Here is a 1,144,881-nt window from a genome sequence, read left to right on the forward strand (position 1 = left end):
TTCCCCTGTGTTGATGAAGCCTTTTCTGCTTCTGCCTAACCCAACGCAGCAGCGCTGGGCAGCTCTAGAGGCGCGGTCACGAACTGTGGGTGTCTACAGCAACACCTGACTGGTGACTACCTGAGCTACTAGGAAGAGCAAATGGTATTTAACAAGCAGCCAAGACTGGGTCACACAACTGTCGTCACAGCATGTTTGCAACACCCTCCCAGCTGGACCCATCACCCTAACGGGCTAAATTGGTAATTTTAATCTCAGCTGACCAAGAGCTCACTAGGTGAGCTCAGCCTCACCACCACCAAAAATAAATAAAAACAGAGAGGTGGGAGCAGGGGTGTGATGTGCTCAGGTACCCAAGTCAGGCAGTCAGCCAGATGACCCAGGCAAGGAAACAGCTTGGCAGAGAAGGCAGGGACTCGACCCTGCCAGCCTCTCCCACACATTGTTGGGGTGGCTGCCTGCGAGCACCCTGCATGCTGCAGGCCGGTCAACCTCCACAACCGCCGGCCCCAAGAGCCACTTCTTAACCTGGGGAATGTGGGGTTTGCATCAAGGCAAGAGTCAGCACCCCAGCAGATGCCTTGCACCCACCCATGTTTTTCAGTTCACCTGCAGCTCAGCAGATGCCACCAGCCCTGCCCAGACTTCCCCCCACCTCCTGCGGCAGGAGTGGGGTCTCTTCTGTACAGATGTTCTGCAGTAGCTCTTCAAAATACATATCTAATGTAACAGGTTAGGCTTTCCTTTATTTCCTTGTTTGTTAAAGTATTTGTGTAGCGTCTTAGCCTCTACCGAGGATTTAATGGTTCTGGGGTTAGAGCCACGCCATTTCTGTGGTGCTTCTAAGCCAAGGAGAAAAAAAAAAAGCGAGTAATAAAGTAAAATGTGGTAAAACCACCATGGGAGAGAGCCGCATGCCAACTTTCAGAGAGAAGCGAGTGAATGCAGCCAATTTATGAATCCTTAACGAACAGGATTTACAATGGAAGTGGCAGTTAAGCCATCACGAGTACAGAAGGTGGCAGGCAGCATACTGTAACACTGCCCGTGCTGTGTTACGGCAGCTCAGCAGCATTGCTGTTGGAGAAATTATATTTACAGAAGTTTTACATCTTTAGATGACAGCTTCTGGCAGGCTTTAGTCTGATTTTGTGGTTGCATATAAAAAGGAAACCTGCCAGCAGAATTGTGTTGGCTGTGCTACTGCCTATTCTGCTAAAGCCCAGGCCTTGTGACTGTTTCAAATACCTCTCCCTCCCCAAACTTCATTAGCTGAAGCAATCATGTAAATGAAAGTAAAATATAAAGAAACAGTGCTATAAATCAGTAATCCAACTACCTCGTTTCCAGTGGTCACCAATAGTCAATGACTCAATAGGCTCTTCTTGATAAATCAGACTTTTTCATCTGTCAAAAGTTCTTCCTAGAGATAAAGATCAGATTCTTGTTTGCTTCTGTGGGCTGTAGTGATCTCTTTGAAGACATCCCCATCTTAATGCCTTGGCCTCTGTCCAGATGCGGAAGGCAGGCCATTAAAAACCCCCTGACAAAGCAGCTGAGAGGGGAGTTTTCACCCCTGGCACAGCACAGCACAGGGCCCTTATTAAAAAGAAGGGGGTGGTGTGGGTGGAGGCTGATGGAGGGCTTGGAGTCCAGCTCCTTTCTTCAGGTTTCACAGAGGCACAGGACAGGTGAGGCTAACCCGCTGTCAAGAGCAGGGGCTCAGAACCATGTCCAGCTGGGTTTTGAGTATCTTCAAAGATGGAGACCACAACCTCTCTGGGCAACCTGCTCCAGTGCTCAGTCACCCCCACAGTAAAATCAGCATTTCTTATGTTTGAGCAGAATTTTCTGTATTTCCACCTGTGCCTGTTGCCCCTTCTCCTGTCACTGGGCGCCACTGAGATGACGCTGGCTCCTTCGTCATTACTCTTCCCTTCAGATGTTCGTACACACTGGTAAGATCCTGCCTGAGCCACCTCCTCTCCAGGCTGAACAGTCCCAGCTCCCTCAGCCTCTCCCCCTACGTCAGATGCTCCAGTCCCTTCAACATCTTTGTGGCCCTTTGCTGGACTATCTCCAGTATGTCCATGTCTGTCTCGTACAGGGTCATCCAGAACAAGACCCAGTACTCCAGATGTGTCTCACCAGTGCTGAGCAGAGGCGAAAGATCACCTCCTCAACCTGCTGGTGATGATCTGCCTAATGAAACCCAAGATGCCGTTGGCCCGCTTTGCCACAAAGGCACATTGCTGGCTCATGGTCAACTTGTTGTCCTCGAGGTCCTTTTCTGGAAAGCTGCTTTCCAGCTGGGTGGCCCCCAGCTTGTACTGGTGCCTGGGGTTGTTCCTCCCCAGGTACAGCACTCCGCACTTCCCTTTGTTGAACTCCATGAGGTTCCCGTCAGCCCCTTTCTCCAGCCTGTCCCCCCGGACGGCAGAAGACCCTCTGGTTTATCAGCCACTCTGCCCAGAACCTCCCCCAATTGCCAGGACCCTTCAAAGATAGCAGGGAATGGCCTGGCAGTGCCACCGGCCAGCTCCCTCAGCTCTCCCGGGTGCATCCCAGCAAGTCCCGGGGACTTGTCCTTGTCACATTTGTTGCTCCCTTACCTGATCCTGCTGCACCAAGGGTAAGTCTTCCTCGCTCCAGACTTTCTCGCTGGGCAAGCTGGAGGCAGGTCATACCAGGAAAGTCCAGAGGCCATGAAGGCATTGAGTATTTCAGCCTTTTTCTGTGTCACCAAGTCCCCCACCACAGTTGGGCAGAGAGCTCATGCTGCCGTGCTGCTCTTAACAGAAGAAGTGTTTCCCTGTGCTGAGCTTCACAGCAAATCACACAAAGTGGCTTCAGCTGGGGGTGGCGGCCAGGAGCCCCAGCTCCACACCTTTGTGCTCAGCCCAGCTGCAGCCGTGCCGGCCTTCGCTTCTCCCGGCTGGGCGCAGACCAGAGCGGCTGTGCTCCACCGGGCACCACCGGGCACCGCTGGGCACTGCGGCCGCTCTCGCCCACCCCTGCGCGGGGAGCACTGCCTGGTCAGTGGGACGCGGGGCCGCTGTACTGCTCCGCTTTCTACAGCCCCGTTACTCTGCATGAGGTTTGACACAGGTAAAGGAAAAATATTGTCCTTGGTCATATTTGACATCACGTGATGTAACTGCAAACCTCGCCGTAATTTAAAATTCATGCCTGTTTGCCTGAGGAAGTGGGTCTAGTTTGTAGTTTGTGCTTCCAGCGGCCCCACTGGCTGCTTCCAGCTCCCCGCAGCCCCCAGCACCTCCTGACAGGAGCGGCCGGGCAGATTTTTCGGCTGTTGCGTCCACCTCGGTTCAGCCGCCAGTACCTGCTCTGAGGTGTGACAGGCACAGGCACCCCACCACTGGTAGGAGATAAATGCTGCTGTCCCCGTGGTCGCAGGCCTCACCTGGCTTCAGAAGAAGTCTCCTGCTCAGTGCTACGGGTGCCCATGAGAGGAAAGGCGGATCGATAGCCACGCCGCCAGCAAAGCTCAGTGCTGCATTACCGCTCGGATGGGGGTGAGCAGCAACTATAAAGCAGCGTTTGGATTTCTAAAGCGTGGAATAAGTGGTCCTTAGAGTCCTAGCCACTTGTGAAGTATTTTCTAAGAGAAACTAAACTGCTTTAAATGGAGAGTTGTTTCTTTAGCGTATCTGATTTATGCAGTAAAGTAACTAGGTGGGGTTTGTTGGGGTTGTTTTTTTTCTTTCTTTGCTGCTGCAGCTGTGAGGTTGCTGTGGGCTGGACAGGAGCGGTGCTCCGACACCGCAGGGCTGTGGACACACATTCACCCAGCAACACCATCGCTGCTGCGGTGCCACACAGCCGTTCAGCCTCTCGCCCCCGGCCCCATGTAGAACAGGGGATAAATCCCCGCTGCGCTGCAGGTATCTGCACCGCCTCGCCAGCCTCTGGGTCTCAAATTCAAGTTCATGTCATTCATCGAAACGGCATGCTGCTGAGCAAGCGAGATGCGCATAGGTGGGAAGGGAAAGCCTTGGAGAACTTGCTTCTGCCTTCGCAGTACTTGGCTCTTCGCCAGTAGAAGTGGTCTTGTCCCTTTTGGGACCCACCGTGCCATGGTCAGCGATGGCACCCTGTGGCGGCCACGTCCCTGCGCCACTCCCGCACTTGGCAGCTGCAGACATGCCACTGGACAGACTGCCGAGGCGGCAGGACAGCCTGCCGAGGCGCCTGGCTCCCGTCCCACTGCCGCCTGGCTGAGCAGCAGCCAGCTCACGAGAGCAGCCTTGGCGTCCCTCGCCCGGCCGCTTCCCACGTGGAGAGACGATGGCACCTGTCCCTTCACCATTCACTGCCACCAGCTGCTGCCCCCCACTAGACTGCTGAAACTGTTCATTAATGCTAACAGGAGGCAGAGGTTTTGCAGCGCCTCACGCCAGACAACAGAAATCCCACCTGCAGTGCCCTATTGTCGCTATCATAGTGTAAAATGAGCCCCAACAGAAAAATCTGTCAGGTTGGAAACATAATGCGTGTTGGCAAAACTAAACAGATTTTACTCCCCTTGCTCTGGGTCAGGCACATGTTGCCATCCCAGTGGCACCTCTGCAGCTCCGGTCCGCGATGGTGCTTAGCCAGCTCGTTTTGACGTGGCATGACGATGGCATTGCGGTGTTTTTACAGCTCAAGACCAATTGCCGGTATCAGCGCACATGGACACATTTCCTTTTACAAGCCTGCGCACGTGCAGGCTATTCCTTCCTCGCGCGCAGCGAAAGGCACTTGTCACACTCCATAAGGACAAGCTCCGGCGGTGCTGCATCCTGTACGTGCCCCACGGCCCCGCTCTGCTGCTGTGGGACACCCGCGCGGGGTTGTAGGTGACTCTGGGTTTGGGAGTCACAAGCCACGCTGGCAGTAATGCGAAAGTTCCTATTTTTCAGGCCAGAAAGGTGGAGTGCTGTGGCAGCTCTGTGGCTGGTGAGCTACAAATGACCAAGAGAAACCTGCTTATGGGAGGAGGTCTCTCTAACTTCTGAACAAATAATGGGCCAGTAAAAATAGCAAATGATACCAAACCAATTGATTTTTCCATCCTATGTGTTCGCCATGACAGGTTGATGGAAATTTTTAAACTTGTTTTTTTAATAACTGAGAGTGAGTGAGTGTTTGGCCCCATTCCTTACTCCCACCCGCAGCACCAGGGCTGGCTGCCGAGGGCAGACCTGCCTCTGCCTTTGCTGAGGAGCCCAGCGCTGGTGCTGTGGTCTCGGCTCCCCCGAGCTCGGCAGAGCCCCACGCCGAGCAGCTGGGTAGGCAGCTGGGTGGGCAGCTGGGTGGGCAGCCGCCAAGAGCTGCCGATGCCCCACGGGGACAGCCGAGCGCCTGGGGATTGGCGCAGGGGCTCACGCTGGGGTCGGAGACCCTCACCACTATGAGAGCAGCTCCAGCTTTGCTGGAGTGGCGTCCCATTTAGGTTAAGCAGCTCCCAATTATTGCAAGGTAGAAAACACACATTTGTGTGTTTTCTAGTGTACGTTGCAAGGGATGTCCACACACGTGGGGAAGACAGAGGCTCGATCTTCCCAGCAATGTCAAGGGAAGACTGCAGTGCAGTGCTTCCTATGGGCACACAAGGGTCTAATAAAACATCAGAGATAAGGGTTGTTTGGGGGGGGGGAATCTGTTTTGTTTGTAGATGAAAAACTCTCAGAGCACCCAAAGGTCATAGTTAGGAATTTATTCCCTTGCTGCAGGTTTGTTTGCTGAAAGATAAAGATCTTTGGTGCAGGTGTACAAAGTGCCAAGGATTGTGAAGGCGACACAGAGCAAACCCGTGGCTGAGTGACGTGCTCATGGCAGCCCCGACAGTCCCAGCAATCACGAGGACTGTCCCTATCACAGGTGTCCTGCGATGTATCCCGTTCTTCTGAGGCAGAGCTCAGCTGACAGAGGTTTTTCCTGTCTTTGGGGGTTAACAATGCTGCCGTGTTAAAGCCAGCCTTGCCTGTGGCAGGGGATGGCCTGAACATTTGTGCTGGTGTAAATATTGACCCGTGGCTCGGGAGAACCCTGATTCAGCAGTGCCTGGGGACTGTCCTACCGACCGCAGTATCTCGCTCTGATTCATAAACAGCCCTGTGTAACGGCCCCACCACACAGAATCACAGAATCACAGAATCACTAAGTTTGGAAAAGACCTGTAAGATCATCAAGTCCAACCACACTCTCACTTAGAGCTCCCGATTACAGCAAGCTACTTCTAAACAGAGTAACCAAAAAAAATACCCAGAGCAAAGGACTGGAAAAAAATTATTTCAGATGTGGCATGTTGTTATTCAAGTGTGCAGTGATGCAGCTATAGCTCAAAGAGCATCTGGTCAGTGCAAGCCTGAGAACTCCTGCAACCTCCTGTGTCGGCGTGAGGCGGTCAAGGCTTGAAGGCAGGGGAGGGGTCAGTTTGGACAGAGTTTTGGTGCTGCAGATGCACTTGTATTTTCACAAGGTTTGTGGTGGCTGAGGCTTCTTAAGGCTGTAGCTTCCAAACTCACCCCTAGGTCTCTTGCCTTTACTTTTCAATCTTGTTTTAGCTGCCATGTGACATATTCTTGAGTTTTCCCTTAAATGATACACAATTTTATCCTACACACTCACAAAAGCAAGTGATTTATTTACTACTTAATGAACAAATGTGGGGGATTCTGCTCAATTTTTTCTATGCTTAGGGTGGCATAAAGAACTGCATTATGTTTACTAATGCTGTTCATGATAAACAGCATGACAAAGGTGGCTTGAAATTTAACATTAGAAATCCAGAATCGGCTGCTAAGACAAGGCTGAATTAAACTTTCCTCTTTTCTTTCCTCCTCAGAAAATTTATTTAGTTTGATTGGCTTATGACAAGCAGGTCTTAAACCTTCCCACACTTATTTTCCAGCTGCTCTTCTTATTTTATTCAGTTTTTAAATTTTCTTTATTGATTGCTCTTTCTCTTCCACCCCCTGCTAGCTTTGACACAAGCCCGTTGAAGAAGCCTGTGTGGTTTAACTCAGTTTGTTGGCTGCTTCACTGTGCAAGTGCAGGTGTCTGGTGGGTCACACTATAACCCGGGATGGTGGGATAAAAGAAAAAATAAGCAACTCCTGAAGGAGAGATCAGGGACTGGGTGGTTTGTCTAGGGGAGCGACAATATTTCCCACACAGAGCTGTGCTAGTGTGGCTGGAGCTGTCAGTAAGGGTGAGATCAGAAACAAAAGCTGGAGGGAGAGAAGCTTCTTAACCCTGTGCTAAGATGCTGCCACCAAAGCCAGCCACCAACGGGACTGTGAACTCCTCACTCGGGAACCACAGAGCTTTCCGAGTCTGGTTTCCTGACGCCTGGTGCAACCGGTGCTTCTGTACATTTTAGGCTTCCCCTTCTATGGTGAGCTTGGGAGGCAGATACAAGAGCCTTTTTACACTAGAGTATGTTCCAGAATATTTGCTAACAACTACCTCAGCGTTTTATTTCCTGCACAGACATCTAAGAATGTGTGAAACCGTAAATCAGAAAACATAATAAAAGGTTAAAAGTGGGTTTGTGTTTAATACAGCAGGATGGTTGCACACTCTCCCAAAACACTTTGGGTGACTACTGAAATCCCCTGGGGTTTGATCAGTGCTCCCAGCTCTGCTCCTCAGTAATGGGAGGTGGGAAACAGGAGAAGAAATAAAATTGTCGGAAAGGAAGACCTTAACTATAGCCTAAAGGGACAAAATATCCCAGAACTTTGTTTTCCATACAACAAAGTCAAAGAGTTAAGCAGCCTTGTTGGATCACTAAGGATGTGCTCATGTAGCAAACCTGACCAGAGTAGCACCTCCCCGCGTGGATGCACTTTGTGCGAGAGCGATCAGCACATTTCCTAAAGAGCAAGTCCCAGATGAAATGTTTTGTTCCAGACAGTGCCCAGTTAGGGCATAGTTAAATAGGGACAGGGTGGTGGACTTGGCAGTGCTAGGTTAACGGTTGGACTTGATGCTCTTAAGGTCTTTTCCAACCTAAAGGATTCTATAGCATCTTGTTTCACAAACAAACTAGTCAGGGATCTCTTATGACCCTCTTGCGACAGGCCAGAACACAGCAGAAATCCAGCCAGCAGACTTCCCGGGGTAGTGGGAAACCCAGCCGCTGCACGGGTCCTGCACTCACCTTGCTAGACGAGCCGGAAACTCGCACCATTCCTCACATCTCACCTAGGCTACACCACACTGCGGGTGAGGAATCATTGCAGCAAAAGCTGCGTGCGTGCGGAACAAAACGACAGATGCTTCGTCTGGAACAAGGGGTGCAGGGACCGGCGGGACACCGGGCAAGACGCAGCCAACACCTGCCAGAGCAACAGGACGGCCTTGCAGATGTCAGCTGCCTTTTTTTTTTTTGAAGGCCCCCAGCAACGGGTCTTTTAAGGAGCAGTTTGAAAGAAAACAATGAAGCGGCTTTGCCAATGTTTACAGAAAGTTCCTTTCATGTTGGGACTGGAAAGTACAGCAGGTTGTGTGCGCTCTTCCCTGCCTTGGGGGCACCTCTGCTCTTCCCGCGGGGCTGGAAACGGCTTCTGAAAGCAGGAAGGCTTTGGGTTACTTCCAAAATGAAACGTTCCATCTTTCCAAACCTGGTTTTGACTTTTTTTAAACACTAAAATGCTGTTTGGAAACTGAAAAAAAATTTGACATACAGTTTGGGAGTGGGAAGGGTGGGGAATAGGCTTTCTGGAAGGATAAGGCAACCCTCCACAGAAATGATATGGTTGCTTCAAGTTGAACAATGCTGGAGGTTTTAACCAAAATGCGGTATTTCAGGTAAATGTAATTGTTCCCTGGCAACTGAATTTAAACCCATTTTTCCTCCTATTTCAGTTCAGACATCTGAAGATACTCGCTAAGAGACCAATATTGTGCTCTAGTAGCTTTTGACATTTGTGTTTCTGTTATTCGCAGTCAATTAAGAATAGAGCTTTAAGTGTTGAGTACAAAAATACAGACTTTTGAATGTATTAGGAAAAAAAAAACCCCAAGCAGCAAGCAACCAGCTTCTCTGAAACAGAAATCACCAACCGAAAATGGCTGCTCTTGTTACCAAATAATTTGTTTTCCGGCCCATTGTGGACTCTGCAAAGCTGGATGGGATGGCAGTGTGCAGCACATGAGGTCCTGCTGCAGACATTGACCCCAGGGCAAAAAAAATGAGGTTTCTGCAGACTTTGTTCTCTGCTCTGTTCTTCCTTTTCACATAGGTAAGAGCTTACCTACGAACCAAACCTTCCCTTTCTTTGCTCATGAGAAAACAATCACCTGTTTGTTTATTGCTTTACAGTTCAAACAGACTCTGATAACACTGAATTCTTTTGTTGTGAGTGTAAGTGATAAAAGGGAGTAAGTTGCCACACGCACATTCCTGATTACATTCATAAATTCATATGGCTCAATGAGAGAGGTTTTTTCCCCAAGTTAAAAAATTAAGAAGAGTGGAAAAATAAGATCTTTCAGCTTGAGTCAGAACTACCTGCAAGTATTTTCCAAGGTATTTATTTCAAAAGCAATTATCTTTAAAAGAATTACACAATTACTTTCTTCATAAACACAGTTGATGACATCTGGAAAAGAAAAGGTATTTGGTCGGCTTCTCTACATATAGCCTTCCTCTATGTGATCTACACATGTTCTGAAAAATTTGAAAAAACACTTTAAAATGAAACATGCCTTTTGGAAGTATCTCCATGCTTGAACATAAGACCACAAATACAAGAACATGAAAATACACATTAATTTGTTATCGCTTTGCTATTTGCTGCTTCTCTTGTAATATTTAAAAACATTAATTTTTCTGGATTTTTTTCCTGTTGTTACAGTTCGCCCTTTTAAATGTCTTAAGTACTTTGCTGAGTGTTTTACAAAGAGAGAAACAGCATTATCCATGAGATTAAAAGCAGTAAAGAGAAAATGGTGGCCGCAGTGACTAGCCCAGTGCCCCACAGAAATCCATTGCACACCGCTGGCGGCGGCCCAGGACTCCTGGCGGTCCTGGTGCCTGCTCGCTGGAGCGGCACTGCTCCCAGTGCTCCGAGTCTTCGCTTCCAAAAGAAACCACAAGCTTTGTTTAGCGTTGTGGGCAGATACAGTGTTTATTCCCTTATTCTTGCTTTATTATTAATTTAAAAGCCTTGTGGATGGTCCTGTTCATAAAAGCAACACCTTTAGTGGCCCCCTCCACATTTGGCTTCAGATAAAACGGGGTTAAATCAGGCTATTTTCCAAGTGCCTCACTTTCAGTTTTACTTGTCTTCATTTTCTTCCCTGCTCAACCACTTCATCAGCCAACTGCTGCTGCATTCTGCTTTGGCCTCCGGAGAATTAGCAGTTCTGACTCCCAGCAGGTTGTCAGAAAGCCTGAAAGAAGTTATCTTACCCTCAAAATCTGGCACAAAAATGCGATGTTATTTCTGATTGTCTTTCTCGCTTTTTACTTTTCCTCTCCAGCCCTTCAGGGCTCCCCTCTCCCCATCCTCCAGTTTCCTTTTCCACCCCTGTGCTTGGCAGGGATCCCCGCTCCATTCTGCCGTTTCAATAGCTGGAACTCTACAAAACTTCTTGCTTTCCCCCCACTCTTGACAGTAAGAAACCGGCGTCGGCTGGTGCTCACCGGGGAAAACGCTGCCTCACGCAAAACTCCCCTCATCACCACGCTGTGCAGGTCACCCGCGTTAGCTGATGGCCTGATCGCGTGCCACTGCGTGAGCTTTTATTGTGACATTTTGGCATGGGCAGTCTGTTCTTCCGGGGACAGAAGACTGGGAGGGCACGTCCTCATTACTCCTTCCATACTGCGCTGCAGCTATGCCAGAGCCACGCTCAGGTACTGGCAACAGCCGAGCCACGGCAGCAGCTGCTCTGGAGAGGGTAACGTGCCATGCAGCGTGGACACCATCACCCGCCCTTGGGCTTGTGGCTTGTACCTGGGACTTTCTTGTGCTACCCTAACTTATTTGTGTAACCCTGCCTTCTGGTGATGGTCTTACTGTACCTACACACCCAGCGGCAAAGAGCTTTCACTCTTGAAGCCACATAAATGGAAAAGTCTCCCGTGTCACCCCCGCGGAGACCCGCGTGGGCAGCTCTGTTGGCTGTTCGCTTGCTGCCAGCGATCACGGCCTGGCAGCGGCAACGCCTGTGGGGAGCCCAGCCGCCGTCGGGAGGCCCTGCACCGCCGGGGACCCAGCCGCGGCCCGGAGGGCAGCGCGCCCGCGGGCCAGGGCCCCCTCACCGCCTGAGGGGTGTCCCCCAGCTCCGGGAAGAGTTTACGTGCTTGCCCGTGGGAGCGCCAGCACGGCTGACACCCAACGGCCCGCGTCTCCCCGGGGGCAGACCTCCATTGTCGGCCGCCCTCATCGCACCCCTGTCCTCCACATTCTGTGCTTCTCCTCTGAGGGGCCGAGCTGAGCCGCAGGCCCTTATGTGCAAGAGAGCGGTTATAGTGGCAGCCCTCCGGTTTTGCCCTCGTAGCTCCCGCCCCGCGCTGGCCCCCGAGCGCCCGAACACCGGTGCCCCCCCGCCCCCCCCGGGCACCCCCCGCCGGCCGCCTCCCGCGCGGGGCCGGTCAACGCGCCCCTCGCCGCAGGTGCCCCCACCCTCCCCGCCGGCAGGGGGCGCTCTCGTGCGCGCGGCGGCGGGGCGGGGCGGGGAGGGGCGGGGCGGAGCCTTTCAGAACCGGCATCCCCCGCCGGCGGCACCGGTGGTGGGCGGGGCGGAGCCGAGCGGGCGGAGCCGCCCCGGGACTCGCCGGGCCGCCGCCGGAGCAGGAAATGGAGGCGTGAGGGGCCGGGGCTTCCCGCGCCGCAGGGCTGACCGTGGGCTCGCCGGCCGCCCTCCCCGCACCGCCCCCGCCCCGCCGCGGCGCGGGGCCGGGCGCCTCGGCCCGCCTCAGCCCGGCCCGCCTCGGCCGGCTCCGCGCCCCGCCCCCGCCGCAGGGCCGGCATGTGAGGCTGCCCGGCGGCGGCGCCTCCCTGCGCGGCTGGGCCGGCGCGGCCCCCGCACCGCTCCTCGCTGCCCGCGGGAGGGGAGGCCCGGCCCGGCCCTGCCCCGGGGCCGGCCCCCGCCGCCGCCGAGCGGAGCGGTGGATGGGGCGGCGCGGCCAGCGGTGGGGACGATGCCGCGGAAGGAGCTGCCGCTGCCCGAGGGCTGGGAGGAGGCGCGGGACTACGACGGGAAGGTGTACTACATCGACCACGGCAGCCGCACCACCAGCTGGGTCGACCCCCGCGACAGGTGGGCGGCGGCGGCCGAGCCGGGGGGCGGGCGGGCGGGCGGGGGGCGCCGCTCCGGGGCCCTCTTCTCCCCTTCCCGGGGGGGGGCACGCCCGCGGTCGGCGGTGTGCCTGCCGCCCGCCCGAGCCCCAGCCCCGGTGCGGCTCCCCAGCCTGTCCTCTCCTGGCACCCGAGTTGCCCGGCCGGTAACTGCTGCCGTCCCTGGGCTCCGCGGGAGGGGGGGGCAGGACAGCCCTGCGGCCCCGGCAGGGCACGGGGTGCCTGGCTGCTGCTCGGGCGTGAGGGGCGGCGGGAGGTCAGTGAGGCTTTTTGTTGCTGTTTTGTCCTCTCGTCTTCCTGCCCTCCTCCTTCCGTGTCTCCAGACATCTCGCAGACCGGCATTGCTTGCTGCCCGTAGTGCGGGAGTAAGGCGGCTGGCATCAGCCCCGCCGCCTGAACCGCGGCAGGGCGGGCAGCCCACCTGGGTCACCCCCGGAGCGCGGTGGTGGCTCAGGGCAGTGGGCGGGGACTGACAGAGCGGGGTCAGGGAGGGGTCAGTGGGTCGTATCCTGCGTCCTGGCCCACCTCTGCAGGCAGCTCTGCGCCTCGGTGAGTGTGGCAGTTACGGAGTCGCTCACTCCAGGGTGTGTTTCTGATCGCCCCTGTCTGCCTCCTGCTTCCCAGCAGTCACCTTCTGCTCCTACTCGCTCGGAAGAGCTCTTTCCCTATATAGTTCACTTTAAAAAGTAAGAGAAACAGGGAACAGTCTACTGTTCAAGACCCAGGTTCTTTTCCAAGCCACGCTCTGTCCTAGAGTGTTCTAGTTCCATGCTTGAGGCAGTTACGCTAAGCCAGCATACAGTAGCTCAGGCATGCAGGAGGCTCAACTACTGGATAGCTGTTGAAATCAGCAGTGTCTAAATTTCACATTTAATGCTCTGTTAGTGAAGTTCCTGAATGCAGAAACTCTAAACCCCATCTTGATGATCTGGAATTTCCAGCAATCTGAATATGCGGTTTGTTGTTGATAAATTTTACACACTTCCCGCTTCTGACAGTGAGCGTTCCCCTTGTTAGGGGGCAGCTAGTGGAACTTCTGAATTTATTTTTCTTCCCCTTTCCCAGGGATCAGCTCTTTGACGGGGCTTCCATTGTTGGCAGGATGTCAGTACTTTGCCTTCTCTCCAGTTCTACTTTGATTTTTTTTTTTTGTTAACATGGAAGTGAATGATTGTCCAATTTGACAAGATTTCAAGGTGTGTTCTGCATTCCAGGAATAATCCTTGTGTATACTGTACGCAAATGTAACCTGCTGCTGGCTGGGGGTTTGGAACTTGTTTTGAGGCTTCTGTTTTGGTAATGTGCGCAAGAAGAGCTAGTAAAACAGTTGTTTCAAGGTGTGTTTTTAACCTTTGTAAGTCAATACAAGCTTAAATTAGGAGTGCTTTCTTGGTATCTTTATTTTGTTACGGAGAATGAAGGCAAGTGAGAAATCTAACAGGCCTAATAATGGCTTGTAAAAATTCTCATCTGTCCTTGGTTAGTGAGTCAAAAATGATATAAATGACTAAATGGGTGCCTTATTTACACATGTGTACTGAGCTGTCGCAGAAACATTACCTACTCACCACTGTTAAAGGAGAATATTCAAACACATACTGATAATTCGTATCACATGATGTATTTGTTGTGCACATAGAAATACACCTGAATACACATGGCCCTGACGAGCTTTGCATCTGAGTCATCTTCCAGTAGGGCTACCAAGAAAACAAGCTGAATTAGACACTCCCCCTGAAAATCCTCAAGGTTTTGAAGAATTTATTGCTCCCACACTGGAACAACTATGTGACACAACACTTGTCACCTGGGGGACCATGTGCTTGCATGAGTTGAAACCCTGCTTTGCCACACAGGAAAGAAATATCTCTTTCAGCTCATTACCGCTGTCTGTGAAAACTAGCTGATGGGGAATTTCTGTTCAGCTCAGGTCATAAGAGAACTACTCCCTGTGGTAGTGAACTTGGATTTACGCACTGATCATTGAACTTTATCAGTGTATTTTAAGTTTAAATATTTGTAAGCCTAGCCTTTTGCAAGTCATCTTTAAAATTGCTGCAGCTGAGAGGTTGGTTTGTGCGTTTGCTACAGTGCTCTGTGTGCTGTGCTTACACATGCTGTCTTTTACCCAGCGATAAGCAATAGATATTAGGAAACATGGCTGCAAACCGGCAAGTTTGAGGGATGTGGAAGAAGATGTATGTGTTAGGGTTCACTCTGGACCCAGTTACTTTTCGGTGGGACTGTACCTTTGTAATACCTAATCAGCTTATTCAGGGAGCAACAACTGGTAGCTAAAGATAGGATGCACAGGTTTTTAAACCTTCCCTAAATCTTTCATTCTAGCTTAATTTAGTGGAAATAAAAGTGAGCAGGGATACCATCTAGCTTCAGGGCATGGGTTCGCCCATTGTTTTTGTGACAACAGTTGGCATCAGGTTTGTAGTCCTGCTAACTGAGGGCGGTTTAATAGGCTGCTAGGGAAGCGGCCTGGCTGGGGGCACACGGGGGGGGGGCGGTGTTGGTAGCAGGGAAGGGGTGCCAGGGGTGTAAGGTGGGACCTCAGCTGGCCTTGGATTCTATGAAATCACAAGCTGGGCTGGTGAAGCCGGTGGGTCTGGTGGTTCTTGTGTAACGCGTGATATCAGTCCTGCAGATGGGCTGTTGATAAGAGGGGCCATTAGACTTTGCCAGTAGGAAGTCACTGGCACCTGGTGGCATCTCACTCTCCTGTAAAGCTGACTTGAGTGATGCTCAGATGCCTGGAGTCTTCATTGAAACAACTGCACATCAGAGCACTTTTACCTCGTGCCTTTTAAGGGTATACTAGACTTCAGGGCAGTCCTGGGAAGCCTGTGGATGTTAGAGCATTTTGGGAAATCACCTAAGGTTAAATAATCTGAAGAATTTTGTGACTTAGCTGTTACTGTATCTGTGGTATGGTATAACAGAAAAGAATCAAGGTACCTTGTAAGCAAGAATTTTGGGTTAAAAAGTTGTAAGGCAGTTCTAGTGACCAGGTGGCGGGAGGGGGGGAAACCCTGCTGTGTTTTTCCTTGTGTAAAAGGAAGCTCACGTAGCTGACTTTCTTGTAGATTTGTTCGAAATTAGATAATTCAGGACTTGGATACAGTGTTATGGGAGATGAAACCTTACTGAGCTAGGGGAAGAAATTTGTCATTCTTAGTTTTAAAAGCAAGCATGATCTTTCAGGTGTGCCCCAGTACATACCATTTGGTAAAACATGCCAGAGAGTTGTCCCAGTTGCTTTCTTAACACAGAGGGTGCGTCTGCATTGTAAGCTGCTGTCCTGATGACCGAACAGAAAGTAAGAATGGTGTCTCAAAATGTTAGCACCAGCTGCTGCCTGTTCTTAAACATAAGTGTGAATCAGGAATTGTACCAACAGTGCCCCAAATGAGATCTCTGCTTTCATCAGACATGAAGGTTAGAGGTGGGTATTGGGGTTCCGGGGGTGTGCTGTCCTTGGGTTCTTTATACTGGGTTTAGGGGAACCTCTACTCTTCCTCAAACTATCTTGGAAGAGGATAGCCTTTTCACTTCTCCTTGCCTTTCAACCCAGAAGCTTCCTGATTGCACTGAGGATTTGGAGATCGCCTGATAACCTGTCCCACTCCCCGATATTTGTGTTCTTGTAATATTCCTACTGACATGGTGGTGTAAGCATTTTTTTCTAGGCTATTTTAGATGGAGCTCACCGAACTGTTCCTTTCACCTCAATCACTGGAGTCCTGTTGAGAGTGAAAGCTAGTAAAATAGGAGCACTTCTAGCTTAAGTTTGATGAAGCTACTAAACAGCAGCAGATGTTTTCAGTTTTGGGAGACAGCAGTGCCTTGGTTGATGGCCCTTCATTTGTCGAAGGCTCTTATTGATGTAAAGGGTTGGAGAGGTTTATTAAAGGAAGGCCCAGTTGCTCCCTGAAATCTTTCCTTCTCCATATGGAGGTTTTTCTAGTCTGAACCTCCAAAGTAGAGCTTTGGTAAAGAAAATTAGGGAAGAGATTTGCCAAGGTTCAGGGCCGGTATGTGCCAATGTGTATGTTGTCACATGTAGAAGACCTTGTGTGTTTAAAATAGTTAGGGCCACCTATTTACTCAGGAAGATTCATGTTTGCTGAGCCTGAGGATCTTGCTGAAGAAAAGCTAGGCATGTCATATACAGAGCACAACCATCTAGCCATGCCCCTTTAGGTCTGCCCTTTAGGCTAGATGTGAAATACTGCAGAGTATTTTGTCTCCTCTGCATTATTCTGATCTTGAAGCTTTTCATCCCCAGTCTGCTCTGCACACTTGGTCTCCAAACTTCCTGTATTAAAGATTTAGAAATGTGAGCATCATGCTAAAATTTCATATGTAACTGTCTACTACTTAGTTATGCTATAGGCAAATAATCTATTATTGCTGGAATAAAGGTAAATATAGTGAACTTAAATGTGGGAGTTGTCAAAAATAAAAGGGCTAGAAGAAGGGAGGGCAATCAAAAGCAGCAAGAATAAAAGGAGCTGTGCTTTTCTGTAGATGGAAATCAGTAAGCGTAAGGAAAAGAGAGGAAAATTCTCAAAGATGGAGCATTTCTCTTCCTAGGTTTTCCTTTGATCACTGGCAGCAGCGTAGGTCATGCAGCTGAAGGCTGCTGGTTTGATGCCTGCTGTTGCCTTTCTTTACTGATAGCTAGCCAAGCACCCTGTCATAGGTATGTGACTCTGCTGCTTTCTCATGTTTACATTCCTCCAAATAGCTGATTATTTTATAAAGAACAGGCAGTTCAGTGTGTGCCCATAGAAGCCATTGATAACCATTTTCCATGAGTACAGAAGTGAGTGACAACTGCAGTCTTCATAGTCATCTAAGTGCCATTCCTGGGAACAGGTGTCTTAAGAACAGCACAAGTCCTACACATTACAATTGTTTTTTCACAGTAAATGAAAATTAATTGTTTTATGTAAGTGCTAATATATAGGGAGACCAGTACAGCAAGTAAGATTATTGTGACACTTCAAATTTTTTTAATTTAGTAATAGCAAGATATTCCAAGATGAATTAACACAGGCTGCACCTGTAATTGGAAAAAGTGCATTGGAGCTGAAACCAGTCAGACCTTTTCAGTTATGAAAAGTCAAACTTTATTGTTTTGTTGTTTTTTTCCTGATACTCCCCAGACAAACCCTGTGGTAGGATGTACTGATCACTTTGGAGACTGCAGGGACTGCCTTCAGAGCCAGCGTGCTTCCTCACTTGTGTAAACTCACTCTGAACTGGGGAGGGTAGCTGGAAACAACAGCTATGAGGCTTTTTCACAAGGGCATCACTGCTAAAGGTGTGGTATGCACATGTGTGTAGTGACAGAGGATGTTGGCAGTGACTTTAGAACTACTAAAACCATTACTTTATCTTCCTTATGGAACATGAAAAAAATGAAAAATGTGAAGCTTTGTTCAGCTCAGCAGCTTTGTAATGCATCTTGGGGAATTCTGAGTCTTAAAAGATCAGAATTGCTTTTGAAGAAATCTCTGTAAATCACATTGTTTAGAAATACGTAGGTTGAGCTTCATCTTCTGCTCTGGCAAGGTCATCTTGCTCACAAGATCAGTCCTTTAATTTTGCCTCAAAGACTGATGGCTTGTGAAGTTAGCGACACCGCCACAGACTCAAAACTTATTTGGCAAGGGGATCAACAGTTTCATCCCTATGTAGGTCATGTATTTTCGTACTGAAGTTGTTATCTTGATCTCCATCCAGTGGAATGGCAGAAAATCAGCTAGTAAATCCCAGGAGATGTGGGTATGGCAGGTGAGAGGTGGCTGCTGTGGTGGTCACCTGGGACAGCGCTCTATGGTGTTGCTGCTGATGGGGCATCTGAAGCTGCTGCCGCTGCCAGCGTAAAATTCCGTATCAGCGCAGGGAGCGAGGTCCAGAAGCAGGTCTGGCTGAAAAGTCTTATTTTACTGTCTGGGTTTATTTTACAGAAACAGTTGATCCAGGTTGCATGTGCTTGTGCAGAAACTTGTGCTGGCACAGCTGGGGCTGAGTGGGGGGCTAGGAGGAGTGGGAATGGGGCTGGCTCGGGTGGCAACCTGGGAATGCTGCTGAGGGTGCGCTTGTGAAACTGTCCCCAGGCACTTGACCTGGTCAGGCTCTCTGCCAGCCCAGCCGAGGGGGTGTTCCCAGAGCTGGAGGTGCTTAGCTTTGCCCCGTGGTTTCTGACTGAGTTTTACAGGGGGAGTGGGTTTTTGCTTGCTGGAGCCCCGATGAACCCGGCAGTGGGCTAGAGCATCTCCTAAAGGTGTAATCTGCACTGGTATCTTCATAGCTAGCACAGATGCGTTTGCAGCAAACTTTTCCATGTCTGAATCTGATCTAAATTCCTCTAGCTTGTGCCAGAAAATTTATTGGAAGGCATGAGAAGACTTGTCCAAGAAAGTTTGATGAAGTATCACACATCACTTCTTTATGTACGAGTTAGGTCGCTGAGGGTGGTCCCGTCACTGACCTGCCACACCGCCTTTTCAGATTGGACTCTATCTCAGTTAGTGGAGGAATCTATTAGTAAATGATTGATTCATATTCTGTGCTCCTGAAGGTGACTGGCCGCTGCCAAGGCTAGCCCTGCACTCTGCTCAGCATGCCGAGGAGCGTCACTGCCCCGCAACGCGTTCCTGCGTGTGTTGTGGAGACTCTGACCTCGCACTCTGCCAGGATTGACATGTTCTGGGCTTGACTTGACACTCGGTTGTGTCAAGTATGGGAGAACTTCAAGTTGTTCTCAGAGGGGGAGAGATCATACAGCTGGCTTGGGAAAGCCTTGCCGATGTTCTCCCTGCGCAGGGGCTGGCTGCCTGAACCCGGTGGCCTTGAGTGCCCCAGCAGCAGGGCAAGTGTTAGCTGAAAAAATAAATGAATAAAGGGGGGGTGGCAGCAGCTAGGCAAAGTCAGGTGGAGGTATGTAGACTAGTGCTACTACATACACATCTGAGAGCTATGTAGATCGACCACTTCCTTGGAGAGAAATACTTTCTATGCTGGCTGGTTGCCATTCAGTAGACCTGTTTATAAGGTTACATGCTTTGCTTGTGGTAATGAAGACTTAGCTTTAACTGCTCAAATAAAACCCAGAGCTCTTGTTCACAGAGCCTAAGGTTACTGCTCCCCCCTCCCTTTTAAGCTACATGCATAGATAATTGGCTGAACAAACAACAGACAAAACTGCTCCCAATAGAATAATAACTGCTTTTCACTGCCACTCATCCAGTCAAGTGACATCTGGAAGTCTCTCTGGATAGTCACAGGAGGTTTGGTGTGTAACAGGAAGATGCAAAGAAGCCAAATCCTGTGGCTGTCAGTGTTCTCTATTTTTTCATGCTTTTGGAGGGGTTCTGCTGGCTTGGTTTGTTCTGTTTATGCTGGTACTTACAGCTTCCACCCCAGCCACGATATTCTGCAGCATAAGTACCCAACACATTTAAAAAGCAGATGAATTGTTTTCTCAATCTTACAGAGGTGCTGTGGGGATTAATTAGTTCTGACAAAGTGCTTTCTGGCAGGGATGTCAAGCTGATGTTTCAGGACTAATGGTATTGTTCAGTGAAACTATTTAGTTCTCCCCAAATGCCTAATCACTGTTTTCCTCTGTGGAGGAAAGCGTTATTGATTTAAAGCACGCAATAAACAGTATTGATTTGCAAGAGGCAGTCATTCATATCTGCTCTATGCAGAGTTGAGATGTAAGGTAGTCGCGTAACTATTTTGAACTAAAATGTAAGTGAAACTTGCTTAAATGCCCCTGCAACAACTTGCAAATTTCTCTTATGTGGCTTACAACTGCCTTAATAGCCTTGTACTCAGAACAAGGGCAGTTCCCTGCTAAGGAGAGGGCTGGCTGCTATTTCATTGTTTCCAACCCTACCACAGGGAGGATGGCCTGCAGAGGAACAGCAGCGGCCAAAATAATCTTCTGGACCCTTAGAGCAGCGCAAGAAAACGTAGGTACCCTCAGATCTGCTCTATAAAGCTGTGCTGTGGATAACTTAGCAGTTAATTTTGCTTGTGCCAGGCACAGCTTTTGATTTCATGTGGCATCTGAGCCAGCTGAGCCTCTGCAGCTGCTAAAGACATGCTGGTGGCCCAGCTGTGCGGACTGTCCCCTTGCCCATGCAGCCTCCAAGCCATCCAGTGCACAAATCCTGCGGGATGTCCTTTGAGGGGTTCGGGCAGGTTGGCATCATGGGTTGGCAGCAGCAATCTGTTGGACCGTGGCACCTAACCCCTGAGTGAATGGGAAGAGTCACCTACTGACAGCTTCATCCTGGACACTCGAAGTTCTTCTAGTTGGACTGTCTGAAAGATCGAGTATGCTTTTGACCTGCTTATCCAAATTATCTCAAAGGGAATTTGGGTGGGGCTGATAATGGAAAGTATTTGACTGTCACATGTGATGCAGCTTTGCAAATTACCCAGTCTGTTTCCTGTGCAGTGTCTCAGGCTGGTGGCCTGTTTTGGGTGGTGCTGGGTCAGTCAGCCTGATTGAGGCTACAGAGAGGCTCTTAGTAACCCCTTTGGGAGGTGGAGTGTTTCATGCTCAGTTGGTAGAATGAGCTGGCTCTGCAGCTGCTGCAATGCAAGGGAGGAGGTCTGTGGGTGGCAGTGGGGCAGCAGGCAGCACCCAGAGAATGGGGCAGCCGTTGTCCTGGGCTGGCAGGGATGGGGCGGTCAGGTGAAGGTGGGCTCCTTGTTGCCTGCATTGCGGTAGTGCACCCGGGTGTTTCATGATGCTCTAAAGCTGAAACCTCTGCTCGCCCCAGTGCTGCTTTCCCCGAGGGGAATCTTCAGCACGTCTGCTGCCTGCTCCATAGGGCTCCCGTGGTTCCCTGGGGGTGTATTGGGGTTTCTGAGGCAGAATGTGTGTGCTGTGTTTCTGCATCTTAGGTCGCTGATCTAGGAGATGTGACAGTTGTACTGCAACAGTGCACGGAGGGTAAGGTCCGTGCTCGATTAGTGATGCTGCTCTAGTTTTTAACAGCTGTTAGATTGTTGCAATGTCTTTAGGCAGGCTTTTGCTGTTCGGACCTGACCTTTGTTCAGAATGGTGCCACTTCTGTCCTCAGCTTCTGATGTGACTTTGGTTCAGTCTTCTGGTTGCTGCTTATGACTTTTGCTGTTTTGACGGGGAGGCAGTGGCTCAGCTAGCCAGAGACCTTCCTTCTTTTGAAGGTCTCTGCTGCCGCAGCAGCTTCCGTGTTCTTTTTAGGATTTTTCCAGATGCTCCCTATGACTAGTGGAGTGATGCGACTGATGCAGCTCCATTGACTGCCGTTGCTCCGAATGAATTCCTGTATAGCAGGGATGGAGACTTTTCTCAAGGAAGAACTTGGTATGAAAAGGAAGTATTTTAAGATAAAATGGTAAGGCTTAACTAAATTAGAATGACCTGTGCTGTATGTAGCATTCCAGATGAGCTTTTCATATTGAATTGTGTTTAAAAAAAAAAATAAAAATCCTTAACATGAATAACATTTTTGTATTGCAGAGTTTTGGCATGGTTAAACTTGAAATCAAATCAGCACTTAGAACAGACTTTTTTTTGTTGGAGTGTGTATGCGGTGATGCTCGGCTATATTTGATTAGTGGTGTGTGATAACCCTGCAGAGAATAAGGAGGTTAAACTCTTTACTGTATTATTCAATATTTCTCAACATCTGATCTCTCTCCATTTCAGTTGTCAGTTCACCCACTTGTTTAGTTTTTTCTGAAATTCCTTGAAGTTATCTCTACATCCAGCTAACTTGAATAGCTTGTCAGCCAGCAAGGCAGTAAGCCAGACTTGCAATTTGTCTTTTCTCATGTCCCTAGTATTTCACACTGCAAGATCTAAGCATCCAAGTTAACAATCTGTAGCCTTGATGGGACACTGACTATTTAATACTTACGTGGACACGTACATGGGAGGCTTTAGGCTGCTTAACAGCTACTTCTCAAAAAGTAAGTTTTCCAATATTCCAGAAATAGGCAGATTTGTTTGGTAAAGAGATCTCCTTACAGTCCTCAGTGAGTGTTATTCTGTCTTGTTTTAACCTGTATATGCAGGAAAGTGAAATGTCATGGCTGCTACCATGTCCGATGGCTTTCTGTGGCACCACGATTTTGCAAGATACCTTAGACTTCCTAACTTTCCTACTTTTTGCTTTTTAAATTTGAATGTAGAAACTTCTGGATTTAACTTAAATCCAGTCTGTCAAATAGCAATGTGATATCTTTACAGTCAAGATGGTCTGTAATTCTGAATAAAGGTAGATCTTTTGTCCTATGTCATCTATTAATTATTCAGAGACTCTCGTATGGCATTGCTAGTTTCTCATGCAACTGGCTCACTAGTAGTTCAGTTTAGCAGGTATCTGCCGTCCGAGTCTTTGCTTGATGCTAAGGGAAGCATAACCTGAATGTAAGTACTTTCTAAAAGCACACGTTTTTTGCTTGCCTGATCGCTTATACTCCTTGGGCTCTACTCCTCACTGCTCTTTTTAAGATTTCTTTTTAGGAGAAGAATGTGTGGGTGGAAAGGGAGGGGTATGTGGCTGAGGAACCTGGCTTGGTCATTTGCAAAAGGGTTGCATGGATAAAAATCTCAGTTTGCAAAGACAAATTTGCAACTGAACTGGTGACACAGAGTCCTCCGCTCAGGCTTGTTTTCACACATCCTTTGTAAATGTCACTCTTATCCCTAAAGCAAATGTTCTGTGTTGAATTTTCTCATCTTTATTCTCTATTTGTCCCGTAGTCTGTAGCTAATACCCCATAGTGCTTCCTGGTTTATTTTCTATCTGCTTCACAGAGACAGGCTGCTGCAGTTTGGATGGTAGTTCTGACAAGTTGCGTTACATCATCAGTAGCTTAGATGGGCCGGCGGTCCGTTCTAGTGTGGTCACTATGGGTTCTGAGTCAGGTGCTGTGATGGTTCTTCCTCCCCATTGGGAAAAGATCCCTTGATTGTTATCACAGAATCCCTATGGTTGGAAAAGACCTGTAAGATCATCAAGTCCAACCATTGACCACCACCACCATGCCCATTAAACCATGTCCCACAATGCCACCTCCACACGTTCCTTGAACACCTCCAGTGATGGTGACTCCACCACCTCCCTGGGCAGCCTCTTCCAGCGCTTCACCACTCTCTCCGGAAAGACATTTTTCCTAATACCCAGCCTAAACCTCCCCTGGCACAGCTTGAGGCCGTTTCCTCTTGTCCTGTCGCTAGTCACTTGGGAGAAGAGACCAACACCCACCTCACCACAACCCCCTTTCAGGTAGTTGTAGAGAGCGATGAGGTCTCCCCTCAGCCTCCTCTTCTCCAGACTGAACACCCCCAGCTCCCTCAGCCGCTCCTCATCAGACTTGTGCTCCAGACCCCTCACCAGCTTTGTCGCCTTTCTCTGGACACGCTCCAGCGACTCAGTGTCCTTCTTGGAGTGAGGGGCCCAAAACTGAACACAGGATTGGAGGTGCGGCCTCACCAGCGCCGAGTACAGGGGGACAATCACCTCCCTGCTCCTGCTGCCCACACCATTTCTGATACAGGCCAGGATGCCGTTGGCCTTCTTGGCCACCTGGGCACACTGCCGGCTCGTATTCAGCCGGCTGCCAACCAGCACCCCCAGGTCCTTTTCTGCGGGGCAGCTTTCCAGCCACTCGTCCCTGAGCCTGTAGCGTTGCGTGGGGTTGTTGTGACCCAAGCACAGGACCCTCCTGTTGGAGGAAGACATGACTGCAGCTGAACAGGCTGCAGTTCACAGCCTGGTGTAGATGTGTGAACAGGCAGTGACTATTTGGGGGTGGGAGGAATTGGTCTTGTGTCAGGCCATGTCCTGTCATGTCTCCATGGCTGCTGCCAGAGCCCTTGTGCTCCCTCCTGCAAGGCAGCAAGATGGGGGCTGGGACTCGACGGCTGCTCTGGTTTTCTCAATGGAGCCAAGCGACAAGAGGTCCTTGGAAGACAAAGGCAGCTGGTGCAGTTAAGTCCTCGGTGTTTAGGATTTTGCTGTGTAGTAACAAAAATGAGAATAGTCCAATTGGTAATTCACACCCATAATCGTTCTGCTTGGAAACCTGCTTGTCACGCTTGTTTCTGATGGAGCGTTGCATGTTGGCAAGTTTCTTTGCAATTAGATTTATTACAGAATAGATTTGCAGTGAAATAACCTGAAATAAATAATTTTAACAATGACCTTTACAGGCATTGCTGTTTGAAATACTTCCCTGCAGTAGTTGGGGAGACGTATGGCAACGCCTTTCTGAATGACCGTAGTGTCTCTTACCAAATATATTGTTGAAGGCAGGCTGAAATGCTGCTTTGATCTAGCTGCTTCATGACCAGCCTAGATACCTGATGAAAGGTACAGGGAATAATAGAGTTATGTCAGTATGAATTAAGGGGTTTACAATAAGAGTTTTATTATTTATGTTGCTTCCTAGATGCTTGTAGAGGGTTTCCTTCCCATTAGCGAGTGTCTTTGCAGTCGAAGGCAAGCTGTTGACCTGTCATTTCATGCCTTTGTGTTCCCAGCTCTGATGCTCAGAGCACTCCTTTTTCCAGTGATTGTTGCTTCTATTTTCTCTCACAAGCTGTATAAAGCTGTTGCTTAGTTCTCTTATGGCCATGCTTAGAGGGTGTTTAAAGCCTTTCATAAAGTAAGCATTTTGCCTGATGGGAGAAGGAGGTTTACAGAGTTTAAAAAAAAAAAAAGCAAGGAATACACTGTAGATAATAGATTCCAAAAATGCAAATTTGTTTAAGCAACTCCTTAAAAAGAAGGGAGGGAGGAAGGAATTGAAGATTAAAACCTGTGTTTATATACATGTAGAAGCTGGAGGCAAAGCAATCCATTCATAAATATACAATAGGATTTATGTCATGGTGAGAAGTGCTACATGCATATTCATGTGTAATTTGCAAATCCTTTAGCGATTAAATACTTTACTCCAAACTCTAGAACTAAATAACCTTCTTGTTGAAATGAGATGTCCAAAGGCTCTAATGCTTCTCCAGTGGAGGGGAAAGGCTGGGTGGTGTAATAGATCTGATACTCTAATTTTCACTCTATTAAAGAGACTTTTGGTGTGCTTTGGGCATTATTTTGTTAGGATAAATAGCAAGTCTTGAACAAAACATGTGAAACAGACTTGCAAGAAATATTGTAAAGCTTATTGTGCTAAGAAAAGCAAATTGACTTGGAAACTTGTTAGGATGTTTTTCTCAACTGATTTTAATGTCAAATACCTTTGTCTAAGCTTTCATCTGCTGTAGGTAAGGAAGGAAGCAGATGAGTAATAGAGCTTGGAGTGCTGATGTCTGAAAAAAGTAGCCTTTGTACAAGTGAAGTGAATCACCTTTAAAGGATGTAGCCTCACTTCTTCATGTAACACAAAAAATGAATATGAAGGTACTGTTGCTGATGCTTTTGGTTTTCAAAAGCTTTCAAGTATTATAGACAAAGTATACACCTTCCAACCTCGTGAATGGGGAAAAATACTGCTATAGAGTAACTGTTTTGTGCAACTTCAGTCGTTATGGCTGGTGAGTGCTCTGTGACAGTGCAGAGTTTCTGGGTAGGGTGGGGTGATGTGACTGGTTTATCTTGCCCTTCAGTCATGGGGCTAAATGATGCTCTGCAAATGGGACAGCAACTGACAGGCAGCCTGCTGAAAAAACGGAATTCAGCATTTGCCTCTCATACTAGCATGGTAAGATAAGGTTGGGACTTGTCATGTGATTGTGTTTTATGCTCTGTGCCCACACTCGCCTTCCTCAGGGTCCTTTTGCAGCTGGAAGTAAGAGGCCTCTGTCTTCTCTAGGGTCACCAGCTGCTTTTCTTGCATGGCAAACTGGTGGCCAGGTAGTGTTGGACTTCTGTGATGGTAGGTGTTTCTGGTTTGCTAACCATATTTTTTTTTATTAAAGTTCTACTTAGTTCTTAAAAGTGGACCTAAGCATGTTCAGTTACATTAACCTAAATTCTCTCTTTACCCTTTGGGAAAGCTGTGGTTTATTCTTGTATCTGGACCATCACAAACTGTTGCTTACTGCCCTCTTCCCGGTGTTCCTGATAGCTCCTTTTGTAGTTGTTCCTTTTTGTAGCTTTATGAGCTTTCTCCTTTGCACATCAGTTTTGTGTTGGGAAGAATATTAAATACATCCATGCTGGATGGGGAAAAGCCAGCAAAGTTCTCGTGTTCTTTTCTCTCCGCTGAGGATTAGTCCCTCTTTGAGAGTTGTATTGTCTGATTTTAGCTTTCCTTCTCCTGTTTTATAAGAGCCTGTTTCTGGGATGCTTTGATTCAACTGAACAAGAAAACAGGGCAATGCACTCAATTCACTAAGGACTATATGCTTTTTTTGTGGCTGGCACAGCTGTAACAAATTGCCCTTTTAGTCCTGTTTACTTGTTTTTCTCATTGGGTCATAGGTAGGTTCTGCTCCTTGGTGATCAGAGAGGAGCCCTAGATTCCCTGTTGCTGTCTTGTGTTGCGATCAGGGAAGCATGTAGCAGAGGTGATGTCCCTTTGGTGCTTGGGGGCTCTGCTGTACAAAGCTGTACTTCAGTTGATTTGAAATAACGTTTCCAGGTAACTGAAAAGTTGTTGCTTTTACAATGAGCACTGAGGATTTGTTATCATCTGCCATGTCAGAGCATCACTGCGTCTAAGCTGGTGGCTAGTCACATCAGGGGATGAAAACGCAGCACTGGGTACTTGAAGAATACAAATTGGTTTAGTTCCAGAGAAAGGACAAAATCGGAGTAATCAAACTCAGTCCTTCCTAGACTGAACCCTGAGCTTCTTGGCTTTATATGGCGGATGCCGCGCATCAAGCAGTTCAGGTGCAAACAGAGGAATGGCTGATGTGTGAGGTGTGGTGTTTCTGATTACTGTGAGGCTGTATGAGCTGGTTTTACGCCAATATTTTGTATTATATGTTAATGAGGAAAAATAGAAGAGATTAATTTATTAACAAACCTCACTTTTTAAATGAGCTTTGCTCACGTAGAGAGGCTGGATGGCATGTGAATTTGATATTTTTTCCCCTCCACATTTTAGTAACCATAAGTGATGTGTCTCTGGATCCATCTCAGAAGAGTGCAGTGAACCATTGCTTACAGTATTATAACCACTTGTACATTTGCTGGTGGAAAAAGCTAAACAGCTTTGCCCTAGAGCTTGGTTGTGACTGTAGTGCATCATTTAATCTTGCCCTCTCGTGCTGCTAGAGGTCTGGCTGTGGGCCTGAGCTCAAGCCCCTCTGGCAAGGCTGGAGCAGGCTGGGGAGCGACTGAGCCTTCCCACCATGGGAGGTGGCTGTTCCTCCAGCCCTGGTGCACATCCGCCTCCTCACTAAGCTAGCTGGCGCGCTGAAAACTGCTCCCCCTTTTTCTGGACACAGTTTCTGCTCCTGCAGTAAATTGAAACGGCCTAAGGACTGTCTTTTGCAGCAGTGACCTGCTGGTTTGGAGTGACCTTCCTGCAAAACCTGGTTCCCCTGGAAGTCAGGGCTTGCTCCTGAGCTGCAGTCGGTGCAGTTGTGCTGTGCTTGCCTGGCACCGTGGGTGGTGAGCATGGGTTCAGCGAGGCAGCCGTGTCACTTGTAGTTTGTCTTACCAAGCAGACAGCTTAAATATCAAATTGATGCTTTCTCAGTGCTGCGCTGTGGGCTGTAATTCCATCTGCTGCAACGCTGTGAAGGTGACACCTAAAAAGGAGTGTCCTTCTTTCTGCATGTCCTCCCTGTATCTTCTGCATGCGTAACTGAAGGCACCATTTTACCTGTGTGTTGGCCTTGCTCAGCATGGGGTTGCTTGGGAGCCTAGCAAAACACTCAACATTTTTCTCTGAAATGCTGTTAAAGAAAATTTCAGTGTCATAGTTCGTTCATCCCAAGCACTGCAGTTTCTGCAATATCACTGTCCTTTGTCTTCCCTGGTCTGGAACACTAGAAGCATCTGTTTATGCCATTGATTTGGCAATTATTAGAAGGACATTGAAAAAAGGACATTATTAATGGAATGGAGTGTTCAAAGACCTCTGTCAGCAAGGTCTGTGTTGTTAATAGTTCTGCAGTTTCATCACTGATTTTGGAACTTGATAGCAAGTTGATTCTCTGGATCAGTCTATAAGTTAGCTTAAAGATACTAGGCAAGGGCAACAGGAGCATTTTGTTTACCAGAGAATTTCAACTTGGTCTTTGTGGACAAGCTGAACTATGGATAATAATTTATTTAGCTGAGCTGATAGGAGTAAATTAATATACATGTTGAGAATTCTGCATTGATGGTGTAGGTCAGTTTTTGGGTAGAAATGAACAAAACGGCTAATACAGTGAAACTGTTTGCTGAAAAAATTACTGGCATGGGAGTTGCATCTCATTCAGGTGCTGATGGTGAAGTAGTACTCGGTTAAGCAGCAAATTTCAAACCTGGGAGCTCTCATGATGGCTTACTTAAGACCACATGTACGGTGCTGTAAGGCACAATGTCAGATTCATTAAACACAGCTTTGACTTAGAAAGAAGGGTGGAAATGAATAGCTGAGATATTTTAGGTAATTGCCTTGAGCAACAGTGATGGCTGTATTCTAACAGCTTCAGTAAGTTATAAACAAGCTATGGCTGAGGCTAGATCAGGCAACTGATAATTTGCATAGTGCCTGGCATAATTTGGTTGGAAAGCAGCGTGCATGGTGTGTGCAGGCTGTACTCCTTGGTGTCTGCCTCAGGCTGCCTTACAGGGGGTGCGTGTACCACCCAAAGAGGTCTGGTTCGATACCACTTCTCACCTCTGTGGCTACCTTAGTTTTACCTGAAGTATCTTGCTACAAATACTGGTTTTCACTGAGTAAGCCCTAAAATGGGGTTTTTACTCATTCAGCTGCTTCTTATCCTTTGGCAGCTACAAAGGCTATGAAAACCGATAGTTATGGGGAAAAAATGTTATTGAGGGATCTTGGAAAAAAATAGTATTTTACACTGTCTGAAAGAAAAACCCAGATTTTCCCTTTTTTTGGATGGGTGGAAGAAGGGAAAACATGACTGAGGGAAGCTGGACAAGGATGTCTTTCTAACAATGCCAGCTATACAGGATTTGGATTATGCATAGAAGAGGCTGGCTGTGAAGTAGTTTTTCAGAACCTTGCTATCTAAATTTCAAGGGAAGGTACTGTTTAAGGTAAGTGGCGATGAGAACAACCTAAATACATAGAGAGACATCCTGGTTTGGAATTCGACATCTCTTGACATGTGAGCGTTTCCCTGTGTAGAGGTGTTAGCTTGGAAATCCAGTGGTGGTGATTTAAATACATTTGTTATACTTTCTTGTGTGAACAAAGTGGATGTATAAAAGAGTTGCACATAGCAATTGAGTTGCTAATTAACTTGGCTCTTAAGCATGGCTTTTTGGAAAGTAATGCTGCCTCTTGTCCCATTCCTCCCGGAAAGGCAGGGTGTGCTCCGGCTGATGTCCCTGGTGACCCAGGGCATTTCGTGCCCCACAAGAAAATCTCAGGAGTGACATGTCTTGTGCCTTAAGGCACCTGCAGATCCTGTGACTTGTTTGCTAGGTTGCTCTATAAGAAGGGCTTATTTTGTGAGGAGAGCATCGGGGTGTCTGCACCATCTTCTTTTCCTGGTTAAATCCCTGGTGTTGAAAACTGAATGGGGGAAAATTGCCTGTTACAGACAAGCAGGTGCTGGGGCTTGATATGGCATAAAGATGTGATTTCCTGCTGTACCTTGCTAGGTTTTTGTGGTCTCTACTGGAGTTGAAAAGCTTATTTTGACCAACTTACGTTTTCTGAGTCAAACCTGGAACTTAGAGTTGGTGCCGTCTGCTGTTTCCCCGACTTGCAGGGAAATGTGTGAAAATGAAGGTGGTTTGACTTGACTCATTATGAAGCCCCTAAATTATATTTTGTCTTACGTACCAAATGCTTAAAATCCTTCTGTGTTGGAGTTCATGTTAAATAATCGGGCTAAATGTCAATGCATAGAAGGTAAAAATGGAAAATCCAGTACCAAGTACATACCTTTGAAAGTGTAGCATAAGGTACAGGTATATGATTCCTTAGGATGGTGCTTTCCATAGGACAGAGCCATGCTGTGGGGATGAAGCCAACTGAATTAGTGGGGGTAGAGTTCACCTGCAGGTAATGTTGGCTATTTGGAGATCTGGGAAGCTGGAGCAAAATCCTCAGCAGAAGAAATTCTTTTAAGAATAAGAAATGCCAGAAACAACATAGAATCCATAGAAAACATAGCTATTGTTCTCGGTTTTTACATAAAAAGCACCCAGATGCTTTGTTAATGAGTACAGGAATACAATGAGAAGCCAACTGAAGCGCTGAGCACAGGTAGATCTGTGCAGCCCTGTGTTTTTGTGCTGTGTGCTTCTTGTTGTTAGCCTTGCCGGCTGTGGCTGCGTGAGGACATCTGGAGCAACTGGAGGGAAGCCCTGGTCTGAGCTGTGGACCCGGGGCTGGTGGGTGCCTCGCCCCGGGGTGCTCTGGAGAGAGCTGTTGCGCTGTAGTCGATCTGCCTGAAATCAGTGGGAGCAAAATTGGGCGCTAGTCAATGAAGACAAAATGACTGAAGGGGAGAGACGGCATCTCTGTGCCATGGCATTATCTGTCTGGCAAACACCTAGGACAGGGATCTCCATCTGGCGTGGGCTCGGCCGTCGAGGAGTGGCTGCTGCCATAGGAACCGAGGTCCCTGCCTGCCGCAGCGCCAGGGCCCTTCTGCTGGGGTTAAACCCGGGACAGCTGCGTTATGGCAGGCAGAGCTGCTGGCTCCTGCGTTGAGCTCTTTGTCTTTACAACCCATCACCTGCACTGCTGCTTTTTCTTCGCTGACATCATGCTTATAGCTTCAGAATATGGCTTAAACATTATGCTGTACTCTGCTTACAGATGCTCGCAGTGGTAAAGAAGGGAATAGGGGTTTTAAAGCTAGTTGGGGGAGCAATATGTGCAACTGGGGTCACACACAGCCAGTCACTCTTGCAGGGCTCAGCTTTGTATTCAGATGCGCTGGCCGGCGAGCTGCAGACATTCCAGATACTTGTGTTCATTTTGGCTGTATCCAGGCACGCACTCACAAAGAGCAAGATGCGTGCAGTGAAGTATAAATCCCGTCCTCTAATGACTCAAAAGCACCGTTGTGTGCGCATACATGCTTAACAGATTGTATAATTAGCTGGCTTTGTAAGCAGGCAGCATGTATGATTCTTCAGCAGTTATCCAGAAATCTTAGGTGGTGTGAGGAGTGTCTGTGGATCCTTAAGCTTGTTGTATCCGTGCACTGATGACTGCTGGGCAGAGGAGAGGGGGCTGCATCCCCTGTGCCTGGAGGAGAGGGGCTTCCCAGGCCCGGCACCACCACTTCTGCCTTTCTTCTGAGCCCTGGGCTGGCAGGCAGCTCTTTCCCCTTGGCTGCTGATGCCAGGCTGGTTTGGCTGGCTGCTCTGGGGGTGTGGGGACAGGGTGACGGGGCTGTCCCCGAAGGCAGCTTCCACACAGCACCCTTGAGGACAGGCTCACCAGATCGTGTAGCCACGTGTTTTAGCGTGCACAGCTAGAGCCCCTCTCTTGGCCCCATGAGGTTGATTAGGTTTTGGCCCAGGCTGCAGCCTGTTTTTATATGAACTATTTAATTCAGAAATGTTAATCCTGGAGGTCACAAGCCTCGCTCCAGAGTTATCCTGACCCTGTGGCACAGGGGCTGCTGGGCTTGCTGGCGGAGCAGCTGCTGCTGCGGTTCTGGGCCTGCTTGCTCTTGGGAGAGAGGTGTTGCTGACCCCAGGGAGCTGGCTGCCAGCAAGTAGGAAGGCTGGGGTTTACTGCTGCGGAGGAATGCGACAGGTTGTGCCGGTGTCCAGGAGACACGGAGGGTGGGAACGCGTAGCAGGGCCTAGGGCTGCGTGCTTGGGATTTCACTGGAGCCAGGGAGGAGCCGGGAGGGAAGCGAACATGACCTTGAAAATCCTTATCGAGATGAAAAGGTGCAGTCAGCGAGCACATTCCTCTGTCGGCTGTGCCGCGCGCAGTGTGCCGCTCGGCTGGGCTGACAGCGAGTGCTGCGGCTGCACAGAGCTCCAACAAACAGCTCCTTGTCACGTCTTCAGGAGATAGCTTCCCGCAGTCGGCGGCAGGGCTGGCGTAGCGTAAGGGTGTGCGTGAATCTAAGGGACCGGCTTCTAAAGTTGACCGTTTCTGTGTGCTTCATTTATAAGTAATAATGAGTCTGAAGGCAGTAGCAAGGCAAAGTCTGGCAGCTGGAGAAGATGGGCCACTCGAGAGGACCAGTTTTAATTATGATTCCATGGCAGATGAAGCTCATCTCTGAGTTTGGTGCCCAGAAATCTGGTGAGCAGCCAGACAGCTCATCACAACCAATGTGGGGGGTTGCAGTTTTCCCCAGTGCTGCTTGTGTTCCTGACACTCCTCTGTCGCTGGCACGCAATCAGCTGCCGAGTCCCGCTAACCCAACTGTAAATTCACTCTGCAGAGAAGTCTGGGTACTCTTCTGTTGTGTTACTGAATGGAAGCAGTTTGTGGGAGGGCTTGGAGGGTGCGATAGGGGAGAGCAGAGCTGCTGGACTGGCAAGAGGAGCAAGGAAAGGGTGCGTAGGGTGGAAGGTGGGAGAGATGCTTTTTATGGGAGCAACAAACCTTTAGCCTGGCTCAGTCGCTGATGTCTTTGTGCTGTGGATCTGACACAATTCTGTCTCCCTCCCCTGTACCAGCACGTGTCCTTGTACAGTCACATGCTGATTCAGGTTAAGAAGCTGCATTGCCTGGAAATAGGTCCTTTTTATAAATGCTTTTTGGGTGCATTTAATCCTGCAGCACATCCCAGGAAAGCGTCTAGCTTCACAGTACAGATAAAACAACCCTTGTAGTGCAAAAAAGAAATCAACACTTACTACTGCAACTATGAATGTGTTGCAAAATGATAAACGCTGCATTCTTGAAGAAACCAAAGTATCATTACAGCTTGACTGTGACTGTGGCACTTTCAGAGCTGAGACTGTGCTGCAACTTTGGGAGCAAATACTTAAAATTTGGGTTTTTTCTTTTGACAAGGATAGAATAAAAACCTCTCTTTCTCCATGGCTATGTGAACTTACTTTTGTTCTGTGTGCTTTTTGTTAGAGGAATTCAAGGTGTTTGCCAGTGTCTTGTAGATAATTCCTTTCTAAATGCTTAGCTTAGAGCATTGGGGCAAAAATAGTGTCTCGCTTATCAGGTCCTTCTTGGTTTTAGAGGATCTAGGTGTGTGCTAGGAATTTGGATGTGTGCTAATGATCTTGGGAGGTCTGGTTTTTAGCTACTCTGGAATGGTGTGGCCTCTGCTCAGGGAGACGGAGCTTGGCTTTTCTGCTGGCTGGGGCAGTCCATTGGCTCTTGTACGTGAAGGCTCGTCTCCCGGTTGAATGTCAGCTGAATTGACTCGCTGAGGAGTGCGATGAGTAGTCTTGCCATCACCTCTGCTCTCATGGGAATATTATGTAGTCCTGTTGAGTGGTGGAGCTGTCAGGGTTGGTAGGCTGGCATGTGCTGTATCTAGTTGGGTTACAGAGAATATGCTGCGTGTCCGCAGCCTGCTCCTGGGCAAAGCATGGGATGGTGTGAATACATCATTTCTCTCAAAACTGGTGGTCTTGCTAGCCAGCTTCTTTGGTCTGAGCTTGATGCTATAACCCCAGCTTTCATTTGCCATGATTAAGACGAATGTAGCATCTTTGGTTTTTTTCTCGGAAGTTATTCAGCCTGTAAGGCCGGGGTGAAATGCAGCCTGTTCTGTTGCCATTCACCTCCTTCGCTTCTTAACGTGGAGCAATTAGTATGGGGGTACTGAAGCTGCTGTCTCGGCTGTCATATGAGCTGGGAGCTTGTATGTATGTGGTACAGAACGTTTAGAGACTTGAAGCAACTTTTTTGGCAGGCTATCATTACAAACCTTGAAACCACTAGTAGTGAAACAATAACCACGAGGCATTCAGTTACGATGAAAATTGACAGGAGAGGGTTGTTAAATGCCAACCCACCTACATCTTTCCAGTGCAGAGTTTGTGATCTGGGTTTGAGGAGTGAGTTGCCTGCAGGACCACTGGCTTGCTCTCAGCTTGGCTTAGCAGAATGCAGGTTATCTTCTCAAAGCACCTGTATCTCAGTCACTTAACATGAGTGTAGGAAGTCTTGTATGTTCTCATTAGCTCTGTGACTTCCAGCGGTCAATGGCCAGTACTGTTGAGGTGAAACTCTTTCCTGTACTATCGCATCAATGTCAGTAAGGTTAGTGTCATCACCAAAACGAGAATTTAGTCTTCAGAGGCTACTCTGATTTTATTTTATAAAGAGTTGCAATCTTTTGCTCTTTCCTGAGAGGGAGTGCTGCAAGTTTAGCCTTTTCTTAAAATGTGGAAGGAGGTTGCTATTTTTCCTGAAAGTTTGGACACATTGCTAGCAGAGTTGACTCTCTGGAAGAGCAAGAGGCTGACTATGGAGAAAGATTAATCTGACAACAGTAAGAATCTTCAGCACACTGAAGCAAAGATAATATGCTAAGACCATTGACAATTGATTTCTTTTGTCTTGAAATATTTCTCATATGAGAAATATTCTAAGTATGTTCTATTGCTTCCAAAGGGATTTAGAGTGGTTGACTTGACTTGGCTGACAGGAGTTGATAATCTTTCAAGGTCCAAACGAGTGTTGCATATCTGTTGTATGAGGAGGAAGAGGGGATGGGAGAAGTAGGAATACAGTGATATCAAACAGACGCAAACCATCCAAGGTGGTTTTAGTCACCTTTACCAGAGTGTATTGGAAAGAGGAAGATCATTCCTTTGGAAGGAGGTTCCTGTGCCCTTTTCTCATACACTAAAGTGAAATAGTAGCAAAATATTAATAGTCAGACTATGTAAGGTGTGTCTCTGACACATACCTAGACCGTGAAGTGTAAGAATCAGTGATGAAGTGGTACGTATGCTCAGTCTTTTAGTGGAATGAAATGCTGTGCGTTTTGAACTGAGGAATAACTAAAAAGCTTTTGATACCTGGTACCTCTCTAAAGGTCTATTGGACGCTTAAAAAAGCCACTACGATACACTGTATTAGGTAGAAACTTGGTAACTACCTCAGGCCAAAACATAGAAGTCTCTTACCTGCAAGGCCTTTACAGCAAAATAATAGCAAAAGATGACACTTTCACACACACATGCATGCACATGTTTAAAGATGCCACCTTGCTTTTTCGGCAAGCAGTTATGATTTGTGATCAGGATGTCGCTTACTGCTCATACTTAACTGCTGAGCCCTTCTACTTAAATCCTCTTCGAACAATCGATACCGATTGCATCCGTGAGCTTGTGTTCATAGAGACCCTCAGATAATACTTCCCGCAATAATATTTGATTTGTAGACAGTCTTGGGAAATGAATTTTTCATAAGGAGTTTTCCCTTGAATTCTGAAAAATGACACGTTGCTGCTGCGATTTGTCTCATTTTTAAAATTTTGAGTGAGATTAAAATGTTCCTCCTGGTCAGGAGACAAGGCAACTCAGTATAATGAAATTGTGCTGAATTCAAGAGTTACTGTCCCCTTTCTCAGTCTCATACACCAATCCAGAATACTTTAGGAAAACTCTTTTTTTTTTTTCCCTGTGGCTGTGTAAATTCTGTGCAAAGGAGGAGCAAAGGGTCCCCCACGAGCACAGTGTCCCTGGAGGGGACTTTTGGCTGTGGGCTGGTGTTTGGGGAGGGAGTGGGCAGCTCTCCTGGTGTCACACACACACACTCCAGCCATGGAGACTCCCTGTGCACGGACCTGGCAGCTAGGAATTGCAAGGGGTGCTACAAGCAGTATCCCACTTTCAATATACCGTGGCGCTGATATGTTTGGCTTTGCCTGTAGTGAAGTACATGTTTGTCCTGAACCTGAAGAAGGCTTTCACCTTAGTGGCACTCTTCCAGAGTCTTGAAAGTAGACAGTGCAAAACCCATAGTCCTTCTCCCAGTTCGATCTGAGCTGTGGTCCCTGAGTCTCTGGTCTGTGCCTCTCTGCAGATGGACTATTTTCTTTCTTCCGGAGCTGAGTGCTGGGCATGCAGATCTTCAGCAGGCTGCTTGTGCCACGTCAGAGCTGGCAGAAGGACAGCAAGTGGCCTTTAGGCTGTGTGAGATAGGTGGGGAAGGGGAATGCAAAGAGCAAGTGGAGTTACAACTTCTATGTTGACACAAATTTAATCTGTTGGCAAAATATATTGAGAGTGGATCATTCAAAATAAACTGTGTTTGTAAGAGTAAATCAATTAAACAGACTTGGTGATGCAAATCTCATTTTTGCTGTCCTCAAATGAGTGAGCAAACTTCAATAGTTGTTGATTTGTTTTGACTCCCTTGCAATGTGTGAAGCACTGAGCTATGTTTTGTGCTTTGTACAGTCCTTTCCATAAATGCAGTTTGGAATAATTTTTTTGTGGCTTAACTACATAATAAAATAAAAGCTTTGTTACTTTGGATGAAAAAAGTACTAAACCTGTTAGCTTTTTACTCATCTTATGCTTCTAACTCTTTGCGTCTCCTAAAGCTTTATTCTCCTGAGGTTGTTCTAGACATCTGTTCTCATTTTGACATTTCTGTTTATTTTTATACAGTATGGCTTTTCAGGAACTGAGAAAGCATTGCATCAATGCTAATAACAGTAGTAGATATTAAAACTGATACTGTGAATTCCAGCTGCTTATGTGCTTCAGCGGTCGCTGCCTCCATGAGCTGAGCGCTGTGTAACCTGGGCTTTCTCTTCAGAGCGCAAGCGAGGGGCCATGCCTTCGTTTCCAAAGGCTGTCTTCAGTGCTAACCTGCAAGGCTGGGTCTGTTGAACTGGTTTTGGTTTGCCCCTCTTGAAGGATATGGCATGGATTACAGTTTGCGGGGCAATGCTTGTGCTTAAGTACGTGTTCTGTATCTTGAATCCACAATTGCTTTGCAACTAGAAGGATTTTTGTTCTTCTGTGTTCTCCACTGCTCCAAGACCATCTTGACCAGGCATCTCATCTAATTCTTACAGTGAGCCAGAAACATTCCTGTTCATAGCTGGTACTGTTGAGTTTACAACGGCATTGAAGGGGCTCATGTCTTCCTATGACTGCACTTAGGCAGTTCGCTTGACTTGGTAGCTTCCTATGTGTAGTTGGATTCAGCTCTGTCTGGACAAGATTTCCGAGTTGACAGGCTGCTGTCAGATCAGAGAGCTGTGAAGTAATGTTTCCAGAACTGATCTAGACATTGCATAAAAGCAAAGTGGCTGCACCTGATCTGTCTTAGGACAAAGAGCAGAAGAGGCTGTGGTGATGCCCTGCTGCTTGCCTAGACTGTGTTCTGCCTGCTCGTGTTGCTGTTTGGGATTGGGAACATCAAATAGCAAATAACTCAGTAAGAACGTTTATAATGCAGAGATAGCAAGCAGGCAGTCCTGCTAAAGCTGCTGTAAGGAGTTAGCGATTAGCGCAGTGCTAGTAGGTGAACCAGGGAGCAACATGCAAACCACGTGCATGTAAACCCAGCCTTCTGTGCTTCCCTTGCCCCTTTCTAGATAGGCTTCCATACTAGCAATGCTTGGTTTCTACATTGGGTAGACTAGGGGGCCTAGATAAGTCCAGTGATGCCATCCTGGAGTTGTCTGTTCTCCCCACTTCAAATGCCATGTGAATAAAGGGCACAGGAGCTGGTAGCGTTGCAGGAGGTATTTGCTGTCATACTGTTCTTTTTCACAGTAGATGGAACATGCTGGTAAGAAATACAGCAACATGCATTGCTTCTCAAAGAATTAAGGTTTTTAATCACCATACATGAAGTGAAAATTCAGTGCCTGATGAGGCCAGATTGTGGGGTGAACCACAAATCCATTCCCCTTTATAGATATCCGCATGGTCAGCCCAGTGCTCACTGCCTGCCTCTGCATGCCGCAGTCCATGGGATAACGTGTTCCTGAACACTGAGGTACAGCAATTGTTCAATACTTGCCTCATGGCCAAAATCTCAAATATTTATCTTTTTCTGACAGTAGCTATTGGTTCCCTGCTATAGGAGCTGTACTGGGGGGGGAGTCTGTCCTACACACCTCTTTATCTTGGGGCATCTTGCCAATGTAAACTGCTGCCACCCACACTATAGGCAGCCTTTCAGAGAAGTAGGAGTGCAGGCTGCAAGAACAGAGACAAGCCTTCCAGTTCATAATCTCCCAAATATGTGAAGAAACTAGTCTAACTACTCTGTCTGGATGTTTGGTAGACAATTTACCCCTTACTGTGAAGTGACCAGTCCCCTTCTTCGAGAACAGTTGAACCTCCGAGTGAAGAGAGTGCTGACTTGGTTTTAGTTAATTTATTCAGGCTGTGCAGGTGGCAAGGCTGCTTCTCATCCTGGAAGAACTGAAGGCAAACTTAAATAACCTCAACTATTTAAAACTAAAGACATTTGAATTACTTGCATGGTTAAATGCCAACTCTTGCATGCTTTTAGTTTAGTGGTGTTGCACTGTTCTCATCAAGTTGTGCCTTACTTTTATATCTTTCCTGCTTAATCGGTTCAGGAAAGCATGCAGGATATACAGGCTGGCAGGCAAGTTAATGTTGTGAGAAGCCTCAACTCCCATTTCCTGACTTTTTAACCTTGAACTATCCCAGGAATTTTGCATTTGAGTGATTAAGAAGGTATGACTGACCTCCTGCCTCTCTCCTGCTAGCAGAACCAGTTTGTTAATCTCTGGGAATGATCTAAAATCTGTAAGTGGTTTTTGATAGTCTTCTCGCAAATAACTTAGTAGTTCTTTGCTTCCAGGGGTAAATGATCTGTACTGAGAAGAAATGCATAGGCAAACTGACTGTCAGTGTGCAAAGTAGAGCTAGTAAACCATGCAAGCCTTTTGAAAAGTGGATGGAACAAGCAAACAGCTAACTGTTGGACTGATACGTACTCGGCGTGCTTGTTGTGGCTGGTGGGGTGGTAAATTGTGTATCATATAGCTCAATGCTTCCAGGAATCTGTTTGAGTAATAGAAATATATTACTATTAAAGGTGTAAATGTAGTTGAGTTTGGAATGCTTGAAATACAGGCTATTGCCTGACTTCAGGTGTCTTTGGTGTCTCCTGATCTGCTTTGTGTAGAATCTGCTTGGGCAGTATGTGACTAATTTCTGTAGAAAAAGAAGGTGGATGTTACCTGCTTATGTGAGAAGCAGAGGGTCTAAATTGGCAAATTACATATAACTCAAGATCACCTTAATGAGGTGCAGCGGTTATTCTCATGTGCTGGCCAAAAAGCAGTAGAGGACATAACCGAGTTCTTGAGTGTCAATAAAACTGCTTAAAATTAAGATAGTTTGGAAAATAAGCTCTGAGGATAGATGTTGGGCTTGCTTATCCGAGAGGTGGCCCAATGCATGGAGCATCAGGGGCCAGGGGGAGATGCAAGATGAGAGATCTTTGGGAGGCTCAAAAGATGCTCAGTGACCATGGCAACAAAGGAAACCACTTCGGAAAAGAAAACAGCTCTGCAGTCTGAGTTGCTTGAGATGTTGTGTTGGTTTTTTAGGGCATTGCTATTGGTGATGTTTAGGTTCTAGTTTAAGCAAATCTGTTTGGTTTACAGCAACAACTTCAAATAAGCTGTTTTTTCTCAGACTTGACCCCATTTTTACTGTAAGGGGTATAGTTCTGTTCCAGTTATCCTTTATCACAGCAAGACCAGGACCAGGCTGCAATGCCATACACACTGATAGTCATTTGAAATGACATCTTTGTGGGGTAACTAGAAGTTCAGAGCGACTGTGCCTTTGTGTTGCTCTTGGAATAATGTCTGGCTTCCAAAACTTTGAAGTGTTGTATCTGATGTCTCATCAGAGTCCTTGGAGCACAGTTAAGAAGCTTCCCAAATTTGTGGTGACTTCTTAAAGGCTTCTCCTTGTTACCCAGAAAGCCCTTTCCCATTCATAGTTCTTATCTGCTTATGGTGGTCCTGAATTGCTCCCCTTGGTGTGGAGGTCTCCCCTTCTAAACCCCCTGCGGTCGCTGAGGTTTTGGTGCAATTGAGGGTGCTGTTTAGCCCAGAGCTGCCTGTTGTGTCCCTGCTGAGGATACTGGCTGTTAGGGATGAGCTGTTCTCATCACCTTTTCCCTAAATTGCAGTTGGAGTGGGAATCCAAGGGAGTGTTTCATCATGCCCAGTTGTGCGGTGATGGGGTGAGGAAAGCTTTGCCAGCAAGATGGTAAAACAGGGCCTCTTCGCTGCCACACCTCCAGCCTCCAAAGGCAATTCTCCCTGCAGTGAGAGAAGATGCTCCGAGGGAAAATAGTTACTATAGTGACAGATAGCCCTGGTGTGTTTGAGGGCTGGATCACCAAGTTGAGTAATAAATGTGTAGGAGTCTATTTTTAAAAGCTTTTGTGAGGAGGAGATTGCTGTAGTCCTAGAAAATTTGTCTGCAAAGTGATAGGTTTTTCTAAGCTGAAGTTTAAAAATAATCGTCGTCTGTCTTGAGAATGAGATGACCTCATTAAAACCGAAGCAGCTTGTATGTCATGGTGTTGAGCCTCCTGGCAGTGATTCTTGCAGCAGCCTTCTGAGTTACAGTAGGAGCTCTACCCATTAACACGTTCCTCAAAACCCAGACCCACAGGGATCTTGTGTACAGCTACCCCAGTGTTGCAGCAGGAATCGAGGTGCTTTTAGCCCGTTCTCTATCCTGGTCTGTGTAGTGCATCCTGGCACATAATGACCAGTGAGTTTTAATCAAATGAGTGATGAAGAAATGCATAAAAAAAAAATTAAGTAGAAGCCATTGAAAATAAAACCCGACTCCAAGCTTCTCCCACAAAATCTGGATTTAAAAACTGTTTGGTTTTCTAAGAGAAATGGTATGAGTGGAAGTACTTGCTAGAACTCATAATTTTATCTTGCTTGACTTCTTGCTTGTGAAACCTGTACGTCTCATACACTCGCTGTGTACCTGTGAGTGCAGGAGGGAAGGGGAGAAATGAATGGAGCTGCTAAGCTGTTAGGTTTTGGTGGCTAATGCCGCAGCTCTAAGAGGAGCTGACATAAGGTCCTGAGGGATCCAGGTGCTACCTTTGTTCCTTATGCAGTGAGCCACTGCTATCGGTGCAATAAACTGTAGGAAATCCCCTGGTCTGTAGTTTCACCCATATAGTCATGAAGGATTTCATAGAAGGCCATGTGATCCATACTGAGCTGATTAAAATAAGGCTCTAATGTTTAAATGGCTTTACTGTGTTACGGGGGTTTGAGGAACCCTGCAAACATAGGGATTAAGTGGGTTTATGTATAGCGTAGAAATTTAGCGATCCACTGTTGGTTTGTAAATGCTTAACGTCTTGGTGACCCAAGCGCGCTGTTTGCTGTCTGCACGTATACGTACATGCACATACGTACCCACAGCCATGAGCCTAACTAAAAAGCTGTGTGTGGGTTTGCTAGATTGCTGTAGGCCACCAATTGGCGCTGAAATCCGATAATTACAAAAATAACATTTCCTGTTTTAAGAAGTTCAGAATTGATTTCTGTTACCTTTGTAGTATTAACTCCAGACTTGTAAGTGGCACAGTTCACCCATCTGCTCCTGTTGGGAACCTCTGTGATCTTACAGCCATGTTTAACAAACCTTCTGTCAATCAAAAACTTGTTATACAAGGATTCTTTGCCTTCAGTTTCCTGTGTAATGAGGTTTTTGATTGACAACAGTGGAGTTAAAGACTATAGAAAGGCTTTCTGAATCTGAGATGAGCAAGTTTCTATTTAATAGTGTTTGCACATGATAACATTGGATTCCAGTTTTATCTGTGAAAGAAACTGAAGGTGGTAGATCAAAAATTATAAGAAACATAGAAATCCTTCTCATTTAAAAATGATGTGACATAAACCAGAGCTAGGAAATGAACTTTCTATTTCCTACTGTGGGAGCAGGATTTGAACATCATTTGCTGTACAAATATTCGAGCTATTGGGCATAAACGTTTCGCAAAGATGGAAGTGGCTTGGTGCGTTCACTGGCCAGTGGGTGGGCAGTGGCTTTCCCCTCGGCCTGCCTCAAGACTGTAAGATACTCCTCAGGTTAGGAAGTTGAGTGATGTTGTTATCTTTTACCTCTCTTACCAGGATTAGCTTCTGAAACGGTGTCCTTGACTTGCTGTGCGTGGTGGTTGCTGAGGGTACCTGGTTTCCAAGTGTCCTAATGAGCAACTGCACTTGCTCAAGCAAATTTGAATTTCTTGAGTGAAATCAAATGAAAAAATAAGATATTGAAAACCAAGAAAATATGATGGAAATAGATAAATCTAGGCTGATGTGTCTTTTTCAAAACACTAAATGTTCCTAAAAATGACCCTGATTAAAACTTAGCTAATGGGGGAAGGGCAGTCACAGGTAAGATGAACATGAGATACAGGTGAGTTGATAGGAGATGAACATGTGGGTTACTTCTTGGTGAACTAGAAGGCCAGACTTAGGCTATGATTTACAAATATCTTCTCTAGCTCAAGCTGGTTTCTCTTGTAGGAACTCCACAGCAAGTTTAGCCTCCAGCTTAGAAGCAGATGAAGCATGTCGGGGTAGTTCTGGTCTAATTGATGCTCTAAAGGGTGTTAGAGCAAAGCGAGCATGGCTGGAAGATGCAGACAAACTCATATGTCTGAAAGTGTCATCTCTTAACTAGAGTAGTTTGGGTTTAATAAAAAAATGCTATACCTACAGACTTTAAGTTTTCCCCCTTGGTTCCCTCTTTGACTGGAGATCCTTTGAGAATTGCAAAGGAGGTGTTTCAAAAGGAGTAGTTCTGCAGTTCCCAAATGCAGAAACAGTCCTGTTTTATGCAGAAATAATACACTACCTGAATCATGTCTTGCTTTGAGAAAGCAACTTTACCTTTTGCTCGTTTAATCTGTCATGCTACATTGTGAGTGCGCTTAGGGAGATGCTTGATTTTGGACTTTTTGTTACGAAGACTGTTTATTTCAGTCTTCATAATGACCCCTAAAATCGTATCTCAAAACAAGGAAATCATCTCCTTTTTCTTTTTATGCTTTATTCATAGTCTGGCTACACAACATACTGCATGTGTCTCATCTGTAATTGTAGCATTGCTGCTTTGATTTGTGCCAGTTTTTCCCACAACAGCAAGAGAAAGGAGTTTAAAAGAGTAAGTAATTTGGTTATGAAGCTGCAGTCATTTAGGGAAATAGCTATATGACATATGTTGTCTGTAATAAATGGAATTACTCTCTTAATTCTAAAACTAATTACTCTTCTGTTTGCTAGTTGAATGACAGATTTCTCTTTTAATGAATACTTACTCCTCTGTACAAATGGGTTAGTCGCAAGTTTGTGGTCAGCCAGGGAGGACAGCACGAGTCCATGCTTGGTGGTGGGTGCTCCTTGTGAGATATGCTGAAAATCTGAATCTCAAAGGTGAAATTATTGTCTGTTTCTGAGCCCTAGAAACTGGCAAGTCTCCAGCTGGTTTGTGTCACTGCTATAGCAGGCTGATCCTGCCTTGGTTTTTTTTTCCCCTTTTTCCAAAACTCCAACTGAAAGAACTGACTGGATGTAGTTCATGCATTACACTTCATACGGAAAATAGGCATAAGCATCCTTCAGTTGCTTGGTCCTGGCTTCCTATCGAGTCTGACAGTTCCTGAGCACATTCCTTCCTTCTAGAAGGGATTCAGCTGCTTCTAGCAAAATAGGACTGGACAAAAGCTGAGCCGAAGCTTTGAGTTTGGTATTAAACTTTGGACCGTTGAAGTTGGCACTACAGTGCCATTCCGTGATGAAAGTAGTCCCAAGTCCTGGGCCTGATAGTGCAGCTCAATGTTGGGGTTTTTTTTTAAAAAAGTGACTCTTGAGCAGAATTTTGCTGCAGAGCTACTGAGGTATGTTTTATGCCTGAAGCACACCCTCACCTCATATACTTCAAGTGTGGCTTTAGTTACTGCCCCGTGTTGAGGGATGTTTGTTTGGATCACTCTCCAAAAACGCTGAGCTGAGATATGGGAAACGCGTGGTTTCTGGTTTCATCAGTCCATAGGGCTGGATGGAAGCTGGTGTACAAGGTTAGAGACCGTGCAAACCCGGGATGAAATGACACCTCTTCTGACAAACTCTCTATAGAAGTAGCAAAACAGCAATCATAAAACCAATTCACAGCAGTATTTTGACTGTTACTAATCAAATGATGCACTGGAAAAGACCACTTGGACTTCGTGTGGCCTAGATGGCACACTCTGTCCCTGCTGACTTTAAATACCTTTTTACAAATAAATAAATACTAACTTTTCCTCCTTTCCCTTGTTCCAAATAACATCTAATAAGCATTACATTTAGGCTTTATCACGGAGTACAGGTGAAACTTTTTTCACTGAATTTTTTTTAATAAAATATTTGGCCCTGGGAGAACAATGTCATGCTTATCAGGGCAATCAGTTATTACTGCAACACAAGTCCTCAGCAGTTACGTTTAAGTGTCATCAAGCTGGTTTTCCTGATGTGTGTGAGGTTGAGACCAGCCCTTAGACAGCTTTTAAAAATCAGCTTGATTCTTAGGTCACAAGAAGATAAGCGGAGACCGGTTCTTGTGATATGCTTTTGTTCTGTTTTTTGCAAATGGACGACCATCCTGAAGACACTGAGGTTTTTCTGCTTTTGTTTGGATGGGCTTGAAGGAGAAGGCACCCTCAGGAGCACCCCTGTGTCTGCACCCTGCTTTGCCCAGGGGAGCTCAGCTGCGGCCGTGCCCTGCTGTGTGGCACAGCGGAGGTGCTGGGCAGCCCGGCCAGGGCAGGCTGTGTTCTCTGATACCGGCCGTGTTGTCCCGGTGTGTCTGTGCCCTTCTAAGGGATGAGAGCAGGTCCTCCGGAGTCCAGTGGTCAGCACTGCTCCTCCCCTCTTCTCTACCTGTCCTGCTTCCGCTTGCTTTTATTTCACGTTAGCAGTTCAGTTTTCAGAGAGGTGAAAGCGCTAACCCTAGTGCTTAAGTTAAAATTGCCGTCATGTTTGCAACAGCACTTTCATCTGTGTTATCTCCAGAGAGTTGCTTGTATCTGACCTTGCTCTGCGTTTTTACCCTTGTGCATCTTTGACTTGATCAGCTCAGAGCAGCACATACTGAGTACTCTTGGGCTGAGGAAACAGCTTGATCACAGGGAAGAACATGGGATAAGGGATAACAATCAGAAGTACTGAGATTCTATTTTCCTTTCCGGTAATCTCTATTTTCTATACAAACAAGCTTTTGGTACACAATCTAGATGAAGAACAGTAAGAATAAACCTTTCAGTGAAATTTAATATTAAGTTTCACAGTTACATGTTGTGAAGCTCTGAGTTCTTTTTTTTTTTTTGCACTGCAGAGCTTTAAATTGAAATTTTCTGAGAAAATAGTGATTCAAACACTGCTTCAGATGGCAAAGGCAATGTGTTGAAAGTGAAATGCAGCAGCAGGTGAGTAGGGATCTTAGTGGCTTATGTAGCTTTTACAGAAATTTTTCCTCCTCGTTCTTACCGTGTAGCAGACCTCCAGGTCGTGTTTTGGGGGGGAATTATGTTAGTCATTAAATGTTGATTTGATGTTGAACCTCTTATGGTTGGAGGCTTTTTGCTAAACTTCCCCTTCACACTAGTGAGTGACTGTAAGATGTTAATATGAGGTGACCAGTTGGTTGCTCAGTGCCTCCAGATGAAGTATGCTCAAGTGTGCTCAGAACTTAATAAAACTCTTTGTCGAACCCTGCTGAATTACCTTTGGATATGAAAGGCTTTCTGCAAACCTGTTCGGTCTCTTAGAGTGGGTTGGAAAATTGCTTTCTTAACCACCTTACCTTCCTGTGGCATGCCGCTTGTACGTGGCAGAGTTTGGTACAGTTCCGTGGCTGCTTTTTGACCGAGTTGCTCTTAGTATGTGCAGCGTAACTGCTAGAGGGGGGCTGTGGTGGCTTACCGTGTGTCCCGTGCTCTCTGCCCAAAGGGCTCTTCTGGTAAGTCCGACTCACGGGCCCCGGCACGAAGTCGTGGCCCTCCTTCCAGACAGGCCACGTGCGGTGCGTTGGGGTCACAGATCTATGGGCCTGTGGTATATTATGCTTCTGGCAGCTGGATATGTGGGGTACCTGCAAGCTTAATGCTTCCTGCCTTCTGCCTCCCTGCAGTGATACACTTGGTTAGTAGTTTTGCTGGACCTCGTTAGCTCAGAGTCAAAGGGAGGAAAGGGGCATGGTTTTGGTGACTAAAATCTGTGGGGTCACTCAAGAAGTAGGTACTCTAAGCTTTGTTTTTAGCCATATGAGCCTTGAGACTGTTGCTGGATGTGGTCGCTAACAGAAAAACTCATCAGAGCAGTATTGCGGAAATGCTTCCTCATTTGGACGGAGTGGGTTATGCATTTTCGCGATACTGAGAAGCTAATCTAGTTAGTCATTAATGAAACAGAACATACTGCTATGCAAATGAGTGGAGTTGCATGACAAGTGGTCCCACAGTCCTCAGCACTTGCTATTGATTGTGCAGTCTTAATTATTCATGCTATGCAAATTGCATTTCTCATCTTGCTCCTTGTCTACATATTTTTGATACAGGACTTGCTTGCAAACAGTCTTGTTCTTTCACTTGAGAGATGAGGATTGTTTCTGGCAAAGTTCTTAATGTTCCTTTGTTGAGCGAGTACCGGCTGAGCTGGGCAAGGCTTGGGAGCTCTGTCAAAATGAGTTCATCTTGCTGTAACTTCAGATGAAGAAAGGAAAGAGTTTGTGGAGTATTATTTGATAAGAACAAAAGCTTTAAAATAGTTTTCAGCTTGCGTTGTTTTCTACATTGAAGCCCTTGTGGTACTTGTTTTCTGGTCAGTTGTTTGGAATAGACATGTGGGCGTGTTCTTTTATTCATCCTAAATATTATTTTGCATTTCAGGTATACTAAACCACTAACCTTTGCAGACTGCATTAGTGACGAATTGCCGTTAGGATGGGAAGAAGCTTATGATCCTCAGGTTGGAGTTTATTACATAGACCACAACACCAGTAAGTGACACGTTATTGTATTTTTACAGAGTGATTGTTCTGTGCCTGTGTTAAAATACACTGAACACAAAACCACAAAATCGCTAACAGCATGCTTTAGAGTAGATGAGATCTGCAGCTCGTGAAATCAAGTCCTGTCCTCCATCGTACAAGTTACTTCCCTCTCTAAAACAGGAATTTGAGACCTTTTGGTTTTCAGTCTTCAAATCAGTAGTCATGTTCAAGCTGATACTATGGACACACCTCTGTAAGATTTGGCTATACCGAGGAGTCCAATTAGGTAGCAGTGATCCGGAGTTTGTTCTTAGTCTGGAATTTGTCCTTGTGGCAACACCATTGGAAACAGTGCAAAGGTCTTGTGTTTATTCCCCTGGCAAGGATAAACGGAATGACTGCATGAGCTCCCTGAGCTGCAGCAGTTCACGCTGCCTTTACTGGAAAGGAAACTTTGAGGTAGGCTTGGGATATCCTGAGAGGTGTGTGAGTTGAAAAAGAGTTAAGTTCAGGCTTGTGGTGGTTTTATTCTGTATCCTCAAAATAAGCCACTGCTTACTGTCTTTGTTAGATTGCTTGATAGATCAGAAGTGTTAAGCTCATTTGAATCATAAGAAAATGCAGAACTTGATATAGCATTACAAATGTTGTTATGAAATGTCTGTTGGGTTGTGCTAGAACAAATCCCCTGGAAAAAAGCAATAAACAAAATAAATCAGTGACTTTGGTTCTCTTTACAGAAGAGCTCCAATTGCAGTCCAGAAGTTCACAGCAGAACCAGGCCCTTTCGGGGGTGTTTAACTCATGCAAAAAGAAAAACTTCTAAAAGACTAAAGTGCCTTGAAGGTTTTGGGGGTGTTTTGTTGGTGGGGTTTTTTTAAACTGCTTCTAGGAGTTCAACTGAGAACTCTGGCGATTTTTTGTTTGTTTGTTTCAGCACGTTACAATTTTTTTTAAATAAAAATGTGGAAGTCTGACTGTTTTTTTTTCTTGGCTATCTTCACACCCTTCCCTTTTTCTGAAAAGCCACATTTTCCTGTGCCCTGAGACTGCACCTTCCAGGTTTTAGCAGCTTCTCTTAGTGCTTTTTTCATTCTGCATTTCTAATAACTAACTGCCCTCTGCAATACAAAGATCAAATGTCTCCAGATGTCATCGCAGTATCAAGTATTTACATATCTTTAAATGGCTTTATCCTAGTTATTTTTCTGTGAGGCTGGGGATGTTGATTTTTCCTCCTTCAGGGAAGGATAGTGGGGAAGAAAGGGTAGACAAGTGTACAGGATCCCATAAGGGAGATCTGCAGGGGAGAGGACTGGACAAACTTTGCTTGAGAAGATGCTAAATTGCAAGACACAAATTGAGGTCTCCTACAGGTCTGTAAGACCATGTCTTGTGTCCATTTCACTTTCACGAGAAAGCACTCTGGAGAGTTATCGCTGAGGTTGCTTTTTAAAGACAGTCTGAATCTTAATGCTTTTTCCAGTCGCACTTCAGTCTGGGTTATTCCTGTGCTGACTGCACTTCCAAAAGGAGTAAGAGCTGCAGTTAGAAGTCTTGTTAAGATTTCTTTTTACCTCCTTCCAAATGATTTAATGTTTTCATGACTGTGTGCAGCCAGAAGGGAGAAGAGCCTGAGCAAGCTCTCCAGAGGAGTCAAAAATACGGTTGGACTTCTTTTCCCTTCTCTGGTGGTTGGAGGTTTGCTGTATCAGGTGCTGGGACGTGGGAGATGCCTACCAGGGTGCTCCAGGCCCAGAACCAGGGGCATGCCACCTTCCAGTGCCTCTCAAGGGCTTTGCTGTGTTAGGCAGCAGTGTTGGATTAAGAGGTTCCTGCCAATTCAGTTTTACCCGTACAATGCTTTTGGGGAAGCTGTTTGTTCCCTGTCCCTTTCTAATGAAATATCTGTGGGGCTTGGTGGTTTTTCCCTTGGATCAGTTCCCTCCTCTGGTTTATCAAGCAGTGACGTGGACTGTTGCAGTAGATGTAAGCCTCTGCAGGTGCTGTGGGAACTGGCATTGTCCCCAAAAGAAATAATTTTCAGCCCACCTTCTGAAGTGAACATCAGCATCTCCTCTGACCACAGGGAAAACATTGGATCAAGTAAAAGGAGAGGATGTTTCCAACAGTCTTTTCTTTGTCCCCTCTGAACTTTCTCTTCAGTTTGAGATTTTTTTTATCTTCTCGTTTGTGTTCCTCTCTTATCCGCACTGGAGGAAGCTGAGTGCTTATTGTCACTGTGGCCCATCCCAGCCCAAACTGGGGCATTAACTTACTCCACTGGCATTTGCCTAAACAAGGATGGCTAGCTGTGGTCCTGGGGGGACACAGTTCAGGTGCAGGAAAAACCCCTGGATCTGAAGCCTGCTCTGGGACGTGGAAGCTTGTCAGACCTCCTGAGTGTTTCAGCTAGCAGAAACTGCAGCGTGTAGGTGGGACAAACCAAACGTGATCTTAGCTGTACATTTGAGTTGGCCCCAGCGTGGATGTGCAAAGATCCAGTTGGAGGTCTGAGCCCTGCATGGTCTGGGGCAGATAGCCCTGCTCTATGCCACTCAAAAGCATCGCAGGCTTCAAGGGTGTGCAGAGAAGGCTTCAAAACATGCACAGCAGTTGCTCTTAAAAAGCTTCACTTCTGTGGGATGCCAAAGGCTACAAGACTTGATCTAGAATTGCAGATAAAAAGAAGAGAAACAAAATCATGACCCTATTTCTTATGCCAGCTCTAGTCCAAATCATGATAAAGCAAACCATATCCACTTACATTCAGCTAATCAAGAGGTTCATTTTGTGGTTTAAGTTGAAGTAGCCTCTGGAGAGTGTCCAAAACCTTATTCCTCTCCAAGGAGCTCTTGCAGATTCCCTGGGCAGGAAGGAACCCTCATCAGAGGGTGTGAAAGGGATGGAGACATGTTGGTTCTTTCTGCACGCTTGAAGTATTTGAGACTAATTATCAGAAACAAGCCCAAGGACGGACCTAAATTAAATCTAAAGCCAGGAGCCATTAAAAAAAGTGAGATGGAAAACACTTCTAACCTCCTCTCTGAGGCAAGATAAATACAATTGAATTGAGTACCCAGAATATTCCTAATACAGTGTTAATGCATAGCCCTGAGTGTCTCTCTCTGGGAGAACTTCTTTGGAATTTGATTTGCACAAAGAAGCAATGATTTTATTGCCAGATGCTGATGCAAGCATAGTAGGACTACATTCTTCAAACGTGAAGCAGATTTGTTTGTGACAAGCTCAACATTAAATTAAAAATTCACAAGACAACAAATGATGTAATAGCCTGCATTTCTGTAGTCCTTTCATCTGACTTTTGAATGTATTTTGCATTTCTCAGTAGCCGGGCCAGATCAAGAGCCCTTGGCCAACGTTTTCATAGATTGTTGTTATATGTTTGAAAATAAAAGCTGCAATCAAGGGGATACAGTTAGTGCTGTGATTACTGAAAAGGTTGAGGTGAATATTGAGAAAAATGGGAACAAAGCAGTTTCAGTACATAAGTGCATTGCCTATCCTCTCCATGAGCTGGCTGCCAAGTGTTCGCTTTGTCAGGTAGTGCGTGTGTTTGGGGCAGTGTTAGTGTTTCACCTCCTAACAGAGGCGTTGAGGTTGATGTAGATTTTTCTAGTCTTCCTCCCGGTTGCTTATACCAGAGGGATTTCCCTGCAGCAGCTTCCACCGCCCTTCTTGGGATTATAGGAAGAAAGGGCTGCTAGTTTAAGGGAAAACCAGAAATAACCAAGCTTGAAGAAGCCATAGGTACAGGTAGGCTTATGACCCAGTGTCCTGAATTAGATAGACTTCAAGAGTCGTGCCAACATCCTCATTAAAATTGAAATAATGGTTGCTGGTGCTTGTTCATGCAGGCTGGTCCGGGGAAGCTGCGTGTCTGGGAATACGGGGGGCAGCTCTCTGGGTAACTCTCAGCAGACTTTCCCCTTCTGGTTCAACTGTGGAGCAAAGGGAGTTACTCCATCTGGGTCTGGGTAATGGTTATCTGGAAGATGGGTTTGGGGGCAAGAATAGAGACAGGAGTCTGGGGATTTCAGAGTCTTATAGTTGGTATGCTGCTGTCTCTTCCTGACTTTCCTTTTGCTCCTTCCAAGAGAGACCGTAGCGCTGTTGGGGGGGGGCACCAGCACCTACAGTTGGCACAAGCAGCTGCTTTTTCCTCAGGTTATTTTGGGGCAGTTTTTCAGGTCCAGGCTTAGCTTTAATATTACATCAGCTGAAATGCTGCTTCTGCTAGCAGGGCCTGTAAAGGACTTTTTATTGAAATGCTTCTACAAACTATACTGTTGGTGTCTTAGAAGTGTTTTTTAATCATCTTTTGCAGCTTCTCTAAGTTTTGCTATGTAACTTGAAATGCCGTGTGTTCTTTCGGGTCTTGAGATACTGTTAAAACAAGTTATTGCTGGAGTATCCTGTTAATTTTCTCCTCAGCATGATCATGGACAGCTTGTGAAAATGGATGAGTGTCCATCCCTTGGGTAAAATTCTTTATTTCTAGTTCTGCTCCTGGGATTATTGTCAAACTGTTCTCTTCCCTACCTCCTGTGTATTGCGGTGTTAGTCTTACGCCTGACTCGCTTAAGAACTGCTCATACCTTCCATTTGTGGCAGCTTTTACTAAATATTTAAAGAGGCTCTTAAGATATGCAGATTAGATTCCTACTGATAGTTTCAAGCGGCTCCTTTTTATTAATTATTCATTATGTAGTAACTAGGCATCCTTATTCAAGCACAGTAGTTTAGACAGTTTAGAGCACTTAGTCAACTGAATATTGGAACCTGTTCCAAGCAAGAACATATAATAGCCTTGAAAGAGAAATAAAAAATATTTTGGTCACTTCTTCACAAAACCGAGACAAATACGGACAATAAATTTGCCTAATTAGTATTAGGACTAGCTGCGCGTCTGTGACCTTATGCCTTTTTCATGATTAGAAACCTGAAAAGCAATGTATTGGTTGTGTTGGGGTAACGGAGATGGAAGTGGTGTAGCTGTTCATGACTGCGTTGCCTATGTTACCAAAAAATATTTTTCTTAAACTCCGCCTCCTGTATTCTGCAGTGATTTACTGCTGTGCCTGCTTTCAGTGGAGGAAATGTTTACTCCCCTTCTGAGGTGCTGTTTATATAATGTCATTTGAGATGCTTTCATGAATGCATTCTGTGATTTAATGAGTCTTTATTTTTACTTACCTATGGAATCTGAGTGAGAAGGTCATCTTTCCCCTTTTTAATAAACGCCACTTGGCAGCCAAACAGGACGGGCAGAGTTGTAGTTGCTTTCATGTTGTCAGATGCAGTAAAATACAGTCATGTGGCAATGATGTTTTCTGAAAGTTTTTTATCGGTGAAATAGTAGAGGTATTTTATCAGTAATATTATAAAGCAGTTACAATAAAGATAAGTCTAACTGTCAATGTCAGTATCTTAGAGCTTACGTGTGCATATGCTTGTGCGGATGTTTTAAGAGGCAGAACCAGGATGACTTCAGCAGCAGAGGAGCTGGAGAGTTGTACGATGATTTTGTCACGAATTGTTCTATGCGGTGATTCAGCGTGGCGGAGCTCATTGGAGTTCATTGTGGATGAACAGTCACCTCCTAAGAAAAAAGGAAAACGTCCTTAATCCACTTTTTTATTAGGGTATGGGGCAAGGGGCTATTTCAACATATAGCCATAAATGGTGGAGCTTCTTCAGGCAGCAGTACAAACCTGCTTTCCATTGATCTTGCCTCCCTCTGTTTTCTCTCTAAGAAACTACACAGATAGAAGACCCTCGTGTGCAATGGCGGCGGGAGCAGGAGCATATGCTGAAAGACTATCTTGTCCTGGCCCAGGAGGCGATTGCTGCACAGAAGGAGATCTATCAAGTGAAACAGCAGAGGCTTGAATTGGCCCAGCAAGAATACCGGCAGCTGCATGATGTTTGGGAGCACAAACTGGGCTCTCAGACCAGCTGTGAGTAGTTAGTGAACTCTTATTGAGTGACTTTCTCAGTCGTGAACCCACTAGGACAGTAAAATGCTTGAAGCTTGTCTTCTGATAGAGCACTGGGATGTGTTATGTCATGTCACTCTCCATGTTTGCTCAGTTTGTCTCAAAAGCAATAGCTGCCTAGCACCTATTTGGTAAAGGATAATTGTTATGAAACATGGTTGCGGTTGGCTCAGTCACTGGAGCGAGCGTGCAGATTTTCAGCACGGGCTTCAAGAAATGTGAAAAAATGTGATGGTTGGCCCAATGTGAAAAAATGAAGTTACACGATATTTTCCTTGATTCCCCTGTCCAAAGTATAGAAACAAGCCAAGAAGGCTCATCTCAGAGAGCATCCCCAGGTCCTTTTGGAGTTTAGCATCCCAGGTAGTTGAGTGACTGTCTCGGGGAGCTAAGGGTCTGTATTTTATGCCATGTAAAAGCTAACATTGGTGGATTATCTCGCTGTGTCTGAAGAACGTTGTTTTGTGCTCCATATTCTTTGTCACACAGGAAATATCAATACCTGTTGCTTCAAGAGTTAGTGCAGAAATGTTTATAGAAGGCCAAATTTCCTCCTTGTGGTTAAGTAGTTAGGAGCTGGAAGATGTCCAGAGGAGGATTTATTTCCTGGAAGTCTTCTAGAATATTTTTTTTAAATAATCCTTAGTATTGCAAACTTTTTATGTTCTTGCTAGCCACATCAATGGACTGACCTCCCCCACTTCACTCTTGCTGAGTTTTATCTTACGGTGATGAATTCCACTGGCTAATCCTCTGCCTGATGATAGAAAGTATTTAAGTAGTTTTCTGTCAGCTGAAGGATTCTTATTTGACTAGGGTCCTGTCCGTCATCTCTGAAGTAGTTTTTGGTCTTTTCGTAAGAGCGCTCTACCTAAGAACTGGTATACCAGAGCATTACACTAAGAACAATTGGTGTTATGTGATCTGGCTTTAAAAATACAACCAAACAGAAAGAACTAGAAACGCTTTCCCATGTTTTATAGGGCATAAACTGATGGCTGCAAGGATCAAAGCATCTCCCTTGCCTACAGCTACCTCTAACAACATTGCACATTGGGGAACTTCTGTACCTTCTGAAGCAGAAGGGTTTTAACCGCTGCTGAGAAGCGAATTCTGCTCTTAATGGGACATTGATTTAATCCGGTGTGACACATTGTATGATTGGTTGTGTCCTCAAGGCTGTGAGAAGGCTTGCATCGCATTTTTCAGTTTCTTCTCATTCTTTGCTTTTCTTTGTTTCTAAACATTCAGTGGATTGTTTACTCAATGAGAAAGCCTAAAAAAAAAAAATAAAGTAAACCTTTATGTAATTCCTGTCCCTTCAGTTCTGTTAAATGCCTTGGGAAATGCAGGAAGCCACACTATTGAATGGAGTGAACCTGTTTGGGAGTCTGACTTAAATGTGTTAACCTGGAACAAATCGAGACTTTGGAGATGTGGAACATGCTCTGGCCTCTTTAGTAGTATACACTTTTTGTGGAGTACTTGACTGCATTATTGCCTCTCCCTGCCTTTGAGGGGCGAGAAGATATCTGGAAAATGGGTAAAAGGCCTGCAGCAGCAATGCGTGGAGATCTGGGTGTGCAGGAGTGATGGAAGGTCTTGATCTGTGGTGGCGCTGGTAGAAGAGTAAGGAAGAAGGTAGAGCTGCTAAACTGGGTGTTGTATTTGTTCTAGTGCTCTCTGGCTCATCGTCAAGTTCCAAGTATGACCCTGAGATCCTCAAAGCAGAGATTGCTACTACAAAATCCAGGGTAAGCAGTACGAATGGACCTTTGCTTGCCACAAGTAATCTTCAGGTATTTCTAAACCCCGTGGCAAATACTAAAAGGAGATGCCAAAGCAGTTGAAAGAGCTAATGTTGCCATTCTTAATCTAGGAGATAATTTATCAGAATTCTCAAACGTTGCCGTCTTAAGAGTTTGAAACACTTTTTTTCCCTTGGACTTCAGAGTTCCTTGGAAGCTGGCAGTACATACTGCTGTACAGATACGCTGTGGGGTATGTAGCTGCGTGCTGGCTCCTCGGTGTGCCGCAGCGCCGGAGAGCTGCGAGTTCTCTCCAGAGACTGGCAGCTGTTTTGTCCTGGGCTTAGTGTGGGTTGTTAGCAGCGGCAGTGTGTGCTCTCATGCAGAGCTCAGTTTGGGAAGAAGAAAGGACTAAAGTAAAGTAGGTCAGTCTGGCCTCTGTGGAGGAATATAAAACAGCAAGCTGTAGGGTCAGTGAATTTACAATACGTATTATCATCCTGCTGCGTTACTCATGCAGTGGGGCCTTTTAGTTTGTTATCTTGGAGGACGGCTTCTATCACTGCCGTGTAACTCCTGTCCTGATGCTTAATGCCTTTTTTTTTAATGACTGGGAAGGTTTTAAACATTACTGAGTAAAATCGACATGTGTTTCATTCCTGTCTCTTTTGAATTTTTCTCAGCTTTTCTGCTTATGAGGTTGGAACTTCCCTTGAGCCCCTTATTAAGTGGTGTAATATCTGGGTACTGGATAAATCCCTAGCCAGCGATAAAGTCCTGATGAGCATGCAGTCAGGGCTGTCAGCTGCTGTTGAGATGAACTGATTATCTGGAAACTTTATTTAGAGTACTGTCTACACTGAATAAGTTTTGAATTGAACGGGTAGTGCTGTACCTAAATACTCATCTAAAGTTTCATTCTAAAAATGTGACGCCTTGTTACAGGTTAATAAACTCAAGAGAGAAGTAGCTCACATGAAGCAAGAGCTCCAGTACAAAGAGCATGGATTTCAAACACTGAAGAAGTAAGTTTTCTCTCAAGATCTGATTTTCAGTGTAGAACATGTCTGGCTTGTAATGCATCCCCCTCTACATTTATAAATAGCTGCCTAAATAACGTAAGCTGAAATATGTTGCTGCTGCTATCTTTAGGCACATGCAACTGAAAGCAGTACACAGCCATGGGGGTGGTTCTCTCAAATCAGTGCCTGTATGTGATTGACCACATCAGAACTGACTTCATGGCAAAAAGATTTTGAACCAGGATCTCGCCAGTTAAATGGTATTCTGTTTTACTCAGTATTGCTCAATATGGATGACACAGTACAGCCTATTGTCTTAACTATAAAAGCTATTGTTTTAGGGCACTGAGGAAAAATTTGTGGTGGAGTGGAAGGGGAGGAAAAGTTTCAGGTACTTACCTTTGTATGAATAGGCATCTGGCATGTTTTAAGTAGTGTCACTGCTTAATATCTTATTTACTATAAATGTCAACTGCGGTAAAATTCCTTTGAGAGGAGGGAAGAATGAGGCAGCTTGTAATTAGGTTGTGCAAGCAAATACATCCGTGCATGTGAGATCTGTGCCTGGTTTTTGAAATCGTGACTGAAAATGAGGTAGTTCTCATAGATGGCTCAGTTGATCCTCTCTGGTTTAGAAACAAGGTAACTAGCAGCAGTCTGCCCAAACATAGTGTTCTGGGGGTTTCGTGTGCATCTTTGTCCTACCTAAGAAGTCAAAGAGGTGATACGGCTAAAATCGGAGTTCTGAAGCTTAATGTACTTCTGAGTGGAGTAACTTAGGCGGTGATGAGTGGGGTTCTTTGTTCCTTCTGTTGTCTTTGGTATACTTTGGAGTGTGTTTTTCTTAAAAATTAATGTCAAGATGCATGCATCTGGGATGATTAAATTAACTGGACTTCATAAAGGGTTTTTTGCATTTTTTTTTTTTAATTTCCACACAGAATTGACATGAAAATGTCTGATACTCAAGGTGGCTACAAACTTGATGAAGCACAAGCTATTTTAAGTGAAATGAAAGCTCTCAAGAAGGCCATCACATCAGGGGAGAAGGAAAAACAAGACCTCATTCAGGTATTGAAATAGGATGACTTTATAGTATTTCGTGTCGCCATTGCTATCAGGTTGAATTTCTGAGAAGCAATTTAAGTATTTTGTATTTCAGACATGTAATCGAGATTTTTATTAACATAAATGGTGTTGTGGTTGGACTGCAGCCTTTTTGTTCTTCAGATCCTGGAAATAAGAAGTATAAAATATAGCAACTAACAGTAGTAAGCACTTGCTTAGAGATGAGTGTTTGTCTCAGGGTTTATTGGTCAAGAATGAACCAGTCTGACTGTACTGCTGTCAAAAAGCAGATCTGGAGAAGCTGTGAAAACACTGCGGCCCACTTGGTCTGCCATCTCCATCAGAGAGCTTGTCTGTCCGGCTTGCATGGTGTGCTAATGCCTGCGGGCTGCTCCGTGCTGTGGCTGGTGCAGTCCAGCCATGCCTGACCTCATGTTTGCGGGGTCTGAGTGCGCACAGTAAACACGGTCAGATCTTAATCGTGTAGTTTAGGCTAAAGCTATGTAGCTGCTGAGGTACTTTGAGCAGAAGCGAGCTCACCTCATGGCTTTCTATGGTTTTAGAGCTTAGCCAGGTTAAAAGACAGCTTTGTGAATGACAGAGGATCCCAGTCAGACCTGTGGGCCAGCAGCGTGTCCGTGGAAAGCTCCAGCCCTTTGTTACCCCGCCAGTACCTGGATGTCAGCTCCCAGACAGATGTTTCGGGAAATGTGAGTAATGCGTGAGAAACCAAGTGCGCGTGGAGACGTTCCGAGTTTCCAAGCACGGGCAAGTATCTATGAAATTATACCTTCTCCTGGTTTAAACTTCAGTGTGACCTTCATTTTTGTGTGCAATGTTAATGTATCTCTAAAGGCAACCTGCTGTTTCCCCACACTGTTGCTATTAGAACAACCCAGGTGGGAATAAAAGGGAAGGAAGTTTTATTTTGCCTGTAGGTGTAGCTTCTTGTGATACAAATATTCCCTTAGCTCTTTATAGCAGTAATACACTACTAGACCAGAAACATTGAACAACTATGCTAAGCTCTAATGAGGACCCTTCCCTTAAGAATGCGTTTGGCTTTTAGTGTGTTACGAGTGAGAAAAATAGCATATGTGTGGATATTTTGATGCCATCAAACATGTAGCACTCATAAACCTTCAGTTCCACTTGTGAAACAGGATCGTAACTGTCAGGTTGGTGCCAACCTCAGCAAGGACTCGGTCAGCGCTGTGGGTGCATCGTATGTCTCGCAGGACATTACAGAAGCCTTTGCTGTGAACCGTTACTTTAACATTTGCAGCCACTTTCAGTCAGGGCATCAGACATGTGAGTAAAGATAGGCGGATTTGGGCATGAGGGGATGTCCCTTGTCTTTAAGACTTTACAACCAAAGCAAGATGTCATCCCAAACAAAATGCACCGCAGCACTTAGAGATTGCAAATAGCATTTAAGAAGAAAGATTACAAAGCTATTTGTGTGTGCATGAGAAGAGAAGCCTGAGATTGATGTGGCCAAAAAGAGCCTCTGAATCTTGTGGGTTTCTAAGTATTTGAAGCAATCATGAAAAGTTTAATTAAAGGCAATATTTTCCTATTCTGTGATTGGTTTAACTAGTAAATGAGTTTGACAAGAGCAAGTGTAACTTGTAACATCATCAATTTCAATAGGGAATATCAAAAGAGGAGTGGTTACTAAGTTGCTGATTTTATATTTTGTGTCCCAGTTTATTACCAGCAGCAATAACCAGTTGGCTGAGAAAGTGAGATTACGCCTTCAATACGAAGAAGCAAAGAGAAGGTAATTCTTTGGACTGTTGTGCCTTTCGGCTGTCATACAGCTTATTCTGAAGATGCCTTTCACTAGAAAAGGTGCCATTCAGATTGAAACCCAGTGTTACTGCTAAATAAACATGGTAATTTTTGAGCAAGTGAGGCAATAGACTTTCTGGGCCAACGTTATCATTCAAGAAATAAATAACCCCCGTTTGAAATTACTAAGGAGTGACTAATACATGAAGAATTCAGTCTGGCCACACCTGTGGGGACATAAGTGGTTTTGCTGCCTGTTGCCAGTGCTTCCCCATTCCTAATAAGGAGACTGTACTGCAAGGCATCTCCTTACCTTATTCAAAATGAAATGAATGTTTGCATGGCTGTAAGTCAGATAAGGAGAAATGTATATTGTGTTAACACCTACCGTATCAAAATATGGTCAATGACTACAATTTCAGAGCTCATCTGCTTATCTGTAAGAATGTAAGTTTTCACCCTTGTCCTCTGATCTGAGATGAATGAAGAACAGGTTAAAAAAATTCGTATCTACGTAGCAGGCTAATTTAGGCAAAAGTTTTCTGGGCTTTACTTTTTTAATAGATAATAGCTAACTCAACGGTTTAGAAAGTACCTGTATTTTTATGGATAAATACTCTAGTTAAAGAAAAAAACCTACCAAGCAATATTTAGACTTTGGCTGGTCTAGTCCTTGTTCAGTGATGTAACCATCAGTGGTGGTGATTTCAATTTTAACTGCTCTAAAGGGACTTTGCCATTCCAGAAAAACAAACTTCAGATGCACGGTACAATCTGTACTTGCGATACGTGCAAAGAGAAGGATTTTTCTCCGGTCCTTGGTTAGACATAAGAGCTTTAAGGCTGAGGTTACTCATAATGTTCTTATTTTAGTATATTGGCATGGTCAATAGGCCCTGTTTCTCAGTGGTATAAAATTTGATCTGTATCTGTGGCAGTTGTCAAAGACTGTGTGTGCCCAGCTGCTTTTTGACATGAGCTTACGCTTTTCTTCCTAGATGGAGGAATTTTATCAAAACTGTCTATTTTGCCAATCCAAGATGAACGTCTACCTTGACATTCAAATCTTTCTGTGTCTTTTAAAAACAACGCTAATATTATTAACCCCCCAGGTGCAGTAGTTAATTTTTCGATGTTAAAACTGCTCTTTACTTCGAAGCTTTGCTCACGATTGCAATTGAATTCACACTGACTTTACATCTTCAGATTGAAGTGGAGCACTCTTACTTCAGCCTGTATCTTTTTCCAAGGAGGGGCGAGTGAATAATGACAAACCTGAGAAGATAATTAATATGCTCTTTAAAAAGAGACAGGACTTTATAAAGGCAGCACAATAGTTCACTTGAAGTAACGATGAAGGGCGTACAACTCCGTCTTGCAGTTAAAGAAGGTTTGATACCTCATGTCTGTCTTAGATTATCTATAGATTTTCTCAGAGTTTAAAAAACATTATCATGAGGAAAGATGGGTCTGAATAGGCATGAATAATTGATGCTAAAATGAAAAGGTCTCCAGCTATCAGAGCACTGTGGTTTTGGCATAGTCTTTAGTAGGAGCTGCAGAAACAAATACCTTCACTGGTTTTAAGCTGGAACAATACTATGGATATAGTGACTCACAAGGAACCTTCTGCTCCTGCGAAAATTCTTCCTTGTGATGTTAGAAGTGTTTCCTGTCCTCGCAGCACAGTATTACAATGTTCCAAAAACACAATAGAAGAGCAAGTACATTGCCCATGCACGTATTATGAAGGGAGCCAAAAGGCAGAAATACATCTATCTTATTAGCTCTGCATTATCTGGAAAGGTAAAACTTAAGGCCTTGAAATCAATATGATCCCATATTAATTAGGTTAGAACTACTGGATTTGTAAAGGGCTGATGATTTTGAAGCTGGACTGTAGCAGACACTGTTTATAGTATTGTTGTGGACCAGAGCAAAGGCACGGATGTAGGTGAATATCCTGCTGAACTTCACCACGCCAGAACTGTCAGGGTAGAATTCTGCGTGTTCCCTTACCCACCACTAAGTGCTTTTCTTTCACAACCCGGTGAGACGAGAGCCCTAGAGCAGATAATGGTAAACCTGCAAAAAAGAACGAACGGCAACCGCAGTGACAAACTTTTAGCTTCATTGGTTTGGTAACTGGTAATGGGTATCACGTCAAAAGAGGTGTCAGTGCTACGTCTTAACAAGGAGATAGCTACTGCAGCACAAATGTAGTCAGAGACGCAATTAAATTATGTTGTACAATTTCAGACATATTGTAGTAACTCAGTTGTGTAGCACTTGCACTCTGTGCACTGTTTTAGTTCCTTTAACAGTTAAACTTTCAGTTTGGGTTTTGTGTGACAGGGTGGTAACTCTGGGCTGTTAAAAGTATATTTTATAATCTCCTAAGATGGAATATTTCAATGTCACATTTAGCAGCATTGCAACACTGGTGGGTATTTGGCTGGTCAGTTTAGACCACACCTCCCACTTTGATTTTATTTTTTTTTTTTCTGAAGAACAGAGGCTGATCTGATATAGGATTGTTATTTATTGGTTGTGGATGCACATCGTAATGTACGCTTCTGTGGAGATGCATGTGCTCTGAACGATCTCCAAAGAGACTAAAAATTTTCCATGTTATGCCTATATCACAGATGAGTACCAGCTTTCCCCAGTAAAAAAAAAAAAGACTTGATATGGCAATGAATAAATCATCTAACTACCTTTTCCAAGTAAAAAGAAAACAGTTAAATAAAACTTGAACTTCCTGTTCTGTATTTTGTTCAGTCTTGCAAGCTAGTGGCCATTCAGAAAGATGGTGTGACCCAAGCCCAGCATTGCTGGTTTCTTTGGAACGCAAACCTAGCATGCCTCGGCAGTGATACAGTTCAGGCTCGGTCAGTGAATGCTGAAGGGCTGGAGTTTTCAGCCAAATGCCAGAACGTCTGCAAAGCATTTCTTTTGTAATGATGCTGTTTTGTTGGAAAAAGAGAATACATAAACCTCCTTTTAACTGAGAAGGGGAAAAAGAATGATCATTCACGAAGGGTAAAACTTGAGGTTAGTTTAACAAAGCTTTTAGACTCGGAAATGCATAGAGAACAAATTCCAGTGGAAAAGCCATATCCATGCAAGTGTATGCCAAAAGTGATCAGATTAATGCCAGCCAATCCTCTTAAACTCATATCCCTTCAAAATGCACAGAGGAATTCTTGGATTATGAATTAATGCCACTGTTAATTCTTCATTGGAGCACAGGGTTGCACTTAATCAGGCACTCAAAAACAAAACAGGTCCTAAGAAGACCTAAAAATAGTTGAGCTGAATATCTATCAATTATGGAACTTTAATTAGACTAAGCAACGTACTGTGGGAAATGGGTTTGCAGAAAGTGAGGCTTCTCTTCAGAAAGGTGCTCTCTAGTCTATCTCCTGTGATGGAGGAGGCGGCTCAGTCTGTGTGAGCCTAATCCTTCACAGGCTCTCTCGGGGCTCGAGTTCCTCTTGGTCTCCGGAGCTTGGGAGACAAAGCTTTATTCTTCAAGGCCATTCAGCTGTCGTGTAGCTGCTGCTGCCCAGATCTGCATCTTATTACTTACTCCACACACTTTGATTTTGCTAGTTGGCATTCAGTTTGCTCGGTGCCTGCATGTGTGCTGGTTTGCTGGTGGAGGTGTGCACCATCCTGTGCACTTCTGTAGCATAAACCGAATTCTGGAGAGAGATGAATCCATATTAGTACCTGCGACTATTTGTTGTGCCCAATTTAAGTCCAGTAATTCTGTCACCGGATCACAAAGCCCTTTTCAAAGGGCAATGAATATTGGACTTTCATGTTACGTGTACAGCATTTCGCTTCTGTTTCTTACGTATTTACTGAACCTGAGTGAGAGATTAACCTGAGTTAATCACGTGAAGGGGTATGTATGCCTTGGCTTTCTGGTCTTCAGTCAGGTGAATTATTTTTGCAAATATCTTGCCTTATATTGCAAGATACTTTTCCTCCTTGTTTGCTTTCTAAGCTTTTGTAGTTTCTCCACCCCGGCCCATTCTGCCCTCCCCATTCCCTGCTCCCCACTCAATCATTTTTGGTTGTGCAAGTTCCAGAAATGCAAGTCTTTGGTAACTCTTATTCAACTTCAGCTGTACTATTGTTTCCCACCAAACTACTGTGATCACCCTGTCAGGTCATAAAGAGTTGTAGGTCAGTGAGTCCAAAGGAGACAGCTTCCTTTGGGAAGATTGACATTACTGCCCTTGGTTCTGTGTCCTGGCCTGCTGCTGGTTTTTTGCTTCCCTCTCTATGTTGCACTGCAAAGTTGATCATTTGTGGAGCTAACTGATGAGCAGCTCAGATACTTGGGAAATCGGGAATGGGCAGATAGTTGGAATGAGCAGCCTCCTTACCTGCCACGAGCTGTGCTATCCTCTGTGGTCAATCAAAGCTCTTGCTAAATTTGAGACCTGTATTGCTGTTGCTTTTAGTAGTCATCTTCCTGCTTGAGATAACGTGCTGAAGGATTAGTGATACAGACTTCAAACTGAAATCTGGAATGCTACCTCTAATGAAAACAGACTTTAAATTTCATGCAAATCAGTGGCTCTGGATGTAGGTAGGATCCTATTGCCTCTTCATCTCTTCACATCCTCAGGTGCACGTTGCAGCAGAAGTAGCCTAGCTCTTTAACGTGTCCCAAATGCTTAGTGTTGAGTCAATAGCTGGATTCTTCCAGTAGCAGCATGCGTATGATTAACTTCCTCATTGTAAAGACAAAATTAGTTTCTGAACTTTTGAGTAACCGCTGATCTTTATCAGCCTGTCTGAATCGTATACGGAGAGTATACAGTTCTTTTTTATAAAACTGATTAAAGATCAGATATTTACCGCATGATACTCTCCACACCAAGTACTGTGAGGTCATTAGCTGTAAGGCATATGAAACACCCTGTAGTATATCTGACAGCTTTTTCTGAGATCCAGAATTTCTGTTATACTATTCCCTGACTGGTGGACACTGCAGGTTAGCTAGAGACTTAGCGCACCATTGGGAGCAAACCTGAATTAAAATCCCATTCTGCATGTCAGCCTCCTGGTAGTGCCATCACTTGACAGTGCCCTGGTAAGGAGGGTATGAGGGTGAGGGTAGTTGCCCCTGAGCTCGAGAGCCGCCTTCAGGGGAACGGAAGATGTGGTTGGTCGTGGTTCACCTTTGTGTGTCTGTGGAGCCGCAGCTCAGACACTCCTCATGGAATAACTGCTTTCTTTTTGCTGCAGAATAGCAAACCTGAAAATACAACTGGCTAAGCTTGACAGCGAGGCTTGGCCTGGCGTGCTGGACTCTGAGCGGGATCGTCTAATATTAATTAATGAGAAGGAGGAGCTTTTAAAAGAAATGCGGTTTATTAGCCCCAGAAAATGGACTCGAGGAGAGGTGGAGCGACTGGAGACGGAGAGAAGACGCCTAGAGGAAGACCTTCAGGCTGCTAGAGACACTCAGAGCAAAGCTCTAACTGAGAGGTAGGTTACTGGGCATAGGACACAGCTTGCCTTGTTGGACAAGAGGTCATCGGGAGCAAGCAGCAACATCCCCTGGCTGAATGCTGATAGCCGTGTGCCCTCAGATCTTCAAGACGACCGTTTCTACTTATAAGGTTTCTGAAATCATCTCCCAAAAGAAACTGCCTTCAAGTCTTACTCCCCAAGTGGGGAAGGGTTGTTTGTTGTTCCTGCAAATGGATCCTCTATGAGAATGTAAGAAATGCTCAAAATAGCCCAGTATAATGTTAGTGTACTATAATGTTTCTGTATGCAGCCAGCTCCTCGCAGCAGCTTCTACAGTTGCTGTGCAGTCTGGAGCTTGGTAAATGTCAACAGATGGAATTTTAAATTTTTTAAATTTGTTGTTTGTTCTGAGCATCCTTATATGTGATTCCTGTAGGAACTAGTATTTGACAGGGCTGTGGGAGTTGCGTGGAATATCCTGTGAATCTGAACTAGCTGAAAAAAATGCCAACTATCCTCCCTAATTTTACTTGTGTTGCTGAGGGAGATCTCATGGGAATGTACAGTGAGGATGAATACTGCATTAGGCATTGCCCACAAGCGCTTTACAATCTGCATGTATTAATGTAGGCTATGGCAATGTTACTTTTAGCTGCAGTCTCTTGAATATATATAGAATAGGCATGTTGCATTCACTCTCTCTGAGGCTCTATATTTTCATTTCTTCTACACGCTCAGTGTCCAGGCTACACCAATTTTCTACATAGTCTTTTCATGGTTTTATCATGCTGGAAAAATTGTAGGCATCTCACATGTTTCAGCTGCAGGACTTTTACCAGCCTGAAATATCTGTGGTTTGGCAAATGTTTCTGGTCTTGCCTTAAGATGAGCACTTTTTATTTGTGATGGTCCTGTTCTAGTGTGCCAAAGGAAGAGCATGTTTCTGGAGAAGGATTTCTTGTCTGAAGGCCTGTTAAATTAGAGGATGAGCACCCATGTGCACATGTTTGTGTCTCAAACCAATTCAGGTGTGAAATAAAACTGAGATGTTGCTAAAGTTCATAATTCGTGTAAAGCCATAATGAGATGATTAATAACTAAATCACATAAACCTTAGTCATCCGTGGGCCTTACTGAAAGCAAATGAAAGCATTTACACCTTTATTGGCACAGTAAGTATAAGAACACAATAGTGTATAGCGAGCAAAATCTGCTGGACTTTTTCTGAGGCGTGATCCTAGAAACATTAACTTGTACAGTATCAGGTGTAATTATTTTCCCTGTTGTAAATGTTTTCAGGATTGAGTTCCACATTTTAAGAGTGTTGAAAGTTGGTCAACACCTACGCATCTTGACCAAATTCTGTCCCACGTTATACTGTGTATTCTTGTCAACCTTTGTAGGATTTTGTAGAAAAAATAGAATTTTCCTTTACTCCTCATTTTAAATAGTAAAAGCTACTTTAGCTCATCTTTTTCTTCCATCTTCTCTTAGATTGAAGTTGAATAGCAAAAGAAATCAGCTAGTCCGAGAACTGGAAGAAACAACACGATTAGTTGCAATGTTGCACACTCAGCTGAAAAGGTATGTAACCTTTTACAGAAGTTGTAGGTGCTTTAACTGCACGTGGTGTAGATGTCTTTCTCCGCTAACAATTTCATCTCCCAACTGAGAGGTCTGAAAGGCCTTTCAGTTACAGCAGTGACCTAAGACCCCTGTATAGTCAATGGAAAGAGAAGCCTCGAGGATTATAAGTCCCACTCAGTTGAGATGGTTGCTTTTGAATGGGATAAATAACCCTGTGGTGGTGCCTCTGTCTGACAACAGAAGGAGTTCCCACAGTCCCTTCTATTTTGGATATGTAACATTTAGGTGACTAAGGATAGCTGAGATTTTTTTACTCATTTTGAATTACTGAAGTATTATGTTAATAAAGTATGTTAAAGACAGCTTAACACTCACACAGCAAGTGAAGTGAGTCTTAGTAATGCAACTACATGTTAATGTATGAGTGTCATGATAGTATTGCTCTAGATTAATTCAAAGTGTGCTGTTGCTTGCAATGTAGACAATGTATTGAGAAATCCCTGAATCTGTTGTGGGTCATACAGTACGTAGAAACGTTTCTGCACTCCTAATGCGGTCTGGTTGTTCAGGCTGCAGTTCTGGAAGAGCATATGATTACTGTTTCCAGACAAATGCATGACTGCAGGCAGTAAGGCCAAATCATCATTAGCTAAAACTATGGTTTTATCTTTTTGATTAGGAAGAGAGTTTGGTGGGGTTTTTGTTTTGTTGAGGTTTTTCCTATCAGTGTGTACTGAATTTACTCTGTTTGTAGCTTCTGCTCCACTTGGATTCTGTTTCATTTTGTGAAGATGACACGGAAAAGACTGGAAAGAAATCATAGTGCAAGACTGACATGTAAATAAGCCACCATGGAGAATAGCTAACTGTGATGCTCTTATGCAGTGGAAATGCATCATATTTTCATTTCGTCTAGCTGATTAGGGATCTTTTGAGGTGACCAAGAAGCATGTGAAACTAATTTCTTCCTAACTATGTGCCCAGTGTTCTTGGCATGCTCCTTCACGAGAATAAGCATTTGTTATTAACCCCATAATGTGAAATGTCTGGCATTCAAAGGTATGCACAAAATTAAGTTGAGCCCGATTTGTTGATAGGGAAAAGATTAACTAAAACCCCCTCCCTTTTGATGGTGAAATACACCGAAAAGCTGTAAATTTATTAGTCCTCAACAGATCTATATATACTGCCAAAATGCAAAAACATTTATCGTCTGTCAGTTATGTTTCACCCAAAAGCTTTTTTGAAGAACTGTGATGCAGGGCGCATCTGTCATACAAATGCAGAAGACATGTTGTGCCAAAATTATACTAAATTCTGCATACTTGCCTTTTTTGCGTAAGGTCATGGGCATAATTATACGAATGCAGCTTCTAGCTTTTACCCCATAAATAATAATTAAGGGATTATTAGGCTTATTAACACCCTCACTGTTTTTCAGTGGGGCAACTTAAGCCACTTTTACATATGCAGAGATTTTTCAATAGCTAATCTATATCTGAAGTGAGGGTTACGGGTCTTTAAACAGTAACGAGCAAGGTATTTAATATCTGGAGCAGGGGTGTTGGTTTAAATGGCTTTTCTAGGGATGGTATATGTTTTAGTTGATATTGGAGGATTTGTTGGGTCTTCCGAGCAGAAAAGAGCGTGCTGTGGTGTCTGGGCTTTCTCGTCTGAACAGACTTCTATTCAGCACCTGCTTAAAATTAATTTTGTTGTCAGTTATGTTCTGAAACTAGATCTCTAGGGATAAATAATTTGTGTGAACTGATTTCACAGCCCAGCCCTAACTCTTTCCCTTGCTCTCCTGGCTCTGGATTCCATGTAGCAGTCTTTCACGTAGGTAAATCCTGCCAGTTTTCTGGTAACTGCTGGCTGTTGTGATCTCTGGGGGCCAGCTCCAGGCAGCTGTGATATTGCCTTTTGGCTGGAGGTCCAAGATTGAGGCAAATGGAAGAAAATTTCCATATGGACAGACAGTTGGTTGCCATAACTTCATCTTACTGCATGGTCTGGTTGGTTTTTGTGGTTTGCTTTGGAGATTAACAGGAACTATAGGGTTTTTTTTCAGGCAGATGTGGGAGGAGAATGTTGACGCTAATTTTAATTGATTTGAAACTATTCATTAGCGTTGTTGTGGCTAAACAAGTACTCTTACGAGGTTGATATGGTGAGTAGAAAACTGTGTATAAACTTTATTATTTTTATTGAAAAGTCACCCAACTTTTCCACTGTGTAGACTGTGGTTCTGGATTGTGTTGGGGACTAATGTGTATGGCCTGAGCTAACAAAGCACAATGTACCATGTGGGCTTAGAGATTTGGTGACATTGCAGTGTTTTCCTGAGAAATCAGGAGATACAGTATAATGGTTTTCTGACTTGTTTCCTTCAGTCTCTCCACCAGCATGCTTTCGCTCTCATCGAGCAGCAGCCCTGGTTCTCTTGCATCTAGTAGAGGATCTCTTGCCACCTCCAGCCAGGACTCATCCACCTCAGCTAGTTTCACTGATCTCTACTATGAGCACCTGGAGCAGTTGGAGCAGTTGGACTCGGACTATCAAAACAAGCTTGACTTGCTCTTAGAAGGAGCCACTGGATTTAGACCGTCAGGCTGTATCACCACTATTCACGAAGACGAAGTAGCGAAAACTCACAAAGCCGATACCACCAGTCGCATACAGGCTCTGAGATCGTTGTCTGGTACTCCAAAATCTATGACATCTCTGTCTCCAAGGTCATCTCTCTCTTCTCCGTCTCCACCTTGCTCTCCACTGGTGATAGACCCACTCCTAACTGGTGATGCCTTTTCAAGCCATATGGATTTTGATGATGCAGAGATAAGTACAAATCTCTCAGAACTCACCCTAAACACTGGGAGTGGCAACTGTAGACTGGAAGAGCCTAAAGCAGGAGATAAACATCTAGGTCAAGGTATGGTAACAAACTATTTGCATGCACATGCATGCATTTATTTTTAATATAGTTTATAAAGCATTGAGAAGCAAGTATTTCAAAAGCTGTCAGTCATCTTGATATCTTCGTGTTGAAAAGTGTATTCAACTGTGTGTTCTACCTTGCTTGGGAGAAAGGGTTGGTATTTTAATTTGTACACAAAAATACTGCTGATCTGATGAGTCTTACAGAAGACTCTATCTAGGTGTGTTTTTAATGTACTTATATGCATGTGTACACAAATTACAGGGATTTCATGTACAAATATAAATGCTTGTGGTGGGATGCCTGGTTTAATTTGGCACTTAACTATTCAGAATGTCATCTAGTGTTTTGGGCCTGAAATTGGGAGGCATGTAATACCATACTGACACAAACCTTTTGGCCAAGCTTTTGATGAAGACTGGGAAAGGCATTTAGTTTAATAGTTAACAAATGATAATAAAAATCCTTCCCTGCCTCCTCAGCATACACAACGACTTGCTCTGGTTCCCAGTAAATCAGTGGCAATGAATTTATTAACTTCAGCTGAGCAGACATGTCAAGGCTGTACTTGAATTTCTGCTGTTTTGAGGGGGATGGTCTCTTAGCAACAAAAACGTGTTTAGATTGTGAGCATGATAAAATAAGACATTTAGAGATAGTGGATGTTCTCATACATGCGTATGGCTTATTGGTGGGCGGAAGGGTTCATCCCTTTTTAGAACGATGGCTGGGCTGAAGTGGCTGGAAAGCAGGAGGCAGCAGTGAGGGCACTCGTGCTAGGGCCTGTCTGAAGCCCCTGCGATTGCAGTTGGGTTAAATCCAGTGGAGACGAGTGAAATGACTGGAGTTGTAACTGCAGTGAGGAAGAGCTTTAACGGCGACATAAACTTGCAAGCTATAGTCGTATGAACCAGCAGTACAGTCTGTTTCTGGTTTTCATAGGACTGTAAGACAGCCTATGTGAATAAAGGGAACTAGCAGCATGTTATCGCTGCCTTCTGCATTAGGAAGCCTGATACTATTTAAAATACAATAAAAGACATGCGTGCAGTTCCTCCCCTTTGAGCTACCATTTTCCTACAAGCAAAAGGTATTATGCATTTGAGTAGGAAACAGTAATTATTCTTATGAGAACTGGGTGCTGATTAGTTTTAACCTTTTTAGCTCTTCAAGATTTGTCAAGGCTGTTGAAGTGAAAGCTCAGGTGTTAAGCAGATTAAGTGATTATTACTGTTAGCCAGTCAGCAGACAAAATAATCACCATAAGTAGTTTATTTCAGGGCAATAATGAGATGAGATTTTACTCCTCAGGCATTTTGGGGGGGGTTTGGTGTAACGCCCGAAACACGGTGGCTGGATCTGGGGTGGTCAGCACTTGGCCTCACGGGCAAAGCATGCTCACGTGTTCCTGTAAGTAGAGCTGAATAGTATATATCTGAGGGATTTGCTTTTTGTTTCTGTTAGAAAATGTCCCTGCTACCTTTGAGGCTGAAATAAGGTTTCCTCTCTTACCTGAGTGATACCTGAGCGATATAGGGGAAACTAACAGCAAAACCTGGAATCTGGCAGAGTCCGCCATTCCCTGAGGAAATGGCACGGATGTGAGGACAGTGCACGACATGGTTCTGCAAGGCCTTCTCATGGTGTGTCCAGGAGAGCCCATGGAAGGGGAAGCGGCAGGAAGTGAAGAGCAAAGTTTAAATTCTTTATATGAGTGGGGAAAAAAGGTGAAAAATCATAGGAAGTGCTATCTGCCTGCTTGGAAGAGAGTTGAGTTGTTTCTGAACTCTTCCATAAACTTCTGTTAGTGTGATACCTCTTTAGAGACTTAAAACAGAAAACCCAAATTTTCCGGTAATTAGCCACATGAAAAAGTTACAGGTTCAGTGTGTGTGTATAAGAGTTGCAGGGCTGAGATTCCAAGTCCTTTGCAAAAAAAGTAAGGAAAAGGATGGCTGCATGAGGAATCCTTTTCAGGGAACCCGTTTGTCTTTATCTGGGTTTACACTTTAGCATTCCACTGTACAAACAGACACTCACTTCCTTGCTGGGTTTTGCGCACCCTCTGTATTCGCCCCCCTTGGCCGCAATGTGCTCTGGTGAAGTGGTCAAAAATGAAGGCTTTCTGGGTTGAAATGACTAACTGACATTGGCAATTGAAGGAGAAAAAGAGGTTGCGCCTGCTGGAGTCTTACCTGCGGTGTCCTTACTGGTAAGGAAGCCTCATGCGGGGTGATTCCTGGAGTGGCGTTTCTGGGAGCGGTGCGTAAAACTCAAACAACTTGATCTAGAAAGCCAGCCAGTGGGGAAAAAATTCTTTTCATATTAAAACCATGGAATGGGGCGTACAAAGCAGCACTGCGGAAAGAAGAGACGTAGTTCTGACCCTGCCCACATACCTCCAGCATAGCCCAGGGTAAGCGGAGTGCAGCAGGGGCCAGGCCCTTGCACACCGCAGGAGGGAGGATGGATTAAACTGTGAATGCCAGTATTAGATGGATCCATTGGTTTGAGTTAATGACTGATATATTGTGTTACAGATGCTAACTTTTATTTATGTGGTTTGGCCTATGGGGAAAAGATCTGGACAGTTATTTATGTCCAATAGTTCCATGGGAATACCAAGATGAAAAATACCATTCAGTGGTGTTGTCAAAAAATACATGGATAAGTGGGCTCAAATTGCACACGTGCACTCAATGTATTGGCATTACCTGTAGCACCCTCTACTGTTGATTGTCGAGCAAGTTCTTATATTATTCCATAACCCTGTGTTGAACTTGCATGCTTTTTGCACCAGTGTTTTTTTAAACGTGGCTTTGAGACTCTGCAAAAAAACCCCCACAAACCGCTTTGGAATAAAGAAAATACGGGATGGAAACCATATATTGGTTTGGGGGCATGTGCTTTCCTAAGGCTATGGGAAAGAGGGACCACCTCTGAAAGATGAAAGCCCCTTGGAGAGGAGTGTGTTGCCACCCGTCTGCTATGGGGTTACAGCTGCTCCCAATGTGACAATGCGGCATGTCCTCGCCCTCGGAGCAGGTGCCTCAAAGCCCTGCCCGCGAGGGAGAGCCAAGAGCCCAGCCCTTGTTAGCCACCTTGGCAGACAGAGTTCTCCAGACTCTCAGCTGAAGCATATTTCTGCAGAAATGTGATGGTTCAAGTGAAAAGATGCAGAATTTACAGAAGTTTCTGGGGCATCTCTTTCCCTGTTTTGTAGCAGAAGAAATCTAAGTGAGATAACACCTCTGTGCAAAACTCCTTGCTTCAACTTCCCCAGTTTCTCTTCCCTGTCTCCTTTTCCCTGCATCCCTGCATGTGGCTGCTACTTTGAGTCCTATAATCTCTCTTTCTCTCCATGTTTAGCCGGTTAACCTGATCTTTCTGGACCCATCTTCTGTCCTGTGTATGTCAACCTTTTGGGTTCAGGGGTAGGCGGGTGTACTTTTTTTTTTTTGCTGTTTCCCCTCCTTGAAACTAAACTTTTCGTATAAGCTCTCCAGGTGGGATATACCCCTCAGCATAACCCATACATGGCCAGAGCTTAGGCAGTAGCGTTCGCCTCGCTGCTGCTCTCTGGGTAGCTAGGACCAGACTTGCAGTAGAAGCTTTTTTATTGGTTCATATTTATAACTTCACTGGAATTCACAAGTTTTGCTGCTTCTGCACATTGCCTGTCTTGTCTTGGGTACCTCCCTGCCCTTCAGGGGCTTTGAAAGTCTCTCCTCGCGTTGCCTGAGAGGACCTGCACCCACGGAGGTGCCAGGGGTGGCCAGTTGTAACCCACTTAGTACAACCGGTGCGTAACCTCAGCCTGTGGGTACGCTACTGCAGGACCCAAGTATGGAATGCGCATTGACTGTGCAATGAAGCCCTGCTCTCACCTCCACCACGTAGGCTGTTCCTCTGGTTGTCCAGGGCAGGCGGGCACGTTCCTGAAGCACTAACTTGGCGGTGGCTGTTGAGCACAGCCCGCCCTACCTGTGTCCTCTCTGTTTCCAGAAACGTGCTGTTGCTTAACAATACTTGGGTGGGGAAAAAATGCAATTCAGGGGGAGGTTAAGAAAAAAGCTGCTCCTGATCCAGACAGTTTGTTTTCATTAACACCTGTTTTTGATTTTCCTCTGTGCTTTTCTGATAGGTATAAATACAGCTGGAGGGACGGCACTGAAGGTGGCGTGTGTGTCAGCTGCAGTGTCTGATGAATCTGTTGCTGGAGATAGCGGGGTGTATGAGGCGTCTGTGCAAAGGTAGACATCAGATCTCTCTCTGGGAAGAAGCCAATGACTCAGCTTTGCACACAGGAGTCAGCTGCAATAATGCTGGTTATGATCTTTTTTGTAATTTGGTGGCTAAAGTTCTCAATCTCAGATTTCTTAATACTTCTGAAAAAACTTCGAGCAGGTTGAATTTGATTATCAAAAAGACCCATGCTTCCCATAATAGAAGTAGCTGAAAGCAAGCTCACAGAGAACTGTTTGAACAGCTGGTCTGTTTGTGAAGGTGCTGGTAAGCTTTGCCTGCTGCCTTGACAGGGGTAGCGGAGCCATCCGGTCAGTCAGCCATTCTGGTGTCAATGACAGCCCTCAGTCAGCGTGAGAGGACTTTGGGATGTTTAAGGAAGATAGCAGAAGCACCTTGAACTGCCTCATGGATGTGTACGTGCTGCGATGCAGTTCCCGAGTGCTGCAGGACTTCTCCCCCTAAGTGCATAGCTTATAGCTGGAAGCTGGGCGTCACTGCTCTTGCTGGGTTTCTGCTTTCTAAAGCTATCTGGAGTGGGTGGACAAAAAGTTCACTGGAAGGTACTGATCTTATTGATACCTTGTTTGGCTGCATCTAACATGGATGAAAAAATTGATCATGGTGAAAAATTGATCATCTCGTATCCCCCCCATTCATTCATTATTTTCATTAATTCTCTAGATAAATGAGTAATTCGTTATGTTTACAGCACAATTCACTTTGACAAGAATGTGCAATGCTTCTGTAAAGTAGACCTCATGGGCACAAGCCAGGCAGTCAGAGAGTTGGTTGTCTTAGGGCCCTTGTGTCCCCTCAACGGGATAGGGAGCTCTGTGGAGAGGGGAGGAGGGTAATGTGTGACAATTACAGAAGGCATCCCATGCACACTCGCACGTCTGATGTTACTTAATGTTCTTTGCGTTGTTGCCTTACCAACCTTTGTAATGACTACAGTATCATTTTGATGCCTATAATAAATGGTGAGGGTAGAATGAGCAATACGTTTGTCCTCTGTAGCTGAAATGTAATGAAATACAAGAGAGTGCTAAGTAATACGGAAAATACTTAGAAGAGAAGAATGCAAATCTGTTTTAATGTGCTACAGCATAGCCTCTGAGGCAATTAGACAATGAATGTAGTTTTGGGGACTTCCAGTACATAAAACTTTGGAGGAGGAGTACATTGGGAGGAAAATGATGGAGGAAGCTGTTTCAAGGAAAACCAGTCAGTGTACTCTGTCACTTTTAATGTGCTTAGGGAAGTTTGATTTCTTAAAGAAACAGAGGCATGACTTAAATCTAACTGAACTTGAGAATTTTTGCTGTCATGGTGCAGAACAGGATTGCATTTTTTAAGTCTTATTCCTGTTGCTGGGCAGTCAGCTGTCTTTACTAAAATCCAGTCAAGGGAACCCTTTAAAAATCCCCTACCCCACCTTATTTTTGCACAGTCTTTTGTGTGGCTTTTTTTGGCAGTGAAGGGGAAAGGCATATGACTTTCTGCTGATAGGCACTGTAATACATACCTCTAAGGATGATTGCACTTATTCTTTAAATGGGCTTTCTTTTAGCTGCTAATTTTACAAAATCCGTATAGCCAACCCCTGAATGGAAGGGAAAAGATCTTGTATCACCTAAATGCTAGCACTTCAACAAGCAGGAAATTGAGTCCTTAATTGTCTTTGATTTCTTTCAGACCATGTTTGTCAGAAGTGATCGTGTTTGACAGTGATGATACAGAAGCAGCTGGGACAGCTAAAGTGCAAATTGCAATGAGGTAAGCACTACACATTTTTATTGGGTTTTCCTTCAAATGGAAAGAATAATAAATGGGACTTAAAAGATAGTGCTTTCTGTTTTCTTACCCTGTTTATCCTGTTGTATTAGTATTAACTAGCTAATGCCCTCTATTACTGTAACTGAGAATTACATTCAACTCTAGGAGGTTCTTGGCCCAGTTATCCTCTTTCATGTCAGTGGAAGTCAACTGGTGATAGTGTGGTATGAGGGTGCAAACTAGCAATAGGAGCACGGACAATGCTGGGCTGGAGAAAGGCTTTTGCTGGCTCGCAGGCTCCTTTAGCGTGCAGCTTGTGGGGGGAAAAACTGCTGAGAGTAAACGGCAATCATAATCATGGACCAAACCTGAGTCCCACAAGTAGTGGAGAAAGCATAGGAAGGCAGGCACAGAGGCATCTTCCTTAAATGACTTAGTGGAAGATTGTTTAGGATTTGAGGAAAAATAAGTAGCTCAAAACTCTCTTGTTATGGCCATCAACGGTAAAACGATGGTTGCCCATAACATCTTCACTGTTGCACTTCAAGTATTTCTACTTGTAACTTTTTTATATTACAGTCATTATATAAGGCCTTTCAAAAGGTTTTAGTTACAATACAGCAATTTAGCTAGACCCCGGGAAAAGCAACGTGTGTTAGGTCAAATCTGTAGTCCATTGTATCTGAATTCCTAAGTTCTGGATGTTCTGGACTGTTCTAAATTCTGGATGTTCTGGTAGCAAAACTTCATGTAATAAAAAACTGGTTTTGTTTTAAACTATAGGCAAGCCATGGTCCCATTGTAGTTTTGTCTTGTTCGTAAATTTTTAATGTTGTTTGTGTTAATGAAACAAGTGGAATATGCGTTCATGGAGTCCAAGGCAGACTTCTCTAATAATAATGCTTTTTTGTGTCTTTCCAATTCAGATATGATGACAAAAATAAACAATTTGCCATACTGGTCATCCAGCTGAGTAATGTTCCAGCACTGCTGTTACAACAAGATCAAAAAGTGTAAGTGGGTGAAATAAACACACTTGAAGTATTTCTATGAGATTCCAGTGGGAATTAAACAGATGTTGGTTTTTGTTTTTTCACGCTCTTAAAAATTTACCCTTTCTGAAATGCTTCTACGCTTTGTTATGCGTAGCAACATTTATGAACTAATAAACCCACAAACTGAAATAAGATAACAGTTTTTTCCTTAAAGGTCTGTATTTGCTAGGAAAAGACTTGCCTGGAATTAGCGCTAGCGAGCAAGGTTCGTACCTGTAGCAGTGCCCAGAGCAACTGCATCGAGTGGAGAGGGGGCTACAGAACTCATCCTTGGACACCTGCACAGATGCACGTGTGGGGAAATGTACAGCTTCTGCTAGACTCATTCTAGGCAGAAGTTTTTTAAATTCAGCTGTGTGCTGAATAAGCTAACAAAACCCGATTCATTTTTGCGTAGCTGTTTCTACCTACAAAAGGGTACGTTAGCAGCGTGACAAGTTGCACAGACGTAAACAGCCGTGTAAAACATAATCTTGTGATGTTCGATTACAAGTTCAGAAGGATGAAGTCCGCGGCAACTCGTGCCACCTCGCGTCTCTGATGTTGTGAAGAGATGTTCCTTTTCTCTCAGTTGACTGATATGCCAAAGAATAGGATAGGACAGTAATGTCCACAATGCTTAGGATGAATTTCACTTACCGATTTATGGAGCTCTTGCAATGGAGGGAACTGCAAACCCGTATGGTAGTACTGATTGCAACACTTTTTTTCAACAGGAACATTCGCGTGGCCGTCCTGCCCTGTTCAGAAAGCACAAGCTGCTTGTTTCGCACAAGACCGGTGGAAGCTTCAGACAATCTTGTGTACAATGAAGTATTTTGGGTTTCTATCTCTTACCCGGCTTTACGCCAGAAGACTTTAAGAGTCGATGTTTGCACTGTAGATAAGTCTCACCTTGAAGAATGTTTGGTTAGTATTAATATCTGTTTTAATATCTTTGTGTTTGTTTCCTCTTTTGAATTAGACAAAATTTTAAACTCTGAATTGAAAGTTCAGAGTGAAAGTTTTCTTGATAATCCTTAGCTATATGATCTCTCCCAGATAGTGTTCTTTGCAATACTGGTTTTGATGGGGGGAAAAAAACAATCTATTAGATGAATGTTTTGTTACAGAACTACTGGTGGCTTTGTCAGACTGCTAGATTTCCCTTCTCTCATGTTTTAATGTGAAACCCTACCTATTTTTCGTCTTTTCGGAAACATTTGTTGTAATGTAATTGAGAATGGAATTCTTATAGGAATTTGGAAGCCACTGTAGAATATTAAAGATCTCTAAAGGATTTTTAGAAAACTGCTATTAATCTACGCTATTAAAATCTGTATGAGTATAGTTTTTTGAGTGTTAGTATTGCCATAGCCAGCTGCCCCCTATTGTTAGAAGAGCTTTTTTGTTGCTCGGTATTACCTAAGCAAGTTGATATTAATAGAACTATTTCTGCAGTATTGTACTCCAGAACATGAGTAGGGTGTGTTGAGCTGGAACATAAACAACCATTAAGTTACAGAAAAGTTGATGTTCTGTCCTGCACGTGTTCCGTAGCATCTCCCTTGGCTGCAGGGGTACATGTTTTTATGGTGCTTTTGCATTTCTTCCTTCACTTGCTTTGCAAAGCACACGTTGGTTCAGGAAAGCATCTGTTTTCCAAATGGGCTTTTTCTCTTTTGGCAGCGTGCACAGTCCTACAGTACCTGAGCTCCAGGTGGAAGCACGCTGACTTGCAGGAGGTGTGCTCAGCGTGCAGTCTGCTGGACTGGGCTGGTGCAATGGTGTCCACTCAGACATGGATTAAATGAAGTGCAAATCAGTTTTACTTTGGTTTTGAGTATGTCAGGATGTATACTAAATGTAACGCAGTAAAAAATGATAAGGCAGGTGAAGAGGAATGGAATATACAAAACTAAAGCATCTCAGTCTGAGGCAGTGCTTTTTGTCAGCCTTGCAGATTTCTTGAAAGGGAGTTTTCATCTCCTGTTCCTTTCTCTTTTTCTTTGAAGCTCTGACTGCAGTTTATCCTGGCTGCAGTAGCACTGTTCATACTTCTGGATTCTTTTACACAGGAGCTGTAGTGAAGCACTTGCTACTTGGATTGGAAGTCCTAGACAATGTTAGAAATAATTAAACATAAAGCATTACTAGTGCTGTTGAAATGGGGATAAACGGTAATTTTTTTTTGTCAAAGTTGCCGAAGTCAAGTAGTCCTGGATTTTCGCTCTCCTTTCTTCTTACTGGTGCAGTAGTGGTTCATTTTAGTATTACACTAAAACTGTGGTTTTGCTCTCAATAGGGTGGTGCACAAATTAGCCTTGCTGAAATATGTAGATCCGGAGAGAAATCAACCCGTTGGTATAACCTCCTTAGTTATAAGCATCTGCAGAAGCAAAACAGGAAAAGTAAACAAGGAAACACTCACTCTCAAGTACCCTGCACTGAAAAAACAGTAAGAACAACTGCTTAAATCAAACAAATCTCTTCTGAACAGTACTAATGAGAGGGTTTATGTGGCTGGAGGACTGTTAAAATAGAGGAGAAGTGAAGGCTGGTGTGTTTATATTTAGAACTTGAAAACGTCATTAACTGCAGCAAAATAATTAACCTGTCGGTTACAGATATGCCCTTGTCCTGGGCTAAATACTTACTGAAATCTGCTCCTCACGAAGCTGAGGGATATGGTATGTGGTCTGGTGTAAGTGATGTGTGACCTCTTGCCTTTCTTCCCGCTAGACAGTTCACCTTGCTGCAATGGACTGCTGAACGAGTCAAGATACAGACTTACCTTTGCACGTGCATGGCATGCAATATGCTCAGCCTATAGCTGCACACGTGTATACGCTAGTGTAACTGGGGGAGGTGGGCCAGGTATGCTCACACAGGCTTGACTGAGCACCGTATGTGCAAGAGGCTGCTCGAACAACGCGGGTGTAGAGACTACGACTCTCTCCTGCCACCAGAGGAAAGCCGGTTGGGGTTGTTCTGACCAGATAGGCTGGGTGCTTTGCAGTCTGTGAGAGTCATATCTTCACAAGAAGCCTCTTCCTCTCCTCAGGACTCTGTCTCAGCACTCTTAGAGCAGACAGCTGTTGAACTGGAAGCTGTGGAGAAGAAACTGGAGGAAAGCAGAAGCACTTTAACTGGTGGAGAGAGCTGGTAGGTAGCATCCCACCGTCTTAGCATTGTGGGATCATCACAGCATTTGGAGATTCATGTGCAGAGAAAAAGCAGATGATCCAGAGCTGTGGGAGGCTGCTTCTGTCTTTTTCTGTTTTGGTGAAAAATCCTGTTTCTTCTGTTCTGGAGGCTGTGCTTGGAAATGAGAACAAAGCTGATAAACATTGAAAATAGTTAATAGCACCATGCTAATTTTGTTATTTGTACAATGTTCTATGGACGTTCATGAAAGCTCCACTGTATGGTGCAAGGCTTTGCTTGAATATTAATTTTGGCTGTTGTTTATATGGTTTAGATTCAGATTTTACTAACGAAGCCCAACATTTGAAATAAAAAGCAAGCCTGACCAGTGGGTTTGGTGGAGAAGCCAGCTGTGAGTTCAAAGGAGCTGAAAAGGATGTTAAAACAATGCTTCAGTTGTTTCAAAAAAGCATCACTTTTTAAACTAAGATTAATGGCATCTTGAGAGCTCCCTTAAGATGAACTCACCTTAAGCTCAGACCACATGGCTGAACCCCCAGCTTGCTTCTTTTGAAGCAAGATCAGTATGAAGTTTTTGGCTGTAATGGTTGCCTTCTGGTGCAGCTTCACTCCAGTTTAAATTATTCCCTTATAAGCCTGTGTTTGCGTAATCTCAGTGGCTACAGGACCTGCCAGGTACATCAGGTTGCCTTGGGGATGTGTTTCTGTCCAGCAGCTTACAGGAGGTAACTCCTGCTGCAGCACCAGAGCATTGCGCGCAATAGACCAGTTCAGTAACAAAGCTGTTCTTAACAGGCAAGACGAAGAGGTTCCTGATCAGGAAGAACAGGACGAGATCAGTGAAAATGAAGCAGAGGAGGAGGAAGAATTCTGTGCTGGAAAATCGCTGTGGGAAACAGAAGGAAGTCTGAATTCCCAGCTGCACATGGAAATAGCAATGAAGGTAAAGTCAAAGGCCTTTTGAACAGAAAGATGAGTTAAGCTTCCCATTTCTCAGCTGACTGGGTTGCTGTTGAGTTGAGCAAGGCTACAGCAGTTATTTGGAATGTCATCATTGATGTTTAAATGTTTATCTACCTGAAATATTTTTAAATTACCATTTTGTCCCACAGTTAATATAGCATCGTTTCATGCCTTCTTTTTGCAGCTCATGAGAACTGTTTTCATTAATGTGACTGTGGCTTTGACTTTGTTTAATTCTGAATGTAGTTGTAGTCTAACAAACATGTGCTGTACACGTGCTCTCTGTGCGTGTACATACAGCGATTTGGATCTTTGCTGCGGATGCACAGCAAGTAAAAGAACGGTCTTTAAAATCATACCTCTGTTCTGTGTGAGATTGCCAGGTCACAGGGATGTACTCGATCAACAGGCAAAGCTCGTTGGCATCACTTGTGTAATACAGTGATCAATGGATGTGGAGCCCTTAGGGAGCAATACAGTTAATGTAGCAGCTACTGAGTTCAAAGAGTGAAGTGTCAGGACACCCTGCATGAAAAGGGCTAAAGAATATCTGGTTTTGAATGCAATGCCTCTGGGACTGCAAGCGGAGACGTATCACAGGTGGCTGTCAGACAGCCCTGGGTATGTGTCATCAGTAAGATGGCAAGCTGGCATTTACACTACAGTATCTGTCTTTCAGGTGGATAAAGAGACAAACACAGAGAGCCTTGCACAGTCTTCTACTGTAGTTCGTCCAAAAGACAAAAGAGCAGCAAATCCACCCCAAACTCAGTTTGTCAGAGGTAGCACTATCATCCGCTCAAAAACATTTTCACCAGGACCACAAAGTCAGTATGTGTGTCGGGTAAGGAAAATGCAATCCTGAGGTTATAAATGCTCGTTTTCATTAATGAATGCATGATAACAGTGTTTACTTTGTCTGAATTTTTCACAGAGACTTGACACTGCTTTCTTCTCTCTCTCCCTTTGACTTCAGAAGTTGCTCTGTCCTCACCTCTTAGACAGTATCTTTCCTTAGAACTAACGGTATTAAGAACAAATTTGTAAAATATACATGTGCACGTATGTTTGTGGTACATGCAGCATGTTGAGATGCCCAAACTAACCTGGAAGGGCTGCCCTAAGACAGTGATGAATAAGCTGCAGATCAAACCCTTTCCTGCTGCTTTAAGACTGTTCCGTGCTAACGTGAACTGAGTTAGCTGTGTCTACCTGACTTTAGATGAGGTGAAGGTGAAAGCTTGATAGAAATGGAAAGGTGAGTACCTGATAGTGTCAGGAAAAAAGTTGTGGAAGCTTGGAAGTCTCCACTGTGCTTTGTCTGTAGGAAACTGAACATGCCACGTACTGGGTCAGGATGTCACTTCCACTGCTTTGAAATGTTTGTTCACAATTATTTCCTGGATTAAGGGTCAGCCCAAACTATAAATAACTCATCTTTTAAATTGAATTGGCAAACAAGCAAGCACTGCCTTTTATCACGCTTGACCTGTCCTAAGTGGGCGTGCTTTTAATACAGCTGAGCCAGCTCTTATATGCAGGTTTTCTTCGATTCAGAAGGAGGTGATGCCATAGAAAAAAGCCTTATTTAATTTGCAGCAGTGGCCTGTGCTTGGATGGAAGAGGTACTGTGTCCCGGCACATGCAGATCCCACACGCCTGTTCCCCCCCGCCCCCAACTTTGAGAAGGAACATGAGAAGGGAATTAAACCCTACTTGAGCTGAGCTCTTTTTAAGGGTCTAGAGACAATCACAAAAGAAGGCAGACTGTATGTGTGTAACGTGACAACTCTTAAGTTGAAAAACCCAGGGGGATAGCTTACAGATAAACCTACCTCTTGCACCACTAGCTTAAAATACAGGTGATCGGAGGAAAGAGAAATGTCTAATAAAATATCCCCGTGTTTTACAGATGCTAGGAAAGAGTAATTTTTTATTTTTTTTATTACTTAGAGCTTATTTTTCTAGGCTGTTTTGCCCAGCCTAGTTACTTGCACCGGAGAAGGGCAGTGGGGTAGAGTCCCATATTATACCCTAACTTAGTGTCTCTCTTTCCATGCTGTCTGTGCCCAAAAAGGGACAGAGTTCAAGGCCTGTGGCAGGATCTGGCTGTGCCAAATAGATTGCATGTTGTGCACTCAGATTGGGGTGGCAGCTATCCACTGTAGCCTTTCACAAAACTTCATAGTTCCGCTTACATCACTGCTTATAATCACTTGCAGAACCCTCTGATCTTGCTAATAACGTGTGTATGCACTGCTTGTATTTCTTTCATGAAAAATATGTGGGTTGCGCTTTCATTTTTAGCTGAATCGCAGTGATAGTGACAGTTCAACGCTATCCAAAAAGCCCCCCTTTGTTCGAAATGCAATGGAGAGACGAAGTGTCAGAGTGAAACGGGTAAGAACATCACCACTTTTTTTTTTCTTCTCTAGCATAGACACTTGCAAAAAATGGAAAACTGTTTTAAAGGAAGAATTTGCAAACATAATTCAGTTGCCACGGGATTTCATTCACAACCTTTTCTTTGTGTGTGAGAAGTCTCTCAAGGCTACTTTTCTTTGTTATATCAGAATATGACAGGAACGTTTTAAGTTGGAACTCATTTAGAACAATCAATTTAGGAAGATGGTTCCTGGTATTTTCCATCTTGTCAGAGCAGAAGTAGCACAAATAGTTTTTCTGTGTTTATTGTTGTGAGATTCTTAAGTACTTACAATAAATGCGAGGAGCTGGGGAAGAGGGTGAGGAGAATGATGCCTCAGATGCTCAGGTGACCCTGTTGTAGTGACTCTGTGGCACACAATGAAACCCCATGCCCATTATGATGGCAATCGCTGAAATTCCCCCGGGATACTGAGCTCCTAAGGAGATGGTTTTCTTGAGGCAGCTTGTTTCTTTAGAACTAGCAGAAGGCAACATATTACTGGAAAAAACAACCACGGGTTTTTCTGCTGCATTGTGGATTCACCTGAAGGTGAGACATTAAACTTAGGAGCAAGGTGTGCAACCAAGACTTGTTTGATTTGGAGAAGCTGCCAAGGAAGAAATTTAGTGGAAACACCAAAATCAACAGGCTTATCTGTAAGACTTGCTTGAGTTTGTGCTTTCTGTCTTGAGATGGATTGGAAAGCAGGATCAATAGACATGCTTTGTGCTAAGAGAAGTTCTGGAAAAATGGGTCTCATGTCGTATTTGGCCCTTTGTGGGGGAGTGGTTGGGACAGTTCTCATCAGCGTGTTCGTACACCCTTTCTTTTCTAGCCTTCAATCAAGTCCTCCGGTACAGAGCGCCTAATCCGCACTTCACTAGACCTGGAGCTGGACCTGCAAGCTTCAAAAACCTGGCATGATCGGCTGGTTCAGGAGATCTCGGTGCTGAGAGAACTGAAGGAACAGTTGGAACAAGCTCAAAGTCAGGGTGAAAAAGAGTTGCCGCAGTGGGTGAAGGATGATGAGAGATTTCGACTGCTGCTGAGGCTAGTGGAAAAACGAGTGAGTAATACCTGCCCTTGGATTTTATTCAAGATGTTTGAGAAACATGATTTGTGAAACAGAGTACTTTGGAAAGTCAGGAAGTGAAGCCTTAGCACTACAGTCACTCATGTCTCCCGCTTACGGCTCCATCAAGCAAGCGATTGATAATGGAAGCTGCAGCCTTTGAGTGTCTGGCTGTTCTCAGGTGTGGTATTTACAAACTGCAGAGTCTGTGCCTGCCTTCTCACAGATACGAGGGTTAGGAAGATAGCAGTTACGTCTCTTCCTTCTTCTGAGAGAAATAATGGCTGCATAAAACTTGTGCAGACTTTCTGGCTTTAAGAGCTTAATAGTACCTATCGTCCTGCTTTTGAAGGGTGGACTGCAGGGCAGGGATGGAAATGAGACAGAACTAATTACCAAGAATTTCAACAAACAGTTCCTTGAACAATTTTGTTTTCTTTTATGAAAGTTGTCTTTCGAGTTTGAAAGCATTATCACTTTTGCTGGAGTTTGACCCCTTTTTAACTTCCTGTAGAGTTCTATTAGTCCCGAACCCGTGCATTTACCAGCACAGAGATGTCCTGCCTTAGCACAGGTGCAAACATGAGAAGTCACAAATGCCATCTGTTGTGCGAAGTGCAGCCTCCCAGTCCGTAGTAGCTGTGGTGTGTCACGGTTAGCGCTCACCCTACTCTGTGTACATCATACCCTTCCTCGTGTACGGGGCTCCTTCTCAACATCGGTGATTTATCGGTGTCAGCACCTGTGCTAAGTTGTTTGGGCACCGGGTGTAGGAGTCAGTTGGTACAAGGTGCTCTTTGGGGCACAGCTGGAACGTGCGTTGCCACGTTCTTGCGTGAGCTGATCTGCTGGCTTAAAAAATATGTCAAGGAGATACAAAGAAGGTGCAGATGGCACCCGTAATTCTTACCAAAGAGCTGGAAGAAGACCTTACAAAAAGCTTTCTCCGTTACAATGGTTAGCTGGCAAGCCTTCAGTTTAGCGTCTGTGGCTTGTGATTCCAGAGCCAACAGTTTCCAAGCCCCTCAGACCTGCAGCTGAAATACTGCTGTATTTGGAGATCAGTTGGGATAAAATGATTCCTCCTGGAAATGCAAACAGTTTTTTTTCCATTATTTGTTTAGGTGGAAAAAACAGAACACAAGTGTGAGCTCAAAGCTGATAAAATGATGAGAGCTGCTGCCAAGGATGTCCACAGGCTGCGGGGGCAGAGTCGGAAGGAGCCTTTGGAAGTACAGTCATTCAGGTAAGTACAGGGCACTGGTAAAGGGAAGGAAAAATTGGCTGCTACCATGAGTTTTCTATGGGTGACTAAGATGCTGATAAGGAAAGCTAATCTTTGTAGAAGTAGCTAACTGTTCTGCTTAAACAAAAAATTCTGTATTTTTTATCCAAGTATAAGGTCTGAGTGTTGGGGAAGCTAGCTGCAGCACTGCATGTGACCTCAAAGCAACCGGCAGCACTCCGAATCATTCCCCACCGGGCAACAAATTCACAAATCCTTTGTTTAATACAGAAGCAGCCCATTGCTTCTCTAAGTAACGTGCCTAGAAAGCCAAAAACCTGAGCCTTTCTGAAATGGCTTTTTGATAAGGTCAGTGTTGTGAGTTTAACTGTAAGGATGCATCATGTCTGGTATGTAAATAAGAGGTGTAGGTTGTGAGAGGATGTGCTGCTGTTCCTTGTAGCAACAGCTGGTGGGATAAATTTTCATGTGGATGATGGACGTTTCTGGCGAGACTTCTGTTGCATTAACGACTGATCATCATCTTTTTTTTAGAGAGAAAATGGCGTTTTTTACACGGCCGAGGATAAACATTCCAACACTCTCTGCGGACGATGTGTGATCACCATAAAGTATTTGCTTTCCGGACAATTCTACAAATGCGGTTTGGGTTTTGAAGTTATTTATGTGGTTTTATGAAGGTACCAAGGCATTTGTATATTAGAGCTTTTGTCAGTATGTGGGTGTTTTGAAGATTTTTAGGTTAAAGTTGTATCATCACAGAAACCAGCATTAAAGTGACAAGATTGTATAGTTTGTATATTTAGGAATGTATTTTTGGGAAATAGAATTTTAAATAAGAACAAATGCAGCGTAAGGTGCTGTTATTCTTAAATAATGCTGTTTAGACTTTTTGTACAGCTCTGCCTTTTAGAGGTTTTACTGCAATAAAATAAATTTGAAGGAACCTCACCCCTACCTTCTATGATGTTCTGCATCGGACTCTCCTCCGAGTGATGTATTTTGTATCCTGTGGGGAATGCAGGGAGCCAGTTTTGCCTCCCAAGTGCTGTGAACGAATTCTCTGTGAGCTGTGAAGCATTTGTGTTTCCTGCCAGGTCATAAAAGTGGGTGTGAAGTTCAGAATACTTGCACTTTTAACATTTGTACTGCAGCTCATGTCTGTAATGGGTCTGTTAAGGTAACTTGGGGAGCCCATTGAAACCACTGCTGTGGGAGGAGGGCTGCAGGTTTTAAGTCCATTTTAGGTTTTTTCCAATAAAGTGACCTTTCTGGACAAACCTGCCTTCTCGCTTTTTGTCTTGTGTGAATCTTCTCATCACCTGCCACCTAAATTGTGGGGTTTTTTTCTGTCACTAGCTGGAAGTACGTAGCTTTTCATGTGTCTTGCTCTGTAAATCCTTCAGACCAGCCATAGCTGGTGGACATGCTCTGGCGTAACTTTGGTTTCCCTTTTGTTCTAAATACAGGTTTTAACTAAAGGTGCTAGAGATGTCACACAAGTCTGATGAGGAGCAGTTGAGGGAACTGGGGTTGTTTAGCCTGGAGAAGAGGAGGCTGAGGGGAGACCTTATCGCGCTCTACAACTACCTGAAAGGGGGTTGCAGAGAGGTGGGTGTTGGTCTCTTCTCCCAAGTGACAGTGACAGGACAAGAGGAAATGGCCTCAAGTTGCGCCAGGGGAGGTTCAGGCTGGATATTAGGAAAAAGTTCTTTACTGAGAGAGTGGTGAAACACTGGAAGAGGCTGCCCAGGGAGGTAGTGGAGTCACCATCCCTGGAGGTATTCAAGGAGCGTGTGGATGTGGCATTGTGGGATGTGGCTTGATGGGCATGGTGCTGTGTGGTGTGGGTGGGTTGCTTTGGTGTGGGTTGTGGTGTGTTTTGTGGTTTGTGGGTGGTTTGGGTTTTTGGGGGGTTTTGGGGGTTTTTTTTGTTTGGTTTTTTTTATGGTTGGATTTGATGATCTTACAGGTCTTTTCCAACGTTAGTGATTCTGTAACTCACCACCTGCTCCCCGGTTTGTTACAGAGCAATGTTATTTTGCACATAGCTGGGTGAGTGAGAGCCAGCTGGCCCATCGCTCACCCCACCGCAGCGTCTTTCTGCCAGGCCTCTCCTTGCTGTGCCTCTCGGAGGGAACGCTCCCCACCACCATCCCCGGAAGGCTCTTGCCATTGCTGTCTCACGTGAGACGCCATAACTGTCAGCGCGCGTTGCTTTTCCTCCCTGCCTCTGCCCACTTACTGCCTCTTCCCAGGAGTTCACCGTGCCCCTGCCAGCGGTGGGGCTTACTGCTTCGGGCCTCTCTTGGCTCAAAGGCGGCGGGGGCAGCCCTGGGGCGCAGCCCCCCGCCTGCCCTGAGGAGGTACGTTAGGAGTCAAACGTCCGTTTTCCGCCTGCCCACCACTGGGGCCGGGAAGTTTCTCGTAGCTGTTTTATCCTGGGAAGTGCTGGTTGGTCCCGCCGGGAAGCGCGGCCGTGGTTGGGTTTGGGCCAGCCCTTCCCTTTAGGAAAACCCTCCCGGAGCGCAGAACCGCTGCTCGCTCCTTGGCTTGGGCTTCCAAAAGCAGCGCTCGGAGCACGGGCGCAGCGGCACCACCTCCACGCTTCGCGCAGAGGGATTCCCGCCTCGCGCGGAGGCCGCCGGGCACACCGCCTGTCCCGGCATGCCCCGCGGCGCGCGGGGAGCCCTGCGGCCCGGGCCCGGGGTGACGTCAGACAAAGGACCCTGCCAGGGCCCTCCCCGCCGCCCGGGGGCGCTGCCGCCGCGCCCGAGACTTCCCCCCCGCCTCCATCCCGCGCTTTTCGCTTCCGCTCGCGCCACTTCCGCTTCCGGCTGCTCGAGGATGGAGGCGCGCGTGGCGCAGTCCGCAGCTCGGCTGGCGCGGCAGGTGCGGGCCGGGGCGGGGCGGGGCGGGGCGGGGGAGCGCGGCATGGCACGGCTGGGGCCACCCCGGGGTCGGCCTCTGCCCCGCCGGCCCGGCCGGGGGCAGAGCGGGGCCTGGCGGCATGTCCCGGAGGCCTCCGTCGGGGAGGGCGTTGTGGGTCCCCGGGGCTCTCTGGGGGCGCAGGTCTGTGCGCCCGGGGCGGGGGGGCCTCCTCAGGGCACCGCCGCGGAGAAGCCTCAGCAGTGCCCGGAGCCCCAGGCGGGTCTCTGGGCAGAGCGGGGCCCCGCCGTGCGCTCGGGCGTGCAGGGGAGGCGGAGGGCTGGTCTCGGAGGGAAAGGCAGAAGCAGGCAGGGGCTGAAGCACCTTCCTCAGCTTCTTTCATTTCTCTTCAGACGAAAAGTAGAGTAAAAGCACTCTCTCGTTCCCGAGACCCTGTGTCATGGGGCCAGGGGCTGTGGATCCGCTCATGGCACGTCTCAGCTAAGGTGAGGGCTCAAAGCGAAGTTCTGCAAAGAACTTCCAAAAAAAAGGCAACAGGAAGTTGTCAGACACGGTTTTTGTTTGTTACCGCCCTAGTTCCTTGTGCGGTTACTTTAGCTAGCTGCTTGCTGTGGTAGCGGTGCAAGAATCGCCCAGCTGCCAGGCAGGCGATGGGCAGGAGGGTGTCCTGCCCTCGGGGGGGACAGCACCGGGTCCGGTGGGTCCTGGGAGCCCGGAGCAGCCAGGGAAGTGCTTTCAGAGGATCTGTTGGAGAGCAGTTATGCTAGTGGCAGTCCTGGCTGTCTTGCACAGCATTATTGCAACCCAGAGGTGCAAAAAGGTGGTGGTGGGGGAAAGGTGACAACCCTTTCCCTTTTCAGTAACATTAATAAAAAATAAATAAATCAGACTTGCCAGGTGTGTCCTAGCCAGTGACTGATATTGACTGTAGCGTACAGAGGCAGCTTCAGGAAAACTTGTAATCCGTGCTACAGGTTAACTTCTCATGTATTGCCCCAGGAGCATGTAACTGAGAGACTCTGGACGTTTGGCTTGTGGTTTTTTTGCCTACCATACACATGTGTTCTTAAGCAACTTTTCAGTTTGTTTTCTGCTCACAATTCAAACATACAACAAGCACTGCCATAAAATACTGAGATAATAAATTTGGCTGTTGAATCTCTGCAAGTCCTTTTTGTCTTAGTTTTTGCTTTTCTCCTTTGTAGCTGGTAGGAGAAGAAGGGCATCTCAGGTATTCTGGCAAGGTGGTTCTCCCTTTACCATCACTGCTGTGTGGTCTTTAGTCCATAAACAAATTCCAGTCACTCTGAAGCAATGCAGGAGGGACAGTGTTCAGCTCTTTAACTCCAGGAGGCTGAAGGAGGCCATGTGGAATTACTGAGCCTGAATCTACCCATCACCTTGCTCCCAGCCATGTGCTCCCTGGTGCCAGCCAGCTCCAGCACGTCCTGGAGCGCTTTGTGAGCCGGCTGGCAGGAATCATTAGTTCTTCGGGAAGATAACCCAGCAAGGAGTGTGTGCCGAGTTATTGCACTGAGCCGGCTCAGCAAAGGCTTGGTGGAGTAGTAGCAGAGATAAAACCGCGCAGGAGGCAAGAAGGGAGGGGAAGGAAGAGAGGTGCTCTCTTTTTTGTTTTTTTTTAAAGGTGGTGGAAAAAAGCCCTATCACATTAAAGCCCAGAGACAGAAGCTTATGCAAGTTTCGTGTTAATTCAGTGGGGTCTTTGGAAGGCATTCTTATGTGCTAAGGGAAAATGTAAGGACGATTTTGGTCCCATTGAAAAAGCTATAGTTTTTTTGTATTCACAGGTGAGGGGAAGATTTCTAGTACTCAGCTGACCAAAGAGCCCTTGGAGATGTCAGCATGGCCTCATGCAATTCCCGCAGCTTCTCATGAGGTGGTCATCAGGTATGACCCTTTACTGACAAGTTGTGATATATCCAGGGCTGTGCAGGTAGAGTAATCCAGGGGGTGAAACTTTATGTCCTGAACAGCACCTTTTTCCTTCCTTTTCTCAGTTACACGTTTTGTAGATCAGAGGTGCATTGGCATTGTCTCCCTTCTTCACTTGGATGGTACTTACAGGTCTTTTCCAACCTTAATGATTCTGTGATTCTGCGAGAGGAGTTTCAAGGGGTATCTGTAGTTTAATGTAGTAGTTTGTTTTTCCGAGAGAAGGTAGAATTTATAATATCCCTTTAGTAACATCTAGCATTCATAGGTGATTTGCTAGAGAATTAGGTTTATCACAGGTCGCTGTGATAAGGGGCATTTATAATACGCAAACATTAAAGACCTTTTTCCAAGCGAGCTTGGCAACATGGCTATGGGTGTGGGGGTCATAGAATCATAGCATATCTCAAGTTGGAAGGCACCCATAAGGATCATCGGGTCCAACTCCCTGCTCCTCACAGGACTACCTAAAACTAAACCAGATGACTAAGAGCGTTGTCCAGACACTCCTTGAACTCTGGCAGGCTTGATGCCATGACCGCTTTCCTGCGGAGCCTGTTCCAGTGACCATCATCCACCCTCTCAGTGAAGAACCTTTTCCTAATGTCCAATCTGAGCTTGCCCTGACGCAGCTTCATTCCATTTCGTCGTGTCCTGTCGCTGGTCACCAGAGAGAGGAGGGTTGAGAGTGGCGTTCCCCTCCTGACTGGCCCACAAACCAGGGTGCCCTTGTTGCCAGTTTTGGAGCTGTTAGCTGTACGCAGCCATGCAGCTGTCCCAGCCCAGCTGTTGTGATCTTAACCCCATCGATTCTGGAACTCAGTGTAATCATTGCTGAGTTCAGGCTTTTCTGCTGGGTGGTTTTGAATGAAAATTTGATTTCGTCGTCTGTGTTAGCTGTCGATGAGCACAAAAAGGGAGACCTAAATGGCAGCAGCAATATTGGGGTAGGCAGCTAGACCACCGTGGTGAAACCTTGTGCTTTCAGTTCGCACTCAGGTAACATAAAGACTGCTACAGAAACTGTCTGCGGAAGAGGAGCACAAAACATGATAGGAAAATGTGCCAGTCTGGGCTGACACTTTGAGCTTGGTCAAACCTGAAATGGCGCCAGGCTGAATGCCTCCTATCTGCAGGAGTCTGTGCTGTGAATTTACAGTTTTGGTGCAGTCATGGGAAAGAAGTAGATGAGACTTACTGAACTGTGGCATTGTTTTAGAGTTTTTTACCTCGTGGCCAAGTCCAAGCGATAATAGTTATCACCCTATATTTGTGTGGGAAAAGCTGTTTGGGTCAGATGTCTGCCCCAGGGGTCGGTGATTCCTGAGAACCCTTGTTCTGGGCTTTGGCAATGCATATAGATAAACCTCTTTCCTCATCCTCTCTTGTAGTCTAACGATATGGAAGGAAGCTCCAGTGAGATACTGGTCATCTCGCCTCCTGCGAGTCTTAACTTGGGTAGCCAGAGGCATCTATGATTATGGAGGAAAATCCAAACTGAATCTCTGTTCTGAAGAGTTTGCCAATGGTACTGAAATACCTCAGTGGCTATAGTTTTGGGGGAATCTTTTAATACAGGAGGAATAAATGTGAGCTGCTTGTTGGCTTTGATATGTAGTGATTTTAATTTCAAAAGCAGAATGCTAATTTCTGGATCTGGACAATGTTTGTCCTCAATGCAAAACTTTCCTAAGGGTCTGACTTGCTAATCTCTCCTGAAGCTGGTGACTTTGCTAGAGAGAAGGTAATACTGGGTGGACACAGAATTTACAGATAATGTGATCTTAAGAGCAGAAGGTATCTTTGTGCTTTTCTTAAAGCACATTCTAGGGTTGGGGGGGATGAGTTATGCATGTCACTGTTCCGATGTTCCTTTAAGTCAGTTTGTAGAAACGATGCTTACTTAAACTTACAGTGAAACAACTGTAAAATAATGCAATGGAATATCTCTTGCCCTATTTTAAACTTGAAGTTCAGTCTGAAAATTTTTCAAATGGCTCTGTAAGTTATATGAGATGCTACCGGGTCAGGCCAGTAAGAAAAGTCAAAAATAAATGTATTTTCTGTTGGTTGTATGGGGGAAGGTATGTAGATGTACGTGAGAGAAAAACAGTCTGATTTTTGGGGGGTCTGCCTTAGGTTAAAAAAAAAAATAGGCTGCAAAAGGAAAACCTGCAATGGACTATTTGAAGTGAGTAATTTTTGAGATACAGCAGTGCTGTTCAATGATTTTGGTTGGCTAAATGCCAAGCCAGAGGTTTTGCTAAAGGTTGGGTTTTTTTCTCAAAGTCCTGTTCCTTTGCATCTGAACCTGCAGGAAGCATCCTGTTCTCCTGTAGCAGAGGAGACCTTGAGGCTGTGAAGTGTGCTGGAAGCTGAAGCGCAAATGAAGAATGACCTCAAAAGTACTCATTCTCAGCTTGCACCACACACAGCCCAATCTTAACATTGTTTTGGCTCAGCTTAGGTTTTTTGAGCATTCGCAGTTAGTTATAGCGGCATTTGTGGTTGCTTTTGTTCAGGTTGACCTATAAACCCAGAAGATTTGATGGCCCAATTTTTTTCCTTAATTAAATATTCTGATTGTTTCAAGAGCAACAAAGTAAATGAGCCCTTTTTGATAAGGTTTGGTGGCCTATTTGATTACAATAATACAATAACAGTCTGAGCTGCCTCCTGCTGTGGGAGTTGTGGTAGAGGAGAGCCTCTTATAGCTGCCTCTCCCTCCGTAGTGGCATTGAGTTGCTTAAATTTTCAATAGCCTCCAGACTTCTGTTTGTGAGCCAGGCTTGTGGCTGGTGGGCGCAAAGCCTATTATGGGGGAGGACAAGAGATGGACAACAGTGATGTTTCAGATACTTGGTTTCTTTAGGGGGTGGGATGAGGAAAGTTACTGCTCCTTGCAGTAGCTTCCAGCCGTTGGGCTAAGACTGCCTGTTGAAGCATTTGCCTATGTCCCAGGCTGTGAAGTCCAGAGGGGCACGGGGAAGCATGGGCAAGTTTGTTTATTTGGAGCATAAATGTCCACCTCAAATTCCTGATTGCTCCTGAATGCCGTATGTCAGTTTTAAGGGAGAAGCCACGCTAGAGGCAGGGAAGGAAAGGTTGTGTGGCGAGGTGGAAGTGAGTGCAGGCTGCAGCGATGGCCCCATGAGTTCCCCTATGAAGCAGCACGCTGTACCTGTTGGCATTCCTGTCTCCAGCTGGCATTTGAGCTTGCTGAGGCTGTGTGAGTGATTGTGGTTTCATCCTCTGGGAGAGAAACTGTGGCCTATGAGATGGTGAAACTGGCTGAAGGAGGCTTTAGGGAACTTTGAGTCAAATCATTTGACATCTTTATTACATCAAAAAAGCTGGAGAAAGTGCTTATTTGGGGAATATGGTTTATTAGCATGACATGTTGTCTTTCTTGCACTTCTGTCTTGATATTAGTGAGATTATTATCTCACTGACTTGTTTTAAGAATGCTTCAGAATCCCTGTATTTGACACAAATAGAAACCACCTTTAAACATCAATTGTTTGGAATTACTCAACTTACATTTCATTGCTGTTATCCTCATGAGGCAAAACTAGAATCTTATCTGAGATCTTGCAGCTCCTTACCTTCTGTCCCCCCACTCCAAGAATTACTGTGTGACAATTTAATTTGCTTTTCAGGAAAACGAGATCAAGTTGTTAAGTGCAGAAATTGAGCATCTGAAGAACTTTGGATGCTTGGGAGTCTCCCCGAGTTTGGAAGGGTTGCGAGACGAAAACGCAAAACTTAAGTATCGGTTAAATTTCCTTCGAAAGGTAAGGGAATAAAGAATTAATGCTGTAGCATGTGTTTTTGTTCTCATTAAGACAAGCTAAATAAATGATGTCAAGTTTATTACAGCTAGCAATGTGTGACAACGTGCTTGCTCTGCATTCTGATGCCTTAATTGTTGGTGGCACACCAGATATTTATCGGTTCCTTAAACAGAAACCTACTTTATGGAAAATTTTAGTAGGTTAATATGCCCACACCATCAAGTCTTGGCTAGTCATGTAAGGGGCAGCCCAGCTGAGGTCTCTGCCAGGATCACTGACAAAGGTGTGAGAAGTAATGCAGCCCTGCATTCAGGGGAAGTGTTTGTGCTGGGAGGTTCAAAGGGAGAAGCAGCTCTTGAATCACATGATTTTTATGTTATATATGTTGCTCCTCTGCCTAGAGGTGTCAGCCAAATCCGTCAGCCGTGCTTTGCCAGGCAGCCAAGGAAGAAAGTGGGATGTAACGGCTCCTCAGATGCTGTGAATTTAGCCTTCTGAATTTTATGTTTTCAGAGCCTTCAAGAGGAAAGAAGTAAAACAGCAAAAAGCATGATTAATATCAACAGCTGTCTTCAGGAGATCTTTGGAGCTGCTATTCAGGCTGCCTACCCAGATTTAGAGAACCCTCCACTAGTGGTGACGCCAAGTCAGCAGCCCAAATTTGGGGATTACCAGTGTAACAGCGCCATGGGCATAACGCAGGTAAATCTGAACCATCTTACAAAGAGAAGAAAAAATGGGGGGGGGTTGTCTGTTGGAAGCTAAGTGACAGACAGCACAGTGAGAGTTGCAATATGGGACCTCTTTCAGGCTTGTTGCAGGCCTCTGGGCTGAGAAGTCAGTGAGTATCTAACAACATTTTAGGGGAAGCGTTGGCCTTCACAGAGCAGACCTTTAAACCGCCGTTTAGATGACTGGTATGAGAGACTTACATGTGTGTCACAGAGCAAAACTGCTCAGTTCGTGGGATCTAAATCAAATCAGGATTTAAGTGCTGCATTGATTTACTAATGATGTGCAATTAACTACCAATTAGTGAGCTATATGTTTGGAACTGCTGTCAGCAAAACAATAAATCACAATTCTGGACACCTACAAAATGTTTATAAACACTTACAAATCTCTAAATGCTCCTCTGCAATGCCAGGAAAGTATGATGTCCCCGCACACGTTTGCACAGAGTTATGTGCACACCCCCCCTCCTCACAGGGCAGGTGGTTCACAAACACGCGCCCCGTATCTGGGAGCGTTGGTTCCCCCTGTTGCACACACCTCCTGTTGCTGTGGGTGCTGCAGCTCCCACTGCCCACTAACGCATGCGGCAGTGAGAAGGGGCCCAGGCGCTCCCCTGTACGCCCGGGTGGGGCGCAGGTCCCTGCGTGCTGCGTCCCGAACTGCCCTCCGCGAGCTCCTGCACGGCCGCTCGCGGCACCTGATGGTGCAGGTCATTGTCGAGCCTGCGCAGAGGCTGTGGTGTGAGTGAAGCACCTTCTCACAGTGTCCAACCGGGTGCAGCGTACTGCTCGGGCACCGTCCTTCCTGCTGCTCTAGCCGATTCCTTTGTTTCTAAAGTCTGTTGTTAATTCCCTGGTTATAGCTGAATTTGGCTGATTGTTGTTGTGTTCCTTTAAGCATTTTCAGTTTTGTGACATGCTTTTTCAGATGGATTTGAGTGCGCTATTCCGCACACTTTTTGTGCTCATTTTCCTATCTTATTGGCTGTTGTTATCCAAGCATTTGTTGAGGGGAGGCTGTGTGGGCATCCCCACACCTATGGTTGGTGGCTTCTATGTTTTCTTTTAACTGAGCAAAAGGCAGGAAACGTGGGGTTTTTGTTATGATGTTCTGATCGCAGAGGTTTTCAGGCAACTGTAAGAATGGTTCCACTTTATAGAACACCTGTTAAGTGTGTGGGAAGGAAGGAGTGGGGTTTTTTTTAACCTGGCTAGTATCAACAGTTACTTTGAAAATTATGGCATTGCTGCTTTCTGGAAGACATTTGGCTAAAGACAACCCAAACAGAATAAGAGACACTTCAGGAGCTGCTCAGTGGTCTGGGACTGTGCTGAAGTAAAACCAGGAGGTTGGGGAGAAAGAAGGTAGTGCATTCTAGCTTAGGTGCTAAAGTGCCTGGATTTTCAATGCATTGAAGCCTTTGAGTAAATAGATAGACTCTTTGTAATTACAGATCTTTTATTTTGCAATCTCAACAGACGCAACATTTTTTTTTTTAACTGTTCTGTTGTCAATTCACCCTTATCAGACTGGTAATCTTGACATCGAACTTGCACCGACACACATGGAATTCTACTCTCCCAGGTTGTCATCTGCAGCCGCTACGTCTGTTGTCCTGCCACAATGAGTTTGACTCCCGGGCAGCATCGATACGTGCCAGCCGGCAGGCTCTTGGTCTGACGTGCCAGGGAGGAAACAGCCCTCATACGTGTCGTCTTCCCTTGGTCTCGTTAGCATATTTTGACTGGGCTCCAGCCAGAGGAGCACCCTGGGTGGCTGCACTGACACGGGCTTTCAGAGCTTTGCCATTTTTTTGACCGCTGCTTTACCCCAATTAAGTCGCAGTTGGGATTCTCGAGCAGTCCTGGCTTCTCAGTATTGACGTTGTTTGCATAACTCAGTGTCTGAACAGTCCCCTCAAAGCCAGGGTTTCAAGTTCCAGATTGTCAGCTTTACTGGTGAACGAGGGTTCCTAGTACTGGGCTCGGCTACAGAGTTTGTTCCCTGGAAAGGCACGCCATATAAGCTGGGCCTGAGCTTGGCAATGCACACACATGCAGCACACTCAGAGCATATCGGCACAGCAGAGCCGAGGGATGCAGTGCAGTCATTTCCCTCTGAGAGCAGCAGGTTATATACTTTCCATCGGCCTAAGTTTTAGGGACTTGACTGTGGTGCAGGTCTCCCCGTAGAGCCTTGCTCCCCCAGGCTGTCCCCTGCACAGAGCTGCCACACGGGTCACTGTGACTGCCTGACTCGCTGGCAGCAGTAGTACGTGCCAGGCAGCAACCTCTCCCTGCAATGCGCCAATGTGGAAACAGCCCTCACAAATGCATATTGTTTTCCTGGGAGCTCGTTAGCATATTAATCCGTGGGGTTTGAGCCAGGAGCTCTGCTTGCTCCTCAGAGTAATAGGAGTACGGTGACTGTTTCTGGCATGATTCGGATAACACGCCTGTAATCTGCTATAACATGCCCGTAATCTGGTTTTGCATTTATTTTTCCTGTAGTTTGCACTTTGAGTAGCGTTAAAGGTTGCAGATGTTTTCTTTTCTTGCCCATTCTAAGCCCTTACCATCTTGTAAGGATCCTGTTATCAACTCTATGACAGATTAAACAGGAAGCTGAAACTTCAGTAGAAGTCACATTTTGCAGCAGACTGCGAGTTAGCAAATACAAGCAGTAGTGAGTGTAAATTCTGAATTGACAAAGAGGTACATGCTCTTTGTGACCTTGATGGGAGTGGGGTGATAGATTATTTTCAGACATGTCATAGTAAGAAAGGAAAATCATGTGCTCAGAAACAAATAGTGGTGGTAATTTTATACAGTGTGAATGTAGTGTTTTGCAAGGGATGGGTTGGGCTAGCTCTCAGAATCCTCCTAAAGGGTGTTTTTCTAAGATTTGCAAAAAGCCATGTGAGAAGATGCTTTGGGAATGGACAGAGAAATTGTGGAGGTGGACTAGATGAACTTTGAATGTCCTATCCAACCCAAGCCATTGTGATTCTATCATGTGAACTTGCGTCGTGTTACTGGAGTTCCTCACAACGGGCCATTTATGTCTGGAGGGAAAATGAGAGCTGCTTTACCAGCAGTTTTTCTGATGCTCTTTGAAGAACATGGGGCAGTGTTAGGATTATCTCTGGTTGCTTGGGTTGTTGGATTTTATTTATTTATTCATTTACTTATATATTAAGTTTGAGTCTTAAGGTAGGACTGAAGGCAGTTTGCTTTGGTTGCTTTTAATCATAAATCAGCAGACTTGCTCTGAAACCACACTCACCATCTACTGTAGGCACAGTTCAAAACTTCAGATACGAGCGCTGGCAGAGCTGAGGATACCCGTGAGACTGATGAACAGGATTTTGAAGCGATGTGAAGGACTGTGCCAGCTATGTTGATTTTTAAAGGGTTTGTCCCCTTTACTAGCTTAGAGAAACACAAATTTGCCAAACCACTTAACAGGTTTTGAAAAATAGCCTGGAAGATTTTCTTCTGACATAGGGACTACCCTTTAACTGCCCTTAGCAGAAGGGAGTGATTGTGTTGGGTCTAGTTAGACTGTGTAGAGAGAGCTCATCTAATCTGTGAAATTTGCTAGAGATGGGTATTTTGTGTGTGTCTCTGCATTACGAAGCTAAAGGGTTATGAGGATCTTTCAATGCCGCAGTATCTATGCTTTCTGTTTCACTCTGTAGAATGTTTTAGAGGATTGAATTTTACTTGATCTTCTCATTGTGTTTCAGATACTGCTCAAAACCAAGGAACAGAAGGTTAGCCCAAGAGAAATCGCTGAGAAAATATCAAAAAACATTCCTGCCAATGAATGCATTGAGAAGGTTGAAATTGCCGGTCCTGGTAAGATAGTTTCATGTTACACACTTTGATGTTTTAAAGCTGATAGGGCAATTTTGTACTGGTGATCAGGGAAGCTGAGTTGAGTTCAACTTTTTTGTGATTTAAAACTGTAGTTATGGGGTGAATTAGCTGCTTCTGTCTTGGTGAGCTTTGTAGCCCTCAGACTTGTGCAGCAGCAGAAAATCTACCTCTCTATTAGAATTGGCAAGTGCAATCCTGAGCCCTTTAATTATCAATTTTTCCCCTTCAAATACTGGTGATGGGTATCAAGCCACAATCATGAAATCACAGCAAAAATCGATACACCCTTCTCGCTGTTGCTTGCACGGTGAGGAGACCTTGTCCTCTCAGCACTGAGATGCTGGAGTAGCATGGAGGTTATTAATTGCTGCATCTGTTTTGTCCCTGTGACCCAGGAAGAAATATGAGGGCTCATACTCCTTAGGGCGTCACCATAAACACAAAAATTGCATGGCACAGCCCTTTGAGTGCTTGGGCAGAAGCTCGTTCATTAGCTCTGTGAAGCAGGAGAAGTAAAACGGTGTCGTCCCACAAGCATAGATTATCCCAGGCGAAACTGCACATTTTAGGATATTAATTTAAAAAAAAAAGGAGACAAAGCAGGATTTGGTTTTGTGTTCTGCAAACCCTGGCAAGATTATTTATTTTCCCATTAAAAAAATGTTTTTATAAATTCACCTTTGAGTGACAGCATGCAAAAAGGAATTATGTCAGTGGACTTGCTTGCAGCATCTAACTCCTGCAGTAAAGGCTATAGCGGTGTGAAACAGACTCTTGTAATCTGGGAACAGAAATTGTCTTCTAGTGACAGCTTTGTTGTCCTATTGCTGAAAATTTTTTTGTTCACATGCTGTTGTTCTGGATGTGAGGAAACAGAAATCCAAGGGGGGAGGGAAACAAAAAGTGGTTTGAGGCACTTCTGCAGCCCCAGCACATGTTGTTGGTTTTCTTCTCCAAAGGTTTTATCAATGTCCACTTGAGAAAGGATTTTGTGTCGAAGCAGCTGAGCAGTTTATTGATGAATGGAGTTCAACCACCAGCTGTTGGCAAAAGGAAAAAGGTAAGGCAGTAAGCGCATAGGCATTCTGCTCCCATATAGATGAAACGCGCTGAACTGCAGATAGCACTGAAATTCCCCCCGAAGTGGTTTGTTGAGCAGATGTCCATGTCAGATGGTTGTTGCAGTGGAGTAAATGGGATGTGACTTAGACACTGGGGGCCAGGGAGTAGGCTACATGTGCCTGGTATGGTCTCTGGTGGGTGAGGGACAGGGCTCCCCGGGGACGGCACGTTGTGCCAGGGTCAGTCTGGGAGCGATCCCTGAGCCTGTGCAGGGCGGGTGCAGCAGAGCCCCAGGCTGGAAGCTGTTCTGGTGTCCCCCCTGGGCCTTCTCTGTTGCTGTGTGCTGCTGGCAGCAAAGAGGGTGTGAGGGTCAGTGGAGGCGAGCCTTGATTCCCCAACAAAACCCAAATTAAACACATGGGGTGTGGTAATGACTGCTGCCTTTTATTCATTTTTTCCTTTGGTACTGTGTCTAAGGTGGTGGTGGATTTTTCGTCCCCTAACATTGCAAAGGAGATGCATGTTGGCCACCTGCGGTCTACCATCATTGGAGAAAGTATGTGCCGACTGTTCGAATTTGCAGATTATGATGTTTTGAGGTGAGAGTCGACTTTTGGGTGAGGTGGGCTTGTTTGACTAAATTTATGCAATACCTATCTCTGTGCTTTGGTCTGTACTGGTCATTTTTTATAAGCACATAACAAATAATCCTTTATGTGTAGTAAGATTCTAAGCTGAGCAAGTGTAGCAGGGTTAGGAATCAAGACGGGCAGCAGCTTCACTATGGTGAAATTGCGGGGGCTTGCCTATTTCTGATTTCTGATATTAGTGTGTTTCTTCTTTCAGAATATATATTTTTAAAATGCATATATTTTAAAGCATATGTTTGAGAAATCATTATTACTGTGCTCTTTGATTGCTTCAAGGTTAAACCATTTAGGAGACTGGGGCACCCAGTTTGGAATGCTCATTGCTCACCTCCAAGACAAATTTCCGGATTACTTAACTGTTTCTCCTCCCATTGGGGATCTTCAAGCTTTTTACAAGGTATTTGTAGCAAATAAATGTGATATTTATGTCAACATCTGAAAAGCAGATTGAGGAGCTTTACAAATAGAAACAAAAGAATTGAATCACTGTTAATAGATTATTGCAATAGCCTGCCACTGGGTAATGAATTGCGGTATCTGGTATTGAGTTGTCTGTATGGGGCATGATTAAAGGACTTTGTAAGCATGCTGCATCTCTGTCTTTTGAGATGAGTACGCTTGGAGAGCCTGTTATGAATGTTAGCTTGTTTTAGGGGAGAAAGCAGTGCTTTTTCATGTGGTGTGTTTTACCGTAGGAATCCAAGAGGAGATTTGACACAGAGGAGGAATTTAAGAAACGTGCCTACCAATGCGTGGTGCTGCTGCAGAGCAAAAACCCAGACTTCATTAAAGCGTGGGAACTGATCTGTGACGTGTCGCGGAAAGGTGACTTTGCCAGATTTGGAAACGTGTCTCAGCAGTAGAACAGTGTGTCTTTCCTCACCTTTATGTTTGAGTCCATCCTCTAGTTTTCTTTCGAAAATCACTGCCACACTGCTATGAGAAGCTTAAAGAAAAAAGCCGATACAACCAAAGTACTGGGCTGTCTGTGGAGGCTTTCAGCTAAATCATTTGTCTCCTGAGTCCTAGTCTGATGGCTTCACCAAGAGATGGAAAATGCCTTTAGGGACTTGCTGTGCCCACTGATAAACATATGGCACTAATTCCCACTGTGTGCATTTAATGGAAGTATGTTTTTCTGTTTCCCGCCTCAAGAGTTCCAGAAAATCTACAACTGCTTGGACATCACGCTCATAGAGAGAGGGGAATCATTCTACCACGAGATGATGAAAGACATCGTGAAAGAATTTGAAGATAAAGGTGAGGCTTTTGGTCTCGGAGTCAGAAATTCTGCAGCTGTCAGGATGAGCAAGGTAACCTCACTCCTCTTCAGCGAGGCTTAGGACTGATGTTTTTGACATTACGTGTTCCCCACCCTTGCTCTTTTTCTCAGCCACTTTTTCTGAGTGGATCTTTTGCAGCTTTTCCTCCCAAAGAAGCATTAGCAGAATTGATTCTTACATGTTTCATTCCAGAAAGCTTGAATCTTTCTTGCTGACACCAAAAGTAGTTTGTCTGTGATATTTGTGGGCAATAGCCTGAGATACTACTGGAATTTGTTGCATCCTTAGCAAATAGTCAAGGAGCGATATATGACAGACTTCCCAGTCTTAGTGTTCTGACTGTATGGGAACTTTGTCTGAGAAATCTCTGTGAAGACAGTGGCATTTTTGGATCGCGTTAACTTTGAGACTGGAAAGAAGCCAAATGGAGCATAAAAAGTCTCTGGTTTTATGTGCTCCTGTCTGGATTTCGCAGTTCTTGAGTCTTACCATCTGAAGTGTTCTGACTAGTCTTATCTCTGAAAGGCTTTGTGCTAAGTCCTTATTGCATCTCTGTAGAGTTTCTGTTGGCTTTAGTGCCATACTTTGAGATGCTGGTTTTGTGGCTGTAAAGGTGGATTTGGATGCCAGTGACAGGAGTTTTTAAATCCAATTAGGTCCTTTCTGGTAAGGCCAGATCCGCTTCCTTGTGCGTAGTCTTGAGTTCTGGAAGTGCAGTACAGAATGTGACTTTGTTGACAAGGAAGTTCTCATTTAGGGTTTTTTCATATTTTGAGCCATTAATTATGTGATGTGAAGGAGATAAATCACCTGATAATGTGAGTGCATGGCCTTTTCTTTCTAGTAGCATCCAGGAAGGGAAGTGCTTCTGCCTCTGCTGGCCCGCAAACCGCCCTGTGCAATACAACACAGAATGTTTTCCCTTGCTTTTCTAGGATTTGTCCAGGTTGATGACGGCCGGAAGATCGTGTTTGTCCCAGGTTTCCCTGTCCCGTTGACAATCATGAAATCGGATGGAGGTTACACATACGACACATCCGACTTAGCTGCTCTTAAACACAGGCTGTGTGAAGAGAAGGCTGATATCCTTATTTACGTTGTCGATAGCGGCCAGGTGAGTATGCTAACCTCCGCTGTCATGGCGGAATGTTAAATGACGGATGCAACAGTAATGTAGGTAGAACACCATAGGGTTTTTAGTGTGGTTGGTATATTTACTTTTGTCCTTATTGGTGTAATGGTGAATCTAGTTTGGTGGCTGGCGGTCTCCATGAAGAGCCTCTAGAACCGATTGATTAGGGAGAGACCCAGTTACCACTGGAGGTAGGTGAAGCCTAAATCTCAATAGATGAGTCTGTTGTGAGCTTTGTACTGCTTATACTTGGGTCTGTCCTTACTTGAGGAAATGCAAGGTTGTCAGCTCTGTATCTGAGTGGTGATGGGAATTTGCCAGTTACTGCTTCTGTAAGCCAGGAGAACTCTTCGAAAGGTTGAACTTTCTGAAGTGGAATTTGTCTGTGGAGCTAGCAGCATTTTAAGTCTCACTGTAAAAGCAGCATTGTGAAGAAGATAAAGCTGGGAAGAAAACTGTACCTGGAGGAGTGTGTTGAGAACCAGTTGTTGGTATTTGTTCCTTGCAGTCGGTGCATTTACAAACAGTGTTTGCAGCTGGACAGATGATTGGCTGGTATGATCCCAAAGTAACCAGAGTGGCCCATGCCGCGTTCGGAGTGGTGCTGGGAGAAGACAAGTAAGTATTTGGATGTAGTTTTTCCTCTGTACGTGCTCTGAAGAGGATGCTTGAGTGAGTGCAGAAGACTTGCTCTTGTTTGTTGACAAGTATGTATGTGGCATGCCAAAAAAAAAAAAAAAAAAGGCACCGCATCCCAAGCTGTTATCATGCTGTTATTCGTAACTGTGTCATTTCATTGTGTGTCATTGTCCTTGATCCACGTAGTCACTGGTGCTGTGGTCAGGTTCCCTCTTGGGCCTGGCTTCTGCTGCCTGGCATTTGGGGAGGGGCACGGGGAATAGCTGGTGGAAGTGCAGTGGAAGCTGATATGAATACTGGGATATGGCAGCTGTAAAGGCCATGATTTCCATTATTGTCTGCCTGCGTCACGGTGGATGAAGTGAACGTTGGGAAAAGAACCTCTGTGTGCTGGTCTGCAAGCCAGGCCTTTGTGGTCCAGATTTGTTCTTGTGTCTCTGTGAAGGTGTGGCTAAACCAGTGTGCTCTGATGGTCACGTGCCATTGCAGACCGGGTGGTTTTGCTTTAGGTTTATTACAGAATTAAAGGTGATTTGCTGGGCTGGGGTCTGGTGCTAGTATTGTGTCCTGCCTCGTGTCTGGAAATGGGACAGTTCTGACCGTTGGAGCCTTCTTGGTCACCCCTCCCGGCCACCCCATGGGTGTTCTGTGAGATTCCCATGTTTTGTGGGAGTGTTTTGCCTCTTATGCAGTTGGGGCTTTTGGCTGTGTGTTTTCAGGAAGAAGTTCAAAACTCGTTCAGGGGATACAGTGCGTCTTATAGATCTGCTGGAAGAAGGGCTGAAACGAGCTATGGACAAGCTGAAGGACAAGGAACGGGACAAGGTAGTTGTGACAAACTGCTTATCTTTCCTGAGAACTTCCCAGATTTTTGCACAGACTTATGGTTTCTGCATTCTGGATGTGAGCTGAGAATATGGACACTGCGAAACAGCTCAGGAGATGCCGTGGGTTGTGTATGCAACTAGTGTAATTATTTGATAGCAGTTCGAGCAAGGTGCTGTCATGAGGAAAGACGACCATCCCTGAGTACATAGCAGTGAGAAAATGTGAGCTGCAGGCAGCGTGCTGGCCTCTGGCTGGTACTGCAGAGCTTTTTGAGGACAGGAGAGGAGAGCTGGGCCTGGCAGGGTAGCTGGTGTGATGACAACAGCGATGACTCCCCCAGGATGCAGGAGGTGGTGGCAGAATATAAAGTTGCAGCTTTGGCCCGCTGGGCTAGCAGTGACTTCTGGTGATGGATGGTTGGGGATCTGCAGGGGACTTTGGCATCAAGCTTCACCCTTTCCCTTGGAGGCTGTGGCTGAGTTTGCTGGAAGCCCTTTCCTTAATGAGATTTCTGTCTGTCTTGGATCCTGAGGGCCTGGAGAGACCTAGGCATTGTGGGACGTGGAATGGAACAGAAGGACCAAACTCTCTCTAAGCACTGTGTGAGGCAGTGAAATTGGGAAGTGCAGGTCCTTGATGCTGTGCAGCGTAGGGTGAAAGTGAAAGGCCCCTTTTTAAACAGGAACATGAGGAAGCACAGGAAAAAAAACCACCTCGAGTATCTCCCAAGGGCTCATACAAGTCAGACACAAAGTGCTTTGCCATGCTTACAGGGCACTGTCCCACCAGAGAGGGGTTTTGTGAGTGTTTGGACTGTCCAAAATGGGGTAGGAGGGCCACGTGTTTGTTAGTGTATACGCAGTTTGTAAGAAGCAGGAGTGTAGTATGAGCATCAAACCTGTATGGCAGATCGTACATCCTGTGGGCCTTCAGAAGTAGAGAGCATCAGCCTTAACCTGGGCAGGGCTGCAGTGTCTGGTTGTCTGGTGCCCCGAGGTAGAAAGGTGGGGGTGAGCCTTTCACTGAGTACCACGTGGGTAAAATCCCCTCAGCAGCCTGGGCTTTCCTCTTGAGCTGTGCTGAGTGGCCAAGGCTGCATGTTGTGGTTTGTGATGCCAACGTAGCGTTCTTCCTCTTGACTGTTAATCTGTTTTGAAATTGCAACAGGTCCTCACGGCAGAAGAGCTGAAAGCTGCCCAGACATCAGTTGCTTTTGGATGTATTAAATATGCAGATCTCTCCCACAACAGACTAAATGATTACGTATTCTCCTTTGACAAGATGCTGGATGACCGAGGAAACACAGCTGCATATTTGCTGTATGCCTTCACACGGATCAGGTAGGTTGAGTGTGCTGGGAGTCACTTGGAGTTGGTCTCTGATACTCTCTGCATCTTTATCGCAAAGGAAGATGTGGGGAAAGGGGTGACTTAGTCGCATCAGTGCTGCTAGGGGTAGTTGGTAAGAGAAGCCAGCTACACTGGTATGCGCCATAGGCAAGATTTTATTTGTCGTTGGAAATGGTGTCCCCTGCTATCTGAACCAGGGCTCCTCTGTCCGCCATGGCATCCCAGGCTTTTAGCTAGCAGGGAGGGAACTGTGGGGGTTTCTGGTAATTCCATTAGAGGATTTAGGTGGTTGGAGAGGGGTGAGCCTGTGTTCCAGCAGCTGCTCACCTCAGGCGTCAGCATACACCCCCCCAGTTTTTCTGGCACCCTGACCCCTGGTTTGCTTGGCAGCATCAGCTGTGCTTGCCAACGTGTGTGCCCAGAGCACATCCCTCCCTGTTCCTCTGCAGTGCCCTTTGCCCTGTTGGATTGCTCCAAGGGCAGCGCCTCCCCATGCGTTCCCAGGGCTGATTGCTCTCTTCTGGCCCGGTAACCCAGGACTGGGCTAGTGAGATCAGCGGGTGGCCTGTGCTAGCCCTGAGACAGGCCAGGCACGTGACCAGCTGCAGGCTGGCCCTGGGGCAGGTTGGGCAGTGGGACCCTCACACGCAGACTGTGTTTTGGATCATTTCAGGGCTATCGCTCGCCTGGCCAATATAGATGAGCAGATGCTGCGGAAGGCAGCCAGGGAGGAGGTGCTCATCCTTGACCACGAGAAGGAGTGGAAACTGGGCAAGTGCATCCTGAGGTTCCCTGAGATCTTGCAGAAGATCCTGGAGGACTTGTTATTGCACACGCTCTGTGACTACCTTTATGAGCTGGCCACCACCTTCACCGAGTTCTACGACAACTGCTACTGCGTTGAGAAGGACAGGCAGAGTGGTGAGTGTTGGCCTGCGTGTCCCTGTATCACATACCACAGTACAGGCAATCTGCAGGGTGTTTCCCTGTGCTGGGAAGACCGCTGTCACACTACATGCTGCTGCCGAACAAGTGTTGTGGGATGACTGAAGGTGGCTGGCACAGCCTGTGTCGTCATCTGCCTGTGAAGTAGGAGGGTTGAGTAGAGAGCTGCAAGCAACCAGGTGCCTGGAAACACGAAGGCTGGTCAGTTTGCCTGGCTTGGGGGGAACGGGACGGGGTTCAGTGTGCCCAGCCCCAGGACCAGGTTGTGTGCGGCTAGGGTTCCCGTGGGGAGGGTGGCATTAGTGGTCCTGAGCAGCTGCTCCAGCTTCTCTGTTGGTGTTTTGCAGGCCAGATCATGAAGGTGAACATGTGGAGGCTGCTGCTGTGTGAAGCCACTGCCACCATCATGGCCAAAGGGTTCGACATCCTGGGGATTAAGCCTGTGCAGAGGATGTAGCTGTTTCCTGTGGAGTGACAATAAAGGGACGAAACAACTGGAGGGGTCTGTGTCTGTTGGTGTGGAGTTGCGGTAAGGGAAGATGCTCTAGGGGAGCAGCACCCCCTTAGGAGAGAAAAGAAGGAAGAAATGAAAGGCAAGGAGGAAGTAAGGGAAGAAGGAAAGAAAGGAGCGGGGTGGGAGGAAGGAAAGTAAGAAAGGGGGAGAACAGGAGCATGGCTTCAGAAGCTGCAGGTACAGAGGCAGACAAGAGGGGCCGTGGGCACAGCTCATAGCAGATCTCTGTGCAGGAACCAAACCCTGCAGGCCCATGACCAGGACCACTCTGCTTCAATCTGCAGAGTTTAAGGACTGAGAACTCAGAACACCCAAGAGCACCTCCAGGAAACCCTCCAACCACAGTACAGTCACCCACACTCCCAGACCCAGCCTTACTCTGATGACTCCCACCATCCTCTTTACCTTATTTGCCAGGTGTGAGCAGATCACCCAAGCTTTTGATGTCATCTCTGGCATCCCTCAGCAGAGCACAGAGCTCTCAGGGGAGCCAAGCAGTCTCATCCCAGCCCAGCAGTGCGAGGCCCTGGTGCTCAGGATGGTTATTTCATGGAAGTTGTTAGTGAGCTGACCAAGGCAACAGTCAGGTACCTGCAAAAGAGATCGAACATCACACACAAGGACTGAACTTGAATGTAACACTCCAGGGAGGTGTGAAACAACACCCACCCCCGCATCACTGCCTGTACCAGCCCTCAAAAAAGGGGTGGCTTCCTGAGTGCCTCTCAGAGGACAGCAGTGTTAGGTCACCTGCTGTGGGAGCAGCACCATCAGCTGCCAGCAGTGCTGGTGTAGGCAGGCAGGCAGCAGTTCTACCTGGAGGAGCAGGAAGCCCAGGGGAGGAGCAGATCAGTTAACTACATTCCCTCAGAGGACAACACAAGGGAAATGCCTTTCCCTGCAGCAGCATTGTTTTGAATCCCTACAGAGTCGGCAAACCTCTTTGCTGGGTGCATATCGATCTCGAGTAACCACAAGGCCAACTACAAGGCAGTGAGCCGTGGCTCCTGCCTTTGTTTTGGGATTTGTTGGAAGCTCTGCTGTGCGAGGTAAAGCAACACAGAAATGTGGCTTTGCTACCATTAGAGAGGAGGTGTTGCACTTGATTTACGTGCTTGCTGGTGTATGCATGTGTGTGTATATGTATACACATACATATATATAGACAGATACAAAAGATAAACATATGTATTCATCTGATGTCCGAGGTTCTTTCCCATATAGACAGTTGCGGGGCAGGGCAGCTAGACAGCGCCTAGCATCTAAAGGGCATGGGTCTGGCACTTAAATAAGTACATGCCTCTGCAAACACGCGCTCCTGATGGCTGGCTGAACAATGCCCGCAAACAAAACTAGACCTAGCTCTGGTGCCACGCTGGCAACAGCGTGACAGCCACATGTGCTGGGGGCTTCACCAACTGCCCAAACCACACACTGTGCTACCTGACCATCTCCTGCGCACACACATGCGCCCACACCCGCGCTGTGGCTGTGCCCTCCCTCCTCCCAAGGCTGGGCTGGGCACAGGCAGGAGGCCAGGCCCCCCTGGAGCACCCACCATGGAGTCAGGGAGCAGCAGCAGCAGCTGGCAGCTCTGAGGGGCCACAGCACTGAGTGCAGTACCATGGGGTAGGACTGGGCAGCGCCTCACCAGCCAGGGCCCTGTCCCACCGTACCTGAGGGAGACGCAGGGCAGGCTCAGGAATGGCAGCAGCAACCAACAGAGAGTCCCAGTTGCAGGTGCATCCATCAGTGCCGAGGCAGGGCTAAGGCCAAGCCAGGTGGGGTCAGGTTCGGTGGCGGTTAACAGCACCAGCCGCAGTCCAGCGATGGCCAGCAACGGCCACAGTGACCAGGCAGGGCCAAGCGTCAGGGTCCAGGTTCAGAGCAGCGGGTGCGTGTCCAGGCATGGACATGGCTGAGGCTGCCCCGTGGAGCTGCCTGCAGCCTCTCCTGGAGGTCACCAGCAGAAGGGGGACAGCCCTCTCCAGGCGGTCCCTGGGTGCCGGCACCAAACCTCTCCCCTGGCAGGGCAGGGGGCACACCAGCAGGGCCCTGGCACCCCCCGGTGAGGGGCAGCCCCACAGCTCGCAGGCCTGGCATCAGCGGTGCTTCTTGTGAAGCACTCTGGTCGTAGCAGGAGTGTGCAGGACGCCCGTGGGTCCAAGGGCAGCTCAGAGTCCCTGTGGGGCTATTTCAGGGGGCCGTGCAGGCAGGGGTGGGCCAGCTCTGTTGCCAGGGCTGACTGTAGGGTGTGGGCAGGCAGCAGGTGTCAGGGCACCCCAAGGGGCCTCAGGGCTGGGCAGAAGGGTTTGGGCCACTGCTGAGGAAATGGGGAGCCACGGTTGGGCTGGGCGTGAAGGGGGTCACTTAGGAGCCCTGGCTAGGTTGGGGGCTGATGCCAATGGGGCGATTGGATCCCAGGCTGGGCTGGGGGGGTGGGTGTCACTCAGAAGCAAGGGGCTGGTTGCAGGGGTCCGTGCTGGGGGAGCCCTGGGGCAGGGCTGTGTGTCAGTTCAGGGGAGCCATGGGACGTTGGCTCCTGCCCAGCTGTGGTGCTGGAGCGGAGCGTGAGAAGGCCCAAGCTGACTGTCAGGGTGTACCAAGGGTGCACTGGTGGCCCCCTGAGGGAAAGGGGCCGGGAGTCGAGTGGGATAACAGGGCTGGCAGGGCAGCCGCCCGGTCCCACAGTACCTGAGCCGGGCCAGGGACAGCAGGGAGGGTCAGCCAAGAGTCCGGATCATCAGACACATCCAGGGTGATGCAGGCCGAGGTTGAGCCAGGAAGGTGAGTCAGCAAGGGAGGTCAGGATCAGGTCCAGTGACAGCAACCAGGGTCAGCCACAGTCTAGCGATCACCAGGCAAGTCCATAATGATGAGGAAAGGCCAAGGTCAAGCCGGGAAGTCAGTCTGTGGGTCAAGGTCCAGGTCCAGATTACTGGGGCCCATGGCCAGGCACAGGCACGGCTGTTGCTCTGGCCACGCCCCAGCAGCAAAACTTCAACCTCAACCCATTCCCGCAGGAAGAGATGGTCGGCCCTGGCCAGGGCCTCACGGCAAGAGCACAATGCAGCCTCTGGCCCACAGGTACTCTGTAAGTTGGCCCCAAGCCGAGGGAGTCAAACCCCCCTAGCAATTGGGGGGGTTGGAGGGAGAAATGGAGGAATGCTCCCACAGCCCTTACAAATAGTTGCGGTAAAATCTGCAATGATGTTAATTTTCTCTGTACTGGAGTCAGCAGGACTCACACCTATCACAGGCTCAGAGAAACAGCTTGGCTGGCAGGGACTTCTGCAGGGCTCTGGCCCAAACTGCTGCTCAAGGCAGGCCACCTACATCAGGCTGCTCAGAGCGATTGCTTTGCTACAGCAAGTGACGTACCTGGAAGAGTCTGTTGCACTCCATTATCATGTGGGCCAAGCCCTGCGTTGCTGCCAGGTTCTCACTCAGCTCCCTCTGGTCTGGTTTCCCCAAGCTGCACTTCCTCTGACTAGATCTACGGAGAAGGGAAGGCGAAAGGAAGGCTGTGTGAGCAAGATGCTGTGAACAACGTGCCTACCTGGCTGGCCTGCAAGGGGCTGGAAACCAGCAGCTTCAGCAAAAGCACACTGCATTGAAGGACCCTTACGTGCCATGTAGGGCCTCATGTTAGGTTCCTGCAGCAAGGACAGCATTCCCTCCCAGCACACCCCAAAAGTGCCCTGGGCAGTACTGAGCAGTAGTAACGTATACCCAAGAAAGGCTTTTTATTCCCCAACCACATCATCACGCATGTGGCCAAAGACAGCCATGACTCCAAACTGATTTGTGCATAGCCTTCAAATACCAAACTCCTTTGATACCCTGCAAAGCCTATGCAGAACCTTTTAAATCCTTTGGCCCAAACACGTTTCAAAAACAGTCCCCTCTTTTAATTCATAATCAGTCTATGACATCATTAATCCTGCCTTCTGATACTTTTAGCTGTGTGCATTCCTGCTAAATGGCTTGAAAATTGGGTGGAAGATAAAAGTCCTCATCTCTGCTCCTCAAAGTCAGACCTGTCAGCTTCTACCCTTTGAAGTCGGAACTCTGCGCTACAGTATTAATGCCCAGTTACAAAAAAGCTAAAGCTTCAAAGCATCCTGGCTTCTAAACTGCGACAAGAAAGAGAAAACTCAGTTTCTATTTTTGGTCCTAGTATTTCAGCATAATGTTTATGTAAACCAAAGAGGTACAGCTCTCAAAGTACAATTCCCAGGTGCTCAAACACAACCGCAATCCAGGAAGGACCTGCTGCCACTACAGCTCCATCGCATCCCCAGCTACTCTGATGGGTGCGCAGCGTTTCCATCAAAGAAGAGAGCTGTCCTTTTCTACCCTGATACGTGTCTGTCCATACACAGGAGCATGGAGTAAAGCAAACAGCCCTGCCTCAGGAGACCAGATAAGGCATGAATGCTCCCAGAGATTATTTGTCTACTTTGGCCCAAGGGCACCTTCCTCCCTGCACGTACGAACAGGGGATATTATGCAACCCAGATAGTTTTACTTATTAAGATATATTTACAGAATCCCTGTGGCTCGGTTTGGCAGGAACGATCCACTTACTTATCACCCAGCAGAACTAGTGCCAGCAACTGCTACAATCTGCCAGATATCTGCAGGGCCTTAAAGCTGCACCTGGGCTTCAATTGCCAGCACAGGAGCTACATTTTTCAACAGCCAGCACCACCTTAATGCAAACAGTGGGCCACATGCTGGGTTCCTGGGCAGCTGGACCTGTGGGCAACCGCAAAGAGTACAGCGGTTGTGAGGGAGGCAGGCTAGCTCACATGCAGACGAGGCAGGAGTGTGACAACGGGGCCCTGCCACCGTTCTCTATGCTGCTGGGTCGCTGCGTGCACTGTGGCCAGCTCCTGCTGGACCTGACCAACCGTAGTCGAGAAAAACTCCGACACATATGCTAGTTCCCCCTTAAAAGCAGACACTGATCCTAGGCCAGCTACAGAAGACATTGTTCCAGCATGGGCAGCAGCAATGCCAGCATTAGGACGCTAATACCTAGTGGAGGAGGAGGAACTATCCCGTCTCAGGGTGTTGAGGTGGAACAAAGAAGGTGCAAGACAGACAGCAATGTTGGTTGGGGTCATCTGGTTTTCCTCAACAAAAGCAACCACATCTCGTAGAAAGAAAAGGAGGATTTTCAAAGCTTCTCGGTTTTCCTTTGGGAGAAGGAGAATAGCAGCTTGGACAGCCTGAAACTGCTGCTCCTTTGGCACGTCTGAAAACAGAAAAAAAATGATGAAAATCACACGTGACTCGCTGAGGAAGCACCCATCAACAGGGTCCCAAGCAGGGCATTGGAATTGTAGGCTCATCCATTTTCCTGTCACTCCAGCTCACAACAGGCAAGGCAAAGGCCATTATCAGTCACATCACACAACTACAGCTTTCTCCTATTGCCTGTCAGGATGCACAGTCACACCCAGCAGATGCTGGCATTTGATTTGCGATTGCTCTTGAACAGCACGCTAATGAACATACCCTGAACACAGCTCTGGTTACAATCCGAAGAAGGGCTTGTCTCCCCATAAAATATTACTCTGGAATGATACGTTGGAGCAGATATAGCTGCTCTACCGTCTTTTCCTTTCAGCTTCAGGCATGAAAAGAACAGATGCTCTCAGATAACTCAATTGAGAGAACAAGATTTTGCCAACAGATTTTAATACACACTGAAACCCAATGAGACCGTGTGCCCAAACAGCTCCTGCAGCAGCGTAGGTACGATTCAACCTGCCACGCATCCCCCTATCACCAGGATTTCTCCAATTTACACCACTACAAAGGGTAGGAGATCACTTCTCTTTCTTACCCTCCAAGTAGAAGCACATACGCAGAAGAAACAAAACATTCTTCTTGGTGAAAGCAGCACATTCCTTATCGCTAAAAAATAGTAATTTAATCAGGGCACTTGCTCAAGTCACATGTGGCACAAAATGGCTGTGTAGGGTGCATAGAATTCAGTCATTTGCTGTTTCTATCCCAAAACAAGAGACAGGAGGTGGACAGTGGCCAGGTTATAATAAATGGATGAAAATGGTTCCACATCCACTGAACATAGGAACTGTGGACCTCCTCACAAAAAGGATTTGTGGATGCAAAAAGAAAACTTGCTTCAAACAAATAAACAAACCATTTTCAGACAAAATTCTAAAAGCCTGACAGGTTAAAAAATAAAACCCAGCCAAACTTTCATGAACCTGCACCATACACAGGACAGCAGCAGCTCATGTACTCATGTCAATAAAAGTCACATAAAAGAGGCTGAAAACCACTCCACTCACTCAGAGATCCCATACTTTGACTTTCAAAACCTTTTCTCAAAAGAAGAAGAAACTTGCCTGTAGCAACGTCATCATAAGCCCCTACAGCAAGTTCCTTCCCCAGCCCAGCTGCTTTTTGAAAGTGAATTCCTTGAGGGCAAAGTACAGGAGCTGGAACCTGTTTAAACCTATATTCAGTGCTAGATTTCAGCTTCACGTTTCCTTCTTTTTCAGGTTGATTCTCAAGGATAGTAATGGTGAGAGTACAGGCAGAAAGTTGCTGGCGTTTCCAGGCAAAGATGCTATTTCACAGCAACTGTGCTGGGGTACCTTAATAAAGAAATGTCATCAGTATAACATGGCTTCTTGCACAAGGAGCTACCTCATACCATGAACAAGGGGACTAGATTCTCTCCTAATTTTGCGTACAGAAATGACCATTTAAAAACACAGTTTAGGAGGACTGCTACAACGTATGTTGTTACACTCATCCTTCAAAGAACAGAAAATAGCTGGCCCATGGGACACAGATGTGAAGCTCTTAAGTCCAGAGCCACAACGAACTCATCTTTTCAGAAACGTCCTGCCTGACTTGTCTCCTCTACAAGGGGACATGGCACTCGTCCTAGTCTGGTCACTGCCTTGTACAGCTGAATATTAAGATAGCCAAGAAAGCGAAGAACCATAGCTTTCATGACCTACATTGGTAGATGTGGAGGAAGGATTCACAGAGCCTGCTAGTAAATATAGGCTCGGGAAGGTCTCGGAAGTACTGCTTCACCATATCGGCCACATCAAATGCTGACTGCCCTTCGTAACATACGTTGTTCGGGTTGGTTTCATTCATTTCTCTTAAAGACAGAATCCTGGATTTAACACCAGATTTTCGGAACAGGCCAACCTACGGGTGAAAGAAAATATTAAAGACAAAGAGAAGACTCATCAGTAATCAAACCTCTGACAAATAATTGATCCTTCACTCTCCTTTTGATGGCTAAGATCCTATGCTAGTGGGATCTAACACTAACATACTTTCGTGTCGTTAGAAGTAGCACGGATATTCCTCCCAGGCAAACCATGACTGATGCTCACAGAACCAGCTGTGAACGACAGACCGATTTTCATGTTTGTTTGCTTGCTTCTTATTTAATGCAAAAATTACTGTTTTACTCTCAAAATCATTACTATTGACACCTGTCGGTTTGCTTGAGCAGGCTATGCTCGCGCATTGGAACTGCAAGTTTCTAGTGCATCAATGCGTGTTCATCCAAAAGCAAATGTACATTGATGCCCGTGCTGGAGCGAACAAACTCAGACTGAGAGATCCACAAGGTTCAGGTTTAACATCTGGTATGCCTGACACATCTGATACATCTACAGATTGGCAAAGGGCAATTGCCATTCTGAGGGAAATTATGATTTTATTTTTAATATGAATGTCAATCCAGTTTCATCCAAAAACCTAGATTTAGACGTTTCCCATGAACTCGACCTCAACAAAGCTTCTGCTGAAAGTTTCATGGTGTGCCACTGAGACAGTATTAACATTCATTGGTTTATTTATATTAACTGAATAGATACCACGATCTCAAAATGAAACACACTGCCTTCATAAGCAACTGACTGCTCACACTCCAGTATGTGCCACCTAACCGCCTTGTGCCTTCACAGGATGCACAAGTTTTTTGTACTTTGGCATGACGTTACACACTCATACAATTGCAAAGCACAGAAAAAAGAAAGCTTGTTCTTTAACTAATATGTCTCATGTCACAGGGTCTCCCGTTTCTGCACCTATGCTACGGAAATAGCACATGGAACACACCCTTTCACCGCCATGTACACATCTCCACTGAGTGGATAAATACGGATTTGAGATCCGGAAAAAGACGTTACAGGCACTGCTCTATTTGTTTTATCTCTGCTGAGCCATGCTACCTCACCAGGAGAAGACAGCTTGAGGGCCCGCACCAAGAGAACTGACTGCAGGTGATTTCAGCGAGGCAACGCACAAAAATACAATACAGGATTAAGGCATTCGCAGAAGGAAACAGCACTGGTACTTCCTCGCAGGCCACCTCCCTGTCTGTTCAGAGCCTTAGGAGGCATGGAAGCCCCTCACACCAGCTGGAAGCAGAGCCTGGTTCCCTGGAGCAGATCTGTTTACGGAACAGAGCTGCTCTGGGCTGCCTCAAGTTCATACCTGGTCAAGAAAGTGGCTTCTTAGATAGTCCAGTGCTTGCAGTATGCCGTTAGGCAGTGGGTGGCTTGTTCGCTGCACATTCAGAAGCAAAGGCACCCCAAACACATTTTTGTCCTTGTAGTCAGCGGCTTTTATTTTTTTAATGAACTTTGGTATAGTCCTGGAAACGAAAACCAGTGCATCCAACTTATTAGCTCTCCAGCACAGTTCCGCCCGCTACTTTAGTTACATGCATGGGAAAGGATTTAGTTGTACCTGCCACATCCCCAAATTCTGCCACATACCTGCACACGTAGCATCATAAGAGACATAGAGACAAAAGCATTAAGGGCAATTACAGGAATGACTTCCTCATTTCAAAACTGAAACCAGCTTTAATAAAGCATCTTCATGGGAAATATATCCCATCCCTTCAGGACACTGCAGGCTTTTTTCACTTCTTTCTATAGTCAAGTACCAGATCCTTATCACAAGATGCTAACTGGTATTTCTAAGTAAAAGAAGTCCTCTGAGTGATTGACATTTTGTCATTGTTTTAGTTCAACCTGGGACTTGATGCGGAAGAGATTTTTTTGTTTGTTTGTTGTGGTGTGTTGTGGGGGTTTTTTTTGTTTGTTTGTTTTTGTTTTTTTGGTTTTGATAATGGTTGGACTTGATGATCTTACAGGTCTTTTCCAACCTTAGTGATTCTGTGATTCTGTGATTCTGTGAGATGGAGTCTCAGCCCAGGCAGCTCTCACCTCAGGTCCTGCACTTTCTGCGAAGAACCTCTGACAAAGCCCTGTGAATGGGCCAATTTAAAGAGGAAACAGTAACATGCTTTAAAGTCAGTAACAACATGACCACCAGCAAGGAGCAAAAGTGCAGTCCGTAGCAGAGGAAATCCTGAAGCCATTGAAATAACCGTGAAACTGCCAGCGATTTAACAGGATGAAATTCCTCATCATCTTGACCAAGTGTAATCTAGGCAGACGAGGAAATTCACCGACTTACATCAAATCCTCTCTTTCCAACACAGGCTGCTTTAGTATTAGACAACTTACCAGTTCCAGCCCTGCTTACTGGAAGGGGAGTATCTGTCCATTAAAGCAGTGAGTTTCAACAAAGCCAGCTTTTGTGTCCGGGCTAGCTGAGCAGCTGAGTGGCTATCGGTCTGGATGGAAAGGCTTTCCAAGTTCACACTCTCTTCCACGGACCAGTGTTGCTTCCTGTGCCTATGGGACAAATGTTGTTAAAGCTTAGGACTATTTCCATTGCCCCTGTTAGTCTTCTGCCTGCATCTGTGATGTACCTAAGACTCTAAATGACCTGCAGTTCCCAAACACCATCTGGTTAGCTGCATTTAAACAAGATTCTTCTCAGCCAGGAGGTACTTCGGCAATACAAAATCTTTCAATAAGAAATACGGCAAGCTAGCCATTAAGTCTGATTCCAAATGCCTAAGTGCTCACGCAGATTGGAGCACGCTACTTTCAACAGAGCTCAGAGCAGATGTAGATACCAGAGTGCCTACAGCTCAGCAGTACCTGGCACCAGCGGTGCAGACCCTGCTACCCAGAACAGACTTACACTTAAGGATACTTTGTTCTGGAAAAGCAATTACATTTTAGGTGGAGAGAGTCAATGGGGAAAGATTCCCAAGGGGCAGTCTACTAGAAACCCAAGGATGGCTGACCTGTTGCTCTTTTTAGAGTCTGTCATGTACGCCACGTGTACAGAACTGATCTCCTTGCCCAGTCCACAGCTTCTTTCTCCCTCAGTGGTTGGGAAGGGTGCTGTCAAGCCCTCTGTTTCAAGACAGATTTCTTTAGATGAGGATGGATACAAAGATTTCAAGTCACAGGCAAAGTCCGCATTCCCATCATCTGAGAACTTCTCTGTCCACTGATCAACCAACTTTTTGAGACCATTGACATCTTCTATAACATTGTTCAGTTCTGTAAAAACATCATCATCACCAACTTCTATTGCCTCCAACTTATCAAGTTCGATATTGGGCATGTTGTCATATACACTCAGCCTGTTATCTGTGCATGAAAAGGGGCTCCTGGGGGCTCTGGAGTCCTTGGAACTGCTTCTGCTCTGGCTCCTTCTGCACCCATGAAAACTCCCAGTTCTCCAGTTGACGGAAGAGTTGTCTACGGGAGACAGGGAACTGTTTGTAAGTGCTTTGGGGAAAGTGCCAGGTTTATGGCCTTGTGGTATTTGAAACATCTGAGTCGTGTGTAATTTCATGTCATTTTTTAGGTTTTGCTGAGACAGATCATTCCACAGCAAGAGCTTGGTAGAATCCAAGTCCTCTGCACACACATCCCTTCCTTCCCAGTGGCTTCGAGGTTTTATAACAGGACTTGGAGTGCTCACTGTGCTGCTATTTTCAGACTGATTGCTGCTATTGCAACTCTGGGGAGAAAAGGAAGAACTGTTCTTTGTTTGGATGCCAGAGAGGTCGGAAATATTTACACAGTTCAGCATCTTCATCTTTTCTTCATTAAGTCCTTCCAGAAGAACAGGTTCACTTATTATGGGTTTGGCCTTTGACTGACCACTCCTTAAGTTGCAGCTCCTTAAGTGCAACTTCTCCATTTTCTTTAGAAGGCTCTTCCTCTTTTTATATGGTGATTTATCCAAAAGCTTCTCCTCACTGGTGATATTTAAAAATTCACTGGGGGGAGGAGAACAACTAAAGGCAGAGTCCAGTGAAGCCACCTTAACCGAGGAACATCTTGAGGAACTCGTGCTGGTTTCCACATCTTCAAAAGGTTTTGTGAAGCTAACAGTGTCACTGTCACCACTGCTAGTACTGTGAATTGAGGACACATCGTGTTTCTCGCCAGGATCCAGAAGCTTAGTAGCCTCGTTGCTGATGCTCTTCGGTATTGGACTTCCTGGGACTGATGCACTAGCACCTTCCTCTCCTGGGAAACATTCTAGGCTCTCGATACGAGACCATCTCTGAGTGCACCTCTCATAAGCCCATTTGTTACTTATTGCACAAGGTTCATCATCTTCAGAGTCATCACTCTTAGAAGAAAAAAAAAAAAGTACAGTTCAAGGGCAAAGTTTGGCAAACTTTAAATTATCAAAAAATGTAACAAAAAAAGAGACAATTTTTCTGCCTATCTCCAAAACCTACACGACCATCATATGGAAATGCAACTATTCAGTTACTGAATGTCTGCCCTGAGCTCTGTTCTGTTAGTTGAAAATTATGCTGACAAATTACTCCCAAGCATGCTGACAAGTTTACCACAGGAAAAGATGAGAGATTTGATCTGAGGATGAAAAATTCTGTTTTGCGGCAAATCCAGACGTTTTGAAAGATAATTGTATTGGGTTTACATGGCCTTTCCTACAGCCAAACAAATAAAAAGCTCTTTCACACTTCTGTGACCAAACCTTGTCCATTTTCAGGTAAAGAAACATTTGGCTGTGGCAGCACCAATACCTGGCACCCTCTCTCGGGGACCTCAGCCTCACCGGCCGCTTGCCCCAGCTGCTCCATTTGCTGCGTTGTTCCCACTCCGAGCCAGCACCAGCTCAGCAAACTGTTAGAGAGATGGGAATGACCTGTCTCTTCTCTGTCGACCCTCTCTTGCCCCATTCTTTCCTGATGGCACAATGGAACTTCCCCCAAAACTAGACATTTTTCCAAAAGATTACATTATTTTCTTAGTCCTGCAGTTAATCCATGGCACCTAAGGGGCTTTACAGTCCTGGTGTTAACAAACCAAGATGTTTTAAAACTCTGTTTTAGCTACAGTACATTTTTGCAGGAGAGGACAAAGCCAGCACAGCTAAAACCTATCCAGCTTTTATTGGCCGGACATTTGACATTGGCTGACACTATTTGGATTGTCCTCTTTAATTTCTTATCCTTCGTTCAGTCACTAAGAGTGAAATTTCACTTTCAGGCCTTAAATAAGATGTGAAACTACTTAGGAAAGCAATAAAAGACCTGCTGACGTGGGACCTTGGTGCAACTATTGGACAGTAATGATGTGTGTCAAATCATTTTTAAGAACCCCTTCAAAACCTGACCTAACCTATCTTACAAAGTTGCAAAAGGAACATTACACAATTACAATATCTTCATTACTGTGTTTTTCAGCGGAAAATGCAAATGGAAGAGCTTTGCAGGATAGAAACAAATAAAGAAAAGTTCAGAAATAGCTAATCCTTTATAAATCTTTTAAAAACAGGGTTTTGATATAATAGTTAAATGCATTTTTAATGAGAAAATTAACTGTATTTTATAAACATACTTGTTTCCTCTGAGGGCTTATTTCCACTTTCATTGATGCACACTTGTTCAATGTGTTCAACCGTCTAAGGTATAAGAAAAAAGACAGAAGTTTTAAATTTAAGCTATTTTGTTTCTTGAAAACAAACATGCACCAAACTAGTTGTGAAGTTCTACCATGGAGTCTTCATTTCTGGTGTCAAAGACTGACATTCTGTTAGAGGTTCTCCATACATTTTGCCAAGAACAGTGCCAACTAACAACCCCATGATGTTCAAAGTTCCAGTTCTGCCATCTTAAAGTTAGAGAAGAGGACCATAATTAATCCGTTAGTTAATTAAAAATCATATGATGAGCTTCAATGGTTGTGAAAAACTGTATATTGGTTTAAGATTTTGAAAACAAAAGAAACTCTGAGTGGGCTCCTTAAAAATTTTTTTAAAACTGAAGACATATTAACCTGTAGCCTTGGAAGGAGTTTACTATCTATCATTTTAATTAAAACTTGAGGAAACAATACGGCCCCAAACTAGTCAGTCACTTACTTAACTGTCAAACAAATATGTGTCATCAACTGACAGCCTGCAAGGAACACTCAGGACAGAAGTCATATCAAGAAACAAAATATAGCTGAAGTTCTCTAATATCTGCTGTGCATTAGAGATGTAGATGCAAACAGCTCCTGTTGGTGCTCCGCTACAAGCACAGTTTGACTTCAGGTGACCTAACAATACAGAAAAGGACCAAACCACTTTGCCAGAAGAGGAACTTTCCAGTCTTAAGAGTTAGAAATTCGTATTGCGTCCCTTGGATCGGCCAAGCAGTGTGGCATGGATAGTCTGGAGTTCACTTCACCTGCTAAACAACCTCATCATGAGAAGGCTTCAATAACTGCAGTAAGTAGTAAAGTAGAATGCCTCTACACTATCCTGGCACTCTTACGGGGGGAAGTCCAAAAAGCAATGAGTTGGACTTTGCACTGACGATGCAATTTCACTGGTGTGCTGTGAACAGCTCGGGCAAAACAATAATTTCAAATCAATGCCTTTGCTTCTCACTCAAAAAAATATTCAGGAAAACCAAACAGAAAACGCAGCTCTTGTGCAGATCATTTTTGCTGTTTATCATCTCCTGGAACAGCTCTGGGGAAGCTCACTAGGCAGAGGAAATCCCTGCACTCTGTAATACGCAATTCTACAGCGCAAACTGTCATGCTACCAGATGCTTGCAGGGAACTCATTATTCTTGCTCAGTCTGCAGACATTTCACATTACCGAAAAGACAGATTTGATGCTTAGTATAACGTCACTGAGACCTTGGCTGAAGAAGACATGCTTACTTTACTTTTAAATTCTTAAAAAAACAACCAGCTTCAGTGGTGCTAAAGTATGTGCCTAAGTGTTTTCCTTCAGTCGCAGAATTGGTGACTTTGTTAGTCTCTGACAAAAACTAAGGCATGAAAAGATGGATGACAAATAACTATGGAGCCTGGAGGTATTAAACATAAGTCATAATTATGTTTACCTGAATAGTGAGTCAATCGCATCTCCATCTAAAAATTCATGATCTTTCCTCACAGTTTTTACATCAATAGGAAACTGCATATCTGTGAACAAAGACGTTGAATCTGAAATCTGAGTTATAATTGCAAGGACTTTGAATTTTGCAACATATTTATCATAGGTGAAGTAAATCTAAATCTATTTCTATAACCGTATATTCACACAAATATCCTTCAAGTTAAGTGAGGATCGGTTCCTTAGAGCAAGTGGGAGAATAAATGTAGGTATTTGCTTGCTGTCATTAGTTACAGGTAGACAAGCACTTGCTGAATATCCCGGAGCTTGCAGTGACTAAGTACTATAGCCAAGAAAAACAAAAGATCAAAGTTTTGCTTTGGTTAGGTTCTCTGCACCTTCTGCCTTCAAATACAGTATATATACTGGAGTATTTACACGAGCTTTTGCTGATGGTAAGGTACAATGCGGTGTAGTGAGCCTGAGAAATCATGCTGTGCTTGAAGCTAAGTGATACACCAGCTGAAGAGTTCAGTGTTTCACCTTCTGAGATTTAGTCTTGCCGATGAGGGAACCAGTGAGATCCATCAGTATTTATTTCCTTGGCTTACTTTTTAAGCTTAATTTACCTGGCCAAGTCAGGACACTGCATAAACAGCAAGGTACTACAGAGGATTCATTTTCCAGAAGCGTGACAATGTACATTTCCAGCAAACTGTAAGCTCGACAGCTTATACAATAAAATCTGCCATAGTCAAACAGGAAGCATTTCCACAAGATATCATGTTTCGTAGTACACAGCTTTCAAAATTGGCTCTATTGCTTGTCTTCCAATTTTTAATTTTGCAATTTAATTTTGCAATGAACAGGGGAGGTGGGAATGAAAGCAGGTAGAAGTTACTGTTTGTTCCTTTAACTCTAGTTCTTTGATAAAAATCTCTCTTGAAAATAGGTTAGCTTTTGTTACATTCAACGTTCGTAACAATACACATTTTAAAGAAGAACATTTTTAAGGTATAAGCACAAACGTCTGAAAATTCTACTAGAAGTTCTCAACAAATCCGTATCTCCCCCACAAATAATAAGCACTCTGTACCTTTAACAAAGGCCATGAAAACATGCTGAAATTGCATTGTTTGACTGGCTGGCAGCTTCTGCGTATCTGTTCTAAAAACTTATGATTGCAACACGATTTTGCTCAAGACCACAGGCTGGAGAGCCTCAGATGAGTTTTGGCTGCAATCAGTGAATTGGAAAAAAACCTCAACACTCCAAGGAAAAGTGCCTGAGAAAATTATAAGCAACTAAAAATCACAAAAGCAGAAACTTGACTGAGTTAAAGTCTAACAATAAACAGGAAAGATTTGGTCCTTTACAAAATTCTACTGAGTCCATGCTAACTTAATTAAGATGTCACTTCTGCAAGAACACACAGCAAGTTACTATTTTTCTACAGATTTGCATGAAGATATTACAGAATTTGGAAGTGCTTCCATCAAAAGTGTCAGGTTCTGAAATATTATTTATGTAAACGATTCTACTTGAATTCAGTGCCAGCTGCTTGACAAGTCTTTGGGAATCATACCTTCAAAGAGCTGAGCATACTGGGGAAAACCGGCAGCTCTCAGCCAGTCGCAGGCTTCTCTGGCTTCAATTTCTGCAATGAGAACATAAAATTGTTCACTTAGAGCGCTCACAAGGATTAGGGCTTTCACAATACAAGCAAGCTCATTTTACCTAGTGGAATCTCAGAGGATCTTGTATATGAACGTTTTGTTAGCGTATTAATAAAAAGAAAGACATTCTTGTATCCGACACGCTTACATGTACATAGCTCTGGAGCAGTGATTCCAACATAGGATAGACAGCAAACGTACGAGAGTCTAGATATGAGCACATACTTGAGGTGTCCTACGTCGGTGTACATCAACTACCCCTGAGATTTGGACAGTGAAGCATCTGTTATATGTCGTAGTGAGTCACCAGAGAAGCGTGTATGATACATATGTCTATGCCCTCGCACACCAAAGCCCATTCATGCATTCCAGTTCTAAGAGATGTGATAAGACACAAACAAATCCTATAAATAAACTTTAAATGCTATCACAACATTAATAACACTGGAGACAGCCTAAGCGTTCCGAGAACAAGAGTTCTCAGGAGTACCTGTTGCTAGGGTATATCAATATTTATTTCCTTGCCAACTACCAACACAACTTGGCAGGCACTTCAGCACAGCAGATGTCAAGAATTAACTGCTCATTTTGTGACAATTCATAAAGCCCTACGGCCAATACTGTAACACTCCCACAGGAGCAGGAGCAGAATATAACTAACTTCACAGAATCACAGAACACTCACCAGATGCCTCAAAAACATAAACATGTTTAGCATGAGTACATGCCAGCAGGCTCTAAACTCTGCAAATACTAGAAATTACTGGGTCTGTTGAAGAGGAGAGGATTCCCATGTTACGCTTTTTGCATGTCTGCGTGTACTCCAGCACACATTACAATGGACACCAATCAAAAGGCAAAGACTTCTGTGAAAGGCTTTAAAAGTACCTTAAAATCAAGCACGCTCAGTAAAGAGAAATGTTTTTAAAGCACCTTAAAATGTAGCATGCTAGGCTAGAGGAACAGACCTGTTTCTTAAAACTATTATTTTCCGTACACGTACACTCAAAGATCAGGATTCCAAGGCACTTCACGCACATACCTATTCAAATGCAGTGCTTGCTTTGCTCTAACTGCTCCGTTGTAAGTCATCCGTGCAACAGAATGAAGAAACTCATCAAAAAACTTACAGAACAACTTCCATGATTTTATTATTCTACTTCTAAACTTTAAATTATTTCCATTATCACTCGATTCATTTGGACAATGCCACCCGTAACAAAGGCTTTCCTGCACAAAACTCTATGGGTTTTTCATCTGAGAATAAAGCGATACCACAGGATGATAAGGATATTTCTACATAAAACAGATGCATGACTCCTTTTTTTTTTCCAAACTGCAGAACAGAAACTAATTTCTTCCACAATAGCCTACATACACTATGCCTGCATTTATTACTATACTTAGTGCCATAATTTATCATAATCTTTATCATAACACAGCACTTACTGAATACCAAGACGGGGGACTGATAAAACACAAGCATTGTACTCACAGAGCAAAAGGAAAGAAAAAAAAATCTGTAAAAAAGAGCCAGGAGGACGACCGGTCTAACGCTAAAAGTCTTCACAAAGTCAAAATGATTTTCACTTAGAAAAACCCAGCAGACTCACCCAACTAGCTCAGCTGTGGAGAAACTATAGCTGTCCTCATTCCAGACCTCACTTTAAACTAGTCGAGCCTGTGCACAGCTTTCCTGAGCTCAGACGGGAGAGTGACTGTGTAAGAGTTGAAGCTTCCCCAGTTCCCAACACGTTAAAAGTACAACCCTATTTTTAGAGCAAACCAAGCCGTGAACAGTGATGCAAATAAGAACAGGCTAGAAAAAACTTTGCAGCTAGTGATGACATTTTCAATAAATATGACTGAAAATACAATGGCATTCTCAGACTTAGAGGTGGCCTTTTCCATAGGACAAGGACACGGGAGCTGGGGGAATTTTCTTTGCTAATGTAAATCTTCAGCCCTATCAACGTGCCTTTGCACGGTCCCACGTTGCAATGCCACTGCTGTGTTAGGAGACAACACATGAAGCACTAGTAAGTTCTTGGCCTGCACGTCTACAATTATCTGCCATTAGATTTGCTGCGATTATTTCACTGTTAAAGTGTCCTACTGATACCTCTGTATTTCAGGGATGTCTACGCTGTCTCCTCCCAATCCTACTGGAAATTGAAATCATAAAGGGAAAATGGATGCCTGGGAATTTTACCCCAATGAAGGAAATTCCCAGGCCAGCCTGTATTACTGGGATAATGATCAATCTGAGAGGAGCAAATAAAAAGGAAATAAGAAATAATTGCTCAAAAGGAAGTAACTGCTCTCCATAGGGCTGCACTCAGTACTGACGTGCAAGACTGCTTTTCTTTTATGGCATGATATGCAGCAAGAAGGACAAGTGAAAACTTGTTAGATAGTAATGGCACAGAACAGATGAAGCACCCCAGCAGCGCTCTCCATCAGGGACCCCGGAGAGTTCTTAAGATCTGGGAATGAAAGTCACAGAGACGTAAAAGAAGAGCAATAATCATGAGTAGCATTAACAGCTAACACTAACGCACCCACCCTGGGCAGCAACTGTTATAACCGTCCAACAGATACTTATAAATCCTGTGCTAATGGAGGTGCTAAAGTAACGATCAGAGTCCTGGCAACCTACACGATGCTTTAAGGCATGCATTTGAAGTTCAGTTTCCTATGTAAGATTTCTTCACAAAAAGCAGTGACAATCTTCTTGAAGACTCTTTGGGGCTATTGAAAGGACCCTCACACTATTTTTTTGGCAAGACAACTAGTATAGATGAGCCGTTTGTGCAGAAGACACATTCCTAGCTTCTGATCCTAGCTTGGCTTCACAGCCTGTCTACTCCGCCTTGCCATGCCCTGATGACAGGCACCTTCCCAGCCAGCCTCACTGACTGGTGAGAATTTGCTCTCCCATTTCTATAGTCTCACAGTCACTACAAAAGAATCTTCCAGGTTTACCGACCAACTTTTAAAATAGATGTACTAATAAACACAAGCTGATAGCAACTGCTTAGTTCCTCCTGATGTTTGAATAGCTGCTCAGATGCTTGTGGGAGAGAAGTTAGCTCTTCCTGAACAGAAACTGGAACGGGGGAGCCTTCAGAAAGCCCGTTTGGAGCAGCACCCCCAAATACTGTTGTGATTGCAGCATGTCTGCCTGTGAGTTAGATGTCATACAAAAGGATGACAATTTTTTAGCAGATCTTTCAGGCGCTATCTGCACAACTGAAATAGAAAAGCAACCTAAACATGTCACCTCCTTCAGATGAACTGGTTTCATAATTAAGCAGATGAAAAAAAATTCATTTCCTGCAAAGCTTAATATTCTATCTTAGATTAGAGGCTGCCAGCAAAATTTCCCTGCCAAGCCAGCTGTGTCCCCATGGGCTATGGGTGATATGTTACTACCAGATGTTTATGAGAAACAATACACAAGTAGGTGACCTGTGCCATCCTTTGGCTGTACCACGTTACAAAGGTCCGTTCTGTGCTGAAGATGCTTCAGCCCAGTCCAGCTGAAAACAGCGTTCAATGGGCTGTGCCACAGCCTGCCTGTCCCAACACCCCCCGGCAAACCTCGCCCGCCACGGCTGCTGCCCCTTTTTCTTCACTGCGGTGCCATTCTGTGCTCCGCCGCCTCCTTCTCTCCGGAGCCCCAGTATCTACATCAGCTTGGCTGACACCTCCTCTCCTTCATCCACTGGGGCTTACGACCTGAAAAACTGTGTTCCCCCATCTGAGCACCATCCTGTTTGCAGACTGGAGAGCAAACCCAGGCTCATCAGATGCTACAACGTGTATTAAATTCCTAGCTGAATGAACATCAATGTTAACGGGAACGCTTGCATACTTAGTTTAAGCAGTAGTGAAAAGACACCTGTGCTGAGGTTTAGCTATTCTCTCTGAGATGTTTTCCTCACAAGAAGCAGCACTTCCCTAACAACAAGGGAGAGGCAGCTACTGAGAAGCTGTATATGAAACAGGCCAGTCAGCCTTACTACAAGATGATGACAAACTTCAACTAAAGGAGAAAGAGTGGCAAATCATACTTCAAATTTTTAAAAATACTTGCTCCAAATAACATAGGAGGATATAAATTTATATTTGAAGACATAAGTACAATGAACCTTATTCTCAGGATGCAGCCTGACTTTCAGTTGCCAAAGCAGGAGTCCCGGTTCTTTTCTTTCCTTTCCCCCGACTGCGTGTTCCTACCGACACCGACACCGCTGAGCCTGTGCGAGCAGGCCCGGCCGGCCAAACTGGCAGGAAAGGGTTCACTTTTTTTGGCAAGATCAGGTTTGTGATGCTTTAGCTTTCTGAGTTGGCTACCGCACGTTCAGCTGAGTGCCAGCGGCAAGAGAAGGGCAGTGGTGGGCACAGGCGGGGAGAGGCATGGGAACATGCAAGTGCCCGCCGGTGGCCGGTAGCCCTTAGGGCAGCTCAGCGTGGTATGGAACCTCAGCCTAAATGTATCATTTTCCACAGAGGTCTCGTAGCGCTCCTATTTTCAAAGGATTTTTTTTAGGATATTTTTAAAAAAACCACGGTAGTTGCATTACTTTTACTTCTACCTGCATACAAAATAGATTCCCAGTTTTGAAAGGTAAGAATCACATGGTGATCAGGTCTTAATTCATCAGAGGGATTTGTGTGTAAGTCTGAATCGTCCAAAACCATGCCAGTCAGCAAACAGTTTGGGAGGTTTTCTTGCTGTTTGCAGCACGTCTACATCAGCTACTCCAGGACCCTACTTGTCCACTTGTCCGTAGCACGCATGCGCGGTGCTTGTGGAAAGGAAGGGGTTTTCTCAACGTGCCCGGCTGGGAGGCACTGGGATAGCCTCCCCTCCCCAGGGCATGCGAGTACAGGCAGGAGAGCAGAAAAGAGGGTAGGACTGACTCTGAGTACAGATTACACCAATCTGGAAAGAAACAAAAAAAATCCAAAGAATTTTGTTCTTTCCCAATCTCTGTCATTATATAGGAAGATTTTCTTCCACATGGCACTAATTCTCCTCCAAAAGCAACAGACAAGCAGACGCCCAGAGCCCCCGCCTCGAAACCTGCTTGATTTGGCACAGCACAGCAAGACACTGCTGCCTCCTCTCATCACCGGCAATCCCGAACTATCGTCCCCCTCAGCCTCCTCCAGAACTGGGGTTGACAAGCACCGGGCATGCTTGGCAGCCGCACGTCAAACTCTGCAATGCCGTCGGCTGGGAGCTGGCAGGTCCTTTACGCAGCGACTTAGATCCTGTCATTATTGGTTGTGCTGGTAGTGGTGGAAGTGACAAGGCTTTTTCAGGGTCCATTTGAAGATAAAATGACGAGTTTCCCATTGCATCTTTCTGGTCTGTGTATCCTCCTGGGGCTATAAAAATTTGTATTACTTCCCTAGGACTTACAGCTGCTAATAAGGTATTTAATTTTCTACAGACTTTATGAAAAATGCATTTCCTGCGCTAGAACTACGATCTCCTGAGGATGTTCAGAACCGCATTATACCTGCGACAGGATTTTCAAGAACTTTTTTTTCTTAAGTTATCTCCTCTTACTTAAAGAGAGAGCCTGAACATGTCTACTCAATGTTGGAGGCTCAAATGCGATGCTTTCAAAGCAGGGTGTTTGCACTGACCAGGGTAAGCAGTCAGGGACTTGTAAAACTGTCAAACTCTCCAAATAAATAAGTATAAATGTTTATTCTGTTGTCCCTTGTGCAATGCAAACTAGAAAAGCCTAATAGTACTTTATTAACCCACTGGGAAAAGAGGGGGAAAAAAAAAGGATTATTGCTCGGAATTTTTCCAGGTTAATTTAGGCTCCATGCAGATAGTGAATATAAATGTCTGGAAAATGAAAAGGCCAAAATATTTGTCCTTTCGCTCCTATTTTACTGTCACGCTGGTGTTTTGGAACCTCAGCCAACTCTTCAGTTGTCACAGCTGGGAACTGCAATGTACCCCAGTACTTTGTGGCAACCTTAGCCTTCATCCAGCTCCTTGGCATTAGCTTCCCAAGCTGACTACTAGGACTCCCAAGCTGACATTAGGATCTTTACTCAGGTGCTTGCCGGTCACTGGGACCTAGACAAGCTTAAAGGCATTTTCTTTGCAGACCACATTAACTGGCTTGTCAGTGTTGGCTGATCTTTTAATTGCTTCTACGTAAGTTAGAGAAGGTAGCATTTGCTCTACAAGAATTTCAAAGGGCTCAAGGGAATTAGGTATCTAACTCCTGTCAACTTCAGGAGAAATGAGAGTGTAACTCTCCGATTTCCAAATCCACACTTGAAAATTCTTATCCAAGTAAATAGGGTAAGAGGTGGGATTTCGCTCCCTGCAGTCTGATCCCAGATACATTGCTCCTCTGTGCTTCGGTCCTGCTGGCTGCAAAGCAGGAACAGATACAACATTTCTCTGACGCAGAAGCTCCTTACGGCTGTTCTTTTACAGGACCCTTGTACGTGATTGAGAAATAACTGATGTAAAAGTCCTAAGAGGAACTGTAACAGGAAGGGTAATTGCTTGCATCCAGTAGAGCCAATATCAATAAACCTATCACACAGAAGGAACAAAACCCGAAACGAGCATGTTGCCTGTGCCCTTCCATCGTGTAGCACTAAGCTTTCTTTAATTCTACAAAATGCCAACAATACCACTGCGCGTGATATAACTTCAGCCTCCACACTAGGAACTATTCAACCCAACAGAGGCTGGCCAGTTAGTGATTTTGTTTAAAAGAAAGCTAGTTTATCAGCCCTGCTGTGGGTACGTTGCGCTGAGCCTTCTTAACAGCTGTTGAGTCCAGGTCAGTGGACAAGCTTTTACCTGGTCAATATAATAAAATGTGTTGATATCCAAAGATAGGCTGCAAAGTCAGAAAGATTTCCTAAATGCGCCCAGCTATGAAGCAAAAGCAGCCATACAGCACCCCACAGCACCCTACAGCTCCCCACAGCACCCTACGGCACCGTCTGTACCGCAGGACGCATGTCTCACTACCGCTATAGGGTATCTGCCTATACAGAATAGGTCTCTCATTCCAATTACCTGCATCCCCTCAGCGTCAGGCAGTAGCTGAAGGCAAATCAACACCTCTCAGCTCAGTTGCTGGTTTACCTCCAACATTTTGCCAATGCCATTTTGATGGCTTACCCAAATTCTTACAAAATTAGCTACTGTTCCGTTTTTTTCTTCTAACAGATACCTCAAACAATGTTGCCTCTACCTGCAAAGGAGATACCGTGCCTAGCAGCAGACTTCTTTTTGACCTCAGGTGGAATGGAAGAGGAGCTGTGGCCCAGCCACGCCACGGGATTATTGTGGTGCAGTGAGGTCCCTTGCCACAATAGTTTTCATGGAACGGACAGAACCTGATTTTTATTTAGCTTATATAGACTTAGTCTAGACAAAAAATAGTTTGTGGTCTGAAGAATTCATGTGCAGTTGAGCAATGAATCCGTGTGCTAAAAACATTAGCATGCTTTGTGACCTTTGCAACTAACTAGATTTCTCTGCATTTACTGTAGTTCATTGCTGCTATGATTTTCTTTTCCGCTTTTAATGGTGCTGGTTTACTGACCTAATCTAATACAGCCCCCCCCCCCCCCCCCCAACCTGTAGATGGTCTATTTTGTCACATCATTAAATTTAAAAAGAAAATAGGAAAACTTTTGATCTGATTCTTAAGCCAAGACGAGCAATACGAAATTGTAGATTTCTAATAAAAATACATGACCAGCCTTTACAGCCTGAACGACCATTGTGCGGGGATACTCAACAGGGTGCAGAGTGTCAGAGGCTGGTCTTTGAAGAACATATCAGAAGTGGTAATACATTTAAAATTATTTCCCTGGAAGTTAACTTTAAATCACTAATAACTTCATAGCTGCTGGACTGTTTTAGGCATTACAGTTATATAGGGCTGACATAAGGCTGGGATGCTGTGTTAATGTACAGAGGTCGAAAGATAGTTCAAACTCTGTGAACCACTGCAGGTATCCAGATCAGGCTTTAAATTTCTGTACGACAACTTCTTGAAATATTTAGGCTCTTACAGTTTGGAACTTAAACCACAGCAGGAAAAAAGGAGAATGACTAAGGAAAAATTTTCTATTGACAACAATAATCCTTCTGGATTGTGTCTGGTTTTTTTTAAATGAAGATTTAAGAAGTGAGGTCATGCATTTGCCTCTTCATTTCATTTACCTCAAACTCATTTAGGTTCATTATTCCCTAAGGAAGTTGCAATTTATAGGTGTGTTTCATGAGCATTAGATTTGTTTTCCATATAGCAATCAAATGCAAAATTTGCACAGACTTATGATTTCTTTTTCGTGCAATTGGTTCCTAAACTGGAAATTTGTATGGCACAATAAAAAAGATGTTTGATATTGGCACTGGGCTACACAATACAGAAGAAATTAAGGTAGAGTGATATATGGCATCTAGCTGTGATTAGCTAAGAAAATGCTTTTTGCCAGACCCACCCAAAGCAATATAAAAAGTACACACCCTGCACTGATTAAATTCTCAGCTATGTGCTTGGGTTAGAAAGACAGAATGTATAATTTAAAGCTGGGGATAACATCAGTAGAGTGCTTCCATATGGCAGAGGTGCTCCAACTATACCATGCAGTTTCTCTTCCTCACTCTCATTTTCCTTTGGGCATTTGCCATGAGGTGATAATGCATAGCCGTAAAATGCTCTTTTTCTCTCTCTTTTAGGTCGTTAAGTTACTTTAACAATAAAGTTATGGCAAGCTTCCTAGTGTTGTGTGGGTAACTGATCAAGAGAAGGCCTACAGAAAATGTTATGGGGGGACTACTTCAGTATGACATAGCATTAAGTGAAGAATTTCTGAAGGCTTTTCAGGAAGGAACGGTGATTAGTGCTTGATTTCCTCTTTTCTGAACCCACTTACCTTACTGAAGAGTCTCCTGACCCTTTCTGATGTGTTGCATTACAAGCTGATGTAACTGCGCCAAACGCCAGCCGGCAGACCGCTGGAGGTCAGCACATGAAGGGATTCTCTCTCCAAATCAGTTACATTCCTCCTGGCTTAGAGACCGAGATTGCTCAAATATGGTGAAAGACAATCCCAGAGCCGGTCATTTTAAACAATTTCAAAAAATACTGCATGAACAAAACTAATCATTTTCATAAACGAGCCTGCCGCTTCTAAATCCCTCACTCACACTTAACCAAAACTGTACAAAACACCCAAGTTACTCAAGTTATTTCAGACAGGCACTGTGCCAAGAAATGGAGTCACATCTCATTAAAGCCAAGCTTCTTGCATATTTTAATTCTGATGTCACTGGAATATTTCCCATGCAAATACATTTACTAGAGATCACCATCACTCCTTTCTTCCCATCGCTCCCTCGTACTGCCTCCCACAACAAACACTTTTCAGGAATCAAAGCTGAACGGAATGTCATTTCTCACTTTCTCTTAGTAAGACCCCAAAGTAATTGGTCTCCATTTTCCTTGCTGATGAGTTAACATAGAGGATCAAGAAATATAACTTCAGCTGTGACTATTCTAGTAGGCATCAAGAAAGATATTTCTATGGAAACAAGTTGTTCAGAGAAAAGCTGCATGATTAATTAAGGAGTTAGACCAACTGGGAGGAAAAATGCAGAACAAAACACAGGCGATACATTAAGACAGAGTTAAAAGAGATTAATATTAAAGGTAGTGAGGAAGAATTGTCAGTTACAAAGAAGAAAATTAATAAGCACAATAGAAAAGGATTTAAAATCGGAAATAATCAGATAAAATTAAGAAAAAAAAACAGGTTAACAAAACCTAAAATTTCCTGATGAGGAAATCCATTGATTGAAAAGTATTTTCCCAAGGACAAAGACTGAAACTTTATCATCTATGGCACAAGGCAGATTAGACAAACCACTAGTATGTGTATTTCAGGGAGCAAAGATGTATGAGCAAAAACCTGGACTGCATGACTATTTTTCTTCCCCTGTGACAAGAGTAAGCTGAATAATGTCTTTAACCTTGCTTAAAAAGAGGAAAAGAATATTGTTAGAAATAGATTCTTGGGCACGCTAAAGTGATGTTGAGACTAAGACAAAACATTAACCCATCATATTATAAAAGTAGCATCTAGTTATCATTCTGGCCTTTCTGTCAAGAAAGCATTTGCGTGAGAACAGAAGTATGAGAAAACGAGTGCATTCAGTGGCCCCCTGAAATTAACAGCAGGGTTTTTTTCCCCTGAAAATCAAGATAAAATGGTGTGGCTCCAAGTCATTCAAAAGGCTGTTGGATTACAGCGAACACATCCTCATGGTTTATCCGGCCCGTAGTCATTCAAAACAGCTCAGACCTGATTTTTACAGTCTTCACCACCAAAAGCTTAAAACATTATTAAAATCTTTTAAATAGTTTTCGTAGTATTTTCTCCATCTCCCAATGAACTTTGCTCAGCTGCTTTCACTGGGACCTTCCAGTGAAACCTGCAGCAGATAAAGCTCTCACATTTCCAAGCTCACCTAAGAAACACAGACCTGAAATCTAGAGATACTCCTGCTATGGCTTTTGGTCCATGACAAGGTCAGGTAATTGTTAATTCTCATTTTCATATCTTCCTTTCCAAACTCAGCTTTCAACAGTTATAGGTCACAACAACCCACAGTGGTAGGAAATGTACCCCTTACCTCTTTTAGAAGTCCCTGCAAAATAAAATCCAGGGAGAATTCCCCTTCTAATACCAGATACCAGAACTAAGATAGAATAAAACACAAACCCTTTTTTTAAAAGGAAAGGTAAAGCATCCTTTTTATTCCTGTATCCCTCGGAAGAAAGTGGTCCTTTTATATGGCTGTTTACCTGCTGCTACAATAATCACAACTACTCTATGTTGTCATGAAAGGAAGTATTTTGGAACTGCTGATCCTGGAAAACAGCATGGGCTGTTGCCTTGTGCAGCAGGTGACGATGACTTGGTTTGATCTTCACTCCTTCAAATCCCTGTGTCCCTATTTCCATTAACATTGTGCAATCTGCTTCTCATTAGAGCAGGTCAAATCTCAAGCTGGAACTTAGCTTTTGTCTTCTGTGGTTAAAAGTCAAAGCATTTTTTAAAGAGGAAAATGCTATGCAATCACAATGAATTCCAGGGATTTTCTCAAGGAACTTCTATGGTTAGACTGAAGAAATTGAAGAATTCTTCCAGAACTAGTGAAGTTCCTAAAATGTGGGTGAGAGAATGTAGCAACAAAGAACATAACATCTTGTTTCATAGATTCACCAAGAACATTTAACTTGAAAAAGCTCAGGAGGAATGATCTTGCAGTGGGCGCATGGAGTTCCCTGAGGAGCCTCCCCTCCAGGGTTGTACATCCATGTCAAACCTTCCTGCCTGGGAACAGTGCATGGAAGACTTTAACTGTAGTGCAGAGAACAGGGTACCCAGAGCAAAATCCCAGCTCTGACCCCTTGCCAACTGGGAAAAATGAGCAGCGTAAACACTTTGATTGTCTCAATCACTTATCTTTTTCTCCTGTCTCAAGAGCCAATCACAAAGGCAAAGGTGACACTAAAGGCAGAGCCACCAACACTTCTGAAGCCTCTACATAAAAGCATTAACACTACAGAGTATTGGCCGGGATGCTTGAGGAACACAGCTCCACAAAGTCTGTCTTCACAAACAGAAGGTTCTGAGGAAGGAAAGCACTCGATTGATAACGCAACCTTGAAGCTTCATTTCAGTTCTTTCTACCAAAATGTAGCCAATGTTTTGGATCAATAGAACTGGACTGAAAGCACACTGCAAAAATTCAAATTAGCACCAACGTCTAACTGTTGAAGCCTAAAAAAAAACATTTTGTGTAGGTTGCAGAAAAAAATATGGTGGTTGTTCGTAATTTCTTACTTTTCCTACCCCTGGTAAAGCATCCTCTCTGAAAGGTTTTGCCAGCTATGTTATTAAAGTGCATTTCTCGAACTGTAAGAATACTTGTGCTTGGTTTATTTACACTCCAGCCAGAGGAAGCCCTGCATAGTGCAATGAAAAAGCTGCTGAAATGGTCCTGAGGAAGCTTTAGATCACACCTATTTGTATTTGGACCTGAGATCTTTGGGAATAGATGATTCTTAACCCTTTTGACATGCACCACACATGGGCCCTTACAGGTTCACTGTCATTAATGCTTGCTTTTAATTCAAAGTAATATTATTTCACAAATGACAAAATGCTTTTCCTGGCAAAGCAATCAGGCTGGGATCTGCTACTCTCCAGAGTAAACTTTTGAAGCCATAACATGTTCCCTAGAAGGGAAACCTAGAGGGGTTCCGTGTGAGAAAGAACTCCAAAAGAGCAAGCCACAGCATAGCCTTGGAGATGTGTGCCAGGTCGTGTTCAGGCATCAGTGAACACAGTGTCCTGCCCTGGACAGTGGTGATCGTTGCCAAAGACATTAAGTAAAACAGGAGAGCCAGACAATTGCACGGGAGGAGACAGAACGTCAAGGACTACATGAAGTTCCTCCACTTGATATGCGTGGAATTGTATGGAAAATAAAAGTATCATCTTTCAACTCTTCCTGCATAGGAAACCAACAGATTGTAACGAGCTTTGATTCACAAAGCCTTATTTCACAACCCCTCTGCCCACTGCTAACTGCCTCCTTGGACACAGCATCAGCTTCTGGCCGGTAAGCCTGAAGGGACTCTGACATGGAAGCGGCGATGAGTGATTTGCCAGATACCTGGGCATGCCAGTTCTGAACAGAGATGGGGATTGTGGCATTTCCCTGGCACGACTGACTGCTCAGGTTTTCAATATAATGCCCCACTGCTTGTGAAAATTAGTTGTGCTGGTTATGAATTTGAGTCCACCAGACACAAGTTCAAAAGAAAAAAAGGAGGAAGGAAATCCAGCAGCAAGTGGTCATTCCTTGCCCAGATTGCCAAATTCACTTTGATTACCTAATATGCACACACTGATATGAATGGTACTTAATTGAGGGGGGGGAATAATAAAAAAAATCAGAGCTTCTGGTGAACTAGATGGAGTTCAACACAGCACTCATCTGCCACTGTTCAACATTTACATTTTACATGCAGGAAGAAGTTAGGGAAAGAAACAGCTCACCTTTGTCTCAAATCTGAGACGCCGTCTCTAGGCAGTGATGTCCCATGTCTTCTGAAGTGATTCTGAAACCAATCCACCTACCAGCTCTTCCCAGGGGCACCCAGCCAACAGCACATTTTTTCAACCCTGAGTGACTGTCAGTTCAGCAGCACACAGAGAGAACAAACTCACCAGGACAGTTTGAGCTGTTTAAGCAAATAAAACCAGACTGCCCACTCTATGTCTTACCAACATGCCTCCAAAATGGCTGAGACTTAAGCATGAATGGATGACCCATTCTAGAAATGACGGTCTGACATCTGGGAAGTAAAACTTTTTGTATAGAATAAGAGTGCCTTCTATGCCGCCGTGTCCCTCTGCCACATAGACCAGGCCTGAAGGTGTAAAGTCCTTCAAAAGGCCATTCTAAACTGTTCCTTTCCCAGCCCAGAGGCAGCACGAGCTGCGTGCCTCCAGCACCGATGCCGCAGGGGTTGCACGCAGACACTAGCCCTTCGGATGCCAGCACCGCCACAGCACCGGGGTTTGGGCTCGGTACGTAGGGAAACAGTGTCACAGATGAAAATTCCTCAAGAAATTGCAGCATGCCACCACCCCTTGTAAAGCAGGTGCTGTAACGTAGAGACTGACAGACAGCCAAGTCTTTCCTCCTGGAGTTCAGACGTTGCTATGATATTGCTGTGAACAAAGACTGAGCTAAACAGGATCTGTATCCAAACTTTGGCTCCTCTTTCAGTCATCATTCTTGAAAAACAGCTGTTTCTTGCCTGACCAGAAAAGCAGAATAGTACCTTGTGCTTATTTTTCTTCCTATCTTCATTATATCTCAGCTGTTGAACAAAGCAGTGGGACAGAGGGTTCCTCAAAGATCCGGTGGATGCTCGTTCCAGCAACAAATCAAAGCAGCTGGACGGGTCAATTTTTTGCCAATCAGCCAAAGCCAGTACCTCCTAATTTTAGCAGATTGATTTTACACATGAAAAGACAGTTGCTGTTTCTAACAATATGTCTTAACAGCTCAGGAAGCAGCAATAGGCAAGTGCCATAGTAGCTCAAAGACTATCCCAAGCTTATCTGTACAGGCAGTCAGATCTGCTTGGTTGCAAATCTGCTGAGAACGGGTTTGCTTGTGAGTTCTTCCAAGAACTTCTTGCTTTTGAGCTAAATAAATATCATGGAATTAAAGACATCTGGATTTCAGTATTTTAGAACTGGTGGCCCAGTGTTATTACCATCAATGATGTGGTTTTGCCATCAATGATGTGAGCAATATGTGATGCAAAGGAACATGTAGTATTTTATTACAGGAGAGCTAGGTACAATAGCTCACATGAATAAGAAGTATTAGAATACAGAAACTTCGGAAATCTTGGTAATTTATTGGTGAAATTGCTTATTAGAATAGTGAAATCTGAAAAGTAATGAGGTTTTTGATAGAATACTGATTACACAGATTTAACAAATATTTGCTTGAATGCTCCACAATAATTCAGTGTGGCCACGTTCACGTCCTTGTTTCATTATTTGCAAGCATTCGTGAAACCGTAATTTTGTTCAGATGAATAACTGGGGACCAGTAGATCTTACCTACCGCTAGAAAATCTTCTGTTCGGTATGTACAACTAATATCACAGCAACTTCAAGCAGTTTGCATTCCCCCCCATAGGCTGAAACTATTTTCAAAGGTAATTTAACGAGTGTTTACCGATCTATTTCCAGGAATGTGTCAACAAAAGAGAAGGAAAAAAAGTGTGGTGGTTAATTTGAGCCAAATCTATCATTACAGATCATGGACTGATTTTATGATGTAATTTATGTCATTTGCTATTTTTCTTGCTCAAGTTTATCATCAACAGATAATTCTTTGAAATCTTTGAGACCTTTTCAGAAAACACCGCAATTCTTTTCCTGTGGGTTTTTTTCTATGCACTCTTTTCCACGATGTATGCTTAAACTTTTCATTTTAATCACTAATGTTAGGCCTGTAGTAAACTTCCAAAAATGCAATTGCTGTTTGGGAGGAATAATAGGCAAAAGATTTCAATAAATAGCCTCAATAAATTCCGTAAGTAGATGTAAGTAGATGTAGCATTTTCATCTGAAAAGCAGAGCAGCTTGTATCTGGACCTCAGCAAGCTGAGACTCATTTTTGGCTTTTCATTTTGCCACTTTAAATGAGAAGAAGATGTCAAAGAGAACAAGAATAAAGCAACCAATGAGCAAAAACAAAAAAAAAGAGACTACCGATCAGAATCTGTAAGGCAAAGTGTAAAATTGCAGTAGTAACTTATAAATCCATTTTCCAAATGTACAAGATATGCTGTCTAGACAGGTAACTACAGAGGATCTCCCGTTGCAGCCATAACATGGGTTGTGACACGAGCCAAGAAACGGGTCAATATTCTGAATACTTTAAAAATAATTTCCTTTGCAGCAATTCTAAAAAGTGGAACGACCTTGAAACGCTGACAGTGATGCTCTAATCATGTAGCTCATTTTTACAATAGGCCTGGAATTGGCGTCAAAGCAATTTAAAGGCAACACAAAACTGGATTCAAATGTTATTGTAGGCTTAGCCTCTTAAACAGACTATAATGTATCTCAGCAATGCCTGGTAGCCTACTTCAATCTCTACAGGATAATTGTTTACTGAAAGAAGAGAATACACTTCACATACAAAAGCAGCCTTTAAAACATTTTATGAATGGTTTAAAGCTTGTAAAATAAATATTTAATGTAATTAATAGGTAATGTCCAGCTGTCACACCTATCGCAGGAATCCCGTTTCCCCTCTGTCCAGCACCCACCCGTCCTGCCCTAAAGTGCTCTATCTAGTAATACTGAGAAGAAACTGCCGAAAGGCCTTAATCATTGTTGGATTGCAAATTCACTCCCTTGAGCTTGCTAAAATTTAGCTTCCTGAAACTGCAGATGGGCACCAAGTGGGGGACATAGTAAGAGAGCCCGAATAGCTCAAAGTGGGGCAGGGATGCCTGGCAGTCCCAGCACGGCTTGCCTGTCCTCCAGCTCTCCAGCCAGCAATTCTGCTTGCACAGCCCCACTCCCCCAGGCAGCAGGGCACGCCGAAAGCCGGGACAGCCACCTCCCGCCCCGGCTGGCAGTGGCACCCTGCTCGGTTCACGTTGTGGGCCTGCCGGAGGGCGGCCGAGCATCCCTCCGGCCAGGCTGGAGGCCAGCTGCGGCTGCTCAGCACCACTGAACTCCCTCGCCTCGGGCCCCACGTGCACTGGGGCTTTCCGACGGGGGACTAGTTTTGCTCTGTGTTTTATGGATCCAGCGTGTCTCTCGTCAGAGTTTAAGTTGTGTACATAACTCGTGCTGACCTCTTCCTTCTTCACCGAAGCACTCGTCCGAGCCACATATCTGTCGGGCGTCACAAGGCTGCTTATTTGACGCACTATTTTTAAATAACTCACAAATATTTAAACAACATTTCTGTCAGCGCTACATGTTTAGAAGACATCCAGAAATGTCAAGAGTACCCGAGCTGGTTGGCCCAAAGTGAGCACCGCACCGCACCGCAGCAGCTTACGGAGTGGCAAACGCCCCGGAGGCTCTTAGCACCCTGGCAAAACGTCCTTTGGGAGACAAGCTAGGGGCTCGCAGTGCAACTGCCTGAGACACCAAGCCTTAATCACGGGTTAGTCGTGATTTGCATTTTAGCGGATAACAAAGAACCCAAAGTCACTACCAAAGACATCAAGACCCACTTTTGGTTCTGTGATCTCTGGCAGGTCCTTCAGCCTCTCCCAGCTCCTCTCCTGGAGGAGCTGAAAGCACCTATTCTGGCTAACAAACCTTTGCCCGTTCTAAGAAAGGCTGTAAGCCTAGGTCTGGTGACTAACTGAGCCAACGGTCCTATACCACACAGAAGCGTGAAGTCAAGACACAAGCCCAGTTGGATTTTAATCCTAATTTAATACATATTTAAGACACATGGCTGTATCTTCCATAACATCTCTAGTTGGCCACAAAGTACTCACTACCAGGTGATGGGTGTAAAAAGCATCCGCTATCCAGGCACTGTGGTAAACCAACTTTATAATCACTTTCTGTTTTGGAAAGAGAGCAAGGCCAGTAAAGCTTGGGTTTAAGACCTTAAAGCCTTTGGGTTGTTACTGAACTGCTTTGCTGTAAAAGACTTTCAGAACTCTGAAGAAGAGTATTATTTCACACATTTTGGATTTGAAGATGATGATTGCTGTTAAGATGTTCAAAATAGAAACACTGCCACTAAAACACCACAACCCAGTAATAAATGGATCAAAATATCTTGATTTGCCTTAGTTCACTTCAGATTTCAGTAGTACCCCGTCCTTGCTTAAGACCGAAGTAAAGCTTGGTGCCAGCCGACTTACAATGGGAGGCTGCGTACATTCCTGTTTGTATCCAGGCATAACACAACTCCTAACTTATTGAGCCAAACGATTTTTCCTTAGATGGCTTGGCTGCGTAGGCTATTATAGGATGTGGAGCTGGCAGGCCACAACAGTATGTGTTGTCCTGGGAGAGGGCTGGCAAGAAGTATGAAGAGGACTTCAATTCTTCACCTTCTTTTTTAAGCAACGAGGCAGATAAAGGTGGCTAAATCAGAATAGTAGAAAATACACATGCCATTTCCTCTGCTTGCCAAATACCTACAAAATTACTTGAGCCAAATGATATAGGCTGGTGCAGAGTAAAATTTGGAAGGTATGAGGTACGCGTTAGTTACCTAGTCAAGTTACCAAGTCTATCATGCGTTCCATATATAAAAGGCTTTAGAAGGATCAAGAAAAAAGGTACGTTATCCTGTCAATACTAGGATGTCAGCACAAACAGTAAGTTGCCCCCTGCAGAAGAGCTCAGTTTCTCACTTTCTGCAAAACATCTTGACCTAATGTTTTGGATAATACAAGCCTTTTACATAGTTCTCGGTAAGATCTAAATCTGTTTTGCAAAGAAGACACCATCTCTATGTCTACCACTGGCAGCGAAGTAAAAGGATTCAGGCCACCTGATTCCAACTGCCCTTTCCAACATTGTCCCTACGTACAAAGTAGGAACCCAGATTTCAGCCACGGTCAGTTGTTAGATGTGCCATTTTCTGTAGGTGTAAAGCGTGTACTGCAGTTCATGTGTTGCTAAAATTTAGGGACATTTACTTTTACCTAAAAAGCACCGCCACATATTTCAGTGACAGGAGGATTTCTCTTGTCTTCCCACATTCAAGAATAACTATTGTTGTCAGGTTCCAGCTGGACCCAGGGGATGCTGTGCAGTTTCTAGCTGTGGCATTCAGATAGTCCTTACCTCTGATAACACAGAGTGAGGGAGTGTCTGGGCTGATAGGAGCTGATGAGTTGGTTTACATCAATATCACTTACTCAACTTCACTATAACTCTTTGCAGTTCTTGTAAAGGAAACAGTATAGAAATACCAAGTATTCATACACGCCCTCTTTTCTCCTCTCCAGAAATGCCCCACTTCATCTTTAAGAAGTAGAAACAGCAAAAGAGGAAAAAAAAAAAAAAAAAAGAGCACTGCTCCCTTGCAACATCAAGCCAGCATAAGCAGTGACAGCACCCACACGAAATATTTTACCATTAATGGCTCCAGTAGAAAGCTTTCTGGATGATCTATGGAAGCCCTGCAATCAGAAATATTATAAGCTTTGCTCAGCCCCATTTCAAATTGACGGTTCTCAGAGGAGAGGGGAGTTGCCCCCACTTGTACCATCACATTTAGAAATCCATTTAAGTCCTTTTGATGTTATTTGAATGATCACTTCTGAAAGGTTATAAAAAATGCAGCTAAGCCATATTTGTTTTTTCTGCGATGTTTGGAAAGTGTAAACACTTAAATCATCAACCAAGTGCATAGCATTCGTATTCACCATACCTTTTAAAAGCATACTTAGCATACCACTGAGAAAGATTACTCTGCTGACAGAAATCAAGCGCCTGGATTAATTTAAAGGAGTGCATTTCACAATCCATCATTCCAGAATAGGAGAAGAAAGAACTGCTCAGTTAAATTAAATGGTGAGTTACTCTGGAACAAATTAAAGGAAATTCATCTCTGCACTGTGTCTAGTCCAGACGTGTAATTCAGGGCTGATGCTATTAAAAGCCAAGCAGTCTAGCTGGATATCATGAAGACTGCATCATTTCACAACCAATATTTATTTATTTGCACGCTTGCACAACATGGGAAGTAGCAGGCTTTGTGGCTTGTGACACGAGTTGGCAGTTTCAAGCCAGCACTCTTCAAGGACTTTTTGAAGGAGAACAGGTATGGGAAACCAGCCTGGAATGGTGGGCCAGAAGCAAAACCCTTGCGAACCAAACGGAGAGCAAATAGAGAGGGTGCTTGCCGCTCCGGCTGTGGTGTGTTTGAACTGGCAGCAGGGCCTTCTGACAGCACGTTCTTTTCCTGGGACGCTTTGGTGACCATCACCAGCTGGATTTGGCCCATGTCCGTCAGCTAAAGGGCTCTCCATTAGACCCTGCCCAGTCCATGTCCAGCTGGTTCAACAGGGGCATTATGGTCTTAAGGCTTGTTTTCTTCGGAGAAAAGGATTTACTTGGTAACCCAAGAGCCCACAGGCAGAGACAATCGGGCTCAGCAGAACATATGATCTACTGAGAAGATTTTACAAACAGTAGAAGGAATGAAGAAACTTAACAGAAGAGTGTAATAAGGAATATACACCTGTGTAACATTCCTGGTGGGACCAATTGCCTCTAGCTTTGGAGATATTACCCAAAGCCTAAATTTCTCAAAGTGTATTTTTGACCTTTTCCTGGTTTGGTTTTTTTTTTTTTGTATCTTTAAATAACCTCTGCTTGTTCCATTTTCTATCAACTCTTCTCCTTAATTTACACTTTAAATTTTCAACTTTTTCTCCCCAGATCTATATAGATACATTTAACACAACCTTCTCATAGCAGAAGAAAGAGTAGTCTGAAAAAGAATGCTCCAATGAGATGCGAACTCCTTTATAACCATTCACTCTTCAAAAGTAAATCAGAATATTACTCTCATAGCGCTATGCCCAACAACATTCCAGGCAAAAAACCAGCATATTTCATTTTCAGTCATTTCCCTAACTAGGTCTCATTTAGGCAGTGAACTGCAGAATCATAACAGTACAACCGATCACACAGAAAGGCAAACTGGCTCTCCACACCTGAAGACCTTGAAACGTCGGTAAAAAAAAAAATGCTTCAAAATAAAGAGGAGCTTAGCACCTTCCAGCAAACCCAGACACCGCTGACCGGGATGGGGCTGGCACGATGAGATGAGTGGTTTCCACGGGGCCTTGGTGTGCTTGCAAGCCCCTGTCTCTCGGCCCACTAGGTAGGAGCACTGCCTCTCTGCCGGGTGGTGCCACATTGCCCCATCTCCCGAATCTGCACCCCACCTTGGCCCCCATGTCCCTTCTGGGCTGTGGGATCCCACCAGGCGCTGTGGCTGTGTCCTCTCGGAAGGAGTCCTCCTCTTTTCCCATCTGCTTTGCTCTCTTGCTTCCTTTTTCTCACCACGCAAGGCCAAGAAGCAATAGGGAGAGCGAGCAAGAAAACAAACTCTCTCGCCCGCACAATACATCCCGGCGCAGAGGAAATGTCTCGCACCCCTGCACCTTCCATCCCAGCCTGCAGGCAGTGGCTGTGGCTGGTGGAGGAGCCTGCCGAGGAGCGAGAACACGCACGTCTACCCATTAGTGACCTTAAAGGTAGAACGGCAGAGCAAGACTTCAGCCAGCTGGAAGCATTAGAGAAATCTTCAGAGCATAAAGCTCCCTTTTTCCAGGTGGGTCAGACGCTGGAAGGCCAGTGAGGCTGCCCTTTGGACTGGCAAATGGACAAGTCTGAGGAAACAGCCAGAGATGAAGTGACTTGCTCCGAGGAAACCTGCAAGACAGTCAGCAGCACTGCTCTGGCTTCTTTCCCTGTAGACTGAGATTGCCTAACTTTTCCCCATAGCAATGTATGCCGCCAGGCTAGTGTGCTTTTGAGAGGCTGTGTCTCTAAGCTGGGAAGTCAGGCTGCGAGTCCATCCTCCTACAACCTTGCAAGCATGAAGTAACAGCCACAAGCTGTTACCAGAAGCTTGTTCAGGTGCTGCAATTAGCAACGATGCCAACCGGATTTCATATTTGGTTGCAGTAGCTTATTCCTCTGTTTGCTTCCAACCTAATGCATTTAGGCGTATCTCGTAAATCTCATACACTAATCAGCTTGAGAGTTAATATTTCTGTAAATTCTGATTTCCAAAAACTGCTGTATTCCACGAAAGAGGCATCTCAGTTCTCCAGGTTCTGCCTACACACTCTAGAAAGGACCAAAACATGGGGGAGGTGTTGCTCTGAAGAGCTATGCGGAATCGGAGAAAACAGAGCGAGAGGGGAGATACGCTGCCGTTGCACAAGGTCACCCATCAGGTGAATGGGCAACGCTGAATGCAAAACCTCCGTACAAACCTCACCCTTTTGGGCCAGCTTGCTGCCGCACACTGTCTTTTCTGAAATCAACATGGGATAGCATTTCCATCATCTTAGTGTGATTAATCCCACTCTATTGTAAATGGGAGCTTCTGCTGAAATACCAACCATTTGTTTTTATACGTTTGGCAAAACACCTTTTCCTTTTATTGCCTTGGCCAAAATCAGCCCAATTTTTCAGGTTGATTGGGCATTTGGCAGTAATGCACCTAAATGGCTCTCTACTGCTGTATGATAACCGCGCATTGGCACGGGAAGATTGATAGCAGTGAGCCCCAGGTAAGGATGCTCTATTTTCCTGCAGACTGATTAGTACTGTCTCTTCCAGTGATTTAAGTGTTTTTTCAAAGAACACATTTGAAGAGCTGAAATGGATACATATTGTCAGCTTCTGGCACTTTAAGTGCAAACAGCTGCCCTGAAAGCTCTGTGCAGTACCACAAAGAGATGAGCCTCTATGAAAGCTAGTCAATCAAAGAAGATAAATCTTTGTGTCAGTTCCAATTATTGAGATACTCCAGTTAACTCGGGGAATCATAGACATTAGACGGGCTTTAAATGCCCACGTGGTTGGGACTATACCATTGCTCTTGGGAAGCAATTTCACTGTCTGACAGATCAAGAGGCTTTTCTCAGCTAGTTAATTCCAATTAAGTTTTTCCTCTCAATTTCATCCTACTATCCATTATCCTCAGTCAGCTACCCTTAGCAATTCCTCTCCTGCCACGCTGCTCCTGCTAAGAGTCCTGGAAATGGTGGCATTATTACAAGTACCTGGTGATGACACCCATGAGACCTCCTAGCGCTACAGCCTCAGAGCAAAGATGGCTTCTGTCTTAAAGAGCTTCTTCCAGCTGCTAAGGCCTTTAAACAAAGCTCTACACTTTAATTTTGGTATACCGGTAACCTCCCCTCCTTGTGTTCTGCCTCTTTTGTCCTCTGATAAGCTTTGTTTCTTCTCTCTACCCTGGCTTCAAATACACGAGTGTGAAGATGAGTTTAGATGGTGTAACACTAGAGAAGAGCTGCTGCAGAATTATCTCATGATATTTTGCTAGAATGCTACAAGCACCAGTGTCCTGGAAGACACTGCAAGTATAGATAACATAATACAAAAAATTATTTTTTTGCTGGCATACTGCCGTGTCTTGAACCTTATATAAAGGAAGAAGTACAGGGCATTCCATTAAATAATTCCTTTCCTTGCCCTTCCAAAAATTAATGGGAATTGCAAAATGGATGGGAATCATTGGGGTCTTATCTCTGATCTCAAAATGGGCTGGTCGCACAGCTCCCCGGCTCCCCTTCCCTTAACCACACTGGCCTCTCTCTCACATGCTCAGGAAGACAAATGAAATTAAGCGATCTGTAAACACAGTCCTCCAGCTCAGGAACATCAAGGGTTTTGCAAGTTTATTTCAAGAAACAAGAGGAATTCAGCCCTTTTTTCAACCCAGCAGTGAGCATCAAAGGGTGGCATACTCTGAGGAAGCAGATCCCCTTAGCAGAGGGCGGGTGGAGAAAGCCCAGGGAACTGGGCTGGAGGAGTACTGGGGGCACGAACACACCTTCAGCTGGGCAACGAACCACGGGGGACCCGAGCATCTCACCTTCCCGGCCGGAGGGTTGTGTTCTCTGTCTGCTCAGGAGAACACAGGGTACCAACCTGGCATGTAGAAATAACTAGTTTTCACCCTGGTTCTCAGGAGCTGAGAGTAGGAGCCACTGCTGTCATGATAGTCTTCAGACCATGGCCGGTGGTTCCTGGGCCATGCATCGCATGCTCCCCGAGCGCCCTTGCTACTGCTCAAAGCTCAGCTAAGCAGCAGCAGAGTCTAAAAGGACGAATACAGTCAGCACCACCTATAGGAAATGTAAAGAAAGATGTCTCCATGTGAGAACCAGTGTTAGGGCATGCCGCAACTCGTGAAGATCGCCAAACGTTCACGTGAGTACAGCCTCTCCCCAGTTCACCGCAAACTTGAGCAGTCACTGTTTATAACATGGATTTTTCTAGGCACAAGGTGAAGCCAGCGTACACGAAGGAGCGGGCTGTACTGCAGGGCCTGGTCACTTCATGGTTTTCTATGTATGTAGAAAATTATTTTGCTTACATTTTTTTGTGTCAAAACAAATTGAAGAGACGACTTTTTAAAAGCAGTCGGGCTTGCCCAAACGCTAAAAAATGGTCGAAAGAGAGTGTGTTGGATCAGAAAAATCTCTGAAAACTGATGTTTCCTCTGACTGCTCCTAGAGCAAAGCCTGGTGGGCTGCCAGAACACCAGCCCTGCGAGGCCAGCTTCATGTCACGGATAGCACGGCGCATCCTGGCCTTGGCATGGCAGGCAGCTCTCAAGGTGGCAGGGAGAAGGCAGCCTGGCCTCCTCAGCCTGGCCACGCTTTGAGCCAGCACGCGGACCTCAGAGCAGCCCCCGGCTGCCCAGAAGCCCTTCCCTGCTGCCAGTCTTCTAAATCAGACAGTCCTCTTTCAACTGCATTTTTAGCACCTTCGCTTAACCATCAGTAGAGTTTGAAATCGGCAACCATACCTCGTCACCAGCATGCTCCCACCATGTCTTAAACATTCACTAGTCTTACTTGAATCATGAGGGCATAGGCTTGGAGAAAAGAGTTAATATAAGGAGGAGATCAGTATTCTACTCATTAGCTGCAAAAAGAACATTTAGTTTAGCCATTCAAATTGTATAATCGGTTCAGCAGCAGAATAAGCTCGTTATGAAACCTGTAGGTATTTTCTCTGGCAGGACAGAGAGACATATTACTAAGAAAAAGAAAACTGGAAGAACTTCAAAATTATCAGTGTATTACCAAATAGCTGCTCTTGGCTAGAACCTCCATGGTGGGTACAGCAGAATGTACTAAGCCAAATTCGGCCTGTGTTGCACCAGCTCAAGTCCAGAGGAACTGCTCTGAGGTCGTCTGAAGTCAAATTCGCAGAACTGGGCAGAAGTCCTGCATAGATTTACACCCGCGATTATTTTTATACCACATGCTGTCCTGCTGAGATCCCAGGGATAAAGTGTGTGTATGGTCAAGTCAAGGTTTGAGCTCCAACCTAGATTTACACCAGTGTAAAGGAAAGCACTACCCAGCCCAGTATTTATGTTATTCAGGCCAAGGAAAAAATGTAGTGGCAGCTGTGAACAGCCTGAAAAACAAAACCCCGATGGGAGGACCTTCAAGCAGAGGTTTGGTTTGTTGTTGCAGCTGACTCTCTGCATCTCCTTTATCTTTTTTTTCTCCTTTCAGAGATGTTTGACCTTAAATGCAAAAGGATAACAAGGGTCAGGAAGAGTGTTTATTATGTATAAGTTATTTTTCTTTCATGTTAGCAAAATCCTTTTGTAAAAGTTGGCAGAAGTCCCTGTTACAGCTAAATTTCAGACCCATGGGTGATCTGGCATTTAACGTTATTTATGTCTCAGTACAAGAAAAGCAATGAAAAGGAAGCAAATTCAAAGAAAATAATCAGAACACAGCTGAGGTCTGGTAGCTTTACTTTTTTAAACCATGTAAGTCTATCACCGCCCTTGTCTTCGCTGATGTCATGTAACTATTTCAGTGGTTTGAGGGCTTGCTATGTAGAAGCTGGAGTATTTGTAGAAATTACACATCACACTTATTTCTATGTTGTTTCACAGGCAAGGAGCATGAAGCACTTTACAGATTCAAAGAACTTACTTGCACAGCAGAGCTCCTATTTACAGGTGTGCCGACACTAGCTGCTGACAGCACTAAGGCATTAATAGCAGTGCAGAGATTTTGCAGTTTAAATCCTTTGCAATACAGCTACAGAGAGTGACACTGAGGCAGGATGAAACCCTGCTGCCGGTGTCACTGAGGTCTCGCTCCAACCTCCTGTCCCCCAGCCCATGGCTTTTCATTGGGTTGGAATGACAAGCAGCCAGACTCTGCAATCCTCACTCACTCTAGGTGGTACGTGCTTTCTCAGCGATTCACCTCCTGGCTCCGGGGAGCTATTTGTGCCATAAGAGCAACTGCTGAGTACGAACGAGAGCTAAAGTTCAGCCCTTGACTGCCAACGTTGTCCAGACTTCCATCGTTGCAGAGAAGATCGCTCCTGAAGGGTAGGGTTGCCAAGAACAGTTTTAGGAAAGGGTTATTTGTGTTTGCTTATTCCCAGAACGGTCCCAGGGTCAAACCCATACTGGCTGCTTTTCCAAGCCTCATTCACTTTCAATTAACAGACACAAAAAACTAAGGTACGTGTTCTTAAAATATTCAGAAAACAGGTTTGCTTCTTGTCTATGCTATTTCACAGCGATCTTCCAACACAGTCAAAGAAAACCACAGTTGCTCCTTATACAAACATGCACAAGAGAAAACACTCTCAAAAACCTTGTATCATCACAGGCAGGGGCCAATCCTAGTGAGGGGACAAGCTCTACCCACACTTCTGCCTTGGCTACTCATTCTTCCAGGAGACCTCTCTTCCAACGGCCACCACTCCTTGATTCAATGGCTCTCTCTCCAATGCACAGAACATAGGGGTGACTAAAATAAGAAAACAAGCAGCCCCAGACAGCCCCTCCAAAACGGCTCCCCAGGAGCTGGAGGAAGCTGTTATTACTCGGCTTAGAGTTGAGATGAGCTTTGAAGAGAAACACATTTAAATGCACAATAGTTTTCACTTTGAGGCGTCCTCCCCCTCCAGCATTAGCAGACATTAAATATGTGCATATTTAATGCTTTGCAAGCTCCGCAGCAATCAGGTTGGATCAGCAAAGGGAACTTGCCTTAGTAACTCAGGTCTCTGTGTAATGTCAGACCCTGGAGGTACAGCTAGGGTGACATTTTCAGAAGTATCTAAATTTCTTAGACTCTTCAAGCTCCATTGAAACTCAGTTGAAATGAATTTGAATGGAACTTAGGGTCCCAAATCTCTTTTGTATTTTAGAAGAGGTATATTGTATATTTAGAAGAGCTTCTGTCTTTAAATTTCACAATAAATAACAAGCAGACTCTACTTGGAAAGTTGGGTATAGAGTAGGAGCTTGGATAGCATGATCGTGAGCATAAATGATCACAATTCCTTTGAATATTAAAAGTATATTTAATGTGGTGCTCAAAGTCACACAGCAAATCAATGGGCAAAACTGAATCATAGCCCTAAGGGCATATTACTTGCAGTCAGATGCGGGAGTAATTGAGTAATTGCACAGACTTAAAAGCAGCCTTACGTCAACTTAACATATGGCTAGAAAGGGGCTTGGGGAGGTTCAGTGATTTACTGAAGAGGAGAAAGAGTCAAGAGCAGGGCTGACATTAAATATGAACAGCTAATTTCATCGCATAGGTAACCTGGCACTGGGAAGTCTGCTACTAACTTATACTCTATAATCCTTCTGATTTTAGTGTCATAGTTTTCAGTATCCACTGCTGGAAACACTGCTGTCCCCAACTTGAAGGACACATCTTACTGACTATTGGCACTATGTTGGGAGAACCTGAAATGAAATACACCCAGTGACTCAGCTCCAACATCCAAGCTGGCACGACACTAGTAACGACCGCCGAGTAGGTTTGTCCCTGTGTGTGGCAGTGAGAACAAGCCCCTTGACTGCTAAGCTTCAGCATGAGCTGCTCGCCCAGCGGCGTGCTTACCAGCCCTACCTGACAACCACTTGCCTCTCATTTCAGCTGTCAAAATTATATTTATGCTAGTGCAGTATTTCCTGTTTCCTAATTTGGATGGTTCCCTCAGTCATTTTTCCACTAAAATGCTCAAGCATTTTTTGAAAACATCTAAACAGGAAGAGACCTGACCTCTCCTCCCTGAACATCGTGTGCTCTCTTCTCCTGGCAACAGAAGATCACTCCTGCGCCAACTTCTGCGGTGACTCCAGGACATACCGAGGGGTGGATCCCATACCTTGGGACTGCACGTGGGCTCTGCTTGTGTGCGCTGAAGAGTGTGCAGAGCTTGTCCTGAAACGTTCAGCAGTCTTGGGATTTCAGTCAAAGTCCTTCCTATTCACGCCCACCATGCGCCCCTCATTGTAGCTCATTGCTGTGCCTGACTGTGCAAACGGATCCCGGGGTCATAGAATCATAGAATTGTTTAGGTTGGAAAAGACCTTTAAGACCATCAAGTCCAACTGTTAACCTAACACTGCTAAGTCCACCACTAAACCATGTCCCCAAGCACCTCATCCACATGTCTTCTAAATACCTTCAGGGATGGTGACTCAACCACCTCCCCGGGCAGCCTGTTCCAAAATGGTTCTGCTCGGCAGGTCGTGGAGGAACCACCCCACAGCTCTGAAATCAAAGGAAAAATGCCCATTGACTCAATTGATCTGATGTTGAGCCAGATATTTAATTCAGGTAGATATTGGGCAGCTCCTCTCCTGTGCACTTTCACTGGGCACAGAACAGTTTTGGGGGTTGTTTCCACTTGGAGACCTGCTGGCTCTGGGGCATCATCGCTGCCCCCTCATCTGGAAAGGTACAGCCCCTGATGCAGAGCCGTTGCGTTCCCTGCCATCCAACCGCTTCCAGTAAAAGCTCCAGGGAGGAATTTCCCTTTCCCTGAGAAGAACAAGCTCTATTCCTCAGGAGCCTGATCTGTGCTTGAAGTCCCTTGCCCTTGAGACGATGGATGCAGCAGGCGCAGAAGCCCTGCTTGCTGTGCATGCACCAAGCCCAGCCCCAGCCAGGCTGCAGCACCCGCAGGGGCGCATGGGGTGCCGGGAGGGGGGCACCAGAAAGGCGGTGCTGCCCTCGACAGACACCACGCACCAGGGCATTTAGATCAGGCAAACTCCCTGGCACGTTGCATTAAAATGTTAAAAAGCTGGGCAGCTCTGAAGGTAGAGCCTAGAAGCAAACTGAGAAGGCAGCTTCCTTACAAGTAGTAAGCGCAGACTCTCCTGGCACCAGCAGATCCCAGCTTGAGGGCACCGCGCTCAGCCACAGGGAAACCAGTATGAGTCTGTAGGAATCCAGCTGACATGGGAGAGGGATAAATGGGAAAAAGCCAGGTTCTGATTTCAGGAGGAGGAGAAGCTAATGCACTTCACTTCCAGGAGTATTCCCACAGCCTTAGGAAAGGCGCGAAGCAATGCTAAAGCCTCCGTCAAACCATCTGGCTGTGCGGATGGCTGCTCAGGCCAAGCTGCTGGGACAGCGAGTTTCCCACCTTACAGCCCCCGGTGCCGTGTCTCCCTCTCGCCACCCTCCTCCGGGCAACTGCTCTGGGAGCCGCACTAGCCACGCTGCTCTTTAACATACCCTAGGCTTTCCTTGGCGAGTTTTAATTGCCAGGCTCCGGATTCAGCTCTTTTGCTGGTGTAGATGAAATGCTGACGCATCTGAGAGTGACAGAACAGCACAAGAGTGACAAAAAAAAGCAAACAAGTGAAAGGAAACTCAGGGCGCTGCATAGTTCTGTGCCCACACATTCCTCCTGCAGAGCGCCTGGGCCAGCTGCCTCCCAGCCCGCTCCTTACCTGCACTCCCTTCAAGGAGAAGCCCTAATGTGTCCAGAAATCACACTTAATATATACACTGCTATATATTAAACATAGTAGTATGAGGGCCTTGCAGCAGTTTGGTCACGCTGCAGACTTAATCTGAGATTAGTGATAACTACAGAAAATTAGATTTATGTTAATTTTAAGTGTTGGGGTTTTTTTTTCCCCAAAGAGTTGGTGTCCTAAGTCCCAGCACCATCCTACAGAAGTAAACCCGTTGGACAGTGCCACCCTCCCACACTGTATCTCCACACAGGAGAAGGCTTCCTTCCTCGCACTCCGGCAGTAACTGAGGCTCGGGCAGGCAGGCTTACCTGGCGTTGGCTGCTCGGAGCAGGAGCCAGGCTGCGGCTGTCGCCCCGTGGGCTGATGCTGATTCCCCGGCCACCACCTCCCATCTCTGCCCATGCCTCAGACCCGGTGAGCACGTGGAGCCGGCGCTGGGCTGCTCCCGCCCGCAGCAGGGATGCTGTGTTCACCAGACTGGGGTATTTGGTCCCGCGTGGGGGAACACAGCCCCAGCCAGCCCCTGGGAGCTGCCAACAGGCCACAGAAGATGCACCACTGCCTCCCGCGCGAGGACCTCACTCAGCCCTCAGACACTCAGGCGGAACAGCCCAGAGAAGCTTTTGCTGGTTCTCTTGGTGTTTCTATGCATTTCACCTTTTCTCCTCTCTGCATGTATCCCGAGCATCCATCCTCCCACCCCCATCAAAACAGGGAAGCGATGTTTTTCTGAAACGCGGTGAGGCTACGCCATTTCTCCAGAGCTGGAACTGGACTCCGACGCCCCAGCACCAAAGGGTGGCCCCTACCCAATAAACCCTTCCTCCGCTCCAGAGGAGCAACCGGCTCTGCTCAAAGCACCTTTTGCTGTGATAGTTATTGCAGGTGGACGGGAATGATAGGGTGGCTCAAGTCTCAGTCTCTAAGGAGACAGCAGCACAGTAAGTATTTTGGGAGACTCCTACTATTAAGGCACAGTCACTAAGTGTGACTAAATAAGATTTGTACATATTCTGGACTGGTGCCATGGAGGGAGCGGAGACAATCCCAAACAAAGCAAAATGATAATGTGTTATTGGTCAGAAAGATTCATCTGGTGAAAATCAATAGCAGCGAGTGGTTTGCAGCTCTACCCCATCCATCTTGTCCACTGCAGAGAGAGCGCGCTCCTCGATGTATGTGCAGCACAATGTCTGACATTCAGGTCACAAGCTGTAATTCAAATTTCTCCAAGTTCGTTTTTGTTTCGTGTCCTATGAGTTTGGAAGCAGTTCAAGGAAAATCCCTGCCATTTCTCCTTCCAGTTGCTTTAAACAACCCTCGAGCTTCTGTAACTAGTAGCCTAATCAGTTAAAGCATTGAACGTATAGAGCCCTCTACAGCACTGGTCTGATGAGACACACTGGGTCCACAGCCTCAGTGGTGACTGAAAGAGTGAGTCTGCTACGGATCAAAGGGCACTGAGGTTCAAAATGAGTTTTCTTTCTAGAAAACTTTTGAAAACCACAGGGTTTTTAGGAATGTTTTTATTAAACTACAGACCCTTTTGAAAAACCCTTACACCCTATGAGAGCATCTTCACATGCTGACACAGAAAGTAGAGCCAGCATGGGAACAGCCCTGTTTTCTGGACATGGCGCGAAGAAAAGAATTGGATACACACACACACACACTTGAAAAAAAAAGTGTGATGTATGAAGTAAAACATTGTTTTGCCCTGTTCCTTTTTGGCAGTGGTGTCTGATGGGGAACTGCTCACCACGGCCAGCCTGGGAGTGAGCTCTAGGTCTTTGAAGGTCGCTTGTAGGGAACCTCCTCTGGCACAAAAGTGTGTGAGCTGGGGTTGGTGTGCAGCTGCTGTTTGGAAATACAAATCGACTACTCATATGCACATACCGCCTTAGGTAGCTCCCCCCAGACTCCGGGGCACCTAGACTAGTAAGCACTCTGCTGTGTGTGAGGGTCCCCAGATCCGTCCCGGCAGGAGGAGACCGAGGGCACATGGACACTGGGATCCTCCCCCCACAGCGCACCCATGTCCGCCCGACTTCCCCGTATGCAAGGAGGGAGCGGGGAGGCAGCAGCCTCCTGTCCGGGCAGCTGCTCTCCAGGTTGAAGACCAGCGTTCAGAGCACAAGATCCCCACTCAGACGGTGCAGATCCTAGTCTCAAGGTCAGCGATGCTACTGAACACGAGGAAAGAATGCCGCTGTCCATCCCAGGTAACACCTGGATGTATCATTTATTCAGTTTGAGATTGTCAAAAACATGCTCATTTTTGACGGTGAATGAATGCAGCAGTGCTGCCATCATTACTGCAGTAGCTACACTTCACCGAAGAGCTGCCTGGGTACGGGTGGTGGTGTGGCCTCGCCAGTCTGGGGCTGTACATAAATCACTTCCACCAGGAGGCTTTAAATGCTGTCGTTCATTTATTTACTCAGCAAATGCATCACACTCTAATCTACCTCTAGTCTTCCAACAATATACCCGATTTTTTATAGAACTGTAACAAGTTCGGAAGATGACTTGCCTACCTCGTCACCAGCCTGCCCAAACCCGGCCACGTACATATTCTACCACTGCTCAGCCCAATGTTCAATGAAAAAGCACACAAAATTAACATTCCCCGCACTGCCGAGCTGATTAAAGATTCAGCTCAGATGAGAAAGGAAGCACAGGGTCCAGCGTGGTTTCCTGTGCGCCTATAAATAGCTGTTTGATGTGGTTTAGGCAGAGGTCAGTACCAGGCAGCTGCACGAGCTCTGGCGTCCGTTTGCCTCGTGCTGGCGCGAATGGGACTGGCAAAACGTGTCCCCCTTAGAGCAAGAGCTTTTGAAATGCATATGGCGTGCTCCTGCTAAATTAACTGAAGCTAACAAGAGTTTGCCGTTTGCTGCAGTGGGAGAAGGGCCACCGGACACCTGCCAGGGGAGGGGTCCCATCGGGGTCACCCCTGCAGTGGGTGAACCTCTTTATTCACCTGTTGGTCTCTCTGCCTTCACTGAATGACATAGGAAATCTTCAGAGCATTTCCAAAATGCTCTAAAAGAAAAGAACAGACATAAAGATGCTATTTATTTGCTTCAGTCCAACACAGGGACTTTAAGGAACAGCTTCCCCCCAGCTCTGGGCAGGTTGGGTGGGTTGGGCGGTTGATTGGGCGGTTGGTTTGGTGGTTTGGGTGGTCCCCAGCCGCAAACCCAAGCACGCTGTGACATCTAGTGGCAAGTTACCCTGAGAACCTAGAGAAAGCTGTGTTGGAGAGGTCTCTCCCACAGTCCCTGGACAACCAGCCACAGGTGTGTCTGCACTTATCACACACTCTTCAGATGCATCCTTATGCATAATTATATATTTATGTGTAATGTCGAGTATGATGGCTATTGCTGCTTAGGCCAAGATGTGCTGGTGAAAGGGACAGTATATCCACCTTGGCAGACAGCTCCCATCTTCCTTGCACTAGGTGGGAAAGGTCCTGTCCTCCTCCCGTCCCAGGCAGCCATCGAGCGAACCGCTCTGCTGGCATCACCTGCAGAGCCACGGCTGCGGCTGCACAGCGGCACGGGAGCTAGATGGGGTTAGATACAAGCTTGGCCATTTGCTATTTGACACGGCTTCCAATCCGTGTCCCCCAGCAGCAACCAGCGCCGGTGTTTGACCAGCTCAGGTGGCCCTGCCAACATTTCCCAGAAGCCGAAGGCACTAACAGCCTGCGTGCAGCCAGAGAGGTGGAGCAGCAGCCATGGCACCGTGTAACCTTATTGCACATTCACCTCCACCTCCTTCCTGTCCTTTGGCAAGGGTTTATTTAATATTTCACCCTTTTTTTTCAGACTCTGTTCGATTTCATGCACCATCATCAGTGACATATTCAATATTAGCTTGAATAATGGTACAGAAATTAAATCAATAGGCTTTGCCTAACGAATAGAAAGGCCCCAACTTGCAAGGCCGGGTAGCATGAGTCAGGGACGTCATCTGATTACTGTGCTGCTTTGTGAAAGAAGGGAGGAACAATTACCACATACGAGGAGTAAAACTGAGAAATAAGGTCAAATTTCAAGAGGATCCTCGTTCTTGTGTGAGAGTTTGGAGCTGGGAAGGAAAGCGGGAAGCTACTGTGCAGCACATGAGCACCAGCCTCTTCGCAAAACCACCCTCTGTGCACCCACCACAAACCTCTATCGCCGGCAAACGCCCCGCTCCTGGAAGACGATGGAAGCAGCAGCAAGGTCTGCAGTACCACAGCCCCAGAAAGCTGAAACCAGGGTGGCCAGCACCAATCCTTCAGATGCTCACGGTCACTGAACCAAGCTGCGACCCACAAGTGGTCCCCAGGCTCCAGCAGCCAGAAGACGTCAGGCACCACAGTGAAAACCCACCGAGCTGTCAGCAGGGCCTTTTGTCATTTGCCTTGCATAAAGCTTTGGTTTAATGCATTAACCAGCTACTTATTTGATAATATTTATTCACCAGAGAAGCCAAGTTCCCTTCCCACACAAGCGTGCCTTCCAACAGCTCCAGGTCCTGCCTTTTCCCGGGAGCATCAAGGGAAATGGGAAGAGGCAGAGGAGGGACGGGTACAGCAGGCAGCACCCTGTTGCACGCGTCTTGCCAGACCACAAGGGCCAGGTTTTTGGCAGGTGTCAGATAATGCTAACCCTGGAAGTGTTCCTAAAGGGTGGACTTCAGAAGCTGGAACGGCAAATTTATATCAAGAAGAACAGCAATCCACATGAAAACACCTCCAGAACCACCTGCCCATCTCTTAACAGCTCTCTGACCACAGGACGAGCACTGGGGACATGGAGATACCCCCACTCACAGCCGGCAGTGCTGACCCCAGCAGCCCCACGATCGCTCGGGGGCCTTTGCAGCACCCCAGCAGGTTTCCCCGCCGTCATACACCCCAAACGAGTACTGCCGGGACTTGGGCTGCCCTACTGCCCGCCTCAGGCTTGTGCTTCGTGCCGGGCACTTCTACTGGCTTTACAAGCAGCTCTCACTAGTGAATGCAATGCAGAGGAGAGCAGATAGATGGTGGCTTCTCCCTGCCCAGTGGCACAGCAGCCGTGGGGCAAGCTGGGTCCTTCCCTGCCGCTGAGCATGGCGTGGCCAGGGGCTCGGCCCCTCCTGCCCTCCAGCCAGTATCCCTCTGGGTCGCTTCCTACCGCATTTGTTGTATCAGCACTCAAGTGCATAATGTTCTTACGGTGAATATCTGGCAACGTAACCCATTCTCCTCTTACGACTTTTAGCTTATGTCAACAATTTATTCCTTTCCAAAAGACAAGTAATTTTCTACCTTAAAAAAATACACCTTTTCCAGACCTGTGTGTACCAATGGATGGATGCTCAGCCCTGGCCTCAAATGCAGCAAACTAATTGTGTTTCCTCTCAGCTCTTGTGCTCGGCACATCGCCAGGGTGATGCAAAGCAATGAGAAATAAATTGACTTAAAACTTGGCTGGAGAGCATCAGCAAACAGAGGGTTGAAAACTCAGCTTGATTTATTTTATAGAGAGGCCAAGGACAAGAAATGCAGTGTTATTCCCAGTTGTGGCCCTGGCAAACAGTCCTCAAAGCCCATGCGGGAGCAGAGCTGCCGGCGAGGCTGGGCAGCCGCGGCCCCAGTGGCTGTCTGTCACGGGAGCGTTGCTGCGGAGGGACGACATGACACTAATTCATTTTCTGAAAACATTCACTGTAACACTTCCACCTCTTGCCCAGAGAATACAAAATGTTTTACATGGAGAGATAAAATAAAAGCCACCATCTGACATGTAAACACTTAATACCCTCCTACAGATCCCTCAGAGTTACTGTAGGATTTTTTCGGCATTACAAAGCAAGACTTTGGCAAAGGCAGGAGCTGAAGCTGGCCCAGCTGATGGCCGGAGCAAGGCCAGGATTGCCCCAGCACGGGGGCACCAGCTCCTGCAGGCTAGGGGTGCTGCCGAGGGGCTCCAGCCCTGCCGAGGGTACCCGGGCACAGCAGGAGCGAGGTGGGAGAGCAGCCGAGGGGTCAAGCCAGCTGAGACAGCCAACACATGCTCAGTCTGTACCCAAAAATGTCCTCCCGCTCTAGGGAGGACGGGGAGGATGCGGGGTGCCAGGACAGCCACCTGCTGCTGCAGGCTCAGCACCCCCACCCCAAAGGTACCCTCTTGGCTTTTTTCCTCCCAGTCAACAGATCGCTTTTGCCATTACTGTTCAGGAATCACAGAATCACTAAGGCTGGAAAAGACCTGTAAGATCATCAAGTCCAACCATCAACCAACAAACCCCACCATGCCCACTAAACCATGTCCCACAATGCCTCATCCACACGTTCCTTGAACACCTCCAGGGATGGTGACTCCACCACCTCCCTGGGCAGCCTCTGCCAGTGCTTCATCACTCTCTCCGGAAAGACATTTTTCCTAATATCCAACCTGAATCTCCCCTGGTGCAACTTGAGGCCATTTCCTCTTGTCCTGTCGCTAGTCACTTGGGAGAAGAGACCAACACCCACCTCACCACAACCCCCTTTCAGGCAGTTGTAGAGAGCGATGAGGTCTCCCCTCAGCCTCCTCTTCTCCAGACTGAACAACCCCAGCTCCCTCAGCCGCTCCTCATCAGACTTGTGCTCCAGACCCCTCACCAGCTCCGTCGCCCTTCTCTGGACACGCTCCAGCACCTCAGTGTCCTTCTTGGAGTGAGGGGCCCAAAACTGAACACAGCATTCGAGGTGCGGCCTCACCAGCGCCGAGTACAGGGGCACGATCACTTCCCAAATTATGGAATGCTTCACGAAGAGGCATCAGTGCTCAGGGTGACTTCTCCTCCGACGCTGATGTTTTCCCAAGGGCCGACATGCTTTCCCCAGCACAACGCACGGCTACTGCTACTTTCCCGGCTCCCGTGCTGCCCGCCATCCCATCCGTGCCCTGCGGGAAAGCCTTCCCCAACCCTGCCTGTGCACGCACGGGCAGGGACGAGACTGTGGTGGGGAGCACTAAGGGTCCTGGTGATCCCTGTGGGGAGCCCCCAGTGCCCTCCCCACTGCAGAATTTCTTCTCTAACGAACCAAACCCTCCGGTTCTTGGCCAGCACGTGGAATTTCATGACGAAGGATCCGCGAGCTGTATGACAGCCCAAGGGCTGCACCCGTGCACCCCCCCCCAGGGCCCCCCAGTCCCGCCGAGGGACCCCCGGCGCTGCGGGGAGCACAGCCGCGGCCCTCAGCCGCTCCCGCCCCGCGGGGCCGCAGCGCGAGCAGCTGCTACCCTCTAGAGGAGAAAGCCCCGCCGAGCAGGGAGCCCTCGGGCGGCACCGCCTCCTCCCAGATCAGGCTTTGCTGCAGCATGAAGTGCCCCCCCTGGGACTTTCAGATGCTGAAGCATTAGATGTCAACATTTCGAGTAACTACTTTTTTTTTTTTTTTCCTTCTAAATCCCAAACAAAATCTATCGCCGCAAAACTTTCCCTTTTCTGTCTAAACGAGCCCAAGCAGAAGCAGCACATCTCAGGAGGAGCAGCCAGACCCACACCTTTGCCGTTCCATCCCTCAAAACAGCTCACGCCCTGTTTTCTGGTAACATTAAAGAAACAGAATACTCAAGGAAAGAAAGTAAACCTCCTCCTACCTTCCATGGGGAGAGTGAACCGCAATGTATCACTGTCCTGTGTAGAAGTTACTCCCTTGTCCCTGCGAGCCAGCAAGTCCTGCCCGGGGCAACTGAACTCCAATCCCGTCTGCTCGGCTTTAAGCAGGACCGCTGAGATCCCACCCAGGACGGGGTGGAGAATCTTCCCTGGGAAAGAGCAGCTCGGTCACAGCCTCTCCCAGCCGCTCTTCCCATCTCGCCGGGGCTCTGACATGCCGTTTCCTTTCTCCTTCTCTCAGTATTCAGCAGCAGCCCCTTCGGCTGCCGTCTCACATCAGCATCTACAACAGAGTTTGCAACGGGGATTGAGTTTGACAGTGCCAAAGGTGTGGGTGGCACAGGCTCCTGCAAGAAGTACTGTCAGGACATAAATCAGCTGCAGGACAGAGAGGAATGAAACGCGCAGAGGTACTCGAAGCACTAGAGTTACGACAGTGAGAAATCCTCAATAAACTGGAGCGTGGCCCAGCTGAATGAGCTCAGTGCAAAGCACACTGCTGAGTGCTCTAAGGCGGACACCACCCCTGACACTCTGCTGTAGTTTTGCCAGAGGCAACGGGAAAAGCATGCTAAATCTAGTGCTTTTACACTGCAACTCTCCTACACGGCAATGGTTATTTTCTTTAAAACAATCTCTCTATCAAATTCATTCTGGCTGGAGGAAAGGCAGCTGACCATGGCTTGAATTTATTTCGCAATGAGCGGTCGGTACGGCAAGCGTGGCCAGGCGCCGCAGCACGCGGGCAGCGGGCTCACAGCGAGGCTGGCTGCAGGAACGCAAACACAAGTGGGTGAGAAGGCAGCACCCACCTCCACACCAACCCACCCGAGCACTGGGTGGTTTGGGGCTCCCTTGGGTTTTCAGGTGGGTAGAGACTAGAGGATGCTAGTAGCTTATTTGGGCTTTAGTGTGTTTATTGCCCGCCCTGTGTATTTATTCAGTTTTGGCCCTGTTCTCTCTTTGCTTGAGGCTGAACTGCCCAGCACCAGGCAGTTCCCACAGGCCCAGGGAGAGCAGCCAAGCCCTGGCTCCCTCCACCACAGCTTACACAGGGGAAACACTAAATTTACAAGTACAATGGAGAGACGGAGAAACCAGGTATTGTACAACAGCGGAGATCGCTGCCGTTATTGCTGGGAGACCAGAGCTGATCCCCAGCCTCCGTTTTCAGCTGCTCACAGCACACAACAGATGCCTGGTGGGGCACCAGAGCTCATCACTGATTAACTCTGTGCCACACAGTCTCGTACCAGGTAACGAGGTTAAGCACTAATGAAAGAAAATCCAAAAACGTTCCAGGTCCTCGTGGCTGCCAGACATATATAAGCAAACTGAAATAAGTCCCGATGAGTTTCTACTTGGAACATGCTTCTGCATCACTTGTGGAGGGAGACATCCAGACACAGGTCCTGGTTATCCTGATGGGGATGTAGTTAGGACAGCCACGGCCTTCAGCAAGGCCCATGGGTGTGATGAGAACAGAAACTAGCTTTTAATTCCTTCTGAAATAGGATGTCTGAAAGAATAGTCCTTTTATGCTGGATATTAGGAAAAATGTCTGTAGCACTGGAAAAGGCTGCCCAGGGAGGTGGTGGAGTCACCATCCCTGGAGGTGTTCAAGGAACGTGTGGACGTGGCCCTGGGGGACACGGTTTAGTGGGCATGGTGGGGTTGGGGTGATGGTTGGGCTTGATGGTCTTGCACGTCTTTTCCAACCGTAGTGATTCTGACTCCAGAAATTGGAGGAAATGGAGACACAAGCCTCACACAGGGCACCCTTCAGAAAAGGGGCCCAGAAGACAGTGTCACCCCTAGTTGACTGGCAGCATTTTGCAGGACGCTGCTACCTGCACCACTGAACCCAATGCATGCAGTGATACAGAAAAGAGAATAATTACTCTGCAGAAGAGGAGCAGAACCGAAGCCAAGCTTCCTGAGCAGTCCCACCACCCCAGGCTGCTCCTCCCTGCCGCGCTGGGCTTCTCACGCAGCTCTGGGGCTCTCCAAGTCGCGTCTCCTGCACTCTTGCACAATTAGCACTAAGCCGAGAAGACCTGGCATCCCTGACTCGCCAGGGCTGGGGCAGCAGGTCACCAATGCTGTGTCCAACACGTTGGGTCTCTTCTAACCAGCCCGTTTCTGCAGAGCCGGAGGGGACTGTCCTGTGGCTTCTGCGCCTGGTCCCCAGAGGCAGCCTGACCCCGGCTTCCTTCCCAGCCTCTCTGAACTCCCAGGCCCTCAGAAGAACAGCACCGCGATATTTTTAGCCTGTTTACAAAGACGGAGCAGTACATTTCTGTGCGGCTTGCAGTGAGCGAGCACGAGTTGTGTAGTCAGCAGGTCAGCTGGCAGCCATCTGGGCAGCAATGTGGAGGTGGTTTGCCAGTGTAGATGCTGGCACTGGAGAAGGAAACAGAACCAGAAAGAGCACCAGGAGAACATGACTGTTTTGCTTTTCCTTTAATAAACTTTTCTTCTTCTGAGGCTCCTCCGAGTGCTGAGAGTTTCAGCCTCCCCCCGCCAGTGACCCAGCTCTGCGGGAGCAGCAGCAGCAGCGCGGGAGCACCGCAGGCTCCCACTGCTCCCCTCTGTTATTGCTGGAGAGCACGAGGCTAGAAGGAACCGCAGTGATCCGGTAGCTGGATCTCCTACATGGTCTCCAGTGACAGCATCATCCACTTCACCAATTTCTTTCTTGAACCGTGATGTTTAGCCTATGCACAGCAGCGCAGGAGCAATGGCAACTGTTGTTGTCAGAAAAGTAACCAACCTTCTTCAGCCCCTCCTTCAAGTCACCTGGAGTTTGTCCACACAAGTCATGTTCGCGTTTTGGCCATCCTGTCACACGCAGAGCAGGGTATCGTCTCCTCCTTTCTTTGCAGACCTTTTTGGGATCACTGATGTCCATATCCTTACATCTTAAATACTTCTTAATTGGAGCAATATTGTCATGTACGTTGTTTCTTTACAGGTGTGCTTCTGTAGGCTTGGAGTCCCACGCCTCTGTGTCTGGCCAGTGCTGGGGAGAGGACACCAGGTAGGTGCCACCTGGGCTGGTTCAGTATGAGTGCCCTAAAGCTTGTGCTGTAACACCAATTAACGCCATTTGCCTTCTCCCAACACTTAAAAGTGGTGAGTTTTTGTTCCAGTGAGCAGGTTTTGGTGAGGACAATGCTATAGTTCCTTCACCAAATGCCACCTCAGCCCCATAACACCTACCTGTCTTGCAAGGGATTGGGATTGTGCATGGCAGAGCACTGGCTGATGTTCACCACGCTTCTCTGCTGCCCCTGGCCTCAGATCCTGAACCTCTCCTTAAAGCAAATGAAGGGTTTCTCCGGGCTTCCAGCCAGGTACACACCAGACCTGCTCCGCTCTGCAGCCGGGAGGAGGATCAACCCAGGTAGCCATCGCTTGCTCTTCGTTACAGAGTCCAGGACATGCCAAGAAGCAGCCGTAGCAGAGCTCCTGCATCTGGTGCTGGGTAGTAAATACTACCAGCAGCTTTGTCCCTTTTATTTAGGAAAAAGATGTCCATGCTGCTTTCTCACAGCTCAGTGTAACTCGTGTGCAACTGTCTGTTCTGGAAGGTCACCCAGGTCAAAACGAGTCAACACAAGCTGTTTCATCTCAAAGCAGGGCTCGGCAGGGCTGCGTGCTCAGGCGCAAGCCCAGCAGAGGCTGGGCTATGGGCGGCCGATACGTTACCGGCAGGGAAAGGATGCCTTGGAAGGAGGCTTGAGCCAACACAAGTCTCTAGTGGTGACTGCAAGACTAGAAAGGTGAGGAAATCTCAACCCATACGGAGCCAAATCACCCTACAGTCCCTAAAAAACATGTTCAGGGGGCCGGGCCCTAATGCTCTTGCAGGGAGAGCCGGGCAGGTCGGAAGTGCTTGGCGCTGTGCTGAGATGAGCAGGAGCAGCATGGGCTCAGCCTGGGGGGGACATCTCTCCCCACTTGCTCAGCCACCCATGGCAAAGCTCTGCGCTGCTCAGCGAGAGCCCCAGGAGTGGCTTCAGCAAGACGGTTGCCGCTGGGAGAAGAGGCAGTGACCTGGCTGAGCAGGGGGACAGCCTCGTCACGCCCCTGGGTACGGCTGGCTGCCTCCTGCAGCACCCTGAGCACCTCCACACCAGGCCAGGTCTCACCTCCCTGCTGCTCCCACCAGCCACATTCAGGGCTCCACATCAGGGCTCTGCAGTGTGGCCCGCTGCCTGCAGAGCTGCTGGCACAGCGAAAAACGCTGCTCCTGCCTGCTCTGTTTTGTACAGACAAGGCAGGAGAAGAGAGCACCTGGTCACAACGCAAATACAAAGCCTGCAGTGGCCTTCCCTGAAGACACAGCAACCCCTGGCGATGCCCGTGGGGGAACTCCCCACATCCAGAGTCTGTCACACCCCCGGAGAGGTTCTTGTGCATTCAGCACTGCAGGCACGCTCTGCAGAGGCAGCGTGGGCAGGGGGATAAGTGTTTCGGCCAGGCCCGGGTGGGCTGCGTTAGCCCGGGGACAGGGCTGGGCCAGGTGCCGCTGGAGGAAAGGGAGGCAGCACTGCACAAACCAGAGGGAGCCCTCCCCACCCAGCCACGGCCCTGCGGCACAGCGGTGGGCAGGGACGTAGCACGGGCTATGGCACGCTTCATTATTTTAGGATTACATACGGCTTCGCTGGTCTTTGGGTAGAAGGGGAGGGACCGCTGTCTCCCTGGGTGCTTGTGGCAACACTGCAAAATATTTGTCGAGGAAACCGGCATTCTGGAAAAAGCCCCCGGCAGACCAGGGGAGGAGAGCCAAGGGGTGCACCTGGCCCCCCGCCCCTTCCCAGCGCGGCGGACAGGCGACTTGGTCCCTCTGCTCCTGCGAGCACAGGGGAGCTGCCTGGGAGACCCTCGGCACGGCACACAACCTGCCACCCAGGGAAAAGGAGAGGAGCCGGTCCCAAACAGGCTGCTAAATCTTTACTTCCCAGCCCTTCGTACTACGCAGTGGTCGGACTGGCACGAAGTGATTTGTTTCAAAAGCTTGTCTCCCCCTCGAAAGCTCTCGGTGTGGTTTATAGTATGTCCCAAAATAGAAACAAATGGTTGAAAGTGCGGCTTGCTGCAGGAGTTTCTTCCCTTTCCAAACACAGCCCAGACCTCAAGGTGCAACAGAGGGACGTCAGGACCAAAGGCGGCTCTGATCGAGGCGTCACTGGGTGCAGCGCCTGGCACCCTGCTGGGCTCCCACACCTGGCTGAAGGATGCCCACAGCCGTGCTCGCTGTAATGCCCCACACCCCCCCGAGCCTGTGGGTGCCGGGCGATGCAGCCGCTGGGAAGGGCTGGCACAGCTCCCTGTCCGGGGACCCAGCTAAGAGCAGGCCTGACACCATTCTTGGGGCTTTATTTTCTTCTCCTCTGCATTGACTCAGAAATACAAGTGCACTGAAGAGTTCCCTAATTCCTTCATTATAAAGTCTTATCACAACATTGTTTTTAGAACAGATGCAATAATATTAGGCAGAAGAAAATGTATCTTTTGCTCTACTGAATACGGTTGCTTTCTTGGTGTTAGCTTTGGTTTTAAGACCATTAAGTAGAAGAACTAATAATACCTCAGGCATGATTGAACTCAGTCACAATAACTTACAATGCCTCTGTTGTACAGAAAACAATACAATTAGACTATGAAGAATTACTTTGACAAAGCAAGGAGTTTGTCATGCCTAATTTCCCCCCATCTTTCTCTAATGTAAGTCTATCAAACACACTATATTAAAAATAATTTTTCTCCTCTGACAAATAACAGATCATATTTAACATCTACAGAAACTTCAGCTCTAATCCGTATCACCAACAATGGCACGTGTACCAGCACAGCCCTTGGGACGAAGACCCATGCTTCTGGGGCACGTGCGATGGCAGCAGGGAACGGCTTCAGCCGGAACTGCTGTCGTGAAAGGCTCGATAGCATTAAAATACCTTAAAGAGCAGAGGTCCAGATTGCCAAAAGCCCATTAGCTTGCATTTGGAATAAGAGATGATCTCTATGGGTATCTGAGGTAGCTGTATCTTGGGCCTACATTGTGTCACCCTGGGAAGGGATATGCTGAGTTCAATCAGAGGTATGCACTTTTTCTAGGAAACTATTGAAGGAGTTTCTATTTGTTGAAGTGTTATTTTCTAAAGTAAAAAATATTTTGATATACCATTTCTCTCAATATCTACGTGTGCATGTGTGTATATATATTTTCCAATTAATACCAGGACTACCAGTTTAACTTTTTTTCTGAGAAACCCAGAATTGCAATAAACTGTAGTCCTGAAGGCTGACCTTTGTGATAAGCTCCGGACCAGAAGTGGGAGTTTGTGCCTTTCCTCCATCTGAGGAGAGAGGGATAACACAAACCTTCCTGAGAAACAGCAACTGCCTGAACTCTGAGCTCCTCAAAAGGCTTCCTCATCATGCTGAACCTTATTCATACTGTCTGGAAGAGTTGTCATTTAAGTTCTGGCTATTGTTTTACAGAAGAAAGAGACCATCCATCTGGCAGAATTTGTGTTACTTGTGCTCCTTAGTAACATTTATGCTCAATACTCCTACTGACAAACACATCTTGTTTGTACACGTGATAAACCCTCACCGCTTCCAACGGACTGTGACGCTAGCTGGGCGTGATGGGCTCCACAACTGAAAGGAATGACTACGGGTTTGGTGTTACCGTTCAGTCCAGCTCAAACACCTTGGTGCTCCAATGCCAGAGTCCCAACCAGCCCACACAAGGTAAAGCCAGGATTTTCAAAGCGGTTTGAGGACCTTGGAGACCCCCAAATCATAGATCTTACACACAAATACAAGTCTTACTCCTCCACTGAAAGTCCCAAACTAATCCGACAGCATCTTTGCTCCATCCTCGGGGAGGAGCACATTGTGCCTCACTCGCAGCATCAATAAACTTCCAAACTGAAACATAACTTCAGCCCAAAGAATAACTTGCTTCTTGTTTTGAAAGAGGAATGGAGATGTTTGCAATAACAGTTAAGCCCCTTGGCACCTCTGAAAGGTCTTCTTATAAAGAGTGAAGTGCCTGTAGGCTCAGGGGAAAAAAGAAATATCTCCATTTCGTGGTCAAAGTTTCAACTTCTTTTGAACGCAGTCTTGGGGCTGGAGAGAGGAATGCCCCGCTGGCAAGAGAACGGGGGGTTGCCAGGTGGAAATACGGCTACAAAATCTCCTGTCTCTGCAAGATGAATGCAAGCCACAGGTGGAAAGAGCTCTGCACAACCCACCGTCCTTCTAAAAAAAAAAAAACAACAAACTAGAAAGCCATTTTTTAGTAACTAGAACATTTATTACTCTTGTTCTGCCTGAGATGCCGCCAGCTCCCTGCTGGGGACGGGGACCACACGTCGGAGAAGAGGAGCACTACAGGCGCTTTGCTTAGCAAGCCCAGCGTTCGCCTCCGCGCTACGCAGCGCAGGGTCCCAGCGCAGCCCCAGACCCCACCACCCCCCCGGGCTGTCACCGGGCCCCGCGCATGGGCCGGCTGCCCCAGGGTCTGCTCTGTGCACGTCTGCCCTTGTCAACACACAGCCTGAGAGCCTGGAGTACAAGACTTGTGGACAGTAGCTGGACAGATAGGTGGACAGATAGAGGTATTATTTTTTGACATCCTATAGAGGCTTCCTGAAAAACCATGCAGGTTCAAGTTCACATCTTTCTGTAAACACCAAAAATGAAGAGGAGCCCAGAACTGACCCTTAGCCTCGTCAGCTCAGGCTGATTCCCTGAGCAGCAGCCGCCCCAAAATCCCATGTTGCACTAACCACACCAGCCCCAGATTTCCCGACAACATCAGGTAGAAGAAAAAGACGACAAGAAACTTTTAGAAAATGGGCTTTGTGGCAGTCATTCTTAAGAGCTTTCCAGTTATGCTTTAGCTTGTAGATGCCAATTACACTTCAAGAAACACCAAGGAGACACCAGAGATGCTGATGTTAAGAAATGAAATGGGGAAGTTGGAGGGCCAGCACCCTGAAGGTGGGGTCAGGCTCCCAGACACCCTCTTGGACCAATCTAGTACTGTTATTTTAATTTTTTAACTTTTTAAAGACAAGTCAGTGTTAAGGTCAATAAGAACAACCTGGTGTTGTTATTTATTTATTTGTTTTTAAAAACAAGACAACATGAAGGTAAAAATCTGGATTTAGCCAGAGAAGCAAACTATTTCTGAGGGTTTCTGCCATGCATTTGCATCTGTCAAGATCTAGAAGTCCTCGGTTCCAGCCAAAGAAAACATTATATCAATTTTTGGTCCAACAGTTGCAAGTGGCTGTTTCCATATGCTTTCACTATGCACTGTACCAGAACAGAAACCTTCCTGCAAAGCACAGGCACCAGACAAGCCTCTCAGGCGTGTAACTACACGTGTTCCCAGGTGATACTTGGCACCAAACCCACCCGTCTGCTCCTCCTAGGACTTGCCCACTTCCCGGCAGCACTGGCCAAGCCGGGCTGCGGCACAGCCACCCCGAGCAGCGCGGCTCTCACTGGGCATGCAGCAGACCAGTCTGCCTTTGTATGGCACCCGCCCAGCTCCGGCAGAGATTTAACGGTGCAAAATCCGGGGACCCTGGAGTGACAAAGGTTAGCTCTTGATCTACACTCTTCATGGTATGATCAGAGCAGCCTCAGATTTTGTGCAAATATACAGAACAGTTGGGAAGCTCAGATCTAAAGTCAAAAGCTGACCTTCCCCACACGCTACGAGTTGGCTTGACCCAGACTTTGGTTTAGCCTCATGACTGTAACAGCCACTAACATTTGTTGTGGAGTACCAGCAGAACAAGCCTGGTCGGAGATTTGCTCTGTCTTCCCACCCATCCTTGGGATTGCCCGCTGCTTTACACCCCACCTCCTGCAAGTGTCCATCCTTAACCCCGGTATTGCTCTGTCAGGCACAGATTTTCAGACTGAAAGGATCAAACGACACATTTCATGTTTCACTTGTTTTAGTCAAGGTAGTCCCCACTGCCTACTCTCTTATTTTTGCCCAAGCTGTTCATCAGAGTCCTTGTGAACATCAGCAACACCCAAGAGTACAACGGCAACAAATGGCAGAAGGAAGAAAACATGAACTAGAATAGGAGTTCCCTATTCAGCCTTACATCAAATTAGCTACTACTGCAGCCAGTGCAGGCAACAGCTGAGTGATGGATTTTTTTTTTTTATCCCCTGTCCACGAAAAGCTTTGAAGTTCAACTTAAAAATAACCTTAGCACTGCCTTCCAGTGCTGGGCTGCCCGCACTAGTTGTTAACAGGGCACGACAGTACTACGTGCACTCAGAGATGCTCTGAAAGGTTTAGCTCCATCGTGCCTGGGTTTATCCAGACCTTCTGTATTGACTTCATTCTGAAAGTCTGCCAGAACTGAAATCAGAGCTCTGGAAGAAACCCCTTGTATTCACCTACCAAGTATTCCTCACCGCTCCCAAGAGCATATGTATTTTTACCACAATATACCAGGCTTGAAGTCCCCAGAGCTCCTTGCAACAACACTGTTGTTCTGGAAGGAGGTTTATGTAGCGTGCGTTTCATAAGCACTGATTTCATCCTGCCATGCAACGCTCACGCTTCCCCCCCACCAAGCAACAAGCCAGCAGCGTGTTAGCCTGTGCGCTAACTAGTTTCTCAGAATGTGAATTTTTGCTGTATTCTCCTGAGCTCTTTATGCATCATTACCGAAAAGCTGGTATCTAAGGGAATATTTCTTTTCTTCCTCCTTCAGGCTTATTTCTGGGCTTGTCCTCACAATTGCTTGCGATCATACAGCTTTAAGCATTACTTGCGTGCCTTGAGAGGAGGCTGCTGGGCACTGCGCAGCTGACTGGCACCTTCATATTTTAAAATGTCTACAAAACTCCAGCCAAAGAACAAGTATAAATATTGAAAGCCAGAAATCAAATTCTAGAAAAATCTGAAAATTCGCAGCTCTATACACAAACCAGCAGTTCAAAAAACCCACTTGGTCCCGCAAGTGAAAAAAGCAGCACAGGTGAAGGCAAGTACTGTGCGACACACCGGCACGACACACAGCGCAGCAGCATTAGAAGGAGCACGCTTGCCAAAAAAGTAGAGGTATTTTCATTCCTTGGTCAAGGCCGTAGCCCTGATGCTCAATTTGCACCAGCATGGGATTAAATATGCCTTTGGACTGACCTGCGAGGCGTTTTTCCCTTGCGCTCTTCCAGAAGCCATCCCATGCCTTGCTGGTGGAGCCCCTGGGGTGGTCGCTGAGGCATCGCCTCAGGAGAGGCTTCCCCGGCGCCTCCATCCTCGCCTGTAGGGATCCAGCGTCTGGGAGGGAAATTGCAGCACGTTAGGACCACAGCAAATCCATTCTCCCAGCTTTTGCCTCTTAAGCTGGACTGGAAAAGTTTCTGCACAGGAGAAGTCTGCAGGTAGTTCATGAACATCCCTCGGGCAGGAGGGGGGAGCAGAGCCCAGGTCCCCACCACGGAGCTCAGCCCAGCTCTGCGGCTCGGCTCCCACCTCGTATAAACACAGCCGTTCCCTACCGCGCAGGGTAATAAATAAAGAGCGAGGCTACGTGTGTTTCTGGGAGCACTGTACCTTTGCATTCCCAACTGCGCGGCATTAACCGTCTGTGTAACGGCTTCCTCCTCTGTCGGAGCCTGCTCATTTACAGTGTCCGTGCGGTAGGTCGCGTGCCTGCCACCTCCTTTACTAGTTGTTTGGGATGGTTTTTGTTGGGTTTGGTTTTTTAATATTTACTTTGAACAGAGCAGCCTGGTCTAGAAGCAGAATGCGATGTTTCTGCTGTGTTGTGGGATTAACCTGAGTGAAGGTTTTGTGCAGAGACCATTCAAACAGAGGAGGTCTCCAGGACTCAGATTAATCAGTTACCTGGGGAACATCCTCAGAGAAAGCCTGCTCCAAAGGCACTTCCCTCCTGTGCTATCCACTCTCTAAGCAGCGACGGGCGCATACGAAAATCCTCTGCCGTATAACTGTTCAGTTACATGCCTGGAAATAGCACCCACATAAGCGTGTTCTTATAAGAGCATGCTGGAAAAAGGAGAGGCACACCCGATCATTAAATGTAGGTTTCCGCCCCATTTGGGACGGGAGAAGGAAGTAGTTTTACTACGCGGAAGCCGCTGCGTGCGTGCAAAAAGCAAATACCTGACAGGCAGCTCAGCAGTGCTGAAGCTCCTTGGCAAAATCAGTCCTGGAAAAGAAAAGCAATTGAAGGGGAGATAACTTGAATGGAAGGTGACTACGAATGACTGCTGGACAGGCTTCACGCATCCACCATTTCTATTTCTGGCAGCAGGTTTGGGTCTGATTTCTCACAGGAACGAGTTTTGACGGGACTGTTGAAGCGAGTTCCTCCAGCACACACCTCACCGACACAGGCGCACACAGCCGATACATCACCAAACCCCCGCAGCTGGATGCTCCTCACCAAGCACACAACTGCACCCAGGGGAGGTCTGAGAGCGCTGAGGGAGCCTTTAAAGCTGATTCCTTATGTTGTGGACTGATGCTGCAAGCCTGCATCCTGATGAGGACAACTTAATTAACGTCCCTCAGCAGAAGGAAATCCAAGGAGCAGAGGCGCAGCTGATGACAGGCACAACGACTGCTCTGAGGCTGTGAAATGTAGCATTAAGCATCCCCTCCTCAGAGCCGACGCGTGATTCAGACCTCCAGAGGAGACCGGGTAGTTCTCAGCCACATATAATGCATTTGATACAACAAACTGATAGGCACAGCTGATTTTTTGACCTGTATTTTTAAGACACTTGAAGTTAGTATCATGATGAAGAAAAAGCACTAAGTATATGCTTCCGTTTCAAAAAGTTTTTTGGTTTTGGACAAATGCAATCCCCAGAGATAATCGCAGGTGGATCTGGGCCACACAAGCAGCCGTTCCCCACTCCTCCCTGCCAGCGAAACGCTGGGAGCAGCGAGCTCATCCTGCACAGGACGGTTTGCAGACACCTCCCTGGCTGCATTCAGGATGCATTACAGGGAATTACCCTTCCAAGAAGATGAGACTTAACGTGATGAAGGCTTTTAGGTTTAAAACCGACATAAGCAGCCACCTGAAGGGCGATGGCAGACACACATATCGCAACTTGTGCAAGAGGCTTGGTTGCCATCCCGGTGCCCGTTGAGCTGCGTGGGGACACAGAGACACCCCGAGTCCTCTGAGGGCAAAGCGGATCTCCTTGCCACCGGACCTACAGCAGCTGGGGCAACACACAGCCCTTAGACACGGCTGCTGCTCAGAGGAAGGAAAAACCATCACGAGCAGCTGGGACAGAGACAGCAAAGTAACAAAATGGTGTTCATTTCGGTTTGCGTGATGCATTTAATGTCACCTCCTACTGTAGCTATGCCGGCAATGCTTCTAACCAAACCCAGAGCTTTGTAATATTAAAAAGCTGTTAAATGCATATTGTGCCACCTGCAGAGCTCTGATTCAAGCCTGATCCCGGGGAAGTGTAGTTTTCCTTTGGCTGATGAGAAAAGGTCACGTGAGGTTTAAAAGGGCAGGATCAGCCAGCAGAATACAGCTCGTCGCCAACGCGCCACCTCCCCGCGGCAGCTTTGCTCCCAGACCCATAAGGTGCCACGAGCCGCCGGCGGCAGCTCCGTGCAGCCCCTCTGCCGCGGGCAGTGCCGCGGGCAGCACTGGCCATGGCTGCTGCCGCTCGGATGTCTCCCGTGGACAGCTGACTTCTCCCCGTGTGGGGACAGCAAGCGGTCCTCCCCAGAGCGCAGAATGACCTTCGGTTCGGTGCCTCTAAGCAATCCCAGCCGCAGCAGCGCTGGCACGCTCCTGGCGTACTGCACAAACTCGTTTTGCTTCATTTCATTTTTAACTTGATGCCTAACGAGTCTGTGGCAGTCACCTACCATTTCATGGAGGTATCGCACAGCTGCAAAGAAGAAAACCTGTTTCGTAAAGCCAAAAAAAAAAAAAAATCAAGAATGAACAGTCAGGCTATTTACATAAAGGAGCTAAAGTACCTCCCGTTGTCTCCCAGACATGACCCTTAAACATGAGGCATGCTAAAAATAAAGCTGTGGCTAGGAAAAAGCAGCAAAGTCGCTCCACATTCCTAGAAGCTTCTCACATTCATGTCTCCGCCTTGGGACTCCCGCAAGGGCCAAAACATTTCCTGAAACATCAGGCCATTTTAAGATGAAGCAAACATCCTCACTCAGCAAATGCATTTAGGTAACGTTAACATTTTTAAATTATCCAGAATGGTAAAACAACATATTTGAACAAAAAAAAGCCAACAACTAGTCATTAGAGTCGCTGCAAAAATAATCTGAACCTGTCCATAGTATTAAAGGCCAAGATACAACTGGTTTTATGTACCATTTAGCATCTCCCTTATGGAGAACTCGAGCGTTTGTGCATCTGGATTTCATCTGCAGCCGAATGAGACCGTGGGTGTGATGTTTTAGCTTGAGCTGGCTGCAGCTGGTAACCATGTGTTTGGATACTGCCTCTCTCTCTCAGAAATATTTAAAGGGGTGTGTGAGCATGTGCATACTGTTAAAAAAGATAATGAATGATGTAACAGCTAAGGTTAAACTTGAGTCATTCTTTTGCCCAAAGAGACAGCTTTATTAGCTAGCACAGAGGAGTATTTATTCAGTTAAATAAAAAATACACAGTTCGAAGATAAGTGGCTTATCATTTAGCCAAAGGCCTCTTACAGCACTCAAGGCACGCTGTCAGAGCGAGCCAAGAAATATCCTGTGTCTGCCTGCAGCGGGCAGGCACTGAGCAGCAGGGCTGGGCATCGGCATCAAAACATGCTGATAGTCTCAAGTAAGAGGGATGTCTGATTTTTCTTTACATGCAAAATTTGGCCGTCTCGACTGCTAGAGCTCTTACCAACGTAAGAGCTTTCCTTCCCATCTAGTCTAACAGCTAAAGCTGTCATTTCCCAAAACAGACCACGCCAAGGGAGAGGTTGCATTAGCAGAGGGAGGTTATAACTAGATCAGATATCCCTAGCTAACGTTCACACTCAGAGCAAGGAGCAAACCTGGGGTCTGTCGTCCACAACATTACTTGCAAATACCATGGTAGTAAAAGCAGCCTGTATCTCTCTTACCCCCAGTCATATTCCTCCGTTACAAATACCAACACAGAGGTTGCGTCTTTCCTCCTCAAGAGGAGCGTTCCACCAAGATTTCAGGATTAGTAATATAAGGCAGGAATGAACAGCACTGTGTTACAGAACGGAGACAGATAATATTGGCAGCTGTGTGTTCTTGGGCAAGTCCGGTGTCATTTCTGAGGATTGCCTTTACAGAGACATTAAAGTAGCAATTACACTTAGTTAAACCAGCCTGAAACTTCCATAGGAAGGCTTTAGAAACCTCTTGTAAGCTTACTACACTGAAACGAAGAAGTGTCCTCCTGCGCCGCGGGTGACCCCGATCAGCCAGCCGACGGCTGTCCTACGGACGCTGGTACTTACCACCCTCCGGACAGACCCTCTGCACGGTGGGAGGGGGCTGGAATGCCGCACCCATCTGATTGCTCAAGTCGGTGTCTCCTATTCGGATTCGTTGCTTCCAAAAAACCAGAAGCCAGCACGTGCTGTCACCTGTATGCCAAACCAGGGGGGACGGCGGGCATCAGCAGCGAGCCTGTGGAGAGCTGTAGGACCTGACGTCAGAGTCACAGGAAGGGCAGAAGCAGGCGAACAGTCACACGCAGGCTAACGTGCCCATTTCTTCCCAAGAAAACACATGCTTCCCTGTTGGCAAACACGAGAGACCTTCAGGGAGCAACAAGCGAGAACCACGCTACCGACCGCAGCAGTCACAACCCTCCCAGCCCTGGTACCTCTGCAGGGACAAGGCGTTTCACAGCAGGGAAAGGGCAGACCTGCGTTAGCTTTACACCAGGGAGCACACAGCTTGGAGCATCCACGGCTGGAAAAACGGAGTCCTGAAAAGGCCCAGGGCCAGAGCTGCTAAAATGAGAAGCGGGCTCAGCCCACCCGTGTGAAAAGACCTGCTGGCACGATGAACTCGTGAAGGTTTGTCTCCCTGTGCCAGGGCAAGTTGTTGCTCCCGCAGCTGAACTGCCATCAGGAGCAAATGCTCACCTGCTTCCCATAACCCTTCCCCCTGCTTCCTTCTTCCTTCACTCAGAACAGCTTATGTTACATGTTACATTCCCAACATACGGAACCCGGAACTAGTGTAGTTATTTGTAGCTTACACAAAAAAAGTTTCATTTAATACCTTTGTGAAAAAACTGTAGCAATTGTCGGAGCGCCTATAATGGAGCCCACCGAAGTCAGGGCACTCACCTGACGGAGAGCCGGTTGCTCATCAATTCTTATTTTTCAGTCAACTTGTTATTCTGACACCCTGAAGTTATGTATTCCCTTTTAAATGCTAACTGTCATATAGGTTGGGCTATTTAAAGTTTTGCTTTGCCATAATTGTTCTGTGGAACATATGAAACTTCTACACCAGGAGAACAGCAGACAGCCTTCCAATAAGGCTGGGAGTCTGTGCCAGCACAGGGATTTTCACGCTATTTAAAGCATTTACAAGTTGTCTCAAGCCTTAAATGATAAAAACATCAAGTAGTGAGAGTGCACTGAACTCAATATTTTGCTATTCAGCTAGCCTAGTGGGAACATGCTAGTGCAAACATTTAAATGTAAGCACCAGCTGGAGGCATTTCCTTCAGCTGCCGCCACGAGGCATTAACCGGGTGTTACCCAGAACCGCTGGATGCGCGCGAAGGCGCGACCCAGGAGCTGCTGCCCTAGAAGGAAAGGTATTAGCTCCAGCCAGGGTGCCGCTACGGTGAAGAAACGCAGGTCCGCTTTAATAATAGCGCCAGGGCTGAAGGTGACAACAGATGACTTAAAAGGACCAACAGCAGGTTTTGCAGAAACAATTTAGAGGCTTAAGGAAGATTTTATTAAGCCTAAATCATTAAAGAACACTTGTTTGAGCAGTTTCACTTCATCACCCTTTCAAGGACAGGGTGCATGGGGAAAAGAGGTACATATGGCCCAGGGTTACGGAAGAGCCCATCACATGCCTGCGACACCTCCCTCCGCTCTTTCAGCCTATTTACGCGCATCACGTCAGGCTCGCAAGTGCTTTTACTGGCACCGCTGGACAAATAATTCATTTGTACGCGATGGAAACACAGCCATACCAAGCACGCGGTGCATCAAAGGGCATTTAGTCCTGGCTAGACCTGCTCGCCCACCTGCAAACCACGCTCACCCCGTCTCAGCCCACCCCCAGGCTCGGCTGCAGTCTGGCTCTGCGGGCAGCGCCGCAGATGCTGCGAGAAGCGCTGAGCTCCAGCTGGGCCAGATCCGAATTCAGTGAAACACTTACGGGCCTGATGAGCACTGGGTTGTGCGTGCCGCTGGGGCCAGACCGAAAAATGCAGCGCTGCAGGCGCTCAGCCTTTGCAGGCTTTCAGGAGTATCTACAGACAGAGATAAGAAGCTGGAATAGATTTAGTGCTCACCAGACCCAGGCCAGCAATTGTGCACGCTGAGGAATGACTAGCGACACGCCGGGGAGAGGCTGTGCCCTGCAGAGCTGCTCCGTGGGGGCGTGAGGGAGTCACATGCTAAAAAAACCACAACACCTTTTTTAAAAAAATAGGGGTTGGAAAAGAATGTTTTAAAAAATGAAGGCATGTTTTCCAGCAATTTGCCCAAAGATTATCCATAGCCAAGTAGCAGGGAAAGCAGAGTCGAGAGCTGAAGGAATGATTTCTTTGATTTATTTTTAAAATAAGATGCTCTCGGTTTCCCAGGAAATTCTCCAAAAGGACAATATTGTGCCAAAAAAACCCAGCTTTAATTTTCATAGTCTCCGAAGGATACATTTGTAAGCCTATACAGGGCTAAAAATGGACAGCTCAAGAGGATCACCATGTCTCTGAAGACAGAGAATGAAGAGCCGAGAAGCAAGTTATTAGAGCCTGAAAAAGATATTCCCTTCGAGTAAAATACTGTTGTTGTATGCGTGGGAGTAAGAGAGGGTAGGACAGCAGCCTCGTATTTCTTCAGAGAACACAGGCATTGGAACAAAATCATGAACAATACTATATGCTGGAATCATATTTCAAATAAACATGTAAGTGACAAGTGTTATTTCAACACGTCTAGTTTCATATCTGTTGAGAGAGCTGTTAAGAAGTCTCTCTAAAAGGGCTGGAATTTTGTTGCTCCAGCCACACTTTTCATCAGCGCGAGCTGCAGTGACTGGGCAGGAGGCTTTTAAGTTTGACATTTCTGTTAGTATTTGGTTGACACCCTCTGATCTGGAAAAATCTCTTCCAAATCCTACAGTCCAGTAACTCAAGTGACTAGAGGCCAGCGATGTGTTAATCAAGCATTGGCGGGAGTGACCAAAAGCCTTATTGTGCCATCAAATTGCATTGCAACATGGTTTTTGACGTTAAACTGCATGTCCTAAACATGAGAGCCCACAAAGTGTGAAACCCAACTTTGCCTTCAACATTGCATCTGCGAAAGGGAATCTCCATGCCAGTGTTTCGCCTTACAAGAAGTAAAGGCTTAACCTTTCCTCCAGAGCTGCCCCACCGGTTTATACTCGCGTCGTGCAGAACTTGCTGACAGCAGGAGCACGAACAGCACCACACCACTTACACATCCTGCAGCAGCTGCGTGAGACTCCTCTGAAGAGAAATTAAACCCCTTTCTTTAAGTCACTTCAGGGTTCAGATCACACGCTCACGAACAGGATCGTTAATGAGCACGTGCTGCTGTCAACTGCCGCTGCTCTCCCGGTGACAGCGGTAGAGGGTCCCCAGGGCCAGCTCAGGGGCACAGCACCCCCATGCCCTCACCGGGCTGCGGGGAGGGGGCACAGCCCAGGGGTGCCCCAAACCCCAGCATCCGTGGAAGCGCTCCCAGATCAAGCAGGCATCCCAGAATACCGTCTAGGTTGGGTAAAACATAGTTTAATAAAATTTAGCAAATGTGTTTGAAAATAACCTTAGAACTAAGCTGAGATAGATTCACCTCTTTAGTGGTTTCAGCCTCCCAGTGAAGCCCACCTGGAACCAACCAGCAGTTCTAGGAGAACGAGTGGCAGAAACCGGCACAAACTAACAGATGATCACTAACCTGGTGATCGAAGCAGGTTTGGGTTTCCTTGCTCCAGAAGAGGTAGGTCAACCTCCGCAAGTATAGATGAGGGACATAGAAATTTTCAGGGAGAAGCTCTAGAACTGGGGTTATAGTTGTGACTCCTATTGCAAACGCATTGCTTGGAGTAAAACAATCAATCGAACAAACTCTCGCCCATCAAGAAACTTAAATGTAAGTATTCTTTCTGTACAAGATGTTTAATAACTCTCCCTGAAACTTACCAAAATCATCTGCCAAGAAGCCTGTGACTCAAAGGGTGTGTGCTGCAGAGACCCCCACACGAGGGAGACCTGCAGCCAACCCAGTCTGCATTGGCAGTTTCAGTCCCAGAATGTCACATTTTCAGTCCCGCGTACAGTATTAGTCACCGTCTGCAAAGGCGTTGAAAACTCTAGAAGAAAAAGCAAGAGAACTCTAATAAAAGAGGTGGTGGGATTAGCTCAGGCATGTGGATGTTGGCAGCCACCAAACACACAACCCAGCACTGTCGTCCCTGCCGCGGTACCCACGGGGTCAGGCACCGGGAGCCTGCTGACATCCGTGCCGCACTCCTTCGGCCTGGCACCAACCATTTTGCATACAGCACTCTCTGGGCTGCACAGCAGAGGCCATTGCTGTTTTACCAAGTTTATATTCCTCGGATCCAGCTTGGAACAAAACAGCCCAGGGCCTGCAGAAACAACTTCTGCAGCTGCCAGAAGCCGAAGGACCTGCACTTGGGTCACAACAACCCCACGCAACGCTACAGGCTCAGGGACGAGTGGCTGGAAAGCTGCCCCGCAGAAAAGGACCTGGGGGTGTTGGTTGACAGCCGGCTGAAGATGAGCCGGCAGTGTGCCCAGGTGGCCAAGAAGGCCAACGGCATCCTGGCCTGTATCAGAAATGGTGTGGCCAGCAGGAGTAGGGAGGTGATCGTGCCTCTGTACTTGGCGCTGGTGAGGCCGCACCTCCAATCCTGTGTTCAGTTTTGGGCCCCTCACTACAAGAAGGACATCGAGGTGCTGGAGCGTGTCCAGAGAAGGGCGACGGAGCTGGTGAGGGGTCTGGAGCACAAGTCTGATGAGGAGCGGCTGAGGGAGCTGGGGTTGTTCAGTCTGGAGAAGAGGAGGCTGAGGGGAGACCTCATCGCTCTCTACAACTACCTGAAAGGGGGTTGTGGTGAGGTGGGTGTTGGTCTCTTCTCCCAAGTGACTAGCGACAGGACAAGAGGAAATGGCCTCAAGTTGCGCCAGGGGAGGTTCAGGCTGGGTATGAGGAAAAATGTCTTTCCTGAGAGAGTGGTGAAGCACTGGCAGAGGCTGCCCAGGGAGGTGGTGGAGTCACCGTCCCTGGAGGTGTTCAAGGAACGTGTGGACGTGGCCCTGCGGGACATGGTTCAGTGGGCATGGTGGGGTTGGGGTGATGGTTGGGCTTGGTGATCTTACAGGTCTTTTCCAACCTTAGCGATTCTGTAATAAGGGCAGTTTAGGTGTCACACAAATGATCACCGTTTGGCAGGAGGGGTTCGGCGAGCAGGCCCGGGGAAGCCGGGGGGCTGCTCTCTCCCTCGCCCCCATCCCCCCCCGCAGCCTCCCGGGCCAGGGACTGCTGCTCCCAGTGCTGCCCGATACGGTGCACACCTCCCCTCTTTCTCACTCACCGGATGCGTCGTTGGACGGACAGAAGGACAACTACAAACCGGTCACAGAGCAGCAGCCCCCCCACCCTCACCGAGCCACTGCAGTGGGGCGCCGGGTGGCGCGGCCGGGCAGGAAAACGGAGCTTTTCCTCTCCCCGTCGGGGAATCGAACCCCGGTCTCCCGCGTGACAGGCGGGGATACTCACCACTATACTAACGAGGAGTAGCGAACACTGGCATAGGCTCGCTATCTGAGCGCCCGCCCCCCGAGCACGCTGGCCCGCCCGCTGGCGCCCCCTCGCGGGTGCCCCGTCGAGACCGCCGCTTTCCTCCCGCGTCCCTCTGTCGCGCGCGCGCTACGGGCGCCCGCGGGGCTGGGCTGTGGCCGCCCAATCCCGGCCGCGCGGGGGCGCTCACGCACCGGCGGAGCGGCGGCTTCCCCCGTCCCGCCCGGGCCTCTGTGGGGTGCGCCGGCCCCGCTGCTAAAGGGCACGTGCGCCCACCGCGGGGCCTCCCGCGCGGGGGCCGAGCTCGGGCTGCGGTACTCGCACACGCACGTAGGCCTAATGCCTCTGCAGGGTGCGCGCTTCAAGGGAGGCGTAAGCTCAGCTCCGGTGCCCGCTGCGGCAGCCCGAGTGCGGGGTCAGGGCCCTGCTGGTACCAAAGCAAGTCGGGAGAGGGCGGCCATGGATGTAAGAACGCGATGCTGCGGCGCACCCGCTCCCCTGGAAGCGGCGCGTCAGAGCCTAAGTCAAGGTCCATCTCTAACAGCAAAAAGTTGGAAAAAAAATAATATTTTTGGGGGGTGAAGATTCAGAAACTTTTCCCTCCCCATCCGAACTGCTGCCAGTTCTGGAAAACTAGGAAATGCAGACGGAGAATACAGGGAGAACTCTAAAGAAGAGACTTCACGTCCAGATTTCACAAACGCTGAAGATGTTCAAGGAGAACACAGAATGGTAGAGCCGCTCAGGTTAGAAAAGGCCTTTAAGATCCTCGAGTCCAACTGTAAACCTAACGCTGCCAAGTCCACCACTGAACCGCATCCCCACACACCACATCTACCTGGTACCAAACCACATGGGGCGAGCGAGCATCTAGTGTCACTGCCATGGGCTACAGGCAAAGGGGACCCCCACCCGCCCTGATCAACCCTATCCGGCTGTAGGGAGGGGAAATCACCACGCTGAGCCATGGCTGGGACATGAGCCGATATTTCTGCGCCAAGATTAATTTGGGGTTTGTTAGTTGCTACAGAGGAAACGGACACGGAGCTGAACGCAACCACAGCTAGTGAACTGTCACCAAACAGCTTAAAAGTAATACTACATTAATTTCCCAGGCTGGAACGTGCTGCGGAGTGTTCTGTAACCGTATCTGCGTGCTAACGGAGCCTCCCGCACACCGCAGCGTTTGCCTAAAGCTCCTCTCTTGGTCTGGCAGTGGAGCTGTTGGCACTGGCAACTCTCTGCCTCCCTTCCCCATGCAAGGTCCCAGTACAAGGGGGAATCACAGCTGAAAACGGAGAACTTGAAATTACACACCTTTTATGAGAACCCCAGAGGTCCCATTCTCACCCCAGCAGAGCAAAGAGCAGCAGTATTTGGGGTGAAAGATGCTTATAACATCTACAACACATTTCTGGTGGAAGCTGGCACTGATTTTTTTTTAAAAACTGTCCCACAGCAGAACTTAATGTCTATTTGTCTGAAGGTTTTTTTATTCTGTCTTTCTCCACGTCATCAGTTTTCCTGTGGTAGCAGAATCAAACCCTAATCCTCAAAGGCCATGAGAACTGCAGGACTGAAGTGTTTTCCTATCTCAGGTAGGTCTCGGTTTGAGCTGACAAACAAATACCCATAAAATGCCAGAGACAGCTGGACTTTTAACTCAGAGGTAGCAATGGATTAATTGAGAAAAGCTGGAACAGCTATGGCCTCCAGCTGTCAGCTCTACACCTCATGCGAACGAAGGCTGGAAGGCTTCTGAACTGATCCCACTTACCAGTTTACAAGCAAAAGGTCTCCTGCTGCTGAAATTCATCACCTTTCCTGGTAGATCAGCAACTGATGTTAGGCCTCAGCCTAGTGCAGGACCTCTGGCCAGAAGGCCCTGCCTGCGAGTCCCCCACAGCAACACCTGGGAGAGAATGAATTTGGGAAGGGCAGGCAGGTAGTGTAAAGCAGACTGGTTTCCGGAGGATGGGGAAGAGGGGCTCTCTCGAAAACTGGCTGCCATTAAATACCCCAAACTGAAAGATGCCTTAACTGCAATTTTAAAATAAATAAATCTAATGGCCAGAAAAGAGATCAGGTTATTAGATGTTGAATGCTTGCAATTCCCCTGGTACCAACTTACAAAGTACGGAGTCTTACTGACCGTGGGGTTTTTTGTTTGTTTGGGTTGTGGCTTTTTCCTCCCTTGTCCTTTCCACCAAGAACAGGCGTGCTCTACTCCTGGGGTATTTGTGCATACCGTTAGCTCAGCAATGTGCCTTTCATGAAAGATTAAATCCTTCAGTAAAGTCTCTGCTTAACCAGGGGACAAAGGAGTGACAGCAACATGCTTGGTGGAAAGAAGGAAAAGAGGCATCATCCACGAGCAGGTTTGTGTTGCCCAGCCCCAGCCGTGTCAGATTTCCTAGAGCTGGCTCAAAACAGCAGTTCAGCATTCCCCATACCCTGCGTGCAGCTCTCCAACAGTGACCTGAAAAGTCTGTCTTAAGAAGTAATGTCTTTTCCTCTTAGTTTTAAAATTACTGTTGTAAACCCTTGTACTTCCTACATGTTCCCTGGGAAACTGTATTGTCTACTATCAAATGACATCAGTAAGTCTCCACAGAGAGCAAACCAGACCAAAGCTTGTGACATAAAAAGTACACAAACATATTACGTCACAGACAGCTCAATAATTTGCATATCTAGACACATCTGGGTTGTGAAAGACTCACAACCTTTTATACATTTAATACAGCCCCTTCAGAAAAGCAAGGAGAACGTTGTATTACTCACGGATTGAAAGCTGATCTCCAAGCTAATAAGCAGCCATAAACCTGTAGATCTTGGTTAAGATTTTAAATCAGATTCATCCATTGCGGAGTGTTAAGTGAAATGTAACTCCTAGGAAATTAAACGCAGAACTGGGCGAAGCCTTTCAACTTCCCCTAGAAGAAGTTACACTTCTCCAGCATATCCACCAGCCTGAGATGCTGAAACAAAAGATTCTTTCTAGTAAGAAAAGTTACAGAGAGGAGGCGATAGGACTACTAGGGATTGTCCTGGAAAGAGGTGTATCAACCCAAAATGAGAAAATGCAGAATGCTCTGGTTCCCATTGTCCTGAGCTGACTGTTAGGGATGCATGGCCTCTGGCGGGACCTTGCCAGGGAATTCAAGTGAAGTGGTAAGCTATAATAAATTGATCACAACAGAGAAGTGATAAGGGGCTATAAACTCAAAACACTCAAATACTGCAGAGGACATCAGTTCTGGAGTTAACAGCCAGCACTGCTTCCAGGTCAATGACACTGACTAGAGTGCTTTTTAAAAGCAGCAAGCTTTATTTGCTGCAGCCAGTTCCTCCAGTGAACCTCTCTCCTACATCTCCAATGCCACCAGTTTGGGTATTAGCTCTTTGCATTTCCTGTGCAAAGCGCCTCTCCTTGTGCTCCCCTGCTAGCAACACGTGCTGCCTTGCTGCTTCCAGGCTTACATTCCTCCACTGCCACCAGTCTCCGATAACCAGACTCCAGCCAAAACTCAGGGCCATTCACCTTGATACCATTCACCCTGATATACTGGTCTCTTTGAACAGAACCACCCCGTTATGTTTGTTAAGCCCCGTGACCCCTAGTAACAAGAGACACAGAAAAGCCTACAGTAGTCGGTACCTTCTTTGCCTCAGGTTCTCACTTCTAAGGTTTGCCCTCAGGAGCGGAAGCAGTGGGAGTGAGGCATTCCCACTGGAGACAAAAACAGTTAAGGAGTGCTGGAGCTGACCGGGCACACACGATGCCATGGGACCAGTGAGGCTCTGTCTGAGGGTGAGGACAGAGCTGACCGCTGGCAGGTCATGGCCACCAAGGAAGGTTCCTGATGGCAGAAGGCACGCAAATGTCGCACCCGCTGTCAGGAAGGTGCATGTGGGGAAGCACAGGCTGGTCAGCCTCAGCCCAGTGCCCGGGAAGGCTGCGGAGCAAGTCTGACTGGAAGACACATCCAGGCACACAAAGTACAAGGCAGTGATTAGGAACAGCATGGCTTTACCAAGGGCGCATTGTGCCTGACCGACCCGATAGCTTTCTGTGATGACTGGCTCTGTAGCTAATGGAGGAGCATCGGATGTTGTTTATCCTGACTTTAGCAAGGCTTTGGACATCAGCTCTCATAGTTAGCTTAGAGCCAAATTGGTGAAATAGAGAGTGAATAGGTGGACAACAGGGTAGATGGAAAATTAGCTGAACAACCAGACTCAAAAGGGCTATGACAAACAGTACAGAAACTACTCAAAATGTAATTTGCAAATAATTTCTCAGGTGCTTGCTCTGCCTTAATATCACACAGGCTGCAAGTCCTTTACCTTTCAGGACTTGCAGAGTCTGGAGTTCGGCTATGAATCATCACTCTTTGTATTTCTTCCCCCTCAGTTGATGGAATGTATTTCATCTTCTGCTTCAAATACACTGTCATTTTGGATCTCTCTTCCATTCGGGTTTCATCATGCAAAAAAATCTGCCAGAACACTTCCCCTACTCATTGCTTAATGTGTAAGCTGTTTTAGGGCAAAAAAGCGATACGTAAATCTCCTTTATAATTACATAAAGGAAAACAATGCAGAATGCTGCAATAAGCCATAGCCGAAAGCTTCTCTCAATCAACACTGCTCAGCCAGAATCCAAAGGGTTGAGAGGATAAAGTGTTCGTACACCATGGAATTATCTGTCCCCACGTGTTAAAAATTTGTCAAGTTGCTCATCAACTCAAGCACGTTTCTGAGACCTTAGGCACTCTCAGTGCACACATTTCCTTTCTACGTGGCGGACTTTATGTCCTTCCCAAGAAAGGCACCTTCAGGAACTGAAGAGCCTTGTTGCGTCCTCAGAAGAGAAATTATTACCTACAGAAAGCTGATACTGCTTCTCTCGCAACTGCTTACAACCGTGCTGTAACAGAGCTACTCTCATCATTTCCCTTCCTGCATCCAGCTGCCAGGGCCCACACCAGGAGTCTGGGCCAGCCCCAAAGTTACTGCAGCCTCCTGGAGGCACTTTGCCCTGTGACCCTGCAAGGTTACAAGGGAGCCACAGCTGACAAATTAACTCTCTCAGCTACATACTTACAGGTCACCTAAAAATTCTCTCCCCATCCTGCCTGCAGAGATGGAGCAACACCGATTGCTCTGCAGCCCTAATGATGCACCTCCCCGGGGCAGAGAGATGCTGGTGGTGCCACAGACCCCATGCTGAGTCCCCAGGGAGCAGTGAGTGCTCCGTCTGCTCCCTCCAGACTGGAAACAGGAGAACGCGGTCAACCACCCGGGTACCTCCCACACGCTGTGCACAAGGTGACTGCTACTACTTTTTCACGCTGTAGCCTGAAATTACAGAAAGTGGATATGCTTACTGAACACCTGTTGATGGACAGAAATGCCTTTAGAGCGCGGGGGTTCACTCTGGAACAAAAGGCAAACTTCATTTTCCATCTGTAGTTCTAAAATAGGGAAGTTACAAGGATTATTAAAGTAGAGGTTTGCATTTCAAATACAGCTGGCTGAATAGTCTCGCACTAAGAGGAAGTCACTTGTTTCACACAAACTTTTTTTTTAATCAGATCCACAGATAAGATAAAACTAAATGAAGCTCACACACCTTACCCTGTCCCAAGCTTGCACACAGGAAGCACTTAAGGACCCCAGCTGAAATGCAAACCAGCCTCCACAAAAGGCTACTACAGTTCACTCAAAGAAAGAAGAAATAAAAAATGGCAAACCAAACAAATCAACGCTTCATAAACTTGTAAAGGAATTTGTATTTCTTACGAGCTCATTTCCCCTAGGTAAAGCGAATCACTGTGGTGCAGAGCTCCTCTTTGCCAGACTCCATAGAGCTACAACACAGAAATTCTTTCAGGGTTTAATTTCTGGCAGTTTAAAGCAAAGATTTGTAGTTTGGACAGCTAAAGTATTTGTACAGTGAACCCTGAAGAACAGTCTCTGATACAGCAAGCTTGTCACAAGATGCATTGCCAGCATGCTGTTGTGGCACAGACTTCATTCCTGACAACTTCTTGCCCGATAGGCATCCAGTCAGAGCAACTTCAGGACGATGTAATTTGGCTTTTCTAAAACATAAGCAAAGAACAATTCCAACAGAGGAGTAATCGCAGTTTATATATAATGTGCATTTTATACATGAAGTATTCTATTCAACAGGAAAAGATCACTCTGAGCCACTGTGTGCATGAACCAGCACGTGCTCTCAAGTTAATCTGGAAGGCAAAAAGCTGACGGTAGCTTCACAGCATGCTTTTTACTTCAAGACCGCAAAACTAACGTTCTTTAGGACATCAAATGTTTCTAAAAACAGGATCTGAAATTAAGAACTGTGAAGTATAGGCTTGTATTAAAGGAGAGGAAGAAGAGGGCATGAAAACCATACCGGTCATGTTTCCTTAGTATAAAGTGTTACGCAACAACCCCCAGCATCAAGCATCACAGCAATTTATGATGCTAAAGGAAAAAACCACACCCAGAAATCCCTCCCCCAAAACCCACAAATGGAGGCAAACAATGAACAATCTCAAATTATTTATTAGGAAAAAGACAAAGTACTATTTCAACATTCATACAGAACAAATGGTAATAAAACCAGGAAAATAAACTGTAAAAAGTAAAAAGCCCATCAGAGAGGAGTTGGGTTATGACAAAGTAAATGAAATCCAAACTTCATTCATGCAAACAAGCAGTAAAGAATTATTTACAATTTTGATGGGATGAGTTACAGCATTGGCCATATTTGGGCCCCAATCAAATTACTCAGTGACATATTAAAGGGATCTAATCTGTACATTCAATAACGAGAATCTATAAAAAGAAAAATAATTTAAACAATTTACAAGAGCTGTATTACAGATGCCATAAAGATATCATTTACAAGAGCTGTATTAACAGGTGACACAAAGGTATTCATCAGTAATTTATGAATAAAAATTTGTAGCACATAATTTTACATCACATCTTCAGTGTCTGAACAGTAAACAAGAAAGTGGAGACATAACATGAGTGCAATGTGATAGAATAAGGCAACTTAACCAAATGGCTCTTCAGAGAACTTCCATCCTACAAGGGTTTACAATTTATAAATTTGCCTGTCCATTTTGCTAACTAAAACAAACATTTGAAGACAGCAATTGGTGGTTAGAAGGCCTGCATATGATGAGACAGTAGATGTGAAATTAAAGACTCGTTTGTTAAAATGCCAAAACTCAGGAATGTAAAAAAAGTGCAGATTATCAAAAGCCCTCTCTATCCTATCTCTATAACATCAACACACTAGTCTTCATGTTCTAGATGTCGCAATTTAGTATGTCTCAAAATACTAATTCACTAGTCTTATAATTCTTTTGTAATGCACAATCTGAAACTAATGTACCTCCTCCCAAAGCTTGTATTTACAATGTTCTTAAATTGATGCTAGAACTGTGAAATGCTAGCAATTTATAGCACAGATTAGCAACTGACACACCATATTCCAGTTTAGTTTATAGGCAAGACTAATTAACACATTTAGCTTTTAAAACTATTTTAAATGGGTATTTTTGCATTTTCAACAACTTCCCTAAATGCTTACAGTAATGGCTGATTTTCTTGAAGTTTTAGCAGAGAACAGATGCCAATCGTGTTCTACTTGATACTATTTGTTTAAACAGCCACAATGACAAAACAAGGTGAGGATAACACTGAAATTGAGCAACGAAAAGCCATCCCTATCATAACGCACAACAGGAATGTTACGGGCCTTACAGAAAGTAGCACAGAAGCCAAACCTGCCAGTGACTTGCCACATTAACAAACACAGTCCACATATTCTAAAAAAAAAAAAAAAAAAACCAAAAAAACCACAGCAGGGAAACTTGAAATAAGGCCAAAAAATATTTGCAAATGATAAAATTTAAGTCTGTCAAAAGGACCAGGCCATAAATATTTTATTTACAATTTCTATTTACTTTCAACAAATTATTTAGCACCAGCAGGAATATGCAAAGTAGCATTACTGTGTTCCCCAGGCAGAAGACCCTGAGGCCAAATCTTGCTCATTAGTTTAAAACAGTCCCCATTTAACAGAATCATCTACTCAAGTAACTGAAGTGAGCAGGATTTGGCACTCAGTTATGCAAACCTAGACTGCTCAAACATATTCCATTAGCACATTAATAATTACAAATATATTACAGCATCTTTTGAGATGTTTTCAGAAAGTGTGTTTTTAAGAATACATAATATGCTTTACACGTGTGAAGTAAACAAAACTAATAAAACAGGCTTAAACTTAAAGAATTAATAATTATCACAGAAGACGGAATACTGGCAATGTACTTTGGAATATATCAGTAAAACTTAAAAGAATGTAAGCAGGGAATTATCCCTCTACACTGTGATAAAGCATTTTTTTTATCTCCCACAGTCATGTCTGAGGACTTAATTCACCTATTTTATCCACAACAATTGTTAAGTCTGCCCCCTCTCACTGTGCATTAATGGGAAATGGAAAAATTAATACAACCAAAACAGGAACTGGATGTGTCAACCGTGTTCCTAGCTCGGTACTGTGATGTACAGGTCTTAGTCAAATACTTCTTATCTGACCCACAGATTTGTGTTCACTTTTTAACCTAAGCAAAGCTCTGTTTTTTAAGCCTACCTAATCCAAAAAAAGGATGTAGAAAGCCCTGTCACTAGGAAAACACTGACAAGGGAAAGAACTAATCTCGTTACATGTGCAAATGGACTCAGGATAAAAAGCTGACCACAACCAGCTCAACAGAACCGCACTGACCTTCATCTCTGTTCTGAGCTCTACAAAACCGTTCCCTCAGGATTACAGCCATCTAGTATCCAGAATGTGAGTAGTGACAGTGATATTTAAAAATAGGTTGAATGTAAATTTAGGCATTAACGTAAGTTAATGACTGAACGCATAAGACTGAACTAGTCTTTACAAAGCAGAGATTTGCTCTAGGTAAAAGACACTTCAATTAGTTCCAAATGTTAAAATCCCACTGTTATTCTGAGTTATTTAGAAATGAGAAGTTTTTGCAACTCATCTGGAAGTAGCTATTTCCTGAAGACTTATACTGGATAGGGACAAAGAGTATTACAACCCTTAAAGGCAATATAATCACCTTGCATGTATACTACCAACAACTCAAATGCAAGCAGGAATCTCACAGTACTACTGAAGGAGTATTTAATCCGTTATGAGAAGCCAGAACAGAACTTTTGTATTTAATATACAGGCTGAGAATAAGTGGGACAGCGTGGTCTGATATTCTGTCCATGCCGTAACTCTCTAATTACAAACAGAGGTGCTGGCAGAATCATACAGGTGCTTGCTTGCAAAACACTACAGAGAGGGAAGATCTTCAAAATGCAGGTCAGGCATCTGAAAACCCTTTGAAAATCTCAACCAAACTATAAGACAAAGAAAGTATATCAGTGCTGCTTCTCTCCAAACTGTTAAATTTATTGAGGCTTTTCTAAAAGAATGAAAAAGTATTTACACTTAAACCTCTGCTAGCTTCAGTAAAGAATGCTGAGGATGTGTTCATTCCAGCTTGCTAAATATTCAAACTGTATTGTAGAAATTGTTCCCTTCTCATTCAAATTGCAGTTACCTTAAGTAGAACTAGGAAGGTAAAAGTGGTTAAGTTTAATAGCCATTCCAGCTTGGAATAGCTTCATCTAAAAATGAACAACTTTGGCCAGAAATAATCTGTACTTATCTGACTGAAAACTTGCATGATTTTTAGGGAGATATTGATACAATAAAACTGTGCGTAATACTTAAAAAGACCAAGCTGGAGGGATGAGACCAAGAAATGCAAAAGCATCACCCCAAGATAAGGGCTACAGGGATAGGAAGCCAGAAACCTGATGCTGTTTTCCTGGCATCTCTAGCTACACTGAACTGAAGGGATCATCTCCATGGCCAGTAAAATTATCTGCCATTTCTCTGGTAAGCAACACTGGTTAGGGAACCTCATGGATAAAGTCCCAGTACCAGCAAAATTGGCATTATATGAAAAAATTAAAAGGCACTCACATGGCTGATTGAGCTGAAAACAATTACACATTCAAAAAGAGCTTTACATACCACTTTAGAAGAAGAAATATCACACAACTTTCCTCTAGAGAAGTGGTTCCACTTGAGAAGACAACAGTAGCCATGAGAAAACCCCCAGTTTCCTCTACTGTAGTACACAACATTGAATCAATTCACTCTAAAGCTGCTTCAACCAGTTAGCTTTGCGGAAAAGAAATGGCAAGGGTGAAAGTAAAACCAGAGGAGATCAAGAAAAAGCAAGTTACTTCCATGATCTGTATAAAAGAAACAAGACTTTTCAACCTATTTAGAAGAGAACTTAGATGAAAAGACTTTAACGCTTATCTTGCAATTATTTGTGATGCCTAGCATTTCTACAGGTGGTAGAGTCAATCTTTGGAGACTCTAGCAGCAAGTTCTAAGTCGAGAGAACATGAGATGAAACCCAAAGATGTGGCTTAAATACAGGACCCCTGGGCTTTACAGTAGGGCTTGAAAACTTCTCCGGTTGCTCTTGTAACGAAATAACAATTGTGCCGATAAAACTAGCAAAAGGAAGCCAATTTTTTTAGAAGCTCAAGGGAAGCAAAACAGCGGTAGGGCATACGTTTTGATTCTCACAGTAGTTTCTGTACAGTACAGCTATTCAAGAATTACTCCATTAATTTATTCTGTAACTCTGTATAATTTACTTTAAAAACGTGTCTTAGGTCGTATCAGCTTAAAATGGTTTAAATTAACCATGGTCATTAGGTAATCATCTTCTACACGTGCTTCTGGTTAAACATATAAGTAAGTAGCTTCTAACCACTGCTTCAAGAGCAGCTCTCTTTCAGTATCACAAAATGAGAAGTGAAGTAGCAATAAATATGGTCCAAAGGAACTGTTTCTAATCAAGCTGTAGTACACGTCTTAAAGTACCACACTTCACAAGAAAAATACACAGTCGGTTTGCAAAATTTTCAGGAGGCTGTCAAAACATTCAGAAAATTAAGTTTTTACAAAGTTTTGTAACCAAATGAAGATTACTTTCTATAGTCAATCGTAACTTAAAAGGAACAGTATACAGCATTTATAAAGACATTCTATAAAAACCATATTAGCTTATTTTCTGAAGTGCTCTGATTTAGCATTAGATCAGTTGAACTGTGTCATTTTAGTTTGGTTTTTTATGTCTAAAATGAAGCATCAAAGCAAGCATGATGGAAACGTAGTATGAGTACCAGGAAAAGCAACAATAAATGGAACTGCATTTGCAATTGGCATTGGGCTTAATGAATTGGCTACTCTAAGTTACACTACTCTTAAAGGACCACAGATAATTTAAAAAACCCCGTATGATGTTAGTATGGGACTTTGAATTTTAAGAAATGGAAGAGAAGACTGAAAATAGCACATAGAGGTTTCTAACACACTAGGTGGATGTGTCTGTGAATACAGCACAGCCATGCTGTGAAATACTCGAGCAATCAGTTTTAAAAATACCTTAAAACCCAAGATACGAGTGTGTTCTAATCTGGTTGCTCCTCATGCACTTTTAAGAAATATTTAACATTAAAATGGTATCATAAAATTGGGTAGCTCTTTAGTCCACAAAGAATCATATAGCTAATGACTCTATAATGTTCTTACAAGTTTAAGATCTCATGCCCTGGCTTCAGGACTAAACTTATTACAATACTCACAACTGTAAATTTTAAAAGTATACAGAAAACCCCAAAGATCAGTTCCAGAGTACAGATTTTATCCCAAGGCCACAATTTGATGAATGTTCCATATTGCAAGTGCACTAAATATTGGTCCATTTGGTGCTGCAATACAAACTCTGACACTGTCCTCAGCTTCCAAAAACAAGCTTCCAAATCCAAAAGCAAGCTAACAACCTTTCCTTTTCAACATCTAATTAGATTCTGATCAATTCTGATAAAATTAAGTAGAAGTCACATTTTCAAATTAGTAGGATGGGGCAGAAATTTTCAAAACCTCCACAGAAATGAGCCAAAGCATCAGAATTATCAGGTCTCGTATTTACTCTGTTTTACAAGGATTTCTTCAATTCTCTCAGGCTTTGTGGTACCTTTACAAATAATGATGCATGATGTCAGAATTTATAAGAGAGACCAAAAAAACCCAGAAGGCATTTTGGAAGTCATGTCCTCAAAAAAAAAAAAAGCCCAACCCCAAAAACCTGCCTTCATTAATCATTAAATTCTTTTCCAAATCCAACCCAAGACAGAGGGGATCTTGCCAAAATACCAGCTGTATCTTCAAATAAATGAAGAAAGCAAGCGAACATCTTCACAAACCCTTCAAAATATCAACTGCTTAATCTGCTGCTTTGGCTGATTTTTTGTGTTTCTATTCTTCCTACTGAAAATCAAAGCATTAACATTATTTCCATTACACATAAAAGTAAAATAAGTACTATTCTTAACTGTGGGAAGCAATTGTCTACAGTTTCCTCATCTTGTAGATAGTATCTTACTTTTTTTAAAGTTGTTTTCTGTAAGTACACATGGGAAATCGTGCTCGTAATACAGTATAACTAATGAAAATAATTTTTAATTCATCAGTTATATACAAAACTGATGGGCCTAAAGCCTCAGGAGGAAACTTGCAGTATTTTCACACTGAGCACTTAAAGGTTTGGCATTCTTTCTCCTGCTTGTTTTCAGAGGATGTATTGCATATTAGAAGTTCAATACTGGCTACATGTACCAAAGAACATAAACAATATCCCCAAACAGTTCACTTTTCATTCCCCAACAGAGTGAAAACCCCTTCCTTACAATGGCAATATTCAGTAGCTAATCACTTCTTAAAAACAGGTACAGAAAATCTACTATTTTCTTCTCCCCTCCCCAGATTTAGTTCCCATTGCCATAAACAAGCATCATTCAGGTGAAAAACAGTTCAGTGTAGTGACATCTGGTATCTCAACTGAAATTTGGCAGGCCAAGAAGCGCACCAACAGCTCCAAAGTATCCCTGCTCAAAACAAACAAAAAATATTTCAGGTTTAAGTAGGGTATTAAACTCTGCATTAATCACATTTCAATGACAACAAAGCATCTGGCAGATCAATGCTACAGAAAGAACACCATACACTTTTAATATTTCATAATAATTTTTAAAGCTTTGCAAAACAAATGTTTTATCCTTCTTATCCAGCTTAACTTTAGGAGATTTCACCCCAAGCCTCCCCATACACTGCAGGACTTCTAAGACATGTATCAGTGACTTGTAAAGCACGGAAATCAGGTTTGGTTTGTTTTTCCTGGAGGAGCTGCATATTTTGATTGCCAAAGGATCTTTAATATCCATAGCAATACTATTCCTAAGGTACAAGTCAAAAATTTCTTAAGCTAACTGCACCTCACATTTTTAAAGAATTACGTCCAAGTTTCAACACTATTTTTTGGACTGTATACTTATCTGCATACAGAGAACTACATTCTCCTGTTGGATTACTCTTCCCCTCTGGGGAAGTGAGATATTCCCCCTCCCTATAACTATGAAAAATAGAAGTGTTTGGAATCTACACTTGACCAAATGCAAGAATTTAAAATATATCCAAGAAAAATCTGAATGGCTAGAACTAACAAGGAACCATTCTGCTATTACTGCAGACACTAGCGCCAAGACAGACTACTGTCAGTCTCAGGATAAGCAATAAAGGAAAAAAGTTGTGAGAATCAAGGGAAATAGATGTAACGCTGTAATATTTGCAGACCAACAAACTGAGGACAAAACTTGCCAGCCCACTACCAAGAAGCTACAAGTCTCCCAGCTGCTGCACCTGTAATTAATACCAGTTGCCCACATTTTAACCAAAACAGGTCAACTCTCCCAGCATTACACGCTGATCTAGATTGCAGAAACTGCCCAAAACCAGGTTAGCCTCAGAGCATAAAATCACTACAACAACTTTAAGGTGTATCTGTGGTGGTATGAAAGCAGTCCTTGTTAAAAGCAGTCTCGACTTTCAGGATGTTGCTCAAGCTCACTTGAGAACAACGTAAATATTTCAAAGTCCCACACTTTAGATCTCTCTGTAATCTTTTGAAATACAATACTTACTATTGTTTCCACCCAAAACCAAGGAAAGACTGTTGAACCTTAGCGCAGAGCTTAACATTTTCTTGTCCCTCTCCAAAGATCTATAGCGTGAACTGAGATACCCCAAAGTGACTGAAGTATTCCCTGGCAGAGAGAGGTGCCCCCAGAGAACCAATACAGTATGACAAACCTCCTTGTATTTTCAGTGTTTACTGACTACTTGTGTCTCAAGATATCACGCCTATGAGAGCTACTCAATACATGCATTTTTGATTTACGGTAAAACAACACATACAGATAAACGAACCACAGCGTACCTCATGTTCTAGGAACAAGGCCTTCAGCTGGCCTTTTGACCAGTAATCCAGTGCATACGCAAGAAGCTTCATTGACAAAGTATTCACACGTAAAAAATTGCCAACAAACACAACTCTGTTTATTTTCTAAAAAGAAGAGAAAAACAGCAAAGGATTAAGACTTTTCACTGTTTAACACAGCTTTGAAAAATTAAGCTATGAAAGAACAGACTGTCTCGAGCAAGGAAAAAACCCAACCGAACAACCCACAATTAAAACATGGTTTCAAAATTTAAAACACAGCATACTTGGGGAAAAGGAAAAAACGTGCAACCCTCAAGAATTAAAGGACTTAATTTACAGAAAAGTAGCATTTGTGTTTCAAATTAAGTGAGTGTTTTCAGTAATTAATTCAAAGAAACAGCCCAGCTAAAAGTGAAATTAAATGAAAAATACTTGTATTTGGCAGAGAAGACTCAATGCCTTCATAGCCCTGTACAATGCTGCTTGATCCATATGCAACAAGGCAGCACTGTAAAGAAGCCGAAGACAGTAAGACATAACAGATGTTCCTTTCATCTTCAGACCTCAATACACCTCAGCATAACTCTAGACTAAGTCTTAAATACTGCAAGTGAGCTATGAATTTTAATCATGTCAAATATAAAAAAGTGAAAATCGTTTAATTTCCCCCATTCAGTGAAATAAATCCAACATTAAGCAGAAGCAACATTAAACACTGGTTTAATGATATGAGAGCAAGAACCAAAGAAAATTTAATCGTGTTAGTGCTTAACATAGTGCTTAAATAAGCGCTTAATTATGTTAGATGAATACTCGTATCCAAGTCATTACAAACACTAGTATGACAATTCAACCTGTAGTCAAATGACTAACATGCAACTGTTTTTCACCATCTTGATTAGTTTCACAGTGAAGACAAAGTAAACACACTGTGAAGGCACCCAAACATAATTCTGCTCTATAGCAGGAAGCAGAAATAATTACATGCATTTTATCTTTATACATCAGTTCAAGATATTAGTTTGTGTATCCCTATTAACTATTTCTTAGGATTTGTAGTACCGTGACATAGTTGGAATTAGACCCAAAAAACTGGGAATCAAGCTAATTTGTGCAGTTTACGAGTTCTGATTTGTACTTGTTTACCCCCACCCTTAAATATAAATTGCATACATTTGCCTCAGACTATTAGTATGTACTTTCAACTTCACCCTCTTTTTAACGCTTTTGTTATCAAGCTTCGCCATAAAGCAAAAGCCAAAATTAACTTAATACCCACAAAATTAACTTTCGTCTCCAAAGCAGACAAGAGAGAAAGACAGAGAAGGAAACTGAGGGAGAACTTGCAGTATTAAAACCAGAAAAATGTATTAGTCTGGCTCCTAAACAAAAGGAGGGTTACTGCAGCTAACAAGGTTGTTGTCCATAGATCTTAAGTAGATCTCTAAATACAGTTACCCTCAGTCTTCTCTAAGAAAGCTGTTACTAAACCTCACTTTATCCGAAGTTTGTTGATAATGAATGAGGAGAACCCTGGTGCTCAGACACCCATATCTTCTATGCCTAAGTTCAGTATTCTTCCATAGGTTCTTGACTGTCCATGCTAATCACATTGAAACTGAATGCATACTCGTTCTGTTTAGCAGAGCTTTGAGAAATAGAAGATGGCAGGAAACTGTCTCCGTATCAACCAGTAAGACGACAGGTGTCAAAACAATTTGAAGTCTCAAGAGTTGGTAAAAACTAAAAATAATGCTTAACTAGAAGCAAGGCTTTCCTCGAGCTTTAATCAGAGAATAATTTCAGCTTGAAGAAACTGCTGGAGGCCATCAGATCCTATGCACTGCTCAAAGCAGGTCTTTCAGCAACTTCAATACTGAAGTTGCTCAAGTCTCATGTTTTGAAAGTCTCCAAGGTCGCAGAGTCCACAGTCTCTCTCCGAGTCCATGTTTCAGGGCTTAACCACTCTCATTGTGAGCATCTTTTTTCCCTTATACCAATCAGAATTCCCTTTGCTACAAGTTGCATCCATTGCTTCCCATCCTTCTGCTGTGCAGGGCTGTACCTGGCAGTGTCTTACCTGTAACCCTGTCCAGATAGTGACAACCATTCCAGGCTTCAGCTGCTTCTTCAGGCTTAACCTGGATCCCTCAGCGTCTGCTCATACATGAGGTGCCCCAGGGCAGGGCCCTGTCTTGGTAACCTGTCTGTTAGACTTGTTCTAGTTTGCCAGTGCTTCTGTTTTGGTGATGGTGGTGGTTAGGGAGGAGGGGGAAAGAGGTCATGCCCAAAGTATCACCTCCTCTGACCTGCTGGCTATGTCCTCGCTAATGCATCTCAGTACGAGGACAGCCTTCACCACTGCACATGTACACTGTTTATTCGTGTTCAGTTCAACTTGTCTGCCAGCACCCTCCTCTCTTCCGCAGTGGTACTCCCTAGCCAGTCTGTATCCCCTCTTTTGCTTTTGCTGTGAGGATGCTATCCTGGAAGATCAATGAGCTATTCTGAGCTCCTTATGCCATTGGGACAACACCCCACAAGACCCTGCTTCCTAAATCCTCCCCCCACCCCCCCCCAAACCAGAATCCTGTTCTGTTCAAGTCCATCTAGAGTCTCCATTCTGCTACTTTCCTTCACTTTCCTCAGCATCTTGAGCTCTATTGTTTCAAGGCTGTCACTAAAATCCCTGACCAGTTCCTCACCCAAGAACAGCAGGCCCAGCACCATGCTTGCCTAGTCAGCCTGCCTAGCACTTGTGTCAGAAAATTGTCCTCAGCACACTGGGAGGTACGGATTGCTTGTGATCTGCCATGTCACCCTTCCAACACAGGTCAGGATAGTCCCTCCTGAGAACCAGGACTTACAGGTCCTCTTGTATCTCATGCTGCATGTGTTCATGTACAGAGACTTAAGTTGGGCCCCCAATCATCCTGTTTCCGCAAGGGGACTTCACGTCCTTTCATCACAACATCCAACATCCTGTGCTCCCCTGCCCCTTCACTATTCTGCAGGCTTTGGGCTCCATTTCCTAACAAAACTAGTTTAAAGCCCTCCTCATCAGGTTACCCCTCCCCATTGACAAAGATATCCTCGTCCCACTTCTCCAAAGACAGTCAAAATATTCTGAACCCATTCCTAGTTCTTCAATACTACGTGAATTTTTTCATTTCATTTGAGAATGTCATTTGAGATACATCATTTTAGCAGTCATTTAATCTGAAACCAAATCATAGACCTAGATAGATCATTTCCTTGTCAGACGTTTTTACCTCATTTACTGCACACATCCGGGCAATAGACCCAATGTTATTGGTGATAGTGACCAATATGGCTCTTGCAAGATCTTCTTTACTAACAGACTCTCTCTTCTCTTTGTAGATCATATTCCCAAAACTAGAACAAGAAAAAATCCGTTAAGTACAAAGTGATTCATGTGCATTTGAAGTTACTTCAGAATGTAATTTTTATGCTATAGCAGAACCCAAGTCTTACGTTTGTTCTTAAGGAGCTCCCTTTTTAAGTCTGTATTAAATATAGCAATTTGACAACTGACACTACAACATGCGTATTTATTCCTTCACAGGAAACAGTCAATCTTGTTACAGTAATGACCCCCAACAACACATATTTGTTCAGATTGTTGACTTCTGTGAAGAAGCATCTACAACAAGAAGTAGTCTTATTCTTAGGCAAGACTACTCTGCAAATCTAGTCACTGTAAATTAAGTCAATGCCTAAGTCTGACTGGTGAATCCTCCAACACCTCATGCTTGCTTCCTCGCTCACAGTATCTATCCAATCCTCTATTCTCAAAGTAGAATTAAACCAGATCTGAGTTGAATGGTTTTATGATGGAACACAATCCTCTGAAACAGAAAATAACCAGCTGACAGACTGCAATTTAGGTTGTCTAAATGAAGAGTTCTAGATTAGAAGGGCATTTCCATTACTATACACGGTAGATAATTTTTTTTACTAATTATAAAAAAAGAAAAAACAAGACAAGAATCCACAGCTATGCATGATATTTTACCACTAAGGACTCTGTGCCATATCTAAGTCAGTTCGGAGAGCCAGAATCCCAATTATTCTAAAAGTCAAATAGTCATTAAAGATCCTAAGGGTTTTAAAAAGTAAACGAGAACAAAAAGTACCCATATACAGAGTTAAGATGTATTGATCAGAAGTGTAAAGTTTGCACATATTAAAGCCTCTCAGCATACGCTCTCTCAAGAGGCTTGGCCTCAGCTGGCTGGAGAGGAAGAAGAATTAAGTTACCATTAATGAAGACCTCTCACTACTGAATAAGAGCAAAGATTTAATGAACTCTCTTATGTACATATTAGTTTCACTCCCAAAGTTTATCCTTCTTACATTTCTTAAGGGTAGAGAAGCTGTAACATCACCAATAATCTTCCCCAATGGAAATAAAACTTGCAGCTATGACAAAAATCCTCCGTCACTGGCAGTAAAATACATACGTTCTCATGGTGCAAAGTGTTCAACAGCCTTTGTAAGTGAGAAAAGTAGTTAAAAGATTATGCCAGGTGCCTGTACTGAGAACCATGTATGAAAAAAGCAGAGTCTTAAAGAAAAAATAAACGAAGAGATACTACTGTAAGAGCAACACAAATGCCATCTTCCATTCACTTTCTCTCTTGACAACGGCCCTACTAAAAGGTTCTAGGAAGTCAAAAAGTAATTGGCTTTGTTTTTCCTCTGCACTTTGTTCTTGCCACTCCTGTGATCAACTCTCATTCTCTCCGACTCATGAAAAGCTGTATATGACATACAGGTTTCTTCAATACCTAGCTAGCAGGCACCTGCAGTTGTGTGTGACTTTAAATCTTCAGGAAAACTGAGTACATATACTTTTAGGACAAAAACATAACTTGACTACAATAAAAGTTTGCAAAAAGCAGTTTTCTCTGTATTAATAGTTTAAGCCTTGTTTTTGAAGGCTCCCAAACCAGCAAAGGAACCAACAAAAAGATGTCTTGCTTACCTGGATGCAACAGCCCATCCTGGCAAGCCAAATCTTTCATAGTCTCCTCCATAAATATCTCGAACCAGCTTGTCGGCGTGTGTGCTGTCGCCTTTGGATGCCATTTCCAGAGCTTCTTCAAAACTTTCACAGCCCGTCAACAAACTGCATAAACCAAGAAAGGTCCCTCCACCTAGACTAAGAAGAAAGAAAACTAGTTGCTTTTAAGTAGTATTTCCTCATGTCAAAAGTCTTATGTCAGACTAACAAAATAAACAAATAAAGCCCTCCAACTTAGATACCAAGCTGTCTGCTTTCTTACTCAAGGTTCACTACACAAACAGCTCTCAACCAATTTAGCATTTATAAGTCACTTACAAGAAGCTAACCATAGAGTAAGAGCTAACAAATAGTTATAAACTCTCAAAACGTAAGCTGGAAGACTTAATCAGAGACAAACTCTCTAAATACACACATCATACCACTGACTCTGATCCTTGATCATTTACTGTAAAACCTGTGTGGACATATTTATTCTTACGGAGCAAGAGAAACACTTTGAAAACAGAATGCTTATTTTTCCATAGAGTAACAACCCCAATGTAGGTTTTTAAGTTACCTTGTTCCAGTTACTCTTTTATAGTTGTCCTTGGAATGGACTGATAAAATACTGACTCCTGAACCAATGTTAACAACCAGCAGTGGGTATGGATCATCCAGGTTAAAAGGCATCTTTTGGCATCTGTCAGGATCTGAGGCATTTTCAAAATAATAGCACTCTGCCTGGCCATTGAAGCTGACAGAGTCTATATACAATAAGCCTTTGACAAGGCAGTCAAGCTCGTCCAGTTTGTGCAGCTGAAGGTTTCCAATCTGTGTGGAAAAAAGATAAAAAGACAGTGTCAACACGTTCTAACATTGCTTAAACATGCTACAAATTTATGAATATGTTTGTACTGCCTAACTTTAAGAAGCTATCTCAGGTGACTAATTCAGAAACTTCAATTCCACTATAAAGCCAACAAAAAATTCAGAGGTAAATTCTGAATACATCAATTAACAAATTACTCTGACTATAAATCTAGACCTCAGACTTGAATCGAGAACAGACAGGAAGTACAAATATCTGCTTTGGTAAGCCCAAAGATAACTTTTGAGATACTCAGACATTATTCCATTGAAAAGTTAACAACATTTTTCATCAAACCAAAAAAAGGTCACCAAATACCCTAGAAGCCCCATTGAGTGTCACCTTGATGAAGCTCACACATCTGTGCATCTTGTCAAGGTTTGTGGGTTCCACCCCCACCTTAGAAGTCAAACAGTCATTTCTAAGATATCAGCAGATAAAAACCTCAATGCCATCGTACTAACTATCCTTGCAACTTTATTAACGCACCAAGGATCATTAAGAAAACCACAGGTCAGAAATTCTACGGCACTTCAGGCTCACTACAGTTCTTCCTCAGTTTTGCACATGACATTTAAGCTGCCGTTCTCTCATAAAGCAGAAAGACAATTTAACGGGTGCTGTGGATTCCAGGAAGGGTGTAATTTCACACCATACTTAATCCAATTTAACTCTGGGTTTACGCAAAAAGAGTAATCACACTTTCTCCCTTACCGCAGCCGGGAGTTCCAACAGTTAGAAGAGTCTAATTAGGCAGCTAATCCAAGAAAAAACACCCATAAAGTCTATCTCTTAATCAGGTGAGCTCACATTTAGAAAGCAGCCTGCAGTTACATTACGAAGTTGCGCAATCAGACCAGACTGCACCCTGCTGACTGACACCAGTACCAGATCACAGCACTGCCAGTCCCCTCCTCTTCCCCCAGGTCCCGTCAGCTTTTCTTGCCATGGCACAACTGTGAAGCTTCACTGGTAGGCAGATCAGGGAACTGTTCCAACATAAAATATTTCCGCAGAGTTTTAGATAAAGAATTAGTTCTGCTGTACACATTGTGACCCTACCCCACAAACAGTTGTACCAGCTCAACGCAAGACTGGCACAGGAATGGAAATACAAGCAGATTTTTGAAACAAAGCATTTTGTGCTATTGAAAGTCATCTTCTCTTTAGAAGCAACAGAGGTCTGCAGCCACTTCAAAACTAGGCCATGTGCACACTGCATACTGCAGTAAGATTCTCAGTTAGTAACTATTATCTTCAGATAGAAACTGCATCTAAAATGATCTATTTTGATCATCAAGGGAAGAATCAAAACACCTCAGGAAAATCGCAAACCATTCGGCAGTCAAAAAAAGATTGTCTTTGAGATACCTGTTTTGTCACAGATCTCTAAACAATGCACTGGACTAAATTAATGAGGATAATCCCCACCCACAAACAATGAAAACCTATCATCAAAAGAAAATCTGAAGTGGCTCAAGCACCTCAGCAGTTTAAGCACATTTCTCATCAGAGAAAACACAGATGAGAAAATGGTTAACTTCCACACAGGTGTCCTGTATTTCACTGCCTTAATGGAAGTTCCTAATCAGCTGTTAGCATTAGATCTTCATGTTTATGATGATGATGTCAGAAAGCGTATTTCTAGATTATCATACTTAAGACTGAAAAACAAATGAATAATTAATAATCTTTGAGCATTCCACGTTTTTTCAAAACACTGCTTATTTTAACTCATCATCAGCAATGCTTTTAGCATCAGCTTCAGTATGAGGAAAGACAGGCTACCTACTGTGCGAAAGTCTTCTTCAAACTTGTAAGCACCACCGCCAGTGGCACAGAGCACCGTATGTAGTGTTGAAAAGTTTTTATTTCTTCCCATTTGAATAAAAGTAGGCAAATCATGAGTTGGGAATCGAATAAAGTGCAAGTTTCCTCTTCGAGCAAAAATCGTTAAGTCTTTCAGCTCAAGGTGGACATCTCGAATGCCAGTGGATCCATAGGCTACATTAGAAGTCAGATATTTGCGGATGCTCTTCAAGCTTTCAACTTCCTCCTGCTCCTCCTCTGCAGTGATATCAATAGGTTCAAAATACGCAAGTTTGACCAAAGTTCCCCCAATGTCCATGCCAAACCATGGAAAAGCTGTGAAGAGACAAGAATTGATCGATCAGATTTGTTAAAGAGCAAACACAATACATCTAACTTAAGACGAAACCAATGCTAAACTTTTCAACAAGACAGGCATTAACAAAAATCCTCACTGGAACAAAGAATTAGTACTCAGTTCCATTACATGATCTTAAATATCCCTCTGGCTGCAGGTAAAAATGGAAAAATGAGCAATTGTATTTACACATTTAAATGCTGTCACACGTGCCAGAAAGCCCTAAACACTAAAAACTCCCCAAACCATACCATATCTTTCATACCAACTCAAACAAAATTCAACCACTTTTTTTTTGAGAACAAAGGATTAAAATAGCCTTCACTCCTAAAATTATAGTTTTGACATAGTTTAGCACAAAGACTGCAATGCACACTCGTGAGAAAGCAGGTTACGCATTATAGCTGACAACAGCGCCAGGACAGGTATTCCTTCTCTAACAGTTATCTTTTGCTCACATAACATGTTTCGTTTGAGAGGGAAGCATTACTTTATTTCCATGTATTTTAAAAATTGACACAGTTAAGATGCCCAATTTATGGAGCTGAAGAGAGCTGTTCACATGTTCCTTGAAGTTACAAAGGGCTAACAAAAAGTACTATTAAGAAGTACATGCAAGACAGAAAATTAGTATTACTGAATCTAGATTCCATTTTTCTTTTTTTTTGTATCTTGGATAGGAAGAGGGAATTTCTGTATCACAAACCAACAACACTAAACCACAAGTATTTTGTCTTTGTCACTTTTGTCAGATGACTGCAATTCCTAACAGCAATTCTATGGTTTATGTCATCTAGGACCATGATTTGAATATGCCTGTATCAGTAAATCTTCTAACCATGTGTGGTGAAACAGATACTCAGCAACCCTACAGCAAAGACAACATCTTCATCTCAGAGTTTCCCCACTGTCATCGCCCAGGAACAGTGTTAAACTTAATTTAAGAAAGTTTAAGAAAGATCCTTAACATCCAGCTGGGAAGCTCGTATTTTTATTTCCTAATTGACACTATACCTTGCTGGGTTGTTTGGTTTGGGGTTTTTTTTGGTGGTTTGTTGTTTTGTTTTTTTTTTTTTTTAATATTCTGTGGAGTTCCAATTTACTTCTTCAGATGCAATTCATATATTATAGAAGCATGAAACGCAGGAACAAAACTGAAAAGATGTTAACATGTTCATCATGAGTAAGATGTGATTATGTTGGATTTATATTACCAGTGGGATCTACCCCTGAGAAGAACGGCCTACCAAAATATTTTAATGTATTTAGTCAAGGCTGGCAGAGTGCCAGTTCACTTATAACATGAGTGCAAAAGTTAAAAAGAAGAAAAACTTAAAAGTTGCCTCGACTTTCAGGAACAGATGTCCAGAGAACATTGTCAGATATTAACAAAAAAGACTGAGTCTGTAACCTTACTCATCTTGAAAAAGAAAATTCAAATACAAGGATAAATTCCATGAATAAAATCTAGCTCCAAGTGGGAATAAAGAAGTTCTATAAACCTGATATCTGTACTATAAAGCTGAGATGTAAGCATAAGACTAAGTATAAAGTCACATATGATTTGACTTTACAACTGCATAACTGAAGAAGTCACTTTGACTCTGGACATAAGAAAATTTGTCATCTTACTGTTTGACCACAATTAACTGACGATTTATTAAGTGATCTCACTAAGTTTCAGTCTCTTCTTGTAAACAATGTCACAAGACCAAAACCAAAGAAGGGAATTTGATTCACCCAGCAGACCAGAAAGTGTCTGTAGGAGTCAATCCAACCCATTCAGAATTTAACTAGGACACAGCAAGCCAAGTATACCTAAAATACTTGGGATTCAGTAGGCCCACTGAGCAGGAAGAATAACTAGGACCTAGTCTTCCACAACAAGGAACAGGGGGAAACAGCTGAAAGTTCAAGTGATGAGCTTAAGGAAGATTTGGTGCCAGTCATGCCTGTTTGTCAGAAGATCCACGACATCCCATGTTAAATGATCCAAAAGGCTTTTGCAAATATAGCATTAGTCACATCCCTAAAAATCTTAAGGTTTATGAATCTTGTACACCAAGTAAAAAACAAGAACAGTTGAACTGTAAGGAAGTTCATTCCATAATTCAAACAAGAACATACTTAATGCTGAAAAAGGGGATCATGCCGTACAGTATCAGTTTTCCGGGTTAACTGAGTGATCTTAACAGCAATTCAAGGATTTTGAGACTGAAGAAATAGGTCAGTTTTCACCCCTGTGACAAACTCCAAGAAGTTTCACATTTTTCTATTGAAAATTTGTCAAGATTTGGCTGGTAAGCACATTGCTCAAGTTTCATTTGCAAGGCGGAGGAGTTCTGACAAGCAACTGGGCCCACGTACTGTTAACCTACTCCTTACAGCAGCAACCCAGAAGACATTACACAAGGATTCTTGTGTACATAAGCCACTCTTGATTGATTTATATACAGGTCTAGCCAGGAAAATTAAAGCCATTTTATTTTCTAAACACAGAAGGGGATACATATATGTATATATGGCAAGCGCACGATCAGTTGAACTGTAGCTGCAATTTTGGGACTGCAAGGATACAAGATTTATCCATGCTTGAGCTACCTTTAAATATTAGAAATACACTGATTCTACAGAGTTAGAACATAATTGTACATGGACACAACATGGAAACCTTGTGAACTCTCCTCCTATTGCTGCAGCCTTCAAATCAGTTTGCTTTGGGTGGATGCTCAGGATCCATCCTATCTGGATGCAGGGGGAATGGAGAAAACAGGAACCCATGTGAAAACACCAGTTCCTCTTCCAATTACTGAAAAAGTGATTTCATTTGCAAGGTTAAAATAAGGCCACAGAGAGATTCAGGATGGAGGACTACTCAGAAAACATATTATGGAGAACACGCTCGAGTTTCCTACAAGACTTGCCCTCCAGAGGGCAGCCAGGCTAGTCGTGGCAACGGCTGAAGATGACACATCTACTTTAAGTCATGCCATACATACAAGGAATCTGTGCATTACTTTACTCCACATATATGAGAACTCTGCTTAGGGTGATCTTGCTACTGTGAGGCATGTTCGAAGCACAGGAGTTTTCATTCTTACATATGGTATCTGCAGCACATACACCAGCATCTGTAGCTGGTATAGTCTCTCAAATCCATGAAAAATTTAATTGAGGCAGTCTCGTATTTGAAAGCTATCCTGGAACAAGACAAAAATAGCATGGTGTGTACCTTGGGCTGAGAATATATTAAATGATTCTATAAAAAGTATTTTTATACTCATATCTGTGGGTCATGCTTCTTTAAGTGAGAGATTTAGGAGCAGAATGACAGCAGCACAATCTTTTGAAAAAAATAAAATATCCCCAGACATCAGCTTGATCCTTACAGCAGTCATAGTTAAAGAAACATGCTTGGATGAGACCAGTATCAATTGCATAACCTTCATTCCAAGCTTATAGCTCTGCAGATACCAGGTTTGAGGACTTCTGCAACTGTAACCATCATTCTACAGCTTCAATTCATAAGGAGAGTCAATGCACCTGCATTAAAACTGGGCTTTTTCTGCAGTTCTATGGGGATTTGGTCATTAAAAGATTTTTCTCAGTTCTTCCTCTTTATAACTGTTCTTATTCCTAGGAAAAGTCTACAAAAAGTGATGCACAGCTCGGAAGTATTTCTTGCTAAGAATGCAACTACTATTCACAGAACAAATCCAGTGCTCTGTCTTTTCAAAGTTCAGCTCCCCTCTGCAGAGTTCAGATGGAATTCAAAAAAAGAAAAACAGGAATCAAGCTTTTTACTCAACAAGCCCAACTGCCTTGGATAGACTACGTAAAACTGCTTCAAAATCAGGCATTCTGCTTTTAGGAAGTCAAGCCAGGCTCTATTTAAGAATACATAAAACATGTACATTTACTACCTGAGAAGAGACAAATATGCAAAGTAGAACACAAACTGGGAAGTCAAACCCTATATGGTTTAATGTGGTATCACAATATCCAACCTCCTTAATTCCAAATCCAGAGTTTCTTTCACTCCCAGCTCTGCCAGGAGCCACTGTGGTCCCTACGTAGACACAGCAACCAGGAACCTTTGCTATAAAGCAACAGATTGTTCCGTACATGCCGTGAGACAGCTTTGAGGGGCAACCTGCTCAGAGTTTTTAAAAAAAAAATATATATTTAAGAAGAGTCCCTAGAACTGCTTCCTGCAATGTGGAAAAGCACTTCCCGCATGGGAAGAGTGCTGTCACAAGGTGCTGTGGTCAAGTAATGATGTAGCAGTTCTGCCTAGTAAGAAAACCCATGCTGATGGGTGTTGGTTGTGTTTTAAATTATTCTTTAGAACTACACAGGGAGGCCCCATTCTCTTGCATTTGCACTTTTCAAGTTCTTGGCATACATAGTTTCTGGCAGCAATCTTAAGGTTACTTATATCTTATCATATAAGGTCTTTATATGCCAGAAGGAAATAATTACAGTAAAAAGTCTTTCTCATGCCAGTAAAAGCACAAAAGGTTGAAGTGTTTTCCTTTTCTATGGGTTCTGCTCCAGCAGAGCAGAGGACCTTCGACATTCTCCACCCAGACCACATACTAGTATTTTGACTTTCTATACCCGTTTTGGATCCAAAGCTGCAGGAAGTACATACTCAAAGACTTAACTACTTCCCCCTTATTCAGTCAAGCGTAAGATTCTTCAGGTTAATGCTCTATTTGTATTTAGCTTTTAAAGACTGTGAAACAGATTACTGGTAAACTCTTCCCTATGAACATAATGACACATTTGAAACACAGACACCTTTAAAATACTTCCTTCTCACTGTAAGATAAAATAACAGCCTGGGTCAACCCTGCATTAAATTAACAAGAACTAACCTTCGAAGAAGAGTATCTACTTCCTCATTCAAGCAGGGAGCTTTGCACCATAAAAAAAAAAATGTAATTTCGCAGCTGTCAGTGACAGCAGAGAACAGGCTATCGGATTTTGTGTCATCTTTGTAAGAAAGCTTATGTATTATTAAGACGTAAGACTGTTGCAACGCGGCTTGGGGAACAACTGCCAAAGCAGTTTGTGATTCTATATTGGCTTAAAATACAAGAAAGGAAAATGATCATGAAATCACATGAAAACTTACGTTTACCTCTGCTAGCACTGCAACAGTTCTTTATGAAAGTATGCAGCATTATCAGTTCTGATGCACAAAACTTATCTTCTAATTCAGCTCAGTATGTAGCCTTTGATTACAAAACTAACCTTGATCCCATTCTTAGCTGATTACTGACAACTATATAAAAGTTATACTGAACTATTACACAGTTAGTGTTTATAAACACAGAAACTGAAGCTAAATGTATCTTGCAGTTTCTCCAAATGCATTTTCCTCTATGTACATGCATACATTCTTACACTTCCTAAAACATCTGCATACAGCAGAGTAAAAATTAATGGTAAACTAACACTTAAATCAACTAGCAGTCTAAGGTAGCTAACACATCCGACGGGACAAGTTAAGAAGAGAAAACACAAAGGTTGTTGAACTGCTAAATCAAGCGGGATTAACCTGATGGCTAGGCAGCAAAGTGCCTCTGCTGTACCCACGTTACACGGATGTGTGTCTATGAGTCTCTGCGGAGCAAAACTGCACAACAAGTGTCCTTAGCCCCTCAGACACCGGAGTTTCTCTGCTTCACGCGTTTTCTAACAGGTTTTTGATTCAAATATCCCAAGTCCAGCTCAAAATAGATTTGGGCTGGACAGAATTAACACCCAATTTCAATGTATCTGACATGCACAGTCACATCCTCCCATTTACCTCATGGGAAAACTTCTCCATCAAACTCTGAACTCACCACACTTCCCACTCAGCCATCTCTAATTGCGCTACAGAAAGGCCACGTTTACCAGTGGGAGGACAGGTGGTCATCGGCAATTACTGTAACTGCTCTTCACTAGGTTTATCACACCTACAAGTGGATACCACATAAAGCTAAAACAAAATATCACTGCTTTCATCTTCTCCCTTCTTGCTCATTCTGTTAATTTTGTTGACATTTCAGCAGCTCTTTGGGGATAGGTGTGTTTATTATAGTGAGATACAGCATGCAAAGACATAATCTAACACTTACAGATGCAAACACAGTATAAACTGTGCCTGGTAGTATTAACCCATTATTAGAAATATATTTTTCAACTGCAGTGAAATGAGAGCCTGTAGCATCTGCTATGGGCTAATAATCAGCTTTCAAGGACTAATAAGAAAATGTTAGGATACCACAAGACTAAACAGCAAGTTCTACGAACAGAAAAATAAATTTAAAAGCAATTCTCCAACAGCCTAAATGGATTTTTTCATCAATTTTACTGCACAAATCCTGCATGAGATCACCGTGTCCACAATGACTACATGTGTCTATAGAAACACATTAGAGAAAATAAACTTAAGATTTTCATCTTTTCTTTATATTGCTACAGCATTTTGTAAATCTCTACTATGTACTTTCATACATTAATGTGTATCCATTTGCCTCCAGGGAAACGCAGGCATTTGTTCTCAAGCTATTTTTAATAAACAATTAAAAGAAACAAACTGTAAAAAGTAACATACACTGCGTACTAAATACTAGAAGCCTTTGCCTTCCCTTCAGCGGTCCGTGACCCTCCAGAGACAAGGTGAAGGACTCCACCTCCCCTGAAGAGCAGAGCATGCTGGCACTTTCCTCCTCTCCGGTGCTCGCCTTCCCCTGCCAACATGAAGAGCTCTCTGCAAATGAGCGGCTCCTCTCTTCCCTTTAAACAGATCTCGCACAGCAGCGGTTCTGCAAGACTCTTTGCTCTCACATTTATTATCTCCATCCCCAAATAACCTTTGGAAGTTTCTCTTACAATTGCCAGCCATTCTTCCCCATAGGCACTTCCTCAGGAGAGCTATCACGCAACTGCGGGGTTGGAAGGGTCCTCTGGAGGTCATCTAGTCCAACATTTCAGTCACAGTAGCAGGAAAATTGCCAACACTAGATGAGGTCAACTATGACTTTGTCCAGCCAAGACTTAAAGACCTCTGAAGTTTTTCCAGAATCCTCCAAGGACAGAGACTCCACAACCTCTCCAGCTTCCACTGCTACACTAACCACTTAGTACAAGGTTTTCCTAATTTGAATTTGTTATCCTCCTCTAAAATGTGTATCAGCTCCCATCACCTGCAAAAGAAATTTAAACAGCCCTTTACTAGCCTCTTTCAAGACAGCCAATCCCAGAAGCCACGTTCCATAAACTCAGCTGCATTTCTCACAGTTTTTGTAACAACAAAGTAGCAACAGCACTAGCCAGGTGAAGATTTGAAAGGGAAGACCGCACAAGCATGTCTAGGCAGTGTATCCACATCAGAAATTCTGAACTTGTTAGGCGCCTCCATTTCACCCTCACCTCCTTATGACAGACATGGCACTTAGTCAGTGCAATCACGCTTTCTTTCATGATGCTAAACATCACAAATAAGAGCACAGGTAGGCTAAAGCAATCTTTTCAATTCCACTTTGCAGGCTTTTACAACAGACTAATGACCTCAAATAATGATTAACCATTTTTCCCCTGCATCAAATTTGGCTCCAGCACAGATCGTTAAATACTCACTTCACCCAAGAAGTTTCTACAACTGTCTTAGCCAAATAGTTTGTAACTAGACAATCTAAAACTGGTATTGTGAGCCCAACTCAGCTTTCAGGTCAATTTGAGCATATAAGCGAAATCAATAGCAGTATTTGGGCACTAAAGCCCCTGAACATCAATGGACTTTTCCATCGTCAGTGCCTTTGTGCATCTGCTCCTCTTCAAACCTTCAGCTGCTGTCCCACTTCAGTCAGTGTGACTAACCAGGAGCAGAGATCTGCAGAATGAGTCTAAAGTTCATTGCCTACGAAACTAAGTGCTATTATCTTTAAAAAAAACACCAGCTTCAAAATACGTTAGAGAGTCAAGATGAAATAAACAATGTAGTTTGACACTGTATTCCTCCCCTCCACTACTCATGCAGTTCCAATTGTTTCTGATTCCCATCATAAAACCAACATCAAAGTTCAGGTTCAAGAACTGGAAGAGTGCAACTGCAAATTTAGCATATTTAAGGAGTTAAAACTTCTTGATAACACTTGGCATTGTTATTTAAACATGAGGTTTAAATCCACCACTACAGAAAACAAGTCTTTGAGGCCCAGCAGAGACACTCCTGAAATTAGCAGGTTTCTGGAGTAGAAGCAGCCATACTCCCACCCTTTTAAGTTACCAAACCACCACAATATCTTACAGCCAATTACTGCTTCAGAGTCCTGATATCAAGAAAATAAAAAATATACACCAGGGAATATATATACCAGTGAAATAAATATATATACCAAGGAGAAAAGTGCTGTCTGAACTGTACTCTTCATAAACACGATTACAGTCAATTCAGCAACTTCCACACACCGGCACTAATAAGAGGTGATGGCTAATTGTGTGCTACAAGATGCATGTTTAGGGTTTCCTTAACACACCACAAGACATGAAGTATTTTCACAGCCAAACTCAATTCCATATTTACAGCTACTTCTAGACCTACCCTAATACTTCCTGTGTTAAACACGTATGGTGATCTTCTTCTTGTCGGCCTGCTCAAACAATGTATTTAAAATACACACTTTCAATATGCTCTCTTAGTTGTATGCTCTTCATTAGGCATGTCATATGACTGAGAATAACAGTAGGCCTAGCTCTTTAGGCCTAGCCATCTTTTCCATGCCGTTAACTCACTCTGAAAATAAGTCTTTAAGTATGATGACAAAGAAAAAAAATAGCCTAACTCAATGGAGTAACACCTGCATCCCTTTCAGCTAAGGTACTACACCTGTGTAAGTGTGACAGCTGTGACTTGCACAGCTGTGTATCTGTTACTCCGGGAAAACACTGCTTGTATGTAGACTAACTTTACTCAACCCAATTCTCTCTTCCTACAAAAAAGTACCGGTAGTATTAGACATTTTGTTTGCGTTCACCTGAGTCTGAACCATGTCTCTGCCCTCCAAAACAAATATGGTACTCCAAAATAATAAATAGTAAGAAATATTATTACAGCTGTGCTTATTAAAAGGGAGCATTCAGCGTATTTTAATGAAAGGCTTGCACCCAAATATTAACAAATATTCTCTCTAAAAAAGTTGATTAGCCCTTAAAAACCGAAACTGTAGCCCCTGCAGCCGCCTGCGCAGGTGTTTAGCACACTGATTAAGTGCCATCTTCATTAAAAACAGCACCCACCCCCCAAAACCGATTATATCACTTTCTATTCAGAGAGAGGCCCTTCCAACGCAAACACAGGTCTGTACGATCACCCGAAACCTCACTTAGAAGGGAGGCACAGGAGCGAGGAGAGTCTCGGCAGGCAGCTTCGACTCACAGACCAGAACAACCCGCCGACCCCGCGCCGGTTATGCCCGCCGCCTCTCCCCCCGCCCCGCGCGGCGGCGGCCCGCGGCCTTACACGGCTTCTTGGCATCCTTGATCTTCATGGTGCGGCGGCGGCGGTCCGCTTCGCCTGCCGGCTGGGGCGGGCGGGGCGCGGCGCGGCACCGCGCTCGGGGTGGGTCTCCTGCCCCTCGCCTGATGGGGCGGGAAGCGGCGGCAGCTGCTCGGGGCCGGCCCTCGGTCTCCTGATCCGCGGCCGGTGGGCGGCGGGCGCCCGCCTCCTCGGGAGCAGCGCTGGCAGCGCCCACCGCTACGCCCGCGGCCCGGGCAGGTGCTCGTCCAGCGGCGGCATCGGCTTTCGGGCTGGGGCGGGGAGACGGGGCGGGAGGCGGCGCGGAGCGGCCCTCACGCCCGGCCCGGCGCGGCGGCTGCGTCCCGCTGCGAGGGGCCGAGCATCAGCCCCGGGGCCGCCGCGTCGCGCCGCGGAGGGCAGCCCTTCCCGCCGCCTCGGGGCACGGCAGCGGCCGGGGAGCGCGGCCCCCGGGCGCGGAAGAGGCCCCGCTCGGGCGCGGCCGGCGCGCAGGGGCTGCCCGCCGCTGCCGCGGCCCCTCTCGGCAGGAGGGCGGCCCCGGCCCCCTGCGGAGGCCCCGGCCGAGGCGGACGCGGCGGCCGGGCGCGGACCCCCTCCGGCACAAGATGGCGGCCGGCACCGGGGAGCCGCGGCCGCGCCACACAATGGGGCCGAGGCAGCGCAGCGGCTCCTGCGCGCCCGCTCCGCCGCTGCCGCAGCGCTGCCCCCCGCCCCGTCACGGGGCGGCGCGAGGCGCGCCGGGAGCCGCAGTCCGGCCCGGCCCGCGCCGCCGCGCTCTGCCTACAGCTCCCGGCGTGCCGCGCGGCGCCCTCCGCCCGCCGGTCACCCCACGGCCCCGCCGCCAATCGGGAGGCGCCACCGCCCGGCAGGTGGGCGGGGCCCGGGCGCTCGCGCGGGCCGAGGGGAGCTGTGGCGGGCGGGCGGTTCCCCTCAGCCCTGCAGAGGCTGTGGGCCCCGGCGGCCTCGCCCCTCTCCTGCCTCGGCTCCGGGCAGGCCGCAGCCACCGGGCCCCGCCGGCTGCCTTGGTCGTCTGGAGGCGGGACACGCAAGAGGGGCCCCCCCAAAGAGGGGGCAGGGCAAGAGGGGCCTGTGCTGCCGTGGCAGCTGCCACTGTGGAACCGGGATGTCGGACTAAGCCCCAGAGTCCGCCCGCTGCGTGGCTCCTGAGGTGTCAATACCACACGAACGCTCTTTGTCAGTAAATAAAGAAGGAAGCCGAAGTTTTCATTTCCCCTGGCACAATTACGTGCTAGAAGCGGTTTAGGGAATTGCTCCTTTTATTTGCTGGTGCCTGGCCTCCGGTAACTACGCAAGTAACTTCAGTCCGCAGGAGGTTTTTCCTCACGCGGTACGGGGACAGGCTGACAACTAACGCACCGTTAGGAGGGCTCTGGAGGGTCTCCGCGTACGCCGGGCAGCCGGGGGGAAGCTCGCTGGGGGTGGCAGGACATGGCGAGGTCTCTGACCTGCTGCTCACAACTCCCGAGTTTTCCACCAAGAACTCTTTAACGGAGCAAACAGCCGTTTCTCCCCCTGCTTTGTGATAAAGTGCCGTGTAATTCTAGATCAATTACTGTGATCTGGGATGGATCTAAAAGCTGTGGTCCAGAAGGAGGATTTGGGCATCAGCTCTGTCTTGGAAGCTGAAGTTTCCTGATGTGTCTGGAGTTTTGCTTCGATGAAAGTCTCTGTTGAAGCCACCCTTCACAAACGGAGGAAAGACTAAACCCTCAACTTCCTGGGCAAGTGGTTTACTCATGAACCTATTGTGTAGAAACAGGAACCACTGTCTCTTCATCCTCCATTCCCCCGCTGCCCCTAAACACGTACCAAAAAACCTTTCACCCCATACCAAGTGACCTTTGCTTAGTCCTGGACACTACCTTTTTTCAGGAAAGGATTTTGGATGTCGGATCCCAGGGAGAACAGTGTTTGCTTACAGCCCTACTACAAGGAAAGATTTCAGATGTAGACCTCTCCTCGGGTCCTGCTCAGCAGGCCCAGCACAGCTTTGCTCCCCACACTGGCCACCTTTGTGCATGATGAGGGAGCCCAGATGTCTCATTTTGGGGTTCTGCGTCTGCTTTGAGCACTGGTATTTTGTTGGGTCTCATTCTAAAACCTGTCATAAAAGGATTTCTTCTTCATTTTCATCCAGAATCTTACATTTAAAAAAGCCAAAAGTCTCACGTGGATGCCTTCTTCCATTTATCATCTTTCCTTTCTGAAATGTCAATGTTTGGAAAACTTACTCTGAAGTCTTCTTAATGTTTACTTCTTGTCCGTTAAAGCAAGTTAAGAGTGTATTAGCAAGGCTGCAGAACGTCTCTCCTCCTGTAAGCTGCATGTAATTGTGGAAATTCCCATGTGTTATTCTTAAAGAGAGGAAATTTTGGTGTGGCTTTGCGGTTTTTCACTGCAGTGTAGTTTACTATTGAAATTTTAAACACAAGCATGTACATACATATTAGGGAATACAAGAATTTAGCTGCTACCTGGAAGTTAATTTGTGCCCGTTCATAAATATACACTGTGATCGCAAGATAGAGTCTTTAATTTCCTGCCTGTCACCAGACTATGCAGTGTGGAATGTTTTAAGTAAAATGAGCTATCCAGTGTCACGCAGGCATCTCTGGTGGGGTTGGGGAAAACAGACCTGCAGTGAGATTTTTCAGTACCTAAATCCTGAGGCATTTTTTCCAGCGCCTGCACTCTGTGTTTCCTACACAACTTCTAACCCTAGAGAAAATGAAATACCATCTCTGGCAAGTGCCAGTAATAAACATATACATGCAGCCCAGAAGAACAAGAAAAACCTAGCCTACAGCCTGACAGCTGTCCAATTCCTGCTCTCTTGAAACAGGCAGAAAACTTCCTGACCCAGTCTTTCACTGAGGAAATTCTTTTTCTCCCTTTCCAGCAACGCAGATTCGGTGATTGCTTTCCTAGCCTCTGACTTCAGTCAGGCACAAAAAATAGGTATTTTGTGCATGGGTTTCTTAGGAGCAAGTTTTGAATTTGAATACACTGGATGCCCACTTTAAGCTATTTATCTAGCAAACTTGCTTAATTCATCTCCCCATGTAAAAAATGGGAATAAATAAAGGGCTTTCTGATAATTAATGAACTGAGGGCTGTTCGACTAAAAACAAGACCAGCAAATCTGAAAGTTCGGTTTAAGCACTGCTTCACCAGAAGATGAAATGCTTTATCTGAAAGTCATCAGCTAAGACAGAATATATGAAAAAACAAGCTAAGCTCAGCTCCTAGCTATCTTTAGTCTGTCTCAGACTAGAGGTTTAGCTCAAACTTTAGCTACTTTCGCTCAAGTTGATTTATAGATTACGAGCACTTTTAGATCGCAGTTATTTGTACATCAGCCGCCACGCTGCTTTGAATATCCCGTAAGTAAGAATAAATAAATAAATCTGAAGGTGAATGTATGACTGGCTATATAAATGTGAGTGTGTGTGTATATATATATTTATATAACCACTTCCAAGCAATAGTTCTTAACGACTATCCTGAAGTACTATGCAGTGTCCGTATGTGATGAAACCACGTGAGAGAATTCTATAGGAATGATATACCAGAAGGTGAGGACTTCTCTTTTTAAACCAGTATTACTTACAAAGATGTTTTGAGGTGAGGCAAAAAATTGTTTTATTGCTGTATTAGAATCTCATTTATTTATTGGTACGACCAACTTGATCTTTCTGGATCTTAGTGCCTTAAACCATACTTTGGTATTTACCTCTACGTAGTAAAAAAAATAATTAAATAGTATTTAAAAAACCCCACCACGCCAACAATTCAGTGAGTGCTTTACTCAGAAGAAACTAGGGCAGTTTAAGAGATGCAAAATATGCTGGTGTATAATTGAGGAAGTTTAAGCTCCTCTATAGTAACTGCCTGTTGTGCATGCTCTTATCAGATGCTAGCTGAAAGCATGGTAGTATCTCGCATGCTGCAAAGTCCCCACATAAATTACCTTGTGGTATTTGGTTCCTGTAACCTTGCTCTGCATGCAAAGTGTCTATGGCAGGTCTGAGTCATTCCCCTGTCACTAACAACCCTTCTCAGTGGAGGACTGTGGCTTCAGTTGCTTGTCCTGTCACAAAATTTCAGTTTCCTCAAGTGAAAATTAGTGTCTGCCTTGTGCTATTTCTTCTTTAAGTTTCAGATTAAACTGTTTCCAAGGATGAGGCTAGGGAATAGCCCTGGGCTGGACCAAAGCCTCTTGCCATTTTGCCAGGGTGGTGAAATCTGTACTTAAGTTCTGGCTTTTTATGTCTTTGCAGAAATTCATCCCCTGTGCTAGGGCAGGATCTCGGTCTCGGTGCCGGAGACAAGGTGGTGGGGCTGGATAAAGGTGCCAGTGCAGGAGCACAGGATAGCAGCGCACATCCGGCAGCACAGAGTGGCGCGAGGTCCAGGTTCACCTGTCCTCTGCAGGTGAGGCGCAGCAGAGGAGCTGCCTGCTTAAATGCTGCTGATGGAAGATTAGCTGGAAGGCCGGACCACTGAAAATGTAATGGACTGATTCCCCATGAGTTTTGAGCTATCCCCTGAGCGCAAAAGCCATTGATCCTGTGGGACTCATTTAACCCTCTTTCTTCCCTTCCACACATCTCTGAGGTAGGACATGTACTCTTCCTCCCCAGATAAGACACAACAGTTGTAAAAGATTATTTTTATGGAAAAGAAGTGATCCTTGTGCCATGGAGACAAGAGTCATAGACAGTAGGAGACGGCAGTATCATCCCCAGACTACATTGAGCATCACTTTACTTTTGAAAGCACAGAAGCCCTGGGAAGGGAGAAGGTCAAGAGATCATGTAGGAACAAGATGCAAAGCTATGCAAGTCTCGCATCAACTTCTGTTCCTCCTGCTTGTGAGACTGTGGGATGCCCCTATGCATCATGGTAAGTTTAAGCTTCCTCATATTAATAAGTACTGCTTGTACCGTGTGTGGTCTCCGTTACACGCCCGAGGAGTTTCTTGCCGCCTGCAGGACTCCCTGAGGGCTGAAGGTGCGTGGGGGAACAGCTGTGCTTTCTTGTGTAGACAAGAGGTATCACGGGCTGCAGGGGTGTGCACCTACCAGCCTGGAGTAGAGCCCTGCTGGGTAATAAACGCTGCAGGAATGCAGTGCTTGTGCCTCAGTGTGTGGGAGCAAACAGCTGCAGAATTAGGGGAGAAATAGCAGAATCAGTTATTCCGGAAGGTGCTAGCACCGAAGTAATGGTGGTAGCATCAACAGCAGCCTCATGACGCTGCTGTCATGACACTGTCCTGAGGCCACTGAAGTGCATGGGCACCAGCTGCCCAGTACATCAGCACACGGAGCCATCCTCCGTGAGAGATGAAGGGATGGTGACAAAGAAGTGTGGAACACCCTTGGGTGTCGCACGCGCCCTCCCAGGGCTCAGTAGGGTCACCCTCCTGCTGCCGGTTCCTGCAGATTCCTGGGGTGACTGTGGGCTCTTGACTGCAGTGACCCCGTGAGAAGTTGCAGCTTATGGGGACATGAAGGGCTCCTTTCCCTACAGGACCAGTGTGAACAACGCTAGGAAGCTGATGGCACAGGATCAATAAAACCTGAGAAACTGTTATTTAAAACTCCCCAGAAGAAGATCCATGTATCATATATACATACACTCCTACGAGGAGCAGCTGAGGACTTTGGGCTTTGTCTAGTTTGGAGAAAAGGAGACTGAGGGGCGACCTCATTGCTCTCTGCAGCTTCCTGAGGAGGGGAGGTGGAGAGGGAGGTGCTGAGCTCTTCTCCCTGGTATCCAGTGCTAGGACATGTGGGAATGGTTCAAAGCTGCGCCAGGGGAGGTTTAGACTGGACATTAGGAAGCATTTCTTTACCGAGAGGGTGGTGGAGCACTGGAACAGGCTTCCTCGAGAGGTGGTCGATGCCCCAAGCCTGTCGGTGTTCAAGAGGCATTTGGACAATGCCCTTCGCAACACGCTTTAACGTGGTCAGCCCTGAATTCCTCAGGCATTTGGACTAGATGATCATTGCAGGTCCCTTCCAACTGAAAATATGCTGTGCTATGCTATGCTGTGCTATGCTGTGCTGTGCTGTGCTGTGCTATGCTGTGCTATGCTGTGCTGTGCTATGCTGTGATACGCTATGCTGTGCTATGCTGTGATACGCTATGCTGTGCTGTGCTGTACTATGCTGTGCTATGCTGTGATACGCTATGCTGTGCTGTGCTATGCTGTGCTACGCTAATGCTGTGCTAATGCTGTGCTGCGCATTCCGCCCGGTTCCGTTCCCAGTCGCCCCGCCGAGCGGAGCGGGACGGGCCGCGCCCTGCGGCGCCACCTGCTGGCGGAGCGCCGCGCCGCGCCCCGCACCGCAGCGCGTTGGCGGGCGGTCGCTGCCCCGCTCGTGGCGTTTGTCCGCGCTCTTTGTGTTTGCAATGACCACACCTGGAAGTGAGGAAGCAAACGGGCGCAAGCCCGGCAGCGGGAGGGGGACAGAGCAGCCTCGGCCGGGGAAGTGACTTGCCTGGGGACCCCGACATGCATGGGCCTGCGGCAGTGCCAGGGTGTCAAGGTGGGGCGGAGGTGTGCGGTGGCAGCACGAGGGTGGATCAGCGCTAGCTGATCTTGGTTAACAGAGCTGAAGGATGCAGGTGTGCGCCATAGAACCTGAAGGCTCCTACTTCAGGAGTGGCTGGCAGTACCATCTCTGGCCCCAGTCCTGCTTCAGCAGTGGGGCCCAAGGACTGGTTTGGGGCACCTCGTTTTACGCATTCACCTCAGCTGTTCTGGAAAACTACAGGGCACATCCTGGAAAACATTCTGGCTCAGCTCACACACAGAACGATACTGGACTTGCCACCCAGTGATGCAGTCTGACGTCTCCCTGGGCCTTAAGCCAAAGGGATTACTCAAGAGCACCTTGGGCTTGGCAAAATGAAGCCAATTCTTCCTGCCTGGCCCGCTGAACTGTGAGGTTGTCCTGTGTAAGCTGAAGTAGGAACTGGGAGGTAACTCACAAAAGAGGTCACAGAGACCAGAAGTGACAGGACCCCCAGAGAACAATGCAAGCCCCACAGCCAGACACCCTCCAAACAGCAACACCATCTAACTATTCCCTGCTGACCAGAAAAAACAAAGGTAAAGGAATGTGGAATAGACAGTTTTTCAGCATTGTTTGCCTCAGACCAACGGCTAAAAAGTGATACCTAGAGCACTGCAAGCAGAAGCACAAACAAGCACTTTATCCTTGGGCTGCGGTTGCCTGAGTGCTCGCTGAGAAACTTGTGTGCCACAAAGTCACGAGCAACGCAAACAACTGTTGTGCAAACCAGTCACTTCAGCCAGTACCTAGAAATTTTTGAACAGCTCCGGCTAGCTTTTTTAGGGGGCTCAGCTGGGTTTGCTTTAGGTGAAAATGCTACCATCTGCTACAATTATATAATTAACCTTCATAGTCCAGGCTTAATGATACTCATTAAGGTTGACTGTTTTTATTGGCTGAGCGCTGTCACCAGTTTTGCATGGAATGGCAAAGGCAACTCTAAGGGCCGTAGTTGGAAGCGCAATTAGCAATCTGTGAGCGTTACACAGGGGAGGGAGGGCTGAGGACTAGGTGGGAGCCTCATTTCATTCTATGCTAAGGCTGGAATGCAATGAACAGAAGAGGTCTGTTACACCTGGGTCACTAATAACGATCTGCCACAGAGGTGTGGCAGCAAATTTGGAATACACGCGTGTCAGGACATCTTGAGATCCCTGTCATCCACCGTTGGCTGTGTGACTTCCATTTCCTCAGTCAGACCTCCTCTGACCCCAGTTCCCAATATTTCTTCATTTATTCTGTCATTAGTTAATGAGTGTATTTTTGCTGCAGGCCTTTCTCAAACGGTTTAAAAAAAAAAAAAAGGCAGCAAAGAAAGTATTTCATCGAAGAAAATGCCCAGGCTCAAAAACTATGTGGCTTAATTAATCTGTGTGTGTAAGACTCCTAAAAGATGAGGTTGTGATGCCATAAAAATATGTAACCACTGTTCATACTACGTTTAACTACAGCCATTCTCTGACTAGATTTGTCCAAGAAGAACGCGTGTAGTTCGCCCACCATTTTCTGTGAGCTACCTCAGGTAGTCCAAAAGGTCAGAGTCAACACCTCAAATACACACAGAAATAATCTGCATCACAAGGAATGTTACAATCTTCCATAACCCAACAATTTATTTAAACTTAAATCACAATGAGAATCTATTAATAAAATACATCAGTTCACACCAGTCTGCATTGCCATTTTTTAAGGGTAAGCATCTTTCTTCACTTTATATTAAAACTTTATAGAGGTAAAAACTACTGCATTGTACCCGCGGTTCTCGAAATCTATTGTAACATTAGGCAGGTTACAGAGGAACTTTCAGAGCTAGTTACACTTCAGTTAACCTCACATTTTTGGCACATCTGAATGCTTTTTATTTTCTTCTTAACATAAAATAATTCTGTAGCAAGTCAAAGAATCATTGACATAAAGCATTGCTATCCAACGGCAAGTGCTGCCTAAAAGCATACAAAAATTGCATCATTTGGTTACAAAATAGATATTCTTAGTTCTTCAACGCTTGACATTGAAGTGCCGTGACAGAAAAGGGCCAGGAACAGCGCCAGCCTCGCTGCGTTGTTGCTGGTCACTTTGCTGCAAGGCTTTGCTTAAGCAAATCCCAGAGTGATGTGTTAACAAGATGCTGATGGCTTTTGCCTTGCCAGTCAAGGTCGTTCCTTTCAAAGCACCCTCCACGAGTAAACGTCACCTTCTTTCTCATGCGCGTTGCTGCTGGAGGGACAAAGTGAACGCAGCTTTGGGTGGTGTTCAAGAGGGGCTGTGTTTCTGCAGGCCCTGGCAGTTTAGAGGCTGCACATCGTGCAGCAGAGCACACGGAGGGCTTGTAAGCCACTGCTCAGTCTGGATTTCTTCTGTCTGGCACCACAGCAGCTGCTTCTTTAGAAATTAAAGTGGTTTAAGCAGGAATGAAACATTAATGGCAGTGGTGTGCCAGGCACATATTTGCACAAGTATCTACAGTTACTTGCACGAATTTTTAATACCTGTAGGTTGCAGGTTTGGGTGATTTTTGCTGTACACCACAAACTCCAGCTGCTATGAGCTTCTGATGTTATATTCAAAACAAAAAGCAGCCTAAAGTACTTGGAACCAGGGTTAGTTTTTCCCTGGCTCTTGAGCTGTACTGTTTCAATCAGAGTTTGGCACATTAACTAGGGATTGTTTTATGTTTCGCTGATTGCAGACTCCGCATACTGATACTTATTTTGCAAGACGGCCATTATATTGGTTATGTCCCTTCTGCTCGACTTGCTCTGGTAGTAACAAAGAAATATGAATGAACTGCTGCAGTTAAGGAGAGATGGACGTAGCAGAAGAACGCTAAGCACGTTAGAGCTTTCTGGTTGCCTGCTGGCTAGGTGGTCGCTTTTCTGTAACGGGAAATAAACATTTATACTTGTCATGGCAGGACTGCATTCTGTGCTTCTTTCCAAAGCCCTAATCAAAAAAAGCCCTGTTTACTTGATTCAGCTTTCCTTCCCACTCTTTGCTGAAGCCCCTGATCTGAAATCTTTTCAGTGAGACCAGTGAGTGTTCCCAAAAGGAGCTTACGGCTGCTAGGAATCATCTCTGACTTTACCTCTCTTAGAGAAAGAGAGATTGAAGAAAGAACCATACTAATTGCTGTATTAGGGAAAGAAAGACGTTACGCTGATAATGAAACAGTTGTTGGTGGGGATGTTTGAAATTTATAGTACGAGAAACTTCAAGGTTTCCATGGCACTCTTTGCACGTACTTACTGACCCTGAAAGGGAGCCCCGCCAAAAACCCCTCCAAAAATGAAACTCACTCCCAGAGTCAGTTTTTGCCTCACATTCACAGTGAGAATATATCCCTGCACTGATTTCCGTTTCCTATTCAGCATTTGCTCTGAAGACAGCTGAAGCTAACGGGAGTCCTTTGGGAGACACGAGTGCGGGACATGAAGGAGCGCAGATGGAAAAGCTGTGTCTGAACTGGTCAGTCTGCACCAAAAGCAAGAACAGGGCGGGACAGAGCTGTGACGTCTCTCCCTGTGCGGAGAAGGGAGCGCTGCTGAGGTGGACAAACGTCGGCCGAATACCTCACGTGGATATAGTGCAACTTCTGCTCGGTTAAAAAGCTGTGGAAAAGTAGCCAACTGCTTGGTACCAGGGCGGGGATGAACAGGCAGCTACAGCCCAGCTTACACCCATGGCTCAAGTGACAGTGGGAGTAAAAGCCATTACGTTGCAGGTACAGTCTGGCACCTGCAATATTTTCAAGCTCTTTACAACCTTTGCGAGTTAAAGTGTCAAGGCGTGACAAACTATGTAGCAGTGCATTCCTTATATTTCATGTACAAAAAAGGGCTCAAGGCTGGGAGCAAGAAGGCACAAACTTGGGAAATAACATAGCTGAGGAGTTTACACAAAAGTACTATGTCATTTATTAGGCATTACTTAGCACTTAGTTCACATTTTGCCCCCAGATTTCCCAAAGCAACATATATTTCCCCACTTCCTTTCCCTTCGTCCCCTTCTTTTGGATAAAGCTGCCTGTGCTCTATAGATACAGTTGCTGAAGAATATATCGTGAACACAGATAAATACAACATACACAGCAAAAAATGTATTATAGTATTACAATAGTCAAATAATGTAGTTGGCCTCAAGCTACGGCAGTGCCTACGTGCTATAGGGAACCAGTTCAAGAACAGCCAGCGGAGCCACTGTACAGGAACGAAACCGCGCCGGCAGGGTTAGGCAGAGCCAGGGACCGAGGGGGAGGCTTTCTCAGGGTGCCTGAGCAGGCGAGATGGCTGTCAGTCGTGGGGATCCGCTCTCTCGGGAGACCCACCCAGAGCCTCGGAGATTTCTTCAGCCCGTATCAGTTCCGTGGCGGGTCCTCGGAACACCTTTACATTTGTTCATTGTGCATACACATAAAGTCACCCCCCACATTTCTCCTGTTAGGCTATGTTCTCTTTATATAATTTTTTTTTAACTTTTAACTTTTGAATTTTTTTTTCTTACAACTGTTAAAAAAGTTTCATGGTAAAAATAACTCACTATATGATACATATACCCAAAGTGGTGTGATACTTTATATAATAAAAGATGAAAATAGTCACTTTCCATAATAAAAATAAGTTCTATTTTTTGTTTATTTTACAATATACTTAATAATTCTTTTCTTCTTCTTCTTCACTCTGCAAGTAAATAGGTCCCGTTTTGATAGCGCTTCTGAGTCGATTAAAGTAGCAAGAGACTGGAGAATGGCTTATACGCATTTTGAGCAGCCGCATTCCACATGTCTCTCCAGTTCTTCCGTGAAGGTGGAGCCATCCACGCACTGGAAGAAGTATTTCCGCCTTTTGCTCCGGAGAGGAACGCAGCACTGCCCGTTGCCGCAGCCGCCACGGCATTCCAGGCGGGGTACTTTGGAGGCAGTGGCACATGATGTGTAGCCCTGCTGCTTACGGACTACTTCTCGAATTATCTCTCCTTGGCAGAGATTCTCTGGTAAGACAATAGAGATGTAAAGGAAAATAAAAATGTGGTAACTATTTTGCCAGATATTCCCCAAACATCAGCGGACAGTCCTGTGCTTGTAATGATATTCAAGGCAAACAGATGGCACGAGCAGGACCTGAATCTTTTACTGCTTTGTACCTGCCATCAAAACAGAGCTTGTGTTACACAAATGTGTAATATCCGGCACAAGGCAGAGGGCAAACAGGCCTGCTGGCTTTGATCAACAGTTCTGGAAGTGCTTTAATGAATACTGAGTGCTGAATCCTGCAACACTCCTGCAAAATATGAATTAGTTTTACTATGTTGACTTCTCGAGATCAAAGGTCAGCCTGCTCTGCATGACGTTAGCAATCTGGGATACCTGACAACGTCTATGCCGTTCTGCAGTCACTTTGCAGCAGCCAGATACATTTTGGTGAGGCTGTTTATGTGTATAATTTGGAAAGTCTGTGGTTCATTCACAGGAAAGGCACAACCTAAATAAAAATAATACAAGCCAGTTTCTTCCTTCTGTACAGGAACAAGAAGAGGCAAAAGGGATGAAGATAGAACTCACTGAGTTTTCAGTGAGTCTTTTCAGGCCAGGGCAGAAGAGTTGGGCCTCAGCCCTAGTAGAAGAGTCCAGCATGATCTGTGGGATTCCCCAGGACACCCGCCCAGCTGCACCAGAGGGAGCAAGCTGAGAATCTTTACTGCCACTTCAGATGAGCGGTACCTCCTGCCTTCCAGTTCCTGCTCCTGTCATCTACAAAAGCCCTTGGTATGCAGGGGAAGACCTCCTTTCCCAGCACGGCAATTAACTGATCACTGTTTGCTGAGGGTAGGCCTCACAACAGCCTCTCCTTTAAACATTCCACCAGAATCCTGGGAGGAGCAAACCTTGAGGATTCAGGAGACAGAGAACAAAACCCTTTGCTACAGATGTCCCCCTTTCCATACGTTTGGATAGTAGCCAGCTAGCTGTTGCATGGTCCTTTTCTCCTCCCTGTATTGCTCTGCAGAGGCTGACCTAGCTTTATCTTCTACTATTTGCCATTTACCCCCAAATACGAGTCACATGGAAGAGAAGTAAAAACAATGGTGTAAAACAGAAATGCAGCAGACCAGCATCCTGGGCCCTGCGGCCAAGCCTACCTCTGTCACAATGTTCTCCACTATAGTTAGGATCGCATTCGCAGTAGGGTTCCCCATGCTCGGAAATTTTACACTGCCCGTGGTTGCATTTCAAAATCCTGCAGGGATTTGAGGAATTGTTCTTCTTGTCACAGTACATGCCTGTGTAGCCCTCCATGCACTTACAGGTGTAAGCAACACTGGCCACCATGCACTTACCATGCAGACACCTGGAGAAAGAGAAGCATTTAGAGCTGGCCCGTGTTAGACGTGAAAGTTCCTTTTCCCAGGGATGTTTGGTTTTGGCATTTCTGCCCATTTAATTCCAGGATACTAATCCAAAACCAGCAGTTCAGTGTCAAACACTCTAAAGAAACTGTGAGTTTTCAGTGAATAGTGGACAATGTTCAGAGAATACATTTAGGATTTGTGATCCTAAGTGATCTCTTTGAAAAACATTAGGCTTCTCCGTGAGCACGGACCAACGCTTGGCATCCACACAAGACAGCTCGCATTTACAGCATCAGCATGTAGAACCAAGTGCCAACAATCAAGCTGCATGCCCAGGCTTCCTTAGCAGAATTACTCTACAAATAGTATCAGGTGATGAAAAACAGTGTGATAAATGAAGGTGCTTGTGGAAAAGCTATGCACAGACTTATTCACGGGCAGCTGTAGTTGAAGGGTTCCCTGGCTCATGTGGTTTGCAGTCAGCTTTGGTATTTCTGAGGAATACCACAAGGAGGGGGGTTGATCCTTAGCAGGTTCTCTGACACCATCCCTACTGCTGGGACAGGGACAGACTTGGAATGGGCTGAGGACAGGGAAGAAAGTAACACTGTCCAGCCAAGGAAAAACTGCTGGGGGCTTATAAACCTTTGCTATATCAGGTCCTATTTGACAAAAACCCATCTCTTTCTCTTATTTTTTTTTATTTTCTTTCTGGTACTTTAAAATTGTTCCCTGCTTAAGTTGAATCCTTGTACCTTTCATTTTTAAGCTTTGAACTAAAAAGCACAAATAATAAAAGCAGCTTCAGTCAGGTCAAAATATGCAAAATACTGTAGTAAAGAGAGTCGCAGTCTATATATTTTCTGCCCCACTGACCAAAGGTGTGCTTGGATACTAACTCTTGTTATCACGAACTACCTGTTCTTTACCGTTGCATTTCCTGACTGTGAGTGTTGGAGCAGACACCTGCCTGCAGGGGTACTCGCCTGGACACAAAGGGCTTGGCTTTGAACTCCAAAAGGCTGAAGTGATTTAATGACAGGTGGGACAGTGTGCGAGGATTAAAAATACACACAGCTACTTTCCTTAGCAAGGGGGCTACGTTCATGATTGCATCACCCTCCTCAGATTACGAGAGAAACAATCCCTTGTCACGTAAACACTTGGAACCCCCTTACTTTTCTCTGTCCAACCACAACAGCTTCATGTTGACGTTGGAAATTCAAGGAAACATTTGGGCCTCGGAGTGTTCCTTCACACTTGAGTCTTCATACCTTTGGTCTGTAAACTGTCAGGTGCTTCTCAACACCTTCCGGGGTTCGGTACTTTGCAGAATTTGACCCAGAAGCAAGTTTAAAATGGTACCTCTGCCAAGTTAAATTTCTGCCCTTGAGAGAGTGATTATTCACTGTGTCAATTTACCCGCTAAAAGCATGTGCTTGTGAAAAGCCTCTTCCACAGATAGCGCAACCGAAGTCGTTTCTAAAACAGAAGTACTTCCATCTGCTTATGAAACAGCACTGAACTATGCAGACTGCTGGTCTGCGTTGGACTGTTTCCTTGTGTACTTGCCATAAGTAAGCTATTGATCCAGTGTTTCTGATGGAGATGTGGTTATTGAGCCTTTGAACTGTGAATGCTTTACACTCATGCTCTCTTCGCATGCAACTCCACGCTATCCTTTAAACTTTCACTTTAAAGGGGTGTTTCAGAGAGTAATATTTAAGCCAACTATTTGGGAAGTTCAAAACTGTTCACACTGGAGTGCATAATGGTGTTCAGGGAGTTAGTTTGAATACTGGGTCCAATGCTGCTGTGAGCATATCCCTAAAACGTGCACCTCCCGCTCACAGGTAGCTCTGCTCGAGGTAAGCGCAGGCACTCACCGCCTCAGCGGTAACTCATACCCATTAACAGCAGTTTTCCTATTTTGTTGTGTAGAATCACAGCTGAAAGCAGTGACCTGCCGTATTAACACCTTAGCTCCTCCAGGACAAAGAGCTCATTTGGAGAGTGAGCAACATCAGCACAAGAAGGGGAAACTGAGAGCTGCCACGGATGCTGACTCACAACTGTCAATAATTTCATGTGGGAACCCAGCACCTCCAAAAGTAGTCAGATGTGGTTTTACAAGATGAAACGTGAAACGTGCATTAGCTGTAAAGCTTCCACCCTCCCATCCGCATTCGTTCAAGCTTACTTGTGGTTAAGACATGGGTCTCCGATTTCCTGGTCACACAGGGGGCCGGTCCAGCCTGGGTGACATTCACAAATCACACTTGTTTTCTCTAGAGACCGGCAAATACCATGCTTGCAGATGTTACAGGATTTGCAGCCAGGAAGGACTCCTAGTGACTGCTGTGGTAAATCCTTGAAATCCTGCAGCTCGTTATTGATGCGGACATCGTGAATACATCCATGAAAACCATTTGGTGTCTTATCTGCACCCTGGCGAAGCGAAGATAATCCAGTAGAGGTCGGGATCCCTTCAGATAAAACCAAAAAGGGAAGGTTTACTCACAGTTACAATGATAGTACATAAATTATAATTGCTAACATTTCTTTTGTCACAGCCCATTATAATCTTTAAAGAATTAATTTGCATAGGACCTATAGCCTCATTGTCCTCATTCTGGAAACAGAAAGAAACAAAAATAAAATCACTGGCCCAAGCTTATGTAAAAAGTATATAACCAAAAAATAGAAAAAACAAAAGAGCCCAGGTTTTTTGGCTGATGGCCATATGTTCTTGTCCTTAGATAATGGTCCTTCTGTCTACAGTTTAATAGCAATTATCCTTCTGAAAGGTTTAAGAATGTCTTTACTTGGCAGCAAGTAGCTACCACCTCTGGGATACAGCAAGATAGTCAGGCAATACTAGATCACTGCCTTAAGACAGGGAGTGGTAAGAGTGCACCTCATTCAAACTAGTGTGGGAGAACTCTGGAGACAGAGAAGAGTACTTCAGGAGGCCAGGCCGAGTCTTTGTGGCAAGTACCCTCCATCTTCAAGCACTTGGAAGAGTTCACACGCTCAGATGGCCAGCAGATTCTGTTGGATGTTGTGTTATGCCCTCCCCACTGACATCCGCTTGGGCTGTAGAGCTGCATTAGCACAGGCAAGTGCTTCCATTTTCAACTGTGTCAGGCCTCTGAATTTGCTATCCATAAATAACTCCACTGTTAAAGATGATCTTAAAACCAAAACAGCATCTTTTTTTAGCCGTGCGTTAGGAGGGAAGTTGCTAGATCAGGTGATGTACTTGGAGAGATGGACAAACTTCTGGGCACACGAAGGCTCAGGTCTGTCTTAAACCTTAGTGTGTGTTAGGAACAATTGGTCTGGGGTAATTTAATCAATTATCTAAACAGTCTGAAGTGGAAGGGCAGCTGGCATCAATGGGAATGCTACATGCAGAGAGGTGGCACGTGCAGAACAGTGGGGGTTTAGGAAGAAGCAAGAAGAATTTTAATGGACGATAAGTAAGTTTCCACTGAGCCCGTGGCTTCTGGTATCCAATAGTCTTTCATTTCAGGTCTCAGATTTGTCCTGTGAATGCATTTTTGTAGGTACCTTTTGAGAATTAGTATTGATCCACAATGCTCACCCATTAACAAAACTTTTCCACGTGATTACACCCCAAGTTACCTGCGTATAAATTGCTGTGGGGTTGGTATCTTTTCTGCTGTGCTAGAGGGAGAAATGGGTATGGCCTCAGCAGCAGATTATCTTTGATGCATAATACTCTTTAATAGCCTGTAACATTCTTAATAGGATCCAATTATAAAAGTTCAGCTCTGTACAAAGCAAGATTAGCCAGTTTTCTGATTTACAAGGACAATATTTAGGGTTCTTTTAGAAAAGTGTTATTAAAAGGCATTATTTACCAAAGGCTTGACCAGCACCAAGTGAAATTGGTAAGAGTTTCTACTATTGACTTCAGTGATCTGGTTAGAAGAAGCCCAAAGACTTTCTGAGTCTATTATTGCTCTACTGACTTTTGTGTTTAGAATAGGCTGTGTAGAAAATCCAAGAACTCTGTGTCACCGAAAAGGAGAGATTTCAACATGCAGTCCAGAATAGAGCTGGGGGCGGTTCTGGCAAAAACAAATCAATCGTGCAGAGCACAGCCTTCATTCTGTCTCTCATATCCAGACACCTAACCCGTGGGATACTCATTATTCCGGGCATCTGTTCCCCACCCCATTTGGCCCCTCCTTCCCCCAAAATTCAGTACTGAATGTGAAAAAACTTCTTAACTGAAGTTTGGTCGATTTTAATATCTTTATAATATTGAAGCTCTAGCTTCAGCTTCCCGTGAGAAAACTATTAGCCAAGAAGTTCCTAGTCAGCTTTGCGTGTTAATATGGTACTATACTCTATTATAAATATACTATAATATATATATTTATATAACATATATTTTATATATACTATAATATGCATGGTTAATATGGTACTATACCTCCAATGTAGAGGGGTGTGTTGAGGCTGGCAGAAGACTGCTTCTGGAGTTTCCCTAGACTCTTGGGAGTCCCCTTGTCCACCACCAGGTTCAGAGTTTGATTCAGCATCACAAGTTCCACGCTGTGAAACTGCCCATCATTTACTGTTTCCACACTAAAAGTAAAAGGAAAAACAGAGAGAATTAGAAGATGACTTTAACAATGAACTGCCTCTGCTTCTGTGACATCCTGACTCCCGGTATTACACCTTGCAAGGCACAGCTCCTACTCCATGCCCCTTTACGGTCACCGTGTTCTCGACATTTCTTCTAGCGTGGGCCTCCAAGGTACAAATTTAAACATTGCTGATGCCTGTGCAGGCAGTACCTACACATTTATAACACTTGAGAGGACAGCTAATCAGGATAGTAGCTACCATAGTTGTGTTTCCCAGGGCAGAAAAGCAAGGGTGTAGCTACATGATACATCGGCTTTGGTGGCAAAATTACTTAAAATCCCCTGTTCCGTGCTCTCAGGCACAGCTTGCTGCCCCTCTGTCACACTGCTGAGTGCCCATGTTGCAAGCCAGATACTGAAATGATTTCTTTTTGTACGGTTAGTTTAAACTCAACTTACTTCACAGGAGCTGTGAGGGATTGCAGTTTGGAGCAGGAGACAGCAGGGGCCTCCGAAACCAGCGTTTCCTCACAGCAGCACTATCTTGTAACTATATGCTGAGGCATAAAGACAGGCTGAGTTTCTTAAAGCCAGAGAAGGAATTCAGGAGTTTTTGGCTTATAAATGACCGAGCTACTTTGTTCAATACTATACAGTCCTACCTGAATGCAAGGAAAACTGACAAATTGCTACTCCTCTTTGAGAAACATTTAGGTGTAGATTGAGGCTTGAGAATAAGACAGTGGGAATTTTGGGGGGACGGGGAGCAGGTAGCCATCTGAGCAGACAAGATATTAAAGGCATTGTGTATTTACTGCTCCGGTGTTCTGAACACTGATTTTTCAAATGCATGAAGCCTGCAGTGAGTCGGACAACTCAACAGCTCTTTGCTAGTCTGCACCACATACAGTCTTCATCTTCAGTTCAGGCTCCCAGAAATTAAAAGATGCAGTGGTACATTTCAATTTGCATCACACTATCATTTTTTATTTTCAGGGCAGCTTCAGCTCTCAAGCCTTTATGCTGCATGTTGAAATTCTCTAAAACAACTCAATAGCTTCATGCACTCCTAAAAGCAAGAAGGGGCAAGGGTGGGATTAACCTGCTCTTGAGCAAAGAGGGTTTCAAATTAGGCTGGTAGTTATAGACGTGATAGGACTTTCCCACTGCTGTAGATGCAATTAGACGGTACAGCCTCTGTTCCATACGCATGCAAACACCAGTGCATAATGAGAAGCTAATAGCAGTAGCGGTTACAGCTGAAATTAGACTGTGGGATATGTAAACTGCTCACACGCACAGTGTTGCCAACACATCTTAAGCTCGGCCTGCGAGCATCCTTTTCCAAATTCCTCCCAGCAGGCTCGCTAGCTGGGTGGTGGTTCTGTTAGGTAAGGGTAAAGACAGACAACACCAACTGCGGGATTTAGGCACCGGAGATACTGCTTAGCCAACAATCTGGATTTGGGATTGCTGCGCAAGTGGTAAATACTATATTACAATGTAAAAGCTTAGTTTTAAGAATGGGTTTCTGCTCATTCAAATGGCCCATAAGCTCAGCATCCTCTCTCTCAGTAAGTTACAAAGTCATAGGTCAGATTCCTTTCAGGTGTTTCAAAAAACTGCAGTGTAGATGTGTCTGAGCTGTTTACCCAGATTTTCTTTACTATCAGTGGGGAGGAACAGGCACACTTACAGAGTGACTCATCTCTGAGAATGAATCACGGTTCAGATGTGTCCACCTCTCAACCTAGATGACATGCTGCCCATCTTTAGCGTCCAGTCCTGCATAACTGATGTGTAAGGCCATTATAGCATGGAAATAGGACCTCAACTTCAGCAACCAATTACATGACTTGGAAATTACCAGAATTCAGTTGTTCCTGGAAGAATTTTCATTTTTATAGTGTTTTACAGTAGACCTGACATAACCAATTATACATGAGCGGTATCAGGCAGAAAGTCAGCACTGCAGGCGTTTCTGAGGATGTGCTTGTTTAGGAAGAGCGCACCGCTGTTTCAGAACTGAGCTAATGTGCCTCTACAGTGCTGCTGTCCCCATAGGATTTTGGGATGAATCACGAACACACATGCCTTTAAAAGTTTACATAAGATTACACAGGTTATAAGATGACAGCAGTATACGAGCACCTTTACTGCGTGGCTTTACACAACCACGAGGTAAGCTACTTCTGCCACAGAACAGCTCCCGGGAAAGCTCTGCTGGCTGAACCGCTCAGCCTTAACCCGCAGGGAAGCAGCTGGGCTGCGGTTGCTGCCCATCCTCAGGATGGCGAGAGCGCCCCGGGGAGCTGGGGAACCTGGAAGCTGATGGTACTGTTTGAAGTGTTTTTAAGAAGAAAATAGACTGGACATTGTACAAAAATCCAGATCCGGTTGATCCAGTAGACAGTCTGGCTCAACATACAGTTGTATCAGGGCCACTGCAAGGGCAGTGAGTTGCGTGGGCCGGGATAAGAGGCTGAGGATTTATGCTAGACCCATTGCCGAAGGTGATGCAGTGCCTGCACCTCAGAAGAGCAAGCCTATCATCACTGTACCCGAGTCCGCTGTATTGGGGCCCACACCTCTAGCAGACTGCTTTATGGATTGACAACTCAAATAAGTTTGAAAACAGCTGGTCCAAACTTTCTGTTTAGATATTCTTGAATTCTGCTAAGTATCTGCCACATTACAAGAAACAGCTGTGTCACGGCAATGCGCTGGCTGGGTGATCCCCATGTACTCCCTGCATATCTACTGTTGTGTCGCAATGCTTAATTCGTACGGGTAAAGTACTTAAAACTTCCAGCTGAAAGGTGCGAGATAAATGCAAATGCGTATTTGTAATTGTTAGTCTATGCAGAAGTGCCAATGAAAGGAAGAAGCATAGCCAAAACCCATCGGCTCTGAGAGCGGAGCATTGAGGAGGTGGGATGGATGGCTGTACGACAGCGAACCCTTCCCCGGTGGGATCAGTATCTGAAGCTAACGCACGAAACTACATCGTTATCTGAAGAAGGCCAAGCTATGACCATTTGTCAGAGGACAACATTATCGCGTCTGGCAGGGCTGGCTCTTCCCTGGGCCAGGATTTCACAGGCATTAATCACCTACTCCTCCACAGCATGTGCTTTTTCCAGATTATGCCTTGACTAACAGGCAAACAAAAGTCTGTGTGTCCTGGCGATGGAAGCAGCCACCCCACGTGGTGCTCACGCCTTTCAGCAACCCCAGGGCTGGTATTTTTGTTGGAAAGGGAGTGAGAGGTCCCTGTCTGTAGGTACGTGTGGATGAATATTACTCCATTCTGACTCTTTCACTTTTTAACTCTGAATTAAAATAATCTGTACCTGGACTTTGAGAACCAAAGTAACTTACAGCCGTCACCCAACACTGCAGTTTTGTAAAGTGGATCAAATCAAACAGGCAAAGCACTCATTTGCTTTTTGAGAAGATGCAAACATGTGATAGAAAAGCTGAATGTGGACAGCCGGGATGGCAGAAAATCCCCAGCCAGGAGAGACTTGTGTTAAAGCACTTATTGCTGTTGCTGACAGAAAGACGTTAAGATGCCTTTGGATTTTGAGAGAGATGGAGACAACATTGGGGGAGAAACCAGTGGTGAGAGAAATGCTACATGAACTCTCCTCAGAGTGTCTTGCGTAGCTGGGCCTTTAGGAGACTCAGCAATCGTCTGAGACAGTTGGAGACAGTGGCTTGGCTGGAGATGAAGGGAAGAAAGCCACAGACTCTGAACAGTGCATCACAACGCCGCTCGCAGCACAAACTTGCTGTGCTCGGCTTTTTTTCAAGGGGCCTCTTCCTGACCCAGCTCTCTGCAAGGGTTTTATTAAAATCTTAATTGAATTCTTATTGGGGATCAGGTGGTCTTACGGAGCTCTTCCTTCTGCAACAGCCTGCGGTATGTCAATACCTGCCGCGGAGTCAGGGATTTCTCGTGTTTCCTCAGCGATCCGGCGCTGCAGCGCTACCGCGCGCGGTGCCAGAGGGCAGGGGGCTGCGAGCTTTAACCCGCCGGCTTGACACCGCAGCCGTGCGGCGAACGCGAGCTGCGGGATCCCGCCGCCGAGGCTGAGGCGCCCGCCTCGCAGGGCTCCGCCAGGCCCGGCGGCGGCGGCCCAACCGGCGGCGGGCGGGCGCCAGGGGGCGGTGGAGCACCGCACCAGCGCCGGGCGGGCGCCCCGCCCCTCTCCCCCGGCCCCGGGCGGGTGCGCGCGGCGCCGCTCGCGGCCCGGCGCTGCTCCCGCCGAGGCGCTCGGGGCTGGGGCGGAGGAGGCTCCGGGGCGGATGCGGCGGGTTCCTCTCGGCCCGCTGCTGGGGTTTATGCACCGGAACAGGTCTCGCCGTGTCACGCACCTGAGCGCTGACTTGACGTTACCCGACTCCTTCCTCTTTGCAAAGGTTTTCGTGCTTTACGGTTAGAGCAAAATCGTATGTGAGAGCCAGGCGGGGGAGGGGGAACTGAGGGAGACGCGGAGGGGCTGCTGGGCCTGAGCCGACTGCTCTTCTCGGGGCCACTGACGAACCCAGTCCCGGCTTTTGAGATTCTTCCAAGCTATTAAGACAGACAGTCGTGAATTTCTAGCCAACATCCATCTGCAGTGTTTTGGGCCACCACCACTGGATGTTACACAGTTTACAATATATTCTTGTGGAAAAAAGGGAGGAATTACGTTTGAAGTGTAAACATCTGAAGTGTAAGCAAGGATTTTCAGGAATTTAGTAATTAAACTTGCTAAAAAGTGAGCAGTACAAGGAGCCAAAAGACCAGTTTTATGTAACACAGAAAGATTGCTCAGGATGCGGGAATTGCTTCCCGTACTGCAATAAGCAGCCTGGCGAGCGCCCATCCCGGCAGACATTTCACAGCCCCTACAGGGCCTTCACTTGAGGCTTGTCACAAACTTGATGCTGAGAAACCATTGCAGTTCCCTTCCAAGTGTCATCACTTCTGGTCCCTCGAAGTACTTCGGAAAGGAGGTAATGCACAGCCGAGTGCCGGGGGTTGGCAGGGGGACGTCTGTAGATGAGCAGTGCAGTGCACAGATCCCAGCCGGCGCTGGCTGCCCCCGGAGCCCCCGGGGTGCTGAGGAGGGGTGGCTGCCCTCCCGCGGTGCCCTGCCTCCCAGCTAAGGGGACGCACTTGCTGCTTCCCAACCAGCAGCACCCCTCACCTTTCTCTTCTCCAAGATGCTCGTCTTTTCACACGCCAGGTTACACGTCTTGCACAATCCATTACATTGCTTTCATCAAGGTTACCCTCACTGAGAGCTGGCCGTGGCACTCTGATCAGATTTGGGCAAAAAACAGAGGAAACTACCGGGCATGTGAGGAGAGCCCAGCTTCCAAAGCTCTTGAGAAGGCCCCTGGGTCCACCACCGTCTGTTCCCTCTGTGCCCGGGTGGGAAGCTCGGAGCTGCCCTCGCAGGGAAAGGAGGCCACTAGAGAGGGCTCTGTAAGAGGGTCATGACAATTTTGAGTCACAGGGAGCTGGCCTCACCTGCCAGAGCAATTCCAGCAAGATGAGCCAACGGACCCACTGCACAGGGCACTGCACACAGGCCATGGACACAGCCTCTGCCAGGGGCTTAGACTCCAGAACACAAAGAAATGAAGGGAAAGGGATGTGTATTAAACATAAAACCCCAGGGAATATAGGAAAGAACTGATTTCCACTCTCATTTTTGATCTATTTCTCTTCTCCCTCCCATATTTTCTTTCCCCTCTACTCCAGCCCCAAGCACACACAGATGTTACAAACACTGACTCCCCTTGCTCTAATACCCATGAGAGATTTAGAGCTGAGCCACTATAAATATGCTGGTGAACAGAAATGCATTAAAGGATTAAAGCATTCAATTTGAACTTGTAAAATTTAGGCTTTGGGGTTAGTTTTTTTCACTGACATGTAATATACCTTTAGCGTAGACAGCAGAGAACAGCAGGACAGAGAAGTCAAAAACAAAAATAGCTTTAAGTATCACAGCAAACTATGTCACTGAGGAAACGTATAACCATCAATTATGCAAATGAGGACATCAATTCATTAGCTACAGTCTCCAGATTTTTCTGACCTCTGTCTTAATGGGGACATGCCTCATTTGAAGCACAGAACAAAGCAAACACAAGGATGGTAAGTGAGTGGGGAGTGAAGGCCATGGGGAACGCTGAACTTAGATAATCTTTGAAAACATTCAAAGTAGAAGGGAATACGCAGAAATACAGGGCCAAGAGAGCTTAAGGAGCTTACAACACATGCGAAGCGCAGGCACTGGAGAAGAGGTACCAAAATCAAGAAACGCAAGGTGAGAGCTGCAGGGAACTGCATTGAGATGTTAGCGATTTGGGAGCTGCGACACTCATACTGTGCCAGGCTGACTTCAGGTATCAGTGGTGATGGTTTTTCACCTTTCCAAGCTACAGTCACCTCCTGGCCCTTAGTGCCAGTTATGATCAGTCCTAGGCTTAAAAGAGATTTAAACTTCTCCATGGCAAAAAAGGCAAAATCATAATTGGAGTGGTGCTTGTGCTACCTCTACAATAACATGTCACTTCAAGCACTATCATCTTCAGAAGCCAAATAAAAACCACATGTTGAGAAAAAAGTATGAAAAATGCTAATGAAACACAAGACTAGGGAAATAAGAGGTGAAAGAGATATATTAAAGCACTCAAGTTCACTTTCAGCTTAAAATATACTCTCTTTTGTTATGTTCAATCCTGTTTTACGTGACTCGAACATGAGGTCTCCTAGCCTGAGAGCACTCGACAGAGATTTTTCTCCTTGATACCCCCATTTTCATTTGCTTGGTTTTATACCTTTTCTCCTACTCTAGACCACCCAAATAAACCATCTTTCTCTTCTTGGTGTTTACAGCCTTTAAACACTGGCAGCTGATTACCGTATCTCCCTTAATGATCATTTGGCCAGGCTATGCATATCTAATTTCCAGTCATAATTCAATTCCTGCAGCACCCCTGCCAACAGTGGAAGTTATTGTATTACAGACCTTCTAAGGGAAAAGTAAGGACCTTTTTTATACCCCTGCAGCATGCAATTAACACTATCCTGACCCCTTTCCCTAGATTATTCATAAAAGGGTCAGATTCATGGCCAGGGTAAACACTCCTTGTTTGCAGTGAATTCTCACAGTGTCCCTGACATGGGCAAGAGGTCTGACACTTCCCTCCAGCTCCACTGCTGGGGAGCTGAAGCCTGCACTGGTCTCCTACAGTATCACCATGTCTCTGCAGAGCTGAATACTTCATTGTGCCAACTGAGAATTTGTTAAAGACAAGCATAATGGCAGTAAAAATAGCTTGAATGAACTCTTCAGGTCCAAGGCCTCTCCTGAATGACAGATCACAGCGTTACTGCCTTCCCATCTTACTCCATCAGAACAAGTTTGCACATCACGGCACGCAGCGTATTGCGGTACAACGAGCTACTGCATCTCAGTGTCTTTACTGTAACACGCATCGTATAAAATAACAAACCCAGTAAATACAGAGTGTAAAAACAATCACATATAGATTCTGCAGTGCTACTGGGACTCATTAAATCAGTTAGCCTTACAAAAAATGACACTGCAAACAGCACAGAGGAAGGCAGGCCCCTGTATAGCACCGAGGGCCACGTCCTCGCCGGCAAAGAGGCGGCGCTGCACATGTACAGTCATGTGGCACACACCAGGACATGCAGCGGCACAGCCCCCCTGCCTCGCCAGGACTCGGAGCAAACCGGGATGCTTGGGATCGCTTTTTAGCACCGGTATCAAACACTATTGAAAACAGCTCTGCCATTCAACTGGATATCAAATGTCAGGTTCTGACAAGGAGAGCCATCAAGTGTGTTCACAGAGTCATTTCATCAGGGGAAACACTTTACACCATCTATCCCCTTTTCAGCTCTGGAAAATACAAAGGTATCTGCCATTTAGCAGCAGGGAGCAGGGCCACTACAGAATACAATTAAAAGTGCTTCCAGTTAGAATGACAGATGGAGAATGATGGCTTTTACCTGAAATTGGAGGCTAAGCCCCAAGAAAAAAAAAAAAAAGCTGTGTCTATTTGGAAACCTGATACATGGTCAGGAAATGAAATTATTTCCACCTTGTCTGTGGCAACATATCTACAGTTGTGTGCCTCTACTTCCACAAAAATAAACAAAATCCATCGCTATTTGACAATCAGAACAGCAGCTGCCACGCCCACCTTTTCCAGCAGCACTGGGGCATGCTGGCAAACGTGGAGCTGCGGGTCACATTTCTACACTGGGAAGAAGCACTGAAATAATTGTCCACAGAACCATGCTACACCTCCGTGGTCACGCTCAGTGCCAGTTCTTCTAACAGAGACTGTATCAATTGAATCCAGAGCCTGGCGCTTGGTATAAACGGGATATAAATCTACCGCACATGGTACACATCTAAACTTTGTGTTAGTCATCCTGTTTACAAGAAATTTACAGGCAGAAAAAAAATAAACATGTTATACTAGCTTGCTACATGTTGTAAGGCAAAAACCTCACAACTCAAGACATGAGCCAGCCATTAGTGCATAGGAAGTTTATAAAGTCATTTTGACTGTGATTAGGTTTACTCCATCATTGTCCATTATGAGAACAGTTCAATCTTCCTCTGATGTAATCAGTATTAACCAACTTTGGCAATATACTACTGGACTAACAACCTGTAGTAGAGCAAGAAAATACCTTTTGAAATACATTTGCACACCTTTCTCCTAGTTACTCACTGGAATCAGAGTTCAGCACAAGAGCGTGGTTCCAACACGCAGAAACCAAACCGACTGCTCAGAAGGTGGACTAACATCAGCACTAAATTATGAGGGCTCAGGAGCTGCCAGGACCACTCTCATGGTTTCACTGATGCTCTCACTAGAAGAAACAGTGAGGCCAGGTAACGGACAAACTGATGACTAAATCAGGTTATCATCTGCTGGGGAGGAAGAAATAGTTCTTATTTCACAATTACTTTTGGTTTGGCTGGGCAGTTTTAAGGCTTGAACTGAACTGGCTAAAACTCAATCCAGTTACTGACTTTAACAAACAGGGGAAAACCTTCATTTATAATGTAGGTTTCTGCATTTTCAGCAGCAATTTTCTTTTGATGATAGAGCTGTATTATTTATAGTCATAGTCAAATCACTGTAGAGAATAACTTTTGGCTTCACCACTCATTTTTACATAAACCCAAGACTACTTTGAACATGAAAACCAGCAAGTACCTGCAAGGCACCAAGCTACTTCTAGAGCTCAGCAGGCTTCGAAGAGCAAACATCTTCCTTCTTGATGCTCTTGAAAATACTTTTGAACCGTCAACACTCTCCACTGCAAAGTAAAATGTCATAACTGTGAAGGATTTGCTTTCCATCTTTAGGCGTAATCCTCTGAAGTGTCCAGTACAGTCAGGAAAGAGCGGAGCTGCATGGGGCCAGTGTGCTGTGAAGTTAGACTCTAACTAGAGGCTGAACTCAGGGTATTCTAACACATTGATTCATTTTGGGTGTGTTCCCCCCACCCTGCTTTTGTTTCGTTATGAACTATCCCTATCTCATCACCTCTTGTTTCTTCTTGGCATTAATACTGGTATCTTGCTGACTTCATTACATTTTTATTATTATTCTGTGCTGAAAGAAATCAGCATTATAATGTTACTGTACTGAAGTTATGTACACATGTGTGTGCTGCACTCCTCTCTTTTGCATAGCTTTTCCTAAAAGGCTGCTGATGAACAAAGCAACCAGCAGGATGGACACAGCGTATCTGCTTCGGCTTCCGTCCTGTCCCCTTCAGCTGCGAGAGAGCTGCCGGGAGATACAGGTGGAGCCGTGCAGAGGACAGGTAGGCAGTGACTAAAATAACAGGGTACAGACCAGCTTATGGGTGTCTGTCTGTTCTAGAAAACAACATCAAATCAATGTGCTTAACAAAATACACAGACTACTGACAATTTGCATATATATTGTCTATGCATTAAAGCTAGCACAGTAACATCTTTGCTTTGACTTCAAGTGGCCATAATTCAAGTGAATTCAAAGAATTAGTTAAAATGGCACAAAACCCTTTGAGGCAGAGGAGCAGCTATTGAGTTTATGGCCTTCACAGACTGTGGTGTAAGTTTTTTAGAGTTCAATAGTGAGTGCTGAGGGGAAGACAAAGCCAAGCACACCCCTGCCTCAATCAGGGGTCTTTGGGCAAGTCAGCAGCCCATGCGCGCTGGCAGTGCCTGTGTGTACTGGTGCAGCCCGGCCTCTGTTGACAGGGGACATCTGAGTGCAACTTAGACCGATAACCTGGATTTTGGGCCCTGAAGAAGGCGACCTGGGACTCAGAGAATGTAACTTCTATTTCTGTCACTACTGCAGGGCAGGTGGCTTTAGATGACCTATTCCTAACTTCCCATACCTGGTACACAGATATGCCAACTTGCTTTGTGAAAGGTTTTGCCTTCTTCTGATGAAACATCTCACTCTGAAACACCCTACACGTATCTGTAAGGTTAGAAATAAAGCTGTGGGTCTGCAGCACAGTGTTTCTGGGTACTCAGATATTACACTGAGGAGAATGAGCTGGGCAGAGGCGAGGGGAGAGAGGAGAGATGAGAAACTGTCATTCTTGCAAGAGATACTGAAGAGATTTTCAAAGAAAAAAAATTAATTCAGCTTAACAAGATTTTGCCTGCTAAGTCCTCAGGCAGCCTGAAGGACAAAACTTTACCCTTCTTAAGCTTCATCTCAGCAGAAGAAAGTTTCTGAATTTCATGAAAGCAAATATTTGATTCTGAACCTAATGATAAAAGTTAGAGGACATTTTAAGGTCTTGGCCTTACATTTTCACTGTCCTACTACACAAAAATCCAAGAAAAACTAGGGAAATGCGATGTTTGTAGTTTGACAAGAACTCACACACCTGTCTTTTTTGTCCCATTCAAATACACCAGAGCCTTTTATAAAGGCAAAAAATAATTCATCTGTTCTTTGCCTTGGTTCATGCAAGATGTATAAGTACATTCAAATTTCACAACTTTAACTGTGCAGGTCAGAGATTAATACCGGTTTCTTTCATTGTATTTGATGCAAAATCCCTAAGGAGTACCTGAAAAAATAAGTGTGTGATAGAGAGAATAAAATGAATTGCAAATATAGGGAATTGTTAAGAGCTCAGTGACGTCTCATAGAAATCTCTGAAAAACAGTCTATTTAAAGACCGTCCAGAAGTATCAAACAGGAATCCCACAAGGGACAGGCACAGCACAAGCTGCAGACTATGAAGGTATTAGGAAGGAAAGGACCAGTCATGCAGTGAGCTCTGCAAAGACACTTTTGGTAAAAACTGGGTTTGACACGCTCTAATAATGATCCTAAGAATAATTAATGCTTTCACTCCTGTAGCACATTCCTCCCTACAAGGCAGTGAATTAATGGTGAAGCCTCCCAGGCTATTTTGCAGATAAGCAGTTGCAGCTAAAGAGAGGCAATTACACAAAAATCCCATCTCCCGTATCTTTGGAAGGCGTGGAAGTTCTCCATCACCAAAGCAATTGTTCAACCTCAGCACCAGAAATGCGGAGAAGTCTATGAAATCTGAGTAGAGGACCAAAATCCTTGAGTACTACCAAGTTCAGTTCTTTGGAATGGCATGGCTGGGGACCTGTTGGATAACGAGTGCCGGTGGCCACATCGGCGGCTCCCCAGGCTCCAGCCACCCCGGGGCAGAGGCTGAGTGACGTGGAACAGCACGGGCAGTTTGCAGATGCTGCCAGGGCGAGAGCCTTGTGCTGCTTCACAGCCTGGAGGGAGAAAGGAGAAGGAACCACACCCTCTGGAGACCCACAGCACATTTCTGAAACACTTTTCCTGTTTTTTGTGCATTTCTGTACTTCTTGTGCAACCAGATTGAATTTGTCATTACAGTCATCACATATGAGGCAGACACAGTAAGAATTTAAGCTCCCTTATTTCAGGCCTTTTGCTTTAACCACAAGAACATCCATCTATGCTATGTAAGAATTAGCCAGACCATGAGAACTGCGTGATACCATCTATAAGAAATATTTTTAATGATGTAGCATTTTTGAAAACAGATTATGCAAGGATACTTTTAAAAGGAATTATAATGTAATTTGGGTGTAGGCTCTGCAGAAAGAGAAAAACAATTAATTCTTATGTTTTCCTAACTGCGTCCTTTTTCAGCGCTGTCAGGAAGCCTGCATGAAAACATATTTTACGTCAATGACGTCTGCATCTTGCTCTTTACCAGATATGACAGTCTGCATGCAACATGGCAATGAGGGAACTACATCAGTAGTTTGTGTCAAATTTCTATTTTCCATTTCTATTACGAAGGATTAATTTAGCATCCAAATCAATATGACTGCACAGTAGTATAAAACCTATCAGAAAAAAAATTACAAGTAAGGTCTTATCTCTGGTTCAAGCACCAGATGTAGGAAAAAAGACTGAAAATAGGAAGCTCTCCCTATAGAATACAGTTAAACAGATACCAGTATCAATGGCTAAATGCTGAAACTACAGAATTACATGTTCTTTGTTAATTCAAACTTTTAACAGTGGACCATGGTGGTAAATAAAAGCAGCACATGCCTCATCAGTTGGTATCGTTAAATTAAGGTAGGATATCTGTGTGAAAGATTTACTTTATTTCAGGAACTCACTGTTGGCTCAGTACTAAGTACTGTCATGCCCTGGAAGAGTATTCTCACCAGTGCAGAAACCAGGAGGTCAATAAAACACTTAGATTTCTGTTCTCATCTGTGCATCTATAGAATAATTAAACAGAATAAAAGAAACAACAGATAGGAATCCTACTTCAAAAACGGATCATCTAGAAAATGTTTACTATGACATCCAAGAAACCGTTGTTCAGCAGCTTACAAGTGAGGAGTTCCAATAACAGACCAGTCAGCTTTTCTTTTAAAAGGGTGAGTTCAATCATTGCATATTTATGCATTAACTTGTATTTCTTTGTAACTTGATGATAAATGACAATGTATTTTAGGTAGTCTCTTCCATTGGACATTTCCTGACCTTTATCTGACTAGAACGAAAGAAAAGCCCAATGTCAACTTTAACCTTTCTATCCAAACATACCATAGGAATGAATACACGTAAAGTAAACCTGAATGTACAGCAAGTTAATCTTGGGTGTTTCCAGACTAACTTGGTACTGCAGTTCTACTTAAATCTGCTCAAAGGAGCAACTACAATACAGGAACAGGTCCACTCCAACAGCCAGAGACAACCTGCCTTCACAGGGTAGACAGAATGAATTGCTCTTTCCCGGCACACCTGCAGTCCATTATGCCACATCCCTGCCCTCAATCTCCTAGAATAGTTTTGCGAAGTGAGGCCACCCACAGAGTGCACTACACCAACAAGTTCAGAGCACGCACACCACATGTCTGGTGCAAACCTTCACCCTGGTTGTATACTAAGGGGCTGGGGGAAGAGTTTTGCAATGTAACACATTGCGTACTTCATCCTTCCAGCACCCTTCTGCTGAATACTACTGAAAACTACCACCAAGTATGCCTTACTCGCTGCTGGCTTCCAAACCTGTCTGACAACAGGCTTTATCTTATCCCTGCAGGGTACTACCTGTATTAGCCAAGTACTTCTCTAATTCTACTGTTCTTAAGTACTATTAATAAATCTTATCATGGAGACTGATGAAGAATTACAGATAATGTGGCTTGCCAATGACTTCCCACATCCTGTCATGGGAGTACCTGAAAGAGCCAGCAACACATCTCAGTTACAACACAGGACCAGGTCAATTATAGATTTCCTGCAGCTGTAGTTGGCACAGTTCCCACCAGGCAGTATTTCAAGGCCTCCTCCTCTTTTGGCAGACTCTTCTGAGGAAAAACAAGAGCCAAAGCCCTGCTCATCTCTTCTGAGAAGTGGACCCCTTTAGAGGATAGCAGCACCTGATATTGCCTGTGAAAATTAATCTAATAGTCTTTCAACAGAGCTTCTCAAAGGCAAACAGTCCGCTTTTGCTGAGATTGCGATTTAAATGACGCATCTAAACAAGACAGCGAGGAGTACACGATAGAGAAGGCAAACTGTTTTACCAATGGTGAGGCTAAGATTTGACTGTTTCAGGTTCTCCTAGTAACCTTATTTTTAATGAAAAATGAAAAATTGTAGAAGTTGCAGAAAACAGTTCCCCAAATTCTTAAGGTTTACGTAAAATGCATCACACTGAATCAGCTATTCATTTCACCAAAATGCATGTTAGGAGACAATGCAATCAAAAGTACAGATAAACTCATGGGAGCCAGTACCAGGTATAAAAGGACTTTCATTTCCCTGGAGAAAGCGTCTAACACATCCAGAAGGAATTAATGACACAACTTAGAAATTATGGCCAAAGCCTGAATAACGGAAATGATTGACCATTGTCCAAGCTACTAAAGGAAACGGGGGAATTTCCATTATTTGGTATTTTCCTGTTGAAACTCGGTGCCAAGCTGGAAGTCATGTCTTAGCCAAACAGAGCTTACGCCTTAGCTAAAAGTCAAACAGGATATACAGGGAGGTCAAACCAGATCCACTCACGCCTTCTACCCTTAAATCCTATGATTGTAAGGAGAGAAGCAGGTTTCCTCCCCCTTTCTCAGCCCTTAATGAAAACAAGTCTTTCAATCTATTTAGAGGCCCTTTTTGACATTCTTTAGCTGCAGTTTCTCTCAACCAACATAATCTTTTCCCAACAAGCTCCATGCTAATCCCATTTTGCTCCACTCCTTAAACTAATAAAAGATTAGAGTGACATTTTAGAAAGGGCATCCTATTAAGCAGCTACTTTCCCATCTCAGCAGATCACACCGTACAAAACGTAGTGAACAGGCCATTAATCTTATGGTAATGAGGTGTCAGTCTGAATGGAGACCTCCTCCTTGATCAATATGAAGGGCGCAGCAATAATGAGGACACTGCCGCTCGCCATCTCTGGCAACTTTGCCAGAAGGCAGCAGATCCATAAAGTGTTGTTGTGATGGTGGCAACAGCTCTTGTCACCACACTGCTCTGCCCTTGACACTGGAGAGCAAGCATCCACACCGCTCCGTCACCCCCTGTACTGCCCACACATAACGAGCTTTTCCCTATGTTCTAATTAGTGGCGTAAAACTGTTTAACAACTTCAGCTTTGCCCTAACATGAAATCAATTAGGATTAGCGGCCACACACAGAGAAATTTTTAACACCTATCCAGCTGGTGAAAATCACTAACAAACTACTTTCTTCATTCCTACAGTGGACAAGCCATTGCTCTTACCTGGTGACATCCCCAGCATTGGTATTATCCAATTTGCTTTTATACAGAAAGAATTTTCTCATGTTCTTAAACACCATTCCCCTTAAAGAAAACTCCCTGGAAGACTCAAGTTTTACCAAGTGCCGAGAAAACTTTCCAGAAAAAGTACGAGGCCCGTCCTGGCTAGTGATACTTGGTGGCATTCTTTTACTTGCTCTAATAGGATGCTCTGCCTTATAAAGCGAGGCGGGCTGGGAAATCCAGTGCTTCTGCATACACAATGCCATGAAACTGCACTGAACCCAAAATGGCTCCATGTGGTCACAACTGCATGTTTACACAGAACAGACTGGAGCAACAGGGCTTAAAAATAATCAGAAGGGAGTTAAGCCGGGGAGAGGGCTGCTAAAGGAACAGTGGAAGACATGAGCAGCACCTTTGTCTTTCCTAGGGAAATGAACGCCTTTGTGCATGGCTTGCACTTTTACATTTGCTTTTCTTTCTTGTGACTAATGAATAAAAACTGAGGGTTTGATATCCCCAAAAGTGTCTGAAGGTCAAATTACCCTACAATTTACCTTTGTCATTTGTGCTTTTTCATGCTTTAGGTAGTTACTTCTGATATAGGTAAGAGTTCTTCTAAAAATATTCACCCTGTAGAGGAATTCAGCCTTCCTCCTATTTGAGAGTCTAATCCTGCAGTTGCAGTGTCACCATTCTGCCTTGTTACAGTAAATTAATGCTAAATATCAACATCAAAGGAACTGATTATTTGGAACTACTTCAAGGACAACATTCACCAGAAACTGAATCTTCACAGCAGATGAGAAAATACAACATTTTTTCTGCAATCACAGTAGGACACAGTATGACTGGTATTGCCAATAAATGCCAGTTTTTAACCATGCAGCCTCCAGCTAAGCCTTTATTCTGATTTTCTTATCTAATGACATACATAAAAGAGGTATAGTGAAGTAAAATAAAAGGTTCTTCTCCCATGCACATTTCTTAGAAAAATCCTACCTCTCCATCTTTTTTGAAAATCAACTGTCTTGGTAAAGCTTAGCTATTTACCTGTATACTGTGGTAGGTGGAGAATTCAGCGTGTCGTAGATGAGCCTCACGTGTCCTTGGTACAACTCCAGAGCCAAAGGATCATTGTCTCCTTTGTATAATAAGATGCCATTGTCCTTGTCCGTTGCTACCTGCGAAACATTAATAACCAGGTAAGGTTGCTTGAGAATGATTAAAAAAGAAATAAACCTATATTAAAAATCGTACCAAAATCATATATGCAATTCAAATATGGTTTAATAAATCATATATATTAGCAACAACGAGAGCAAGAGCCATGAGACACAAAAAGGTCTTGGTGACATTGAGTGGGCTCATACACAAACAGGTTGGCCTCCCACTAAGGGATGGCTCCCCTGTTTCAAATGAGAACTAGTTTTCAGGAGGTGAAGGCTGCAATTTATTTGATCCCTGTCAATAGACTGTTGCTGTAATTTTGGTGACACGTGAATTTATTTCTCAGCTACTACCCCAGCTTGAAGTGGAGGTTTAGAAAATCAACTCTGGCAGTAGGAGGAGTGTGTCACAATTACAAGCAAACAAATGTCAGCAAGCGCTGATCTGTTCACAGACTTTTTATGAACAAAAAGAAGGAAAGAAGGACCTGTTGCCACATCTAGCATAACCATGAGTTATTCACTCAATCCAAGTTATTAACTAGTCATGCTGAGTTCAAATGGGACATTTAGAGAGTCAGGAAGAACAGAGTAGCCCTCATTGCTCTAGCTTTGATGTACAGCAAGGAAAAAAAAAATCTTGAACACTGAATCAGAAAACAAGGCTTCCACTTTCCGAGGCTCCAGCTCTCAAATAACCCTATAGTACAAAAGCAAAAAAAAGGGAAAAAAAAAAAAAAAGAAGAGACAAAATGGGATTTTTGGCTACAACCTGCCTGTTATTTTCACAGCACATATTTCTAGATTCCTTGCTTATTTTTTTATAATGGCTGTTAAATGCCAAAACTAAACAGTGAATTTAAAAATCTGTTTGCATTTATATATATATTTAAATACTATCCTTTTGCCCTTAAAAGATTTTTTTTTTCTTGAGCACTTTTAAATAAGATTTCCTCTATCTGTTCTTAATAATCAATGTTGTATGCTAATTTTAATTCACTAGTGATTAACTACTGGATGCAAGAATAATATTCAGCCTGGGAAACAAGAAGTAAGAATGTCATCTGCATGTGCTTTCTGTAATAATCAGTTTTATTCTTCAAGCTATGGCTGATGTAATGTGTTTTGTACACTTAAGATGACAATGTCCAGATTTTGAGCTTTAAAGTTGACCTACAGTATTTGGAGCCTTTGGGGAGCCATATTTTAGAGTGCCCATATTTTAGAATCTCTTTTGTGGTACTAAATAAAAGGGAAATTTAAAGAAAAACTGGAGTTTCAAATACACATGAATTAGCTTCATTTTCATATAAACTGTATACTCAAGCTATTGAAGAAAAGCTAAATATTAATTATGAAATTTTCTCATTAGACTAAAATTTGCAGGAACCACCCTTTAAAAAAAATCTATTCCTAATGTGGAAATTCCGTACTTTTTCCCATGTCTTGACATTGGTATTTTAATTACAACCAAACTCCATCAAGTAAGTCTAGAATATGATTTCCAACTGTGGAATACAATCTCTTCAAATTGAGAAAATAAATGCAATAAAATAAAAATACAGGGATGATTTTTCTTCTCACTTCTTTTGAAATGTTATGCTTCATTTGCAGGGTGAATCTAGCACAGAAATAGTCCAGATTAACAATCAGTGGCCTAAGAAAGAGATGTGTCATGTCATATATGTGCTCCACACATGTCTTTATTAGAAAACGTATAAAGCTAGAAATTATCCCCTCGTTTACTTTGGGATACTAGGGAAAAAAAAAGATCAGTTTAATGCCTGCTAGATTGTGAATGCAAATAACTTCCAAATCACTTAAATATCATATTGCACTAAGTATCCAAAATACCTTTGATCCACAACCACAGACGACAGTAGGGGCACAGTACCTTTGGTAGCTATTTTCCACTGTTTTCTGAACCTGAGACCCCAAACCAAATTTAGGTGTAACAAGAGGACTGTAACAAAATCCCAGGCCTTTTATCTACTGAACGTGCACAGTAAAAGAGTAAGCAAAATATTGTCTGGAAAGGCCATTTAGAGCAGCCTCTTTTAATAAGTCTCCTAATGTTAAGCACTAATTTCTACAGGATGAAACACAATGCTGTAAATCAGCAAGAAGACAGGGAGGTTTGCTGAATCATCCCTAGTTACACACTGCCACTCTGGGAATAAGAGAGCGGTGAGACTCTGGAGGCAGGATGTGTGTCCACAAAGGTACAGCAGTGCCTTAGTTGTTCCTTAGCGTTTCGAGAATTTTAGAGCAGACAACTGGCTCACAAGTTGTCTCTAACTTTGTCAGCATCTTGGCCAATAGACCCTGTTCCTTCAGAATGAAAAAAATTATACATGTATGTGTATTATTGCTTAGAAGAGCACTGGGCTGGCAACCGATGTTCTGCATGACATACCTGGAGGGAGATGTTTGCCTGAGGGCGAATTTTGGCTGATGGCAGCTCCACATAGGAATCCTTCCCAACAAAGTTGACTGTGATGAGCTTCTCGCACTTCTGCCCAGCAAAGCCAGCGAGGCAGCGGCAGACGGGCTCATGGTGTGCGACGATGCACTGGGCCCCATTCTGGCACTCGTAGTTATCACATGGGCTCGTCTGGAGAAGAACCATCGGTGGAGGAGTTTCACAGAAAAGTCCACTGCAGAAAGCAAAGGAAAGAAAAAGCGGCCTCAATTATCACCATTTTTTTACGGAAGGAAACACTTGCAGATGCTGACATTATACTACTACCGTGGTACAGTGACTCTGAGATTCAGCTACCATGTGCCTGCTTTACTGTGTGAAAGCTATACAGCATAGTGCTGTACAGAAATCCCATGCTGGGTCTGAACGAGCCAGTTCAAATACTGAAAGCAATTTGTACTGCACTTTGCACTGGTTATTTAGCTCTGCAAGGTACAGGAGTCTGTCTAAAATAGCTTCCAGCCACACTGTGCCGTGCAGAGGTTCCCAGCAAAAACCAGGAGCCATTTAAGTCCAAACCTGAGATTTCCCATCCTAGGTTTTGTGACTTGAGTCTACCTCTGCTGTTGTAAGTGGCAAGCAAGGTGAAAATCCTCTATTTTTAGTGGTTTTTTACAGCCTCCTCACTTGGCTTACTGTATATCAGAGAGTGTATCATCAACAGATGGGCAACTGCTAAAAAGTCGTAGAAGCAATGCACTGATACCACACTATTTGCTGGGCAGCTTCCCTGAATTGGTTGTTTCTAACAGCATCAGGATCATTAACTTTATTTTAGCTGAGTTTGTGGTTGGCAATGTCACGGATCAGAAACACGCGAAGGAAAGGAAGGTCTCCCGGAATCAGAAGTAGCTGAAAACCAAATGCCAGATCTGAGTACTTGTGAACTCGAATCATATTCAGATCTGGAGGAAAGTGCTGTGGTTCAGTCTTAACTATATGAGAGGCTGAGCAAAACCTACATGTAGGAACCTCTGAGGCTTGGGCCACATCGCCCAGGAGCGGCGACGGCTCAGTCCCCAGGCTGCCTTCCTGGGTTCGGCATGGCTGCACACTTCACGGGTTATTTGCTGGAATGATTCAGCTACACTGAAATACCAGCACCAGCATAGAAGGAGCAGGGGAAAAGGAGAAAGTGCAAAAAGCTGCAGTCATCTTTCACAGTGATGTCATGTGTCAGACTAAACTGCAAAAAGTAAATGAAAAATCTCTGCCCAGTACACCCACTGGGCCTGTGCAGTCAAGGGGTACTGCAAGGGGACAGGGCCAGGTTGGCTGGCTGCATACAGTATGCCCCAAATTCCTCATTACAGCCACTGTCCAAACCCAACAAACCCTTTTTGTACTGAGGAGAGAACATAAACTCTTTGCATCAAGTTCTGTGACTGCTTGAAAATGTGCAGACAGTAAAATGAAAAATTGGTAGCTGGTGAGTAGGGAGCATGCATCACGGTGTGCTGCTGGGAACGCCATGGGGATAGCGGCAGGGAACGCTGTGGGGAACACTGTGGGGATAGGATAGCTGCGGGGAATGCCATGGGGATAGCTGCGGCGAGGGCTATGGGCTCTGGCTCCTGCACCATCTCTCCGTGTTGCACAGTGTTGGTTAGCACGGGGGCAGAGGGCTTGCCAGGAGAGGATTGTGGCAGACCCATTCACTGCATGCAGTGAATAACCCATCAGCCCGGTCCTGGAACAGTGAAATCCCACTTGCCCTACTATGAATTTCCTGCCATTCAAGGAGCACTTTGTGGAATAATAGCACTCTTACAAAAACAAAGCAAAAAAAATGCCAAAAACCTCACTCCTCTCCAGTAAAGCAGGTGAGACTTGGAAGCTCAGTGAATTTCTAGGCAACCTTCCTAGATACAATAGAAACCCAAGCCACTACCCTACAGTAAATAGTACTGATACAAGACGTGCAAGAACAGCAAATAAAACAGCCACAACGTACTCAAGATCAATCTTGCTTAGCCACAGAGACCAGAGCCTGCTGCCTCTATAACAGAAGGAAATGGAGACGACTGCTTTCCTTTTTACATTTTCTCATGTGAAATTTTGCGCAGAGTACCACAGCTCTATCTTTAGCGCTGTGTGGAATGAGAGCCCAAACCTCTCCCTGTCCCTGTTGGCCCCACACACATCACTCTCTGGTCTGCCTCTGGGAAACACGAAAGAGAGAAATGCACGACAAAATATGGATGGGCTAAATCCTGAACTGCATCAAAAGCAATGGAGTTGCTCTGCTTTTCTATCATGCTTGAGAGAAGAGACACAGGGTTTTACATTACTACTTTTATAAAAGGCAAACTTGAAGGATGCCTTGAAAGATGCAAACATTTGGGATTTGCACCTGGGAAAAGGTGAGAAAAGTTCCCCTTTCCCCACAGGCGCTATACAGCATGGCATACCCTAACCAGCTTCCTAACTTTGCCCAAATCTGTATGTTGGCCTTGTACATGGTGATGTGGGTACGGCAAACAAAAATCTGTTCCAGAGGAATAAGCATGAGGAGGGTGAAAAACATGTCTGGGGCTTTCCAAGGCCTAAAGCAGAGTGCTGCACTGCCCTGTGAGCACACCCTGCAGGGACTGTCCCGCTCCAGCCCTGGTGTCACTTGGGGTTGGCTGTGCCCATGTACACAAACACACAGATGTTTCCTTCTCAGCCAGAATCACCTGTTGGTACTTTTCAGGATAATTGCATTTCAACACTTTTCTCATTGCATTGCCCTAAACTTCCTTTATTCGCTACAAGGACAGATTGATGTTTCACAGCCAGCCTCATCCCATCACCACCTCGCTGCTCTAAGGGGCAGGGAGCTGTGGTTAACTGGGACCCCTTGTCTCCCCTCACCGCCTGGTGACACTCAGTGCTGTAAGTGGGCGCAGTCAGAGGCTGCTAATACTATCCGCAAAGGGTTCAGGGGGTAGGAGCAAACCCCTCCCCGTCAGCTGAGCGGTAAATATCCTCTACCAGAATAGCATAATCTTGCATAGGGACAAGCCAATCTGTTCATTTAAACAAATGTATCTCAAAAGTGTAATCTGGCAGGCAATACTGCTGACAATCAATAAACCCCATTTACTTTGCTCCAAGGAGTATTTGGAGGAGACCTACTGGGTCAGTACAGTGGGCAGCAGTGGAAATGGGAGCATGGCAAGCAGTACGGTGTGGGGGAATAACTGCATATGGGAAATGGTTGTCTTTGCTCAGTCTGATATGCTTCTCAAAGTAAATTTGTTCTTGGGAACATATCTTTGTGAATACACCTAAGCTATGAATTAGTTATAGACTAAGAAACTTTCCCATCCTGAGCGAGACCTTTTGCTGCAGCTTCTTGGCAGAGCCCCCCCAGGCCACCCGGTTCCTGGAGGGTGAGCACAGCACCTCGGGAGGGCACAGCACCGCTCAGCAAGCGATGGTTTGGATTCCCCTTTCCAAGAAAACAAGGGAATATTAAAAAATAGCAACGACCTCATGGGAAGATAGATACACAGAAAGCAATTCTTGCCAATTTAAGGTGGTTACCGTAGTAGCTGCCTACCAGCACAGCAGTCAGACTCAGCCAGAGTTGATGAGCTGAGGACACATCAGCGCCACGTCCCCATTGCGAGCCTGGCACTAAAGTGGACTGTCTGATTGGAGCACTTTCCTGTTCAAAGCCTGGTTTCATTAAGTATGTGATCTCTCTCTCAGGTGCAGGGCTTTGCAGCTGACTGGCAAACACGTCAGGAGAGCCAGCCACAGGGCCAGACTAGGACTGACCCCACAGATGGCTGTCACCCCGGCCTGATGTCAGGTATAATTTGTTCTCCAGAGCTGACTAGCAGAAAGGAACACTGCTAACCCAGCCCATTAGCTTTGTTCTACCTAATGCCAATCATTTTGTTTTGTCTGTGAGCGACAACTAGAAAGCAGAAGGAAAGGCAGTGTATATAATTCTAATTTCATGGAAGTTAAAAATAATAATAATAAAAAATCCATGCGACCCGCAACAGCCTCCACTAACAGAAAGCAAATGTTGCAAGAAGCCAGTGTGTCTGTGCTTGGTGCTGCTCTGAAAGATTCCCTGAGCTCCCAGTACGGCTCCTGCACAGCCCTTCCCTGCTGCGAAACCCCTTCAGTGGGTGGCTTTACAAGTGCAGCTGCCCTGCTACTGGCATCCAGAAGATACATTAGCAACAGTATCTGTCAAGGCCTTTTCTTCTCTATTTTAAAATATTTTTTAAAACATATTTTTAGAAATAATTAATACTATTTATTTCCCCAGCAGTGGGATGTGGAGCACAGCCTGACTCGCATAGCTTGGCCAAGTCCATTCTGCCTGGTACGATCTCATTTATTTAAATAATCACTGCTGAGTTTCTTGCAGCAAACTATCCCAGTGGGGAACTCTGAAGCATCTACACAATGGAGGAACAGCTTTCTATCAAGCTCAGCAGTCTTAATGTGTGCTTCCCCACTAGAGCAACATTTATCAGGACAACACTACTGTGAGGCTGATTGCTAGAGGGAAGGTTTGATAAGTTAGGTTTTATCCAATGGGGTTCACAAGTTCTCAAAAATGTTTTCGTCTGCAGGGGGTAAACGAATGTTATTTTGGGAAGAAAACACTGAAAACTTTTCAGGAAGAAAGTGTATTATGTCATTGCAAAAGGTTGCCGAGTGATAAGGAAAGGTGCTGCGTGGAGCACAACTACGCATGAACAGTGAGCAGGAAATGCTAAGATGGGGAAACAGGTGTGTGCATGTTGGTACTATTGCTTTTTGGGGCGTCATTGTGCATACGAGGCCCTACATTTTTAAGAATTACCGGAGTGCCATTTGTGCAATCATGCGAGGATGTAAGTTTTAACATCCTTATTAATGTGTGACTCCAAGTGGCTCCGATGTACAGCATAGTGACAACCATAAAATTGTTATAGGTCTATGCATTTATTACAACAGCATAAGCTCCAGGTAACTGGGAGGTCACTCTGCAAACTCACTGCTGGGAAACGATTCCTGAAACTTAGCCAAAAAACTTGTATTAATCATCATCCTAGGTCTCCTAGTTACCTTTGTCAGACCACCCCTTAAGTTCTCTCCTTTTCATCAACACTTGCAGCCTTCAAATACTTGGCAAAGTTATCTCCTTGCCGCACAGCCCAGCGCCTGAGGCGCGCTTCGTGAACAGTTGAGTCTATAACCCTGAACATCAGAAGCCTGAACTCTGTCAATCACCATCTTTGCAATTGCAATCTTAAGAGGGAAAAGAAAAATCAGAACCCCCTTCAGAGCAGCAGGCCTTTAAACTACAAAAGGCTGGAGTCATGGAAAGAATAATGAGCAGATCATATTTTGTTAGCAGAATTTTAATCCTGAAATCAAACAAGATCAGGGACTATTCTGCACGGAGAACACAAGGGGCTTCAGCTTGCTCTCCGCCTTGGCACAGGGAGCCTGTCAGTGCCCACTGTGATGTCTTCCTCCTAAAAGACCCTTGCTGCCTTGCATAGGAGATTGAGGGAGGTGGCATGGACTAATGCAAAAAAAACCCAACCAAAGCAAGCAGGAGACCTCAAGTTAATCCTGGCTTTGCTGTTGACAGGCAGCGGGATTACTTTGCTTGCCCAAGTCTACCTTGGGCTATGAAGTGCTGTCTAAGCTAGCAGTAGAGTTTCAGAGCTTTGTGTAGAAAGGTGTTTCCTATTCTTGGAGGACATTAGCGCAATGAACCCCCCCAGTCTGAGCGAGGGAGCAGGCTGGGCTGGTCCGGTCTTGCTCTTGAAGTCCCTGGTGTGAGATCAGCCAACCCAGGGCACTGCTCAAATTGCCAGTAGACCTGCTTGGTACACAGGAAGAGACCCAGGCCAGTCTTCCACCTACCCCTGCTATTCCTCTCAACTGTGTCACAACTCAAAACATCTCTGCCAAACGCTGTGACCCTGCCTTCCTGGGAAAAACCCCTCACATTCATCACTGCCTACTACTGACATGCCTTAAAAATCAGGGGACCTGCAGTAGAAGTCTCCCAGTCACTACCATCTGCTGACAGGCTCGAGTTGCCCTTGACTCCAGATACGGCTCTGCAATCCCATTTCTCAACTCTAACAATTAGATAACATCGAGCATTTACAATTCCGCTGTGGGACAGCCACTTGTTATCTTCTCCAGTCACCAATTTGCAAGATCCCTAAGGCCATCAAAGGGATTGAAGCAGAGAATGAAACGTGGAGAAAAGGGCATGAATCTGAAATTCAGAGGATATCTGATATCCTGTAAATAACAAGCCTGGTTCTATGAAACCACAGCTGACATCATGTTATATATCAATGCCTATTCAGGGAAGGCTGTCTGCTCTGCAATAAAAATGTGTGTTGAGAGGGAAAAAACCCCAAAAACCAGCATGGATGAAAGCAAGAATGAAAACAGTTGCAGATACAAAGCAGAGAAAATGATTTATAAGTGTTCATGCAATTTCTACTTTGTCAAGACTGATCTTTTCAGGTACTCCTTCTTTGTCTCATGTGTGTATTTCAAACACAGAAAAGGTTTAGCTGGAAGGAAGCCAGTATCCAGCCTCAGGCAATGGTTAGTGAATCCATTTGGAGCAGCACACTTATCTTTGACAGACAGAGAGATTTCCAGGAGTCAGATACATTGGCAGCTGTCAGAATCAGAGACTGGAAATTTACAGCCCAAATCATATTGAGCCCATCCACCAACAGGCACAGACATACTGGCACAAAATCTTCAGACTTGTGTTTTCTTGCAGCCAGGTCTGAGAGTTCATAGGTGTAATTTTATTATCCTTCGCTCACTTCCGTGCATGCAGAGTTTATCTCCATAGAGTTTATGTGAGTGTATTACCTGGTGTTTTACCAGGAAAGGCTGGGGCAGGTAGGCAGGCAAACTAACACAGCACTTCACGAAAGGCAAATTGCTGTTTTCAAAGCAAGAATCATCAATCCCCTGTATTCAGTTAACTCATTAAGACCTACTTGAGCTACAAGATTTGAAGCACTGAGCCATCCATTCACATAGGAATGACAGATCGATACCATATCTAGAGGCTGCTTAGCTCTGAGGATGAAAGCAATTAAAGAAAGTGCCCTGACACTACATACAGAAGACAGTCCGGGGGAGGAGCTGACTCTCACGTACCTGAAACCCTGAGGACAGACGCAGGTGTAGCCATCGACTGCATCTACGCAGACAGCTCCATGGCGACACTTATGGCCCACGCAGTCATCATCATCTATTTCACAGTGTTTTCCACTGTAACCCGGCAAGCACTCACATCTGAAATACAAGATCGCTGTTAATAGCTTGTTTCAACATTCACAGCAATAGCACACACAGGCAGCCTAGCACCAATCTGATTTGAGACGGAAAGGTGTTAGCAATTATTCTTGGAAACATCAAGCCCAATTCCTGCCATCAGAAAAGCTCAAGTCCCTCCTGTCTGTCTGCAGCTGAGGTTCTGCAATCTGCTTAAATTCAAGCCGAGCAAAGCAATACCATACTACTGCTTTTCCTTAGCCAAGTCAGTGGAGAAGAGTGATCGTATAGTGGTCTCCCAATTATGCTAAAGATGACAATGTCTTCCCAAACCTTACAGACTCAAAGGGCAATATTCTGCAAGGGCAGCTGCTCTGACGGCTCAGACTATGATTTTGCCAATGTCGGCACACTGCTGAGTGTCTGAGGTTGGCCCTGTGCAGCTACACAGAGCACAGTAAGGCTCCACCTTCCAAATGGAAGCAATCTGCAAGCAAGCCATAAAACTCAGCAAATTTAAAGAAAAAGACCATCAGTTTTGAGACTACCACCTGTTTGTCATTCATTTGCAAGGCATAGCAAATGTTGCTGCAACTATGGAAAGTTGTCTTTGAAGCCTGTCCTTTCCCGTGGTGACACTCAGGCGAAGCATGTACCTGCTGCTATGGGGTAACGCCATTCACAGGAGCAACACAATGGGATGTACCCAAACCTGCAGACATTGGCTTTTTATTTTATTTTATACAATTCTCAAGTTTGTTGTACGAAGGCTGCATCAGCATTTCTATTATAAGCCTTGCAGAAGTTTATAACCTGACAACAGAAAATGCATCCCAAAGTCTCTGACTTGGAACAGATCTTTTGGGATTGCTGAGCAGCCTCTTTTTGAATCTATAGTGCAGACAATGTTTAGTCATGAACACGCTTTACTCCATAAAACACATTTTACTCCTCCCAGCTGGATGTTACTGCACATCTGGAAAACAAAAGGCGTATCACTTAAACCAAAACAAGGGGAGAGCTACAGTTAACTTCAGCAATAAAAAAGAGGTCTGTGCTCTTGCTGGAGCCCCTTGTTTGGGCCCAGTGTGCTTGCCACCGAGAGCTGGAAGAAGAGAGACATCACAAAGTCAAGGGAGACGGCATCAGGCAAGAAACTACTGCTCCACCAACCTATGCTGCTGGCCTCCTCCCTGCCAGCAGCCTGGTGGGGTAAGTGCAGAAGGAGGCTCCTTGTGGAAAACCTCTTCAGAGGAACTGGACACCTGGGAGCTGACAAGGAAAGATATTTCCACTTTCCAGGCAGCAGCCATTGTGCTGAATTTGGTTCCGAGTGAGTGCGTTGCGGCTTCCTGGCCTCTCCCCAGCTCCTCAGGGCAAGGCAGCGAGTCGGGGGAAACTTGCCAGAGTGCAATGGCGGGTCCTGTCTTTGCTAATGACCAGTGAACGGCTGCCGCAGCAGCAGGACTTCAGCAATCATCTAGCTGAAGCACTGAGAAGAATGTGACCTTCAGTCTCCATTTCAAAACATGGCTTGTGACTGGCTAAAAAAGGAGGAAATAGCTCAAAGCCTATTAACCTGCAGGCTCTAGGATGTATAACATTATGTAGATGCATATAGTTTCTTTCTCCATCCTCCCTACAGAAGAGGCCCCCACCACGACCCTCCGCAGCCATGGGATGGTTGATGTTCCAGCTCTGCATGCCTGAATTGCTTTTTTACACCTTGGTGGCTTAGGGACTACTGTGATCAACATAACGGAGATGACAAAACAGAGCAAAAAGTGTTCCTTCCCCAAACCATAACAAGCGGGCAACACTTTTTTGGCAACATTTTAGTCACACCTGCAAGCAAATAATGTCAATCAAAAGACTTTGTGGGGGGAATTGGCAGCATTTAATCCTGTTGCTTTTTATTGATCCCTGCAGTCCTAATATAAAGTGATGTAATAATGAACGATGTGCAGTTCCTTATTCAGGGCTGCCATGCATCAATTTTATGATGTGTATTGGCTATCTCAGTAATGACAGAACCACCACTTTTCTGTGGAGGGCTGCATTAAATCAGCATTTTAAGCTGTCAGGTAATAATTCCAAGCTTTAGAATAATAAAGTATATTTATACCATGCTCCAACATCAATACAGTGAATGGAAAAACATGCTCCTTTCCTGAAGTTATTTTTTTAGAAGTCATTTCATTGTGTTAAATGGTATTTTTTTGTTGATTTTTTTTTTTTTTTCCCTGGCATACAGAAAGCTACTCTTCTTCTATAGTAACAGCACAATAAAGATGTGGAGGCTGGAAGTGAGGAAAGCCACCTGCAATTTTAGCTTAGAAAGCAGAGAGCTCTTTGCAGCCAAACACACACTGAAATAGTCCAGTTTGCTTCCAGGCTTGGCTTTCCTTTTAGAAACATGGAATTCCTTTTGGGTCAGCCATCTCTGAGCTCTTAGTGTGTCACATCTAGGCTGAAGCTACCAAAAAAATGCATGCCTGGAGTGTAGCAGGTGAGAAACTCAGCCACATGAGTGTCTCACCCAGCCTCCTCCTAGAAACCCAAAGTCTCCCCCCTTCCCAGGGAATGACGGCACATTAGCTTCATCCCTATCACACACAGTGCCAGCAAGTGACTGAGTATCAGTAAAAGTATGATGAAGTAAAGGAGGAGGCAAAGAAACTTTCATATTGAAATCCTGGTAAGAGAGCAATTTACGTGACCATCTGACACCAGTACAGTTGAAATCCTGTTTTCTGCTACGGCCTTATAGTGATGGCAACATTCCCAGTATCAGAGAAAGCCTAAAAACATGTCTAGTGGTATTTAAAATGTTGGCCTATCCAACGGGATTTGCATCTGCAGGGATTCAATGTCTATTGTATTAAAGCCGTGAATCATGGCTTCTATTGCAGGGCCAGAATGGAATTTCCCTCCCCGTATCAATAAATAACTTGGCTTCCTATTTTTTTCCCTGTCTTTGTCATCTTTTCCTCCCTCTGCAGAGTTGCAGACCGACGAGCTGAAGGCAGGACAGATAGACTGACTGCTGTCAAGGCACAAGCCTGACAAGTGGATGGTCAGCTCAGGAGCAAGCCTGAATCCTGCCGTTAATATTCCCCACCTCTGTAATCAGAGCAGAGGACTGGTGCGTGAGCCTGACTCATTCTGCATATGGCACACTGCACCGTTACGTGCTAAACGTATGGCACATCGCAGGTCAGGAGATCAAACTGCTCAAGGGATCAGCAACAGCACAGGACCAGAGGTGGTTGTTTTCGGTGAGACCCAGCAGCAACCACACTGCTCTCAGCCCATTTTTGAATGGTTTGATGCAACTAAAGTATGAAAGAAAAAGCAATACTTGGACAAGTCTATGTTCAAGGCTGGGCAGGCTCCTTCACCTCTCAAGTCTGGCCTGCTAGAAAGCAAAGTGAGACAGAAAAACTAAAGACATTCCGGATTTTTGTGTAGCATTCTATGAATAGTGGGAAGAATAATGCAACAAACAGTAGTAGAAAATACTTACAAGTAGTTATTTAGGCTCCCCTCAAGGGTTAATGGCCCCACTGTGATGAACACTTTTCTAGCAAGCAAGCAAGCAAGAACCAGTGTCTTATTTACTCAAATTATTTGGATGGCAGGTATGAAAATGCTTCCAGCAAGGGTAAAACCATTCAGGACCACAGCTGTCTCCATCCCTTCATACATCTAGCAACATAAGGTAATCTGAGTTACAGGCCTTTGCCTCGTAACGTGATGTAGCTACTGGATTAGCTGAATGATGGATTAACTCGCAATGAAAGCTGGAAAGAACATCAGGGACTATTTATGTACCAGTACACACCTCCTTATCCAGTCCCTGTGCATCATTTCAGGAACTGTCCTAATCATTTAACAGTTCAATCTTCCCCAAGAATTGGAAATATTTCTGTCTGGAGGTTTTTCAGCCAAAAGAAAGGCTTCACTTGTACAGACTGACTGCCTAGCACAGATTCAGCTGCCCTCTAGATAGCCAGCATCTCTAAAATTTTTGTTCGCTTCCTTTGAACTATCCTGCAATGTTCTGTGTATTAGTTCACACTATTCTGACACACTGGTTGCTTCACAGGGCACAATCTGAGACCAACTGCAAGTTACCAGGAAGACCAAAGAGTGCTACCATCTCTCCCCTGTGACACGCTGGGTGTGCTGGGTGAGGGCATCCCTCATCAAAACCCCAGCCCTCCCTCCCACGAGGGAATCGGTGAGCCCCCAGGATTGCATCGCGGCTGTGAAAACAGCCTTAGTGTAAAGTGCAGAATGCAGCTCATACTGCAATGAACTCTCTTGAATTTGTCCTCCTTTCTTACATCTTTGATTCAAAGATCTTCTCTAGACAAGCTTTCCATAGAGCTTGACTTTTCAATCGACTGCCTCTATTTGCTAAATTGCTCTGAAATTCCCTGTTCAGACAATTGATGAACATTGCTGCTATGCACCTCTCAAAACACCCCAACCCTCACATCTCCAGATGTTTTGCTGCCGTTTAAAACATGAGGCTTTACTTTGCCCCTGTGAAACAGTCAGTGTCATTCCCAATACGCAAATGCAAGCGCAGGAGAGTTCACAAAATCTAACGTGAGTCGAGCAAAGCTCGCCTCTGTAGCCAACGGAAGAAGGCAGCTCCCGAGTGAGAGCCGTCCAGTTCAGCTGCTTTCTGCTGCCGCCCAGGTGAGGAATTGTGGGGAGAGGAGCCCCGCTGGCCTTTGCCAGCGCACCCCAAGACTGCCAGCCATCCCAGAAGACAACAGCTAAAGTGGGAATACAACAGAAAACTCCTGACCTGCAGCTTTATGCTCAGGCCACAAGTTTATCTTTCCCTTCTCAGTAGTTAGAATGGGACTGGATTTTAAACACTGAGCCAGCATGGGCTGAGGAGAGCTGAGTTACATCTGTTAAGACTCCTGTTATGAGTCTTGAATTGATGAATGCCCTAAGGAACACATAAGGAAACTGTCCTTAGTTTCTGAGGCAGCATAAGGTACTTTGCAGTAATTATGGTTGGACTTGATGATCTTACAGGTCTTTTCCAACTTTAATGATTCTGTGAACTGTTCCAGAAGTACTCCTTTTGCCATGCCCTCTTCCAGAATAATTTCTCTGCTCTGGGGGTACATCTGTTATTTCCAAGCAAACCACAGAAAGCTAGAAAAGTATGTATGGTTGCATTAAAATTAAAAACTCATCGCCAGTTGAACCCTAGTCAAGCCAACGGATGATCTGCCCAGTGCGCGGAGCCCAATATACACACAGGCTTACCTGGTTCCTTTGTCAAGGGGAAGACATTTGGAATCATGTTGGCACGGATTTAGATCAGGAACACAGTGGTTAATCACCTCATCACACAGTTCACCTGAGGCAAAAGAAAAGCAATAAAGCTGTAACACAACTTGGACAATCCTGAAGCAGCTTCAACCATGATGTTCAGGGATGGCGAGTCTCCCTAAATGAAGACAGCTCAGTAGTTCAGCAGGAAGCAACAATATTGCTTGCGAGGGCACGTGAGACTTCATTAAATTGGACTCCTTTGACCTATAGTGACTGTACTCTTTCTATTACATGAATTTGAAAGGCTGGTATAAAAAGTACTGACCTATAAACTCCACTTGGAGACAGACTAAGGATCAAATGGGCAGTTCCTGACCCAGAACCTCTTACATCAAAGCAAGAAAGTGACACAAAAGCGAAGTTGCTCATTAGACCGTAACATTTTCACACCGAAACATATTTGAGCCGTAGTTAATACTCTGCCAAAGAAGCTGATTGGACATCATTCTGGAAAAGAACAACCCACAAACCCTCCCCACAAAACCTCTGCGACTCTCAATAATAGGAACCAGCTTTAGGACTGCATGCAATTATAAAACATTCACTATTTATAAGAAAAGTACTAGCTCTATTGTGCTCACAGGAGATGATGTCTTCTCAGAAAAAAACCCATCACATGTAAGCTCAACTCAGCTGTTTCTAGGTATGGTGCTTTACACACCACGCACCTCCCTGGATTTGTATACATTTTAATAATTAATAGCTCTAGAATGTTCAAAACCAGATATTTTATTTAAATACCACCCTTCTCTCCATCCTAAATTATTAGGTCACACTTCAGTACCCAGGATTTGAGATCCAGCCAAAGATCACAGAAATCTTTGCCTTCCCAAGAAACCAACAGGCACCTACCCCACACCTCCCAAAGCCTTGCAGGAAAAGCAAAGGTCAGGTACTCTCAACATGAAAACCCCCAAAAGCTACAGTCCCAAAGTCCCCTGTGCAGCTATATCAGAAGACCACACCTGCAGGGTTTCAAGGTTATGCATATTGTGTGTGCCTGTACACGATACGTACCATCACATGAGCAACAAGCCATGTGGATAGTGTGGGAAAAAGGATAAGGTGGGAGGCACTGGTGGGCTGGCAATGTTTTAGCTGCAGCTCCACCTGTCTTGAGAGAAACTCCATTTTCAAAAATCCTTACATTTCTGACTCTAGTGGCTACAGAGAAACACCTGAAAACACAAGCCAAGCAAACCACAAAGATCAAAATTCAGACGGAAAATGCAAATCAGAATGGTCCGTCTTTTATCAGCCTTGTGATCTGGCAGGTATGACTGAGAACACAATTTTGAGGATGACTGGTGGTGACAGGTATGGTTTAAGTTGTTAACACCCCCCAGCACACTCCTTCAGGTGATTTCTCCCATATCTCCAGCCTCCCTACCATACAAGCTACATAGCTCTTTATTTGACTCTTCATATTAGAATTGAAGTATAATATGTATTTGCAAAAATTACTCATTTTTTTTGTTTATTTCAAACATGGAACATCTAATATATCTGCTTTTGAGAGTTGTCAAACAGAAGTGAGAAAGTGGAGCAAGAATACAAGCCCTGGAGGCATGAGAGAGGGTACTACCACCATAAACCCTGTATGCATGTGCCGTACATACCCTCATGACTTTTAGTGGGCTGGGTTTGGCAATACTGGAGAAGTCTGGCATGGCAATCTGCAGTGGACAGTTCATTGTTCATAGCATCAGTTATAAGACAACCCATTCCATCTGGAGCGAAGGAATCTCAGGAAGCCACCACTATTAAATACTACCAAGTCTTTTTACAGCCCTGGACAAATCTTGGGCAAATGTAATGAATGTATCCAGCTCAGGAAGGGGGACGTGCCAATAAAATTGAATGCTGCAAATCCATGGGAACCAGGGAAACAGGTCATTCACTGGCTTTGAGGTTTGCCATTGTACTTTGTTACTCCTCAAAAGCAACCAGAGACGTTCAAGTCTTACAAATACAAACGCAGCTGTCATTGGGGACAGCTATTAACACAATTTTGAGGTAGCAGTACTGGAGGTAGGTCTGCTTACTAAGCAATCCCCAAGTGCACAGCCCACCAGCCCCCCCAAATACTAACAAGCAAAGCGAGTCCCTCGGCCTTTGGGCAGACATGAACATGAGCAAGTCAGAACCTGCTGTGATGCCTGGACAACTGCCAGTTCATCGTCTTGGTATTCCTCATGTCCCTTGTGCGCTATGAATCTTATGTGAAAATAAACATAAAAAAAAGAAACTGGCTGGTGACATTAAAAGAACTCAATGATCTAAAGCTGGAAATATTTTTGGAAAACCATTTAATAACTGAATACAGTGTGGATAGATGCCTTCAACTATCCTTTCACTAAAAATGGTCAATACATACTTCTGAAGTTTCTATTTCTTTTTTGTTTTGTTTTGAAGAAAAGGAAACAAGCTTAAAAAAATAAGAAGTTTCATAAACTCTCAAAGGAAATCATAATTCTTCTTAAAGTATTCTTCTCAACAGTCTTGACAAGTGCTTAGAGATCCAGTAAAAATCTTCCCGAATGTCAAATATTATGACTCACTCTGTCATTCTGAAGGCACCACTATCAAAATGTAGGAGAATTCTAGGCTAGGTACCAAACATAGCATCCAAAAAAATTTATCATTTTTCATGCAAAACTTGGAACGTTTAAGGATCCTTCCTGTTATTTTTCCCATCTATCACTCATTAGGGAGCTCACTTGGGAATGCCTTGCAACTAGAGCAGCCTCATCTCAGGAAGAAAATTCTTTTTGATACATTATTTCAGGCTCCACCAATGTTCACTAGATGTTGCAGAATGCATGCCAAGGAAATAAAACACTTTTTGAAAAGCAAAGCCCAAGGCACCAGCTACACAAAGACTTTCTCATATTTTATTCACTCAGAAAGTATCTGGGCCAAAAAATCTGCCCTCAGACCTGAGAGTGCAATATTCATTGGCCACTTTAATGTCAGTATCAGAGGAAAAATCTGATCCTCTTTTTTGGAGTGACACAGGGCCGCTTCTCTGTGCAGCAATTAAAGGTCTAGTCCAAATTTCTCATTGGATAGCTATGTGAACCTAAAAACAAACTGGACATTAATCTTAGGCCAACTCCTAGCAGCACTTATTCTCTTTGTGGAAGATATTTGATCATGCTAAAACAACAGAAAACCTCAGTGTAATGCTTTCCCAAATGTAGAAAACAACCCAACCTCCCCATTTTCCTGTCTCCTGTGTATTCTCAAATCAGAGCTCTGATTTGGGTCCACAAGGGTTTCTGAAGTGCTTATATAAAAGACGGGAGGGAGAATGACAACGGTATTTCTTTTCTAATCATCTAAGAAATTTTTTTTTATCCCAAACAATGCTTTTTGTTTCACCAAGGCACACTTGCGCTCTTTCATCAAAGCCAAAGAGAATAGATCAACATGCAGTGCACCCAAGTGAAGAACAGCTTAACACTATGTCAGATTTACAAGAGGAAAACCACTTACGCCATCAGATATTACTTTTCATAGTAGCTGGAGGTATTAGGTCAATAATGTTCCTTGGTCTGTAGAACTGAGGTATGACGCGAAGAGGGTACCTTTACAAAGATAGGCACATCCCAAGCTGTGTGGGCACTGCATTGCAAACTTCTTAAGGTCGGTGGTAATGTGCTGGTAATTAACGCTCGTTTAGGAGAAGCAAGCATTAGACAGATGAAGGAAACAGTCCGATCTGCCACCAAAAATGCAACTTTCAGATTAGAACTAAGATGTACTGACAGGTGGAACACTAACAGGTGAATCTCCCACTGCTGCTGTCTCATGCATTAAAAAAAAAAGAGAGAAAAAAAAATCCCAAAACAATACAAAAGGTATTTTGCCCCTTTGAAACTACTTCCCTCGTCCCCTCCCTACCAGCATTGCTCGTTGCTTTTCAAAAAACCACAGCAAAACATTTTTTTTTTGTCTCATGCAACATTTTCCTGCTCTTTGTTTTTCAGCAGAATCATGAATTTCATGGGGCTTTCCACATTCACTTTTCACAGGGCTCACTGCTTATGAAGAGCTGCCAAGAAACATGCTTAAGCTTTTCTGTAGCCTTCCACACGTCTCAGAACGAAGCCAAAACAACAATAGAGCAATAAAGATGACTTTTACACACAGTTTAATAACCATCTTTCTTTTTTTCCGTTCTGTGCTGTCATGAGAGCTATATATTTCCTGCCACATTAGACTTTTAAAACCAGGATCCAAGTTACGCTAATTTTCCTTAATCGGTAAAAGAGAGATTGGACGCAGTAATAATAGTAAGTAATTTTGCTTACTTATCTGTAAGTAAAACTGCAGTTCTGCAAAGACAATCTAGACCGCCAGTTTGCAACCAATGAGTTTGATGATTTCTCTTTTGTTTCATACGTCAGTTGGGTGATACTTTGTTCTCTTGTTCAGAGTATTCATGAAATAATTGATAAAACAACATAGAAAATATTCTCATCCTTAATGTGAGAGAAGCTTTTGTAGGGCCCGGAAGACTAAAAGCAAAAATGCTGTCAAGAATTTCACAATATAACTTGAGAAAAGGAAAGTGCTTACAGTGAAGAAATGATGAAGAAAGCCTGGCCTTTATCCACAGAGCAAACTTTTACAGGCTGCGCAGGGAGAAGATATATATTTGAGTGGTTAAATAGTATGTTGCAATTTTCTGAACTTTGCCAGGTAAGTCAGAATGGAACTCTTCTCTTTACTGCTAATAAAAAATACTGTACTGTTTTTCTCATAAGAGATTACTCATTTTCTATCTAATAACTTGTATCGGAAGAAATGTTTTTTGTGTTTTGTTTTCCCCTTCTCTCTTTTCAGTTATTAAAAAGAAGTCAGTGCCAATTGGAAATTTCAGGAGAAGACGGAACCTAAAAATGGTTGGGTGGAACAGACATAGGATGTTCCTCCAAGAAAATAATTCAGTTAGGAATGTTGTTGATGTTTGATGAAAAAAATTTGAGGCTCATCTTAGAAAATAAAAAAATGAATTTTTTATTTCCAAACTGTTTCAACTTGCAATGAAAAAAAGAGAAGTGTGAAAATCCTTCAGTAGCAAATGCACTCGACTGCCACATTAGATACCAAGACATAAAAGAAATTACCTGAAATGCACTGTAGCAGAATTCTCTGTCTGGATAATTGAAGAAGTTGGCTCTTGCTTGATGAACACTGCCCACAATACTTAGTAGGCAAAGAACTAAAAGTTACTTTATGCTTTTTATTCTGTGTTAATGCTTCAAAAACTCATATCTGAGTTTTCATGTATCACGTTTTGGCCTATTAAGTGGGAACCTGAAGTTAGACTCCACATTGAGATTCCCAAAGTGGCTTGTTTTTCAGAATTAAGGAGCAATTATCTCTAATCTTGAGATTAAACAAAGGGATAACGGATTAAACAACAAGATCTGGGTAGAGAAATAACGATCCTTTCATTATTTCTGAGTCTTGAACAAGGAATATGTTCCAGTTCTATGCACTGCCAAAGTATGAAAAATCATATTCAACATCACAAATGCCGCAACAACACAGTATGTAAAACATTAACTAAACCAGACAATTTCCAGCACTCTTACAAGGTGGTAACCTGCATATAGCATTATCCCTCAGAACCACTGTGTCTGGAATAGAGCCTAATTTTGCTGGACCCCCTACATTTTTGAGTCATATTACTTCATATGGATGTTTTCCAATGATGTGATTTGTCTGGAATCTATTAGGGATCAGTTCAGTTATTCACACAATCTAGTGCATCCAGTCACATCTGAAACGCCACACATTTTCTGCGATGTCCTTTCAGGGCTGGCAGATAGGACACTGGACACACTGTAGGCTCATGCCCGTCCGAATCGGGGGATGGGGAATGGGGGTTGCGGTCTGTTCATAACTCTTCATCTCTGTCACTCCTTCCTCCTCACACTGTTCCCCTGCTCCAGCGTGGGCTCCCTCCCGTGGGATACAGTCCTTCATGAACTTCTCCAGCGTGGGTCCTTCCCACAGGCTGCAGTTCTTCAAGAACTGCTCCAGCATGGGTCCTTTCCATGCAATAAAGTTTTTCAGGAACAGACTGAAGGGAGACAGTTCCTGCCAGAAAACCCGCCCCTACATGGACTTCTCCTCTCCATGGTCCTGCCAGGAGCCTGCTCCTTGTGTGGCTCTCCGTGGGCTGCAGCTTCTTTCAGGGCACATCCACCTGCTCCAGCATGGGATCCTCCACAAGCTGCAGTATGTGTGTCTGCTCTGACATGGTCCTTCATGGGCTGCAGGGGCACAGCCTGCTTCGCTGTGGTCTCCTCTATGGGCTGCAGCGAAATTTCTGCTCCAGCACCTGGAGTACCTCTTCCCCCTTCTTCTTCACCGACCTTGGCGTTTGCATAGTTGCTTCTCTCACATTTCTTCATCAGTGCTGCTGACGGGCTCAGCTCCCGACAGTGGCAGGTCTTTCAGGGGAGCAGGTCCTGATCTCTTCTCACAGAAGCCACCCCTACAGCCCCGCTCCTCCCCGGCTACCAAAACCTTGCCACGTAAACCCAATACAGCCTTTGAACCAATAGAGGTCTCTGAAGAATACTTTATATGCAGAAAGATTTACTTATTTCCTACTGGCAGTTCTAACATGGCCATCATTGTGGTGTTGGAGTGCTGAATACACTGACTGTCCATAGGCGGACTCTGCTCCTCCCAGCTTTATTAACTACGCAGTATGCACCAGCTGCCAGTAGGCAGGTAAGTAATGGGCTTGCGGTCAACTTCTAATCCTCTGACGTGTTTCTTCACAGATTGGATTTAATGAATCATGATTCCCCTTTGAGGATGATATTCACTCCACCCATCCTTTAAGACAGTAGTAGCTGAGATTCCATTTTCCTAGAGATATACTGTGGTCCTGATGAACAAAGAAATTCTGCAGTATTTCTGGTTCCCCAAACATGACACATTACATTTTACAAATGGGAATATGACCAGAGGAAATCCTGGAGCCGAGAGCTCCAACATGACAGGACACCCATACTGAGACTAAAGACAGGCTGCAGCACTGCCAGTTACTCTGTATTTCCTTCTTCAGTCCCAGTACAATGAGATAAGAGAGTCCAATCTGATAGCAATGACATGTGGTTCTCTCTTAATAAAACAGAGCTGGAAATGGGCTTGGGCTCTTGAACAAAGCTAAAACCTTCCATCTCTTCCAGGACTTCTCATTCATAGTGATACAAGAGGGAAATGTGGGTGCCTTTTTATTTTTTGCACAGAATGCAAACACACTTCACGTTTGCCAAGTAACTTAAACAGAGAAACTTCCATGTAAGGCAGAACTCCTTCAAATAAAAGGAAGAAAATACACCAAACTTTGACCACAATTTTCTCTGTTTGTCTAGAGGAAATAATGGCTGAAGTTCCAAATTTTTAAAAGAGGCTGAGAGTTAAGTACTTGTTTAAGCCTTCAGTATTTATTAGGCAGTCCATATCCTTATGGAACCACAAGGCTGAACCACGCTACCTAAAACCTTCCTGTTCCTATATCAAACACATAGTTAAAAACTCACAACGGGGGAAAAACAACCTACGGTGCAGTGATCCACTTCAGCTTCATTCAGCTGTCACTGGTGCCCATCTCGGGGACTGCCGCAAATCAGTCTCACAATGGTTAGCGATGGGAAACGGGCTGGAGAACTCCAGCAAAGAGTGTCAGCCACAAGTCACCACACAATTTCTTTCTTCCAGAGTTGTTTGGCTTGACTAAGTGCTTGGCTTTGGCCGTGCAACATTACCACAATCAGATCCGCCAGAAAAATGGACTGTAATCACTAACAGTGAATACTGTTCTGTCTAAAAGTAGCATAACTGCAAAAATCTCAGATACCATCTACCACAGGACACCACAAGGTCCCCTAAGGTAAAATAGATCTTAGCCTTCTCTTCCAAACACATAAAACCAGAAATAGTTTCTAGCTTTTTTTTTTTTTTTTGATAGATTTTTTTTTTCTGTGATACAAACTGCTTGCAGCTTTTTCCCAGGGAAACAAACTATTTTAAAACACTTGCTCCCCCCCTCCCCACCACAGGATGCCATGTGTTTTAGAAAAGACCTGTTTTCAGTAGTAGAAGCCACTAGTTTTTTTGTTTAGGTTTCAGAACAAAGAGGTGTAGCTATTTGCTGAGGCTTTTTAGGATCCTGAGCAAAAACTGAAATATTTCCTTATTTTTTTGTGTGTAAGCACTACGAATTTCTGCTTCTGGCTAACATCAAATAGATAGGAAGAAGGAAAAGTCACAGCAAACAAATAAAACTAAATAAACTAGCAAGTAAAGCATAAAATCATTCAAAGTACATAGTACATGTTTGGTACAGCCCATTTCATCCTTTATGTATGTTTGGACTCCTCTTCAAGAGAGTGCAGAGAGGATAGTGAGACTGAGGAGAGGATCTCTTTTTGGGGGTATGAAATTCTGTATTTCGATGTAGAACTATAAGCAAAACAGTGATGGCTCTCAAGAAGGTCTATGACAGTAGTGAACAGAAAAAAGGAATGGAAGAGAAAAATTGTGTGAATTTTGTCCTGCATTTCTAAACCACAAAGCTAGGGAGACAGCGGAATGTTTATATCAATAGCTGGAGTCAGGGCACGCTAAAGCCCAAAAGATGGAAAAATACAAAGAGGAAAAGAACCGGGGTGACTGATCTAATTCACAGCTTCCTCCTTCGATGTTCCTGTATGTTTCTTTTTGAAGAGGAGGAAAGCCTACAAAACTGTAAGGAGGAGCTGTAATCCACCAAAGGGTCCGACCAGGTTGTAAACCAGCCCACAGACTGCTCAGGCTTTAGAGCTGGCTGGACTTTGGGTACACGATGATCCTGGAGGCAATACATGTTTATAATTTAGCTTCAGGATTAAAATAACAAGTTGGGGAGAGGAAAAATAAGACAGCACCTGACAATAAAAGCCATCAGGACTGCTACACAGCACGAGTATTGGTTTGGTTATGTAAATACAGGCAACAAACATTGAAAATATTGACTTTAAGAATGGTGAGGAAACCCAGTGGTGCAGGTACGGGCTTGAATATTTTTACGGCAATCAGTTATCTGCCTACCCTCCCTCTCAGTTTTGTCTTCTTCAGCTTATGTTTACCAATTTCATAGAATCCGTTTGCATTTGCACATTGTTTTAAAGTTATTAGATGGCAAGGAACTAGGAAGGAGGTTACTGTGTGAGTGTGGGTTGTTTTTTTGGTGTGGGTTTGTTGTTTTTTTTAAATGAAAGTGAAATGGGGCTGAAGTGTGGGAAATTCCTTCCCTCAGCAGTCACTTAACAAATTGGCCATTTTTCATCTACTTTGAGTGGGGGAAAAGATTGTCAAAGAATTTTAAAGAAAAACGCTGCAAAAAGTTATTAATTGAAGAAAGATCTTTGGCCTTCATTATTCCAACCAATGAAAGCAAAATTTATGCATCATTATTTGGGGTATTGTTTCCTAAAAAGGCTATAACAAGTAAAACTAGACAGACAGAAGATAAAGCAGGAAAATACTAAGGTATGGAAAAAACCAAACCCTGGATACTGCAACTCAGTCAAATAGTCAACATTTCCAACACATGCATTTTTAATTTGCATTTCATTTAGGAACATGAGATTTACTATCATGATTTAACCACGAGTCAACTAAACCAAGGGGGATCCTAAATATTTCTTGCAGAACACCACACATACACGGGCTTGGATGTTCTTCCTCCCTGTATTCAGACTATTCTTTGTATTACAACATACACTTATTTTATACATGCAGTGATTACTGTAAAAGCATTGCAGTCTTACCAGTATTACGGCATCCAAGACCATAAGAGTGATGAGGGATTCGGACTACCTACTTTGCAGTCCTACCACAGCCTGCCTACCTCTACAGTTGAGAAAAGAAGGAATCTGCAATAGCTGAGCTGGGCATCTACAACCAACAGCCCGAATGTTACTCTAAACATCACAGATTATCAGTACAGAAACCTCTAGTCTGATCTCCCATGTAACATAGACCACTCTTGAATTAACTTATTAACTTGTGTTTTAACTACAGCATCTGCTCAGAAATCCAGTTTGTATCTAGAACGAACAAGTCTTGTATAATTATGAGCTAATGAACCTTTTAAAGAAATGTCTATTCTCCATACAAGGGGGGGGGGGGGGGGGGGGGAACTTGCTCTGTCTGCCTACGCTTTGTTAAGCCAAATAAGATTTTTCTTGAGATCTTCAAGACCTATTCTCAATCCCCCAATTTTTTTTTTATGTTTCATCCCTAATCCTCTTTCTTATCTCTCAACTTGCTCCTCGAAGTCTGAACAACAGAACTAAGCATAATATTTGAGCACAACACAAAGAGATATTACCTACATTTTCTGTCCTACTAGATACACCCTGCCTATTGATATCACTGCCCCTTCAGGCAAAGTACATTGAGAGCTCATTGTCCCCCAGCCTGCTTCACAGAAAAACTGCTCCCCTGGGAAGTACCCTCCGCCATCCATTCTTTGTTCATACAAATATAGATAAAATCCATGCACTTGGCAACTCTTGAGGCACACACAGTCTGCTAACACAATGTTTAGCACAGTCAGCACCTGAGAAGGAGGCCGGTAACTCAATGCACAATTCTGTGCACAGGAGTAAGTATTCCTGACTCCTCCAGTGACCCGCTTTCTCTCGGAAATGTTAGCATTCACTGTTCTTAGCATATTCAACACAACATTGAAGTCATCTGCGCCTACTTTTTTTTTTTTTTAATAGATACTGCCATAGTAGCTTCAGGTATTGCTTCAGTATAAAAAGGTTTATTTAAAGAGAATATAGATAGAGATGCCCTGGATGTCACAGGAGACTTCAGTCAAACTCTTTGGTCAATAGAGCCCTCTCTTTTCACGTCAGGCACACAAATCCTTTCAAAGTACTTCTTCATGACTTGCTTATGTGCTTCCATGGTATTTCCTTAGCTGCTGTTCATTCAATCAAGCAACTTCAGATGATGTCCAATTTCTTGTGTTTGGATTCAACTCTTAGAGGACCCTCAAAACCATGGCTCAGATTTGTTTGGCTTGTATGTAACTTTTCTTTGGCTGAGGGCTTCAATTCTTCCAGCCATTTTATGCTTTTCTGCTCCGAGAGGGCCAGGTGTACCTCTGAGGGATATTTCAGCCCAGCCAGCTGTACTGCAGTGAGTCTTTCCAGGTAACTGATGAGGTTTGATGAAATACTCCCCTCCAAAATGGAGGTAAAGCAGGTTAAGGCAATTCTTTTATCACAGTTCACTAAAGTCTTCCTGGTTTTAAGCAACATGAACTATTGTAACCCTTCAGATTTCTAATTTAAGCAACACCCCTATTTTTGCAACCTTTTCCATTTATGATTCATATTACATTTTCCAGAAGTATTTCCTGCTCGTCTTCAAAAGTTCAGTTTGTTTCAACTGCAGTCAAAGCTACTGCCTGCGTTGTGATTAGCAAATGCTTACTGTGTGGTGTATACAATTGTGTGTATCCTACGTTGCAAGACTGGGGTCTAGTATTTGACAAACTCCTGCTAATAAGCATAAGCACAGCACAGACAATATTCAGATTAAAAAAAAAAAGCTGGAAGTTGATTAAAGATATTTCAAAACTGATTCTGAAGTATCATATCATCCAAGTCTTCTGGCCCCCATCCAGACTGCCATTTGAGAAGAAATCCCAATCTAGTTCTTTCCTACCTTTTTTGTCTGCAAAAACCAAAATAATCTGCAATATGCCTGTGAAAAGGAAAGTGCATTTGCATATATACTGGATTCAGTTCCTTACTAGATATGTCTTTTCTTGGCTGGGCAAATATATTTCCTCTTGTAAATGTAAAGACTCTGCCTCCTTGTATAGAGTTTTGTTTGAAACCACCCAAGAACAGCTCACATAAATAGTGCACAAGTAAGCACAATGGGCTCAACATCCTATAAGCAAAACTCTTTACTCTGCTAAGCTGAAGTTTTTCAGTTTTTGGCAGAAAGATCATTTTAGAACGCCAATAAATGTACATTCAAGTTATAAGGCTTTTCTCAGCTAAAGATTTACATGGGCCTCCTTTGTATCAGCCACAAAAGTATTTTAAGAGTTTGGAAATTCTAGAAGATTTCCTCCTGCCTTACTCAGCCACTCAAGCTTGATCCTCATTAAATCCCTTGACATGTAATATATTCCAGCGTACAAGAAGCCCTTCATTACTTCTCCATGCTTAGAGGTAATAAACCCATTTCAAAGGATGGAAGTAGGAACTATTGCAGGTGTTTCCTTACCACTCCATGCTGAGCCAGGAAGGCCATGCTAACGCCGTTTGAATGAGTCAACGGTGTGCGCCAGTAACGACTTGAGAAAAAGCATTTTTAGATTCCAGTTAGGAGGGTTTCTGCTCTTGCAGAAGGTTTAGGAAGGAATTTATCTGAAATGCAGGATGGGCGCTGGAGATACTCATTCCATTTCTAACTCAGTTACCAACTTCTGTCACTGCGGACTTAGCAGGTGACTGCACATCTGCCGAGCTGGGCTAACTGCCATGGGCGCACTCTGAAGACTACAACTGAGCCTACAGTTTCTCACACAGCCTTTGCTTCTCCACTTGTGAAATGGAGGTAATGAATTTAAGTGGCATATTGTCAGGCTCATTTTATTTAATAAATGCGGACCTCTGAGATCTCAGGTGAAAGCCATGCCCCAAAAGCTATTTTCGTACCATAATTTAAACAGGAACTATTTTTATTTTCCAAGATTCAGAACAGATGTATATCAGGCTCAGCTCAGTACTGGGAATATTTCTGAAATACATTTACAGAATGTGCGTGCAGAAGTACAGATTCCTCTGACACCTTAAACTTCACCATTTTTTAATGTATTTTACAATGAAGCATCAGTATTTTGACTCAGAAAAGCAGCCACGTTTGTGAGCACGTGTATTGCAATATTGGTAGAACTCACATCTTTCCAGTAAGACATCCAGGTTGCTTTAAAATGGGACTAGATTCTTGGTTTAATTATACACTCATGGACAAAGTAAACGTGCATTTGGACCCTTCCCTTTAGGCACTGAAGGGACTCCCCATGGATTCCTGTTCTTCTTTGGTTGTGACTCTTTCTTACCTGCGTAATTAGGAGGGCAGACACAGACATAGTTGTTGATCCCATCCACACATGTAGAGTTATTCTCGCAGTCATTATCTTCGCAGTCATCTGGGTTTATTTCACACCTCTCCCCCTCATACCCAAGGACACAAGAACAGCTTTGAAGAAAGAAAAAAATTAATAAAAGTTAGCATGGATCTGGAGGAGCAGGAGGTTTGAGGTATAAAACTGAAATTAAAACATATAAAAATGAGTTGCTGGAGCCAAATTCACTGCTGTTGTGAAGTACAGAGCACTTTAACCCTATGTGTTTGGTGAAGGATGCAGACTGATGACATGGGGTCATGTAATTATTTACATGAGACATAAAAGCATCAGCAGGAGACAGCCTCTGTCATGCTTCCCTTTGCTTTCTTTGTTGATAACTCTAGCCCTGAATTGAAGTAAGCAACTCCAGGGCAGGAGAGTAAACACTCATCACAATATTCAAATCCTTGGCTTCTCTGTTAATGATTTTTTGAGTATGTGGATACTTGCCTCCTGAGGACTGCACAATCATAGGGTGACTTGGCAGCTTCTAGATAGCTCGCTCTCTTTAAAGAACAACGGCTTGAATTGAGTTAACAGACACGAACATTTTCTTCTCATTACCACTTTGTCGCTTGTCCAAACAAGAAATGGTTGGGAATGATTGCTTTTACAAGTGAAGTAAGGTTTCAGTGCTTCTACAGCTCCTCCAACATCTATTTGTAGAAGAGCTGATGATGTCTAGATAATTCAACTAAAACACAAACAAACAATGGCAGAGCTAGGAATGGTTCTGTGAGGATGTGGACACTATTGAAGAATAATTGCACTAAATATTTAATCTCGCAAGACTGTGATGTGTGGTCCCTAGACGGAGTGTAAGAAACTAAGTGGTTGAAGAATGACTTCAATTTTTTTTTTCAATCTCTGTTTCCTCTCTAGATCTAGAAGTTATGGTTGCTAAGAGAACCTTTATATTTTAAACTCGCTGTAAGTGATGAAGAGGTGGAGGCCACAGTTTCCTAAAAGAGAGTCTAAACCCATGTGTTAAGTGCTCCAGTCATTTCAGTGGCTTCTAAGAAGCCAGCAATGATATTTGAAGTGTCAGTATTGCTGTTCACTAGTCACAGAAAGCGTGTGTGTGGAAGGGAAGTTGTGTTGTTTCGAGTTCCAGTCCAAACTACACATTCACTCAGCTGTTCATTTCCTTTCCCATGCAAGTTCTGGTGGCAGAAAAGGAACTGAACAAATGCAAAGCACTACTGATTGATGAGGATGAAAACCAGAAAGCACCAGAGCAGTCACACTAATTGCCATCCCCTGCTTCCTGACACCAGGAGAATTTCCAATGCACAGATAGCCGCAGGGTACTTTTTTTCAGCTCGGATGAACAAAGCGGACATGGGGTGGTTATCCTGCTGTATGTAGGTGTCATGGGGTTGAGATGGAGAATGCCCTGCAGAAATAGGAGATCTTCAGAATCTGTGAATAAAACTGCAGCGCTTTTGGGCTGCTTGCTCTCAGCATGACGTCTGCTTCTCTTGCTCCTGTGTGCCACAGACTGAGCCGCGTGAAGGGACTCCCAAGGGAGGGATGGTACAGAGCTCTGCATTCACCTTCAGTAGGTCCTAGGTTGGACCCTGAGGGTAAGGTTAGATTCTTCATGACATAGGCAACCTCAGAAACTAAGGGAATAGCAAAGAGGAAGAAAAAACGATAGGGAATGTGTCTGGAGCCACCACAACAGTAAGATCTTCTAGATGGGTACAGAACAGGCATATAGATCACATGCTAACAGTCATCTTCAGTCAGTTCTGCAGGGACCATTCACAGGCCATGTGAGTTAGAAAACCTTCACCATGAATAACCAAAACCAAACTGCTCAAATAAATCCAACTTAGGACACAATAAATCAATAAGAAATATTTTCTTTTCCTGTCTCAAGCTCATTACTGCTAATAAAATATGTCCTCTTGCTGACCCTGTAATGATCCAGAGGATCACAGGAGGCAGATAAGAAAGAAGAGCTGGCACACCATCTTCTGTGGCAATGCAAGTGTCAGGGAGGGGGTTAAAGACATCTAATTAAATACAGCAGCACATTCATTATGTCTCCCTTTTCTATTACAAAACCCCATTTTCAGGGGTTTATAACTCAGCCATAAAAATATGCTCCAGGCTGCAACTTGGCATCCAAGGTCTCAGTTTGGGAGCACAAATTTTTCTCTCCATTTAAAGAAAAGCAACAAGAGTGGCTTTGTGCTGGCTATTTTTATGGGAATATAACACCATTTTCCTTCCACAAAAGGACTGGGACAGCTTGGATGTATGCAATTAAAAATGACATTATTAAATACTATCACAGTAATGGTTCAACTCAGTAGAGTTACCATTAGTAACAATACATATGGGATTGTTAACATACAATTGCTCAGTATTAGGACACATTCCATACTGAAGGAAATGTCAGCATAATTGATGACATTTGGCTACTGGTCCCTATGTATTATAGGGACTCTTTACATTATTGCTTACGTACGATTCTTTATTTTGATTTGCATTCAAATGTGCCAAATATGAGGACCGAAATTAAATGATAAAACATACAGTTTGGGACCCGGATTGAACCACATGTTGAAAGAGTTGCAGTTTGGGACTGTTTGTATGTATTTTCCCAGAAAAAGCTTAGAAGAAAAATGAAGTTTGCAGAGTGACTGGAAGGTCATCAAACTTGGGTTCCAGCTGACTGAGAGAGAAAATTCATTCCAGAGACAACGATGAAAACTTTGTTCTGACTAAATAGTGAAGCAGTGTGAGACAGCATTTCATTTGGACCTCGGAAACAATGGAGCCACGTAGGAAAGAACTATTTTCTAAGATGCTGTGATTGCATAAAGGTCCACATTCCTTATTCCTCCCGTTTAGGGATTTTCTGTTAGTGTTGTGCTTTCCTAAAAATAAAGAACTAAATAAACCCCCAAACCATCATTATCCTCATGAAGGTGCAAGGGAACACAGAAGTTAATGACAACATTTTGGGGTAAACTTTTGGAGCTGAAGTGTACTGACAATTTTGTAAGTTTACTATATTAGAATTTTTTTTTCCCCGAACTCTAATGAAACAGCATCTGCTTATTAACAAAGGCATACATGCTGTGTATCACGTTTCAAATAATCAACTTTAAAATAGATATAGTAAATTCTTTCAGCAATATTACAGTTTCTTGGTAAAGGAGCTTTTATATCTACATCCCAATGGAGTAGCCTGTAAGTGTGGAAGTGCAACGTTTTTCCTTGAACTAAGCAGAATTAACACTAGGGAGTTAATGAGTTCCAGGATTTTACATTTATGAGGGAACTTAAAGTTTGTGGAAAATGCTAAAGAAAACGCTCTGGAAAATGGAGGGGGTTTTATATGGAGAAAAGTTAAAATAATCCAGAGACTTTGTTTCCCAGCACAGTAGGTTATCAAAGATCAGCTGGTTGCCTGTGGCTAACCGAAGCAGGGCTGACAGCTCTGCCTCCTTTGTCAAAGTCTCACTTACAGGCATGCTAAATGACCAGGACATGTCTGATTGACCATCTGCTTTTATCAGTCTCAATAAGCACCCTTTTTGGCAATCTTTTGCCAAAGAAGACATAGATTAGATTAGAATGAGCAATTCAAGGGGAGGAAAAACTTAATGTTTCTAATCCCCTGAGCCACACAATGCCACTTAACTATTCTTTAATACAGAAGTCGTCCCTACCTGAAAAAAGAGAAGGTGAAAATTACTCAGAATTGAAAAAGTGCAAGAATAAAAGATGCCAAGGAGGACTGAAGAACTCCAGCTGAACCTTTGCCCTTCGGCTGCCCCACCAGGACCTGCTATTGCAACAAATCTGAGCGGCTCAGTCCCCTGCTGCTGCGAGCCCTTGTGGGTACCAGGCACAGCGGGCGAGTCAGGCTGGAATCTCAGTCATAACTATGAATTTCCTGTCTTTGCCTGGGGAACATCACCACCTTAGCATTATTTAAAAGGTAATTTTCTTGTCTAAGGCTACAGAAACTTGAGAGTTAAACTGCTTGGCATTTCATAGGGAGAGAGCTTTGGCTTAAGTTTCCTTTTTACAAGAGTAAAGATTTGACAAGTTTGGCAGCAGAGCTTGTGTATGAATATATTTCCCTAGGGAAGAGAATATACAGAAGATATAATTTCTTTTACAGGCCACACAACAGAAAAATCCAAGGAGGCCTCTCATGAAAATGTTTTTGACATCCACTTCCTCACAGCATATAATCTAAGGCAACGTTTTCCCATCTTGATGAACACAATTTATATGCACGTAACTCTGACTGCTGCCATCCACTGGAGAGGAGATTTCCCACCAAAAAGACCCAAACCAACCAAATTCAATCTCAAAATGTTTCTTTATCTTCCCTGTCACTGACTCTTCCATCCCCACACCACATTGCTCTAAGACATGCTGAAGTCCCACGCTCCTGTTCTGCAGAGCAGCTGGGTCTATGGACTGACTGAATTAAAAACATGGAGAGAAAATAGAGCAATGCGTAAGCTGAACATTCAATTTTATGAAGCAAGATTTTGACGAGATATGGTTTTATGTGTCTTTTATTAGACCAACCGAAACTACATAAATAACTATAAAAGCAGAAATCTTCCCTAAAAAGCCTCAAGTGTTGTTAAGCAACAAAACCACCCCTGCAGTTTTGTAAAGGAGCTCAAAAACTACGTTCATTTGGAACTGAAGCAAAGCCTCTGAAATTGTAAAATTCTTCACAAGAAAAATTCAGAAGCAGCTTTCATTTCAGGTCATTCAAAACTTTTTACTTTCTACCACAGAACAAAACTAAAATGCTAAAGAAAAACCCAGTCCAAAATATAAGCTGAAGCCTTTCATTCCAGTATTATGGATATTATAAAATGTTTTACTAGCACATTTTTAATATCAGCTAGATTTTTGAAAAATGAGCACTGAGTGACAGAAAGCAGATATTCTAGTATGGTACAATTGTGCTTTGGCACAAGCTGGAAAAAGCTATCTAAACAGTATTACATGAGGGTGACCAGAAGGGAATACGAACCGAAGACCACCAGACCTTTATTTCTCTCAAGCAGAAACTGAACCTGAACTTTTACTCTAAAAATTGCTGGGCCTGCTAAAATCTAAATCACGAAGAGGTATACCAGATCAGAAGTGCAGAGTAGTGGTTTCACCAAAATCTAGGGGGTCCTGTCAAGTAGCATGACCATTTGCATGTATGTGATCTATGATCTGCAGAGCCTCCCCATCCTCTCCCACCACCATGCACCAGTAGGACGCTACGGACGCATCTGTACCCAGGAGATGTGCTCTTCTGCTCTGCTCAGGGCCTTGTCACAGGTGCTCAAACTGAGCTTTAAACTGCCCCTCATGGGGACGGGGCCATGCGTTCTACTCCTGTTCCCCCATGTTGGAAAGCCTCAGGCTGTTACCTGTAACAGAGCCTGACAGCGTCCCTTCATCCCCATCAACCTGCGCTTTTCCACTGCAATATCATCAGAGTCCTTCTGTGTCTAGCATGTGCTGGGTCTGTTCCGGTAAGGGGGGAATTCTTGAGGGTGGGCAGGCAGAGACAGAGAGAAGCTTTGGGGCATTTCTTCCATTTTCTGCTGCCCCACTCATCCCACCCACAGGGCAAAATGGAAGCTCTTCTGTGCCTCGTTCCCACAGGAGGGATTTGGGGAGTCAAAAGGAAGCCACAATGCTTTCCTGGAAATATAAAAGGCATCCTACCATTGGTAGGGGAACAGGAGGGCGGCGCAACCCCCACCCCTGCACCTAAAGTCCTGTCGGTCACCCAAACTTTCACCTGGCCCTTTCTATTTCGAAAAAATCCTATTTTCTGACATAAGATGATATGGGTTTGCTGACTTGGTTAACAAACAGTTAACCTCAGTTGGAACAGTCTTAATCACAGCTGAAACCAAACTGGAATCAACCCGAAAAAATGTACTGGTTTGACTCCCTGCTTACACCATTTATAAACCTTGCAACTCAGTGTCTCTGTCCAGCTGTCACTGATCGGAAGCTATACATAGAAGACAACAAAGCAGCAGCCTCAGTAATGTATAAAAGCTTTTAAAAGTGAGGCTTTCATACATGCAATTGAAACAACAGAACGGTGTACTTTTGTACATATTTTGTGCAAGAAATAGCATAAATACTGAGGACCAAATCTATGAAAATTTCAGCAACTCTTTTCTAAAAAGAAATTTCTATCAGCTTTAATGACAACTAGTGGCCAAAGCCTCAAACTTGTATTTTCTTAGCTGTAAAGTAGTGCCTGTAGCAGCACAAATCTTCCAATTACCTCCTGAAAATTTCTGGACTTCTCTTGGAGTATCCCCACCTATGCTACATCTTTGGTATATGGAAAAACTGAAATCCGTAATGTCCAGCTGTAGAGGTTATTATTCTCTTGCAGGCACAATGCTCACGATGTGGCAATCTCTCCATGTTTTTTAATTGTTTCTTGAAAGCCTATTTGTCTACAAGATTCTTCAGCGTGAAAACATTTTGCATCTGGGTTGTGAAGCAACAGATACTTACTTTACAAATACAAAAAAGGGTATACGTGAACTTGAAATGTCCCGAGGAAAATTAGCGTACAGATAACACAATGCAGATCAGGGAGACTGCTCAAAGTAGCTCTTAAGAGTATATTCCGTTATGAAAAAATAAGGAGGCCTGTTTCAGAGGAAACAATATGTCACTAATGAAACCAGATTAATTTTTCTGTATGGCAAATAGAAGTGGCACATGCAGCAGCTTTTATAAAGTAGCCATTGTAGTTCATGAACGCAAAGTAGAAACACATTTAATTTTATCATCTCATTTTAAACGAACTTTATGTTACTACCTGAATCCATCCTTATTTGCCTCGGTGAGGTGGCAGGTCCCTCCATTCTGACATGGATTTTGAATGCAAGAATTAATGGGCGTACTGCAGTCTCGACCCTATTTGGGAAAATTCAAAAGAAACAAGGTTAGTAAGACTCATGTCATCTGAATCAATGTCTCTTGCTCCCTCACCCTACACGTGGCGCCATTTACAGGAGGTCTCTGGTCTTCAGACCCGTCACATCACCTGATGTTTTTTATTGATGGTCAGATATATTCGCCACTTAAGTGAGCATTTGGGCACGGCAACTGTTCTGACCAATGGGACTGGTGGGTATCTTGGTATAATTTCAGTTTCAAGACTTTAGTTAACTCTTTCATTTGACTGTTTTAAGGGAACAGTTGGTTTCATCATTACTCTAACACGCTTTAATCTCTAACGTTAGTTACAATGAAAAGAATTAATCACGACCAAAGGTAGGCAGCAGACCACACACAGTCAGCACAAGACCCCATAGAGTGAGCACTCATTCAACCGCATTTACCAAGTGCTCAGTTAAACACTGCAACATTACACCATACTCGTTACTACGCATTGTCAAAACCTAAAGGGGAAAATTCATTTTTATCATGGGAGCTGAGTTTGAATTTCTGTACAGAACACTGTTTGAGATACCATCGTTGAATCAGTTCCCTTCTTAAAGATTGCCCTAAAATATACATCAGTTCCAACTGAACTTCACTAGCTTGAACAACCTCCGCTGTTACCAACTGACTTTTTATTGGCTCTTCAAGGCATAGACATATTTCTCTGATCATTATATTCTGCTGATTAGAACAAGCTATTTGTAAAATTGGCAAATACATCGAAGAGTTTGGTCTTGCTTTCCAGTTACTGACACAATAGGGTGGAAAAAAGACACCTGAAAGCCTCAATACTCAAGGGATCTGTGCAATCACAAGAAGTTCAGGAGATCTCTATACTCTTCCTACCAAAGATCCCGTTAGCAGTGGCCCTCTGCCAGCTCATCTACTAGAAAGCTGATACATGACTGCAATCAAGATGAGAAAAATATCTCAGGAGACACATTAATTCAGTCAAGGTTGCTGGGTTTTTTTGCCTTGGTTTAAAAACCATTATTTGCATTGTACTTTAGAGGATAACAATGGTACACCTATTTGTAAGTTTCTAAACAAAGAGGGCAGATGCCAGCCCATGACATCGGTTTGTAACAGCTGTAACTTTTGTGTATTAGTATTGAACATTACCCTACCACTGCCAACTTTCCTTGCTGATAACACTCATCAGAAGTCATTCCTTTCTCCACCAAATTTGCAACAGCTTCTGACCCTTTTCAGACTTTACATACCTGGTGTGATGTACTGGAGCGGGGCACACTCGGATAAGTTTCTATAGTCTCCTTTTTTTATGATGGCCATGTTGTCAAAATGAAACATGTTGATGCTTCAGCCATATACTGCACATGAGAGCAGCAACTGTTAAAGTTGTTTTTCCACCTAGCTTTGAGACTTCATTGTTCTCACTTAAGATACACTATTCCATTAGAATTAAGAATGGACTTTGAGAAGGCTAACGCTGTACTTGGCAGATACCTGACAATGATTTGCTTGCCTCAGGATGAATACAGTGGAGTTAGAAAAGGCACAGAAAAGGACTACCAAAATGTTCAGGGAGATGGAGCAACTACTTTAAAAGAAGATACTATAAAGACTAGGACTCTTTAGTCTGGAGAAAAGAAAACTAATGGGTGTGATATGACTGAGGTTTACAAAATCATGGAGGTGGTGAATGCAGAATTTGTCACACACTAAATCCCTCAGCAGCAGAGGGACACTTACTGATCTTAGAAGATGAGCTTAATACAGATAAAAGAAAATACTTCTTCCAAAGTATGAGCTTCTGGGATGTTTTTGCCACAGGAGGTTGTGAAGTCAGATAGTATAAAAGCCATTAGACAAATTCATGTACAATAGATCCAAACCAGATATGAAAGGCAATAAGCAGACATCAACATCCCCAGTTGGATGATGGTGGGCTCTGGGAAAACTGGAGAGAAGTGGTGGCCAGGCTTGTGTACTCTCCTCAAACAGTAAAGATTTGCTGCTGCCCCCATGACACACAGAATGCTGCAGTAAATGCACTACAGGCCCATTATGGCATTTCTCATGTTCTTATGTGAAAGTTATTTGAAAGGCTTATTTGGCTCTCAACAAGGAAAACTTTTTTTTTTTTCCCCCCAAAAGAACCTAGCTGCTCCCTGAACCAAGACTACATGGTTTTGTGTATTATAAGGGAACAGATCTCCCAGGAAAACCACACCAGGACGGGTTTGATCAGTTTGTCTATGGCTGCGTATCTGTTTGGGAAATCTCGCTCTCAAGCAAAGAACAAATAGGCTGGTCACATCTTTCTAACCCTTATTCATCATTGCCCACCCCTCTCTCTTACATCCTACATTGATCAGAAGTTCATGCTCAGCACTTGACTGGTGTGCCCACTTCCAGCAACGTGCCCAGCCTGGAGGTGACAAGGCAGCAGGAAAAGGACTGTGCTGGTTCCGTGACAGCTCAAGCTCCACTCATGCTTTAAGTACTGTATAAATAATGGTGGCAATCTTAATTTGTCACTGGAGTACTTATCTTGAAATTGGTGCAGCCTCAATTAAGCCTAATCAAGGCATTAAAAAACCAAAACCAGCTTATAAGTGTGAACTTTTCTACAGAGTTCATTTGATCTTGTCTGTCCACTCGTGGTGCTAGGCTCTCCCATTCACATGTCATACAGTTCAGTCCTCCAAATACTACTGAAATCCTCAGTATTTTGTCAGGTAGGACATACTGCCATCGTACTGCGGGAATAATTGAGACACACAGTAATTATACTTTCATCCAACACCACAGAGGAGCTTTGTTACCGAAATACAAAGCTGTATTTCTTGAAGCTCTGTCCCCAGTATTCCCCAGCGAGAGGAGACGCAGATTTGCATTTTAAAATTTGTGCAAATACAAGGAAACAGGGACATCCTTTTCCTTGGTTGAATCAGAAGAGAAACATTTCCAAAGAACAACAGAAAGATGCGGCCAACCCCCTGCCTCACTGTGAGTTCATTCCCCCAACACAGCAGTGCAGGCAGCGTGTGAAGACCTCACCCAAGACCTGGCAGAGAAGGTTTCTGCTTCATCCGTGCTGCATTTGCCAAACAGCCTGTCCTTCTCCATTTGAAATCCCGAGCCCCCAAATGTCTCAGGGAAGAATTGGGAAAGCGCCGAGTGAAGCTCATGCAGGTTTTATTTTGGCACCATGTGGTCCGCAGCGCTCCACGGATGCGACCCATGCAGCATAAACACTAATCCGCGGCCACCCTTCTGCAACATTGTTGCCTGTGTTTTGTCCATCTGTGTTGTGAATCCTGTGTGTTTACCATGTTATCCTAGCGAAGCTGGAAGATGCCATTTTTTACACTTCTAAGAGCACAAATACTTTTCCTGTGTCCCTGAAGAACTGTTTTATAGATACTTCACTAATGTCAGTTACTTCTGTTTCACATGAACTCTTCATCCCTGCATCACTAAAATATTAAACCCTTTGCAGCTAAGCATAGCAAGAAGCAAAGCAGAAACCACAGCATCTGTTTTTCTGAAGGTTTTTGTCACAGTTGAACACCGTGTAAAATAGTCCCATCACTTCTGCTGTAATTACTCGGATTATTTTGAATGTTCTTGTAAAAATTTAATAAAGATAAATGTTAAAATGAGAGCAAGGCATTTTCAGTCTCTCTCATCGGCACATGAAATTTCTCTTGACTTAGACTCAGCTCTCATTTCTGTACTGAACATGGCTGAACTGTTGGCTCCTTGGGCCTCAGGCACCATGGAAACCAATTAGTATGTCCTGCTGAATCAGACCTAATTACAACACTAAGTTGCCATGTGGCTTTAGGAAAATTAGAGTCTCTCTGACTCAGTTTACTCATTGTAATAAATGGGCAAACGGCACTTAATCTTTCTCTGAGGATTATCTTCTCTGAGTTGACTTTATCAACAGCACATTGAGAGCCCACAAAACAAGTACAATTTCTCTAACACAGAAGACTGAAAAACAAAGAATTCTGAAAGAAGAGAAGCTGCAGAAAATATCAGTACTGATAAATCTACAGCAAAGCAAGGCCATTTTATTTCTGTATAAGACTGTCACTACCCAGAAGAGCCTAAAGACATTCTAGAAATATCTTTCAAATAAATAATGCAATTCTCTAGTCTCAATTTACAGTAAGACTGTTCTTACTGGAAAAATGGAATTCCTGTCAAGTACCACTAAAATTAATTTATCTGTGAGTTGGGAAAAACTCTTTGAATTACATTCCCTAGAAATAACTATTATTACGAAGGAGAATATTGTATATTCGCTTCAAGACTAAAGAGCCTTCTAATGAAGTCTGAATCAGAACACGAGGTGCAGACTTTGTTTCAAGGACAGGCAAGAAGATATGACTGTCTCAGCAATTCACAGAAAGAGGATGAAGGTCCCTCTGTGTGCAATTCACAGAAAGAGGATGAAGGTCCCTCTGTGTGCAATATTTTATTCCTAGAGCTTTTTTAAGCTGCAATAAATTTTTGTCTAATCTGATAAGAAAGCATCAGATCCAAACCACTTTTATGTATTTTCTCTCATTTTCTGTAGGAGACGAAAGGATTAGGTGTTGAAACATAAAATTTCTGCAACTAATCAGAATACGTAGATGTCCAGAGTCCAGCTGCCTTTTTAAATCTGAAGTACCTCAGCTGGTCCAGATGTTATCTGGGCTGCTCCAGCTCCATATTTCAGTGAATGAGAACAGAAACTTTCCACCATACTTAGAAAGTGTCAATTCTTCATTTCATACTCAACAGTAATTAACCGTACTGGGCATTAGTGTATATACAAGCTGTTCCTCAGTACTGCTGTGCCAAATTCTAGCCTTTACAAGTATCCAATACTGGAAAAAATTACATCATGATTAGTAAAACACCCAAGAACAAGTAGCAATAATTAATGAGGACCAGAGCAGGAAGAACAAAGGCTAGTATGATAAAAAAGCATGCATTTGCTTTGACAGTGTTTCAACCACTGCAATGATTTTTTTTTTAATTAATTTTCACAAATTAGTATTGTCTATGGAGATGGAAAGCTTTATTCAAGATCGCATGGCAGAGATTTGACCTGTGTCCATTTTGATGTGATCCTTCACCCGTTTCTAACAGCAGTGGGCACAGATAAGAGGCGGCAGCACGGAGCTCGCCACAGGCACAAGGTATCATAGAATACCAGGTTGGAAGGGACCTCAAGGCTCATCTGGTCCAACCTTTCTTGGCAAAAGCACGGTTCAGACAAGATGGCCCAGCACCCTGTCCAGCTGAATCTTAAAAGTGTCCAATGCTGGGGAATCCATCACTTCCCTGGGGAGATTATTCTAAGGGCTGATTGTTCTCATTGTGAAAAATTTTCCTCTTGTGCCTAATTGGAATCTCCCCAGGATTAACTTGTACCCATTACCCCTCGTCTTTTCCACGTGACTCCTTGTAAAAAGGGAGTCTCCATCTTCTTTGTAGCCACCCTTTAAATAGTGGAATGTGGTGATAAGGTCTCCCCTAAGCCTTCATTTCTCAAACCCAGTTGTCTCAGCCTTTCCTCATGTGGCAGGCTTCCCAGTCCTTGGATCATCTTTGTGGCTCTTCTCTGGACCCTCTCCAGCCTGTCCACGTCTTTTTTGTATAGCGGGGACTAAAACTGAACACAGCATTCCAGGTGTGGCCCGACAAGTGCTGAGTAGAGTGGGATAATGACTTCTTTATCTCTGCTGGTGATGCCCTTGTTGATGCAACCCAGCATCCTGTTGGCTTTCTCTGCCACAGCAGCACACTGTTCACTCATATTGAGCTTGTTGTCTGCCAGGACCCCAGGTCCCTTTCAACAGAGCTGCTCCCCAGCCGGGTAGATCCCAGCCTCTGCTGCACTCCTGGATTATGTTCTCCTGGGTGCAAGACCTTACATTTGTCCTTGTTGAACTTCATAAGGTTCTTGTTAGCCCACTCTTCCAGCCTAGCCAGGTCGTCCTGCAGGGTGGCTCTCCATTACGAAGCATCTACTTCCCACTCAGTTTGGTATCATCAGCAAACTTCATCAGGGTACACTTGATCCCATCATCCAGATCACTTCTGAAGATATTAAACAGCGTTTGGCCCAGTATTGATCCCTGGGGGACCCCACTTGTGACATGCTGCCAGTTTGACAAGGAGCTATTTACCAGCACGCCCATCAGCCAGTTCCCCACCCACCACACAGATCACATGTCTAGACCGTAACGCATCGGTTTCTCTAGGAGGAGGCTGTGGGAAAATGCATCAAAAGCCTTGGAGGGATCCAGGTAGACAACCTGTTTTTCTCCAGGGATTCCAGGTAGACAATCCAAGTAGAAACCTCCTAGTGTAGAAAATTATCACTGCTGACTGCAGTAGAAACATGATCCAGCCAGTGATGAAGACACCTGCAGACAGGCCGAAGTCTATCCAACTTGAATGGTTTGTGAATAGGAGACCTCTTTCCAGCTAATTATAGCCTACAATGTTCTAAAGCATGCTGGAAAAATGAGCTATGCAAAAGAAATACCAGTTTATTTGAGTTGCTAACAATATACAACGTGTTCATAATAAATTTTCTTTAGATGGTCTATGTAAAGAACAGATGGTAGTGTTCATGTGTTTAGTAAAAATACTAGATGAAGACAAATATAGTTGATAGAGACTTTAAATTAAGAACTAGGAAATTTTCATAAACAACTTAATTATCAAGCTTTAAATACAGCTAAAGCTTTTAGGGAAATCAGACAAAATTACCAGCTACAAAGATACTGTATTGCAAACCTAGTCCTTCACATTCCTTAGTGGAAGTAATGCATCCGCATCCAACTTGCAGTCTCACAGATGTTAATACGCTTGTCTTATGGGTGTCTTGGTCAGAAGTTAATAAGCAATCATTACATCAAGGGAAAGGGCTAAGTACATCTTCCACCTCATGACAGGCTTGAAGGAAAATTCACAGAAAGAAACTGAGAAGTACAATGCGTTCTATGAGTGCGCATTCAGGAATGTCATTCAAACAAGTATCTGCCAGCTCTAAAATTTTAACCTCCTAATGTTGTGAAATTAAGAAAAAGTGGACACTTAGAGCCATTATGTATAGCTTTGCTCTGCTTCCACAGAGCTTGGGAAGTATTTTATTAAACACGGTTTTCTGAACAATTCTGATGTATGCTGATTGCTTGAGCGTTAAAACGACACCTGCATGTGCCAGTGGGACTCGTTCGTACATTCAGACCTGCAAAGGTCTAATAGCAGAGTGAAGGGTTAAATATGGTGTGTAAACAAGACATGATTCCTGATGCTTCTTATAAAAGAATGAGATGAGAAGGGATGAGAGGAGACGGGGAAAAAACATCCAGAAATAATAGAAGACACAGACACTCAGCACAGAAAGAGCTTAAACTCTTCAATGGATTTTTAACTTGAGTTTTGCTTCTTTCATGCTTAGTAAAGTGAAAACTACGATCAAAGGTTTTCCTGAAGTTGTGGCATACAGCTATCCAATAAGGTACAAACTGATGCTACAGTCTTTTACCTAGTCTTGTCTTTCACCATTTGAAACCTTTATCCCTCTGTCATAAATAGTCAAAATTGGAGAGTAAACTGAAATATTCCCAGGGCAGGAAGGGAATGAGATGTCTCACGAACAAAGTTTTATCACATAAATCTCAGTTCCACTAGAAAATTAAGCTAGGAAAGAAGAATGAGGTATTCAGCAGTTTCCCTGTAATAAATACATTTAGAAGCCATAAATACAAAGGAGAAGCAAGAAGAATTTTGCATAACTGACCAAGGAAATACGATGCTATGAATCCAGCTACACAGCCAATACACCCAGAATTTGCTATAATGAGATCGTGAAAAGGAAAAGTTCTAGGTGTACTGCAAATCTTAAAGCAAGTTATGAAAGTTAGTGTGCCATCTTATGCTAATTGCAGCATGAAGGTCTTGATGGACAGCTCAGCGATCACTGCAAACACAGCTACTCAGCTTTGTGAAGGGAATACTTAGTTATCAAATAGTTAGAGATGTTGCAATCTGAGTGAAGAACGAAACTAACTTTAAAATAGAAAATTAAATTCTTTTGCAGGAAGGGCTAAAAATTACAGCACTGGGAATTACTCTACTGTAATTTTACCATTGGAACGATTTGAAACTGATTTCCTAATTGATTGCACTGATATTAAGGTATATTTAGACAGCTTACACACTGATATCTATATACAGTAGTATGAAGTTCTTCAGTAGATCCAGGTGATACTGTTTCCTTGTTTATGCTCTTTCTGGCCATGGACATAATGGCTAAGCCTCAATCTGGAAAAGATGTAGATGACGCTCATTGGCAAGGTCAAACAACTACAAGAGCTGGCAGGGTGTATGTTAGATCCATCTGCTTAGGCATATATACAAATTATTTGGCAAGGCATGGATGATATCACAGTAATTTTGGATCAGACTACTTTTAGATTGCCAGGTGGAAGTTGAAAGATTTTGATCATCTGTTGTTCACAAAAAGGCTGTGACTCCTCCTTCTGAATGCAGACCTTGCCACAGCCACCCATGCCTTGGATGCCTCTAGGTTAGAGTACACACAGTGGTGGTAAGTTAACCTTTAGTCATCTGTCCCAATGGGGCAATAAAAATGTACCTTCTGAGGATTGCTGTTTACAAGCCAATTAATTTAACATGGAAAAGTAATTAATTTCATCCATTTCTAGTTTTGAAAAAAGTTTTAAAATAAATTTGAATTTACCTAGACAATTCTGATTTCTTTCTTAGTTCAGTATCGTTGTTTATACAGCTGTACTTACATTGACACAACAATACAACAAACAAGTTTGCCTGCTGCTCACAAGCATAATGAGAAATACTATTTGCTAAATGGCATAGCAGCTAGATTATGAAAAGAAGATACATTGATATTGGTTTTGTTGCCGCCCCCCTGCCATTTGGCTGATTTAACTCCATCTGAAAACTTTCACAGTATTAGTGTCTGAAGTAAAAAAACAGATAATAGTTATTTATACCCCATCATCTTCAGCACTGTATAGTTAGTTATCTTCTATGCCATCCTAGCTTCATCTGGCACCTGATTAAACAATAATTGGGCATGGCAGCAGCACTTCTTAGTGACTTCCTTGTCCTTGTTAATAAATCACAATTGTCAATTTATAGAAAATTAGGCGAACTCTGCTCTCTGAAGCCTCATTTTATTTAAATCAGAAAGATTTATGATCCTCCAGGGTATAATACACCTTCCATTACCTCCATAGCCAGTAATCAAGAATATGCCTGTCAAAGTCAAAGTGCAAGGATTCATCATATTATTTTTTAAAATCTCTGGTTCTTCTCCTATGAGTATCAAATTTAATTCTCAGCGGACATCTGAGGTTTATTTTGCAATTACATTCATTACCACGTAAATCCTGATTGCCCTTCTAAACCTCTCCTTACACAAGCACTTTGGGTTTCAATGGTCTTTTGGGCTTTTAATCAATGACAGAAGATATGTCATTCATCTATCATGGAGTCAACTCACACAGCACATATCTGAACTGAGTCCAGAGGTGCCAAACTGGATGGGGCAGGTGCTGTAGAGCTTCCAAGTTACTCGATCAACTGCCTGATGCAGATCACTGTGACAATGTTTTGGGAGATGCAGACAAAAATTAGGGACACTGAGAATAGTTGATTTTGCCCAGGGTTGCCTCTGTACTTAAAATCCAAACCAAAATATTTGATGTAAAAAAGACATTGAGTATTTTATATGTAGTCTCTAATTCAACCAATATTCATGAATGAGAACAATGTTTTCAGTACCCTCAAAACACTTAAGGGCCTATTTATTTTAAAATACATGTTGCAGTGACAACAAAACTTTCCCTCTCAGGCTATTAAAAGCCAGTGGCTCTTTTTTAATGTGAACACTGTAGAGAAAGTTAAAAAGACTGGACTTTTGTATAGAAAACATAATTCCTATTAATAAGAGATAAGAAATAAAAGAAAATATAATTGTTGTATTTTGAACTTATTGCTCAAGGCAATTAACCTTTGCCTAACAAGCTATTGAATGCAACCTGCATGAGAGAGGAGGACACATGCAGGAATCCAACAAAACCTAACATGAGGCAGGGCCTATGTGATTAAAAAACCTCTCCAAAGCACTCACTAGATTTCTGAAATAAATAGAGCTAAAGATGCTGGAAGAGTTACAGTCCATGTGAAGAAACTTCTGCTGGTGTTTCCCTGCCTGTTAAGGATGCAGGCTTTTGATGTGGAACAGTTCTGTACTGATAAAAGGTCTCACGCTGAAATACATGTTGTACCAGCAAAAATGCCAGTATAATATCTTTCGCTTGCGGAAGCTGTGTAAAGCTGCCCCTCCAAGGCTTGCCAGTTCAGAGATACCAGCAATCCTTTCTGGCGTAAACCAAGACTGTCATTTGATAGCGGGTTGAACTGTGACAGGTAACCCAGGCAGGCAGCGATGTTTTTGGAAGCAAACATACAAATGAATTTTTCAGACTACTAAAGAAATCAAACATGCCCACTATGATAATGAGCAAGAGCACAACTTTTATTTCAGAGGTGACCAGATGTACGAGGAGGGGACCCCTGGGGGGCCACGGAGACAGGCGTCTGCCCTGCGCCAGCTCAGCATTGGAGCCTGACACTGTCAGCAATGGAGTGCAGAGAGCTTTGGTAAAACTCTACCTGCAGTGTACATGCACTTACCCCTACACAGTAATCTATTAATTCTCAAGCTAGTCTGGCATTATATCATTTCTATTAACAGGAGAGAGTTCACTCTCATACGATAAAGAAAGTTTTCTTTTCAGCTTAGCCTGCTTACAGCAACATCACCAATTCCATCATCTCCAAAGGAAAGGGGAAAATAAGGCAATTAACCTCCTAGGACAACCTCTGTTCATGTTCTTGGACAACAAAAGGAACCCAAAAGCCATATTGTCAGGTACAGTCAACGCAAAGAAAGCCTCAAGGATAATAGATGACAGACAATCACAAGAAAATCTAACAATAAGGATTTTCAGCTGTGACCAACTACTTCAACTGATTCAATTATGCAGAAATGGTGGGACACAGAAAGTTAAGAGCTGGTTAAAGAGAACTTGATTAAGCAGAGTTTTAGTAACCAGCAATCACCTGAAAGACAGACAAACCACAGAGGAAGAAAAATTGTTATTTAGTGTAATAGGACCATGCAAACATAAGAACAAGAGCCTGAAATTCAGACTAAATGCCAGTAAGAACTTCTCCTCTACCCTAGGAAAAGAAAGATTGGAAGCCTGCTCTCTAAAGGCATTTAGAACAAGACCAGAAAACCAGTAGCAAAAACAAAGCTGGGGGGGAATAATCCACATTGACAAAAGAATGAATATGATGGTGCCCACCTGTGGGTATGGCTTACTATTCCCTTTAGCTACTTCTCCTGACGCAGCACTGAACAAACACGGCAAATGCTTGAAGGTGCTTAACATCTGCTTTCTTGTTAGCCTAACAAAAATGGAAATACTTCTTCAGAGTTGGCTTTATTGTTAAGAGCCCTCATTAGGGCATGCCACAATACATTACTATGTTTTTTATAGAGCTTGTGGTGGGTGTATGCATGCCTCACCACCTTCAGCCAGGAACTGTGGTGGTAATCCCTCCTTAAGCCTTTCATTTTTATGCTCTTCTAGATGTAAATCTCCATTTTCTTTAGACCTACTATAACAGAAAGGACAAAAAGAAAGAAACACAAATCTGACTGATGCATAGTAAGTTTTACGGAATAAGCACACACAGGAAAATACTGTGATTTCTGCAGTTTTTTTCTGCCCTAGGAGCATTATATGAAATTATAACCACCTACTGCTGACACTGGTCTTTGCCCTAAAATATCCATACATAAATATAGGTCTACTCATTTTATGTGGCCACCCATTACTTCTCATCCCTAAAGGCTTTCTGCTTTATTATACTAAGAGTGGAAAATGCTTCTTCAACATTCATTAATAATTATTTTAAGTATTGTTAAAACAAACAAATAAAAAATAGAACACCCCAGATCACATAAACACACACTCCAGGAGAATTTATCAGAATGAAAGTTTAAGGCAGAATCAGCAGCACTGATTTCTTCATATGAAAACTTGGCATTGGGCTTACATTCCACTGTCTGTCCCCCCGACCCTGACACTGGGAGAGGAAAGAGGCGAAGACAGAGTAACATGTGAAGGCAGAGACGTTTGCTCTCCTGTCTCACGTGGATGAGGGCACGCTGGTTTAAGAGTTTCTTCCAATTTCTCCTTTTGCAATTCCAACTCGGGGATTTCTTTGTACACTGACTGATGTATATGGGGACTTATATGCATATGTTAATAGATCCAAAGAAACAAAAGCATGGAGCTACATTTCCAAACAGTATTAGCCTAACAAACTAGGCATGGACTCTCACACAGCTGGCATGCATCAGCAGCCAAACGCTACACTCAGTTACATTCATATAACCCCACCCAAATCAGCATAACTGAGAAACTGGCCCATTGGAACAAACTTGCACTGTCTCGGCCTTGAGCTGTAAGAGCTGGCCAGAATATCTGTACATGAACAAACATTACCGTATCTATGTTTTAAGATCAGTTCTATGTTGAACACTCCTAAAACAGCCATTATTCTAGGACTCTGACGGATTATTCGTGTAACGCTACAGAAGTGCATCTACATGGCAAAGTGCAAATACAGCAAACTTCATTTGCCCATGCTCCAAGCAAATGCAAAGCCATGTGCACCCCCATGAGCGAATGATACAGTCAGTGCAGCACTGATGCTAATGGGGTCTGTACTGATATAACCTGCTCATTAGCCCTGTGCTAAGCAGTCACAGCTTCTGCTCAGCTACATCTACCCACTTAAGTGCTGGCACATTAGTTATATCTGTGTACAACACATGACAGACACGAATCCCACATATCCCAGAGACACTTTGTTCTGAGATTCCCAATTTCTAACCCTGTTTTCAGGGATGAAAACCTGGCGCAGGGGGTGAAGAGGAGGAAGAGCCAAATTCCTAGCAGAACTTTGGAGCCAGCTTCCTCACTAAATATCATTCTGGCTTCACTATAATGCCTCCCACCACAAAAGTCTGGCTGCAAAGAACACCATCTCTCCAAAGCCCAAGAGCTTTACCCAGGATTTTTCCAATTGTATCTGTCATTCTGGATGACTGGTGAAATTGCTTGAACCCTCAAGATACTGCAGTGCTGCTAGAAAAGTCAGGACACTGGCTGAACTCAACAGGGAGGTGAACAGAGTTGGATAGAATTCACAGAGCAACTCTACCACAGACATGCATCAGCATCTGTTGCCTGAAGTGGGGGATATGTGCTATACTAATTCTACCTATCTTCACTCTGCATTTCAGACCGCTTTCGGTAACAGCATAACCCAGAGTTGACAAACATCCTGCATCCCAACAGCTCAGGCTCCCATTTATCTGAGCACTCAAAGAGGCTGTGGCGATGCCTAGGCAGGTACTGCATTTCACGTTCCAGGTTGGCAATTTTCTTTCATGTCAGATGAAACACAGATGTATTTTAAACGCTCTTTCCTCAGTTCTACAAATAACTCTTTTAGGAAGAAAGAAAATTCTTCTCCTTCATTTGTTGTTACCTCAGACTTAAGAAAAAAAAAAGTATGAAAGACACAAAAATCAGCCAAAAAATCCAAAAGGGTGTTTTCAGGATACAGCAGTGGCAAAGTACACTGAGTCTTGGTTTCACTCACCTTAGTTTTTACTACAGCTATTCAAGTAAATCCTTTCTCAATGGCCTATTGATTGCAAGCTTGATTATTCTCTTGAATTCTAACACCCATAGACTTGATTTTACAATATCAATGGGAATACATAAAAGCCACACACTCTGCAGGATAAACGAATTAGTACGGTACCGTTATCTATTTACCAGCCACCAGCTGCACTCACACCCACTTGCACTGCAGGTGGCCAGCAGCATTTAAAGCAGAAGAAAGCTTCGTTTCTCTACTTGTAATCATACTTCACAATCTAAACCACACATATTATTTAAATAATCTTTCAAAGAATGCTATGGAGAAGAGAAAAAAAAAATCTCTGGATAATTACACCTATGTCTGTGTTTAATATGAAAACACAAGTTTCATAACATTAAGAGACATTTCCTGCCAGCACTGGTGGCACCCTGGGGCTCAAGCTTGTGCAGCCTGCCAGTCGCCGTAGGTGGCACTCTCACACCATCTCCCACTGTCTTTGGGGCTTCGTCCCCAGAAAGCAAGCGAAAAAACCACTGTTTCAACCATGGCTTACCTATAGCAAACACGTTCATCACCCATTTTAAGGAAAGCACAGCAGCAAAGATAGCTATCAGCACATAGCCTTCCCCATTCCCAAGTGAGCTATCTATACTTCTGTCATCAAACACAACTGCTGGCCCACTGGCCTCTCAGCTCAGGTGGTCCATGGGTTGTCTCACTTTTAAGTTTACTTAAACCCATCATGGGCAGCATTACACATTGCTAAAAGCCCCATAAGGTATGCATTCAATAGCAAAAACATTTTTGTGATCATAAAAGGTAAGAGATTGAGCCATCATCAATGTGATAATGAAAAATAAAACTATTGGCTTTTGCAACTACAGTTAGAAGTTCCCGATTCCATCAGGCCACTTGGCAACTGGCAACTTAAGTGGCCTTCTGCTACTTGGCCTACTGTTTTTTTTCTGAAGGCTAACATGAGCACAGGAACCCCAGAAAGCAGTCTGTAACTGTCTGTCCCTTTCCAGGGAACATTATAAAGCCGTCAGCTCATTTGAATGAGCTTACATTTGAAAAGAGGGTGGGTTTTTCACTTTATTGATGCACTCTTCCACACAGGATTTTTTCAAAATCTACATCAAACAAGGAAAAACAAATGCTGAGAGGGCAGATTTAGGGCAATTTATCAAGGTCTGGGAAATAGCTTCCAGATGGATAGAGCTGTTTGGTGCTGGCTGGTGAGAAGGAAGCAAGGTATTGTTATTGAATTAGCATGAATCTCTGGTGGAGAACTGCATGGTAGATAGAGTGCTCCTTTCATATGGTTTGCATTTGGACCTGTCAAATTTCATTTTTATTCAAAAACCTGTGGTAAAGACACGCAGCTCTTTTTTGCTTATTAAATTTCCACCAATGTTCCCTGTACTGTTATCCAGTCAGTATTTTTAAACTCTGCTCTAAGTGCCATGCCTGGGTCTGTTTGCTCTTTGCCATGCTTGGATGACAGCTTGGTGCTTACAAGCACACAAGTGGTTTTAGGTTTTACATTCACACACTGAATGTCACCTGAGAAAGTGTGTGAGAGAAGAGAAAAGCTGGATGCTCTATGAGATGTTTAAACTGAGTCATTTCAAGAGTTTATCAAAACCTTTCTAAATAAAACAATGCCTGCTGAGGTCTCATGTGCACTAGGAAAGCGATTGCTAATATAACTAGAGGATTATTCCTGATTATTCTTGTTGATAAATTCTCCCTTTGTAAACATGTCTTCTAGCAGTATAAATGCATCTATACTAGTGCATTTGCTAATACAGGAATACTATTTAAAAAAAAAAACCAACACGTTTCTACTTTGAACAGCCTCGTTATCTGTTCCATGATACAAGCCTTATAGAGTAAGACATACACCAAGATTTATGTATTTTTTCTGCTGGTTTGAAAGCTTTTACTTTTCAAGTTATCCTAACAGTCACCTAGTCCCATCTGAAGAACTCAACCTAGTTTATGTTAAACATCAAATTAAAATGACTGTTCTATTAACCTGAGGAGATAAACAGCCACAGTCTCTCTCATTGCAAAGACAAATCAGTTGTTACCAAGTAGTTAGTTTCAGTTGAATGAATTTTTGACAATGTGGTCTTTTAAGATCCTAGAAAAGTTGCTGGTTGATATGCCAATGGGTAGAAGGATTTTTAATCAGAGGAAATTTCTGATTTTTTTTCAATTATTTAGGAGAATTGTTATCATTCTTGAGTAGCAAGCGTGGGGGCACTGGTGTGAAATAGAAGAAACGAGCTTTACATCTTCCCTTTTCCAACAGTTTCAGGGATCTACCACAATTACTTTGTTACCATCTGGGATGTATTCTAGGCAAACAGAGAAGGGAAATGGTGATATCATCAGAACGAACTAAATCCTACCTGAAATGTAAGACATGAATACTTGTGTTTACCTCCCACATGTATGTCTGGTTTTGCTCTTCTTTTTTTTCCCTATAGTTCTTATTACTCTGTGTTTTATGAGCACCTGCTTCAGCTGACCAAGACTCTGTAAGAAATATCCAATGAGGCAAATAAAATCACAGTCTACAGGATACAACCTACTTCTTTGGCCATAACATCCACTCCCCTCCCGCCGGCTGTGAACAGATATGCCTCATTTATTACTTAATCCTTCAGCTGCTGACTACTCAGCTAGGTTTCCAGTTATATCAACTCTGAAACAAAGTCTTGGTAGCCTTACGCTCTCATGATGCAGTGGTAACAATCACTACTGAAGACATTATACATCACTACTGAAGAAATCGCATTCCTCAATGATAAGATTTTTCCGATTTTCAAATGTGTTATCAAGAAACTGACGCTGCATGCTCACAATGCTTGACATCTACAGGATTCCACATTTGCAGATCACTCCATGGACATCAGTGCTCAGAAGTCAGAGACAGCTGAACTAGTGGTTGTGTCTAATCAGTTATCACCTTTCTGCTAATCAGCCTGTGTGAGATGGATGCAAGCTAGCAAGTATCAACATTCTGACACCGTGGACTAAACTGGCCCTTAATTCTCATCTGAACTGCCTCCCCTTTGGCCTGGCAGCCTATGAAATGTTTATCTTGTTGCTGTCAAAAGAAAAGAAATGAAAAGGAAGATAAAATCAACTTGCCATTTCATATGGATGTCTACATCACAGAATCGGAGAATGCCCAAGGTTGGAAGAGACCTCTGGAGATCGTCTAGTCCAACCACCCTGCCCAAAGTAGGGTTAACTAGAGGAAGTTGCTCAGGATGATGATCTGTATAGTCACGGCACAGACAGAAAGAAATACCTTTCCTATTGCACAGGATACAATTTGTAGCAGGGCGCAGTTGAAAGGTCACACACAATCTGCTTGAGTAAGGGAGCTTTTGAGCTCAGTTGCCTGTAAAATTGACTTCTCATGGTACAACAATTAAGAAAACAGAAGGGATGGGGAACACTTTATTGCTTTTCATGTAGTTCATTTGTAGTCATACCTTGAAGCCAAAGGGGCAAGTGCATTGATAAAACTCCACTGGATCATTGTTGCATGTCCCATTGTTCTTACATGGATTGGAGAGGCAGGGGTTACACTTGGACACAACACTGATATCTACCGGCTCTGGAAAGGCAAAACACAGTGTATCAATGGAGAACTGGATTACAAAATTAATACCTCCCGTACTCACACATACATTTTTTTCCTAATGCAGTATTCATCCTGTGTTGGCACAACTCACATGCTGTGGGTACAACTTTACACAACAGCATGAGACTCCCAGGGATTAGAGAGATTTTAAGTACTTAAATCAAGTGCTAGGCAAGTCTCAATGACGCTTATATTCTCCTGGACATGCAAACATCAGCTCTGAAAAAACATGTTGGGAATCTCCAGAGAGTGGGCTTATATATATATGGCTTTCAGCAATTTTTCCTTCTCTCAGTGCTGGAAATTCTGCAATAGCAACCCCTAGGGAACTATAACATGACATTTCTATGGCTGGTAACAAGAATGAAAGTGCAGATGCAACAGCAGAAATGAAAAACATGCCTAAGAAAGATTTAGTTAGAGGCTTATGGGAATATTTAGGTGCAAAGTGTTCTACCATCCTAAATTTTAACAGAGTTCAAAACTTATTTTCTTCCTGTTCTGCCCAGAAGAATGACTATCAACATTCAGCTATCTTGGCAAAGTGCAACAAAGACAAATATGCAAAGATGTAAATGTACGCAGGTAAACATACATGGCCATATTTAATCCATTTGATAAACCACATTTTTCAACAGAACTCTTCCAGAGAGGTAGTGATGTTTGTGGGTGAGCAGGAAAATTAACACAGACCAAAACAATACTAAGTACATTTGGGGTACCAAGTCAATCAATATTTTATTGCTGAGATTTTACAGAAATCTAATTTATGCAGTTATATTTACAGTTAAAGAAATGGTGATTCTGAAGTGGCTAAATTTGAAATATTAATGAGTTAATGGCTCTTACATGTAAAAAATAAAACCTAACATTTTAAAAGGGCTTAAATTATATCAGGCAGTAAAGACCCTAAAATAATTTTCTCTCCTTCTTAAGGAAATACATTTTAAAATAACTTAATATTGGTCCTGTGTTAATCAGAAATGGGCACACAGCTTCTGTTATTGCATGATAAATGATAAGTAGTAGTAAATTGTGAAACATCCTGAAAGTGAAGAAAAGAAGCTTGTACTTGATGTTAGAGAGAAGGTGGAACTGTAGAAGGTTACCAAACTCAGGGATGAAAAAAATCCCTTCCAGTCAAGGATTTGCTTTGGACCATCCTGCATGAGATATAAACCCTCATTATTAACTTGGAATACTTGCACAGCACCAACAGGGGGTAAGAACATGACAGAAACGGGTACCAAGGAGTCTCAGCTGAAAAGCACCTGCAATGTAAAGGCTATATCCTGATCCTATACTGATGATGGTGTTAGCAGGGCCACTGACTGCAGAGTGCAACAGGCAATGGTCTGTTAACAGGGGACAGTTGATTGCAGAGTGCAACGTGCAATAACGAGGAAAAAATACACAAGTAGTAACAAATCCAAAAAAATGAAATAAAAGACTGTTGTCATCCTCTTCTATCTTTGTGTGTACGTCTAACTAAATGCCATACATGTTTTTAACTTGGAGTTAGGACAGCAAGAGGAAATAACATCTGAATTTCTGGCACTGACGGGGGGGGGAATGCGACATATCTGAGATACTTTTGTCTTGAATGTGGAATATACAAAGAATATATGAAGGTAGCTCCTCAGAGAGCTCATGAGACAGGCAGCAGTGCTGCTCTTCTAGATTTAGAGGTCACTAAGCCAGAATTTGTTCTATTATTTATTTATTTCATAATACACACGTGTACATTTTCCATTTATTCCTATGGCATAGATCAAAGCTAATCAATGTAGGAGCTAAGAGGAACAGTGCTAGTTCCTCGCAGTTAAGTAGTTCATTAGTTTGCCCTTGTGGATTTGATTTATAAATCCATATAGCAAAATGCCCTCAGCCCAGCACATTCCTTTCCTCTACTACATAACTAGGAGGGCAATTTAATAAAAAGCAGAGCTGAGTTTGCATGACTTGCACATTACATACTTTTATTTTCTTGGCTCTGCTGAGACGTAACCTTCTGCTCAGTCACAGGCTAAAAACATAATTTTAACAAGAATAAGTTAAACTCTACTTTTTTGTGTGTAAAAGTTACTGGAGGTCACAGAGGACATTTATGCATTACCTTTACACGAGCATCTCAAGGTACCAAGCTCAGCATGGGCTGACTTCTGTAGCAATGACCCAGGCTTTTGGGGGGGGCAGGGGGTCCAGCCCACCCTGAGCTCCGTGCTAGCAGTACGTGAGCTAGCACTGAATCTACACAGGCAGAAGTACAGATGTATCTTTGGACACTCTGCATCACCCTACAGACAGCCTTGTTCTTCTGATGACAGGCACATGCCACAGCTACAGCTCAACGATGAGAGAGAGATGCAGGTCCAGGACAAACCCAGACTGCACTGTACCCTGTCACAGGCCACGCACATGGCTCCAACCTGAGGGTAAACCTGCACTTGACATTGTAATAAATCCTGTCACTTTACCATAAAAAAGCTTCGCCAATATCCAGACAGAATAGCACGAGGCATTGGATCTTAAACATGCACATGGGAAATGGGTTCAGTTGGAGTACCAAACCACGCGTTGTTTTCAAAATATATGAATTGTGATGAGAAAAGGTGAATTTTGCTAGGGCCTGGAGCTTCTTGGAGTACACTGACACTCATCCAGACCATTGATAGTTGGTCCAAAGACCAGCTCCGAATCAACACTTTTTTCTCCTTTTCTATTCAGATAAAGCGAGCCATGGCGACAGTTGGGATAGTAGAAAGCCCACCAGCTGGCTAGTGGACCAAACTCATATTTACATAAAAAAAATACAGCTGTTTTTAATAATCTGGATCACAGGCTTACTTATCTCTTGCCTAAGAGTTGCTTGCTTAGTTTTAAGAGAAAGTGAGCATAACTATTGATATATCACAGATTCAGAATGAGTAAGTCATCTAGCTTCTCTTCCTGGATTAATTTTCAGACCCTGTTTAATATGTAAATACTATCATTTTCTTTGTTTCACTCCATGTGAACAAGTACATTGTTTTAGTATTTTTAGTGTTTAGGGTATATTTGTACTTCACATTTGAGAGACTACTATAAAGTCTGTAGTTCTGACAATTATAGTCAGAGTTCTGATAGTTTTGAGACTGGCATTTCAAAGTAATTAAATTATAAGGTTACAGTTATTAAAAATATGTTTGAAAGGACATAAAATTCAGCTCAGGCTTGGAAACTTGTGTTCTAAACACACCTCAACACCATCATTTGTTTGTTCAGCAGTTTAATCCCAGCCTCTATAAAAATCATACTGCCAAGCAGTACTGTAAATGTGCATGGCACTCTGAGAGACATAAAAACAGGTTTTATGCCCTCATTTCCATTTCTGAGAGAGGTTACTGACCCATCTTTTCCACTATATATATAGCTCCATCTTCATGTACTTGCTGGTAACCTAAGCGAACCTCCAAAACCTTCTTTTTTTTACAATAAGAACATACAGGTTTATCCTAAACGACATTCACTAATATGCTACTTACTTTATCCACAAGGAAGTGTGCTCCTTATCGTTTGCCTAACTGCTTTCTAATGCAGCATACTCTCATCATTGACTACCCCTAATGGTTAATAGCTGCACCTCAACCCTCTCCTGAATGAACGTACACTATATTCAGACATGAAACATTTTCCATAATCCACAGTTTCTGATACAGAGCTGATGAGGACAGTTTGCAGATCTTCAAGTGAAAATGTACTTTTGGTAAATATTTGCTTTCCAGAAGAATTCTCAGTTTCTCAGTTTTCAAGTAAATGTACACAGTAGCTAGAGTGCTCTATATTTTTAAAATAACCCTTATTTTTCTGGGGTAGGTAGGAGGCCAAAACCAATTTATTTGCTCATATAAGTTCTAACAACATCCTATATGCTAACTTGCCATTATACAATCTGGTGTGAACAAAAGGAATAACTAACTCTTCTGAGGTTTGCTCATTTTCTTTCCAGTGGTGCAGTTAACTGCAGTTTGTGGAACAACACTTGAAAATGCAACTTGAATGTAATGTGGTGGTTCTGAAAATGAAAGCCAAACCCAACTCCCCCCCAAGCTCACTTTAAAACCAAGCGGCTTCCAAGAGTATGAAAATAAAGCACTACGTATGAGGAAAAGCAACAGGACAGAACAGCGAGCCTCCCGGCTTGCTCCTACCTTTGCACTGGAAGTGGTGAGTCGGTGTTGTGAGCAGCAGCCTGTCCACCATGGCATCAGGACCGCTGCAGCGGGCTATCCCTGGCTCTTTGTACCCTGCCTTCACCCACTCGGAAAGCCAGCGGAGGTTGCAATCACAGTGCAAGGGGTTGGTACCTAGAGCCCTAGTGGGGTAAAACAATTAACAGCAGTTATTTTGGCCTGCAAGCAAAGATCTCACTGAGGCACATTTTGTTCTACACTTTCACGAGAATGCTTTACTTCAAAATGTGGGAAAGATCTTCTCAGTATTCAAGAAGTCTTTTAGATTTATCTCCTCCAGTATTCCCACTCTTTTCCTTTCTTCCCATCATTAGTTAGGGAGGTTGTATAAATACCTAACAACAAATCACTTTTTCAAACAACTGTGCTTCAGCAAAGTTGCCAGACATATTGCTTTAATCAAATTTATCACGTTGATTTCTTTTATTTAAGTCTTTGGACTTCATGAGCGTATTCTTCCAGTGAATTGTGTAATTTAGTTTGGATCTGATGACTCATGTTAATGTCTCCTCACTAAATGAAACATACACACAGAGGACACGCCTGTTTTCAAACCTGCAACCTGGTGTTTGCTAAGTTTGTCTATGGCTTTGAAAACACATTTGCTGGTTAACCCATCACTTGAGTTAGGTCATATGGTTGAATTAGATGCATTCACATAGTGTAATTATAATTCACAGAACTTTTTCATTATCCATGGAGATCTATCCAAAAGAAAACAAACCTTTTTACCTTAAATTCAGGTGCTATCTTGACTCATTTATACTATTTTTTCTCTTAAAGAAAGTGTCTTTTCAGGCAATCAGTCAATTACAAACAAAGTCCAGACTTCAGAAAAGTCAGTTTAAAAACAATTAATTTTTGAAAGTGTGAAGAAATGCATGTTGGAAGTCTGAATTTATTTTGCTGGAAGTAAACGTAAGGCTTTGCTGTACAACACCTGAATTGCCATGGGAAGAAAGTTAACTAAATAAAGATTAGCATAGGGAAGAGATACTAAAGAAACCAATAATTCAAATGGGTTTTACACTTTACTATTTATGCATATGTTATAAACTATTTTTAAGATGGTATTTTAAACTCAAGCTTCTTTCAAATTAAAACGTATCAGACGGGATATTAAGCTAGGAACCTCAGTAAATTTGTTGATACATTTCTGTTGGAGTGACTAATGAACCCACGGTGCCCTAGACAGATTCATAATGAGAGTTCATAGGTTCAAACCCTGTCTAGGGCTCATTCATCAAAATTAAATGTGTATTGCAGCACAGTATTAAAAAATACCCATCCATTCCTTCTGTAAATCCATTGCTTACAACGGAAAAAAACCACTGGGTTGACTTTTTGACCCTGTAACTGTGATCAGCTGGCTCACTTGTCCAAGGTCAAACAAAATGCAGCAGTGAAAGCTGGACTGAGAAATTAACTTTAGCGTTGAGCAACTGCCATAGATAAAATGGGAGTGGGAGGACAACAGAAAGCTAGTTACCATGTTAATTAATCTTTATAAACTACATTAGAAATAAAGCTGCTCTATAGACACTAGAAATTATTACCAATAACATTGCTGTACAACTGCCGAATTTATCACATGTAACTTTCCATTCTTTTGTTTGTGGTTTTGGGTTTTTTTTCCCTTCATTTCTAGGAACTATAGTGAATTCTTGTATTTTCATTCATGAGTTCTAAGATACTCTCTCTATTTCTTTGCCCATTACAGCAAAATATTTCCAGAAAGTAAAAATATCTTGTGCTGTAATGAAATACCACCACTAGCACTTTCAAAATGTTGTGCAGATATTTCTGTTCTGACTTTTTTTTTTTTTAGGCAACTTAGAATAAAGTCAATTAAAATGACTCTAGCCATGATACTGTGGAGAAACAGAGGAGGGGACAGCTTGTTTTTATAGGTAACTAACATAAATTTGAGTAACGATGAGATGATCCAACAGGATTAGGAATCTAAGCTGTTTATTGAAAGTATGTCTGACAGAAATACCTGCTGTACACAGCACCCATTACCAAGGGTTTTGTTGTGCAGTGCCTGGCGTGCCGAGGGGTCAGTTTATGTGCGGGCAGCATTCGGGAAACTGAATCAGTTACAGAGTTGTGTGTATCAGTGAACGGTGAGGACGGCAAACGCAGGAACTGACCTAACCGAGGTGGTCTCGGTTCTACCCCAACGGATTTCGGGTTCTTTTTAAGTATTAATGTATAAGATCCTTCAGTAGTGCTGTAACATTTTTATCATTGCCTAATGACTAAAGAAGTTAGTAGAGTCATGGCTTAAATAGACGATTATATGATTCAACTAAATAGAGCAATAAATAGTAAACAAAACCAGTGTGTGCATACTTTACACAAACCTTCCTCTGTCTTTAGTGAGGTATATCGGCTATGTGGTTTGTCATAATAGCTACGTTACAACAATATGATGTTTACAATGTAAAGGAAATTTGGTGAACATTTTCTTGTAGGCTTTAAAAAGCTATGGAAAAAGTGATTGAAGTATCTAGATCTCAGTTTTCTTCTTCCAATCACGAACCAATTTAAAGCTATTACAAAAGACTCTGACTAAAATAAAGAGTTTTGTCTATGCCACGCGAATATTTCTTTGCAATTCTAAAGGTTAATTTGATAGCGTCCCTCTTCCCGCCCCAGACTGTACTGATGCAGAAGGTCCAGGCTGATCAACCTGCTCAACACCTTGGTAGTCATCTTTCGCCAACCAGAATACCTATCCTACTCTTAGCCACACAGCTTGTAAATTTAACACAGAATTTTGTTCTCCCATGCATTATGAGTTTGATGAGTAGCACCCCCTTGTATCATTTTCAAAATTATTCCAAGTGCATGCTTTCTCCTTGAAGATCTATATATCAGGAAGAGCTCAAAATGAATTTATTTTCAATTATGTATGACTTCATTTGAATAAGCACAGCTTTTTCTGGCACGTGAAGAGCAAAATCATTGTGGTTGCTAAAAGTTTCAGGATCCTCTTTAAGAAATTGGAAAGCACAATTGCACTGTAAAATTCAATTGTTCAACTGTGCAAATTACACCCCAGACAGGTCTTATTTATTTTATGGATCCTATTTATTACTGTTCATTTGAGCTTTGTGTATTTTACATTTCTGGCAGCACATATATCTAAACAAATAGACTGCAGTGATTGTATTGGGCCAAAGGGTTTTTTATCACTCCCTAAGGTGAACAGTTTACCCAAGAAAATTGTATCTACACTTCATTTAAAGTAAACCCTGAGGAAAATCCAAACAAATGGGGCATGATATGTTTATCTCTTGAGTTCTGAAAATACCCTTAGAAGCCAGATTCCCAGTATGGAAGGTGTCACTGCGCTTCCAAAAGGAGGTACAGGGCTTCAGCTCAGTCAGACTTTCATTCCAAAACAACACCCAAAATGACTTGACAATACTGGGAACATGATGAAGAAATACATTTTGTGCAAAACAAATATTTTCTCTGACTTAGATACCAAGGTGTAAGCTTGAAACAGAGAAGGTTATTTCTCAGCTGAAGCTGACATTGCCTAAGTTGCTCACATATGATTCCTGTCCCTACCAATCTGAGATATCTTTATTTTTTATTGTCCAGAGAGGAACTGAGACGGAAAGCTGTTACACAGAAATAAACAGTCCGAGGACATACTGGCCAGCCAGAAAATATGTAAATATAAACCGAACCTTGTGTTCAGGTAAGTGTTCTGGAGGACATGTTTAAGGTTGCAAAAAGAGAAACAGAGATATAAAACCTGTGTTAAATGCACACATATCTATTTGTATGTCTCGATGCGTGTATACATCATCAAGTCATGTGCATGAGGGCATCAGGGCAGAAAATATCCGTATTGACTTGTGAAACTAGTCACTTCACAAAATGACCAAGACACACCCAACCCTCTGATTACTTGAGGACAGTAATCAAGAAACATGCTACATTAAATTACTTTTATTTTACTTCTATTGCCTAATAATGTGACCTATCACACATTACCTCAGCGAAAAAACATTTTCTGTTCACTCTTTTGGCACCAACTGTTACACTTCAGGTTTATTTTGTAACGATTGCAGCTATTTGTCTTTACAGGTTTTTTCATCAACTGAACTGCATTTAAAAATACCCTGGACCTCCACCAATACAATAGTAATTTCCTGAAGTATCTGAAACTTCTAATAATTTTTGCAAATTATGGAATGAAGTATTAATGCTGTGAAACAACCAATTTCCATATGATTAAATATATACGTCTGAAGTAGTGATTCATCAACCAGTTCATACAGTGACAACATTTCAGTATGTAAAACATATGACACTTATTAAGCAAAGAATTCACATTTGCTTAATATTTGCTCTTTGTGGGAGGTTTCCTGTCTCACTCTCAGACCATAACACACTCTGCATTTCACATAGACACTGCTGAAAGAAAGCCTTAAACACAAAGTCCACAGAAGAGGAAACTGTCACATTTGCTCATTTGGTTTTCCTTAAGAAAATATTTTGGTAACTAATAACAACAGGTTCTAGTATTTTTTTTATTTCCTTTGAACAGATGCACTATGAATATCCAGAGCAGAATATGGGAAGTGGGTAGGAAAACCAGAAAAGCTATACAATCTTAAATTTGTAATATGTTCTGTTTTATAAATCTGAAACCGTCAATCAAACAGATGAACCCAGACAGAAGTACTTACAGATGGGACAGGGATACCAGGTCACTGAAAGAACCTTCGGGAACACTGGAAATATCGTTTCCATGGAGCGTCCTAGAAGAGGGGAGAAGCAGGAAGGTATCAAACCACAGTATTTTATCTGCTCCCCACAAGTGAAGGAATTGGTGCTTAAGACGACTATTTAATTTTGTTTCTTTGAGTTTCTATGAGCTTCACAACTCATGAGCTTCCATGCTTTATTACTTCTACTTCTAGATGTTGGCATTTAAAATAATGATACAATCGGAATTGTGGCGACTAATGTTTTAAATTAAAAAGGTGACATACTATTTATGCTGTTAAAAGTGTATTGATGACAAGCAGACCCTCACATACAGACTTGTATTCTTTTACAGAATCCCATTAGCCAGAAACACAGAAAAAACAGAACAAGGAAAATAGGAACTGTGAAAGTTAAATTAAATATTGACTTCAGAGAGATCCTAGGAGAGAATAAGGGTCCATGAGGGCAAATATAGCTGCACTTTCACATTCTAGTTTCCCATTCTTACAGTAGGAAATACCTTTGTGGGATATTTTTAAAATCCGTTTGACAAATACATTTATGCTACCAGGGAAAATACTTGAAATTAGTTGGTTTAGGGCATTATTCACGCTGCGCAAAGAAACTAACATTTTTCTAGCAGGGTTTTCAGGATCCTTGCGAAAGGGTTCTCCACTGTTTCCAGGACAATTTAAGCAGCCACTTTATCTCTTTCCTAAGAAATACATTTATGTGTGTGTTACATAGGCAAGCATAAATGGAAAGATTTTTCTTGCAGCTTGCAGAGCACAATACTTGTACTCAAAGTGGTAGACACAAGAGTAAAAAAAATCATCATTTGTGATTACTTGCAGTTTTCACTGCAATTGCAGCTGAAGGCCCTGCTACAAAGTAGGGCAGCACCACCAGAGGTTGTGACAGACAAACAGAGAGGAAGAGCACTTCTCGCAGCACCAAGGCTGCGATCAGAGAGGAAAACATGCAGCAACAAATGAGTGTGCGGGAGGGCACGGGATGCTGGGGGTGACAGTTGCATAAAAACTATCCAGAAAATGCACCAGAGAAGATACACAATCATGTAAGACGTTATTTTATAAATAAATAAAATCAGCTATTCAGCTGCTGCATCCTCTGCCTCACTAGATAATTATCTGGCAAAAAATAGCATAGAGAAAAATATTTATAGTTTATTCTAACTTTTCTAGTTTGCATGTCACTGAATACCAGTTTACTACTTCACATAGTAAGAGACAGAAAGAACTCGTAAGGAGCCAATAGGAGTCGATTTCGCTGGATCTCACTGGCTTCTTAAACAAAAGTTGGTAGAACTTGCAAAGAAAAAGGACATCAATATTTTAAAATTATACTTTCTTTTGCATTTCTCCCCTGAGCTGGTTCAGGTACAGCAAACTGCTGTATTCTTTATGTCCTCTTTCCCAGGTCCAGGAATTACTGGCAGTGCTCCAGATGTGGCAGAGGAGGGTGAAAAACAGAAACCTGCTGCGTGTCAGTTTTGTAGCAGCTCTTTCTCTCGAGTCATTTATTTTTTAATTTACTTGGTGATTTGTGGAACACAGCAATCACATCTTATTTTTTATTTCTGTGACTGTACAGATTCTTGAAACAGTGCACACTGAGTTTATTTCAAAGAAATGAAATGTCTGGGCCCATGGAAATACACAATAGCCCCAGATGAAAATAAAAGCATCTCTTTTTGCATCCTTTCTTCCCTAACACCACTATAAGCTTCACCAGGATCTACATGATGCCTTATAACTCTTATGAATTCTACCCTTACGCGCCACCTTATGCCAGCCTATACACAGCAAGGAAAGCCAAACTTGCCAGGGGAAGATACACCTTGTCCTGTCTCCCATGAGGCTGGGCCCTATCATGGGGCTGTGGACTATGTGAGCATACACAATGTTACCACATTTCACAGTTGCTCATTGCAGCTGCAGTTTCTATCTTATTGTACCGCAAAGTTTTTCTACGGAGCATCAAACCACAAAAACTACAGCAGAGTTATCCTGCTGGCATCTCTCTCCAGGTCTTGATGCTAGTATACCAAAAACTTCCCCTTCCAACATCCTGATTCTGAAATTGTATTTTAAGCATACCTAGGTTTTGGCTATTAATAATAATACATGGCACATATAAGGATGGATCTCCAAGCAATTAATCCGAACGGGAACAGGAAGGATATGAGCTCCCACACAGTAACCCCAGATCAAGCACACTCACTAATTCTATACAGAATGACCAACTGACTGAGACATACCCCACAGCTATTAAATAAGGAGTATTTTTGTTGGTATGAGGATGAAAGATCAGGCCTGGTCAACAACTTGTTATCAAAATATTCCCTCCTTCAATGAAATGAGCATATTTAAATAAGCAGCCACTCATAATGAGCTTATATTCTGATCTTTTAAACTACTTAAAGATGTGCAAGAAGATTCTCTCTGAACAGAGAGCAGAACTTAGATTTATCTTCATGTCATATCAGTTGTGTTTATTCTGTGAAGGGGTGCATTTTCTTTCCTAGACGTCTTGGAAACTTCTTCCAAGAGAAAGTGAAGAATGACAAAGCCATTTATCTGTAAGAAGGCAAAACCATCAAAAATATAAAACTGTTTTGAATGAATGGCTTGACTACATATCGCGGACATTGAGGTATGTTTCATGGATGCAAATGCCTGCATTTTAATAAAAAAATACCACGTCAGCAACATCATCACCCATGCAGCTAAAATGAAATGATAAATGCTAAAAAACCTAAACCCCACAATAATAAATAGTGGCAAGAGAATATAACAGTGCAATAGAATCTTTTTCCTCTTGGATCAACAACAGGAACACGTTTTTACATCAAAAATCCTTATAAGCAAATGGTCAAATAAAATCTTGAACATTTGGACAGTTAAAGCACACACATTGATGTGTGTGATCTCCCTCAAAGGCGCAGCTTCTAGGTATTCTCTTGTCTAAACACTGGTAAACAGCAGGGGTGTGAATTTAGGGTGATGTGGATCTCCTCTCAAAGCACAGAGTAACAACTTGAATTCTCGAAATAAAAACTTTCTTCTACATCTAATCTCACTAATTTATTACTTTGTCTTCAGGTAAGGAAATGAACTAAACATATCCTTTTGGGTTGGGTTTTTTTTTTTGGTTGCTTTTTCTTTTACTAATTGTTCCCAAGTCCTGCCTCCTAGCCCACTGCCTCATAACATTAAGTTACTATAGACACAAAGGGGATGCTTTGTCAGTAAACAATCATCTACCCTGCAAAGACAGAAATGTGGCTAAAAGCTCGGCCGAGCTTACAGAGCCACATCCCAACAAGGGCAAAGACCTCCAATGAACCCCGAAGGATGCCAAACCCTGCAGGAACCAACACAACTCAGACGTCAGAGGAAGTGGGAAGCCAGTGTCACTGCTCAATGCTCATAACAACTGCGCCTTTTACAGGTTTACTGGGTAAGTGCAAGTAGTCATTCTGCGGTGCAAAAAAAAAAGAAAAAAAGAAAAAAGAAAAAAAAACAATGCCAAAAAGTTTTCAGTAAAACCAGAATATCTCATGTTAGTAGAATATCCTTTAGCTCATTTTATCATTTTTTTCATAAATATAACATGGAAAATTGTTTAGTGACCTGAGAAAGTATTTTTATTTCTGGACTTTGCCTCTTAATTAAATCAGGACAAAATGTCAGAAGTGACAACGTTGTCACACAATGAAAATAATCTTTAAAATAATCAGTTCAGGTCTACCAGAAAGTTCTAATATTTATAGTTACTTTGTCTCAATCTCAGGTTTTTTAACCTGTTTACATTTAGCTTCTAAAAAGACTAGCTTTGGACAAAAAAACCCCAAACAAAAACGAAAACCAAACCCACAGTTTTTCACTGCAATAGCTTTGGTGCAAATACCTACTGATATCAACATTTGCTTATTAAAAGAATTTTTAAGACTCTATGTTGAAATTGCTCCCCAGCAGACTTTGGCTGCGACATGGACAAGCCATGCAAAGACTGAAGATTAAAGGCCTGATTGTGTAAACAGTGATATATATTCAGGCTTAAACATAAACATGTTGACTCTGTAGTTTTCTCAGTTGGGCTCGTGCTGAAAAGTGTTAGGGAGAGAGGACAGAACCAGATATCTGTCAAAGGTCAACTTCATCACACATCCATGATTATTCTGATTTTTAAATACATATTTACTTTATTTACTATAGAGAGGCAAAAAGTAAAGAAAACATAAGGAATTTGGAAGAACCAGAAGCGTGTATGAGAAGGGTCTGCTACCTTCAAAGGCATGCACAGCCAAAGGTAATGAGATCTCTATATTCTTTTTATTAAAAAAAAACAATGTGGAAATTGTTTTGCTGATGTTTTCTCTTTTAAATTCCCCTGAGAATATGGATAATAAATAACTAACAATAACAGATTGCACACTGTCACTCGGAAGCCATTTTCTCTCTGGAGAATTGAATTTTAATAACAACATAGATGACATGTGGCAAAAGTAGCTGATACCAGAATTGTGTGGGCCATAATAAACCAAATCAATCCGGAGGCTTCCAAATGCGTGGAGCAGAGGCAGAGATTCCCATTTAGCCTTCACTTCACTCGTGCTGCTCTGTGCAAGATAGGGAGGGCTTCTCCCTTGAAGGAGGAAGATATTTTTTCAATTTGATTAGCAGATCATTTAAAAAAGCCAAAAGATAGCAGTTGTTATTAAAATATTGCCCTTTGTTTCTATCCATACGTGGCCTGCAAGAACAGAAGTGAAAAGACAAATTGTAGCTATTGGAAAGAGTGAGGCATGGTACATCTACACTGTAATTCAGGGTAGAGAGTCCCAAACCAGCTTTAATCAAGCTAGCTTCCATATCAGGAGCAGGCCAGAAGACAGGTCCATATGGAATAATTTATTTGGCCACGAAACAGAATATATTAATCTGTGGCTGTATTTCAGGACTCATGTAACAACTCAAATGTGACCATCCTAGTGTGCTAGAAATCAGAGTCCCAAGCCAAACTTAAAACAACAAATCCAAATCATGTATTTTTCTTGTTTTTAATAATGAAAACTGGGAATCTAAAGCTGTCTTGTAAGTTAGGAGGTTGAAACCTAGATATCTGTTTTACCACTCAAAACCACAGTGAAAGAGCTTGGCCAAACTGCATTGCCTTATTGCTTCCACAGTTGCAGTACCGCCCATGTCGACATCTTAATTCCACACTTACGGAGTCAGTGCACGGCAACCACTGCTCTTTAAATTCACAGAAACTTCTGCATGTGAATGACATCTAACTTAAAAAATAGAAAATACTAATATGAAGTTTCAAAGCACTCAGGACATATTCTTCAACTCTTCTCTCCCGACCTGTTGGTGTTCAAAGCTCCTTCTCCTTCAGCACACTGAATAATCTCATCACAGATAAGCTATTTAATTTATTTGCTTTCAGTTTACTGTGCAAGTAATGATGACCCACTTGTGTTGCTGGGCTATGGGGAGGAAGGTGGCTTCTCCCCCTTGTCCTGACAGCTGCACATGGGGTCATGCGTCCACACAAACAACAGAGCAAACCCAACTCAGGGTTTGTTTCTGATGGGGCAGATGGGGAGTGAGAGACAGTAAATACGAGACTGAAGCAGGAGTCAGTCTAGTAGATGCCTAAGAAAAGCTGGGGAGGGCTGCTTGCTGCAAGGTACAGGCCCACAGCCCACAGTCCTGAGACGATATAAAGAGGATGACTTTCCGAAGAGACTGTAAGCAAATTGTTCGATCCAGAAAGCTGCTGAGAATGGCTACACCGGAAAGAAAGAGTGCAGAAAAGGACCTCCAAAGAAAGAAACCACATGTGGACATCTCTGAGTGTGCCACCAGTCAACATGAGGTGAAATTTTATTCACAACTTAAAGACATTTGAGACAGGCATCTCAGCATTACTGGCGCTCAGCCACTGACTTGACTCGCTCATTGTTTTAGTGTGGGGACTTCTACCTTACTTCCCTTCAGATTGCATTCTTTTATGTAAAAACTTGCCTGCAGAAATCTAAATTAATAGAAAATATTCTAAAAATGCACAAGTTTTCAGTAAAGACACTTGCTGAAGCATCCAGTGGAAACTTACACTCTAAAATATGATCACATTTTTCCAAAGGCAAAAGTCCTTTCCTGTGAGGCACCCAAACATTGTTCAAGTAGAACAGACAAACAGACTCCAGGCAGTCTCCCAGAGGCCTGTTTTCATGATAGTTCTTGTCCCTGAACTATCAAAGAAAAGTCATTCATCCTGCAAATGTGTAATTGCTTCTTTTCGAAGTTTAGCATTCACCTGCTCTAGTCATTACCGGACATATTGCACCTAAGTACAAGTACATTGAAGCTAATTGTGTGAAAATATTTATGACTACTGGATCAAGTGAAAGCCATCTGCTCATTAAAATGGCTCCCTGCCATCAAGAGCATTCTAATAAGCTGCAACTCAGCTGCATCGAAGAAGTGGTACTTACAGCACTCGAAGAGACCTGAGCCCATTGAATGCGTGGACTGGAATGCACCGAAGTCTATTGTAACTCAAGATGCTGGGAGAACGAGAGAACAGAATTACAACATTGTATTTTCTTTGATTATTTCACTCCTAATTCAACCACGAAGAAGCACAGAAAGCGACATGCTTAAGTAACAAGACATAGGAATTGTTTAACACCTAAGATGGTGTCTGAAAAGCAATTAAAACTGTTATCAAAACTTTGGACTACTTACAGTGTTGATAACTGAGTCATGTTGCTGAAGGTGTAATTGGCCAACATGCTTATGCTGTTGTTGCTCAAATCGCTGAAGAAACACACAGAGAAAATATTGTTTACATGTGTGAATTGAGAAATAAGTCTTTTTTAAAGATTACTTAATATCTGCATGCAAAATGCTTGAAGCAATTGAAAAGTCACATATTATCAATTGATATCATATTTTCTAACCAAATTTGAATAAGATCTAAAAGCAAAGCACATCAGACTCCCCTAAAAAGCTTCAGACTCAGAAATATTAAGGCATATTTCCAGCATATAACATTAAAAAAAAAAAACAAACAGTGAATACAAGCAAAATTTTTCAAGAAGGATAAATTAATAGATGATACAACCGCGGGTGAATATTTACTGTATAAACTTCCTTTGTAATTTATTACAGGCATACCATTTCCACATGCTCTTCACATTGACAGCTACTAGAACAAAATTTCATTTTTCATTTAAAAAAAGTCTTTTAGGCTCAAACAGAACATTTTGTTTTGTTGTTGCTCTCCGTTGAAAAACAAAATTAGAGATGTTTCCAAATAAAACACTGTTTTAAAAGAGAGGACTCCAGTTTTCCCTCTATGTTGGTTTTTGTCTGAGGTTGTTCTGCTCATTTGACTTGAGTATCTACAGCTGATTCAAACAGCATTTGAAACTTTCTGATATATAGTTCAGCCAAGAAATTTCACTCCTGTATATTTCAGGGAGCAATTCACTGAAAAAAGTCTAGTTGTGTTTCTATCTGTATGACTGTTCATAGCAGAAACAGCTATGCAAATTTTCATTGCCTGAGCATTATAAATACTGCCTCACCTAGAACAAATTAATGCCGTCTCCTCTGTTAATGACCTTTACAGCTTTGCACAGATAAATCTGCCAAGTGAAACTGTAGCAGCCTGCATAAGATCTTAGTCCTCCCGCAGAGGCTGGAAGCTCCTGCAGAGGAAGGGTCCCTGGTGCTCTCAGTCACCTCACTCTTTCTCCACTCTTTATGAACACTTATTGGCAGCAGTGGCCACTGTGAAATTCTTTTCAAATTCAAATTACAGAAGGTTTTGGGGTTTTGTGGTCTTTTTCCCCCCAAATACTAATTATTTATGTTCCACCTACAACATAGTGCAGAAAGAGTCATGTAATTTTCTTGACATTGAAACCATGTTTTTCTTACATCAGCGTCAGGTGTCTGAAGGTGAAGAGCCCCTTTGGCACAGCAGTCAGATGGTTCCCTTCCAGGTATCTGAAAAAACCCAGATTTGACAATTACACAAACATGTTCACAAGAACTCCTGTCACTCAATCTGCACCATGAATCAGGAGAATATAAAGTCAGTCACTAAGGAAAAGATCTTTGATTCATCGCTTTGAAACTATAACAGTTTCTCCTTTATAAGTGAATTATCTGACATGCAAAGCATGACAGTAGCTTATTGGTTTTTTGGTTTGGTTTTTTTTTAAGACTTGGAAGTGAATAAAGGGTCTCTGGCCTACAGCAAACAGAAATGACCATTTGGTTCTTCTATGACAGCAACTGAAGAAGGGGAGAAAAATTGTATGGCCTGTGCCCTGACCTTAAAGTTACCTTTAACAAATTTCTGTAAGAATGCTGAGTGCTGACTGACCCTGTCAGTAAAGTTTTTGTCTTGTGCATGGAAGTTCCTTGTACAGCCACAACTGGAAGAGGGTTCTGCACTGCCAGGTCTCTGTGTTGCAAAAAGTCTCTCTTATTCCACTGTCAACACAAACATCCATCAGTTTGATGCCACATCCATTACAGCAATTCCTACTATGGCATATACACCCTTCTCACCTTTTCTTTTCAAAGTATGCTGGTAGAGGAGGAAAACTTAGTACAAATTGAAGACCAAAGACCAAGTTTTCTTTGAATACAGGCTCCTCCTACAAGCATTAAGTGTATTTAATAAAATAGCTTGTGTTTCCAGAGTGGAAGTTGTTTGAGACACCACTGAATGTGTCTCTATTCAGACACTGGCACAGCAGGGCTAAAGCCTTTGGAATAATCCTCTGTCCTCATTTTCCTGGCATATAGTGCCTGTATTTTGCAGTTTTTCTCCACTAAAGAAACATGAACATTCAGTAATCAAGGGAAAAACCCTGAACAAATATAATACTTTCCAGAAGTTTGCCCAGATGAGAGCATGGGTACTCAAGACTCCACAGCTGACCTGCGGTAGCAATGAGATGTGGGGCTTTTCCTGTTTAGTACAAAGTAATAGAGACAGAGCTAGGGTTCTTTTCCTTAACCTTGGCTTTTGGGTGAAACTGCATCCCTGGAAGATACCAAAGTAATAAGGCTCCAATGGAAACTGACCACTGTGGTGCCGTGACACTGTCAAGGTGATCCTCCAGACATCTGCCAGAAGCCATATCTACCTGGGAAACAAACCCAACCTTCTCCAGTTGGGTTCCTGACAACTGTGTAGGAGGAAGGCATTTCTCCCTCCACAGGTGGGGATACAAGACAAAATGATATTTCCCTTCCTTGCAAGATACTTTGGGGGATTTTTCCTAAGGCAGACATGGGGCAATGCAATTGGTGTGGTATGTTTTGAAAGATAATCGATCGTGGCCAGGAAATGCAGCCCACAGACACTAGAACACTTACTGTGCTGCTTCTACTCCTGCAAATATAATGCGATACTCATGTTAAGAATTTTTATGCCACACATACAATTTCCTTTTCTTTGGCAACAGACTTCCTTATTCTGGATTCACTATAGCAAACAACAATAATAATAGATTATTCCTGTGCTATATGTTCCCTCTCTACATTAACTGTAACAACACAGAGATATTTGTGTAAACTAAATCCAAGGAAATTTTCCCACAAACTTTATTTATACATCATTTAAAAATAAATTCTATAAACACTAACAGAATTTTTACATAATACATAACTGTCACATTTTATTCCCTGCCCTTCTATTTCAACATAATGCCCACTCACCATTTTCTGCTGCTTCAGCTCTCTTTTCAGCTGAACTACTCCAACTAAACTACCCCAATCTCATGGTTATCTGTTCTGCCTGTGCACAGGATCTCATCAAGGCAGAGTTGCCTTAGAGCATGCGGTGGAGCTGACCTAGCTCCTGCTAGGATCAGGCTGGACAAGCGGGACTACAGGCTTTTGAATTTTTAACCAAAAGCAAAATCTTCCTTGAGGAAAAAAAACTATTGAACCACAGAATCCCTAAGGTGGGAAAAGACCTGTAAGATCATCAAGCCCAACCATCACCCCAACCCCACCATGCCCACTAAACCATGTCCCGCAGGGCCACATCCACACGTTCCTTGAACACCTCCAGGGATGGTGACTCCACCACCTCCCTGGGCAGCCTCTGCCAGTGCTTCACCACTCTCTCAGGAAAGACATTTTTCCTCATATCCAGCCTGAACCTCCCCTGGTGCAACTTGAGGCCATTTCCTCTTGTCCTGTCACTTGGGAGAAGAGACCAACACCCACCTCTCTACAACCCCCCTTTCAGGGGGTTGTAGAGAGTGATGAGGTCTCCCCTCAGCCTCCTCTTCTCCAGACTGAACAACCCCAGCTCCCTCAGCTGCTCCTCATCAGACTTGTGCTCCAGACCCCTCACCAGCTCCGTCACCCTTCTCTGGACACGCTCCAGCACCTCAATGTCCTTCTTGTAGTGAGGGGCCCACAGCTGAACACACGATTGGAGGTGCGGCCTCACCAGCGCCGAGTACAGGGGCAAGATCATTGAACAAATGAATGTCTCCATTCACAAAGATCACAAGCATTAAGTGACAGGGTTGCACAGTAAACAGTTAGCCCTTGCAAAGCAGTGACAGCTGCTCTGCTGACGCAGATTATCACAAACCAGAGTATGGGTTAGTTATGCCACATTTACACCTCCCATGGATATTCATATTCAGCAAGTGTGAAGTCACTTGCTTAATTTTGAATAAATTTGGTATGAATTATTTTGAAAATGGGAGTTCCTTGGAGAATTCACACCATAAATTGTTATGTAGAAGATCCTCACAATTCAACCACACGTGTTACTATTTAAACAGGGCAAATCATGTCTCATTTCCCCAGTCATGGTCTGCTGTGGACGCAGCAAGCTGCTGGGAGTCTGTGCCTTCTCTTTCATCCCAGAAAGTCGCAAATCTTAAACCCATGCATGAGGGTGGGTTAAGGTTTGAGTCTTTATTCCAAAAGCAAAATCCAAAGGATTTCCAAAGGAAATCAAAAGCAGGTCATGTATTTTGTATTTGGAAGCTATATACAATTTTCTTTTAGGAAAGGAGACTTAACTCTTGCAATATGTTGAAATCTTCAGAAATATATTTTCAGGATATTCTCTTGTTGATCCCAATATAAAACAGCCTGCAATTTGAACAAACCAAAGTTTTTTCCCCCGTTTTGCTTTCTGGTGCAATCAAAAGTTGAGGATGCACATTTTAATCCAGTGCTTCATTATTCAGACTAACATAAACATGCAGACCTCTGGAGTTAAAACTCCTACAGAAGATCTACTTTGAATAGCTTTGGATTTATACTGCAAGCAATTTGATGGTTATATAAATGTGCCAGCAGAAAGCTGCAATACTTATACCAGTGGTATAATTTCTGAACAAACAGAATTTTACACTGAAAAATTACTGATTATATACTTTCCATGCATGCATAAGAACAATTCACCACTGTCAAACCTTTCACCACTTTATACAAAGAACGGCAATATTTTCTAAGCAAAAGGCATGCACTTTGAAAGCTTTAGCCCTACTATGCATGTGTCTGAATAGAGACACATTCAGTGGTATCTCAAACATTCATTTTGAAAGCCTTGAAATCTGAAATAACCAGAGCTTTTAGGGCATGAGAGCATGCCAAGAATCAGGAGGATTTGAGATGCAACATTTGAAGAAACCAATCGCTGCAGGCGAGCTGTTGCCCACTGTGGGCCAGGCCTCCGTCAGCGCAGGGAAGGGATGCGGGGGCAGCAGCTTTGCACCTTGCTGGGCTGAAGATGATGTGTGGGGGCTGCAAGAGGGCTGGAAGCTGGACATAGGGAATAACAGAATTTTTCCTGAGGGTGAAGGTGCAGACCGCAGTTACAAAACTCCGAGTATTTATGTGTATGTATATATAAATAAAAAAGCATGGATGAAGCTACAGACCCTCTGCCCAAACAGAACAAAATAAACCAGAACAGAATGACGTGGAGGGAAGATTGTATTTTTAATTCTTTTCAATCCTTAGCCAAAGTAAGATGATGTAACATGTAACATCCGGTATGCAAAGAAATTCTGGCATGAATGAAAAAAATATATGTCTAATTTTAATGCTCAGAGTCAAGTTATTAATATACAGAGTCAGGAGTGGGTGTCAACTGCCTTAATACAAGCATACTGAATAGTATCCAGAAAAACCTCATTTGCTTCCTAAAGTCTCTAGACTCTGTAGTTTAATATATCAGACTGAAAATTGTTTTTTACCTCATGAATGCTGCTGGGAATCCTGAAGTCTCAATAATGGCTTGTAACCAACAAGCAATTACTAGAGTCAAAATTCAAAAAACCCCAAAACACGTGTTCATGTTCTCATAAAATGGCACCAACCACCTACCAGGAAAGTCATCTTCTAAAACATGACCAAGTGCTGGAGACAGGTAACTGTTTGGCCTGGATGGCTGGCACTGCAGGGCATGGCCATGCCTCGCTTTGTGCCTGCACCAACCATGCCGGCTCTCAGAGCCCAGTGCCTGAAGCAGCCCCGGGGCTCATCCAGCACCTTCCACACACACTAGCATCACATATAAAAATTTTAAAACTATGCATAAAAGGTGACAGCTGTTCTTTTTCCAACTTGTCTATTTTTATACTAAAACCACTTGGATTGGAGGCGATATAACCAGCACAAGGTGCCAAAGCATCATGTAACGATTTGAATCACTTGGAACCTTTTTTGTACTGAAATGTCTATTCAGCCATAAAGTCAAGCTCACAGCGGCAGTCTGTGCTAAGAGAAGAAACTGGAGAGAGAAATCAGTTCTCAAGCAGTGATTGAAAAGGCACAAAGCCTTTCCTTTAATTTCTTTAAATATTTCATATAGAATGTTACATTACAAAAAATTATGATGCTCGACAATTTTATGCAGCTCTGAAATTAAGTTATAGTCTAAACTTTTTAATGCAGATACGCATTATCCTAAAATTTTGAGGCAAGTTTCATTTCCTAAAAACGCTGGTCTAGAAGAGAATTGGACTATGAAAGATGAAACATATCCACAAAGCATGAATTTTAAGAACTTCAGTTACAGTTTCTTGAGAACAAAGAAACTTCAAGTATGGCTCTAGGTACAAATCTGGATCTTGAACTTTCTTCAGTTTTGGCAAATTTGGGCTCTGGATTTCGCTGCATTTGTATGTCAGACCACAACCTACAGGTTTGACACACAGAAACGTGACTGTGTTTGAGAGAAAAGTGAGGGCCTTAAAGTTAAACTTGCCTCTATTATTGCTAAAGCCACCTTTCCGATATGTACTCAAACTTCATCAGTCACTGAACACATTATTTGATAGTATTGATACTTTTTACTTTTTCTAAAAAATCTGCATTTCAAATCTGATTGACATCCTCTATTTCAGCTGTAACTAAAATATCCTTCTATGGTACTACCCATTCTCTCAATGGGAGCGTTTTCCTCCGCAGTGAATTAAGCAGGCTGTAAAACATTTTATGACACAGGATCATGTAAGCCTAAGCTTTGATCTAAATTGTTCCTCCTCTTTATTATCAAAGGAAAATTCACTGAAGTCTGTGTTAAGTGTCCACGTATAAAATAGAGCAGATTGCCAGACAAGCAAAAGCATTTGCATTCTCAAGCAGATGATTTTCATCAGATATCTCACTTCAGAGTTATCCCTTTGATCAACAGCAATATAGGCATACTGAAAAATGGCACCAAATTTTTACAATATTCTACATGTATCAAAACTAACTGCTTAGAGCATATTTATTGCAACAATTTGCATGGCCCAGGTATGAGCCACTATTTTTAGTCACAAGTCAAGAGAAATCACAAGTGCCTTGGAAGATGGAAAGGAGGGTTGAGATTGGTGGCAAATACCTCCAAGTAGATGTGGCAGCAACTGTATCGGAAGCAATTGTCAAAATCATTTTGGCAACTGGAGATTCAGTTGAATGAAGGTGCCACGCTAAGGCCGAGGCAGCAACAGGCAGCAAGCTAGAGATGGGGAATAAAGAGCTAAAAGACAGTTCAATGGGATCCCTGTGCCAATGAGCAGGTCAGCCACTTGTGAAAACTGTTGTGCCATGTACTGAATGAACCTGCAGGCTAAATGAACCTAACATGCAGAGCAAAAGACACAAGCAGGAGAGAGAAGGTTTGTGAGGAGAGAAAGAGAAATGGCAAAAGTAATGCAAATATTAATATGTGTTAATATAAATGGAAAGAAAAATAATCACTACTAATGATGTATGGATGCAGGTTTTCCTAACAATTCCATCAGTGCTATCATATAGCTCAGTATCATGACAACATTTGGAGTCTAGAGCTGACATGATTAGTATATATTTATTCTAAAATACACCATGATCATTATGTTACAGCTTATGCACACGCCGTCCACATAATTGCCTCCAATGTTTTTCCCCAGTGCAAAATACTATTTGCTGTAGGTCCATAAAAGCAGCTGGATACTGTCAGATAAGACTTTATTAGAAATAGACTATACTTTTGTAAAAAAAAAAAAGAAAAAACTAGTGTGCACTCACTGAGGTAATATGGAGAAAGAGCATGGGAAACTTAGTTTAAACAGATTTGGGGGAAAAAAAAAAAGAAAAGGAAAGCCTAAAACACTAAGCAGCAGTGAGGCTAAGTTCCAAACTAGCTCATTGCATGAACATTTTACTTCTGAACATCTGGATCAGAAAACTGAGTATGTTCAAAAAAACCAAGGCTTCTCTTCAGAGCAAGCAAACAGTGGGAAAAAAATGTCAGCAGTATGTAAATATACAGCAAAGGAATTTGCAAGAAACAACATAATATTTCCCTGTTCCCAGGAAGCTGAAAGAAGGCTTGCCCATGATGATGGGGTTTGGTGAAGGATTTGCTGGGAAACAGAGATTTCTTGCATCATCATCATCTCTCTAAAAAGCCAGGAAACCTAGTGATCTTTTCAGCTCTATTCTAGATGGAAGCCTTCCCTGCCAAGGTAATCCCTCCTCCCAGGGGTGGTACAAACCAAACACAGGGATGTCTCCTGTCATTCCAAACTCTAAATATGAAGGAGATAATGGTTTTCACATGTTTTGTCTATATACACATCCAAAACAGAAACTCAGGAAGAAAGTTGGATGAAGCGTGCCTATGTCTCCAGTCCACCGTGTAATAAAACATTGCCAGTGATCTTTTTTGCTGAGCTTAGGTACAGTGAAATTTGACCCAGCAAAGGGTAACATTTTCCCTATGTGCCTGTGCAAGAGGTATGTTCATTTTTGCACATTGCTATTTAATACCTGTTACAATGAAATAATTCCCATTTTAAGACTATTTTAAGACCTCTAAAAGAATTTAAAAGAACTTCTGAGAAGGCTATATTCAGCCGTAACAGACTGGTTAGATACATGGCAGTTCTTTTTCTTAAACGATGTGGTATAAAACCACTGCAGTTTAATAAAGAGCACTGCAGCTAATGTGCCTTGTAAATGAATACATCAATAATGGAAGTTTATAAATGTCAGACTGGTGCATTCATAAAAATTCCTTTAAAACACTCTCCTGCATCGTATCACCGTTCAGGCCTCCCGCAGGGATGGAGCTGTGGGCTACCAGGACAACAGGCTCTTTACACCCTTGTCCTCTCCTTGGCATGACCTCTGTCCTTAGTGGCCGTGGTTTTGTGCGAGTGCCCGGTGGGAGCACAGAGACCCCAGCACAGTGCCCAGAGGCCTCTGACATGAGAGCGTGGAAGGGGAGAAAGGCAGTGTGGGTTGCGGTAACATGGCGGAAAGGGTTTTAATCCACCCGAGCACCTGTGACCGCTGTACCAGTGAGAAAGGTGAAGGCATCCCTGTCCTGGAGACTGCTGTGTCTCTCTCTAGCCATGCAAAAGCCGTGACATCTTCTGCAGCAGGTAACTTACGTGCTTTCCGGTTTCAAGTGCTAAACAGATATCCACTGCTACCGCAGAAATAAAACAGCTTGAGGAAGATAATTCAGCCTTAGGACACGGTTCAAGAGAACTAGGACTGTCCTAGGGAAACGGGCGTATTTTGGTGTGAGGAGTGTAAAATGATTGAACAAGGTAAAGCTCTTTCACCCTGTACCCAGAAAGCTATTGGCTTCTCCCTCTCAAGTTTTAGCTGTCCTCAAAATGAGGCAAGAGGTGGAGTTCCACAGGAGATGCTGTTTACCACAGCAGCAATGAGAATTCTCAAACACAGAACAATAAAAATATTGAAGTTCACACTATCAACTTGGGACCTAGATGATATAGCCTCTTCTAGATTATGGGCAACATCTTTATTTCAATCTGGAAGCAGAAGGAAGGCAAGTAGGACTGATTATTTATTTATTTATTTATTTATTTATGTCATTCTTGTCACAGTTTCCACAAACACATGAAATTTTTAGCTTCAGTACCTGCAGCTCATCTTTTGGTATAGATACAAATAAGGAGCTCGGTTTATGTTGGTTGAGAGGGGAGTGAGATCAGGATTGAATTTTGAGACAGCTGGGACAGATTCAAGGTTATATTTGCAGAACATGAAATATTCAGAGCCAGCCAGTCCATGGCTGACTGTGTTCTGCTGACACATTTCTGGATTGAAAGCAGAAAACCGAACTAGAGGCTTGCACAGCCAAGAGGCTCCTACTGAAGAAGACAGTCACGTAACTCCTATGAACTCAAACTGCTCAGTTCCAGGCTACTGCCTCATTTGCCAAGAAAGAGCTTAAGAAATATAGCAGTTTTCAAGAATGTGAGATTAATTTCACTCATTTTGTGAAAATTGTGTCGTCAGTGTATCAGATAGTATCAGTAAAACTCAGTATGCAAAATTTAAACATAAAAATTCCTCAGTGTGGCAGTGGAAATCGAACTAACATCTGCGGTATCTTATTGTTGGCAAGTCATATTTGAATGCAATGAAACCTGAACAAGAACAGAGCAGAAACCACCTTGCAGACTTTTTATCACTGATGGCAATATATAAGGGAATACAGGCCAGGACTTGGCTTTTAATTCAAACTACTATTAACCATGCCCTGGCTAAGAGTATTCCAAGGACGTATTCACTAATGCAAAATTTCCATGTTAATTTGAGTTACCACATACACTTTCAGTACACTCCTCATTCAGCAGCAAAGTTTTGTATTTGACTGCAACACTGGTAAAAACAGTGCAAACCCATTCTCCCACTGTGAAGGGAGTAAAAAGATGCCTGTATCATTCATCCGCTGCCTTGTTACTAAATAGTAAAAACAATACTAGATACTAAAAAATAGCAGAATCAGATTTTAATTCATTATAAAAGTCGCTCAACACACCAACTAACTCAACCAATTACTTTCACATAGAAATGTTGATGAGATTGTACCAAGTTTCAGTAACGACTCACCTGGGATAGATTTGAATAAGGACCTAAAGGGGAAAAGCTCAGTATTTCTATTGCCAACTGTTTAAGCCAAGCAGTTCCGCCAGTGTATTTTCTTTCCATGGAAAGAACCAAAATCCAGTATAAAGTCATAGTGAGGGGCAGAAGAAAAGATGACTAGAAAGATGGTTTTCAGCTAGGATGAATTTACTTTACAATTGAATCTAATTATCTGTTATTTTAGCCATTTCGTGAGGTTTGGAGAAAAGAATTCATTGTTTGTTTCCACCACTGGCTTTCTGTCTTTTTCTTTTTTTTAATCTCCTCAGAGGATAATTAGCTCACAGCTGCCTAAGTCAGGAACATATTTTCATCATCCTTTCAAACTGCCTATTGTGAGCTTAGGCTGCTCAGCAGCACTACAGGATTATTTGATACTAATATATGCATTTGTTCCCTACACACAGAATTAATGGGTACAAAGATAGATAAACTCTGTTCCCATTACAGAGCAATGTATTCAGTCAAGGGACAAGTAAGTACAAAAATAACAGTCAAAACATATGGAAAGCACCAAAGCACAAAACACCAGTCACTAAAGTCAAAGGCAAAACCCCCAAGGACCTACAAAGCCTCACTACGATGTAATTTCATGAACTTCTTATGAAAGGAGCTATGCAAAAGGTAACTTACAGCTCAGTCACGTCTTTGGGAATTCCTTTGGGCAATATCCGCAGCCCTTTGTTGCTGCAACGTACCACTGAGTCCACACAGGTACACTGGGAAGGACAAGGAGGTGAAAGCAAGCAGCTGCTTTCATCATTATCTGCAGAGGGAGAGAAATGGAGTATTAGGAAGTCAGCGTTACAGCCCAGAGTGATGCACTTTGAAGGTAACTGCTTACAAGGACCAAGGAGGGACATCCCTGAATCCATGGTAACCATCACAATATTTTAAAGTAGATCCAATGCTTTGGATCAACTTGCCTTCATACAGGTTCTTTAGGCAACATGAACAGCAGTTCAAAAACTGAATAGCAATTTTTAAATAAATATTTTTTTCTAAGGAGTATCTACTTCTCTGTAATTTTGCAAATTACAGTAAAATCAGTTCTGTGAACCCCAAATCCTTCCCTAAACCCCGATGCGCTAGCTGAAATGGCGAACTTGACCGGAACATTGCCCTTAAATTTATCTAGGCAGATGATATTCACTATCTACTCTGCTTTGGGAAGATTTTTTTTAAATTCAGCTTTTAGATGTTAATTTTTTTACTTTTTAAAGTCAGCCTGGCACTTCATTTATCATCTGAATTGTAAAACCTCATTGTTTTTGACAAGGATAACCAGGCAAACAACAAACTGAGCAGCATGCTTCCAACTGCTGGCGATCCATCTGTGCAAACATAAAAATATCTACTTTCTCCAAAAATGGATTCAAAGGTCCATAAACAGCAGATTAAATCTTGTAATTGAAGAACAATAGGGTTTCTGCAGAAGTTAAGAACATTTTGAAGTTAAGAACATTAAAGCATGGATTTTCCCCAAAAGCAACAGGCTTTGCAAAACAAGGCAAATGCATACTATAGTATCACAATGTATATGAAAGGAAACACTTAGTGGCATATTCTCTAGATGACAGTGAGAGGAATGGCACAACTGTTTGTGAGTACAGGCAGCCTGAGTTGACCAGCACGGAGACACAGTGCTGCAATCCAAGAGCACAGAGCCAGCTGTCATTATGTGCTGCCTTTTTTTTTTTTTTTTCCTAAAAAACTGATGCAAGGACTAATTGAGACAGATCTGTTTCTTTCTTCTCTCTGCTGGCTGTACCCATGAGCATTGAGATTAAAGAATAAGACTGGAAGTCTTTATACAAGATAACAAAATTATCCATAAAAGTATGGGTAGGGAATCATTTGTATTCAGAGGGATGGAGAGGCATGACCAGCCTACAGAAAAGGGAAGATTTTTTTTTTGTTTTTCTCCCCAGCTGAGCTTAATGACTGGAAACAAAATTCAACATCTTTCATAAACCTGCAGAAAGAGCATGTTTATTCAGCATATTCAATTTTCCCCTATGCTCTGTGTTTTACACCCTGCCACCATCTACCTTCCATTCACCACGGCTGTCTGAGTGACTGTATGATAGAGAAAGCTCCCAAGTGTGGAATGTTATTTTGTGGACCAGACTTTTTTTTTTTCTCCCAACCTAAAAGCGAATTATTCTTTAATGACTACACTTGGGTCCCTTGAGCTCTGAGCCCAAGCACCTGGGCCTGTTGCCAGATCACTCAACTAGGACAGGAATTAATTTCTACTCTAAGTAGGAAACTTCTATCACTCTTACGGTCTCTTTAGAGGTATGACTAACTGCAGCTCCAGCATATTTGGTCTTAGCAGGCAATCACAGCCTACAAGTCAAGTTAGCAGTGCATTCATCAGTCAGTTTTTCTCCGTATTATTTTCTCTAAAATCTGCTTGATCAGAAGACAAAGAACTACCTGGAGATTGAAAGAAATGTCAGGATTTTTTTTTTTTTTTTTTAAACCTGTATGGACCTGGCAAAGCATTAAGTAAGTATCCCCGAGTCATTTCAAATAATACATAAGTTTTTTTTATTTCCCTGTATTCATACCTGTTATTGGTGAAAGTGAACAGTATCCAAAACTAAGACTTTCCAAGCAAGCACCATTCCCACTGGTTTCAGAGGGTTAACTAGGTGTATGAATAAGGAAGTGGGAGGAAGGGCCAGGATTATACAAAGCCCAGCATTAGTCTATAATAAATTCATTCTTATTCATTCTTATATTTAGGTGTAGATAGTAGAAATTCAGAAACTGGAAATCAAGAATAAAAACAAACTCCTGACAGGGAACAATGATCTTCATCTCTAGATGGCTGTCTTCCTCATCACGGAACTGTTTACCATGCAGTGTTGCTTGATAGGAAGGGAGGTCCCTCACAGAGGTGCCAACATTATCAGAAATGCCAAACTGAATTGCATTTTCTTACCATCGCAGGTGAAGTCCTGGACATCTACATCTTGGATTGGAATATCCTTTAAGAAAAAGGGTTTCAAGCAGCGTGGATTTCCACTGACAATTCTCTTCTTCCTCAACCATTTTCCCAGCCAGGCCAAATGGCAGTTACAATTAAAGGAGTTAGCCAGCAAATTACTGAAACGGAACAAGACATAATTGCATCAAACATGAACATATAGAAATACTGAAATAACTACAGAAAGGCGATGGGTTGCAAGTCCAAGCTCTTCCCTGCCATCTCTTTCCGTGAGATCCTCTTCTGCTCTACAGATCAGGGATGTTCTATGCAGGTTTTACACTAGGTCTAGGGTTGTAATTAAAATATAGATACATGCATATATACATGTATATAAACCAAAGTACTTACTGCTACATTTATTGTTTAGACATACTTACATCACTACCAGGGCTGTATTTGTAGTGGATTTCAGGCCAAGCTACAGCTCTCACCCAAGTCTAAACTCACCTCACACACTACACCAACGTATGCACTATCTTCAATGTCATTACTTCGGGTAACGCCATGGAAAAGTTTAGCACTGCTAGCCCGTAGCACAGACCTATGTGTACCAGCCCCTACGTGTACAGCCAAGCTGGCTTAGCACGCTGCTCATTGCCCCAGTACGCTCATACTTTCCACTCGCCCGTGTTACGGACCACAACCCCCGGTGGGAGCCACTGGCAACCTGAATTTGGGTTTCCTACTGAAATAGTAAGGATAGCACTCTGTATGTACATATATACATATATCAAGCAGCACTGTCAGCTTGAGCCACTTCTTATGAAGCTTTCTAAAGTCAGTATATCTGTAGTGAAAGGCATCTGCTCTACTGCCTTGTGAACTTTGTGAGGTCTGCATCAATTCTTACTACATCTCCCAACATATCTTTCAAATACAGTTGCAGCCTAGCTGCAGCACTGTGGTGTGCAGTATCCAAAGCAACCATTTGAAAGCCTCTGTGAGAGGGATGGATTCTTAACGTAGCTTGGGTTAGCAGTGTCTAAAAAAGGAAAGCCCTATCCATCCTGCTGTCAAGCCATGAAAGCACAGATGTATAGCGACTTACCAGTGAAGCACTGTAACATAGATAGTACAGAAAAGATATTATTCACTTCTATTTCTTAATAGGTTGTGATCCTTTGAATGGAAAGAGTGTAACGTGACAGTTATTTTAAGCAACCATCTGTCTAAGCTAACTAGAATTAGCGCTGAGAATCTTGAAAAAAAACTTTTTACTGGAGTCCTGTACTGAAACGCCTATCTATAATTTGTGTGTAAGCTTTTTTAAGACTAAACTTCAGGTGAAGGAAAGAGGCTGATATCCCTAGTAAAAAATGAAGGCTGACTATCTTATGTACAAAGACAGGGAGAATCAACAGCTTCAGTCTGAGGTGGCCTCATCGAAGCTATCAGAGCCCCATGTATGGAAAATGAAGTATCTAAACTAACGCTGATAGAATTCTCACATCATATGTGAGTATGTCCGAGAGTTATTATTTTGATAGTACAGAAAAAAGATGATAATGAAATTTCTCTAAAGCATAGCATATCTTAAAGACAAAAAATTTTAAGGCCCTAAAGAAACAGATTCTTCAAATGCAGGTGTAGTAGCTGAAGACATTGTGAGTCTTCACTTGCAACATACTTTTACAAACTTGAACATGTAGTCAAAATCACATTAGGTTTTCAGCCAAGCAATTCCTTCAGAAAACAATAGCGCTGAAGACAAAAAACATATGGCACAGTTGAGGTGTGGCAGCAAGAAAACAAACCCAAACCAACTCCGAAATTATATAGGTTCTAGGCCAACATCACATACCCACAATATGATTTACAGCTGCTCTCTGTGTTGTAAAAAAGCATACTTCAATCACTGCACTAGCCTGGAGCTCTGGGTGTGTAATTACATGTGGATCTAGCAGAGACTATTGCACACTGTGTAGAGGGAGAACTGGGAGGAGTAAAAAACTAAGCATAATATTCAATAATAAAAATACTCAACCTACTTCATGCTGACTAGGATTCAAAGGCAAGGCTAACTTGCCCTGTAAAGGTGAGAAAATGAACAGGTTACGTAGGAGCTTTCAGACAGAATGTGCAGAAAAGCACTGAAAGCATGACTCTAATTCTAGTTACTTTCCTTCTGAATTGTTTTCCATTTTCTTTAATCCATAATAGGACCACATGCAGGATGCCTTGTATATTTTCCATACTGACATACTTTGGCATGAACAGAGTGTTTAAACCAAGTATTTAAACCTCCAACGCTAAGTGAACCAATGCTTCAAAGGCTATTTGTTCCACTGATGGAAGAGAGTGAGATCATATTCAGAGAACAATTTCTGTGACACAAATCCTTAGAATGAAATAATCCACAATTGGAAACAAACGGCAGGTGTATATAATCAGGTTTCTGGAAAACCAGCAGCTCTGAATGTAAATAGTATTTTGCACATCTAGAGAGCATCTTACTGGGACATACCAAAAACATTTGAAAGTTCAATCTACAAAATGCTCCCATCAAAATAGTAATTATCCCCATTCTACAGAGGACAGGTTGCTTTGACTTAATGTGTTACTGCTCACTAGCTGAGCAGCAGTAAATACCCAGAAACCCTCATTTTCTTCTTGGCAAACACAGGTTAACATATGACCTAAAATTTATTAAACCCTTGGATTAGAATTTGGATTATGCTTTTCTTAGGAACTAAGAAAGAAATAAGTTTTTACATATTAAATGAATAAATAGAGAAACAAATCTACTGCTTTGAAATTCAAATAACTCTGGGAAAAAAAGGACAAATTTATCTTATCACGCATTACACATGTCCTCCTGCCACTTTAGCAACACCTAAAATTTGTCCTTTGTCCAACTGCAGAGCAGTGATTTTTTGCTTTAATGTAGTATGAAGTTCATACCTGTGCCTACATACGTGCTTTTTCCACAGCAAGACTGTGATGCAACTTTTGGAAAAAATGTCAGATCAAGGCTCTCTATAAAGTGTCACGCAAGACAAGAGATTCCCTACTTCACTTGAAAAGCAATTGAAAATCCGGAAAGGCCAATTATTTGCAAAAGCTTTATTTTGGAATCTGGCTATTCAAGTGGAGTTGTCAAATCACAAACAGTAATGTTGGGCAGACAAATTGTTATAAAAATTCCTAATTAGTCATCAGAGTTCCTACATGTAAGATAGTGATTTAACCACTCAAACAGAAACAAAGCAATCAAGCTTTTAGCAAAGATGTACTAACGTTAAATTCATAAGTGTTTACTCAAGGACATAGACATATTTTTAAAATCAAGGGGGAATAGACGTCTTGAGGAATGAAATATGCATATCCTACTACAAGTGTCTCTTAAAAATTGCAAAGAAGCCATAGAATATTAACTATTTAAATGGATTCTAGCGACCTGTTAGAAAAACATGCTGAAACGCATCTGGATATTGTCAAAATTCGGTTGAAAATATATCCTGGAATTCAGGTTAAGTTTATACTAGAAGAGTTGCACGTTTAATTCATGGAAAACCAGTTCTGCTTGCAAACATGCCCACTTGAACTTGTAAGGACTGAAACACAGGACTGAACTCTGTATGCAAAAGTGCAAGCACACTTCAAATTAGGATGCCACACTACCTAGTTTAACTAGTAATAAATAACAAAAACTGCTATTTTTTTACCAATAACTTACAAAATAGATGTTCTTCCTCTATTGAAAACCATTAGTCAGGGCATTATTGTCAGAGCTGTTCGTGTTTTGATGATATCAATGAGGCTGACTCACAAAGACTAATAACAAAAGGAGCAATATTTTTTAGTGCTGTAAATATGCCAAGATAAAAACGGAAATGTTAAACTTTGTATGAATTTCTGGCTCACATTAACAGATGCAAAAATAAGTCATTACAATACCGATTAACTCACAAAGTGTGGGTTGAACAGGAAAAGCAGTCATACTATCTATCTTCAGTAGTGTTGTCATCTAATATATCCACCTACAACAGAGTACTGCTAGGAAATGAACACATCTGAATTTTGCATTTATATGTGAAATATTACTATGGTCTTAAACCAACGTCTAATGAAGTCAAAAGCACACCTTCTCCTGCCTATGGATCAAGCACAGGGTGAAAATGTGTCAAAGAACAAACTTTTTCATCAAGACACAGCTAGGAACCTGCCATGACCAACATGATTGTAAGTCAGTGCCAAAGCAATGCATTCTAATTAGCGGCAGCTTTAATTGCCGTTGCTAGAAATTGTAATGATCTTTATCCACAGCTGAAAAAAGAAGAAAATGGGCTATCTTCTAACACAAAAACGCTAACACAAAGACGCTTCTATGCAAACAAGGTGGGGACTTTATAGACTGATTCAGAGAATCACAGCTATTAACAGATCCGCAGAAGGAAGCACAGAGACAACTGCACAAGAAGCAGGCAGGCATTGCTTGCAGCACAGTGAGAACAAGCTTTCAGCAAGTACCACTCGCTTTGACCTGTGACTTGAAAACAGTCAATAAAAATAATCTGGTTGTGTATCTCTCTTTGTCCATCAATTTCAAGGAGGCTTTTGGGACTACAGAAAGTAAATGGAAGAAAAGTCTGGCTTCTTTATACTGCATGAAGCTAATGCCAGAATGATAACTGATTTGTGGTGGAAAAGTTCCAACAACAAAATGAAAGTGTGAGCAACAGAACAGCTGAGATTCAACACTTCCTTCTTCCCCCAAACATGATGGAGAATACTTTCAAAACCTGAAACGCAATAGCACCGGTAGTTTATTTTGACTGGACAATTAGGATGTATTTTCAGGGCAGTGTGAAGGGAATTAAGCAGACAACTTCCATTAACAGCAACATCAGCGTCCCCATTCACAGCTGGAAACAAAGAGCAGACTTTCTTTCTGTATTTATCAGTCTGTACTTTATTATAATGGACACACTACAAAAAGCATGTAAACATATTTAAGAAGCAAGGGAAATACTTCAAAGAAGGATTGAGAAATATAAGAGAATTACCACAGAAGCTTAGGTTGGGATTTTCAAATTCACATTCAGTAGGACTGGAGTATTTTGTCCTCTTAGGCTCTTCTGAAAATCTAAGCATTAGCTAGTAGATTTCTTCTGATAGTTAACTGATTTAACTGAAATCCAGGAAAGCTGTTCTTACAAAGGAGCTTCAAGGAGCTAAAGTGTATGATAAGCTATGCACTTCTGAATCTGCAGAGATTGTTTTACCCAAACTTCTACTGTGCACCGCACTAGGCTGTGACACAGCAAAACAGGCAGTCATCCTGCCTGAGGCTGGCAACCTCAAAGTTTTTTCAGCCACTGCAGCTGAAGCAATTGGAACGTTTTCCTAAATCACACCTTAAATCCTCCAAACCTGCAATTTCAGTAGGATGGGGTTTTCTTTCCCTAAATGAAGTTTCCCATATAAGAACAATAAGTACTTTGATTTTGAAACTCAAATGTTGTCCTCTTAAAAGGAAAGCATGGAATAACAGCATCATGACATGTTTGTACCATAAAAAGATAACTTACATTGTAGACAAAGAGACTAATGTGCTGAAGGCTCCAGGGGTGATAGTGCTGATGTGATTGTCATACAGAGAAAGAAGCCTCACTGAGCTCAGTCCAGCAAAGGTGTCATTGTTTATACAGCTGATAGAGTTGCTCCTCAGCATCCTGCAAGGATTAAAACAGGGAATTAAGAACTACTGGGAGAGGGTATAATTTCAGGATAGCAGGTCTTTTATCTAGGGCATCAACAGATGCTTTGGCAAGCACTGTACTCTGTTTTTATTGATTGCGGAAGTATAACACAACTAAAGGAGGGCTAGATTCATGTAAACATTGTCTCATGAATTTAAAATGTATTTCTTCCACACAACATTAGAGGCTGATGGGAACTCCACATCTGAAAGTAGTATGCAATTAAAATTATGACTAGTGGCAAATTTGAAATAAACACTGAAGTCTTAATTTAGTAAATATCTGAAAGTAAGTGAAGATGTATTTCAGAGATTGATTGAGAAAGACTGCCAGAAATGTGTGACAATAACAATTCTAGCTGCATTACTTCTACTCCTATCATGGATGTTTTTTTGTAATCCACACTGCAAAAGTACGGAAGGAAACAGCATCCTCAGCAGAAATCAAGGAATGGCTTAGGAAAGATTTCCAGACCTAACACAAGCTCTGAAATGTCATTATAATCATTAATTGACAATGAACAATATAAAATGGTCTTTGCTCAGTGCCTGTACCAGATGAATCAGTGCTGTGTTTTGGAAGATACATCTCTCTGAGTTGTTATGGTAACAATGAACTCGACGATAAAGCCTAATTAATCTGAAAGACTGTAGTATCTTGTTTCGCTCCCCAGAAAAAAGTCTCATGTGTATTTGTTACACTGCATGCCAATCAACATTTGGGTCTGTAAACATCACTACACAGTTGTGATATTCCTACTTAGGCGAAAAATTATTCAGTAATTAAAGCATAATACCAAAAATCCACAAAATATATGCAGCTCATGCTGCTGTTTCAGTGAATTGATCCTCCAAATTGAGGAGGGTTAATTCCTTGGTATCAAATTCATGCAGTGAACAATGAAAATTCAGACTCCCTTAGAAGTCTGGATTTAAATCTCAGATTGGTATCTGCCTGTTGGGCATTTAGATACTACCATCAATAGATACTTGAAAAATACCAAAGAGAGATTAGATGTGGCTGGGAAGAAATTCACAGTGTAATCACAAATACTCAGTGTTTAGGACCTGGACATTACATTGCTTTTGCATTACTCTTCTCTATGTACAGTCACCACCACAGTCACTACAGTCTCAATAGTTTTGGTATTGCAACTGGGGTGAAGTTATGTCAGAAAAGAGTCCCAGGGCACAGAGACACACACCCTACACACAGAGTACTAAGCTGTCTGAAAGCCAGGTCAAGACCACAAGCTCTAAAATGAAAAGGGTAGTAAATAAGAGAAGTAAGGCCCTTAGTGGCTTAGTAGCAGTAGGAAATATTTTCTCAGTTCTGTATGTAAAGTTTCGGGCAGTAATACTGCAAGATGGTATGACTGAATTTGGATGCCAATACATCTTGCACAGCGATTTATTACATTTCAGGAAACGTACAGTCTTTTAAAAACTGGACCATGACCCTGTCTAATGTGGCCTCTTTGTAAAAGACCACAATTTTAATGCTCAAAGAACGCCAATGATTTGATAGAAATGTATGTCCCTCAAGCCAAAACCTTTGGTTTCATATCATGGTTCAGCATGCACTGTGTGCCCGCTCTGAAGGAAAACTTACACTTACAAATCCTCATATCATGCTGTGTATATTTAGACTGCTTTATCAGCTAGGGGGAAATGTAGGTCAGGTCAGCAGGATAGCTTGAATGTTAAGCATCTTTTTATTAAAAAATGCTGAATTTTGTTTAGGAGCACTGCCACAGGCTGCTTTACAGTCTAAAAATTAATTTAGTGTCTACGGACAGTATTTTCAAATCCCTTAGTAAAGTACATACATTAAATTAAAGAACAGATGGCTGTAACCACAGAAAAATAATGTTAAAGAACAGCAAAAGAAAAGTTCCCTATTTGTCATTACAGGCCAAAGTCCTTGAAATGAAACTTGTATTTCTTTTACACTTGAGTAAGGACTGAAGTAATTGTGCCAGGATACTTTGCAACGTAAGAAGTATTTGCTGCTAATGAATAAATTGCAGATTTTACATTGCATTTTGATTCCTAGAGTCCATTTACTGACAGCATCCACCTAGTCAAGTGCTTGCTTTCTACAGCAAGGAAGACTATGCAAGAGAGGTATTTTTCATGTATGGCTCACACATATTGTCTGGCATGAGTCTTTGCTGTCACCAGAAGCCTAGTTCCTGACTGCTTCTCAGGATGGTGGATGGAGTGGATTAGACACCATCTTGAAATCTTGTCTGTGATCCTTCTTCCAATATGACTTTTAACATGAAAATAAATTAGTGTTAGGTACTATGAGTTTATGTATAAGGGTTAATTCTCAGAAATAAATTACAAAGCTTGTCTAAGCACAAAATAATACCAAACTGATTTCTTATGCATTTGTGCTCTATATCTCCTTCACACTCTCCCCAACCACAACTATATTAATAATAAACCCACACATGATTTTTATGGTACTTGGTGTGGGCAAGAAAGAGCATGCTGTGGCTAGTCCAAAGCCATGCCTGTGCTTGTGGGCTACTACACCTGATGCAGAGTGAGTGGCCAGCTACCTTCTGCCAGCAGGACCTGTAACAGTTTGGTTATGTCTGCCTTGAAGATGCTTAGCTATACCTGTTTTGGTGGCAGCAATAACTTCAGTCTTTCTTCTCTCCCTACCTACTGATTTCATATAGTTTGTAGGATATTAAAAATCTTTCAGGCTCCTAGCCTACTCTGAGGTTTGGTTTAAGCAGACCAACAATTCCAATTTGCGTGGAGGCAGAGTGGGAGGATGGACTAATAGATAGCAAACATGTTCCTACAAGCCTTGTTTCCATAGGAAATAACAAAACAACAAAAGTATTAAACCATTAAAAGTGCCCAAATTTGACCCATGACAGGTTCACCATCATGTTACTCCTGAAATTATTGAAAATCTGTTTTTTCACAGAAATAGCAGATAAATCTCAAACCTACCCAGGACTAGAAATATATTGAAGAGTTCATGACAGCGAGACAAGACCCCACCTTACAGCTTGTTGTCTAGTAACAGATAATTTAGCAGGCATTGCTGAACTTGAGCACTCCCACTCAACTTACAGAGGAACAGAAAAATACAGGTCTTTGCACTTACAATGTCTTTAGCCCCGTGAGGCCTCTAAACATTCGTCCATGCACTGATTCCAGCTGATTCTCTGTCAGAATCAGTTCCTGCACTCCTGATGCTCCATCAAACGTGCCTTCTCGGATCTCCTTGATCTTATTGTTGCTTAGATTTCTGGAAGGATACAACCAGTCACAATAAGAAAATTATTGTATTATTCCAAACACACGCCATCACACTGGAAGGAAGAAGATAAGAAGAATGTGTACCTTTCAGGGGTTATCTAGAGAGACGTTCATACAAGTTCAAAAGTTCAAGTTCAAAATACCTACTGTACTTACAAATAGCTGCCCTTCACTCATCAAAACCACAATTATACCAGCTATATCAAGAGTATTTAAATTAATAGCATTACTAGCTCTTACACGTTATGTCATTCTTGTTTATAAGGGTCTCAGGGATACAATAAGGGGGGTTTCTAACATCTGATTTATGTCCATGAAGTTACCGTGCTTGTGACTGGGTGCTTGGGACTGGCAAGAATCAGTTCATGTGACTACCATTGAAATAAGTACCACACATTGAAATATGGCCCACTTTTATTTGGTGTACCAAAACTCAACACAGGAATAACATACAAAACTGTGTGACTGCATGTATCTGATACAAATTTTAATATGTGCACTCATGAACTCCCAGGCACTTGAATTTAACACCACCACTCAAAACGAAATGAGTATCACTTAATTCTCAATTCACAGCTACTGCAATATACAGCATTATTTTCTAAATATTTACTCTGCCTATACAGTCTCAAGATGTTTGCTTATAGATCAACATTGGAAAACTTCAATCTACAAAGTCAAATGAAGTTCTGATGAAGTGCAAAATTAATCTTTTGAATATTTCATATTTGTGAAAAACCCAGTGAATAAAAAACTTCTGAATGATAAAATGCCATTAGAGATGCACAAAAATAAATGCCATTTAATTATTTAAAACATTTATATAAAAGGCCTTAAGCACATTAAAACCTTGGGCCTCAGTCCTTCGAGCATATCCTATGATGCCCTGTATAGATCATGATGTACAATCCTATTTTTCTAGGTTTATGACAGGAAACACTCTTCTTTGTTTTACTGTCTACAACAAAAAGGAGAAAGTAAAAGATATCTCTTGCTCCCAAGAAGATGCCAAATTCCAACACTATTACTCATACTGAATAGCACATTATTCCAGAAATGATCCCAGTACACATGCAGCATGAGTAATAGTTTCAAAATCCAATTCCAGGTGATATAAAACAAATGACAAGGTATCAGATTAACACCTGAGCTACTCTGCTCAGAAGAAAAGGCAATCTTGTTGGGATAAAAGTTGACAGAAGACATGGCAACAGGACAGCTTGGCCTCAGATAGAAATAATGTGGGTCTTGCTCTTTGCAGAAGTCATCACTTAATAAAAAAAAAAGGCAAGCTGAGTCTTGCAGATATGTTTCATGTGGGAAACTTGAGTATGCTGGTTTATGTCTGCTGAACAACTGTCAGATAGTGGGCCCTACAGCATGTGGCCCATCACCTCTTGTGCATTCTGTGATCAGAAAGAATAGGAGTATGCCAGCAATCAGCCAAAAATAACATAAAAACATATAGAAATACTTACATGCAGATTTTGCTTTCCAGAAGGTTAGTACTTTCTGCTAACACTCACGTGAAGAGTTTATGTTCAGTGTCAAAGCAAGTCAAGGAAGGATATTCTGACATATGCATTTAATTTTGGGACTCAGCTAGGTCTCTACTGGAAATGTTTATAGCTCAGCATCTCTTCTGAATGCTGGCATAAATAATTGCTCCCGATGATCACTTTCCTGGTAAAGACCATGCCATGATGCATATTTGCACAAAAATAAATGAATAAATAAGTAAATGTTTGTAGTGGGAAGGGAGGGTGAGTTACAAAGACTTTGACTTTCAATTCACAGATTGCAAACTGACCTATACTTGTAGTTACAATGTTTTTACCATCTAAAAGATATTCAGTCACAAATATTTAAAAATGGGTGCAATTTTAATGGACGATTAGACACTAAAGGCAAAAAAGAGCAAATATGGGACAAAAAGCCTGGCCTTAATTTGCAAAGGAATTGGTGCCATTATACAATCCAAACCATCTGAATTTTAATTGCTGCCAAAGAACTTCTGTAGATAAGGAACTTCACTCAAATGAGTTAATAATGCCTGATTGTTTCAACAACACAAAGTTATCCAAAAATATGCCAGCAGTTTCAGAAGGTGGCAGTTATATATACCTTTCCCATGCAAAAGATTTGAAAATCCAAGATTAAATGCTATGGTGGAATCAAAGCTGCAAGGCAGAGAACAGACAAGCTTTACAATAATAAATAGGTAAAGATGACACTGCCCTGCAATCCCGCTTGGAGTATTGTCAAAGCAGATGTTCTGCCAACCTGGATTTTTTTGTTTGTCTTCCTGAATTAAAGCTTCCCATATCAGAATGCAACAACAACAGAAAAAAGGTAGATGACAGCACTTATTCACTCAAAAAAAAAGTGTCCTCCTTGAAGTCTGACCTACTAGAATAATAAACGTGAGAAATAACATACTTTTCAGTCTAGAATTACCAGCAAAAATAATCAGCTGATACAAACCTTGAAAAATGAAAGCAGTGAAACTTTTGCCTGCTCTGCAACTCAGAGAGCTCTACTCCGTCCTTCCCAGCACTAATGATCACTGCATTTGACAAGAAAAAAACTTCTGACAGACTTTACAGCAAACTCCCATGATAGAAAAGCCCCATCCTCTTGCAACGCTAAGCTTCCATAAGGAATTGTTCTTGAAATACTGGAAGACAGTGGAAAAGAAAATGAGTCTTGAGTATTTCCCAAGATACCTATGCCCTCTGGCAGGACCCAAATGGGAACTTGTAGTCAACCTGGTCACTCAGGAAAGCTTATTGTTTCCGTAAGGACTCCCTGATTTAGCCTGGTGATAAAGTTTAATCCTATATCCCGACTTTTTATTTTGGACAAGAGGTCAAAAGAAATTTTCAGAAAGCCTGGGTTTACTTTATGTGGGGCTGTGAATAGGAATTGAACAGATCTAAGAAGCTATCAAGGTGACATTGTTCACACAGCTCACTTTTCAGTCAGATTTTATTTACTTTATGGCTAAAGTTTATAATAATATTATTTCTGTTGATCTTATAACCAACAACCAGAACAAGCTGGATTCTATTCAGACTTAACAGAACCATTCATCCTGCTGTACCTGCTGGGTCACTTTTAACATTCCAGCATGCTATTCATCGCTCTGTTACCGACACATCTTCCCACAAGAACAACCACCACAGCAAAGGCTCTGCTTGATCTCACCTTGAATCTTGTAGTTTTATCATACAAACAGCCTGTTCTGAGCAGGGGTTTCCCTAGAATATTTCTGTCTGTTGGTGATGTGTCTGGAATTTTTAAATATATGTTAGGAGGAAAACCCCAATACTGTTGCATTCTTCTGGAAGAAAGATGTTTGCTGAGAAGGTTTTACAGCTTTTACCAACAGTCTGGTTGGCTTTTATAGAGTTGTTCTCAGAAGCAGGATGGCACTGAAAGTCTTAAATACTACAGACAGACAGTGAAGTACACCAGTGACACTCCTACATTCATTCAGCAGAGCAGACTGATGGCCTCACCGGAAAAATAGGGAGGTACATGATGAGCCCAAATGCCATGTACCACAACACCCTCTACAACATCATTTCCAGAAAATAAAGTCTGTTCCTGTATAACAAGTGACAGATGACTGCAACCTCAATTGCCATGGCAAAATTTATGCTCAGGGGAAGGAACAGCAGGTAACAGCTGTTTCCAAGGACACAGACCACTTTTACCTCCTCAAGAAATTTGAGATTCTGTGTTTTAAACTGACTTCTGGTCTGCAAACTTTATCATGATTCAATTTTATTTTGCATGTAAAATGTTTAAAATCCTGGGTTGACACTCCCTACAATTCAGTTTAGGAAAAAAACTTACAAATTAAGCCTCCAAATGCAATTATATGCTAGAGGTGGGGTTGGCAGTACCAGCTACTGCCAAGACAGCCTGACACTGCCTATTGTAAGACCATATTTTATGTTCACTTTGTAACTTTGGCAAGATTTAACAGAATGAACTGTCAGATGTCCCTTTCAGGTTTCGAGGTAAATCTTTTTTATTGTTCTTATTCTCCAAGAAAAGAGGTCAGTCCCCTTTCTCCCCAGCAGTGCATGAAGTATGGCAGTTCACCTTTTTATTTTGAATGTGAGCTCATTGCCATTTTCTTCTCTGCAGAAAAGCTGCCGGGACCTCAGTGGGAATGGCCAGTCCCACTGATTTCCCGTAGGCACCGGGGAGTGGGCAGGCTCTGGAGCTGACATCTAGGAGCTGCAGCCTCTCCCTATGGGTCAGCACCCCGTTTCAGCAAGTAAGCGTATCTCCTTGCTCCCACTGAGTTAGGTATCCAAGGGGTTTTGGAGCTTGAACCTGTCTGCCATGGCCAGAAGACCCCTCCAGACTCGCACTGCCATGGGAGTCTCCAAGCACTGGAGGGTTTTTTCACTGATTAACAACTTGAGGTAGTCTCAGGGAGTCATGGGGTCTCCAGTGTTTGATGCATGCTGAATTTGGTAGTTGCTGCGAGCAAAGAACTGCCCCCTTCCACAAAAGTTAAAACCTTACCTCTGTGAATGTTAGTGTTGCCCCTCGCCCCTGCCTGATGCGAGATCTTGCTGTGTGGAGTGAGAAGGTCTCCCACAGGCAACATACACCTCTGTGAAAGGCAGAAGCTTCCAGCTCCCAGGGCTGGAGGGCAGCAGGTCCTGGAGCCTCTCTATCTCACAGGGGTAGGATACCCCCAAAAACCCAAGTCATGGAGCTGTTCCCACTCTTACAGAGCTCAGAAATGCACCCTTGTATTTCTCTTGCACTTCAAGCAGATTCAAATTGCTCTTTTCTAAGCACCCTGCAAAATACTAGCAACACAGTTCTTGGAGCCTGGAAGTCACTGCAATGTGACTTTAGCTTTCAGACACAAGTCATACCTTTACACTTGCAAGATCAGGTGAGGTAATATGGTAAGAACGCAATGAAAGCAACACAGAGTTCAAGGCATTTTGCAAAACCCACTGGAGAACCCAGGATATTACTTCTGGACTGGGTTAGATCTGTCTAAAGGAATCTACATCAACCTTTTTATTCTGCTGTAAAAAGCATTAAACATAAAGATGGATTAAAATTTAGGTTATGAAAATAGCATTACGTATATGGGATTTTGCAGCTAATTATCGAAGTTGATTTTTTTTTTTTTTTTTTTTTTTAAAAAAGGCATATGCAGACACGTTAACCTTTTAAAAACCAGCAGGGTAATCTTAGCAATTTTATTCCCAAATAAAATGTGGCATAACTTTACATTATGGATCTGTGACCTTTACATTTCTATATCAAAGATTCAATTTTGTTTTGCATTAAAATGTATTAAATCCTGGGCTGACACATCATACAATAAGACTCAGCTTAGAAGGAATATTTACAGACAAATTACACCCCAAAAGCTAATTATATATTAGAGGTGGGATTGGTAGTACCACCTATTGCAAAGGTGGTCTGATACTTCCCATTTTTTTTATGTTTATAACATTGGCAAGATTTAACAGAATGAACTGTCAGATGTCCTTTTCATGTTTAGCGGTAGATACTTTTTAGCTTTATTTTTCTTTTTTTTAAACAAAAGAAGGAAGTTGACCTATTCCAGGGAATAAAGCTAATCAAAATAACATTTTTCTCCTATCTTAAAACTCTGATAATGTTTTTGTGAAAAGCCTGAAACACTCAAATAAATTCTGATTTCAAATTTGTTAATTGATAACTACCATGTAGGTGTTTTATTCAAAGGATACATCTTCCCTGTGAAAATCTGTTAGGATTTGGCTGAATCCTTAGTCTTTAACAAAGAGATTTAAGATTCCTGCCACAATCCAAGGACATATTTTTTAAAAATTGGAATTTTAGGAGCTAATTTCCCACAGGTTTTTTCACTTCAGATTCTTCTTCAGACACATCTTCCCACATCTCTCAAAACTGTGCAGGACACAGAGCTACAGATGCTGTGCAAAGTTTGGGACTGGGCACATTTCTCTATCCAAGTGTCTACTCTACCAATCCCAGGGAGTATTAGGAAGTAATGTCCTTGGCTGAATAGAAAGGGGACCCCAGAGAGATCTGTGCAGGCTATAAAAACAGCTCAAGGCAATGCAGTAGAGTAACTAAGCGTGAGGGTTGGGAAGGAAGCCTGAGTGAGAAGAGTAGGAGTTTTGTCAGTGGCTCGAGAGAGTTAGAGAGAAGAGAGACAGACACTGTCCTTATGCTGAGGCAAAACACCTTGAGAGTAGAAACCGCACTGAATCAGGAGACGAGGAACCTAGCAAGGGATCGGGACAAGAGTCCAACTGAATATGTGAATATATAATAAAAGACTATTTTCATATATACACCCTGGAGCAACCCTAATATGTCAATGCCAAATCTACAAGTACTCCCCTTTGAAATCTTATTAGAAAACCCAAAAGACTGTGATACACAACAACACACATACAGACACGGACAACTGACGGAGCTTGAGTGACAAAAGAACAAATGTGAGAGTACACTTAGAACGCAAGTAAAATCTGAATCCTCCTTAAAGTCCAATTTACAGACCACCTCAGAGTGTTTATGGTATAAACCAAAGCTACACTTAAGCATAATGTAAGATGAGGAGGCACCAAGATGAAACACCCATCAAGAGGAAGGAAGAGCTAATTCCTCTCTCTCTGGAATTATGCTGGAGCTTTACTAGTCACTGTGGAACCAAGGTACTCTTAAAGTAGTTTCTTTGCAAGTTTCCGTGATGTGAATCTGTCACTACTCTTAAACTGAAGTGAAGGACAATCAGAGGGCAATCATTCAAATGCCCATTCAGATATCCTGATTCCAGATACTCAGATTCATTTCAGAAGAAAGAGAATTACAGAGATTAAATAAAAAAAGAAAAGGTGATTTAGGCTAATGGCCTGCCACTGCAAAGCTCTGAACTGTTTTCTTAAGCCTAGGAAGCAATGCAATTTCCAGACAGATTCCTCCACCTGCTATTTTCCTTTAACACTTGAACAGACAATGAATACGATGAGACAGCGTCAATATTGCCAACCAAATAATAGAAAAAATTCTTGTCCCTTATATAAACTGAAAAATGGGGGTTTGATCAATATTATTCTTCCTTAATTTAATAGCAGCAGTAAGACTTCATGAAGAGCACATGCATCACATTACTGCCACACACAGAGCTGCTCCGTTAGGACCACTAGCAGTGGCAATCCTATCCACTGGTATTTGCTTACATTCCCCTTCTTGCATGATGGAACGAGACCTATTATTAGCAGAATAATACTTAGTAAAGGCCAAATAACAACATAGAAGGAAAGGGGTGTTTGTTTGCTTGTTTGTTTTTTCCTGGTAACTCCTTCAAACCCCTTCAAAAAATGGAACTAGGAGAATTAGGAAAAAGAAGTCTAATCTGGATTTTTAAGGATCAAGCTACTGAGTAAGGTTATGGCTGAAATGTTGCTCCGCTTATATGAAAAAACAGCCTTTTCAGAAAACCCCTTAATTCCAGTTGAGATACTTCTTCACAACATCAGGTAGAACACAAGAAATTAGCTCAGCTACAAAGATTACCTAAAGACCCTCTGCTTAAAGGCTGCCACTAAAAAAATCCATATGAGAGACACTTTTTATGAGGTGTAGGGCACAACTACTTCTTTTTGCCATCCGTTTGAACTGCAATGGGACACCTCAGTTATCATCACCAGCCAAGAATGGAGCAGAAAGATTTTTTGTTTCACAGGAAACAAACTCTAAAAAACCTCTCATAACTGTTTCATGCTGCATTTATGCATAACGATATAGCTCTGTTGAGGCATCCCTCCCACCTGAGTCATTGATGGGGACAGGAAGGACAGTACCATAACTTGCCTATGGTAAGTTTTAAATAAAATTAAAGAAATTATTCCAGCTATCACACCTCTCCAATTTTCAAAACATAAATCCTGAAGGTTTGATGAGGACAGATGCTTTCCTGTTTTGTGTCTACTTTTAAATACCATGCATTTTTCATTGCCATTTACTGTCTACTTAAATAGACAACAGAGCACTTCAACAATGTCAACAACTTTTTCTAAGTGCACTGTAGCTACAACGTATGGATCGTTCATAAAACACTAGGCTAATGTATATGATTAATTCCCCAAGTCCGGTGGCCTGTACTTGCACAAACAGAGCCCCCACTCCCAAACCTGCATTGCTGCGTCTGAAACGCTTGCAGAAATAAAACTGACATAAGAATCCCACTACAGTTGTCTCCAAAGCCACTGAGATCTTACATGGATTCAAATGGCTAGGAAGCTCCAGATGGCAGAAACCACGTGAAATGAATGCAGAACAGAAAGCCTGGTTGGTTTCCCTAAGTTACCTTGACTCTAGCAATAAAATCTTAGTAGAAGTAAACAGTTAGACGAGACATTAGCAATGGGGCCATAGGTTTAAAACTTTAAATAACTTCAGAAGGATCCATTTAGAAGACTATCAGGAGGTATCTAACATATTATCCTCTTTCCAAAACACAGCTCTTACTAAACATATACATGGTACAGTGCCAGGACTCAGATTGTTAACAGAATTATACAGATATATTTGAATGACTGATCTCTAAATTAGCTAATTGATTCCCCTCTCTAAAACAATAATGATCAAAAGAAGCTGCCTTGTAATCTATATCTTGTAATATTATTTTCCTTTGACTATTTGAAACAATCTCACTAGTTGGAGTCGCCCAATACATTCAAAAGACAGAACCAAAATGCTAAACTTTGTAGCCATCTCTAAGAATATACATGCATCTGAATAAATTCTATGACAGAATTCCTTTCAGTCTCCATGAGTCAAAGACTTTAAGAAATACAGCCTAAACAATACTGAAACGTCAGCCTAGGGATCTTCATCTGTCACTGTGGTTCAACTGGGCCTGTTCATCTAACAGGCAACTCATTCAGTTTCCTTAAATTCACATTAAAAAAGCAATTTCTGCTACTGGAGTACTAAACTATAAAAAAATTATCCCTTCCTCCCTCCTTATAATCCAAGGCAGCATGTATTCTAACAAGCAAGTGACTCAAACTTACATTTTTCTGAGGTTGGGCAATTTCTTGAAGAGTCCGATAGCTTCCAAACCAGAAATATCATTGTCATTCAAACGCCTGATAGGAACAACAACAAAAAAAAAGACATTTAATATTTCACAGATGTCTGTAGATATATCTCTGTGACATATAGGGCTGCCACACAGAGAACTATGACCTTTGTTAAGCAAGACACTACCTGCCATCTCTCTGAGACTCCTTGAGTGAAAAGAGTTTACTTTGAAGGAAAGGGAACATAGAAGACCATCTATAGGAAAAGCTTAGGATGCCTTTTACAGTGTAATGCCAAAGGACAGAGTCAGAATGCCTTCTTCTTCCAAAGCACAGGATAAGGTATTATTAACCTTAACCATTAAAAAGCCTTGTTTGCATAACTAAACCTCCTTCATGCATTCTGCTGCAGAAGACGTGCAATTGGAGATGTGGTCCATGTAAACAGAAGGGATCTGATTTCAGGTCTTTTCCCATCCAAGTCTACTGGTATTCAAAATTAATGCAAAGACCACTGTCTTGGCAGGCTTGGGATGCAAAATTCTTTCTCTGATCACATGTAGCTCCATTTTTCTATGTAGAGACTTTGTTGTGTTTCTGGATGTCTCTCTCTCATATTTTTCTATCTTAACTTCAGATCAACAATTTTTATGGAGGTTCAAATAGAATACCTTAAGTACAATAAATAGAATACTACCACAAAAAGATAATTGTGTTTGAAGGGCTACTAATATAACAAAAGAACAAGATTCTTAAGTTACTAAGTAATAAACATGTTTTCTCACACTCTCTGTAGCAGTGTATTATGTTTATCATTCCTAAGAATCTCTAAAAGCAAACAAATTTCATAAAATCACTTATAGCTTAACAATACATTAGTTTTAGTGCGAGCCATTTCACCCAAGTAGCAGGCACTGCTGGGATGGAGTCAGTTCCTGATCACAGATTTAACTCAATAGGGTTAATCCATTTCTTAAATAAAAATGACCAGATGCAAAGACAAAGGACTCAAAGGTAGAATGGAAAGGAACCATACAGCTTGGGCCACATAACAGGTCAACACTTCATTAAGACACACACAGGCAGCTGATGCACAGGGCCACGGCTCACTTCTCATCCCCACAGTTGGCATGAATGCTAAGGGAATAAGAGAGTTGTGGTGCTTCTTTGAAATAAAATTAACTTCCCCCTTTTCACACAGGGATTAAAGTAGAAGGTGCCTTGAATTGGTCTGAGTCCCTTTTACAGCCTTTAAAAACTAGGAAAACCAACATGCCCTGCTGAGCACATCTTGGAGAGCCAGCACTTACAGATCAGTAGTATATTCAGGAAGGTGACTGGGTAATCGGGTGAGTTTTTGGTTAGAGCAGTCTACAATTGTTCCCTCGCAGCGACACTTCTCAGGACAGACAAGGTCCATGAAACACTTCCCGGTGAATTTACTTCTGTAATCCTCTGACCCTGCAATAAAAAGAAAATATATTCCAGCAAACAATTCCTGATAACTGCAGCAATCAGAGATTGTATGGAATCTATTCTCAACGCTGCCTCCTCTCAGCTCCCAGCTCCTGCGTATAATTTTAACACTTGCCGAAGATTTTTGTTCAGCAATTTTTCAAATTACTCCCAAGACTAGCCTCTGTTTTTTCACTCTTCCCTTGATAGATTAATTCCTTGTCTAACAAGCCTACCTGTTAAGGTATTTTTTGAAGCACGTCTGATTAGCTGTTGGAGTCTGTTTCAAAGGAGCTCCACCAAAGTCACTTTTTCCCATTTGGAACTCAGTCCAGCAACAAGGAAAGGGGATCTCATGAAAGCAGGAGCTATCTTGGTGCATTCAAATGACAAAGGATTTTTAAAGATGTCATTAAAAAGACCAAATTTTTCAGACCTCGGCTATTAAGAGTTATTTTTCAGAGCAATCTTTTATGAGAGAACCTTGTCAATTTCCCAACAATTAGATACCTTTATTAACTATGTTAAACAAACAGCAGAGGAAAGTAATAGCAGTTTAAATCATTTTCATTTTAATTAAGGAACGGGTAGACCATACTTAGTGAGAAGCACTCCCTAATGTACCATTACACCATGATTGCCAGACCTCTTTGACTAGGTTTTTGACCCGTTCTAATGAAATGCTTTTCCAATTAGGCTCAGTGAACTAATCTGTCCTTTCCAGGTTTGGGTTTTCTCTTTTAATAACAGCAGGTTGGGAACTTGATCTCTGTGCTTTAAGGGACCAGGAGTATTAATAAATGTGTATGTAAGCAAAGTGTTGCCAAGACCCTGCCATGCAATACCTGCCCACTCACTTCATATTTCATAGTGGAAGCACCAGAATTGTCTCAGGAATCTTGTGTAATACCCAGTGATCATAACTACCAAGCAGTATTTTTTAACTTTTCCAGAGTTTTAAAAGTCAATTGCAAGGCTTTCTCAGGAATGATCTGAGTAAGTTGAGTTTTTAAGAATCTGAAAACATCAGTAAAAACTTAAACCTGAGCTGAAATTTGGTTTTAGAGACTCGATGACATTGTTCACCTGCTTCGCCTTCTCAGACTGATAAATACACCACTGCTCTTTTTATGACCGCATACTATTTTCTGTAAGAAAAAAGAAGTCACCTAAACCCACTATTATTTTATTTTATGTTACACATTACTTCCACAGGGTGATGCAGTAAGAGCAAGCAATTCTGCAGGCAATCTAACATTTTGATTCCACAGACACACTTCGGTTTAGTTTTGTAATTCCAAACTAGGTTATGAGAAACATCACATACAGCTTTGTACATTACCACTTCCGTGGTGCTAAATACTTTGCAGGTTATCATGCTTATTGTAAATTACACATCTGAAGTGAGACTTGGCTACTGTTTTTCAGCTTGACAGCACAGCACTTAAAATATTAGGACCACTGGGCATTTTAAAGTATTATAAAAATACAGTCTAAGCCTTTCCCCCACACCACCATCGTGTAAACGCTTATCCTTGCAAGAAAAACCATATGATTTGCAGTCCTAAAAATTCCAGGCTTGGTAGTCAGGCTAAAACGTCAAGTGATGAGCGAATTATGGCTCGATTACAAGAACACACAGCTATTCTTTCTTAGGTCTATGAGACAGTACATTTGGTTGTTTATGATTCCTTGGAAATAATACCAAAGATGAACAGTTATCGGGACCAGAGTTTATTAAAACTGCCACAATTACAGTACGCCTTAAAAAACCCAGCAATATTTTTCAGTGATCAGAAAGTGTCTTGGAAATCCCCAAATTAACCCTTGAAGAAGCACTTCTAATTTTCATTGTAAAAGCTTTCTTTGAAAGAATAATCACAAACATCATGAAGTTACACAGAGTAAAAATTTATTAAGTATAATTTTTATTCTACTGATAGATACAAGATTCATCTTCCTATGGGAAAAAAGAAGGATGGGAAAGTAAGTGGAGTGCTTTATGAAGGAGAAGAAGAGGTATATAACATTAGAGGGTGAAAATCAGTTTTTGGTTTTCTCTCAAGCTTTCTGGCAAAGTAAATAAAGTATATTTACCACATTTTGACTTAGGAGTCTCACTCTCTTGGTGGCACACAACTTTCCACAACGCATCAGCTATAAGAAGTTGATCTTGACTGGGTATCAGTCCACTGCTGCCACGCTTGCAACAGGGGAAAGCCCTCTCAGCTCAGCAGGAGAGGAAGGGAGCAAACATCACCTTCGTACTTGTCTGTCTTTCTCTCTCTCTCTTTTTTTTTTCTTTCCTTTCCCTTTTTTTTGTTCTAAATGAGTTTAAATAAGAGTTACCCAGGTAAGCACTGAGTCAAAAGCAATCAATAGCACGTACATGCTCAGCAAGTACTCAAGTCATCCATTAGACTGTGAAACAGCAGGATTCACCTGCCAAAGACTAGATAAAATTTACTATTTGACCTGAGCCTTGAGATCACTTGGACAGGTGGCTGCTCTATTAAGATATTCCCATCTGGGATACTAATGTGGAATTCAGCCATCTGCTTGCAGAACTATTTAAGTGTGTATATCCATTTCTACACACAGGGCTTTATCAGTGTACTACTGCAGGGCTCTGAGTGAACACGACAGGATTCAGGAAGTACAATTAACCATCACATGCGTGTAGTACTTCTTGCATGCTATAAAATCACCTGTGGAATGCCACGGAAAAGAGATGCAGGACAGGCATAGAAGAAACACTTGGGTTCATTTTACTATTCCAGGCCAGCTATTTGGTCATTTTATTATACCTGAAAGCATGTGTGCACTGTAGCTGAGAATTCTGTGAAGCTTGGCTGAATGTAAAACATGACCTGGGAGTTTCTAGTAATTTCCAAAATAAAGAATTAAGTTTGCTGTAAAATGAGTATTCAAGGCAACAGCAAGGCCTATATTTAACTGAGGGCAACTGTGTTTATCTGAATCGCTAGCTACTCTGATGACATTTTCATTTGACAACGTATGTGAAACCACTATCAGGTACCAGGGCATTGCAGTTCCTCAGTATCATAAAACAAACACACATGCCATTCTACAAAACAGCAGTACTGAGATAAAGAAACACCACAGTTCCAAGAGCTCAAAAATTTTAGGTGCCTTTCTAATACCCACATGGAGAAATTAGGCAACAGAAACAAATACCTTTTTGTCTTATTCATCTTTTTAAGCATTGTTTCACAAAGCTGATTTCAGTTTTTAAAATTTAGCTTTGCCCAAAGGACTTAAAAGGCGTGTTGGATGATCTGTTCTGAAAAAAAAATCAAGCTGTCTCAACAGGGGCTTTAACGCTGACCTGATATATTCATTCTAGAAAAGATGGATCCAGCTGCCCCAAATTTGGCACCAAAAATATGATCACAGAGATCACTTGGTCTAAAACTTGGACAAAAAACCAGGAATCCCGACACTCACTTCTTCATGTAACCACTAGATCACAATTCTCATAGGTTTTCAGGGAAAAAAGGGGGCACGTTGTCATACTTTCACATCGGTAGTATTAATTCTTATCAGTAATTACAGAGAAAATCTAAGAATCTCAGATGTCCTTCTTCTGATGGCTCCACAATAGATACGTAACAAATTTGCAAGATGAGGCAGTATTTCCATATAAGAAAACTTCTGTATGAGGCTCTCAAAGTCCTTTATGAATAGGTGTAATTATCTCTACTTTACATAGCAGGGAAGTTAGGCAGAAGTATGTTAAAGATATTATCTAAGCTGTCAAAGCTAAAATGGCCCATTTGGGTATGCTGACTGAGCTTTGTGCTGTGTAACCGTTGGATAATCCTGTTTTCATACAGGCCATATTACCCATGTCATTTCAAGAGATAAAAGATAATGCTTTGCAGACTCTTCTGAAGTTCTTTTGCAGTATACTTCTTCATAATGAAATACCAGCGCTATAAGATTGCTCAGATCAGGTCCAAAGTTACATTAAGTGGCAGGCATCTTGTTACAGAAGCAGCATCCAAAGCGTACCTCAAGTAGAAGGACTCACTGGACAGCTCAGACAGAGAGATGTAGTTTACATTATTTATAAGGTAAGAAGACAAAAACGATTCTTCATAGTAGGTATGGCTGGAATCACCCTTGAATCATATTAATCAACAGGATGCCTAACTTCTTCATTCTAAGAGCAATTAAACAGATTAATTACTTTGAAATGGTTATTCTGCATGCAAGCCCTCCGGAAAGTCTGTCGCAACATCACTAGGGCTCCCCTCTGCAGTGCCCACGAGTCTGGTTAAGCAACACTTCACCTTTTTCATTTTTCCTGGGAGAAAAGGGGAATCTCTCACCTTTTGATGCTTCTGAAAACAGCAGAAGTATCCCAGCATGCCATGCGGCAGGGAGTATGCAGCCTTCCATGGTGCTTGACAGAACCATGTTCAATTTGTATTGTTCTACCACATGGTTAGATCAAGCACAAAGGAAAACCCCATGAACAGCCAGAGTCAGAGTTAGGCAGCGCCAAAGAGAGAAGAGCGTTGAGAGGAAGCAGCATGGAGAAGCACAAGCTGAAGGTTCACGGAGAGCTGCTCTCCACTCCACCCATGCAAAAAGGTGCTGGATACAAGAGGTCATCCTTTACGCTACAACTGCAGGAACACCCTGGAGCACAATCGGGTTAGTGTACAAGAACAGAGCCCAGGCGAATTCAGAGACAGAACTGATACGCTAGAAAATACTACCAAAGGACTGCAAACAGATCCTTCCAGGAAGGATGTGCAACTTCCACCACATACTGAATGCCCAATCTATGCTGCTCTTTATTAGCTACTTACTCTCTCCTAGACTCTCCTTCCAGTAGAAATGCCATTTTGGTTTGCTCCATTTATTTAAATGCAATCTTAGTAATACCGCAGCTCATATTAACAATAGTAGATTCTGAGCTGATGGCCACGCTCTGGCATTAAATGCTCCCCAAGCTCCCTTTGAGCCTGATTTCAGCTCCCAGTGGCCTTTCATGCTGGTGGCACTTACCCTGATGATCTGTAATTACCACTGCTTTGGTTTGTGTTGGTGGTTTTTTTTTTTTTCAACCGCACTTTACAGCAACTTTACAGCAAGGTAGCACACACATGCTACTACAGACACATTAAGGCAAACAGGAGTATTTTGTTATTCTGTTTCTTGGCATAATATTTTTTGGGTTTTGTACATCATTTGCTAATGGAAGCATTCTCTCTTTCTGACATCCTGGATTATTTCAAATAGCTTCACTCCTTGTAACTCATTTCTGCAACTTTGTCATATAAACTAGGGCATTCAGTTTTGGCTTGACTGCTCCCACTGAAATAAAACTCCCATTGACTTTAATGTCTGCAGAGCTATGCCAGTGGAGAGTGCTTTTGAAAGTCACATCTCAAATGTTCTTGCAGGCTTCACGAATGAGAGAGGAAGTGGCTGTCCTCTGCAACTGCTCAGAACATTTCTCTGGACTTCAGTGAAGGTCAATGCTTGTGCTTTTAAAAAAAAAAAAAAAAAATCACTTTCCTTAGTAAGGGGTTTGCATTGCCCAAAGAACAAAGTCAGCATCAAGCAGATTATTCATTGCCTACATGGAGAACAATGCAAGTACTTGAGCAGAGATGACAGATAATACAGCAAGGGGCTCTGCTTCACCATTTTGCTATGAACCAGCATTATTAGGCAGAAAGGCAACACACAATTACTTGGGAACCCCAGAAAATAAGTACAGTGTTAACTTAGTCACCTCATACTGTGGGTTTGGTTACAGCAATGAAAGTAAGACAATTTACTATCTTTACAATCTAAGAAAGAAACTAAAGCAGCTTTTTAGGGGAACCTAAAACAATAAAGCTGCCAAACTAGCCAGAGTCCTAACTGATACAAAAATTAGATTATTAATTTTCTTTTGTGACTCATGCAACATGGCACAAAGAGGCATTAATTTTCTCCCATGATTCATTCAAAGTACGCATAACCCTGGAATCCACACCTCATTTATTTAGAAATTATACCTATAACCAGCATTCCTGCCAATAATTTTGTATGGCTCTAGCAAAGAAGGATGCAGAGTTCCATATCCTTATGCCTACACTGGTTTAATAATGCAACAATTCTGGCACGGGCTCTTCAAATAAATTCATCCACAGTACTCTGTTAAGCAATGAGAAGTAATAGTTCATATCTTCCAAAGACTTTTATATTATATACTGATTTTCAGTATTAAGTGGAATATCTGTAATAAACTTGGTAATTTCAGTGTCAATGAACTCTTTCAGTCCTACTGGAAACAAATGCATTCGGAGCCCTGCAAACGTCTTCCTGAGAAACCCCGAGAGAATATTTTGAGCAAGTCTCTATTCCTCTGCTGCACTAATTAAACACCGCTTACAATAACTGCCTAAGCTAATCATCAACTACAATGAACAAGAGGTACCAGCACACAAAGAAAAGTCTGCCAAAACCCTAATTTATGTCCCCAGAACACGAGAGGCAAAATACTCCACAGGCACATTCTGGCCTTTCTTTCTGGCCTTTCTGCTTGTTGCAGACTATTGCAAAAAATACGCAGGAACATAGCCGTCTCCTCTTTTTTTTGTTGTTTTTCACAAATAGAATAGAAAAAAACCAGGGAAGCACACTATTTTGTAAATCACATTTAAAAAAAAACCCTCCATAAACCTTTGGATGTACATAAGATCATTCTGCATAAATGTTTGCAAAAAAAAAAAAGCTGAAAAAGCAATGATCATATCTCCAGATATTTGCCAGTTTTCAGGAAAAACCCCTTTAGATATTCTCTACATACAAGCAGCATTGTATGGTTTGCTTTTAGTGTTAATTCACCTCTAGTAATCCAAGATCTGTTTCTTTATCAGTCACTGAATTCCCAGTTTGCTAAGAAATTGTATCCAGGACCCTACTTTTAACTGTCCCATCAAGCTGTAACACCTTAGGAGACTGCCGCAGTCTCAGAACAGTCAGATGAAAATTTATTGTCCAATTGCAGGCTCAAAGATTCTTGCACTGGTTTTAGCTGACTAGCTCTCTTCATGCCAATGCCTCTCCAATTATTTTCTTTATCCTATTCAAGTGACTGCTATACACACAAAAAAGTGCTGACTTTGCATCTCTGGGAAGCGTTGCTCACCTTAATCTCAACACACGCAATGGCAATGTGAGGGAAGAGAACAGACTTTGTGCCACCTTAGTTTTTGAGGTATCTGAGTTACAAGAGTAATCACCCAGCTTTCTGCCATAGCTAATGAAGACACCTCCAGAGGACAACTCAGATCTCAAGTGAGGAATCTATATTGCTCTGTACTCTGCCTACATGGCGAATCTAGGACAACTACATTATTTGGATGCCTAAGTGATATGGATGCATCTGTGACTCCACATTCATTCTCCCTCTTTTCATTTTCTCTTTACTGTAATTGCAAATAAGGATGTTGGCTGGTAACAAAGCAGTTCAGATGTTTAGTTTTTTTGAAGACTATATCAGCTTAAAAATAAAATGAGGCACAGCCTTAAAATAAACATTTTAACTGGGACACATCAATTTATTTTCTTATTAAGAACCATACTCTCTGCCAAACAGACCCACCTGCTCTATGTTAAGCTTATGCTTCCCTGAGTAAAATGGTTTCCATTCTGCCTACTTTCCCCCTACCGCAGTGCAGGAGACCTTCACCATAGTGTTCATCACAAGCTAGTGAAGGGTTATAGTAACTGACACAAATATTAACATAAAGATCTGAACTGCTATCAAAGATTTACAGAAAAGGGAGGGCTATAATCAGTATACAGTGCAGCCAAATTACTTTTTGAACAGGAACATTTCTACAGTACAAGGGAATTTAGCTCCATTACTACTCGTCACAGCGGTTGTACTGTGTTCTCTAATGACTTCAACTTCAGAAAAATTTCATGCAAACCAAAGCTCAAATATACTCAGTTACAGTGTACAGTGAAGACTTCAGGTTCATAATTATGAATTCAGTCTGGGATTTAATCTGCAGGTGATTTGTTACTGTCAAACAACCTTCCATTCAGATTATTCTTAAGCACCACAAACGCATATCCTCAGTTTTGCTACATACAGAGTTTCTGAAGACACTTTCACTAAGTCTTTGTGTCTTTCAGGGGGGAAAAAAAAAAGTAGAACACACAGCATTTAGCTGAATAAAACCAAACCAAAACACACAACAAACACCCCACAGAAAGAAATCTGAATGCAGTTGATTTTCCAGTTGTCAAGATTGTTGGCAATATTTCATACTCTGTTCTCTCACTCTGCTCAAGCCAAAGCCCTGGTAAGCAAAGGTGCTGGAGCTTGGCCTCAGACAAGATTTCCTGCAAAACGTGACCAGGCCTAGAGCATCCTGGGCAGGACTGTCAATCCCCACCGCTGTTACCTACAGCATGGACAAACCTACAGGCTGTCAGGGCTTGGTGCCTGCTCAGTCAGGAGCTGCTGGAGACCAGCACGCTAATGGCAGGCATAATCGCGAATCCTCAAGCACGCGTCACCGCGACACTGCAACACAGCAGACGAGAGTGGGTAGATATCAGTACTTTTCATCAAACAGAAAATGCTAAGGGCAGGAATATAAATACATAGTCTGTAAATGACTATTTGCTTACTAAAAATGGAAGGAATTTGCAAAGTTGTCATCGGAGTGATTGGCAAATTACGGGAACAACTGAGAGTGTTTCAGTCAGATAAATTATGTAAGATCTGAATTAAATTCACTTGCTTTTCATGACTTTTAAACACCGGTTGAGGGGTAACAATACATTGCACCTTTCATTCTGAGAGCTCAAAGAGCTTAAATAGTGTTTACATGTCACGAAGAGCAGAGAAGGGGATAACCTAGGGAGACCAAGAGACAGGAAACATGTGAACTGCTGTAGGGACTGGACAAAAAGTCCTGCTGTGCAGCTTGTGTTCTCCTGACTGGGAACACTCTGTCCACTGCAGTTCTATGCTTCTAAGGCTGAAATAAGGCAGAGAAGAGAGAAGGAAATTTCAGGTGATCACAAGTAATAGGAACTCTGTTCCAAAGTAGACAGGTAACCCAAGAAAGGTGAATATGTATGAAGACAGAGACTGGAAAAGACACATAAAAAATTAGGAGGAAAACTGCAATTAGTAAGAAGAGGTTTTTATCAAATGCCTTCGAAAATTATGAGTGAACAAACAGCAACTACATTACTATCTAATAACAGGGGATAACACAAGAGATATGACACTAGCCTTTAATATGCAAGCTCTGGATCCTTATGTACCACAGGGGCTGACTTTGATTGGGTTGGGTTAACAAGAAGCAGTGTCCAAAAAAGAGAGAGTTGTGCTGGCAGATGGTTCATTGTCCTCCTCCTATTATTCCCCATGCTTTTGTCTTGTACAGCACTATCTGGTACCACAGTAACTATTAAAAGTCAGTTAGATACAATGCATGCCCCAATGCAAGAGGAAGCAGGAAGACAGGTTTACTTCATAGTATTTCAAATCGTAACCTTATTTCTAAGAACTAGAAGACAAAAAGCTTTTGTGATGTGATGCTCGTAGATATACACACGCTTTGATCATTGTCAGAAATGGTTTGTGTAGCTACAGCAGGTAGAACTTTCGTCGCTTTTGAAATACACGATATACTGAAAAACGCAAACATATCACAGGGAAAAACAAAGATACACAGCTGAATACAAGGGCAACTCTCTGCAAAAGCTATTTCATACACAGTGTCACACAGCAATCACAAATCCTGCCAACTCTTGAAGTGGCAATAAGCTACCACAGAGACAACACAATCTGCTCATAGATTCATTTCCCTTCCTCCTAAAGCCCAGTGCTGCTTTAGAAAACAAAACTGCTGTGTAGTGAACTCAATCAAATGCTACTGGGCAGAAGATTTTTGTCATTCTTTTTTCCCCCTATTCCTACTAAGAATGGGAGCCTCCAGTGACCTAAGGCTGACAAGTACCATTGGATCCTTAGGTGGTCATAGTGGGCAGATGCAGACAAAAAGAAAATGATCATCAGAATTTTACTGTTGCCACTGAAAATGACAGTATTTCCCTCTTCTAAACAGAAGAGACAGAGAATTAGTCACAGCCTGTTCCTCCAATTTCTCTTTTAAGGAAAACCTTTTTTTAGTCTCGGATTCTATAGCTGTGGGGATAGACCTGAGCAAGGGGGAGGTTTATTATTATTTTGGTGCATGACATTAAATGGAAGACAGAAAAACATGGGAAATCATATCTATTGCAATCTGAGGCTTAAACATATTCAATAGTATATTCAACAGCCTTGCCTGTCTCACAGCCCCAGGCAAAAACATGCCCCTTTCGCTGCTGTTCCTTCATTTCATGCTATCATGCTTCCAATTCTCCTTTTAAAAAGAATTATGTACATTATCTACCTGTTGCACAGAATCTCCTTCCTATGGCCACTCTTAACCTCTGCAGATGTTGCTCCATCATTATCAGTAAAAGCTGGAGTCATTTGCTTCAGGAAGGAAACAGCATCTGGGAAAAGTGCCTCAACGATGAATTAAAAAAAGAAGGCAAGTTCTTCTTGCTAAATACTATCTAAAAGGATGGTGGGGAGCGGGAATAAGAACTGAAGGAAACAATATGCAGAATGAAGACTTCTAGATTTGAATTTTTTTTTTTTTTTACTACTCTGCATAATTTTGTCTTCACAGTTTCATTTAATTAATCAAATACAGTTCTATTTAGCCCATCTGCATCTCTGAATGTGTCTTCTTGACATTACCTTCTTGATGTTCCTCTACCCTTTCAGACTGATGAAATGTCAAACATCTCAGCTTTTCCTCCCCATTCCTGCTGACCACTCCTCTCTCCTATTCTCGTACAAAAAGCACTCTCTTTTCTTCTCTTAATTTACTGAACAACCACATTTTTTTCTCATGCCAGGTCCTTCCTGACAGTCCCCTTTATGATAATTTGTAGAATCCAAATGAATGTGGAAAACACACAGATTGCTTCAGGACAACCTCAGAATTTCACCACTTCAGAGCTGGTCCTTTCACTGATGTCAAAGTATTAAGCTCACCTAAGTTTAACTACTCATGGGGTGTGATCCTGACACCAGCTGAGTACCTCTACTCCGACAGAGCTCACACTTTCTGTGCATCCTCATCAATTCTCAGAGGCCAAAGAGCAGGTCAGCATAAAATCTCTCACGTTACTTCCTTAACCAACCCCTCATATCCACTGGGTTTTCCCCCACAAAACCATCTTTCTGACCACTGACATGTACTAAATGTATTAAACAAACGACATGAAAATATCAGCATCCTGAACAAGAACCCTTTGAGAAAAGAGATGCACATTTACAAAAGGATTTAAAATAAAAATTCTTTTCTCATACACTGAGCAAAAGATGTAAAAACTAGACAGGGAGAATCCCACGGCCAGCAAGGACACTGACAAGTTACTAAGCGTTGCCATCCCAGTGGGATTGTGCAGGCTCATCCCTGGATAACAAAAAGCACTGCTCAATAGTCTGACTTTGAATGATGAAGATTCATACCTCATGGACTTTTCTGCACAGAGACATGCTGCGTTAAATCCTGGGACGAAATGTATTCCTCAAAATGAAAACATGGAAAATTCCTGCTAAATGCCAAGTCTGAAGCAGCCATGATTCAAAGGGACAACTTGAGCAGAACAGGTGCCAAGGATGTCTGTTCTCTGGATTGATTTACAAACTCAGATTCTTCTAAACCATTAGATGTTCCCCCTGTCTCATGTGAGCAGACAGTGAGTAGAGCTCAATGTATCTCATCGCCATCTGGAAACTCTACAGGCAAGAATATCTTCTCTATTGAGTTTTTGAATAGAATTAGTTTTCATCCAGCTGATATCTTTGTTCTGAAGCTGTACAATCCCTGCTTGCCTCCTTCATAAGTCAGGTTTATGCCTTTTCCATGTGGTTTTGATATACTCGTAGAACTGGAGACCAAGGAAAAAACAGCCTAATGCCTCAAGGAAAGGACCCCCAAGATAAGAACTCACACAAAATATTATTCTCAACATCACCAGGTACTGTGTTCTGCATTGTTGCTCTTCTTAGCTATGAACTTTCATAAATGATATCAGATGGTGTTTGCCTTATCCAATAGCCTGTACCATTGTTCAAAGCATGCATGCACATACATAACACTAATTTCTCTAGCCTATTAATAAAAGCAGAAGAAAATAACAATGGCAAATTGGGTACAGATTTATACTGATCTGCTTCTGCAGTCTACTTTTCTTTCTCAATTATATTTATGCATTTTCATTTCCAGTTTCTTTAAATATGAATTTTACTGACTAATTATCTTGTTACTACAATGGACACAATCCAAAAATCTAGATAAAAGTATGTCATAATTTCAGTTCTGGTTATAAATTTTGTGGCTTGAGTCACAAGTTATTGAAGACAACAAGCATGCCCAAGAAAACCTGACTGCAAATGAAGTTATCTTTATTTTATTTTCCCCATAAAGAGAAGGTTTAGCTCAGCATATTGCTCGCAGAGATACACAAAGCAACACAGCTTGTTTTGGGCTGCTGCCATTCAGTTTCATGCTGCATCCCCATCTAGAGTCATTAATCTTTTACCACCAGGAACACAATTAATCATGGTATTTTTTTCTTCAGAGGAAAAAGACAAAAATCATAGTAATTTTTATAGAAAACACTGGAAGGTACTCATCAATAACAGTCATTTTTCTTCTTAGTACACACTAATAGATTTGCTCACTGAAACCTGCTTGACTTTACAGTATACAAAAATGCAATAATCTAAAATACATATAACCAATAGAAAAAACACATGAAGAAGCAGTCTGCTTAGTTGTGCTGTATAAGGCAATAAATGTCCTTTTACTGGTAGCTGGACCATAAATAAAGAACAGATACGGTTGAGAAAAAGGTGTTTATGTTACTTTGGAGGTTATTTTCAGGTGAAAACATTTTTCCATCTAGCTCACACAACACAAAATCTTTGCCGAAACTATGATGCAAGTTTTGTTTCAAAACTTACTAAAACCAAAATTCTTATCAACTTTGCTGGCAGTTTTGCTTGAATTAGTGCATGTTACTTGTGGATATAAAAAAGTCTACAAAAGTATGTGAATCGATGCCATCCCCTCACCCCCAGCTTCACTCACATCCTAGGTCAGAAATGCCCATTGCCAGTTGTATAAAAACCTCACTCATACTGTTCTCAGTCTTTCAGGTCTGAGCACTTACTTGAGCTCAGCTCTTATTAAGGTCAATAAGAGTTCTGCCTGAATACAAATGATGATCCATGCACCTTCCACCCCTTCAAAATATGACATTTGCCACATGGATTCATACACATCTTCATTGTTTTCTTTAGACATTTTATAACCTAGTAATTCTTTTAAAATTAAATGTCACAAGCTTTTCTCTTTTTTCTTTTCTTTGTTTTTAAAAGACACAGAAGACAGCTATAGACTGCCCCCCACCCCCCCCCCTTTTTTTTTTTTTTAATCCATAAAGTAATTGGCTTTCTGGAGAACTAACTGAATTTTCCAAATTTAATTTTAAAAGATGCTCCATAATATCCATTATAGCAAACACTGTCCTGCAGATTTGATTAGTAGGCTCTCTGGACCTGCTTATTTCTGAATTGAAAGTGCAGTACAGCCTGGATAAATGAATTACCTGAGCAGCGGAACTTCTTGCTCTTGATCTGGCTGATTCGTTTGTTGGCAAGGCGACGCGGATTGCTGCATCGAGCGCCGCTGGTTTCTATCGGATTATCCTGCAGGTAATCAGCCAGCCACTTCAAATGGCAGTCGCACACAAATGGATTCTGAGCTAAATGTCTGCGAGAAGGATGGGATGTTTAATCAGAAGTGACCTGTGACACTGTACTCCATCACTGTTTTTCACAAACGCAAACCTGAAGAGTAGAGTAATTGAATAAGCTTCCAAAAACCCAGGCCTGGCGGAAACCACACAGAGCTGCACATGAATGGGAGAATTCTGTGAGCTATCACATTTCGTAGCTCATTAAGCCTGCTGCAAGTCCTTTCACAGAGGAAACAAAAATTAATATGGCTAAGCCTGCTTTAAAGAACACAGACCTCCTGTCTACAAAGTCCAATGTTTTCTCCTGAGATATTAAAATGCTGCTTTTTGAGAGAAGTGCACCTTTTTAGATGCACCTGACCTGAAGATCATTTTGTATCCTGGTTTAAAAGAAATTTTATTGGCAAGCTCAGTTTCCCAGCGATCAAAATGTGAATTAGTCAAGTGCCTTGGATCTGTGGGCAAAGCCAGAAGTGAACCAGAGGTCTTTTCTCAAGAGTGAAATTGATATTTACATATACTCATCATGTGTAATAGTATTTCCCTTATGTGTATTTTTTCCGGCACCAAAAATTTTTACTTTTGAGACTGAACTGTTTATGCAAGGTAGAACTTGACTCTACCCTTCACCAAAATTTGCACAACGTATTTCCCACACAGTTGGAAACAGGTATTATAGCATTGATTTTAACTGGATATTTAGACTTTGTTCATAGAAATCTGCTGGAGTAACTTAGAAAGGAACAGTATTTCTCTGCTGCTGTTACAATTCATTCTGCTTGACAAAGTTGAGCACTATATCAGGAGAGTTTGTCAGGTCTTTCTCAGAGCCTGATTCTGATGTCAGTTAAGTTAACTTGCACCAGTCCCTCTAACTTCCAAGGGAGCAGGACACAGCTCTCCAATAACTGCAAAGACCGTTTTAAAAACGACAGATGTTTAAATTTGATTTGGACAGAGGTGTAAAGTTATAGCCTCACAAGAACTCTACTCTGTTACTGTTAGTGTATCTTTTCCACCTGTAGAAACTACTTTTCTTTTCTGTTTGCAGTTGTCTTTGTGAACTGTCACTTAACAGAGTAAGTACAAAATACAACATGGCAAGGGCTGTCAAGGAGTGGGAAGTGAAAGCACGCATAGCAGAAAGTGCCTGAAGAAACTAAAGATTACTGTTGTAGTAGAGTCATTCCTGCTGTGAAAGGTCCAAAGAACAAACAAGCATATCGAGACAGGGTATGGGACTGGTTTTGTAGCTCTAGAAAAATGGCAAAAAATAGCAATCACTTGGAGTACTAAAAATGGGAGAATCAATCAAAACATTTCATGAAAAAGTGTCTCGGTGTGAAGCAACAAGTCCATTCTAAGTAATGGCCCCCAGAAGTACCAATAAAACCCCATTGAAACCAAGGAGAAATTTTCATACCTTAAGGGTGTTGCCTGTTGTTTAACTTGACAAATCTTATATACCCCTGTACAAAAACCTTCTCTGTCGCCCTTGTTTACATCTATATCTATATCTATATCTATGTACATATATAGCATGTTGCAGCAGAAGAAAGCACGGTAGAGGTGGGGGGGCAGGGCTGGGAGGGGTTTTACATGATTATTCTAATGCCTTAATGATTTGCAGCAATACATACTGGAAATTAAGGTTGTGCTTGGGGCTGCCTGAGGACATAGCAGGTATCCTGCTGCTAGAAATCATCCCTATTAGTTCATTTTTATACAAATTAAAACATTTCTAAAACTAATTTGGCCAATGCATTTCCAGTATTAAAATATGTATGTGCACATGTATATAGACATTTCCAGTACTATAGTATGTGTATATATATACATATACAATGTGCATATATGTTCCAGTATGTGAGTATATATATGTATACATACACATATCTATTTTAATACTGGAAATACATATACTTACATACTACATAAACACACAGAGCCTTACATCTATATATGCACACACAAATATATATAAACACACATACAGACTATTGGGTGAGGGGGTTCTTTCTTGTTTTTCATTTATATCAGGCTGCCAACTCCAGCTCTGAAGTACTATTTACCTTATTATCTTACTACTCACAGCTTTAGGACAAAACCTTCTGTAAAATATCATTTCCCTTAAGTGGAATGTCAGGGGAAATATGGTTTCAGAAGTCACGAACTGTACAGCAGGACTCACACCCAGTAAGGAGAGATGCCAACTCAGTAGCTCATGAAAAGCTTTTAGGCAATGGTTTAATAGGATCTGCTGTTCATATATTGTACAGAGTCAAATTTACGTATTATCTTCCCAACAAACAGTGTGAATGAATTACTCTGGGAGCTTAATACACTTATGACATTTATGTCACTATGGGCAGACTGTATCGATAGCTGGCTGTGCTGAATGTATGCAATACTTCTCTTTCTTGCTCCTTTTATTTCTGTCAGAAAAGGAGGGGCTGCTACCTTGGGGTCTCTTCCAAATTGTCTCAATGTCAGATGCAAAGCCTTTGCAAAGGCAGGCAACATCTTTGGGGGAAAAAAGAGAGAGCTGTCATTTATGATATGCCTGCATACTCACAGAGTCTGGATCGATCGGAGAGGTGCAAAGAGCCCCTTGCTGATGGTCTGCAGTTTGTTGTCATAAAGAGATAGCAGTTTGAGATTATGCAGACCTTGGAACGTGTTTACCCTCAGGCAGTTGATCTTATTGGCATTGAGAAGCCTGAAAACAGAGGAAAGGTTTATAATTCGTTAATCTTGTAATAATCAAATAAAGACAGACTGAACTCTGGGGTTAAATCTAAAAAATATTAACCCAGTCACCAAAGCCAACCCACATTTAAAGGTCTTCATTTGCCTGTTACGTTAAAAAGGTGAAAAAAACACAGTCAACATTAGTACTCTCATAGCTAAGGAGTATACAGACATGTAACAGTGCAGCTGTCTTAAAATACTTAAAAGATTTTTTTTTTTAATGCCCAGTCCCCTCCTCCCATTTGTGTCAAAATTCTACACAAATATTTAAAGAAGGCTTCGGCTTAATATACATAGAAATGGCAAATACTCCCCACGTTGCTATTCAATGCACACACACATACACAAAGTCCACAATGAGAACATTTTTTTTTTTTTTTTTTTCCAATTTTCACTACCAGCAGCTGTCTTAAGTCTAACTGAAATTCTGGAAGTTTGACATCTTTTGGTAAGAGGTGCAGGGTTAGTTTGATCATGGAAGGAAAGAAAACATGATTCTCCTCAGAGGCAAGAAAAGAGAAGTGTAGGGTCTGGACTAAAACTTACTGAAAGGCAAGCTCACGTCATACCCAAGGATAGTCAAGCAGTGGAACGGGTTGCTCAGAGCTGTGCAGTCTCCTTAATTGGAGGTTTTCAAGATGATAACGAATAAAGCCATGAGCAACCTGCTCTGACCTAATAAGATCACTCTGCTTTGAGCAAGGGTTCTCCAGTCTCAATGGCTAGTGACCACCTGAGATCCCTTCCAACCTCCATTGTCCTACAACTCCATGAATCTGCTCCACTCCAGATTCCCGTGCAGTTGTGGAAAAGCAGCACAAAGGCAATTTACTTTTTTTTTTTTTTTTTTTTTCAGATTTTGCACATCTACACAGCAGCCAGTTGGCAGAACTAATCAGTTCAGCCAGAAAATGTTGGACAGCACTTGTGCAAGTTTTCTTAGATTATCCAGCCAGAATTCTGCCATGTATAACAAGAATATACAATCCCAACAACAAGCTGGATTTCCCTCTGAGACAATCAAACACAAGAACACTGAAATTGTCATTGTCATCTGCATATGTGGTATTTTACACTTAGAAGGAAAATAGGCAGGAAATGACCTATTCTTCTTACAAAAGCCATAATCTACATCTTCTGACTACCAGCCACCTGAGAAAAATGCTACTTTGCAAACAATACATGCTGTTAACTCAGTTCTCTTGGTCACAAAATTCTTGCTACTTTGTCAATGAGTTTGAAGGTCTTAATATTGCAATATTGTAGCTCTCTATGAGGCTAATACTAATCAGAAGACAAACGTATTTATAGGCAAAAAGGAAAAGACATCCTCCATTCCTCAGCAAACAAATACATCATCTTAAACACGCCTCTAACAGCACAGGGAGCTTCTGTTTTCAACAAACTGCACATAAACCACTATAGACAACAGGGCAACCTGTCACGGAAGAAATGCATGCTTGTTAGCAGCACATGATGCTTTTATTTTGCTCTAAAAAAACCCCCAACTGCAGAAGGTGCTTCCCCTGCATAGCACCCTGCCTTTACAGCAATCTGAAATCTCTTCAGCAATCTGAAACCTTTGGAACACTGTACACTCATTACAGCTCTCTGCTCTTACTGTTGTTTTGGTAGAGCCTCATTACCGCAGCAAATGGCTACAGTAATTGTGATATGTAAAAGATGGACATGTACTTGGGTAGAACCCTTTCCTCAAGGAGAACTGGAATGCAGTGCTTTGGAACGTGAGGGTGTCAGAGCAGAAGTTACCTTTCTAGCCAACGGAAAAGTCAATATCAATTTACCTGAATTTTCTTCTTTATATGTCATGGAAAAAGAAGCTTGACATTAGACAAGAGAAAGTCCCATAGAAGGCAATGATGGATAAAAGAGGTTACATTTTTGCATGAACTAATAGCTAAAATAATTTTATGAAATCATAAGCAGCACTAGTATGATCCCTCTATAATCTGTATTTCTGTGATAATTATGTGACACCTAACTCATATTCCTGTTAACTCCACCAGAAGTAACAGGGTAATTTTCATATTAGGCTACAGGAATAGTTCCTCCCATGCATTCGAATCCTGAGATTTTGCTCCAACAGCAAACATCAATGTTATCTCTTACTACTTGTTTCTTATCGCTATTCGTACGTCCAAGCCAAAGCAATCTTCATTCTCTCTCGGTTCTCGTGCACTATGCATTTCTCTTTCAAGCTTGTACATTATCTTTTCCATAAAAAACAGGTTAACAAGTCATTAGAAGGCAGAATCAGCTACTGAGTTTTGAACAATATCCTACTTATGAACTGCTCTGTTCACAAGGACAGGGAGCAGAAACCAAAGGATCTGTAATGCCTGAGTGGCATTTGAACACATCTGTTCATATGTGCCAATTAGGCATCACAAATCCTTTGGTTTCTACTCCCTGTCCTTGTGCACTGGTCCCACACTGTTTTCAGGTAATGCATATTAGCTTACATTGGTTGTTCCATGACAGAGGCTTGGTACCTAAGTTACACAGGAAGAAAACTGAAAGCAAGTATGTGCTTCAATTTATTTTGCTAGATGCTATTTTTTTTTCCTAATATTGTAGTAATATTTTACATTGCAAGCAGTATTTCTAACAAAGCATAAAGCAAAACTTAGAATAATCTCAGTAATAAGAGAATTTACAAGTGAACGACAGTTGTATTCGTACATGTGGACAACCAGCATGTCTTTTTGTGATGCTTAAGAAGTGCACACACAGCAGAGCTGCGTTGTGCAGATGCTATTCACTCCTGTGTGAAGAGTGGGCTTGAAGTCTAACCATCATTGATCCCACTTAATAAAACCTCCAAGCAAAGCTGACCTAGAACTGTAGTGAATACATGAGAGTTGAATTCGTTCTCTGATTAGTTTCAATAAAACATGAATAAACCCAAAGCTGGAAATTAGAACTTACAATGTGACAAGTTTTCCTGGCATGTATTTTCAATGACTAGATTCATGGTGATATAATCTGCGACATTTCTGTAAGAGCCAAATACCAAAAATGAGAGAAACTGATCATATATACAGCCATAAACGTAGAGGCACGCTCTCTCCTTTACGCATCCGAGAAGGTAATTTGGAACAGGAAAGTGCTTGTGCAGACTGTTTAGAAGTGGGAATTCAGGTGCTACACAGCTTTTCTGAGGTGACAACACCTCTTCTGTATATCATCTGCACAATATAGTTGCAATACCTAAATCTAAAGAGGACAGATAGTGTGCTCAACAGTAATACAGATGTGGCCGTATTCGGTGGATCATGAAATAGGTTAATGGCCTATTTCCTGTCAGAATCAGTGAGAAAAGGCATGGGGGGGAGGAGAAGTGAAAAACTGTGAGACAGCAGAATAAATCATCCCTAAAAATTTTTACCTCCTACTTACTGTGAGTTAGAGGACAACTTTTGGCCAGAAGCATTAAGGTTTACATTCCTTTCAAAACTCTCGGTTATTTTAAAATATTCCCTCAATGCATATTCCTCTACATAAATTGCAGTTCTTTGCTTAATCTTTCTTCTCTGTCACAGTCCCCCTAATGGCATCTAATTATTAATTATGTATACAAGGCTGGCCTCACATGGAGTTAAAAGTGGTTATACTTTTTTTTAAAACACAAAGGCAGATGAGAAAAACATATTCTAGGAAGCAGAAACACTGATCCTTCCTTAAACACTGAACCATGCTGTAAAACATACTGAGGGTTTCTTTTCATTGGACTCACACCAAAAGAAGGGACAATATTAAAAGCTGATTTTACTTAAAAAGAATTAAATAGTATTTATTTTGCACCAATATACGATGAAAGTAAATTCCACTAATTTTCCTATTTTGTTATCAGCTTGATTGGATGAGATTTACACACGTTCTCCAGATGTGGTGCAGCATTCAAAAGGAGGTTAAAAATTCAAGTAGAAATAAAACCGCCTGCTATCCAGAGGGATGAAAATGGAGACTTGAGTTAATAATCCATCATCCCTCTGGATATGTTAAAAATGCGAAGAAATTTCTTGCAAGCCCAGGACCACCACAGAATACAGGAGAATGGTTAAAGACCTTGTGGTTTACACACCATTGAAAGCAATGAGCAGAGCAGAGCAGTATTACGATTCCATGAACCCATTTCCTGAAAAAGTGAATTTGTCCACGCACGTTGAAATAGTAACGTGTTTCAGCTAAGCCCTTTGAACGAATGTGTACTCAATTGGCACTGTAATTGTATCAGATACTCATAAGCACCATCTACATAATTAAGATGGTCCCATAATTGAATTATATGCCCAAGCACAGTTTCAAGTGATTAACGTTTAAATAACATTTTGAACTCCAAACCCAAAATGAAAAACTGTGATTGGATTGAAAAAATTGTTTTTTAAGAGCAAATGGGGATGTTTATATGGCTTTTACCCCTAGGAATGTTTGTATTTTCAGCTCAGCGAAGTCAAGTAACCAAACTATCAGCAAATAACTACGGAACTTGGAGAATGAAACAGCAGCCTAGCAACCTTAACACATGCTGGAGACTGCAGGTTGATTTCTGTTGCTACAGGATGGACCAGAAATCATCCTACATTAATGAGCCAAAAGGAAAGCGTCAGGGAGAAAAGCTGCATGGAGCCACTGGAAAACTTCTCTTTCTTTTTCACTAGCTTTGTGTTTTGACAGCGACGACAACATGATGAGAATGAAAATGTTCAGCATCCCATAAACTGGCTGGCACATCCCACATGCCAGACTCCACCGAGGAAAATGAGAACTCACCAGAAAAAGGCAGATGTAAAATGTATAGGAGACTTGTAAGGAAGAGGGGAACTGGGTAGCACTTTTGCATAGGTAACAGCAGAATACAAATTGAATATACATGACTTTTATAGAATATCAATAGTCAACGGTTTCACCTACATTCAAAGGGCACTATAGGGCAGCAAAGAAAGGACTCTTGGCAGAAAGCATTCCTTAGGATATACAATACCTGTTACAAAAAGTCAAAGAACTTTTTGGCATATTTTTTTTCAGCATTTTCTCTTGACATTCGTAGGGAACCAAGCGTCACCTTTGATTTAACACAACTTACCATGGGAGAACAGCTGAAGTGCCAATATGGAAGTATCTAGTCAAGTACTCCAACCTCCCAGCAGTCAATGACAAAAGCAACTTCTAATGACAGAATTGTGTGTGCCCCTGCTTACTTATTGGCAAAATAATTACATTAGGTTCCAGGAACGTTTTAAAATGGCCTGGAGTGTAGGGGAGCAATCTGACTGCCTCTCACTGTGTCAGGATATTTAGACATCTACTAAAATTTACATTTTCTAATGTGATGACTGACCACTGAAGAGTCTGTCAGTGCTTCAATTGATAATAACCAGTGTGAAATCATCATCATGCTTGCTTGAACCAACTTCAAGTGTTTCTCCATGTTCAGGAAACTGGATGATGGTGATGACAAACTTACTCAATGTAAATTAAAATGGAAAAGTCATGAGCTGATAATGAGTCAAGAAGGAAGCACAGAGCACAGACTGACAGTCCTGTTTTGGAGAGATTTTAAAGGCCTGCTTTCATTCCCGATCCAAAAGACTACAACTCCAGTTGAACACCATCCATAAAACCATCCTGCGGTACTTGTGTTACTACCTGGAGAATTATAAGCACATGTTGTCATAGCATCTGGACTTCTGTTACTCACAATTCAATATTGTCCAATTTATGCCTGCAGATAAGGTCACAGCTGATTTTAGATAACTACATGGTAATTCAGATGCACAGCAGAATAAACATATTTTCTCAACTTCCTGTGCTATCAGGGAGCTAGTTTCTTGTGTAATAATAACTAGGAGAGTTTCTGTCAGGTGAGTCCAGCTTGGAGCACTGGCGTCAGAAGAGCTAATTAATTACATGGTGACGTACGAACTAGCAGTTGTTTTGGGAAGCTGCATGCAGACAGGCTACAGAAGTGACACAGAAAAGGCAGATGCTGTTGCAGTCTTTCATTAGTGCTTGACTGTAATTGTATTTCTGTGTCTGGCAGATGCTGCTCCCTCACTTTAACAGCAGTTATTGAGTTTAGTAATATTATCACAATAGCAGCCTAAATGCAGAAATCTGAAGGAAAAAAAAAAGCTTGAGGCAAACAGCTTGAAAACAATTCTAAAGCTATTAAACAAGTCTGTGCAGCAGAGAGTATTCTGTCCTGGACTAGAAGGACGAGAGTTGCATAGTAGCTCTGCTGTAGCCAGAAATATTTTGAGTAATTCAGGGAAAAGTTCATATGTCATTTTGCTAAGAATTTAGAAACACAGAAGCCTGAAATGACATAGGTTGCAAAGGACCTCCAGAGGTCATCTGGTCTGAACCCCACTCAAAGCATGACCAATCTATAGATATTTAATGCAGATATTTACTTTATCTGAGAAAAAAAATATTTCATCAGATCACAGGATAATTCAGAATGGCAGGAAGCTTGAGAGGTTTCGTGTCCTGTTAGACTACCCAAAACAGGGTAAGCTATAAGGTCAGACCAGGTTGCTTAGACTTTTATTCAGTCTGGTCTTTAAAATGTTCAAGGACAGAGAATGCACAACTTTCTGGGCAGCCTGCTCCACTGCTTGACTTGTCATTGTGAAAATGTTTCCCCTTACACCTAGTCAGAAGGTCTCTTTTTTTAATGCCCGTTGTCTCTTCTCCATGAGAAAAATTAAGAACTCCATGGAACAAGAAGATTTTATACATCATTTAAAGCTCAGAAGATTGCTATGGGGAGGAGGAGAGACTACTGTGCTATAAAGGACTTGGAAATGGAAAACTGTAATTTCTTTATTCTGGCATTTATATACTGTTTGCATCATTGTTTAATGATACTTATGTACATAACAGTGTAATGTATACAATACAAAATACTGGAATTGATGTATGTTCTTTTTTTTTAAAATACTTTGTATGGGTTTGTGCTTCACTGGATTTTCTTCGAGCTTCTAACAAGCTCCAAAAGTATACAACAAATAATTTGTAGATCCTATTTGAAGCTTTTAAGTACTAGGATTCAATTTACAATTACAAATCAACATAAGCACTTCAAACTTGGCAAATTTGCCATGGAGATATTTTCCAAGCGACCTCACCAATAGAGCTATGGGAGTACCAAGTATCTCACTATTCATGCAAGGAGAAACAGCATAAAAAGCAGGTTAAAAAGGAGAATCCCTCAAAGCAAAATTTGACTGGTTGAATTTTGGGAAGACTGAGAATAGTTTCTGAAAGTACACACACGACTTGTCACTTCATACAAGTCTATTTTAAATAAAGGTCAGTTGAAGCTGTAAATATTAGATCTAGTTCCAATTTTAACCCAGGTTAGATGATTGGATCTGGAAGTCTAATTTTTCACCACTTTTGAAGTTACTTTATCTGTCAATATGTCAAACTCCAGGCACCAGTATGATTATTGGTCTTTTCCAACTACAATGTAAAGTTTTCCCTAATGATCAGACATTAGGAGAAGGAGGAGAAGGCTGTAAGCTTTTGGCTTTGTTTTATGAGAGAGGAATACAACAAACCTCTGACTGCAGTATATATGTACCCCAGGAGTATACCTACTTCTAGCAACATCAAAACAGAGTCCACTGTAGGGATTCTTTCTTGGCCAGCAAGCCACAGGGAATCTCAACCATAAGATTTAGGATCAACACGCCTGAGCACTTGTATGATTAGTAACTATGCAAAGCAAATTTCCTCAAGGATTTATTGAAAACTGATACTTGCCAGACATTTGAAAAATGATATTTCATCCCCCTATATTATTTTGCTATACAATATCTTTAAACAGTAGAGATTTTATGATACTTTCTTGTTCCAGGAAATAGAGCACTGTGAAGCACACAGTGTATAACTATAATAAAAAGGCTCCCAGAATGTTTGTTTTAATATGGTTGCAGAGAGGAAAGTGTATCACTTAGATATGAAAAATACTGGTTAACAAACTTGGTGCCTATTATCCATGGCTCACTGTCTTGAGCCACTTGACTCACTGTTTCACCGCAGCCTGGCTCAGCATGTTTGCTCATTTGGGAGCAAGCAGAGCAACTGCCAGGTTTATCTGTCACAGGGCTGCTGAAAAAGAAAGAGCTGTGCGGTGTTATGTTGTGCCCCCTGTGCAGTGACTGGCAGACAGTTTGGCAAACTCAAGGGCTCTTGAAAGAGCTTGTCCACATTCCAGGAAAACTGAAAGACAGCTGAGAAGGACATTTAAATATATTCCAGTTTCTAGACAGACCAAGGTTAGTCTAAGGCCTCCGGGACAGGAGTTCAGACTGGGCACAGCTAATGGTTACTTGAAAACTTCCACCTTAAACTGAAACCCTTTCCAGTCTTCTGATATTCAAATGCAAGTTACACAAACAACGATAATTAATCAAACACTATTTTGCAGCTTTGACAGATTGTTGTCCCAATGAAATGAAAGTTTCAGTTTACTGTAAAAAAAAAAAAAAAAAAAAAAACAACAGACTCCAGTTATCCCTTTCTGGAAAACAGTATAGCTCTCTAAAACCCAAATTATCCTAAAATTCTCAGAAGACACTTGATCCAGACTGATGAAAAGAAGAATGTATGAGGATAGGGTACAGTAGCTACAGTAGCTTTCTAGCATCCTCTCAGCTGGCAACTTCAAATAGGATAAGGAAGATTACATGGTCCAAGAAAAGCTTCTGTTCCACAGAACAGACATGTAGTTGGACTTCTTCAATAATGTTTGCTGCTGTGTTGGTTACAATTGCATATTTAGGAAGTCATAAGATTTGTGAAATCCGCAATTTAACAGAAATCCAATTGTGATTATTTATGTGGAGAATGTTAACTACTTATGGTAGCTAATTATAATGAAGACTTCAGAAACAACATTTTAAATTAAACCAATAGGGTTCAAAAAACCCCAGCAAACACCCCCCACCCCAACCCCAACAAAAAACCCGTATTAGCTAACCATGTCTGGTTATGTTCTTGCCAAATATAATATTGGCTTACCCACCTCTGTCTTATAAGACAGAAATACAGAATTCTAATGCTAGCCAGGTGGACTAAAACTTGTTCTGAATTCTTCATTTGCCATACACCAAAGTCAAATGGGGCAGTTTAAGATGCTGTCATGCCTGAGCTGAGCATTACTTTACCCAGCTGCAGTTTCTGACATCAGGGGTAGTGCCTGCAGATGAAAGGCACTTAAACAAAACAATTCTGCCAGAAGAAAAGTAGAATAATCTGGGCCTGTATTGTGACAGTATTTTTAAAGAGAAGGACAATGACGTTTCTGAGAAACTCTGATGAGTCTTAACCAAAATAGTAAATAACAATATTATCTGCTCTGCAATTTCACAGTAATTATTTTTTCTTTCTAAATACAATCTCAAGGATTTTATAGAGTACCTACAATGATTCCCTTTTTCTGATTGTGTCCTGCTTTACCATAACGGCAGTATATTTTCAAAAATGCTCCAGCTCAAGCTTAGGAAATTATACTGGCTACCAGGACATGTTAATCAGAGTGTTCTTATCAGTATGTCTCCAGACTAATAAGAAGAAATCCAATCTAGAGCCCACTGAACACTAAATTAGATCTAATCATAGGGCACTCTTCCAACTGTTCAACAGCAGGTCTAAAACCAATGAATGCCATTTATTTTTTTGGTATCCATTAAAATACTACAAGCAATCCCATAATAGCAGCTTCAAAGCCACGATCAGAAAAGTGTGCAGACAGTTGTTTGCATTTAAAGCATGATCATTCAATGCTCTCCTTGCCAAAAGCTACTTTACGTTCAAACACTTTGAAGAAGACCCTGAAAGGCTCCAGAGGCACAATGCTCTGGGAATCCCATAACGGGGCAACCTACTTGCACCTTCTCAGCATGAGAATGTTTAAATGGTTGAAGTGCAACACCTTTCAATGGTTCTCTGGCATACAGATTTTGCCCGCTTAACAAAAAGGCATCCCTTGAGGTAACTCAGACTGGAAAATTACTGCATCTGGGCTTAAATATGTAATTCGTTGAAAGCTTGCACTACATGCACACAAGGACTACTGTATAAAGGCGCTGAAACCTGCTTAATGCTTCATGCAAAAGTTCTAGACCCATATTTTCATAGGACACTGTGAGCCATGTGTTGAGTGATTTATTATTATTTTTTTTTCTACTGGGAAAGGTCCTATCTGTAAAGTGTCCTGGGTTAGATAGAGCAACTGTGTATCACTTTGAACTTGTAACCATAAAATATTTGGGGTGGGGGAAGGACTATGACAGAGCTCAGGGGTTTTTTTAATATAGTTTCCTTCTCAGAGGTCAAAGTGACAAGTTAAGTTTTAGGTCTCCTTTTGCTTCCAGCATCTTCATTGTACTGAACACAACCCGAGTCTGATAATGACTAACATGCCAGTTATATCAACATGTACTGAGTCCCAGCTTCTAAGCACTTTCAGGTGTATTGTTCTCACACATGGCAAACCACCTCCCCGCTAAATACACAGCCTACTCTTACTGCACAGGCTGGCCATGAAGACACTGAAGTACTAACAAACTTGCAAGGTATGGGACAGGAAAGAGGAAGAGACCTGCCAGAAAAAGCATGTGCAAAAGGTGAAGACAAAATAATTGGCTGTGTGCAGGAGATGAACAGCTTCCCACCACCGCAGCTCAAGGATTGTCATAACCAAACCTTATGCACTCTTGCTTGTCCTTCTCTAGAATAACATTGTCCATGTTTGCAATTAATGTCTTATAGATACATTACACATCCAAGTAGTCCTTCACTTAACATATAGAGCAATTTCAGCTATTTCATATTTTAGTTCTTTGGCTTTGCTCACGGATTTCTAATCCACACCTATGCTTATTTTTATATAGCATGTAAGTGCAGCAAAGACTGTAATCACAGAGCAACACATTCAATGGTGATCATGAACTTTTGGATATTAATTTCTGGTTACGTCAAGACAGTCAGAAAGGCTTAAAATAACATGTCTAAAAGCTACCTTTTATCTTATATTTTATATAATTTATTGTTTGGGGGTGGAGGTTTGTGTGTGATATAAACCAGAATTGATTAATTTCTCATATATCACCTTTACTTTCTGAGTGCATCATCCATGATGGTAATCAGAATGTTAGGAATACATACTAAACGCACTTCACTTCTGCTCCCTCTACTGACTGGCTGAAATAGTAGCTGATTTCCTTCTCTTTGAAGGAGTTACTGGTTCCCAATGTGACTATGGAGACAAAAGTGAGTGAAATTTGCGATTTCACATTTAGCTTAGGATTTTTTTTATGCTACATTAATAAATACTGAAAAGTGTATGATATGTATCTTACCCCTGATCATGACTGTGTGTTAAATCACATGTAGCATAAAATACTCAAATACACAATACATTCTGAAATTATTTTTCTTGCAACTAAGCACATTTGGCATAATAAGAATATGGAACTGGGTACGGCTTGCAACAGTAAGATCTTTCATACTGCCATTTGGCTTGCATGTGCAGGTACTCGCAACACAGGAGCCCTCGAGGATCTAGATATTCAACCACAACACTGAATGTGTAAAAACAATCAGATGGCATCCCCACCCGCACATAGCCAGGGACCAAATTTCCTTTCTTGGACTTCACCGAGTCTCTCATTTCCTCCCCACACTTAAATCCTCTGTATCTATTATCCATTATACACACAGTGCTGTAAAACTGTTGGCACCTTCCTTTTTTTTTTTTTTCAAGCCCTTGCCTCCCTCCTGCCTGACACAGAAACAACAGACTAGCACATCCCAGTGAGTTTTCAGTGGAAAAGGTGATTATATTAATGTCAGAAGCTGAAAAAACAGTAAAACTAGCTAGTCTGTAAAATAAAGAAGAGGAAGGGATCATACTCACAGCAGCTGCAGAGACACAAGATCATCAAAAAGGCCCTGGGGAATCTCTGTGATCTTGTTTCCATAGAGCACTCTGAAAGATTCAGGAAGACAAAATAAATCTTAAGTAACAGACCAGTTTAGTGTCCTCCCACATCTCTGCATTATCATCTTTATTGATCTTGTGCACCATGCCCGGGATCTGTGGGCATTTCATTTAACTACTGATCTCATTTTCTTTTCAGAGAGCACATGGTATTAAATGAGTCGTTATGATTCAGGCTTCGCCTGGTGTTGGAAAGCATTTTTAATGTAGAAACTGGACATCATCCAAAAACTGTATCTGAAATATTTTTCATTCTGTTGAGGGATTTTTTTTCCGCCCTTTTTAGAAATATTTTAACCATTGAAAGGCACTTTGTCTGATGCAAAACCCTAGAATTCTGCTCAGTAATACTGAATTTAAAAGCCAGGGAGCACAAGCTGGTTGTAGATAAAATTTCATATAACTGAATCTCTTAAGATGTAATAATTGGCAAGAAATGTGACACAGGCATCATTGGATAAAATACTATGGCTTCACCAGTGGCTGTTACCATTTCAACTAGCTAATATAAAGAAATTTAGCCTGAACTGGAAATAGACATATATTTCAGAAACTCAAAAACAATTTAGGTATAATTTAGTTATAAAAATCAGTAAAGATTTAATAACACAAATCAGAGTCAGTGTATATATTTATTCAACCATAAATATATACAACCTGATATCCATTATTCAGTTTTAATATTAAAAATATTTCCTTTTTTAATGGAAAAAGGCACATATAGTATCCCCAGAAATTGAACGAAAGGGAAAAACAGACAAAACCACTGTAATGCTAAGATGCATTGCCTAGAGATCAGAGCAAAATCATATATGACAGGAACAGCTGAATTTCAATCATGGCTAAAGTATTTACTCATGTCATTTCTGCAAGTTGATAAAATTTGTCAAAACCAGAAAGTGAGTTAGGAGCTTACTATGGGTCCTCGTAAAAGGGAAGAAGATTAGGCTCCCTCTGAAAATTTTACACCTTCCCTAAACATTTTAATTGACTTCAAATTGGGAAAACCAGTATTTATGTAATTTCTATGCGCTACATAAGACATGGTAAATGGTTATAAAGCAGCTCATGCCAAAACTTTGTTGCTTACATGTCACTAAACTGGTTAATTCCCTAACTTTTTAATGTGGAATAATATGCTAGCAATGAATCAAGTAGCCACGTGAGGCTTGGATGCTGGCTGAAATTCTGGCTTACCCTCTCTTTCAACATTTAAAATATTATGGTGAGTTGAACATACTGAGAAACAAACACTTAGCATGACGGACCATTTACAATACCCTCTGGCCTTCCCAGAGTATTGCCACTTCAGTTTACTCTTCATCAGTCATTGGAAGTATGTCACCTCTGTGGGCGAGTTCCCAGATCAGCTCATTTCTGAGCCTAAATAAAATGAATCTAAATAACACAACACCACTTAGATATGAAAATCTAAACTTGAAACTTCATTTTTCATTACTTTTGTAGTTTAGCAGGAACTGAACTGCTACCCAAGAAACTAATGGTCATCAAGCGTTGTATTTTCTCTAAACAAATGTAACATAATTTCTCTTCATCTACTGCAGAATCAATGTGCTGTTACAGTTAGTGTTTTTTGTGAGTAATGAATGCTAGTACCACTAATTTTTTTCTAATTGTTTCCTAATTTCAGCTTCAGAAGACACACACAATTTCCTACTTCAACAAAATTTCATGCAATTTTCATGCAAAGCTAGCCAGAAGTGATGGCTGAACTTTGAAAGGTCTAGCAGGTCCATTTAGATAGCAGTTTCAAAATAAGAGATAACAGTCAAGTCACTGAATTTCACCGGGCTCTAAAACAACATCCAAATGGCGGTCTCACAGACTTCCTTCTGAATAAAGTAACTGATGTGATCACCTGTATCAGGAAGCAAAAACCTCTGAAAACAAAATATTTATAAAAGGTTAAAATATTAAGTTAATGCCCACAGAATCCAGTATATTTCCATTTCAGTTTCCAGTCTTTCTGAACAACATTTCTTTAGCAAGTGCATCATCTGTATACAGAGTTTAGATTATAAACTCTGTGATGTTAGACGAACATCTTCCTTAGTTTTGTGAAGTAGCAGGATCATCAATGCTGATCAATAACGCATAATACTGCTGCTTGTAAGAAAGAGTTCAGAAGCTAAGCTTTACAAAATGCCCATGGAAAGAAGTAAAAAAATGCCCACTCCAGTCTAAGGGTTATTCTGGCTGTAGACCTAAAAACACTTTTGTAAAGTCAAACCTTAAAGAAATCTCAACACTCATATCCAGTGCAGTTGTTAGTTATGGTACTACTAAATGCAAATATCAAAATAAGACTCTTACTAGAGTAATTTTTCATTTACTTTTAATTTAAGAGTCAAAAGGTCATAGTGCAGTGTTCCATTGAATTTTAAACCTTGGACGTGTTTATACATCTTCTTTATTATTTTGAGCAAAATAAACCAGATTAAAATAGCTTATAAAATAAAACAAAGCTTCAATTTTTAGAAGCCATGAAAAGAAAATAAGCATTTTCAAACCTAATTTGGCTTATGTGCATGTAGCACATTAACATTCGAACAAATTAACAGCTAAACAAAAGTCAGTATGACAGCTCAGGCACTTGTCTCTAATTCATATTCATGTTCAGCACTACACAGAGCCAAATTAGCTAGTGCCATTGTCTGCCTGCCATGCCAGAGCTGAAGTCAAACGGTCCTACAGAAAGAAGCAAAGAGGAGGGGACAGGAGATACATAATGCATTGCATGTCATTTCTGGAGTTCCTGATTTCCATTTACTCTAATAAAAAGCACAGAAACTTTTGCTTTCCCCAGAGTTCTCATTTTTTCTGTTTAAGACAGGAAAGCATACTCATACCAACAAATATGAATATTGGTCAGGTTCTTGATCCAAGATGCTCTTGTTCTGAATGTACCAACTGCTGCATTCCTAACAGTGCTATGAATGAGTTAGCCTGCAGAAAAGCCTGGCCAGGTTAGGTACACTCCATTATTGCAGCCACTTTCCTCTATGTCCTGTCATTCTGCCCATCTCACTAGCATAAACTGCAATGTTTCCAGAATTGCAGCTTTGGGGAAAAAAGAAACCAAAAAAAAACCCCAAACAAAAAAATAACTTCAAAAGGCCATATAACAGGAAACTCAGCCAAGTCAATTCAAGAACTTCATTTAAATCTCCAATGCTTTTACCAACAGAGATAAATTCTAGGAGATTTGCCTATGTATGGTATTACATGTTCTAAAAACATGTGTTCACTTGCATCCCTCACATATGTTGCAGGACATGTAGGTGTCCTGGCTACTCTGCAAGCCTGACACAGGAACACAACCCTTCTTCTATCCCCTAGCACCTGAAATTTTAGACGCAAAGTATTTTTTATTGAAAAGACACTAACAAAGTTAATACGTAATAAAAATAAAATCAGCTCAGCAATTGCTGCCAATAGACAGCCAATCAGTGAATCAGAATGACATTTATTAGAACAAAAAAAATTACTAAAATTTTTATTGTGTGCTCCTGATTGTTCATTTGGTTCTCAACTTTGCTGGGAAACAGAGTTAGCCACAAGTCTGACAAATACCATTTACTGTCAGGTGGGGAAGATAATACCCTAAACATGATGTACATTTTTGGGAGAAAGAGAAAAGTGAGCTATAGCTTAATTCTATATTCACAATGCTAATCTTAAAAGTAGCAACTGGAGACTAAGCCAAAACTCTGAGAGACCAGTAGGTATCCTTTTTCTTACTGTTTCTTTCTTTCTCTTCTCACCACACACGGGAGTCTCTTTTACAAAGATGGAAAGCAGCCTGAATGGAGAAAAGAGTCATAAAGATGTGCAAACACATCAGACTTGCCAGTGCATGAATTTTATTCTTGTCTTTTCCACAAGGCACGTGTATCTAATACCAGAATGACCAGTGTGAAGAATCTTTCACTGTACTTTTAACTCAAGCAAACTTTTCTTAAATTTTTTGAAGGTGGCTTTCCAGCATCAGCAAGTTGCTGTTATGCCACAGGTGCAGCTGAGCCATCTGAGGGCTATATTCTTAGCGACACGTAGCGCCATCAGCTTGCCAGTTCACGGCTAAATGCTTTCAGCATGGCCACAAATCACAAGCTGCAGTTCTTCAAAAGTACCTGGCAGATTGGCTCACAACTTGCAGGAGTTTTCAGGATGCAATTAACCTTCCAAACAATGGGAAGGACAATGCACATAAAGCACAGACCCTTGGTTGCACTGCAAGCATTTGGAGGAGATCCCTGGAAGAAGCACCCTATTCAGCTGAAGAGTTATTATGGATCTGCAATAAGAAATTATACAAATATATAAAAGTGATAATGAGGTGTTATTGTTTCTTCAGCCTGATTCTGGCATCATATTTTAATATTCCCCCCAAAACATATCTATTCCAAGACAATTAAATACTAAATTTCCAGTTAAACAATTAATTGTTACTAGTAAACTTCAAGTTTTGCAGATTAATCCAACTGATGTTCTAAGTAGTTAAAAATAAAGATTAAACAGTGAAAACAGTAACTGCATAGATTTGTCTAAAAGCTTGGGACATACCAGACAAAGAAAGCATTGGAAGCACAGATAGCAACAAGTTTGTTATCTTGGTTGAGAATGTAATTAAGCATGTAACAAACCTTCAGCGGCAGGGTTTTGAAACATAGAAGTCGCACTGATTCTTCACAGTCTCTAGACGTTCTGACCTCTTGAACAATTTTTAAATTAAGGAATTTGCACAGACTTTAACAACACAAGGCCTTTCATATGCACTGAAGTTTAGCATACCACCTTCTAAGGGTGTGAAACAATAATTGCTGTGTTGTCTTTATTTTACAGTTCTTCGGCCTACCTTACTTGCAAATGTAGTTGCAATTTAGCTGCTTCGTTAAGCCAGATGCCAGAATATAGAGATTTTTCCCTGGCAGGTGACACAAAACTTTTTGGGAGTATGAAAGCCTAGCACAGAATCCCTTACTCTAGACCATATGGTTTCCAGCTAAGTGTTCCTTTATTTTGGCTTGGCTGAAACATTCTTACTGAAGTGTCAAATTTTGACTTTATGCAATGTCTTTTTCAGTCCTCAGAATGCTTTTAACTTTCCTTCAGACTGTGAAAACTATTCTTGCTAGGAAGAATTATATGTCCCAAGCTACATACAATGGCACAGGCTCAGTAAGAATTCAAGTTTTCAAAAGAGGAGGAATTGATAGGGGTAAAAACAGCAATAAATTTCCGATATCTGAAAGAAACTTAGACACGTAATTTTTTTTCCCTGCACTATTTCATATTTCTTCAGAACAAGTTAGGCTAAATAAATCACGGTAAGACTACCCAAAGCAATTTGTTACCTTAAAATAAGTTTGGCAGTTATTGCAATAGACAGTGTTTTATTGCAGATTTCAAATCACCATGAATGACACCACATACATCATCACCCAGGAGATGATGGTCTAAATGGGACTGCTATGTCAAAATCTAAGCTGTCTCTTGTCTTTGTGCCCAGGCTGATCTAAGCTTTTAAATTGTTCACTAGCTTAATTCAGTATATGAACAAAAGCAAAGGAATTCTCCCTCTGCAGTGGTCTAAAATTTATTCATTCAGTTTAACACACTGAAGGCTTAGACTATTTTGTCATATCTCATAAAATGTCCCCAGACAGTCTGGATATGGCCTTCCAGACCTACATTTGTGGGAAGTTTACTGACCCCAAGAATAACATTTATCTTTGATACTATTAACAATAACCAAATGCTGATACAATCCTCTCACTGATAGAGACAGATTTTGAGTTGATTAAATGAAAAATTAATTTACTTCAGAAAGTGCATGCAGCAATCTTGAAACATGAAACTATTCATAACTTAGCCCTCATGTTCTGCGCTGAGTTATTAACCACTCCAACTCCAGCGAAGTGCAATTCTAACTATGTAACGCAAACACCATGTACTACAAATAGAGCATATCTCGAACTTCTGCTTAAAATTAAGATAACACATTCTTTTGCAATCAATCAATTTTGCCACACTTCTCAATGCAAGGGTCCTATTTGCTCTCATGTTTACATGGAATGAAGTACGGGATGGCAAGACTAATCCCTCCAACACAAAAGCCACGGCTACATTACCATGGCTCACTTACATCTGTGCTGCTTAGTGTTTTTTAGATTCAAATCATCTAAGTTTTTGTTTCTCATCTTGGCTATTTCATATGGTCCCAAGTACTGCACTAGCACTACATCTCACAGCCTTCAATGTATACACCCTTGCATCATCTCTTTGAGACAGAGAAAGACTTCCAGTTTTTCAAGAGGGGAGACTTTGGTATAGAGAAGCAGTTTATTTACCCAACAGCTGCCACTGAAATTATGCAGCATAATTTCTTCCTCCCGAATCCCACAGTAGCATCTTTAAGACTAAAGACCCTTTTTCTCAGGCGCTGCTCCACAATACTCTCCATTCTCCATAAGGGCTTTACAGCAAGCTCTCCGCAACTCTGTTCGCTCAAACCCAGAGACTGGATCTTACTATATCTTCAGTTTTGTCCATAAATGAGTTTGAAGTTTGGTTCATACCAAAAATATGCTAAGGATCTAAGCCCTAGTGCCTAAATATTGAAAGGGAACTTCAGACACTGTAACAGAATTAAATCCACAGACCATACAGGCCCAGAGGTGACCAGTGACTCACAGTGCCACCTGCATGTGACACAACATGGGGAAAAGGAAAAACCAGAAAACTCTGGGAAGAAGAAAAAAACATTCTTAAAGAAGAATGATTCCGGTTCCTTAATTGTTGTCACAGCCAGGAAGAAAAAAAAAGTTATGCACATGCCCAAATATTCCTAAGAAAAATGGAATAGAAATTCCTTGTTCCACACAGTCATTATATGAATAGGGCACAAAAACCCACTGAAAAATAGGCATGGAGAAAAGACTTTATTTTTTTTTTCTATGTATGGGGAATGGAGAAGTCTTGAGTCCTTACAAGAACAAGCTTGCCTTTCTTTTGCTAAATGCAGAGAAAACCTAAGGTAGAAAGAGCTTCTTTAAAGTGTTAAGATTCTGTGACCTGTTTGACTCCCATAGGTGGATTTCTTGTTAGAGAAAAATATATAGATTTAAAATAAAAAATTATGACCTGCTAGCATATGGATCACTTAGCACTTTTAAAAGATTTAAGTTTTATACATTTGAGGGGAAACTGCTTCTGTAATAAACATTCCTCTGTTTTGAAAACTATAATACACCATTTTTTCTTCCATCTCTACACAGGTACAACAGGCAGAGTACTCTGAGAAACAGTTCTGCCTGGAAACACTAACCTAAGTTAACTTCAGAAGAAAGTAGAGTAGCAACCCACTATATATAGGCCTCCATTAGCCAGTTAGACTAACAATGTTGGCTGTCTTCCAGATAAGCACTTTCACTCTCTTAGACCCACAGGGAGCACTACAATTGCATACAAGCAGGGAGTAAAGGGAGGAGCAGAAAATGGGAATAATGCAGGGGAAAAAAAGGTAAGGATTTCAGGCAGTAGAGCAGTACTTCATTTTTAATGGAAACAAAGTTGCTTACTTTCATTTGTGCATTAATATTTTCCCCTCCTTTATTCTTGTTTTAAGTCAACTAGCTGAAAAGTCCAGCTGCTCTGTGTGCACGGGTTAAACCTTAATGGTGTCTCATTAAAATGTATGCCACCAACCAGATTTGACTTACATACATGAAAAATGAAAGTTACTCTCAGCTGAGCTGAAGCATTGTATGCAGAGCAGTGTTCCTTCAGGGCATGCAGCTGACTAAAGTTATTGGGGCCTCAGGCACCAAAAAGACTGAGCCGCTTAAAAGAGAAAACACTAGTAAGCAAACTGTCTTACTTCATTTCTACCTCCTTGTTCTTTCCCCTTTGGCAGTTTCACTGGGAGGGCTGGCACTTCAAAGGAGTCATCTTCTCTTGCGCTTACTTGTCTTTCTGCAGTTGACAGAACTGGACTGGTGGCTATAGCAGAGATCAGATGAAAGAAGATCCTCTACTCCTCAGAAGTAGAAACGTGGGGGAGGTTTCTTCAGAGAAACCCAGATTCTGCAGAACAGCAGATTATCTTGCTCCATAAAGATATCTAGGGCTCAGAAACTGAAACAACTACAGAAGCGACCAGCAGGGAAGAACCTGCCAGAGGTCTGGGTGACAGGTCACGGAAGATCAGGGAACTAACTCTTGCCTATCAGCCATAGGTTAAAAAGTTTGTAAGAGCAAGTCGCAATGAACAGCAAGAGTAAAACCTTCCAAAAGAAAGTAAAAGCCAACGGCAAGCACAACGGTCAACCAAACCTAGAGGAGGCAGCTAATAATTTCAAGGCTGGAGTCGATACTGTCCTAGAAACCAATCTGCCAAAGAGAGGCAAAACAGACTGTGTGTTACAACAGCATTATGTGGCTGCGGTAGAAGGAAACTGAGGCAGAGACAAACACTGAACGCAGGAAAGACTGCTCAGAGGCAGTTTCCTTACTATAGCCCTTTCTGAGCTCCATCTCATCTCTCTGCCCTCTCTCTTCCCCCTTTGTAACTTCCTAGCATTAACTTAAGCACTATTTTACCCACTTGGATACGAACATCTTTAAACATCATTTACTTAAAATATTGTTTTGGATGACAGGGCAGAGAATACACAGCCATTTCACTTGCTTCTGTGTGCAAGTCAAAACACTATGAATTCCTGCCCAATTTATATTCTCATTTCCTCTCTGTCCACTCTGATGTGTTCTGTCCCACTCCTGAGGCCACGTGGGGGTATCTGAATTAGCTATAGCTAAAGCAGAATAACTTTTGAGTTGGAAAGTCAACACCAGTAGAAATGTCTTGCCTGTCCAGCTTGCTACTAGCCAGGAGGTATGCCAAGACCAGAAAGCTGTAGAATTGCAGCATCAGCAGAAGTTTCATACTAAGCCAAAACTGTAGTGTTCAGTAGATGTCATTCACTTACTGAATCATTTCCAGACAGCATTGAGGGATTTGACCATTTCCACAGCATGTTGAATGACACCACCCTAACTATTCAACAAAGGCTAGCAACACTTAATATCTATTTCTGGCATTCTACCAGCTGGATTCAGGGCACAAAAAAAGGCCCATCCTTTTGCATTCTGGCTCAAAAGTCCACTGCAATATGTAAGTTAAGTGCTGAATAACCTTCTAATATTAGCATTAGTCAACAAGTTATACAGGCTGTTAGAATTATCCAGTATTCAGAGAATAAAATTATGGCAGCTTTTAGAAATAAACTACACTCTTAAAATAAAACTGTGTTATATGAATATTAATGAGCTAAATGTTTTAAAAGCGTCTTTAAAATTAACGCAGGTAAATATCATTCCAGTTGAGCTTACCCTCTTCTCTCAACCTGGGGCTCTTTCTAACACTCTGTTATAGCTCATTCTCCATATGCAGCTTCTGACCTTGTATTGCTCCTTTTACCCGTTAAAAGCTCCACTGTTTTAATAGTGCTGCAGGTAGCTAGGTTGAAATATAGCCGCATTTAAATTCAACTTGGTGCTGAAACAGTTTCTGTGTTCTATAAAGAGAAACGAATGGTTGTCAAGAGATCCTACCTTCCTTTTATCTTCAGTATGAGGTCATATTTTAGTCCCCTTCCAGCTTAATAAAGTAGTAATTACAGCTGAGAAATGTAAACATTTTCTTAAAAGCTTGGGTTCTTCCCTAACCAGTTTGAAAAAAAAACAAACCCAAAAACCAAATAAACGTAAAAACTCACAAGACAGTGCAATCTCAGTCCTTTAATACAGAAGAAAAATACAGTATGGGAGTATTTCCCCTGACTCCTCCCTGATTAACACCACCAAACAGTGTCTGAGCTATGACGAGGTTTTTGTGTGCCATGATGAGTTGGGGGTCATGGGTTAGCCTGCAGGTGCACATGTACAGTAGTCAAATTAACGCAATGATCTGATAAAGTGAACAAGTCAGTAATCTTGGGGATGTTCATCTATAACAGAACTTACTAGAGACGTGTAAACAGTTCCTCCTTCTAGCCTTCATGACCAATTTTTCATTTACAAAAGATGAGATGCTTCATGCAAGCTGGCAATTGCACACAGAAACTTAAGTTCTCCCAGACAGCACATGATCATTTTTATTTCTCTTACATGCAAGCTCTCTCCAAATTCCCATTCAGTTCTATTTTCTACTTACAATGAAATGAGAGATTTCAAGCCTTTGAATGCATCAGGCGCAATGTCAGATATTTGATTCTTGCTGATGTCTCTGTAAAGAGAAGGGAGGATTAAAAAAATATTTGTAAACAAGAATTTGATGAAAATATTTTACCTGTAGTTTATTGGAAGAATATACTTGATACAAAAACAGAACTAAAAGATCATATTACGTCAGAGAAATTATGAACTACGTAAGGGCACAGATGGGCAAATTCCAGGAATGATCAGAAAACATCAGTCAGTATAACAGGCCATAACCCCAATAAATCAGCAGCTCCCCTGTTAAAAAGGTCTTTCATTTTATGGACATTGAAACAAAGAGTTTTATGAAGAGCTTTGAAGAACAACAGTGAGGTAGCCCATTGAATAAAACCCGTTGATAAAACCATCTTAAGAACTTCTAGTAATGGAGATCGCATTGTGACTCTGTGGGGTGGCCCTCAAGCACGAGGAGCAGCCTGTGACAAATCATAAAGGTTGTCTGAATGTTTAAATGGAAGTCTAACTTTATAACGCCAGAGAAGACCGTATTTTGATTATAAGTGAAATGATAGATAAGGTGAGGAGAGGTTCTAAGGTAGCTGGAAAGTGCTGGCAGTACATGCATTGATGCAGACGGTGGGATTAATGGTGTCAGCATGGTGTAGGCACCAGGGGAATGGCTTCTGAGGCAGCAAGACTGTGTTTGTCTAAGAGAAGAAACCTTGTGGCAAATGAGATGTAAAGATGAACCTACGCATAAATACCAGAAACATGTAGTATAGTCAAACAAAATTCCCACCAAAACCCTAGGAAATTCCACTAAGGGTTAGTCTCAATTTATATGAAACAATAACAATAATTCTTAGGATGACAAAATTCCTCTAAGGTAAGACGTCTCCCACACCATCTCTGTTTAATACCAATGGGAAAGGGGATGGGAAACAGACTACTCAGCGCCCCTCCATCCCAAAGCAGGGACCAGTGTCACCAAGGAGTTCAGCACTGTACCAGCGATGTTTGGTTTTTAACGGCCTAGAGAAAACAAGCAGCGCAAAATTCTCTCAGGACCTTGATCTGGTGAGGCAGGCGAAAAGAGGGTCACCACAGCTCTGGCAGGGCTGCCTAGAGTTTTCAGACACTAGGGAAAGCCTTCAAGCATCTGAATGGAAATAGTGGACCTTTGAAGCCAGCAGCACTGCAGGGAACACCCAGTGCGTGGCAGACCCTATCAGGGAGCCCCAGCAAGATGCCACCCCTTCAGCTATGATGTGAGTGGAATTCAGTTATAGCCTGTTATTTTCAAGGGAAGGTGTGTTCATGGTTTGGAAAATACCTTCCAGTTTTAATCATAACCAACCAAGTACACAAAGATAAATATAGACTACGTCACTATTTCTTTATACATGGAGCCAAATTTACAACATTTGGGACCCGGATGCTCAGAAGGGGGTGCCTTATCATGACTGTCACTGCAATCCAATCTTTCTGTCAATCAGTTCAACCAGGTGCTTAGCTACAGGCGCAACTTTCAGCCACCTCATTGCATTCACTGACAGTTGGTATCAGCTTGTATCAGTAGTATTAAGTTGTTTCACTGATAGCTGAAGCTGGAGTAATATAGTATTTCATGTACATCTTCACTGTTATTTCCACTGGGGCACACGCTAAGGATCCCAGTCAGACTCTGAATACATGTCACATGAACGTCACGTGAATATAGGAATCAGAAAGTAAGAAGGTTTTCCATTCTATACATGTTTTGAGCTACGAATTCCGTTGATTAAAATTTTAATGAAGTCCTCTAACTGTTTTCAAATCTAGCCACATAAAGTGGGATTTTCTTTGGTTCTTTTATAAGGTTTGGTTCTTTTATACGGCTCATGAAACAACTGCTCTGCAATTTACTGATGTTTTCTGTTACAACATCCTGCCTACAAGGACAGCATTCAGTAAAGATTTCCAGTTCTTCAGCTCAACTCACAGCAGCCAAATTTGTGACAGTGAAAACAGGAATATTTATTTTTATACAGGGTTTTGTGAAACTTGTTTAGACTGCCTGGTAGCATTTGCTGGTTTTTATCTAGTAATTCTTATGTAAGCAGAAGTCTGATGTGAATCTGTTCTATCTATTTATTGAGGAACATATTAAAACCTATTACAATGACATGAAATCATGAGTTTGCTGAACAATGACAAGTATCTGAAAAGGGGCATCTGGTTGTTGAAACAAGTATCTCAGCACTATTTTATTGATTTTCTACATTTCAACACTTCCATCCTTTCTCTCTCCCCATGTCCGGATGCTAATGAGTGTATAACTAATGGTGCCTGAACGTGCATAAATGCCATGCTGGGTGATGACATTCACTCACTTCATGCAGATGCACTACAATCAGCATTAGAAGATAATTAGACACATTATTTCCTTTCCATTAGAGCCCAAGCTCCACTGCTGTTGGATAAGGAGCCTCCATCTCCTTCTGACTTGACAGAGGCAGGGATTCAATTATGTCCTTGTACTTTTGTTCCCTTCCTTTGGTCTGCTTTGGTAAGATCATCCTATTCTGTGCTTGATTTACATCAAGACAAAGAGATACGGGTTCCTCTAACGTGCACGGCTAAGTCAATTTAGATCACACAAGGCTCATTTTCATAGTTAAGGGTATCTCTGAATCACTCAGTGGAAATGTGGCTCTTCAGCTGGAAATATAACAAACTTATCAGTATTCCACCCAGGCAGGGAATACATTAGTCACCTCACACTAGTCTCCCTGCACCTCTGACAGCACGGTAGAGATCTTTCAAAAGGTTGTTGAACACACCTTGGAGGGCGGCTGTGCTCAGTTACCAGTTAGGGATAGAAATTGTTCTTGACTTCACACCAGGGGAGCAAGGATACCCTGTGAGTCACTGTATAACATACGACTGTATGGCTTAAATGTCTTTACTGTAGAAGGTTTTGAAGGAAAACAGATTTATTTTTAGATGCAGCCAAATGCAAAACTATTAATAGCATTGGATGAATATTCTCTTTGTCGACTAACATTATTAGAAACAGATTACTTGATTATCTCTAACATGTAAAATGGACTGTTCTCATTTGACAAGGGTACTCAGCAAAAATCCATGTCATATATGGCTTGGTTTTTAGAAGCTGCTTAAAAAAAGTAGCAATGCCACAGAGCTACTGGGAAGACTGTGAGATCTCAATGCGCTTTCTGCTAATATACAGTAAAATTAATTTGACAACATAAAATGCCACTACAAGCATCAGAGCTAGAGAGGTACAACCACATCTTTCAAAGTGGCTCTATGTACTTGGCTCTTAGTCTTATGCTACAAACTTGTCAGTTAAAAGCCTCAGAAAAGCAAAGACAAAATGGGAGGTAATGCCATAAACTTTGGAATGCATAGGCTAGAAGTTACAGATCTATGGTACAAGCACAAGTGCTATGTAAATTATTTCAAAATGGCATGTTGGGGCTTTGATACCTCATGCAATAATGACAACTTCTGTCTCTGGAGATGGGATGTATCTCCTTCAAGCCCCTCAAACCTCTTCTAAAGCCCTTGAATAATTGAGCACAGAGCTAGGACCTGTTACATTCACCCCCAAATCATCCCAGATTATATCATTCAACTGCATATTTGAATCCTACAGGTGCCAAATCTTCCTTCTGAGACAGATACATTTACCTTCATGTAATTAATTGTGTGAGAATAATGAGGGCAATTATGATGAAGTCCAAGACACAAAAGATATCAGTTCCTTTGCTAAAACCCACGCGCCAAAATAACTCTCCCATCCTGGAAGCTATTGAAGAGACATTCTAAACAGCAAACTTCAGCTAGATGCAAATATAACACTTGAATTAATATACATACATCTTCTGCTATCATCTTGACCTATCAATATCAAGTCATATAATATTATCTTGGACAACTGGCTCTTACCTAAAAATTAATCTCAGTTATCCAATTATTTAAGAAAAGGAAACTCCATAATCTTGCAGGAAAAACTCAGTAAACAATCAAAATACTGAGAGTGCTGCAAGTGAGCAGTCTATTATCCCTAACATTCTTGTATATTTGTTCACCAGAAGGAGAAAAATACAATACAATTAACAACGTTATGCTAATACTATCCTCTGTATTATATAAAAATATTATTATAAATAATAGTTAATAATAACAATAATAATAATTATGTTCTTCATTTGTACCCTAGGTAGGGCATCAATTAATTAAATCAATAAACTTCATGCTATTGCAACACTCATTGAAATCAAAGTGACAGAAATGAAGAAAGGCTGACAACTTCAGTGATATCAAACATGTCCTTCCTCTGTAAGGAAAAGGATGGATAATTCTTTTGTTTTAAGAGGTAGTCTTTTGACCAAAGTATATTTTTGTGTTAACAATACTGGGAATCTTGCACACTGAAAAGATGATCTCAATAATCTCTTCAAATAGTGGAACAAATATCCTCAATTAAACTTTAGGTAACAACAGTGATGCCCGATTTAGAGCCTCACTGTCCAGCAGGAAAACAACTTTAACAAGGAGACAGGTCAATAACCAACTGGCAAAACGTCATGCTTGTTACGGGACATAATGCAGCCTAACTATTTATCCCAAGTTCTTCCACAAAATGCTGTCACGTTAACTAAGCTTTGACACAGATCATCTGGCAGAATAACTTATTATTTAACTATGAGTTCAGATCTCAATGAGTATGCTAATTATACTCCAGAAAGCTGTTACCACAACTTGCTAATGGAATTCTGCTGTGAAATTCTAACATTAATCATTTTGCATAGTAAGTGCTGTATTGGGTTGAGCAGCTAGTCAAGTTAAAGAACATTTTTTTGGTCAACTTCCATAAAACTAGAGTTCACCAATCATGAAAAATGAAAGGACAGTAAAACATTGCCAAAATCTAAAATTAGTCATACCTCAGGAAGAACTAAGTAGTGACTTCAATAATGAAAAAGTTACAAGTTAGGTCACTGAAAAGGGATTCATCATTTTTCACTGAAATTACTGTCTTGCTATCTAATACAGTACTTCTTTAAAAATACATACAGCTATATTGAAAGCGAGACAGAAGAATAGAGACTCTATAAGATTGATGATTTGACCTGTTAAATATTAAGATCCATATTTACAGCTCTTCAGCTCTAGGAACTTGAGAAGTTTGGACTGGCAAACACAGTAATTTTACACTTAAATCCAAAGGTACAGTGCAAGCTCATTTCAGTTTCCAAAAGCATTAGGTATCTGATAATCCAGTGTCTTCTGTGAAATGAGTTGACAGTTTCTTAATTCCAGTAAGTATTGTTCACGTCAGAAAACAAGAACTGTAAAGGCACCTTTTTAGCAGTCTTAGGACTGAGCTACAAAGCCTGAATGACTTCTGGAAGTTACTAGTCCAGTGGTACCCATCAACATCTTGAAACTACGGTGAAGCAGGAGTAACTTGGTTTTACCATCCTCCGTATCATTGTACTACTGTCACAACATCTCTCATCTATCACTTAAAAACAAAAAGAAAGACCAACCGGGGGAATGTCCAGGTTATTTGCATGAAAGCGCTCCTACAAATCAGTATTTTTTTTTTTAAATCCAAAGAGACAACACAAGAGCTAATAAGAAAAGAATTGTCTGGGTATCTACTGGTGATTAAGAAACAAGAGAAAACAAGCTCCCGCAGGTTTCCTCGTTTTCTTGTAAACAGTCAAACCATTTCAACATCAGGACATTGAATGCATTACAAAAAAACCTAACTACTCTGCAAGAACATGCACTCCTGCTATAACTGGGGTCAACTAAACTGAAGTGGTGCAAACAGAGACCGGAATGAATGAGAAAATAAATAGAACTTAAAACCTTTTCTGAGGAAGCAGATTTGAAGTTTGAACAGACTAACAACTAATTAGCTCACATCGTTTATAATAGGAAGTGAAATTAAGCATTATTAAGGATTTCATGCACTGTTAGGCATCCTGAACCAAATTCCATTGTTCCTTACACTTTGAAGAGATTATTTGTGCAATCCCCAGTGATTTCAACATAGAAATTGGCAATATGTTTCTAAAATAAAGATACTGAACTTGAAGCTAGAAGATTCATGATTGCTCTTGCATGTTGGTTTTATTAAAACTTACATTCTTTTAAGCTTCTTGTACTGGGTAAAAGCTCCAGGGGGAATGATTTTGATGAGGTTTTGTTCCAAACGTCTAAAAACAAACAAAGTAATATACATGTTAACTACACAATTATAGGACAGGAATAACATCAAACATGATAGCAAATTTTTATATAAATATAAAACCATTTTACAGAGTTTTTACATGAAAAATTTTTCATTTGAAAGCCCCTAAATGGAGAAAATACTGAGAAAATAACTTAGGAAAATAAAATAATTTCATTGATTACACTAAATCCGTACAGAAAAAAAAGTCACAGGCTATAGAAATTGCACCTTTAAAGCTCATGGAATTAATTAAAAATAGTAGATATATTTTATTATTAATCAAAGTTAAGGTAGAAAATACAGACGCTTTCCTTGACTAGCTGTTGTAAATAGAACGTAGCTATCTAAACTAAAAGCTAAATGTTGTGACAGCTTAATAAGCAGATTAATAATACTATCAGAGTGACACAAGAGCAACAATCTGCGGGAACATGCTGAAAACAAAGTGGAATTCACTGCAATATGAATCCAGATTTTGAAGGGGCAGGGGGGAGAGTCTATGTTAAAGCAGAGCAAAAAAGGACTGTATCTTCCTATTTTAACTACCAAATACTGAAGCTGTTCTAAAATATGATCCAGACTACATGAAAATGCTGTTGTTTTCATTTCTGAGATTTGGTTTGAAAGAAGTATCCTTTATAAAGTGTCATAAATGCATGTATCATTAACACAAAATGTAAGCAGCTTTAAGATACCGCATACAGTAACCACTAAGATTAATTTCTATTCTTTCCCAGAAGTATTTCCAAGCGTTTGCCCGCAAGTTCCCCAAATTCCTGCTAAAAGAACTGCCTTCTCCTCAGATGAACCCTAAATATTCATCTCAATTAGAAATGTAAAAGTGGATCCCCATACAACAAATTCAAATGACCGTGGGAGCTAAAATTCTACAATCAGAGTTGGAACTGAAAGCAAAATTTGATTTTTACCTAGCTTTACTTATTATTCAAACGTTGTATATTTTTTCCAAAAATGTCATAAAAAGAAACAGTTTCAGTAGCAAAAATCTGTAGTTGGAAATGGTTTAGAATTGAAATACAAAAACATACTGGAATGATGGAATGAATCACTCTAGTCATTTAGAGCTGCTGCAGCAATGCAGAGGGGAGAAAAAATTTTAAAACCAGGAACGGAGATAAAATGAGATGCAGGGAGAAGTAAATCATGATTCTAAAGGACTTGGGAATAATGTAGAGAAAATGTGTAAGGCCCATCAGCCCTCCATTGCACAGTGTATCCTGTTGATCTGTGCTTTCAATAGACAAAAGAAAAAATCCCCTTTAAAATCAGATATTTTGCCAGCTCAGTTATGCTCTAAGAAGCTATTTAAGTCATGAATATTGTGATACTTGCACATTCAACTTCTACAGTCAACGTGCATGCACTCTTTTATTTCTGTAGCAGTCTATTTTAAAGGTTGTGATCAGAGTTAATTCTATTCCTTGGCTTTGTGATTTGAATTAGTGTCTGAGATTTCCCTTCCTAGTTGGTCTAAATATAACGTGCTTCATTTCTGGCAAGTCCACAGTGAAATGCAAATCGCTGTAAGCTTCAGCACACTACTATTGTTGGGTGTTTGTCACCAGAATTAGCAGTACACATACTCTTCCCATAAAGGCCTTTTGTCAGCTTGCCAGTTTGGTGTTTAACTCCTCCCAAGTATTTCTATGCAGACACTTCTAGGAACAAAAGAGGGCCGTGCCTGTCCAATTCCCTTGCCTTATGGATGGAAACTGGGGGTTCACACATGCTGCACATAGGCACAGCATAGCAGTCCTTACAGGGAAACTCAAACACTTAAAATTCCAAGGAAATTTTAGTGACTCACGGGTGGAAATACACACAGAGATTTTGCCCCCAAAGGGCAAAAAAAGCCAAAATTGGAATAGCCACAGATCCCAAGGAATAAGAAAAAATGAGATTTTTAGAAAAGGTGGAGAGGAATACAGAAAAAGGGTTGTTTCAGAGAGCTACCTTCTGAAGCAGTACTGAATTCTTCACCCTTTCCTACAAAATTTGCAGCAGATGGCCTGTACAGAAATAGATGGACAAGGCTGCTGTCATCTGCTGCTATATTTTCACCTTAGCACCTTACATTTTCTGATTGTATGAAGCTCTTTGTAAATGAAGGACTAAAGACTAGACGTAACACATTACGCTTAGCACTCTACGTTTTGCAGATGCTACCAGAGAAGCAAGAAGCAGTACCATGTGCTCTCATCAGGTATGTTTGCAGGTGGATTCCAACTTGGGCACAAAATGCATCTGATCTTGGAACATTAAATAAAGTGCAGCATTTAACAAGCAGGTACTTTAAAAGAATGAAGTACTAATCTGACTTCCGTTTGTTTTATTCATAAATGCATGTTATAGATTGGCAGGCATAGGCTGAAAAACACAATGCAGTTACACAACTAAAATAGTAGAAAACAAATTATTTGTATTAATACTTAGTGCTTTCACCTCATCTGAGCTCACAAATGACATGTGAAGGACAGTACAGGATTAAAAATGTCTGGGAAACACTAGGTTTTGCCAGAAGGGGTGTTGGCAATTTCAAGGTGATGAAGGCTTAATTATAAACCAGTGTTATTCATGATATAATGGGAAACTGCTGCTAGAGGTGCCATCTCTCAAATGAAGTTAAAAACAGAGTTCTTAGCTAGTGTTGTCATTTTTTTCTGCAAAAAGTGAAAAGCTAATCTAAATTTTACAGCCACATTTTATTTCAGAGGAAATTACCTAGTTTACCTAGAACATGACGTCTGGAAAACTGTATCCCTGCATACTATGAAGTGCTGTCATACACTATAAAACCACCTGTGCTAATGCAAAGGAACATCAGTGAGTTCACTTTTTTGTGTTCTCACCAGAATATACTTTAAAATAATTTTTCAACACATTTGAGAACTCTACAAGAGACACAGTCCTAAAAGGCTAAATTTTGATCATTTGAACTACTGTCCCCCACATTTAAGATTTCTTACAACCCAATAAAATTTTCCTCCATTTTCCTCTGGTATTTCATAATAAGATCTATGTAAAAGACTCCACAAGCAGAATTCACAAAACTGATAAAATAAATTGGCCATGTTCAAACCTCTCAGGGGCTTTTGTTCCTCCTTTCAGTTACTCGTTTCACTGTGCCATGTCGCCTGCTGCCAGCTGTATCGCCCAGATGAATTGAAGCATATCTCCCCCCCTTCTGATGCACAGCAATGCTCTGCCTGCCTCTTGAAGCTTTTTTTTAGAGTCTTTGACAACAACATCAAAGGACCAGAACAATTTCCTTTCCCTTCTCTAATATATTATCAGAGATTGGAAAGTATGAGGGCCAATGGAATCAGATGCATTTTTCATGTAATAACATGATGTTAGATAGGATAAAGTCCTCCTTCTTCCCACTCTTTAAATGACTTTGCAGCAATGAGAGCAAAAAGTAAACATATCGGAGGATAAAATAAAACAAACAGGGGAAACTATGCAGTTAAATATGAAAAACTATCCCGGAGTAAAGAATAAGCACTCAAATTCCCATGCTAATCCATCTCAAAGTTCACCGAGGTGCAAATCTTTTCATCACCTCCTCATCTGGCGCCTGTACTGCTCACACCCAGGACAGCAAAACACAAAGGATAAAAAAACTCTGCCTAATGCAGCCTCCGTAGAGCCAGCTCACACTCTCAGGAGTGACGAAACCATTTGTCTTGAAGAGTGATTCCCCCTGCAGAGTGGGCGAGACAGACGTATTAATTTGGGCCTTAACTATCTCTCTTTCATGGAGGGAAAGAAAGAATTTGTTATTTGGGTCTCTAATGGAGCAGTTTGCTAGCAATTTTCCCATTTCAAACACCGTCTCAGCTGCTAATGTGTAATGTTTTGTCAAGCTTACCTACCCATAACATAGACAAATCACTAGCTTGCAGAAAAAGAGAGAGGGAGTGAAGCATCAGTACTGATAATTCTTAGCTGTCAGATGAGTAGAGCCTACAAATGAGACAGCCATGCTCTGTTAACAGAGCCACCGAGTTCTCGCCTGAGACGTGTCAGAAATGTCCCTCTGCAATGGGCAGTCATGAACTTCCCTGCTGGGAGAGAGAGAAAGCGAGTGAATGAGCCAGATTGCTCTGGATCACGTCGCTCTGCTCCCAGTGCCGGGGCTCTTTCAGGCTTGCATCACTCAGGGAGCCAATAACCAAAAGCAATCTCCGAGAGAGAGGAAGCATAAGATCAGATTAGCGTGCAGCAGTAACCTGTAGCACACTCACGTCTGGCAGGATGCACACAACCTGCATCAAGGTTGTTGAGAAGGGCAAAACCCTCACTTTTCTCCTGCCCTATCAGCAGGGATTTGCAGGGAGCTGGTTAAGGACTGTTTGGAGGAAATAAGCAGCATGTGCATCCCCCACAGTGACAAAGCCCAGGGCTGGGGAGAACCCTGTTTGTTTTAGGAAGGAAGAAACTTCCAGAGCACATAACAATCAAGAGACTGTTCCTCTTTGCCAAGGAGTGAGAACAATTGGATTATAAAAGCTGCTTGGACTGTTATCTTACAGTTATCTCATATTTTGGACTTACATATCTTATCATACATTTTGGACTCTGATGAGGAAAAGTCCACAGATAGATTTTCGGTATTTAAGAGGAATAAATCAAATTTAAAATCTGGTCTTCTTACTACAAATATGGGCTAGATCTGATCCCTGTCCTGACCCCCTTCTTGCCTCTTCGTTTGAAATGTAAGCTTTATTCCTAACATGCACAACAGGTTCAGGTAGCTGCACTGAAGTATTTACCCAAAGACAGCCCTGGATAGGAGGCACCCTTGTTGGAAAGGACAGAATCCTGCCCTGCAGTTACACAGTCAGAACCCGCTGCTTATTCTGCAGTGAAAAAACACAGAATCCACAGTCATCGCCCTTTACACCACAGCACTGCAGCACTGCGCTGGGCACCTCTCTGCAAAGTGCACGGCAAAAAACCTGCAGTCCTGTTGCTTCAGAAAGTGTTTATGGACCTACATTACCAAGGAACAGCCTTTTTGTGGCTCCGTCTCTCATCCTTCAGTTATCTGGCAGGTAGAAAACAAAGTGCTTTCGGATGGCAGGACATTCAGCATCTTAAATATTTGTGCTTACAGCTTGTTTTAACAGACAGTTAAAGCCTTCAATCTCTACCTCAGCCAAAGACTCTACCACCACTATAAAAACCCTAAACACATATGGTTCTCCAAGACTTTTATACTGCTGCCTTTCATTGCAGTACCTGAATGACTTCCAAATAAAATTAATAATATGCATTATAAATCCCTCTCATTGAGCCTGCCTTAGGAACTGGAGAGCTGAGAGCCAGTAAACTGTCCGCCTATACTAATACAAGGTGACAAGCAGAGTTTCCCTTCATATTCTGATGTTTGGTGTTGGTTTTCAGGGTCTAGCTGTCAAGCTCCTGCTATAGTTTTGAAAAGGACTGCTTCTTAACTATTCACCTAAGGGCAGATCTTCAATAGACAAAATCCCATCAAGGATGAAGCGACTTCTCAACATAAATCTACCTAGGAAGCTACATAGATAATTCTGCTCACCAAAAGACATCTTTCAGAATGAAACCAGATGTTTTGATCTGCTCTCTGATACCATGGTATTCATCTAGAAGTAGTGCTAGTGATATTGGATCTTCTGACATACCACAGTGAATTTAGTTTAAGCTGACACAACTCTGTAGTTGAGCAATTGGTCAGCTATCTGGTGGTAAATTCTGAATTTGTAATGGCAGTCACATTACGAATCCACCAGCTCTGCTGTGGTATGTTAATTTTCCATCAAATGCGGTACAGACAAACAGGAAGACACCAGAGAAATCTGTAGACTGGTATTTTGCAAAACAGTTTTTGGCATAACACCAATGTCTCTATCAACATAAATGGGCAGAATGCAGTAATACACTGCCAAACCTCAAGGTTTCTCCATCTACCAGTGTGATACTCTACATTCCCGGGTGGAATTTTTGGCCCTTCCCATCACCTTCCATTGTTATTTCTCCTGCCAGTCTCATTCACTTATTTTCCTTGCTTCATCCTTGGAGTGAGGGTGCTGGCATCCACCGAGCATGCTGCCTGTGCTTGAGCTCCCTCTCACTGCAAAGCCACAACTGCATGAACTGTTCGTGGGTTGTGACCAGACGTAAAAGCAGGAGCTTTGGGTGAGCTCCCCTGTGAGCTGTCATCAGTGGGTACAATCAGTGAGGATGTTAAAGGTTAAACAGATGCTGTTTTGGGGTAGAATACAAAATAATGTCTCCCCGCTCTTCTAGACTAGACTAGACAGAGATCATTTCCCATCTCAGCAGACTTTATTGGGTCACATGAACTTGGGATCAGAGTTTGCAGGAAGAATTTTACCTGTGGCATTGTGGGATGTAGCTTGATGGACATGGTGCTGTGTGGTGTTGGGTGGGTTGTGGCTTGTTATTGTTGTTGTGTGGCGTGGATTTTGTGGTTTGGTTTTTTTTTTTTTTTTTTTTTTTTTGGTGGGTTTTTTGATGTTGTGTGTTTTTTTTTTTTTTTTTTTTTTTTTTTCCCCAGGTTGGACTCGATGATCTTACAGGTCTTTTCCAACCGTACTGATTCTGTGATTCTGTGATTCTGTATACAGACATGTGGCTGTGAACGCAAATCCAGGAAAGAGAAAGTAATTAGGTTGGAGAGATTTGGCAATTTCCAACTCCCTACTGCTGAAATGCAGCCTAATTGCATACTTCATTCAACCAGCATGCATGTATTCATGTGCATTTGTGTTTCCGAAATGTTGTGGTGTAGCAAACAGCAGAAACATGGATCCCACTCCTGGATTTTCGTAACACCCTGTGATTCCAGTCCAGACCCCGTGACTGCAGTTCAGAAGGCTTCAAGGAGACCAGCTTGCAGGGTGCTACATAGGGGATGAGGTTCTTGCATTCATTTCAACAACGCAGCATCTGCTCTGAGGCTCTAAGGCTGACTCAACCTTAGACCTCGGCTGAGCACATTTTATTGTTATTTTTGGATTGGTTTTTTGGGGATTTTTTTTTTTTTTGGTTGTTTGTTTGGGTTTTTGGGTTTTTTTTGTTTTGTTTGTTTTTTTTTTTTTAATCTGAAGATTGAAGTCTGTTCTTGGGAGACACATGGTTCCTACAGCATCTTCTGGAAAGCAATAGTTGGCCTATGGTTACATTTCATAAATGTAAACAAGTGGGAATGGTTTTTAACAAATCAGACTCAATGTTTGCTTTATTGAGAGTAAGTTTTTGTTCTGTTAGGTCCCAGAAAGACTAACCTCTTAACAAGTCATATTGCTATTTCATTATTACTTTAGTAGGTCAGTCCTGCCCGCCCTCTATTGACTCCCAATTACTTCAAGAAACTTCCAGCCCATATCACTTTCAAAATTTTCTAACTATGCAATCACTAGCTCAGGGATCTGAGGATTTCAGGTTGGTTTGCATTATATTTTTCACGTTGTAACACAAAAATATATTTTTAGACTTAGTGGAAATGGAAGCAGTAAACTGAGAGAAAGGAAACAAAGTAATTGTTTAATCTATAATCTAACTTATTGTGAAGAGCTCCGTACATTCTGTAACATCTGTTTTTAGTACACATTCACAAATATTGACAAGGAAAAGGTAAAACACAAGAAATAAGTAGGAAAATTAAATAGCTTTCCGGTAGTTGAAGTTCTGCCGCCTGTAATATTTCGTCAACAAAACAGATTCTGTCATTTAAATACAAACATTCCTCGAATCCTTTGTTCTTTACCTAATTTTTTTAGCAAAATAAACAGAACAACACAGGTAAGCCAAATAACAATTAGTGTTTCATGGAGTAAAAAATCTGAGTAATATATTTTAGCTCAAAGTTATGATTTTATGCTCCCAATTTTATTTTCTGTGATTCCTTCTACACTTTCATAATCAGCTTTCAGGGTGTATATAGGCATTATACATTACAATCTCCTCATTTTGCTTGGCAAAACAGGAGCTTTTGAGTGACATTTGTATTGGGTAAAAAAGATATATGCCTTTTTGTTCACACCATTCATTTTTATTAATAAGGCTAAATTTATGTTCCTGCTAGGCTGAAGTGATGTTTCTGAAAAAAAAGAACACACACAAAAAACCCCAAACCAAAAAAACCAACAACTCCAAACCTACAAAACCTGTTAAGGTTACTAACTCCTACACAGCTTGCCTGAGTAAAATTCACCTGCACATAATTTTTTTTTTTTTTTTAAAAGAAATCTCATAATCATAAAGAGGAGAGAAGAAGGTAAAAAACGATACAGCCAAAATGAAAATTAACATGTGTGTGAAATCTAGCTTTATCAAAACAAAACCATCTTCTTATGCCTATAGATGACATTAGTTACACTTCATTTTACAAATGAAAGATGCAAGAAATAAAACCTGCTTTTATCTTATAGCAGAAACTCCCTGCCGTTACTGCTTGTTTCTAAAACTGTGAAACATAGCTTCCTATTTTCCTTAAACTGTCTCAACACAGAAAACACCTTTATTAACATTTCCCATATGTTTGTATTTTCTCTACTGATTCTCAATCTAAAATATTTTCTTTATTATTTATTATTGTTGTGCCTTGCCCTCATAGAATAGAAGATTTTCTACATATTTTTGGCCTGACAATAGAAACCTCTTTTTTTATATTGAATGCAAGGAGTGAATGACACAGTTTGCCTAGTGAGATCCAGAAAAGAGTAGTCAAATTTGACATGTGAAGCTGTCCAGAGCCAATTTACAGCAGTGAATGAAAATCATATTATATGATTCAACTACAGGAGCCAACCTGATTCTCCAGCCAGTGAACTTGCCACCAGAGGCAATTATGGAACATTTATTACAGTGTTCAAAAATACTGTGCTGGCTTCAGCTACAGTATTTACTGGAAGCCTGGGAAAATTATTACAATTTTCTTTTAGGAGGAAGAACAATGTTAAATGCAGAATTGTCATTCCTCTATCCCCAAAGTTTATAGTTTCTGCACACTTACATTCTTGAAAAAAGAAAAAAACTCTTGCCTTTAAGAAGCTGAGAACTTCAAAGCCAATTTTTACTATACATGAAATTGTTATGGTGCAGTTAATTTATAATTTATATAAGAAAGAATTAATTTTATTACAATAAATAATTACCAGTACTCAATCTTTTTATAATAGCTTTTCTGACTTTATTTTAACCGGTGGAAAATTGATTTTGAATATACCAGTGATTTAAATGCTCAGAATTTGTTGATCACCTTCCTCAAATCACAAAAGCTTCATCAAGATTCATAACTGAAGTCCCAGCTCTCCTATAATACACGCTCCTACAGGTACTGAAGAACAGAGAAGGTAATTTCTTCCCAAGAGAATCATTGAAGCAGCAAAAGCCACAAACTTGTCCATCTACAGGACTGCCTGCAACACTGCCCAACACAGTGGTACCCACATGACAGCAATTCTCTAAATATTAATTTTGTCAGAAAAGCATTAATTGAAGATGGAACAAAGTAGAACACTACATTTCAAAGTGATTCTCTTGCAGAAAAGTAGGTTTGTTTCCATTTTGACAGAACCATGACAAAGCCAACAGTTCAGTGCATTAGATTCTTCCTTAGGGCTCAAACTCTGTCATTTTTCCTGAGTAGAAATTATGCACCAAAATGAAACACTACTCACACCTACAAAACATCAGTCACCAATTAAGCTATCAATAGCGAGAATGATAAACTAAACCAACACAGAACAAGTGACTCAAAACTGACCTTAAGCCAAACCTAGATGCTGGTAGAAGGGCTGCCATCCTATTTTACTCTGCTCAGAAGCCAGACGGAAGCTGTGGTTATCATCTCACTAGATATGGGTGCCTAAGCAGCACTTTTCCTTGAGGGGCTGTCAGCCTCTTTAGTCTGTCTGGAGCAATTACATCAGCATTTAAACAAAAGGTCCTCGTTTCTGATTTAGATACATCCTATGCAGCATTACTCTTGGTTTATACAATTATATTTCTCTTAATCTCACCAAACAGAGAGTATTGTAAAGGTTAAGTAACAATGATAAAGCAAGCTCGATATGAAAAAGCACAGGTTTGAAATCTAAGATCAGTTTCAAGATCTAAGGATTTACTTTAGATTCTGGAGTTTGATTTATAAGTCTGCAGATGATTGGGACTTGGCTTTTCAAAGTAATTAGCGTTGCACAGCACAACATGTTCAAAGCACAGCTCCTATTGACTTTTGCTGCAGCTGTGAGTCCTCAGCACTTCTGAATATCTCAGCTGAGTCAGCCAGAAACTGAGGCTTACATCACTAGTGACCACCCATGAAAAGTTTGTGCAAGTCACTTGCCCAGAATCAATTAATAAAACCACTGGCAAGAAGAGATGCAACCCAATTCTCTGAACAGCATTGATGAGAATATCCTCCCCACAGTCCCCATTTTAGAATTTTCCTTTCTCTGCAACAAATAAACAGATCCTATATACACAGGCTCCCTCACTACACAACCCTGATGCATACCTAGACAACAAGAAACAAACCCAGTCTTTTAACAGCAACGTAAGACTGTGCTGTAATTAAAGTGCATACCAGAACAAATACATACAAAAGCACTGAATGAAGACTGCAGCTACAAACATTAACGTTGGCATCTTCTAGGGTTTTTTACTTTTTTTAGCAATATATTTAATTGAGTGGATTCAAAAACAAAAGCTGAAATAACTAATTCTACCACAAGGAAACTCATGTGTAACAAAAGTACACCACCCAGACTCTGCATTGATGTCTAACTGGAATAGCAGCAGTTAAAACAGTAAATCCCTGTGTAGTCTAATAGTTAATCTCTGCGTAGATGGTCACTAGTGCACAGGGACAAAGATGCACAAATTGTTGGGTTTCTCAAGTACACGGTGACAAGTCAGGAAGGCCCTGGACGATAGGTGTGTTTTCTGGTGGGAGGAGACTCCTGGGCTCCATCTTCAGCTGTGCCACCCTGCCCTGGCACCGCAGCTTGCCCAGCCTCCTTCCAGGCCACCCAGTGTCCCAGCCCTCCTGCCACAACCCCAAAGCCCACCCTGCAGTGTTCCAGGGTCACTACCAGCAATCTCAGGCCTTATCACCAAATATTCCTCAATTTCCCAGACTCATAGCACTTTTATCAACTTGTCTTGATTTCTTTTGTTCCCAATCTTTCTCATCGTATGTTTTGTTGCTTCCTCGGCCTTCTTTTCCCAACAGTTTCCGTACTGGGCCCAGCTAGTCTTTATTCTCTCAAGTGTCTGTCCCAACCCACAATCCAGCCTTTAGCACTCACAGTTAATCAAATCCTTTTACACGAGCCGAAGATCCTTCAGAGAAGCAGCACCCAGTGCCGGCGCTGGTGCCAGTGGTTGCTGCTCTGGCAGCCAAGGAGCCTGCCTGCCTCTGGGCACCACAGCGTGAGCGCCCCACACCATGCACTCCGGACCAGGCAGCAGCAGGAGGGCCAGCCTTCGGGGGGCTGTTCCCTGCTTTCACTCACAAAGGTCTTAGACAAACTTTCATGAAACACAAAGGCAGAAGCAGTAGTCCCTGCACTACTGTTTTAAGGTGTACAAAGTTCTCAGACAAAAGCTATCCAGGATTAATATCCTAAAACACAGCCTTGTTTGCAGCCATAAATGAAAAAAATGCAGTAGATCAGTCCGAGATAGACAAACAGCATGAAAACTTCCTTCTAAAGAAGGGACAGAGGAGAAGTGTAGTGAGGTGGTGAAAAGATTAATAGGGAGTTACTGATCTCTCCCCAGTACTGGGAGGCATCAAATGAACCTGGCAGGCAGCACGTTGAAGCAAATACTGTTTGAAACACTACAGACAGGGCTAGCAATGCCATTACTCCCAGTGCCCCACCCTGCAAGTGCAGGAAAGCTGTCCTTCCCCTTTCCCAGCCAAACACTAGTGACTGAGAATGGGCAGATAGTGCCAGAGCTCAGATCCATCCAGCCCAATGTCCTGTGCCAACAACAGCCCAAACCACGTGCTGAGTGAAATCCACTGCTGTGGCAAGCGTGTTTCTCACAACACCCTTCCCAGCTCCCACAAGCTGCAGGGCTGCAGGCACAGCTGGTAGCTTTGGATTTAACAGGTCTCTACTATATCCTGGCTTTGCTGTCTTTATGGGCTGAGCTGTCATTCAGTCTGACAGGCACTGGTTGCGAGGTTGTGATCAAGTCTGTTCAGAAAAACAGACTCTTTGGAGACTTTGTCTCCTACTGGTTTGTAGATCATCCCTCCCTCTCTATATCCCTCCAAGGTCAAGTCCATTCCGCATTCACACCATGTTCCCTATTTATCTTGCATGCATTTTCTCTCACCCTTTTGAAATAAATGCAAACTTCTCCTTTTATTGTAGATGCTGTTTCAATGTAGTGAAATGACTGTATCATTCATTTACCAGCAAACCTTCAAGCCATATTTGTTTTGGTATTTGTTTTTCAGTAAATGCCTCCAGGTGCTTAATGGCTTTTGTTTTCATCCAAGTATTCATGCAAAACTTTTCTGTGCTTATTCTCATGTGTTTCTCTATAACATACACTGTTCATTTCTCCTCTGAAAAACACAAGAGAACCACTTTGCAAGCAGAGAATCTTTTATAACATTCAACACACAGTCTGTATTCCTTAGCTTCAATTTCTTGTAACTCATTTTTCCTCAGTCAATTTGGCTGCTGATGTCAGCTCCCCACTGAACAAGAAGCTTTATTGAAAAAATGAATTGCATTCTGTACATTCTAGCTACCTATTTCATGAAATTATGAAAAAGCAAGGCTGGTATACAGATTTCTAGCTTTCCTAAATTCCTTTATTTAATAATAAATATTCTCGCAAGGAGGGCCTTCAAGATAATGTACCTTGGGGAGAGGTGTAATAGAGTAACACAACAGGCTTCTAAGTCTCATGTGGCAGAGGTCAGCAGCATGGGAAAATTAGTATCACATGATGCTTGTTTCATGTTCCATGACAAGTGAGTTGCCTGTTTTGTGGTAGGTTTTTATCAACAAAAACAAATTTAGGACTTGTTGGCAGCTTTGTCAGAGGAGGTCCTGCCTGCCCATGTTAATGAAGAAAGGCAGGAAGGCTGAGTAAAAGATCTTTAATTAATACCGAAACAGAGAGTGAAATGTAGGTCACCTTTAATAACCGTGTTAGAGTAACAGCTGTGTGTTTCATTTTTGTAGAACAGTTTGTCAGTCAAGGGTTCTTATGGGATACTGTTTGGCTTACAAAGAAATACTGAGTTAAGGGGAAATACAAGAATTAGAAAGCTGTAACGGAATGCAACTAATAACCAAGCAAAGGAACTTGGAAATGCCCCAAGTGGAACTGAGGAAAGCACAGCATTTTAATACTATCGTATAAATATTATGAATGGACTACAGTCTGTAGGGGGAAATGTATTTCAGTGGAATGAGCATTTACAATGCTAGATAGAAACGGCTGAATGAAAAATACACCATCTCAAGTAATATCCCTTAGGATTCTATGTAATAGCAACGCAGCCATGTAGTTTGCCGGTACCCCATATTCCACAGGAGGAATCTCATGTCTAGTAAGAGTTGGATCTCTCAAAGATGATGACGATCAGATCATAGGATTACAGAGTCCAGAAAGAAGTGTTCAGGCAGCACCACTACATAGCCATCTTTCATACAAAGGGTCTGACTAAATGCCAACCATGGGGGATAAATCCCAAGAGAAAAAAACCAACAGCACTGCTTTGTGAAAGCAAGAGATGTGGGTTGCAGCATGTAGAGAGAATTTACTTGGCCCCATTGCTATAACATTACAGCAAAAGAGTATTATTCTGCCTATTATATCAAATCAAAAGACAGTCATTATTCCATGTGTAGCTGGAACCAGACCTCTGGATGGATTTTATATTGAATAAGCCCAGAGCAGCCTCAGACAAACTGAATTTCTGAGCAGTATGACAGACTTCTGCATAAACCAGAATGGCTATCTTGGTCAAAAGAATTTATGTCAGGATTTTTCCAGGAAAACACTGTGGCAGCGTCTTCCATCTTTCCAGAAACATTTTTCTATGTGACTATATCCTTTATTCTATGTGAGAATATGTAATACTTTGCCCTTTGATATAGGGTTAATTGCTCTTTTTTACTATTACTTTCACAAAATGAAAACACCATGTTACCAGTAGGAAAAACCATATGTAAGTAATGTCACTCACTAAGACTTATTCTGATAGAATCATAGAATCATCAAATAGTTTGGGTTGGAAGGGACCTTTAAAGGTCATCTAGTCCAACCCTCCTGCTGTGAGCAGGGACATCTTCAACTAGCTCAGGTTGCTCAGAGCCCTGTCCAACCTGACCTTGAATGTTTCCAGGGATGGGGTATCCACAACCTCTCTGGGCAAACTGGTCCAGTGTTTCACCACCCTTATCATAAATAGATAGAACTACTTAAATTTCTTAATACGTATATTCCATAAAAATGAAATCTTCACAGGATTGATTCCCACAGAAAGTGAGCAATTAATGTTTTCATGAGGGTTACACTCTGAAGTTCTGCAGAACTACTCCCACCTGAAGTGCCTGTGAATCGCAAAGGACATGTGGAGGATTAGAGCAATATAAGAGGTTTATCTACAGACAGAGACTCAAATGTATTGCCTAAAATGCAAGAAGTCTGACAGATCTAAATCATTGAATAGTGCGCTAAGAGCTTTACGTGGTGTTCTATGGATCTAGAAGGTTTATAACCCCCAGGTTATGAAAGTTTCTTAAAATGTTATATGCATCTTGACTCGCTAGCTCGTCATCTAACTTAAACGCTCTCCAAGTCTTCCTTCACCTTCTGCTCTCCTAAGGAGATTTTCTAAGTTGCTTTTACTACAAGTCACAGGGGTTAGGTTTGTGGGCTGGAGCAACCAAAACAGAGACAGGACTTGGATACTCGATGCTATTATAACCACACTAATGGTGAACATTTTCACTTGCTTTCTCACAGTGAGGTGCACTGCTGTCAGGAGAGCGCCGGAGCACACCAATCTCAGTCTTCCTGCAGATGCTGCTCTCCGTGTGACTCTGGCATGGAGCCACAAAGATCATCTGATTGCTGCTAACATTTTCAACACTACAAAGTAAAATTTTACAATTCTCCTAGCCCAACCCTAATTTGTGAGCAAGTCTGGATGAATTTCATCCTCTGTCTCTTACTATTGAACCATTTCAGCCACTCCTGAAAATTTGTACTCCATCTGACAGAATTGGAAACAGGACTAAATACTGGATATTCTTAGTATGCCAAACACAATTTATATTTGCAGGATAATTTTAACCGACTATCATGCACAGAAGAACAAGTATTACATGCATATTTTGTGTGCCACAATATACTGGAAATGAACACAGAATCACAAAATCACTAAGGTTGGAAAAGACCTGTAAGATCATCAAGTCCAACCATAAAAAAAAACCCAAAAAACCAAAAAAAAACCCCCAAACCAAAAACAAACACCACACACCCACAAAAAACCCAAAACCACCCACAAACCACAAAACACACCACAACCCACACCAAAAACAACCCACCCACACCACACAGCACCATGCCCATCAAGCCACATCCCACAATGCCACATCCACACGCTCCTTGAATACCTCCAGAGAGGGTGACTCTACCACCTCCCTGGGCAGCCTGTTCCAATGTTTCACTGCTCTCTCAGTAAAGAACTTTTTCCTAATATCCAGCCTGAACAACCAATACATTCTGAACAGGCAAATGAAAGGCAAGCAAGCCGATAATGGGCATTCAGAACAGCCTGCATAAGAGTTTGTATTTCCTGTAAACATTTTTACATGCTCTAGATACATTCTCAACAATGTTAATTTTAAGATGTTGATTCTTCTTGACATTTACTGAGCTAATTTTTTCATTTCTAATGTATCTTTTCTGTGGAGATGCACAATCAAGCATAAGCTACCTCTAAACTGTTGTGCTGAGATAGCAATCCAAACAAATTTCAGGTGAGTCTTAAATTATAAAAGCAACTGATAAAAGTGACCTAGAGGAGTGGTGGTGCAGAGCAGGTCACCAGCAAACTATACAGCACATCATCTTCGTTGGCCATAACTGTCACATTCCTGGCCTATCATAGTGGGCCAGGCTACATACAAGCAATTCAGCTTACGCTTTATCCTAATGAATTTTGCTACGTAACAGTATTTCTACAGCAACAAGAAGCTGAATGAGTCCAGTGACTCTACAAGTATTTGAATCCATACTATGTAGACTGTAAAAGCTGGTTGGATGTCAGTAACCTCTGTACGACAAGCACCTAAATAGAAAAAGAATTGATCTGCATTCCCTATGGACTAACCAAAAGCAACTTGGTTTAATGTATTAGTATTTCAGGACCACAGTAGTATGAAGTCATGGACACAAAAATAGATGATTACAATTCCTAACGGTAGTAAAGACAAGCAAGTCTGTAAAAGCAGCATCTGATTTTAAAACACAAAAAAAGTCACAAAAGTGTTAAAGAATTGGGAATAACAAAATGTGGGAGACAAGAAACAGAAGGTAAAATCAAGCAGGGACAATGTGTTCTGATGTCATACTTCTTTACAAATGCATCCTGCCAAGCTAACAAGAAATCCCTCCATCTCTTGGGGAATTCACCAGCTAAAAATAAAACAATTCCATTTCAAAAAAAAGGACTGTATATTTCCTTTTCCTGACTATAAAACTGTAATCCCAGACTTTTGAGATGTATACATAGTCTGAACACAATACGCCAAGAACTTCATCTTGCTTTGGGGTAGGGCAACTTCAAACAATATCTTAATTTACATTAAAGAATGGTTTGAGACCTTAGAACAAAAAAACGAAAACAAAGAGGACAACTACAATATACCCGTTAACTGCTCAGAACAGTTTTCAAAACACATGCCTTTCTCCCACACAGGACTAAAACTGGAGAGACATGGAAAAGAATGGTGCATTACATTGGCACTTACATTTCCCAAATGTCCTCTGGTAGGTTAGCTGGAATTTCTGTTAAGCCCCTTCCTCGACAATCCACTACATTGTTGCTGCAGGTGCAGGCAGATGGGCAAGTGATGGAACTGGCACTGCACGACGGAGGTTCAGACTGGGAACCTGAGACATAATGAAAACATTAAACCTTAGTTTTGAAAAATGATCGCCTGAGATTTTAACAACAAAATACATCAGCCTCTGAGTTTTCCAGATCCTTTTACTACATTAAGTAATAATTTATTTGGATTCAGTTAATATAATGTGCTACAAATCAACTGCAGAGAAAACGTGTAAAAGATTACTGTGTTCTTATTCTTCCTCAGTCTCTACTCTATCAATCTCTTTCCCTCATGAACACTTCTTTGGTCCCCTCCATGATCAGCCATATCAATTTATTCAAAGATTTAAAAAATAAGCCTCAAGATCAAGTAGTATTTCCAAAAGTTATCTTTGCCTAGAAGTTCCATTACACAAACACTCCTTGAGTATTTTTACATACTGAGAGAAGACTGTCATCAACGATGACTTATGTTTTTGAAATGAGGTAACTTGTTATGGCATAAAGACTGGAAATATAAAGCTAGTTTTTTCAAGATTAGACAATGCAGTTAATGGAAACACAAAAGGAATTTAGAAAACTGTGAGTTCAAATCTTCAAATTCTTACTTAATCTAGTAATTCCACTGAAAGACAAGAAGCTACTTACAGATCAAAGGTTTAGCGTGAGGACATTGCTCTGTATACATTCAAGTCAATCCATTAGATTCAGGTTTATTTAAGCATCATTAAGGTTTTTTGAAACTGTAGCAATTATGTCAGTTTTACTCAAATGGTTATGATTCTTACATTCAAAATTTTGATATATACATACACTTAGACATAGATAAAATGGTTTTCCTACACTAATTGAGGTTATCAAAATGTAGCAGTTATTGACTTATTTATGGTGAGTCATATTTCCAAAGTACATGTAACACAAGAAACCTCAAGTATCTTTTTGACCAGACACGGAGGGCTGAATGTGAAGGGCTGTGTTGGTAAGAAGTGACAAAATCATAATAGAAACTGGTAATTTTCTAGATTACAGTAGATTATAATCACAAAACATATTCGGATTTTTTGGTTGGAAAAATTAAAACATCATAATCGTCAAATCACAAAGACATGTAAAAACATGGAAAACTATACACAAAGCTGTACATTCGTGAGGTTTCTCTTGGAAAAGACCCATGATCGATACTTTCATAAATTATAACTGCAGGTGACAAAAAGTCCAAAAATATTTGTTTGCATCAATTTGCAATCCAATATCATTATGACAATTAAAATTTTATAACAATGGAACATTCTTATAAATATTCTCTCTCCACTTTCCAACTTCCGTGACAGTTGCAGATAAGGAGTTTACCAGCAACAGTCTTTTATCATAACACAGAGCTGGTTTCAGTATTATAGCAGCTTCACCCTACAGAATCAACTGGGCAAAAATCTACTGTAAAAAAAAAATAAATCAATAATGTAATTAAAATCTAAATCGTAACGCATATGGCCCAAGGAATCAAATTCATATTTATCAGGCAACCTGAACTTTGACTTGTTCCAGTTTCAAAATCTTATTAGACATCATCTTAACATAGTCTACATATGTGACCATGTGTGTAATACAGTATTTAAGTAGTAGGTATTTGAACTAAACAACAAAAAAATCTTCACTAGTTAAACATGTACATGTATAACAGGCAGGACAAGCAGCAATCTTGGGTCTGTCTTATGGCAATAGAAATGCAGGGCAGACATACCATCATTGTGAATTCATAGAATTCCTTCAAAATTAATGGAGCTCTGCGGCATATCACCAACGGCAGTGCCAGCTCTGCCTTTCACGGAGTCTAAGGTTTCTGTAAGATTTTAACTGTGAATACTTCCAAAAGTAGTTTATATTGTCTCAAAATCCACACAGGCCTCTGTTATGTTTGCATAAGAACAAGAGGTTTGTTCTTACAACCTGATCACATACATTTTTACATTTTCTCTTTGCCTACCTTGTGGTGCAACACTCAAAACAAAATGAAGAATCAGGGAAGTGCAAACGAGCTATTGCAAGCTTTAAGGGATAGGGGGAAATTATCAAACTGGGAAGAAACACTTCAGAGCAATCCTTGCTCCCTGGGAGGCAAAAAGAAAGTTGGCAACAAGGTCAAATCTTCCACACACCCTTTATCATCACTTGTCTAATGTGCTTTCTGAAGAAGCTTTGTAGTGAGGGGAAAATGCATTTTGCACAGTTACAACACTACAACCTATCACTGTGGGTTAGAAAAGCAGTAATACACTCCCTTTTCATTAGGGCACAACATCAAAAAACCTGATGTATTGCCAGTTGAAGTTTTAAGAGCCTGTTCCTGACTCTACTGCATCTAAATCAACAGTAGAAGATTCAGCGGAACTCAGCTCATCACCTCCACATTTTGTGTGACGCAGTATTGCAGAGTGCTCTACACTAAAGGAATGGTTTGAAAGGACGTTATTCTATAAAGCGCTCTGAAAAGAGAGAGAAAAGACAGAAACACCAATCTTGCCTGCACAAAAAGCAGGTAGCAACAGTAACAAGGTGGTAATTAATATCATACTACAGTTAAATATCATGGAACTTTCCAGCCACTTTTTGAATAGAAAGGCCAAAAGGTAAATCAGAGCACTATTTGTGCTGCCTACTAAGCCTTTCGGATCGTCTCCAAATACAGTTGACTGAAGGCAATAGGAGTCCTTTTATTTATCCTGAATTTGGACCAAAAACCATTTACCTGTGACTTTCCACTATGAAAGAGGAACTTTTATGTGAACAAAGTTCTGATTTATGGCTAGTGAGTAAAACAAATAACTAGTTAGTTAACAAGAGAGGTACATGATGTCAATATATAGAGAAAAAGCAATATAATGTCTTTATTCTTAGCGCAGATGCAACCAAAATGGGATGAAAAAACAATATCTTACGCTGAAAGGAAGTAAAGTAAAAAGTAAAGAAAGAGGTTGTCTTCGTGCGGACATTTTCCACATGTAATGAGTGATCAGTTTTCTCATTTCACTTAAAATAGGATGGAAAAAGGAGTATTTTTATAAACTTAATTTCTCATTATAAGCTTGAATTGTCTGATTGTGCCAAAGTATCTGCTACTCCTGCCACTTTTGACTGACACTTTGTGCTTAGAGTAAAAATACTTCTGATTCCATGCTGAATACAGCCCTTTATATTTGGTGAATTTCTTTCTTCTTCATGAGCAAAAGTAAATCTAGACTGTAGAGTTCTGAAAACTTTAATGAAATAAAAAGACTTTGTGCATAAATTGCTATCATTATTATCAAACGCTTTTGCTTTTTTTTTTCCTTTGCAAAGAACAAAGTACTGTATTACACATGCCCGCTCAACAGGCATCTAGCAGTATTCCATCAGCTCTTACACAAACAGTCATCTGTTAAGGTAAAGTTTTCTTGAATAATGCTGTAAAAAGAATTTCAAATCTGATTTGGATTTAACTGCTTCAATTAAATGAGGCTCTATTCTAAGCTCCATAGTAGATCTATAGAACTAAAGCACAAAAAAGTCAAAGAGAGTTTAATCATTTTAATATTAGTATAGTTTTGGAGAGCTGATAAATAAAGGACTGGTCAAGAAAACAAGTCTAAGTAGACTATGGAATTTAAAGTTCTTAAAATTAAAACTTGGGTATGATTTTCATAGGTATGCAGAGTATAAGCATACAGATAGATCAAGCACCCCAAGGCAATACAGCCTCTAAAGAAGGGTATTTGAAATCTAAAAATGAATTTTCCTTTTGCTGCCAATATTTCTTCAAAAGAAAAGACACAGGAAAAGCAAAAATATTTCAGGATTCCTATTTGTGTCCTTCACAAGTGCAGTAAATTCCATACGGTGTGGATGCAGCGAAAGGAAATGGCCATAGACAAGCCAGCTGGATTAATATTATTTCCCTTCTGAAGTTCTTCTTACTATATGTCGTCTTGTCATTTCAGTTTTTTTCTGTTACACAGCAGGACTAGTTCACCAGGTTAATTATATTTTTCTCTAAAGAGATAAAAATCACCACTCCATTATACATTTTGCTATAAAAACACCCCACTAACAAACTGTGGAAGCTAGGATAGGGACATGATTAACAAAAATTATTATGCCTTTTGCGCCTGATGTAATGGATTGCCAGTCCCAATGATTATGGCAGTTAATATCTGGCTTGCCTTTAGCCTGCACCACTTTATTTTACAGTTTCAGACTATGGGTTAGGGGGAGAGAGGAGACAGGGGAGAGTCTTAGGACCCAGCAGTTTACAGAGAAATTAAGTGCTTTTTCCAAATAAGCATCTCATTGGCCTCTAGCCTTTTTAAGAGCAGCAAATAGAGTGATACTACAATTAGAATAGAATGGTTATGGTGTATAAATGAACAGTTTAAATGTCACAGGCATTTAAAATAACTTCTGCAATGACTAAATAAACTAAATAATCTCATTTGCACTGACACCCAATTACGGCACACTAAGTAGCATGCTTTATTACCTCCTCACCTATCCAATTGCCTGTGCAGCAGTTATTTTCCACCAGCAAAATGCTTGTTATTTGTAAAAAATATTAATGGATTGTAAGATAAATCTGACAGGATTTACCAGTTAAAAATCTGTGGTGACTTAAAATCATTTTAAGTATAGCAGATGTGAAATTATTGATCAATAAACAAAACACTACAAGTATGGCAGATCTGTGGATATATTATGACCTTTTGTGGTTTAATTAAATAACCCATTGGAACTTTTTACGGTGCTGGGACATCTGAAATCAATTACTACTACATGAGCTATACTTTTCACTAGACTCCCAGTAATACAATCTCAAAAAAAATACCTAAAGCAGATGTATTGCTCCTGTTTGGAGTTTGTATCCCAGTATTAAAATACACTTGAGTGTGCATAGTCCTGCAGAGAGATATGGGCAAGTCAATCACAACTGACTATCTGCAAAGTTAACATTCCTTATTGATGGCAAATATTCCACTGATGGAGAAAAAGTTGTACAAATGTGTTTATTCTACAGGGATGTGCAGCAATGGTTTATGCAAATGCTTCCATCTATCGTTGTTCAACAGCTTTTCGCTGAGCACAGCATTAAGTATTTATGATTAGTTACCTGAGCCCCTGATTGATGATGTTAATACCATCAAGTTCATGGTATGCAAAAACTTGCTAGTCACGAATATTCATTATTTGATTCAAGTTCATTGTTTTGCTACACATTCCCAAACACTAAATTTATCTGTTAAAAATTTATGGCACATGAGCGCAACTGTTCTGTAGGCAAAGTCAACATCAATTGGTTTACAAACAAATACTGAGGAATAAAAAAGGAAATATCCAATCGCAGTGAAAGGAAGGTCTGATGTAATGAATGAAGCCTACTTTATTCTACAAAAACCTACTTTGCGTGTTTCAAAATATATCAGTAAAGTAACACCACTGAAAATCAGACCTTACTTCGCATTGTCTTATCATAAAAGCACTAATATTGCAATTATTTAATTAACAATAATAGCGCTAAAATTGCATGGAATACTTCAAAACAAAATAGAAGAAAGTACACCAAAGAAGCAGGCTCACCTGTTAACAACTGGGGTTTAATAGGGAGATTTGTTCTTCTGAAGGATTAATAAAACAGAATCTGTGAGACAACTTAAGTCCTTTCAAAACTATGACAAAGTTGTTTTTCTCTCAGGGAAATTTTTTCCATTTAAGAGAGATTGAAAAGGCAGAGTTTGAATGTCCCCTATGCTCACTCCGAGTCTTTCTTCAAACATCTTTCTCCAGCCTTGTCAATACAGGCATTTTCTCCTAAAAGCAGCCAGACCGTAACTTTTTGACCATTGCACCATAAGGAAGGCTGCTAGCACGTATTTCGTTCTCTGGGTTTGTATACTATTTGCTCTTCCAAAACAGGCTAAAGACTAAAAAAATAATGCTACTAGAAAGTCTTAAAAGAGGTAGCACTTCTGCAGTTCAAATGGCAGCTATGCACACTAATCTCATTAAAGCCAATTCCACAGTTTGTCTCAGTAGTCTGGGAGGTGCATATGAAGTGACATTTAAAAATAGGTCCAGAAATAATACAGTGAACTTATAAATATATTCAAACATAAAAATGAAAAGGAAGACAAATTATTTAAGTGAAAGGATACCACCTGTACAAGGTTAAATGATGGATAATGGTCATAATCAATTGTAAGCCTGTGAAGGGAGTATAGTTTTGGAACAGCCTTCTAAACAGGTTATCCATTAAAGAACCTGAACTATTTCACGATGAAGTTTGATAAAGTTATGGAAGGGATAGGAATCGTGTGAGACTATGCTTTGAGTCCCTGGGGTTTGATTTGCTGGTATTTGAAAAGGAGTTTTAAACGCGACTTGATTTTGTTTAATCGTACGTTTGTCTTTGCTTCTGCCGCCCTCCCCTCCCCGCATCCGGACGCAGCTAACATAGGAATTTCCCTGCCTCAGCACAAAAGCTGACCTCTTCAGGAAGAAAAGGAAGATGGGGTTCACTTCAATCAGAGGCATTACAGATCGACACAGCTATTCAGAGGACGTCGGGCAGAATGTGACATTTCTCCTGATAACAACACCTGAGGGGTCCAGCCTGGTCACGAGCTCACACAACGGCCAGATCTGGAGTGAGGAAACACTTTTTTCCAGATGAGTGGGCAAGGACTGAAGAGTGAGACATTGTCCCCTTCCCAGAGTCACCTTGGAATTCCTTGGACCACATTCTTTGGCATTTGGGACATGCTAAGGAACGCAGAGCAACAGCGACTTTTCTTGCCTTCCTCCTAGGACAGGCTGAGGTTGCTGCCTTTGGTCTTTTCCAAGAGACCTCTGGTACATTCAAGCTCTTTACAGTATCTGGAACTTACAGAATAAAATTAATATGGATCTTCCAACCTAAACACATTTGCCTGCAATTACAAGGAATTAATTCAATGAGCCAGGAGATCCCTTCAGTTTTGGTACGGGGTGTCCGTGCCCAGGCGCTGGCTGCAGGGGCCTCTGTGAGGAGAGGCAGGGGCTGCCCTGTGCCGGGCAGGGCTGGTTCCGGCCGGTTCCGGCCAGTTCCAAGGCAGCCTGCTGCGGGCACAGCTCAGCCTGTCAGTGAAGCTGGTGCTGCCTCTGCCAAAGCGTATTTGAGGAAGGGCAAAATGGTGCCAGGCAGTAAGGAGTGAGGAAAAAAGTGTGAGAAACAGCCCTGCGAGCAGCAAAGTCAGAGAATAAGGCGGGGGAGGAGGTGCTGGAGCAGATCTTGTTTTCTCCCCACTCCTGTTGAGGAGGGGGAGTGCGAGCAGCTGGGTGGGCGCCTGGCAGCTGGCCACGGTCCACCCACCACAGTGTTAATGCGACTATATAACATCACTAAATTGCATTGTCAATAAAACAGAAATTCATGTGAACCTGATAGTGACTGTATGCAACTTTGTGTTTGCCACGTATTCATTTATGGGATTCCGCAGTCATTTTATAAGCAGCTCTATGCTTTTTTTAATTACTCTTATTAATTGAGTATCCATAAACGTGTTGCCAATCACATACGTGTATCGAACAGAAAAAGTCTACAGATTTCATACAAAGGCTTGGCCACGTACTCAAAGTCAACCCTGTTTCTTGGTATTTAACACTGCCGCTCTCTGTGAAGTAGCTCAGAACAAGGCTGTGGTGCTGACCCGTGTCAGGACAGACCACCATGATGCATTTCCCTTGTATACCAAAATACTACCAACATACTAGTAACAGAACAAGCCACTGGTTTTGGACATTAACATAAAAACTAATCACGTTATTATTCTTACAGCAACAGTTCAAAAGCTGAATGGCTGAATAATTATACACCAAGCTGCCATCATTAAATTAGGATTAACGAGCTACACATACTGCTTTGGGGAAAAGAGAATTCCAGAACAAAGGTAATTATAGAGAAAAGGTAAGACATCATTTTCAGACAGTAAATTTACTGTAATTTAAAGCCAATTTTCAGCTTTGGTCTTCAAAGAAATATTAAACGCCTTAATAAATACATATTTATCCCTTCAGATTTGCAAGATGGTCCCCCAAATAAAAAACACCTTAAGTGGCATCTTACATACAAAGCAATTCAAGAAGTAAATTCTTACAGTATGAAACAACATAACTGCTAGCGTTAGAGTAAATCTAAATTTCTAATAAGAAACTTAATGGAAACAGAAAACAAACTCTGATAAATCGTGATTTGTGTCTCTCCAAACCTCCTATAGGATTTCATTTGAGGAGCAACTAACAAATGCACAGTATTGAAATGTTTCTTTAGACTAGATGTCAATGTTAGTTTGTGCTAGCAAATTATAACAGGAGGTAAAAATTCTACCAGAGTTCCACAAAAATTTTCTAAGACCAAATTTAAAGCACAATTTTTACCACAAGGCTTTAAAAGTCATACAACTCTCAAAGTCCTCCACAGACTCCATTGTAAGAGCACTTATTGGGTCTGTTGATGGTCGCAAAAAGCATGAACCAACTTAACAGTGAGAAAAAAAAGATGTTATTTGCCTAATATGACTCACAGGTCACTCTTTTGGAAAGAGGTCAGAGTTAGATGAAATGGTTAAGCTCACTTCTAAAACCAATAAAAGAGCTATACACTGTGGATGTCCCGCACGGCAGAAAGTGACCATTGACACACACACAGAAAAAGGCCTCCTCCTCCCACTTTGTTTATCCAGCTTCCTGGGACCATTAAAACTGAGGGCCATTGGTAGCCCTTCTCTGTGTGAACTGGGATGGACTGCATGGTGAGAAACCGCTCTGCTCCCTCAGGAGCAATTGCTATTGCCTAGCACCAGCAAAATCTGCATCATCAGCAAAGAGTCCTCTCCCCTCTTTAGTTTCCAGGGAGCACCACTCTTCCGTGCTGGCTGTACCTCCACATCCCATGTTGAAAGCAGCAGACCTGCTGCTAGTTATGCAGATATACTCTTGCACAGAGTCTTTTAAATAGGAGCAGATGGGGGGGAGTTCCTCTCCCCACACACTTTTCCTTTGGCATCTTCTGAATGTTCTCATTAAGATACTAAGCTTGAGGAGTGCTATTTTATTAGTTACTCATTGTTGGTTGCCTCCTCAACAATATGCTACAAAGTTATTAGGAGAAAAATGGAGCAAGACAATCTACGGAGTTTTGTGGTCTGGACCAGAGAGCAACAGCTATGTTTTAAGACCGTTTGACCTCACCTAAACAAATAAATCTGCTTCCTCATTAGGGCTTCCAGTCTGCATTAAGCAGCAGGAAGCTAACATATTTTCCTCTTTTTTACGCCTCAGCTGCAGTCTCACTGTATGAATCAGAAACTCCAGATCTTCAACCGAGATTTGGATCAGTCCACTATTTTCTTAAAATCAGTATCAGTTTATTTAGCCAGAAATCACTAGACACTTGGCTCTGGTAATGATTTCTCTCTTGCATCAATTTCAGGCTGACTTTTAACTTAGTTAATCCAAATTATGCATCTTGATTTTCTTCAGGTTCCTATAGATCCTCCAAATGGGAACTAAGGACCAAAACCCAGAGAAAATGGTTTCTAATGAAAAAGAGAATGACGTATGGATCCAACTTCCCTTCTCTACAATGCTTGTTTCATTATTAAAGAAAAAGCTATCTTAGAAAAGTACTTAGAAATCACATATTTTACACTTAAACTTTGCTAAATTTCGTATCGCAAAACATACGGGACAAATCAGCTCCAAACTAATGTCAAGATTTTAGAATCTGGTGCTTCGTACATGAGAAAACATGAATTCATTAACTGTTAGAAATATCAGTCTCTGGTCTATTCTAAGAAATCTCATCCAATCTTCATACTCTATTGTAAATGCTGTCCACTTTAAAATACCTCAAGCTACTGGCAGAAACTATAACAAATCTGTATTAACCTGCACCCTCAGAGTCAACACCAAGTCCCAAGCCTCAGAATCGGCAGCAACAGTACAAGAGAAAAATCAGCTTCCTCCCACCACCCACTGAAATCAACCCGCAGTCTCTGTCTGCTTCTCTACCCCTGCAAGCAACCAGTTGAGAACTGATGACGTTTGAGCGAGCTGCTCTGACAGCAGCTAGCTGAGGACAGCAGTGGCTGAAGTATGCTACACACCACAGAATGAGATACAATGCTCCTGAATGCATCTGCTTTATTCTTAGGTATGCAGTTCAGATGCATATTTATTTTCTCATGAATATACTTAGGAAAACCAGAATGATTTATCATTGCAAAAAAAATCCAAAGGGGGTCACTCAGTGGGTCCTGCACAGCGCACTGAAGAGACCAAGGTGCTGCTGATGGTATAACTTCACAAAGCCACTGCTTCAGTCTGCAAAGTTTGCAGCCACACTAACACAGGTGAGAAAACACGTTATGACTTGACATAACTGATCAATATGTACATTAATTTCAATAAGTAAAGAGCAGGTAGAAGAAAAATCAAAGAGCCATAATAAAACTTACATGAGAGGAAAACAAAATAAAATTACTATCCCAAGGAGGTCAGAGGAGGACAAGAGACAGACAAATAGGCAGAGAGAGAGAGTCTGTGTGTTTGAGAGAGACAGACAGAGCTAGAGAAAGAGAAGCCAGTTCAACAATGAAATATCTGAACATGGGAAGGAAGCTGGGTTTGATCCAAGCAAAGACTGGAAGGATCTAAGAGGTACCAAGCATCAGCCAGCACCCCCAGACGCTTCTCTGCTAGCTAAGGGAATATAAAAATAAACAGCTCCCAAGGATCAGAGTACAGGTAGTATTTTAACTGACATTAAGTCTTTGCTTAGTGTACTGTTTTCTCTTGTCATGACAATGTAGCAGTGAATTGCAAGGTTGTGGTGGAGAGAGAGGAGAAATACATCTTGTTATCTATGTGCAGCACACCAACAGGGGCACTCGTACCCTGGTGCCACACAATTTCCCCTTCTACAACACACTGACTTGTAGGAGACTGTCTCAGCAAACACATCCCAGAGCTCAATGGGTGGCTGTCCAGGAGGAAGAGTCTGCTTGAAGATTTCTTTGAGAACAGACGGCTTTAAGGCAAAGGCCCAGGAAGGCTGCTCTGTCAGGGGTGGCTCTGGAGGAGAGACTCTCCTTCGAGGAGGGGACAGCTTGCTGAAGAAGCCAGCCAGAAGGCTCTGGTGGGTGACAGGACTGCCAGCAGTACTCAGCGCTCTGCCCTGATAGTGAGGGGCCATCAAGTCCCAACCCTGCTCAGTTCTGTTAATGACCTTTTCCCCGCCTTCTCAGTAACATAAATCCAATTAGACATATTTGCAAACCTTTCTCCAGGCAACTGCACACTATTTAATCCTACACATTTACCTATGGTTCTGAGCCAAATGCTCATGGGCATGAACAAACAAAACCTGGAACAGCTTTTCTGCTGCTCACAATTTGCCTAGAAGTGCCATTTGGATTAGAATTTTTATAATTTATGTGCACAAGCTGAACAACATTTTTGAAAGACTGACTCTCATTTTACACAGGTCTGACTCGGTTTACGCACATAAATCTGCACGTAACTCTGACTTCAGCAACATTATCTTGAGAGACTTTGCACCTAGTGCTTATAAACATCATTGTAAAGGACTGGAAGCATAGCGTCCAGAAGAAATCAAGCCATTTGGGTTCTAGTTATGGCACTTCTCTATCAGTGTTTCACTTTTTCTTTTCCAACTTACGCTATTCCTTGCTATGTAGCATTCAAAGTTTGTTTCCAAAGGAACATGTGTCATAAAATTATAAAAAAGCCCCTATTTTTGCAGTTCAAGAATAACCAGAAGTCAGGTTTTCAAGGATGTTTTTCTTCTTTCCCCAAATTATTTGATTCTACTCTTTCTGCTTTGAAGCATGCAACAGCACAAGTTTTGAACTGGAATGCTCTGAGGAAGCCCATTTTACAGTGGAGGAAAAGCTGGGTTTTCTTTTGCTGTGATGATATTCCCACTGCCATAAAACCACAAGTGCTTGAAATACTGAGCCTGTACTTAAACAGAGTAGTTCACTACATTGTATTTCAGCTCTTCATAACTGTGATGCAAAGGCGGCTTTCACTGCCAGCTTAAGGCTAGTTACAACAGTGATTCATATAAGCTTACATGATATAAAATTCTTTTGTAGAGGGACAAGTTCAGTTCACTATTCACCTCCTGTCCTAGTTTGACTTCATAGTCAAACATGAACAAATTGCGCTGTAAAATCAGGAATAAGAACTGTAATAAGGAGCAGGGAAGATTTATACCCTCTTTAAACTAGTAGGTTTTTGTTGAACTAGCATGTACTAAGCTGAGTTCTCTGCTAAATCCTCCACTGAAATGAGCTCTTCAAATGCATTTCTTTTTCAGTATTTTCATTTCCCAAATGAAAGTTACGGGATGTAATTGATGGACTGTCTCACTGGAAGCTTCTTTACTTTAATTTTTATTAATTTGTGTTTTAAAAACATGTTTTTAAAAAAAAAAGGCAGACCAATCTTGAGAGTTCTCTTATATGTTCTTGGCCCAACAGGCAACAGTTAAAAACCTTTTCTCTTTTGGAAGTTATAGTCCGCACAGAAAACTCCGTTTAGATGAGTTCTGTCCACGTTACATTTCTCATTCAGCAATTATTATCTCTTCCGATTTGAATTCTTTTTCCTTCACTTCACTATATCATAAATCCAAATAGCTGAACTCACGCCCCATCTGAAACTTCATTTCATAAGAAAAAAATGCTGTGGTTACCTCTTTGGTAAAATTAGATTCTGCTAATAGCTTAATTAATTTATCCATTTCTTTTATCCTTCCTCTCCCAAGACTGTTAGATTTCTAAACTTTTCTTTCAGTTAAAACTTTTGATGTAATTTATCAGATATTCTGGGCATCCTCAAATCTCCACAACTGCGTAGAAGCTGCTCAGCACTCTTGAAAATCATGTCACAAAAATCACTGGTGTACAACTTCGTTTTCCGTGTGCCCATAACACTTCCTGCACACCTCCAGGACTGGGCATTAATTCATTAATTTACCATCCATTATATAGCTAAGGGGATCCAACCCTTCTCTGAATACAACCGTTTCTCTCTTCCTTTATCACATGGAAGTAGAACTATAGAAAAAAGGCATTCCTAAAAATGTTTCTAGCACGAGCGCTTGTACTGTGTTTCCATCAGTCAACCCATGTACTGAGAGGATAAAGCTTTAGGGCTCACAGGCTGTGAGAGATAAAGAACACGATTCTGCAAGACTCACCTTCTATCAAGATTAGGACTCACATCCACTTCATAACAAGCTCCCTGTGTTACTTATCATTTGGCCTGCAAAACTATCTCCAAATTTGTGTCTGGTATCTTCCTTTTTTTTTTTTTTCTTTTCACAGCATACACACTGCCATGCCTCTCCTCTGCCAGATCTCTTCCTTTCAGCCAAATTCAGAGATTTCTTTTTCCAATTTTTCTATTTTTCTCTGTCTTTCTTTTTTTCTTTCTTTTTCGTCATCTTTTAAGAAAATGCATTTCTGTCACAAAAAAGCCAAGTACAGTTCAAGAGACTTGATGAACAGGCCCAACATATAGACACACTGTTTGTGAGTTGGCCATGTATCATCAGCCTCATTTATCAGTGTGGAAACTTGTAGAACAGTGAAGTGCACTGGGTCCCTAAGAATCCTGTTTCAGACCTGGGATTAAATCTACTCCTCCTGTTCTGTAGTCCAATCATTTATCAACAGACTCAGATTACCCTTTTCTATTTCCTTTTTTTCGTATTCCAGTCATCTGTAGAGCTCTTCCCTTGAGAAACACCAGATTATCCACACTTAACTGATTTCTTACGTTGATATCATTGCCAATGCTAAAGTAGAAAAAATAATTTGAGAATTGAACTATTAACTGGAATCCAATAATTCTTTTAAAGCTGAAAAAATTAACAATTTGATCTACTCCCGTACAGTTTAGCAATGATAAAAACAAACAGAACTGCTACAGAACGCCATTCAAACACAACATAATAATTTTCCACTCACTGTTTTTCTGTGAATATCAATATAAAACCATCAGCTGACAGATAAATGAATAACTGGCATCATTACCAGAGCAGACGAAGTCTTTCTTCTGAACCTCCGCCACAAGAAAACCCCGCAGGTTTACCGGTGCCAAGCAGAAGGTGAACTGCCCGATAGTGCGCCTCTGCCGCAGCCAGTCAGACAGCCAAGCCAGGTGGCAGTCGCAGTGCAGGAAGTTGGAGTGAAGCCGCCTGCAAAAGACAGAACAACCCGAAAGTTGTTAGTAGTTTTTTTAACAGAAGACACAAACCAGAGCAACCAAGTAGAAGTCTGCCTGGCTCTTCACTACAGTTTACGTTGGTTACAACTGAGTCAGGTCTTGACTGTCTGCCATATAATACACAAATGTCCACATATAAGTTAGTGCTATTATTTATGATGTCTTGGAAGAATGAAGTTAAGTAAGTACTCGCCTACAGGTAATCACGAGCTGGCCATTCTAGAGAAAAGCACATGCAGAATTTAAGATTCCTTCATCACTTTACCTGTGATTTCATATCAGAAATAACTGCATGAATGTGATATCTTTGAGTGAATTCAAAGGCTGGAGAGAGAGAGAGAGAGACCCCCCCACACCAGAGGCTATTGATACCTTGTATGTTCCTGTGTTGCCTGTACAAATTTGCCAATGCTCTTTTTAACTGTGGCAACTTAACGCAAGCTTGCAGGTTCTAGACAGGAATTCTCAACTCTTGACGAAGAAGGGGACTACGACAGGGTCACGACACACAGCAATGCCAGGGCCGTTATTTGTAATGGAAGATCTAGCCACACAGCTCCCTTCCCAGCCTGCTTCATGCCTGGCATTGAAGACTTGCAGAAGCATTATCACATTGCAGTGGGAAGTCTGCAAAATGATGCGTTCAGGGAGCGAATGTGGTAATTTTAATAGCTACCAAACTTTAGGTCAAAACAAAAGCCCAGGACATTAATTATTTCATTCCTTGCAATGAGTCATACATTTGCAGTGCTATACCAAAGCTGAAATGATAAAACAGATTGAAAACCCTGTCAGAAATGGTTAGACAAAGCATTATTCACTAATATTACAGGCACTACATTTCAAAAAAACCCACACGATTGGTGTGCACAGGATTTAGCCTTGTCCATCCACCAAAGAAATTAACTGTCTGTCTGTGAGATCTACATATTGCACAGCAGCAGTACAGGTCAGCAGTGGCGCCCGGGCTGACAGTCCCTAGATTTGTATGTCTGGGGTGGGCAGTCACAGTGAAAGACCGCAAATCTGGAACTGAGAGTTTATCCTGTGAGATGGAAGACGTTAGTCTCCTGGGAGCACTGTAAAACGTAATTGTTTTAGAAGGATGGCTAGAAGACCTTGTTTTTAGGGATTATGAGGCTATTTAATTGACACTGCAGTAAGCTAGATTTCTAGTAAAATGTTTTGTTATTATGAACCATTAATCTGTTGATTGAAAGAACAAATACCATTACAAAGGAAAGAGAACAAATATCTATCCAGAAATCATCCTAAGTAAGACTTTGTTCTAACTTAGAGAGCAAGCATTTCATTTAAATCCTCAAAGTATTATCCCTTCCCACTACAGCAATCAACAATGATATTCAGAATCATCTTCCTTCAGGAACTGAAACAGAGCTCATCCTGTGCCACTCCCTGCATCTCCTGTATGGATGTGGGCCGGCAGGAGTAATAAAACTGCAATTTCACAAAAAGAGACAGCTGTCCAGTTCTGTGAGTTGGTTTTTTCCTCACTAAATTCGCATAGCCGGTTTCTGGGTTTTCCCATTTTAATAGTGCGAACCGTCACCTCTTCGCCAGCTCGCCTGCCTCAGCAGAGCCCTACCTTCTCGTTTGTTCAAGTTTTTTGCGCAGATATTCTACAGTTTGCTTTTGAGAGGAGACCATTCAGAAAGTCTATGAAGCTTAACAAAGCAGCCTATTAGAATGTACTTTTGATAATTATATTAATGAACACAGCCACAAAAAGACTTTCACAGTACTTCAAAAGCATAACACACCAATTCCCTGTGAACATGAAAAGCGCTGAAGTGATTTGGCACATTTTCAGTTTATCCTTAAATAAAAAAAATTAAAAGAAATTATGCAATCACCTATCTCAGCAGTCACTCACACATGCAGAGATAACAGGACATCTACAATTAAGCAAATAGGTATGGGGGACATGCTTTAACATAAACAAAGCTGTTTCAAGCAAAGGAAAGCAGATCAATAAAAACTAATTCCTGTCACTTCCAATCAAGGCTAAAAGATCAATGAAACTTAGCAACAGAAAAGACAGTTAAATAAAAAAGGTTAGCACAGAAGAGCTGATTTTTTTAAAGAATTCTTGAAGTGCTTCAAATCTTACTAGCATTTTTCTCCCCCTTTTTTTTTTCTTTTTTCTTTTTCTTTTCCCTGAGAGGTCATGTTCAAGTTGAATATGCTCTTTATTTTTCCTTCTCTGTTCTTCTTAAATGAGAAGTTTGTTTTGAAAGCCATGAAGAAAAAGCTATTTATCACCAGAACTATCACAGCAGATGCAGATGCAGCACAAGCAGCCCCAAATGTCCTGCTAATGGATCTCACTAGTGTGTAAAAGAGACACGCAGGGAAAAGACTATCCGCACCGCGCTGGGCCTCGACTGGATGGGAAAAAGGGCTTGTCCCTACTTAAGTAACGTTCAGACCAGGGATTCCCTACAGGAGCTTCTAAAAAAAAAAAAACCCACATCTAAGCGTAGAGCTATTTGAGAAGGTGTGCAAACTGATGTTTATTTTTAAGAAAACCCTAGAGTCACCAAGCTGTAATGAACAGCATTCATGATCCGTTTGGACTGAATTTGCATCAACAACCAAGAGATTAACCAGTAGATCTTACTCAGCCCTTATGCCTCAGACAGCTTTCTCTTTTCATGCACTGTTCATTGAGGTTGTATATTAATGCAGGAGAAATAGGTTATCAAGCGAAATAAAGCTCAGGAAACTAGAGAGAATAGTAACATTTCCCCAAAATAATATCCTTCTATAAATATTTTACATAGGTGAACAAAACCTGATCAGTTTTACATGTGCTCAGGTGTATATTAGTTGTGAGGGTATTACTATCCGTTTACACAAAACTTGGTTAAATCAAAACAGTATTAGCCTAAATTCTGAACAGAAGATACTAAGACAATATTGAGTAATAGGTAGCTATGCAAAATTTTTAAATTAATAATTATAATTAATAAAGTATTAATTGTGAAAAGTACTAAGATGACTCGGGGAGAGAGGAAGAATTTTTAATATGAAGGAACAGCAGAAGAAATTATGAAATGCTATTTGATTCCCATATTTTATCTTATATTAATTGCTATTTTGATGACTTTCCTGCCTCTGTTGAAACAGATGGAAGGAAATATAGAAAACTAAACCATTTTACTGTTATTTCCACCTATGTAGGATTTTTTAATTCCTATATCGAACCGCTAAGAAGGGTACTGTGTGTTATTTGGCAGTCTTTGGAGACTGAAACATGCCACTTAATACTGATGAAACTACCTTTACAGAACATGAGGTGAATGAATACGAATGCAAGTTTGCAAAGGTGCCCCTTTAGCCATAGACCCTAAATTAAATTTCCAGCAAATCCTTTTAGAGTGGGTCAGTGTTCTATAAAATGTGGCTCTCAGAATTCAATATAAAAGCTTCCCTTTATAAATCCTATTTATGACTTCCTTCCCTTTTTTTTTTTCTTTTTTTTTTTTTTTTCCTTAATTACAGCAGAGGGGGATTAGTCAGTGTAACTCTCCAGGGAGCTATATACAAAGCCATCTCCGAAATTAAACTAAAAAGAAAATGGCAGAAGGCATTGAGGTCTGGTAACAGACAAAACTGACTAATCTGAAGAAGCCAGGCAAATTTTCTGGACCACTGTGACGGGATGAGAAAAGGCAAAACTCCAGCAACCTTAACCCTACACCTTTATCTTCTATATCCATTCTCTTCTAAAAGACAAACATCTAATTTCCATTTAATTACTTATATTAAGATCTATGAACGTTGCCATTTAATGAAGAATGGAAATTTAAATCGGAGTTTATCTTACACAGATTAATGTGAGTAAGAGCCATTTTTCTTCAGTTCTGTTAGCTTATTTAATACTGTTTTAGACATGCATATGTAGCATCTTTGAAGCATTTTATTTTTTCAGTGCCATAGAAATTTTGCAGGCTAGCTACTATTTCCCTTTCTTTGCTTTTAGGACTAAATACATCTTGGTTGAGTTTGAGATTTTGGAGGAAAAACCAGAGAGACTTTGTTTAAACATGACTTTCCCTGAAGTTGTGCATTCCCTAAAGGAATTTAAAGGAATAATTTATTTAAAGAAAATGTTTTTGGTAGGCCATAGCTAAATTATACAAATGCACACAGTCTAATTTCAAAGTCTTTGTATTTTGGTCTACTGAAACCAATCAGAGCTTTTCCAGTGGAATGGTGCCCAGCTATAAAAAAATGGATTTGATGTAGGAGAAGCTTTTATCAAAAATGCATCAGAATGAGAGACATTTTGTTTCAGAAAGTATCTGGAAAAGAAGCTTATTTCAAGTTCTTTTAAAAATTTGTTTCAGAATTTAGTATTCTGAATTTGAAAAGAAGAAATAGGATTTAAACACAGGATATTAACAAAATTAAATTACTTGATCCACCTGAGCAGTTTTCACAATGTTGGTGATGTTTGAGCTTGGAACACATTTCACATTACGAATTTTCCCATGGAGAAAAAAATGCCAGTTTCATTTCCAGGTAAATTCAAAATCTTGACAAAACTGAATCTTACTTAACCCTGGGTAAATCCAGTGAGCTCGCTGTCAGGACCCTGAGGGCACCAGCCGCCTTCATAACCCTGCCTGGCCTCAGCAGGGGCTCCCAGGGCTCCCCCAGCCCTGCCGTGGCCCAGGACTCCAGCCCAGCCCAGCCCGGGGCGCTCAGCCCCTGCCCCAGCGACGCCACAGCGGTGCGGGTCTCCAGCCCTGCCCCAGCCCGCCCTGCCTGGCCACGGGCCCCATTTGAGCTGGTCCCCACCCATGGGCTGATGCCCCGGCCTGGCCTCAGCTGTCCCCATCCCCACAGAGGTGCCTGAGGCTGCGCCCGCTGTGGGGGTTCCCCGTGGGACAGGCCCAACTGCAAGGCCCTGCCCTGCCCGCCACAGCCCTCACAGGGTCAGGCTTGTTCAGGCCTTCCTCAAGGGAGTAGGGTGAATTGTTCACATCGGGAAGAGGCTGAAATAAGATTATTACAAGACGACAAATACCCAAAGAGTTGGTTTACGCCACCATCATCATCATTATTATTATAATATTTGAAGATATTACTCACAAAGTCCTGATCTTCGGCATGTGATTGAAACTGGTAACAGGAATGCGGGTGATGTTGTTATTGTTGAGAGTACTGTTAGGAGAAAAATAAAAAAGACAGACAAGAGAATAATAGATTGATCAATTATTTACATTTCTTCACCAACACACTATTTACAGAAACAAGCTGCTAAAATTCTTTGTAATAAACCTGCCAGGCTGCGAGCAGTAAGACATGCTGACCGATAGCTCAGACAATTTGTGACAAATCATAGAAGATATCATCAGGGCAAAGCAACCAACAGCTACATAAGAATGGATGAAGGTTACTATTTACCACGTCTGAGTACCAAGGAGTACAGGAGATGAGTTTTTATCGACTACTGGAACAGATCCAGAATTTTTGGTTAAGCTGCCACTTTGCTTGAAAACCTGGTGCAACTTGAGTGAAGGAACATCAAACTTGCACATCGCAATATAAAAGCTTTGCACTTAAAGTGCTCGCTCTCGCACAAAAAGAGAGCTGTTGACTCTCACAGGCTTGTTAACACAGCCAGCTTACATGGACAGACGGCTCAAATTGCCCTTTTGAAAACACACGGACGGATGGGTACCCTTTCTTTGGTTTCTTTATGAAAAAATATATGGGTAGTGGAATGGACCGTAATAAAACATGTCATGACCCAGTCATGTAAGGATTTCTGCTGCTCTATCAAAGCAGAGCTTAAAGAGAAAATGATCTCAGCTGCTGGTAGGGACCCCTTTAGCGCTTCTTATGAAAAATGAACTGACTCGATTATCATCAGCTGAGTGTGCTGCTCCCATTTATGTAGCTCCTAATTATATCAATGACTCTCTAGCAAATTAGAAGCTATAAAGTTTATCAAGATGGCACAGGAAATGGAAAGCACTCCACCAGGGCATAATTGCCATGCTCCAAGTGCACAAATCTGCAAATAGAGTAGCCCAGTTTGTCATGAGAATTGATGGGGCCGGTGATGACTCCATGTCCCAGCGTAGCCCGTCCTGCCGCTGGCTGCAGCTGCCTGTTTGAAACGTGTGGTGTCCACGGCACGGAGCAACCTCTGCTTTATATAAGGGGCACAGCACCCCACAGGATCACTTTGGTAGAAGATAGTGCTTTTGTGCGTTTGCGTATGCGTTGAAGAAAATACCTGCTGAAGCAACCTAAAGGCACATTACCCTCCCCTGAACTATTCAGTTGTTCCAATGTTATGTATTTACGTACGACATTTAATCAAAAGCTCTTGAAGAGTTTTACAGAAGTTAACTAGCCCTTTTGGTCATCTGCCAATTTAAAAACAATTTTACAGTTCTGCCTAGAAATCCCTTGGCAAAACCATCATTTACAACATCAGCCGATTTAAGCTAAATTAGATTATACCCTATTAAGACTGTTTTTCTGGTACACAGGAAGACACATACACATATTCTCAAAGCCAGGAGCTTGCAGGGTAACGTGGCTATGCGCAGGCACACTCAGGAGAGGTGTGTGCACAGGCTCTGACACGGGCAGCCATGTGTTTGTGTTGCCGCTGCACTGCATCCCAGCGGGACAGAACACGACCGCTTCGTTTCTAGGATCGTAGCTGGTATTTCAGCATAGTGCTGCACCAGATGGATGCACTTTCAGTCCGGAGCCAGCTTGGGAGCTGACATATCCATGACAGCAAACTGCACCAACAGAGCAAAATTACCCTTCCCTTCCAAATCTGTGAGCAGAGCGGGTTATGTCAGTAAAAGCAAAGTTTTGGAAATCTAGAATCTGCATGTGAGATCTGTTGCCAGAGATCTGTGTCAGTCAAGTCACACATGTTCACACACCAGGCTGGTAAGAGCTGTAGGCCTTAGTGCATCATGGTGTGTAGTATAATATATAGTATTCATTCCAGATCCTCTGGAAAACTTGATGCTGCCAAAAATTGGACAAGAAACACATAGGTAAGTATTGGGATCAATGGGTATACAAAATTACGGGTTTGTGTATTCAATTTCTCAATATGCAAAGACTCAAACGCAGTCTATTATGAATTTACTGAGTAGGATGAAGAGGGAAACACTGTCAACTTCAGAAGTAAACCTGACAGTAAGCTCTCACAGCTATCGGCCATGTCATTTCGTCAGGTGTGCATCACAATCTGCACATGCCCCTGCCTTACTGTGGCTTCAGGGCTGGAAGAGAACACAGTGAGTATCAATGTACATCTGTAGGGCTGAAAAGCTCTACCTTTGAATTCCTGCTAATGTCATGATGACAACACAGATGTCCCACTGTGGCAGTTTATACCATGCAAAATGAACCTCTCTGTCATACAACTGCTACTGCTTGATCACTTTTTTTAGCCAGTGATGCAAACCAAAGTCTTTTGTGGACAGTTAGCCAAAACAAGCGTGTACGGCAATTTCAGAAAGTGAACAACGTCTCTTATAAGGGTGCATACATATATACATCAACACACCCACGCCTCAATATCTGTATTTATCTGCTATCTGCATTTGCACATTCATATTGGGAAATTCAAACAGGGCTCATAAATGGGATTTCTAATTGCACCACCATTTATTGTTTTTTCTGTAAACATAAAAGTATAATTCTCCCTCTGCCGCAGTTGCCTGTTACATAAAAATGAGCTATGCGCTTGGTTGGAAGATTTTAGGTATACACTGATAAATAAAAGCCACCTGTAAAGTCAGCTCACAAAGATTAAATCACATACATAGCTGATGTCTGAATAGGTCACACATGGCACTATAGGAGTCAACGGGAGCCACAGCAATTCCAGGGAGACCTTCTATTGATTTCAAAAGGAGGTGGATTGGATTCAGGCAGAACAGGACGTGACAGCAAGCTTCCTTCTGCACTAACTGAGGGTAGAGAACACATCCCTGTCTCCCAGTGCAATTCCTCATCTGCATGCAAAAAGGTCAGCCTTTACTGTCTGATTCGATGATTCAAAAATATGTAAAAATTTCTTAAAATATTTCTTTTTAACAGACAAAGCATTATTCCAATCACACAGTATTTCTACTCACAAAGTATCAGATGAGAGCGGCTCAGGTATTGCCCCTAATAAGCAAAGGTTTCCCATAAATCATCAACAAATATATAACCCTTCTGCTAAGAATCCTAAGTCAGGGCTGAATTAATACACCCCTTAAACACAAATTCAGGGATAACTCGAACAGATAGCTATTGTGCAGATGACTTAGTAGCGTACTATTTCATTGATATTTAAATGTTAACCATAATGAAGGCAATAAAACATCTATGATAACAGCAATTATTTCAGAACAAAGGCCAAACACTGCAAAGGGCACTAATCGACAATGAACTGTGCATTACAGCCCAGTTGTAGCTGCAGGAGCTTAACCCTGCTGCTCTGCTTGTGCAGAGCACACAGCTCCCATGCAGCAGGAACTCTTTGGCTTTTGAATGGGGACATTTTCAGGTAGAGGTGTGCTCTAGAGGCATTCTGCAAAGCTTTCTGTCTTGCACATGAAGCCTTCCCAGCAATGATTTTTAAGAGTATGCATCCTGACAGTGGTAAGCACACGACAGAGTGGCATTTTTAACACACAAGGGGAAAAAATAAATTCTGCTCCAGTCGTCTGCTAGCTGCTCCAAGGCCCCAGTCTCATTTTGATCCAACTAAGATTCAAATTCATAGAAACAGATGCACAAACACCAGGCAGCTGTGAGAAGCAGAAAACTTCCAGAATCTTCTGACTCCTCCAGCATCATATGGGGAAACTTGTATTCTGGTGGGTTCTCCACAGCCTTACACCTCCCACCTCTTCCAGAACCCAATATAACCTCGCCCATTGAAAAAGCACTGTCCTCTCATTTAGAAGTCCTCTCCCTGTAAACTATTCACATCCAAAATGCTGAATCAGGAAATGGAGGCTACAGACAATATTATTTATGCCCACCTTGGGCCGTGATCCTTGTCAGATCTTGCAAGCTAAGCAGAAGCAGGCTGCAGCAGTCCTAAGGATCCTCCAAGGACTACTTGGAAGACGCGTAACGTGGGATCAGCAATCTTCGAGGTGGTACATCCACCACCGGTATGAACTGTCATAGTCCCACTGACTTCAATTTACAGCCCCAGAGGAACTGCTCTACTAACTCACTCCTCTGCCAGTTGCCCAAACCGGTTAGAGGCACGCATGGAGCTGCTTTCTTCCTTCTGAAGAATAAAGCTGATTTATAGCCCCTACTAATCAGAATTTTTTTAAAGGGAAGAATGCTCACTCTGCAATCCTGTCACGATTGGAAAACAATCATCTAGCTCCTTCCTCTAACGTTTTGTGCAAATTTAACTACATGCAGTTGCATTTCTGTTCTCTTCTGACTGGCTCCAAATTCATGTACACCACTGTAGTTCCCTGACAAAGAGTTGTTAATTCCAGACTCAATGTAATTACATTAAAGTCATTAACCTGTAGAAACAACTGTCATGTTTTTTGTTTTTTTAAATAATACTTATGCATTATTCTTTACTCCTTGCTCCACCCTCTTGAATAGGAACACAGGTGTTCAGGACTAGATGAGAGTCAGGAAAAAGTTATACACCTAAAGCTAGAAGAAATCACACAACCTTTATGGAAGATACTTTGGAAAAAAAAAAGGAAAGGATTTAAATTTTGAACCTTACTAATAATACATGCATTTTATTTTAAAAACTCAGGAACTCTAAGCATCCTTTCACATTTCTTGGACTAATTCAGAGAGCAGAAATCCCAGGCTGTCAGATCAATAGTCAAACACTCTCAATTCTGCAAATTACAGAGTACACAGAGACTTTGTTTCTCTTACTTGGAGTTCAATTAATGATATAATTAAGAGCATATAATGAATATCAGAATGCCTGGTGACTTATTCATCTGGAATAATAATACTTTCATTACACTATATCCACCCGCTCTGTTCCGGTTAAGTACTAGACATGAACCAAAAGGATCTTCTGGCAACGATGTCACAAAAAGTTATACAACATAACAGAATTATCCAAAATATTAACTATTTATTTTCTTCAATTAGTACTTCAAATAAGTACATAGTAAAATAGTAACTGCCTTAATGTTTTCCAGTCACATTTCAAGTGGGAAAATACGTATGAGGGTTGGGTTTTTTGTTAAACACATAACACTGTTTGATGACAATACCACCTGCTACATCCCATCTTAAAAAAAGTTACGGTATCCTGTTTTATCATTGGCAAAAGGAAACACCACTATGCGAATGTCCAGTTTTCTAAGGAGAAGGCATTTTCATAATGTACATGGATTACTAGCTATGCATCAGTACAATACCCACAGTGATGCTTCTTGTTTACAATCTGAATGGATTAAGATGAAAGGGGAAGGGGAGAACATGTCCTGTGCTGAAGACGTCCTTTTTTTTTTGACAGTAAAAGAGACTGATTTTCTCTCACATTCCATTTCTGCAGCTTATTAGCACAAACAGCTAATCAAATTGGGAAATTATACGGTAGATTAAATTTTTGATTAACACTTTTCCCCAAGCCTTAATAAGTATCTACCATAGTTACTAGAGGTCTGCTGTGCTGGCCATTCAGGGTACACACCAGGCTGCTTTTGTGTCACGTTTGGCTGATCATGGGACATTGCAGCATTTGCAAAATTCTCAGTCAAATTTTCAGAAAGAAATATTCAGACCCACTTCCTGATAGGTAAACAGAGAAAGAGATCTGAAAAGGCACCAGCTCATTTATTATATTTCTGGTTTTGAATGCCTTTTACTTTTGGACACATTCTTTACAGGCTTCTAACATACACCATTTGATAGCAGGAATCCTGCAAACAACAGTCCTCATTTGGCAGCACATATTTTTATGTGTCTATGGGCTTCACTCTAAGCTAAACAACGATGTTCGTTTGCTTCTCCTGCTCAAAACTCTCTCAACGCACTGTGGAAAAAGCAAGGTGCTGAGTAACCTCACTCTGTGATAAACCTATATTTTGAAAGTGAGACTTTGAAACGGAGCAGAAAAGCAAACGGGCAAGGCTGACGGGGAACAGCCGTATCAGGCACTGCAGCACTAACAAGTCTAACATTTCCTTATGTCTCCTTCAATTACACCGCTGCTTTATCACAGGATGCTCGTTGGCTGTGTATGTAATCCGCGTGTTGTGTGTCCATAGCACCATGTAATTGGGCCTAATGCAAGATTATTATCTGTGTGCATGCAATGGATAGCTACAAATGGTGCATCTGCAGGCCTGTAACATTCCCAAGAGTGAATTACTGTCATGCTCCCCGATTACCGCTACTCCCACAACTGCCATGGTTTCCAGGCTTCCTATCCCCAGTGCAACTATACATCCAGTAAATGAGACCGGAAAATTTATTAAGACTTAACTAAGGCATCTCCAAGCATAATTAAGCCTCTCATGTAAATAGTTTTCCTGATAATGTTATTTCTGTTCAGAAGTGGGTGAACTGATGCAAACAAAGACCGAGCAGCTCACGCCAAGTTGCCAGTGGAGCTCAGACGGCAACGCAACAGTCCAGCCCTGGCAGGAGGTTGGGTTCCTTCTCGGAGAAGAAAGACAACTTCTCCAAGACCCCAAAGCTCTGGGGTGGAGTGTTGCTAAATAAAAGTATGTGAAGGAATCTTTTCACAGTGTACATGTGGCCTGAAACTGTTGAATTCATGCAAGATCAGACATCTCCATCAGTATTTATGCACATGAAGAAGAGGATCTTGGGGTCTATCTGAAATACTAGAGATGAAACATGAATTTGGGTGACTGCATTAGCGGCAAAATTTATCACTAAGTGACAGAACCTTAGACCTCTATGTTTGCAGATTCGTATCACTTACTCTTAAGCCTCTCTCCAACATAAAAAGCCATTGCAAAGGGAAAAGAAATTCTCTGTTCCTTGTATTCAACAAGGGTTAAGCAAAGCAGTAAAAGGTTTACATTTCAGAAAGGGGAATTTTGATTAGATATAGGGGAAATGTTTCTTACAATAAGAACAGGAAAAATACACAGGAAAGAGTGGTTGCAGAGTGTGCAGCCATCAGCAGCAGAAGCCTGTAATAAAAGACTAAACGAATCCCTGGCAGGAATGGCATGGGACTCAATGGTCCTGCCATAGGGTGGGACAACAGATGACAAATTCAGGCCCCTCCCAGCCCTTACGTACCACATAACATAACTAACAGCAGGGGCATTTTACCAATTCCAAAAAGTGAACCTAAATCTATTTTTAGTAATAAAACCAAGACTTGAATTTTATCCACTGCCATCATTAATGTTTGTAATTAACTTTGAGATTGTAGGGTAAAAGGAGCTATATTTTCAATAGCTGTAAAGAGCTATTTTTCACACAGGTCAGAAGGAATTTGCATTAAATTAAGTATTTACTGCTTCTCATGCCCTCTGATGAAAAAGCAAAATGGGTTTGGCACTCTATCCCTCAGCACTGAGCACAGTCCTCACCCTCGGCTTTCAAGGCATCCAAGATTTGCTCGCTCAGCAAGGTCCAAAACTCAGCTGGATCTTTTCAAAGTTTTGGTGAGTCCTGAGCGCCTCTTGTACTCAATCCTTTGATCTCCCCGCAGACTGTTTAAGTTAAAGCTCACAACTACCGTGTGGGCATATAATGAAAGTAACTGATGCTGCACTGATTAATCCATTACTCTCAACTGTTAGAAAACACAATGATCTCACAAGGGGCCTTATTCACTGACGTACAGCAGTAGAGCTCTGATCTGACACCTCAAATTAGCAGCAAAAGCAATAACAGCTGGGATTTTGTCTCAATATTTGTACCCAACTCTAAAATGAGTTGGCGCTATACAAGTGCTATTTTTAAACACAATGTTAGCCCAGGCAAATAATCGTCTAAATAGTCTCAAGGTGACACATAAAATCCACTGAAATAAATAAAAATAACTAGTTGCCAATTTGTGGTTTCTGTTCTACTATTAGTCTTTTGCCGACGTGTTCACAAATGTTCTCATCACAGCAACATGAGAGGCTCTAGCATCATTAACTTGGGAAGCTGACATCAGAAATATGACTAGTCTCAAGGATACAGCGGAAAGAAAATGTTCTTTTTAGAAATGTATGAAAAAATGAAATAAATAAGCTTAGCATGGAATTATGCACAAAACTGCCAGCAGTGTTTACTGCTACAATTGCCTGATTCTTCCCATTCTGTGGCTGATTTTAATTTGCATATAACTGTCAGATTTTAACTATTTAAGCTTATTATAAAGGCCAGATGTTTATGGCAGATTTTTTTTTTCCCCTTGAAGGAGTGAGATTACTTTCAAAAACATCAGGCTTTGGGGAAACTGGGTTATTGTAAAAACAAATTCTTTTTTTAAAATGCCTGTTTTGTCACCCAGCAAGAACCAGGGTGATCACATTTGCCTACAGCGGTAACTTTAGGCGTTATTAACTTAAGTCCTGTAATTGCTGCATTAACTCTCCCTAGAGACTGGCTGTGCCTTGGCTGGAGTCTCTGGGACTGGCGAGGCCAGGAGCTGAGGCTAAGAGCGGAGGAGAGGGAAAGACAGGACCCGCAGATAAGAATAGTTGGGCAAGCTGTCTGGGTAAAGAGATTGGGACTAGGAATCAGTGCAAATGGGTAAAAGAGGCCAGAAAAAAAAATTGTATGAGCCCGTACAGTCAAGGATTGTATTGTTGTATGTATATGTGCTAGAACAAGATAAAGTAGAAAATAGAATAGAATAAAGTGAGAAGAGCTAAGCCAAGATAAGGTAAAATAAAATACAATAAAGGTTATACAGAGAATGAGGGTACACAGTTCATTCAAGTTGAGGACTTTGTTAGATGTTAAGTCAAGAATGTCATTCACATGTTCTTACATGAAAGGTCTTAACTGCTTCCCCTTAAGGAAGTCTTCTCTTTCTATATACAGAAAGACATATCTATTTTCCCACACTATCAAATCACCTCTTTTAGCTGTACAAAATAGCGGTACCAGTTGCATCCCCCAATTCTTTCTAATGCCTATGCCCAGTGAGAGCTCGGCATAAAGAAATTTCAATCAGCTTTTCAATCTTTTACATGACATTCTAATTCTAGGCAGAAAATACAAATTCAATCCAGCCTGAATGGAAATTTTAGTTATAAAAGCATTGGTGCAAAGACAAAAGAATGCAGGCTGAAATTATTCTGCCACTGCTTTATTTTTCAATTAAGGATTCTCCAATGAGTTATTTTTCTAAACTCAAAAACGGCACAAGACGCACTGCCTTTACTTTTTTTTTGTTTGAATAAGATATTTTCTCAAGTGTTTCCCGAAAGGCTACACATTTTTCAGTACACTGTATTGGGAATGACTGCTGTGGCTCTAACTCCTAATTACATCCATAATTTTCTGTAAGTATTTGGACTCAGAGAAAGAAAAATATTTCTGCAAACACTGAATAAATGTTTTACATCATCAGGGCGGTTTTGATGTTTCTCTACGATACCCAATTTCCAGGGCTGATATTATTGCCTAGAACCACTGGGAACAAGTCCAATTATCATAATACCCAGACCAATGTCCACTGAAGCCAGTGCAAATCCTGTTGCTAGTTTCAGCAGGGAGTGAATCTAGTCCCTGCAATCTATTTATTTAAGCACAGATTTTCATGGGAGCCACAGCAATCAAAAATTTAGTTGTATTCAATTTCAACTCACCTAAATTTTGTTTTGTAGATTCATTTGAAAATCTCTTGCTCAATGAATTGAGATAATTAAATTAATAATAGAATTACATTACTTTAACATAAATTAATTGTTAAATAGATAAGCTTTTATTTTTAAGGCTATACAGAGATCCCTCTTACTAAATATTGCTCTTGGTGTTACCCAACTGCATGCATGTCAGGTACTGTAGTTTATGGATTCTGTGCTTCTCCTGCCAAAATCAATGGAAACCAGATCGGGTTCTCGATGCATACAGAGGTCTGAAATCCTACCAGAGTGTATTTATGGAAAGGATGAAAAAGAATCAACAAGACAGAGTCAGATAATACAAACCTTAAGTGTGACGCATCAGTACTTCAGCAAAATAAAACAGTTTCTCAGGTTGCTACCTGAACAGTTGTTTCTGTTTAGTCTTTTCTGAAGCTAAAGCAGTCTTATAAACATAATCCAATTCAAACTAACACAGTGCAACTCTACAATTTCTAAGGAGCAAGCAACTTTTGCCATTTGTTCAGACTGAAGGCATTTAATGATGGAGATTTCCAAGGTAAAAGGTTTCAGCATTGTCAGCTGAGTGATGCGGTTTTCTTACAGAACTCCACCAAAAGAAATTCTGAAGAAACTGATTAAATTCAGATCAAAAATGAACAGTATCGTTCTTCAAAATCATGTTTTAATTTGTCCCACCCTGAGTACACTGCAACCTTAATGCTATAACCTTACAGTAAAAGCCTCTATTTTGGTAGACTTCCCTACCATAATGAACATGCCCTTTTCACACTTGTCGGTGTAGCACACCCAGGAACAGAAAAGCCATTCCAAGTGGCAGATAGAAATTAGTTGTCTTTCCAGAGCTAGAGAAAGTGGCAAAAAATGGACTTCTCCATCCACTGTAAGGAGCTATGTGACAATATTCAATCTCTTTGGGACGGTCATTGTGCCAGCCCATCGCCACTTCACCCGCTGCCGCAATGCGGCACTGCGGATTCCTGCAAGTCCCACGCTGACCGCTCGAACCAAAGGAGAGACGAGCTGGCAAATCCCATGTACGCAGCAGACAGCTGCTTGAGAAGTACAAAAATAATAATGAATAGAAATGACACTGGCAGCACTTTAGCCTGACTGTCTGGGTGTCAGCGCAAAAGGTTTTACAAAAGCCTTTTAGGAGGCCAGTGTCTGGCATCCATGGAGAGTGGGCTGCCAGAACCCCTGGTTTCCTTTTCCCTCCGATGGCAGACCTAACCAGGTCCTGCAGGCAAAATAACGGCCCTTTTTCCTCGTGCCAGAGCAGCCCCCCTAATTTCAGGAGCCCAGTGTCTCAGCTGCCCCTCGGCTCCCAAGGCCACTGGCATTCCCACTGGGAGAGGGCAGCGGGAAGGGGTCTTTCATAGCTCCGGCAACATGACAATGGGCATGGTGCGGCACGGAACCGCAAAGGCAATTCTCGGCTTTTGACAGCAGAGGAAGGAAAAGAAGCAAATCTTTTAAAGAGGGAACTTCACCTTTATTGCCAAAAGCGCCTCCCCAAAATGCAAGAGCTGCAGACCATATTTGTGGAATAATTTTATATTCTAACAGCATGTGATGCCCCTACCTGCAATTCATACATGCTGGAAGTTAAGGCTAATATATAGGCTAATGTAAGTCCACATGAATGAAACAGGGAATGTGTGACATACGCATTCCGTGAATTTAGACTTGCATGTATGAACAGTTGTTAAGGAAAAAGTTACATTTATAGAGGAAAGAAACGTTTTGAAAGAACAAAGACAACACGGAGCTCCTAGACAAGGGCAATTACATGTTTCTTGGTGAAGCTGGAAAAGGATCTGCTTTCCATCAGAAACTAAACATTGAGTTTTTCTTTTAACAATACATTAGGCAGCGCTTGTGTGCATCACACAAGAAAAAGGTCAATATGTTTAAAATCACCTATCTTTCCAATTTTTAACTTTCTCCCAAACACCACGTGCCCATGAGAAGCAGCAATACCTGCTTATATTCATGCATGCGTATGCAGTACAGCTAAGAAACCATAACAATTTGAATAGCAAATACTCACAGCGTTTCATTTGCGTTCAGTCCACTGAGTGAAAAAGTGCAAAATAAAATACATACAGAAAAAAATTCGAAGCACTCATGATCTGTTCAGGAATATTCTACAAGAACAAGAAGTAGCTAAATAAAAGGAGTCAATTGTTCTCCATACATGGCTGTTTCTCTGTAATCTCAGCATGCATACAAAATAAAATATAACTGCCATTGTGGGTGGTCTGTTCTAACTGTTTCAGCCTAAGTATTAGCTAAAGTGCCTCACCTGATTTCTAATGCCCTAGCCGTGGAAGGGAAGACGGGGTGTCTCGCAGATAAAATGGACCCAACCCTTTTAAGACATCACTGAAATTGCCCAAGGAGCCAGTAAGAAGCTTGGGTGCTCGCGGAGTGGACTACCCCCCTCCCCAGAGCCCGCCCAGCCCGCAACCTCCTCTTGCACCAACGGGGGCTTCTCAGCGGCCTTCAAGCGTCGTCGCAGAGATGCTGCATTGCGGCAATTTATCGATCGCAGTAGCCAAGTCCAAAGCTGAAAGCCATGAACAAGATCTGCTTTCCCACCCTCCCTTCTCCCAAAAAAGCACTTTTGGTGACAGACACAATCTAAGTTTCTAATGGCAAAAGATGCAAAAGCACATCTAAATTACCAATCTGGTGAACAAAGACCTTGTTCAGGATATGGTCCTACATCCCTTCATCACAAACTATCTTCCACAACGTTCTCTTCTATTTTACCCTCAAATAAATCCCTATCTCAGCTACAGTCTGGCACTTGCAAACCACAGATATCTCACACCACCTAGCACCATGAAGATGAGAGGGATGTGCGCATTTTTTAAAAATTATTGGCACTTCTCTTCACTGTTTCCTTCAATGGCTTTATGTAGCCACCTCATCTGATGCCCTTTCAACTGACCAAGCTGTTTTCTGAGGTATCTCTAAAATACTCAAGAGCAACATGGTATATCACAACAAAGGTTTCTGGATGACCTTACAGTGTTTTAAAATTTGTTTCTAAGGATCTGCAGATGCCCTAAGTGTGGCCATCCATCACTCGTGCTTACTAAAACAATGCCTTCGGATTATTCATCCCAAAACAGAAACTTAAGAAATGTAATTCCATTTCAAAAGTATTGAACCAGTTAGCATGAAATTGCTTCATTTAGGATAACTAAATTAACATAGAAATTGTGATTATTTGGCTTCAAATTACTTCAAAATTGTTTCATGCTTCCATCCTTAATGCAGCTCTTATATTTTCTTTTTTCTTAAACACAGAACTAGATATGCTAAGAAAGTCTAATTTACACTAATCATAAGCCTTTCTTTTTAAAGTTTTTAAAATTATTTTTCCTGATGTAACCATAACATACATGTTGTTTTCATCATATATACTTACACACATGTACACTTACGTTATATGCATAACCTTGTGAATAGCAGGGAAGAAAGACATTATTTGATTTTTAGATCAGAAGAAGCCTCTACCCATGCATTTTTTTCAGGTGCAGATGTAATTATCTACTTCACTTGCAAGCTAACTATCTACATATTACTATTCTGATTTCTAATTTACTATGGACAAAATATTATTGTCTCCATTAAAATATTAGATAATGCTAATAGTAAGTAATGCCTAGTACCCTGATCTCAGCAGCTACAGTTTAAGGTTAAATATCTGACAGAATGCTTGAAGTGGTAGACCAAAAATTCTGGTATACAGAGTTCCCACCATAATTTTACTCTCTCTTTCCAGAAAAACCAGGCTTTTGAGTCCTCTCTTGTATAAAGCCTGGCTACAGTGCAGAGCCTTTGTCTACGTTGTTCTACCAGCGTAGCAGAGGGATGAAAGCAATCTCTGAAAAAGACAAACCATTTATATCCCTATAGGTCATAAACAATACCTTTAATTGCACCCAGAAAAAAAAAAGAAGGTAACCATTTTGTGTTTTGAAGCATTTTTTGAAATCATCATTTTTTGCTGTTACCGTGATTGACCCCAGAGCAAGCAGGAGTTCCCGCATCCACCACCAGTTTTGGACCCCAAACGGTGTCGCAGAAGGGCTGAGGATGTCCTGGTATATTTGACATTGATATCACGGAAACCTGTGCCACACAGGCATGCAGCCTCCTCCCCCAGACAAAGAGACCTTATTAATGCCGATAGGATTACGTCCAGCTACTGTAGTATCGTCTTCCAGCTGCTTTGGGGAGTCATATAAACAATGAATTGCAAATTATGGCATAAAATGACTACTCATCCACCTTGAACTTGTTACTTTCCCTCAGAACTCTGTCATCACCTCAACTTTATCTGCGAGGAGTTTTATTCCCATCATAGCCTTCAGCTCAGCTTTTGGTTAAGGTGTTGAGCCGCACGTCTGCGTTAAATATACAGTTGAGTGTCCTCCGGATTAAGTCGTTCACATTCATTTGACTTTCAACAGTCAAAATGCTTGTTCTACATCTTTTATGTTACTGACGAAGAAACTATATTAGTCAAAGGGGAGGGAGGGCAGGTCACAAGATGAGCACAGCATGCAAATGAAACAATTAATATCATGGGCGAGAAGGGTTGCCAGAAATCTCTGCATCTCCTGGAGTTTTGACTTTGGAGTCTCTCGGCGCAGTGACTGCAGCACCAGCAAAGGGCTTACACTATACAAGCCATAAAACCGGGCTTCCTCAAAAAGCATATTGGTCAGTGATTCATGAAACTAATAATTCTAACCTGGCACTGCTCTTATCTTGATAAGTTCTGCAGCCTGCACGGCTCCAGGCTATTCTTAAAGGGAAAAAAACCTCCAACCTAATGGGAGCAGGAAAGGAGAATGAGCACAGCATTCAACTACTACATATGCTCCAGGAGGGGAAAAATCCATCTTTTCTAAATACGTAATATAATTAGGCATCCGCACTGAGGATTGATAGAAACGTTCATCAATTTGCTGGGACATGCCTGGAATACTGCAGGATTAGCAAAATCATTGATCAATGAATTTATGCAAATATATTCTCCCCATAAAGAGAGAGTTACATTACATCTGTAACAGGCATCAGTGATTTTCAGAGGCCCTCTCTTGCCCGCTCTTATTTTATCTCAGCTGGTCTTTGATATAAAGCCTGTCACCACAGTGCCATCTGGATAGTGTTCCTTTCACTATGCTGTACTTCCAACCTCACATTTTGTAATACGTTATAGAACAGAGGTTATCTCAGATTTCATTTCCATATCTTGACAATGACACCAGATCTCCCACCGACATGTATCAGCGAAGAAAAACATTTCTTATCAAGCAACCATGCAAGCACCCCACCTTGCCTCCATCAATTCTTTATGCTGATTATGCGTCTCATTTCACTAGGGTCCATTGGGGGTGCAGTACCTTTCTAAAAGTTCTCCAGAAAAAGGCATTTCTGTAGCTAATCTTATCTCCAACTGATTTATGTAACAGAAACCTTGTAATAACAGCAGCCAGGTTCTTCAGGAGCAGTTCTCCTTCCCTTAAAGACCTACAGCGATACAGGAGGCAGGAAGAATGGGAAGGGTATAAACTACAGGACAGTCTAATAAGTAATGGAGTAAACAAAAATGGAAATTACCATTTGTCCACTGATACCTCTATACTCTGGGTGCACCATTTCTCAATTGCCAAACCAACTTCTGTCCTTCCTCGGCATAACTGGATTGCCTGTGATACAAGCTCGACACAGAAAACTGAGGATGCTCTTAGAAAAGCCAGACTCCTTGTCTTCCACCTAATTTCACCTAACTGGTAGATACTTCAATTACTCATATACTGCCAACGGTTACTCCCTTCAGTTTTGTTTTTATGACATGTGTTATGTACATACTGACCGATGAGATAACTAAAGATTTTAAATTTATTTTATTCATTTACATACATTTGAGCTAACATATACCATTGGGTAAAAAAAAAACAAACCACACAACAAAAAAACTGAAACAAAAGAACCCCAAATCCCACTCATTTTAAATTTTACTGTACTCAAGTATGAGTAAGTAAAACAGCTATGCACAACATTTTAAATAGAAATTTAATTTTCATTATTGTATTTAGGTATTTTGGTATCAGTTATAGGAACACAATTTACAGAGTTCAAATTTGATCCTGATTGCCTCAACCGACCATAATTTCCAGCAAAATAGAGGAGGAAATCACATTTGTGTGGCATTTTCAGGCTTTCATTAAGCAATGACATCTCATATATTTAGAATTATGTCATGACTTTCGCTCCCTGACTCTCCAGGTTGGGAAAGCAAATAAAAATCTTCTATCTAGTTAAGACATGCCCAGAATAGCATTTTGCAAATAAGTAAAACTGACTATATAACTGAGTGTTCAGAATACAGAGGACAACCACAGGAAAAATTAAATCCTGGCTGCAGCACAAAATAATGATTCATGTTAAGTTCTCCAAAGTTTGCTAGGACAAAAGGTAGTTGTGTATTATAAGCACATTCATCCATGACACCTCTAGCAGAAACTGCACAGATTACTAAATTTTTTATGAAACACAATTCTTTATAAGAGGAGCGTACTGGGTTGAAAAAAGGAAAGCATGAATAATCCTATCCCACTTGTAAGATGCTTGCAATGACTGGACGTGTCAGACAATGTACAGAAGAACGGGGGGATGCAGACCACAACTGGTCTGACAGATCGCGCTCCATCCCGCTGAACACAACTCAGCGCCGAATCAGAGTTCGAAGGAAACCAGTGCACGGCACTTGTAGCTGTGTGCTTTTCTGGGCGTTTGTCATGGAGCAGGAAGAAGAGCGAGGCAGAAATATTCGGAGAGAAAAGGTTCTATTCAAACACTGATAGAACAATTTTGATTTCTAAGAGTCCTATTATTTTCACTTTAAGATTTCAGGGATGGAAGGGTGGTGTGTTTTCAGTTACGTTTACATTTTACAATCTGAAAAACTAACTTTTTTTTTTAAGATCAAATATTTAGGGCTCATTTGGAATTGAAGTTACAACTTTTCGCAATTGCTGTGAAGATTTGGGTGACTGTACTTGCACTTCTGCAGTATTACTTGTGAGTGAATTATCACGATTTTTCACACTAAAGCACCCAGAGTTGCACAGCGGATTCCCGTGCGCATAGTTTGTGCCTACAGACATAAGAGTCTATGCTCATGCATCTCAAAAAGCAGCTGAAACTCAGGAAAGAGGATTTTCAGGCTCAGAGATATTATATGAAAGACATACAACAATTAACATGACTAAAAACAAACAAAACCCCAAATCGTTCTGTACTAGCTCTGTACAGCAAGAACTCACTTGCCTTCTTTAATAGAATACTATCCACAGACCTCCTATAGGATTAGCTCTTGGTATGATAAAATCTTTTGGGTTTGGAAATTTTTTTTACAGAAAACCTGCAATGAACAAAATGTGTTCAAGCTCCAGTCCCTCTGGCTATCATTATAAACCAGGAGGAAAAACAGCTTTTACAATATAAAACAAAGCAAACACTCCTCCTAAGTTGCCAACAGTGACTCATAATTCTTTCTGTCCTGTCCACATGGCACAACTGCCATGTCACCACACAGTTTTCAAGCTACGCCAGTGAGGCAAAACAATAATAAATAAATTAAAAGGGGGGGTTGCTAAATGGAGTTCTGTATCTTACTGAGAAATGGATCCTAAAACCACAAATATTGTTCAGCACTTCCAGTCTAACGACAATAGCATGATCATTCACTCAATATTACTAGTTTACCCAGTTTGACTAAGCTGCTTGAACTACCTTGAAATTATTTCCTTTTATTCATGTATCCTAAGAGACTGAAGGTGAAATTCTGAGCTCATAGTTTTATCTCCTATGCTTCATAATTTTGGACATTTGAAAATAAAGCTATGGACTAATTTCTAATCTACAAAGGATATGAACATCATATTGCCACATACCATAAGGGACAGTGAACAATTATTTTTAAGAATTTTTTGGTTTTTTTTGTTTTGTTTTGTTTTGTGAGGTTTTTAAAATAATCTTTAAACGTGCTTGCAGCTACACTAATACATATTTCTCAATAAAACTGTTATTGCCAGATATTGCCACAGGACATAACTAAAAATTAAGCAGAGCAGAAAACCTTCTCCTACTAAAAATTACACTTTAGTTAGTGGACGTTTTACACCAATTTTCTTCAACTTTTCTGCGCATTTCTATTGCAACAGGTCATAAGTTAAGTAATAACTTTTACCACCCCTTTACAAATACACGCCCCTTTTAAATTTTATTGCTGTATCAGTGGTTGCACACATCTTTATGTCTTGGAATGCAAGAACAAACCCACTGAAATATGCTTTATCATCTTACAAAAAGGGGGAAAGGAAGTATGCCAACAAGAAAAATCCCTATTTTACCAACACGTTAAAGCCAAACCCTTTATGGGAAGCCATACAGGAAATCTGACGCAAAAAAAGAACAAAACCAGCCCCGACGCAAAACTACCAGGAAAGGGTGTTTACGGAAGCATGTCAGTTCTGCATGTAATTTCTCAGACTTAATCTTCTCTTTGCTGCAGGGGCAAAGACAATCAACACAAAGCACCAAAGCACTTCATACTCAACATTTCTGCAGCTTTTTAACCCAAAACTCAGAGTCACCAGTAGCACTCGGCACCTGCATTATGGTCTACATAGGTCAGATCATGGGATCAGGGATGCCCTTTTGGGACGTTCGAAACACGGAAGCTCATAAACAAAGAAGCGATCAAAAGACTGTGTGCGTATCGGGAGCCGCAGTCAGTGCCTTGGTCTGATCCAACACATCGCACCATGTCAGGTACTGAAATTAGTCACAAATGTCAATCTTGTTTTCGTCTCTGCCTCCGTGCTATTTGTTGGTACAGGAACGTGTTCGTAACACAGAAAAAGAAAATAAAAGCAGTAAATGAAAACAGCTTGCTGGTAAGCAGAAATAAGTAATGTGGATTATGGAGTGCTCTTCATTCTGAAGGATAACTGCACAACTTCCTTCTGTTCCTACGTCTACCAAATCACCAAGCTCCTTGCACTCATGTTTTTTGAGGAATTCAAGGTGAATGAAAAGTGCAATCCAGAAACCAAAGTGCTTTTAAAGAAAGTGTTCTTAATTTATTTTCTTTCAGTAATGCTAAACATTATGTCTCTGCCCCGAGTTATCTACAGAATTTCGAATTCTGTAGACAGGCGGGTATGCAGAGAAAAGATGCAGAAATGTAAACATTTGATATCAGAAAGGTCACAAGATTTCAGTAAGATAAAGAAGAAATACATTACTTGGTACCCTTGCAAACGGTTCAAACAGATAATTAGATTAATTTTTGCCAGAATCATTAAATATTTTCTACATATTGCATTAGAGGTTAAAATAGATCTGCATAAAATACATAGTGGGTCTCAAATAATGAAATTTGGTTTCACTTGTTAATATTCTTTGATAGTTCAAATGGCTTTAATTTTTTAACATTTATGACTTTTACAACTGAATATATGATACTCTCTCGGGCATTAAGCAAATAGAGACATTTGATAGAGAGATTTAAATGCTCAAACTTTCTTTGAAGAAAAGCTTAGAAAAAAATTCAGATTGGGTTGGAAGTATAAAACTCACATGTTGTGACTGCAAGAAAAATACCTTTAGAAATAGATACTATCAATCTATTTTCTCATCTTTTAGAATTAGGATTGATTTTTCCTGTAGCAGTATGTCTGTGCTGAAAATTAAAAATGCATTAAAGAGCTGATTATGATATATTTTATATATCCTCCTTTTCTCCCACCCACAAATAACTGGCATAGAATTAACCAATTAAAAGCAGACAGGTAAATAAATTAATTCAACATTTGCTACATCTTGGGGAGAAGGAATGCATTCCCAGCAACTTTTTCAGAGCCTGCAGAACTCTGTATATTACAAAAAAAAAGGCTCCATTTATTGTCCAGCCTGTTTTACTGAAAGTTATAGCACAGTCTACTGTCAGTGGAGGACTAATTCACTCTCTGTGGTTTTGGAAAATCAGTCCATCAAAACAAAAAAAAAACCAAGCAAGTCAATTTTATAGGAGTTCATGATTTGTTTCTTCCTTTTTTTTCACGAGACGCTAGACTCTTCAATCTGACAGACAAGTAAAACTTTATAGTGGTAACACTATTAATATAGAATTCAAACAATACTCTTGATAACGCAAGTTCCCAGATAAGAAACTCTGCAGATACCTACTGTTAGTTCAATATGAGCAACACACACTATCTGATCAGTATCAATACCCCAGCCTGGGCGAGAGAGGGGCCAAAGGTATGCCTGTGACAGACAAACACGCACAGCCACCACCCCCAGGTCTCTCAGAAAGCTGAACTTGCTTCTGCTGAAACTGATGGCAAAACTCCTTTGAGCATCAGTACAAAGTGGGTAGAGCCCTTGGGGAAGAATTCCCTGTATTATCACATGTGTATTCAAAAGCACTGCGGTGTGTGGCACAGTGCTGTCTGTAAAGCCCATTGTTTTGCCTGTTCTCAGAAGCCAAAGGCAATGTCTTGGATGTGCCGCATCCCCAGGTGCCAGGACTGTGAGAGGCAGGTGCTCACTTTAACCACCTACCATTTGCTGTTTCATACCACGTAATTTAAGGGCAAGCTTTTCAGCAGTCTGAGCAGGCCTTCCCTGCTGTATTTAAGTGTATGCTGTTTCAGTGCTGGACCAGTATTAACTCCAGTTCAGATGCTACGGGTTTGAATTTTGGAGGGGTCCCCCCCGACTCCCTCTCCATTTTGGCTGAGGACTGTGTGCTTTCACAAGTATTAATGCTTTCAGCTTTGCAGTATTAACTTTCAGGTTCAGGGAAAGCTTTATACCGGTTCATATAGTCAAAACCTATTCCAGAAAAGGTCTCTAAGTGAACAAGTAACTGTTAGTAATAAGCAAATTATCTGCTCAGATACCGACTTCTGGGTAATACTGGATTTTACATTGCAATAACGGTGCTCTAAGTCTAACGTGCTTTTCCTCTGTTAGAGTCAGCTTTCACTCAAATCCTTTTTTCCTTTTTTTGGTCTGTGCTGCAGCTTTAACAGCTGATGTGTAAAGTTTGTGGTACATGAAGAGCACAACGTGGTGTTATTTCAGCCCTCAGAGAAGGATCCTCCCCAAAAGCCAATGACTGCACTGAACAAGCCTGCCAAACGCCCGTCTCTCCTCCCTCTGACATACCAAACACCTTTTAAACAGCTTTTTGTCTAGGGCAGTTGTCAGATATCTCAAAATATTGTTCCCCATGAACCTGTTACCCATCCGCTACTCGACATTACGCAGACCTGGCCAGGTTTCTGGCTGCAGAGCATGCATCGGACACACTTTGAATACTGCTGAACCCCATCTGTTCCATGCAGCAGCGAGCACGGCAATATCCCTGCTCCTCAGGAGCGGTAGCGGAGAAGTCGTCTATTGTGGTTTAATTAGCAGTAACCCCAGCCTGAGGGAAGTGGGAGATTTCACTTTGCTACCTACACCACCGGTCTGAGGTGGGAAGGAAGGATACCAAGCCCCCAGTCTCGCCCAGCACTGCAGCACGGGGAGAGCCACCCCCCCGCCGCCCCAGCACAGCACCAAGTCAACTCACAGGATCTCCAGGTCGCGCAGGGCTCGGAAGGCTCCATCTTCGATGCAGCTGATCTGGTTGTTGTCCAGTTGCCTGCAGAAAGGAAGGGAGAGGATGAAGGCTGGCCGGTACGGGCAGAGCTGCCTCGGAGCGCCAGGTTGGGGGCTTCCCCGTCACCGAGGTGTCCCTCCACCCCCTCGCAGCGCCTGCTCGCCACCCGGCGCAGGGCTGCTCGGCTGCCACGCTGCTCTGGCTCTGCTCGCTGCTGTCTGACAGCGCTGCACGCTACCGCACACTGAAGCCTGTCAGGTCTCAGTAAATATTAATTGCGCCTTTTTTTTTTTTTTTTTAAAGGCAGAAGGGAGTAATTTCATTACATTAGGGCATCCAATCCATTATGAGCTTTTACCGTCATGTCACTGAAACAATTTCATTAAGCTAAAGGCCTGTAAATCATTGGAGGTCACTGTGCTGCCCTCCGTGACCTCCCAGAATGCCTTTTTTCCTTTTACTGGAAGTTGGAGTCCTCTGTCCTGACAGTACTAAATCTCCAGGCTTTATCTGCCCAAGAGCTGTGAGAGTGCATAGGGAATATACCAATTCCAAATTAGACTCAACTAATCTAATTTTATAGTCTTTTTATTATTCTAAGCACCAAATGTCTGTGGTGGTTCGATGCCTCTCTGCATTGTTACTGGTCCCATCTGGTAGCCCGTTCTATTGAAAGATTTCTGACTAAATACAGATTCTGCCTAACTGCATCAGAGAGGGCAATCCAGTGACAGAAAGCATTATACGCATGTACACTTAAAACACTATTTTGCTTCAAAATGTGTAATTTAATATTTGGATGGTGGAGTTCTCTCATTTGTCTCCCTGCATAAGCATGATTATAATATATTTTACAATATATGCGGATACAGTAGTACAGCTACATCTGTCTCTTTTGCTTATAAAATTAAAGTTGTAAGTTGTAATTTAAAATTCAGCGATTATATTTTCTGACATCTGATCCTTTAAATTTTACACTTCGAGAAATAAAATTATGTACCTACCCACGTGTAAGTAAAGCATCTGCATTTCATAAAAAAACAGATGCAGGCTCCCAACTCTGCATTATACTGTCCATTGCACAGCATAAACTTTCGATTTGGTGAGGTGGGGACCATTTGTCCCGTGTGCGTAAAGTATTGTAAACAAAGATACCAAGATTGCATTGCAGTATATTACACCCGTGTAATATATTTGTATAGTTTTACCAACTTCTTTCCAATTATTTGCTGTACCTAATTTTTGGTCGAAATAGACATTGGTCACAACTTTCTTATTATACAACAACAAAGCACAGAGAGCACTACAGTATAATTACAAAACAAAAAAACCAAACGAAAGTCATTTTGGGGTAAAGAGCAGAAGGCAATATGAAGGTTTAAATGCAGTCATGATAAATATAATCTTTATGCGCCCCTATAAAGACTGAGGTAGATCTACCAACGTTGAGCATCTTGAATACGTACATATTTGAAGACTATGGGAAACTTATCCTTCATAATGTAGTCTGGTCTTGATAAACATCAGTTTCTTTATGATTTAAAGTGCATGAAAAACCATACACGCTATAAGGTCTACTAAAAAGCTTAGCAAGCATAAAGCCCAGCTACGGTTTTTCATAGCTCTCGTAACTTTGGAGAACGTGCTCAATTTGGAAAAACTTCAGCCATGTCTCCTATACTGACAGAGAGCGGGACGTACAATCATCCTAAGTGGATTTTTCTGTAGCAGAAGAGTTCATGCATAGCATATATACATATGTAAATAAGTATATACACGCATATTTCTTTATGTTCTCTCTGTTTCTCCCACCACCTAGCAAAGATGCTAAAAACTAGGTATTTTTGACTGCTGGGAGGACCGGTGGCTGCTGAGAGGCCTTTTCTCAGATCCCTGTTTAATTGTGTGGGTTGTTAAAAATTTGTTGCTCAAACAGAAAGATGGGGCATTTCAGGAGGAATAAACTTAAAATGAGTTAAATATAACGCTGGTTGCATGACTAAGTACTTTACACTTCAGTTGGCTTTATTAAGCATGAAGTTGGCACATGCTAGCATGCCGAAGAGAAAGCAGGTGCAACTTGAGAATCACCTCTCTCTTCTCTTCTACGGGAAGTACTATATATTGCCTATTTTTATTTGAGTTATACTACAATATTGATTTTTCTGCCAAATACACTAAAATAAGCAAATAAACCCAGTGTGCTAGTCACAAAGCCTTCTGATTAAAGGGCTTCATGTGCAGTGTATTGGTTTTTTTTAAAAAACGCTACTGTCACAGATTGATTTTTGTTGCAAAAGCGTAATGACAATCTTAATCATATTTCCACAGGTCCAGTCATGCTAGCGCTAACAACCAAGTTTAGTGTGATTAATCCACAGGACCACAGCAAGGGAAACCTCTAGATGCCCAGAAGACACGCACTTAGCAGGATAGTCAGTGAATGGGGAAAACATTCATTAAAGATACACCCTGATTCTGCGTGCCTCATAAACTAGACCTGCACAGCCTCTGGGAGACGTCCACACGTTTAATGCCTCTTTGTAACAGAGCTCACGTCTCCTGATATCTATCACACCAAAACATTCACATCTGTGTTTAACTCTAAGCATGAGAATTTCTTCTCAAAAGGAATAGAACTATTAGTTGTCTTAAAATTAGGCATGACTGTTTTTAAGACCCTTCACCTCCCCATTTATTTCTCTATGTGTAAAGATGGAAATTCTATTTCTTTGCATCTGTACAGCACCCTGGTGACTGGTTAAGCAGAGACTAAAGATTTGAGACTTTAGACATCTAAAGTCTAAACAACATCTTTCCAAGACAATGCGTTAGTTTAAAGTTTTGAGAGAACTTCAGGTAACGCCTTACAGAAAGGCAAAGACAGGTGTTCAACACATACTTTTATACCCATGAAGACAAAATAAAAAGCCTGTGATGTGGGCTAGCAGCCAGACCACATACTCAAAGTGGGTAAGCTGTGCATGCAGCTCTTCAATGTGCAGAATAGACACGCCTAACATTTGTTGAGAAGAACATCTTACTGGAATAAAACTAATCATATGCAGAGAAAGTAAAAATTCAACTTAAAAAAAAGGAAAAAAAATCAGTATTCAAGAACAACTGGCACGTACATTTCCTTGAGTAACATGTGACACTGCTCTCGTGTCTTCTCATTGCTGCCTTCTGAATGGGGCACTCGAACACACACAGAGCACTGCTAACATAGAGCACGGCTACCCGAGAAACAGATCAGCTGCTCCAGGCTTACAGGTAAATTTAAAAAATGGTCTCAGCCAGCAGAAGCATTTATTCAGATTTAAATGCCATCACTATTTGTCACTGTTCATACCCTTTCTAGAAAATCTTTTTGTCCTCAATATTACAAACAGGTTGTTATGCATGTAATGGTGTAATGTAATGGTGAAAAAAGGTCAGACAGCACAAACTCAGATTTAAGACATAATTTTAAAATGGACAAAGTCACTTTTTGTATCTCCGCTTACTCCTGCCTTTTGAAGGATTACAGCACTAAGCCCAGACTTTATCTGAAACCATCAAGTGATTCACTTGCCTCTGAAGAAAATAAGTGTTCTCACGCAGAAGACGTGGCTAAAGGATGAATGAAACTGCAATAACCGAGCTGTGTGAAATAGCCATACAATACGTACAGCACGTTATAAGAGCTACAAGCCAAGGCATGAACAAGTGAACACTGTCAAGCTTCGAACTTCCAAGTTTTTGCTACGTTAGATAGATCTAACTTTAATTTGGGTGAAAGCGTTCGGGTTGAATGCCAAATATCTCATGCCTTAGACACAAAGCACTGGACTTGAGCTCGGTGACGTTGTCAGAAGGGTTCTTGCTCCAATGTCAGTGAGCTGAGATCCCAGCCTGGGAAACCCAGCAGCTCGCGTGTGATTGAATTACTTACTCTGACCTCACCTAAGAGGCTCAAGGGATCCGAGATCTCTGTGACAGGCAATTAGTAACCAGACAATACGAACAGATACAAAGAGCAATACCAGAAGATCTCAGAGAACAGAGCAAAACACACGAGCAAGGAAAATATTGAATGAGTATATGGGATTTAGGTGAAGTGTGACACAGAAAAATACTTATAAACAACATGAGAGTTTATAAACTATTTGGAGAAAAAGGCATCTTTCATATGGTAGAGCTATAATACATAATGCCATATGTATTATTATACTCTGGCTCTAACCATGAGTCAATAGCTAGTCTCAGTTTTTATTAAAAATTAAAATTATGTGACTAAATTATATGCAACTGATTGATCATTGTCTATCTTTAAGATTGATGTTTTAAAGAAAAATACTTAGGCACAAATCACCTTTCTATGAAATGAGAAATAACGCTGCATTCTAATGGATTCATATCACTGGACAGTCTATGGTTTGGCCAAGACACCACTTGAACTGTTTAAAACACAATTCCCCTGACAGAGTATAGCTCTGGCTTATCCATTTAGATGTGTACATTATCTATCATACTTGAGAGTTAAATTTCAAATACCATTTGGAAGGAATAGGATTTTACAATATTGATATTCTTTTGCCATTTGAAATAATCCTTTAAATAGAGAGGCTTGGAGGTTTTGCTCACAAAAATAAGGAGTATTTAGTTTTCAAATGCATTTGAGAGATAAAAACCCCCAGCAACAAAGCTGATGTAATTTTTATCTTGCTACTAGATTTAAGATTTAAAAAAAAAACCCAAACTCAAAACTGTTCTAAAATATTAAAGAACTGAATTCATCCAGGATGAAATTTTCCAAAACCAAAATAATCTATTCTTTCACTAACATTAAAAGTTAGTTTATGTTTAAAACCCTATATTTATATTACTAGCAATGTTTCTTCATATTACACCAACTAACCTGATGCAATATATAAGAGCTTTCAATGTTTTTTCTGCAATTAGCCGTACTCACATTCATGACGAAGAGGTCCTTCAAGCACCAACATTTCACAATAATGAACTAAATAATCAGTGTTTTTTACTTTATTTGTTTCAGTGAGGGATTTTTTTTCCATTTACAAACATTACCGAGGGCACTGCAGAGCTCAAGTGTTAATCTGGTTTTTAATTATACTGTGACAGTAGTTTAATTACTATAACCTCTTTATAGATTTTGTCCAGAATCTAGTTAAATATTTAAATAAAAGCCTGTACTAACAAGTACTGTAATAAATACTTTTCAGATTTCTTTGTTTCTCGTATTTTACATGTTTAGCATAAAAAGAAGTGTTAGAATAGTTGCATGTTTAAGAAAGTTCTACTGCAACAGATACAAAATTACTCTACTACTCTTAAAGATATCTACTGCTATAGATCCAAGATTAAGCAAGAGCCATTTCCCCATTAATAAAAGACTTGCATATTTAACTAGAAGTATCCATATTAAATGCATTGTATTACTTAAGTATTTAAAGGAATTTCAATAGCCATTTCACAGGAAGGTAAATTCACTGTAACTTATAGAATTGTTGTTAGAGAAAAAATTAATTTTCTTAATTACATCTCCAAAAGAACCTCAGTTTGGACAACATTCTCCCTAAACCTTTTCCAGCTTTTTTCCAATACAAACTGCTGGGTCTATGCCATCGCTTTCTTCAAAGTTTACACCCTAGTACTGAAGCTCTTCAATAACCTGTAAAAATTAGAGAGACACTCTATAACATTTATTGTCCAGCCTCCAAACCAGTCTTTGGATAACTTTGAGAACGTCAAAATTTCAAAGGAAAGTGACCCAATACATCCATGTAAAATTTCTCACATATCAAAGTGAAGTTCGTATCTTTAAATTAAATTAATAAGGAAGCACCATAAATGGTAATAGATGGTCCTTTGAACTAATACTAAATTCAACTAAATTGAAATAATATAAAGTTATTTCAAAGTAGCTTTTAATGCTTTTTTCATGTTTAATTTTTACTCTTTATTGATGCTTTTCTAAAATCATTCTACAGGAGCTTGCTTGTATTAGAAAATTTAAAGAATTGATACATTAAATTCAATATTAAAATAATTCTCAAGTGGTATAAATCAGTGGTGCAAAACACAAATGACAGAGCTGCTGTGATCAAGCTGAAATCTCCCTCTGGGATTTTTACAAGTGTTCCAAAAATCCTCTTTCTTTTTTTTTCTTGGTTTCCTAAAGATGTGGTTTTGCCAAAAGCTATGGTTGAAGCATTGTGCAGAAAGAGCTCATCTGCGTGAAATAATTGGGCACAGCCATATTCTCTGGCTTCAGTTTTCATACCTGACCTGTATTGCCAGGTTGTTAAATAAGGAGGGATATCCAATTTGGAGGGGAAGAGTTGCTTATAAATAATTATTCTGCAGACTATTCAAAAGTATTAAGTATTTACTCAAAGCTTTTTTTATTACATTAACTCACAATTCAAAATGTTGCTGTCAAAAAATAGACAACGTATTAGCTTAATGTAAAACTTAAGTGGCAAATGAACATGTAGCCTACTCCTGCCTCTTCCCATGAGGACAAATACACACAAACCCAAGATTTCCTTTCAATATCAGGGAGGTTAGAACAATTTTTTTTTTCTTTTTTTAACTCTCTCTGGTTGCTGATGTAACAAATAGTGCATACCAAGCACAGAAATGGCTGTCTCCATAGCAATTGGGGCAGGTTTTGCGGTTTCCCTAGTTACTCTTGACTGATAACCATCTGTTGTTCTCCTCTGCCATAGCCCCAAAGGGGAAAAGGGGAAGAAATGAGGAAGATAAAATGGGTGTTAGAGAATATGAGAGTTATTTACTATAGTGGTTTTTACCTATGCAGAAGGTTTACACGTACTTAAATCTTTGGGGTTTTTATTGTTATTTTCAGTTGACAAGTATCAAATACCACATGTAAAGAAAAGTTCTAATTCCAGAATGTTACTAAACATTCACCTTAATAATAGGAAATCATACTAGGGAATCATATCAGGAATATTAATAGGAAAATCAAATCATTAGGCATGTTGCTATAAAACTGTGGAAAATCTGAAACCAAGGCACTTCCATAGGAAAAAATATGCAGATATTTAATCTAAATAATTAGTAGAGATTTGTAATATACAAAGAGCACGGGGTAGAGGAGGTGCAGAAGGCTAGCATCCACCTAGCCGCTGCAGGTGGAATAGGATCCCTCAGTGACTGCTGCTTTCCACCCTGACCTGCAACAGTGGCTGGAAGTTACCTGTGTTTACGCATCTGTGGCCATCGCTTCCACCAAACCTCGAGCCCCTTCCTTCCCTTCAGCGTGCCTGTGTGGTGCTCTAAGGGAGACACAGGGACAGCGCGCCCACAGGGACCAGGCTCCCCGTGGCCGCATCCTTCCTCGAGGACAGCCGCACCGCGGAACTTGCACCAGAGGCAGCCCCCGACGGCCCTGCTGCCCGAGGCATGCATCAAGATGGGTACCATAGGCAAGGTCAAGGTGTACATAGGCTGGTGTACCATCATGGTATGACTTACATGGAACTAATAGCACATAAGTCATGCTCATTTTGAAGGAAAAACAAATAAGCCTCCACAGGCTAGCTGTTACGGCAGATCAGTATAGCAGCATGCAGTGGGGGTTTGGGTTTCTTCCTTGAAAATGATTCTGTGCTTATGTTCTGTGTAGTAACAGATTCATTACAAAACCAAAACTTAAAAAAGAAAGACACAGAATGCTTCATCCCTTAACATTAAAATCTCTATCAGCTGTCACTTGTCAAAGACAGACAAAATTTGTTGGGAGTTACCAGTATTTCTAAAACGTGGCTTCAGTAGGCCAGAGGACCGCAGAGCAACACAACAGGGCCGGGTTATTGCTCTGCTGGTTCTTATCCACAGCGCAGGACAGGAGACCTTCTGGACGCAGCTGACGTCACCGCTGCCCGAGGACACCCCCGGGGCTGCCCGCGTGCCGGCGCCAGCCGCGTCTGCGCAGAGCTTACCGGGACAAGGGGCCAAAGATGCCCACGTATACTGCCAGGATAAAGGGCGGGATGTAGCAAAGCAAGGTGGTTATTTAACAGGGTTGCTTAGCGAAAATTGCATTAATTCTGGTGTTTCATTGTTTACACAGTTTTATTATTAATAATTTACTAAATTCAGCTTTAAGAGGAAAACTAGGGCTCTCATGCCTTTAAGACGCTTAGACTTTTTCAGCAAACATGAAAATTACATGACGAGATAGAGGCTATGGCAGAGAGCAAATGCAATAGACCTCGGCAATTACGCGAAGGTAAACGCGCCCAAGGGCCAGACACCAGAAGCACCTCTTTTACACAGTTAGGGAGATGACAGAGCAAAAAGGAATCTTGACATTCGATCTCCAGACATCTGTCCCCTTTGAAATCACATATTACATTAGATTAATTCTATCACCCATAGTCATACACTGACTTGATGTATGTTCTCGAGCTCTTAAAGACAAAAATTAGGAGGAAATGATACTAAAACAGGCAACGTTGTGAGTAAAGTCACAGCAGTGTCAGCTTTGTTACATGGCTCGTAAATGTGGGCAAACCAGTAGAGATTCTTGTGTTTTGGTGACTTTTTTTTTTTTTAATTAGAAAATTAGTATTTATACCTAGTGGATGAATACCCAAACAATTAAACTCTTGCACTTACGAACTGTATTATCTTAGTATAACACACCAATAATTTTTTCAATCAGATCCTGGTTTAACACACTGTTTAAAAACCCCCAAAAATGGCCAGTTAATGCTAGAGAGGGAAAAACAGTTTTGAATATCTCAGTGCCCCATTTTGGTTTGGGGGATTACTTTTTATTTTAACATGGTTGTACTCAGTTCCCCAACATCCAAGAAGTGCTAAAATAATAACTAAAACCCACAGTCACTGGAGCATAGTTAATGAACACTGCATATTTCAAGATGCTGCATTAGTTTTAAATCACTCTGATCCAGGTTTCCAGTTCCGATCCTGCTTAGCACAGGCTCACAAGCTTTTCTCCAGGGTGCCAAAGAGCAGGCTATTTCATCTTTAATACAGCTGCGGGCTCTGATTTTAGGATGAGCAAGTGGCGCTCCAGATGATGAAAGGTGCGGAGGGCACCGCTTCCAGGTTTTTTATTTGTTTTTACCCCTTTTCTCTTATAGTGATCTGGCAACAGCAACTCGCCTTTGAGACATGAAATGTAAATTATTCTAGAAATTTCCACTGTAAAATTGGCCACTGAAAAATAACCAATGAAAAATAAGTGTTTTCAATTACTTTACGACAAGGAGCCATTTGGTTTAGCTACAGCTTTCTCTTGTTCACTGCCTACCTGTCTGGGCTTTATCAAAGTCAGAGATTTTGTTTTTAACACGCAAATGCTCCTAAATGGCAGAAGTCCACATGCAGCTCCAAATTCCAACTCCTCACTCTGTTCACATGTTTCTCTGCTTTGCAGGTATGTGACTTCTCAAGCCAACTGAAAAAGAGCAGCAGACCCACGTTCATCATATAACCATGCTCCCAAGGCTGTTTTCCTCTTACTGATATCAAAGGCAGCCAGCAATGGATACTATAAAAACATTTGACATTTGTTTTCCAGTCATTGGTTCAACACACACGCAACGTCCCGATCCTCTATTTTTAAGAGTCTTTATATTTGTCATTTCTTAGCACCACATCTCATTTTTTAAGTCAGACCCGTGGTTGACTTGTAATCAATACTAGATAAGCATATGGGTGAGTTTAGTTGAGTCCGTGCTAAGGGTGGGAGAGAGACCTTACAATTCATCGTCAAGCTTCTGAGCTTTTAAGGCAGTTACGTCAAACTTCATTCTCATTACTCAAGGCAATGAATTCACGTTCCACATCCAAATTCCCACTGGAATTACTTCTTATGGTTACAGCTCTGACTCTATACTTCATTGCCCCAAATTTGCTTGTTCTCCTATGTGATTTCAAAGAAATAAGTTAACATGTGCTTTGGATTTCTGCATTACCTGTTCACGCTACAAAAACTTTGATGAAAGGGTGAATTCTTGCTGTGCACTTTTATATATTTATTGATATTTGTACTATGTTCATAAAAATAGTACTCTGCACTTTATATAAGCACACAGAGTGCTCAGAGATCTAACTTATGTAGTTACGTAAGTACATTTGCTTACTCATATAAGTATACACGCAAGTACTTAATATATGAGCAAGTAACACTCCTGTTACGCTGAGAAGACTAGTAAAGTGTTCAAATAAGCACTAAAATCTGCCATCTTGTTATTGTTACAAAGCGGGGTACCCTCAGCAAACACTCAGAGCGTAAAAAAGAAACCATCAGTACCAAATCAGGGAAGACACTTCATTGAAAACGCAGTGACTGTCTGAGCGTGCCTCCAGGACCGGAGGGTGCTGGGTCACTGCCTTACCCAGGAGCTAGAAGACTAGTGATGTGAAAGCACCTTTGTCACAGAGACCCCAAAACATTAGGAAATCATTTCTATAGGAAAGGGGGTAAGCTATAAGCAATTGCAGAATGGAAAACATTCGACTGGAGCCTGCTCCAGGCCATACACTGTACATGCTTAGCTTTAACTGCTGAATTTTCACCAAACAGCCTTCTCCAAACTCACAACCTTTCGGCTCACAGATGTGAGTGTTGTCACGTCCTGTCTGCTATATGGTGAGGTCCATGGCAGAGGAAACCTCATTTCTGTGTGGATTCAGAGCCTCACGCAAGAGTCCTGATCAGGCCAGCCTAAAGGTGACTTCTCATTATCGGCATTGCCGAAGTCCACTCATAGACATGAAACATTTGTTGGGCAGAAACACATGAATTTCAAGACCCATCCATCTTCCTCCAGTAGTTATCCAGATTCAAGTTCATCATCTCATGACATATTTCAAAAAGAAAATGTCACACAAACTATGCCTCTGTGACTTGCGTCCTCCTCTGCCATCCACTCCTTTGCCCAAGACTACACTCTTTCTGGAACATTTGCAAAACTCACCTACACTGTAAATGAAACACCTGCACATAACAAACGAAAGCCCAGAACACTTAACAGGGCATCTGCAGAACAAGAAGGGTTAGGAAAGAATAACTACTTTCTAGACAGCAAAAAAGAACTTTACAAGAAAAGTCAATCAAAAGAAAACCCAGAAAAGATGGTAGGAAGGGAAAGCAAATAAAAGACCTAACATATTAAATGGGAACCAAAAATAATGTTGCTCTTGGTCATCTTGGGACCTAGTAATTACATCAGTTTTGAAATACTTTGAAAAGTGCTATGGAAATACGCAGCAAACTGGATCACAGTTGACAAAAAAAGCCATTTTGTTTTATTGTTTTTAAGCCAGCCAAATTCATGTCATCTGTGAAATGTTTATCACCCAGGGTAAGGACAGCAATCCATCCTGCAGATTTATGTTTACAAGCATTTTGGAACAAATGTTCCTATTTGAACACCCATGTGAACCATAAGCATCCAATATGTTTGGATCACTACATTCAGTTTTTGTTAGCAGATCTTTAACTTTCTGAACAATGTTTTACCAGATCAGTGTGGCACTACTATATATCCTGCAGGAACAGGGCACAGAGCATATGTGACAACTCTTCCGCGTATTCACCAGGGGGTGTTTCTTTCCACCTACATGAAACCATAGGTCTATTTCTTTTAATTCATAACAGCAAATGGCATCCATCTATTTTTGGCATTTATGTGATTGCTGTAGTATTTGAGTCCCTCACCCTTTCATATATTTATTCATCCGCCCCACAGATGCGCAGCTGTCAGCAGCATAAGGAGGTTTTACAAAATTTCAGGAACTGAACGCAATGGTTCCAGTTCCACTAAGCCACATCATTTCTACATTACAAGATGTTTCCTTGGCCTCAGGACACGTAAAGTACCAACCTAAAACACAGAACAGGGAGAGTTTATATCAAAAGTGCTGAACACCACTCATTGCAATGGATAGTTATTGATAATGTTACTATTGTCGCAAAGTACATTTACAAGGATATAGGTAAAACATGTAAAACAGCACTAACGTTCTACTGATTTGCAGTACTCGAAAGCAAAAATATAATCAAAAACCCTACTGGTACCTGATATCATCAGGTAAGCTTAGTTCTTGGGTAGAATTTATAAGCAGCCTAACCGGTGCTGAAGTCTTTCTTTCAGCTTTCCTTCTGGATCACTACTCGCTTGGAGAGATTAACTGCTGGACAAGGAATAACTTGACCCTGGATCTGAGATTTCACAGTTTAGAAATCACAACACCAAAGGACAACCATAATCTCCAAGACAACACACACTGCAAAAACAGGATGATAGGTCACCTCCAAAGGACTTTATTCCATCTTGCAGGAAACTTGAGTAAGGTAACTTAAAATCTGTGTTCATCTATAGTTGCAGGACTTCTAATGAACAGAAATGTGAAAGAATTATTCCATTTAAAACTGGTAAAAACAGCACCATGAAATAACTGCATCCCTAATGTAAAAAGAAAAAATAGATATAGATAGAAGACTGCTTATTATTCGAAATAAGGTTAGTATTATGAACTAGTTTTTACACCTTATACCTAACATCAACAGGAAATATTGCAGATGCAGGTTTATATACAGAATTTCCTAGAAGTTCAATAGTTTTCTCTGCAAACTGTCAAGGGTTTTTTTGTTGTTTTTTGGGGTTTTTTTTAAAGAAAAATATTTTGTTTTGTATTTAATAACATCAACCTTCAGGTCATCTTAGACACTGGGATTTCTTAAATATAAATGGTTACATGTCTAAACTGTTCATTCACGTTTACTTACTAGCCACTGAATAATGATTCTACAAGCCTTACAAAATTGAAGCCATTAACAAAGAATCTTAAAAGTTAACTTAATCCATATGACTTTGAAGCTTTCTCGTTAGGTGTTTTTTTTAATTATTATTTTTTCCTGACGTTAGTCCATAAATATATTCATAGCAGAGACAGCTGCTTCCTCTGCCAGGACTGTCATAACAAGAAGGCAGCCATGTGCAAGAAAACTTTTACTCCCCTAGTAGGATTAGGCAGCAAGTTTGGCTCAAAAGACCATACCAGTTACCTTACCTGACCCTTTAAACAAAACCTCAAACATCTAATACATACTGAAATGTGACAGCACTTAAAGAAAACGGCCAGAGAAAAGCCCTGCCCCAAAGTTTTCTTCCTTGCAATCAAAGCAACAAATCTTTTGTAAGTAGGTAAAGAGGGTACCTGCACAACTGGCTTGCCAGTACGTTTCTCCCATCCTTCCCAGTCACTCTCCTGAGAGTGCTGCTTGCCTAACTTACTGGCAAGAGCCTGCTGCTTATTCCCCCCGCCTGAACATTAACCCTTCATTATGCTTTCCAGCTGCTCCACAAGAAGCAAGAGAGCCACAGCTTTGAAAAGCAATGTGAGCTCGAGGCAGAGAGCTATAAACCAAACAAAATCCCCACCAAAACGGCTCAGATAACTGTGAGCCCCCTTATTCAGTGAATCATTCCAGGCAAACCACTTGACCTCCTTGCAGCAGTCATCTTCCTTATAAGACTGGTTTTAAAAGCAGGACCTAATCAATAGCTGATGCTGCATCTAACCTGAGCTTAAGCATATAAATTAAATACAAAATAAGCAGGTTCAAGGGTGACACTCACATGCAGGGCTACTGAGAGGTCACGAAAAAGGTAGAAGGATGAAGAAAAAACAAACAAAAAAATTATCTCATTTCTAAAGCTGATTTTCACACCAGAAAGATCCATTTCCCACCGCATGCCATGACAAGCAATTTTTAACGTGTATGAAAAAGACTAATGTTTTGCTGCGCTGAGAAGTAGATTGGATGCGGCGACTTGTATGTTGCGCACCTGGAAATGCCGCAAGAACTGCTTACGGGGATCTTAATGCAAACCATTTGCTTTAAGAAACCTTGTGCACCACGTCACCGTTTTATATAGCCTGTTAGCTTATCTGTTTAAATAAGTTAAATTCCGGATTTTGGTGGGGATTTTTTTTTTGGAAATACATTCTGTATTCCAGTATTAACTATCAGGACTGCCTTATAAGGCAACTTCTGATTGAGGGGATATTGAGGAAGAATTATATAGGGAAATAATCTTGATCATTCTTGAAAGTCTCATGTGCTGTGAAAAGAACAACTACAAAATCCTCACTTTCCCCAGTAAAACAAGAGAAAGGAAGAAGAATTCTAAGTGTGAGAATAGCACCTTGGACAAGCTGTGTATGCACATTATTACAGTGTTACTGTACTACTGTTCAATGATTTGGAAAAATAACTCCAAAAAGAGCTTTAAAAAAACTCACAGAAGACTGGAGCAGAGGTTACTTCCACATGAAGATAGAATTCGCTCATTTGTTTCTTCGACATTTATGGGACTACCAAAGGGTAAACGAAAGCAAAATTAGATCCCACAGGCTTTTGGTAGGAAAAAAGTGGAGGAAAATTATATTCAGTAGCACAAATCAGTTGTACAAATGAGAGCATCATCTAACGGCCCTTTCCAATGCCGCCATCTCGCATTCACCCTGTGTCATCTGGTCTTAAACAAAAGGTGGTTTATTCTTGCCAACCTCAAAGCTATCTTCCCAAAGCCATTGTCAGATTTACACCTAGATAATCAACTTTACACTGTTTCTATTAAACTCATAGCAGATATTTGAGTGCCGGAGGATTCCCTCTGTGCTTCACTTAGAGGTAGATCCTTATTTTACTTTGGAAGAAAACATTGCAGATCCAAGCACAAACACGATTCTTGAAAATAAAAGAAAATGAGGAACCTCCACAGGATCTTCTTAATATCCATGTAGGATTTGCATGGTCTGAGCTTCTTTTGAGGAAATTTTCAAATGATGCAGCAATTTAGCTTTTTAAAAGGACTGTACAACATCCCTTGCTGTATAAACACAGCGAACATATGTTCATATAAAACCAATTTCTGATGAAAAGACTGTAAAATACAATTATACCATTACAGTTTAATTCTTTTTTCCTCCGAAAATGTTTTCTTTTCAAGGCATAACAATTTTGGATTGAACTGAATTGCAGGTGGCTTCGTTTTCCTATGGCCACTTTATCTCATGAAGCCACCCAACTGCAAGATAGCGAAGTCATATAACAGACTGAATCACTGAATGAGAAATATAATCATTCCCTTCTGTGCTCTAAATGTGGCAAGAAACTATACAGGCTTTGTCGGCGTTGTCATTTTAAATACCGGGTTCTGCTCTCTCACAGAAAGCTGCAGCTGAGTTGAGGACTGACAATAGCCAAGCAGCAGCCTTGCTGAGGTGGGGTCAAGAAGGGGGGACATCCATCTTATTTTGTGGTCAAGGAAGAGTGGTGCAGGAAATCTAGTCCCCCAATCAATTACTGAAATTAATTTTTGAGCCTAAGTCATTGCCTGCTGGAGAAAACAATCCATTTACTTACCTGTTTTGCATGAGTGTTTTCATCGCTTTTTTTAAACGAAGTTAGATTAAAAATAATAATTGTGCTATCCGGAAAAAGTGATGCAGTATTAATTAAGAACTGAGGCAGCTTTATTCACCTTAAAAAGTACAACAAATCCAGGAACACCGTTGCCTATTTAGAAAATGAAATATCAAAACCTAATCCCAGTGAAACGGCAAAACAACTTGAGACTCCAGAGACCCACAGTATCTCTGCCTTGAAAGCCGAAAAACACATTGGCTCTTCAAAACTGATTCTGAGCAGCAGGTCAGCACTCCCCGCAGATCCCTTCGCTGTAGGCAAGATCTCTATTTTGCATAGAACTGGTCCTGCCAGACAAGTCCCATGGCAAAGTGTGGCATTGCCATGGAACGAGCAGGCACTGCCTGGCTCCTGCTCTCGTGCCAAAACATTCTTTTTTCCTCTAGCTAAAAGACATGTGCTGCACTGACTGAAGAGCCGAGCTGAAACACAGGGGGAGAGGAGAAAAGAAAAAGAATAAAAAAGAAAAAAAAAAAAGGGGCAGGGGGGGAAACCTCAAAAAGATGACACAAGCTATGGTTTTAACTTTGTCCAGCTGGAAAGGTCAAGAGAAGACAAACTTTGTTCTGCTGGTGGACAGTATTTACAACCCCCATTTATTCATGGAGTCTGCACTAAAATGATATTGCTATGCTGTTTTGGCTAGAGATTGCATACGCTGACCCCTCCGTGCCCAGCCCAGCACCGGAATAATTCCGTACAAAAGGTTTGCATTAAATGTAATGAAGCAAATGACAAAATCAATAAACCTGGAATGGTGTGGCTATCATGAAAATGATGTAAATTCAGAGTTCACAGTGGTTATGAAGCTATTTAGAATTATAATTAAAACCAGTACTATTTTTTTTTTTCAGAATAAAAGCTCTTTTGACAATCATAGATGAATGCTACAGGAAATTTTCAACAAATGTATTCAAAATTAAGGTATGGCACAAAGACAGCACAAATTACCCAAAGATAAACTGAAGGCATAGGTTAGCCTAAAAAAGGACAAAATAAAGAAAATTTGATTTTCATACTTTCTCAACTGATGTCACATCCCATTTTAATCAAGTTTTATATCAAAAGGACAGTAAGAATACCACATAGCCTGTTTTTAAATCATGGTATTTTCTGGAGTTTGTTTCTGTCAAAGAGACTTTTGTAAGACTATTAAAACAGAAAAGGGCCAGATCTGCTATTCATTACTCTCCGTACCAAAGTGGTGCTGCATCAAAATTTATCTATGCTTTATTAGGATAAAAGAATAATGAGCCCAGAAAGCACTGAACAGAGCTCAGTAAAATAAGTAAGCAGATAAGTAATCCCTGGAAATATCAATAGCCACCTTGACTTTTTGTAGCAGGTTTCAAACCCTACATAAAGGATCCCATTCCAACTTAGGGGTGAGGTTTTCCTTTGTCAAGCTCTGGACACGGAGCTTGTGGCCTCATCTAAAAATTTACACCAATGTCACATTTAGGCAAGTGAATTATATACAACTTAAATCCTTAGATTCCTGAAACTTATTTTTTAACTATTTTCCACCTAACCAAACAGAAAATTCACTCCAAATTTTAAAAGCGACCATCAAGGCTGATGTTCTCACAACCAAATAGTGAATTTTTTCAGTCTCCTGCGCAAACTGTTCACATCGCTGTGTCAGATGTGCTGTTTTCCTGACGGGAACGACACATCCACATCACTATTCAAAACCCCCGCTGATGACCAACTTACAGAGCTGCATTGCTAACGGCTATAGAAGAAGCTGTCTTAGGCAGGAGAAGGCGATAAATTATGCAAAATAGAAATCATAGGGAACATCAGAACAGAATTTGAACTAGATGGAAAGGACGACTTTGGCCTATGTGGTACACTTTGTCTTTCTTGTCATCAGCATTAGGATTTTACCATAAGAACAGGGAAAGTGCAGCCTTTAAATGGTGCTTGAAATACATTTCCAGAAAAGAAAAAAACAATTGGTATTTATGCTTGTCCTACGCCTACAAGAAACATTTAGAAATCTATGGTTTGCCCAAAAATTGATATTGAAAACAATATACATTGCAATGGATATACTGAATACAGAAACTGGGTAAATCAAAATTATGTATAACCTTGTTATGGAGGTAGTCAGCTCTGATTCGCATCAAAAAAATGAAAATTAGAAAAATATTAAATGCCACCATATTAAATGCCACCAAACATAGATCCTCCCGCTACTAAATACCGCTGGCTTATGTACTTTTATTTTATAGGTAGAGCGTACTTAAGAGATATTTCAGATTTTATTTATCTGACATTTTACTCAGGGGAAAGCAACCTTTACCGTGAGGAAATCTGTTTCTCAGGAGTGATGGTTCGGCTTTTAATGAGTTGTCGGTGACAGATCCCTTGTGGCTAGTTGAGCCCACAACTACGGCCATCCATGAAACAAATACTTCCTGAAATGCAACTGGACAGGAGAACAGAGCAGACATCCACTCTACTTAATGCAGATGTTTTCATTTAAAAAAAAACCCCAAAAAACAACACCAAAAAAAACCTGCAGTGCATTTTCAATCTGTGAAATCAATCTCAAGTGAAGTACAAGTGGTAGTTTAGCACATTCAACAGATTTAAGATCATTCTGTGCTGGTTAGTCCACCTGGTGTTTTATTTATTAGCAAGGGACACGGGAATGGGGATTACATAAACCAAAATGTGTTTAAAAAATGCAAGTATAGTCTAATCACACTACCAAATATGACATACGTTTAAATACTTCATGAAATGGTTCTGGAGTTTTCCAGTATTTATCACATGTGTTGCAGAATTTGCAGGTTTATTAGTCTGCACATGTTTCTGCCATTGCTCCCTGATGCATTTGGGACCATCCCAAGTTGTTCGGGAATAAAACAAGGAGAAGCAGCATTCCCTTTAGCAGCTCTTCTCATAAAACACAGGAATATCCTGCAGGTTGGGACCAAACCCTGCAGTTCACCATGTGGAGGGTTGACATAACACTACTGCAGAGCATTTGCAAAAATGCGCTATCAAGACTGAAATTAGCTCACTAGCTAGCAAGAGTACTGCTGAACCGGCATCTTTTAGCATCAGCGGACAATGCAAAATCCCACAAAACTGTCTTCCCAAGAAGGTAATTTTGAATAATGACTACTCCTTATGACGTTAAAAAAGATATACGCAAAAGTTTCAGGATTGTAATGACACTTGAAAACCACAATATTTCTTGACAATCACAATAAACTGGTAGAGAGCCATTCAGAAGGCACCGTCTATGTGTACCGCATTCTAGAAAAATGCGGAATTAACTCCTTATTCAAGACACTTTGCTCACTCTCAGCCATCTCGCACAAGGCTCTTCTGCGAGGGAAGGGATATAGGGGACGCCTTCCCTATAGACAGGGCGTGCACCCTTGTGCCCCAGATGCTGCACTTGCACACGCCGTCAGGAAGCACAGACAGTGCGTGCGTTGCCTACCCTTCTCACTGCAGCACAAATAACAAGAAGAAAGGTTGTGCCTATTCACTGTAGGCAGAGAAGAAACCGTGATTAAAAGGATGCAGTTTCTGAATGAAATTTAAAGTTTTAATCTCTACATTCCTAACAGGTTTACTCTTGGCTACGGCTGCAGCAGCTATGATGCTCCTGATGGAAACGGACAGGGTGAGCAGTGAGGCACCTTCAGCTGGGGGCTAACGAAAATGCAGTTCCTCCCTACGCCTGCCTGCCAGAAGGCAGGCTGCATAGCATTTAGGTTTTCTTGCTTTTTTCTCTGATTTTTACTATAAGATAGACAAGAGAAGTTATTTAGAGAGATCAGGATAGGTAGATTTGAAAGGTTAGTGATTCAGAACTGAATAAACTACAAGAAAGAAAAGCAAAGGGATGGTATATGCCAAACTGTCCTCAGACAGCATAGCCAGCAGCAGTTCCCCAAGCAAAACTGCGATACGCAGCCAGTCAGTCCCTGCAAAGGTGGGCCGTGACTCTCGAGAGGCAAATGAAGCAACCAACTTCTGTGTCACTTGGCGTGCTGGCCCTTTGCATGAGGCCAGCTGGAGTCATAAAGAAATAAACATGCCTGTATCACAAAATGCCCACTGCTAGGACTCAGACTCTCCGCTTGGTTGGTTTTGCATATCTCACCTTAAATGCGTTCTGCATTGTGTAGGGAACATGCGTGTGCATTTCAATCAATCATATCTTTTTAATGAGTTAATTGTGAAATATATGCTTTTTGCATTTATTATAAGGGGTAGAACAGATGGCAAAAGCTCAAACTAATATATTCATAAAATTAACTTACGCTGCAGGTGATGTTTCTCCATAGAAGGTGGTAAGTTGGTAACGTGTTATTTTAATGTTATAATAATGCTGCATTACAACGGAATTCTAGGAAAGCAAATGTGATGGCCACAGAGATCTCTCTTGAATTCATTATGGTCACTATCACAATGAATACCAATTACAGGAGATAGAAAGGAATACACTGTTGGAATACATCGAGTGCAGTGTGAATTTATGGGTAAGGAGGAGGAAAATGATTTACAAATTTTTAAGGTTGAAGTAACACGATCTTTCCACCCCCTAAAGAGTGCAAAAGGCTTGTCTCTAACGAGTAGTTTCAAATAGCTGACTATTTCAATACCTCTGACCTGTTTTGCCAGCTCTGAAAACACTCAAAAATACCAGCGGAGATCAAAGAAACCTGAAATCTGTTCCATAACAGAAATTTATCCTTCTTTAAATTTTCATGTATCCATATTTAAAAATATACTGTGCCTTTCATGCACATCATCAAATACAGACACATATTGTTCGGTCTATTGAAAGATACATAAGCAAATACACAAGCCAACATGCGATAATCAATTCTCCTCTAGCCATTTCATTGCTTTTATTTGAGGCCAACCACTGACTGCAGTAGACTTATTCCAGATTTTACACTAAATGAGTGGAAAATCTGGCCAACTGTTTATCTTCCCCCTTTTGTTTTATTTTACTGCAAACTGCAATAGTAACACCGAATACTGTACACAAATGTCAAGAAACTAAGGCCAGGAATTTCAGAGGCCTCTGGATAATAGCTTCCTTTGAGAACCCAGACTAAAGGAGTTAAGTTTTCTAGTGTAACATTTCATTAAGATACATTGCATATTTATGTACAGCAAATAACTCACAATCACTTGCTTGCTTTCTGCTAGTGAAATGGCTACACACAAATCAATCATTACTTCCTTGGGTTTATGCATTATTTCAACTTGACAGATATCTTTAATTATTCCTATTCTATGGCCGGATGGCAAAAATTACAAATATGCTCTGCAGTGCCAGCTTTGATGGATAAAAAGAAATGACATAGGAACATTTTTGTATTTTGTGTAGGTGAATGCAAAATACCTCTCAACGTAAAGAGCAAGTTCAGCTTTTTCCAAAACCTGAATGTGCAATCTAGACGTTTAATTTTTGTAAAAGTCACATGGATCGATGCTAATAGTAGATGCATGCAGAAAAAGTAAGAGTGTCTTCCAGGAAAAGCCATTTAACAAATAAGAAACGGAAACTAATAGCCATTAAAATATTTTACAGTACTCGCACAGCTTTGATTTTTTTACATTGCATAGGTAATGTAACCACTAGGAAAATAAATGTGTACTGACTTACAGAAGTGTTAAATGTTACATATGTGCTGATGTATTTCTGCATTTTTAAAAAAAATCTCAATGCTTAACTTCTTCCTCCAAAGGAACCTTTAGGGCTATAAAGAAGGATATTACCCACAACTTCCTAAGTGGCCCCAGGACACAAGGAAAGCAGCTTGCAGGTCTAGCAATATGAGCTATTATCTTATGTGAGGCTGAGAAATATTTAGACAGAAATGCAGTGAGCCTGTATTATCATCACCGATGAACCTGTTAGCTTCTGTTTTTCTGAATCCCAATGCTACAAAATTCTATCTTGTAGTGAAAGCCTGCAAAAGGAAAAAGACAGAAGCTGAATATGCACAGAACTGAGTTCCAGTGAATCAAGGAGAAGAAATGGCAGCAGCTCCTCACAGAAAAAGCAGTAACTCTAAGTTCATGTGGCTCTAGCTCTGTGTGGTGTTCTAATGGGGTGTCTACACCGTCAGGCTGGCTCCCGCTCTGCTCTTCTCCCCACCCATCCGCACTGCATACGTGTTCATGTTTTCCTTTCAGTGAATCATGTAGTTTCCTTGGCTGGGAGATGTTGATGTGAAAGTGAGGACTGTGCACAGCAGAGCTTGAACCCTATAGACAGTATGGATGCGGGCCAGTTCCTACGACCCAGCTCTGCCACCAGCACTTGCTCCTTGTTGTGGGTCATGGAGGCTGCAGTGACATAGACACTGACACTAAGTCTGTGCATCTGTATACACGCGAGATGTACGTTTGCACTCTCACTGCTTATGGAAGTAGATTTTTCTTCAGTCTGAGAAGTACAAGATAGGAATGGGTGACACAGGAGCAAAGGCTTAGGGAAATACACAACCAGAGTCATGCCATTTTAGTCTCAGACAGATCTCTGCTTGCTGGTAAGTCTCAGGCTATTGATTTTCCTTACTGCAATGCTGCAAAACAAAGGAATAAACTTCTGTCAAGAGATTGCAAAAGGACACAGGGCAGCAACTTGCCAGGAAGAGTAAATCTTTGCAATCTGTCCTGTGCATTTCTTATGGGGGAATGAGCCCTGCAACACAACAAGCCCCGATAACATCATGCCTCCAAAAATCACATTCCTACAATGCTTTGCGATCCTCACGCAGCTCGATTGGTTATGTTCAGCTTCACAGTCCTGAAGAGAGCACAGCGAGAGGAAGAGCTGGGAGCATACTGCCAATAAACACAAGCAACACCTTAAAAGAATGGTTACTGCTGTTACAGGATCTTTCTCTGAGTCAACCTCTGCATATTCCTATTCTGGGAATCCGGCTGCCCTCAGTAAGGTGGGCTGCGTAGGCTAATTCAACAGAAACTGCAGGAAGGCCTCACCAGAGAAACACTCATCTGAATGCCAAGATGTGATACAAGCAGGGTAAACGTGCAGAAATCCAAGAAGTGGCTCTATATATTTTTCTGATGGAAGGCCATGGCTGACAGTGCTGAGTTAGCCCAAAGCTCAACAAGACCCAAATCCATATACTTTAATTCTTGAAATAAATGTGCTTACTTGGGGCTAGATTCCTGCAAGAAACATTTCCTGTTCTCTAAGTAATAAGAAACAGAAATTGAATACAGGTGCGCACTGCAAGCTGGCCCTCTCTTGCCCTTGTTTGTTCAACTCTTTTAGGACCACTGAGTAGTATTTATGCATCTATTCTACAATATGTTCCAAGTGTCAGTTTACGCCAAATTCCCATATAAGTTCACTGTTGGTAATGGACATTATCTGTTCATGAAACTTTCTAAAAGCTGTATAATTATTGCTATATTTTAATTAGAAATAGACTTACTAGCTTATTCTTTGTGTGCAGATTCTTCCTTTGATTTTATAGTCAAACCGCAGAAAACACTTCATATGAAAATGATTCACACAACAAAATTTCCTCCACTTGGGAGTTTTAAAACCTCATCTTGCCAGCCTCTGCTTTGGCTTTGTCTCATGCAAAAACAGTGGCCTCCCTGACATTTAAAAGCTGCTCTTTAGCACAGCCCTTATGCAAGCCCATTTTCCTGGGCTCACCGTTCTGCTAAGAGAATGAAAAAAGACTGAAAGCCTTTACCATTTAAAAAGAAAGGCATGGTGAAAACTATTCTGAAACACTGCTTTCTATAACACTTTTTTTTCCCCTATCATCTTCACATTTATTTTTTTAAATGACCAAAATCATATCGGTACCAACCCAGTTCTGCAGTTCTGGTGCTTGAGGAACATCACCAAAGACTCTCATCCCTCAGCACATGCAGAAGCACCTCTTCCCTTAAAGTCAGGAATTATTATTATTTTTTTTTTTACACCAGAATGCTCCAACTGGACACAGCCTGCCACTTTGTGTTGCTTACTGCTATGGCCATGCTGAGATAGGGTAGTTCTCTCAGGGTTTACCAAATGGCACCCACTGTTATTTATGTTAAGCCCTTAGGCTACATATTTTGGAGCCCGTATCCAAAAGGAATTTATGTCCCAGCTTAGTCTATTGCATCAAGTTCTCTGCATTTTTTTCCTGAGGGAAGCTTTCCAAACTGCTGTTAAAGACAGCATTAATCTGGAGACTTTCACATGGTCTAGCGCTTGCTGTGTCCCTATTGTAGTATCTACAGCGTTATTATTTTTGCCATGACGTTTGGACACTTTATGTAGAAACTGGAAGAATTTGAGGCCATGTTGAATGTCAAGCCATGACAACAGAGACAATTCTGTGCCAGCCTTTCCCTATATTAATTTTAAAGACAAATTGGAAAGGGTTGGGGAGTGCAAGAGAATATGTAACTTTATTTCTTATGTCTAAAAGTCTCCAAGATCCCTCAAAGACACACTTTATAAGGTGCAAGAACTCTGAGATAGTACAATAAATCTGCAAAGTGAAAACCATAGAAATTGCCAACCCTGCTGCTATCACATTAGTGCATATATGTCAGAGAGTCACCAAGCGATTAGCGGTGCAGGTGTTCGAACAGCTGAATGGCACCGAAAGGCAAAGACTCATTCTCCTCCTCTAGTTAGCTGCTCCAATACTCACGCACACTGGCGTGGTCATGTCTGTGACTCAGAAGGGAGCTATCTGGCTGCCAAATCTAGACAGAGAATGGGAATTGGCATGTTTAAGCTTACTGCTTAAAGCTTTAAGAGCTTTAAATATTAACTTGGTTCAACTTGCATCACACCCTTACAGTTATTGCTGCGGAAATTTTAATGCGTTTCCAGCAGCAAATTGGCTCAAGATTTTGTCACATTTTTCGCAGCAACTCATAGGCCACTAATCTGTGTCTGGAAGCAACAGTCATCTGATCTAATGAACCACCCTGGATACACAATTCATCCATGCCTTATCAAGAAAAAATGAATATAGATTTGAGGGAAAAGTCCGCTTCTCCTACTATTTGTCTAAACAATCAGTACTTGTGGCTCATATCAGCAAATCTATTAATTAGACTACTAAGCTTTGTGCTCCTGCTGAGCCCGAGGTTGGACTAGATGACCTCCAGAGGTCACTTCCAACCAGAATTATTTTATGATCTGTGATAACTTCAGTATTCCTGAAAGACAGAAAGAGTGGTGACACAGAAGCACTTCTGATACTGTGTCTTTTACAGCAAAATAATACATACTGCCGCAAAATAATATATACTGCCTAACTTGACAGTTACAATTTTTTGTTAAAGCTTTAGATCCCAACATTTATAGAGTTCCTCTAAGCACTCCAGCCATCCATCCCTTGCTATCAGCTCTTGTAAAGGTGGGACCGTGGTTCCTTCTGCACTGAGACTGGGTACATAAAGGACACCTGTGATTTTTCTGACAGCTTGCCAGAGGTGAAATCAACTCTGCAAATGTTGCTATTTTAAATGAAGTTAGTCAACTAACAGTGAATTAGAGCTGGGAAAGTTAGATTTTCTGAAACAAAACACCATCTATTGTTCCTCTAGATTACACAACGTAAGTAAAGTTCACGCTAACATGACAAAAAAGCCACGCTTCTGTCCAAAATCCACAGACTTCTTCCCACGATAAGCTATATTCTCCAGTATTTTCCTGTGTCTTGAAAACTAGACCTGTTCACACAGGTCCTCTGATGCTCCTCCACTGAAGAGGAGGTTTATAAGAGTTTAAATGGCTCCTCAAGATGTGTTTTCTCAAGCTGACATTCAGGTGAAAAAGCCTTCACACCTGAAAAGCTAAAGTCACTGTTGAATATACACGAAGTAAGTAAGAAACCATTGAAGAGACACAAGTTTAGTATGCTGAATGCCTGCAGAAACAGATGTAAATGTAATACGACGTGTAAAAGTCTTCACGTCCTGTCTATCCCAAAGTCTCCAAAGGAACCTTGCACAGCACTCAGAGACAGAGCAGGGGGCATCCCACAGCATTGCTCCTGTGCCTGTGTTTCCCAGTTTTGGGCAAGTCCCGCTTTGGTCTTTTGCAGTCCTGTCTCCCTTGCACAAAGCCCAGTGATGTGATATTCCCTGCAACACAGCATCACCAGAGATAGTACAAGAATTGCACTTTGCCCTTGGATGCAGACGTGGGCATGCTCTGACTCATGTTGACTGCCCTTAACAGCTTCCATGTTACCTACAGACAAAAATTTAGTCTGGACTCTAAAGAGGTTGTTCACTGGGGCAAGAAATGAAAACAGAGCATGGGTATGTTGCAAGACTGTTCGTAGAAAAGTGCTTCTTTTTAGATCTCCTTCTTCTGATTCTTCTACTAAATAAACAAAAAAAAAAATCCACACTATTTACACTACGCTTACAATATTTAACACAGCGGGGTATCAGATTTCAGCTACTGGTGGGGTAACACAGCGCTAATACTAATGGCTCTGAAATGGTTCTGGGACTGGCTGCAAGTATTCTCAGGAAATCCTGACTCTCTGCCAACTTGCTGGCTGCTATTTCCTTTTTTAATTCACCTTGTGTTGACTCTAACGATGGCAATGGTGCATCAGTGCGTGGGTGCGCACAAAAATGCATTTCTGGTACGTAACATGTAGGAGCCTCTAGCAGCTCTGGAAATATAGAGCTGAAAGTCTTTATTTACACATATTTCAGACTGTATGCTGTAGAAAATGGCTAAGACAGACCAGCTTCATCAGCACAAACAGCAAAACCTACTTTTCTCTCTTTAATGGCTTTTAAAAATGATTTTAATTTTCAACACAAACTGTCAAAGCATGCACAGTTAATTTCCCACATTATTTTTTCATTTTCTGATATTCGTGCTCGACTACTGTGCCTGTGTGCCACATTTTGCCGTATTTACTTCCCACCCAAGTGGTGTGACAGAAAATTGTGAAGTATTTCAATTTCACCCCCAAACTCTACCAGTTCTTTTCCTATGCATATCTTGCTTCAAGGCTTGGAGCATGATTTCGCTGGATTTTGCAGGACAACACTGCAGGGAGGGGTAAAGTCTTTAAGTATATTTTACTCTTTGCTCAAAACTTCCCCAGGCGTGTTGCACAGTGTACATGCGGACCAAAGTAGCACGAGGCCCTTGGCGATAACCTGCTGCACACAGCAGGGTCCACAGCTCCCTTTTGTGTTGCACAGAGCTGAGCACGTGGTACTCAAATTGTAACAGCCAGATGTAACCTAGGGAGAACGTTTTTTACCGCAAATATTAATGAAGTTGTCACTTACAAGTTCTTCACATCAATGATTCCTCGAAAGGCCTTTCTAGGGATTCCTTTTATCTGGTTTTCACTCAGGTCTCTGAATAAGGAAGGAGAAAAAAAAATACGTTGTATTAACAAAGAGAACACATTTCTCAAATCTACATGAGATACTGGAACATAAACATGCTTGGAAAAGTAGATGTTTCTGGATTTGTTACACCACACGATGTTTTCAATTTTCTTTATCTCTTCTAGAGGTCTGTGGCATGCGCTGAAATGCCTTTCCAACGAAAACCACAAGAATTCATGATACAAATGACAGAACTTCCAGAAAACATCACTCAAATGCGGTCCTGACGGTGGCATAATGCCATGATTTGCTGTCAGAGTACCTGCAACCAAATCTTATGCCTTGAAATTGCAAACCTGTAGTGTAAATGGAATATTCTCACCATGCTCCTGTTTGTTTACTGACTGCAAAAATACTTGGCTACCCGTGCTCAGATTACAGCCCCTTATTTGAAATTAATGTTCAGGAAAAACATGACAATCATTCTCTTGAGACTTTTGTAAATTTACAGTGAAAAGATCTTGATCCACTGCATTAAAAACCCCCACTGCATTGTGTATCAATGGGAACGACAGAATTTTTAACCTTGTTTAAGAAAAAAAAAAAAAAACAACAAAAGAATTGCAAAATGTCTTTCTAGTACTTAAAACATTACAAAATGTCTCAATTTAAATCATTACATCTGCATTGCGAGTGCAGGCAGAGCAACGAGCACTGCAGGTTACAGTTTTCTGTTACACAACCTGCATTCAGTTGCTTTTTCCTTTGATGCACTATAAATATTTCCACTGGAATTTTCCAAGTTTGCAGCCCCCTACCAGCACCAGCGGAGGCAGGAAGGAGGGCATCAGGAATGGGAGGGAAACGGACACAAAATCAGAAAGTCGGGATGTTTTCAGGCTACGGAAAAGCAGCACTCACAACGATTTCTTTGCTGGTGCCCTGTCAGCATGGAAAAGAGGGAGCGATTTCACTCCGGTTCAGGGTATGCAGTGGGGGGGAAGAGAGAAGTGTAGGAAGATGAAAGGAAGGCAGAAGAGTGGGAAAGAAAAGTAAAAGAAATAAGCAAATGGAGGAAATGGAAGGCAAAGGGATAGCTGGAGAAAAGGACAAAGTAAGGTGATACCACGGTGCAGGATATGACACAGTGCAGCATTTGGTGTGCCTGTGTCCCTATGCTATACAAGCCCCATTTTCAGAAAGAAACCCTGGCTTTGTAATGATTATTAAGACTGAATGGCAGTCATCTGTACTCACCACCAGATACTCTTTTCTGTAAGTACATTTGGTGTTGCAGCAAGCCTCCTTTCTAGTCTCCACCAAATTGGCTTTATCAAATGAGAGGCCAGAAATCAGAGCCTGTCACAAAAGCCCACAGTGACACTGTGGGTCAAGATGTGTCACGCAGGGCTTTCTTCTGCTTTCCATCAGGCAGAGAGAAAAAAAAGGGGACTTATGTCCTTGTCATGAGACTAATTCAATTTATACCAGTCATGCAGTCTACACCAAATTCTCAGAGTAGCCACAATTGTCCATTCAGACTATCACAAACAAAAATGTGCTGCTGGATACAAGTCTCTTTTTCAAGCCAGATTAAAATTCTTTCTGACCTTCACAATTTGTTTAACACTGATCCACACCCTGACCCTTCCTTCACCTCCCCTTTCTTTTGCCAGCAACAAAATATTAGTTCTTTACAGACAGACCTTCAACCCAGACAAATGATCAGGCAACCCGAAGGGAGAAGAGTCAAAAGTAAAGTGTATTTCAGACCTATAAGAAGGAGGTCTTCTGCTGAAGACCTATTTCTCAACAGGGAGTCACTTTGGTGCGACAGCGAGGCACAGCAAAGCTACAGTCAATGGTAAAAGTGTGACAAAATGGCTTAGGAAGGCAAAAATGAGTAAGATCTGAAAGCAGGAGACACACAAAGTCAAACAAAAAGGGCTCGACAAAGAATTGTGTGATCAGATAAAATCATGCTAAACCCACCAACACCTCAAGTTGCATTTGTCCGACGTTTTATTGTGCATTATTTCAAATCAGGTTTCAAAATAAATTAGGTTTTCAAGTATTTTTTTCTAGTATTATTGTGTTCCAAAAGGGCTAATTTATATTCTTACTTTCTGCTTTGTCTTTATGCTCAGCTCTCACTTGCAGTCAGGCAAAAACAGGGGACTGTAAGAAATTCATCCATTTTCTATGACAATCTTCTGGTAAATTGTATTAATTTTATTTTCCATTTAGGCATGCTGCTCTAGCTAACAATACCGCCTCTCTCTAAACCTCCAGGACTGTGGACTGATTTCATAAATATCTGTAGTGGTCTGAAGAACTGACAGCCTGCATGGCATTAGTGACGCCGCACGGAAGGAAATTCACAACTGCATGCTTCACTTTCCATAACTACCTTCTCACAATTATAATCGTTCCTTTTTGAGACAGTTAGGAAGAATGTTCGTCTCTGCTTCCTAACACTGTGCCAAATTTCTGCGGAGCATCTTTCATAAGTAAGCAAGCAAACACCAACCAAGCTCACCCCGTGCACTTCACAAAATTTGCTCCGAGGGAGCAGAAGGCTGTAACAAGCAACTTGGCTACACAGATTTTCCTTGCAGTTTCAGCTTTTCATTCCCTACTTCTCATAACAGACGTAATGGGAAGCTCTCACTGAGAGTATGTAAAATAAATATTAGTTATGAATAATAACTGCAGAAAACCAGATAAACTAATGTGAGGCCAAAACAAAACCCTAAAAAGGCAGACAGACAAAAAAGAATTGTGGTATTCACGAAAAAATAAACAACTAATCTGAAGAAAAATAAATGATGACTACTAATACATTTCCTATTTCTTGGCCACAGGTTTCAAGCCATCTATTTCTGTAATGGAAGACGAGTCCAATGCCTGGATGCATGATGGATCCTCAGGAGGAAATCTGAGAAATTTCAGCTTTAGAGAAATATACACTTCCAAAAACCCCCACCCTAATAGACAATGTTAGAGAGCTGACCAAAAGCGCTTGACCTGAGGACAAACGAAGCTACACTAGTAAGCATGTCAGCAGCACCCTCCTTCACAAAGGTTCCTCTGTACAGAAAGCAGCAAGCCCAACAACAATGGAAACACGTTCATTTGCATTCTGATAAAATAGACATGTTGAGCTAAACGGATGGTTTTGGATTGAATTACTCTTCCTGTGATTTTGATAAATACAGGCAAGTTTCACCCAGTTCAGCCTGCCACACAGCTTTCAAGCAGTGCAAATGGCACAGAGATTCTGCAGCCAACCACAGCCTCAATAAAGTGTAGTCTCTTTTTTGGAAGTGTCCCCCTGCCTCCTTCATACAGGGGTCCTGTTCGATGGAAACACGCTTGAAAAGGCCTCGGCAGCAGATCACAGAGGAACCGACCAGGTGAAAAGCACAGCAGGTGATGATACTGGACACATTTGACCAACAGCTTCCAGCAGCATGCGGTGACCGAAGGAAGCACTCTTATTTCAGAGATGGGGAAATGGAGCCACCGAGATATTAAAGAACTTTGACTTCAAGTTGCATAGATCAGAGACGCAGGAGCTAACAAAATCCAGCAGCTGTGGCTCACATGCCTTCACAGCACAGCAGACCACACGTTAGTCTAATCCAGACTCAAACAAGAGTTGGCACAAGTCGATAGATTTTTTTAGTTTTTATTTTAATTTAACTAAAATGCTTTGGACACAGATTAACTCCCTCTGCAAGTCTAATATTGTTTTCCTGATCTTCAAATATGAATTGCAAGAGCCTTACTGATAAAAGGATTGGAAAGGAAAAAAAACCACCCAAAACTGCTGACGTTTTCTAAGTGGCTCTGTAGTCTTTGCTACAATGCGGGGTTTTAGCTTCCTGCTTTAACACCGGTCATTGCATCCTAACTGACATTTTAACTGTCTAACATAGCAATAAAATACTTTAAGATTCTTTTTTTTTTTTTTAATTTGCCAGTGACAGAACATAAATCAGTTAATTGGAACACAGATCCTATGAACATTCATAAAATAAGAGTCTTCACTTGAACTACAGATCTAAAACATTAAAATAGCTACTTTAATACAACTCACGAAGTTACAGTGCTACTGAACGTAAGATGTACTATATGAAAACCAAAAAATAAACACTGATAGCATTACACTTGGATCGTCTCCCTTTTCAAAAACAACAAAACCCCCCAACTTTTGAGCATTTAGCAGTTATTTTCCAGATCTTTTTTGGCATACAGATCCCAAAATTTAAAAAGACTATTTTTAAACAAAGAACTACCTGAAAAGCAACTTGATTAAGAAGTATTTATTGTGGTTGAACACTACTCTTATCATTTCTCCCCCTCAAGTGGGCAAGAAGAAAGATCACCATTCAGTGTTATTCAATAAAGAACTAGACTTGCCTTTAGTGTCTAAAAAGCTTAATGTGAAGACTTAAAGTACTAGCCATCAACAGCAAATGCTTCACAGCCAAGCATATATCTTTCCCAGTTTGTTATCATGTGTTGATCCCATAATAAAACAGTAAACTCACAGAGTTAACCATTAACACATGGAACCAATGTTCAGCTAAAATGAAGGAAAAATCCAGAATATCTAACCTGATTCCTTCAAGTACCTTCTAGCTTAACCACAACTCAATTGCTTCTGGGAATAAGAAAGGAGAGGTCACACACAACTCTCTTTGTAGCAGCTGATACAAAACCCTAAGACAAACACTGGTTGATTCAATGTGTAGGGGGCTTGAGAGCGCAAAAGAACCAATTGTTTCCCATCATCTCTTCCTGACACAACAATATTGGAAAGTTTATGTTGTTCAGTTTTATTTTGCAAAGCAAGCAATGGAAAGATATGAAGGCTGATTTTAAGAAAGTGTCCGCTGCCACCAATGCTAAGAAATAAATACTTTGCCCACTAGCTTCACTCCAGCTACAGACTGTGCAGCTGAGAAAAATGAGAATTAGTTAATCCATGTTGGTAGCTTGTTTACATTCTTTTACCTAATAGGATTTCTGGGTTAAAACCTTTTCAGTCTTATGCATTTACCAAAATAAAATCAAATGAAAATTTTTTGAGGTTTTGTGCATGAAAGTTTAGTGACTATTCTTCAACCCAACATTTCTTTACAACTGGACTAAAATCAGGCTGAACTACTCTGCAAAAGGTCACATACTTCACACAACCTGGTCACTGCAATTTGTCTCATTAGAATTAGTTTTAATTTGTACAGCATGTTACACAAACTCTATCCTACAACGTTTTACTGAATTAAATAACACAATTAAGGAGTTAAAGAGTAACAGATGGGGAAAAATTAGAGAGTATAATCCAAAGAGAATAGGTATCTCTAAGTAACACATAATAAAAACTAAGCAAGTCAGTGAAGTAGGGAATGAAACAAGTCAGCTTCTTCATAGAGCAAGAGCTGGAGGGAAGATAACTTCTACAGACAGGGAAGAGAGAGGGCAAAGGCACCAATGTTTACTAAGGGAAGAGTCTGCAAGACAAAAATGGGGTAATATGCAAAGAGACAGAAAGACAAAGGAAATCCATAGGGGAAAAAAAAAAGAAGTTTACTCAATTATAACTGTAGCAGTTCCAGCACAGAATATTAATATTCACAGTGTCTTTTTCTTTTAGCTAAAGGCTTGACATTCCCAAGAAGGCTTTGTTGTCTCCCAGAGTTTCTATTACAATCCACAACAACTTGCAATGCCTCAAACCCTGCTTAACCTCAAGCGTGGCATAACCGGGATCATAAAACCAGCAGCAGAACGGCTGCAGCACAGATTCTCTTCTAATTGCTACAGTTTTTTCTTGCCCATCAATACAATGCCCCTTCAAAGAAGTGAGCAATATTACAGTTAATCTAGTCACGTCCTCTTATGCAGCTCCTGCCACTTATTCTTAGGAAGCAGTGCAGAAGGATGTGGATCTGTCTCCTTTGCAATAAGCGTGCCCTTGCAAAGGCTGCTGTGCCTTAAAAGCGTGTTAAGACTGAGCCAAGAGGGTGATCACCGTGCTTGAGGTACACAAGAAATGCATCCAAATTACTGGCGTAGTAAATGTATCTGGAGGTGTAAGTGCCAGTATGCACAAGCTCAAGGATGCAGACGTTGAAATCAGATCAAAACGGACTCTGTAAATATATTCAACCACATTTGCTAAAATGTCTTTGTATCACATTAAGCTGGCCTTTCATTTACAGCAAAGAACAGAAGAAGAATTTTTCCTGCTCTGCCAAAACTGTGTGGCAGGTTTTTTAATGGTTAAAATCAACATTTAACATTTTCAACAGCTAAATACTATTCTTATCTAGGAGCTATCACCCTAGTATTTCCAAAACTGTTCAATATTAGAGTTTTTCCCGTTCTATAGATGGATTAACAAATAACTGACTTAGCTGTTGAGGACAATTGAGTAACTTCGAGCCTTGTAAATATGCAAGATGATTTCAAGACATTTATCACCTTCCAGGTGGGAAAAGCATTGATCAAATCAGCTCACTACAATAGTCATAAGAACAAGGTGTGGCAACTCTGACACTCACATCAGCACCTCTACACCCAGGAGGAGCCTTACACACTCAGTGAAGAAATGGCTTCTCCCTTTCTGTATGTTCAGTGCAAAAGACAGTATTTACCATAAAGTAGCAGTTACAGCTCTCTGTCTAAAAGGAAAAATGGATAAGTCTCATTGCCGATGGGCTACAAGGCAAAAGCTTAAGAACAATAGTATTGTATAGCATTTATTCTGTGGAAACTTGGCATCACTGCTGATTTTCTAAAAGGAAAAAAATTTCTTCCTGCTACTACTGCAATAAAAGCATAGATGTTGACAGCGTCCGAGTTGTGCAAAACAAGAACAGGTCCTACAGATGTTTTGTACCCTGAACAATGCAAGGTGATTGTGTTTTTGCTAAATATAATACAGCTGGCTCTCAATTCAAGCTCTGGAAAGCTGTTGAGAAACTCTTTCTAGTTTTGTTTTGGTTTGTTTATTTTAAGGGAGGGAATTTAGCTCAAAAATTCCAATTAAACCAGTCCTCACTGCTTTCACACAGTCATGCACTACTGCACAAGTACTACTGCTAAGCTTCCAGACAATAAACACCACAATTTCTTTGTTGATCTGGTTTTATTGTGAGGTGATAGATGCTAACTCTATACTTCTATACTTCAACATTCACTCAAAGCTTCATGTAGTCTAATTAACACCAGTCACGTGCACATATTCTCATTTCGAGGAACAAGACACCAAACAGAGGCTGAGCTTAAAGATTGGGGAAGGGTGTTTGCTAGGCAATCAAGGAGGAAAAAGATCTCAGCAGTAGATAATTATTTTAGCATCATCTTCCGCCTTCTCCAAGGCCAAATTAAAAACCATCTGTTAATAAAGACCCTTCAAGAGATCCAACCTGACTGGACTTTGACAGATTCATGACTTCGGTCCTGACACAACTACAGGAATCACTCAGTACACAGTGAAGTCTTTCTAAGTGTTTAAAAGAACAGAGAATACACATTTGTGCATGCTTCATAAGAGGTTTTTAAAAATTTCTTGGTCACTTCAAACAAAAAAAAAAAAATCCCGCTCTGTTTCACTAAATTAGACACAGTGGCTAGAATATTTGGCTGTCAATGCACCCAATACAAAACCAGAAAACAATTAAACCTACCAGGATATCTCTTATCAGATTAGTAAATATTTTTATATTATTTTATATGAACTGTAAAAATAATCTATGTGTCAATGCCCAATTAAAGGCAACGTTTGTCTTTATGACTTTTACAATTCTTCCTCCCTCCTCCTGCCATTTCCAAAATGCTGAGCAAATACTGATCAGATAGCATTTAGGAGGCTCTTATTTTAAAAGCACCCATCTTGAGACAGATCAGAGTTTTCATTTTAGAAAGCAGCATCTGTTTAGTCTTTTGGAACATACACACAAAAATGAAATTTTACCTCAATGTCTTTATAGTCAACTCTGGATATGTCCAGGAGCAGGAATTGGAAAGTAACTGACAGTGGACTCGGAAAAAACACTTGAAGAGAAGTACCCGTCTAGAAAGACGATAAAACTTCTGACTAATAAATGACAATAAGGCTTCTTTATTAGTACTATTTAACATATGTCTTCAGTGCTTTACAAAACCATATCAATATAATTAATCCTTCCTTTTTACAGAGAAGGCAGTGAGAGGCAGTATGTGACTCGAGCAAGGTACTCTAGCAGGGTGCGGGAAGAGACAAAAAACCACCTTGAAAGTCATATACATTAGGTATTCCATTTTATGCAATTTATACACCAAATCTTACCACATGTGGTGAGATTGGCCCGCCAGCAGAGAAACAGCACGCACAATTCTGACAACGTATTTAAGAGAGATTCATTTTGATAGAAAAATCTCTTTTACCGTGGAATTATCCAGAACTACTACGCATTTGCAACTGGATCACTGACAAAACAAAGCGATCCCAATGTGATGTTGTTCCTATGCAATACCAAATTCTACCAATGCACTTCTACTACACTGTTCTTCGACCAAGTGAGATTACGACACAGAGGCGCGAAAATGATTTAGTAGGAACAACATACACCTCAAAGAGGTAGGAGCGAAGCACTGACATCAGTGGAAAGAAATGAATCTCCCAGTGATTTTCCATTTTTGCAAATATTTGCTTGCTGCTAAAACAATGTGAATTCAAGAAGCTCTCTTGCTGCTTATTAATGTTAATACTTCCTGAAGGGGAAATTCAGCTATATGGAAGCTCCTTTATTTTAAGCTAATTTAAAAAAAACCCAACAAATTTTGTACTGTTGACCTGTTGACTGTCTTCTATTTTTGTCTGTTGAGCTGTATTGGAAAGAAATAATTTGCAAATTCTAAAAATCAGTAGGCAATATTACCCTCCTCTGATCTCCACAGACCAGAAATTAACCCCTGTTTAAGCCCAGTCTGCTCACTTAGGAAAAAAATATTTGCAGTTTATCGGTTATATCTTTTTCAAAATATGATGAGTTTTTATTTTAGGAGATGAATATGTGAAATCAAAGTTTTTTGTTTGAAGTGACCAAGACATTTTTAAAAATCTCTTATGAAACATGCACAAATGTGTATCCTCTGTTCTTTTAAACATTTAGAAAGACTTCACCATGTACATGAAACATGAGCTAATAAACGACACCGTCACTGGATAACTGATCAACATCTGGAGGAAGACTTGCTCTTTAAGGATCTTTCTTGACTTAATTCTGCCTTTGTTAATGATGAGTATTTTTATAAGAAAGAATTTTTTGCACTTTACTGATATAGTCAGAAAAATACCTCCCTGACCAGTTATATCCTGATACACCTAACCGTCACACAGTAGAATGAAAACGATTATCATAATAGTATTTATTTAATTCAGACTGTGATCCTGTACTTTAGCTGTGAAAATAGACTATTTTCGTAGGAGTAAGTAGCAATTGCATGTGTAAAGATCTAGGCTTAATTTTTTATGAAGTACTCCTGAAGGAAGCCAATTATTTAATACGTTTGCATGATCACCGTAGGCATTTCTGCGGCTATATGAAAGCAATAAAAATTATACAGAATCCATGGATAGTAAAAACAACTACAGCAACATTCCATTTATTCTAGTGAGGCAGAAATGAATTGCAAATTATTTGAAAGCACTGCAGTGAGAAAAACAACATTCTGGTTATAGCTAAGCCCTGGTTATCAAGAGGCTATTATTCTGTCGTAAAAAGTGTACCACTATTGCTTTAGCTATAATAGAAGTTTTAAAAATAAATTATAATATTGGACCAGTAATAGCTATTCCAGTGATATTCAGCGGTCTGTACTCCTTTAACAGGTACTGAAGCCCTAGACAAAGGACAAAAGAGCTTTATGCACCTTGTCCCTTCTTTCATAATACTTTAGCTTCTACTTTTCTTCTACAACTTCACCTTTATATATCTTTCCTGCTATGAATCGTTTAGTCCCTGAAAGACTCTGTGAAACACTGCAGATGTAAGAAGGTACAGTTCAGACTGGTTTGGAGCCTTAATTCATTTTTCTATGTGGAAATGACATCTAGATTTATTAGACCAAGATGTAATACCACAAAGTGCTTAACTCTATTGGGGATATTCATGCAAGATGCAACTGTTGAAGTAATACCAGCTTCTCCTTTTTATAGTAGGCTCCATGAACCCACAAGCTATTCATTTATTTTCAGAGCAGGTCCACCCTGATCATTACAGCTGAATGATACCTACAAACCTCATTCTGCTACCTTATCCACACATACAAGAAAAGATTCAACAAAGCATAACTAAATAATTTCTTTTTTCCAATGACTATCCAGGTGGGCAAAGCACTTTCAAGCAGCCCACTCCATGCGCAGAAAGTTTGTCATTCAATAGTGTTACGCTTTAGAAAAAGGTGTCTAAATAGCAGATAGGTGTTTTAAATACAGAAAATGAAGTATACTAGTAGAACAAACAGGTTAACATAACATAGACCTAAACCTAAATTACTTTTCAGCTAACGTGCACATAAAATGCTAAATTCCTCCAGAGAAGAAGTTAAACTTGTAATCATGTCACTCAGCCTACTGAGTGTTCTGTTATTTTAATGCTTTCGTAGATGACCTACCAAGGAGCTAAAACTTTACTGAAGACTAAGCTAAATTCACAAGAATTAACAGTCTCCCTAGGACTTCATTGCCACTTACAAACAAGCCCGGCCTGATTAAGTTACAAACTGAGTTAAGTTCCCTGAAGCCAACCAAACACTGCATTACGAAAACCTCCGGATTCTACTTCAAAAACAAATTCAATTTTTATCCCCAAACACCCAAAATACTCATAGGGAGATGTGGGCACATGTGAATTGTTTACAGTAACTCTCAAAGATTCTTGTGGCACATTTCGAGCTTTATTCCTGAAGAAGACAAGGAAACAAGGGCACTCCTCTGATTCATCAGCAAATGCCTTGCTTCAGCAATCTGCACAAGGATTTATGTGCATAAAGCCACTTCCAAAAATGAACTCAGCTTTCCTCTGACTCACTGTCAAGCATGTTGCTGAATTTCAGATTGACAATGTCAGCTCAGAAAATTAAATATAAAAAAGCTGACAGCTGACCGGGGAGAGGGAGGAGGACCTCCTGCACAACAGGCTCCAAAAGGAAGCAGCAAGAAGTCTACACATTGCTGTTTCATCGTTGAAGGACTCTCAAATCAAAGAATATCAAATTCCAGAGTGATCTGATTTCGTCGCTGCTGGGAAGGATGATGACTTTAGAGAAAGTCCACTACAGCTATGCGAGTCTGCAGAAGAAACTACACCTGACAGCAACACTTGGTTTTCAACTACCCATACTTAAAGTTTCTTCAATTTATGATACCTCTGTTCAACTACTTTAGCAAGCTTTTGAAAAAACAATTAGCTAAGGGGTGTCAAGTATACATAGCACTAAGTACAAAATGATTCACAGGAAAGCTTTTGATGGTAAAGATGCTTTGCTTTACTTTCAAAATACAGCCTGTCACTTGGAAAAAAATACATTCAAATGCAAAGGCAGAGAGAACTCACGTCACTCAGACAGTAGAAGCCTCGGTATTTGCAGCTTTAGATGCTGTATTACATTCAAATGGGTATTAAAAGACAAACAATGCAAGTGATAATGGTAGCTCACAGCTCCCCCCCTCCTCAGCATTCATCTGACTAAACTTCTGACCAGGAAATTGCAATCCAGAAGTATTATTCTTTTTTAAATAAAATCAATGCACACTACCAAAGTGGAAAAAAAACCCCAAAGTCACAACTCAGCAGTAAACTGATTGCCCAAGAACACTGAAACTAAACACAGCCATTTCCAGCAATGAACAAGGAGGCATGTTATCTTGCAAACTGTTTGTTCTACATTACACATTCACACACAATTTAAAGACTATGACTTCGCCTTAAATCTTCTATTTGATACTATAAAATTTAAAACCTTTTTATATGACACAAATAGTTCTAGCTTATCAAAAAAACAAATTTAACTTCATTATAAAACTTGGGAAGTTTACATTCTGATATTATTTATTCACATCATTGCTTTCAGATGTACATACAGAAAACCAACAATCAAGAGGCAGAAACTAAGAGTCAGTCAAAAAAATACAACAATTTCTGCATCACAGTTCCATACACAAAGGGTTTTGTTTGGTTCCAGAAAGTAATTCATGGTGGAATCTGTCTTTATCCCAGCTCAGATGCAATCACTTGCCCTTTCTTTGAACAGTTGATTTCTGGAAAGACAACTCTAAATACCAGGGAACTATGTCTAACCCAGAAAGTGGTTTTCTAACTAAACCTATCCCACCCTGTTAAATTTATATGATTATGCTATAGATCATATGCAACTATAACACATATGGTTCCAATGTTGTTTCTAGCTTGCACTCTTTGTTCAGTCTTTCTAAATCACAGAACATAAGAATGATAGAAGAAAGGCAAAACAAATACTAAATGGTAGAGTTAAGATGCGTTAACAACACTTTACTAAAGACAGCAGAAGTATAGTTTTACATCCATTAAATATTCTGAATTTTCACATGTAACATACATGCTTTGATTAGTAATGTTGGACAAGAGCCAAAGTATATTTGTCCATATATGAAGCATATTTGGAAGTATTAAACACACCAAACATGTATGCCTTCTTCAGAAGGTTCTATATTAATACAAAAATAGAAACAAAGCCAAGTATTTTCAGTAAATGCTGAAATGCTGATATTAGCTACTGGGAGACAAAATTCACTATAAGGCAGAGGAGACTATTCCTTCAGCTTTTCCATTGTGCCTCGTAATTTGAAATATTTTAACCAGGTCAAAATCGTACATCACAGGAAAATATCAGCACCATTTTCCTGCAATGGCCCAGAACTACTCCTAGTGATCATTTTAATAAGTTCTACACATTAATCCATATGCTACCTCCCTGTGGGTTTACATGATGATTTTGTTCAGTTCATACGGTAGACCACATCTCTCAAAGAAGTCAGCAAAGAATGGGCTAATTGAAATCTTCCATTCAGATACTGACCCCAGGTTATGGTCACGAGACATTGCATAATCACTGCATGCTCAATGACTGCTGTTCAGCGCAGCACATCTGAGTTTTTAAAAATGAGAAGGCCCAAATGAACACACTCTAATTCCCTTAGTTTTAACTCATCGCCTTCAAACCAACCCTGAGAGGTGCGAGAGGGGAGCAGGAAAGAGCCTGGTGCCGGCCAGCGAAGCTTGCAGGCAGCAGTGCTCTGTTCTCCACCTCCACTGAGGGCTTTGGCACACAACCGCTCACCTCTGGACCAGAGGTGACAGTGTTTTTAGCAATGCCATGGTGCCCCTGACTGAATAGATGGTAACATATTTACACAGAACAAGTTCTAAGCTGACTGAATAACCTATTAATATTGAATTAAGATTTTCTTTTCCTTGCACACATCTCCTTTGGTTATCAAAATCAGGTATTCTTCTAAAGTTGCAGTATTTTTCACAGACTTTTTTCACTTTGTTGTATTGAACTGGAGCCTTAAAATGTAGATAAAACGTAGAACAGAGTAGTATTGGTGCATTGCAATGCTTCCTTCAAAGGCCATCTGCATGTTATAGAAATAACGTCAATGCCACAAGAACAGCCGAGTTTGCCTTTTCAGAGAAAAACAATGATGTGAATTTGTGACTGAGACTTAGGATTACATTTCTAACAGGAGTAGGTTTCCATACCAGTCAGAAGTGACCCACTCGTGTAGAAATCCCTTTCCCAGCTCTGTCCAAGAGGGTTTCAGCAGGGGTATGGCAACACGGCCCCTGCGCGCTCCACCACTTGCCCCTGCGCCCATGGGAGCGGCTGCAGGCCATGCTGCTGGAAAAGGCTGAAGAACAGTTGTCCTCATGGCTGAACACGCAATACACTAGCACTAGACACGCTCACGAGTGGCCAGGTTATTTTAAAGGTAATTTTAAAAAATTTCTTTAGAGTATTTTCTTCAAAACCAAAACAGGTGGTCTATGACCCTTCACTATCGCTGACAAACCCTTACTTGGCAAGTTACTCACGCACACTCCTTCTCTGGCAAGGCTGGAATGGGAAAATACCTACTTGACTGTGTCCAGTCCCAACCCAAAAGAAAGGATTTCCCATGTGTTTGGAGTAGTGAGAAGGACAGTCACAGAAGCCAAACAGATCCAAGGTTTTTTGTTTGTTTTTCTCTAACTCGATAAGCAAATCCTGCACAAGACGCTTGGGAGCTTTCTGCACTGGGAGTTTCTGTGCATCTGAGACTCCCACACTGCAAGCATCTTTGTTAAGGTAACATAAAATTTCAGAGCACATAGTTAATGTTCAAATGGCAGAATATATTGATTCTCTGCCCATCCCCTAGTATCTTAAGTTTACCCAGAAGACTATTTTATTTAATTAACTTGGTGCTTTATTAATATAAATATTCCACTATTGATCATAAGAGAAGCTGACGCATGTTTGAGTCAGGCATACATCAGATCCATTTAATGGAGCTCCACTTAGAAGAGTAGTTGGCTCTAAATCAAGGTAAATGGTAGCAAGTGCTCCTTGGGGATGACAGGGCTTAGCTGAATCTATAACATTTTTAGAGAGCTAGTTTTTTTAAAAGCAGAAAGCATATGGAAATTAGATATGAAAATGGTCTCTCCTTGCACGTATCAATTAAGCATGTCAATACCTTAATTAAATTGCTCAACTTAATGAGATTTATACCAATGAATATGTTTTATAGTTATAATAGCTTTTTTGGCTAGTGTTCAAGATGTCAAATAAATTGTGAAAAGAGGATTAAAAAAGTAGTAATTGACATTCTGAACTGAAGCCAGTATTTTTTTCTCTCATTTTTTTCCTTCATTCATGTGATTTTGGAGAACATATAAATAAAGTAATGAACCCTGTAATAGCTTTGCTTTTAAAAATGTCTTTCTTTTCCAGTTCTAATCCTTCTTATCAAATTCTCTAAGTAGCACACCATTTGAATTAAGAAGCACTAAAACCTAAATGATTATAGGCCTTTTTCCCCTTTGAGGCTCACTATTATGCCTTTCCCCCAAGCAAAAAGGAAGCAAAACTTTTCTATCCAGACATGCAGTTACTATAAAGACTGCTGTATCAGACTATGCTAGCATAATGTCTCGAGGTGCATGGATCTTACCCCACCAGCAATGAGGACTTCTACTCCCATCCTGGACTTGCTTCAATTTTGTATCCACCATCTCTGGCCAAACGTAACTTTCCCAAATCTAGACCATACATGAAGAACTTGTGCAGAAGTGTCAGAAAATATATTTTGGAGAAGAAGCTCTTCCAGTCCTTTGATGCTTCACAGTGCTCTAACTTGCTACTGCAAGCATCGTTAAAATAAATAAATAAAAAAATACTAACCCACTACTATTAAAACGTATCTCAAAAAAAAAAAAAATTTAGTTTGCAAGCTGCGACCCCAGGTCTCACTGGCCTCACTAGCTTCCCAGTGGAAGGCAAATGTAAGTAACATTGATCAGAAACACCTGCTCTATTGGAAACTCTAGAATAATGAATCCCAAATTTGCAGGTTGCCAGCTCAGAAGTACAAAAATATACAACACAGCCTTAGAAAAAGACAGAACCAAAACAAATGGCTCTTGCAGTCAGAAGGATGGACAATTCTCATCTAGGGGTTAAAGGAAAGTGTTGGATGCTACCTTTCCCAGCATAATTCCTGGCTTTGTCCTAAATAACCTTTTGCAGCCTTTACAAAGTCATCATCCACCTCAGTGGCTCAGCTCTCTAGGATACGTCAAGGGACATGTGCCTTTACCGGTGAGAAGTACCTAGCTCACACGGAAAAATGCATATGTAGTCTCAAGAGAGAAGTTACAAAAGTGCCTTCCCTGTAAGTGCTAGCAGACCCCCTCGGCAGGACTGCAGGTGACCAGACAACACAAAGCACCTCTTCCTGTGCTAAAAACAGACTAAGGAAAAAGTTCTGCTCAGGTGTGATTCTCTCTATCATTGCCTAGTAACAAATACAGAAAAACTGAAGATAAGAAAAGTCATCCCAGGGGAGTTTCACATACAAAAAAAGTTAAGTAAAATAAGAGCATTTATTATTCCTTCATTTTTTCTTTCAGCTGAAAGATTTACTGAATTTTTTTAGAAAAATAATGTCCAGCTCAAACCTTTGCATAATTTAAATTTAAGGTTTCTATATATTACGCTCCAGCTGGGAAATTTTGCTTGTAAATATGTCAAGAAAATATTTTACTGTCATTCTACGATCTGTAGTGGACATTGTAAAAACCCTTACTAAAGTATATTTAAAAGCCCAGTATGACTTGACAATGGTCATTCAGAACTAAGAAATGTAGCAGCTATATGCTTTTGCATGTCAACCAACATCATCTGGTCAGCTTCCCTAGACCTTCCCCACTCGAAGGTTACCAACAGTATTTTAAATGATACACTTGAACAACAGTGAGAGACGTGCATTGCAAGTGCTTTGACTTTATTTCTTATCCTTATTAAATGTTTCTCTGTAATGCCAATCTAATTTTTCTCCTTTGTCAAACCATTAAATTGATTTCTTTAGCAGAATTCCATGGCAGCATCTTCCGTGACAGTGAAGGATAAACTCCTTGATATATATCAGTTTGTTAGGTTAAAAAAATCCTAAGAACGATAGCTGAAATGTCAGGAAAGAAGAGCAGGAATAATTTATCTAAGCCTCATCCTACCTCTCTCCACTACTCTTACAAATATTCAAGATCTAAACTGATTTCAGTTGGTTAACACAAACAGAATTTGCTGTCTTTTATAGCAATGTTTCTCGTACACTGAAGTACCATTATTTTAATAAAATAGAAAAGAATTTCTTATTTGATTAGGGCACCCACTGTTTTCTTTATATAGTTGAACTACAACCAATTGTTTTCTATTGAAATTGCATTATTCCACTTAGATTGTTCAATTACCTTCTGAACATCACAGCTAATCTGTTTCAGCGTAGCTTTTTATCCTTTCACTGCAGTAGTCAACAGGTAAAGCTAAAGAAATACCAAACGCTAATTCATCATACATTTCTAAATTTATACCTAATAAAATACATTTCAGAAAAAAATAACCCATGCCAGCCAGCTGCTGACCTAAATAAGATGTTATAACACAAAGAAGTCAAAGCTTTTCCACTTGATTTATCTGTCGCGACCTCTCCATTAGCAGAGTCTCTTCATTACAATACGTGTGTGAATGTGTCTACAGCCACAACCGTTGTACACCTAACCAGAAATCAGAGACCAGTGTGTTAGAATTGGTGTCTTACGCTGTTGCTTGCTTTCAAGGTGAGTCTGCTTTCTCTGCAAATGAAGAGCAGCTTTGTGGTATTCTACTTGCCTAGTTAAATGCAAAATTTGACAGATGAGCAAAGCATCATTAGATTTGTCGACAACAGCAACAGTTTATGTGCTATGGTGTTGCTGGAGGCTTTTGCTAGGGAATGAAAAAAAAGACAACACTCTCACATACTAGTTGCATATAATGCAATTCATGCTTATAAAGGAAAAAATTTCATTCTTTTCTTTAATGGTTGACTTTAAGCCCAAATATACCATTTTAAATACTGCTTCCAAAACTCAGACCATAATGAGTATGTTCTTTTCTCAAAATTCAGCATTGCATTTTTTTTCCCCTTGTCTGCATTGATGACATTAAATTTGCCTGTTGTCCCATGGTACATTTTCAAAATATCTCCCCTCTTTCATTTATGCCTAAATTTAATTCTCATGGTCATTCGTGAAACTGCAGATACAAGGGTAATACTTTTAGCTTGAATAAAAACTACTAGAGTTTTACTTTTGACTTCATTTAAGACTAAACTGCATTTTATGTAAAAATGGCTGACACATGCGACATCTCAATATATCGCTATTAGGAGACAGCTGTATCTACATGATTATCAGAACTTATTTTAATTTTTAGCTTTCCTAGGGACTGTCAGAACCCAAGAAACAGAATATAACAAATTGACAGGTTATATGTAACTTTTAAACCGGCATTTATTTCCCAAGTTTTTAATCCACTAAAAATGAAAAGCTGCACTAATTTCCGCTTAGGCAATACTATGAGGCGAAGCTGAAAACCCCTGATAATTACTGAAGTGTTCCACATTTACAGAATAATGGGGGGGATTTCATTGGTTATGAGAGAGTAAATTTAATTTTTCTTCATGGTATTTGCTCTAAGCTAACTGTACAGGTTGGTTATAAAATATGCTGTGTTCTTCTTGGAAAAGGATGCACAGAGAGGCACATGTATTCAAAGAAAAGAAAAACATCTAATCAAAAGACCTTATGCAGGACCAAACCATCAGTCGTCCTTAATAGGAAAGTCATATTAGACTATTTAAATGTTTGACTGATGATACCTAATCACTTGAGAGAAAGATTGTTTTACCCTCAGTGTTAATGAGACCTAAGATTTGGGTAGCTGACTCCAAATCACAGAAACTACAGAATCAAAGCTGGAATGCCCTAATGAGCAGATTTTCTCATTACTAAAGAAGTTGCTGAGGACTATTTTTCTGTTTTTTTGTGTTTTGGGTTTTTTTTTGTTTTTTTTTTTTTAATATGAAAAAAGAGAAGTTACAGGTTTTTTTGGACAATTCAAATGGCAGACATGACTGCAACATGAAACTCAACTACTTAGATGTCACAATATTTTAGGCCAGTATCTCAAAGGCAGTATTCTCTGCAAATGACAAATTGCAGGAAACCCAGTTTTGCTCTAACACCAAAATGCACTGTCCTTGGTGCAGAAGTGTCAGAAAATATTTTCTGGAGAAGTCCTTCCAGTCCTTTGATGCCTCACAGTACTCTAACTTGCAACTGCAAGCATCAGGAATATCTTAAAAAAAGTACTAACGCACCCCTATTAAAACATATCTTGAGAAAGAAAATGATACTCCTTGCAAGCTGCCTCCCAAGATCTCAGGGGCCTCCCTGGCTTCCCAGTGCACCACCGCTCATGCCACTCAACTTTGCTGCAGGAAACTTGAAATTAAGACATCAGAATGGAACACTTCAATTTTATAAACAGAGAACAAGGTTAATTTACTTTAAAACTAGGCTTACAACACATTCCAAAAGAAATAACTGTTCCTCAAATAAAACAGAACTACTGCTTTAATTAGTTATTGTTTTAAGCTTTACGAGATGAAGAGGTATATTTTACTTAAATGTCAAATTATTATTAAAAACATACTTGTCAAGGGACAATAGTTAGAGAATATATATTTTGTGAATATATTTATGTTTAAAATAATGAAGATGTTTCTTCAAATCTAAGTGTGCTATTATACAGAAAAGAAAGTCACAGTAAGATACAGGTTGTTAGCATATAATGCTCTATTATTCTTTCACTTAACTAGCGTTCTGTCAGCTGATATAGAAAACATATTATAAATATTGTCTAAAACTAAGAAAATATTTTTAATGTGTAACAGTAATACTAAATACTTCATTTTTAATCAAATAATCTAAGATTAAATGAGCCAAGGATGCATACAGTCAATGTCTATCGGATAAGGGATTGACTTAATGCTTACTAATGTAAAGAGGAAGAAGATTACCCGATATGCTCCACCTTTCTGGTGGGTCTGGTCACAGTTAGTATACGTCAAAGAGTTTCTCCATGTATGACACAGGTATAACTCTTGCCTACCTGTGCCACAGTGAAGTCCATTCTGTCTTACCAATACAACAGTAGCACAGCACATCTAAAACTTGGATAGCATTTCTTATCTTCCACTTCAAATAGGAACTTTTAGCATTTAAACCAGAGTCAGAAGTGCAAGCCCACTACTACTCAGGTTGCAGTAAAGCAGTATATATCAGGGTACCTTAAAATTCAACATGTCATTTTTTCAACATGCAATAACGGTGTTACAGAGCACTAGACAGATACATCTAGTGCTTGCCAGAGTCCTTTTTTCATGAGCTCCTGGTTATGAGCAGAAAAGATTTCCTTAGATACCTTCAGCAGGCCTAAGTTAAAAAAGGTTCAGCTCCTAACCTGCCATGTTCCACTTTGGTGGGGAAGAAGAGGTCAGCATTTGCACTTCTTTCTGTCTCCTCACCCTTCCTTTCACAGTGCTTATAAATCAACCAACAACTCTAAAGCAGGCTGAACATTTTCTAAGGGCAAGGCTGCACCACACTGCGGTCATAACATTAGAAACCGCCATACAGTCTAGGCCTAGTTAAAAAATGACGTTCTTTAAGGTCCTGAGCTTTGTTGTCTTATGGACAGCTCAGGCTTACGCAGCTTCATCCAGCTCCACTGCACACCAACAGTCTGCTTTAAGTAGAAGCACATCACATCATGAATGCTACAAAGCCTCCAAGAGGAAGACAAAATGATCCCCGTGTCTCGGGAAAAGATCGTTTTGGCGGTAGCTGCTGGAGAACAGAGGACGGGTAAAGTTTGCTGCTTGAGTGGTGGCAGCTTTTCTTTTCTCTCTCCCTTTTGTTTTGAAAGGGAAAAATATGAGTCTGTAGGGGGTTCATAATTGCTTTTTCAGCTGGGTATAATGACAAAGGTTGGCAAGCCTCATTTCCAAAAGCAAACTTGCTTTTCTCAAGGAAATGGATGATTTTCAGGTGACTTTACATTTAAAAATAAGATTTATCCAAAATAACCTTTAAAACCTCCATCCTTTTGCCAACATTGCCAGGGCTCAGTGAAATCTCAGCAGTCAACTTTTACTGTTTTTGACTTGCAACCTATTTTATGAAGAAAACAATGTACTTTTGAAAGACTGAACACCCGTTCTTATGGTTTTAATTTGCTGACAATGCCAATTGTTTGGGTGAGTTTGTTAGGACTATGCATTTACCTAGCATTTTAGCATAAAAAAAATTGTTGCTGAAAGTGTTGTCTCTAAGCAAATATTAGCCAAGTGGAGGCAAGAGAGAGAGACAATTAATAAAAGTAACTCAAATCTGAAACTCCTAACTTCCTTTGTTCTTCATCATTTAAGAGCTTCTCATGCTTAAGCATTCTCATGCTTAAGTTAGGTCCTTATATGCTTTCAAGGAAGATTATACTGAAGTGTTATCTAGTCAACATTCTTTGAAGTACATGCAGCTATACACATATGCATTTTTAATAAACTGAAATTAAATTAGTGAAATTTTATGTTCTGAGACACGTTAATTAGAAAGATGTCATTATATGAGAAACCAACAAGAACAACAACAATACACACATGCCCTACATGCATACAAAACCTTTCTGCCATGTTAATAATTAATTAATGGGAATAGGGAAGAAAATAAAGAGAATTAAAAATTCTCTCAGGTTGAATCCAACTATGACGATTGATAAGGAATATAATATTTCATTCTCAATGTCCACTATCATACATTGAATGTTTGCAAGCCTAGAATATGCTTTTTTTTTTCCCTCTTGTGCTTTCATCATGTATGAGCCAGCCCGATCATTGCCAATATAATTTTTAACTTAAGACATTCGTACTTCTCATTACAAGTAACTAAACAACATAATGGGGCTGAGGAAGTCATAAAATGAAGAAGCTGATTTCATTTGCTTCTAAAGTTTTGTGGGCTCTAACCAGCCTCGCATCCCACCACAGAGAAACAATAACAATAACTAAGAGACCCACAGGGATGACTCTCTCAGTCCCATCCCACATGCTCGGAGAGTATCTATGTATTCCTCAGTGATCACCTTCCCTTGCTTCCACCTCTTGTATGCTTCTTTTTTATATTTGAGTTTTGTCAGGGACTCCTTGTTCCTCCTTGCCACCTTTGCTTGAGTTCCTGCTCATTGGGATGGACTGGTCAAGCTTGGAGATGATCCTTGAATCAACACGTTGTGCTTCTGGTACGCTAAATGTCACCCAGAGCCAGTCTGAAACTTTTTGATTAACTGGAGTTTAAAACATTTTCATGTAAGGGCTCTCTAGAAACATTTCATTGTATTTTATTTGTTGGTAATATCTCCTTATGACAGCAGCCAACTAAACTCCTTATGTGCTTAGGCAAATGGGGTTTGTCCTCTTTTCTGTAGAGAATTAGAAATTTTGTCTTATGTTTTACCAATGAGAAGAGGGAGAAAAGGGAGAGGAGGGAAGAAGGGAAATGGAAAAAGTGGGACTCCAACACACCGTACACTAAAAATATTTCCAAAGCAGTCTTGCTGTTGTTAGTATCACTGCTTCCTTTTATCTTACTGGAACTACGAATGCAGTGACAGTGCCATGGTATATCCCAACACAGCATGGAGCAGGGGACGTGTTCTCATCTGTGTATATGCATCATTTACTGTACTCTGCACAAAGCATTACTGACTGCCCTTCATTACTGCTAATGGAATCTCAAGGTCAACGACCAGTCATAAATGTCCATTCTAAATAAAATGTATTGAAGAGACCCTGCCCAATGTCTTTTACACAGGTTTCTGGTCAGACTAGGAGTGTCAAAAACCCAGTTGACCTTTCAAGATAAAAAACATTATCAGCTGCATGGATTTAGATTTTAATCTGTTTCAATTAAATGTACCCACTGAGATTATATATTTCCTGTGGGCTATTCACAGTTTGTGACATGTTTTATCAATATTCATTTTCTCCCCCCCATGCTTGTAGTATTTCTCCCACGTGGTGGTCTCCTATCATGCATATGTATGAGGCCTCTGGTGGAAGTATTGGTATCGTAACGGTGCTGTAACACTCTTTGGCATTTTGTTATTAAAAAAAAACCTCTTTTGTATGTTTAGTTCGCATGTCTCTCCCTTCTCGCGCAGAACAGCTGTAAGTCATTAAGAATAACCCCACAATCCTCATCGGGCAGGATGAATAACATGTTTGAGTTCATAGATAAAGAAGAATAAAGACGACAATCTGACAGAGAAAGTAAAAAACCAACCAACAAAAAACCCCACAAACGCACAAAAATATTCTGCCTCCCCCACAACTCTTCTGCTCAGAAAGCTGCTGCATTGGATAGGCTCAGAGCATCAGCGGTCATAGAGCAATGCGTTCTCTGCGCTAAGCAACATGGAAACTCATCCCAAGGTCCTAGCAAGCACCAATTTTGATGACATTCAAAAAATGAACTGCTGTCTCAAATATTTCATAGGGTTTTGTTATCATAGAGACAAACTGATTTTCTGGAAGAGGGAGAAGAAGGAAGAACTGAACAAAGCTACAGGTTGGCAGGAGAGAACTATATGTTGGTTTTCTCCACTTCACTGAAAATAAGTAATATGAAAATAAATTTTTTGTACCAAATAGAAAGTGATACTGAGTAGCTATCAGATCTTCCCTTCAAAAGGAAGAGCCTTTTAATAACAAGTTGACTTTAAACTCTGAAGAAGGGGTGAGAGAGCACCAGACAATGGATCCTCTGATGGAGCACGAGGCCATTACAGCAGACAGCCAGTTCAAAAACAAATAAATAAGGAATATCTTACCAATGCCAGAACACAAGATTAGAAGAAAAAGACAGGTTTACAAAAAGACCCAAGCCAAACCCAAAAACAGGAAGAAAGAAGCACCACTTAGAATTACATGCGAAAAAACCAGTGCTATCTGCACTTCTGAGGGGATGGTTAGCCCAGCTGTAGGCAATTCATATCCTGACACATTACTCCATAGATTTATAGAAAGGGCATAAGATTACACATGTAATACTTTCTATGTGCTGACCATAGGATAAGGATACTTCCGGTATAGTTCTTTTGCCCATTTGAAGGCCAAATAGCAATCTCCTAGCAGAGGTCACAACACAGGGTGCGAGAATGCCTTGAAAGAGTGATACTAGCTGACAACATAGAAGAGTAAAGCTGTAAGAGGACATTGAATTAAATATGATCTAGAATTGTTCCTGAATGCTCATCTGTCAAATTCCAGCCCTTCCCACAGAAGTTTTAACCAAACAAAATAACCTTTTTCTAGTCATTATCTTCACTACTTACACTAATTTACCCCAAGGTCAGTTACTTCAGAGACAATGATGAAGGTCCCGTTTCAGACCACATAGCAACTGGGAATTAGAGGCCCTAGCACATTTGTGCTGCTCGGCATTTGATCATCAGTATAAATACTTGATTTCGCATGACACTAGTCACTTCTGCATGCAAATACTATATTCTTCTACATTACATTCAGAAGTCTGACCAGTTTGGGTGATACTTAGAACATCAGCAATTGTGTAAGGATTTATAACTTCCCCTAGAACATAAGTTACAGCACAGGGATTTACAGCTTTTCCAAACAAGACTGAAACTGCTTTATTTATATTGCAGATCTGCAAAGTTCTTTCTAGTTGTGGTGTTTTTTTTTTCTTCAGTGTAAGAGAGAAGCTTCTTTTGACAGCAGAATGTACTGGAGGATATAAAAATAGTGCATGTAAAAAGGTTTTGGATTGTTGTTAAACATTTCGTACATTGGATGAGAACAGGTTAACAAGAGAACACAGAAATGTTTTCATTTGGCTAAGTAATTTTTACAGAGCAAGAACTACAGTCATACTGTACAGGTAGCAGTCTGTTTAGACCATAAGGGTTAATTTTATACGGGTTTGTTTGAGCATATTGTTTGATTCAAATGAGCTACATTAGCCAGGCATTAAGCTGATACAATAAACAGCAAAGCCAAATCTAATGAATTAAGAAAGAGAGAACCACATGAAGAAATTTTCACATGAAATCAGGTAATGACAGGGAAGAAAAATTAAGATACATTAAAATAAATTAAAAAATTGTAATGTTCAAGTTGTAGAGAGATTCTCAACATGAGGACTGACATACTGCTGCCTTTATCATAGCTATGCCTTTTACTCTAGTAAGTAAAAAACTATTTAACATGGAAACACTAGGACTTTAAATAAATCCATACACCAGTAAATACGCCAGACAAAGGATTAATTCAGAATAAATGACTGGGTGAATTAAAATTTTATCATGCTATTTCTTAGAACAAAATTTTGCATTTAACTACATTGCTGTGTGGCTAATGCTCGCATCAAACAGGCCTACAGAGGCTTCTTGAATACAGGCAAGAAAAGAGCAGAAAAGGAATGCCTGGGCTCATTACAGATGCTAGTGCAGTTTAATGACCAATTTTATTTTTTTTTTAAACAAGGTAAAAGTAGTGTAGGAGTCCAACCGTGTTGCTAACAGAAGCTAAACGAACCACAAAATGATAAAGTGTTGGATGTGCATTATTAACCCAGTGCAAGATAAGCCTCTACCAAGAAAAGTATTAACGGTTCAAGAAAAACTCAATACTCTTTCAGCTTCCACTATCTGAAATTATTTGCGTTTTCAATCCCTTTCCATACAGATTAGTTAGAAGTGGATAAGTACCTGAAAGAAAATAGCCAGTGAAACAATATATACTGTGTACATATTGCAATGTATAAATTTTTTCCAACACGAAGAGAGGCGGCTCTGCTGAAAGTTACACTAATGTATCTGACTAGCTTGGGTTGATCCAATATGGGCTTTCTCAAGTCAACAGCGCCGCTGCCATTGTAGCAAAACTGAATGGGACCATCGTTACCACCACAGCAACCAATGCTTAGAATGAAACGCTCAGCAGTAGGATAAATGATACCATGAATGTATAAATTCCTCCTGCTTTACAAGATGCAAGCAGAATTTCAACTGCCCCAAAATCACCAAATCTCAGTAACATTAGCCCTCCGCTGTATGTTACAAGATTATTAGATGGTGAGAAGATGATTAAAATTCAGGTCAGGATTGCATCAGCTCAGTAACAGTAGCTCCCGCATCTTCCCTCTCTACTTACAACATACATGTGCGTGTGAGCATACATACACATAATATTAACTGTGAGATTATATATATATAAATTATGTATATTTCAAATGCTATCACTAAAACATAGACCACGTTTGATTAATTAGTTGCAGAAGCTCTAAAATACACATATAACATATTCAAAATAAACATGGAACAGCTGCATTTCATGAAGAAGCAACCATTATTCAGAAAAACTAACAGTCCATTACTAACTTTGCAGGTCTAAGCCTAACGGTGCTATGAAAGTTCAAATTATTACTATCATCGGAGAATAATTTTTTGAATCAAGAACAATCATACCACAGTACTGTAAGATTTCAGAGTAGACATAACTGTCTATGTAAAAATTCAGCTTTGCTATACTGGAACCGCTGGGTTATTCAGAATACTGATTCCTGAGCCATCCCTTTGCAATCAGGTTTCATGGGTAAGAATCATTCAGGTTTTTTCAGATTTCTTTTGGATTTTGTAATACTAAGCAACTAAAATAATATGGGTTGGAAGGACATCCTGCAGTTGTAGTGGGACAAAAATGTGTATCAGATTGGCTCATGTACTGTATGTACAACTACACCCAAAACCCCAAAAGCTTTTAAAATGTGTACCTATTTGGGAACTTGCAAACTTAGAAATCTTAACTTAAAAAACTTAAAATATATTTGCCCGTGCTTCTTTTTCACAGAGTGGCTGATCTCCCAGCCTCTGACATTACCATAAAAGCCCTATGAAGTTGAGCAGTGGTTGTGGAGTGTTGTAGTTTGAACAATTTCTTCTCTGTATTTAAGTGAACTTAGAAATTCTGTCTCATGGAAAACACATGGTTCACACCTCAGCATTAACCACTTGGTGTCTTTTGCAAAAATTGTTTTAAAAGCTAATTCAAGGCCTATACAAAATTTCTCTATTAAAAGATTACATAACTTAGCAATGGCTTTGTCCTACGTAACAGCACATATAGATGGTTTAGAAGATTCATTTGAACATTCCAATGGAATCACTCTTCTCAGTCCTAGCAAATCCATACCACAAATGTCAGCCAACAATCCCACTGCAAAATGTTACCTGGTTTTCTCCAAGGGAGACAGACAAATTACCAACATACCGTGCAGAAGTCACTGCACTGAAATACCTTCTTAATCTGCAGTACCGCAACACTGATAATGAATTATATCATCTGTGGTTTTGATATTAGATGGAAGATAATAAAAAGTAAAATGCAGCACACAAAAGGAAAAAAGACATCTTCCCAAGGAGTGGATGATGTTTAAATTCAATACAGTAATAAAGGGTCCTTGTATAGCAAGCAGGCAAATCCCTAGTAAATATAACAAATGAATCCTGACGTAAGTCCATTTAATATACCCTCTCACATACCTCTTTATGCATGCTCTTTCCACTAAAAACTCCATTATGCTGATCCACTTTAACATTACCTTGTACTGAAACTACTGCCCTCAGCTCTGCCTTCCAGATAATTCTTAGGATCTGGTCATTTTGCTCACCTGCCTTCTTGCTACTAAGCAATAAAACAGAAAACATTTTTGAAAGCTGATTCTAGAAATATTAATATTTAAGCATAATCAAAACTATACCCTTTAGAGTTTGAGAATGCTGCCTGGGGATGTCATGGAGGAAAATACAAACACACCTTCAGACCAAAGATGTGTGAGAAAATACATAAACCGGTTTTGGAAAATGAAGGGGTAAAGTTCCTAAAATAAATGGTCACCCTTCCTTCCTCTGTAAAAGACTATATAAGTATTACATAGAAGCTACATTACAAAGAAGCCTACTGAATTAGAAACTGCTACCTTGCAAAAACCATGATCTTTACCCATGCCGACATCCTTTGCCCTAGTACCCTTTGCTCACAGAGAATGTGAAGAAGCTACTGAATGCAAATGAGATGGATAGAACAAAACGACCTCAAGTTCAAATCCTATAAAATACCTCTAGCTACATTTTTACAAGCTCTTCTTAGAGATATGTTTAATTAAAATAAAAGCATGATATATGCCACTGTGCAAAGCTATTCTGATAACCAGAGTAGCTAAGAAATAACGACATAAAAGTTCCCCTTAAGAGAGTTATTTTAGAAAGGCACACAGATTACTGCATCCGCAGCTTGTGGCCAATTTATCATATGCCTACTAATTTTTCCAGTGCTTCAAGCGTGTTTCAGGAAGAGTTTATGGAAAAAGAAAGACAAAGCTTTTTTCTAATCTCTGCTTCACTGGGAGACAGAAAAAGGTATTATTCATGATAACTTTTTGTTCTGTGGAAAATTTAAAAAGGAGAATCAGTACTTGAACCTGCTGGACCTTAGCTGATGTTCAATATGCTTTTAGTTAGAAAATACATATGCCTTAAGTTGCTTGTTGTGAGTTTGCCAGGGCAGGCTTGACATGAAAAACGATTTATTTTCTAACGAAGGTGTTTGCAGAGAGGTACTATATGCCACACCAGACATACCAATATCTGCTCCTTATCCAAAGGTTGTGACAAATACAAAGCACATGGGAAAATGGAAGGACCCTCAGCCTCCTTGTGGTAATAGCAAAGTACTTCACTGGCTGGATCCTAAACATTTCAAGACACCTTTCTTTAATCTTTTTTACTGAGGGGAAAATGGAAGAAGATGGATTATACTATCTATGAAAATCCTTACACAGATGCTATTTTTGTAGAGGGATCGTAAGTTGAAAACCAAGTAATTTTCATCTAAACACTTCAACTTAGTTACATACTGCTTTGGGAGGGTAAGCAAGCTCCTCTGTGGTTGGTAGGATGGAAATGGAGCAGAGCCACAGTCAACATAAACCAGCAGATTTTCCTCCAGCAGGGTTTGCAGGCCACAGGGCTCCTCTCCCTCTTCTCCCCCTGCAGTGTATTTTCAAGTCGTGACTTGGTCTGTCCTTTCCGTATTTTGCATTCAGCAGACAGGAGAGTTTATTCTTTGCTGCTCCCTATGCCATCTGATTATTCAACTCTCCTTGCCTTCAGCATGCCTTCAGGAAATCAGACTGCAAATAACAGTCCCTTCACAAACACCGCAAGAAGGATTGCTTTACGAGACCATTATGGATTGCCAACTATTAGACATAGCTTTCCAAACAGGGGTGGCCCCTGACCCTTACGGCCTTGGCCACACAACAACCTTGCAGGGCTGTCACCACCTCCTGGCAGTAACTAATGTGCTGAAGTCACAGCTGGAGTTCACAGGTTTAAGCGGCCTCCTTTGCACAACATAATGATGTCCCACAGTAACTGTAGTGATGCATTTTTTAGAGCAATGCCTTTTAATACTATGAAAGATCATTGCAAAGGCATAGGTCTGAATAACTCCCACTGAAACTCAACAAATACAGAGGTATTTCTTAACAGCATACACAATGCAGCCTACTGCCAACCTCAGCATTAAGAATCTTCCCTTTGTAGTTTGTCAAAATTTCCAACTTGCTTTATGACAATTCTGACCTCCATAAATTTGCCACAACCACCGCACCTACTTATGAAACAGGTAAGCAGATGGCTTTCTGCAGTGATTACTGTTGTGGTGAAGACGGACACAGGTTGAGGTTCATTTTTTTCAACAGCAGCTGTGCTGCTCCCTGTTGCTGTCCCATCAGAGATTACTGCCGCTACTGGAATGCCCCCAGGGTGGTTCACATAAGCTCTCTCAGACCCATGTCCATTGAAATGAGCCATTATTTACACAGGTTACACTGCCATTATTTACACGGTGCTGAATCAGGCAATAGACAAATTCCATGAACGGCTTAAGCAGTGGACCCAAATGCACCCTAATGGGCATCTGGAAACAAACTTTGAGTTAAGACTAAGCAAGGGTCATAAAATGGCTACAAAACAAGGATTTTTTTTTTTTTTTTTTTTTTACAGGAATCTTAGGCAATCAGCAGTAGTTATACAGCTGGTGGCTGTCTGAACACAGAAGGACCATTCTTGAACCGGCAGGCCAAGCTTCCCACTCTTCATCAAGGCCACAAAGCAATAAAAATATTTAGAGAATGACTCCTTAGAAAAACAAGCCTTCAGGGCAGGAGATATGGATGAACTCTGACTAGCAGCATGCTACTACAGTCTTAGGCCAGAACATGACCTCAACACATTTTTCTGTCTAAAAATAGCACTGAAAGGTGAAGAAACAGGCAGGTGTAAAGGGAATGTAAAAATATTACCAAGTATCCTTGCATTCATTACAAAGAGCTGAATATACGAAGAGGTGAATACACAATCACAGAAGAGAGAATCACCTCACTCACAGGTGAGTTTGGAAGGAACCTCTGGAGATCCCCTAGTTCAACCTCCCTTCTCAAAGTAGGGTCAACTACAACAGGTTGCTCAGTTCCCAAACTGCTAAAGTTTCTGTATTTCTATTTGCGTCCATTGCACCGGACACCACTGAGAAGAGCCTGGCTCCCTCGTCATTACTCCCCAACATCAGGTATTTATATACACTGATAAAGCCCCCCTCTGAGCCTTCTGTTCTCTGGGCTGAACAGTCCCAGCTCTCAGCCCCTCCTCTTAAGTCAGATGCTCTTTGTGGCCCTTTGCTGGACTCTCTCCAGTAAGTCCGTGTCTCTCTTGTACAGGGACACACAGAACTGAACCCAGAACTCCTGATGTACCACACCAGTCCTTGCATCTCCTGCAAGCTTGCTGAGGGTGCAGTCTGTCCCACCTTCCATGTCGTTAATGGAGATGTTAAACAGTACTGGATCCAGTAATAACCCCTGGGGTACCACCACAGGCTGGCCACTGCCGGACGAATTTTATGCTGCTGGTCACAACCCTTTGAGAGCCTGGCAGGTCAGCCAGTTTTCAAGCACCTCACTGTCCAGTTCTCTAGCCCATACTTGATTGGTTTGTCTGTAAGGATGTTACGGGAGACAGTGTTATGCTACTGGTAGGAACGTCACTTAATTTTCCTACGCTAGGATCTCTGAACCTGGGGCAAAGTTTCATAAGCCGTGATAAGAGCAAAGGCCAGCCCTCTGAGCCAGTGTTTAACATGGATGTGTACAGGTCTGTACTTAAACAAACATATGCTGTAATTCAGAGCTATGGATGCATATTTCCAGGCAACATTTCAGATTTTTCATTTTAGTTAGATTTTATCTTAGTAATTTGAAAAGTTTTTCTTCCACCACTTCTGGTGGAGGCAAGTCTCAACTTTAATCCCCAACTATGCCAATGCCTCTACCAAAAAGACTTTGGAAAGTCACTCACCTCCTGCAAAATTATTAACAAAGTTGATATCCTACCAATATAAATATACATTTATACATCAATAAAAATGATGTAATGGCTAGGTTACATCAATTAACTCAAAACAAGAATGTCTTCAAAGGCACCAAGTATTCTTAAGGAAATAGAGGCTTCTAATACAGGTTCTCTAATACTGTTGATCTTAAAGCCTGACAGACTATTGATATAAATTGCATGTAATTAGCCTTATTAAAACCTAAAGTACAATAAAGCTGTTATATGAAGGAACTCACTGCGTTAACTATCTTCAGCACTGTTAAGTTATAACCCACGCTTCTGCAGAAGATTTCCTGGTCTAATACAATAACTTGAGAACGTACAGTCCTCGTCTTGCAGGAAGACAAGAATCTGCCCATAGAGGCAATCTGTCATCAGTTTTACATCAGCTCCTTTCTGCTGCAAGGCAAAACACATGTACTGGACAGTATGCAAAGACTACTCCAGAAGAATAAAGTTAGTTTTCAAGCACCTTCCATGCTCAATGATATCTGAGAGGAGCCAAGAACACATAGAATAAAATTTTAAGCGTTAATGTGCACTAAGAAATGTGTGGATACATTATTAGAAATTAAGATACAAAAAGATTTTTCATGAGTAAAGGAATGCTGTCTCCCCCTCCCACATTTTGACAAATGAGGATCATTAACTAGCAAGAAATCAAGAGGAAACTTCTGTTGTTACAATTATTTTCTTTGCTCCCATGGGTACGACAGCTTCACACACAACATCTCAAATATGGCAGTCAGTTTTCCATTCCCTGATATCTAAATGTTAACACTATTTCAAAGATCACCTCTGAGCTTATTTATAACCAACCTGCGGCTTTCTATTGTTATTGATAAAAAAGAGGCGAATAACAAAGCCCGGTGACAAATCCCAGTTGTGCACCATCTTTCCCGTCTTTTCCTTTTACATTTACCCTCCAAGTCTTCCCTTTCAAGCAGGAGCAAGCACTCTTTCAGCCAAAGGAGAAGAAAGATGAAGCTCTCCACTATTCCCTTCTGTAAGACATCTTGGAAAGCAGGCAACTAGCATCAGACACTCTCTTCTGTTTGAGTGGGTTCAAAACCTGCCCTTCCCCATCAGAAGAGGGGGTCATTAACATCAAACTAGTGGCTATGCCGGGGAGGGCAGTCTCTTCTAGCCTCCCTCTTGAAGTTGTGCCATTGACAGAAAGAAAAATAAACTTTCCAGAAAGACAGAATCAGAAAGAAGCAGGACTAGAGAGCAGCAGTTAAAAGAGTTGCCTGGAGGAAGGAAAACCTGGGCTGCCGATTCTTGCTGTAAAGCTATTTTTATACTTTATCCAGTGGCATATGTGCAAAAGTAAAATGTGAAAGTGATCTCCTGGAGCAGACAGTAGAAGCTGGTGGTTTCACAGGCACTGGATTTAGCCCTCATCTCCCCACCACCACTATAATGATTTCATACAACTGACTTTCAAGATGAACTGCTTCTGATTCATGCCTGCGTGAAGTCAAGGTAAACCGCTTAATTAGATTAACTGATCTAATAAGCAGAGAACTGCACAAATATCTTAAAGCTGCAGTTTTCCTCCTCCAGGGACATCCTTCACACACGTTACCCAAAGGGACTTTTTGCCATAACGACAAACAAATTATCCCAAAGGTGCATCCAAATCGCCTCAGCAATAACCTCTCTAGAGGTCTTAAAATCCTTTAGCGTCAATGTTGAGGCTTAAAAAGTAAAAAACCCAGCCAATTACATGTATTAAAACATCAGATGTGTTTCACTATAGGTGAAGTACATAGTCCAATCCTTTAAATTAAAACAAAAGACATTTCCTTCCCCTCCTTTGCCTGTTCCCTCTCCCTTTAAAGAGTAGGATAGGGCATGCTGCTTTTTCCTTAAGAAGCACACCAGATTTCCTGTCTTAAACACACTCTATAATTAACAACCAGCAAATAATGAGTACCCAGGATATATAAGTCTATTAGAGCGCTGGCAGTGCTAAAGACTCATGCTGTTTCACTGTGGGCTCCACTTGAAGAGGTGATTTATGGAGGACATTTTTTCATTAAGTAATAGCAAATGGTTTCCACCCTCACAGTACCCAGCAATCTTCTGGGAACAGAACAATGATATTGAGTCCTGCTCTGGAGAGGAACATTTCAAGGACTTTGGCTAGAACATAAAATGACAATCATTTACTCAAGGTCAGGAAAAAATAAGGGCAAATACAACCAGAGGTTAAGCATAAGGCGCTTGATTGCATAAAATCTGTCAGTTAGAGAAATAATACAGTTGCTTTCAAAACTACCAAGGGCTCTAACTATACCTTTGCAGAAATAAAAAGAGGGCCAGATTGTCACCAGGTGTCTCAAATTATCATTACTATTGCTACTTCTGCTATAGTCATTATTACCCCCAAACAGCTAAGCTCTTATTTCCCTTAATTACTCTAAATACTTCTACCTTGAGTGAATCATATAGAAAGCTCCACTATAAAGTGACAAAGCTTAGAGTACTGCCTGTGTGCCAGCTAATACCACCATAATATTGGTACCTAATCATTTCAATTACCGACTTCCTTCTCCCCTAAGAGTAACCCTACAGAAGAACAAAATATAATTACATTGGCACTCCTGCTATTACACATCTACTTTCTCTACAGTTCTGCAGTGCTATTTGCTACAAGACTGTGCCTGCTAATAGGGATTTCTCCAGTGTACGGACATGCAAGAATCAAAATATCGTAATTATAATACCTTGCCTTCCTAGGCAACTATTTTGAGGCATTCAAATACTGTAATAATATTAAAATAAACTTTACGACATTCATGGGAACTGTTTTCACATATCATGGATACAGACGCTGAATTATCAGTGACAGCACACCAAACCACTGGCAGAGGTAGTAAAAGTACATTGGAGTCTTGGCTCCCAAAGATCCAACACTGATGTTCTCAAATGTTTTCTCCCCTTCGCATTAATTAAAAAATATTGCCTACATTGCAAGATCTCAGTTCGGGAGTCCAAATAAATACACACAGCTACCAACACAGCTTAATTTTCTGAGTTGCCAAGAACAGATTTTGCTGTGACCTGGTCCCACAAGACAGGAATACCAGGGAAAAAAAATCACCTCCATATATTGAATTCATTTAATACCCCTTTGTGATATTATACAGGTTTTTCTTATGAATCGGTACAGTCTTACAATCAAGTGCGACAACAGGATAGAAAAATCTTAACTCCCAACATAATCCAAGGAGTGAGCTGAACACTGGGCAAGTAGTTTATTTCAAACACCCACCAGAGCCTTGAAAGAACCTCCCTCCCTATAATACCAGTGTACCATGGCAAAGGGGGGAATGAAGTGAGCAGGCAACACCAACACACAGAAGTACAGTTACATGGTTGTTCTTTGACCAAGGACACGCACTTCTGCAGCACTCGCTGGAAACACAGGCAACGATACAGATTCATCCCACTCCTGAAAGCACTATAAATTGCAAAGCACTGTTGTAGGGATCTGTATTAACACGCACACAATTTTCTCTCAACATACATAAGGGTGGGCTACGTGCTTACTTTTCCATTTAAATTGACTTTGTAATAGCCTGAACATGAGAGGAAAGCAAGTACAGGGCCCAACAATTTGTTCAGTCATCATCACTTTACTTTACTACTTCTCTTAATTTCTTTCCTTCAGTACCTCATATAATGGAGAAGATTTTGCAAAAACTACAGCTCCGCTCTGGAACAAAAGCTGTTTTCTCAGAGTTCAAAAGAGCACGGATGCTTAGTTATAATAAAAGAGGGGCCGTGCTTTCTGAGCTTGGTGAAGAGAGTGAAATCAGAGGCGTTCCATATCTACGTTCACTTTGAGAAATGACAAGCAGTTCCCCGGGGGCTCTCTGAAACACATGGCAGGCAGGGCTCCTCACGTGGGGCATGCCCGGGGGGTTGCCTGGGAGATACGACGAATACAATGAATATATGCATTTAATGGATGTTCTGATTCCAAGAGCTCTTTGACCAATCCTACACACTGAGCATCACCTCCTGCCTTCTGGATACGATAACATAAAACCCTCAGAGCAGAGAAGCGCTCTGCCTGTCACTGCTATAGCGGGGATTTGCTGTTGAAATCCAACAGGCCCAAATCATACAAAACACTTAGATGGTTATTATAAATCTTACATGGCAAAACATGCTTTTCATAACGTCTCTGTGGAAAACACTCCCAGACTCTTCAGTGAGAATCTTAATCTAGTCTCTCTTAAAAACACAAAAACTGCTCTGTGTGCTCCCTAGGAAAAAAGGATCGTATTTGTCACTGTCTTCTGCTCATTTTCCCACTTGAAAGGAGCCATAGTTTCAAAATCCAATGGATTTTTGAATTCTATGGGAGCCAGAACTAGCTACTATTTTTGCTCACGTGAAAGTCCTGGGCCCTTCAACATCACCTGTGTAACATGCTACGATGTGCCACGCACACAAGTCGCTTCCCAAAAGCAGCATCAACCACCAGATAAAAATCACACTACAACAATTTTAACATTAGCATTAACGTACACATACAGTTTACAAATAACAATGTTTCAAAAATAACAGTTTCATAAATAACAACTCATTTATTAACTAAAACTTTTGCTTAATACCACCACACTTTTCTGTCATCTCTCCATCCAGGACATTTTCTAGAAATTAATTTGTCACAACCTGTACTTTTTCGTGCATGGCAAGGGATACATTTTAGCTAACAAGCAACGAATAAACCGTCCACCTGCCCAAATTTCTGCTCTCCTTAACACTACAAAACACTTCTGTTAAGAGGCATTTGATAGTTTGCTAAAGAGTAAAACATGTATTTTTAATGATATAAAAACTGCCCTGCAAAACAATCAGTTTGCAAAAGCAAATCTTTCAGTTTTAATACATTCATTAATATCCTGCCCTTCACAGTAATTTCCGTCATCTAAAACAGTCTGTGCTGTGCAGAAAAATCTCTCAAAAAGAAGCAAAAGAGTAATTAGTACAACTACACACATTTATTTCATGGGAATCCAATCCATGCAGTACTCAATATTCCTTAAACTGGACAACTGGAGATACAAGCAAGAGTTCAGAGTCTGCACTCCTTGTCTTACTCAGAATTGAATTCTATTAATCTTAATGACTTTAACTGATGATGTTTAAAGCTAAAGTGTAGATCAGAGTGAAAGCTCAGATGTTTCAGCAGTCCTATATTGTAATGCTGTCCTTCGGTTTTAAAAAGAAGGAAGGATTTGGAGAATTCACTTTTAGCTGAAGCTTTCAAATACCCAAAAGCCTGGATTTCATCCTACCAGAAGAGTCTGCAATACTCATTTTACTTAGATAAACAGGGAGATCCCTGCTTACAAAAGGCAACGCCTTTCAAGATGAAGACTTCCATTCATACGGTTACTACAGTATAAATACTATTTGCATTATTTAGTATAAATACTATCATTAGCAGACAAGTTAATAAGTGCTATTTGGTACTCTAATTATTAAAAAATGCGGCTTAACTAAAGTCTGGTGGAAAGCGCATTTCCGCAGAGTCCCAATAAACAGTCTGCCTTCCCAACACCCACAGTTTAAGAATTTTCCTAACATTTAGCAATATTGCAAAGGGTGGAAGAGGATGCCAAACATCATTTTGCAACTGCCACATAATTCTTCAGCACTATCACCCCCTTCCACGCAACCTGATTCTGCCTAATGTTAAAGATGAAAAGAGCAAAACCATCCATTATCGCAGGCCTGGTTCAGCATCTCTATGATTTTAAGTATTTGTATGTGACACAAGTGTATGCAGGAAAAAAGCTGGATTTGTTTCCACTTATGCTGATACATAAACATTTAAAGTCTTTTTCTCACTCCTGGGACAAAGAAAAGTAGGAGTTTAATTGGGATGTATCTTCAGTGAGTGTTACTTGACGAGAAATCACTAAACTGTTTGAATATTCATGTAGGATGGAGCAGTCCCTCCAAGCAGAATGACTGCAGGCCATTTCACAGTGGGGCACTTCCCTTGGTGGTTGGAGATGTGCTTTAAAACTTGCTCAAAGGCAGGTCGGATGCGCATTTCCCACTCCCTACGTTAGTGCCCTGGCCACTCGGACTTTTGCTTGAAAGGAAGAACTAGTCTGGAAAATTCTGCTAAAATGAAGTCGAATTCTCAAGTAGTTTCAAACACCTGAATAAAGCTGGTAACTAAAAAGGCACTGCAGTGGCAGATTGACATGTGTTGAAACAACTGTACACAGGAAACCGTTGGAGCCCATCCAAGGAAGTCGTGTACCATCGATCAGGTATCAGCTTTGTAAGGTGAATGTCACTCAGCTTATAAAGATGTTTTTCCATAGACCTGTTGACAGTGTAACATGACTATATATGATTGACGTACTTAACAGAAAATTGAGTTTCACATCAAATTATAAAAGAGTATAATTGTAATCGTATTATTTAGCAGCTACAAGAATAACCTGTTCTGCTGCAAGAATATGCAATCTATGTAATCTATTTAGTCTTCACGTATAGTATCTGAATAAATAATTTACACAATGCTACCTAAGCAAGGACTCTGGTCAAGCATAAGACACATTTAGTTTAGTACTTCCCAGTGTCTCAGACGGTTTTTTAGCTGCCTGGATACTAAGAATCCATCAGGTAAATAGAACTTAGTACTGTTTGGAATGGGTAGGATTTGTCTATAAGGGAATCCAGCTTACCTTGCACCAACACTGGGCTTAGGTACTCTCATTTCAGGGAAATGAAAAGACAGAGCATGATACTAAGTGCCAGGAGAAGCTTGGTAAAGAAAATTATATATTCTATCAGGGAACCAAGTAACAACATTGGTAATCATCACCATTGGTCTCTTTTTTTCAGTACTCATCTGAGTATTGTTGACCTCAGAAAGGTTAGTATGAGCAAGGAGTTTAGACACGGCATCACAAGAAAGCTGCCGATACAGCACTGACCATCCTAGCTGACTAATGCAAACACTATATATGAACTACAGAAACTCAAGGGATTGGTCACAGAAAAAGGCTGAAGACATGAGGCTTTTACCATATCAACACAACTGGCTTACAAAAAAAAAAAAAAAAAAAAAAAATCACAAAAAAGGTTTTATTACTGTAATGGAACTAACTTGATATTCACCAGGGACTACACCCCTGAATCACCTGTACCACATTTCCAGCACACTTAACAAGAGAACAGAAATAAATAATGACAGTGTCAGACATTTAGCTAGAGGTACAGGAATGGGCTGGTAAACTTGCAAACATTTGAACTGACCCTGAACAAGAGACAGCAAAACAAACAGTATTATTATGAATAGTGAAACATGATCTGCAGCCTATGAACTCCTGGATTGAAAACTCAAACTGTTACAGTGAGAAAACCAAATAAATATTAATAAAATAGTTTGCTTTATCATATTAAAATCCACTGCAGCTTGCTCATTAACTACCAGTGGTCTAGTTATTTAATAGTGTTGCCTCGCCTATTTGTCACGCGTAACCGCGTTTCTTTTGTTTCATTTCCTCTTTACTGCCTTTAGGAAGGGACACAAAAAAAATCACTTAGTAGTTTATGTCATTCTCTAAAAATTGTCTATAGCTTAAGAACTAAAATCATACTATTAAATCTATGCTGGATGATGGAACATTATTCTCAACGTGCGCAAAGTTTGAAACTATACTGAATGAAAGCTGTTGGTATAAAAAGTACAAACTAATGTCTCAAAGAAGTCAGTCTTGATCAAATCTACCAAGTTTTCTTTGTTATTTTAAGTAAAATAAAGATGTGTCTCCTAAAGTAATTAGATGCTTCTGGGATCCTTCAAAATATGTGATTTGGAAGGAGAGTCTCTACAACCCAGGTAAACAGACTGCAAATCCCATTGACACCTCACAATCAACATACTTCCTCTTCCAAAAACACCCCGAAAGTCCCTCACATATTAAAATCATGGGATGCCTTAATTCAGTGCTTAGCAATAAAGGAAAAGTTTTATGAAAATGAAACTCCTGAGATACCAAAAAGGATTAAGTAAAATTCTCGGTAATAAAAGGTTACTCGTTTCATTTCTTCGATTTTAACATTTCAAGTTAAAAGTCTTTTTGGAAGAGTAAAGTTTTGATTTCATGTAAACAGTAGATTGTTAAATTGCCCTTTAGCTTCATTTCTTTACATCACTCTGTTAACTTCCAGTGAAATCTCATTAAAGATGGATTTTCCAGCAGTACAATATGGTTCAAACATTCAGCCATGCAGTGTATTTCATACAAGAGCCACCCTATTAAGCCAGATGATTAAAACATGTACGTATCCACTAGATTTTATGGCAAATCTGCTTTAAGACCTGCAGCAAAACCAGCAATGGACCTTAGAACAGTTTTAGAACACGTTTTAATGACGGCCCAGAAAGTAACCTTCGCCATACAACCGGCTGAGGCTGGGCAGCCTGAGACGATAGCTGCTGGCCGGCTCAGACATTGGGTAACAGCGAAACAAAAACCAGCGATGCCTCTTCCTCAAATAGGCATATTCCCTACTCATTCATTACTTTGAAATTCAGGGAAGAGATGCATATAAAAGTACTTCATTACTAATGAAAAGAAGAAAGAAAAAAAAAAAGACACAGAAGGATTTCAAATGCACACAATTATACTCCAGATTCAGACACACAGAAGTTGAGAAAAAAGTTACAGAAAAATAGCTCGTACTACCGTAATGCAAAATACTGTACCAAGAGCCACACAGTGCTGCCATCCAGCCTGTTTCTGGCTGGCTGGTTTCTCATAGAAATGAAAATTCCTCATGGAGATGGAAAGTCTACCCAAAAGTAGACAGGAAATTAACCGATACGTAAGAGATGACATTCTGCACCAGTATCTGCTAAGGATGACCACCTCTTCCTTGCAGAATCCTGCTGGCCTGGGAAGAGCCAGCCAGAAACAGAGCAAGTTTCCCTCCAGGCTTAAATCTTTACCCAACTCCTGCTCACCCAGCGGCAGGGCTGCTCCGTTCCCCTTGACTGTCCTAGAACACAGTCACGAGATGATAGCATTCAGATACCACCGCACGAAACAGCCAGAAAATCCCATGCCCTGAGGTGGGGATGGAGGAGACCTTTACCAAACACCTGGCCCAGGAGCAGGAGCGACTGTCATCCTGTAGCTGCCTCCTGCCAACAGCCTATTTTTTGAAGAATCACAAAACCACGTGCTACTATTAAGGCGAAAAGATCCTGCTCTGAATGCTTTGCAATCCATAGTCTTGAGACATCCAAATACTGCTATCCAAGGCAGCATTTTATAACTTATTTTAGAATAATAAATGCTACTATCTGGGTTTCAGAAGAGAGGATTATATGAAAAAAATATAATCACATTTTATATTCCGGACATAACAAATAGAATTCAGACTTTCAGCTGGCTGGGTAAGTAGTGAGCTGTAGTGACTCCATTAAATAAAATCCATTAAGCACATCCTCGAACAAAAACACTCCTGGAAACACTGCTCTCTTGAATAAGCATAAGGTAATACTTTGTGTTTGCATGCAGAAGTGATATTTTCCTATTGGCAACAATACTACTGTAGAATTTACAATTTTTTTTTTTAAAAAGCATTTTCAAAGAGGATGTTTTTTAAAAAGTTATTTTCTAAAAACTAAAGGTGCTATCCATTCATATTTAAAATATAACTAAGCCAAAATAAATGCAGAAAAATATGAAGATACAGCCAAAATGTAATTCAGCAGGCGATACGATTTGCACTTTGGAATCAAGGAGCTCCTTTTAACACCAGGATAATCTCTTGCATTCAGCAAAAGATTAAAACAAAATTAATTTTCTCTATCAACTATGAAAATTGACTATATAAATATGTGCATCAATGGATAAATCCAGTTCTCACAACAACAAAAATCCCTTATAAAAAGGCTTATGTATTCATGTGTATTTTTTATTTTGCAGCTAACAAGAAATCTGATTATTAACCAACTGTAACATTATGTAACATCTGTGATATCCTGTGATCAAATATCTCTGAACATGATGAAAATTAAGTGATCCCAGCGGCAAACTTTTACCTTTCTCCCACTTTAGGGGATCATTCCAAAGTTTTGTTCTGTAATTTGAAAAGAAGAAATTAAATACCATCTGTCATGATATTGTACATACTGAAATTGCATTGTATATACTGAAAATGTAAGTGGCATACAAACAGGAAAAAAAAAATTTTCATGCCACTAGAGTGAGGTTGATAAAGATCATTTTGAACCTTGCTTTGCAACGCTTTTGCAAACCTAAAAAGCATTATTGCTTTGAGGAAATAACCAGTACTGCACATGGGAGAACTGCAATGTACACGTGGGCTTAGACTCTGCAGTGCAGCTCTTCGGGGTTGAAAGATACTGAAAGTAAGTAGAAGGAAAAGAACTGCTTTATAACAAGTTGCTGTCAGCTTCAGAGCAAACACAGCATTGAATAAAAATACAAAAGGACAAGAAAGAGAATGTGGGCCACTGAGCCTTTCAAACAGGATACAAAAGGAGACATGCTACTTGTAGCATGTAATTTCAACATGAATATTAATGTACGTTGGGAAAAAAAATAATACAGGGAATCCCAAATAGCTCCATAATGACAGATTTTTATCACTACGTACTGAAATAGGAAACTTCTTAATACATAAGAAGCATTTATGCAGGCCTTAAAGAATAATGTTTGCACGTAGCATCTTTGGGAAAAGCAGCGCAAATCAATCACGTTATGAGACTATACTGCCTAAGTCTTAATACTCCAATAGCCCGGGAAGTGCTGTGAGCACCCTGCCTGATGCGGTTCATTGTTGTTCTGAACTGAAAGTTATGTATGAAGAGAAAAAGGTCACATATATGAATTTACTCATATCAGTCACACTGCAGATGAAATCACCAATACCCAGTCAGGCTCATTAGCCTATAGAACTCTAATGGAATTTTTTAATTCTTAATATAATTCAAAGGAAGCAAATACAGTCCTTTAATTTCATTGTTTTATGACTATTCAGTATCAGTTTATGTTAGAAAGACTGGAGCTTAAAGGTGTGAAATCAGAAGATCTACTACTCAGCCTGCAAATTAAATCAGCCCTCGAATGCTGTTTCTGAGTTTTAGGAGAAATTAACTTTTAGAGCAAATTTTGTGAGTAATTCTAATTAACTTCAAAACATTACCATCACATATAGTTCGTTATAAGCAGGAGCAACTAAAAACATCGCACAAAATAATTGCAGCATGTTCATATCCTCATAACAATATGTTATCATCAGACCAGAATTGCTGTAAAGTTGAAGCTAGGAAGACTGAGCGTAGGAATCAGGAAGATGTGACCTTACTCTTAAAGATTTAACTTTTTTTATGTTGCCTTGGACAAACAATGCACCACCTATGCCTTAGTTTAATTCTTCTCTAATAATGATCACATATATCAATCACAAATGCTCTATGTTATACGTATATGCCATATATACAGAGTAACAATTGTCAGCATACTTCAAGAAACACAAAAATATCATCAGCTTATGTAAAAAATTAATGCTATAGTAGCAGGGCAATAAAGTACATTATTATTTTTAATTAAAACAGAAAATACTCAGTTTGAGATGAAGTGTTCATTGTAAAGACAAAAGTTGAGGATAGGTGCAAAAGTACCTGGAATTCTGAGACCTCCCGAATACTGTTTTTCTTTGATTCACTCTTAAATTTACGTATACCTATGCTAACCCTTCTCAATTTCAGTGAAGAAAGAATTTTGCTTCCAGTTTTCCTCCCTTGAAATAAAAGGCTTGCAGAACTGAATTACAACCCCCTGAAAACAGAGATTTAATAGAACCATCAAAAGGACCACAGCTGCACTATTGGATACCACCCTAATTAATATTACATAATCCATACAACACATGTGATCAATTTAGAGGTCCCAGGCGGTTCTTAAGTGAATGAATGCAATTTGTAAGCTCTGATCTGTCACTTCCACTTAGAGCAGAAGTGTCTACATTTCATATTACATTGTAATGCATGCTGTATGCCCGTATCAGAACTCCAATTACTCCTATAATGATCAAGTTCCACAGACATAATTAGGAAATGGGGAAGACAGGACCCGTAAAATCACGAGCAATAGCAGAGGAGAGGTAGGGAGAAAGGCAGGAAAAAAGTTACAAAAGGGTCGAGTGTAACCTGCTTGGAAAGGCTACAGTTATTGGCCATTGGTTGGCACAACGAGCAAGAATTTGTCAAAATCTGCTTTACTTTAGGGTTATTTTGCATGAAGTGGAAAAACGTAGCAGCTTAAGCTGTATACTTGAAAGGAAAATTAGGTGCTGAATCTGGGAAAACTTCAACAGAAAGCTTTCTGCATGTCTTATTTCCTACACCTATTCTATTACAGCGGTTAAAAGGAAGTACAGTTTCAGTCCTTTAGCAGTTCACCTTTGAAAAGGAGAAATGTGTATAAATTCAGTGCTGATCGGCTTTGATCAGGAAATGAACTCGCCTTACTAAAGCATGAACAAGAGCTGCAGTTTTCATAGTAAATGTTATAAATTCCGAAATTTGAACTACTGAACTATAGCCCTATTTAGAAAGACTAAAAGGTTACGCTTAGTTAAGCTTGAAACCTGCCTCCACAGCAGAAATCGGAAAACTGAAATGTAACAGATCTGAGATCTTCCTAATAGGATAAGCTTCTCATTTAAAAAGCCAGACACAACAGGAATGTCTTCGTACCGGCAAACTTTTTAATTAAACAACAAAATAAGCATTGAAGCACTTTTAAAACCTATTTAGAAACTTCCCAAGGAAGATATTATGGAATGAAAGAAGATTTGGAAATGTTTAAATTTCACAGAAAAGAAAGCTTACAAGCCATTTTTGCTAGCGAATCAAGTCCAAACTCTACCACAAAGGAAATCTCTAAGACAATTTCATTTTATCCCCAGCCAGACTTCACATTCAAGTAACACTGTTTTGAAATAGAGCTGGTTACAGCACAGGTCTGGGAAGGACGGTTGCGGGCTGGCAACCCCTGGCTCTGATACGTACACCAAACTCTCGTGCACAGCTATAATACTTACTTTATAAGATGCTGAAACAATTAATGTAATTTAATAATCAGCTAGTATTGCCTACAGAATAGTAAGTCTTATCCAGAGCTAAAATAAATCAGATTTAACGTTTGAGAGTAAATATATATGAAAAAAGATACTATAATTACACTCACTAAATATGGCTCCAGATAATTATTATGCCGGCTTTCATTGAAAGAAAAAAATAAAAATGAAAGAAGGGAAGAAAAACATTTTCGGAAGGGGAGGGGAAAAGCCAGGGCAGTGATGTTAGCAATGTTCCATTATGTCCTTATTTAATTCGGTGGCAAAGATCCCATTGACTTCAATGAGAGTATGATTTGGCAGGAAAGAGACAAGCAGAATTAAGTAGTTTCAAAACAATTTTAATACGCTGTTTTCCTTTCTCAACTCTGACAGGCCCATTTCTTTTTTTTCCCCCCTCTTTTTTTATTGTTGTTGCGGTTCCTGTACTTCAACAGAGAACGTGGTTCCTTAGCAGCCTCTGAAATGCTGGATTTTGTGCAAAGAAAACGCACCAAAGCCCATCACACATGGAAAATCATAATAATCAAAGTAAAAATGTATTTAGTGACAGCATGGTTAATGTGAGTGAAGTGTAAAACTGGAAATGGAAATCTGAACAGTCTGACTGGTTAATAACAACCATCACTCATAATGTTTATGCTGATCAAAATTGTGAAGCAAGAAGAGAGAAACAAAGAAAAAAAACGCAAGAGAAAAACTGTGTGTTATGGAAGTACCAAACCTGCTGTGAAGTAAGTAACTGAAATGATTACTAATCAGTCTAATATTTTTAAAACCAGATCTTTCAGGAAGAAGGCTTAGCATCGCACCACCTACCAACCATTATAGGCAAAATGAATTCCAACACTGCAAATACAGAAAGTTTTAGGATGTTTCATTACTCTAGAAAATGGACATTAACTACCGTGGCAAATGTAGATGGCAATAGGCGGCAATTATAAAGAAAAAATGGTCAGAGAAACACTTCCCTTTTCCACCACGCTGAATTATTTATCAGAAAAACCCGTCTCGAGGATGCACAAGATCTCCACAATACCGTTGCAGGTTTTTAATACTTCGCGTGATTCCGAGGAATGAGTTCCTTCACCACCCGGCCTTCACAGGGTGCCCCAAGCAGCAGGCCCACAGGGGCTGTGCGTCCCCACAGCCAGGCCCGCGTGGCGCAGGCGCCTCGCTCCGTTACGCTCAGCTCTATTCCACAGCTAATCTTTTTACAATGAACTTAATCCAGTTAACGGCAAAGAATGGCAAAACGTCAGAGTAATTGGATAACAGCCTGAGATTCTGTAATTATTTCATTACGGCAGCAGACACTGTTTAAAGCGGGGGACGCCCACCAGCACTGACGGGCCGCGGCAGCCCTGGGCCGCTCCCTGCCTGTGCTCCTGAGGGTGACCGGCGTAATGACACCGGCGGCCTCACAGAAATTAAAACCGTCTTTAGGACAAATTTAATTTGCGTTACGTTTTTGTTAACTACAAGCCAAGTAGCTTACCTTACCCGCCTTGGGGTACTACATAATATCCCACCAGACTTGTCTTTCCCTCACGTTTTCTGCAATCTCTTCAGCTTTGGTTCCTCAGCAGTCCTGGGACTCCCTCGTTCACCTTCCCTCCTTTTTGTCCCTTTGCTCTCAGCTGTGTCACCTCAACGAAGAGCAGGAGACCGCCCTGGCCGCAGTGCCAAGCGGGCTGGGAGCCAGCACCCTGCCAGGCTGTGGCACCTGAGGGGAGCGGAGTGGCAGCGGGGCCTCCCCAGGGAAGAGCAGCTCTGTGCGGGGAGCCGGCAGCACCCGCAGGGCCGCGGTGCCCCGGAGAACGGCTGCAAAGCCTTTGCGCCCTGCCCTGCACCAGCCGGTCTCTGCGGCGAAAGGGAAGCACGCTGCCCTGCGGGGTACGGCCACGCGGCCGCTCGGCCTTCTGAGGAGATCAGCCCAGGAGAGTAAAGGTGGCCTGGGCACAGCCACGTCCGTGAGGTCCCACCTCAGCCTCGGGTACTTTTCCATGGCTCTTCGGTCTTTCTACCAGTTTTGTCAGAAGTTCAGTCCTGGGGCGGATGGACAGCGGGAGTATTTAGGAATGGAAAACAACACTTCTACTGAGCAGAAGAGTGTTGTTTCAAATGTATAATAAAACAGACTGCACTACTTCCATAGATATCACCTAATACCGACCAAAGTATTTACAGACGAAGTGCCCTCTCAGATCTCTACCAACACGTGTCTCTATGCCCCACCACAGGTACGCCAGAGGTGATAAAGCCATTTGAGTGGTGTCTGATCCTCACGCGTGTGGACCAACAGTGACACCTGGGGGAGAGAGAGGCGGGATGAGCAGAGCTTACTCCATTTCCTCAGGTGTCAGGAGCAGCTCAGCAGATCATCTGTAACCACCCACCCACCCTTCACACCTGCCCTTCCGCCCCTTGATGAATTCTAACTCATTTTTGAAAAGTAACTAGCTGCTTAAATTTTAAGCTCTGCCTATCCATTTATTACCAGCGGATCTGAGCATCTTGTGCTCAATTATGGAGTGGTGTTGGCTTGCCGTGAGGAGCCAGGCAGGTCACCCAGCACCATTTCACACCCAAAATAATAAAAGCATGTAGATATTTATATTCTTATGATTGATAACACAAATTTTATACTTTGCTCATTACAGGTGTAAGATTCTTGTCATGAAAATGTTTATATTTCCTTAAAAGGAAATAAGGAGTCATGAGAGGAATTATAGTATCATGGACTAAGATGATAAGATTTTACAAAAAAAGAGTGAGGGTTTGGGGTTTTTTTTTTTCAAGTTTTTTTTTTTTGTTTAAAACTCCCTGTGAAAAACACTGTAGTTTGTGTCAACTACAGAGGGGAAAATGCAAACGTAATGGTGCACTCAACAAGGAATAAACGACTTCCCACATTTTCTTCTTCCCTCCTCCCCATCTGCACCAGCTTCTCAACTCCCACGCTTGACTTCTTGGCTCTCTTCTGAACAACCTGCCTCCCTGACCACAGTGTCACTATTTATTTATTCATTCTTATCTTTGGGGCAAAGGGCTGGGAGAGGGTTCCTGCCTGCACTGAATTATCCCCCCTCACTTTCCTCCACTGTGATGGAGGAGGCAAAGCGGCTTCAGCGGACCTGGAGATGGGAATCTCGGCAGCGTCCTCTCTCCACGGTGCTGTTGCGGTTGGTGCAGGCCGAGCACCCCGGTGGGGCAGTGGCAATTTCTGCAGCCTCGCACACATTAGAAATAAAGAGAGCAAATGAGCAGTTCCAGTTAGTCACGGGAGTTGCTTCGCTCTGTGGGTGGCCCTAACGATAAGGTCTAATTCTCTGAAAATAAACTGCAGATCTTGAACAACTATTTCAGCATTCCAATGAATTGCAGAGATACCTGTGAAAACACATTGTCATCTCAAATGTTTATCTTGTGTTACTATAAATCTGATTAACAAAAATCATGGCAAATTGCTCAGCGTAAGTTAACTTGACAAGAGCAGTTTCCTTCTCTCTGACTTCATTTGCTGTCCATAGCTCAAAGCTATGTTGTTTCAGGGGTCTTGCATAAAGCATTTCATTTTTTTCAAGTGAATACCAAATGGCTCTCAGGAACCATTACTTTTTTCAACTCAAACTGTTCTGGAGAATATTTTTGTACAAGCACTTGAGAGAAGTGGCTCATTATACCCTTGTAACATTTTTTCTTTTCTCCAACACCTATTTCCTCTTCCTTATATGACTCTTCTGCTATTCCCTCTCTGCAAAAATACACTGCTCTGCAACTGCAAACCATTGACTCTTTCTAGACAAACTCATGAGACCAACACTTCAGGGCAGGTTTACGGTGCTGCTCAAGTTGCATTACATGATATCAGAAGGGATTTGAGCAGAGCACCCCTCCAAGAGCAACAACCACAGCTACCAGACAGTGCTGCAGCTCTTCCCCTTCACAGCCATGTGAGCTGGACAGAGAGGAGAGGTGAGCCTGACCACGGGCACACAGGGCTTGGGGAAAGGATAGGTCATGACATAGCATGGAATGTGAGCAAGGGAACTCTGAGGAGGAAGCTACTGAAAGGTGGATGATGCTCACATACAGTAGGAAGAACCCGACAAGTCGTGCTGCTTATTGCTGTAGAGGCAACATGCAAAAGCCTTTGCTCCTCCTGAAGATCATTTGCCTGTTTGAAGATTGCCTCTTCTGCATACTTAAGGTTAGGAAACAGAAACCAATGCAGGTAGTTGAAAAGCTTCCCAGACAGAATTGATGATTTTATTTTGCATGAAGCAGTAATAGTGAGGAATCTCAAATCACTAATAAGAAAATCGACTGTTTCTGAAGCATGACTCGAAAGTTTGAATTACTAAACATGTTTCATGTAATCAGTGTAGAGGAGATAGAATGAGGAAATCTACTTGAACTAGTGTATTGATATACCTGGAGAAATCACACATTTCAGATCTCATGTCATCTTAGGAGAAGAGTACATCTCAGAAATGGTGACCGCATGGTTACTCGTAGCAGCAAATCAAACTGTCACAGGCAAAAGCAACACCTAACATACACACAGACACAAGTAAGCGGGCATAATCTTGCTGCTCTCTACATCCCTTCTTGACAGCAACACTTCTCACACACTGCAAGAATCAAATCCTGCTGCAGGATCCTGATTCCTGCTTACAGTAGAGAGTCTTCTCAGCTAATCTAGCCAAACGCAAAGCTGAATCCTTCTGAGGGAAATAATCTCAATATTTTGCCTGTACATTAGGATATTTCCCACTTGAATGCAAATAAAGAGAACAGTCAACAAATCAGAAGAAGATAAGAAGTATTTATGTCATGATAAGGACTGGAAGAATACATATGAATGAAATGATGAAGCCGAGTGGAACATCTGTCAGATAACAATCTTACAAGCTTCCTTACTACATAAGGAATGGACTGAACAACGCCATATAATAATCAGGACTGGAAATTCCAAACACTATTACTATGTATCCAACTCCCTGTAAGTTCAGAGTATAGTTTTACAAAACAGTTTATTAAAAAATATTTCCCTTTAATCATATATCCAAGAGCCCATAAAGTGAGAGAAGTGTGGCGCAAACTTAGTGAATCCACCCCCCAAACCATAAAAGGGTGTACTTTTTTTGCACAGTTACATGCAAAATTTATAGCTCTTACAACAGCCAGATGACTTTTTACTCATTCACACTCAGGATGTATCAGGACTCCACTAACTCACTAGGCTGATGTTCTATAATTATTAGGGAGTCCCGAAAAGCTATTCGTCAGGGAACAATTGAAAGTCCTGAAAATTTTCATCATTAATAACAACTGATCTAAATGCTATTGCATTAGTAAAGCTAGTAAGAGTCATGGGATCAATAGGAAACAAACCCTAATTATCAAATACTGAAACACTGAAGTCATAACTAGTGAAAACCAAAACATTCTGCAGGCATGGATCACTCCATACACTGCAGAAATACACAAATTCAATGGCCTTTTGAAAAATTATATCTGTAAGGTGGAGTTTCATATAAAAATAAATAAATAAATAATGGATAAGAACTCCACGTTCCTATAGTTGATGAGAAAATAAGGTTTGCCCTTAAAATGGTCACCCTGTTGTCAACAGGTTTTACAGTGTTGTCAGGGCAGAGTACTGCATTTTTTGAATAGAAGACAAGCGATTTAAAGTCTTGGCCAGGTAGACCACGGGAGCCACAAATCCACCGGAGCAAGATTCACTGGCAGACTTGTGGCTTACATCTACTTTACCAGCATTGGCGGACACTGCACATGAAGAAACTTGTACAGTAGAGAAGGAGAGACAGCACATGCCTGCACATGTGTTTGCAGGGGGGCACAGAAAGACAGTCTTGAGCCTTCCGTTTTCTTTAAATGAATGGGATGAATTTTCAAATGCTTCCACGCACTTAGAAATTTAATTGGTTGTGAAATACGCTGAAGAGTTTAAAGGTGTTCTTTGATAGAAATAAAATCACTTATTGTGAAAGATGTTGGCAGTATTGTATTTTATTTTTATACAAAATGTTGGAGATGGTCTCTAACAAATTTTAGTGAAGATGGATCACTACTCTAAAAGGATGAAATGGACAAGGGGAAAAATAAATACAAGTAGAGGCCAGAGCCTGATATAGCTGAAGTTAAAAAGAGAGACCTCATTTTTCTTTCCATCCTGAACATTACAGCTGTAACAGCTTTATTACTACAGCCTTTATATATGTTTACATTTTTTGCTGATTGTTGGCATTACAGCCACATCTGGTATCATTTTTCTTAACTTGCCTTATTACCATTTGTAACGTGTTTCCCCCCACTCCCCGAGCCTCACAAGGATCAATCTTGCCTTGCCATTCCACCCCGTCTTGCCCTCCTACCTTCTCCTCTAAGTGTCATATTTTCTAAGACCTTCTTTCAAGAGGTAATGACAACATGAACAAATCTTTTTCACTCCTCTTTTTTTTTTAAAATAAGAAAGAATGCAAATAGAAGGGCTGATTTGACAGCCTGGCTGTTTGGCTGTGCTAGCTCTACTCTTAGAACCCTGATTCCAACTCCCACTCTGATCCGCTAGCTAAACAACAGATTTAATTATATCATGCTGGTAGTACCAGGCCCAGATAACCGTTTTGCTGGCAGCTTTTTCCTAAACTGACCCTATGGCAAATATCTCAGCTTCCACAGCTTAAAATAAATTTCAAGCGCCAGAGTACAAATTTATCACCTGGGAGACACCCCCCTCCTTCATTCAGCACTGAGTTATGGGGAAGCTGTCGTCCTCTGAAGCATGTCCACATCAAAGAAAAACTATAGGGCCTCCTTTCCTTCTTCCATGTTTCCAGTTTCAAGTAATTAACAATCGGTGACATTTGCACATTTTCACACTAATTGGGAACATACAGAACACATTTTTATCTCAAGTACAGTTTTAAAACCCAAGGGAATCTTCCCCTCCTGCTATTAATGAAAAACAAAGTTCTGGATTTTTTTTAGGGTTGGAGGAGTCAAATTTGTCATTATAATAGAATATAGTTTCCTTACTGGCTAAAAAAAAAAAAAAACCTGTTTAAACTGTCTCAGATAATCAGAAAATACTTGTTTCACACTAGCATTTACACAGGAAAATGAAACGAAATCTTATAGAGCAAAATGAAAATTACATAACTGCCAAAGGAATTGTCAGGGACAGAGCATGGGGAACGTTCCTATCAAGAAGGCGACAAATCTAAATTTGGAAAGTTTTATTCTTCTACTGTCCTTGTAGGCATCTAACAGATATTTATGCTGTTAAGGGAAAAGATAACTAGTTAAAGCCACTGTGTAGGGAAAAATAAAACCTGCTCATGTCTCTAGCAAGACTACAGAAAATGGGACAGTTTTTTCTCACATAGTTGTGGTACTGCCTAAAGAGAACTGCCACTTCGGGGTGGACTTGCAACTGTTGGAGAAGGTTGGATTTGGTGGCTAACAAAAAAAAATCACAGCATCAGCACATGAAATCAGCAATCCCCTCACGAAACTAAGTATTTATATCACAGTGGAGGTTTGGAGTCTCAGTAAAGGGGAAGGAGTCCGCTGTGTGGTAAGTCCCAAGCAAAAGGACCCTGTTCCAAAGACATTCTCATCTAAAGATGTACCCTGTTAAAGTAACAGTTACTGAGCCCACAGAGTTTTTCAAGGACTTGACATCAATGCCAACCTCTCCCATGAGTTGCCCATTACAGAAAATTTACTGAATGGAGAGCGGGGCCATAAATTTAACACCTGAAAGGTTAATAGTTTTGTTAATACGTTTTGCTCTAGTCTATCACAGTGTTTAAAGGTCAAAAATATGAATATTTCTAGGGGCATTGAAAAACACAGCTGTGGTTCCTTACATAGATTTGCTAAAAATAGGTATGTTTGAGGATGTCATGAAAGGTGGAGAGAAGACGACTCCACCTGGGGTAGCTGCAGCATCTCCTTGTGTTCACGCACGGTCAACGCCTGCATTTTGGGGTTTTTTTCCTCCAAAGTGTGGTAGTTCCAATGCAGGAAATGACAAATGGAGAGATCTTTTCAGCACAGATTTGGTGACAGTTACTCCCATTTGGAGTGCACTACATAAAGTTTTAACTCTGACACTCTATTTACTCCTGCCACTTAGAGGCACTCATGGTCTTTGAAAAGACGTGTCAGAACAGGCAGGTGCTTTTTATTTCATTTTGACATGCAGGCTTTAACAAAATGAAATTATGAGAATGACATTGTTTCTGGTGGTATGTATGGTTTCTAAAGCTGGACATGTGCTGCCAAAACATAACAGTTTTCAAAGAAAGAGGTTTTTTCTTCTTTAGATACAACAGAATTACACCTATTTGGTGAGAACTCAGCTCCAAGCATTGTCTTTTCCCTCCACAAACTATTACGGCTCTCTGCTACCTATGAAGAAACAGTGCACACTATTTTGAAAAAGAAGGTGTAACAAGCATAGCGCTCACTTCACTTTCCAGCATCAAGATTTAAAAAAAGTATGTTTTAAGAAAATGGCAACCATGCACCTATGAAAAAGTTTTGCACTGGAACAGGCCTTTCAGCTTTCCCTCCCGAGTCAACAAATGTTCGTAGACTCCTACAACACCTTCAGCTCCCTGTTTTCTTCCTTGTACCTGCATACCTTCCACCCTAGCAGCACCGAAATGGGTGCAAGCTCATTCTTACACTGAACTGAGGTCACTTCAACTATGGCTGTTCTCATTTTCAACTGAGGCGTTTCATCAGCAAATTGAACATTCAAAGGTTTGTTGTATAGACTTTGGTTTTAAGTATAATACGTATGTTTGTAGATGGATATTATATACACATTATATATAATACACGTTGTGTCGTACCCTTGCTAAAATGATTAAGAAAAAACCCAAGCAATTAGAAGCCCTGAATGATTAGGTATCTCACATAGCCTCCAAAAATTTTCAGTGCAGAAAAGGTGGTTCTGTGCAGAACTAACAAAGTAATTTATTTTTTATTAAGATTTTTGTTAACTGCCTTTTTACCCAAAATGTATTTTCTCTTTTCTAACTCTATAATAAATTTTGTTTACATACAGAAATGACAAATAATTGGCAGGTCCGGAAGAAAGTAATTATTTCAAATTAAGTTAAAAATATGCATATAGCTGATCAAGAGCAGGTATTTCCATTTCTTCTTTCTATCCTGTACTTATGTACCTGTAAACCTAAAGACCAATCAGTTCTCAAGAAAGCAATTAATTATTCTTTAAGTAGCACATAAAATGACCAGTACTGGGAACTCAAGTACCTCACTTTCCACCTCTGTTGATACAGGTAGCAAAGCCAGCCATACCATCCAGGGAACACTGTGTAGTCCAGAAGCTGGAACTGGATGCTAAGACCAAGATACACACATTTGCAAGAAACATGTTCTATTTTTCAGGGTTCAAGTTTACGGCTTCCCCTTGACAGAAGGGAGATACTATTATTTTTTTTTAAATTGTTATAATTGACTGTGCTTTAGAGGGGCATTGGACGTCATGACCTCCACAGGTCCATTCCAGCCTAAATTAGTCTACAGTTCTAATTAAGATTGCTAGAAGTTTTTGTCTTTCTAGCTTTCTAAATTTCAACACATAAACCTGATGTAAATTCTAACCTAAAATAAACAAGGTTTAATTTTTGTGGCAGATTAAGAATAAAGGTAAGACAAGGTTTCTAAACAGGTAAAATATTATTCATTAAACCCATTAGCATAGTCAGGAAAACAAGATAATTTGTCTGACCTGAAGAAGGGTCTGCATTCTCCAAACCCTACTGACTTCTTTCAACTCTACCACTTAATCTAAAAATAACAAACTTCGGTGGGCCTTAAAAAATCCACATAAGGGATTTATTTCCAAGATCACACCTAAAGAAGCACAGCTGTACATGGCTGTGTTGAGCAGCTCTGGGTCAGTACAATCTCCAAACACCAAAGACCAGGTGCCTCAGAACACCAGTGACCACGCCGCCAGGCCCGTTACGGGGAGTCAGCCCAGCCTCGCCCCACCTTGTATTCAAATACTGAACGTGCAAGCTCTGCTTAGTTTGAAACATCAAAAAAATCTCAGCTTAAATTGACAGGGCTTTACAAGCAGAAATTAAGGAACAAATCACATGAAACTTCTGAACCAGCTGAGGAAATAGCAAGACAGGCTTTTTTTTTTCCTCCCCTATTTCCCCCCCCCTCCAGTACACACTACATTGAGAATATTTAGAAAAGAAAATCCAGGGGTATTTAAAGAGAATTGCAGTGAGTATGGAAATCAGTAAAAGAAGAGGAGGACAGTTTTCTCTACGAGGTGTTTCATGTCCCCTGCCTAGGCACAGGCATCGACAGAGACGGGGAAACTACAGTACTGCAGTTGAATGCAATCATTCAACTGGCAATGGAAAAAATGTGCACGGTTCTGACCCCTTCAAACGTCTTTTCCTGTTGCTTTGCAGTAGATGTGCAGTGATATTTTTTGTTTTATTTTTAACCTTTTCATGAAAATAAAAAGTAAGAGTTACCAAAAAAACTGCAAAGACTTTTCAGAAGGTCCAGTTATCATGAAATCCCGAAAGCCATCGTGGCCTAGACTAACTGTGCCAACCCTGTAAAAGGTAACAGGTGTTGTAAATAGAAAAAGCTTGGCCTCATTTCCACATGCCTTGATTATTTATTCTTATTTTCTGAATTAGTGTCTGGAGTTGGGCAGATAAAGGACTGGGACATCAGACAATACAACTGGCTAGTGGTTAATGACAGCTGTTATCCATATGCTGACAGAAGGAGGACTTTGTTTCTAGCAACTGGGACCAAAAATACGTTTTTCTGTGAGCACCCAAGGATGGATAGGTGAAAATTAGTGGTCCACCGAATAGGAAGTTTCTTACAGTCCCCATGGCAAAAGGAGGTCAAACGGTTTAATGAGATACTGTATACATTTTCATCAGGAATATAAAGGTTCTTTGGAAAAAAAAATAAAATCTTTCCTCTTAGGGATTAAATGTTTTAAATATCTTAGTATTTGTGCACCCAAGAGAATATGAATATTGTACTGACACAGTCCCAACCAATCATGCAATCTAAAGAGCATGCCAAGTCTGGAAGGCATATTGAGCATGTTCTCCGACGATGATATCATAAAGGTTCCCGCAATGGGAAACACATGGCACCAATTCCTCACATTCCCTAACCTGTACGCCTGAAGCTTCATTCAACTCTGATCACTTCAGTGACAAAAATCAAAAGACATCAGGACCTAAAATTAAGAAAATAACAAAGTCGGGGTGCCTGAATATCACAGACTAATCCTGTATTGGGATATCCATTTTCTTCAAAAACCCAGGTGTATTCTCAACCGATAAACAGCGTTAGCCTGCAACTCAGCATAACATTTTGAGTTCACTCCTGATGCAAAAGCGTAAGGCGTGATCTGGAGCTGTTTATTACCAAGTGTGTCTCGGAAGGGATGACATGAAAGCAAACTCCCTTCTCCAATATAAACATACATATGTTCATTGAAACACTGAAAAATCTGGCAAAAGAATTCTATAAAAGCTAAGTTACCAGATGTAAGTGCTATTGTAGCTGCTACAGCTCCGTGGAAGCACTTAATCATGCTGAGAAATGATGCCTCTTCCCTGTGAGCTGAAGTGCTCTCTCCTTTGTCTCCCTGTGTGTTGTACACCCTCAGGAGCTATTCATCGTGTCTTCTGCTACTCCTACTTGCTGCAGTTCGTATGCTTTCACATTCATCTTTGACAGAGTTCATGGGAACTGTGCTGTCAGTAGGGAGCCGTACTAGATGGAGGAGACGACATATTTCAAATGGCAGAGAATGAATCCCTAATACCAAACTTTCTGTACCAAGGGTTTGCTACGTGGTGTTTTGGAGAAGCTTATTCAAAGAAAGTCATCCATATCTACAAGATGTAGAACTAGGGAATACGGGGCAGGGAAAAGTGCTTGCTGGCAAAAATCAGGTATGAAAACAGCTTCCATGAATGTGGTCAGAGAATAAAATTCTCTCTTCTCTTCCTGCCGAGAGAAATCACACATCTCTCAAAACTTTTAAAGCCATTTTTTGTCTCTGAAATTTACATAATACCTTCAGTTCAGACAGCATTTTTTACTACCTTGACAACAAGATATCTGATACTTCCACAGGCATCTTATTCAAGTCAAGAAGAAAATTCTTGAGACAACTTATTTAGAGAAAGAAAACGGGGAATGCACCTTAGTTCCCTAACACATAGATTTTACTTACTGATTTTCATGAAGACATTTCTATTTTATTTCAGTGGAAGTCACAGTATCGTTATTCCCATTTTACACATGAGATTAACAGAAATGCAGACAGATAAAGTGACTTATTCAGGGGAAAACCAGAAAAGAATAGACTAGAGATAAAACCCAGGCTTCAGAGTATTGATTCAGTGTGCTGTCCCCAGGGAACATACCAACATCTTACAGATTAGAAGAAAGGAATAAACAGTACTGGGGGGAAAAAAAAAAGAAGCAAGCCTAAACTTTCCACACTGATATTTCAAGCCTTTCTTTAACTAAGAAAAAAAAAAATCTGGAAGTTTTACTTGAAATTTAGCTGCAACTGGTTAGAGTGTATAAACCACTCATACAAAGTATCATACTGTGTCATTCTAAATAAAAGCTCATATGATTATTAAAAACTTGTAAACAAAATGAAAGTCAAAACCAGAAAAATCACACAGTCAATGTATCTCAGAATAGTCACTGTAATTTAAAAAACGTGTCATGCAATTTCAGCTCCCCATATGTCACCTTCTATAGAAGGTCCAGACATGCTGAGAGCAGAGCCACTATTTCCCGACTGCCGAACACGCTTTGCAGATACACACTCTTTTAAGCCACAAAATAGTGGTCTCTTCTTCAGAAACTATTATGATCCTGAACAGAAAATTTATTTTCAATGCCAGAAAGATACGGCACAAGAGAGGACTAAACCAGAACTAACCAGCACAGTGAGCTAATGCGCAGCGTCAGCAGATTGCAATGAAGAAGCTGGTATCTGCAACAAATTAAAATCAAACAGGTGATCTCATGAAAACCTTTAAAACATTCTCAGATTGCTTGGAAACCTTTTAGATATGTATCAAACCTGTATTTTTTACATATTGAGCTGTATGTATATGGTGTCACTTTGGTCCATCTGGCCAGCCTCTTCCCAAAGGATTTGGAGGACTGGGCAAGCATGTGCGGTTCTAGACAGAGGTATAGTGGGAAAGCTCGCATTATGTCTGCCTTCAACTGTTTGGCTCTAGCCAGAGCTATAAAGATATATAGATCCAAATATGTATGTATATACACTACAAAATTATACATACATTTTTCTATAGATGCATATGAAACGATGTCTCTAGAAAAGAAATTTTAAACCTTTTTTCAAAAGCTCTTTTGAAAAAAAAAATTTCTTTGCTCTTCCTTGCTATTAAGGAATACATGAAGAAAAAAGTATGCATCTTTCCTTGAGGCACTTCAACAACTCTCCTTTCCTTTCCCTTTCCTCTCTCTTTTTTCCTTTAGTTTTTTCTTTAATGGTTAATGTATACTTTCCCACAAGAACGACATTACTATGAGAGAAATGCTCACCTTCATATCTGGAAACATGTTAACAGGATGCTGCTTCTCTTAGCTGTGCCCCACCACTGGATGCTGCAGCTCCACGTATGTTATCACTATAATGACAGTATTTAGCCTGACAAGGAGCTTCCTTACTGGCAAATCAAAATGGTGCGTAAATAATAAATACTGGAGACTTCACCTTCTAAAGACAGAGTAATTTATGACCTGTTTTCTCACATACCTTTCACTTCAGAAACACTTGGCATGTGGTTTTACGTAACCTGACGTTTTCCAAGCACTCTATTTAACCCTTGCTTTGGCTGGTCATATCTGACAAACAAAACATACCTCAGAGCTTTCTACTTTGAGTAGTCATAGAAAATGGACTAAAACATGTAACTCCAGTCATCGACAAATCTGTAACAGCAAAATAAAACCACCAACTCAGAGAAATTTCCTCTTCTTCAACTTAGCTTCAGAAGTTGAGGTGGTTTTGAAAATTTTATTTTTTTTTTTTTAAACGCGGAAGACTAAGATCATTCTTCAGTTTCTAAATACGTAAGAAAGATAAATAGCCCACAAAGCTTCTCCTTTTAACAGTTTCACAGGAGAAAAAAGGAAGTCCAACTGTTGAAGACACTTTGGATGCAAACACAAAACCGCAGGCATCATTAACTCTGATGCATGAGGCACACATTAGTGCTTCAGCCGTAACAGCAGCTAATGACCCTGGACGCTCTTCCTGAACCGATTGATATCGGTTCCTAATGGACAGAGGCATAAGATGTGCTTGATTTCTCTTCAAAATTTCTTTATGACAGATGGCATAGCCTTGGTTAACCATTAATCAATAAAGTGTTTGAGGAGCTTCTTTTTTATATAATAACTATTTATCAAACTTGCCAAGTCAGTTTAACCTATTAATAATAGCGCAGAAGTATTCTAGGAAGCTCAGTTGTACCTGGCACTAGTGTTTCCCTTCTGTTGTTTAGAGACAGAACTCCAAGAATCCCAAGGCAAGGAAGTTTTCCCGACTTTATTAATGATTTTAATTTTTCTAGTGAATGACCAAAAAAATCCCACCTGAAAAACATTTAAAACAGAAGTAACTCACCAGGACTGAAAGATTTTCCCTGTCCCGTACGCGATTCCTAAGTCAGAGACACACAGGCTAGATTTGAACTCCCAAGTGTAAGCTTCTTCAGTATCAAGTTTGCTGTTATTACTGAACAAGTTGAGAAGACAAATGTCTGCCGTGGAATGAAAATGAGGCTTCGACTTCTTCACAAACTCTTCTCATACTCACTAATTGTAAATTACAAAGTTTACGGAAACTAACCGATGCACTAGACAAGACAATATTTAAAAGACAGAAATGACATCTCCAAGTTGTTTTGCTCCTATCATTTTCAATGTGGTTCTTTGGAAAAATCTCAACCTGAAGTTTTAAGAATAATGACATCTATTTATTTCTTTGATCCAGCACAATTAAGATTTAGGTGAGGAAATCCCACATCAAACAGAGGAATACAATCAAAGCTAAATAAAATTTGTATTAGACGCTCCTATGTTGAATGAAACCTTATGCAAGTTCTGAATGTACATTCACCAAATGAATGTACAACAGGATGGCTGACACAAGCCCTTGTAAAGTCTGACCTACTCCTCATAAAAAAGTACTTCAGGCACTAGTAGAGGTCTATATCAAAGACAAACTAGACCAAATGTGTTTCTCCAGGGATCTTGAGGGGATTGCACCATGGAAAGGGCAACATATATTCCCCTGATTAAAATCTATTTAGACGTGGACAAGGCTCCATAGTCACGAGCTGCTGATCCATGACACCAGAGGAGCATTCAAGATCAGGATCTAGCAAAGGCTGGTCAATATGCAAACATCCCTCACAGGATCTTGCTGGCAGTTCAGCGTAAGTTGATATATCTTGGCATCTAAGGAAAAATAATCGGATTTCACTGTCAACATATTCAGTCTAAAATGTTTCAATCAATTCCAATTCCAAGATGTGTCTTTCCATAATGTTGGAAAATAATGAAATTATGCCAATGCTTTATTTCCTTAATGACTTGTCTAGATTTAATTTTGGATTTACTTAGCGTAAGCAAGTCACGTAATTTCTGGTCAGCATAATAACTTCCCGCAGCAAATAAAAGCATTGTTTCTAGATGCGTTCACACCTTGACATTCACATTATCTATTCAGAGCATGTTTGATGAAAGTGACATTCTATATCAAAAGGTTTAGTAGGAAAGTATTTCTTTAATGATTCAATTTATGTGTTTCTATGAAAGATTGCATTTTATATTAAATTTAGTCCTTGAAATACTCTAAGTACTGTATAGCCTATAGTTTCCATTCTGTAACTCCTAATATTAAATTAATATTTGTTTAGCAAAATGTCTTAAAGGTGTAAGAATTCTCAAGTCTACAGTTCAAGCCAGCAGTCTAAAGAAAGAGTAGAACAGCAGTATAGTAGTTGGTAAATTACTTAACTAACAGAATTTTAATCCCACGTCTAGCCTATCGCTCTCAAGGCAGTCATCAGTGGATGTAATATAAGGAAAATAAAATTTCAATTGTACACTTTTCAGCATTAACTTTTTAAATTAAACCAAGATTAAAATTAATTTTTTTTCTGTTTTCCCCTTAAATTTGCTGACGTCTTTAACTGAGACTAGCACTTTTCAAAGCAACACTAATGACTTGTCAAATATAGTTATGCAGTAATATCTTTGTATGCTTTAGTTATAGCTACCTGGTTTATCAAAATTGTCTCTCTAACTATGCTATAGAACAGTCCATAAACAATTAACTGCATTTAGCATGGTCATAATTTAAAAATACAATTTGATGGGAACAATTTCCATGGAATTATGAGACTGAATCAGACAACTGATTATAACCAACACAAACAAAAGACAAGACAAACTCTCTTAAACTGGTTCATTATATTAGTAAGCGAATGATCATTTGCTGATGGGAAAAAATAAACTGCTTAGTAATCAGAACTCTGGTAGGAAAAGCAGCATAGTCATAGAATATTTTCAGATAGTTCATCTATAAGAAAAGACTAAAAAACTAGCTTAGTAACATGGACAAAGTTTACAATGCAATAATAAAAATAAAACAGTGCACAACTATTCTAGGCGGTTAGACCAAAATATCTAAGATTAAGTCAAGCTGATGGAGCTGTAAGTCCGGAGAAAAAAAAGTCACATAAAGCACTTACATTAGCCATATACTGAATAAGCCTAAAAAGATGGAGGATAAAGGGGATGCAGAAGTCCACGTAATCACTGCCCAATTTCTGGCACCAGTAAAGAAGGACATCAGAACATGTAAATGTGACCAAACATCACTAGTCAAAGCACGGCTTTCCTCCTACTGAAAACACCATTTAGACAGTCATAGGATAACATTCTAACTGACACCTTCAGATGAACTTTTGCCTTAGAGAGAGCTAAAAGTAGCCGCATCAGACTAAGGGTAGGACTAAAGAATATCTGTAGAAAAGACTAACCTCAGCCATCTTAACATAACTGGAGAGAAGAAAAGACCCTAGAATCACCAGCTGGAAGCATTTTGACTTGGATTTTCCAAAGGTGGACGGATAGCGATTCCCTCAGATTCCTAAGGAAACAGGTGCTTTCAAAAATTATACAGGAATTTGAACAGGTGGGAAAAAAAAATCTAAAGCAGAAGCCACAGAAACAGAAATGTAAGACCAATCTGGGAGGTACCGAGTCAGAAAAAGCTTTAGTGAGCTGAAACACCTGCCTCTTACAGTGGCCCACAGCAGATATCTAGACAGGAGTGTACGAACAGGGCACACACGCGGTGATACTTACCCAGCTAACACAAATTTGCCGGTAAGAAAAAACCACATTAAATAAAGAATCCATTGACATCAAGAGTTCATTTAATTAGGTTTAAGAATAAAAAGGAATTAGCAGAAACTAAGGAGATCATTTGGAAAGAATTCTCAAGAGAAAGCTCTCACAAAGACACCTGAACACTCCTTGTTCAACAATTTTCCTTGCTCTTAGTGCATTCCCCACAATCCTAAAAATAAGCAGTGAAAATCAGTACGTGCGAAGCACAGCTAAAATTTGCTTTAAAATATGCTGAAAAACTAAGAGTTGCAGTTATTGCTCATTTTAAAGTGGATTTTGAGTTTATTCTCTATATTATCTTCGGTTTACTCAGAACTAACTTATGTCAGTGAAATAACACCAATGCCAAATGAAAATGGCTGGAACCTTGGCTTTGAACCATTTATGGCAACATGCAGCAGCTGAAGCCATGCCAAAAGGTGTATCTTTTGCTTGGATAATTAATTCTGTTTACCACCCAGCCAAAACGAATTACCATATATTCATCCAGTGCGGAATATTTTCCTCTTCCTTTTTTGCACTGGTACAAATCATAAATTTATTTCCAAAGGGATCCAGATGCAAACCTTCAACATTTCTGTAGGCAAAATAAACTACGACGTATGTTCTTCTTGGCAAATACAACACGTAAAAGGTGCCTGGAGATATGCTATACTGATTATGAGATATTATTGTGAGGTTTTATTATCCTTCTAAACAATAAAACAAGAAAAGAAACCAACATAAAAGCAAGCAGTTCTGTGCCAGATGTAAGAATTTAATGCTCTCCATCCCTGACTAGCATTTGCAACATGTGCTTCAAATATGAAACTTTTCTAAGTCTCCCCAGGTGAGCAGTTGATCTTATCTTGCAATTTCTGCTTCTTTTCAAACAGTGCACAGCACAATCTTGCAGCTGAGTGATCCTAAGACCGTGAAAGCTAAAATAAAGGCGGGGGGGGGGGGGGGGGGGGATTTTTTTTCTTCAACACCATCTTCCTCAAGTAAACATTACATTCAGAAGAAAAATTTCATTGCAGTATCAACTCAGAATCTTCGGAGGGAACAAAAGTGTATGGAATAGTTTAGACTTTGTCCTCCCCCCACCTCTTTATTTTAAAGTGATCTTTCCTATGATCCTTCTTGCAGTTAGCATAAAATCTTCACTCAGTCTTCAAATCCCAGAATTTAAAAATACTTCTGGGTCACATATGGCGAAAAAGGTTTTCAAAGACGTAGTAAAACGGTCGATCCAAAAGTTAGGGCCAAGCTCCTCTTCTTCAATAGGTCTGAATACCTTTCTTGCAAACATCTAGTTCTAAAATCGGGGTTTTGGAATCTCTTAAGGAGACACATATACAAACATAACAACTTCCTACTGTATTTATGGTGACTTTAACATAATCAAAATGATATGCAAATTCATGAAAAAAGAGCATTCCCTGGAAAAGTTTTTCAGATGGACAGTGTCTTTCCCTTATTATATTCTCTTGCATAAGGTCTACCTTGAGAGAAGAAAAGCATCTGTAAAAAAAGTTATTTTAGAATCTCAGCTTATTATTTCCTTTGAAGTGGACATGATGGAGACAGTTAAACGAAAGTAACATATTAGGTGTTCAAGGAACTTGTGGACGTGGCATTATGGGACATGGTTTATCAGGCATGGTGGTGTTGGGTTGATGGTTGGACTTGATGATCTTACAGGTCTTTTCCAACCTTACTGATTCTGTGATCTATATGAACAAGTAGCAAATCAGCTTTCACTTGTGATAAATAAATTATGAAGATGTTTGTGCTCCTCAGCTGACATCTGTAAAGGCTTAACTGCTAAAAGGAGCATTTTGCTCACTTCAGAGAAATCTGAAGTATCCTGCTACTAAATTCTGTTTTCCAACTGGTTCTTATTTACAGCAGAGTTATTAAATATTTATTATAGCAGAAAGCAAGTATTTTCAGTTGTTCTAACTCGATGTCTTTCTGTGAAGTAATAGGTTGCTTAGATTTTTTACATGAACCTACAATGTCATTGCCAAGAAAAGACACAAATGGGCCTCTACCACTTGACAAGGCCTGTATACAAAAATACATTTGCCTCGTTTTCTGACAATTTACTGGTTGACAGCTTGCTAAATGAGGAAGAGCAACACTACAATAATAGCTGACAGATGCTGTTTCCACTAACTTTCAAATTCCTTAAACCTTTCCAAAAACACATGCAGAAACTGATCTGCTTGTCTGTCGACTTTCGATTCCAAGCAGTGATGTTCTGATACCGCTGGCCTATCAGTTTACATGGGATATTTTCGTGTTATTCAAATGCGCACAAACCACAAATGACAGAAAAACTATTCAGCAGAACTACTTGTACTTCTACTTACAAAACATTACTTAGAAGTGACACCTGTAGAAAGCTTCTAGAATCTAAATTTAAAATATGAGCACAGTGTTAAATTACACTTGCCAAATAATCAAGTCTCTTCCATTTTCTGATACCTGGTTATGAGAAAGACCGCACCATCCCATTTGTCATTCTGTACTGATTTGTATCTTGTTCCCGTGGTTTCTTCATTTTATATGGGCTAGCTGTATTAGAATGAAGGGTAAAAACGCTACTGTTGAAGAACACCTAACCTAGCCAATAGGTCTGAAACACTGGTGTTGATTTTTTTTTAAAATGAAGTGCTGTGTCTATTAGTTTTCAATTTCATAATTGCCATATGACCCAGAAGTCATGCTCTTAATAATTAATGCCATTTGCACAAGCTTGTTGGCAAAATCTAAAATGTTTGCCTTTAACAAAGATTTTTTCACTACTCATATGCTTTACCCCTTTGAACTGGAATGCTGATAGATTTTTTGCTATTTATTGGGAAGCCATAAGCAAGAACAGATCCAAAATTGTACGCTCAAGCTTATGAGCTGTTGACATTATGTCTTTCTAATGAGTCACTGGAATTCAGTACGAAGAGATATGATTAATCTCATCTCAACTACCTAAATGGTGGGCACTGAGTAAATAATACCAATTTTTGGGATCCTACGCAAAACCAAAAACCCCTGCATTTTGAGTCATGTCTTTAACATAACACTGAGGTATTTGCTGGTTTTGAGAGTCCAGATCTGTGAAGATCTTGATACTCTAACAGAGAAAGAGAAGATGCCAGAATCAGTATACCAAACTTAAGATGACCAGTGAAGCTGAAATGCCATGGGGAGGCTCTGCCCTTAAATGCAGCACTTCACTAAGAGAGAAAGAATGCACAGCAGCTGAACACGTGGAGACGGTGATCTTCATCAAAACCTCTCTACACATGGGTTAACAAAAGAGTAAAAATGCACTGGAAATATGTACAAACCTGACTGTTATTGTTATTTTCCACTGAAAATTACAGCCTGAATATTTTCTCATCCCATCCATTACTAGATGGGATAAGAAAAAAAAAGAAACAAAACAAAAAAAAATCAAATGAGAAATCACAGTTTTAAAAATATTTTTTCCTTGTTTTCCCTCTTCTCGTATTGATACTATAAGCACATGCATCACTGTGCTGCATTTCCTTTTCAGGCTATCCAAAATCCTTTCTTCCGGGGAAACGTTAATCATGGCCAAAGGGTAAACAACATTTACAGGTAACGTAGTTCCTTTGGGAAGGCAGAAAATAGTTTTCTATTTGATCTCCGGTATTCAGAGTCGGTGTGCAGACTACAGCAGAAAATATCTCAAGTGCTTACCTAAACAAGTAGTTCATGAAAAAAAAGCTCTGCAAGACTTAACACTCTATAGCTGCTCCCCAGAACCCTTTTGAAGAGTAACATTTAACACCTGATCTGCTCCATGTGGCTCTACTGTTGTTTCATGTGTAACCCTGAAGTATATTGTGGTCCCTCGGTTACTTTAATCATTGTTTTAATTTCATTGGGCAAGACTTCAATGGCCTGACTGCTGTAGGCAGGGAAATACTATTTTTTTTTAAATTATTTGTATAACGGGGGGTGGGGGAGGTTATGTACTGGTATCTTACGCAGTTTACATATTTCAGCCGCTGACTTGTTTCTGTTCAAAGCAGTCAAGGAAGACCGAATAAAACTGTTTCAGGATAAATCTAGAAGCTCTACAGATACAGCATACTTAGTTGCTTAATGGCCAGTGTCACACAGTGCAAGATTTTGTAGTCTTCAACTTGCCATAAGCTTCCAGTGCCAACGTCACATGCATTAAGAATGCCCTCCTGCCCCAGGAGTCAGCCAGCTCTTCTACGTCGTGAAACATCACGCTCAACAAATCCTGTATCAACCCATGGCACTCTGCTGAAAACTATTTCCTTAAGTGACAGCAGTGAAGCAAGGGAAGCTGACAACAGGTACTTCCCACAACTGAACACAAAAGTTATTTAAAAACACCTAGTTTACACGGGGATGTTAAAATTCCTGAGGCTTTAACCTTGTGAAAAATCTTTTGAGAGGCACAAAAGGCAGAGCAGAAGCCAACCTATAAGCAAAGGTGGCTGATCTAGGACAGAAAAACCAGATTCCCGTATTTACTGTAAGGGACAGCTGGATGAATTACACAAATCATCTGTCTCTCTCCATTTCCTTCTATCCATCATACTGCATTTATCCATCTCTTCTTCTGCCTATCTTCAGCTTTAGAAAATACATGTCGTACAGCTTAAATGATTAATTTTCTGTTCGGTTCCTTCTAACATCAGTTTCAGTTCATTGACCTGTATAACTCATTGATTTAACTAATGCATTATCTACAACATTATGTATTATTAACTAAGTTTGGTCTCTTAAAACATTTCCATGACAATGTATCAAAATAACACACTCACATTTGTCTGGCATATAAAATGATTTCTTCCTTTTCATATCATCCTCAGAAAAAGTAAATTAAATATAGATTGCTCTATTCCCGTAGCAGTAGCCAGATTAGCAATTGATACCCTAATCTTGCTCTCCCTGAATAAACTGCAAATCTCTTGGACCCTGCATTCCCTCTGCCATAGGTAATGACACCTAATTAATAACAATCAGAGTTCTCTGCCACATTGACATACACTAGTAAAAAATGTAAAGTCTCTGAGGATGTAAAATGCTCTCAACTTTCACCAATTCCAAAAAGAAAGGCAAGAAGTCTTTCATGCAAAGACTAAATAAAAGGCTTTTTCAGAGTCACAAAAAATACAGAAATGCACTGAAGCACTGCCAGGAAAAACTCTTTGCCCCCTCTCACCTAACTCAAATGTCTCGTATCCCCGGGGAAGGGAATCCCAGCCAACACCATATTCTATGTTTTCTGCAAAGTCATCACTGAATCTAATGGGTAGGACTGCAACAGATTAGAGAAGAAATGAGAACATCATTAGTAAAGCTACAAAAAGATTGAGAAATTATGCGGGGTGATGCGCTCTGGTAAAAACATGAAAACTAACTTGTATAGCTTGAAAAACACAGTTGGTATCTGTAGCTTCTGCCTTTCCTTTCTTGTATTAGGAAAGCTCCAACATTTTGTTCCACCACCATAGTAATTTATGTCAGTTAAAGGCTTGCACGTTCTTTAGGAACAGTAAGAAGGAGCTGAGGACATTTTGCCACACTGCGAGAGGGAAGGAAGGATCGGGCCGCTGCAGGGCTGGCACCTTCCAATATAACCGGTGAGCATTTCACCAATTAAACACTCCTTTTCCTAATCAAACCATTTGTTTTCATCAATCATTTTTCTGACTCTTTCAGGGGTTGATGTCAATAAACTTAAATTTCTTTGCAGTTCTCACGGAAAAGCAAGCCAGAAGCAGGTGGGATTTATAGAAAAGCTTTGTTCACTCATTTTCAGGTACCTTTCCTTCATGCAGCAACTCTGGCAGTGTAAAATTAGTACCACCCTCACTCTCCAACCAACCATCTCCTGGTGGTCTGTTTCAACCTTTCTCCAGGGAAAACAGTTTAAAAAGCAGTGCTTTTTTTTCTTGCTTTTCGGATTTTGAGTCATAAGTGAATAACCTTATTCCCTCTGAAATCCCAGAGCAGGGCAGCTGAGCTTCCAAACGCTCCAAGGGCACAGCCGGGAGTCCCACCGCCTTGGGAAAGGAGATACTGGAGCAGGTTACTCACCTGAGATTTTCTTTTTAACAATATACTGTAAGATTGAAATAACGTCACCTTATGGTCCAAAAGCCTTAAAAGAAAGCCCGTAGGAAGCATTAGAACCGCTGAACTTCAATCTCTGCTGAAGATCAAAGTCATAATGCAGTTCTTAAAAGGTAGGGAGGCAAAGCCGGCCTCAGCCTGCCTTTCGCGCAGGTCGGAGCTGTGTCGGGTGCCCTCTGCCGATCACCGACTACGGCAGCTTGAGAGGAACCACAACCGTGGCCGCTCCGTTAATTGTTTTTCTATTGCTTTAAGCACACAGGACATGAATCGGTGTCCTTTTAAAACAAGTTCTAACAGCCCCGCATCGCTCGGCTGCCACGGAGCCTTGTGCACCTCGCTGCTTTCATGGCGAGGAAGCGAGAAAGACGGAGACGGCAGGCATCAATCGTCCAGCGAGTCCCCACCAGTCCTCCTCGCTTTCAGATGCTGCTGAGCAAAAGCAGATTAAAGCAGCCCAGTTCCAACTACCGGGACAGAGCAGCCTATTCCTGGAGCAGCGCTGGCCTCCTGCAGCTACTGAGAAAAAGAACGACCCCGACTTGCTGTTGCATTGCCACTTCTCTTCTGCCGGCAAAATGCTGGGGCTCCTTCCCTGGTAGCGAACTAGAATGAGGTCTCATTAAAGTAGAGCACCGTCGACTGCTGAGGAGAACGGATCAAATGCAGGGCGCTCAGTTTTCATCCACTGCTGAAATCTGCACAGACTCATTACTCACAGCCACTACCGGCACCCAGGGTGCGATTTAAAGATAACAAAACCCAAAAGCCATGAAACAATATATTTTTAAGCTCGTACTCTACACTACAAATAATTCTGCTTCCTGAGGCTAAACAACCAAACTCACCATATTCACAGCGTTAAATTGGCAGCTTCTTCAGGCCTCATGACCTGCAATGACTGGAGTCTCATTCTCAAGAGCAAACAGTTCCAGTGCAGCAGGTTATAAAGGTTCCTATCAGTGCTGACAACAAATACATTTTCCCCAAGATTTCATTTCTACATGCCCGAAATATCAAACAGCAAAAATTTGCCAATTACATTCATAAATAATAGTTTTGACACTGGTATTGTTAAATGTTGAAAGCATTTCATCAACTGCTTCAAATATTAAAAATCTAATCCATACATCATTCTGTCTGGAGCCTGTGAATGCCACCATGGACAAAAATTGGAACATCTCCTTTAAAATTAGGTTCTCAGACCAAATAATCAGATTTATAAATTCTTTAGTATTTGTCTTTAGGCATTTTCCAATTTGGATTAACATCTGTTCTTCACATAAACACACACAGTAAGAATTTCAGTCTAATACTTGCATAAAGTGAACACCTCCTTTTTCTGCCTCTCAATTTAAGGCTTCTACAACATCTCGGTTGTAGTTAAGAAAGGTATCCCACATGTATCCTTTGTCACATCAAGCATTTAAAAAAACCCTGTCATATGCTGTCTTGACTATTGGCACAATTAAAAACAGGATTCCAATATATTTTGGTTTTGCTTCTGTAACTACAACACTTAATATGCAAGGTTATTGTATAACTATTTCTCTGTATCATAATAAATATACAATTTTGCTATTAGAAATCTCACACTGAACAAAATACAATGTTTATCTACCTACACCACCGAAAGAAATCGCCAGTATGTGGAATTTCACAGATAATGATTTGGCTTGCCAAGCCAAGGGAAAAAAACCCATGCTTCTTGCAAAATAAATACACGAGATGCATTTAAAACAATGTGTATACAAAATGGGAGTTAGATTCATCTTCTATTCTTGTAGGTCCTGTCAGCAAAGGAAGCAGCCTTCCTCCGTTCGATAAAACAAACGCCCTGTCCTCGCCTTGCCTTTTCCAGCTCCCAACCATGAGATGCTGCTTATCCCACCCAACAAAGCTCATTGTTAAAGTTTGATTCAGATCTAACTACAGAAACCGCTGTCTCAAACCATCACAGTACAATTTATATCGTCAGTTCAATTCGTTTTTTGCAAGCGGAGTGCCCCCCCTTTGCTCTCCAGCAACGACAGAAGCTCAGCCTCAGCACACCCGCCGGGACAGCAACACGTTGAGGAGAAGCTAAGCTCAGGTCACGCCAGATGCGTCTATACGTATTTTATGAGTTAGCGCCCACACACTTCCATTTCGTACATCGCACATTTGCAGAAAGCTGGGCCCGGTGTACCATCATTCAAATGTAATAGGATATTTTCACCACCCAGTTGGCTGAAGAAAGGCCCTAGGAGAAATGAAAGGTAAAATCCTTGGGAAAATAAACTCAAGTCTGTAAAATATTAGCCAGTGTTTTCATAACTTTTCCAGCAACTATAGTTTCTAATAGCTCAACGGTCACTATATAAAGCTACACGGAAAAGTCTGAGTGACAGAAATAGACGTATTGCAACTTGTTCTATAATGCACAGATATCGCATCCTCCAAACTCGCTGAAAAGTACTACTTTGGTCATAGTTTGTATTTTATATACTTGAAGGTGTACCACAATGGGAAACTTGATATAAAGTTTTTCAGCTGTGTTATTCCAGGGAAATTTATTGACTCCTGTACTTGTGAAGCTATGAAACAAATGCATATTTTTCCTATGCTAAAGCAACTTAAAGCATCTTTTTCATATTAGTAACTCAAATACAAAGATATAACTGAAATATTTTTCAGACAGTTCTCACAGAGAGCATAGGTTCACCATTCACTACATATTCACTGCAGAAATAACCTAACTACTGAAACCATTAACATGTCCAGTGACTACATTAAGTTAAGTACTATTTGTGTTTACTTCTCTTTTTTCTATTTCAAATTTCTTTTGCACCAAAAAAATGTTTATTCTCTGCCTGCCTTGCGCTGTTGGCCATAGCTTCGTCTTTTTCCTTCCCTTCCCCAAGTTATTATTTAGACTCTGCACTATGTTTCCCACTATTAGTATAAACATAGAACACTGGTTTAACAAAAACAATTTAAATCAAGTCCATGCAGAGGTCCCATGAAAGATTTGAAAGAAAAATTCAATGAAGAGAGCTAAGACTGACAGGATGGCGAAGAGTATAAGCAAAAATAGGGTCGGTCTCCCTGTACTTTCAAAACTTAGAGTTGCCTTCTTCCATCCCAGCTCTCAAGAGAGCTCTTCAGCTTGTGATGAGACGTTCAAGAAAGATAACATGAGGATTAAAGAGCCTGTTGCACGCAACACATTGCTCACAAAACTAACGGTCCCTGTTCATCTATTGAATAAAACCATAAACCATTTATTCTATGATTTAAATAAAAAAATCACACTCTGAATATTATGCTGTGATTTCAATCCTGTTTACAGCGCTCGAGAGATGACAAGCACTGTAAATACGGTCACAAACACACGAGAACTGACACAAAGCAAACCACGCACGCATTCAATGTGGTTTCAGACCATGCGCTATACATTACACTGATGAAGCTGAAAGACCTTCTAAAGGAGACCAGCTTCTCTGTAAAAGCTGATGATTACCTTTACACTTAAAACCTTGCTGGTTTCAAAAAAATCTTTTTTTGATTCCAAGAAAGTGAATATTCAGCAACTGTCTGTTCAAATGCAGTAATTTCACAGGGCATAGAAAAAAAATCCCTAATTTTGGGGCCTAATTTACTTTTACAGTAAGATCCCTCCACATCGCCAAAGAATGATGAAAGGCACTTGGTGAGAAAACTCCTCCTTTTAGCTAACTTTGTCAGGGACAAAACAGGACAAAAGACAAAGGTGAGGAGGAGCTCTCAGGCCATCTAACCTGCAGGTGTTATTTTACAGTGTGTGGATCATAACTACTGCTAGAAAAATCCTTTCCAAGTGGCACTAGTGAAATGAGCAACCATCTTTCCCAGCCTTTAAGATTTATTTAAAACTCTAGACTTAGAGATCAAAATGTTAAAACCTCTTCAGCTGTAACACACCCAGAATACAACAAATATAAACTCTGGAAGGAAACGTTTGTAAAGATATTCAAAATAGTTTACCATTCCAGTACTTGCAGTTAAGCCCATGACCTCTTTTAATCCTGGCCAGCCTGAAGAATGATTTATTGCTATATAACAGTTCCACTAACTTAAAAATTTAGAATAGAATAGCCCAAAACTGTGTCTTACAGAGAAAATCTTTGCAAAGTGACATCTAGCATCAGGAAGACCTCAGCCTACTCTGCTGCTTCTACTTCCCAGTCAAGGGAAAACCATCAAGCATAAACCACTTTGCTCTCCCCTCCTGCTGTAGAATCAGCCCAATAAACCTTCTTAATGCTAAAATGACATCCTAGCTTATGAATATACCCTGCAAACTACATTTTTTAAGTCCTTCGTAGTATTCGTAGGGTACATCAGGAATGCCAAGTCACCCGCATTTGTTTCTCCCTCCAAAAACCCCGCGTGCTTCAGCGTGTCCCCCAATTAATTACAAAAGACCAAGCAGGGGAGCAGAACAAAATCTGCTTGAAGGTTTTAATATTTTAGGCAATTCTGCTTGGCTGCTTTTGCCTTTACAGAATTTAAGGGAAAAAAAAAAGACCAAAAAGGAACAAAAGACCTGCTTTTTCTATTAGAAATAGGTTTTGATTTTGTCTGGATAATAAGAATTTATAGTGTTGGTGAAAGGCCCCAGAGACAGTCCTGGAGACTGAAGTCATTTATTTACTCGTAGAAGAAGCACAAACTCTACAAGCACCTGCCCCAGGAGCCCAGTTAAAAGCGCCTGGGACCTGACCTGGAGAGACAACTCACAGAGGTGAAACAGGGTGCCTCGTTTCCCATTCCACCTGTGACTATTTTTTTCCTCTTTTTTTCTCTTTTTTTTTTTTTTAAGAAAGAGAGAGAGTGTGTGTGAAAAGTTGACCATCTAGCAACAGTTCAAAGAATTCTTCAGAAATGTGATTTGAAAGTCTGCCTGCATTCAATGAAGCATCAGACCACCTTGAGATCACCAATGTGGCTTTAGGTCTTCGTTACTAAGCAAACAGATAACTTTGGAACCTTCAAAAAAAATGGGGAAAAAAAAACAGAATATGAATTCACACAGACAGACAGCAAACCCAGAAATAATAGCTACATTCATGAGAATAGCAGTTACTGTTTAGATTTACGGAGTGTGATGTACTAATGCGTATAATGAAGCAGACAATTTAGTGACTCCGCATGCCAAAAAGGGGGGAAAAATAAATCCCCAGAAGTCACAAGATTGACTTTCAAAATTAATGGGGATAAGTCAAACATTCTAATCCAGTGTTCCTGTCTCTACGCTACAGAAAACCACCTTTCCCAATGATAAAACACCATCTTTCTTTCAACCTGCGCTTTTGTTCCCATTACCACTCATGAATAGTCAGTTTTCATCTATCTTCTGTTTCTTCCACTTACACAATCAATATGAAGGAGCAAACGTACTTTGTATATAAAACATTTTAATAAAAGTCTCTCTGAAGACAAAATACTACATAGTAGAGGCATCCATAATATGTAATTTATCAAGACGAAGCAAAACAGTGGGTTTTTTTCATAACTGCTGTTTAAATTATACAAAAATACTAGAATCGGTTCTCAAACTGCCACTGTCACCATTTTTCTTCTGCTGTAAAAAGAGCAGTATCACAGCTAAGTACCTGTTCTATTTACTGGACAGAATTTACTGTTCTAATTACTGGACCCGTTACAGCTAATGGAAAATAAGAGTTATTGGGCTTTGCTCTGAAGAGGAAAGCTCTTCAACAACAAGGTAACAGTAGGATAGAAAAAAGATTGGGGAATCTGGTGAGTCTGTCTATGACTTGCAGTTACTATGGAAATCAGTGATTATAACAAAATATTCACATTTTAATCGCGTTCCCTAGAGGACTGACATCCCTAAATTAAGTCTATTTTTAAATCCAAGATTTTGCTAATCTACTAATCCAATATTAACCACAAAAAAAGTCACCTAGAAAGTCACAGAAGAGCCACGCTTGCTCATGCACGCCCGGTACACAAAGCTCTGGCTGAACGGCCAGTATCAAGCAGCGCAGTTCCACTTCAGTTACTGCAAACCCATCGGTAGCTTCGCTGAACATCTGGACTCCAGCATACGAGGAGGCTGAATTTGGAGTTCCATTTTTTTCAAAAAGAAAGGACTGCCCTCTAGGTTAATACTAGTAATTTTAACTCTCAGAATAATGTGTTGTATTAGCTATGCCCAGGTTTTCTAAAGCATCCTTCTTGAAAAGGACAGATTAATATAGTGCATAAACTGTGCAATCCCACTACAAGGTACTCAAAGTCCCACACCTCGGCTTTATCTACAAAGCAAACGTCAGTGCCCAGAACATGAACTGACCACAGGATAGAGCAACCTGGAAGATTAAAAAGAAGGTAACCACTTCAACTCTTATTAGTTTCAAGAGATGCCTGCTTAGAATCGAGCTTCTGGGAGGTGTGAAAAATAACTTCTTAGTCACTGTCAAGACTATACTTTTATTTTTGACAGGTATCTAAGAATTTGATTGCACGGCTATTTACAAGCTCTGCATCATTCTAATTCAGTCTCCAAAATTCACTGTGACAAATCTGAAATTCATCCCCTGTCACGTTTGGTCCTTTCGTAATACAAAAAAACAAAGTAAAAACTCTGAAGCTAAAAATAAGTTATATGAAAAGGCTTTTTATAAAAAGACCATGGTAAACAGGCTTATGTAGGAAGCAGAATTTCAGAGGTGCTTTGAATATCACAGATACACGTCTGTGATGAGCAGAGACTGGTCGGTTTGCACTGAAGGAGCCTGACTGCTGCTGGAGGTATCCTTTGGACAGAGGTCCTTAAGAGATGCCAGTCCATATTACTGCCTTAACACAGACCTGAATTTCAGACAGACCTTTAGGAAAGGGCTTGGTTGTTTTTCCTTTTGTATTTTGTTTCTAATTTCGGACTTGGAAGGCCAACCTTGTACTTCGCTATATTTTACTGACTCTTCCTTAATCAGGTATAGCAAGAAAAAAAATCTCAGCGTGACCTGCCACCATGTTCCTTGGGAGCAACCACTTTTCACACTGATGGTTCAGAGTGATTTACAATCAAAAAAGGTTTTGGAGCTCCCAAGAGTTGAGGAGAGCTTTTTCCAACAAATTGCAGAGGACCGAGTGGCTTGGCAAAGTCAATGTGTCAGGTCAGTGGTCCGGCACTTCCACAGCAGCTGTAATCGCTGCCACATGAGAAGCAGCCGGTTGGAGAGAGGAGGACAACTTTTGTGATTTTAGAGCTAATTATGCATGTGGTTACCACATTTGAAACCCCACTCAGCTTCCCACATAACGATCATTCCCTGCTACAGAAAGTCACACGCCAGCTTTGGGTCTCCCGCCTCTGTCTACCCCAGTCAGATGGAATCCGGTGACGATGCGGAGCCAAGAATGTGCAAACAGCATGCCTGACTCTGCTTCTCATCTCTGCATTTCAACAGAGATGCTAAGAGATAAACAACTGTGCTCTGAAACGAGGACTATAAAAAAATACTTTGCAAGTACATTATTGTCCCCAATTAAATACAAACCCAATTCCATTTTTAAAAACCTTAAAATGCAAAATACTGAACTGTATTTTTCAGAAGAACCATAAGAACCAGTTTAATAAGTTAGCTTCCAACTAAGATAAAGAAACCAGCCTTTATTAAATTATACGGAATGGGGTCAGGGATTAAAAATCCTCTGCCTCTCATTATTAGACTTGAGATGACAGATTCATTCCAGAGCACAGAAAGAAATATATTACCCCAAAACAGGATATGAAGTTCAGTCCCAGTAGATTAGTCTCTGTTAAGCAAATTTATTGCCTAATCTTTTAACGCTCCCCCCAAACTGCTGCCCAAGAACCTCTTCCCTATCAGTATTAAATCCCCTTTCCTTCCCTCTACAGCCCTACCCCAAAGCTCCCCAGCAGCATTGCCGTCTGCTCTCATTCTCTCTAGGACTTAGACGGTGCCCGAACCTCACAGAAAAACAAGAAGTGATGGGAGTAGAAGGGAAAGGACTTAGAACTGCAATCAACCCACTAATAAAACCATGCTGTGCTCCGAATTGTTAGGCAGAAGAGAAAAGCAGGATAAATGTTTTGCTTGCTTTAAACAAGAGCAGCAAGCCGGGTGGTGAGCTCTTTTTGCGTGTTTGTGTGTGTGTGTGCCTAGTAACCACTTTGTCATTTGGATACAGACGTTGCAGAGAACCTTCAAAAGAGCTGTATTAGTACGAGAGTACTTTCTGGGAAGAATTAAGTGTACTATGTGAAGCTAGAAGGCACATCAAACAAAGAGCAACTCTATCCCCCTTTTGTTTACCAAGGCAGAAGCAATCTTCCATACAATGATACATTTCTAATACAGTGTTTAGTCTAACTTTAGACTCCATGAAACTATTTGCAAAGACAGGGATTCCCAAAAAATCCCAGTAGAAAAAGGCAGTCTTGCCCTCACCCTCCCTTTCCCTCCCTTTAATTGCAAGAAATTTAATTGTATGCTGTAATTGCATGGAAGAGACACACTATGACAAAACCAAAACAACAACAACAGAATGCACTTTCAAGCGTGGTGCAGCTAGACATCCTTCTATATGGGCTCTAAGATGGTTCTATCACCAAGGAGGGCAAATATTTCACAAAGATGACAAGTACAGTATGCAATCCCCCTAGAATCACTGATTGATTCAATTTGTAAGATGGCTTGTGTTGCCTTCCTTTAACAGTAAGTTATAAAAATACTCCTATCAGGTACTTAACCTCAGCCCTTCGCATGTCTTCATGTAGCAGAGCTGTGATATACCGTCTTTATTCATAGAAAAAATTGCAAAGAGCTTGATTTCACCAACAGAGTGTGCTGTCAGTTCGTTATTAACCTGAGGGCAACACCATCAAGAGAGCTTTTTTTTTTTTTTTTTGATTGTTTTATCTGGAGATCTGTTGCAAATACTCGGTTCTACAAGAAGATGTTTAAAGAGCTATCTCCACTTAAACCAGTTGATTTTCACAGCATCTGCTACAAAATGCCGTTCTTGGCTACGCCTTCCATCACTGATGATGTACAGTCCCGAGCTGCACAACTGCTTCTTTGCAAACCCTCCTCCTATTTACTTTGGGGTTTTTCTGTTTCTCTTTAGATTCTGGGTGGAGAAGGCATGGGAATCACAAACAACACATTTGGCAAATCTCCACAGTACCGGTGGTTAAGATAACCATCCGTAGCCATAAAAGAACCCTTCCTTAGACTATTTTTTCCTCAAATGGAATAATTCTAAGATTGTTACTCCCTCAACTTACCTACCATTTCAGTTCACTGTATTTTCACAATATATAGTATACTAATTTTATCACTGAAATGTATTTCTAAAAAAATCACTGCGGAGCAAGTTCAGGGTAAAAAAAAAATAATTCAAGGAAGGAATCCTGCTGTATTTTCTATATAGCTTTGGTTTTGTTTTAATCCAGAACCTCTTTTTGATGTTTGCATTGATCTTTAATAGATTTTATGTTATCTCAATGACAGACACACAAGGTGTTACTCGTAAGAGTCCATTGAAAATGAATCGAACACCACCCTCCAGAAAAACAAAGCTCTGTATTCTTCTCATGGCACCTGAAAGAAAATAAGAAAATGTACATATAGCAAAGCCTAAAGGGCTCCAGCCAGAAGCCTGCATAACCCATTATACATGTATTCAACTTCCCTTTCCTTGGAAATTCATTCTTCAAATAGTTACGCATTTGTAAGCGACCAAAAATACATTTGTTTCTTTCTATTGATACAAGCCGCACAGCTTCCCACTGTTTTGTGTACTCAAGCATCACTTTGAAAACAGGCTTTAAGTCATCTGGTGAAAGAGTATACGGGGCTACAAAGTAAACTGATCTACCAGACATCTGTAAATTACTCCCAATGCAATATACAGGAGACGCTTACATCTGCATAGAAATATTTATGGGGACACACAAAAAAAAGGCGCACGCACACCGAGCAAGCTCCAGCGCTGCCGGGGTGATCAGCTCAGCAACTTTGTTATGATCCTCTTAGCGCGTTTCTAATTTCCTCCGATAAGCCTTATGCTCAGTGGAATAAGCCCCATTGGCTCTATCCAAAGAAATTCAACACGTGTACTGTTAACGTAAATAAGATAACGACCACAAATCTAAAGCAAGCTACCCAAATGGGACTTTGGGGAGAAGCGTACTAAGGACACTGTCTATCCCTATCTAGACATATCCAGCAGTACCACACGGTTCTGACTGAACTGGAAAAAGGCTGAAATATTTCTTTTTGTCAATTCACAGAATCACAGAATCACTAAGGTTGGAAAAGACCTGTAAGATCACCAAGCCCAACCATCACCCCAACCCCACCATGCCCACTGAACCATGTCCCGCAGGGCCACGTCCACACGTTCCTTGAACACCTCCAGGGATGGTGACTCCACCACCTCCCTGGGCAGCCTCTGCCAGTGCTTCACCACTCTCTCCGGAAAGACATTTTTCCTCATATCCAGCCTAAACCTCCCCTGGCGCAACTTGAGGCCATTTCCTCTTGTCCTGTCACTGTCACTTGGGAGAAGAGACCAACACCCACCTCACCACAACCCCCTTTCAGGCAGTTGTAGAGAGCGATGAGGTCTCCCCTCAGCCTCCTCTTCTCCAGACTGAACAACCCCAGTTCCCTCAGCCGCTCCTCATCAGACTTGTGCTCCAGACCCCTCACCAGCTCCGTCACCCTTCTCTGGACACGCTCCAGCACCTCAACGTCCTTCTTGTAGTGAGGGGCCCAAAACTGAACACAGCATTCGAGGTGCGGCCTCACCAGTGCCGAGTACAGGGGCACGATCCCCTCCCTGCTCCTGCTGCCCACACTGTTTCTGATACAGGCCAGGATGCCGTTGGCCTTCTTGGCCACCTGGGCACACTGCCAGCTCACATTCAGCCGGCTGTCACCAGCACTGAATCATCTACAAAATTATATAAAAGGAAAAGACAAAATAGGACAGCAGTCCTAGTGGCTGCCTGACTCCCTCTGCACCTCCCAGAATCAGGAACCCCAGCCCTATTTCATGGCAGAATATGTGAAATGAATCATCATTTCCATTAAACACGAGCAAATGAAACTAATTTTTCCTTGTATTATAAATATTTGGCTAAACTGAACATTTAATGCAAGAATTCTCAGATTACAAGGGCAGGAGAAAGGAGAACAAACACTAATGCTACCTTAAGTCAAAATTCAGATGCATGACATGAACCAAAAACCCAGAAACCAAATAAACATCCATCCGTAGATTTTAGACTGGAACGGAGTACTGTGTTCGTGAAGTCTGATCTCTTGTATAACACAGACTGGACTTATCTACTGCTAATTTATATAAACTATTAGTACGACCATGCATCTATTCTAAGCCTTTGAAAAGGATGTGCGTTCTATATGAAACAGTAAACCATCATTCACACATGCAGGTAAACAGTTTATGATCACTGATATTTTTACGCTATATTAAACTCTACCCTCAAGTGACCATTGCATCGTGGTTCAGAGGTAGCCAGAAATATTAACTACATCTAAACTATGGAAAGCTTTAGTCTAACCTGGCTGAAAGGTCTCGCTCATGGGACTGGCTGCTTTCAAAGGTGATGTTGGTATCAGCAGTATTACACTATCATTCAACCTACCTGCTTGAAATAAAGCCAAGCTCTTGATGCCATGTGAACATGACTAAAACTCAAATGGGATTTTCTGTGGAACTGCCCCCATCACCCTGAGCAAAAACAAACAAAAAGAAAAAAAGAAAACAAACCTCCCACAACCAAACCAAACTGCCAAGCCTCATTTTTAAATCACTCATTCTACCCTTGCCATTAGGCAAAACTTGATTTTACTGTCTCCTCTTGATCTTCACCTATTGTACTAGACTGCAACATACTGAATAGTAACAATATTTTAAAAGTGAGTGCAATGACAGAAGAAGTATTTAAGCTGACTCATTAACACACAGGAATGTCGCCCAAATATGACAAATTCCCATATCTCTCTCTCCATTTAATCCCACTGGCAATAACAAGTGTACAAACAAGTAAAGAAATTCATCAGAACTGTAATGCCTGGAGTTATTTATTGTTTTCCTACTCTTAAGCACAATCGATTGCTGAATTAGATACTCATTTGAATTCCAAATGACTGATATGTTCTAAATGATACATACTGCACTGCCCCGGAAAAATGATTGTGGTATAAAGTACAAAGCTTGCATGCTACGTGTGAGTGTTCAAACATGCCATTCTGATGTCGTAATCTCCAGCGCGCACGTTCCTTCTAATTGTGCGCCTGTGCATTTGATACACTGACTCAGTCAGAACAGATAATCATCACGAATTTGCGTAAATCTTTAAACAAAATTTCACAAAACAGATGTAGACAACTTACGGAAAAAGTGAAATTTATTTTGGAAGCATACTCCAAAAAAAAAAAAAGACGTTATCATCCTACTAGGTTTGGATTAAAAAAATTAGAGTTCTAGTTTCATAATGAAAGCCAAAGATACTGAGAAGGAAAGACAGAAATCCTTACTGGGAAGGATTTCTTTAGAAATCACATTTCTGAGTTCAGAAACTAATTAGTTCCAAAACTAATTCAAAACCCAGTGCATTATAAACCCAGATTCACTGGCCATTTCTCTGTTTCTCTCAGAATGAAAATGTGCCATTTCAGAAGGGTCAGAACGAAATAAGCAAAGGAAAATGTAAGGAAATCTCTTCATACAATAAAAATGGAGTGACTAATGTGGATGACTCAGTTAATTGCATGACTTTCTACTAAGTGTATTCACAGGGACAGAAATAACACTAAATCACAAGGAATATATGGGAAAGTTATTTTGGACCAGTAAAAAAAGTTATGCCAGAACATATGTCTGGGTCTTCAGAGCAGTATCCTCTTGTGAGTACTGCAGCTACGACGGCAGAAACAGGGTCTCTGCCTCCTCCCACTTTTCACCCGAGACCCTGGAGTCGCGGGGTAATTCAGGCTGGAAGGGAAGCCTGCATGGACCCTCGTCTAAAACAGGGTCAGTCAGCTTTCAGGTCAGACCTGGTTGCTCACAGCTTTATCCAGTCTGGTCCTCACAGCCTCCATGGATGGAGACTGCACAACCTGTATGGGCAGCCCGGAGTCCGCTGCTCAATTGTCTTCACGGAAAATGAGTTTCTTCTTACAGCCAGATACCAAGATACAGGGTGTAACAGACAGAGCGACAAAGTATCCTGAAGATGAATCTATTTTTGTAGCAAAATTCATAAGCTGATTTTTAAGTCAAGACTTCACTTAACATCTAGTAGTATCTACGCTATGTTGCTTACAGAAAGTTATTGTTATCTATCTTTTGAAGAAAACACTAAGGAAGAGAAATTGCTCATGTGAGTCTTCGGGTGCCAGATCAGAGTCAAAGCAATTTGGGATTGAGAACAGTTGGTGTAGTACTAAGAGCTGAATTAGCACTAATTTGCATCTACTTGACCTCTTCGCATGGCTCAATGGAGGGTACAAACCCCAGATCTGTTACACGTGTCCATCCCTAAGCATGGGAACAAGAAATATCCACCAGGTACCCAAGAGATTTCAATGCCACTAGGAATAGCAGAGTTCCCTGATGGATATCATATCTTTTTCAGTCATTCAGAAAGAAACAGAATTCTGCACTAGCGCTAAGAAGGAGAAAGGGGAAGGAGATTCAGGAGTATGTGGTTATTGCCATAAAACAATACATGTTGTTACAAATTTATTTTATATATATTAAATGTATTCGTGTCTATAATAAATATGATTAAACAGCATTCCAGTTTCTTTTCAAACTCTTTTGAGATGCTAAAACATCTGATACCCAAATGAATTATGAAGCAGTTTTATTTTTTTTCCTTAGTAGCTACCAAAATCTGGAAACATTCACCATTTTAGAATGAATAAATAAAATAATTAAAATACAGCAAGGAACTAGGAAGCCATGACAATAAATTTACAATCCTCACAGCTGTCGCATTCGGCTGCGTGTACTGCAATATAAAATAATGAAATTGTGAATGTTATCATTAATTTGGTAACAAATGTAATTGTTAGTCCTAGAGAAAACTATTAGAGCAGTAACTTGATTTTCCTGTCATCCCCATTCTGTATTAAGGAAAAGAAAGAAAAAATAAAAAGCAATTGATGCAATGATTTTTGCAACAAGTATCTAATTGATTTTTCTGCCACTACTATAATTTACAAATAGTCCTATAGTAATTGTTTGGTTTAACTTAAAGTATCACACAAATGCTCGTGTAGTGGTATTAATTATGTCACATTTTAACCAGAGAGAAATTATTTAAAGCTAGACAATATATTCTACAAATGAAACACAGATTGCAACAGAAAAACTAAAACGCACTAATACCACCGTAGGAAAATGGTGCCAAATCATCTGGTTTAATTTTGGATGTCACTCTTGCCTCACTAAACACACATCAATGGGCAGTACAAATCAGGTAGTGGTTAGGCTCAGCACACTTTCAGGATACATACTTTCTTTTCAGGTTTCAAGAGACTATTTTCCTTGCTAATGCAGGCATGCATAATACCACCCTCCATCCATTTCACTGCTCTTCCAAGAAAAGCCAACTGATTGTAGCATCACTCATTTCTTCCTGAGTTTTTTGCATGAGAAGTTGGGATAGCCTTCATCTTTACCCTCACTCTACAGGAGACTACGTGTCCGTGCCAAGTCAACAAAACACTGAAGCAGTCTGTTCCTGTGCTCAATGCAGCACCATCCACCCATCCGCCAGCTGGGCTGCTCTGCTCCCTGCTCCTGCCCAGGGGAGTGCCCTGCTCTCCTGGGGGCAACACTCAGTCCCCCCACCACCACCCATCTGTCACGTTCTGAAGGAGATATTTCATGTCTCAAGCCTAAACATGAGTAACGTTCATGAACAATGGCCATTTCTGGTCAGTGACTGGAATACAGATCTTCAGAGAAACCCCTACCACAACTACACGAAGGAATTATCTTTCTCAACCGACCAAGAATTATTTATTAACTGAATTGAACCAACAAAATTTTTGGTCTCCATGCAGAGAAGTATTGGTGTCTGGTTTCTTTCAATATTTATTTAGTGGGGCTATTGCCATCACTGAAAGACAAAAAAGGACATGTTTCTGTTGGGTTTACCTCCTTGTTCTAGCACACACTGGTCCACAACACAACGTGGGCAATATACCATCTGATCAGCAACAACTACAAGTGTTGGAGGCCACCTGTTAATTAGTAACGTTTCTCACTTGACAGCTACGGATCTTTCTCTACCAGCGCCCCTCTGGAAGGAGCAATCTTGCTCCTCATAAATGCAGCGTTTTGCCTGGAAAAGACAGATGGTGTCTTTTCTACCAGAATCAGAAGCTGGTGATTATTTCGCTCTGATTATTCTGTATTTCAAACACGGGACTTGCTAACACTGTTAGGACCTGAAGACAACTAATGCAGGTGCTTACACTGTGACTGAAGCAAGTATATACATTTGAAAGAATGATTGAAACAGATAATTTTACTCCAAAAATTCTTGAAACAATAGTAGTGAGGCATTTATACTCGCACATAGGTAAGAAGCTACGCAACAGAACATGGCACAGCACTTGACACTGACCTGTAAAACTACCAAGTAACTACTCGCACGTCCAACCGAAAACTATTGGTAATTATATGAGCAGACTTACTATCTAAGCTTGGCTTGGCCTTTGAGTTATATCATTTATTATGTCAAGAACATCAACATCTTTCTAGTTTCGCATTTCTCAACTTTTCAATTGAGCCAATAACATGAAAGAACGTTAAATTTACCGAACAACTAGGGCGATCCCAAGGAAAAATGATGACTCCCAGCCACAGGCTAACCTCAGAGATTCATTTTTGGTTTGTTTGTTTACCTTAAATGCATCATCCTTCTCACAATGCTTTGCTATAAACAAGTTTTGCGATTGCATTATGTTTATAACAAAATCTTGACCCCTTATAGCCTATAATAATTACAGTACTCTATCATAATTACAGAACTCCAATAATTATAGTGCTCCGTCTTAACTTCTCCGAAGGGTAAGAAAATATCATCCAAGTGTGGACCACATTTGTGGAAAGCACCTGATATAAAACATGCTCCGCTCTGGTTCCACAAGTTTTTTTTAAAGGAACGAAAACCCTGGGGTTTTGGTATGCCGGATCTATTCCTTGATACACACCGGCATATGGTTGCACAAACAGCCAAGCCAGCGCAACGCGGAGCAAAATGCTCCAACAAGCAGCAATGCCACAGAACGTGAAATCACAGTGTCAAAATTACTTTCATGGTTCACACGATCCATTTTTTAAATTCAGAACCACGTTTTATTTTTACTTAAGGAAAAAACAGCTAATTTAAAAAACATATTACTGAAAGAAACCATTCTGGCAAACCACAGCTTTCCTGACTCAGTTTTCATAAACCCAAAGCATTGATGTTACAGCTTTTTCAGACAGCGAGACAGATATAAAAATGCAAGAAAGGAATAAAAAATTGTTTGTGAAAACAGCTCCGCTCCTCTCAGGGAAAACCCTTCCAACACCTCTGCCAACCTACTTACAGAAGGAGGAGACCGAAATCTTCAACGGATGCAGAGAAAACCATTTCATTAGATTATTCTGCACATTTTAGGCTTTTTCAAGAGATTCTTAAACACAGGAAGGTAAAGAACTGGCCCTGAACCCACTCTGGGATCCAAATTCAGTGGCTTCAGCAGGCTGGTGACTGATAGCGACCAAGACTAAAAGTTCTAAACTTTAAAACAAGGTCTGGCAGCGATTTTCAATAGCCAAGTGTGCGACAGCCAGTACTCACCGTAATCGCTATTGAAAAATCCTTGGAAAAACTACATGGATTCTGGAATGCAGTATTGGGATGTTAAAGTAATTTTCCTGAATGTTTCTTCCCAATAAAAACATACAATTTCCTTCTTGTTAGAAAAGATATTTCATCAATACAGAGCATTTACTTTGCCAAATGCAGGCTTCAACCAACAGTCTTTCCTTTCCTACAGGTGTAACTTGGCTACCGAATTAGCTCCCGAGAAAGCAAGCGTTACTGACACCTTACAGCGCTTGACAAGCGAAACACAGCAAATAGTAGAGGACAATCAATATAAATTAAGTTTCCCCAGTATTTGCTGGAAAGTGTAACACAGAAGGGAAAGAGATTTTGTTGTTAAGGAGAAGGAGGATTGCTGAAATACAGTTATTGAACAAACAACCGTGTTTGTTTACTAAGCTAAATAACTGCTTCACGTATGTTTTAACAAAGCCTAGTTGCATGCTAATTACACCAGTCTGTTTTGCATTACCCAGTTAACATTTGCTTCATTCACATCAGCATAGCAGGCCATAGATAATTCATAACACTTCACCCACCAATATTAGAGATTCCATTCAAAAAGTCGTATTGAAATTACTCGACAATTACCATTTCACTCCTCACTGAACGTCTAGGTTAGTGTCTTCATCTCCTCTACCTGATTAACAGCTAAATCAGCAACGTCTAGACACGCACCCTCAGCAGGCGCAGTGCGGAGAAGCTGCCCTACAGCTATGCGCTCGGTTGCTTGTTTCTTTTGATAGCAGCATGGCACCACAAGTTATCCCACCAAAGATCAACTTAGTGTATTTATATAGTCTTTCCCTTTCCAAGCCAAAGTTAAATGAAGTTGAAGGCAGCATCTACAGGACAAACCATAGTCACAGCCTTAAAGGATTAGAAGAAGCCATTGTTTTCATGTCAGACATGTTTTTATAATATAGACCATGTCTCTTCTTGTTATTTCATTTTCATCATCACACCAGCTTTTCAGCAGTCAGACGACCCTTTCCCACACCACAGTTTTAAAGGCTCATAAACATTATCTTTATCATATTAAGAGATTCAAAAATTTTAAAACAGATGTGAAGTCACTCCTGCCAAGAGCCTACACACACTGTGATTCAATAGGATGTGGGTGCTGTAATGTACTCAAGAAAAGTAATTCTAAAACTCTGAGCTCAACTTGCTGAACAGTTATTTTTCATCTAGGAAAACAAAAGCTCAAAATAAATTAAGAGCTCCCATCTGCCTGGGACGACGAGTGATCCGATGACCTGATTCTGGACACTCCTCAAAGGTGCTTCCATGGACACCCTCCGCCGACACAGGAGTGATGAAAAAACACCGATTAATTTTTTTCTTTGCTTCTTAAAGAAGCTGTATAAGGCAAACAGCGTCCATCACATATCTCCTGGTGAAGAGAGACAACAAATTCCATCACTCACTGTGCATAGCTACAGGTTGGCCAAGGTTTCCCTTCATGCCACTACCCGGCTCATGGGAGCTTCAATTACTCTCACGCACCTAAGGGCCATCAGCCCAACTACAGCAGATGAGCTTTTCCTGGGCCGTGTGCTGCTCAGACTTCCCCTGCCTCCCTCCCCAGGGTTTGCTGCAGCTCCCGGAGCGCTCACGGCTTTTTCTCCTCACCATTTGGGGCTAAGTCAACATTTTTCCCACAACGCAGAGTTGATCCATGTGGCATCAGTATTTCTTTTTCCATTTCCTCTCGCCAGCCAGTAGCTTTGGTTTTCTAACTTTTTATGTAAAATCTCTACTCGGTGATACCTGCAGGAGTTTTTCTGCGTGTCTCTCTTGGAATTTACCACATTCCTCTGCAGGTGGTCAGCTTAATTTTAGAAACAGCTGAGAACTTTGTATGAAACAAATACAGCAGGTAGTCTCAACAAGCAGCCTTTCCTCAGATAAGGGGAAGGCCAGTCTTGGTTGTTTGGTTGTTTTTATTTTTTTTTTTTTTAACTCCAACACAATCCTGTGCTTCTTGTTAGTAGACAGAGAATGTCTTTCAGTGGGTGTCGAGGAGGGGGGACCTGCTACAGCCGATACATCGGGAGGGCTCTGAAGATAAAGGTGCCACAACTCTGCTCTGAGACACCTCACTTGCAAGTGCAGTGGCACGAAAGGATGGCGAAGAGCAAGGAGTTAATGAGTGCCATGGCATAAAGCGTCCCGCTTCAGAAGCCGCGATACATTAGGACTGCCTCCTCAATAGGGACTCCAGCAAGGCTCCCCGCGCCAAAACCCCGCACCAGGACAAGCTGAGAACATAAAGGGTTATTATAGTCCTGTTCTTGTTGGCTACTTAAAGGTATTAAGCTCACAGTTCATCTTTTTAATCACTTATCTCTCCCCCATGTCACATTCCGCACGTTTCCTCTTACCACCAGTCTAGTCTGCAGCTGCATTCAAGCAGTTGTGACCACGACTAAATGAAAGTAAAGGAAAAGGAACTATTTTGTCACTTCCACTATTTGTCTAATAGATAACACAGACAGTATAAACAATGAGGTCGTAAGACGTGAAATCTATTAAAGTATTCCATACATTCAGCTTTTAAATACTCTGAATGGCACTGAGCACAAGCAATCAAGTCCTACGTGGTTTGAAAACTAGCTACAGCTCAGCAGTATCTGCCATCTGGACAGATAAAGCGAGGTAGTGAGCAGGAGCAGTTTCCAGGGTGTTTAGGTTGGCAGTGACGTGGCACCAGGAACCTTCCTGTTTGCCAGGAGAGGGCAGACATTCCCGCAGCCTTCTCTGAAAGTTCTGCTGGGAAGAAGAGGACCTGCGCAACTATGTGAACATCTGAACATAATATGGTAAAAGTGAACGTAAATTCACTTACAGAACAAGATTTGCATTTGTAAACACACAACAGTAAATTCAAAAGGAAATATTGTCAAAAATACACTGTAAACAACACACTCTGCATAGTAATATACATGTAATAAATATACAGAAAGAGACTACAGGAATTATTCGAGGCGGTGGAACGGGCATGCGTCCAGGTCAAGTACTCCGGCTCTAGGGACCCCCACTACCACCTCAAGTACTACGTTCTATTGGCGAGGACTTTTACGGAAGTTACAACAGAGATGAACGTGCAAACCCACGTCCACTACGTTAACTAGGATTAAAGTTACTTATTCATGTAGTGCAGGCAAAACGTACGCTCACTTCTGCACAACTAGAAGGCGCTCAGGCAGTTCTTATCCTTAAAAGGGTTTCAACTGTGTTGGAAGACGGGACCTGCTGGGCTTCTCTTTTCACACGCATGTCACGAAGGGGACCATACGGGGAAAGAGACCGTGGAGATCTCCTCTTCTGTACCCCGAGGACAATACCGACAGGAGCACTGGTGATGCCTCCCCACGCAGCTGGCGATGGAGGCTGCCATCCATGCTGTGTATGACACTAGTGCCCTCTCCTGGAAGCAGCTCAGCCGCATGTCCTCAGACTGCTACCGTCAGCCTTCAACAGTTTTTTTTCTTCTAAAATGGGTAAAGATTTGAATTTCCCAAGCAACAGTAGACAAATGGGATACTAGACTAACATCAAACAATGTGGTAACAATGCAGTTATTTAGAGGTTATCGTAACCAGTGTTTTGCGTTTCAGAAACAAAGCCAGAGTACTAGGAAGTTGAGACAAACTTTCTCCAAAACCAGCCAAAGTAACCGGCCCTTGGGCCATCCAGCATGACTTGAAATACGTCAACTAGGAAACTTAAATGCGCACGAAACCATTAAAGCAGATAGTCTGCTCTACGGAAGACCCTCCAGATATCATGTGACACTAAAAAGCAGCTTTCGCCTCTTATTTAAAACAAAAGTAAACAGCAATATAAAGTCCTGATATAACAAACTCACTGTGCAAGCAGGGATGTGCCTGGAGCAAAATTTCCTAATTTTCCTGAAAACAGGCATTTTGCTCTTTGGACTAATGCCATCGCTTTTTCTGTCGGCTCTGCCCCCTCAGGGCCACGCACTATTCAGCTGAAAAACTGTAAGGTTCTCACTTGCAGGCAAATAGGAAGGAGTTTAATGAATCACAACATTTTGTTCATATTTTGCTTGGAGGAAGCATTTTCCACATTTTCTCCCTCTTACAGAAGTTCAGAGAAATTCCACCCAAACCCTGTATAACTGCTTTATTGAGACCAAAAGTTCACTGTCAGATCCTAGGGTTTCCCTACCAACCAAAAAGAAAGAGAAAAGGGGGCAGGGAAAATAAATGCTTGTATGGAGAGAATTAACTAATGAGCTTGCCGAGGCTTACTTATATTCCTCCAGAGACCTATGAAGACCAAGGCTGTGAACGGTGCTTGCGCGTACGTACAATCACAGCTCACATGCTGTGGAATGCTCTTTCAACTATAAAAAAATTCTTTTGAAATTCCTTCTCAGTGATACAGGATTCATTGGAACTCAAATTCCCATTGCTGTTCAACGTCAAAGAAAGAGAGAGATATGTGGGAGAAAACAGAAAAGAGTTGTGCGATAGAAAACGTGACTTCAGCTGGCCTGCCAGCAGCGTAAATGACGCAGCCCTTGCCAACGGCCTTTATCATCTCAAGTCAAGGTTGGCAAAATGGAAATCAATGCACGGTTACTCACCGCTGTTGCTTTGACTCCTGCGTTGCTCTTTCTCGGTTCAGAGAAGTGGAAGGGCTTGGGGGTGAGCTAGCATTTTTGATCTCTCCAAATGGCCATTTGAGAGACTCAGGGCCAGTGAGGAGAGCATGGAGCAAAATTACAGTTTGACTTCTAAACTGGGAACTGGACTTAGGGAGATAACTTTACAGGACGAGAGAATCATTTCAACATTAAGAGCGAGGTCCCTTATTTTGACTCCAGGGAGTTGAAAGAAAAGCTAGATGTAGCACCAATTCACTGAAGAACAACTGTACTACCTCTGCTGAAACGGGATGGTAAGGATGCAGAGATGTGTACAGTTTAATATTTAGTTATATATTTTTTCATAAAGAAATTAATTTCTTTATTTTACTTATTTCCAACTTTTAATTAAAAGTTCAGCAATGTGGGATTTTAAACACAGGAAATTAGCTTGAAGGCACGTTCATTTGTAATATAAAAGGGTCTTTCATTAATCCCTAATTAAATATTTCTCCACACTTAAATCAGCTAGACATTCAAATAAGAAAGAATGAAAACACAAATAACTTCCAAGGAAATGCTATATGCAGCTCAACAAGAAAAAAAAAAATAGTGTTCAGTTCTACTTTTCCCTCTTTTTTTCCTCCTCCTAATACCTTTCCTTCCAGGCAACTGCTCCGGAATGCCCTGATGAACAATTTACGCCCATTTCCAAAAGACATTAAAAATAAAACAAGGAGATATTGGCTACTTTAGAAATAGCTCTTCTCTCCAAATTTATTCATATGCTTTCAGAAAAAGATCTTAGACTGAAGGAGAAGAAAGGGCTATTACAGATGTAGGTGGAAAAAATATAAAAACAATGGGTGGAACAAAAGCTGCTGATGTTTACACATCATTCATATATTAATTTTTTTAAAAAAGTAGTGAGCATAAAGAAGCTAAAAGAGGTAGAGGAGCTTCCAGAAAATTTGTGTTAGTAGTAATTGTTTTTGAGCATACTTTTTCTTAATAAAAGCACAGTAAGGGCAAATTACATTCAGTAGCAAAGAAGATTAAAATACCAACCCTTCTTTCGCATTTTTCCATCATGCTTTTACCTCAACAGATCAAACAAACTACATGAACAGCACTGTGAAGTTACCCAACAAACAAAAAGCATGAGAAAACATGTTATAAAGAAATACATTTTATATTTAGAGAACAGCTTAGCATATTAGTGGGGTAAAGGAAAATCATTTTTGCAACAAATTTGATGCAAAGGAAATTCACAAGTATAAACCAGTTTCATATTATAAAAATTCATGAGATGTACAGACATCTTTGGCATGAGTCTCATCTCTCACCTTCTTTTCTTGCTCGTGGTTCCCCCCCCCCCTTACAAAACTTTTACCTTGTACTTGAGATTCACAATATGGATTTTATTACTCAGCAAAGCGGTCTGTGACTGCTGCTCCCCCCATTCACACTGGGAAGACAGACAAGCGTAACAGAGTCACCAGCCCGTGCTACGCCACAGGGCTGAAGTGTCTGCCTCTAAAATCAGGTAAAAGTCATTATGCTCTACTGGAAAACAGAATTTTAGATTTTTGTCATCTTTTTAAGGAAAAATTTCAAAATTAAATACAAAGCTGAGCTCATCAGAAACTGAAAGCGTAAATTTGTTCTGATTTTAACTGCAAATTACATTCGTCAGTTCCTTCATCTGTCCGCGGAAGAAAACCTGTGTTCAGACTCTGTGTTTCCTAGCCTGTCCCTCTTGAAGTTTGTCCAACTTCAGAAAGAGTTGCAGACAGCAGAAAAAAATAAGCCAAGTAAATTACCCCACTCCTATCTTCTAAGCAGGAATACGAGGAAAAGCAGAAACAAAGGCAACATATTGCCGTGAGTAGCAGAAGTAAAACCACCTCTTCTCTTGGCCATGCCTGTGTCCCTCCGGACGGACTGGTTTTGCTGTGTTAGCAAGACAGACTCAAATAAACTTTTCTCAGCAGCTGTAGCGTTTAAAAAGTAGAACCCCCGTTGCTTAAGAAAACCAAGCTCTCGATACAGCTCTGTCCTTATCCGGGTCAGTTCTGAAGCCTGTCTCTTCCAGCTATCTCCATGTTCTCCAGCTATTTTCTATTAGAGGTGTCAATCCCTCTGGGAGAGGATCAGAATCAACCACCGTCCTCCCACATGAGTGAGGATACGGCTGCGTAAACTTGGTTTCCACGGAAAGCCACGTTACCAAAGGTGAATCAAAATCCACGCACAGCATTACACATACACGGTATTTTCACAAACAGGTAGGGGAAACTTCAACTTTATTAAATAACGTGCCAATTAAACAATACCCTACGCAGTACAAACTGCCCTGCCCAGCGCCTACTGCACACACGCACCCATGGGTGCCCGGCACCCATGGGTGGCTCTACACCATGCTCCCCCACATTCGGCGAAATTATCCTCCATTCATCTCCCTCCCCATCCTCATTGCACTTCTATTAATTTCTCTGTAGATTTCTAATGCGTCTTATTTAGTGGCCCACACCCAGCCTGCCATCACGTCATCCACAGCTCCCAACACAAGACCGAAAAGGAAGGAGGCTGAACTCCCCCAAACTCCACAGCACCGCTGTGGAGTACTATTACAGGAAACACTTACTGGCAGTCGCAGTGTTGGATAATGCTGATTGACGAGCAATGACAGCGCTTTTCAAAGTTTGGCGTACACGGACATGCAACAAAAGCAGAATGAGATTGGGGAAGCGCAGCAGCAATCACTGTTTAGACACGAGCGATCAGATAATTCTGCTATTTCCTGTGTTAGGGAGAACGTATGCCATAATTTAGCTTTAGCTAATAGGCACCATCTCTTACTTAAATTTAAATCTTTTGAAAGCTCCTTGAAATGCAACCAGAGGGTTGTACCAGAGGTTCAAGTCATATATGGCTTTTTCTGGATGTTTTCAAAAAATATCTGACATGGCTGTGCCGGCGGTAGCAACAGCAAGCACGGAAATAGAAGCACGTAAGTAGATACAGGAAGAAAGCAGAAATGTTGCAAAGGATGAAAATGCAACAGTAACGGGAGCCTTCCATTACCTCCCTGGAAACCAGGTAACGTCACAGCAAGAGGCACTGCAAAGCCTATGGCCAAGGGTATGATTAGCAGCAGCTTCACCGAGCAGCTACGCAGGAAACCCACAACCAGAAAAGCGACAGTTGGCTTAACCCTGAGCAGTGTGTGGTACCCGGGTAAATGTCGGCATCAAAGAACTGCTCGGCAATACTGACCCCCGCATACTCAAACGCGATATCCATGTAGGGACGCAGCAAGAACGTAGCTTAGCGGATTTTTTTGTTTAACTTCAAAAGCTGAAACTGCAGGAAAGTAAGAAAAGGAGTTTCTTAAACTCTTATAGAGGGGCTAAAAGAGGCAGTCGACACGCTGAGCCTGCGGTGGGCAGCACAGAAACTATTTAGAGACACCACACTGAAGATTCAGAGAAAATATCACTTATCAAAAAGAACTTCAGAAGGACCAAGAAAAAGCCATCGCAGCTGGAAAATATGGTAAAGGACACCACAAAAAGAGCAAACATATTTCAAAAAGCATCAAAAGGTCCAAATGACATGAACTCCAACAGGTTAAATGCGAAAAGACAATTAGGCGGGGTTAAAAAAAAAAAACACAAAACGAACACTCACAAAAGAACTCACAGAAGTCCTCAAAACCGGTAATATTTATGAAAAGCGAGAACCCTGCCAGAAAGCCTGAAGGACCATGAGATGATCAAAGCATGCAAGTAACATTCAGAGATAATGCCAGAACATAACCAGAACAAACTTTCTTTGTATTCATGCTCCTGCTGAAGGTAAGTCCTCATTCCAGGACACCTCTGTTTGGGGAATGCCTCAGAAGCGTCATTAGACTATGGAAGATATCAATGAAGTGAACAGCAAGATACTGGCAGAATGAGAGGTTATCTACCTAAAATTCTGAAGGGTTTCTAGGATTAAATACTCAAAGCCATGAAACAGCAGCTCGATAGCATTTTATTTTAACAAAAGGAAAAAAAAAAAAGAACTATTATCAGGAGTAAAGCAAAACACAAATTATATGACTCTTTAAATCCCAGGTGTGCTTTCTACCCTCAATGCAACGTTTAGTATTGTTATACTCGCTACAGAAAGGGCTGAAGAACAACCGGGGAAGATCCTGCTGGTAGAACTGGGAAAGGTTTGGAGAAGTGCAACAGAGAAGAACCAACGTCTCCATCAGAATGACAAGGTGAGCCAGGACTATTAGGGAAAGAAGCAACCGAGAGGAGATACAACAAAGGCCTATAAATCCACATGTGATGCAGACTGATATCACTGACACAAACATTCGCTGCTTTTTATCCGAAGAACTGGCTGCAATCAGATGAACCAAAGGCAGCCAGTTCTTCAAACATGGTGAAGCTGTGACACCTTTTTGCTGAAATATATCTAGACGCAAAAGTTAACACAAATTCAAAGAGACAATGGCCAAACTAATGGAAAAAGGTTCTCTTGGAATTATTATTAACTCTAAAGACACCTGCTGCCTCCAGGAGCCTGGGACACAGAAGGGCTGGAGACTGGCAGCATACGGCGGGGACTGCAGGCACCACATTCTTGCTCGTCTCCAGGCACCTACCGTGACCACAGGCAGAAACGCGATGATGAGCTTGACAAACCACTGCTCTGATCGAATCTATTTTTACGTAACAGTCATTAAGCTAGAGTGGAGCGGCGGCTGCTGCTTTACATACTTGACTGGGCAACCTCTGAAAAGGATAAAAAAAGATCTTAAAGCATCTGAGGCCTTGTCTACCTGTTCTGAAACGTGTTTTGCGCTGGGGCTTAGTTAGCAAAGAAGTATTAACAAAGACTGCCCTACATTACCTACTCCATCAAAGCTAGACAGAACCATCACTTCAATATTCCTGTGATCTTGTTGCATTACAATGAAGTAATAGCAAAAAATGTATAGAGAAAGGTAGTCTTTATCACAAGCCAAGTAATTTAGCACAAACTTTAAATCTATAGTTACGCGGACAGACCACACGCTTCCCTCCCTAGTTCTTAAAAAAACCCCAGTAGGGCTAACCAAATACTGAGAGGAGATTCAGATAAAAACGCGACCCAAAAATCAATTCGCACTTGCTCAGGATTCTAGGTGTTACCACGCTATATCCTCACTGTGACTGCAGGTTTACACACAGTGGTAGAAGTCCGAGTTCACACAAATTATACTAACTATATGAAACCTCAGCCTAAGCTAAGCTAAGACCTTCAAGTACAAAAGGGGCTTGCATTTGCAATCCCGCTGATGCTCTCAGTAGTGTCTTCACACGGCATTTAAACGCGAGTGGGAGGACGGAGGTCCACTCAAAGTGATGGTAAAAGAAGACAGATTCACCAAATCAGAGAGAAGGGCACTATTTCACAGAGGAGAATATATCAAATGCAGTGAACAGGAGATGGTAGGACTGGCAAAGAACCTTGTATGATTTGGTAGCCAAGTTCCATTATTTTTTTTAATGCCATCTGTGTTCCTCAGTTGCATCTGAAAATCCTATCAGGGAGAACATGAAATACAGGAACAGAGATAAAGTTGGAAGATTCTGGGAAGAAGAAACCCGAAAGTTTTGGTGACAACAGGTTCAGCCAAGTAAAGCAGATCTGAAGTTCAAGTGAAGGGTAACCAACTTGACTACACTTGAGATACTTAAAACAACTGGCACTTTAGATGAGAACTAACTGAAAAGTATTTGTTGAATTTTACATTTGACTTCAGAAAGAAAAAAGTTCTCAAAAATTAAAAGTAAAAGCTCACTCAACACATATTTCACCATACTTCAAAAAAAAAAAAGAAAAAAGAAAATAAAAAAGAACTTCCTTTTTACATAGAGAAGTTGACCTCAGTCAACCCAATCCAGATGGATGGATTTTGACTGATAATATGATTTGAATATCTTCCTCTGGGTTTTGTAACCCAGGATTACCAAATTATTCTACTTCCAAATCAACACTACTAATACTTGAGTTTCACTGCCCCAAATCAATGGAAAAGTGAAATGACAACACAGAAATATTTTCCTACCATGAATGAGTATTGTGAGTTTTAGAAGCATTTCTTCACCTGTATGAAACAACCCGGTATGTTCTCTCTTCACTGCAACCATTTTTTTCTCAAGCCATACATGCAATGGAGGTGACACCATTTCTTTGTGAACATCCTTGCCGCCAGAGATTCAGGTGCAAATCAACCGGTAACTCATCTTACAACTCAATAGTTACAAAAAGCTTAGCACTACAAAGCACACAGGAAAATACAGAACTGCCAAATGAACGGGGCCGTAAGGTACATGAGAACCATGTGTGTCCTTGACTTTTCGTTCCTCCTTTCTTTTGCAATTTAATTTCCTAAATTTTATGAGATGCATGAAAGGAAGCGCCAGAAACCTTACCCGCCTTTTAGGCAAGGGAGATGGAAAAATAACGGTAACGCATATATATTTTTCTACAGAAATTATTAAATATCCAAACCATAATCCAGTATTTTCTACAGATCATCTCAAAACCATTTCATCATTCCAAAGCAAAGGTGTAATTTTTATTCCACTTACAAAAATTTAGGAAATTTTGAGAAAGACGTTTGCTTTACATTCAATGGGGGCTCACACCACCATTGTGTGCACAGTGCACACGAATTTGCACATTAACATCTAGTGACTAGAAACAAAGCAAGCAACTAAAAAGCTGACTGTACCTTTTCCCCTACACTCATGTTTTGCCACTGAGAAAATAGCTCGGTCTGGCTTTAGGCCTGTGAATGCTCTGTCAAATCAATCAAAGGAACTATAAAGATACTGGAGTCGTGCAGCACCAACGGGGACAACTTAAGGCCTCTTGCCAGATATAACAAGAGTAAACATGACAAGTTTAATATTCCAGGCATGAAGTAGAGTCAGGTTTGCAACCAGTAAATACCCAACACCTCGCCAGCCTCGGACCTACTGCGCAGACCAAGCCTGCTTCCGTTGGAGTTCTCACACCGTGCTCTCTGGGAGAGATGTCTCGCTCAAAAAGCCACAGCAGCCTGTAACTACTCCTTGCTTTAACAAAACTGCTAGATTACCAACATAGTAAGGACTGACTCATTTTTGCACTGCAAAATCCCATTTCTTTATTCGTTTCTTTCTTTCACGCTGTAGCCATTGTGCTACTTTGAGCACAGTCTTGGTATTGAGGCTGTCACCAGTACAAGGAAGAAAGGAGAAATAGGGCTAGACCTGAGGACCTCCCCACAGTCCCTTCCAACCTGAACGACTCTCTGATCTCTTTCTTGTTGGCAGCAGCATCTCGATTTTGTGATCTTTTCCACGTTAACAAATCAATTGCCTTTCAGCTGTCCTTCAGAGCCTGGGCTGATCCGCACCTTAACGCCTATATTTTGCTTGGTTCCACCCCAGTCCAGACGCATCTCACTGTTACTACTGTAAATCATTGACACAGAACACGAACGGGTTAGACCTCTGACAAAGCAACAGGTTTAGTAGGCTTCATGTAAAATTCTTCTTCATTTTTAACATGTTGCCCAAAGTAACGTTCTAAGTACGACAACTTCAAAAAAAGAAAAACATTATGAGAAAGACACAAAACAAAGCTTTAAAGAAAAGCATAGCTTAGAAAAAGATACCACTGATTTAATTGATGTAGTTCTGGCAAAAAGCAAAAGGACCCAAGCCAGCAAGACGCTAACATGAAAGCCGAACAACAGCAGCCCAATGACAGAATTATTGTGTTTTTGAGCAGCTGTAAAAGTGGCCTGCCTTGTTCATGGCCTATTCTTCTAATCTAAAATCTGAACTTCTCCATTTCATTTAAATTGAATTACTCTCATTCAAATACTCAAGTCCCAAATAAAGACCTTAGAGTAAGCAGAAGTTCTATAAAGATTTTCATCGCTCTACATCAAAGAACTAGGAAGATTTTCTTAACAGTGAAGCCATTTACCATTCCACCACAACTGACACACTATTATCAGTCCACAACCTATTCCCAGCACCTCTGCCACAGTTTTCAATTAAAGGATAGTAGCAGAGGGTAATACTTACTAGACTAGGGCAAAGGATATGTCATAACTAAACACATACAAAAGGGGGGAGGGAGGCAGAAATGACAGCAATTAATGATATATGTGTTTTTTAAGAAACCGAATAAATTTTCAATACATTCTTTAATCTCAGCCTTCGGAGATCTTACAGAAGACGATCCCAGACAAGAGGGGGTGGGATTAGATGGTGCTGGCAGTCCTCTCTGAGATCTATTACCCGCAAGCACAGCGAGATGAAATGCAGGCACTGTTTTGTGATACCACAACGAAATAGCTTACTTGCCTGTTACAGCTGGAGTAACACAAAACGTGGCCTTGAGGAGCATAAGGGGAGTAAGCTCCGCGGGGTCTACCACCTCCAGGGACTACGACCCCAGAGGTTTCCTGGACAGATCAAACAGGGCCTCTACAACTCCCTCAGAGTTTGATATGAACTCCATATCCCTTACCACCAAAGTCCAGAAAAACTGCATTTTTACCTGTTTAAAGCAAATAAACTATTTCATCGTTACTTCTTCATAAGGTACAGCCTTGCTCGGCCACTTCTATAAGCACCGAATCTCCTCGATAAAAAATAAAACCAACCAGATACTACACAGATTTCTTTTGGTTGCTCTGTCATACGTGTAACTCGGAAAACATATATCTCTCTCCCTTCTTTCAAACAGAGCCTCCCTAGCTGGGAACGAGCTACCCAAACCTCCTCTCGCTCTCTCTCACGAGGTTTCCTACATTGCACAAGTTATGGTGACAAGCAAAGGAGTGACTACCTTGAAAGCTCCTGCTCATTACGTCTTAGCTCTAATTATGTTCTATAACAACATCTCATTGAGGCCACGTCTGTAGGAGAAGACAGTATTTTACCTTAGTAACTGACACAACTGCGGAAAAATCCCAAACAACTTCTATCCTTCAAAGTATCTGAGGCTCAAAACTTGTGTTTTTCCCAGCAGTACTAGCTTTCTAGCTTGTATTTTTAGACTATCACAGTTACAACATAGTAATACCCAACTAGGATAACATTAATCAGTGGCTTTCATACGTTTAAAAAAAAATATTTTTGATATTTTTCTAGCAGGAATGCAAACATCATACACAACTATGGGAGAAAAAGATTTCATACGTTATGTGGTCAGTGGTGCAGAAACCCAAATGACAATGCAAGAACAGCAGGGATCGATCTCTTTCCATACAACCTTTAAGCATTTCAGGTTCAGGAAGCGCCTTAATCATAACCCATATAATACCGAAGGGGTACAAAAGTGAGATTAGAAAGGATGTATACAGACTAGCATTAAATTTTGGTCTAAAATATGCTGGGATATCTACCGTAAAAACAGCAACCGTCAATTAGATTTACCGCAAATGTCAAACATATGCTCAAGCCAAACCAAATCCTATCTTAACTGCATAAAAACTTGGGAGCAAACCAGTCCAATTTTATATAAAATTTACTTCAACGTGACTTGTGATGCTGTCTGAAGGAGCTTTGTGAAAGAACATCGACACTTTATAGAATGTTAACCGAAAGTATAGCAAATTCCCCCAATCCCAACTTTAAGGTCCCATTCCATAGAGGGGCTTGAAAAATCCACGTTTTCTCCGACAGAACCCATGTGTTCTGGTGCACTGGTGATTGCAGGTCCTTTGCACAGAGACCCGCGTGGATGTTACAGTGGGGCACGACCATATACGAAGAGCAGCAGCTGTCAATCCAAAACATAAAGCAGTACCGTAGGTTTATATACAGACACGTTGGTGTCATTACACCCACTTACACACTCACGATCATGATGCCACGTATTGCCAAATTTTATCTGTGCTTTTATTATCTGCCAAATTGTGTTTTCTCTGCGTACAAGTGAACTAATCTGGTGATGTGTTATTCCAGTAATAGCACAAAACTATTGCAAAAATGGCTGACAAAATACATAAACACTTTTTTTAAGTTATTTGTGATAAAAGTCTGAAAGTTGCAAGTCATCAGCATCAGCTGCTCATTTTCCTTCTTTTAGGAAGCATTAAAAGTATTTGGTTTCCATCCCATTCCCACTGCAAACCAACTATTTTCTTTCTCAGTGCCAGATCCAACATTCCTCGCAGCCTTTGAGGATTAAGTCACTTTTACTTTTTATCCCACACAGGAGAAATAAAACCAAAATTAGTACAGCAAGCCAAGCAATCAATATTATACATAAAGCTTTATGAATGATGCAGAGAAGAAATAAAGTGCAAAGTAAATTCCAATAATGCATTAAAATTATGTTTAAAAGTTCTGATAATTGCACATTCATGTTTAGCAAACATTTCTCCTAGATACTCTTCATCTGAAATCCTGGTGTAGGAATCTCCTTTCCAAAGTCCCACAAACGGGGACTCGGCTTTGGGTATTGTTTATCGAAGGTAATAATAGTCACCTAATAGTTCAACAGTATCAAACCCAGGGTTGAAAAATTATTAGTCAGACCTCTCAGAAAAAGTCTTATTATTGATTTTACACGATCTTATTCATCAAATTATTTTTCAACCTTGGCATGTGTAACCATTCAGGTTTTCAAGCTTCTTACATCCATTAGAGCTTTAAAGCTTCGTTTTTTCTTCCAAATGAAAGCTTTATTCATAAGTAATGATTAGATTCTAGTAACGAGAATTTTATGAAAACTACTTCTGTGAGGTTTGAATTAAGATCACCAAATGGCTTCTGGCAATAACTATCCTTTTCTACTCTAAAGCAGAGGGAGTTGTGTCTAAATCTCATCGACCTACTACACGTCACACAGCCAGCATCAGCAGCAGGATGGACTCCGGGCCACAGGAGATCCTGCCCCCAGCACCCGTAAGCACCTGGTTGGCTTTTGCTCTCTCTTTCTTTCTTCTGTGGCCAGGAGTGGGAGATGACCTGTCTTGTAGCTGCATTCCTGGCAAGATAGCGGGGATTAGTTCTGAAATCAAGGGTATGGGACTGCGATAACACGGTCATGTCTGCCTTTATTATGGGAGTCATCACATTAGGAACTCCGACTCTGGCTTCGTCACTCAGTATCACTGGCACTTTTCTCTATTTTTACTTGGAAATAATTACAACTTTACAGCTCTAACTACAAGGCTGTTTCAACTGCACACAAACATACGATGTTAACATAGGATTCTGCAATTCTAAAGGCTCATTAATGTGATTATCAGAGTACAAGCCATGTCTTGCAGCTTAGCACTTACGGCTTACTATGAAAAGACTACAATAAGTATTTATAAAAGAAAGAAAAAAAACTCTCTGAGCACATCAATTCTGAGGGACCACATACTGCTAATAATACTTAAATTTAAACACTTCATACAATGTTTTTCTATTATTATTCTCAAAACCATACTCCAGAAACAAAACTAAACCACATGTCACAGAAGTAGCATTTGCCAGCCGAAGACCTCAAGACCAGGCTGCACAGGAGATGCTGGGACTGATATACTGCTATGAAAAACCAACAAATGTGGTAGCTTGGCAGCTGGAAAACACCTCTGCTTCAGCTGAGATAGTGTAATGAAGCTATTGAGCAATGTGTATTCACTGGCCTGAAAATGGGATCATGAGGTATCTGTATCACGGCTCACCCGTGTTTATCAGTCCCAGTCACTACACAATTTGGGTGGGCTGACTTCAAAAGGAAATGATAAACAGGTTCTCGTCTCTCTTTTATCTGAAGAGGAGAGGCTGCTTGCCTTTCCCACCACCAAACTGAGCAACCTGCTCAGAAATGGGAAGGAAAAAAGCCTGGGACCGACGGGGGAGCAGGTGCAAGAACAGCTCAAACCCATTCCTGACCTTTGCCTGTTGTGGGTGAGCGGTAAGACATCTTCACTGCAACAACTGTCTGAACCACAAGCATATTACTCAGCTCCAAGTAAAGCGTGTGTTGCCAGAGTTGATTCTTGTTAAATGTATTGCTCTAGCACTGCGAGCAGACAGGCTCAAAATGTTCAAGATGAAATGAAGCATCCTTGTACAGATAGTTTGATGTGAGCATCTAGAGAACGGGAGAAAGCAACACTTTTTTCCACATAAATCACTGAACCTAACTTTTGGAAATTGCCACTGCTTTAACATGGTTTACCAACTCAACAGATTTGTTGCCATATGCTCAGTGAATCACTGATCTCTTTAATAAGGCAAAGGACCTATTGGAAGCAGGAAAGGAAGGGAAGAGGAAATGTACTTGTAAATCATTTTCCTCTCTCTACACTCAGATTCAAACCTTTTATTTTTGTTCATGGAACTGTGGTTTCAGATTTAATAATGACCATCTTTTGCTAGGACAATTAAACAGAAATAAGTCTTTGTTACAGTAACTCTGTCATCAATGAAATTACCAACTGATGGGAAAAAACTCTCTTCATCCTAACGTGTTGGCATCTGATTACTGACAAGACTAACACTGTATGAACAACAAGATTCACAGAGGCCACTACGCAGCACTTATAGAATGGTCCAAAACTAACCTACCATCACCTATAAGCTTTCAGTCTTCAAGCCTCATATATAAGACAAAAGGTCCGTAAAACTGCCTTCTCTAGAAGCATTATAAAGAGCCGAGCAGAGATTTGCAAATCCCACACTATTAGATAGGCAGATACTTGACCATGGGCTACTGCAGTGGCATGATACTGAAGTCCTCCACAGACGCTGCTGAAAGCACTGCCATCCCAGTCTAGCTGGGTACAATGCACTGCAGAAGGTCAAGGGAGGTAGAAAGCAATTATTCAGAAAATATAAAAGGCACAAGACATGGAATTGATATTTTGATGCTTAAAAATTACATTCGTATTAAAAAAGGAGAGCAAACTAGCTGATGAAATCCGCTTGAGGCACTGCTATAGACAACTCGGTTGTCTTAAAAGGGCTGTGAAAGCTGACATTGGGATCTTGGTCTCTCCCAACCCAGAAGTAATTTAATCACAGAATCACAGAGAATCACTAAGACTGGAAAAGACCTGCAAGATCATCAAGTCCAACCATCACCCCAACCCCACCATGCCCACTAAACCATGTCCCGCAGGGCCACGTCCACACGTTCCTTGAACACCTCCAGGGATGGTGACTCCACCACCTCCCTGGGCAGCCTCTGCCAGTGCTTCACCACTCTCTCCAGAAAGACATTTTTCCTCATATCCAGCCTAAACCTCCCCTGGCGCAACTTGAGGCCGTTTCTTCTTGTCCTGTCGCTCTCTACAATTTAGATTCTGCCTTTTCTCCGGCAGATCCTGAGGCTGGGGCTGGAAAGCCAAAACATGCTGCTGGACCCAAGCGTGCTCTACTGCTTGTAAGCTACCGAGCACGAAAGCAGTTCCATAAATCACAACCTGCCCATTAACTCAGAGGGAATGTTCTGGCATTTAAATGTTATAATAGTGTAAGAGCGGAGATGTTGCTTGCCATTACTGCAATTTCAGACATCCCATTCTGAATTCATTTAAGGCAGTATACGTACTCGCTCCTAACCACTTTGCAGTGCATATCCTCATTTAAGTCTGAAAGGTTAATTTATTTGCCAGAACATCTGCACAAGAATTCTGAAAATGATTGTCTTTTTCCCCTCAGCAGAAATGCTTTGAGATGACTTAAAAATCATGTAAGTAAAAAAATGCATTGCTCAGTGAGTAACTACCATTCCCTGTATTTGTTCTATACGTGTACCCATTGAAGCATCCAGGCTCATCTGGCTGTGGCAACAAAGTCTAAGAGGTTATTTAGAAAAATATTTCCCTGAAGGCACTGGTGCAAACGGCCAAAACAAAAAGCTCCACTCTAAATATTTAATAAATACAAAGCCACAAAAAACAAGACTTCATTCACCATAATTTTTTCTGTCGATTTGACAAAGGAGAATAAATAAATACGCCTTTTCAGATTTAAGTATCAAAGGTTGAATCATCCAGAAAATGAATGGCAATTTACAGGATGAATTTATACCTCAAATCATAGATACTATAGTGATTTTCCATCAAATACAGTAAGGACTGGCTTAGGTAAGAATATACATGGATTTCTCTCATGATTTCCATTCCCACTCAGCATTTCGTTCTCCCAATCTCCCCCAATGTACTTTTACATACTGAAAGATTCTAAACTGATTTTTAATCCTGAAGAGTCCTCATCTTTAAAGGTGGTGTGAGTTCAATACAGCTCACCTCATCCCGTAAGTGGAAGAAGGGGAAAACAAACATTCACAAATTGGAGAAATAACACTCCTTTACTAACAGTTACTATTGGTATTCTAAGAGGCTTGCAACCTGAATTGCAGTGGAAGGAATTTTTTTATTACTGATTAGACAGTGTAATATTTTCATTGACAGAATTAATACTTGCCATTAGATATTTGTGTTGCAATAAAAAAAAGGCCTCTGCCGGTTTTTTTTTTACTGGTTATATATTTTTTGCTGGTTTTTTTTTTTTTTCCTTTTTTGTTTTGCTTTGTTTTCCTCCGTTCTGATTTTTTTTTTGTTTCTTCGTTTTGGGGTTCCTATTTTGTTTTGGTGTTACTATGCAGTGTCCCTTGCCTCCTCATTTATATCAGCCTTGTGATCGCTACTGAATGCTTTACCAGCACTGTTACTTAAACCTCATGCGACATCAGAAATGTATCACGGTATATCAGAGCATCACTGCGGTTGGACGTAAAAGCTCAAGAAGTCTCTAGTCCAAGCTCATGCTCGGAGCAGGGTCTGCTCCGAGGTCCAGTCTGGTCTGGAAAACCTCCAAGCTGGGGGATTCTCCAGCCTCCCTGCACAGGCTGTTCCAGCCTAATTCTCTTCTCAGTGACATTTTCCATCCCTATGTTTAGTTCAAATCTTGTCCCATTTCAATTCACAACTGTTGTAGCTCATTCTCCTCCCATGGCCCCCAACAAAGCCCCCGGCTCTGGCCCTTTGGGAACTGGCAGGCTGTCGTTTGGCCTCTGAAGCCATCTCTTCTCCAGGCTGGAGGAGCCCAGCTCCCACACCCTCTCCTCCCAGGGCAAGCGCTCCAGCCCCAGCCATCCCGGGGGCCTCCACCGGCCTCTCTCTAGTTCAGCAACATCTTCCTTGTATTAGGAGGACAAAACTGGACCCAGCATTACACTTGGTCTAACAGGTGCCAAATACAGGCCAAGAATCACCTCAATTTCCTGATTATGCGCCTGTTAATGCTGTTCAGTATGCCATCAACCTCCATCACTAGCAGGGCACACAACAAACTCGCATCCAGCCTTGTGTCCAACAGGACCCCCAACTTCTTCAGCAGTTCTTCAGCAGAACTGCTCCCTAGGTGGCCCATCCCCAGGCTGGGCAGGGCCTCACGCTATCCCAGGTGCAGAACTTGCTAAAAACAAGGTGGACAACGTCTACTGCCCACCACTCAGCCACAGACCCGGTAACTTCAGCACAGAAGGCAGTCAGGTTGGTCAAGCGTGATTTACTCTTGGAGAAGCTCTGCTGGCTGCTCCCAATCACCTTTTCCTCTTTCACGTGCCTAGAAATGCTTAGAGTGATCACCTCTCCTCTGATCCAGACCTGTGCACGCTCTCAACGAGCCTCTCGCGCAGTCCATAGAGGAGCTCCAGACATTAGAGCCTTTCCTTCACATGACGGGCAAACTCTCCTCTTCCCTGCCTGTCTTTACTGAGAACCCTCTATTCACTCACCACCAAATACACGATCTCCCCTCCTTCTTAGTTATTCCAACGGCATCCTAGTTCTGCCTCCACTGGCAGACTTCATTTTGAAGAAGCAAGCAGTACCAATCCTACACCTCACGAAGGTCAAGAGTAATTGAGTTCTTGTCTCCATTTGATACCTTCTTGCTAACACAGGCTGCACATAGATGCTCGAAACCAGTACATTTAATAATTTAGGAAACCCGAGATCTGAGGATGCTACACAAACCTTAGTGTTCTGCTAGTGCTCTACTGCGCAAGTTTGGTCAGCGAACCAGAAACGCAAATAAACCTCAAGCCATAAGATCCCTAGAGTATCTTCATCCCTTGTTGTTTCTGGAAAAAGCATAACTTGCTGGACTACTTGTTTTGGTTCATCACCTTTTTCTGCACCACGGACACCCACTAAGAGACAATAAGCTCACTTGGTTGATGAGCCCCTCAGTTAAAACGTTGACACTGATTTATGAAGCAGCAAGCTGTGCAAAGAGTGAGACTGTCCCCTTGTGAATTTTCTCTTAAGCCATGGAAAAATATAATTATAAAGAATATATGTTAGTAGGAAACTGTGGTCTGATGGTTCAGTTATTGCTTTACTATGGCATGCTACCATAGCACATCATCATACGTTAAAATTTCAACAAGAGAATCGAAGTCATGTGACAAGTTTTATTTATACATTCTAATTATGCCATTAATAATCTCGATAGAACTGTTTTAGCAATCACAGCAGCTATTTGCCATGTGCACACCAGGGGATCACACAGAGGAATTTGTAATCCTGTAGGAAGCAGAAAACACCTTTCCCCTCTATAATGAAAATACAGAAATCTGTGTTCAGGCCATTTCATGTGGTCTGTGCAGAAGACAGCTATTGTAAAAACAACACAACAGCTTCATGTCTCATTACAGCCAGGCGCCCACCTGAGATTAAAGGGAAATGACTATTGCTCTTGGACATCCCCAGTTTTTGGTACTTCAGTTACTGGTCAAAACAAACATGAAAATACAGGAAGGCGCAACCTTCTATTTTTAAACGTTGCTTGGAGCTGCTTTGAGCATCAGATGGAAGAACACACTGAGCTCACTAAGTAAAAAGGCAAATTGTAACTACACTGCTTATGGAACTCAGCTGCTGACCTCATTTATTTGATAGGCAAACAACTACTTTTTGCACAGTTGAAAATAAATGTTGACACAGCAATGAAATTTTACCTGTGTATTACACAAACATAACCTCCAGCACAGGTGATCTAAAGATCAAACTAATCTGACCTTAGCAAAGGTCAACAGGTAATAATGTAGCACCAGAATGAGAAAAGCTGTAGCTAGAAGCCGAGGCAGCAACAGGTAACTTAAGTGAAGAGCCATTACTGAAAGAATACTCAGGTTTTCTTAAGAGTTTCATTAAAATTGACATCAGCTACATCAAGAGAAAGGTAAAAGCAGCTGAATGTTCTTTTCTGCCATTTATTTTTAAACCAAAAGTATCTACGGGATGCACTGAACCAAGCAGTGGCACTTGATTCAAATTTGCTTTAAAATATTTTATCTCAGTACTCGGGGTCAGCAGCAGAATAGCACAAAGCTGATCCTTATAGACATATTTTCCAGAAGCTTTGCGACGCACAGGTAGCACAGTCTAGTCACTTATGTGCATATGATCCTCAAATCTGCAGATGCTCTACTGATAGAGCCCATATAAGTATTATTTTATATACACTGCTAGATTGCACAGAGGTATTTTTAAGATAATTCTGTTTAGTGAAATAACAAAGATATGATCATGAAATTGTCTAAATGGATAATTACACAGTTTTCAATTGATTCTAAAAGTTAAGCATCCTAAATTAATAGGTCCTAAAACTTCCAACCACCGAAACAATTTCTTTGACCAATGGACATTTCAGCTAGTAATTTTGCAGCCTCCTAATTTAATGTAGAGCCAAAATGAATACGCAACAGAGAAGACCGGAGGCAAGTAACAGTTAATAGCTCATTTAAGAAGAGCAAAATTACCACAAGCAACCAGACCAAAATCAAAAGCATATTCATATGTATACTGGCAGTAGAAATTTTCCTAATATAGATCAGCTACATTTTGTGATGGGAGGCAATTTTTAGACACTATACATTTTTAGATAGCATAAATTTAAAAAAAAAAAAGATGTTTCAAGTAGCAGAAGGGTTGATTAAAGACATATAAGGACCTTGGAGAAGAGAAATACCATCTTTCCAGTAATAAATAAAAAATGACGAGATAAGCCAAAACAGATACCAAGGAACAACTTGCTAAAGGTATAAAAAGTACTATTATATTTATTTTCATAGATTTCAAAAGCAAGAAAACTGCCATAAAGAATTAAGGGCAAAAAGATGATGAAGATGCAATAGATATGCCCCTGAGACTTAAGTCCCCAGCAGAAAAGTATAAATAATTACCCTGGAGCTCAGAAAGTTCCCAATCTGGAGCTTTTCCTTAAACCAGGTGAGAGTCAGAGGAACTGTCAGAAATGAAAGAGGCAGGGGAAGAGGCTTTACGACAACCGATAAAATTCACAGAAAAAAATCACCTGGAATAGGTGTCATTCCAAGAGCAGTTCTGACACAAAGTGACAAATATATTTTCCTTTTTTTTTTGTGCTACCTCAGGGTAAGCTTCACTTTACTCTACCCAGCTGCTTTCAGTTCTTTATAACCAGCGTAAAATTTCTCCACTGACCGCTGCGGAACAAGACTGACTTCAGCAGAAACCAACCAGAAGGTGACAAACACAAAGACAACATTCAGAAGCAGCTTGGAGGAGAAAATAAGACGGACTCCTGAAATCTTTATATTTAATTGGGATTAATATGAATCAGGATTAATAGATGCATATATTGACCTAATACGGTGCCGACCTGCCAGCATGGCTTCTATTGAGTTCAGTCGTACCTCAAGCTAAAATAATTATTTGAAGGAGCCAACAAGTACATAATTCAGGGTGACCTTGTCGTTACAGCCTATTTTAATTTCTGAAAAGCTTTTTGCAAGGTCCTTCACCAAAGACACTTACAAAGACTAAGTAGTCACCAGATAAAAGGAGAGGGTCTCCGTGTGCATTAGTAATATTAAAAAAGCAAGGCGCAGAAGATGGCAATAAGCGGGCAGTTTTCACAATGACCGGGAGTTCGCAGTGCGGTTCCACCGGCGCTGGTGCTGGGACCTGTGCTGGTCAGCGTACTCATAAAATGAAAAGAATATGCGAGGCAACAAATTCGCAGCTCATTTAGATTTTTTTCAGTGTTGTAAAACCCAAAGTTAAGGGCAGCAGGAAGCCTCCTTGTACGAAGTGACTAAGGATAAGCGGAAGATGCAGTTATCAAAGTTGAGAAGCGCAACGTAACACACATCCAAAACCAAGACAACGACGAGAAAGCTCAGCAACACGAACCGCTCTCTGAACAGTGACAGAGGTAGCTGTGGACTTCCAGCTCGGAAAAGAGTTAAAGAGTAGATATAATGAAATGGTATGAAATATTAAGCAGAAAACAAGAACAATTTTTTACCACTTATCCCATGAGGAGAATTAGAGAACATCAAATCAAATTACCAGGAAGTGCATCTGAAAACAAAAAGATGTACTTTTTGATATAGCAATATAGTAGTGTGGAACTTGTTGCTATAAGACCTTGTGACAAGAACATACGAAAATAATACCTCTTCTCAGAGCCAGGAATGCAAATATTTGTGGGGGAAAAAAGTGTACCAATGATAAAAAAAACACAACACCAAAAAACCACACAACCAAGAAACAAAAAAAAAACCCCAAAAAATAAAATAAAAAAACACACAACCAAAAAAACTCCACATAGACCTTGCGGCGACTATTTGTGAGTACGGAATATCTTTAGTATGGTACCTGTGGATGCCAGTAAAGGTACCAGGCAGGTGGAGGCAGCGCTCACGTGCCCCATTCTGACACACCAAACAGATGGCACTCAGTTTGCTGGACCAGAACGATCTCTGCTCTGACCAGTTGGACAATTCTTAGTTTTGTTTGCTCAATAAAGCCTTAGCCACACAAACCATCCCTGATAGCAATATTTTAACAGGATCAATTCGGCAAAACCAAATAAAGTTGAAATCACTTGCTGATTACGGCATACTTTGAAATCTAATTAAGGTTAATACTTCAAAGTCAGCACTTAAAAAAGATTTTGTAAGTTGAGGCAATTAGATTGAGATGCCAAAAGAGTTTTATTAACCAACCAACCAAAATACATGAAGATTTAACCAAGCGAACATCTTTTCTGCTTATATTCTGTATGTAACACAAAGCAAGGAGACATCTAAGATTCTTCTTGCAAATCACCTACACAGTGGATTTACAAGCAGAAGGAAATGCATAGCAGAGGGAACCTCTCATTCAAAACGTCGTTTTTTCACGATGGGATGAGTTATCCTAAATATTCTAGAACTGAATAAAACATAGATTCAAGGTTGAACCGTGAACCAAAGGAGACTCACTTTCCAGTTGAAGGTCACATGGGGCAGATGTTGTTCCACGTTGGAAGCGCACATAAATCTCATGATATAGGGGAAAATGAGAATAAATGATTTTCCGATTACTTTTCATTACGGCACCATTCTGATCTTTTGGATCTGAGGTGCAAAGCTATCCATCATCACTGTAGCTTAAAAATTGTAAATTACACACCAAGCCTCCAAGCAGCTCAAGATAAAAAGAGAGACAAAGATGATACTCAGATGGCAAAAGACTCGCCGTACCGCAAGAGAAAAAGAAGCCAGATCAAATGCGTACAAGGAAGACAGTTGAGGGACTTCTAAGGAAACAACAGACTCACAGAGGTCAGTGCGACAGGAAGTGTTTTTAGCGTATTAGCAGACGGCTGCAGACATATTTTCATCAGGAAACACAACAAGAAAGAATTTAAAGGGCAGATGTGGAGGAGCAAAAATGAAGGGCTCATCAGGTGTTCACAGGGAATTCAATTCCTACCCAATATAAGGGCAGCGTGGGGGGAAAACAACTTGCTTAAAAACTTCAAAACTGAAGGAGATGAAGTCTCGTATCGCAAACAAAGCGGATGATGGATTGCACCCTCAGTTTTGAGGATGAGTTCTGCAACTGAAGGCAAACAGCTTCTGCATCACACACGTCCAGGGATTCCACCTCCCTGTCCCAGCAAACAAACCGTCACGTGTGAAGCAACCGATTTTGAACATGACCTTTGGAGCAGCATCCTGGATTGACACCAGAAAGCAAAACTGTATTCTTCAACCCTAAAGAAATGAATGATGCAGCAATAAACATGGAAATCTCAGTCCAAATCAGTATTTATGAATGCGAACCTAAATAAAAGGCTGAATTTAGAAATAATACACACACATAATCACGCTTAAGGGTATCACAGGCACAGCACCCAAGTCTTGTTTGCTCTTTTCTTTTGACTTGGTTACATAGTCAGTCTATATATCCTGAACTTACACTGCATGCTCTTTAAAGAAGTAGGTCAGTAGCCTCCAAAACAAGAATTTTAAAAAATATTTGTAGATATTTGTCTTTTTAATCTGCACCTGAAGGATATTCTCACATACAGAATCAAAGCTGAACACAGCTCATTATACCTTCCTACAGCTTGCAAAACTCGAGGATGTAGGTCTCTGGTTTCGTAATTAAAACTGAAAGACGAAGCCTTTCTTTCTGGAGTCTCAACTCCCAGCTCCAATTTCAAACCATTTACCTTGATGTTTATTAAAATCTCAACATGTCCAAAGTATTGAATTACTCAACACTCAGCAGCTGCTTGACCTCTCTCATTTAATCTCCTCCCTAGGTGAATACCCAAATTGAATTAAATGTTTACTAAATACGTGACTCGGGGTGGAAATCTATGCCAGTTCCGAGCCTTACGCTATGAAGGAGGTTTGTGACCAGCAAATAAGGAATTCAGTTTTCTTTACAGTAACAGGCAGTTTGGCTGTAAGAAATATAAAACAATGTGCCAAATTCATGGCAGAACAAGCAGAAGGGAAAATACTTCTAAGCAGCTTAACAGATTCTCTTAGAACGCATTTAGCTACCGTATTTTTCTGTGCTTTGTTATTTTGACTTTATATTAGCACTCTTCAGTACAGAAAATACCTATAACATCAATACCACACCTTCCAGAACGTACCAGCATCTTTACTTAGCCTGCTCCGATTAAAGTGGCTCTGTCCAGGTCCCAGTGTTTTATACGGTTATTCATCCAATTAAGGCTCGAGACCTCCGCTACAGCTTTTCTGCTTTTCTTTTAACCTTTAAAATGAAGAATACCAGCTCTGTGAGCTTGCGATTCTTGAGTTCACCAGCTAATTTGCTTCATTTCATCTAAATCTATACCTTTAAATAGAAAACTTCAGAGACAATCTCAGCTGTACTTCCTTCCCATATGCTGAATCAGCTCACAGAGATGAAAGTAATCTGAAGAGTTACTCTTGCTGACAATGTTCCTGCAACATGGTCGTTACTTAGCAAAACTCAAGTCAGGAGAGCTTACTTTTGTTTGGATTCATTCTGCTATTTGTCACATCACCTGTGAATTGCTGCGTTCAGGAATGGCTGGGCCATACCTTTAGCTGCCCTTTGCTGTTCCCTATTATATATCAGGGAGCATGAAATCCCCTGCAAAGCTACATGCTTCTGGCCAAGCTTATCGAATAAGACAAGGCAGTGCTCAATCCAGACCCATCTATATCAGACCTCTAAAGCTGTACTGGGACAACTTGGTTTTTTTTCCATTCTTCCTGTATTATTTTATGCATATTTATAATTTCTTATTTCTTTACTCTCTACATTATCAACTTCCCAGACCGGCACTTGTTTCAAGTGCAAATACTTACAATCATCCTACCATACCCTTATCCATTCCTCAACTGCCATTAAAAGGGAACCAGGAGCTACATCAAAAATAGACAAAAAGGAAGCTGGTATTACAGGAGCAGACCAAAATCCCAGACCACACACATCTACTGCGGCAGCTAACAATGAGCTACGTGCTACCATGTACTAGGTCCTTCGCTCTCTGTAGAGGCCAACGGCTATTCTCAAATAAAAGCCATGGCACTACCCAACTTTATACCCTCGGACCAAATTAAATATCTACTCTTTTCTGCCTGTTGGTTTGTGAGCATTTCACACTCATGAGTATGAAAGCCATACTTGCAGTTGTTAGCCAAGTTGACATGCTTAGTTCCTTTCTCCAAATCAAATTACAAGCTAGCCTGCGCTCATCAGTAGCTTTATTTATAACATTGACATATAACTCACGGCAAAACCGCAGAATAGAAAATACTGCTAGAAGATAACAAAACAAAGTACACGCACACTAACTAAATTAAGTTTAATGGAAAATGGATCACCAACTTCAGAGCATTCATATGATAGCACCTCCCAGCCAAATATTACGTGTTCATTTGGTACACAGTCTCCCAAAATTCTGTTCAAAAATTCCCAGCTCCAGTCAGACACCTGCTGAACTCTTCTGTGTTCTTGCTGTGGCACATTTTCTATGGATGAAATTTAAATTAACAAAGCAATGCCATTTACTTGACATTTATCTTTCCAAGGAAGTCACGTGCCACACGAATTCTGAAATAAGATTAGGAAATTAATAAATCAAGCTAACAAGAAGTCCAGTAAGATGTGGGCGAAAGGAAAACTCTCGGAATTATTATACAGAAGTGCAGATGCTAAAACGCTTCTACTAGAAGAGGGAAAATTAAAGACATGGACAATTCTAGTAAGCAAAATAGACTTAATTCAGAAAATAAGGGGTCGTTTGGAAGCATCCACTATTATCAGAGCATCTTTATAATCCAGACCTCAGCTCAATCCTAGCTCTGTTACCAAAATTATCCAAACAGAAAAAACGATTTCTCCACCTCAAAATGGAGGGGGGGAGCATTTACCTACCATTTTTCTAGCTGTCCTATTTATTGAACTTCTATTTCTCTCCCTATCAAGCTGTTGGGTGGATAAGCAAACACAGGCATTGCGAAAAAGCCAACTGCTTTCCAGAGTTTCTCAACCGGTGGGGAACCCGGTACGGGGCGCTGCTCTGCAAGCCCCAGCAAGGCTTCTGTTCCTGCCGGCTCACTCTGTCCAGGGACCTCTCTAAGTGCAGAGATCCTTACTCTTTCTCTCGCTCTCCCTATGTCTGGAAAAAAAAAAAAAAAATTTAAGTCTGAGGCAAAGCTGGTCAAGAACTGGAAAGAAGCCAGGACTATTAAATGGGAAGTTGAACACACATACGCATCTGTATTATTTAAATAAAAACTTCACTCTTCGAACTACATTGATAAGTCTGTCGAAATGGTGCAAGAAATAATAAACCACACCATTTCAGATGCTTCTATGCAGAGGAAGCAGTAATTTAATGCAGAGGGAATAAAGCAGATTCATAAACTGAGAGACTAAATCCCTGTGTATCATACTAGCAATTTATCTTAGCATAAATCACCACAACAGCAACTCTGCGTTTAATATATTGCAACGATATTAGAAGGAAAGCAATAACCCATGGAATGATATTTCAATATTGTAAACTGGGCTAATGTAGAGGTCAACAGTTCTCAGCAGCAGTGATTGCTAAGGAGATGCAAACAAATTTGCTTTCCTCTCAGACTGTATATCAAAGGAAGGACTTCTGCAAAACCAGTTCCCTGTCCACAGTCAGCAACACCACGAGAGTCCAACCCCGCCAGCCTCGGCAAAGACGCTGGCAAAGCAAAACCCAGTGTTACCGGGGAGGGACGCAGAGCACACCTACGGACAGACAAGAAATACAAGGACACACAAGGGATGAGACAAAGCTGCAGTCACCCACAGCAATGCCAGTACCTGACCCTTAGCTGCAGGCTCCGCCGAGTGCAGGGACAAAATGCTGCAGGACGGCGAGACGCCATGTCCCCAAGGTGGCCAGGCAGGATCAGGCTGTGCATCAAACCTATCCCAGACGTAGTTTTACCGGAGCGGGAAAGAGCAGGGCTCGCTGTGGTGTAATGAGTGAGCCCCAAGATGTCACATCCACCCTATCACCCCACAGTGACCAAAAAGCCGGACAGGAGACATCCATTAATCTGATTCCCATACATGTTGCCAAGCAAAACCAGCCAAACGTACTCTATGTTTCACAGCAAAAAAAAAAAAAATTACCATCAAGTATCTGTCTCCTCTTCTGCAGCCGTGGCAAATGTAAGCACACACCACACCTCTCACATGGCAACATTACCTAAGCTGTCTGCAAAAGACATTAGGTATCAAAGTTAAAATACTTCTCCATTTGAAGCGGTGACTAACTAAGCATATGCTAGATTATCCCACAATGCTTAAAACAGAGCAACAGACAGGGAGGCTTTAGACTTGCTAAATCCTCTGCTTTTTTCATCATAAATTACGCTCCAGGACACAGGCTGTTATAAATTGCCATTACCAACAGTTGTTTTTCAAGCTATAACTTTTAAATCTAGCGGAGAATGGGCAAGAAGAAATCTCACATACTTAACTAAAGTATACATCCCAGATAATCCCACGAACCATTTCAGATTTGTAGAAGTCTTCTAGCAGTTTTCTGAAGTATGTTTAAGAATAACAAGGCTAAGATTGAAGTGGGAGCCAAAGGAAAACCAAGCAACACCACTTCAAGTTTTCTTTTCAAGACAAGCAGCAGGCACAGTAGTAAAAAGCACCCTGTGAGCTAACAGATAAACATAAGCCAGACCAGGTTTGGAGCACGAATGCTATCTGAGATAAAAAGCACTGAAAAGTCCCAGGATTGCCCAAATGATGCTCTTCATTTGTCTAACGCAGGAAGACACGTCTTCGTCAAAAGCGCGTACAAACATTTCACTGCCGAGGACCAGAACACAACCACACGGGCCATAACAGGCTCTCGCTGCAGACACGTCATCTGTTACCTGCGACCGCCCTAAGTAACGCCGTGGGAGCCGTGCCCCAAGCTGACCAAATAGCAGGAAAGCTTTACAAAGAAAACAGAGCTTTTAAGACTTGGGCTACTAGGGATATTTAACAGCACTTCCATCTGGCCTTACTTCACTTTTCACCTAGGCTTCATTTCAGCGTAAGAGTAAACGTGTGTGCCTTTCCACCACTTCTCTTTCTTCAGGCACCAAAAAAATGCAAGTAGGGAGGGGATCGTGCCCCTGTACTCGGTGCTGGTGAGGCCGCACCTCAAATGCTGTGTTCAGTTTTGGGCCCCTCACTCCAAGAAGGACATAGAGGTGCTGGAGCGTGTCCAGAGAAGGGCGACGGAGCTGGTGAGGGGTCTGGAGCACAAGTCTGATGAGGAGCGGCTGAGGGAGCTGGGGTTGTTCAGTCTGGAGAAGAGGAGGCTGAGGGGAGACCTCATCGCTCTCTACAACTGCCTGAAAGGGGGTTGTGGTGAGGTGGGTGTTGGTCTCTTCTCCCAAGTGACAGTGACAGGACAAGAGGAAATGGCCTCAAGTTGCGCCAGGGGAGGTTCAGGCTGGGTATGAGGAAAAATGTCTTTCCTGAGAGAGTGGTGAAGCATTGGAACAGGCTGCCCAGGGAGGTGGTGGAGTCACCATCCCTGGAGGTGTTCAAGGAACGTGTGGACATGGCCCTGCGGGACATGGTTCAGTGGGCATGGTGGGGTTGGGGTGATGGGTGGACTTGATGATCTTACAGGTCTTTTCCAACCTTAGTGATTCTGTGAAGTCAGAAGAAGCTGCTACATAAAGCAGCTCAGTATCGAAGCTAAAAATCCACATGGAATTAAGATGAGGGGAATTAATTAAGGGCTGAAGAACAACATTTGTTATGGGGAAAAGGCGACATAATAAGACATAAGGTGTGCCTTGAATCACTGAAGTGACTTGCTACCTGGACATCCTTTCTACTGCTGTTAATCCTACAGACTAGGAACACGCTGGGGACAAAAGCTTGCTCTTTATATGTGGCTGGAAAGTACCTATGGCATAGGAATTACTATTTCCCTGTAAAAAATACACAGAAATAGCTACACTGGCCTATCTAGGTAGACTAAAAGGACTTCTTAAACATCTTTTCTCTTATGCTGGCCACAGGCAGCTGCATCAGGAAGAGACAAAAGTAGAGCAAAGGAAGTTACAAGAAAGTCAAAGCTTAGAGGATCGGTATGTAGAACTATTATATACAAAGTGGTACAAAGATTGCAAAGATCAGAGAGCCACAAAGCCAACAACAAAATTTTAACTTAACAGAAAGTGGCATGACACCAAAGCGTTAGTAATCATGAAATAATTACAAAGTAAATTACTTTAACAAATTGCCAAGTAAATATGCAAAGCTATCAATGCATGAAATCTGTACACTCACTGTAAATAAGATGTTCAAAATTACTGGCTTTTAATTAAATTTATTCTGTAAATTCAATAAAATTCTACTCCAACAAAAAACCCACCTCTGCAAACACGGCAGTTGGCTGGAATTCTTTAACGCTGTTTAGCAGTATAATCATAACAAATTCAATACCTTCGCCAAGCCTAAGCAAACTCACTTTAAAGCGAATAGCGCTATTTTCAACTTCAGTAAACACAGGAAGAGTTAAAAATCATACGCCTCAGTGTTAGACCACCCAGTGTTAAACAACGCCCTATTTTCGGGAAACGCTTGCATAAAATCCCATCAATACTAATACGAAGAAGGCAGCAAACAAGTCCTTAAGAATTCATTTTTGATGGCAACACATCAGGACTGATTTTCCCAGGTGCGCATCAAGGTGAGGACACTCTAGAAGCCCATGGCTGGTGAGGGCCATTGGGGGATCCACTCAGGTCAACACTCTCCCTGTTGCACCAACTGCGCTTCTTTACAAGATCACCATTTCGCTCAAGAAACCTTCAACAACCACAGAATAACCTGGGTCCTCCCTAAAAAACATAAAGCCACCCTGAAACAGGATGTATATACTCCAAAGCTGAATACAAGGTTTTGTTTGCTTGGAGAAGGAAGTCAGAAATTAAGTGCTGGACGAAGATGTGAATTCAGGTGCACAGGTAACAAACCGTCATCTCCGACGTGCTACAGTCCAGCCTCCTGCCCTGCACATCTCCAGCTGCGAGCATCCCGGTGACCCATCCGGCGGGCACTGTGCAGCCGCTGCGGCCTTGGCGCGTTGCCAGGGCAACACACAGCGGATAAGGATGCGGCAGGACGCGCGCGCTGACCGCGCAATCTGAGCGGGCAAAGGGGGAGGAAGAACTCATTCACAAACACGGAGCTTTTCATTTCCGTAGCAGTGCTTGAGTTTTGAGCTCATACAATGCAGCGGGAGTTCAGTGATATTTGATATCTGCATCTGGACACATCATTATTCCTGTGTCAGATTATAAATTCATTTTCCAATCAACATGGCAAGAACTTCATGCTCAAATACTTTATAGGAAAACGTATATTCCAAAACACAGTGAAAACAGGATGATTAAAATACAACACCCAAATATTTAGGCTGTTGCATAAGTTCAAACACAGACAGTAGATTAAACACTGAATTCAGAGGCAGATGTAGATTCCTAGAGGCATATCTAGGTACATCAAAGCTGAATTACTTGCTATTTACTCATTTCAATTCCTGTGCTATGTAGTGTTGGCTTCATGACGCATCTTGAAACCGTTGGCTTTTGAACAGTTCAGATGAATTAGGACTGATTCCCGGGAGCAGGAAGAGCGCACAGCTAGACTGCATGCAGCGAGATCTGCTGGTTACATACAGCAACGCTACTGCAAGTCTCACAGCGCTCGATGGCTTCAAACTTCCGTTTCAGGAGTCGGGAATTCACATGAAATCATTGCCTTTCACGTTAAGAAAGATTCTAGGAGCGGTTGTTTTTTCACAGGGAAAAGCTGGAAATTTAAGTAAATCATGAAAAAAAATAAAAGGAATGAGAAATAAAGGAGAAACATTTTATTTTCAGTGCTTGACAAGCCCATTTTATGTCAGTTCAATGAAATGGTAATTTTTCATTTTAAAAAAAGAGCGCTTATACACAAAGTGCTAGGAAATTCTGCAGCTGTTTTTCCTATCATTCTCCTCGAGATTCAGAATTCCGTTCCCTGCTAAGTTTGCCTCTAAAGAGCTTTGAAATCCAACAGCACTTCGATCACAAGCTCTCTGTTCCTAAGCCCTTGGCATATTGTAACCATAGGCGTTACGAAGGCGGCTGCTACGCCGAGCAGCAGCGAAGCTTTAAACGCTGAGCCCCAGTTGCAGGGAGTCTTAGCTGTGGCTGCTACTGGTCTGAGCGGGGCAAATACTGCAACACCGGGCTGGCAAGAGAAGAACCTTCTCAACAAACGTGACATACAAAAAACTAATCAAGGTATGAAGTCTTTAATGGCAAGAGAAACCCAGTGGCAGCCTGGTTACTGGGAAACTGCTGATAGCCAGTAATTCAAAGAGGTTGGTTTGTTTTGCAGATACACCAAATAGCAATTTTGTTCTACACATTTGGAGATATACGTTAAGACTGCTTTCCAGGCACACTGGGAAAGGTAACACAGAAAGCAGTTGCTGAATAACAGGCTACCAATGCAACATCAGCAAAAACGTGCCAGAATCGCTCCCGTAATTATTTTGCGTATAGGTTAATAGTTGTGAACTCCTCAGAAGCTGCTGGGTACTGAAGAGACAGAAGACCTGCCTGAGCCCTCCCCTGGACCTTCCTTTGCTTTCGTGTTTTGTTACGCCCGTGGGAAGTGAATTTCTCTCACCACCCTTCCAGGCCGCCCCACCTCCATCACACAAAGGCCGCCATCCCAACAGGCAGCTCCCGGCGCTGCGTGGCCGGGTCCGCAGCTCCAAAACCCAATTCCTCTCTTAGCAGGTTGCAGCACGGCGATGGGCAGAGATGGGAACGTAAGCAGTCGTTGCTTTCTCACAAGTATTCGGAGCACAATGGCCTAATTCTGTCTACAAAAACCTGCTAAATTGAACACTTTTTCTAACTAGGTTCTCATATCGATATTATTACAGACACAAAAAGTAAAAAAATAAATATTCATTATTTGTTTAACGTGAAATGGCTATCCACAGAAGAAGAAAATTTTCCATTATTGTCAGTAGGAAACTTGATTAAAGGAATTAAATCCTTAGAAGAGATAATTTCTAACAATTTCCAACAATTAAAAGTGTGTTTTAAAGTTGAAAAAGTTGGGTTTTTTTGATGGGACACTTCAAAAACTCTACTTTATGACCTTACATGGAAGTTACTAAATGAAAAAATAACCCTCTCACAATAAGAAAGAGTAATAATGATGCTGAAAAAAAAATTCATACTTCTAAAAATAAAAAAAAATGTTTTTAAAAGTTGTGTGGCACAAACAATGCCCGAGAGCCATCAGCAAAAATGGAGAATGGACTGCAAAAATTCCCAGTTCCATATTGTTGGGTTTGGGGGTTTTAATTCCATTTTAATACCCGTCATTTTAATTCCCATTGATAAACTCAATAGGCAACCATGGGAAAAAAAAAAAAAAAAAAATAGATCCTCGCACAAATGCCAGCGGTTGTTCCTGACGCAGCCAAGTGAGCTCACTCTAAAAAAGAGGGCATACTTCGGAGCAAGGGAAGATCTCTCCTCATCATCACCAAGACTTTCCGATACAGAGACAGAGGAGGAGAAATGAAACGCAGACATTTTTCACTATGCATTTAAGTCGTCCCAGTCTTTCCAAGTTAAGTGGAGTTTAATATTTTCTCCGGACTGCCAAGTAACTCCTGTCAGAAAACCACATGCACTTTGACAGAATAAGCAGCCTCCGCTCAAGATCTCTTCTCCGAGAAAGAATTACACACCTCACCCACGGGCAGGGTGGTCTGTCACATTAATGCTGAAGTCTTTTTGGCAGGGCAGAGAGCATGGACAAGTGCCTGGTGCACAGATAAGAATAAAAATAAGAAAAAGGAAGAATTCCGCAGCACTACCAGCGCTTCATAGCCCCAAGCTAAAAACATTAAAAAGCCCCTCCCAAAAAAACCCCCTCTCATCTTTTGTGTCTGCAAACCCCCGCTCACCCCGCTGAGTATCTCCAAAATGAAACATCTTTATTAAGCTGCATAAACCTGAGTGAATGCTGAACTCCAGATATTATTTGTGACTGTAAAGAGACTGTATGAAACTTAAAAAAAATAATCCAGCTGTGGAATACATCACAAGCTGTTGCATCGTGAAATCCTGGCTCAGTTGTCTCGCCCTGGGAGAGACCCTCCGTTGGGAAGCCGCCACTTCACTTGGGTTTTCTCCTCGTGGTTGCTTGGTGATGCAGAGCACCCATGCAGTACTGCGGGGTGCTCCAGCTGCTCTCCCTGCTGCATCGCTACAACACGACCCCGAGGGGCCAAGGCACGACCAGCCTCTGCCCTCGGCAGGTCGGGGCTCCCAAACACACGCCGACAAACCTGCACCCTCCTGCCTGCTCCGCTGCCTGCCTCGTGAATGCCGCGACAGGCAAACATGTTCAAAACATCCCTTTCTGAAGGCGTGCTACCATGCAACATTATCGCATTCCCCTCAAACAAGGGCTCCAAATAAATAAGGTATCTTCGTTTCGGTAGGTCTGCTCTCACGTGGAGGCGGTATGAAGCAGGGCTGGGTTTCCTTTGCCTGCTGAACGCGGAGGTGTTCAGGTTAGAGCCCATTTCAGCAGTCTACTTTCTCCTCCAAAATCAATGGAAATTACATGCTACTTCCCTACTTTTCTTTAAAAAAAGATAAATCTTGCTTTCTTAAAGATAAAATTAACACAAAATCTATTAACGATAAGTGATAATATGATTCAGGAAACCAGGGGACTAGGATACAGCTGGGACCTAACAAGGTCAGACTGCTTCAGAAGAGAAATTGCTGTTTACAGACTCTCACTAATAAGCTGTGTAATTTGGATTTAAGTTTGTTTCAACACTTAAACAGAGGTTTCAGCCAAAGCGTGGTTGTTCATATCCCACCACAGAAACCGGGCGAACTCATCCAGTTCTCTGCAGCAAACGACTACAGCTTCTGCGTCGATCCCCGACACGGGCAAAAGAGCACAAGTGCTGTTTAGAAGATGCCGAGGAGACTTCTACCAAACACTGCTTCCAGTTCTTGTCACCACACTGCTCAGGAAAGAGCAGGTACGGTCTGCTAGAGAAAGCTGGGTAACAGCGTATTGCATAAGAGAAAACTAAAAGATCGTGGCTTGGCTGAGTAAGCGGGGTTACGTGAATTAAACAGCCATTTCACGCCCAACGCCAAAACAGCAAAGGGTTTCTGTTAAGAGATCAGAACACGTATCCTAAATTCTGTGCAATGATCAAAGAAAAACAGCAAAGGGAAGGAAAAAGCAAGATGAATTTCAAAGCCCACTGAAGGAGCGAGCACTCCCTGACGCTACTGCTTTGCAAATTGCAGCTACGCCAGTTCTGCCCAACACTCCTTCCCCATCATCTCGTGCTGCCCGACCTCTTGCAATTTGACCTTACTCCGAATGCCCGTATTTCTTGTCTCCTGCCACGGATTTAGAGGGATGCAATAATCCACAGCATTATCTGAATGACGAGAAAATTTCCCACAGCAAAACTAGATCTTTTTACCCTGTTACACTTCCAGGCAACCAAATCGGAAACTTTGAGCATCTTCCACTCCTTTACATCTCTTAACTCAGACTCCACACTTAATTCTTGCATTTTTCAGTCAAAAGCATATAAAATTACATATCCTAACACATTATTCACAAGCGATGTTTGGAGGAGGGAATAGCAGGCAATTGCGTTATGGGACTAGGAGCTCACTACACCATTTGGCTAAGAGAGCAAAGCACCTGAAAGAAAGCCTCTGCAGGAAGGCCAGAGAGAATTGGCCATGGAAGCAGGACTTCCACCTGATGTGGAAAAACTATTTGGTCAACCAGCTGTCCAAAACCCCATACCATTCAATCGGAGCTCATCGGAAATTTCCATATAAAACAAGCCTCTGTTGAAGAAAAAGGTAACGGGTTGAGTTACAAACATCTCAGTTTAAAACACTGAGTGTTTTTGAAGCCCCAGGCAGAGTCCCACAGGCGATGGGACCCTGCTTAGGTGACCGCAGGCCCTGGGGATGCAGCAGCACTCACAGCTGCCCACTGAAAATGATGCTCACTGACCCTGTCAGCACCTGGGAGCTCCCAACTTACCAGAACGCACTGGGTTTGCGTGGCAAGGTTGTGGTAGTGGGGGACAACAGGGGGGGCTTCTGTGAGAAGCTGCTAGAAGCTTCCCCCCTATGTCTGATAGAGCCAAGACCAGCCGGCTCCGTGCCGGACCCGCCGCTGGCCAAGGCCGAGCCCATCAGCCACGGCGGTAGCGCCTCTGGGATAACGTATTTAAGAAGGGGGAAAACCAACCGCATGAGGGCAGCTGGAGGAGTGAGAATATGTGAGAGGAACAGCTCTGCAGACACCAAGGTCGGTGAAGGAGGAGGGGGAAGAGGTGCTCCAGGCACCCAAGATTCCCCGGCAGCCCCTGGTGAAGACCATGGTGAGGCAGGCTGTGCCCCTGCAACACATGGAGGTCCACAGTAGAGCAGATATCCACCTGCAGCCCCTGGAGGACCCCACACCGGAGCAGATGGATGCCCGAGGGAGCCTGTGACCCCATGGGAAGCCCACACTGGAGCAGGTTTGCTGGCAGGACCTGTGCCCCCATGGGGGACCCAGGCCAGAGCAGTCTGTTCCTGAAGGACTACACCCAGCAGAACGGACCCATGCTGGAGCAATTTGTGAAGAACTGCAGCCCGTGGGAAGGACCCACGATGGAGAAGTTCGTGGAGGACTGTCTCCTGTGGGAGGGACCCCACGCTGGAGCAGGGGAAGAGCACTCATCACCTCTCAACAAGAGGAACACAATCAGAAAATATCAATCTGAAAGCGTTTTTTAATGTACATGTAACAGAAAGTAAAGAAACCTTACTTTCAAGAGTAAGAGATTGCCATTGCAACCATCTGCCGTAACATTGTGGACTCTGACTCAAAGTGCAGGAGGAAGAGTTAAATTGGTTTCTTTCTATGACAAAACAAGTTTAGGCATTTGCATGGGTAACATTTTTATGACTGCTAACACATGGGAAACCCACTTGAATGTATAGACGCATTGAAAAACCTGGGGTCATCACTTAAGCACTTGGCTATACCCAGTTGCGGCTTCTTAATATTGATAACAATAGAAATTTTTATCCCTCGCATGCTACAGAAGGAAACGACAAACAGGAAGAACAAACAATTACCCTTTAGTTCTCATTAATTTTGTTGTGTACTCTGACATGGGTGCCTATCTTTATAGTTGTCTTTGTTCCTCTATATTCCCTGGTAAAAAATACAGTTACACTTCTGCCGGCATTGCTGGTTGTTCACTGGCACTTTTACAAGCAGTGGAAATACACACAACATTTTAATTAATCACATTCTTCTTATAGTTAAGAAATGAAAGCTAGGAGCACATTCTACCCTATTTCCCAGAAACATCCACAATTTCCTAAAATATCCTCCAATATTGCAGCAGTTAATTCTTTGCAGCCTTCTGGCCCTTATTGATCAAATAACAAAGTTGTGCTTTCCCTGGTGAAATATGTACCGACACAATTATTCAATTCTTCTATAAATCCACATCTTACATATATATGCAGTGAAGACTGTTTTATGTATATTATTAGTATTATATACACATATTCTTGTACAATAATAGGACTGGGAGAAAGGAAATAACTTACATCACGCTGTCTCGTGGCTCTGTAAGTAGGTAAGAATTATAAGCATCTCTTGGAAATCTCCACAATTTGTCAAATCCCAATGAGCACCGAAATTTCCTCAAATGCCCCAGGAAACAAGCAGTCCAAGACAGCACTCCACACTACTTCAGCAGAAAAAACAATTTCACAGTAAGACTTCCTATTTAAACACAGTGTTTCATGTCTATTTCCTACTCACTCTGTTCAAACCACAATACCAAGAAGGGGTCAGAAGAGAAATATGTAAAAGCTTTGTTATACTTTAATCAGCATTTCTAACAGGAGCACTTCTGTGCCGCGCGAACATTCTCATCCGTGCAAAGACAGCGCTGTGATTCAGTTAGATTCTTGGATATTCCACACTGAATTTTCTTTGACAGGAAGCCTCCGATCCAGCTAAATGCTATTAACATAAGCAAAGAGCTCCAAACCCAACAACCAGGTGTTTTTTTCAGCTGCTGTAAATACAAGCAGCTTACAGCTGGGCGGGTTCATGTCAATTGTACTTTGGGCATCTCTTCCCAAAACTCCCAGATTCTCCAATAGACTCTGAGAAACATTTCCACTGCTTCTTCGTCCGCTCCTGCTCCGTTACGCTTTTGCCACTCTGCTGTACTGAGGACTCTGTCCAAAGACTAGCACTAATATTTCATTTTTCTGTTCTCGTCTTTCTGCATGAGAGCTCTATAAAAATGCGTGACCACATGAGCCTCCTCCATAAAAACAGGACCCGTGCCACTGAATCCCTTCCACTGTCTATTCTTACAAATATTGATGCACTGAAGCAAATCAATCTATTGTATTCTACAACAGTATCAATGCATTTTAGCTTTCTCCAAGTATATGAACACAAAGGGATAGATTATTACAGTCTAACCAAAACATGTGAATACAGCAGAAGAGATTTTGTACTCCCTTAATTCTCAACATATTTCACAGCATCTAATTTTAGAAAAGAAAAAAGATACAACCCTTCTCCCAGTGTGTGAATATTGGTTTTCAAATCTATTCCTTCTTTTTTTACGCTTCTGTGAAAACCTCTTCATACATAGTTTCTTTATGTAATTTCTAAAAATAGGGCTATTGTAACTTCCTGCAAGAGAAACTATAGTAAAATGATTCTGCAGAGAGATGAATTATTTACTGTGCATAAAGTTCCTTCAAAGAGGTTAAGAATATTGTGTTCCTGGTTCACCAGAGAAATTACAATAAAATATTCCAAAATCATCTAAACTCAGTTATGAGAACAGTTTGCTGAAGACCCTGTGAAGACAGCAGACACGAAGATTAAATAAATCAGAAGCAAGGAAGCCTCCTTCTTTAAACATGGTTTATGAAATAACAACAGCTTCTATCAAAATTCCAGGCTTGGGACATAAGTAGGAATAAAATAAAGTTGATCAAGTTGGGCTCTGGCTGTGGTGGTGTCAGCTCAGTACTGCTGAGAACCCTCAATACTCATTTATGTCACCAGGCATGAACAGTTCTTAGAGTAGGATTAAGTGCTTTCACGTCTGGCCTCTTCACCATTCAAACGTGAAATGTGCGGTGTTACAGATTGTATGTTGGGTACACCTTAAGAAATAACACGTTCAGCTATGTGAAGAAACGGGACAGCTCTGACATTCAGCACTATAGTGCTTGGGTCTTCAAAAAAAAAAGGGGGGGGGGGGCAAAAATAAAAGCCCTAGAAATTTTGGGCTGCGCACTGTCGTGCCCACCCCAGTTCTGATTTAAAACAGTAGGTGAAAAATCTCCACAACGTAAGGACCAACGGAAAACACTTCTTTGGGAGGAAACAAGGCTAAAAAAGGATTGGGTGGGGTTTCCCAGTCTAAAACGCAGTTGCCTCCCAGATTCTGATGCTGTAAGTGTTGGTCTGGACTCCAAACTATTTCAAAACTATGCATCTCGGAGACCTTGCCTGCATCACCACTACCAAATCTCTTGGCATAACAGAGATCAAAGTGCTTTATAACATCTGCTTATGCTCTCTTTGTGCTCCGATAATTTCAAGACGGCATCTCAATCGCTCTCAAAAATGCTATTTAGTGTACAGTTTGACATGACTTTAGAGTCTAGGTAAGGAAGAAAAACCCTCCAAAAAATAAATCTTGGCTGAGAGTCTGTAACAGTAAAAAAACCAAACCAGAATTTAAAAAGAAAAAAAACCCCAACCCGTAACTAACCAACCCTTGGCTGAAGATCCAAGGGAAGCAAGGGATTTTGAACACATGCAAGGGAAAACAAATCTCTTTTTATTACGGAAAATACAACTCAAGAGTTGACTAAAGAGTGTGAAATCAAATGTCAGTCAAGCAAAAGAGAATGCAGTGGAATGACTTCATTCCTTCTCGTTTCATAAAGAAAATGTAAATATAGAGCATTTAATTTCTCAATAGAGAAATGTTCTTTTTATTGAAATGTTAAGCAGGGATTAAAGATACAATAGGTTATAACTCAATCCTTACTTACGTTTGGTTTTCTTGAAGCATTATAGGATATTTTGGCATGAGTGTTTTTTTCTTGGTTACCTCCTCAAAATCAGGTTCCTTTAATTACACACAGTTTTTGCCATTCAAAATAAATTCAGTTTCTTACTGCCTTTTTAATGCTACTTCAAGTACAGTTGAACAACACTCAGAAATAGCAAAAATTGCAGCTTTGAATTGCTAAATGGCATGTTCTCACAAAAGATCCGAGGGTGCCAGAGGCCACACATTCAAAGTCCTAATATTAAGATAGGCATCTTAGTCATACGAGTCTTTACACGGCTTTGCTGTCTCTGAGAAAACACCCTCAGAAGCAAAGTTATACCCTGTGCAACATCAACTACGTGAGCCTTTTCTGTAGAAAACTGTGCATCCAAGCAGGATTTAATGCCTGCATTGAGCATGTATTGCTCTTCCAGCTGACGCCGACAAATGGTACTGCAAACCACTTGTATGCCTCCAACCCGAGTAAACACATCGATAGAGTAGAAAATAGTTCCAGTGAGTTTGCTGTTACCGCAGAACATCAAACAAACCTCCTGCTAACTGCAAACATCAAGCTGTCAAAGCAACTGGGCTTTTTACTGTTAAAATGGTCATGCAAAACACACTCAGCAATATTTCATGAGCGCATTCAGGTCAGACAAAAGACGGGAGCAGGAATTTCAGCAGGACGCTTTAATTAACTTGTTACAGTAAGAGCAAAAGGGCTGTTCTGAGATGCAGCGGGTACAGCCCGAGTCTCAGGCTGCCAACGCGGAGAGTCAGCACGCTACCTCAGAACTGGGGGCTGCACTTCAACAAGTCACCTTCCAGTTTTGGTTTGGTTTTTGTTTCTTCTTTGGCCGTGACAGGTACACACAGACACCGCGGATGAACAGACGACTTCATCTGGGCTCCAGCCAAGCGGGTGGAGGTGTTCCCGTGCCTCCCTCATCCCGCTGGGACGCAGGCTGGCCACGGAGTCAGCCTCCCCGGCGTAACGCCTGGGGCGGGAAACACCGTTTCGCAAGCCCCACTGCTCCTGGCCCCAGGACGGAACGCTGGCTCCCTCAGGTCTGTCACAGACTGATACAGGGGTGACCAAGTGTGTGTACTCACGTCTCTGCGTAGGTGTGTTTTTTATTTGACAGCCTCTTCAACAACCCTTTAAACCGGCTCCCGGAAAAACTCTTCCCATCAGGGAGTTGTCCAGCTCTGAAAACGCGACTGCAACTCACACTCCTACCTTGTTCTTTCAATGGGAAACGTAGGTTAGAGAAAGGCTTTAGGTCAGAGATGGCAATCCAGGGTAAATGAAGACAAAGCTAAGTATTTTTCCCTCAGACAAACCTCCATCTGTTCACTGGCGGGACACACTACAAGTTCAGGCCCAAACACCGCTTCTGTTAAGAACGGCACCTTCACACAAACGCCATCAGTCAGGTAAACGTGACAAGTTCAGGATCTTTAACGTCATCCGTCAAACCACTGTCAGCGCCTTTTCCTCTGAAAAGAGACTCTCAGAAGCCCCATAAGGTGTTTCTTCAGAGGGGTTTATTTATCAGGTGGGTGAAGAGACACCCAGAACCCCTCACACTGCAGTTCCCCTCTGCCTCCCGTATCCACACACCAGCTTTAAGGAGATACAGAAGCAGAGCAGGACGTCGCTGACCCGAGCGTGACTGCACCTACCCGGGGGAGCAGAGAGGTTCTCTGAGAAAGCTGAAGCCTCGCTTTGATGAGCCCATGCCACACAGCAGACCTGCTGCCCGCCAAAGAGGGACGGGCCCGTGCCAGGAGCCAGCGTGGAGTCGCAGCCCTGCGCCTTCCACCCCCGGGCCACAGCAGCTTTGCAGTAGCTTTAACGGGTACTCTGAAAGGCTCTTCCTTACCACCGGCTTCCTTAAGCAGCTATGTTTAACTCCGATAAAAAATTGCAATGTCCCAACCTCAGCATCATCTGCTCCCATCTGACACATTTGTGAACGATTTCTGAATTAAATGGTTTCTCAAAGTCAAGGCTCAGAGTTAACCGCTTTTTGGCTTATAAGCCCTGTTAGTGAATCAAAAGCATTCTCTGGCAAAAATACCTTCCGAGACTACCATTTTCTGGTACTCCAGTTATCGTGGTGGCTAAAATCGAACAAATCTCCTGTAACATCCTAGTAAAGGATTGGAGCCATCTAGCACAGTAGGCCGCTACTTGGTTGCTTCATAGTTACACTGCGTTACTTGCAGACGCTTCTCTGAAAATGAATCTTTAACCACACTAACAGTGAAAATGTTCAACAGCAAATTGCTGTCACAGTTGCATGATTACACAGACAAAATTTTGCGATCAGAAGTCAGGTGGTTCTCACGAGTTAAATGACTTGATTATTCCACTCTATAGAGTGAAAGACAGGAGATGTCAAAATTAATCGGAGTAAAGCCTCAGTAAGGAACCCGAAAACCCATACATCCCAAAATTGTAAATGGGTGTACAAAGCAATCAAGAAATAGATCGCAATAGTTCTCTGAAAGCGTTTCTATCAGACACAGATACCCAGGAGCACAAACCAAGCTCCATCTGCTTCAGTAACCTGTCTCCGCTAGCGGCCAGGAGCACTTGCCTCAGGTATTTCCCTGCAAGTAAGAAGAACACGGAACATTCTTCTCTGTATGCTAAAGGTTAGATCTAAACTACTATGATTAATAGCCCCTGACAAAGAGAACAGAACCACCAAGCTAGCGTTTAGAAAGTAATAAATAGACATAAAGACCTAGAAATAGTTGAACAGCATACGACTTATTACATCACCTACCAAAGACACGCAACTAAATATCCAAAGAGAAAAGGAAGGTCAACTTAGACGCCTTTCAGGTGTTGAAAATCCAAAGTAATCCTTTGGCTGTAAGCACAGTCCTAATACGCTGTTCTAAGGACAATATGAAAAATAATCTTCAGCTTTATTAACCATGGTTTGTGAAATACTGGAAATTATAGACCAAGTTGACAACAAAACAGAAACGGGACAACACCCAACATTCTGAATAAGATAACCCTCTTTACAGATGCTTTTCTTTTTTGCAAAACAAGCTAAAAACTTCAGCAAAAGGGATTCTACAATTCCCCAGCAGGTTGTTAGACAGAAATAGTTTGCCTATATGACGCATTCTTCTACAACTCTTTTGATATGAACCAGTCGGACCCGTGCAGCCAAAAGACCTGTGCACCTCCAGCAGTAACAGAACCATATGAAGAAAGAGCACATACTCCATCAGTCATATTAACGGCGCACATATACGTCCCGTCCCCCTCACCCCAACCAAGTTCATCCTTGTGGTGGAATCCAGAGAATAAAATCTGAAAGAATCCCTGCCTCAGCACCATCTTTTCCCTTTGCCTTTAAACTTCGCAAATACAAGAAATAGCTGAGCCTCAAAAAGATCTCAGCGGACACGTGTTCACACATCTGTTTGGAGTTTGTCTGAGGAATGCTCTGAAGGCTGTTTGCACTGGGCAGGCTTTCACCAAAGGCTGCAAAAACAAATACGATTTCTCCTGTGCCTGATGTTCAGCTACCAGGACCCCGGTCCTTCCGCTCTCCTTTCCAGCGCCCGGGAGAGCTGCGGCAGCATCGGCCGGACAGGTAACACTTGCAAACCGGGAACACTCTTCCGTCGCTCTTGTTCCAGCAATCGCCGCTATGACAGATTACCTCTCGCTGGAGCTTGCAACCATACTGAATTCAAAAGAAACGCAAAGAAAAGAATGCCGTGCATCAAGAGGGTTTTCTGCATCTTTGGCAGAAATCTTCAAACCTGCCTTTTTTGCGTATGCGACAGAGTTTTCTAACTAGGCCACTCATTTTCATATGTTTTCACATAACTAACACTAACCAGAAATTATGTAAAGCTCAGCTCTTCTGAATGTATGTAACATCAAAAAATGTGTCAGGTATCTCAACAACAATCTGTTCGGAATAGCAGAATCTATATATAGTTTAATATCTCCTGAGCTCAGATGCATATTAGCAGCCTGTTTTAGCTGTAACTACCACAGGATTTATCATACTGTCGTCAGAAAGTTTGCCCACTCTTTACATATTTGGAATTTTATCTGTTATCTGATATGATGTTCCGGGAAGACTGGATTTTATACACAGTGTACACTCCATCACATTTAACAATTAATGCAAGCTGCTGCAGTATTCTCTATTTCAAAGTTAAAAGTCTAAAGAGCAAAAAGTTACACTTCCAGAAATGAATACTGACTTGACTTGGACTATTTTCACAGGACATGACTGAATAAATCTTGGAGCTGATTTACAGAGACATCCCTTCCACACAGCTCCTATCAAAAACAAGCAAAACATAAGCCTGGTTTGCTCCACACTGTTTATATTAATTTCCAGTTTGCATCACAGAAATAGATGATCTGTAATCATGGCCTGTCAGCTTGGTTCAACAAAATGAACATTTCTTTTAGTTTGTGTATACCTCCACCATCTCTGTATATTGGTTTAATAAAACAGTAGTTAATCTAAATAAGAATGTTAGCCTTCTGTCTCAAAATAATACACCCAAGTTTCAGGAATGCTTGATTTTAGAACCTATACAGATGATGAATGACACAAATATTTACAAGTTTCAAAATAAATTAGACTGCGGGGAAAAAAAAAAAAATACTTTGCAACTGAGCTGTTTGATCCTCCTCATATAGCCACGGTCTGTGTTTCTGTAGGTATACACTTTCTCTCCACGCGAAACCTCCTTTCCCTCGACACTGTCATTTCCTGCACACTTTGAGACAGAAGAAGAATGCTTAGTGTAGAGCATGACTGTGATTAAGCTCCCAGTGCATTCCTCATCTGTAGTCCAGCTGGTAGAGCATCTCCACTGCTCCTCCCTCTCCTACGGGAAAAGTCTCTAATTGATGTATAGAGCTTTGCAGAAAGGTGTTGGATTAAAAAAATCTCAAAAGACCCTCCAAAACTTATGATCTCAATACGTTATCCCTTATTAAGGGAGAAAAAGTGAAAGGTGCTATGGCTCTGCCCAATCTCAGGAACTGTCTTTTACAGAAAAATGCATTAAAAGGGAATTGAGCTTTTACCCGTTTGTTACGTTTTGATATTTAATTCATAGTTGAGAGAACCGTTTCTCTGAACTTTATGAAACGGTAAAATATGTTTTTATAGAGATGAAAACAAATACCTATGTTTTTGCCGCCTCTCACTAAAATCCTCTGAAACAGGCACCACAGCCACATCCCCTCATGCAAAACTCAGCAGTGACACAGCAAGGCACAGGAACCTCCGTTTCTTTTCCTGCCAGTATTTCCCCTACCACACCACAAACAGAAGAACAACTTTTACAAACAACTGGTAGCGCTCAACTCTCCCATGTACCCATCAGAGGGTGGCAATAAGGAGTACCAAAGGCAGGGTGGACCTCTTCAATTCTTTCAAGAAGCACAGGAGAAACAAGTCCCAGTTAAAGTTCCCAACCAGAAAGTAGCTCATCCTGTCTCCCAAAACTACAAGCCTTTTACAGTCTCACGGAAATGGTTTATAAATTACATCAAAAGATCAGTTTTCAAAAGCTGTATGTTTTTTAACCTGTGCTGCCCAAGTAGCACATTCCACAGCCAAGGTATCAATCATCTACACAGCTATCTACACCAAGGACAAAGGGTACCCAAGCGCAAAGTGCCTCCACTATCTCCGTGCGTCCAGGAAAATTTGAAGTCCCTTCTCAAAAATCTCCCAAACATCTGCACATTCTCGACTTGGAGCAAACGGTTTCCTTCTACCAGTTGTGCCTGTCACATGCTCTCTCTTCTCTTGCTAGTTTGGCATCCTTGCAGCTTCCACAGAGTCACGGGATGGGTGACGTTGGAAGGGATCCCTGGGTCCAACACCCTGCTCAAGCCAGGGCAGTTGCTTAGGACTGCGTACAGTCAGGTTTTGAATATTGCCAAGGTGATCTCCATCACCTTTCTGGGCAGCCTGTTCCAATGTTCTACAACCCTTGTAGGTAAAGAGGTCTTTTATACTTAAATGGATTTTCTTGTGTTTCAACTGCTGCCCATCGCCTCTTGTCCTGTCACTGGGTGCCACTGAGAAGAGACTGGCTCTGCCTTCTTTAGTCCCCTTCATCAGGTATTTGTACACACTGATAAGATGCCCTGAGCCTTCTCTGCTCCAGACTGGACAGTCCCAGCTCTCCCAGCCTCTCCCCATGTGTCAGACACTCCGATCTTTTAATCAACTTCATGGCCCTTTGCTGGACTCATTCCAGTAAGTTCACGTCTCTCTCGTACTGGGGACCACAGCACTGGACACAGCCCTGCAGATGTGTCTCACCACTGCTCAACAGAAGGTAAGGCTCACCTCCCTCAACCTGCTGGCGATGCTCTATCTAATGCAGCCCAGGATGCTATTCGCCACCTTTGCCGCAAAGGCATGTTGCTGGCTTATGGTCATCTTGTCCCCCAGGACCCTCAGGTCCTTTTCTGCAAAGCTCCTCTCCGGCCGGCCAGCCGCCAGCACGTCCTGGTGCAGGGGGTTATTCCTCCCCAGGTGCAGGACATTGCGCAGCTTCATGAACATGTTGACCTATTTCTCTAGGCTGGTGAGGTACCTCTGAAGGGCAGCAAAACCATCTGGTCTATCAAACACTCCTCTCAGTTGTGCATCTCGAAATTTTCACCTTCTGAATCTGGAGGCTAAAGCAAAGTTGGATGCACAAACTAGGGGGACATTCTGTTAAAGAAAAGGAAATCTGTAGTCTGCAGCTCAACATATTTCCTTTCCACATTACCAGAATGTTTTTCACAGAAATGAAAGACTTCCTTAAGCTTAAATTCACTCATGTAACCACTCAAGTTAAGTGTAATCACTAGAACAAGATCATGCTGAGAAGTCTCCCTTCAGGTCTAGCTTACACCTGGGGGTTTTGTTTTCCATTTTCCAGTTGTCTACAGAAGGAATATCTGTTACAGACACAGAAGAACTACATCTAGCAACACTCCGTTATTCAACTAACAGACCTCTGCTTTGCAGGGAAAGAGGTTAGTGGTAATCTAGATAACATTTATTTTATGACTGGCTACAGTATATTCTATGCAGAACACAAAGACTATCAGGCACGCATTCCTATTCTCCAATGAAGCTCTACAAACTACCTACTCCTTTAAAAACCAGGCAACTTAAAATTTCATCCATCCAGTCTCGATTTTCCCTCCCCCTCACTCCTTTTCTACCACCAGTATCTGTTAAAGCTGTTAAATATTCCCTTTCCTGATGCTTCCTAACTTCACAAACTCCTACTGCTTCTAATCTCCAACCATTCTCCCGTACGTTTGCAGCCATGCTTTGCTATACATGCACAGACCTTACTTTTTAAGCTATCCATTTATGCATGGATGTCTTGCAAAAAAGATTCCACGTTTGCACCTGTCTGCTAAAGGGTTTACAAGTCACAAGCTGGAAGTTTTCCTCCTTATACAAGCACGTATCCAAAGCTGCAGTACAGCAACACCGCAGCCCAAGCTAAATTCAGTAATGGAGACAGGGGCAGCCCAAATCCCACGACATAACAGAGAACGACCTATTTAATAAGCCACGGAATAATTTCTTGTTTAGGCGATCCATAACAGACAGCAAGATCACCACGTCACAAGTGTTTCCAGTGATACTGTATAACAGGAGTAAACTACTGAGCTAGAATGCAGTTGACTTTTCAAAAATACTATTGCCTACAAAGTTTCTTCTCTTTTTTCCCCACACTGTCTTGTGCGATTGCATAAAATCCTTCTGTGAAACTGAATCTAACACCCCTTCCATCCGCCCGTTAATTAAGGAAAAACAGAATATGTGGAAAGATTGCATTATGTTAAAGCAGAATGTACCAGTTGTATAAGAGCCTTTGGAGAATTTCCAACTCTATTGAAACTTCCCTCTTTAGAGGAAGGGAAAAAAAAAAAGGGTCAGAAAAGGCCTAAATTACCTTTCTGATTATGGAAAGGCTTTACACAATTCACATCACACATTAAAAAAAAAATCCTCAGAAACTAAGTGAGGTTTCACAGGAGCCTGAAGCACTGTGAATTCATGAAAAATGAATTTAATCGTCAAAGCTGAGACCAGGAAGAACTGCTCTACATAACAAAAAAGTTCTCAGCTGCATTATTAAAATCATTGCTTAAAAGATGAATTTATTTCAAGGGTTGACTCCCTGCATTAGAAGTTATCAAAGACACATGATCTAAAAGGAGTCTTTATCAAGCACAGTGCCCATCTGCTATACCTGCAACTGTGTTGTAATTGCAATGCTTACGATCATTTTATATATTTGTGGGTTTATTTTTATCTAAATGTAGACATAAGATGGCTGCAAACCTTGTTAAAGGCAGAAAATGGCAGGATTGATAATACCAACAAATGACTTCCCTAACTGTAATAATGTTCATCTTTCTTTAAGCTTTTGATATAAACCATTAGATTCCATTTAGTCCCCATTCTAAGCCAAAACCTGTAACCTGAAGCACACAAAATAAACTGTACATACCCAACAGCTTTAATCAAAATACACTCTTCAACAGTTTCAGATAGGTTCCAGAAGACTAACACCAAACATGAAGGTAGGTCTGAAAGTGAAAAATCCCTCCTCCCCTTACCGGCAACAATTTCTCCCCCACACAGAAGGAAGCCTATGCTACATATGCCACGCGTTCTGCACGATGCTTGTGTAAGAATGAGAATAATTAAGGACTGAAGCCGATTCCCATGCTTCTTCTCAGAAAGCATATAGAAAACCAAAGAATCTGAAGGTGTCAGAGCTTTGCTGCTCAGTACCACACTTGTTTCCCCCCCTCACTTCTCATGGTTGGCTGATAAGAGGTCAAATTAAAAGATAAAAAAAGAAAAAAGTCACATTTAAACAATTATACCCAACTGGAGGAAGAAATAAAGGACCCACAAAAGGCAAGAATTATCCCCCCCCCCACCTAGACCGTAATAAGATTAATATAGAAGTTTGGCCTATGGATTCTGCTTATATGTCATCTACGTGACCAAAAAATGCAACTTTATTTTATAAGGCCATACTGTCTCACAGTATCTACCACGTTTTCTGGCTCTGCTCAGAAAAAGTCATCACTCAATGTAATTTATGTCTCTCCAGTTTTCTCTCTTCTTTTAAAAGCACATCCAGCTACCAAGGCACTCAGCAATGGACTGCCCAGCTCCTTTAACATCCCACCATCTGTATTTGCCTCCGCTTAAAAGATGTAATTCTGAGAGTCTACTATTTGTGAAATACTCCGATATAAATCTTTACGATGAAGTTTTGGACCTATAAATAACAGAAGACCCCCCCCTTGCTGCTTTGCCAACTGTGCTGTCGCTTCCCAGTAACTATGGGAAACCAGATGCAATCTGAACCCATTCATCAAAACATAAAAAAATACTCCTGCTTTCAGTTAGGGAGATTGTGCTTGTAGTATCTACGTCGGTAAACAGAATGCCATTTCCCACTGTTACAATGTTAGATCGTTTATTATACCTGCTGATAGCAAGGCAAAAACAAGCCGAAAAGAAAAACAACCGGCTGCCCAAAATAATAATCACAAAAAGACATCTCTCTCTCCTTCTCTTAAGGAAACACCGGCATTTTGGAAACAGAATACCAAGCGTTTGCCACGACAAGTACTGCTATATACGTTGTTTAACAGGGAGTAACTATGCAGCTGAAGTTTCCAATATAATGTGCAATAATCTGTTTTGAAAATACAACAGGCATATACCCAAAATGGCAACTCTAGTTTGATAAATTTAGGTTTACTGATTCAGAGATGTGTGCACAAATCCATTTACTTTGGTAATTCAATTTCCTAATACTTCCAGAATCAGAATCACAGAATCACTAAGGTTGGAAAAGACCTGTAAGATCATCAAGTCCAAATTAGCTGCAAGTGAAATGCCAGGAATACAACAATGCCAGGAGACTGCAAAGTTCCTACAGAATATGGTTTTAATTGCAATATAGGCCCTCAAATAAGATAAACATGGAAATGACAAGAGTGTTAATGTCTACCCATTTATAACAAAATTTTCTCCTAAGTTCATCCTAAGCAACAGCCCCTTCTCCAAATATTACCAGCCTGTTTCTTCTGGTTCCCTGGTAGCTACTCTCTGAATTGGAAAGCGCCAATAAAGGCTACCTCTATTTTAACATCTGTTATCAAAGTTTGCTAGCCATAATAATTGCAGTCATGCTCCAAAACTAACAAGGAGAAGAAAAATTCAAGACTAACTCCCCATCCTCAATTGCTACTATGAAACACATCGCTTGGATAAGCTACTATAGACAGTGCAGTACCTCCTGTCGTGAAATACCACGGCATAAGCTAGAAACTAAAATAAACAGCTGGACTATAAAGATTTCCAGTTAAACATACAGAGTGCTCGGACGCTTCAAGATTCACACCTTCACTGCTCGGCAGCCAAGAGTAACAATTGCAACCAAAGTGCCAGGGATATTTTCTGCAGGATTGGCTGCGGATATCCAGGTAGAACATTGAATGTTCAGGAAGAGGAAAGCCTTTTCTCTCCCATCACAGCATTTAATTCACGAATGCTGATGCAACAACCATTCAAGGTTAGGCATAAATCTGGTTTCAAGATAATCGATGTCTTTGTTCAATTTAACTTCAGTTTTCAACTGTGAAGAACAAAACTTAAAATTTATGCAATACCGCACTTAGTCCAAGTAAACAATTCATCTTGAATTTTACCAGCTCTTTGAAACACAAGTGACCATTCCATAGCCTATTTTTCACAGCCAAGAGTCTTCACACGGAAGTTAGAGACAAATGGGCTTGTAGGTAATAAATCTTTCATCATTTCCAAGAACTTCGTAAGAAACCAGGAGACAGAGCAGAACTAGTTAGCAAGACTCAAGTTTGGTGACAGATTGTGTAACGTGGTCCTCCTAATACTTGCACAATAGTTTAATGTATACCTGTTATACATACTAAGCATGGTCAAGAAGGAAAAACAAGTCCAGTAAAATTACTATGCTTTGCTGCTGTTAGGGATGTCACGATGTGATGGGATGACAAAAACATAGCACACATAGCAAACTAAAATGCATAAAACCACACCGATGGTAACTAGGCTGTTAGTACATTCTGGATTTGTTTCTCACACAGTGTCACTTGGCCCAAGATTTATGAAACCGCTTAAGTACGGTAAAGGAAAAAAAAAATCCCTTGAAAACAGTATTTTCATTGACAGATCAGGTCCTACAGCAGCGAGCATCATTCCTACATGAGCACACTAGAGCTATACAGTTAGAAAAACAAACAGTGTAGATTTATAGTTTATACAAGGAGCTTCGCTTGGCTAAGTATTTAACTAGGAAATTGTTAAACCCCAGCAATTTTTACCTCCATAGGGGAGTATCAGCCCTATCTGTGGGCTCAGCAGTGTTTTCTCTTTATTTGCTGCTTGTCACAATTACAAACTTGCAGTAAGGAACTGGACCAGTTATGGTAATTTAGTATGAGATAAAGATCTATGAAGCCAGATGGTAGCTCCCATTCTAACAGCTACAAATTGCTAAATTGGCATGAGAAATCAAGATAGTCATCAATTCACTATTATTATTCCAGATTTCCCATTCCTTCTCTATTTCTATCTCAGCTATTTAAGCCAACCCGGACAGACATTTTAGCCCATGGTTGCTGATTTTCAAAGCTAAAGCTAGGGCCAAATGCAGTGATCTAAAGCAGGGATGGCCATTTCAGACAATCTCTATGGGTGCTGAACACGTACTGTTGCCAGGTGTAAATGTTCATACTCGGTCGGATAGTCACTCGTTTCAACTACAGTCACCAATTTCAGTCTATGAATGAATATGTTTTGTCCATCATACATACTAATGACTTAGGAAAAAAAGTCTCTACTTGGGTAACCTTTATGTTTCTACTACCCCAAAAATAATTTTCTAAGACATTCCTGTTTCACATCCAAAACACAAAAATAAAAATTGAGGCCACCATCACTGACAAAACCTCCCATTGTTTCATTTGAGTTACTACTTCGCTGAAAAACATATTTGCTGAAATTTGACCAAGTCTGATGAACTCTTCCAGCAATCAATAATCAAGGTAGAAGGAAAAGGTGGTTTGTTTGACCTTTCAAAAGCGTATCACTTTTACTTGGCCAAGACAGCTTTTAAAAAGCTATTTTAGTTTCCAAGGCTTAGACTTGTTGCGCAGACTGGACATGTCTGCGCAGCGTCTGCATTAGTCTCTTTAAATGCTCAACTGAACAGGACAAGCTCAGAGGAGGAAATGAATTCACAACAGGAGATCCTCCAGTTGATTAACTTCACCCTCAGCGGTGGATGTCAGTCACGTTAATTGGAATCAATACACAGCAGTTAAGGGGGCACAGGGATAATCAGGCAGGGCAGGGCGACAGGCCCATCAGTTCTTAAAATAAGCTATCTGTTAACAACTTACAGCAGCATGTGACAAACCTTCCCTGCAAAGGAATGCAAAGCATCTCTAAAATTCCAATTTAACACACAAATAAAGATAATTTGGCAACACTTAGCTTACAATCCAGCAATAAAGGAAAGAGTCATTACAAATTAAATCAATGTTAAACCGATCAAAGTAGTAAAATGAGAAATTAGGCTCCCAGAAGAGCTTATAGGAAATCCTTGATCCAACTTTTACAGAGAATAAAAATAGAAGCTAAGGTCTTAAAATCCTGCCATAGATAGTTTTAATTATGCCCAGCTGCAATTTTATTGTACACCTAAGGCTGAAATTCAGTGCACAGTTTCAAAAGCGGTAATACATCTCAAGATGAAAAAGGAATAAAATCCCCAAATTTTCTATTCTTTAGACGAGAAATCACTCAGGATGCCCATTAGAATAGTCCCATCCCAAGCATCTCTTTCTCTCTTGCATCTACAGTCTAGCACCATGCCTTTTTCTTCCCACTCTGCAACCCAGCACGCTATCTTCATCTGCAAATGCAAGATTTGCAATGTCTGATACACGGGGCGTTGGAACAAGACGCATCTAAGCATTATGCCGTACGCAGAAAAGCCTCTTGGACGGAGCTCACCAAAAATTCCTGCAGAAAACACAGTTCTGTCCCTAGCACCATTAGCTGCCCTTCCTCAAAAGGTGGTCTGGCACTGGCACACAGGTATGATACACCAGATGTCCATCCCTGCTGCATAACCTCACACATGAAGTTAAGAAATCTCTTTCAATACAATAGTAAGACAAATAACGCACCTGTAACAAAATGTATTTTCATTTCTTTTAGAATCCAAAATACCACTGTATTTGAGCTTCACAAGACAATTTTCTTCTCAGCCTTTTAAACACAATACAATACAAAAAGGAGCAAATTAACCTTTGGCCAAAGGCTTTTGTAACTTTCCTCTACTCCTTTAGGGAGTGAAATGAATGCCAGATGTTTTATTGCAATGCCTTCATGCTCTGAACTACAGCAAATATCTCCATGACAGGATCAGGGTATTTTATTTGTTATTACAAAGGCATCAAATCATATTTAACAGATTTATATAAAATCTGTAGCCATCGACATGTTATTATCCCTCCCATTAAACTTAACCTCGCCTAACCAATTAAGTGCACAGATTAAGATCACAGGTTTTTTCCTCCTCAGACCTTACACAAAGACTTTGTGAAATCTGGTCAAGCACTTCAAGCGGGAGGTTTTCTGTTAGCCTCCTTACTCATTAGAAAGTGTAACAAAAGGAAAGGAAATAAGGGCATCCTATTCCGTACTGTCAGTATCAACTGGTCATCCCCTCTGCCAATAAACATATTTTACAGAGCCCAAAGTAGTTAAAAGAACTCTTAAGTGAGCAAAAAGCAATGATTTCCCCTTCAAAATCACAGCTCTGCCTTCTGAGTCTCTGCCATCTGCCAGTGCTAAAATACCGACCCCGTCATTGAGCGGGTCGGTCCTGCTGTTGTAGCTGATGGTGTCATTCCATCCACCATACGCTCACTTAGGTTTCAAGGGAAAGAGAGACAGTCAGTTTGCTAATGCAGAGAAAGTGGCTTTTTCAAGCTGCCAGGCTCAAAGCCATGTGCACATGGCAATGCAACCTTGTTTGAAATTAATTACAAAGAAAGATTACGGATATCACTCCGCACTTTGAGAACGCTAAAAGCATCATTTCCCAGTTCACTGGGGTTATGCATCAATGTGTCCTCTGTTCTCTAAAACTATGCATCAGAATAGCAGCCTTAAGAGATAAACCCAGGGCATGTGAAAGATAATCCAACCAAATATTGGACTATTCAGGGTTCTTGAGACTCTTCTTAGGACGTAAACTTCCCTCACTGCTTTAGGCAAAGCAGCGGATCTGGTGTTGAGGGGTTTTTTTAAATCATACTGTTTGCTTAATTTAAGGTGCCGGCGTGTTTTTCTGAAAAAGGTTCTATCTTCAGTAAGAACGCAAACACAAAGCGAGGCAGAGCCCGCGCAGACCCAACGCCCATGAGGAGTTACCCTGCGTCTCCCTCAGAAAAGGGTTTCCAAGCCTGTATTTACACAGCGCCTGGCCTGATGTCAAGTTTCCGAGTGCTCTGGCCAGAATAACCCACTACGTGATCTAGTGAAAGTCCATACTATCTCTTGACTTTCAGCTTCTTTGTACACAAAAGCCCTAAAATTACCACACCCAACTGAATGCTTTTTCAAGTTTATGATCTTCAAAAGAAACGTTGTACTTAATACATATCTTACAAAAAAAGGTCTGTCCACACAACAGTCATATCTGAATGTAAACCAGACATTACAGCACAGTGTTTCTTTGGGCATCTAGCTTAATTTCATTCACATTCCCACATCAACTACCTCAACAACAGACAGAATCATCCCTTGCCAAGGGAAGGCTTAGATGTCAAACCAAGAGACTTGCCTATACAGGCTATATAATAGCACTGAATGTACGGGGTATAATATAACAACACCGACTGGATTTCATCACCTCACTACGGTCTTAAACTTCCAGCAAAGGAAGCAGATAGTCGGACACTTCAGGATTACTGTTAAGTATTGGCAGAGCTGGTACAATTTTTTCCCCCAGTTAAATGAAGTCTAAATGAAGATGCATTGGCTTCAGCAAATAATCCGCTTTCAGGCAAAATTCATATGGGAGAGGCTCAATATTCACACTACTTATTCTATCCTTTTAGTTTAATAACTGTTTTCATCAACTAATAGAAGTAATCTACTAAGTTAAAGTAGCGGGGCTGATATTGTTAGCACTCCTTTGGGTGAAAAGAACTAAAAGAATTATCCTTTCCTCCTGTAGAAAGCTAATTGATTTTCTTCTATTTGCCTAACTAACTTAAAACCTCCAGGCATTTCACTCTAATAGGACCACATGCGAAGCACTACACTACATCCTATACCCTTTCTTTATCCCAGAGATAGGCAAAGCAAAGCATGACAATCGAGTGCAGTATGAAAATTCAAGCAGCGTGCTCTATGGCGAGCATGTTGAAATCCCTACAGCAGATGTGGGATCCTGGATGCAAATGGCACTCTATATACTGGTAAGAGAATCAATTGCCTTTGCTTGAAAACATCTGTCAGCCCCCGTGCTCACTGGTGGCCACACTTGGATTTCCAAGCTGCAGAACCCACTGAATTTCCATTTACATATTGATGTACTCAAACGCAGGCCTCCCGTCTATCCCGTTATTTCCTGATTAATACTGGTACGCCAACTGGTGCTTGCTCACTTCCAAAGGGCAGCCACTGCAAATACAAGTCAAGCCAACTTAATATAAACTGAGAAAGTCGAGAGTATCTGTATGATTCTGGGTTAAATCTCCAGTGAAGTCTTAGACCCGCAGCAATTCAAGCATCAAGTTAAGAAAAAAATATAAAAGATCCTTTTTTCAACTGTTTTACATTAATAGTTCCAAACAGTATCAGTTCAACTAGAAATAGGGAAGAGACCAAGGAAGTAGTCTTGACAGAGCAGAGCGGTACAGATGAGTTGGATGTCATACACTGTCAAATCTAATAGCTTCAGAAATAATAAATTAGAGACATAATTTGAATTTCAGCTAGCTTCTGAAGCAATGAACTTCTCCTTTAAAACAAATCAAGACTAAGGGAACATTCTGGCATTTTAGTCCTCGACTTGGAATACTTCATTAAAAGTATGCATGGGTGAAACAAAAAATGAAACATAACATTTGCACGTTATGAGTACAGGACACTTTTTGGTACTATTTTCATACTTTAATAATCAAAAAGCTATTGCAATTCATTTCTAGATGAGGTATTTGAACTTAAGGGATATTTGTCAACTTACAGAAAATAGTAAGGATTTTTGTTCCACCATCACAAATGGTTTCAATCAAAACACGTGTCGTGTTTTGACAGCACATACATTTTTATATTAGCTGTATCATACCTAGAGTTTTATAGCTAAACCTTAGAACTATTTCCATAGTTGGTTTCCATTAACTGGAAAGGACCAATACAATGCATTTTATTATTACAGCAAGTTCAAGTCCGAATGGTTTATGCACAATGAAGACAAGCTAGTTGTAACAAAGTATAGTTTAACTCTAACTGCATACATCTTGGCATAGGACTGAGACTGCTTAGGTCAGCACACGGGTCTTGACCACCTGGAGAGATGTGAAGAGACTTGTGGGGTAAGCAGTACCATGGCTGCTTCGGACTGGAAGAGTGAGAATTAGCTGTCATTACTGGCTGCAAACATTTAAATTACCTTGGGAACTGTTAAATGCCTCTAATTGATGGATGAAGCCTGTTTCTCCCAAGGCAAGGGGCATTTGCACCTCTGGCCTATAATTGCATTGATGTTCCATTCTGGAGGAACCGAGCCTGTTACTGACATACGGAATGACACAAAAGCAGTTAACTGAGGAATTCCTACTCTCAAAAAAAAAAAAAGCTCAAAAAGCACCCGATTAGATGAGCCATGTTTCTTACTAAGTGAATCCACACAGTATGAGCAGTCACTAACATAAAGCACGTTAAACATATAATTAAAAATTGGCAAAGTTATCCTAAGTCATTTCACATACACAAAAGGCTGTAAACACAAATAAGGGCAGAGTCTCCTAGCAAGGGCATACCTGAACGTGGTATTTCCTGGAATAACATTGGAGAGGGCTGGTCCTAGCATCGTGTGAGCAAACGGCCAAACACGACTCAGTCCAAGCGTTGCTGCTAAACACTATAGCCAGGCAGTGTTTCTTCAGGGGGTTCCACGTAACAGAAGACTACATTTAATTCAAACTGAGCAACGTGAAAAATCATGACGTTACCTTTCTAATCAGTAAGATGAACACAAGATCAAGGTCTAAAGCTGAAAGGAACAAGAGCTTTCTCTTTGAAGCAGTTGATGGGAGGGCTTACTTGAGAACTTCGAGGTTTTTTCCTGAATATATTTCCTTGAGACACAAGCCATGTTTTTATTGAATACATATGGTACTCCATTCTTCATTAGAGTCTCTAAATGTTATCTTAATAAAAGCTATGCAACTAAACCCAAACATGACATTTGTAGTTCTTCTGAAATACATGAGAAACCAGCTCAAGTATGAAGAGCTGCAAAGTACAGGATCAGCCGGGGTTCAGGTGCATACAATTTGCATTCTCACAGATTACAGTGCATCAGCATTACGAAGATCACATGCCCTAAACTGCTCTGTTAAAAATTTCTTTTCATCTCTGCATTAGTATGTCAGCTATATGTTTTAGAAACAAAATAAATCAACAGTTAAGTGTTGTCAGGATTTCAGGACTTCTCTGTTGCCTTTTGGTTAAATCCCACCCTCAGTTCTTCTTTTGGGTTTACAAAGTTTCACTCAATTATTTTTGCCTTACCCCATATTAACTGAAGCTAAACAGAAACAACACTGACAGTCCAGAATACAACAGAATCAGCCACACCAGTATCAGTCTTCCTACACCCTCTTCTCTTCCATCAAGATCAGAAACAGAGTTCTACAGAAAAACAACTGCAAGCAATAGTGGCCTAGAAAGAAAAAAGACATACAGGGAGGTAATACGAGTTAGACAAAACAGTCTTCAGGGAAGGGTAAGGTACCTCTGAAAGTAAAAGCTGAACACGTTCCTCAAACAGGGAGTCCAGCAAGAAGTAGTGATGAGGAACAGCAATATTCCATGTAAAAAGCTAATGGGGACTGCAGTGAGAGCTGGCAGGAGAGAGACAGAGACTGAAGACAAGCAGAAGCAGCAGCTCAAGCCTATTAGTGAACAAATCCACAAACGCAAGACATGAGCTTTCAGAATTCCAATCCTGAACTCAAGTAACAATTCTTAGTAAAGAACAGGAAAATTGAGAAAATCTGCCTGCATGATAACATCAGATAGTAGTCCATCACCTTTCTGCACCCTCAAGAACTCACAGGCTGGCTTCTTCGTGCCTGCAAGACAGCACAGCTTCAGCACAAACACCGAGGCTTCGGCTCCTGCAAGGATGCTGGGGCAGCACAAAGAGAATGGAGCAGCCATCTCGCACTAAATTCAGAGATTCTCCTACAGACACTGGGAGGACGGGGGGGTCAATATCGGGTATGGGAGAGAGAAGCCAACTGCTGGAAACACAGACTGGAGAACCGTCAGGCAAAAAATAATCATGTGCATGTGGCAAATCCAGTTTCTATATGCTTTTGGTCTGACAAATCCTAGCTTAGACGCTGTTTTATCTCCTGTGGATTAGTACATCAGACAAATGCTTGCCCTGTGACAATGAGATCTAGTTTTGTCATCTCTAAATATTCTCCAAGTCCAGTCAGCCTGAAATAACATACATTAGGGTTGTGTTCCCTTTAACATGCACATTTTCTCTGTGAAAGATGGATTGATGGCAAAAAATTGATCTAGAGCATCCTAGGACTACTACTGAAAAGTGTTTAACTCCAATACCAGGATTAGGATCCCTTAGAGCCGAGACATGAATGTCTTGTAGAAGCTGTTGGCCAAAACCACAATAATTACACTTTGAGCTTAAAGAAGGAACTGAAAGAAAAAAATTATGCTATCAGATGGCTGATACACTCATCATCCAGTCAAAACCAGATGCCTTCTCCTTACCTAGATGCAAAGGCCTGAAAGAAGGTTTAAAAAACCAAAAGAGTTTTCAGCGCGGCTTAAGTAATCACAGAATTCTTGCGCGCACATCATGATTTTATTAGCTACCGCTCAACCGCAACATTAACCGTTCATGTCTCTACTTGGTTGTTCGTGACAACGTGCAACTAAATACTACGTTTTACTCACTACCTACTTGCATTTTTGTACTCTGCTCCCGCCAATTTAACAAGGAGTTAGTTACAAAGCAAGACACAGCAGGCTGAGCTGGACACAAAACAGCAACCTACAACACTTTGAAACCGTAACAGAGGAAAACGTCTAAACTAGACAAAGGTAAGTGCCATTAAAACAGCCCAAAAAGCTATTTTATTTCTTTGAGTCAGATTGTGGGTCTTAAAGCATAGAAATTTGTCTGACAAATATGGAATACATACCCTCTCTCAGATGACTAGCAAATTTGAGCCTACTAAATAGAGATAACGCTCAACAGCTGAATTCATAGAAGTCCCAAACAGCTGAATTCTTCAGAGTGGTACCCGCTGCAAAGGTGGGTATACGCTGTAAATGACATCAATCCACTGTTGTATCTAAGAGCCTATTGACAAAGCAACTTGTTAACTCTAGCACTTTGAAGCTTTAAATAACTTTTATATCGAACTGAAATATTTTAAGTCAGTTGAGTGTTTGGGTTTTTTTGGCAGAAGGCTGGGTTTGGTTTTGTGTTTGTTGTTTTGTTTTTTTTAATCAGCCTACAATTCATTTTTATTCGAGTACTTCATATATGTACTATTCTTTAAAGGTAAAACTACTTATATTCACAATATATTTGCTTAAGAATAACAAGCACTTTATTTCGGAAAGATGACCAGTACCAACTGCAAAGATTAGGAGACAATGAAAATTGGAAGGGTTCAGCCTTACTGCTACTTGAAGTTCTTCAAATAGTTTTCTTGCTCCTACAAACGCTTTCCTGGGGCAAGCAGGGGGTGGAAGCACTTCAGTACTGATACCTTTAGGAGCATTGTTACTTTCCGCTCCATTTGATGCCCAGCCCTATTACACACTGCCTTGGACTTCTTGTTTTACAGTAAAATCCACTTGCAGCCAAACTGGATACATATGGCATGCAAGAACTAGCGAGAGTACTGCATTGAAAGTTTTGTGTGATGTCTTGCATTCTAAATCTGAATCTCTGTCAGTGTTTAAACCTGTGAAATGCAGAGGGAATTTAAATAATGATTCAGTTATGGGAGCAGGTGGTTGTTCAACTTGCTGAATGTTCATCCTGCTGTTAACAGCTTACACATTTATACTACAGTACATGAAACAGTAAAGCACTAGAAAGAATATAAGGTGTTAACAACCGCTACAAAATATTTCTGTAAGGGTACATTTCCTCCATTTCCCATCAACATAAATTCTGACAACAAAAAACAATATTAATCCATGCATTCCTTCATCTTTAGCACCTGCTTTTAATTTACACATTAATAGAAGGTTACATTTCATTATTAAGTTTTTCTTATTAGTGATTGATTCAATATTTCTGCCCCTTTGGTAGTGTCAGTTCATTAGTTCCCTGAAGCTGATTAAGTTTATTCGGCTATTTCAAAGGGAGGCCATATTCTATTTAAACAAACAGACAACACAGAACACACTGCTTTGCCAAGACTTCACAGCACATCTGCACCTCCTTAAGTGGAATCACTTCTTCATTAGCAGCATAGCCTTCAGTTCCCATCTAACAGGCTGAGCCAAGTTTAATCCACAAGTAATCACACCGTACTGGTGGATACTCAAGTACACTCACGTAACCAAAGACCATTTAATTGAAAAAACCACACAATGCCCGTGGCAAAGCAACGGTCCACATTCTGGCACCCAAAGTCATTTTTGCTACCCCTCACTGAAACAAGCTCTACGCTTATGACTATGGGTGCCAATTCTCCACAGTTATGAAGTCTTTGGTAATACCAAATAGCACATAAATTTGCAAGTCTCTCAGATAACACATCGAAAGACACAGGTTCACATTTAGTGATGCAGTGTAAACACAGGGCAGTTGCTAATGCATTTTTCATCCAGATCTGAAATTAGAAAAACCATCACAAACAGTGGCAAAAAACGCTGCCAGCAGCATTCCTTAATAGTTCTCAACTGGTACTGTCAAAAAATAACGCAGAGGTATTTTGCAGCCAGAAAGCCTTTAGGCAGCAGCTTTACACTTGGGGGCACGCGGAACTGTGCTGACAGATATGTTTCATTGACCAAGGAAATTTTTAGGCTACCCCTGAATTCCTCTGCAGTTCTATGAGTTAGGAAAGAAGCTGAAATACAAACTCACGATGATGGGAAGGATTGAGCACCTGATCCCTTTGGAAATAATTTGCAGCAGTTAGATACACTGTCCTCTTTCCCCTGCCAGAGGTTAGAGCCCTGACAGCTAAAATCACCATGGGAGCACTCCATAATCCCTTCCACTGCAAAGACAACTGCCTTTGGTCAAGCCTTCTTTATTGGCTGGCTTTCCACTGAAGCACAGTAGGGAACACTCAAAAAGCCCTGCCTCCGCTGAGCCTGGCATGGCAAACACAAATTGCAGCGTCTTAATCATGATGGCTAAATTTTGAGGGGGGAAAAATAAAGAAACAACAAACCAACTTCAACAAAACTTTCTTACTATGCTGCATTAGAAGAGCAGGAACGACCGTTGGCAAGCAGTCCTCTTTTTCCTCTCATCACAAGATGTGCTATCAGCAGCCTCCCAGAGAAAGCAATCGGGTGTACACCGCATCGCTTTTGGGAACAGGTAGATACTACGGAGTATTATACCCTGATTATTCATTCATCGCTTTGCAGACAACTTTTCACCTAGCATTCTATATTCGGGATTTCTGAGGGTTTGCTTTCGGCGTTTTGGTTTTGTGCTGTGTGTTTTTTTTTTTTTAAAGAATCTTCATAGATATCTAAAAGAAAGTTAAATTAACCAAATTATTGCAGCTGTCAAGGAAATAGGGAGTGTAAACAACGAACAATATTCTTTAGTAACTTTGAAACCCTGGAAATATGTGAAAGGCAGTTTATACAAACAATAGCTTCCGTAGCTGCATAAAGGGAGCAAAACAGCTGACAAAAACATATCACTCTTGTACTTCCAAATAATCTGTTTTGACAGTGTTGCAGCAGAACACATACATTAGTGATTTCTCATTTGTATCAGCTTCACTGGTGGAGAATCAGAGCTAATTTCCTAACTAAAGAAAACCACATGCGTGTTTTACCGCTTCCTGCCTTTTGGAAAAGCCTAAGTCTACCTACGATTCCCAGCTTATGACCCAACTTCCCTCTTTCCTTTGGAAGATGACAGGAATCCACTAATGATGTTAATGACTACAAAGTTTTAAAAATTGAGACAATTACCTCTTTCAGTCTCTAAACAGGTAATCAGTTGTGACCAACTTTTCTCAATTTGCTAACAATCAGTAAGTCTTAACTAAACATTTAAAAGCATAAGGACTTAATTTAAAAGTTTAAGTAGAATCAGTATAAAACTTAAATGACACCATCTGTTCCCAGCAGACCACATTCTTTTATATGTTGTAAGTAGAACAGGGCTGTATAGCTCATCAAAAAATAGAAAACTGCATGCTAAAATTAAGAAAGTCTCTTGAAATGCAACTCCAGAAATATTCTGCAGCACCTTCTTAATTATTATCTACCACCAAAAGGCAACACATTCATTCCTTTAGCGCCCATTGCATATGCCACTGAAGGGCATTGAAAAAAATCCCACTGGCATTACAAGGTGAGAAAAAGAACTATAAATACTTATGTACAGTAATAAAAAAAAAATCATGGTTTAACTTCAGCTTGTTCTGTAAAATCAGAAAAGGTGTACAAGGATTTAAATATATGAAAAGACAGACAATGCTTTAATAAGCTCATAAGGTCTTCTAATAAGCTAGTGAAAAGAAAAACACTAAAACTATCTTACTCTGAAAGTAAACACTATTAATTCAGTAAGTTAAACATGATTTATTCAAGCTCCATAAAAAATCATCTTCATTTTTTAAAAGCTATTGAACAGTTTTCAAGATGACACTATCCTTCATGTTGATGTGACAAGGGGTAAAGGAGCTAAGTTCTTCACAAAATGGAGACACGTTACAACACCAACCACAGGAAGACGACCACACTAAAAACCGAAGTTGTGCACATTGGTACTACAATTGCAATACAAAAACACGTGGCGTATTCTATAACATTACAGTTTGGTGTTTTGAAAAATAGCCCTGTATAAACCACAGGGAAAATAAACTGCAGCATGCGTCCCACATGAAGTAGTCAGGAACTCGCGTGCCTCCTCTGCTATGGTGAAAACTCACGGGCACGCGCCGCAAACCATTCTGCTTCTACTCATTAAATTTTTTACTTAAATGAATCCTGTGTTCAGTTTTGGGCCCCTCACTCCAAGAAGGACATTGAGGTGCTAGAGCGTGTCCAGAGAAGGGCGACGGAGCTGGTGAGGGGTCTGGAGCACAAGTCTGATGAGGAGCGGCTGAGGGAGCTGGGGTTGTTCAGTCTGGAGAAGAGGAGGCTGAGGGGAGACCTTATCGCTCTCTACAGCTACCTGAAAGGGGGTTGTGGTGAGGTGGGTGTTGGTCTCTTCTCCCAAGTGACTAGCAACAGGACAAGAGGAAACGGCCTCAAGTTGCGCCAGGGGAGATTCAGGCTGGATATGAGGAAAAATGTCTTTCCTGAGAGAGTGGTGAGACACTGGAAGAGACTGCCCAGGGAGGTGGTGGAGTCACCATCCCTGGAGGTGTTCAAGGAACGTGTGGACACGGCCCCGCGGGACATGGTTTAATGGGCATGGTGGGGTTGGGGTGATGGTTGGACTTGATGGTCTTACAGATCTTTTCCAACCTTAGTGATTCTGTGAATATGGAAGTTCAAGTTCTAATACCAGCTATACCCTTGTTTATCACACTAGTCAGACTAACTCTTCCATTAGCCAGAGCACTTGCAGCGGAATACTTGAATTCCTTTTCCCTCTAGTATTTCTCTTCTTATTTACCAACTCTATTGGAGCATGGCTTGGGAGGCGGGGGAACGCCAATCATTCTTTGCTTAAAGTTTGTTAAAAGGACTGCCAACCAGGGAACGTAACCGCTCATCCCTTACCCAAAATCATCACACTAAATATTTGAACTCAAGGGAGAATTTGCAGCTGATGATAGCAAGCAAGGTATTTCTCAAAAATACAAAACCCTCTCGCGTTCTTTCAGTGTTTTAGGGAGAGTTTCTGAACAGAGTAAACCACGTAAATCACGATTTCGATGGCAGGGGCGCGAGGGGCGAAGGTTGCAACACTCCCACTGGAGCACCGAAACATTCCAGGGTAGTTTGGGGTGACAGCAGGGGCAAGGGGCTGCAGGTGCAGCCGCGATCTAGCAACTCAGGAGACAAGTCACTTAATAAACCTTTGCTCTCACTCTGTCATCTGTAAAATTTGTACAAAAGCCTAAGTGATTTTCAGTACAGTGTTAGGATACACGCCGCATCCCAGTTACAGCAACCGTTATTTCTGCATACATGGAAAATGATCTGAAGACACATTTGCAGCCCAGAAGTGGTTTGTTTTAGATTTATGAACTTATCTTACACCACTCCAAGGCACTATTGCATTCACACGTATAAAGCTCAAAGTCTCAAAAGAAATGAATAGTACAAAAATTTGTGCTATAAATGTGTATTTAATATTACAGTTTTGATACCAACTCAGCCAAATCAGTTTGCAATGGTCTGGGGTTTTCCAAGTTAAGCCTTCTGAGTTTTCACCATATACGCGTGCTGGAAAACCTCCCATACCAAAATTATGGAGAACATAAAATAGACTTGAGTCTATTTTAAATCACTGTCACATCTACTATCATAAAGAACGACGCACTGAAAATACGTCAACACCACCACTCAATACCCACCTAATAACACTATCTTTAGGCACCATCAGGGAAGCAGGAATAGGGAGAGGTTTATTAACCTCAAGCAACCAGCACCGAATTTCCATCCAACCAGATCTTGACACTACAAAATCCCCCAAGGAAATTATTCTCAGAAAATCTGCAGACTCCACAAATTTAGTAGCAATGTGTTTAAGAGCCCCAATCTCAACCTTCAAGTGGCAAGTCTGCACAAGCGCATACACACACAGGGAAAGAACGGTAACAGACAGGCGGGGAAGCTTCAGGAACAGCTCTTCCACAACTGAGATGACACACATTTTCCTGCTCTCACCATTTCTCGATGAAGCATCAGTTTCCTCCCCATATCAACAAAAACCTTCCTTGGAACCTCAAACTCACGTTTTTCAATGGAGAGGAAATGAGTCCTTGCTCAGTTACCATGTTTCTTTTACAAACACGATAGTCTATTACTGAACTCTTAGTAACCATCACACCGAGAAAAACCATCATCAGCTCCACTTCTGAAATACTTTTGATTTATCTATGGTCCATTGTATGAAAATAGAGTCACTTAACCTCTGCCTTGGTTTGCCATGTTGTACCATACAGACTTTGGAAGCCGAAAGACTGACGCTTAATTCTACCAAGTATTTTTGTTTCTTGGTTTTCATTCCAGTAAATCAGAAGATATCAGCTGCTATAGAAGAGTATTATATTCTCATTCAGAAATGGACAAGAACAAATTTCATACTCATTACATCGTTTTCAATGCTAGTACACTTGTATTCTTTCTAGATGACATTATTGATTTTCACTTTTGTTTTATAGAGAGCAAGACATTTAAGCTACTATCACTTCATTTGTAAAAAGGCTATAAACAAGATACAAGTGAGATGCATTGACTGGAAACTGCTAATATGAGAATCAAAATGTGCCGAAATACCTGAATGCAATTATTTAGCTATGATTGTAATTAGCTGCTTTTAAATCACAGTAATGAGCTAAATGCAGCAGTACTCATGCAGAGGAAGTCAATGGGAATCCATTATAAACCTAATTAAAAGACAGTCTTTAAGAAGAGTCATGGGTTTTTTTCTCCTTATTACATCACACAAACTAGTGCACCGTGCACGTGGAAGATTTCTGCCAGCAAGGCCGGGAAGCATCACTCCCCTTGTGCCTGCAAAACCACAATAATTTTTGCTTTAAGGGAACCTTCTACTTCAACAAGAGACAGGAAAAGATTTCGTTCTATTTTATGTGTGAACAGACTAAAAATAGGAGAGGTGTAATGAAGAGTATATAAAGACACACACTGCAGTCACGCTTACTTGCTGAGCAGCTATGCTGCACCAGCAATGAAGAGAAATGCTGAACACCCGGCTAAGTTAGACGTTAGCCAACCCTTTCACCGTTACTTCAGCGCTGCTCTTCCTCCAGCCCCAGCAGCCCATTCACACCGCTTTGCCAGGCAGAAGGAAAACTTCAAGAAAGAAAACAAGGTACAGTTGTTCACAATTTAACAATATTAACTTTACTGAAGCCTATAATGAATTATTTTAGTAATGACTTGTAATTGACCCGACAGATAAAGATTTATGGATGATTCAACAAGAAAAGTAGGAGCCAATACCTGAGCAAAATTGCATTGCTATTTTGGGTTAGGGGGGAAAAAAAAAAGGAAAAAAAGAAAAAAGATGCCTAGAAGGAAAACATAGCTCCTAACACATTGATTACAGCAAGGAGCAGAATGATGAATGACTATGCTGTGCTGAAAGGGCACATGACAAGAGGATATTGTTCTCACCTGTGGACCTCTACTTCACTCACATTTTAATGAATCATAGTCCTTTCAGTTCACTTACAAGTCTCAGCTCTTTACTCTCTGTACAAGACTTAAACATTTCTGTTCCCAGCATTCGTAGAACTACTGTTGACTGAAGAATTTATTACTCCCTCCAGTTGACAGTATGCTGGAAACAGAAGAGATTTAGTCTGTCTTTATATACGCTCCCAACAACATCTCATTTTTACTCAGGAAATATTCATCATTTTCTAAAATGTCCCCCCCTAGCTCCCTTAGCTGCAACATGGCCAAGGAGTCAAAGAATAAAACTGTGCTACACACATATATACACATCAGTATATGTAAATAAAACCTTACTGAAAGGTTTTATTTAAAGCTTTTATCGTAACTGTAGTCACAGTGTGAAAAGTAAGTTCAGTATACTGAATATATTCACTAATGCAAAAAAGCAATTTTAGGGCACAATAAACACTTTCCATGCTTCTCCTTTAAAGTGAGTTTTACGGACACATCTTCTTGCACCTATCATAACCAGTCACACATCTAATGGAGATTTTGAACGTTTTGCCATTCCATTGCACTTGACAAATAAGCAGCTGTCAGATAACCCAGCAAACTACACGTAGGTGTTTAACCACCCGCAAAGGTTAATTAAAGACAAAGATGCAAGGCTGTAAAGCAGAAAGTTGACTTAAGCTTTTCCTTAAGTTACTAATAAAAAAAAGAATTGAGTAACTACTGCATCTCTGATGCCACAAACCCATCAACTTCTTGTTTTCAAAATCTATGTAGCAGCGTACAGCCAGTTCTGTGCAATTCACCAAAGCAAATCCTTGCTTCCAGGTATTTCCCTGTATTCCAATAGAAAAGCTGCAGCTTTGCAGCAACTTGCAGTGTTTCGCACTCAGTATTTGCTGCCAGCGGTCGCAATTTTCGTTATACCAACAGTAGAGGTTCCAACTAAAATTTGTGTAAGCCAAAGACACACTCTACACTGAAGTATTTGAGAGAAAAATAGTAAATAATGATGCAACAACAATCATTAGGCACAAATTTTTGCCTGTGACCACAGAGCTAAGTAGCAACAAATCTATAAACAAGTTCTCTGAATCCCAGTACAGTGCCTTGTATTGATTCAAGTTGCTTTCTCCTTTGGATTTTAAGACTCACGACTCCTAATAGCCCTTACGCTGGTACTGGAAGGTGTAAGTACACCTTCCCGGTGGAAGCCAGGCATTTTCCATGATAAAACCCTGCTTTAAGAAGGTTGTTAAAACTTTGTTAAGCCTAAAAGGTTAGGTTCAGACTTGAGAAATAAAGCTTTACCAAAAAAAAAAAAAGACTGAAACATTTTAGTTTGAGAACTGACATCGTACAGGCAATTACGATGCAGGTGCTAATGTGCAACTTTAAGTGATTCTTTTGAATTTAGCTTTTAGTTTTTGAATACAAAATAGAGATCATTCTAAGTCAGCAAATGAGTCATCTTTTCTTGCATCTGGAAACAACACAGTGACTTAATTAAGAAGTGTGTGTGGTGGTGGTCTTCAACCATTATACTCATAGTTTTATGGGTTCATATTTTAAAGCTGAAGACATTTGCTTTATTCTAACTGAAGCTTTTGGGGGCAGGGAGGCGGGGGATGCAATTTAAAGACCAAATTCTCAGCAGTAGTAATGTTAAAATACTTCCACCGCTTATGTTAAAGCGGATTTTTCAAAAACATATTGCACACAACTAGAGATACTTGCAGTAGAAGCTGTACTTTGCAATGGCCATGCTAGTTGATTCCTTACACAAAGGCCTTCACTTCAATGCTTACAACTCACCTACCATCAATAAATCCTCAGGTGGACAACCTATATATAGTAGCTCTCAATTCACAGACCACTCGTACAAAATATATTAATATACTATAGATTCTCAGGACATAACAATAATCAATAATAGATATTTTGTACTTTATTTTTATACCCCAAAGGCCTTAACTCAACATTATAGTGGGCAGCAACGCTAATGGCCTTACATCTGATGACATACAAACTGGGCAAAAAAATCCTAGAGCAAATATAAGTGAAAGAAAATAATCTTCGGCTAAACGTACCTGGCAAGAAAAGGAATACATGTGATGGTGAAAAAAAAAAAAAAAACTTGTTCCACAAAAGAGTTAGCCACCCGTGATGTTTGTACTACAACCATGGCCTCGTTTCCTACCAATCATCCTCTGACTCATGTTTTACTTTCTCTTGAACATAAATGCCAAAAACTAATTTGGAAAGATGAGTTTGTGGGCAACACACCGGTTCTTAGGGTCCAAATCCCTATAATAAATTCTAACAATCAATACTCCTGCCTGATTATTTTTTTTTTTTAATACTAATATTCACAAACACCTCTACCTACCTTAGCTTAAAAACTGATGGACTTTTAATTCAAACCAGGCTAAATATTTACCCGCCACCAAAATAATGCCACTCAAAGACCTTGTATGTCAGTTCACACATTAAAATACGTAATGTATTTTTATGCTGCTACTGACCCCTTAAATCAATAATCTGAATTTAAGTCGATTGGAATCACTGCTTTGTCTGTTTGACACTTCTAGCATCTGGAATAGCTTTAGCAATTGAAAAGTAAACCACGGGACAAAAACTAACAGAAGCAAGACCATGCTCAAGATGAATACATCACTTAAACACATTTAAAGGCAGGATCAGGTATCAGATTTTTTCTTAACTGAGATTTATCTCCCTTTTTCTTGCCAGCATACTCTTAACTGCATATAAGACTACTTTGATTCAAATCAGACGGTCTGATAATTCCAAGGCAATGTTTTTAATTCCTCTTATATAATTAAATTCCAAAAGCTGAGATGGAATTACATATACCATTTTTACATGTCCTAGAATTTCTTAGCACTCCTATGCACCAAAAGGAAACGCGACAGGACATCAACCACTTTTAGCTTCTAGTTCCATTGAAAAATTCGTTAGAGGATGGGGAAACCTCAAGATTAATTAAGAACACAATTTTACTCCAGGAGAAGTCATGTCTGAAGTCAAGTTTTCTGTGGACAATGAAGTATTATCTCTTTAAAATTTTTTGGGAAAAAAATATTTACAAGATGCCCTTCTGCAATTAGAAAACCTCCAAAGACTGCAGAGTTTAAAATTACATTTTGGAAATATTAATATAATTTCTGAATTCAAACTCACATGATCATATGTGAGCACCAGGGGAGGTTCAGGCTGGATATTAGGAAAGATTTCTTTACTGAGGGAGAGTGGTGAGACACTGGCAGAGGCTGCCCAGGGAGGTGGTGGAGTCACCATCCCTGGAGGTGTTCAAGGAACATGTCCCTGCGGGACATGGTTTAGTGGGCATGGTGGGGTTAGTTGATGGTTGGGCTTGATGATCTTACAGGTCTTTTCCAACCTCAGTGATTCTGTGATATTCACCTACAATAGCCATCATACTGGTCTCTTCCAGTTTATGAAATGCTATTAATCATAGCAGTCGTTTACATTCTGAACAACCAGCGCCTCAATCCTGTAAACTGACTCAATGCTTTCAGCAGTCTATATCCTCTACAGTCTCGAGTTTCAATATCATTCAAATTGGCATGTGCTGTAGTCAAATTACTATCAACAGTAAAGCTAATGAAGCTATCAATATGAGCAATCCAAAACAAGCTTTGTGAACAGGCAAGAACTTACCCATGCATGACTTATTTTTCCTAATACAAAGTCTTTCCAGAGCCTTTAAGCAGTTTCAGAGATTTAATCACTGAAACAACTGACTGCACTTTTATTTCAGAAGGGTGTTATTTAGAAAAAAAAAAGTTGTATCTGTCTATCAATCTGGTATTCTAAATGAAGGTTTTTTGAGAACAGTCTCAAAAGTAATTATATACGCCTTCCTAGCATAATTTGGAAACACTTCCTTATATTCAATCTCATAAAACTCTTTTCATGTTACTAAACCTGAATAACTGCTCTGTTCTGAAACCACGGGGTTACAGCTCGCTACAAAGCATTTAAGCAACTGAACAGTACGAACTCAAAAATATTCTGACCTTTGTATTTCGTTGAGTTGAATAATTAGTGCTTTTCTTTTGGACCTATCCATGCTATACTGTGTTTAAAAGGACAATGCTTTAGTCTACTTAATCAAAAGAAGAGCAGTTACTTATCTGTGACTGTAATCTTTCCTATTTCCGCCAAACAAAAACCACGGATGGATAATTCTGCAGTATGTTACCACTTCCAATATGTGCCAATGAAGGATCATTTCCCCCGCCATCCGCAAATAGTAAGCGTAGGACAAGGGGCTATGCCCTTTTCTTTCTTCCCTTGTGGTGGTTTTGTTAAAGCGGAGAGGGGAAAATTGGGCCCGGCCAGCAGAAAACGTGATCTCTTGGTATCTTGTCTTGGCTGCCATGTTCTGCTTCAGCTGAAACCTTCTAGAGAAAGTGCTGAGCCTTCCTGTAGGCAAAGAAAGGCACAGCAAGGAGGCACAAATCTGGAGCACAAATACACATTGAAAGAATCCTAAACCAACTATCTAAATCCTTTCTAACAACCCTCTCTAATGCAAAGAGTACGCTGAGAAGCTACTATTAGGGCTGATGACAAAGAGGAAACTTCTCTAAAGGATAAGGACAAATTCCATGACATTTATGGAAAGGCCAGAGTTCTCCGACAGTCCTACTGAAGAAAAGGATCCACTCAGCCGGGAATAAATAGTGACAGGAGGAAAATGCCGTGGTCTCAAACAGAGCTCTGGAAGTAAGATTCCAGGGTATATTACTGGTTATGTCAGTGAATCTTAGTGTGACCTTTACAGCATTTCAGGCCAAACGTTCAGCTCTCCTGAGCAGCTGGCATTACCATTACCATCAAGAGTGGAAGGACACTACGGTGTCTACGATTTCTTCAGTTCTATAAACTGAAGGATGCACATTGACCTCAAATATGTTCTGCCTTCAATTCATTCTTGGAAACACGCTGCAATAAAGAACAGTTTATTATTGTGTCTACTACAATTACTTGCATGTCTCAATAATGTTTGAAATAAAAATCAATTTCATTCCACTAAACGCATTCCTCAGTTATCAAAAAGTATCCACGCATTAAAACAAAAAAAAAATCCGCATTTAACAGTGAACGTGTATAATACTGCAACGCTCAGCTTCAGGAGGCGGCTTATGTTATGTTGAAGCACGGTGATGTATATGTATATGCATATGCAAATAATTTAGTCAGAATCTCACACCATCCTTGCTAATCCATTACAGCTCACAACAGCAAGTTTTCCAATCTGCGTACCAAGACAGTGACTCCCACCAGGGTACAGCACTCCAGGATCTGACACAGCACTGGGGTGCCAGGACTGCAGCAGTGCAACGTCCCAGCGACCCTCCGACGGCAAGCGGGGATGGATACCTGCAGGAGCCGTACCAGCCTCGCCACTGGAAAAACAGGCAGAGTTTTACAGGCTGCAAGAGCTAGCTATGTATAGGCTGCACATAGTAAATTCTTTTACTGTTAGGGAAATTCCTAATGCTGTGTGGCCTTGAGAACTCATATGATCCCCTTTCCAAGGCCTTTCTGCAGAGTTTCCAGCTCTGGCTTTTTCCTACCGTCTTTCCCAGCTTCTCCGAGTTCACCTTTGCAGAGCTGCAGCTTAGCCAGGACTCGAGGATGGGGTGGGGGGCAAGGAGGAAGGAGTTCTCCCAGAGTAATGCATTCCATACATTTTGCTTGGGTAATGGCACTGTAGTTTGGGTTTAATTCTCTTCCGCTTCATTGAAAATATCAGTTCTTAGCTATATTAGTTCCTGCAGAAAACTCGCCACGTTTCATTGCCAATTCCCCCAACCCCCATTTCTCCGGAGCACCAAAGGGAAAACCCTAACTGGTTGGGTTTAGTCACAGCTTTAACATTTTGTGAATTCCTTCAGCTGCGTAATGCAAACCTAATAGTTTATAAATAGCTTGGGAGAGGGTTCTCAGGTAGTAAAAAGCACTGAGTGAAACTTGGATTTCTTTCTTCCCTCCCACTACCATTTTCTTCTTGTTCTCTTTCTTAAAAAGGTGATCAGTCATTTAAAAGATCTGTCGTTTGATTATTTTCAGGCACCCTGCTTGTGCACCAGAGGTGATTTCAAAACCCAAGAACAGACTAGATACATTAGACACATCCTCAGAAAGAAGCATCAGTTCTGCGTCTCAAATCCTGTGCCTGATTTCAAGCTGTTAAACAGCCAATACTTTAAAAGCTAAAAAGATGCTTCACTAAATCTCTACATTCTGATTGACTTCTTTTTCCTTCTAAGACAATCTTCTTATGCCCAAAGCCAGGTAGAGGATCGTATGTTAGTTCCTCTCGGGACGTAATAATGGGCTTTGAAAATCCTAGGTTTTAGACGTTTAGTGATTCGCTCTTTTGGGGTTTCTGATCCTTGGTAAGTAACAGCATCTTAGTCCTCTATTCATACACACAGAAGAAGAAAGTTTTATTACACTAACAAGCTGTCTCTGAAAAAATCACAAAGGAATTGTAACAGAAATCACATACTGACCAAATAAACAAAACCCTACAGAACTCCAAACCTTCATCTGAGTGTCCACCGCCATCTCGAAAGAATAAAATTGTATTAAAACACCTCCACAAAGTTTAAGCGTCCAAGACGCCACTGCTCTATTAAATGATTTTTCTTACTTAGATCTCAGAACATATTAAATATTAAATTAAGTCTGCTGATTTTTTCCTACTGATATTTTTGGCTGTCATGGACAGTACCTCTGCAATATTCATAATATGACCCATATACTGAGACACAATAAAACTGAAAGACATGTTTCTCTTCAGGTTAATTACTGTTTGCCAGTAAATTGCTTTTAGCCAAAAGAGTGCTCAGAGGTTAAAAAGTCTTCAGGCATTAGGAGGTCACATCTTGCCTTGAAGTTAAAAAGGAAGAAAAGAAAAAAAGCCCTCAGTTGGGCTAGGAAATTCTCTCTTTCAACCCCAGATACCAGACTATTATCTCAACCATGCAATAAGAAAATAGATATTTTCAGTTGAATCAGCCCTTCAAATGAAACCTACTGCGGGTGCAGTATGGCAAGCGGGCGCTACTGTAATCACTTTTTGGGCACAACACATTTCATACGGTACGATCTTGAGCCTGCTGGCATTGTCACTCTCCTCTGCTTACTTCTCCGAGGGCAATACTAAGGACATTTGCAGCCACCACCACCCACTTGCTCATTTTCTGAAACAAAAAAAAAAATCTCGGGCTCCGTGCTGACTTGCTAATTGCCAGGGGGCAGTGGCAGGCAGAGGTTTTACACTCAAACCGCAAAGAATTTCAGGCCACATTCAAACAACAAAGGGTCAGCCAGGTGTTGTCCCATAGAAGAAAACGATTTTCTAATTCTGAACCTTACCTTCTGCTCTCGAGTCCTCCCCAGGGATATTGTTTCTTTTTGATTCATTAAAAAAAAGAAAACAAAACACACCAAGGGAAGGTAGAAGAGAAAAGAATACAAGCCAATAGAGCTTTGTTAAAACAAAGAGATTATTCTTATCTATAGACAGTAAACGTGAGCCAGGAAACTATAAATTCTTAATGAAAGTTTACTGGGTATTCTCAAATTCCTTCACAAAGTCAGGAGGAAGCATGTGTTAAACTATAAAGACATTTCTTTCTACAACATATTTCTAAGGGAGGTAAAAATTTTTCTAGCACATCTATTATGTGGAGAATGATCTTCCTGATATTAAATAATACAAAACTTTGGTATAACCTCCACGTTCACAATAGTAAACAAAAATTCTCCACTTGTATCCAAAAATAATTTGTAGTGCACTTGCACTGAGCAGACTGGCCTTCAGCATTGATATTTTCAGTTAAGAGTTATTATAAAGTGTGCATGCCCACACGTGTGTATATATAAATATACACCCAGTGTATATGTATGCCTGAAAGTGTCCTTTACTGTTTATATGGAGAATCATTTCTGTTCAATTACTCTCTTACCATGACAGTATTTGAGAAATACTAGAGGTAGTAAGTTTTGGATGGTAGACTGTCTACTTTGACAGACATCATGATGTTACGTGCCAAGTGACTGTCAGGCAACATTTTCATATATAAAGCTCCATTTGTATGATTAAATAGTTACATTAGTATCAAAAAGTACAACTGCATTCTAATATTTTTAGTCTGATTTGCTCCCAATTTTGTCCGAATAAAAGAGTGAAAGGGTACGGGTTCTACTAAATATGAATTTAGAGGCATTAATCCTAATGGTGTAAACGCAGGCAAATTTCATTTTGTAGTCTTTGCTAAAACATAAACCAAAGCTCATTGGAAAAGGGAATATATTATATCGCGGTACAAATCACCCCATTCAGTTTCGGAAAAGTCCTTAATGAATTTGACCCTAGTTACTAAAGGATGAACGTGTCCTTACGTGTCGTATTTGCTCATCACACAGCAATCAACTTGCTACTGGATGCCAAGAGGGGCTTAGTCCACGTTAAGCTGTATCTGAAGCAAAGCAACTAACCGGAAATTGTTCTTGTGATCTCCTGTTCTTCAAAGCGCCAGCCTCTCAAGGCTGTTTATCGGTTCAGAGTTTAATTACCCATCTATACGCCCTCAATCCGCGCACAGCGGGGAAGACGAACCACTGTCAAGATTGCATTGAATATCACAGGCTGTTGGAGAACACAAAGCCTGTCTGACGGAGCCGCCTCCTCCGCCGGGGCAGGCCCACATTCCTCAGCTCTTCCACGGATACCTGTGACCTCCTCCGACCCAGGCACCATGCTCCTCATCATAAAGCCATAAGATTTCCATTCAAATTAGAATGCCAGCTGATTATGGAACAAACGCACCAAGGGAGAAGACTATTTTAAGTATTTGCCAGGTACTTAAGCTTCTGTCTCGGTTGCCCTGGAAGATTTTGCAAAGCAGCGACCCCGGTTTCTTCTCCTCTCAGCAGCAGCAGGAGATCGTCAGTTCAGAAATGAGTTGATAAAGTAACAACACAATTTCATGTTGGTAAGAGAAATTATGAGCTTAAACCAGGTGTATTGGACTAGCAAAAAAACATGCAAATGAATTTTGTGGCAGACAACAATACTCCAATAGCACAAATGTATTGTAGTGGACAAAAATATACAAAACTTTTGGGAAACAAAAGCAAAGTACAGTCCTAAAGTTTTTCCTAGGTTTGTGGAAAGTCATAGAATTGAACTGCATGCCACAGATGAAAAATGTTTTCAAATCTACGGAGAAATTAATCTACAAAGTAGCAGCAGAAGAATTAAAATCACTAGAAGTTTTAAAACAGATTTCCTGTATGCAAATAGCGAAGGTGAAAGAGAAAGAAAAATCTCCAGACTCAAGTTCCATAGAATTAGCCCAGAGAAAAGTAATTACTACCTCGATGGCATCACCTCAGATTAATAAAAAATGCAAAGCATGTCCCATATCTTATCAGCTGCTATTTTTAGAATTTCGATAAATCTGTAGACATTTACCCAGAGCAAAGATCATGACAACTCCAAGCCAAGCACACATTTATGTTGCAATAAAAACAAATTTCCAGGTCAAGATGGACAGAATTATTGCTGTGAGTTTACTCATTCTAAAACCGCATAAGTGACACCAAGGCTGTCAGCAGCTTCTCTGCAGAGATATTTCCCTCTCCTACACTCGTTACCTGGCTTCTGAAAAGGAAACACACTAGTAGAGGACTTGGGGAAATTATTTGCTGACCTAGGTGTTTAATAGGAGAGTTTCATTTAGTACTGCATCTCACTACTGACAGCAAAGTGATTGCTGTTCAGTTGCCCTCGAGAGCTGAAGGAAGCAAACCAAATTAATTACATAGCTCAGAGGCATTGATAGACCATCTGGCATAACCAAAACCCATATATAAAGCACTTATGCACATCATCATGTGTGACAAAAAACTCTTTTTTTTTTTTCTTTTTTTCCCCGAAGACCTACTTGGAGTCTAACACCCAAGTCAGCTATTTTGGGAGCTAACTCAATTCCTGCACAAATAAGAAAAAACAAAACTTTAGAGTAGGGAAGGAAACTTTCTTACTCGACTGTCTGTGTACTTATCAAGTGAAAGATCCAGAAAGCCTCCTCCCCCCCCAAATTGCTATCAGTTTTTGGGATGCCCTACATGAGGACAGGGAGCTGCATGAATCCTTGGAGTTAGCCTTGTGTCCATTGCTATTAATGGCTTGTTAATGGAAAGAAATGCAGAAAGCAACCGAAACCAAATTAGTTGGAGGTACCGAAACGCACAGAAAAAGGTAACTGAATAATCAAAAAAGTTTGAGCAATGCTGACTCCCATTGAATGAAGTCTAGATGTAAGGACTGCAACAGAGCACAACTGCAGTAATGCACAGCCAAGTTACACGCAGCCTCAGCCGCACCACGGTACGAGGGATAACAGGGCTTCACTCAGCCCTTTCCTGAAGACCAAGAATCACCACAGAAAAGAAAAAGGCAGTTTAAAAATGTATATGCCATCGAAGTTCCGTAGTGCCCAGCTTTTTCTCCCCGTATCCTCAACTAATACTGTCCTTCACACGCACAAAACATTTTTTGCAGTCATACAAAATAACCTCGAGATGTGCCCAAAAAGCACCTAGGCCTGCTACTGCGATGGAGCATCCATGTACATCCGGCAGAAGCAAACGGATCGGTTCCCAAGGAAGAAAAGGGAGCAAAGCATTAAGGTCAGATGCAACAGGACACACATGGCTTATCTTCCAATTTCTCTTTCTGGTGGCTTCCCATTTTAAGACTAAAGACCATTCGAATTCTTTACTTCATGTTTTAATTCTTTTTAATCAACTATAAATCAGTCCCCTGGCACATCTAGCTTTTTCACGACCCGCAGATGCATACCACCTCAGAGGTTTGATAACCGGAGATGAACACGAGGTACATGAACTGTAATTATTCAACAGCCATTGAACCAGCCTTAGGGCATAACGTTTGGGAGCTGTAGCTAACAACGCCGAGGAAATACGCGCCAGACTCGGATGGTTTAAATCCTGCTTTACTACCTGTTAAACTGCACTCCTAACGCACACGTTGAAATGAAGCTAGTTAGTGCACGTTCATTCCTCTTAACAACGGTGATTTCTGATTAGCCAGAGTTTATATTAAACAAGAAGACAGAAAAATCACAAACACACATTTCTTTTTTTTCCAGTCCGTGGATGGTATTTTAAAGGTTTATCAACTACATAAGCGCTTGGGGCTAATGGAAAAAAAAACAGAATAGAGATAACTCTGACTTATAAAAGCAAAGGGCGGAAAACAGGCGAGTTTTACAAGATGATATCCCAGAAAGGCTGCGCTCCTGCCCGAAAGAGCACACCTATACCTCTGCTCTGCTGGGCAGGAGAAGCTCGGTGAGGAAAAGGTCAGGAGGCAAAGCTTGACACGCGTACAAACACGGGAGGTAAACCAGAAAGCAATTTGCCACCTCTACAGGGTTGTAGATTTTCTAAATTCATAGCATACTTTGTCATCAATAAGGCCTGGAATAAAGACCAGACGCCAGCGTGAGTCAGTGCAGAGAGCATTCTTTACAGATTTCCAGTTTATAAACTAAAACTTAGCTACTGCCCAGGGAAAGTAGAAAAAGAGATTGAAAGGCATTATGAAGTATAATTTATCATTTCACTTAATCACCACTGAATTTACACATGGCAATTTCTGAGTACATTCACATATTCCTAAGCAACATACTAGGAAGAGCAACTGCTTTGCAAAAGAACCGCCCTTCAATGTACGGCTAACTTTTCCTTGCTGCTTTGAAAGGAGAGAAGTATTTTACAGCATCGCTTTATTTAATCCAACTATCAAAAACTTCTGTGGCAGCACTACAATCTGAATCCCGCCAAGCTGAAACACAATTCTGGTATACTTTCAAGCAGCTTAAGAAATTGTGAAATCGCAAAAGGAGTGGCTGCGTTAGAGCAATTTTTAAAAAGAAACAAATTTTAAGCAGCAAAAATTCTCTAGAACAATCCATCACCTCGATTTGTAATTGAATAAACGTACAAACATCGATACAACAGGGAAACATCAGGGTTTTATAGGGGCTAACAGGAGGAAAGCTCAGGCATGGAAACAGCTACCTGCACAGTACAGACACACACCAAACAACCTGCTGGGAAGAGATCCTCGTCTCCACTTTCTACCAAGATCTTGCTATTTTGTTCAAAAAAACCCAGGAGATTGGGGTGGGGGGAGCTGGTTTTGTTCCAGCATAAAACTACAGACTTCTGACAGCGGGAAGTTCATAATCCTTCTTCAGGAATTCCATAGGAACCAAAAAGCCTCACAATCCACCGGCATCTTCCCGGCCTCTTGCGTTCCTGGTTCATTACCAAAGAGCGCATTGTCAAAGAACTGCCAATTCTTTTACGGCTACTATTCCCCAATTTTGTAGCAAATATATCTTCCTAGAGTCCACAGCTGTGAAAGTAGAAATATATAAATACATCTGAAATACGAATGAAGTTTCTGGAACTACTGTTCCTCTCTCGCTATCCCACCTACCAAAAACCGGAGGGGAAGATTGCTGCAATGTACTTAGTGGTTTGGTACCTTTAAGTCTATTTTTCCAGGGAGAAAAACCGTACTCATACCCATCTCACTTCTAACAATATTCCTTTCTTAATCTAGGAAGCAATTTGGACAGGGCAGAGTGGCTGTTGCGTTTTGCTTTCTTCTTCAGCCAGAACACCCAATAGCCAACTGGGCAATCCGAGGACGCCCCAGCTGCATACATATAACCTCCTCTTCTGCAGGAGATGGGACTTCATTTTGGACAGGAATGCTCAGTTACACCAACGAAAGACATTCCAAGTTTTTGTTGAACCGGTTTAGTTCTGACAGGCGTAAACAGTCAAAGACAGACGAGGGGGGAAAAAGCAAAGTTTTCTTCTACGAGCCCATGTATGCAGTCTTGAGAACAGGATACAACTGATGCTTCACTATTTTTATGATATTCTAGTCTAGTCTGAATTATGACATGACAGACTTTCAAAACTTGTCACACACCCTGTTTCTCCAAGATCCTCTTCCAAAAATAACACTAGTCTTACTATATAACACTGCATCGTGCTTAATTCATCTATTATACATGATGCTTTGAATTGCCATCATTCATTTTGCAGCCTTTAACATCCAATTTGTTGAATTCCTGTTCTGTACGTAAGCATTTTGCCCTAGCACTAGACACGCGGCGAGGGGAAAAATGCACAATAGATAAGAGCTTTTTGTAACTATATTCATTTCCAAAAGAAAAGTAACAGGTAAAAGAAATAAGTCAGTATATTAATATGCTTATTAACTTCAAAAAATACTTAAATACTGCTAAAATAATTTTCATTTATTTGTCTTTTGCACAATTTTTATGTTTTCTAAATATCTTTTTAAAGCCATAAGCAACTGCGCTTGCATTAAGCTTCAAGCATTTCTTAACTCAATTAACGTTGGACTAAAAATGTCTCGCACCCAGATTTCATCTCAACAGATAAACACAAATATTCAAGTTCCCAATTGCGTTTAGTTCATTTAAAAGAGCCCGAATTTGTACTATACTGTATTTCCTAATAAAATTGCTGAACAGTCTGGGGCGCAGCAGGTGTTTTATAAATGAAGAAAAAAATTGCCCCTTGGAACATTTTCCCTTTTTTCTCTTTTCCATAACTATGCCATTTTTGGTTCTAGAAGACTTGTGGCATCCAATGCATGGAAGCAGCCATCCTGAAGCCCCCGCACACCTCCCCTTTCTTCCCCCCATGTGAGAGTGGTTAATCAGTGACTAGGTTGCCCAGGGAGGCTCTGGAGTCTCCATCCCTGAAGATGCTCAAAACCCAACCGGACATAGCCGTAAGTATCCCGCTCGAGTTGATCCTGCTTTGTGCAGGCAGGTTGGATTAGATCTCCAGGGGTCCCTGCCAACCACAGCTATTCCACGATTCTGAACTGCTGGGATTTCCTCATACTCTAATTGTCTTCCCATCCTCCCACATAACAATATTCTTTTTCCCCTGCAAAAATATTGTGGGATACAGGGGGAAAAAATACATTTCTTTTTCCTAATGTTATACTCAATTGCACATAGTGGTTTTGAAAACTAAATTCTAACTTTTCACTGTACCTGCATTCTGCAAAGGGGAAATGAAGAGAACATTAAGAAAAAGCAGAAAGGAAATTGAAACACTGGAGAAATATTCTGCAAAAAACACAAGCCCAACTCCAGCTGCTGTGATGCGTGACGTATCTCAGAAATTTGTGCTAGCGTATATCTGGAAGAGATGTGATATTCTCAATCAATGATACACTCTTCCGTTCCTTCAGGGAAAGCCCTCTGGACTACCATGGGCAATGTGTCCTTCAGAAAATGTTTTTTTTCTTTTTTTTATGTGGACACATACGGTGTGGTTCTACTTATTGTGTTGCATCATTCCACAAAGCATAGACCCACACAATAAACTCTCCAGCAGTACACTTAGAAAATATTTTTGTCTTCTTTGCTTCCTCTTAGCATATTAAGTGCAACTTAAGGCTAGAACAAAGCAATATTAAATCCTCACTGGTCCTACCGCCGGGTTGTTTTAAAAGAGAAAAAAAAAAATTAGGATGTCCTACAGTTGATAATTCCCTCCATAGAGAATTGGGAATGAAGCTCAGAATCTTGGTCCAGACCTTCAAAAAGCTCCAGACTAATGCTGTGTATCTTAAAAGCCTACATGTAATCCAAAGTGAAGACTGTAGTCAACACCTTTGCTACTGCAGCACATCGGAGCTCTCTTGCTCACTCAGAACGACAACAGGACCCCGATTATGAAACAATCTCAGGACGAACGCTGAACTGCTGTCGCTGGTGGATACAATGCACTCTATTGCTAACATATATGATTTTGGTGTTTAAAACATTGCTCACAGACACCTGCATTAAACTGCCTGAAGACAGATATTGGTAAATCAACAATTCAAATCTGATCTCTGTTTTCTCAATAAAAGTGTGAAAATAAGCAGTGGGAAAGTTCTTGAAGACTGGCAGTTCAAATCAGACTTGCCCTTTCATTTATTTCAGTAAAGGTCTTAACATGTCTATGAATTAAAAGAAAATTCACTGATTGAATTTATTTCAGAAGTCTGGCCCTTCAATTTGACTTCAGAACCTAAAAGCCAAGAAACTGTTGCTTCACTCCAAGAGGATGTAGGTTCAAACCTTTCTTAAGATTTTTATTGAAAATGAGTAACTGAGTATAGGAAATTCCATAACTGAATACTCAGACGAATGATAAATTTTCTTTTTTATTATACTTCAGGAAGCAAAAAAGGAGTGCTGAATGCTAGCTGGACGACTTTGGCTCTAGAGTCAAATGAAGCAAAAGAGCATCCAGGGAAAATGAACACATATCCTAGCAATCTGTCAAGAAGAATTTAGAGTAGCCTGACACAGGCAATCTGAAGAGAGGCTGCAGGTAAGCATATAGACTCTATCCTTTATGAGCTCCTGGATTGTTGCAGGCTAACTGGTAGACCGTTACCAACTCACTGCATTAAAATTGCTCTGGAAAGCAGATGGACAGACCAGCCAGTATTTCTTCTGGACAACAACTGGTAATAGTTGTTCAGAAGGAAAGTTTAAAGATGAGCAGGAGAACTTTCACCTTATGAGAAGCATCCTTTTTGTCCATAATAACGTCTATAGAATTCAAACTCAGGCTCAGCACTTTCAGAATAATAAGCGACAATGCATTTGAATTTATCTCATGTTAAAAGCATTGAAAGATGACCATACAGTTTGAGGTGTTACACAGAACTGGATACGTATTTAGACTGGATATCAGGAAAAATGTCTTTCCTGAGAGAGTGGTGAAGCACTGGCAGAGGCTGCCCAGGGAGGTGGTGGAGTCACCATCCCTGGAGGTGTTCCAGGAACGTGTGGACATGGCCCTGCGGGACATGGTTTAGTGGGCATGGTGGGGTTGGGTTGGTGGTTGGACTTGATGATCTTACAGGTCTTTTCCAACCTTAGTGAGTCTGTATTCTGTGAACATTTCCGCCTCGCTGTTGCACTGTCTCTCTAAAGCAGATGGCATTGCAGCCTGAATCAAATGTATCAAGCTTTCATATCTTGACAATCTTGACCGAGCTCACTTTTACATTATGTATATCTTCTCTCTGCATTACTCCAGAATTTCTCTTCTTCCCTTTCCCAAAAATATTCGAACTGTCAGCTATATTAAATACACTTCTTAATCCAACTAAAGTACGTCAAATAAAGTTCAGCAGGTAATTATCACAGGTAATTTATACAGTTCTACATAGTGACAATTTCTTCTTTGCTTTGAGTCTTCTGTTGATTTGCTACTGCACAGGATAATTAACAGAAGTGATAAAACCACAAGAGGAACAAAATAATAGACACATTAAACTGCTTAAAATTCATACTACGAAATAGAAACAATTACCAATATGAAGCACACTATCTGCCCATTCTATAACACGCTTTCAATACATTAATCATATTCTGAGCAATTACAGAATCTAAAAATAAGATTGAAAAGCTTATCATTCACATTCTCACTTCATTTCTGAGTATTCATTCTATTATTTTTATATTTTAAATTTATATTCACAGTCCCAAATGCACCACTCCACACCTTGTAATGCTACGTTCTTAACCATCGCTGCCTTAAACGTTCACTACGGTACGAGCATGAAACACAGTGACTGAAGAGAATTTCTTTTTTGCACTAGTAGCAAGAAAGGTGTCAGCAATCTTTCACTGGAAGATATTTTTCGCTTCTTACTTTGTACATTTGTTTGCTAAGATGAAATTTTTGGGAGGAAATCAGAGTGTTACCACATCCGGGGATGCATATGTATCTGATGTTGTTTAGAAGAATATAGTATTAATCTTCTGCCAGAGCCTAAGATATCAAGTCATATTTAAGGGAAATGTCAAATTGCATTTAAAAATGGGTTAGAACATACAGCAAGTGTTTATTCCTCCAAATTATACCCTTGTTATGCCAGAAATAGTCTTCGCCTCTAACTACCCTTGCTTGGTGACCGAACAACCAAGGGAACAAACTATCAATGTTTGCAGCCTTTCTGTATGTGCGGTTTCTGATCACAGGGAGCTTGGTTCCTTGCCTAACCACCTGGAAAGGAGACTAAAAACAAGCGAACGTCTCCCAGATGTACAGAGATGCAAAGCTCTGATTAAGGCAGTGACATGACAACTGGCAACCGTTGCTCCTGGCACTCTTCAAAAGAGCGATATGGCATTTTTACAGCCAAATTCTCCCAATTAAGCAGTTAGGGGAACTGCATCCACCCCAAAATATCAGCACTAAAATAAGCAGAGAGGTTATTTCACTAGATTAGGAGTGAATCTCATAATGTCCTGTCCAAAGCAGCTCCAACAGCTCCGAGGACACATTTAGCAGCTCAGCTCACCGTCTGTGCAACAGGCGTGATGGCGGAAGAACGGGCTCAATGGGAAGGGGGTAGGAAGCCTGTAACAGCACTTTAGGGGTGCACTGCAAATAGCCGCATCGTTCCCTCAGAGGTAACAGTGTCAAATACTACAAGAGCCATTTATGAAAAGCAATTTTTTTTCTTCCTAAAACCAGTTGCATAATTTATCCTCTTTCATTTTTGCAACTCGGGATTCACCAGTCCTACATTTTCGAGAATAATACAACCAACAAGGGCGGGGGGCGGGCAGGGAGTAATTACTACCCAACAGCATAGCCAAGGTGGCAGTTCAAACCCCTCAGGATGTTTTCCAGGATTTACTATAGATGATGTTCCCAACAGCACTGTGCTAACTCCTGAGCACCACTCGCAGTAATGAGAGTACCTGTATTTCTTTATTTTCTCAATGAAGTGTCCAAGCAGCTGGTGAATTAACCAGAGCACATAAAGTTCTAAACAGAATGACTATTCATGGATTACTGCACCAAGTAAAAAACTTGGCGTTTTTATGTTATATATTACTGAAAAAAGTTCTTACAAAAAACACAAGAAACATCTGTCTCCTTCCTATAATAAACAAAATCCATTTACAAAAGCCTGGGTTGCATAATGATTACACAAACTGAAGAATCATTTTATCAAAAGCAGAAGAACGAAGCACTCAAAGAATCCTTATTTGTAGGAAAACAAGCACAGAGATTCCTTTTTTTTTTTAACACATATCCTGCACAAGCTGTTTACTTAAGCTGACACTGAACTGGAGCAGTGCTCAGTACAAGCGAGACTGCTCTTCGGGGGGGTTTGTCCTCTGATATTATCCCGCTACGGCATTTTTGATGGCACGTCTGACTTCACATGCCTACTAGCACACGCTGACCAACACATACTGACGCAAGCTCCATTCTATGTTAATGCCTACTACATAGTATTTTACATCATTTAACTAGAACTGTTAAAATTACCAAGAGCCATCCAGAAGCAGCCAATGACCTAGTCCGCAAGTGACGTGGCTAAGTCATGAGAGGAGAAAGTATCTCCAACTTCTACCATGAGGGAAAACAGCAGAGATGGACCAAGCAGGAACAAGTTAAGAAACTGCAAGAGGCTTTTCCTAAAGCAGTCTCCTTCCTTCCTGGAGTTGAAGCCCCAATTCACCCATTAAAAAAACCATTATTTTAAACACATCACAGATTTTCAGGGTGCTACATTCATGTCTACCTGCAGATCTTTTGTTGCATCCAGGCAAAAACAATTTTATGCAAGTAAAATACAATACCCACATTACTTACTTACTAAAGGATCAAGCTATTGTCTCTGCTTTTTGGAATGACATCTATCTTCACTGGAGAGTGAGCAACTAGCCAGTCCACTAGCACGGATTTGAGGTTTGGGTTGGTTTTTTGTTCGGTTGGTTGGGGGTTTTGGGGGGGGGATGGAAGAAAGGGAGGTGGTGGTGGTGTTTGGTTTTAATCCAAGGTCCCGAAATGATGTGAAAAACCAATTTCCATGACCTTTAAAAGCCTGAATGGCACACTTAAGAGGATTCAATGCATTTTGAGCACTGTCTCTATGAATTCGTAGAGCTGGATTTCTAATGACCAAATTACTCGATTTACATGTTTCAGGCTCCATTGAGTCTTAAGAATTGTCCCTTTTGTGACACAGCTGAATTCCTGGAGGACTTAAGTGTCCTACACTTGTTCCATTGGGATACACCAACTACTCAGCATCAGTAAAGATAAAACTCAGACACCAGTCTGTTTCACAGACGCTCTCTCCTGTATCGCATGATGCAGTTATCTCACAAAAACATCACGTAAGTATGGATACAACGTCCACTCTTCTTCCCAAACACAAAAATCCTCCAGCGCAGAGCTAAGAGCGGAATATTCGAGATGTTCATACCTGAACTTAAAAAAAAGGAAAAAAACTGGGAGAATTATACTCTAAAATTAACTCACATCTCTCAGAACTTTCTACTTCTCCTCCTAATGCTTGCTCTTTCCAGAAAAATTATTCATTCAACAGATTTTTATTTTTTTTTCATCATATGCATCAGTTTTCTTATGTAGATTGCGCATATTAATTCTTATGGAACAACCTAAAAGACTTACGAAGCAACTCAGCAAGAATGTACATCAGAATAGCACTTTATATGCAAATATCTCAACTGGAAAGACGTAAATTGTGTTTAGAAAGTGAAAAGACTTTAAAACATTTTCTTCAGGGATCACCCCTGCAGCAGTGCATGTCAAAAGTCCTAATTAACAGCAGAACACAGATACTAAAATCCCACAAAATAACAAGAATTGAATTAGATAACAGTTGTGAAATAGAAGGAGTGTTTACTTTGTAGCTTCTTCAGCATTAGATTTCTATTTGGCATCTACAAAGCCTACATATGCTTTCAAGCATAAAACTAGAGCAGTTACTTGGGACTCCATCCTACATGCTGCTGAGCTGAACTCCAGGTGACATTTCAATTGTCATAGAACTTGGTAATTGTGAACTAAAATATGCTTATTCTATAAAAGGTAATAGGCATTAAAGAAATCACACAGACTGGAGCTGCTTTAAGCCCCAACATGCACTAGGGAACCTTCCGCCAAATTTTATTGACCAAGAACGCTGCTTGTTTGATTGCCTTGGCAAGGACATCGGCTAAATACAATTTTGAAATTCAGGGCCAAATTTGACAGCCATTAAATTGCAAAACAAATCAATTAATAGAAATCCGACTGGATTAGATTTATCCCAGAGACACTTTTACAAACATTCGATTTCAGTTAGCGATACGTTGGTTTACTCAAGTTAGAAACAAATTTCATACCATTTACATAAATTTTCTTCTCAAAAACAGATCTGTCTTTTACACATTGAAGTTGAAAAGACGCCTTCAACAAGTGGGGGGTTTTCTGGCACGGGTCTGCGCTTAAAGCCAAGTGGTAGAATGTTCTACTAACTAATTAGCGACACGTCCTATTTTCCTATTGATTTATAGCTTCTGATTAGGCTGCCTGTGGAATGCATTACAAAACAGCGTCACATCTGAAGTTTGTTTTATTTTGGGCTAGCCTGTTACTCATTTTCAGATACAGAGATCCTCTTAAATAGAACGTAAAATGAAGGCTGTCGTAAGTATAAATTTGTGTACAATCGAGTTCTATTACATGCTTTGATTACAGAAATGGAGGTCTTAGCCCACAATTTTCCCTGCTCAACTCAGACTGTCTATTTTATGCTCTTTACGTGGTTATTATTGCAACCGCTGAAATTAAAACAAGACTGCCTTCGTGTTCAGTGGAGTATTTTGGGGAGCTGCTTTTCCTCAGACTCAAATCTCACACACAAAACCCATCTTCCTTTCTTTGGTAAGTAATCTCTGCAAAACGCAATAGCACAGCCTGGGTAATGTTTTACTGTCCACTTTTGCAAATAAACTAGAGTTCCTAGAGATTCCCCTTAGATTTTGGTTGTTCTGGGGAGATTTTGTTCATCGTCATAGCTTTGGATGAACACGACAAATCTTAAGAGAAATTTAAAGCGATGAGAATTTACACAAACGTGCCATCAACATCGCAAGCCACAAACATCAGGTATCAACTGACACTGCCACTGTGCCAAAGCAGAATACAATTAATATCTGCAAGTAAGTAACTTTTCCCAATATTAATCATAAAGCCAAATGAGTAGTGCACAAACATTGAAAAAAGAAAAAAAAAGCATCCTCTGACTGTATAATCCTCCTGAGGCTTCCAGGCCACAGAATGCAGGGTAACTGCATTCCTCCCATACCAATCCCTTGCCTGAAGAAATCAGGCCTGGAATCAGTTTCTGAAACTCATTTAACAGACCTGCTCTTCCCAAACTTGAGAGAACAGACTAAAATTCAAAGAAATCTGCACATGTGAAAAACAATGGATGCTCCTCATTAATCAATCAGTCGCCCAAAAAGTTTTCATGTCTTCCTATAGTAAAAGTAATTTTTAAGCTTTTGCAGATGTTAAAACACGATAATTTCCCATCTAAACTACTCAAGGAACTTCTTTATAGAAGCCTTTAACTGTTAAAGGGTTCGTAGTGGTTCAGCTGGAAAAGAATACATGTGCACAAATAAAATGCATCTCAAAGACAGGAATTTCAATGCTGGAACATCAACATTTGACCCAAATCCACATGAAGTATGCTATTGTCCATCGCAGAGGAAAAGCAGGGGGGCTAACCATGTTTTACAGGGGAAGATACGTTGTTAAATTTCACGGCAGAAGGAAATTCCACTTCGAAAAGGACTTAAATATCTTGAAATGAACTTCTGTTTAAGTGTTAGTGAAACCTGTATATTTTGAGATCCTCCAAAATCCCTATAAGCCAAAATACATGGAAATGAGAAAACCTTCAAAAAGCAACACCATTTGAAAGCAAACAACCCTCCAAATAGCACATAGCTGATAAGAATGTCAAAACATGGGCAAAGTGGCAATACTGAGGCATCCATCAACATTCCTTTCTGAAGCACAAAAACACTAGTGAAATAAAGCCCATTTCACAGAGTATTTCATTTTGCCAAATCTGACGAAAGTGGTCTATCACAATTGTTGTCCATCCATTCACAGCAGTCATTTTCAAAACTATTTGTAGTCTGAGCATTGTGCTAAATGCTCTCTTCTCAAAAAAACCCCAATAAAATTCAAAAGCAGCTCATCATATTTGGGAGGGATTCAGATGTGTACGTGCACAGCCTGATGCTATGACTCCCCTTTTTCAAAGGTGTCTGTGTGTAACTTAAGGAAAACTGCAAATCATGCTTGACTGTACACATACAAAAACGCTTGCTGGTATTGCAGATGCACAAGCCAACTAATTTACTCATTTGAGTTCAAGTCTGTAAACGAACCAAGCACTGGCCACCCTGGGCCTCGCCGGTAAGTCTGTATTTAACACAGTCTGCTCCTTAGACAGGACAAATTCAACTCGGGAGAGGATGAGATTTGGTTTGCCTGATAAACCACAGTTAATAAACACATCCCTCTTGCATTTGCCTCTTCAAGTGACATATATCACATTTGTTTCTACATAATCATCCACATATTACTTCCTTAAACCATAGCATTCGCTGATTAAGTGCTTACTTCACATTGGCTTAGGACTGATCCTCCCGTGAAAGCTACCTACCAGCACCTTCCACCTTCATGCATCTTAAAGTCTGTTTCCAGTTTCTTCCCATTTAGAACATGTAGTTTAAAACTTCAGAGAAAAGAATAATCTGGTATTTTGTTAAATATTAAATTCAAACAGACAATATGCTGAGTTTTTTCATAAACATATTGTAGAAGTTCTCTATGATTTCACTCCTTAAATTCTATTTTGTTAACTGGCAAGGATTACTGCAAGTAGCTATTCTGAAAAGCTGTTAGTCTTACTTTTCTTTTCACTGTCCTCTCTTGCTACACCTGGGAGCTAGTCCCCCTGCACCAGGCTCTGCTGTTCTCGCAGACGGACAAGTTTCTCCTGCCACTGAAGGGCTTCGCCTGACCGAGTCACTCTGTTCAAACAAATCAAGACAGATCGCGACCGTTACACAAGACAAATTCTGCTGGACACCGGTGGCATCATCTTCCACCGTTTGGTTCAACCCTCGTAGTGTAACGCCCTGCACTTGTACCAGCACAGCCATTTGTGGAACTGTGCTGTAAACAAGACCAAGCGTAGGCTTCATTATTATTTTATTAAGAGAACGTTAAAAGTCTGTTTCCCATTGCAATTCATCATGTACTCCTGTAAATATTGCACGGTGGCGGTAGCGGTCCTATTGTCAAGAACAGCTTTCCTAAGCACACAGCTCCGGAAACACTCCTGCCTTTTCCTGCCCGTGCACCACAGGTTAGCGCTGCCTCAGCTGTGCCAGTATGACTCGGGGAGGGTGGGGGGGATTCAGCTTTAGTTTGTATCATCAGATCGGTAAGAAAATCCATTTTCCAGAACCAAGATTATCAATAACACAGGTTACTTCAGTGGGGCCCACAATCAAGCGTATCAAGAAAATCAGGACAGCTCCAACCTAGCAGAGAGGAGAACTCTAAAGGAAGGGTGAGGCTGTATGCAAGCAGCTCTCTTGCTGTCAAGCCAACACCCGAAGAAGCTGCACCCTTAGACACAAGTCACCCAGTCACCAAATAAACCTGTGGGAAATAGGTACTACTTCTCCTGCTGCTCACCGAATGACTTAAAATCTCAAGGATCTAATCTCTGAATTTCCCTTCTACGGCGCACGCATTTCCCATCTGCACTGTGTACAGTCTCATTCCACAAGGATTTTGCACACAAAATATATTTTGAAGGTAGTTTTATATTACTGGATGTAAAACTCCTTGGAAGAAAACATTTTATCATGTAACCATGTGAATCACATGTCTATGTACAGAGAAATCAGTCTAAATGTACTCTCCTTGAAATGTAAAAGCATTTGCCAGTAGACACCATTTTGGTGCAGAGATGGGGAGGCAAGTGCAAAGAAACAAGGGAGAAAGATATTCACCATAACTTCCTTGTCAAACTGCACATAGGACACAGACCTATGAGCACAGATCCGAAACGGGATCCTCTTGGGCCACCATATTCAAACCTTGAAGGGGGCAAGCCCAACAAGAAGAAACCTCCACGCCCAAAATCAGAGTTTAAGTTTTTCCCCTAAGGATCCATAAAAAAAGCCCAGATGAAGAATTCAATATCCATCTGAGGCTAACTTCCTGGGGTTTATCATAAAACATTTTATTCTTACATATTCATAGTAAACATTGCTTGTTTTCTGTAAACCACCATCAGTTTACCTAACATGATGGAAACATCAAAATTCATTTTCTTTACTTACGTTTCTATGTTAATGACACATTTCTCCTAAACAGGAACTAAACGCCCTTTTCTTTGGGTGTAGCTTTACAAAAAATCTCAGTCTCATCTCACCTCACCAGATCCAGTTTGACCGAAGTCAGTTTTCCCACTGCCTCACCGTTGATGACATCCGAAACGGTACCTATCACCATATATACCTTAAACAGATCACTAGCAGATCCAAAGAAAGGTGTAGTATCTGCAAAAGCAGATGGTGTAATAAGTCTGGCCAGTCAGATAAAAGCCCAGGTTCTCATACCTTAAAATCAATTGTAAGCTTGAGCAAAATGATTCCAGCAGCTTTCTGAATATGTCTAGCTTGGCACTGCAGAATAGTTTTTGCATGAGCAACCTTTCTTCACGGTCTGGAACAGTGCTTAACAAGATAAATGGAGAAAGCATGTTGCCGCGTAATGAAAGGAAAACCAGAATCTAGAATACAATCTGATGACTGGTATATAGCACATAAAAAAAATTTAAAGAAAAAAAAAAGAGAAAGAAGCACACTGCTTCAAGGGATAAAATATTCCACAAAAACGTCACAATTAAATCCATGGCAGAGAACATTTATCAAAGGAGTTTTCCTGTAGCACGCTATTTGTCCTCCTGCAAGCTGAAATTTGGGTTTGGATCTTCTCTTCCACCACTTCACACTCAAAAGCCTCAAAGGAGCACGCAGACTAAACAGAGACCACAGCACAAAACCCTTGCGACCTTAGATGTTCTAACGGACTTGAATGTTCATCATTTAAGACGCAAGCCTACAGCAGGGTTCCTTAGAGTATATCAGCGCACCGATATTTCTAGCAGGAAGAGCCTCTCAAAAGCATTAAAGAGCTTAACACAGAAACTGGAATATATATTATTTTTTTTATGATTTTCCTTAACATTTGCAGTGGGAGTGCTATCTGAAGTTAACTATTTCAATATAAACACCTGCTTTTTCAAACAAAAAAAGGCACTTCGACATGTGTTCATATAAACAGATTACACCAAAGAGGACTTCTGTATATCATCGATTTCCCCAACCACATAAATCAGCTAAAGACTCTGTGTTAATTCTTCCATTTGATCAAAGAGAAAAATGTAAATAGTCGTCTTGTATAATGAAAGATTGCCACAGAACTTTACACAGGAACACAAATTTGTTTGTTGCACCCAGAGACAATTATTTAACGTATAATAGCCCTAAGGAGAAGCACGATACAGTTAAATGCTCAACGCCACAGTTGGCTGTCGACGCTTGCTCGCCTACACTCCCACAACGGCTAAAATAAATCTCACGCTCTAAGGCTTCAGTTGGTCATCTGGAAGAGAAATGATATCTTTTTCCTTCTCTTGAACCCCAGGGAGATGCAGCTTGGTTTTATTTCTTCTTGGTTTATTGATTTTTATTAATTTAAGTTTAATTAATTCTTTATTTTTTAATTTCTTCTTAATTATTACAGATTAGCCACAACTAGTGACAGGATAAGAGAAGGTGTAGATCACTGCTTTGAGATCGCATGCGTAAATGTTTTTTTTTTCCCCTGACGGGATCAGAGTAAACTTACTCCCATAAAGAAAGTGGGCATTGTTTCTGAATTATTTTTCCTGCCTGTACAATAAGAATCGGACTATTCTTCATTCTAGCTCTCTCTGTAACCGAAGACATAACTAGTTCAAGGACAACGTAGCACTTCTTGTGCAAGTCTCTAAGACCTTGCAAACCGGTGCTGTGCTCGTCTCTGCCTGTGCCACACAACTTACTTTCCACGATCAATAAAACATTCAGCTGAAGCAGCTCAGGCTTCAGTTAAGTGGGATCTAGGTGCACTGTAACAGCACGGCACATACGTAAATGGAAATAAAGACGGTTAAATAGTACCTCAGGGTCTCAGGCACCATAAAACCACAAAGCATTCAGACACCGAGTGGTGTCTCTTGGGAGATGATCATTCTCATAGAAGATTAGATTTGTTCTGTTACATTTCGCGTCTCAATCTGAGCTTTTAAAAGTCAGCCTGAAATGTGTATTCTCTTCTTCACAGGCCGCTGCCTTCACATAAAGATGTCCTCTGAATCCTGTTGCCATATTTTGATACTGCTCCCTTCAGTTATCAAATAATACTTCAAACATTTGCAGGCTACAACCCCGACACACTTTTAAATAGTGTAATCTTAATCATCCTAAGTAAAAAATACTTGAGCACAAAATATCAGTGCTTGTTTTTGTAGCTAACACTTCTTTATAACGTCACTGAAACTTTGGTTTTCTCATTCAATTCAGTATTCTTAAATTTCTGAAATGGAAGGAACCATACAAATGTATAATAATAAGAAAAAATTTATGGTGCATTTAATAAAACTACTTTGGAAATTGGATATTTGGAAGATATTGAATTAGTTGACAGTCTCAGTGTTCTAAAGAAAAAGTAGCAGACTACTTGAAGTGGTGGCAACAACAGCAATAGAGCACCCTGCAGTCTATTTATGTTCTGAACCAACACAAGGTATATTCACATGTAATGTACAAACTCAAATAACAAAACTAAACATCATTTGGTTCACAAAAATTATTCCCTAACAAAAAAAAAGATGACTTATTACATTGCAAATATCTAAGCTAATTAAAAGAAAAAAAAGGAAGCAGATACTCGCTCCAGCTAGACCTCTTTAACAACAGCTTTCGTAACTCCATTTATTTGTTCGTGCGCACTTTGTCATTTCTCTCACCACTGAATTTTTATCTAGGCATCCTTCACCTTTTCTGACCAACTTTTCTCTTTAGACTTCAGTATTAAAGAACTTGGTTTCTTTAATCCTTGCCTCCACCCGCCACTCAGAGTACTTACAATGTGGTACTTACGCCTACTACTACAGCATATCATGCACTTTTAAATGTAAGCACCAAGTCAGGCTCTAATGCTAAAATGCTTAACCTACAGTTTCCTGATATTATAATAAAGCATATAAATACTTCCTTAAAATCCTTCGCTGGAAGACAAGGAACATCTTTTTTTGTTTAGTCAAACCAACTCTACTTGGGATTTGTAACTACTGTTGGAATTATACTACCTACTTGAACATACCTAAATAACCTGATTTTGTTTTTTAATTAAGGAAACATCACTGCCAAAGAAGTATCTGTAATATTTTCATAAGTTCTATCAAATTCCTTGAACAACTTGTCACAACCGAAACAAACCACTATATATTTAAAAAAATTTGCTTCTTCTCAAATTGCTGTAAATGTTTAAAATAAGTCTTTCTGGCAGAACCTTCCTTCAATATTAACTTCACAATTGGAACATTCTGCGCACAAAAGGAATGTCCTACATTATCTTAAGCACGGAAACCCCCTTGCACTAAGCCAACAAACTCAGTGCTCTGCCGTAACGTCATTATCTCTTTTGAGTATCGTAGCATCTTTATGAGAAGTTTTTAGCGTCTTTCATTCATTTTTGTAATATTAATTGAAGTTTCTGACATAGGAAGTTTATGATCCTTCCAAGTCAAAAGTCAGGTTTTTGTAACTGTGTGGATACTTTTTCCTTAGAAACAATAAAGTATAACCACCGTTACTCTATAATAGACTTAATTCTCTGCTTGTCCCCTCTCAATATAAGGGCACTGAATTGCCACGTTCCCAAGATATTGGTTTTCAAGAGTCCTTCCCAGTCTACACCAACCTCTTTATCAACTACAGGCAGCAGCTCCAGGAAATGTAATTATTGAACAGCCTTGTATGTTTTGTAACTTGAACTGAAGAGCTCTAGTCATCTAAATTCCCCCTAACCAATCTTCAGCACAAGAAAACCTTCTAATTGGAGCCACCAAAAAAAGGAAAAGTCTCTTATTAAAAGGTAGACCACACAACAGAAAAAGACAACATAGATGCTGAATTTGATTACAGTCATAGCATACTATTGTTTTTTCAAATGTTGTAGGTTTTGGTTTTGCTTACTTTTTTAAATCAAGTTTGTTAAGCTTACACTATTTCTCTGCTAGTCAGTATTTCTCTCATTATTTACCAGTTTCTTTGATTTAAGAAAGATAGTCCATACTTGGATCGCCAAGCAACAGGCATACTGAAAGACACGTGTAAGAAAAAATAAACTGAAGACAGTATCAGTAAGGTCTTCCTAGCAATATGATCACAAAAGACACTAAACTTCAGCTTAAATATGTTAATTTGTTGCTATAAAAGGGATTAATCAGCTAGGACATAGTACAAAGAGAATAGTATAAAGGCACATGCGTGTGATACTTGTAGATGCAACTACAGCTACTAACTAATTGTCAGTATTTACACAAGAAGTCCATTACAGAAGTTGTACAGTTAGCGCAATGCTCAGGACAATCAACATGCCACGCTTAAACCACGGGCAGCTCAAATTCATACCTGCCTGCAAAATACCACTAAAATTTACACTTTTTTTCCTTAATCTTAGCACATTTTTGTTCTGTGGCCTTTCAGCAGCCCCAGGAAACAGGACCTTGTAACATGTAAAAGGAACGGAGCTATGAAGTCACGTTTCACGCCTGCACGCACCTTACTGACTCCACAAACTCATCAACAGCCAAACGCGTACCTTCTCAGAAGTTATGCTTCGTTTTACAATCCAGATCTCGGGGAACTTACGTCACCATCTTCACCTTTCAGCTCTTTCCACAATTTAACCAGATACATCTACCGAGCTATGCAAGCGTACCACTCTCCAAGCACTCTCCAACCAGCTTCCCGTAATCATCAAATTATTCTGCCGGGTAGTTAGCTGCATTCAAGGTTCCCCTTAGCAAACTGTTTCACTTGCTACAGCTGCCTTTCTCAGCACGTTCAATACATAAAACAAACACATCTATTCAAACGTCATCGCCTTCTGACATGTCACTCACTCACTCCCATGCCAGTACCTCAAGGACCTCTTGATGGTTTGTGTCACAAATTTTGTCTCGCACAGTAAGTTATCGTCAAACGAACTTCAATCCAAACAGCAAAGTACAAAAAGGCTTCATGATCTTTTACACCTATGTCAAGACAGCGGTAAACACGGAAGAGAGCAGCTCAATGAGAAGATCACCGTGCATCAGGCTGAGGCGGTGTAATCAATGCATGTTACAAATTAAACTCACCACGCTCGTAGTTCCATTGCTCTGGTTTTGCTGTCACTCTACGTTTCAGGTTATTCTCTAACTTGCTAAAGCCTAATGACAACAGACTTTTGACACTAGTGCTTCCCAGGCTTCTCGCTTTTGAGTGCGCAATAGTCCTTTCAAAATGTAAAAGATCTTGAATCTACAGAAAGAAAAGGCTTGAAAACCACTCAGTTATTTTATACACTCCAAGGAGCAGCATTTTGACATAATATGGTACCGTCTTTTAAAACGATGTTTGGCCACAGTACTCAGTAACACGATACAGAGATTTTTTTTTTTTTTAATTGGCAATATAATACGTTAGATCACAGAATACTTGATTTTCTTTGAAGTCCACAAACAAAAAGGAAAAGCTGTTAATTCTACAGCAGCATTTAAAAAAAATAAATCTTCTAGTGTTTTGCCTCAGAACGACCACAATTAGAATGACTTTGAATAGACGAGCTCGTGTGTCAAAAGCTTCTCTCTGAAATAAAAGAATACTTAAAAAAGACCTAAAATGCTTCAGCTTTTATCCAAATGGCAGGTACTGTTTTCATTTCTTTGCAACCAACTGGTAATGCCCTACAGCAGCAGCTATAACATGTACAGCTCTGCTTTGGGGCAGCATCTTATAACTAATGATGTGTTGATATGTTGACTGACAACCAAATAAAGCTCACGATTCTGTGACAATTTTACTACCTCTTCATTTACAAACAGGCTGGTTGATGAGACCAACAGCTCCGTCCTCAGTCATGTTTTTCCACTCTGAAATGACTACAACATGGGGAAAAAAACCCATCTGTTCTTCCCCCTATAGCCTCAAACAGCAGAAACCTGAAGCAGGGCTATTTTCTCACGAACATCAGCTTTAGACTTCCTTTGACACTGTCCCAAAATTATCACAACACAGGAGAAAAACATACTCTTTTCACAGCACAGTAACAGACTCAATGAAAATCAGACACTTGTTTCACATAGTTTGCATGGCACTTGAAGGTCGACTTCAGGTGTTAGCTTATACGTAGCCATTAAGGAAGGGAGAGTTACACTGGAAAAGCAAGTTGTACATACCGTACTAAGCTGAGGAAACACCAATATACATCCTCTCATCAATTAAGTCATCCACATTTCAACCCTAGCACAAAGATGTCCACTACTTCAACCCCAGCCCAAAGCTAGAGAACATCAGTAGCTTTTTAAGCATCAGTATCTAGCAAAAAATACTAAATTTATCCTCTAACTTTACAACCACTCAACGACAAAGAATCTTTTTTGCATGATTACACGAGAGTAGTTTAAAGACTACAAAACTCTGACAGCTCCAAAAGCTTGCAACATCACCCAGAAAAACAAAGGCAAGCTATCTAATCAGTAAGGCTGGGAAAAACTTATCTCCCCGACAAGATTATGATCATATTGTAAAATGACTCCAGACAGAGAGGACATGGTCATGCGCCACACAGATCTCCAGATATACTTTACAGCTTTGTTCTAGCTAGAATATTCAATCTGAAATTTAATCTTGCAAAGGAAAGTGCAACGTCATAAAAAAGATTGAGAGCTTGAATTTTCTGAGGGATTTTTCAGCCCAGAGATTACCACGGTTTAAAACCGTACGCAACACGTAATGTTTTAAATGTTTAAATTTGTCTTCTGATGATCTGGTTATATTTTCACACACTTAAGTGTGTTATGTCTCACACTTAGTAAGTTGACTATTCTTTTCTATGCTGTGAGACCTTTTGGCTTTAAAAATACTTTGAGTCTTTAGGAAAACGTACTAGGAAATAATTCCCCCCCACTTTTAGAGCTGCAGAAAGGTGCCTTCCAGCAGAGCCCCTGCCTGCATCCCGTCGCAGTCCCAGGTAAGCTGAGCTCTCACTGCACGGGCAGTAAACCCTGGGAGCACGTCATGAACCACCCCACATGTACTTTCAAGAGAAAGATGCTTGAACACAACAGTTGTCTGGGAAAACAAAAAATTTCTCAGTGGTGCCTTCTATTTTAGCCTTAAGAAAAATCCCTAAACAATGGTTTGCACGTATATTTTACACAGTCGTGCCCTGGCTTAATTCTGCTGCAGGGATGCCCTGGAGTATTCGTCCTTTAAGTGCCCCTTGCAGGTGCAAATCGGGCAGATAGCCACCATTCATGGCATGCAAGGGCAAGATCCAACAAGCAATTCTAGAGCTACCAGTGTCAGGTCGTAAAGAATGACACCTTACAGCTTTGATTGTGAGCGCTCGGCAATAGTCCTTTATGCAATGTAACGCATTGTATCTCACAGCTTTGGATGCCAAAGCGACAGAAAGTTCTACAGTGGCAGCAATCCTTTGCTAGCTGACTGCTCCGTTCTATCACACCAGTCCACGTTTCAGATACAGGTGGCAGCTGCTATAATTACCATTTAATCGAATGCTTCATCCACATTTTCAAACCTGAAAAGACAATTTAGAACAGAAAATAAAAATGGTATTCTTTGGGGGGGGGGGGGAAGGGAGTGTTTGTGTGGGATTATTTTGTGTTTAATATCCGCTTGTGGATTCAGATATATCATAACAGCTGCTGGAGAACAGTAGCATTAATGAAAGGACGGTTTCCATGGAGAACAAAAAAGGTCAAATCATAATTTATTGAAAAGAAACCAACTCTATCAGTTAAAACAGAGACACACTCTTAAAAATAATTAAAAAACCTGGCATCTATGGCAATTGTTTACATTGCTTATCATCTGCAACTTGAAGGCAACACCTCAGGTAAAAGCTGTCGTGGAAATACATTTTTATTGCCAATAAGAAGCTGACAGGAAGACAAAGCAAGTGAAAAAATCGCTGAAAGAAAGAGGAAAGAGAGCTACATGTCATGCACTCATGGGGTGAGGTGTGCACATAGAATTTAATTTCTGTAATTAAATGTCAGGTTACAAAAAGCAAGAATATAATTAGATCAGCACAATTTAGTGCCATTCAGATGGAACTGGAGCCTTGTGTACTCACCAAACAATTTGTACTAAAACAACACAAGCTGTTCAAACAAATTGACATTTCCAATTCTTACTTACAACAGACCTTTGTTATCAGTTTGAGATAAGATGTTTATTACGAATACAAAATCTTTAAAAATACTTTGGGAAGGATGAATCTAGAAAATGCCAGAGCCATTTATCACAAAATAATCAAGTCAAGATGGCACGACAATAATATATATCCATTTAGTAGGATCACACTACAGAAAAAAAAGGCAAATAAAATTCTGAACCTACTATTAATTTAATTAGGTTACCCAAAACCTTCTGCACTGAAAAGAGATTTGGGTATTCCTCTATACGGAGATGGAAAATATATAAGGAAAATCTGCTGGTCTTGATATTGTTCCAAATAACCCCCTTCCTGCATTATTAAAACCTCCTTTCCCTCCAAGCCCCTCAAGAACTGAACTTTCTTAACATTTCAGTCCAAAGTCTTTCATATCAATACCTGTAATTAATAGGAAATACTTCTATAAGCTTCCTTATGTTCACAGGAGATGCACAAAGTACCAATGGTCTTGAAATTAGTCAGTATCTGAAGTCCTTACTCAAGAAAAAACTCAAGTCTTCAGGGGTAAGATTCAACGAAAAAAAAAACCCCACATCCCAAGCTCCAAGATCCACCCCTGCGAAAGTGAAAGTTTGGTTAATTATGCCAAAATGTGATCAAGCTAGCGTTTACCTGCTTTTAACTTCACTCAGAGCATTTCTGCATCAGAACATAGTCCAAAATTTGCATTGATCCTACTTGAAAAAAATAATCTTATTCTTCATCACAGTCAAGGCATGTAATCCTGCATTTTATGCTTTTATCACTAATTACGTTCAGAATCTGAATCATGTTGCTGCCTAGTCTTAATCTCATTTAAGAAAAGATTAACCTTCCTTGACTTCTCACCCCAGAATCAACTCTTGGGAATGACAATGTGAGACCGGACACGTGACACTCATGCATCCCATGTCATTAAAGCACATGGCCAATTACTCTTACATTGCCTGTATCAGACTACAAAAACTATTTACAAGAGAAGATGTCTGATATTTTCTGATTAGAATATCATGAAACACAAAGGATGTGTCAGAACAGTCAGTTTCTTCTACAGTTTCTGCACAAGACAAAATGTTTTGATTGCAGAACATAAAGGAATTATTTCAGGTTTACAGTAAGGGAAGATGCAAAAACACTCTTGTAGCTGAGTAACTAAGGTGGCAAAACTTGGCTAAAATGTTGAAATAACTGAAAATACATTACAGAAAATGAGCAATGCTGACAGCGAACATGACTTAGCTGAATCAAGAAGAGTACCGTTCCCCTCCAGAATGATATTCCCAAAGGAGTCGTTTGAAATTAGGCTTCCTACCTAACTAATGCTTACACCCCATATATATTCACAGAATTGTTAAGGCTGGAAAAGACCTGTAAGATCATCAAGCCCAACCATCACCCCAACCCCACCATGCCCCGCAGGGCCACGTCCACACGTTCCTTCAACACCTCCAGGGATGGTGACTCCACCACCTCCCTGGGCAGCCTCTTCCAGTGCTTCACCACTCTCTCAGGAAAGGCATTTTTCCCAATATCCAGCCTGAACCTCCCCTGGAGCAACTTGAGGCCATTTCCTCTTGTCCTGGTATATTTTAATGTTTTTTGAATAACCCAGCAAAGGTTCTTAAGCTTCCCACTTCAAGACTGAGTTGATTTTTATTGTGAACTATCTACATGGCGGAGGGGTGTGAAGGAGCGTTGATAGCTTGAAACTGGTTACAAAAGGCTGTTAGTAAAAGGGAAGGAATGCTTCCAGAAATGAAGCAACAGTTCACTCAGGGATGTCATAGCCCTGAATTTACAGGAAGCCCATAATCATCGAAGAGGAGTGTTACAGAGACACACCAACGGTCAGAATGGGAAATGGTATACCAACTAGCGATACAGCTCGCTCAGACCATTTCATATTACAGGAAGGCACCGGTAAACCACATGCTGTTAAACACGTGAACGTCGGCTTCCTCCTCACTCACCGAGCTCCTCCTAGAACCCAATTACAGCAGCAATACAAAACTCTGCGTTCTAACTGTGTGTAATTCAGACACTAAACGCCAGGGCTTTGCAAAAATAAGTGTTAAGAAAGCTCTTCTTTAGAGCTGCATCTAGCACTTGCAGACGGAGGAGATGAAAACATGTCCATATGCTTAAAAGTGACTTTGTGATGACCAGTGAAAAGCGCCCAAACACACACACACAAAGGTAACCAGTTGTGTTTTGGACTCTCTCTCTGCCAAATACTTTCTTAAGCTAATATTGATATTTTAACCACAGCTCAAATTCTCTGACTGAAGTAAATATGCCTTTATAGTGGATTGCTTTTCCTGGACATTTGCCACTCCAGACATTATCCTTCGTTAATGACAGAAATGGGACTAGCCCTTGTCAAGAAACTGCTTAAGAACACACATTCTGTTTTTTCTTTTTTTGAACATAGATTATGGAAAACATTAACTTATTGAACTATACACAGTAAATATTCCTTTAAAAATTAAACATTTGAACTGCTTTTAGTACAATTAATTCTCATCTCCAGGGTTTTTTTAACGTATTACTCTTAAATGTCCTTGAACTCAGACTATTTCATCTCTGCAGAGCTACCAGGAAGGACATCTTGTCAGGTAGTTATTTGATTCGTCACGCGACAGCGAGTGAAATGCATTACTGATTTTACAACACTGAGTGAAACGACGTGTTTCTTGCACATTATGAAACTATATATCAATGCTATGTACAGCCTCTACGGTGCCTTCATAGACAGTCTCTGGGATTCCTTCTAGCCTGTTACTTCTCAACTTGAGCGTTTCCCTTAAAAACTTAGTATAAATAAAACCTGATTAGCCTAACTAGAAATAAAAGTTTATTATTACTGTAAGTATAATGTTAAGAGCCACTGTGTTTGTGGGTTTATCGGGTCTGGGTTTTTTTTCACACACAGGTCTTTTTCCATTAACAAGAGTATGTCAGCTTTACTAACTGTATGCAAACTATGACGACGACGCAATCATTTAATCTCCAATAATTCAGACTAAGAAAACATGCAAATACAATCACAGCTCATCTGAAGTGTCATCCTAACAATGCATCAGCAAAGAAAATCAAAGAGATCATGGCTACAAGCAAGTCCTGGTGATGCCAAGACAATCGCAACCGCTGTTGGTACAACCTTGAAGGACCATTTTTCTTCAGTAGCTGCTATTACACATTAACATTACAAAGCCTAAAACTGAATGACAATTCTTCCTTCAGAAAACAGCACAACACAGTACCTCATTCTTAAATTTCTTAAGTCATTAAAAAAAGTTAAGGAGTCTACTGCTATTTCTGTAAAGACCATTTGTAACATCATGTGTTTCAAATATTCTTACTCTGTTTTTTTATTATTAAAATTGGTTGGCAAAGATATGTCAGAAGCGGTTCCTATGACAATCATTACAAATAAGCACAGTCTTGAAGAGCAGACACTAAACTCTGGATGGGAAACAAACTCTTCTTCCAGTTCTGCCATGTCTCTGATACAGAGGCAAGACCATTCACTGGTGTTCATTTTGATTACTCAAGTACTTCTCTTTTCTCCTCGGACAGTACCTTTCTATGAGCGTATGTAATACCTGACAAGGAAACCAAACCATCACGTACAATATAACACAACGTTTAGGCGAGACCGTCAGCAGTTAACTGTCAACTGTATTTGAACAGGTCTGCAAAGTTGTAGGTAATTGAGTTCAACTGAATTGCTGAAGGGGATTTGCAGTTGGCAAAACCCACATGCAGAACTTTCGCAACATTAAAGATTTCTTCGCAAGTAATCAAAACCACTGAATTTCCATTCATTTTAAAACTCTGTCAAGGCTCAGAATCTTCATGGAGTTAATTGTATGACTCTCTGAAAAGGGAGAATAAAGGAAGATGAAACTTTGCAATCCACATGTGCTCTCTCAGAGCTCATAGTTAATTTCCAAAAATTTGTGTTGGATATTTAAAGACCAACCAATGCACAGATTCTTAAGTGTTCATAAATTGCAGCATCCCTAACTATAATAGGCGAGATTTAAAAAAACCATTAGGAAGATATACGCAGCACGGGGCTTGGATGAGAGAGAGTCATGCAGAGATTATTTTCCATTGGGGGATTTTGGGGTTTGGTGAGGGGGTTTTGTTTTGATTTATCTTGTTTTGGGTTTTTTCTTTAGTTTAGTGAATCGACTGTTGTAAACACAACACTGGATAAGACAAGTCACTAGCCACTTCTGTTCCTACTGCATTATTTCTAATGATTATTTAAGAACAACCTTGCAAATTACTAATTCTCATTACAAAAAGGATGGCAACAAACCTAATCTAACTCATCCATGCATAATTTTCCCCCTTACCTTTTGCTCTCTCTATTCTTTCATGCACAGCCTACAGTGAAGTGAATAAAACTCAAAGTACGTCTATATTTTTGTTCATTCAATTAGAATTAAAATTTCAAAGGTACCAAATGACAGTCCTCAGAGGAGAGAAAAGGCAGTTACTGAAACTATTCATACGTAAGTGCAGAATATCACTTAACTCAGCAAGCAGCCAAGCAATAGTTCAATGCACAGAAAGGACTTAAATTCAACTCCTCTTCTGCACATTAAAGAGCCAAAACTACCAAAAAATAAAGTGTCATTACGCAACCTGCTGTCGTAGGAAAGCACAACCTTGTGGGTATCCAAACATCCTAAACCCTTGGCTGTATTTCTAAATCTCATTACCTGAAGGGCAGCCTCCACACTAGAGACTGTAAATATTTAATTAAGTGATGACTTATATTTTGGGGAAAAAAAAAAAAGAAAAAAGACAGATTTGCTTTGTCTGCAAAGAAGAGAAACTAGAACCAACTTCATTTACAGAAAAGTTTAAATAAAGATTCTACAACAACAAAAAAGTAGGTTCGTGTTATCAAATGGTTCTATTTGTGAAACAAAAAAAAGTAACAAAACTTAGTCTTCTGTGGAATTACAAATTTCATCTTAAGTGCTGAATTCGGACAACGGCCTAGTTACGAGTCCTACCTAAATGCAAGCGTTAGTTTCTCATCCAGGGCCAGATTCTCATTACCTAATTTTCAAGGGGACCTCCTCTCAACTCTAACCTATACATCAGTTCACCGTTGCATTAGCGTCAGTTTTTGAATGTCGCTAATAACTTGTACAAAAGGAAGACCGACTGCAAAACCTTTAGGAATATCTGAGAACTGATCTTATTACTGAATTAAATTCTTTAATAATTGTATTTATAGAAACAAAGACAGGTAGCTTCACATAAATATTGACAAATATTTAGAAATGTAAAAAATTAGTTACGTACTGCTCACGACACAGATCCAACTTCACAATTCAGATCTGTCAAATATCACAGACATGGCTTTTGAAATATTCACAACACCCTAACCAAGGAAAAAATTAAAAACCCCACAAATGCAATTAAAAACCCACACCCATTGCCTGATAATAGTAAATAAAGTTTGCTGAAGCAATCACATACTAAATATTGTTCTTCACGCTCCAGTGATTTATCCAAGGACAAGGAGGTTTTATACATCAATGTTTCAGGTGTCATAGAACCCAACAACTGATGTAAATTGAATACAATCAACTAAAGTGCCTGGTTTTCATTTCGGCTTGTGTGAGGTTGTACAGAGAGCTCCCAATCTTCTTAATGGGACTTGTCGGCATAGCTAAGTACACCAGCAGCTAAATCGCTGGCTAGGAGCTGATACAACAGCAAATAGGAAAGTGAATTTCTCTCACAAAGGAAAAAAAAAGAATAAAAACAGAATCAGGAAGGAAGAACAGCCCAGAGGAACCAGCTCCTTATTATAACACATTACATCATGAATATTGATCTCCCAAATACTATTTATACTGCAAAATTCACTAATGAAACTGTGCCTGCCTACATATGTCCAAATAACACAAGTCTTGAAGATTCAGAAGAACCCCCAAAGCTAAAGCGGTTAAATAGACCCCCACACGTTTCCAGCTCTGCTATTAGAAAAGGGGCAAAATGCCATTTCCCCTCCGCGCAACCCGCTCCGTCCTCTCCCTGCCTTCGTTTTCTTTGTTCGGGGATCTGTACCCGCCTCAAACCTTGAATGCTGCTAGGCCAGGTCCGATGGCGACGGAGGAGAACCGACACCAGCAAGCTGGTGGGCACTCCCCTGTTTCTGCTAATTGGGTAAGGACTTGGCAATTTTCTCACTACTGTGACATCCCCTGAGTGGATCAAACAAGCAGCAGGAGCAATCTTCCATGGCAAAAAAGAAAACCCCAAAGAGGTTTAACTGTTTATATGACAGCACCTCCCGCTGACAAGCAAAACTGCTATTTGTAGAAATTACCCATACCTAAACCAAGAAGCTTATGTTTAGCTTCACAGGTATTATTTTATAAACTCTCTTCAAATACTTTCCTGTTCACTTAATAAATGTTGGAGTATTAAAATCTATTGCATCTGCAGCTTAGCTGTTCTATATTCTGTCATTTCTTATATTTGAAGCAGGATTTCCGATATGTCTGTATTCTATCGTTTATAAAATGCGGCGTATTTCTGACTACAACTTTACGTGTAGGTTACACGTGTAGGTTACTCCCTGTACTAAGCAAGTAGCTGTAGTTACTACCTGCGATCAGGCAGCCAGAAGGGGATCAGCCGCCCCCTTTTTGGCAACTCTGTTAAGACTGAAACACTGCGACAACTTCCCAACGCCCGTCAGACTTTGGGGCTTCTCTTGCTTTCCCTTCTCTCTCCTCCAAGACGCGAAGAGGCGGCAGAAACACAGCCTGTCCCTAGGCAGGCGCTGGAGCAGGCAAAACCCAACAGCTCCAACACCACATCTGCCTTTCCAACACCTCTACCTCTTCATTGGGAAGTCAAAGGGTGACAGAAGCAGCAGCTTTTGTACAGCAAAGGAAGATGCACCAAACTAAGAGCTTTTAAAAATAGTCTAGGCAAAATACACTTTTTTCCCCTCCTCTCCATAATCAGCATAAGTTTGTGCATCTTTAAACGTAATTATTTTGTGTGTAATCAGACACTTTTGTCCAAAGGTTACAATTATCATTGATTTGCTCTGAGCTGCTAAATTAATCGTCCTATAATGAGGCAGTTTTTCAATTAGAAATTGTTGCTCTATAGACAAAAGTACGGCTAACTTAACACTGAGAGGGAATTAGTTTTTCCACATACTTTGTACTTCAAGAGAACGAGAAGTACACAGAGTATTTATTCTTTTAAATTCTCAGATAGTTAATATAGACATATTTAACAGCTGGCTTCCTGCCTAAATAAGTACAAAACCTGTTTGGGTTATTTGGCTAACTGGATTTTAAAAAGCCCAGAAGAAAAACATACACAGGTTTCCAACAGCAAGCATTCAGAATATTTACATGACATGGCTCCACGTCCCCACTCACCTCTCGGGAATGGTCATTAACTTACCCTTCTCCACTTCAACTGCCCCCGGATGCCACTATTTTACACGCATCTCTGCGCTTCTTCGCTGGCTTTGACCAGCGGTCATTTTTCGACACAACTGTAAGCATTTGTTCAGCACTTAATAGGACAAGCTCTTTTATCCTCATTGTTCAGCAGGCAGAGGAAAGATGTCATTGCTTATAGGCACCTGCAGAAATATTTTGCAACTGTACGTAACTTGTACGTTTTCATTTCAGCGCAATTACAATCTGTCAACTATTTAAAAAGGGCACATAGGCTAAAGCACAGAAGCGTGGGTCACGGATAAGTGGCACAGACAAAATTCGTTCTTATCTCTCCCTCTGACACTTCTGCAAACAAGGGAGAAGCTGCAGAACTAGGCGGCTTTACAGTCTGCCTGCATTTTTAGGATAAGGAAAAAACCAAACAGCTGTATGCTCTCTTCTATTTAAAGACTGACTGAAGCCTTCTGCATCACAAGTTCACTAACAGCATAAATCCATTCTGAAGTAAAGCTGATGAGCAGTCCTCCTCCTGAAATGACTAAGCATAAGTCAGAGATTTAATCTCATGTTTTTAAGTTTATATTTACTTTTCTATTTCTCGGCATAATCTTTTTGCAGCAAGCGAAGAGGTTGTTCATCATACAGTCTGTATCTAAAAATGCAGTGATTACCAATGTATTCTTCCACTGGATGAAATTACAATGAAAAAAAATCATTTGGGAAAAAATATATCAGACAAATCAAGTAACACAACGTATATAGCATCTGTTTGATACAGATCTATATATGTTCTGTAGAATTCATATAGTAGACACATGAAAATAATTTTACACCAAATTATAGGAAGTAAAATGCCAAGTTTATCTGGCCACAGATTACTTCAAAATTAAGCAGTCAAAATATATGTTGCACACTGCCCAGTCCAGAAGTGAGATACTGGGGTAACTGCCCCTTGGACTTAGCATTTCTGTGGTGCAGTCAAGGTATGCTTTATGTCAGAGTCCAAACTAAACATTGGGAAAAAAAAAGTAACAAATATTACAGCCAAGTCAAAGTTAGGATAAACAACACTTACAATGGAGATAGGGGAGATAACATGTAGACACCCAACTGAAAGAACAGACACATTTCTTTCTTCTGAAAGACACAGAGCCTTATAACTTCCATCTTAACACGAAGAACAGGTTCCGTGATAGAACAGCACTTTTTTTAGCACCTATATAAATATTTTCCCATTTTCATTTGAGAACATTTATAAAACCAGGTTAGCTCGAAGCTGTTAATAACCAATATTCTACCCCTTCTAACACTAGGTAAGTATTTCTTCATTTTAGTTTTGCAGTTTTTAAAAAAATGCTAAAGTTACTTTAAATTTCCAAAGCAATAGAGGTTAACGCTTTCATCAGTCTATCAAAACAAATTCACATCTATCTATTATCTGGCAACGATCAATGTTTTAAAGCTGTCTTCACAAACAGGCTAACATACTTCAGACTCCAGAAGTACTTTAGACACATCCAGTCAGTCTCCACTGAAAAGCCACCACCTCACTCCGTACTTGAGTTGTGCAGCTCGCAGGAGTACCACGTACTATTTAAGACTAAAATACTGACCCCAAACATTGCAACCACAGACATGAAACATAATCAAGATGGAAACGTTCCATAGGGACTCCCAATCATCTGCATGCAGTCAGCCCTACGAGCCAAACCCAGCCAAGGAAAGTTCTACACAAAATCCACCTCTCTTGCTCAACGTCATTCATCATCCAAACTCCTAATGCATTTCCAAAGATTTTTCCCACACTTAACCGATACTGCCGGTTAGTTTATCTCTAATTTTACATCTACTGACAACTATTTTCTTATCTGCTACAACAGTTCTGCTTCACAAGATTTTCCCCATGTAGACTGATGAACAGCATCACGTGGCTCATTCTCATTACCCCAAACACGTCGAAACGGACCAAAACTATGAGCTTACGAAACTCTAATTTCACAGAACATTTACTGAGACACAGGACACTGGCTCACAAGCCTACCTTTGCTAGCAAGAAGCCAACTGAGAAGAAAAAAATACCTAAAGTGGTAAGGAATTGACAAACTGATGCATTTTCTTCAGAAGTAGCCAAAAGGTTTCCAAAGCTTGAAATGAGGATCTTGACTCAGCTCGATTTCTCTCACAGAAAACATCAGCGACCAGCTAAGACTTGGAAATGTGCCTGTTACCTGCACACACAAATGTCAGCACTAGACCGGTGTACAGCACCCAGATAAGTTTAATGTACAATGGTCCGTACGGTGCGGTTGCAAGCATATCGTACTTGAACTGAAAAGCAAGTTTAATCTGTAATATTATATCTATATATAAACAGGGAAATTTAAACCAAGCATGCTATTTTTTGTTATTGTTAAGTCCATGTTTTATTGTACTCGTATTGTGTACATTCCTACTGCAAGCCATGTACTCCATAGAGACAGATACGACTTTGAACTCCTACCCAAAGGCTAGCGTGAAGAGAGTTGTCAAAGCATGAAACAGTTAAGACCAACCAATGTAGAAGTTCGTAGGCTACATCAATAAAATCAAAATCTAGAATCAATAGAGAGGCTGTTTTCTTTCCCAAAACTTAGTCAATGATCTTACTAAAAATGTATTTCAAACCTTTCCTACAAAACCAGGATCACTTAGTGGGATTAAATATTATTCTACTCAGTTCTTTGCAAATTTTTACTCTAGTTACTAGATCTTCTGTTTATCTGAATACAAAACTAAAACCTCGAGTACGCTTCAGCATTAGGCCTAGGCTATGCTCTACGTCAAAGGAAAATTCAAATTTACTCCGCAGAAAACTTCTACCTCGCTTGGTACAGTCCGTTCCTATAGCCCAAGTACTACTCAGAAAACATCTGTGTGAATTAAATACTATGTTCTATTATGTTACTATAAAAGCAGTAGACTTATATGATTTCAACATTCGTAGTGCCCATCCTCAGGAGATTTTGTTAATCACCGGAGAGAGAAAATTTTGCTTAGAATTTCATGGAACAGCTTAGACCCATCTCAGTGCTAAATTCTCCTCCAGCTCTTGTCTGTCAAAGCCATCCCCAGAACTTTTACGAACACCTTAGTAAAGCTCTGTGTGTTTTGTGGCAGAACAGTAGACCTTCACCTGAAGCACTTCAGCTCAGTACCACGGAGGCTCTAACCTGCATGTCTAACAGCTCATGCTAGTTTAGAACAAAACCACTGAAAACCCACATGACTACCTCACAGTTCATGATATAAAAGTGCAGGCAAATGCACTTAGATAGCAAAACCCCACCAGTTTCTCTCTTACCACTGGCTCTCTCCCTTTCTGCTGGCCATTCATTGGATAGCAGCTCTGATTTGGCAACCTTGGAACAATACAGAAAACCTACATAGCAATCCGAAAAACCGTGTCCCAAAGAGTACGGTGCAAAGCAAAGAACAGCAACAAATGAGTCCCAGAAAAATCAAGATAAGGTTAGAAAACATGTAAAAGTAGGAAAATAAGTAAATATCAAAAAAATTTATCTAGCACATCCTGTTTACAAAAACACAATTCCCTTACTAACAAGTTGATTTGCCAAGAGCTTAAGAATATCATCCAGGAGCGAATCACAAACTTTCTCACCATTACGGAGTCTTTTTCTCCCTGCTCATTCAACAGTCCTGTTCCACCAAGCTCAGAATGCAGACTGACTCTAGCCTCTCTTTTTAAGGTCCTTCTTTCCGTCTTCAGCATTGGTGTCTTGGAGGGGAGGGGGGAAATCTCTTCCTTTTCGTGATACACTGCGCTTCTGTGCTTAAGAGTACTTCCTCGAAGGCACACATGCAAAACAGTTCTCATGATTTGCAGCAACTGCTATTGAAAATTAAGTATCTTTATCAGGTTTGATATGGAAGTAGGCGATGAACTGCAACAAGCAGCTGTATACGTTTCCAGAAGTCATTAGAAATTGTGACTATTGGGAATGAATATGCCATAAAACGGCAGGGTTTCCATGCGGAGCCTGCCGGACAAGCCTGCTGAGCAGACCAAGTGGTAAGTACCGCGTGGTGCAGCTACAGTTACAGAAAGGTACCTACAGTGAAGTAAGACTCTGTATTTAAACAGAAGCAGATTTTTCTTAGTTTTAAGTGGTACACTATCCGTTTTATAGAGGTCGAGTTCCGAGCCCAGCGTGCAATTTCATTAAAGGTGCAATATATAGCCTATCTCTCTGTGAACTGCAGTCACTCCTTCCCATTCTTCCTTTTGAAACTTGTCATTAGTTTCGAGCCACGTATTTTCACATCAGATAGCTCCTCAAGCACACCTCTCCCTCCAGCAACTGAACTTCAGTAATCTCATTACTTAGAAGACACATTAGTCTGGAAATTTCGCCTCACTTTAAGGTAGTCAATAGTAAAAACAGTTTGCTATTAGAACAACACGACCTGATCTCTGACAACACAAGCCTTGCCCATCAGGAGTTAAGACAGTTCTTTACAGATAAATTTCTGGAACATTAGCCTCTACACTTCCAGTATGTTAATCGCCAGAAGACAGACCACACAGATCCCAAAACGCAGTTGGACAGTTGTAGAACTGTACTAAATTTTGACAGAGACAATAAGTTACTGTATTTATGCGCTTTGTTACGATTTGTTTTGTGCTGTTAAACTGTTGCCAAAGACAAGCCTGCTACATACATCCTCTCATTCCTCGTTAAAACCTTCAGGGATCCCAAGAACAAAGTCATCTTCAAAACATGCGTGAGTACTGTACCCACGGAGATCTTCAAAGCCAGAAGTGTTCTTGCCATATTCTTTGCACAACTTTCAGCAGTCGTACCTTTCCTTTTCACATCTGAGTTGACGACAGGGAACAACATGCCAGTTTTTCCAGGCACAGAAATACACTGAAAAGCTCTCTCACACCGTTCATGCGGTTGTTACAGACCTAACTCTTGTTCCTATGCGAGATCTAAATATTTCACATACAGTACTACATGAAAACAATGTAATTAAAAACATACTTCAAAAGTCATTGGGGTGTGCCAATCATTTTGGTATTCATTTAAACTACCAGTCTCTTTTACATATCTGGGCATTTTTATGCTTTCATCTTGATTTAAGAACACAGAAAAGTTGGAACTACGAATAACTATTGCCAGGTGGCTCCGTTATCTCTCCATCCTTTGAAGGCTGTCCCACAATTCCTACCTGTTCTTCCCTTCACACCCAAAAATTTGCCAGAAGCACCAGTACGTTTTGTCATCGGTTACACTGGAACATATTAATCACCACAGCCCAGCAGTGCCTCATCCTCTGACTCCAGTATTATGTGGCTAGAAGATCACATGGTGACCTCTTAATCCCTCCATTAAGATGTTTAGATTTCTTCTGAAATACCTTTCAGATCCTGCATATCACTCTATGCAAACAGAGTCCACAATGGAAGACACTGCTGACAATACAGAACAGATCTGCATTTTATGCTTATCAATTCCAGTCATCCTTCAGGAATGAAACATGCCCAAAATGCAGAGTCTGCCGCCAAACCAGAGACTCAGAGGTCACCACAGGTAAACAACTCTTTCCCTGCAGCCCCTCGCTAAGACTTATACTTCTAGTTTAACTTCTGCTTACTGAAAAAATTCTCATTTAGGAAACGCATGTTTTTCACAAGACAACATATGAATCCCAAGGATTAACAACAGCCTGCCAGAATTCTGATATTACCTCAACCTAACCTTGCAAAAATATTGTATTAACAGCAACATAGATTGAGCTGAATACTTCTTATGTATTACACTTTCACAGGTTCGGGGTTTTTAAGCAATGCAAATGCATCAGTATTATCACCACAAACACTTGAAGTGTCTCCTCCAGCCAAGTCATTCCTGCTTCATGTAAGCTCTCAACCGGTCAGCAAGTAGTCCCTCATTTAAAACTGAGGCTGTAGCAAACAGAATTCTGAGCTTCCACAGGAGGTATTAAGCTCCGTGTCACGAGTCACAGACAATACTGCTGCTTCCTATTGCTCTGTGCAGAGAAGGGGGGAAAGGACCGCTCTGCGCAGGAAAGAACTCCAAGATCTAGACAGCGTTTGGCACAGAAATCTGCAAACCTCTGCTCCTTTACAGTATTATTCTCGAAACATTAAACAGTAAGTGCTCTGCAATTGCTAAAGAAATAGGCTGGATAGATTAATTCAAACAATCAGATTAATAGAACAAAATACAATTACTGAGACGTAAATTGCAAGGACTCACTTGGAGAGTAAGTTTTCCGTAACTTTTACATGAGTAAAGAACGTGGAATTGTATTTATTGAAAGTTGAGACATATAAGGAAATGAAAAAGCGCAAAGATCAACTGGAAATGTCATTAGTATTGTGCGGGGAGGGAACAAGAAATGAATAAAAGAAGTCCAGTCATCAGAAAATAAATCGCAGTACTGTGTAAGGCGTGACACGCAGGAAACGGTTGGAAACGGTTTGGTCAGCATTTCTTTCAGTTGCAGTTCTGGCATCATCAGCCTTCACCATTTCAAACACCCCGCCTCGGCTGGCGTGCCAAAAGTACCTACGCATGCGATGGGGAAAGAAGGCTGGGCTGGGTAAGGTAAGAGTTCACCCAGGTAAAAGGGCTTTCCCCCCGCAACACCCCAGTCAACTCCTCCCTCTGGTAGCGGTGCCGAGGAGCAGTTCCACTGTCGGCACGCCGGTGCTCGGTAACCGCAGCCACTAAGCCAACGTCACCAGGGAACACAGCCGGCCGACTGACAGCAAGGGCGGCAGGAGCCGTCGGACAGAGCAAACCTTCAGGAAAGGAAGGATGCCCGTGAGCCCAGAGCTCTAGCATCCCTGCGGGTCCGCTTAACGGAAGGCACCCACGCATGTCGTCGTTTCTCAGGGAAGTGATCCAGAAAGGGCCTGCCTACCTCCTCGTGCTGGGGGTTCCCATGGTGAAACAAGCTGGTACAGTTAATCCAACCTACTGCCTGTTCCCGGAGTAATTCAGGAGGACTAGAGAAATGGGGCGAGGGGTAAATGGATGGCTTTGCCTGGGGCAAGAACCTGGTGTCAGCCACCACCCGCCTCCGGGACCAGCGGCACAACCTCACTCCGCTTACACCTTCCAAAAGAGCTGCTCCAAGACACGCGGCCGTGGGGTTTGGGAAGCGACCACAGAAGTGCAAAACAAAGCGCCTCTGTTTACTTAACTGAGGTGAATGAAGAAAGAGGTTTGACTTGGATAACTGCAACGTCCCAGAACCAGGAAACTTCTACTTGAGCGCACTCACAAATCACACCCACAGCAGGTCTGACCAACACAGCAGGTATTTACAACAGCTTGCCTCACGCAAGAAAAATTCAGTGCGTTTTAGTGTACTGAGAGTAGTTTCCGTTTTCTTTGCTTTTAGCCTACAGTTGTAATTAGTGTCTTGCAGAATATACTTCTGATATTCGTAAAAAAAAATAATTGGTAAAATACTTTTTCCCTATTCCCTCAATAAGCCACATGATTTCTTTCTATTTAGAATTCAGAAAACTCCATTCTAAACCATTTTGGGAACACTAATACATAAAAACTACCCTCATTGTAGGTAAATGTTAGAAGACAAAAATCAGTACTGATTCAGGAGAGAATTCTTACAAGCCAAAGAAAAAGCAGCTGAGTAGCTATTAACTTTTCAGATTTCCTCTCTATGTTCAGTATTTAAACGCAATTGTTCCAGCCCTCCTCCATCCCCACACATTGTTTAGGATGCATGTGTCAGCAGCATTAAAATGACGGCACGCTTGACACCAAAAAAGTAAACTGCTTTTTGTTTTGGTTAGCTTTTTTTTTTCCCTTCTCTTTTAAACCAAGTATGGCAACAATCCGATAGCCCAGCAGTGTTTTGCCCTCCCGAACCCTGGCAATGACCCAGAGGATTTGCACTCTGCTGCTGATCAGAAGTCTGACTGTGGCCATTTCCCATGACATTGCTGAAATTCTCCAAAACTTGCCCTCTCAACTTCACCAGCCACACCATACTGAAGCCATTTGCTGCATCCTTAGGCTGTCAGTCACAACACCCATCCCCTAGACACTCCGCTGCAACGGCGCAGTCGCCTACGGCCCACAGTGTCAGGGCTGCAAACCTTCCACGCTTACCACCGAGCCGCAATCGGGTCACAACAACCCCATGCAACGCTCCAGGCTTGGGGACGAGTGGCTGGAAAGCTCCCCCGCAGAAAAGGACCTGGGGGTGCTGGTTGGCAGCCGGCTGAATAGGAGCCGGCAGTGTGCCCAGGTGGCCAAGAAGGCCAACGGCATCCTGGCCTGTATCAGAAATGGTGTGGGCAGCGGGAGCAGGGAGGGGATTGTGCCCCTGGACTCGGCACTGGTGAGGCCGCACCTCGAATGCTGTTTTCAGTTTTGGGCCCCTCACTCCAAGAAGGACATTGAGGTGCTGGAGCGTGTCCAGAGAAGGGCGACGGAGCTGGTGAAGGGTCTGGAGCACAAGTCTGATGAGGAGCGGCTGAGGGAGCTGGGGTGTTCAGTCTGGAGAAGAGGAGGCTGAGGGGAGACCTCATCGCTCTCTACAACTACCTGAAAGGGGGTTGTGGGGAGGTGGGTGTTGGTCTCTTCTCCCAAGTGACAAGTGACAGGACAAGAGGAAACAGCCTCAAGTTGTGGCAGGGGAGATTCAGGCTGGATATGAGGAAAAATGTCTTTCCTGAGACGGTGGTGAGACACTGGAAGAGGCTGCCCAGGGAGGTGGTGGAGTCACCATCCCTGGAGGTGTTCAAGGAACGTGTGGACATGGCCCTGCGGGACATGGTTTAGTGGGCATGGTGGGGTTGGGGTGATGGTTGGGCTTGATGGTCTTACAGGTCTTTTCCAACCTCTGTGATTCTCTAAAATCTCCCTCAGGGAAGCAGCTTCTTCCGCAGAGCTGCTTTTCACACTGCAGTGTTACAGCAGAAGGAGCAGGTGCTCTCATCTGACACCACTTTCAAAGGAAACCAAATATTTTATTTTGAAACTTAAATGTAAAAACAGTGTCCTCTGTGCACATACTTAAACGAATTTTTTTCATTTCTATCTCAAGTTAATACACCTATGACCTGTTTCCATTCAACAGCCTGGCTGCCGTTCCAGGCTCCCCTAACCTATGACACATTCTCTTCCGTGGTGTATAAAAAAGGCTCCGATATATTTTTTGTTTTTCAATTAATATCAGGAACCATTGAAAGATACAATCCAATTTCCGATCTGTCCACGTCTTTATCACGCCATAAAAAGTGGACAGTATGAGTAGCTTTGAAGAAAACTACAACAAAAAAGGAAGTTGCTTAGATCACTCATTCAGGTTTTAAGTTCATGGTGTTTAACCAAGAAATTCCATGACTTGTTCTAAGGCAAGGCACAGCTAAACCCTTTGTTTCCTGTCTATATACCAAAAGAGTAGTTAAGCACTGTATAAAGTTAAGATTTATAACCAATGAAAAACCATCAGGACTTCAGGAACAGGAATGATCACAATTCAGTCTTCTTAAAATTTACTTATTCTTCAACAATTTAAGATAATAATTCAAGCAGGGTCCCATTTTCCTAACATTCCCATTAAAAACCAGAAGCAGCAATTTTTAAGCCTGCAAAAGCTGTCATTCAAAAACTCCCAAGTATCTCAATAGTTAGCTATTTATATAATACCCCAATAATGTAACAATCCCAAGGCAAACGGTAACATTATTGTAACACTTTAATGACAGCTACAATAGCGTGCATATTTATAATGCATTTTCACTGTTGCACTACACGCTGTTTTCATTAAGCATTACATTTTCTGGAAAAACAGTCTGAACGTCCATCCTAAGAAATGGTTTCCAAGAGCAACTCAGCATCAGCATAACATGCAACATCAGTGATGGAAAAAAGTAACTACTAAGAGGGTCGGTAAAATAGATGCGTATGTGAAACAACCATCACACAAAGTTGTTTAGCTACCTAAAAAAAAAAAGTCGCCAACTCTTAACACACCAGTGCTATCTAAGAGTGAACTAATCCGCACAAATTTACTCAAAAAAATGTCATCCTATTCTTTGGAACACAAACCATTTAAATAATGCACTTACTTCAACAACTGAAAATTCCTATCAGGACACTGAGTCTTGCTCACCACATTCCAAAATTCTTTACCCTTATCTGGTAATTCTTTGCCTTATATTACCTGATAATGAATATTTGCCAACATGACTTGAAAAATCAGTCCAAGCACTCAACTGGTATTTTCTGAAAAAATAGTTTTTCCATGCAAGGCTTTTGTTTGCCCAAGTTACTACCTAAGACAGATCGAAATGCCAAGCAGAACAACGCGTAGGTTTACAGTAGATGGACTGTGCAGACAGCTGAATCAAATGCAGCACAATGAGATACCATCGAATATGCAAGTATAAATGAACCTCTGCAAAATGGTAGCATTTAAGTTGCTCTTCTGACTCTTTGTAACTACGTATATTTAGAATATGGGCTCCAAGCTGTGTAAAAACAACAACGTAATATAAGACAATTTTTTTTAATTTTTTTTTTTTAAATTGTCTGGGTTGGGTTTTTGTTGGTTGGTTGGTTGAGGTTTTTAACTTAGTCAAAGTTTCAGAAGGACTACACATCTTCTCAAAGTTTTATAATGATACAATTTATTGCTATTTTTTATTTCAGGTAATTAAGTAACACATGCTTTCCTATCAGTTTCCTGCACGACCCACAAACGCGGAGCTGCAGTAAACCAGTAAGTGCTATCCCAGACCAGCAATAACGCAAATCTGCACTACACGGAGACTCCTACTCAGAAATCCAGCGGGCCCTTGACCTGGCTCCTACCAGCCATTATTCAGTTTGAAGACACCAGAACTGCAATACTAGAATAAAACCACTGCCGCAAGATCCTCCCGTGATTGCCTCTTCCAGGCTGTCAGACCCTGATTCTGGCTCCCATTTTCAATATACAGATCACTCTTTTGTCCTCTAAGATCTTTACATCCAGGCACAAGTTAAATAGAAGCTACCTATTTTTGTATACCTACATAAAATCCTGCCAAAAAGAGCCCCACTTCCCATAAGAGGTCTCTAAACATATTTTTTAGTAAGTGATAATAGCTGATGATAAGCAAAAAATACATTACTCATCCTTTTATTCAAATACTGAAGTGCTTCAGGGGTAATTCAAAAGGAAATAAGAGCATCGTACCTGAAATGCCATTTCTACATTTCTCTCTTATGAATTATAAAATGTATGACCCTATGAAATGTTAAGCAATACTTAAACGTACTATTTTCAATAAGCATCATAGCTACATGCTAAAAACTGGACGCATGGAATAATGGAAAGTTACTTGGTAAAACAAGAACTCACAAAATTATTTGCAACCCCTTCCAAGTAACCAAGTAAAGAATAATACAGGAATTAAATAATTAAGGATGATTATGCTATCTGGAATTATTTAAGATAAAATTAACATTGACTAGAGTTTCTGAAATATCAACACTATTTTCAAGAGCTGGTCATTCACGTACTGACCAAACAACAACTTGTCTGAGGTCTAACCCAGGTCTGTAATAGAGACATTGAATTCTGTTACAGGGACATGTAAGGAGAAAGCAAAAATTTTGTAAATACAGTAGACCAGTTCAAACCTCTACTTTTGTTTGGGTTTTTGTTTAAAAAAACAAAACGCAACAAACCCCCAAACAAGGCAGTTCACATGTACGCCCTGAAGAAAAGCAGAGTAACACAGCTTTCAACCATCCTGACAATTACCCACTTCTCCCCGTGGAGAGGAGAGCTACAGCGCTATGAGGTGATGCCCAACTTCCGTCTATGAATACGTAACACGAGGAGCCACTACTAAATAATAGTAAATGGGTTTACTCAACTCACAAACTGACTTTGGTTTTAAATTTTTTTTTTTTGGTGATAAAAAGAGAAAACCATTTCAGATATTCATTTTTTCTTGAAAAATAAACCTTCCCAAAATTCAGGTGCTTGTCTCATTCACACACTTAACAATTACTTCACATATTACCTGTCACCGACACATCAGTCTAAGCAGCATAACTCATTTCTTTGGCAGACTAGCTGAGAACACTAAACTAATTAGTTAATCCGCATGACACAAGTGTTAAGATTTTGGAAGAGTTTTGATGATTTTGTACACACATGGCTCCCACACAAACTCATCAGAATTTTTTGGGGGAAAAAATAAAAAAACACTGCCTGAAAAAAAAAAAACTTCTTTCTTACACATTTAAGTAAAAGTATGTAATTCAGTAAGTGAATTAAGTTGAGTAACTAACTTAAGTTGAGCCTTTCTGGAGACACTACCACAAAGTCATTCCCTTCAGTACCAGATGAACTGGTAACCATGCAAGAAATATTACGTTTTCCTTAGCTGCAGCTTTACCCCAAGTTTCAAAATATGCACACTGGAAATAACGTGTTTATCTTCAAAACACCAAGGAATACACTTCATACTTTTAAATAAGCACACATAATATTAAAGATGACAGCCTCAACGATATTTCTCTCCATGGGGTCATCCCAGCTCTGCCACTTCACCATCTCATTTTATATATTGTTTGGGCCTATTTGAATCTGCTCATCTTTTACTTCACTTACCAACCCCACTTGTGACACAGCCATAATTTTGTAGTAGCTTGAAACGTGTCTGAAATTCAGCATAACCCAGTGGACGTTAAGATAACATCTCCTTTTAACCATCCTTTTAAAATAGTTGGGATTTTTACGTAATTTAAATAGACTGCTGACATGGTAGTAACATTACCTTAGAGGCTGTTTGGAAATAAATTTGAAAATTAAATCAAGATCATCAGATTAAGATCAGAAAGAGAACAACCCTGTTTCTGTAGTTGCAACCTGAAACTAAGCTAATATCAATTAAATTCAAAAGCTATGTTCTTAGGTATTGTGAGGTTGAGACCAATTTGCCCTTCTTTGAAATTTTACCATTAGATACGTACACAAAAATGCCATAGAGCAGAACTGGAAATCTTGGCAGATTCAGTTAACGCGTATTGTGAAAAAAAGCCTGCAGACTCACATTATTGATCCAGCCACGAGCGCCCAGACTGCGGCCAGGAACCGAAAGGGGCTGGTAGCCAACTTGCAGCTGCCATCTTTACCGCAAGACCCGCAAGAGAGGCTACAAATTTTATGAGCAGCACCAACCCCAAACAACATCCTTCTGGGGATCTCATGGCTTTTCCTCCTGTACAAGGCAGGAGGACTTGGGTCCAATAGGAAAAAAAAAACCTGGAAATGTCCATCCCTGTAGGAACACGTCAAGCCTCCATGGCAAGTCCACTCTGCAAAGGCTCTCAGGAAGGAAAACACCATATAAGCCATCTTTTTTTTCTTTCCTTTTTTTTTATTCTTTCCTAGGAGAAACTGGGAAGCACCTACGTGCCTAAGGTATATAATAGCCTACTATGTAAATCATTCTGTTTTTATAAGGTGGTTTTAAGCAGAGCAGCATCAGGTCACATTCACGAAAGGAATATAGCAAATAACTTTCTACCACAATGAGATGTTCCAAGATAAAAACGTAAAACTACTGAACACCAAAGCACACCCTACCTCTCAAAAGGATACCAAAGCCAACATTACAAACAGATATGAGCAGCACAACTTACGGTAGAAGATAACTAAAAATTACTTTCTTTAGCAGCAGTTCATAAATTCTGGCTCCTGTTGACCTTCAGATTTTGTGGGAGTTGAGAACCTTCATCTCACACTCCTGCAAGATCCTGGTGATGAGCGCAATCTTGCACCTCTTAGACACAGTGTCTTCCAGCACCCACAAAAATCCTGTCTACTACATTTAACCTTTAATTCAGAATAGAAGAGGAAAAAAAAGAGAAAACACAAAAAAGGAAAAACCCACAATCTGATATCCCATCCACAGTAACTGCCAAACCTTGAACGAGCTAGAAACTTCCAAACCCTAGCATTAAATACTGTAAATAATCTATTTAACCACAGACTATTTCAGGTTGTAGGGGACCTCTGCAAGTCATATGGTTCGACTTCCCACTCAAAGCACGGCCAGCTTCAAAGTTAGATGAGCTTAATATGCTCCATTCTTTCTTAAATGACACCAAGGAAACCAGAAAAATCTCTTTTTACAGGAAAACAACAAACGAGCTTGCCAACGTAATACTAAATATGAAATCCTTAAAAATTAGGCACATTAGTGGGAAAAAAAACCCATAAACAACCCAGTGACTGCTGATTCAAGAGATGCCACTACCTCTATTTCTACAACTAATCCCCACAATGTACAGATGAAGTGAGTTGTGTTCCGTGGAAAGTTACTCAATAAAACAGAAAATCAGTCAAGTATATAACTGTTGCATAATTCAAAAAGTGCAGTTTAAAGTCATACAGAAGTACTGTCACTGGCTATTCAACTCAGCAGAAATCGTCAGTGTAGTCACCAATACCTCCAGCATCCCTAGCATTCCTCTAGCATTTGAATACTCATTGGTAACTGAAAGAGCTTGTTTCAGTATGAATACCCAAGATTTCCATAGATAAAAATTGCTTCCCCACAGTTTTTAACTGTGTTATCCTCTCAGGTCACCTTACGTAAGGGAGATGCCAGGCTGAAAGCCTAAAGAACAGCTTGCTTTGGCATTCTTCCTTCCAAACTGACATTCAAACACTGGTGCATGGACAGAAAAAAAAATGCTATAGAAGTTCTCTAACTGAACTTCTTCCTCATTTTTGTCACAAGGCTACAGAGTGATGCTAGAATCACAAGTCCTCATTTTTCCATAGATCTTGGTATTCTCAATGTGCCTTAAAGGAAGAGAGAAATCCTTTCCCCCTTTGCATTTCATTATTTTGAAAGGAAGGACTCTACAAAGTGAATTAGGAGACATAAAAAACCCAGACTGGTAACAAATAAGTCTCAACTTCTAAAGGTATATCATTTACACTTCCCATAAAATTCTATTTATTTACATACACAATTTACAAACTTTAAAGTACAAAGTTTAAAATCATCTAGCTCATATTTGTGCGAAGTTTGACGTCAGACACAAGGCCTGTTGTAAGCCACTGCTATCCACAGGCCACACAGTCTAGTGATCGGTTCTTTGTTCATGCACTTATTTAAACACAATGGAATTGGTTTAACTCATTAAATAGGAGCTGGAATAAGCTGCAGCTGCAAGAAATTGAGGTGGTCCTCATTTTTAAAATCTAGCTACAAAGTAGTAGCTAGTAACAAGCAGCAAAGAAAAATAATTCCCTTCAAGCAACTCAAATACCAGTTTTGAAGATAAAATAGTGAAAAACCCAAGGCCAGTACAAAGAAACATTGTTTTCCTTTGAAGCTTCCCACCAACTGAGGCAAGTGGCATGTTGTGTTCCCTAGGCTTATGGGAAATTTGTTTCCTGTCATGTCAGGAAAAAACCCACCATTATTGCTACAGTCCCTCTGGAGCCTGTAATTACTGATGCATATAAGTTACACTTTATCAAAATACTTAACAAATGTTGCCTTGAAAGTCAAAACTAAACAGTCTACCTGAGCAACCTTAGTCTAATTCTGTTTGCATTTCAGGAAGGACTAGTAGAAATGGAAACGCTGTACCACACACGTGCATTTCCCAGTCCCGTAACTAATACCAAAAAAGAACAACGGAGCTTCACCAAATAAGAATTCCTTTAGGTGGGTCATTGCCTTCTGGGGCAACACTCTTGCTCACGCACACATGTGCCACTACGTCCTCTCAATAAACCCAGTAAAATGACACTGCTAGATTTGCGCGTTTTATTGCGGCCAGTCTTATTGCAATGCAAAATCCCGGGACTGGTATTTCCAGTGTAGTCATTGGCAATCACTTAAGTACTTAATATAGCTGAAGAAATATGAGGCCTCTAGAGTAAAGGAAGGGAAGTTGTTTAAGTGAAGTACCTCCGACTGACCAACAAGTACTCAGATTAAATAACGCCAAGATCAGACATTAGAACAGCTGCCACTTTGGGAGAAGAAACTCAAGTGCCAATGAAAACTTAGCACAACAGCCCATCAGCTCTGCTCCCAATAAGGGAATGTAAGGCATGGGGTTAATCGAGCAATTATTGGGAAAAAGTAGGAAAGGGCGGTATGAGCACAAGTGGCTGAAGGAAAAAGCAGAAATCCTATTCTAATACTTTCAAAGATGCATTTATTACATGCATACACTAGCTGTAGAAAAATCAGTCTAGGCCTTGGAGACTGATAACATTCTAGCGCACTCAGCAACCTTCTTCGCTTCCAGCGGCACAGGAAACATGTTGAGGCAGGACTGACCCGATGACGATTGCCAGAACTAACACAATAGGGAGTTCTATTAACGTGATTGTGTGGTCAGAAACAAGATCATTCTCTCAGCAAAAGAAACTAACTGTATAAGCATAACATTTGGTTTCATATGGGATGCCTTATTTTTCAACATTTTTCCCCTCACAGTTCATTAAGCATTGGCATTGTATCTTGCATGTAAACCACTCAGAGCATTAAACTTAACATTCCTTCATATATCAACAGGAATGAAGTAAATCCGTATCACCTGTTTCCTGGAGAAAAATCTTTCTTAGATATGTCTGTAGTAACAGCCCATCAGGGAGTCGAACAAAGCAAAAGACAGGTACTTAATTCCAAATATGCTTTGGTCCATTTCCTCAATAGCATTTGCATTTCCATTGTAGAAAATCACAAACTTCAACAGTGGCAATTACTGTATATTTGAATAATCTCACTAAGTTCCAAAGCATTATGTAAGGGAAACATTAAAAATCAACTCGTGGACTTTTTATAACACAAGGTGTTATAAGCCTTCGTTTTAAGTATGCTACGCTGAGTGAAGAAATAAAAGCGGCTCAGAGGCACACCTTGTATGACATCCTTCTCTTAGTCAGAAGAGTAAGAAGATAATAAGCCGCCCTCACCAATCTATTCTTGTAGCACCATAACATTTAATGACTTGCACAAGTTATTTTAATTTTGTTTCGTGAATAGTTTCTACTCTTCTAAGTTTTACAACGTAGACCGCACTTGGGACATGAAACTGTGTCAGACTCTGGATCAAACACCTCCTGGTTCAGCTCCACGTTGACCCTTTTGACAGGCACACGTACGCCTCAGGCTATGATCCCATGGCTTCTCTCAACTGATTTGAATCATAATGAAATCCCGGATCATTTATGACTGTGTTTCAAAAGTAACCGTAGTGCATTTAAAAGTAATAGCAGTATTCATTTTGGTGACCTTTAAGTGTCTGAAATACTTTAAGCAGGCATGCCCTACTACCCCTGTGAAACATATTGAAAAGTTCCAGAAAGCCTAACTTAAGCTTCCCATCGTACACGTTACAGATTTCAAGAATAAAACCAAATGAGAATTAAAACAAAGCGTTTGGTCTTGCATCATTTTACCTGCAATAACCTTAACTCACGGGGCACTCTGATACACAATACACCTCTGCAGGTAAAGCAGAGTTCTGCTGCTGTCAAACAGCAAACAGTAGAGCTAGATGCCAGAAACGTGGTGACGGGAAATGGCCTTCTGTTTTTTAAGTCGTCGATCAAAATCACAACTTCACATGCAGCGCTTATAATTTAAGCCTCATTAGTCCTTCTAGAACAACGATCATGTCCCCCACTTCTACTATCCACCCGCACACCAAAGCCAACTCATAATTTGCAATGTATATCCAAAGTATTTGAAAGGACTTTTGCAAGACAATGAATGCAAACTAATCTTTAACCTCAGGATGACAGCCTATTATGCAAAGCAATGAAAATATTTACATTATCATTAGTATATTTTTCCTGTTCCACAGCTGAGATGTCTGTTTCAGGTCACCAGGTCAGTCTGTTCCTACACCCACCTTGTGTAAGGAAACGGCCTCAAAAGTGACAATAATGCTTAACACTCCTGTTCTCATCTCCTGTTCACCAAAAAAAGAAAGTTATATTTGTTCTGCATTTTCTCCGAGTTGCAGTAATGAAAATTTACAAGTGAGTTTGCCAAAAATATTCACACATGAATTAACCACTTCGAAGGAAGTTTTTAAACAAGAAAAGCAATATCCATATAGCAATAAATTACGTGCGAGTATACTATGACGTGCTGACATTTGCAGCCTAGCTCTAGTAGCGAGGCCAAGAAGCCATGTTAACAAAGCAAAAGCAGTAAATCTGACTTGGACAAACTTATTAGAGCAACTGTGTGTGCTCTAACAGGGTTATTCTGTTTCCAGAAAAGAAACCGTCTACAAACCATCAGGTCAGAATACCTACAGTAATACTACACTTGCAGATATAAGCTAACTATTCTCTGACTGCAATCTACGCAGCTATTCAATCCTCTGTCGAGTTTAACAAAAGCAGCCCATAGCTCCAACAGACATAGCCGCTCCGCAGAGGCCACCGGCAACCATGCCTCCCCGGCCCCGCCGTCACCACGAGTCAAGCCAAAGGAACCAGAATACGACACTGCAGGGAGCTACGACGCTTGAACTGGTGCTAACGGAATCAAAAGACCCAAGTTCTGAAGACCAATGTAAGAAAATGGTAAGGCAATAATGCCCACACACAATTACTGTGTCTTGAGACCTCTGTAAGAGCTCTGTCATGTGAAAGTCATCATAACAAGAAGCTGAGTCACAGTGTTTTTTTCCCCCCCAGTTTTAACTTGTCACGCTAAACACAGAAGTTGAAGCCTGTTAAAAAGGATGCATTTCAGAATTGGCAGAGCATACACGACCACCCTCAGAAACCATGTCTCCAGCTTCCTAGGTGATGACTAACCATGGAGTCCCGATCGAGTTGTCTTTGCTGCAACTTGCTTAAAGCAGCAAAATAGCATGATTTTGCTGAACATCTCCAGCATGTTCTCAAATACCCTGGTTGTGGAGAAAAGAATGAACTCTAATGGGAATGCATGTCTAATTGGATAAAGTGACTACATGCTGAATTTTATCAATATGCTTTTTTGATACTAAGAATAAGAATTTTAAGAAGCATCAGAAATGATTTCACAGAATCATTAAGGTTGGAAAAGACCTTTAAGACCACCAAGCCCAACCATCACCCCAACCCCACCATGCCCACTGAACCATGTCCACACGTTCCTGGAACACCTCCAGGGATGGTGACTCCACCACCTCCCTGGGCAGCCTCTGCCAGTGCTTCACCACTCTCTCAGGAAAGACATTTTTCCTCATATCCAGCCTGAACCTCCCCTGGCGCAACTTGAGGCCATTTCCTCTTGTCCTGTCGCTGTCACTTGGGAGAAGAGACCAACACCCACCTCACCGCAACCCCCTTTCAGGTAGTTGCAGAGAGCGATGAGGTCTCCCCTCAGCCTCCTCTTCTCCAGACTGAACAACCCCAGCTCCCTCAGCCGCTCCTCATCAGACTTGTGCTCCAGACCCCTCACCAGCTCCGTCGCCCTTCTCTGGACAACAGCACTGTTGATTTAAAGGCCAGGGCTGGACTTAGTAAGTTTACAAGGCTACTATTGGTGTTGGTAAAATAAACGAAGCATTTTCCAGTTCAGGATTGTGTTGAACAGGCAATAACACTATAATAATTTTTAATATGTTATCTCCAAGACATGCGATTTGAAACTCAAATACATTTGAGAGTGCTTTAAAAGAACCCTGCATTCAGGAAAACTGACACCCAGCAACACTGTTAAGGCTACCAAATAACTTAGTGGCAAATTAATCTCGCAAATTGGGAGCCTCCTGATTTCTTGAGCTACACACCAACCAAAAGAGCATGTCACCATTCTAATAGTATAGGAAAAAAGAGTGAAAATGAAAGGCAGTAGTTACCCAGCTAACAGAGTAAAACAACTTATTTCCAAAGCAGACATATGCTTAATCTGCATGTGTGGTATTTCTTCTGGAAGTGTATCATCCTTTGCCACAAACTACCTTAAATAGCTTAGTAGTAAGATGGCCTGATCACAGAAGTTGGCAATAGACATCGTCTTAGAAGGAAGACGCCACTAAAACCCAGAAGCAATTTCTGCAAAGAGCGCCCTTTCTTCTCCAATCCTGCCTATTTCCCCTACGAGGGGAAACAAGACATCTGCACAGTATAATTTTAAATAACCAATTCCACACAGGGGAAAAACAACCAGCATTGAGGAGAGCGCCTTCTGGCTTTTTGACATGTCTTCATTTGTTTTCTACTCTCACAACAATAAAGAAATCTTTTATTCATATTTTTAAAAATTAATCTTCTGTACTAATTTAGACAGGAAAAAATCCTTCGACTCTCCAAAGAGAACTAGTGTATTTGTATTTAAAAAAAATTGCTACATACATTATTTACAACCGGAGCCAAAAAGAAGATATAAAATGACTTCAGCTTGATAAATGGTGTAAATGTCATCCAGCTATCTACAGCACAAGCCTCTGACCTAATGCACATCTTTCTCAAGCCAGAAGTGCACCCTAGAGACCAGCAAACACTTACTGTAATTATTTACTGTCTTCTAAAAAGACCTGCTGTCATCTATACACAGTAAAACTACAATTATTGGATGGGGATAAAACCACAAAAACACACTCTTACAAGCCCATGCTATTTTGTCATGGCAACACCGTAACTCAAACTCACGTAACAATTGAATTGTCAGGATCCTGCTTTAACGTGAAATGATAACAGAGCTCTAAGTCAGCAGTCGGGGAGATCCTTCTTTCTATAAAGAGAACAAACAGAAAAACAAAGAGGACCCACAGAAAATTTATGAACTGGTTGCTTTTCCAAACACAGCTTCTGATGACATCCACGAGATGAAAGACACTGAATTTGATCAGGAGTCATGATTTGATACTTCGAGCTTGCTACGGATCAGGCTGGAAAGGAGGGGTTACAAGTGACAGTTCCAGTAAGGCTTTCAGCAGCAAATTCTTGGCAAGTCATACAGATGTGAAACAACCTCCTAGCTACAATAAACATCTTAGCTTGAAACGCACTCAAAGGACAGCAGACACGGATAAAATCTAATACACGCTACACTTGTCCAACTCAAACCAGGAGGCACTGACTTACCCAGATCAACTTCTGACTGCCGGCACACGGTGCTACAGAATGACATAGTATCGCACAGTCAGCCTAGGAGTTACATACACCTTTATATTTATGTTTAACAAGGTCAGCCTCCTAAGTAAAGCAGTAAGTAAATAGTTCCAGCTACTCCTACTAGGAATTATCTAATGGAATTACTTACACAAGATCAAATAATCACACTGCACAAACACTGAAATCATAAGGAAGCAGACAAATCAAGAGAGATGGAAAATAGTATGTGTAAAAATAAAAGTCAATATGATAAACAATTAAACAGACTACATAGGTTTTCAGCATCCAATAAATTTATCATTAAAATTGCTTTTAAGTATGCACATCCACAAAATAATACACATTTCTCACCAGTATCTTCAAAGGATACGACTTAGAGGGTAAACCATTATTCCTAGGCAGTTTTAATGTGGTTTTAATAGCTAGCTCGAGGAGAAAAACTGAGCAATGAAGGTATTAAAGTCAGCAAAAATAATAAAACTTGGCCTGGAAAGTCTTCAGAAACATTTGAGATATTCTGTGTGAGTTTGTGTCGGCACGCTTTCTTGCTTCTAATCTACCCTTAGAAAATTACTAACAACAACAAAGGTCAAACAGATATTAAATTTTTACTGGTGCCCCTCCAGGTATCATACTTAAATTTCCTTATTTGACTGTTTTACAGTGATATACGTACCTTATTAGCTATTAATGTGCATTTATTGCACACTAAACTAGGAAAGTTAGATGATCTAATACAACGCATAGCTGTGGTCATAAAAAGCAGATGAGATTCATATTGGTGTTTTAAATAAATTATAAACAAAATGGGAAGGACATATTTTTCTTATTTCAGGAAGGAAACATTTTTAAAAGTTAAATAGAATCAGATAAATCACAACTTAAATTTCATTACAAATGACACTGGATCAGCACAAGTTAACGAAGTATTATCTTCTTTCATCCTTCCAAAAGCAACAATTCTAGATGGAGGCAGACGCCAGATAATTCCTGACAAACATCAACCTAAAGGAACAGCACGATACAGCAGCTTGAGCACAAGATTCCCCATATCATTTTAGCAGTTAGCTAAGTAGCCCCTTTTCCCCATTTGATTCTTTTTTCTTATTCTGCCTTTGAACACTGAAGTGATACCTTTCCCTTTCCAATTTGTTTCAGTGAAGTAGTACCTAATTAACATTTGAGTAGCACTTTAAAAGGCAGAACATAATTACCCATAGTCACTGACATCTCCCTGGGAAACATTCATTTACGATTAAGAGATACATAGATCAATAAGAAACTGTAAGACTTATTATAAAAATCTGACATCTTCAAGACTGAAGTTGCATGACCTCAAGCTAAGAAATCAAGTAACATTATGAACAAAGCTTGGATGCTGTATTTACTGCAAAATGTTTTTCTCTGTCTAAAATTCAGTTTGCTTCACTACACACGAGTTACTCGGGACGACACATCGTACACCCATGCAACAACACAGTTCCCCTGTTTCTGCCTGATCAGGAAACAGTTTTTCACTATGAGGTAGCTGGGCACGGGCACAGGTTGCCCAGGGAGGTTGTGGAACCATTATTCCTGGAGATATTCGAAAGCCATCAGGACATCAGCACCAGTCTGCTCTAGGTGACTGTGACGGATGCACTCCTCCTGTTTGAACCAACTGGCCTAACCCAAGTTAATCCTATCGTGTGAGGCTATCAGCGAGGACTCAGCACCAAACCCTAAAAAAACAGTGTGGCTGGAGACTGGGCTGATAAGCGGCCAAAACTGCATTAATGCAGCAGAAAATCTGACTACAAATCAACCACTATGACATAAATATCTGCAGCCATCAGGGCCCGTTGAGCTCCCCTTCCATAGCAGCTGGCTGCGTGGCAATGATCTCCCCTTCAGTAGGGACGCCTCTCAAGGTTACCCCTCGAGGCCGAGAGATCCCTTACCTGACATCAGGCATCGATGGGGTGGTAAGTGACATTTTTTGCATGCATGTAACATTTAAGATACATATAGTAAGCTTACGTGATAATCTTTGTATCCCATACTAACTTTAAGTGTCATAAACACTAGAGCATTGACCGCAAATCCAGCTGTACTTAGTAAAACTATTTTACATATCTAAATTTACTGATCAGAACTCAATAAACTAACCACTAGATCACATCTGTCTGAGTGATCTCTGACTCTTCTCCTGCAACAGTGCCCCTGCTTGAGCAGGGGGTTGGCTGGACATGACGACTTCCAGAGGTGCCTTCCCACCTCAACCATTTTGCGATTCTGTTCGAATTGAATATTGCCTTTTTAAGGCTACTCACAGAATTTGTATTGTATGCTACAAGTACTCAACCACCATTTCCACCCATCTACCATAATCAACTTCCAAAATACTCCACTATACAAGAAATAAAGCAGTCCCGCTAATCCACCTTTATTGACAAATCTCACCGCGCTACTAATATTCACACCGTGTTAACAACAAGCAACATGTTACACAGTAGCTATTGCTCATACTAAAAGGTTGTCCCATTTTATTAAAACAAATAATTTGTCTAAAATGCCTCCATTCTGTTCATCTTGCTGCTTTAGTCTCCTTTGGAAATCATTATAAATGAATACAATAAAACATTGCGACACCCGTAACTCCAAAGTCTAAAAACCTTGAGATTTAAAAGGTATTATGCATGCACAGCCATGAAGCAGTTTTGTCTTAGAGTTCAGGATTTCTCTGCTCTCACACTACAGTGTTCAGCTATGGTCTGAATTCTAGACTCTGATACTACCCTAAAAAGTAAACTACTTCATTTCAGAGCCTAATGGATACTTCCACTAATCTGATACTTTTGGTATCATATTACAGTATCTTTAAGTTTCCTGACCCTGGTTTGTTTTATCAAGTAACAACCAAGACAGCCCACTAAAAGCTATTCATGGAATCATAGAGTCATTTAGGCTGGAGAAGACCTTTAAGAGTAAAACCGTTAACCTAACCCTGCCAAGTCCACCACTAAACCACGTCCCTAAGCACCACGTCTACACGTCTCCTAAATACTTCCAGGGATGGTGACTCAACCACTTGCCTAGACAGCCTGTTCCAAGGCTTGACAACCCTTCCGCTGAAGACCTTTTTCCTAATATCCAACCTAAACCTCCCCTGGCACAACTTGAGACCATTTCCTCCCGTTCTGTCACTAGTTACATGGGAGAAGAGACCAACACCCACCTCTCTGCAACCCCCTTTCAGGTAGTTGCAGGCAGCCATGAGGTCTCCCCTCATATGGCTTGGGCTCCAGACCCAACAAATGTTCCATGGCTCTAAATTCAGTGGTGGTATTAATTCTCACTGCAAGTCTTGAGTTTAGAGCACCTCTAAGAGTTTTTTTGCATCTACACAAAGGAACTTTACCTTGACTACTTAGCGGCTGGCTTTAGGTATGAAAGTTACAACGAAACAAATATATTCTTACCCATTGGGGTGTTTGGGGGGGGGGCGGGGGTGCCTCTTTTGTTTTGTTTTTCAAGATACGCAAGTATCTCATGGACCACTAGCATACTTGGCCTTCAGTGAAGTATACCATCATTTTACATACCATCTGTGCACACGAAGGAAACTCACGATTCCAGCATGCACAAAGCTATGTTTACAAACTTTGCCAATAAATTTCACAAGTTGTTTTGGATATTAGAAAATAATTATCTTGGGATCAAAACCTGGTGTTATAGCTTCTAAATTGCATGTTCCAGTTTATTACACTTTTTCCATGCATTTAATCACTTGTATTAAGATTAATATTACCTTTTTTGTGGCTAGATATTAGTAAATAGTATCAGAAATGATACAAAAACTACCTATCTTGTTTCCATTTTTCCATTTATTAGAAGTGCCTTTTCCTTGATTCAGTTTTCCCATTAAAAGTGCCTGCAGTTTGAATTATTGGCTAGTTATTTTATCCCAGATAAAACATTTAAGCAGCTTTAAAAGCTAGGAAATAAAGGCAACAGAGCAATGGCAAACATTTCCACTAGAGAATCCAATCAAAGGTTCATTCACCATCCAATTTAAACTTAAAACTCTTATCTAAACCAAAGCAACCAAAATCCACGAGTCTCAAAGTCACTCTTTCTAGAAGAAAGGGCTCAAAGCCTTATGAGAAACTCATTTCGTGGGACGTTTCACATTCCATCTAAGGTTTATTCCCTCATATATACACATATTCCAGCTTCTAATATCAACCAGATGTGACAACGAAGTCTAAGCAGCACTGTAAAAGATGCAAGGATATCCTGTAGCTTGGCATTTCAAGAGAGAGTTGGAGAAAAAAGGCAAAGGTACCCGGAGCTAAGTGACTGACTGAGGAACTAGTTATAATCTGAGAAGCATCCTCAACTAAATTTTATTAGTTATTAGAAAGACTGCATTTCAGTCAAAATGCACAGTGCCCTGCCATGAGTACGCTATGGTGACAAACAAGGAAACCATCACGGATAACAGCGTAGCTGTCCCAAACTATGCAAACAGGGCGCACATGAAACAAAAGAACCCAACATCGCCAACCAGGTTTGTTCTCTAGCTTTTCAAGCGCATCATTGACCGGAAAACTTAATGTTCTACATTTCAATATCCAGCAGCAACAAGACCAAAGAGACTCTGCTGATGGTGAACTACGTTAAAAAGTTTGTTCCTTTGGTAAACTCACGGGCAGATTTCAGCCCAGCTGACAGAACACTGAGAAAAGTCTTCACATTTATTTTGCAACCATTAACTATTTCTGAAACATTAACAGGTCTTCCCCGAAACCCTCCAGCGTGCAAAATTCCTGCATGTTTAAGTAGGTCAGTCACTCCACCTCCATCAAATTCTATTAATGCTAATAAATATACCCAACTTTCAGACTATTATCAAGTTATCAAACTTAAAATGTCACCTTTGTGTTTAGTTCTGTATCTTAAAAAAATTGAGTCCAGACCTTCATTAACAAAGTTCTAGGCCGTAATTGTTGGCTGCATGCCTGCTAAAGAGAGCAGCTGTAAGAATCACTGCTGATTTCATCTCCATTTGCTATGTGGACAAGACTATGAGCTATTCGTTATCAATGAATAAAATAATATTTTCCATTTTGTCTATACCACGTTGCAATATTTAGCTCTTAAAATTTTGCATCATTTGAGCTGTAGCAAGCTTAATTAAAATACTCAGTTTCTGACTTTCTAGCTTGTCAGGATTATAACTATTAAAAAAGAATAAAATAATTAACTCATAGGTTAGTAGCCCAGAGTCAACAGTTAGAAAATATGGCAGCAGAAATAATATACGTATATTATGGAAAATAAAAATTAAGATCAGCATTATCTACACATTAACGTTCATTTTAATCCACTCATCGTAAATTCCACAGAATTTACATCACCCATGTATCAGTCCCTCTTATCAATTTTTGCTTCACTTGTTTTATTCCCTTTCATCACTTCTTCAGCTACGCGTTCTTCTTGAAAGTCTAGGTCAGAGCGGCTGCAGGAAGGGAATGCAAGCATCGTGCCTCTTCATTGAAGCATTTTACCTAGCAAGCCAGTTGTGAACGAAGCAGACTGGCACTGTTGGATTTAAAGCAAGTCATAACAGAAGTGATAAAGAACAACGCTGAACTCTACTATAGCAGTAGGACCAAGACAGTAACACGAGAAAATATAAAGTAACCCTCTTAGACAAATATTTTTATTTTTCCTCCAAGTATAAAAATATATATTTGTGTGCATGTGTTTTTACAAATTCTAATAGGGTGCAAATTTCTTCTTATCTCATCACTGAAAAACATACAACCAAACTGCATTTGGAACCCTAACAGTTCACTTAGCTAAGATTTATTTACTTAAAATATCCACTATGTTTATATAACACTTGCATCTTCAAAAGAAAAAGCAAGTTCCTACTGACAAACAGTGCTGAAGTGATCTATCTAAAGCACTATTAAACAGTACACAAGACTTTGAATGAATGTCAGTGAATAAAGACAAATATTTCGACAGCGTCCGTTGGGAGGCATTACAGAATACAGCATTCATATCAATCATTCTATTTTAGTTAACTTGATTACCATCTTTCTACTCTAAAACCAAAATTAGTACCCTTGCTGTCAAGGACTATAACGTATCATGATTACATGATCTACTAAAAAAATACACACTCCGGTATTGAAAAGCCTTGATTGCTTCCACTCGCTTTCTTTGTGCAAGGTTCCTTAAGACAGATGCACACAAGTCACCAACATACACAACCTTCCCTCGAAACCACAAATTACCAGAAAGTTCCTTTCAGCCTAACGATAGCCATGTACAACCTGACCAGTCATGGAGGAAGTTTCAACATGTTAAACTGGAATTTGTATTAGGGGATACATGTAAACTCCATAAATAATTTTTTATTTTAAAAGCATCACCATTTCCTTAGACAGCCAACCTACACAAAGCAACTCCTCTATGAAATAGATATCACTGGCATCTTCTGGACACCAGAGAATGGTATCTGCAAGGAAGTACCAGCTCACGCTTTATACTCAAGAGGAGTTTCAAGACACAGAATTTCAAAAACATGCAAAGAACATAAGGAAATCCAACCAAATCACTCAGCCCTAGCAAATCCATTGAGCAAATATTTTCTAGGGCATTCAAAAGCTGTGACAAAGCTTGCAAAAACGAATCCAGCAAAGATTTTTCAAGCAGATTTTGAGATTAAAAAAACAGCTGTAGTTTGTAATTATTCACATAATTATTTTTTTTTTCACCTCCAAAACAATGTCATTCACTTAATTGTAGAGTTTTTCAAGAGCAAGTTGGGAGAAAACAAGGTTCATTACAGAAATTCTTCAAAACACTGTCAGTATCACTTGCTGCACAACACTGTTCAATTTGTCTGCTTTTAAATCAACAAAGAGCCTATTTTTTTAAATAGTCAGCTAATGCCAAAATGAACCTTCACCATCACCCTGTGTTTTGTATTTCCACAGGAAGAAAAAATTTACTGCACCACATAAATGGTTTGTTTGGTTGCAGAGAGAGGTATTAAAACAATTGTAAAAACCCCACATGGATGTAGCAACTTTTCAGCAATCCTGCAGCAACGTCACAATTTCACTAGCCGAACCATAAATCTTACTAACTGGTCTTCCATGTATAAACTCAAGCATTAAAAAAAACAGGTTTACCACACAAGCACATCTTTCAAAAAGACAGACTGGACCATGAATTGAACTTTGGCAGGATCTGAAAAGCAATTTCAAACAGCTTTTGACTACTCCTTTGAAAAAAGGCAGATTACTTTTTCTTGATAGTAACTGTGCAGGCACCTGCTCATCCATTTTATTTCCATTCACTTTTTTTTGAAAAATATACTTTATAAATCATCCAGTCTTTGTGCTAACATCACTCACTCCCTCCCCCCACCAAAAAGAATGATTCCAAGCTCATGTCAGTCTTCTCTTGCTGCTCAAACTAATCTTGATGCCATCTAAACATCTTATAACACAGCTTTTATATTCCAAGAGGGTGAAAAATTATTTACCTCTCCATATTTCCTTATCTTCCTGACTGACAAGGCAGCAGCCGTAACTTTGCTGGTCTGCCTGGCAGTGCCTTGACTTAGTTAAAAAGACCATTTTTAAAACAAAATTAACACAATCTGTATTATGTCAACATGCTAATTTTCAAATAAAAGTATGCAATCTCTCTTTGTGGACATCTAGACTATACCAGCTATGAGAAGTTGACACTCTTCAAGGTTTCTAGAACTCTACACGGAGAGTTGAAAATAATTCACCTTGAAGTCATCATGGTGAGTGTATGAGGAACAGAAAAACTTTGTGGTTCCTCTTCCCTCTGATATTTAGGCTTTACTGAATTACGACTACACACATGCAAACGTAACACATCATCTTAAGAACTCTTACCATCTAGCAGTTCTAATAGCACAAAAATTAAACTTCTCACCACAGTCAAAACACAAACATGCAAATCTGTATAATAAGGAACATACAATAGAAACATAAATCAGATAATACTTACAATCTAGTTAACTTCTGTGTGTTCTGAAAAAGCAGCTCTGGAAGAACTTGCAATTTATTCTTGTTCAGACGCCTAAACAGTTAAAATTAAAATAAGAAAATTAGATTATCTTCCAATTTAAGCAGCTTATTCCATTATGCATAAACACATGAAGCTCCCATTGTATTAAACCTCATGCTACGAACTCGGCATAGAACGCATTACGTACGTTGTTGACATACAAGCCAAACAGCTCGTGCCCTCTGTAGACCACCCGCCTACATTCTTCAGGTAGGGAGGCACGTGACAGTCACCAGAAACTTGGAATGTTTTAATACGGATGAGTACACAAATATATTTTCTTTAATTCCCCTCTGGATGCCTACTAACAGTGAATCATACGGCCCCCGTGGTTAGCTTTCAGGAGGTATCTGGATTTTCTCTCTCCTAAAACCATAGGCATGGTAAATTAGGTATCTTGACCAACCAAGATTATTTCCAGATTAGCTATTATTTCTACAGTATACACACACGAATTTATATATTTTAAAGAATTTTCTTAAATCAAATCCTTAAACTTTCTTAAACTTCACTTGGAAAATATGAACAGATCATATGAACAGGCAGGTAACCAGACAACTGTATGGTGATTTGAAATACAATCTTAATCTTTAAGAATCTTCACCTTTAAGATTCTCCCAGAAACATTTTAGAGAACTGACTAATGTTTATACATTGGTCCATTTTACTCACTCACTGGGAAAAGTTTTTCACTGAGGACTACAACTTGTCGATTGTAAGAAATCAACTGTTAGAAGTTACTCCAGCCTAGTAACTAGAAAGAGCATAAGCTTCCTCTCCGTAAAATGCATGAGCGCCGTACAGAATCTCAAAGCAGTTCTACTTACAAGAAACAATCTTTCTCTACAATCCTTTTTCTGTTGTCTAACTGACAATAAAAAGAGTCACCTGCTTTCACAGTCCTAATGAATGTTATTTACATAATGAAGTTGACCTAAACTAATGACATACAGCTCCACTGTTCTAAATAGGAAGCTGACTTCTCATAGAAGTTCATATATAAGCCTGTATTTATGTCTCCTTTGTGCCCAACCTACCTTAAAAGTTAACTCTGATAACAGAACTATTTTTGCTAGAGTATTGATCTCAGAAGACACCTGGAACTTTTAGAAACATACAGGTACTTAGCACCCAGTATCTGGTTTCCAGTTTTCTTGCACACTGAGTAATTTCACTATCAGAATTCAAGAATTTTTTTGAATTGAAAGGCCTTCCTCAGAGATCAAACCAACGTTGTGGGGTTTTCCTACGGCTGAGTTATCATATGGCTGCCATATGAGCATGTCTTGCAAGACAAAGGGGTGATGGGGGAGAGGGGAATATTTACTTCTGACACCTAGAACAGATCAAAGGCTGCATTTGCCAGCTTGCTTACAGAGCCTAAGCGTCATGCGTTACACATGCCGCACGCTAACTTAAGCAAATACAAGAAGTGGTTATTTCACAGGGCTTTTACCGACTACCCAATTACACTTCTGAGATAAATGAACAAATCGGTAAATAAAACACTCAGCAAGAACACGAGAGATACTGAGCACTAGTTTGCATTTGGGAAAAGTACGTGGGAAGATTTTCAAGTGGATTCCCTTTACCCATGTGAAATTTCACACTTTTATAGCAAATTAAACGTAATCTTTATCTTGTTTAATTTAAGGTTGATGGCAATGTGCTACTTAACCTTGCCCACATCCATATTTTCAGTTAAGCATACTTATATTCTAGAATAGTTGATCTACTTAGCAGGATGAAATACAATGAAAAAAGTTACTTATGATAATACAGGTCTTAGCACTCCTCAGTTCCATCCTCATGCAGTAAGACTACCACTAGTTCTTGACAGAGACTAAATACATTGAACTACTTCATCAATCAGAATGAAAAAGACTGCCAGTGAAACGTAACAATTCCACAGAGTTGTCTGCTGTTTATTACTGCGTCCAATCGTCATTCCAGCTCTTGCAACGTACACGCAATTATCCATTGTCAATCCAAAGTCATCTGCCTCATCTCACAGCAATGTCAAGGAATATGTTTTAAGAATCTTACCTCTACTTGCAAGGATTTCACAAATGCTGAGTTTATGCTTATTGTTTTAAGCCACAGAAACTGAGCAAAATCAGATTAAGTTTCTAGAATAGCAGGTTCCACACCAACAAGCAGACAAGAAAATATATATAGTAACAAAAAAATTTTATTTTCAAGGATAGAAAGTTTGCAACCTGAGAAGTCAAACGTTTACAATTTGCAGTGGCACAAACAACTTACTAGAGAAAAAAGCTAACATAAAAAAATTTTTTCTTAACTTATTACCAAATTAATCCAAAAGATCAAAAATGGTAAGTGATTTCCTATTATTTGTATGGGCCAACACTGCCCTACCTGTGATGGATAAAGGACAGAGTTCTCACTTGCCCTTTTAAATTGTCCTACGCGCATTTTAAGATTTCATCCTGACATTACCTTCATATTGTTTTTCTTGCAAACGTCATATGAAGTAAAGTCCACTCAAGGACGCTTTTGAAAAGCTCACACTGTGACCTACTGTTCACTACCACTAAACGTTTCCTATTGGTCTAAATTTATTTAATATTTCTAACATTATATTGTTAGAAATGAAGCGTTCATCTTTTCACACCACAGCAGTAAGCAAGACAAATCCATCTATCAAGACCAGTAACTTAATGACAATTCTTCCTTTGCCTTAACTGATGTAAGCTTGATTTTCAAAATAACCCATCAGCACAGGTTAGTGCTCCTGCACCGTACCGCACGTGACACCGTCCTGAAAGTACTGTAAGCGCCCAGTACTTCTGTCACAAACAGAGCTTGCAGCTGGTAAGCCAAAGCTACGTTAGTAATTTATAACTAAACGAATCTGAGGTAACAACAAACATTTGAAGAGTCCATGGCTACCGATGTCTTGGTTCAAGCTATGGAACTCTCTAAACATCACTTCCACCGCTTCCTAATATATACTTCAAGGCAATTTATTCATCATTTGATTCTCAGGGGAGCTCAGAGGATGAAGAGGGTTTTGTTTCTCTTGAACATCACCTACTGTATTTAATTAACTCCTACTGCAATACTCACCTAAGTATAAGACTAGATCACCTCATGTAAACTTAAATGTATCCTACATCGAGTGCGTCTAACATGCTTATTTTATGTGCCAGAACAGCACCAATAGCCTAGGAAAAATCCTAATTACACTTCTTATTTCTCTTCCTGGGCTTGAGAAAGGCCATTAAGAAAGTTCTCAACACAGCAGTATCAAAAAACCAGACAGGATGTTTTTAAATCCTATAAAAGAGACATAGAAGTGTTTACAAATTATTTAATGAAAAGAGCAAATGTTCTGAATGGTCATTTATAAGCACTGTTTCTTGCAGTTTGACAGAGAAGTGCCAAACAAATGAAATGTGGTGGAATAGTTCCTAACCGCCCATTTGACAAGAACTCCACTTTACCCTCATCTCTCAGTAAGCTCTAGGATAAATAAGGAACCTTCAAGCGCAAGGTGAAGCAAACAGTAGGAATGCCAGCACAGGGCAAGGCAAGCTCCGACGGAGCTGTTCCTAAGGGGAACTTCAAAGCACAGGCTGAGCACACTTTGAGGGACCCGTGGCGCAGCAGCCCCTTCACACGCAACTCAACCCAAAGAGCGGTACAGAAATTCCCTATGCTTGCCTAAGCCTGTCCCCCAGGAGAGCCTTTCACCATCATGTTACTGCCTAAATCTTGTCCTGTCAGGTGTTTAATTCTAATTACAACAGTATTTCTGATTTTATAACAAATACCTTGGAAAAGGTGAAGCCATATATTACTGCAATGAAAGAAAAAATGGTCTGCAAAAGGATCATAAAAAGCCAAAAGTCTTGTAAAATGATTCTGTGGACATTGTTCTTGTGACTGCATGGTATTACCAAATACAGATATTCCTGATTTTACATTAGTGACCTACTTATACTAGAAATAACATCAAGATAAGATATCCGGAAATTGGATTTAAAAAGCAAGCCATTTTTGCAACTGCAACGAACTATACCATGAAGGAATGACATGTCAGTTTTGTCCACCTGAAGAGTAGACCAGAATTAAAGGAAATAGCATTTACAATTTCTCATGAGCAAAATCACTCAAATTTTGATTGTCACACCAAATCCTTTGCATTGTTCAAACCAGGAATGCCACCTGGGACTCACAGCACACCAACTAAAATCTTTGCTCTGTCCTCTTCTCTCATGTTAGAAACACATCCACCATGCAACCAGCACTTGCGCATGCACACGTGTGCACACGCAGAGCGCCAACCACCACCGTACCAACATTGAGGTACACCCAGAGGAAGGAAGGAAGGAATCTGGGGCACAGAGCCAGGCAAGATCTGGTCCAGGCTATTTGCCCTGGGACTGCTGGATGCGAATGCAGCTGTTCAGTCTCTGAAGTATTTTGAACTGGATGTTTTACAGCTAGTAAGACCAGCAAAGTATTCCAAGAATTCAGAGCACTGGGCAGAATGATGCGTAATCGTCTAATGCCACAGAACAGATTAGCTCCAGCGCTGGATCAGAAGCAACTCTGGATGTGCACAGCATGGAGTCCAGACTAATAAAACCTCCTGGAAGGTGAAGAACTGTGCAGAGAGGCTCTCCAGGAGTCATATCAGCTCTGGCAATACCTGCATTGAGTCAAACTTATTAAGTCTGATTAGACACATGCTGACCGTACAGTCGACAATCTCCATACACTGCAACTCCCTCCATCTTCTGGATTACTTTAACCACTACTATGCATGGGAAATATAACTCTGCACATTCTGTTTTGTTAGTCTGCTCCTCAAGTCCCCATAAGTGACCCATAAAAGCTGACCAACCACCAACCGCACACAACAGTCCAACGTGTAAGCAACAGGCCTCCAGAAGTCCCCACGTCACCTCCAAGGCATCCATGTGAGACCACCACACTAGCACAATGTCCTCTCGCTAGGCTCAAATGTATATTCACCTATGCTTCTGTCGGAAGATGTTTAGGAAGCTGTAAAAGGAAAAGGCTAAAAAGCTGTATTTCTATATGCAGGAATTCACTACAGAAGTGAACTACTGTTTCTTCTGAAACTCCTATACATCACTGGAACCCTTTCTGTAACTAAGATTGCTTACTAAACTGAAAAATTCAGTCTAGGGTGTAAGCTGATCTAGAATTTAATTATGTTCGGATACAATATGGTTTCATCCTCTTAAAACCCGTCTTATAGAACACCAGACATATAAGTGGTTCAACTCTTAATCACCTTATTCAGGAATGAAGTTAAAACTTCAGCGTATCAAGTACTGGGGTATTACAGGAGCACTTATTTCTATAAAACATGTAACATTAATAATGTTCGTAACATCATATATATGCATAATATCTCTACCCACCACAATAGTTTTGAACGATAGCTTTATATAATAAAACTTCATACTTAATAGATGTGCCCATGAGTTTTTAATAAAAGAAAAGTAACTCCTTCCTTCAACACTGCAGACATCAAGACGTGTCAGCATTATTTTGTAAGATATATACCTCAGGTTACTTGTTGACACTTATTTTGGATATTGCATGACATAATTTTCAAGGCAGATATAAAATAAGATAGACATGAAACAAAACAAATACAATGACAGGTTACCTCCAAAAAGATAACTAAATATACTTTTAAAAGGAACTGGTGAGCTATGCACTGAGGAAGACTCACCTGCTGTTAACAGTCTGGGTAAAAGGGGTACTTTTCTGAAACAGTACTAAACTACTTAATGGACAGGAAAAAAGGACACAAGGAGCTTGGACAGAAAAGCTGGAAAAAAGACGAAGAAATCAGAAAACAACATTTAAAAAAATTAAAACCCAAGAAACTTGCCTATTCTTCCTCAAAGACAGCCAGAGTCTTCCACAGCACTGTCAGGGTCTGCGTGTTGCAGCTGAAGTCACTCAAGATTTTTACAGATGCTCAGCTACAAGTTGGACTCAGCAACATAAACCTAACTATTTTTAACCCTTCCTCTACTTTCTAACCTCTTAACTCTACTTCACAGGAGTAATCTGAATTTGTTACTCAGCTAATATTTAGATCTGCCAAAGATTATATTACAAGTATCAACTGCAGTTGGAACTGGAAAGCGTAAGGAGGCCACCATGGGAGGCAAAAAAGGACTTGTACGAGGGCCCAAACTGTTCAGCATACTCATAGGTGACCTGAAAAGTTGGAGGTGTACGGGATGACAAAATTTGTTGGCGATACGAAGTGAAGGCTGATTACAAACGCCAGAAAGAACTAATGGTATTTAATGCCCGAATGGCAAAATGACATCTATAATTCATTGCAGGAAAACTTAACAGATATGCAAGGAAACAGGTTTTTAAGTTCATGCACACAACAGCAGTCTCCAACCTGAAAATCACTTCTCAGAAGTAGACCCATGAAAACATCAACTCACTGCTCTGTAGCAATTCATAAATTGTTACAAATGATTAGAAGAGTAATGGATAACATTATTATTTCTCTATGTAAATCCATGGTGTATCCAGATGTCGAACACTGAAAACTTTTGGAATTTCCACCTCAGAAAAGGATCCCATAAGGTTTGGGGAAAGATGGCAAGGATGATCAGAGTTACAGAGCAGCTTCCATGTTGGAACAACTCTGTAGACAGAAACTCCCCACAAGGAAAACAGCTGAGGGAGAACATGCAAAAGGCCTGTACAATTACAAAGCAAGAGAAGGTGATAAGAAACAGTTGTTCTCATCTTTTGTAATACAAGAAAAAACTTGGAAGTATCAAATGCTGTTGATGGTAGCTTCAAAAAACAAATGGAGTTAATTTTCCCACACAACACGCAGTTAAATTGTGTAACAACTGATTGTATATCATTAGTTACTGGTTTATGTGGGTATAGAAGACAAACACTTAAGAAAAAACATGAAGTAATATTAATTACTAAGACCCAATTGATGATTCAAGTGATCTCTGCCACAATGTAGTTTACATATCTGCTTTTTCTTCATTTGCTCCTCCTTAGAGAGTTTCAACTGGAGACATGATACTGGCTTACTCATGCTTTGGGTCTGAGCTAGCACAGCCATCATCTTCTGGCTTTTGGTACATTTCTTCTTTCTGTTCAGTTTCATCAGGAAAGAAAAATAAACTCAATACTAGAAATTTTAATTGATACTATAAAAACAAATGTAGATTTTAAGCCTCTATTCAAAACACTTCTGCAAAGCCTCTTTAAGACTGTGAAATTTGCCTGCTGCACAAATTCAATGCGTTCCCAAAGCAAGGCTTGAAAAGATTATTTGAACATCAAGGAGCGAAGTAAAAGATTCATAATTACAGTTGTAATCAAGAGATAGGTGTATGGGTACATGTACATACAAGCATATGTACGCATATCCATATATCTATGTATATATCTCTAGGAACGTTACTTCCTTCTCGTTTTATTTCAGCCAAAGCCCTTGTGTCCCGACTCTGACGCTCTCACGTGCCTCCAAGTAAGCTCTTTTGCTCCTCCTAGTTATACCGCATGCTGACTTCTATTCTCACATAATATAAATACATAAATGTCTATACTTCACAGCTTTATCGTGTCACAAACTGCATTTACTTGCTTTATGATTCAGATAGCCTAAAATGCAGATTTATAGAATTTGTGACCTTTAAAACTCACAAGAATTATACAAGCAACATTGTCCTCCGGTGTATTATTGTCTTCTTTAGAGCAGCCACATACAGCATTAAACACACTGTTTCAACAAAGGACAAACACTCCCTCTCAGCTCCCAAAAATATTTCGCTCCTTTACATAACAAGTGCCAGCTTCTCCCCTTCCTCCCTCAGCTACTGCCCATTTGGGGGTTCCTATGTCCTGAAGGCAAAGGGATACAGGCAAACAACTTCCATGTCAATCATGGACTATCAAGGGCCCTTAAAAAAACAATGCAGAAGTTATTAACTGTGAAATTCCTACCTTCCTGGCTCCAACCAGGCTAATAATATTTCTTCCTCTGTCTGAAGCTGGGATAGGAGAGAAACTTAACTATTAAGATTCCCCTGACTATTAAAAAACTGAGTAGGAACAACCACTGGAGCTTGGAAAGAGACAATGCTGCCAGCCTAAAGCAGACTGAAGACGTCTATCAGGACCATTCTATGAAATAAATGGAGGAAGAGACCTACGCTTTACAAGGGCTATTTTTACCTTTGTTCTATTTTTGTTTTATTCCTTTTCTTGGCTTCTGGATAACTTATGGATAAGGAAAGAATCTCAACTTTGATACGAAACTTCTCAAGTTGTTTTCAAGCCAGAGGTCATGTTTTCCTGGAAGGGAAACTTTCTTTGGGGTACTGACTTCGGCTGCATCCCTCACGTTTCCACATTGGAAGGGTCACATCCAGTCTGGGTACTGTTGTCTCACGGAGTTCCACTCAGAAGAAAAGCAAACAGGAGCTAAATCTAATCTATATCCCAGGCATGATCAGTATAGATGGAAAAGAACAAGATGCATATAGAAGCACAACTATAACACAGCAAGAAGTCAGCCAGCAATTTCCCAGGGCTCTACCCTTTCCACCATGGGAAACAGTTTGCATTATGGTAAAATGAGTATATTGTTTTACCTGCCACTTCAGCCACCTCTATTAAAGCCTTTAAGTTGCTCAACTTAAACCATTTTTCTTTTTTTCAAAAAGAATCTAACCAGATTATCTGCTACTGCAGATTATGAAAGGAGAACGCAATGTCAACAATCATGCAGCATAATGCTCCTTACATGCAGAACATCCCTTCCTTCTCAAGGATTGTATCACTATTGGAAGACTTCAGAAAGTTCAGAAGAATTTCAGAGTTCACAAGTCAAATAAATGGGTAAAATAATATTTTAAATCTCAGAGACCCATGCTTTCCTTATACAATTAATTTGGAAATTTGGAAACTGTTTAACCCAATCACATTCCTTCTTGATATTTTTCGGCTCATGCATTGCTATTTCTCTGTGAGTGGATATAATTTTTTATCATCTGCAACATAAGCACAGATTTAAGGTATTATTTTTATAGTGACTTCTCTCATTTATTTACACACAAGGTGTACAAACACATGCTTAGTGTGGGTCTGAGAGTAGCAACACGAACAGATCATATTCAATAGAGTTGTATCCAGCATTTTGAGAAGGAGCATACTTAGTTCTCACAGCTGCACAACAGTTTTACTCTGAGTAAAAAGCAAACCAAGGAAAACCCAAACCCCTTTTCTGCCAAATTACAGTGAGGGGATGTCCACTAACTACATGACAAACTTCCTCCATGCTCTCTTCAAAGCCCCCGAGAGGCACTCACCTCCTTCCCGTGGAGCATGCAATCAATATAAAAGCCCAATGTAAAAGCGATGCAAGCGTTATTTATTCTAACTTGGGAAATTGTGCAGTTTTCCAAGACAATTTCGTTTCTCATTATTCTACTGACTTGGTCTGAAAATTCTGAATACCATAACATCAGTAAAACACGCTTCATGCAAAGGGCAAATATTCAAGGCACAAGAAGAAATCACAGAATTTACACGCCTATGGAAGAAAAAGGAAAAGACCTGGCTTCTGCTAGAAGATCTCGCAACAAAAAGCTCTTATACACATCTTTGCTCTCTATTTAAAATGTCGTGCAGCATTATATTTACTAATACTATTCTTGTACATAACTGAACACGTTCCACACAGAGGTTTAAGCTGATACACAGGCTATGATATAAACTGTCATCTTCTTGACTGTAGCAATTATCTAGCTTTAACCCCATGAATGTGTGTGCTACCCACTGGCCTCCAAATTCTGCGTCTGCTTTTCTACTGAGCATCGACAGCTTTACTACCAAATCAAAGTACTACATATTTGTCAGGAAATAAGTAGTACTCCATTCCTTTCCACACAAGTTCAACAACTTTCTATTTGATTTAACATCTATATTCGCATTGCTACCTATTATACAACTCATACTCCAACAAAAAATCCAAATTATAGTTCTTTCAATTTTTTAAAATGTGTAGCTTTGAGGGAGCGGTCCTGGTACTCCAGCCTTTAATATCCGGAAATTATCCAAGTAACTTTGGGTTCACTCCTCAATTTGGTCATTTATTTTATTCCACACTCAAAACATCTGGGTCTCATTTTTGGCAATAAACAAGCTAGCTTTTTTCTCCTTTGTTATTAAGAGCTCTACGGCATTGTCCTCGGAGAACAGCCTCAGGGAACATAACGTAGTTGAAGTAGTTTCTAAAAGTTACTTTAAGGGAGAAGCGGTTACATCACAAGCTTGGGCGTAACCAAGAAGCAATAAAAATGAATTAATGCGTAACAGGAGACTCAGACAGAAAGACAGGAGTTATTGAACTCTAAGGACTTACTAAGTTTTCTCTTTTAAAGATCCCTGACTTGGGAAACAGTAAAGCAGGAGCACACTCAATTTCATTCAATGGTTTCATCAGAAAATCCTATCAGCATCAAGAAATACGTTGTGGTCATTAACGTAACCTCTTCCTTTGCTTTGTATCACTTCCTTTTTGTAAGGGAAAACAGTCGCGATACAGCGCCCGTTAAGAAAGTCAACCTTGTCCATTACTTTCTGTCAGCACCTCTTTATTTTACTACACTAGCAAATAAAGCCAGACAAGAGATGATGGAATTTCAATAAGGTTGCTACAGGGAAAGCACAGTACAACTATACTACAGGATTATGGTGTGGAATAAATGAACTTCTTCATTTACGTGACACATTAGTACAGAAGCTTTTCCAAAAACTGAGAGAGATACCGCTACATGTTGCTAAGGGACTGTTTTTTGAAGGAAAACTGTTTACAGCAGTTACAACTTTGACATCCCTCATTACAAACATAGCAGACTGGGTGGTCCTGGTTCACATTTTCAAAGCTGTCAGAAGTAATAACCTTTATTAGTAACTTTTCATTAGGCTGAGAAAGATTATCTACCCTCTATCAGAAGCAGACTACTATTCTTTGTACAAAGCAGCAGCATACAAACTGGTAGCTCTAGAAAACTTCTTAGTTTTCAATATAAGAATCCCTCCCTCTTTTTTTTTTTTTGATCTCTTCATATGAAAAAATCTGACATGAAGATGGAGGACAGAGCCAGTATGTAAGCATAAAACACATATTTCCTCTGGCTAGGAACAAACTAGTAACATAGGCAAAAAAGTATGAGGAACAGGTTTATATTTCAATGTTTTCCCAAAGCCAACATGAAGAAACCATTCGTGTACGCATTAGAGACTGACATCTACATTCTATATCACAGAGAAATGGACAGAAGTGTTAGTACCAACTTAAGTGAAGAAGGGAATAAAGAATCTTAATATCAGAGAGCACTTATTAATGACAACGTCAACAGCAAGAAAATCCTGTAAATCCAGAAGTAGCAAGCAAAAGTCCATGGACAATCTCCTGACTCAGTAGCATATTTATGAAACCAGTCAATTACATTGACGCAGCGTGCTAGTTTACATCTGCCTTTCTCCGCCTTTAACATACAAGAACTTACAATTTCTATTAACTATCATCCAAATAAATCCAAAAAAGCTTGATCAATAAGCCCTCAAACACGGAGATGCTCTCTGCAGAAGCTGCCTGCTTCTCAGTTTCTGCAATGCTTTTAGTAATCTCTCTTATTTCAAATCTAAAAAAAAAAATTTAGGAATTCACACGAAATCTTTCAGTTTCTGTATCTTCGAAACCCTAATACAGAACAAAAAAAAAATGTAGTTACTTTCTCATTAATCCTCCACAGACTACATTAAAACAACGGGACTTCATCCAAGGAACATAAAGAATCTGTTGCAATATCCCCAATCGTCCACCACTTCTAATATTTCATCAATTTTTGTAAAGGCAGTAAGGGTAAAATAGAGATGGTTAAACCATTTGCTTCCATCAGAGAGTAACCTCTCCAGGTCAGGGCCGAAGCCCTATGAAGAAAGCAAGAAGTAAATTTTAGCGTGCACATCTCCAAGCCATGTTGCCCCTGCTGACAAGTCTTCAAAGTTTCTGTTAGTCAAACTAACCATTTCCACAAGTCAGAAATAGCTGTGAATAATTAGCAAGAAAACTTGCAAGTAGAACTGTTATTGCAATTTTTACCAGAAGAAATAGAACACTGTTTCTATTTGATCTGTTTTAATAACTTGATACCAGCCCAGCTCACCACGCCTCTCCATATATAGTAAAGAATGCTTCTGTGGCAACGTGTTACTCCGTCCTCCCCGGGGCGATACGCCAAGCAGAACTATTAAAAAAGGAAGACTAGCAGAATCATCTCCTGCCTGAAATCAAACTGGATGCATCCTCCAAAGCCAAGAGAATGAATATAAGGAAATAATTAAGTAGAACAAAGAACACGCAGTACACTTGACTTCAATTGGAGAACAAAAAAGCAGCTCTTGTGACTGCTTTATCACAAGCCTGTGGGAATTGCCTATCACAACTCATTCAAAGGACTTTGTCTCACTAGGAAGCCACAAGGGGTAAGCAGCCACAAAAATCCACTGTCATTAAAGAAGCTCGTATCTAAAAATAGAGCGCACCCAATTTCTGTGATAATTACCTTTGATCCACGTCCACTTCCCCAGCAAGTTATCAAATGTGTGGGGGGGTCAGTTCTTCTGAAGTGCTTCAGTACCTAGCAGTTCCCATTTCCCTCTCGCATTCCCAATATATACTGCATCACACCTATCCCACTCAGAATTATCAAAGACCAAAGTTCAAATGTATAGATAATATCCATAACACCTGCATGAACCCTAGAACCCTCTCTTCTTCTTGTGGTCCTCATATTGTAACACATTGAGACAAAGAGAAAGATCTGGAGAAGAGATCATCTCCAAGCAACTGAGAACATAATGCTAACACCAAGTTAACTATAAGCCAAGACAAATGAGTTTGTTCTGTTCTCTATGGAAGGCTACAGGTTCCGGTGAGCTCCAGCTCCATGGACGCAGTTAGAATGGAGTCGTGCCAGAGGAAAAGCAAATTCAAGACTGTACTGGTATGACCAACGAGAGAAAGGCTTCAAGACCTACATGTTGATATATTCCCCAAGATAGAACTAAAAGATGTTAAGTACTTTGAATTCATCATCAGTGTTTTACTCAGGAACAGGATTATTAAAGGATTGCTCTGCCTGACAGCATGAAATTTAGCCAATAACACTTACAGTATTTCTAAGATGGGAAGCAGTATAATCCTTCTAATATGAGGAAGCTCAAAGAAGCAAAATCCTTTTGATAAAATTATTTAAGCTAAACAAAGCTCATCCAAATTATTCCAGACCAGTGATGCAGCAGTTCTTATCCAACAGTAACACAGACCTTTCAAGTATTTCCTACAGACCCTGGAGAAATGACTGCTAAATCCTTAAGTGTTTTGCTTGAGCAAATACTCCCATAAATCTTCACCAAGTATAAAAAACTGCTAAGAATCAAACAAACAAGCCACCGAAAACAATAATGTTTAAAACCTCTGATGTAATGTTCAACGCTGATCAGCTATTCCAACTGAATTACAGTTACACTGTAATGGAAGTGCCCTTATTCCATTTGCTTTGTAACCATCGCTTTCAGAAGCTTAAGAATCCCACAGTTACAGAACCTCTTGCCTACAGAAATGAGACCCAAATTTGTTTTTCCATGAGTTCTTATGGGTCAGTGACCTACTATGAAAATGTTTTTGATGAGACCAGGCTCGTTTATTATCATATTGTTAAAATAAACCTCTTGGTTTTGTAGCCCTGCTCAGATGTACTAATGCAAACCAAAACCAGTTCACTGAAGCATGCATCCTGCTTTCTTGCTAGCTGCCCTTTGCCTCTCTTGCACTTTTCCTGTGTTTGGATTCCTCCTGTGCAGACCTATTGACAGAGCTGCTAATGGCTTCCTTCAGAAAAGAGGTGCCAATTTATTTTTTTTTTAATGTTTGCAAACGAAATAGAAGGTTCACTCTTGCATCAGCAATAACAAAAAAGTTTGGCTGTCCAGCAATGGCTGTGTAATATGTAAATATATGATTATGTGCTACAGATATAGTCAACTACGCAATTTGAGGATATTAGTGCCCTCTAGGAGCCCACAGTACATAAATACAGTTATCGGGAACTACCATTTTCCCAAATGCGCCTACCCAATGAGAAGATACAACCACCACACATCTACAAATCTACACATCTTCAAAGAATCATTCTAAGTGGTTTCTCATAGCTACTTTATTCACTGAAGAGTCCCCAAAGGGTAAGAAAGTGACAGTTACTGTATCATTTAAAATTTTATTCCGACAACAGTCCCATAAAAATAAACACAAAGATACTTCTTGTTCACTTGACTTACAGACAAGAGAGAGTGGAAGGGATTAATCTTTGAACTAGTTTATTCCTATTACAGGCTTAAGTAATCTTTTGCTAAATAAAGATGGTCCAGTATAAACACAGAAGTTTGTCAGGAAAGGTATACACACACCTGCGTTAAGCAGCAGGCAGTGCAGAGGACTCACAAACCATCAATCGATCAAGGCATACACTTGTCCCTTTTTACCTGCTCTTTCCCTTTTATCTCCAGATTGCGTGCACAAGATCTAGCTCATACAAATATTTATCAATAGTGGAAGACAAAGAATGACATTTCCACCATTTAAGCATGTTTGTGCCACTCACATCAACTACAGTTCCAAGAAAAAGGTCTTTCTGCTGTGCGAGGACACACACATTATCAAACCTACAGTTGACAGAGATGGAGCAAGTCTTACCAAGTCGACCATAGATTTCTTTCCTGAATTAATCTGCAACTACTTTTTCAGTCCTCAAACTTCAAGCGCAGCAATAAGAATTTTGTGGCAAACTGACAGTTTGCTATGTTTTTAATAGGGTAATAGAAAAGGACAAGGTAATTTTTATTTTTTTCTCAAATGATTGTAATAAACTATTTCCAAACATATAACCTGGACACACATCAAACAAGGGCTCATCTGCGTACAAAGACAATTACACATATTTCAATGCTTGAAATAATGCTCGACTAATTTCAATAAAAGCTAAAGTTACATGCTTTAAAATAAGGAAAAAACCCAACATGAAGATGCAAATCGCAGACGCCTCTCATCCGAAGTAATACCATGATTAGAGTACGTTACCTGGCTAAGCACTACTGTTTTTCAAGTATGCAATGCCCACAGAATGACAAAGTACGCCTCCAAAAAAGCCCCAAATACATTTTTTTATGTTATAGCTTTTCTTACTCTATGAGAGTCACATTCCAGTGATGTTTCTAAAAATTCAGTGATGTTTCTAAAAATTATCTGACCTTCTCACAATGTGGCTTAAACTACTTAAATACTTAGAAATAGAAATGCAGCCAGCTTTATTAAAACAGTAAACAGGAGACTGACTTTATGCATAGGCAAAACACAGACTGGATACCTCTCAGAATTACCAGGTTTGGCTTCTCCAACTTGTTTCATGCTTATTATTTTTTCCACCACAGTCTTACTACCGTAGTGATCTATACTTACACTTGAACCACTGTGTCTCCAAAAAAAAAAGAAAACAAGCTCTACCTGTAAATCCCTATTGACATGAGAAGATAAACACTAATTAATCTTGACATACTGAGACATGGACATTACGGAAGCGTGTATATATATTGCATGCTTACTATGTTGAACAATTATATTGTATAATATCAAGTTCTACCCTTGAATATAATATATATTAGGATTTTAGTAGCTTGCCCCAAAAACACTTTGTATTTTGCCCTTCTGAAAAATAGCATGAATTCTTTTGTTTCAAAGTTATAGTGATACCTCAGCCCTGTGGTACATCTTTTGAAAAAAATTCAGTAAGTTCTTACAAATAACTACTGACCAAACCTGTGGCTACAGTTTTTGTTACGCAGATACATTCTTTTTAACACACATTGTCCCGTCTTGCACTTGGGACCAGGCAGCTTTTCAGAGTTGCAAGAAGTTGCACTGGCATCTAAAGTGGCCAACAGCTAGTTGTTAGAAAGCTTTAGCGGACCAAGATCATAGCAATCAACATTACGCACGGCTGGACTGCATTGTAACAGTTAAAACCAAGAGATTCTCAGGGAAAGGCTAAAACTGAAAGTCGCAGAAGATACAAAATGAACAAAATTCAAAAGGAAATTCATGTATTTTTGGACTTAAAACAATTTTAAGATGGTCTTAAAGCTTTAAGGACACTTAATTTTGGGATGTGCATTTACTACTCACACTACATATGAAAGATGATTTATCATTACTGGACAGTATTATTCTACTCTAGCCAAAACAAAGTAGCATTTTCCTGAAAATTTAATATGAACGATAGAGTACGTTATTCACTACATGAACTGGGTATCTGCATGAAATAGGCCGTACTTGAGTGTTTTCTTCACTGTTGTGAGAAGCTTGACTCTATATGGAAATGTATGTACTGGAGATCTTATAGCATTCCTTTCCAACAAGAACAACTTTTTGGACTAATAGTTGCCAACTCCCCTCCCCCGACAACAATTTCATATTGACTGTGTATTTGAATTGTGAGAACAGCAAAGAGAGAGTTCTTTAAAAAAAAAAAGTCTTTCCTGACCACAGCTAGTATGTCATTTACACAAATGACTAACATTTCTCTAAATTACTGGCAGTTAAGTAGTGTAAGAAAAATAAATTTCAGTGAAATCTTCCAGAGCAGCCCGTGTACAGTATTGACAGATAAGTGAAGTATGCAAACAATATCTTGGGAACATTTCTTTTGGCTGTTTGAGCCAAGAGCAGCACATAAAGCTGAATCAAAAGCAATGCAAAATTAATGAGCTTCCTTCTCTCTTTCCAAGAATTAATAAAGGTGAGCTGTCAGCTTGAGCCAAGATGTGACTCTGTAAGATATAGCACTTGCCTTCCTCCCCAGTGATTTACTGAGGTATACTATTCACACTCAAGCTGTCAGTATTTTATTTTTTATTTGTAGACAACCCCCCCCCTTATATATACACAGCAAGAACTACCGCGTTCTTACTATTGCTTTTGTCCTGTGCGATTCTAAAAGTCAACTGAGGTATCAACCACACAGCTAAGTAATCCACCATTTGCACCTTGTATAGAAGCTTCCATCACATCTCATGACTAAAACTGGTACCTATTATTTTATCTTCTCATTATCATTCACGTTTCTCAGGGAAGCTACTGATTTTGCCCAGGTTTTTGTTAAGCAAGTCTTATAGGAAACACGGACTCCTTCCTGGTGACTTGACAGCACTCTCAAAGTCAGACAGCCAGCGTGAGCTTCTTAGCAGGGTGAAGGGCATTAATAAATAAGTAAATAAATACCTCCGCTCAAGACAGGAGAGCAGTGGAACTTTCCTAAGTTTCTCACCCCTCTGCATGAAAAGGACATCATATCCCTAATACCTACACTGTAGGCAGCTAGCTCAGTAGTAGCAGAATAAGAACTGGAAATGATAAGCTGTTTAGTTACTTGCAAGAAATGTAAATCAGAAACCATCCGGCACTGGTACTGACATATAGTCCATCTAGATCAGTATCCAACAGTAGCAATACACAGATGCACACCAAAGCATAAGCATAGGGCAAGCATGTATGATACTCCTCTACCAGCTCTGCTAGCTTTCCAACCTTTTTCAGCTAGACTTCTGAACTGGATGAAGATTTTGCATATTTAGTGGCCCTCAATAGATATCTCTTTCAGCAACAAAGCCAACCTTCTGATGACCGTCTGTGAACTTCTATTTAATCTTTTACGAGCGCCAATATTTTAGAATTTCCCTACCTCCATCCCCCTGCCCACCTCCCTATTCTTCAACCCTGAATTGCACCTACTGTATTATTTCACAGTCACTCAATCTCATCAGGTGCTTCTACAATTCCTCAGAGTGGGCATTTGGATGAAAACTGCCCATGAAGCAGTTTTCTGGAAGGCTATACAAGGGTGATGAGAGATGGAGTGGCTTGGGTCTCAGCCACTCTGCTAACAGAGTTAATCTTATCATGCAGGTTATTTTAGAGATAACTCCAACAGCATGAGAGGCAAATTCATACAAGTTGCTCTTTAAGAAGGAAGAGATGAGGCTTGAGGTCTTGGCTCATAGTTTAGACAGTCAAATGAGTCAAGCCAGTTCCGAAATGTTTCATCTGGCTGGAAACAATATCTATGGTTTGGAGGACTGGTGAATCTATCTTCCAGTAACTGGAAAGGTTTAATGGAAAGGACCAAGATTTTATTCAGAGAAGAGATCGTCAGCTCAAGAATGAGTCATAAACATCCCAGGTTTAAAGTTATCCAGCCCACAAGCACACAGAAACAACTCTTTCCCCTTGGAAGAAAGGAAAAGCATTGTTGAAGACTAGCTACACACAAAAGACAGCAGAACAGCTCTGTGGTAAGGCATTGGCTGTGTGAGGAACAGCAAGTCGCTCTGTGTTTACCATACATGAAAAGATCACAGAATCATTTAGGTTGGAAAAGACCTTTAAGACCATCAAGTGCAACCATAAACCTAGCACTGCCAAGTGCACCGCTAAACCATGTCCCCAAGCACCTCATCCACATGTCTTCTAAATACCTCCAGGGATGGTGTCTCAACCACTTGCCTGGGCAGCCAACTTGACAACACTTTTCAGTGAAAAAGTTTCTCCTAATATCAATCTAAACCTCCCCTGGTGCAACTTCAGGCCATTTCCTCTTGTCCTGTCGCTCATCACATGGGAGAAGAGACCAACACCCACCTCTCTGCAACCTCCTTTCGGGTAGCTGTAGAGAGCGAGGTCTCCCCTGAGCCTCCTCTTGCCCAGGCTGAACAACCCCAGCTCTCTCAAATGCTCCTCAGAAGACTTCTGCTCCAGACCCCCTCACCAGTTCCATTGCCCTTCTCTGGACACTCTCCAGAACATTAGTATCTTTCTTGTAATGAGATAGCACAAGGTAGGAGATCACAGCACTCACACTAGCACTGCATGGTGCAATAAGCATGGTGGAATACTCAGAAAGCAGAAGTAATAGCAGAGACCAGCAAAACCCATAATAATCCAAGCCCAGAAAAGAAACCCAAAAAGCACCTCTAGAACAGATGCCCCAAGAACAGCGTGATACCACAAAAAGATGCAACACATCACTGTGATGAATTTGCACACAGCCTCAATACATGAACACTTAGGGACTTAAGTTTTTTTCTTCACATGGACATTAGAAACCAAGAGCTTTTGCTTGGTTTCTACCACACATGACCAACTAGAACTCGAAGCCAGCTCTCATGATGCCACTTTGGGACAGCCATTCGCTGAGACGAAGACAAAAAGTAGCGAGAGGGAGTATGATTTCTTGTAGTCTCTAGAAAGAGTAAGTGCATACTCGTCCAGAGAACAAATGACAGAAGATTTAGTCTTTCTGTAAACTTCTGGTTCTGAGTCAGAGGCAGGATCAAACTGTGGCACTCTTTTTTTGTGCAGTAAGTTGGTAAAGGAACTCGTGAATGTAGAAAGCTGTTATGTGAGAGTGCTGCTGCTCCTCTATTGCTATCAGGATCAGAAAATCATGCAGATGAAGTACTTCTGATAACACGGTCCTCACTTAAGTAGTAAAACCTACATTATGGCCACTTGAAAGGGAAGACCCACACTCCAAAACAACAGAATTCTTCAAGAAAGTAGTAAGGCTGTACCCATGCAACTTAAACTAAACAGTCACTCCAAATAAATTCTTAGTTTTGCCATGTATTTTTGAGAGAAATTGTCTCAAAGGAAACCCTTGGGCCAAACCCCAAACTGAAGAGTAAAAAGGAATGAAAGCCACTCAAATAATACTAGGAAGATTCTACAGTACAGCGTGCTCCAGTCTCCATGATTGTCCCCATTGGCATCCAGGAATAAAACCAATAGCAGTCCATCAATTACTCACACTAAAGCCGTTCTAGCTCATCATGTTGGACTTCTCACAATGTAAACAGTCACACAGATGGTCATTGGAAAGGCAATGCTAACCTGTTCTTGAAAAAGCAAGGTAAAAGAGACCGCTTTTTCACATGTTGGTGATAGGGCTCTTTTTTTTAACTGGAGTAATTTCTCAGAAGATAGAGGACAAACATTATTAAGAGTATTAGTTAAATATTAACCAACATCAATAAATATTACTTGAACTTGAAGTCATCAGCCAATGCAACAGGGAGCTTCATATTGCTAGCTCACAGACGCAGGCAGCACAAGAACTAAGTACAGTCTATTCTTCAAATCAGGACGACAAGAACACACCTGAAAGTGTCACAAACTGAGTTTCAGTTTTTTTATATTCTTTGCCAGCTCCCACAAAGAGTGGTTAAGTTTACAACTGGTGTCTGTTAGAAACCCCTTTCCCCCATTTACAAAAGATTACATCACCGACACACAGACTGTGATCTGGGATTAGACGGCACAGGGTCATTTTACCCTGTCGATGGTGGGTTGTTGCAGCAGTAATTCTGCCCTATATCAAAGATTAACTGAAGTTTTGACAAATGCTACACCCAGTTCCTCAGGAGTCAATGGGGGATGCTGCCGTCTTTGGTATGAATGGAAAGAAATCCACCCCACCCAAATGCAAAGACACCATAGCTTCAAGACGCCTCTAGCAGCCCCAATTTACCATTCACACCCTCCTTAGAGGTGAAAGGCCAAGCGTGAAGAGCTGTCTCAGGAGCAGAATACAGGCAAAAGGTTGTCATGTCTCACTCCTAAAGCACCACCTGTTCCCAGGGAGTTTCGTAGCAAACTCGGTACTACACCAACTTACACATGGTAGTTTGAGAAGGAAGAGGGAAGTATGCAAGTAATAAAATAGAGTAAATATCAGACCACAGCTCTAAATCCATTTTACTGTGTCTTTGTTCTCCAGCATTTCCAGATAAGCATTTTATGATCACTGATTTCGAATTAGATGTTATCCGTAATGTCATAGGGAAATGGAGACACAAAACAATAAAGCCTTTTTCTGAAGGCTTACATTCAAAACTGTCTTATATATTTACAAATCCATATGGCTTCATAAATAAGTGTAGCGTATACAGTTCCAGAAAAACATCTAAACTGCACACACTGCAAACCTTGTATAAACACTATAGATTTGTCCGTGCTGCCAAAGACTTGCAATAAGCTTTTGTTTACAACAGCAAAGAACTGGCCAATGCTTTTATTATTTTGCCCGCTACTCTGAAGCACTTAGCAATCTTTCCACTCAGCATGTTAATTACGGAAGATGCTTTTTCTATTACATGATTTATTTAAAGCCCGTTCAATCTCAATTTATGAAATCCAGATTGTGAAGCATCACATAACAATTTCTTCTTCTCCTTAGCATCTTTGGTCAGTAATAGCAATTTTACAGTACACTATACCAAAGAAATATACTTTAATACCTTAATAAAGCATTTAGGAAGCTGCTTACAAAGACTCAATGCACAGTAGCATCTCTGCAGTTAAAGGTCAAATACAATTTCCATTTTGACTTCTGTCTTAGCACGCATAAAACCAAAACCATACGTGGGTTAAAGTCTGGGTTAAAGGATTAAAATCCGGACTCTGGCTTTTTTTTTTTTTTTTGGTAAAGTTAATTATTTTTCCCAACTTAGAAAAGATTTGATTTGGCCATGCTTATACATTTCCCCGCCCCCCCTTTAAACAACAAAAACACATTTTTAGTGTTTCAAGATGTTGAGATCTTTTATACTAGCTAGAGACACTAATTTGAGTAGAAAGAACCAGCCATCAGCCAAAGTCCAGTCTTTTGAAGATAATACAGCTACGTGACAATTTCTGGCAGTCGGCCGTGGAAAAGTCAGGATCAGTTGGTGTCTTATATCCTGCCTCATTTTTCACATAAATGTGTGACATACATCTGGCTCTGGAAGAAATTTCAGTTCATCTTTTAGGCCCAACAGTATGCCTCTTCCTTCTTGATCCTCTTTGCGTATAAAATTTCCTAATAATTTTATCTTAAAAATCATACACACTGTTAATAGCAAAGCATACAGCTGAAATGCTAAGATCCACAATGAATTTGGGTATAACACATTGTGCCAGTACAGCACTGTGTTCGTATGGGCATACGCACGCTACTTCAAACCACAGAAAACAAAACCAGGAAAAAGGATCAAAGTCAGACCTTCTACAGTTAACTATTAGGAAAAATCTGCAGAAGGGAACTAGAAAAAAAGAACTATGGTTTCTGAAACCTACCGTACACCAACGGGCAGAGGCATCATTCTAAAATGGTTACGCTGCTACAGGCAAGGAGGGCAGACTACCCAAATTTACAACTGGCACTTTCAACTTTCAGCAGAACGTTTCCATAAGTGCTTAAACACTTAGTGAACAAATGTGTATATCAGCCCTGCAAAGCCTATCATTCAACATCAATTAGCAGTATTTTTTGGAAAGCAGCACTTGGGAGCCAAAGGAATCAAAATACGCAAATTCGTGAAGCATTCCATATTTTTTAAAAGAGCCGAGGCCAATTGTATGAGGTTCAACAAGGCCAAGTGCCGGGTCCTGCACTTGGGTCACAACAACCCCACGCAACCCTACAGGCTTGGGGACGAGTGGCTGGAAAGCTCCCCCGCAGAAAAGGACCTGGGGGTGCTGGTTGACAGCCGGCTGAAGATGAGCCAGCAGTGTGCCCAGGTGGCCAAGAAGGCCAACGGCATCCTGGCCTGTATCAGAAACAGTGTGGGCAGCAGGAGCAGGGAGGGGATTGTGCCCCTGTACTCGGTGCTGGTGAGGCCGCACCTCGAATGCTGTGTTCAGTTTTGGGCCCCTCACTCCAAGAAGGACACTGAGTCGCTGGAGCGTGTCCAGAGAAGGGCGACGGAGCTGGTGAGGGGTCTGGAGCACAAGTCTGATGAGGAGCGGCTGAGGGAGCTGGGGTTGTTCAGTCTGGAGAAGAGGAGGCTGAGGGGAGACCTCATCACTCTCTACAACCCCCTGAAAGGGGGGTTGTAGAGAGGTGGGTGTTGGTCTCTTCTCCCAGGTGACAGGACAAGAGGAAATGGCCTTAGGTTGCACCAGGGGAAGTTCCGGCTGGATATGAGGAAAAATGTTTTTCCTGAGAGAGTGGTGAAGCACTGGCAGAGGCTGCCCAGGGAGGTGGTGGAGTCACCATCCCTGGAGGGGTTCAAGGAACGTGTGGACGTGGCCCTGCGGGACATGGTTCAGTGGGCATGGTGGGGTTGGGGTGATGGTTGGACTTGATAATCTTCGAGGTCTTTTCCAACCTCTGTGATCCTGTGTGAAAGGTGATAGGTAGAGAAGCCTGGGGGAAGTCTAACAAGCCTGGGAGGAGAATTACTGAGGTTGTTCCAGCACCTCAGCCATACAAGTCAAATGGACACGTAGGCTCTACAAGCTTCATAGTTTCTCTGTGTCAGTATTACACTGCACAAGAGCACTGGTGGTTTGTCTGAGGCTCAGCACCAGTGCAACAAGTATAAGGTACAAGCTGTATGCACCAATTATATCTATTAATGTTGTCTCTTAACTGCGTGACCTTTTATGGTCAGCTACCTCACCACTAATCTTTAAGTTTTGAAATAAAACTATAGAAACTTATTGGAATAAAACCACTAGAAACATTTCTGGTTTTCCGCTATGGTGAGTACCACTGGATATTATCAAGAATTCTCAACCTTAGGACTCAGCAGAACAACTTACACTAAAAACACTGAATATTGCCAAGAGGCAACGGTTAGAATTCCTGCGTATTTGGAAAGATGAGTAAAAATATGCCAACGTAAGAAATGGCTTCTACCTTCCACATGACTTAATTTCTCAACTTTCTACTGTCTGTCATTTTAATATACCTTGCATTGTGTGTTTCCTTCAACTGATATTGCCAGACTTTAAGCCAATATACAATTTTGACAATATCCTGCCCTGTATCTAAATAATGCCTTTAGATGCCCCATTGGTAGTGTGAGCATTAATTTCCCACAAAAAAAAAAAATCAGAGCAATATCCAAATAACTAGAGAGTCATCACGATGGTGTTTTTGGCAGCAGCAGCTAACAGTTTTACAGACATTTCATTTAATATTTACTTAGACTGTTATGCAGGACATTTCAAAGCGAAGTCTGCTAATTTACTCAGTTAATAATGACAGATTTGCTTCAATATCCAGAGAAGTGAAAATATATTGAGCTAAAATAATAGTCACCTAAGGTTATGCCCTTTGAATGATTACCATGGGGCTGGGAGTGGAACAATATACTTCCACTGTTACTTCGAATGAAAGACCATTATTTTGCCAGGAATAGAAATTACTCCGTTTTTAAAGTCTGACCCAATGCAGCTGCTTTGTTTATAAAGAAGTTAACGATTACTTTTGCATCCACTTCAATAGATCAAAAGAGGGCCATATTCCAAAATCGAAGCAATATAAGTAATTTTTATTTGTTATTTGAAAGAAATTAAATGGAAAAAAGCCAGTTTTTTTTTTAAATTCAACCATCATACTTTCTTCATTAACATTTTGCAATGTTTGACAATGCTTAATAAAATAGCTTTAATATTACCTAAAATGTTGCAATTTAGCCTTTATAAGTTATGCCAAACCTTCCACAGTTCATTCTCCAAAGCCTACTGACTCATAGCAAAAAAAAAAATAGTAAGATTTATAGTTTTGTCCTAAAAATGATTTAAGCTAAACTACCAAAAAGTTGCAAGTTTCCAGGCCTCCCTTTCATACTACATTCATTTAGGAAATATTTTAATGACAGGCGATCCTAAAAGAGAAGCAGAGATGCAGTATATTTAACAGGCCAAGTTAAGAGTTCGCATAAGAAAAAAAAAAGTAAGACTTTCAAACATCACATACTGAAACAGACACTATTAACAGTATCATATTTCCTAACTTCTGGTTTCACAACATACATTTTTTTTCATTTGCTAAGAGAGCGGGCTCTGCAGAAAAACAACACATTAAGACAATACTTGAGTATGATTTCTCGTTACTAATAGCTAGCCCTTCTCCCAGACTTTTTTTGTACACACACACACATATATATAAAAAATAAGCTTAAAACAAGGAATTAGTAGCTAGGACACGGACTGTCAAAGACGAGCTATAATGTGAACAAACTGGTTTTTTACAGTGTCAGACTACGCTTAATTTTGGAGAATTAACTAGTTATTATTTTTTACTGCCAAAGAAAAGTGAAGTAAATCAGCTGTGGCAAAACTCTTGTCCTGAAAGTGATTTCTAATTGACTATAGGTACCAGGAACTGAATTATAATCAGAATTTAAAACTCATCTCCCTTATTGCATACATGGAGCTTTGCAATTCAAGACAAAAATCTTGAATAAATTCATTTAAAGAGTTTAACACACTAGTTAAACAACTTAAAAGCAAATGTAATCCTGAGATCATCTGAAACAGTTTTAGTACAGCATATGCTCAATACTCCAGACTTCTCTTGAACAATTGCTAGTGAGAACTTCACTCTAGAAAATAACAAGTCCTACAACAAATGCCTTGCAGATAACTACGTTAATCAAGCATAAAAAAACCTGCTTCTCCATTTAACAAACAGGCATTCCAAACCAGCATGAGATTTTGTTCTTGTCACCTACCTTTAACAAAGAATAATTCCCAGAATTATTTTGGTATGACAGAGATTTTGTTCTGCTCCCATCACAAGCAGACAAAATTAACCTAGCTTCACGATAATGCTAAACAATACATGCAACTAAAAGCAACAACTGGATACAGCATTACTTTTGTACTTTTTAATATTTAAGTTTATACTGCTGCAGGGCAACTTGTTTGCTATGCTTTGGATTCTGTATTAAAAGACCTCTTATAGTAATCTTTTTAAAAAAATTAGTTGAATTGCTATCAAAAGCAGAGAAAATCTACAGTCTTCTGACCACTGAGTCTAGCATGATACCCTGGAATCCAGTGGCATTATGCAACTTGAAAGGAAATGAAGCTAAGCAGAAAATTAAGTCTAAAGGCAGTTTTAGAAATACTGTGGTTCTCAAAGGAAACAACTGCAACTTCCATTAGCATAGATTTATATATAAAAATAAAAATATATATTATCTAGAGTAATATGAAATTATTATAAACAAGTCTTTCTTCACCTACATGTCAATTTTAAGAGATAATGTCCTTTCGATAACCTTGTTAAGATTCTGGGGTCACCAACAGGTCTATTTTCTTGGCAAGCAATTGTACATTTTATTCCAGGTATTTGCTATCAAGCAATATAAATTCAACTGTGTTTAGGAGCATACTTCAATTTAGGGAGGTACCCATCTCTCTCTTTTTCTTAAAGGAAGTTATTTTTGTAATCATGAAATATTATGACTGACCATTAACAGTGAGGTAGAAAACCTATAGCTTTTCCATAGGTATAGAAATAGAGATACTTACAGCCGTTCAAGTTGTTTTAGATCCTGAAATGCTCCACGTTCTATCACGCTAATCTGATTTTCTTCCAAGTGTCTGCAATTCCAGAAATACCAGTTAATTTTTAGACAACAGAATAGAAGAGCTTCCCCACTTCTCTTCGCACATGCTACAAAATTGCTTTTCACAGAAGTACCAGTAACAGTTATAACTTAACGTTATTAAAAAAATCTGGACAGAAGAGCACTGTTTCTCTTGGTCACTACCAGGAAACCAATTCAAAAATTGCCTCCTGACTGCCAGGTTTGGTAAATGTTTTTGTTCCTAAACTTTTATAATCATAACCAATATGCTCAGAAAGGTGTTGGTCTAGAGACCGATTGTTACATCCTTACGATATTACTCTTCGCTTACGTAATTGAGCCGACTGACTCCTACAGCCCATAAGCAGGAACCCACTCAATGTCAACGTATATTTTTTTGTCCAGCCTTTATGTTGTGCAAAGATTCCAGGCTTGCCCCAGAGTAAACCAGGTGTAAGCAATCCAAAGGAGTTCAATCCCCCCAGAAATACAGCCATGGCAGCCACGTGTGACAACCGTATACAGTCCCGCTGTACAACAGGGTGCAAAAACGTTAAGAGAGAACTCACAGGTTTCCACTGTGTCTGACCATGCCGTTCTTCACCCCCCGAGGTTGAGACCAGGATAAGTTATAAGCAATGGAGACTGACTTCTCTTTGACTTACACTCTGCAGGAAACGACTATTCCTTTACACAGCAGAAATGCTCTTTACAGGTAAAGTGGAAGCCAAAGAAGAGAGATACCACCAGTCCCATTTAAGCCCACCTTTTCCCTCTCTCAGTGCTGGTGGCTTCCAGCACACACCCAATCTTCTGCTTCTGTAAGAGCACTCAGATGCATGGACTAAATCTCTAGGGTACCTGAACATTTTATGTGGCTTTAGCCAAAACACAGAAAGGAAGAACTTAACACAGAGCAAGTCCGGGCTCAGCCAAGTCTAACTAGTGCAAAAGCACTCCTCTTGCCTGTTCAACAGCCACTCCTCTGCACTCAATCCTATGAAGATGCTCAGAGCTCTTCAACTGGATAGCAGTTGAGAAGACAGACAGCAGGAGAGTACTCCACAGCTAAAACCACATACGAAGATCAAAAAATAAAATTAAAAAAACGCAAACATGTGAACCAGACAGGCATAGTCCTTAAAGGAGCAGGAGGAAAAACTGGATGAGGAGAAGGAAAAAAGTTATAAAGGATAAAAGGAAAAGGTGCATAATGGAATATTTTGCATTTATGTTGTCACTTTGAGACTGGAAACTTTTTTGGTGTACTGTTCTACCAATTTCTGGATCACTTGTTTGTTGTCTTCATTCCCACGTCTTAAAACAGGACTAGACTATCTTTCTAGGAACTCTGGAACAGGTTTCATGTTTCTGTGCTTCCCACTGTACCCCCATCACACATGGAGAAAAAAAGAAAAAATAGGGTGTCAGTAATGTAGAAGAGCCAGAATTATGAAGAGACCATAAGAGAAAGCAAAGAAAAAAAAAAGAAAAATCTGAAGGACTTAACTTACTTGGTGCACTTTCAGTCTCTAGAAAAACACATACCAAATATGACAGGAACACAGAGAACAGGGAAATATGCCACAGCGAACAAAACCAGGTATGTTAGCAGAGAGTAAATGGCATGTCTTGGGTTTCAGATGGTCTTCATACATTGGAAGACAAAGCCAATATAAAAATACGTATTCTATAATAGGTACGTTCTGATTTTATTCCTAATGACTTCTGTGGCAAACACTACACTACTCAAAGGCTGGACAAACGTGTTACATAATCTGGTAATGAACAGAGAAAAAAAAAATCATGTGAAGATGGCAGTTGAGTGCTTTGCTTATTGTTAAAGGCATTCAGTATAAATGACTGCAGCGGCATTAGGCAATGTCTGACACTATAAAAAGCCAACCAAACCAAAACAACTACTGGCATTAACGATAGTATAGTACGTATATTTTAATAGACTTCCAAAATGGCATTGACAGTTGGGATGGGAGCCAAAGAAATCTTAACGACTCCACAGCGAGAGATGAGAGAAACACCATAGGAACGAAAAGTCTTCCAATGCATTTGAAGTGTTTTCTTAGTATATGACAACTTGTTCAAAAGTGTTAAGGCAGCAGGAGAAAAGACTCGCCTTTTCATTGGCAGGATTCAATTAATTCATTGATTGAATTGTCACTAAATAACTAACAGTTCAACAGTTGCATTTTTAAAGACTTACTTTAGAAGATACTCAAAGGAAAACATTAACTGCAGAGGGCAATCTTAAGAATTACAGAACAGCATTTTCAGGGGGTGCCTGTGAGATTACTTGGGTGTTTCAGACAAAGGGGTCAACAGGGTGGTACAACCAACCTGCCTCTGTCAGTGCTGGGACCAACTCAAGATTCCGTTTTTGTCTTGGTCACTAAAACTTGGAGTTAGGCACAACAGTTAAATAAAAAACTGCTAGTGAACTAGATGGCACACACACAGAGAGAATGTAGTCGCTATTATGTAAATGGCACTTGATAAACAGAAATAGATATCAATTTTTTGGTTTTGAAAAAGAAAAATTGGAAATTTGAACTTTACCCATTGGTTACTGTTAACGTAAAAAACCTTTCCATGTTTCAGAAACACTTTCAATAAAACATCTCAGCCACTGCTTTTAAACATACAGATCTACACGCATGTGTATACGATCTCCCCAATAACGTAGCAATGTTTCTCCTTGAGAAACTTGCAAATTTGCATGGCTAGAGGAGCACTCAGAGCCTAAATGCAAGCCCAACAAAGGCAAAAACCAACAGTTAAATGAGAGCTCCAGAAATGCTAAGAGCCCAAGAGCCTAGCCTCAACTAATTCATTCCATTACATTCAAGACTCTTTTGTTTCTCTCATCTGGCTTCCCCCCCCCCCACCCCATACATGCCCAAATATTTAAAGCTATATATTTGATTTCACATATAAAAATAATGCAATGAACTCCATTTCCACAAAGCAAATACCAGATCCTCACAATATTTCTGGCAGAGGCATCAATATCTATGTCTGCTCTTATGTTGATGTGAAGGGCAGCTAAATTACTTGATGTAATTCAGAAAAACTGTTAGAGAAATTTCAAGGGGAAAAATTAATTTGCTTGAAATAGAAAGAACCTCCAACTTTTCCTGAAAGGACTGAAACCCAGCTTCAAAATCTACTTATTTTTCTTATAACCCAAGATCACTTTAAGAAAAAAAGGTCATGTATAACTACAGTAAGTATCCATGAAGTAGTCCTATTTTTCCTCATTAAATTAGTGGTGCCATTTGAGGTTCATAGAAGAAAAAACAGGAAATCAGGAATGACAAATTCTGTAGACTCATGTTCCCCCTTTCGATGTTCAAAGCTCATTTAGAAGTACAGTTAAGCTCTTTCACATCAATACTTTCACATCAATAGACAGCACCACCTAAAATTTTTGTATTTATTACTTCATATTACACTAAAAACATTCACAGGTTTCCTTGTGTACAACTTGTACAGCTATCAACTACCCTCAGTCAAGTTCCGCTGAATCCTCTGCCAAAGTGCTATTAATGGGACTGTACCTTAAAGTCGCCAAAATCTGAAAGTCCTATTTCCTAGTGTTTCAGCATAATTGATTTACGCATTAGTGATTGTAAAGTGGACCAAAATTTTTACCACAGTATTTATTAAAAGCCAGTGAGAAACACAAACAATTAAAGAACTCTGAAACTACATTCAGACTTCAGCACGGAACTAAAACGTACTGTTTCACATCACAAACTGTTCCAGTTGCCTACTTCAAAAAAACACTAATAACTGAATATTGTGCAGAAATTACTAGCATTTGATCTCTAGAATTAGGAACATTCTTAGCACTAGCACCCTAAAGCAGTCTTATAAAGAAAGACAAGTTTTGTGTTATACTCACAAGACACGGAGATTCTTCAGTCCCGTGAAGTCCGTCTTCGTGATTCTTGTGATATTATTTTTTTCTAGATCACTGCAGAGGAAAAAGAAACCAGCATTCAGGCACTGTAACTGACATCCAAAATTCCGTTAGCAGAAAGTATCTCCACCAGTGGAGCATCTATCAGCTGCTCAAATTGTACAAACTAATGTTTCCATTAAAATCTCAAAAAGTCATCAATCTTGATGCGTTTTGCCTCCTCCTCTGAGTATGTAGCTCTCGTCCAAGAAGTTTCTTCCATTTTTCTTTCTAGTATCGGTGCTTACTGTATGATTCTTTCTCCCTCAAGACAACAATCTTGTAAGAGGCTAAATATATTCAAGACCCAATTGGTATAATGCACCTGAAACAGAGCACTCTGCCCCAAAATGAAGATAAAGCTCTGGGGTTACTCTAAACCCAAGTGAGTCTAGCCCACCACAGAAACTTAGGCTACGCAGAGCCTGAGGAGAGAACGACTTACTTCAGTGACTAAGTGTGGTCGTACCCAAATGATTGGAAGATTTGCAAAATTACAGAACAGCTTACGGGGTTTGTTTTTTTTTTTTTCAAGCATCCTAATTGGGCAGCCTCCCAACGACAGCTTTTTGAAAATGCTGGTTTTCAGAAGATACTGTTCATCACACTGACCTGTTTCCCATGTGTGTTCAACCCTCTGCCAATTCCTACATTCTGTCTTTAAACTCTCAATTTCCTAACACCTCTGTTATGCGCCGACACATTTTCCTCATGTGGTCACATACCAAGTATTACCTCCTGCACTCTCTCTCAGTTTGGGCTAATTTATGTTCTAGATTCAAAATTAATAAGTAACTGGCTTCTTTTTCACAACAGGGAAAACGCACTTAAACCAGACCTTGAGCTGCCAACTTTTCTGCAGCTTGTCTTCGGAGTAAGCACACCAAAAATACAGAAGAATTTCATGTCTAAACTCATATTTTAATAGAAGAGACATCAAAATAAAACACTCTAGTTGGAGACAAATTCTATTTAATTCAAAGAGCCAAATTAAAAATACAGGAATTTATAAACTAATCCTTCTTGCAAGAGTGATCCTTTATTTAACGATAGCTCTCAGTACACTAACTTCGGTGCCTTTAGAGTCACAACAAACCAAAAATAACTCCTTTTTTTTCCCCAACGTAAAAGAGTCTTTCTGCAATTACATTTCAAAGGAGTATACCAAATACCTGCTGGTGCTATAGGTCCTGCGTTGCTGTTTTTTCCTCCTCTAGACTTGCCTTTGCTAGGCACCCCAAAGTTCTTCTGGTTGAGCATGTCCTGTTGTTTGGGGTTTGTTTGGGGTTTTTCCTGTCCAGATTGTTCTACCTGACCTAGTGCTAACCTACAGGGACAAGACAAACAGCTAGTCTTTCTTCTTGGTCTTCAGCCATGCTTATTTTAAGATAATAAGCAATATGCAGCAAACTTACTATTAATAAAAACAGATATACTCTCTACCACATCACCACAAATTTGTTCTGAGTGTCAGTTCCCTAGAAACAAGATGTCTTTTATGAAAAATAAATCTTCTAATATTGGAGTAAACTTTTTTCTTCTGAGTCACATTTAATGTCTACCAAAAGCTGCTAAATATCAAAAACGCAAGCCTTTGGGGTAACAGTTTTCATGCCAAAAAAGCATTCAGTATTTTTCTAAAGATCATGAGATTGTAAACAACAGATTCTGACAAATTTTCTTGTCTATTGCCATCAAATTAAAACAATCTAATATGGAAAACTAGCCATCAGGCTAGACATTTGTTTTCTAAAAGAGAATATGTGATCACAAATCCACGGCAGGAAGCAGAGGCTTTTCCTGTGCAATTAAGTTTTACTGTAGTTCCTGCATTAACGTGCACTGGGGTACACCTCTTCTATTTAGAAGGTTCCATGTCTCTCCCATTTCTACTAAAATTCAACAAAAAGCAAGATTGCAATATTATTTTTAAGCACATTTGGCAATCATCTGACACCTGCCCTAACCATGACCCCAAAACAATTTCTGACAGTCAGATAGGTGTTCCTAAAGGCTGCTTCAAGTTGATTGCTTCTCTGGGTGTAGAAAGGAATTCAAGGAAGAGGCCGAAGTCAGAACTTCCAGGAATGCCTCGACTACCACATTTGTATTCTGATAAATGTTGCATAGATGGCTGTCTAGGGTGGCCTCTAAGTGCCTAGCAAATAACACTGCAAACAAAATGCGAAAGCTCTTCAAGTGTTGACAATGTTTTAATCATTTGTAATCATTCATATATCACCCCACAGGGAGAAAAAAGTGCTCCTGCCTGGCACAATTTCCAGTCATTTTCTATCGTACATGCAGTTCCATACAAGCCTTCCGGTATGGCTGCTACTTAAGCCACTCTTTTTTCACCTCACATGAGATCCTATTAGTAGGATAGAACTACTACCAAGAAATACATGAGTGTTCAAGCATAAGTGATTATTTCCTTTGAATCAAGATCACTTTCTTCTGCCAACATGAAGTCATGTTCTTCTAAGGCATTAAATCAAAAGCAATTGTCATGGTAACAAATTTCTTTTTTCTAGTGTGAAGCACATTGTTAAGTAGAAGCAGTTACATATTTTGAAGTTTAAGCTTGTTAAAAGGCACATTTCCAATATTCAGAGAAGAAACAGGACTGATTTTTTAGTATATCTACTAATTTCCCCAAATGCTTCTAACCATGAAAATAAAGACTTTTTTCCTAACATGAACACTATCCTCCACTTATCAAAAAAGTAAATATTTAGATGAGTACAGATAATTGTACTCATTCATCTGAGGAAACAAGTCTTCATATTCCTAAACTTGCATAATTGTTTTCTCATGTGTTCCCTAACTGTCAGATGCAAACCGATACGGAATTAAGCTCCTTTTAATGTCATTTTTAACACGCTGATGCATTCACTTACTGGAATTGAAAAGTTAGAAACCAAAAAACAAACAACGAAAAACCCACAAAACACCCAACAACACAAAGAACTAAACTCAATGCAGTGTGAACCACTTCATAACTGAGGACAGTCTGGTACCTAGAAGTCTGCAATGACAATGATTAAGCTCACGGTTCATACTGACAAAAACCCCAGCCTATGTGTCTACAAGATTTGTGCCAGGGACAAACCAGCTACAGTTTAAGATCTCCATCTTTTCCACAGCAACTTAATTTGCCATAGACAACAGGAAGAAAGAACAGATTAAAGACTATTTAAAAAAAATAGTATGAACTAAAATTCATACCAATAATTCTACACATTGTTCATAATGTGAATTTTTTTACTGAATTCTGCCATTAAAAATACAAGTCATATAGGCATAGAGTACGTAATATTTTTTACATCTCTTTTTCAAGCATTTGCATCAATCTTGTAGTGAATCCTTCTAAGGTATAAGCAAGACATTCACAGGGTTGAAGCCGCATGTGAGATGCACTAGAGTGCAGAAATAAGTGGTTTATAATATCGAAATCTATTTCTGATCATTATTGATAAATGTCAAAATAGTATTAATAAAATTCTTAAGTCATAAAATGGTTTAAAACCAGATAAAATAAACTTTTAAGAATTAGTTCATCCATCTTAGCACAGGACATACTTAAATAATAGAAGAAGCATTCCCCTGTCAGGAAACAGTGTTTTTTAGCACTGGTGGGAACTAGGGGTAATGATAATGAGATGAGGAGAAAAAATCCTGACATTTTAGCTACATGAACAAGACAGGCAGTATCCTTGCTTGACTTATGACAACTATATTTAAAAAAGGTCCATTAAAGCAAAAAACACAAACTAACTACAGGGCACTTTCATAGCATGCACCAGCCATTCTCTTCCATTTGCATTTATCCTGTTGATTGAGTTGTGCTTTTCTCCAGCAATACCTTTGAATCACTGCCTACATTTTTCAGGTTTTCCAGCTTAATTTCCTCTGCCATGCTCAGTTCAGTTCTTCCACCCTGGTGCATCATTAACTACTCACTGGTGCGCCAGGGTGACCTGATTGCAAGAAGCATTGGAAAGAATTAAGTCTGGAGTAACCAATGCATAAATAGCTTGTGTTTTACTTGTGTGATGTTTCCCATCTGGTTTTCATGTCATTTCTTCAGAAGTTTTCCCTCGCCTGCATCTCAGAAAAGGTCTAGCAAAGCACAGTATTAGGCTGGTGAGAATTCTCTAAGGCATATAGGAGTCAGCTAAGGTATATGGGGCAACAGTGTCATTGGCCCTGCTCTTTGTCCATTTTGGCAAGACTTAATTCTCCACAAAGCTTTACTCAGCTTGAACAGGCGTATGCAGAACTGCATTCCCACCATACACATAGCAACCTCTCCAGCACAGCACCCCTCCCCACCCCGTCTGTGAGACCAGTCCCACACATCAGCTCTAGTCCGCTCTACTTTCAGCCCCAAGAACACTCCTGCTATTCAACATTCTTCCCCTGGTGAAATCCACAGTTCCCTGTTCTGAAGGAGACTTTAACATTCTGTGATCAATCCATATCTTGAGATGGCTTATTCCTCTACTCCTGCAGTTTGGCACAGCCTATATTGTATACATAATATCAATTGTTCTATTAATCCCTTCTGAATGTTAGTATTTAAGTCAAAGGCTTCCATTTCTGTAAGTCAAATTACTTGGACAGTGCTCTAACTTCGAGAGCCGTCCTTCATGAAGTTCACTTTCTTTAAACCATTTAGGATTTAATTGATAACTGCCGCCTCCATTTTAAAAAGCAGTATTTACCTTCTGAACATTTGCCTGTTCCAGCATGCTCTCCCTCAAGGCTTATCTGCCATTTGAAGAAAAACAGACTAAAACCTTGATGAACTACTACGTAACACTTCCTCCTCCTGTTCACAGTAGGTCTAACACTGCTGCAAAGAAGCAGATTGCCACAGGTTACCCCATTAGTCAATTAAACTTTGTGACTGTGAAGTTACTGAACTAATGCAGACATTAGTGGTTTACAGCTGGTATTTGCGGGCAACATAATATTTTATGTTTCCTTTATAAAGTTTGGCAGCTGATTATGGGCTCGCTAGCGGGTTTCAACTACAAAAAGCTAAACCTTAACATCTAATCTTGGTTGGCTTTCAAACACATCAGCATTCGTAAGAAATGTTGGAAGCAAACGCAGCTTTGAAAAGAAATCTTCTGGGTCAAAGACTTTGGGAAAATTATACTGTAAAGGTGAATTTAACTTATATTTAACTTCAGCAAATACATATGTGCAGACACATTCATTCTACATATAATTCTTACTGTGCGGAACTCCTGCACTTTGCATAGTATGTGGGGCCAAGCGGATCTTAGGTCTTATCCAACACATGTATCTCACCTCACACGTACACAAGTCCAGCTACTACTCTTTCTCATTTCACATTCAGATAATATTGTCCCATCATTTAAGAACATCTAAGAAAACTCCATTGAGGAACACAGGTCTCTCCTGACGTGTCAGCAGCAAAGTTGATACCACTCACTTAAAAAGAAACTGAAACTGTCATCTACACCAGCTTCAATAAAGCTTTTGGTATTAGGTGTCTCTTGTCAAACTATTTTTCTTTTTAGCGTAAAACATATTAAGGACAATGCAGGTATAGTGGCAGTTTAAGGAAACAGACATGGAAGGAATTATTTCAGTGGGAATAGAAACATTAATTGGACTAGAATGGTACAAGACATCATGAAAGTGAGTTCAGATGAACTATTAAAGGGAGCTTTACTCATAAACATGCCCTGCTATGTTCTAGTAACAATTTAATTCACTACATATTTGGTAGATGTTGGAGACTAGCTCACACAATATACACACTTATTACAAACAGGGAAGTTCATAGCAACTGGAGCAAATCTCCCTCCACAGCAAGAATTCCTCCAAATTGCTTCATCTTTCTTTCTTCTCTAAAGACAATCTAGTGAACTTAGGCTTTTAAACGTTTTAAAGCATCTCCAACATTCTCTGGAGCATACCATTACGCAGCTTCAAACAGCATTAGGCGTGCACAGATTTCCTCCATTACGTTACTTAAACTTCAGTTGGTAATTATTCTGCTTAGCCATTCAACTCTTCCAAAACATCTGGACACTGTTCTCAATCCCCACCCTCTTCCTTGGACTGTATAAAGTTTATGACTTGAGAAGTAAATCCACTTGCTACTTAGCACTACCTGCTTCGGTCTTCTAGACTCGCATACCTTGGCAAATACACGCACTCATCTTAGACAGCTCTGAGCCTATACTTTAAGATGCAAGATCAGAATTGAGTTTGACAACACATCACCACCACAATAAACTTTACAACTCTTACAAAAGAGCCAATAACAAAGGCAATCAAATGCTGAAGTCTTGCAACAATCTTCAAATCAATAATTGATTACTTACATATAAATAAAAAATCCTTATACAAAATTGAAATCCTTTTAGATGCAAGCATGCAAAAATTCAAAACAACACTACTAGATTGTAGCATGTTCCTATTACTCAGATGTCATTTTGCTACATGCTGAACCCCCTATGCATTGTAATCTGCAAGATAATCCAAAGTTGGGCCCTTATCTTACTTGTGAGTCTTGAACATACCCAGGTGAATCCTTAACTTAAATTCCTCAACTCTTCCAAGACTCCAGTGTTGTTTTTTTTACATCAGCTGCCCATTTTGGAGCTAGCTCTGTTTGCCTACTTACGCTTCTCTAGGCACATAGAAGCCAAAGCCTAGAGCCTTACTAAAGCATGAAAACCAGTTAGCTCTCAGTACAACTCCCAAAGGGTTTTGTCGGGGTTTTTAAGCCTGTGAGGTATGGGCACTGTACAAGGTCACAGGCACACAAAAGATGCTGTAAGACCATCAGGCTGACAAAGTGGTGTATTTGCTTTAACACAAGCTCCTACTTAATGCATTTTTTAAAGTTCCAGTTTTCTCTCATCTGGGAAACCGACAGACTCCAGGCCTAACCCTGTTAGCTTTTGGTCAGAAAAGAAGTTGCTTAAGTTTAGTTCTCTTCCTAAAAGAAACAATTCTATCATTTGGTTAAAGCCCTTCACTGTCAATAAGCGTTCCAGAACAGTTTTCCTCCCTTTCACAGGACTCTCAGGTGCCGATCTGGCAAATGCAGTGGCATTCCTAACAAAAAAACTGAAGATCACCTTTGAGGTCCAATAATTTTAGGGCACTAGCTGATTTTGCACCTCAACGACAAACACAACTTCTAGATGGCCAGTATTTAGGAAAATACTTATTAATCCATTCGTCTTTCATGTAGGAAGACATTACATGAAATGAAAATACATACAAAGTGAAAATAACCTGCTACCTAAGGAGAAGGGAATCTAGAGCACCAGCTGCAACTTCATTCAGGTCCTCAGATGTTTGTTCATTTATATTAATAAATGAAGAATTCAATATGAGCTGTAGAGAAACTGCATACTGTATTTAAGAAAAATTAACTGCCACTCACTTCAAAAGAGCTCTTACCAAAGTTACACAGCACCAGGATGCTTTCCTGTCCAACTGCTTCATAAGCAAGCTAAGTATGTATTTCTAGTCGCAAAACCTCAAACACGAAGTTTAGTTTCTGTTCCTGCTAAGTTTTTTAAGTGGCTACCACATATCAGCTCAAAGCTATGTACGTTTGTGTCACATGTGGGACAAAGAAATCGGCATAAAACCCAATACTCCGCGAAGAACCTTGATGAAACCAACAAGCCAATGTGAACTACAGGGAAGATGAAATTCTCTTCATCTCATTCTTTGGTATTTCTCAACAAGGGATGCATAAAATTTGTCTCGCATAAAACAACGCACTTGGGAATTAATAAAAATCTCTCTTGTCCCCTAAGAACCAAACAGGTCAGGATCCAACACACCATCTAGAACTCGCATCAAAACAATCCTCAGCTAGGACACAATTCATATAACTTCCAAAAGTGCATGAAGAACAGAAGAAACATAAATTTCCCCACAAATTTAAGAGCAACTCTTTTGAGGATGTAGCACACATTCCTTGTTACGACTAATTTGTAATACATTCCCAAAGGATTTCTTTTAAATGGTAAACCAATTTAGCAGTAACATTCAAAATGGGGGAGCTAAAATTCAAGTGGTAACAACTGAATCCTGATTCCTGAATCTAAAGAGTTACTGGTATTTTTCATGAGCCCAATTCCTCCCAATAACTCAAGCAGCACACGTTCTGGGGAAACAAGGCTTTTGTTGTTTTGCCATTGCACCGCTAAAGGACTTTGCCGATCCAAGCCACCTGCTAGAGTGACAGCTGAGTCATCCCTTCAAAATTTTCCTGTTTGATTTGCTTTCCCAACCCCCAATCACTACGCAAGGGAACCATGAACACAAACACACACCTGAACTGGAGGAAACACGCATTTTCACAGGTAAGTTAACCATTCACTTGGCTACCTGCTGCACTTCAGAGGCTTAAAGCCACAAGGAACACCTTGATTGTGTGAAAGCTACCTGCAGGGCTGGAGGCAAAAGGTTGTTCGCTAAAGCCCTCCTCTCTTTAAGAGTACTTTTGTTCTTAGTTTGGGAACATGCTAACAACCATACCCATTAAAAAGGAGAAAAATCCACTCCCATGTGCGAATGTATCCATAGAGTAGCTTTTCGCTACCCTTTGCCGTCTTAACACACCCAGTACCTGTTTTAATATTTTACCAGTTTTCCAGGATTTCTGCTATGGAGTTTATTTGTCTTTAATGGGTATGGACTGCCACTAGCCTCTTAACCTTAAATGACTATCATTCCTTATAGAACACACTTGGCTATTCTCTTACACCTCCAATCCAAGAACTTCAAAGTTCCTATGATAAACTACTCAATTACAACACTACCCTAAAACCCTCTGGCAGCACAATCTGCATATCTTCAGATTTAACATATTTCCATCTCAACTTTTGCAATGCAGCAAAAAGTTCTGGGACTGGATTTTACAAAACACACAGATTCCATTAGTTTCCAAATCACTTGGGCAAGTACGAACAACACTTGTAAACAAAAAGACAAAAACTTCAAAATCACATTCGGTTGAAGTAATTTTGTTGTTGGTTTGTTTTTTTTAAAAAGGGTACATTCCATCTCTATATAAGAAAAAATAACTTCAAAAAGTCTTCTTAAAACAAACAGTTGGCTTAGTAAAGGAGCATGAGCATTTTTTTTTTCCCTTGTACACTGACTTCTAGGAAGACTGGTACTCTCTAAACTTTTGACAGCATTTAGTTCAATAGAAAAAAAAAAAGGTCAGTTCTCCACCTAGGAGAAAATAAGCCCACGCAACAATTACAGGTGGGGCATTGACTAACCAGGGAGTTGCTCTGCAGAGAAGGATGCCAGAGTCCCACTGGGCCACGAAACATCAGCAGCGTGCCCTTGCAGCAGTGAAGGCACTCTTGACCAGACTGTACTAGCAAGAGCATAGCCAAAAGCATTTAAGAATTTGAAAGAATTGACTTATCTCTTGTATTCAGCATTTGGGACAGTTCATCTGCAATACTGTATCCAGTTTCAGGCTCTCCAGTAGAAGAAAGGCTTTGATACATTGGGGAGAGTGAAGTACAGGGCCAATGCGACTGTCAAGAAGCTATAGCATATGACATACAAACAGAGGCTGAGAGAGCTGGGCTTGTTGAACTTAAATATAAGGTTAAGAGGAGATCTTACTGCAGCCTATAGCTACCTAGCAGGTAGGAGAATATAGACCCCCTTCTCTGATTTGCAGTAAGATCAAGTCGTATGTGGAGGAACATTAGCAGAGAAAAAAAACAAGCCCGACCACAACCACCAGTTCTTGAAAGGATCCAGAAATATTCTGCATAGCTTCAGTCACGAGTACTGCACAGACTGTATCGACACAGTAATAATGGGATCCAGTAGTTTTGATATTGCTCGCTATCCACGTTAAACCAGAATAACAATAAACTTACCATCCAACATTTAATAGTTGTTGTTGTTGGATAGCACCACATGTATGACACTGGACAGTTTCAGTCTCCAGAGTAATTTAAATAGTAATTACATAGCCACACAATAGCTGGAATGTACAAATTCCATGCTGCAGTCCATCATACTTTTGTAACACACCTACACGATACAGCTTTTAATTCAAAAAAATTAGATCATTCCTTCTGATTACAGAAGGCTTCCAGGTATGACTCAGACTGTTTTCTTTCTGTCTGAACAATGAGAAAACTGATCTTAGAGGTTAAGTGCCCTAATTTTGTGAATAAGCTATCCATTCTTAAGCCCATTAGAATCGTGCTTGGTCAATAACCCACATCAGTGCCCAAATGATCTGGAACTGCTTGCAGGCAACACTCTCCCGTCCTCATCCTTATAAAAGTAAGAGAAATGACTTGGCAAACCATAGGTGTTAAAAAACAGCAAGAAAAAAACTGCCTTTTGCAACTTGCGCAGTGGCCGAATTCTCCATTGAGCAGATTGCTGTTTAAAGTCGTACCCAAGACCTGCAGAAAGCAGCATAATGGTCCAAGTAATTCAAGCACTCCGTGCCTTCCAAGGAAATACGTGTTTGTCCCAGCCTGCAGGAACTCCTGACTAATTATTACAGTTTGCAGATTTTATTATATATAAAGGAAATGCTATGTTGGCAGAATAATGTTCTAACAGTATATTTTACACTCCCATGCCCTTCACCTTTGTCCCCAAATTTCGTCGTTACTCTTGATGTGCTCCAGATCTCACTTGGTAGCGTCATCTGTGCCCTTGTGAAAGACAAAGGGAGCCTGCAGGAAGAATACAACAGGTCAAGAGGCTGTTGTATTTAAAGCTTACCAAACAAGCAGGAAGAGCTACGTTTTGACTACAGATGCAGAAATACAACACCACTGGAACAATTAACATGGTGGGATAGCCTTTGTAGTCACGTGTATGTTTGGTGGTGGTTGAATATAGGGTTCTCGGTAAAGACAGGCAAGGAAGAGGAGGAGGAGAGGCTGCCCTTCATGGGAAGGAACAGCTCAAATGTCTGGAGCTCCTCTATGGACTGGACGAGAGTCCCATTGAGCGTGCAGGTCTGGATCAGAGGAGAGGTCGGCGAAGGTGACATCATGGCAGGAGTTTTTTTACCACTACCCACTCAGGGTGAAGGAGAGAACAACACTCCTCTTTAAGCAACGGGAGGAAGTCTCCAGATCACAGACCCTGGTTCTTATAAGGAGCTTCAGTCTTCCTGATATTTGCTGCAAAGGTAGCACAGGGGCAGGCAAACAAGCCAGGAGGTTTCCAGAGAGTATCAGACAGCTTCCTAAAATAGATGCTAGATGAGCCGACCATGGGTTACCTTTTCCTGATCTGCTACTCACAAATGATGAAGTGGCCGTGGGCGAGATATTCAGCAGAATCCTTGGCTTCAGTGATCATGAAACAATGACATCCAAAACACTGAGGGGTGTGAGGAGGATAACTAGCAGAGCATAGACCCTGGACTTCAGGAGAGCAGAATTCAGTTTTGCAGAATTCTTAAGTTTTTCAGAATTCAGGGGATTGATGGGGGACATCCTGTGGGAAGCAGCCTAGAACAGCCTTAGCACAAGAACGCTCCATCCAGATACTGAGGAAAATGAGCAGGTGTATCAGAATACCACCCTGGCTAAACAAGCATCTCACGACTGAGCTCCAATGCAGAAAAGAAGTTATGGTACACAGGAGCACAGAAACATTGCCCAAACATTAAGTGACCGTATTAGGAAAAATGAAGCCCAGCTACAGTTCAAACTGGCACGGGTCATCAAGAAAAGCTTCTAGCAGTACATTAGCTATAAAAGAATAAGGAAGATACAACGGTTTAATGACAGACTGAGGTGCTCAATGCCTTCTTCGCATTAAGTCTTCATTGACACAGTCTCCCAAGTCTTTGTGTCTAAAGACAACATTCAAGGAGGAGAGGAAAAGCCAGTAATGGCAGAAGATCAAGTCAAGCATCCCTTAAGAAATCCTGACCTGTACAAGCCTGTGGTACCAGATAGGATGCGTCTGTTGGTGCAGAGAGATCCTGCTGATAAAGTGCAGCCTTGCTGTGACATCTCTGATAAAGGTAAATGTCACATCTGTCTTCAAAAAAAACTTGGAAAGAATGATACAGCAAAGTGCAGACTGGTCAGCATCAGCCTCATTTTGGTCCCTGCAAAAGTCAATGCAAACACTATTGGAAGCCAGGGGACCCTTCCTAAAGCAGCAAAACCACAAAGGCGAAAGTGCAGGGAGAGAGAGGGTTTCCCAGCCCGCACCCCCCGCCAGCCGAGCCAGCTCCTGATGAGCAGCAGCTCCAACTCAGCATGGGCAAGGACAAGAGTGGCAGCAGCAGTTTAAAACGCAGTGTGCCCACCATTTTGACGAAGCCACCGAGGTGAAGGGCTCCAGAGCAGGGAGATTCTGGCTGTCTATAAAAAAAACAACCAAAACCTTGTTACTGTAAGAACAGCCAGGCTATGGAACAGGTTCCATAAATGTGCTGTGGTTTTCAAGACCCAATTGGACAAATCCCTGTGTAACCTGGTCCGAATTCCATGTTGACTCCTGCTTTGAGCAGCAGCTGGACTAGGAGACCTCCCGAAGACCCTTCCAACCCTAGAGATTCTATGATTCTACGTTTCCTACAAAGAAAAGGGTAAAATACTTGTTTGTTGTTTTTTTGTTTTGGGGGGGGAGGTGATGGGTTAGTAGAAAGCTTTAAATCTGAAGCAAAGACAACTGTAGAAAACACTTTAAAATACAGTTGCTACAGAAACATGATTTAATATGAAGAAGGCAGGATGTGAACATTATAAAGAGAAACAACTACAGTACTGTGTCATATTAGCTCAAGCATCATTTTCATTCATATAAAAAACCCCAAGGTTAACAGCTGCATATACTAAAACTTCATTTTTCACTTATTTCTTTTCAATTCTTGGTTTTATTTAACGATTCCTACTTAACTCCTATAACCATAGCTCATCTTTCATATCCAACATGCACCAGCTGCTTGTACGGACGTTAGGTTGTTACATCAGTCCAGCGCTAGTCGAACAAAGACCAAGCAGTTATACAGGTAGAAATCCGACAGTGTCAAACATTCTTTGGGCCGTATTTTCACTCAACTATCAAATGGACAATCTCATCAGGGTATGAGTAGATATATGCCTGCGTTTCAATCTTCACTACTTTTGGACTTGAAAGGTTACCCAAATGAATTCACAGTCACTATTCTCAAATAGGAATACGTTGTAAATCAACGTAAAAATACAGCCTGCGATAACTGAACTTCAGAAGTACCTTCTAAGTATGAACACTCTTCAGAGTTAACATCATTACTACTGTTTATGGCAAACACTTACTCTTTCCCAAATTTTTAATAATTTGTCCAGTGTATTTAATGCTAATTTAATGTTAATTAAGGACTTCTAGAACAGAATGCAATCAATAAAGTGAAAAACAAGGACTGACAAAAATTACTATTTTCATGAGATTGTTTTTCACCATGACTCTTCTACACACTTGTTTTTTTTCAGTTTTGGTTTTTTCATTCTATACACCATCAATCACCACAGGCTCATCTGGGGAAAACAGAAAACCCCCAAAAAATCCATTGCATGTAAACTTCAGCAAAATTCACATTGCTTTATTCCACAGAGGCAATATCCGATGTTTGCGTTTAGGTCTGTATTTCACTTGACTACGTGGTATATGATTGACTGTAACACAATGAAGAAACTGCTACCTGTTTAGGTGCTCTTCACTAATACAGACAATTTGATGCTTAGGCCTTAAATATTTCACACCTGCTTCTGACTGCTGTAATTCTTTATGACTGGGGAAAAATGTTCTACCAACAAACAAATGCTTTTAGTGAAGCCTGACATGAAAAATCAAGCCTTGATTTCATCTCCTTGCTCACTTTCAGACATGCACAGACTAGAAACTCTTCCCAGGAGATCTTTTCCTGGAAAGGTAACAGAGGTCTTTGTTTGTGTTTGGGGTTTTTTTTGTTGTTGTTCAGAGTGGTTTTTTTAATTTAACAAGCATTCGGTTTCACCAACTCTATCCCTTCCAAGAAGTACCGCACTGAGTGCACGTCTACCTTAGCCACTGAGAAGAGGATTAAGCCAAGAAGTTGCAGTGAAAGATGTAGGACAGTTTTAACATGTAAAATGAAATTTTGGAGGAAGTTGTGTATTGACTTGACCAAATTAGCATCCAGATGTTACAGCCACAACCCATTCTCTTCATTCGCAAGTAGATGGCCACCTTTCCTGTCCCCCCCATCCTCCTCCAACTTTCCGTTTTCAACAGTTGACTCGCTGGAGTGAAGTTAAATTGATTTCACAATGTTTGCTAAATGAACACAAGACTCAAGTTTTTCTAAACAAGACTTGGCACACATATCTGATGTTTCAAGTTACTGAAACTACTCATGCTTATAAAACCACTTTGCACTAAGCCTATTATATACGCAAGAACTATGGAAGAACAACCTTGGAAAATATCTGGTTTATAAAATGAAGTTACCAGCAACTGGGAATAATTAATTTTCAACTTCTGAAATACTTCATAAGCAATTAGCTAAAGAACTTCCCAGACCAAAAAAAACCGAAGAAACAAACAATCCCCCTCCCCCCCCAAAAAAAAAATCCATAAACCACTTATGATTGTTCCTTATCTTTTGCTGCGTTTTCATGTGTTATAGATTTAAAAAACTCACAACTCCAAAGGATCATTGGGCTGTTGCTCATACTTTCACATTCTTATCTGAGAAATTTTTATCCAGATGTGTGTTTTCGTCTCACTCTGAAGAACCAGCTTTTGCCTTTGGGCTTTATTTCTCAAGATCTACTTCCACTTTTGGAAAATACGGGGTTTTTTGCTCAAGATTTTTACTTCTGTGATTTGTTTCACCGCTTCATTCTTGTCTCCAGCTTACCTCCCTACTGCATTTATTTAGGCATTTCCGAAACGCGCAATGGTTTCCCTATACTATTGCCTTACAACGAGTTCTCTTTTTTGCTCCCCAGCTGTATTCTTAGAACACCATCTCTAACCAGCTCTACCACTTGAAGAGGATGAGACGGCTAGCCTCTTCTCATCACTCTACAACTATTTCAGAGAAGCTTGTGACCCAGAAGTTTCCACCCCTTTAAGCGATGCTGTAACCACTGCCACCCTTACCAAGCAAAGATGTTTCCTCCAGGTTGTTCTAAAATCAGCATTTCAAAAACTGTACTTAATACAATGCTCCCCAGTCTAAACAAATCCATCACACAGGTGAAAGATAAATTTGGGGAAAATCTATAAGTCAAGGTCCCACTGAAGTCCAGGCAAAACGTGCTTTATGACTAACAGGAAGGCACGAGACATTTGAGCTGCTTTCAGGATGCAGCTTTTTCTTGCTAAAGTTTCTCACAGTCATATTTAAAGAATACAACTGTTTTAGTGACACGTTAGTGTCTCCATACCCGTGGACAATAAGTACATGCATATGCAGTGATTAATTTTAATGGGCTTGATGTCTCGTGACCACGTTTGTTATATGAGCTTTATATGCTATATACTATCTTCTAAAACAGAGAATGGGCGACCAAACCTTTGGCAGACAAGGATTCCATGCTGTTTGCTATTTTCTTATTTTAAGGGGGAAAAGAATCATTAATGTAAAGCTAAATTACATTATTACATAGAGCTCTGGGTAACAATTGACATTTCTTTGGTCATCCATTTTCGACAAGACAGCATGTTCCAAGGAACATGATGAAAAAATTTTAGGGAAATGTCTTCCATTTTAGCACGTGCTTTTTGGAATGTCTGAAGAATAACTCAAGTTAGGAGTTTGAATCTTTTCTGCTTCGGGGCAAGTTGTTTGTGGAAAGCTTTTCCAGGTCAAATTTTCATATTAGGTCAGTATTACGTAATATATGAAATTATATATACTGCTAATGCTAATAACCATTTTTGCCAGACAGACGAGTACTTCTTCAACTTTAAAAGCTGCTAAAACATCCAAAGAAGTGCCCATTATTCAGCAGTGCAAAGAAAATGTCAGTGAACACAATACAGTAGGACAGTTGGGCTGAATGACTTAAAACGTTTCATTTTACTATGACCTGAGAAAGTGCATGAGGCTCACAACTCACTGTGTGTATCTTTTGAAACTGTCAAGGTTGTTTATTAGGGTCCCATAACAACATATACCAGTAATACCTTACAATCTACCAATACATTTATTTTGTACAAAGTTAACTAACGCATTCCTTACCAGCCACAGGAATAAAGGAAGATGACCAACTGAAAAAACAAGGATTAACGAATAGTCCTCTAACTATTAGTACGCACAAGAATGCACCTATGCCTCTGCTTCCAGCATGTTATTTCTGTAAGAGTTAAATGCTTATCTTTTGAAACATTTCATGAGAACGTTCATTCACAGGCTCTTCCCCTCCGCTTGCCCACCCCACCCCCCCAGTCAAGCAGCCAACCTTGACGGAATCTAGCTCTTGGAAAAAAGAGTTTGGAGCCAGACGTTAAAACCTGCATTTTATAGTGCTGTGATTTTGGAGATCAGAACCTCAGATTCACTAATATGGAATTTATTACCATTTCTGTTATCATGCCTAGGAGGACCCTTACAATAGCTTAAGATTTCTTCACGTTAAGCATTGGACAAGCAAAGAAGTCCCAAAGGGCTTTCAGCAAAGACAAAAAGAGCAAAGAGATGAAGACAAGCAAACGAAACAGTACCAATCGGTACAGCAGGCACTGTCCTCAATTCTCAAGTAGCCTAACTTGCATTACACATTTTTAACTGATGTCATGAAAATTACAGTAAACTTAATTTTGCAAAGCGGCCTTTGGTTTTTTTAAATGATGACAGTTTCTCCTGAGCAAGAGCATCAAAATGGAAGGAAAAAACCCCGTAACACATCCATGAGAAACAGTTCATCACCATCCCCCACCACCACCTTCTACAGGTATGTTCACAGGCTGTTAAAATGGGTTACTGATCTCCAAATCATTAACCTCCAGAGCAGTTTATCCCTCCACTTGCACGGCACCCTGGTTGAAGTAGAACCACCAATCTTCTGTCTATGTAGACAGGAACGACCATGAAGGTACACAGAGAAAACATTCTGAAAAATTACACGCGACTTATTTGTCTTGTTCTTTTGGGTGATTGCCTGAATGTACGGTCACAGCAGAACATAACGACAGAAGAGGATTAAAGTCTGTCCAATTTAACTCCTAAATATAGCATCACTGCTAAAAGCCTTGCACCTCAAACTGGAACAAACACAGGTCCACACAGCAGCCAGCAAGGTATCACCGACAAGAACACTATCTCCCAAAATTCTCCGTGTTGCTTGGACTCTGAATACATTTAAATAGGTGTTTGAGGCTCTTCATTAGCAACCAGATATTACTTCCATAGGCTGATTCTTCACCAGGCAGCTGAAGTAGGAAGGCAGTCATACCGACCTCTCAGCAGGAAGCGTAGAGGGCTCTCCCAATAAGTCCCTTTGACAGAAGTTAAGGATCATTTCTGCAACAGCATAGCAAGTTTTCAGTAAAGCATAGTTAGGAGTGAGTTGGTGAGCAATACAAATTCTGAAATCCATTTAGAAGTAAATTTCAGATAGGTTTTGCAGATTGCTTGATGGAAAGTCAAGACAAGACTGGCTTTAAAACACTGAGTTTTCTTCCTCATTTTAACTGAACTGATATATATTGGAAATGCTCCCTTCATCAGTGACAGGAAAGGAAAGAATATAGCCATCGGTTAAAATTATTTCCACCTGAGGGACCAAATTGAATTAAGGTCTCAGAAAAAGAAGCAACTCACAGACAGAAAGGTAAAAATCTAATTAAAACCTCCAGAAATCTATCAATCATAGGATTAAAAAACATATATTGCAGCCATCAAACAGATGGTGTAAAACCGAAATACAAGACAAATTTATTCTGACAGAGACAACTGACAGACCAGATTCACTTGCAGAAAAAAAAAAAGCTGAAAATAACTAGCAGAGAGGTAAGAATCAGCCTCAAACTCTCTTTTCTACAGAGATGGCTGTCAACTCATCTAAAATTTACTCTGAGTACAAGACCACAGACCTGCTCCCCTTACGTAAATAAGTAGATAGATCTTTTATGTATTTAGTACCATTAAAGACTGTCAGTTGCTTACAAGGCCATTTCTTAATGGGGAAGAAGTAGTTCTTGCCATCGATGAGAGCCACCCAAGATCTTAAATGATACGTCTGACTGACAACATTGAAAATGGATTTGAAAACAGACAGAGCATTACTGATCTCTGGAGAAAAGACTTCAAAAATACTGAAAACAGAATAGCTTGGGCCATGTTGCAACCAGAGAATTAGTAGAACCCAACCCTTTCTTATCCCGAAAATTACTAAAAAACAAACAAAAAATTCAAATTGACATAGCCTTACACTGGGAAGCAAAATCTGATAATGAACATAAAAGAGATGGGAGTGACAACAGCAGCCCCAAGGCAAAACCCATGTAATGTTATAATAATGCGCTTGAATCAACAGGAATTCATAGAAACTCCCTGTCACCCAAGGAGCAGAAAGGAGCCGAGGATAGGAGGCACATTCTACCAGCCTATCTCAAAGACTTCACAAGAGGATGGGGCACTAAATTTACCTCTATCATGACAATGTTTTCTGACCACCACTGCTCATGTATACATCCCTGTAATAGGAACACAGATGAACAATCACCTGATTGTCACACATTACTTCTAGTCATTCTCCGTGACGTCACCAACATTATTTTTCTTCCCAAAGTTTTGCCATTTGAAGTTCACTTCAGCTTTTCTCCCCAAAATCATCTTGATTCCTTCCTTCCTCACCTGAAGTTAGAAACTTGCTTTGTGTCAACTTGAAGAGGACACACAACACCGCTTTGTCTTGCGGGAGCAAAAATAAGCCAAACAGGAAAAAAGGAGCCCCTTTAGGGAGCCGTGGAACTGCAAGAGAGAGGATGTGCATGTTGATTCCTACAGCTGCCATCATCAAGCCTCCACCAAAGAGCTGGCTCTACTTTAATACATGACCTGCTAGCACTGGAGAAGCATACTTGCTCACGGTCACACTTTCTCCCCAGCCATACAAGATCAGCCACTGTTGAAAGGTGTTTCAATACCGAGCAACAGAAATTCTTTACCTGATCCAGTATCTGTCTGTGGCTGCAGAGAGCAAACAGGTGAAAGAACCAAGAGGTATTAGGTTACTTATGAAGAACATTCCACAACCTCTTCCCGAGGTTAATGCAACATCTGAGATAATTCAGTAGTTGTAGTATTACAAGACACAATGAAGCTTAATATCAAGACCAAAGTCCAGCAGCAGACCTGCACTTTATGTAAAGCATTTGAGCGTTTTAGGTTAACTTAGAAAGGAAGAATCATCCCTTTAATCACAAAGGGTTTGCTACAGTGTTGTACCTCATAAGGCTGGAAGCACTTTTGAAGACAAAAGAGGCTCCAGAACTTGCATGTTCACAATCATCCTGAATTGGAAAGAGCTAGCTACGTTACTTCAGTAACAAGACAACGTTATATTTATGTTCAAATTTAGAGAGAGGCAAGTAAGGAAAAAATAAAAAGATAAAGGAAATCAGGAATTACAGGGGGGTGGGGGTGATTTACTTCTTAATTAGATATATTTTTAAAAATCCAAATTATTTCATTTCATTTATTTGAAAAATTACTTGAGTGGTTAACTGCAGTCCTCAGCCAAAGGTGAAAGAGAGCTTAATTCAAGTTGTCTTCAGAAAACTTATCTGAACATTACACCATCCTTAGCAGATGTAATATGGGGAAAACTAAGACCACCACAGTTGTGACTAGCGAAAGGATCCTGACACATTTCCATTTTCAACTTGAAGCAAAACAGTTTTCCATTCATTTCTAGTGAATTAAGTGTAGGCCAACATAACTACAATATTAACCAATGGCTTCTATTCTCCATCTTTGGTCAGGAATAATTAATCTTCTAATCAAGGAAAGAAGGATCCCACTAGACTGCCACCAGACAAAAAGCTATTCATTTTAAAAGATCAGCTGCAGCAACAGGCAGCCAAGGGAAATCAAGGACTGTGGGCACCGCAAGAACTATATCAAGAGTTCTAGAACAATGAAGTTTCAAGTCATTTGAGGTATTAGTTCCTGGGTGGGAACACATCCCGATTTAAGTCTTCGGAAGAGTCTCTCCAGTACACAAGCTCAATTCTTAACACACAATGGCTCAAACTTACTGACTGAATATTCTTATTAAAGCCAAGTTCTCTTCCCCTATCATCCTTATAACTCCAACCATCTTGTGATATTTCTGTGGGAAAACCATTTTCTTTCTGCTCTGTGGAAGCTGAGGAATAACTTAGATACTACTGAAATGCAGACGAATAAAAGAGTATTAAGATTTACTTATTTTTGGCCTCACAATCCATCTATACAGCTAAGCTATATTGACTTGGGTACACACTTCCCCAAACTCACACAGACACGAATCCCAAAGGGAAAAAAGCAATACTCATCATCTGTTTCTTAGGATTTCCTAAAAGACAACGGCTGTTCTTTACAGGGGGCAACTTTCCTTTCCACCCAAGTCTTTTGCATGAATTAACACTCAGCTGCTAAAGTACGAGTATGAAACAAGTGAATAGGCTCAGAGCAACTCATTAAAAAATTCTGCAGTAAGTAGTCTGGTCCCTTTGATCTCAGGATCTAATCCAAATTCGTGCAAACAGATACAGACAACATGACAACGGCCACTACTTGCTTCTGTAGCTACCAAATTACAATGGCTAATTTCATCCTCCTTCCTGTTTCCACCTCTTCAAAACGAGGTAACAAAATTAATAGTGCAAGACTCCGATCCTATACAAGTGCATGTCAACGTCCAGTCGAGCACAAGTAGTCAGCATCAAGTTCGTGAAGGGAAGCATCCAAACTAAATTAAGGAACTCGGTCAAGTTTTCCCAGGATCAGCACTTCAGAAGAAGCTCTTCTAAGCCAAAGCCATGTATTTCTACTTACTGACCATGCAAGGTTTTGGAGATGATTACTACACAAACAAACGAGTGGTAATCCCTAGTGGGAAGAATTCTAGAAAAACAGAATGTCAATGTAAAAGTCAGTATAATTATTTTTGCATGTGTTTAACATTGCGTTCTGCAGTAATACGGAAGCACTCAAGACAGGAGCTTAGATTTAATTTGGAGACAAAATTGAGGAAGTTGAAGACTTATTACAAGCCAGTGCAACTTCAGCAGCTACAAGCACCTAGGCCAAAAACACCATAATAATATATTTGTATAACAGAAACCCCAGACCACATGAAAACTCCAGCGTAAGCAGATGACTAAGCTTCTAAATTGCACCTAAATGTGGACACACTCAATTTAGCTACTCAGACAAAGCACAGAACAGATTAGTCTTGCAAGCTTTATCAATTTAGCAAGGTAAAGAAGCCTTCAAAGTAAAAGACAAAACAAAACAACCATTAACACAGGAGAGCTATCAATTAAACAAGATTCTAAGCCAGCAAATATAAATTCATCAAGAACTCCAACATGGCTGAATTCTCCAAAGAAACTTTGATACATATTATAATGTGCTGCTAACAGACAGGGAGATAACTAGACACGCATAGAAGGAAAAACACAAAGGCTCATGCTTCATACTCAAACAGAACACAGATATTGACCCAGAAGACTTCTGAGCAGTTTCTCCATATCACTTGCTCCTTTCAGAGCTGAAGAATACAACTGTCAAGCAAGTGGCTTTGATCTGCTCACTGCATTTACACATCATCTCAAACTAAACTTGAGGGTCAGCATTATTAAGTGTTATAAAAAGCCACTTGTGGAATATTTTACATATATAGAAAACATTTCCACCGAAGAAAATGACATACATAGAGAATCACATAAGAACTGAGGCACTGCTAAGCAAACTCTGATTAGAGGAGTTTGACGAAGCAATCCCAAGGAACTTTTCAGCAAGGCAAAAAAGAGTCAAGATTTTTATGGATATATTTACATATTCTTAATTTCCAAACCCTAACTTCCGCTTCCTTTATTAGCGCAAAACATCTTATCAGTTGCATAGCTTAAGTAACAGAATCACTGTGCCCACCCCCAAAAGTTAACTATTAAATTACTAGTTTTCTCCACAACACAAAAGGTCTATAAACTTCTAATTTTTTGGTAGGATGTTAAGTCACTTAGCAAATGTGGAACAGATCAGTAAATACTAAAGACAAGCCACAAGGTCGGCTATATCATCCTCCTCGTGTACAAGGTACTCTGTGGAGCATCACGTCTTCGCAATTTGGGGAGAAGTCCTAGACCTAATTTCACATCTCTCTCTTCCTGTGCGAGATGGTGGCTATTCTGAGGGTTCCTTCTCTAGAACCAACGTAAATGGAAGTTACTCCTTGCAAGTGACGAATACTTGTTTCGCCACTTATTTTCTCCAGACTGAATCATTTCTTTGTGCAGTATACAACGTTCCCCTCTTTTTAGCTCTTCACAAAACCTAACTGAGCAAAAGCTTCAATCTCTACCACACAATTAGAGGACTATCATAGAACGTACTAAGAAACTGAACTGCAACACAAACCTAATACTACTTGCTATATTTGTAAAGCTACTATTAAAGATGAAGCTGTGTAAAAGTTCAGGATAGTTTTACAGCTTTGTTTCGTGATCACTGGTTAATCTGTGGATTCCCCTGAAGACAGAAGTCACAGGTACAACCCCTTACAAAAACTACACCTTCAAAGCATTCAGAAGAAAAAAAAAAAAGAGAACGCATGCATCACATTTCTCACGAAGAATTAGTAATCAAAGCTCTGGTGATGCCTGTTTCTTGGGGTATCAGGCAATGATCACTAGCTCATTTAATAGAGCTTCTCAGTAAGAGGGTTTCTTTTCCCCCTAAGAGATTTCTGATTTTTTTCCTTAATGTTATATTTTCAGTTTTCCTGGGGTTTCATATTAACACAAATTTAAATAATATTTAACTTGGCTCCACTAGCCCAAACAATCCGTAACATTTGTACAAGCATAAGTCTAAAAGCTTAGTGGCAAAATATTTTAAGTGGTGCCATTAGATCTCTTATCAATTCAAGCAAAAGCTTTCCAACTTGAGCAGGTATGCGGAATTTTTAGCTAAAAAGAATGCAGAGAGAAATAAAGACCTTTTCATAGCATTAGAGTCTAAAAAGCCACTTGGTGTGTGGCCATCAAGAAACTTATTAAAATTATTTTCCCAACATATAAACATTTCTCTGAGATGAAAGATACCTTTGTCATTTCAGATATAATCAATTTGGTTTTACTTAGAAGTTAAACAAACTAGTTAAAGACTACACAACCTGGTGTTATGTCACAAATAGTTACAGGTTGCCATGGACCACGGAGAAAAAACAAGATACTCTGATACATCCAGTGGCTGGTTGATGTTTCACCTATGATCAGAATTTAGACTCAAAGGAATATAAAGGGTTTTTTCTCTGTACTGCTTACATTAGAAAATTCACATTAGTGCAATTAGCAGAACTCTAGATTTGGAAGAATTGATACAAGCTTTAAAACACAGTTGTAATGAAGATGAGAGTGAACACTGTAGAAACAGTGAAAGGCTCATGATGAATTAACAGAATAAGAAGTGGAGACAGTATTTAAAAATAAGGAATAATGTGTTACTACATAATCCTCTGTATGCTATTTCCACAAGGTTTCAGCCACTGAATGCTCCAATAATACACACTCTTAAAAAACCAAACCAAAACCAAACCAAACCGCCAACACAGCTACGTTTCATATTTATCAGTAATATATCTCTGAGGTTAGGTATTCGAACTCAACCTTGTGAAATAGCTACTATTGTTCTTCACGCAGCCATTAAGCTAACATTTAAATCTGTAAATAACACCAAAAATTAGCAGGACCAAGAGTACTGTCATTACACTCTCTTTCATTCTTTTTAACACTTAACATACCAAGGCCAAGAAACTTACTCTTTTGGCTTAGCTTCTTACGGAAGACAAGGGAAGTTAACATCTCTATTAAGTACATTCTCACAAATGAAACCCAGTAACAACATGAATTCAGTCCCCCTAAACCCTAGGCAGTAACAAATTACCATTCTTAAATCCTTCTCAGGTGGCCAACTACCCTTGCGTTGGTCAATCATTTTAACCTGAAATTTCTAAGTTTAATTCAAGCCCCTAACTCTTAAAACCATGCAAACACACCTCACCGATGAAGCATACAAAACATTTGTGTTGTCACGCTTACTTACTCTGACTGGCTTGGTATGCTGCTTTGCCAGTGGTTTGTTGTGGGGTTTGTCGTTTCGGGGTTGGGTGTCGGTGGGTTTTTTTGTCTCTAAACTGCCAGGTTGCTACCCATCAATTTTAGAGAGTCTGTAGTTTCGAGCACAGAAGTTAAGCTTTCTGTAACACTGACACCTGAAAACTATTGTTAGCACAGCTGGTGTTAAAAGGAAGGCTGATACAGCCACAAAACATTAAAGATGGTAGAGTAGCATAGTAAGAAACCAGCATATTGCTATCATTTAAGAGCTCTCAGCAGTATAAAATGCATTTAGAAACATTCGAGGATGCTATAAAATTTCATTCTGAGACAGAATTTAGCCTTTAAGAAGACTCCATGCACGAAAACTTTGTTTGCTTAGTAACCTCATCTAGCTTGCTTTCTTGGAGGAAAAACTGCTTGAAAGTGTGCAGTTCCCCCAGCTCTATGACCCAGAAGGAAATAAAATAGGAAGTCAGGCCACACAATCTACAGCATTTGCTTACAAGTTCAAAAACATTTTAAGTTATCAGCTAATCCACAGAAGGCACAACTAACTACACTTCCCTGAGGTCATCCGCGGAGCCCAGCACAGAGCCACGCTGAAGCTCTGTTTAACATTCCATTCCGGACATCTTCATATCTAGCGCCGGGCATTCTCTGAAATACGCCATATGCTATGCATTAAGCAACGTCAGAGATGCCGTCCTCTGCACCAAGCGAGTGCCAGAGCTGTATCACAGAACTCAAGTTTGCTTCCAGCTTTCTCCTTAGAAACTTGTTAAGCAAGTAAAAAGAGTCAACTAAGTAACTCATGAGAACTTAGGATACGGAAGATTTACTATGAACATGTTCATTACATTCTCCTGTGCTGAGGTTGGAAGCACCCTGCAACATTACACTACTATGATAAACCCTGAAGTAGATTAAAAATTAATAACTGCTGTGGGGAAGCTGGTAATAAGACAGAAATTAGAAGCTGCTTTAATGGGACTTCTTATCCACTTGAATTAGGTTAAGGGAGTAGTCGGTTTTTCCACGGTGATGAAGTCACCATGCTGAGAAAGTAAGGAGAAACTGCTACCAGCCACCAGGTGAAGAGATCCAGGTTTCTAATTGCGTAGTAAATTGGTGCCTGCATTGACAATGATTACTGCCAGGAGCACTCCAGGCAGAGCTCTCAACTCCATTACAAGCAAGTCACTGCAAAACCCAATCAGATGGTAACTGAATCTGAAAAACCATGAAACTCTGAAACAGATTTTTTTTTTTTTTAAAAGCAGTAGCAGCAGGAGAGCTGTAACTTCTGAAAAGCTCCTCCCCTTCCCTCCCGAACACATTAATCCGTGTTTGATTACTGAAACTGCTGTTAGTATGCACTCTGTACTGATAGGCAGGTGTTGAGAAACTCATCCCAGGTGCTTCTACGAGTACTTGAGGAGCCCTTAACAGTTTTTACTTACAGTCTCTCTGCGTTCCTGGGAATATCCCTCGGTACGGTTTTGAGTCCTAGTCCGTGACAATCCACGTTGGAGGCAATACACGTACATTTATGCGGGCATCCTCCGACAGGCATCCAACTCAGGGAGCTCCAACAGCTCAAGATCATCCCGAGGCACAGAAACGCGCTTCTTCCACCAGACAACATGGTTTCTTGATCCCTTCAGTGGGTATAAAAGTGTGCGCAAGCAGCCGGCCCTTAAAGATGAAATGCCTCTAAGAAGAAAGGGAAAAGAAAACAAGAGGCTCTTAGTACAGCCCAAGGGAACCCACCGCTGCCATCATCGCCGCAGCACCAGCGAACCTTCAAAGGCGCCTGAAAGGGTTACGTTAGGTGGAAGAAGGTGGGGAATTGCCTTGCGGGCTCAGGTTTCTTTCTGCTATCTACCAGCGGTACCAGAAGGCAGAGAGTTGAACAGAGCGTGAGCCAGACGCGTCCTCAGATGAAAGAGGAACCGGGAGCGGAGGTAAACACCCGCCAAACATCCATCAGAGGCGGCGGCGATCTCCAAAGCAGCCTCCTCCGCTCCGCATCGCCCCACCTGGGCCGCGCAGGTGACCCGCGGAGGAAAGGGCTGGCACGGCGAAGCGAGCCCGCCGCAAGCTCCTCAGGCGCTGCCTCCCGCCGCTCGGCTGCTGCCGCCGCGGGCCCGCACCCCCGCGCTGGCGGCCGGCGGAGCCGGGACCGGGAGGCGGCGAGGGGAGGCGGAGGGGGCGGAGGCGGCGGCGCTCCCACCCGCTGCTGCGCTCGCCGCCGGCCGCCCGCTCCCCATTCACTGTGCATGGCAGCCGGGCGAGCGCCCGCGGCGCGGTGCCACCCCTCCCCCCTCCCAAAATATCACCCGCAACGCCCATTGGCTGCGGGGGCCCTGACGTCACCAAACTACTGAACTTTTGGAGCGGAGGGAGGGTGAAAGTTTGGGGGCCGCGCTGGCCCCGGCGGAGCGGCGGGCGCTGCGGCCGGGCGGCGCTCGGCGGACCCCCCCCCCCCCCGCCTGCCCCCCACGGCCCCCTCCGCCGCGGCAGGGGGACGCCGTTCCCCAGGTCGGGGCGAGCCCGCCCCCTGCCCCGGCTCGGGTTTGGGAAAGGAATGCGCGGGCTGCGGCGGCGGAACCGCCGCTCCGGCGCTGCCCGGGGCGGCCTCGAGTTTCCCCGCGGAGGGGAATTCGCCGCCTTTTGTCGGCCGCGTCTCCGCGCCCCGAGCGCCCTCTGGCGGCGGCAGGAGGACCCGCAGCCGCCGCCGCGGAGGGCCGGAGCGGCCGCGCTCGCACTCGCCTTCCCCCCGCTCCGAGCGCGGCTCCCCGAGCGACCGCCCGCCCCGGTTCTCAGCCCTGCCCGCTGCGAGCTCCGAAGCGCGGCGCCGGGTTGAACTTCAGCAAACCTGCCTGGAAACGGGGCAGAGCGGGCTGCCTGCACGGGGGAACGCCGTGCCGCCTCCACGCAGTCTGAGGCTCAGAACGTTTCACCTGAAGTACACTAAAAGCACAGAAAAAACGCAGCACAGTCCGAAAAATCTGATAGTGTTTAGAGATCACTTGGAAAATCGCAAGTCCTGGGAGACGCGCAAGAAGGCAGGTTTTTTAAGCTAAGCCTTAGCCCATCAACGGGCAGGTTCTCCCTGTAGGACACCGGACACATACGGTGACCTCCTGACCCAAAATTCAAGTGGTTTATGCACATCATAAAAGCCTGCCTGTTTCAAAATACCTAGGTTTCTTATTTTGCACACTTCCAAGTAGTTCAAGAGGCACATTTTAAGTATAATAACACTTGTGACACAGATAACCTGTTCTTCATCTCCATCACAAACTCTCAGCCCATGACTATGGAGTTTAGGCTCTGTTCCCGTGGGTAGGGAAAAGTCTTCCTTTCCACAGTTCGACAAGGATCATGGCCAGCATTACCAGGAAACCCTCACAACCCCTCCAAAGATTTGACAAGGCCGAGTTACATTAGGACTCAAGTTCTCAGGTTGTGCTCAAAACAACATTCTCAGCTTTTTTTCTACAAACAGAAAAATTTAGTATTTGAAGCAAAGGGCTTGTAGGAAAAAACCCACTGTAAAACGTTCACCATAAGATATGGACATGGCATTCCGGCGTGTAGTAGCACATCTTAAATACCTGTTCATCTCTGGCACCATTTGCTTCATGTTTTGATCACTGAAACTTGTGATTACCCGAGGCATTCCTGCCTACCTTGATAGTTGGTTTTGCCCAAACCAGGGAAGTGTCCCCTTTTACAGCCAACAAAGCAGCTACTTGCCCACTGCCCTCCTTAGCAAGCAAAGGCTCAACACTACACAGCCTTCCCCTGTGAAGAGAAATTTGCCAAACAGTACATGCAAGACCACAACTTAACCTTCACCTCTCCTCGTCTTGGTCTGAAAAAGCAATAAAGTGATGTTCTCATTTTAGAGTGAGTTCTTTACATGAGAAATTTCACTTTTATATAGAAACCACTTTGATCAAGCCTCAAGATTGAACCACTTACATGACTAGACTCAAAAGCTCAGTTAAGTGATCCTTATATAGCAGTATCCGATACGAGAAGGCTCAGTGACAAATGACAGAAGGTTTGAAAATGCACAGAGGGACTCAGCCGTCACCCCTTTAAGTGGCTGCATGACGCTGCTTCAGAGAAGATTAGAAAATATTATTCTCCCACCTCTCCCAAAAATCTACGGAAACCAGAAGTTTGGGAAGGTGTGCGTAATTCTGTCTGGATCCCCAAATGAACCTCTCCTTCCCTGGAGCAAAAGGCAGAGGAAGATCACTTTAACCTCCAGCATTAAGAGATGAAGTAAGGGGCAAAGCCACAACAAGCCCCTCTCCAGCCTTACAGTCCCCAAAGCAGCAATGATAACTGCAGGAGCTTGAACCATACCCCTCTCCTTTACCCTCTCGAGAGGGCAAAAGCACCAACAGCTCCAGGCATGTCATTGACACTCATCGCTATCTATTCCGAGGCAAGCACCCTCAATCAAGCGTTAGTCTACAAGAGATCAGCTCTTGAACAAGGAACAGCTGGTTCAGACCAGACAAGACAGAAATTACACTGCTTAGGAAGACAAAGTACTCGGAAAGCTCTGGTCTCCTGCACACAGACTGAAGGTATACACCCTTAGCTCATTCAAGCAGTGAGAATACTTCTGTTGGAACTTAACTTTCCTCGGCAGCCAGGCAACATCATTCTGAAGATTCCCCCCACCCCCCACCCCCCCATTCTAGTTTAGTAGCAAGCCTCTTCCCAGCTACAAAGACAGCCCTATGGAGAGGGACGCACTCCTCACCTCAGGATGGAAGTACAGAAGCTGTTGGATACTAAGAAAATATCAGTATAGGTAATGCAAACATCATAGCCCAATAGTACTTTTATTTTTAAGTTACTGATGTTTAGCTGTGATGAACTTCAAGTTCTAAGAAATGCTGAAAAAACTCCCCAAAACCTCTTCAACACTGTCTTCCATGGCAGTCAGCATATTCCATGCTTCACTGCTAATCCTTCCCAACAAAGTTTCCCTGAAATGGACAAGTGAACCGGACAGAACTGTAGAAAAATAGATGAGCCAGAAGGCAAGCCTATCCTTGAAAGACATTTAATTATTTTAAAAATTAAAAGGCATGTTTCTATACATTCTAGTTAAAACAGCTCTTAAAAGGAGATGATCACATACCCTCAAGACATGCCACAGTGAAGCAGAGTGTTGACTCTGCTGGTTTTCCTTTGCACATCTACTCCAGCTTCTGGCAATTCTGCTAGAAGCTGGCAGACAAGTCACTATTCATCTCTTGGTACGGAGTTGGCAGAGGTCAGGCAGCACGTGTTACACAAAACTGCACAGAACAACAGATTACGGAATAATCTGAATCTATAAAGTTTCTTATGTGTAGTTATACTAATTTAATCAAGTTACTTTCATGAAACTATCTAAAGCTGGACAGGTTTTATCCGTGCTATTCCCTGAAGTATTAGAAACTACCAACATTTCCATATATGTAAAACTCCTTACAAACAAGATCATTATCAAAGGTGTGCTGTCTACTCAGCAGGGAGTTAAATCTTGCCTGCTGCTTCTGCAGTAAGTACAGCCCTTTCTCTTACACAGTGAATAGGTCACCGTATTTAGAACATCTTTGCATCAATTTGGAAACTGACTATTTAATACGTAAATATCTTTAAGCTACATGTTTTCAAGTAAGAAAAAAGTAGTTGTGCTTTTTTCACTTAGTATGGAAGAACATTTACTGAAGAGGTGTTCAGAGTTGATTTACAGTCAAGCAGCGCTGTCACCTAAGCACTTCTGTAGCTGCCTTCTCTCTTGAACCTGCCACCAACATCCTCACCGACTCCACTGCTACGTCCACCTTGCCATAGTACTCTTAATACCACTTACAGTCTAGAAGAGAGCCGAGTTCTGGGGGCAGCAGAGAGGCAGGGTGGACAAAACCAGAAGATCACAGCAGCTGCTTGGGGAGAGGTAAGTGAAAGAAAATCACTTCTCTAGGCAATTTTGAACTTCCAACACCTCCTTCACAAAACATGCAAGCATGATGAGTGTTTTGGACTTAATTCCAAGATACATTACATGGTGTGGTCTGCATAACTCCACTATATTTCTTGTCAGGGACTTCCTGGGCAGTTATGCATGCACACACGCTGTGTAGCAAGTGTGACATGTCTGAGAAGCATAGGACTCGCTGCACTTGTGTTGTCCGTGTGGCCTGCACATGTGCAGTCAATCTGATGGCTCCAAAATGCTCATCCTTTTTGCATGCACAATAGTCAGTCTAGAGGCCTGATGGGCACTGTAGCAAGGGCTGGTCAGCTGGCTGAAGTCCTGAAATCTGAAAGTTTTGAAGCAAAAAATGAGACCCGTTTAAGGAATCCAAACACACGGTTCAAGCAACAGAAGACCGTCACAGGACCTGATACTGCAGGACTACCAGCACAGCAGAACAAAGCCTCCGCCATCACCAGCAGCAACTAGGAGGGTGGAGAAGAAACGAGTAATTTTGATCGCTTCAAAGGTATCAAGCCTTGCATCTTATCATTTAAGTCACAAGGCTCCCTGAACAGCTTTAAGAGGAGCTCTCAAGCACATCCACCACAGCGCTTAATGCTTTGTCACATGAGCAAGCTGATGTGTGCATTTTAAACATGCTAAGTTCAAACTCCACCTAATTTTAAAGTCACTGATGCAATCATTTGGGAAGCAATGACATACACCAAGTTAAATTAAGTATCTCAGTACATTACCTAAAAAGGACATAAAGCCAACTCTTGAGAACCCCGTCAATGCTAGGGAATTTGAACTTGATTTTTTATTAGAAGCTAGAAATAGAAGATAGGTTCAATATGACAGATGTCAATATTGCCACGCTATCTCAGAGCATTTAACACCCAAGCACTTGGAGAGGCTCTCTATAGACACGGCACAAACAGCCACCTAAGTTTCAAGGCAAGAGGAGGCCCCGAGCTCTGCCCGCCCCCCCCCGGCAGCGCCTACACTGTGTCACGGTGCCCTCTCGTGGCGGCTGAGCTCCCCCGCGCTCCCCCGCAGCCGCCTCCTCCGCTGCCCCGGGAAGGTCCGTTCCACGGGTCTCAGGCCCAGGGGTTGGCCATCTGCTGCCCACGGGTCATTTGGAGAGGTTCAATACTCTTTGAACCCGGGAGACTTGGAAATGCGTATGCAGGTGTCGCCAAATCTACGGTCAAAATAAACGATGGCAAGGTGATAGCCCCCCAGAGAAGAAAAACAGATTCAACTGACACTGAATCAGAGTATGTTTTTTGCTAGAAGTTTATCCGAGCCCTTAGGGGTTTAACACCACAAGTTTCATAAAGATACTTCATAAAGAGGTGGTATCTTCTACTCCCATTTCAAGGGCAAAATTAATTATCAAATAAACTCAGAATATTGGCTTTTATAAAGATGTTTTCATGTTAATGATTTTTGTTAACTAAGAAAACAATGCTTTGTTTTCTTTGTTAACAATGTGTTAGGCTGAGCAAACGATGTTTTGACCTGGGCCTTTCTTTTTCAATACTATGCTTTTTGAAATAAGCATTAGCTGCGCTTGAAATAGTCAAACTATAACATGAAAACAACCATCACCAACTAAGACACTACTAAAGGCTACGACTTGATATCAAACATCAGGTGGATTAGGAAGTCTAGCAATTGAAGCAAGCCTTATATTCCCCTCAAACAGAATAAAAACATGAATATTAGCCATCTGTACATCTTTACTCACAAATCCATTCCGAGATGTGGTAATAAGGAAGACGACTCCACAGAAGAAAGCTTATGTCACTGTGTCACCTGGCATACCACGATTCCTCACAAAGAACAAAAGAAGAGCGATAACTTTGAGTAGCGAAGAATATCAACAGGATTTCTTCCACTTAGAGTGGGGCTCCCATTCATAGTAATTATGCAGAAGATCATGAATCAAACTTCAAGAACCATCTATTTGCTCTCTTGCTTAGTTTCAGAGACAGAATTGCAATTGTCCTTGAAATTTTGAATTAGTTTATTCTGTCAGTTTAATTCTAATAATGGACGGCATTGAATTTACCTGCTCCTAATTCTAATTCCTAATATGCTATTGCTCAGGTAGTTCAGGTCAAACTGGAAAGCTGCAGAAAGCTAATTGACCAACATCGAGAAGGGATCATGCACCTTCACCGTTGCTAAAAACTTCTTTAATGTGTTAAAGAATTTTTTAATTATAGCTTATGAAAAAAACAAAAAAGTAGTTCCACTAAAAGCATAGTAAACTAAATTAGGTTCTTCTGTATTAGATTTGTATCACGCAACAGAAACAACATAGAAAGCCTTCCACATGACATTCCCTCTGCTACTTACTGTAGCCTGTATTCCATCAACTATAGAGTATTAACTATTGAGTTACCTTTGTCTTACATGCACACACAACTCTCCATAGCTTTTTCTGCTTCATTCTGTAGAATTTAAAAGGAGAAAAAAAATGCAAAACAAAGCCTATCATTTTATGCTTTTAGTACACAAAAGCAACCTAATACATGAGCATTTTGTTCTTAGATTAAGGTCTGTAATCAATATGAACATGGCTTGCAGATAGCAGGCAATAATCAATACATTTCATTCTGTTTCCAGGGTATATAGGCCTCTGTAAGAAAGAAACTAGTTGGAAAATCTAAATGATTTAAATACTTGTGGAATACATGAAAGGCTAAGGAGACCACAGCACAGCATCCTTTCAGGCTTGAAGGTGTTACATCTGACACAAGGCACAGCAAGTTTCAGCAATGGTTACAGGAGATATTGGAGAGTCAAAATGTATAATCCATGACCTTTGCTGCTGCATGAAACAATGAAACAGTATTTCCTTAGCTTTATATTGTTTTGTTTCAGCCAGAATCTGACATTATTTTAAGAGATATTGCATTAGAGGAAATTTAGGGTTTTTTTATTGTTATTCAAGGCATAATAATTCATAATTCATGGCTGTCTACACGAGCAGTTGTTAAAAAACAGTCTGTTAAAGGTGTACAACCATAGCTACACTTTACCATCAACTATGAAGACAATCTAGAAACACTGTTTTCATATACGAGGCATTACCAGTTTCTGGTATAAACATGCTTTTCTCTCTTTGTACTTCAGCAGACAGAACACTAACAATCTTTACACACATGCAACAGTGCACAGTAGTTTCAGTGGTGGAAAATGATTAAAAATAACACCATTTAGGAGAAAAATTAGCAGATGAATATGCTGAAGATGCACTGTTCATAACAATACAAACTCGCCACACAAAAACCCGTGATAGTTTCTTACATTTAGAGGCTACTTGCACCTAGATCCAAAACTAAAGCTCCTATTGAATAACAGTTTTGCATTCAAAAAGAAGCCATATCCAGTTTCCTACCCAAAATGGTATTTGAGAAGTAAACAAAGAAAGTGCCCAGAAAACCAAATTCAAACACAGGCTTCTACCTCAGCCCCTGAAGTGTATTAAATGCAAAAGTTTACAGAGCAGTAGGCTCAGAAGTGAATACTTCTCTTGGACAAGAGAACATACTTTGAGACAAAGCAATCCTTTAGGTAGAGACTATCATCTTCATAAGCTAAAATTAAATATTTAAAGTTTTCAAGATTTGACCAGTTCCTCAGTTTGGAACCCAATTCAGAAGGATGGGGACATACATACCTATTACCCTAGATCAGGCCTTTTTGCACTGAAAAAATATTTGTTACTTTACACTGTCTTGGAGGATGAAGCTAACCCGAAATGCTTGGCAGCTTTGGAGAAAATAAAGCATTCAAAGCTGTTATTAGCAATAGCAATCAAAATACTTAAGTTTAACACTTGCCCATAAAATAAGCAATGCCATAGCCACAACGTGAAACATTCCATTATCTCAACTGTGGTTGGTTCACATAGCTCAACGCATCAAAACAGAGCTGTCTTGTTTTGAAGCGTAAGCAGCTTGCTAGAATTTTTCCTTCAGAGGTACAGCTATAGAAGCAAAATATCATTTAGCATGTGCTGGCATCAGAGGTTGTTCATGTCTTCACCTGTTCACAATCTAGTGGTTCCCAACCCCTGACATTGAGAAGTTTTCAATAACATATCAAAAGTTTAAAAATATGTTCAACATAAAGCTTAGGCAGCTAGATCCCCGTTACGTCAACACGCTAACATTGAAAAATTCTTTTGACTACAGAAAGGAAATATCTAGTGCTTAAAGCAGGAACCAGAAAAGCCGGATTTTGTTTCTGTGTTACTTACGGGCTCTGACCTTGGCAAGTCAGCCTTCTGGCCTCCATTTACGAGTTCATAAAGATTTATAATACACACAAGGTTATATAGCAGCTGAACTTTAGAAAGCGTGCCTCAAGTATTATTTTCCATCTAAGGTAAAGCCTACATTAAATACCAAGAACTAGAATTATTTTCTAAATATGCAATATTTCTATTCATGTCAACATTTTGTAGTCTTTGGCATTAGAGGGATTTTTTTTTTCCCCTTATAGATGTCTCTAATGGATATGGTAATTGAAAGCAAAGTACTAGAGAAAACTTGGAATTTTCCCCTAAGTGTTTACATACTGTGTGTATATTGATCTGGGTGGCTGTAGAATAGTATTTTTAACTGTACTCTTCAATATCTACTCTGCATACTGTTTAAAAGGGATGGAAAGCCAAAAAAAAAAATCAAAGATCTGTACATGTTTTATTAAATTTTCCACTTCAAAAGCTTTGCATCTCTAGTTCATAAGTTTTGTGGGTTGTTTGCTTGTTTGGGCTTCCAATTTTGCCCCCCCCCCCCCCCCAAAAAAAAAAAAGTACAAGAAATTTCACAATGAAACTGTAGACAAGACATCAGGACAATAAGCTGACCAGCCAGCCTGGACAGAGAGCAACAAGGATTTGTCTGATTTTTTTAGGTCGCAGCGGCTGTCTCGCAAAGTTTCTTTCAAACCAGCACTGGGGAAGAAAACTGCAAAACTTCATAATGACTTATTACAAGGTACTTGGCATTGAGGTTTTCAAGCTTGATCTTTCACATGCTATAGAAGATTACTAACCTCATTGAAATGAAAGCAGTCTTTATCCAATGAGGTTACCAACTGGAAAACCAAATGCTATTACTTTAATTACCTGAATGGCCACAAAAGACTCAGAAGTGTTACTCTGACACTTGTTTGCGCTTTCAGACACAAAACATGATCTGCTCAGAGTTTTGGAATGTTGAAAGACTTAAAACATCTCAAAAAAGTTCAAATGAAAGCCTTAAATGTTAACAACAGGCCTCTTTTTTAGAAAGATAGTTATTTCTAGGCCAAACACTTCATTTGCCAATCCTTCTATGGGTTAGAATTGTCTTTTCTCAACAGAAGTCACTTGACATTGTCTAGAAACATTGTTTTTGAAGTGCAGCTATGTTTCCTTTAATCAACATGCAAACACATGCAAACGAAAGAACAAATTCAGAAAATAAAGCTTCTTTTCCTGGTGAGAACTCTTATATTTTACCTTGGAACCAGGGGGAAAAAAAAAGAACCATATCTTCTCCTGTCAGCAAAGGTCTAGCACATAGATGACACTACAAGAAGTGACATAATCATTGGTTCATTGTCCAAGTGAACCAACAGTCCAAGTTAAACTAGTCCACTAATCCAGGAGAGTTACGATCAATCCCCAAATCCTGCAGTACTGCGAGATTCAAATTATCATGTCATGATCCTACACTTGAAACACCTTCCAGAGAATTCCAAAAGATAGTGTGCATCTATATCATGCATCTAGGAGGCCTTATTTCAAATACATTTCAGTTAATGCACATGTGACCTCATTCACTGTCACTGTGGAATAAACAGCAGAAAAATCCTGAAATTCTGTAACTCCATATATGAACTATCACAGGATTTCATGATCTAATTCCTTTTTCTATCATTTTCTCTTCAAGATGTACGGAACCATTTTATGCTTCACCTTCAACAATCGACAAATAGAATACAAGTTACTAAAAAAAGGCCTTCTGCAGTTAACCTTTTATTTCTTTACGTTATAACTAAAAAATTGTCACTGAACGCCAAAAAACCCATTTGACTTACAATGGCTCTAAAACCTGGCTTCATATGCCAGAATGATTTCTAGGCTTGACGTTTCATGCCTTGGAATAAATACCCACTATATACCATTTAGGAGAAGGTCTAATGCTATTCTAGGTTACTCTTTCATTAGGAATCGTCTCATAAATTTACTTCATTCTTCCCTTTCTTTATAAGATCTTTTACGGACCTTGTGCCTTCTTTACTGGCTATCACGTATAATCACGTGCCTTTAAGCACTAGGAAAAGTAAAATCCACACCACAGATGGAGTTCTTTTCCAAGATGCTGTGCAGAAAATGTATTTGTCCTTTGCCAGAACATCATCCTCACAATTAAGGGCTAAGACAGGAAATTATGTTAGTAAAGGTCATGCTTTGGTTCCCATGTATGTTTAAAAATAGAGATTCTGTTTAGAAAAATATGAAGAAGGATGAATTAGTTAAAACAGTCCAGTAGATTAGAACTAGTATTTGCTGGTTACTTTAAATGGAATATACATACACACAACAGAACCCCACAAAGAAGTGCTCCAAACAAAGAACCAAACCCAAATCATATACGTGCAAAACTGCTAATACTGAAAATAATGCACTTGTGTCCAGTGAGTCTGTACATTTATCAAGATCATTTTTCCAAGCCATCGTTTTACTAAAAACCAGATTTTCCCCATTGTTTTTATGCTGTAAATATTAAACTCACTTTTTAATAATAGCAGTCTATTTCATTGGCTTTATGCAGATTATTTGAGAGTAACTTCATATACTTTTTTGTCCTGGTTTGGGTTTTTTGTTTCATTAACCCAAGTGATTTCCCAGTGATTTTCTGGGTTCATTACAAGATTGTTTAGCACTCTGAAAACTGGAGAGAAAAATCTGTACTGAGGGCAACCTTGATACTACAGAATCATTTAAGCATTAAATTAATTTTATCCTAAAAATATAAAATTAAAAACATCTATCTTGTGCTGGTCAATCAAGTACTGAATTTTAAGTTTCAATACGATTATAATTGCTCAATATCTGGCAACAGCCTTATTCCCCCATAATCAGTGTCAAACAAGCACATATTCACAACTTTACCAATCATCATTTTTATTTGCATTGTTAGTCTTGTTTTTAATTATTCTTCTCTCTTGTTTTGTCTCTGCCAATGGGAATTTGGTTACACTTAGCAGGATTCATTGCACATGCCTCCCATACTATTACCCAGAAGTGGTTTGTGTTTTAGGGAACATAGCTCACCACTGATAGACAGCCAAAGTAGGATACTAAACAGCTCCAGGATTATGGTTGTTTGTGCCGTAACAGCTTTGCCTTTATTCTGCACCAGGTGGTGAGTACAAAATACCAGCTGGTCCACTTGTTCTTGATATTTAACTATCTGAAGTAGATTGAGCAGGACACTATAATCAAGACAAGTGACTAAACAAGCACTAACCAGTTGAAGATTTGAGGGAACAATAGCAAGTTAGCTTTTCATCTGGGTAGAAAACCACAAAAAGGAAACAATAAAGTTTTTCTGTTACTAGATTATCAGCTGAACTAAGAAGGTGGAAAGCAGTTGCTGTAGGAATCCTGGATTTCTGCTCACTCTATCAGCTCGTGTTTGTGATTAAGATTTCTCTGCCATTTAATTGTGATACAGCTGCTTCCTTGTGCCAAAACATAAGACGTGATTTCAGGAATTAGGACAGAATTTGTCTTTTATAAATATGCAACCTTGACTGGGTTCAAGCTCAGCCAATCAAGTGCAATTTTATCTGGCTAGCGTGAAATTTTCTGACAAGCTAATTATTAAAGTAGCATTTTTAGAAGCCAAAACAGCCAGAAGACAGATTTAGCCAATTGCCAGACAAAGGCTTTTAAGTTCCAATTGGATGTCTAAACTCTTCACTTCTCAATTTCACACAAACATAAGATACTCTTTTTGACCCAACATTTTGGATTTGAAATCTTTTCAGTGTAATTGCACAGACTAAACACGCAGGGGAAAAGGCTAACTCATGGAATGGAAAAGGGTGGTTGAGTTTGGTTTTTTTATCAGAACAACATAGCCAGCTGGAATATTTATCTTGACTATAGTTACGATTGACATTACTGGTTATTTACACCCTAAGTCTATTCCTTAGAACCTAAGTCATTACTGCCCAAATACAAAAGGCCAAGAATTCTGCCTGTTGCTTTTCAATGTTATGTTATTGACTTCCATTATTAAAACTCAACATTATCCTCACTTACCTTTCCCATGTCACTTTTCCAGTTTTCAGCTATCAACTCCTAAAATATGTGCAAAACATACTAATTTCAAAATTACGCTTCACGCTAGACACATACAAATTCCTACACAATCTGGTTGCTTTACGGCGACGGCTTTCTCTTAAGCGTGCTTTTAGTCAAGCAAGCTTGATCTGTTAAGATCGCAAACTCTTCTGCAGGGCCTAGCATCCACCATCATATATTAATACCATCACATTTTTGTGGTGTCAGATTTACCATGTCCACATGAAGACAATAGGGAGTGTGCCTTTTGTAGGCATGTGTATTTTGAGACAGCACTTACGCAAGCTGCACAGCAGGGTTTCCCTTGCTGTGTGTTCACCTTTATCCTCACCGATGTTCTCAGGTGTTTGCTGTGTTGCCATTTCAGAAGGTCATTCCCAGCAACGCTAGCGCATCTCTGCATGCTCCCTCACCAATTACTTGGTCAATTTATCTCCTGTAGCTAGGTCAACCAGCAGTATCATTGCTATTACCTACTTCATAAGCTGTGTATTTAAAGCCCTTATCAAGTACAAGATTCAACCCAGGTAGTCAGAGGCTCACTTGCAGTTTTCCTTCGCTGAAATTTATTAGTGCCTGACTAAATCAAGCTGGTCTTCAATTCTGGGCTGTTGCCAATGCATTGTTTCATACTATTATGTCTGCGATTTGATTGATTTTATGAAAAAGAGTTACTGAAGACTGGACTGAGAAGCAAAAAAAAAAAAAGGGCTTCTGAAAACTCAAATGTAAGGCATACTGTTGGGACCGTTTTGGAGAGGTGTATGACAACTATAACGCCCCGCTCTACTTCATGCTTTTCTTCAGAAGATATTACATCTCTCAGAGCAAAATATTGCTGTACCAAAGTTACACATGGAAAAATAGGTAGAAGTAAGGGAAAGCTCACAGCAGAGGGCTTCTCATGCACATTCAAATCTCCACACATGAACTAAAGCTTTTGTATTTTTTAAAAAAAATTCATGAAGTTAACCATGCTGATACCATGCGTTGCTGCCACAAAGCCATTTTCTCATATTTGAAAATCAGTTTTCCCTAAGCTATTCAGCATGGTACTGTTGGTATTTTCCTTCGTCTGACCTCCAGAACAGGCTTTAAGTGTTGTAACATCTGGCTCATTTTCACAGTTTGCCAACCACAATCTAGATGGAGAAGTTACTGAAGATAATAACTTACAATAGAACAAAAGGCCACAGGGAATTTTCAACATCAGTAAGGGCTGCAGCTCTCAAGTAATCTGTACAGCTTTTTCAAGAGCTTCGTGACAGCCATCTCAAGATGCTGATAAGCTCCAAGAGATGAGCAAGACTGAATTCAATGCAATTAGAGTTGGAACTTCCACCTCTGAAGGTAACTTCAGTGCCTTATTCTATGCTGCTGCAAAACTAAATACCAAGTAGTTAATTTGCCTCTGACTGCATGGACCCTTTTGTCAGCATAAATAAACAAAAACAGGAAATAAACTACAGATTGAGTAATTTTAAGGTCAATCAACAGACTCGGGGACAAATCAATGTCATGACTGATATCTTACTAAGTTAAATCTGGGCAAAAGAAAAGGCTCTCTCTTTTTTTCCCCCCAATTATTTATTGTATGCTTGTGCAGATCTTCAGAAACAGTTGCTGCTTAGTTAAATTTGGCAGTATATGCAAACTCACTCATCTGTTGGATCTCATTTATCCAAGTTTAGCATTGTAATAAAGTAACTGTTTACCATTACAGAACCCTTCTGCTAGCAACGCAAAACAAGAAGTTACTGAAGTCAAAGCTGTAGCAACTGTAAGACCATTAGACACGTCTCGCACAGTACAGATGCTTTTTTTATGCTAGAGGAAATACTTGGGGTTTGCTTATTTTCATGGCAGACTGCTCTTCTCTTTCATGTACATCCTTTTTTAAGTAAAAAATTAAACATATGCTTAAACCTGAAACATTGTACATACAGCATTGGTTTTCCATATGTAAGATAACCATAATTAGCAGGAAATATTAACGGCCAGTAGGAAATGACAAAGAACTTACAAGGGTAAGAATACTTTTCTTGCATCAAAACCAGTTACAAGTGGGGGATTAAAGAACAATCAAATTTCAGTTTTCACAAATAGGCACAAACACTAACGTTTTAGAAGGCTTACAGTACAACATAACCTCCAAAATATTCTCCTGAAGAAAAATCAAATTACTGCTCATGTGTTTGAACTGGTAAGTTTTACAAGGAAGAGCACAGCCACAGAGAAAAAGCAATCTTTTACACTGATACTGAGAAGAGCTATGATTCCCCACCTGAGGTCAAGAACAGAAAACCTGCATACGCACACAGTAACATGACAAAACGGAGTTAACCAGAAGCCTACAAAAAACATTAACAAGTCTCAGATACAAGATGGCATCAACGAATTTAACGAGAACACATTCCCCATAATAAGGGCAAAACAGTGAAAGCGAGCTGTGACGATACAAGTCTCTTCCACCAAGAAAGGGTCCAAATATTTTTTCACTTCTGCTTGTTTGCACTACAAAATGATTTATATTAAAACTTAAGTGCACGCCTATGACATGTTTGTTTCCCGGGAATGCCAGAAAACCCCTATGGTGGCATACTGAGTTCACTTCAGTGGTGAAATGAACTTCTTCTCCCAGTATAATAAACGAGCACAAGGACCTGCCCAATTTGTTCGTGTACTGAGAACTAACACACACGTCTTACAGGTCGTGCTCAAAGCATACAGAGTACTTCGTACCCAAAAGTTAGCTGCAAGATAACCAAGAAATAGTAATAGGTGATTGGTGGATGTTCATGGAAGGCTTTATGCAGCACTAAGTTGCAGAACACAAACACCCAGTCACCAATGCACAACAGTCATACAAGTCCACAGCTCTCTCCCTAATCATCTTTCCTGAGATCTCCTTGCACCTGAACAGGACTATGGGCCTGTTCCAGCGTCCCACAGCGCTACACTGCTCCATAATAACCTGCATAGTTTGTTTTACTTTGCCCCCTCTGGACAGGGGTTGGATGAATTGACATCAACGGATCTCTTACCACTTATGTTATTCTGATACTCTTGTTCACCTTTGGGGAAAACTCAGGAAGATAAATGAAAATTGAGCAGTGTATTCAGTACGTACAGAAGTATTAAAGAGGAATCATCTAGTCAGGCTGTGCAAAAGACATCATGGCTAAGCTCAGGATGTACTAATGGGATTCATAGTTGTCTTCCTACTGTTCTAACCATCGTCTCCCAAAGGAAGAAGAAACTGGATGAATCCTCCCCTCAAACCTGGGCAATTGTATGAAGACTAAATTTATAATCAGTGTTCGGAAACGTTGTTCAACCACCTTATTAATGCTTGCTTAGCCCCACCTCCAAAAGCTTTGTAGAAAGGAGAACTTCAGTTGTTTAAATAAACTTCTGAAATCACTCCTCCAAATTAATATGCATTAGAACTGTAGGGATTTTTTTTTTAACCCTAAAGATTCTGGTGTTATAATCACGGAAAAGACTTGTTGTTCTTCTTTAAAGTTATTATGCATTAACGTCTCATTTAAAATTTGCAAGTACCCTGGCAATAATAAAACTACTCCAAGAAATCACAAAGAATGCTTTTAGGGAGTAGCACAGTTATGAAACGCAGTCTAAGAATTTAACCATGGTCAAATATGTTAAGCTGTATACACTTAGAGTATTACTTGTGTATACAGATACAGAAATATTCAGATTTTGTAGTAGTCCTTCTGAGCCATTCCATGGAATTATTGCCAAAATATCTCAAGTGTTCTGGATCTGCCCAATGCAAACATTTTGGTTGTAATTATTGACTACTTGACTTTTTTCAGCTCTTGGAGACATATTTTTGTTAAACATCTTCAAAATTGTTACTATTAAGAACTCTTACATCCACCAGATTGCCTTTATCCAGAACGCCAATACTTTACAGAAGCAAAAAAATAGTTTTTAAAAGTTATGGAGGTTTTTGTGGCTTTGTGGGGGTTTTTTTGTGGTAGTTTTTTGTTTTGTTTTTTAACTGTTGAAGTCGTATTTTACTTGGGTAAAATTTCTTGATCATAATTTCATTACCGGTTCACTGTTCATCTGTCAAATTAAATGCATTACTACAAATTGCTATTCAGATTATGAATACCAAAAGCATTCCTTGAACAATATATTAAAAGTTCATTGCATCTAAATTACTTGCTTCGTAAGTATGTCGACTTTGAAAATTTTAGGCTCTAACTAATGAATTCCCCCCCTGTGCACATTATTTATTTTTACACACAAAAGGAACATAACTTCAACCATTATTCATCTTAAAGTGCTTTCCAAATTTGGATAACAACCACTTACCACGTCTACTGAATTGCAGAGAAAGCCATCAGCCCATTTAATATGTTAATCAATAAGTCTGCACATTTAAGCACCCATCAAGATTAGCTTTTGAAGAATCTGTGGATAGAAAATGTCTAATGTAGTTTTCACTACCTACTGCTAAACTACTTTTTAAATATTTACTGTTGTATTTATTCATTGCATAAACCAAAGCCCTTGCAGTCATTGCAAAATTAAATAAAAAAAGCATCACCTATTAGAATAGAAATCAATATCTTAACTAGATCATTTTTACACTTTCCACCAAGTTCTTTTTGCCCATTATTATGAGGGGAGAAAAAAAAGCAGAAATATCCACCTGTTTCTGAATTTATGCACTCACTGCCCTGATCATGATATTTTTGATCTATTTTATTATGCTCAGCACAGACTGTTTGTGGCCAGCGCTTACCACAGTAATACAATATAAGAAATTCAGGATTATTTTTCTTCGCACTAGAAGACCCAAAATATTCAGGGAAACTACATAGAGTAAAAGCACATGGTAGTCAGCTTTTCAAGGCTTATGGAAAGGAATGACAAGATATGGCAATAGTAAACAACCACCACCCCTCTCCACAGATATTTAGTAATCCATCACAGGTTATCAACAATGCTCACTGAACTTAAAAAAAAAAATGTTCAAAGTCCCTTTCAAATCCCGAGACCAACAGCTATTCTCACCACAGCAGAGGTCCCTCCCAGCTCAAGCTTGTTCCCTTTCTAGCATTTTGATTAGCACAAAATCCAGGAATTAATGCTACATTTGATACGCTGCCAACAGCATGTTTTTCTTCTCTGCCTACATTTCCTAATTCTTTAGTCTTACTGACAAACCTTTCTGAGACTCAGTTCAATATACATCACTCTCCATTCTGAATTTAGGAATTGCAAGGTTAGTCATCACCCACTAAGGTGCTGTTATAAAATTTCAGTTATTATGACACATTATGCAGCTATTGCTCAGAGCAGAAGTGTGCACACACACCCCCATCTGTCTTTCAGAGCTTTGGAATCACTATGTCTTCGCAGCTCCTCTACATCTGCACAAATATTAACACAGTTCAGAGCCCAAAGCACTCAGACTGTGTGTCATGAATTCAGATTTTACAAATCCATTTTTGGAACATGAAATTTCTATAAGTTAACTGTAACAGCTCAATATGCTGAAATACACAGGCGAAGTACTTTCCAGATGTAAGCAACTCAGTATCTTCCTATCACAAGTAAAGATTATGATTTGTGCTACTGCGTGCATCCCATCTATAAAGCTTTAGCTTGCAGTCAGAAGAATGTCACAGCTCCGCGAGCGCAAGCTGTTCAACTGATGTCTTCTTACATCATTACAGCTTCTTCCTGAAGAGCAACACATGTTACAATAACACAGAGCTCTTTTATACAGCCTTACATGCTTTCACGTTCAGGGAACAACTGGTATAGAAAAAACCTGATGCTAAACTGCTTTAAGTGTGTAAATGCTGTTTGAACCATAATAATCAGTTCTGATCAAAGCTGCACAAGAGTCAACCGCCTTTTCACTTCTTACCTGGGTAGTATATCAGTAAGGTTAGAGACTTACAAAATTGTCAGAGATGCCTCCAAGTGAAGAAGTGGAATAATAGCATGCAGAATGACAAGTTCAAGAAGGACACAGCAGGAGTTTTGCACATTGGTTCTCTGCGGCAACTACCACGAAAAGAAAAATCTATCGTACAAGGAGAGACCTTCAGAATGACATGATTCTTACAGCTGAATAACAGAACAGTTACTCAAAGGCTCAGCTTTAGCACTAAATCCTGGCACAGAATAAAATTAACTGACTATATTAATAAAGGCCACATCTTCTGAAATACCAACTCCACCAAAACCAAATCATGATAATGATGTTCTGAAAGGCAATATTTGTACTGGCTAAATATTGCTGTGAGGTAACTGCTCTTGGGGAAAAAAATGTTATGGTAAGGTGTTTTCTTTCAAAACACTCAATTCAAAATAGATTAGATACATGCTACACTCATATTATTCACACACATCTTCCAGCCCAGGCTCTGATGTCTTCAGATGTATTTACTTATCCTTACAAGAAAAACTTACCAGGAGGAGGACCTAGCTCTTCAGCAGACCTTCATTTCATGACATTAAACTTGGCAGAGGTGGTGTTGGAAATTTCAAGGTAACAAAAGCACTGTTTCTTGTGATTATTAGTAGCTCATTTATATTCCTGTCAAATTAAGACATGTCTGCTTGAATACATGCTTCAATACGTTATCCTGATATTCAGAATATATGCAATGAACTCTGGGAGACATGCAGATGGTGCTTTCCTTTCCTCATTTATAACTGGCCTTGCCACTATGAATTTAAAAGCAAATTAAGACAAGATGATTATTAGTGTCGCATTCCAAGGAAGACATGGGAAATCTTGAAGTAGCTAGCATGAAAAGATATCAAGCATGGAATTTATCCACCTGTATTTAACAAGCTATTTATTCATGACTAATACACCTGAAAGACCTATCATAACAGCTCTCTGTCTGTCATTGTTTTCAGCTGCTGCCACATGATATGCATTGGAACTGCAGGGTCTTGAAGAACATCCTTATGAGTCAGATCCCAAAGTGTAATGCTAAGAGATGTACCAGAAATCGCTTCTCTGCTTACCCTTCAGTAAACTAGAGGGAGAAGGAGAGAAAGATGTCCTAGTCACACAGCACTGCAGCTGTTTTCCAGTCGCATGTTATGTTTTACCTCAACTCAGAAAAATGTTGGGTTTACATGTAATATATTGTCTAAGAATGATAAACTGAAGACAACACTAGATTTCTCAGTGAAACAGTCACATGCCATAACTTCCCCTGAGCTCCCCCCCATAACCTTCAACTCTCTTTACTAAAACCACTTCTTAAATGTTCCTCTAGGAATATTCTGAAAGCACAGACTTATCAGTGAATCGACAAGTTCCTCCATAGCTCTTTAAGGTCCCCAAGTTTTATTCTCTTCCATCTTACTGCCAGAACTCAGGGAGCCCACTATAATCCAAACCCAGGTAATTTCAGAACAAACATTTCACACTCACAAAAAAGTAAATATTTTTTACTATGTTAGGTTCATCTGCCTACTGTTCATGGTTTGGTATCAGCAACTAAACCACTCTGGACTACGTTCAAAGGAGAGCTTTTGCTTGTCCTTGGAAGTTTCACAGTTGTTCTGGATCAATGGCATTAGCAGGGCTCTTGCTCAGTCACCAAGTTATTGACATAAAAGACCCTTTCATACTGATTTTGGCTACCAGAAATTGGACCTGCTAATTCATTGTTACATTCCAGGATTTGGCCAACAACTGACTGCCAAAAATAACTTCTGTCATTCTGTCTTCACGGGCTTCCTGACTTGACATTTTTTCTCCTGTTTCAGATGTGAATTTTTTTGTAGTCATCAACGAATGTTTGGCATAATCAAAACATGATTTGTATTTCTGATGAGACTTAAATACATACATGAAATCTAAAACAATTGTTACTGACAACCCACAGACATATCAGAAAGACAAGACTGGGAAATATTCCAGAAACATCCCCATAAAGCAGACACACAAAAAAACCCATACATTAACAAGATGAACAAGGTACACACATTTGCTATTAAGAGGACAAACTTGTCAGAATATTTTGACTTTCCTTTTGAAGCCAGTTATTAAGCCACTAAGGTATCAGACTTCACCCCCTAAAACAGCTCATTCAAAACTAGTCATCAAGAAGTATGTTTAAATAGGAACCGTGTTTGCATTTTCTTCAGTTTTGTTATTAAAAAGAATTAAGGATGGGAAACATTTCTTACCTTGCATATGTCTTAGCCTTAAACTACTCCTACACATCACACTAAGTCAAAATATTATCTGAAATTCTAATCATACACCTTAAGACATAATCCAGAATTCTCATTTTGGAAAAAACCCCTAACAACAACAAAAAAAAACAAACCCCAAACCCCACACTACTCTCATGTTTTCATGTTAACACATAATAGTCCCTGTGTTACTGAAAAAATATGTGATTATTTGTTAATGACACTACTGGGGAATACTCTTAAGGTAAAACTGTGCTAGGTGTTCATTAAAAATATTTGTCCCTTCCCGCACTGAAACACATACTCAGTGTGCTTATCAACTCTAGGGCCAAATTATGACATATTTTACACAATGTAAATATTTAGTGGGATCACTGCTGCCATTTATGCATATGGAATTACATCTACATGAATTCTGAAGTATATCTTTAGAAGTCCATTATATTTTTAAGGTTCTAATACAGTGAAATTTCATCTTAAAATTAAAACCAGTTGGATTACTACAGATAGAAAATGCTTGCAAAATCAACACTATTTATTGCATTGCAGAACACGCACCACATTTAATAAACTTCCAATGTTTTAAGATTAAAACAGATTCTAATTACTAGGGAAAATAGCTTTTTTTTAAATGTCTAGTAACACTTAAGTGATGCATGATGGATGTCTCCATCAAAAAGGTTTATACAATAGTCTGGATAAGAGACATTATCCCAAAAGATTGCAGAGGAAAGTGATAACAAGAGATATTGCTTCAAGCTTGTGAATAGTCATTCAACTCCTACTAGTAACATAATAAATTAGTGTCTCTTCCATCTGAAAAAAGTACCTCTAATTGAAGTAAGGCATGAAAGAAGCTCCAGAAATGCCGGGCCTAAGATTCCTTTGGTTCCACACCAGCGATGCTGGAACTAACAGTGGGGGAATACGACAGGTGGTCACAGTGGTCCAAAATATGACAATTAGAGATGTTGTGCATATACTGTGAATATTTTTTGTGTGTCTGTACCTAATTCAGATGCCTGACAACCTGCTTCATAAGGAAATCCCACTTTTGTGCCTGTGTCTGGCAGTCTCTACTTTGTAGCAAGAAATGAAATTTGACTCTTACCCAGCAGAATCTAAACTTTCTGCTAACTAAGTATATCCCTACAACCCACTGCATGGGAAGTTGACTGTTGAGTGGCACAATCCCTCCACAGGTATGTCTCCGCTTGTCACTTGGCTCCAACTTTATTTTGTTTTCAGACTAAGCCTGTGCAGCTGCCTGAGGGACAGACTATTCTTGCTTGTCATCATGTCTGACAGATCTGCAGACAGCTTCACCAACTGATTGACTTCCCAGAACCACGACTAGCTTTGTAAGATGGGCCTTGAATTAGAAGCAATGGCCATATCGGTGCTGCACTTACACCTTAGTCTAGCATTTCACACCTGGTAATAGTGACAAGGAGATGCAATCGCTGCCTGCTCCTCCCCTTTTTCTGTTACAGTTGAAACATAGCTATATCTGAACTTCTCTAAAAAGAATTCCAATAAAAATGAAGTTCCCCATACCCCACGCTTTACTGCTATGGAATGATCACACCTCTTTAATTCCACTGTGACAGAGACGAAGACATACCTGCTAGATTACAGTTTTGGTTTCCCATACACTGTGCTCAAGAACCACAGTCTGTGGGGGCTGCACCTCCGTCTCATATCCCTGCACCTTCTGTTGGAGAAACCTGAAGCGCCTTCTTTGACAATGCATACCCTAGCGAGTTTTGAGAGGCAGGCTAAAGCATGGTTTTAGCTCATCGTTCATGAGGTAGCTATTAACTGCATTTGTGCTCTTACCTGCTTTTTGTGACCTATCAGCTTCACTGTGTTTATGGTGGAGCATCATTTCCCTCATTTTTGCTGTGGAGTAAGACTGCACACAGCTGATGGGGAAACATGTATTGCTTTTAGTTTATTACCAGAAATAAACACAGGAGGTCATAGAAATTCAGAAACTGTAAGTGACATGATGTATTTATAGCTCCTTCAAACCCCTCTGCTATTCACTTAGCACTAATTGATGAAATCATTCATTTGGTAATGTATTTTAGTCAATAATCAAAACAATCAAACATGGACAGTTGAGAATCTCTTGGACTCCTACTTTCTGTGTGTGTTATTGCCAAGTTTTCTTTTCAATTGTTTCAGCATTTACATTTAAATATAACTGGTCAATACACTCTTTCTTCCATAATCGGGAAATAACTTGATGATACCTGGCATTCCTGTCAGCTTCAGCTATCAGGGGAAGTAGTGAAGTTCTCAGATCATTACATTCCTCTAATTACTGATGAACATGTTACTGGTATATCTAGGTTAAAAAAAATAAAGTAAAAATCCTCTTGTTTCTTTCAAGCTCCCTTTCCTTTCTGAAGAACTCCCAGAAAAGCCAGCTGGCACTCACCAACTCTCACTAGTTATTTCAAGACAAATGTTTACTTCCTTTATGGAGTGCTGAAGTAGCACATCAGTGATAGTTTAATACCAGGACCAAAAGCAATTTCCTGTAGAAATCAAAAAAAGTAACCTCGATTAAAACAATCAAGACCCAATTATGAGACACTAAGTTATCAGCTAAAACAAGAAGAAAGTCTAGAATTGACTTCTGATTATTTTTTCTTAGGCAGCATCCTAGATGCCACTGAACAGAAAAATGAAGGTTTCATTAATTAACTACTTGAGAATTTAACTACTGTATTGCAGCTAAATAACACTCAGTGCAGATTCAGAGGTCAGTGTGGTTTGTTTTTTCTAACCTTATGTTGTGAACAACCTATCTACTACTCATTTTAACAGATGTAGGCTTTTCTGGTTTTCTTAATAGTCACGAAGCAGTAATCATCACCTAATGTAAAGTTTTCTATTGCCCTATCTTTTACTATAATTCGGAGTTTAATTCTGAGAACCTTCTCTTAGCGTTGAGCTCATAAGACGCTACTCCAAGCCAGCTATAGGAAACTTACATTCCATGGGGATGGAAAAAAGTGGTTTTTTTAATGTAACATGTTAACAAAGAACAGATTTCTACTAAGGTATACCCAGCTCAAGTATGATATTTTATAACTGATGTACATATATACTCCTGTCTATTTTCCCAACTCTGAGAGACTTTTCCTGGACCAGAAAAAAGACTAAACCTACATCCAAAAGTAGCTGCAAAACAGCATAGATCGAGTATATACATTCCAAGATAATAAATTTACAGAGTCAATAAAGACAAAAGCACCCCAAAATACTAAACCCTAAAACTATTCACACTCACTATTTCTTCTGTGGCCTTTTGACAGTTTAAGGATAACAGTTTCCAAGAAACGTTAATCCCTTGCCAATATCTTCCTTTTCCCCTGATACATGCCAGCTTGCTGCAACAATTTCCTTGGTCTTCCAACACCTTCCCTTTTCTTAACTTCCTTACATTTTTAGTTGAAGGCTTGCTTTGGGATATGGAGATGCTATATATACATATATATGCTTCTATTCTTGCTCTATAGGAAAACTATTTAGCCACCTTTTCTGTAGTAACTTTATTCTTTCATGCATTTCATGTTTACAGCTCTTTGTCAAGTCTTCCTCTTTTGTTCACCCTAAAAATGACTTGGTTTTGATACACAGGGCAACACTAGATCTATTCCTACTGCATGCAGCAACATCATCCTACAGAGTCACATGTTCACTTTGAAATGTTCTAATAAATGAAATAAAGATATCTGAAAATATTAAATTATTCCTTTCATTTGTATTACCATATTACCACTGTAACCAAAACAATTCCATTAAAATAGAATAAATCACTCTTGAGTTATCTTTCCCTTTATTGCCCTCTTTTGTGATTTAGGATTTCTATCAACCAATAGAACCAAATAAAACAAGATTAACATATTTGAGGCTTGTGTTTGGTTGTTCTTTTAAATAAACAACTGAAAGTATGCCTAGATAGCTATCTCTTACGGTCTCTGCTCAAGACCATAACTTATCCATTCTTGGTTGACCCAGTAACCAGTTCTCTGCTACTCAATACAGGCTCATCTAAATCCCAGGAACTCAGAACTGACAGGATTATGTTTACATCTACACTTGTAGGCTGTTTTAGATAATTAGAATATTAGAGTAAAAATCCATCAGGGAGAGTTTAAGGCTTTTAAACAGTTTTTTTAAAGGTATTTTGTGCATATAGAATAAATTACAGATACCTCACAGAAATGTGGACTAGGTTACCGATTGCATCATTAGCTACCAAAACTAGACAGTAACACGTGGTTGGCAGCAAGTGTTTTAAGGGCCAGCGACCAATGCATAGTGAGGGTTGATAGCATTTCAACAGTAAACCTTAATAGGGACCTAACAAGAAAAAACCCATCAACTGTTATTCTAAACCCCAAATCTTGACCAACTAAGATAAGGAAATGTCCATTCTTTCAAAAGAAACCTTAACAGGATCACAAGCACAAGCACAACATTCCATTCCGAGAACTTAACTACCAGGAAGATAACACAAGAAAACTCATCTAAATCCTCAAATAGCAAGAAAAATTAGTTGGAGTAATAGTAAGTTATCCTGTAATCAGTTAAGTAACTGACAGATGTAAAGAGGTAAACTTCACTTACACTTGAGGGTGTAGGCTAATCAGCAACCAATAAATTGATTCCTAAGCAGTTCTTCCTGTGGCCTCAGGACATGAACTAATCCAGGCTGAAAAGAATTGTTAAAAAAGAAATCTAATTAACTCATTAGCTTGTCATTAAAGTAAGAAACAAGTCTTTCCTCATCACAAACAGCTGTACAAGTCACCACAAAACAAGCATGTTTTTCTAGAACTCTACTAATTCTGTTAGTGGAAAAAGAGTTCAGGGAACCAAGCCTGTTAAACTCAAAACCATATATCTGCTCTCCCACTATCACACTTCATGGTGACAATTCACCTTTCATGGATTGTAGCTAAATTACATAGTACTAGGGAACGTCTAGTCCACATCCTTTGTTAAGACTATGTGGGACAGACCTTCAAAACCATAAAACTCTAAACTGTAGAAAAAATTAGCTTTCTAGCAACACCATTTCATTCCTAGAGACAATGTTTTTAGAGAAAGAAATTGTATGAAAGTAGGGGAAAGTCTATTAAGATTCAGCCTGGGCATCAGACAGCAAACTACTAAGGCACAAAATATCCTGGAGAAACTTACCTTGGATAGTAATTCCTACGGATTCTTCCCCCAGCTTAGGCATTTTGACCTTTTGCAATTAAGCTTACAGTCCCTAGCACTCGCCTAGCAACATATTGCTCCACTAACTTAATTTGTTTCTACTTTTTAGAAATCCAGATAGTTCCAATATTACTCAATGTAGTAATTATTTTTTTTTTTCATTCTACCAGTTATGTAACCAAATATACTTCATAAGCCTACAGCTGGCAACATCTGGGATTAAGTAAAAGAACACTGGAGAATAGTACTAAAATTCAAAATTAATCAGATAGTCTGGAAAAATATAATGGCTATTCAGAAATGATGAGTCCAGATTCCTGCAGACCATTAATCATGCAAGGGAACAATAGTTAGGGGCAACAGTGGATTACAAACCCTAAGACAATACTCTTGAGAAAACAGCAAAGGAACTAGGAGGTTGCTGGAATACAGTCAGAGACTCAAACCTGAAAACAGTCCAATCAAGCTCATGACATAAATGAGAACCACTCCCAACAAGGGAAGAGAGCATGAGTAGATGCATTAAAATATTACTCAGGTAAGACTCAATGAGTTGGAGTGTAGTCTAAGGTTAAAAAAGTTAAGGGGAGACAAACTTAAGTACACAAAAAGATGAAGAAACAAGTGTTTATTTCAGGAAAGAACATAAGAGTTGCTTCTCCGCCTGGCGCATAGACAATTAACACTGGACCTGCAGTTACTTCTTCCTGCCACTGCAGCAAGAAATTCTTGTCTAATGTTAAGAAAAAATTTCTAATATGGGTAGTGAAATACCAAGTACTTCCAGTAGTTACTTATCACTAGGGAACAGTATTTAGGCACACAATAAACACCTTGGGAATGGTTTAGAAATAGACAATCAGGCAAAGGCATAGACTAGTCTTTTCCAGCTCCGTAATGCAATGGAACAGCTTTTATTAGAAAGATATCCATGACTTTAGTTAAGTCAGATTTAGTATTCTTCAACAGTCTTTGCATTTGCCTCGTTCAGCAAATGCGGAATAAGCCGCATGGTAATTTTTAATTCATTAGAACTATAAAATACCTTTCAGAAATACAGTTGCCCTTATTCAAATGTCAATCTTCAAAAGGTGCACCAATTAAAATTCAACTGCGTTTACCTGAAGAGTTTTCAAGAGCCCAAATACCTGTTGAATCTACAGAACGTTTTATTAGCAGAGGCTGACTGTTGTCTGGCATTGCTGACTTCACACAGAACCTCTTACAGAAAAACATTTCAGCAATGGATTTCCTGATGAGTTTACATATTGCAGTAGCCTGTCCTGAAGCAGTCATTTAATGTCCTCCTGTTTACTAGTGTGCTTCTAAAAAAGTACAAACAAAAAGAAAAACTGACAGTGGCTCCACAGAAAGGACTGTGGCAGACCTACCAAAACACCCACATGAAAACTAGTTTGATGCCGGGTAGAGCAGATGATGTAAACTGACCATAAAGTACGGACCTTTTCTCAAACACATCAAGGGGGAAAATCAGAAGCAAGCTAGTACTCTAAGCACGATAAAGGGCTTAAATATAATTTTTGTCACCCTTGTCACTGGTAATATGTCAAATGGATGATCCATCACTTTTTTAGAAGTTCGTTGTGAAACTCAAGTTACTGACAACATTTTTACACTAAATTAATGTTAAAATTTAGTAGAGTGCTAATGGTGAATATTCCATGATTAATAGAAAATATGATTATGACTAAAATTATGATTAATTTCAATATTCAAATTATTGTTTTTTTTCAGATCATTACATGACAACATCCTAACTTGTAGCTATTACATTTGTACTAATACAACCTTCAATTTAAAAAAAAAAAATCAGTGCTGCCTAAGGGCAGATTCATTTGACTTAACCTAGGAGAAAACCGTAATTGATTATGTCACTGAAGGCAATTTGGAAGTTAAAGACCACAAGCTTAAAGGTTTCATACTGACACCAGTATGAATTTAGTAGAAATAAATTCTTAAATATATCTATTTCAACTTACTTAAACTGTCTACTTAAAATATTGCTTTGCCTCTCTTGCTAACTTGTTTTTTTATTATTAATATGGTAATACATGTTCAATAATTCAGTCTTAGTCTGTCTCTATCTAACATCCAGAGTATACTTATCAAAGAGAAAATGAGAAAAGTTGGCCAGCATTTGAAGTGGTCATGTATTTTTTTTAAGAAAATTCTTTGCATTTGTATTTTAAGTTTAGAAAAACCTACCTAAACTTTCAGAGATAAAAGGTGGAAGCAGACCTCCCAAGTGGTACCGCATACATTTACACCCAGCTGAAAAAGCAGAATCGAAGTTGAATAAAATGAAGTCCAAAACCACAGATGCCCCATATAGTTTTTACTTATGGAATCAGTGTTATACAAGTTAATTTTATATTTTCCTGGCACAGTTTCAAAGCAATTCTTCATCTATGGCAGATAACAAAACCTTAGAGATGTAGCTTGTTCCTCCTGGGGTTTTACTAAACATTGAAATCGTGGTAGATGAAAAAACATCTGTTGTCCCTTAAGCAGAGCCTGGTTTTGCCATCAGAAATGTTTGAGTTTGGTTGTTCTTTACGAATGTTTTACTTTTATGTTGTATAGTTCATTCCACAAAGCTTTAGTGCACCATTGACATCAATTATGATCGCCATAAAACCTTTTCTGAGATGGAACTTGGAAATGGAAGTTTGCCTCACCTTTTGTTCAAAGTTTCAAGGCTCAGAATTTCAGAGAAGGTTGCCACAACACTTTGTCCTGCCCAGAAGCAAGATTTCCTTTTTTGCATGAGCAAAATAAGAGAATGAGTAAAACCTTCGGCTAAAGAACACAAAGGTTTTGATGTATTTTTTAGTAACATAAATACTTTTTTATTTAGCACTGCATTGGGCTTATTCACAGGGTCTACCAAATCCCAAGATGAAGAATTTTGGTAATCTTTTGAAACGTCATCGGTACTACACTTTATGATCCATTCTACTATGATAATAACTAATTTGAGATCACCTTAATTTGCCAATATGGCAATCATCTTCCAGATTTCAAGTATCATATTTACATCTTTGCTGGAACAACACACTGCCCATCACAGAAGTAAGGAGACTTACACATACTACCGCTATTCTGACGTAGCGGAATGAAACCATTAATACCAGCCTTAGAAAGGACTGGATAATTTTCCATAATCACGGGAAAATGTAAGCTAGAAAATTATACATATCAGACAAGCCCTTACAAAATCCCATCGAACTCTACAAAATCTTTTCAGCTTCTCAGCAGTTGATAAAGCCTAAATATTTAATATGAAGCATGGATTAAACCACTAGAATAGTCAAATTTAATTAACACATGCATTGAAATTAATAACAACAACAATAATGAAATATTTCAAATTAGTTGCCATTTCTCATGTGCCAGGTAATACAAGGCAACCAAGGAGTTGTTTCCTCTCTGTCACCGTAACTAAGCATATGTCCCGGTTAAAACTGAGGATGATTTCAAGAAAATGCCTTAACCTTCAGTCCAGGTGAAAATTCTGAGCTTCCAATTCACATGGCAGCATTGGTACATATGAAATAAAGCAGTATATTTAAATGGTCTCCTATATACTCAATTTGAGAGTACAAATCAGATCAGTACACTACTCTACTGAGGCATTCAATCTCTGCACAAGATGCTTGAAAATTGGATCTGAAGTCATCTTCAAGACAGCCAGCACCACCTATGCAGCTTTGAAATGCATTCGTGTTTGGCCAAGTCCCACCTACATCGTGGTTGGGGGTTTAAGTTTCTTCTTTTGTTTTTCCTTGCCCAAATGTAAGCTTCATTTGCAACTTCCAGTCCACAAGAAGTTTTCAACTGTAACGTTTTCACCCCATTAAGTAAGCCTAGTGTTTCATTGCTTTTCGTCTGTGTTAAATGACATTTGATCAAATGCTGCCTTAGCAGTTTCACACAGTTTGGCCTCAGTTGGTGCCATTTAAACTGGCCACAGTTCAGGCTTCCAGTCATTAGAACTAAGTCTCATAAAAGCATTTTTGCTTTCTGTTTATCTTCAACTAATTTTAAAAGATTGAACTGGTGCAAGCGTAGAAGCACTAAACTATTTGACTTAAGGATAATTTAAAAAATGGAGACGAAAATTAGTTCATAATGCTTTTTCTGCTAGGGTAATATTAACAGATTAAATGGTTTGTCACTTTCTACTTCAACAAAGCCAATGATCTACAATAATGCTATTAATATCAATATTCAGTGAAGTACTTTACTGGCTTTTCAAAATATTGCTCACATATTTACAAACAACTTAAAAGCTCATAATTCTCACTGTTCACTAGTTGCTCTTACGTTCCACCCATTAGGTCACTGAGTCTTCCATGTCACAGAAAACCAGAGTTGGATGTCAGTCGTATACAGCTATTTTACTAAAATAAATTTGGTTCCTACGTAGCCAGCGTGTCAGCTCTCACACAAGACAATTACACCATGCCACAGCTGAGCTGTCACACACTGTGCCTGTACAGTTTTCTTGAAAGCTGCTAAGCGTTAACTTTCTATATAGGAAATTCTATATTCATAAAGTTAATTAGAAACCTAATTCCCTCTGGACACCTATATACCTTTGCTGATCTGTTTAACCAGTCCCAGATCCTCAAATTCATTTAGAAATTTCACTCCCAATGGAGAAAAATATTTAAGTGTATATCTAGTCTTCTGTTGTGTTTGGCTTAAAGCCAACCCAAAACTGTGTAACCACAGTTAATATAACCCGGAGCCCAGCTAACATGCCCAAAGCCTCTGCAGAATTGATTTGAATTCAGCTCGGTACTAACCACAGCTACATAGCTTCCATTCAACACACCAAAGAGATAATATGGGTCTGCTCAAAAAGCAAGCCGAGGGATATATTCACATCTATTTTCAGACCAATTTCTGTGTTCTCACTTGTCCTATGGAGTGCCTCTATTCATTTACTATATAACTCAAACTTCCTATCTTCCAAACCATGCTTCAGTACCCATGCTTAAAAGCAGATATTGTGAAAGGCCCAAACATATGGTTGCCTCTGCCAGCTGAAGACCATGAAATACAAATGTCAATTAAAACCTCACTTAGTTAATTTCTCAGATAATCTCTTCATTTTTCTTAACTATTCAGCAACCTCTGAATCAGGGACTGAGATCCAATCCTACAAAACCATGAAACAGAACTGTTAGAGTATATGGTCAATTTTTAGTACTGAAAACAGCATCAAATATCTAGAAGTTTAGCAGCATTTGTACTGAGCATGACTATAGCACACCTGAACTGAGGAATGGAAAGCGTAGGAGATAAGATATCTTATTAGTCAGTTTAGTGGGAAAGCAGCAGCTTTATGACAGTAGAATGCACATTTCTTCACCATGAGGGTGGTGAGGCACTGGAACAGGCTGCCCAGAGAAGCTGTGGATGCCCCAACCCTGGAAGTGTTCAGGGTTGGACGGGGCGCTTTGAGCAACCTGGTCTAGCAGGAGGCATCCCTGCCCATGGCAGGGGGGTTGGAACTAGACGATCTTTAAGGTCCCTTCCAACCCAAACCATTCCATGATCCTATATTTTTTTACTTTCCAATTGCAGCAGCTAGTCTCTCTCCAGTCCACAAAAAACCTTAGAGCTGCTAAAGGAACACCAGATGTTCAGAGGATGCAGTTTGCTTCCCACTATGACTCCCAGAGAAACCGAAGAAGGCAAAGACTTTTCTAAGACATATGGGTATTTTTTTTGTTGTTGTTGTTGGGGAGGGGGGGGTGGTTTTTTTGGTTTGGGGTTGTTTGTTTTGTTTTGTTTGGTCTGTTTCTTTTTTTTTTTTTTTAAAGGAACTTATTTTGATAGACCAGGTGCTATTTCTGTTAAGCCATTGCTATTATCTACAGAGTTTTCCAGATTTAGAGATATTTAAGAAAGTTAGAGTCTTGCACAAAATTACAGTCAGAAGACACTCTGGTTGAGAACTTCGTGATCACTCAGACTTGAAAAGCCCTAGATTATAAAATTTTAAAGTAATTCAAGAAACCATTCAGCGCGCCTGAGAGGGATAGTATGTTTAGTATTCAACACTACACACTGCTGGGAGGTAAGGAAAAAGCACACTGTCTTCCCTCCAGTAGTTCTCATAGCATTACATGTCTCTCCCGTAAATGCATCTTTTCTTTAAGCAAAGATTTAAACAGAAGCATTAAGCATCTTCAAGAGAAGTATTTAAATAGATCATGTGGATTCTAGGTTTTATTAAATATGCCATCAGTGGCTACATTTATCCTCGGCCAGGCCCAGATGTTCTCGCCAGTGCAAAACATCTATTTAAGTCAACAGCAGCTTTGAGCCGCAACTAGAAAGTTACACCTGTAATGAAGCTTGAGAGATTTACCTCCTATAATTGTCAAGCTACAACTTTTGCTGGTGGAGCAGCTCAGGCTCACTCTGCTTTATCACTCTTCACAATTTGTCTTCCATCAATTCCTCCACGATGCTCTTCCAAGTATCTTTAAGGAAAATCTGTTCCCTTTAGTTCCAAAGAAGTATCACTAGACCAAACACACCAAAACAGTAATGTGGGCTTCATTCTTTTCAGTTCTCAACTACTAAAGAATCTGGCTGCAGGGAGGTTTGTTAGCTTATCGTGAGATTCTGCTCCTGTTAAAAACCTCTTTCAACAGTACTGCTCAGGGATGGTTTCTAGCATTAGATTGTCATCCAGAAAAGAATAGTAACACTTCACATTCGTCCTTGTTGGAGATGACCGAAAGGAGTGCAATGCCTAAAATCCTTACTCCCTACTTATTTGAACTCCTCTTCCCCTCAGTTCAGTTCTCCATTCTTTGATATGATGAAGATTTCCTAAGAGTTGGACAAAAAACCATCATCCTTCCCTGCTCCAGGAAATTCATTTGGTTGACCCCGCTGCACGGTCACTGTGCTTGACGTGATTTTACACCACACTGGTTTTGCCTTCTATATGGAGACTAAGATGAACTCTACCGAAAGCAGTAGTGACCCTCTACAACACACATTTGTTTCCCTTCTAAGCCTTAACACTAACACCATTAACATATAGAAAAGTTTGAAGACCCAAATCAGTATTAATTCTGCTCATTTACAAATCCAGGAACAGCCAGAGTAAACCCCACATTTCTCCATGTGACCTCAATAAAGCACTTTTTCCTTTAAAAAATAAAATATTTTCATGTTATCAGCCACATGCTCTTAACTGGAAGGTATGACTAGAAGGGTCAGCTAAGAATACAATATAATGCCCTTTTTTACCCATCTCAAGCTCCATCAATCACTATTTATTTGTTTTCTGGTTTTATCAGAGACTTGTTGGAAACTCCTGCTGCCCTGCAACTTTTTTTACTGCTCAGATGTCAGCCTGCCTCCAGAGGCAGACATTTCAGTTGTACAAGTAAGCAGTAGCAGAATGTAGCTGAAAGTAGGTTTCCCAGAAGTATGGGGTACTGCAGTTCCTGGTCCTGTCACAGGAAGTGGCGAGGGAGGCGTATTTTTTTCTGGATTTGACTGAATCAGAAAGAAATTAATTCACTCAGTGAAGCCTGTACTTATATCTAAGCTTGACTTCCAAACTGCAAAGTATTAAAACCTTATGCCCACGTGCAAAACCCCCAAGAAACAAAAGGTTAGAGAAGAACAAGAACATCATAGGGGCAGCTTGAGATCTTCCTTTTTTGCAGGCAAAACAATAAACCACAGAAATTCTGGTAAGTGACTTGGTGACAATGCTCTCAGTGAATACCTCACAGAATAAAGCAGTTCCCAGCTTTGCCACAGCTTCTCTTCTTACATAACATACAATTATGTGATGTTCCACAGCTTTGTATCACTAGTGTAAAGATTATGAAGGTCAGCTTAAATAACAGATGCCAGAAGTGTGACACTGATGCTTTCTGTTTCCTGGGTAAAATCTTTTTCTGGCTATGGAACATATTTCTCCCATTTTGCTTCATCTGTGCCAAGTCACAGAATAGACTAAGCCATTGTTCAGCTGAACCAGAAGAACATACATATAGATAAGACTAATGTATAAGAAGGAAGGGAGGGAGGGAATACATCACTAACATTCGTGCCTGGCTACACGTGAGGCCCTTGCTGAACACACGAAACGAAGTAAGAAAAAACTATTTCAGAAGTAACAGATGAACACATAAACCACAAGCTAGTTGTCATTATTTGCATACCTACACAGGACATATAGAAGTTATTTAATTCTACTGCATAGTCTGTTTTTAGTTCTGTTCGCCTTCTAGGTTCTGGGTGATCCCTCCCATTTCTAGCCTCATTAAATTTGAGGATCAACAATACAGAATTTGAACAATTGTTGCTGAATCACTATTTGAAGTGAAAGCTAATGCAAACTAGAGTAGAACTGAAAATTAAGCACATCTTTGCAAACCTAGCCACAATTTTTTAAAACTCAGAGCTATGAACTGCAGCAGACATAGCTCCTACTGGAATTTCACCACTAGATGGCCTGATTTAAGTAATAACTGAGCATCATTAGTTATAAAGGTGTATGAAGCCACCGACAGCACGTGCACATTACCCAAATTCCTTTTCTCAGTATGCAAGGTGATTTGACACTGATGCAGCGAGAGTTGGAACAGCACCACTCCTCAGCAAAGCAGATGTCCATTTTCACTAACTCAAGGAGTTGGAAACCCCAGGAATTAACAGTTTCATCTGAAGTGTTGAGCAGATCATAATCAGAGCAATGTGACACAGAAGTTGGATATCTCAGCTCTGCTAATGTCTAAAATGGTGGGCTTCCTCTTTCAGACTTCGGCTGTGTGTATCTGTTGTCAGCTCTGATACACCACGGCCTCAAGAAACCAGAGCTGGGTCAATTGGTATCCTCACAAATCAAAATTTCTGATCCCCCAAAGCAAACATTTTAGATTGGTTTTGACCTCCGGGTTATTTCAAAGTAATTTCTTAACCTACCTATCATTCCCTGTTGCATTTGAGTCACAGTTGATGCACCTCAGTATTTACTGGCAATATTCTATCTTGAAGAGTAAAGGAAAGTCAAACTTCAACATCCAGAACCACAGAGCCTTTACCTTACTTGGTAACAGTACCAATGCCCAGATGAGAGTAAGCAACTACAAGTAAGAGCTCTATTACAGACTAAACTCTAGTACAACTGGAATCACTGAAGAATAACAGAATTTGGAGATTTCTAACCAAGTAATTACAGGACTGGGGAGAAATCTAAGAATGTCCTTCCCTGAAAGAAATACTCATGACTAAAGTGCTTCTTAGAACAGGATCTCAGCTACTAAACAGAGCAAGCATTCTGAGAGCTGCTTTCTTGATGTGCATTTAATATATAGGTGGCTACATTTGTGTTTGATTCAACCTACCCTCAATAGTGATCCTCAATCACCAAGTCCCAATTCTTTCCTAATGCTTAATCTAATATTTATTATTAAAAGCAATTTCCCCCCCATTTACGATGCAAACATAAGGCATTCAATTCATGTGATACTTTCCAAATCTTTAAATCCAAATATTTGGTTACCCTTGCAGAACTCAGTGCAATAATATGAATAGTCCAGAGGCAGCCGAGTTGTTCCCTCAGAGGCTACACAGACCACTTGAGGAGCCAGTACATAACACCATAAAAAAAACCAGGAGTTAGTGTGAAAAAGACATTCCCCAATAGAAGGAGAGTTTCTTTGTTTGCAGGAAAGTAACATAAAGAACATTCAAGTACCTTGCACCTCCAAGTGAGTTTGCAAATTCATTCATAATTGAAATGATAGAAATGAACACAACTGCATCAGAAATATAACCTCTGTATGAAATCTACCATAAACTAACATACCAGTAAAGAATATGGATCAGTAGAAAGCCTACTAGCTTTGCCTGAAAATTGTTAAACTTAAATTAGTATGATCGAGTTCATTCTGGTTTGGATTAGATTTGAAACAGTCTTCAGTTTTTCTTCAAATTCCTAACCACTTCATTTTAAGCATCTAGTTCAAAAATACTATGCTCAGAAAAACAAATGAAAAAGTTACTTTTCTTATGAGTAGTTTTGACATCATGTCACTTGATATACATAGTAGACACAAAAATTGATAACCGAGCTGTAACTCAGAAGCAATCCACTCACTATACAGGTGGAAGCTTCAAGATAGAAAGCACAAGAAACTGAAGGAATAAACAGCTTTAAAAACCCTGTAAAACTACAGTTGGGATGCTATTAAAACCTCCGAGTACGGCAACGTGGCGTAACTCTACAGAAAGTAACTTTTTCATTGCCTACCTCGCAGTGATATTTTGCAGATGCTTTCAACCACAAAAAAATCTGAAAATTGTTCTTCTGTAGTCTTAATGCTATACAGAAAAGTATTTGCCCCAAAATAAACCCCCATGATAGCTCTAAAGCTACAAAGAAGGAGCAAATGGTTGATTTTTCCTTTTTCGATGGACCTGCAAAGTGAGGCAGGATAAGAATAATCTACGAAAACCTGAAATAAGCAAGATTGCCATTTCTCTGTTATCTTCCATCTCTGCTTAAAAAGCTACAAAATTTGTGAGTGTCAGTGGTCAAAAGTTACCTGGAATTTTTATGATAGGCTTGATTTAGGTTGCTTAAAACATTTTGTCATTTTGTTCTTATTCTTTAAGATGCCGTAAACTTTGATTTAAACATGGTAAAAAATGGTGAGTTAAGTGAAAGTATCTTTGCTGAGCACTCAAATCTGCAAAGACACAGTTCTTCCATCACTTGTAAGGAATCATAGGACATACAGGGTTCAGTGAAAACGAGGATCTCCCCAACTTCCATAAATCCAAGTACCTTGATGTTTCAACAACACCCCCACCTCAGTGTTCTGGGCAGGTGAGAAAGAATGTATCTGGTTGCACCTAACGTAACTGTGCTTCAAATATACTTTCTAAGAAACGACTAAAGTGAAAGTTCAGCTTTCAATAACATAGCCCGATTCCCTAGTATTTGTTCAATCCACTGCTGGCAGTTATGTATGTTTGTTTTAGAATCTGCTCAAGTTAGTTTTTCAACTTTTGCTAGGAAGTCTACCTACCTCCTTCATACAGTATTTTTATTTCTGGCACTTTTGTTATTTTATTAACTGCTACGCATTAAAGTGGCAGACTGCATGAAAACAAATAGACACAAAGATGAAGCACAGCCAAAATTCTACAACACTGGCTAGTTTGTTGAAGGTGATGAAGGAAGAGAGGATTGCAAATGACTCTTCTGCAGAGGAGCCTAGCCAGAGGTCAGTGCTGAAATGCAGGGATATTGCCCAGAGCCAGCAGCAGCTGCCGCCTCCTTGGAGAATCACTTGATCAGATACTTCTACTAAACGCAAGTCACCAACACTGTAGTCGTTATTACAGTACATGTGGCAGACAGTTCCTAAATACTTCCTTGAAAATTGACCACTGTGCATTGGGGGTTTTGGTCATGACTAATAAGAGTCAGTTTCAGAAAAATAATATTTGGAGGATTTATGGGGATAATTTGCCCACAGAGCATATATTAAAATAATTTTTCATATTTTACAATTGCTTGACATCAGCAGCTCTTGATATTTAGTTTCTCCTTCCTTTCAATATGAAAAAGTAGGCTTAGCAGTTCATTAATTGTTCTGCTAGTTACAGAGGAGAAAAACTAGAAGAACTTCCTGTGATTATGTTTTTAAGCTCAAATTCGCATCAAGTAAACCTAAAATGCTTATAGATCAACACCATTTTTTACGGAATTAAAACATACGCATTTGCTTTAGGCATGAAGAGATATATTGCAACAGCTAAACATAAAGTTCCTGTGTTAAATATTGCATGGAAGCCTAAAGCTACAAGGGCATATACCGATGGTGCCTAGGTTGGGAAGAGGAAAGGGGAAGGAACATCTGTCAGCACACATGACAAGAAGGTAGGTTATGCAAGAGCTCAACTGTCTCCCCCATCCCTCCCATAAATAAGTTTGTTATGTGAATACAATGGAAGCAGTCAATAAAGCTCCATTTCATTCGCAGTTAACATCAGAAACTAACTGCATTTAGTTCTGTACATTAGTTCATTTTTAAATAGTGAAAAAAGATATGTCTTTGCATTGTAATGTGAAGATACCCACTACAGTCAAAGGCACATATTGGGACATAAGGAAGACATTTAGGAGCCTACTAAGTGCATGTGATCAGTCATGTAAAACTTGGATTTTCTGAGAGCAAATCAGTCAACTCAAGTTTCCCAACATTAACTGCAATATTCAGCTACTGTAAACAGCAGTAAAGACTAATAACGAAGTTCTCAGCATTCAGAGCACTGTGGCCAATTGGATCCACGTCTCTATTTTTGGAGTTAATATGGATTTATGTCACCAAGTATATTACAAGAATCATTGAAGGAATTCCAGACTTCTGGGAATAAGGCTTCATAACCAAACTTATCAATGTTAAACTATGATAAGTGAACGGTCTATATAGCTATGAACTACTAATGCGATAAGTGCAATGATCCACTAATGTTATGAAGCTTACTGTCCCCCAGACATGGTACGAATTATTTTTGGACTCCTTTACTAAGAGGGAGAGGAGGGGAGCAATACCAGAGGATGTTAAAATCAGCAAGTTCCACAGAGTTACTAGCTCCTATGTATTTTTCTGGCCATTTGTCTTAACTCTACCAAACTTACTCAGTTTATACTCAAATTGCAGCAGTTAAAAGCTCCATCTTTACTGTTGTTGAAGAGTTTTACTATGACGTAAAAACACTCTTCTCCTGTAATGTTCCTGATCATCAAGCTATAAATGACTATCCTAAGGAGATTTTTAGCATTTTATTCCCATTCTTGTAGTTCATAGAAACTGAGAACAAAGCAAGCACCCCACATGCCTTGGACAAATAACTTGGGGGCTTAAGGGGACTGAAGGATGATCCTGTGTTACAACACACCCTAATTCCAACTAAATTGAGAGGTATACATTTTGAGAGGTATAAAGTCTTCTAGTGTTTAAATACATTTTTATGCACTTCAACCTTTCAGATGAAAGAATGCATCCCCTTCCCCAAAAAGGCTGTGAGCTAAGAAAGAATGCTCAGAAAATAAATTCATAATAATGTAACATATATCCATTCCACCACTCTGAAAGCTACACACAACGTCTGAAGTCAGTGTATCAAAGCCAAAGAAAATAACCACTACTGTCATCATATTTATCTAAAAAACCTCAGTTCATTATCATGCAAAGTGATAAGCACTGTTAATAATACTGCCAAATAGTCACGAACTCTCCCTAGTAAGCACAAAAATGATTTTTGCATTACCTTCTAGTTCACTGTTTTTCACCAGCTCATATTCCTATCTGCAGCAACTATTTCAGTGGAACTGATGTTTGGAAGAAAAACAAGTCCATATCACTGCTTGCACAGAGGTTGAATAAATACAAATTAATGGTGTAACTAGGGCCACAGAAAACAGGAGAAAATTTTCCTCAGTCAATATCTAGTACAGTGATTTTTATAACAGGATCCAAGCCCTAGCTTATTGTGTATCCAAACAAGATAAACAGTAAAAAAGAAAGAGGAGAGCTGTTTATGTTGAAGAGAAGAGCTTGCTAAAACACGAGACACTGAAGCCAGTGACTGTTTCTAACACTTCTGCGAATTAATTCACAACGTGAACATTCTGGCAATGCTGTAGTCGATGGATCCACACAAGAGATAGCATTTTGGTATTCACAGAACTAACCTAAGTGCTGACTGTTGTATGGTTTGCAGGGCCTAACATTTCAAAAAACAACTGCAACCAATTCCTTAAAAAACCACATTATTCATGCAGTTCTCTGACTCAGTATCAGGCCTGTATACTACCTGTCTTACATTAACAGCTAAAGAGCAGCTAATGGAATTAAAGTATATTTCAATTAAGAGATGTAATATTTTACCTACTGTACATACCTCAACTGCAGAGCGGAAGACACAAAGATAGCTTTCTATGTTTTAAGCCCAGTGTGTCTACTGTGTATTTTTATATTGGTGCAAACTAAGTGACAGAAGTAGCAGCAAAGGGCATTAGAATAGATGATACTTTATTACTCCAATGAGGATAAATTGCTTTCACTGCTACTTTCCCACACACATTATGTGGGGTTTACCCTCTGTTTTCTACCAGTAAAAGGATTTCCCCTCTTTTTTCCTTTTTTTTGGGGGGGTGGGGGGCAGACTTCCCACAAAGTACATTTTAATACCTTGAGATATGCACAGACTTGCTATGTATTTGATGTACTTAAATGCTTAATAGAGGTTAAAAAGGTGGGGGTTTAAAAAAATAATCTCATGGTAAGATCAGTCAACAGCCAATTCTCAGGTAAAGAGCAACTACTGGAGCCAGTATGATGATTTCAATTACCCAACTACTATCTGTCTGTGACATCATCTGTCTAGATTTCATTATGCTTGATACTTATGGAAAAGCATGCACTTCAGTCTCCCAAACAATGACTGAGTAGTTTAGATCAATTTATCAAACCTAAGGTACAAAGTTCATAGCTCTTTCTTTGCATAGTTGAAAGCTAACTTTGTACGTGTAGAAATATAGTGAAGCATGAAGAACTTTCAATACAACAGCTTTCAAAATAAAACAAAATGGAAGATGTCTATCTAACTTGCATTTGATTTGGTGACTGCAGTAATGCAAACAAGTTCTTCCATATCCAAAAGCTCTTAAGTCCCTCTACCACTATTAGTTTCACCAGAAACCAAAATTTCTTGGAAAATGCAGCATGTTAGAGATTTCATTTATGGGACTATCCACTCAACCATAGCTGGCAAGTCTGCCCGGTCAGTTGTTAACAGTTTTTAGGTCAATAGCTACTTTAACTGCTCTAAGACCCCCATGATAGCCATGAGATATACATAGATTAAAAAACATGAGAGCAGATGCTCTAACAGGTGTATTATTTCTTTCTCTCACTATCATCACTGGTTAAATCTTTGGACTGTTATTCTGTTAATAGATTCTCACCATTACTGTAAATGACCACCTTCTCTGAAAGCACAAGCCAACTTGTTTCATCTTGCAATGGAACTGACTACGCTTGTTCCTGCTCAATTGGAGTCAGTTACAGGAGTGGTAAATGAAATAAATTTCTGTTTGTTTTTCATTAGTTTTCAGAGATTTGAGTTAATTAAATTACTGATTATCAGAATGAACAAGACTCCTAAGGCTAACATTTTATGAGTCATCTCACTTTCAACCCAGTGAGCCAAAAACCATGGGGCCTACACATTGTTCCAACTAGGAAGATAATGGAGTCTGGCATCTTTGATGCCATCCTTTTTCTTTGTAATTATAGCACACTATTGTATTTCCCTCAACACAGCAGAAATCAAAGAGAGCAATCTTTGTTTACAGTTCCAAACCACTTCTAATGAGACCTTGAACCAGAAAGATCTTTTACTTTCATTTTTGGCAGTGAGAAGCGGTGGGAGGGCAGGGATCGAAGGTCACACTGGAAAGCTTTGCTCAAGGTGCATTTACAGGTTGCTTGATCCATCCTTGGGGCCCTTGTCTGCAGCAGTTCTTCCTGTTGATCTCGCATCTCTCTTGCTGAATGGTACCTCCCAGAAGGCAAATCTCCCTCCCTCAGATTCCTTGAGGGCTCCATTCTTGGAGTTAAAGTCTCTTAATTGAAGCATTTGAATTCAGTTTACTTTAGGGCAAGAGGCACACTAACAGCTTTTGGTGTGTTCTATATGAATGGGTCTAAAACCATGGACTATCATCACAGTTTCCCTCTTATGCAGAATGAAAACAGCTCAAGATTTTTCTGGTACATGCACAGGACTCTTTACATGGATGATGTTCCTATTGCTGTAATTCCTGGCGTGTTGTACAGACACTATGGAAAACAAGACAAGACAAGAATTTCACTAATGTTTCCCAGGTAAGAGAGCACCTAAGCCAGGAGTTGCTTTCAAAGAGAAGTAACTCAAGGAGCCACGCACTGAATTAGCCAAACAGCCTATTTCATTTCCTAAACATGTAATTGCCCTAGCAGCAATACAGGTGAGAACATCTTAGACATTCCTCTCAAGAGCCTAAATGAGTGGTGTCTTAAATGCTGTCTTGGTAACAGATATGTAGGACAAAAAGCAAAACTGTTTTCCACTCCCCCTCCTGCCCACAACACCGCTGGCCCCAACGAAGAAACAGCATCAATTCTATCAATTCCTCAAAATCACTGATATGAAGAAGTCCCTACTACATATCTGCAATCAGTTAGTTAAAAGTGATCTGCAAGAGAAAAGAGCCAAGCTCTCATGGATGATGGTCATGTAGCAGTCACATGCTACGCACCACAACTACTTGCCTGTCATAGAATATCTGAAGTTGGAAGGGACCCATAAGGATCATCAAGTCCAACTCCCTGCTCCTCACAGTACTACCTAAAACTAAACCATATGACTAAGCACATCGTCCAGACGCTCCTTGAACTCTGACAGGCTCCCAAGAGACTAACATGCTGCAGCCGCACTTGCTGGAATACAGGTTAAAGAACTGTTCAAAGCATTTGAGAGATATAAGTGAAATCTTTCCATAAGGTTTTTCTCTAACTTGAGTGAGCTAAATCCAAGTCTGTCATGTTATGTCGTTGCACAAGCAGCGTACAGGAAGAAGACAGGCTCCTGATTTATTATTTGGTCTGACCATTTGCAATTAGCATTTTCTCTTCTAAGACTCATTTTTTTTTTTAACAATCATTTGGCGTTCAAAATTGGAAAAGTTGGTGTCACTTGAAATACACATTCTATAGAACACATGATAAATTTCAGGATATTCACTTGGCAAACTGAGGTTTACTACATCACTCCAGCATCAAATGAGAGCACTATATCTGTCTGCATAGAAAACAGATCATTGTTGTGAAATTGCTTATCTTTCCTTTGACTTGCTTTGCAATATTCTTTTAATTGTTTTCATTGGCAATAACACAGAAGGTAAGAGTTCTGCCCCCCACTGAATGGAGAACTGTAAAGAGAGAAGCAATGAATTCAAATGCCAAGCACATCCTGGAGCACTGTCACCACTGCATCACCAAGGCTTCTGATAGTTGAGGTTGACTAAGCCATAGCATACTGCTCCATAAAAACCCAGCAGTTGCCAAGTTACATCAACTTGTGTTACACACACACACATTGTGAAACCCAGACCATCACTAGCCCTAACTGCGTCATTAAACGCAAGATTTCAATGCTCAAATATCTAAAGTGATTCTGAACTGACACCCATGTGTTTTTCATAATTTTTTTTTAAAAAAAGGTTTCTTATCATTTGCATTCATTCTGTATCTTCAAACTAGTTTCACATTTAAGTTTTCACCCAAACCACAAAGGCCAGCAGTTTCCCCCTAAGAGATCTGATTCTCAGCCTCTTAATCCCAGCAACTCCAGGAAAGCCACAGATGAAAATTCAAGTGGTCCCAGTCAGGAGAGTTAATTAAAGGTGAACATAAATTGTATTTATTTATTAAACACAAGAATATTTGTCCAGCTTTCGGTACAAATCAATTACTGGAATATCAGGATCATCCAACACAATACTAGCAGGTGTATTTTATGATCATTCTTTCAGCCCGATTTGCTAATCTTCATCAAAATCAAGTTACTATACTTCAAAGAAAAAAGTACATTTCCTAACACTATACCAGAGAATCCCCTGACAGAACTCAGAATAGAAGAGCTGTATCTACTGTAGGATAACTTAACTTCATCACTGGTTCACTAATAGAATTTTCTTTCTAGTTCTTGAGAGTTAATCAATAAACAAGGAAATGTTGATCTTATAGACTATCTACCTTATAGTTATTGATATAATCCAGATATCTGTAGTGCTTAAATTATGGGTCATTCACAAGTTTTTCACATCGTTTATATTAACGGATAGTAAGCACTTCAAGGACTAGAATTGGTCTTCAGATTTATTTAAAACTCAATTTTTACTGATCAAAAAAGCTTTATATGCAAGGAATCAACAACTGGAAAAGTAAAGGTAGCGAACAAAAAAGAGCCTTTCAACGCTGCTGCACTGTGGACAGCACAAAATTTCACTTCTTGCATTCGGTTTTGCTTCAGTAGCACAGACTTTCATCAGGAGTTCACCTGGTCAGCAGCCCCGATACCCTGTACTTAGCGCATTATAACCAGAGATGAGTGATGGTAAGAAGCAGTGTTTTCTGCTATAGCCCATGTCAGAATAAGGCTCCATAGTTCTGAAGAGAACTCTCCACGTGCTTGAAAACTGAAACAAAGTTGACAAGCCCATTCAGACTATGGTTCAGCCCGGCTTGCTGCAGATTAAGCGATCAGCTCACTGCCAACCTCCTGCTCCAAGATTTCTACAGGCATATTAATTGTTCTGGTGACCAAGAGCCTGATGTGACCCAAGACATTATCTTTTCCCGGAGCTATTTCTCTTCATACGACCAGACACACCTACTAGATACATAAAAGTAAGTCTCAGGAGCTTGATTTGCAAGCACACTCATGTGATATGAAGCAGCCAGCCAACACATTATGTCCTCCAAACATTCCACAAAGCAAAAGGCTTCTTCGTGGCTGGTTGACAGTAAGATTACCATCCCAGGCCAAATGGGATCCCTGAAGCTGCTGCTGCAATGTAAAAGAACTCATGTGTATTAAGGCCTTTCAAGAAAGCAAACTGATAAGAGAAACAATCACCTCATCACTTCAGTTTCATATCTTCTGTTTTATTTTAAGGCTTACTAGTGAGGGCTTTCATGTGTCTGGGGAACGTCATGTTAGTTTAAATTTCCAGTCTTAATGTTTACTTAACAGAAACTATTTGTAAACTTATAGTGTTGCCATGTCCAATCCCTATTTGTATTTGTTTCTCCAGCATTTTTCCTCCCTCCTGTGTTTATTTCTGCATTGTCACATCAAGGGAGGGCCTACTTTTGGCACAAACTCTTGCCAAAACAAATTGTTTTATGCACAATTTCCTTTCATCAGAACTTCAACATATTACAACTTAGTATATTGCATGTAAGTGTATGTCAGGGTTAAAAAAACTGATGGGAGGAAGAACAGGACACATGTTGAGGCAAGAAAGATTAAAGCAAAACATTTCTCTGAATTAAAGCCCACTCAGCAGTGCAGCTGAAACACTACACCCTAAGTTTTGGTTTGTCCTTAGACAAGTTCAACCCTTGATTAAATCATGTTTACAAATAATTTGGGATCAATCTTCCTCTCCTGGAAACAATTAACAAGTTTAAAGCAGAACACTTTCTCTTTTTGGCAGGGGAGGGAGACAGTGTGGGGGGGCAGGTGGTTAAAAATAGAAGTTAGTAGAACTAAAGCGATCAGCTATTAATGCTGTCTTAAGTTTGCCTGTGAACTGGGAAGTAAAACATATGGCAGTTTAAGTGAACATACTTTGGTACATTAGATAACATTGATCCAAGTCAAAACCCTCCCACAGGGCCCAGTTAAATGTGTTCATTAACTCCTATGATTATTTTCAAGATACAGATTTGCAGATGTTAACTAGAATAAACAACAAAATGAGCTTAGCACTTCACATTCAGAATTGAGATCTAATATAGTACACTAAGTCATCTCTATTGTCCGATTTAATTGGTATTTGGCAAAAACATCTTTGATAAAGGGTAACTGTCAAAAACATTTTCTTGCAGATCCTGGTGTGAGATAGTTTAAAATTCTGAGATAGTCTGAGATAGTCTGAGATAGTCTGAGATAGTCTGAGATAGTCTGAGATAGTCTGAGATAGTCTGAGATAGTCTGAGATAGTCTGAGATAGTTTAAAATTCTGTTCATTGTCAACAAGTTCTGCACAGTAAAGGTGACAGGCTTTATGCCAGCTAGATTTCTTTGGAAAATGTATTTCCCGAGTCAGCAGTAATGCAATGTCAAGTAAGCTGAAGCTCATTATGAAATCAGTGTTGTCACACAAGGTTAACATATATCCAAGCAGGTAGCAACTGCCCTCAAACATACCTGCCTACATGTTCTATTATTCCAAAGGCATTCACTGCAAACTATTAGCCAGTGCGTATCAAATAGCCATGGAGAAGTAGGAAGTTTATGTTACAAGTTCACTTTGCAGCACAAGTAGCTCGTACATTGACACTTTTTTCAACACTGATACTTGTTATCTCATATCACCAGTACTATCCTTTAAAAATAAGAGATTTTAGAGAAAAGTCACAGCATATCATTCACATCATATCATTAGCATTTCATAGCTGTGTATCAGATACATGTAGCATGCCTTTCACCGCAACATGAGCAAGTCATCCAGACGTAGTAGCACAAAGAAAGGGAATCAAGAAAGTGAGGGGATGATGCACTGACAGCAAAGCTGACACGTAGGCTGCTTAACAACCACCAAAAGGCTTGCTTTCCTTTTGTTAAGTGATAAGTTTATGGATTACCTTTTACCGATGAGTTAGTGGTGATGTTTGTAAGTAGATGCGAGGTCTGTTTCCCACCCTCACGTTTATATTAGAACTTGTTAGGTAAAACTTGACCAGTATGGAAGCTGGTTTCAGGTTCTTATTATCACTGAACTTTAATTAAAAAAAAAAACCACAAAAAACAAGACCCAAGTAGTGTCATGTCAATGAGCTCTTGAAAGCAAAGACACACACTAATGTAAAGTGAGAGGAGTCAGTGATACAAGTACCTAATGTTGGGATGAATTTGGCTGTAACAGGACTAACATCTAAGATTAAAAAAAGCAAACAGCAAAAAATTTACTCTCTGCTTCTTCAGACAAATGTTTGCCTTGATCATTCAAGTGTGTACAGGACTATTTGCTTGGGTATCACCAAAGGATATTGCTAGTATCCCATCCTTCTTTAAACCTAAACTAATGACTATTAATTTACCAAGTTCAACAGAACGTCTTTATGTATTTGATTACATTTCAGTCAATAACTTCATTGTTATTTATAAAGCAGCTCTACCTTCAGAAGCTACAGATGAACATTACTGTTTCCAAAGATTTCTTGGCAGCTTTCCAGTTTTAGACCAAGATGACATTTGAATGATGTCCCCATCAGTGTGCCAGGATAAGAGGAAAGCTCAGGTTATCAAGATCAGCAAGATGTAAGGCAAGAAGCTATAAGCACTGCTCCCCACCACCCATGACAACTTTCTCCTTTAAATGAGAAGTCAATCTCTTTGTAAGACAAGGGATGAAGATGATGCATCAGCCTATGTCTAACAAAACGCCTGGATAAAGTTATTTCATTTAGGAATACGACCATTTAGAAATATGGCTTAGTTCCAGAGCAAACCCTATTCATTTTAGCAAAGCAATTTAGCTGGAATCATTTGGCTGATACAGGTGACTCGGCACATACAGCCACTGCCTTGCCCTCGTCCTCCTCAGTGCCAAGAGCACAGCATAGACAAGCTGCGAGAAGCGTGCAATCCATCTAATAAGCCAAGTTTCTATCATGACTCAGTTAGCCATATTTAAGCCACAAAACTCATTTTATACATATATACAATACAGGAAAAGTTGGCAGACTTAGGGAAAAACCTTTGAAATATCAGCACAAGCTTAGAAAATGACCAACAGAGCTGAAGGAAGGTTATGTGAAACAAACATTGTGAAAAAACTAGCCACAAAACTGAGTTTAAATGAATTTGTCCTTTTTCTTTATGCAATGAGTCCTTTTTCTGAGATTCCCGATGACCAACAGATCATACAGCTACGTTTCATAAACCCACCCATCCATGTCTGGCCTGACAACAGTCTTGCAGGAATATGGTCTAGTCAAAATCTTGTCACAATTTTAAACCAAAGTTCATCTATGGATATCTTATATCCATGCTATGTAGAATTTATACAGCTCTTCCAGTCTTCCCCCTCAAATACTTGTAGGCAGCAGCCTTCACCCTCACTGATCAGGCTTCAGTTTATTCTGCTTAAAAACCCAAACCAAGCTTTTGTAGCAAGGGGTTACCTTGCCTGCAAGACACAGCTAGGGGAAAGACAGTGTGAAGCTGAAGAGACTTTGAATGGAAGCAAGGCATTTATGAAACCAATCAGTTGTAGTATTTCCACCCTTTTTCAAGCAAGAAGTTAGATTCTCCCACCACCACTTTTCCCAATACAAATAAAATCAGGGTAACTGGCGGACTACAGAGGGAACACGACGCACGTCAAGTTGCAAGAAATAAAGAACTTCCATAGTGACATCACATCTTCAAAGGAGTATAATGTTAACATACTTTGTGCAGGTTCTACAAGTATTGCTGATTCTCTCATTAGTCCCAGCATAAGGACAAAATCTTCCTTTTGATTTGCAAAGAAATTTAAGAACAGTGTAATCAGCTTTAAATCATGATGGTGCCATCTATTATAGCAATAATTCCTATTTGATAATATCCAGTGGAAATGAAAATGTGTCCTCATCTTCTTTCCCTCATTTCTGAGTAATCTATTTCTTACACTATATTCTTACAGTGTTCAAATTACTGACTCTTAACAACACGACAAGATTGTAGCTGAATGTCTTAACAGTAGGCTTTAACAATTTCAGCTTTTATTAACCTCTTTCTTACATAATTCATCCAGCCAGCATGATACTGAACTGTACCTGTTAGACAGCTATATGCAGTAGCAGAAAACCCTGAACTTTTCAACACCGGTACATTAGATACCAGCGAGATTTTAAGCTTACCGTACAGATAGTAAACAACAGATTAAGAGAGGTTATAGCTCCTTCAGAGGGTATAATATTTGCAGAAGAACTACAGGTATCTACTGGACGGCCTGAAACAGGGGAGCTGGGGAAAACTAAGTCTTCAAGGGACTATGTTACTCTCTAAATTTTGCTGAACAATCTGTCCGTAAAGTTCTGGTGACACTAGCAAAACTTTCCAGCTATAATGCACAGAATTATTTCCTCCCCCAGTTGCCTATCTGTAAATGCTTTCTTCATGCACAAATCCACTCCTGAAACATGGAATACGAAACAAAAAGCTTGCTGTGAACAAACATTATTAAAAAAATAACAAAATCAGCATCTTCTAAAGTAATTGCATTGTAGTACATGCAGTGTTTTTGACATTATTTGTTGGGTGCACCCAGCTTGGAACAGAAATTGAAGAACTGATAAATTCTTAGTACAGCTCTAGAGTGAAGGATCTGTTACCATGTTAATACAATTCATGCTATCCTCTCTTAAATGATCTTGTTATTTTTACCCTCATTTTTTCCCTTACCCTACTACATCTAGGCTACCTCTCCAGGCTCTATACTGCTCCTTACAATCTCTGCTTTATATCAGTGTCCTACCAGGAACTATGGCATTCATTTTGCATATGGTCGAGGCTTCAGACTCATTAAACATAACAACTAGTACCTACCAACTCTGATAAAAGAGTCATTCCACAGACACACAGATGCAAATGGCTTTGGACCCCCCACTAACAGTAAAGAAAACTTGAAGGAAGGAAAACTCTGGAGTTGGCAGACCTAATTACATTTTTGTAAGGTGGATAAGATCTTAACATTCATAAGCATTGGAACACTTCTGTATTAAGTGTTTGAGACCCCAGTCACACTTGCTATGATTAAAGAGTCTGTGAAAGAAAACAAAACAACAAAAAAATGGAAAAACCCACCCAGGCCCCTAGAGGATCAAGAGACATCTGCCCATCAGCGCATCTCTGGCACTGAAAAAAATATTTTCATCTTGCCTGATTTTGATTAAGCAAGATAAAGCTTCAAAAGCATAAGTATTGCTATCTATCAGGCCTTGCCTTAAAACAAAAGTTCAGATGCACATGAGACCCTGTTGTCTCCAGATTGGTTTTCACCTACTACACAAAAATCGTTCCTGTCCCATGGGAGTTGATCACATAAAAAGTGATCAGGAAGCAAGGATATGCTCTAAAAAGAAGAAAGAGAGAAGTAGAACTTGCCAGAAATGCCAAGCACCTCCCTTTTAACACTTACAGGTGCTCTAACATTTTGATTTGGCTAACTGGCAAACAAAGCTTGTCAAATACAACAGCAACACAATCTCATTTTCCCTGAATTTTGCTTAAATAACAAGAAATCCATCCGTGAAAATTAACATAGAAGCACAGAATTGCAGGGCAAGCGTTGGGAAATTTGGTGATGCAACACCACAAATTACTTAACCAATAAGAATGTGATCTAAGTTTTCCTTTAAAATACAGCTACTTATATGGTATCCCATACAAATATACCAGATGAACAGTGATAAGCAAGATAAGCACTAGTGATAGTGCCGTCATGTTTTTCTACTCTAACCCCTTCTCCATGATTGCACATGCTTGTAAACGAGCCAGCTACAGAAACAGCTGACATGAACATTTTTATTCAGTTCAGGTTGTGGTAAACTGCTTGATCAGTTATTACACCTTAATTTTGCAATGCCAGCTTTTCAGTAACTTAGCAGCATACTATTGAGTATTGCTTTCAGAACCTGGAAGAGGTAATTTTTGCTGGAGGATAGTATTATGACTTCATTGCTGGAAGAAAAGCTTTCATTGTTTAAGTTACTGGCAGAATTTCATAGAAGAAAAGGCAGAAGATAAGCTTTCAGTAGAATTTTCCATTCAGGCACATATGCATATCTTTACCTGCCTTTGTCTTAAAGATTGCAGTTTGTCTATGATTCACCTTTCTTCTCTTATAGTTTGGATAGCTTGGAAAAATAATCCACTCCATTAAGGACTTAAATAATTGAAAGCCCCTGGGTGAAAAGACTTCAACCCTTAAAGATCTATACCAGATCTGTATCAGACTCAGCAAAGGATACTAGAAACAACATAGTGAACTGTTAAGAACAGACAGCTAGACCTCTTGGGTAAAAAAAAAAAAAAAAAAAAAAAAAATCAGGATTCTTGTATCCTTAGAAAACACATTTAATGATTCTAGAATGAAGATTTAGAATGAATATTCACATGAACTGGTACATCTCCATGGCACAGGAAAAGCTGCGCAGAAATAATAGCTTAAGACATTGTTGTGCACTATTTGGCTACCCTTCGTAGCAGTACTAGGGCCAGCCTGGGTAACAATCTTCTGATTTAGCTATATTTGCTCTAGTCCAGGAAACTAAGCTGGTCCTAAACCAGCACAGACACCACTATAGAAAGCAGAATCAATGGAACAACTCTGGGATATTTAGGATAAGCTCCATGCCAGCTGCTACAAAGGATCAAGGATTTTTTGGGACTCTTAGAAGTTATGTTTTAATCCAGAAATAAAGAAGGAAATCAGTACTTCGAAATTTTATTCTAGTAAAAAAAGGGAGTGGCCGAGACTAGATACCCACTAGCTAAGGTCTGACATACATACCCTGGCAAACCACACACCATTATATCAGTTTAACATCGTTCTCCTGTTCAGGTTACCACCAGAGTGAATTAAGATGTCAGTACCAGCACTTATGCCAAAAATTGTACTTTCTGAGGCTTTTGGTAGCATAAGGATATAAGAAACATATACCCCTGTTATGCTTCTACTAGGATTTTTTTTTTTCTACTGCAGTGGCTGCTAGATGAACACAAATCCCTCATCCAGTGGTAATTAATGTTGTAAATCCAAGAACACACATATATTTGCATCAGTACACACAACTGCTTAAGAACTTGAAATGCAGAGACATTTATTTCAACTCAGTCACACATTATCACTGATGCTCACAGAAAAGGTTTTAGGCTAGTCTTCAGTTCTAGTTACTAGCTAGGCATAGTGTTAAGCAAGCTTTGGTACCACTTCTCAACCCTTTAATGAAATTGGAAAGCTACTTTGCACATGTTGCAGTAAAAGCAGTCCCTGCATGTACCAGGAACTTGACTTTTGTCAACTTGATCATACACCATGTATCATGTGAACACAAGCTTGTCAAGGTGTTTGGTTCTGGAACAATTCAGTTTGATGAACCTGCCAGAAAAAGTTAAATGCCTTTTTTCAACATTTCCCTGCCACTCCTTTAAAACATTCCCAACACACAAGGGTAAAGTCTTACTCTCAAAAAGAATGCAGTAGAACCTGCCATGCAAGAAGTATGACCTGGAGCCAGGGTCCACCCAGGGAGCCCAGGCAGGAGCAAAAGGAGACAGTCACAGACAGGGCTGGAGGTGAGGCTACAATATATGGCCAGGGGTCCATGCAGGAGATAAGCTACCTGCAGAATCGAGCTCAGGTCCCTCCAGGAGGCAGTGCCAGAGACAGATACTCCTGTCATAAAGCTTAGGCAGGAACTGAAGGCCCCAGGCTGAGCTTAGATGAGGCTCCTGGGCACATGGGCAAGGTTATATGTGGGTCCCAGGTGAGGCTGGTCAGGACCATTAAAGCTTGTTGGTGCCCTGAGGGTCCTGACTTTTTTGATTAGTTCTTGCTGAATCAAATTTAACTCCTTACTGAAATACACAGCTTTAGGAAAAGAATCAGGCTGTAGAAGGGGTTTGCTTTGCTACCAGTAACAGCCGGAGTTCTAGAAGTACACGTGAGATTTAGGATTTACTAACATTCTAATTGCATTATCTTTACAAAAAATATTATTCCAACCCAAATTTCAGTCTAAATTTGACAGCAAGGTTTAGGCTATCAAACATCAGCAAAGCCCCCACCTTGAAGTGTGTGAAAGTTGATGTAAAAAACATGATTCTGAGTGAACTCATTTCCCTAATTGCAACTGATAAGTTAATTGCCATAATAAACAGCACATCATCAAAACAGATAACACCAGGGCAAAACCAAACATGATAAAAAAATACTTTTTCCCCTCCTCTGTTTATAATTCTCAGGTTTCTTTGTACAGCAATCTGCACAGACAACAGTGCAGATGTGATGGCTTCAGCCATCACTTTCTTTTGACAAGTGCTTGACCAGCTCCTGAAAAAAACTGAGAGTATGTTCTGTACATTTTCAGTTTACTTTTGTTGCCTAGAGTGGATTCTCGAGGACTGCAAAAAGTCACTCAATTGGATGTCAGTGTACACAAGCATTGCTGGGCAGGGTTATACAAGGAAAACAACTGGATCAGCCTTCACAGTTTAACATCTATAGTACAATTTTGGCTTTCATGCAGGCCCTTCTTTGCATCCCTCTAGAAGAAACACATTAAGCAACTCCAGTATATACATGCAGATTCAACACTAGTTCATTGTTTCCTTTTACTTTGCTTACTTAACTGATTACATCAGGGAACGTTCTAAACCATCAGTACCTACAATATGGATTCAACAGAGACACAGCCAGTTTTTTAGCTTCAAGCAGCATCACCCTTAGAGAGCCCACCGCATACCTTGAAATCTAAAACCAGACAAAGTTAACCAAGACATTAAAACCTCATAATAGGTTTCAAGCCTGACAATTTTTATAAACATATGCTGCAGCAATGATGTCACTACTACAGCTGGCCAAAACAGAAATATAAATGTATCCTTAAGAAGTGACCAGATGAGACCGTCTAAGATAACTCTTAACTCCAAACAATAGAAACCCACACATGTACAACAACGTCAATTGTTTTTTTTATCAGAGTTCTAAATCTCTAGTTTCCAACTCCGAAGTCCAGCTGCTTTGTTTAGGTAAATTAATGTGGCATTTCATTACTTCACTTTGATGAGAACACTATTTTGTCCCATGTTCGGCATTGCTGCTAATGAATTTCTACTGAAGAGCATTCAGAATAGCACATATGCTGTATAGATCAGGCCCACCATTCTACTATTCTATAGACAGGATGTATGAAAGTTTACGAGTAAGTATACCTCTTGCTGCAAGATCTCATCTCACTGTAGAAGGCAAAACAGAGATGTTACATGACAGCAGTACCTTTCTACAGTAAAAGCCAGCATATAGGTAGTGATTACCATTTAATCACTGACATTAAAACTCCATGGTCCACAGGAGAGCCATTAAAGGAAAAGGCATCATTTCATTTCCTTTTGAGACTATTCCCAGACAGAGAGGTTAGGAAGTTGTAACAAAGCCTGAAAGACATTATTTATTGGTCAATACCACAAATGGCAAGCTGCTTGATATGTTTGGATTAAGGTTAACTTTGTTACAACTCTTCCTCTCCAGCTTTATCACAGATGTTTTTATTACTTCAGTAGACAACTGCAATTTGAAAGGTCGTCTTTTTCACTGCAAGACACATCTATGAAAAAGAAATAGTTGATTTAAGTATGTCTTTCCTGTCCATTACAGGAAATTCAAACACTGCATGATGTTTTACATGCATCTGATTGAGTGTATAACACTTAATAACTCATTGTACACACTGTATCCATTTGGCAATTGGTAAAAGTGGTTAGATTTAAGAAATACAAATTTCTGCAGGTATTTGCATTTACTAATAGTTTTGGTAGCCAGTTTGGTGAGCAAATATAATCAAAACATGTCGTCAACTCCTTAACATGAAAAGATTAAATTATTCCCTTCTGGGAATAGGTGCATCAAAAATTTCCCCAAAATTAGTAAGCAACAACTACAGCAGAGCTGTCTAAAAGCTGCATCTGTTTTCAGGGATATTTTTCAACTGGCAAGGGACATTACCACAACCTTTTCAGTGTAATAATGGCACACTGCACGTGCATCAATGCTGGTAGAGGCAAACAAAATATATAAATCCTGCTATGGTTTAGACAAGACAGACAGTAAATTGCTAAATGCTGTCAAGACTCCACAGGTTCCATCCACGTACATTAACAAACATTCACTCAGCTAGCAATTTTTACTGCTAGAGACCTTGACATTTATAAAATTTAGGTTGACAGTTCTAGATTTGGGAAAACGAAGTCTGTTCTTCATGTGCCACTGAAGTGACAACTACGTGTCCTCTCTTCTCTTGTATATCTTAGTTACAGTAGCCTCCTGCTTCACTGAGGCAACTTTAATGACGTTTTTAATAAATGTGGCATTCTACAACACAAGTTTATCCAAGGACAGGACAATTTTCCTCCCAAAGTTCACAGGTAACTCATCTGTCTCTAATAGGAATCTTAGATCCTAAACATTTACAGTAAAAATAAACTTAATAGACCCACTTAAAATTAAAAAAAAAATGAAGCCTTATAGGGCAAAGTAAGTGGAAGTTGATCAGTAAACAGTGTAGTCACACACCCTTTAAAGTTAACTCAACTACCAACTACTATTCAAAAGTTCTTCTCCACCTGAAGATAATCCCAAGTCTTGTTGCAAAGTTATGTTCCACTTGCTAGGATTAATTATTTATACCCAAACAACAATTCATTGGTTACATAGCATTCAGGAAGATTCAACAACTAGACAAGATAACTAAATAAATCATTACAAGCAGAACTTTTACCACCACAGAAATTAGAATAGAAATTGTTTAAGCTATTTACTGACTGAATGGAGCACACAGCTTATGTCCCAACTGAAAGAGTACTTTCACCTGTTAGTCAAGTAGGTAAAAGGAAAAGTTTAATGCAAGTTAAATAAACCACATTGTGACAATACATTCTCACCAAACCCAAAGAAAACTTATATTACATTTCAACTTCTAGAGGAATAAGTCAAAGGGTCTTCAGCACAAATAGGTGTTAGAAAGGCATCATTTCTCAGTGGTGTCTCTTACTTACCAAAGGGAAAAATACAGCAAGATAACAGTTTTACTTTTCACTGGAAACAAGTTGCAATCCGTATTCTCTAGGAAAGATCTATGAATCAGTGAAATTATCTCATCTACCACTATTTGACAATAGCTATGAGGCAGATTACTAAAGGCAACATTTTCCAGATGAAACAGCCCTCTAATTAGGCATAGAGAGTACTTTTTTCTTCCTTTTTCAGTAAAGACTGCTGTGAGGCAAGACAATAGAAATGGCACCATCTGCTAATAATCCAATTAGAGAATTTCAAAGCAACAGCTAAAAAAGCTAGCTGTTAGTGATTTATTTTTCTAAACATATTTTTCAATTACACCACATGGAGGTCCACATGCTTTCTAATTACATTCTACTTGGAAACTACAACAATTCATGGGATCAAGGAGAAATCACATCATGGGGTAATGCAAAACACAAGCGTTTCCCAGTTATATTTTTGTCTCCAGTTGTGACAGAATACATCTATGGCTTTACCACTTTTTCTCATATTCCCCCATGATATGCGATAGTCAAACATGCCTCAGACATCATTTTTAGCAGAAGATTCTCAGGAATGATCTAGGATACACCCTCTCTTCCCACTTGGTTTACGGTCAAAATTATTATCAGATGCACAAAGACAATGCTAACTTGCCTACTGTGACTAAATGCCCTGCAGTGTTGTATTTAGGAAGCAATTCCTGTTTATCATTCAAGATGACTTGAACAGAGATAAGAACTTGGCTAATGTATTTAGACGGGTCAGGTGTTGACCAGTGCCAAACAACTCACTGGCTCTTGGCCTCTTGCTGAAGACAGCCAAGTTCAAGATAGCCAAAAAAGAAACACTGATACTTGAACATGTCTCCAGAAGATACTGGCAACTTGGGGAAAACAGTTTTATCCTGCTTATAGGAGATGCACAAAATAAATTACTTGCTCGCAGCCTCACAACAAGTATATGGATGAAGAACATTAAGAATTAAATGCATATGCTGAAGTATTAAGGTAAGCTTCCTCTAACACCACAGGGACTCCGTTATATGAATAGATATGACCAATGAATTAATACTGCCACACATGACACATAACACTGCAGCAGTTAAAAGTGCCTAAGGATTAGAAACAACTTACCTTGACAAGAACTTAACCGAACCTAGACATTTTAGTTACCATTCTGCCTTCAGGTCATCCTGTTTATCTTTTCACATCAGTCTCACAGCATGCTTAAAGAACCCTGTCACAGACCTATGCAGGCAGATACCAACTTCAGTAGGATACAGTTCAAAATTCAATGTGGACATTTTTAGTTTCCTGAAATCAAACAATCAGTTCCTGCCCTTCAGTGAATGCACTATGCTTTATTGCTAAAGGAGGACATACAACAAGGAAAAGGGCCCATCATCTCAGTTTGACACCTCCCCCCCCCATCATTTGATTAACTATTTTAACAACCAATTCTTTTAAGAACACACATAAGACTTGATAAAATGCAATATGCTTCTTTGTACTCCTGGTACATAATAATCCATGAACAAAAGCCTTATCTACATCTAAAAAGAAGATAAGCACAGCTAATTCTTTCTGCATAACTTGCATTCTTAGTCATCCAGTGTTGCACTTCTTTAAAATAAGCATTCTTGAGTATATTCTTACACACACTAGACACTGTGACTCAAATAAAGGGTGAAGTTTCTCAGAAACGTGTCTAGCGCAGAAGCAGGTTGAGAAAAAAAATAATTTGTGATTTACTTGAAGATTTAGGTTTCATCCCATCAATCAACTGCGAACAAGCATAACTTAAAGTCAGCTGCATCCTGCTTATTTGATTGCATACCCTGCCCTTTAAAAAAATTAGAAACACAGCATACCTTATAAGAATGTCCTACATAAAATTTCATTCCAAGAAATCAAAGTTAAACACACCTCTTCAGAAAAAAAAGATTTTGATTGAAATTTGTTAGATAAAGCACAGTCACTTCGTACAGAAAACTACCACAGTCAAATGAAAACAATTTTTCAAGTGAGGACTAGAGTTGATGGTCGGTTGAGAACAGTCTCAGTGAAGGTTACCCACACTGAAAAGAATTTCTGAAAACATCCTTTTGACTTAGAAAACTTTCTGTTTTAATTATTTGCTCAAATGGATTCTACTAGCTCTAAGTAAAAAGACCTATCAGAGGGAATTAAAACTAATGACTATGATAATAACCTAAACCACTCAGGTAAGGACACTAAGGCTCCATTGCCCCACCCCATGTGCAGGTCAATTTATACTGCAGATACTGGTAACCAGGATTCTTCACCCACAGAATCTTTTGGTGGGACTTCAATACCACGTTACAGAAAAAATGAGTGAAATCATTAGATCTCGCTTTCAGTTACACAGGCTGCAAAGGAACATCACAGCCAAATAGGATGTGAAACAGCATCCTGTTCTAATCAAGGTAAAGTTTCTCCAAGCTGTAGAGTTTTTGATCCAAAGGTGATTTTATGGCAAAAGAAGATCTGTTAAAACAAGTATTTGTCTGGAAAGACATGAATAGCTACATATTCCCCTGTGGCCAACAGCTGCTAAGCTGTAAATCCTATGTCCACCATAACTGCAGTAGGCTCAAATCTTAAATTTAACTCTCACTTCCCTTCCTCCAGATTAGCCTCCAGACAAAAACACAAAATATTATTAAAAGTCTCAGCTAATGAGCTCAACATGGTTTTGGTAGGCCTTCAGAAAAAGGAGCCTGCTAGCTAAACATTTTCCTACAATGTACTGAATACCTTACATAGCCATTAGAAAGAAAAGTAGCACATGGGCATTTGAAAAATAATTTACCACGTGTGCACAACAGGTCAACCCAACAGGGTTTTTCCCTTCAAAAAAAGAAGAGCTGATAGCTCAGTTCTCCATGAGCATTGCATTATGTCAGGCCCAGAGCAACCATTCACTACTGTTATGCAGGTGTATTCTCATGCATGAAAGAACTGCAAAGTGCTTGCTGAGCCCCACGCTGTCAGAGGGTCAGAGAAGTCACTTGACTGATACTGAGCTGGTGGCCGTGCTGTAAAAGCAGCCACAAGTGACCACTCCCTGAATACCTCATTTAACTTGCCAAGCCACTAAGTGCAACGAGTTGACAAAAAACTCAGTTTTCCTGAATTTTGTTAATATAAGGCCAATACTTCATTGTACAGCAGCTCTTGAGGAGGTGTCAAAAGCTGCACGTGGGTCACTGTTGCAGAAGAAATACCCAAATGCCCAAATCTGCAAGGGCAACAGAAAAACCTGACAGCATTTGCTGCTTCCACTCCCAGAACAGACTCACTTGTGTTGTTCTGTAGAGAAAGCTTTCAGGCTTTTTAAAACTTAGAAAGCTAAAATGAAACCTTTGGGGGTTGATTAATCCCCCAACATTGCCCACTATACAGACTCTATAAACAATACTACTTTCTTCTTCGCTCACCTCTAGTACTCCTGCAATGTGGTGGAGCACAAGTTTTGCCGGCAGCTGAAAGAACTTTTAGAATTTAACCACAGGGGGTCAGTCTTTGGTTTCTTTTTAAACTTAAGGTGCCTCACTCATGCCTGGCAATAGCTTACAGCTGTGCCATATCAAACCTAAGGATAGCTAACCCCATATCCTGTACTTAACAGTAGCCAATAACAGATGCCTGGTGTGTGTCCAATGAGACCATTCATGTGGTTATACTACTGTAGGTATTTCAAGACTATCTTTAAATTGGTTCATTTAAAGTAGCAGCAGTACAAAGCTCAGTGCAGGCTAGCCTACTGTGCAACAGTAGGCAAGATAAGATGTAAACGTGCCCCGAGCTTCATCACCTCCCTGCCTGACCATATACCTTCATTGAATAACATAGAACAAAAATATTCCACAATTACATCCAAATATTCCTGAGTTGCTAAGTAATAAATACATTTATTCATTCAAAATCACAGGCAACCTATTTACTTAATGAGCAGTCTGCCCCATGTTACTTCCCACTTCTTTCCTATTCAGATGCTCTGGGCCAGAGGTTAACACACAGCTTTTGCTCTACCACTTCCTGAAGAAAAATCATGGCTTATCTAGACAGCATCAATGCTGCTGAGATAATATCAAGACTTGAAGCAAAATTACTTGGACTGCTTTTTCATTACTTCTGGATGCCCCCATGAACTTGTTCCAAGTACAGTTACAAGAATTCTTATATTCTATGTTCCTTCACCCATGAAAAGGAAAGATTTATTCTTTTTTGTCCTATGAATATATATATATGCATATATATATGCTAAGTATTAAACCATGCCCTGTGTGAAGGGCTAATACGTGAGGAGTAAATTTCACAGTGATAAAAAACCAAAACTTGGGCTCAGAGTATTTTTGCATGTACCTATCATTGTATTAAACTTGTCATTCCCAGCATCGCTAATGCTTTGATTCTTTCCCAGGATCAAAGTAGAAGCAACAGTTCCAATGGGTCCTAAGACTGATTTGTTGAGATTACTGACTTCAGAGAACCTGCGTACATGCCATGACATGCATTCATTTATAACATAAATTCATAGCCTTCATTACCTGCCGTAGCAAACTTAACAGAGCCCATTTCTAATACTATGTTCTGGTGCACCAAGTAGCTAATGAGGGAAAACATGAAGTGGGGGGAAGGCAGAGAGGTGTGCTATGACATGAACTGTACAAACAAGGGGTGGTTTATAGAGCAGGCAGCTACGTAAAAATCAAGCTTGCATTAGTTGCAACTGCACAAGTTCTGTGAAAACTAATACCCTCCTAGTTCAATCTGCCCTTAATAAATCCTTGAGAAACTCCAATACTCTATCAAGTACAAACAAACTACCACTTCTGGATTTAGTTTCTTCAACTTGGTCACAAAGGCTAAGGCAGAACACGAGCGTGGGCTAAGCAGACTTTATTACCGCATTTGGAGATACTTAGAACTGAACAGCTATTCAAGGAATCAGTCTAAACATCACAAGCTGCAGATGAACCCTGTATGAATGAGAAGGTTGCAATAGCCAAGCAAAGCCTGTGACTCCTCACAGAATTCTAAACTAGTCACTGTTCGATATGCATTGCAGATACTGAGTGTTAAAGTAATTTCGCATTTCAAGCAGGCTGTATGGATTGAGTGACTGTCAGCCTTATGTCATCTGTATTCAGTTCTTCATTGTTCCTGTGGCCTTCTATTAAAAGAAAACAAAAAACAAATAAAATTATTCAAAAGGGATTTTTTGATCTGTAATGACATCACTCCTACCTATGCGCCAGTAAATAGACCACCTATCACCTTCATGCAGCAACTGGGACTTCCTATTCATCTTTTAAGGTTTTGATAGATTTCTCCACACAAAAAAAGGAATTTGTCAGTCAACTGCCTTAACTTCAACAGTTAAATGGCATTGTCCCAATATATAACCTCTGTGAGAGGACTATTGACCTTGTCTACTCACAATTAATAGTGAAAGAATGTCAGGGGATAACTGACAGTGAGCTAGTACATATAGAAGTGGAAGTGCATTGCTGAAGGCCAGTAAGTTAAAAGAATCAAACGAGTTACACAAAACACAGTCCTTTTTTCCAAGTGGCAGTCAGGTAACTCGATACATTACATTGAGCAAGATGAAAGACATCTTCAACTCAAAGTTGTATTAAAAAGTCTTGGATCACAATAGTCCACACAGCAGTTGCTGTACTTGTCCTTCTACAAGCAATGGACAGAAAGGCTTCTCCAGAGACTGATTTAGAGAATGAGTGCAGCTTATAAACTGTGAATTCCTAGCATAAACATTTGTCTAAATCAGTCTCTGAAGGAGCCCGTTGTTTTTAGATGGAATCCGAAGTGACCAACATCCCTAGCAATGCTCCTACTCTTGCCTAGGAGCTTCTTTTGATAAAGCTGGTTATACGAACAACCGCATTCCGTGCACAGCCCACAAAGGCAAAGAGATTGAGCTGTACAAATATTCAGAACATTTAATAGTGAAACATTGATTTGCTATTTATTTCTGAAAAAATACTGAGTAAGAAATATCAAACAGCATCTTTATGGGATGGTTCTCTGATTCACATCAACTCTTCATAACTCAAATGCTTGAAATTTTGTGGGTTTCATGCACATGCAGCTGGAAATTATCTGCAAGTTACTTGACTGCATTGTGGAACAGCAGCAGCAAAGGAAGCAATTCGAGGAAGGTTTTTCTACCACTCGGCAGACATGCCCCAACCTCACTGGTGGGAAGCATCAGCAGCGCAGCAAAGGGCTGCAGCCCCAGCGGGGCGGCCAAGGGCAGCAGCGCCCCAGGCCTGGCACAGCACAGGGAGCCGGCCCCTACCCGCTACCCACGGCCATTAGTCGCCACGCAGCATGAACCCACAGCGTCATCTGGGCATGCCGCAGCATGGGTGAGAGCTCCGCTGTTGTGCAGCTGAGAGCTAAGGCAGACAGCAGTTTACAACTGGTTGACAAAAACGAGTTCGATTTACATTACGTTGGTGGTTTAAGAGGCGCAGGCCCAGAAATCAACTCGCACATTAGCTCAAAGCATTCCTTAAACTATGTTGTACATGCTAGAGAAATACCCTGTGGAACGGTACTCTACGGAACAACATCACAACACATTTTCTCTACTGCAAATTTTACTTCTATATGCCCCTTTATGTTTTACCTAGTGTCTTCCCTCTGAAACTTGTTGCATTTAAAAAAGCTAAGCAGAGCATTACTCTCGTCAGGCTCGCCTTGTTTGCTTCCAGATGTAACTTGATTTTTCATGGCAACTGTACTCCCATTCCTCACTGGAGCATGCTGTATGCTGAGGGATAAGGTCATCGTGAAGTTTTAAGATCAAGAAATATTGTCATGACATGACACTACTATTGCGGTTTGAGGGACAGCTATCATTTCTGGCTATAGCACGTAGTTCAAAGGAAAAGGTATCTTTTGAGCAGTTTAATTTTGGTTTTATTCAGCTCATTTACTGAGAAAGTGAAATGGTGTCATAGCACAGTATTTTAATGCCATCTATATATTTAGTATGTGATAAGCAAATATATGAGCACATATCACAGAATATCTGAATATTCACTTCAGGCTTTGACTTCTATTTTCCATGAACTGTAGAAATAAGGAAAAGCACAGCACACACAGATTTCTGACAAAGATACACCTGAACTGGAGGTAAAAAATAACAAACAAAACAAACCCCAAAAACCAACAGCACAAAACTACTGCATATTTAATATGGTTTCTTCTGCCTTGCTTGCACATTTAATATTGAGAAATAAGTTGTTTTTAAATGAGGTATTTGTCAATGTCTGATCAGAAGATCACCAAGTCCAACAGGAGTTTAACATTAGTTACTGGAGCCATACCACTTTCTGTAGAACAGACAGTCAATTACAGCTTCTGAAGACAGCTGAGCTGTTGCTTCAGGGGCTAACTATTTCCATGTTTACTGGGAAACATATGCACCCCACTTCCCATTGTCTGAAAACTCACTGCTAGTCCCAAGTAAATCCTTCAACTAGATTGGGATACAAATCCTGGCTTTCATTCGGAATCCTCAATTTTACAGTACTTGAAAATTAGAAGTTAAATTTCCCACCTTCAGTGCTTACATTCAACTAACTATTGTACTGAAATCTGGACTGGACATAGACTGTCAGTATGAACTGGTCCCTAATACTTTGTGTATACATACGAACATTATGTAGGAGTCCAGCAAAATTTCAATAGAGACATCTTTTGCATGTGCATATAGTTACACTTTCCTTTGTAACTGTAGCTATCCATTAGCCTTTTGGGAACACAACATGCTTGAGGAAAAATACATAATAGCAAGCTATTAAAAATATTAATAAGAACTAGGTTTGCCAATACAGGCTTTATACTCAGCATAAGCACAGTATTTCCTAGCTTGGTATTAAAGTTATACCAGACCTATACATGCATCCCGGTCATTGCAAGTCATATCCCAAATGCCTACAAACTAGAGTACATCTTGATTACATCTTGATTATTTCAAACAGCTGTCTGTTGAGACCAGTGTTAAAGCAACAGAAGGTTCTGTACCTGAAAAAAACAGCATAGTAAGTTATGAATGGTATTTTAAATACAAATTCTCCTCTCATTCACTCTCCACTATAAACTAATTGCTAATAATCTGAATGCCTTTCACTGACAAGTCTGCTATATTAAGGATGTTTTAGGTCCCTCTCCTCAGCAGTTCTACCCCCAAGAAAAACAAAAATACATTTCTAACAAAGCTAAAGCCCATCAGCAACTAATGGCTGCTTTCTGTGTACTTTTTAAACTTGCTTCACTCACCTGTAATTCCAGAAGCAAGATGACTATATGCAAAGACAAAGGAGAAGGCAGCTCTACGAGCTAATGCGAGTTCTATGCTGCAGATTAATTACATATAATGGACTAAAAAAACCCCAAACAAACCAGTAAACAAGTTGTCTATTAGCCAAGATATGTCAGGATCTGAACGACTAAAGGCTGGGATCTTCAGGACTCCTGAGGAGAGGCAGGTGCTCAACATGTAACTATTTCAAACACTTCACTTGTTTGAAGATGCCAAAGAGATTAAACCCAAGGTGCTCCAATCCATTTTATTTCATATTCTGTTGGAAGGAGTATTAATTACATAAACTTTTGCCAGTTTTCTGCCTAAAAAATTAAGCACATTTGATTCTATTCCCCTGAAGGAAAACTAGGAATGAAGTAACTCTATCATTACAAAGGTGTATAAGGAGTCAGCATAAGTGCTCTCAAATAAAACAAAACCTGTGGTAAACAACTGACTCAGTGGATGAGTCTTCCTACTCCTCCCATCACATTTGAAGTTTGCCTAAGGAAAAGCCTTAACTGGGGCTTGCATTCTCCAACTGGGAAGCAACTGCCAAAACGGTTTGTGCTAGAAATCAAAATTTTTTTTTAAATTTCAAGAATACCTTATATAAACGACCTAAGACCAGGGAAGCTAGTAGGTAGGCCCTAAGCAATACTTAGAGTTCTGTAATTTATGTTATTCTTTTGTTGGTAGTGTACTGTACTTGTTTAATACAACAGGGCAGAAGTGGGAATAATATACCCAATACCAACATTGCGAAAGTTGTACACAGTGAAACTGCACCTGGTTCTATAGACCCAACCTATTCCTTCACTATAGAAAACAAAGCAATGGTCAGCAGCACAATTGCTTAAATCTATGCACTCTATTTCCAGAAGCATCAATCTGTCAGAATTCAAGCCAACTCTAAGCATAGTAGCTCTTCTATTTCAGAGGTTTCTAATACACTGAACTTGAACTAAAAAAGCTTCAGTACCATCATACATAATGTTCATACCTGTTCTTTTATTAGAGTTTCATATTCTGTGCCAAGAAATTTGCAAATTCAAGTTCAAGCTCTACTATAATTATAATTAATAGTCCAGCTAATCACCAGCATTAGGAAACCTTGGAACCATGAGAATACACTGAATTGAGAATAAGCATAGGCTAACCAAGATTTTCATTTTAGTGTCGTATATAGTGATATGGTTAAATTCAAAAAGATCAAATTAGACTGTCCATCTTACATAATTATGGCTAGAGACCAAGCTGAGCAAGACAATGACAAGTGAGACGATAGCAGGGAGATGTAGCTCAAAATCTAATGCAAGGGTAACTGAAGTCATAGTTAAAACCCCTGGACTGAATTTTCCTGTTAGAAATTTAAGTACGAAGAACTTTTAAAATGTGTCTGTTTCTTCAGGCCTGAAATTTCCTTTAATCACTGAGCACCAATACGGTACAAATAGTGAATTAGAGAGCCAGAGCAGAGATTCAGATATAAAATGCATAGGGTTTCAAAAGCACTTTTGTGCTCAAATACAGGTTTTAAAAAAATATCATAGTCAAAACTAGAAAAATAGTGAACAGCATATAATAGATAACAGATTACAATACTCAAAGATCACACTGTCTTGCTACTGAATTGCTTAAGTGAATGTTGTCAACTTTAACTCTTAACACCACCACCACCGTTAAAATCTTAACATCTAAAACCTAACTGTAAACAAATCTCTTCAACTGCTAAGACACAGTTTGATTCCATATAGAAGCTTTAACTTCACAGCATGTAGCTATTTTCTGCTGCGCCACACTGAAAAAACATCACTCAGCTCACACACAATACTTACATATCACACCTCACAAGAAACCAGTGTGCTGCTCAGTAAAGTTACTATTCTACACATCTTAGATTTACAGAGATTAAAGATCCTGTATGGAAAAGCTTTGACCTTCCATTGCTGAAGCCTAAATTCACTTAAACCATCATTAGAATATATAAGTCAAAGGAAAAGTTGTAACACATTTATATGGTACATAATTATTTAATGTAAAAACCACCACCTGCACTGTATTCCAATTTCCCGCAAGTTATTTAATTAAGTCTAAAGGATATAGCAGTGAAGGTACAGCTTCAAAAGGCATGATCCAGAAAAGCCATTATCTTCACAATCAGTCATCCAGTCGGAAACGAGTCATTACAGTTACACAGAACCTGACACTGTATTATGATTAAAACTAATCCAGCCCAAACTGGTAACGTAAATCATTTCACTGAGGAGCTACAGAAATCTTTTACTAATACTGTTGAAGAAGCAAGCAGGCAGCAACAGGAAGAGAAATCACCAGGCCTTCAGCTGCAGCACAGGTTTGTGCTGGCTTAAGTTGTTCACAGAACCACAGCACTAGTTTCTTCACTTCCCTCGCCTCACCTTCTCACTGTAACCACAGCTGGCAGACCAGTAAGAAAACAAAGTTTGCAAGCTCCATGAAAACAAGCAGCAAGTTGGAAGAGAAAGCACCTGCCACTGCTGGGAGAAAACAAGCTCTAAAGCTGTCTAAGAGCATGTCCCAAACTTACACAAGAGAAAGCTTTAAGCCATCATAAAAATAAATATACAGGAAACAGACATGAATTTTATTGCCCATGCAAATAACACTGCTTTGTATCTGTAGCTGTCAGCACTTAAAAGCATCCAAATTAAAGACAACCAAGAAAAAAAAACTACCCTGTGGACAAATGAAGCATCTTGGCTGCAGGCCAAAGAATATTAACACAAACTTTGAATTGCCTTTATCAAACACTTCTTCCGAAATTAATAGAAGGTTATAGTTTAAAAATGCAGGTTAAAAGCTAGTTAGGCTAAGGAAGCTAAGGAGTGTTTCAAGAACATGTACAAGATTCAAAGGGGATACACACAGAAGGGAAAGCACAACTGAAAGTGATGTGGAAGCTACTAAAATAAGTGCAATTAAATGGATTTAAGAAGTGGCAGTACCAGTTCTACTAATCCACCTTGACATACTTTCATAGCAGAGGCACAAGGGAGAACACACACAGTCTCCAACTTGAGGTCCAAAGCATGCTTAACTTCACCATAATTTGGGGAAAGCACATCTGTTTCAGCATCTCACATAGATAACACCCTCTCCAGCAAGATAATGGCACATTTGATGCTTTCTTCATGGTTACATCTGGTTCTGTAGCATTTAAACTGCAGTAGGACTTCAGGTGGTATTTCTTTTGTATGACCTAACAGGCTCCATTTTTTTTTAAATCAACACAAAAAGAAACAAGATTTAACTTCATTTGCATTATTGGGCTGTCTATGCAGAATTTTATTAATAAAAACTTCCCCCTGAAGTTATTGAAAACTGAGTAGCACAGGACTCTACAGGCAGAACACAGTCTTTCCCCTGTTCAACCTTGAACACTGAATAATAAAACAGAACCCAATAAAGTCTAAAGGCAAAGCACAAACCTATCATAAAACCAGTTCATTTAAATAATACCCAACATACAATAAACACCAAGATATTAAAAGATACAAGTGTAACTAAACAGTATGAATAGAAGCCTCATGAACAGAAGATAGGCAAAAATATGTTAACAATAAAATACAAAGAAGTTTTCAGGAGAGATTCGAGTGGTACATGTATTCTAATTTTAGATTACTCATAAGAAACAGAGAAATCTAAGGTCTGGCTCAGGAGTCAGCCTTTCTGTAGGAATCCATCCCACTATTTCCTACATAGACTCCAGTTCCCTAGCCACGTTCCCTCTATTGGGCACTTCAGGTTAGACAATATGAACAGTTCTTCACTATTTCACCAGTTGAATCATCTTGCCTGTCACCATTGTTTACCATATTGCTTTTTCACAATCCTTTTGTATGTAAAGCCATGCCTATCAGAAAAGTCAAAACCAGTAATTGCCTACCTTAATACTTTATGATACTATCAGAAATTGAGCTTTGCACTTAGAGAAAGACAGTGACATCCAGTGGTTCATTATTTACTCAGAGTTTTAAAATAGCTATTTTCAACAATATTTTCGAAGTCCTATTCTTCATCTAAATATGATCATTTAAACCAAAGCCAGATCCCAGCTGCTCAAATCAGCACACGTAATTTGTAATGTCTTGGGTTCTGTCTTAAAGACATTCTGCATACCACAAGAAAAAAGTAGGTTTATTGCAATCTTCATATTGCTATTCTTTGATATGATCGGTGTGAAAAAAGAAATCTGTTAACACTTAAAATATTAAGAGCTTTTGACCTCAAATGCCTAACAGAAGTTGCTAGGTTCTCATTGCTATGATCAAGAATTAATGGTTATTTAATGAAAATATGCATAAAAGTTTCTACTAATTTGTCATTCAAGTTTTATGTGCATATATATGTATTATGGGAAAATTTATGCATATATTAATTCTTCCTAAAGGAAAACCCCAAATAACCAGAAGCTTTTTACATACTGCTTAATTATACTCAAAAAGACAACTTCAGTGCTTTCTTTTGACACTATGAGAAAGCATGCAATACCTCTGTCAGAGGGCTTAGTTGTAAGTTTGACCAAGATCCTCGAAAAGTTTATGGATTTTGGAAGATACTTGTTAAACATGTATTTTATGGATCTGGTACTACCCAAGATGAAAATACAAGAAAAGCCATAAGCAGATATTCCAAAATCAATACGTACCTCAAGGAAATAACGTTAAAATCAACGTTTTAATACTACTATTTCCCAGCTACACAAAGTACATTATCACGGTAAGGGGTAGATGAGAACCCAGGTAAATCACTAGATTTAACCTCAGAGCAGGTTTTTTTCTATTGCAGTAATTTCTGTGAATGAGAATGACTTCTCTTTCACCTTGTTCTTCATTAGTGAGAATCTTTCAAGTAGAACTACTGCTTCCCTTCACACTGACCTTAACAAGCACAAAACAGCACCCCAATACTATGCATTAAGTAGTTATGTCTTAAGACATTCTCTAATGGGGCAGACTCGGTCCACCAAAAATCAGTCCTGAGCACCGAACAATGTCACCATTTTGCTGCTTTCCCAATTCTGAGTTAATGCCTAGAAGGAAGCCTATAGAGTTGGAGTAAAAAGTGTTCCAGTGCTCAGAACTGCTTGTATTTCTACTTCAACTGAAAGAAGCATTTAGATGTCATTGCTGCTGAGATATTCTGCGGCAATTTGCCCAAATTCACACTGGTATTTTCTACTAAATGTTGCTCAAGTTCAGACTTACACAAGAAAATATATGCAACTTGGTATTTTAGCACAACATCACAATTGGTATAGAGCAATACTGGTTTTCTGAAGAGTACATTTGAACGTAAAAACCCGAGATGAATCCACCCAAGTCCAAATAGATTATCTAGGTTACGTTTGACTAAAGTAAGACTTTGTAAAGGCCAATAACACTCCTTCATACTAAATGACATAGTGAGTTTCATGGTCAGAAAGCTCTGTGCACCACACATTTTGGGCTGTTCAATAACATCATTTGTCTGTGGAAAAAGATGGATTGTATTATTAAAGACACTATAATCAGAAACACAAAGCAGCAAATGGGGTTACAGGCTATCTTCACCGAGGCATTTTGTGAGATCTTGCGTTCCAAATTAAACTTAAAAGATTAAACCATTCTGTATTTTGAGATCGGGCATGAATATTTAACAATGAAATAAAAGTCAATTGTGCTTAGAATTATAAAATTAAAACTAGGCTCTAAGCTGTTGATCTGCCAGTAAAGCTGTTAATTAGTATAATTATGTAGCAAATGAAGTTGGGACTAAACACGTCAGAATATTTTACTAGGCTACGTAAAGAACATATTCAAGTGACTGGACCCTTCCATTTCATCTTTCCAAATTGTCCCATTTTACTCAGTCCTGCTCACTTCATTGCTTTTATTTCTTATTTTGTTTTCATTTCTTATTTTGTTTTCTAAAGTAAGTATAAGAGGAAAACAATTACACCGGGGGGGGGGGGGGGGGCAGAAATCAGAAAAAGGTCAGGTGGATTTTTTTGTTTGGTTGGTCTGGAAGAAGTTTTTTAAGTTTCTGTTTGTTTGTTTTAACACACTAACCTTTTCCAGAAGCTTTCGAAGACATACCTGCTTGCTGGCAGAACTTCAACAGATCAAGTCACTTCCAGCCTGCCAGTCCCAGAATGAAGCTATTCAGTTGCTGTGGTTGATGATATGGCTTGTAAACTGGAAGGCAAACAGGCAGCTGAAAATAGATATGGTTACTGCATAAAGTACCCAAAAGCCCCTCAAAACCAACAAACTTTCAGTCTGATAATTCTCCATGTCAGCAGGCATATATCGGACACTGCTAACTCAGTTAACTTCTAAAACATCAATTTCTGTCTGATTCATGTGGTCTCATGTCCTGCAATACATCTCTACAATCAGAACAGGACCACTTTATCTCAAACAGTATTCTGTAAGTTTTCAAGAATAAGAAAGCATCCATTAGTTTTACCTAATAAGGTGTTTGAGATGACCTTTTAAGGAGGATGGAGGAGAACGGGGATTAGGATTGAGTAAAATGACAATTATTTACTCCAACAAAGTAAAAAACTGGTTAAAAGCAGCCTTAAAAATGGAAAAACTAGAACTGAAACAAAACTAACAACTACAGCTCAATTCATGACTCTTTCCTATTACAACCTAGGATAAATATACTCCACTGAGCTCAAAAAAAAAAGTAACACTTCACAGTCCTGATCCCCGCTAGTATTCTACAATTTAAACTTTGAGATTCGTAGAGCGATAAGCCTCAATCAATGAAAATATGACTGATTCTATCACATACATCCCCCCAAAAGATTACTACAAACTCTCCACATCTCATAGTTTATAATCCTAGTTTTATACATAACATGGGATTGTGTTTAAAGCTTAATTTAGGCCCTTTAGAAACAATCTTAGCTTGAACATTTCACAATGCTAAGAACAAGCTTTGAAAGTAAAATACACTCCTCGAGCCATCAAACACTTCAGCCTTAAAATACAGCTTTCATAACTCACCATGCTTTGTTTTCCTCTTTATTTCTATTATTCTTTATTATCATAAGGGTCAGAGCTATATCATCCTTAAACTAGTATTTTCAAAACTACTTTGAGAATAATAACTCGATGATATAAACATTAATAAGAAATTCAATGGGATTATACCATTCTGTATTTTGAAATACTGCATAAGAAAAGGCAAGATAAGAAAAAAAAATCTATAATTTCACATATTTCACATAAATAAACACCACATAGGTTAGAAAAAAGAGGTAAAGGAAAAAGAATTACCTTCAGTTTTCCTATTCACTTGCATAGAACACCTAAACTGCTATATCTTTGGGGAAAGTGAAGATGTTTTATACTAGGTCTGAAACGAGGTCCAGGTGAGAGCTAAATTGGTTTTGATTGTGAAAAAGCTAATGATCTCCAGCTTGCAAAGCTGATTAAACTTTTTACTCCATTTGGTTAGAAATGCACAGTAACAGTGCTAAAGTTATTGTCCAGAATGTAGCTGATAATCTGTATACAATTAAATTTAATCAAAACTAAAGATAATTACCCTGTCCAACTGTTTATTGAAAAAAATGCAGCCACATAAATGAATTTGAAACATACCTTTTATCAAAATGGAGCTATATTACTTCATTAAATAACATTTTCTCATTAATATTTAATAGCTGTTACCTGCTTCTCGTAATACTTGTCTCTGATCATCACCAAGAAAACTTGGCAGTTTTCTTCACTACAAAGGCAGTGAAGGAGGCTGCAAGCTGGAGAAGGAAACAGTACTTAAGCGACATACCCACGGGGTGGTGCTGGTGATTTAGCACAGCTAGGTAGGCAACCAGGAGGGTATTCATCTCCCAATACTATTTCTCATGAACTTTAAAGAAAGAGGAAGGGGGGGCTGCGAAAGCTGTGTGGTTGGGAGAACACCAGGTATAGCAACTACCATGACAGCAAGGATGTTAAAAAGGAGATGACTGCATTGGGGAAGTTCTGTTGTTAGTGAGTATATAAAAAAAAAAAAAAAAGGGGAGTTATAATAATTTGTAAGCGGTTTCAAAAAACAGTAAACTGTTTGGGTTAGTTAATGGTTGCATAATTAGGAGTGTTAGTGATGATGTCTAGGCAACTATTTCTACATCGCAAAATGGGGCTTTTAAATACTCATTTCATGCTGTTACTATAGTGTTTTCCTATTGAAGAGGAAAGTAGCATTTAAATACTGAACTAATTACATGTTAGTGCAATAGATTGAAGGAAAACTGGCATCAAGTAATTAACTTCATAATGCATGGAAAAAAGCAGTGGGGGTTCTGAACCACTAGTAAATTACAGGTTGATAATAATGGATATCTGAATTTATGCTGGATGTGAAGTTAAAGGGACTTGTCTAGGTACTGCTTAAAGAAGGAAAAGTTAAAGCTAATTTGAGTTACAGGTATGCTCCAGGTTCCATTACAGATTGATTTGGTTAGCTTGTTATGAGAACCATCTCTTGAGCTACCTGGTATAAACAAACAAATAAAAAATTCAAACTCCTGAAGTTCAAGGCATAAAACTTGTGTCATCATCTTGCTATTTCTAGCAAAATCTTGCAATTGTGACTTTAACCATGGATATTTGGAAAACTTGAAAGATGCATCCAACTTGATGCAATATATTAAAAAACAGGATGAAAATTGGGAAAAAGAAAAGCATAGCCTACAAGATGCTAGTTGAGCTATAACGTAAATTCCTACGACAGCTTGGCTGCGAATTTATACGCTGAAGAATGTATGTTTTCATCATTGGACCCCTCGATTACAAAAGCTCAGGAAGCTTGTTGTGAGGCTCCTGACCTGTCCAAGCAAGTAGTAAAACAATGTAACAAATCTAAATAAAATTAATGCAAAGTTTTCCTAAGGGAGTACCTGGAAGTTTGTATTTGAAAGAGTCTCTCACTCCTACTCGGTAGATTTGCCATGTAATCCTGTGAAGGAAGTCACAGAAGGCCAGTTAAGGTTAGATTGGTAAGAAAAATGCAAAACACACCTTTGTTTAGCTAAGATGACTGAAATAGTGAGAGGAAGTGATTGGGATGAGGTCAGTCACTAATAGTTTAGAGAGGATTAGAAACAGTTTGTTACTGGCCTGCAATCTGTTGCTGTAATTATTGAGCTACTTGAGTTCCTTGCAAAAGAACCTAGGTGTTAGTATTACTGCTTTTGGAATTCACAGTCATAAATTAAAACATATAGACTTGTGAATTCTATTTAATTGAAGTTGAAAGTGTCTCATCCCCAAAAAAGCAGAACCGTTTAATATTTACCAACTGAAAAATGTGGAAGGGGTTAAATCTGGGCTTTTGTGCAGTTCACTAGCAAATAAACAAACATGGCTTTAAATTGTGCAAAATTAAGCATTCTTAAATAATGAAGAGCAAGAACATGAGGAAAAAGAAATTAAAAAAACCCAAAACAAACAAAACCACCACCCCTAATGCTCCAATAAGTTTTGATTATAATGAACCCTGGATCTGTTGTGCCAAAACTCCTGGATTTGTAGAATCTCTATAGGAAAACAGCTGTTATTGAGGTCACAAGCAGGAGGGAAGTTTCTAAGAGCAAATATATAGTCACAGTGGCAAGCTAGGGACCAAACACAACCTAAGCTGAAAAGAAACACGAAAAGCGAGAGTCTTCTCCTAGCTAAGTGGGACAAAAGTATTTCTCTCCATAAAGCCAAATTTACTACAAATGATGGACTCAATGACCTTGTCGTTCTATGCTCTTTCACAACCGCTTAAAGTAAAATCTAGCCTCAAAGCTAAAGTACGACTCAAGGAATCCCGGTATATAGCCAGCCTGTAAATAGCGGTATTATGTAACTGTTAAATATTTTATAAAGCCGGTGAATAATCTTGTAGCATTCTGACTAGGTGGTAACTCTGCTTGACAAATCTGTGTTACAAATAACTTAATAGCAACTGATGCGTGTATTTTATATTCAGAAGAAGTAGATGCGATCTGTAAAACAGTATCCTAGCGAGGGCCAATTCAGTAAGAGAAGGGTTCTGAAGCGAATGGCATGTTTTAACTAATGAATCGGTTACTTTGTATCTAAGCTCCTAAACACTGTTTCAAAGGCATAAATGGCAATTCTAAGCTGAGGAAAATATTAGGGAGTTTGCTAACATATTTCATGTATTAAACATCAGCTGTTATATGCGACTGTGGAACTTAGGGCAGGGCGTAGCAGCAGCCGCTTTAACTATTTTATGATTGAGCATGCTATGGTGGATAATTGATCTGGTGGAGGAATCATGTTAATATTTAGAAGTCACAATGTATTTTCTATTTTTCCAAGATGTGCTCAACTAACTGTCAGGAAGGATTTGTTAATTAAGTCACTGTTATCCTTGTTTTAAAACAAGGGGGTTTAGCTGTGGGTATTTGGAGTGGTTAATCACACAATGAATGCAGCAGAATCAGGATTAGAACAGGATTCCCCTGTTTCCCATCCCTGGTTTAATAAACTTGGCATTCTTGCCTGTCTAGACTGATCTGTATTTAATTTTTCATCCCATTTCTATTGACATAATCTAGACCCACACATTTTGATAGAAGAGTAGAAGTAGTATCATTTTGATAGAAGCAGTAGTAGTAGTTTTATTGGTCTCCTCTGTAGAATTTTACACTATGTGCTTATTTTCCAAGCCCCTTTTATCTTAAGACATCTATTTCTGTCCTGGTTGCTCCAAATAGGATTGTTATCCTTGGATCCACTTACAACCTGTTGCTGGAATCTAACCTTGCATTACTTGAAGTGTGTTTCTTTGAAGGCAGAATTTGCTTTAGTATGTTTCTATGCAGTGGTTTTTGTTAGGTATGTCACATTAAACATGAGAATAAACCTTCTATACTCACTGTTTTGGTTAGAGAAAGTGCAAAAATATATGAATCTTGCAGAATGGATTAAAAATTTAACCACTGCTTTAAAGGTAAAAATTACTCAGGTTTTCTTCACTGGCTTAGGAAATCTGTGAATTCTGGACAATCTAACACTATGAAATCCCTCCCAGGGACTCCTCCCTGGTGCAGGAAATGAAGATGAGTAGAAGCTAGAGCAAGCTAAGGACAGAAATAGGAAGTTAGAAGTTTAGCTGATGGCTACGCTACCAGCACTGTAACTTGCTGTGTAGCTCGTGAATTTTGGACAGTAAGCTCCACAGAATCTAAGGAAAGGTTTGTTTGAGTAAGAAGATGGTGACATTTCCTCAGGGGCAGGCAGCCTCAGCAGTTCCTGCTGAGGAAGGGGATTTCCTCGGTGAGGGAAGTGGGTACTGGGTGAAACCAGACACTTAGGGCGTTCTGCTGTCAAAACCAAGAACTCTCCTGTAGAACACTGTGGGAGGAGCGAATTGCCCCTCTACTTGGCAGATTTCCTAGATATTACACAGCACTCTGTGCACTTTGACTCTCATCACTTACTCTCTGCGCTTCCTTTGAGGGAGGTGGCATTGCGGGTGGCCCTGAAGCCGCGCATACCTCTTGCCCCTCCAGCCTGCTGTGCTGTGGCGAGGTACGGCCGGAGAACTAGAGCCGAACTGCTAACTTCTCTGCCTTCCCTTCCTTTTTGGAAAATTTTCCGTAGTCTCTGCGCAAAAACCCTTCCACACCGGCATCACCTGCATACCTACTCCATACCATAACAAGCTTAAAGGAGTAAGAGTTCTTTAAGGCATCCAAGAGGAGCAGGGCGATGGTAGCTAGCCCACACGCCCCTCTCTGACGCGCCTCCTCGCAAGCCGCCTCCCGCCCGCGCCCAAGCGCATGCGCTGTTCTAATCCGCGGGCTGGCGGCACCGCGCATGCGCGCGCCGGCGTGGCGGTGAGCGGAAAAGGAGGGGGGCGGGGGGCGGTGGCTCTCGCGAGATTTGGGGTGGAGGCGCGGAGGCGAGTTTGAACTGCGGGAGCGGCGCCGGTGCGGGGCGGTCGCTGGGCCGAGGTAGCGACCTGCGGGGCGCGGGTGCGGGCCCTGCGGGGGACGGAGGAGCGAGCTGCGAGGGGGGGTGTTCCTCGCTGTGGGGCTGTTGCCGTCTCCTGGCTGCTCCTTGGCTGCAGAAGGGTGCTCTCAGCGGTGGGGTCGAGGGGCTCGGGGGGACTGGGGGAGAGCTCCTGTCTCCCTCCCCTCCTTTCGTGCCGCGGTGTCAGGGACTCTGTGGCCTTCAGGCCCGTCCCCTCGCCAGTGCCTTCCCCTGTTGCCTCACGGGGAAAGGCTCTTCTCTCCTACGGCCCCCGGAGATGCTGCGTCAAGTGAAGGGGGGGCACCCTCTCCCCCTGCGCCCCTTTAGCCCGTGAGGGTTATAATATGGGCAGGGAGCGTTTTTCGGGCGGCGGCCCCGATTAACGGTCAGCCGGGACGTTGCCCCACGCTGCTTAAGCAGAGTGCTGATAGAGCCGGTCGCCGGTTTGCTCGGTACTTTGTAGCGCCTGAAAGATCAGGCTGTGGTCTGATTTTTATTTTTTTTTTTACCCCTTTTTTCTCTGTAATCCTTACCGAGCCAAGAATGTGTTTTGCGGAAGGTGATTAGCCCTGAAAATATTTCAGCTTGAGTGTGCAACTTGGTAGGCGAATAAATGGACTTGTTTAAGTAACTGAAGTGAATTGTCAGGGGAATACCTGGCTTAAGGGAGAGAAACTGTCTTGCTAATTATGTTAGTGATCAGAAAACTGGGTAGGTACTTCTGAATAGATCAGAACATAGATGACTGTTGCATATGACCCTTGGGAATAGCAGTTTAACTAGAAGAACAGCTATAGAATAAGAGAAGAAAGTTTGTATGCCAGGGGAGTGCCTTTTTATCTCCTACCCTGTTATTTTTATCAAGGAATACTTAAATGGTTGAATAATCAAGGTCTGGAGCCCTCGGTACAGAATCCGAATCCATCATAAAATGTTTGAAGATAATTAGCCAAAAGTGAGTAACTCTCTTGTAACTCTTGGTAGAGTAAATGGAGACTGATTTCTATTCTTTTACTTCCTATCCGCTCACCTTACTACCTATTTAATTTAGCTTAAAACATTATTTTCGGGGTGGTTGACTTAACCACATATATAATATTAAACTGCAGGCTGTTACTTCCCTGTATAACAGTACGGGTTTATGAACAAAGCTATCTGGACTTGTCTCATTAGCTTTGTCCAAAATTGTCAATGAAAAGTTGAGGATGTCTGTGCTCTGAGAGCCATACTTCCTGTTTTCCCTAATAGTTGGCAAGGGATGTATGAATAGGAAAACTATTTCTCTCTTCCTCTATATTTCAGGTATAAAATTAAAGAAAAGCCTAATATCTTTTTTAATATTATCCAGTAAATGATTTATTAAGACCTCAAAGATCTTGTATGTGAAACTGGATGAGAGCATGCGCAAGAGATTAAAGAAGTAGGAGGGAGCAAGACAAAATCCCCAAACAACCCTTACAAATCTGTGTGTGCTAGAAGGAGGTGACCCTGGCTGTAGCCTGTTTACTTGCCCCACAGGCCAGTTGCAGAGCATCTATCCTTTGGCAATGTTGCCTGATTTGGCTGTTTCTAAACTATCTGACAGCTGCCAAACTGAGATTTGAATAAGATTTGCATTTCTGTGGGGTTTTAGTTTGTGATCTGCATTTTTATGAGACAGCCACAGGCGTTAAGCCTTTTCAGAAAAGGCCTGCTGTGAAGGACTGTGCTATAATGGCAGCTTGTACGCATCTGGACTAGACAACTGTTGCTTTTTTTTTTTCTTTTCAAGGTGGACTATGAGAATAAGGTCAAGAAAGACTTAAATGGACTTCTGAAGGTGAGTTAAAATGTTACTCAAATTTAATTTAGTAAGCTAGGAGCAATCAAATTGCTCTATTGCCTCTACACTGTTGCTTGATCAGAAAATAGAGCTGTTCTTAAAATTCTGTTTATGAAGTGAATAAGGATTAATTCACCCCCTTTACTAATGCAAATGCATGCCAGGGGTGGTTGCCTATATGCTTGTATTGTATCCTACATCTTACTGTTAAACATTTCCTTATTAAATTGTACACAGCGTACGTGTCCTTGCACTAGTAATAATAATGTTGATTCTTAATTATAGGTATGCAAAATTCCTGTCTTTCACTGCCTTATGTTAGCATGTGTGCAAAACTAGCATTTCAAGTATTGCAGCGGTTAGATGTGAAAAACTGACGTTTCGGAGCCTGGCTGGATAAAGTCTCTTCGTATGTGTTAAACTTGAATAACAAGTGATGGAAAATGTGAAAACCAGAATGTGGTAATTTCTATCTTGTATCTCTGAAAGGACTTAGCAGAGTTTTGGCATGATGTACTTTTGCGTGTTAAAATTAGGGTTTTTTCCTTTTATAGGAATGTTGAGTAAAAGTTAGCAAAATAAAGTGATGGCATTACATTACAATAATGACTCTTAAAAGTAATCTCTCCTGTGTTGAGCTGTGAAATTTGCTCTTGATTAAGGCCAGCATCTTGCTAAAATTCGTAAGGATAGTATATGTGCCAGTAAGAAATGGCAACGACTGAATTTTTTATTTGAAAAGAAAAAGCACAGAATAACATCTTCATTGAAGAATTACTATAATCTTGAAATTATATAAAATATTATGAACCCTGGCTTTGAAAAATGAACTGCATATTTTTTCTTTGTATTCGTGTATCATTGTTACTGCATACTTTCTGAGAGAACTCTTGGCTTATGTTGCTCAGAAGCCTGAGTTGCGTAGCAATTTCTGTCTTAATAGGATTTCTTGCGGCGTGTTGATTTAGTAGGTTTAGGAGCAAGCAGTCATACAAGCTTATGGTCTTAGTTTGACTTGCTTTTTATTTTTTTAAATATTCTGTTTGTTTGGATTTATTTTGACTAACTTTTTGCAAAACTCACCTTTACTTGTGTCTTCCGTTGTGATAAGAAGACAGCAATGGATGAATTTTCTGAAACATGTGGCAAAGACGTGGTTATTAACAAATAGGTTACCTGTAGTGACTTAAGTTTGAAGTGGAAAACAGACCTGAAAAACTCCATTAAACACTTAAATAAACAAAAATCCCTGTGTTTAAAATTCCATCTATTTGAACAGCATTTCTATTTTTGACACTTTCCTTCAATTATCTGTTTCTGTATCCCACATAATGTTATTAGGAGTAAACTATCCGGCTAATACAGCTGCCTACATGAATCTTAAATGTTATTTGTGTACACAAGTAATGCTATAGTTAGCGTGGCTTTATTTCTAATACCACAGAAAATAGTCAGCCATATGAGTGAAAGTGTTTTTACAAGGTAAAAACTTTCCTAGCCTTCTCTTGCAAATGGCAAGATAGCTATATACTTGACCAACTCCAGTTGTGGTGCACTGGGAAACCGGGCTGGGTACACAGGAGTTGTTTTGCTGCATGCTATTGTTTAAGACATAGTCAGGAATAAGGTGTTAACCAAATTTATGGAGAAATAGCTGCTATTTTACTGTTTGCAGGACTGTTTGTTCATGAGCTATCTTTTTTTTGTCTTGTATTACTGCAAAAATACAACCTTGTATCCTGATTAAGAAAGGGAATCCAATAACTTCTTTCAGATTAACTATTGTAACTTACCGAAATACATATTTTTTTAATCATTTTGTGTTTGTAATATTGAAGTAACAAAAGGAAGAAAAATGGAGACAGAGACCATTTTAAGTCTTAGACACCAACTCAAGGAAGCAGAGAATGAGCGAAGAAAGGCAGCACAATATGGCTTGCATTTGTTGGAGTCCCAAAGTGAAGTTCAAAATCAGTTGGATCAAACACGCCGTGAATTGACTGAGAAAACTGAGGTGATGTTTTAAACTTTGAGTTAAAAAAACCCAGCAGTCAAGAACTTTGTTTTATTTTAACTGTTTTCTGAATGTCGCAGGTGTTTTGAATGCCTTTTAGAGTCAAGATTAATTTTAATAAGACTTGTTAGTTTACGTATTTGTAGAGAGGGCTTTTTATCTCTACTCTAAGACATTGAGCATAATTTCATCTAGCTGGGACAGGGTTTCATCGCTAATTATGCATTAAGTGTTCAGTACCGTGTAGGATGAATTGCTTTTAATGTAAAATGAATACTAAGTGCTAGAGAAAATTTGGTTTAGAGCATGTGTTTTGGGTACGTTTAGCAATTCATTCATGTTATACTCTCCCTGCAAGCTTTGTATCACTTAAAGCTGTAGAAAGAACACTAGCAGCAAGACTGTGGAATTGATTTCTTCTGTAGTGAAGTTCTCAAATTTCCTAAATGCCACAGGATTCTGAATTTATTAGTACGTTTCTTTACGTCTCAGAAAAGAGAGTAGTGTAGTGGTGAAATATAGAGGTATTATTTAGACAACCAGTTTTCTTAGTAATTGTGCAAGAAAATTCTAATTGGGAAAATCTCTTCCGCTTATCATAAACACTTTAATTTTGATGTTTGTTTTTTTCAGTCAGCCCGTACTTCAGATATATAATTTATCTTCATTTAGTCTGTTCCTGGCTGTGCATCTATCTCTTCTCTCGTGATAGAGCTAAAATGTTTGTGGTTTTGTTATAGTTTTTGGTTTCTGTGGGTTTTTTGTGTCGTCTTTTTTTTTTTTACCAGCTGGAGAGTTGTAGCACCCTGCTATTGTGAATGAACCCTAATAACTTATTTTGATCAGTTTGCCATTGGTAAGCTTAGTGCCAGAGAGGCAGCTGGAAAGCAGAAGCGGTAAGGAAAGCATGGCAGGATCATCCTTTTCTCCAGACAACCTGAAATGGTGGCTACTGTAGTGTGAAGCTGCACCCATAGGTTGTAATCCTATGTTATAGGCTGGAGCAAAGTGATGAGCTAAGCATGTGTGAACCAGATCAGTTAGTAACTTAGATTCCAGGGGCGGAGGGAAGGAATTGTGTGCCTTCATACAGTAGAATAACATCTTGTGTGGGAACCATGGTTATCCAACAGATGCTTTTGAGCTTTTGAATCTGTGGTTCTCTTCCTAGAAATCTGAGAGCCAAAGCAATTACTGTGAACACCTGTGTAAGTTTTAACAGTAGGCACAAGAGACTTTCGGAAAAATCTGTGTATGCTTCTTTAAAAGTCTGTGTAGACATATCAGGCCAGACCTTTGCCTTTCTTGGGTCTGGTCAGCAGTGCACTCCTAAACCTCTTCCGTGCACTGTCTTTATCTTTGGGTTAAAACTCTTGTCGTGTATATTTGAGAGCTAAGCCTGGCCTTGATAAGCCGGTGTCTCGGCCACAGAAGTCAATTTCATACCTGACAGCTTTTAGTTTTTTTATGTTCCTTTTTTAATTCTGGTTTGTGTTTTAAGAGTAATTTTATTAAAAAAAAAAAAAAAAAAAAAGCCTGCATCTTTGCAGGCTCATTTGGCTTTGGTATTTACTTTTTTGGCTTCCAAGACTCTGCTTTTCTATTTTTTTTCTTCTCCTTAATTGCTAGCTGAATGGAAGAGTAAAGTGAAGCTGCCCTTTATAATTAGTGAACATATACAATCAGGCATAGAGGGAAGCTGATTAAAAAGTCATTATTCGATCTGGAAGGGTTGATGGGATTTACTACAAAACAGTGGACAATTTAGATATCTTGACCAAACATTGAACCCAGCTATTTTGCAGTAGTACTTGATGGACTGCAACAATTTTTAACATGAGTGGGTTCCATGGTGGTAGAACGGACATGTAAGCTCTCACTAAATTTCTTTGTTACACTTGCAGAGAAGATGCCCACACCCTTCATATTGGGTGCAAAGGAATAATACAGTTTCTATGAAGAAGAGAATATTACACAGCCAAATAAGGCATAAAATTTCAGAGCAGTTTCTCTCTTTTTTAAAAAAAATATGGGTGTAACAATTCCCTCATTGGGACTTCAATGAAAAGTTGAATGAGCTACAAGTTTTAGGCATTTAGTGTCTTGCTTCTCAGCCTGTACTTAGTACCTTGTTCCCCGATCATTTATGAATACTACATCTAGATTTATTACTATGTTATTTCTTTCAGAAATTTGAACAAGAGAAATACTCTCTTCAGAGAGAAATTGAACTCAAGAATCGAATGTTGGAAAGCTTGAGTTTTGAATGTGATTCCCTTAAGCAACAGCAAAACATGCAACTGGATAAACAGAAAGAACTGCTTGCCAGACTATATGGACAAGAAATCAGTGACCTTAAAAACAAGGTTTGGCAACTAATATATAGCTAAAGTGTTGCTAATAGCCTTTTAAAGAATATTTAACTCATAATTGCACACTTACTACCAAAACAAATCTAATAAATAGTTTTAATGTGTAGGAGCTTGTTTGGTTTCTAACCAACATCTGCATAGTTACATTGTGAATTACATTAAATTTTGAAGGTTATTTTTAAAAGTTTGCTTTTAAGTTGTATTTCTAAGACATTTTCTGTGATTAGAACAGAGTCAAAATTATTGTGCTTTTCAAAAAAAAAAAGTACTACTTATTGTCACCTGTCTTTAAGTTGGAGAACCTGAAAGCAGAACTAGATGAAACCCGACTCTCAGAGAAGCAATTAAGACACAAAGTGGATCATCAGAAGGAAATAATTGCTGCCAAATCAGAAGAACTACGTATGATGTCTGAACGTGTACATGAGACAATGTCTTCAGAAATGCTCAATCTTCAGATAGAACTCACTGAACTAGAAAGCGTCAAGGTGTGTGACTAGTACTTAATTATTAGGAATGTAGGTTATTTGGAAATAAAGTACTGTGCTTTTGCTCATTTCATTTTTAGCTGCTTTGTATATATTGCTACCTTATGATTGGTTTACTATTAAGAAAATATGCACAGAAAAAAGTCTTAATAACTAGACTTTAATACAACTTCTTTAAGATAACATTTTGTATTAGAAGTAATTACTAGTAACAAACCTGTTTGGTTCACATGGGTGTACTTTTCAAATTTTTTAATAAACTTTATTTCATACTTGGTTGTGGGGTTTTCTTTTTTTTAGGCCAACGTTGAAGAAAAGCTGAATGAACTGCAGTACAGTAAAGAACAACTAGAACTTGTAAACAGTAACTTACGTAATCAGCTGGAGCGTCTGCAGGGAGAAAAAGAAGAGAGGGAAAAAGAAGTTGTTTCTTACTGTAATGCGTTAGAGGTATTTCTTTAACTTTATTCAAGAGGGGTAGACAATCCCCGAAGTCCTGAAGTTGTGGTGCTATCTTTCCAGTGAAATCAGGAGTTTTGAGAAAGGAGTTCTGAGGAAAGAGGGAGAGAGAGAAGGCAGAGGGGGGGAAAAAAAGATGCTGGCTAGTCGTGGTTGGTAATGCCTGTTGCTAAATACTCTATATTGGTGTTATTTTGGGGAGGGTTATGTATGGAGATCCTTTGTATTGCAGTAATCTGCCTCGTAACAGGACCTTCTCACACGTCACTGATAGAATTCTCATTTTTATTTCAAGTTCCTACTGAATGCCTTGGAAAATCTTGTACTGGGGAGTAGAGGATTTGTGACTAGCACAGCAAGGCTAATAGTCTCAATACCATTAATCCAATTGATAAACATCAAAGCTTTCCTTTAAAGGTCTTAGTTATGCTCTTGTCCTGAAGAGCAAGTGTAATATTAAGCCTTTTAGTGAAACAAAATTGACTGGCTCTTAACTGACTAGAACTGTATGGACAGCTAAGTACTGCAGTACAAGATAATCTGTGCTAAAGGCATAGGAAATGAAAAAGAGGTAAAACTATCTGATTAAATTCATATATGCAGTACATCAGATGCTTAAATGACTAATATCCTCTTTGCTTTAATCTAGAAAGCTCGTGAAGCTAATCAAGAGCTTCAGGTTCAGCTGGATCATGCAGTGCAGCAATCTTTGGACCCTACAAGTAAAGGCAATTCTCTCTTTGCTGAGGTACAATAATGCCACAGATAACCTGAGAATATATAGAGGAGAGAAGAAATAAGCTTCTTTCTTATATTGCGTTGAAAGTATTAGACTATCTGTACCTGATCTGGCCAGCATGAATCTCTGTTCCTCAAATACTACTTCAGTGTTGAACCGTCTGGGAACTGACCTATGGAAAAAAATTTTATGCGCACTCTGAAGCTGGGGAGTTAGTAAACTTAATGGAATCACTTCAAGTTACCTGGCTTTTGAGATAGATAGACAGAAAATGGGACTGAGGGTTCATGACAGTTCTGTCTGCAGCTCTTGGCTTTAAGTGGTTTTGTTCAGCTAGTAAGCCTTCTTTAATGCAGAAGATCTGTGAAATACTAAAAGATGCTGTTAAATTCTGTCTTTTAAAAACATGCTGAAAATGGCTGCATGTTTGAGCATTTGGGAGGGTTTTTTAATTAGTTTTTGAATAAGAGTTCAGCTGCTGTTAGATGTGTAGAAAGTTATTTTGTTTTCTGACAACACCCAAGGAATGCATTGAATTGGTACACAGTTCACTCTTTTAAACCGTTTGTTCTGATGCCAGTGGACAAAACTATTCTACAGCAACGCTGAGGCATATCAAATGTTACTTTATTTTGTTATCAAAAGAACAAAAGCAAAATCTGTGGCACTTTACTGATTTGGCTTCAGCTGCTACAGCACTGTCTACTCACTTTCATCTCAGAGGTAATGACAATAGTGCGTATTTTCAAGCACTGTTGCTGGAAAAGCAGTATTTGCAGAACCAACATCAATTGCTAGGTAACATCTTGTAAAACTCATCATCCAAGTGACAACAAGTGTTATTATTTTCATAGTAATAATTGTTAACAATGTTCTGTAGGTGGAGGACCGTAGGGCAGAAATGGAACGACAGCTGATCAGTGTGAAAATAAAATATCAGTCACTACAAAAACAGCATGCATTCACTAGAGAACAGTTGCAGAGAATGAAGGTAGGACCGTTACTGTAATGCTCCAGGGTTTCCTTGGGGTCTGATAAGGCAATGCTTTAGTACGCAGGCTAGGAGATTTGATTGTCTTTGAAATATCATGCAGTAGTCTGGGGGGAGGGAAGTGGGAGAAAAAACAAGTGAGATGTCGTTGTGCTATTTGACTTTTATGGTGCATCAGCGTTTTTCTATCGCTACTAGTGTTACTACTTCATCCTGGAACTCCCCAGTTATACTGAAGGCACTATGTTTGCTAACTTTGGCAGTAGTTGTTAAACGGATAAAAGTAAAATACAACTCCCGTCAGTCAAACTAGCATTCAGTTCGTCTTGACAATTGCTTTTTCTTTTCTTATCTAATTCTCATACTACCTGAAGCATTTATTTGTGTATTAACCGTGACTGTCAGAAACGAATGTAAAGAAAAGGGCAGGCTTGTCCTCTGATCACACTGTGGTGGTTTTTTTTCTTTGGGTTGCTTTCTTGTTTTTATGTTTGTCCATATTTTTCTTGCTTCTCCCTCTCTTTAGTGCAGAATAAGTTGTAAGTCTTGTCATAACTATTTCATTTAGACTACACTTCCATAGGGTGGGAGCCTGTTGGTTAATACCATTGAGAACTAGTTAGCAGAAGCTGATTTACAAGATAATGTAAAGGGGATGCTACAAAACTGCCAGCTGTTTTGATGTTGGTCTTGTGACTATCCAACACAAGAGTGGATCCTTTCATTTTGATCAAGTACTTGATCATGCAGTTTGAGGGGAGTGCTTAAACATCAAGAGTGATGATAATGAGTAACGCTGAAGATACAGGTTTGGGTTACCTAGCTTTTGTGGAGAAGTAGGTTGAAAATAATTGAAACAACATTCCTAAAGGACAAGAAAAGAACTACTGATGCAGCAAAGGAATTCTCTTTTAGTAAAATCTGACCTTGAGAGCTAAAGATTTGAGTGAGTAAAATGATTGAATAGGATTAGTTTCTTCAGAAATTGTCTCCTTGTAATGTGAGGGTAAGTCAGCCATACTGATTGAATGGTATAAGAAACATTCCTAATACTGAAGATTTTCACCAATAACTGAGGCAAATTGGTATCCCTGTTCTACTACTTAATGTTTTTTATTTGGAATTTCAATTTGTATTCATTTGTCCCCATAAAATTTCTTCTAATATCGATATTGGGGAGAGGTAGTTTGTTAGGACAGCTGTTTTGCTTAAGCTGCCATCTTAGACTCCTGTTAAGATCCTCTCTGCTTCGTGTTGCATTGTGATGCTGTGTGTTTAAAGCTCAATCTATAGTTAACTGATTTCTTCTTTCAGCCACTGATTCCAATAGTATAATTAATTGTTGTTAGAGCTTTAGTTGTCAGAATGTCTGAATGTGGTATTTACTGATGATTTCGAAAGATCTGACTCCTGAACAAAACGTAAGCAGTACTCCCGTGGGAAGTTGTACCATGTCTGGTGTATTTTCCAAGCCCACTGGAAGTATCCCTTCCAGTTTCTTAATGTTTCTATTCTTTGTTTTTGTGTAGATCAACTGCAATTTGCAATTCTGACAGTGAGAAAGCGGGCTTTTAAGTGAAAGGGGAAAAGGTTAGGTGTCTGCATGCTTGGGAAATGTAAGTATAGTTTTAGTCAGGCAGTAGTGGGGGTTAAAATTTTGCCTCCCTTATGTCCTGTAGAAACTATGAGGAGGAGACAATTGAATCTTCCTTTAGCTCTACTTTGTGTACAGAATCATCAGTCTCCTTTACTTGACATAGGAGATTCTGTAGGGTAAACGCTCTTCCCTCACTTTCTCTGTTAATCTGTAGTCTAATTTGTTTCAGTTGAACCTTTCCCTGTGATTTCTCCACGTGTCCTGCAGTGTTACCTTCTCCATACTGACTAGATGGGTAAAAATGCTACAGTTATCACTAACGCTCTAAGTCTTTTGTTATTGCATTTCATATTGTTTCTCTAGTTGTTTAAGTGTCTGAGGTATCACTGCTAACTGAATGTGCTAAGGCCCTTGTACCATGATATTATTAGTTTAACGGCATCAGAAAAATGTGCTATAAATGCAAGAATTTTCTTTAGTAAACTTCTCATTTTGTAATGACAAAGGGTGTTCCTTTGCTTGAAAGGATGTGTTCTACTGAAGAAGCTGAAATCCTTGAATTAATATTACAGAAGGCAAACTCAGTGTTATCTATACCTCAGAATCAGAACTGCAAAAAAGGCATTTTAAACTCTTTGAAGTAGGGTGGTTTTTCCCAAGTGAGACTTGGTGTTTACAATTTGAATGTGAAATGTTCTGTGTGTCCTTGACAGTATGTTTATAGGTTCCTTAGTCAATATGGAGAAAAATATGACACCTCAGGACTACTCTGTTCAGTAAGCTTTCAGCTGTCCTAAAGATTTTTAGTGTCAACCTATGGTGATAATTGCGAGGACTATGTTGTGAAGTTTCTCTACTACTGAGTTTATGCATCCACTGTGCTTCCATATTCAGGATTAGAATTACAAGGCTTGAGTACCCTAACTCTTAGGTAAGAGGCTGAGATTTTCAGTCACTTAACCCAGTATTTGTTGTAAGGATTTTTTTTCCTTTTTTTTCTTTTTAGCTACAAATGGCTACACTGCTACAGATGAAAGGCTCTCAGGCAGAATTTGAGCAGCTGGAACGCTTACAGTCGATGTTAGAACAAAAGAATGGTGAGATAGAAGATCTTCTTCTGAAAGTGAGGCAGCTAGAAAAATTTAAGGTATGTGGTCCTTAATTAAGTGGAAAAGTCATAATCAGAAGCCAAAACATGAGAATAAGAAGAATTATGAAAACTATCTGAAGTCCATGCCCAGGTTTGAAAAGGGATCCAAAGGCTACTCATACCTTTATTTGACCAAAGTTCCATTTTACAGTTGGAGAATGTGCACTTCTGAAGTTCAGAGAAGCAGAAAATTCTACACCGCCCAACCCCCGGTTTGGAGAAACAGTCTTTTCTGTGTTCCTGTGTGTAGCACCTTCATATTTTATGTAGTTACCTGTAGCGTTTAAGTTCAATTATTTGGTCAGAGTTCACTGAGCTATGACATCTGATTCGTCTCTTGGAAGACATAACCATTTCACATTTTTACTATGTGTACTTAGGCTTTATCACTTGTTAGTCTCTCAGCTGTATTGGATTTCTTGGATATTAATTTCCTTAACATGTCTTAACTCTGCAGCTGAAGCATGCTCTTTTCTAGAAAAACTGAATTGCTTAATCATTCTTGTAAAGCAATTTCTTCAGTTGTTTTAGGCAACTTGATAGCATCTTGTCAATATTTTGGAAGGTGAGAAGTACATGAGGACACCTATACGTGTTATTGTAATGTTGCTGGTGTGTGGGTGTGTGTGTACACAGAGTGAAAACTGTAGCCTTTCTTACTTTCTTACATACTTAAGGACTCATTTGGCCCTTTCTTATCACAGATTTGGAATGTAAACTTAGGTGTATTAGCTCATGCATTAGGATTATGCTTTCCAGGATAGCATTCTCTATTCTGCATTTAACCAGAGTGGCATAAAGCTAGGCTTAACCCATTTTAGTAAGCGATTGAGACAGCTTGATTGCTTTACTGGTTTTGTCATGTATAAGCTTGATCAGTATTTATTTTTGTCTCTGTGCCATAAAGAAGTAGTGTCGGCAAATTAAATAATTGATTTGAATAACCATCAAAAGTACCTGTAGTCAGTGACTGACAGCAGCCTGTCAGATCTGTGGGACAGTATGAAATGTGAGTCGTGCTTGATCAGAAAAAACACAAACCAGAAACCTCGAATATCACTTGTTACTGATGTATTTTATGGAAAGTTCATTGCATTTATGGCCTCTTTACTATGAACCAGCATTCACATCTAAAAGATGTAATTGATTTTGAGGTTTTGGCTATTGATTAACACGGCTTGTATGCCTTACCTCGGGTCCAGCTACAGAAGCCTAGAGATAAAGGCTGAAATGAATTCCCTGTAGGTTAACTAAATATCCTGTATTTTCAAGTACAAAGGGAGATAACTGTTCTGCAATGGTATTTGAAAACCTTCTGGAGTTGAGATAACTTGCTTTTTTATTTCTTTCAGTGAATGAGAGAGAACTGTCAGTTTCAGTGCTATTTGACATTTGTAACAAATGAGGAAGTACTTGGAGCATCTGAGCTCTCTTGTGTATGCTTAAATGTCTCAATGATGAGGCTTCTCTATAGAAATGCATGGAAAAATTCACCTAAGGACTAAGCTAATGTGCTTCTGAAAGGTCACTATTTGACAACCTGACATTTTTTCTTTATCAGACTTTATATGAGAATATGGAAGAATCCAGAGCTGGTAGTAGCTCAAAAGGAGGAGAGTCTGAAGATGGTTACTATGCGGATTTACTACAAATGAAACTTGACAACTCAAAGTAAGTACTTAATGGCCTGAGGCCTACAAGTTGGTTGTAGTCTGGTTATCTTATAGCTACTTGTTTTTATTCTCCCTTTTTTTGTTACTGCTTGTATGTAGTTCACTGACTGTGTGTGCAAATATACCTGCTGTCTCATTTCCTAATGCTGTGGAACCATCCGATCTTTGTTATAGGACTGAGAGTTGTTTTGTTTGTCATCTTATTGTTGCCAAAGATAGCAGCGGAATTATCTTATGTTATTGTTGTTTTCTTCTAGAAATGTTGTTAATACTTCTAGATACAAGATATTTGAGAACTTAAAAAAAAAAATTAACCTTTAAGGGAACTGTATGAAGCTTCTTAAAGTCTATAGGCTGTATATATTTCTTTCTTTTCTAAAAAGAGCCAGATAATAACACTTGAAATATTCTATTGGACTTTGTAGTTGAGACGTGTTCTTTGACTAGTGAATTCCATATCTATTAAGTAGAAAGTCTATAGCGTTTGGCCTCAGGAGTGTTTTTTAAGCCCTCCGATGAAAGCATGGCACTTGCAGCAGGAGGCGATGGTCTGCTGTGGGAATTCCAAGTCTGTCACCTCACTGTTGCTATTATGGAAACCTGGCATGGTCCGAGTACCTTAGGACTGCTGAGGAATGGTCATTCAGTGCTTACGATGTGGAAGTTAATGGCCTCTGAAACAGAGGCAAGGACACGCACTGAGCATTAACGTAGTTATTTTTGTATTGGTCGCTTAAAGTAACACCTTTGTGTAAAGTGAATTTGTAGGTTAGGGAAGGTTTCTCAAACCAGCTATATATGCATGTGTGTGTTGTTCAGCATACAGCTTTGTTTTTAACAAACGTTCTATCTCTGGTAACTAAACTCACTGCTCTATGTCAAGTTCAAGTGAAAACTTTCATTGTACCGGAAGAGGTCTCTTTCATTTTTCTACTAGTGTATAAATCTGAATATTATGTGAAGTTGCTGAATGCTTAGTTGACTTTATTCAGTAAAGCAGCAGATACAAAAAGGCAAAACCAAATCTGACTGTATAATCTTTCTCCCACCCCAGCAAGGAAACGGAAACCTTGAAAAATGAACTATCCTTGCAGAGGATGAAAGCTCTGTATGAGAGCCAAAGGGTTCTAGAAGTTGAAAGGAAGCTCTTCACAAATGAGAGGCATTTGCAAGCTTGTCAGAGTGAGAATATGAACTTGCGAGTTATGCTTGATGAGCTAAAAATGAAATACGAACCTGAAGGTAAATACTACTTTTCCATATGGGGGAAAAAAATAGTATCTGTTCTTCTCAACCTTCACAAGTTGAATGACATAAAACAGCAAGATACTGGGTTAGTTCTAGATATAAACTAATGTTTAAATGGCTGCCTTTTTTGATAATAACCTGATCCAAAAACTGCTGAAGTGGTAAAGCCCTGCTTTGCTCAAGGACCTTACTTCAATACGTATAGTAACATTAATTTCAGAAGACTAAAGAGTACAAATTATAGTGTTCAGAGGTGTTATAGAGTATAGCTAGATAACCATAGTGAAGCAGGTGGGAACGAATTCTCAGGAGGTGCTTTTCATAGTACTAGCAGTATCCCTCTGTTGAGGAGAAGTATCAGCTTTCTGAATGTAGGCTGCTGATAGGAGCTTTGTAATAAGTGCAAAGCATTTAGAGGAAAAACTGTGTAGTAGCTCAAGTTAATATGGATTAAGTTTTGGCAACAGAGGCCCACCTGAAAAACAGCTGATACCTGGTTATGTGCAGAGACAAGGGAGTTGTAGCCTGTGGAGGAAGCTGAATGGCGAACTGGATGGGTGAATTGGTGTTGGTATTTGTCCATACCCAAAGGATTTAATTTCAAAATCTTAGTTGTGGAAGCTCACCTCAGCAGCCTCCAAAATGAAAATAAAATAATTGAACATATTCATGTAGTTCAGAGCATCGAATTAAAAGCCTTGGTAAAAAGGTAGAGTGGGTGGGGAGAAAGATATTTTTGTCTCTTTTTTTTCAAGCTGACTTCTATTGGGGTGCTTGCTTACTGATAACAGTTTATATGAAAGGACATTCTTTAAGGGATATAAGTTGTCTTTTAAGAATTATTCCAAGGTCTTCAGTCATGTGAAGTGTTCTTTATTAGTTTTATTATGAACACATTGGTGGACAAGTTAACTCCAGCTTTGCTTGTGTACAAAAAGTATATCTCTTTTTTCTTAGAATTACTTAAAGGCACTAAAATTAAAAAGAAGAGGGAGAAGATTCCAGTGGACGCTACTTGTGAATACTTGGACAGCAAAAACACTTCTGTAAAAGAAGCTGCTCTCGCTCAATTGCCGAGTAAGGAAGAAACAAAGGTGACTTCCAAGAACTTGGAGCAAATTGATGCTTCTCCAAAAAAACATGCTCTTGAAGCACCACCAATAAACATAGCTCTTCAAGCAATGCAAAAAGTAGTTGAACCTGAAAGAGAAAGAAAGAGAGTTAAAACTAAAGATGAGAATCATGATGCTTTTACTTCGTATAGCAGAAGTGGAAGTAATTCCTTGACTTCGGCTGCCCCCAGGTCAGTGTCAGCTTCTCTCTATGGTCAAGGCAATCAGCACAGACCTGCATCTCTTTTCTTTCGCTGCATGAACTATGCTATCCACTTCTTAATCTATTTCCTCAGTGTTGCATGCAGTGTAATTCCTCAGCTCCGGCTGCCTACATTGAACCTCTCAATACCTTTTAGAAAGACTAAAATGATGACTAATGAAAAAGACTCTTGAAACTGTAACAACCTTTGAAATAACTTTCCCGTTACTTGAAAACGTTTAAGGTGTGCAGATAGCATGACAGTTCACTTGGTTTGCTCCGACTTCAGAAATAAGACTCTCTTTCTTGGTCCCTTCAAAGCTGCCACACAACTGTTAGGTATCAAAGTAGCGATGGCAATAGGGATCATGCTTCAGTTTCATACCTAATTTCAGCCCTCATCAACTTTCAGATTTAGCTAAAAGCCTAACAATTATTTGAATGACATAATTCTTAAACTGAATTGGGTTAACAGAACTTCTATTGTATGAGATAATAGACAATTAATTATGCTATTTGTGTTGTCAGACGACTGACTTACACAGTCTGGATGCGTGATAACTAGAAACACAACTGCTAAACTAAGGTCAAGTTTTTCCCCTGAACTGAAAATTTAAGTTGCTTTTTGACATATGGTGAAGTAATTTAGTACAGTAATGAACTCCAACTTTTTAGCTTGGTAAAAGGAATGCTGAATTTTCCTTCTTCCAGCTTTTGTATTCTGTTCATATTTGCAATCTTAGTGAACACATGTTTGAGTGTTTGGGGGGAGAAAAAAAACAACTGTGGTAGTCTAGATGTTTGGAGCTTACAACCTGCTAATGTCTGCTAGTAAAATAGCTTATTGAATCTAGAACGACAGCAGCTTCAAAGATAGAGGAAGGCCATATGGAAACCTGTACAGTATATCCAAAATTAATGGCATTCACAAGTAATTGGATTGATGTTTTGACTCTTGGATCAATTATTCAGGGTTGCATTGGATGTAATTGACAGATTTCAAGTAACCAGACAGTACAATCTTCTGAAATAGTCTGGAGAGAGTACGGCAGAAATAGCAGTTTAAGTAGCTGTGTCAAAATATGCAGGGACTGTTGCCGAGGAGGAAAGATCAGGGAGGTCAAACATGGGTGGTGAAAGTTGAGAGGAAAGATTGGAGAATTTACTGATGGTATTGTGTTATGACAGTGTTCCGTACACGTAACGGAACAGATAGCATGTAACCTGGGTGTCAAAAGCTTACTTCCTCATATTCCTTTTGGAAAGGAAGATACAGTGTCTGCCGACAGGAAGTTGCTGGAAACAGTTTATGTGAACTGAAGGGGGTAAACCTACTGGAGAGGCGGTAAGGGGAGGAAATTATTTTATGGGGTTGATGTTTGAAAACAGAGTGGGTGGAAGAAGTGGAAGAGGAAGATAAAGTCATAGTTGAGAGGGTGGGTTCTAATCTTGCACCCATTGCTGTTGGTTCAAAGAAGGAATAAAACATAAATAAGTAGATTTCAAAAAATAAAACCCACCAACACAACAACAACAAACTGCCAGAAAACTCCATATAAGCTTTGAAGTTGTTTTCAGTGGTGGTATGAACCTGTAAAAGGCAAATCCAGGCGAAGGTTGTGTTCACATTTCCGACTGTGTTAACGAACTACTAAAGCCCCAATTAATCATGTTGTTAAGATAACATTGAGGATTTAGTTAACACTGCTCTGTTATGATTTATTATGAAATAGGAAGTCATGATAAAATCTGAGTACTTGAGAGGCTGGGTTTGTAAACACTAGAAGATTCTCTGGACTGTTCTGTGATGGATGTGGCCAAACCCTATGTAGGAATACAGCTAAATGCCAAGGCAAAAAAAAAAAAATAAAAAATTGGCAATTTGAGCGGGAATGTGGACTTGAAAATGGAGAGTTTGGGGGAGGGGAAAAAATAATCGGCATGTGCATGGCGGATAATTGTCAGTGTTTCACCTTGTGTTGATCCACTGGCTGAAAAGACTATTGTGGTCACAGGGGTTATTTTTGTAACTGGAGTAGTTTTTGTGCAATAATTAGTCTCACTCTGTCATGATTGGCCTATGAAATGTGGCAGTGAAAAGAGCCCTAGTAACTGTGAAAGGATTGCAAACTTCCTTTCTAGAAAATAGTGTTTGAAAAGCTTTGTCACCTTAGCTTAGGAGGCGATGAAGAAGTGGTCAGCGGTAATCTGTATGTACTTGTATGGGTGACAAACTTCCTTGTTCGAAGAGCCTTGCTTGCTAATGTGGCTTAGTAAGATAAAGCTAGATAACTTTGAACTAATAGCATATGTACATACCTGCAGTGCGTGTGTGTATACTTAAAATTTAAAGCAAGGAAACATCTCAATACTTTAGTAGGTGATGTTACTGATTAGGCTATGGGGTATGTGAGTATAGAGAACATAGTAGTTGAGACTAAAGATTTAAATATTTAAGTGATCATTATTGATTGTTAATAGCTATTGTAATTCAGGCAATGGAAAAGTTATAGGTAGTGATAAGTTCTGTTAGGCCAACTGGTCAATAAAAAGATACACTTCTGTATTGAAATGCTTTTTTTTCCCTTCTGAAACGGAAATAGCAAATTCCAGCCTTTGCTGCCCAACTTAATTTGCATTTAGATGTGAGGTTGTTTGCTTTAGTTTGATCTGAAGCAGCCTGGTGTGCCAAAGAGCATATTTGCTCTTCTGAATTGTTTGGTTGGATTACATATACCAAATCTACCTGACTTGGACTTTGTTGAATATAGGAACATAGGCTATAGGAAATGCCTAGAGCCATTTGGCTCAGCAGGAGATCTGGATACTAAATTCTCTTTGGTGTTTTAGGCATGGTATTCATCCTCAGGAGGTAAAGCTCCATGTGATGAGACTAGTTGATCTTCCTTAAACAGGTAGAAGGAACCCCCATTACATCTTGGTTTTGGAGTCTATAAAGTCCAAGCTTGCTAGAATCATGTCATAGTTTCACAGGCATTATTTTTTGAAGTGGAAGCTTTTAACTGTCATTTCTTCTTTCTGATCCACCCGTTTCCCTGTGCAAACACTTCCAGAAATATGACAACGCTCTAAGGGGTGGTCTGTGAGCTGGCTTGGTATGAGGACTGTGGTGGGTTAACTTTGGCTTGCTGCCAGATGCCCACCCAGCTGCTCTCACTCACCCTATTCAAAAAGATGGGGGAGAAATTAAGATCAAAAAAGCTTGTGGGTTGAGATGAAGACAGGGATCAATTGGTCACAAGCAAAACAGACTTGACTTGTGGAAGATTAACTCATTGCCAATTAAAAATAGTGGGACAGGGAGAAAGAAAGGCAAAAGCACCTTCTCACTACCCCCAAACCCTTCTTCCCAGACTCCACTCCTTGATTCCCAGCTTCGACCTCCTCCTCACCACGTGGCGCAGGGGGGATGGGAAATGGGGGTTGCAGTTAGTTCATAATGCTTCGTCTCTGCTGTTCCTTCATTATCACAAAGGTTGGTAGAAAAGAATTACAAAAGGGACTGGCTGCTTTTGAGCTCTATGAGAATTTCAAAGATGATGCTCAGCTGTTAACTATGGAATCTGTTAACTGAATTCAATCATTTGTCCCTTCTCTTGTTGTATGTAGCAGCCTGTGGACATGTTCTACTACACACTAGTAAAACATGTATTTTTAAAAAAAAACTAATTCAGCATGGTAATGAAAGTATGGTTCAACCACTTGCAGGCTGTAGAATAATCAGTCCTGAAGCATTTGCAGGCCAACTATAAGACACTAAGAATGAAAGAAGAAAAATTTATTTGCTTGGATTGTCTGTTCATTGTCACATTAAAGCTCAGTTATTTGAATCTTCAGGCATTTCTGAATACCTCACTGCCATAAACTAAGCTTTCCATAAGTGAAGCAAATTATGGCAATCTATTGCTGATCCACTTAAAAGTGTATCTTACTAACATGAAATGGCTCATTCATTTCATCTTAAGTCAGTGTCAGTCTTGTGATAAATTACTTTAGGTATTTGTTAACGTAGTTGGAGTCTGAGGAAGTTAACTTACTTTATGCTGACTTGCATAAATGTTTTGGTGTGCATTTGAAGCATAAGATGACTTTTTTTTTTCTCCAAATAATGAATTCTAGTGACTGTTTACTTTTATGAAACAATGTCATGTTTCTGATGTCAATTTGATTTCCAGAGTTGTTACACTATAAACTAACAGATTTATCTAATACTGTGAAAGGGGAGTGCTTGGTATAAATCCAATTGTGCTGCTTTGGAACGTATGTTTATATTTTACATTTTTATAGGGAATTCTTGTTGGAAATTTTGACCACTAGAGTAATGTTTCTGGTGGCCTTGGACAGAGGTGGTTTTAAGGCAGAAGAGTGGAGGGTCAAATGAAGATAATCTACTGGAGGAACAGATACACAGACACAAGCTATCCATCCTTAATTGCAGCTGCTAGGGAAGCACAAACTGAACTGCAGACTAGACACTAACCAGAAGATGGTTACTAAGAATATACTTTTTCTCCTTCCCTGAACAATTGGTTTGCGTAACCACATAATTACTTGGCTCCTTGCAAGTAGCAGCACACCTAAAATGGAGGGCAGCTGGGGGAAAGCTGACTATGGACAAAAAATGGTTAGCCATCAGAATTACAGGTGTACGGGTGACTTATTACAAAGCAAATGGTGGAGCAAACACTGCTGACCTAGGGGAGATGCACAGCAAAGCATATTTCTCTTTAGTCTATGGAGGCAGTGCTTATAGGAAATAATATGCAGATTGCTTGTGATGGATAAGAAAAGTCCGTTTGATATATTTGTGTGTAAAGATGGACTGGGGGGCAAGGGGGGGAAATCTGTAGCTAAATTTTCCCAAACTTTTTTTGTTACAGCTCCTTTCATAGTTCTGATCTTCAGCTGTATCTCTCTATTGCAAATAAATCTCTAACAACTGGGTAGCAGCTATTTATGTTTAGAAAACCATCATTGAAAGCAGCTGTAGATTGTTGTGGGTTGCTCACTGGAGGCTTTTGAGACCACTAGAAATCCACAAGGTCACTAGAGAATTGCTTTAACAGCTGTGGTGATGAATCAGCATAGAATTGATGTTGGTATGTAAAGTGATGTTTAATTTGGAACTTCATTTTCCATAATTTGTTTTGCTGCGGAAATAATCGTGTGTAATAGTCAATGGGTTTTGGGTGATTTGGCTGAGTAAATACCACTATTTATCAGTTTGTTCTAATGACACATTTGTGTGTTTATTAAGTAACTCTTAAATAATCAAAACATCCAATTGTGCTCAGATGTCTAAACCTTGTTTTTAACTTACCTCTTTAACAGCAATGTGGCAGTTGTATTCCCATTTATATTCACAGTAGAATTAAAACATGTCAGTGGACAAATGATGTAATTTAGAGCCTGAAAACAAAATTTTTTCCATTCACTTCTTTTCAGATCTTCAGGCATTAAGATAAAGGCAGTAGCAGTCCAGAACTAGGTTGGAAACTAGTATATTGCTTTAAGTGTAGTCCTTTGTTTTTTGTTGGTGTTAAAGCAAAATGCTTGACTTCACGTTTGTATTCTGTTGCTGGGACTTTTCACTCGGAGTTGTGCTTTTGTGGACTTGATCTCCTGTATGTGCATGGCACAGTCACTGGTTTGTTTTGTTTTTTTTTAAAGGCTGATCCCAACCAGTTAACACATTCAGTAACCTTTTTGACCAAACATTTTAGCAGATAAGGGGTATGGGGGGAGGTTACACTGTAAGTGATTAAATGTGAATAGGACTGATATAAAAATGCTTTGGTTTAGTCTCATTTTATTCTTCAACACTGCTTGCTCTGTCTTTGCATATGGATGGTCTTGTATGCCAGTTGGCTTGTTGATTTTGCTTAAAGCTCTTATTTTAGCCCTGTTTTTTATTAACTAAATATGTATTTAGAATGGTTGCTTTACCTATAGGTTAACAGCTGAATCCAGATTTGAAACTACGGAAAAAGAAGATAAGAAAGAAAATAAAATGTTGACTGAGAAGAAAACACAAAAGAAAAAATACACAACGTTGTATGTATCTTCTAAGCCAACTTCTGAAACACAATGTGCTCAGCAATAACACTTGCATTTCTGGAAGGAACCTGAACAATTTGGAGTCCTGCTTCAGCAGGAAATACTGAGTAAACTTATGTCACACATAAATGTACAGGTTCCTAACTTAGATGTGATCTGCCTTGTTTTATGAAGAGTATAATCACATTAATGAGTTGCACTTTTGATATCTTAACTTCCCAGAGGGCACCTGTTAAGTTCCCTGGCAAAGTGACCTGAAGCATTGCCTTGGCTTGAATAATGGCTAAGTCTCTAACCACGTGTTAATCGCTATTTGTTTGAAGCACTGTGCTATTCCTGAAAATAAGTACTTGCTACAGAAGTTTTAGTATATGATAAGACGGGGGTCAACCCTGAGCAAGACAGACTCGACAATTTTGATGCAGAACTCAACTAAGTCATGTGCTCCGAATTGTTTCCAGTTCCTGAATTCGGAATTCAAATCTTTCCCTCCCTAATGTGTAATTGTTCAACTTTCAGATTGACCTGATTGCAAAGGTGCATGTGACTTTTTATGCATTTTGTGGGATAGTATTCTTTTGAAACTCTATAAATTCTTGTATTTGTACTAATAATTAAAATAAACCTTTCTTTCTCTTCCTATGTAAAATGTAGTCTGTATTACATTTGAGACAAAATATTTATCTAAAGCTGTCAGGTTTTTTTGGTTGAGAGGTGAGGTGTTTTGTAGAAAGGATTGTGTTTTTTAAAGGAAAGTACCACTCAATAAAAGCAAAGAACTTGTAATGCACATGCTGTGTGTCATCGTGTTTTAGGAGACAAATCTTAACCTTCTGATGACACCTCATACCAAATAATTCTGAGGAGAACATTTAAGCTAGTTCCATTGACTATTATTTTTTTCAGCATTTATATGGAAGTTTAAGATGACTTCATTTGAGTCATTATACTATGGTTTAAGCTCCTTCTAGTGAATGGGTTAGCCACTTTTTAAGTAAAAGACAGTAGTTAGGATGAAAGTTGTTTAAGACTTTTCCTTTTAAATCCATTACGAAATAAATATCTTGGAGAAGAATCTTACAACCCAGTGGGTTTTAGATTTGACAGCTTGATCTGCTATACATTAACTTCCATGGGTACTTTGGAATCTAAGACTCTGTATTTAAACAGGTGCAACTTCAAGCTCATCTCAGTTGCTGCCAGTCAGCACCAAGAGGTGGTAACAGTAAACATGCTGTATAAAGAATTTCTTTCTTGTCTTCTAGCTTTGGTCCAATCGCTGTTTCATTGGTAGCTTGCACTGTAGTAGTGATGGTGACTGAATTTTCCCACCACCAGGACGCTTCCAGATAATGTACACATGTACCTTACAAATACAGTGTCTTGAGTCAAGTCATCTTTTGAAGAAACATAATGGGGTTTGTTACATGTTTGCGGGGAGGAGGGGAGTGGGAGGGGGAGGGAAGAAAATATCTTGCATAAAATTTTGTCGTAGCTTTTGGAGAAATTGCTGACTATATGTGCCTTTACGAATCTGTTGAATGGACGTGTCTAACACAGCTGTTTGGATATGCTTGTTTAGTTGTGCTGGTTCAGAAGCGATGCCTAGAATTTTGTTAACTATGACTGTGCACCTGAGTGGCTTTAGCTCGCCAGTTGCTCATCGCAACAAATATCGAACTGTGACATTTTGAGTGACAACAGAAGTGACTAAAGATGTGGTAAACTTAAATGAGCAGATGTGGCTTGTTGCTTTCCAGTGTATTTGAACTTATTGGTCCATTTGTACATAGTTACATTCAGGCACAGCCTGGTGCCTGAATGAAACTTCTAAGATATGCCATGTTATTGCAGGAAGCTAACACATATCCATGAAATAGTTCTTACTCTTCTTGACTTAGACTGCAGACGTGAACTTAAATAATACTACATTGAAGATATGTTTTTCATGCTAAAAAATGGTAGAAGAAAACCTTGTCATGGTTTGACCCCAGCTGGCAACTAAGCACTGCGCAGCTGCTCTCTCCCTTCCCCCCAGAGGGATGGGGGGGACAATTGGAGAAAAGGTAAAACTCGTGGGTTGAGATAAATTAATAGGACAGAAAAGGAAGAAAATAATAATGATAAGAATATACAGAACAAGCGATGCACAAAGCAATTGCTCACCACCCGCTGACCGGTGCCCAGCCAGTTCCTGAGCAGCAGCCACATCCTCCCAGCCAACTCCCCCCAGTTTTTTGTTCAGCATGACATCACATGCTGTGGAATATCCCTTTGGCCAGTTTGGGTTAGCTGTCCTGGCTGTGTCCCCTGCCAGCTTCTTGGGCCCCTGGCAGGGCAGTGTGGGAAGCTGAAAAGTCCTTGACTTGGTGTAAGCACTGCTCAACAACAACTGAAACATCACTGTTATCAACAATATTCTCATCCTAAATCCAAACCACAGGACTATACTAGCTACTAAGAAGAAAATTAACTTTATCCCAGCCAGAACCAGGACAACTTTTTTTATGCAAACAGTAAAAGTTATCTTTGTTTACTGTCACTGTACACAGAGATGCAAATAGCATAAAACAACTGAAGTACATAATTGTTTTAATTAGAGGAAAACCTTCAGTAACTTGCCATTGGATGCATGTACTTTAAATGGGACTACTGAACTGTAGATTGTCTACTACGACAGTTAATTATTTATGCTGAGCTACTTTGCCTATGAAATTTCTACATTTTTTTAATTGAAATAATTTGTTAATACTACAAACAAAACTAGGATGTCATTTCAACAAATGAATAAAACTGACTAGGGTTATCTACCCTCAAAACCTACTGCTTCACCTGTACTGCTGTAGTTTACTTAGAGCATGTAGTCTGTATCATCTTAGCTAATACATGCATGCTTACAAATCTTTCGTAGAGTTAGAACTAGCAGGTGGGGGAAGATGTCTGGATTGGAGGCTTTTGTTGTGCCATAACATACTTAAGGTATTGCCCTTTAAGTGCATGAAAATACTTTCCATATTTTCTTTTTTCCTCTGTTTTGTTGCATCAGTTGTTTTTCTGCAACTGTGCTCACCGATCTTGGCACAGATTAGAATTTAGAGCCTGCTAAATGCAGCTGTTTGTATTCTGCTTAAATTCTTCTCTGTAATGGAAGTTAGCATAGCTAAAAATTGATAATTAGATAATCAGCTTTTTACAACATCTTGTTTTCTGGAATTGATAGCAGTACTAAAGGAAGCAAGAATTCTCTCCCTTCTTCCTCTGCCTGCCCCCCAACTTACCCCAAAAGGTAAGTTCTACTTATTCCCTAGGCAGAAAGATTTTTATCTTTTGGGGAAGCAAGGAATTTTCTACTTGCCTGTAAAGACCTTCTGCCTGGAAAAAGACTTAAGGGAAAGGTGGTAATGTTACCTGAGGGAGACAAATGATTGTGTCCACTACCTTCTGTGGAATAGCAATGCGGAATGGTATTTACACAAATAAAGCAAGAAATACTTGGAATAAAAACCGCCACTGACAAAGGGCGTAACTATTACCCACTGTAATTCTCTAGACCCTTGTTGGGGTTTGTCCTCTGCTGTAGGAACGTAGGATTTTAGGGTTACCGAGCAGGCTCTGGATGCATTTTCCTCTTAAAGCTGAGAAAAGGTTTTGTTGCTCAATCCATTTCTGAGAAGTTATAGCTAGGACTTTTTCAAACACAGTTAGATGAGGGGATTGTCTTAGCGAACTGGTGGGAAAGTGGTGCTAGTAGCTCCTGCATTGCAAAAGCATCATCGTGAAAGTATGACAGGAGGAAGCAACAGCAGATGTGGGCGGCAATGCTGAAGAGCTGGGCGCGCAGGAAGGGGGTGGCAGGTGGGAAGCAGCGATGACCTCAAAGCTTGGGTTCTCAAGTCAGGGCATTTGTGGTGAGTTGGGGTGGTAAGAAGAGGGGCGTGAGCTCCGAGGTGGGGACAGAGCTGTGTTCAAGTGTACGGTGGTATTTAGATGTCTTGTACTCTTCGCAGATTCAGATCTCTGAGATGGAATTGTTTCAGGGCATCAGAAAAGTATTGTAAATTGGATCCCAGTTTGGCAGTGGATTTTCTGTATATCGTTTCTTTGGATCATTTCTAAGTATGGTAGTATTGTATTAATTTGGTTTATTAGACCTACGTGATGAAGCATGTTTTTAAATGAGTGCTAGAAAGGAACAATTTTCCTCAGGACTTTTGTATTACAGGGAAACATAATGAGGAAGAGCAATGCAGAACGAGAAAACAAATGCAAGTCATGATCTCTAGCCCAAATAGTGTATGGGAGGGGGTGACTTGCTGCAGAGGGATTCGGAGGAGTAAGGAAGATAGTTACCGCTGGTTAGGAAGTTATTACTCAAAATACATAGTAAACTAAAGGATGAAGTGGTTCAGCCTCAAAATCTTTTTCTGATAGATAAACAATACAAATTGGATGTTCCATGGAAAAGAAAGATTTAGGACTCTTAGATGAAGGTGATTGTCTGTAGGTAGAGATAATCTGAGTTGCTCAGAATCTAGCTCACTTCAATAAACATAACGTGAATTTCAATGTTATTTTACGGGAGAAAATAGCTAAAAAAATAACTAGCTAAATCCTTTTGCTAAGCTAGTATGTAGACGTGGTTAAGATTAGGGCAATTCAAGCAAATCTGTGGTAAAGTTTAAGGTGGCTTTCCTCCAGAAATAGGTATCAGAATTCCACGTGCAATCAGCTGGACTGGCAGTCTGTGCTTCTCGTGGTTGCTGGTTAAAATCAAGAACTGACATGTCATGTGTTATCAAAAATATCCTGACGGATGTAGCGCAGCACTGTTAAAACAGTTTTGATAAACGATTGCTAAGTTGCAATGCAATATCCAGAGGACAGGATTGTCATATGACTTTGTTGTACTGAGCAGGAGATAAAGAAACAGTAAATCTTTTAAAGCATTTTCTGTTTGTTTTTTGGGTTTTTTTTTAATTCCAAGCTATAAGTAAAGAACGTGAATGAAGGTGACGTACTTGTCTTCAATTTGGTATGTTGTCCTTAATCCAAATAACAAACAACTTAGCTCAATCTTTGGCACATCCAAAATGTCATTATGTAGGTTAGCTCACACAGCAGCCTGTGTGAAAGTGAAGGCTGTAAATATACAATAAATTACTTCTTGAAGTTTTGTCTTGGCAAGAAGTCTTTAAGAAAGTGCTGCTTTGTTTAGAGAATAAAGAGAAACTCTCCTACTTTTTCCTCCAAAGGTAAAATGACAGAAATAAAAAGGAATGGGTGCGGTTTGAAAACATTGTGGCTTTGTCTTCACTTCATTTCTCTTATGAGGGGTAGTCTATTATGAAAAACAAATCCCTGTTCCAGGACAGGTTAGAAGAAAGTTTTTAAGATGTAGTGTCTTCTGAAGTCAAATCTTGGAAACCTGGTTTTGGTGGTGTTTAAGAAATAAGGCCCCCTTGACGTTTCAGAACGGAGCTAACCGATGTTTAGAGATTGTTACTGTAGCTGGGCTTTGCACACAGCAGCCTTCCAGCGTAGATCTTAAGTTTAGGGGTGGTGCAGGAGAGGACTGGAGTGGTTCTTCTCCTTTTTGCCTGCCTGTGTGTTACAGCCAGTATCATGCAACAGAAACACCCAGTTTGGGATTCCCCTCCCCCATGACACGGGGGTACAATATCTTGAGTTGAGAAAAGAGGAAGGAAGCTCAGAACAGCAGCAAATCTCGCAGAACCCTCGCAGCTGCCTCAGCCTGCCTGCTAGTCCTCAGTGACAGCAGCTGGGAAACGGATCTTGCTCCCAGTGCCTTTGTTTGTTACCCATCTTCAAGTCTGCATCCTATAAATTTTGGTTTCCTCAGTGGTGGGCATCGTTCGGAGCCTCACGGATTCATGTATGATGGCGCGATGGCACAAGACGGACAAGAAGAGTGGCGTGGGTATGTAACTTAGTAAACTGCCATTTGAGTTTTGTCTTCATAACTTCTGAACAGGATGTGGGCAGGTGTTTTCTCTAGTGTGATGAGTTAACACCCTCCACTTTACCATGGTGGCTTAATTGAGATTATCAATTTTGTGCAAAGTTTTAATCTTTCAAACAGAATGACAAGAAGTACAAGAGTGCTGGCCTGGGAGATGTAACTCTTCCACCCCAACACACACACACCCCCCTCAAATCTTGAACTCTCACAGCAATGCACCTCTTCCCACCTCAATATTTTAGAAACAGATTAAATAAGTAGTATGTTGTATAATAAGCAGCAGCTAGACGTTACGGGGAACAAATGTAGGGGAAGGAGAATCCTTCTGAGAGACTGTGACTTGAGGTTAGTGTTACAGAAAAACCTGTATATGAGTTGGCAAGTAATACTTTTTGGAAGGGAAGTCATCTTCTGACATCAGTTTTTCTTAAAATGAATGATGTTAACTTGCATAAAGGACTCAACTGCTGTTCAAAAAAAAATAAAAAAAGCCTTAAAATTAGGAATCAAAGCTGAAGCACTTGAAAGAAATGTCCTGCTGAAGTTAACTGCAGGTTCTCAGTATGGAAGACAGTCAATCTTGTACTTCTTAAGTTTTATTTTACCTACTAGTGCGTAGTTATTAATCTGGAATCCCCAAATTCTTCTAAAAGACACTTTTTATTTTAAGACCACCATAATATTTTGTGATATGCATTGAAAATGAAAAAACTCACCCAACTGGCTTCATGAAATAAAATGAATCATCAAGGAATTAATAAGAGGAAAAGAACGTCTTCCTGTTCAACTTCCACGTGCAGCAGTGGCAGAATTGTGAAATGGAAGTGGTCTGTTCTGGTGGCAGTTTATATTACAAAATAAAGGGTGTAAATATTTTCTGTTTCAGTTCTACAAATAGCAGAAAGTACTTGATTTTTGCACTTGTTTTTCTGAAAGCTATTGATTTGGGAGGATATGTGGTCTCTGTATCCCTATATTGGTGATGGATGTTCTCTCACATATGGATAAAAGTACTAGATACTAATCAGTTATTCACAGGAATAATATAAAACAAGCTTCACTTGTAGCAGCTTTTTACAGGGAGCATTTTGAGTCAGGGTGAGTTTCATGTAATTATGAAAAAGGTTTGTTCTTCTTGCACTGGAATTTTTAACGTTATGGGGGCCAAATAAGCTCACTTGATGTTACGTGTGATACAGACTGGTGATTTTTTTTGCACATACCCCTGCAGTGGACCAACCTACTGGGTTTGACCAATGCATGTCCCCTGAGAAGGTCCTCAGCTGTGATCTGTCTGTCAATTGTTCGACGGTCATCCTACCTGCTGTGCTTTGTTTACAGTGAAGTTTTGCCTGTTTGTACTTCACAGGCAATATGATCACTGTGTATACAAAAAGCTAGTATGATATGGTAGTCTCTATGGTATTTGAAAGGTACAGCAAACCACACATAATAAAAACCATCTTGTGAAATATATTACTTCATAAACTAGTGACAATCCAGGTAAGTTTGTTTTCACGAAGACTACAATGCGTCTTGATTGAACAATTCACTGCGCTATTTGACTTAAAATAGGAGAGTCAGAATATGCAATTTTGTATAGCAGTAGTCTTTTCTATCTCTGATCTAAGAATATTTATTTCAAAATCACAAGCTTTTAACTGAATCACTTATCATGAACACTTCTAGTGCATAAAAAGAAAGCAAATAATAGAAAATAACATTTAATGGCAGTATTTTAATATTGTTAAGTTTAAACTGCCATAGCGACAACATAAAATTCAGGAGTTTCTAAAAACTCAGAAGGCCTAGGTTTTATTTGATCTGGCAGTGGACCAGTGCTCTTGCTCTTCAAATATTGTCAGCTCTAATGCCTATGGCACTCTTATTTTAGAGTGAGTGTGTACTCTGTAGCTCAGAGGGTGTTATCAGTGCAATCACTACTATGTACAGGTACTGCTTTCTGAAATGTGGTCTGCTAGACATACTGCTTCTCCTTCTCTCATCCATCTCCCTGATAAGACTGTTGTCTCCTTCAGTCTGGTTATTTGGGAGGCTGGAATTCTTGAAAAAGGTCTATTAGCATAAGAAGTCTGATAGTTAGAATTGCTCATGAGCTGAAGACACATTTGGATTACTCGTATTAGTCACTTCACTGAATACTCTGCAATCTGTTGTATCATGTGGATAAGGAGTCCTGAGACTTGGGAAGTTTCCAGGTGCCAGCAAAGTGACATGTAACTTGCGGAGGGGTTAGAACTAACTGAAAGACTAACTTGCTGCCACAGAAGCATTTAGGACATCAGTGGTAGTTTTGTGTCAGGAAGAGTGAAGATGAGGGCAAAATAAAACTCAGGGGGTTTTTTTGTTTGTTTGCAAGTTTCTAAAATTCATTTCCTGCTGCAACTTAAGAAAAAGTCAGTTAGCGCTCAACCTACTGTTGAGATTAGCTCAAAGAAGCAAACAGCCACTGTTTGACTAAAACAAATCTGCCGAGAGCGTGAATAATGAAAAGGGGTTATCAAGTGCACCAAATAGGAAATGGTGCGATTGATTATCTGTATCTTTAGGGAACTTCGCTAGTGTTTAAAAGCAGACAACAAATTTACCAAAGCTTTGGTAAATTTCCTTTAAATAGGTAAAGAAAGCGATATGTCCAGTTGGTGAAACAGCAGATGACTTCTGCTTTAGACTCTGATAAAATTCTCAAAGATGATACCTTTTCCTTTGTATGCATAAAAAAAAAAGTAAACCTGGTTAGCCATGAAGTTACTTGCTCAAGAGCGAAGACTGTACAACCTTGCCTGTGCAGGACTAGTAACAGGCCAAAAGAGATTAGGCCTACTGTTGATAGAAATAACTCCTTAAGTTTTACAGCTGTGAGGCTTAGGGTAAATATATTTAGTTTGTAAAATTTGTAGCTGGCAGATATTGGATCTTAAGGAATCCGTGACACAAAGCATTTCAAAGCTGGAAAATAACAGTAGCTCTTTAACATTGTCACGTGTACTTTGAATATACATTCCCTCTACTGTAGTTACTATAGCCATAACTGATAATTGCACTGCTCTACAAATTGGTTTAGATGTGTCCTCCATGCATATTGAACTGCTCCTTGAAGAAGGGTAGGTATGGTTGTGTTTTCCTATCGAAGTCCAAAACAGAATATCGTAATTAAGATCTAGAGTGGGTCACTGGGGAGAACCTACACTGCAGACCTGGTGGTATTTCCTTTACCCTGTGCTTGTTCCCCTGCTGTTCTTAGGGTAATTGTATGTGATTTTGATGTAAAAGAGAATCTGTGCAAGCGGTATCATCGCGTGTGGTAATAGTACTACAACTTGCTGTTTCTCTGCTCACCCCAAGTCAGTCCATTTCCTAGGTTAAAGAAGTTTTTTTCTGTTTAACATTGTGTTATAAGACTTTTTCTACTTGTATGTAAAAAAATCACAATTGTAGCAATGTCTGTGGTTTAGTCTGTCGCAAAGCAGAACAGGGAAAATGAGAACAATAATCAAAAGGACTTTCCAACAATAACAGAATACAAGTTATATAAGTGGTCATACATGTAACTTTTTCTTGTAGGTCATCTTCAGTAGGGAGTATTCCATTTCTGCTTTTGCACAATTGCTTTAAGTTAATAGATAATTACAAATTGAGTAAGCTATAGCTTATACCCAGGAGTTCCTTTTCTTAGCTAAGCTGTTGGCTCACAGTCCATTTTCCTTTATTTATCTTGGAAACTAAATGTATTTGTTCTTTCATTGTATAAGTTGGTGAGAATAGCGGGAGAATCTTTCACCCAGAATAATTTAAAAAAAAAAAAAAAAACCTAAACAAAAAACCCCAAACAAACATACCTATACCACCACCACCACCACCGATTGTCCTGTCCTGTACCCTCCCCCCAAAAAAAACCCCAAACCCCGAACCAAATCACTCAGGGAAATAGTCACACTGCGGATTTAGTTTTAGAAGGGTGTTCAAAGAGGCTTTTGGAAATTAAATAAATTTATGCTCTTAGAAATTGGAGGGGAAATAGCGTAATAGCTAAATTTTAGCTGTAGAAAACTCATGGAGTAATGAGGCCTGGAATATGGGGTATTTACAACTACAGTCACAAATGAATTGCTTCTTGAATTGAAGGTCTGTTGTAAGCATGCCTCTTGTGTCTCAGGAAAATAAGAAATACGGGCAAACTGAGTCTACTGAGACATAAAGTCTGTCAAAGTTGACAAGCTTTTGGAATAATACAGACTGGAAGCTTTTTGACCACGTGGGGCTGTTTTGTCTTCTATGTTCTCGGAAATCTTTGTTTTCAAGTCTCTGATGAATGATTCCCATGTTGAATGTTGAAGTTTTTTATTAGAAGCCTACCTGATGCTGTCAGTTTCCACTGACGAGCAGAGTTTTCAGCTTGAGAGTGTTGGGCCCAACCTGCTTTGGATTAGCAGTAGAATGCTGAGTAGATTTGGAAGGCCACACAATCTCTTGGTTATGGTAGAATGCCGGCTATGTGTCCACTTTTGTTTTACTTAATTAAATAGGATACTCCAGGTGGCTGAGATTCAGCTTTGTGCTTGAAAACCATATTCCTGATTTTACACATGAAGTTTGCTCTTAGTCTTGAAGCATTCCCAGCATAAACGTATGCTACTTTTATGGACAGTACAAGACAGAAAAGTCATGGTAGGCTAGTGGTTTTGGATGATGGTTTCCTAGTAATGTGCAAGATGAGAAGTGTTTGAAATCTGCTCAGACCTTGAGGAAACTATCACATTTGTGAAAAAGTTACAAGCTGAGGAAATATTATGTTGGCATGCTAAATCCAAGTGTCAGATTTACTCCTGTACTACTGAATCTGAAAATGGGTATTTGTTGATTTGAAGCCTAAGTTGGGGGGAGGAGAGCAGTGGGTGGCTTCTATGAAACTGTAGAAAAGCATGTGCTCAGCCTGAGGGCAAAGGGCTGTCACTGACTTGTCTGATTTCAGCTGCTGAAGACCTCTGAAAATTATTTTACATCTCTGTGAAATCTAAAAAGATTCATCTGTAAGGGAGGCAGAGCTTTCTTCAGGGTAAGTTGCTTACTCCGTGAAATGCAGCCCCTGAACCCAACAGACTGTTTTAGCTGCTTGGGAAACAACAAAAGGCAAACTGAAGTAAGATGAAAAAGCTGGGAAAGGAATCTCTTTATCCACGGTCTTTCATGAAAAGGAAAAAGCACAGTTAAATACTCTGTTCTTCATAAAGACTTCTAAGAAAAATGACCATGCTACTGTTTTATGTGAAAAGGTAAAGAGTCAGAAACAATATCCTCATATAACTAGTTGGGTATGTTAGACTTTTCTGGTTCTTATAATCTATACTGTATTGTGTTTAAGAAGGGAAGTAAGTAGCTCAAGTCAGCTAAAATCTCCATCTGGCCCCAACCTTAAGCATGTGAAGAAATCTGTATTCAATTGCTATCTGAGATAACAGCTTGTTATCTGAGAACTGAAGAGTTACCCTTTGCTGAGCATGATTTGCAATAAATTAAATTAGTCTCTAACCCATCTTGAGCTTTGGTACATGTCTCTGACCTGTGAAATATTCATTAGAACTACATCCATCTCATGTTCATTATAACACACTTGCTCTGTGAGATTTAAGGGGAGATCCTTAACTCAGAATACTGGAACACAAATTTTATAGGTTTCTTTCCAGAAGTCAAGAAACCCTGTTAGGACTGCATAATATTTTCATGTGAGGTTTGTCAGTGTCATTGCTGAGTATTTTCATTTTGTTTTCTTGAGAAGAAAATGGTAACTGAACAAAAAGAATAGATCTGTAAGGAAAGGAGGTACTACTTTTACCTGAGTACTCATAAAAGTAGAGCTGTCATATTTAAAAAATAAAATGGAACAGGATTCTTGCTGAGGATATTCATTAGAAATTGTTTGAATATGCAAAATACTTCATGAGTTTTTACATGGAAATCATTCCAGATACTCCTCCTATTATCATAAAGTGAAATTAAGAGCTGGTTCAGCAAAGCTATACTTGGGAAATTTTTTTCAAATTCTGTTTAAGTGCAAGGGTGGAAAGTAGCCAAGGAAACCAACTTGAAACATGGCTTATTACTAAAAGGTGATTCTCAAAAAGGAAACAATGCAATGCTTGTATTTGTTATAAAGAACAGGGCAGGGATGTCACGTGAAGGAAAACTGCAGGAAAGACAGGTAGGAAGATTAGGATAATAAATGGTTTCAGTGTTGGAGGTCTGTGGGATTTTCCTTGCTCACCATTCCCATCTTGCATTAGCTTACAGTCTAATCATGTGAATAGCAAGAATCTGGGTTTTTAAAGTACGTGAATACTGAGGAAACTTAGCTTTCTGAGGAAGGGGTTCTGTTACCTGGATTACTGTGAGTTTTCTAGAGTGTTTTGTGTGTGAATGTTCCTAAGCGAGGTACAAAGTATGATTTTTTTTTAAATTTTTTTCTGCTTGTCATCTTCTAAACTGAGGACATAATTTAAATTAAAAAATGTTACCTGTGCTTCTGTCTCAATCTGCAGTTGTTTGAATTTAGATTTTAACAGGAATCCTAGTCTGAACAAAGAGTGACTTCCGTTTACCTTGTGTCTTGGAATGTCAAGAGAAATGTCCTCTACAGATTTTCATTACTCTACTTTGGAAAACGTGTACATACCTATGTGGCTTAATGAAAAAGGTTTCATAGCCATGCGTATATTCAACAGCATGCACACGTATATAGCTTGTGGGAGGAATGTGCATAGCGTATCCGACAGCTCTGGCTTTAATAGGTACATAGGAATTAAATGGAAACATAGGAATTTTCTTCAGCCTTCATACTCATTTTTTGCTGCTGGGATGGACACTGGTAGATGTCTTCACTTGTGCTCTGGGTGGCTGAATGTGTGAGAATGATAGCAGGGTTGGACACGGAAGCTTCTTAGAGTAGCTGTCTTTACAGCATGTATCGTTTGGCTGAACAAGAAAGGATTTTTTTAGGCATGCTTCATGGGAATGATGGGAATCACTTCCATCTTCCTGAGGTACAATTCAAAGCCCACTTGTGATTGAGCGGAGTTCCGTTTGGAAAATCTTTTATGTTACCAGTTTGACCTTGTGTTTCTTAGGCTTGCTTTCTGAAGCAGTATTGTTGTTGGGGTGTGTTGGCTTTCAGCTCCTCTCCTGAGGGAGCTAAAACAAACACCTGGAATCTAAGGGGGTTTTGCATTGGTTTTTTTTTTTTTTTCTTGGTTTCCTGTGTGTGTCGTGTGTGTGTGTCCTGCTATAACATTACCACCGAGGTTATGGTGAGATCTAAAAAGGTGGGTTTTATTCTTTGCTGATCCAGGGGGAAATTTGCTAACTGTATTCTCAATGAACTGTAAAGTCCATATTTAGGAACACTATCCTAAGGCTGGAGTTTCTTGGCAGTCTCTGTGCCATTCTAGGAGAATCTGACAGCATCTGTGTACAATCTGCTGTTGATGGGAACACCTTAGCCTGATGCTGGCTGCTGACATATGCTGTCCAAATCTATCCCACTAATCTTATTGCCATGACATCAGCGGCTCCTGAGATCAGTAATTGCTATTGGGATTTGGAATGAATGCTGGGCTCTTCAAGCAGGCCACCTTCTGTGCCTTGAGGATACTGCCTCGTTTTGTATTTATGGCTGCGATAGAGGATGCCAGGGGGTGGAGTGGTAGAAAGTTCTTCAGAGTGATTTGAAGGGGCCTTTATTTCTGCTGGCTGGACAGTTGATTTAAAAAAAAAAAATCCACCAAACCGTTGTGACTATCCTACCAAAAAACCTTTAAGTCTATCCAGGTTTTTCATATACTATTTTTGAAGATCAAAATAAATTAAATATGTGTTTGTGCACCCAAAACCACGTACACACGCAACCCTGAAGACCTCAACAGAGGGTGGAGGAAAGGGAACCCTCCTGTGGGCTGGTGAACTCTGAGGCGATGCTTGTAATATAAGAGGGTCACGGTTTGTAAGGGAAATGGTATCAGTTACAGGTGACAGCAGATATAATTGGATATAATAGTCACATTTGCATTCACAGTTAATAATTCAAAAATCAGCAGATATGATAGTTAAGCTGTCTGGTGCTGTAGATTATGCATCTGGATGTAGCTGATGGTATTAGGTTGTTTGATTGTTTACAGAGTTTTTTGCAATGGTATATGGGAGATAATTTCTTATCGTAAAATGTCTGGATAGGTCTATAGCTCAAAACTTTGTAAAGGAATTTGTTAAACTTATCCTACCAAAGGATCCAAATTCTACAGTAAAATCTCTCTCATTAAGTTTCCACTTAGTCATTTAGAAAAGTCTTAGCTGATATAGCCACTTCCTTTGTCAGTTTGTTACTGTACTTTTTCAATATATTAATTGCTGTTAAATGAAGCTTTTAAGAGAGCAAAACCAATATGCAATATGAATATATGACTCAGTAATTTGCATCTATATTTTGAGACAAATATAACTGTAAGTAGAGCAGTGCATATTTTGAAATATAAAGTATATGCAAATCAACAGTAATCTTGATCTGTATGGACATTTCAGGAAAACAGTAAGAGCACAACCGCACCCCCACAACCCCTCTCCAAACACTCTGCTCGAAACATATCTTTAAATGTCATGATAACTTAGGAGGCTTGTTTGCCAACTTCTATTTCTTGAAATCTGTGTCAAGACTAATGAAAGGAAACCAGTCAGAACATAACTACACATCTACTATACACATCTACTACTTAAATTCAATTTTGTGTTCAGCTGAGGCAGTTCTCTGAGGATCACTGAGGAAGTGTCTTCAAGATTCTCTTGAATAAATGGCTGAATCTGGACAGCAGAGCCTCACTTCAAAGTTATTTTTTTCTTTTTTTTTTCCTCCCCCCCTCCCTTATGTTTAATGATTCAAGCCCTGCTCTATCCAATCAGTAGGAGGAACTGGTGGGAAGGCCTCTTCATGTCAACGAAAATAAGAACTTGCTTTTGGTCCGATAAGCCTCTTAATTAAATCTGAAATTCCTTCTAATTTCTGTTCCAGAAATATAACGAATATAATGGTGGCAAAAGAAACAAGAAACACAATTTATGGAACACCTGAAAAAGTGAAGAAGATGAATCTATGTAGCTCTACACTCCTACCTTAGGCATTTCAAGAAAGGCAATTTAATTTGAGACTTTAAACATAATTTTAAGTAAAATGTTTAAGTAAAATGTGTTGTATACTTTTTGGCCTAGTAGAGATGAATATCCTGCTTTAGAAGCCTGGAGAGGGGAGCAAAAGGAATGCAGGAATATACTGAAGGTAGGCTTAGCTGTCTAGATCAGTTTTCCCCTTGTCCAAACTACTGCAATTTTGGATGCTCTGTATGTGTGGATGGATTGGGATGCTGCATGAGAAAAGGAAGAAACCCCTGCTGACTGATCTCTTTACTGCACAACAGAGGTCATGGTTGGTAGCTACTGTACTGTTCCTACTTGTACAGTTTAGTTGTGGTTTCAGGCTTACATTTTTTTAATCAGTTTCCCTGTGTGACACTAACTTTAATAACCAGTTCTACTTTGTAATGCTATTGTAAAAGTCTATAACCAAGCCCATGAAGAAAAAAATATACAGAAACAAATGCTTACCATAGCAGCCCACATCCTGTAGCCCTAGTATGTAAGAACTAGTGAAAAAGTTTATTTTCTTGAATTCTTTTTGAAACTTAGCTGTTTCTTAACCACATGTAGATAAGCTTCTGATTACAACACTTTTAAAATCCACTGCTCCTGTGTTCTTTTCAGAGTGATGAAATGCAGAAAATTATGAAACTTTCGACTGTTTCCATATGAAACAGTTTTGTCTTAAGATAAAGCATCTAAACCCAGGAAAGGATTCAGTAAATTCAGTTTTCATATGCATCTCTGTGCCCCTTCTCATCAGTGTCGCCATAAATTTCTGTAAACTGTGCACTTAAATTCTTAGTCAGACCAGTAGACTAACAATACTTCGGCACAAGGAACATGTATATATTGAAGATCTGCATCTAAATAGGTGCTATTAAGTCCTGGTCAGAGCAGTTGTTATAAATAGCTTATTTTCATGCATATGCTGGTTTTCTTTGTATTCGGCATTGGCCATTTTCAACACCTTTGCATTTTCACAAGAGAAGAGATTAAGTAATGGTAGCAGGTGATGCCTGTTGATAGAATTATGGTCTGTTTGTTTATTTTAGTGTATTTATCCTAGTATCAGAATCTTAATAACCATGTGTGTTTTTCAGTTTAACTGTAGTGTATGGCTGTATTGAAAAACAGTGTTTTGGTCCTTTAATTTTTCAGCTATATACAATTTCAAAGGCACGGGAATACCACAACTACCTCTACAGATTGGTGATGTGGTCCATATCTTGGAGTCCTGTGAAGGTAAGTCAGTTGATTGTACGCTATAGATTTCTCTGTGTGAATAACTTAATCTTTTACTTCACAGCAATTCCTGGTGTTACGTAAGTAGTTGTCTAATGCTCTTATTTGTATTGGTGGTGGTACTCTATTTTGAGGAAGAACCTGCTCATTTCTGGAGAGCCAAAATCAGAAATGTTATGGTAGATGTGGTTTTTTTGGGAAGCCATTACCAAATGAGGAAGTCATCAAGGTGAATGTAAAGTATGTGAATTTCATGCCAGCTTGTAATACACGTGATGGAAGTTAGGTTAGATTTGATTGAAGTTTTAATGGAGTACATTTTTGCTTCTAAATTAGTCATTTGTTGCTAGGAGATATTTAGCACCCTAGTCATCCTATAGTATACGATGGAAATCTAGTGTGTTGAAGTAGTCTGTAGGTCAGCATGATAGAAACATTTCTGAAAACCATCCAACTTCTTGGACGTGCTAAACAGCAGAAGTCCAAGTCAAGTCATGCATAATAGATAGTCAATATGCCGTTCCAAACTTATGTAGTTGGTATGTGGAGATATCTGGCCAACTGGCATAAGCGTAAAGTAAATACAAGCAGCGGAAAAATAAGTGAACATAGAATTTTGAACATTTGTGAAGCTGAATTAATTGTCGATACTGTAGTGATAGTGTATTCCTCCATATTGATTTGATCTGTACCTTCATAATCTTACTGAATTCTCTCCCCAGTCTGCCAGAGCTACTTAAGTTTTTATTAGTATAAAGCAACAAGGGTGCAATTATTATCACTAACTCAACAGTTAGGTATCTGCAAATGTCATTGTAATAGTAATTTATTTTCAATCTGCAGTGAGGTTCTTGACCAGGTAGGAGTTAAAAAAAAAAAAAAAAAAAAGGAAAAAAAAAGATATAAATTGCTTAAAGCTTTGCAAAATATATTGTAAAATTAACTTCTTCAACCTACTTCCACTGTCTGTCAGTTGCATCTTATTAACTGAAGTTATGTTAAAGGCCAACTGCTGCATTATGCAGTTATAGAGGCAGCTCAGTGTTGAAAGACGCTTTGTATGTTGTGGTCATAAGGCTGTAAGGAATCTGAAGCTGTTTGAGCCCAGCCCATTCCACTTCATAGAGCTCTAGGTTGTTTTGCCTGGCAACAACAAGGTATTTGAGAGAAGAGCATCTGAGAAACCACACCTCCAATGTTGTGGGCCACAGAAGCATAGTAGTTTTTCCTTCTATTTGTAAGAGAAATTCAGTATCTCTAAGCATCAGTAAAAATATTGATGTCACTCATTAGACTATTAGTCAACAAATGCATCTCTCAAAGTCATGAGTAATTCTGTGTAATTCTTTAAGCCTCCATTCTAAACATTTTGGCTATGAAAAAAATACATTGGCAAACCAGAACCCTCCTCATCCCTATATTGTCTTTGTTAATTGCAGAAACAGCATTTCAGGTTTCCGACTCCTGTGGTACTTTTGTTGTCAGCCCAGCCTAGCAAGTTTAGTGGTGATCTTACGGGGTTATTTTTTATCTAAAAGTCTTTTCTGAAACCTCTGCCCTTAACACGCTATGTCATAGCTTGCTTTCTGAAATATGTTTGTCAATGAAGAAGTGGAATCTTTTGTGTCGTGCAAGTGCGGAAGTTCATCTTTTATCAGATATCTTAAAAATATGCTGCCAGCTGTAGCTGAAGAGTAACCAACAGTAACAGGTTTTTTTTCCCGTGCTCATTTTATGTGCTATTTTAGTTTGTTTTGCATGCACAAAATATAGGCACAGAACATACATGTGCAGTCACAGCAAGTGGGATGAAATAGATTTTACATATTGGGTTGTAAATTGGAGACTATGTGCAAATAATTCAACTTTAGAAGTAAGTTGGAACTCTTATTGTTGAGAAGGTACTGGAAAAAAATCCCAGTGCCAAAAAACCTGGGAAAAAACCCTGTCCTGAGTCTGTCTTTCAGGTCAGTGATTCTTCTGAGACTTCTAACATTGCCTTTTTCACAGTACTGTTTGGAGTTTGCGTTTGTTTTTGTTTATTTTTTTATGTTTTGGTTGCATGGCTGAAATACCTGTGCTCTGTTAGAAATGGTGAGAGGGAAAAGGTGGTAGGGAAGAGATAATATATGTTCATGAAATTATAGTCAGAAAATGTGTGCTTTTAGTTACAAAATGCTTTCTTTGGGGTGAAATAGAAGTAGTATTCAACAGAGTTGAATGCTGCTGTGCAGGTTATGTTTCATGATGGAATGTGTGCACAGTGGATGTGGCTTCTGCTGTGATTCAGTAAGGTTGAAGTCTTCATTTTATGTTCTTCGTAGAAGTTTATTGTGACTTAAGTGGGGCATAGATGGAACAAAGTCTGAATTAGTATTTTAATTGCCACTACTGAAATACTGCACTTTTTTTTCAGAAGGTGTTTCTAGTCATGAATGGAGCAAGAGCCCCATAAAAGCCCTTCTTTTCTTGAGTTTCTAACTTGAACTTTACACAAGGAAGCTGCTTATTTGAGTTGGGTCCAAAAGCTGTAATTCCTCATGGCAGAAAAATGGCTTACTCTTCTTACATTCAAGGAAGTTGGATATATAACAGCCGTGTACTGTATTGGATTAATACTACACGTAGAACACAATCGGAAGAGCTTCATGGGCTATCCAGTATCATGAGTGATCTTGGTTGAGAGAGATACATATATATGTGTGTGTGTGTTTATATACACATTACAAACCAGCTTATTCTACCTTTTTTATGTAAGTGTGGGGGTGTTCAACCCTGTGTAAGATTATCTGTACTGTGGGAAGACTTGAAAGCACATCATATAATCATACTTGCTAATGTGCAAGTCATGCTAAATATGCTTCCTGATATTCACTTTACTTTCATCTATGTATTTTTGAAGTAACTATTAATTTTTAAACATCTTAGTTTAAAGATAGTTCTTATATGAAACAAAAACCATTACTTTATTATATGCTTTTTTATGCATATGTTCTGTCGTACTAAGTGAATTCTTTCTTCCTTTTAGATTGGTACAAGGGTTATCTAGTAAGACATAAAGGATCAGAGGTAAGATCACGCTATTCATTCCTATGAGACTATTTTTAAGGAATCAACCCGTGAAGTAGGTTTTTTCAGTATCTCTTATCAGGTAGTCCTATTCAGACCTCTGAAGTCAGGTATCTCCATTCCCTTTCTTTTCAAGATTAATAAAATGATCAGCATTTGTCCTGGACAATGTTGGTAGATATCAGAAGTGAGGACTGGGAGAAGCAGATCAATGAAGAAAAAATTACTGTGCCTTCAGGTTAAGAGACTGATGAAGACATAATTTGAAACAACTATGAGTTAACTTACTGGTAGATGTGTCTGTTTCTGCACTTTTTTCTAAGGATTCTTTAGGCTACATTCAATATAAACAACTCCCATCAGGCTTAAATTCTTAAATATATTTTTAATGTATAAAAATCATTTTAATAAAAAAAAAAGTCAGTATTCTTATACGTAAAGATGGAAAGCCACAAATGAATGCGTTTTTACCCTGGGTATGATGACTACTGAGTTAGGTAGCAAGAAAACTACTTTTTAGTTTCAAATGTGCTTTTCTAGAAGAAAAGCATTTTTTTGAAACTTGCTCTTAGTATCAAGTTTTTAGTATCAGGGAGCAGCAATGCAAAGGCATTTGAAGTTCAAGACTCATGCCTATATTACAGTAAAAATGTTTGGAAGTTGCTTCTCTGTGTCCTGGAAAAAGGATGTATAAAACCTTCACGGCCACTTAAAAAGGGATCTCTGGGGAGCAGAGAGGCAGTTGTTGGCAGAGAATATGCCATCAGAAAAAAAGCAGAACAGTCTTAAGTTGTCTATTTCTCCTTTTCCTTATTTTGTATTCAATGGCTTGCAGGTATTAGCAATAACTTGCATTAACTTAGAGCAACTAATTTGTGTCTGTTTTCAAACTGTGTGTGATAGTAAAATATTTTAGTTTCCTTTTGAAAGTATTGGATGCTTAATTTACTGTTTCACTTCATTGGTCAATAACTGCACATCCTAAAAGACAGAGGAATGAATAATTGTTTGTGATAATTATGCATAATCTTTTTCCCCAGACTTGTACCTGTTGTTTCTCATGTTCTGTGAGCTCCAATACTACTGCACAGTACACCTTATTTGCTCACTTCCATTTCTAGCTTATCACAGAGGAGGTGGAAGCCAGGCTAGTGATGAGGTGGTTCACCCTAAGTTCTTGATACAGCATGGTATTTCAGTGGAAGCTATCCAAAGTAGTTACTATCAACTGGTTGATCTGCGATAATTGAGTGTGGATATGAGAGAATGGCTAACCATCCTCTCCTCCTGTCCAATACTAGAACTGTGTTTTAAATACTCCTTTGACATTCCTTTTGGCTCAAAACACTTTTGCTGTTTATTCTAATTAATTTTTTATTTTAATTGATTAAAATTTAGTCTAAAACTAAAAAGGGAAAATATTTACCAGAACTAACCACTTCCTTTTAACTAATTCTTAATATTGCACAATGGCTTCATCAAGGTCAACATGCATAACATGTTTTAAGAAGTATTATTAATTTCATATACTAAGATTTCACTAGATTTGCTATTAATGGGACCTTCTTCTTTTACTTTGCTTCTTCATGGACTCTTTTGAACTTAAATCTTAATGAAAAACTGTGGAAGTGATAAGACATGATTGTGTTTTGATTAAGATCCAGTGGTAAAAGAAAATGACTATAAAAGCTGAAATCTAATTGAGAGAAGGATTTTGTAAAGTACCACGTATGGATGTAAGTTATTGAATAGAGAAGAATCCAAGAAGAACCTAGCTTAATTACCAAGACTAGATTTGCTAGTTAATGTAAGGATTGTCACAGATAGATTGATGGCCAGGTATTCCTTTAGGATGACTTAAAACGTGTCAGCTGTTGTAGAGCAAAGACACATCACATTAGATCATTTTGTCTGGTGACCATTTTTTCTACACAGATCTATTAAAAATAAATGTTGAGAATGTAATGAAATCTGGTGCCTCCTTTGCTACATCTTGCTGGACATCTTACTGCGTGGCCCTAAGCAGTACAAAATGACACCATAATCTCAGTTGCAGTGGTGCCATATATACCTTGGAGGGCTGAGAATTTATGGCTTTAAGTGTCTCCCTTCTTTGTGCACTGCAAATGAAAGGCCCTTCTTTTTTCTTAAAGCAATTTTAGTCTTATGCAGAGTGTTCTTGACTCTTATGCTTCAAAGTAAACTTTGAGTTTACTATCCTTCGTGTCAATGGCCATTTTGCTATTCATCCCGAGTTATTTCCTCTGTCTATCAGTATTTCTATTGCTAGAGGCAATGATCCTGTATCAGTGTGTCTCCTTCGGTTTGATAATCAAGATGATGTCTAAATTAGACTGCACATTTTTCCTAGAATGAGAAATGTATGGGCTGATGCACAGAAAAGATGTTTCTTTACTGTATTTACCCTGTATGTACTGTTTTCTGGGGGAGTAGATGGGGGGAGGAGGGTGGAAGATGGTGTTTCTTACGAAGAAATTTAGTACTATGCATTCTATGCTTGCAGAAAAGGATATGACAAAACTTCTATTACTTGTCCATCAAACAGAAATGTATCCAGCTGGACAGAAATCTAGATAGACAGCAGTTAATTTGGAGATTACAGTTTATGTTCACATGGTTTTAGGAAGGAAATTTGGTAGAAGTGGGTTTTGGAAAGCTCTCATTTGTTACTTAAATGTTCTTGGAGAGTAAGTGTGGATTTTTTTCATTATTTTTTTTTTTCCCTCTTTCAACAGGGAATATTTCCTAAATCTTTCATCCACATCAAGGAAGTTACTGTTGAAAAGAAAAGGTATTGAATTTAACTGTTTGTTTGTTGTTTTTTTTTTTACATTAAGGATTTTGTCTGCTAAAGAATGAGTTTTAAGGCATTTATATGCCTTAAACACAGTAACTATAATATAAACCTGTGAAACTCAGATACTCATTTTCATTGTGTTAAGTTTTCTTCTCTTTCCTAGACATACAGAAAATATAATACCTGCTGAAATTCCTTTAGTTCAAGAAGTTACCACTACTCTCTGGGAATGGGGGAGCATCTGGAAACAGCTCTATGTGGTATGACATTTTTGCATGCTGTGTGTGACCTGTTAATTAGTCCTATTTATGCATATTGAGGCCTTGTCCAAATTACTGTCTTTCCTTAGATGTAGGACTGGATCTGGGAGGATTTAAGAAATTACTTCTTCAACACTGCTTAGATGATTCCCATTTTCTTCAATGGCCTTAAGTTAAAAGGCTGACTTAACTGCTGAGGAGTGGTGTAACTTCATGCCTTTAGTTTCAACCTTGAGTATTCTGTACATGATAAATTTTTCATAATCGTTCGTTGTAGAGTTGACAAGTTTCAAGATAGGAGTATCAAACATAACTAAGAAGCATTTGAAAAAGAGTCACCATGTTCTTGGGATGCTAGAGCAAAAGTTGTTCATGGGTTACTGGGAGTGTGTAGCTATTAACAATTGGCAATTTCAAGAAGTTAGTCTTTTTACTTTCAATATCTTAATTTTACATGTCTTAAAAACATATTTTTTCCTTCTTGGAGAAGAACATTTTTTCTGTGAGCACTTTTACCAATACATAAAAGTGCAATGAATTCAGAGGTATTAGTTAAAACGGCCACTGCGTCAGCTTCCTTGTAAGTAAGCAACCTGCAGTCATGGTGGCCTTTTGCATATGCTCGTAATGCCCATAGTGTAGTATAGAACTGTAGAAGTGATTCATGATTTTTTTGAAATTATCTTTCTATTTTAACTGGACCTGAAATATTTTTGCAGGCCTCAAGTATCCTTTATACAGAGACCAAACCTTTCTTATAATGTTATACCTGTCCTTGGACTACAAAACTCAGAGATAAAATTTGAATTTGAAGGATATAAGGCTGATTTTTACATTTGCATAATCATAGATATTTGGCATGTTGTAACACTACATTAATCCCTACTGATTCTAGTGACTTGTTTAACCTAAGTCTGACAGCCAAAAATTCATAAAGTGTTGACTGGAAAAACATTAAAAGATGGTGAATTCTCCAGTACTTGAGGAGTCTCTTCTAATGGATAACCTGTTTCAACAACTTGCACTGACTGCTCCAGGTTCCCAGCCGTTGGATTTTGCTTTTTTTCTGTTTGAGCAAAGAAATCTTGAATATGGTGTAGTTTTTCCTCATTAATATTTTTTCTGAAACATGTCACTTTTTAGTCTTCCTCTTGTTGAAGTCAACAATTAAAACTTTTCTTTTTTCAGTGGATGATGCTGGAATTGCTTTAGTGACTTCTATGTATTCCCTCACTAAGAGAAAAGTTGTTCATCAAATGTTGTTGTTCCCAGCATGCTCTTATCAGTATCTTAAATGGAAGTAAATTGCTTCTATGGTGTTTTCTCTTGATGAGATTTAGTTGACAAATTTTTAAACAGCTTAATTAAATAAACCAAAAATACTGTAATTCCCTATCCCCATACAAAGTGCTTAAATTTCATGTCATTTCTTTATGGTCACATGGGAAATGCTGTACTTAACAATTTGTGGGATGAAAGGAGGAAGGAAGCCAAGGCTCAGTGATTTTAAATTGGGAGGATTTGTGGAGGAATGATCAGAAGTAAAAACACAGAACAGGACTTGACTTGGATTAGTGGGCTACTTTGCCTAATTATTGCTCCTGCAATAATTTAGTGTTAAAATATGACACATTGTCAAGACCTATGTTTCAGTTCAACTTGAAGCTTGAAACCTGTTCTCTTTTATATCTCAGACAAATAAGAAAGAGCAGTTCCAGCAGGTGCAGTCTATGATGTATGACTTAATGGAGTGGCGGTCACAGCTTCTGTCCGGGACTTTGCCAAAAGATGAGCTCAAAGAACTCAAACAGAAAGTCACTTCCAGAATTGACTACGGTAACAAGTAAGTGGCCTGCATTGCTTCTGGAAAACATGACTTATTTTAAAGCACCCAGCTAGAACAGAGTTTATGATAAATTTTTCCTGTTTGCAGTTTTGTAGCTCATTAGTGTGAGATGTAGACATACTGAATCTTCTTTTTTGACCTTCTCCCTATTATTCCTATGATAATAGTGATACCATGTTGAGACTTCTTACAGCAAATAGCTTTTTCAAAGTATTAATTTATTTGTTAATTAGAGATAGTTGAGCTTGTCAATTGTAAAGATTTGAGGTCAGATAACTGGCCTTTACATACATATAACATCAGTGTACTCAGGACACAAAACTTGTCCATCCTTCTCAAACACAGCCTACCTCTAGTAGTGGTATGCTACCACTTCAGAAGTGGTGCTGACCTTAGTATGGTGGATAAATAGCAAAAATCTGAAGTGTACAGGGGCTTTGTTAAAGGCACCACACCACCAGCCTACTTCCTCACCCTCCTCCACCTCCCCAATTTACTAGGGAATTTCCAGGCAGAACTCTGGTTCTGGTAATAGAAGTGAAACTACCAGCGATAAAATAGTTACTTGACAAAATGCCTTGTCTGCTTCTTGCTAATGAAAAGTCACTGCAACGCAACACATTTTTGGCAAAAATGGCATTATGTGAGGTTGAGTGGTGTTCGACCATCTGGTAAAGGTTTTGGAGGTAGTGGAATCCACTTATAACCTATATTTAGCTATTGCAAGTCACTGTGGTCATTGTGGCCTGAAGGCCTATCTGTGGCTGAAAGTCTTCAGCTACCTATGGCTAGACATATACACAATGACCATGAGATGTTGTGAAACTCTTAACTTGTTCATTGTGATTTAGATGCACAGATTTCTGAAAAATTGTATTCTTGCAGAACACACTATGGGAATACACATACCTTGCTACACTATGTGGAGCTCAATGGTCACTCCAAGACAGATTTTGATTTCAAATGCTCCAGTCAAAGAAGCCCAGCTCTGATTAAGACAACACTAACATTTCTTTGCTTTCAGACTTTTTTGTTTTCACATTCTTCTCTTCTTTGCAAATTATGAGACAGTAAGCTTCCTTTAGAGGAGCAGGGGAGGAAGGGATGTTTAAAATTGTTTGGGATTGTATAGAGGAAAAGCACAAGTTGGATAGTATTTGTAAGTGCCTGAAAATGTGGGGTTGAGTTGTGATTTGTGAAGGAAATTTGCCAAACTGTGGAGAAGGAATAAAGGGGAATGACAATGGAGGCTGAGTGGGTCATTGTGGGAGAGGAAATTGAATACCAACTCAGGAGAGGTCATGGATAATCATGTAAGGTGATGAAGACAGCTTGCAGCCTGATACAGACTGCTTCAAACAACATTAGCAGTGGCATAAAAGCAGCCAATACATTTTAGAAATTGTGAAAGGTATAGTCTGGCACGAAATAGAGTGATTTTAGAGGGGGATGGAGGAGTCAGATCCTGGATAGGCAAGAAAGGATATCTCTTGACTGAGGTGACACCGAGACACTATGGGCAAGAATATGTAGGATGTATGGAGTTAAGACTCGAGATTTGAACATTGAGAGGAAAAAAAAAAGAGCGGAAGGAAAAAAGGCATGATTTGTAGGAGAGCAAAGGAGAACAGAGCATAGTAGTTAGTTAAGTCACGGGACTGGGAGAATAAGAGAGCAACACAAAAGCAGAAGGTAACAGAAAAAACCTATACATCTTGATTACAAAGGTTATATGTTAAAAAGCAAAAGACATGAAGACTGCTTGAAGTCATTGAACATGGGGAATCTATTCTAGGTGATAGGCATTTAAACGCTTTGGTGTTATTACTATAAATTCCTAAAATGGATAAATACTGTACTGCTTGAAAATAAAATCGTGGGGTTTATTTAAATCTTTCTTCAATGAATTACTGTTGCATGCATTTAAACTTACTTTATTGCTTTAAAACTTGAAGCAGCTCCTTATGCGTTACATTTCTAAACTTTATTTTTATAGAAGGAAATAATTCTGCCATTATGCTCTTTGTATTTTCACAGGATACTTGAGCTAGATCTAATAGTTAGAGATGAAGATGGAAATATCTTGGATCCAGATAAAACCAGCGTCATCAGCCTATTTCATGCACATGAAGAAGCGACTAATAAAATCACTGAGCGAATTAAGGAGGAAATGGTAGGAATGAGTGGCCAAATTTAATGCTTCCTTTGCTAAAATCAAAATCAAAAATCAGTACAAGGGTTGAAGGATGTAACCTTCTACAATAAAAGCTGGTGGAAACTTTTGCCTCTGACTTAACTATGAGTAGAATTCACATTTATGTGTTATAAATATGGCTAGGCCTCAAATTGAGTTAGCTGCATGTGGGCTAGGCTGAAAGCCTGTGTCTAAAGCTGGTTCTAAATCCATTCTTGGATTCCTAAATGGAAATATGTCTCCTCATTCCATCTGTGGGCTACTTAATAGGCTGATTTGCATAGTGAATAGTTACGTACTTGGAGTTCAGGCTGCAAGCTATGACTAACCAAAGCTCTTTTTTAGAAGATCTTGTGACAACACTAGTTGTTTGCTATGTGTTGCTGCTTGTTAGTTAGTCTGATGGCATTCAAGACTTTAAGCTCACTAAAGAGGAACTCAGGTGAACTCAGCATAATCCAGTAGACACCAGAGTTAGCATGCCTAAGCAAAGCTGATGAGTCCATAAATTTCATCTTTCAAAATGCAAAGCAGGTGACTACACTTCCTTGACCTTTTCCTATATTAAATCTGTTCAGGGACTTGTAAGATACTTGGATTCTTTTCTTCATTCATGAGAAAATAAACAGTAATAAAGCAAGTAAAACACTTGACAAAAAAAAGTTGGGCTGTCGTGACACTTCAATAATGCCCATGACAAATCACTGGAAAACACCTTATGAGTTGTTCTCATCAGTGTCACTAAATAAATGTTGCTTCCCAGACATGAAAATGTAATTAACTGACAATATAAGGAAAATTAAACTTGGTAGTCTGCAGTAGACTGTGTTGACTTGTCTTAAAAATAGAGCCAAACAATGGATAAAAAGAGCTTTAGGCCATGAAATGTGAAGTTGCTGTTTCTAGGTGGTTAAAATAGGATGTAGGCAGAAATTAGGAGCCTAATACTGAGCCAGTGAACTTGCTCAGCTGTGTCCTGATCTCAGCATATGTTACTTGTCTCCTTTTCAGAGAGATATATTTTGTTTCGCTAGTGTTCCTAGCGTACTGGAACACCATTACGATGGGGATAGTAGGCCTTCTGCTATATCCTACTGTGTAGGCTTGCCTCTGTAGTGACATCTTGATACTTTCTCTTCTCTTCAAAAGTGGTGATGTTTCCCCCTTTATATAATTGCCCAGTGGCTGAAGAACTGGCCTAAGATGTGGAAGCCATGTAATATCTCCATTTGGAAGAGACCCATAAGGATCATCGAATCCAACTCCCTGCTCTCTTCTCCTAAAGGGTTTTAAGTTCTTACAGCATAGCAAAACCACTGTCAAATCTTTTAGGCACAGTCTTTTACCAAAATTTCAGTAAAGGACTTCAGAATAGTTCCATTGAAAGCAGCCTGATTTTCTTGGGAGGTAAGGTTTTGAATACGTTCATACGCAGGAAGGGAACTTAACCTGGCTCTTGTCTCCTGAATGAAATTAAGATTTTGAAGAAAGGAAGGTTTCTGGAGGTGAGGGGAGAAGTGAAGAGAAACAGCTTAACTGTTCTGTTCCTTGGAAATATTAATAAAGTTTCTAAAAGGAGACACCTACCTGGAAAGGATAATATGCTTAGAATCCCATACAAAGGAAGTCCGTGCTCATAATACTGAGTAAGTCCCCTAAGTACTGCAACAGATTGATTTAAGGCATCTCGGTCATCAACTTTTTCATTATTTGCACATGGAGGTAGGTCCATAGTCTGGGTGCAGCGTTTTGAAGAACCCGGTCTGAGCTTTTTATCTCCTTGCATATAGTGAAGGATCTGGGGAGGAAGGTGGGATTTTCCATACTTAGGTCACGTCTGCACCTTCTAACTAATCTGCTAACGTTCTAGCTTCATAGTAGAAAAGGATGTTGATACACTGGTGAAGCATTGCAGAAGGTCAGAAACTCATTTGCTAGTCATGTCTGCGTTATTAAGCAATGACTTTTGGAGGAATATACAGGGCAATGCTTATTTGCTGGAAACAAGTATTTTTATCTGAATTTTCTGTGAATTTTCAAGATTAACTGTTACATGTGATAAAAATTGAAATTGCTTGTAGTATCCCACCGTTTTAATTCATGGATCTAGCTAATGATTTTCCTCCTTCTGAGTAGTCAAAGGATCAACCAGATTATGCATCGTACTCCCGAATATCTTCATCCCCCACCCACAGCCTATATGTCTTTGTGCGGAATTTTGTTTGCCGAATTGGAGAGGATGCAGAACTCTTTATGTCACTATACGATCCACAGAAATTAACAATTATAAGGTAAGCTTTCTTTTTTTTATTGCAAAAGAGTAGCAAAAGGAGCTAGCCAAAATGAAGTAAAATAGTTGCCAAGGTGCTAGTAACGCAGAGAATATAAAAATAAAAGGAAGAAAACCAAAAGGAAAGGGAAGCGTGGACAGATCTAGTTGTTGGTGGCTACTGAAGAATTCTAGGGTAAGGGATCCCTTGAAATGAACATTTCAGAACTTTGGAGAAGCCTGAGAGCACTTCAGAGTTAAGAGATTGTTCTTGATGGGGAATGTTGTGGTTTCTGGAGTAAAGTACTGAAATGGGGGGAAGGGGATAAAATGGGAGTAACTTATAAATTCAAAGATAGATTAAGATTCTGTTGAGTATTCCTGTCAAACAGGCAAGGATGATGATAATGTTTCCTCCAGAAAAGGTGCCAATTCTGTCTTATGTTCAAGTTATTTTTCAGAACTTACTGATGGCATTTTGCATAGCAGCATTCTTGTCTCTTTCATCTGGTATTAGATTTAAACAATCACCACAGACTATTTGTCTGTTACACAACCTTTGTTATGTACTGTGGTTTTTAATGTACTGTGAAAGGGAAGAATTTTTAAATCACATGACAGTAAGATATTTATCTTCAAAACAGTGAGAACTACTTGGTGAGATGGGGGAGTAGAGGCTTTCCAAAGGAAATTGATATGCTCAACAACCTTAAAGTAGTGTTCACAGTAAGTGTTTTCCAGTTTTTCTTACTTCGTATTTGCAAATCAGATTGTCTCTTCTCTGTGGCCCCTATCAGAATTCCTGAAGAACTGAGCAAGATGAAGAAGCAAGCAGAAGTAATCTTAGAAAAAGAGCAAGATGACCAGTCATTGGATGCTTTAAGGCAGTGACAATGCTTCAATGTCCTTTCTTCAAATCAATTTGCTGCCTCATAAATTTACTGATGACTTGATATTTCTTTTTATCTGCTGTACCTCTTGATTGCTACTATTTTCTCTATTTATCTTACCTTATATTTTCTTCAAACTTTAAACTGTCAGGTTTTTCATCCTTTCTGCGGGGTCAGTTTGTGGTTTGTTTTTTTTTTTTCCCCGTTGATTACTGAGGCTCAATTTATTACTGGAGGTCCTGTTTAAATTTTACAACTTGGTTCTTCCCCAAGTAATATTTCAGTTCTTTTTTGTTTGTATCTTAGGATCTTGGAAATAAAGACCTCAGCAGAGACAAAATTTATTTAGTTTGTCAAATAGTTCGAGTTGGAAGGATGGATCTCAAAGACAGTAACTCAAAGAAATACACACAAGGACTAAGGCGGCCTTTTGGAGTGGCAGGTAACTGATGTCCCCGGTGCTATATCTGAAGCAGGCCCCAAGTGATATTTGCCAACCCTGGACCACTGAATCTCTACCAAGACATGTCAGAATACAAACTAGCTACATCAGCTATCTTCCATATTTAATTTTTGAAGTCCATAAAGACTGCACCTACATTAGCATTTTATTTCAGGTCAGATATGTGCTTTAGAATTTAATTTCCTAATAATTCATACTTACTGCTGTGCAGTGCAAACCAAAGCATGGTACTGGAGTATAATAACAGAATTCCTTGCAGATGAAATAAACCCAATAATTATATCCCAGGAGCACCACCAATGCACTCATACCTGTACTCACAGGTTTAGACCAAAACCAGTCTGAAGTAATTCTCCCTTTACAGAACGTCACGTTTATAGTGTGGACTTTGCACTAAATGTTCTGCCCCACAAATTTACCCCTATTGGGCTACGCTGCTTGCTAGTGAAAAATCTATATCAACCTTGAGGCACAAGAACAGTTATGTGCATTATTCATAAATAAGGAGCTATTTTGCAATGCTATTATATGTTTTGATGATTTTTCTTTTACTCTTCTAGTTATGGATATTACAGATATCATAAAAGGAAAAGCTGAAAGTGACGAAGAAAAGCAGCATTTCATTCCCTTTCACCCGTAAGATAGTCTTAGATACCTTTTTTTTTATATGCACAAAAATATTTCTACATCTCTTTGGCTGTAACAATGTTTCAAGAAAATGTTTCAAGAAAAAATAATTTTTCCTTTTAATAATTTTATGTGGTAATAGTGTTAATTATTTAAGTATCACTTTAAAGGGCATTTAAGACTTGATAGGGGTTACATAGCATGTTAAATGAATGTATATTTCTATCAACGTGCTCCTCCAGACAGCTGGTACCATGTCCTGTTTAACGCAACCCAAGTTAAATAGTTATACATACTCAATAGTAAGCTTTACAAGTATGGATAACTAGTAATTTATATGCTTGATTCTGTTTTGAATTTGAGAAAAATCTGAGTAAAAATTGGCTTTCAGTTGAAAAGTAGTTGAATTGTCATACATTAACTACCTTGAAAAGAAAAGCCACACCAGCTGCCTAAAAATGTGATACTCGCAGATCAAATCCATAGATGCCAGTATTCATGGGAAACGTTTTGTACATTCTACACAGCACTGCCACTATGTACTAGGGAGAACAGATTTCATTCTTAAAGGCCCAAGTATGACACACTGGTTTATTATTTCATTTATTTACAATTCCATCCAACATCTTTGTTAGGTGAGAATTTGTCTCTAATTTCAAAAGTAGCTGAAAAAAATTCCAAGTTCATTCGTTTGTCAGGCTGTTTATCAGGGAAAGTGGACTGGACTGGCATGTTGGTGAATGCATTCACATTGTGCGTTCCTACAAAATGATAAGCTTTCATATTGACAGTCTGTCACAAAATGCCATTCCTAAAGTTGTCGATTTAATCTTTTTCACTTCAGTGTACACATTGCTTAATGTGAGTGGTCTGCAACTTGGAGTGACAGATAATGAAATTACAGAATGTGTCATAATAAGGTCAAATAGCGCAAAGACGACTGAGGCTGTCTGTCATCTATGTTCTGAATGGTATTTGATATATTTAGCACTTAATTCCTAGTAGACATTGCTTTTTATTCTGCAGGGTAGTGGCAGAGAATGACTTTTTACACAGTCTCCTAAGCAAAGTCACTGCATCAAAAGGAGACAGTGGTGGACAAGGTAAAGTAGATTTTTTTTTTTTGAAAGTAAAGTAACAAAGTATTTTTGTGGAACTTCATTTTATATTGTTTACATTTTAAAGAAAGACTTTTGTTAGAGCTGTGGCACCACTATGGAGGTGGGTCAACTTTGAAGCTGGAAGTGAAGAATCATGAGTTTGTTGCAGAATCTTGGAGACGATTTAAATTAGTAGCTAGTTTTGGATTATAGAGCTTTTACTCTCAGCTAAAGGAAGTGGGGGAAGTGAATTCTTATCACTATTTGGGAGGGTAGAAGAGGCAATCATCTGAAAAGATCTTTTTTGTTTAGGTTTTTTTTTTTTCCTTACCGTAAATGTAATTTTTTTTTCTCTCTTAATAGGTCTCTGGGTAACTGTGAAAATGCTTGTTGGAGATGTGATTCAAACTAGGAAGGACTATCCACATCTTGTAGACAGAACCACAGTTGTTGCTAGAAAGCTAGGATTTCCTGAAATAATCATGCCAGGTAGGAGGTGCTTTGTTCTGTAATAGGAATGGATTTTATTTTATACCCTAGGTTAATGAGCATCAGCTGCAGCCTTATTTACTACTTTAATAGGTAACTCGGAGGCTCTTTAGAATTCACTCTTCATGGTAAGTTTTGTTCCAGTATTAGAGGCTTATATAAAATAGGGAAATCCTTGGAAAGTATTTTCTAGTACTTAAACAGAAAAAATAAAATCAAGACAGTGAGGGATAAACCCAACTCCTTGTACATAGCTTTCTTACCTTCTAAGTAGGTTAAGGTGGATGCTTAACTGAATTTTAAATTACCCTTATTTTTATTGTAACTTATAATTGTCTTTTAATAATAATAAACATATGAGTTTACAATCTCTTGATTTTTTTTATTTATTTATTTATGGTAAGATATTTTCCAATTGAAGTCACTCGCTGTCTGCAGTGCTACTTTTATAAAAACAAACAACATCCACCTACACACCCCCCCCCCCACCCCCCCCCCAAACCCTTCAATTCAAATCTCGATACTTCTTTTAAAAGAAGTCATTGATTTGTTCACAGGAGAAAATTAAAATACGAAGCTCCCTCTAGCAAGAGAGCTGTGTATTTGGGGAAAAATCAGTAATGCCATCATCCATCACCTTACCAGCAGGTGTCAGTGCAGGACGAGAATTGCTTCAAGTCACTGTGAGGAGTCAGTCCCATGCGGTTCGTTTCATATCACACCGTAGTATCTTCTTAGCTAAGAATAACAGAGATGGAAATTTAAGTTCAGATGGAAAATAAGATATTTTTATCTGTTTCACTGCAGAAAAGGAGGTACTCTTGTGAAGTTCAGTTTACCCAATGCTTTCACAGCATTTTCATTGCTTTTTTTTTAACTTTACCATTTCTTTTTTAGGGGATGTAAGAAATGACATTTATATTACATTGCTGTATGGAGATTTTGATAAATACAATAAAACAACTCAGAGAAATGTGGAAGTGATAATGTGTGTCTGTGATGAAGAAGGAAAAGTGATGCCAGTAAGTTTTCTTTTTTTTGTATGATGAACAGAGAAACATGAGTTACATTATAGAAGTAAGCCTTAAACGTCCTATAAATTTTTATAAAATACCATTGTGCAAAAACTTGCAGTTGTCTCACTTGTGTCATCTTGTGACATCTCGTGACTGTTAAGTTTTATGATGTTTAAAGTGACATATCTATTAAAGTCCTATAAATGTTTTGCATAAAACTGTAACAAGAAATAATACTGAATGACCTATTTTAGCTGTGCCAAGGAACAAATGCTGTTTCTGACAATTACTGCATTCTTAGTCTGGGAATTTCCACAAGAAAAACCCTAGAGGAACACAATTTGTACATTAAAATGTTAGAAATCCCACTTCTGCTACATAACAAACCCTTGATTTGTGCCAGGAAGACTGTGTCACTGTCCCTTGTATGAAGTACATGCCAAATAACTAAATTAGTGACAACAGAGAAGTGTGGACGCTGTACGTATGCAACTTAAATATTTCACAGTGTCTTTTTGTTTGTCTATTTCCATTTTGAGGAATTTTTGTCTTTTCCTTAGAGCTTTTTAACACCAGTTAAGTATTTAGGGGGATTTTTGGCCTTTCCTTCTTTGAGCTTTGTATTGTTCACTAAATCACTACTGTGATCATGAGGGTGAAATCATAATGACGATTCTTGAGAGAAAATAAAGATGGAGTAACTCATTGTGGTTCATGACTTGCTGAAGCATGTTTATGAACTACAATTAAACGCTTGACCTTAAGAAGTAACTTTAAAGCTTGAATGAAGAAAATCCTAAACCCTAAATGTAACATTTAGGGTCCACACAACAGATAGTAACCCTGATTACAAAACACTACCTGTACCTGTGAAACCACCTAAGCAAGTAACTTGCATGTACAGAAGTTATTCTGTTGTGAAATCTACTTCATCAACCTCTCTTCTGTCTATTCACAGATAATACACCTAAAATACATATATCAAAGTATTCCTTAAAGAAGTTAACCTATTGCAATGCATTAAACCTTGCATTCTAATATTACATATGTTCAGTTCTGCAGATGCATCCTTTTAACAATTACTAGGAGAAAGTGGATTTGTCACTTTGTCTATGATCTGCAATGTATGTTCAAATCATGCCTGCTTTTTGTGGGCAATATGCCTTAGACATGTTTTAAGCAACAATTTTGAGGAGGTAATTGGAATGCTGTTGAACACCAGTAATAATAAAAGGAACTGGTTTTCCCTTTTAGCCTCCAAAAAATAAATGTATACCAATAAACTTTCAAACCCATGAATTCATATAAATTTCAATGTTTCTAATTGTTCATGAATCAAGTTTATGTTCATTAAACAGGAAACTCCTTGGCTCTGTTTAAGTATCAAACTAGTTTCAGTTGAAGAGCTAGCACTAGATTTACTGTTGCAAGTAAAAGGCTTTTTGTTCCAAGTGAATGTTACAGAATACATTCTAACAAGTTGGTGCATAAACCTTGAAAAAGCTCCCTTCAGGCACATGAGACATACCTTTCTGCAGTTAAACCTCTCTGACCAGACCTTACAAATCATCTTCAGGTCTCAGCATCCCGCTCTTCTTGCTACAAGGCATCCTGGAGTTTGAAGCAGACCTCTAAGATTCACTGGATTTTCAGCAGGAAAATTGCACCTTTGCAGTAGTTAGTGTAGCCTATATAGGGTTACTTTCCCCTGTGCTTAAACATAGAGAATTTAATGTGTTTGCTTCTTTCACACACTTCAGTTTCATGTCTGATGCCTGGTGTCAGTGATCTTGCTTCTTCAATTATCAATGTTAGCAGTTACTATGCATGTACAAACCTCAACCGCAATCAGCTAGGAAAGACGGATGTAGGCCAATTCTCTTCACAGATTCACTAAATAAACTGAATTCCTAGGTTACAACAAATTTTGAACTTGATCAAAACTTGAAGTTGGATCTGTGCTAGTTGAGATAGTCATTAGAGAATGGGAAATTCTAAATGTTGAAAAAATGCGGGAGGGCATACTGTCGTCGCCTCTACAATGTTTAGTTTGGAAGTCACCTCTGTGGTATGCAGCCAAACACTTCTGAGATGTTGCTGGAATAGACTATTTCAAAGTAAATAGAGAAATAAATGGAATAATGAAGCTTGATTATTTTTACTTTGTGTGTTTCTTCCATTAATTGAGATGATGCCTTGGTTACTTGATTTCTCTCCTCAAACTGAGGAACTTAAGTCTTTGTATGTTCATCACCTACCTCTTCTTAGAGCCCACTGTGTAACCCCTGTAAAATGCAGTCTAAGGATAGGTCCAGTATAATTCTGGAAAACGTTTATTTTCATTATGTTCAGAGGCTTGGAAAATGCAGTATCTTCATATTAATGCTTCCTCTCTGTCTGTGCTTTCATTATTATGTAATTTTGAATGATGGCATATCCAAATTCAAAACTGCTTCTGAAAGCCAGGTCTTCATGCTGCAGGATCGATGCTGGTGCTGAACCGGGAGCTTTCATGGAGTGTCTCCAGTCTCCGAAGGCTCCAGGCTGGAGCTGCGCAGGGCCCTGGGGGCAGGCTGGCCCAGGCCGTGGGGCCTGTTAACCGGGGAAAGCTTCGCCTCAGCTCCCAGGCCTGAGCCTGGGCCCCAGCGCCTTAGCGGCTGCAGCCGTGCCCTCTCCCAGCCGCCGTGGCGGTTGCGTGAGGACGCAGAGGCGCGGACCAGCGCGCTTACCCGGCCGGCGCTGGCCCAGCCCGGCTGCCGCTGCGAAGCGGCTGTGGGGCCCGGGGGCTGCGCGGCTGAAGGCGGGAAGCGAAGCCCGGGGGAGCCTGGGGGCTGGCCTGGCCGAGGGTGCTGCGGCCGCCATGGCTTCGTACCTCAGGGAGCGCCGCCTCGCAGGGGTAAAGCGGGCGGGGGCTCGCGCCAGGCGGGCTCGCGCGGGGCTCGGCGGTGCGCTGAGGTAAAGCTGCTGCCCGCAGCCAAGGGCGGGATTCCCGGGGAGGCTCTCGTTCGGCGGCCTGCTCCTTTCCTTGGTTTTGCTCAAGTCATAAAAGATTACGGAAATTAATGAGCCACTAAGCACTGTTTCTTCCCTTCTTTTTGTAAGAATGCTGTTTGCTTGGGAGCGGGGGACAAACCCGTGAGTGAATACAGATCAGTTCTCTACTATCAGGTCAAACAGCCACGTTGGATGGAAACGTTAAAGGTATGGTGTAGATACGTTTCACTTGGGCTTTTTCTCTTCATTTCTTGGTACCTCACACAGAAAAGTTGCACAGCATCAGCATTTTCTGAAAAATAACTTGGTCCTGAATACAGCTAGAAGGATGGAGCCTTAGTCATGCATCAGTTATTAGAGATACGTGATTACTGAGGCTTAAAATTTGGCCTAGAAAATGATGTTAAGATTTTGTTTAGCAAAACAAATGAGGTTGTCTTAGATAACCTTATGTACTGACGTGGCTTATCAAAAATTAAATATTGCATTTGTTCTATTGCGGTGAAACAATGGAGATGAGGAGCTTCAATTGCATGATTTAAAAAAAAAAAAAGCCCCAAAAACCAAACTAAAAAGCCCAGCACCCTCATCCCCCAAATACTACGATTTTAGAGAGAAAAAACTGTCTCTGATTTCTTTAGAGACACACCAATATTTATCTAATCTAGCTCTGATGTCCTTGATTGTAAAATGCCCAGAAGCTTCCAGAAGTAGTTCATACAAAGGATATTGCAGGCTTGCTGGCAAGCATGACTTTTTTTGACGACGACTATTGAAGACTATTGCTGTGTATGACAAGCCTGCAATTATTACGCTAAGGTGTGTTGCTGAGATTGGGCAGGACAGGGAAGGAATGGAAGTGTGATTTGAAATGGAAGCTTATTTGTTGTTTTGAAAACATTGACCCATTCTGGTTTTTGCTTAATATGCTAGTTTCTTTTTTAAAATTATTCTTTAACTCAGACTTTTATACAGAATCATTAACAGAGATCCTTTTGAAAAGTGTAGTTAATGTGAAGGAGTGTTATGCACTATGACTTGTAAAGGGAAGCTGTGAATAAACACTAAGGAGTACGAGTCTTGACAGTTTTAGAACTATAAACCCGATAATATAAAAATGTGTGCTTTTTCTTATGCAGTTGGTCTTTTTTGTTGCATATTTGTTATATGTAGGTATGCTACTTTAAGAATAAAGCAGTCACAAGTTCCTGGGATTCAGCTCAAGGCTTTGAAACTGAATTTAATCACAAGAATATACTTAATTTATTTTGCTAGAATTTTCTTACCTTTTTCACCTGTTTATTAAATTGGTTTTTAATTTATTTATCTGAAATGTGGAAATTTCACAGTGCATAGTGGGTAATTCTTTATAGTTAACAGGGTAAGTAATAAGACACTACTTATTTTGTAGCGTACAAGCACCTGTGTGCTTTAACTTACTGGGTTCAGTGCTTCATTCCTTTCGTGGTGCTAGACTTCGAGCAAAATCTAACGGATAATTGCTTATCAGCCACTACTTCTGCACCTGTGATCATGCTCAATAGTTTTAAATGGTCTGTGGAGGGCATTATGGAGCAAGCAGAAGTGGTACTGCTTATTTATTCTAACATAGGAGCTCGTTACAGGTGAAACCACCCCCCCACCACCACCACTCTCTTCTTTATTTTCTGATTTTACAAAAGGTAGCAGTCCCTATTGAAGACATGCAAAGAATACATCTGCGCTTCATGTTCAGACACAGGTCATCTCAAGAGTGTAAGTAGGGAATTTCTACTTGAGTAAATTTTTTACTTTAGTGAATTTGAGTTCATTGATGGATAGTCAACTGAAAATACTTTGCTTCGTAGCTAAAGATAAAGGAGAAAAGAATTTTGCAATGGCCTACATAAGACTAATGAGGGAGGATGGAACAACTCTTCAAGATGGCATCCATGATTTGTTAGTCCTGAAGGTATTGGATCAATTTTTTTCCCTTTCCTTCCCCCACAAGACATCTTTTTTTCACACTGTTGTCTTTGACTGCATTGTTTATTTTCTTAGTGCTAGATTAATTTTATTATTCTATCAAAGATAAATATTTATGGTTTTCCTCTGAACAAAAAAAGATGTAGCTTGTTCCATGGTCAGTAAACTTTGCTCTAAATTTTAAATAGAGACGTACGTTATTTAAGCACAATGAGAGACAGTTACTCTTCCTACTATTTTTACTGAAGTTTGTGCTTTCGGCCTTCCGTAGTGTAGAGGAAGTCATGCTAAAGCTCAGTACCTGGATGTGTACCCTTGTTCTTGCTGAAGAGGGAAAAAGTGTTGTTTTGATTAATTTAGAATCTTTGTCACATGAATAATCAGGGAATGTAATCTTAGGGAATGGGTTGTTTGAAACTGCTATGTGTAGTTACTCAGTACAAAAGTGAAAGTTTCAGGACTTTGATTTTTGGATGTGAAGAATAGTTTTGGCTAGCCCTGATTGGACACAAGTAGCATTTTTGACTTGGAACTGAAGCAGGGAACAGATGTTTCAAGATTGTTTATTTTGTTGCTGTTTTTTTTTTTTTTTAACTTAGAGAATACTGTCTAGCAGAAACTAAGAACCAGAAATCACTTCCAGCACAGAAGAAATTTTACTTTAGGTATTTCTTATTGCTCTTTTCAGTAAACTAGCTTGCCATAACATTGATGGCAAGTGAGGTGCATACAACTAAATCAAGCTGTTTAGGTAGTCCAACAAAGATTAATGGTAGTGTATAGTTATTTATCTTGTCTTCATTGATACCAACATTGATAAATACGTAGACCAGAAGGAGAATAATGTGATCACGTTGTATGATTGTGTAGGTAATGTTGGTTATGAAATTCCATCTTATTCATTCCTGCATCAACCTGGTAATTTTTCCTTAAGTGACAGCATAGATGAGAAATGCTAAACTGAGTTGACCTAGTTTATGTTTGGGAGAAATACACAGATTTTCTGACATACGTTTGCCTATTCTAGTATTAAACACAGTAATTGTAGGCTGCAAGTGTTTTAAATAGTGGTACGTCTGGCCTCTCAAAATAAGTAATTTGAAAATCGCAAAGTTTACACAGTGTAGTTTATTTTCACTGCCTTCAGGCATTGAATCTTTTTGAGAGACTTTTGGATCAAAATTTCAAGTCTTTTCCCCATTGTCTGTCTCACTTGTCTCAGAGAGGAAGTCAAGATTCTCTTCTGGTTCCAGAAATTCTGAGAAGTAATTATTTGGCAAGCATGATACAGTCATAAAAGTCAGTAATGCTGTCAGTTTTGCTGCATAAGGATTTTGCCTTTTGTCTGTCAAGGTCTCTTTATAGTCAATTTTTAACCTTACATCTTGTTTGATAGGAAGTAGAGACTGCACACCTACAGTCACTGAATCAGAGACAAGCCCAAAACTTTAGAAAATCATTCTAGATTACTGTTTTTGTAAGTCCTTGTTTATGCACCATTGTAGGCTAAGTATCTGCAGTTGAGTCAGATCTGTCATGGTGTTGTAGCTTTAAGTGACTGAGCTTAGAAACTCATTGGGGAAATGCTCTTGAATAGTTTTGTGAAAGAAAAACTATATTCTCTAAAAAGTTAGGAATATGATTTTTATTGTCTTTGTCTAAAAACTGCTTTTCTGGCTGGGGTATGAATCAAAAGTTGAGACAAAAAAATCTGTGAGGGTTGTGGCATGCAACTTGATGAGATAGAGGAGGGAAAAATACCTGTTGGCTCTCTGTTTTTGTACTGTTCATTCTACTGAAAAGCATAAATTCCACCGTATCTGTGTCACTTAGTCATTGCAGCATATTGTCTAATTTCAAGTATAATCTTACCATGCCCTGATCTTTTATGTTAAAGGTCCAGGTATTAAGTTATAATAGGCATACCAAAATGGTGCTGCTATTCTTTCCTTATTCAGTCCTGTTTTCTATTGTTAACTAGTGTGCAGACATCGTAACCGTGTTGTCTATATCCTGTGTACAGTCTTCAAGGTGATGCTCAATAGTCTATCGTGTTCTGTAACTATTGACATTTTAATGAGAAATCTGCTCTTGCTTTTACTCAGCCAGTGATGTCACCCCTCATAATTCCTTACTGCACCTTAAAGCAGGTACCTTTGTAATTTCAGTGCAGTATTTTCCCTGGATGTTCATTGCAGCCTTTCTTGCTGACTGACTTGGCCTCTTGGTTTACCTCTATGAGCCATGCTGGGACTTGGGTATTCCTTATCCTCCAGTGCATGCACTTAAGTCCATAGAAACATAGCTTTTTGTTTACTTTTGTACAAAGTACAAAATAAGTTTGTTTTTAAATCCAGTGGTGTGAAATATGACATAAATGTTATGTTGTTTTTCAGGGGGACAGTAAAAAAATGGAGGATGCTAGTGCTTATTTGACATTACCTTCTACGCGTCAACACATAGAAAATAAAGGAGCAACCATAGTCAGGAACTCAAGTATTGTAGCGGGGCTTTCAGTAAGCTCACGAGATGCATTTTATATTTCAACTCTTGTTTGTTCTACTAAGTTAACTCAGAATGGTATGTATCTTCTAAACGGGTAGAAGTTTTAGAAAGGAGACATTTGCACAAATGATAAATCACATTTCAAATTTTAATTTCTGTCCATTTATTTTCTATTAGTGGGCTTACTAGGTCTCTTGAAGTGGCGTATGAAACCAGAGCTGCTTCAGGAGAACCTAGAAAAACTGAAGATTGTGGATGGAGAGGAAGTTGTGAAGGTATATCTTTATATAGTTGTTCTGATAATAGTTATTCTTCATGCCATGGTGGAAAAAATGCTGCATAGTTTCAAAAAGAAAAAGAAACTGGAGGGTCAGTTACAGTAAACATAGGAACTTAAAGAAGCCTGTCAATTATACTTTCTTTTATGAGGGTGGTTCAGTGTAGATGCCTTTGTTAGGGATAATTTGCAAAAGACATAAGCAAAGCTTTTCATTAGAGAGAGCAAGGAAGCAAGCAGCTCAACAGGATTCTTCATAGTGTTAGCCATCTTTTTTCTACTTGTTGCTCCCAAACATCTCTGGTACTGGCTACTGTTAGGCTGTGGACATTTGCAAGATAACTGGTCAAATCTGCCTGCTTTCACTGGTAATTAATTTATTAGGATCCTTTTCTGATTTTTATTGTTTGATTTTGCTGGAAATTTTGTGCATGAATGGAGAATTCAATACCAAGAATAGTATTTGGAGTCATTGCTGCTTTGGTCAGGTGCTTAGGTATGTGTCACAGGTAAGCTTTAATTTTGAGCATGCGCAGAGAATTTTATTTAAAAACTTGGTAGGATATGAAGGTAGTAATGGTAAAATATTTTCCACAATCTCTGTTTAGCTGTTTGCTTTTGTCTATCTGAAACATCACAAACAATTTCTACTGTTTTCTTTACAGCTCTTAACATTAATTTACATGTTGATGTTAAAAAAAATATGTATTATATGCCCACTGAAGTGTTTTGTTAGTTTAATGAGTATAATATGAACAAAAAATTGTTAGTATTTTGGAAAGTGGCAGACACTATTACATTTGTGTTACTCTTTAAATATAAGCATTAGATGCCTCTCTGGTTAGAAGGAGAAAGGAGAACGTCAAGACAAAAAAAAGTTTTTTTTTAACCAAAGAAAGATTTGGGTCCCAAGTCACTGGGGTGCTTCCCTTTGATTTAATATAGGCTTTGAATCAGACCACAGAAGTATAAAGTGTGTTTTTAATCATCATGTATATGTGAAAATAGCAACTAGTAATGTGTATCACTAAGGAACTAGGAATGCAGTTTTATATGTTGTTTATATAATATTTTTAGCTTTTTGATAAGCTTTGAGCTAAACATCTATGATTGAATGCTCATGTACCTGAGGATACAGGTTCTTAAAATTCAAGAAGCTAGAGCCTAAATCCTCAGAAATGTTTTCTGAATTTAAGTGATGTTTCAGTGAAGGCCTTTAAAATTCTAAATTGAGAGAAATGAAGTCTACTATCTGAAAACTGACTTGTGAGATTTTCAGGTTGAATTGGTTGCCAATTTGTCATTTCATGTTGTTGTATAGTTTCTCCAAGATACACTGGATGCCCTGTTTAACATCATGATGGAACATTCCCACAGTAATGAGTATGACATCCTTGTCTTTGATGCACTGGTAAGAATCAGCACCAAAGGATTTTATTTGTCAAAGTAAAGAACGCTATAATTTTGAATGAGCTATCAAGTTGTTTATTTTAGGGAATTAGTCTTAAAATCTCTACAGAACAGATGGAATATTACTATTTGACTGAAAAGCAAATGTCTTTAAATACTCTTAAATAGTGGATTATCAAAAAATATTTTAGAAGACTAATATTAAAAATGTGACTTCATGAAAAATGCTAATTATGTCCATGTCTGTTTAGATATATATCATAGGACTCATTGCAGACCGTAAGTTTCAACATTTTAACGCTGTTTTGGAAGCGTATATCCAACAGCATTTTAGTGCAACATTAGCATACAAGTAAGTTTGTTTTTTCTTCTTCTTTCTTTTTTCCTAAACCGCCACCATCACATTGAAGAAAGTAAATCCTGTTTGTGACTTTTCTGATGTAATTAACAATTACTGTTGTTTTGATGTTGCTGCTTGCTTATCTGGAAACAAACCTGCCTGTGAGAGACATGTATGATTATAAGTAGAGTTAATTGACAAGTAGTCATTGATTTGGGGTTAAATGATTCTTTGGCATCCATTTTCTCTTGCCTGGATTTTGCTGTGTCTGAGCACTTCACCTGAATCCTTGTCAAATTTATCAAAAGATACTTTGCCGTAAAGCCTCTCCCTTTACATTCCTGGCTTTAACCGGAAATACCTTAAATGAGGACTTGGGGATGTCCTTAACCCATTCACACAGGTTTCCACATATTCTTTTACAACAAACAAACTCATGGGGGAAACTCTGAAGTCTTTGTGTGCAGTTCACAGTCTGATGTTCCACCAGGAGAGTTTCAGTGCAGTGAACTGGAATTTCAGTATTTGTTACGTGGTCTGCTGTGAACTGGAGTCTTAGTATTTGTTACATGGTCATGCCAGTGGTCAGGTGGACAGACTTTTGGTGATTTGGGGTTTATTTTTTCATTTTTTTAATTCTTGGAGCTTCCAGATAATGCCCAGATGGGAAGACATGGATTCATAGAAGAGAATAAAAAAATGTGGAGACATGTTACACAATAAATTTAATACTGGGTTCATCCTTTATTTAAAAAAGGTTTTTGCAGATTATGGTAGGATAAAATCACTTTGAATTATGAAGAAAGATAACATCTTCAGTTAGGGCTGATCTTGGGGAAGTGCTGTAACAGGTTAGATGTATTTTTTTCATCTACCTGAAGTCTTGTTTTGGCAGCTTAATGGGGTGGCAGATGGAAGCGGAACTTTAATTTGGGTTATGAATAATAAATGGAAGACCTTAGCTGAAGGTTTGGAATAGTTGAGGATATCTTGTTGTGTCCTGTGCTGAATTTGCATCAGTTCCAACTCACCAGGAAATGTCATGCAGGTCACAGAATCACGGAATCACTAAGGTTGGAAAAGACCTGTAAGATCATCAAGTCCAACCTAAAAAAACAAACAAACAAACAAACAAAACAAACAAAAAAAACCCACCAAAAAACACACAACACACCAAAAACCAACCCACCCAACACCACAGGTCATGCATTAGAACATGAGTTTGCTAGAATTGAAAGGCAGTAGTGCACGATCAATCCTTTCTCACATTCTAGGAAAGTTGAAGTTAGCATTACTGGGCTCAGAAAGCTCAAGCGCAAGCTATGTGCTCTTCTTCAATCCTACTTCACTCCATATGTAATAAGCACATGTAATTTAATGCTTTATATTATTGTGAAAGAAGAGAAGGTTGGGTATGGAACCTCTCAGGACAGCCTTATTTGCTTAAAATATTCCTAAGTCTTATGTGACTGGGAGTTTCTGATGATTTAATCAAAGTGGCAGGGGCAAAATAATGTTTATGATTGTTTCCCAAATCATGAGTTTTCTTGGCATCATTGGTTCCATGCACACCATGGAAGATGTACTCTGTTTCAGGAATCATTTATGAAATAAACCAATAGCTGTATGTGGCCTAACTCATAGTTAGGAAGGAGATACTGTGTCCCAGACATATTATGGCCATATTATGATAGGGTATTTTGGTGAAACTGTTAGGTATTTATTCAGTTTCTATTTACTCATCCATTTGTACCTAGCTTTTATAGAGTTCTGTGGGGACTTGACATTGACAATTGAGGGACCTTGAGTGGACTGCCCCTGCATACAAGTTGAATAAATTTTGTTCCAACTCAGTGCAAAGCTGTGAATTCAGAGAAGCTGTAAAAAGGAGTAAATGGAAACACACAATGGATGTCGTGTCCAGAAGGCTGAGAGGCTGAAAGCCTGATATTTTGGTCCTGAAATGTGAGTTAGGCTACTGCAGTGGGGCTGAGGATGTGTCTGTTAGTTACAGAGATAGAGGTATACACAAACACACATATATATATCTGTATAGATATATTCTGTGCAGTAACGAGCAGTTCTTGAAGCTATTATTTGCATGCAGGTATGTTCCAAATATCATAGTGATCACTTACTAGTGTTTCATCAGTCCAGTTAGTGAACTGTTCAGTTTCATCAACATGCAAGTGCTAGTTTGGTTTTTATTGTTTTGTTTTGGTTGGGGGACAGTTTGTTTAGGGTAGGGGACAGTAGGTTTCCATTTTTGTAGCGACATAAGGGAAAAAAAAAACCCAACCCCTCCCTTATTTTAGTTCTTCTTATGGCTACATTAAGATCAAGATTGCATCACTAATATTAGTTCAATTGTTTAAAATGAAACTATAACTCTCAATTAAGGGACTTATTTTTAGATGAGCTTTTGCACTTTTTTAGGAGGTTGCGTGTTTAGCAAAAAATTGCCTTTAGATACAAAGCAAGGAAGTGTTTAAATAAAATAAATACTTAGTTACACTTCCTGTGTACCAGAATATTGTACTATTTGTGTGCAGTTACTTTTGAGCGTGTAGTGGTGCTTAATCACTGCTTAATGTAGGTAGGCAGAAGTAACATTTTGTGTTACCTTGTGCATGTATATTATAAACTTATGTAAAAGTGCTTCCAGGATTTGAGATTTCAGATTGCTTTCTTACTTGCGCAGTTAAGAATTTGGTCTTCATTTGTTTATACTGATAGAATTTGTGCAACATAAGCACAAAAATACAGGCAGTACATTTTGTTGCGTGTGCTTGACTAAGCATAAACGTTTATTTAGAGTAGCCAAACAGGTTACAGAAGTTAATTTAAAAAGAGAAAGATTGTTTTAAAAATGTTTTTTAACTTCAGGAAATTAATGACTGTTCTGAAGACTTACTTGGATACCTCCAGCCGAGGGGAGCAATGCGAACCTATCTTAAGAACTCTGAAAGCACTGGAATATGTTTTCAAGTTCATTGTTAGATCAAGGACATTGTTTTCACAGTAAGTGCCCAGGCTATTGCCATTTAACTAGCAGTCCAATATCAGAAATAGAAGTAGATTTGAGAAACAAAAGATTGATTTCAGAACAGAACTGTATTTTTTGTTTTTACAAATAAAACATAAAAGCTGGCAACTGGCCTAAAATACAGATATTGCTGAGATATTTTTTGGAGAGGGAATCTTAAAAAAATCTGCTTTCTGATTCACAGGGTAAGTTCCAGAGATGTAATTAATAATTTAGTAATTCCTATTTAGTAATAGTAGGGTGATTTCAAAGGGTGATTATTCTTTGCTTCAGGTGGCCTGGCCTAAGACCAATGGATGGCCAAACATTGTGACAGATGGCTTGAAGCTGGATGCTTGTCCTTGAGATCATGGTGTTCAGCAGCTCAGACTGTGCATAGAACAATGTAATTTTCGGTAATAATTGTCCAACTGAATTTAGAGTTTCAGCTCTCCAGTTAAGGAATTTATAGGGAAGACTCAATGGACTAGGTATGTATAGCTCAGCCCGACAGACGAGGTGTAGCATTTAGAAGCGGCATTCAGGTTTAGGGAAAAGGGAGATGGGGAGAATGAAGGAGATGAAAGCTGGAAGGACAAAAAGTACACTACGATAACTGTGTCCCCCAGTTCCTCCCCTAGCCCTTAAGGACTCTCACCATAACCCACAGACCCCATCTGCATCCTCTGTTTCCTCTCTTCTTTTCTGCATCATCTTTTGCCATTTATCCTTAGCTGGTTTCCCTCTAATACTTGTACTGTTGTCCCTCTGCTACATGGCTGAAGGAATGCAGTAACAGAAGATATGCAGTGGTGAACTCAGGACTATGGGTAGACTGAGTGGTTGAATGTTATGTTTGTGGTTGGCAGTCAACAGAACAGAAAGGTGTTCTGCTTTATCTGTCTTTTGCTCAGTGGGAGCTCTAATACAATTTTTCTGTTATTCTACTGCCCATTTTTTCAAAAAATTGATGTAGGTTTATAGTTTTGTAAAATTAAGTATAATTGGATTAATTATGAAATTTTCGTTGAAGTAGGAGTAGATTCTGAAGTTATTTGCTGCTGGTAAATAGTCCCTTACAAATATTCCTGTCTCTAGGAACTTACTATTTATAGATGGATACAGACAAACAAGCTGAAAAGCTGTATAAGGAAGGAGATGGTGCTCATGAGAATAGACTATAGTAGTTCAAAAGCTTTGTTTTTAATTTTTTTTTAATAGGTGTCATAGCAAAAGGGGACGTTTAGAGTTTTGGGGAAGGAAGCATTGTGTAGAGGATTATGGAAGATTTGTTGTATGGATGAAGGTCAGAAGGCAGGGTTTTGCTGCAGGGAGAACTTTGGTCTCCATTTTAATCCCCAGCATTAGCTGGCAGCAAAAAGTGTACGTTGCACAGTCTGTGGTAAACTAGGTTATTGCAATATGTTGCATATTCAAGTGATTAGATATACATATCTATTCCTTTAAGTTTTCACTAGAAATGCCTTAACTGAAGGTCTGAAACTTTTATGTTCTATTGGACAATTATTGTTACAGGCAGTAGTAGCTCTTGCAAAAGGTAGCCTCTGGCAGAAATAACCGAACAGTGAACAGTATCATCTGATACTGTATATCCATCTATAGCTGTTGTGATCTAACTTTATGCAGTCAATTTCCTATTGTTAGACTGGTCATGAAAAAGAATCAAAAATGGAAAACGTGGATTAATGTATTTTCTTCCCAAAAGAAAAGTTATGATTTATAATTAAAGTATGTCACTTTCAAGGGTTGAGATTAGCCTTCTTGGAGACAAACATTTTGAATTAATAGAGCTGAGACAGATCTTTAGATCATTTTCTCATTAATTTGATGGGCTGCTTAAGAAAGTAAGATGCCTTGTTGAAAGGTAAGAGACATTACAAAGTGAAAATTGTGTAGGAAAGAGATGAATAATGACTTCTAATGTTAGACATAAAATGGGAGACTTTTTAATCTTGTTTTCAGGCAGATACATTGAAGATAACAAAGTTCTACTTGAATTTGCACTCATTGGGTCCTGTTGAAGCTATAGAAATGTAATGAAAGCAAAAATTTTTTTATTCTGGTCAGCTGAACTAAGGTTATGTCTTGCAGCTGTTTGTTCAGTGACTATGTTTTGTAGAAAGGTCATATATATTCCAAAGGTTTACATAAAACAGACTCTGAAAACATGAAATGTTTTCTTTCCTCCTTTCTTTGTCCTAGGGTTGTTTTTGGTGGTGAAACTCATGTATGCTGTTGTGATGAAGCTGTTTCCAAAGCAAATAATTAGTCATCTTTTAAAGTTTGCTTTCAGAACAAGTGATTTTAATTGAAATTTAACATAGAAAATTGTGTCTAAATGGAAGCTAGATGATGAGTCAGGAAATAGAATGATCATTCTACCTGGCTTAAATTAGTCCTGGTGTAAATTTAAGAAGCATGTTTAATACATGTTGTGTGATGCTTCTGCCTCCCTCCTTGCCCCACAGGTTTAGTCGAGAAAACTTCAAATTTCCCCTTGCTTAAAAAATAGGTTTAAGAAACTTCATTTACTTTTGCAGCAATGTTGTATGGTCAATAAAGCTGTATCAGTTCATTAGCCAAGTAACTTTAATAAACGCTTAGACTGAGACAGTCACATTGTTACAACTTATATGTACTTCATTCCCATTGAAAAATAGTTTCAAATGGCCCCCATGTGCCCCCATCTCCAGTATGTTAAAAAAAATTAAATCAGTTAACCAAAACCCAAGCTGTTAAAATACCACTTGATAATTAATAAAATTACTTTTCTATGTAAGTGTGCTTCTACTAAAACTTATTTGTTTGAAGATGCCATTTGCATCTAAGTTTTTCTGGTATGCATTTTTTATGCAGCTATCACACCTCAATAGGGATGTATCTCAAGTAGTGTGCATCATGTATGTTGTATGCACGTGTATATATATATATATATTTTTTTTTTTCCCCTCTAGATAATGTTTTGGATCTTGGGGTTCCTTTCCAATAATTAACTTAAATTTCATTGACAAGCATTGACCTAAACAGTGCAGAGGCCATGGGCCGGAATAGTGTACCCCTCAGTGTTCTCCTTTCCTCAAAGCTTCTTGCCAGTCACTGTATGAATAGCAGTTTTGATTTTTTTTCCTTGCTGTAGACAAAAGATCTTAAATTGCCTTTAGTTCTCTTAAGGACTTCAGTTTCAAGTTGAAAAGAAAAGCACATGACACTGGAATAAAGGACTTTAAAAAGAGGGATTTTTCTCTTCTGATAGAGAAGGCAGTACATTGGAGGTGCAGCATTTAGTTCAGTGTCCTATGCATATTTGCGTTCAAGCTGAAGAATTCCTACACAATACAATGAATAGCAGATATAACCCATTGGTGAAATATCTATAAGCATAATATTGGATCAACTTGTAAAATATATATTTTAAGGTAATGTTAAATCTGGTACACTTAGGACTGTGAAACTTTCTGATTCTGAAAGGATAACCCAATGCATCTCTCAACAGATTATATGAAGGCAAAGAACAAACAGAATTTGAGGAATCTATGAGGAGACTCTTTGAATCCATCAACAACCTGATGAAAAGCCAACATAAAACTGCCATTTTATTGCAGGTTAGTGTGTGCTTGGAAACAAGTTGGGTTTGCTTTTTATATTGTTTTGGCTTCTGAGCTTTTTTTTTTTTTTTTAAATTGAGGAAAAGACACTCTTAGGAAATCTATCCTTTGTGTCTCTTTTTAAATTCCCCTTTATTGAAAGACCAAGTTGTCTAATAAAGTTTAAAGCCTAGGTTGAAAAGGTCAGGAGAAAATACGTTTATATAATTTCATTAATGTAGCGAGTGAAAGAACCACAACACAGATGCTGGAATCTTTCAAGGAATCTAATGAAGCGAAGCCTCCAGTGGAAGCTGAATGTTTAATTCTTGAATTTCTTCAGATAATGCTAAACAGGGTTCTTAGTTCGAAAAGTAAACTTTATAGTATCAGGCTTTTGGAGGTACGTTATTTAAACAACTGAAAATAGCATCAAGGTTTCCCATTTATGTCAATGTTAGTTATTCTAACACTTCGGAATCTGATGTTTTAAGAAAACTAGAAAAGAAGGCGCTATTAATATCATTAATATCAAATAATTGGTATATAGTTCTGGGTTAAAATAGAAAACTATTAAGGCTTCCTATAAAGCAGAAGATTTTATTGGACAACTGCAATAGTGGTGTTTCATACATTCTTTACTATGAACTCATTGTATTTATTGGACTTGACTTTTCCTCTGGTTTTGTGTTTTGATTCCTTTTGCTATGAGTTATACTAGAAGTGGAAGCTAGTGAAAAATTCTCTGTCTTGAATAAATCCTCACGTGGCTCATCTTGAAATTTGTACTACCTGACACTGCATGAAGTGTTAACGTGTAACTGCAAAAGACCTGAACAAGTAAATGCTACTTTAATTGTATAATACCATGATTATACTAATGTTCTAAATGCATTTGAAAATCATTCAGATACCCTCTGTCATTATTTGACAATTCTGTAGAGACCTTCCTGGGAATAGTTTATACATTTGAAAGACACTGCATCAGAAGCAGGAGAAATTTTTGAAGAAGAAATAAAGTCTTTACTATAAAGTAATACTGAAAGAGATAGTTTATTTAATAATGTTTGTTTTTGTGGTACTTGTACTGTATTAATACATTAATTAACAGATAGATCTTGGAGGCTTTTATGCTCTTCAGAAGAGGCACAGCACATCACTGCATGCTTCCCTGCCTTAATCTCAAAATGTTTGTGTGGGATTGTCCATCTGTGTTTCCTCCAATGAGCAGAGTAGTTTCCTCTTGACAGTGACAAGAACTAGTTGTAGAAGACTGTTTGCTTGCTTAGCTGTTGCTGGGACACATTAATGGGTTTGCAAGTGACAATGCTGACTCTGAAATGGCTGATGGGTGTGTTTAAAAACAGGTGGTGTTGTAACACTAATGGCAGTATGACATTGGATGTACTGATGAATGTCGATTGTGCTTACTGTGATTCCCATATTTCCATATTTAATGCTAGTTCTTAATATTACACCTGTTTAGCAAAAATGTACTATATCTTTGCTGATGCTTTTAAGAAATAGCAGAACCTTGAAAATGTAACTGAACATCTCTTAGAAGGACTAAACAAAAGACGTCTATGCTAATTTTAATGAGCATGTAAACATGTTTTAAAGATAGACTAGTTATTTAACAGTTACACTTTGTTCATTACCATCTTAAACATGAATATTTCGGTTTTCTAATGAATCCTTCAGTTGTGAAAAATGGTTCCCATTTATTCATAACCATGAAGCAGTAGTGGGCTTTTAAGTATCTAAACCTGCACCAGCTACTCTTTCTTTTTAGCTGAAACATTTCATGTCAGATCTCAGATAACTTGGCTGTTGTCTCCACTACTGATAACTCATACAGATGTGTTTCTGAAAGAAACCTACTAAGAGGTTGCTTTACATCCAGTAAAGAAAAACTACTGCATTAATGTTATAACGTTCCAGTAGGAGAGGCATAGAATGAGAAATGTCCCACTGTAGTTTAGTTCCTGCTGCTGGAAATAAGATTATTTGCGGGGGGTGGGTGGGGGTGTTAAAAAAAAAAAAAAACAAAAAAAAAACAAAACACTCCATCATAAACTCCATAGGCATGTCAGTCGTAGTAGCTTTTACAATGGAAAATATGTTTTTCTGTGCCTGTTTGGAGGAAACATCTATTATGATACTTGAGACTCCTGCTTTGGTAGGTGGATATGAATTGTCTGTAACAGGCCAGAAAAAAGGAGATCATTTCTGTATTGGGTGAGGTGGGGCAGAAAGGGTAGAAATAAATTTGCAACTCTGCCTAAAACCCACACTGATTTCCCTCCCCTCAGGCCCTTTATTAAGTTTTGGGATGGCAGTGATAGATGTAGTAGTATAAAGTTAACTTTGCAGGGTAAGGGACAGGTGGTTATTCAGAGATACTACAAACACACAGGACTCCGTAGGTGTTACACCTTGCATACTTGGAGAGGGTACTGGAAAAATAGACAAATAATCAGAATATCAAAACAGCCTTAAGCCTGTCACATTTGAAAATATCACTGATATGAATTCAAGTGGAACATAGATTGGTAGGACCAGTTGAATGAGTTCAAATGGATTACACTCCGAAGATATCAGAGAAGAAAATTTTAGGAGCCCTGAAGAAAGTTAAAGTAATTGGGTTTCTCAGGATATTGAAACTTAAAATGAACTAGTTTGCAAAGCCTCGGAATGTGAATTCTTAACTCTTATTTCACCCTTGGTTGTCCAAATACGTATGAGGTTTAGCTTTAGAAGATTTAAAGAATTATTTTGAAACCTGAAATGTCTGTTGGTCTCTGCTAGTGATTTTTTTTTCTTAAACTTTGAACTCAGTATTTTAGTCAGTAGCTATTTCCCAGTCATTTTTACTGATAGCAATCATACTCGGGCTTGTGTGGAATATTAATTTAGTCAGGAAAAGATTGTTTATAAAATTACATGTCATATGAAACAGCCTAGTCAGTGCCAGAAGCACTTTATTGTTTCAATTTAACTTTATCTTCTGAGTGATATCTTACTTCCTAATCTGTTACATGCTGTATAAGTTCACAAGAAGTTAAAAATCTAGCTTTTCAATCTCTTGTTCTAAAGCTGGCTGAAGTGGATAGATGCTTTGGCTTATTTTACTGCCTGAGCTTTGAGAAGGGTAGATACCTGGTTCTGGTTTGCATTACTGTTTATATAAGCTTTGAATAGCTGAAGACTGAATTGTTAATTTATTGTTGGTAAACTGGAAATTTACATGTAAATCAATTTTTTTTTTTTTTTTACTTATGGAATTTGTAAAGTTATCTCTGTTTTTTAAAGATACAAACAGAATGCTTCTCAACTTTAGCATCACATGAACTCATTTTACTACAATTAGGTTTATAATTTCAATATCCTAACTTTGTTGATGTAAAGCATTTCCTGGTGTTTGAAAGCAAGCATATGAACTGGAGAGTGACCTGTTTTCAGGTCCTGGGATGTTACTTTGTAAAGAGATTGCTCCTTGTAGGCAAGATTGGGAATGTTATAAATTCACTAGTACAAGTATCAGTGTGGATGTGCAGGGTAAGGATTCCTCCTTTTAAGAGACTTCTCACAGATTTTTCTTCTAATTATTTAAAACAATTATTTCAGAACTTATACTGACTTACTGGTGGTGGCACTGATTTTCCTAGATAGTAGACTTAAACCTTTTTTAATTTATTTTTGCAGGGAAGATGTTACAGCTCTGTTTCATTTATCAGTTGCTTCTCTGTAGCCAACGCTGATGAATTTTTGTGGTTTTTAGAGATAGTTTTTCCTAAAGCCTGTACTTCTGAGGATAGACTTTTTTAAAACTGGAAATCTGGAAATAAATTTCCAGAACCTGCAAATAGTTTGGTCAAGGGAGAGTCTGGGGGTAAGGGGGAGTAGGGAGGTGTTAGTACCTTCTTTCCTTTCTCTTAGGTCTCAGGGAAAAACCCCATAATTTTCTGTGGATATGTTTTGTGTCTGTGTAAATCAACCTATATTTCTGGGGAATAAGATCTGATGAATTATTTTTAAATTCCAGATTATGTGTTTCTATAAGGTCATACTGTGGATGTCTGATTTGTAGTCTGTGCGTGTGCCCTTTCATTGATAAGCTTGTGCTCTCAACCTTAAATTATAAATCAAGCCCCAGCTTCTTTTCCAAAAACTGTTCTGCCCCGCAACTGACACATCACATTTGACCTAGAGATGGTATTGTCTGTTGCAAATGTCAGCTAAACCCAGCTTGCTCTTAGGCACTGATTATTTGAAAGTAGAACTCCCAATTCTATGCATGCTTTCAGAAACCTTGTGTGATGCATTCTTAAGGTCATGGAAACATAGGAATAAGAAATTGTCTGTGGCATTGGAAGTATGAAAATAATGTGATATGGAGATGCTACTTCTCTCCCCTCATTCTTTCCCACACATTTTTGACCCATCCACAGTGCTGCAGTAGATTCTAAGAACTTAAAACTGTCCAGAGATGCATAGATCGCTTATGAGCGATTAAGACTAGAAAGGTACTGACAGTGATGCTTTGATTGCAGTGTGCAATAGGGGATGGCATAGTAACTTGTTAAAGTTGCCTTGATAGCAAATAAAATTAGACTAAGAAACAGAGCACTGATGATTTCTTAGAATGTTCTTTTCATCTAATGGATACTTGAATTTCATGAACACGTATAATGTAATGTTGCAAAAGAGGGCAACTAAGAAAATAAGCTTGGTCAGGAGTAAAAGTTAAAATAAATTTAACAGTATATTGTATATGTATGAAATAATTTTCTGCAATGCTGTGGGTTTATCTGTATCCCACTTGAAAAATTAATCTCTAAGGTCTGAAGAATGCTGAACATCTTGTACTGCTTACTAGGAGACTTTTATGACTTCATTAAGGGCACTGCTCAATTGTGTCCATAGTGCATCATTTGAAGCAATTACTGCAAAAGAAACTTGGGAGTTTAAAAGAATGCAGGGGATATACTTGTTATTGTACTTGAGTTGGTACTACAGATCTGCGGAGAAATGGTAGCTATAGCCTTCCTATTTCCCTCCTCATGCAAGTGCAGAATAGGGAGTATGTGGGACGGCAGACAGCACAATAGACCAAGTGTCAGTGGAGTATTGCCTGAAATATTTTGTGGCCACTTGTGGCCCTATCCTTTATCAAACATCTTTCGCAGTAACTGTGAATTGGTGTAAAATGAAATTCAGGTGCTGCTATTGTACAGTAACTTCATATAGTAATTGTTGCGTGAAGAGCAAGGAACAACACAATGCTAAAGCAAAACTGGGTCTAGGACGAGTTTCTAGCCCACCACAGGTATCTGCATGGGTGTTTTAAATAGCCCCAGTCTTTCACAGTCTTGTGTTTTTAAAAAAAAAACCCAAACCACTTTTTTTCCCAAGCTATTTCAAGGAGCTAATAATGACTAAGATCAGTAGAAGATACAATCCTTTTGTTGAAGTGGCAACAGCTTTTAAACACTCCTTTGACCTTCCCAGGATTGTGTAAGAACGTGGGGATGAACTCTGCAGAGGTATGACTTTATCTGAAGGCATCTTAAGCCAGCATTGAGCCAGTTTGAAATACTGTATTCACCCTTGCTGCAGACTAAATTTTTTATTTTTTTCTTTCTGAATCAAGACTTAGTTATCATTTAAAAAAAAAAAAAACAGGAAAAAAAAAAGGCAAGCTGGCTACTACAGTGGAAACACGTAGAAATAAAATGATAGCTTTATGATGTTTAAAAAGGTCTAAATGAGAGCCCTAAATGACAGCCAGAGAAAGCTGTGCTCTGATTATCTTTATTCTAACCTAAATTCTCTTTAACTTAGTTTATCCCTTGTTGTAGTAGACTTCAGGGGCTAGTGGAAACATACTTCTGTTTGGGCTTTTTTAAACTCGTTTGGGTTTTGTGCTTTGCCAGTGTAAAATGGAAAGTGCGATCTTTACTGGTTTTTCACAGTACCTATAAACAAATGACATAAAGCAAGAGTTACTCCTGTTTTCAAGTTGGGCAGTAAACGCCACTATTCTGAGTGAAAACAAATTGCGCAATTTCAGGATGCATTTATTGGATAACATGTCTAATCAGTCCTGTAGCATACACCATATTACCTTGAAGAAAAGACAGTAGGTGGTCTATGTAATGCATAGTTTTGGGATTTGTTCTATTTTTTTTACTAACCTAGGATGTATCATGGGTGGAACAGGCCTGTTAGGAAAATAGAGCTACATCAGTAATAGAAGACTTCACTTACTGTAACTTAGTTTTCAGCAAAATGTTAGTAGAAATTTACACTCTGAAATTGCACAATGAAGTAAAGCTGTTATTACCTTTGTAATTCTCATAATCTGGACCAAGAAGAGGTTAGTCAAACTAAAATGTTGTAAATTGATTCTCTTCACTATGGTTGGATTTACAACAGCATGCAAACGTAATCAATATGATTATTTCTATTTTCTTCAGTTGTAAGTTCATAATGGCAGCAGAGATAAACTATAGCTTTTTGCTGAGAATTTTTGCACAATAACCAAAAATTGATGCTGTGGTCAGATTTTTAGATAGGCAAAAATGTTTTTGGCAAGAAGAAATTCTGGTTTTAATCTGAAATAAGAACAGAGAAAACAGCTAATTTGTTTTAGATAAATAACTATCCCTGGATGTTGTTTCTTTTGGCAGTCAGTGATTGCACAGCATCTTTATGCAGATTGGAACTTCAATGAAAAGGACCTACTGTAGGTGACATTGAAATAGGAAGATGGGAGGGAAGGAAGAGACTCATGTTATGCTTCAGACCTATATCAATATGGCCAGGTTCTCTTTTTTGACAAATTATGTAGTGCTTTACCAAAAATACTTTTAAAACCACAGAGCCGATTTTTGCTCGGAGTTTATTACAGCTCTCAGCCAAGAAGCATGTCATATCCTTTTGGGTATGTAAAGTATTTGAGAAATATGAGCTTGTTAGTGGGAAGATAAGTCACAGGTCATTTTGTGAATGTGAAAATACTTGCAGGCAGCTTTTTATCTGAAGCATAAGCGAAGAAATGAGTGGACAGTGGCCCAGCAAATGTTAAATAAGTTTAACATTTTTGCTTTTCATTGCGAGATTTTTCACTATGTTTGCTTTCAAAAGGTATTATAGAGGCTAAATACTTTCAACCTACAAAGGAACTTGATGACACAGAGTACTGCAAGTTAGTCTTTAAGGATGTTAGCCTTAAATGTTAGTGATGATTTTGAGCCTGAAAATTACCTGCTTAAGTATTCTTGTCTGTGTAAAAATAGTAATGTGTGTCTTTTTCTTACCCTTGTCATCTTTTAAGGTTTGGTTATTCCATCACACTGTCAAAATACATCTCAGAAATCAATAGGATAAGATAAACCATCAGATAGCTTAGCTGCAGATTGCTGGTTAGGGAGATGATGCTCCATTTAATCTATTCCAGGAAGTGTAGCTTTGGGGTGGATAGATGGCTGTTATCCTGACTTCTGCCTCCTGCATGACACATTTCTGGGATGGAATCAATACAAAGCATGATTGAAGAGCTCCTGCTTTGAGCAGTGCTTGGTTTACATATTTGCGTCATAAAGACAGTCTTAGTGGTCTACAAAGAGAATACGATCTACGAAGACGGTCTTAGCCCTTCCAGTGGTCTACAAAGAGAATATAACCCACTTGGTACTATTGTATTTAAGTTCCTCTGCATATCCTCAGCATAAGAGCCCCTGTGTGACTAGTACCTGTGGTGAAATTAATATTCAAATGTGATGTAAAATTTCAGTCTGCGGAAAGAAGTCCAGATTTGTCATTGTTTGTTTTGTGTGCATCTGTTTCAGTGGTGTGCTCTGTATTTTTTGTGTGCTATACATGTAGGTAAACATACAAAATTAACACAATCTATATATCAATACAGGTTGCTGCCTTGAAGTACATACCATCAGTTCTTCATGATGTTGAAATGGTCTTTGATGCCAAGTTACTGAGGTGAGCTGCTTTTGAACACTGAGTAGATGTATCACACGGTGTATACAACATAACGCTGCTGTAAACAAATTATTATTGCTCAGTTTAAGTCAATGAAGCTATGCCAGTTTGTACTGATCAAGACAGGGGTGCAACTCTGGGCATACATTTTTAACAGGGAGTTCTCATCTGACTTACATAATGATAGAATTTATTATGGAGGCCCAATACTTAAGCAGTAACTTGGTGAATGAAAAGAGCAAGTGGAACAATCTATCTTTTTTTTTTCCTCTTCTTTTCTCCCTGCCCCTGAATAAGCCCTATTCTAGAAAACAAAATCTGATTTTAGCAGTTTGAAATAAGTATCTATCTATATTTGTCAGACAAAGATAAATTGCTTCCACCACACACAAAAATATCTTTATTCCATTGAAAACAATGGAAAGTAATAAACATTTGTAAACACGGCCAAAATCTGGTTCATCCTCATCTTCTTTCTCTTGTAAGTTTTCTTTCTAACCTGCTACTGATCTCTTGTCAATGTTTGTGATATGGTAAATAAATCTAAGTCTTAAAAAGAAAGAAATGTTTAGGAATAGATGATCTTTTGCTCTTTCTGTCTTTCTTTATTATCACATGATGAATTCATCTGTATGGTATTTATGACACTTTTCCTTTACATGCAGCCAGCTACTATATGAATTTTACACTTGCATTCCACCAGTGAAACTACAGAAGCAGAAAGTGCAGTCCATGAAGGAAATAGTACGCAGCAACCTTTTTAAAAAACAAGGTAAATATAAAATGCCTTTAAGGCTTAAAATAAATAGGTGTGAAAATGCTGATTGACTTGTTTTGTGCTATTCGTGTTTGAAATTGAGTAAAACTAATACTGAGAGAGTGTGAATGCTAGAAGTCTGACCTCTGGAGAGGACTCACCTCTTTCTACAAGACGGCTATTGTGCAAAGTGTGATTGCTAGCCTAGAACAAGGAACAGGTGTGTCTCAGAGGAACAGTTTTGTGAGTTTTTCTTATATATAGCTCCATCCCTCTAACCATTATATCATATTTTTTCAACCCATATGTAAGCTCTGTAGTGAAATAGGAACATGAAGTGAAACCTTGTGAACACAACTTATGTTATATAAGGCCTCTGCCGGGGCAGAGAAAAAAAGGCTGATTGTGCCGTAGTATAGCTCAGCTGCAATGCAGCATCTCTGTTTATAGGAATTATGATCTTTCTTAACCTTTATCAGAGCTTAGTGTCTTTCTCCACTCTCAGAACAGGAGTGATAAGTGGTACTGAAATGCGGTCTTGTGCTTAGTTTTCCTTCATACTATAACAGAAAGGGAATTTTTGCTGAAGCAGTCTTAGCAGAGAAGTCCGGTTTTACATGGTTGACTTCCTCTTCACTGTTAAGTGTCCCATCTCCTCTCTTGTGGAGCGGATGCCTTGCTGCTCTCTCAGCATCTTACTGCTGTGTAGAAGACCTCCAGAACTTTCAAAGGCAAACGAGCTACTCAGATGGATGACCATTTTGTCAGAATTTCAGTTTCTGACAAATTATAGATAATGGTTCTAGGAACTTGACAATATGACAGTGGTAGCAAATAGTACTGAGCGTGAGTAGAGTGAGAGAGGGTTGCTCTGCTCATCTCATCCCTCTGTGTTGCCAGAAGAGTGATGCAGTTCTAACTAGCTAGGACAGATAAAAATTCAACTTTATTGTAAAACTTGTGTTGCATTCTATTGAGACAGAAATGTATATTGTAAGCTATAACACCAATTAGCTGTGTGTTGTTGTGTTTTGAGACCATTATAGATTTCCTGGACAAAATCAAGAAAATAACATAGTTGGATTTATTGTTTAGATTGAATTATACAGTGTTTTAGCCTATATTTATGTTAATGATTTCATGGTCATCAGCTGAACTCTCGATCTTACTAGAATTCAGTCAGTTGCCTTGACTGTGTTTAATACCAAGAAATGAAGTGTAAGCTATAATCTTTTTTTGTGTATGTGTGCATTAGTAATGATCTTCTGTGCAACCTGTAGGTATGTAAGAGACCAGCCTAAACACTGAGGTTATGCAGGTTTTGGTTCTTGGGTAAACCCACTGCTTTTTCTGTCTGCAGGAACAGTTAGAGACTTAAAACAGCTGGGTAATTCTAGTTCTAATAGTACTAAGGACATTGCTTACTTTAATCTGCCTTTTGCTAACTTTTATGCTTTTAGTGTGATATGCTAGTCTCCAGTCAAATACTACTTTTCTGGAAGAAAAAGTCAACTTTTTATTGTTCTGTCTCAGAATTTTAGAACACAGAGAATAAGGGAAGGCACTGCTGTGGAATAACAATGGTTCAATATTTTTTCTTTGAAGAAACTTGTCTCATTGAAATACATTTGTTATCGGTTCATATATCAGGAGTGTTGGTCAGGTCAACAGAGCTCGTATAGTAAAGAATAAAGCCCTAATAAAGGTCCAGAAGGAAAACAGTTGAGCATACAATAACCTGTGTGCTTCACAGTTCTATTGACTTGCATCTTACTCCTTTTAGTGCACATCCCACTGCTCCTTTCTTCCATATCAATGTATGCTCCAGAGGGGAAAAGAGCGGGGTTTTGGATTCCAAAGAAGCTACCATTATAGTCTGCTTAGTGTGGTTCTCCTTTCGTATACTTAACAGGCCTTTGCTTTAGCTACAGTCTGTTAATGCAAAATGTTCTGTAAAGCTTTTACTGCTTGCAGATAAATAATAGATTGCTGCTTGCTTGTAAATGCAGCTTGTCTGATGTCTTGAAATATATAGCTGGTATATCAAGCAAAATGTCTACCTCAGAATATGTTGTGAATTATAAGAAGGGTATGTGTTTGCTGTTTCTATATTTTTAAGGTAATAATGAAAAAGAAATTTTGCTAAGAGGATTTCTAATTCTGAGGAGCTTTTACAAAAACAATAAATGGTGCTTTTTGTATACTGTTGACTAGTTAATGAATGCATTTTAATTTTCACTAGACAGGTAGTTAGTGGATTCATTTAGTCTTAAATTTATAAATATAAAAAAAAAATGTCCAAAATGTCCCTGTGCCTTTTTTTGCTAATATCAAACACTTGACAGCGAAACCAAGCAGCTAAGACCATAAAGGCATCATATAATACTTAAACCATTTGCCAGCCTAGCTGCTTTACACTGGATCCTGTATGTCTGAATAGGTCATTGTGATCCAAACTTGCACTAGTCATTGACAGTTAAAGTGCATGCGTTTGATAGTATGTACAAATTAACAGCTTGTTTATATGCTTATGATGATTACATATGCAAGATCTCCCTTAAAATGTTTTTACTGTAATACTTGATATATAATTATATAATAATACTTAGATGCTTTTGTTTTAGAGGAGCCTGGGGAAACAGATTGATCTTTTTCTAATTATTAGTTTAAAATAAGAGACAGTCCTCTGAAGAAGCAGTTGCCCAATATAGAGAAATCAAGTGGAAGTAATTTTAAAATAAAGTTATAACATGCACAGTTTGTTTTAGCTTTATCATAGCATATTGTTATATAGCTTTATCATGGCATATTGTCATATAGCTTTATCAGGACTTAAGTCATGATACTGCTAACCAGAGAATATTCTTACTAACTAGAGAATATTAATTTAAAGATTTTATACTTCAATATTTTGATGAAGTGACAGAATAAAACTGCTTCTTGCTGCTGTTCTAGAGTTGAACATTTATATGTACCTGAACCTGACAAGTTCCCTTCTTTTTTTTTCTTGGGGGGCAGGGAGGGGAGCAGGTGGACCTTTTCACAATCCTCAGTGCAACCCAGTCAGGGTCAAATAGACCCTTGCAAGTATATTTTCCTTTTCATGAGACTATTCAATGACCAAGTTGTCATTCCTCTGACACTTAGTATGGCCAGCTAACAATGTTACTGTTGCCTCAGTGGTGTTACCCATGTATCTGTTAGGGCATTTAATCATAGAGTTTCCCTTTTGGGTGATGGTTTTTTTATCATATATATTTATTACATATGATTCCTTTCACCCAACCTTCCCCTACATTGCTAATGGAAGAAAATCAGCCTTGGGATAATGGCAGGGTTTTTAATATCTAAATGATATTTTATAATTATTTGCATTTATGTTTTGTTTTCATATTTCTTGGATTTAACCTTCAAGATGTAATTACCATAAGGGAAAGTCCACAACATGTTTTAAGTGCAGGCACTGAAGAATGTGAAAATACCAATACACATTTAAGTATCTCTGATATTATAGTAGAATGAAAAAGTTTCTGTACTGTGCTATTGTAATATTGTGCACAGTAAATAACAAACAAGCCCTTTTTCTTGTACAGCGCCGTGGTTTAAAATAGAAAATTCCAAAGATGCTTTTATTGCTCTACATTAAATACAATTGATTCTAAAATTAATAGGGTAGAGGACCAACTGTGTTTGCAGGGTGTAGACAATGCCTGATTCATTACTCCAAGCAATGAGGTGGAAGGTAACTTATAAGAATGAAAGCGTATGTTATCACAAATTAGGATGCAGCATGATAATTAAGGTAAGATTGCCAACAGTATCATTAACTGAAGTTCACATTTATCTAGAACAGGTAGTATTTTTTTCTGCCATGAATATGGAATATATTTAATTACATGGCTAATTACAATGAAGTCTATTAATTTGCGTGTGTTTCAGATTATCCATTTTTCCTCCAGGCTTTAGTATTTAGTCTTTTTCCATGTAGTTCATTACAGTTCCAGTTCAGTTCATTTACTTCCATTCCCAATGGTCTTGTCTTTATAATTTAATTGGATTTCTATATTGGTATTTCTTTACCTTTACCCATTAATGTTCACAGCATTTTCTAGGGAAGTAGAATTCTGAAAACATGAAAATGTGTTTCCACAAAATTAAAAAAAAAAGCCATTGAAATTTGTTTTTATTAAATAAGTGACACGTGAACCTGAAGTTGGAAGCCTTGAGGTTAAGCTGAATTTATTGGTGTGTATTCCCAGGCATTCAGAAGCTTTCACCATAGACTGTCCTGGAATAGAGTGCTTTCGTCAGATAGGATGCCTCGTTCTGTTGACTGCTACTGTAATTGGTCTTCAAAAGCCCCACAGTGCTACAGCACTTCCACAATCCTTCAAATTACATTGACAGATTTTTTTTGTTGAGGCATCGATTTCTTGTTCCCACTCTGTAACTATAATACAGCTTAGAGGGGTTATGATGGTTCACTTGTTTGAGTGGCTGAATGTAGGAAGCCTCATGCTTTCAACTGCTTGTGCACTCTCACTATAATGTTTAGGAACGCTCTTATAGGATGTGTGAGCACATGCATAGACATTTATCAAGTTCCATCTTCAGACAAATGTCCTTCTTGATCAGAGGACAAGAAATCTTCTTAAACTTCATTTTTGACACTTTCCTTTTAAATCACTCTATAATTCATTATTTAAAAATATCAGAGGGAGAGAAATGGTTGTCTTGTCCTGTGTAAGCACCCCAATGGGATTTCAAAGTCTCATTTATGATGTAAGAAACTGTCTCCTGTCATATATCTTTCCCTTTGTGTACTGAGATGTAATGGATTATTCTCTCCCTCTTGTGAAATTCTCTATTGAACCTGCCAAAGAAAAATTTTGTTAGAATGGCTTCATTTCTATGTAAAGCTATTTTTCATGCGTCACTGGTGGTGTTTTTAGGAAACCTATTACCAAAATTCCCTGACCATCTCTCCATTTTTGAGAGATCACCAGGTTAAGACATAACTGTTTACATATGACATGCATTTTTTTTATTGCAGTTATTGTTTCTGGGCTTATAGTATTTGGAGCTGACCATGGAACATTCACTGACATTATGTTGAAATTTGTAAATCAGTTAGCCTTGGCAGAATTGTTTTTTATTGGCGTGAAATGAATATAAAATGCTTGAACATACAATGAAATGTATATGTGTTCACACTCCTGCTTTTGACTTTGTATTCTCTAGAGGTCCACTCCTGATTAGGAGTTTGTGCTGTAGCAGAACACTGTGAGATCTGCTCCAAAGAATATAAACTCTAAGTAGGTCACGCAGATGGTCACTGGCAGGGGTGGGAATAAAGTTTCAGTCTCTTGGCTCGAAATCCAGGTCCTCTGCTCACTGTGGCTGTAGACATAGCTACTGCATGTTCAGCATATGCGAACCACTTGCTGATTTTGGAAGAACAGCAGCAAGAGACATATGTTAGCAGTAGGGGTTAATTTGCCAGATGCCAGAAGAAATGCTGAGACTATAGTAATTTTTTTTTTTTCTGACTAAAGAACTCTTTCTGTTGTACTGTTGTTTAAACAAGATAGGTACTTGCACACACCCATAAGTAGACTGGTTTCCTAACATTCATGTGTACATTGCTGAGTTTTGTTACCTGTGAAATATTCTGATTCTTTCATTTCACTGCTTGAAAAGTATAGGTAGTTCACATGTTGGTGATCTAGAATAGCAAGGATTTTAGTCAGATCTGAGATTTATTCCTTAACAAGTAATGCACATATAAATGTGTCCTAAATTTTTGAGGTGCAGCTGAGGAAAACTATCAATAGGTCAGTCCTGTGCTATGAGTATTTTTTGTGTGTGTGTGTGTGTTACTAATTATATACAGGTTAAACTACGGCATCTTTTCAATTAGATTATATTCTTAAATACTGTAATACTAATTTTAAGCAGAAACCAGTAAAATAAAATAGGTAAACTGTAATATAGCATGTGGAATATAGCACAAAGTGAATGCAAATGGGTTTGGTAACGTTATGTTTTTGTACATTAGAACCTCAGCAATCTAAGACTGTGCCGCTAGACTCTTTAATGACCATTTCTGTCTGAAAAAACCAGGAAGATAATGACTTGTACTTTCATGTTCTTTGGAATTCTTCTTTCTAAAGGTTTGAATTTGTTATGTGGGCTATGATCTGTCAGGAAATGTAAGTTTGTGTTGTATAATGCCTATGTTTCGCAAGGAACATAACGTTTGTTTTTTGGTTTCTTCTTTTTCTTTTAAAGATCCAGCTGTTAAGTCCATGTTGTGATTTCAGATACATGCAAGTTAAGGTCAACTAAGAAAAATTTTAGGATTAAAATGGTGGTGTACAGTCGGCATGCAGTCTGTGTTCTCTCTTGTATGTAATCCAATTAAAGATTTAGAAAGAAGTGTGTTGTTTTTAGGTTCAGGACTGTTAAGAAAAAGTTGAAAAAAAGGTAGAAGCAACATTAATAATTTCTGATTAAGCATCTTTCAATTTAATTATTATTACTGGAATTGAATTATATATATTGATTTTAACTATTATTGTAATCTTAAGTTGTATTTCTACTGATACGAGTTCTTAAGCCAAAGTTTTGTTTTTAATTTTCTGTGATTGCTTTCCTTCAACACTGTTTTCAATACAATTTCTCAACATTTTAAAATGTTTGAACATAGGAGATTGTTAATGCATTTGACTCTCCCATTTTTAGCTACTGGGAAAAAATTAAAAATACTCATTGTTCATAAATTCCTTTAAAATGTTTCTTTCCTGTGGATTCATTCTTGAATTTTGTACTTAGCTTTGAAAAGATTCATTGAAGAAACACACTCTGAGAGTAGGTTGTTTTTTTTTCTTCCTCCTTTTGTATTAATTTCTGTATTCATTTTTTTTATTCATCCTGTATTCATTTTTGTATTCATTCTTTATTCATTTTTTGTATTAATCCTGTATTCATTTTTTTGCCAGTTCTATTCCTGCAATATTTTAATGTGGATAAGGATGGCATATGCATATCTGTAGGAATTTATCTGCATACATTTGTGATGAACACGTGTAGATTAAAGCCATTACTTTCTTCTGTTTATGGAGGAGTAGGTGACATGCTCGATATTGCTGCTGTTAAATTTTTGTTAGACTTGACCCATTATGGCAGGTTTTTTTAGTTGTATTTTTTAAAAATCTTGATACATGGAGGGAAATCTAAATCAAGTTAGGTGAACTAGTTTTAACAATTAACTTCTAAATGTGTGTGTAAAAACTGTGTTTATAGCTACTTCAAGCAGAAAAGAGAGGACAAAGACATATTACAGAAGTTGATATGAAGCTGTTACTTCAGCAAAATTTTGTGTGTCAATTAAATGAAATCTGGAAACATGTGAGTTGGAATTGACCAATATTCCATAATCTAAACACAAGGCAAACTTTTTAAATCTGCCAGAGAGGATATGCTGACAAGCATTTGTGGCAGGCTGGCAGATGGTAATGATTGCAAGCTGGAAAAGGCACTGAACACTTAGTGTTGTTTTGGCTACAGCAACAGTAGTGTTAGATGTTGCTGTGGCTGCCTTCGAATACATGGCATTACTCGGCGGCTCCCATGAGGGGTGGAGAAACTTGAACATACACCTTGAAGTTGGGAAGTGGATGTATTCTGCAGTGTTATGTTTGGTCGCAGTGGTATGCTGTGACTGTTAATGCTGTGCCTGTTCTGTATCTAACCTTACTTGCTGACACTTGCTTTGAATGGTCAGCAACAGTGTTGTGTGCTGGCTCACAGGATCAACCATTGTGTTTTCTCCTTCCGATGTTAGTACTAGATTCCAGGAGACAAAAAGAATTTGTATCTTACACTGCTGTCGGAGTCTGTAGGTGACGTATGGCACCTCCCCTTTCTGTGACTCTTATCTAAACTGTGAAGTTTGAATTTAGATTTAACAATGAATAAAATATATATAATTTTAAATTCATTACTTTTGGGCTCTCAACAAAGATTTAAATGGCAAGTAATGAAGAGGGAAGACTTTGAATAGAAAGATGCCTGCAGTTGTGAACAGATGTCCTTTGTGAAGAAGCATGGCGCTTTAATTGAGCACTGACTGCCATCAGAAGTCTCTCCTTGTTGAAAGAATGTTGTTAACTGATTTTATTTTTAAGGCTTTGCTCTAAATCTGTATGCAGATGACACCTATGTCCTTATTAAATTGGCATGCCAATTTTTAAGTGGGCATGAAGCCATCCTAACAGATGGCTATGACTGCAGGCATGCCAGGGAATCAAGAGTAGTGTTTCCTAAGGGAGACAAAAGTGGTGTTAAATCTTTATTACCATTTTGGCTGCACATATGAGGCAATCAGGAATGAAGCCCGTCTGTGATTTTTGCTGAAGGAGACCCAAATGTCTTTTTTAATGACATTGTTGCATTAATGACTTAGAGTTTGAATTTCATTTACCTGGTACAGAAGAAATCATTAGATATCTTCTGAAGGAGAATAAGGTGAATAGAGGGGTTAAAAAAAAAAAAAGAAGAAACAAACTTAAAACTGAAACCATCTAACTGTGCTTAATCTTTTACGAGAATGAGCCCACCTGTCCTTATGCAGGAAGATGTTACCAGGGAACTTCTCTCTGAGAAGTGAGTTGGAATTTGGGGTTGATAAATACGTAGAACAGTATGTCTCTTGACAGACCTTGATGAACTAAATGCAAGATGCTCAAACTGTATGTTGATGTTTTATGTGTTCAAATACAGTTTGGGACAGCACATGGTTTATTCTGGCTTCTAGAAAAAAAGCCAGTCGGAACAGTTGTTTTTTCATGGGTTTGAAAATTAAGAAAGAGTATATCTGTCTTTGGCAATCTTATCACATCATTTATCAAGCAAAAAAGCAACTAGTACTTAAATAGGCATCTGCCCCACACCATGTCTCTCCCCCACCTGTCTTGAGCTTTCTTGGGGCAGAGGGGAAGATGTGTGTATATGGATTGCTCAATCATAGAATCAACTGTAAAGATAACACTGCCAAGTCCACCACTAAATTATGTTTCTAAGCACCACGTCTACACGTCTTTTAAATACCTGTAGGGATGGTGACTCAACCACTTCCCTGGGCAGCCTGTTCCAGTGTTTGATAACCCTTGAGACAGTTTCTTCTCATCCTATCACTTGCTATTTGGGAGAAGAGACTGACACCCACCTAGCTCCAATCTCCTTTCAGGTAGTTGTAGAAAGTGATAAGGTCTTCCCTGAGCTTCCTTTTCTCCAGGCTAAACAACCCCAGTTCCCTCAGTCACTACTCATAAGACTTGTTCTCTAAACCCTTCACCACTTTGTTGCTCTTCTTTGGACACGCTCCAGCATCTCAATGTCCTTCTTGTAGTGAGGGGCCCAAAAATGAACATAGTATTCGAGGTGCAGCCTCACCAGCGCCAAGTACAAGGGTACAATCACTTCCCAAGTCCTGCTGGCCACACTCTTTCTGATACAGGCCAGAATGCTGTTGGCCTTCTTGGCCACCTGGGCACACTGCTGGCTCATATTCAGCCGGCTGTCGATCAACACCCCCAGGTCCTTTTCTGCCAGGCAGCTTTCCAGCCACTCGTCCCCAAGCCTGGAGCATTGCGTGGGTTTGCTGTGACTCAGGTGGAGGACTCTGCACTTGGCCTTCTTGAACTGCATACCATTGGCCATGGTGTCGTCTGCAAACTTACTGAAGGTGCACTTAGTAATGAGTCCAGATCATCAGATACTATAACAGAAAGTTTTACTTTGGCTGTTTCTTTTCTTGATTACTGTATTCCATTATTTTCTTAATTTTTTCTCCTTTTTCCTACGAGCATCAACGAGTTGTTGATGCTCAAATGAGCACTTTGCTCATTTTGCTTGCTTAACTTGTGCAATGGTACCTTAATATTATAATCTGGAATTTACATAACAATTCAACAAAATTTTCATTGTTTCAGGATAATAGGGGGATTTAATATTTTGTATAATGTTCTGGTGAAATGGTTTTAACAGGTTTTTTAAAGATGAGAATGAGTGACTACAGTTTTATGTTAATACTAGCCCACCTGCAGGCTCGGGCTGAGACCAGGGCTTGTTTGCTACAACTGCTAGTCTTTCTCAGTTACCTTGTTTGTATGCGTTCATCAGAACATCTTGGAATTGCATCCTCATATAGGATGACTTTAACTGGTAGGGATCTTATAAAATCTAATTCATTTTCCTTTTCTAAGACTATTGTCTTTTGTTTATGGATAATGTCCTAGAATTACGTTATCTGAGTTGTTTACTACACATAGAATGAAGTAATGCTCCTGTATAGCCTTAATTAACAAGCTGAGTTTATCTAGTAGCCAGTCACAAAATACAGGTATATAGCCTTAATCTAAATCAAAATAATGAACACAAAAAAATTACAATTTGCTTATAAAAATATGTTGAGCAATTTTTCCATTAATTACAATTGCAGATTGTTTTTTTTTTAATTAAAGGAAATAATATAGGTAAGGCTAGTTAAACGACCTTTGAATTTCCGTGTAGCTTGACACTTCAACATTGTTTGCATCTGAAAATGCACCGCAAATAATTGATCAGCTGCATATATTAAGTTCTTTTAATAGAGTCCATATGTATCAAATATGGATCAAATTTTATTTTATAATGCAAAGTACAACTGGGAGTAATGAAGCTTGCAGAGTAATTAGCTCTTAAAACTGGAGGAAATCAATTGTACCTTCTGCCTCAGTACAGTAGGAAAATTTTGTCTATGCCAGAAGCCCCGCTTTCTTAATGTTTAAGTAGTGTGGAATGGCTTTATGCAGAAGAAGAATTATGTCAAAGACTTACTTCTGTTACCAAAATACGTATGTGTGTGTGTGTGTGGTTTTTAAATGAGTTACAGACAACAGTGGGCATTTTGCATTCTGGTAGGAAAAGTTTTAAATGGCCTCTGAAACACAGGTATGGAGGAGTTTTAAATTCAATGAAGTTTACTTCTCCTCTTTAAGGTGTCCAGTGCAACTTGTAACTCATGATCTCCTCTACGCTGCCCAATTATTGATCAAATGGATATCACTGGCATGTGAAGTCAGGTGTAATTTAGTGATTAATATACACATACTACCTACCTTGAAGTCCTAACTTTTTTTCTATCTGAGTACTTAAAATATACTTTAGCTAAAATACAGGATTCCCCTTAATCAATGACTTTGTTCAGTCTAGTCTCTTACTTTACTTTTGAAATAAAGCTTGTTAAGTATAGATTTTTATTATGATTTATTATCCAGTTGCTTTCTGTAACTTTAGAAGTTACCCAAAGAGAATTTTTATATTTGCTAGCTGTCAGACATTTCAAGGGAGATCTTAATGGCTTAAAAATTGAGCTGGATATTATTTTGGAGGAGTGGGGGAATAAGTATGTTTATCCTGGCAGATGTGAAACTGGTATGTGCATACAACATTCCCTTCTCTTTGTGAGTGCTGAAAAGTGGCTGAGATGTCATGTAATTTGATATGACTTTGAACATTGTTGTTATGAACAGGCCTGTTACATAGCAGTCTCTACTGATTGTTTTGAAGTGGAAATGTTTTAAAGCACTATTTTTAAGAATGGTAGTTATAAGAAAACAGCTGCCAGCTATATTTCTTACATGATGTTGATTTGGACTCTATGACCTGTGATTGCAGATTACTTAAAGGTTGGATGTGTTTGTCTAAATATGTCCATCTTCATGTTATATTAGTTGTAGCTGTTACTGTGTCTTGCAGAATGTTATAGTTATGCATCCTTATAAAAAGTAGAGTTTGTACACAGCAGGTTTAGAGGGGAGAACTTGTGACACAAAATGTGGCAATGTGTAGACGTAGATATAACTGCAGACAAGTATGTACAGTGATACTGTACACAGATGAGCTTTATTGCCTATCATTTGGATTAGTGTATTGGATCCACAATGCTATAGGAAAGATGGGGGTTTAGCTTGTGATGAACCATTCCTTCAGCATATCTAGCTTGCAGTTAGAGAATGGGAAAAGGAAGACAGGGATGAGGCAGAGTGGGTATCAGAAAAGATAAGTTGAATTTTTGATGTCCCTCAGTGCTTGCTGCCTGTGTATTTTCATAGAGGTTAAATATATGTGAAGCAATTTTTTTGCATCTCTACAGATGCTGTGCAAGTGCTACGGACTGAATTGACAAGAAATAGGTTTCTCTCATCTGTCTTTAGAATCATGATTTTGATGTCATATCTTCTGGTGTAGGAAACCTTGATGTTTGAGCCTATGGATGAAAAAAATTACAAACCCTGAAAATGTCATGATTTGCATATATAGGTATAAATGTAGAGATGTATCTTTGTTCCTAACTTTCTGACAGTCTTCATTCATTTTCCAAAGATTCAAGATCTAGCAGCGTCCCGTAAATTTCTTGCTGTGTGCTGGCACTTGTTATCAGTAGTTGGCTACTATCTTCTGTTTCTGAGGATTAGCAAGTGGTCATTTGCAGTGTACCAAGCTACCGCTATGCTACCATTAATTAGCAATTTTTGCAATAAACGATCATAGAGTAGTTCAAGTTGTAAGCAACCTGAGAATGTCTCTCATCCAACCTACCACTCAAAATGCAGTCAGCTGTGAGGTCAGACCGGTTTGCTCTGGGCTTGCTCCACTTGGGCCTTGAAAACCTCCAAGGACAGAGACTGGGCAACATGTTTGTTCCACTGCTTGACTGTCTTCATGAGGAAGAAGTTTTTCCTTCTCTCCAGTCTGAAATGCTTGTTTCAATTGTGAGTCCATTTATTCTTTTTTCTGCCTGATCCACTTTAAAATCTGTTAAATGCCGTCTTTTAGTAACAGACCAGAAATCCACTGCAGTGCCATTTTAATTTCTCTTTTGCAACTTCATAAGCAAGTTCCTTGCATGTGTCTCACTGAGGTGACATTCAGCTTCTATCTCAGGAGCATATGGACTGTATGGAGCAGTTATAAGTCTGGCAAATAAGTCTTTCAGCCCAAGTCTGCAGTGGGAATGAAAGTGTCATTGCTGTTTTAGAGAAGCGGATGTTTATACTAGTAGGTTTAGCAGGTGTTTACATTACTACGCTTATGATCTTTTTAATGACTATCATGAAATGGAACTTGGTTAGCAATAGATGTTATGTCCAAGGGAAAAAGTATCATAAATAATTTTGGAGTGGTCGGAACCTTGACAAATAAATCCTGAACTGATCGTAATATGAACTGTTTCCCGCCCTGAATAACCGTAGGCTGTTGAAGGACAGTTTCCACAGATTGCAATGAAAACAGAATTAAAGTTTTTCTATCTTTTTCAAAAGTAGGTAGGTGATAATCTAATTTCCAACTTGTACTTATTTGTTGACTGATTGTTCTAAATAACTCTTAAAAGAAATAATAAAAAGCCACATTTTAATTTTTGCAGTAATTAAGAAGTTTTCTAGTTTTGTTCTACTATTTTTTCAGAAACTGTGATATGCAGTATTGACAGAAAATAGTATCCAGTTGGTGGTATAAATATTTTTCCAAAGAGTTAAGACAGAGAAGAATTTTGAGCAATAAGAAATCAGTTGAGTGGAAATGAGTAAGAACTTCAGCTCACTGTCTGTGACTAGAATGCTTCTGTAGTTACAAATTTTATTCTAAGGTGAAACCTTTGAAGGTACATTTAGCTCCGTTTTCTTCCTAGGTTATTTTCATAAATATAACAAATCTTTGAAGCATCTGCTCAGAGTTATTCACGCTGTTGTGCAGTATTCTGTTTAATTACATAGCACTGTACAAGTAAGTTGCTACTTAAATCACTCAGTGGCATGTATCAATTAAATTAGACAAAAAAATATTCTGTATCTTTTATTGCTAGGTAGACAGTGCTGTCACTGAAGTTATTTCAAATCTGAGCATCTTGTCCTCCCAACATTTCCCATAAGCACCTCTGTCTTAAAAAGTCAATGTACACATGAGATTGAAATGTAACTTTCTATTTGTGTCAGCTTCCTTAGATTTAAATAAGGATGAATGGATCCGTGGCTCTCACTCTCATAGGCTTGATCGGCCTTTCTTTAGAGTCTTTTCCTTGTCTGCTTTCTTTTATGTGTTTTTAGAAGGTATTTTTCAAAATGATACATGTAGAACAATTCTCTTGCTGTTTGTGTCTTATTTTCAGAAAGAATAATTCAGTAAGTATAATGTTTTTATCACATTATAATCCTGTCACTACTTAAACATAGCTTATTTCCAGGTGTTTTGCATGTAAACTGAATAATTTGTCCCTAAGTGTTTGGGACAAGCTAAACAGCCTTCAGAATTTAACTGAAATAAATTATTTTTATCAGGAAGTTGTGTTTTTCATATATGAGAAATACTGTTGACTTACTCCTAAACTTATGTAATATTTTTGTATCCCTGAGGCATGATTGGTAAATCAACAGTTCCATGTTGGAAGGGACTGTAGCTGTTAAAGCATATTGTGTTTCACTGGTCAGAGGAGGTTTTATTTGCAAGTAGTATTTGATTTATACTTGTTCTTAAAATAATTTGCTTTCTTTCAGAATGCAGGGATATTCTGCTTCCTGTCATTACAAAAGAGCTGAAAGAATTACTGGAACAGAAGGATGATCAGCAGCTCCAGGTCCAAGAGAAGAAGTACTGTGTTGAATTACTCAATAGCATCCTGGAGGTTCTAAGCTGTCAAGACCCTGTAAGTATTGATGATGATGTAGAGTCTGTAGTAAGCCTGAGCTGATTAGGAAGTAAATTATTGATGCTGATGAATCTCATATAAATTTTTAATACAAGTCAGCAGCAAATTGAACTTTTCTCCTATTTTTCATAAACTCAAGTTAACGGGCAGTTGAGGTACTAACAGTGAAGTACTGAGATCTATGCTATCTTTTCTTTTTTCATTTCTCAATTTTACATTCTTTAAATAGTCAGCTGCTGTAAATCACCATAGTATTATTGAAATAGTGAGGCTGCTTTGTTTTTTCCTAGCAGAGGTTTAGGCATTTTTAGTTTTGATAGATAAAGTTCAATGGAATAAATACTGAAATGAATTAGAATATTATGACACCAAGCTGAGTATCTATGATATTGATGACACCAACCTGAGTGGTGCAGCTGACACGCCTGAGGGAGCTGGACGAACTCGCGAAGTGGGCCCATGTGAGCATCATGAAGTTCAACAAGGCCCAGTGCAAGGTCCTGCATCTGGGTCGGGGCAGCCCCCGGTATCGATACAGGCTGGGGCGTGAAGGGATTGAGAGCAGTCCTGTGGAGAAGGACTTGGGGGTACTGGTGGATGAAAAGCTGGACACGAGCTGGCAACATGCGCTCACAGCCCAGAAAGCCAACTGTATCCTGGGCTCCATCAAAAGAAGCGTGGCCAGCAGGTCGAGGGAGGGGATTCTGCCCCTCTCCTCCGCTCTGGTGTGACCCCACCTGCAGTACTGTGTCCAGCTCTGGAGTCCTCAGCACAGGAAAGACATAGACCTGTTGGAGCGCGTCCAGGGGAGGGCCACAAAAATGATCAGAGGGATGGAGCACCTCTCCTATAAGGACAGGCTGGGAGCGTTGGAGTTGTTCAGCCTGTAGAAGGGGAGGCTCTGGGGACACCTTATTGACTTTATTGTGGCCTTTCAATACTTAAAGGGGGCTTATAAGAAAGATGGGGACAGACTTCTTAGTAGGGCCTGTTGTGATAGGACAAGGCGTAATGGTTTTAAACTAAAAGAGGGTAGATTCAGACTAGATATAAGGAAGAAATTTTTTATGATGAAGGTGGTGAAACACTGCACCAGGTTGCCCAGAGATGCCCCATCCCTGGAAACATTCGATGTCAGATTGAATGGGGCTCTGAACAATCTGATCTAGTTGAAGATGTCCCTGCTCATTGCAGGGGGATTGGACTGGATGAACTTTAAAGGTCCCTTCCGACCCAAATTATTTGATGATTCTATGATTATTCTAAGTATTCAGAATAATTTTCAAGTTTCATCTTGTCTCTTTTAGAAAAAACTTTGTAGTTTCTGAAAGAAATGTTTTTCAGTGTACAAATGTTGTAGCTTATGGTTTGTGCTTTCAGCAATGTCTGTGTAAACCAGATTACTCTGTGCTACTTCATTTTGAGTCTGTAAGTTTCTTTGTCAGGCTCATGTAGTTTTGGAGCACTGTAGAAATTCTGGTCTGGGTGGTTGCTTTTCTCATTTGAGAGACTATTGAATTCACTTTTTAGTCCCTCACTTTTTAATGAGCAGTAGGTTATTTGGTGAAGTTTCATGATAATGAGGAATTTATTCTAAGGAAACCTCATAATTATGTTAAGGAAGTTGTAATTTCTCTTATGAATACATGCCAGTTTCTCCTGAGCTACACTTTTCTGATACATGCGTTCAAACTTTGCAGATTTTGGTTTAAGGCAAGTTGTCATTTTAGTGGTTTTTCACTCTGGATCCTTGGATCTTTTTCTAGTAATGAAATTATTACAGCATGTTGCTTGGTTTCCCAAAAATCTTTGAGTTTGAATCTCAAGAGGCTTGTGTGTTTGCACAGGGCAATTTTTTCATGTGTGTTATGAGCTATTTTCCTCGTTGTTTTAGACATAAGCACTTCAGGAGGGATTGATACAAGGTGATACTTAAGAGGTATTAGAACATTTGAATTTCAAATGGAATTCATAAGAGAAATGATGAAAGCATAATAGGGCAAAGGGTGAAGTTATAAGTTTATGGAGCTATAATGTAAATAAACCAGTTTTATTACTGTATACATTAAAGGCTGAAACACAGTCGTAAAGCAAGATAGATCAATACTTTCTGCATGTGTACCCCAGAAACTGAGTTTATTTTCAAACTTAACAGTTGCTGTCCATAGTAACAGTAGCTGACATGACAAAGACCTTGTTAGTGCTTACTGAGAATATGGGTTTGTAGCTCATGTTTGCATTGCTATACGCAGAACAGCATGAAAAAGTTGAATTCTTGTTGCTTGGTATGCATATATGTAACCCCATGCAGTCTGAAGACTATTTTGTAGATTCTAACTTGTCCAGTTTCCAAGAGTAGGAACTGATACATCCAGAATGATGTGGAAAAGCATTTACCAGAGAAGAAACATTTGAAAATGTAGGGTTTTTTTAAAAGGCATCCCATTTTATTTATTTCTCAAACTACTGTTTCTAAAGAAAAACAACCCTTTCAATCCGTGCCTACTCATATTTTAAGTGTGACTGTTGGTACAAAACCAGTTACTAAGTAGAGTTCTTGCTAATAAATATTTCTGTTAATTTTTGGAAATGCTTGTAAGTTTCCATCTTGGGGGAAAAAAAACATTTTAAAGTGTAGATAGATGATTTTTTTTTTTTCATTCCTCAACATTAGTAAAAATCTATAGCTTGACGGATGGAAGATGACCTATATCTGACCTGATACATTTCCTATAGAAACATCTATACAAATAAGGTGTAAGTGAAGTACAAAGATGATTGAAGAAAAGCAAGTGTTTGTTTTAATAAATTCTGTGTTTGAGAGGTTTTTAACTGCTGGTTTTGAACAGTTTTGCAAATGAGTTAATGTATATATGCCTCAAGGACTTAAAAAAAAAAATAATAAATAGAGAACTACTTTAGATTTCACTTGGTTAGTGTGATGCTGCTGAGAGCTTTTGAAAAGCTCTAAATTTTTTTTTCCTTCAGCTGTTCTCCCTTGATATTAGGCAAATACTTAGCTGTATTTAAAATCAAATGCATTTTATTTTATAATTGAGGATATAGATATCTTTAATAATATGATTTTTTGGTTGTTTTTTTCACTGAACAGTATGATGCGTATGTTTAAACACAGCTGGAGACCCAGAGGTTTAATGGGTGATTGTACTCTTCACAGGTTTGGACTTCAGTCTTTTAACAATCCAATTAAAATTATGTAATTTGGATAGAATGATCTTGTTTAAAAGCATGCAATGCATTCTGTGCTTTTCCTCCTATTGAAAAAGGTAGCCAGGCAAACCTTTTTGCATTATGACAAACAGTGGCATTTTAGGCAACATGTAACCCATTATGTCATGAAAATTGCTGAGAATTTAACACGCATGCATTTAAAAAAAAACAAACACATTCACATTTGTTTCAAACAAGTGGCATTTCTTCAATAGCTTATTTTAAGGAAGGTAACCTGTAAACTGGAGACTCTCTGTGAGGTGGTTGGGTGGCAGTTATCTACAGTTGCGTTTACAATAAATACTGATGAATTTCTAATATAGGGAGGAAAGCCCCTTGGAGTAGGTTTAAATCAGTAGTGGTATCAGCATATGATGACCCCTCTGGAGGCATCATATTCACGAGTATAAGAAACATCATAGAATAGTTGGGACATCAATAAAAGAACCAGATGCTTTAGTACTAAAAATCTGCTTTTGAGATGACTTCTCTGAAGAAGAAAAGACCAAAGGAAGGGAACACCTTCAATACAGCAGTATCTAAGGCGTCAGACAGTAATTTGTCTTTAAGAGACAGTGCAGATTTCTCTTGAGTGCAACATATATGTTTACTTTCCAGCTAAAGTGAAAAGTCTTGTTTCAAAGATATACAGTTTTGGCGTGCAATGGGAAATACTTTGTGTCCTCTACTCATACAGGCAAATGGAAAAGGTTCACTATCTTAAGATTAATGCAATTTTCAATTGAACAATTAATTTCCTGTACCTCTTAGCATCTTTCTAAGAAAATGGATGATTGACCTGCTGGAGGAGAAAACTTCAGGTGTTAGTAGCAGACTCGCTTCACAGTATTAATTGTAAGCTTAACTCTGTCTTGAAAACACCAACGTCTTGCCCATATGTCTTCTGGTTTTCCATCTCAATAGAGAAATCTCATTTTGGATCAGTATTTAAAACTTTTTGTAAACTTAACTTTGATATTTTTGCATTGGATTTATTTTTTGAAAATCACCAGAAGTAGAATATACATGAAGGACATAAAAGAAGCAGTAGTAGTTGTTCTGTGTTTTGTGTGGACAAAACTTAGATTGTGAGGTGATCTTTGAAGTTGTCACAGAATTTTTGAAGAATGTGTTTTCTTTGTCAAAGCAAAAGATACTGTAATATTACCAGCTCTGCTCTACTGTTTTGCCCTATATTGTTTGGCAAGTGGGAACATGTGAATCCTCAGATCCTTATGTTCAAACCTTGTTCACTTCAGCTGCTATCTAGCTGCCTGGTTCTGCAGGTACCAAGTACATAGTTAAGAACACTGGTTTATGGTAAGGACTTTATTTTTATCAATAGGCAGTCATTGTTAGGCATCTGGGTGAGGTGCTTATGTTTGATTTTTAAATTGCCTCTACAGCAAACAACTTTTGGACATAGATGGCATTGTTTTGACTGAATCATGTCTAAAATTATCTTCATAGCTTAAGACTGTGTGCTTTTAGCACCTGTGAAATACAGTTAAAGCTCGGAACAGCAAGAAAGTCATTGACGAAGGTCTTGGTGAAATCTGTGATTTTTTGTTTCTGTTTTAATTAAACACACTTCCCTTTACCCCCTTCACAACTTCCATGTGTGCAATCTGACAGCCCTTCATAAGGTGACTTGGTCTCTTATCTGACATATACCCTATAGTTTAATATTTACTGTATCAGAACAAGTTTTTATTTACAGTGCTTACATGATTAAATGTAATAGTAAACACTTTCTCTTGGAATCTAAAATAAAATCTTCGTTGAGACTACAAGTGGAAGTGAGATGTATAATCTTTTCCTGTTCCATGCACCAAGTCAGTAATTGACAGCAGCAGCATTTTAAGCTGTTGATTATATTAGCAGACAAGTCTGGAAGCATTTTAGAATTGTACAGAAATTTGTAAAGCATTTGCCTACCTATGGCAGATCTTAAGGCTTTAGCAAAAGAGAATTTCAAATGAATTTAGTTAGGAAACCTGCGTGTTCTTTTAGGGCCAGTTAGCTGTAGACAATTTTCAGTCAGAACAATGCATAATTATGAACTATATGATTAAAAAAAAAATCTTTATCCTTTTATGTGTGCTTTTGTGTGTCTGTGTGTCAGAGGGGGAACACAAAGTTATAGAACTGGTTGCATAAGAGAGCAAGCATACTGGATCTGGTTGGTATAGAGTTCATTGTCTTCATGGCAGCCCATGTGGTGCTGTGTTTTAGGTTTGTGACTGAAACAGTGTTGATAACACATCAATGAAAATTTAATTATTGCTGAACAGTGCTTGCACAGTGTCAAGGTCTTCTTTCTTTCTCACTCCACCCCATGCCAGGGAGTATGCTAGAGTTGGGGAGAGGACACAACTGGGGCAGCTGAAATGAACTGACTGAAGAGGTATCTCTGAGTGGATATCTCAAGTACAGGTTGTGTAATACTATAATTCTGAAGAAGCCATTCAGTTAGTCCATGTTTGTGACTGTCCAAATAAATGAGCACTCTATCATATTCTGAAGTGCGTGGTTGACTCCAAGACAACACAATTACTGGAATTTTTGTCCCAACCCTGTAGAAGTTTAAATAGAACATGAAAGCTAAATCAAACACTAACTGCTATTACCCTGCACAGATGTTTTTAGAGAGAGTGAAATTTTGTTTGGTTTGGATTTGCTATTAACGGACTTGTGTGTATCAATGTGTGCCATCCATCCCATCAATGAATCTAAAGGCATTTGAGTTCTGTGAGAGAACTTCTTACTGCTGACCGGCATACCATCTAGGAGCTCTGGTTGTTTCATGCCTTGGTTGTTAATTTAGCTTCTGAAAAGTCTTATGTTTAACCAAATGGACTGCAGCCAAATGGTGAGTTTTCCAGGTTTCACTAAAAAACATATGTCATCCTTGTGAAGTGAAACGTGATCTAAGAAAATGCATGTTACAGTGGGTTGCTAGACTGTCTTCTGAAGCTAGAAACTGTTAGTTAAAATAAAAGCTGAAATCTTGTGTATAGGCAATGTGTGAAAACACTGTTTTTCTTGTTAGCAATGTCAGTATTGAATGCCTAATTGTTTCTGAGATTATCAAGAAGAAAAGTAGTCTCAGTTCCGTAGAGAAACCATTTTAATTAATTTGCTAACATTTTTTCTGAAAATTCAAAGGCTTAGTGGAAAATAACCTGTGCATGCTTGAGCATATGTTAAATTTTTTCCAGGAAAGGTGTCTTATATACTACTTGTGAATTCAGAATAGAGCTCATCTTTAATAACAAAGTCATGGCTAAATGTTAAAACCCTAATGTAATGTTCTGAACTGTTGCTAATAATGGTACAGCATGTATTGCAACGTGGAAGGAAGTACAGCTAGATTATAAGAGCCTTCATCTTTGAATTTAAAAAAAAAAAAAGCAAACTAATGAACAAGTGACTTCCCTGTGCCCAAGGAAAGTGTGCAAAGTGCTACTATGTAGTTTACAAGTTTTGGCTGTTGATTTTTTTTTTTTTAATTATAGTGGTAATCAATATTATAAGAACAGCTATGATTAATGAAAATATCTTGAATTGTAACAGAGGCCAAATATTTCTTGCAGCACTGCAGATAACAATTCCAGCTGAAATACCAGTTTTTATCTCTACATTTGGTATGGTAGCTGCATGGGCAGAGTTTTAACCAGAAAGCTATTTAGGTGTTGCAGTTCTTGCAGTGAATCATAGTATCTTTCCTCGGTGAAAGAAAATACTCTCTGTAAACTACATGCTGTGAGTTTTAGTGCTTTTAGAGACTGTTGTCAGAAGGTAGCCACTGTTACAGCAGGTAGCTTTGCATACCATCAAATGAATATTAAGAAGTATCAGCAAAAAAAATCTCTACCATGTTTACTTTGTTTTATGTGACTTCCCCTTTAATGGTGCTTTTTTTGCCTTGGCTGTGTAGGGTGTTTTGGTCATGTCTTCGTTAGCAAGGAGTGTGTCACAACACGAGTGTACCATTAGATTTATGTGGTTCGTTGTGGGGCTGCTGATCAATCTGTTGTACATGGCTTGGGGAATTTACACTGAGTAAGATAGGGTCTGATACTGTGGTTCAAACACCTCCATTATGCATATGGCTCAGCTTTCTGAAGGCAAACAGTTTAGAAACATGCTGGGGGACCTTATATTGGTGTGACCCAAACATTGATCAAGAACCTAATGTATTCATTTCTAGAACTGTCAAGGAGCTTCTAGTTTATCTCTATCTGGAATGAATCTACTTTGCATGCAACAAAACCACTCAGAAGCAGAACATGGTAAATGGAAGTGATCAAGGGATTTGCCTCAAAAGTGTTCCAAACTAAATTGCTGATATAGGCAGAGCCATATAACTTTAAGGGGCTTGATTTATGTTTAAGATAAAGGTATGCATAATTGCTGTATTCCATTTTTGTGGTTATGGGGAGGAAGTTATACAAATAATACAGTTTCTCAATTTGATGTTTGTATTTTCCAACTGACGTAAATAAGATGTGAAAAATTCAGGGGCAAGGTGTATAATTGTATATATGTTTTGTACTGTGAGTTGCTTCACCTTTCTTCTACTGCTGTGTTAACTTGTAGCTTGATAAAATTACATATTTTTTGGCAGATGGCTTGCCATAGGTCCTCTGCGGTCCTAGGATACATTCTTTCAACAGTTGAGAAGGCTTGTTTGAAACAAAATGCTACATTTTGACTGGTACCTCAATACACAAGGGTAACTAATGTTCTACACTTCAAAGCAAACCTTGAAATTATTTAATAAATGCAATACTCTGGAATAAGAAATGGCAAACTGCTTTTGGACAGAAATGCACAATCATAAAATATATTGCTGCAGTCAAAGTTGAAGAAGAATATGTACAAAAAAGGTTTGAAAACAAAACAGAAAAGCTGCATAGACCTCTGTAAATAAAACAACAATCATCAAGAGTATACTCTGAAGATGTATCAAAAATTTACCCAGTGTGTAGTTTATTTAAAACTAATTATTTCCTGAACATTACGTTTGACATTACAGTAATGCTAGTGAATATGGAAAGCATTCAAGTTCAAAGAACAATTAGGACGCCTTTCACAGAAACACAAAATCCTGCTGGTGGCAGGTGGTTTTCACTGTAAGGCTACCAAACAGTTCCTTGTCTGTGTACTCAGTATTGCTGTTTCCTCCATTTTTCACCATGTAAGCTGTATTTGTCAAGTAGAGACTGTCTAAACTGTGATAAAGACAATCCTTGAATGGTATATATATTTTCCAGCAGTTTTCACCAGTGTTTCCAGTAGGATTTGAAAATGTGTTGCATTTTAGGTCCTGAAGGCAGTGGATAAGATACAGCTCTTGTGTTTTCTAGTCCAAGAAATCATGCTATTTCAAGCACCTTGGTGGCATTTTTCTTTCCTCTGGTTGGCTCTTTTTTTTTTTTTGACATCCTTTGTCCCCTCTTCCTCATGCTGTCAACATCTGTCTGATTGTTTTCCTTTTTCTGGCTTGTGAGATGCAATCGCTCTCTGTATTTCTTTCCTATTATCCTCTGCCCCTTGTTCTCAGTTCCAAGCAGGGTGCAGTAACTATTGTATCATATGCTGAAACAGTATTGAAGAATCTGTGATCCCGTTAAATGCATCTGTGATGCATTAGTACAGTCTTGAAAAGGGAAGTACTTGAGATGGTAAGAGTGGCTTGTGTAGCCTCTTAGTCCAATAAAATTTATACGTTTTTCATAGAATGTTTCAAATGATGTCTTGCTTTCTGGCTGTATAATAAAACACGCCAAAAGTGAAAAAGCTTGTGAAGATACTCTGATACCAAGGGCTGGTACTGTTCAACAATCCAGTGGCAAGGCTAGATTTTCCTTTTTCTCCTGTGAGGTCAACTGTGCCAATACATTCATTAGGAGGACTAAGATATGCTGCTTCTGCAACATAGAGGCCAAAAGATTCTGGTTGTTGCTCTTTGAATGAAAAGTGTCTTTCTGATTACAACTTTGCATAAGCCTGAGGAATTTGCTTTGCTGTGTGACAAAAAGCAGTTATGTTTTACTGGAAGAAAGTGCAATTTTCTTTCACAGGTTTTCCAGGTGACTTAAAAAAAAAAAAAAAAGGAAAAAAATAGAGACAAGAAAAGTATTTGGTTAATTATTAAAGCTGATATGGGGAGAGATGCACTGTAGGTTTTTATTTTTAATTTTGCTGTTATTTCCAGCGCATTTAAAATATAAAGAGCCAATGAACTGTCTGGTTTTCATATTATTTGATTGGCATAAACCTTCAAGCTTATAGTATGTGTATTGGGAAGCAGAAGAGATGGAAGAGAAAGCGGCTTTGTGAAAGCACTCCAACAAATGTGTCTTCTGTGCAGCAACTGTCAGGTGTAGTCTTTTTATAAATATGGGACTCCAGAGAAATTTAAATTAAAAAAAGAAAACACAAACCACAAACAAATTACTCTGTGAGTACGTTGTTCATTTATAGAACATAGTAACTTTTGAAACGCTGTGACAGGCGAGAAGATCATTTAAGCTTGCATGTGTCATAGTCAAAGGACACAATAGGACTAAATGGTAATAGTAAATAAAGGGCTAGATATGAGGAAGGTCTCTATTACAAGGGATGCTGGCCTGATCCAGGTTAATCAAAACGGGAGAAAGAAAGGAGACAATGTGGGATGTCTTGAGGAAAAACAGCCAGAAGCAGTTTCTCCTGGGGTGGTATTGGAGATCAGCCACCTAAAATATTGTTAAGACATCACCGTGGCTTCTGTGATTGTGGTGTTCTTTCCATACTGCATGTGACGTTAAAGAGGTGCCTTGTTTGGTGTAGGCCATTTTTTTTTTTCTATTAGAAATTTGGTTAGTGTTTTTCTTTCTTTGGTTGTTGCATGCTAGTTTCCAAAGTTGTCTCGTGATCAGAGTAAGGTCAGTGAAATTGGTGAATATAAGGTTATTACCCCTCTGCTCAGTGTTTTAAAATAAATAATCAAATACCCTTTTGTAGGCAACATGCCAGAGGTACTTATTGTTTGATGTGAGTTGGTGAATATTTGTCTTTGGGCTGCAAAGATCACTCAAAACTTGATGCTGACAGGTGGCGGGTCTCTAGTGTAGCCTCAATCAGCCAGATCAACCAGTACTTCAGCAATGGGGCCACAGGGCAGACCATCTTCAGTTTGTGCCCTCACAGAGCTGCAAAATGAAATGAAGATAAATTTCTGCTTTAATAATTACATACTTTGTGACTGAAAGCGAAGAATATTACTGAGCTCCAGACTACCCTGAGGGCCATTGACAGATGTGGAGAACTATGATACAATATGCCTCAAATATTTGTTACCAGGGTGTTGCTATTAAATTATAGGCTACCCAGTAACTGGGAAAACACAAGTCCCTTGAGTGGGGGATGGGAAGTGACTATTTGAAACAAAAACCAGTTATGGGATAGATAGGGCTAAAATTGGACTGTGCCACTTGAAATGAGTATTCCACTGAAATTGCTGGAACTAAGGAGCAGTGTGAGCAAGAATTAGCGTTGTTCTTTCAATAGAGTGGTTATATTATACAACTTGAACTGTCAACATGGAAATAACTGGTTTCTTCTTTCTTTTACAAGAGGTATGGATTTAATACCAAAACTGTTTTTTCCATTTACAGGCATCAACTTACCACCATATTCAAGAAATAATGGTGCAGTTATTACGCACAGTGAACAGAACTGTTATTACAATGGGACGAGATGATCCCTTAATTGTGAGTAATATTCTAATATATTTTTAATGCTTTGAAAGTCATTTTATAGTTGTCCTGAAAAAAATGCAAATATAGTATTTGTGGAGTCCTTGTTTGTGCACTTTTTTAGATGTAAAATAAAAGATCTAAAGCTTTACTCTTTTTTTTCCATTCAACTGTGCCACTGTAGTGTCTTTTGAAATGTAGATGAATACTGTGGGATTTGTGTATTTTTTTAAAAAACATTAATTTGAAAGTTAATTGCTGTTTGCAAAAAGAAGGATGTTTTATAAACCTGCATGAAGGGTACACGTTTAAAATAGTGTTTCTACTAACCTAAAGTGGAAGCATCTGAGTAAAACTAAAAAAAAACCAAACCCTATTCTGAATAGCTTATATAAGTAATATGGTGGATGCTCTGTTTCTCCCAAATTTCCCCCATGCTTTACTTTGTGGAGAGTTAGAGTTGCTATGGAACAGCTGCCATTCCTGGCTCTGCTTCTGGAGGGGGAAGATGGTGCCCTATGTGCACAGGGAAAATATCTGGGGATGCGCTGGCACAGAGCACTCACCTGAGATTTTTGTGGACATTCCACAGTTTGAGAGTTACAGTCAAGGACAAATTCTGCAATATATTCAGATTTAAGTACATAGCTCATGAGTACTTCTCTTGATTTAGACTATTTGTGAGAATGCAAGCCAGTTGTGAACTTGCCCTTCAGACTGTGCGTTTAAGAGAAGATGTATATTAATTGTTTAGTCTTTAGAGATTTACATTATTCTGCAAAATCTGATTGTTTTGGCCGTAAGAGGTACATTGCATGTCTTCTAAAAATGTGGTTTGTTTCCTTGTTCGTTTCTGTTGGAAAACGAAAATAACAGTTTTAGATCATTGCCAGTCAGAGCACGTGTGTCTCCTAATGATTAGTCTCCTAATAATTGAGTTCTTCAGAGGAGATATTTGCCAACAGTTGCTTCAAACTCCCTGGTGGTAGATCTGCAAGTTTCAGAAACCATATCATTAACTGTTTATCAGAACTCCAGTCTGTTCTTTGTGTGTAACTTTCTGGCATGTACACCCTCATAATAGGAGGAGGTTTTGAATGAAGACCCAGTGAACCTTTCAGTTTCCTACACTGTTTGAAAATGTTTTCTGTACTTGGAAAGAAAGAATCATATGAATATCTTGAATGATGTAATAAAGCTATTAAGGATTATTTCTGGATACCATAAACAGTAAATGAAGAAGCAAAATGAAACTCTAGTAATCCTGCAAAAAAGGTCCTTATCATTAGGAAACATTAAGAAATCATTAGAAAACAAGCTGGTTACAGTCAATTGAAATGGCTTGGAAAATCTTATTGTTTTTATTTTTGTTTTTTTTTTTTCCTCTCATATACTGTAATTTGTTCAGCTCTTTTTACCTAAAAAGATAAAATCTAGTGTAAATTTTGAAATGCAGATGTCTGAATGCTAATAATCCTCGTAAGCACCTATGCATATGTGTATATTGGACATTTTAGGGTTTTTTTTTAAAGCAGAATTCCAGTAAATCATAAAGTTTTCTAGAACTGAGGCAAGATCTCTCAACAGAGTAGTCTTTTACATGTGACATGTAAAGAAATTGCTTGTAATGAACAAAATAGTCTTTTGCATTCAGAAAGAACTGGCAAAATAAGCTCGTTTCATGCCCTGTGTACTACCTTTAGTTCACTCAGTTCATTTGCAGATTTGCTTTAAAACTTCTTGAGAGACCCAAACTTGTTGAAAGCCTGAATGCTTAATCTTTTAAAAAGGAAGCAGATAGTCAGGAAATACAGCCTTCTGCAGAATGCTTAGGTGAGCTAAAGTTGCTAAAAGTATGGTGAACTCTGCAAGTGTGGGTGGGACATAGGGAATAGCTGCAGTCAGACGATGTAGCTGATGCTGTGTGGGTATGAGGGACATTTCAAATTGGACTGTATCTGTTACTTACTTCTGGGAGAACAGAGGGTTACTCTTTAGATTCTTAAATCTGTTACTATGTTTCTGAATATTGCAAGTATTTTTATTATCTTCGGCTGTGTAATTTTCTAGAATTTGAAAATGGTGTGATAAACTATGCTAATACTATGTTATACTAATAGAAACAATGGTTACAATTTACAAGACCTGTAATTCCTTGCAAATTTAAATGACTTGTGCCTGATAGAATTCTGGATTTTATTTACCTGAGGTTTTTTGCTTTCCGGCAGAGATAAAAAGGTTAATTTTTATTTTCAGGAGTCGTTTTCACAATTTTTTAGCTTGTTGGCCTTTATCTTTTCTTGCTACAATGCGAGTTGAATCTAAGGGAAGGTGCTGCCTTGTGCTCAGCTGGTAACAGCATGCTGTGAGCTTTGTTCATGTAATTACTGGAAAGAGTCAGGCTAAGAAGGACAGAATATGTTCAGGAGAGGGTGTTGGTGATGGAAAAGTAATCTGGCTCTCTGAAACTACTGCAGAGAAAACTTGCTTAAATGCCACTCTTGCCTTCATTGTGATGTTTTTGCAGTTGAAGGCTTTAGCAGCTGCTTGGTTATTTTCACTATTAAAAAAAAAAAATAAGCCTTGACTGTTTGTAGTTAAAATACTTCTAAACTTGTAATAAAGAGAGATAAGTTTATTTTGTGAAATTGGCTATTCAAGCTTTATCTTGAATACTTCATGAAATTTAGACTTTTAGTTAAAAGGGCATCGTGATGCAGTGAAGTCCTACTACAGTAATTATAGAAGTAAAACTTTAGAAGCATGTAGAATACAGAAGTACTTGTTTTCGGTATTGGCTTGGATAGGTAAACAACAATATCATAAATCCACCATATACATTTTAAACCTTTCCTTGGTACTCCCAAACTTGATTTTGTTCACAGTAACAGTTTAGCATAACGAAAAGAGTGCAGTTATACTACACAGAAAGTTTTTCGACAATATTTATATAAGATACTGTACAAGTAAAGACTTTGCTGAAAAGAAAACAGTGTGCTCGGTTAACCAAAAAAAAATACCCTTTGGGAAATAATGACCAGAGAAACCATTTTGCAGAGCTGCCGTGGTTGCAGAATATGATATATTCAAATATATACATGGTCTAATTAAAAGCTACTGCTTTTTTTATTCACTATTCAAATTGAAATCCTTTCTCTAGCTAGAAAAGCTGCAGAATGATTCCATGAAAGACCTATTTATTCATTTCCCGTTCTTTTTCCTTTCCCAATGAACAGTTGTTCACTTCCTTTGTAATCTAGAAGTTGTTTGTTATTAATTGACTCCTGAAATCTAAGAAAAATATCACATTTTATTGCAAAAGATAACATCACATTTAAAGAACCTAGAAATTTACAAAACATACATTAGATAATACATTTCATTAGGAAGATGTTTTGTATCTAAGCTAGCATAATTACTAAGTCTTGTGGCTTTTTCTAGAGAGCTATAGTGCACAAAACTATAAAAAGCCCCACATGAACTGCTGTTACATGTCAGAGAGAAATCAGTATTTTATTCATACATTCTGAATTTTTAAAGAAAGTTAGGTTGACTCCATAAAACATCAATTTTGAATACAGTAATTTTGGAATATGCCATGGTCTGTGCAATGTTTTATAAATAGCATATTGTAGTTGTCATTTCAAGATGTTTTTCAGAGAAGCCTAAAATATTTTGTATGCAAGTGCTGTCAAGTAGCTGTGGTTTGGTTTTTTTTTTTTTGTTGTTGGTTTGTGGTCGTTTGTGGTCTTTTGTGGTTTGGTTTTTTTAAATTTTATTTAAGAGTGTGTTTGTATGTATTTCTAACATTTATGTCCTACTCTGCGAGCTGGTTTTAGGCATTACACCATAATTTTCTAAATCGGAGAAATTTTTATAGCCAGTACTATTACCTTCTAACAATCTACCAATTTCTATTGCTTTTCCAATCTTGACATCATAAATTGCATAGTGTGTATCTGGTAATTCTTTTATTTCCTATACGAATTAACAATTAATTACAAAAATATTTTTAAAATAATAAACAATAAACTAAAAAGTAATGCTTACATATTACATTTTCACGTAGCTTAGATTCTCGAATTATGTATTACAAAGCTATTAAATCTTAGGTATTTTGTGTTTCTAGGATATACAAATTTCTATGTTAAGTCTAAATAAAACATACAGCAACTAAGCAGTCTTACCCTCTTGCTGTGGCTGATGCATACCATGACTGACACTTTCCCACTGTTACCTTTTAATGTAACAATTAGCCTTTTGCTCCAATGTTGTCTTTAAAATTTTATGTAGAAAGCCTGGTATGTGTGTGTGTGACATACTGTGGAGAAGATTGGGTATAACTACTTCTTGCATTTAGTAGGTGTGGTTTTATTGTGAAACTATGGTGCTTATTCTTTTGCAGGAATAACTTACTTCTAGCATACTTTTATTTTCAGTTATACTATTGCGTGTGTGTTGTTCATGGTGGTCAGAGTCTCTGCAAGAAGAATGAGGGAGTTCTGTCTGTGTTTCAGATAAGCCTTTTGTTTGCATCTTAAATACATATTTTAGAACTTGGCTTGCTGTTGCTACTACTGCTGACTCAAAAAAAATCTCCGTTGTTGGACTGAAGTCCTGAAGTAGAGAACTCTAGGAGCAACCTTTCTGAAGGACAGTGCTTTAACAGCGCTGTAATTTAATGTTTTCTTTTAAGGAAAACACACATCTTGAAGGGGGTTAATTTGAAAACGCTGAACAGACGGTAGGCTGAAAGACAAGTGAATGTTCCTAAATTGCAGCTGAGGGTCAGCTGGCCTATGTATCTTAAGTGTTTCCCTACTGCTGTGTGTGCATAGGTTAAAAAGAGCATTTCATAGACATATATGGATAACCCATACTTTACTGATTGAGAGAGAATTGAAAAACAATCAGCTGAGGAATATGAAAAACAAAGGCTAATTTTGACTGGGAAATTAAGGATTAAAAATTGTCTACAGTTCTGAATTCCATTGAGATCAGACATTAAAATATAAAACCTGTAACCATTTAAATCAGTACAGTTCAGTTTTTCAGAAGCATTGATGTTTGTTCAGGTAATAAGAAAGACTCAGAGCCTTATTTACAACTGTCTTTGGTTGGACTTTCTTAAACTAAATAGAGTATTTATGTACTTGCATAGTTTTACTGACCCCAGGAATTGATTGGTGCTGTGTGGTGAACCAGAATACTGTGATTTGTTTAAATTGAATAATCTGGATCCTTTGAAAATATATTGAAGGCATCGTGTTCATTATGTGCGCAAAACCAAAACCAGACAGCTCAAAATGAGCTTTTTTGTGCTTACAAACAGAAAGACAGACAAAAAGATTGCTTTCATATAATAACAACTTATTGAAAATCAGTTCTCTACAGAAGAAAACTTACTGGTTTTGCTAGTGTTACACCTGTTGGTATTGCTTATTATTATACCTTTATCACAGAGGATATTAATCTTAAAATGTTATTTTAATACACAAGAAACATTTACACACTAATAAATCCTTCATTATATTAATTATAGAGACTAATGCAAAATAGGAATGCTGTTGGCATACCAGCATAAGCACACATGTATTTGAGTGTAATATAATGACATGTTCTGATGTAATAATTTAATTCTTACCTTTGTTATACCCACAAATTATTACTGAAGAGCTTTTCTGTCTCACTGAATGCATCCTTTTTGCTCATAAAAATTTGTATAAGGCTTTTCTCCTGAAAAGCCTCTAAAATAATGATAATTTTGTGGCTGTCATTTCCCTACTGACTGAACTTAACATGGAAATGTTTAAAACTGTCAGTCCTTTAGAATATTGATAAATTAAACCATGTCACATAGCATACCCTCTTCTAAATGAAGACTACTTTTATCAAAAAACTTAGTTATTCCAGACAAAGTTCTTCTGTGCAAAATTGTTTTTAATGTGTTTTCAAATGTGTAATTAACCCTAAGAATTCAAGGAACACAGAAGTGTACAAAAAGTGTACAGACATTTTTAACTAACATTGCACGATTAATACAATATGATTTAGAAAAATAGGATCTAGGGGTTAATTTATTGAATACCCTGGCACCATTTGAACTAATTAACCAGAGTCACTTCTAAGAAAATGTCTGTAGTACATTCCACTAAACATAAAATACATTATTTGGGGCTTTACAGTGTGCCCTTTAAACTTGCTTTGGAAAACCTTTTCCCCTCTGCCCCCCATATGAAAGGTGACCATGTTTTCATGAGGAAAATAACAGTATCATCAATCCTAAATTAGGTTACATTGGCATACCCTGTGCTAGCTGGTAACTTGACTATTTTTGAAGGAAAGAAATAGCTGCATTGACATCTGATAGAATCTTTTCAGCGTATATATTTTTGATATAATACAGTTAAGTTCATTAAATATTATTTTTTATGATCAATTTTGTATCATATATCAACTTACTTACATCTTAAAGCCAAAAAAACACATCTTGGGATGTTTTGGCATAGTGATACAGGTCTTGAATGGACAAAATGGGCAAGTGGTTTAGCAAGACAGTAGCCAAAGTGGTTATTCCCCTCTATTCAGCAATTGCGTGATGCCATCTGAGGCGTTGTGTCCAGTTTTAGGCTTCCAGGTAGATGAAAGACATAAACTTACTGGAGGGAGACCACCAAGATGACTGTGGGCTGCAGCACGTAGCATGTGAAGAGAGGCAGTGAAAATTGGATTTGTTCAGTTTTTAAGAAGTGAAGTCTTAGGAGAGAGGTCTTATTAGCTGTCTAATTCTTCCTGAAGGTGTATTTAGACAAGGCAAGATGTAATGGATACAAGTTAGAACATAGGAAATGAAGATTAGAATTTAGGAAAAAAATTTGTAACAGGTTGCCCCAAGGGGTTATGGATTCTTGTCTCTGGAGGTATTCAAAACTCAAATTCACCTAATTGGACCTTGCTTGAGTACGGGGTTAAGATTAGAATTACTGAGATATTCTCTTGTGTTATGAATCTATGATTCTTTTCAGAGAAGTCTATTAAATGGATGAAACTTCTAAATGGTTGATTTTTAAACCGAACCAATAAAAGGACAGAGTAAAACTTAGCTTGAAATTATTTTTTTGTTGTTAAGTATTAGATGACAGCAACGAAAATACTTCAGTGGGGATATGAAATAATTGTAATTGTCTCCTTTGCAGAGAGCTTTGTTTGACCAATGTAGATGTCCCTGAATTTGTTCTTGATTATGCCATTTGTTTAAAGATCAATTAAGTTCTTTCCTTTTAGTCCATGTTGCTTAATAAATAGGAAGAGAAGACTATCTGATACCCTTAGCTTTGTCTACCATTGTTTTTTAAAGTAGAGATTTAGACCTTGTTGCTTTTGGAAAGTTGAAAAAAAAGTCTTTACAAAGCATATGAAAGTGTCCTTGGAAAAAATGAGAAAGCTTCCTTTTGAAAGAAACAATTTCTTTTTGAAAATAGTATCTTCATGCGCCTTTATTCAGTGAGATGAATTAAGTAAATTCAATTCTTTTGATTTTTCAGATACTCTAATTAAACATTCTTTAGCTTTGTGATTTCGTAATAGCACACTTTCAGGTGTGTGCTCTCAAAACTCTTTCTGTTGCAGTGTCTTTTGAAATGTAAAAAGATCCATAAGGAAGTCAAATCCACCAGAAGCATTTTCTTTTCACCTTTTTTGGTTTTCTTCTTAACTCCTTTTTCTCTGGAGCTGGATGATCAGGTGGTAGCTTCTGAGGTGAAGCTGAAGCTGGATTTTGTTCTGCATGATCCAGCGTTTTCAAAATCTGATTAAATCTTCCTTCTTGTTGTCTGAAGTCATATTCTACACTATGGAAAAATGAAGAGATTTAAGCTAGTGAGTGAGAAATCCCCTCTTTAAAAAACATGCGGAAAGGATGCTTACCTCATTAGAATAATTTGGCGTTATTCAATATTATTCAATTGGTTAAAACACAAGGGTATATAGGTTGCTGCTTTGAAAATAAGTTCATCTCTTAATCTTTTCTGAGGGAAACCTTTTTCTTTATGAGTTAAGAACTCCAGCATTGTGCCCAAAACAATGGGACAAAAATCAAGGGAGACAAAATGAAAAATTACCAGGATGACCTTTCAATGCATTTTATTCAATGGTCAGATTTTGATACTGTCATCTGACTCAGTCATATGCTTGGCATGAATTCAAAACTCTCATATGCTTAACTTTGTTAAATGTGAATGTTTCCCACTAGGACACCTGCTGGGACCAAAAATATATGAAAATAAGCAAATATGTAAGTCTCTGAGATAAGTAGTATTAGTTAACAGGAAAGTAGAGTGTAACTCATTTTCTCCATTGAAACCCATAATTATTATTGATGTCAAATGAGAGCCACGATGTTAATCAGATAAGAGCAGGTATTTGCACAGAAAAAAATGTAAGGTTCAAAAGAACTGATGTGAACAGTGATTAAGTAATCTTATGCAACCAGTACAGTTAAACAAAACCAAACAAATGAAAAAAAAAAAGCATCCAAATTAAAAAGATGCAGTGCTGTATGGTTTTTCTTTATTTCAACCATCTTTTCTGGGCAGGAGGGTGGGAGTTGTATCAGCTGTGGAGGTTTTAGGCAGTGGAGGGAAGAGTAGAAAGGAGCTGGTTTTATTTTCCATAATGCAAGCTCTTTGGCAGGAAAAAGGCATCATCAGAGGGATACTGGGATGTCACATTAAGGCCCTGAACCTGATTTGGGCACTGAGTAGAAGAAATCTGTAAAATTAGTAGATATGCATACCTTTAAACACTATTAATTGTGAGCATTTGTATGTATATAGAAATCCATAATTTTGATCATGCATTCATCTTCCTCTTCATTCTCTTAAGTCTGCAGTGTATGGCGGTACTGGACAGGATCTAAAATGGCAAAGTGTGAGCTCCAGCTGTGATTATGCTGCATTTGTGCTATATATTACTTAATATTCTGTGAAGAGCCCAATGGCTCTTATAGAATCAAATAACTGAAGATGTGTGTTTTCTGCCTCGTAACTGAGGTTGCAAAGATTGCATAATGTGTTTACAAATTGGTGGAAGCCCTAGCAAATCCCTTGGTGAGTGGATAAGCTACCTGTGCAGTATAACCAAGACTTTGTACCTGCTAGCTTTTTGGTTAATGGCTGGCAAGCTGAAGACTCTTACAGGGTGTTTGTGTAGACATAGCATTTGGAACATGTACAGCTCTGGAACACGGTACTACAAAGTTTTTTGATTGTAAGAGTTTAACATAAACTGCAGTTTAAATTTGGAGTAATTTACACTCAAATTGCACTTTCTCAAAATAATGACAAACAAACATTTACTGAAGTGAGAAGTGTGGGAGTTTTGTTTTTGTTTTGCATATAAACATGAACTGTAGCTATAGCTTACTGGCATTTGGAGAATTGTTTATCTTTTCCAAGATCTAAATTTGTTACAGAAATCCTAGTTTTAAAAATGTAACACAAAAAGGGAATTTCATCATCAGAAACATCATCGAAGGTTTTCAAAGCATGCTAGTAATAATAATGCTGTGAAATATTAGTGGGAAATTTCTATCCGAATTCTCAGAAGTACAGTACCTCTTTTCTCCTTGGGAAAACAAACAAACCACCTCACACATACCACTTGCTCTTTTGTTAAAAACTGGATTAATAATAATTGAGACCTTTTATAGCTGTGAGCAAAACATTGTGTTGTACATTTGTGAGAGATATATAGACAATTCAAAAATGGTGTGAAGGAGTGAAGTACCTGTAAATGATACATGCGGTGTTCTGACAGGTGCTGCAGTTGTTGAGGTCTTGACCAGTGTGATAGAAGTTGCGCCTGTAATAGACAGTAGTTCGTGTAATGTGTATTTATAGATACATTAATAGCTCTCTGAGTCTTGCATGAATAAAAGTAATTCTGTTCACCACTTCTATTATCCGTACTAAAAATTCTAGTGTCAAATTCTAAATTAGAAAGTTGCTTTGAAAAACCCAAAACCTATGTTGATTTATGTTTTTATTTTGCAACTTTCCCACCTCGTGCTGTTAAGATTCTGGTTGTTGGTTCTTGCATGTATGCTTGTTATGAGAACACTTAAACACGTGATTGCCTCTTAGAAACCCACTTAAAGGTATTTGAATATCCATGCTTTTGGTGAATCAATCTGATCTCTACCCTTATGCTTTCCATTCTTTCCCCTTTTCATGTTTCCTCACTTGAGTATAAACAAGTCAGATTTTTACTGCTGATAGTATCCAAATTTGGAGTGCTGAGAAAACAAGAAAAATTACTTTCATACTTAACGCCAGCTGGAGTTGAATTATTTTTATGAGAGAGAGATCTGCATTAGAAACAGTTTGAGGTTGGTGGCTCATTACATCTGAAGGAAACACAACACTTATATTTAACAAGTTTTATTTGAATTAGGGGGGTTCAGTTGGTACCAAAATAATTTTTTAATTGCATTTGGAATTAAAATGGAGGTTCTTCACATGCATCATTGTGCTACCTCCACTGTGCTTCACTGCAAGTTACTCTTTGTAATGGGTCAGATTTGCAAACATAATTGAAACTTGTCCACTCTGTCATACATAACTACATGCAGGGGAGAAGGAGTGGGTATTTTTTTCTGTAATTTCTTAAAGAACCATAGTTGGGTGGTAGTTGTATGAAATGTGGTATAGACAAGTGATTGCTTAAGCTTGACACATACTTGGATTCTCCACCCCCCCCCCCCCTTGGATCCTGCTTCTAAATCGAACTTTTGGGTTTCAGTGTTTTATAAATGTTTTTGCATTTTTGTATCAGTATGGCTAAGTGGATTTTGTCTGTTGTGCCTAGGCTATTACAAAGTGAGTGCCAGGAAATCATACGGGCTTTTCGGATAGAGAAAAATAACTAAGAACAATCCTCTGAGAGACCATAGTTGGAGCTGAATTATATAGGAAAAATGTTACATGGAATAAAAATTTATGCAGGCACAGTGGAAACTAACAGAAGTATTTTCATGCTAACAGCCAGATGGACATTACTGGTTAATGTCTCCAGATAAAAAAGATAAGCTGTACAGAGTAAAATTACATGTTAACTTGATTTATATTTTTTTAAGTTTTTTAATGAGTGTAAATTCATATTTGGAGTGTGAGTTGGAGAATTACTTATCAGAAATACAAAAAGGTAAGTTCAATTCCCAGATAAAATACTTTGGTAAAGAATTCTTCAAAATAGATTTATTTTTCTTCAGAAGTTGTAAGAAAATTGGGGCATATAAAATTCAGTTAGGTATATCCTGACAGTTTTTGCACAGCCACACAAACCTTTTCTGTCCACATGGGAACAAGTGCAAAGACCTGGTGCTGAGTCATGTGAGCAACTCAGTGGCATGTTTGAGCAACTCAGTGGCATGTTTGAGCAACTCAGTGGCATGTTCTGTGCCATTTCTGTGCCATTGAACCTGCACAAAAATCTCAATGCAGCCTTCTTTTAGTGCTGTTTGCAGAGTTTGTGGAAATGTGGAAGATTATCAGATTTATTCCTTAACTGCAGTCAGTAAATACTATTGATAAACATGATCTGATTTTAAAAATAAGGATGCAGTTTTACGCACAGACCAGCTGCGCATAAATGATTATCCTAGATGCCTAAGCTAGCTGGGCTAAGTATAAAAGTAAATGTATGATAACGTAGACTTCATGCTGTTTTATCTTTAAAAAAATAAAGTAAAATGGAACCTTTATTCTCTTGATATTTCGGAGATTTATTTGTGGGTTTTTCTAAGACAAAAAGTATTTGATCGATGTACTACATTACCATAAAACAGAACTTTAAAATGTATCCTAGATGCATTTACTGTAAGTAGGAGCTGCTGTTAATGGTTTGGAAAGCATTATTAGGCTATTCTAAAACCTGTTTTGAGCATAGAAATATTTGAAATTCTATTTTAACCTTGTCCTACAAAGGTGTCCAATCTTTAGACAATAGTTGCATTTATAGTATTATTATTATTTATAATGCATAAATAAGCTGCATAAATAAGTTACATAAATAATGCTTGCAGCCTTGGCTAATAGTCACTATGAGAGCATACTAAAAATAAATCCAGGTCATGCATTCTTATGATAGTGCAGAAAGCCATTCTAAAATCTGAGATTCTGAAGTCAGTTCTTGCTAACGATCTTCACATGCTATATGTTCATAGTTTTTAATCCCTTTTAAGCACCTACTTCTGCCTCCTGTGAAATCTTCCTGACATATTGAAGCTCTTGAAGTTTACCTGGTGTTGTGCCTTTTCCTATTCTTAAGCCTTCCCTTTAAGGAGCTATGTTGTTTGTAGTATCATGAAATGTAACTAGCAACGAGGTCCCCAAATGTCTGCAGATGCTACGCTTTAGTCGCTAATACTTTTGCTTGCTTATGAAGGCAGTAATAATTTATTGAACAGAAGCATGTTTCTGCTGATATAAACTGTTTCAGCAATAGGACTGCTTTGGCACTAAATGTGTATCTGACCTTGCTAGTAAGAGATAGTTGGCTTGCCGTAGGCTTGTATTATACTACATTAGTACATTAAACTGTTGGGTTTTGTTGTTCTACTGCACACTGATTTTTAGCTAGACGGAGACTGCCTACTCTCATGTGTCAGTGGCTTTGTATCTGACACTGTAGATCTAAATAAAAAAGGGAGTTAATAAACGATGTCTTGCGCTGGGTTTAGTAAAGGCAGTGTCAGCTAAAGCCAAACTGAAGGCAGACTTGCTTCTCTGCCGAGGCCCAAATACCAGAAAAAGATACCGTTTTTGCAAACTCATCTTTAAATATTGCAGGAAGGATTTTTTCACTAATGAAGGTTAAAAGAATGCTAACATCTTCTTTACACTTCTGATGAATTACTAATATTAAAATGCACCATACCCTTCACTGAGGGCTCTGGATTTTTCCAGGTCTTGGATTACATTCAAAAGGACTTTAATCTTCTCCTGGTTTGACTGCAAGGATTCCTCTACAGACTGCAGCCTGCCTTGTAGGGCACGGAGTTCTCCATGTGCCAAATGAATTTGATTTATTTCACTAATCTCTTTGTTGCTTTGTGGTTTTATTTCATTCTTTGGCAGATAAGACTTTTTGTGAAATCCTTCTAAACAGCTGTTACCCTGGTAAACATCTGACTGGGTAGAATTTGTCTCGATTTCAGTATTACATGACAGAATAGATTTTGATGCATTACTGCTGGTCAATGACATTATTGTGTGATCATCATTTGTTAATGTCACACAGCTGGAATCTGTTTTGTGCTCTCCTGCCTGTTGATAGTCTCTGAGGAAACAAGGAGATGAACTGTGATTTGATGGAGGTGATAATGGAGTAGTTTCCTTACTGCTTGCATCTTTGCTGGCTACAAGTGACTCAGAATCACTTTTATCTGCTTCACAGGAGTCAGAATGAGGAGTACATTCACTGCAGTTAGTAGAATTGCTTAGGCAAGGGTATGCTTTTTCAGAATTAGATGAAGGCGTGCTGTTTTCATTATTTTCATTGCTATTTATGGCAGTAGAAGAATGCAGTGAATTACTTAAATTCATGGTTGTGTCTGGTGCATCCATGGAAACATTGCTGTCTTGTGGAAAACTCACATGTATGTATTCAGGCACCTGTGTAGAAACAGTTGTCTTCTCAGACGATTTCTCAGTATCAGAGTGGATAGGTCCATTGCTTTGTGCTTTTGATGGTCTTTGACTTAACTGACCATCCACCTCGCTATTCCTAATTCTGTCTTCCAAATGATTAGTTATTCTTAAGTAACAGAGATCTGAAGACATAATGTCTTGCTCAGAAAGATTGCCATTTACTTGAGTAGAATTTGCAGGCTCAGTTGGCATTTCTGTTAATGATTTGCTTACTGTCAGCTTTTTCTTTCTAAAAACCGGGAAGTGTTTCCTGAGGCTAGGAGATGTTTGTATGGCAATATTCCGAAGCCCCTTCTGAGCCCTTGGAAAAGATGGAGACCGATGTAGCAAAAAATTGTGATCCCTAAATAGTTCTCTTTTTCCAGTTGTGAATGCTATATCTTGGGCAGGATTAGAATCCAATTCTGTCTTTGTGTTCACACCATCATCCTTGAATCGAACTTGCTGAGATTTGGTCCTGCGGTGGTGTGGCTGTCTCATAAAATCAGCCGAATCCAGACTATTCCTTTTCAATAGCACTGGGCGCATTTTCATGTTATGCTGGGCCATTGAATCACAATTTAAAGCCTGTAAGTAACGTGTTTCTTTGCGACCCATATCATTTGTCATTTGAACTGTATATTAAGATTGTTCCTAAGATGCAAATGAATACCTTACTCCCGAAGAAGCTAAGCTTTTCATTCTTCTTGTTGTTATTATGTATACTTTTAAGTGACATGCTCTCTTTGAGGTTGCTCCTTCAAATTTGGTTGCTGATTAGACCAAACACAAAGATAAAGAAATTAAATATTGAATTTAAGGAGAGATTTCTTGTAGCTAGGGAGTGCAGAAATCCTTGTGTTCTGAAGCAAACATGATCTTCGTATTACAAAATCACAACAGTCTGTTATGCTTACAGTTAACTCATTTAAAGGTAAGGTTGAGTCTATGGCTTTCCTGATGGCTCTTTTTTGACAGTCAGGTCTCCATTAGCGATCCAGCTTTTTTTTTTATAATCGACCAGTCACATATGTTTTATTTGCATGTTGCCTAAACAAGTATAATAACTTTTGGGGGCATTTTCATTTCTGATGCATAGTTTTACTGAAGGAATATATCCATTAATACCAAACTGAATTGCTTTCTTTAGAGAGAGTTTTTCTTCTTCAGCCATCTTTTTAATGTTGCAAGTGCAAGTAATCTTCCCAAACAGTTAAGCAAAATGTAACCACTTCTGACCAGGCGAAAAATACAGCATCCAGTGGGTTTCAGGGAGAGAAATTACTGAGGTGTAGTTATTACTTCAGTTCATGTAAATACAAGGCCAGTCATATCCAAGGGACTGTTTCATTTGGAGAAGTTCTGTAAATACTTTGGCATCGGAACAGTGGTCCAGAGCAAATAACCAGCAAATGCAGAATAACAGGAAATGTTTCCTGAAAGTAAAAAGACAACAGTTGCAGATGAACAAACTGGCCAAAACACTGTACTTTTCTTCTGCTGTTTCCTAACAACTTTTCATCTCCAGTGGTTTTGTAACTTTGGCAGTGAGATACTCATATAGAAACTGAAAAATGTTTTACAATTTTATAATTATAAGTGCCTAAAGTTTTCTTCATATGAAATACAAAACAACAAAAATGGATATAAAATATTCATAGTAGTAATTTTCTCTTTGTGATCAGTACTCGTGTGCAGGCCTGAGTCTGGTCCCAAATAGAGATCTTAAATCTTCAGATTTGAAAATGGCTATTAAATCTTGTTATGGACGAAATATCAAAAAACTGAACAATACAAATGTGAGTTCTTAATTTCGAGGCAAGTTGAGTTTTGAACAAAACTTAGAAATTTTTAAAATTTTTTTAGAGTTGCTCATTTCAAAGTGTTCAGATTTGAGTATAACTCTTGGTCAAGGAAAAATAAATTTATTTTAAAATGCAGTTAATGCAAATGGAACCTTTTCTGGGGAAATGAAATCTCTTTCCCATGCAGTATCAATTATTTGGGAATCAAGACTCAAGTTGGCTGCACATATGTATAAAATGTTCTACTCAGTTTGCATGCAGGAGACTGGCCTGTAAAGCTGTGGTTTGTTACGGCTGTCCAGAGTTCATAATGAAAAAACAAACATTAAACATGTTGAGCGACCACTAAAACTTACATTTCTGAAAAACAGTTAGGACAATAATATAGTCATACTGACCATGTATTACATTAGGAAGACTGGAGGAAAGTAAGAGAAGATATCTTATTATGGAGCCAGCTGTTACCAGAAATTTACTTGCAAGTATTTTAGTCTTTTTCAAGTGTAATATAACCAGTAATCTTTTTTGTACCCCAAAAAATAAAGCTTCAACCCATTTGTCACAGCTGGCATCTCAATTATGAGAATATTTGCCACAGAGACATTTTATTCATACGTTAAGGTGTAATGAGCTCTGACCACTTTCAAGTTCTCTGTATTTATTCTATAAAAACAGTATTATTAGTGAAATTTGAAGTGCTGATGAATTGTCACTCCAGATGCAGTTTATGGATGCATCCCCTGCATTGAGTACCAGGATGGGTTGTTGGTAAGTTTGTCCTCAAGTACACCCATGGATCATCCCCTTAAGCTCAGCAGTCACGCCCAGGCTGTTTAATGGTACGTTTTACTCATTGAGGTGTTGTGCAGTGTATTGTTTCCTCTTTCCTGGAATACGAACCCATGTGCTATGATGTGTTGACTGGCGGCACAACAGGGTATGGGAAAGACATGTAGCAATGAATTGCTCATGAACATGTGATGTACTAGAATCACAGAATCATTAGGGTTGGAAAAGACCTGTAAGATCATCAAGTCCACCCATCACCCCAACCCCACCATGCCCACTAAACCATGTCCCGCAGGGCCACGTCCACACGTTCCTTCAACACCTCCAGGGATGGTGACTCCACCACCTCCCTGGGCAGCCTGTTCCAATGCTTCACCACTCTCTCAGGAAAGACATTTTTCCTAATATCCAGCCTGAACCTCCCCTGGCGCAACTTGAGGCCATTTCCTCTTGTCCTGTCACTTGTCACTTGGGAGCAGAGACCAACACCCACCTCTCTGCAACCCCCTTGCAGGTAATTGTAGAGAGCTGCAGTATGAAAATATAAAGGCAGTAAAAGTGAAAACTAAGCCTTGCACTTCATGCATGTGAGTAGACAGCTTCACAAATGACTAGCAATCACCTAGGCCAAGACACACCTTGTTGCTTCAATATTTTTATGTCAAAATGTAAGTTACTTAGATAGAATTTTGTTGGCAACCTTTCTGTTACAAATTTAGATTTGTTATGGCTTCCTGAGATAGGACGTATAGGTGAGTGTATGCCATATATAGTTTATTCAAATTGTGTACGTTTAACTACTATGCATTTTAGCCACGACTTCTCACTGCAGGTTTCTACAGTGTTAAGGATGGTTTTGCTGTTTCTTACCCAAATAATCCGTGTGATAGACTTCCTCACAAATGTGAATTCTCCTACCCAAATAATTCCAGAATAGTTTGAGCCAAAATTCCATATATGCAATGAACAGTGCTGGACTAGTAGCAGATTTTAAGTCCTGAATTTCAAAACTCATGACATGTACCTGTATGTAAAATATCTTTCCTGTATTTTTAATAAGTTACGCTAAATCTGAAACTGGCTGCTAGAATAGAATAGGGATAAGAGGAGAACTTTATGCAAAATATGGGAAATATTCTATGGGTTTTCTAATAATCCAACATAGCTTGCTTTTAGGATTACAGTGACTTTTTTTAAGACTGGGGCTCAATTCCCAGCATAGTGTTAATTTACTATTAATCCTGTTCCCTGTTAATTCACTGGTTGTTTCATTAGCCTTACTGCTTCCATTATCTTAGTGTACCTTTTATTTAAGCATTGCACAAACTTTACTATATATAATTTACAAGAATTGATGAGATGGGTGCAGTGGGAAAGATCTTGTTACAGAATATAGCAAACTGTTATGTAGCCTCATGTAACATTTAGGCAATGTAATAATGTGATGTTATTCTATTATTAAGTTTTAGAAGAAAATGAGTGTGCAGTCACTGCAGAGAGAAATGAGTGTGCAGTCACTGCAGAGAGAAATGTTACGTAAGATATTGAGGAAACAAATATGTACATTATATATGTACATTAATAGCAAATTTTACTTTATGATATGCTAGCATTAAGTCACTTAAATCACTGTACTGCTTGTTCACTGGAAACAAGTATACACAATAAACAAGTCAAACAGTTTCTGCAAATAAAGTTCCGGTGCCAAGTTCTGAATTCTCATATCACCCACTAATTACTGGAGGCTTTTTACAGCTTTTTTTTGAGAATTTATCCAAATATTGCAGTAGCATTCTCCACTTTCCATCACAGCTGCTGTGCTGCAGGCAGATGGACTACTTTAAAAGTTATACTTGCCCAATTAAATTCAGAAAGAAGCTTTAGAAATCTAATCCTTTGTGTTTCAAATACAAGTAAAAAGCCCTTAAGGGTTTTAGAAGAGCTCTCTACTTTGGCTATAGAGGCATGGAGCTAGATTCTTGCATTCCTAATTTGCAAATTGCTATTTTAATTCCCTGTGATTTCTAGCTACCTTGGCATCCACTAGTCTGGGGTTCATATGGATTGCTGTAATGAAAGTTTTATGCTGTTATTTATATTAAATCAAGCTGAAATAAAAAATATATCGATAGGAATACTCAAAAATATTTGGATTGAAACCCCAAACTAGTGAATTTCAATGAGTTACAGGTGTCTGTGTTTAGATTAACAAATCAGTGTAACATTGCCAATTACTAAGTTTAAATAACATTTTCCCTTGCCCAGGATATAATTCCTCATTCTTTTCTGGCACAGCAATTTACAGGTCTTGTTTTGCTTGTTATTTCACATTGACTGAACTATGAAAAATTCTAAGGATCTGTTTTATAGAAATGCTTTCAATGTATTAATTTAACTTATGGCACATAACAAAAAGCATACGTCAGTTTTAATTCTGTAATAATAACAACAACAGTTTTGGTAGGAGAAATTTACTGGGATTTAATGTCTGCCAGGGTTCCATCACCTCGCATCCACGTATCCAGCCTCTTCCTCCCCGTCCCCTCCCTGGGCAGCTGCTCATCAGTCCTAAGGAAATGCCTTGTGCCTTGGTTGTTTTGCTTAATTAGCGCTGTGGATTTGATCCAATCTCTTCATCCACTGGTTGTTGAAGCAAGTGGCCTGTTAGGTGCTTGATAGTTAATGTTATTTTTAAACGGTGCATATTTCATGCTTCTCTTTTCAATGTTTTGACTATGTGAATCTGACTGATAGATATCATTGCATTTTTTTCTTTTATACTTCGCTTATACTGTTAAAGTAAATCTTGATTTTTAAAGTCTGTACATGTTTTGCACACACACTTCTTAACGGTGATAGTTACTCTCCAGTGTAAGTTTATTCTAGCTCCAGTGTAATTGTATTCCAGGGTGTAATAAGTGAATTGCCTGGAAAAGACTAAGGTGCAAAGCCTGCCACCTCAAACAGCAACCAACCTCAAGATTGTAGTTTTGAGTTCTTAGAGATGCACACACAGTTTAGGTAGCCAGACAGGCAGAGGAAATTTGACCATAAGACAGTTATATTTTTTTTATAATTATTCCTCCATCTTTCTTGCCTCTGCCTTCCTGATTTCTTGAAGAGTGTCAAACACATTTTTTGGTTCATATATCAGTTTAATGACTGAAGCTGTGGGTAGGGGACTGAAGCTGGTAAGGGTAAGTGGAGATCATGGGAAACTGCATGAAGTGAAAAAGCATGTAGCAAAGGTCAGTGGGGATTTTGGAAGAATGTAGATGTGCAAGTGTGCTGGTTATGGGTGTTTTCTGCAGTTTGTGGAAGAAGTTAAATATTTGACGTTGTCTTCAAACTCATTCAGTTGCAGTTTGACACCTTAATTTTCCATTTTACTAGTTTGCTCAAAAAAAAGTAGTGTTTTTCCTTGTAATGAAAGTGTGACATACATATTTGTAGTGCTTTGCTTTTCTTTTATACATGTGTTAAAGCCAGTATTTCTTGAAAAACAGTTTTGGACAGACCCCCTTCAATAAATAAATAAAGTCACTAGGCTAAAAGCATTTTGTGAGGGCTTTCAACAGGAAGATGAGTAGTGTAATTTACCTTGTTGCACTTTTGAGCATCAGCACTTTAAACTTCCTGAGTCACTCTAAATTTTTGCCACTTCCAGATGATCTATCTACCAAAGGTTAAACAGCAGATGAATTCAAGCATTATAGATACAGTGATAGCTGACAAAGCTGTAATAGCTGTAAGATAATATATTCAGACCGAGTAGTTTTATGTCATGTCTGATTTGTGGTTTATCCTGTATAATATAGATTTTCTATGATAAGCAGCTAGTTGGACATTTTCATTTTAAGGAGTCATCTTGATTTATTTAATTATGGTTTGTGTTTGATAATAAGCTGTTTCCTAGGTGGGAGAATTATGATCCTCAGTTTCTAAGAAATTTGCGTGACTGTCACTTTCCCTTCGTGTTGCAAATCTCTCCGATATTCCTAAACTGTTGGCGGAACAAGAGGCTGCATGTGTTGCAGCCATTCTGAACTGCATGCTTCTTAATGGCTGGATGACAAACTAAACGCTGCAGAGGACTCATTCCATATGCAGGTTCACCGCCGCCTTTCAAAAAGAAAAATCAGTGTCTGAAATTAGACTTTTTTTGATTAACAAGTATGAATTCATGCTTAAGTGCATTGGTTTGGATGTCAGTGGTCTTCATGTTCATTTTCTGTCTCCGTCAGGAACTTCAACAATAGAGGTTGGCCAAGCTCCTTAATTTAGCACTATCTCTACTTTTTATAAAACTCATGTTGGCTTTTTTCCTCAAAATAACGAGAGATGTTGAGAAGTTTAGATATGCTTCTGAAATCCCTGCCGACTAAAGTGAAACATACATTACCGGATGACATGAAGAGCTAGAGATGGATTTAAAACCATTGGAATTGGATGATGCTAAAAATTCTCTTCTTTCCCCTTTTCCTGCCCTTTTGTCACAATAATACAACCTTAGCTGAACTGCATTAGGTTCCTGTCGTTCCCAAGCCTAAATGTAAACAATAGTTCAAAGTGGATTGCCTTTGTTCTCCCTCCATCTGCAGACCTGACTCAAGTTTAGATGCTTTGCCTTCTTTCTTCTTTTCAGTGCAGCGCAAGTTTTAAAACGTGCGTGTTGGCAAAAATATGATGAGACAGATTGCTACATATTTTTCTTTTGAGATGTAAAACTTACAGCTGGAATGAAAAACACTCTATCCAACGTGGAAGCAATCTTTAAAATCTAAAAGCATAAAGCAATTTAATAATTTAGTGGTTCTGTAACTGTCAAAATTCTTAATGTTTTTATCCAAATTTTTCTTTGTTCAGTATTCTCTCAAAGGTAACCTCTAAAACAACAATCACAGTAAGTCATTCTAGGATGGATTATAATGAATATCTTACATTTTTATAACCTAAGAAACCTCGGTGGAGTTTACAGTCCTATTTTCTACAAGCTTCTAAGTTCAGTAAGGCCAGAAAGGAATTCATCGCAGTCTGGTGGACTGCAGAATGGTTTTTAGTACTTTAATCTTTAATGTAAGGTAACTTTCATGTTTAGCATCAGGATATTGGGGAATTTTGAGAGTCTGGAGCAGAATGATAATAGAATAATAGAATACCATTGTACAAATAACTTGTAACATTGTCTTGATGTGAGTAGCTTTAAAGATAGAATAAATAAGGCTCATACTTAATTGAGAATTTCCTACCCTTTTGCATCATGAAAGCATTCCTATGTTCTTCTCATCCTAAAATGTCTGCTGAGTATTTTTGAAATATTATTCATTTTTGTTATTGAATTAATTAGTGATAGATTTTTTTTTTAAATACAGTTTGTAACCTTATCAATATATACTGCTATGTTAATCTTTTGGGGAAAAATAAAAGTTGTAATTGAAGCTTTCATTTTGTGAGGAAAAAAAAGATCAAATTGCTTCTGAATAGTTTTTTCCTCTACATATTTTCCTGCATTATGTTAGATTGCAGGGTGTTTTCTAATGTTATTGTAGACTTATTCTGGGTTGGAACTGGGTTTGGATATTTGTCAGATTAAGTTTGAATAACATCTCAGCTATTCCTGCTATCTGAACCATTCCACATCCAGCTACATGTTTTTATGGCATCTGTAGAACAGTTCTGCTCCATTCATTTCATGAGTGTCCTGACAACTCCCTAGGCTTCCCTGGTCCGAACTAGCGGTGAAGTATTTCCAGACTATGCAGTTGGTAAACTGCTGCTGTTGGTTTCACCACAAATCTATAGGTCTGGAGTTGGTGCCATGTCTGCATTTGAAAAAGGTGGTATTTAATTCTAATGTTCAGTCAACAGCTGTAGCTGTAATATGGACACTGCAATTTCATCTGGCACTTTCACCAATTAGTTTCACAGTATTACAGTTTCCAAACTGGAGGTAACTGAAATGAATAATGTTTGTGCAGTCCTTTAAGAGTCCAAGCCAGTCTTAAAAGTACCCCCATGAAGTGCTGAACTGCACATGAGAACTGAAGTTGTGAACTATGATCAACATCGTATGTAATGACTGGTTATCTTGGGCCCAGACCACTGAATATCTCTTCAGACACATGTTATCAGCCACTGGGGTAGATAGCATGTTGTTCAGGTCAGTGTAACAACTCTGTTGCAAACTTTTACTCCAGAATTTGCTGGGATGGTACTATTATTTTCTGTCATATCTGAGAACATTTTTACTGGTTGTCAAAAGGTTTTGTGACAAAGTACAGACAAAAACATATCCCACTTTGCAGTTACCTGATGTACCAGTTACATTTTTTAGGACACAGACATAATTAGCAGTTGAATTACTTTAATAGTCGTTAATAGTAACAAACTGAACTTTGGCCCCCAAATTTTGATTAGGGACTGCAAAGGACTGTCTTGAAAATTCCACAAATGTCTCGTTTCTTCTCTCTTTCAAGGTCTCCTGTATCATTTTATTCATTGTGATGTTACTGAAGTACAGCTGTTACAAGCTGATATGCTTTGGTTTGTTTCTTGGATTTAACTATTACAATTGACTTGTGTAGTACTTGCTCCACTAACAATGTTGCTCGAAGAACGGATTGTGAGAGTCCTCAAACAAATTCTTTCTGTTTGTTTTGTTTCACTATTTGCATCTGTGCTGCCCAATATCCTCTATGTTACTGGCCCACATTTTGGCAGTCTTAGTCCTCTGTTTCCATCTGTGTACCCTGGTTTTATGCCTAGCACCTGGGCAAAGAGGTAGCTTTGGTGAGCTCCTACTGGATCACCAAAGGTCCAGTCAAGCGCTACAGATGCAGCCACAGATTTCTGCTGATTCAAATTTATTTCTCCCTGGTCAGGACAGATGAACTGCTGAAAAAACCTCTGTTGTCAGGAGGTGTCTTTCTAATGTAAGTAGAAACTGGGTGAGTTTTTTGGAGCTTTAAAAAAGCATAAGGGAAGTGTGAAAAGGAATAAAAGGCAAAGTCAGAGAGAACTTTTTTGGCTTCCTTTTGTATTGCTCTACATAAAAGCTTCACTTTTTAAAAATCGTGCATAAAATCCAGTACATCTACCTTTACAGGAAAAACAGTGCACGCTCCCAAATCCTGCAAAATCCATCCAACTACAGCTTTATTTTCCTTGATGTGGCCTCTTTAAATATAGTGTGAAGTTTTATGTTTCTATAGTGACATTATTCACAATACCTCAGCTCATTTAATCTTTAAAAAGATGGGTGTATTTATTCAGTTAGAGATTCAGGCTTAATTTCAAAATGGCAAAATTCTGAAATGACAAGTTTTTCATATTCAGAAGACTTATAGTGTCTTTCTGACAGCTTAGCTAAACACTCTGAACTATATCGCTTTTTCCTGGCCTTTTGAACATACAATATAAGCAGTATCTACTGAACAGAGACAGTCACCAGCTTTATGTGCTAATGTTAACACGAAACACCGTAGTCTAATTATTTTCCAATCACGACTTTTCTTCAACTTGCAAATGTCCAAAACTTCTTGAGGATGTCAGAGACTCAAATGAGACTCAAGTTCTTTCATTTATGAAGCTAACATTCAGAGACAGCACGTGGCCATCACAGGTATTTATTGCTAGCAAAAAACATAGAGCAAGGGCAGTCTGTCATGCAGTGAGTGGCTTGGTATGCAGATCTTGATGATTTCACAAATTTTTACTCCAGAATCTCAGTGGGACTGAAACAAAAAGGTTTTCTCTTTTGAAAAAACCCTTTAAGACTGGAAGGAAGAAGTTTTAGCAAACAGATTTTAGACAGTGTTTCTTGCAGAAGGAAATGAGTGGAAATGCAGTGAAAGTTATGGATGAACTGCAAGGAGGCTTCTGAAGAGAACATTTTCAGATGAAAATGGATGAAAGATGCAGAGCCTATTAAGTAAAAACAATACCCCAAAAGTGCAAATTTGGAGCTTGTTGCCAGGAAAAAGCTGGCAGATAAAAGGAAAAATTAAATTGCTGAGAGATACTCTTAAATGGCCTCTGTGTACAGGGGCCGATCATTGATCACAACAAGGAGTTTTATTGCTTTGGGTCCCACAGAATAAAGCAAAAAGCTATCTATGAAAGTAAATGTGTTTATTATAAGAGACGGAATAATTTGTGTAGCATAGTTTGGTATCTGGTGTTTTCTCCAGTGCACAGGTTGTCTTGTGTATTATTCTTCTATTAGTTATTCTCCTTGGCCAGTACACAGAATCCTGTTCCAATTGTGTGCACTGCCACGGAAGAGTTCTGTGTATGTTCCCGTACGTATTCAAAAGTTCCTTACTGCAGTGGTTTTGGTAACGCCAAATGAACCTTGCGTGAGCGCCTAAGAAACGAGGACCTAAGAAAAAGACATGAGCTTTTTTACAAATCCTGCTAGCAGGTTTTGTGAACCACCTCAAGGTAGGATCAAGGTGAACGGAGAGGAGGATCTAACGCAGATAAGTAATACAGGGTAGGATGTAAGCTTCTGACTTTAGAAACGGAACATTTCAGTGACGGAAAGGATTATAGGATTTTATCTCTGAGTAATATTACAGCAAGATTTGAAAATTACTTCAGGTTGGTGAGACTGGGTAGAGAAGATGCTGCGATATTTACTGCAGCAGAAAAATGGGCTTAGCTATGCAAGTTTTAGGAATGAAAATTGAGTGTGGTTTGGCCATGCTTTGATTGAGATGATGCAATGCTATTCTGCATGAAGTGCTGAAGATACACTGAAAGAAAAAATCATGATGGTCTTATTTCTGAATGTAATTTTCAAAACTTGAAATTCGGTAGTTGAAATTCCTTTATTCTACTCTAATAAAAATAAAAGTTCAACCATCTCCTTTGAAGAGATGATGCATTCCATTGGCTGTTTCAGAACAAAAGGCTTCATGGATTGGAAAACATTTCTATCTATTTCTTTTGGAGCATGTATTGGAAATTGTTAATGCAAGGCTTACTGTCAGGAGATAAGATACAACATATACTTTTCTCTTAAGTGAATAAATTCAGCCACACATATATATAGTACACAAGTTGGAATTTTTTTTTTTTCAGTGTTAGTTTGCAAAGACAGGTGTACTTAAAACTGAGAAATTTCTCTTGAAGAAATTCTTGAGTGCCTACAGGGAGATAGAAGTTATCCAATGTGACAGGTTGGTGAGCTGGGAAGTGTCCAAATAGCTGGTTCATAACATAAAATTTCAGTGCTCTTTCTCATATAAATCTGGTATTCTACTATTTTCTTGGTAGTTGGAAAAATACTGGGAAGTACTTGATGTTTGTGTAAAAGTATGCATAGGTATTACACCTTAGAATACTGTAAATTTATATCCAGGCTTTATAAAATGTTAACATACCTGTATCTACATGTAAACATAGTTTTATAGGTAGCCTGTGCATAGGCAGATATGCACATCTGTGTGTGTATGAGAAGAGAGCATGTTGCTTTGCAGACCTTAACAGTTTGATTACAGATGTATTTGTTCATGAAACTTACCTTTTGAAAGTTCTCTTTGGTTGTCTAGTTGTAACAACTGTCCCTGTTATGACAACCAAGCTTAATTTTTTTCCTGAGTAGCGAACTTAAAAGCTACATTTACATGGTTCCTGTGGTGACACCTTTCTTCTGTGTGTCTTTGTTGAGAAGACTGTTATAGGAAATGTATGCCATGCATTTAATATGTGGTTTTTGGCACCCTTGTTCTGCTATCCCCTACCTTACCTGACGCTTTTGAGCTCTGATTATTCTTCAGATATCAGCTGCTCATATATTAACAAAAGTTTCTTTTCCATATGTCGAGGTGGGGGAGGAGGGGAGTTGCTTTATTTTTTTTTCTTCCTGCTAGTCCTTATCCTCCTTGATGTTTCACTTCTATTTCATAGTGTATGTTGGGTTTTTTCCAGTAGAGTATCAACAATAAATTAAGTAGCAACATCTGGCGATCTCATGTGTTTATTGTCTGAATTTTGGGGCTTGTTTACTCAAAACCTTAGTGTAGGTGAGGAAAAAGATCAAAAGTGTGTTTTTAGTCCCTTGGACTTTCAGAAGGTTAACATTCCTTCACAATACGTGTGCTTAATTTCTTTTTCCTTTACACTGTTTACCACTCCTGTGTATTTCTGAGCATAGGTTGTCTGCGTCTTTCTAGACAGAAGATGAAGAGGCCAAAATGATTCTGACGTGTCTCATGGTGATTCTGTAACAAAATCCCTTGTTTGCTATCGTCTGAACAACAAAAATTGATGGACTTTGTTGTTATGGCACAGAAGTAATTTCATTACAGAATTCACATTTAAGTGCTTGGCTCACACTAATATTTTCAGGAACTCTTTCAATATGGGCATCTTGTGTTATGCACAGAGCTGTAGGATTCTTTACATTCATGTGTTAGCTGTAACATGCAGTGATAACTGTCATGTTTTAAAAGGTATTACAGTGTAGTTAAGTAATTATCCAGCTGAAGCCACCATCTGCCTAGAGAGAGATAAACAATAAGGGCCCGGACTGTGGTTGTGATATATTTCTATTTGTTTTTACTTTGGCAATGTATTATTCAAATTTGAATTCCATTCCATTGCATACAGAGAAAAGACATCTTTAGTTTCAATCATACTGATTCAGACAAATAAAACCATTTATTTCCTTATTGGAATTATTTTGTCTTCCTATAAATAAAGCTCCTTTTAGGAAAAAGAAACATAATCTCTGCCTAGACTTTCATATACTGAACATGATTCTTCTGTATTCATTTGTGAGCTGCAGAACTCTCCGATTTGAATGTATATGCTTCTCTCAAACGGAAATTCAAACACTAGCAAAATGATATTGCATGCTTTGTTAAGTTTGTCATTAATGAAAGGTTATGAGGATGGTTGTGTGCCCTTGAGAAAGATATCCATGCAGTGTGCAGGAAGACTTTAAGTATGTAACAGGAAAAATTTAGCCATCTTCTCTAACGATGTTCTCAAGCTTAGCAAAACACTACTGTTTTCATTGCTGTGCTTCTGGATTTTGAAAACATAATAAAAATCATGTATTTTCCTACAGTAGCTATATATATTGGGAATACCTAGTAATATGACACCTTCTGCCCTGTTGTGTAATTTTTCATTGTGTGTATTTATGAATAATTGTTGGTCAATATAACATATCGCTTGATTATTGAAGACAATTTTGCTTTTTCGAAATAGACTGTTTAGTACAGCAGTGTGCTCTAGGTGGGAATATAGGAATCTTGGATAAAGTCCTAATACTAGACACCGTGATTCCATTTAAAATACGTGGGCCACTGCATTAACAGTGCAGTTTAAGCCTGGCTGAGATGTGGAATGTTATTTCTTCCTGCAGAGCTCCCAGCTGACCTGAAAGTATGATTTATAGGTCAGAATTGACTGAAAATATGACTGGAATGATTGTGATTTGTCTTCTCATGTCCAGTGAGAAGGCCCAGAGGATACTAGGGGCAAAAGAGAGGAGTCCAGCATTAGGCATGTATGGACAACTGGGGGAAAATAAATGTTGTCTTTGTTCCATGACTCTGCTATTAGTCTTCCTTGTCAAAATGGATGTGCAAACTGTAACTAGGGTGAACATTGTTGTTCAAAAAAGGGTATTATGTCTTTTATGTATAGGCTTATATACTTTTAATTTTCTGGGCAGATTTGTTCTGAATTATTCAGGGAAGAAGTTACTGTATTATGTGTTTTTGAAACTATAGCTATATTTACTTTGTATCCATGCACGTCTCAGTATTTGATGGAGTGTTTCTTCCATTCCTGTCCACTTGGAGGATGCGTGATGCATTCTTCATATTAGAGTTGTTGGGTGAATATGAAAGGAAGACTATGGGGTTATTACTGCTTTTGTATATTAACAGCTGTTTCCCTGTTGAACTACAGATATGTGGGATGTATCTAAGAGATTTAAATTCCAGGAAAAAAGACTGTTTCTATCCTGGACCATTTAAAAATATAATGAAGCGCTTGCTGAAGCTACGCTTGAGTTGTTTTCATCATTACAATATTTATTTACTTTCAAAAAACAACTTTTGAGTGTACTTGCTGCAGCCCCTTTGCTTTCAGTTTGTTTCTGTATTCTTGAAGCCCCTTTTCTTTCAGTTGTTTTCTGTATTCTGTTTTTTCAATTAACTTCTCACTTCAGACCAAGAAGAATGACATGGCAAAGCTGAGTCCGAAAACATTTAGCATTCTGCCATGCCGCAGCTGTATGTAATGCCTTGTAAACATCGTGTTTTCAGTTGTGATTCTTCAGGATCTTTGTAACTTAGTAATTTTTTTGCCACTTCAGTATGTGTGGGAGTGTTCAGTAAATGTAAGGAGTCAACTGTTACTCTTATTTATATCACAAACCTTCTGGATATATTGGCACACAGTGAGAGAAGAAACCATGCCAGGTTCTTGCTGAAATATATTCTCCCATTGCTTCTGGGTTTCCTACGGAAATATTGAAACCTGTGTGGAAAGAGTGTGCCAGATCTCATCATGGTAACAGGGCTGGAATTTAAAATCTGCATCTTGAGGCTTTTTTACCTGTATTCCTTCAGGCCAGTGAATGACATAAAAAATGCAAGTGGCAGTATATTTCGTCCTCATGAGATGTATTTTGTGTACTTAGCTGAATATACCTTGCTGTATCTTTTTCCAGCTACTGGTTTTGAAAAACATTTTCAGTGTGAGGGAATTGAATCATGGCAGTTTAGATACTGGGTTACAAGAAATTGGCTGACAGTAACCGCTGGAGAGACTGAAATTATGCTTATTGGCTTTGGCAGGGTATATGCAGGGAATGACATTTCCCACAAGCTCCCTACTTCTGGTGCGAAAAGCTGCAGGTGGAGAAAGAATGTAGGTTGAGATGTAATGAGCTGGGGACTCCTCTAAGAAAATCTGATATCGGTTGTGATCATGGCTACTTTTCAATATCAGAGGAATCTTTTCTCAGGTTTTATTAGTCTGCAGTGTAGTCTGCTAAGACAGTCTAGTGTATTAGCATGTCTTTTCTTTGAACATTTGCAAAATGAAGCAGTGATATAATTGTCAATAAGGTTGGTAGTTTGGGTTCTTGCATGAATTCTGTTTCATTCTGTCCTCAACCTGCCATGAGCCAGAATTATTCATTCCTGAGGGGGACTGGTGAGAAGAATAGAGCAAGAGAGAAACCTCTGTTTATTATGAGTTCCTGCTGTAAGTCATTTTACTTCAAAATACACCAACCTGATGATGTTGGAGAGTTCAATAGCATGTATTTCAGGGGATTACCATTACATACATGAGAAATACGTGGTAGAAAAGTCTTTGGGTGTGCTTGTTCTCCTCCTTTGGCTTTGCACTTGAAAATTTTAGGTCTGTTTCATATTGTCCATAGTGTGAGCATTAGGGAAACTCAAAGTTCAGATTTATGAGACTTACAAGAATTTGCCAAAAGCACAACGCTCAGTATCCTGACCGGCTATTTAACAATCCAACAGCTTAGTGTTGCTAATAAATAATGTAAAGTGACCACACAGGTGTATTTTGCTTATTTTGCTTTGCTTGCATCTGATCTGTTGTGCAGTACTTCTCTTCAATCCATGAGAAAGGTTGCAGGTTTAATTTCCTTCATGAGCATTCTGAAGGCAATTTTTTTCAGACATGTTTTCAGTGTGGTACACCAACTTATCCGTAATTCTCTGTAACTTTATTCTGTCATCTGTATATTTTTCCATCCTGTATATTTTAATGCTTTGCGGTGCAATGTTGCTTGTGAGGTGCACAGAGGGTTAAAGGCACATTCAGAGAAGGTGCCTTTAAAATTGACTTGTAGCATCATTATTGCCTGACTATCTTTTCTAAAGGGAGAGAGAAGTTGCTTTTCAAAAGCCTTGTTGTTTGTGAGGAGAGGATTTGAAAAAAGCCCACTTCAGTTAATTATTTGTAGCCTGAAAAATAATGTAGCCGTACAATTGCTCTGTAAGCTTTGCACCATTCCTAATTTTAGGAGCCCCAAGCATTGAGCGTAAGCTTCTCTGCAGCTCGCTCTTTGACAGAGATACCAATTCTAAGTTACAGCATTATTGCCATGTGTAGCATTATTTTAATATATTTATGGCTAAATATTGTTCATTCTTCAAAGTAATAGAATGACAGTCAGTTAAATCTGGTCCCATTGGGGTAAGAAAAACAACTGGATGATTTGTTCTTCACACTTTATTCAAATACTATTCTTTTATCTTTTTTGATTATTATTGCTGACTTAGGACAGGTTATGAGAATTTAAAATTGCCTCAGTACTAACAGGTACTGAGGAATGTTAAAATATGGAGTGTTCAAAAAAAAACCCAAACAACCGACCACGCAACTTTGTCCCTTGGTATTTAGAAAGAAAGTGTGCTTATCTTCTTTATCCAAAGCTTGTTTATTTGTCAGTGCAGTAAGCTGGAAAAGGTCTGAGTTACGCAGGGACTGGACATTCAGCTGGAACCCAAATGCCCTTGATGACTGAATGGCTGAGGGCAAAATGTTAAAAACTAGGAGGACAAATCTACAGTTTTTCTATCAACTTTGTACCTCAGTGATCTAATTGCTTTGGTATATTCAGCTCCTAATCTTGATAATTTCGCTATCTCTTAATATTAGTTTAAAAAAGCCTACGTAAAAAAAATGAGAGACTCTGCAGTTAGAGGTTATTACTGAGATGTCACAATGTTCTAAAGCTAAGGGCTGAAACTGAACTGCGTGTCTTTTGGCACACTGCGTAACTATGCATACAGAAACAGAGGATGAAGCGAATTCTGTGCAATTGTGTAATCTTGGGATAAAATACAGTAAGATCATGAAGTAGCTTTAGTGCATGTGGTGAGATAATAAAATCAATATGATATTTAAAAGGAAGCCTGTACAATGGCAGAAAAAAGTGAGGTGATACTTTAGTATGTGTTGAGATGGGGGGAGAGAGATGTCTCAAAACCTGCTAAACTATCATATATACATATCTCTCCTGCTGGAGGCACTTAGAATCAACTGGAACTTGTGCCTAGTCTGGCCTGGAATGCCTCCAAAAAGCAGAGCTGCAATAATCTGGTAAAAAAAAAAAAATTAAAAATCACAAAAGTGTAGATAAGCATTTCACTGTCCCCTTGGGAAAGGCAATGCTTAACCTTGTTGAGTTTCTAAGATGACAGAACACAAAGCATGGTAGGTCATCCTTTAATGATCTACAGATGTGGTCACTAAAGAAAAGATTAAGATCTGTGAACACACCAAGGGCTCTGAACCTTGCTGAAGAAATTAACAGCATGTCACTTCTCTGGGCAACAGAAGCAAATGTCCCAGTGATGTCAAGGGCAAAACAAAAGCCTGTTTCTTTGCCTTTTCTCACGTCGATGTTTCTTAATATCTATAATATCTTGTAACTGATTTTATAACTTGTATTAATACAAATTTTATTTTTAGCTAGCAAAGTTGTTATTAGATAGTCAGAGAAGTTAATCGTTAACAGACATCTCTAATAAATCTGCACTGTCCTGAGCTGTGTGGCACTTGCTTGTCATTCAGTGTTGGGTTTTTTATTATTCAGTCTTTTTCTGGAGAAGTCCAGAAGTTATATGTGGGAATTTAAATAAGCGTAACTCAAAACCCTCATGGAAATAAGTATCCTCCAAAAAAATCTTGTATTCTGAAATTAGTTTTCCACAAGTGAAGGCAGTAAACTTCAAAGGAGACAGGAAGATAGAATACATGTAGTAGGCTTTACAAATTAATAGAAAGTCCTGTTCCTCATATGTTGTGAAATATGTGAAATCCCTAAAAAGTAATATGTAAGTTAATCACATAAGTAAATGCACATTGCCTTAAAATCACTTCCCCTGTGTTTTCTGGTGCTCTTTTAAGCATAAGAATGCAGAATGGCCCATGTAATTGAGTACTTTACATAATTGTAACATTTCTAGTGAGTTGGAGAAGAAACCAGCAATCTCTGCTCTTAAGTGACTACATAATATGTAATATGGTCTGCCCTGCTCCAGTGTCTCTGGAATAAAGAACAGCATTCTTCCTTTTTTTGTATCCCAGGCATGTTCTCCTGGGGCCTGTTACTGTGATGTCAGTAATTTTATAGAAGTTATTTCCTTTCTTCATTATGCCATACAAGCAGTACGTTGCCTTAGTGGCTCTGCAGTGATCTTATTGTCACAAAATTGTACCAGTTTTTATTTTAAACAATAATTTCATTATAAAAGGTCTCCTTGAGAATAGCTTTGGGTTTAACTTGGGTAAGTAGCAGTATGATTCAATGAAAATTTTGAAATGTATTCTTGCATTATTAACAAGACAGATAAAACATAAAGCATGTAGGCGTGGTTTCTTTCTTTCATTTCAGATATGACTCGACATGCAGTTTTTCCAGTGTTTTCCAGGTAAAGTTGAACAAGAAACCAAATGACTACCTTGCCACAAAATTGAGCAAGGCAGGCAACCTAGAATCTGTTAGAGAAGCTTGGGTTATCTTACATTGTGTTCGCAAAAATACTTGGGTATGCATTTCAGTTTCTTTTGTTTGCGTTTTGTAAAATTAAAAAAAACCCAACACTTTAAAAATATATTTTATAGAACCCACAAAAATGTTGCTGTGTGTAACCTGTCAATTTTGCTATATTATTCTCCTAACTATAAGCTCAGAAAAAACCTTACAAGGCAGGAATATAAGGCTGTCTAACTTGCAGCCTAAAGGCATGTATATCCTTGTATGAGAGGAATGACCTAGTTCAGTGGGAATATCCTCTTCTTTTTTTTTTTTTTAAATTCGTATGTTGATAGAGATATTTGTGTTCCTAGTATTATTTGTTTTGTGAATAGCTTCCAGAAAACCATAGGATTCACGTAGTCATGTCTGGTGCAATAATTAAGATTTCTCTATCTGTTATCAGACTGTGAAGACTTATTTTCACGCACTTTGCATTTCTCCGTGATACCACATAGGCTTGTACATTAGGTTGTTTCCTCCTTTAGCTTGTCTTGCATTGCTGATGTGCCCCAGACCTGAGGGGGAGCACCAGTGATAAAGGAGGAGGAGCCAGTAACAGAGAAATATATTTGAACAAGGGCTGGGTTTGGGTTTTTTTCAGCTGCTAACAGTGGCCAGTCTAAACTACTCTGTCCACCAACTGTCCATGTCCTACACATTTATTTTCTTCAGTTTCTTTGCTACCAAAGAACCTCTTCCCTACAGAGTGCTGTGAAATCCTGAATAGTATGTTCTTGAATTCCATAGAATGCAAGCTCTTTTTCTCCTCTCCTCTGAAATCTTGGTGACTATGTTATTGGTTTCCTGTTTTCATGCTTGATTACTCTGTGCTTCCAGAGCATCTGCGACTTGAGCTGTACAACCTGCTAAGTCCAAACTAATGTCCCGGAACTCTATAATTGCAGCACTGTCATTTAGATTTTTATGATAATCTGGAAGGGGTAAGGGAGCCCCGCTACTGTTGCTGTATTTCAGATTTGGTCCTTCTCTATTGCCTTATTTATTTGGCATGATATTGATGCCATACATACGATATTCTTTCTCCTCGTTTGGTTGTAAACTCCTTTTTGTCTTTCATTTTTTACAAATGGTTTGTAATTAGTTACTAAAATTATTTAAATAATTAAATGTTTATTGTATTTAGCAATCTCAGAGGTTAGGACATTGTACCAAGGAGGGATTAAATAAAAGTCACTTTCATCTTATATGATTACAGTACCATTTTAAAAAAGATAAATGGCCTTGCTATAGTAGTAAATGCTTTTTTGCAACCTGTTTTCTAAATATAAGAAATTCCATGGGAAAGACTGTACAGCTGCTTGTGCTGTCTTCCTTTTTTTAAAGAAAAAATACACTACTGAATTCCTGGCATTAAGCTCTGCAGTCTAGTAAGACCTGTTTTAGGCTATATCCTTTAAAATAAAAACTGAGCAGAACAAGTTACTTTTTTTCTTCTTAATAAAACATGCCTTGAAAACTGATAATGATCTAAATGGGAAATTTGATTCCAGTCCCCTTTGAATTTAAATAAGAGCATGAGAATCACCCCTAGTTTTCCAAACTCTTTTCTTAGAATTGTAAGGTTGCAACTACAATTCTGAGAGGGTTTTGTTTGAATAGGAACGGCACAACAGATCACAAGATACAGGTTTAGGAAGCTGTAATGTAACATTCAGCTCAATGGGTTTATGCTAACCTAAATGAGAAAATAATTTGTTTATAAATCACAGAATCACTAAGGTTGGAAAAGACCTGTAAGATCATCAAGTCCAACCATTAAAAAAAAAAAAAAAACAAAAAAACAAAAACAAAAACAAAAAAACCCCACACACAAAAAAATACCAAAACCACCCACAAACCACAAAATACACCACAACCCACACCAAAACAACCCACCCACACCACACAGCACCATGCCCATCAAGCCACATCCCACAATGCCACATCCACACGCTCCTTGAATACCTCCAGAGAGGGTGACTCTACCACCTCCCTGGGCAGCCTGTTCCAATGTTTCACTGCTCTCTCAGTAAAGAACTTTTTCCTAATATCCAACCTGAACCTCCCCTGGCGCAACTTGAGGCTATTTCCTCTTGTCCTGTCACTAGTCACTTGGGAGAAGAGACCAACACCCACCTCACCACAACCCCCTTTCAGGTAGTTGTAGAGAGCGATGAGGTCTCCCCTCAGCCTCCTCTTCTCCAGACTGAACAACCCCAGCTCCCTCAGCCGCTCCTCATCAGACTTGTGCTCCAGACCCCTCACCAGCTCCGTCGCCCTTCTCTGGACATGCTCCAGCACCTCAATGTCCTTCTTGTAGTGAGGGGCCCAAAACTGAACACAGTACTCGAGGTGTGGCCTCACCAGCGCCGAGTACAGGGGCGCGATCACCTCCCTACATCATAACATAACGATGTTGTCAACAGGTTAGTTCTCTTAAAATCTTGAAAATTCTTTCGAATATGTGATAGTATAGCATCTGCCAAATGTGTGTTCTGTCCTTCCGTTCTGTAGAGGCGATTGTATAGTATATTCATTACTGAATTAAAATGACAAAAGTTACTTGCTTCATAAACAGGTCCTTTGTATCATTTCAATGGTGTGGAATAATAAGGATGATTCTACATATCATGACCTAATAAGCTTTTATGAACAGTTTCAATAGTATAGGTCTGAAATTGCTATTAAATCTAATAGCATTAATATAAAAATGTAATTAGTGGAGGTGTAGGTTGCAATAGTTCTAATCATAGTCTTTTTTTCCAGATGTGTTGTTAGATATATACTGATGCTCCTACACATTCTGTATTGCAGTGACTAATCATAAAAAAATAAGAGCCTTATAAGACTGTTTAGGAGATACATACATACACTAAATATCAGAGGCGTAACAAACTGTATTTTTCATATATGCCATTTCTCTGGCACTCTGACTCATTGATCAAGTCTGCTTATATATGAGTGTGGTTCTGATTTTGTTTGTTTTCTGCTAGGAATGCAATTCCCTATCATTTATCTGCATTCCTTATTTCTCTGTTTGCTAGGTTCAGGAGAAGGTGTTAGCACCCTGGCTTGTTAGCAAGACAATCTATTTAGATAAAATCCCAGTTTAGTGATTAGGAAAAATAAAAAATCCTTGTAAATACCCCTGAATATTTTGGCAACACAAAGACAGACATGTCTCTTTCTTTGGTGTATAGTTGTCACCCTCTGAAGCAGTTCATATGGTCAGATGACATGGCACCACAAAAGATTTTTATATTCATGTTTGCTAAAATGCTGGGAAAAGTTTGAAAATCAGTTTGTGTTTGGGAAGACCTGTTGTAGTACAGTGCTGTTATATCCATATTCACCATTTATTCTGAGGAGGATTTATATTTGGGGTTTTTTTTTTTGTGAGATGAATTTCAGAATGAGGATATCATTTGTTGTTGGAAAGATTTAATGCCGGAGTAGCAGAGGTGTCGCCTTTGAGCACGCTTATGTGTTAGAAAAATAAAAAAGCACCAATATGGGAAGTAAGGCCAGTGTTTTGTTATGCACTTGTGTGACATTTTCTTCTGCCTTGCTTAGTGGGAATGAAAAAGGGATGGAAAAAATGCACATGAACTCTGAATGGCCCATGTGGAACAGGAGTTCAGTCTTGTCCTATTGCGGTGTTAGGATTGGGAAAGCTCCTAGATTGCAATTGTTGAGCAACTAAGGGACAGTCACCCTACTGATGGAGTGTAAGCTTATTCGCTGATTTAGTTATTCAAAAAAATTTCTACTCCCATCTTCATCCTAGTTTTCTAGTAAGTACATCATAAATTCAGCTCTCATTGGGCTGGTGCAAAGAGTTATTAAAGGAGTATTCCCTATTCTGCCAGAGCCCAGGGATAATGTGTCAGTATGACACAATCCCTCCAGAAGAGATTAGCATGTGCACAAATTATTGGTGCATACAATGCTATTTTGGTAAGTTTCTCTCTATATTATCAGTTTCAGGATTCTTTGTTTCTGTGATACTATAACTGAAACTAAATCAACTGGGACATCTTAGAAGTGGCACTCTTTAAAAAGAGCCACACTGAAGGCGGATGCTTATTTGGCAGTAGTTTGCAGAATACCCACTGTATTCTGTAATTTTTGAAGTTTTATCCTTCCATGTTTATACACGCATTCCCATGGGGTTTTCTTATTTCACTGAGTATTCTCTATGGTTTCTATTAACCAACTTACCCAAGATTCAATATGAAAAGCTTTCTGTCTTAGAAAGATATTGTTTTTTTGCTGTGAACTTTCCTTTTTAGCCAGTTACTCTCCTAACCACACTCCAAGATTTTTTTCATGTTTAAAAGTGGAGCCCACTATTACATAAAAATAAAAAACCTAGTATAAACCCATCTTGGGTGTAATTTAAATATTTTTTATACTTCAGATACAAAATAAAACTGTTCCAACAGTCACTAGTTGCTCCTTTGGTTTTACTTCAAAATGAAAATATGATTTCTGTGCACTCTGTCCCTGTTTTTGTCTGTGGCAGAGAGTAGCAACTTGACAGAACAATATGAAGAAGTTCATATAACACCTTTCCACAGCCTAGCTGGCTTTAAAAGCTGCATAGTGTTTTATCCTGTGTAAGAGTTATATTGTTAGAAAATTATATGAAATTGTATGCATGCTGTGTTACACTAACCAAGATTCATGTCAGTACATCTTCCTTCAGTGATGGAAACGTCCCCAGTTATGCAGACTGGATGCATTTTACATCATTGTCTGTTGGACTAGTATGAATTATTTTTAAACTCTGTGGGTAAATTCATATCTATATTGGAGCTCCTGTGTATACACAGGCTTGAATCTATTTCGGTTCTTCTCTTTTCCCCTACTATAGCTGTGAAAAAGCAGAGAGCAACATTATTCTAGTGAGAGTCCCTTTGCCATGGTACTGCTGGTAAGCAATGGAGTTAACAGGGCAGCTTAAGGGCAATTACCTTGCATCTCCATTTATTTCAGCTGGGTTGTTACCGGAATCTTGAAGATCCTTGTGGAAGGTTCGGGATGTTTGGGGATTTTTTTGGTGTCCCTTCATATACTCATTGTCTAGGTCCTGGAAAAACCTCTTTCAGGTAGTCGTAGAGAGCGATAAGGTCTCCCCTGAGCCTCCTCTTCTCCAGACTAAACAACTGCTCCAGACCCTTCACCAGCTTTGTTGCCCTTTTTGGGACCCATTCCAGCACCTCAATGTCTGTCTTGTAGTGAGGGGCCCAAAACTGAACACAGTATTTGAGGTGTGGCCTCACCAGTGCTGAGTACGGGAGGACAACCACTTACCAAGTCCTGCTGGCCACACTGTTTCTGATTCAAGCCAAGATGCCGTTGGCCTTCTTGGCCACCTGGGCACACTGCTGGCTCATATAGAGCTGGCTGTCGATCAACACCCCCAGGTCCTTTTCTGCCAGGCAGCTTTCCAGCCACTCTTCCCCAGGCCTGTAGGGTTGCATGGGGTTGTTGTGACCCAAGTGCAGGACCCCGCACTTGGCCTTGTTGAACCTCATACAATTGGCCTCGGCCCATCGATCCAGCCTGTCCAGATCCCTCTGCAGAGCCTTCCTACCCTCAAGCAGATCAACGCTTGCACCCAATGTAGTGTCATCTACAAACTTGCTGAGGGTGCACTCAAACCCCTCATCCAGATCATTGATAAAGATATTAAACAGAACTGGCCCCAATATCGAGCCCTGGGGAACACCACTTGTGACCAGCTGCCAACTGGATTTAACTCCATTCACCACAACCCTTTGGGCCCAGCCTTTGAGCCAGTTTTTACCCACCGAAGAGTGCACCTGTCCAAGCCATGTTTCTCCAGGAGAATGCTGTGGGAAATAATGTCAAAGGCTTTGCTAAAGTCTGGGTAGACTACATCCATAGCCTTCCCCTGTCTGCTAAGTGGGTCACCTTGTCATAGAAGAATCTTCAAGATTTGCTGAGATTTTGATGGCCTGGTCACAAAAAACATCGTGTTTTTGGAAGCTCAAGTGCAGCTGTGCTATTGCTCAAAAAGAAATAATAAAATGAAATAAAATCTTACATAATTTACAATAAAATGTATTGGTGGATTCCTTAGAGATTGCTATTAATCCTAAACATATGCAGTTGGTAGATTTGTTATTGTAATGGATGTGAGTTGCTGGAAAATCATTCTTATTGGCCCTTATTTTCTTGGTAACATCAATTTAAAAGCAAGCGGAAAGTTTCTGGAGCTATATGACTTTCAGCAGTTTTAAGCAGAACTATTATGATAAAGCTTTCTTTTAACCATTCACAAATATATTGTATTAGTCTCATCTCTGATCATGTAGTTGAAGTTTAATTTAATTTTTCTGTCTTCAGTGAGTGCAGCTGGAAAAGAACAAAATCAATTAAAGGGTGACTTAGTTCTGGGAATACAGGAGGTGGCTCTGTTTATTTTTAAGGAAGTGAATCAGCATCCAAGACGTTCATCTTCACAATATGTCTAAACTCAAAATATACAGCTTAGAAATAAAAGACGTTACTGTACTTTAATGAACTTAAATTGCTCAGTTCTACCCTTTTCTCTTTGACCCAGTTGTTGACCTCCCTTGCAGACAGTGTGTTTTGCTTTGTAGTCCTATAGAGTTGGCAATCCCCTCTGTTTTTTTTTTCTGCTGCTAACTATTATACCTCTGGGCAGGGGACTAGCTCCAGCTCATCCCAGCCATTCTATCTCTTCCTTCACGTTCCCAGTTTGGTTTCCAGTCATTTTAAATGCAAGAGACTAGCTAAGCTTTACTACAGTAAATAAACCAGGAATAACATTTTTAATCTTATTCCTTGCTTATAATTTGTGTGTGTGCTGTCATTGTTTCTATGGAATACTGACTGCATCATCCTTAACATGGGAATGAGTGCATTGGGACACTTGGCAGGAGAAGCCATGCTTTGCCAACTTGACTGACCATCTGGTTTAGTGGCAACAGGGAAATGGAGTAGCACTTCGAATAAGAAACCAGTAAAATAAACAGCCTGACAGCACCAGGATACTTGGGATTCTCGGTGGATATCATACGGACCAGGGGAGGAAGCTGCTTCTGGCCTGTGAGACCAGTCTGGAAGCTAGCTCAAGTAATTGTGGTGAAGCAATTAGTGGATTGCAGAAAAGGAGGGAAGAGATGCAGCATGAAGGTGCATAGATCCCTGAAGGCAAGGATGTAGGATTTCATCTGATACAGCAGGGCTGAGATTGGGAGTGTGGACAGCAGTGGTTAAGCGAGGAGGTGAAACACCTGATTTTTTTGGTAACTAACTGCGCTGTGGGCAAGCTAGTTCAGTTTTCAAGCAATGATTGCTCATTCCAAATGATTGCCTTCTTACTTCATGCTAAATAATGTTATCCATAATTTATTTTTACATATGCCTTGAAGATGAACCCAATCTTAATATTCTGGGAAAAGTAGTAAATTACATAACTCTGTTTGAGCACCACCTTAAGCGCAAGTTAAATCAATTACAGTAGAGTGTTCATACTAGCCAGAGACTGTAGTAGAAGTTCTGGAGTAGATTTATGGGACAAAACCAAGCAAAAGCATTGCAAAGAATGAAAAAAATCTTCTTTTTGGAATATTGCTGGGAAATCAACAGAAAGTTTTTTTTTAAAAAAAAAAAGATGGCAAAGGATATATTCTAAAAAATCATGCTACTTTTGTCATACCATAAGCCATGGTCTTACTGCTTTTATCTATGTCTGAAAAAGTCTTAAATGAAATAATTTTGAAATTGCCTTGATTGTCTAACTTGTAACACATTTTTAGATCTTACAGAGGGGCTGCTATTATATTTCATTGTGTTATAAAATTGTCCTATATTTTTCCATCTGATAGTCTGCTCTTTGTCTAGTTGTATATCCTTTTCATTAAATCATATGAATGTAAAAAACCAGCAGAACAAGCTAAAACAGCCCAGCATGTTTTCAGTCAGAAATCAAAAGCTGTCAGGAAGATGCAGAAACGGGATGCCTAAGCTTCTGTTCAGTCAGCTGTAAAAGACAAGGAGGCAGAACCAATGAACTATGTGAGTGTATAAATGGAAAATTGACAGCTCAGACCTACTAAGACTAGATGAATCTGTTATTGTAAATTAATTATTAGTAAGATGCACTCATTGGCAAGCTACAAGTCTGTGCAGATTAGGAGCTAGTTCCTATTTCAGATGTACTCTACGCATCTGATGAATACTTTAGGTTGTTGCATAGCAGCCTGTTCTAATGTTTACATTTTTGCATTTTTAAGGCTAGAAACAGTACAGTTTAGGACAGCACGTGCATTGGCAGTTACATCTATTTCTGGAGAAGAAACAGAGCTATATTAGCAGGTCACTTCAAATTCTGCTTATTTTTTCATTTCAGAGTGCTGTTGTTTAGTGTTTGCCTAATATGATAAAGATGTTTGTGCTACCCTCTACATATGCCACAGTTCTCAAGGTTTAGTGTGGTTTTCTGAGGAACTGTGACTTCAAACCACTGTGGTTCTTCATGGCATCGCTGAGCATCTTCCATACTTTTCTGGTAATTGTGTTGCTCTTTAGCTCATGACACTAAACAGATGTGATGACTCAATAATGCTGGGAAAACAGAATTTTTTTACCATTAGATTGAAACAGTTGCTTGATTAGCTTTTCTTTAATTACATTAAAGATGGCATATTTATCACTTCTCCTCCGGGAAGATTTTTGCACTTGTTTCTGAACAAAAAAAAAGAGAGACCTGTTTGGCCTGTAGAAATTCCCTGTCACCCTTTTTATGTGCAACATCTTTACAATTACTGTCACTAACCCACGAGGAGTTTTGAAACTTCTGACTTAACCTGAAAACGAGTTCAGAATTAAATCTAATCTATGTAGTATGGTCGCTTCATACACCACAAAAATGTTGGATCTTCTGGATAAGATTCTTTGCCCAATACAGAAAATTGTGCATTAATCAAATGTAAACCATCATTAGTGAATATAGGGTTACAGATTGTGAGGATGATGGTATGTAAAGGAGTCCTCTTACGTTACATTAATTGTGAGGGTAAGTAAAACAAGCATTTAAAACATCCAGTACTCTGCTAAAGAAGAGATATAAAAATAACTACATCATCTTTGGCCTTCAGAAGTCTTTGAATTATTAGGAATAATCCGTGTTTCTGTTTTGTCTGCTTTTTAATGATGTACATGTGGTTATATATTTACATTCTGTCTCTGGGTTGGTAAAGTGCTCTATTAATGAGGATAAATGTTTCTTAAGTGCCTACATGAAATAAATGTCCTCCTTAGTCCTTCCAGAAGTACACCTGCATGAAAGGTGTACCCTACAGCCACTGAAATACTTCTGCTAGATGAGAATCAATGTGTAGCTTCATTCTACGTTATTTCCATTGCTATTTGTTTTTCCAGTGCATTTGCTTTATTTATTCTTGTGGTGCTAGCATTATTTGAAGTTACTACGGCAACCTGTCACCATCTGCTATTATAAAGTATGCTGGGATTTAGTTGCTAGGTGTTGAAGTTTGTCATCTTACTCATATGACCCTAATGTTTTTCAGATGTTTCTTTTCCTGTACATGTTGCATCCACAGCTAATATGCATTTTAACAATGGTGGAAAAGATTCCGCATTCTTTCCCCTTCACCTTAGAAAGCTCCGTTTGTTTTACAGAATACATCTATCATCCCTTTTGATGTACTTTGTATATACTTAACCAAAACAGCATTTCTTTTACTTTAGCCACTATTTTGCAGTGTTTATACTAAAGTCAGCCAGCATTATAGTTGATTTAAATTTGATATTAATTACACCTTTTTTAAGTGGACAGGGAGTTTGAATGTTTCCCGAGACATTTTCTCCTTTGTCTCATTTTTATTTGACTACCTATTTACTCATGTTCCTGCTCCTGATAGAAGTGCAATGTTCATACTATCGATTTCCTTATTTCTTTACTCATTTTTTGAAAGGCTGTCAGCCAATAGGTTAAGTCAAAAATTAGAATTCAGTGCTGTTTCTGTTCCAGGTTCTTTTACATTTAAATGGAAATGAATGTTTTTAAGTTGGAAAACATACATTTTATTAGATCTCTTCATAGTAATACAGTGTATTCAGAGTTATTTCTGTTAATATTTCAGTTAGTATTCTCTCATCAGTCAAGTGTTTACTTTGATACATGTATACATTTGACCTAGTTTTAATCAACCTTTTCTGCTGTAATTCACAGGATAAATCCTAACAAGCCTGAGTACAGCTGAAATGACTTGTTAGGATTCTATCTGAAGAACTTCACCTTCTCTGGCACAACCTTTTTTACACTATTCAATCTCTACATACAATGCTTGACTTAATGAAATAAATTTTTGAATCATAAGCATTAGACTATTGTGTTTGTAGGTGGTGCTTGATTCTGAATTTCTTCTGTCCATCTAGGGAGCATGCAGTTTGCATTCAAAGTGTAGTAGATTGTTCTTGTGCAGAACTTACTGTATTTTCGAACAGTTCATGCTCTTTGCCCTTTCTAGTAAGAGGTACTTAAACAGCATAGGAGAATTTAAGTGAATACATAGAGATATTTGCAGATTTGATCACAGCTCTTTATAGTCCTGTATTTCACTTAAATTCTGCTAGTGAGAATGGTGATGCTGAGAGCGCATGAGTACTTCAAAGATCCGAGGCTGCATCTGAGAAGTGAACCTTTATTGCTGGTGTTTGGGGATTAGGAGGGAGGGGCAAGCTTCTAACCTATAAAGAAGCTAGCAGTTAATTTCTAATAGTTGACATCGCTGGCAAGAAAATTATTAAAGATCAAATAATGTGTATTTTCCTGCTTTACAGTTACATGGAAATGATGGAGGAAGTTTTTGTAGCAAACCAGCTTTACTGTCACCTTCTTTTTTATGTATCATTCAGTCCCACTGACGTGAATTTGACAGGTTTGGTGCGAGGTACTGGCCAGCAATATGTGATCTTTGCTTATGGCTCTTTCCAGTAATCAAGGCATATCATCTGTTAATTTTAAAATCACCATGCACAGTTACTAAGAACAGGCATTCATGCTGTACCGTAATCACAGATAATAGCTAGACATGTTTTAGAAGTTGGTTTCAACAAAAGAAATAACCTTCTTAAAGTCTTTATGCCTTTAAGCAACGTAATACATCTATTCAATGCTTGTGAAGAAATGCTGCTAATTTCAAGAAGTGATTATTTAACATGAGTATAGAAAGGCATTCTGTGGCAAATGTTTAACTACCAAAAATGCAAGCTGTTTTTCATGTACAATTCTCTAACTTCTGTCAGTAATTTCTTTCAAAATCAAGACATCAGAAGAAAAACCCCACACAATGTCATTACTGAATCCTTTGCAATTCATTATTACTTTCAGCTATAATTTAACATCACAGGAAGGATTTGCCTGATCCGTAACTGTAAAAGTGAACTACTACAGCAAGAAAAATCAGCATTTCTTTTTAGAAGAGCATCAGTACCCGAGAACACACGATTCCTTACCTGAAAGCTTTTGGTTTACTTGCAGAATATGTATCTTCTTAGTCTTAAAAAGTAGGCAAGCCTCTCACTAGCACTAATGTTACTCCAAAAGAAGGTATAATAGGTCCTTTATATTGTAATTTTCACTGTTTATATGCAAGAAGTGTGCTGGGTCTGCTCACGTAGGAATAAATAAATAAAATAAAAAAAGGCAGTACAAACTGAACAGCAGCTGACATATGAAAGTAAAAGACCTCTAGTGGCCATAACCTGAAGTTAAAGAAGGCTTCCCTTCTCTAAGTGGGAGACAAAATGGTTGGGTACGACAAACTGCAACTGATACCTTGGTAATGTGTGCCTTTGTTGCCTTTCTGATGTAACAGAAGTATAAAGTAAATCAGAGATAAACAGAGAATCTGATCTGTACCAGGTGGCAGTTAAATTCTGGTCAGAGGGGCTGGGGAGTCCCTTTTATCAATTCTAAACCAGTATGATGAAAAGGTCCAAGTAAATCTAGGAAATTATTTTGCATGCTTATCTACTTCATAGTCTCTTATTTTAATAAAATCAAAGCATCGAAAGCAGGTTCCCTTTAAAACAATAATTGAAACTTCAGCAAATCATAAGGCATCAATAAGGAGGATTCTTCACTGTCTTAAAGGAAAACTGCAAATCATTAAGCTCAGTATTATTGTTTGAGAGATCAATGTCTTTGTGATTTTCAGTAAATTACCATGAAAACCTAGAATTATAAATAATTTTATATCTTTAAGCATTTCTGCTTTAGGAATTGAGAAAAATAAAACACTTCCTTTTGAGGAAGTTTGAAAAGTTTTGAGACGTGAAAGTAATAGTATTCTATAGAAGTTTTACGGAGTTCTGTAATAGCTACTTAAACACCTGCAGAATGCCAAAAATATCCTTTCTTACAATATTTCTAACTGTGAATAGCCTATGTTTCTAGAATGATTAGAAAATGTTCATGCTAATATATTTTCTTCCTGTGAATTCCTAACGGAAGAATCCTGGGCAACATCGCGTGCCTTTTAGGAGTCTTAAGGCAATATGGAGTTGCACTTATATATATAAAGTTTTCTTGTCACAAATTATGTTTCCATGCAGCATTTCATAAATGATGCCGCTTTCTCACCAGAGCTTACCCCTTTGTCAGGGTAGCTTTTGAATTATCCTTTTTTGAGTTCTTAGTATTTTTCCTTCATCTGGACTTGCAAAAGATTGAATATTATTTTATTTTTACGTAAATAAACTGATGTATTAGGCATTTAGAGTAGTTCAGCTTTAGAAAGAATACAATCCAATATCTTAAATAATCTGCATGTGTTGATTTCTGTCTGGTTTTCTTTCAGAGTAATTTTGTGGCATGCATGACAGCAATCTTAAACCAGATGAACAACCAGCATTATTCCATTTACATTGAAACTTTTCAGACAAGTTCAGAATTAGTGGTGAGTAAAAAATAATTATGGAGCTGATAAATAATTCTAAGTATTTTATTTCTGATAATATTTCTTATTTATAATTTTATGTATTTAATCAGTAATATTGTTTTGGAGTATCTTGTCTTGATTCTTCCTAGAGTGAAGTCTGTTTCTGTATGTTTTCTGCCTCTATGTTATTTTGTTGCCTCCCTCTTGGGTGAGGTGACCTTGGACAATACTGTAATCAGAAATTTGGAAAGATATGAAAGTCGCTGTTGTTGACCCTAGCACTGAGGTGGTAATATGATAATTGAGAATAAGTAATGGATCTTTGTGTTACATTGTTTTGAGGAGAAAAAAACCTCCACAACAAAACAACAACAAAACCAACCCTCAACTAATTGAAACCTCCCTCCTCACTTTGCACATGGTGATCCATTTCCACTTTTTGTTTTCACTATTGAGTCTACTCCTGGTCCAGATAATGTTGTATGCTAAATGCAGTAAATGCCTTATTATTGCAATGCATTGTTTTATGCCAGTTGTTTCTGGCATAATTTAATGATACTTGGGTTATATTCCAGTTTGTACCAGTGGTACTATGTTCTAGAAGGCTTCAGTAGTCCTATGTCTGTCTTTTTATACTCCTGACACAACTCTAAAATAGGTCTGGGTATTGGCAAATGTTTTGATTACACCGTCTACAGTTTGCCAATAGAAGTAATATTTTCAGTTGGCAATATTTGTCCATTTTCCTTTCTTTCTTAAAGTCAGAGTTGTGCCATAATTGAAATGCTAACAGATCAAATCTTGGGTAGCTTTTCCAATTCTTCACGTGCTTTAGTTCCCTTGAAAACGTAACAGTATGTTAACATAATTTCAGCTTCCAAGCAGATTGGGTGCTTGGTCCTAGAAGTTTTAGTAATCCTTAAACTACTTGAACAGTTCTGCAAAGGAAAAAAAAAAAATTAAAAAGACAAGACACCAATATATTCAATGGGCTTTGCTGTTTGTAAAGGCTTTGGTTTGTTGTCTTCTCGTTTTTTTCCATACTGTAAGTATGTGTCCGTGAAGATGACAAAGATTTGTTTTCAAATAATGCTGTTGAGAGCGATTGCTCACTTGGTTCTCTGTAAGTAATATGACAAGAAAGAGTACAAACTTCGCAGAGAGTGGCTTGTGAGGTTTTGGTAATAGGTGATGACATTTCAGCTTGCTAGTCTCGCGGACTTCTAAGTGACTTGCTTAGAAGTTAAAGGGTAAAACCGCATGTATGTGCTATACATGAAATAGACCTGAAATGATTATGTTCATTTTATTTAAATTCATTATACAGTGATCTCTAAATATTTCTAGGAAAAGAAATAGTGTTTGTTTTGTTTGAAAACTTTCTGTCAGTGCCTTCAATTTTTAATTTAAAATACTAAATTTGGACTAAATGGACTAAATAAAAAATCATGTATTTTTCAAATTGATTAATTCTTTATGCATAGTGAGAGTGTTTTGCTAATTAATAAAAACTTCAGCAGCTTTACTCCAAAGTAACTTTTTCTTTGCATTCATATATGGCTTATCTTTTCTTAAGAGCCTAATGCAATGACTTGTAGCTTTCATTCGGAATCTGAGACTGCTGTTTTACAGGACTTCAGTTCCAATCTTGGGCTTACTGATATCACCAGGAATTTTTTCATTGACTTCACCCGGCGCAAAGTAGAGCCCTCCATCTTAGTTATTTAATCACAGCAGGAACACAAACTTCAAGTGTCACACAGCCACAGACTTATTGTATTTTGTTGTTCTAGGACTTCTTGATGGAAACATTCATAATGTTCAAAGATCTCATTGGGAAGAATGTTTACCCTTCAGACTGGATGGCAATGAGCATGGTGCAGAACAGGTAAAATGGGGCTGGAGGACCAGTGCTCCTGTTCCACGTGCTTGTGAAAAGTGAACTCGTTTCATATCTTAAAAAAAGTCTTGCTGTGCAGTCTAAGAAGATTATATAATTCCAGTTTGGTCAATGCCAAGAAGGTCATCATCTGAAATAATTTACTGACAATACATTAAATAGTTATCTGTCTGTGCTTTAAGTCAACTTACAATGGAAAGGGGAAAAAAAATGTATTTAACAGTAAAGTGGAAGTACATAGTTGGTCTCGCATGTTGACAGTCAACAGAAGCCAAACTGTAAAAGGCCTGTTGACTCTCAAATGTACAATTTCTGCACAGGGTTAGAACGTCCTTGCTAATACGTCAGCAAGTTCATTGTGATGCAAGCATTACCAAACACAATTTTCTTCCTGAAATGATATGGTTGCATGGATTGCTAAAAGGTCTGATGATAAAGACCAAATCTTTGAGCGCAACGCGCTATTTGTGGGAGGAGGTTGGATCCATGGTGCTTACTGTAACTCATATCATTGGGGAAATGTATTGCTATACTATAGATCATTTGGGGGTTTCATCATGATTGATTACTTCAAACTCAGGTATATTGCCACTGTATATCAAGATGGCATCTAAGCAAAAGTGTATGCAATCAAATTTATCATGCTCCCTATTGTTTGTTCTATGGGAGCTTGCTATGAATAAGAAATCTTTGAGTACCCTTAGATTATGAAGTTGACTGAAGGAAATATCTTGTGGACATAAACTGTGCAGATTGTACACGTTTACCCACAGCTATAATCTCTCTGTTTTGGTGTCACCATAAAAGATGGTGGGATAAACAAAGTATTGCTTGATCTCTGTTAAGCCATGGGACCACTGTTGTCTTGGTGTTAGGATTGCAAGTAGGGTAAGTGAAATTTCATGTCATATAGATTTTGCTGCTACATGAGCTCTTTTCAATTTATCATTTCCATATCGTGTGATACTGAGTTGGAAAGAAAAGAGAAGTGATCTTTGTGCACCTCTACCATTGATAATGGGTTTAGACAGTTGGCTTGGGCCACATATCACGGATGGATTCCTTCAGCATATCTTTGAAATATTGCTTGTTTGAAGAAGAAGGAAATGTTCTTCCCTTGAGATGTGAGTTTTGTTGTTTATTATGGGCATCAGCTAGAAATGAATGTTTTTGGCAACAAGGAAAGGCCAGTATATAGGGTACAGGATGGGCTATGTAAGGATTTATTTCCTCATAATTGCTCCTAGCCATTCTGAGGTACTGACTTTTTTCTTTTTGTGTCTCTAGTCTATAACAGAGGAAAGCAAGGGAGAGTTGGACTGAGAAAGCAAAGTAAAACACATGGCTGCTCTAAAGAAAGTTAGTTGGTTCAATTTGTTTATTTGTGGAACTTGTAGATGAGGAAGAGCTTCCTCAATATTTGAACACATAGAGGTTTTACAAGCATCTGGATATGTAGAAGAAATGGAACAAAAAAGTAGCTGTGAGCATGTGACCACTTTACCTTGTCGATTTTTTTTTATTTTATTATTATTTGCTGGATTTCCTCCTTTACATACTTAGTGGAAATGATGGCTAAAAATCTCACCGAAAGGGATCTGGATTTGGGGGAAAAAATTAACTTAATTTACTTTTTTATTTTATTTATTTATTTGGGTGTTACCTTCAGGGCTGAAGTTATTCTTGCTTCTTGTTCGCAAAGAAACACTTTGAGTTTATATGCTGGATTGGATTATGAAGTGAATATGCTTTCTTTTTTTTTGAGCAAGACTTCTATTGGCGAGGTCAATTTTGATCAACTGTATTATTATTATTTTAGTTTTGTAGAAGTGGCAGTAACTTCGATTTTTCTAGAAGTCACAGAGAGACTAGTCTAAGAATTAAGTCTCAAAGATGCATAGGTTCCAATTAACTTAAAGCCCACAGATGCTGTTCATTTGAAATGTCACAGTTGTGTAATTTTACTCTTCCAGTTTTATACTATTGAAAAGGAGAGAACAGAGGATACTTAATAAAGTTGATAATCTCCTGGGAGTGTTTGATCTTGAGGAAAAGATTTGCTAAGAAAATTTGCAACACTATGATATCAAATTTTTAAATTGGATACATCTTCCTCTAGGATTTGAATGGAATGATGTTAAATGAAAAGGTTTTCTTTTATTTGTTCCATGATTCAAAGCGAGGATTATGGTTCTGATGGGTAGTGATGATGGCGGTAAGGGTTGAGGTGCCTAAACCTCACCTTCTGTCACTCGTGTGCAGAGAGATCGCTTAACCCTTCTTCTGAGGTGGGCAGATACATACATGCTGGTGGATGTGTGTATTGCAGGTAACATTTTGTAAATGATTATGGTTTCATCCCACTTGTTTCTCTGTCTAAGCCAGTCTTTGGCCTATAAAGGTAAAATCTAATTCAGTGCACATTCTTATGTTGCTGCTGCTGCAATTTGCAATTATTTTTAATGTAGCAAGGATTATTCTTAAAAAGTATCAGCTTAGTACTGAAGTAACCTAACAGTCTTCTGTTGTATGTGAGCATATCAAACCTTTCATATGTAAAACTGTTTATCCTATCTAGAAAATGCTGTTACCATCTGCATTATTCACAAGTATAGGATTTTTTTTTTAATTTTATGGGGGCAGGGGAAGCGTCAGTCCTTGTTCAAAGAATATGCCTTTGGAGCTTGGGGGTTCACCTGGTGGTAGCTATATTGCCTCAGTTACTGACAATAGAAATTCATTTGTGGTATTGTACATTTGTTGCTAATGCCTCCTAATGACTCTGAACTTTGTCGGACAATTTGGTCCAGGCAGGCTTTGTTGCTCTAAACCTTATCCTGCACTGGACAAGTCAAATGAAAATATTTAAAGAAAAAAGTCAGCATTAAAAAAAAAAAAAAAGTTTAGAAGCTATTTAACAGTGCTTCTATAAACACATTGCTTACCTAAATTGATTTGGCACTGTTTATGCCCTTTGATTATGTTGCTGTTCCCAAGATTACATAAGGAAATGAGTTATTGATTTTACTTTCATATCTTAATATTCTGTTATATCAACAATTAGGAGGGGGGATTTTTGTTATCAGTCTTTATAGAAATTTGGTTTTGGTGTTTTTTCTTTCTTTGGGATTTTTTTGAGGGGGTGGGCGTTCTATGAAATAAATTGAAGAATAATCTAGATTTTTAATTTGTCTTATTAACATGCTTTACTCCAAACCAGAGAAGTAGCAAAGAAAAAAATCACAAGGGGTCAGGCTGCGGTCTCTTACAATAACAGTGAGAGACAAAAATAAATAAATAATACAGCCTCCCACCCCAAAAAAAAGTGTTAGCACAGCTGAGGTTTTGCATTCTTGATTCACCGGTTCTGAGCAGGAGGCTACATGCAGGCCTTTTTACGCCCTGAAGGACATATTTTACCTTAAGAGTCTCTCCCCTTTCTGTATTTGCAAAAATATTAGTTACAGGCTGTAAGGCATGTCTATTGTGTAACCTAGCCAATGGCAGAATGTAGTTGGCACTTCTTCCCTACGGGCATTCAACAAAGCCTGACAGTCTCCCCCAGATGATCTCTTGTATTTTGTACCTAGCAGGGAAAGCGGGCATTGGGGGAGTTTTGCTGTAGGATATACTGCAGTACAGAAATGTAAAATCAGAGTACATTTACTTAGAGGCAGAGGAAAGGGAAGAGCTTAACTAGAACTGCAAGTTTGGTCCTGCTTGTGGGTAAAAGGTGTTCCTAATGAACGGGACACTAATTACTCTTATACATAAATGCAGACAGGCAGTGCATGCATGATATCAGGGATATTTCTACTAAATGTTAGATGGCTGGCATAGATAAGGAGAAAAGAATGAGAGAATGACTTCTTATAAGGTCCTAGGGAATTTTAAATATTTTTTGTAATTAGAGAGAATGTGCCACCTGGGAAGGGAGATGCCTCTGTCCGAAGGAAGGGAGAGTGGACACATTCATGTCCGAGAGAAACTGTGGTAGGAGAGTTGAAAGAATGGGAGTAGAAGCTTAATTGACTGAACTTACTTAGTCAAACTTTGCCTGTATCAAGATGGAACAATTTAACTCAAATTACTTTAAATCACTATTATAAATGACATGCTGTTTTCTGTCAAAGCATGTTCTGATTCCCAAAGCCCATTTGAAGGAGGCAGAGGCTGTGTGTACTGGTCTCAGTGGACTGGGAGTATTCTGTTAGCAACGGAGAATCAAAAAGTAGAATGAACTGCTCTCCACTCCCCCCCCCGCCCCCCCCACCCCACCCGCCCCAGGTTTTTTTCCCTTCTTCCATTAACAGCAAGATGGGAAGAACACTTTTTTGTGGCATGCTAGATGGGGCAGAACACCTTGGGAAATAGTAAAATCTTCATTGAGGTCATGAGGCTATAATATCTGAGTTATTTTTGTGGTTCTCCATGGTAGATTTAATTAACTTTTGTTCTAATGAAGGTTGCTTACTGCACACTTCTTACTAGTTGCTACTGCTTGTACGTGCACTTTATTCCACTTATGGAACTTAGACTGTTGGCTATTAGCTTATTAAAAGCAGTAATTCCTAGGTACATGGCATTTCTGGGGAAATGCTTTGCTGGTTTAGGCAATATCACGTAGTCTGCTTATCTCTCGGCTGTTCATAATTTTAATTTAGAGGCACATAATTCCTCCCAGGAAGTTCTTGTACCTTATTGTCAACATGAAGTGCATAGGGAGTCAGATTCGCTGAATAAAAGAAATGACTAGGGGGGTTAGCAACTAAAGGGAAGTATTCACATCCCTGCCTTCTGTTCCTCTGGGCTTTGAAAAGGTAATTGCTCAGATAGAGTTTGAAAGTACTTGATCTTATCATAATTAGTACCTGGAATCAGTTTTGGTTGGTGTCCAGTCTAAAGTGGCTTAGTAAAGCACTTTGATTATTTCTCTGTCCATTTGAGTTGTTTTTTGAGTCTTGTTGACATTATATTTAGGTATTTAAAAATAAAAGGAAACAGGTTTTCACCAGTACATTTCAAGGTCAGATCCTGTTTGCTGAAAAACTCATGTGAGACAACACTGTAGGGTATTTTCTAACACCAGTAGTTAGGCTTTTTCTAAAATATGTTTTCATTACCTGTATATCTGAGTGTTTTCAGACATCTGTTGGAGTCAAGTGTTCCCCAGCCCTTTTTAAGTCTAACTTGAAAGGTTTAGCGCTGCAGGTATTTGGCAAAACAGCTGGAAATACTGCCAATTTTCTTTCATAATACATACTAAAAGTCGTTGCTTATTTGCTGATGAACTGCTTTGTAACACCCTGAAGACCTGGTTCTCATGTAGCTCACATGTTGTAGCAGCATTATTAATTCAGGAAAATCTCATTATGGCTTCAAATCAGTGCCACCTGCATCCCCAAGTACCTCACCATTTCTCAGACTACCAGGAACTATAGATTCTGTTGGTATCATTAGGTCCTGGCCAACCAGCAAAATGAGGCAGAATAAGTTCCTATTAGTCACCTAGCAAGGGGCTGTGGGGATTTCATTTTAAGGGACAGTAGGGATTCCAGACCTAGGTTTTTTCACAGATAATCAGTGAATGGCTCTGTTAAAGACGACTTCTGAAAAACATGTTTTCCCCACACTATACGTATGCATGTTTCTGAACAACTCTACCTTTGAATAGAAAGTCTTTTCAGAAGAACTAGCTGCTTATAGTATTGTCCTGTGAAACTCGACAAAATGTTGCTTTGTGCATTATGAGGAGGTGGCATTTTTTAAGTTGTATTCTCAATCTTTAAGTAACAAGTGCACAGAATTAATTCAGTGGCTGTTGGACTGCTTTTTTTTTTAAAATTTTCTGAAGAGAAAACCTGAACCAGCTACCGTAGCTGGTAGTCACAATTTAAGTGTATTATTCAAGAATGGTGTTTATAATAGTTTGGGAGAGTAGGGAAACTGAACACAGTTGGCAGAAAGTAGGGAAACATGCCTTTTTCAAGCAAGAAGCTGAAGTGTTTATGGGAGAGGTGCTACAAACTGTATCGCTACTACCAACTCACTAGACTTCATAGAATCATAGAATATCTCAAGTTGGAAGGGAGAAAACCCCCAAATTGATTCAAATATTAGAACTGCTTCTCAGTCTCCCATCTATCTGTTGGTAGAAGTGAAAGCTTGTCATATTTTCATGTTTTAGAAATATCTGATGCTGAGATACGTGTATTGATGTCAGTGGGCATTGTGACTATTCACAGACACTAATGGATTTGACTATACACAAGGTACACAAATTCAGCTGATAAAAGTACGCGTTATCCTTTACTCCAGCTGGTGCTATAATATTGTGTTCAATTTATAACAATTGTGATGAGATTTTACCATCAAGAATACCATTTTAATTACAAAAATAGGGGAAAAAAAAAAACCCTCCTTAACTTAAATCCTTTAGTCGTTCTGCTCTCATAGGAAATGTGGAAGAAAACTCAGATTTATTATATCCAGGTATGCTTCAACAGTTTGCTTAAAACATTGCCTGGCTCATTATTTGCCTTGCAGAGAATAAAAAGGGGCATTTATTTATTTATTCCTAAGAGGGAAAAGAAAAGTACAAGTAGTTTAGGTAATTTTAACTCTTGTTTTTCAAAGGTGTATTGGGAGTTAAGATTCATTTATGTAATTGAGGTTGGATGACAGTGTTGCAGTTTATTTTGCGCAAATAAGGCAGCATTTAGAAGGCTGATCTGTTGTATCCAAGTAACTCCTTTCTTTGATCTCATTTTCCTCTGGCAGCTTTTGACTGGCCTAGGCATATTTGACAGAAATGCAGTTGTTTTTCTTAAGGGCTTGAATTTTCAGGAGGTCAGAACGCATTTACGCATAGGCTTATGGCGTATTGCAGAACTTTTTAATATATGAAAAAGTATTTTAAGCAACAAGTATAAATGTGTTATGAAAATACTCTTTTATGTGCATGTGCACAAAAGGGCAAATGAAGTACTATAACACGTTCAAATGGTTTGTAGTGTTCAGTCATTGCTTTAATCATATACAGTAATAAGATGTGTCCTTGGACAGTTTGTTTTTGCTATGAGACTAACAATGTCCTTGCTGAAATGCAATTTCCCTGTTAATATGAAGTCCCTTTCAGAGGCAAAGGACATCTTATTTATTTATTGTTTTTCTTGCGGGGGTATTTGGTACACAGTGTCTCAGTATTCTCAGATTTGTATCTACTTCCCATTAAATCTGGGTAACTGTTTCCTAGTTGTCTTTCCCAGTCCCTACAAAAGTCAGTACTTGTAATAAGGCAATGGCATAAGCTTAGTCCTGGGAAAATGGAATAAGACAGATAAAGAGAAGAGGCAGTTGTTTCACTGTGGGTTGTAAATTTGCTTCCATGGAGAGTTATATTTCCAGCTGTGGCTGATATGTCTGACTGAGTCGTTTAATGCTTTGCTGTCAGTTCTAAACCTAGCAGAGAACATCTCTTCCATCTGTAGGTGTTTGAGTCTGGTTGTGCCTGATGTAACCCTACTTTTCAATCACTTGCATATTTCTATCACCAAATACTACAAGATGCTTATTCTGCACTAACTCTGCGTGTTGCTCGTTGTTACCTGTGTTGTGGAATTATCTGCTTACCAAGAATCTAAACACTTCATTATGTGGTGACTGCAGCAGATCATCCGCTCAGCAAGACAGGCTGTTGCATATCGTGGACATGGTACGCAATGGATGCCTATTACGTTATGACTGCAGTCATTTAGTCTTTTCTCTAAAATGCAGAAAGAAAACATTCTGTGAGGTATCCTTTCCCACTCCCCCTGCACAGTATCTCATCTTTCCTGGTATCGACTCCTAGGATGCTCCTGCTTCTAGAGTATGAGGTCTCCTGAACTAAAAGCAAAGTCTTCAGTGGGGAGAACAACTCAACAGAGAAAAACAGCTTGTTAGTTTGATGTTTTCAGAAAGTCAGTAAGATAAACCCTTATTTTGCAGATACAACTTTGACTTGCATCTAGAAATCTCTAAGGTTCTTGGCTATGTGGCCTGTTATAAAATATTTTTTGTATGTTTTCAGGTATTTTAGTTTTAGTAACACATTTGGGGATTAAGACAATGAGTAGTATTTTCCATTCCATAGAATATCCGTGCAAATGAGTAAACAAATAATGAAGAGATTACCCACATAAACTGTTCTAAATATGTCATTACAGAAAAGACTGAAAATACAAATTCAGTATTCATAATTTTCATCAGGTGTTGTAAATGCTTTGAGCAATCTGTCTGTGTTCCCCTTTCTGACAAGTAAATTTGGCCAGCACTTCATATCTTAAGAGATTTTCAGGAAATTCAATACATACAGTTTTCTCATATTTAACATTATTTTCAACAGAAATTTTCATATTTTTAAACATTAACATCACAAAATAACCCTGCTGGTGTATTAGGTATTTGCTGCACAATGACCTTTTTTAAAAATCATAATCTGCTGATTCAGTGCAATTTCTTCTGTATTGATACAGTTTTGGCTGTAAAGTAGTAAGCTCAAGTGAGCAGCAATTAGACAACAGGCAGATGCATAGTTGTCTGTACGTGTAATTACAGATCATATTTTTAGCTTCAGAAAAAGCTAGGCTTCCAAAAACTAAAGAAGTTATGTATTCTAGACAAAAAGTATTCACTTGCTAAATATTTTCAACAAGAATATCTGAAAAATCCGAAGTACATGTACTATGTTAAAATATGATGCAGGTATAGAGAAGGGATTTCAAATACAGAAGGCTTATGTAACAGGGGGAAAGAAAAAGCAAAGCCCAAACGTTACATTTTATCTTTAAAGTTTTATGGTGCGAGTATGAATAAAATACATAGCTACTTAAAACCCCACAAAAACCCAGAGGTAGCATTATCCACAGCATTATCCGTTAGTTTAATGTAATTTTCCAATTTTAATCCTCTGATGTGTGAAATAATAGAAGTATTTCTAGAAATAGGCCCTAGAAACATCCATGAAAATGTTTACCGAAGTATGACCTCTGCACCATTCTTAGAGATATAGAAATGAAGATTAAATGATACGTACAAATAATACAGTAAGGGTAAATTAGCGTTAACAGGTGAAAAACAAGAATCGGTGGAAGAATAGAGAAGTAATTTCACAATATCAGTTCAGCCTTCCTTCAAAAGTGAAGGGCATGAGAGTTTTTATTGGTGTATGACATCATGATATAACCATGTTAAGTCATTACATTAATGTATACTAACTGGGTTTCAGCTTTGTATCTTATTCCCAGACTTGATCTAACACCAAATACACCATGTGATTTTTAATTTTTTTTTTTAATTCACAATATTTCTACTCTGCAAACAATTAGCTGGAATGCACAAAGAAGGAGAGTAGACTGAAGTAAGAAGATACTCACAATATAAGGAAAGCTACTGAAAATACCTTTCAAACTAAGTTACTTATATCAGAGTCCATTATGACAGCTTTTTGTACGTTTAGTTTTCAAGCTTTGAAGTTTCTTAAAGCATGTTAAACATCACATTTTCAAAAGATTTTGGCATAAATGTGTACCTAATATGCAGTTTTGAAAATGTGTTTTGTTTCCTAAATGAGAGCTAAGCAGTCTTGAAAACAAGCTTTAGGTAGATGCTGATGGAAAAGCTACATACAAAGAGACTGTTGGCAAAGTCAAGAGATCTCAAATGGCAACTTCAGTTGTATAGCATCAAAGCAATTGCTCATTCTTGTCTTTCTCCAGGTGTTGCTTTTGCACTGCTGTCAAATTAACTCTGATACATTATAGTATGTATTATTTTTGTATGCTTGGCATATTCAAGGTAAATTTTCAAATAATACGAATAAAGAAAATCAATTGTACATAACAAACAATTTCTAATTGAGACAAGAGAAGTTGGATAGCAGTTATTTTTAAGCAGTTCATTTTCTGACCTTGCAATTTGGATAGACTCCCTGGCCGTACATGGATAAAGAATTTAGGAAAATGACAATTGCTTTATCATTAGAATCCAATATGAATGGTACAATAAAATATTCTTCAGTCTATAGCGATACTGAGTTGACACAGGGGAGAAATGATGTGATTAATTTATACTACTTTCTTTGCACCGCTGGCTATATTTTTCCAGTTACCATGGAAGTGGATTGCTTCCTAATGTTGCCATTATTGTGCTCTTAATAACTAGGTTTCACATAGCTACAAGGTTTTTAAATAGTGTTTCCATCTTGCATTGCCCTTAATTTCTAAATCAATGATAGCTTGCCACATTATTAAGAGATAATTTCTGCTGTTGCTTTGTAAAGATTTTTGTTATTATTTTTTCACTTGTTTTCTCAGGCTTTCTCCTGCTGCTCTGTTTTGGTCACTGAAATAGTAAATGTGTATTTTTAATCCCTCCTGTCACACTGATTGCATGCCTGGTCTCTGTGTATGTTATATCTTCCAGGTTTAGTGTATAATTGCTGATCACTGTTTCGGTCATTGACAATGATCAGCATTTGGGATTGGGTGTGACCCACTTTGCTAGTCTCCTCTTTATTTAACATGCCTTCGTCTAGCTTTGCACACAAGAAGAAAGAGGAAAGTCACAGAAGCCCATAAGAGAATCAGCTGACTTCAGCTGCTTTTCCTTTGTGCTTGCTTCATGTTAAAATACCTATCAGGTGTTTTCTGCAAAGCATTTTATGAGGATGCTACTATCAAGTCAACATAAATTATGTGGGAGTATTACTTCAGCTCTGCTATTCCCTACTCCAGATCTCATATAATTGGCATACTAGCAAGACCATGTCTATCCGAACTTAGAAAAGATCTTCAAAACAATAGTCGGTGCATCTACCAGGCTTTGCTAAAACTCCCCTCATATTCCTCATCTGCTCAAGTAGAGGATTCGCTGGTGAAAGTGCTGATTGATCAGCCTTGCGGATTACAAAAAAAAAGCCTGCCAAACTGAAGTTAGCGTAATTCCTTCTGACTTTAATTTGTGGACCAAATTCTCTGAAGGAAAAGCACTTAGGGTTTGTGGGAAGAAGTTCTAAAGAAGTTTTAAAAACTGTCTATGTCTTCATTGGTTTTTGAGATGTGAATTTAAAAAACCATATATTCAGCATTTTATGGTTTCTTTCAGTAAGAGCTTTCACAATAACACAGGAAATAATACTCTTCTAAAGCTTATCTCTGTTGTTCTGTGTCTGATTATCCAGTAGAAGTTTGTACTTGATTAATTTTTTCCACCTGTCATTACCTCAGTGTAATCACAGCTTTAGAAGACATAGCAAACATGAATTTGAGTTGATGCTCATAAATACCTAAGTGAATTATTTCAGCCTTCACCTCAGTATCTGGATTACTCATCTCAAAGTTGAAGCAGTGAACTCCCACATTTTAGAATCTTGTGAACTTGAAAAGACATTGAAGAGCATCTTGGCCCACTGCTTTAAAAGAATTCATGTGTAAGAGTCTGAGGAAAGGTCAATTCATCATTTTGGGAAGGTTTATAATTTTGTACCTGATTTAGACACCTTTCCCAAAATAATTGTGTGGACCCAGAGGTGCTCTATGTCTGAAACTAGGGGCAGAAAAAGGCCAGCTTTTGCAAAGCCACCTAAGAACAGGTAATGCCAATTTAAGTTTTTTGGGGTTTGTTTTGTTTTGGTTTTTTTTACTGTAATCATCTCTTTGTTTTATGCTGCAAGGAGCTGATGCACTTGTTTGCTAAAAATAACTTGGAGATCCAGATCTATATTTTAGGTTTATCACCTATTTGCACTTCAAAAGCAATGACAATGTGCAGACCTATTTTACTGTTAAATAGAGAGTCATCATCTTCTAAGGAATAGCCTTGACATCCTACTTTGATTAACCACATGTTGTTTATGAATACAAAATTGTTTATTTGCTCCATCTCTGTTTTGCTTTGCTTGAGGGAGAATCAGTTTGAAATCAAATTTTTATCTTAGGATGACTGATAAATTTTCAGCTTTGTCTGTCTTAAATTATTTATTTATGTTACTTACAGTACTGTTCTATCCCGATTTAGAACATGCATCTAAGTATTTGAAACTAAGTACACTTGCACAGGATTCTATTCATCGGGCTTTCTTTCAAGCCAAAATTTGAAAGAAATTTCTCTGACGATACAATAAAGCAAAGCAGAAGGAGCAGGAAATTTAGAAAAGTAAAGGACATAGCAGCAGTCAAACCATGGCGATTCTGTTGCTGTGCTAAACCGAAAATTTGCTTTCTATACCCAGATTAAGCCCAGAGTCTTTGGCCTTTGAAGATCATCCATAAATCTTCAGGCCCAAGAGATTGGTATGAACTGTAAATTAGAAGCATCGATCCCAATAAACTCAGGAAATATCATGGAAATTATTGTGGGTAAAGGAATTTCAACAATTTTAGATCACAATTATTTAAACTGATGGGAAATGAATTCCATATTAAGTAACTGTAGGAAAGTTATCGTAATTAAACACCTGAAGGAACATATTTGTAGCCCTCTGTGATGATTAAAATTGAGGGAAAATGTGACAAAAGGAGAATGATAAACAGAAAAAATGCCTAATGACATTATCTGTATGAGAAATCAAGATCCTGTCCTTCAGTCAGTCTAGATCAGTCTAAACTTGGAAAGCAAAACTGAGCAGCAATCCCCAAGTTCAGAGAAAAGGTAAGGTCCAGTGATCTGTTAGGGAAGCAAGGGAAATCAAGTTACATTACACTGTGACAAGATAATCCCTTTCAGAAATTTTTGTTTTGAAGTCAGACAGTACATATTGTGTTTTTCTGAGCTGTTCTGGGGCATGCTTTTTTACCATCTCTTTTCTAGCCGTTTCTCCGTTCTGTTAGTTATAATTGATAACTGATGTTATGAATAATTATGTAAGGAATGATGACTTCTCCAATCAAATTACTTCAACTCTCTCCTCTTGGAGCAATGTTTAGTTCTTTAAATAGTAACATACTCTCAGTAGTAATTAAAATTATATTTTTCTCTTGTTTTCATCAAAATCTCAAAGTGTTTTATAAATATCTGTTTAGCTTCGTACTTGTGGCTAGTTAATTAATACCCCTTTTCGGTGAAAGGGGAGACTGAGGCATATAGAAATGAAATCATTGAGGTAGGACAGCATGGCACTGGCAGGAGCCAGGAATAGAATTCAAACCTACTGCCTAAGTAAATTCCAATGACGGAAATAGATACACCCTTTAGGCAAAATACAAATGCATGAAAATATTTGGAACTTGACAGCCTGGAAGTATTGCATGCTTCCTGCAAATGTGTCATTCCAGTATGTCAGATAAAAATATCTTTGAGAATGAAAGGGATATTCACACAAGATACCTTATATATAATTATATTGTGTACAATCCTGTAAATATTTTTTATATTATCAGTAATTTTTACTGGACATTAAGTACCTCAGTAATTCTTGGGTGTCCTTGGGGCTTTTTATGTATGGCTAACATTAAACCACAAGCTCTTCACAAAAAAATTAAAATATGACACACAAGAAATATGTCCACATTATGAAATAGATTTGCACTAATAAATTTCATGTGTGTTTGTTATGATTATTTCTACTGTATCTTGCATGATATTTCTGTATTAAAAGACCAAGTACCTAAAAGTGTGGAGGTTTTTAATGTATTAAAAGACAAAGTATGTAAAAGTGTGGAGCTTTTTAATTTAAGATAAATTATCAGCACCATATCAGATTCTGCCCAAACAGGATTATTTAGGTGACATGTTTCGTCGTAGGTGCTGGAGTGGGGTATAAATACACAGAAGTTGGGAAATAAAGAAAGTCTCAAAAATGGAGGACACCTCCTCCTACCCCAACAAAAGACTTTCTGAGTGAAGGGAAATGCTACTCTCTGAACAGCTGGAGCTGAAGAACTTGATTATGTGAGTTGGCAAGAAATATACTTTGTAAATCAAAGGAAAATCTAAAGCAATATAGTTCTACAGAAAAGATATGACGCTAAAAAGGCCTTGACCCAAAACTCCTACTCGGAAGAGTAATGGGGATGCTGACAGACAGAATAACATGTGGGTGTCCGTGATTCTGCTTAGCTGTGTATTTTTTGTGTGCTGTCTAAAGTAGACCATTCTTTTTAGAATCCCTTTTTTTTTTGCAGAATCTTAAACTGTTTGTGTCAAGCATCAGGCAGTTTTGTAGAGATAAATGTACCCGTGTGAGTAAAGCGTTAGGGAAGAAGGTGTTTATTTTCTTGTGGGTAGTGTGGGGCAGCTTGCAGAATGAAATTGCATTTTCCAGGAAAAGAGTTGTTCACATAAAAGGCTGAAAAGAAAGTACAATAGCCTGTTCAGACCAACATAGGCTAAAATTGCAGTGGATACACAGGGCAAGTCTGTCATTATACAGAGGTGGTTTAGGAGAGTGCTGATAACCTGCAAGAACAGTATTGAGCAAAATTAGGTTTCTTCAACTTGAGATGATTTGATGACACTTGGCATTTCACAGATCAGACCCTTAATTCAGATGGCAAGATTAGCTAAGGTGGGTTAGAAGATTAGATCAGACTATGCCCTAGACCATTGGAAAGAAGCTCATCTGAATGTGTGGGATGATGCGGTAGAGCAACACAGCACCCTTAGAAGTCCGTTACCTTCCAATGCCACAATTAAAACTGTAGCGTCCCTCTGATCACATTAAAAAAAAGGATTTGGCAAAGTGTAACACTATGTATAAATTACTTTATTTCCTTGATCAAATCAACATTACAGAGGAATGTTACGTGGACGGAAAGGAAGTATTCTTTAGGTTGTTGCAGAGAATTTTTTCCTGGTGGAAAAACCATGGTCATAACAAAGGATTTCAATGTAGCCAGTCAAATTGTTGCCCTAATGAAGCGGCGTGCTGCTTTGGACTATTGCTTAGTGGTTAAATACTATTCCCTGTCATAAGCCTGCCAAAAACTGAACCTTTGCTTTACTTCCCTCATTAAGAAACTGAATTTAGCCCTTGCAAATTTTTATTCTTTTTTTTGGTGGTGAGACTAAAATTCATTTCACTGATTATTCTGTTTCTGGTAGTGGCTCATAAACGGCTGCCTAGGGAACAGTATAACAACAGAGTTGGGAAGTAGTAACACTCTTTGCTGTGTTCTCCCAGCCTCCAGTGACCAACCGCATTTAGTAGTCCTCTCTTCATTTTTGTCTTTGATGTGCCTAATCACTTTTGAGACAGTATAAAATTCAGGCATTCACAGCATCCTGTAGAAATGAGTTGCACAGCTGAGCAAGACTAGCATAAAAACTATCTCCTTTTGCTTATTTTGAATGCACATTCTGATTTTTTTCAGTGCTCTCCAATGCTTGTATGAGAAACAGTGAACAGTAAGTCTCTCATCTCTATGGTACTATCGATTTTATAGATTCTACCATATCCCTTCTCAGTCACGTAGGGTCCCCTGATTAAAGAAGCCAGGTCTCAGGCACAATTCACTAAATTTGTTTGATCATTTCTTTGTCACATTTATTTGCTTATTTTCTTCTCTCTTTTTTACTTTTTGTATTTGTTTATCTTTTTGAGATGGGGGATGAGAACACCACACAGAATCCAACACAAGGATGCAACATCCCTTTAACAGTAACATACGAATATCTTGTGGTCTCTTAATCTTTTGCTAATAATTCTAATTATTGAATTATTGCTTTTTCTGATGCTACCGAATACTAAGATGGTGGGGGTTTTGTGGACCTGTCTGTTGTAACTTAGATCTTTTTCCTGATTGGTAATAGCTAGTTGACAGTCATTGTATTTGAACAGTTAGTTAGGATGGTTTTTTCCTTGTGTTCACCTCTTTCAGGTTGCAGTATGTTTGCCCTCACAGTGTTTCCCATAGCAATATTTCAACTTAAAACTTTTTAAAATTTTACCTATGAAGCAGAGGAAAATGGATCATTTGTTTTCAAAATTGTAAATTGAATGGAACTGAATTATTTAAATTAACTTTATAATTATTTAGAGATACAATTGATTTTGGTTTTACAAATGTACTGTGCTGGAAAGTTAGACAGAGAAATTAGCTTTAGAAATGCGACTTAATCACATTGTGCATTAAAACCAAGCATAAATAGGTGTTGCTTTTCAAGCTAGAGGGATAATGTTCACACTCTTCCTCTTGGAACAAATAACTGTATATTAACTCAGCTTTGAATGTGTTTTTATAATCAACCTGAGGAGGAAGGTGGGCAGAGGTGTCATCCTCCCCTCACCACCTGTGAGAAAACTGAAAAGCTGCACATAATATCTTTTAACTGGGAAAATGCAGTGGCAGCTCCTAACTAATAATATAAGTACAAGGAACTCTCTTAGCTGTCAAACCTGTGAAGAGGAGGCAATAACAGTCTTGTAAATGATTCGGTTTTGTCACATAGAAGGTAAAATTGTGTTTGAAAGAATTGCTCTTCAAGAATGAAACACAGTGTGCAGCAGAGGAAAAGAAATTACATTGTCTAAATTTTTCAGTGGAGATCAAGAAACTTTTTGACAATCATGTGTTTAGGGTTTTTTTATGTATAACAGACTATAAATAACATGCCTTTGCACCGAATGTCATCTGCTGTGTTCACGTGCGTGTGAACTTTGCTTCTTCTGGTGTGTTCAATGTTTAAATGTGTTTCCATCAGTATCACACATGGTTGGAATAGATTCCCAGAGATTATTTTCATTTATCTGTATCATTGTTTTTCTTTTTTAGGGTGTTCTTGAGAGCCATCAACAAATTTGCAGAGACAATGAACCAGAAATTTCTGGAGAATATGAATTTTGAAGTCCAAGTAAGTCTTTAGGCTTTTTAACTGAGTCGAGGTAGTATGTGCAGGTATGCACAGTCTGGTCTGTCAGAGCCCTTTCCGGTACTGTACATCAGGTTCAAAATGACTATTGATTTGAATTTGGCAGGATTAGGCCACCTTCGATGTCATGGAAATTATTTATGATAAGGCACCCAAACATAGTATTTTGTAGTGTGATTCCCTCAGAACTGGCAAGCAGAAAACTCTTTTTTCTTTTTTTTTTTTCCTTAGCCAGCCAAGTGTATTCAGAAAGGCAATCTTTGATGTAATGCACGTAGCCTTTACAATGTCACTCCTATGTATGTAGGGCAGAAAGAGCTTAACTTTGTTTGATTCCTAGAGTATTTAGCACTCAGAATTTATTTTTATTTTTAACTTGTAGTCTTCCCTGATAAGTCTCTCTTTATTTATTTATTTATTTTCATTTAGTTTTTATTAGTTCTTTCTGAAATTTTAAAATAAGGGTTGTTTTTTTTTTTTGTTTGCTCAGTATCATTCTTTATAACTTAACTAATTGGTCATGCATTTTACCGTATGTTTGGCTTGCTTCAGATAAAAATGAGTATGTCTGTAGTTTTTACATTCATGACGTTGTTATTAAAATGTAAATACAGTTTCAGAATCAGGATTTGTCACTACATGCTGCCTGGTTATGGTATGTGCTATAGATAGAAAACACGCGGACTAAGTATAGTATGAAAAATTATTCTATTTCACTCTTTATATTAGCTGCAGTTAAGAGTAAATGTTTTAAGTTAAAAAATGCTTCCTGATTACAAAAATCTAATCTGTTCATTGGGTAATAACTTATTGACCCTAACCGTGAAGTTCAGAAAAAGTTCAGGGCTCTGTCTTCGTGATTTCTTGGGGTTTATGTTTTATGGTTAATCTTGCAACTTGCAATCTGGTTTAAGTGATCCTACTCTATGACATGTGAATGTTTAGGCTTCCTATGCCAAAAGCTGTTTGGGTGTTGGTGTCTTGGTCCTTAACATAAAATACCTCGGTCACAAATAGCTACAGAGCCGTCATGTAAGTGGTTACACAGGAAGAGTTTAAAAGGCAATGGTAAAAAGAAAGCTAAAACATTCAGTTCATACTCAGTTACAATGGCCTGCAAGTATGAAATGTAGAGCTTTTTCCTCATTTATCTCTTTAAAAATTTTGTACTTTCAAAAGGCCTGACTTTACAAATGTATGTATGTATAATGTTAACTAAGATTTTTGAATCATAAGGAAAGATGTTTCTTCTGACAAACTTAAAATTTCTTTTTAGTAAATATGCCTGCTGGAAACTCTCAAATCCTTGACATGTTTATGATATAATGTTTCTTAGGCTATTTTAATTTATTAACAACTAATTTGTAACCCATCATTTCTATAACACTTGACCATTTTTACTGCACAATGTGTCAGTAATTTTTAAAAGCAGATAAAATAGGTCTGGTGGACATCAGTATGTGTAGGCTATCAAAAACTCGCAGACTACTATAAAGACTGTGTATCTGTCAAAATTTTATTAAGGTGTACACTGCCTCTGTCAAATGTTAAAGCAACAGTCTAAACCTGGAATTTTTATTTCAGATAAGTTTCCTGTGGCAATTCTGTGCATTCCAGAACGTTATCAAACAACCAGGGACGTTGTAGTTCAACACTGGACCTTGTAGTTCAAGGGAATGTATTAAAGCTTGCTCTTTTATTCATGACTTGTCAAGTATCTGGAGGCTTTGAGTAAGCCAAACAACGTTATAGTAAATAAGTAGTGCCATCTAAAGAATTGTTATAGTTTTCACAAGAGACTTAAAAGTACAAGTCAGGGAGATACCTTACTTTTCTTCCATGAATAAAAGCTCTGAAAACCTTCTAGGAGTACCCTAAATATACCTGTTAAAGAAGCTGCTACTGGACTAAAGAAGGTCTGAATAATGCAAAGCATATTGTCTTAAATAAAAATTAAAATTTGATTTCCCACTATTTCCCACTATTATCTATATGTATTCAGATCATTGCTAGCTGAAGATTTTAATGTTTTAAAGGTCCTGTTACTGTTTTTCATATTTACTTTAAAAAAAAAAATATAAATCAGTGTCTTGCAACTATTCAGACTGTGAAAACTTGAATATAGAGCAGCACTTAAAACTAAAAATGTTCTTAATCGAAATGAGAAACTTGCGAGGTTCTTTCATGGACCTTCTTATTTTTCTGAAATCAACTTTATCCAAATAATTTCTAACCAGAATTTTGCCTAACTGTTCTAGAGCCTTTTATGGTAAGAGAGTAGTCTGTGTCTTTCGTAAACATACTATATTATCCTTAAAGTTACAAAATTTTCTTAAAACGCTGTAAAACACAGAGGCACAATAGGGAGAAACAAATAGTAAGAGGTGGAAGGAGGAATAACTTCAACTAATTTTTCTACTAAAAACTTTGTCTTTTGAAGTCATAGCTTGAATCTTCCTACTTTGCAGTATAAATCCATGTCTCTCTGTCCTGTCCTTTCTGGCTGTGGAAAGTTTGGTCTTAAAGGTGTAATTTTTCATGTGGATTGCACTTACCTGAATTGTTCTCTAATAGCATGGATACCGAAGTCATTTGCTATAGTCCAAGAAAATTTTTCTGCATTACTAGAAAATGAGCAAATGACAAAGAAAAGACAATATATTTTTTATATAAATATATCTTGGCTGTCAGCAAACGTGAGCAGTGGTTAACTCAAAGTAAATGAGAAACTTCTGTACTTTATAAAATAGTTCACTTTACAGTTTCAGCCTGTGGGGCTGTTATTTTTTTTTAGATTTAATATTAGGTTTTCCTCAGTTGTTTTGGAGTATTTTTAGTTAATAAACAAACAAGCAATCCTCCTTTGTGCAGCTGTTGCAGTGCTTGTATGTTTTTATTTTAGCAATTAAGGTACCAGCAGGCTAATATCATCAAGTAGCTTTTGTTTTAGCAGCTGCTTTGCAAAAGAAAACTCTGAATCAAGCTTGCTTCCATTGTTATTTAGCCACTGCTTCATTGTTAGGCTTTTTGGATACACAATAGTGATGAGAAACTAAAGCAAAACTTTGAGATGCAGTTTCCTTCCAAGGCAAGCAAATCTTTGAAGGTGTCTGTATTTAAAAGAAATTTAGGAGTTTTAGAGAAACATTTGCTTTAATGAAAATAAGCAATACAGTCATGTTCGACAGGGAATGTAGTCATTGCCAAAAACCGTACAATAAGTCTGCAGATGGAAACGAATGCTGGTGTGTTATTTCTTCAGTATTCACTTCAAACTATTTGATAATAAATGTTACAGTGCAACAAAAGTATCAGTGGGGGAAGATTGGCAATTGATGGAAGCTCAATGTCATTGAGATGCATTCAAAACTTCTAACCGGTTTGGAATCTCTGCGTAGCTATACTTCTATTTTTATTTGTATGCATATAGAAAAATTTATGAATTGGGACAAAAAAACTTGCTTTTGTTATTTTGATCTGGGAGAAAACTTGGAAGTAGCATAACTTTCAGTTCTGTTAAGAGCTACAGCCTGATAGCCACGTGGCCCGTTCGTTTCCATAGTCAGCCCCATGGCGCAAAGGCAGCTCACCACGCGTGCCTCACCTCAGGTGTGCTGAGTATGCAGGAAAAAGAGCCCCAGTACACCCCAGTGGCTTCCCTTCTGACTACAAACAGTGGGCCAGATGTTGATGACAGTCAATCTAGGATATGCCTCCTAAAACCAGGATTGAGGCAATCGCATACCATGGAGTGCAACTTAACCTCAGCTCTTGATATTGGGCTCTTTTTTCAAACTCCAGAAAAAAAATGTGATCTTGAAATGTGCTTCTGCTATTGCCGAACACGACAGAGATTTTAGTGAACTCGTTCAATGTGTTTTACAAATAATCTCCAGCTGTTTCATTTGATGTGAACAGGAGCTTTGCATCTAAATTTAATCTAACCTTTGAAAGATGCTGTATGTCTCTGTTACATAAGTGACTACTACAGATCTAAAAACGTAAGTAAATTATTGCATATAGAGTTTCTGTGAAACAAATGGATTTTCATTCAAAAAAAAACCCAAAAAGGCCAAAACAAGAACACTGTATTCAAGGGTCAGTGATTTAGTATGCAGCAGCCTTCAGGCAATCTAGTATCCTCTTAGGGATATGTGTACTGTTCATTTTCTGGTTTCAAAGAAAAAGGGATGAGTAAAGTTCAGATATGAGCATATGCAGGGAGAACAATGTCTCAAGAACTTGGAAGCTTAAAACAGAGGCAACTATTTTAATATTCCTGATTAAGTGTAATTTAAACTATAGAAATAGAATATATTGGGATGGGGAAAGTAGAGATGGATATTGGTGACGATTTGGGAAAAAAAAAATAGTTACATCTGTAAGTTCTCTGTAAACAAGTGAATGATTTATACTGTTTGTAGGATGGTGTTTTCAAATCTGATTATTAACAAATAATTGAATAAAAGTCTTAATTTAAAAATAAAAAGCTATTTAAAGCACAGTGAAGGAGATCTGAGGATTTTTCACTTGGCTGAGTAATTACATGACAATATATAGCAGACAACCTAACCTAACAAAACAAGTAGACTGTGAAGTACTTGAGCAACTAAAAAAGGGTCTTTTAAATCAAGACAAAAGCAATGAAGAAATTTTTGCCACTCTGTTGAAGCTTGTTAAATGGAGGAAAAAAGGTTCCTGGTCTTTTCCTTGTTTCCAAAGAAAAACTGCTTTTTTTAATCATTATGTGATTCAGGCAGAAAGGAAAGAAGCCATATCATTGAGGACCTGTGAAAGGACATGGTATATCTGATGAATAGTGGTTACAATTTTTAAGTTTAAGACTATATGCATAAACTTAAAGCCACAGGTTCAATGATGAAGCTGTTACATACCTCAGAGACGAATACCCGAACTATGCACAGCACAGCAGTGATGTGCTGTTAAATTTTCTGCCTTCGTATGTAGTAAGTTTGGTTCACTGAGTCCATTTACGTAGAGAGCCCTTTTTTTAAACTCCAGTGCTTTGATACTGAGATTGTCATTGCAGTGGTCAGGCAGGAAGTGCCAGAGCTGCTCTTTGGGTTGGGAATCATTGTTGTTAGAGGTAATTAAATAGTCACCTGATGTCTGAGATTATATGCCTGCTGGGTGAGGAGGTGGTTTTCTCTGGGGTTTTTTTTGAGTTTTGCATGCAGAGTTTACATGCTGGATGTATTCACATGTACGTCAGTGACACTGAGAAAACAAGCCGCAATTAGAGATTGCATACAGCAGGTATTCTCCGCTGTCATAATACAGCAAAACCTGGAAAAATAAAGAAAGGACTAGCTAAAAGGCATCTGTTACAGAATATTTACTATTGTGCTGATAAGACAAAATTGTTAGCTCCAGAGCAAATAATTTTACAGGAAGAAGGGAGTGAATTTTCATTAGGTGATTGACCAAAAAGAAACCATGAAGCAAAAATGAATGAGGGTCCACAATATTCATGGTACTTTAAGCTTGTGAATGGGTACAGTACCAACAGGGAAAGAATCTTGCATAATACATTAATGTGCATTCTTCAGTACTGAAATTAAACCAGAACATGAAGATTTAATACACAGAAATCTGGAGTTTCAGTAGGAATTATTGGAACAGGTAGAAAAATTTCAATATTTAGCAGTTTATATTCTATTCCTGTCTCTGTATTTGAAATAGGTTATTGACTTGCATTTATGTTAGTTATAAACACTTGTATATTGAAACATTATCTAGAAAGGCTAGGAAATATTTCTCACTTAAAGATTCGAAAGAATGGATTCAACAGACATCTGTCTGAAGAAGTTTAGCAGATCTTGCCTTGGGATATGGAGCTGGATTAGCTGACCTCTCAGGTTTCCTTCCAGATACATGTTCTGTTTACAACTAGAAAAAGTTCACTGAAGTGTAAATCATGTCATTGAAGGTTTGCAACTATGGGAAGTATAATAGTTGAAGAGTCTTTATTCAGAATGAGCATATTAAGTTAGTGTAAGGAGATGTACTGATGGTATACAAGACAAGTACAAAAAATAAGTTAGGAAGGCCGCCCTGAGGTTAGGCTTTTTTCTGAGGGCCGTGAAACTGTATGTCTTAAAGGTGTTTAGTTTTTTCTTTGACTTCTTTGTTACATTTTGTGTCAATAAAAAGTCTTATCTGTGTGATTGTAAATTGCTTATATTTTCTCTTCTCCCTCTTATTTTTTTGTGTTTGCTTTCAATATTCTACTTGTTTTTAATAATATTCATAAGGATTCTTTTAATCGATTGCAGAATTGTCTCCTGAGCCAGCCAGTATCTACAGTACTTGCCACATATTGGTGCTTGCTAGTCAGGATCATGCTCTGTAGCTGTAAGAGGATTTGTGTCTCTGGTTGTGGGTTGGCTTTGGTGTTTGTTTTTTTTCGCGGCGGCGATCCTGGGGTGGTGTAGTGTAGGGCTGGCTCTTTTTCATTACCAGCTTCTACTAGTAAACACAATTTTGCTTTGGAAATACAGCCATTCCAGGTGATTTCAGATGTGTTCAACGTACAATTTTAAAGGAGATTGCAATGTTGGCATTTTGCTGTTTTGTATCAAGTAACAATTTTTTAAGGATTTGCCAATTTCAAACAGACAACCTGTCCAGATCACTGCTTTCCAGCTGGGCTTTTGCAGCATAGCAGAACAGATGCACCACAATAATGTGTAAATTCCAGATTTAGGATGTATGAGTTGAAATTGGTTCTTCAGAAGAGACTTAACGAACAAACAAACAAGAATATTAAAAACTGTAGACTATATTTTGGAAAAAATGTTCCCTGAAAGTCACCCTGGTTTCTTGGCTTTAACAATAACAAAAACTTTGTGTGGTCTGTACTTATGCAATACATACATTCGTGGTATCCTCAATAAATGTCTGAGAAGTATATATCATTTGTGGTAAAAAGGACAATTCTGGGACTTTTCAGAACACTTCTCTTTTACCTTTTATGGTGATTGTACCATCTTATTCAATCGAAAAATCCTTTTTTTTTTCATTTGACTGAAAACTTCTGTGTTTCAAGACAAAATATTATATGCATACCTCAAGGGTAGCCCCCAGGATGTGAAATAAGGGTGAATAATCAGGGGATAACATGGCTTTCCATAAGCAGTCTAAATACCTTTACCCCAAAGAAAAAGTGTCTTTGTACACCCGTTTCTTTTATACTGAAGAACTCCCAGCTAGTTGATTTGTCATTTATTTGATTCACAAGGATTTTTAGGGAAGCAAATATTTGACAGTAGTTCAATTTTGAAACAGAATATTATCTGTCCATATGGATATAGAGATGTAGGTATGAAATAAAAAAGTCAGTTCAAATGTGAATTAACATTTTCTTAATTCTTATACAAAAAACTACAATAATTAAATGCCCTTTCTATTTACCAGACATGTCTTAACTGTCAGCAGTTTCCCTATTTTTATGAATGCAGAACTAGGAAAGAAGGTTTTATTTCTGGGTTTTTTGCTAGCTGTTACCTTTGTCTAGGAGAAGAGAGTATTTTCACTCTGTTGTTACTGTCAACTCATGGCTCCATCAGCTTGGCTTTTAGAAGTCTTGCTCTGTGTGGCAAGTATTTCCATTCAGTGACTGAACACATCAGCACTGTAATGCAGTCATCATCTATTGCCACCCTTAATGCCACTTAATTCATTGAAATGACTTTTTTTGTGCAACATTCCTTTTTTAATGTTTCTGATTCGAGATGGCAGCTTCTGACATATTAGGGACAGGGAAGAGTGAACAAATAGAAACCATTTTGTCGTGGTCAGGCATAGCTATCATAAGCTTTCTATTTTGGAAAATACAGTCCTATTGATTCCTGTTCCTTCCTACCCTTCCCCTCTGTTAGCAGTAGTTTTACAGGGCATTAGAAAGGATTATATTTCTAAATCTGCAGTATTATAGCAATTATAATTTCATATTAATACTCTATATTCCTGCCACAGAATTTTATTGTAAAAGGCATGGTCCATGTTCCATTATAATGTCACTCTGATTTAAAAGAAAATTCTTATTTTTCACCTTTTTCCTATCTTTCTTGCATGCACTAGGCACCATTAATAACTCAGCAGTAATTAAATGTATTTCAGCATCACAAATAGAATTGTACAACTTATTTTTTATTTTAAATCATCAGTTAGAAACCACAAAATACAAAGCTTCACTGAATTACATATATACAGGGAAAAATATGCACTATATTGTGCAAAAATATATGTATGATGGTGGTAGACATTGTAGAAAACCTTAGGAGGTGGCTGATGCAGAAGTTAATAGATAATGTAACTGTTAGAAAATTTTGCTAGCTGTATTAATTATACTAGCAATATTAAAAACGTTATATTTTTATATTTTACGTATTGTAATGTGCATTTGGGAATTCCCAAACTTCAGAGTTTAAAGTTTATCTTTGATCCTTCTACTAACATATAGCTGGGTCTTCCTAGAGTGACCTATGGTAAGTAATTGATTTTTTGATGTTCATCTGCAAATTTCTTTGGACTTTGGACTCATTGCTCAGAATGGAAAGAAATAAGCAGAATATAAATTCTGTAAAATTTTGCATACATGAAACTAATTTTTACTGGATTTGGGAGCGCCTTATTTCAGAGGTTTGGGATGTTTTCCAACATAGGAATGGTAGATATCTGGAGTAGAAACTATTTGCAAGTATTTTACTTAAGTTGCATAATTAAACAAGAAGCATATGGCAAAAACAAGGAGAGAAGGGGATTATGGCATGAAAAACTTTAAAGACTAAAAATGAATAAAACAAACTTTTGTTGTTTTATATAATGTGCTGTTTCTGTTTAAAGCTTCCATAAACTTCTTTTCATTAACCTGAAAATTTTCTACCTTTGTTCTGTCATTTTGAAGTACATAACCAATGCAAAGAAATTTTGGCAGAGGGCCCAAAGGATTTTTGTAATTCTTTACTTTGAGATGCTTAATACTCTTTCTTCCACCTCAGAGAAAAACAGTCTGCATACCATAGGAATAAGCCCTAAATATTGTGCTTGTAACTTCCAGAATTTATGAATGAGTTGTAACTCTGAAAATTCTATTTGTTAAGACTCCACTTAAACAGAATGCAAGGCTTACTTTACTTAATTTTTAATGTTTGTCAGTTGGGGAGTTATTCTGAATTTTAGCCTTCACACTCTGCTTATTCCTCTGTTTAGCAATTTGTGTTTTTCTAGTGTGATGTTCTGAAAGACAATGCAGAATAATTTTCATGAATGTTGGTTCCGAATTTTCAGACTACATGATGCAGCCGAGTGTGCTATCTTTTTGCTGTGGAGATTAGTGTTAATACTCTGTCCCCTCCCCAATCAAATATATTCTTTTTTAAAAAAAATAAAAAAATAAAAATTTCTTTGAGCAGAAAGTTTGTAAGTGCCATTTTTCTACAAAATCAAAGTAATGAACCCAGTATTTATCTGAAATGTATTATGTTTGCCGGTCTCAAGGAGCTGAGCTTGCTTTTGCCATAATATTTAGGAAAAAAAAAAAAATTAAAACTGTCATCTTGTCTGCTGGGTTTTATGATATGCTAGAGGACATTTAGTATCTGCAGTAATTTGTCAGAAATTCAAAAGTCTTCCAAAGACTTGATGTTTCTTCTCCGTTATCAAAAAGAATTGAGCAAAGATGTCTAGAGAAAACAGTGGCTAAAAGGTAGGCATTAGTGCAGAAGAGGCATTGGTTTAAAAGTATGTAGGAAGGAGGAGGCAGCAGTGTTCACTTTTGGTACTTATCCTGAAATATCATCCAGCTCTCCTCCTCTTCGTGTGATGGCTAGAAATTTCTTACTAAATTACTTCCATGTTTTCCTGTATGGCAGCTGTCACATTTTCTAGGGGGAAGGCACCTTGTGTTTTCTGAAAAAAACCCACAGAATGAGAGATCCTCTTCTCTTAAGTTCCCTTAGCCCTTGTGTAGAGGAGTATTTGCAGGTCCAACGCCCTCTCAGCATGCATGGTTAACACCATGCTCAGCCAAGTCAGTCGCCGTGTTTTGGAGTGTTACAGCGCTAAGCCAGCCTGTGCTCTTACTGTCAGATGCTGCGTCGCAGTAGGAGTTTGCAATGAATAATTGTAACTACTTGCAGAGAAGGGTCACTTCTCAGCTCTAGCTTTGTCTCCCAGCACTCTGTCCCGAGCTGACAACTCAGCACCGGAGTTCATGTCAACGAGCAGCAAAGCATGAGTGTCACGCAAATCGGAGCATGAGAGCTCTGGTCCTCTCCTGTCACTGTGCTGCTTCGCTTCAGCCCTACCACACGCTAGATAACTGCATGTTCAAATGCAAAACATCTTGGAATGTTGCTGTGGGCTTAAGAGAAAACAAAACAGGTCTCATAAGCTTATTTTTTTACATTTTAAAAACCTGTTTCTGTCGGCTTTTGTCATTTTTTGCTTTTGAGAGACTACTTTGCCTCACGGGGTTTTAAAGTTAGTTTTGGTAGTTGAAAGCTTGCAAGTCCTTAATTTGAATATGCTATTGAAATGCAAAGAATCGTATGTTTTCAGCCATCATAGGGTAGTCTGAGGACAAAAGGAAATGTATTTTATGAATAAGGATATTGAGTCTTTAGGGTGTGTCTCTGACAAAGGTGGCATTGAACTTGGAATTATTAAGTGAATAAATAGACCATTAACTGTAGTAATAAGGCTTCACTTTTCTCCCCATAATCTAGAACCATTTAAGAAATTTTCTGTTTTACTAGTCTAAGTGACATGTGCAAAGTGTATTCCCTACACATCAATAAATACAGCTTCTCAAGGGACTGGAAACTCTAAATTGGTCAAATGAATCTTTTAAAATCTGTGATAAGGGGGGAAAATAGGACTTTCAGGGTATAAATAACATTTATTCTGGGGAAAAATGCTCTGAGTTAGTATGTACTATTAGTATACTCTCAAAGATTAGATATGAACATAATTTAAATGTTTGTGTTAAGGGGAAAAATAAGCTGCTGCCTTACTAGTGCTCATATTCACATGTAGTTTTTAATAAGGCTGTGATTGGTTTGGGTGAATTCAGAGCATCTTTGAATGGTGTAATAATGTAAGAGATTAATAACTGTCTCCAGTGAAATGCTACTTGAGTCTGTGTAGCTGCACCGGGGATAACTATGCTCTCTGGACTGTAAATACTTTAAGACAGAAACAGCCCTCCTAAGGCCTTTTGAATGAGCAAGTCTGCTAAGGAGAGCTTTAGTTGGGCCTCGAAGGGAGGAATAAATTAAATGCAGGATCTTCTTCACTTTATAGAGGACGTTTGAGAATTTTATTTATTATAGGAAATGTCTGTATTTTTGTGTGTGTTCTTGTGTGTTGGTCTCTGTCTTTCCTGATTATTTGTGCACAAGAGAGTTTTCCAAGTTATAAAGGACAGAGGTCACTGAAGTTTTTGATGAAACATTATATTTCTAGGCTATTCAGTGGGGGTTCCCAGCCTAGGGTTGTATTTCACCATATAAAATTAAGAGCTCTGTAATAATACTACATGTTTTGTTTCCATCCTTTAAATTACCACTGAATGCATTTACTATTGCCTTTCTACTGTCTCACTGATACCTACCACGCATATTTTTAGACGCAGCTACGATTTTAAAAGAAGAGTCTAAAGCCATTGCTGACTGCTTTGAAGCTTCAGAAAATAGTATTTACTTCCTTAAATTTGTGTTTCCTAGTGAAGTTTCTTTTTTCCCTTTCAATCTCTAGCATGTGTGAGAAGTATTTCATTTTGATTGTCTGGAGAACAAGTAATTTGCTTTCAGAAAGGAAAGGTTTTTCTTCTAGTTCAAGTACATGACTCAGTACTAATAGTAGTTATTTAGGGCTGTATTTTGTCCTTATTTCTTGTAGAGAGCTCTTAACAAAATATATGGGAATTTCACACAAATCGTTGTTGAATTAGAATCCAGAGAGAAGAGAGTAGATGCTTTTTGAAGTAGTTCTCAAATACGGTGTAATTACATTGGATGCCTTTAGCTCCGAGTTGTTAAGATTCGCTGGCGTGTAATGGATTTCACTAGTCCTGCTATAGTTCATGGTTTAATGTTAGCTAATGAATCTCACATGAATCTTTTTTTAGCAATGTTTATTCAGCTGCTGTGTTATTAAGAGCAAATGTGTAGTAGTGGTTATTAAAATTCATCTTTCTTGCTTTTCTGCTAATTGCGTAATACTAATGATGTACATCTTTGCATAATATAAAAATTTCATATTGCTTGCATCATTTGGTTTCATAAATTATTCAGCATTATGCATAGTTTAATAATATTCCTGCTTTTCTCAAAACTATTGTAATTTCCTTATATTCACTTTACAGCTGTGGAACAACTATTTTCATTTGGCTGTGGCTTTTATTACCCAAGATTCACTACAGCTAGAAAACTTTTCCCATGCAAAATACAACAAAATCCAGAACAAGTAAGCAAAAATGTATACTTCAGCTTATGTCTTTAATTTTGTAGTAAAATGATGATCAAGATAATGAGAAGGATACCTGTCATGTTTCTTTTTTTTCTAGGTATGGAGATATGAGACGTTTAATTGGCTTTGCTATCCGTGACATGTGGTACAAACTTGGTGAGTAGGCAAATGAACTTAATTGCAACTGAATCCATAGCATATTGCTTGTTTCATTGAAAAATATCTGACATAAAGTGCTTTTGTAAATATTTCTGCTATTTCAACTTAAATATGTTTTCACTCCTTTGATTAAACTTGGAACTGACATGAGATACTGCTTGACTACTGCCTATTTTTTATTTCTAAGAGATCTTACAACCTTCTCTCAGATTTCCAAGATGGCTAAAATCAGATTTCAGAAACCTTATTTTGCTGAAATTGAGAATGAGATGAATTTTCCCTCAGAAGGTTACTGCGCGGTCTGAATCTGCAGTCTGAGAAATCAGTAGGCTCAGCTTTGGAATCTGTTTGGATTAAAATTCCAAAATGCTTTTACATTTGTTGTACAGCCATGTTCTGCCACTGCTCCTTTGAGAGTTCATAATAGGGGCAACAATAATCTATTGTTCTAATTAAATATATATTACAGAGGTTTTTTGAAATATACGGTGAAGGCAATTATGATGGTACCTATGATTATACTTTGAAATGCAAGCTGAATGTCAAATTTCAGACAGTTAATCAGGAAAAGACTAGATTTCATCAGTTTATTAACAGAGAGCAGGCAGAGAAAAAGGCTTTTGCAACCATTCTGCCTGTTTGACATCCCTTGACCGCAAGCCAGTTCCAGTCTTTTGTTCCTATGTGCCACTTCAGTGGAGTGCTGAGCATAAGCTAATAGCATTTTTCCCTTTTTCCTGAGGTCCTCATTCTTCTGATTCAGCAAAAATGCAGTCATTTCATCCAGGAAAACTTGTGCAATCTCTATGTATGAGAAGTTTTATATTTTAAGAATGGTGTGGAATCTTCTCAGCGCCTGCAATAAAAGAGCCTATTTTCCAGTAGTATCAATATTTTTTCATGTTATTAAAATTTTAGCCAAAATATACCCACGCTATGCAAAATCTGAAGATACTTGAATAAAACTTGAATAAAAAGGGTCACCTTCAAAAATACAAGGCAAGATTTGACGTGATTGGCTGGGGTTGTCTGGGAAGGCAGAATTTCTTCTGAACTAAGTACCAAGTAGTCATAAGCAGAATATGAAGAACGTTAAGAACTGCATAACTACTCAATTTATTGATCTCAAGGACCTGCTAGGCAAAGTAACTGTGTACAGATGAACGAGGTTTTTACGTTCTGTTCATTCTGTGAGTTGATTGAGGAATTTTCAATTTAACTTTTTAGCCAAATTTTTAAAAAGTTTTTGTTTCAATTAGACTTTGCAGGAAAGTTTCTGTTGCTAGAAGGATATTATTTTCTTTCTGTGGGCTGGTGAAGTCTCCAGTTTATGATTTGCACCAATTCCATGTTTCTCCTTTTGGTGTGTTCACATTCTACTAGTTACCTTTTCTCTCACCCCTGAGTTGGTCAAATAAGTTTTGCAGTGTGTTGTGAGCCTCTGACACAGCAATGTTGCAGGTAAAATAAGCTGTGAAAAGGCTTAATATCACCCTATACTATTACACAGGGAAGCCAACTATGATTTTCAAAATGCACTGAAAGGGAGTGTGTCTTATTAACTAAACTTATATAGAATACTTGTTTTACCTTGGAAAATTTTTGCCAAGTTCTTCTCTTAGGACATGTGAAATTTCTTTATGATCTCTATTAAACTTTCTGGTTTCCTAGTCGTACCGGCATATCCACGCTTGCCTGGAGATTTTGAACATTTTCATCACTGTGCACATACTCCTTCTAGTGATATATAACCCTTTCAATCTTTCTTATCTTAAATTTTTTCTTTTAGTATTTTTAGTAGAAAAAAAAATTTTTAATGCATCAGTATACGCTGATGTATCAAAAAGATGTAGTCAAGATTTTAAAGGATTTGATACTTGCTGATTCATTGGTGAACTCTCAAACCTGTTTTCAGCATAGTAATTAATTTTCTAGTTTAACACCATTGTTGTCCTTTTTAATACTGGTAGGTGTAAATTTGAAATTAATTGTTTTCATGTGGATTCTTGACTCTAGAGCCATTAACATCTGTTTCTTAAAATAAACTTTCAAGTTTTCATTTTACTACGAAGTACAACAAATCTTGCAGAAGCACTCTTCCACTTGTGTGTGTTTGAGATTTGCTGTTTGCATCCTATTCATGCTGAATCTGAGAGTATGTTAAAAACAGCAAACATGATGGCTTTAGAAAAATTTAAGGTCCTTTAGCAGTTTTGTCTAGCATAATGTTGAAGACCAGAGGATTGTTTTCTAATATCCAAATGCATTATTACTTTATTCAAATAATATTGTCTAACATACCCAATGGAAAAAGTGAGGCATACAGCTTGAAGTGTTTCAAACTAATATGCAATAATTCTCACTTAATAATAAATGCCCCTTCCATTTATTTTCTATAATTTTCAGGCTCCTTCTGTGGAGAAAGGAATCTGCATTCTGAAAAGCAATAGAGCATCTTAAATATAAACCACATTTGAAGGCGAGGTTGAAAGAGGCAAATGTGTGTCAAAGAATCTCATACCGTGAGCTCTTGTTCTCTGGGGCACATTATCTTCCTTTGTCCATTTCAGTCATTGTGAGGTTTAAGGAGATGTTGGTCTTGATTCCTGAAATGGAAACAACTGTTGCTGATGGCAGGATAGTCTTCAAAATTTTTTTTTTTCATTTTCTGTATTTATTTATTTATTTATAATTGTGTGCTAAGCTCTCCTGGTTTTAAGTGTAAGATTAGTCTCTTGGTCAAGCAATAGGTATTGCTGTCATTTAGCTGAAAGTTTCCCTTTTCTTCTACTCATGTAAGAGGATTGCTTGGGAGAGTGAAGATTTTTAGAGGTGAATGGATAACTACGTAATACATGAGTTTCTGTGGTTTTCAAAAATTACAGACCTGTAAGGTCTAGTACATTTAGGTATTGGAAGTTATTCAGTTGTCATAAGATTATTTTCAATCTTATTGACATTACTGATTTATCTTAATATATATTAATAATATATTAATAATGATTTTAATCAACATGAGTGGAAGAAAAATCATGTTGCATAAAACTGTTGCAGTGGTAGTTCAGTTATGCTTAGAGTTACATTAGTATGGCACCCAAATGAGAAGAAAATTAGAATCAGATTACTTTTTAGTTATGGAACAAATCTAGTCATATTTGTTTATGAGAATATTTTATCTCCTTACAAGCTTTAGGCAGTATTGACATTCTTACACAGGTCATTGGATTTTGATGGTGGTCTGCTCAACATATCACATATTTTCCTTCCTCAAGAAACAAGCAGCATTTGAAGAACATCCTGGATCCGGCTGAGTGTTTTGCAGATTTGGATGTTCGCCTGCAGCTGATTTAACAGCTGTGCTACAAGATAATTTTGTCTGGTTTTAGGAGTTGTGTAGATAGTGTTTCTATTGTTGCTTGCAATGTTTGATGCATTGGTTGGTTTGATTTCTTGGTGGCAATGTTTGATGTTATTCAGAAATGAAAGCATGTAATATTTTTCTCTTTCATAAGCTAGAAAGGTTACACTGTGTGACATTACCGTGTGGCACTCTCCTACTGATAGAATTTGGGGGATTCCTAGGTTTATTACTCCAAGTAGTTAAAAGGAGATGTCAAAAGCTGAAAAACTGAAACGTTCACTGAAAATGTCAACTCAGCTGACATATGTCCTTGTTTCTGGCATTGAATTCTGGCATCTTCGAATGAGACTATATCTGTTAACATGCTTTCAGCTTTTGAGAAGGAAAAGAGATGAGTGACAAAGTTGTAAGACTTTACCAACATAGATGGTTTAAAACCCTGCTTTAAATGATTGCATGTCCTAAATGTTTTCCTTAAAAAAAACCCCTTTCAAATACCCAATTTGCATTTCTGTTTCAGGTCAGAATAAAATTTGCTTTATTCCGGGGATGGTTGGACCCATCTTGGAAATGACTCTTATTCCAGAAGTTGAACTACGAAAAGCCACAATCCCAATTTTCTTTGACATGATGCTGTGTGAATATCAAAGGACAGGAGAATTCAAAAAGGTAATTAAAAATACCCTGTGTGGAAATTCATTAAAATGTCAAGTGGTCAGTTTATTTCTGGTAAATATTTGTTGTGTGGGCTTTTCTGCTTACAGAAAGTGAAATCCAAAATACTAAGAACAAAAGGGTGAGCTCTCATGCAAGCGAGAGCAGACTCTCCAGAGTGATTTAGTTGGACATAAGTAAAACTTTCGTCACAACAACAGCAATAAGGTGCTGGAATAGGGGCCCAGAGACGCTGCAGGAGCTTTATGAAAATTTTCAACATTTTACTGAAAAAGGTTCTGAGCGACAAGACATGACATTGAAGTCAGCCCTCGGTTAAGTAGGAGTTAGAATTTAAATGACCTCTAAGGGGTCCTTTCCAATCTAAATTTTTCATGATACCCCTTCCTTGTGACATAGATATTGATAAGCCAAAACTTCCAATTTTTAATACAGAATGTCTGACAGGAGTAGCAGTGAATAGTTAATTATATATTACCAGATTTCTCAGGAAACTCTAACTTTTCTAAATATTTATTGTGAGAAAAATAACCACTGTGAAGAACTGACATTCCTAAAATGTTTCTACAGTAATTTTGAAAAGGAAAAGTATTTTTAAATCACAAGTATTAAATATTGATGGAATAGAAATAGGGATGGCGGGATAGGACATTTGGGAATGTAATCTAAATCTCCCGCCACTGCTAGCTGTGTCTACCTGGGCAGTGAGTATCTGCCAGTTTCTTTCCTACCTGATTTTGCCATTCTCTGCAAGCTCTTTGGCCATGAACTTACCTTATTCTGTGTTTGCACGCTGCCTTTCACAGTAAATTTTAAATTGGAGATTCAGGCTTTGTAGTTACACAAATAATTAATTTAGAACAATCTGTGTAATGGTAAGTGACAGACAAAAAGTCATGATTTTAGACATTCGTAGGAAAGTAAATATAAATATGTCACTCACGTACCCAGCTATGTTTAATGCTTTAAATCACGTGGGGCATTTCTGTGTCAACTAAGTGTGGAACAAAAGAGTGGATGGAATTTCAATTTTGGTCTGTATTCCACAGTGCAAAGCTTTTGGTTCAAGGCCAAGATTAAAAACCGCTTTGCTTCTGTGCATCTGTTCCCTCCATGTCCTAATAGTCCTGTGTTTGCCATCTTAAAAATATTTTCCTGCTCTTGGCTTATACTTCATCTCTTGGGAGAGGTGCGCAGATCTGTACAGACCAAAAATCCTGAAAACTCATCAGTCATACTGACCGATTAACAAGAACAGCTTAGGAGCCTGGAAGATGCTAGACACTTAGGTGACCCTTAAATCACTTCTTATGCAAATATAAATAAGTTTCAGGTGATATTTTTTCAGTGCTGAGGAACAAGGACATTCATTTTATTGCCGCTTAAAAATAAGAGATAATTTTTACCAGATGGCACTAAAACTATCTCATAATTGAGCAGTTGAGTTTCATTAGATTCTAGTGTTCTGCTTTAGAAATTGCAAGCATTTACTGGTCAAGAACTGTGGTTTTTATTCTCTCCTTTCCTTTGGATGAGGTAATGAAGATAAATTTCTTAAACGTGAATCTGTAAGTTTGGCAATTCTGTTAAGTTTTTTAAAGAAATAGATTTTAAAGGAAAGGCACAGTAAGTTTTACTACTTAAAATTGTTACCATCTTAATTAGAAAAGGCAAAGAAATAATATGAATGGAAAATTATTTGATGAACACACACGTATATTCTAACTTTTTCTAGTGGAAAATTTTCATATACAAATTGGCGTTTAGAATTATAAAGGATATTTTCTTAAAGGTTTAGTATAAAATTTTGAGAATGATAACATGTTATTTCAAGACTGCCTTAGGCACTCAGGAGCCAGATTGACATTCAATTAAAACATAATTTTGCTGAGCTTTAAGAATAAATAATTAATTTCTGATCTAATCCTCTCTCATGAGAGAGGGGAAAAAAGCACAGAGACATCTTTACTAGGTGAGTCTGTGCCGGCACTGGAACTAGAGTTTGTCTGGTACCTGCCACATGATTCAATAAACTTTACCAAAAAGATTGATTTTGTTAACTTGACGTGGTACTGTGCTGAGACGTTGGTGTGGTAGTGCTCCTTTCTGGGTGGACGTACATGTTATGTTGGTGTTAGCTCAAGAGGCTGTGTCCTGCTTTATGCATACAATATATGTGCAGTAAGGATATAAAGTTATTCGGCTTCTATTCACCCAGAAGAAATGTTATATAAGCTTGTAATTTTAACTCTAATTAAAAATGTAGGGAGGAAGCCTTTAATATCTACTAATTTTAGCCATCAAGGCTCTGCCTATCATTAGCTCAGAGAGCTAAGAATCTTGGAAAGGCAATTTATCCAACATGTCCAGCATCTGTGGATAGTATTAGTCCTGCAAATATATCCCCTTCTCCTTCAAATATAAAGGGAAGCTAGTTGCCTATGTGTTGGACACATGATGTTAAAAGAATCCCATCATCCAAATGTTGGTAACCCATCTTCCTTTGAAAGATCAGGTTGTACATTTTGTTAAGACTTCCCAAAGAAAGATACAACATGAAGCAACCTAGTACTATTTGTTCTAAGCAATAATCTGAGGCCAAAAGCTAGAAAAGACTTATTTAAAAAAACAAAAACCAAACTTAAAAAAAAAAAAAAAATTAGCTTTTTGCAGAGTAGATTAAAATATTGACATAAACAAGGATTCAAATTATGTCAAGGATTTAACTTGGCTTAGGAAAGATTAATTCATCTGTGTTTCTATTTTTGTTCAAATTAGTCATTCTGTTTGTGTTTGGTATTTTCAGTTTGTTGTTTCTTATTGGTTCCACCAATTGCTGAAGCCATCTGGGGAAGTTTTCTAGCTTTGCTTTCCTTCCTGACTGCTGTTGGACTGTGTCAGAAAAAAGTGCTGACCCATGGTGTGTTCTTGGGCTTACATAGCTATGGGTAGGGTCAGAGGATAGATGTTTATTCTTAGTGAACCTATTGGAGTCTCGTGTCTTTCTGAGCTAAGAGCTGTAAAAGGTTACTAAATGAGTGAATATAGGTGTTCTCAGCAAGCTCCTCTGGCACATGTGATTTATAATTGTTGTAAATACCCATATTTCTTACTCTCAGTTCATGAAATTTTATTATGTGTAAGGATTTCAGAAGGATGTGAAATCATCTCATTAGCAGAAACCAAGCTTGTATGGCTTGGTGGTTCAGACAGATCCACACAGAAAAAAAGGAGATGTTTTGTGGTTTGGTATTGAAGTGTGTTCAGAGATACGGAGATTTCTTGGACCTATTAGATAGATAAGCAAGTGGTTTTAAAGCCAAATTGGTGCCAATGACAATTAGGCACACTCTACTTAAGTTAGAGGAGAAATACCCTTTCCAGGGCTTAATTTTGACAGAGACACATTAAAACTTCATTCTGTATTTCTGCCAGTTTCTTTATTTATTTTTGTTCAAGCAACTGGCTTTTTGCAGCTTGTTGAGAAACTGCAGGAAAGATGCTTAGGAAGAAGTTTTTTTGTTCAGATCCAGCATCTGTGAAATTATTGCCTCCTAGAGAAGTAATCAATTCTCTACCTGCTGAATAAGTACTAGGAAGGATTTAAGGGGCAGATGATATTTAACTGGTGCTTGACTTGCACTGTACTCACAGATTTCTGTCTTACTGCAGTAAGTCCACGGACTTCAGCTCTAGAAAATGACTGGTTTGAATGTTTTTGCTTAATATTGCCTTGTCCTGAAACTGCCGTGTACCTATGTTACCTATGTTACTAATACACATATATACACTAATACACATACTACTTACACATAGAAATTAATTCTGAGCCCTGTAAACTTCTTTTTCAGCCTGGACCAGCCAGAGTAATTTTTCTTCTGTTTCTCTATATTTCAATGATAGCTCTTTGTTCTCTAGTATTGTTATAGTATGTACCATTCCACTGGTAATCTTTAATTTCTATACTAATTACAGAGAAAGAGCTAATATTAGAGCAGCAAAACCTGCAAGTAACAGGAATAAGAATTGTTCTGGATCACAGAGTATTGGTACTCCTAAAAAACCAAAATTCTTTGTGGCCTCTAAAGAAAAAATGAAGTTCCCTCTTATTTGACACTCCTATAATAAAAATAAGTAAGAAATAGTACTCATGTAGTAGTTCTTTCTTTCTACTCAAATCAGAAAATGGGATTGCTGTTTCTACTGAACAATTTATAGTTTTCTCTGAGAACATTATGGGAAGTAGTTCCTAAATGGAGACTCTGAGATCTGAAGTCATTAAGTATTTTGAGGAGCAGTGTAGAGCCTATTCAGTATGCCACAAAGATGAAATATTTACTGCCAACTTTGTTGAAATAGTGGATGACTACATGCTGCTCAGTTCTGCTGGAATTAGTCCTATACTGCTATTAATATTTCTCATATGCATACTATATAGGTTTGCAAATTCACATTCGTCAATGACCTTTTATATGTAGGCATCTCACTGATAATAAATAGCAACGTATTTTCTCAATTTTCCCCTTCATTCAGGCAGCAGAATATTTTAACCATTCTGTGTCCATTTAAAACAGTGCTATTAACGTTTTCATGAACGTTACTTTCCTACTCAGTCATCTTAAAATACACTATACCTGGTGCTGAGCTGGCGAAGTTGCCTGTCTATGTCATTGTATAGTGTGTACACAATTTGTATCCAAGTTCTTGTGTATCAGATCGACCCCCTGTGAAGTGTTTAAATATTTCTATTTGAAGCATATCTGTCTGGTGCTGCATTATAAGCATAAGAACAATTTTGGTTTCGTGCATTTACAGATGTGGTTTTGTTGTTTTGACTTGATCTGACACATATGAAGTGATTGAAATTGCTCCTTCCTCCCTGCCCCCTTCTAGAGAAAAGAGGACTGTATCTGTATTGCCTAATTTTCTACACCTAGTTTTTTGCTTTTTGTGTGATGAGCGTAGAAGTTAGGCCACTCAAGAGACTGCTTCAAAGCTCCTTGAAAGAAGCAATGGCCCACTTCAGTCTTCTGTCTAAAGACCAGTTTGCAATATCGGGATGGCCCAGTAGATCTGAGGTTGGATGCACAGCTTCCTGCCGTCTTTGATGAATGCTGGTTGAGTAATCCTGCTAGTTCTTCTGTCTCAGTATGGAGTTGTACTCGTTGCTGTGAGAAAGTGAAACCTGGGAAATTCTACAGTGAATGGGTAGCAAGCACGTAACGTCTGTCAGTTATCTTACAACTTTAAATTTTAATAGAATGTGGATTTTTTTTTTGGGGGGGGGGCGGGGGCACAGGGGTTGCTCCCAGGGATAGATCTAATGATGTTTAAATAGAGATTTTTATATATTACGTAGCTTATAAACCTGTTTCTTTAAGAAGCTGTTTTAATGTAATTGCACTTACTGATCTTAGGGGCAAAATAATTTGATTGGTTTATATTCTGGAATAACTTAGGTCTTTGACATTTGCTGGTCCTGTTTGGCTGAATCTCAGGATAAAAATGAAGGATACCAAATATTCTGGAGAAAACGGGCGTTGCTTGGCCTTCGTTCTTGAAAAATGCTGAGTAATTTTGACGGGTAGAGAGTTTTAATCATGACTTACTTGAAGGAAGTACATGTAGTAACATGTTGTCAGTTAGAATGTCATGTTCTCTACAACTGAAGGAATTGTCCCTTCCAAAACATTAGTCTGAAGATACGCGTCACCTGCTTGGTGGTCTAAGGGGAAGAATTATTTTGTTATATGTAGCCTTGGGCTTGACTTCTTCAGCTCAGGGCTGAACTTTTTGATGAGGATATAATTAAATAAGGAAAAGTATCTTGCATTGCAGTTATCTGATAGTACCGCATACAAAATACTATAGCAATTCTTTCTACCATGAAAGTTTTCCAGTTCTCCGATGGGATGATCTGGATCCTAGTCTGCCAAAGCTCTCAATTACACAGAAACACTCCAGGGAGAAAACAGAATTATTCATATACTGAAGATTGTGTGAATTTTTGTGAGAAAGAAAAACGTGACAATTTGCTGTGTCTGTATAGTAGTGACTTCTGTCATTTTTACAGTGCTTTTAATAATTATAGCTATGTAAATCAACACCGCTTTATTTCAGTGTAGATCTCCTAGTTTTCTAATGCTTTTTTTGGCCTCTTGATGTGTTAATGGCTTGTCTAGAACCTTGTGGTAGATCTTTCCCACCGCCTCTTGAAAACACTATGCCAAGGTTTCTTTTATCTGAAGCTAGATCTTATCAGGATACAGATTTTTCTTTAACACCTGGAAAAGTCTCTTTTAGACTTGCTTCCTGCTTTTCTCAAATGTCGTCTTATCTGCCCTTATCTGTCTTCTTATCTGCGCTCTTCTGCATGCGTCTTTCACTGGGATGTGTGCTTACTCTCAAGAGCACGAGCAATCTTTCATTTTCAGTACGTCTCTAGTTGACTCAGGGCAATAGAACAGACAACATGAACAAGCAGTCTTTCCTTTCTGATACCTCACCACACTGTATGTAACAATGTGAAACATTCAGTATATATGAATACATATTTATGTATCTATGAAACTAATTTTGCCACTTACCTAATTTTGTCATTTATTCATATGATACTCAAAGATTTTAGTAGAAATCTTGGGGTTAGGGGATTGAGACGTGTTGTGACTGCATAAAGAGGACGTTGGCAGCCACATTAGAAAAGTTTAGAAAAGTGTTGGCATTAAAAACTTGTAATTCTCTAACTGTGTAGATTCTTTACAAATTTAGATCAAGTTGTTTTCTCATATGATGCTATCTGAACATGATAGAATTGGTTGGATAAGAATGAAGAATTACTATAGCTGCACTGAGACTTTGAGATTCATGTGTCACACTTCCTCTCAGAGGGCATGCCCAAATGAAATGGAAGCCTAGTGAAAGGGTTTGTCCAGGCTTCCAGCAGTGCTAAAAGCCCAAACTGTGAATCAAGCTGATGAATCTTGGAACGCTTTTATAAATTCTAGGGTTTTCATATAACAAGCCAAAAAGAGCTGTCAAAGAACGAGGAATGAAAGACAATTATCAGGCAAGAGGCTTAGAAGCAATGAAGGTATTCAGTAAAGGCTAAGGGCAGAACAAGGTCAAACTGACTTAGGTAACCAACGAGTAGAAAAGGTATTCCCTGTGGGGTTACAGCTAGAGGCTGGTTAACAGAAGAATGGCTCTGCCTTGAAGGGGATTTCCATTGGTGGTGTACCTATATTTGTGCTGAGTTTCCAACCTGCAGGTGCAAAAAGATTCCTACTTCTTCACAATGTAATATTTGAAGCTTGGGAAGAATTATGCTAATGGGCTGGCTGCTTTTTAGTGATTTTTTTTAAAACATCTTAAAACCTGCAGCATTTTAATATTAATATTTATTTCTGCTAAGCTTATTGAATTAAATTATTTTCTGCCACGCAATATTTTTATATTACATTAATTTTAATTAGTTTTCTGTTTTCCAAGCTTGATATATCAGTTAGGTTATTTTAAAACACTTTATTTTTGAACACTTTTTTGTTTGTTTCAGATCTTGTCTGAAGGACAATAGGCTAGTACACCCAGTAATTTGTTTCAAAATGCCTGGGTCTACACTGGAAAACATGAATGGGGGTATATTTTCCTTGGAACCCTCTCCCAGTAAATTGCCAATTGACTTAAGTTACTTCCCCCCCCCCCCCCCCCCCCCCCCCCCCCCGGTATTTTTCATTTTATATTGAGGAAAAAAACCACAAAAAACCCAACTAATCTTTCTTAAGAGTAAGATACATAAATATCAACTATTTGAGGACATTTTTCAAACATGCAGATCTTAATGCTTTAAGGTGCTTGGAAAGCGGGGGGAGGAAAACCCAAACAAACCCTATGCACATATTGTAGTTTCTACAGTTCTAATTTCCCAGATCTGAATGCAGTGTGTGTAATATATGGTAAAGGTATTGCAAAACTAATTACAAATTCTGATCTAAACATGTTAGATTGGAGTAACCCTTTCAAAATGATAAAGCAGTTTCCTATGTATAACGTATTGCAAAGGCTTTGAAATGACAAATTACAATTGTATATTTATATTGCAATAACACAATAACCATTGAAAGAGGCTTTCTATAATTAAGGTATGATCCTGCAAAGTGCTGGATTAAAATATAATCCACCATGTACTTCCATTTCTTTAAGAGGTAATGGTATATTACTATGGTATATTAATGGTATATTACCTCAAAATTCTCCAGAGATGTTGCTGGAGTTTATTACAATTTAAAGCTGTCGAGCTGTTGTCATTGACAAGTTGCATGCATATTTGTAACAACAATTTCACAGGTTAGCATTAGTTTCCCAGATAACTTCTTCTTTACGTGTGCAACAAACTTTGCAAATAGGCTTTATCTTTTTCTGAACATTGTGAGATACTGTTCCCTGGCTTAATTATGTAAAACTACCTGAAGAGTGTATTTGAGATTGTTACAGGGTGTAACAGGAAGGATAAGTAAATAATATAGATAAGATCTCCAGATACCCAGCTTCAAGAAATTATTCTAGGAGTGACGGAGCCCAGTAGTTAGGTTGAAGTTTCAAGGGCGACTGCAGACTGGGATATAATGCTTCTCTGTAGGCTAAGTTGGGGATAAGAGGAAACCTAGAAGCCTTGGAGTTTTAAGAGTTGGCTGATTAGTGATAGCTAACAAGGTATGACCAGTGGAGAAATATTAACAGGTTTTCTCTCTTTGTACGCACACAGGCTGCATAGATTCTTTTTCAATTCAGAGAGGGGAAGAAGGTACTTTTTGACCCTACAAGTAGAGAAATAAGGCTGCTGATGGCTCCAAACCAAGCGGTGTCATAACTGTAAAGTAAAGTCGAAGAAATGATACAGTAGAGGGGAAAGAATTGTGTTTAACTACAAAAATAGCTTGTTGGCTGTCTTTGTTTATATGCCACTGTTTCCAAATTAGGGATAGACCTAACAAATAGGAATTAAATAAGTAATTGCATACTGTAGGCTTGTTCATGTTTTATCTGGGTGAAAGTCATTCTACTTACTCTGAAATCCTGCGTTTCAAATTAGAGGTGTTCTATGAAAATCCTTAATACAGACACTGTAAGCCTGTTTCCTCGGGTTATTTTATCAGTTTGCACTAAGAAACAGGTATCTGGAGATAGTCAGATGTGCATTATCCAACTGGAATCTATTCAAGCATTTAACCCTTGGGGATATGTGATATAACTATACAAAGATATTCTTCTGATGCCCTATTGAAATGTGTTTGACCTCTGGATATCTGCTCACTGATTTGATTTTTCTTTTTTATTAGTTTGAAAATGAAATAATTTTGAAGTTGGACCATGAGGTGGAAGGAGGACGAGGCGATGAACACTATATGCATTTGTTTGAGTCCATGTAAGTAGTGCATGAGAATAAATGCCTTCAGGATGTGTTTTTATCTTCTTGCTCCCACTTCTCAAGTTGGTAACCTCACTTAAAAATAAAACAGAAACTTACAGCTTTTTTTTATGAAGGGACTGGAAATAGCATACTGTTTCAGTAAACCTGGTTTGAATTGTAGTTTTGCTCATTGAAACTATTTTCCTGCCTGCTTTTCAGTATTTTGTGCTCCAGCTAAATTAGGAAGCAATTATACCTAACCTGTATTTCTCTATCCAACTTTCAAGCAAAGGTAATCAAATATCTGCCCCACTTTTTAGCCTTTCCCCATTTTTCTTTATAACCTTTCTTGTTTTTATTTCACACTAATAAGAAGAAGGTATTTTTAAAATGTCTTACTCGCTTTTCTCAATGTCTAGATTGGACTCCAAGAGATTAATCTTTGAACTTACATAAGGTGACTATCCTGGAATGAGAATATTGCAAAGTACTGTAGGTTAATAAAAGTACTTCTGTATTTCTAACAATCCCAAAGCCTGATACAGCATCTCCTTCTCTTCTTGGCTGCCCACATTCAGTTTTATTCTCAGACTTTATAGCTGTGTCTTCACTTGTGGCACTTGCGGGTGTGATATATTGGGCAGTGGTGAAATCCTTGCGCCTAGCCCTGAGAATTTGTTAAAAGCTTTGTGCCTTAGACTGTAACAACGAGGAAGCGCATCGCTCATCATACACGTTCTCAAGCATTGATAACCTAGTAGTTATTAAGCATAAAAATGCTGTAGTACTTTGTCTACATGACAAAATCGGTATAGGCTTTGTGGCACTGAGACTGTATGTTTTTACTTTCTCAAAGCCTGCTACCTTGTATGTGTTGTATTTTTGTGCAGGGGGTACCAATCTTTGCCAAGTCACATCCCTCACCAGTCGAAGCAGGAACTCTTTGTGCATACCACAATGGAAAAAAAGTCTACTTTCAATGAAAACGTCATTTGTAAAAAAGAATGCATTATATAATTAAATAAGAATATATTCTAATTAAATACTACAATTTAAAAGAAACATCATTGAAATAAAGCATTATTTAAATGTTTGCTATGATAGATTAATTTCTGTGCTATGAGGAGGCAGATAAAATATAGAGAGGCAGACTTGACTTGAAAAAAGTCAAAGTCCTGACGCTTTTTAAGCACTATAAAACTACTCTTTGAAACTGATACACTGGCAAGGACAGATGAAGTTTTAAAAATGTCTCTTTCACTTCCTAACATGCAATGACTATGTAAACTGAGAGCAATAAAGTAATTTTTCAATTTTGAATGTTTACTGTTTGGCTTCAAGTCTTAGGATAGCTAAGAGGTGACGCAGAGATGTTCAGGCTAGCTCTTGGTTTGAACAAAAACAGGCCTGCAAGTACATAGTTTTCTTAATCGCACCGGTGCAAAGCCTAAACCGTGATGCCTGCCTGAACTGTCACTACAGTTCTTCATCTCCAATGCTGGGGAATCAGCTGAGACAGTGGACATTTATTGCAATGCTAAACTTTCCTTGCTGCTAGTAAGTTTTTTTCCAAATATCCATACTAAGTCTTCCTTGCCTCAGTTTAAGCCCCTTTTTTTCTTGTTTTACCCACAGGGGACATAAAGAATCATTTATTCTGTTTCTCTTTGCAGCAGCTTTTAACAAATTTGAAAGTTGCTGTCAAGTTTCCTGCAGTCTTCTCTTTAGGGTAAACAACACCAGTATTTCAGTTTATCATATGCAATGTTTTCTGGACATTCCTACAATGTCTACATCTGTTTTGAAATACTACATTGCCTTAAAGCTGGAGAGAGTACTCAAACAGTGACTTTATCAATGCAAAGAGAAAAGTTTCCTTCAGATCTTGTGTATGAGACTCTTTGAAGTTTACTCTTTCTGAGCCGTGTAACATTGCTTGTCTTGTTCGCAGTTTACTCTTGCATTCAAATATTTTTCTAGAGAACTGGTACCTATCCCGTTAAACCCCATCTTTCAGCAGTGCAGTTAAGTAGTCTTATCAAACATACTACACAGCATTTGATCTTCCTGCCTTTCCAAGGTACCCTTCTTTCTTTGACATATCTGGTTTTTTCCCCTTGATACTCTCCCATGTTCTATAAGACTTCAAGTTCAAGGTTTCCACACTTCTAAAGATGTCATTTCATATTATCTTCAGATACTGTTTTTTGTTCCATCCTTGAAGTTGTTTAATGATGCCTGTAGAGGGATGGTTGAAGCAGAGGCTGGTGACTTGTCTGTGGCAGGACCCTGTTCTCTTCTCTCTGTTGTTTTTATTTGTTTTGTTTTGGTTTTTTTTTAATCTTCCTACCTTCACACCTTTCAAAGCAGGGATTTCAAGCCTCTATCCCCAACTCCCTGTTCCAACTGGACAGAGACCCAGTTAAATTGGGCTCTGGATTTATTATTTGGTCATAATTACACCAACTAATTTCCTGCAACTGTCCGCATTCCTGCATGATTCCAGTTGCCACCTGAATGCAGATATTTAGCACTAGTCAATGACTGTCTTGTGTGTTGATGCTCACCTCTGTAACCAACACTTACTTACCCTCACTGGTTGGTTGCTGGGAACTTCCCCATGCCCAATAAACTAGATAGGATCAGCAGAACTCTCATCATTGCCTTGCAGTTGTCCGTAGGCCTCGATGTTAGCATGTACCGTGGCAGGGTTGTGATCTGTGCTAATGAATGCTCTCCCAGACAACACCAAGGAAGAACTAGGATAGTACGGAACAGACGGGAAGGTGTTCCCAATAGGCAGAATAGACAAGGCTACCCTGTTTTGGGAAATGGAGGAGAATCTAGTTATAGAATACAAGTTGTGCTATGCCACTTTTCCTCAGGCTCAGAAAATGAATTCTGGCGTGCTTTAGTTACTGATATATGCACAATGGAAAAGAGCATTTGGAAGCTTTCCAGTTCCTCATCATTGCAGTGGCCCATGTTATGCAGTTGTTTTCTCGAGCTTTATTGAAAATATTTTTTATTTTAAAACTTCTATGTTTTTTCAAACTCTGTTTAAAATTTCAAAGGTTTCTTGCTCCCTCCTGGGGGGAAAAAAAAAAATCTTCTAAAGTTTTGTAGGTCCTCTTTATTGGAATTATTATATAAAGCTGAGCAAGACAATGTTTTAAATCTTTCCTCATGAGACAGGTATTCCTCTCTCCTGTTCATTTTGTAGTTCTCTCCTATATGTACTCCAGTTCATCTTTCTTTAGTAACTGGGGTTATATACTCTATCCTGGATGAGATCTAGCAATAGCTTGTGGTTTATGTCAATGTTTTTCTACTTGTATTGGAAAGAAATGTGGTGCCTTGGTGACTCATGTTCATTTCACAGTCAAGTAATGTTCACAGGTCTGCCTTGTTTGCTGTCACTCCAAGTGAACCTATGGCAAAAATTCATAATAGTCACTTAAATGGTGACGGTACTTTCCTTCGTTAGCATCTTACCCTGTTTCTCATACTTACATATGTAAAATAACCCCATTTTTCCTGTACAGTATTTCAGTCTCCTATATGATTCTGAGGCTTTCTTACTTTCTTTTCCACAAATAACATTTAACGTGCTCTAGCCTATTCTGTCGGTTGTCAACTCTTCAGACCCTTTAGTATTTAACATTCCATTTGCAACACGTTTAAGGTCATAAGCTATGTTTCAATAATTTCTTTAAATATTTCAGTTATTGTTTCAGACTAGTCAGACAACAGCAATTAAACTATTCCGGTTTTATCTGTTGGCCTCTGTCACATCTTGTACAATATAAATGTTTTTTCAGATGTGCATGTACACACTCCCTCTGTCTCAGCAAAATAACTCTGTTGGATCTGTACGATCAAAGGAATAAACATGAGGTGCTGGTTTTACTTTGCTTGAGTTAAACTTCGAGGCCAGGTACTTTGCTGAGGGTCCCATTCTCGGCCAAAGTTTCAAGGATTTGTTTGCAGTTGAAGTTAATACAAATATGTATTTTCTGAAGAAAGTTTAAATCATTCTAAGGAGTAAAAAATTATTTTTGTAATTTATTAAAACTTAATACTTTATAGTGAAAGTTAAAAAAAATAGTGTACTTAAAGATTAATAATAAATTATGAAATGTATTTGTATATAAATTGAGTGCTGTTAATGACATACTAAGAGGTCAGAAATTAATGATAATGTGTCATTGAAAGTGCTCAGCTCAAGCACACAGCGTAGTTTCAGGGATAATTTTGCAATTGCTAGTTTGTTTTTACTATTTTCCTGTAAGAATACATGGTGATTTTTAGATGTTATTAATTGAATATGCCAAATATACATGTAATTACTTTGTGCATTGTGGTGGGTTGACCTTGGCTGGACGCCAGGTGCCCACCAAACCGCTCTATCACTCCCCCTCCTCAGTAGGACAGTGGGGGGGAGAGAAAATAAGATGGAAAAGAACTCGCGGGTCAAGACAAAGGCAGTTTAATAAAGCGAAAGCCGCATGCGGAAGCAAAGGAAAACAAAAGATTTATTCGCTACTTCCCATCAGCAGGCTATGTCCAGCCACTTCCCGGGAAGCAGGGCTGCAGTACGCGTAGGGGTTGCTCTGGAAGACAAACATCATAATAACGAATGCCCCCACCCCCCCCCCCCCCCCACTTTCTCTTAGCTTTTATTGCTGAGTAGATGCCATACGGTATGGAATGTGCCTTTGGGCAGTTTGGGTCAGCTGTCCTGGCGGTGTCCCCTCCCAACATCTTGCCCACCCCCAGCCTCCTGGTGAGGGGGGAATGGCGGAGAGACAGCCTCGGTGCCGTGGAGCACTGGTCAGCAGTACCCACAGCACTGGAGTGTTATCAACGCCTTTCTAACTACCGATACAAAGCACGGCACTATGAGGGCTGCTATGGGGAAAATAAACTCCATCTCAGCCAGACCCAATACATCCATATATAAATATATATGTGAATATGTGTGTGTGTGTGTATATATTAAAATAATGCAGTTTGTCAGGGAGAATCCCAATGGAAAACCAGAATGCTAAGGAGAGCAAACAAGCTCTTAAGCAAAGAAAGAAGATAATCCTTAACAAGATGCTGGTAATCATTTCATCTTGTTTAAACAGTTAAGCATTGCGAACAAAGCTATGATAGCAATGTGAAATAACTACTCCTAAACCACTTCAGCACTTTATAGGAACAGCATATGCTAATATTTTGTTAATGTAAATTGGAGTCTGCTGATCATGTATAAAACTCACTTTCCCATGTTTTTATCAAAAGAAAACTAACTGCTTTTATTAATCTGCAGAAAACTTATTGTTTGGTTTTTCTTATTTCTCAAGGGCAAATTGCTCTGGTGAGGTCTTGTTCATTAATATCTTTTTTGACTTAAAATTGTAATTTATGTTAGTTTGAACTTTCTACTCACACGTAACTGTACAAAGAGAAGGAAAAAATTGTTGCATTTTATGTTGCGCAATAACAGAGGAAAGGAAGGTCTAATATTTATTGCAGTCATGTGGCATCCCAGAGACTTGAGTTTGTTATACCATGAATGCAGGATGCTCCGTTCTGAAATTGTGGGTATGACCTTGAATTTGAAGTCATTTTCAGAAAGGAAAAGTAAATGTCATTTTTTTTCTTTTGCTTTATAGCTCATCTATCTTCTGCATATCTAAATTACCAACCCACAAAGGGAATTTCCAGTGCATTCTGCAGTTACTTTAGCCCTAATTCAGTATTTGCCTTCAGTTCCAAACAGGTTTTCAGCTGATGGGCCACTAAGTTTCACAGTATTGTAAAAACATTTTTTTGTCTTTGCAGTCTTACAGAGTGTGCGTGTCAGTATCCCTGCATTTTTAGCTTGGTTGAAAGTTTTGTCAGTCTAGTTAAAGGCCTCTTGGAGAAACTGCTGGATTACCGAACTGTGATGAGTGATGAAAGCAAGGACAATCGCATGAGCTGCACTGTGAACTTACTGGTATGTTCTCTCTTGGAATTCTTGTGTGAGAATGGGGAAGAGCTTTAGAATCCATTTACTAAAGATGAAGTTAAATCTTCTTGGGGACAGGAGTGGTTGACAATGCTCAGTAGTGATTTAAACTCTGAGGCCAGAGATTTTTATATCTATTTGCATGGATATATGCACAAACCTGAAAGCAATGTCCACTCAGTTGTTTGGATTTGCTTGTATGTTTTATCCACTTTGATTTTGCGGATAAATAAGGAAGTCTACTCTCCATAGACCTTTACCTTTTGCTAGGCTTAACGTAACAGTGGGCTTTTGCCAGAGTCAAATTTTGCGTGAAGAGCTAACCCACTTGCTGCTTTAGCAACCCAACAATTTAAATCCGGGGGAGAAACGTGCAAGATACAATTGCAATAAGGTGCCAAGAAGATTTGAGTCTCTGATCTGGTTCTAGGCCACCCGTCTTTTTTTTCTGTTCCTGTTTTGTAATGAGGATATGGCATACAGATTCCTCCACCAGGAAATTCCTGTAAGCTGAAAAGGAACCTTTGTCAACTTCAAAGGTTGGAAAGAGAACATGGTTAATATGTATATATTAACACATACTCTCTCTTCTTCAGTAATCACTGCCCAATGTGGTATAAATTTCTACAATTCTTCAGGAGGCAATTCTTGTCATGTATTTTGCAACTCATACCTGCAAAAGTGTTAGTTACAGTGACAAAAATGGGCTTCATTCCTGGAATTAGCTCCTTTAGAGGTATTGCACACCAGCAGCGTTGCACACCAGCAGCGTTACACACAAAGTTCTTTTCTAGCCATCAAGTGTAGCCAAAGCATGTAGTTTATAATGTTAATGCATTTGGATAATCATATTTTCCTCTTCTCCAAGAGAAAAACTTTCACTAATGATTTCATTAGGGAACTAGGAGAAGTATACACATGTATGTAATTATAACACATACTAATAACTAATTAAAAATATTAATTGAGGCAGTAGAGCCAGGTTTAAACTTAAGATAGTCTGTAAATAATATATATCTTGTGCTGCCCAACTAGCAAGAAAAGCAAAACCTCAGCATATATATTTTTATCTTGTGTTTTAATAAAAGACATTAGGAGATAACTTTTAAATGTTTGTGTCCCTAGAATTTCTACAAGGACATTAACCGTGAAGAGATGTATATCAGGTATGGCAGTTGTTCTATCGGGTCTGTTTTGGAAAGGGCAATAATATTCTCTTATGAATGCTGTTTTTTCATTGTACTTGGATTGCTGTTGCTTAATGTTAATTTACTGTCCACAGTGACCCTGTTGTAGCCCTGGCCTCACTTATGTTCTTACTCCATTGTTTGCTCAGCCTGCAGCGATTTGGAATCTATCATATGTATTCAGCAGCAGCATTTTTTTTCCCCCCAAGAATCAACTTTTAGTAGATCAAATCACTCAACATTCATTGTCTATTGTTTTAAATAAAAAAAAGATGCAGCTAGATTTGAGGTTTGATGGAGGGTGTATCATACATTTAGAATGGCAGAAAAAACATTCAAGTTATGTAGAATTGTGCAGTCTGCCAAGTCTCTTTAAATATACAACCCTACTTTACTAGTTTTAATTACTAGTAAAGCATTTTTCTGTAGGAGTTATAGCTATACCAGCAAATTCTTTTAGATGTGACATGGCCTCTTACTGTCTCCAAGAGTTTTGCATATGAGCTGCAGCAAATCTTGCTGTTCAAAAGCTCACTATTTCCTGCCTCTCCTCTTATTCTGCAAAACCTGCAGAACGGCCTGCACCTCAGCCCCTGCAGTACAAAGCCCAGAATCTCAGCTGAAATGAGCGCTGAAGGTGATTCACAGCTAAACCTGGAGCTATGAGCTGGAGTGGCCAGTGAACAACAAAGCTCCCTCTGAGGGCATCGCTGAGGCGGACACGTTTTCAGTTAGGCTGACAGCTGGGAATGGCAATGCCGTGAACTGCTACAGCAAGGTGTCAGAGTTCTGAGTCAAAACTCCTGTTGTGTGTAAGAGGATGGGATGTGCTTTGTCTTCCTGGCTGTTGGAAAAGATGTGGCTTAAGTCACACGATGGGCAATGGTTGTGCTGGTAGCAGCAGTGCTGCCCTACGGATCAAGGAGAAACTGGCAACATGTAACTTGGAACATCTCTTCTGCCCTGACCACCTTCCAAGTTGTACAGGGACTTGCTTTTTCTTTGTGGGCTGGTATTTTCTGTTGTCTCCTTTACCTTGCGTTATCTGTTGTGCTTGCATCTGTTTACATGGACAATGTTTACATGCAATCGAAAAGTGCTACAGAGAAAGGCAGCTATCTTTAGTAACAGCCCAGAAATAATGGACTCGGAGGTCTGACTTAGACCTTGAGTCTAGTAGTTCTTCCTCTTCCTCTTAGAGGTGGAGCTGACAGCAATTCACAGCAGAAGGTTGGCTCTTTCTCCTCCTTTTGTACACAGTGTTTCAGCATACAAAGAGAACACAGAAAAGTCTGAACAAATGCACAGAGACTTAACCCCCCTCAGAGTGTCTTTAAAGACTCCTTGGGTAGTGACTGCATGACATCTATGAAGTTTCCATTACAGAGTTTATCTAGAACTTTTTTGACACGTACTATTCCAGTCATGTCAATATCTAGTCTAATTCTTGTTCTCTCCTCTAACAGATACTTGTATAAATTGCGAGATCTTCATTTAGATTGTGAGAATTACACAGAAGCAGCATATACCCTTCTACTCCATACGTGGCTTTTGAAGGTTAGATTTTCTAAACTCAGTATATAAACAAGCTTTTGCAATTTTCAAATTTGTAAATTAAAAAGTGATGGTCTTAATCTCTGATTTACTGCGTATTAGTTATTTTCCATAGGGTTATTCAAGTTTCTGGTTAAAAACACTGTAGTAGGTCATACAAAATTAACGTTAATTGTTGGAATTGTATTTTCAGTAGGTGATTAAAAGCCACATATTGGTAAAGCTAAATATTGTAGCAAAAATAGTTTTACTTTATAGCGAGAACATTGTGTGCAAATTCTGAAGCCATTTAATTTCCATGTGGCTTTCATTTTGCTGATTTGTTACTATTCCAAACATAACAATGATGAAAATTAAATGCAGTTTTTTCCAGCTATCACGGGGGACATCTGACTTTTCTTTTTAAATAATGTGGGTCGCTCTGCCAAATTATGTTTGCATTCTTTTGTAGCTGGTAATTAGTTTTCACTACAACTAATGTTTATTCTCATTGTAACTGATGTTATCAATAGAAAGGGTCAGTAAGATGCATTTCCATTTCAAGGGAAAATTCAAAATTTAAATGCTCTTCAGCAAAAAATTGAGATTTCTTGTGGAAATTCTTTTAGTGCAGAACCATATAAATTTGGCTTTTCACAGTGCTATTTGGCTTAAACTTCATTTTGACTTTTCTGATCATACAAAAATATGAGTTATATTGTATGTATTGGTATAGACAAAGATAATATTATATGCATATATTTTAATACAAAAAATCAAAGCCAAATCAGTCAAGATGACACCACTGAAATAACATGAACTAATTTTCTCACATAATTTTTATGCAAAATTTTTGGTTGGGGGCAGGAAGGAACACAGGTTTTTAAAATGTTATGTCTAGTCCTGGTTGTCACGTGAAATACAGCACTTGTTTGAAGAGGAAATGAAAACATTCCCAGTTTCTTTGTGGAAGGGTAAAAAAGACTGGGGAAAAAAAACACTTAGAAGAGCCCAGGGGACCAGACCCGGTGCCGGGGGGGGGATGACACAGACGGACGTGTGTGTGAAATGTTGAACTCCAAAATAATGCGGTTTTTTTTAATGTGTTTTTATTCTCAGTGGTCAGATGAACAGTGTGCACCCCAAGTCATGTCAACAGAGTTCCAGTGTTCACAGACCTATCGACACTTGAAAGAGAATTTGTATGAGAAGATCATCGAATACTTTGACAAAGGAAAGGTAAGTCTGTAGAGTTCTTCCCCCTGCCAAATCTCTTTCTACTGTGTTACTTTGTATAGCAGTATTTAATGAAGATGTTCTGTATAAAGCATTTATGTAGGAAATCCTCTTTGAAATGTGGGTCAAGTAAAAATTGTATCGTAAAGGCTTATTCACACGGTATATCTGTCCTATATGAAAATATTCCTTCAATAACCACATTCACAAAGAAAGATGTTTACACTGGTCACAAGCATCTCTGTCAGGCAGTAATAAAATAATAAAAAATGTTGAATGTACTTTCTTTTACTGGGAAAAGAATGTGGACTACACAGATTGTATTTCTAAACCATTTGGTCATTATCTCCCAAAAAACAAGACAGTTCAAAATACACGTATTTGTTTCAGAGAAGTCTGAGAATTGCATCCCAGACTTAAAATGTAGTAGTCTGATGTTCAGGACCTGGGTTTGGTTCAGCATTTTTAAAAAAATCTATTAATAAAATTGCCTGTCAATACAATGACAGTAGAGCTGAGATTTCTGGAAATAAAGCAAAGGACTAGAAAGCAGGGAAAAATTCTGCAGTGCTGAATAATGAATCTTATGACCCAAGAAGTCCTTTAAGTCATTATGTCTTGTTCAGCTGCAGCCAAAGGTATGAAGGGGGAAGGTAATTCATTACTGTTTCTTGCAAAATAAAGGCATAACTCCCCCAGAAAAGTCCCTCCTATAATTTAGAAGGTAGAAAGTTTTTGGTGCTTCAGCACTGTGCAGGAAAATGCAGCGCTGTTTGTAACTTCTTGGGGTTTTTCATTGGCATCTGAAATAACCACAATGTAGCAGTCCCCACCCACTGTATCAGAATAATCAAATCCTTATGATATCTAATCTACCTAGCGTTCAGGTTCTCCTCAGGTACACCTGAGGAGGTTTGCAGGCAGCTGAATGCAGCGGTCAGGTTCAGAACTACCTAGCCTAGGAGTATCTGGCACCATGTAAAAATGGTCCTATTATGACCTGTGACCACCAGTGTCCTTACATCAGTAGAGAATTATGCCCAGAAACCCCCTTTTGTCTCCTTTAGTCTGAACAGATGAGAAGACCGACAGAACTTGAGAAATATCCTCAAGAGAGGGAGTTTCTATCTGCTTTAAGACCACTTTCGTGCTGCGCTGCATACGTTAAGTGCCTATAGCAGATGAGTAAGACTGTCCTAGTCTTTCCAGTGAAGCTCTGTAATGCCTCACAGTGATTTTCAGAGGTGGCTACTAAGCTGTGTGGAAAGAAACAAGCTGCTACTCCGGGCAAGCGGCAATTTAAGCCGTGTAATTTTGTAGCTGACTAGGAGAGCTGCCATATGCAAGGCTGCCTATGCTTATGTATATGCTTCAGAGTTTCTTGTAAAGTGAAGTGTGTTTGTTTTAAGGAGAGGCAGGTGTCAGGCCCCTCATATACTTCTCCTATGCTTGGGGTATATTCTGGATATTATGCACCTTAGTGTTTACTCTTCTTTTTTAACGTATCTGAAAGCTTGGGTGATTCTTTTTTTACTATCTTACTGTAAGAATAAAGTAGGTTTACTTATTCCTTCCTATAATGAACCATAAAACACCTTTAGTTTTTACATTAATCTGCTTTCCTAAAGTTTATGATTGCCTTGAGTCTTCCATTCTAAATGTGCAGTTAATAAATGGCTGCAATTTAAAGACAGCATAATCAATAAAACTGTAGTTAAACAGTGATGCATTAAAAACTTGTTTGTTGGTACTGGATTTACTTTTTGAATATGCGGTTGCATTGCAGATGTGGGAAGAAGCCATATCTTTATGCAAAGAACTTGCAGAGCAGTATGAAAAGGAAGTTTTTGACTATGAACTTCTAAGTCAAAACCTGGTAAGATTATATACGGCTCTTCAAATTATTTCCGTCACAGAAATTAGTACTTTTGAGCTATCAAATGATAGAGCTGCTTATAAGCTTGTTGTCTACAATTGATTTTTAGTTTATTTGTCAAAGAGTTGCTGTGTTGTAACATTCCAGTGGTAAAGTAGACATTCATAACGAACTGTTTGTTCAAGTTGTATGGACATCTGCTTATTGAGATGTTTTGAAACTTCTGTAGATGAGATAAACGTGTTTTGAGTTAGCGCAATTCAAATGCCATGTATAAAAGAAATATAACAAGGTTTTGAGGCCTTTGTGCTGCTTTAGGGTAGAACAAGCACCTGGATGCATTTTTTCCCCAAATTTTTTCTTTAAATTTTAGGAACTCGAATCTCGACAAGCCTAAGGAAGTCTGTCCTGATCAGGGACTGAGGAAGTAATAGATCACAAGGAATTAGAACTAGGTGCAAAGGCTAGAAGGAAGATTTTAAAGGAAGATTAAATGTTCAATTACTTTTTTTCATTAAAATTGAATTACTCTAAAAAGAACCTCTCCCCCACATACCTTCTTTTTTTTCCACCCCCAAGATTCCACACTTGCATGATCTTGCATGATCTAGGGCTCATGCAACGGAGAGCCCTGAATCTTCTGCAAAGAAACCATGGGAATCAAAACATGGTGTTCTTGAACAGTGTGGTATATAAAGAAAGCTGCTTTTTCTCCCAATCAATTCTGCTTTTATCATAAACTAAAAGATAAAGACAATTTTTTTGCCAATTCCATTTAAGTTGCAGTGTTGTGTGTCTCATAGGTATAACACAGGAAATAAAAATAGTAAACCTCAATGACACAGTATTTTATGGAAGACATTGCTCTAAGCCCTTTACATGGTCTGTGTCCTTAGCACGATGCTACAGCAAACGCTTGAGTTGATCCATACCTCAGAAAACGTTTGGGGCAGGGAGTTTTTCCAAATGTACTATTTCAGTAATGTTGTCGGTTAAATGTTTAAAGAGTGAAGTGCCAAGTATGACTTTGGTGTTTGCTTTTTTTCTTTTCACACTAGTAAATTAAGGGTAAGCCTGATTCTGAGGTCAAATAATTGCAGTTGAAGCCATACACATTTAGCTATATGCTCTATTTGCATATAAATGTAAAGAATATTTAATGTACCACAGCAGTGTCATGTGCATGTGCATGCTAACTGATTATTGCTATAGCTTACCAACTGATAGTTGATAGCTCTTACATATCTGCTGATAGCTGTAGTACGTAGCATAGTACTGCTGTAGAGGTTAAAAAATAAATGGAGGAAAAAAAACAACCAAACAGAAGTAATTGCAGTTGCTTTTGCTTTCAGATTCAACAAGCGAAGTTCTATGAAAACATCATGAAAATTCTGAGACCGAAACCAGACTATTTTGCTGTTGGGTATTATGGCCAAGGATTCCCTACATTTCTAAGGGTAAACCTGTTTAAATTCTTAATTTTTCACCTATTTTCATATGCTCCTAAAAATATGAGCATACTCTGCTAATGCAAGCGAGTCTCTGGGGATATTTCCCATGGATTTAGTTTTGCTTGGATGCAGGACTGTAGTCAGAATCTGAATTCTTACTTGTAAGAATATAGGTGAAATGTTTTCAAATGCATTCAAGTTGATTCTTTCTCTTTGTTTGACTGTGGAAACTAGAAGATGTATCAGGTAGTGCAAGTGATATATGACAGCCAAATGCAGCAATATGATGTAATTTGGTAAGGGCAGCTCTTATGGTACATAACTAGTAGAATGTCATTAACTAACTTGTGTTCAAATTAAATCCGAAATTCTGTTTCACATGAGGTTGGTATTTTTAGCAGACCTTGTCATGAACTGATGAGTGTTCCAGATTTATTTTGCCTCTCAGCTACAATTGAAATACATTATGAATGTAGAAAGAGCGTATTTTTCAGACCAATACACTCTATAGCCCAATACTGTGTCTTTAACAGTGGGAAATAGTAGGTAAGTAGGGTAGGGACAAGTATAATATAGAGCAGGTGTGTAGTGATATTGACCTGGTATATATTCCCTACTTACCTGATAAACAGCTTCCTGGCTTGGAGGTGACACTTTGGTTTTCTAGCCCTTCATGGATTGTTCTGTGGTGAATTTGTCCAGTTCCTTTCTGAATTGATGCCCTCCCGAACATGCTGTGGCCTCACAGTACACAACTCTGAGTGTTGGAGATTTACTGTTGCCTTTTTGTTGTCATCTTTTGTTCTTACAGAGAGACTGAACAGTCACTCTTTAATCACCTTCCTCATGCCATTTATGACATATTGTTCTCTTACAGTCTTGGTTTGTTTAAACATTGCTTCCACAGCAACCATTCCATATGTTTTAACATCCTGGTTCCCTTGCTGTCCATTTTCTAGTTCATGAGATGGTAGGGCAAGACGTGTATGTAGTGTTTGAAATGTGGACACCTTATGAGTCTCTTCAGTGTGATACTGATGTTTCTTCGTTTGTTTTCCTGTTTTCTTCGTAATGACTGAAGTTCAGATTGCTTTTTTCATCTCTAATACGCATTGAGCTGACATGTTCATATCAACTGTCTTGTATTACTCTAAGTTTTTTCCCGAATGGTAAGAGCTAGTTGATATCTTAGGACAATTATGGTAAGTTGAACGGTTTTCATTAAACAGACCTTTATACACTGAATCTACTCTCTGTTTTCTTTACTTTTTTCCATTTTTTTTACTACCATGTGAGAAATCAAGAATCCAAAGGGTCTCTTTTTTCAAGAAACCTGCCAAACTTAGGAAGTCATGCACAACCAGCTTTAACTTGAGTTTTTTAAAAGATCATCGCTTTCTTTTAACCACAGTACTACATGTCCTCAGAGCATAAAACGAACCTCAATATTTGATGTTTTCTTGTAGAAAAAAAAATAATCTTTTCTTACATACTACAATGAATATGGTAGCTTTTCTCACACTGGAAAAGCAATGAGAGAACTCTCTTTCCCAGTTTTAAAGGCCAAAGTTGCCTTGAAAACATTGGAAAAATACTGAAAAGATACGCTAATATTACACGAAAGCGAGCATGCACCTTTTGTTCCTGGTATTATAGAAGGATCCTGTTAAATGAAACAAACTAAACCACAAATGAGCACATTTGGGGTTAGACTGTATTGTAAATGAGGACATTAAAGAATACCAAAGGGAAGGAGCAGGCAGAGGAAACCTATCTATTGGTATTAGAAAGCTGTGAAACCTGGACCCAGAATGTATTTGAAAGCAAATTCTTTTATTTGACAGACAAGAAGAAAAGGATTTTCAGTACTTTTCTTACTTCCCATTCTGATTTTATTCTGCTCTACAGGAGCATCCTCAGTGATGATGCCAGTTATCTTCATTCTAACAGCATAAAGTATCATCTCTGGAGAGTCAGTGCTTCATTCCAGCACCTGGTCAAAGGGGTGTCTTGCTTTATAGTTAATGAATATTCAGACAACAGTAACACTCATTGCAAAATTTTGAGACCCCATTGTGTCTTTGTACTGATAAACATGCACCTGTAACTTCTGCCTCAGCATCACACAGCCCAAGAAATCAGCTATTTATTCCTTGCAGAACAAAGTATTCATCTATCGTGGGAAGGAATATGAGAGGAGAGAGGATTTCCAGGCACAGCTGATGAGTCAGTTTCCCAGCGCAGAGAAGATGAACACCACCTCAGCACCTGGAGAGGATGTGAAAAACTCTCCTGGTCAATGTATCCTTGAACACGTGAGAGATTTCAGAACGAAGGCGGGTTGGGGAAACCTTGTCATTAGCAAGAGTTTATCTGTGTGGAACAAACATTTCCTAAAAAGGATGAAAGTTTATTCATGTGGCAGCTCAGCTTGCAGTTTTACTTGTATGTCCTGCCTGTGTTTTATGGTTTGTTCCTAAGATGTTTGCTCCTGTTTTTCTCACAATTCTAAGGAGTCTGTCTCTTTCAGTCATCATAGCATCATTTAGGTTGGAAAAGACCCTTAAGACTGAGTCCAACCATAAACCTAGTCCACCACTAAACCATGTCCCTAAGTGCCACATCTACACGTCTTTTAAATTCTTCCAGAGATGGTGACTCAACAACTTCCCTGGGCAGCCTGTTCCAGTGCTTGATAACCCTTTCAGTGAAGAAAATGCATTCAAGTTTGTACATGGTTTACCTTTATTTTCTTCACATGGCAAGAACAGTGAAGAACACTAGAATTGGCTAAGTTCAAAGCAGCTAATTGTCTATCACCTCACATTCCTAGCTGTTGTGTCTTGATATTACGTTCATGTCGCTCTTGAATGTTGTTCTGACTGGAACTGCATTTGGGTATCACCTGTATTTCATGGCAACTTAAGTGTGCCTTATGTCACTCTCAGAAATTTTCCTAGTAAAACTAACTCATAAACATCGTTAACCACCTTTTAGAATGCCCTAAATTATTCTTGTTTAGAAGTACTGCAACAGTTTCTTGCACGCATTATCTTTTTTCTTCATGTTCTGATTTAAATCATTACTGGCTGAGCAGATATGAGATCACCTCATTGTATCAGACATTTTTTTTCACATGTTGATTGTCCTTTATTCATTTTCAAGGTAATATTGTAACACTTCACATGTTCTCTTGAGTCTATTCTGATGGAACCTGCTGGAGGAGAAAAAGAATACTGCTTTCTTTTCACACTGTTGGGACTGAAGCAGAGAATATTACAGGCTTGTCTAAAATAGTACATTAAGCTTGAGAGCCAAGATCTCCTAAGTCTGTCTTGTGTCTTAACTAATTTTTTTTTTTTGAGATCATATGCTTCAGTCCTTTCTTAAAGTAGAATTTGCTCAAGTCTATTTGCAACTAACAGGAGATGCACTACTTGTGCACTTAAGAAAAAGCTACAGAATCTAACCAGGGGGTGTGAGTTTCAAATATACTGAAATATGTAAGAATACGATAAATTTACTTACAAATACAGTATTGAGATTAACAAGTAACACTTCCATAGAAAAAGGAAATCTCGGGTAAAAGGGCTGCTCAGTTACAGATTTCAAAGATGAAATGCTAAACAGCATGACATTATGCATGCCTAAAGCTAAATAGTGAAACTGTTAACATCAAATATTGTTGATGTTATTTTGGTAAGTTGGCTTGGCTTTAAAATTTAATGAATGATTCAGTGTGATAAATTCAGCTACAGATATTCAAGCTCAGTAAATAATAAAATTATGCAGTTCAAAATTAATACTAATATGTATTCACTGGTTACTACTGGCAGATTTTTCCTTTCTTGGCCAAGAAAGCTCCACAAATGAAACCCTAAACCCTGCAGATTTTTCATCAGGAAATGTCTTTTTTTATTTTTTTTTTTTTTTTTTTATTTCCCCATAGCCTACAGTATTTAATACTGATAGTTAATAACATGCCCTTAACTTTCACAATTTCAGATATCCAGTGTTTTACAGTGCAACCAGTCCTGGAGGAGCAACCGAGATTCAAAAATAAGGCAGTACCTGATCAAATTATAAAGTAAGTGAATTTCTGCAATAGATAACATACTGAAAGTCAGTCCATATTCCTAAATTGACAACCGTTATTTTGTCAACTCAGTCATTTGCCAATGGATCCTGAGCTTTTATTGTCTTAGTTTACTGACTTACATATTCTCTAGGAATTTCATGAAAGAACATCTACCCATTTACCACTTAAGGAATAGAATATGGTTACAGGGTGGGGAGGTGAAATTCATGCTTTGGGTCCAAGTTACTGAGTTTTCCAGACAGCTTCTTAGACAAGTGATGGAGAGAGGGGTCTTAGAGGTGACTGGCAGTATGAGAATTGTTGAGTTGAAGGCTCTTGTACAACAGAATCTTGTTATGACTTACCTTGCCAATTGCAAAACACATGGTGGCAAAATGGTTTCCATTGGTACTATAGTCAAGATTTTATAAAGGAATAAAGGAAATTAATTGTCCAAAGTATTTTGAGAACCAACTGGCTAACATTTCCAAACTCCTAAGCCCATGTAGAACAGGTTGAACTTCTTACGTGCTCCTAATTAAGTGTTCTGACTACATGTGTGAAAGGTGATGGTCCATTCTAACAGCTGATGCCAAAACTGCATACAGCACCTACTGGAATATTGGCTGACTTCAGGCTTGTGAAATTTTTGGCTCCAAATCCATCAATATAAAAAGGGGGATTACAAGAAAGATGGAGAGAGACTTTTTACCAAGGTCTATAGTGACAGGATGGGGGGCAATGTTTTTAAACTGAAAGAGGGTAGATTTAGATTGGATGTAAGGAAGAAATTCTTTACCTTGAGGGTGGTGAGGCGCTGGAATAAGTTGCCCAGAGAAGTCATGGGTGCCCCATCATTGGAAGTGTTCAAGGTCAGGCTGGATGGGGCTCTGAGCAACCTCATTGGGTGAAAGATGTCCCTGCCCACTGCAGGGGGGGTGGAACTAGATGATCTTAAAAGGTCCCTTCCAACCCAAACCATTCTATGATTTATACGGTTGCCAACATGGTCAATAAAAGCTGTTGCTTATCACTAACACCTGAATGAAAATATTTAAGATAGTTATTCGTTAGCTTGTAGCTTAAGGACAGGAAAATGTACAAGCACCATCAGTTAAGGCAGGCCATATTTTCTCCCTGTTCTTGTCAGTGCACAAGGTATGACTATATGTCCCTAATTGAAACTGGCTAAAACAGGCATCTTAGGCTAAAATTTCTCCATGTAAACTGAGGCATCTGCATTTTTAATGCAAGAAAGATTTTGCAATGCCTCCCCACTTAAACAAACAAAAACTGAGACAACAGTTTTTAACTGTTTTTAACCTTTTTTTTAAAACCCTTTTTTTTTTAACCTTTAGTAACACTTCTATTACGACTTTCCAAAAAGAGACTGAAGGTAGAAGGCTTCTTTTTATCAGCTGAAATGAGTTCATTTCTAACTGTTCCACAGCTGGATTCAAACCAGATGTCACCTTTGTCTGCAGCCCTCTTGATAGAATCTTCACTGAAATTGCAATTGATTCAGAGTGGAAAAATAAGAATCACCTCCCCACATAACACCGAAATAAATAAAGCAGATACAAACACAGTTCTTGTACTGTAAGATTAAAAATAAATAACTAAATAGTGAACTGTGGTCCCAATTTCAACTTGAATTAATTTTAAAATCAGTAACTGAAAGACAGCTTATAAATCTGGTCCTGGACTAGATTGCAGTGTAGTGCCAGCCACATTTTGAGCTTGTAACAGTTTTATTTAGCAAAGTGCTCCATATGAAGTACAATCTGTTGTCATATGGGAGATTTTGTAATTGTTTGTCTCATCTGCAGAATTCAACCAAACTGTTAATTTCATCTGGTCTTAGAGATTTATTTTTGTGAGTGTACTTTATTGGGCATTTAATTGTTAGTTACATTAATTGATGGCAATGCGTTTGTTCTATCAAAGAGCTTCAAAATATCTGTCCCTTCAGATGGAACTGTATAAAGTGATCTGACTCAGTATGGCAGTATTTTCCACTTTCTTTTCTTGATGAGGATAATCTTAGTTTGGATCAGAAATCAGGTTCCTATGAACTAACGTACCAGAAGTTTGCTTAGCTCAACTGTTTGGGGTCTCTCCATTTATTTGTCTCTGTAGGCTTCCAAAACATGGCTTGGTTTTACTGTAAGATATTTCTGAGATATTTTTTGCTCTGCGAAATTAGCTTTTATTTAACATGGATTTAAATTTAGTTCATCTTTAAGACAAAAAAATAAAAATGAAAAGGAGAGATTTTTCTGTGGACAGCAAAAGACTTAGCCAAAACCGTGCAATCTCTTCTTTCAAATTAGCCAGTGCTAAAAGCCGAGTGGTTACGAGTTTAGTGGAAATATGTGCTCACAGTGATTGAGAATGGTTCATTAGGTAAATAGAATAGACCATAACATGAATTTGCAATAGATTTCTTTACATTGTTCTCCCCTCTACAAGTGTTTATATACATTTTCTTATCTATCACAAGGAATTCTTAATGGCTTCAAATGTTTAGTTTATTGAATAACTATTGTTCTGCATTGTGAGCAGAATGGTTAGACATGATTAAACCCATTTGGCATGTGCCGTGGATGAAAACACAGATGTATTTCAGTTCAGGTGAATATATCTGCTCTGTTCAGTCAGTTATTTTTAACAAAATACACTCCTTTTGTATGCCATTATAAAGCAGGCAAGCAGTGTGCATGCTGCAGCAAGAATACAGGAAAGTAAAAATCTTTTCTAGACCTTCTTCTGTAGGTTTTAACATAAATTTGAAAGTTCTGGAATTTTTATGCCTGGAAATTACACCCAGTCACAAGCTGAAGCTTAATACTTGTAAAATACTGTGTGCTGACCCCAATCTATAGATAAAGTAGTTGTCTCTTGAGTTTTCAGCAAAGTGCTTTTTTTCTGAGCTTAAATTAAAAAATAAAAACTCAGCTGACTCAAAGTGAAATATTTCACTGTAATAACAAGTTCCATAAACTTCTGAATTCTGTATTTTACAATAGTCTGTTTTAAATCTTTCAGTTTTTATAAGTCCAACAACGTGCACCGGTTCCACTATTCAAGACCAGTCAGAAAAGGATCTGTTGACCCTGAAAATGAATTTGCTGTAAGTAAATGATAGACAGGGTGATGGATGCGGTTCTGGTAGCTGTGACTGACTTTTGATCTAGATACTTTGTTAGTCTCAGATTACTCATTACAGACACCCTAACTTTAGGATCTGGTTCAAAAAAATAAACGCAAGATTTCTCTAGTTCAGCCCTGCTCCTACTCAGTGATACATCACTGTTTCAATTGCAGGTAAACATTATGTAGTTAAATATGTTCAACACATTTTTGTTAAGCAGTAACATTTTCTGGTGCAGATTTTCATTATGAAACAAGACGATACGTAAGTAAATATCAAATGGTTTGCCTCTTGTTGTTTACAACACTTTTGTCAGCTGCCAGCTTGGCGCTGAGAGGTGTGTGTTGTCTGCTTTCATCAGTCCTGTGAAATCTTGACAGACTAGAGTACTACCTATGTTGTTTTTATTCCCATGCATAATGGTGTAAAGCTGAGAAGCAGTCTTTGTTGTTCAAATATTCTAGGAAATCTGCAACACCATAGATTATTTTTCAGTGTCATGCATGAAAATGTGGTAAATTTCTATATTTTAATTTTACAGATATCTCATATTTTATAGTTTGTCGTGAAAACCTTACCATCCAATACTTATGGCTAAAGCTGTGCTCTTGGGATACTGATGGGAAAAGCCATTTATTTCAAAAATGTACAATTTCAGTTATGCGCGTGCTGATCAGTAGTGTCAACAGTTTCCTGTAAGGAGTTGCTTACCTGCTGTTAAATTAAGTTTAAACTCTACCCTGACACCCCAGCTTTGCACTGCATTATCAAGACTTATGATACAGTTTGGCTTCCTTTGCAAACTGGAGAGCTGTGAAACCATTTATGAATATACCTTGAAATGGTTTTACAAAAATTAAATTGTTAATGTTTTCCTTGCTGCTGACAATAGGTAATATGCATACTTACCTCAGCTAGGTGGAAATTGGGATAGTTAGGATATGCCTTTATTGCATTCATTACTATGTTTCTCAGTACTGGTGGTTTAGGTGAGCTGATATGGTAAAATAAGGAGCAGTAGGGTAAATGAACTCGTGACATTTTAAAATACCGATGGCTAGTCTTGTTCGGAAGAGGAAAAAGAAAGGAAAAAAAAAAGTAAGAACGCGGGCAAGTTGTTATAGGGCGATTACTGCTTTTAATTGCAGAAATACATTTCGAAAGTGGAGGGAGGAAGTGTAATTGGGGTGAGATGAGAGTAGGTCATTTAGTCACAGTCATTCAATCTCTAATGGCAGAAATAGGAATAGATACTAAAAGATTCAAGGGTAATTTTCTTTTTCCTCTGCTTTGTGCAGGCTTAGTGCCTGAAGATGACCTAATCTGAAATCAGAAAAATGATGTGTGCAAATTGCTGTGCTAGATTCATTTTGCAGTCTCCTTTTATGCAAAAATGTGCATATGTTTTCCATCTACATTCTTTTCTCTGACATTTCAGAAGGCAGAAAAGATTGCCATTTAAAACCTGAAGTATCATTTTCTCCCTGCTATGTTTTTTTAATAGTCTATGTGGATTGAGAGAACATCATTTGTTACAGCATACAAACTTCCTGGAATTTTACGATGGTTTGAGGTTGTCTCCATGTCACAGGTGTGTATTAACATGCTAAGAACCTGTAAAACATGTATCTATGTGAATCCTCATGTACAAAATAATTTGCAAATTTATCACACAAGGCTATTGTTATTTCCTTATTTTTATACATACAAAACTGTTATTATGTTTTATCTTTCCTCTCTTGGGATCAATATATCTTACATCTGATTCATAGTTTCAGGACCAAGTCCTAAGAGAATTGAACAAATCTGTGTTGGTTTGCCAAATTGTAAGAATATTGTTCATATACGTGCAGTTTTATAAAACCAAAAAGATGACATTTTTATCTCTTTATAAACCTTAGAAGTCTTTTGTTTCTTTATAGACTACAATTAGTCCTTTAGAGAATGCTATTGAGACTATGTCCACGACGAATGAAAAAATTTTGATGATGATTAACCAATACCAGAGTGATGAGAACCTTCCTATTAATCCACTTTCTATGCTTCTGAATGGAATTGTTGATCCAGCTGTTATGGGTGGCTTTGCTAAATATGAGAAGGTAAGAGTTTTTAAGTCAATGCAAAGAACATATTCAGATATATTATTTCATAATCCTCCTACATCCTTTGTTCAAAGTGGCAGGGGAATGTGGGCTGGGAATATGAAAGCCGTAACTCTACCGATTTAAGAGATCCTCGTACCCTCATATCCTGGTCACATCTGTCTTTGAAAGCAGAAACTAGCAAACTAGAATAACTGAAGCTCAATATGAATTGCAATTATGAGGGTTTTCATAAACATGTGAGATGAGATACCCCTTTTGTAATGAAATAGACTCTCACACATCAAAAGATTTGGTCTGGAGTAAATGAATTAAGTTTATCCTAGAGTAGGTGTGGAGTATTTAGATGTGGGTTATCAATTAAACCATCATCAGTTTTTTTCAGTAACTGCAGCCACTCTGCATAGCAGGTTTTGTTGTTAAAAAATGGGAATACATACAAAAACTGCTCTGGCAATACATGGAAAATGGAATGTCTTGAGGAACTGAACTGTAGAAAATTTGTCCCTAAGGCCACCTTGTGGAGGTGGACCAGAAGAGAAAGCAGGAATGTTAAAAAGTAATATAAATCTAAATTTGAAATTATTAATTATTGAAGTTTTTGATGAAAATGAATGTGGGGTTACCCCACAGCTGTAGAGCTCTGTTATTTCTGCCTGCCATTTCCTGATGAAAAGCATGTGCCATGCTCAGTAGGCTCAGCATGTCAGATAGACTCAGATAATGCTGAAAAGATGCCATATATTTTTATATGTATATATATGTATATATGTATACACATGAATTATATGCGGTAAGCATGACATATTCTGCAGGAGTATGACTTATGCTATGTTAGTCCTAAAGTACAATTTGTTTAGATATTTGGCAGTCGTGGACAAATAGCTACATTCTTCTTTTGTACCTGGGGGATAAAATCTTTGGGCAGCAAAAGGCAGTGTGTGTGCAGTATCTGGCTCTGTTTATCTATGGAAGAGTTCAATTTTGTTATTATATAACACCAGCTAATGTCAGCAAGCAGGATACTTGAATAAAATTATCATTTATCAATGTAAATCATGATACTCCAAATTTGTGCCTTTTTAGTTTCAGTGCAAGCTTAATAAAACAAACGATAATTGGGTTTCATAGTAAGGGTCTCAAACTCAGAAGCATTGGATAAAGACTGAATACCTTTTAACAAAAAAAGCACCTCAGTTCTCAACTGATACAATAAGGAATTATCACAGGCAGCATCTGGTTAACGAGCATGTGTATGTCTCTCTTATTTGATGACCAATATTATGGTCACCAGCTGGAGTCAATGGGGTCATCACTGATTTCTTTACCTGTCGAAATGATGGACTGAATTATTTTTTTTGTCTAAGGCTTTCTTTACAGAAGAATATGTCAGAGACCATCCAGAGGATCAAGAAAAGCTGAATAGACTCAAAGATCTAATTGCTTGGCAGGTAACTTCTTACTGACAGCAGTCATCTGAGGCTTCATCAGCTATTCCTTTTTTTTTTTTTTTGGTTCCTTTCTATCAGGAGAACATAGCATTTAGATGATTGTGTCATTTTTACCAGGGTTTTTTTGTGGGGTTTTTTTTGGGGGGAGTGTAGTTTCCCCAAAGCAGGGAGGGGTAGAAGAATGAGAAGATTCTTGTTACAAACTTCCTGCCTAGTTCTGTGATGAATTCATAGTACTTTTTTGAACGGGGACTTATAGTAAAATATTCTCTCTTAGACTAAGCCTTCTGTTTCAGAATATGTATAGTTGTAAAAGGACTATCTATTTATTATCCTATTTAGATATTAATAGTTTCCCTTAAGTAGGAAAAAGGACTTAAAGTCCTTTGATTTTGATGTGCCTAACAGGAAGCATTTATTCCATTACTAACCCACCAAGCTCACTGATGAAACAGCATAGCCGTAATTCCTTACCCTCTGATGTGGCATGGGATTGATAAAACATTCTTGGGGTTCTAAGCGATCCTGTCCTTCAGGTTTTTTAAAACGTGTGTCTAAACCCGAGAAATGGCTTAATTACAAAAATTACATCATATTTCCTGAGGAGTATCATCATTATAGTGTCCATTACGAGTTAGATGAAATGCTACCAGAATCAGGGGCATTACGCATTTATGTCCTGATGTCCTAGGGAAAGCAGTAGGCCAGAAAAGTACTTTGGAGAACACATCATTTGGAATGGTTTCTCAAAAGCCACACATAGTGGGCTACATTTATGGTTAAAAGGGCCAGGATTTCAAACTCAGGTTGTATTCCTGGAGACAAAACTGAAAGCATGACAAAAGTCTTAAGGACTTCATGATTTGCTGGGAAAACAAGCATTTGCAGATGTCAGAAATTCCTTTGGGAAATAACTCTTTCCTAGAGGTGGGTGTTTGTTGTTGTTGGTTGTTTGTAGGTTTTTTTGTGGATTTTGGGTTTTTTTGCATCAAAAACCTTAATGGAATGCTAGTTGCTCACAGGAGTTATTTTCATGCTCAATGACCCTTCAAGGTTGCTGCTACATGTCTTTTGTGTGACAAATAGCATGGAAGACCATTAGTAAATATTTTTAAACTATATATCCAGAGGAAAACTGAATATTCTGCCTATACTAGCAGCACCGAGATTATTTGTTTTTTTTATTTTTAGTGTACATACGATAGGCCAACCAACCTGAAGAACCCTTTTATCCTCAAAGAGGAAAATGCACCTACAGAAGGTGGTAGCAGAAAAAAACTCGGTTTTTGCTGAGATTCAAGGGGAAGTGGTTCTTTTCATTGACCTAAGCATTTGTTACGATAATGGAAGGAAGAAAAACATGACCTCAGAAATTATCAATTCTATTTGCATTATCTAGTCCAAATAGAAATTATTGCCATCAATATATGGCACAATGAGGGACAATGAAAGAAGAGACTTACGTTTTTGCACATCGGTAGTTTGCTATGAAACCACTAACTGCAAAGTCCTCTGAAACATAGATGATTTAAGTGAGAAAGAACTGTTTGCTGTGTAAATGAATGGCCATAGTAATTGCTGTATCAAGGCATAATATAATGATCTCCCGTTCAAGAGGGATGTTATGAAATAGTGTGAGTTAATCTGGAATTTTACTATCAGAAGTGAATGGCTCAAGATATTTCTCATCATGTTCCATGTCTCATTCTTTGTACTAACTCACTAAAAAATTCTTCCTCATTGATTTGATCTTATGCTATCCTTGTGAGAGGGCTACAGTATCCTGGGCTGCATCAAAAGAAGCGTGGCCAGCAGGTAGAGGGAGGGGATTCTGCCCCTCTCCTCCGCTCTGGTGAGACCCCACCTGCAGTACTGCCTCCAGAGTCCTCAGCACAGGAAAGACATGGACCTGTTGGAGAGGGTCTAGAGGAGGGCCACAAAAATGATCAGAGGGATGGACCTCCTCTCCTATGGGGAAAGGCTGAAGGAGTTGGGGTTGTTCAGCCTGGAGAAGAGAAGGCTCTGGGGAGATCTTATTGCAGCCTTTCAGTACTTAAATGGAGCTCATAAGAAAGTGGGGACAGCCTTTTTAGTAGGGCCTGCTGTGACAGGACAAGGAGTCATGGTTTTAAACTAAAAGAGGGGAGATTCAGACCAGACACAAGGAAGAAATGTTTTACACTGAGGGTGGTGAAACACTGGACCAGGTTGCCCAGGGAGGTGGTAGATGCCCCATCCCTGGGAACATTCCAGGTCAGGTTGGACGGGGCTCTGAGCAACCTGGTCTAGATGAAGATGTCCCCGCTCATTGCAGGGTGGTTGGACTAGATGACCTTTAAAGGTCCCTTCCAACCCAAACTATGCTATGATTCTATGATTCTATCTCTGTTTCATAGATGAGAAACAGCAAGAATTAACCATTTATTCCTCTCTCAGCCTTGAAATGAATCTTCCAGATAGTTTTAATAGAATTTTTTTTGTACTATTTTCTTAATGTTTTTGAAGTTTCTTCCTGTTTCATTTTGATTCATCTCAGTTTGATTATTAGTTTGAGTCACCAACCTTTACAGCTTTCTCCTATATTGTTGCCTACCACAGGCTCTGTATATGGTTGCTTTCTGACCATCAGAAGTACTCAGTGGATGTAGTGGTATAAATTGACCATAATACCATCTGGCATTAGGAAATAAAGTGAGATTTTGTATCTATCCCTGTAAATCCCTCTAAAGAGGACAAACAGATCTGTCTGTAATAGATGGGCTTTAATACATGTTTTTAAAAGTTATATTGAAATTGAGCTTCCATAAAATCTGATCAAGTCAATGGGTGGACCAATGTATACAAAATTAATAGTATTTATAGGGTCAGAACACAAAAAGGAAGCGTGGAATCTAAATGGATTTTAAAAAAAATCTCCAAACTTTAAGGCAAAATAGCTAAAAGTCAATGGTAACGCAGTTAGAAATGGTTACTGGCAGAAGAGTAGCTAAAAGTATGTTGCACAAAACTCGTAAATCACCATCTTCAAAGACTGAAGAGTAATGAAATGTCTATATATTAAAGAGAAGCACTACAAAGTTTCTCTTTGTGTGTCTTTATTATTAATTAAACAGCATGTCAAAGTGTGCTGTCCATTGTCTTTGAAGATAAGATTTGTTTTGTTTGCTTTTAACTGGATGTTATTACACTAATATAACTGCAAAGATGATAGTAGCAATATAATAGCAAAGGAAAGCATTGTAGGGAAGAGGGGTTAGAAAGGTAGTATTACTATCATTTCCTTCATTATAAGTTGTTTTGTGTTTTTTTTTTTTTTTTGCTAAGCAAGCCATTCCTTCTGAAAAAGGATAAGGATTTTTTAAGAAATTCAAGTGGAGGGAGGTATTTAATGAACTGATAGACCTTTTCCTAACCTTTTTATCAGGTGTTCTCCTTGAAGGGAGTAGGTATCTACACTTCCCCCTCTCCTAGGTTTTAAAAACTATTGTTATGTACCTTCTTTCAACTCCAGTAGGAAGAATCAGAGATCTTAAACCCTTTGGTTACTAGTCACTGACCCCAGCCTGAAGGATGAACAGCAAAAAAGAAAAGCACAGGGGTAAGATTGAGCAAAGTCAGACTGGTTAGGGCAAGCTGCTTCTGTTCATGGCTTGAGTTGTTCATTTTTGTATTGAAGCATTATTTTACTGACTTTTTCGTGAGATGTGGGGGGTACAGAGGAAGTCTGCAGAGTAAAATTGAGGAGAAAGGAAGAGGTCACCTTCAGTAACCAGGCATTAACATATTAAATTGCTGCAGCAATTGTCAAAGCGTTCACATAATTAAGCCCCCACTAGATCGATTTAAACTTTTCCCAGTCATTTAATCCTCGATTTGAAAGAGAAGAGTTTGAAACCACCTGCCTGGAATCCACTTAGGTATTTTTTCATCCTTCATAAGCAGGTGGACTAGTAGTCTAAGAATTTTTTAAACTCTCGCGTGGTGTGTTTAATCTCATAAGGGATTAACATTGAAATACATAGAAGAGAGAAAACGGTCACTATGAGGCAGCCAGCATTCTTCAAAAACTGACTGAGGAAGCCCATTTTTCAAGAGCCCTTTCTATCTTGTACTTGCTGCTAAAAGCTGAGACCAACGGACAAATCTATCTGCCAATCACAGTACGAGTTTTGGAGTTGACTTAGCACATACTTTAAATGGAGTTCGAGGGGTTGTCAGACCCAGTTTGATATTCTCACTTTTTTTCTGCTTTTTTTCCCCTCTTCAAGATACCTTTCCTTGGGGCTGGAATTAAAATTCATGAAAGAAGAGTTTCTGATAATCTTCGTCCTTTCCATGACCGTATGGAGGAATGTTTCAAGCATTTAAAAGTGAAAGTGGAAAAACAATATGGAACCAGAGAATTGGTATTGCTCTCCTTTTAACCTCTCCTGTACTTTCTCTTTACTTAATACACATATTGTTCTTCTAAACAAAAACACATACTAAACTTTTGTTGTTTGTGGGTTTTCTTGTGATCTGAAGGTAGTAAGACCTGAGTTTTGTAGTCAAAGAGTTGATTCAGTTCTCTGACATATCAAATATTTCTCATTCTGGAAGATTTGGAGCATTTTATTATGTCTATTAAAATCCCATTCTTTTCGGCTTTGGAGGAAAAGCGGAAGGAAGTAAAAGCAAGTTCTCATGTTTTCCCTCGTTGTAATTTTTCTTAGTGGTTTACAGCTTTGATCTGCAATTGATGCCTCCCTGTGCTAGCCACTTCCAGCTGTGTTGTGAAGTAAAACCTATCATGTGTATAACACTATAAATATTAGTTGAGACCAAACTGAAATATATGGGAATTGAAGGATAACTTCTAAACACAAACTCTCCAGACAATTCTTGAATAAAATAGTCTATCTGGTCTTGTGCAGGCTAGCAAGAATGATGTTGGCTGTTTTTTGTGATTAAACACCAGTTGCTTTGGAAATTATTTTATGTTGTTGCTTTCAGCATTGATGATTTTGTAAGAGGATTTATTTCTTCTGTTATAGGGGAAAAAGTAGCAAGTTTCTAATCTAAATTTTGGATATTATGCAGTGTTACACACCTATATGATGAAAATTTTATATATTTATCTCAGTATGTTTTTCTTATTTTCAGTCCCATGCCACCGTCCTTGCAACAATAAAGAGGCAGTAGTCCACAATTAGCAGTCTTGCCTAATGCTTGAACCCTTCAGCACTCTTACAGATCAGCACTTAAAAAAAGCAACCTATTTAAAATTTTGCAAAGGCAGAGAATGTACTTTGTGAATGGCACTACTGCCATTTTACCATGTCTGACTCTCTCTGGTGGCTGGCCTGAGCTTTTTTATTAAAAAAAAAGAAAAAAAAAAGTTATGCAGCTATTGTGTCTTTATCGCAAGATTCTAGCCATTCAAAGGATGTAAACTCATTGCATGTAAACTCTGCAAAACACTTGAAAATAATTCTTGAAACTACAAATGTTTCCTAGTCTTCTGCTAGACATCAGAGTCTTAGTGAGAAATGACATCAGAAGCAAAGTATTTGGGAATTTGGCATATGAAATGACGCATAGATTTTTAATATTATCCAGCTAATGAGAACAAACCCCTGTGCTTTAATATGAAATGTTTTTTTTAAAAGTTGTTCATATCCTGTATATAGGATAGAAAATTAAGTAGGCTGGAAAAGTAGTTTATGGTATGCACACACTGGGAAATTCTCAGAAACCCGCCTTATATCATGACACTGTGATGAGCTAAGTAGGCGGAGGCATGCTCATCCCAGGAGATACTTGAACAGAAAGAGAGGGAAGAGCTAACTACACTTTACAATTTTAGATCCCAGAAGTCAGTCCTGAAGAATGAGAACCAGTTCTAGAATTAGCCAAGAAATACGATCCTTGTCCCTACCTTATTAACAAGAGTAACAGCATTTGGAAATAAGTCAGATATTGTTTCGTTTAACTTTGTACCAGGCTGAAAAGCCTAAATAACCATCAACTTTAAGCTGGATATTTCCATTATGATAGATAAATCTTCTTCAAGAAGATTTGGAGTGAAATCTCCTCTTTCTCCTTCCCCTGCAGAAAATACCAACTTCAAGCTTTGCAGAGAGAGATGGTGCAGCATATATGGCTTTGTGCAATATGGATACATGATGACCTGGAGAGTCCTTCTGTTCTTCCTGTCTGGCTATTAGGGAAATACTAATTTTTTTCACCATTTGCAAACATATAATTAAAAAAGGCTATATTAACGTATAGAGATGGCAGAACCTGTTGTATTGAAGACGGAGCATGATTAGTCTCTTGGAGCAAGGACTAACTAAATCTATTTGCCCAAGCAAGTACTTTAATGGCCTACCCCAGGTCTGTATAAATAAGATCAGCAGACACCATTTCTCTTAATTTCTTTTTCAAATTTACAGTTAATTACGTCAATTGTAGTTTATTTAGCTACTCACTGTATCATTGAGTTTGAGAGGTCTTAGAGTAAGAGTGTATCCAGACAGAAGAAACAATCATAGTAATTAATGGTAGCAAATAACTTCTCTCATGCCAAATGTTAAAACATCTGTGCTGTCTTCAAGACCTAGGAAAAAGGGATGAAATGAGGTTCACACAAAGTTGCTTGATAGAATGTCTTTCTCTTTTCCATCCTGTAGCCAGATTTTGATGACAAGAGAGTAGGACGGCCAAGATCAATGCTGAGATCCTATCGTCAGTTATCAGTCATTTCACTGACTTCCATGAATTCAGACTGCAGTACTCCCAACAAAATTGCTTCAGAAAGGTTGGTTATGAATACATTACAAATTTTCTTTCAGTCCTGGTTTTTAACCAGTTTTATGGGATGAAACTACAAGATTTTAAAAAAAGGCATTCTAGGATAAAGACCACTAGCAGTCTCTTCAGACTATGCCAAAATTATTTTTAACTGTAGCTGTTACTGCCTCTAGGCTTAAAGCTACAGTATTTCAACCTTAATAGGCAAAAACCACTCAACTCTCACTGGAAAAAGTGGCATTTCATTTTCAGGAAACAAGTATTTTAAAATTTAAATGACATTTCAGAAAAATACAAAGATTTGGGCTTTTTGCAAGTTTTTCTTTATATAGCTTTTAACCTAATTAGCACCTTTTTTCTTGTAAAAGTTGGAGATGAAGAGGACAACCTTTACAAACTTACAAGTAAGTTACTTGCTTAACTGCAGCACTAGGAAACATAAAGACTTTTAAGTTTGAGAGAACAGTTATAGGTGTATTGATCAGCTTTTTCATCCACAAATTGTTTTGACTGCTTTATAAATTATCCTTTGGGCACATAGAACTTCTTCCCAAACAAGGTACATGTAAAATTGATCTTGCTGAGCCATGTTTTGATTGTGATTTTTTTTTTTTTTTAAACATCTGATCCCCCTTTTTGAGTAGTTCACTTTTAAAAAGTAGAAAGACCAAAGGTGTATGACTCTTATCTTGGAAGTGTTTCTTCTTAAGATACACCTCTATTTTTGAATGTTTGTCTGCCAGTTCATTGTTTAACACTGCTTACTTAGATTTTTTTTTGAGTTGTCTAACAAAGATGTGTAGTATCACATGTTATGAGATGCTCTTCCTGCCCTTCAGCTTCCACCCAAGAAAGGTGTAGCACACAAACATGATTTGTGTCGTATCTGCCAGCCCCGTGTCTCTAATAAAGCAGGACACCTCCTATGGTAGCAGACAACTACACTTAAGGAGCTGAATCATGCACCTATTTTTAATTCTTGTGATGCTAATTTGTTTCTAGAAAGCATGGGTCAACTAATTCACTATGCTACTTAATTTACCAATTTTTATGTTGTAAAGTAAGTTCAGCCCTATGTTCAATAGGCTAATTACATCAGCAGAGAAGGGACTAAAGCCAACGCCAATTTAATATTTGGGGTTTTATAAATGAAAAATAGCCCAATTTTTAAACTATAAAAATCAGAGGAAGAAAGGAGGGAGATTTTTTTTTTTTATCACCGCGTATGTGCATTGTTGTCCAATATGGTGAAATAGGTAGGAGGATGCATTTAAAACATGACAATAAATAGTAATAGTCTGTTCCACTGTTTTCAAATAGCATGTCTTGCTTTCGGCACCATCATCACCGCGCATAAACTTGCCATATGAGCTCTAGCTCTGTTTAGTTTAGGAGTTCTTAAGCTCATGCACAGATCTTTAAAAAGGGATTTGCACTCATGTTAATGTTTTTACATTCTTTGCAATATTTTAAGACGACATCATACCCCCTGAAGGCATCTTATTTGTATCTATAGTTCCCAGCTGAAGCATATCATATACTCTTTGCCAACAGTTTGCAAGGCAGCATAGAAAGTCAAAGGAAAGGAAAACCTGCATTTATATTTCATGGGGAAATGACATCAGAATACCAGTGGCTTTTAAAATATCACTCAGCAACTTGTACTTTTTTCTTTTGCTCCTGCAGCTTTGATCTGGAAGTAGTGCTACCAAAGCCAGTAAAAGCAGAATCAGAGGAGACTGCTCTGCAAATTAATCCTCACCCTGAAGTAAAGATGAGAAGGTCCAAAAAAAGAACAAAAAGAAGCAGTGTGGTGTTTGCTGATGAGAAGACGGCACCTGATATTTCTATCTCTGACATGAAATGTGTATGTTATTGATGTAGAGCAGTATTTTATAATCCATAAAAAAGAGGACATTACTCCTTTGCTTAGCAAAAGAAAAATATACCACACAGAAGTCTAGCTGTCGTAAAGGGAAATACGCAGGATGCAGAGACAGTCTGCCCTGCCATGAAGGAAACCTGCAAGATGCTGAGGAGGAAACAAATCAATGGAAACATCAGAACATGTCTACTTGCTTATGATGACAGATAACATAGCCCTGAAGTTGCAATTTCTGAAGCTTGGTTACCTTAAAATGGAGTACTATATTGGGAGGGTTAAGCTAGCTTTCCTGTGGAGAGGCAATTGACTGTGCTGACATTTCATGGCAGCTCCTTGCAGTCAAGGCTATTTCAAAAGTGATGAGCCCTGTACGTTTTGTACCTTGTTATGGAACATGCAGCTGTTAAGAAATTGCAAGATTGCAAACAGTGTTCCTTACATGGTGCCAGACTGAAGTTTGGAAGCACTGGCATCTCTCGCTCCATAGATCATCTGAGTGCTTTTATTGCACTGCTAGATCATTAGAATGGCTTATATAAGTTACATTGTGCTTTTTTTTTTTTTTTTAATTTAACTCTCAGGAGACTTTCCTTCTTTCAGTATAAAAAGAAATAATAAAAAAAAATTTGAAATTTGTCCTCTTGATACAGAAGCCCTATCTAAATTAAAATGTCAGGCAATGACAGATTGTTGAATTACATGGAAAGAGCAGAAGTCATTTGATCAACAATTTTTGGAGGAATCATCAAAGGCAAAGTGAATTCAGTAGAAAGCTAAGATTCTTTTGGGAAACAAGGAGAAACTTATGGAGGATTATGATTGTCTTACATGTCCTCATACAAAAGAGGGATGTAAAGCACAGTCACGCTCTGAGAAGCATTAATACACAAAAACAAGCAACACCTTTATCTTTTGATTAAATTGGATAACACATACACCTAACTGTGGGAATCTCACTACATTTTGAGTTACAGGATTTTCTTTTGCTTCAGAAAAATAGTGACAAGCCTCACAGCAAGCCAAGCTGGCTATGTTAATGCAATAGGGAAAAATGTTTTCAAAACTTCATTTTACTTTGCAGATCACAGTCAGAGCTGGCTGATGGTATTATTCTAAAGATATGGTAGGAATACCATCCTACAGTTCCAGATTACAGAATCTCTTCTAGCTAGCTCTTTTAGAGTACTGTTTTTTCTATTTGGAATGAGAAGTATTTATCTAACTATAAATCATCTGCAAAATCGTTACATGTTTTTAGCTTGGGTTAGGCATGATAGTTTGTTTATTAGTTACTTTCTTTTATGCTTTTCACAAAATATTCTTTCCCTTAGATCTTTGTTGCTTATATGTCAGTTCATCATTAGTGGCTTTTTTTTCATTAAACAGCTGTCAAGGAAATACGAGTTCATGAGTGACACCAACCTCTCAGAACATGTAGTGGCACCTCAGAAAACATCTGTCCTCAAGCAGATGAGTTCTGTCAGTCGTTCTATGCCAACTATCCCAGGTAAGCTGCTTACAGTAAGATGAGAGTTCTACATTTCTTTATCGTTGTGTTAAGAAAACATAGCAATAAAGGGTTTGCTCCAAGCAGAGCAGGTAGCTCTCTCCATGTGGCTCCGTGTCTCTGAGACAAAGATCACAATTTAAGTGTGTATTGTGCATTGCAGGCTGGACTGCTACTACTGCTTGATAACACTGTGCTGCCTGGTGCTAACACACAAATTCCAAAAGTGTTACTTCTAGAGCTCCAAATTTTGCTTCCTTATATATTGTGGGCATTCCCCCTGCCTTGAAAGAGGCAAGGTTTATTCATCTTCCATGCTCTGTAGGGTCTCATTTGCAGAAGCAAGGGCTTCTGCAGTCTGCCCTCACAGCTGAAGGCAGCGTTTGAAACAGGAAGAAATGCTCTGTACTTTGCTTTGGCAGATGAATATCCCCAAAGGTTGCCCCACAGTAGGGTTTCAACTTCTGCTTTTGACGTTAGAGAGGAACCTCATAAGCCTCCCTCCCAGCAAGAGGGAGGGAAAACAAGGTAGCATAACTGCCCACTAGAAAGACGGAAAGTGTAACTGAAGGTGGAACTCATTTCGTGGCCAGGGTGTATAGAGAAAATGTGCCCTATTTCAATATCCTTTACACCCTGCTTCTTCCATAGCACATCCTGTTTCTTAGTCTGCACTTCATCTATCCCTCTTATTGTCCCTGTCTTTCCAGATGCCTGTAACAGATGTTTAGCACAGCACAATAGACTGTCATGGCCCACTTCTTTTTCATGTATTTATCTATTTTTTCTTCTTTGACCAGATTGGTTAATTTTTTTCACTATTCAGTTTCAATGTAATGAAGTTTAGTGCTTCCCCATTACTTATTTTTGTATTCTAAGGATATAGTTAGATTAAAAATGTCTCATTTCTTTCTAGTAATTGCAGTAGTTCATTGTTCTGAATTCTGCTTTATCTTACACTCTGACTCTCCTTTTTTGGTTTTGTTTTGTGCAATCAATATGTTTTTATCCTAAGGATTAACTCTGTCTGTCAGCCCTGTGGCACCTGATGAAACAATTGCATCACATAGGTTGAGTCAACCAGTCTTCCCTTCCACCTCAGACGGTGACAAGAAAACCTTCAAAAAAAAGAAAGTGAACCAGTTATTTAAAACAATGGTAAGTTCTGTGTGTTTATGGTGAAAAAAGAAAGTGTTACCTCTTCAAAAATTCTATGCTCTGAAAATTAAGTCATTTTAACATACCATAAGATCATAAGTCAAACTCTTACTTTTTTTTTTCCCTTACTTCTCTCGTCAGAGAGAGGAGTGGAAGCTCTATGGGGAAACAAAAATTTGCCTCTGGCTGTGCTTTCTGGAATACAGATGTATATCTTTGTGTGTTCAAAAGGAAGGCTCAGACGTGCACTTCTGCATCTGAACCACAAGAGGTCTCATTTGACCTACTGATTTTCTTTGATTTGCTTTCTGTAACATTTATTAGCAAAAGAGGAAAGCAATTATTTCTTGTTCGATTTAATAACATCGGGCAGCTAGGACTAGCATCAGAGTAAGGTAAGCATAGCATATATAGCAAAACATGCACTGCGTGAGTCAATTTCTGATGTAGAATTGGCTTAGACTGGAGTCATTAATGTTGCTTAAAACAGGTTGCCTTCCTTTAAAGTAGGAAACTTTTTACAGGTTTCTGTGGAAATTTCACAAAAGTAATTCTATTGAATTTAATGTAGTGTTTGAGAGCAAAAAAAATGTATATTCAGTGCAGATATTAAGATTCAAAAGTTTTAAAGTTTTCCTGTTTTTTCAGGTAGTGGGAGGGTGACATAGTGCAGATGCTGGTAGCTACTGATATTCATACTGCATAAGCATTCTGTGGCACTTGCAGTATTTTACATGTCAACTCTTTGCTGACCTTTCAAAGCAAAGGTCGATTTTTTTAAAAACTTTTGTTTTTATTTTTTCTGGTCAATAGGTTTCATTTTCATCCATTAGTTTCTGCAGTCTTTTAAAAAATATAAATAGTGCCTTCAGGGACCATAAAGCAACATATAGGAAAATCTGCATTTAGATGTGTTCATAATCATATTTTTTCTGGTAGAAACAAGAATAACCTGGTAATTTGAAGTCTGTAGGGTTTCACTTATATTCGATTTATCACACACTTGTTCTTTTCAGACCCAGGAGTAACAGCTTTTCAGCGTGATCTCATCACTCACATTTAAACCTAAATAGCATATAAAATAAGGAGGACAAAATGTTCTTTTTTACAAGTCTGAAAAAGGACTGAATAAAGCTAAAAAACCATTTGTACAGTGCTTCACAACATGATTGCAATCATGTGGACAGGTTTCAATACAGGTTTATGGTTTTGCAGGATAGAGAAATTAATTCAAAGTATCCAGGATTTGGTCAATGTTTTTTTTTTTCTCTAGGCATAGTTTAAGACCACAAGCTAGTAATTAAAATACATATTACAGTAGTCATTTTAACGTATGGCACTCTGTTCCTCTTTTTTTGCAGCGCATTTCCAAAGTCTTAGAAGATGGAAAGCAGTCTGTGGAGCACCATTTCAAATCTTCCTCTACAGATCTGTAATTCATTCCATTACAAGACCGCTACTCAACTGAAAATAATTATATATACATATATGTATATATCTATTTTAGAGCACCGTCTACTCTAAAGAAAGGCACTGATAACATAGATGGCTAATAGAGAATATGAACAACAATATTCATGGGCTCTGATAAGTTACTTGCGGTACAGATATAGGAATAACGTTTGAAGAAAATACTACAGAATGTGCCTGCCAGGATATGGAACAGAAGTTTATTGAGCCTCTGGTTATGCAGGACAAAGGGCATTGTGTGTTCCCTGGTGACAAAACTTGTTCCTGGGAAGAAAGATATATTAAAAGGCCATCTGCAATGCTTTACTGTATAATGTAGGTCAGATCTGGTTCTTTTCAAAAAGCATGGAATTTACCGTTTTGTGTAGCTTATATAGACGCACTCCAGCTGTCTTTAAACTATTGCTGGCAGTGTAGTCAAGGCAAAAGATGGCTCAGCACAAAATAGCCACTGACAATTTACTCTGTGGCTGTAGTCGGATTTACAGTCCTCAGATCCTTCTGCTGCTCCCACCACACTGCTCTCTATCCTCAGTCTTTCTCAGGGTGATGTCCGTGACTGTGACACCATATGCCTGAGCTATTTTCAGAACAGCAGCTATTATGTTGAAAACATGTGCAAAAGTTTATTTACACATGTACAAATTGATATTACATCCAGCAGTATGATAAACAAAGGTGCATTTTCTGCTGTTCATCAATAAAATGTTAAAAATGTATTTTATTTGCCTTGAACCTTTCTACCTGAAGTCTCTAGGTATCATCGTATATAAGGTAATAGTTTCTTACTGACAGCAAATGGAATTCTACAAGTCCAAGTCTTCTGCTTTCAAAATAGATTTTCTTTGTCTCTCTAACTCATGAGGTAGAGTTGGAAGATAATGCCTTATTGGCATGAAGCTAGACAGCACCACAGGTCAGCATCTCAGAGTTTTTTATAACCTGTCAGTTCTTTCTAAAGGCAAGTATGTTATCCAAATATAAAGGTTTCTAAAAGGCGAATAATTGATTTCCCACTCATCCCTTTATGTTTCAGACACCCACATAGGTTTATAAATGTAATATGACCATGTATAGTGTTGCAGATGGGAGGGACTGACCTTGTTGCCATTTTTATGGATATGGGAAAGACAAAGAGGTTAAAATTATTCCTTGCTGAGTGGTTGAATCAATGGGAAGACCTCTTCAGTTTGTTCTAAGCCTAACTATTTCTATAAATACTTCTACGTTCAGCATGAATAAGTTATTTAATGAATTTAGACTCTCTCTGCAAGTTGTCAGTGTGAAGCTGTTTTCTACCGAAATAATTAGCAATTGTTTTCTGTGAGAAGTTTGAAATATTTGCCATTGGAACTAATACTGCGCCAAGAAATACTTTTCACTAGAATAACCATAGACAGCAAAACAAAATGGGTCCAGTTTTAACACTAATGGTGTTTGTTGGCATGGATGCTGATAGACTGTTTCATTTGCTTTTCACAGCGACTCGATACTGCTTCTGAGGAAGCACAGAGAAAGAACAAGGCTTTTCTAGAGAAAATCTCAGTTTAATAGAGTAGGTTGCCTGTGAGTGGGAGAAAGTGAAAGGTTGAGGCGTGCGTGTTTAACATCTTGCTAACCTGGGGGAAGAAGAGGGAGGGTACTCAGGTTGTCCTTCAATATTATTTGCAGATACACTGAAGAAATGTTGATATCACAAAATAAAAAGTATTTTAAAAGAAAAGGTTTGGTTCTGCTGGGAACGAGTAAGAAAAGGATGATTTAGCAACTGTTTATTCTTTGTAAAGATACCTGTTAAAGATTATCATTTGCTTATTGTATCTTGCAGCTATGTTTTCATGTGAGAGTGGAATAAAAGAGTTTTAGCTAAAGCTGTTATTACAAATTAAAATTAAAATACTGTGATTAAAAAAAAAAAAAAGTACAAAGAATGGAAGGGAAGGAAAAGCCCAGAAACAAATGCCAGGAAGGCAGGAACACAATGTCCAAAGGAAGTTTGGTGTTGAGTGTTTAGCTAGTGGTTCAAAATTCATGCTTGTGTTTTGCTCAGGTTTTAGTATAATTTTTGATGAAGAGTTTAGATTTGCACTGAATTTACCAAATATCAGCAAAAATCTTACTAATTGTTCCACATCACAGATTGTCCTCCTCTTACCAGCCCAGTTTTGGATTTGTTTCAAGCCTGAAATCATGTAAATCAACTCTGAGCAGAAAAGTAAAATTAACTAAGAAAAAATAACTGCCAAGAACAGGGCATACATGGAACTGGAATTTTAAGGATGCTTGGACAACAAGCTCCAGCTGTTCCCAAGTTTCCAGAAACTGTGGATACTGACATTTAGTCCAAATAAACAATGTAGCATGAAGAACAAGTGATGCCCTGGGATAATAAAGTGCAAGTATGGCAATCAGGCAACATCTGTTTAAAAATGTAAATCAGCACTGATTATTGTTATTTCTGTCATAAGCTAAACAGACCTTTAGTTCATGTATGCAGAAGATGATCTAGTCAGGTGGCACAGAACATATGTATTTGACTTTCTTTGAGGTGAAGCACAGAGGGCAGAAGTTTACTCCAGGATGGGGTCTTTGGCTGCTGTCCCAGGTAATTAATGAAGCAGAGGTAGCTTCACCTGTAATCTGTATAGCCCTACCATCTCTCAGCATGCGAGGTCAGAAAAGCGTTTCTGGACACAACAATGTGCTTTCTGTACAGAGTTTATTTCACTTTTCTCAAACGTTTCAAGTAGTCTGGACAATAACAGTCTGGCTTTCTGGATTGCAGGGCACTAAGTGATTGGGTAGTGTGAGTCTGTAATAAATTTGTTTAGCATGGGGTAGGACTGCATGTGCAGCTAAGATTTTATGTGCTGACCTGTAGAAAGCTGTTGCATTGCAACAATGTAAGATTCATTTAAGCTGCATGCCATGTTTGTTTAGTTAGCTAGATGTCCAAATTTTAGACACAGGCACCTGGGCTTTATCTCTCATGGAGTGCAACACTATGTTAGTAATAATGGTCTAGCTCCAGAAGAGCTGCTGTGTCAATGCAGCATAAGGTCTGGTCATAGACGGCAAATGTTAGCATTCTGCTACGTCAAGTTATTTTCAAGTATTCTTTAATTAACTTGGGTATCCAGCCTGCCCTGGTTTGGGCCATGATGATACTGTCCAAGTCCTCATTATGAAATTATGGCTTAATTATTGATTTGGGGGGGGCAATTTAATGCTCTTAAAATTTCAATAAAAATTAGCTGGGGTAAGCTATACAAAGGTGTTCAGAGTATAAGTCAATAAGGATCAAGTTTCTGAGCAGGAAGAAGAGTTTTATTAAAGATTTTACAGACCTTAGGAATGCATTGTGTTCCTGAACTGAGAATTGGCGTGTGATAGACCTGTGTATTTGTTGCAGGTACTACTCGACATTGAACTTTTTATTTGTATCACATGCAGTCTGTAATCTTCTTTTATTAGACCATGGAAATTTGGGGTGTTTAGAATCATGAAATTATTAGGGTTGGAAGAGACCTTAAAGATCGCCCAGTTCCAAGCCCCAGTGGGGGTAATGAGTGCCATATTGGTTATTCTGTATGGAGTCCACAGACACACTAGGCATCACTGGATCTCTGCTTTCATTTTCCTTGTTGATATTGTTTGGTCTGGCTTTTGGCTTTTTCTCTAGTCCTCCAATTTGTTTAATCAAGTCCCTGACCTTTCTTTAAAGACTCATTGAGGAAGGATTCTCACTCTCTGTCTTGGGACACCACAGTCTTGTGTGGGAGAGAAAGAGGACTGGATTTCCTCATAATTTCAGAAGTGCAGAATTTTAAATTAACAATTTTCTCCTTTTCTAGCCTGCTCGTAGTTGATAGAAGGTCACAACAAACAAGGTAGATTATCTTAGACGAATATATTAAACTAAAGGCAGTACAACACTGCGTAAGTAGATTTTCCTGGATGTGTTAGTAATGCATCACATGAACGGTAGCCTTAGTAGTGTTGAAGACCCTGAGAGTCTGGAATGTGTCCAATTTCATCATGTTTAAATTGAAGGAGCCTTGTGCCATCCTGGTCTCTGAAGAAAAGAGCTCGCGTAATTGACATGGTGGACTATTCTGCTTTCCATACGAGATTTGAGATGCAGAGGCAGTTTGCTCCCACAATTACTGATACAAAGAAGCTGTAATGGAATAACAGTGGAAAATTTTCCTCGATCTGAAGGACATCAAGTAGCCAGAGTGGTGATGAGGAGTTTTTAGCACCAGCTACTATATTCTACTCAGTGTTTTCAGGCAGCAGCTGTTTTACTGTAAAAGCCGTCTGAAGAGCAGTTCCTAACCTGAACTGGCAAAATGTGATAAACCTGTGCCATGCACTTGTTCACAGCTCTTACAAGAGCAGGGAATGGGTAGACAGGTAATGCTTTTATGTCATGTAACTAAAGTTACTGAAATTTCAACGACAAAATGGATTCAGAGGTTGAGTTGCTCTGTTTAACCCATTTGATATTCACAGCTTTTGTTGTTCGGCTATTTTGCGGCTTGCTTCATTACTAGTGGCAATGATGGAGCAGAATCTTTCATTCAAAATGAGTTGAAGGTATGTGCAAGGAATCCTGCAAGAAAAAAATATGGAATGATGATGGGGAACTGCTGAGGAAGTAAAGTGGACTTAGATGATTTGACTTGATCAGTTTGAATATGAAGTCTCTTAGCAACTCAACAACTGATGGCTGGTAAATCACACAGTACAATCTATACCCAGAGTCATAATGAGATTTTACATTGATTGCACTAATGAGCATAAACTTCTGCTTTGGACTAGGATAAATCCATAGGTATTTTATGGTACTTGCAACTATAAAGATTTTGAATCAAAGCTGCTAACTAACATCACAATATTGCAGCAGCTGTATCATGTCTGGCTGATTACTAAGGGATTTTTATTTCAACCCAAGTAAGAGCAATGGAAGCATCTTTGAAAGAATGATATAACTTAAATCACTAAAAGCCAGTCAAGCTCCCACGTAGGTCTGTTCCACCCTGATCGTGGGATGAGGGCACTTTTAAATAAGAAAACCTGTTAAATGTGTTTTTAAAATAGCAATGCTGGACAGAAGAAGGCGTTTTTGTTATTAAATCTGTTTTCTGTTTAAGTCAGCTGAGGTCCAGCAGTTGTGCTTACAGCCATCTAATCACATAATTCTCTATGCTAACTTGCTCTTCCACTTTAAAGAATTTTAGTTTAACTGTCATGAAAAGACCCTTTTTTATTCCAGCTTCAGTGCAATGCTATTTAAGAGATGAAACATTTATCCCAGAGTCTGGTTCTGTATATGCTGACCTCAATGGGAATCATCTAGACCTAGGACATTCCATTTAAAACAATAGCACAGGTCAATTCTCCAGAGTGTAGGAAAACAAAAGGAATAACTTTGCTAAACACAGGAACCTTCTCATGTAGAAATAAAGATAATTCAGCGAATTTAAAGCCCAATTGTTTTTGCGTCATCCCTTTTTTAAAAACTATTTCTGAGGAGGGAGGAAAAATAAACAATTTAAGGATCCTTTCCCTCATTAATATTTGGAGGTGGATATGTCTATCTTGTTATATAAATCTTTTTTTCCCAAGGAATATGGAAGCCTCCATGAAAAAAGCTTGCAGCCATTTCCTATCCTGGATGCCTTGGTGTAGTCACTACTTACATTTCCTTCCCAGAACTGAGTTCCTACTTGCTCTTAAGCATTCAAGGTCCTTTTGAGAGGGAACATTGAGCAACATTCCAGGGGCTGCCCTCAGTTGTAAGGACTTCAGCATTGGCAGTATTTACTGCTACGGGGTGAGGAGAATAGTTGTTCTTTATTGACTCAGTCTGTAATTTTCTATTCTGATTTGCTATCATGATGCAGTGTGTGCTAAAGATTAACACTGTAAACGAATAATTGCTCTGCAAACAAACCTCAGGTAGGCCATGGATTTCATAAACTTTAAAATGTTAGATAAATTTAATCATGGTTTTAAAGTGAGGACAGTTTGATCTGGTTGGGTTTTGGATAGAATTATCCCTTTTCAATGTAGTTTTTTGTCTTCCAGGATAGCAGAAAGCTCCACTGTGCCATGAATGATCTTTCATATGTCTGACCCTAGAATTAGACAGCCACTGCCAGTGTCTGTGCTTTAACAAATATAGTTTCTGTGTGAATGTTTTATTCTTTTTATGAGTATTACTGTGTGCTGCAGCTCCATATGCCCCATTATGCATGTGGGTATTCACCCTGCATTTACTAACAGGTTAATATGAGAGGCATGAACGATATCTCATTCACAGTTAACACTTCATAGGCCTTCCCATTAACTTGAATTAGTTCAGGTGATGGTAGGTGGCTGTTGATGGTGTTACAATGGGTTTAAGGGATGATTGATTCAAAAGGCACAGGAAAAGGTGATGGGGATCAGAAAACAGTCATTTAAGATATCTATGCCCTGAGTTGATAGGCTGGCAGCCAAAAAAAGAGACTTAGCTAGGTGAAGTAGTAGGAATCTTGCACTGTTGTTGTAACTAGAAAAAGTCTAAAGAAACTCCGTGTTTGACAGATATTTTGAGAGAAGATTTTGCCCAGAATGTTTGCTGGTACATTTTTATACATAAGAAAACAGCCCTGGATAGAGTTGCTTTAGATGCAGCTCTTTTAGCCAGGAATATTGTATTTTATCATACAATAAAGCATGTTATGGTTGGATACCTGGATTCTACAAATACTGAGGAATGTGAAGTCTTTACTACATGACTTCCATTGCTTTGACAGACTCAGCAATACTTCAGTAGTGCTTTGACACACTCAATAGTACTAATGCACAATGCCTGAATTTGTAGAATCTTTCTTAACAATTGCATTTAGACTTCTTTCACATGACAAGAAAACAGTACTGTTGGAGATCAGTACTGGAAAGCAAAAGAGCAAAGGAAACAGATCTCAAAGAAAGACATAAGTCTCTAAACTTACTAGAATTTCTGCACAGAATTTCAAAGCAAACGAAGGATTCTAATGTGAAAAAGTTAAAAATGTTTACCTATACCATTGGTTATTTTTACAGATCCCAGAATTACCGATTTAGATCTATATTGATATTGCTAAGGGGACAGCAATCACGCCGGCATAAAAACTTGTTGCTGACCAAGTTCTCGCTAGGGCAGATCCGGATTAATTCAATACATTTTCAAAAATCATCACTAGGGGGAGGTAAGCAGTTACAATACTTTGCCCATTTAATAGAACTCAAACTACTGACCTGTCTACCCAGATACCGGGAAAACCAAAGTGGAGCAACTGGCGGTGCAAGGGTTATTAACACTATAAATCATCCTACTCATCAGTTAGATGATCTTAGTTTACTGCAGTTAAACCCTGGTTACATTGAACAACCTTAAGTTTATCTATGACTAGGTGTGTCCGTAGAGTAGTTTACTGCGCTTACAATTGTATCAATTCATTTACCAGTTTTAGTTGCTAATTAATTTTCCTGAAGTGTTTGTGTTGTGCAAGTACCAAAGGGTGTAGAACACTGTGAACAAAACATAAAAAAAAGGAAGTTATGTTTTTTGAAAAATCGTTGGTTCTAAAAAGTCTTTTCAATGAGATGTCCATTTAAATTGTGGAGTGAGAGGAGCTGATTTATCCATACGAGCAAATAACTTGATGCTGAAATCTGACAGAAACAGAAGTATTAGCATGTTACTATTTTTTCTTTGTATAAATCCTGTTGTGCATCTCATTCAAGTACACAAGAATTTAAACTTGAAGGGTTTTGGAAAAGTGTACAGATTAATTTCCTTGGTAAACACAACTGATGTTCATACAACACCTCATTTGATTTTTAGCACCATTTATTTCCAGTATAAACAAACATTTAGTGGCAGGCGTAGAAGAATAAGCAGATAACCTGAATGATGCAAGCATTTCAGCTGTTCGGAAGCTGATAGCAGCAGCGAGGTTGTCAGAGTATGATTGATTGAAGGATCTATATTTGTATTAATTTCCCATAATTCAGAGACACCTCAGATTCTACCATGAAAGGAATGTGTTGCAGAATCTCTCTGTGTCTGGTTTAGACCTGAGGTATCCCTCCATTGCAGGGCTGAGGATGTCTGTGTATCTAAATGCAGCAGATCCCATGGGAGCCATAGACAGCCAAATGGAAGCTATAGATTTCTTGCCTGCCTACGGCCTGTCATGACTAATACATGAGTCAGGGGACACCTAATCCCCTCTACCATATTATACGTTGGCAAGATGGTGGAAGGCCTTTGTTGAAGCAGGAGTTATGACTACTTTTATTATCATAGTTCTCATGGTCAGAAAGAAGCTACTAGCCCTTATAAGGTTTTACAGTCTTCTAAAACCCCAGTTATAAAGTTGCTTTAAAAATCCACAGTGGTTTTGTTCTGAAAGACTGAAAAAGTCTAAGGGCATTCTGGCACTGCAGCATTTATGGCACAGATCCAAATGATATTGCCTTTTCCATTAATTTAATGTTCAACCTGTATTTCTAGAAATAAAGCTCAGTTCCCTTGTTTTGCAATACTGTATTTTACATTTCCTATGCTTTTGTAATGACCTTGAGATGACATTGCTTTGCCTGCTACACCTTGTTTCTTCTGATGGTGTGGTTTATTTTGTGCATACACTGGGCAGATGATTATTGGAATAAGACATGAAGAATTCTACAAGTAATCTACTAGACAGCTGAGAATATAAATAATTTGTCATTATGTGAAAATGTCTTATCGATGGATATTGAATTGTTTCTGAATTCAGCGTGTGAATTGTTTGAAACATGGTGAATTGCTTGGTATACTGAGTCGCAGATGACCTCTTCTCTTTTAAAAACAAGTTTTCCCCCTTCTTTGTGACTACACGAATAGCTTGTATGAACTTTCCTTCAGCAAGGTATTAAACTGTGCTAATACACCCGGATTGGGGTTATACACAATGTTAACAGTACAACCTAAAGCTTCATATTTATTAAAGATAGATCTCTGCACCATAGAATTATCTGGCAATATGTACCATGATCTGGATCAAGTGTAAATAGTCAATTTGATTTCTGACTAATTAGCTGAAGTACATGATGAGGAGTGCTTTATGTTGGCTATATGAGGGGCAAATGATATGCAGTATAAGGTTTGCCAGGATGAAGTTACTACTACAAAATTTTGAATCTGTTTCAGTCGTCAGAGCGGGTTTGCACTATGCTGTACTTTGCATCATGCAGGCATGGTGCTTTTGATCGAAGTTCTCTGAAACTGTCACACTGTGAAACAGCAGCGTGATCTAAAGGTACTTATGAGACTAGCAGGTATCATTCTTTATTTTGCTTTATTGTTTCGAAAGATCCAGTTAAGAAGGCAGTTAGGAGTATCTCAGCCAAAAAGTTACAAAAGCATACAAAGAGTTCCCCGTATTATTCTCTACCTTTTGACCCCTGCTTCCTACTGTGTGCCGGTGTGTACGCACTTCTCCCAAGTCACTGCATTTCAAAACCGCTGAATGTATAGGTTACTTTGGAGTATAAGTGAAAATGCCGAGGAATCACAGTTTTAATGAAATTAGTTTGAACTTTTCATAACCCAAGATTTCAGACAATTATGGTTTCCCTTGTAAAAGGGCAATCAGTGTGCAGAAATATTACTGTTGGCTGGAGTAGAGGGGTACAGAGGACCTGACCTAAAAACCTATGGAGAACAACAGTTCTGCAGGGGCTCAGCCTCAATCTTGCAGATTTTGGAGCTTTGCTTAAGAAATCGAGAGGAGCGAATCTTCATATAAGAGCTGACCACAATCTTTGGTTTGACAACAGTCGGTGGTTGATCAGGCTTCCAACTGGTCGAGATGTGCACTCAGGGCTGTACAGTACTGGAGTAAAAAGAAAGGTTAAAAACACGATGCATCCTCACCAAACCCAATGCATCTGGAAGTAATGATCACTAAACTATGACTCCAGTGTCAGGCCCCATTCTATTCCTAGAGTTCTTCAGCCCTAAACATGATCTGTTATGGTCAGCATATCGCTTTTCCCAGCCTCTTTGTATGGAAGCCTCACCATCTTTCCTTCTCCTTTCTCTGCTTCTGGGATTGCTATCTTCTCCTTCCAGGCCTGCCAAGAACAGGAGTCTCAGCAGTGAAAACCCCAGGGCAGTATTCCTGGCTGGATTCAATTAACTGCAGTTCTGACCAGCCCTGCTTAGCAATCACAGCTTGAGCAAAGATTTTTCTTTCCTTGCTGCCTTTTGCCTGCCTATGAGCATCTGCACCTGAAGTGCTATACAGGAACACGTACTGCAGTGATTCTCAAGCAGTAAGGTGTGTCCATAGTACTGACAAAGTACCATTTTTACTGGCATTGTTTATACTCCGATCTGAGTAAATCAGGCACAGTCAGTTGGAATAAAAATGTTGCTGATTGAATTGTGTCTATGCTAGAAGCTGTGCCAGCACACACATGCCAGGGAGGGATCAGACCTTTGCACTCTCTTTCAGAGCTCTTTATGCAGAAGCCTACAGTTGTCTTTGTACTTCATTGCTCTAAATCAGTACTTGCCACTCTTCACCTCAGTCCGTGCTTTACTTCTTTCTGTGTGATACTTTGCTCAGATGTCACATCAAGGCACATCAAGCCTAGCGAAGCACAGCTGGGGGCTGACCTTGCTAAAATGCACTGCACCAAAACGTCATAAAGATTAATTTGTGGAGGAAGTTTTACAACCTTCATCAGTCTCTGGTTGCAGAAGTAGTAACTTTTTTGCTTTGTAAAGCCTGGCATATTTTCAAAGCATGTATTCACTCAGCACCCACTTCAGTGTATTTTAACTGTAACTATGCATGCAGAGCACCTCAGGGAATAAGCATTTAGATGCCACTCATCAAAGTCCATGATGCAGTTAGCTGAAATTTTACTTCTTGGAATAAACGAACCCTGAGCAGTAATAAACTTGCAAGCTTTTCTTGTTTTCAAGGTTTTTCTGGCAAAAATGTAATCTGTTGAGAGGATCAAAAATGTATTAAGTTTACTTTTCACACTATATTCTGGGTCTTAGTTCATTGTAAAAGTGTTGTTACTCATTTGAGCATTTCTTAAACATTTTGTTCCATTAACGCTACTGTAAATAATGAGGTTTTTTATTAGCAATATTTGTAACATTAATATTTGCAGGACTACAGATAGAATTTTAAAATATATATGTATGTTAGTAAGTTAATTAGGAAGCTGTAGGCAATGTTGCTCAAACAGCTTTTTGCATGTTTGTAACTCAGGTTCTTATGGAGAAAAAAATTATTTCAGATAGGAGGAGGGAGGTATTCACATTATTATTTCCTGAAAAAAGTATCATCATTTGTTTTTTTTGTCCAAGCCACTTTTTGCACAGCAGTTGTCACTTAGAAAATAAGCCAGCCCAACTATGTTCCACTTAACTTTTATCTGTTTAATGTTAATCTCTGCCTAGGCTAGTTAGCATTTACTAACTCTGAACTCTCAGTCATTCAAATTAAAATAGCAACCTGTTTGTCCATAGTTGCAGTACAAATTATTTCATGTGCAGTGAAAGCATGTATTTTTTTATTTAACAGCTGTAAAGACACATTGTGATCTGGCAAATTGGCTAGCTTTGTCACTCTGTACTCAATATTTCATTTGTATTTCCAGTGAAATTTTTTTTGCACCTTTCATAGCAACAATAATATGAACACAACATTGGTGAATCACTAATGCTTAGGGAGGGGGCAAGTCTTGGTGGTGCTGCAGCACTAAAGATTAAGTGAATTCATGAATGAGTGACAAAGCAAAAACGTCTTTGGTACAGCCAGGGATTCAAATCTACAGGTCAAAACTCATGTTTCTGCAGAAATTATAGAACTAGGGCCATCTGAAAGGCCTTGTCATACCAGGACTTTAATTGCACGGGTTATTATGGCTGAGTCAAGTTCCAAATGTATGTATGTGCCTTAAACATTAAAACAAAAATGCAAATACCACTTCTGAAGGGAACTGCAACTATGCTTTTAATTACAGTGCAGTCTTCCGTGCAGTGACACAGTTGTAAGAGCTGTCCTCATTCTGAGACAGGTGTTGGTGAGATTGCAGCTCTGCTTTTTCCTCCTTCGAAAGTGCAAGGTGCCATGCAAGGCAGTAAGTATTTTTCCAAGTCATAAAAGGGCTAGAGGTTTTTCCTTGTTACTTAATTTTGGGGAACCAGCTTTTGTCTGTATAGATACAAATGAAGTTATTGGAACTTAGCTGAAAAGAGCTGTGCTGAACACTGACTCTTTCCTGTTTGGAAATTCTGCTAAGAGGTTTTATGAGCTCTCTGCACCAATCCTGCAGCAAAGAGGAAGCAGCAAATAATGATTTCCCATCTCAGTCCACCAATTTCAGCTCTAAAGAAAGGTTTGATGATTAAGCTTGAGATTTTTTTTCTCACAAGATTAATCCTTACTTTAGGGAATAATTCCATTTATATCAGTAAGATTACTCACGTGAGTAACCAGCTACAGAATTTGCCTGTAGTACTGTGATTGCCTAGGGGGAAGTACAAGCAACTCCGCAATTAAAATTACAGAAAGAAAAGGAGGTCTGACCTTTTCTGTTTTTCTTAAGTGTCTGTGCATATATATGCGTACTGTTTCATTGACAAGTGACAATGGCTTTTGCGTTCTGAGGTTTTTTGCATACTAGCATACTAGTATTCTCTTGCATACTAGCAGCAGCACAAAATGGCTTTTCTTTAAAAAGAAAGAAACACTAAATGTTAAAGCTTCATTGTGAAAGGTGGAAAGAGGAGGATCTCTGATGAGGGGTTTTAACTTCAAGGCACCTTAGGCTTTCTTTATGTGCAACACATTAGTGGAAAATTCCTTCATTCATTTAAGAAGATAAACAGTTAGAACTTTCAGGTTCGGTTGATGTGACATCAGTGACTGGCTGGGACTGCCAGCATTCCAAAAAGGATATCGTCCTCATCTGCAGCCACTCAGGGCTGTGGGGTGGAGCCTGCAGCACAAGCTGAAACATTTACAGGTGCATAAGTACGTAGGGAAGGGCACAGGTGATGCACCTGTCTCAGGAAAGGAGCACTAGCACAGGTGTGTCATACCTTATCAGCTGCCTGTGTTAGAGCATGAGCTCCTTTGATCCACAATCGCACTCTCCGCCACGCTGCAGCCCACAATTTCCAAATATTGGTCAAGAACCTCCAGAGATGAGTATCTACTATGAGAACTTTTTCCATCCACAGAACATCCCTAGTCCACAGCGACCGAGCACCTTTGAGACGACGGATTACAACGCCACTCCCAATCCTTACCTCTGGCTAAATGGACCTTCCATTACGCCACCACCATATCTCCCAGGATCCAATGCCAGTCCCTTCATTCCTCAGTCTTACGGGATGCAAAGGCAGCTCTTGCCTAACATGCACGGCTTGGGAGGAACTGACCTTGGCTGGCTTCCTCTCCCGTCCCAAGAAGAGCTTATGAAGTTGGTTAGACCACCTTACTCCTACTCTGCACTTATTGCCATGGCTATCCATGGAGCACCCGAAAAGAGGCTGACTCTCAGTCAGATCTACCAGTATGTGGCTGACAACTTCCCATTTTATAACAAAAGCAAAGCTGGCTGGCAGAACTCCATACGGCACAACTTATCTCTCAACGACTGCTTCAAGAAGGTGCCCCGAGATGAAGATGATCCAGGTATAGATCTCTCCCCCTCTTTTTTCCCCCCTCTAATTAAACTTGATCAATTTAAAAATGCCTAATACGTTGTAAAGAGACATAATAGCCTAGAGAGAGGACATACACACAGTAGCCTTTCTATTTTTATAGGTCTGAACTAGAAGGCAACTGCGCATAGCTGAGGTCCAAATCAGTGTTGCTATTAAATCTCTGCAGGGAAGGGGATTCTTTACTGCTCTAGGTCTTCCTCAGAACTGATCAATGTGCTGAGCATGAGGCTCAGCAAGCACAGGAGCTGTCTGACTGAGCAAGTCACATTCAAACCCCATTTGGTGTAATGCATATGACTTAATGTCAAACTTAACTGGGAATTAATGGAAAGGGGATAAGGCAAACTCAGATTTGTCAAAGAAATCCAGTAGCTTTAGGGAGTCTGCAATAATTCTCAAGAGGAGAGCAGGCTGCTTTTATTCTGTTTGTTTCAAATAGCGTTTTGCTTGGAATCACACCTCTGCTGATTCTAACCCCTTGGCTGATACGTTGTCAGATTGTTCCTTTATTTATTGTTTTCTATCAATAGCTGTTGAGAACCATTGGGAACATTTAAAAGCCATTCAATTATGCTGCCACAGACGGCCAAAAATCTGGTTCTACCTTGTTAGAAACCTATCCTACCCCACTGAATCTGGAGGAGCAGCCCAGTATGGGATTTGATTACTCTCTTCTGTAAATTCAGAGGACAAGCTGTATATTGAAAACCTCCTTCCCTTACCAAGAAAACAAAACAAAAAGCCCTCCCAGTGGCTCCACTTGTAGTTTTACCTGTGTGAAGAATCAGGGCTAAAGGATACAGTCCAAAACTTAATATTTTTTTCTGAATTCAAAAGACTTCTGCTTTTGTGTGATTAAAAAATAAGTGTGGTTTTTCCTCGTGCAGTTGTTCTGTTTCTGTGAAATGAGAGAAACATTGCAAAGCCCTAGAAGACTGCTCTTTGCTGTCTGTGTGCATATTTTTAAACTAAAAATGTGCTTTTGTCCCCTTTGACAGGAAAAGGGAATTACTGGACTCTGGACCCGAACTGCGAAAAGATGTTTGACAATGGAAACTTTCGCAGGAAGAGGAAAAGGAAGTCTGACATTGGAGCTAGTGCTGCCACTCTTGCTTCTGAGAAATCAGAGGATAGTGCCCTGACTGGTAGTCCCAAAGCTGTAGAGCATCAGGATATCTTGGAAAACTCATCACCTGGGACTGACAATTCACCTGAGAAAGGATCTCCACCTCCATCTTCCAGTAGCCCATGCCTCAGTAACTTCCTCTCCAGTATGACTGCGTATGTTAACGGCTCCAACTCAGTGAGCCGCTCAGTGCCTTTGGGACTCAACTCTGAACCCATTGACAAAATGGGACAGAATATGGTAGGCTTTAATTCCTACTCTCCACTCTCTAATATCCCCAGTCATGGTGTGGGAGAGTGGTCCAATTCTATGCCTTCTAGCCACCTTGGCTACAGCAACTCTGTGCTTAACCAGTTTAACACCCATTTTTACAGCAGTATCAGCACAAACAATACTTTGTATTCCAGGGAAGGAACAGAGGTTTAAATGAAGGATTCTAAGACACCAAAGTCTAGCTCTTTATGAGAGGAAATTATCTGTGGGCAGATGATTAGCATTAGCCTGTTGCCTCTGGAACCCACACAGCATCCTACCTTCTGACAGCCGCAAACTGGTTACCCGTTATACTCATTAAAATCACAAACACTCCACATTTGGCAGCTCCACATAAAAAATCAGGAATCATAACAGCAGGAGTAGTGAAGAGTTCTCCTGGGACACTATGTTTGTATTGCTACCAACCGTGGTCCTCTACTTCTCAAGACATCCTTGAGAAGTTACGGTTTGCCTTAGGCATGAAGCTTTTTCTGGCAGGGTACTAATATTGCTATGCTTTTAAAGTGCTAACAGAAATGTGGTTATATCTAAATATCCTCTCTTGCTGATATAGGCCGCCTGAGCTAGACATGTTTAGCAAGTTCTTATTTGGCCAAAGCTACTCTGAGACACTGAAGGATCTATAATAAAAACTACTGTATAGTGAGTAACAACCAACACCTGAATGGTGAGTGCTGTCTTCGCTTCTAAATTTTGATCCCCTTTCAACCCCAAGGGAAATATGGCTGTGAAGAAAGCTGGCATCATCATGGACACAAATATCATTTTGAAATGAAGGGGAAGCATAACAAAATATAATGGAATTGTCTTCTGCTGATGCAGTTGGATCTTAATGTTTTCAATTATAATTACAGGGTCAGTTTGGTTTTTTTGCCTTATACATGCAAATCTATTCACATAAGGAAAACAGGATCTGTCCTGAATATACATATATAAAAAACACATGTGTTTTGTAAGAAGAAAACACATTTATTCTATCTTAACATTCTACAAAAATCATTTCTACTGAGTAAAGAATTTGAAGGGGGCGGGGGAGGAGAAGAAAGGGGAGGTAGAAAGTTTAACTGTCTCTGAGTTTCAATTTCAAAGGCTGGATCTTTCAAAGCATCAATTGCAGATATTGTAAAAAGTCCCTGTACTGTATTTTTTTTCATTTTGCAAAAGTCTGTGCTGTTTGTCCTTGTGTAAATAGTAGAAATAACGCTTATTTTTCCTACTCTCTACTGTAGCCACAAATAAAATTTCAAAATATATATGAAGTTTTTTCAAACCAAGACTTGAATCAAGTTCCACATTTATGTAGAGTTAGTATCTCAAACTGGATAGCCTGCAGCATACATAGACAGCAAGTTTAACTGTTCACATCTGGGCACTGACCAGACTTTTGGAATGACAGAAAACCTATTAATGCATTGTAATAGATACCATTTTGTCTTGATTTTTTTTTTTTTTAACTCTACATGGGAATAGTTTTGTTACGGGCCACCCCAGAAGCATTTTTAATAAAGCATTTGTAAGAAGAGTGTTTACCTGTGTGTGTGTACTATACTACTTATGTCTTTTAGTGTCTCCTTAATAGTTTGACTTTAGCAATTTGCCTGAGGAAAGACCAATGTAACAGTCACAGAAGGTCAGAGACTAAGGTAGAGTATGTCTAGGCAATCAAAATTTGCATGCCTGAAGAATGTAATTGGCTGCTATTATGCAAAATACTATCACTAAATAAAAATCATCCTTAGAGTTTCCCTGCTGATTAGTTCCAGCAGGTGCCAATCATTTAAAATTTCAGAAACCAGACTGTGTTTTCACATGCTAATTGGCCAATATGACTGCAATCTTTTCTGCATTCTTATTTATTATTTTATTTTTTATGTTTAAACTTTTTCACTATCAAGGCTGCCCTAACTATGCATAGTTTTGTACCCACTATGAGAAGTTCTCACTTGGAAGTTGAAACTTACCTACATTGCTAACGTTGTGTAAGAAAAAAATAAAATAACCTTCTGATGGTCTCCTTCTGCCATGACCGTAAGTTTCTCTGAAGTCAGACATGTGCCGAGGCCTGAGGTGTAGCTCCCGGCTTCAGAATTTTACAGCTCTTCCAAGAATCTCAGCCCAGTAGGTGGGCCATAATGTGCCCTGCAACTCAGCAGCTGGCAGCATTTGTTGTAGAGAGACTTGCTCATGTGACAACTGAGAAATGCATTCAGTCAGTCCTGTTATGTCTTGGATTCAGCAGGCATAAAACAACTTGCCCAGAAATATGGTTCCTGTAGAGTATATAGTTCACAAAACTGAGAGGAAATTTATTTCTTTAGTGCTGAAATGGAAAATGTTCCTTTATGGACTTACAGAGCAGAAGTGTGGGGGAAAATAAAGTGCTAATTATGCTGAGAAGAATGATGTTGCTAATCAACAGCAGACAGTAAAAAGCAATGCCTCCATCACTCAGCATTTTGTTTGACTTTCCTAGTTCCCAGTCCCAAATAATAAAAGGAAATCCATATAGGTACTCAAAAGGACAAGAGTTTGTGCCTCATTGCTTCCCAGATGCTGTCAACCAAATACCACTTTTGGCTTATGCGTAATGAGGAAGTGCTGCCAACATGCCAGTTCTTCACAGACAAAGGTATGTTTTCCAGTGGGTTCCCTGACCACAGAGATTAATTAGCTCCCCTGCGACCATCCAGCTGGCTTGACACATCAGCTCAGTTGATGAAGCTGCTGTTCATTGAGCAGTAGAAAGATGATTATACGGGACATAATCCTATTTCTCCTCAAAACAGAATTACTTTGTAACAAAACAAATTAGGAGCACTCTTCTTCATCTGTCTTTTTGTGTTTTTCAGAGAGAATCAGCTTTGGTAACTAGCCATATTGATACGTTCCTGGAGCTACCACACATCAGTCTAGCACCTGTGGGGAAACATTACTGTTCTTAGATGAGTAGCAGCACTGCTCTGTCAAAGGTAATGCTCCTATTCATGTATTTTCCAATTTGGTAAACACATGGCTTTTGGAGGGAAAAGGATCTGGGTTTTAGAGGTGGTTTTTTGGCTTTTTTTGTTGTTTTAAAGTATGCTATTAAAGAAGCTGTTAAACTAGGACCTGTGACTAAAATATATTTAAAACACGGCTGATATTTGCAGACCTACAGTCTGATTTACAAACATATTTACTGACTGATGCTGCTTGAAAAGAGAATTTGGGCTACAAGAACTCCAACTAGTTTTGTCTGTAACGATTCTTGATTGATTGCTTGTCTCCTAGTGTGTGTTTTGTGTTGAGATGCAGCTATCTTCGCTTACCACTGTGGACACTGTGTTCCATGACACTGCAATTATCTGTTCCTGGTTTAAATGTCGAGTTAACTCTTAAAGGCCGCTCCCATCTTACCACAAACACATCCAACCCTAAAGTGGTCAGAACAGGCTACTACGTGCTTTCCTTCTGCCATAGTAAAACTAAAAATATTAGAAGCCTTCACTTGCAAGCAGTATGCCTTGACTAATGATAAATGAGTAATGAGTTCCTATATATGTCTGAGGCATACTGCTGCCCTGTGGCAGCTCCACTGTCACTGACCTCGTTAGAAACACCTTCCCTGGGTTCTTATTCCACAGTGTCCTGGGTCTGCAGCAGTGGAGTCTGTGACTCTTCAGCCCTGGCTCTAGTACCAGGGAGGGTGTTGAAACTCAAACCATGCTAGCGATTTGAGGTTGCACAGCAGAGATCTGGGCAGCCATGGATCCCTTGTACTACAGCTTCAGGGTTGTTGCATCTAGTCATGGGATCAACTGCAAACCCTGGAGTCCTGCAATACAAGGTCCTGCTTTAGCTGAGAACATGGAGCTTTCAGGGTCCTTCATGCCCCAGAAGTCCAGCTAGAGCCCCATCTACAGCTCAAGATGTTTTGCTAAAGCTGTTATGCTGTGAACAAAATGTTTTGTAATCAACAATCTTTGTTTACAAAAAAACCCCAATCAAACAAAAAACTCCACTAGATTTAAGCAAAATGAAGCCACAACAACGTAACATAAATGTGATACTCACTCATCTGCCAAATCCAAACCAGTTCGTTGATCAGATAATTGCAGGCAGCTTAGGAGAAGAGTACAGAGGAGCAACAGTAGATGCAAAGTTTGCGCTAACGATGAGGATACAATAGAGAGCTGTCAGCAGTAAGATCTGCTAAATCTCTTGTTACAGTCAATATGCAGGAAATGTAATTAATCTGCATGGCAATTTACTCTGTGCTTCATATTTATTTTAAGGGCCAAGCTTGTTGTGGAGCTTTTTCCTGGATTAGGCAAAGTAGTCAAAGATTATTCTGTGCTGGTATTTACTTTATTAATGGTAATGGTTTGCATAGATTAAGAATGCAGGGTTTAATATTCACTTTGAACCTGCTGCTTCATTGTTCTGGCTGCATGTGAACCTTCCGCCACTCATCACCCCCTCCTGTAGGTGGTTAGTGCCTCTTGCATCCTGATAATTCTACCTGCACAAATGCTTGAGTAATCATTTCTTACTTTGATTCAGTCAGAGTGAACCAGGCTCAAGAAAAATGCTACTAAGACTTGATAACATTAATCTAAATAGTTTGTGTTGAATCAGTTTTGGGGTGATTATGATGAGAGACTTCAGTGTGCAGATGCATCATACTTTGTGACAGACTGCAGGGCTGGGGGACAGAACCTTCCCCATTTGATCAGTGGCAAGTGACAGCCAGCACACACTGTCCTGTGAAGCCATTTTCTAAGAGAGAGGAAAAATTTGGTGTGGCTGTTGCAAACCATAGTTGCTTTCTGTAGACAATGGGAGACTTCTAAATCACACACCAAAAAAACCTAAAATGCTGCAGGGTCTTGATGCAGTGATGAATACTCTTTCAATGCTTGGTAAACAATTAGTGATATAAATGTCTGGTTATTGTTTACCTAGTTTTCCAAATGTAGCATGACCTTCTTAGTTCTTTGATCATGTATGAAAAAATATTAGAAAAAGAAACTGCAGGACACCGTGCAAAATATCATAAAAAGAGTCTGCAAATACCTTAGGTTTCATTCATACCTGCCTTATAAAGCAAACATCTAAGACTGTAGTATGCTTAAAAAGTGGAAGAAGAGTAAAGCTAGACCATGAGGCTTAAAGATTTCTATTTAACTGTAGGATTCTGGAATGCCTGACCTTCCAGATGATAAACTGATGAGAGCTTAAATGTTACTCCTTGTTCAAAGATGACACCAAGAGGTATGGTGCAGGTATCTGTAAAGGAAAACCACATTCCAGTCCTGCCAGTATTTACTTCTCCAGCAAATAGCAATGGGGACTTTGCCAGATATGTTCTGAATTACAGTGCTCTAACCTTTCTCTCATGATGGGATGCATTATGAAATTCTTCACTGTTTAGTAGCGTCAATAGTTTCTTTGTTGCTTCATGTAAAAATGTTCCTAGGTGAGGAAAATAATGAACAACTTCTTAGTAGGTTTGCCAATTCATAACTGCCAGTTTATGGCATTTTACAGCAATCCTTACAACTGTTTCCAATGGATCTTGGAAACAGCTGACCAAGACCTATGTGATTTTTTGCCTAAGTACCTACACTTCAAGATCTGTAGAGTATGAACCAAGAGCCTGCTGTACACTTCTCATAACTTTTAGCTTTCCCTACTTTAAAAGCTGACAACTGCAAGAATCTGTATTGCTGTAGTCCTGGAAGTATTGTTGTTAAGTATATCTCGGTTGGTACTTGTCATGTGCTAGAAACCTGGAGGGCTGTCGGTACCTGGACAGAAAAACAATTAAGTTTTTCTTATTTACGTTGTGGATCTAATTGTAAGGTGGTAAGGACTTTCATCTACGCAAACAACCCTTCCTGAGTGGACTTGTACAATATACTGCCTGCTGATATCCTGTACAAATCAATTCGCAGAATACCTCTCTAAAACTAATTTTTGCATGTGTTGGATAAATTGCAATAGAAATTATGCTTTACCTCAGCTTGGTTTTGAATCTTTTTAAATCCTAAAACCATTCCTCTCCAAATCTCTTTGCGGTAATCTATGGTTTTAGTCTTGTGCAGCATATGATATCCATTGCTCTTTAAGAAGCAAGGCAGCAAGTCAAGCCAACTCTAGAAGTAGCTAATCCTAACTTCTAACCTGCATGCTACTCATTTCCTATTTAAGTTAACTGGTAAAAAACTATTAATTGTTCTTTTGACAAAGATTCCTGATAAAATCTTCTCTCGTGGAGTAGTCTTGCAAAGTACCAAGAACCCCAACTCCTCTCTATTTAAACTGAAACTGGAGAGCTCAGCTCCTTACCCATTTAAGCCAACACTGACCGACTGATGCATCTCACCCTGCAAAGTACACCACCACCTTGTGGGCATCAGAACCCCTCTTAATGCTTTTTAGCTTCAGAAGGCCTCTGCAAGTACGAAGTAGTTTGCTGGACTGGGGCCTAAGGCAGTGATTAACTGATGGATTATTTTTCCTGACTTTTCTTTTACAGTGATATTTGTATATAACAGTCTAAAATGCTTCCCCACTCCCTGAAATTTTTCTCAGCTCAGAGAGATGAACGCTGTCTTTTGTCAGAAATGACCATCAAATGAGCAAAAATTGAACCTATTGCCTTCTAAGTCCTTACCAAAATCTAGTGTTGGAAATGGTACATGGAAATCAGATACTTAATTTTCTATTTGTAGTAGCAGAAACTAAATGAATGGAGAGCTGAAGAATCCTTACAGGTATCTAAAGCACTTGGAGAGTGTGGGTGTGTGTAGCAGAGCATATTCATAATCCTGTTTTACACTAATAAGATCTTATTTTCAACTTGTTTTGCTCTTCCATTTTCTGTTCTTGCTCTAGCAATTTTACAGCCACCAGCTTTTCAGTTTACAATTTTATGTCTCCATTTGATGTTAGGCATGATATTCTAAGCATGCTCATGAATCAAGCAGGCCATCTAACTACTTTGATTTAAATTAATAGCACAAAAATAAAGCCAGAGTTGATCTGATCTTTTATCCCTTTTTTAACTTAATAAACCCCATTTTTTTAACCTATTAATTATCATCACTGGAACAACCAACAGAACAGCTGAATAGCATAAGCCTGAGTCAATTTTTAAGATTAGCATATGAGTAAACATAAACATGCCAAGGAAAAAGAATTGTTGAGGACATGCTAAATTACACCAGCATCTTTTTGGTTCATGCCACAATCCTTACATTTTTTCTGAAATTATTTGTATCTGCGTCCATCTGTCCCTCTAATTGTTTTCATTCTCTTACTGTTGATTTTTAGTCTCAGGTTTAGCACAGGATGGATGACGGTTGCCAACCTGCGCCTTTTAATTCAAAGCAGCAAAGCAGTTGCTAGTACATAGGCTCTTAGGTGGTGCTTAGGAAATGAGTGCTTTCTATGCTGCACAATTATAACCTTTCTGCTAGAACAGATGTACCCACGTTACTTGTAATCCCATGGAACCGCATCTCTTTCACAACCGTGGAAAAGGAGGTTATTATAGGTATATATTCTTCTCTGAGTCAAAAAGATCGGTGTGAGCAGGTAGTGATGCAGTCCCAAACTAATAGAATACCATATAACTGAGCTCCTAATCATTTTGGTCCCAGTTAAAAGTTGGTGATCCATATAATTGAATTGCCTATACTGTCCTTGCTGTATCTTAACTTACCTAACAGTATTCTAGCTTCCTGGATGGGTTTCCAGATTTAAGTTTAGGAGCTTTGCTTTTTAACATCATGTCCCTAAAATGTAACATGGCATTGGTTTCAACCTCTTAAACGTCCATTTCATACCAGGTGCAACTGTAGTTCAGTGGCAGATGAAGTGGGGAATGTGAATGATTTAAATGTTATAGTGGGCATGTAGGATTGTCATAGTAGACTGAAACAGATCCGACCTACAGTTAGTAGGGCAGCACATTCACACAACAGCCAGAGTCAAAAGTCACAAGAGAAAGGACAGGAGGCAGTGCAAAATCAGCTACCTCAGTTCATACAATCGTAGAACCAGGAGGCTAGGAAATTCTGTATGCATGCATTTTGCTCATAGGAAAATAAATAGCTTATGCAGTGTAAGCTGAGTGCATTTTAAATGGAAATGGTTGCCAAAAGAAATAGTGAAGTCCGTCTGCTGCACAGTTTCTTAATGTTGGAAGTGGTCCTTCATTTCTGTTAAATGTTTCAGAGGCAATCTGAAGGGAGCACCCTACCCTAGGATGACAGAAGCTTTCTGCACTTAATGTCTTTTTAACTTTTTTTAAAATATGCTTTCACTATGTCACAAAGACTGACAGCAATATTCTTCAAATATTAGGCATGCTTTGGTTAGGTAACTGCCCTGAACTGTTACTGCTGCTCTCATTCAATCCTTTCCAGGGAAAAATCTCTCCTGCTACCTACCTCCTAGTTACTAGTAATGAGTTACAGTAATTAGTTCCCCTTGCTTCTGTTCCTCTGACAGATTCCAGAAGATAAGTAAGGTAAGCAGGCCCTAAGGAGGTGTTAGCATCAAACTCTGCATGTGTAGTTCCAAGAGGTAAACAGAGCTGGACCTTGGCATGCTGATACTTCCCATGAAGAGCTGTCAGAAGCTCTGGTGTAACTACATGCCACATCAGGAAAGTTTTTGCCCATGTTTGAAACTGTGTAGGTGACCTATGATATCAGCATGTCCAGCTGGACAAATAACATGCTTTTACTCCTGCAATGCCACCAGTTGCAGAAGCAATCTGCTCAACATTGTAATGACAAAAGTTGCATGGCAACATTACACAGATAGTAGCTAATTGTACACTGCCCAATAAATGAACTGATGTATGCTTCCAGTCCGCATATTGAAAGACAGGGATAACATTTGTGTCATCAGGGAAAGCTTTTTATTATACTGCATACAGGTTCATCTAGGACTCAAAATTTCCCTCTTGTCAGGATGTCCCACAAAGCAATGGAGGTTATTTGGACTGCAGCACAATGAGAGATACAAAGCTGCTGAGTTTATATCTCTTTGTTGCCTTTGCAGAGGTGTAGATTTGTTGTGGCAAAGTGTCAGTAAAACAGAGCAGTAGGGTAATACTGATGTGCCTTACAGCTCAGTAGCTATTTTTTGTGCTGCTGTTTGAACAATGTGTTCTGACATGAGCAGCCTATTGTTTGCTAGTTCATGACAAGAGTTTTGTGTATGCAAACTTGCATGCAAATCAGGCTAAATTTATTATGTTTCCCTCCAATGAGAGTGGAGGGGAAGAAACCGAACACCTTTTAGCTTCAGCAATACTTTTTCCTATGAATAGGGCAGCTATTAAATGATTTATGGAAAGAATGCTAAGAATGCAAGAAGTTCAAAGAAAGTGGAGCGATACCTTTTTTTTTCTTGTCAACTGGGAACCTGGATATTTAATGCTGATAATGCCATCATCTAACTCGACTTAAACCGTCATGCCCATAAAACATACCTGCATTTCACTGTATCACAAGTGGGCAGCTCTCTAATTACAAATGTTCCTCTTATTTAAAGAAAAAAAAAATTTAGCACAATTCTTGCATGGAAGGAGAAAGGATGCAGGGTTTGATATTTACTCAGTCTCCCTGTCTGTTGCTTTGTATGCTTCTGTAGGGGACAGTGTGGCTTCAGCTGCAAATTGAGGGTATTCTGAGATCCTTCCCTACCCTCAGCCTGCCACAGCTGTGAATAGCCCTATTTAGCTCAGGTCCAAGGAAATCCTCTGGACCTGCTCTTTAATTTTGGCACTGGAAACAAGTGTTCCTTAGACAGATTGGGGATGTCTTTGGGATGCTCATACTTCTTTAACCCCTGATCTTGCATGATGATTTCCCTCCTGTAGTGCAATAGGTAACATTTCCACAAAGGTGAGATTTTTAGGGTCTTTTTTGTTGTTGTTCAGATGATACTACATAATTTAATAGAAAATCATAGAACTACAAAATTGTACAGGATGAGTTAAAATTAATACTAATAAGCTGGCCTTATCACAGATCTTAATGAGCAATAAAATGAGCATTATTTTTCATTTAACTTTATTGGGTTAATTCCTATGCAGTTCTATCAGGTTGACAATACACACATGCATGCATGCTAAATGAGAAATATGTCTCTTTATGTGGATTGAATCACACTTGTAAAAGAGGGCGAACAAACATGCATCCTGTATGCAAATGCAAATATTGCAAATTACCAATTCCTGGGATGCTACATGATCCTTACTATTTTCCATCAAATATTTAATCTCTTTGCCTCTCTGTTACAGGAAAACTTTAGAGCAAAATTTATCTGATACTTTTCTTGTCACCTATAGAAAACTTACCAGGTTGCCACAGGGTTAGCCTTGTGTGTTCTAAAATCCCAGGTTCTTTGATAGGACTAGCACATCTATTTAATTATTTCTCTTGAAAAAGTATCTCACTTTGCACTGAAAGCTATCTCCATTCACAGTATCCTGGTAGGCAGCGTACAGAGTTACAGCTCTAAAAGACGTTACATACTGAGACTATTTTAACTTATATGTCATCTCACATACAACCTCATTAGTGAATCAGTGATGTTCACTTCTTATTTGGTTTAAGCATTAAGTTTTACTGATCCCAGATTTGTTCTGAGGAAAAATGCAAAGCTTACAAAACCTGAACATTTTTCCAGGACCACAAAATTATCCCCTGTTCTGCTTGGAAGTGGCAAATATGAGCTAACTCTGACTAGTTATGGAGCAAGATACTCTTCAAATCTGGATTTATCTAATCCTGTCTCCATGCACCTTAAGTAGGTATGTGATAAGCAAGCATGCAGAGCAGTCACTGTTTCCTGCTATACCATCCTTCAGTATTTTTAAACCACTTTGGTATAAAATGGACGCAGCCAAAGAGCATGACAACCTGTAATCTTCTCCCCACAAGAAAGGATAGGACGATGTAAGTCACCTGCAGGTTTACTTGCTTGTTATTTCTCGTTTTCGTATAGAATGTTATTTAAAGGACATACTGTAAATTTATGCAATTTTGGATGTTAGTATTTATGCAAATAAATATGCAAAGAGGCATGGCCTTTTATCCCCCGGCACGTTAGTAAGGTAGCCCTTAAATGTTGAAAGCCCTCAGACTACTGTCAGTCGTGACTTTTTTTTCCCCTCCATCAAGTGTGTTTAACATTCTTAACTCTGTGCAGAGGGGGAAAAATAAGTTCATAGCTGTGGAAAAACCTGTTGATGATAACTAATCATATGAAAATGAAGCAGTCAAGCAGGCTGTGTACAGCACAGGCCAGGTCTACTTAAACAAAAGCAAAGTTAGAAATGCAGTGATAGAAACATGAAAATTCTGGAACGTGAGTGAAACAGAAGCCATCAGTTGGTGTCAGATTAATCCTTTAATACTGCTGGTATTGCCTTGTTGCCATGTGGGACAGGTGATGTCTGGAGTGGCCTGTTATCCCAAATAACTGCTTAGAGGGGGAATAACATCACCAAACATGACAGAGAAAGGGCTAACCTAAACCCTGGAGTGTGAATTCAGGGTACCAATGAGCAAACAAAAAGTCTGCAACTTGAGAATTTTCCAAGTTTTTGTTTTAGACACATAAGTGACAGCAGAAGTATATAACTACCCTCTGTAATTTATGAACATTAATGTTACAGTGGTTTCTGCATGACTTTTAGAGTTCCTTGGGTGGTTGGGATGTCATTATTCTTATCTATGTGATCGAACAGTAAAGTTGTCCACTGTATTCCTACATTTTTACAATATATTTATGCAGATAATTCATCTGCTAACTCATTTGGGTTTGCAGATTTTATTTGGAAAGGACAGTTTTCACCTAAAGTTTATAAAAAGGTTTGATATTAGATTTCAGTGGACAGTTACATGTACAAAACACACAGGTCTCTGTACTGTGTGTGAAGAATTCTGCAAATATGTACAGGCTGGATTTGAATCACATCAGGTATAGCAGTTAAGTAAGTGCTAAGCTTTAAGTACTCCTGAAGTTCTATGAAAATTAAGTTTAAGCTCCAGTATACTGTCTCCAAGTTGAACTCAGTGTTTTGCTGGTAAGGAAAAAAAACCAACCCAAAACAAAAAACAAGAGTGGTATGTATTTTACCCTGTCTCCATTCACTGCTTCGCACATTCCTGTAATAAGCTGGAGGATTTAATGGCAGGAGCAGTACTTTGTGGAGCAAGGGTCAGACTGAATAGGCAGGGGCTTGGAAATAACTCAGGAACTCCTTAAATTAACGTTGCCACCAAGTCACAAAGTTTCATCCATGGTCTCACATAATTCCAGGCAAATTCTGTATTTAGCTAAATTGCTCTAATGGTACATTTTCATCATATAGTCCAGAAAAGAATATATGAAAATTTTAAGCTGTTTCAAATTCTCAAATGCTTTAAAAATAGGTGTGTGTTGGGGGAAGGGAGACAGGCTGCATTATAGAACTTTCAACATGGTCTATCTTGCTCACTTTTTTTCACAAAGCTGATGAACAAAGGAGTACAATTCACACTGAGCCAGGATTCATACCTGATATCAGAACAGCTTATACTCTAGATTCACTCTGTCCCCTGGGTTTTTTGCAAACTTTAACCATGTCATGTAGATGTATGCTTGGGTTGAAAAGGAGTCACTGGCACGTTGGACTTGGCAGTTATTTTTAAGAGAATGGGATAATTATATCGATAGAATAGAGAAAATGAGCCATATACAAATTAAAAATGAAAATAAAATACATGTGTAATTAAATACAAACAATGGAACAGCCCAGTTTTAAAGGTTGCTTATGGAGCTGCATCAGAGTTGGTGAAAAGGGCCAGAAGTTACTCCTGGTAGCAGGCTTTTGCCAATTGCTGGTTATTATCTCCCAGTGTAGCTAAAGCTGCATTACAAATTTAAGGTAGACTTGTGAACTAAAGTGAATGTATCTGCTTGTGAAACGCATTGACATCTGCTTCTGTTGCCTAGAGTTTCTGCAGAGTTCTACAGCCTGGGAACCTGTAGTATTTCACTAATTGATATTTGTTGTAGACTAAATCTATTTGGAGTATATCTGCTCCTGCTGCAATAATTCTATGGATTCCAGTTCATACGGCATTCAGATGGAGATTCATTGTAGTAACTACAGCACCTAATCAAAGTCACCCTCTTCAGTCAATAACATGGTTTGTTTACTTCCACAGTTGCAAAGAGAAATAAATCCTTCTTCCTTAAATTACTCCCTAGAAAGAAAATGTACCTGAAAACCAAACAGTTTTTGCCCACAGAGTTTTTGGACTACTTTTTCCAAATTTGTCCACACTTAAGGCATAGGAGTAATTTGTCTGATCTTGTAGAGAGTGACCTACTGAAAAATCTGCCAGAAGTTCCAGTTTTTAGAGTCTGTTTCATTTTGAAACACTAAAAAAAGCCACTATTCACTTTCGAAATCTATTGTCAGTCTGTACTTTCCTGTTAGGAGAGAGTAGGCAGGAGGTATCATGAAACCATTACAACCATTCACCATGCTCACACAATGCCCAAACAGAGCTCTATGTTGATAGTTCAGTGAGCTTTCCTGGTTCATGCAGGTAGCTAGTTGCTAGAGAACAATTATTCCTATGAAATCTTTCATTAGAACATGAAAATGCCAGCTTGGCCATCCTGACCACAACAGAAGGGAGAGATGCTTTATGCATCCTACCTGTCCTGCCCAAGTTTCAAAGCTTACGGAATTAATATGAACCAATGAGTAAACAAACACCAGTAACTTGAGGGGAAGACAGAATCAGTTTTCCCCATACTGTGAAAAAAAAAAGTCCATTTAATAAAGCCCAACAGTCCAGTCTTTTACCTAGATACGCAAGATTTTCATTAGTATCTTACAAAATTATTTGTATTTCTTTCCCTAGAAGAACCTGCCTGGCTTGTATTGAAGGGGGCTGAAGTGACAGATGGCCTGAACTTGGTGGCACAGCTCAATTAAGGTAAAGGAATCCACAAAAGTCCATTTGCCTGGTAAAACTGCAGTGAGAACAATTAATCTCTCACAGCAATTATGTAATCACGTGGATTGGCTTTACAAACTTGGTGCTTTGTCTGCTTTATACTTACATTTGAACACTGCTAATATGTGTCAGAGAGCAATTTTGTATGTATCAAATCCAGTCTGATATTTTTCTTTGTGTCCAGTGTATGTTTTGCTTCCAAAGGAAGGAAAACACTTTATAAAATTGTCTTCAATAGGCTTCCCTGTAAAATATCAGTTTCCTGAAAATTATGTATTTATTTGCATTTTGTTTATTTGAAAACTGAGGTTTGGAATGAATGGACATACCTGAGGTGAGGCAGTAAGTTGGCACAGGCTGCATGAATGAAGTTTGAAATTTAATGTGAGAATTAACAGGGGTTTTTCTTATGCTATGGGCGTCTTTTTAAAGGCCCAGATTGGGCTTCTCTTGTCTGTTCAATAGAGCAGCTTGGGAAAGTACAGGGAAATCCATTGTTTTTCTGCTGCTTACTGTCTAGAAGGATTCGAGGTCATCAACAGCAGAAGACTAAGGTTTTTCAGTCATCAGCCTGAGTTGTAGGAACCATTGCACTTCATAGCAGTGTTCAACTAGATATAATAAAGAACTTAGAGGAGCGAGCTTTTGTTCTGAATTTCTCAGAATTAGATACGGAATAGTTCTGGGTCAGATTAGCTTTCTGTAGCAGTACATAATAGTGTGGTCCATATGTGTGATACATCAGGGTTTATATGGCATCACTGGGAGTAGCAGGATCGCATGAGAATGATCTGCTAATATTTAAGTACTGTTTCTACTTCACTCATGATTTGATTCAATATGTATGTTGAACAGAAATGAGACTGAAAGAAATTTACAGCTGAGATGTCTAAATTTGACATGTAATGCTAGCAGTCATTCTAAGCAATCTCAATTTCAAAAGATATCACCAAAACCAACTCACTAATGCTATGGATTCTGCTTAATAGTGGGGATATATTCACTTATACAATACCATTCTTCTGAAAAATTTAAAATTCATTCATTCATTTAAGCCTTTTACCTTTATTATGAACTCAGTATCTAAATGCTTTGCAGACCAACAGTCTAAAAGTAAGAACAATTCTCAGTGACTTTTCCAATTATCAAGGCTGTGCTAGAAATCTTGAAGAAATTTCAAAATCGCCATGCCCACTTCTGATTGTGGGACCCCATTATCCCAAAACATATCCCCCAAGGCCTACCTGTTTATTTCTTCTATTTAAGAGTCTTTAAAATCCCTTCCCCTTTAGTCTGTACAGCAGTGTTGTTACCATGACAGCTAACAGTTACAGAGAGGACAAAAAGGACATAGCATACCTGGGTTATTATGTGCTTGGTTAAAAACTGTAACACAATGCAGTTCCCTATGCTGCAACCAAAGGTACTAGTAGAAACATCATCATCCCGCTTGGCCCTAGACTCCTTATTGTATCTGTGTGATTATATCTTACAGCATGTAATTATCTCCCTGGTGCAGCCCCCTAAAGAAACAATAATGCATCCCTACCTTTTCTGCAGAAAGGAGTTAGCGTGCATTTCCAGACCTACTTAAACTGAATTGTGATGGCTCTTTAAAGAATTATATCAGACTTCTAATTACAAAATATGTATATATATTTTAACCTCATTATACAGATTTTTAGACTCAGCGGGAGCTGTCGTCTTTTTAACCTTCTGCATCTGTCAGTATTTAGTTAGAAAGCACTCTTATAATGGACCAGAATTTAAACAGCACTGATGGTTCTGCAGTTACTTCTGATTCGTGCTGGTAAACAGCTGCACCCTACATCTGCCATAGTATAACAGGTGCACTTTGCAAGACATATAGTCCTTAATTCAATATGTTTCACATAATAGTTGTAAGATAAAAGCAGAAGAGCTACGGAATAGCTGAACCCTGTTAGGACATTCCTCACATGTTGATAATGCACATTTATAAAGAGGCTTTCCACTGGCTGAGTTGGTGATACAAACAAAACTGCATTTGCAACTTCCCGGTGTCCATGGCATATATTTTTTGACTGCATTAATTTTCTTACCATGAAATTTGTAGCACTTCTGTAATAGAAGAACACTTAAGTAATAACAAGTGAAGATACTGTACATTCAAATAAAATAACCTTTTACACCACTACAAACATAAAGGGCACATGAAACCTAAGCATTCAAGCACAAAAAGATATGATCATGCATATTAATGATCTTAGAATGTAGAAAATTACAGTGAAGCATGCAAAAATAAACACTCTTTTAGTTATGCATTATTTTCATTATGAAAATCTCTTTATAAATCTGTAAAGTTGTGTTCTGAAATAATTTACTTCTGTTTAGATTATTTTTGTCAGTTTAATATTGACTGAACAACCCAAAACTATTATGAAGTTAGTATTTGTTGTGTTCAGTTTTACTTTTTGTTTCCTTTCTTGAAACGGATTCTTCAGAAGACATATTTGGATTGAAATTAATGTAGCTCTTACCTTCTCATAATAGTACGCCAAGAAGCACATGATATCCCATCCCCATATGTACTGTTAATGAAAAGGAAACATGTATGAAAAGGGGTTTCAGTGTCCAGAGATACAAACAGAAGAGCAAACCCTTGCACACCACTGCAACTGCAATGCTGCTGTTAGCTTTGCAGCTAAACTGGAAACAAAATTTGAAAGCCACTCAACAGTGCAGTAATGATTTGATTCTTGTGCGATTTATGGTTGAAATCAAATGCAAATATGTCTCATAAACTTGCCTTTCCCATTTGTCTGCATATGCTTTTCCTGTAGGAAGCCCACAAAGACAATCAAATTCAAGTTTTCACTAGTATTTTTGGAGCAACTAAATCAACAAATTTTATGTTAAAACAGATGTGTTTTTTCTGTGAATAAGAAGTTCAGATTTTTTCCCCCAAGACTTTTGAATATCCTTGCAAAAAATAAGAGCTTCTAGTGTATGAATTATTTCATTTTACAGCAGCTTAAGAAATTACGTAAATGGTACAAAATGTTTAATGCTATGAATAAGAAAACACAATTGCGTATTTTAGATACTCTTGTTTCAAGTGTGATGTGACAGTACTGAAATTACCTTATAAAATCCCGGACAGTTTGAGACAATGTGGAGAAGGATTCATGCAGCAATAGCAGCTCTTTGTGGTGATGAATTCTGAATCTGTAGAAGGACAAAAATGGGGAAAAGTGTCTGTGTTAATAGCCATTTAGATAGAGACATTTTCAGGAAAAAGAGACAAGCCAGTAATGCACAGAACAGAGAAAAACAGAAATAGTCATTCTCGTAACACTGTCAGAAAAATGTCGTGTTCATGGTAGAGTATGGGTATATAAGGCATTGAATGGAAAATGATGGAAATAAATACATTATTTTAATCATTTACCTTTGCATCTTGTTGAAAAATGACCTAACAGTTTTTTTAAAAAATTTGTTTATACTATATTAAAAAAAAAACACTAGTAATATCAGTGCTATTGAAAAGGTAACCAAAGAGTTCTACCCTAGTTTCATGCACGTGTAAGTCACAGGTTCCTGCTAGATCCACTTAAAATTGGTAAAAGTGAGATCAGAATCCGGCCCAAACCACAATTCTTGTGGGGGGAAATTCATAGATCTATGTTTATAATATTTAGCAATAAAATTTACAGCCCTGTTATCTGCTAGCTATGCAAAAACAAACACTTGTGCAGGTGGAGTGTGCCACATGTTTATATGTAAACAAATGGCCTAATCCTGCCTTAGGGCATTGTAATGTTATAGCACACAAAGCTCCAGTGAGATAGCATTGGTTTTAGAGAAACCAGCACAGGAGAAAGTTAATTTGTCTAAACTACCTAGAGGCAATGCAAGGTGAAGTTCCAGTCAAAGCTAAAGTTCACATACATAAACAGACTGTTGACTAGGCATAGATCAGAGCCCAGTGAGCAAGTAAAGCAGAAATCTGAGCTTGCCCAAATCATCTACATGGGAACTCTGTTGCAGGAGAGTTGCATGACGCTTGCAAGGCCTGCTGCCAGCTTGTCAATACAGAACGACGTTTCCTCCATATGCCTTCCTCTGGGGTCTCAATACCATTGGTGACTTCTTTGTGCTACTTTCCAGTAGTGTGGAGAGGGTAAGCCTCTTCAGGTGTGCTCCTCCAAGCTAGGAGATACTCTCTCTGAGATCTCCCAAGCAATATAAAGAGGTGAAGGTCGTAGAAGGTTCTGTGTTTCTCATACTTTTCTGAAAAGTTGTTTCAGGTCATTTATTAAATGTGGAACGTAATTTATACTACACATGGCATCCTCAAACTGCATTTTTAAACATAATAGATAATGCTTCCAGTTACCTCTTCCAGGCACAGCTAGCGAGTTTGATAATGAAATTTAAATTAAAGATTTACTGGCAGTCAGGCAGATTTTCTTGATATGGCTCATCTGGTACAGAGGAAACTGAGTCAAATGAATGTTATAATTTCTTGAAAGCCAGTTTGTGAAAGCTTTACAGGCTCTCAGCAGTCTGAGTATGTCTTCACTAGAGAGAAGGCTGCTTTCTGCTATGAATTTTGAGATTGGTGTTAGTCAGGTGTCAATTTTGCTACACAGCAAGCTGTAAGGAAATGACTAACTGTTACTAGGGGATGGGATGACAGTAGAGAACTATGAAGTTGCATCCTTTCTGTAGAGTGGACTTGCTCCCTGTGCAGATCGAAGTGGCTTACGGCCTTACCTTGCACCCGGGAGAAGGCAGCTAGTGAGCCTCATAAAGCTTATATGAGAAGTTTTTGTGGGGGCTGTAGAAAACTTCTGATTAAAAGCCCATATTTATTGTGAAAATTAGCCCTTTGGTAGAATTTAATCAGACAGGCCAAGGTAATCTAGGCCTTAAACCAAATGATACTTCGTTGCGTGAGGCATTGCAAGCCTGTCTTCACTGCCATAAAAAAGGAGTCATTTGAGTCATTACATATCTAAGATAGGTGGTGTCCATACAACAAGGTACATTAGTTTCCTATAAAGCAAGAGACAATTTTATTCTGTGGTAAAACTTAAGGGTTTTTTTGTTTGGTTTGGGGTGGGGTTTTTTGGTGGGTTTTTTGTTGTTGGTTGGTTGTTGGGGTTTTTTTTACCGGCTATGGTTGACATCCTAGATGTAGCAACATAAAGGACACACCATCTTTAGCTCTGGAAGTTTTTTTTCCCAATAGTACCAGAAGGGACCTTTATCCAAAACCAGGACTAAAGAGGAGAAACAAATCATGAATTGTATTTACAAACAAGTTTGCGAGGCTCGTTGTCTAAGGCTTTACTGAAAATGAGGTCATAACATCAGTTCTGTAGCATAAAATTAAATCTTAAGTGAAAGACAAGTGCTTTTTTTTACTGGGGTTTTGTTTGTAGGATTGATTTTTCTTCTCTTGTTCAGCATGCATGGTTTTGTAGTGGATTTACTGTGTATGTGTAGTGCTGACTTCTTCAAGGCAAATCAAAACTGGCCCAATATATGTCCAAGTTTCCAAAGTATTGATGACTCCCCTCCAGTTTGTTTTAGCCCAGCTAGTCTTTGGAACTCCCTTTCCTCCACCAGCAGTTACAGCAAGGCATAGAGGGACAAACCTAAAGTTAAAGTGAATACAAATTTTACTGCACCGTGGAAATGACATACATGTCAATAACTGCTAAACTGAAAGTAGTTAATTTTTTCTAATAGGATATTCAATTTAGGTAGGGCAGAAACAGGTCTGCCTGTCTCTCTGCAAATGTTTGAATTCTGTGTGGGAATGCTGAAGGAAGATATTCTTTTAAAAGATAAATAAATCCGTATTTTGGGAATACACATCTGGAGTACTGTGCCCAGTTCTGGGCTCCCCCATTCAAGGACAGGGAACTGCCGGAGAGGGTACAGCAAAGGGCTGCAAAGATGATTAGGGGGCTGGAACATCTTTCTTAGGAGGAAAGACTGAGAGACTGGGCTCTTTTTAGTCTGGAGAAGAGAAGACTGAGGGGGGATTTTATCGATGCTTCTAAATACTTAAGGGGTGGGTGCCAGGAGGATGGGGCCAGTCTTTTTTCAGTGGTGCCCAGTGACAGGACGAGAGGTAACGGGCACAAACTTGGCCATAGGAAGTTCCACCCAAACATGAGGAGGAACGTCTTTACTTTGAGGGTGGCAGAGCACTGGAACAGGCTGCCCAGAGAGGTTGTGGAGTCTCCTTCTCTGGAGATATTCAAAACTCGTCTGGATGCATTCCTGTGCAACCTGCTCTAGGTGACCCTGCTCCGGCAGGGGGGTTGGACGAGATGATCTCCAGAGGTCCCTTCCAACCCCTGTCATTCTGTGATTTTGTGATTCTGTGAAAAGTACATCTGACTTTGAACTGTTTAGACCTAAACAACAGATGGTGAGGCTGCTGCAGATCAGGCGTAACAAGAAAAATTACTAGTTGGTTACTTCCTCCTGGTCCTTCACACTGTTATGCTTTAAACCCAAGTGTCTTGTTATTTTTATTTTAACTCTCATTTCTCCCAATTCTCCAGCTTTCAAAAAACAGGTTACATTCCATGTTTATAATTCTGCTACTCATATTATGAGTCCATAAACAAGATACAATTGTCTCCTGAACAAAGGAGATTCCCCACTTCCTATTCTGAAGATTTAAAAGCAGATTGCTACTCTTCCACACTGCGGCCAACCACATACTCAGAAGACAATTCTGCATCACAAAACTGCAACTGTAAGCTAGAACCAAGGCATCACAGAGTCTCTCTTTTCTGTCTTTTCTATGTAGGACTTTGAGGGAAAAATATCCAGGGAGTTTTTACAAAGAGATGCCACCTTTAATCTTCTTTTAGCTAGATTACTACAAAATAAGCTTTTCTTCTTTCTGCCTTGCGTGGGAACAACACATGAGAGCTCAAAAGCTGACTTTGCTTCAGTAATGAGTTTGGATCATTTACAGAGAGCACTAAAGACAATCAAATATTAGAAATAGTAATATTTCAACAATAGGTTGTTATTCGAGACACCTGTAAGCTTGCAATAGGTTGTCATCAAGTCTTCAATAGAGAATAGATATGTTATGCTCCATAGTTTAAAAAAAAATAAATCAGGAAATTAAATAAACTAGGAATGACAGGGGAGGAAGATAATGACCAAAGATCAAGTGATGAGGTGGTGGGCTGGGATGGCAAGCAAAGGAAGAAGGGTGATGTGGATAGGAGAGATCTTGTAATCAATGACAGAGGGTGGAAGGGGGACCACATCAAGCATATGCACTTAAGTAAGGGAGTGATCTTATAAGCAGATCATAAATTGTGTTACTGATATAGCTGGGAAATGAAACACTTGTTATTTTTGAGGAAAATCAGACCCCGAAAATTCCAGTCAATCAAAACTGGTTTGTATATGCATAGACACTGGAATTCCAGCAGCACGGATGTTTTTTCTAGATTTGGTCTGTGCTTCCTGTGCAGATAGCTATAACTATTTTCATTAGTCCTGCTAGTCTCCTGTGCACTGAAGTCACTTCAAAATCAAAAGATGTGCAAATTTGTGGAAGATCTAAGCTGAGTTGCTTTTACAAACACACAAATTCTATTTCTTATATTTTTAGATATCACTTCAAGTGCTGCTCATTTAGGAACTGAAGTAGGTAGTTAAACCAGCAAAACAAATTTAAGGATGTGTTAATTCGTGCTGAGTGTGTGATGTAATGAAAAGCAATCCTTCTACTAATGCTTCTTCATTATTATTATTTTTAATCTCTCATTCATAGATACTGTATACTTAGTCATTGTCTGTTAACCATTATAAACAGCAAAAGCATAGCTGGCTTTAAATTAAAATTGCTTGCTACTTAGTATTTATTGTACAGGAGCAAAATATTACATTTTATAATAACCTCAACAGGATCTGTGAAGCTCAGTAGAGACAGGCAGTAAACACTGAAGCATTTTCACAAGTCATGTTTTTGCATATAATCACTATATACATATAAAAGTAAAATTTCAGCTTTTCCCCTGTTACCAACCAGCTCTGGTCTAGGAATTGATTTGGCCTACCCAGCCTCTGCTTTCAGAGTCTCCTCAACACCATTTGTTCCACCAACTCAGATTTCCTTCATTTAATACTGTGAACAGTTCACACTATTTTACATCTTAAGCCTGCTTATAAAGCATTTTTCTGCATCTGATGTTATCTGATGAAGCAAGTCCAGTCCCTCCCTTCTAGCCTAGATCACACTTTGTCCTTCATGGTATCCTCCTTTCCAATCTATTAGGATCCCTGTATTCATTTTTAATCAGTTTGTTCTCCTGTCAGTATTTTGACTACAGCCCTCTTCCAGCAAGCTGGATTACAGCTGCTGAGTTAGTTACTTTTGTTTTCATAAAGCCAAAATGCTGAGGTTGTGATAAAGAACACTGGTATAACAAAACTAGTGGACATTTATTTGTGAAATGGGCAGCATGACAACGGCAGTGTAAGACGAAGACGTGAAGGCTCTGGGAGTTGCTACGGTTTACCACAGCTTGCAGTTGGGAGAAACTCTTCCCCACACTCAGAAAAAATTACCTCCTCGGAAGAGGTTCTCGTGTTCAAAGCCTACCAGTCTGGTCTTTGATTACATTATGTTTTGTTATCAAAAGCTTAGCAATTTTTTCTCATTAGAAAGTATGAAGATCAAATATGAAAAACTCTGGCTAAACTGAAGAAAGAGCAACTTAGGTTGTACTAAGATGAATCATTAAATTAATAAAACCTGAGAGAATTCATTCTAGTTTATGACAGAAAATGGCTGAAGCATTGCAAAGGCTGGAAAGTACACACTTTTTTCCCTTTTTTTTTTTTTTAAGAGAGAGGGAAAGGAGAAATCTTTCATAAGTCAGCCAGCTAAACTGAATTCCAGGAAAAGTCTTTTGACCATGCTAGCAAATACACGTCTTTTGATTGCTGAGAAGCCTTAAAGTGAAAGTAACAGCTAACTTGAATTTGTCAGGAAAAAAAGTCATGCCAAACCAGTCTAACTGCCTTCTTTTTGACAGGGCACCATTACCACTGCAACAGAAACTGCCCCATAACTGGACTGCAGCAAGGCTTTGGGGACTGCAAGAACTGTGGAAGACAGACTTCAAACTTGACCAGATGGAAATGAGGGCGGAGAGGTAAGATCTCACCTGAAACACTGCGTCAATCTTCAGGCACTATTCTGCAGAGGGCAGTGTTAAGAGATGCTGAACTCTCAAAATGTATATATCCCACGTCTCTCCTCATATATATATAAATAAATCAACAAGAGCAGCAAACACCTCGGTAGATTTACAGGAAGGTTCTGGTAACTCTGTCACTGTGGTTTCAAAGAAAAGTTCAACCAAGAGCTGTTAGCAGTGACATGGGCACTGTCAATCCTGCCCTGAGCTGTGGAGCTTTGCCGGTGTCCCCCGGGATGGACTCGGGGCCTGCTCCCGCCCGCTCCAGGCACCAGTGGCCACAGGAGGCGTGAGGCTTCCGAGGAAAATGAACAGGCGGCTCCCAGTGCCCCGCGGCCCGGCGGTGCCAGCCGTGCTCCCGGCCAGGCCCTCGCCAGGGCCGCCATCACCCTCAGCCCTCCCCTCCGCCTCAGCCTGAGGGCGCCTGCTGCCCTCAGCGTGCGTTCCCGCCAAAGGCCGGCGCGCGCCGCCTCGTCCCCCCCCTCCCGGCCCGTGGCCGGTTCCCCTCAGCAGGCCCAGGTGCTGCCCCGGGACCGCCGAGTGCCACCCCCCGCCCGTTTGGGAGCAGAAACGAAGCCAGCTCGAACTCTCCGAGCCTAGCTGCATGTACTGAGGTACGGAACCAGCCCTGCCTTCCCCCAGCGTCCTACATGTAATGCCCCTGAAACCTCCACCTCTTAAAAACGCGCTTTTTGCATAGAACGCCTCAGACAATAGCGTGGTTATTTAATGTGGCAGTTCCTGGCTGGAGGGGAAAAAGAGTAAGTTGGAGAGGGGAAAAGAAAAAGGTATTTGTGCTGCTGGCTGGGCGATGTGTGGCACAACACTGGGCAGATTGTTCTGAGTATCCCTAAGCTGCATCGTCCTTCTGCAGCTGCACCTTCCTTGCAGTTACTTCCTCACAGGTGGGGGGAGCTTCCTCCAGGTGCTGTCCTCCCTCCTCTCACAAAACCCCTCCGCTGCCAACTGAAAGCTCCCGTGCTCCCAAGAGGAGAATTTCGATCTCAGCCAAGCCGTCAGTACTGCGCCTGCATCGTGCTATGGACTTGTACGGTACATTATGCTGTTCCTACAAAATTAATGAAACATTTGAATTATTCACTGTTCAATTCTATAGAGCAAGCGTGAGCAAAACCTGGGCTTTACTCTAATGGGGTTTAAGTGGAGTTGAGTGGTGCTTTTCAGGTGCAGCTACTGCTGGTAAATTCTTCTTCAGCAAAAGTGCAGGAACTGCGTATTGCTGCTTTTTAGAGCTCCTGGTTTGAATTTAGGCTGAAAATCTTGTGATGGTATCAGCCACATTCATAGGCTGCAGAGACAGCTCTCAAAGCTGAGAAACCAGAAATAATTGAACCCTTGTTATATAGGAATCTCAGTGCTCTCAGTTTGCGCAAGCCAGACATTCTGAAAACTTGGTGCTGGTAATCCTGACTGCACCTAAGGACTTTGAAACACTGTAGATATTAGTAAGGAATGTTTGCTGCCCTGAAAAAATAAACCAACCCATCTCAAAAAAAACCCGAACAAAAACTCCCACAATTCCTCATGTTTTACAGCAATGTCACCTACAGCACTGTGGTAAGGGTAAGATTGGAAGAGAGAGTCCTGTATTTCATAATATGGGAAAAAGAATCTTAAGCCGTATTTCCCTCTCTTGTATAGTTTGCCTGTTTCAACATCAATTGCTAGCATGCAAACAAGAGTCAGTATCTCAGCTATGGAGTTAGATCTTAATATACCTACTAGAAAGGCATAAAGGTTAGCACAGTACACTAGATATTTCTCATTTTGATGCAAGAAACCAAACTGACGTATTTTGAAATGCCATGTTACCACAATGTAAAGCGATTTGTTGTATAGGAAGGATCGTGTCAGTGTCTGTATAAGGGCGGTGCTGCAAACCATTTTCTACTGTGACTATGAGCAGCAAGTACCAGTGTGTTCCTCGGAGTCTTAAACTGCCCTGAGATATGGTATCTAACATGAATGAAGTACTTCAGCCTCCTTACTTGTTGCCAGGGCCAGTCTCTGAAACCCTGGAAGGATGATTCTCCGGATTATTTTTTTTTTTTTAAAAAAGGGCCTTTAAATTCCATTAAGCTTTTGTAAAACTTTGCATTGCATGTTAGGACAAGATGTTGCAGACCTGGAAGTCTGCTATATTTCATTTCAGAAACTGTTAAATGAGAACATTTCAAACATTTTTGAAATGAGTTGCAGTTTCTGAGCTCCAGGCTTAGTTAATTCACAAACTCTTTTCCTTCTCTAAAGTCTTAAAGCTAGACAAGCTTGCAGAAGCCTTGAGAACTGGAACTTCTGTGGCAATCCACAGAACTGAAGAATTCAAATATGGCTGTATTTATCAATTTATTTTTCTCTACAGTCACCCTTTATATTCACATTTGTGTATCGTGCCAAAAAGCAGTGATACATGTATCAAAACAGCACCGTAGGATACATTTGTTTCATGTAAATAGAGATCAACGACTGTAATAGTGATTTAATCTCATTTGGGTGGGGATATGAGGGAAAATGGAATGTGCACACATATTGGAAGCGACATGAAAATGTTTTACGTATGTCAAGTCGTACCTACCTCTTCTGCCAACCTCCTTGCTTTCAGAGTCTGGGGAGGTAATGTAACCGCCATAGTGCTGAATACAGGCAGAGCAGGCTGTGCGTGTTCACAGCTGCTGTGAAGTAAGTTTTTTCAATTACAAACCGAGTTACAGCTGCTCAGGGTGGTGAACTCCCTTCCTTTAGGTGTAAAAGCAAGAGTCATTAAATAATATTTTGAAGAACTGTTATGGAGATAATAAGACACTGCTGTCCAAAAGCACAGAGGTACATGGCAAAACTCAATGCAAAGAATTTTCTTGATCTTGAGGGGTTGCCTTGAATTTTACTGCTTACAGCTACATCTGTGTGTGATGGAAGAGACAGCAGACTGTGAGAAAAGGGGCTGCTTCTGAGCAGGTTGTGCTTGACCTCTGAGTTGTTTGGTTCTGCTGTATTCAAGGAAATGGGGTTTTATGACACATATAAGTTTTTCCTCCCAAAGTTAACAATGAGGTATGGCTTAGATTTTTGAAGCGAGGAGACAGAATTCCTGAAGTATTTACATGTAGATGTTGTGCCCACATTTGTTTCTCAGGGCAAATGCAGCAGCATTTTCACTGTTGGTAGCCAAAAGACTTTTTAGACTTCCTGCTAGTCCTGGGGCGCTAAGCAGACTTCCAGTTCAGAGTCTTTATGTATGACAACTCACAGAAAACAAATCTGAGCTGCAGTTTTCATCTGTATGTCCAGAAAAATAGAAAATTATAGAAAATACGTAAATTTCAAGAAAGTGAAGAGTTTGGGGGCTACTCTTGTGGTTTTTTCCTCTTTTTCAGCCCTTAACATATCTTTCCTTGCCCCAGGTGAACATAAGTTCCAGCAATTTATTTCCTCCACCGCACCCTTTAATCCTTTCTTCCCTTCTCCTTTTCTCTTCCCTGTGATAAAGACAGGTATAGCCACACTCTAAAAGCAACCCAGCAAGCAGAGAACAAACTCTTGAGACCAAAACTTGAAAACCAGGGTTTATAAGTTATGAAAGAATAATAATACAGCAGTGCCCAGTCTCATTATAGTGATGGAGCAATTATTGGATAAAGAATGCAAAGGCAAGAGAAAGGCCGAGACATCACCTGGAAAATAGAAAGCTTTAATATTGTGGCTTTAAAAAGAGTTTCTGTGTGTAAGACTTGAGATTTGCTATGAAATTCTTTCAGAACAAGTATTTAGTTTTAATTAGCAGGGTGGTATCTTGGTTAATGGCATTCTTTGAATTCTTCAGTGGCTGTGAAATGCTGAGGCCTTATTAAGGAAGAACACAGAGAAAAAGGAGCCACGGGAGATGAACACACTTTCCCAATTTCCCAAATTGAATGTTCCAAGCATACACGTTCATGGTTTTCAACTTTAAAATACATTGTTAATAGCAAGAACACAATGAATGTTTATGGAAATGCAGTGGCGCATTCAGGGGTGTAGCCCATCCTCTCAGGTTGTGGATATGGTGCAACCAGCATTACTCTGAGCTTTGTTACAGCTGTGCAGCTCCTTGTACACACTCTCCAGCTGGTCTGAGAGTACTTTTTATGGGATTATCTTGGCTAGAAATACTTCATGCTTTTGTGAGTTTATCAAACAAGTAAGTAGAAGATAACTTCTAAGCCAGCATAAAAGTGTTGTTCTTGGAGAGACAACAGTGATTCACCTCATATTTTCAACTAACTTAGCTACCTAACAATACTTGTATGACTCCAGTCTTCTTTTGGAGAATGGAAGATACTCCGTGTGAAGCAGAGACCTGCTACTACAGAGTGTAAATACCTTATACGGTCTTTATACATGAAATACATGTGTAATAAGCTACACTGACTCAGGCTGGTGGTCCACCTAGCTCAGTATCCTGCCTCTAACAGTGGCCCTAAGTGGTCAAGGGAAGAGCAGAAAGTCAGCGGTCTCCTTAGAGAGCCTAAAGGAGTCTACATTCAATATGCAAAATACTTAAACCCTTCTAATAGCCCTCCATAAAGCTGACCAAACTCATGCTTAGCTGACTCCCAGTTCCTGATAATGCAAATATCGATATAATTCAAAACTACAGTCTTCTGGAATTAACAGATGAATCTGATTAAATGAATAAGAAATAATCTCATGTTACCCCTAACAGTAACATATTTAGTATTTGCATATGGTTTGAATGAAGGTTGTCAACGACATGCAAACTAGAGGTTGAGAAATGAAGTTTCTAAATAGATAGAGATCTTGAAATATAAAAGGTGATATAGACTTGGTCTTTGCTGACATCCAAACTGCATTTACACATTTCTCTGTTTAGCTTCCCACCCACCCCCACCCCCCCCACCCCCCCGAAGCTTTCATAATCCCTTCAGAAAACCTTTTCAGGCAGTTCATAGAGAACTTCCAGTATCACATTCCCTTAGTTCTCAGAAACAAACTTGTATCACTCATGAGATCTAGTTCTTATGTTATGTATACACTCAAAATATACACTTTAAACTGAATAAATAGCTCTATAACAAACTCTAAGTGGTCACAGATGGCAGTGTGGTCTTAAAAGGGGTCATGTCTACTCTTTTTTTATTTTAATAGATAAATACTATATTCTACGGTTTATAATTTCAAGATGGTTCAAAAGAATTTAGTCACAGTGAATTCCAATGAGAGATAACAGCCTAAATGCTTAAAAATATCCATTCCACACAGTTACATTTTTGCCCTCCAGTGTTAATTGTAACAATTGTGTTGGAAGTCTCTGTAATGATTTCATGTTGGAATCCAGTCCTAGAACCAGAATTTTAGAATGAATTTTTATCCTTGAAAAATGCTGTGACATTCTATTAGGTAAAGCAGCATAAAGAGAAAATAAAAAAGGGAAAAATACAGCAGCAAGTTAAACCTATGTGTTTAAAGCCTTGTTTGGCTTGTTTATGTCTCCCCACTTACACATTTAAATCTAATAACCAATCTGCTCTCCTACTGCCAACCTCATCTCCCCTATTTCCTTAAATATTTGCAGTTACAAAAGCACTGCAATTACGAAATTATTAAAACTCAACGATGGGTTAATTAGCATCCATATAGGAACATTAACTACAGGTACAAACCCAATTATTTCAATAAAAAGACTATTCCTTTATCCTTATAGCCAAATAAATCCTGCTTTTTTATATGCCTAACGCAAGCCAGTCCTGTGCTATGGCTACATTCTTCATTTTCTGAACTAAGGCTGTAACTAGTTTGCCAAATTGGGATTTTAGTTACAGTAAGCATTTTAAACCCATAGCGATTGGTGAAAACAGAATACCTTTAAAATCCGATTGTTGGTCTTTAACTGAAAAATGAAACAGCACATAACCTATTGAAATAGTCTACATTTTTGTGGACAAAATTTGAAACATGCTTTTAGATTAAAGATACTCAGAGTTCCGAACAGAATAAATTCATATGTTCACTGCTAGTTTAAAAAGCATGCCAATTAAAAGATTAGTCTTTTCTTTGATACCAGACTCCATTCTCATAAGCAGACATTCTGGAGTACTCCTCAAGAGGAGGGACACTTACCAGTCCTTGGTAGAACCACTACATAGAAAAAAAACCAACCAACTAAACAAAACCCAAAGTGCTCTCTTCTTTTAGCCTTAATAACTGTTAGACTAGACTTACAAGTGTTGGAGAGTGACTGTAAAGCATTAGCTCAGCAAAACAAAGAAGCAATTATTTGATTGGCATGGCCTTCTTTCAAGACAGTGTAAAATACTCTCTTACTATTACATGAGTATCTATCTCCTGTTTTACAGCACAAACCAAACCCAATATTTTCAGACTTTCAGCAAGTTATTCCCACAAGCCTGCTTGGGAAAGCTTCCCTTTGCTGACACACTGACTTTTCACTAACCTCTTCACAACCCCTATTTCTCTGAGGGATTTTGTTTTGGTTTGTTTTGGACAGAGCTCCTAGTTTAGCAGATCTACTTCCTGAAAGACTCTAATTAACCCAGCAATTCTATTTCCTTGTGTGTCCATCTTTCAGGGAATGAGTGTGTTTCAAAGGCTGTTAACCCCCTATTTGCAGTGTCTTATATATGATTTCTGGTTTTGTAAACAATAGTTGTGCTATCTATTTTTAGGAGCCTATGCTTTAGGAATACTGTTCTTTCATCAGAAAACTTCTGCCAAAGCAGTAACTTTTTGTACGAGTTGAGACAATAATGATACTATCCAGGGAGTGCTGAACAGTGTGCTGAATTCTTCAGCTCAGGGATAGAACGTTATGACAGGAAAAGCCAGCATAGGTATATCTAATTAAGTAAAAAAACCCAAAAGAAACTCCTGTGGCATTTGGCTCACTGAATATGGTTGTAGGATGCAGAACGGATACAACTGCTTTTCTCCTGAAAGTGCCAGCGAGCTTTGTTAAGAACTTTCCAATATCATGTCTGTAAACAGTACAGATATCTGTGAGAATGACGCTTGGTTTAGTAGGGTTGATGCTTTCCTTTTTACTTTTGCTGTTTATCTTTAAATATGATTCAACCTCAGAGATTTTACAGAAGTCGTCTTTTTATGAGAAAGGCATAAAAAAACCTCCAAGGTTCCATAACATCAGCACCTGGAGAATCAAAATGGGTGTGGTGAAGCAGTCAGAGAGAAAGCATACAATGAGTAAATCGTGATATAAAACACGTAGTCCTGAGCTCCTTTTGATTTTAGGGATTTTGTTAGTTTATAGATTCTATTTAAAGCTGCGGAAGCCAAATTGAACCCAAGTTTACATAACAGCTAGGCTGGGTTCCTGGGCTTCCTTGTCTTCCCTGAGTCAAGTCTGTTCCGGATGCTTGGCTTTTCTTGTCGTCTACTTTTCTTGTAGATTTTGAGAGCAAGAGTTACCAATCAGCAAGATTAAAGAGCTATTAAATGTTGACAAAAAAAAATTTATGCGAATATGGTTTGCTATCATCCATTTGTCTAGTAGCACTTAAACTATTTTTTCCTTCACTGGGATTCAAAATCATGATTAAGCTGCTGAAAACTATCCTCTCACATGTATTTTTTGCTTTTGGACTGGTGCATTAGTAGTGCATTAGGATTCAACACAACCTGTTACTTGAAGATCTTAAGCTTTTTTTCCCCTAGACTGTTAATATCTGAATTTAGCACTGAAACAGAGAGCTGGATTATTGCATCCTAAACCCACTGGAATCAGGAGAATTTTTCATAGGGCCTTACTAATTGCAGCACTGGTCATTATACTTGATTTAACATTTCCCTGAGATTTAGCAGCAAAGGTCAAAACTTATTCCTAAATCTTCATTCTGACTAAAGGGAATATTCCTCTAATCACTTTACAGTGCTTGCCTGGTGCCTAAGTAGCATAAGACCTAGAAGTTCATAATTAAGCTATTTGTTCAAACTGCTTGGAGTGGGGTTCACCCTTTCAAACTAAAGTTAGCTCTCTGTACATTTTTGCAAGCAATTCCTGGGTAATCTTGCTGTCTAGTGAGGCCTAGTTTTCCAGCTGTACATTCTGTGTGGTTTTTTTTGAAGGAGGACAAGATATAGAATCTCCTAATTATGGTCTGATCTTGTAGAAGAGCAACCTTTATTAATAAGTATGTGATACTTGTATTGTCTGAGTCAGTATTTAAAACATTTAAGGGTATTGCCTTTTTTAATTGTTATATATTAATTTTCATACATTTTTATGATACCTCAAGGGGCTTGTTCCTCCAGCCCTTGCTCTGTGGAGAAAAGATCCCTTAAAAGAGGGATCTCCCTGTGTTCAGTGGGATGTCCAAAAAAAGTGAGACAGGTCCTATGATTTGGAACACTACCTTGGAAAAAAAATTGTCTTGAAAGACGTATGCTTTTTTGCAAATGCTTTATAAAAAAATATTAACAATACTTATATTTTACTGATAATTTTGGCTTCTGTTTCTTTTTAATGCCATGTGAGAATGCGTAGAACACAAGGCACACATTACCATGTCTGCACCAATACTAACATGACATGTTTTATGTCACTATTCATCTTATTAAAATAAAACAACTGACTGCCAATTCCATGCCAATTGAAGATTTTTGGAGAGGAGGGGGCTTAGGTGAATTATGTGAGTTTGTTTTATTGTTTTAGAGGTGGTGCTTATTATTTTATTACTGCCTAAGTGACAGAGCTGTTTGATTTATGCAGATTGTAAGTCATAGTAGCTGAAAGAGTGCCACTGATGAAAACAAATACATTTGATGTAAGTAGTAAATGCAACCTTGTATTTATTGCAATGTTAAAATTTATGAATACAGTGCATTGTGCTTTTTTCAGAGAGGAAAACAGAAAGGTGGAAAGATTTCGAATTTTCTGACATTTGACAGTAAGGGTATAAGGAGAAGATAGAATTCTCCAAAGGGGGAAACAAGGAGGGGTGGACTTTCCAAAGATACCAAGTGGGTAGTCAAAACACTCCTGAGAAAAGAGCTGTAGTCCCATGCTACTAGGTGAAGGCACCTATTCTTTTTCCTTGTATCGATAGCAGACTGCATTAGGTCTTTATCAATGAGACTGGACATAGCTTTGCAAGCAAACAGGCTGTGTGGATTCTTCAGCTTTCACCTGCGTGCAAAATTGTAACATGGTTCCTGACATTTTGCCAAGCAGCAGCCCACCTAAAAACTATGTCTAGAAGGAACAATGTGTGTCTGCAGTCTCAGCTTTGAGTAGGGTTGGCTGCTGATTACATCACTCTTGACAAATTCCAGGAGGTATAGTATGGCTCTGGAGTCCTGGAGCAGGAGCACAGAAATAGGCATCAGCAAGTTAAGATGATGATCTCTTTTCTTGTTTAATTAATAATATTCTTGCCAAGCTACCTGTAGGAAAGGGAGAGATGCAGGGAAAGAAAGATATCCTTACTCAGAGCTCAGTAATTAAGACAAAATTTTCAAATTTTCTTGTCTAAACTTCAAGGGTACTGTACTAAGAAATTCTAGGAGATCAGGACACATTTGGGAAGCCAGAAGGGTCCAGGGGCTTGGGCATTAACAGAAAAGTCAGAAAATTGGAATTTTGCTCCCTGACTTCATAGCTTATTTTCTTTCAGCAAGTCACTTCATGTCTCTGTTTTCTCACATTAACAAGTTAGACCTGGGCATTCTTTTCAGTGTTTGCGGAGTGCCTATCACAACAGGATCCTGGTATTTTTAATGGATAGTGGGTTCTGCTACAATATATACAAAATAAATTAATGAATACAGAATCAGGCCCAGCCTTTGGGCACCAAAGTGTAAAGTCAGATTGTTTGGACTCCTGTGTGCACATTCTTAGGAATTAGGTTTCAAGATGAATGAATCTATTCATCTCTCACAGCCTTTTAAACACTACTTACCTATGGAACTTTCCAGTATCCTCTGAGACTTGCAGGATGTTGTTGATTAAGATTAAATATTTTTTGTGACTACTTGTGCATGCAGCATATGTTTTTTAGTGCATGTTAAATATTGCTACGGTTAAGTTGAAATGAGGAACAGGCACACCGCACCATGTTGTTATTTGCTGTGAAGTGATTTAACAAATGTTTGAACAGCTGTTGCTGAGTAGACCCTGTCGATATAAGTGGTGGAATCATAAAAGCTGGTGTTTTGGTTGTTTACAGAGGAAAAGGATCAATTAGATAATTTTTTGCTTGGGTAAAGGACTCTATATAAATGTAATAGAGAGTTAATGTAATTTATGATAAAGTCTGTCAAATCCAGCTCTACATGTATAGTGAGTTTTATTAAAGATGCACATTTCTGATCTTCCAGAAAAGGTGATAGGGTTTTGGCTACTCCAGCAGTCAAGATAGGAAAATTGCCTTGGAGAACAGTCAGGACAGTTGCTGACCCTTATATTACCTAACAAAATTCTTTCAGTTCCAGAAATGAACAGTCTCTGAACCATAATTCTAGGTGGACCAAAGAAGTGACTGCCACAAAGATTGATCATTTGTAGCAGAAAAACACCACTTCTGTAGATGGCACCATATGCCATGGAAAGGTTCTGCTCTGCACTAATATTAGCTTACTAGTGAGTTTTAGTAGTAATGTGGTAGGGGAAAGAAATAGTCTATACACAGTAATGAATGGTATTAAATGAACAGCTAGCATTCCTGGCATACCACAAACTCACCAAACAGGAAAAGGAAATAAAGGTAGAATATTTTAATGGTTTTTACTCCTAAAAATGGAAACCAGATATCGAGATCCCAAAGACCCCACTTGAACTTTCTGCTTGTGGTCTGACTTCTGTTAACAACTAGTTTGTAAGGACAGATTTGACAGTGGGCAGCTACTGTGACAGTGGGCAGCCAGTGACACTGGAGTCTGGGTTTTCAGCTTGCAGCAAAATGCACCAAATAAAGGCCATGAAATTTAGCATGGTGATGAATTTTTTTGAAAGTCTGAATGCTAATTTTGGTGCCTGAGTTGATCCTCTCTGAGTATCTGATTGCCAGGACTCAGGTTTGCCAGAGAAGTCTCAAAAGGTTGTAGAGGTGGCAAGGATGGTGAGTTGTTTGCAAGAAGAGTACATTTGTGGTCAGCAAACCTGAAAGTCTTGGAGGCGTGTGAGGACAGTGGAAATGCAGTGAATCCATCCTCATCCCTTTAGCATGTTGCTTTGTACCACTGTTCTCACCAGGAAAGGCAAGTGTAGAAGAGTCTTAGGAAATGAGTTGCTTTCTTATGGGCTTCATGGAAGGGAGAGCTGAGATGTGATGCCAGGGTGCTGCTAGTGTTTATGCTGTACTTCTTTAGATGATAAAGGAACTTAACATCTGCAATGCAACACTTTTTTACATATATATGTTTTTTTCTTCTCCTTTTTGCACTACAATGTATTGCATTGCCCTGGCCTCTGAGCAGTCCCTCAGGCTTTTTATAAAGAAGAAAACATGTAGTGGAACATGAACAGGACTTTCTTATATTAAGGAAAATGGCACACTGACGTGTGCTTATTGCCAGACTGATCTTACAAGAAAGCAATCCTTTCTAGGAGAGTAAAGAGTGACCGAGATGCCTTTATTGCAAGAAATGCTATGTAACAATAAAACATTCAGTAAAGTTTATTTTGCTGCTACCGTAATTGAGACATGATATTTGAATAAAATAGCACTGCTTTTATGAGTGCACACTGTGCTATGAGTTATCAACCAAAAATAAGAGTTTAACTGGTTTTTATTTTGTCTGAAGGATAAAAGCTGTCAGATTTTGTGCTGATAGCTGCAAGGGTATTCCAGGTAGCCGATAACTCGAGAGCAAGATGAATCAGTGGCTGTGGGTGTAGAAGCATTGTGCTGCAGCTCCACTAGTGGTATGCAATATGTCTTCATAGTTATTCTGCTTTGGAGGCCAAGCCATCAGAACTTCATGCTTTGAATTAATTGTGTTTATCTCGTAAGCCTAGAAAGAGACATAGTCAAGGTATCCTCATGCCTATTGCCATGAAGGCAAGGCCATGGTGGATGTCAAGGTGGGCTCGAATACAGTCAGTGAGGAAGCTTGTGCTGCAAATCTCTTAATGGTATCCCACTTGACTAGCTTAAAAATGTCTATGTGTGCTCTTTTGTTCCTCTTTTTTGTAGTATAAGTAAATTCCAAATTAGAAACATAGTGACATTTGATCTTTGACTTCATGGCTTTGACCATTGGCATTTTCAATCTGTGTTAAAGATTTTTGTAATTTTCTTTTAATGTTGCCAGTACAATCTTTTCTATTTCACCTTTTCTTTGATGACTGTATTTAAGATGAGTTGTTTTAATTAACACTTCGTCTTTCTAATGAGCCACAAAACTGGTCACCTAGACAATCAGTGGAGAAATCAGTAATATTAAGGTAAGTGGTGATGTGCGTGTCTTGATGAACTTTAATGGTGGCAATTTCAATAATACTTTCACTGATAGATAAAAGCTGGCCTGCAGGTAATGAATCTGCCTTCAGGAAAAGATGAGAAATAACAGACTGAAAAAAGCAGTTGTCTTAATTATGGTAATTATATTAATTTAGACTTTAAATAATAGGAGATTTGCACTTCAGATGTGTTTAATATTTCAGTTAACTATGGGCATTAAGGAAAATGAGACATCTCAGAGATACAGATTCAATCCAGCATTTCATGTAAGAAATGATAAAAAGCTTTTTGGGAAAAACAGCAGTATGAAGAAATGAAACACTGGAGAAAATGGGCTCTTACATCTACCTCTCTCACAAACGTACAGTGTCTTAACCAGGGGAAGAAGGGTCATATTTGCAGGTGAAGCACTGAAGCCCATCTGTTTAGAGTAGTTGAGGACCTGATCCAGAAGTCCACTGGAGACTGTATCTGTGATTCCACTCATTCCACCTTCTGAACCAGTTCTCTTAGCTGCTCTCCTATCAAGTGGTGTGAATCTGAGACTTACTGTACTGAATCTCCCTGGCAGGATTAGGGGCAAACTCAAGGCTATGTCCTTTAAAATCAAACTGTGAACAGACCTTTCTTTGCAGTGAAATGTCAAGTCTTTATGAATTCAGAAAGAAGAAAGTCATAATCCTGTGTGACTCTGTATACCCACATGTGCCTAAGTATCCTGGAAATTACTGGTTTTTCTGCTGCATAGACAGTAATGATATTTGCTCAGGTAGTTTTGTATGCTTTCCAAAGCTTCATTCTCAGACCAAGCAAAAGAATCTTCATGTTCACATTTCTTTCTTGCACAAAACTTAATGAATATTTAACTGTAATGTATAAACTCATTGGATACCTGACTGATTAAAGATAGCGGATTCCATCTAGAAATCTGTATTTCCTTAGTGAAAACACAGCCTTATTTTGTAATTAAAAAATAGACTTAAAAGACATGTAGGCATGGCGGCTGGGGACATGGTTTAGTGGTGGTTAACAGACTGGATGATCTTAAGGGTCTTCTCCAACCAAAATGATTCTATGATAGGTAATAATGCCCTAAATAATTCCATAATCTCCTAAAAACAAAAGCAGTTATCTGTGTATGCAATGGCTAATTCTGTGGAATAAGTACTACACTATGGTTGCATTTCTGCTACTCACTGAAAACATAATTCATTACTCACAGGCTTTTTTTAAGTTTACTTCCTTTTTTACCTGGGCAGTTGTTACTGTCTTCCAAGCATCAACCTCATATAAAATACTTTCTGCATATAACATTAAAAGATGGTAACTGTTAGTATATTATTGCTCAAAGTCACAGTAGGTAGGTAGTGCCTCAGCTCCTGGGAGTAGAGAAGTCAGGGGCTATAAAGAATGCTGTGGCTATTGAAATGGGAAACGTAATTATCAGTGTCCCAGCTAAGAGATTCCTGAGCTAAGTTTAATTTTTGGATGCTTTGACTGACCAGTATGCTGTATCTGACCCTGCATATGAAATTAATTTCTTGTTATGGGAATGCTAAAAGCAAACAAAAGAAAGTTGAATTGCCTTTGTCACTCCTACGCTAAGAGCCAGACCATGTTTGGGGTTCATGCTGTACAGGAATTTAAGCTCAGTCCTTCTATTGCTTTCAGAAACATTATTCCTGGAGGTAGCAAGTGTAAGTGAGGGGGCAATACATACCGACCCTAGAGAAAAGAGTGCATTGTGTCTGCAGTGTAATATGAAATAAAAAGAAAATAAGTTTTAAAACAGTTTGCTTTTCCAGCCTTGCCAGATGCACCAAGCAATTCACTCAGAATTTTTAAAATGCAGGGAAAACGTGAGTACTGGGCTATTTTAACAACAATGGTCCAGAAATTAAAAAAAAAAAAAAAAAAAAAAAAAAAAAGAAAGAAAGAAAAACAGAAAGAAAAAAAGGTGGCAAAACTGTATGCCAGTATTCTCTGAAATGCTTTCAATAACCGTCTGGAGAAGGACAAAGAGAACACTGAATCTGTGGCTGAATTAAGCAGGTACTTCATTCTAGATATCTTGATATTTGATGGTACATTAACCAGAAACATCAGGTAAGGAAAGAAAAGAGGAAATGTTGGAATCACAGCACTGGTTACTTTCAGATTTGAAAGACTGTAACTTTTATAAGGTTTAAAGTAAGTCAATAAAGTAAGTAAAAACTATGAATTGGAAATTGCTGGAAAAGACCCCCATTCATACATCTTTTAATTGCTGTCTAAATATTTAGATGGGGCACTGCACCACCACTCCGGTTGAATATCTCAGAATCGTTAATTAATTTTATCCTCTCAACACTCCTATACAATACAATCGAATTTTGCAAATGATGAGCTAAGAAGGTATGCGACTTAAATGACCAAAGTCACAAAAGAAATCTAGGTTTAAGCCTGCAAGTGATCAGGTACTCTGAGACCATGCTCCACCAGGAGGACATGCCATGCAGGACATGTCCTGTACTTGCAGTGCCATTGGCACCCACACTTCCAATTAGGCTGGGTCATCTCTTCAGTAGAAAGGCAACTTGAGACCTGCACTGCCTTTTCAGTCTCTTGCCTGGAAATGTATTTCACATTGCTCTTCTTTGGAGACAAATTGGTTTGGGTCAGGCTGTTTTCATAGTGGTGACAGGAGATATTACGTGCTGCAATTTGTGCAGACTTTTCCAGCTATCTTTGAACTAGCTAGTTCCAACACTCTTAGCAATGTTGCCACAGCACCATGGAATACTGAACAGCTGGGGACTGCTTTCAAATACACCATTAATAGTGCCTGTGTTAATTTGGACTCACCTAGATGAGCTGCAGTTACTACAGCATATATGTCCTCACAAATAATTTTTAGAGGGGGCGCCGAAACTACAACAAATGAGGCTCAGATGCATGATCGGCTGTGCAGAAAAGCAGTAAGGAAGGTTGTGCAGTGACTGAGCAGCTGCACAGCGTGATGGCAGCAGAGGATGTAATTCATTTAATTCTCTACCTGTGCTGCACCCTTCAGCTACCACACCAAGACCAATGTTGCTTTACATCTCTCTGCACCAACTGTTGCCTGATTCCCTGGCACATTCTTCCCCAAGAAAACCCTGCAGTTTCCCTCAGAGTGCTTCTCCATCACAGCCAGCTGCTATCTTAGTCTCTAATCTGTGCTATAAAGCAGGCCCATTTTCCAGGCACTGTTTACTGAAAACACAGGAGCGTGCCTGGCTCCCTTAGCCATACCTCCTCCTTCCTTCCCACTCCCTGGCAGGCAGTATGGCTATGGAGGTCAGGCTGCAGGACTCTCCTACTGCCTTTGAGAGAACGTGGAGCAAAATCACCAGCCCGTAAGACCATTAACCCTGACAGGTTCACAGTTGCTTCCTCTGAGGTTCAGAAAGTTCATTATGCTTACAGCTAGTCGAAGTGGTTGACAGTAAAGCAAACAGTAACATGATTGAAATCTTCATTAGAGAGAAAACTGGTGCACTAAAGGAAATATTTGGTGTAGGAGAACATAGCGCAAGATCAAGGCATTCAGTGAGATCAGTAATTTAAAAATGACGTTTCTAAAAAAAGCAGAAAAGAGATAATGAAAAGGGTCAAAAATGAATAATAAGGGATAATTATGAGGTTGATGTTACTAACATAGGGTACTGGAGAGCTGAAAAGAAGAAACTGGATCTTGCTGTAGTGCTTAGTACTAGGAAATGTTCAAATCTTTAATGAAAAAGCACATTTGAAATGGTGACTTCTTTATATTTGCTGCTTTAGCTTAATTATGGCTAAGACCCAAATATTCTGTAGTTACACTTGTACTTCTGTAGGGATGCACTAAGTTTTGGGAAGCAGAAACCATCCTGTGCTGCCTTCAGCAGCATTTTTGTTCCTATTTCCTGACAACTGCGATTGTTGCAAGATAATTAGGGACTTCGCTTGAACAAAATATTTCTAGATTTCTTTGCAGCTTGTTCTGAACTAATCTATCCATTCCTATCCATCTTGACAGGTGACCTGTCTTATTCTAGGGGTGAGAAAAGCTATATTCTTTGTTTTTTCTTTACTGCATGATCAGACTATCAACTAGTCTGACATGTCCCAGATGGCACCCATCATCAGCATATATCACGCTGACTGTACTTGGCTACTTTTTTTTTTACCTGGGACTTCAAGGGAGTAGAAAGGAAGTGGGCTGTATGATTTTTTTCTTGATAGCAACTCCCTTTCTTGCCTGGTGTTGTCACTAAAGCTCCACGGGCTGTTGAGACAGTATTGTAACAGGGCTACATTCAGCCTGTGAAATGTAGGGTGGGCATTCATGTTGTAAAAGAGAGACTTTTAGGAGCCTACCCTACTCTTGTTAAAGCCAGTGGGCATCCCTGCACATCAGTGGAAGCCAGATAAGATTTCAAGTCACATCTTGTATTCTACATGCTTTCCTGTGCATCCAGAAATTTCAGTTATCTCCACTCATGTCTAGAGATCATGATAGCTGTTTGAATTTTTAGTCAAATAGGACAAATACACCTCCATTCTCTCTAGTTATATGTTTATTCAATAATCAACGCTACTTTGAAATTCACAAACTCGTTTTTTGTTTCTGTAAATGTTTGACATAGAGGCTAGGAGCAGTGATCTCCAATGGAGATGAAGAGTCACAAGAGGGGTCAGTCACTCAGCCAGAATGGCCAGGAGCCACTCCATAGTCCCACATGAATGCCAAGGCTGTTTTGCTGTACAGACCTGTCTGATGTCTGGTGTGTTAATATGCTTGGGCACTAGCAGGATATTTTTGCATACAGAGATGTGTTTGTATTTTCTATCCAATGTTTCTGGTAACAAATGAGGAGACAACACATTTTCTGCTTAGCATTTTGTTTTCTTGTCAGCAGTTTAGCACAAGGAAGAATACTTGTTCCAAAAAACCCTTAAAAGATGTTGAACTGTAGCCTGTCACAACTTTATTCCTCTGTGTTGTGTTTCTTGGGCTGCAGTGTGAATACAGACTAGTCGCTTGTCTGGGTTTCAGCTCTGAATTGGCCCGGTTAGGGAGTATCACAGCTTTTAGACATGGCTCTGGCAACAAGGAAAAGAGAACCCTCTGACCTTCTGCATGACTAAAGGAAAAATCCACTAATCTGTTTTGATTTACTGTAGATGTTAACAAAAGGCTCAGAGGAAGCTGAATGACAGCCACAGTGGAAGTTGGTACGAAACTCCAGACTATGGACACTTTTAGTTGAGAGCAACTAAGAAAATAATTAAATATTGATCAAAATTTATATTAGGAGAACTAAGAAGCCTGGCTTTATGTATTGATCTATTAAAAAAATAGACATTTAGAAGCAATATTGAGAAAAAATATAATTTTAAAATTTAATTACCTACAAAACAAGATCACCGATCTGGAAATAAACTAGAAAGCAGTTGCCAAGAGGTTTATTCCATGAAATAATATTTATGCATTCTGTATTGGAAACTTATGCAGCATAGCTGAACAGTTTGTTCCTTTCTTGTCAGGAGTTGTGATAATAAATGCCAAAAGCTTGGATGTGTAGTTTTTTTATCCTCCCTAGGGGGCCTTTCAGAATTAAGAACTTTTGGCAATTATTCTTTTCTTTTTGTTTGAAGCATCTTTAGAAGGATGGAATAGTAACATTTCACTTAAAGAACAAAATGTCTAGAATTTATTTCATTCCTGTTACTAAAATGATTGGATCTTGAACAGGATGTTGGGAGAAATCTCATTTAACATTCCTGTCGACCTTGATAATGTTTGCTTCTCCTAATGGCCTTCTATTTCTTCTTTGTCTGGTTTACAGAGTAGTGAACTGATAGAGTCAGAACTACACCATACTTTAGACATAAGAAACTTACAATCGGGCAGAGCAAGGTACAAACTGCCCCACACCTCTGAAAACCAATTAACTGATTAAATCGTCGAGTATTTGGTATTTTGATTTGGCTCAGTTGAACATTTGCCCATAATATCTGTGGAAGTCTTGGAAATGAAAATATATATATTATAAATTATATTGTTTGTACCCAATTTAATGTTTCTGAAATATGAAAAAAGCCATTTTGTGGTTTGGCTTTCTGTTGCATTAAAATTCAGGGGTATGTATGGACTTACTGCGCTTTTCCCAGAAGTTTATTTAATCGTTAGAAAACTCTTTATTCAAAACGAAATCACAGGTAGCTTCACAGGAAAGGAGGTTATCTTCCACTTAACCCTCTGTGTTTCTCATTCAAGTTGAGCATGAATCACTAGGTTTGCCCTTGCTGTAGGATGATGAAAAATACAGCAAAATGCTGACAGAAATTGAAAGCAATTTGTGAAATGGTTTGAAGTTTTATGAGGCATTGGAAACGTTAAATATTTTGTCAGTGTTCGCTCATTAGAGATCATGACATGTTCTGAAACTTTTCTGACATACAGTGGAACACTGTAAAGTCCAGTGAGGTGGTGCTCACGTACATAGGTGGCTGCTTGCTTGGTGCAGACCTGGTCAAGGTGCACTAGCAAGCTACACGTGGAGCTGGGCATCTGGAATAGTCAGGCCCTGCTGTGCTCTGTGCCTGTGTGGAATCCTGTTAGGCCCTGCTTCTGTGCCCCCTCCACTTAGTACCAACTTCCCCTAACTTACAAGGGGCAAAAGTGGGATTTCTTTTCTTCTCTGAAATTAGTTCTTCACTTAGGAATGTATACCCTTATTCATCTGATGGTGCACCTGAAGCAAAGTTGCATGATACGCTGATATTGATGCATGTGTAGCATTTATTAGTGCAGGTAGGTGAGGAAGGGTTAAAAGATTTTTCATTTCAATTTCTTTGAATAGTGCATTAGAGTGAGGGTGCTCAGATCCTTTTGTATATGCATTTTGTTATACAGTTTGTGTTTTCTCCTGAGATACGTATTATTTCAATTTCAACCTTTCAGATAAGCTCCAAGGAGAGAGTGCAGTTATTTTAGAGGAATGAAAAAGATGGAAGAATTTGCTTTATAACTTTGCTGTCCAAAATGGTACTTTAAAAAAACAAACTGTGAAAAATGCCAATAGTAGACTCTCTGCTCTGTTATTCAGAGGTAAAAGATAAAAGATAAGCCTGTTGGCAACCAGAAACCTATTTCAGCAGCTTCTGAAGTGTGTCACAGACAAGTCTGCAAAGACATTTCGTAATATCACTGATAAAGATCGTGTAGTATTGAACTGATCTGCAAACATGCAAACACAGACTGAACTTGTGTGTGTCATTGTGCGTATGTATACATCTAGATTTGTGAGCAACTGGAAGGACAACTTTTCAAGAATTTTGTAGTAAAGTAAGAGGAATTTATTGCTTATTAACTGTTTTCCAATTGTTCTTTCATTTTGGCTCTGTTTTGCATTTTCAGTGCATGAAAATGAATGAGATATTAGCAAAAATGTTTCTGACTCACCAATACAGCCATTACACGTCAGAGTAGTAAATAACTAACATTTCCAGCTTTAAGGGCTAAGACTTTATAAAGTTAAGGGCACAAAAGATGGTGTAGCAATTGTGCTTGACTTCCTTTTTCACTGTCAGTGCCTTATTCTAGAATCCGTATGTTGCTACTGGCTGTTGATTAACTTATTCAGTGGTTATTTGAAAGTCAGCAAACAAGGATTTTCTCTGAATCTAAAAATTATCAGTAATGTAGGAGTGGATAGGATGGTGATGGGATATGCTTTCTCCATTCAAACATTAGCTCCAGTCTCCCAGTGGTTGCATTTAATCCTCCTTAACATTTTTAAGTTGCCAGCCATTCTGCCCTCTTAGAAACATGGTGACTTTTCACATTTGTATTAATAGTACCTTGGATGTAAATCTACTTCCTAAACTGCGTGGATGTAGACATTCTTGACAATGTTTCCTCTTTGATAGGACAGAATAGACTTTCACAGGAGAGAAAAGTAGGATCATAAGGGAACAGGATAAAGCAGAACAATAAATGAATGGTTTGCTAAGAAAATCTACCTAAAGTTTTAAAGTCTGAAAATAGCATGTTCTACTTTTTCCATCCCTGGTACCCTTGTGAAGGGTCCTATCAACTATGCCATTTAGTCTGTGACTCGCAGTGAAGCCTGTGCCATCATCACCAAGAATAACCAAGAATTTGGGCTAGTTTTAACTGAATATTTGTGTTGTGTAATAAAATTCAGGATAATTGGGATGCTGTTTGTTGGGTGGAATTGGGTAAATCTGACAACATGCAATTAAGCTTTGTACAGGAGAATAAGTGCTGTTGCCTGCATGTGATGGCACTGTGATTTATGGAAAGAGGAACCCTGGTATGGAAGGAACATCTTGGGCACTGCCTCTGTTGTGAGCTCAGAAGCAGGGACAGCTTATAGAGATCTGCAGCTTAAGGGAAGGAAATCTTTTCCCTGCTTTTCCAGCATCTTGCATAGGTCCTGTGTGTGTCTTCAGCCCTGGCATCAAATTCTGCTGCTAGGGGGTCTTTCAAAAAAGATTAGAGGAACCAATACTAGCTAAGTGCCCCTGTTGAAGTCAGACCTGAGATGCTAAATATGTCTGTCAGAATTTTCCTGGAAGAATGCAAATTTACAGTAAATGCAGAACTGAAAGCAGAAGTACTGTTCTCTAATACATTTCTGCACAGGTCAGCAGATACATTATGTAAGCCTGGCAGCAGAGATATTCTGTCTCAGAGGCATTTTATTAATTTTCCAGAAATATAAATCAAGGTGATTTCATGTTGAATAAAGAATAAAATATTTTTGCTTTCATTTCCAGACTCTCAGTAATCATTAAGTACAGTAAAAGGACTGTAAGGGAATTAGCTTTTTGACCCAGTAGTCACCAACAGTAGATCCTGCTAACAGTGGAAATAGTCTTAATGAGCAGTTTGCAAGAGAAAGATTTATATATTTTCATTGTAGGCAGATTTTGTAAGATTTTTAACTTTGTGGCCTGAGTGTAAGCTTTGAGCCAGTTATGAAGAAAATAGTAAGGCTGATGATGGTACATGAGGAGATATAACGCCTTAGAGAAATGGAGATGTGATTAGCTTCCAGGTCTCAGTGCTGAGTTTCTTCTGAAATGGCATGTCTTCTTGTACTTGTATGCATTTCAAGGGGTCCCTTCTTCACCTGTAAGATCAGCAGAGATGAGATGAGCAACAGCCTTTCAGAGTTGAGACAGAAAGTAGATGTAAATGCAGGTGATCATATATATTCAACACATTCTAACTCCTCTTCATAGTTCCACAATTCCAGACTACTGAGTCTGCAAAGCAAGCATTTACTGTACAATGGTTTGATTTTTTACCTTGCTCTGGGTGCCAGCTGGAAATAATCTGTTTAGCTTGATCCCTGATCTGTCTTTGCATAGGAACAGGAGGAAGGGAAAGTAAAGAGACAATGCATTGTTGCTGTTTTGGAGTGTACCTCCCGCAGGGTCCTAATCTCAAAGGACAAAAGCTGAGAACATCAGGCATCTTTAAGCTAACAAGAGAAATGCTTGGCAGTCCTCCTCCATCAGGAATCAGATGTTTGTATATAGCTGTCTCAAGATTTAACACAGGGGTATGCCTCCTCTGCATAACCTTATCACATGGGCCATCCTTAACTGAGTGGAAATGTCCCATTCTGGAAAAGAATTGCTTTTTTTGATCTACCTCAGCAGGGGCTACTCATTGTCCTGGCTAGGGGGAGGAATAACAGAGATCATTTGCTTGAACTATTGTAAGAAGAATGCTATGCAACATCTGCAGAGACAGGTAGGACAGGAGCTGGGATCCCATTAGATTCTTCAAGGGCTGGCACAGTACTCAACAGCTTCCAATTTGAAGCAGTTGTGCTTCAAATCACTCAAAGACACAGTACTGTATCTAAGAAGCTGTAAGGCTTCTTAGTCCACCAAAACTCTAGCTAAGAACTGGTTGAAATCAGAAAGGATGAAAGTATAAATTATTATTAGTTCTCGTGTCTTACTGTTGTTGTCAGAGAGTGAAATTTTCCTTCGATATCCTTAGATCAATGTCTGTCCTTCAGGTTCATGAGAATTTGCTGTAGCTTCAAACTGAAGGTTATTTTTATGTCTGTTCTGGTTGTCATTCTGTTTCTTCATAAGCTTTAACAAGTCTGTGATTATTTATTATATACCATCTTTCATCAAGAAGGGGCTCCTTTTACAATAAGAATCTCCCCACCAAGCTCTTCCCCAGAAAAAAACATAAAAACACATTAGTTTTTTTCTATATTAAGTGAGGGTAAGATAAGGAGGCACAAAGCAATTAAAACATGTAATGGTGCTCAGCGCTTTAAAAAAACCCAAACCTTCCATTGTATTCTATAGGTGATGAGGATTTACTTTCATTCAAGGTGTTTCAGTCTGAAACTTGTCATTCTACAGCATCTAGTATTATGGCATTCTGTTGCATGAGTGCTGCTCCCAGATTCTATACCATAGGAATTTACATTATGAACAACAATAGCAATAATAGTGTTTTCAGGAGCAGGGTGCCCATGGAGCCACCCCATGATGATGGTTCATTGCTGAGTCTGACAGAAACATACCCATTGCTGAATTGCAAGTACAGCTATTGATAGCATCCGAGATGAAATTCAGGTGTGTATATCTGAAAGCTTTAGCTAGAATAAAAAACTAGGATTTTTTGAAAAACTGTAATTGTATGATGCTATGGAAATGGATGTGGCAAGACAGGCTTGCCACAGGACATGACAACCAACATATTGCACAGTGTGTGCATAGTGTTATGTAAACACTGAGTCCTGCTTACTATACACCCGTTCCTTTAAGAATTTTGTAGTAAGACCAGTCATATGCCTCTTAAAAAAAAAGTATTTGATCTTTAATAAGAGAATTTTTAATAATCTACTACAATAAAACTGGTCTGCAAAGGTAAAATATATTCCATTGAAGAATCTTCAGAGCCACTTCACTGAAATTCCAGAGTCCTGCCTTATACCTGTGTCTTCGTTAACAGAATATTCTGTTAACATTGCCAACACGGGCTCAATAAGGTAATAGGAAATTAATTTTCTTTAAAATATAAAAGCTATGAAATCTCAAGGCGAGCTTTATAAAGAACGTATTGCCAGTAAGTCCTGGGAAGATGACTGCCTCTGCTTTACATGATCGGAAATCAGAAGTGTAGGACTTTCTGCTGAGACTTATCACAGTGCATTTGGCTTCCTGAATTTGAAGCAAACCTATACTGCAAGAGAAAATGCAGGGAATGACTGGAACAGGTTCAATGACTTAGCTAAATCACTTAAACCAACATTGCTCTTTCATGTTAGGGCAAAACAATGTTACAGCTTGAGTTATAATAAATTGCTGCTTAATAAGGCCAGAAGTAAGTCATCTCTTTTCAGCTAATTCCTGTTCAGCTTCCCCAGCTATAAAACACTTATTAAAGAAAGTTTAGCAGCTGTACTGTTCTCTGAGGCATGAAAAATGTTGATTAAGGTCACTATACTGGAGTCAATGAAGCGTAAACCTTGATATACTGGGACACGGGGAGGGGCCAAACTAGCTTTATACTCCCCAGTGTCCTGCTGACCAACCTGCAGAGGACTGTTTGTTTTGGACTCTGAAAAGCAGCTTGCCAAACCTCCTGCCTATAAGATAACCATCGTGTTATCTGTGCCTATCTGCAAGGTTAAGAGCAGCAAGCAAAAAGCTGTGGTCACAGAAAAAGGCAGGATAGTTTAAGCAACCTTTGAGGCTGAGCTTCTGGCATTCCTGCTTTTGACAAAGAAGAATGTGTCTGTTTGGGGGAAAAGATCACCTTTAAGTTTTGTAGACTTCGGGTGTTGGATTTGAGGAATACATTTCAGCTGCCTATTATAGTTGACATAATAGCTTTAAGGAAAGCTGTGCCTTGCAGTATTATTTAAATCACCATGTGAAATGTACTTGAATGTAACTGAATGGAAAGTGTTAATGCAAGGTGATACAAGTTGATTATGTTGATGAGTCAAGTTCTACTCTGAACCACACAGGAAAAATCTTAACTTAATTATTTGTCTTGGACATAGTCTGGTCTTTTACTTAAGTAACAGGACGAAGTTTTGACTACATGCTCTTTTCTCTAGTTATTACAGAAATGATTGTTGAGCTCAGTAGATAGACAAGTCACTGACATAAACACTAATCAGTGTAGCACAGTATTAATATTAGCATTGTAGGGCTATTTCCACTGCCAATCAGAATGTTTCTCATTAGGCCTTGAATCTTAATTTTTCTAAGTAAGAAGGCCGGCTTCTTGGAATAAATGTCTGGTTTTCCTGGACCAGATTCTGTAGTCAAGTGCACAGTATAACTCCATGGATAAATAAACATGAGTGGGAATGACACAAGTGGAGTTATACTTGTTTATATGAGTATAGCTGCTGGCAGTGGATCACTGACCAGCCTGACTTCATGGTGTTCTCCATGCAGTTCATTAGCCCTGCTCCAAGTCTGCCTGATCATATCATAGGAACCTGCTTCCATCACGGATGTCAGAGTTGGAGAACTTTACCGTCTGTGATGTGTAAACCTTCCTGCCTTTCGGGAGAGGATATTTCTCCAGCTGTCATGGGTGTTAGTGACTTGAAAGACTTTTCCAAGAAGCTGCAAGGAAGTAATTCAGATGTGTGAAGTTTCTGATGCTGATTGTCTTCAGCAACTCTCTTGAGATTAGGCTTTCCTGGGGCTGAAGCCTCTTCTGTTGTCTGAGTGGGGGGGAGCATGAGGCCAAGGAAGGAAGATCTGACATAGTCCTAGAATTATTCTTTCCATTTGACATTCCCTTTTAGATGTTTCTGCAAAGAAATTATAACCTGGCCTGATTATATCATTGTACCTGCCCCAACTTAACGCATTTATGTCTAGAATGAATGACAAATAAGACATACAATTTTTTTTCTGGCTAAATTAACATTTTTTCAACCTGAAACCTAAGAAATTACCAGTTATGTCACCTGCTAGGATGTATCTTCCATAATTGTTAACCATTATTTTCATAGATAGATACAACTGCAAAGGCATTGCAATGAACAGGATGTAGACAAATGTAAAAATGGCATCCACAGCAGGAGGACTGAACGCATTTGTTATTTGCATGCAGACTGTTAGTATGTGCAGTTTTTAATCCTGGTTTGGTTTTTAATTTCTTTAATTAGTATACATTCCCTTCCAATTTTTTGTGTCTCTCTTAGAAGTATTGATTCCATTGTACATAAAGAGGTTTGAATAGTATCATGTGACTGAAAGGAATAAAACCTAGCACAAAGTTGGAATGCTAGCTGATACAGATACAAGAGTATTGCAGTCACAGGATTAAGTGAGTTTTGATCCCTGCATTTTTAATATTAAGATTTTTTCCATTTATTCTGCAGTGTGAGGTACAGGACTTTGAATTAGATCTGAAAAGTGGGGAAAAATCTTCACGTAGTGTTTGATTTTTTGCTTTTGCTCAGTTTTCTTTGTCAGTCCTTGCAACAAATTAAAGATGTTTAATTGCTTTTCCATTTGTTTTCATTTTATACTTACCTGGAAAGTATTATAAAATAAATTCCCACAGGTAATGAACTGCTGTAAATATTCTAATGAAAAGTATATAAAGTATCTTTTGATTTCTTCATTGGTAAGTGAAAACTTTTCTCATCTTTAATTATAAAATTTAAGATTAAAAAAACCCCTGAAACATCGAGATTAATCTGGAAGAGATTTTGTCTGTAGTATAAGCCTATAACCTCTTTCTGTAACTCCCACTCACCAGCTGCTATTGCAAGATATCTTAGTGAGGAAAGAAGGGATAGTAGCTGGACCAAGGCCACTTGAGCAAAACACTGATTGGGAGACTGCAGTTATAGAATCAAGAATCATGTAAAAACATTTTTTATGATTAATGAAGATCGGTTAATGAGTAACTGGCAAAGAACAGTTCACACCTCTGTACTGTGGTTATTTAGATGTAATTGGCTTTAGTGAAATCACACGGCTATTGTGTTTTATTTGTATAACCTTGTCTGATTTATTAAAAATCACTTGAGTGTTTTTACAAGTTTCTTTCTCTTTTTTATTAAATCAGAGAGGCTGACTCATTGTTATTAATGCATTTGTACACAGACAGCCTTTGATGCGCATGACAGCATCCATATTTAGGGAGAAGTTCAGAAAGAATGAGGCTATATGTCTCTGTGAGTGTAAATGGCAGCAAATTCAGGCCTTTGGTGTCATGCTATGCATAACAAATTTTTCTGATATGTGTTCTAATTACAAATTAACTGATGTTTCAATGTATTGTCTTGGGGTTATCGTATAAAAGGTTCAAGGCACTGATGGTTATTAAATGGCATTCAGAAGTCAGGTATTACTGCTGAAGCAACGTCAAAGTATGGCATTACAAATATAAAGATGTCTTCCTGTCAGTCTGCTATGTGCTTGTGCATTTTGATTCAACTGTACGTTCCAAAATGCTGCAGAAAAGTGTGTACCTTGGCAGCTTTTGTGGATGAGGTCTGCAGCAAAAGCAAATGCTTGTGATGGTTAGCTAGGTAACTTTTGTCTTGGCCATTCCTTTACTCTCATTTTATTTATTGTTTTGTTGCTGACATCTATTTGGTGATTTGCTATTTTGACATGTACGAGTCCACTGGATCATCTTACTTGCAAAAGTCATCAGTAGCTAGAGATTATGATAACCTAGCATTTCTGCAGTTGCAACTTGTAAGGCATATAGTCACGTTCTCATGTATTTACTGATTCAGCTACCCTGTATTTTGACTACAAATGAATTCCACCAATTCCACAGCTGTATCTGTCTGCATTGAAGCAAAAGCTAAAAAAGAAAGGAAAAAAAATCAAACCGATCTACCATAAAAAGATCAGGCAATTCAGTTAGGAAGTAATTTTTAAGTGCACATTGCAATAATTAATGTCATAATGCTTAAAGACACAATACAGATGAGCTTAAAAACAATTAGCTTTGGTTTATTTCCTGGAAGAGAAAGCTAATATTCTAAGCTGGTTTGGCAGACCTCTAAATATCCTAATTTCACTCTTTCGCTTTCCTGACCTCTCTTCCTTCTTCCCCTTCTCCAAACATCTTAGAGGACTTAAGTTATTTCCAAGGACTCCAAACAGTCTACTGTAAAATAATAGACTTGTTTTTTGTTTTGTGAATTTGATATCAGTATATTTTATAAACAAATAAGTATAGCTACATGGAGTTTGCTGGAGAAACCAAGCTTAAATTATCTTCCAATTATAGTCTAACATGAACAGAAATTAATAGCCCAGTTCTGTTAGCCCAGACATACACTGGTTTATACAAAGGATAAATTCTATTGGCTAGAATGGACTTAAATGTGCCCTGTATGTGAAATGTACCCTCTGTGTTCACAGGCTCATGAACATGTATCATGGTATGTCATAAAGAGTATCACAGATCATCTTATTTTCCTTTTGCGTTTCCATCTTCTTTCCTGGTAGTTTGCTGTCATTTCTTCCCATTTGTTTAATATCTTGCACAGTCATCAGAACTGAAACATTTGCACTGCAAAGTACTGCCATACCATTGCTCCCATATAAACAGATAGTAATATTAAATGTGTTTGATGATAGACAAGTAGAATTGGAAATGTAAGCCACCGTGTTAAAGTGTTATGTGTTATGAAGTAATGACATCCTCTTTGCATAAAAAGTATTTTTCTTTTATGATAGACCGGCAAGTCTCTGAAGAGCTTCATGTCACCTTTTATAGTCACAGGTACCTGAGTATGTGTTTTTCCAGTTAGGGATGTACCCAGAAAATGTAGATAGAAACCCAGAAGTTAATGCATAGGTTTCACTAGAAAAAGTATCTGTAAAAAGCAGTACCTCCTTATTTGATACTTCTGTTTCTTCTCTGTCAACAGCTCATATTTATTTAGGTGAGAAAAACCAGTTATTACTTAAAAAAATGCTATTCAAAGGAACAGAATGTGGAGGTGAGCCAGACTTAGTGTTCACCTATTCATCACGTAGTTTGCAGCTCCAGTCTGAATTTCATAATCTTTGCAGATATCTGGAAGACAGAAATAAAAATTTAAAAATCAAATCTCCCAAGAAGCTATAGCAGTAGTAGAGCTAACATTGTGAGGATTGGCAAAATACTGAAGCCAGGACTCTGAATATTGCAAAATTCCTTGCTTAAGACACTTAGATGGTGATTGATTTTTCCAACTATCAGACTCCTATAAAACATGTTAAATTGTGCATCCAAACTTTTTAAGCGTGCAGAGTAATCAAATATTTTTTAAGTTTTACTACCTGAGGTACACTAATACTAGCTAGTATCAGCAACGATAGATTTACCTGCCTTAGACAAGCAACGAGAAGCTACCTCAGGCATAGTGACAGAATTGCCTTAGGTCTTCGAAATTTTTTTGTTAGTCTAAAATCTGATTCACTGACCCTTTTCCACAAGTATACTTAAGCTTTTTAGGTAACAATTCAGGCAAATAACAACAGAATTTTTGTGATCTGATATGAAGGAATTTCTTTAGCACTGGCATCAGTAAACAATGAACAGTTTGGTTTCAGTGGGAAATGTGGCAAAATTAGTCTAAAAATTGTTAAGAAATTGCTTTCTAATCACTCCTAACTATTTTCCTGTGCTAGAGATCGCAGGAACTAAAAAGAAAGAGAATCGGTATTCTAGCATTTGTATTCATCTGGGATATTTTGTTCACAGTCATACAGATCTTAAAATATTTATGTAGAAAGAAATAACAAAATCAAATATTATTTATTATTCTAGGAGCTGCAGCTGTCACTATCTTTCATTTAAAAAATACTGTTCACAATAAACTTACACCTTTAGGGTGAACCTGCAGGACAGAGGAAAACTAAAAGATATCTTGAAGAGTAACGAACTTAGAGATTGCATACAAATTCATGTAAACACCTAGCTGGACTAGTCTAGTTCTTACTAGAAAACACCTGTTTCAGGCTGGAGGATGCAGTATCTACTGGACAGGTATAAACTTAGCTACCAGGCAGGCACAATTAACAAGTCCTGCATTTTCCATCTATCAGGAAATCTATTGCCAAGGTGTCTAAAACAAGAAACTGAAGTTTGTGCATACTCTTAAGTGCCGTGAGAACTGAAGAGTACCCACGAGCACTCTTCTGTTTCTGTGACATCCCACCTTTGTTTTTTCAGCCCATGCTATTCCTTGCTACTTTACTCATGTGGGCAAAGAGGGAAGAAGTGTGAATAAAACTGGATATAGCTAAGAGACCTGCCTCCAAGCAGACTGGAGTAAAACTAATTTACCTGGTATATTTATAATTTGCACTGAATTCATTAGAGAGACTAATGAAGATGTGCATTGAAGTGATTTCTCCTAGGGCTGATTTAAGGAAGCAATTTGGAAGCTAGGCTTAGAAGGGGGGAAAAAAACCAGTAATGCCTAATTCAGTACAGTAAAGTATTCTGTATCATAGAGATTTCCGTGGTAATTTGTTCTTTGTAGACTTGTATGTGCAGACCTCCCCCAAGCACTGCTTGTCATCTCCTTTGTTATACTCAACTCTTAGAATAATTTTCCATAATTCTGCAGCACAAATGATTTGATCATCAGGCAGGTACATCCTTCTGTGTAACCCAGAGTATGCAATAATAGAGACACAAGGAGGATTACATTTATCATTGGTGTCTCCACTGAGTTTAATAGATTGACCTCAGGGATTTTTTCCATTGCAGGAGATAAAGAAACTATGTATGAATAACAGGTTATTTGATCAGTAAAATGTTTTTAAAGTAGCCTGTACTTGATGGCTCCTTCGGTCTTGGATTGGTACCTCCACAGCTGCATGAACTGCATTTCTCTGATTTACTCTTCTTCCTCAGAAATATGGTCAAAGCTTTAAATGTGGGGATATGAGAATGTAAAGGTTATGATTATCATCTGCAGTAGTGCAGCTTTGCTGAAGAGAGTAGGTCATATTTGTTAACACTGGTTTAGGACCCATTACCCCACCTAAACCATGCCAACCAGTCAGGTTGGACTTGATGATCTTACAGGTCTTTTCCAACCTTAGTGATTCTGTGATTCTGTGATTCCATCCTACCTTCTGGAGAGGTCCCCACAGGTAGTGTGCTGTAATTCTTCTGCATGGCACAAATTAGCAGAAGTGCAATGAATCTAAATGTTTGGAGCTCTTAGGTACAGTATTAAGCTGTAAGCAGTTTCTGTCAGAACAGTGTGTGCAAGGTAGCTTGCTCTCAAGAGAGAAGGTTGTTCAAAGAGAGCCATTAATAACATAACCCATAAGCTAGGACTGGGGAGAAGAAAAGGCCCGCTTAAGAGCTAATTAGATCTCTGGGTAGGTTGTGCACTTACACACCCCTCATGTTACCCTACAACAAGATGACCAAGTGAATGTGCTAGTGGCTATACATTTATGAATGGTATATATGGTATATTCACAAGGAATTCCCTAATGCCTTACAGGCATTCAGCACACTGTTGTGAGTACTATAATATAGCTATGGATGACAGGAATCAGTAGTGTTTCGCTGTTGTTCTTACTACTATTCTGTGAAAACTAGCAACTGGATCCAGATTTCATTCTTATTTCTCAAAAACATCCAAGCATGTCACACATTGTTTGTACTTACTGCCACAAGTTGAATTTTAAATCAGAAGCCAAATGGATGGTTTCAGATCTTACTTGAATCCACACTAGGCATCCAGACTTACAGCAGAAATATACTATGCAAAGAAACCCAGTGCTTTAGGGGATTCTACATTATGTACAGGGTTAACAGGAAAGCAGCAGACCTTATTTTTGTGTAGTACAGGAGTTGCCAGAGCAGCAGAAATATTGTTTTCTTTCAATGATTAATGTGCTCAATAAAAGTGTAGCATCTGCTGCCAGCTTTCATTAACAAATAAATGAAAAACAAACCCGCGTGGTAGGCAGTGTGTCTGGGGACAGCTTAAACAGGACTGAGCTGCTTTAGATTTCAGCTATTTTCTTTAGTACAACAGTGTGGAGCACTTTCTTGTTTATAGGATAAACACATGGGATTGAAGTGATCTGTGTAGCACACAGGAATGGTTGCCAACCCAAAACATTCTGCAGAATGCAAAAATTCCATAGCTGTTCCCTTGGGAGTCACAGGCTGTAATCTTCTTGCATGTTGGTTTCAGTGTAAATAACAGTTAAATCATCAGAACAGACAAGCTGCCAGTAAAATTTTGAATAAAGTATTAGTTAGTTCATATTCCTTCCTTCATAATACAAGTTCAGCAGACTCAGAGCTCAGTCCTTGTGTTAGTTCAGGAGACTATTTCACACCACATTAATACAAGTAATACATAAATGTAAGGCTGTGAATATATGCTTTTCTAGATTCCTAACAACCAAGTAGACTCTCTGAAATGCAACATATACCGTTATTTTTAGCCTTATTTTCTATGGAAACAGGTTTTATTTGATCATGGTGTCCTTATAACTTCTGAACCATATTGGCCAGCTCCACCCTCTTTGACAAGGAGAAGAAGGGAAGGAGGGTTCATGTTCAGCAGTGTCTCACCACAGGGGAAGGTCACAGTGCCTACTTACAGGCATCACAGAATCCACACAGCAGAGAACCATTGTGAGTATGCCATCCTCATGCAAGTTTTGATCAACAATTGCTGACTGAAGTGAGTCCATGAAATTGTGAGAAGCCCATCTTTCTCAGCTCTGGTACTGCTAAAATTGCTTTCCTTCATGGAAGTTTGAGGCTGAGGAGACCTCAGACTGGCTGTGACTTTGCATCTGTTGCAAGAACTTCACTAAATTAGTCTCAGGACATGTAACAATTGTAGTATTGCTTTCAGCATTTCCAGGCTGTTGTTTCAGGCTCTTTTGTATAGAAATTAAGTTATTTTAAACAAATAACCAGAGTCTGTTTCCAGCAATAATGTGGCTGTCCTTCAGGCGTATGGATGCCTAACAATCTCCAGAGCCATCTGTTTGCGTATTTGAAAAATACAACTTATTAATTCATAGTGGAAATACATGACAGAATGGCAAAAACATTTCAGTACTAAAACCAAAAGATACAAAACCATCATGACCTAAGGGAGGTAATGGTGCAACCCCTGCAGGTTATATGATGAGGGACAAAGACAGCTCTGGGCATCTAAGGTATTTGTTCTAAAACTTGATGAGTACTCTTAAGTTTAATGGCAGTACAGAGAAACGAGCTGTACCTCCAACTGTACCTATGAGCTGTGCTGAAACCGAGGAAACCTTCCCTATAAATGTTAGATAGGAGACCAATTCATCTGCACTGCTGTTCCCATAAAATCAGCCTCTCCCAGTTATCTTCTCTGTAAAGAGCAATATATCTTCAGGTAGAAGAGAATAAGCTAGATTTTAACAATCACAAAGGCTAAGCTAACATGCATCAAAAAATGTGTGCATACCAAATAGATGGGATTAGATTTACAGTTTTCCTGTACACGACTTTGGTGCTTAGTACAAACTTGGTACTCAAGTAACTTGTACAGTCATACACTGAAGAGAATTTCACGTTACTGAGAACAGAACCTAGTCCTCAGTCATGACGTACTGTAACTATCATCACCATGCAAATGTGATTATTTGCTAATGAACAGACATCCTCTATACCTTAATTGCATCGCAGTTTTCAATCTTATTTTCTTTCTATGGTGATTGTGTTCCCTATCTAGCATGAGTCATCAGACTCTTCAGGTATGTACAGTGTGTGCTATGCAGAATGATGCACTGAGCAGGTGTGGCAAAGGACAGGGCAGTTCAAGTAAAAGGAAATTGAAATGTATTTTCAAAGAGAATGTACAAATACCTTACTGTTTGATTTCCAGGGTGGTGATTAATTGCAAACTGTAAGATAAGAACATACAGGGCAAATAAGAGCACTAGCCGTTTGTTATATCATGTAGTAGATTCATCTCTGGTTTAAGCTGGCTTTTAGTAGTATGAACCAGAAAGCAGGGGCTCTGACAGTGTAAAGAGAAGCAAAAGCCTGAATTCCCTCTCTCTGGTGAATTCTGGGGGCTGGCAAGCGTATACAGAGGACATTGATCTCAGCAGTCTGTGCAGGCTGAGATTTTCTGGCACTCTGTGAGGCCATTAAAAATGTTACCCCTATCAGATACGATGGTGAAAATAAAATATGGCCTGCCCACATGAACGTGCAGATCTTACCCATGCTAAAGTTGATCCTACTCATTTATGTGTACTTGCTTGTGCTAGAAAGCAAATCTTGGCTTGCATGTGCATTCTGAGTTCAGGGAATACGGAGTGACTGTATTTAAACCCTGAACTCAAATGCAGGCAATGTGATCTGCAGGCTCAGGAGGTACAGTGTTCCAGGTCATAAATTGGGGTGAGATGGCAGTGCTGTGTGATGAGGCTTGCACAATACCCATGCAGCTTATATCTGACTCAAGGCTTTGCTATTAATTCTTCACTTTCATGAACATAAAATTCACATCCTGTTCTTTTTCCAGTTTCTGAAGAACACCTTCTATTACATGCCACAAGCAGAAATCTCTTTCTAGACAGTATAAAATTCCTCGAGATGTAACGCTGTGAAGCAATATCATCTCTGAAATGAGGTTATGCATTTCCCCATTACCCAGTGCCTCACACCACTGGAAAATGAAATGAGTTCCTGGCCTGAACGTTCCTGCTGTTATCTAACTCTCACTGTACTTCATGTCAATTATTAACATCAGCAATGATAGAAATCTTAACACATGTTAAGAAACAGGACTCCTACATAATTTTTGTTAATCTGTATTATTTTGCCCTATGATCTTTGTTTCGGAGACTACCTTTCTCCATGTCCTTTTCCAATGTGCTCTCATAATTGGAGCGTTTTGGGCTGATATATTGTTTTCAGTCTTTGGAAAACAGGGTGCAAAAGCTGTTTACTATCTCTTTCACCCTCCAGCCAAAGTTCTTGTTCATCATACATAAGCCTTCTGGTTTTGAGTTAATTTTACACAATAATACCACAAAGACTTTACAGAAGACAGTAGACACCACTAAATGACTTAGCTCTCAGATCAGAACATATTTATATACGTAGTAAGGAAGTCACTGAATATCTGCCTTCAGTGTGAAAAGTGGTTTTTTGTTGGCTCACATACTTAATGTTTTTTCAGTGAATTTCAGACCCAGTGATGCTCCTTTGATTTTTCTCAAGGTAACAAATAATGCAGTGTAAAACCTGCTAACTGCTAACAAAGTGAACACTCCAGTTATGTAAAGCTTGGGGTCGTGGTGGGTGTGCGGATGGAGGTACAGTCCAGGCACTTGGAATGAAGCATGAATACAAGGGACTGATTTGGCTTTGCTCTGCTTCCAGTGCAGGGTTGAAACAGTACATACTGACAAAAAGTACTTAGGATTCTCCAGCTGGGAAGGCTGAATGTGTATCCAGTCCCCAGAAAACACTAATCTTGGTACAGCATGTGTGTTGGGGATGGAGGAAAACGTGACTAGAGACATGTCTTTCTGCTATTTCTTTTCAGAGGACGCGTTTTAAGCTTTGCCATCTGGCAAGTGTCAAAGCAGATTTCCATCTCCTTTAACCTTCTCCAGGTTTGGGTCTTGGGGAAGAGATTCAGGGAGCCATAGCTTGCCTCTTGACAGCCTCGCTATCCCTGTCTTTGTCCAACAGAAAATGGTTACACCCTGAATCTGACTCAGGAGGAGTTTGGGGAGTGAAAAAAGTGCAGGATTAAGTTCATGGTATGCGGGCTTCTCAACAGGATAAATGATGATAGTATCCAGTACTGGGTAATCCCACCCCTTTGTTTTTTCACTACCGTACTGTAATTGCATGTGTGCAAATGGCATCACATGTGTCTTCTTTCTTTGTGTAATTGAATATTGCTAGGTACCTGGGACAATGGAATATAGAGATCAGCTGAAGTTTCCCTAGCTTCATGGAGCCGTATCAGAAGAGCTGTTCTAGCATTGCAGGTGTGAGCTACTGATTTGTTCTGAAGAGTCACAGCCTGTTACCTTTTCTCTTTTCCTTTCTCAACTAGGAAAAAGCTGCCAGAAATAATCCATAGGTGCAAGCGCACCCATCCTTCTCTGCAAGAAAACTGATCTCTGAATCAGAATTCTGAGAGAAGTCTAAATGTCAACAAGGCTGTAGGTTGCGTCTGTTCAGGCCGTACGTTACAAGAAGCAGTACCAGAATGAATCAGTAATCCAGGCATGTAGAAGTGCTACTTTTAAATTCCTAGGAAATATGTAATTGCAGAGGCCACTTGGATTAGAGAGTGCTATAAATCAGTCATGAAAATACAGCTCCTTTTTTTAGTCATTGGTATGTTTCATCTTTTCAGCTGCAAGGTGATTCAGTCTGAAAGCTTTTTTGTGTTTGCCGTATTTCACATCAAATCATGTATTAAATGTGTAGAAACTTTGTAAAATCAAGAGCATCTAATTGGGTTGTTATTTTAAATGCAGAAGTCTTAAACAGATTCCCCCAATAAACTTTACTAGAGCAGGACAAATTCCTACTTAGAAAGAGAAGAGGCAGTGTTAGGTTCTGATGACAAAATGAGCTTGCAAACCATCTGTTGAACAAAGAACATCAGAAGAGTAACTTGCTACTGCACTTTCTTTTGTGTTAACTGTGGCTAGCTGCAGAGCTACATAGCATGCAGGAGATAAAATATCTGCCACCACTTCCTTGAACTCTTTTTTGAATTCTGTGTTTTGTGGAGCTCTCTGTGTTTCAGTATGGCTGGAATTGTTATCTATCTTCACTGAGCTCCTAGGCCAAGGGCTGAATGAAACTTAGTCTGTTTAGGATGCTGTGCAATGCCAGATACCCTGGATATTGTGTTGTTTCACAGTGTGTTATTTCACGTTCGCAGGCAGGGGGAAAATTGATTGCTAGATGTGAGCATAAGGCCAATGAGTGTGGTAGCACTCTTTCCCCCGTAGCACTGCTTGTCTGCACCCAAGTCACAAGCACAAAGTTGTCTTTAATAGGATTCTGGCTGATATGATATTAAATGCATCTCACCCAGAGGTGCACATATCACCAGCGCACTGGCCTTTAGGAGGAGTTTAGCACTCACCCAAGTCTTGCCAACACAAGTACTGCAATGTTTTGATGCTGTCTGAATGTCCCCCATTAGGATTGGCTTAGCCTGGCCATAGATAATTTGCTGCAGGATCAAAACACGCAGTGCTGAGCACAAATAATTTTGGAAGAATTGATACATTTGGGATGGATATCAAGTATGAGATCCTGATTATATGAGAAATGTTGCTGATTATTCCATGTGCAATCACTGGACACTTTTCTGATGCCAGGAGCAGTCCTTTGTGTTTCAGGTCAAATGCTTTCTCAGAAACAAACCCCAAACTAACAAAAAAATATAACCTGCAAAGAAATAGGGAAGAAATTAGTTTTTATTTTGGAATGTACTACAACTGGGAGAGAGAAAGATGTTGAGAAGCAGTGGTCAGAAAAGTGCTGTTAGAAATTTTCTCCTTAGTACACAGGATTTATGATGAAACTAATCACATGAATTTCAAGAATAATTCCAGAATGCATTCTCCTGGGATGGGAGAGGTTTTATTTTAGATAATTCAGTTGAAAAAAGAAATGATCATAATATGTGAACTGCTATGAGTTATGCAGTAATATACCAGTATTAAAGCTCTTAGCTGACCTTGGACAGATCACTCTGAGAATTACAGCAGATATACTACTTTAGTGAGCTGAAAAGTATGCTATTAAGAAATATGGTATGTATTAGATTTCTATATAATTTTGTAGTCGTGGTATCAGTTATATAGTAGCATGGGTGGATATTATCACTATTCTAAAATGAGATACCTGAGATGCAGTCTTGTTTGTCTTGAACTGTTGCACAGTGATGGCAGAATAAACTCTCAAGTTTATTCCTCCTCCAAGTCTTCAGAATACATGCTAATGTTGCCATCCCTAACTCATGAGTGCTATAGAAGGCACATGTGGTGACATGATGAATTTCCAATAGACTTGAGGAAGTATTAAGGCCAGTGATTTGGGGATTATTCATCTCGAATACAGTTATTATCTATCATCTGTGCTCAAGGAAGGAAATTAAAATGGGAACAGGCAGAGAGAATTGTTACTAAAATGATCAAGGAATTGCAGGGTTTCGCCGTAGCATAAAAGATAGAAACTTGTTTAATTAAGCAAAACAGAGGCAGTGTAGGAGCTAACAGATAATGTTGACACCAAAGAACCAAAAGATATAAGTTGGCTAAGAATAAATCTGGAGTGGAATTTTTATATAAGGTCAATTAGAGCAAAGAAATTCTGAAATAGTCTTCCAAGAGAAGTAGTGAGAGGGAAAAATAATCTAGTTTTAAGATAGAACATAATACTTTTATGAAAGGATGGAATGATGCAGTGCCATGAAAGGCAACTGTACTCAGTTACTCATGAGATCACCTTGCAGTCAGTGTTCCTATAATCCTAAATTTCTTTGTACCATTTGAAAGCATGAACAGAATTATTACCACTCGCAGGCAAGAATTTCATTATCACAGAACTAGGCTGTTCCTTGCCCTAGACACAGTGTTATCACAATTTTGAACAGATTGCACATAGTAGGTATTGGTTAAGCAAGAACTGGCATGGAGGGCTATGCTGATGTAGCTGCTACAGCATATGGGACATGTATCTGGAAACTGCAATCCTGCATCATCTGCTACTGTGAGTCAGGTGGTGCTACATGGACAGCAACAAAACAGGTGAGCTAATGAAACTGCCATGGACTTATTTTTTTCCTTTTTTTTTATAATTAATGTTTACAACAACCTTAATTCGATGCTGTTGTTACAGCCTGCTGTTATGCTAAGGCATTATTACCTTTTTGTAAGGTGATTCTTGAAATACCATGCTGCCCTCTTGAGGTTGCATAATATATGTTTTGGGTTTGGGGGTTTTTAGCCAGTTACTGGAAAGAAAAAGACATTTTAATGAAAATCTGTTTCTTATGGAAATAAGAAGATTAGGCATGAGCATTTCAAAGCCATCTCCGTGTTTTGGATGTTCCAAAAGGAACTGGGCATGCAAGTCCTTGCGAATGTCTTTGTCTTAATTTCTCCACCTTAACTCCTCAAAAGATCTAGAAGATTATGTGCAGAAGTGCCAATGGCTGAGAGTAGAAATAGGGTTCCTGGGTTAGAAACATTGTTCTGTTTAGATTTGAACACAGAAATAATTTGCAGCAATGGGAGGAATCACATTTCTAGCACTCCAGCATTGGCCAACAGTCTTGCATGAGTTTGGTCCTGCTGCTATCAACAGCAGTGAGGCATGCAGTGACTGATACATCCTCAGCTGCAGAGATCTGGCTGCCTGATAGTTTCTTCCAATGGCGGTGTCTTATTTGAAATGTTTGCTTAAGAGAACTAAATGTGTCTGTATTGGCAAAATGAGGAATGCAAGTGGTTAGAACAAGCGTTGTAAAGCACATGCAAAGTATAAGCACAGAGGAGGAAGACAGTGTGACAGAAATTACCTCTGATTGTTGGGGTTTTTTTAACATTAAAAAAAGGAAAGTTACTGGAGTGACTCTGTGTAATAGTCTCTCTTAAATGAATTGTTTAACATGAGAGCAGATGGACAATGGTGGGAATACGGTTAGGTGAAGTAGGTTGCCTAATTGCTCATTTGTTATTCATTGCTCTGGGAATCAATTTATAGTACAGTGTGTTCATCAGAGGCAAACAGGCTGGAACAAAAGAGGAAGGAGCTGGTTAGGTCCCATGTGTTTCTGTGCCACTGTAAGGCTTGGATTTGACAGGATATGAGAAGATGTTTTAGCCATCTGTCTTCTTCCCTTCTGCTCCACAGTCCCTGTGCCATTTCCAGGGCTTCCTAGAGAAGATGAATGATAGCAGCTAGAAGCAGAGGTATGCTGGGAGTGATTTCTAGTAGCAGAAAGTTTGGCAGAGCTTCTACTGCCTTGACTAGAGG

At 40.1% G+C, this 1,144,881-nt stretch overlaps 9 protein-coding genes and 1 non-coding gene across 13 annotated transcripts; 5 read left to right on the plus strand and 5 right to left on the minus strand.

Annotated features, from left to right (window-relative positions):
• The first annotated feature begins 12,166 nt into the window (after nucleotides 1-12,166).
• WWC1 (WW and C2 domain containing 1) lies at nucleotides 12,167-85,910 on the plus strand. The gene is made up of 23 exons (XM_059825230.1): nucleotides 12,167-12,285; nucleotides 47,355-47,464; nucleotides 53,236-53,439; nucleotides 55,156-55,232; nucleotides 56,172-56,251; nucleotides 57,190-57,319; nucleotides 57,880-58,026; nucleotides 59,026-59,099; nucleotides 64,379-64,621; nucleotides 66,101-66,190; nucleotides 68,587-69,125; nucleotides 73,276-73,384; nucleotides 75,075-75,155; nucleotides 76,082-76,168; nucleotides 76,927-77,119; nucleotides 78,495-78,647; nucleotides 79,254-79,354; nucleotides 80,153-80,300; nucleotides 81,000-81,164; nucleotides 82,628-82,720; nucleotides 83,584-83,814; nucleotides 84,945-85,066; nucleotides 85,601-85,910. Exons 1-23 carry the CDS (start codon nucleotides 12,167-12,169, stop codon nucleotides 85,665-85,667), a joined length of 3,363 nt encoding a protein of 1,120 aa, XP_059681213.1. The 3' UTR covers nucleotides 85,668-85,910.
• A 2,003-nt stretch (nucleotides 85,911-87,913) lies between these two features.
• Nucleotides 87,914-107,119, plus strand: RARS1 (arginyl-tRNA synthetase 1). The gene is made up of 15 exons (XM_059825295.1): nucleotides 87,914-87,958; nucleotides 93,568-93,702; nucleotides 94,216-94,404; nucleotides 98,186-98,297; nucleotides 99,278-99,378; nucleotides 99,858-99,979; nucleotides 100,307-100,427; nucleotides 100,726-100,855; nucleotides 101,186-101,290; nucleotides 102,249-102,427; nucleotides 102,954-103,063; nucleotides 103,804-103,909; nucleotides 105,080-105,252; nucleotides 105,935-106,182; nucleotides 106,554-107,119. Exons 1-15 carry the CDS (start codon nucleotides 87,914-87,916, stop codon nucleotides 106,661-106,663), a joined length of 1,986 nt encoding a protein of 661 aa, XP_059681278.1. The 3' UTR covers nucleotides 106,664-107,119.
• Nucleotides 106,634-175,653, minus strand: LOC104255553 (rho GTPase-activating protein 7-like). Its single transcript, XM_059825589.1, has 15 exons — nucleotides 175,648-175,653; nucleotides 175,283-175,429; nucleotides 174,020-174,113; nucleotides 122,577-122,648; nucleotides 120,999-121,080; nucleotides 119,497-119,560; nucleotides 116,907-118,255; nucleotides 116,275-116,445; nucleotides 115,232-115,391; nucleotides 113,731-113,929; nucleotides 111,764-111,983; nucleotides 110,102-110,216; nucleotides 108,397-109,630; nucleotides 107,126-107,311; nucleotides 106,634-106,670 (listed from the first exon to the last, which is right to left on the minus strand). The coding sequence occupies exons 1-13, from the start codon at nucleotides 175,651-175,653 to the stop codon at nucleotides 109,613-109,615; spliced, it is 2,697 nt and encodes an 898-aa protein (XP_059681572.1). The 3' UTR covers nucleotides 106,634-106,670; nucleotides 107,126-107,311; nucleotides 108,397-109,612.
• Nucleotides 175,654-179,481: 3,828 nt separating this feature from the next.
• TRNAD-GUC (transfer RNA aspartic acid (anticodon GUC)) lies at nucleotides 179,482-179,553 on the minus strand. Its single transcript has one exon. It is a non-coding gene; the product is annotated as a tRNA-Asp (tRNA).
• Nucleotides 179,554-192,383: 12,830 nt separating this feature from the next.
• Nucleotides 192,384-211,634, minus strand: PANK3 (pantothenate kinase 3). Of its 3 annotated transcripts, none has more exons than XM_059825268.1 (7): nucleotides 211,607-211,634; nucleotides 201,715-202,067; nucleotides 199,632-199,885; nucleotides 199,034-199,210; nucleotides 197,298-197,421; nucleotides 194,023-194,148; nucleotides 192,384-192,634 (listed from the first exon to the last, which is right to left on the minus strand). In XM_059825268.1, exons 1-7 carry the CDS (start codon nucleotides 211,632-211,634, stop codon nucleotides 192,584-192,586), a joined length of 1,113 nt encoding a protein of 370 aa, XP_059681251.1. In that variant the 3' UTR covers nucleotides 192,384-192,583. The 3 variants fall into 3 exon arrangements, with proteins under 3 accessions (XP_059681251.1, XP_009811295.1, XP_059681252.1); XM_009812993.2 differs by lacking the exon at nucleotides 211,607-211,634 and adding an exon at nucleotides 208,920-208,947; XM_059825269.1 differs by lacking the exons at nucleotides 199,034-199,210; nucleotides 211,607-211,634 and adding an exon at nucleotides 208,920-208,947.
• An 11,311-nt stretch (nucleotides 211,635-222,945) lies between these two features.
• On the minus strand, nucleotides 222,946-757,089 carry SLIT3 (slit guidance ligand 3). Its single transcript, XM_059825130.1, has 36 exons — nucleotides 756,905-757,089; nucleotides 731,049-731,120; nucleotides 727,068-727,139; nucleotides 700,511-700,582; nucleotides 477,453-477,524; nucleotides 450,605-450,676; nucleotides 429,218-429,289; nucleotides 423,904-424,067; nucleotides 409,695-409,836; nucleotides 392,555-392,626; nucleotides 386,383-386,454; nucleotides 376,062-376,133; nucleotides 363,933-364,076; nucleotides 361,208-361,371; nucleotides 347,326-347,476; nucleotides 346,007-346,081; nucleotides 336,772-336,915; nucleotides 333,469-333,612; nucleotides 327,890-328,053; nucleotides 325,570-325,702; nucleotides 315,439-315,507; nucleotides 314,239-314,310; nucleotides 313,986-314,057; nucleotides 307,435-307,506; nucleotides 302,681-302,844; nucleotides 298,339-298,463; nucleotides 280,911-281,008; nucleotides 273,998-274,137; nucleotides 260,758-260,851; nucleotides 255,343-255,480; nucleotides 248,128-248,368; nucleotides 245,596-245,726; nucleotides 229,037-229,191; nucleotides 226,772-227,057; nucleotides 224,362-224,570; nucleotides 222,946-223,212 (listed from the first exon to the last, which is right to left on the minus strand). Exons 1-36 carry the CDS (start codon nucleotides 757,087-757,089, stop codon nucleotides 222,974-222,976), a joined length of 4,563 nt encoding a protein of 1,520 aa, XP_059681113.1. The 3' UTR covers nucleotides 222,946-222,973.
• Nucleotides 757,090-835,154: 78,065 nt separating this feature from the next.
• SPDL1 (spindle apparatus coiled-coil protein 1) lies at nucleotides 835,155-855,941 on the plus strand. Its single transcript, XM_009815121.2, has 12 exons — nucleotides 835,155-835,196; nucleotides 837,038-837,213; nucleotides 839,403-839,579; nucleotides 839,879-840,073; nucleotides 840,374-840,523; nucleotides 841,182-841,280; nucleotides 842,152-842,262; nucleotides 844,866-845,006; nucleotides 846,571-846,680; nucleotides 847,737-847,924; nucleotides 848,888-849,233; nucleotides 855,218-855,941. Exons 2-12 carry the CDS (start codon nucleotides 837,055-837,057, stop codon nucleotides 855,366-855,368), a joined length of 1,827 nt encoding a protein of 608 aa, XP_009813423.2. The 5' UTR covers nucleotides 835,155-835,196; nucleotides 837,038-837,054; the 3' UTR covers nucleotides 855,369-855,941.
• Nucleotides 855,942-861,228: 5,287 nt separating this feature from the next.
• On the plus strand, nucleotides 861,229-1,066,877 carry DOCK2 (dedicator of cytokinesis 2). Its single transcript, XM_059825590.1, has 53 exons — nucleotides 861,229-861,260; nucleotides 870,376-870,458; nucleotides 871,659-871,742; nucleotides 874,771-874,811; nucleotides 877,568-877,623; nucleotides 877,793-877,889; nucleotides 879,584-879,732; nucleotides 881,773-881,908; nucleotides 884,066-884,220; nucleotides 884,843-884,924; nucleotides 885,395-885,530; nucleotides 886,112-886,187; nucleotides 887,205-887,281; nucleotides 887,642-887,767; nucleotides 888,665-888,789; nucleotides 891,886-891,984; nucleotides 893,460-893,532; nucleotides 893,625-893,728; nucleotides 896,139-896,322; nucleotides 896,425-896,522; nucleotides 897,846-897,935; nucleotides 898,186-898,286; nucleotides 901,161-901,295; nucleotides 904,814-904,922; nucleotides 912,835-912,905; nucleotides 913,571-913,677; nucleotides 928,260-928,408; nucleotides 939,310-939,405; nucleotides 985,106-985,204; nucleotides 986,980-987,074; nucleotides 1,003,838-1,003,916; nucleotides 1,016,326-1,016,426; nucleotides 1,016,527-1,016,585; nucleotides 1,020,470-1,020,618; nucleotides 1,029,960-1,030,045; nucleotides 1,035,863-1,036,019; nucleotides 1,037,157-1,037,197; nucleotides 1,038,685-1,038,775; nucleotides 1,039,871-1,039,990; nucleotides 1,041,774-1,041,863; nucleotides 1,043,216-1,043,320; nucleotides 1,045,474-1,045,615; nucleotides 1,047,320-1,047,401; nucleotides 1,050,441-1,050,525; nucleotides 1,052,051-1,052,137; nucleotides 1,052,469-1,052,645; nucleotides 1,054,016-1,054,099; nucleotides 1,058,368-1,058,505; nucleotides 1,060,771-1,060,898; nucleotides 1,062,578-1,062,758; nucleotides 1,064,163-1,064,283; nucleotides 1,065,299-1,065,441; nucleotides 1,066,803-1,066,877. Exons 1-53 carry the CDS (start codon nucleotides 861,229-861,231, stop codon nucleotides 1,066,875-1,066,877), a joined length of 5,586 nt encoding a protein of 1,861 aa, XP_059681573.1.
• Nucleotides 947,054-953,663, minus strand: INSYN2B (inhibitory synaptic factor family member 2B). Its single transcript, XM_009818116.2, has 3 exons — nucleotides 952,327-953,663; nucleotides 949,177-949,251; nucleotides 947,054-947,240 (listed from the first exon to the last, which is right to left on the minus strand). Exons 1-3 carry the CDS (start codon nucleotides 953,646-953,648, stop codon nucleotides 947,054-947,056), a joined length of 1,584 nt encoding a protein of 527 aa, XP_009816418.1. The 5' UTR covers nucleotides 953,649-953,663.
• A 13,208-nt stretch (nucleotides 1,066,878-1,080,085) lies between the features above and the next one.
• FOXI1 (forkhead box I1) lies at nucleotides 1,080,086-1,082,243 on the plus strand. 2 transcript variants are annotated; one of them, XM_009822303.1, is made up of 2 exons: nucleotides 1,080,086-1,080,659; nucleotides 1,081,690-1,082,243. In XM_009822303.1, the coding sequence occupies exons 1-2, from the start codon at nucleotides 1,080,086-1,080,088 to the stop codon at nucleotides 1,082,241-1,082,243; spliced, it is 1,128 nt and encodes a 375-aa protein (XP_009820605.1). The 2 variants fall into 2 exon arrangements, with proteins under 2 accessions (XP_009820605.1, XP_009820606.1); XM_009822304.1 differs by having other exon boundaries at nucleotides 1,080,086-1,080,656; nucleotides 1,081,969-1,082,243.
• Nucleotides 1,082,244-1,144,881: the final 62,638 nt, after the last annotated feature.

The sequence above is a fragment of the Gavia stellata genome, chromosome 16 (assembly GCF_030936135.1).
Source record: "Gavia stellata isolate bGavSte3 chromosome 16, bGavSte3.hap2, whole genome shotgun sequence".
Lineage (NCBI taxonomy): Eukaryota > Metazoa > Chordata > Aves > Gaviiformes > Gaviidae > Gavia > Gavia stellata.

Bases quoted from the DNA above. Each gene is read 5' to 3' on its own strand.
- WWC1 (XM_059825230.1), top strand. From the start codon at position 12,167: ATGCCGCGGAAGGAGCTGCCGCTGCCCGAGGGCTGGGAGGAGGCGCGG. The intron at 56,252-57,189 runs GTAAGTTTTCTC...ATTTCCACACAG, and splicing joins GGATTTCAAACACTGAAGAA to AATTGACATGAAAATGTCTG. The intron at 82,721-83,583 runs GTAAGAACATCA...TTTCTTTTCTAG, and splicing joins GAAGTGTCAGAGTGAAACGG to CCTTCAATCAAGTCCTCCGG.
- RARS1 (XM_059825295.1), top strand. From the start codon at position 87,914: ATGGAGGCGCGCGTGGCGCAGTCCGCAGCTCGGCTGGCGCGGCAG. The intron at 98,298-99,277 runs GTAAGATAGTTT...TCTTCTCCAAAG, and splicing joins GGTTGAAATTGCCGGTCCTG to GTTTTATCAATGTCCACTTG. The intron at 105,253-105,934 runs GTAGGTTGAGTG...GGATCATTTCAG, and splicing joins TATGCCTTCACACGGATCAG to GGCTATCGCTCGCCTGGCCA.
- LOC104255553 (XM_059825589.1), bottom strand. The intron at 174,114-175,282 runs GTAACACCCGGT...GTTTTTTGGAAG, and splicing joins CGCGCATCCAGCGGTTCTGG to CAACGAATCCGAATAGGAGA. The intron at 122,649-174,019 runs GTAAGTACCAGC...TTCTCATTGCAG, and splicing joins GAGGGTCTGTCCGGAGGGTG to AAATTGAAGCCAGAGAAGCC.
- PANK3 (XM_059825268.1), bottom strand. From the start codon at position 211,634: ATGAAGATCAAGGATGCCAAGAAGCCGT. The intron at 202,068-211,606 runs GTAAGGCCGCGG...GTCTCTTCACAG, and splicing joins CAAGGATGCCAAGAAGCCGT to CTTTTCCATGGTTTGGCATG. The intron at 192,635-194,022 runs GTACGCTGTGGT...TGTTTTGAGCAG, and splicing joins CCTTGTTCCTAGAACATGAG to GGATACTTTGGAGCTGTTGG.
- SLIT3 (XM_059825130.1), bottom strand. From the start codon at position 757,089: ATGTTGTCTGGTGGAAGAAGCGCGTTTCTGTGCCTCGGGATGATCTTG. The intron at 392,627-409,694 runs GTAAGTGCCAAT...GTTTGTTTTTAG, and splicing joins CCAGAGGACATTTGGGAAAT to ACGTTTGGAACAAAACCTCA. The intron at 364,077-376,061 runs GTGAGTATGATC...CTCTGTTTTCAG, and splicing joins CTTGTGTCTCTGCAGCTGCT to GCTTCTCAATGCCAATAAGA.
- SPDL1 (XM_009815121.2), top strand. From the start codon at position 837,055: ATGGAGACAGAGACCATTTTAAGTCTTAGACACCAACTCAAGGAAGCA. The intron at 841,281-842,151 runs GTACAATAATGC...AATGTTCTGTAG, and splicing joins GCAATTCTCTCTTTGCTGAG to GTGGAGGACCGTAGGGCAGA. The intron at 842,263-844,865 runs GTAGGACCGTTA...TTTTCTTTTTAG, and splicing joins AACAGTTGCAGAGAATGAAG to CTACAAATGGCTACACTGCT.
- DOCK2 (XM_059825590.1), top strand. From the start codon at position 861,229: ATGGCACAAGACGGACAAGAAGAGTGGCGTGG. The intron at 884,221-884,842 runs GTAAGCTTTCTT...TCTTCAAAACAG, and splicing joins CAGAAATTAACAATTATAAG to TGAGAACTACTTGGTGAGAT. The intron at 1,016,427-1,016,526 runs GTAAGCAAAAAT...TTTTTTTTCTAG, and splicing joins TACAACAAAATCCAGAACAA to GTATGGAGATATGAGACGTT.
- INSYN2B (XM_009818116.2), bottom strand. From the start codon at position 953,648: ATGGCCCAGCATAACATGAAAATGCGCCCAGTGCTATTGAAAAGGAAT. The intron at 949,252-952,326 runs GTATGGTGCATT...TGTCTATTACAG, and splicing joins TCCAGAGCCCTCAGTGAAGG to GCGCAACTTCTATCACACTG. The intron at 947,241-949,176 runs GTACTTCACTCC...ATTTTTCCATAG, and splicing joins ACCGCATGTATCATTTACAG to TGTAGAATATGACTTCAGAC.
- FOXI1 (XM_009822303.1), top strand. From the start codon at position 1,080,086: ATGAGCTCCTTTGATCCACAATCGCACTCTCCGCCACGCTGCAGCCCA. The intron at 1,080,660-1,081,689 runs GTATAGATCTCT...CCCCTTTGACAG, and splicing joins CCGAGATGAAGATGATCCAG to GAAAAGGGAATTACTGGACT.